Consider the following 1,084,520-nt stretch of genomic DNA (forward strand, 5'->3'; position numbering starts at 1 on the left):
CTGCTACTAATAATCAGATGAGGACAGCCCTGGCTGGTGTGGCTCAGTGGGTTGAGCGTCCTCTCATGCACCGAAAGGTTGCTGGTTTGATTCCTGGTCAGGACACATATCCAGGTTTCGGGTTGGCATGTACAGGAGGTAACCAATTGATGTTTCTCTCTCTCTCTCTCTTCCTTCCTCACTCTTTAAAATTAATAAAAGCATATAAAAATAATCAGACAAGGAAAAACTGGAACTGTGCTGAGAAAACTGGGGCCTATGGTGACTGTTTTCATTTACGAGTGTCAGCTAACATTTCAGCATCCCTGTGTATTTGAGCAGAGGACCAAGGCCTTAACTCTCCCCTCAGAAGTTAATTTCTAAAATCAGGGAATGCAGAGAATATGCTGGGCAGTTATTAGGTACAGGGATACCCTTAATAGTCCTTCAACTCTCAGCACCCTCATTCTACACTTTGGAGAACTTCCAGGGCTCCTGTTCAACCAGGAAGGACAAGAAAGGGAAGAGGGGGGTGCAGACAGAGAAGGGGTACTAGTATTTATTGATCACTTACCCTGTGTCAGCTGCAGAGTTGGGTACTTGCCATATATAATCAAAATTAATCTTATGACAACTTGGTGATGTATCATTATACCCATGATGCTGATGAAATAACCAAGGCTCAGAGAGTTTAATTAAATCACCAAGGTAACACATCTAGCATTGGGACTGAAATTTGAACCCAGTTCTAGCTAACTCCACTATATCAAGTGACCTCTCAAAAATTAAATTGGAGCCCTAGCCAGTTTAGCTCAGTGGTTAGAGTGTCGGCCTGAGGAATGAAGGGTCAGGGCTTGTGCAGGAGGCAACCAGTCGATGTGTTTCTCTCATGTCAATGTTTCTTTTCCTCCCTCTCCCCTCACCCTGCCCCCTCCCTCTCTCTGAAAGGCAATGGAAAAAATATCCTCGGGTGAAGATTTAAAAAAAAAAAAAATTTAAATTGGAGACATTAAAGCATTGAAACATTACAGTTCCTAGTTTCCCCTAAAGTAAATGTGAATAGTGATGGGCTGTCATAAAAATGTCAAATTATAGTGGTCATTTCTTCCATATCATCAGTTTCTCAGCTTATATCAAGTAGAAATGTAAAAAATGAGCTTAACGGGAAACTGCTTCTTGAACTATTTCTCATGGTCCTCATGTAGGTGGTATCTGAATTTGCCATGTAATTTGAAAATGAGATTCTAGCAGGCAAAGGAAAACTTCTGAAGAGTGCAGTTAGCCCAGGGGAAAACACCCAACAGGCTGAAAAACATTTGGAACTAATTTCCTATCAGTTGGGTCAAAAGAGAATAATTCCATTGATACCAGATTAGTTTATTAGAGAGAGAAGTCAAATTCTGTTTTGATCAGCACAACTCAAATCTCTGTTCACTTTAATGGAATTTGACCTGCATTGACTTATTCCAAAGCATGAAAGTGGAAAAAAAGGGATTTTTTGCTGGGATGATTTTGCTATGTTTGTTTGGGCTTTTCCAATTGCCGTAGTCTACACATATTGCCAAATGAAAGGGCTTTGGGGCAAAAAAACAAAAAATGATTCTTGAAATAAAATCACCTCGAAGACGTTTTTTACTGTCCTGTGTTAGCAAAATTTATTTACAGACTAACATTAAAAGAATGTCGGAAAAACATAAAAACAGCAGGAAAAAAAAATTGCATTTGTGATTTGGTCTATCTCCGCTTCAGGTCACAATCCTACATTTCGGACTAAATGCCTTTGGGGGAGCCGTACCGTAGCTACTGCCTTTGGAGGCCCCTCTGAAACAGAACAGTCTCCTTTTATCCTAAGATCTCCCTTGAAACTAATGAGCTTCCTCTTGACATATTTTAGAAATAAATGCTACAATTAAAGTTCAAGCTTATGTCTTCATTGTACTTAGATTTGAGAGATGAGGAGGTGGAAGACTACAGATCTGTAAGGAAAGGAACATCCTTTAAGATTGGCATGTTTGGGTTTGGTACATAAATAGAATGGGTAATTTCATTTCATGTAAAAGAAAGCAAGACCCTTTTGTCCCAAGTAAGTAACTGATGCATCTATTCCAGAACTTGCACTGTTCTTTACCTTTAAATTTCAAGGCTGCAATTCAAACCAGTGTTTTAAAATACTCGGGGTCTATGTTCGCCTTCAGTCTCTCCCATTAGCCGAGAAATACAATCCTCTCTCACGTTGTGTAGCTGATAACAAAAACTGGCTAGCGCAAGAATGCCCCGCTGAATTCACAGTCGGCTTTGCAGAGCTGAATTGTACAGAAATAAATGCAGCTACTTACTGTCTCACTGAATTATGGATTTTAGAAAACTGTTTAATAAGGAGGAAAACACTTGAGACAGCGTCTATTGGATTTTGCACACACAGAAAACTAAGATGAAACGGGAGCTGATAACAGATTTCGGGGGGAACGTTAAATTGGAATTTTAGGATCATTTAGGAGCCTAGATATCTTCACAAGGACAAGCCCCACAATTATCTATATGTTGGTAATCCTGGAAGCGTGTAATTACAGCTTTAAGTGGTCAAATCTTTCTTTACCTACAGCTTTAGATTAAAAACTTTCGATACTTCTGTGTCCTTTATTTAGTCTACAAAAAAAGTAAAAAAACCCTCCAAATGTTTGCCATTTCCTCTCCTTTGATTGCTGTTGTTCAGGAGACTGGAGTATCATGGGACTCACTGACTCCTCAGCAGAAGGCGAGCCTCTGAAAACCTAAAATGTATTCATATTTTGTATCTTCCAGGGCACTTAGTAAAGTCACAGGCACTAAGCTTGGCCCTCAGAGAATGTTTTCTAGTTGATTCAAACTAATATGGTAAACTCAAAGACTCACAAGAACTCTCACATTTGTTTATTTTTAAACTGTTGATTTATTGCCCTGGCCAGGTAGCTCAGTCGGTTGGAGAGCCTTCCTGACGTGCAAGGCTGCAGGCTCCATCCGCAGTCAGGACACGGCAAGAATCAACCAATGAATTCATGAATAAGTGGAACAACAAATCTCTCTCTCTCGCTCTCTCCTCTCTCTCTAAAATCAATAAAATAAAAAAATAATTTATTGACTTAGATTTGCTGATAGCCCACCAAATGCCAGTCCACTAAGTGATTAGCTAAACCAACCACAGTCTTCGTGCCGCAGCAGCCCCCAGTCTAGTGGCAGGAAGCGGGGACTGTGACGCTGCGTGAGAAGCACCAGGCGGGACGGGAGACGCACCTAATATTCAGAGGAGGGCGCCGAGCTTTGGTAGGAGGTGGCGTCGGAGCCGAAACTGTAAAGCACAAGCAGTGAAAGAGAGGGGAAGGAGATTCTAGGCAGAGGGGAAAGCATGCTGCGAAGACCAGGGTTTAGGAGAAAAGCCATGTGCTGGGGAACTGCAGACAGGAGTAGAGTACGCACGGTAGGTAGGGGCAGAGGCCAGGCTGGAACTGGGGGCGAGGGGGGGCTTTGGAGAGCTCCGGGCACCGGGCTAACGCATTCTTTACATACTACCTTGGAATACAAATTGTTGATGCTTCTATGGTTTTGTCCTTGGCAAAGAGGTTGAATCTCCCCCGGCCCCCAATGTAGAGCCATGACTAGAGCCGAGAGAAATGAGAGAATATGCTTTAAAATCAGGTACTGTAATTCAGCAGCTATTCTTCGAGTCTAGATGGTTGAGCATGTGAAACAGTATATACGAACAGTATATACGTCTTTTCCTACCGCCCCTCTCCTTCCCTTCCCTCCCTTAATCCTTACTAGGCTCTCACCCTAAGCATAGGAAGTCATCCTATGAAAGGAGGGAGGGTGTGGAACAGAAAATAAGTATAAGAGGATATTAATTTTGTAAAGGTAATTATAGGTACACTATCCACAGGAGTCTACCCTTATGAGTCCCCAAACTGTTTTAAAAAATAATTAAATCTATCTTTTCTAGGTGCTGAATTCACATAGAACTAACTTCTGTAAGCTTCTGCCAAACCATAAAACAGAAATACTAGCAATATCCCTTTTTGATCAAGCTGGATATATCCACAATAGGTCTTTGTTTTTGAGCAAATGAAATGACTTAAACTTTCCGGTAAGCAGTTCAACAAAACATATCCAAAACTTTAAAATATTTATCTCAAACTTTTTTATACTCTTTAATCTCAAACTTTTACTTCTGCAAAGTTACTATTAAGAAATAAATAGCCCTACAGAGAACATCACATGATCTCACTTATATATGGAATCTAAAGAACTTAATAAACTGATGAACAGAAATGATTTAATGACAAGTAAGCATAGATGAGACTGACGAATGTCAGAGGGATGGAGGAGGGCGGGTGGGTGGAGGGGGAGAGAGTAACCAAAGAACTTATATGCATATATGCACAACCCAAGGACACAGACAATGGTGGGGAGAGGGACTGGGGAGGGGGGCAGGACCGGGTGGAACGGGTCATTGGGGAGAAAAAGGGACATCTGTAATATTTGGAACAAACATTTAAAAAATAAAATTAAATTAAATTAAATTAAATTAATAAAATAAAATAATAAATAAATAAAAATAAACAAAGAAATAAATAGCCCTAGCTGGGTTTGCTCAGTAGTTAGAGCGTAGGCCCTCAGACTGAAGGGTTTTGGGTTCGATTCTGGCCAAGGGCATGTACCTTGGTTGCAAGTTCGATCCCCAGACAAGGCAACCAATTGATCTTTCACGTCGATGTTTCTCTCTCCCTTCCACTCTCTCTGAAAAGCAATGGAAAAAATATGCTCAGCTGAGGATATAAATAAGTAAATTAATTAATTAATAAAGAAATAAGGCCCAGCCGGTGTGGCTCAGTGGTTGAGCACCGACCCAGGAACCAAGAGGTCACAGTTCAATATCCAGTCAGGTCACATGCCCGGGTTGAGGGCTCGATCCCCAGTTGGGGGCGTGCAGAAGGCAGCCAATCAATGACTCTCATCACTGATGTTTCTCTCTCTCTCCCTCTCCCTTCCTCTCTCATATTTAAAAAAAAAAAAGTAGACACAATCATTTGGTCATCAGTTTTCTTGTCACTCCCACCCAGTACGTGTGACAATCTTCCTTTATCTTTAGAAGTTTCTCTTCCATTTTGCCTTGGAAACTTTACTTGGCATTGACTGGCAAAGTTCCTTAGAAGTTAGATGTTGTTATAGGTTTCACTTTACTCCAGTCAAGCACCCCAGGCTCCTCCAGGTCACTGTGCCTCAGGCAAATCTGATTAATGTCCTCTCAACTCCTCCCAGGGCCACCAGTTAATGTAAAAAAAAAAAAATGGAAATTATTCAAGGAAAATATGTTTTCTCATTTTCTCCATTAAATTGTCTGAAGAAGAATATTTTTCATAAATAAATTTGGTAGTCAATTCTTTGATTTTCATTTACCATCTCATTTCCATGATCTGAAACTTAATCCTCAGGGTAAATAAGAAGGTTTTCTCCATCTATGAAAACCCGGGGGTGTAGAGGGTTGCTCAACTGGAAAAAAAAATACCTTAAATGCGCAACGTGGGTGAGTGCACTTCTGAAATCTAAACTTTTAAATACATAGGAAGTATTATTACTATATTGTAGTATACCTAATATTCGTTTGTACTTAGTATACATGAGTTTTCTAAGACAGGTTGTTACTTATGCACAAACTTCTATTTCTTTTAATATCATCCTTCGGTATAATGCATTTGTTATTGGTTGTCTTTAGTACTGGAATAATAAAGATTTGCATCTACATTTTTAACCTGGAATAAATTATTTGCAGTCTCTGTAATTGTTTACTTGCAACCCAAGTTATTTTTCAAAGTGGATTCTAAAATAGCAAATGCAAAAATCCAAATTATTTTACTGAAGGTAAAAATAAAGCATGAGGACAAGTTTATAAACATTTTAGAGATGTTTGGAACAACTTTATTACCGCTGCAGTATTCCCCTACATATCAGGTAGGGTGTTTTGTCAGATAATAGAGGCATACTCATCGACCTGAAAAGAGCTAGAGTACAACATTAGATTACAACTTTTACATACAGGGGAAGTACATCACAGCAATGCCTTTTCTTCCTTTCATCTGCTTTCCCTTTCCCTTCAGGCAAAAATATAAATGAAAAATGCCTTCGACCTTCAATCAAATATCAAAGATAAAGTGCGGCCTGCTCGCCTGGCTGCTCGCAATGGAGGTACAACAAATGCTCATGTTTCTGCAGCCAACAGAGGAAGGTGGCTAGAAGGGGAGAGGGGCTCAGAAGAGCTTTTCCTCAGTGGCATTTTTGAGACTTCAAAATGCTCTTAGAAGCTACTTAACAACAAAATCGGTTGATCCTGTGGTCGGGGCTCGGAACTCTGTTTCAGTATATCTCAGGTGAGTGAGGAAGCTAAGGTGCGGGAGTGGTAATAATGTATTGCCCATGAATATTTCCAAAAACTTTTAAATATAGCCTTTTAAAGAAGCCTTATGAAAATTCTCCAGACTGCTACAAGACCCGTGTCTCTAGGGCCAGGCCCAACCATGGAGAAAATCCAAGCCCAGGTCACCATCTCAGAGGATCCCACCAAGTTTATTTCTGAAACTAATTCTACCCATGCTCTGGTTTCAACTCCTCTCTATGGTGGGAGCATGTGTAGGCGACCCTCTCCCCTCCATCATGAGTTCCATATGGCTCCCCATTGCGCTGTTTCCTGTTGCTGGTCTCAGTCCTTTGCTGCAGCCACAAGTGCCCAGCCATGAACATGAATGCCACTGGGGCAGTTCTGACCCACCACCACCACCGCCACTGCCAAAGGTTCAGATCCTGCTCAGCTGCTGGTGAGGAGAGGAAGAAGAGGAATATGAGAGAGAGCATCCTTCCTCTCTTCCTGTGATGGTTAATTTTATGGGTCAGCTCTACTAGGCCATGGTGCTCAACTGTTTTCTCAAGCACCAATCTAGATGGTACTATGAAGATATTATTTAGGTTAACATTGAAGTCAGTAGGCCTTGAGTAAAACAGATTGCCCTCCATAATGTGGTGGTCCTCATCCAATCAGTTGACAGCCTTCAAAGAAAAGACTGAGGTCCCCCAAAAAAGAAGGAATTCTGCCTCCATACTGCCTTAAGACTCAAGACTACAACATTAACTCCTGCTGGGGTTTCCAGCCTTCTGGCCTGCCCTGCAGGTTTGAGATTTTCCAGCTCCCACAATTAGGTGAGGCAATTCCTTAAAACATATATATATTCCTATTGGTTCTTCTGCTTCTTTTGGTTGGTTCTGCTTCTCTGAAGTTCCCTAATACAATTGCCCAGCAGTTTTCCCCTCTTCATGGGACAGCATATCAGACCTAAAATATGGACTTATTCATTCAGGGTTCCAATCCCCTCAACAAAGGGATCATCCAAAACTTCAGAGTGTAGGTTGGGAAGCGCAATCGTGTGACTCCACTCCAACCAACTTCTGGAGCCTTTTACACTGACCCATACCCTAAGGCTTAAAAGGAAATCAGTAGCAAGAGAACCCTCCCTTCTTGTCACATGGCTGCCTCAGACCTACTGATCAGAGAACTTTGGCTCCTCTCAAAACCAAAGGGCACACTTTTCTTCTCTCTCTCCCCTTCTGTTTAGTGAGAACATACTTACAGACCACAGAACCAGTAGTTAGGCCACTTTTGGACATGATGATTGAGTCTCAGTACAGACAGGGTTTCCCCTGGTCTTACAAAAAAGTGAGAGATTCCCATGGGTATTATAACACCAAACTGCATTATTCCATTTCTCTGCTTGCCAAGAAGTTGAACAAGAAAACAGACCCCCACTCTACCTCAAGGCTTTTCATTCTTTCTATCTCTTTAGTCTGAAATCTAAGTTGTTCTCTGCAGGCATAAGTTAAATTCAGGTATCATCTAAATTCGTCACTGGTAATGCAGAGACATGCCGATCCAAACCAGGATGAATCGTCTTCATCCACGCCCGACCCATGTGACCTTAATGTGTTTTATCACTCTCCGTCCTTTAAAAGTCAAACCAGGTTTTCATATGCTTTGTTCTATATCTTTCCCTGTTCTCTGTTCACCATTTTCCCTTTCTTGGTTCAGACTCTTTTCAATATGGATTTGACCTGAATTATTCCAACAACTGCATTTTCCTTCTATTTCATGTTTGCTCTATGAACCAAACCAAACATATTTCTTCTCCATTCATTATATTTTGCACATTTTTTTCTCTTATATCATAAGTTCATGGACAATCTAGGCAAAGCTTAATTACAAGTAGCCAACTGGCTTATCTACCTCATGTATACTTATTATTATCTTTATTCACATCAACAAAGCACCAAGTTCTCTCGGAAATCGGCTCTGCTACTCTGAAGGTACAAGAAAGAAATTGCGTAAGATTCCCTGAGGGATTTAAAGCTATTATTGTGGTAACTTGAAAATAACCGACACAACTGTTCCACTGAGGCCCAAAACTCAGTTAATTACCACTGCTCAATTAATCCAATAGACTCTAACTGAATGCCCAACTGGGTTGTGCAAATAATCACTAAATAACCAAAAGGTCTTTCAGAAGCTAAGAGACTAGCACTTGGGTCTGCCTATAAAGGCAGAGATTGAATCCCTCCCCCCCCCCCCAGTCTGCTTTCCCCTGGTTCACTGGAAAGCTGGTTACCCCTAAGGAGAAAGGGAAAGAAAAGGGTCTCTGAACATAGGAGCTTCACCCAGTAATGAGGCTCCCCCTAAAGAGTGAGCCACACTTCCTAGAGAAGACACAGGGGCTCATGAATCATAAAACAGAAGGAAAGATCTGCAGGTAACCAGTGTCTTGACCCCAGAAGGAAAAGATTCCCTGGTTAATTACCCTGACAAAATGTATGGAGGTAACCTGACAAGGCTAAAAGTAGAGCTTACTGTCCAGTGATTATAAACAATTTTTAAGAATGCAAAATATAGAGATGACCTGAGTTCAAATGTTGACTCACTGTTTACTAGATACGTCATCTTGCTAAGCTTACCTAAGCCTCAGTGTGTTTATCTGTAAAGTGGGAGTAATCAGAGGATTGTGGTGAGGCTTAAATAAAATCCTCTAAATTAAGTACTTAACTAAATAAGTTACATATGGGAAATGCTCTTAAAATGTTATGACTGATTACATTTAGCCCATGCATCAACCACTCTCAACTACTACTGAGTAATTTTCAGAGGGAAATGCACCATCAGAAAAAGCCTTGGATTTTGAGCTACTTCTCAAAGACTAGACATGAAACTGAAATAACTGAGGGGTAGCATTAGTGGTTTATACCAGGTCATGGTAAGAAATTTGAAAGATAAAAGAGGAATCAGGGTCAGTAAGTGAGCAGCTGGTATTATTAGATGGGTTTGGCTTCCTAAATAAATGTTTAAGGGCTCAGAAAAATACTTGGCTGGTGTATGGGAAAATCCACTGTCCATCATGAAAATAAATAAACAAATGGTGGTCTGTTCGTGTAATGGAATTCTCCTCCCACACACACACACAAAAGAATTAAGTACTACGCACACAGCACATGGATGAATTTCAAAAACATTATGAGTGAAAGACGCCAAGTGCAAAAGTATATACTGTGTAATTGCCTTTCTATGATGTTCTATAAGGAACAAAACTAATCTAATGATGACAGGCAACCAAAGAGTGGTTGTCTCTGGAATGGGAGGAGGGGGGATTGACAGGAAGAGGCAATTTGGGGAGGGATAGAAATGTCCTGTATCTTGTTTTGGTGGTGGTTTACCAAAACTTATTGAACTGAACTATGTCTACTTCTACTGTATCTTAATTATCACTCAAAGACAAGATAGTGAGAGCAAAAGATAAAGACATTTCAGATTAACAAAGACTGAGATCAAAAGAATTTACCCTTCACAGCCCCTCTTTGAAAATTGTTTCTCAGGAAGAAGAAATTTAAAAAATAAGAGGAAAGAGGGGAAAACCTGGGGAAGCATCAACTGTATAAAAGAATTCCAAAAATATTCACTAATGTTATGTGCATGTTTAAAAGATAGAATTAAATAACTATATTATAATAACATGAAAGGCGAGAACTACTGCTTTATTATAAAAAGAGCAGAGATATTGATTAAATTTAGACTTTTTAGGTCAAGTATGCATGCAAAAAGGAATGTAGCACCTAAAAAGTTAGAATGGTGGACAACTTCTGGAGTAGAAGGGGATGTGGGAAGGAGCATAGGGGTAAACAAAGTTCAGTGAATCAATACATCCCGTCAAACACATACATAAACAAATGCGCGCACACACAAGAATGAAGAATCACAAACATGGTAATTATAAAGTACAAAACAAAATGGTAGAAACAGTGACATCAGTAATCACAATAAATAAGCACAGACTAAACTCATCAGGCTTGCACTGGTTTTTAAACATATATACTCTCCAACTGTACACTGCTTACAAGAAATCCACCTAAACATAATGAAAAAAGACTCAAAGTAAAGAGGTGAAAATTATGTAATGGGCAAGTACTAATGAAATAAAATAATATATTCATGTTATATTAAATTATTCAAAAGTAAACTTAAGGGAGAAAACATGTGATTAAAAGTGTTACTGAGTAGTGATAAAATTAATAATTTTCCAAAAATATAGAATAATCTTGAACCTGTATATATTTAATAACATAGCTTCAAAATATATAAAGCAAAAACAAAAAACTCACAAGGAGAAATGAATAAATCCACAATCACAGGGGGAGATTTTAATATCTGCAGTAACTGCTATTTTTATAGCAGCAAAAAAGGGGGGCATCTGTAATATTTCCAACAATAAAGATAAATTTTAAATAAATAAATAAATAAATAAATAAATAAATAAATAAATAAATAAATAAAACAAAATACACATTTTAAAACAGCACAATTAATAAACTTCACCAAATGAACTGCAACTTATATTCTACACCGAAATTAAAGATTACATTTTATTTTCAAGAACACATGAATAATTGACCAAAAATTGACTGGATACTTGACCACAAGAGTCAGTAAAATAAAAAATATTCTGTAGCATACAGACAAATTTTGTTACCAAAGCACTACAATATTAGAAACCAATAGTTTAAAAATAAACCTTAAAACCATGAATGTTAGGAAATTTTTAAATATCTTATAAATAATTTATAGAACCACAAGTAAATCATAAATCACAAAAGAAATTCTCACTATTCAGACCTGAATGGCAATAAAAGTACTAAATATCAAAATTGATGTACACAACTCAATACTCAGTTCTTAGGGGAAATCATAGCTTTAAATGCATGTTAGATAAAAAGAAATATCAAGAGGTTATGATTTCAGCATATTTTCAAAAACTTAGAAAATGAAAAACAGTAAACATTTGGATGAAGACATAAAAAGAAGAAAGGAAATAAAAACTATAAGGGCAGAAATTCATCATATAGAAACAAAGAACAAATAAAGAGTGTCCACAGGATCAAAGCCTGGGTCTTCGCAAAGACCAAAAACAAGCCAATCACCTGGCAAGGCTGAATGAGAAAAAGAACCAGGGTACAAATTAGCCACATTACACATGAACAAAAGATATATAATTACAGATACATTAAACATTTGAAGCATCTGAAGAGAACACTTGAACAAGATATCAATAAATCTGAAACCTAGAAAGTCATACATTTTTTCAAAACAATACTTGAATTACCAAATTCTCTCATAAAAAATATAAAAAACCTGAATAGACTTGTGATTATTTTAAAAATTGAATTAGTAATTAAAAGCATATGCTCTCCCCTGCCTCAAAGAAAAAGGGCCACTGCTGGTGGGAATGCAGATTGGTGCAACCACTATGGAAAACAGTACAGAGGTTCCTCAAAAGATTAAAAATGGAGCTGCCTTTTGACCCAGTGATCCCACTACTAGGAAGATATCCTAAGAATCCTGAAACACTAATCAGAAAGAATATATGCACCCCTATGTTCATAGCAGCATTATTTACAATAGCTAAGATCTGGAAACAGCCCAAGTGCCCATCAGTGATGAGTGGATAAAAAGCTGTGGGACATTCACACCATGGAATACTACGCAGCTGTAAAGAAGAAGGATCTTGTACCCTTTGGGACAGTATGGAAGGACCTGGAGAGTATTATGCTAAGCGAAATAAGCCAGGCAGAGAAAGACAAGCATCACATGATCTCGCTTATATGTAGAATGTAAAAAACTTAATAAACTGATGAACAGAATAGATTCAATGACATGGAAGCATGGATCAGACCGATGAATCTCAGAGGGATGGAGGAGGGCGGGTGGGTGGAGGAGGTGAGAGTAACCAAAGAGTTTATATGCATATATGCACAACCCAAAGACACAGACAATAGTGGGGAGAGGACCTGGGGAAGGGGGAGGGACAGGGTGGAATGGGTCATTGGGGAGAAAAAGGGACATCTGTAATATTTTAAACAAAAATAAAAGAAAAGGGCCATAATGATTGGACAGATAGATGCGAAACCTGCCAGGAACAAATATTTCCTAACTCATGAAGACATTGCCAAGCATGTAGAGAGAGGAAAAACTCCCCAACTCATTATATGAGGCTAACGTAACCTTAGTGCCCAGTTACTGGAGAAAGGTAGTGCAAACAAATTACAGGCCAAGCTCACTCACGAGCATAAATGTAGGAGTCTTATTTTATCGACGACCAAATGCAGTACTTAAAAATAAATACCTCATGACCAAGTAAGGCTTATTTCAGAAATGCAAGGACAATTTAATATTAGAAAATCAATAAAAGCAATACACAACCCTAATAGATTATGGGAGAAAACCCACGTGAGATTCCCAAAAGATGCAGGAAAAAAAACAGATGAAATCCAATATCCACTCAAGTAAAAATTCTTAGCAAGCAGGAGTGGAGGGCAACTTTCTTTACTTGATAAAGGGTATCTGCAAAAAGCTTTCAGCAAAGATCACGCCGAATGGGGAAATGTGGACAGCATTCCCTTGTAAGGAACAGGAGTGCCTCAGCACCGTGGGTATTCAGCATTTCCCTGGATGTCCCAGTAAAGCAAAAGATGAACCGAAGCTGCCATTACTCACAGACGATTTGATTGCTGATTGTCTACATGGAAGAATCTATAAGCTTATGTAAAGAAACTATGCAAAGCAATAAGCGCTTGGCGGATACAAAATAATATAAAAAATCAATAATACCTCCATACACCAGAAGCATCCAATTATAAAATATAATTTAAAAATCGTAATAGCAACACAAAAATCTCAGTAGCAACAAAATATAAGGTGCGTAAGAACATAGCTGACAAAAGATATTTATTCATATTCTGGAAACGGTACAAAATTTTACTGAAGGGTAGACATTTTTTTAAACTGAAAAAGAAAACAGAAAATGCTGCATGTTGTAGGTAAAAATGACTCAATATTTTAAATAGCTATTCTCTCCAAATTAATCTATAAAGTCAAGGCATTCCATGCAAATCTTCCCAGAAGGTTTTTCCTGGACCTCATCAAGCTGATGCTAAATTTCCCATAGAACAACAAAGGGTAAAGGAGAAGCAGGACAATTTTGAAGAAAATAAATAAAACAAAATATACCTAGATGATATTAATATTTATTATACAGTAGTCCCCCGCCTTATCCATACACTCCCCATGGATGCTTAATAGTACCAAACTGCATATACTATGTTTTTCCAGTACATACACACCTATTTTAAAGTTAAATTTCTAAATTAGGCACAGTAAGAGACCAACAACATAACTGATCATAAAATAGAACAACTGTAACAATATATCATAAGAATGTTATGTGAGTGTGGTCTCTCTCTCAGCAAACTAGCACCAAGTTCGTTTTCCTTCTTCACAGTTTCACAGGAAGAAAATTCTTTCTTACCGTAGATATTAGCGAACTCAGCGTATGATTTTTTTCTTTCCTTATGAAGTCGAGAATGTTCACCTTTTCAGGAGGCCCTTTATGGCTGTACTTTGGGACCATCGTTAAGTAAAATAGGGTTATTTGACCGGAACTGTGAAAAAAATAAATTTCTGTTAAGCCAAAAAAGTGGGGGGCCAGTCTGGTACCCGAGGTGGCTACTGAGGGGCTAAGGGGTGGGGACACTGACAAAGGGATGACTCGCGTCCAGGGCGGGACAGCGCGAGCTTTCTCCACGCTGCTCCGAACACAGTGCAGTTTCACACTTATCAACTGCTTATTTCTGAAATTTTTCACGGAATATTTTCGGACTGCCTTTGACCGCGGGTAACTGATTCCATGGAAAGCAAAACTACGGGTAAGAAGGGAATTCTGTAAAGTCACCTCATGGGGCAAAGTAAGACAATGGACAATTGCAACAGAAGAGAGAGCCTGGAAAGACCTGGGTTTATGTTTAGGGACTTGGTATGTGACAAAAGAGGCTTTAAAAATTAGCGGGGAAAGTATGATTTATTCTACATCAATATATATAAAATCTTTTTTACATGGTAAACCTATTAACACAAACTGTTGCAAGTACGTGGGAAACAGAAACTCACAAGTTCCCTCATTGGGAGGCAAAATACCTAGTGAGTTTGAAAGCGACCCACACTTTCAATCTGGCAGTCCATCCTTGCTTATCTGCCCTAAAGAAACCTTGGCACATGCCTACAAGAAGAGACGTATTTTTTAAAATCCACTCTATTGTTTGTGGAAAGAAACAACCATAACAAAGTGCTCATCAGAATGGACTATAAAATGTAGTTTATTCTCAAAATAGAATACTTTAAGCCATTACAATAAACTAAACCTCGATAGAACGTTGATGGAAAAATAAAATTGCAAAATGATTTGCACACTATATGCAGGTTTGTCATTTATGTAAATTTTTTTAAACACACAAAACAGTACTGCACATTAGTGGAAAAAATTTAAAGTAAGTATGGGAATAATTAATACTCATTCACCTCAAGAATTCTTTTTTCTGTCATTCTCTTGAGCGGTCTGAGATAAAAAATATAAAATGGGAAACTGTGTTAAGTCTGGGTGATGGTACTTGAGTGCCTGATAAATTTTCTGTACTGATCTGTATGCCTGAAATGGGTGAGACTAAACCACTGAAGAAGTCGAGAACTGTCTGTAAAGATGTGGCCAAGAAGATCTGAAAAGACCTGCATTCCACTGAGGTGAGGTGGAGGTGAACACAGGGGGCAGGATGGAAGGCTAACTGGGTGGGTTAAGGTTTAGACAGGGGGCTCAGAGTGTAGGAAGGGGTCAGAAGGGCCCCGCTGTCCTCGGCAGGGAAGAGAAGCAGTGTTGTATCTACTCTTTTTTTCTGGAAAAGACATAGTTAACCAGCCGTTACCTTATGAACCCTTGCAAACTCATAAACTACTCCATCAAAATTCCTTCCCTACTTTTCTCAATTCCATTTTTAGTTAGCCACACCCTGTATTAATCCAGCTTCCCAGGCACCCTAACCTTCTCCTGTGGATAGTCTGAACAGCGTTCACAGAAAAGAATATTCCTGGCACTGAGAGCATGATAAACCAAGTGTGGCTTGGCCTTTGAATTAGGATCCAGAAACCCCTAAACTCAGCTTTTGTTCTACCAGTATCTGCCTGACACTGGGCCTCAGTTTCTTCATCTTCTGAGTACTGTGTGTTTTTAACAAGCTCTCCAGATCATTCTGATGACACAGGAGTTTGAGAGCTACTGGGTCCAAGTAACCATGACTTCCCCCAAAGCGAAGGTCTATTAGTTTCCCCTAAAGGTCTATTAGTCTTCTTCCATGGGCTGCATGGAAGAAGAGTGAATATCTGAATGAAGTTAACCTGCCTTTAGGAAAGAGGAAAGGGGATGCTGGGTAACTGGCCAAATGCACACCAACATTCCTTCGGTAAGGCTATAAACAGGCCTCGGGTTAACCACTGTGCAGGCATCACGTAACAACCGACAAGACAGGCAGTGTTTTCACGTGCATAGCAAATACAAAGATTGAAGCCCAGAGGACTTATGCAACTTTCCCAAGATCACACAGCTACCCAGTGAGCCTGGATGCCCATCAAGCATTCTGAGGAGAGGTTGCCTTCTAAACCATGCTACCACATGAGGTTTGTTTTCATTTTCAAAGTTTCTCTACTTGCATAACGGTGGACTAGCTCCACCATTGCACGGTGACCCCACCCTACCTGGAGGAGGCCAGCTGGCCTGGGTCACCTCTGCAGCTTGCCTCTCTCTAACTCCCTTTGCAGATAAGGGAACTGAGGCTAAAAGGAGCTAAAACACCTCTAGAAGCCACTGAGTCACTCAGCACCAGAACGAGAACTTGAAACCCAGTTCTCTTAGAATGAAAAGATTTATGGTATCTGTTAAAGGTACGCCTGTCTTAGCATGAGAGATTTACTCCCTTTCTTCTCTTCATTTAATTTGCTATTAAATCTCGACTTTTATTTTTTATTGAATTTATTGGGGTGTCATTGCCTAATAAAATTATATAGATTTCAAGTGTACGATTCTATAATACATCATCTGTATATTGTATTGTGCGTTCACCACCCCAAGTCAAATCTCCTCCTGTCATCATCATTTATCCCCGCTTCACCCTCTAAATCAGGAGTTTTAAACAATTGAGCTATTAGCAGATTTTTGACTGCAATAGCAAATGCTGAAGAGGAAAGATACTAAATGAGCTGTTTCACTTAGAGAGGAAAGGTCCTCTTTTTCCTTCATAAAATCTAAAAAATTGTCATCTGTGCTGTGGTAGCAGCTGTTCCATTCTCATATTTTACTCCGTAGGGACTGACTTTGGGCTCCTTTTTTAAACATTGGAAATCAATGCCAAGTCAGGTGATGCAGAGAGCAAATGAAGTTCTTCTGTTCATATTCCCTTGCTATGGGACACAAACACTCCTCTCTGCACCAGCACTGATCTGATAGCAGACAATTGTCTGTATTGCTTATGTTGGCATAAGTACTCTTAGCCTGGCATAGGCAGGACTTGCTTTGAACTAGAAAAAAAAGAAATCAATATTTCTTTCTATAAAACTTCCACTTGGGACAGGATTCAGAAGCCTTCTGTTTCTACAGCTTTGGTCCAAATGACTGAAAGATTCAGTATGAGACATCCACTCTATTTTCTGTAAGTTGCTGCCCTTAAATTCCTAAACGGACCAAGGAGTGGGGAGTCACGGCAATGTCAGCCAAAGAAAGGGTCAGCAGAAACAATGCATCTTCTCAAATTATCACCCTCTGCGATTTGGGTACATCACTTACCATTGGACCATTGTCTAGCTTCGTGACACTGTCTTTCCAGTTCTTCACCCTCCCTTGCCATGGCTTCATCACTGGCCAGATATTTTCTGCCCTTAAGTTGGGCTCTACTACGTGACCTGCTTTCGTCAGTGGCAGAAGGAAAGAGGCAACGACCCAACGCCTAGACATGAATATTTCTATTTGCCGTCTTGCTCCTCTGCTATTGCCACAAGAAGAAATTGTCTCTCTAGATGGAGCTAGATGGCTGCTCCAGGGAGCACGAGAGGCATGTGGAGCCGATGTAGCCTAGACCTATAGTGAGAAGCAGAGCCGCCCCAGAGACTGCAACGTGACGGCTGGCACCCAGCTGAGCCAGCCCAGATGAGCTGGCCTCCATCTAAAATACACATCCATGAGCTAAGTAGGTGCTTGCTGTTGTATGCTACTGAGATTTGCATACAACACTGTATGCAATGATAGCTAATTAAAAGACTCTTTTTAAAAGAAACTTAGATAAATCCATACCTAAAATGAGCCTATTAAAAAATGTGATTGCTGCCCGGCCAGTGTGTCTAAGTAGTTGAGTGCTGACCCAGGAACCAAGAGGTCACTGGTTCGATTCCCAGTCAGGGCACATGCCAGGTTGTGGACTTGATCCCCAGTAGCTGGTGTGCAGGAGGCAACCTATTGATGATGTTTCTCTCTCATCGATGTTTCCATCTCTCTATCCCTCTCCCTTCCTCTCTCACTAATAATCAATAAAAACGTTTTCTTAAAAATGTGATTGCTGCCCGGCCAGGTGTGGCTCAGCGGTTGAGCGTCGACCTAGGATCCAGGCGATCGGGGTTCGATTCCCGGTCAGGGCACATGCCCGGGTTGCAGGCCCTATCAATGACTCTCTCATCATTGATGTTTCTATCTCTCTCCCTCTCCTTTCCTCTCTCTGAAATCAATAAAGATATATTTAAAAAAAAAAAAATGTGATTGCTTTGGAGGCTCTACAGCACCCAATAAGAACACATCCATGGCAATTTGAGATTATTCCCAGCCTGTTCTGTATTTCACAGCAATGAGCTATGCTTTAGAATTAATATATTAATGTAAATTTAATAGCGTGTAATCAATATTAGTTACTAATAAAAATCTCAATTACCTGCTAAGTGCCATTGTGCCAAGCCCTGTATTATATGCTGCAATAACACTGTAAGGTAAATGGTATTTTTCTAGTGTGGAAGAGTAAATAAAGGATCTTTCAACAGCTGGCATCAGAAGACCTCTTATGAAGGGACTGCCTTGGTTAACGGCCACTTCCATAAAAGATAGATAATATACACTCCCCCCCCTTTTTTTTATTCCTTCTTTCCTCCTTTCTGCTTCTGGGAGCTTAGAGTGATGGCTGGGACCACATTTGGGGCCATGAGAACAGGCACCAAACCCTAGAGGGAGGGGCCAGAAGCCATCTGAATTCCTGGGAGTTGGAGCCACCATGCCAGCCTTGGACTGTCCATCCCTAAACTTTTATGGGAAAGAAAAAACTTCTTCTCTTTTTATCTTTAAGTCTATGAATCACAGCCAATCCTAATTCTAACTGGTAGAAGAGGGAATTGGACTTGAACCAGAAGCTGGTCTTACTTAGGGTCAAAAAATAGAGTGGCCTCAGCTGTCATCTGCATCACAACTGTTTTTGAGATGTAGAAACAGAGGGTAAAAGAGATTAAGTGGCCTGCCCACAGCTCTACACATGGCAGGACTAAATTTGAGCCCAGGTCTACCTGGCTTAAACCCCATATTCTAACTTACTCCCTCTGTCCTGACTTCTGCCCCTCCGTGGGAGCTAGCATGAACACTGCTTTTTGAATACTGAACTTGTCTCCCTTGTCAGCTACCATCTGTGCTCTCACTCCTCCCTCCCACCACTGGGGGTTAGCCTCCAGACCCTCGAGAAAACCAACCATTTCCCCAAGCTTCCTTGACTATCTCCCAGGGTAAATGCACATGACCAGTATTCCTGCTAGAGCTTCCCTACAAAACAAAATTAGACACTAATTCAGCCATCCCTTTCATAGGCTTTTATTAAAGCCAGGCATTTTCTCCTTCAAGTTGAGTCACAGGGAGATGCAAGAAGAATTTCTAAAAATATGAGGGTAATACATTCAAATCAGTCAGTAAATGAAGCTAGAGGTGTTTAGGGTATGTCCTTCAACCTCCTGAGATTGATATCAGGGGAAAACATGCCCTTTCAAAAAATATTCTAGAATGCCACTGTGGGAGAGAGAATGCTAAGGTAGCCTGACCCTTTTGACATTTCTTTGGATCAAGTCTAATAAATTCATTCTTAAAATAAGTTCTTTCTGTTATGAAAGTAGTTGCTGCTCATTATAGAATAATTACAAAATAGAAGATTATAACTCAGTAAGAACCACTGTTAATATTTTTGTGTCTTCAACTTGCAGTCTCTGCTTCATAAATTTTTTAAAGCCCTGCAATCACATGGCAGATAATAAACTTACACAGGAAGTCACTGTTAAAAATAACTTCTTATTTCTCAAGTTATGAATGCAGCTTGCAAAAAAAATCGGAAAACAGAATAAATACGAAAAAATAAAATCACCCAGGATGTCAATGCCCAGAGAAAATAAAAAACATTTTAGTGTTTGTCCCAGCAGCCTTCCTACTATATATTTTTTCATGATTGAAATCAAACTGTAGAGGCTAGATTTTTAAGTAAATACAACCCAGAAACACCCAGGTTCCAAATAAAAGATGTTGCAAAGAGTCTTTCCCTTGGAAACCCAATGTCCAAGGTCATTAATATGAAATTTAAAGAGGCAGAACATTGTCACTCATGTTCTTTGCCAAAGAAACTGGCTAATTTTTTACTCTTTGCAACTTTGATTTTGTGGAAGGAAAACAATATGATTTGTTTCGCAATTTTTTGGCACAGTATTCCCAGCACGTGAATAGTTGTGTCATTCTTAGTAAGTGCTTGCAAAATAACACCAATTACTGCTTCAAGTGCTTTTCAAACGTGGCAGCAATACTCATCTGAATTAGGGTAGGAAGAATGTGACCCAAAAAACACACATTTTCTGGTATGGAAAAAACAGCAAAAGCAAAAAATGCAGAGCTGAGAGATCCACTGTCTTTGTTCGGACTGCTCTAACAAAATACCATAGACTGGGTGGCTTCCACAACATTTATTTCTCACAGTTCTGGAGGCTGGAAGTTCAAGATCAAGGTGCTGGTAGGTTTAGCGTCTGGTGAAAGCCCACCTCCTGTCCCGCAGATGGCCATCTTCTAGCTGTGTCCTCACACGGCGGAGGGAACAGGGGAGATCTCTGGAGTCCCTTTTATAAGGACATACATTCCATTTATGAAAGCTTCATTGTCATGACCTAATCACCTCCCCCAGGCCCACCTCCTAATACCATTACATTGGGGATTGGGTTTCAACATAGGAACTGGAGGGACACATTGAGTCTATAACACCTTCTTCCTTCCTTTCCATCTTTTCTCTTCCTGCTGTCCACTACTACATCTGCTGTGTTTGTTTACAGAGGACATGACTTCTTGTTACATCTGTGTTTCCTTCTTCCCATGTCCTAGTCCCACAAATTTCTAGGGGCTGCCTCCTCTGAACAGAGAAAGACAGAAGGGGGAGGCAGTAACTCACACTGTGGACCTACACAGAGGTGCAGTCGAAACCCTGGGGCAAGGATCCTCAGGGTTCCTGCACTCTGGAACCACATTTGTAATAAAATGAGTCCCAAAAAAGCCACATGACCACCGCCAGTCCTGTAGGTCAGCCCATTGCAATCATAATGCGTGAGAAGTACATTTTAACCTCAGAGCAGTATTGTGTTTAAAGCAGCAAAGCCCAGGAGTTTCTGATCTTCACTCTTGTCTTCTTCAAATATTAAATATCCATAAGAACCATTTAAACTCCCAGGAACCATTTAAACTCTCTCTACTTCTCCAAAAGATCCCCGTCTCTCATCTACACCATCCATCCCCACCAGCCTGGCGCCTCACTGGCCTCTCTCCTCCTTGGCCTCAGGGAGCAAGCGGTTGGTACACCTGACTCCCACTAGACTCCTGTCATTATTCCAGGCTTCTGACTGCTATTCTCATGAGACTCCACCTGGTGTTTCTCGTCTTTTCTTGGAAGGAGATGGGAAGGTGAGTTAAGAGAACAAAGTGCAGGTGAAAGAAAGCTGTGGCTTTCATCACATCATATATATTATGGTGCAGGACTGAGTGATTTATGAGGAATGAGATGTTGGAGGTAAACAGAAAGGAAACCAATGAGACTGGAGCTCAAAGCATCACCACTCCAGGGACACAGAATGCAAAGCACTCTTCTAAGACATGTCTGTCCTTCTCATGTTACAAAACTCTTGCCCAAGAGTTGGGATTGGGGGGGCACTGGGAAACAAGCGCATGTCATGTGCAAAGTTCGCACGGAGGGTGTGTGAGAACATATATCGCACCAGAGACACAGCACTAACAGCCTCCACCAACGCTCCACACCACTTCCTCCTCGGCTGCCACCAGCTGCCACCACTCGCACCACCTGTGCCACCACCTCGGTGCAAGTTACAATTTTTTTACCCTTTTAAAGAGAATTTTAAAATATCAAAAATAGAATAAAAGCCCCAGTGAGAAGATCGTGTGCTTTAGTCTTTTAAAGATTTTATTGATGCTGAGTTGGTAAGACATTCACATGGTTCAAAACATAAAAGGTAAGAAAGGGTACGTGGTGAACATCTCCCCCCATCCACTGTTGCCCAGACATCTAGTTCTCTGCCCCCAGAGGCTACCATGTTTTAAATAGTTTTAAAATAAAAGAAATAAAACATTACAGATATAGCTGAAGTCTCCTTTTTTCCCATCCTCCTTCAACGCTCCCGAGAGACAACCATTACCATGAATTTGATACGCCTCCCAGTGCTGTTTACACACATGCATGTCCCTGTGGGCCACAGGAGTTCCGTGCTGCGTGCCTTTTGTAATTCGCATCAGTGGTGCCGTGCCTTGAAGCACGGCCCGATTCTGCCAGTTCGGTCCTTTCAGCTGCTATCTGATATCCTAGTGAACGACTACTTTACTTTATTCATCCGTTTTCCTATTGATAGATAGGAAATTCTTCCCTATCTCTCAATAATACGAACAACACTATCACTTTGGTTTCTTCTAAATTAAAACAGTGTTTAGGACCATTTCTCCCCAGACGAATCTATAAATTCAAAATAATTGAGCTAAGATCTAATAGGATTGTAGGAAAATTGATAAGCTAATTCTGAAGTCCATCTGGAAGAGATAACAAACAGGAATTGGCAACTATTTCTTGATAAAAGGCAGGGACAGTTGCCCTTTAGTTTTATGATCTGCTTTTTTTCCACTTCAGTATGTTCTGCTGGGAGAGGAAGGGCCATCCGGCACCTCTAAGAGAGAAAGGTGGCTCTTCTTTCCCTGGAGGTTGCCCTGTCTAGTTGGGACGCTGGAAACGGTGCCTGAGAATGAAGCCAACACAGCAAGTGCCAAACAAAAAGAGTCGAGGGGAACTGAGCTGGCCCCTGAAATACCACAGCCGGAGCCAGTCCCACCTCTGCCCTTGTGTTTACTTAGATAATAAGTGTCCTCGCTTGCATACCCTACTTTAAAGGAGCAAGGGAGGGGACAATTGTTCTATTGTAGTCAAAAAGCATGCTGATATTTAAAAAAAAAAAAAAAAAAAAAGCATGCTGACTGCCTTGGCTGGTTTGGCTCAGTGGTTAGAGTGTTGGCCCACTGAGTGGTTAGACTGAAGCGTCCCAGGTTCGATTCTGGCCAAGGGCTCGTACCTCAGTTGAAAGCTCAATCCCCCGCCCCAATCTTGGGGCCCCTGTCGGGTGCATGTGGGAGACAACCAATCGATGTGTCTCTCTCACATCGATGTTTCTCTCTCTCTCCCTTCCACTCTCTGAAAAGCAGTGGAAAAAATATCCTTGTGTGAGAATTAAAAAAAAAAAAAAAAAAGCATGCTGACTGATACAATGTCTTACAATCTTATCTATCGTGGACTATTGGACTTTTTAGAAATTTAAAATTTTTTTCATCCCCAGCCCCAACAAAACATTGCAAGGAATATCCTTGTTGCTAAATCTCTATGTAAATCTATAATTATTTTGTTATGATATGTGCCTAATAATTCCTAATCAACCCAGAATGTGGAAAAAAGAGGTTTGCTTGATAGAAAACAATGTAACAAATTCTAATTCAATAGAGAAAAATGAAAACTAAAATAATCTCTGAGTCCTAACCCTGTACCGAATGTCTCCTGTTTCACTTATCATTTCAAACAGGTCAGGACATCTTCCTGCCTAGGACCCCAAGGCCTCTACTATATTTGCTACCAGTAGAATAACAATAGTAATAATGATCATAGTTAATATTTATTAAGCATTTATTCTGGACAACAAGGTATTAATATATTATCTCATTTAATCTTCATAACAATCCTATTAAGAAGATAATATTATTAGTCTTATTTCCTAAATAAGGGAATGAGGCTTAGGGAGAGTTGGTGACTTGGCCAGGGTCACGCTGCTGCATGAAGGAGCTGGGATTCCAGCCCGGGTCTCACTCTCATACTCCAGCTTCCCAGACTCTTTTCTGAGAGTTCAACTTCCAGATCTTTCCATCCAGTCTCCTAGCTTTGTCATGTGTTCTTTTAGTTTACATTAAAAGAATAAATATTTTAAAAATCTAAAAGAATAAACGCCAGAGTTGGCAAAAGGCAAGTAAGCAGAAGTGCTCCCAGCAGCCTCACGTCCTCCCCCAGTTACCTCAGAGGCGGAGGCTCACCTGGGGGCTGCCTTGGTCTTGGTGGAGCCGAGCAGGAGAACATGTTTCCCAGGAACGCTGCTGTATCATTGTGATCATGATCCCTCCCTCTCTTTCAGAACAAAGCCAAAACCCTCGGCAAGTGCTACCAAAGGCCATGCACAGAGATCGCCTGTTCCAGACACTGTTGTTGCTTCCCCAGCATTGTGCTCCCTTCCTGCTCCCCCAAACCCCTCATTTCCCCTGGAGATCCATGTGGTCGCAGGGACGCGGTTTCACTGCCAGCTCAAGGGGAACGGCACGCGATTTCGGGTAGGCCCTACAGGGTGCGAGTGATTCAGAGATTGTCCGATTGGAGCGGCTCTTGACCAAAAAGAGCCTTACTATTCCTCAGCTTCACTAACCTTTAGACAGGCTTCAAGGCTCTAGGCCCCTGACCTCCTTTCGTTAGTCTTTCTTCTTCTTCTTTCTCTCCCTTTCCTTTACTTTAAAAGACTTGCAATTGTAAATTCTTTCTCTTCCCCTTTGAGATGTAAACCTACAACCCAGAAATGTCTTTCTGATGGACCTGGGGGCCATCTCTTTAAAATGTAATCATCAGGAAAGACAGAGCTGTGGTCTCCCAGTCTCCCTGGGACGGTAGGGGTCTAACTTTGATACGGGCCCATTAGCAAACACAGATGCCCAGTCACATTGACCAGCCTCCCTCCTAATGTCCTGCAGCACTTTTCCACCAGCTCATCCCAGCACTTAAATATTCTCCAGTCTTCTGTTTCAGTAGAGTTGAGTTCAATCTCTCTCCCTTATTGCAGTTGTCAAGATGAAGACAGTCTCCCACTAGACGTGAATGAGGAAGCATAGGGTCATGGTGGCTGCTAAAAGCCTTCTTGGGATCTGGATGCAACCCAGTCTTGGGATGAAGCTGGCATCACTGTGGATGGGCAACATGACAAAGGGACGGGGGGGGGGGGGGAGTCTGATTCCTTGAGAACATCACTGATATACTGGATCAAGAATTACCCCAAACCTGCTCTCCCTCTCAAACTTTCAAATACATGAGCTAATAAATTCCTTTTATTGTTTCCGCCAATTTGAGTTAAGGTTTTTGTTCATTACAACCAAAAATGTTCTAATTGGTTCCTCTCCTATCTGGAGCTTTGAGCACAACACTTGGGTCTCAGTCTCCCAAGAAGAGTCAAGCTAATACTTACATAGCACCTACTATGTGCCAGGAACTCTCCCAAGCACTTTATGCATTTTGATTTATTTAACCCTCACAACAGCCCCATGAGCTAGTTGGAGGGTTGGTGTTTTTTTAAGCCCATTTTAGAAATGAGGAAACTGAGGCACAAAAACAGGTGAAATAACTTTGCCAAAGATAGTAAGTGGCAGGGCCAAGATCAAACTCAGGCAGACCCTCTGATTCTGGAATTCTTAGTCTTACCCAGGCTGCCAGCAGCTCACCCAACATCATCTTAGACGGGGCAAGCTGGGAGTGGGATGTGGGTGGGGGATATACAGATGTTATTTCCACATTTGCGGGGGAGGGGGGACTTGAAGGTGCATGTGTCAGGTTGCATTATCCAAAATGCAATTGTGTATTCGACAATGTCACTCTCCCAAGTCACTAATGAAACTTCTTCGGCCAGGTTATTTCTCAGCTACTGACAGTGGTTGTCCACAGCTGGGTCGATATTTTCGTGTCTACTCATAATCCTATATGTCAAGATCACTGAAAAATAAATGCCAGGGTTTTTTCATCATGTTCTAGCAGCTGCTTTGATTCTAGACACAACGTCTAAAGTCTATCTCCCAGGCATTATGTGTGTAGAATTCAAGAGTTGTAAATTTATGTGGAATTTGTTCACAGAAACTTGGAAGTCTTCTTGGCTGTTGTGCTTTTGTGAGGAAAGCAGCCCCTGCATCCCTCTCATTTTGCTGAGGTGGCTGTGGAAGCTTCAACCAATGACTCTTGGGTTTCAAACTCTGCCTTTATCTCCACACCAAATACTCTTAAAATTTTCATTAAAAAAGAAAAAGAAAAGCCAGAATACTGTGAAAATTCTCCTTGCCATCAAGAGCTTAAGATATTTTACCTTAATAATAATCTTTCATGTAACTGAATGGATACTATTTTCTTTATTACTTTATCTGTCCCTTTCTTTGGCTTTTCTTAAATATATATATTAACTCAACCCAAAAAAGCTCTCAAGAACCGAAAGGCAAAAAAGAAGAAAACATAGACAGCATTTCCAAGTTCAAAGCCCAGAAACTAGGAAATCATAGTTCAAAACTAAAAGTCAGAACTCAGATGTTCGAATATGTACATTTGAAAGTGAACCGACCTTTCCCTGGGAGCCGGGGGGAAATGAGGTTTCTGATATTCTTGCCCTGTGCCAGTGATTCTCACAGGGGTCTGTGGAATGAATCAGACCAGGGCAAAAATATACAATTTAGCCACAAGTACATATTGCAGCCCTACTTTCTGTTTAGTTATATAAGCCTCCATTTTTTCACACTTAAAATTTTTTCCTAGTTCTGTTGAGATATAATTGACATATAACATAATTATTCTTTATCATTTTAACACGAGTTTTCTCCCTATAATGCCTCCATTTTAAATGAAGTTAGAACCTACCTGGCAAATACAGATTTATTCTGCACCATGGCAGGGAAAAAACCCAAACATTACTTCTCAGAACCTTCCTTTATTTTTCAGTGTCTACATGCAGGCCAAACATAAAGAGACATAAAGTGAGATGAATTATTGAATGTCTACTAAATGCTAAGTTCTAAACAAGACACTTTAATACTCATCTCATTTAAAGCTATTATAGCTCATGAAACATTAGTCATCCCAGTTTAAAGAGGAGAGAACTGAAGAAACTTGAACTTTACTGCAGTAACTTTACTTTACTGTAGGCTTATAAACTCTCTGATTGGTGTACTTCCCGCTACCACGCCACTTTTCTGGAACTATTTAAACACACACACAGGGCCAGTGACTTCAGCACAATGCACAATCCAGTATGAGACAGTTCTCCATGCAGAGAGCTCTCGCCCAGCCTCAGATCCTCGGACAGCCATAAAAGGCAGGCCTATTTGCAAAATGGGAATTTACTAAAGTTCCAGTATCACATCTACTAACGCAGCAGCTAATAGGAACAGGAATATAAGTAGTGTTACAGAAAGCAGTTGATTAGGACCTCATGCTTTAAATCTAATTATTAAAAATGTACAGTCTAGGGACATTCACTGCTGTCTCCATCGCTGACTGATCCCTGGCCTCTCTGTGTTGCTATATTGCCAAGATGTCGCTTTCTAACAAGCTGACTCTTGACAAGCTGGACATGAAGGGGAGGCGGGTTGTCATGAGAGTGGACTTCAATGTTCCTATGAAGAACCACCAGATAACAACCAACCAGAGAATCAAGGCTGCCGTCCCAAGCGTCAAATTCTGCTTGGACGATGGAGCCAAGTCTGTTGTTCTTATGAGCCACCTGGGTCAGCCTGATGGTGTCCCCATGCCTGACAAGTACTCCTTGGAGCCAGTGGCTGTAGAACTCAAATCTCTGCTGGGCAAGAATGTTTTGTTCTTGAAAGACTGCATGGGTCCCAAAGTGGAGAAAACTTGTGCTGACCCAGCTCCTAGGTCTGTCATCCTGCTGGAGAACCTTTGCTTTCATGTGGAGGAAGAAGGGAAGGGAAAAGAAACTTCTGACAACAAGGTTAAAGCCAAGCCAGCTAAAGTAGATGCCTTCTGAGTTTCACTTTCCAAGCGAGGGGATGTCTATGTCAATGATGCTCTTGGCACTGCTCACCGAGCCCACCGCTCTATGGTGGGAGTCAGTCTGCCACAGAAAGCTGGAGGGTTTTTGATGAAGGAGCTGAACTACTTTGCCAAGGCACTGGAAAGCCCAGAGCCACCTTTCCTGGCCATCCTGGGTGGAGCTAAAGTTGCAGACAAGATCCAGCTAATTAATAATATGCTGGACAAAGCCAATGAGATGATTGTTGGTGGTGGAATGGCTTTTACCTTCCTTAAGGTGCTCAACAACATGGACACTGGCACTTCTCTGTTTGATGAAGAGGGAGCCAAGACGGTCAAAGACCTGATGTCCAAAGCTGAGAAGAACGGTGTGAAGATTACCTTGCTGGTTGACTTTGTCACTGCTGACCAGTTTGATGAGAGTGCCAAGACTGGCCAAGCCATTGTGGCCTCCGGCATACCTGCTGGCTGGATGGGCTTGGGCTGTGGTCCTGAGAGCAGCAAGAAGTACGCTGAGGCTGTCGCTAGGGCTAAGCAGATTGTGTGGAATGGACCTGTGGGTGTATCTGAATGGGAAGCTTTTGCCTGAGGGACTGCATGGATGAAGTGGTGAAAGCCATGTCCACCATGGGTGGTGCAGACACTGCCACTTGCTGTGCCAAATGGAATACACAGGGTAAAGTCAGCCACGTGAGCACGGGGGGTGGTGTTACTTTAGAGCTCTTGGAAGGTCAAGCCCTTCCTGGGGTGGATGCTCTCAGCAATGTTCAGTGCTTTCCCTGCCTTTTGGTTCCTGTGCGCATCCCCTAAGTCACCTTAGTGCTTTCCGCCTCTCTACTTGACATTCGCTAAAATCTTCCCCCATGTCAAGATTCAGCTAGTGGCCAAGAGATGCAGCCCAGGAACACCTATACAATTGCACAGCATCTCAGCTCATCTTCACTGCACCCTGGACTTACCTCCATTCTTCAGGATCCCATTTGAATTTCTTAGTGACTAAGCCATTGTGCATTCTAGAGTGTGCATGTTTATATTTTGTCTGTTAAAAGAAAGTAAGCTGTTAGCCTAATTCTCTTCTTGGAATAGCTTATTCTGATTAGCTTTGTCATTGTTTTGCTACTCAGCATGAAAACGAGGCGAAATTCCAGTTGTAGGGAGGGAGGGAGATGAAGTTGGTGATTTGTTAAATAAATAATAAAAGTATTCATTGAAACTGGGGGGGGGGGGGGGGATGCACAGTCTATTTAAAACAAACACACAGCAACAACAAAAACCCCTAGAAACAACTCAAATGTCCAAATGGATGAATGGATAAATAAAACATGATATATACAAACAACGGAACATCACTCAGCTACGACATGGATGAACCTTGAGGACATTATGTCAAATGAAATAAGCTAGACAACAAGGGATAAATACTGTATAATTCCACTTATAGACGTATGAGGAATAGTCAACATTAAGTAGAACAGTGATAACAAGTGGCTGGGGGTGGGGCTATTGTTTAATGGACACAGTTTTAATTTAAGACGATGAACAATTTCTAGAGATGGGTGGTGGTGATGGTTGCACAGTGTGAATGCAGTTAACGCCACTGAAAGGTACACTTAACATAGGCAGTTATGTTATGTATATTTTACCATAATAAAAAGTGATCACATTTTAAAAACCTGAAAAAAAATGTACTGAAAGACTGATAAGTCTGCTTCGTAGATCCACTTGGATATGTGCACCACCACCGGAGTGGGCACCAAGGTGCCAACAGAGCCAGGCTGTGCCCTTGGGTATTTTATTAATACCCTAGTGTAGAAGGGTTGCTAGGAAATACCCATAGCTCTAGACTAGGGTGCTATGTTTATCAGCGTAATTTGTTAGCAGCTTGATGTTCTGTTGTGTAGACTATATCAGACTTCCCTTGGTGTAGATTCAGCCATTCTCAAATAATCATTAGTGATCTTTTAGAGTTCCGTGTTAAAAGAACCACTCCAAACAACAGAGAAGTACCAGGAATCAGGGATATTGCTCCTACTGCTGTCACTAATCATAATCAGACCCAACTGACAATTGCTCTAAAAATTCTGGTCCCCAGAAGGAGGGAGAATATAAGCAGCATGAACTCTTCCTGAACAAGTCTCATTTCCATTTGACTCCCTGAACCAGGTCCATTACATATTAAGTAAGTAATATTTTTTAAACCTACAGCACTGAAAGTAAGATTTATCTCAAAAGCTTCACTCACTCACTAAGAAATATGCTTAGAAGCCTAATTCTGCTACAGATAAATCAGATTAAAACATGTGCCTCTGCACTGTTCTTCCAAAGCTTTGTTGGATGCTGGAAGGAATGGCACAGGAATGTAAAATGTCAGAGACTGTTTTGTACCGTGAATGATTGGTGTCCAGAGAAGGTTCCAGATTCTTCTAAAAGTTACTTCATCTTAAAAAAAAAATTTTAATAGTTTGTACATATTACATGCCTAGTTTCCCCTTATGAAAAATGTGTCCTTTCCAAGGCCAACTCCAGATACATTAGCCCCAGGTTTTCTGACACATCCTCATGAGTCAGTTGCAAGTTTCCAGAGTGTAAGCCTGGGATGGAGAGGCTTTGTTTTGTTTTATGCAAAACCTTTGACTCCTATAATGTACATCTCACACTTCTGGTGTCAGATAAATGACAAATAATCATTGTTAGAGGCAATAACACATTCAGATGTGAGGTTTTACAACTATACCTGTTCTCCTTGAGCTGCTAAAATCATTAAATTTATGACATTGGTGGATAAGGAAGAACTATATGCCTCTACTCTATTTACTTAATTTTTGAATTGACTGGAATGTGCTCGTAACGTAAAAACCGTATTACGGTGTTCAAATATCGTGTGCTCTGAACAAGATTATTAGCTACAGAAACCAAATGGGATTGTATCCTTTGTCATTGTCCTCTATTTTCCTTGACATGTTTGTCCCTTCTATTCGCAAGCCAAATTTGATGTCAGAATCCACCCCCAAATACTAACAGCGGGTTTTGTAATTGCAAAGCTAACATCTATGAATAATAAAATTGCAAACAAGCAGAGCACCATCAAAAATTCAAGATGATTATTTTTTAATGACTATACTACTTCCTGTGTGTGAGAGTATACAAACCGTGGGGCATTGTCTTTCTCAGCATTGAATTCTAGGGACTGTCTGAGCCTGAGGACCAGGAGGGCAGGGGAAGTATTTTTTCCATCAATCTAATAGTCATGCATGTCTCGAGAAGCAGCAAGCGGGGTATGAGAGAAGGACTCCTGGCTCATTCCGCATCGCCCCTCAAACAATTTAAGCTAATTGCATGAAGACTGCATGAAGGATTAAGGGCCCTTTGCCTCCGGTGCTAGTTCAGGGGTAAGAAGACAGAATTCCAATTCTAGTCCTGTCATTGATCTGTGGACTTATTAACATTCCCTTTAAAATCTATCTCATTTTCAGTTTATCCTAGAACCATGATATATTAGAGACAACCTGGTAATCTAACTCCCTCATTTATTTTATTTTTTATTGATTTTAGAGAGAGACAAAGGGGGAGAGAGAGAAACATCACTTTGTTGCTCCACCCATTTATGATTCATTGGTTGATTCTTGCATGTGCTCCGACCAAGAATCAAACCCACAGCCTTGGCGTATCTGGATGATGCTCTAACCAACTGGGCTACCAGGCCAGGGCTCCAACTCCCTCATTTTTAAGTGAAGAAACTAAGGCTCTGTTAGTTTAAGGGGCTAGCCCAGAGCCATGCTGCTTGATTCTATATGATGTGTTTAAGCTCAGACTCATCCCAATGCTACACAGCAGGTCTCTGCATTCACCTTAGGAGTCACTATCTTGGTCCCAAACTACCTTCCCTGACCCAACTGGAGCTCCACACCCAACTGTCCTTCAATCCATCGCCTTTTCCTATTACCACATTTTCTTCAGCTCTAACAGCAGAACTAGTTCCCTTTAAGTTGCTCTGTTAAACTGCAAATACCCTGGGAGGTGTAATGGCCTATTATCTAACTATGCCTACCATTTATTGAATGCTTTTTATGCCCCAGACACTGTATCAGGCATGCTGTAAACACTCTCACATTTAATCTTCCCAACACTGCGAGATTGGTATCATTATATAGATGGGAAAACCAAAGGTCAGGGAACATAATTAACATGCTTAAGGTCACACAGCTGCTAAGTGGTACAACCAGAATTTGTGCCCACCCCTCTCTGGTGCTCTTAACCACTGTGCTCACTGACTGTCATTTCCTCCTAAAGCATTTGGCTGTTCATTCAACACGCATTTTTCAAACATCAAATGTATGCTGGGCACAGTGCTGGAAGCACAGGTAATGTAGAGATGAATGAACACCTTGGAGAATCAGGGGGCAGCAGTAACACTTGGGATTCTCAACTATTGCTCCCCAGAGTAGTGACACAGTGCCTGAGCCTAGCCATACCAAGGGGCTTACGAAGGGGCAGATCCGGGGACTGTTCCAGGCAATAATAAATTAGACCTGGTCTGAAGAGGGCATTCTTCTAAGCCTCCATGTACTTAGGAGGCTCCACAGGTTCCCAGTGTTTCTTTCTGAATGTCCACCCAGCCCTGGTTGCTACTCCCCTCCAACTCCTTGATCTGCAGAACTTGCTGTCTCTCTTGGCCTGGGAGGCTAAGGAACGGTGAGGCTTTTCCGCTGGCAGGATGTTCAGCAGTTCACTGCTCTGTCTGTCTGTATTTGTTATGCACTGTGGGTATTTTATAAATCGCCAGTGTGTGCAGAATTTGGTTCTCTGGCTGCCTCTCGGTCTCCTCCCTCATTCCCCGACTGCCAATGTACAGGTCTTCCTCCCCTCATGTTTGAGCCCTGGCCCCAAATCTGCTCTTTCACATGACTTCTGCTGTCAGCTCACTTAGCAGCCTGGGGTTTGCCTTTTTCTTTTTTAACTTTCTTCCTTCGACAACGCTTTTGAAGACGGCGTTCTGGGCTTCTCCCGCTGTGTCCTGGTCATTTGGCACTTGCACCCGAATGTGTTTCCTCGGCCATGTGCTTCTCCTAACTGCCACTGCACCTAGGCAGATTTGGGAAGTGTTCTGTAATGGGAGATACAGGATCACGGGGGGGGGTACCTTGCCTTTGGTTCTGAGTTCTCATTTGAGTTTCCACATTTGTCTTCAATGGGTTCATTGAGCTTGGGAAAAACAGAAATTGAAGCAACTAAGTATCCATGAGATATAAGCAAAGCAAGACAGTTAAGCCCTACAAAGATGAATTGTGTGTAAAAAAAAAATCAGATGCTTTACTCATGGCAAGAAATTAAAAAGTCGAATAGAAAAGGAACAGTGAAGTGTGAGAGGGAAACGCTGACAGCTAAATTACCCTTCAAGTGAAGAGAGCTGCTCCTCCTGCCAGGGCCTAGACGAGGGGGCATTCGTGCCAGAGCTCAAATTTCAATTCCGACTGCCCTGTGTGGGCCTCGAGACCACTATTCTCTTTCCTGTATTTAGCTATCAGTTCTTTCTTTGTTGCAGTAAATGTGTGGAAGCACTCCGCCAGAGGCTTTTTGGATGATGAGGACATCTCTACACAGCAGAGAAAATAAACATGCTATGGTGGCCGGCTGTTTCGAGAACCCCATATGGCCACTTTTAGCCAAGGCTGCCCACCTCTGGAGGCCAGCTTCCTGTTTGAAAGGGTGCTCGGCTCTTCCTAAGACCAGCTTTGTAAATCAATTACAAAACCCCAATCTCATTCTGTCGCTCACTTCAGCTGTGTAAGAAAAGAAAGCGGGGAAGATTTTAATGACTCCAGAAACTTCCATATGTGCAAAAGCTGAAACCAGCAAATATTCATTTTCTTTTTTGGCAGACAACTCTGGTAATTAAGGTAAACTACTAATAACCCTTTTCAGAGTGCAGGAGATTGTTCCCAAACACACTGAGAGGGCTCACATTGAGCAGCTTGCCGCCCAGACAGATCCTTAGAGACAGCTCTGCCAACAACAACAAATTGCCCACAAGGATAAAGCTGAACCTGGAGAAGTGAAAACCCAAGTCTGTACCAAGGTTTTAATCTGCCCGGTGTGTTCTGTGCTGCAATGCTTTTATAATCATTTGTTTGTGTTCTGGTTCCTCTCAGTGTTGCTACACATTTGACCAGCCCCTCTCTAAAGCGGGCGTCTTAACGACTGCATTCGCCAAAGAGTCTTGCGCAGTGGTTGGCAAACTTACGCTGTAAATGGCCAGAAAATCAGTATGTTCAGCTTTACCAGCCATGTTGTCTCTCTGGCAACTAGAATTCTGCCGTTGTAGCAAGAAAGCAGCCATAGCCTTCACTGGTGTGGCTCAGTGGTTGAGCATCAACCTAGGAACCAGGAGGTCATGGTTCAACTCCCGGTCAGGGCACATGCCCAGGTTGCAGACTCGATCCCCAGTGGGGGGGTGTACAGGAGGGAGCTGATCAATGACTCTCCCTCTCATCACTGATGTTTCTATCTCTCTTTCCCTCTCCTTCTCCCTGAAATCAATAAAAAACATATTTAAAAAATATATTCGGGGGTGAAGATTAACAGAACAAAAAGAGAGAGAAAGAAGGAGAGAGAGAGAGAAAGCCATAGGCAATAATGAACATGTGAGTGGGTCTGCATTCCAGTGAAACTTATAAAAATGGGGTGGGCTGTATTTGACATGAGAGCTGTAGTTTCCTGATCCTGACTCTTGAGGAGAAGGTAAGAAGGGATGACACAGAGCAAGCCTGTCGCTTCCTCTCCCAGGGCACAGGCTTCCTGGTTCCAGACATGAGCTGTACCACCTGGGGAAGATGAGCTCAGTCTACGGGAAAAACAACCCATTTGGGGTGTCTAGACTTCCTCAGCCCCCTGACAACCATGACACATTGCAGCATTATTTAGTCTCTTGCTCATTTCCAGTGACTCACTGCTTGATTTGCAAGGTTCCCTACTTCGGTGATAATATTGAAAGCCCACTAATATTAGTCACAGCAAGAAGCTGCCCCTAAAACCAGGAGAGGAAATTACTTTACAGTTTTAATTTCAGACTATGCACTAAAATGACTATATATCAAATGGCTTTTAATGCTGCCTTTGGTGCTAATACAAACAAGAATGATCACTTTCAAGTTATAGTGTTTCTCCAGAACAGAACAGGATCTGGAGTCTTGAATTGAGAAACTTGAACAAATGTGCCCAACAATATAGAGGCAAGCAAGCACTTTGAACTCAGACAGGCCTGGGATCTAACCTCTGCCCTGCCATTTACTACCCATGGAACCCAGACTGTGGTTCAGCCTCTCTGAGTTTGCTTCCCTGATTGCAGAATGATGAAATTAGCTCTTCCCTGGCCCTCTCTCTCTCTACCTGAAAATATTCTTGGCCAAGAATTATGGTATTGGGGCCAGAGGGCTTTAAAAAATGATACAATGGCCAAGGAATAACTTTGTCCATTGTACAGTGCTCCTCACACAGGAAGAGTGATAACTTTTGAGACTGGAACCAGTCACTAGGCACAAGAGTCCCTCTACTTAAATTTCATCAATTTATACCTCTGGTATGATCCTCAGAGTAGATTTACCCATTGAAAATCCATCTGGCCTCACGGATTAAGTGTTGAGAAGCATCCTGGTGACCAGGCATTGATACTAAGACACAGTAAAACTCAGTCCTCTTTCAGCATTTCCTATCTTCAGCTCTTAGGGCAAAAATCACTGAATAACTCTAGAGATAGATAAACAGGCAGGTAGATGATGCAGGCTCAGTGAGGAAGTCACCTCTTCCCCTTTCTGAACTCTCCTGTCTTTCTTGTATATTCTTCCCTGGAAATCTGCAGAAAGATGGGGCACTCTGCCATTCTCTTGATGACTGACTTATCCCTAAGCCAGCCATCTTCTCACACAGAGATTCCCACTCAACTCGAGATGTCCCCTGTCTTGATAGTTCCATCTCTTCTGATTATAATAATCAAAAAATAATCATTGCTTTCTTGCCATGATATTATGTCTTTACAATGATCAGAAGCAATTGGTCAGTTTCAGCTTGGCCCAGGGGATGGCATAGCATTTATCAAAAGCATCCTGCAGAGAAGAAAATGTAATTTAAATGGGATGAGCAGTGGGGATGCCAACCCTGTTCCTGGTTGATAAAATAAATATTGTCAAGTTATCTACTTCTTACCCAATTAATGTCATTTCTATAATTTATATAATCCCCAATCAAAATCCCAATGTGGGGATATTTTGTTTTATATACCTTGACAAGATTATTCCAAAGCTCATGTGGATGAACAAACAGATGAAACCAGCTGAGAAAAGTTTTAAAATGAAGGGTGATAAGTAGATGCTTGACCTAACATTTCTAATTTTAAGACTGTGTTACTCAGATACAAAATAAAAATTAAAAGCCAGATCAATGGAAATAGTTTCCAACTAAAACAGATTCCAGTGTATTTATGGTACAGAATCAAGGATATATGGTAAAAGTAAATGGATAAAGATTAAGAGCTACCTCCTACAGGAAGTCTTCTTTGGTTGCCTCAGCTATGGATTAAATGTCCCTTTTTGGCAATTATATAATGTTCTGTGAATGCTTTTTTTTTAATTATATAATGTTCTGTGAATGCTTTTTTTTTTTTTTTGGCATACATCGAAGTATGCCATAGAGTTGACTGCAAAGCATAAGGTACATCTCAATGAATTCTTACAAAGTGAACACATCTATGTAGCCAGCACCAGGTCAAGAAATAAAACTCTATTAGAATGCCAGAAGCTGTCTCATTCCCCTTCCAGGGGTCATCTCCACACCCCACCACCAAGATCTCTGATGGTCACTATTATTCTGACTTCTGACAAAGAGTTTTGCCTGTTTTGGAACTCTATAAATAAACTCATATAGTACATACTCTTGTGCTATATGCTCTGGCTTCTTTGGTTCAATATTATTTTTGTGAGATGTATCGTGTTGTTGGAGTTCATTGTTCCTCATTGTTGTAAAGTATCCCATTAAGTAACTATACCTTGATATATTTTTCTAATTAACCATAGATTATTTTTGTCTTGCTTCCATTTGGGGGCTATGGGCTACTATGACATTCTTGCTCAAGTCTTTGGTGGAACACGTATACACATTTCTGTTGCTATATGCTTAGAGATGGAGGTGTGGGTCAGATGGTATGTGTTCTTTGGTCTTCACTAGATATGCTAAATAATTTTCCAAAGTGGCTGTACCAATTTACACGCCTACCAGCAATGTATGAGAGTTCCCTTTGCTCCACAGCCTCACCAACACTTGATATTATCTGTTTCATTTTGGTGGGGCTCTGGCACACATCTAAAAGTACCGTCATACTGTTTACTTGTCTATCTCCCTCATAAGTTTGCAGAAATCCATTCTACAAAGTAAGACACCAGGCCCAGAGAAATTAGAAGATGTATGTGCCCAAGGTATTCTTTACAGCACAGAAGGCCCTAATGGACAATGTTCATAGGACCAGGGAAGACAGGCTGCCTTCTTTAAAAGAGCTAAAAAACCTATTTCCATATAATTAATGCAACCTGCTCATATAACCAGAGAGTCACTCAGACACACATGTGCATGTGCACACACACACACACACACACATACACACGCACATTCAGCATTTCTAAATGGAAGGTTTAATTTGGAAGCACACTGCTGTTAGTTAAATGATCCTGCAACCAACAGCCACGCATCTCTCCCTTATCTTTCTTTGGTTAAATGTTTTGAAATGAGTTTCAAATGGGGTTGGCTCCAATGACAGCTCTTCATTTTACCTTGTTTCTGCAGATGCCATTTGTGGGACTGTTTTATGGTTCTGTTAATTACCCATGTCAAGAGGTTATTTTATTGTTTCTAGTAGAAGTGGAGTTATAAATGTTAATATTCTGAGGCAGCAAATTTCTTCAGCAAACTAAAATTCAGAGTTCTTTCTATATGAATCAATTATATAATTAAAATTTGCATTATTTTAGTTATTACTAATATTCTAAAATATTTTTCAGGCACAGGCCTATGTGTGGAAGAGCAAGGGCAGAGGCTGTGCTTTAGAAGTAGACTGAAGACCCAAAGATGTGATCTGAATCCCAGCTGTAGTGTTCACACAACACCCTTCACTTCTTGGGACCTTAGTTTTGTCATCTCTGAATGGGAGAGTATAATACTAGCTATCTGCTAGTGTTGTTATGAGGTTAAATGACTATTGCATAAAAAGACCTGACGATAGTAAATGCACAATTAGTGCCTCTTGATGGTTGAGGGCTGAGGAATTTTGTCACAATGAGTGACATAAAGAGCTTATATCATAATGGTTGAGAGGTAAAGTCCTGGAGCCATACGACCTGGATATATATTCTGACCTTAACATTTAGCAGCTGTGTTACTTTGGGCACGTACCTACCCCCTCTGTGCTTCAGCTTCTGTGACTATAAGATGTGTAGCAATAACCCTGTCCCATGTTGTTCAGTTGATTGGACATCATCCTGTGCACCCAAAGGTTGCCAGTTCGATTCCAAGTGGGGCACATGCCAAGGTTGCAGGCTCAACCCCTAGGAGGGGTAGTGCAGAAGGCGGCCAAGTGATATTTCATTCTCACACTGATATTTCTCCCTCTTCCTCTCCCTCCCTCTCTCTCTAAAAATCAATTAAAAAATCTTTTTTTAAAAATGGATAGTGATAGTACCAGTTCATGAAGATTGAATGAGATAATCCATGAAAATTCTAAGAACAGGGCTTGAAATATAATGAAGTAAAAAATAAATGTTAGCTACAAACAGGTGTGTGTCTGTCCCAAGGATGATCATTTATGTTTACCTTTAGGACCTGACAGTGTGGAAATAAAGCTGATATCCTTTGTTGCATTTCTCTGGTCCCATCCGGCCAGCATCCTTCCAGTCTAATCTTTCTTCTGCTATGTTCCTCGAAATGGAAAATAAACTCCTTAATTATGAATAAAAACAGAATGTTTCTCTCCTAGGTGTCAATAAAAATGATTTTTCTTTCCTGAGAAAGAAAATACTCAGGCCTCCTGGCAAATCCCAGCGTCAGAGCCATGCTGTGCCCAGCGTGAGGGCTTGGCACTTGCTAGGAACTGCGAAGCGTGTGCGCCTCAGCAGCTCCCAGCACAGCCAGCGACCTCAGCACCTCGGCGGGCGGCACTGCGAGCCGCTCAGCATTTGACACAGACCAGTGCCCAGCACAGAGCCCCTACAAAAAGGATGCCGGAGGAGACAGCCTCTCAGGCCCCGGCCACGGAGACACGGCGCACAGCAACATGGCCTCGCCGCACCATTGCCTTGCTCCAGGAAGGACACTTCCATTCCAGCACAGGGAGACAGCCTAGATTCTTTTCTCTTTTTTTAATATATCTTTATTGATTTCAGAGAAAGGAAGGGAGAGGGACAGAGAGATAGAAACATCAATGATAAGAGAGTCATTGATCAGCTGCCTCCTGCACTCCCCCAACTGGGAATCGAGCCCACGACCCAGGCATGCGCCCTGACTGGGAATCGAACCCCGATCTCCTGGATCCTAGGTCATGCTCAACTCCTGAGCCACGCCCAGCCGGGCAGAAAGCCTAGATTCTGAAATCAGTCCAACGTGGATTCAAGTCCTAACTCCACCATTTATAAAGCATGACTTGGGGCAGGTTACTCACCCTCTCTGAGCATCAGTCTCATCATCTCTAACGTGGGGATAAGAGTGCTTATCTCAGAGGTCACTGTGATGTATAAATGAGATTAACTATGTTTGTAAAGCACTTCTGCCAGTAGCTGGCACAGAGGAGCTATGATTATAACTTTCCAAGCTTCAGCACCAATGCATCTGGCCCACTCCACATAGCACCTCTCCAAGAGCAATGGAAGAAATGGGAGGTTCTGCAAAGAGCTTGGACTGCATCTTAGCGCCTGCTTTTTGGAGCACAGAAGCAATTGGCTATTTCGGTCCTGAAGGGCCTCGCATGATCAGACCCTCAGTCAGTTCAGGCTGCGGGCCACAGGCAGAGCAGGCAGAGCAGGTGGAGCCTTCCTTGGCACAGCTCAATTACCTTTCGTCTTTGCTGACAAACTGGCCAGATTTCCTGCTTATAGAAGTTTGCTAAAATTGTCAAGCAGGAGCCAACACAATAATCTGAGCTTTTTCAACCGCTTGCCCTAGAGGAGCAGGCTGAGGAGGCACTCGGTCTCACTACCAAGTTTGTCATAGGCATTTGTTCACTCATTGCAGCTTCCCAGCCTGCAGTCTCTTCATTCCTACCGCCCGAAACATGGCCCCTGCCCAGGAAGTTGAGGCCGAATATTTCTAGGGGGTTTACAGCAGTGTTTGAGTCCTTGTTCCAGTTCCAGACTAGAAAGGGTTCCGGTTCCAGCTACTTTAGCATCTCAGGAACTGAAACAGGGAGCATGCTCTGGAGGCAGACAGCCTGGTTGCAATCCAGACTCCACCATTTACAACGGCATGACCTTGGACGCCTTATTTTAGTGCCCTGAGCCTCTTATCTCACCTGTAAAATGGAAATAGTAATCATAGTACCCTCCTCGTGGGGTTGTGCTGAGCATTACATGAATTGATGTAGAAAAAGTCCTTGGGACCAGGCATGTGATGAGCTCTCGACAAATGTTTGCTCTCATTGTAATCAAATGCCACGTGTGTTCTGGGCATTGTACTGGTTATTGGCAAGGTCATGGCTATACATTGCTTCTGGTCTCAAGGAGTCTACAGTCTAGAAACAAAATTATTAAATACATAATTACACAGATAATTATTTCTATCGCAATAATGATCATTGCTATGAAGGTGTTCCAGATTGTTGACGTCCTTGGTAGACTGGGGCGTGGGAATTGAAGGGAGATTTACTGAGGTGATCTAGCGAACACAGAACCAACCTTTGTAACATTCTACATGGAAAGTGAATCTAGAAAAAGTCAACTCTGTTCACTTATCCCACTTTATATCACACCTTAAAGTAGTTTGTGTTGCATTTTCACATCTGTATAGAGGAACGGTAGTACTGTGACAAAGAACCGCCTCAGGAATCAGACTGCCTGGATTCACACTCAAGCTCTGACGCTGACCAGCTTTGTGACTATGGATAGTTTCCACACCTCTCTGTGCTTAAGTTCCTCATCTGTAAAATGGACATAACAAGGCTTCCACCATGTTATTGGCAGGGTTGACTAACTTGGCTGATACCTACAAGTAACTTAAGACAGTCCTTAACACATAGTAAGCACTCAATAAATAGTAGCTCTTAGTATTATGTGACTTGAACTTCCCAGCAGCCCTTCAGGTAGGGTAAGTATGGCCTCCGTTTACAGGTAAGGAAACTGAGCCTCAAGAAATAAGCCAGTAATTCACAAAGCTGGAACACAAACCCAGGCCTCCTGGCTCCATATCCATTGCTATTTCCCCTATTCCCAACAGCCTCTCAAATGACCAAAAAAAAAAAAGTTATCTTTAAAAAGTCAACATGTAAAGGGTGTAGGTTAAAGTGTTTCTTGAAGAAGGAGAGTATTGTGACATAACTGAGCAAACTAGCAAAAGAAAGCTACAGGAAGCCAAAGGTTTTATTTTAAAAGATAAATGAGTAGCAACCCAGCTGACTTAAAATGAGAGGGGTTAAGAATATTTTCCTGCATAATTAAATCTCTAAAGATTTAGTTAGAGGAGCATAGTTTACATCAGGTTAAAATAAAAGATCACATTAGCAACTGCACAAGCTTATACGCAGTCCTCTATCCACAGAGCAACATTAATAAGTCAATTTCAGGGAGTTTCTTCAACCTTTTACTGAAAGATAAAAGAAACAGGCCATTTAGGGAGCAAGATTTTTAATACAGTACACACCCAAGGAAAAAACTGCATTTATTTTATCACCAGCACTTCCCTGGGTATAATAAATGTTTTTATTTTTAAATTTTTTAATTGTGGTGAAGTACACATAACATTTAATTGACCACTTTAATCATGCTTCAGTATACAGTTTGGCGACATTGAGTACACTCGCATTGTCATTCGGTCATCACAACCATCCATTTCTAGGCCCCCTTCCATCTTGTAAAACTAAAACTCTGTACCCTTTAAATAATAGCTTCCTAACCCCTCCTTGGAATTATAATTTTAAAATCAAATATTTTTTTTAATCAGGACAATTTTCTTTCAAGTACTTAGTTTTTGTTTTTTAATAAAAAGTTAACTACAATTTAAAAGGTTTTCAAGAATTCAAATATTATGCAGTTCATTCTAATTTTGATTTTAGAATGAACTTCGTAATACTGAACAACAGAAGACAGCTGTTTGTAAATCCAGACCAGATCACAAGGACAGAAGCCTCTAGAATCCACTGTAGGGACAGCTTATCACTTGATGTCAGTTCCATTTCCATTGAATATATATAAAGGACGGGAAGTTTCCTGCACACAAACCCACCGACTATCTTGTCGGTGTGAGAGAATGCACTGGTCACCCCAGCCCACACCCCATAATTATGCCTTCAAATGTGTTTATCGCAAGAGACAGAATATTCTATCTACCATCAGAGCCCTCAAAGAGACTCATAGCATCCAGTTCTACAGATAACAAGTCACAAAGAGACACTATTCTTTGCAAACGACAAGGAATTTTCCATCTTGGGCTGTTGATGTGGAAAGACATACATTTAGAAGGAAAAGGTCTTATTATATGGCTAACCAAAGAAAAGTGGCTTTTTTAAAAAGAAAATTTTATCAGGAGTTTCTTCAGGACAAGCAGTGTGACCCCAGGCTTTGTTCCTGGAGACGATGTGTCTTTGAGGACAGTGGAAACTGCCTTGGGACTGTCCGATGACCCCCTCCCTGTCCACACCAGGCAGCCCCATATAACAGGGCTCCAGCCCGCCGTGCAGATAGTGATGAAAATAGTCAATCACATCACATTTATGGGGCACCGTGGGGTTCCCCCGGGGTATCATTTCTCTGCTCTGAGCTTTGCACATGCTGCTGTTCCCCTTGCTAATAACATTAACAGGAGTGTAGTGTCTCGTCTACGAGCAGGGGTCATTTTTAGCAAAAGCACTCGGTCTGGGAAGCTCCAAACTCACTGAATATATGCAATAAAAGGTTTCCTTTAGAACAGACTGCTCTTTGTACCAGATTTGCCTTAAAAAAATACTTAGCCCAAGCCAGGGAGCTCAGTCGTTCAGAGCATTGTCCTGATGCGCCAAGGTTGTGAAGTCAATCCCCACTCTGGGCACATACAAGAATCAACCAATGAATGCATAAGTAAGTGGAAAACAAATCGATGTTCCTCTCTCTCTCTCCCTCTCTCCCTTCCTCTTTTAAAAACTGAAGTAGTAATGTGTGTGTATGTGTGTGTGTAAAATCATGGACATCCATTATAAAAAGCAGATATATTATGAAGAAAAAAGGAATTGAGCTGTGCTCCTGGACTTGACCAGGTTGACTTTCTTTGCAATTATATTACTATTCTGTCGAGGATGGGGGGCTCATCCTGTGAGCCCTTTATCGATTATGCATCAAGCACCTCCACTCCCTTCCCTTTTCTGGAGGAAGTTGGGCCAGGGCTCAGGGTAACCTGCCAGGCTTGCCTCTCCAATGAAGCTGGCCTCCTCAAGCTCTGGCAACAGTAAAATTTCCATCTGCTGGCCTCAAAGATTCAGTGAAAATAGAAGCATCAGAGGCATCTCGGTTCAGGCAACGCTTCTGTGAAATGTTCGCTTTAATGACACTGTAATGTCGTGCCCCTTGGTGTGCCGTTTTATTGTGAGACTTAATCAAAGGCAAAAGGAAAGAAAGCTGTCGGCTCCAGTGCAGGTGCTTCTTTGTTGAAGTGTGTTCTGGGGGAGGGGGAGGGGTGCGCAGTAGTAGTGGCTTCTGCACAAAGGCTGAGCTGTCCAGGATCTTGGGGGTTGTTTTTATGTGAGTCCAGAGGTTTGCTCTGTGTCTGTGTGTGTGCTTCACATAGCCCCATATATATGGACCCGAGGATTAAGAGACCATAAATATGCACACACATACACATATATAGAGAGAGAGACAGAGAGAGAGAGAGAGAGAGAGAGAGAATATGAACATGTGTCAGGGAGCTTTCTATAGCTCCTTGTAGGACCTGGGGTTACATGTGCATGCAGTGGTATATCTGTGTGTCCATGCATGTACAGTGGAGTAGGGGGTTTGTGTGAGTGGTCTGTATGTATGCAGTGTACATGTGGTATGGGTGTGTATGTGTGCTCATGGTGTGTGTGTGCATGGGAAGTGTTCGTGTACTGTGTATGTGCATGTGGGATGTGATATGGGGGCGCATATATGAGGTATGTATTTGTGCGTGTTGTCTGTATGTAGTGTGTGGGTGTGTATGGTGTGCATTCATGCTGAGATTTGGGTGTGTGTTCATGGTGTGTGTGATGTGGGTGTGTTTGCATGTGGAATAAGTGCATGAATGTACCAGTGCATGTGCCTGTGGTAGGTATGTGAACACATGAATGTGCACATATATGCCCATATATATTTATAACCTGCCAAGTCCTTTACAGACCTGGGATTCAAGTGTGTTCATTATATACAAGTGTATTATATTTGTGGGTATGTGTATCCATTTGGGCTGCCTGGGGCCCTATGCATTGTATTAGGGCCAAGCATGGCTATTTAAAAGTAAGGACAAAGCATTTAACTTAAGTGCCAAAAGCTCACAGTGGTCACTCAGTTTGGTAAATGTTTTGGGTTTTTTTAATATGTCTTTATTGATTTTTTTAGAGAGAGAGAGGAAGGGAGAGGGATAAAGAGAGAGAAACATCAATGAGAGAAACATCATCGATCAGTTGCCTCCTGCATGCCCCCTACTGGGTATTGCACCCAAAACCTAGGCATGTGCCCTGACCAGGAATCAAACCAGAGACCTCTCGGCGCATGGCACAACTCTCAACCAACTGAGCCACACCAGCCGGGCATTTGGTAAATTTTTTTTAAAAAAAATAATAATGGAGACAACAAGAAAAGAAAATTCCAAAGAACCTCAAAATTGGGATGTTTACCTTGATGTGGATGTTAGGATTTAAGGGGTGATGATAATTAATCACTTCCCTATGGGTTCCATTGAGGAGATAGACCCAGATCAACAGAGTTGAAATGATCAGCTTTATTTATAATAAGGCTGCCGTGGAGAACTTGCCTTCACCTGCAACTAGAACTGACTTCCAACCAGAACACCCAACCAACCTCCAAAAGGCAGAGCTGCCTTACTGAGTTTATGGTCTGGAGGGGCAAAGAATGGGCATGTGGTGAGGACAAGCTTCTGGGAAAGAGAGAACCCACGCAGCTGGACTTCCACACACATGACTCTCTTTGCAGCCAGAGAAGGGGACAGGAGAGAGGACAGACCTTATTCCCAAGTCTTCCATTCTTCCGCTAGGTGGGAGCTCCTACTTCATGGATCAAGGCAAAAAGAAAATAGAAAAAAGAACAGGAGAAAGAAAATGCTTTTTCCCTTTGCTCTCTGAACCCACTAGATTTAAGCATCCAGGCTGTGGTCAACCAAGAGTGCATGGAGAGATTGCGGGGTCCCCAGGGGGGAGTAGATGGGCAGTTAACCAGGACACTCCCACGAGGCCTCCTTCTCAACCAACTGACCCTTAATGTTTCTTCCTGAAACTGCTGCTGTGCACCTCAGCTTTTGCCTTCAAATCGGCAAAACCAGTTCATTAAATAATTCCTGTGGGGTGGTCTAGGCCACAGGTCCCACTCCCAATTCTATTCTCATCTTTAATTATATCCAGCAATGCTGGGGACATCCATCTCCCTCTTCTGCACATCTGCACACTACTGCACCCTTCCTATCGAGTAAGACTTCTCACCCATCCTACCCCTTGTTCATTCGTCCCCAAACACTAAGTATCCATGCATCTCATTGGATGGTGGGAAGAGCCCACGTTTATTACCAAGGTGGCTTGTGTGGTTCTCTGTTCACACTATCAGGGACCCCACAGCAGTGGCCAGGGTAGTCGCCGACTTAGGCTCTCCCTGCCCTGGGTTGTCCCAAGGTCTAGATAGAAAACCTGTTTGACAATGGTCCAAAGCCATGTCCTCCAGTCCACAGCTGCCGGCAAAAAATCCAAGGTTTGCCCTCCGAGTTCTACATTTATTTCTCAATTGGTTTTTTACTCAGGGATCCTCTTCAACTACAAGATGCCAGTTGCATGGACGTTAGGGAGCGAGAAAGGAAGTCTGTATTTATGTTAGTGTCGGTGATAATGTCGCCAATGTGACTGTTCCTAGTGCCACTCAGGCTCACAGCACCCTCCTTTCTCTCCACAACATCTCTCTGTGCTGGTTCCTATTCTTTCTCTCACCATTTCTAGGCCTTCCTTGCTTTTCACCAGACTTTTGCCACCACCTCCAAATGGACTCCAAGGTTCTCGTCTTGGGTCTCCAATCAATTCAGCCTACATATTAATTGCCACGTTTGGTATTCTTGAAATTTTTCTCTCAAAATGGAAATCCCTTGGTCAGACAAATGTCACCCAAGAGGATTGAGTCCAAATGCCTTATCCTATATACCATGGCTTTCCACCATCTGGTCACTTTCCAAATTTATCTCTATTTTCCCCCCAAATCCTCTTCTTCCAACAAAACCAGACATACTCACATGAATCCCTACCTTTCTACTTTTACACTAATATCACATCTCAGATAAGTTAAACTTACAAGAATTCAGCATTATGCAATCTTCCCACTGCCCTAGTCAGTCCCCCATTCCACTGGGTGGCACATGGGAAATATGTAGATTGTAGTTTGTCTCTAGTGATTATAGCAATGTTTATTTTGTTCAACACCATCCCAAACACAAGCCAACTATAGAAATTTGAGAGCCAGAAGAGGGTCTATAATCCAAAGAAGTAGCAATTTGTGCTAATGCTGCAGGGAAAAGTGACTGTGCTGAGCCAGCACCCCCCACAATCAATATAAGAGCCTACACTTTGTTGTCTATTTAAGGGAGTTTAATGGTAAAATCTGACTTGCAGTGAATTTGTGTTTATGTGTTCCTCTCTTGAATGCAACTCTAGCATTAAGCATGACACTGCTGGGCCTAAGCTGAGTGTCCATCCCAGTGCCCTCTGTTCTAATGCACAATTGCAGTCTCACCTACTCCTCAGTGCTGCCTCTGACAGGGAGCCTTCAGGGATCTCTCTCTCCTCTGGATTCACCTGATACCTGCATCATTTTCTGGGAATGTAATTATGCAACCTTGTATCACCTGGTTATGGATGGTGTATGTGTAGATAGACAATCTGTCTGATGGGATTATAAACCCCATCAGACAGAGACTTTATCTCTTAGTCTTTGCATTTCTGGCATCCAACCAGAGTAAATTCTGGGTAAATCTGTGTGCTATCAATGAATAAATTACAAAATGTGGTTCTTTGGAAAGATCCTAAAGTCAAGGTGCCAAAAAAGTGTTTGCATATCCTGTCCACATAGAAAATGTCTGCTCATCCTTAATGATCCAGGTCAAATGCCTGCTCCTCTTCAGTGTAGCTGAAACAAACACAGGCTTTAGAGTGAGCCAGACAGGGATCCAAATCTTTTCTGTACCACAGTTGGCTGAGTGACTTTGAATGGCACACAGTCATTGAGCCTTGGTTTCTACTTCTATTAAATAGAATAGTAACATCCACCTTAGAAGGCCAGGGTAAAATAAATTCAAAATAGGCAGTGTCTAGAACAAGATAGGCATGGAATTAAAGGCAACTGTTAATATCTTCTTCAGTGTCCTCTCCCCTGTGCTCCCATCATACTTTGTACATGTTGCTGTCAAGGTCCTTATATAGTACATTGTGAATACTTGGGTCTGCATCTGTCTCCTCCACTAGGTGGGAGCTTCTCAAGGGCAAGAATTATCCCATATTTATGAGCACTTACTTCAGGCCATGCTCTATGCTAGTCCTTCCACATGCATTATCTTATTTAACCCTCACAACAAACAACAATTATTCCCATTTTAAACATTAGAAAATTGTCCTTGGAGGATTTAAGAAACTTGCACACAAGTTCGCACAGGTACAATGAGTGAGGGTGGTCTCTGCACCTATGTTACTCCAAATCCAAGTCTGTATCCTTAATCTTCACTCTGTTTGGACCAGGGAGGTCTCGGCCATCCTTGGTCACCCTTTCAGTACTTACTGGCACATGAGTGGCATGAATAAATATTTACAAAGTGATTATTCAGTGAAGAAAGGGGTTCTGCTTTCACATACATGAATATTTATGTTCCACCTTGAGATGAGCCCACACCTGGGACAGTGCCTGAGACATAGGCACCTTTTTCAGAAAAAGGCTCTCAGCTCCCCAGCTTCCTGCTTCCTAGGAGGCACAAGTTTAGTGCGTACAGGAAAATCACCCCATGTCCTGAGGGAGGATGTTCACTGCAGCATTATTTGTAGCGGCAGGAAACTGGAGCATCATCACTGGAGAGTAGAGAAGCAGTATGTGAAAGATGTTCACCCTGGGTGCAGCCACTGGAAAAATGGATCATAAGTGTACAAAGCAACATGGGTTCTTAAAGACTAAGTGCTGAGTGAAAGAAGAAACAAAATGAGATTTATAGCAGTACCTTTTACACAGGACCAATTACATAAGTTAAAAATGCATACACACCAAGTATAGTACACATTTGGGTGGTGTGGTTGGTAATAAGAGCATGATTCAGGAGCTCGGCTGCCTGGGTTCAAATCCCAGCCTCATTGCTTAATAGCTGTGTGACCTTAGGCAACTTACTTAACCTCTCTATGCCTCAGTTCTTTCATCTCTTAAATGGGGGTAATAAAAGTGCTTAACTCATAAGGTTGTTATGAGAATTAAATGATTACATATAAAGAGCTTAGAACAGCGCCTGGCATGTAGTAAGTTCTATACACATGTTATTTATTATTACATTTGTTAAAATGCATACAAAGAAAAGATACATATCAAACCCATTAGAACAACTGTCGATAGGGAACAGAATAGGTGTGAGATAGAAAGGAATAGAGACAAGAGGGGCCTGACATGAAAAGGTGATGCTAATTTACCATGAAGTCAGGAGTGTGCTTAATTTAATTCTCTTCAGTTTACTTTTTTTTTTTAATCGTAAGACTTTACTAGTCAAGCTACTATCAATCATTTGCCTTTCTGAGTAAGTGATTATTTCCAGATCACATCTGTGGTAACTCAGCTGTTCATCATTCAAAACACTCACCCTAAATTAGGGTCAACTTAATCTTCAGATATGACTACAGCTAAGCCCAGCCTGCCCCAATGCCCATTCTGAGTCAACACAGCCACCGGGTAATAACTAAACAAGCATGGGCTAAGGGCCTACTATGTGAAAGGCACTGAATTGGCTACAAGGAAGCAAAAAATATATAAAATACCATGTTTAGTCAGTGCCCTGAATGGTCCCCTGGATCTGTCTCTTGCTTCAACAGTGTTTGGACGGAACAGACGCAGGGAACAGACCCTCCTTCCAGCCTCCAACCACCCTCCAACCTCTTTTCCAGTCACCACCTTCAGAACTACCTCAGCCATCCTCAGCTTCTGAGACCAGCCAACAAACACCGTTTTGGGAGCTTACCTCCTTATTGCCCAGCAACCATGAGCTCCCAAATTCGTCAGAATTATTCCACTGCCATCAACCCCCTGGCCAACCTGCATCTGCGGGCCTCCCACACCCACCTCTCTCTGGGCTTCTGTTTCCACCACGACAATGTGGCTCTGGAGGGCATGGCCACTTCTTTCCAAAGTTGCTGAGTATCTCTTGAAGATGCAAAACCAGCACGGTGGCTGTGTTCTCTTCCAGGACGTGCAGAAGCCTTCCCAAGATGAGTGGGGTGACACTCAGAGGACCATGGAAGCCGCCATGGTCCTGGAGAAGACCTTTTGGATCTGCAAGCCCTGGGTTCTACCTGCACAGACCCTCAGCTCTGTGGCTTCCTGGAGAACCACTTTCTAGGTGAGGAGTGAAACTCATCAAGAAGATGGGGGACACCTGACTCACCTCTGCAGGCTGGTGGCCCCCAGGCTGGGCTGGGTGAATATAATGCTTTCCAGCTAAATCCATGCTGTCGCAAAGGGTAAGATTTCCTTCTTTTTTATGGCCAAGTAGTATTTCATTGTGTAAATGTTGTATCACTGGAGTCTCAAGGTCATTGACTTCATGATTGTAGCAGAAGAACTGAGTGTTTAATATACGCCAGTGGTGCGGAAATATCTATCAAGTAAAATGGATTGCTATGATTGTTATTGTCTCCATTTTATAGATAAAAACACAGGGCCTAAGAAAGGTTAAGCAACTCGCCCCAGCTCTCACAGTTAATATGTAGAAGAGCTGGGACTTGAACTTGTCTCTGTTTGACCAAATAGCTCATACTCTTAACCCTCCTAGAGTGAACCCGGTACTGGCTGAGGTGTTGGCAACACAGCAGGCGTGTGAGTTCCTGTCCTGGGGGGATCGCCGTCCAGTGCGGTAAACAAAAACATTGCCTCCCATTTTACTGCGCTGTGACAGGCACGAGGACTGGCTGAGACCCATGGTCATTGGCGGCAATAAAAAGGAGTGGCTAAGCCCACACTCAGAACTTAAGACCTTGTGTTGTCACCTCTGTTCTATGTCTCTCTACCAGGGGACCAGAGTCTCATGCATCTTGGTTTCCTTAGCCCCTAACCCAATTCCAGACACATCATAAGTGTTCGTGAAGCAGTCTGCACTATAAAATCAGCTCTGTACAACCCAGATTGAAGAGTGGGTACCTGACTAATAAGGCAACTTAGCACTAAACCCACACTTTCCAGGCATTGGCAACACAGCAGGCTAAGATGTTACCCGCCAGATTTACACCAATTTCCAGCTAAAATGTTACCCGCCAGATTTACACCAATTTTATTTTTCACCTAGTGGTACTTGAAGACATTCATGTGCGACAGAGTTGACAGAAAAACCACAGTGTGAGCATCAGCTGGACGGTGTCTGATCCCTGGGGCTGCTTCTGGCAGCGTGAGGACAGACATTGGTCATGTGAATGAGGAAGCAGCCAGAAGGCAGAGGCTTCTGAGCAGTGGGAAGAGACAAGAAGACAGACTTACAGGAGGTCAGAACACTGTTTCTAGCAACTGGTCCAGGAAGCCGAACCATAACCTTATAACAACTGGCCCCAAATGGCCAGGACTTGATTAATAACTGACAGCTTCCCTAATTTTTATCCCCACTTCCAACTTAGGACCAACTAGAAAGAGCCAAATATACACCCATAACCAATCACATAAGATGTTCTACTTCTAGTTAATCCGCCTACAGCATCCTCATGCCAACAGCCTTCCCCCACCACCCCACCACCACCACCCCACTATAAGGCCTTCCCTCTTCTCTGCCTGCCTTTGAGTCTACCAAATGCAAGTGATAGTGGCTGGCTCCCTTGCTACAGCAAGCTCTGAATAAATGGCCTTTGCTTGTACTCATTTGATTAGTCTATGTTGTCCACACGGGTCACCATGAATTTTCCCTGGGCTATGCTAATTCTCTTTCATATGCCACACCCATCCGCTTCCCACGCTGATTTACACGGATTCATGTTTGACTGGGCTTTTGTTTTAGATCTGAGCTGTCATTCCAACTGCAGAGAATTGTCAGTCTCTCTGTCTGAAGTTGCTCATTGTGAAGACTTAAATGATCCATTGACTTCATCTATAGCTTTTGCTATTTCCGCTCCAATTTGCTACTGTGGGGACCTATCCTCCAGTTCTCTCAAGCATCCACTTGGTGAGTGCATAGGGCCTTCATCACTGCTTCTGGAGAAACAGCAAAGGAATGCAAGATGATAAGAATCTCATGACATCCTCTGAGACAGGTCCTGTAATTATACCCATATTACAGACCCAAAGACTGAGGCAAGGAAGGGTTATAACGTGATGGTCATAGTTAGGATCCAAGGAGAAAACTTAGAACTAAGTAGAAATTTGCAGCAAAAAGGAATCTAAATGGTTCTGTTAAGAACACACCACAGAGAGATAGATGCTTAGGTACAAATGAACCTAGAGGGTGGGACACAATAGTTTATAATGACCAAGTTGTCTTGTCAAATTTTTCCTATTTGTGAAATGCTGGCATCTTCCATTTTAGCACTTAGGGAACCACTAGTATCTAGCTATATTTGCTTCCCATATCTTGTATTAAGTTTCTCTGAAGTGTTATTCACTTTTCCATGGGAGAAGATGCCTGAAAGAGCCAAATTATTCTTTTTTCAACAGGACCTAACCTTCCCATCTCCCCTCAGCCCCCAAGTTCACTAGGACCTCATCTAAGCAGCCAACAGTAGGGCAGGCTTTGTTTCAAAGAGCTCCAGTTTGTACAAAGAAGAGGCACAGCCACTAAAGATGTTTGATTTAACGAGGCAGTTTGTACCTTGTGAAATGTACAAGTTATTAATAAATTGCATTTCTTCTCTTTTTATAGAGTACATTCTTAGTGTGGTGTTTGGTTTATGTTTTATGATAGGTGCTATAGTTTCAGCGTTTGAATATGCGTTTCATTAATCCTTCATTTGTGCCTCTACCAGCAGGAACTGAGTATTCTAGCACACAGTGCCCTCTCCTGGATGAAGCGACTTCGTTCTCTGCAAAGCTCAGAGATAAGGAAATGGATGCCAGAGAAGGGGAAAGCTCCAGGAGCCCTGCATGGTAGGGATTGCTCGCCTCCCCTGGGGACACCAAGAGGAGTGTTCATCATAGTCAGCAAGACCCGGGCCCAATCCTGTCCCAATGAAAGGTGAGAGAGCCCCCAACTTCTACGGCTGTAAAGAAAAATAAAAAAGCCAAGGGGAGGACACGGTCGCTGTCTAGATTCCAGACATCTAACCAGAAATCCAAACACCTGAGACTGAGCCAGATGGATGAATTTAATCTCACTTTAGATTGGTGCAGGGGCTCACACAGAATTTGGTGGGCTTAAAGAAAAAGTGCCACACCCTTAATGCTCAGAATGACTACTGGAAATTAGATCCTGCTCATCTCCTGGATTTGCTCAGCTCCCATCAAAGCAACTGAGTTATAAAATATGTAGATTGCATTTTTTAAGTGCTTTAAGAAGTGGTCGCCTAGACATTGAGGAAAAACTGGCTTCTCTAAAAAGAATAGGAAAGGGTGTGTGATCATTGGTGCTGTTAACTGGTATTTCATGAGGACTGACCTTCCTGCACCTCCGTGAAGTTAGGTGTGGCCATAGGGCTGGCGGAGGCCAATGAAGTGTGAGTGGAAGTTAAGCCTTAAAGAGACTGTGCAAGATTCGCCACATTTCCTTCCTCTCCCTACCGCAGGGTGGACACGCGTACAGCCCACAGACCAAATCCAGCCTGCTGCCAGTTTTCATAAATAGTTTCCTTGGAACATAGCTGTTTGTGCATTGCAAACGGCAGAGATGAGTTGCTGTAACAGAGTTCATATGGGCCGCAAAGCCTAAAATATTTACAGTCTGGCCCTTTACAAAAAATGTTTGCCAACCCCTGCTCTGGGTGGTGGGGTCCCTGAGAGAAAAAATCACGGGGGCATAGCCCATGCTGGACATGATAGGCATGTAGCACGAGAATGAAATGCACCTTTGTTGTTTGAAGCCATGGAGATTTTAAAGTGGTTTTGCTAACCGGCATGACCAAGCCCATCCTGAGTGACACACGGGGTCAAGAAGAATCGGTAACAAAATTAGAAAATGAGAGGGTATACACCCAAGATCAAAAACGTCTTAAAAGAATCTCTCCAAACATTAGTGATGCAAAATGTCCAAATTCAATGCCACTGACATTGTTCTTTTAACCAGGTGGGAAATAGCATGATCCCCACGTGCAAGTGAGGCTATTTACCACGTAAGCCAGAAAAACGCATAATATATTTCCCTCTACTATCAAAATGAATTCATTTCCATACCTACGGAAGGCCAGCCAGCCTTTAATCAGACATTGGTTTGTTTTATGAGAGGAGTGAAGAGGCTCTTTACAGCAAATCCCAGGCACACATTGATAAATTCCCGAACTTGGGCTCTTATTGAAACTCGGGAACACACTTCCCATTGCTCTCCACGCTCCTTCTCAATCACTGAGCCCGAGGCAGCCACCTGATTTGTGACCTTCAGCCGCCCACCGTCCCTCGTAGATCATTTCCACCTAATAGAGCCTTAAAATTGTCATCATTTTCTTTACTTCAACATTTGAAAGAAATGTTAAAGATTGATCCACCACTGGGTTGGCTATTTTGCAACCTCCCAAGCTGGTTAAGAGGGAAGTCATTGTAAATAAATGCAGCTTTCCTGGACGTTTTAAATGGTAGTTTCAACAGCAATTTCAACAACATGGAGAGGAGGGGAAGTAGGTAAGGAGAGGACTGGATAAAAAGGGCCTTGGGCAATGGATATCACCCTTAGGGAGCCAGGGTAAAGCTTTCCCCAGTTCCCCTGGATTGAAAATTGTAACCACCTCTATAGCTTGGAGCTTGGAGGGAAAAGAGCCCTCCCTGCCACATTTTCTATCAGATTTTATGTCAGATCTGCCTAAATCTAATAGCCCTTCTGTGTCCCACGGCAGGATGCCGAAGATTGAAGAGGTGTGGATGCTTGTTGACCCACTGTCAGTTTAGAGGTGGTTCCAATGAACTCTGGTCAAAAGAGACAGCAGATACCCACACAAGATCACTGCAGATAAACAGGGGCTTCCACCTGAAAGACACCTGTGGACCTAGGAATCAATTCACCTGAGCAGGGTGTGGAAGAGAGGAGGGAGCAGGAATGACATGCTCAGTCTCCGGGATCAGCCTCCAGGCATTCCATTAAGCAGTTGGATGCTATGGATTTGTGCTGCTCATGACTGCTTCATCCAAATTCAGCTCAGAATGGTAATTCTTCTAACTAATACAGAACCCCACACCCCCTCGGGCTATAACAAGCCTTCTCTACAGGCCCAGAAACTAAGGAAAAAGAAAGGAAGGGCTGTGGTTTTTTCTTTTGCCATTAGTGCCAGTCTTCTCTGCGAGCCTGTCTGATTCCTTCCCATCTATTCAGGACAGTAAGTAAAAATGAGTTTCCCAGCCCCTGCAGGGCAGGTAGGAGTCATAAGAATGGAAACAGAGCTGGGGGCCTCCTACGGAGGTAGTTGAACTGGGTCCAGCATTTTGTTTTTTCGGTTGCCTGGGGTAGCTTTTTAAGTTCACAGATAATTTGTAACTAGGGCAGCTGCTGAACACACTGGAAAAACAAAAGTTCAAAACGGCTTCACTAAATTAAAGGTGAGATCCAAAGTTCACCAGCAAATCTAGGCTAATAGAGGAATTTGGATTATTTATTCTCAAGAAAAGGAGTCCGTGGGGAAACTTAATATAGTACCACATTTTAGTAGTAAGAGAAGAGCAATAAAACTAGATTAAAACAAAACTTATATTAAGGGAGGAAAAATAAAACTAGATTAAAACAAAACTTAGACTAAGGGAGGAACAATTAAACTACCCAAGTACAAACAGCCTGTGAAAGCACTGGCCATTGGTAGTATCTGGCAGAGGAAGATCTGAAGGTCTTAGTGGATAAGCTCTTTGAGCCAGCAAAGCAACAGAAGTGCTAAACAAGATTATAGAAGGCAGAAACTATAAAATAATTTTCATAAATTCAAGCATTATTTTATTCAACAAACTTTACTAAATGCCTACTATGTACCAAGCACGGTGCTAGAATCTAGAGCAGGGATCAACAAACAGCACCTACAGGCGAAATCTGGCCTGTTTGCACGCCCTGGAGCTAAGAATGACTTCCACATGTCCATAATGTAGAAGATAAAAAATAATATTAGCCTTTCAAAGAGAACAGCTATTCAAAAAGTAGAGGGCATTGCCTCTTGGCCTCTAAAGCCTAAAATATTTATTATCTGGCCCTTTTGAGAAAAAGAAAAGTTTGCTGACCCCTAATCTAGGGAAACAAAGTTGAGTAAGAAATGACCCCGGCCCTCAAGGAACTCACAGTTTGGCATTAACTCAATAATCAGTATTATAGTACTTTGTTGTTTCTGGCTTCACAATTTAGAAGCAAGATAGAAAATTTGAAGAAAACTCATGGAAAGTTGTAAAGATTAATGAAAAAATGGGAAGAAAATTTCATAAGAAAAGTTTGAAGGAATTTGGGTTATTTATTCTCAACAAAAGGAGTCTGTGGGGAAACTTAAGAACAGTCTTCAAATCTCTGAGGGGATATTATTAAGCAAAAGGCTTTTCCATTGTGGACATGAAGATTAACAGAATGTAGGCTAAAATTTTTTTTATTATGAAGATGGTAGGATTTCCTGGAAGGCTTTCAAACTTCTACAAGGAACTGAGAAATCCATTTTCTTTAATCCTCTAAAACTATTATATTTTCTCATCTTTCTGGGAGCTGTTAAGTGTTGTTTGTTGTCGGAGCTAAAGGCGGAGGTGGACTAGATGTCCTGTGTTTAGGCTAGCTCTCCGATTCTCCCATCCAGGAACAGGAGCTTTTCAGAAGGAGAAAGTCTTTTTCCCCCTCTGGGTCTCGTTTTCCCCTTCTTGCAAAATGAGAGCCTGACTTGTTCTGAGTCTGTGATTTTTTGGGCGAAAACTTTGAAATGGTTCAGCAGCTAAGGAAAGCAAAGGGCTTTCAATGATCTCATCTCACCAGAAAGATGCTGTTTTATTCTTAATGTGAATATAAAAACTTAGATTCGATATTTGTTTTAATTTAAACGTAACTATTAGCTGGGGGGAAACTGAATATGTTCACTGGAGGGAAAAGACCAAAGCAAAGTTGACTAAATGACTAAAGATCATAAAAAAAAATAAAAGGGGAGCCAGGCCGGGCGTGGCTCAGCAGTTGAGCATCTACCTAGGATCCAGGCGATCAGGGTTCGATTCCCGGTCAGGGCACATGCGCAGGTTGCGGGCTCGATCCCCAGTCGGGGGCGTGCAGGAGGCAGCTGATAAATGACTCTCTCATCATTGATGTTTCTATCTCTCCCTCTTCCTCTCCTTCCCTCTCTCTGAAATCAATAAAGATTTTTTTTTTAAAAATAAAAATAAATAAAGGGGAAATGTTAAGGAGACATACACAAAGAAACACAAAATTAGAAAACAGAAGTAAGAATTGAGATTCCACAATCACAAGTGATGGGGTTATAGATGCCTCTTTAAAAGACAGAGACTCTTAGAATGTATCTAAATTCAAAATTCAACTACATGTTGTTTACAAGACAGCCACTGAAAATGAAATGATCTACATGTGTAAAAACTAAAGGATTTAATGTGGAACTTGGTTAATGATTCTCATGCTAAAGTCTTTAGGGGTGAAGTGTAACAATGGCTGCAACTTAACCATGGAATGTGTAAGAAAAAAGATGGACTAATGGATGGATAGAGGGGTGGATGGATAGATATGTGAATTAGGAGATATAGGGAAATACTAATGGTAGAAGCTGGGAGGTGGGCATATGGATGTTTATGAACAATTCTGTATGTCTAAAATGTTTATAAGAAAAACTTGGGGGGGAAATATAGGGTTGACCAAAAATAAACCAAACAAGTACATAAAGTGAAATTTCATTTTTTGTTAACTCTGAAGATGAGGTAAGAGAAAGAAAGCTTTTTATTTTTTTTAATATATCTTTATTGATTTCAGAGAGAGGAAAGGAGAGGGAAAGAGAGAGATAGAAACATCAATGATGAGAGTCATTGAGGGGCTGCCTCCTGCACACCCCCAACTGGGGATCAAGCCCGCAACCCAGGCATGAGCCCTGACTGGGAATCGAACCCTGATCGCCTGAATCCTAGGTCAATGCTCAACCGCTGAGCCACGCCCGGCCAGGCGAAAGCTTTTTAAAAAGTGATATTTCAAGTAGGCAGAATGTGAGTTATTTGGGCTTCTTTGTTCTCTTTTCATGACTTAGATGATAATTCCAAGGGCCACACCAGGAGGTCAACTTATTTTGATGTGTTCTGTGCCTCTCTCCAAATGGGACCATATCTTGCTTTTTAGGGAAGGTCATAACAAAGCCCAGCTAAAAGACAGTTTTTAGGAACTGCTGCTATTAGAGACTTCTTTCTTTATGCTGATTTATATCAAGAACTTCCCATCAGTAGAAGGACATTGGTCTTAGAATCAAATAGAGTGTGATGTCATCCCAGTTCCATGACACTGTAGCCATGGGCATGTAAACTAAACACTGGCCTTCTGTCAAAGATATGATACAGCATTGGAAATGTCATATGCTCCATGACATAATTCTACATCTCCACTCAGGCATGTAATAAGCACCTCACAGTAAACATGTTCAAACCAGAACTCCTGGTTTTTTTCAGCTCTAACTGGCTCCTCCTATAGCTTCCCCATCTCAAAATGGGGAAGTTTCTCAGGCCAGAATCCTTACAGCCATCTTTTTCCCGCTCTTTCTCTCCTACCCCACAAATGATGCAAAACACTGTTGACTCAATCTTCAAAAGATACCCAGATTTCACCACCTCCAATGCTACATCTCTAGTGCCAACCACTACTGGTTTTTTTAATCTGATGATTGCAACCACCGCGGAACTGGTTTCCTGGCTTCAACCCTTAGCCCTCTAGTTGCAACACAGCAGCCAGACTGATCTTTTAAAATTACGTCTGATCATGGCACTCCTCTGCTCAAAACTCTTCAGTGGCTCCCCATCTCAATCAGAGTGAAGCTCAAGTCCTTCAGTGGCTCCCAAAGTCTCCCTGCTATTTCCCGCCTCCTCCCACCCACTCCCTGCTCACTGCTCAGCTCCAGCCATGCTGACCTCCACGCTGTTCCTTGGCTTTGACAAGCACACACCAACCCCAGAGCATCTGCTGTCCTCTCTGCCCGAAACTCTCCTCCACCTGATAGCCGCATGATTTACTCTCATCCGTCCTTCATGGCTCTGCAAAAATACAACCTTACCTGTTAGACTGCCACCCCACATTCCCTATTACCCTGCCTCTGCTTTACTCTTTTCCATGGCACTGGTCTTACTCTGAATATTACATACTTGTTTCCTTACATCTGTATCCCTTGCCCCTCGTACATAAGTTCCAAGTGGCCAAGAGCCTTTGTTTCCGTCACTACTGGATGCTCAGAACTAGAAAAGAACCTGGCATTTATTTTGTCCTCAATAAATACTTGTTGGCGGAATATGAAAGTGCTCTGAAAATTTATATAAAGCACTAAGCACATGAGGTGTGGCATTATTACTATTATGTTCATGGGTAGACCAAAGGAGAGCCTTTAAAACAAAATCCCCAGCCTTTCTCCTCAATGTATCCTCTTTGCTATGTGACAAGGAGATTCCTCCTCTATCATCTGCCAAATTTGATTATGTGACACCAGAGGAGATACTAAAAATAGTTAACAATCTGCTGTGCAGGAATCCATCAGAATGGACACAATGACCCATCGAAATAAAGCCCGTTGAAACTAGCTTGTACCGTCGGCCTGGAGAAACTTATGATCAATGACAGTTCCACTACATTGTTATCTTTGAAAACTTGCAAAGAAATAAGCACTGAATTTAGAATTTAAAGAAACCTGGGTTCACTGCTACTCTCTCCAACTCAGGGTTTCTCAGCTTCAGCATGATTGACATTTGGTGACGTATAATTCTTTGATGGGGGACAGGGAAGAGAAGTCCTGTGCATTGTAGGATATTAAGCAGCATCTCCAGCCTCTACCACTAGATTCCAGTAACATTTCCCCTAGGTTGTGACAACCAAAACTACCTCTACACGTTGCTAAATGTCTCCTGGGGGGTAAGAACCACTAATACAGCTCTCAGCTCCGGAAACTGAGATAAATTAGTAAACCCCTGTGGGGGTTAATTTCCTTGTTTGTAAAAGAGGATTAGCTTAGGGTAGCTTTAAGGACTAAAAAAAAATAATGTATATAACAAGTACTTAGCAAATTTTACTATAATTTTTCATACCTATCCTTTTTTGCTCCTGACAAAGAATGAGCTGTATATCTTGCTCTAATAAATGACTTTGCTTAGGTAGGCTACATCGATGATGGACATACTGCGTTTCTACAATCATAAAGTTGAGCTTTTTAGTGCCTTATCAGGTTACACCTGCAACCCACAAATTATCTCCAAATCCGTTCCCTGGTTGGTTTCTCCTCTTAAAGAGCATGCCCTTTGCAGATTGCAGTCAGAGGCAGTCTGCTCACCCATGGTTAATTTTATGGGCTGTTTATCTACAGTAGGATTTACTTGAGTCTATCTTGGTAAACGTAATGAAGCCTGGGTGTGCTTTCATGGGGATGTGAGGCGAGGCTAGGGAGAGCACAGAAAAGTCTCAGGCTAGTTTTGGAAATGTCACTTCTGAATCACTTAAATTGGAAAAGTTCTAGACAGTTCTAAAAGAAGAGCTTCAGTAAACAAACCCATCACAACAAACAAGACAGAAAACCCTTATCTGCTTTTTGGAGGCAGAGAGTAGTGCAGCATTTGGTGTGAATTCTATCTTGGAAACTATTAATAACCTGCTCTGCCAATTTTTCAATCCCCTCGAAAGCTAGACAGCTACATTGTACAGTAGGCTATTTCCACCGTGATGTTAATTTACGTCTTTCTCTGGTGAAAAGGTTTCAGAGGGTGGTAGGAATCTAGGAGGGATGGGTAAAATTACCTTCATTTTACAAATGAAGAGACTAAAGAGGTTTGGTAGACTACACAAGGTCACATAGACAATAACTGATGGAGCCAAGACTTGATCTCAAGTTAGCTGCCTTCAGATTCCAGTCTTTTCATTAAACTGCACTGAAATAACTCAACATTCTTGGAGTTCATTACCTGCCCTCCATTACTTCACCACCCGCCCCACCAAAAGCAATGGCAGGGAGTATAAGTGGGTAATAACAGGAACAGCGCTTTACAAAGGGCCAAGTACAAAAAGCTGAGACAAGTTGGGTTAATGACAGGAAAGACTATGGGCCCCTCCCTGAAGCAGCCATCCATGAAGGGACACCAGGAAGAGCATGTCAACCTGACACCTCCTCTCACTGATTTGTGCACTCTCTTACAGAGTGGCTGGGCTTCCCCTGCCCCCTGGGACGTGTCAGGAAAACTACCTCCACCAGAGATGAGATTCAAAATATGTGTACCTCGTTCAGCAGAGGGACCAACCAATGAGAGCAGGCTCTGACCCTGAAGACCTCCTGCTGGCCTAACCCCTCTTTAGTTGGTTGATCATGGGACAATCTGGGGGGTGAAAGGTCTCCTAGGTGGGGAGACCCTCAGAGGGGCTTGTAATAACTACTTACTAGAATAGAAACATTTAGCAATTTAGAAACATTTCAGCATTTTAATGATGTGTCCAGGTGTTCTGGTACATTGAGACATTTAGCCCTGCTCCACACTTCCTGGATACATGACCTTACACAAATTACTTAACCCTTCCAAGCCTTCATTTCATGGATTTGTAAATAAAGATGATAGCATGCTAACCACTCAACATTGTTGTGAAGATTAAGTAGGATGCAAGTAAAGTGCTGTGCATGTTCCTGACACATACTAGATGTGCAATAAATATTAACACTCATTATTATTAAAGGGGAAAGCTTGAAATGTGCAGCATATCAATTAACTCTGGCAGAAGTGAACCCGAGTCTCCCATATTAGGAGTAACTATTTCCTGAGGTCAGACAAACCTGCGATAGTCTGCCCCTCACTGAGTCACACCTTCCAGTCCTGGTAACTGAGTCAGCCACGTTCCCTTTGGGTTCTATTCCAGGCACTGGTACTAATTTTGTCCCCAAATGAGACAAATAGGATGACCTCTCTTGTCACCAGGGTGCCTTATGGAGTCAATCATAATTCATTCTGTTTCTACCAGTGGCTGAGACACCACTTTGCATCTCAAATTTTCAACTGTAAAAGCCCAAGCTTTCCAGGAGCTGAACACAGAATATGCCCCAGCCCTCGATGGCTACGTTTCCTGTCCCTCAACGCCAGTCATTAGCTCCCTGGCCTCTGTTCCCCGGCTTTCTCAGTGCTCACTGCCAACATGATCAGAACTCAACCTCTTCAAAGCTGTCAGAGTCTCGGCCCAACATTCTTTTCCAGACCTTGGATCCTCAGTAGACCTCATGCGTTCTTCTAGACTCAGCTCCTCATGGTGCATCTTCTAAACGTCCCTGCGTGCCAACCCTGGACGTGCTCCTGTATTTGGCCAGCATCTCCCACTGACCTAGACTCCAGGCCGTAAAGCGTGGTGGTTAGGAACATGGTGATGGATTCGCACCAAGGAGAGTTCAAATGCTGTTTCTGCCACTCACTAGCTGCTTCCCAAACCACACTATAAAATTGGGAAGAAATGCATAATTCCAGAGTAACTGTGGAACTGAAAGAGGTAAGTTGGGCTTGGTTCCATGATTGGCACATAGAAGCATTTAAAAAGTCAGTATTATTTTTGAGGGAAAGTAGCATTCCCCTTCCTCACTGCAACTTGATATCCAGCCAGTCTCTACAAAACTACTTGGAGCCTGGCCAGTGTTGCTCAGTGGTTAGAGCGCCGGCCGGCACACCAAAGGGTCAAGGGTTTGATTCCCAGTCAAGGGCATGTACCTGGGCTGTAGGTTCAATCCCCAGTCCCAGTCGGGGCACGTGCAGGAGGCAAACAAATGATGTATCTCTTTCACATTGACGTTTCTCTCCGGCCCACCCCCCCCAATCTCTCTAAAAAAAAAAAAAAAAAAAAATCAATGGAAAAAGTATTCTCGGGTGAAGATTAAAAAAAAAAAAAACAACAAAACTACTTAGAAATTACTCAATAGCCAGATAGCTGCTCATGCCAATATTTTCAGGTCTCTCAATCAAAATTATCCAAAACTCAAATTTGGACCTACACTGTGTTTACTAGTTAATTACAACTTTATTTCCCTCAACAAATAGATAGTGAGCATCAGCCATATGCCAAGCACTGGGCCATGTGAACAAGACAGATCTGATACAGTCCAAAGTTCCCAACCAGAATTAAGGGAGCTTTTGTGGAAAGCTCCTCACTCACCCAGGACAGTGTCTAGCCCAGTGCTAGCTTGTGAAATAATTCTTTTACTAGAACTTTTCCAATATTTTAAATGGGAGCATATTACTCTTATAATTTAAAAATTCATTAAAATTCAAAAACACTTGCTGAGAAGTACATAAAGTAATTTTTCAGCCACCTAATGAAGCAGGGAAGTCCTGGCCACCTCACCGCCATAGCGCTGTTTCTCCCAGGTAAACTCCTGAGCTCACAGCCACTGCTGGCTCACTCTTAGCTGCAGACATCTAGTTTCTTCCCTCCAGGTACTTTGCCTTTTTTTTCCCGTGGCCTGAACCACCCAGCGTTCTGAAATAAATAATGTACTTAAAATCCAACCAATTTCCTCTGGACATTTAGAACAGACACCAGTTACTTTATCTAAATTCTTTAAACAAGAAAAGATTCCAACTGGCACAGTTTTTTTAAAAAGCGAAGACACTTCTCTCTTTGGGAGCTGCTATGTATGACGCCACTGTGTTTTAAAGGGTCTTAGATAAGCCTTCAATTTTGTGAAGTTTAGAGATTAATAATATTACCTTAGGGGGGGCACATGCTGAAAGGTAGGCAGGTCTTGTCACAGTCAAAGAAAAGATTCTTTCCTGCTTTGCAGCGATTAGCTGTGTAAATTGTAGTGCAAGTTGCAGAGCTAAATGAATTAGTATGCATCCCACCCAGACTCTTCATTTGTTGGAGTAAAATGCTTACAATCTTTGCTTGGGGGAAAGGAAAAAAAAGAGGGTATGTCATTGAGTGAATATGAATTAATCAGTACTTTATGGACAGAACCCATCATTTTAAAGCAGTGGAAAAAAAAGTGAGGCATTTATCAGGGTTCCACTCAACAATCTCCCTGTCATTGCTAATAAATCTTTTATGAAATGGAGTTTTGCAATCTTTGCAGGAACATTTCCCCTCCTCCACATTTCCTTGGAAGAAAAAAATAAGTTAGCATTCATGCCTAAGATTGTCTTCTCTCTTCCCTATTTGAATTTTCTGTCCTCGGAAAGTCTCTGAAGCTCTTTATTTTTAAAGCTTCCCCCCCCCATTTGTAAGTTCAAGACCTCTCTCATCAGAAGAAATAATTTATATAAATCTTCTCCCAGGAGACGGAAGGAAAGAAGCTGAGTTTCAGGGAAGGGAGACCATATTTTAGTGAGTATAACATCCTGGGCTAAACAATCAGTATTTATAGATGGAGGGATCCAGTCTATTGCAGGCCAAAGGAATTTGGAAATAGATAAGATAAAGGACACGACATTCCAGCTCTAATGCTTCGTCACTTCCCTCTACCTACCCATGGAAGCAGGATTCTGCCGAATAAACAGCCTGCCAAGAGACCCCCCATGCCCTGACTTAATTAGGATTTTGTGCTCCTATGTGAAGGGTAGGTTCATTAGCTGTGAAATATGCCACTGGATGTCTGGATTAAGATTTAAAGGAAACCCTAAATATGGAGTGGCATGTAGCCAGCTTCTAGCAGCTTAAACTGCACAAACGAATGTGTGATCATTCTCCGCGAGGTTGGTAACTTTTTATTTTTAGCCACAAATCCACAGGCCATTTCTCTGGGTTAGGGATGGGGCCCGACGGCTGGTCGAAAGCTTGAAAAGGCACAGGACTGAGAAAGAAGTTGTCAAGAGGCTCTCATGAAGGGCTGGCGGGAGGAGGGTGGGGCGCTCGTAATGATTTTGCCGTGAAGCTTGCGTTCCATTTTACAGCTTGGATTTATTTACAACAACAGGTGGTGGTATTTGTGGGGAATTGCTTGTTTTTTCATTTGAGAAGGGCAGCTCCATACATCTGCTAGGAGGCGAAACAAAACCTTTTCCAAACACCCTTTCCCTCGCTTTCCACATCCCCATTAGGAAGGAAGAATTTGTAGCAAAAGGCCACCCTGCCATTATTTCTTCCTGATGACACTCATTTAGCAGCCATTAAAATGCAAATAGAACTATGATTTTTAGATCACAAAAATTAACATTAACGGTTGAATGATTGATTAAAGGTCATGGCGACGGTATAACTTAATTTCTTAGATAATTGTGTTCGGTTTTCTGCAGACTGTTTGGGTTTCTGAATTAATTTTATCTGTTGTTGAACACTGACAGGTGCAGTAATTGGCAGAGTCTCCTTTGGGCGCTTTTCTTCCCGAGCACCAAGCCCTCTTCCCTTGGTCCACGCCATCGCCTGAAACAGACGAGACGGCCCACCCGCCACCCCGCAACCAGCGGATTTGTGAGTCTGGGTGAGGTCACTGCAGCGGTTATTCCAGATCTGCAAAGCCCCAAATAGATTTCCATCGGCGCCTGATGAGTTTTCCCTCTAAGAATTTCCTGCATGCAGCTCAAGGAGAAATAAAATGACCCCAGCCCTCCCCAGGGGTAGAGGCTAGCCTCCTCGGAGCCCCTGCCACAGGAGCCTAGGTAGGCAATAACCACGCTGACAGGTATTAACACCACTGGCTTTTCCTGTCACCTCTGTAGGTGAGAGCTCAGGCAGTGACCTAGGAAGCTGAGACGGGACATGGCCAGGGGTCAGGTCTATCTGCTCTGCTTCTCAAACGTCGAAAATATAAGAAAGATAGATGGTGCTCACCTGGCAGGCTATATACCTTCTTTAATCCCAATAAGTACATAACTCTGTGTTGTAAAGGCATGAATTCAGAGGAAAAGCACCACAGTGCTGAGAGAATTGAGTTAAAACTATCATCATCACCACCACCACCATCATCATCTTCTCTTATAGTAATTTCTCCTGGAAGTTTCAGGGGGCTTTGTTTTATTGTGATGGATTCCATTTTGCACACTTCTGCCCATCAGTTGCTGGATTCTGGCGTGAATCATTTCCTTTCATTCTTATGAGTTCTTAGACGAAGGCTGCACAGATGATCCCTAACTGTCCAGTCCTGCTCTCTAAGAGCTTACAGCCTAGTGGGAGAGACCTCTGTGCATGAAGCAATTAAAGACAATGCAAAGCAATATGTAAACCAGGTACCAGACATAAGCTCCTCAAGGTCACAGCCATGTCTCATCGGGCTTTCATTCCATACGAGTATTCATTCAACAAACGTGTACTGAGCACCTCCTCTGTCCTAGGCTCTGTTCCAGGATGTAGGGCTACTCTAATAAAGAGGACAGACGATCACATCAGCATGCAACCTACCTCTGATGAGGTGCGGGGAAGGGAGAGTAAACAAGGCACAACACTTAAAAGTGGGCTGAGCACTGCAAAAGGGGAAAGCTTTAAAAAGTAATACAAATGTTTATGGAGGCTTTATATTCCCATTGCCCTTCATGGCACATCATAGGTCCTAAATTAATGTTTGCTGAAGCCATCAATCTCTTTATTAATGAATCAATAAGAGGACATAACCATGTCATCCTGAGGAGTTCTAGAAGAGTCCATGGGAAGAAATGGGACTCGCAGGCCGCCACACTGGCTCCTGGCTGTTCCTCAGACATGCCATGCTTCCTCTACCCCAGGGCCTTTGTACATGCCACTTTTACTGTGTGACACTCCCTTCCTTCCTCTATGCCTACTTAATAACCACTCATACCTCAGGCCTCGACCCAAAAGCTAGACTGCAGAGAAGGTGTCCCTGACCTCCTTTATCCCTTCCCCAAGCCCAGACCAGGTCCAGGACCTGGTATAGAGGCCCCGTCAGGTATCCAGGTGCAGTGCCCACAAACCCCAATGCCCCAGCCTCCTACTTCCACATCACACAACTAATGCTGCATTGGATGATTATTTGATGAATGTTGTCTCCCCACTCTGGACTCCGGGCTCCATGAGGGCCCAACAATGCCTGTTCTGTACCATTGTGTCCATTTCAGACCCTTGATAAACAGTTGTTAAGTGCACAGGTGGTGTTTACCTTGTTGGGTTTTGAAAAATTACAAGTATCTGAACAAGGAAAGAAGAAGAAGAGCAGGCACGGAGGGTGAAAACAGTTCAGAGTGGGTCCCATGGGGCTGTACAGGCTGGATGCAAAATATTTCACCAGCTGTCCAGCCTGGGCTTGAACCAGCAAAGTAGACTGTGCTTGGTCTGGGGTTCCCTGCATTGCCAGGCAGTTACCCTTCACATTCCTGGGTTGTGGAAGAGTGGGCTGGTCCCAGGCAAAGGTGCACCTGGGGTTGGAGGGTAGGGGTGTCCTCCAGGCAGCAGCTATCTGCCAACATTTTAACAAGCTGAAGACTCCATCAGAGGATACGAGCTGACTGAGAGCAATCTCAGAGGTGAAAGGTGTCCCTCAGGGGCTATGCCCATGTGGTTGGAAAAGAAGAGAAGCTAAATCATAAGCAGCCTTAAAATTCAGGCACAGGCTTTTGATCTTGAGTTCATCAGGCAACCTAGGCAGTCACTAGATCCCTAAGAAAGGAAAAAATGATGAAAGGCATCTTTTGGGGAGGACCGATTTCAAAGTTTGAGCCAGATGCTGTGACAGGTGCCAGAGAACTAAAGATGATACACAGACATCAGGCTTTGCCAAAACTAAGTTTCCCCTTTTATAGTGCTCAGAGGCGAGTCTGGTTTTCCTAAACTGCTAGTCTCCATGCTCAGCCTCTGTGAGGCTGGTTCTGTGTTTTCCTCCTCTGGTCTCTGAGCTCCCTAAAGGCAATTCCTTACGTCCTTAGTGTTGAGGATGGAGTCCAGCCCTTGGTAATGCTTTTTGAATGAATAGGTGAGTGAATGGTTTTATTCAAAACAAAAACATAGAAAGTCACCAGCAAGTCTGTGCTACTATGCAAATCCTCTCTCCCTTCCAACTCTACCTTAAGCAAGTTTCCCCGACTAAAGCTTGTCTTTCAAAGACGTCCTAAGTTTCCTCCTTCCCTGTCTGCAATGAAACTGAAGCCCACCTGTGGGTAAGATCGCCTGCCCCTCCCTGAAGCCAGCCCAGTCCCCCCCTTCTTGGCAAACACTGGCTTGGCGAGCTGCATTTCATGAAGTTAACTAGGCTCATTACAGAGAACATATTTCCAGGAGGAGGGATGTTAATTTCTTCCTGGTACAAAGAACAAAAATCAATACCATAAATCCAGGAAATCTCCCCTGAATGTCTCCCCCGTCATCACTCTGTGTAAATACCATTATGACAGGTTAGCTATAATTTTTCTCCGGCAGTATGATATTGAGGTGACTGTAGGACAAGTCACACTGCTGAAGTAAGGAGTATTGGCTCAGATATTAGTCCTCAAGGTATTTTGTGACATTGGAATTCCGTCAGATGCAGCTGAATGTGCCTTTGTCTTTTGAACAAGCCCCAGTTCCAATGCTCAGCCTGCTTAGAACATGCTGAACTTGATTGGTGAATCCATAGGGCAGCACCTATGGATTTCAACATTGAGTTAGAGGTGAACGAAGAGGAAGCAGTTTTCTAGGGCGTGTTTATATCTCAATATAGTCATTTACTCAAACGTGTAATAAACACCAACTGCACACACTGTATGAGTGACCCATAAATAGTGGAGACAAGGCACCAATTTTGCAGGAATTTACGGTCTAAGCAAGCAAATAGAGTTTAAACTAAGGCAGTTTCAATTTGAACACACACACGTCAGAGCCTAGTAAATTCCTGTGCGGAAATGGGGAAGCTCCAAGTACAGTAATGTTTTTCCTACCACCTTTTGAGGGTTCCTTAACTCATGCAGCCCCAGGGGGAAGAACACAGCTTCATTTTAGGAGTAAACAAGAATATCATTTTAGCCCTGGCCGGTGTGGCTCAGTTGGTTGGGCGTCATCCTGTGCTCCAAAAGGTTGTCGGTTTGATTCCTGGTCAAGGCATCAAACCATGGGCTTAATCCCCAGTACAGGATGTGCAGGAGGCAGCCAATCAGTGTTTCTCTCTCTTTCCCTTCCTCTCTCTCTAAAAAAAAAAAAAAATCAATAGAAAAGCTTTAAAAAAAAAAAAAGGAATATAATTTTAGAAATCCTCCAAGATGTTGACCTTTGTGTAGGGGTCTGTCAGCATAAGACCCAGGGTCTTGGATGTGTTATTATAAATTAAAATATAATAAATCTGTCATCCTTCTCTCTGGATCTATAATGCCCCATTCAATCAGCAACATCCAGCATATGTGTGTAATTCAACTCCAAGAGGTTGACTGCACAACATAGTGACTTCAACATCCCAAGGGCATAGGCAAAATTAATTAAGGCATTGCCACTAAATATTATCCCTCCTTGAGCCCTCCCTCCCAAGTTCATTTCTAATTATCTCCCACTGAGTCATGTCCCCAGTGAGTCAAATTTTTTATTACATTTTTAGGAACCATCTCCTGACAGCTTCAAAGGATTTTTATATTTTAGCATAGTTGATTCCCTCTAATATGCTTCCGTCTCTTAACTAATCTCTACCCTGAATCATATTATAAAGCCATAGAATGGAAGGAGTCTTTTGAGGTCACCTAGCCCAAATCCATCTGATTATAGGCAAGGAAACTGAGGCCTAAGGAAGCTTGATATCTTGAGAAATATGAGTAACTTATCACTGCAGAAACCTAACGCTACAGAGACCTACTGGGAGGTCCTATCAAGACAAACTAGAAATGGTCCTAGAATAAAGGCCTAGATATTTTGACTTTGAGGATATACCATGAAAAGGTTATCCTACGCTCCAATTATCCTCCATAAAGTCCCTCCCCCATCAACAAGCCCAGCCCATGCACTCAGAGCTTCAAAACGGCCTTCAGCACCTGCCCCTTTAATATGGACAAACAGACAAGGAGCCATCATACCTATGAGCAAAGACTGCACCATGAGAGACAGTAAAGCAAACTGAAAACAAAACAAAAGGAACCTAGGGACAACAGAAAATATGGGAAAGAGAAGCCTCAAAAAATATATCCTCAGAGCGATATTTTATACGTAAAATAGGATGCTAAAGAAAGGAAAGCTAGGCCAAAAAAATGATAAGAATGCTAGGGGGATTAACCCAGATAACCTACTACGCACCCAACAGGCGTTCCAGAACTATCAGAGGCATAAAACAAGAACATTTCCCAAGACTGCAGGCGAGGAGTCTGCCGAGAGAGCTTCCTGAGGGCCCAACACCACAAGGCAGCTCTGTGGAGGTTTGGGAGGCCTAGGGCCCAGGGAAGATCTGGAGAGCTTTGGAGAAGAGGGAGTTTTCATCAAGGAACCAGGAATTATGACGGCTTTGGACTTCTAGACATTGGAAATGAATAAAAATTGGAGCAACACCTCCAAAATTCTGAGAGATGACTTGAAGCCTAGCATTTCATGCCAACCAAATGATGAATCAAAGGGGAAGGTGGAATAGTGACAATTTCACACAAGCGAGGTTCAGAGCACGTATCTCCTATGCATTATTTCTCAGGAAGCTACTGACGGATTGGGCTTCTGGGAAAGGAGAGGGGAAAAACGAGACGGAGGAAAAGGTGGCATTCGGGAAAGGGACCCAGCAGAGGAGAGTCATAAAGGGAAGTCCAAGGGCTGCGAGGCAGGCCATAGGAGGAACAGGGGACTAAAGAGGGAGGTGTCCAGGAGAAAAAAATAGGAACCGGTAGATTACCTGCTGCTTTGGAGAAAGGGAAGCACTTTTGCCTGCGTACACAATAGCCATTTCCCTCTTTGTCCATGCCACTCGATTTTGTTTGGGCTGCAATCTGCCCAGCTCCCAGGATGAACTGGGATTGGCCTAAACCAATCACGGAGTCATTGGACAATTCATCTGCCCACAATTCATCTAATACAGACATTTGACCAATTCTGGCCTATGAGACAGAAGCACAAGGCTTCGGGGGGATTCTAAGAAAGAATGAGTTCCCCGGTAAAAGAGAGCAACCAAAGGCAGAGGCCCAGTCAATGGACAACCTACTTGCTGGGGATGGTACAAAAACAACCTTGAGGACTTTCTATCCTGGTGGTTGTTTCCATTGACCTTTTCAGTGCCTGGAACTGCACCACTAGCGACATCCCTGGACATTAAAGCCCTGTCTAATAAATGTCATTCTAAAGTCACTGATATTCCACATAGTAAAGAAGTTTGCAGCGCTCTGTGGATGGATAGGAGTAAGCAGATGATGCTGGGAGATGGGGGGGCAGGGTGCTGGACCCCTGAAGGCCAGCTCTCATGAGGCAGCCCAGCTGGGAGCAGAGGAAGAGCACAGAGGCTGGGCATCTGAACCTGGGGCAGCAGGTGGGCAGGGGAGGGACCTCGGGGCCATACTGTCTGGGACCCAGGAAGCAACATTTGCACAGTTGCCTTTGCTCCAAGTAGATGCCACCTGCTGTTGGGAATGAGGCTTCCTCTGCAGTTTCATCTTCCCTGCCTGAGCCCCAGGAAAAAGCTGCGAACTAGAGCAGGCTTTGGAAATGTACACATGTAACCACTTTCTCACCCTTTCGAATTTAACTCCACAGTATAATTAAGCACATATACTGCACACGCACAGCTATAATACAAGCTGTCGGTTCAATTTGGAAGTGTGCATTAAACAAATCCAAGTGAGGAGCAACAATCTGTGAGCCTTAGAATTGGGGGAGGAACCAGGCACCAGCTCCATAAAATTAACATTTCATGGGACACACTGCCACCCAGTGGCCACTATGGAAATTGTCAAGACCAGGAAGCGCAGTCAATGCCCAGAGCCTGACAAATGTTCCTAAATGTTTTAAACCAAATTGAATTAAATAGAGTTGGAGTGAACTGAAGTGAATTGGATGAGCATAAAACGGACAGGGTTATATTGGAACAAAGACCAGGGTTCGATGACCTACTCCTGAACCCACAAAAGCACAGTATATTTTAGACCAGGCCTGCATCAAGAAAAAGTAAAGTTTAATCAGAAAAGATCTCAAGAAGTCAGGCTGTGGTGTGTGCCTGGCCCAGATGGTGATCAGATGTGGTCTGCCAGGTCCACAGTATAAACCTGGTTTCTGACACCATACAAATATTCAGTAAATATGTACAGAAGTAAATTTTCATATACGAACAAGATATAAACCCAAACGCTTAATTAACAGGCCAGAATGGAAGTAACAGTTTCCTAACTGCCACTGTCAGTCAGGAGCCCCTTCCTTGATGTCCAACTATGCCTCGAACACCCTACTCCCATTCTAACTCTGCATCTTGCAATATGGGTGGGTTTAAGGGTCTCTGTCCCCTTTGGACTGTGAACTTTCAGAGGAGGCCTTTGATCCCACGTGCCTAGCACCATAGCTATCACAAAATAGACAAGAGAGGGAGGGAGAGAAATAGGGAATGAAGGGAGGGATGGAGGGAGGGAAGGAAAGGAGGGAGGGAGGGAGGGAGGGAGGGAGGGAGGGAGGGAGGGAGGGAGGGAGGGAGGGGGGGGGAGATCTCAGCTGTGGAGGTCCCCTCTGAAGAACTAGAAGTTCTAGTCCCATACTAGGCCCCCCAGCCCAGAGTTCTAGTGCTGTGAAGAGAAGGCCCCATAACTTCTGGCTGTAAAACACAGCAATATTTCAACAGAAAGTTTGCAGGCCAGAGGTATTGGCACAAAATATTCAAAGTGATGAAAAGCAAAGACCTGAAACCAAGATTACTCTACCTGTTTACACCATGGAATACTATGCAGCTATTAAAAAAAAAAAAAAAAAAAAGATCTCTTACCATTTGAGACAGCATGGATGGACCTGGAGAGTATTATGCTAAGCAAAGTAAGCCAGTCAGAGAAAGACAAGTATCACATGATCTCACTTATATGTGGAATCTAATGAACAAAGAAAACTGATGAACAAAATAGATCCAGAGACACAGAAGAGTGGAACAGACTGAGTGATCGCAGAGAGAAGGCAGGGGTGGGTGGGTAGGTGGAAAGAGATTAACCAAAGAATTTTATGCATATATTCATAACCCATGAACACAGACAATAGTGTGGTGAAGGCCTGGGGTGGTGGATGGATGGGGTAGAAGGGGTCAATAGGGGAGAAAAAAGGGGACATCTGTAATACTTTCAACACTAAAGATTTAAAAAAAAAAAGGCACAAATTGGTAGTTATAAAATAGTCATGGGGATGTAAAGTATAGCACTATGTATGGTGCCAGGTAAGAATTAGGTTTATCAGGGTGATCACTTTGTAAGTTATATAAATGTTCATACACTGGTTTGTAACCTGAAATTAATATAACACTGTATGTCAACATAACTGAAAAATAAAAAGTTCTTTAAACTAAATAAATTGTTTAAGCTACCCAATCTGTGGTAATTTCTTATAGCAGCCCAAACTGAGTAAGACCCTCCCTCTAGCCCCTTGTACACCCTGCATAATCACTGACCATCTACACTTTGGTTGCCCCACTAGCCCGTAAGCTTCTTGAGGGTGGGATGGTGTGAAAGCATAACTAACTAATCATCGCCCTTCGGAGTCAGAGAGCCATCAAGATGATGCTATAGAATTATTAAGCCAGTCCTAGGCTCACAGCTCTACCCCATTACTGCGCTGGACCTGATTTACTGAGTTGGAAACCAGATTTCTTATAAATACATCATCCTCTCAGATATCTGCTTGCGGCTGTTATCTAGGGAAGGAAAAATACCCATCCATGGTGCCTTGGAGGATATTACAAAGACAATGATAAAAGAGCCTTCTTTTAAAAATGAGAGGGGTGCATCTGTCACCAGCCGATCCTAGAGAACTTTGTTTTTAACCCTTGTAAAGTTCTTATCCCATATTACATTGTAGGATAACTTTTCAGGCTATGAATTTACAAGTTCCTTGAGGGCAGAGAAAGATCCTTCAAAAATATATTAGTAATTCTTAACCTTTCTGAGACGTGGGTTTTAGAGACTCCAATAAATAATGCCCTCTTTTCCCCTTCTGAATTCCAGTCAAGTGAAAAAAGGGTACAGGAGTCATGAAGATCAAAATATAATAGCAATTGTTAATAATACTATGTCCTAGGAACCGTAAGTACTTAGACATGTCAAGGCATTTAATAGTACCACAGAATAGAAGGCTAAGGGACATGAGGTTGAATCACTTGCCCATGGCCACGTCACCAGTAAATGGCAGCCAGGATTTGTACCTGACGTGGTGCAGGCCACATTCATAACCACCATGCCTCTCAAACATCTTAACATGCCAATGAAGCTGCTTGGGGAGCAAGCCTTGGTTCTCCGGCCAAATGGTCTTCCTAAAGACATCCCTAACTTGAAATTTACCCTGCAAAGCTGCAGGCCTCTCCTTGCAAGCGCAGAACCTTCCCCTTAGTGGAGAGCTGATGAAGATGTGCCTTCTCTCCAGGACCAGCCATACAACTTGCAAGGACCAGTGCAAAACAAAAACGCAGGGCCCCTTGTTCAAAAATTATTAATAGTTTCAAAATTGCAACAGCAGAACGTTAAACCAAGTACAGGGCCCTTCTGAGCACAGGGCCCTGTGCAACGGCCTGGGTGGCACACCCACAAAGCTGGCACTGCCTCGGCGCCAGGTAGATTCCAGTGAGAAAGAGGCCAGGAGGCTCCTGAGGAGCACACTCAGACTGTCCAACCAGAGAAATCCCTTCCTCGTCTTCAACAGAAAATGAAGACTAAGGAAGAAGCGAGGCATTCGGAGAACTTTTTTGAGAAGGTAGTGAAAGTTATACAGATGCACACTACACTTTGCACACTTCCATGGGCTTCACAAACACCTTTAGTGTTGTCTTAGTCGGCTCAAGCTGCTATAGCAAAACACCACAGACAACAGACGCTCATGGCTTTTGAGGCTGGGAAGTCCGAGACCAAGGTGTCCTCTGATTCAGTGTCTGTCTGGTGAGAGACTGCTTCCTAGTTTGCAAATGGCCACTTTCTTGCTGTACCCTCACTTTTTTCAATGGGAGAGAGACAGAGACAGAGAGACAGAGAGACAGAGAGACAGAGAGACAGAGCACTCTGGTCTCTTCCTCTTCTTCTAATGGAACTTGTCCCACCACAAGGGCTCCAACCTCTTGACTTCATCTAAATCTAATTACCTCCCAAAGGCCCCACCTCTTAATACCATCACATTGGAGGGTTAGGCCTTCAACATATGAATTTGGGGGTGTGGGGGATACAAACATTCATTCCATAGCAGGTATGTCTCTGCAAATCTACTGCCTTAAGCATAGAAGGGGGCGGAAATGGGTACACACACACACGTATACATACATATATACACAAGAGATCCCCTCAAGATCTCTTTTACCTTTCAAGTTGATCTTCCTGAAACCTTAACCCCAGCAGACCCCCACCTGGCCCAGAATGAGTCAGCTCATCTCCTTCCCCAGGTAAAGGTCAAACCACATCCACTGTTCGTGCGCTGGAATCTTCCGTCTCTGTCACCATGGCTGTCAAGCCAGAGGACCAGATTTACACTCAGTGTGGTCTAGGTTCTCATTAACCTTGAATCACCTCCTCCAACATAGAGCCATGACATTTAAAATCCTATCAAAGTAGTCCAAAACCAGCCTCAGATTGAACCTTTAGGGGATAAAATAAATGACCCATAAGCCCAGGATAGGAAAGAAATAAAAACAGGCCTTAGAGAAGTAGGTGCCTATTGAACACATCACTCACAACAAATCACTTCGGGTTGGTCTCTTTCTGTGGTATATCTGAAATTGAGTGATAGTCATCAAATTTAGCCCTTCAGACGGAATTTTGGTTCCAAATGCCACCTTGAAAATGTTGACCAGTAAAAGTTTCTAAGGAGGTATATTGTAATTTTCAATGAGTTTCAATAAGTGTTACACAAACTCCAAAGATAGAGGTCTTATAAAAAATACATACATATACAATGATTCATGTGGACCATTGTAAAACAGACTGAGGTTCCAATATTTTTATACTGCCTCAAATCCATCTCTTTTCCCAGCCGGGCCGATGGGCAATGTGCATCACTTATACTCGTTTATTGGTTGAAAATTTATTGAGAACCTACTATGTGTTGGATGGTGTGGTAGGAACTAGGAATATAAAGAGAAATAAAAGCTAGCTTCTGTCTTAAAGGACTTTCCAATGCAGGGAAGCAGGAGTCAATCACATGGGGACAAATGCTGAGACATGGCGTGTTTGTAGTAAATGCTCTAAGAGGACCAAAAAGTGACTGACAGAATCTGGAAGGAGACCTTTTGATGGGAAGAGCATTTCAGGCAAAAGGAAAGGAGATGAGCAGAAGCAGAGTGATGCAGATGTGAATACATTTCAGGGACCCCTAAATGCCATCCAGCGTTGTGTTGGAAAGATGAATCTCACCTCTGCCATTTGCTAACCTCTTGAGTAGATCGCTCAACTTTCCTGGACCTCAGTTTCCTTATCTGTAAATTGGGATAATGACCCCTATCACGAAATTGCTAAAATTTAATAAAAATTTATATAAAAGTGACTTGCAGATTTGATGAACTGTACAAATGTCAGCTGTAGTTGTCATTCATTATTCAGCCTACTATTTCTCTTTCCTCTTACTCATGAAAACATACTCTCAGAAGGGATGTCATAGGCCACCTGGTTCAAGACACTTACAGATAAAACTGAGGCCCAGGAAGATGGTCATTGGCATCACCATTACAAATAGCAGCCATGAGGCCACCAAGAACTTGGAACTGCCCTCTGGGAAGGCTTCCACCTAAAGTCCACCCTCCAAATCATAAGCTGTTGGATGTAGTTGGAGAAACCTAAATCACATGAGTGGCTCTAGTGGCAAGGGAGTCTGTGAAATGTTTTACTTAACTTTCTAGCTTCCATAGTTTAGGAGGCACCCTAAAGAGAGGTTGGGTAAGAAGACTGATAATAGGTTCCAACTTACCAGACACCACAAGCCTCTGAGGTCAGCAGGGAAATGTGTATCATCACCACCTCTACAGATGAGAAACCTGGGTCTTAGGGAACTTAAGTTACAGTCCCTGTTGACTGGTTCTCAAAATTTTTTGTGGGATGAATGAGGGTTAGTGATTTGCCCAGAGTCAAAAAACAAACTCCTATTGTCCTTCAAGTCCCAAGTGAGAGGGGCGTCCTCTATGATGCTTGAACTTACTCCTTGAGTCAAGGTTATGTGCACACACACACACACACACACACACACACATGCAGAGACTCTGATACTTCCATTACAGTGCCTACTGCCATGTATTTTAAGGACCAGCTTACATGTCTGTTTCCCTGTGTAGACTGTGAAGTTCTCAAGGTCAAGGATGGCGTCTTACTCTTCTCACCAATCTGGGCACTCGCTGACCTTAACTCATAGGAGGTAAAATAAGTAATTGGTTCATTGATTTAATAAAGGTAAAGCTCTGGGCCTTGGACTCCAGCTCGGTGCTCTTTCCACGATGCCACACGGCTTCTAGCCAACTTTTCCTGAAACCCACTGACTGTTACTCATTTTCTCATTTGTGCAAGAAATATTTATTAAGCGCCTACAGCGTTCCTGTGTTTGGCTCAGGAAATGTAATAGTGAACAGAAAGAGACCCATTCTCAGCTCTCATGGAGAGTAGAGTCTAGTGAGAGAGACTGATATTATCTGATCACAAAAATAAATGCAAAACTACAGTGACAGCAATGGCACCACAAAAGACACTCCTCTTAGCTCTACCACTCGGAAACCCCAAGGGTTTTAGGAACTCTGTGCCAGAAACCGAAGACAAAGACCAAATCTGTATTTCTTGTTCTGTCAAAATATCAGATGTGCATGTGATAGATTTGCCTAAAACAGTGATGCTAGCTGAGACCTAAACCATACCAGGAGTTACCCAATGCAGAGGGTAGGGGGGAGACTACATTCCATGAAGACGGGAATGGTCATGGAAAGGTCTCGTGGTAGGATGAGCTGAAGGAACACAATTAGGACGGTACCAGATGGGGCTGGAAAGGGAGAAAGGAGCCAGATCCTGCAGGAAGGAGAGGTTGAATGGACGTTTTCTTTTTCTTTTAATGTGTTTTCATTGATATTTTTTTTTTTTTAGAGAGAAAGGGGAAGAGAGACAGAAACATCGATGAGAGGGAAACATCAATCGGCTGCCTCCTGTACGCCCCCTACTGGGGATCGAGCCCACAACCCAGGCATGTGCCCTGACCGGTAATCAAACCAAAGACCTCTCGGTGCATGGCACGTTTCTCAGCCAACTGAGCCACACCGGCCAGGCAAAGGATGTTTTCTTTCTTCATTCAGCGGAGAGGGAGTGACATGCCTACATGTGTGCTACAGAAAACTTCAGTGTGGAGAGTAAATTATTCATAGCATTCATGCATTCATCATCCCACAGTGCACCGCCCTGGACCAGCCTCAGGAAAGGTAAGCAGAGCTGCCTTCAACAGCAGCCTCCACAATCTCAGTCCATCTTTCCAAGACTGAATCTCATTCTGAATATTATATAAACATATGCTATGCACAAAAAAAGACACGCGTTCCCAAAGAACACCTTGGAGAGAAACAACTTGGCTATATCGCTCACATGCAGAGGCATGGAGAGGTTTATACTGGCTTCTTGCATTTAATTTACTTTGCAGAAAGAAATGTAAACATCGTTGGGACTGGAGGCTTCCTTTGAACTAACATCAAACCACCAGACCTCTTAAGGAAGGTTCAGCGGGCTTGATATGCCTCAGCACACACATAGCATTTTGCTTTGGACACGAAAAGGGAAGGGAAAAAATAGTCATCTGCATCGAGAACCACTCCTTATTAAAAATAATTAGTGGAGATAGTGCATAGGTCACTTTTAAACCCCTCCTTTACTCTAATTATCCTCTTGAATACATACCAAGACCAATTCACTCAACACTGCTTCGGATATTTTAGAAAATATCTTTTTATTATATCCGACAAGAGCTTAAGCAAGAAATTGTTTGCACTCAGGCCAAACAAAATAATAATGAAACTGACTTTCTTCCTTGTTTTTAAATCTCACTCCCTGTCACTCTTAAATGTTGTCTATTGTGTTTCAGCTGAGAATCAAGTGAATAGCTTTCCTCCCCACCACCATAAAAAAAAAGTATAATTTCATTAGCAGGCATGGATGGATCTACAACCACCATTAAATTCTTGGGGGATTTTGTAGACTTTTCTGGAGATTAAGCACAAAACAGGCAAGTGTGCTTTGTGGGATTGATTTTTTTTAAATATATTTTTATTGATTTTAAAGAGAGGGAGGGAGAGAGAGAAACATCAATGATGAGAGAGAGTCATTGATCGGCTGCCTTCCACACACCCCCGGCTGGGGATCGAGCCCAAAGCCCCAGGCATGTGCCCTGACTGGAGTCAAACTGCAATCTCCTGGATCCCAGGTCAATACTCCACCACTGAGCCACACCGGCTGGGCAGATCGATATTTTTCAAAGCTGCCTTAACACTGACTTTCCATAAACTCTAAATCAATACTAATAAAATCCATTTTATGTTCATGGTCATTCTAACCCGGCTCTGCTCCTTACAAACCACATGACCTGGCCAAACTCTTAATCTGCCTGAGGTTCAGTTTGTCTGCCTTGAAAATGGAGATAATAAAAGTCAGATAAATGTCCAAATATAGTATTTTTTGCTCATTACTTTTTCAAAATAAAAAGGAATCGTATTAATTTATAAAATACATACACATGTACATACATAACACGAGAATGATAATTAAGCAACCTAGTTAATTTTGTCATTTTTTCCATCAGTTTGGGGACCTACAATACTACTGGCCAATCATATAACTGAGAAAAAACATTACAAAAGAATACTTTCTATACTCTTTTGTCTGTCCAGCTTTGGCCACACAGGTTTACCCTCCAGCCTCCCAGCCAAGTTTGCTCTGATCAGGCCCAAAGCACTTCCAGCCACTGAGCTGCCAGGGAAGGTAAGAGCCTTGCTTTGTCAGCAAAAGCCACACAGGATAGCCCTTTCTTAAATATCTGAGATCCCCTGTTTTGAAATTACTCTTTCCTTGGATGGCTAAAGGCCTTGGGGATTCTCCAGAAGCAGGGCTCTCTGGCCAGAGAGAGGAGGGCAGGTGGAAAGCAAGGAAGGGCCCCTGAACGTTGTTCAAGAATACTTCGAGAGAGAAACCAGATGGCCGCGCAGGTAACAGCTGCACCCGCGCCTCCCGCAACCACATCAAAATCACAACTAAAATACAGAACCACCGTCACTCAGAAATCCAGCTGAACAGAAGCCCCACAACCAGGGAACTGAAGCAGCACCGAGAGCGGGAGGAGGGGGGAGACGCGGGCGGATCGGAGCTGAATCTCAGAGACGGGGCCGCAGGCCCACCCCCAGTGCCACAGGTTAAACCCGGGAGGGAATCTCGGCGGTGGGGGTTTCCCGGAGGAGGGAGGGGTCCCAGCCCACAGCAGGCCCCAGCCCAGGGCTCCAGGGCCGGGAAGAGACGTCCCCACAACTCCGGGCTGTGAACCCAGCGGGGACTGTCCCTGAGGGTCGCGGAGGCTGCGGGAGCCCCAGCAGCTCCTCTAAAGGGCCCGGCACGGACTCACTCGGACGCTCCCTCTGAGCCCAGCGCCGGGCAGCGGCCTGAAAGGACCTGGGACACTCGGGGAGGAACTAACCTGCCTGAGATCCGGGCGAGAGGCGGAGGGCGGCTTCCTCCCAGGCAGAAGGGCAGGCGGAGGCCATGGCTCCTGTGGCGAGTCCTCCCCGCACACAGCCGGCAGGCAGGCGCCATATTTGAGTCGCCAGCACCTGACTCGAACCTTTGGCCCCGCCCCGTGACTCCCGGAGGCCCCGCCCCCCCACCTGCAGCTCATCCAGGCCATTTCCAGGGGCTTTTCTGTGCAAGTGGCCTCTCGAGCCTCATGCGTAGGACTTTCCTAAAATCTCTCAAACGAGCAGCAGCTGCCCCATACGGCTTGATAAGCGGCCCCAGGCCTGGCACTAGCGGCAGCCTGCAGTGGCTCATAGCTTGGCCTCTCCTGGAAAACCCCAAGCCCAGCACAAGTAGCAGCCAACTAGGGTTTGCTGTGTAGCTCATGCTGGGTGGCCCTGGGCAAGGCACTGGCAGAGGCTGACTTTGCACCTCCCGGGAGGCCCCAGAGACAGTGCACCTGGTGGTCAGGCTCAACCACGCTGGATTACAACCCTACCACATCCACGAGGGATACACTTAAGGGGTGCACTTGGTGAACACCAAAGCCCCACTGAAGTAAATCCTGCTCCATAGGGGTGTCTCCAGCACAGCAGCTCTTTGGCAGTAGTTGCAGCTGGTCCTCCCAGCCGATTGGCCGGGGGGGGTCAATTCCTCCCAGGGACGCCAACAGCAACCAAGGCTCAACTACAACAGGACAGTGCACACGCCCACACAGGGGAGCACCTAGAAGGCCCAGCTCAGGTGACTGGGGAGGCTGAACCACTGGATCCTACAGGACACCTACTACACAAAGCCACTCTACAAATTCCAGGAGACATAGCAGCTCTACCTAATACATAGAAACAAACACCTGGAAGCAGCCAAAATGTGGAGGCAAAGAAACATGTCACAAATGAAAGAACAGAAGAAATCTCTAGAAGAGGAACTCAATGAAATAGATCCAAGCAAGCCAACAGATAGAGAGTTCAGAATTTTGTTTATAAGGATATATAAGCAGACTATTAGGGAAATAACTGAGAAAATCGATAACATAATAAAGTACCAATTTGAAATGAAGGCTACACAAACTGAAATGAAGAATAATTTACAGGGAATCAACAGTAGAGTGGAGGATGCTGAGAGTCAAATCAGCAATTTGGAACATGAGGAAACAAAAAACACCCAACCAGAAGAGCAAAAAGAAAAAAGAATCCAGAAATATGAAGATAGCATAAGGAGCCTCTGGGAAAACTTCAAGAGGCCCAACATTCATGTTATTGGGGTGCCAGAAGGGGAAGAAAGAGACCAAAAAGTTGAAAACTTATTTGAAAAAGTAATTACAGAAAATTTCCCCTACCTGGGGAAAGAAATAGACTTACAAGTCCAGGAAGCACAGAGGATCCCAAACAAGAGGAACCCAAAGAGGCCCACAGCAAGACACATCATCATTAAAATGCCAAAGGTTAAAGACAAAGAGAGAATCTTAAAAGCAGCAAGAGAAAAGCAATTAGTTACCTACAAAGGAGCATCCATATGACTGTCAGCTGATTTCTCAACAGAAACCTTGCAGGCCAGAAGGGAGTGGCAAGAAATATTCAAAGTGATGACAAACATGGAACTACAACCAAGATTGCTCTACCCAGGAAAGCTATCATTTAGAATTGAAGGTCAGATAAAGAGCTTCACAGATAAGAAAAAGCTAAAGGAGTTCATCAGCACCAGACCAGCACTACAGGAAATGTTGAAGGGTCTTCTTTAAGAAGAAGCTAATGAACAAAAGAATCTGACAAACTAAATAGATCCAGAGACATTGACGCAGGCAACAGACAATCATATCTCAGAGGAAAGAGGGAAGGGGGGTGAAGGGTGGGAAGATACTAACCAAAGTAGTTATATGCATATATGTATAACCCATGGACACAGTCAATAATGAGGTGAAGGCCTGGGGAGGGGGTAGGAGTGAAGTGGAGGGGGTCAATTGGAGGGGAAAATGGGACACCTGTAATATTCTCAACAATAAAGATAAATTAAAATATAAAAATAATAATAATAATTTTTTTTAAAAAAAAAAAGAATACTTCTTCGAGATGCCCAAAAGAATAAACTCTAAAAAGTATTTTTCCCAGATTTCTCAGGCCACTGGGAGCAGAGAGAGCTTCCGTGGAGGGGTGAAAGAGAATTTTTCGCCTGGCAAAAGACAGGAAAACTCAAATATAAATGGTTGAAGATTTGGTCTTTTCGGGTGCCTGCCTTTTGAGCTCCAATGGCAAAAAGTAAAGGGAGTGGTAGGGGGAAGGCCCTTAAAACCACTAAGAAATTTTTCTGTTCTGCTTTGCTTTTCCCCTTATAGAGCAAACTCTTATGTTACATCCCAGCCTGGAATAAATCTTCCTGGCTGAAGGATAAATCAAGGATTGTAATGGAAATCACTACTGACCTTTAAAAGGGCACTGTCTTTATATTTTCACGCTGTGCTGTTTGAAATGTCGACTCAGAATCAGGAAAATAATATGCCATCGATTTCTCTCCATACCTCCGATAGCAGCTTGAGATTGATCTGGAGAGCATTGCTATGGGTTTTCCCGTTACGGTTTCAGCAGCATCGGAAATGGTGATTAACGATCCGGTCTTGGACATGGCATTGTTGGCCTCGTAGCTGCCTTGTGAATCGTGGCCGAACAGCGACTAGCGTCCCCTGTTCATAACACCTCCCAGAAGTGGGTGCACTTCCACCCCAGTGCAGTGAAACTTTGTGGCTCTTGGTTTAGAGCCTATGCGAGATGGGAATATTATTTCCCTGTGTTAATGCCTCTTGTTTACCGCCTTCTTCTTGTCCAGTTATTCCCTTTCCATGTCTCCTCCCACTTCTTAATGTACCAGGCCTCTCCGGCAATTTGTTCCTGCTGGTGTTTCATGCTCTCTTCTTCTAATTTCTCATTTTTCTCTCTATTTTTCCTTCAGTGTCATAGTCTCTCTCCCTCTAGCTCACTGGTCTATTTAGCTCCCTTTTTTTTCCTGTCTGATTTATCCGCTCCATCTCTCATTCGCTGCACAAAACCCTTTTGAAACCACCCAGATTCTCAGCTTGCCCACTTTGACAGAGTATGGGCCGTCTTCCCTCGCCTGCCTCATCTTCGCATGTCCCATGGACGGCACTAGCCTTCCCTTACCGCCAGCCCTCCTAGCAAAACGCTGTTGAAAGGGACATCCACAGAGCATGACCTCTCTTTATTATTAAAAAAAAAAAAAAAAAGGTAGCTAAGTAGAAATGGTTATTATTTTTATCTGTTACAAGTTTTTTTGCCCCGCTGGAGTGGCTCAGTTGGTTAAGCGTTGTCCTGCGCACCGAAAGGTTGCCCAGTTGATTCCCACTCAGGGCACACACCCGGGACTGGGGTTTGATCCCCAGACGGGGAGGATACAGAAGGCAGCTGTGGATGTTACTCTCTCACATCGATGTTTCTCTCCCTCTCTTTCTCGCCCCCCACCCCCTCCCTTCTGCTCTCTCTGAAAAGCAATTACAAAAAATATCCTGGGTGAGGATTTTAAAAAAATAAATAAAGCCCAACCACATTCTCAGACCTAAAGCATAGGGAGAGAGGGAGTTCCGCAGGGAATCTCTGTGGAGGGTCGTGGAAAGGAGAAGTGTCTCCCAGGTGTGCTGAGCTCATTCGTGCAAGCTCTTGTGCCAAAGGACCCACAGAAACCTAATGTCTGACCTGAGTTAAAAAACAAAGAAGAAAAAATAATAATAAAAAATAAAATAAAAAATAAACAAATAAGAAAAGCGCACCCTGCATATGGATGAAGTACTTGGCCACCCTCAAGATGTCATTTGAACTTCACAAAAAGTGCTCCCTTGCCCCAAAAACCTTCTGTCTCAGGGATGCCCTAGACAGAAGCCTATACAATAAGTTCTATTTTAAATTCCAGGGTCAAAGATTCCCATTATGTTTAGAACAGCTCTAAAGAAAGCATATTTTGTGGACCAGGATTCAAATCCTTCACCTGCCATTTTCATGACCTTGGGAAGCGTACTCATTTCTGAGCCCCAGGTTCTGCTTCTCTACGATGGGGATACAGAAATCATACTACATTTCATCAATTCTAAAATATACATCTCCTTGCACTTTAGCATCTCTGAAAACTTGATATAAACAAGGGCTTCTTATAAATACTAATTGACAACTTTTTTCATGGTGGCACATAAAATAATTGTGCATGTTATGATCAATGGAATCTTAGATCAATAAAACACAGTATCAGAGGGCTTAGAAAATGCAAATGCAAAGACATTTTATTCATGATAAGCTCTATATAAATGTCCTATACACTTCCTTGGGTCTCATTTTCCTTATCTGTAAAATCACAGTAATAATGGCACTAACTGGATGGAGTTGTAGTAAGGGTCAAGTTAGTTAATACACATGAAGTGTTCAAAACAGGGTATGACTCAGGACAGGAGACCTTAGTATTGTCATTATTCCAGGACTTTCTCCAACTCATTTGAACCCAAGTTGGTTATTGATGTGTTCCCCCAAACACGGAAGGTTCTGTAGGTGCCAGCAGGGCGCTAGAGTCAAACCCAGTGGTTCTGAATCCTGGCTCTGTCATGTACTGACTCTGGGCAATTTCCACAGTCTCATTCGGCCTCCTCTTTGGCATCTGTAAAGTGGGAATTACAGCACCTGCTTCAGAAAGTGCAGGTTAAGTTTTAAATGAGTTAGTTCATAGAGAGAGCCTTGCATAGTGCCTGGCAAGTGAAAGTCCTCAATAAATGCTAGTTATCATTTTTAGCAAGCGATTCCGCGTTGAAGCATCTGGTCTACTTCAGAGTTGGCCCAGAGAGAGAGTTACAATGCCCCACGTGAAGGGTGGCCCCGCTCACACGCTGCCCTTGTGTAAGTCCCATCAATGTCCTCTGGTCAAAGACTGTCCAGGAGCACGCCTGAGGTCAAATAGAAGTGAGGTTGCTCAGTGCTATGGGGACGCCTCACGCCATGAAGAGCCATGAAGTGTCTCAGAAACAGGGTATCAGGAAGGGCTTGTTCTAGGAGTTGGGTCTGCATTAGTTGATTTGGGAGAGAGCTCAAGGAAGTGAACTGGAGCTGTCAGAAAGTAGGGAAATTTATTAATGATCTTAATTTTTAGCTGGTAGGCAGGAAGAAAGAAGGAGGATTAGAGGTGTCATTGAAGAAGCAGGGTCACTCCCATTAGCCAGAAGAGGGGGGTGTTGGGTCATTTTTGTGGTTGCATGGTGTCTGTCTTGGTTTGGGCTCAATTATGGAGTGGTCTTGTTTTTGGTTTGTTCCACCACTTTTGTGAAAGTCCTCATCTGATGTTGACAGTCGTGAAATTGCTTATATTTACCAAGGGAATGGCGTGATCCAATTGGTAGCAACTAAGCCAGCTACTAGGTACCAGCTAGTGGGATGACCAGCCATCCTGGTTGGCTTGGGACTGAGGGGGCCCCAGGCTGAAGGACTGGAACACAGGGCTTTCGGTGCTAACCTGGAGAAAGTCATGGGCAAACGTGGATGCATCGGTCACCCCAGCTGTCAGGGCTGCCTTTTTGATAACATGTTCTGTGCATTACCTAGTTTATACTTTGCTTATTGACTCACTGGTCTGCATCTGAGTAGCTGCTCTGGAGGCACAGCTCTGTCTCTTACTAGCCCCAAGGCCTTGAGCAAATTGCTCAGCGTCTCTGAGTCTCAGTTTCCTCCTCTCTAACATGAGTTCGGTGCACACTTCATCTGAAGGCTCAAGGACATAACGGCATTTCCAACAGTGACTTGCACGGAACAGGTGCTCCTCCTGCACTCCCAGCTCTACCCCTTTCCATACGGGCTTTGTGCCGTTTCATGTGACAGCCTTGGATTATCAATTATGTCTTAGCCACGTTATTTTTATAGCTCTTAGCATGGTTCCAGGTGCCTGTAAACACTTAAAAATTGACTTTGTGTTATCGCTGTTCCTTTCTCTTCTCTTCAGTACTCCCACTTCTTATATTTCTCTATTCCCTTTTCCTGCAGGAAACTTACACCTGGAAATAATGAAAATAATAACTCTGCATTTCTGGAACGCTTTACAATTTGCAAAATGCTTTTCTCACACACATATACACAGAAAAAAACCCTGAGAGGCCAGTATTATTAGTCTCCTGTAGATTACTCTCTAATTTCTCTCCTACAAATTAGCAAACCAAGGCTTGGAGAAGCCATATGCCTGATTCAAGATCACGAGGCTAGTAAAAAAGAACCTCATAGACAGGAAACAGTATGGTGAGTACCAGAGGGAAAGGAGGGCGGGGGAGGCAGGAGAGGGTAAAGGGGGGAAATAAATGGTGATGGAAGGAGACTTGACTTGGGGTAGTGAACACACAATACAGCATGCAGATGACATGTTATAGAATTGTACACCTGAAACCTGTATAATTTTATTACCCAATGTCACCCCAATAAATTCAATAAAAAAGAAAAAATAGAGCAAAACTCCTGAGTTTCCTCTTGGCTCTAAGACCACTTTCCCCTGGGGCTCAAACTGGGTGCCAAGGTACCCCCATTCCTCCTGTAACAGGGGCCCTGGGTTGGGCCTCTTGGCCAGATGCAGCTATGGAGACATGCAACGGTCATTTGTAATTTCCTGTGCCGTCCCCCGGAGTCCACAGCTTAATTTCTTTTTAAATCCAGCATGGCGCTTGCCAGACCCAGGAGAAAATCCCATTTGAGGTGGAACCACTGCAATCGGATTCAGAGCTCTCGGCTGGGTCTTCTCTAGCAGTTCAGCTTGGGCCCTGGCAGCTGGGCTCAGCTGGGGCCGGATAAAGCTAGCTCCCTCTGACTTGCCATCCCTTTCCCCATTGCCCCAAGAAGGGATGACAAATGGACTCACAATTGTCACCCTCTGTGTCAAATTGTCAAACCTTTCAACATCATGGCCTAAGCAGAAATTACAAATACGGTTTGGTATTTAACTCAGACTAGTTCCAAAATATTTCCCCATCTGGAGTTCTTCCAGGGAAAAAGCATCTGCAGCATGCAGATGGAGGGTGTGGGGCTGGAGGGGACCCAGGAGTACAAGATGAAATGCTCTGAGTCCTCCTAGCTGAACGTGTGTGACCCTTTCCAGGGTTAACGGAAGCCAGTGGAATGTGTGGTGAAGCAGAAAGAGGGTAAGATTTGGGGTCAGCCGACCCAACTTCAGATACCAGTTACCATTCTCACACAGTGGGTTTGCCACGTGTTACATACTTAGTCTTTCCAAGTCTGTGCTCTTCTTTGAAACAAAAACAAAAACAAAATGCCTGTCCTGCCCTTCTCTTTAGGGAGATCCTGAGCTAATGGACATAAAAGCGCTTTAGAAACTGGAGATCTGGCAGACAAGCACGGGCTGTTAACAGGACAATGCAGGGCTTGAAGCTTGCAGGTCTTTCCAACAGGTTCCTGTGCACTGCCGTTCTCCCCTGTCTTTGTTTTTTCTTCGGGCTCCTTTGATCGCCCTGCACAAGCTCAAAGTAGCCAAAGAACAGGTCTACGTTTGTTTCACAGTTCACAGTTATTCAGGCCAGTGTGTGGTATTCCAACCCAAAAAGATAACCCAAGAAAGCTGAAGTGACTGAAAGGAGGGAAAAACACTTTTTGCTTGAAATATGCTTTTTGTTTTTCGTTTCTCTAACCTATAAAGAAATCTTACATTTTGATTTAGAGAAGAAGGAAATACAGGAAAATAAGAGACCTTGGGAATTGAAAAGGAAAATTCTGCCTTATGCACTTAAGGGTTGAAAAAGATTACATTTGTAAAGCTAATTGGGAATGTGGTCAAGCAGAAGGTGAGTTCACAGTGAAGAGATAAAATGGTCAAAGAGATGCTCCAAGTATTTGAAAATCATTCCCAAGCGAAGATAAACTTGCTTATCACAACGCAAGTCCTAATTCTAGTAGGGCCTTGCCCAGGGAAAGAGAGATTCTGAGAAAAATACCACTCACCTTGTTCTTTACATTTTAACACTATTTCTCTTTCGCCCATGCAGGGGTTAATATGTTTTGGGAACTGACTATGTAAATAATCCACAAATGACTGAGACTAGGAAGAGTCCAAAACGCTGTTTCTCTCCCTCTATGTGCCGTCCTTCCCATCTGGCCTGCTTCTGTTACCGCGCCCCTTATTATATGTTTCGGGCAGAATCTTTGTGTTTTACAACTTTCCGCTTCAACAAGGCGATGAACAGACAAGCCTATCTGTGCAAGGGGACCGGCGGGGCCTGTGTGCACACACTGACCACGCAGCTAGACACGCACAGGCTGTTAACATGACCGTGCAGCGTTAGGTTTGCATCGCGTGAGCTCCTTTACAACGCCAACCGGCCCACATACGATGGAATTTGGACTTGGCAGTTGACTCCTGGACTCATTCCAGAAGATTTCAGTCAGGAAATACCACAGGTCCTCACCGCCGGCTGCAGCTCCGGTTTCAAGCCCAGGCCGCAGCCCGAGGGGTGCAGTGTGGGGACGCAGGCCACGCTGGGGTCAGACACTGGGAGCTTCTCTGCGTGGCCACAAGATGGCCTTGCTGCTCGCTGACATCACACCGTCAGGTTGCAGGTTTTCAGTCCTGGAGGCAGGGTGGCGGGCGCAGGGGTGTATTTTAAGGATTGCCGCTGAAATCCTGATCAGGGAGTGACAGTGTTTCTGTGGGTCTCCGATTCGTCGCCTGGGTTACCTATAACAGCGTAGGGGTAGAGTCTCCAGTGGAAAAAAATAGAATATTATGCATCTTTAAACTCTAGTATGACAGTCACAATGTTTCTGGTCAACACTATATACTTTGGTGAAATTTCCCTGGTATCTCGGCCTGGCCGGGTGGCTCAGTCGGTTGGAGCGTTGTTCCCCTACACAAAAAGGTTGTGGATTCGATTCCAGGTCAGGGCACATACCTAGATTGCTGGTTCAATCCCTGCTCGGGGCGCATATGGGAGGCACCAATTGATGCTTATGTTTCTCTCTCTCTCTCTCAAATCTATAAGCATATCCTCCAATGAAGATTTTTTTTTAAAAAAAGCAGAGCAGGGAGATCAACTGAGCCACGAGATCAAGCCTCCCAAAGGAAGCCTCCTTAGGATTTTCAATTACATGAGCCCAGGTATGTATGTTCGCTTGCACACACTGGAATAGCCGTCCTGGTTGGCATGGCTTGCATCCGTTCTTCTTAGGTGTCCGTTCTAATTGGTCCATCAATACCCATGCTGCACAGGTTGTTAAATACTTTTAATATCATCCCTATATGTGCCAATAATTGTCCTTTATTATTAAACTGATTTGAGTAAGGTTTAATTTTTGTTTAGTGTGTTAGCCACTGAGTTTTGGGGGTTTGCATATTACAGCAATTAGTGTTGCCTTAACTAGCTAATGTCTTCTTACCTAAACATAGTGTTGCCTTTTCTTTTGAGTACCAGTTTACTAAATTAGAATTCTGTACCACCTTTTTTACCTAAATCAGATCCATAATTCATTGGTATTTCCCACTTAGTTTCTTTAAAAAAAGAATTGCAAGTGTTCATAAAGCAATATGCTTGCAGAATTTTTCTGTACTTGTGTGACTTTTTCCCAAATTCTATAGAGCTGTCTCATCTTTTTTCTTTAGTGACTCACTTGTACTTTCTTCCGACAGAGTCAATTTAACTTTCACAGGACTAATTCTTTTTCCATACTCATATTTCATCAGTGTATATAAATACTTAATGAGACTACATAACTGGTTTGAAAACTGGTTTAGAAACCTGTTATTATCAGAACAAAACTGCAAGAACACATGGTGCAAATTAGTCATGAGCATTCATCCTTCTGTGGACATCAGACAGTATGTTTTACAAAGGAAATTATGAACTTCTCTTAACCCAATGATTTGGTTAAGTGGAGATTGTTCAACTGAACGCACTGAGGTTAATCCCTTTATTTCACTTAGACAGTTCCCATATATATTTGCACATAAAACGGTTCTCTACGTTGATATTCTTGTTGTTCATGTATCAGGTCCTAGTGGTAAGGTTGTGCTAACTTTTTAGAATAATTTTGATAGTATCATTTATCTCCATATGCTTTACAGAGCATAAGAATCAGATCCTAGAGTCTCTTTTGGAGATAATCCTTTTATAATTTCTTCCAGGGTTGTTGTTTCTACTCACATTTTCCACTTCTTTAGTCAGTTTTAGCACTGTGTTTTCTCAGAAAACTATATACTTCATTAGGGAGATTTCCAAATGTATTAGCATAGAATTAGACACAACATTCTCTTATAAATTTTTCAAACTTCAATTGTTAATATTTTAAAGCGTACAAAAAAGGAGAGCCCAGTCGGGCATGGCTCAGCAGCTGAGCATCAACCTAGGATCCAGGAGATTGGGGTTTGATTCCCGGTGAGGGCACATGCAGGGTTGTGGGCTCGATCCCCAGCAGGGGGTGTGCTGGAGGTAGCCAATCAATGATTCTCTCATCATTGATGTTTCTATCTCTCTCCCTCCTTTCCTCTCTTTGAAATCAATAAAAATATATATTTTAAAAAAGGAGAGAAAGAATAGTATAATGAACGTCCACAGATCCATTGCCCAGCTTCAGCAGCAATCAAGATTTTTCCCAATATTCCTTCACTTATTTCTCTATCACTTTTTTTCAATGGAACAATATTTTTTCACCTTTATTGAGGTATATTTGACAAAACTGTAAGACATTTAAAGTGCACATCATGAAGATTTGATATACATACATCTGCATTCTGAAAGGACTCCCCCATCTAGTTAATTAACACATCCTGGCCTGAGACCACAGGCTGATGCGATCAGGAAAGGAGGCTGAGAACAGCTGCTACCAAGTGCTGCCCGCAACCATGGCTTCATGACGCTGCAAGCTTAGGAAGGCCTGCTGCGGCCTCCGCGCTGGGCTCCGCACAAGTCATCTGAGGGCTCCGCGGCTGTATGTGCGATTATCCCAACATCCCTGTGCAGCGGGAGCCCCAAGCAGCCAATACAAGACCTGGTGACTCCGTGGACCAGAGACAAGCCTCAACACTGCTAGAAAGGGGGGGTGCAGGGGATAGAATAATAAAGAAATGAAATCTTCCATCCAAGAAGGCCTGCAAACTAAAATCCAAACCATGGGAAGAAAACGATTGTTAAGACAACCAACACTATCACAATTATTATTATGAAAAAATAAAAAGGCCACAAATTTTTTAACAATATTTTTAAAAATAAACAAACATATTCTAGTATCCTCAAAGATATAAAAAGATAAATAGCCAGTTTAAAAAGAAAAAAAAATATGGAACAAAAGAGGCAGAAACAAAACAGGAAAAGATTGATATAAAAAAAGAGTACCAGCAAATAACTCTTTCAAGAAAGCTCTCTGCACGGTACTTCATGAGCCCTTGAGTATCTACATGTCATTCTGCTGTATTGACACCTGAAAAACTACTTGACTGGGTATAAAATTCTCAAGCTACACCTTTTATCGCCCAAATATATAGCCATCATCCCATCTGTTTCTGCCATTTACCTTTGCAGAAGAGAAGGCTGAGGCCAATCGGTATTTGTCCTTTAATATAGATTTGCAAGGGGGCTGGCGGGGGGTTGTCCCGAGGCGTCTGAGTTTATCTTTGCAATTCAAAGAAATTGAGTGTATCTGGGTATGATTTTCTCCTCATGAGCTTTGCTAGTAAATACTGAACCCTTTTCATGTTTATTCTCATCTGGTTATTGCGTCTGTATCAGCCAGTGTTCAACCGTAGAAAACACAACCCACCGTTTAAGCAGAGAGAAATTTATTACAAGGTATTAAATAATTTACTAAACCACCAGGAGAACTTGGGAAAACAGACCCTAGACCTGAGCTGTCCAATGCAGGAGCCACATGAAGCTACTGAGGACTTACAATGTGGCTAGTCTCAAATGAGATATGCTTTCATACAAAAAAAAAAGAATGTGATACATTGACTACAAGTAAAAATTATGATATTTTTGTTGGGTTAAATAAACTATGTTATTAAAATTAATGTCACCTATTTCTTTGTACTTCTTTAACTGCAACTACTAGAAATTTTCAAATCACCTATGTGTGTCGGGTTACGTGTCTATAGGACAGAGCTGTTCCTGACGGGCCTTCTGTGAGAGACACCTGAGAACTGGGCTGCCAATGGGGCCGCCGCTCCAGTCCCAGTCGGACAGCACAGAATCAGGAGCCACTGTGACATCTGATGGCTCCAGGACTCTGCCACCCCTGCCCCTACCAGGAAGCTGATTGCTACATGGGAAAGCTGCCTCTGGCCTTGTCTCTGCCATCGGCAGCACCAGCAAACTGGGTGCCCCACGACCTCCCCCTTCCCAGGGCGACTCAGCTCTCAGTTCAGTCTCACTCGAGTGCATCATCTTGGCAGAACCTACATCCCATCCAAAGCTGCGAGCAATGCTGGGCAGAGCGGGTTTGGGCTGTCCAGCCTTTGCACACGGCTAGAGGGCAGGAATGCGTTTTGAGCAAGCCCATCTACAGCACCCAGCACTGTTTCTATTACAGTCGCTCTCGTTTCTTGGCAAACACAAGTACTTCTTGGATTGAATCACTTTATGTCTACGATGTTCTTTCCATTATCTTTCTCTGCATTCTAGGAAAACCTCTAAAGTTTCTTTTTAACAGTACCCCTTCTGTTTTCTACTGTATCAGTTTGGCTCCTTAATACTTCCAAGAAGGATTTTAATTCTCCTATTAAATAATAGCTGCCTTGGAATTCTGTGATGAATGGTACAAAAATGAAAGTGATGGAAACTGATAGCTAGGGGCCCCAACCAAGTCTAGGGGTAGTGTACTTTTTTCCTTTTAAAGCAGTATTTTTCCCCTAGACCCCATCTTTTGTTTCATTTTATTGTTTGTTTATCTTTGGGGGAAGAAAGACTAATCCTTAATTAGCATTTGCCAAATATTTATTGTCCCATTCTCTGTCTACCATCAATGCCTTCAAATCAAAGACCATCAGTAACACGTTCAACAAGCTGGATGTATTATGAGTTGCAGTAAGAAAGACTGAACGCCACGGGGAACAAAGGGGTGTCTCAGTAAGAGAATGTTAGAAAGGACTTATTATAGGATTTGGGCTTTGGTTGGGTGGTTTGGTGGACTGGGCACTGTCAGAAAGCAGGAACAGCCCAGCTGGTGTGGTTCAGCATTTGAGCGTTGACCTAGGATCCAGGAGATCGTGGTTCGATTCCCGGTCAGGGCACATGCCGGGGTTGCGGGCTTAATCCCCAGTGGGGGTCGTGCAGGAGGCAGCCGATCAATGACTCATCATTGATGTTTCTATCTCTTTCTCTCCCTTCCTCTCTCTGAAATTAATAAAGATATTTAAAAAAAAAAAAAAAAAAGAAAGCAAGAAGAATTTTATAACTGGTTATCTCAGTAAGTCTTATTTATAGGGGAGGCAGACTACAGCAAGACTAAAGGTGTAACTGGCAAGACAGCAGCCATTACTCATTTGAGCTAGCAGAGGATGTTGGTATTTTGTGACTTGGACAATGTTCATGTGTTGTCTGTGTTCAGACATAATTACTGAGTGCTCTTCTTTTGGCTTTGAAGCGTTCTGGTTATAGAGTGGCCTTGTCTGATGTTGATGTTCTGTGAAATTTGTTATGTCCAACCACATCAAGTCTTAGCTCTGAGTTCCAGGCCAGTTATAACAACATCAAGGGCTAGTTCCTGGATGTCAGGGACTGCTTTTCTCTCCTTCATCACTTAGGTGCTAGTATAATTCTACTCTGAAATCTACAGCTGGACGGAAAGCTGTTGTTGACTGTTTCTTGGCCCGGTTCCCAGAATTAAGGAGATGTTTTTATCTGGTATCAATCAATCGCTCTATCTCCGTTGCTGGTTCTCTCCCTCACTGAGTGAAAGCAAAGTGTTCTAGCTTGAACTCGTACAAAATGAAATGTACCATCACCAGTTTCTTTGTGCTTCCTGCCATTCATTGCTGGAAGGAACAGGCTCTGAGATTGTGAGGTAAGAGAGGTACCCATGGGAACAGAGACAAAGTCCTCCAGCCCTCCCCTCCAGCAATACCGGCACTGTGCAGGGAAGGCCAAAACATGCCCTGCTTTTCAAGCCAGAGTACAAATGGGAGAAGACTGATAAAAGTATATAAAATTATTTTTGAACAAAATCCTTGCTCTATTTTGGACATATGGTGTTTCTCAACCCATTTCCATTGGCTGTTCAGTAAACAGAAGGACTCCTAGATTCTGCCAACACACTGAGAATTTATTTTAACTTTTGCAAATATATTGACCTTTTTTTTATTTTGAGAAGATATACCAAGAGCATCTAGCCAGTCACCATTTTCAATGGGAATCTTGCCAATCTTGCCAATCTTGTATTGAAAACACACATATTTGTCCAGATTTCCACCCCAGGATAGGGTCTGTAGAAGAGTTAACAGTATTGTATCAATGTTAATTTCATGGTTTTGATCACTCTACGAGGGTTATACAAGATGTTAACATTAGATGAAGCTGGAGAAAAGGTATATGGGAACTCTGTACTATTTTTGAAACTTTTCTGTAGATGTAATCTTATTTCAAAATAAAAATTTATAAAATTAAACAGCAATATCAAAAACTCCAGAAAAGCGAAGAGTCCATAATACCAAAGTTCCAGAGAACAGGCTGTTGCCCACCTATCCCTCGGGCCTGGCCTCCCTGGAATTTATCTAAAATTACTTTTTATTTAATTGGTGTACAAACAGAAAGCAGTTTTATTTTCTTCTAATCACCCTGTCCCAACATGCGCTGTCAAATCACCCTTCCCCACCTCTGGGCAACATCTCCGGCAAATCTCATAGATTTTTAAGTTACTTTCAAGAATTAAAACTCACAAAAAAGCCCTATCTAAAACTTCAATCACTTACTCAATTCAGACTCCCCCATCACCTAGCCCCACCCAGCCTGTAGCATGGTGACTGCAGCCCCACAGCACAGAAAGGAAGTATTGTCTGTCCTTCCTCCATCTAATTCACTCTCCTCTCCCTCCCCCTGCTGGTTTGGGTTTCTCCATGATCAAGGCATGGGGCACAGGGTTCACAGAAAAAGGAGTGAATCCACCTTTTATGTTAGGTGCTATTATAATACACTAGACCATGGCCTTGATGTAGGATGAGCCATATGCTGGCTCTCTCCAATGGAATGCATCTGCGAGCTTTCAGAGGTTCACTATGGGGACCACCTGCTGAAACGCACCCCCCCTTCCAAGCCAGTGCACTCTCCCTCTTCCCCCAGAAGTTCCCTGCAAATTTTGCAGCTCCTGACCAGAAATATACCATATAGCAGCTTGCTGCTGGGCTGCCTTCACCCCATACACAACCCCCCTGGTTCAAAGCCAGCTATTTTCCATTCTAATTCCTGGGAAGCACATATCCTCACCATTCCAAATTCTGGTTGTGCAAACAGATCTCACTGCTGCCCTCATCACTCATTTAGGGGTCACTGGTGGTCCTGACCAGCCTCCCACATTCCAGATTCGTCAGGCAGGAAGCAAGCATGAGTCTCCATTCATTTCTGTCCCTAAATTCCAGAGAACCCATATCCATATCTCCATGGATTCTTTCACCTTGCTCTGTTCCAATCCCAGGGCACTTTAGGGGCCCCAGTTCTCTCGAGAGCCCCTCATGAGGAGAAAGGAAATGCAACAGCACTGTTCACTACCCCAAAGTCTCTTTAACCCCCTTCCTCCTGCACCAGCTGGAGGTATGTGATGGAGGTTGATAATCACTGCACCAGTTTTGCTGCCTTTTCCCAGTTTCCTCATGGGTATGTCTCGTGCTAGAACTCTATTCAGAAATCTGGAGATACTTAACAACTTCTGTTCTCAGCTTTGGGGCTTCAGATGAAATTTCAAGTCACCATGAAAAGTCCCATTCGATATCCTGTTACACTCAAAACACACTTAAAACACACCATGATGCCCTCCATATAACCCTCAGTCCTCATCAGGGCTGTCTGCCGGCTCCACAATGGGAAACAGAGAAGCTGTGACTATTGGCAAAGTCCTGCGTCTGGGCTGCTGAGATAAGACTTTTGGAAAGATTGAAACTTCTGCAATAGTTACACAATCACTTCCGGCCCACCCTCACGCTGGTTGCATTCCAGAAAACTGAACATTCCCTAGGAGGCTATCATACAACTCAAGTAGAAAGGGTTGTAATCGATGTGTGGGAATATCCTTTGGGAGTTGAAAATACATCAGATGAGAAGAAAAGACTTAATTAGGATAGGACAGCCTTATATAGCTAAAGGCCATTCTGTAGAGAAGAGATTTAAGTCATTCTGAATCATCCCGAGGACTGCTTTATGGATGACACAGGAAAGCCAGTTTGGGGCCCAGTAATATTCGTTCACTCACTCATTCACTCACTGAGGCCCTGCTGTGAGCTAGGCTCTGAGTTGGCGCTGGTGTTGCCACAGTGGATGAGGTTTGGTCTTTGTCTTCAAGTTGCTCAAAGGCCACCTCCATAGTGGAAAAAGCTGCCAGCAGAAGTAGTAAGATCCTGGTGGATCTCACACATGGACATCCTGGAAGACAGTGAGGAGCAATGATTCAAGAGTGAGGAGTGGGAGAAAGCAGCAGCAAAACAGCTGATCTTCAGAGTCCCCTCTACCTTCCCAAGCCTGAGGTTCCATCTGTGCTCTGGAGAGCCAGGCATAATGCATGATGTCCTGCCAGCGATTTGCATAAAATAAATTAAGAGACTGAAAAAAATTGACATGGTCAAAGAAATTAACATTTTAGACAGGTAATAGGACCAAAAGTGTGCAGAGTCCAACGTGAGGTATGTGTTTATCCAAATGCAGAGGACAGACCTGGCTGGTTTGGCTCAGTGGTTAGAACGTCCGCCCGCTGCGGACTGAAGGGTCTCGGGTTCAATTCTGGTCAAGGGCATGTACCTCGGTTGCAAGCTCAATCCCTGCGTGCGGGAGGCAACCAATCGATGCATCTCTCTCACATCAATGTTTCTCTCTCTCTCTCTCTCTCTCCCCCTCTCTCCCTTCTACTCTCTCTGAAAAGCAGTGGAAAAAATATCCTCGGGTGAGACTTAAAAGAAAAAAAAAATGCAGAGGACACTCAGTAACAGGATTTCTATCAAGAAGACCTAGTCTAGCAGAAGAACCCAGATAGCTATTGAGTAGTAATAATGTGTGCTTGCACTGAAACATGGGACAAGGGACAAAGATTTACAAGTGTTATTGTCCAGCAATGTTATATGAGACTTTTTCTGACTGAGAGAACGGGGTGCTTAAATAAGGTGCTAGACACACTAGGACATCCCCCTCCAGCCTAGATACCAACCAAGCTGTCAGTTCAGTGGCATAGAAAAGTATGCATTGCCTTCTCTAACCATGTGGGAGAAGCTTCCAGAAAAGCAATGGTAAAGGATTCCCTGCCAAGGGAAGGACTCTGTCTCACCTCCCTCTGACCCCATGCTCACTAAGAAACAGAGACCAGTAAACCCAGGGAGAAAATCTGGGGGACAGTATATTCGCTTTTTATTGTAGCCATAATGAATTATCACAAATTTAGTGCCTTAAAAAAACCCACAAATTTATTATCTTACGGTCTGTAGGGCAGGAGTCTAGTGTCTCACCCAACTAAAACCAAGGTGTCAGCAAGCCGAGTCCATTTTTTGGTGGCTCCAGGGAATAATCTATTTCCTGCTCATTTAGACTATTGGCAAAATTCAGTTCCTTGTGGTTGTAGGGCTTGGGTTCCCGTTTTCTTGCTGGCTATAGCTGAGGACCATTCCCAGCTTCTAGAGGTCCTCACATTCATTGGCTTATGGCCCTCTTCCTCTGTCTACAAAAAGCAGTGGTGGGGGGCCTCATTCTAGTGTCACATTTCTGACCCTTCCTCTGCGGTCATCTCTCTCTCGCTGACTACAGCCAGGATAGGTTCTCCACTAGTAAGGACTCGTGTAATTAGATGATTAGATTAGGCCTACCCAGATCATCCAGGATAATCCCCCACCGCAATGTCCATAACCTCAATCACATCAGCATGTGAGGTAACAGAGAACTATTAGAGTTTCTGAAACTAAGCATTGGAACGTAACGGTGTTCTTAAAAAATAATAATAAAATAAGCAAAATGGATTAGAAGAGAAAACTGGGGTTCAGAATACCAGCTAGGAATCTATTGCCAAATTCTTATGGTAACTCTATCAATAGAAGTTGAGGCCTGTGATCTGACAAGTGCAGGAGTAAACACAGATCAACAAAATATAATATTTGAATTGAGGACGTCCCAGAAAATCTTTAGTTACTCTAAGTGCTCCTGGCATGTGGCAATAAGACGGTATGATTTCTTAACCCCTCCTTCTTTGTCGTAGCATGTTGTAAAACGAGATCTCCCCAATCCCTCGGAAATTGGTCAACTTGGAGTTAAGCAGGAAATTATTTGGCAACAGTTGCACCATTGTGAGATTTCATTCTTTCCTGGACCTATGTTTTCGTTAGATTTCTATTTATAACCAATTCATCTCAAACAACCAAAACAAAACGGATTACTCTGAATGTGAATGGACTACCTAGCTGCCTACCTGAAGCTGAATTTGCCATAAAGTGCCACGCTCCCCGCCCTATTCTGACCGCACAGTTGGGTCTCATAGGTACCAGCCACACTAAAGATATTAATACTTCTCAGAGAGGATAATATAATGCCTTTATGGGAAAATGTTTTTCGCACACACACACCGTTGAACAATACAGCTATTGTGTAACCTTAGGTCCACCTGCCCTGATTTCCTCGCCTCCTGCCACCATCCAGTTCCCAGCACGCAGCAGCACCAGGGCCTCGTGGCGTTTGACACTGGGCTCAGCTCAGATCTCTGGAGGAGTAATAACTTCCTAAGTTTTGAAGCGACAGAACAAACTACAAATAAGATGATCGATAATTTTATCATTAAAAATCCAAAACTTGTGCTACACAAACCAAAAAACTAAACTGGAAAGAAATACAATAGGCTAAATAATATTTACAGTAATTAAACAAGCAAAGGGTGAATACGGACGTTAAACTAAGCTTGTGAAAATCAGTAAGAACAGAGAGCCCTCAGCGGTCCCCCGGGTCTGTCTCTTGCTTCAACAGTGTTTGGACGGGACAGACCCAGGGACGAGCCTTCTTCCAGCCTCCGACCACCCTCCAACCTCTTTTCCAGCCGCCTTCAGCCTCTGAGACCAGCCAACAAGCACCGTTTTTTTTTACCTTAACTCCTTCCTGCCTAACAACCATGAGCTCCCAACTCATCAGAATTATCCCCCGAGTTGGAGGATGCGGGCAACCCCCTGGCCAACCTGCATCTGCGGCCTCCCGCACCCCCCTCTCTCTGGGCTTCTGTTTCCACCACAACAAGGTGTGGCCGCACTCTCCTCCAGGACATGCTGAACCTTCCCAGGATGAGAGGATTGAAACTCGGGACGCCATGGCAGCCGCCGGGGCCTTGGAGAGGTGCCTGAACCAGGCCCTTTGGGACCTGCAGGCCCTGGGTTCTCCTTGCACAGACCCTCAGCTCTGTGGCTCCCGGAGAACCACTTCCAGAGGAGCATGTGAAACTCAGCAAGAAGATGGGGGACACCTGACTCACCTCCACAGGCTGGCCGCCCCCAGGCTGGGCTGGGCGAGCATCTCCTCCCAAGGCTCCCCCTCAGGCAAGACTAGGAGCCTTTGGGGTCCAGAGGCTTTTAAGGGGCCCCTCTGCATCCCCCTGGTGTCTGGTTTTGGCCCGAGCCTCTCCCTGAAACCACTAGGCATCCTTTTAACCACCCTGGAGCCCTCTCCCATGCACTGGGCCATATGGAAACAATAAAGCTTTTTGCAGCAAAAATAAAATAAAATAGTAGGAATGTTATTAAAGCTCCCTGGACACAAATGAATATATGACATAATCAAACAGTTTGCATCAAAACAGAGAAATTATAATTACTAAACACAAATATGGGGAAATGTTCAATCCCTCTAATAATCAAAGAAATAATCATTAAAATAACGAGGCACCATTTTATCCCAATTTGATTTCAACTTAGAATGCCCAGGACCGGTGAGGAAGTGCACTTGCACCTACATAGGATAAATGAGGATGATGACACTGTTTGAAAAAAGAGTTAACATGGTAAAGAACTATTAACATGTTATGTCCTTTGATTCAGAAATCCTATTTTCATGTATTTATTCTAAGAAAATAATCCAAAAGTTTTTACTAAACTTGCATAAAGATTTTCATGGCTAAGTGGGAGAGGGGTGGATGAGGGATATCTGTAATAGTGTCAATAATAAATTTTCTTTTAAAGATTTTCATGGCAATATTTTAATACCAAAACAAAACAAACAAACAAAAAACCTGGGCTGTGTGCCTGATGGTTTGGAAATGGTGAATAAACAATATTCCACCTAATTAATGGAACAAAAGAATCCTAAAAAAAAAAACAGAAAAAGAACAGAGTGATTTGGGGGGGGTAGCAGGAGTGTGAGTGTGTTTTGTTTTGTTTTTTTATTTAAAGTTCCATTGATGTTGCCATAATAATGTTTATATAGTAACTTCTTTCTTAATCAACGAGCTACTATGGTACCCAGGATAAAGAACCTTCCTTTCTTCTTTCCTTTTGCCCTTTTCTGTAGCATTGGCAATTCAAAACAATCACAAGTAAACTTCAGTTTACATTGTAAATGCTCCACAGAAAGACATTTCAAAACACGCTATTAACTTATGCTCAGATTTTAACTCTCCAGACCAGCCAATTCGGAGCTTTCTCTGCCCAGTGAGGCTCCTGATTTCTTTATTATCTCTCCATCTATTTCATTTTGGTTTTTTGGAAGTTATCACCCTGAAGTAGCCTGTCTTTTACTTTTAAATTCAGGGAGAAAGCCATCTGTGAAAAGCAGAGGTGTCTTCTTGAATCATTAACACTTTCCATAGATAACTGACCACTTTTTACAGTGAAGTTGGCATTCTGAACTAAGAACTAAGCCCAAAGAACATGATACAGGTAAGAAGTTTTTCAAATGGGTCCAATAATATATAAAACTGCTTTAAAAGGCATTCCTTTCAAATCAAATCAAAAGTACTAAACAATAGGCCTGGCCGGTTTTGCTCAGCAGTTAGAGTGTCAGCGCTCAGACTAAAGAGTCCCAAGTTCAATTCCAGCCTAAGGGCATGAACCTTGGTTATAATGGAAAAAATATCCTCTGGTGAAGTTGAAGAAAAAAAAAGTACTAAACAATAGTTTGCTTTGTAAGTCATAGCCTAACATCAGCTTAGAATTTCTCAAGGAAATCGTGCCATTTAAAACTGAATTATCTTTATCCTAAAGGAATATACTGAACCAATCAGGAGAGGCAACATCCTTGGAAGACTTGGCAGAGTTCAGACAAAAAAATCTTTGCAAGTCTCCTTATATACTTAATATTGAAAAAATGCAGTAGAGCTGAGGCTTTTATATAAGAACACAAAAACACTTAAGTGGCCTCAGTACTTGAGAACTACAGCTCTCTTCATACATTCTTTAAAAATTCATTCAAGACATAACACTTTAAAAATATATTTAGAGCCCCCAAATGTTATTAGTTTCATACCATTTCATACAATACCATGAAAGTTAGCACCAATTTTATCATATTACTGATTCACTTTCATCAAGGAAATGGCCTCTTGGTTTATTAAAAAGACTCATCTCTATTTCACAAGCACCAGGTTTCCAAGAGAGAACTTTCACTAGAGCAGTTCTCAATCTTTGCTATAATTGGAATCACCTGACCCTCTTTAAAATACATAAGGTTTCACCAAAACTTATTAAATCTGAAAGGGGAGGGCTGGGAACTAGCATCGAACTTTATAAAAGCTTCCAATGAGATGCTAATGATTATCCAGTGTTGTGAGTCACTACAATAAAGTCATATTACAGTCCTCTCTCCCCACCCCTCACTCACTCATCCCCGAGTGAGGCATTTACCTGACTTCTGAGTGTTTGGAGTATAATATACTGTACACTGGTTCGTGTTCCTCCATTGGGTAGAATTAATATTTTAAAAAGCAGTATACCATTTCTCTACAAAGTTAAACATATACTTACCATATGATGCAACAATCACATTCCTAGGAATTTACACAAGAGAGAAAACCTAAGTCCACACAAACACTTGCAGACAAATGTTTATAGCAACTTTATTCATAATAGCCAAAAACTGGAATCAACTCCAAGGTCCAACAACTGGCGAATGGATAAACAATCTGTGATACATCCATGCACTGGAATACAGTTCAGCAATAAGGAGAAACAAACTACTGACATATGCAGCAACATGGATGTTACGTACTCTGCAATTCTGTTTATATAGCATTCTAGAAGCAAAACAGAGGGACAGAAATCTGATCAAGATTGCCAGGGCCTGGAGCTAAGAGTGAAAGGAGAGGAGATTAACTGCAAAGGCGTAGGAGGGAGACTCCTGGCATGATGGGAATGTTCTATATATTGATCGTGATGATTATGCAATTCCATATATTTGTCAAAACTCATCCAACTACACACTGAAAATAATAAGTTTTTCCCAGACAAAGTAAAGCTAAAGGAGTTCATCCCCACCAAACCAGTATTACAAGAAATGTTAAAGGGTCTTCTTTAAGAAGAAGGGAAAAAACATTTTAAAAAAAATACGAATAATAAAACGGCAATAACTACATACTTACCAATAATTACTTTAAATGTAAATGGATTAAATGCTGCAATCAAAAGACATAGGGTGGCTGAAGGGAGAAGAAAGCAAGGCCATACATATGCTTCTTACAAGAGACCCACTTCAAGTCAAAAGACACACACAAATTGACAGTAAAGGGATAGACAAAGATATTTCAGGCAAATGGAAATTAAACATGGGATAGCAATACTTAGACAAAATAGACTGTAAAACAAAGATAAGGAATGATATTTCATATACAATAGCCAAGATATGTACGGACCTAAGTGTCCATTGATAGACGATTGAACGAAGACGTGGAACGTACATACAATGGAATATTACTCGGCCATTGAGAGAATGAAACCTTACCATTTGCAACAACACGAATGGACCTAGAGGGTGCTACACTAAGTGAAACAAGTGGGACAAAGACAATCACCATACGATTTCACTTATATGTGGAATCTAAAATTAACAATCAAAACAGAAACAAAATCATAGGTACAGAGAACAAACTGATGGTTGCTAGATGGGAGTGGTGGTAGGGGGTTGGGTGGAAAAGGGGAAGGGATTAAAAGTACAAATTGGCAGTTACAGAACAGTCATGGGGATGTAAAGTATAGCGTAGGGAATATAACCAGTAATATCATAATAAGGATGTAGGGTGCCAGGTGGGTACTAGATTTATCAGGGGATCACTTTGTAAGTTATATAAATATCTAACCACTATGCTCTACACCTGAAACTAACATAATATTAAATGTAAACTATAATTGAAAAAAATTTTTAAATAAAATTATGAATTTTACTGTAATTAAATTGTTTCAATTTTTTTAATATTTCAGTTTTTATTAAGATAGTACCTAGTTATGTTTCTTTTCTTTTTCTTCTTGCACTAATTGGGGCTCACAGAGTATACAGCAACAATTCTGGGTACACGAGTCTGCTCTAAACACTCAAACTCTTTGTCAGGTTGGTTAACTCAAGGTGTTGAATTTGGGGAGAGGGTGCCTAATGGTGGATCCAACAGCATTTTCCAATCCACTTTACAATAACAAGACTGATGTGTCCATCTCCTTAATGACCCCTAAATCTACTTCTTAAATAGTTCTAAATTCAGAGAGTCAGAGCGGAGATGGAATTAATCATCACTCCAACTCCCCCCTCCAATATATGACCATGTTGATCAGGGAATGCTGTGAGATCAATACTACTCTAGGACAATCGGAATGGCACATGGGAAGATGAAGGAAGTTAGGAGGCCTTTGACCTCAGTACTTTTGAGTGTTGATTGTTGTAGGCGGCAACACATTATATTTTGGCTGAAGTTTACAGACACAAGGCCAGCTTTTATTGGCATTAGTAAGAAGTTTTTCTGGCAGACTTAAATCTAAGTAGATGCGACTGGATCAAACATTAGGTTACCAAAGCAATGTATTTTCATACCATGTAAAACTTATAAAACTTCATTATATAGGATTATTATGCATTGGTGGAATAATTTTTGCACACTATAACGTTTTTCTTTAAAAAGACAGTACACTAGGGCTAGAAATTACAAAAGACAGTTAAGTGCACATAGAACACAGAGGACTGGCATTTTAATTGTAGCATCTGGGTATTAATAGGTAGCAAATAGTTCAGCAGACCCAGGCCATTCTGGGGCTGCAGCTGCTCCTGGGAAGGGGGTAAAAACTTGAGCAAGGTGATTCTCTTCAGCCAGGGGAAACTCCTGGAAAGGCCTGGAGCTGGAAAGTGTCAGCCAAGTATAATCCCAGCAGCTGGGGGCACATTCTTCAGCCCTGGAGGAGGGATCTCAGCTGTGCAATACAGCTTCCATGACCTACATCTTTCTCCCCTCAAAAACCTTCTAGCAATGATACATTATTTATTTAGTCCCTTCTGTGTTTTCAGCATGTGCTAGGCCTTAGAGGCACAGCTACTCTTTTTGAAAACTGTCCTTTGATGAAAAGAGAGAAGCCAATCTAAATATTTGGTGAACGTGTTCTCAATTTTTTATATTAAGATTCTTATACTTTTCCTCTTGGTCTTTAAAAATGAGTAGATTCTGTTACTGTTTTTTCTTTCAAAACAATTTTTGAGGACACATTTAATTCTATATCCCAGGGGGGATAAGATACTTTCTTCATTTGAAAAGGGATGACTACTAAAAACTTAAAACAAGTCTTGCTGTTTTTTATTTTTCAATTACAGTTGACATGCAATAATATATTAGTTTCAGGTGTACAGCATAGTGATTAGATATTTATGTAACTTACAAAGTGATCCCCCCTTAAGTCTAGTACCCACCTGGCACCAAACAGAGTCAATACAATATTATTGACTGTAATTCCCTGTGCTGTGCTTTACATCCCCATGACTATTTTATAACTTGTTCTTGTTTTAATTTGACTATTTTTTTATTTAACTGTTTATTACAGAAGTTTTAAAACATACACAAACCCAGAGAAAAAAGATTAATAAGCTCTATATATCTACCACTCATCTTCAACAATTATCATAATTTTGCCAATTTCCAAATATCACTCTGTAGAGTAAAATATTAGACCACATCATCATTAACATCAGGGACAAGATATAATGATGCCTACTTTTATGGTCAATAATTTTGTTCTAGAATTACTGGTCAATTCAAAAAGATCGGGAAAAATAAATAAATATGAATATTGACAAAGTAAACATAAACATAGAAAATTCAAGGCAATCACATATCTACATGGATTAATTAAAATTTTTGGAAAGGTAGAAACAAGTTTAACACATAAAAATCGGCAGTTTCTCTATCATCAGCAGAAACTAATTTGAAAATGCAATAGAGAAGAAAGCTATATTTAATTCCAGTGAAACCTTGAATTACTCAGGAAAAAAAACACTTAAAAGTATGAAATTTATTGAAGATAACCATATAACTTTAATGGCCATAAAAGATATTCCTAGATAAAAAGGTTCAATATCATACTGACATTAATACTCTCCAAATTAAATAAAAAATGCAATGCAATTTTAATCAAAAATCTCAACAGGACATTTTATAGAATTGGAAGCTAATTCTAAAATTAATCTATGAGATGTGCCCAAAAAGTCAAGACTTTTTAGAAACAGAACAAAAAAATAATAACTTACTTTACCAGATATCAAAATGTACCATTTCCCATGCAGCTCACATTGTATTGACTACATTCTGTGTAATACTCCCTGGAACGCTATGATGTATGCATTGCTGCGCCTAGTTTACAGATGGGAAATCTGAGGTTCATAGAGCGTACGTAGCTTGCCTGAGGTCAAACAGTGGCAGAGCCAGGGTTGGAATAGACACTCCTGACTTCAAAGACCAAGTTCTTTGTCTTGCACCATTAGAGGCATTCTTCCCCTTCCTGTATTTCTATACTTTTTTAAGTCTTTACACAACATAATAAAGAGATTAGGAATGCAAGTTCTAGGGGCAGACTGCCTTGTTTGGTGACCTGAAATAAGAGCTACTTAACCTCTACTTATATGATCTAAGTTACTTAACTTCTCTAAGCCTCAGTTTCCCCCTCTGTAAAAGAAGAATTTTAATAGTAACACCTGCCTCAGAGATTTCCGGACTGGTTAAACGAGACAGCATTTAACACAGTGCCTGCCCATTGGCTGGTGCACAATAGGTGTTAGCTGTAGAAGTCCCACTCCAGGTCACCTTGCTGGAACCACCCAGGTCTGCTTAGGAAACCCTCCTAGAGTACTTCCAGGGATCTACATCCAATTACAAAATTTCTCTGAAATTTCTTAAATACATATTTTCCCACACTGTTTAGACGTTTTTCCCCTCACTTTTATGGACTCCAAAATGACAGGGTTGAAATGAGGGAGACATAAAGGCCATCATAACTCATAAACTACCTAAGACACAGAAAAAATAGAAAGTTGCTGCAGCTATGACTCATCAAGGGCTCTTTGCATCAGTTCCTACTGCATTACAACTCACTCCCCATATTGCTCAGCTCTCCACAGTTATCACCCACAATTCACATCTGAGGGCACTAATTACACAGTGTTCTTCTGCACATTAAGCCAGCTGCCACCAGCACCCCACCCCCACACGCGCCAACCTGAAATTGGTTCAGACAACTAAGGTTTCGGTATTTCAACACTGAGGGGAAAGGAACTGGTCATCCCACATAAGTTCTTTGAGATATCTATTACTGTCCCCTTTTTACTGCTGAGGAAGATGGGGCTTCTTAAGGCCATTATTTGTATTTTACCCAAAGTCACAGAGTTGATAGGGATGGAGATAAGAGTTGACCCAGATCACCCACAATGCTGCTCCAGGTGGAAGGAGCCTGTTGCAAACACAGTGCTCCCCAAACTGGTCTCCAATCCACATGCCACCCAGGGCCGTTTAACAACATCTTCCTTCCTCCTGTGGGATTATTATTTAATTTTTCTGAGTCAATGCACTTTGTGCTACCTAAATAAATTAGGAAATACCAGTCTAAGTAGGAAGAGCTGTGAGATCGTGTTTTGCACACCATGTATTTTTTTGTAGAATACATTTTTAAGTGTATTCATTTCCTAGGGCTGCCATAACAAAATACTACAAACCGGGTAGGTTAAAACAACAGAAATTGATTCTCGCACAGTTCAGGAAGCCAGGAGTTCAAAATAAAGGTGTCAGAAGGGTTGGTTCCTTCTAAAGCAAAACTGCTCCACATCCCTCTCCTAGCTTCCTCAGCTTCTAAACACATCATTCTGATCTCTACTTCCATGTTTACATGACCATTTTTTCTATGTCTCTGTGTCCAAATCTCCCTCTTCTTCCTCTTATAAAGACACTGGTCGTTGCCCGGCCGGTGTGGCTCAGTGGTTAAGCGTCAGTCTGTAAACCTGGAGGTCACAGTTGGATTCCTGGTCAGCGCACATGCCCAGGGTTGCGGGCTTAATCCCCCGTAGGCGGTGTGCAGGAGGCAGCCCATCAATGATTCTCTCTCATCACTGATGTTTCTATCTCTCTCCCCCTCCCTTCCAAAACATATTTAAAAAAAAAAAAAAAAGACAGTAGTCATTGGATTCAAGGCCCACCCTAAATCTAAGATTATTTCCTCTCAAGATCTTTAACTAATTACATCTGCAAGGACCCTATTTTCAAATAAGGTCACATTCTGAGGTTCTGGGTGGACATGAATGCTGAGAGGGACACTATTCAACACACTATAACAAGTAAATTATGATTGCAATTTTTTTGAAAGTTTATCCATGCACCACCTAAAATAATCCTGCATCCTGCTAGTGATTTGCAAACCATGCTAGGGAGTACACATCTGGAGGCCCTTGGGCACCTCTCCTAGTTTTGAAAGCAGCAGATTTTATAGTCAAGGTAGTTTCTAATTTCTATTACTGCATTTGAATCAGCATATGTTTTGGTAAACTAAGAAGTTGGTTCCTGCCCTGGCCAGTGTGACTTGGCTGGTTGGGTTAGTTATCCTGTGCACTGAAGGATTGCCAGTTCCATCCCCAGTCCGGGTACATGCCTTGGTTTCAAGGTTGATCCCCGGTATGGGGCATGCAGGAGGCAGTCAATCCAATGTTTCTCTTTCTCTTTCCCTCTCCCTTCCTCTCACTCTAAAAAAAAAAAAAAAATCAATTAAAAAAATAAAAAGGAAGTTGGTCCCCTAGACAGACCCAATTCTCTGGTTTTGAGAACTTAAAAAAATGTTATTAATAATAGATTGTTTCAAGGGCTTTTCAAGAAGGTAGATGAACACAAGCTTATTGCATGATTCATTATTTTCTGAAATCACTAGCTGTGTAAGCACTGGTCTCTGCAGGGTTGTATTTGGGGGTTTATTAAATCTTCTCTCCATAGAGACAACCAAAGGATCATAAGATGGATTTTCAATTTAAAAGAAGCCATTAGGTAACACTGGACATTGTGAAACTCCATTCTGAACACAAGGACAGGAGGATTCCAGAGAGCACTACAAGCAGGAGCCCCGAGTAAGCCCAAATGTTCAGTCTGGAGAAGGGTAGAAAGGAGAAAATTATTCTCGGCAGCCTTTGTGCGACCTGGACTTCCATGTGAGCCACAGGTTGGATAAACTTGAGTTTTTTCCATTTGAGATAACATCCAGAAGACCTTACTCTTCTAAATGCACAGACTTCAGCTTTCCCTAAAAAGTATGCTCCGGAAAATGGCCATTAAAGATCTCAGGGAAGGCATTTCTGTTGGTCATTCTTTTTGATTTAGATGCTTTCTTGCTCCAAAATATTAAAAATTTCCATTTATCAAAAACATAAGGGGGAAACTGTCATAAGTGAAGAATTATCAGATGGTAAAAATCAATTATTGCAAGGGCTCGATGCAAAATATTATAAAAGATGCATAAGAGCAGATGCTGTGCTTGGAAGCATCTCAATAAGCACATTTCCATAAACACATATGGTGTAGGAGCTCTCACATCCATACCTCAGTGTTTATACCCAGTTAAATAATTCAAGATGGTGTAACCAGCTTACAGAAATGTGACAAAACACTTTAAATAAACTGGGCCACTGCTATGGCAAATAACCTAAACGAAAGAAATGACAACCTCCACAACAACGAAAACCACTTAGAGGAGGTGGGGGAGGTCTCAGAACTAAAAAGGTTTAGCATTTCTTTGCAACAGCTCAAAGCACAAGATGTTACTAACCGTTACCTTGTGTTTCCACCAACAAACATATCTTAAAAGAAAGACCCAAACTTTCACGTGTAAGTGATTGCTGGCCTCCAAACAGTATTTTTTTTCCCAGCTACAGTTTACACTCAATATTATTTTGTATTAGTTTCAGGTGTGCAGCATAGTGGTTAGACAATCATAGACTTATAAAGTGGTCCCCTCTCCCCGATACTGCAAGTACCCGCCTGGCAACACACAGAGTTGCTACAATGTCATTGCCTACGCTCCCTGGGCTCTACTTTACATCCCCTTGACTCTTTTGTGACCACCGATCTGTACTTCGCCCTTTTCACCCGGCCCACTTCCAACATTGTCAGTGTAGGACTCAGCGTCGCCCAATACCACTGCCAGCAGACTGACCTGGGTGGCACGTCTCTGCAGGATCTCTTCAGAGACTGGCCACTCGCCTCACCAGAAAACCTGTTCCTTTACTTTTTCCTGCCCTTTATTTTACTGGATTTTTGCCGTCGCCGTTTATCCCCCTAAGCCCCCTCCCACCTCCCACCCCCGCAATCACACACCGTGACCGCGACCGTGTCCGCGACCGCGAGTTCCTCCTCCTGTCCCTGCACTGCCCAGTCACTCCCGGGCTGTCGTGGAGGGCACTGCCCCAATGAACTGCAAGGCTCCAGATGAAAATGTGTTGCTTTGCCAGAAACATCCATTTGTAAGAGCAGAGAGGCAGCTTTCCAGCAAGCTTTTGGGGGGGGGGGGGGAGGGTCACTGGAGGACAAGTCGGAGAATGAGGCAGGAACTATATATTATTCACTCCACTCCCCTTCCAGGAGTTCAAAGCAGGCATCAGGTACCAAAAGCTGTATGGAAGCCCCGCAGGAAAGAAACCCGTTTAACTTGGTTTAACATATCCTTTCTCCCGCTGTCTCCACTGCAGATCCCCTTCTTCACGTAAGAACTTTTAACACCCCAGTTCCCCGGGATGTGTTTTTGGGGGGATGTGGTCGCCTGAGACAGCTCCAAGATGTCCCCCGGTGATCCTCACCTCCTGGGATTCCCACCCTTGCGCAGTCCCCTCCCACGTTTAATAGAGCTGATTCGTACCGTGAAAACCATACTGCAGATGTGATGGAGTGTGACTCTTGCGGACGGGCCATTAAAGGCACTGTGACCGTCCCTTTGTGCTCTTTTGGATTGCTCACCTGGGAAGAGCCAGCCACCGCGTCATGAGGGCACTGGAGCGGCCTGTGGAGGAACTGGGCACCCTGTGCCTGAGCCCACGGAGAAGCTAATCCCGCAGCCCCAGTCGAGCCTTCAGGTGACTCTGGGCCCAGTGGACAAGGGGACCGCCGCCTCGGGAGAGACCCTGAGCCGAACTGCTCAGCTAAGCAGGCCTGAGTTTCAAACCGCAGAGACTGTGTGAGAGCACCAATTGTTATTTTAAGTCGCTAAGGCAACTTGTTATGCAGCAACAGATAACTAGTACGAGGAGTATTACAGCACTTGGTATCAATCATTTTGGTTTGTCATTTAACCATCGTGAAGCTGTAACGTAAAATATATTTTTGCATTATTCTACCTCTCTGGACACGGTTAGTTGGTTAAGCAACGGATTCATATCTAAAGTCAAGCCAATAAGAGCCATTCCTCAAGATTTTTGTCACTGAAGCTAGACAAAGAGATTTACTCTATGGCGGTGGGGCAAAGAGATATGAGACTCGGGAGCTGCCAGTGACCATATTTCATGCTGTATAAAGAGAGCTTTTCTCAGAAAGACGCTGACGCCTGACTGGCGTGGCTCAGCAGTTGAGCATGGACCTCTGATCCAGGAGATCTTGGCTCGATTCCTGGTCAGGGCACGTGCCCGGGTTGCGGGCTCGATCCCCGGGGGGGGGGGGGTGCAGGAGGCAGCCGATCAATGACTCTCTCATTATTGATGTTTTCATCTCTCTCCCTCTCCCTTCCTCGCTCTCTCTGAAATCAATAAAAATATATTTTAAAAAGAAAGAAAAAGAAAAGAAGGAGGGAGGGAGGGAGGGAGGGAGGGAGGGAGGGAGGGAGGGAGGGAGGGAGGGAGGGAGGGAGGGAGGGAGGGAGCAGCTGACAGCTCATATTATACTTCTATTGGGCAGCACTGCCTTAGAACCCGAACGACATTAGGGAGTCACCGCACCACTCCCACTGAGTAAGATAAATAAATCTCCATTGATTTAAGCTGCTGTTAGTCAGGTTATCTGTTTCTTGCAACCAAAAACATTCATGGCAGATACTAGAGTCCTTAAGGTGGTGTTTTGGGAGGGGTGGACATCAAAGAACCCCTTTAAAGTTCATGGAGCTGAAAACAGAGAAAATGTGGAAGTCGAGTGTCAGCTGAGGAGGTATAAATGCTCCAGTGTTGAAAGTGGCCACCATGTCTGCACCTGCAAAAACTATCTTGAAACCATGAAGTGACAATCATGAAAAGTCAGTTTGCTAAGGGTTGCAGAGAAGAAAGACCCAGGGGAAAGAGTAGGAAGAACCCAGAGCTCTTGATGACTTTGGGAGCTGCTGGACCACCCTGACAGAGAACTGTAGCTATGAGTCAAAGATGGGAGAAAGGCTTTCCTCTGTATACCCTTTGGTACTTTTAACGTTTCATACCATACGCATGTATCACCTATGAAGGGTGGCAGAATATGCCACCCCAAAATATGCCACTTTGGCATAAGGATTATTTTAAGCAAAAGGCACTTGAAAAAACAGCAGGCGTAAGAACAGAGCTCTGACCTCCCCTTTTTCTTCCAGAAAGCAGGAGATAAAACTCCCATGTGAAAGGTGTTGAGCCTATACCAGGAGGAACGAAACATTCTTGCCACCAGAGACAAAGTGTCAAGGCCAAGAGAACTCTGTACAAACAGACCTTGTTAAAATAACTCTTGTCTTCCGTTAGCCTCCCCATATATTTTGGTTACTTTTCCGCAATTGCCTCTCTTTGTTCGACTTAATATAAAAACGCTTAGGTACTGCCACTTCTTTGGGTCTTCATTTTCCTATGGGGGCTCCTATGTACATGTAAAACCCCGTATGTTTTCTCCTGTTAACTCGTCTTATGCCAATTTAACCCCCTGGCCCAGCAGGAGAGCCTAGAAGGGTAGAGATGAAGTTTTGCCTTCCCAACATCTATTCAACTGAAACTGCAATGCCTGGGATCCTGTCAATCCTTAAACGTTTAAACCAAAAATATTCTTTGTCTATATTGAGGTAGGGTTTTTTTTTTTAGTGAAAATATAATTTTAAAAAAACAAACGTAGTTTGATGAAAATGCAATACAAAGAAGTCAATTATAGACATAAAGGACCTTCAGTATCAACTGTCTCATTACATGGATAAAGCTCAAAGTGGCAGACGTTATTATCAGCAAACAAGCTAACAACTATGTAACCAAACCCCTTTACCTAATTCATCTGCAATTAAGCCCAAGCACTGATTTATGTCGAAATTATAGGACCCAATTTGACCAAAGTTTTAGAACCCAGAAAGTTGTGTCAAATGCTTTGAGAATTGACTTTGCTGGTAACTTTTTTTTCAAAAAATCAGGACCCACCCCTCTCTGGTTTCAAAGAGTAAACCTGCCGAAATTGTCAGTGTGTGATTCCTTCCCCTGAAATTCCAGGCATTCTCGCGTCCAGGCCTCGCCCCGCGGGGAGAGCGCAGGGATCGCTGTGGGTCGTGTCCGGTGATACCTCCCGCGGACGCCAGAGGGCGCACGGGGCGCCGGCGCTTGTTTTTCTTTAAATCCAGACTCCAGGTCGCTGCCGAGAAAAACAAAAGACGAGGAGCGCCGGGGCCCGGAGACAAAGGGACTCGGAGAAAAGGCTACACGCCCTGTTTTACGAGGGTTGCAATTGCTCCCTCGTCCCACCCTCACCTCCGTGCCCTTCAGTAGCAACTAGAAATAGAAACTAGAAACTAGAAATAAACTTAGGCTACAAGATAATGAAATCTTCCACCGGCAAGCAAAATCGGAGCAGAATAGATTGCTTAGAAGTCACCTGGGTCTAGGGAAGACTGTCACAGGTGTGCATCTGAGCAGTTTGCTGGCCTGATAGTAAAAACTCTAAAAATATTTTTTTATTGTTTGTTTTTCTGAGTTTAAGAATCATTTACGTCCGTAAGTAGAAAATTTAGAAAAATACAGAAAAACAAAAAGAACAGAGATCATCATTTCTCTAACCCAGATAGTACTATTTTGAGTATCTTCCCTTTTCTTTCTTTCCAGACTTCTTTCAGGACTGTTTATAAAGGCACAGGAAAATAGGGCTCTGCCTTGCTACACCGTGCTGGTTTTCTTCTCATGTATTGTATCATCTTCATTTTTATGAGTAAACTTGGATAACATAATCATGCTACTCCCTTGAGTGAATCACTGGTATAAAAGTAAGAAATTTAAAAAAAAAAAAATTTCAAATGTGCTACAGGCAGCTTTTTCCCCTAAGGTCGCAGCAGGTGGTCAGACCCGAGTCATGTATTTGGAGCAGGAATGTTTCTGTTGATTTGCATTTAGAAGATGAAACCGGTAGACTAAAGAAGTAGAAACTATTTCACCCCACCCCAAATAAGCAGAATGAATCTGTCCTTTGCGGGAGCCTGAGGACTGACCCCAAAGCTCCAGGGGAGAACGTAGGTGACCGGGACCCAGGGGTCCTCCCAGTGAGGCCAGTGCTTGCCCTTAAGGTCATTAAAAATCAACCTGCACAGTTACTGACACAGGCAGGCCAGCAGGTGGTCAACAAGACTTAAAAGAAAGTCAGGAACAGGAAGGTCACTGACTTTGAGTCTTGGGGACAATGTCAGCAGGAGGTTTTCTCAAAGGAGAAGCTGAGACCAGCCCAGAGGCAGATAGCCACGGGGAAGGGGGTGCCCAGAGGCCTCATGCCCTGGAGCAACCGATGGACACCTGGTCACCGAGCCTGCCAAGTTCCTTGCATTACTGCACCAGGTGAAGGGAGGAGTGGTGATGTTCTCGGCCCTGAGGACATCAGAGAAATCACAGGAGCGCTCTGGGCCTTATCTGTATAATGAAAGGGTCTGAAAGATCTGTAAGGTTCCTGCCAGCTGGCCATTGTGTGATTTTCCACGGTCCCCAACTGTGCACCGTAATGAACCTCGGAAACATTTCCTGCAACCCTATCCCGTGCAGCAGCCCGTCGCGTTGGTATTTCCAAATCTCCACACACTCTTTCACAAGCTCTGAGCCTCTGCTTCCTCTTCTAGAAGTGCTGGGAAACCTTTACGACGCCTCTTTCAAAGTCCATCACCTTTCGAAGGCCCAGATGAAAAGAAGGCCTTTTCCACCGTCCCCAGCAGAACGAGTGCTTCCCTCGCCGTAGGCCAGCTGTATTTTGCATTCTCATCACTTTCGACCTGTGTGACCTTAACCTTCCTGTGCCTCCCTGTCGGCACCTGTCAGTGGGGGACTTTACTATACTGCACTCATAGGGGTGTAACGAGGATCCGATGGTGAGCATATGTAAAGTACTTAGAACACAGCCTGCCCGTAGTTGGCTCCGTAAACATGGATTATACCTCACAGTAGCACTTAGCACACTATTAATACTATCGGTTAAAGGGTCCGCCTCCCCCGTGAAATATGAGCTCCTCCAGGGCAGCAAGTGAGTCTCACTTATATCTTTGTTCCCAGCGCTTAGCTCCATGCCTGGCACAAATAATAATTCAAACAAGGTGTTTGGGTTTTTTGTTTGTTTTTTTAATATATCTTCATTGAATTCAGAGAGAGGAAGGGAGAGGGAGAGAGAGAGAGAAACATCAATGATGAGAGAGTCATTGATCAGCTGCCTCGATCCACTGGGGATCGAGCCCAAAACCCGGGCATGTGCCCCTCCAGGGAATCAAACCCCGATCTCCTGGATCCTAGATCACTGCTCAACCACTGAGCCAGACCTGGCCAGGCAGGGTTTGTTTTTTTAATGAGAAGAAAAGGAAAGGGTAAAGTGTCAAAGTGTTGATTGACATAGAGGGGGATAGACTTTAGCCTCTCAGTTTTAACCTCAGATTGCTATTTAAATAAGTTAAAATAGGCCCTAGTAGGTTTAGCTCAGTGGTTAGAGCACTGGCCCGTAGACTGTAGGGTCCCAGGTTTGATTCTGGGCAAGGGGCACATACCTGGGTTGGGTTGCTGAGTGCAGGAGCCCTGCATCAATGTCTCTCCCTCCCTCCTCCTTCCACTCTCTGAAAAGCACCAGAAAAAATATCCTCAGGTAAGGGTTAAAAAACAAAATTTAAGATAGGAAACAGTGAAGTACGAGAATCCTCAGTAGATTGTTTTTTCCCTTTAATAATCCAAACTGTACCCACCTAGGTCTGTCTTCCAGGCCCAAATCATAAACATTCACCTTTGAATTTGAATGTTTACGGAGGTTTAGTTCCCATATTTGCATGGGGAGTTTTGCATTTTAATAAATGTAAATAATGTTTCTGTGAATGAATGACTATAAAATCCAAAACTACCCAGAGAGAAACTGAGGCTCTTCTTTAAAGAAGAGGGAAAAAGGGAGGGAAAAAGGAAGGTTGTACAGTTAGCTAGCCCAAGTTCAAAGGTTGAGTTGAGGAAGTGAAAATAATTGAGAAAAAAGGGAAGAAACACAAGAAACTGGGTTGTGTGCTCTGATAAAAAGAAAACAAAAGTTCTTTAAGAGAGTAAAAAAACAAGACACAGCTCAGAAGAACATACATCTCCCAAGATATATATGTGTTGATATATTACAAGATACATATCAGTATGGCTTGGAACACATATCTGATTTTCTAAAAAGCCTAGTAATTAGAATATATAAAGAACTTTCAAAACTCAATAATAAGAAAACAACTCAGTTTTAACATAGGCAAAAGATCTGGATGCTTAAATAAATCTATGAAAAGATGCTCAACATCATTAACCATGAGGGAAATGCATATTAAAACCACAGTGAGATCCCACTACCCATCTATTAGAATGGCTTGAATAAAGAAAAAAAAAAAATACAGCACAATACCAAGTACTAGAAAAAATGTAGAACAACCAGAACTGTCATGTAATGTTGGAAGGAATGCAAAATGCTACAGCCACTTAGGAAAAGTTTGGCAGTTTCTTGTAAAGGGAAACATACATTACCCTAAGGCCCAGCAGGTCTGCTCCTAGGTATCAACCCAAGAGAAATGAATGAAGATATATGTCCACACAAAAACATGTACACGAATGTTTATAAAAGCTGTATTTATAATAGCTGAAAACTGGAAACAACCCAAATGTCCATTAGCTATTGAGTGGATAAACAAACACCCACACAACAGAATACCAATTAGCAATTTAAAAGGGAAAAAGGAACTAGTGATACCTACGACAACGTGGATGACTCTCAAAAGCGCTAGGCTAACTGAAAGAAGCCATAGTCAAGAGGGTACACACTGTACGGTTCCATCAATATGACATTCTGCGCACGGAAATCACATCACTGGTTGCCTGGGGCTGGAGGGAGGGGACTGACTGCAAAGGACCATAGGAAACATGGTAATGAAAGCGATGAGTGTGATGGAAATAGTCTAAAACAACCAAAATTCATAGAATGATATACCTTTTAAAAAAAGTGAGTTTTACTCAATATAAATTATACCTCAATAACCCTAAAAATAATAAAGAATAGATAAATAGTCATGAATAAGGGGGGGGGGAAAGTTCTTCACACAGCCTGAGAGCCCCTGCCTTGTGCGACTCCCCGGGCCCTTCAGGCTCCCCTCTCCCAGGTGCTCACTTCCCGCAGCCGCCGGTCTCCTTTCAGCCCCTCTGCTCACCATTCCTCGTTCCTGCAGCCTTTGCACATCCAGCTCCATCTACCCAGAAAGCTCCTTCCTCATCTTCTCAGGAGCTGTTGCCGCTGGAATGTTACATTTTCGTTACTGTTGTTTCCCTTTGACTAGGCACCTGCGTCTCCTCCCGGCTCTGCGCTCTGTGCCTGCTCCTGGCTGTACCCCGCTCCCCGCGCTGAGCTGGCCTACAGGACCAGTGAATGCTCAGCCCTTACATTCGACTCCACGTCTTCAGCTCCACACGTCCCAAATGCAAATGCTGATCACCCCTGGAAACCCCGCTCTGCAGGCAGCGCTGCCACATTGCACACGGGTTTGGATGGTGTCCTCTGAAGCTGTGACATATTCTTCTCCGCTTGAGTCGGTGGCAGCTCTATCCCTCCGGTGGCTCAGGTCCAAATGTTTACAAGTATCTTCAGTTCCCCTTTTACTCTCACACCTCACACTCACTCTATCAGAAAATTCTATTAGCTCTACCTTCAAAAGGTGTCATCTGCCCCTCTCGCACTCTCCGCTATCCCCCCCCCCCCCCCCCCCGTAGCTCACTGCAGTAGGCCTCTTACTGCTTCTGCTCTTCACCCCTACAGTCTACCGTCCACCGAGCAGCCAACAACCCTTCAAACACATAAATCAGACACTGCCACTTCTTTGCTCAAAACCCTAGAGTCGCTCCCTATTTCCTCTCAGAACAAAAGCCAAAGTCTTTACAGCAGCCTCTAAGGCCCTACAGGCCCCCCAGATAGCTCTAGGACTATGTCCCTTACTCCCTTCAAGTCTGTTCAAATGTTACCTTCTTAAAATGGTCCTACTTTTACCATTCTATTTTACTTGCCACTCTCCAAGGCCCCTTACCATGCTATTTTTTCTATTTCCACTCTTTTTAAAAAGAATTTTTTAATCATCACCCTAGGATTTTTTTTAATTTTTTTTTTTTTTTTTTGTGAGAGAGTGGAGGGGAGGGAGGAGAGGGAGAAAGAGAAACACTGATGTGAGATGAGAGAGACACATCAGTTGGTTTCCTTCCACATGTGCCCCGGCAGGGATCGAGCCTGCAACCGTGCCTGATCCCTGCAACCGTGCCTCTGACTGGGACCCGAACCCTGGAGCCCTCTTTGGTCCATGGGCCAGCGCTCTAACCACAGAGCCACACCGGCCAGGGCTGTTTCTACTCTTGCAACCATCTCACATTTATTTATTATATCCATTGTTTAGTGTCTGTCTTCCTTCTGTTAGAATATAAACTCCACAAGAACAAAATGTATCCATTAAAACCTCCCATACATCTAAAGCAACATCTGGCATATTGTAGGTTCAATAATGAATGAATAACTAGCTATGTATTAGACATTAGTAAATATTTATGCTGAAACAAGTGTGACACATATGTTGACACTAGTAACAAAGTTTTTCTCTCCATGGCACATACTTACTTGTTAACATATATCTTTGTGGCTTGAGTGGTTCCTGGCCTCTCTCTACTTCCTACCTGTTTGACTCTGCACAAGGTTCTCTTTATCCGCCTGTAAAATAGGAATGAAACACTTGTCCTACGAACCTCACAAGGGCTGTTTGGAAAATGGAATGAATGTGCATGGTTTTGCAAGCTGTGACAACTGTGCATTTATTTAGGCGGCGCGAGACTTGAAATTTTCAACATCAGTGGCCATCATGCTATTTACTTCCCAAGGAAGCTCCGTGCTTTCTGCTCTGCCCGTCAGGTTTTAACCTTTACCTTCTCCCAGTGCTGACAGCGAGGACTCTCTGGCTCCCTCGCCCTGTTCAGGTTAATTCCTCTCTTTTCCTTTCCATTTTAGGAAGATGGAGAGCAGGTGCTGGGTTCCCTGCTGGGTGATCTCTGCTGACTCAGGCCACTTCTTCAATTCCCTGGCCAGGGATAGAGAGCAGCGGCAACACGTGTGTGAGTACCAGCCTAACTTGGCCAGAGCTGAGGCGCAAAGGATGGTGCCTCTTCCCAAGGGACGAAAATTAAGCCTAAGCCTCTTCTACCGAAGTGTGGAACTTGGGGTGGGGAGCCTAGGGGGACGCGGCAGGGGCAGTCCGGGGACCTCGGTGTCCACTGCCCTGGGGCTTGGACAGCTGAGCAGCCTGGGCAAGTCCCTTCAAGTCTGCTCAGCCTTCACCAGGAGAAGGGCATCGCCGCAGGCAGCACAGTGCCCTTTGTACTCACAAGGTATTGGAGGACCAGAAGGAGGAGGAGCCTTCAAGACGCTTTTATTGAGGCTTTTGGTGTGTTTAAAAGGGGGGGGGGGCAAAGTAGGCCTCAGAAATTGCCCTATTTTAATGTCTGCACTAAACTCATTCATTTGATGGAAAATACCATGTAGCCTACGATCTAGAAAACTATATTAATTCCTAGTACACTACAAGGGATGGATTACTTAGGACACAAAAGTTTTTCCGTAATGAAAACTCTCAGTCACCTCAGTTTGCGATCCTGAACTCGCTTAGTTTAGTCAGAGAGGTGAAGTGTGTGTGTGTGTGTGTGAGTTATTTAAATGCGTTATTATTTAACAACTTACGTGCTCATTTGTCATTTTCAAGTAACTGTAGCCGCCTCAGGGAAGAGACGGAAATACGGGAAAAGTCGGCAGTAAAATGTCCTTTGGTTTCAGCCGGTCAAACGCGGAGCCCTTTTGTGCCACAAATGCTCACAAGTTGGGAAAGAGAAAGCTCGGCTTCAACTCACACACTCTGGGTCACTATTAAAACAAAAACCTCCTGCCGGAAGCCTAAGTTAACCGGAAAACAGAAAGAGCCCGGCAAACTATTTTCAACAATGCACCACCCCTAACATTGGAAGCGCATTAGTTTCATTTATTCTAACCCATTTACTGATCTTTTCACCGCCCAGGCCAAGGTACCGGGGAGAGCAGTCAGCGCAGCAGTGACTCCGGTGTCTGAGTTTCGGTACTTCCGGGCTGCGGCCGGAAGGGGGCCTAAGGGGCGCGGGGGCGGGGAAAAACCTTTCCTTCCCTTGAAGAGGCACTTGGGAGAACACGTAGCAACAGCTCCTCGTTAGTATAGTGGTTAGTATCCCCGCCTGTCACGCGGGAGACCGGGGTTCAATTCCCCGACGGGGAGGTTGTCTGTTTTTTCTAATCCGCTCCCTACTTTCCTTCTCATTCAGCTACAAATACAACATGCTAATTTTTTGGTAAATGTGTCTTTTCTAAATGAGGACTTTTAAGCTTTTTGCTCACCATGAACTAAATGCTTACACGGCGAGCAAACGCTTTATATTGTTGGCCAAGGGAGAAGAAGGGGGGGAAAGAAAACGCTCAGACGAGCCTCTGGGCTCGCTTCCAGCCGCCGGCTGGCTAAGGCTGCGCGTGCGCAGCGGCTCCCCGCCAAATTCCAACTGGAGGGAGGTCGCGAACTGGCCTCGCGGAACGCGTGGGGGAGGGGAGCGAGGGCGGAGTCTCCGCCCCTAAGGGGGCGGTAGGAACGGAAATCGCCGGCTGAGGAAGAGGAAGGACGGATTTCCTCCGAACGTGGGGGCGGGGCCAAACGGAAACTCCTTTCTCTGGCCTGGGCTCGTTCTGTCCCAACGTGGGTGGAAGGCTAGCGGTCAGCAAAGCCTTGGTGGCAAAGGTATCACTCTCCACCTCCGACCTGGACTTCTCGGAGGGGCAGGGGGAAAATGAGGGGACCGGTTGGGGTGCTTGGGAGAGACGCCATGTTACCGGAGTCCTAAGAAACTGCGCGAGCCATAGCCCAGCAGGACCTCGTGGCGCAACGGTAGCGCGTCTGACTCCAGATCAGAAGGCTGCGTGTTCGAATCACGTCGGGGTCACGGCTTTCCCTTTTTTCTTTCTCTTCAACCGCTGGTTTCTAGGTGTTCCCGCCATTTTTTGAAAATTCCTTCAATTTTTATAACTAAGCCTTCCGCGTTGAAATGTTACCCTAGAGATTCGTCCTCTGCAAAAAAAAAACACAAGGCTCAGTCTATATGGTAGAGCCTTACGGCTGATGTTTTTTGAACTGTTTCGCCTTCAGATGTGAGTTTTCTGTCGTTTAACATGCATAAGGCGTAGAAATAAGGGCTCTCACTGCTGTGCCTTGGTGGGCACTTCAGTCCACGGTGGCCCTTAGCAGGAAACGTACAATGTGCTGTGCGAGATGTTTTTCCAAAAATGGTTTTAGACCCGTTTGCCTTTTGAAAGCAAGAAAAAGGTATGATTTTTTTTTTTTATATACTTTGAGTATTGTAATAGTTTTAGTCCGTGTGTCAGGCACTGTAAACAACCTTACAATATGCGATTAATGTCCCACTTTTACAGATGAAACTGGCACACAGAGGAATAGTGACCTAGGTTTCCACGCAGGTGAGTGACTCCAGATCCCCCTCTTTACTAAACGTTTTATGATAAAGGTGCCAATAAACTGTTGAAAGAACGTGCTGGAAACGGTTGGACTTAAGTGATACACCAATGCACCGTATTTTCACTATTTCATACCGGCGGTGCCAAGTCAGATAACCGCTTCCAACTACTGTATTCATCTCTTTAACAGCAGGGAACGAAGCTGACTCATTCACTTTGTAAGCTTCAGAACTCAGTACTACAGAGTTCCCTACAGGTATGTCAAATATTTGTTGCACAAAAAAATTGCAAGACTATGAGAAATTAGTATTTTTAGATTTTTATTTAGTATGTTCCATCAACTTCCTGAGTTTTTTTCTGTTCAGTGTTTTGAAAATATAAAATGTTAATTTCTCAGGATTCTACCTAATATAGCAGTATAGCTGGAACCTGTATTTTCACTTTGTGTAGTTTGTTCTTCCTTCCCCTGTTTGGTTGGATTGAGATTAGATCATCAATTTCAACAGATATTTATGGACTCCCAGATGTCTATGATGAGTCTGATACTGTGCTAAAGCACTGAGGGAAAGGACACACTGAGTAAAAATGGGTTTGTTTGTTTTTTGAGCAGCAGGAGACAGATATGTTAAGTAACCAAATACCATAATACGTAGCTTAATATCCCAAGAATCTGATTTCTTCAACTACAAAAATCGTGGTTTAAATTACTTTGCTAGGGCTACTATAGCAAAATATCACAGACTGGATGGCTTAAACAACAGAAATTTATTTTCTCAGTTTTTGGAGACTAGAAGCCTAAGATGAAGGTGACAGCAAGGCTGGATTCTTCTGAGACCTGTTTTTGACTTACAGGGGGCCACCTTTTCACTGTGCCCTCACACGGTCTTTCCCTGTACTGGCACACCCCGGTACAGCGGCCCTTAGTTGATCTTAGCTGTGTGTCCTCTTATAAGAGCCAGTCAGACTGGATTAGGGACCACTCTAATGGGCTCATTTTAACTTAATCACCCCTTAAAAGGCCTCATTTCCAAGTACAGTCCCATTTTGAGGTACTGGGGTTAGGGCTTCAATATGCAGATTTCAGGGGGACACAATTTAGCCAGTAACAAAAGTTATGTTCTTTCTCCCCCTGGCAACCTTTGCATATACAGCATTTATCTGTATACAACAATACTTGATCTTAGTTTGGACCAAGCATGTTATTTCATTTGTACAAAATCATGGTCTTGTGAGGCAGACCCAGCAGGTTGTATGACCTTGTTAATCATTTTATTATGGCAGCCCTAGCAAACTAATACAGCGTGTTTGGAGAACTGCTAGTTCTCCAGTAATGGCTGGAGAGGAAGAGAGAAAGCTGGAGAGGGAAACAGGAGTTCAGATCACTCAGGACTTGGTGTGCCATTCTAACTCATTTAGATTTTATTCTGAGGGCAATGCCGAGCTATTATTCAAGAATGTGAAATGGTTGGCTGTGGCTTTACAAAGAATGTGAAAAATGGCCTAGAGTTGTTGTTTCCAGACCTGCATCCTGGGAAAAAGTAAGGAATGCAAATTTTGCGGCCATACCATAAACCTACAAGACTCAGAAAATTCTGGGGATGGGGCTAGCAACCTGAGTTTTAACCAGGCCTCTCAGGTGATTAAGATGCAAGCTAATGTTTGAGAAACACCGGCCTATACAGCAGGGCCAGGCTGGAGGTCCCACTTCACTCACAGAGTTGCTAAGGGAATCAGGTAAGATAAAATACATAAAATTGTAAAGCAGTATATATACAGATTATGAATACTGCTGTAATTCTAAAACTAGCGCTTCATAGGTTCCAGCTTCCTTCCCAAGACTGGGATGTCTGTAGTTTCTTAGAATGGCTGATTTGCTGACTTGCTCCAACACTTCATTTTAACTTAAACTTCTGCAATCATTATATAGGAATGATGTGAGCAAAGAGGCTCTGGAATAGACAGATCCATGTTTGAATTACCAAATCCTGACAATAGCTCTGTGATTTTATTTCATGAAAAATTTTCCAGTCTATCATTTATTCTTCCAAATGGATTTATTCACCAGTACAGAATGCTTTGAGCATTTATTTCACCTGTTTAATAAGCTAGTTTTCTCTTTTGAGATCATTTTTAATCAGTTACCTAAGACTGATATACTCTGGATGAACTGAAAAAATGGAGCCTTTGGAAATGCAAAACTGACAGACTGAATTCTGATAAGCCAAGTGATACTCTGGTTTCTTACACAGTTTCAAAAAGAAAAGTAGTTATGGTTATAAAATCATATGTATTCATTGTAGAAGTCTTGAGAAATATAGAAATACATAAGGAAGAAAATAAAAATCACTTGTGCCCCCAACACCTAGAGTGAATTACTACAAATATTTTGGTCTGTATTTAGTCTTTTTTTCTTTGTATTTTTAAATATACACATATCCATACATATTTTAGTTTTTTATAGAACTGAGATCTTACCCTAATATGGTTCTTTATCTTTTCTATTTGTTTTTTACTTAATGCTGTATTGTGAACATTCTTTCATATTATTAAAAAATTTTTAAGAACATGATTTTTATGACCATGTATTTTGTCACCTCTGTTTGAGGTGACATCCTTAAATTCACAACTAAGTCGTATGCAAAACAAAAATGTTATTTTTATATGTAATGTTTTGATAATGAAAAAAAAGTCAGCTGTACCTTAATAGCATTAAGAAATTCAAACAGGAAAAAGGAAGCAGTCATCCAAGTGATTCAGAAAAAAAGTTCTGGAAGAGTTTTCTGACAAAGTACTTCAATTTTTTAAAAATTTATTTAAAAAAATTTTCTTTTTATTGATTTAGAGAGAGAGAGAAACATAGACTTGTCCCATTTATTTATGCATTCACTGATTCTTATACGTGCCCTGACTGGGGATCAAACCTGGACCTTGGTGTGTTGGGATGATGCTCTAACCAACTGAGCTACCCAGCAAGGGCTTTCAATTTTTTTTAAGCTGTGGCTTCACATAGAAATATCTTTCCACTGTTTGTCCAGGTTTTAGTTATCAATGCTGTAACATTTAAACATTTAAAAATTAAAAGAGGAAAAAACCACCTAATACCTGTTTTAACATAAATGATCATTTAAAAAAATTATTTATATTGGATGAATGTAACATAAAATAAAACACCAATCTTTTTTTTAAATTCGGAAATGTCACAGGAGATGACTAAAAGAATCAAGTTTTTAAGAAAGAGAGAAATATGAGATCCAGAGTACAAGTGGTGAAATTCACTCGGATAGAGGGACACTTCTTCCACTGAACTAAGAAAGTTGCAAGAGAAAATGATTGCAGATTTGACCATCTGAAGTTGAAGCATTCCCCACAGATGTTTTCTCAAGTATGAGGCAAAGTCACCAGTTGAAAATGGGGAGAGGTGGGGGGAAAGGCATGTGAGTGATTTGTGGGAGAGAAGTGAAGGTGTGAATCCAGATAGCTTTTCCAGCCAGTGTTGAGTGCTCCTATGAGATCTGACGTCCTAAATTAAAACCAGCAAGCCCTGTTGTATAACTTCCCCAGGAATATTTGCTACTTGGTTGTAAGCAATGAGGTTTGTTTCAGCAGGGTTCAGTCCAAGCAAGGTTGAGGTTCTTCCAAGTAAGAAAGATAAAGAGACATTGGGAAAAGAGTTAAAAAACTATAAAAGGCTGATTACAAGAATTGACCAGGGAACCTAAGTCAGATGAGTTGGAAGTGATATGACGGCAGAAACAGGATAATCGACATTTTGAGAGTGTTGGGGTTAATGGACTGGAAGTCTGTTACATCAGTGAGAATACAATAAATGAGCCAAAGTGAAAAGGAGAGCAATTGACAATCAGGATGAATGAGATTGAGATTTAGAAGGTGAAACAGTTATTGATGACAAGGGTCAGGTTCTTACCACAGGGGTGGATGTATTGGATGGAACAGAGGAACAAGTTGTTGGAGATGGAGAGGTCCAACATCTAAGAGGCCAAGTGTTGCTGCTGTGTGGGTCATCTGTAAGAATGTTGAATTTATACCCAATAGATAAGCAAAGATGGTGAGGAAAACCTAGAGCAAAGAGCAACAGTGTAATTTCTGAGGGAGAGTGGCCAAGAAGTTGATGATAGTAGTAAAGATGGTAGGGGGTGATTTAGCCAGATAATATGAACTTCAAATATTTTTGAAGGAGGAATGAAAAGAAATAGTTTGGAAGTAGTAATCAGAAACAAAGAGGCCAAATTCTAGACCCAACCTCGTGGCCTTAAGGTACATACAATATGAGAAAAAACAGCCTCTACTTTGGAGATCTACAGCAGAGTCAAAAGGAAAGATTAATTTCATCACTAAAAATAGGGGTGCTAGGGACATACCTGGATGCCTCTATGATATCAAGTGTGATTCTGATAACTCATGAGTATGGATGATGTAGAAAGGCAGTCACAATGATAGCTTATAACATCCACCATGTTTCCTGAGAAATGTAGAAGCTGCAGGTAACCTCCTGTTGATAGTGTCCCCGGAAAAGAAAGGGAGAGAGAACGAATGAAAGGGTATGAAAATGATGTTTTCGCTCAGGGAATATTTATTTCAGGCATCTAGAATACAGTTCTTTGTGAATTATCTTTAATATTGGCCTAATGCTATGCCTATTTAAAACAACTTTCAGATGCAACAGGTGATTTTTTTTTTTTTGCTTGTGAAAAATAGGATTAATTATTGCCTCTAAATATTACACTACCTGGACATTTTCTGGTGCAAAGGCCTTATGAGAAAAGCAGAGTTCCAGTGCGGTATCCTTGGGTGATTCTCTCAGGTGGTTCTGTGACTCCAGCATTGTACTCCACTCACATTAAGGTGAAAGAATATTGCCCAGCTGGGTGTGGCTCAGTGGTTGAGAGTTGACCTAGGATCTAGGCAGTTGGGGTTCGATTCCTGGTCAGGACACGTGCTGTGGTTGCTGGCTCATCCCCAGTGGGGAGTGTGCAGGAGGCAGCCGATCAATGACTCTCATCATTGATGTTTCAGTCTCTCGCTCTCCCTCTCCTTTCCTCTCTCTGAAGTCAATAAAGATACATTTAAAAAAAAAAAAAAAAAGGTGGAAGAATATTATCCTCAAGTGTCAGTAATGGCACCTTCTCTGCAGAGCCACTTGGGGGACCTAGCTGCCCCAGTATGCTCAGACCATAGGAGCCTGGAGACCCTTCCAGTTAGATCAAATTTGGCCCTGGTAACCGAACCTTTTCACTTAGAGTAACAAAACTTACTTCTTAAAAACTATTAGTACAGTTAAACCAGAGCCAAACTCTGCAACTATCAAGGTAACTATTTAGCAGGATAATTTGCAGAGATTATGCTCAGGACTTTGTTGCTCTAAACATTGTAATTTGAGACTATACTGGAAGAAGTAACTGAACTGTAGCAGCACAATGCACAGTGGGAACATGCCACATGCATTAATTACATTTGTGAGGTTACCAGTATGGCAAAAGCATGGTCCTTTGCCACTCAGCTCAGTCTCCCCTCTGAAGATAAACTTTCGAAGCTTGCTAATTAAAATACAATTTTTAATTTGTATTACTGAGTTTAACACTATGGCTTAAATATATGTAAATACTGAGTTTTTTTTAAAAAACAACAAAAAAATATATAATTGCCTCAAGGAAAATAACCCTTCATTAAAAGAAGTGTTCTTCCACTGGAACAAAATAAAGTGGCTTAATCCATAGGAAGCATTTTTAGTGACAGCGTTTAAATTTACTCAACCATGAAGAAATCAGATAAATGTTTAAAAATCCTTTTTAAGCAGCTTATTAAACTAGTTTGGAGATCAGAATCTGGGGAAATTATTAAGATACCCTTAGAGCCAAGGTCAGCTTCTTTCCTTTTTTGGAGGAAAGCATCGTGAAACATAAATTCCTAAGAAATACAAATATTTGCCATCAGTGGTATTTTTCAGGAAGACGTTTTAATTGTAGCAAATTTTTGAGACTCTTACCCAGGTTTTAATTTGAATCAGTAATGAGATTAGAGTTCAGTAATGTAATTAGGCCTAATTATAGGTCACTGGGTATGATTAAAATCTAGCTTGTACCTGCCTCAGTTATCGTAAGTTGCCCGTGAAGGCATTCCTAGATGTCTCCTTCAACTTGGCTGTATTATTAAACGTTAGGTTGGATTAAGTTATGGTAAGATACAGGTGGAGGGATCTAACTCAGACGGCTCCCAACAAAAAGGCAGCTGAGCCCCAGCTAACTTCAAACGTAGTAATTCAGAAATGCCCCAACCTTTTGGGTAAGAAGCAAAAGGAATATTTGACAATGCAATTTTGTCACAAATTCAAGGGCAGTTTGAAGTGCCCAGGAGCCGAGGTCTGGCTTTTCCTGAATTTCGGGAACAAAAGAAGCGTTCGCGAGCCGAGAGGTGCAGAGGTTGAAATGTACTCGGAAGTCAATCAAAGCCGGGAGGCTGAGCGCCCGCCAGCGCGCCCCGCTCCTCCGCCCCCCTTCGGGGCCCGCGGCGGGGACGGCCAGGCTGCGGCTATTCTTCGGGGGTCAGCGTCCGAGGCTGAGCGAGGCCCAGCGCCGGCCTCGCAGCCGTCGGCCGCCGAACCGGGAGGAAGGCTTCTTCCCCAGCGAGGAAGGGGAGGAAACGGAGCACAAAAGCAGCGCGACAGGTTCCTTATCAGCGTCGGAGGGGAAGGGTGGAGAAAGGGGAAACAGAAACGGGCCGGGCGCCGGGGCTCCCGCCCGAGCGGCTTTTAAACTGCGTTTCCACCACCTCTCGCAGGGCGCCGCGGCTAATGGAACCCGCGCGAGGCGTCGGGCCAATCACCGCCGCGCTTCCTCCGGCCGCCGGCCAATGGCGGCGCGCGTTCTTGGGGCGTGGGCGAAGCAGCCTGCTCTCCTTGGCTGTGGAGTGTTGGCTGGGGTTGGTGCGGGCTCCTGTCTGGGCTGCACTTGGTCCGCAGTTCTGCTCCGGGGGCTTTTGTGTCCGGCCTCTGCTTTGCTTTCTGTGTGCGAGTTGGGGTTGTTTTTTTTTTGTTTTTCTCCTGCTCCTCGCGCTGCTCCCCGGCGGAAGCCGTGAGGCTCAGAGGCGGCAGCCCCCCCACCCCCAGGCAAGGAGCGAGCGCGCCGGCGTGAGCGCGGGTGTGACGGCTGCGGGGAAGGGGATTCGCCGCCGAGATGCCGGAGTTCCTGGAAGACCCCTCGGTGCTGACGAAGGAGAAGTTGAAGAGTGAGTTGGTGGCCAACAATGTGACGCTCCCGGCGGGGGAGCAGCGCAAAGACGTGTACGTGCAGCTGTACCTGCAGCACCTCACGGCGCGCAACCGGCCGCCGCTCGCCGCCGGCGCCAACAGCAAGGGGCCCCCGGACTTCTCCAGCGACGAGGAGCGCGAGCCCACCCCGGTCCTCGGCTCCGGGGCCGCCGCCGCGGGCCGCAGCCGAGCCGCCGTCGGCAGGGTAAGGACGCCCGGCTCCGGCCACAAAGGCGGCGGTTTGGCGGTTGTCGCTCCCCGCGCGCTCGAGGTCCTCCCTCCCAGGCGCCCCCTCGGGCCTCCTGGGCGGCGGGGCTGGACTCGGGCCCTTCGCCGCGGGCTTGCAGGCCCTGGAAGGGGAGGGCGCTGGAGAGGAGAGTCCCCAGGCTGGGGCCGCCGGGCAGGCTGCTCGGCCGAGCGTGGCTGGGAGGCGTGAAGTTGGCGCGCGCTGAGGGGCGCGGGGACGGGCGCGGGCGGCCGGCGGCCCTGGACCACCGGCGCGGGACTCGGCGTTCGGACGGCGCGTAACGGGCGGGTTTCGAAAGCGCCGAGGAGGGGTCAGCCCGAGACGGCCCTGGGTTACCTTCGAGCGTTTCCCGCCAGCAGCGACTGGCGGCACAGTCTCAGAGCGCTCCCTGGAGGGCGATTGGCGCATACTAATTGCTAACCAAAATTTGAAATTAATTCCCGCCTTTTTATGTGGGTGGTGGTGGCTTTTTTTTTTTTTTTTTTTGCATCTGGAGGGCTTTTTGAACCGTTTATGTTTTTCTTGTTTGTGTTACTCTTATTACAGCAACAGGCTCTCAGGCGAGGGAGCGTTACTCTAAAATGAGCATTTGAAAGTACGTCATTAAGCGGTTATCATAGACGTGCAAACATTTTAAAATTCTAGAATTCTGGTTATTAAGGGGTTGGGTGTTTGGATATTTTTTTTCTTTTTGGTAAATTTTGTACAAGGAAAGCAAAGACTTCGGAACCTTGAGAATGTTTCTTTTATGACATTCTGATAATGTCGGTGTCACAATTTGGAATATTTGATCCCGGGTAAATCTCAGATTGACTCCAGCAAATGGGTATTTTGTTTGAGAAGTTTGTTTTTTGTTCGGTGGGTGTCTATAGGCTGTTTTGCTGGTGTGAATCTGTCTAGTTAGACTTCAAATCCTAACAGAATGTAGTTAAAAGGAGTGATTGGGGTAAGGGACGGTGCTTTGTGAGACTTGGAATGTGCAGCTTGGAGTTGTTGCTACTAATTACTAGTAAAGCTCAAAAGTACTTCTTTCAAAATTATGTTGTTAACTTTAGTTTTTAGAAATCTGTCTGATGTGCTTTCTGGACTACCCAGATAGAAATGAAAGAAAGATGTAATAGATACGGTGTAAGTTAATTGAAAATCTTAGCCCAGAGAATCTTATATCTTAAGTCAGTGCCTGGCAGATAGTACCAGATAAGTATTTGTTCAGTAAGTAAAAGACTAGCCACACCTTACTGTGTCTGATGTCTTGTTCTGTGGACGTGAAGAAAGCCACTTGACTCTTCCATGATGAACAGAAATTTACTTTTGAAGTAAAGCATATCCCTTACCTGTTTTTCCCCAGCCCCTCTAAAAAAGAAAGTAATGCTCATATTATTTCAGTAAAGATTTGGTTGAAAATGAATTTTTCTCCATTTAAATCTCTACACTTTTAAAATATAACAGGTCTTCTACAGAACCCTATCTTGATCTGTGCAAACATTATTCTTGAGCCATGAAAGTATTTGGTTGTATGTTTTAAAATAGGATTACTGTTCTTATTTTGGTTACTCATTTTATACAAAAAAAAACCACACCACCTTGGTTTTGATGTTTGTCCTTCAGCTAGTTTCTAAAAGAGAGTATGCCCAACGGTACTACCCTGTGTTCTTTGGGTTGTAAGAAGACCTGAATGTAAAAATTTTAAATTTCAGTTTAATTATTCAACGTTTTTAGTTTCTACCATATGCTCTTAAGTACTGGAGATGGATTTTTTGCTGACCCTGTTTTCCACCACAGTTTAATTTTTTGGATATTTTTGTAATGTAATCATCATGTTTGTTATTTTCTCATCTCCACAAAATTCTCATATTATCCAAGTTGTTCAGCACTATGCAGATAAGCTCTGGGTGAAAGGAATTAACATTTTAAGAGAACCTGCTATGTCCAGTGGCATGCTAAGCCCTTTATATATCATTTAATGCTTTGATACATATAGAGAAAAGCTGTTAGGGCCTCTCTATTTGAATATTTAAAACTCAAAAAATGTGTACCCTTGGCTAGGCTTAATAGTGTGAACAACTTGAAGAAGCTAATAGTGATAGTTGGCCAGTAGCATCATCTGTTTTAAAACACATTAAGTAAAATTGAGTTATAATTTAGCTTAGGAATCTAATAGTTTGTCAGGCATAGGAAAAATATGAATATACAGGAAAAAAAGGACCTTAGGGCATTTATAATAATAAAGTTGTGCTCTATTGAACGTTCCTTTTACCTATATAACATTTTATGTTTTAGTCATGGTTAGCCCTGTGTTTAGTAACTATATATAGATTCACATTTCTTAAAGAATATTTACAATCTAGGAGAAAGCCAAATTATGTTTGAGAGTTACAGAAAAGGCAGTTTTTTTAGGTGGTGGATTTTTAACATATTAAAAGAAATCAAACATTTCTGTATGTGGATTTGGCCAAAGGCAGAGCAGCTCAACCAACTGAGCTCCACCTGCCAGGAATATTTTTAAAGGAGAAATTGTTTTTTTCCAGTCATCATCGTGGTCTCTTAGATTCATTTGGTGTAATATGACAAAAATGTTAACGCGTGTCCAAAATTTGGTTTTGGGTTTTAATTTTCCTGTTTCTAAGGTTTTTATTTTATGCATATTGTTGATACCAGTATTTTTAGGTGTTGGGATTATCTAGATTGTCAACACAAAAATAAACATTTACAGAGTTGGTGATCTTCCTGTTCTTTCCAAGAGGCAGAGCACTGTATCTGTTTTGAATCCAGTGGAGCATAACATTCTTCAATGATGTGATCTGGTCAGGATTATGAATTCTTACCAGGAAATATTTGAAGATATGGAACAGAATACAAAAAGTATGCCAATGATGGTAAATAATAATTGAAGATATGGAACAGAATACAAAAAGTATGCCAATGATGGTAAATAATAATTAAGTCATAAATTGGCCATCATACTCTACAATAAAGTGTTAAGTGTATAAGTGTATAGGCTTCTGAATCAGGATTATTGATTTAAATTCTAGCCCTGGCCAGTGTGGTTCAGTTGGCTGAGCATCACCCCATCACCTGGAGGTTGCTGGTTTGATCCGTGGTCAGGGCACATGCCTGGGTTTGGGGATCTCCATCCCCAGTAGGGGGAGTGCAGGAGGCAGCCTATTGATGTGTGTCTGTCTGTGTTTCTCTCTTTCCCTCTCTTCCCTTCCCTTCTCTCTCTGAAAATCGGTAAAAACATTTTTAAAAATTCTAGGTCAATCACTTATTTAGATGATCTTTAACAATGAACATTGTCTATTAGATGCTCAGTTTTCATTTGGAAAATAGGAATAATCTAATAGCTACTTAATTATGTTGAGGCTTGTAATAGGTTACATTTCTGAAAGTCTCTAGTGCTCAGCAATTTATACTATTACAACGTGATTTCTAAGCTTTTTTGTTTTTATTTTAATGCCAGAACAATACAATGTTACCATAATATATTTTTCAGAATTGGGTGAGGTAAATTTGTGAAAGTGATGTATACATAGTCTGTTCAAATTACTATACAGCATAATATGCAGATTGCCTGAGTTACTTGTGCAACTTTGTACTTCAGTTTCTTCTCTTGCAAAATGGGGATTTTAGTATCTATCTAAGGATTTTTATAGTTCATTAATTTAGTACATATGAGTTTAGTACAACTTGGTACATAATAAGTACTCACTAAAATCTACTTTACAACAATAATTATTATACTTCATCTTTGCTATTACGGGTAGAGATTTAAAAGTAAGTAACTCACACATGATGATATGCAACTGTTGGGTTTTAAAGTTGAAAAAGATTTTAGAGATCACCTGGTAGTTGGGAAGAAACTGGAGAACAGTGCCTGGCAGATAGTAGGTACTGAGTATTTTTGACTGAATGCAACTAAGATTAACATGATTTAGTTAAAGGAGCAAAGCTTTCTGCAAACAGGAATCAGTACAACTACTGGTTCCTTCCTCATTGAAACTTCTGGCTTGATAATTATGTATACCACACTACCTGTCTCCCAATTTTTATTCTTATTAAATTTGATATTTCATAAAATGGCATTACTTTTCTGGAATTTTTCTTCCTACAAATTAAAAATAAAATCAAGCAGCCTGTTATGAATCCTGCTCTATTTAACTTACTTATTCCAATTTATTGACCTCTAATATTTCTTTGTACAGCTGTGGTTTTTCATTGTTTCAAGAAAGTAAAGAGAGTTGGTTTCCTGCTTCGATTTTATAATCCTCTATTGTTTTTAATAAGAAATGAATTTTAAAAAAAGTGACTTTTTCCTCCAAGGTTGGCACTTTTTGTTCATTCAACAAAACATCTGTCAGGTGCCTATTCCTGTGTCAGGCACTCTTTATTTTAGATGCTTGGGATACAAATATAAATATAAGGCTCCTGCTTTCTACTACCTTATTAAATGCTGCATTCAAAATTACCTGAGATACTCGTTAAAATACAGATTCTCAGGCCCTAATAGAGCTCATACTGGGGTAAGACTTTAAACGAGGTAAGTTTCCCAAAACTTTTGAGGTTTTGATAACAAACTAGACTTAGGGACTATTGCTCAAATAGGTCACCATCTGGGGAAGATAAAACATTTATACAAATAACTAATAAAAAGTAGGTTGAGTGTCAAAGAAAGATTTCTTGAAAACTTCAGGCTATTACATGAAGTTGAAATTTCTGGATGTTTTGTTGATAGTAGAGTTTGAACATTCTTATGATGGGACGGGTTATCTACAAGTAATCTGTACCTGATTGGTTTTCTTTGAAGTATTTATGTTATACAGTGGAGTTTTTGTTTCTAGCCTAGCCACACATTTTGGAAACTCAAGTAGATCACTAACATGGGAGTATGTCTGTTTGATTTAAAAGTCTTTTCTCTAAAGACTTCAAGGTTTTGATAATACAGAACTTTTAGGCTCTAAGCAACTATTTTGAGATCAAGGTGTGGGTTGCTTCAAGATTTGAGCCTAATCTAGGTAAGAGCAGTATGTACAAGAGTAGGCAAAAGTAGGTGTACAGTTGTAATACAAATAAATAATACAAGGAATAAATAATAATACAAGAATAAACTGTTTCGTGTACTCACAACTGTAAACCTACGTTTACCCACCCCTGTATATTAAAGCTTTCTGAAAGTACCCTCACTGGTTTATCACAGCCAGGTTTTTATTGAAGATTTTTTTTCTTTTTTTAAAAAATATATATCTTTATTGATTTCAGAGAGAGGAAAAGAGAGGGAGAGAGAGATAGAAACATCAATGATGAGAGAGTCATTGATCAGCTGCCTCCTGCACGCCCCCGACGGGATCAAGCCTGCAACCCAGGCATGCTCCCTGACTGGGAATCAAACAACGGTTGGTGCTCATCAGCTGAGCCAGGCCCAGCCGGGCAAGATTTTTCTTAAATTGATATCATTGTTCTTATTAGCAGCTGTCTTTAAAAAATAATGCCTCATAATTTTGTCTTATGCAGTATTCATATTTTTATTTGGTTAAACAAATTCTAATCCATGGCCAAATAATGTGATATTTGCTTGGTTTCTAGGTTTGTAAAAATATCTCCAGACAATGAGTTACTTTTAGGTTAGTCAGATTGCCAAGGCTTAATATAACTATAAATCAACTTGAAGGTGAATTTCCATGTTTATTGTATACAGTGTTATTTATATAGTAAATGAACATTTTAAAATTCATGTTGAAATGATAATGACTTTGTTTACAGAAAGCCACAAAGAAAACTGATAAACCCAGACCAGAAGATAAAGATGATTTAGATGTAACAGAGCTCACTAATGAAGATCTTCTGGATCAGCTTGTGAAATATGGCGTGAATCCTGGCCCTATCGTGGGTAAGTTGATAAAATTTTAAATATATTTTTTATGAAGCGGTACCCCAAACTGTTTTTCGCTCTTGTCTAGCCACTTAAGTTCAGGTCCTATGGGCCAGTCTGTCATTAATCATTTATACGACCAGGACTTCAGTTTCCTTAACTATAAATGATGGAAATAAAATGAAGGAATTGAATTAGACAATCTCCAAGATAACCTCTGTTGTTGAGATTGTTTCATATGGTGTTCACCTTACATTACTTGGTGAGGCACATGGGTCTTATAGGTCAGTTGAGGAAAATCTGAGGTAACATGACTGGCCAGATTCATTCAAATCAGTAATTTAGTACAGAATTGTTAAGATAACTCAAGCTAATCAATTCCCAGAATTTTCAGTTATTAAAAGTACCATTTTATTTTTTAATATATCTTTATGATTTCAGAGAGAGGATGCAAGAGGGGGAGAGAGTGAGACTGAAACATCAATGATGAGAGTCATTGATCGGCTGCCTCCTGCATGCCCCCTACTGGGGATCTAGCCCACATCCTTGTATGTGCCCTGACCAGGAATCTAATTTCCTGGATCATAGACCGATGCTCAACTGCTGAGCCACACCAGCCAGGCAAACAGGAGCAAAAATAATATGTGCACATGGGAGAATCATAAAGTCTTATTTTGGTTGGAATTCAAGAGTGATACCCTGAAGAACAAACTAAAAAGAGAAACCTTGGAACTAAATACATTGGATTTCAGTCATTTAGTTACTTCTGGTGATTTTGCAAGGCTGAGTATGCCTTATTTTTGGAGGGTCTTGGCAATAACCTCAGGGTGAGGAAGGTCTACATATTTTTATCTTCTAAGTTACATAAAAGTTTTTGAGAAACACAAGATTTGTGGGTTTTTCTTCTCCTATAGGTGTAGTTGCAAATAAGTATTTAGAATGTTATCTTTCTTTTTACTTACTTGTTTTTTTTTTTAATATATCTTTATTGATTTCAGAGAGAGAAAGAGAGAGAGAGAGAGACATCAGTGATGAAAAAAATCACTGATCGGCTGCCTCCTGCATGCCCCCAACCGGGGATCAAGCCTGCAATCTGGGCATGTGCCCTGACGGGGAATTGAACCTTGATCTCCTGGATCCTAGGCTCACGCTCAACTGCTGAGCCATGCCCGGCCGGACTCTTTTGATTTACTTAATAACTGCTTCTAAATAGATGGTATTTGCCTATTCATATAAATACCAGCAGACATTTTATACCCTTTTTAAATTTAAATTTATTTAGAATACCAAAAGGGAGATGTTGAAAAATGTGTGTTATTATCAATATACATTAAATTACATGTTAGTATACCAGCTGTTTATTTCCCCCCCCAGCTATATTGAGGTATAATTAACAAAATTGTATATATTTAAGGTATACAACTTGATTTGATATACATAATCATTGTGAAATGATTACCATAATCAAACTAATCGACACATCCATCACCTCACATAGTTTTCTTTTGTGTCCTAGGAGCACTAAAGGTCTACCTTCTTACCAAATTTCAAGTATATAATACAGTGTCCTTAACTGTTACTCATGTTATACATTAGGTTTCCATAACTTACTTATCTTGCATAACTGAAATTTTGTATCCTCTGGCCAACATCTCCCCATTTCCCCCTCCCTAGCTGTTCATCTCAAGGCTACTTATATAACATTTTGAGAGGTGTTGTTTCTAAAAATACATATTAGCATTTTATTCATCTTGTAGAAATCAGAGAAGACATACATCTAGTGTAAAACAAAAAATAAAAGCTATATTTTGGTTTTAAATTGTCATTGACATTGAATTGTGTTAAGAATTTGTTTAGCCCAACCAGAGTGGCTCAGTTTATTGGAGCCTTGTCCTGTGCACCAAAAGGTTGCTGGTTCAGTACCGAGTCAGGGTACATACTTGGGTTGCAGGTTCAATCCCTAGTTGGGGCACATACAGAGGACAACTGATGGATATTGCTCTCCCTTCCTTTCTCTAAAGCAGGGATGGGCCCCTCAAAATCATTTGGTCTGGCCCGGCCATACAAAATTATTGACTTAAAAATTAGCCTGCTATATTTGGTCAAACATTTAATTGAATTTATTGAATTTCGAGTCCCGCTTACGGGTTGCCTTGGCAGGGATAGACTAGATGATTTCGCAGGCAGAAAAAAGGTTTCCCATCCCTGCTCTAAAGCATGTCCTTGGGTGAGGATTTAAAAAAAAAATAATTTGTTTATGTTTGATTTTCCTTTGCCATCTAATTGTTATAATTTGTTACACGTTTTCCATAAAATGTCATTCTAACTGCAGAGTAGTTATATTTAAATGTGACTTAACACCTTAAATTTGCACAATTGTTATACAGTAGATTTCCAGAACTTATCATCTTGAATACCTGAAATTTTGTATCTTCTGACCACCACGTCAAACTTACTTAAGTTTTAAAAATGTGATTTATAGTATTCCCATAACTGGATGGCTATTTATAGGTGTATTAATCTCTTAGAGTTGTGGGATATTTTGTTTTTGTTTTTTAATATGTTTTTATTGATCTCAGTGCAAGAGAGAGAGAGAGAAACATCAGCAATGAGAGATTCATTGATCAGCTGCCTCCTGCACGCCCCCTACTGGGGCTTGAGCCTGCTGCAATCTGGGCATGTGCCCTGACCAGTAATTGAACCCTGATCTTCTGGTTCATGGGTCAACATTCAACCACTGAGCCATGCCATCCGGACGAGTTGTGGGGTTTTGGTCACAGTAGTTGAGTACAATCTATTAATAAAAATAGTTTTTCTACAAAGGCAAGTACTAGAGAAAATATATAAGTCCAAAACTTTTCAGGCAAAAATACTCAGTCGTACATGGCTCTTCATTAGGTGACCTAAAAAGACCTGTATTGATCTATGTATTCCATGCTATAAATGAAATGTAATTACATGTTAGAATACCACAAGGATATCTTTTTATAAGTAAGTTCACTATATAGCCCTAACCGGGTGGTTCAGTTGGTAGGGGCGTGTATGGGAGGCAACTAATCGATGTCCCTCCCTCCCTCTCAAAAAATCAATGAGAACACATCCTTGGGTGAAGTTTTTTTTAAAAGGAGCCCTGGCCAGAGGGATCAGTGGTTAGAATGTTGGCCCGCACACCAAAGAGTCTTGGGTTCGATTCGTTGTCAAGGCTACATACCTGGGTTGCAGGTTTGATCTCTTGTCCCAGTAGGGGCACGTGAAGGAGGCAGCCATTTGATGTGTCTCTATCACATTGATATTCTCTCTCTCTCTCCCTCTCTCCCTCTCTCCCCCTCTCCCCCTCTCCCCTTCTCTCCCTCTCTCTCCCCCTCTCTCTCTTCCCCTTCCCCTCCCCCCTTTCCCCCTTCCCCTTCTCCCTTTTCACCCTAAAAAATTAATGGAAAAAATACCCTTGTGTGAGGATTAACAAAAACAAAAAATTCATTATATAGTGTTTTTTAAAATTTATCTTAATGTTGAAAGTATTATAGATGTCCCCCCCTTTTTCCCATTGACCTCCTCCACCCTGTGCCCCACACCCGGCCTTCACTGCACTATTGCCTGGGTCCATGGGTTATACACATTGATTAATCTCTTCCCGCCCTGCCCCTCCTTTCCTTTGAGATTCATCATTCTGTTCCAAGCTTCTGTGTCTCTGGATCTATTTTGTTCATCAGTTTATTTTGTTCATTAAATTCCACATATGAGTGAGATTATGTGATATTTGTCTTACTCTGACTGGCTTATTTTGCTTAGCATAATATTTTCAAGGTTCCTCCATGCTGTCTCAAAGGGTAAGAGATCCTTCTTTTTTACAGCTTCATAGTATTCCATTGTATAAAGGTACCACATCTTTTTTTATCTACTCACTACTGATGGGCACTTGGGCTGTTTCCAGGTCTTAGCTATTGTAGATAGCACTGCTACAAACATAGGGGTGCACATATTTTTTCTGATTGATATTTTGGGATTCTTAGCATTATTTAGAATTTTTTTTTTTTTTTTTTTTTATCTTTATTGATTTCAGAGAGAGGAAAGGAGAGGGGGAGAGAGAGATAGAAACATCAATGATGAGAGGGTCATTGATCAAGCCGGCAACCGGGCATGTGCCCTGACCAGGAATCGAACCCCGATCACCTGGATCCCAGGTCGATGCTCAACCACTGAGCCACGCCCGGCCGGGCTATTTAGAATTTTTAAGCACTTAAATTTAGAAAAGGAAGAGTGAAAGTAACATTTCAATATTGCTAAAGATAACGTCTGAGCTGGATCTTAAATAAGACGATGTAAGTACTAAAGTGAGTTCTGCCTTAATGCAGGAACGACCAGGAAGCTGTATGAGAAAAAGCTGTTGAAACTGAGGGAACAAGGAACAGAATCAAGGTCTTCTACTCCTTTGCCAACAATTTCCTCTTCAGCGGAAAATACAAGACAGAATGGAAGTAATGACTCTGATAGATACAGTGACAACGAGGAAGGTAAAATTTTAAATGATGTTAATCAAATATATGGGATTTTTTTCAGACTCATAAGATACAGTAACCATGAAGAAGATAAAATTTAAAATAATATTACCAAGACATTGTAGTTTTTGTTCATATCATTAATTTTCCAAGAAATTTGATTTAAATAGCTTTTGTTGAGAACTATAAGAAACAGAAAAGTACAAGTGTCTAATTTTCTATCACCTAAAATTACCAAAGTATCTGTGTCATTTTTGCTTCAAATCTCATTTTTTAAAGAGAATAAAGTATTACAAGTAGACAGTTTCCCCAGCTACCCCTTTCCGAGTATCATTTCCATAGAAGCAACCACAATCATTAATTTGATGCTTATCTTTCCAGCCCATTTTAAAATACTTTTTTATAGCCATCTATCTAATACCTGGTATTTTATACTTTAAAGGATCTATGTAAACAATATCTTGCTAAATTCTGTCACTTTTCTTTATTCTGTTATATTACCAAGATCTCATTGATTTATTACATGTTTGTTTTATTCCTTGTAATTAATATGTAACTAGTATTTACATGTGGCATGTTTTCTCTGTTCTCTGTTGATAGACATTTAAATTTAGTTTTTGCTAGATAATCTGATTTCATGGCAACTTTAGAACAAATATTTTGACATATTTTAGTAGACTATTTTAAGAAAATTTGACCATGATATTTAGAAATTTATAAAATAGTATAAGAAATAAATGACCTTTTAAAATTTATTACAAGAACAAGTTGATATTGTATATGTTTAATTCATTTTTATGATGTTTTTTTATTCATGATTAGTTAATTTTCCCCAAATTGCTTATACTTCCATAAACATTGCCTGCCAGGGCATAGTCTGTCAAATTGGTTGTTCAGAATATGAAAAAATAGAGCCTTTTCCTTCAACAGCACTATGTTAGCAAGGAGGCAAAGAATAAAATCAGCTTAAACATAAGTAATGCTTAAACTTCCTGCCTCTTTTGCCTCTACAGGAAAGAAGAAAGAACACAAGAAAGTGAAGTCCACTAGGGATTTTGTTCCTTTTTCTGAACTTCCAACTACTCCCTCTGGTGGATTTTTTCAGGGTATTTCTTTTCCTGAAATCTCCCCCCGTCCTCCTTTGGGCAGGACTGAACTACAGGCAGCTAAGAAAGTACATACTTCTAAGGGAGACCCACCTAGGGAGCCTTTTATTGCCACAACCTTGCCTGGCAGGGAACAGTTGCAGAAGTTAGCCTCTGGAAGGAATTTGTTTATTTCCTCCAGTTCTAGCCATGATAGATATTTAGAGAAAAGTTCTTCGACATCTTCTCAGCATGAACTCGCTGCCATGTTGGTCTCTGCTGCAGCTTCTCCTTCACTGATTAAAGAAACCACCACTACTTGCTATAAAAACTTAGTAGACAATATTTACTGTGGAGAGAAAAGTGGAATTCAACCATTATGTACTGAGAGGTCCCATGGTTCAAGTCAGTCGATTCTCTCCAGTGAAAGGAAAACACTAGAAGAGTCTGAGAGATCACAAGTAATTTCTCCACCCCTTGCTCAGGCAATCAGAGATTATGTCAATTCTCTGTTGGTCCAGAGTGGGGTAGGTAGTTTGCCTGGGACTTCTAACACTACACCCTCACTGGATGTAGAAAACATATGGAAGAGAATTGATGTATCTAAGTTTCAAGAAACTGATTCCCTGTCTCCTCCACAAAAATTGCCTAGACTCAGTAAAAAGTCAGGAGAGGGAAAGGATTCAGGTTCCTCTGTGGCATTTCAGAATATACGTGGGTCTGAGCTGATGTCTTCATTTGCCAAGACTGTTGTCTCTCACGCACTTGCTACCTTAGGCATAGAGATGCCTAAGCAATCACAGCATGATAAAGTAGATGCCCCAGAACTATCTTTTCCTTTCCATGAATCTATTTTAAAAGTAATTGAAGAGGAGTGGCAGCAAGTTGACAGGCAGCTGCCTTCATTGGCATGCAAGTATCCAATTTCTTCCAAAGAGGCAACACAGATACTATCAGTTCCAAAAGTAGATGATGAAATCCTGGGGTTAATTTCTGAAGCCACTCCACCAGCAGGTATTCAGATAGCTTCAACTGATAAACAGTTGGACTTAGCACTTTGTAGAACATATGAAGCTGCAGCATCAGCATTGCAGATTGCAACCCATACTGCCTTTGTAGTTAGGGCTATGCAGGCTGACATTAGTCAGGCTGCACAAATTCTTAGCTCGGATCCTAGTCATATCCACCAGGCACTTGGGATTCTAAGCAAAACATATGATTCAGCCTCATTTCTTTGTGAAGCTGCATTTGATGAAGTAAGGATGGCTGCCCATACCATGGGATCTTCCACGTTAGGTCGCCGTTATCTCTGGCTAAAGGATTGCAGAATTAATCCAGCTTCTAAGAATAAGCTGGCTGTTACTCCCTTTAAAGGTGGAACATTATTTGGAGGAGAAGTACACAAAGTAGTTAAAAAGCGTGGAAATAAACACTAATAAAGGTAAAATAAAGGCACCCATCTTATCTTTGACATCGGGAACCCAGCAGATTTTCTAGAAATTTTAAGTACTTTTAAACCAAAAAAAAATTTAAGGTCATTTTAGTTTCCATATGGGACTAATTTCTAAGTGTCAAGCTTCTACCCATCAAATTATAGTTTTAAAGTAATTGCCTACATAGAACTGTCTTTTTTAAAACGTTGCACAGATAAAGCCTGATACAATTTAAAGCCTTGTAGATCACAGTTTTATCTCAAATTGTTCACTCCTGTTTTACCTAAGATTTTACAACTCTTCAAAACTAAGAAAATTCTGTTAACTAGAATATAAGCAGAGTCTTCACTGGTCTTAATACCTTTTTATTTTCTATAACTTGTCTACATTTTTTCTTTTATTTTCTCACTTTTGTTTGTTTTTTACTTATGTCTACAGTATCATTCATAATATTCTAGATGATTGCAACTTAGCGTGCCAGTCGTCAAACTGTTACTGATCCACAGACAAGCACGCACCAGAATTCGAATCTAGAGACACTTTAGATCAATGACGGGGTTTATTGTTTTGGTAAAATTTTATTGGTAGAGAAAACGGTGTGCTCACCTACATTCTATTGTAAGTGCCTCATTTCTTCATGGACTGGTGGCAAATAGTTCGTGGACCACACTTTGAGAAATACTGCTCTTGACCATAATACTCTAGAATAGTGCATTCTTACTATCACTGTATTTTATTAGATGAACTAGATACTGGAAAGATGGGGATTTTAAAGTAACACTTTCAAGCTATGTTGTAGTTCATAGGTTTAATCTAAATTCTAAAAGCAAATTTAAGTTAGTTGGGGTGTTTAAGTCATAAGAAATCATACTGTACCCCAGTGTCTTTGTGTTTATATAAAACAACATTATCTTGTGTTTTCATTTCTATGATTGTAAGATGAGAGAGTCTAACTGTAGAGGCATTTGATAATCGAATTTGCTTGTATTTTTATGGAAATAGTAGTAGTAAGTATAAGCAAAATACTTATACTTGGGTACTCGTAGCTATATTCCTAGACTATACATGTCCATCTTTGCAGCTTTCTGGGAGTAATTTTATTTGTCATTTGTCTTCTGAAATGTACATGTATACATGTACCTAAGTGCTATGTGACTTTAAAAATGTATTACTGTAGAATGCTTCTGCAAATTCAATAAAGTTGTTAAATTTGAACAGTTTTGTGTGGTCTCCAGCAACATGTTGTATGTGTGTTTAATTCTTGGAGTTAAAATAAGTTAGATATTTGTGGATGAACATCCTTTTATCATTTCATCATTGAAACTCACTTGACATTACTAGGGTATAGTTGAAAATATTCTAAATGTAGTTGTTTTATTCTGTTTGAGAACCATGTTTTTATTGGCTTTTGGAATTTAAAATTTGTAAGAGGGATTAATCTGTAACCAGATACCTTATTTATTTAAATCAGTTCCTGCTCAACTATTGGGTTCTTTGTATGCTTTCTAATTCTTAGAACCTGTGTTAACAAAGCTTAAGATTTTATAATGCTAAGGATTGTCCCAAATATACATATATGTGATAGATTTATTAATAGGAGCTTTGGGAGGGTGGGGGACAGAGTTGATTAAATCCTAAATAAAGATCGAACTGTTTGAACTGTCATGCCACAAATAAAAGTCACTTTATTTGGGGGAAACTTGCAGGTAGACGCTGGACTGACTAGGGCTAGAATAGATAGCAAGACACATGGCTATCTTGATTACTTTTTAGTACAACTGAATTGAGTTCATGCAAAACTAAGCTTTTAAGAATTACTCCATTTCTTCTCTGGTAAGAAAGTAAAGGTTTTGGTAACAGGTTTTAGAAGTAACTGACATTTTGCTATGTGATGATAAATGACCACAAAATGTGGACGTTAACTAAAATTTATATCAGTCATTTAATAAATCCAGCTTTCCAAATGGTGCTCTAATGAAGACTAGGGGAATGGAATACTGAAGCCTATAAAATGACATACATATTACTTGAGTTATTATGTTAATAACTATAATGGTGGTATGCTAAGTAATACATATGCACTACTCTCCAAAGAAATGTTATCTTTGTATTACGGGGAGGAGGAAGAGAAGTGGCCTGTGATTGGCTGTACTTTTTTACCAACAAGATTCCTCCTTACTTCCTCAATTGTACTTAGTTCTTTTTATAAGCACATCAAACAAAGAACGTAGGAGAGACTTTAACTGCACTTACGTATTAAATACATCATTGCATTTCCTGTCATTAGAAGCCTAGTACCATTCGGGTGTTTTTTCATTCTAATGTTCTTTTCCCAAATCTAAATTGTTTTTAGTGAAAAGCCTCCATGGGTGCAGTTTGAATTCACTTTGTTTCAGGCTCTTAGTCCCAGAAAAAGGGAAAGAGAATAGGAAGTTGTGATCAGATTAAGGAGTGAGGGAGACAAACAGAAATGGAATAAAATAAGAATGGAAAGGAAAATTATTTAAAGACATAACTGCAGTTAAACTGTTTTGGTCTGTTGAGGTAATACCAGTAGACAACTTGTTTTACATATTAATGTACCTAAAGCCAGCGTTCCAAACTGATGTTAACATGGTTGTAGTTTATGTTTCAAAAAGTAATGGTTTCTCCAATGTTATTTCCAGACTCTAAAATAGAGCTCAAGCTTGAGAAGAGAGAACCACTAAAGGGCAGAGCAAAGACTCCAGTAACACTCAAGCAAAGAAGAGTTGAGCACAATCAGGTATCTTTAGTTTTATGGTCGCTGTATTCATGTCTAAGCAACCTCCAGGCAACACTAATTTATTTGCCTGTGTTCTAGCCTTTGGTTAATAGTTGACATCCAGATTTCAGCACACTAAATACTGTTCATCCATTGTTCATTAAATGGCATCAGAAATCTAAATTTTGTGTTGTCTGTAGTGTAGCCTGTGTTTACTGCAAAAGCAAGTGTTTAATAAGTGTCTCATTTGTGTTTGAGTCTGTGCTAAGCATGGTTCAAAGCCAGTCATACTGCTTTTGAGGGGTATTTTGGTTTTTATATCTTTTTTAATTTTTATTTTTCAATTACAGTTGACATTCAATATTAGTTTCACATGTATAGCATAGTGGTTAGATATTTATGTACTTTACAAAGTGATCCTCTCAAAAAGTCTAGTATCCACCTGGCACCATGCATAGTTACTGCAACATTATTTACTACAATTCCCTGTGCTGTACTTTACATCCCCATGACTGTTTTGTAACTAGCAATTTGTACTACTTAATCCCTTCACCTCTTTCATCCAGCCCCCTCTCATCTGGCAACCATCTGTTTGTTCTCTGTGTCTGTTTCTGTTTTGTTTGTATGTTTTTTAGATTCCACCTATAAGTGAAATTATATTGTATTTGTCTAAGAGAAATATTTTAAAAGGTGGAAATGCCTAAGCAAGTCTGATATAATTTCGTTAAAGGGCAGAGGAATGGTTTTATATTTGTGTCTTTGTCTCCAGATTTGGGACTTTACTTTTGCCTGTCTTAACCTTCTGTGACTTTTCCCTCAACTCTGAAGTTTTTCTGGTCCTTAGATTACACTGTTTTCTATCCTTGTTCTAGATGAAAATTTACCTTTTTTATTGTGGGTGAGGCAAGATACGGTTAGTGCAGAAACTAGGAAAATGGTGAAGGACACTGTAATAGACAAGCAGGGAGAATTTTGACCTAGAATACGAAGGCAGGATGGTATAGAGCTAGCAAGAATGCAAGACAGGTTAGATAACAGGTTAAAAGGAGGGAGGAAGGATGATATTAAAGATAGTTTAAAGGGTAATTGTTTCAATTAGGGAAGCTAAACTGAGGGACAGGATAAATAGTCAAAGGAGAGTAGATTTAGGAGACGACAGGTAGAATTAGACAGTGGCCTTATATACAAAATTTAAAACGTAAAAGAGTGGAGGGAAGAGTTTCAACAGTTGTCAACATCTTACCAGTTTTATTTCATTGTCACCCATACTCTAGCTTTCTTAATTCTTTGGTTTTGTTGTTTTGCTTTTCACTGGAGTACATGAAAGTAAATTTCTGACATGTCTTTTCACACATTAAAATTTTGGTATATATCTCTAAAAGATAGAAGCTGTTTTTATACACATACGCAATGCCATTATCATCTTAATAAAATTGCTTTTCATACCTGATCTGTGTTTAAACTCCTTCAGTTTCAAAAATGTCTCTTGTGATTAAATTATTCAAATCAGGATCCAAACAAACTCCATATATTTGTTTTTTGTTTTCTCAAATTTTAGCTGTTTCCTCTATAACTGTCCCCACTCCCTCCATTTATTTGGTGAAGAACCAGGTTGGTTTGCAATACAGAATTTCCCACACTCTGGATTTGGCTTCTTCAAGTGTCATTTAGTTTGTTCTTCTATACCCTTCTATTTCCCGTAGCCTGGGAGTTTAGACTTATAGTAGGGCAGTGCGGTAGACCTTTCTGTGATGACCGAAATGTTTTTTATTTGCTGTCCCGAGCCACATGTGGGTATTGGATATTTGGAATTAAATTGCCACATGTGGCTAGTGACTACCATATTGGACAGCACATAGGGTTGGTTAGATTCAGGTTCAGTTTCTTTGACAAGAACATTTCATACATGGTGTTGTGGCCTTCACACTGCATCATTTCACATAATGTCCTTTGGTTGTGCTAAAATGGGTTCAACTGTTGAAAGCCTAATCCATCCATTTTAAAGTTCCGTATCACTCTTTCATTTAATGGTTTTGACAGCCACTTATTATTACCCAGAACCATTATTTCATTTGAAGTTGTAAAATGATGATTTCTCTCATTCCTTTACTACTATAATTGGAATTTCTTTATAAAGAACTTTTTTCCCTGATAAACTGCTTAGTTACCTTGAAATGAAATTCATATAGAAGAGCCAGAATAAACGCTTGCTTCTTGTTACCTTTTCTACTTTTCAAATCAAAGTGCTGTAATCACTTTATTTTTTTTTTAAATTTTTATCTTTTTAAAACATATCTTTATTGATTTCAGAGGGAGGAAAAGAGGGGGAGAGAGAGAGAGAGAAAAACATCAATGATGAGAGAGTCATTGATCGGCTGCCTAGCCTGCAACCCAGGCATGTGCCCTGACCGGGAATCGAACCCCGATCTCCTGGATCCTAGGTCAATGCTCAACTGCTAAGCCACGCCTGGCCGGGCAGTGCTGTAATCACTTTAAAAGGTGATCAATAAACGTCTTTTAATATTGTGGGGGTTTTTCTTTTTTTAAAAAAAAAGATATATTTTTATTGATTTGAGATGGAGGGGGAGAGAGGGAAAAACATCAATCAGCTGCCTCCTGCATGTCCCTGCTGAGGATTGAGCCCGGAACCCCCAACATGTGCCCAGAGTTGAACTGGTGACTTCCTGGTGCATGGGATAACTCTGAACCAACTGAGCCACACCAGCCAGGCAATAGTATGGTTTTTATATATTTTATGATCAATTGCAGTCATTCCTCTTTCATGTTCAAATTGTGCCATCTTTAGCCATTGGGAATTACTGAGCTGGTTCCTGTTTCCCTTTATTGATCTTGTTGGTCTTTGATAGTTTCTTGTTTTCTGCCACAGTAAGATGACCCATGCTCATATATATTTCCTGCCTCTTACCATATCAGCCATTTTTCTAAAGAACCCTAAAACTTTTAATAGAAAATATTAATTTGGAGGCTACCTACAATCTGGAATCTAAGGTGTTCATTCCTACTGTGTTGTCATTCTTCTAGGACTTCACAGCTGGTAGAGGTAGGAGTACTTATCTTTTAGAAAGAAAATAAATTATGAATTCATCAAATTAATGAATGCAGGCCTATCTGACTTCAATGTGTTTTAATTTTCTTTCATATATATTTTTAATTATTGAGAACACATGTGGTTTTATTTCTGGCTTCTATCTTTGTTCCTTCCATCAATAGGTAATCATTTTTACTAAGTTTTGGTTTATATTATTTATGCTCACCTACTTACTTTACAGCCTATTTTGTACATTTCTGTCTTTCTGTTTTCATCTAAACACACATCTTCAGAGATCACCCCATATCAGAATATAGTATAGCCATCTTCCTCATTGCTTTGTAGCACTGCATGGTACTGCATTTTATGGTTGTGCTGTAATTTATTTAGCTACTCTTCTTTTGGTGGGTATTCGGATTGTTTTTGTTTATATGCTATTTTGAATAATGCAAAGATGAACCAATGAGTAGCCTTTTCCATGTATCATTTAATATTTTAGCCAGTTTATCTTCTGGGAATCTAGAAGTGAAATTGCTGGGTGATTTCTCTAGATGTTACCAAATTCCCTTGCATAATAGTTTGAAGCATTCTGCATTCCTACCAGCAATATATGAGTGCCTATTTCTTCTGCAGAAATATGATGCTGCTTTTTCAAAAAGTTAATATAAATAACCATATTGGTCATATTTTACCTAAATCGTTAGTCCTTTAGAGTAAGGTGGCTTTTAATTAACCTGATTGTTTCTTTTTATAATCTAGTTTTATGTAAATTTTTTGTTTATAGCTTGTATTTTACTCACTGGGATTTTTAGCCCCTTTAATAACCCAGCTTCCTCATCATCATGTGCCTCAACTGCCTAAGTTTTCTGAATAACTTTTTACCTGATAGCTTATTGAATGGCCCTGTGAGAAGGTTTTTGTTTCTTCCCCCTGTTGACTTTATGATAAATTCAGGAGTTTTATAGAATATCTTGCTGAAAATAGATGACATTGCAATTCTTGTTTTGGCCACAGAGCGTATAGCAATCCCATTAACTACTAATTTTACATAGCAGTGAGCTTCTTTTCAATCAGTAATTACTTAGTCATATTCCTGAGTAGTTATAATATTGAATTATAATCTTATAAGTTTTTAATTCTGTTTTCTTCCTGACGTCACTTATAGTGGATTCTGGTAGAAAAAAATTCTTTTTAATTTCAGAATATCTTTTCTGGTTGTATGAAGGGTTGTCAGTTAGTTTTCTGTGAAGATTAATTTTTTTTCTTTTTTTTAAAAATATATCTTTATTGATTTCAGAGAGAGGAAAGGAGAGGGAGAGAGAGAGATAGAAACATCAATGATGAGAGGGTCATTGGTCGAGCCCGCAACTGGGCATGTGCCCTGACTGGGAATCGAACCCTGATTGCCAGGATCCTAGGTTGACGCTCAACCGCCAAGCCACGCCCGGCCGGGCAGTGAAGATTAATTTTAAATCAGATAATAATGGTCAAAAATAAAATTGGTGGGTAGTCCTCAACCAAAGAATTTAATAACTTGAACAAAGGAAAGTATAAATAACTTTTAGGGAAACGTGTCCGCCCCACTCGTTCCCAGCTATTCCCACAGGTAACCAACGAGTTTCTTATGTTTCCTTCCACAGAAGAAAATAATCGTGAAATGGTACTTGGCCTTTTTCTATTAACCATAACAGTTTTAATAGATGTTTGATAAAAAAATTTTTGATGAAGGGATTATTTCAGTTATTTATTCAAAATAAAACATAACATGGAAAGTCCTGGAATTTGGTAGACAACTAATTTTAAGGAAAAAGACATTGTCTCCCTGACCCGCTACCTTCATGGACCTAGGTAAAATGTCTGGTCTTACATTGTATCAGTTGCATAAATGGTAACTTGATTAGACCTTTTAAGCAGTGTAGTTTTAAATTTTTAGAGTTTTAAAATACTGAGTATACATTGATAATACCAGATAGACTATTTTAAACTAGAATATTTTAAAATACTTCTAATTATTTTTATTGGCATTGAGCAGTTGATTGTTAAAGAGGAAGCAATGGGATGCATCATAGATCAGTTATATCATTTTATTTTAAACGATTTGTTCTCAACTCTGGCTGCACAGTAGAATCTCCCCAGGAGGTATAAAAATTTACTATGCACAGGCCCTTCTAGATTCTGACTTGATTGGTCTAAGGCGGGGTTGGAAGCATTTGATATTTTTTTAAAAAGCTCCCCAGATGATACTGTGCCACAAGAATTGAGATTAAAACTATTGTTTTCTTCTATTCAAATAATCAGGAACTTAACTATTAATAAGCATTTATTATATGTATATGTAATTTGTTCACAGATTCGTCTTTTAACATTAAGTTTGCATTCAACAAAAATTTTCTAATTGATAGCAGAAAAAGGACTCAGAGGTTCAGATTGTGAGTCAAAGGGAAACTACAAAATCAGTCCTCTGAGACTGTGTCTGTACCTTGTGGGGTTTGGTACTAATACTTCCAGCCAAATAAGCACACTTACTGGGTGACCACTCTTGTCCCAGGATAAGAGTAAAATGTATTCGTCTTTAAAATTAATAGACACTGATTCAGATATAAAAAAAATCCTTTATCTAGATAAAATATTAGCTTGAAAGCAAAAGTAACAGTATGAGTGCACTCCAATATAATACTAATCGTAGATGGCTCTTTTCTAGTTAAAAGAATTTAAAAGTATCATCTGGTAATAGTGGCTTCAAAGTTGAGTAATTTGCTACTTGGGGTGCAAAATCTCAGGCCCCACCCCAGAGCCACTGCATCAGAATCTGCATTTTAACAAAAGCTCCAGTTGGTTGATAAACATTACAGTTTGAGAAGCACTAGTCTAATGACTTTCAAGCTATTTTATAAGAACTGGTAACTTATTTTTAAATGAGGGAAAATTACTCAGCTTTCCAGGGAGAAACGACTCGAGGACTGGAAGGTAACAGTGGTCTATCACTGTTACCTTTCTGTAGTGAGGAGCGGGTAGCACTTTGTGAAGTTCGGCAGTGACACTGGAGGCATGCATGTTCACGAGAGGTGACACCAGGTTTTTGTTGTTCAATTTTAATGTCTTAGAAGTGTGTGACACCTGGGAATTTTTAAGTTTAGATAGCTGTGCATGGATTATAATTTAAACTGATTCTATTTAATAATCCTAACCACACGAAAAGAATGTTTAACAATTATAAAATTTGTATTTTATTTTAAAAGGAAATTGACTTGTAGCAGATAACTTTCTTATAAGTCAAAGAAAGTCAGTCATGCTCAGCCTCAGCCTGCTCGTTGTTTAGACAGCTGCAGCTGCAATAGTAGAGTCAAGTAGCACACAGCAGTCACAGGAGGAGTCAGTGATGAATTGATGCACTTTTTCTCCCTTCATTTCTATTATAATTTGTGAGTTTCTATAGTTGGATTCTGGGCATATTTTTACCATATGTTAAGTACTTGTTTTCTGATACCTACATATCAGTTCAATCAATTCATATAGAAATATATTGAGGGCATAGCATTGTTTGCAAATGCTGGCATTTGGAGATGTCATGGCTTCTCAGTGTGCTAATATAGCCATTGTTAAGGTGTTTGATGTTAGAATATGACTTCTTAATGTGTCAATGCTTGATTAGAGCTATTCTCAAGCTGGAATAACTGAGACTGCCATTGTTAAGGTGTTTGATGTTAGAATCTGACTTCTTAATGTGTCAATGCTTGATTAGAGCTATTCTCAAGCTGGAATAACTGAGACTGCCATTGTTAAGGTGTTTGATGTTAGAATCTGACTTCTTAATGTGTCAATGCTTGATTAGAGCTATTCTCAAGCTGGAATATCTGAGACTGACTGGACAAGTGGATCTTCAAAAGGCGGACCTCTGCAGGCATTAACTAGGGAATCCACAAGAGGGTCAAGAAGAACTCCGAGGAAAAGGGTGATGCAAGGCTTATTGCTTAGAATTGGGTTTTCAGATTGGTAGGGTTTTAGTGATTATTTTATATTTATTGTTTTTGTTTTGTTTTCAAACTAACAGGTGGATACTTCAGAACATTTTCGTATAGATGGTGCAATAATTTCAGAGAGTACTCCCATAGCTGAAACTATAATGGCTTCAAGCAACGAAACCTTAGTAAATATGTTTCATAAACTATACAAGTGGTATTCTTTGTAAATTACCCTTTAATTAGAATTGGGGAGGTGGTAAATTTTGGCAAATCTTCAACTTACATGTTTTAAAACATTATATGTTAAACTTATTTCCCCACATAATTCTGGATTTTAGATTTTTTCGATATAGCAGATTTATATATATAAATTTAATTCATTGTGCAAGAATTCAAAGTAGTATAAGGGTACTTTTTTGCTAAAATATTTAAAGCATGATAAGGCTTCACATATGAGAACCACTGAATATGTTCATTTCTGGGTCCTTTTGCCTAAATTTTTATTAAGGGAAAGTTCAAATATTACAGAAATAAAATATCTTTTTCTTTTTTTCACATGTCTTTGTTATGTTTGGATAATTCTGAGTCTGAATAATTTGAATCTTGGCAGGTTGTCAATAGGGTGACTGGAAATTTCAAGCATGCAGCTCCTATTCTGCCAATCACTGAATTCTCAGACATACCCAGAAGAACACCAAAGAAACCAATGACAAGAGCTGAAGTAAATGAATAAATTTAGATCGATGTTATCATTGATCTTTTAAAGAGGAAATACTTATATTTGTTTTTTGGAGTGGGAGGGAGCAGAGCTTTATTGGGTGGGGTGTGTGTGGGGGTGTGTGTATATGCATATATTATTTTAAAGACATACTTTTATTAGTGACAATGAAAAGTAACCAATGCAGTGTGACACGCTAATATTACCTTCTTGCTGCTACTGTGTTGTGCCTCTTAAGCTCCAGTTTTCAAGGGAGCGGTTCATTCGTGTGCTGCTTATAGCATGTTCTCTTTGTTATGGATGAGAGTTGAAAGTGTAACTGGGCAGTTATGGAGGCTATACTATCTTTCACTGAAAGGTCAAATAATGGGACTTTAAAGTGACTTCGTATGATGCCTCATTTGATTAACTCCTGTATAATTAAGCTTTAAAGTACTAACTGCATGATGCATTATAGTTTCAATGAATTTTTACCAAAGGTTATTTTGATCGGGGCATAAAGGTAAACAAGCAAAACAGTCAGGTTGTTAAAAAGTATGTATTTTATGTTTTTTAAGTTAGGAAGATTAGATTTACTCTGTTCTAAAATATACAAATATTTAATATATAAAAATATACTAAAATTTATTAAAGATATATGTAAATTTGATACCTTCTATATTTGATCATTTTATTACAAAATATTTTTTTAATGTTTTTATTTGAAGAGAGAGAGGAAGGCGGGGTGGAGAGAAACATTGATGAGAGAGAGGCATCGATCGGCTGCCTCCTGCAGTCCTCCTCCTGGGGATTGAGTCCATAACCCTGGCATGTTCCCTGACCAGAATCGAACTGGCCAGCCTCTAGGTACATGGGTCTGCACTCAATCAATTGAGCCACTCCAGTCGGGCTTGTTACAAAATTTTTAATAGAGGAAGAAACAATGTACTCTTAATGAAAAGCATGGGACGTCCAGTGGGGGAACTTATACTGCCATATTAACTGCACTGAATTTTTGGGTTTTTTTGACTTGTTTTTAATGTGACGTGATTTTTTTTCTTCCCCAATTATCACATTAACTTACCTTAATTTTGAAGAAATTTGAAGAGAGCCATGGAAATGTGTGGATACTTAAATGATAATGAATTTAGAAATAGCCATTAAAAGCTAGGAGAGATTTAAGTGCATTCTCTTCTCTGAAACTTCTATTTAAAATATATTTTAATTGCACATTTACACTAATTTTTAACTTTGTTTGTTTCTTATTAGGTGGGAGAAAAAACAGAGGAAAGAAGAATAGAAAGGGATATTCTTAAGGAAATGTTTCCCTTTGAAGCATCTACACCAACAGGAATTAGGTATTTAGATACATTGAAACAAGTATTAGTGTATTCTATTCTACTGGGGCATTTTTATTTATTCACTTATTTATTCCCACATTTTTTGAAGTATAATGGACACATAAAATTGCATAAATTTAGGGTATACATCATCATTTAATACACATAAACAGGAATTTTAATTTTTAATTCTTCACAGAGTTATGCCTGTTTTCTCAGAATTAAACTGTTTGTTTGCAGCAGTTTAATTTCTCTAAGCCACTAGTTTGTATTTCTGGAAAGTTGAATCAGTTTCAAAATTAACTTTGTTAAACTGAAGGATTGTAAATAAGTCATTTACTTACTATTTAATTCCTATTTTTAAATCTAAACTGAAACCTAGTGAAGAAATCATTGTTTTCCCTGAGAAATTGTTTTCTGATTGAAAAGATATCTGTTGAATTATTTCCTGACTGAAGGAATCACAACCAAACTACTGTGTTTCTTCTCTCTTATTTCCTAAATATATTAGCTTTGAAAAGCCTCTAAGAAGGCAAGTTTAGTGAATATTTATCAAAGAAGTTTTAAATAGGTTGACTGACCTCACTGTTTATATGTGACAAGTACCTGTTGTTACCTCAAGGAATGTGTTTGGAATAAGGAGTGCTAATGACATTTTATAATTTTATGTAACTCATGACTTTATTTAAAACTTACTGTTTTTCCTTTTATTCCCAACAGTGCTAGTTGTCGCAGACCAATCAAAGGGGCTGCGGGGCGGCCATTAGAATTCAGTGATTTCAGAATGGAGGAATCTTTTTCATCTAAATATATTCCTAAGTATATTCCTTTGGCAGATGTCAAGCCTGAAAAGACAAAAAAGGGACGCTCCATTCCCATGTGGATAAAAATTTTGCTGTTTGTTGTTGTGGCCATTTTTTTGTTTTTGGTCTATCAAGCTATGGAAACCAACCAAGTAAATCCGTTCTCTGGTTTTTATCCTGGTGACTCCAAAAGTCTCAACTGAATGGTATCTCTTTGGCACACTCAACTTGGTCTCCTATTTTTAATAATCATATAAAAACACATTTGTGTACACTTGTTGACGCAAGAGCTAAATATAATGTGATTTCACCTCAATAAATGTAGTATTCCATTGAAAAGCAAAAAAGATATATAAATGGACTTCATTTAAATGTTTTGGACTTTGGACTAGTAGGAGATCACTTTGTGCCATATGAATAACCTTTTTTAGCTCTCGAACTTTTTTGTAGGCTTTATTTTTTTAATGTGGGCATCTTATTTCATTTTTGAGAAAAATGTATATTGTTTCTGTGTATTTGGGAAACAAGAAGGGCAAAATGTATAATGTGAAGCTACACATTTAAATACTTTGAATTCTTACAGAAAAGATTTAAGAATTATTCTCTGCTGAATAAAAACTTTAGAGATATGTGAAACATGAAATTCGGTAAGAGAAAATAACTTGGGGTTGTACTTTTTGTAACAGCAACAAAGTTCAGTGGTGTTTATGAGGAAAAGTACAGCAATAATCTCTTCTGTGACTTTTATTAATAGTAATGCTATTATTGTAGCCCTATTGTACTCACTTTTTAAAAGATTTCTAGTATCATGAATGTCCTACTTCAGTAAGACCCATTTAAATACAGCTGAATTTTAGCAGGGATCTTTTAGTGCAACATATATGTACATGTTTTAGAGAACTGTTAGCTGGCTATACCTGTTTTTTAAAGCTGTTTAGCTAGCTAGAAGGCTATAATTGGAAACCTGTACTTTTTATTTACAGCTAAAAATATTGTCAATCCAATTTGCTACCAAAATATTTTTTAGATAAATAAGTGTGTGTCTGTTTAGAAGTTAGAAACTTTACACACTGGTCTTAGCTTCATTTGGATTCCTTATTGCATTGTCTTCTGTTACCAAAAACAAATTTTGCCAAGTGTTTTTGCCCTCTATTTCCCAACATAATTTGATTTTAAAGTGCAGAAAGTATTTGCTTTTAAATTACATAAACTTTCTTTGGATACACAGTGAATATATGAATTTGTGAACTCTGAATATGAGGTGGGCATTATGATTTTTGTGTACTCTTGAAGTGGTTAACTTTATCTTTGTGGTTGATTTATTTTTTTAGCTAAAACTTACCTCATGTATAACTTGGTTAATTAATTGAAATTTCAATAGAATCAAGTAAAACAAAAATTTTAAACTTACTCATTTGAGTTGCTAATTTTGCAGTCTTTGACCATAAAGTACACTAAAACTGTAAGTTATTTTAAAATATCATCTGAAATAAAAAGATACTTTGAAAAAGGGAAAGAGCTGAAAGTGTATATTTAGACCAGCACACAATTTTGATTTGAATTAGCCCTATTGTGATATTTAGCTTGTAGATATTTTGTAGACATTTTTCACTTGGCATTTTACCAGAAATGTTTATAGGCCTGGTACTGCAGAGGGAGTGCAAAACACTCCTAGGTCAGAAATGCTTGCCTCTGAGTAAAAGTGTTTCTTTGAGATGAGCCACACAGGGGGCACATTTTACTCAACTTTTCTGCTGTAAGGTAATAGCAATCTCATTTTCTTTGTTTTTAAACTTTCCCATTTTGTTTTCAATCTTTTGTTTATAGTGAGAAATTGTGAGAAGCTGCATTCAAAGTTTAAAAATGTGGGATGATAAATCAGACTTTCTATGTATGTAAGATCAATTTTCTAATAGGAAAGGTATGGTCCAAAATAGCAAAAGTAGGACCAGGTAAAACTTTTTTTTTTCTTTTTTTTTTCAATGTGTATTTGGTCTTTTGTCTGTGTCTGTTTTATTCCACTAGAATTAATGTGTCCTTGATGTAAATGCAAAGCATTTCTTCCTGATTAAACTGTAGATGTAGAGTTTACAATATGATTCAACAATAAAAAAGTAGTTAACCTCTAGTTTTGTCATTGCAATAAATGATTTTTAGATAGCACAAACTAAGATGTCCTGATAACATTTCTTATGTGATATTTATGATTGTTGAGTTTTAGTTCTCATTTTCAGTCAACTCCTTTATGTTTTGCTTCTCGTGACTGTGGTCATCAGGCCCTTGTTTGTTCGTAGGTAGTAACGGAGAGCCATTCGATGGACTTGGAGAATGACGTAGGGAACTTAGAGGCACCTCTCCCACTCTCTACAGTGTGGTAACCACTTCTTTTCATTCATCTTCTCCCACCCCTTCTCCAGCTTTACTGTCTTAGTGCTTTTCTGTGGCACTCGTGCCTGTTAGTCTTGGTTTGAGACGAAGCAAAGGTGCTGTGGTATATTTATCATGGAGCTGTGTCACAAGGATCAAAGTGCCTTTATTTGTTCACCACTCGTGTGTTCCCCAGAGGTGATTTTTAAATGATTCTCACAGTAATGTATACACTATAATTACAAAGAAAATAGCATCAAAGGTTTAAAATAATAAAGTGTGCTTTTTTGCATGCTTACATGTGCTAATAATACTGTTCTATGCACTTGATATGTATTGACTTGCTTAATCCTCATGATAATCATATGAAATAGAATTTTCTTACTCTTATTACAAATGAGGAAAACAATGCTCAGAGGGGTTAAGAAACTTGCCCAAGTTTGCAAATAAGGGGACCCAAAAGACCACACTGTGTTCATTCATATTTAGCCTTGTTCTTTGCATGACTTTGGTGGTGCTTCTAAATTCCAAACCTCTAGGGATTCTTTAAGGTTCACTTCTAGTTTTAATCTTTCTCCATGGCCATTTAAGTTTGAGCCTTTCTTTAGTTTTGTTAATTCATTTTCTATTTTTAGTCTGTTTTTCATTATCCTACAGTTTTTTGAAATATATTGTCCTGGATGTCTCACTTCTCTTCCATTCTCTGTCGTCGTGTTAAACATTTTAAAATTCCCTTTTTAGTAACAGAGGCTCAACAAGAAGTTATAAACATGTAACCTGTCGCCTTGAATTAGCAGTTACTCAGAGCTTTTCAGGATTCACATACCAATCTCCCACCAAAGATTTGGGAAGAAAGTTGAGGAGGAGACACGGAGTTTTGAATGCAGGGAGCTCAGAACAGATGAATTCTGTTGTGTTCTAGAATCATTAGTTGAACTGGCATTTGATGACATTTATGCTATAGTCACAGTGCTTTGAAATTGATCGCTTATAAATTTTTACCACCCACTTCAACAAATATTTATCTGATGCGTCTTCTGTACCAGGTATAATGTTTGGCAGTTCATGGATGCAGTTTTAGAAATATCTTTAAAATTGTCTTGGGCATTCTTTTGGGGAGTTTAAAAAATTTTTTTTTGGCCTGGTTGGGCATGGCTCAGCGGTTGAGCGTCGACCTAGGTCCAGGCGATCGGGGTTCAATTCCCGGTCAGGGCACATGCCCGGGTTGCGGGTTCGATCCCCAGTCAGGGGCGTGCAGGAAGCAGCCGATCAATGATTCTCATCATGGAGGTTTCTATCTATCTCTCCCTCTCCCTTCCTCTCTCTGAAATCAATAAATATATATTTAAAAAAAAAATTTTTTTTTTGACTATTCCTTTAATAGCAATATAGGTTTATTAGCAATTTAAATATTATTAATTGTTCTTGATTGTGTTGAGAGAAAATAGTAATGTTTAACTCCTGGAAGTCAAAGAACCAAAAGTTTGTCAGATCTTGTTTGGAATAAATCAGAGGTGATTGTGAAAATACAGTCCTAATCACATGCTTTTATGCTAGACCACTATTGACTTTATTGTCCAGAATTTAACCCATTGATCTTGTGATAGTGCAAAATTTGAAACTGTAAAGCAGTGCAAAGGGTACTTGTTTTATTTGTCCTAGAAACACAAATTGTATGGTCTATCACATCTTACCGTTTGATTGGGAGAAGAAATGTTACCTATGCTATGTAACCTCAAATTTAAGCAGCTTTAAAACAATTATTGCAGTTCCTGTGGGTCAGAAATCAGGGAGTGACTGCACCCCTGCTCTGCACTTTTCACCCACCTAAACATGACTCCTCTGCCTCCTCCATCAGGCTGAGGCAGTGTGGATGGATGACAAATTCCTTCCTTCATTCCTACGTGCCACCTGCCCAGCAAGGACCACGGAGGGCTTGAGGGCCTGGGACTAGGAGGGCCGGCACTTTTCTATGGCACAAGGCTAGCAAGGCCCCCTACTGCAGGTGGTGTCAATTCTAGGGTGTGGCAGAAGGGGGGAAGAGGGGACAATTGTGTGTCCTGGTGTGAAAGGATTGAACAAGAAGATCGAGGTTCCCTCCTGCCTCTTCCACCAGTATCCAAAGACCCTAGCTGGGCCAAATTACATAAAAATGTATTGAATCCATTCATCTGTAAAATGGGCCGATGCCCACCCACCCACATTGCTACTGCTATCTCAGAGAAGTTGTGCATATGAGAGGGAGATTGTGAAGGAGAGGGAAGTGGCTGTGGAGGTCAGGGATCAGAGGGAGGTTCTGCAGATCATTCACAGGGCTTGTGACAATCGCAACCTGATTTGTGGTTGTGGTGGGACAGGGACAGGCAGGGAGGAAATGAATAGCTGCTCCAGGTGTCCAGAGGACCAGAAACAAAGCACTTGATTCATGCTGGAGAAGAGGTTGAGTGTGATTTAATTTCACTGGAGTACCAGGCTTTGGACAGGAAATCAGTCTGTTATCACCCTGGGAGGAAATGAGGGCCCAATCCCTGGGCTGCTGTATGGGAGGTGATTTATTTAAAACAAAAGCTGACTTAATAATGGCACCTTAAAGTGGCCCTGGGCACTGCTCTGGTCTGAGCTCAGTGTGGCAGTCACAGAGAACTGCTCAGTGACATGGGGACAGCTGAGGGCACGTGGCCTCGGCTCAGCCATGTCTAGCCACAGAAAAGAAACACCCCAAGGCAGGGCCTCCTCTCCCGTTATTCCTGGGCCAACAGCCCTCAGACCCTAGAGTCATAGTCTTGTTCAGATGCCTTTCTCCAGAGCCAGACAACCCAGAAGCAATAACACCCTGGGGGTAATATGCGTATTTTGCTCCCAGATCTTTGTTTCTAAATGCTACTCTAAACAGTACCTGAGTTCTTTGGAGAAATGGCTGATTCCAAAGTTCCCGTAGAAAGTGTAAGCTGAGCCTGAAACATCTTGCTGTACCAGAAACTAACAAAGTGCTCAAAAAATGACAGGGACTTGTCAAAATAATACAAGATCAGCTTAAAAGGGTTTTTCCTGGCTGAATTTGGGACAATATAAGCATCAAAAGAAATAATACTGGTCGTATAACTCATTGAATAAAACAAATCCATTAGTCCATACCGATATAAACAAATGAAGAATGAACTAGATAAATGAGGGTAAAGGAAAGCACTTCCTTACATTAGAATACTAATAAATGTAAGACTGATGGAGTTAGAAAAATCTCATGAGAAAACATCAGACGAATTCAAATTGAATAGCATTCTCCAACATGCCTGTCTTCAAAAATGCCAAGGCCATGAGTGACAGAGAGAACTGTCCCACACTGAAGAAGCTTTAAGGGACATGAAAGTTAAATGCAGTGTCCTGGACTGGATACTGAGCTAGAAGAAAAAGTAATTCTGGTTTGTTTTGATTTGTTTTTTGTTATAAATGACATTATTGGGAGTTTGGAGAGGCTCTATGAATTGGGTGGTGGTGGTCTATCAATGTTCCTATCCTGATTTTGATGGTTGTGCTTTGCCTTTTAGGAAATACACACTGAAGTATGTAGGAGTGATAAGGCATCCTGTATATTCAGGAAAAACACGTATGTGTATATATAGGTACATATATGTATGCACTTGTGTGTGTGTATGTAATCTATACAAGTATATTGTGTGTGTGTGTCTCGCTATATGTGTAAGAACTGACGGGAGCCTGGCCGGGCGTGACTCAGCGGTTGAGCATCGACCTAGGATCCAGGAGATTGGGGTTCGATTCCTGGTCAGGGCACATGCCCGGGTTGCGGGCTAGGCAGCCCATCAATGACTCTCTCATCATTGATGTTTCTCTCTCTCTCCCCCTCCTTTCCTCTCTCTGACATCAATAAAGATATGTTTAAAAAAAACCAAAACCTGACGGGAGAGACAGGATGATGAAGCACATGTGGCAAAGTGTGAATCGGGGAACCTGAGTGAATGGTATATAGAGGTTCTTTGCACTGTCATCTTTTCTGTAAGTTTAAAATTACTTCAAATATTTAAAAAGTAAAAAGCCAAAAAATATAAAAAATATTGAAAAATTTCCCATAAAGGATAAAAAAAGCTAATAATCTGCATGGGAAGTAAAGGAGGTTCCTGGGAAGGGAACGTAAAAGAAGAGAGGCCAAAAACAGAACTTTGAAAATATTCACAGTACCCTAAACTAGGTTTCCAATAGATCTTAAGTAAAAACATAGCCTAAACTAACCTAGGTATTATATCGCTTTTTAAAGTTACTGTACTGCCCTAGCCGGTTTGGCTCAGTTGCTAGAACGTTGGCCGCCTGGGTTGATTCCGGCCAAGGGCCTCGGTTGTAGGCTCGATCCCCACCCCAGCCGGGGTGGGCACGGGAGGCACCCATCGATGTGTCTCTCTCACATCGATGTTTTTTTCCTCCCTGTCTCCCTTCCACACACACTGAAAAGCAATGGAAAAAATACCTTCAGGTGAGGATTAAAAGTGATGATAATTGTACTAAGACACTTTTATTTTTCCTACACGTATTTAGTGTCATACTACGTTAGACATTTTAACAGTTGAAACATGCCTATGGGTTTTTTCAATTACCCCTGAATCCATTGTGTTAAGGAAATATCTCAAATGCTTCAACAATTAAAAAAAATGTGATGTTACTTTGTCTTGTTCTTATTTTTTCAAAAATATTTCTTAGAGTGAATGGTATTCCAAAAACTTTTAAGCTGTCTAGATCAGCAATTTTCAACCAGTATGCTGCAAGAATTTTAAAACATGCAATACCTGACTTTTTAGTCGGGCACTGATTTTTTCCCCCCTGAGATTGTCAAATAAAAAAATGACAGCCAACACACAATAGCCGTCTGGTGTGAATGAATGAAAATTTAACTTTTTTTTTTTTTTTTTTTGTCAGATCAGCAAAATATATTTTTGTGTACCACAGAATTTTAGTAATTAGTTTATGTGTGCCATGAGATAAAAAGGTTGAAAATTGCTGGTCTGGATTACTATCACACAGCAGTTTCAACGTACATATACTGACAAGTGGGCAAATAGGAAGGATGCTTACTTTCTGAAAGATTGGACCTAGTTAGGAGATTGTCTTAGAAAAACAATGACTACAAGTAGCCAACAGGACTAGCACATGGCAAAATAAGGTATAACAAGTTCTTAATGTTTAAGACGGAAGCTTTTCCACATAACTCAGGAGATTCATGCAATGAAAGTTATGAAAACTAATATAATACATAAAGACAGTTCAGGTTGGGTACAGTTTGTTTGAAAGACAATAGTAATATTGGAACAAATTATACTGTTCATGTGCAAGAACACAGTATAAGGAACCCCAGACTCCACCAATGTACCAAGAATGTATAATGACTTAGTTCTAAGTGTAATTATATTTCCATTTACACAGGCTTCGGGTGTTTAGTCATGTTTTTGAAAAATAGAAAATTGGTTCCTACGTTTCATCCATACCACTTAACGATGAAGTGAATAATGATGATAATATTGTTCATTTAATTCAGACATCTAATTTGATCATTCAAACACCCAGGAATGAACTAGTAAATTAGGTCGTTGACAAAAGTCTAATTTTTATTTCCTCCTACTCTGTAATTTAAATGAGGGATGACTTATATACTTTTCAAGGTTGACATTATTGAAATCAAAAGAGAAAAAATACTGTTTATTTTCCACAATGTTTCAAGTCAGCAGAAGTTACAGAACATTTAAGTAATTGCGAGTGTTATGTAGGTTAATTGTAATTGTGTAACAGCAATATTTAGTTTCAGAAGAATAAAGTCAGTCAATTTCACTAACATTTGAAGTTACTGCTCGCTAAAGGGTATGTTTGATTCCTTCCCAATGGACTACCCTCCAAGTTTAGAGATAAAATAACAACTAAAAATTTTTTTCCTGAGGTTTCATTATGTTTGCAAATTTTAATTTCATTTAGGGCTGACTGCAATTGCTGTAAACTGTGCTCATTTGTGAGTAGGCCCCTTAGTATCTATGGAAAAAATATCACAAGTAGTATGAGGTTTGAATTAGGACAAAACTACAGTACATTTCAGTTATAATGACCCAGGGCATAAACAGAAACTTAGGGTTAGGTATCCTCTGTCCCATGTCTCTAGGGATGGACAGAACTATTTCTACTCCTTTTAGTAAAACTTAATCCCTTTATTTTAATCATTTTTCATATTTTCTGTTCTTCAGGTGTATATATTTCTCCCTAAAATTTCCTGTAGGAGCCCATCCTTGGCTCACTTCTTTCCCATAACTTTTTTAGAGAGCCAAAGCAGCCCCCCCCCCCAGTCCCTCTCCTGTTGCTGCTTCTATCCTAAGCCCTTCCTTGTTTCACTGTCCTCAGCTTTAATAAACATACTCTCTAAATAAAATTTCCTGTATGTTACACTCTTAGTGTACACCACAGCCTACCACCTTGCTCTTGCACATGATCAAAGCAGATCAGCAAAGATCCTTTTAGTAACTAAGCACTTTGTATCAGTGGTAAACCAGGTAATTCAGGATATTGTCTCAGTTTACAGATAGGAAACTTGAGTCAGGCTCATTCCACAGGCTCATGTTTATCAGTTCCTAAACCCGGCTGTGTATAAGAACCACCTGGGGAGCTTTAAAAAATGGCAGATTCCAGGACTCCTCATTGGCCTTAGTAAGTATAATCTTTTGAGGCCTGAGGAAAATCTGTGTTTGAAAACTCGCCAGGTGCTTTGATGAAAAACCAGATTTAGGACTCTAATTTGTGATGAACAGGCCTCATTATTTATTTATTTAAAATATACCTTTATTGATTTCAGAGAGAGGAAGGGAGAGGGGGAGAGAGAGAAACATCAATGATGAGTCATTGATCAGCTGCCTCCTGCACGGTCCCCCTACTGGGGATCAAGCCTGCAACCCAGGCATGTGGCCTGACAGGGAGCTGAACCTCGATCTCCTGGATCCTAGGTTGATGCTCAACTGCTGAACGATGCTGGCTGGGTGAACAGGCCTCATTTAAAAGCTGTCGGGGTGATGGATTGTAGCCATTGAGTGACTAAAGTTGCCACATGTGTGTGCCCCTTCTATGTGGACTATTTTAGGGTCTGTCCTATCTCTGTATGCCTCTCCTGTCTGGGCCAAACCAGATTTCATTCTTTTAATTGGAGAAAGAAGGACATTTATAGATGTCAAGAGATAAAGACTGGGTACAATAATGCACCTGCCCTTTATTTCCTGTAAAATACAATGTCCCTAAATATTCATGTATAACTTTCAGAGTTCCAAGCCCCTGCACAAAGAGGGGTGACGTTGAGTCTGAATATGAGCTTCAGAGCTGGGTCTGCTCAATTGGGGTGCACTGTGGTAAAGGCGTTGCCCCTAATCTTACAATCAAGGTACTCTAGGCTCTACCTAGGATATCCCTCCAGAGAAAATGGGGATGGTTTGACCTTTTAAAACTTTCCAGAATGAAAATTATGGCCTCATGATGAAGTCCACTGTATCTTATTTTAGATAGAGACAAATTTCTTTCTGCTCTATTTATAGAAACATGCCAAAAAAAAAAAGTAAACAAGATTTCTAATAAAGACAACAACTAAGTGGATGTTATTCTTTTTTCCTCAGGACATAATTTATTATATCCCTCTACTACATGGCTGTACTAGGAATTATTTAAGGATTTTCTTGTGATTCCCCATGAAAAGGATAGACCTAAATGCAAACTTGACCTCCAGCTCTAAGTTTATAATATCTGTTGGAAAGTTTCACTTGAATGTCCTATCTTGCTAGTATCTCAAATTCTGTTTATCTCCCAAATATGGTTCTGGGTTAGGACTGGCCACGGGAAATTTGTGCAAGATTTCAAAGGCAGAAGAAAAGCAGCAGTCATTACATTTTAGAGGTTAGGAAAGGACATGAGGTACTACGGCAGCTCAGGAACACTGTTGCCAATCTGCTGGCTCGCCTTGGAGTGGGCAGTGGCCAGGTGTGGAGCTCTTTCAGCAACTCTGGGCCGCCTCCAGTTTCTCTGAGTCCTGGGCCACATGCCTGTGTAGTAGCACCATGGCTCCTGCAGATACCTGCATCATCAATGTTGTAGGTGGTAAGAGACAGATGCACAGTCTAGTTTATGCTCAGGGGGCCCAGTTTGTCCCTGCTTGCCCCCACTTCATGTCCAGCTCTCCTGCCTTGACTGTAACCCCTATCGATTTATAGCAATTTTAGGTCCAACCCCAGATACAGAGGCAACTTCTCCAGCTCCCACAATTCCATAAGGCCTAATCCCTAAAATAAGTCTCTTATTGCATATGACTCATACCAGTTTTGCTTTTCTCTGGTCAAACTCTGATACAGACAACAGTATTGGAAATAATTCCAGGAGAACCAAATGTTAATAATGGGTTCTCTGAATTTGGGTTATCTAATCTGACTGGATTTAAAGGCACCGATGACCAGTTGTCAATGTGACACTGGTTGTCTATGGCATGTATTAACAAAAACAGTTTCTTAATATATCACTTGTGGCCCCAGCCGGGCGTGGCTCAGCGGTTGAGTGTCAACCTAGGATCCAGGAGATCAGGGTTCATTCCCGGCCAGGGAACATGCCCAGGTTGCGGGCTCAATCTCCAGTCTGGGACGTGCAGGAGGCGGCCAATCAATGACTCATCATTGATGTTTCTATCTCTCTCCCTCTCCTTTCCTCTCTCTGAAATCAATAAAGATGTATTTATTTAAAAAAAAAAATAAAAAAATATATATATATCACTTGTGGACACCTGTAATCAAATAGCTAAAGAACTCGAGGTTTTGAGTGACCAAGTAGATACTTCCATAGAATATTTATGTGAAAATACGACATACAAGGGAGTTGGTTGGTTTCTCCTGATTATGTCTGCTGAGGGAAAGGAAAGGACAAGCTTAGGGCTTTAAAGCCTCAGCTCAAGATAAGACACAGGGCCCAGCTGGGCATGGCTCAGAGGTTGAGCATTGACCTAAGATCCAGGAGATCAAGGTTCAATTCCCGGTCAGGGCACATGCCCGGGTGGCAGGCCCAATCCCTAGTCAAGGGTGTGCTGGAGGCAGCTGATCAATGACTCTAATCATTGATGTTTCTCTCTCTCCTCCTCTCCCTTCCTCTCTCTGAAATCAATAAAAATATATTTTTTTAAAAAAGATGAGATAAAGGACCAGAAAGTCTTATAGGACTGCCTTCTAGTATCTGCAAGGCTGTGATTTCTAAAAACCAAACCCAAAATCTAATCCTGAATACCCAATCTTGCAGGTCTCATGTTAAAGTTAGGGAACTTATTTTATTTTACTTTATTTTTGAGCAGCAGTGAGCCTCTGAACATTGAAATGGGAACATCAGATTCACATGATACTGGGATCATAACCCCCTAAATTCCGCTGAGCCTCCTTTGCCAGGAGAAACAGCCCTTCCTCCCTTGCTGAGGAGGCTCGTCTCTCCTTATCTGTAAAACCTGTAATGGCCTCCCCTGAGTTAGTTGCCTTGTAGGGTTTGCTGATCCTCCTCAAGACCACTTGTTGACACCTCCCATTGCTTCTAGAATCCATGGCAGGAGATCCTAGAAGGTAAGAAGACTCTCTCTTTGAACAAACTTTAGTTAGGCTCTTCTGAGCCCTTTTTCCACTAGGCCTGTCATTGGGCATGTCCTTCAAGAGCCCAAGTATAACAAGAATTCTGTTAAGTCAGTTTAGTCAGAATCCTCCAACCTTGATAGCTGATCAAATTCCTCACCCCCAAGTGGTATCTGATCACCTTAGCCTGCCTGCAGCAAAGATCCTGTTAGGCCAATTTAGCAAGACTTGGCCTACCCTCTTAGTAACTTCCCATCTACTGACCCCTTCCCCAACCCTGCTCCCTGGCTATAAATGCCCACTTTTAGAAAGACATTACTCCCATCCAGTTACAGCTACATAACTGCAGGGCCCAGTACAAAGATACAGGACATCTTGTTTGCTAAAGAGAAAACCATAGGCCCAAAATGGCGTCACTCATGCTAAAAACCCAATGTACCAAACCTAGATTTAATGCCTGATTTAACTGCAGTTTCAACCTCTCCCAGAAATGTAATCTTAATCAACTAGTCTGGAGTTTCTGGTTAATCAACAGTAAGGTATTTCTGTCATTATGGCCCCTCTCTACCTCCTCCCTACCCCCCCACCCCCCACCCCCCCACCCCCTATAGTAAGAAGAGGCAATCTGCTGATTAAATAAAAAAACCTTGCCTTTCCTTTACCGTAAAAGAAGATACCCTGGTCTAAAAATAATTTTCTTTTGTTGATAGCCCCTTGCCCCTGCGTCTTCCTATAAAAACCTTCCATTTTCTACAGCCCCTCAGAGCACCCTTCTAGTTGCTAGATGGGATGCTGCCCAGTTGGCTTAATTCAGCAAATTAGATCTCCAAATTTACTCGGTTGCATTTTGTGTTTTTTTTTTTAACATGTTCATAGCCCAGCCGGGCGTGGCTCAGTGGTTGAGCGTCGACCTAGGATCTAGGAGATTGGGGTTCGATTCCCGGTCAGGGCCCATGCCCGGGTTGCGGGCTGCAGCCGATCAATGACTCTCTCATCATTGATGTCTCTCTCTCTCTCTCTCTCCCCTTCTCCCCCTTCCTCTCTCTGAAATCAATAAAGATATATTTAAAAAAATAACATGTTCATAAATTATTGAGTTTCAAACAGTGACAGCATGGCATTACACCAAGCACAGAGTTCTGTGTAAACTGTACAGGTGGCAAGCCCATGGGGCCGGCAGCACTGCTTCTTCCATCTTCCATTTAAGAAACAGGTTCGTAAGAGATCAGGTGAATTCCCACTTTATCAAGAGCTGGGAAAGCGTCCAGAGCCGGAACGCTAACAGAGGTGTGGAAACACTCCAAAAAGAGTCTGGAGACCGACTAGGAATAAATGACAAAGATTTATGTAAGGGTCTTAGAGTCCGCAAACTTGAGACACAGCTAGGCAAAAACCCTTAAGTGTTCCTCCCAAAAAGGAAAGAAAAGTTAAGGGCTCTCGTGGTACAATGTACATTCTAGAGAATTATCAGCCCCGCATTCTTAGCCCTAGGATTGGTCTAGGATGACCAACAGCAGGACGTCAGGCAGTCTGGACGATGGCTGTCAGGTGGATGTCAGGTCCTGGGCCAAGTGAGTCCTTCAGGGGGAATCAGAGGTCTGGTCTGTGACCAGATACATACATCTGAACACAGGACCTTAAAGTTCAGGAGCTGAAGTTCCCAGGCTAGAACTGAATCACGTTAATTTTAGCAGCTTGGTTAAAGTGACTCCGTGTTGTGTGTCTCTTATTTTCGCGCTTTCCTCAGAGGTCTGACCTCTACTAAACTCTCCCTCGTTCAAGTAGGCCCTTCTCCGTCGGACTGAACCTAATGAAGATTTCCCAAGTTTACTAAACACACAAAAATCTCTTGCCAGTCGCTTTCACGCCAGTTCCTCTCTGGACCCCCAGGCTTTACAAAGCATTTACTGAGTGTGTTAACGTGCTCTATAAAATGTGATGACGCGGAAAAGCTGTTTTGTCCATCTTTAGAATTCCTGCCGCACGCCTGCCTTCTAAAATCCTCTCCTGAAGTCCTGCAGACACGTCTACATGTCCTGTCAACGGATGGAACTCAAACAACAAAGGCACCAGGACGCCAGAAGCCGGGACACGCCACACCGCGGTGACGTTCCGGCCGCAACGCCCGGACGATTGATATCACGCATTCCGTGTTTCTTTCTTTCTTTTTTTTTTTTTAAACGACTATTAGACTGGAACTCACTTAAACGGGAAGAACTGAAGCGCCGGCGTCAAGGAGAGACTCTTCAAGGTGAAGGGACAAAACGAGGAGGTCACGGGCGCCACGGCCACACCACCCCACCGGCCGGCCCGCCCGCTCGCGCACCTGCGCAGAACGGAGCCTCCTGCGCAGAAGCTGGACCGGAAGGGCGGGGGCGGGTGGGGCGGGTGTAGGGTTGCTAGGAGAACGCGATGACGCTACGACCGCTACGCTCTTCTCCGCCAATGGGTGCCGCCTGCCTGCGGTGACTGGCTGTGTACGTCACGCTGACGCTGCGCGAAGGACACACATCTAAGGGCTCGGAGGACGTTCGGCCTCTGTGAGCCGCAGCCTTTCCGAGGAGCGTCGGTGTGTGCGCCATCTTAGGGAGTGAGTCGGCCGCGGCCTTCCGCGCGGCAGGTGCGGGGAGCGGGGAAGGAGCCCCTGTGGGACGGTGTTTCGGCTGTAGGCCCGGCCGGCCTCCTCTTTTGGGGAGGCGGCCATGACCTCCTCAAGGGCGTGGAGGCGGGAAAACGAAGGCCCGGGTAGGGGTCCCTGGGTGCCGGTGACTTTGGCCGCCCTGACGACTTCCTTTGCCTTTCCTCTCACCGCCTGCCCCTCTTTCCCTAGGAAGATGTTCTCGTCCGTGGCGCACCTGGCGCGGGCGAACCCCTTCAACGCACCCCACCTGCAGCTGGTGTACGATGGCCTCGCGGGTCCCTCCAGCAGCCCCGCCGGGCCCCCGGGACCGCCCCGCCGCTCCCGCACCCTGGCAGCGGCGGCTGTGGAAGGTGAGGTCAGACCCACCCTGCCCCGATACGGTCATTATGCCCACTCGTGGGCCGCTCGGCCTTGCCGGCCTGCGCGGGGCCTGGAGGACAGGGAAGGACGTGCGCAGCGCCCCGCGGGATGGCGCCCGGTTGCTTGCGGGAGGATGTCAGCCCCCTCTGCCCAGGCCGGGTGTCGGATCCTTGGCCCTCCCTCAGGGGCGTGGAAGTAGGCACCGCTCCCTCCGTGACCTCCACGACCTCAAGGGGTAGAGGCATAGAGGCCTTGACTAGCTCCTTATCTTCGCTGTAAGTCCGCTTGGTCAGCATTGGGTAAAGTCTCCTTCGTAGCCACTGGCCACCTGAACTTGTAACTGCATTATCTGATCTTTGATTTGGCTTTAATTTTCTTCTTAAAAACACTCCCTCCTCCGTTAGGCATTTCCGAAGTCTAATATTAGTTGACCCAGGGTCTATGAGATAACTCGGTCTCTTGTAATACGATTTGTGTAGGAGATAACTTGCATCTTCAGATGGGCCATAGAAAGGACATAACTGGCACGGATCCCTTTGGTCTCGTTTCTTGGGATTCTTGGTGGTTAGACCCAATTTAAATAAATTGTGTGTACTTTAAGTCAAATCCCACTGGAGTGGATGTAGAGAGAATCCTGAAAACGGACTTGTAGTTCTGGCAATGTTATTTACTGTTGTCTAATGTGTTGGGGTTTTTATTGTTTGTTTTTACTTAAATTACGTATGTGTCTCTGTTATGTCTGTAGTGTGGGTAAAAAAATCCTTACACTAGCATTCCGTCCTTTCATTTAGAAAGTTAAAGCTAACGCTGTTTGTGTAGTAAATGTATTTTACTGCAGGATTTATGTTTCTCTAGTTTTATGCTATAGGAATCCACAAGTGGGAATAGTATTGGTTAGTGGTTGGGGTAAACCTAGAAGCTTGCAAGCTGAGTGCTCCTTCTAAGTTTGATTTGTACTCTGAAGTGTGTTCTTATCAACGATTAATAATTTGAAACTTTATTTTAATCATTAATGTAGAAAGCTTTTGTTTTCCCCACAGATAGAACCTTTATAATCTCTTAGTGATTGTTTTGATTTAGACAGTGAATTTCTTGTTACTCGAACTAGGTGGAAACTCATCTTTTAATTTAATCATAAACAGGTGGCCGAAGCTGTTCACTTGTTCTAGGACTTTCACAGGGAAACAATTCTCTTTCATTCCCATGGTCTTCGTCATCTGAAGAAATACTTACTTGATTTTTTTTTTTTTCAATCAAACAGAGGAGTATAGCTGTGACTATGGATCTGGCAGATTCTTTCTCCTTTGTGGAATTGGAGGAATTATTAGCTGTGGCACAACACATACAGCATTGGTTCCTCTAGATCTGGTTAAATGCAGAATGCAGGTTTGTTTTTGCATGTGGGACTGAATAAATATTGTTGAAGCATGGCTGTTAAGTTATAAGATGTAGTCATCTACTAACAAGCTGTGTGGAAACCTAACTATGCAGGAGGTAAGTTGAGAAATAGTAATAACATGAGTTTTATACTAAAATGCATGGTGTGTCTTATCTTATTACAGAGTACAGTTGTGAATATGGCTCCATGAAGTTTTATGCACTGTGTGGCTTTGGTGGGGTCTTAAGTTGTGGTCTGACACACACCGCTGTTGTTCCTCTGGATTTAGTGAAATGCCGTATGCAGGTTTGTATTGAGATGACAATGTTGAAAGTTTTCATGTGGGACTTAATTCCAAATAATCTTAAAGGACTTCACAAATGAGAATTTGAAGACATAAGAATTGCTAGAAGCTTTAGTAGGAAACCAAACCTGAATTTCTTTAACTTACGACCTTTATTTTGATTAGTATTTTAAATCCAAGAAATGCCTCTTTTAAAATAAGAGTGGGTGGATTGCTGGGTCTTAGACTCTGGCTGTAAATGGATTTTTGCTGTTGGGCTCAATTCTGGCTAGAGTTCTTCAAGGCCTACTGGTTCTTTATGTTCCAAGTAGTCATTTTATAAGCAGTTACATGTCAGTGGGTAATCATTCTTTGTGTATTATGTGAAGTAATTTTACATCTCTTATTTGAAATATTAAGGCAGAGAGTTTTGTGTACATGAAAAAATGTGCTTTCAGTGTCTTAGTATTAAATTTTTGTGGATATAGCTTTTTGTATATTCACTTACATAAAAGGTTGTTTTACAATTATAATATATTAATTAGGATTATTGAAGCAAAAATAATCAAACCTCAAAAATTTATTTGTTCCAAACAGGATTAGAAGTCTACTTACCTTAAAGAGAAAGGAAGGTGAAATATTAGCAGAGAGGAAGGTGACGTATACCGGCCCTTATAGTACTGGCAGAAATAGTGAGATAAGATTCCCCCCCCCATTTAGTTAATAGAATGGATATGAAATACGCCTTCTTTAAAACTTCTTACACATGTCTCTTGAAGTGAATTTAAGTCAAAAGACAGATTCTCATGTCGATGTACCTTATTAACTTGTATTTAGTTTGATTATCTTAAGTTCACAAAACTTTACAGTATAATCTACGTAATGGGCTGGCCTATATCAGATACAGGCATACCTCACTTTATTGTGCTTTGCTTCATCGCACTTCAGAGATACTGCATTTTTTACAAATTGAACACAAGGCCCTTTACCAGCAAAAAGGTTATGACTTGATGAAAAGCTCAGGTGATGGTTAGCATTTCTTAGCAATAAAGTATTTTTTATTTCAGGTATGTACGTCTTTTTAGACATAATGCTTTTGCACACTTAATAGATTACAATATAGCAAACATAAAATAGATTACAAAAAGTAAACATAACTTTTATATGCACTGGGAAACAAAAAATGTGTTTGACTTGCTTTATTGCAATACTGTCTTTATTGTAGTGGTCTGGAACTGAACCTGCAGTATCTCCAAGGCATACGTGTAGAGTTGTCTATTATTTAGGCAGAAGCTTTAAAACTAAATCTTTAAATCTTTAAAAGTGGTAATGTTGGGTGGTGACAACTCTTTTAATCAGTTTTATTATGTATTTTTGTAGGAATTTTACCCTTTGAACTAACCCTCCAAGAATTAAGTCTAACTGAAAGAAAGCTGGCCTCAGTATACATATTTACAAATATAATTATAGATATTAAGCTGATACCATGCAGTGAGTTTGTTTATCTACCTTTTGTGTAGTTACTGAAGTTTATTTTAGAACCAAAAGGGAAAACTAGTAATAACAAAATATTCACGAGAAACGTTAGCTCTTTGGTACATTTAATTTCTTATTTTTCTCCTTGTTTTAAATATAGGTGGACCCCCAGAAGTACAAAGGCATATTTAATGGATTCTCAGTTACACTTAAAGAGGATGGTGTTCGTGGTTTGGCTAAAGGCTGGGCTCCAACTTTCATTGGCTACTCCATGCAGGGGCTCTGCAAGTTTGGCTTTTATGAAGTCTTCAAAGTCTTGTATAGCAACATGCTCGGAGAGGTAAATAAGTTAATTTTGAAATTGAAAGCCCTGAGCTTTTAACTTAAAGTTTAAGACCAAAAAGGATCTTAGATTTTTGTCTGACCCACCTCGTTTAAGAACTGAGGAATTGGTCTCAGAAAGGGTAAGCAACATGTTTCAAATCATGTCTTTTTTAGCAACAACAAGATGGAAAAAAGTGTATCATTGGATTTCAGTACTCTTTTTATTATATGCTGCTGCTTTCCAAATAAGTTGGATTTTGAGCTTATATCATTAGTCTATTAAGGGAACTTACATTATGAGGCATGTCTCAGGTGGCAGCAAGATAAGACATGGATGTCGTCCGTGCTGCATGGCAGGCACTAAGGGGTTACATAGGACTGGGAAAGATGGATTGTGTATGGGGGGGGGGGTGCTTGCCAGTGGCAGGGCAACAGAACCAGCACACTTGGGTGTAGGGGCTGGGTCGATCAGGCAGTCTCTGAGGGGACTTTCAGGAAGCAATTTCTATCCAGGATCTAACTGGATCTAGCATAAGTGTCCTGGAGTGGTAACTCATGGAACAGTCTCTCCACAGATTCCTTAGTGTAGTTCAAGGGCCATCCATTCTTGGTACCTAGATATTAAACAAAACTATTCACATTGCACTGTGGTTGATAAAGGTATGAGAGATAAACGTATTCAGTCTCATAAACACTTAAAATGTCTGAAATTTAACTGTTTCCTAGAATTGTCCCTCAATCTAAAATTGGAAATAGCCAATCGTGTCCCTGGTGTTTTTCGATTAGGAGAACACCTATCTCTGGCGCACATCGCTGTATTTGGCTGCCTCTGCCAGTGCTGAATTCTTTGCTGACATTGCCCTGGCTCCTATGGAAGCTGCTAAGGTTCGAATTCAAACCCAACCCGGTTATGCCAACACTCTGAGGGATGCAGCTCCCAAAATGTATAAGGAAGAAGGCTTAAATGCGTAAGTAAACATTTGCCTAAACTTACAGTATAAAGTACTCATTTGAGGGAACCGCATTTTTTAGCATTAAGCCTACCAGACTAAAAAAATTTTTTAATGTCCACCCCATCCGCCTCTTACATAGAACATAAACTCCAGGGGCAAAAATAAGTTGATAACATGGCTTGAGCCCTGAATTAAGGATTTTTTTCTAAAGTAGGAACCATTTGTCAGTCTTCAAGTGACATGGTATTTGACCTAAACATTAACCTGTTTACTTTTGGGGAGAGCTTATTCTTGTCATCTGTGTTCACAGTTAAGAATTTGTATATAGTCAAGCCACAACATGCTTCCTTAGATCCACCTTTGCGGATGCCAATCTTGAACTGAGTTCTACTCGTAAACTTACTGTTTCTTGTAGTTCCAGTCAAGAAACATCCAGCAACTTTTCTGGTTGTACAGTCAAAGGTGCTTGAGTCATTGGCATGTGAGATAAATATACCTGCATGTTAGTCTTAGGTTCTGATAGCAATGACATGCAATTGTGCTGCCATTTTTTTTACTATCAGAACTTGACTGGTGTGCGGACACTTCTGTTAATGATGGAAATTGTGCTAGATGAATAGATGCAACTGAGTAAAGTAAGTCGTCTGATTTCCTAGGTTCTACAAGGGGGTTGCTCCTCTCTGGATGAGACAGATACCATACACCATGATGAAGTTCGCCTGCTTTGAACGTACTGTTGAAGCATTGTACAAGTTTGTGGTTCCTAAGCCCCGAAGTGAATGTACAAAGGGAGAGCAGCTGGTTGTAACATTTGTGGCAGGTTACATAGGTATGAATTATTTAGAACTCACTTGTCTGTGAAATGAAGAAAGATAATGATTTTCACTACTGACCTCTTTTGTGAAGAAAATGTGTTCTAAAGGAGTTGTATCTTCTCATAGCATTTCATACACCCTTTGGGATTCATAAATACTTGCTAATTAGTTCCTGAAAGATTTGTTTTCATTGCTTGCATCGTTAAGGTTGGGAATGCATTGATTTGACTGCTATACTATTTTTTTGTTGTTTAGTTTTTCAAGAACAGATTTTTTAATACAAGAGAAAGTGTTGATTAAAAGCTGAATATAAAAACTATTGAAGGATTTGACCCCATATTGAATCATATTTCTTGACTTTTTTCAGCTGGAGTCTTCTGTGCAATTGTTTCTCACCCTGCTGATTCTGTGGTGTCTGTGTTGAATAAAGAGAAGGGTAGCACTGCTTCTCAGGTCCTCCAGAAACTCGGATTTAAAGGTAGGATTGTTTTTCCTCTAAAGAAAGAAGAACACTCTTGGGTATATCTATTTTTCACTCATGTTTCATGTTTCAACCAGGTGTGTGGAAGGGACTCTTTGCCCGAATCATCATGATCGGCACTCTGACTGCTCTACAGTGGTTCATCTATGACTCCGTGAAGGTCTACTTCAGGCTCCCTCGCCCTCCTCCACCCGAGATGCCAGAGTCTCTGAAGAAGAAGCTTGGGCTAACTCAGTAGATAGATCGAAGCAAATATGGACTGAATCTGCTTGTTGGTCAGTGTTGAGGAAAGTGGCTAAAGGAACTTTTATATATTTGACAGTGTAGGAAATGGTCTATTCCTAATATAATCACTGTAGTACTCTTGCCTACGGCATGAGTTTCAAATTTGCTGTTGAAATAAATCCAACTGTTCATGATTTGTCTCTGACTTGATAATTATTTTTAAAACTTGTTTTTAAAGATTTAACCCTAAAATGGAAAGACTTAGTATAAAACCTCCAGACAAAAATGCAAACCACTGTTGGTTCAGTACTCTGATCCCTACTCATAAATTGTCATGTCTCAAGTTTTGTCACTAAAGAGAGTTCCTATATTTTTAGGAAACATACTGTAAATTTTTCTTTTCTTTTTTTTTTTTAATATATCTATATTTATTTCAGAGAGAGGAAGGGAGAGGGAGAGACAGAGATAGAAACATCAATGATGAGTCATTGATTGAGCCCACAACCCGGGCATGTACCCTGACCGGGAATCGAACCCCGATCACCTAGATCCTAGGTCGACGCTCAACCGCTGAGCCACGGCTGGCCGGGCCATACTGTAAATTTTCAAAAATTTGATGTGTTAAATCTAAATATGGATATTTGTTACTACATTTTGACAAGTTGATTTCAGCATATAATGGAATTTTTGCATTGTGTACTATGCCTTTTAAAATCCCTTTGAATTTGGTAATCCTTATTTGTAAAAGAAGGTAATCTAAATTAGGCTGATTCTTAGGATGATAGTTTTCAAAAGGCCCAAAGCAATTGATAGCTAAAAACCATTTCAGAGAACTTAATCCTCTTCCACACAAACCTGACTTTTAAATTTACAGAAAAGTTGCCAGGCATAGTTGTTTTCAGTTTTGTTTTAAGAAAGATACCAGCTTGACGACTGAAGTAAGTGAATGCCCCTGGGAAGGCACTCTGGTGTACTCGGACATCTGAAATTTGGTTGTAGGTTTAAGCCCAAACTGATATTTTAAAAGCTTCCAGGAAGTAAGGCACTCTAGTTTTTCCTTATATTTGTGTAAGAAGTATAAAAGCCCAATCTATAACATTGTTAAATGTTTTTTGAATCCGATGACATTTTAGCTTGAGGCCTTTGATGGTAGTATTGCGGTTGGGTTGACAATCACTATTGAAGTATACAGATAGGGCCTCAGGGAAAGAACTTCCAAGGAGTCTTATCAGGGAGATATGCTTTCATTACAGATCCATATTGTGAGGTCAGCAATTTAGAATCCAGATGCATGTAGTTGCATGTTAACTTAGCTATCATCATTTGGTCTCGTGTAAGGCTCCAGCCTTATTTTACCTGTATTGCAGAGAGAAAGGAAGGGTTATGGGTGCAAATTTGAGCCAAACTGTTAAAAGGTAGAGTGGCAGTCTGAGCCCAAGCGAGTGATGGCCATAGTAAATTAGCATCAGCAGTATGCATTAGTCATTGCTGTGCAGCAAATCTGAAATGTAACGGCTTGAGCCAGTAGCTTCTGTGGGTCAGGAAGTTGGGAGCATCTCTGTTGGATCCTTCTGGCTTTGGGTCCTGAAGTTATAATCAGATGCTAGCTTTGGGGTCATCTCCAAAGGCTTTTTCACTCATCCAGGCGGGAGAGAGATTCTGAGCATCTCCCTGTTTAGTGGCTTAGTCTTTCCTCAAGTACAGTTGGTGACTCAGGGCAGCTGGACTAATTTCAGGGCTCCAAAGTGGAGCCAGGCATAAGCTGAATCTTTTTTAGGATTTAGCCTTGGTAAACAGTGTCGCTTCCACTAATCTTGATCACAACATCAGAAGTCCCAGAAAACCAAATCCCAGCTTCAGGGAAAAGGAATGCAGACACCACATCTCGCAGGGAGGAATATCACTGTAAGAAGAGCCCATGGGATTGGATATATATGTGTGCTGAGCCAACCCAAAGGAGGACTGCATCTGAAAACCAGGGAGTGCAGTTCAGCCAGCCTTCACTATGAGGCACTTCTGCTGATCTCAGGATTCAAGTTTTATTTGTGGGTATTGGTATAAAGTATGCTGTGTTCAAGCTGTACCTGTAATACCTGTAGTTAGATATTTCAGAGTTTCTAAGAGAGAGAACCATTTCATCCTCAAAATTCAAATAAAATAACCTACTTAAAATGTGTATTGCCATAATTTAAAATTTCTTTATATTGAAAACAAAGATCCTAATAAGGATATTTTAATAACTAGGTTTTTACATTTGTTATAGTAACTTGTAAATTCCATGAAGTAGAGCCCAGTAGGATGAATATATATATATGCCATTAGTACTTTAGCTGAATTATGTCATAATGCCTAGGACAAGATAGTATTGTTTAGTAGCTTCCAGAGGAATCACATATGATTCAAATAGTTTTGAAGAGCAATTAAATCCTGGCCCTGGCTGGGTAGCTCCATTGGTTAGAGCATCAATCCAATATACCAAGGTTTTAAGTTCAATCTCCAGCCAGGGCACATAAAAGAAGCAACCAATGAATGTGTAAATAAGTGGAACAACAAATCGATGTTTCTCTAAAAATGAAATTTAAACAGAAGGCATGAGTTTTGCTAAATTAAGCATACCTAGTGACATTTAAAGTAAAATTGAACAGAAAAAGTAACAGCTTAAACAAATCCCCATTTTGTGAAAGATGAGTGAAATGTTTTGACCATATTGTAAAATGAGTTTAACGTTTCTGAAACACTTTTTGGGATAGAAGTATTCATATGTTCATGAAGTTTGGTTACATGGCAGTCTTGCTGCTAAATGAGAGTGATACACTTTCTGTAGCTTAAGATTATATAATTGTTCATACAATGTTTATGAGATAAATCACAAAATTGTTAAAAATTTCAGATACCACGTGGAGCGAACTAATTCCAAATTTCAAGGAATCTATAGCTCAGTTAAATGCTGTGTCTCTCCTCATATATCAGGTGATAATGTACTACCTTAAAGTCAGCTCCTCCTAACAGCTCTTACCTCAGATATTGAATCATTTATCTCTAAAAGGCAGCACTGACTTCACATTCTTAGCAATGGTCATAGGAGTCCTTGAGATGTTAACTTCACCACTGGTATAGTTTATGAATCTCTCAGTTATTACAAATGTGACCTGAGTTTCCTAGCAACAATTTTAAAGTTTTCGTGTGTTTTTATAGACTCTAAAGTGCCATGCTTGCACCTTAATAAACGCTGGCTGGAATGAACACCTAGGGGATGTGTCTCCAGAAGACACTGTAATTCTTATCTACTACTGTGATTTGGCGTACAAGTCTGCTGGCTGGCTTTGTGGAATGTGGTGTACGCAGGATTCGAAGATGGGGGATAATTCATGTGAGGGGCAATACGTTATTTCAAGACCCCTGAGTCAACCCCAGGTGGCTATACTAACCAGGTTAAAACTACTGAGACATCAACATCTGAAAAAATGGTGTGCCCCACTTTTCCTTATGAATAAACAATGCTTTACTGATTTTATTGACTGGACAGTTGGTTAGACTTTAAATGACATTAGTGCAGGGAAATTTCATAGCTGAAGATGACTCATAAGAGATCATATTTATTTATTGAAATAAATAATTTTACATTTTCTACTGTTAGGAAACAAAGTTTTTTGTACTGTATTTGCCACAGAAGCTATCTGACTTGAGGAAAAAATAATGACCATGAGCTTGGTGACATCCCAGATTTTAGGGTTCCTTCTCAGCATGGCTACCAGATTACTGACAGATTTGTAAAGCATTATTTCAATAATACGTAGAACTAGGGCCAAATAAGATGAGTGCCTCGTTTATTTGGCACTGATAGAAACAAATACTCTTCATAAATGAATTTTCAAATAAACATGTTTGTATTTTTAAGTGCTGAAATTTGTCTTTTTTCATGTCTAAAATGCATTATTGTGTCTTATGAAGATGATTACATGGAACATAATTTACAGTTCATTTGGTATCATCATTATGAACAAATACTGCTTAGACGGACCACAGTGATGATACCCCTTTGTGATACAGAGCTGTTTACAAAAGAACAGTCCCCTACTACATAACTTTTTGTTATGTTATTTGATGGCTTTGTTCTTTGTTAAATGTGCCAGGCACTTTAGGTATGCTAATGCTAATATTCACAGCAGCCCTGTAAGGTAGTTATTATTATTATTATTATTAACAGATGAAGAAATTAATGTTCACAGACACTAAATTTCTCTGAGGCCACAGAACTAAGTGGTGGTAGAGCCAGGATTGGGACCCAGATATCTCTGATTTCAAGGTCCTTTGCTGTTTCTACTATGTTACAACAGTTACACATCAAACAGTCTTCAACATGCCTGACTTTTCCACTCTAATTATGGAAAATCTATCAAAAAATTATTATTGTTTGGAACAAGAGAACTTAAATACCCCAAACGCTAAGAAACTCAATCTAGTTTCAGACATCCCTGAAACCATCTGAAAATATGATGTACACCCAGTGCTTAAATAAAATGTAAGCAGTACAATTGTGAGGGAAACTTCAAGTGGAACAGCAGTTCAGGAAAAGAAGACAATAATATGGAATCAAAGCAGCAGAAAGTTAAGTTTCTTTGGGCTCAATTTGGAATTATGTGAATCAATTTTAATACTAATTATAGAGCTAATATGTAATCCGGGACTTAATCTTTTAAAAAATATGTTCATAGAAAAACTTGCAAGGACATATACTAAAAAATGAATAGTGTTGCCTGTCTGTTGTGGCTCAGTTGGCTGAGTGTTGTCCCATGCACCAAGAAGTCAGTTTGATTCCTGGTAGGAGCATACGCCCAGGTTGCAGCCTCAATCCCCAGTAGGGGGTGTGCAGGAGGTAGCCGATCAATGTTTCTCATAAATGTTTTTCTCCCTCTCCCTCTCTCCCTCTCCCTCTCCCTCTCCCTCTCCCTCTCCCTCTCCCTCTCCCTCTCCCTCTCCCTCTCCCTCTCCCTCTCCCTCTCCCTCTCCCTCTCCCTCTCCCTCTCCCTCTCCCTCTCCCTCTCCCTCCCCTCCCCCTCCCCCTCCCCCTCCCCTCCCCCTCCCTCTCTCTCTTAAATCAATAAAAACAAATAATAAAAAAAGAATAGTGTTGACTGAGTAAAGACAGGTTCTTGAAGAAGTGTGGAGATGCGGGATAAACTTCATCAGAGGCATCCCAGCCTCTGGTCAGGTCAGCCTCCCGCAAGTTTCTCTTACAGCAAAAGCCTTCTCAATCTTCAATGTCCACATGAATTTCCTCAGGATTTTGTTACAAATACAGATTCTAATTCAGCAGCTCTGAGGGGGAGCCTGAGATTCTGCGTTTCTAACAAGTGCCTAGGTCTAGAGGTCAATGCTTCGTCCCTTCAAAGGGGAAAGAGAGCTCTGTCTCTACTGGTACTGGCCTTGTGGTCCCAGGTCCCATGAGCACTGGTTATATACCACAATTCTTTCCTTGAGATACTCACAGATTAATAAACCCTCCCCCCCGCCCCATGAGATAACTTGGGTTACTGTTTCTTACAACCAGAGCCCTGATTAAACCCCCTAGTAGCCAACTCTTAAGTTCTGTAAGATCAGGGGGTACTTGTTAGCCAGCTATGCATCCCCCGAAGCACCTACACATGTGCTTGGCACACATTAAGCACCCAATAAATGTGTTCAAACAAATAAAACAACCATGGACAAAACTACCTCTTCCTCTAAGCGAATAATGAAAGCCACAGCCCTGATCCTGAATAATGAATGCCACAACCCCAAGCCCACATTCTATGCTCCCTGGCAGTCAGCGAGCACAAGTGGGGGGTTCAGATCCTGCCCCACCTAGATTTCCCAGCGCTAGACTGCAGACCCTGCTCTCCCCACTTGTCCGAGTGTGTGTGTGTGTGTGAGAATCAAGGGGACGCATAAGGTTCTTGCTAAAGAAAGTTTCAACTATATTTTTAGCATACTTAATTTGAAAAATCAAGTGCACAACCCTTTTAAAAATTTCATTTTTACTGTACAAAATAGAATCGTGTACAAAATGGTATTTACTCCGGAATTTCATTATTTCTAACTTGTCAGTCTTTTCATAACATGACAGAGGGCCCATTTAAAAAACAAGTTGCTTCCATCTAATCTAAATAATTTCAAACTAATCAGTACCTGAAATGTGTGTTATTTCATCTTTTATATCCTTAATCTCAGCTTGGACTATTGTTAAATTAGATATTTTTTCATTTAAGAAAGCAATTTCTTTCTCTCTTTGTAGTAAGTCAGTAACCAATCTCCCAATGCGTAGCGTTAAATCATTTATCAATGGTTCCAAATGGGAAAAGTCCTTCTTTAGATTATACACCTTTGGCTTTAGATCATTTGCAAAAGTCACTGTCTTCAGAACTTTAGCTCTGTCACTTTCTAAGCTTAACAACCTATCTGTGTGCTTGCTGAAATCACTCTTGAGCTCCGAAAGCATCTTCTTAACAGAGTTAATTCTCTGTGCATTTTCAGATGCTGTCTTTCGGAGCGTTGCTGTTCGGTCAATGCTGCTTGAAAGAAGATCACCTATGTTTTTTACTGTATTTTTTTCTGCCTTTTCTACTTTATTTTCCAGTTCTTGCACAGAATCTGTCAATGATGTTGTATCAGTTACTAAACCAGAGATACGTCGTATATCTGTTTTTATACTTGCAATCTTGAGACCAACATCTTTTGCAGTGGAAGTTGTACTTTGGTCTACTTTTGTAACATCTTGCGAAAGAGTTGTCAGATTGTTGTTCAATACATCCTGTTTTTCAGTTATCCTGTTGGACCAAGTTTTCAACTCATAAATTTCCTCCTGTAGACGCTTTAGACGAGCAATTATTTGAAAAGACTTCAATTGTTCCATGATAGCTTCAGACTTCTGATACTATAAGAAAATATAATATCACAATAGTTAAATTAAGAGCTTAACATTTAAAATTCAACTTAAATTTTATGTTAGTTTTAACTGTAACTTCAGGGCTCCTCTGGAAAGCACTGGGTAAAAGACTCATTAAGTATATTACTAATGCATAAGAAGGAAAACATTAAGGAAATATAAAATATTACTGGAAATGGCATTTTTCAGTTATTATTTTTGTACTATCAGTCCTCTGTGGCCTCAACTCAGTTTATTGGTTTAGTAGAGAAGACAGACATGTAAAAAGCAAAACAACACATAAACAAAGAACTCTCCAAGGTTCTAAAATGCCGTGATTCCAAATACCAGTGGTTCTCAGCTCTTGTAAGCTTCAATGCCATCGCCCTTCCCCACCATCCACTGTATACTGATATCTCTGAATTGCCTTTTTGGTTTAACTTGGGCACATTAGCTGATGAACGATCTGAGACATAGAAGTGCCTGGCAACATTTCAAGTTGTTGTTTTTGTTGGTGGTGGTGGTGTGCGTGCATGTGAGTGTGTTTATGTACAGGTATTGGGAAAGTTAAATTGTTCTATTGCATTTTGAATACTTTACATTTTATTGCATTGTGTCATCAGTTAATAAAATTAAGAGGGGAAGGGGGAAATGAAAGTGCTAATAATAGTGATAAGATGGGTTCTCATAAATGATACAAAATTGAAAATTAAAACAAATTTAAACCAATGTACTCAAGATCCATCCATGTTGTCACAAATGGCAGGATATACTCCTTTCCATGGCTGAATATATAAATTTATCAAAGTAACATGTTGTATAACTTAAATTTATGCAATGTTATATGTCAAATATATATTCAATTAAAAAAATCCCACAAAGATAGGAATCTTCAGGTGATACTATTAAGCTTTAATCAGATTAACTTAAGCCTGTGAACTGTGTGTTCAACTATGAAGAAAAAAAATTACAGAACAAATGTAAAATATATTGGCAAAGCCTGTGTCCGAAGACAGATATACACCGTGATTGCACTGAAAAAGGGAATCCCACTTATAATGTGGCAGCCAATTGTTTGGCTTTTGCACATTTAACTTCCAGCTCATTTTCTAGGAGAGCATTGTTTTAAAGTGGAAATTGTGTATAGCTTTCTCCCAGTAATCAAAACCAGTTTGATTCAACATTTATTGTGCCGGTATGATCAAGAGCAGCCTCTGCTTTCAGGGAGTTTGTAGTTTAGTTGGGAAAGAAAATGCCGATAAATGGATTTTTTTTTTAATTCAGAAAAAAACACAATAGAAAGCAAATATGCAGGCTGAAAAACATTTTTACAAAATAAGATATGTTGTTTAATTTAAAGGCATCAAGTTTCCCCCCCCAAATAATTGTACATTTCTTCAATGACTTTATGAATCACCTTTTTTTAAATCTTCACCCGAGGATATTTTTCCCATTGCTCTTCAGAGAGAGTGGAGGGAGAGAGGGAGAGAGGGAGAGGGAGAAACATCGATGTGAAAGAGGCACATCGATCGGCTGCCTCCTGCACATACCCGACAGGGCCTGGGATGAGCCTGCAACTGAGGTCTGTGCCCTTGGCTGGAATCGAACCCGGGACCCTTCAGTCGTTGGGCTGCTGCTCTAACCACTGAGCCTAACTGGCCAGGGCTGAATCAGCTCTCTTAAGTTGCATTTGCCTGGTTTACTCAGCTAAGCTTTGGAGGCTATTTTGGTAACGATAGCTTAGTTTTATTTATGCAAATAAAAGCGTAATATACCTGGAATATTATTTTTATGGCAGCTTTAAGAAGGAGCAGCTATGTAGTTGCAAAGAAGCAACAAACTGAAATGGGGCAGTAGAACAGTTCATTCAACGCAGCAACTTCCTTGCCCCATCATCATATATGTTTAGTTTCAAAATATATTTTAGAATTTTTCTCCTCAAAAGGTTTATGCTACATTAATTATTGCTGGGGGAGGTGGCCCCCATTTTTTTTTTTTTATTGGTAGAGAAGTTAAGATTGTGAAAATGTTACTGTGAGATGGGACTAGAAACAGCCACAACTAGGAAGGAAATCAAGTGGCGATTGCAAAACCACATTTTATTTTTAAGGGAAAAGTTTTGCAATAAAGTGTATTTGCTGAAAAAGAAATTCCCAAGGGCGAAAAGAGATGGCTTACTTTCATCTATTTCATTACTAGGTTATCATTTATTAATGTATCTAGTCTGCAAATGTTGCTTAATGACATTACATAATTAAGACACCTCAGAAAGAGCTGTTTATTCTTAAAAGATCAGATCATTAAGAAGCCGGCAGTAAGCCCTTTTGTTTTACTTGGTAGTTACAAAAGCAGTTTATCAAGAACTTTCAATGATCTTTACTAAAATATAAACTCAATACAGTGTAGGAATGGTCAGTAATTGTTTTATGGAATTATTTTTTAAAATTACTTATGGCTTGCTTAAGCTACTTGGCTAAGATGGAGAGAAGACATGGAGAGTCTATCAGTAGCTCAAAAGATTCAGCCAGTAATTTGAATATTTACCAAGTTCATACCTATATATATATGCAAAGTACTAAGCTAGAGTGTCCTTTAATGATAAATATTGTCTAGATCTACAAACATAGCAACATGGTTCCAGGGAATGATTTCTGGGTCCAATTGCCTTTCCAAAAACTTTACTAAAGGACCTTTGAACTGCACTAAATGACCTGGAAATTGTAATGATCTCTAAAATTTAAAACCACTTTAAGCTGGAAGGAATCTCACATTATTTGGTACAATTTCTCACTTTACAAATTAAAAACAGCCTCAAAATCAAGTGCCTGAGGCAAAGCCTAGGTCAGAAGATTCCCATCTAAGGTTCTTTCCCCACCACTGCTTCCCCAGTCTTCCCTACACACTGATTAAATCCTTCTTATGCCCAAGGCCCAAAATTTAGGTCACGGTGACAACTTTTGAGTGACTCACAGTCTAGTTTAATGGCCACATGGCCGTCGTCATTGGGCTACCACCAAATTCGGCTGAATTACAGCTTTTTGAATCCTCAAGGTAGCTCTCCTGACAGGCTCCTTGTGATGTCTTCTCCCTGGTTGACCAGCAGCGGGCTGCATTGAATACAGTGTGAGGTCAGTGGCCTCTGCAGCTGGACAGACCCAGCAGCTTGATTGCAAGACTCCTGATCCTGCTGAACCTCAATTTCCTCATTTGTAAAATGAGTCTCATCGCTAGCAAAGCTGTGGTGAGAATTCTAATGAGCAAAATAAACTAACAAACAAAATAGAAACAGACTCATAGATACAGAGAACAGACTCACAGCTGTCAGAGGAGGGGGTTGAGGGGGTGGGTGAAATAGATGAAGGGATTAAGCAAAAAAACAAAACAAAAAACAACAACCCGAAACCCCCATAGACACAGACAACAGGATGGTGATTGCCAGAGGGAAAGGGGGTGGGCGAGGTAAAGGGGGTAAACGGGGGATACATGGTGATGGAAGGAGACTTGACTTGGGTGGTGAACACACAATACAATATACAGATGATGTCTTATAGAATTGCGCACCTGAAACCTATGTAATTTATTAACCAATGTCACCCCAATAAATGCAATAGAAAAAAACAGCTTCTGATCAAAATTTAAGGAAATATTAACATAAATATACTTTGAAACTTAAAGTTAAAAAAATTAGGTGTTTGTTTTGTAAAAGTGATTTATATGTGCTTAATGTTTTTTAAAAAATGAATCTAGTATTCTCTATCAGAAATCAACTGATATAAAATTTACTAATACAAAGACACAAAAGTGTGTCTCAGAGTATGGTAATCTTCCTTAAAGGAAAGACCAACTAATGTAATTTAATATTTGATATACAGGAGAGTTTTTGAAATTTCAAGCATTTGTGTTAAATAAGTTAGTTTAGGAAACAGAGGAGCTCTGGCCTGGTGGCTCAGTTGGCTGAAGCCTTGTCCTCTGCACCCAAAGGTTACGGGTTCGATTCCAGGTAGGGACACATAGCCAGGCTGCAGGTTTGATCCCTTAGCAGGGCACGTATGGGAGGCAACTGATCAATGTTTCTCTGTCACATCCATTTTTCTCCCTCTCTCCTTCTCTCCCTCCCTTCCTCTCTCAATAAACATATCCTCAAGTGAAGATTAAAAAAACAAAACAGAAGAAGACAAAGTAGGTACATCTAAAACTCTTTAAGAACACTTTAAATAGGGAAACTCTGAGTATACATGTGTACACACACAACAGTTTTCTCCTGAAATCCTTGTCGAAGGGCAGTCTTTGTTGCCCTTGGAACTGTTGCTACAGACTAAGGAGCACATTTTCTGTAACTGTTACTATGATATACACAGGTTAATAATAACGCTGATGCTGAATCAAACAAGGCGATGGGCCGAAAGAATAAATAAATAGAAGTGCCGAATACAAGACAGCATGTCTCTCTGACAGGATGGAGGCTGAAAGAACAAAGATCCAGCTAACTTTATAATCTATTTTATTAGTACAAAAATAAAAGCAAACAAATACAACTTTGTCAGTGCACAGACAAGAACTTAGACATTCAGGATCGAGAAGTTTAATGTCAGGAGTCCAGAAATTAATGCTCTGCCTTTTCATTGTAGCACTCTTCCATTTTTATGCTCCATGGCTGTCCCCCATGGAGCATAGAACTTATTTGGGATTTTCCCCCAAATGTGCAAATGTACATAGTAAAACTACCCGACCTCAACTCCCGTTTGTAACAGACTGCTTCCAAGTTCTCCGTCTTCACTGCGTTGAGATTGCCTTACGAAGCGGGGACTACAGGTGGCCACCGGCAGGAATAAACAGGGACAGTGCCACCATGTGCGCTGGCTCCGTTTTCCACACTGTGTTTGGACACTCGTGACACATCACTTTACCAATAAGAATCTCATGTGTTCCCCCAACCCTGCACATTTCTGATTATCGCTAACGGAAAAATGCAGCCAGATCTCTGCTTAATCACATCTCAGCATGTCCATGTCTTATTCCTGTGACTTCATTATATAATTTTGAGTAAAATAAAATCACTATGCGAAACAAATCTGGTTGGGTAATTAGCTTGGGGACTCTTTAAAATAATGTACTTTTAATTACCCTAATTGTCATTTCTCTTTTTTAATTTTAATTTTCTGTGTACCCGGCCTGCTGTGGGGAGAGGCCCTGGGGCAAAGGAGAGTGTGTGGAGCCTGAAGAGAGGGCCTTTTAAATGTGTTTCATTAAATCCTGTGCCTGCGTGAAGAGGCCGTAAGTTGTACCTCTGGATGAGTGAGGAACCTCTCAGGCTTGGGGAAGGCGAGTGGGCCCTTGCTCCTCTCAGGAATCAAGGAGATGCCTGGAGAACTGCGTGATGGGGGGAAGCTGGACTGGTCCCCAGAAAGGCGGAGCTAGGGCCTCGTCCTCTGAGCATTTGGCAGGCTTGCTTGTGGCCTTAGGTTGCAGTCCTGTGTTGCACCTTTTTGTTTGTGGTGCAGTCCTCCGTCTGGTGCATTCAAGGTGGGGACAGTGTCCTACTTGATTGACTTTAACAAACTTGGGACAGGCCAGCTGCCCAACAAACATCTCTTAAGTGAATGGCACTTTCATGCATTCACCAATATTTACTCAACTCTCGTCAGGTAACTTGCACTGTTCTGGTCCTTGGGACGTAGCGGTGAACAGAACAGATACGTCCTTGCATTCCTAGCACTTATATTGGGGATAATAGTTAATAAAAGAAGTTACATAGAAAGTTTGTTAGGGGGGTAGGGAGCTGGAAGTTTACAGTTTTACATGGGGGGGGGGGTGGAGGGTTAAGGGAAGGTAACACTTGAGAAAGACCCTCAAGGAGAGGAGGGAGCATTCCAGGCAGAAAACCAGTGTCAGGGTGTGAGCAGGGAGTGAGGGAAGGAGTGGAAAGAGGTGAGGCCGGAGAGTTAAGGAGGTGGCAGGCTGGCTCTCATCATTTCTCATTCTGCTGCTCTTTCCTCTTTAAAATGGCTACAGGCTTATTGCTGTATGTTCACTGCAAGTGGAATAATTTATCTAGAGATCCTGTATCTAGCAAACTCAGGAGTCTGCAACAGTCAGAACCTTTTTTTTTTTTTTTTATAAAGCCCAGCTATACAGAGACATTCCAAAGGTCCGTACTTCAAAGCATACACACTTAACTCATAGGAAAAGTCTTAAAAAAAAAAAAAAAAAAAAAAAAGACCATATAGGGTGGGGCAAAAGTAGGTTTACAGTTATTCATATGGAAAATAATACAATTAATAAATAATAGCACAAGAATAAACTGTTTTGCTTACTCACAACTGTAAATCTACTTTTGCCCCACTCTGTATTTACTTTTAGTTAAAAATTCTTAAAAGTATCTGTAACACAGTTTAGAACCTTAACAAAAAGTAAAAAAGTTTCCAAGTCTCCATAGTTTTCAAAAAGTGCAAATTAATTCATAGCAAAGTACCCCAGGCTTGCCCTCGGGGCCTCAGGGTGGTTATCTTTTATTTTAGAGAAAATTCCTATGAACTCCGTGGTCTGGATTCTTAGCCTGTAGTAAGTTTACAAAGGAAATGAAGATCTGGCCGAAGCCGGCATTTCACCAACTGACCCCACGGTGGGTCAATGGGTCACCTTTCTGGCCACAGGGAAGGTATAAGACGCAGACATAAGGTTTGAAAACCAGCAAACTGGGGTCATTTAGTGAGGAGGTAAACACTCCTTGTGAGCTCCTAGAGACATTAATATATTTGGGTTCCATAGGTGAAATTCACAATAATGACCATTATTAGAAAAACATTTAAAACATTAAGTACGTTGCTTTTTAAAAGGTAGGGATATATATTTTAGAAATATTTCTATTTAAAGTGGCTGAAATGAAATGAGTGGTATTGCTTAAAGAGATAAACTTTGTCTGGATAATACATGTATGTGGACATCTCACTTGGAGACATCAAAATAACAGAGGCACGGAACTCCCCCAGGGACGTGTAATAAGGCTCCTCAGAATAAACGCGGAGCATTTAGAAGTCGCTGTCGATTCCTTTCTTTTCTAGAGCCCGTTCTTTCAGGGCCCCCTTTTCTCTTGCACTCGAATACGCTACGAAGTCGTGAACCTTTCCCTTCAGAGCGCGCAGCTCGTTCTGCATTTTCAATATGCTGTTGTCGTAGTGCAGGCCTTCGAGCGCCTCCCGCAGCCGCATGAGCTCGGCCACCGCCCTCAGCATGTCCTCCTCCGCGTTGAACACCCGCAGCGTGAGCGCTTCCACCTTCCTCTCGGTGCCCAGCAGGTCCCGCGACACCCTGAGCACGGCGCGCAGCGCGCCCTGGATGGCCGGCAGGTGCGCGGCGCACGCGGCCGCCCGGGGCCCGCAGCTGGCGAGCCGCTGGGCCAGGTGCGCGCCGCCCGCGCCCAGCGCGCGCTGCTCCTCCCGCAGCGCCGCCACCGCGCCGGCCTCGGCGCGCAGCTGCTCCTCCAGGCGCCGCAGGTCCTCCTCCTCCTGTGCCCTCACCGTCCGGATGTTCCGGAGCGTGCTGTCCTCCAGGTCTCTGAGCCTTTCCGTGAGCCATCTGACCCCTTGCTCGGCGGAGTTAATTTGGACAGTCACTTGGGAATGCATGTGCTTTGATTCCGATTTGAGAAGGTCTGTCCGAGCGTTCATGTCTTCCAGGCTCCTCTGCCAGACGTTGGTGACATTCCGGAATGTGTCATTAAGGCTCTGCATCTTGTGCCTGAGCACCTCTTCACTGTGCTGAATGGCACGCGTGATACGCTGGAGGCTGGATACTTCCTGCTCAAACTGGGTCACCAAAGCCATGGATGATGCCGCTTCCTGCAGGACACGCTCAGTAGGCTCAAGCTGCATTTGCGACACAAAACAATTCCCGAGGCTGCTTAATAACGTTTATAGGAGGGAAACACACTTTCATCATCAGGTGCCACGTTCAAATTCCGAAGATGTCCAAAATACCAAGTATATCAGAACCATACTGGCAAAAACATTTATTACTTGAACGCTGTTTTAACATATATATGTATATTTAAATATATCTTTATTGATTTCAGAGAGAGGAAAGGAGAGAGAGAGAGAGAAACATCAATGATGAGAGTCACTGATCGAGCCCACAACCCGGGCATGTGCCCTGACTAGGAATTCGAACCCCGATCGCCTGGATCCTAGGTCGACGCTCAACCGCTGAGCCACGCCCAGCCAGGCTGTTTTAACATATTTAAAACAAATTTAATACATTAGCACTATGGCGGAAAAATATACACCTGAATTTATAATCCTAAATATTTGCAGATTATTATGGAGGGATATTCAAGTGAGGAACAGTGCTGAGGAGACTGAAGTCTATCACATTTCTTTCTTTTCTTACCCCAATGGAAAGCAACTCAGTTGTTATTTTTATGGTTATTTGGCATTTTTAGAAACTGTAAATCAGCTATAAAATTTGTTAACTTTTCTAAATTCAATGACTCTGGAAGAGTTTCTCCCTGGGAAAAAAACATATTCCATAACCTCTCTCTATGCTTGGCTTCCCTCCTCTTTGCTTAGCTATGTTCTGTGGAGAAGGTACCAGAAGCAGATCTTACAGATATCACAAAGGCAAAGTGAAAAAACAAAACAGTTTAGTGAGACAACTTACATGAAATACCAAGTATATCAGAACCATACTGGCAGAGTGTCCTAAGTATCTGTAAATTATGGTAATCTCCTGGCATGTCCTAATATGTGCCCGGAACACAGATGGGCCAGGCTGTGGACCTCTCTTTGTCTACACTCACATGGATAACAGCCTTAGAGATACAGAAAGACCTAGAAATGGGCATTAACTTATCAAATGTGTGCAGCCTTGTGTTGAAGACTTAATACTGTACAAGACACCACTCTGCCCTTAAGCAGCTTAGTTTAACTGGGGTGGAAGCTAAGTCTATATACGCTATGACGGGAAGACTGTGGCAGCACTTATAGGGGGCACCCACACGAGACTCTGATGATCGAGAATATTCTAGAAGCAGTATGTAGTATCTGCTTCTAGTTACTTCCTCCCTAAATCATCCTACACACTACAGCCAGAAAAGCTTTTAGAAACTGCTATGCACATCACGGTATAACAAAACCCAGGATGTTTCCAAATATTTCTAGGATCAAGTTCCAAATTCCATAACCTCTCTCTATGCCCGGCTTCCCTCCTCTTTGCCTAGCTATGTTCTGTCCTTCCTTCGAGGCTCAGACCAGATCTCAGCTCATCAGCGCAGCATTTTCCGGTGGCCCTAGCCCGACAGCCTGAGCTCCTGCAGCAAGTACTGTATAATGTATGTTCCACCTATATGGCACTTAGCACATATAATTCAAGAACTCTGAGTGTTCACTGTGTGCCAGGCCTGTGCTAGAAACTGGATATAAAAATATAGATACAGCAATAGACCCTGGCTCTACAATTTGGTAGGGGAGATGGTGTTTTGGATCATAGATTCTAGAGTTTCAAAAAGATTTATCAAGTGTCCTCTGTTCCGTTGTTAGGCAATAGTGGTATAGAGAAAAAAGACCTTGTTTGTCCTAAGGATCAGTAAAGGTGACAAATTAACAACAACAAAATCACAACAGATTATAATTCGTGTCATGACAGAATTAGCACAGGAGAATGGATGTTTAAGGAGAGGTCAGAAGCCTGGATGTCAATGAAGAAAGGCTTAGAAGTGCCTCGGAAATCTGACCCTTTAACAAACTGATGAGTGAGCCAGGTGAAGACAGGAGAGCTTCTAAATTCCTTCGGGGACGAGAGCATGTCTTACACATTGTTGTAGTCCCCGTATGTATCTCCAGGCATAAAGAACATGTTTGTTGAAGTTTAGGAAGAAGAATGGCCATGAACCTCCTGGGGCCACCCCCATCATACCTGAAGCAGTTCCCGGTGACAGCTGGGAGCCATGAGCAGCCGTACTGAGCAATACAGTAAGAGCACTCTGAAACCTTGCTTACAGATTATTTTCAGTGCACACGTGTAGCCATAATACAAATTCCTTTAAAAACCAATTCTGAGAAATACCTGTACACTGGTAACACTGCTAGGTTTAGTTGTCTTGTTAGCAGCATTTCCAGGAGGCAAGCTTATCTTCACCCGCCGTTTGGGCTGTTCATCAATCACTATACCCCGAGGCACTATATCCCAATACCCCCACAGGCTGAAAAGATAAACTTCATAAGATAATAAGGTCTCAAGATTTAATCTGCAAATACATATACAGTGACCAGTATTACCACGATAGCCATCGTTTATGGGCTGCCAGTATATTCCAGTACTTTTTCATTTTTTTTAAAAAAGAGCCAATACCTTAAATTTATTACTGCTTGAAAGTTTTCAGAGTTTACATATATATTGTATCTCATCTGATCCTTATAAAAATCTTGTTATTCTCATTTAATAAGTGAGGAAATGGAGGCCAAGAAAAGTGAAAGTGATTTTTCCCCAAGGTGACACAGTTATGACAGGAGCCCACTGCATTATGCTGGCCATTGGGGTCAGCGCTGTGAAAAGGCAGCTATTGCTAAACTACTCCTAAGGCAGACTGGGAGGGAAAGAGCTATACAAAGACTGAATACTTCCTGGATCCTATGATAATATTTTAAAAAATCGGCTTTAAAAAGTATTTTAATTGCTACCAAATTTTTCATTTAAAAAGGAAATCTTCCTTCAAAAATTGTTTTACAATAGCTTTTAAGCACACAAAGTTTGTCTGTCTCCTGGAAAAATTTTTTTTATTATGCTCCCTCTGATGAGTGCCCCCCAACAAGTATAACCAGATTCCAACTTGAGGAAAATTTTTTTTTATTATGCTCCCTCTGATGAGTGTCCCCCAACAAGTATAACCAGATTCCAACTTGAGGAAAATTTTTTTTTTATTATGTTCCCCCTGATGAGAGTGCCCCCAAGTATAACCAGATTCCAACTTGAGCCCTACGTCAAAATACCAATTCTTGCAGCTCCTCCCCAGAGGCCCCTAAGTTCACATTCACTCCCTTGCACGTCCGAAGGGATGCATAATTTTCACCCATGGCTTTTATCTCCTGAAGGAATATATGCTCATCCAGCGCATGAGGCTGCAGGCACTTAGACCCTCTATTTCTTTTCCCTTTATTTTTATAACATCCTTGCTCACCCTGGAGCCAAGCACAAGTCCTGTCTACCTTCTGACATGAGCAAAGAGTTAGTGAATGAATAAATGAACAAACAAGACATGTTTCCCAGGGATACCTTGGTCCCGAGTGGCCAGGCAAGGCCCACGGATGCCTTACTGATTACAGCAGACCCTCTCCTGAGAGTGTGGTACATTTTTTAAAAACCGTCTCCTGTTTCTAAGAATCACAGAAATAATGCATCTGCATTTGCAGCTTGAAGGAACGCAACAAAGACATGGATTTTAATTTTCATTCAGCTACAAAGTCTCTTTATTTTTAGGTTAGTAGGTCTTATATGCACATGTATATATGCTTACCGGTGGAAAGTAAAGAAAAAACCACTGATGAATCTTTGTCCAACAAACACTTTTCCTATTCTAACAATCATATTTTCAGTGCTCTAGACATCTGATATTTAAATAGAAAATTAAGATCACCTCAATATAAGCATATTGGTCTTTTCAAACAATAACACTAGTTATGTTTAAAAAAATCCCTGTCGTTTCAAAATATAACTTGTCTAAATTGGATTGAAGGGAGAATGTAAAGAGGTAGGAAGACCTGTGAGAGTTAAAATAGGATTAACTAAAAAGTAGGAAAAAAAAGAACTTGTGAACTGGGATAGAATGGTGATAGTGAGGAAGAAAAATGGGAAAATCTTCCCAAATGAGCCAATAATTACCTTTTCTGAAATTAAACTGATTTTACTTTGAAGCTGTTGGAATTCGTTCGTTTCTTTTTTCAGTAACTGGTATTGGTTTTCTACCTTTGCAAACTTCTCCGACTGCTGAAATACAAACCTGGAAAAGAAAAAAAAAAAATCACTACCACCTAATTCATATCTATTTTAGTCTGAATTTTAAAGGACTATTTTATATTCACTTCTGGTAAGGACAACATAAATTCTGGTATGGGTGGTGGCAGCTTTTATTAGTTTATATCAGTAAACATTTAGAGAGCCTGCTATGTGGTAGGTAGTGATTTAACAGAACTTACTACTCATGCAAAGATGAGTGAAACTCTGCCCTTGTTAAAGTTCACAGCTCAGTCAGTATGAGCTGCATAGAGGTATGCAGAAAAAATATTTTGGAGAAAGAAATAATGAATTATTTAGGAAAAAATATGTGATCTCTACTATTTTACAGTGGAGTGGAAGAGGCCGTGATGGTGGTTAAAAGTTGCAAAATATCCAGACTCAAAACTGATGAAAACAGGAGTCACTGTCAAAGTGATAACAGAACACATATGCAGTGCAAGGTGTACAATATGTACAATTGTTTATAGTAAAAAATACAAGTCATATAGGTGTACTTTAGATATCCTTCTAAAATTGGAGTATGTTCTTCATCTGGTAGATAGTACAGGGTAGAAGCATAACAGTTATCCCAGTCTTAAAAACAATGAATGGACTGTTGTGTGTTTAGAACTTGAAATGCGCAAGCACGAAAGAAATGCTTTGAATTTCTTCATCTACTTTGACTCAATTTTTTGGAATCAGAAAGAGCAGCAGTTGAAATTCTTCGTGTATCTGAGTCATCAAAAAGCAGTGGAGCAGGGCCTGTGAAGCCAGGGTCTAAATCAAGAGTACACAGACCAGTGATTCAAAATCTTCCCTGCATATTGGAGTCACCTGGCAGTTTAAAAAAAGTTTATATCTGGGTGCCCCCACAGAAATTGATTTAATTGGTTAGGGATTTGACTTGGATATTATAAAATTTAAAGGCTCCTCAGGTTATCTGAGTGCTCAACAAAGTAAAACCCACATACTGATGCTGTTTTGTGAAACTGACTTCCAAAGACATTTAAAGATCCCAAAATTCAATGCAGGGGTGAAAGACTTATGAGCTTTGTGCATCATGGCAAAGGTGGTGGTGTTTCAAACTCATAAATGTTGTCATTACGCTGTTTCTATAAAACCGTTCAAAGCTAAAACAGATATTTTGCTTTTTAAACAAAGGTTTACAATGTCAGATGAAATAAATTTCTTTTAGTGATGGCTCCTGTCTATCCTATAACACCAAATGAAGTCCAGGCTACATAATTTATACAGATTTTCTCCTGTGTGCTAATATGAACTTTTAAAAAAAACTTCTGGTTATTAGAAAGCACCATTATCCTAATTTTCAAAGATGGATATGTAGACTTAATTCTCTTCTGACTGGTTGATTCATTCTTGGCTTTTTAGAGGTTCTTTTCAGAGTATAGGCTTATCTGAGATCAGCAGACAGAGACCTAGAATAGAGACCATTCTAAAGAAATAAGTCTAATTTCAGGGGCTAGTTTTATCATTTGGTACTCTACAGTGTTACCTTATAGGTTTATCCCATACATCACTGTGTATATTCAGAATAAAATCATTATGATAAAAAAGACTTTTTGTGAAGGTTGATCCACTACAGTAACACATTAGGACTTTCCATTTTATTAAGTATTTTTAACGTTGTTTCTCTCTGCACTTCTCTTTAAAACCAAGCAAAAGCTTGACAAAGACTGTGTAATGTTAGTGGAAAATCACCTCTGATGGTAATTTGTAGGTTTTTTTCATGGTTAGCTTAAAAAAAAAAAAAATTTAAGACTCACCATTGCTACATATGAGTAGCATATATAAGAAAAAACAATCATAAAGTTGACTTACTGCTAGTAATGAAGAAATGAAAAGTGTTTGTATGCTGGAGTATTTTTCCCTTAGATGTGCTGACACTATTTTAAGGGCTTTGTCAATATTAACTCTTTAACATTAAGGAAGAAGATCTTCTAGAGCCAAAAATGTATGCTGAGAGAAGGTGGCTTTGATTCTGAAGCACGAATTTTTAAAACAGGCGTTCAGATTAGCCCCCAAGATGCTTTGCTTCCTTTTTGTGTGTCGGAGGCATATTTTAACAGGAGCAGATCAAGGCCTTTTCACGCTCATCTTCCCTAGTTTAGACGAGACAAACAATTAGGGTCTGCTAAGGGCTACAGCTTGTGGCTGAAGAAAGAAAACTATAAATAGTTCTGGAGCAAGGACTTCTATTTCTAGGGCCTTGGCTCTTTTTGGATTAGTATCAAAGGGGAGGCAGCATATCATGCTGGGTGAGTGTGGAGCTGGGCAACTTTGGCTCTGCCTTTTACTAGCTGTATAACCACCTTGGGCAAGTTATTTAAGTTTTAAAACTTATCTTTATTGTTGAAAGTATTACAGATGTCCCTTTTTTCTCCCCCACTGATCCCCACCCCACATGCACCCCCTCCCAGGCCTTCTCCACACTATGGTCTGTGTCCACGGGTTATGCATATAGGAATATAAGTTCTCTGATTAATCTCTCTCCACCCACTCCCCCACCCCGGCCTTCCCTCTGAGTTAGGCAAGTTATTTAACTTACCTCTGCTAGTTTCTCATCTGTCAAGAGGGGATACTACTACTGAGTTCATAGGGTTGTTGCAGAGGTTAAACAGGTTCGCATTTACAACGCTCCCAGACAGCGCCTAGAGCGTAACGCCTCAGCTGTTCTCTGTAAGTACCCTCGCCTTCGCTTCCCGGCTACTTTGTGCAGCGGCTTCTCCACACTTCTGCCAACCCTGTCGTGGTCGACAGAACCCCAGGCCAGTCCCTCTCTGAAACCAGGGTTGGGTTTATAGCAAATGAAGGCTGCATTGAGTGGATGAGACTGCTAACAGGAAAGAGAATCACTCTCTTATCCTGTTTTGGGGCCCCTTCTTATTATCATATAGGTCATGGTCTTGAAGGACCCAGGTTAACTGGCTACCAAGTTTACAAAAGGAAACTTTCAGATTCCATAACCCATTGCGGTCTATAGAGGCCTCATACAGACTCAGGGCCCTGTAGTATTAAACTGTGCATCTCCTTGGAGTGTTTGACTCTGCACAGCTCCTTCAGGAATCTTCCATGGTGGCAGACAGCTGACTGAGGACTATTATAGGAGTTTCATTGGCTCTGTTTCAGCTTAATGAGAAAGAGGCAAATAACCAAAGGCAGCTGTTATTATGGACCTTCGGCAAGAAAGGAAGTTCCAGGGCCACTGCTAGAGTCAGGTAGCCCCTTAGCCCTGTTTCATACTACAGCTTCATTTTTAATATAATACTGAATGTTCAGAAAAACATTGACTATATTCCGTTTTTAAAAAGCAGGACATTTAGCCCTGGCTGGTGTGGCTCAGATGGTTGGAACATCATCCCATACAGCTAAATGTTGTGGGTTTGATTCCTGGTCTGGGCATATACCTAAGGTTGTGGGTTCCATCCCCAGTTGGGGCATGTATGGGAGGCAACCGACCGATGTTTCTCTCTCTTTCTCTCCTTTCTTCTCTCTCAAAAGTCAATAAACATATCCTCTGGTGAGGATTTTTTTTTTTTTTTTAAAGAGGTCATTTAAAGAATAACTTTTAGATAAAACTCCATTAACAACAAAAAGCTGAAAAATTGGGTTGGCAATTATTTGGCTGCATAAATGATTTATAGCGTTAGATGATAAAGAGAAAAAAACTATCTGATGGTTTAAAGAGCTTCTGACTTCTTATACATAATTATCACAAATGTGATGGAAAACTTTTATAAAGGCAATTTAGAAATCTGTTGAAATTTCCAGAAGAAACATATTTTTCACAATGGAACTTTTCTGCTTTTTATGTAGTTAAATAAGCTTGTAAAGTATCACCTGTGTCTTGTTTAGTAACTTCACAACTTTTAAACTTTTTGAAAGCAGAATTTCTTCAATCTTCTTATTTGAAACATCTTAAGAGTTTACAAACGAAGTATGCAAACTAACACTCAAAGCCATTTAGTTTTGGGCAACTGTTATCTCCATCTTATTGTTAAACTGACAAATCAGGACTTTATCTGTTACACATGATCTTTATTTACTTTCTAAACAAGAATTCCAAGACTTTAAAAGGCCTGAAGACTCTGAAATACAGATGTCTTTATTTATTTATTTTTTTCATTGCTTTTCAGGGAGAGGACGGAGAGAGGGATAGAAGCACCGATATGAGAGACACATCGATTGGTTGCCTCCCAACCTGGGTAGGGGATCTAGCCTGCAACCGAGGTACGTGCCCTTGGCCGGAAACGAACTGAAACCTGGGCCCTTCAGTCTGCAGGCCAAGGCTCTAAACACTGAGCCAAATCAGCTAGGGCATTTGGAAGGGTTTAAACTTCCCCTCTCAATTTAATCTAAGTGTAAGAGGGTGGATAGGATGTGTTGAAAGGCACATATATTCAATGTTGTATTTTAACAATCAGGACAGTGTCAGTATAGTAAGCATTCAATATTTGATGAACTGACCTTTAGATGCTGAAGTATGTGTTCTAGAGGTAAAAATCTCGATGGCTTTGTTATAATTCTTGTATTTTGACATATCAAATGTTTTTATAGGGAAAATGCTTGCAAATGTCTTCCAAGAATAATTTTTTATTCCCAAATTTACTACGAATATATATTTGCTAGAAACAGTGACTGAAGTATTTATACTTCAACTCTTGGGGCAAAAGATTTCACAAGAGCAATTAACAATCAACTATTTTAATAGCAATCATAGAATCTGTCCATTTTTAGAAAAAAATCTTTGAGCATTTCTTTATCATTTTGCAAAGACACAGTTCAAACAAAATCTTCCTACTGAATGTAACCTGTTTGTGTCTTTACTGTAGGCACTAACAGTAAATTCCTGAGCTGAAGCGTCTGCTTTTCAACAGTTTTTTGCTTTATAGATTTGTGGAGAAAAAGGGGTTCTGTGGAAAATAACTTCACAGGGTGATCGGATCATATATTCCTAACTGGGCAGGTCATGGTGGGTAGTCACACCCAGGCATATAACTCTCTTGGTAAAAGTGTTATCTTTGCCTTAAGCAAACCCTGTCCATTGTTTCTATGTACCTAGGTTAGCACACCTTTCAAATGAGTGGTTACCACCCTTAAGAGAATTAATCTTGTTAGCTATCCTGTAATCAAATCCCCACCTTGCTTTTCCTCACCTTTATGCAATCTTCCTTAAGTTCTCTCCTTAATTTCAAATGCATAAAAGAAACTGCAAAACTGTTATTCTCTGGAGCATTTGAGATTTGGCTTTCCAACAACTGTCATCAGTTTTGGCTCAAATAAACTATTAATACAAATTCTCTACAGTTTTGGACATTTCTTATGTCTACAGATTAACTACTAGTGTTTTTTCCAAGGACAGTAATTACATTTTTGAAAAACTGAACATTTTGTGATATAACTCACATGAATATGCATCTTTGGAAAATTAATGAGAATTAATAAACTGAGGAAGTAAAATTAGTTGTATTAAGTTACAGGGAAAAGCAACAAATATCTCTGAGCAAACTAAGTTCTATTACTGAGTAACTTTCCCAATACAAAAAGGGTTTTAATATACCTAACGGTCATGCATTTTAACATATAAGAGCAGTTTTCAAAAGTTAATTCAGTACATTTATTATTTTAAGTTCAAGGTCAAAATATTCCATAAACAAAAATAACATATTAGTAAAATAACTATATATTTTTTTGAAGAGAAGAACATTTAATAATCAACATTTCACATTATTGTAACAAATCTTTTATTAAGTTCCAACTCTGGATGAGTCACCACTAAAGTATAAGTCAAAATTTACTAGCATAAGTGTTCTAGACTAGAGGATGTCCAGGGCCCCTTCTAGAATTCGATTACTTTTTAAGATGAATAACTATCTTCTAAATACTTTAAAAAAAAAGTGAAAAATGGAGGGCAAGTCTACTTTAAGGCGTCGGCCTTGTCACAAGGGCCACGCTTTTGCAGCTTCCCAGGACTAAAATTCAATCTGCAGTTTAGGAACAGACTTTAAAGTCATAAGGCATGCACCCGGATCAAAAAGGGAAATCCTCCGAGCTTTAATATAATCACTGACGTTTGTTGCTTTGAGAGCATAACGAATTCTTTTGAGGCTGCCAACGTAGCCATTAGGCATTTGCGGGGTGGGGCGCGCCCGTGGGGGACGCGTGCACAGCGGGCTGGAGGGAACGGGCCCCAGAACCGCGCAGCCCTGCGCGCCGCGGGCGCCGAATCCAGTGTGCCCGACTCTGTCTCTCCCAAGAAACGGCTGACCCGCCGCAAACCGGAGCCTCAGCGCCCCGGAGCGATCGGGGCAAGATCCTAGTGCCAAGTTAAAGGGAGCTACAAGAAAAGGGCGACAGAAAAAAAGGAGCTGGGCCGTCCCTTCTCGGAGGTCGAGGCAGAGGCTCAGAAGCCGCAAAACGGGGGGGCTGGGGATTAGTGGAGGCCGAGCCGGGGGTTCCCGGGGCGGGATCCCGACAGCAGCCGAGCGCCCGCGGGAGGCCGGACGCGGGGCCCGGGCGGCTTCGCGTCCACTTACCAGGCCAGGCCCAGGCACATCCCCAGCGACAGCAGGCTCACGCCGGTGCGGGGGTCCACCCGGCCCCCGCCTCCACCGCCCCGGGCCTCGGGGCTCTTCCCGCCCTCGCTCCGCTTCCCGGGGTCCGCGGGGGCTCCCTTGGGACCCGATTTTTTCCGGTTCTTCACCTCGGACATGTCTGGCGGCCCTGAGGACTGCAAACTCGGGGCGGCCCCTACACCCAGAGGAGCGGGACGTGGCCGCCTGAAGCCCCCGCGGGGACCGCGCCCCCGCCCAGACTTAGCACCGCCCAGGAGCCAGCCCCTCCCTCTGCCGCCGTCCTCGCTGCTTCGCGGTCCCCTCGGGTCTCCTAGTTCCTCCGGCCGAGACTGGCAGCGACCCCACCACCCCCTTCTTCTGCGTTCACGCTGCAAACCCGAGGAAACCGTAGGTCCGGGCGCCAGCGGGCCGCGGGGACGCCGGGAGCGGGGCCAGACTGCGCAGCGCCGCGCGATCTCCGCCCCGCGCGCGGCTGCCGGGGTCCGCCCCTCACCCGGACGCGGCGCGCCCCCGGGGCTTGGCCACGCCCCCGCGTTGGGGACGCCGCTCGGGGCGCTTCCTGGTGCGTGCGCGCGCACAAGCCGGAGCGGGAGCGTGCGCGGCGGCGGCCGCCCTCCGTGCGGCGCGGGCGCGCGCGGCCCGGTGGGCGGGCTCCGCGGTTTTGGGCTGCTCCGGGGTCCTAAGGCCAATACGGGGCGGCATCCAGCGGACGCGGATGCTTCCCTCTTGGGCTGAAGGGGTGAGGGAGCCGAAGGTGAGGGAGGAGCCCGGGCCGTCGGCTCCCCGCGAAGACTTGAAGTAGCCGCGGCAGCGTCCGGGTTGGCCCCGGGTGCCCAGGGTGCAGCTGCCGCCTGAGGGACGGGGAGACGGTCCGAGTGGCCCTGCTTTCTTTGTGTCTGGGGTGGGGTCCGCCGACGGGGCGGGCGTGGGGCCGGGCCTCGCCTCGCCTCGGCGCCCCGGGACCGTGCGGCCGCCCGCGGAGGTGACGCCCACCCTGCAGCTCGGAGCCCCTGGCGGCGCCGGGCGCCGGGACCGCGGAAGCCCAGGTGAGGCGCCTGGGAGGACCGGGCTTGTCAGGTCCTGCCTTTCCTCTCGGAAGTCCCGGTTACCTGCCCCCCGATTTGGTTCCCAAGTCTGTCCCCGCGGGGCTGCCCTTCCAGTGAGATCTTGGTGCGAAGGTTCGGGTAAGTTCGCGCCCCGTTTTTCTCCCTGAGCCGGGGTGTTGGAGGTTCAGTGTGGATGTCAGGGACTCGGAATTCCGGGACGGCAACCGTCGCGCCCAGGAAGGGGACCGTCTGAAAAGGAAGCGGCCGGCTGTTAGCGGTTTTCCTGGGCGAAGTGGCCCTTCTTTAGAAAGAAAAATAGATTTTACATCTATGAAGACTTTCGACTTTTCATTTTGATGTGGCTCCAAAAGATGGGGTACTGAGAATTTGTTCAGGATATTTCAAGTCACAAAGGATGGGATACTGAGAATTTGTTCAGGATATTTCAAGTTGTGCACTTTAAAATTTACTTATTTTTGATGGGTCTAGGTCAAGCTGGAAATTAGTTTCAGATGGTCAGTGTCTATTTGCTAGGCAATAGGACATAACTTAAAAAACTAATTTTTTGTTTTGTCAAATCGAGTGTTATTACTTAAAATTAAGGGATGTTTTACGTTTAAGTTGAGATCATAAAAACGTTATTAACATTTTAAAAATCTGATAGGCGTGTTTCTAATAATAACTTTTATCAGTTTCATTTTAGGCCTGGGCATTTTATGAACCTTGACTAGCATAGGCAAATGCTCTACTTCCTTGTGTTTACAAGTGCCACATTTGGTGGCCATTTAAAATTATATAGTCATTATTGAAGCCTAATGATTTTTGCTCTTTTGTGCAATTTAAATTACCTGTGCTTATCTCTGATTTTGCACTTAGACGTCACATTCTAATTATCTATTTTTCTTTCCCACTAGATTGTGAATTCCATCAGGGATATGATTTAATCTTCTCTGTAGACACAGGGCTTGACACATAGGAGAGGCTCAAATGTTTATTGAATGAATAAATTAATATACATATTTAGACACTCACTGTAATACATTGGATGGAGTTCTGTTAACTGTTTTAAACACTTGCATGCATTTTGATCTGGGTTTTATATCCATGGAAAAAATTGCATTGTATTCGAAATAAAGTCTGTAGAAACTTAGAGTATTATACTGTGAAGAATACGATTCTTTCTTTGTGGTCTCTTAATCCTGTAAATGACATCAAGAAGGCATTTCCTGCTGCTTTGTCATCCTTAGCAGCTCTGCTGAAACATTAGTGGAGTGAGCATATGCGAAATGTGTTTACCGTTGAAGACGTAGAGCTGACACACACCTTGAGGGAGAACTAATATGCAATACCAACAGTGCTCTATTTAGTCTTACGTTGAAGAAAGTTTTTAAACATGAGGACTTCAGTATGATCATTGTCTATAAAATCTTAATTTGAAAAGGAAGTTTGTTATTGTAAAAGTGATAATGTGCATTGAGAAAAATTAAGACAATATAGAACAGTACAAAAAAACAAATAAAAAGATGGGAGAAAACCCCCCCAAAGTCTTGCTACTTAGAAGTAACCCAAACATTTTGTTGAACAAACTTTTAAACACCTCTCTTTGTATTCACATGATGCCAACACGTATTTTGTGTTGTATGTGGGGTCATATTTCTAATTTTTTTTCAGTGAGCAGTCATTAGCAACCTTCCATGTCAGTACATGGAGCTGTGTTTTATTGTAAATGGGTGTATAATATTCCATCTTATATACTTACCCTAATTCTTAAAATCTATACTCAGAATGGTACTCAGATGGTGGGCATTTTTTAAAAAAATATGTTTTTATTTATTTCAGAGAGAGGAAGGGAGAGGGAGAGAGAGAGAGAGAGACATAAATGATAAGTCATTGATAGGCTGCCTCCTGTATGCCCCCTACTGGGGATCAAGCCTGCAACTGACCACATGCACTGCACTGACCACAGAATCGAGCTGTGCATATGCACTGACCACAGAATCGAGCTGTGACCTCCTTGTTCATAGGTGGACACTCAGCCATTGAGCCATGCAGGCAGGGGGCAGAATGGTGGGTATTTTGGTTGTTTTCATCTTTTCTTTCTCACCTAAGCACTTTCTGTTAACTCTTTCTGTGGATATTTTTGCATACCCATGTGAATGTCTCCTTTGGGTAAATTCTTAGAAGTGACATTTCTGGGTTAAAGAAAATGCTTACTTTAAACACTTTTGTATCCTATATTGCCTTCCAAACATTTTGTACTCACCTCAAGTAATGCATAAGAATACCCATTTTCTCACACCTTTAAAAGCACTGGGTTTTGTCCATTTAAAAAAATCTTCACTCCTGGCAGCTGGGCGTGGCTCAGCAGTTGAGCATCAACCTAGGATCCAGGACATCAGGGTTCAATTCCTGGTCAGGGCACATGCCTGGGTTGCGGGCTCGATCCCCAGCTGGGCATGCAGGAGGCAGCCAATTAGTGACTCTCATCATTGATGTGTGTGTGTCTGTCTGTCCCTCTTCCTTCCTCTCTCTGAAATAATAAAAGATATATTTAAAAAAAAAATCTTCACAAAAAATAAAATCTTATTTTCTTTACATTTCTTGATTACCAGTGAAATTACACGTCTTTCATATCTTTATTGGCCTGATGTATATTTTGATGTTTGCCTGTAGCTCAGAGAGAGAAAAATTTGAGGGAGAATGGATGCAAAAGCTCGAAATTGTTTGCTTCAACATAGAGAAGCCCTGGAAAAAGACATCAAAACATCCTACATAATGGATCACATGATTAGTGATAGAGTTTTAACACCTTTGGAAGAAGAAAAAGTGAAAAATGAGGTAAAGCCCTCAGAGGCAGTCTATGCTTCCTTTAAAATTAGAACTTATATGCATATATGCATAACCCAGGGACACAGACAATAGTTCCATGAAGGCCTGGGTGGGGGAGCGGGGTCAATGGGGGGGAAAGGGGGACATCTGTAATACTTTCAACAATAAAGATAAATTTTTAAAAGTAAAATTTTTAGAATTTATTTCAGAACTTGCACTGGTCTCCACTAATTTGTTGCAAACATATTTTATAGTACACTGAACTACTGCTTTTTTTTTTTTTTTAGCCCACTCAACAGCATCGAGCAGCTATGCTAATAAAAATTATACTTAAGAAAGATAATTATTCCTACATATCATTCTATAATGCTTTACTACATGAAGGTTATAAAGATCTTGCTGTCCTTCTCCATGGTGGCCTTCCCGATGTCTCTTCTTCCAATGACAAAGATTCAGCTGGTGGAATAACTTCGTATGGTTTGTGTGCATAATACTTGTACCTTCTGTCACATTGCTGTCACAGTGGCTACATTGCTGCAGTTTTGTCTTATTGTAGATGGAATCTGCTAAAGAGACTGATTAGTTCACTGAAAAATGTGTGTGAAAAAATTACATTTTCCAACCTAAATATTTTTATTTGCATCAGTATTAACTCACATTTTCTTCTTGCCCCGTGAGCTATCTACTGCTCCGAGGTAATAATAGATATATCCTAATTTTTAGAGATGATAGGATGATTTATAGGCCTTTATTTAAGTTCCTCTCCAGTTCTGTGTTTATCAAGTTCATGCATAGGAAAGAATAAGAATCTTTAGAAATCTAAGTGTTGTTTTTTTTAAAATATGTCTTTATTGATTTTAGAGAGAGGAAAAGGGAGAGAGAGAGATAGAAACATCAATGATAAGAGAGTCATTGAGTGGCTGCCTCCTGCATGCCCCCTACTGGGGACCGAGCCCACAACCCGGGCATGTGCCCTGACCAGGGATCAAACCCCGATCGCCTGGATCCTAGGTTGATGCTCAACTGCTGGGCCATGCCCAGCCGGGCTAGAAAGCTAAGTTATTGAAAGGAATTCCATATCCGTCCCTTTGCACTCTCCTTCCCAGCCTTTAATATGAGAGAAAGAGATTGGAAAGTCAGAGAGAAATAGGGTAAGGGCAGATATAGATGGAGATTTCCATTGTTTATAGTCGTCTTGAAAGGTATATATTCACTTTTGTTCTGAGTTTTCTGAAAAATCAGAAATTTGAAGTTAATATGCTAGCCACATTCAGCCTGTTGTCTTTGGTTATTATGATACTGTTTAAGTAACCATTTCAAAGTTCTATTCATGCTTATTTTGCTTTGGATTTCAGTAAGAACAGTCCTGTGTGAAGGAGGAGTACCACAGAGGCCAGTTGTTTTTGTTACTAGGAAGAAGCTGGTGAATGCAATTCAGCAGAAGCTCTCCAAACTGAATGGTGAACCGGGATGGGTCACTGTATATGGAATGGCAGGCTGTGGGAAGACTGTATTAGCCGCAGAAGCTGTTCGAGATCATGTCTTCTTAGAAAGTAAGTTTTGATTACTATGTGTTGCTGGCTAAGCAGATATTCTTTAGTCATCCTGTTAATTTCCTGTTGCTGCTGTGACAAATTACCAAATATTTGGTGGCTTAAAATAACACAAATTTATCGTCTTATAGTTCTGGAGGTTGTAAGTCCAAAATAAATCTTACTGGACTAAAATCAAGGTATCAGCAGGACTGAGTTCCTTCTGGAGGCTCTAGGGTAAACTATTTTCCAGCTTCTAGAGGTGGCCTGATTCCTTGTCTCATGGTCCCTTCCTCCATTTTCAAAGCTGGCAGTGCATGGCATTTTCAAATCTTTCTCTTTCTCTCTGATCTTTGCTTTTGTCAACGTATCTCCTCTGACTCTGACCTTCTTGCCTACCTCTTACAAAGGCCCTTGTGATTCCATCATCACAAGGATGATCTGGGATAATTTCATCTCAAAATCCTTAATTTAATTGCATCTGCAGAGTCCCTTTTGCCTTGAAAGATAACTTTTACAAATTCTGTGGAATGGGATGTGGACATCTTTGAGGGGCCCATTACTCTGCCTACTATAGGTATGATTAAATTTGAAATTTATTTTCCACCTAGCCTGTCACAATGAAGCGTGGCTAGCCAGGCCATTCATATATTATCAGATGGAAAGAAGCTAGTTCCCCTTTATCTTAACAATTGAAGGGATTAATAGAGTTGAAAAAGGATCTGGAAAGATTATATACGTGCCTTTCACGCAGTACTAGACTTAAACCTTCCTGTCATAGAGTGCTGTAGGGAAGGAGATTCTTGGAAACTCAGTTCCATTAATGCCTGTCCCAGTGGGTGATTGTCTCATGAATCTGGCATCCTGTATTAAACTATTAATTCCATTTCTATAATTAATTTTATCAGTTGCTTATCTTTAAAAGTAAAAATCTTTAGTAACTGGTCTATCTATGGTAAGCCCCAAGCAAAAAAAAATTGGGAGCTGACTGTAGCAACTGATAGGTTTTTCTGTAGGTGGGCTTTCTAGATTCATTTGATACCTCGTGACTGACTTTTCTTGATTCAGGTATTCATGTATTCAGTAAATGTCTGAGAGCCTGCTGTGGTGCTCGGCACTGCTTTGGGCACTGGGGGTCCAAAAAGAAGGCACAGTCTGCTCATCTAAGGAATTCACTCATGTTCTAGTAGGGGAGACAGACGTGTAAACAAATTATGATATGTGGGGTAAACTGAACAGTAGAAACAAGTATACGGTACAGAGCTAGAATAAAGGAAGGAAGCATTGCCTCTCTAGGGAAAGAGGAGATGGGCAGAATAGGGTTCCTGAGTGAGATGACATGTTGGTGATGTGTTAGCTGGAGTTTGGAGGAAGAATAGGGGTGGGAGAGTGGGGGCGGTGGGCAGGGTATTGGGTAGTTCCTGGAGTGGGGAAGGCCATACTGTACAGAAGAGGGTTTAGGACATTTGGCAGGTGTACTTCGGCCTTAAGGAGTCTGATAGGCTCTCAGGGTGTTTGTCAGGAATAGTCCATAGCTCCTTCAGTCTTTGGTCACCTCTATTCTTTAGTGAGTTCTAGGGGAAGTTAAGGGCAGTTCCTGATTTCTAGTTGTCAGTGACTTTTAAATTTATAATACCTAGTTAGCCGTTCAGACCCTTTATGATGACAGAATGAATGGAATAAATATTGAACCTCTAACAGATTTGGAGATGTGGAGACTAGGGCACACCTGTTGTATACTTCAGGCCTTTGTCAGCAGTGTTGATCTTACTCTTGTTGGGAGTAGGTCCAACTCCTAAAGCCTGTTTTTTCCCCCTTTATCATTATAGAGAAGTTTCCTGGAACTCAGCTCTATGCAAGTCTCAGGCTCAAGGATGATATTAATTATTTAATTAATTAATTTTTACCTCTGCTGCAAAGTTGATCACCAAGGATATTTTAGGATAAAATGGGATTAAGTTCCTTTAGTGTGAAGAAATCCCCCCCCCGACATTATGATGAACTTCCTATAAAATACACATATAATGTACTGATTTATAGGATTAAAAGCGTAACCCTCGGCTCAGTTGAAATCACTCAGTCATTGGGGTGAATTTTCAATTTTAGCAGTTAAAATTGACAAACAACTTAGGAATTAATTGCTTGGAAATCATATTGTACAAATTTTGCTGTTGGAATAGATTTTAACTATTTTGTTTTGAGAAAATGTCAGCGATAGCAATTTTCTGGTGCGTAGTGAGCATAATTTGTATTCCTCATATGCTTTTTTGTGAGATCTCAAGTACAGAGGTTTGAGTGTTAATCGTATTTTCTAGATCACAGTCCTTATCATATTAAGTCTGTATAAGACTTAGCTTCTTGCTGTTTTTCCTTTTAAAAATTTCCCATTCTTATTTCCCTTCCCCTCCTCTAAGGAAAAACATACTCCTATCTGTCTCCTCTACACAACTACAACACTACTTCATTTCTGACACCACATGTGTGAGTTTCCCACACGTGCAGCAATTCTTTAACACCAGCTGGTGTCCTATGATTTAAACTTCATCCTGACACTATCTATCTGGAGGTAGTGTCGGATCCCACTGGTTAAGGGTTCAGTCCCACAAGACTGCCCCCCTACCCCTCACCCCCACCCTCCACTTTAGATGCCAATCACAATTCCAGATTGTTACCTGTGCATCTGACCAGAGGTTCCCTCTCCTTGGGTTTAATTAATTTGCTAGAGTTGCTCACAGAACTCAGAGAGACATTTTCCTTACTAGATCACTGGTTTATTATAAAAGGTTATGTAACTCAGGAACAGCCAGATGGAAGAGATGCGTAAAGACAAAATATGTGGGAATGGTGTGGAACTTCCATGCTCGCTCTGGGTGCACTACTCTCCCCACACCTCCTTGTGTCCACCAACCCAGAAACTCTGAACCCCACCCTTTTGGGTTTTTATGACGGCTTTATTACATAGTCACGATTGATTAAATCATTGGCCGTTGGGGATTGAACTCATTCTCCAACCCCCTCCCCCTGAGTTTTTAAAGAATGGAAGCTTTCTCCAGAGGCTGCCTACCTATTTGCTTCTGTCCTTCCCAAGATTTTCTTGATGCTATTAGATTATTAATTGCTACCAGGATAAACCTCGTGTGAAAGTAGGATGGGGTTAATTCTCTCTGAATACAGGCAATTTTTCTCTGATTAAGTTTCTCTGAGTGAATTACAGAAATCATTCAAGGCTAAATTGCTCCCTCTTGTGCCCGTAGTTAAGATTCTTTCTGAAATGTGGATTGAATTCTTCAGTATTTGTCATTTTGTGATGGTAGGAGTTTTGCAGATCTTTAGGTCATTGTCTTTGTCTTTATTTTTAAAAAATAAAACTTTTTTTATTGCATATGTTTATAATGCCCTCATCTAGTTTTAAATTTAGGAAAGACCTTTGGTGTAAGCAATAGGTACTTAAAATTAAATCTAATGAGTTTACTAGCTAGTTATATCAGGATACTTTCTTAGCCTTGTCTTTAATCCTGAAATGATTTAAAAAAAAATTTAAAGAGAAGGCACAAATTAAAAAAAAAGCCATAGGAACAACAGGTAGTTTGAAATTTTGTTTTAAATATTATAGTAGTAGTATTTTCATTTAAAAAGAAGATAAAATTTTTTTCGCTTGCCCTTCTTCCCTTTCTCCTGAATTCTTCATGAGAGAGGATCATGGTTAACAGTTCAGAGTGAATTGTTCCAAACTTTTACCTTTGCATTTACAAACATGGACACTCACAGAACACAGCTACAACGCTAGGTGGAGCCAGAAAATGAAACAAATCAGGGATTTACTGCTTTGTAACTGTTGACTTGTACACTAAAGGAAGCCTAAGGGAACTCAGGAAGCTTTCAGGAGCAAATCGTAGGACTTGTCTACCTTGTAAGACACTGGCACTGATAATCAAACCATGCTTCATAGTGCCGTCTTTGCCTCAGTTATCACAGAGCTCTCTGTCTCCTGGTCATTTGTTCTGTTTACTCAGTACATTACCAAATTTTGATCTAGGTCCCCTCCCCTCATTCCCAAGCCTTTCTGCCATACCCTTTAGACTTCCTCCTCTGTGATCAGGAAACTCCCCTATATCATCAACCCCTTTTTAGAATGTTTACTTTTTTGCCTTATCTGAAACTGTGACAACATTTTTCCTTTATATCCCACATACGTCAGCACCAGAAAGTGGGTAGATGTTGTTCTTGCTCTCTGTTGCCTCATTCAGACCATTAATACTCTTTCTCCAGCTAAATTCTTTGTCCTTTTTCGCTAGTCTTTCCCAGTTATGTTACTGCCCTCTCATTCATTGATGACTGGAGTTCTTAATTATAAATTTAAACCCTTCTTCTTTTGGCATTCTTCGTGACTTTGGTATCTTTGTAATGAGTCATCTAGAATCTTGGCCTCTCCCTTTGTTGACTTCATTTCCAGTGACATTTTCTTTACTTCCTTCCAGACCCCGGCCTGAACACTTGTCCTCGGCATTACCAGAAGGGATGCTCCACTTTTGAAATCTTGATACAAACGTTCTATTCTACTCTTTGCCTACCTCCACCTATTCTGTTCTTCACGTTCACTGTTACAGTTTTCTGACCTATCAAGACGTACCCATTGATTTCATACCATCCTCACTGTTTATCCCAATATTCTCCTCCTAGGCTTGGGCCTAGATTTTTATTGCCCGTCATTCAGTTGCTCCTTAGCACATACTCTTGGCTCTTAGGCTCTCTCCTTATCTTGGGTGAAAGCTGATTCCTTTTTTATGCTCGGAGGTAGAATTGGTAGTCCTTCTTACTCCCTGTTGCTCATGCAGATCATTATTTGCTTCCTTTTTTGCTGGAGAAAACACCTAACCGAGTTTCAAGTTAAATTCATGATCATAAACCTTGGCAGTTTTACCAGGTTTATTTAGTGGATGTGTCACCATTGCATTGGGGTTTGTTGGGTGTAATCAGAAAACAACTGGACTCTTTCCCCTCATTTCCTTTTTAAAACTCCTCTGGGACTGATTTTTTCACTGGCCTTGTCCATGTTCAGAGTCCCAGTCTCATTTCAATAATTAAAATATCAAGTCCTATTTAATATTCCAAACTTCATTTACATATGGGGTTTTCTCCTTGCTCAGTTGGGCCTGCCTCTGGCTTTGGAAACCTCCATGGGAAGAGGAGATTCAGGTGGACATTGCAGGTGGTTTCCAGGTGTTTCCTGTTGCAAACGGTGCTGTCGTGAATGTCTGTGTGGAGGAAGAGTAGTGTAGAAGTTGAGCATTGATGCTGGAGTTTTGAAATCCCATCTCTGCTTTATTAGCTGTGTAACCTTAGACAAGTTACTCACCCTTTCTATACCTGTTTCCTCATCTGTAAAGTGGGGGATAATAATAGTGTCTGCTAGGTGGTCTGCTGTGAGGATTAAATATAGATTAATGTGTAGAGCTATTAGAATAGTGTTCAAAAAAATGTCATAAATACATCTTTGTGCTTATATACAAATGTTTCTTTTGGATGATTAAATTTTTAAAATAGTGATTTCATTTTGTACTTAATTATTTCTGATACCGGTAAATAAAGTGCCTTTTGGTAAAACATAACTCATTTATCTTTTTATCTATTTTTTGCTTTTTCTCAGACTTTTATGATCACATAATATAAATCTTTATGATTAATGCCACTGGTATTATCTAATGCTAGTGTCCCGCATATTTTACACATAGGGACCCCTCTTACATTTTCTTCTATCTATGGGGAACTGGTTAAATATAGTCTTTGAAGGATTACGATTTTTGGCTCCTAATATCAAAGTAAAAAAATACATACTTTAAGAAAATGCTATGGCTTGCCCAGCCAGTGTTGCTCAGTGGTTGAGCATCACTCCATGAAGCTGGAGATCATGGTTCAATTCCTGGTCAGAACACATGCCCATGCTGTGGGCTCAATCTCTGGTAGGGGGTGTGTAGGAGGCAGCCGATCGATGATTCTTTCTCATCATTGATATTTTTCTTTCTCTTCCTCTCCCTTTCCTCTCTCTGAAATAAATAAAAAACATTTAAACAAATGTTATGACTTAATTAACAATAATGATGATGATAACAGTTGACAGTAAAAGTAATAATGATGTCCACTCTTATATAGTGCTTACTAGTTCAAACCTTACTCTGTGTAAGGTGATCTTAGATTCATATCACTAAGAAAGTCTTACAGCCCTTTGTAGTTAACATAGCAAATTCACATATTTTATAGCATTAATTTCTCAGAGTAACTCTGAAATAGATAGGGTAAACAGTTTTATTTCAGTATAATAAATGAGACTGAGGTGAAGTGATTTGCCAGAGATTACATAGTTAGTAAGCATTAGAGCCATACTTAAAGCTAGCTTCTTTCTTTAAGTCTATACAAAAGCCATAATGGGTGAGTTACACCTTTCTAGACATCAGTGGTTCTCAGTCAGAGGTGGTTTCCCCTCCAGCTGACGTTTGGCACTGTTTGGAGACACTTTTGGTTGTCATAATGAGTGGGAATGCTCCTAGCACCCAGTGGATGGAAGCCAAGGAGGCCTTTCAACATCCTGTAGCGCATAGGACATCTCCCACAGCAGTGACTTGTGTGGTCCAGAATGTCTAGAAGGCTTAGGTTGAAAAGCTGCTATACAGTAATGATTGATGACATGGGACAAAGATTGTGAAATTTTGTTTGGTAAAATTTTACTGATAAAAAGCAGATTTACTCCAAACTTCAGTTTCTCCCTTTCTTCAACTGGTCTTAGATTTAGGCTGTAAAACTCAGTAAATACCCTACAAGTAAAATTCATGATCAGAAGAAGTTGAAGATGTGATGAGATTGAAGATTGGAACAAATCTGCTGCCCATAAGTAAAATCTTTGAAAGAAGGACTCCTGTTTAGAGGCCTTAAGTTTATTGTTCTTTTCCTCACCAGGTTGCTTCCCTGGGGGTGTGCACTGGGTTTCAGTTGGGAAACAAGACAAATCCGGGCTTCTGATGAAACTGCAGAATCTTTGTATGCGGTTGGACCAGGATGAGAGCAGCTCCCAGAGGCTTCCACTTAATATTGAAGAGGCTAAAGACCGTCTCCGCATTCTGATGCTGCGCAAACACCCAAGGTACAGACGGTCAAATAATGAAGTCCCAAGGAGACTTAACTACTGACATCTTGAGAGCATCATATCCTTTCCTTGCTGTTTGGTAGAGGGTCTAAGAAAGAACCATTGCTTTCCTGCTGTTCTCTCGCACGTATTTAAAAAAAAAAAAAAAAAGTAGCTTCCACTGGCCTAAAACTGCTACTTTTCTCTTCTTCGTCTCCTACCTACCATATCATCTCTTATGTACCATTGTCGGCTCTCAGGAAATGTTTCTTAAGTAGGTGAGTGGTCTTTGCTAGAAAATGCAAGCTTCTTGCCCTGACTCCGTTGTTTCTAATGGGTTAGCATAGAACAAGAGAGTAAATGCAGGCAACTGGTAGAAGACTGAGCCAGGAAGGAATTTTTATTTAATGGGACCCTTTTATTGTGTTGTCTTAATTTTTGGGTATACTTGTAACTTATATTTCCATGTACTTCAAGTTTGTTTTATTTGTTTATTTCAATAATTCATTAATTCATTCAACTACCAATATAATTATGTGCCAGGCACTGTTACCAGCTATTTCACAATTTCCACTAAGCCAGAAGGAAGACAGCAGCTTAGTTGCTGTTTGTGTGGAGAGTATAACTGGTGATTCAGTCAGTAGTTTTGTTTCCATGATCTAGTGGCCATTTCTTTCATTTGCTCATTTAAGGAGCATCGAGTGTTGTGCCTTGGTCAGTGCTGCAAGTACAGAGGTGATAAAGCATTCCTTAGGAGTAGAACAGTAAATGGGGCAGGAATTAGGTGATGACATGGGTACACCTGATGATGTAAGACACTGTCCTGTGTAATAGTTGCTAAGTATGGCAGTGATTCTCAAATTGGTAAGGGGGTTGATATTAGAATATTAGGTGAGGAGTACTTTTTGGAAAAAGCCTTTTCTAGATGATTATGATGGATACTCACTATAGAGGGAAGCTCTCTTTTCTCTGGCTTTTGTCTCCTCCAGATCCCTCCATCATCTCCCCTTCCCCTTGATAGTCACTAGTATCTATTTTCCTGGAGGAGTAGAATTGAGACTACTAACCATTCCCACCCCCACCCCCCCTTTTTTTTGCTCAGTAACTTCTCCCTAATCCCACTTCTCTTCTTTGCAAATTAAAAGTGACTTCTGTTTAGGAAAATATTGTCACCACTTTCAGATGCATCAGACCATGGCTTATAACACCAGTCATTTTGTTTCTCTCTCAGCATCATTTTGGTTTATGCTTTTGCAATTCTCCAAACTGCATGTGCACCTAGAGTCTTCTTTTGTAGTGTTCAGAAGTGGAGTGCCGTTCATACAAAAACACTAGTGTGTAATTATGCTATCAGGTTTTAGTTGTGTGTTTTTTTTATTTGTTCTGGTGAGTTTAAAAAGGTTTTTGGAGAGACCAGTTAGGAATTGGCACAGAGGTTCTCTGTCGTCATGAATAAACAAACTGGTTTCTTGGCTGGAAAATACCCCACTAGAGTATCACATGAAAAGTAATCTGTTGGTGCATTCTATTAGGTCGGAACATATGAAATTGCTAGCTTTGTAGGTAAAAAAAGGTTAAGAGTCATCATTGTTCTATGATTCATTCTAATGCTAACCTGAGCCCCGTTCTCATTAGGTTTTGGTGCTTAAAGACTGAATTGGAAAAATCCCATCACATGGATAGTTCTTTTTAGGCACTAGGTGGCTGATTTCTAATACTTACAGCCCTCTTTTTAGAGATCCCTTAACTTTAATATGCGTTGATTTTGGGTGGGAAGAAGGGGAAGGTTCACATTTTTTTGCCTGAATTTGGATCAATATACAGGGATGGGCAAAAGTAGGTTTACAGTTATCTGTATGGAAAATAATACAATAATTAATCAATAATAGTACAAGAATAAACTTTAGCCTCCTCAGGACTGTAACCTACTTTTGCCCCACCCTGTGTTGTGAAGGGGATATTAGCAAAGAGGAAGAATCATGAGACATCTCTTTTTTCTTTTCTTGTTTTATAAGTTTGAAAAAGTGGTGGCATTCTCTTTTTTAAAAGGAAGCTTAAAATAAATGTCAGTGACTCAATACAGTTCTTTTAATTAGGTCTCTGCTGATCTTGGATGATATTTGGGATCCCTGGGTGTTAAAAGCTTTTGACAGTCAGTGCCAGATTCTTCTTACAACCAGAGACAAGAGTGTTACAGATTCAGTGATGGGTATGGATTATTAATTTACTCTTTACTACCTTTGTGTTTTAAGTCAATTGCATTTAAATATTGGCACACCAAATGACTTCCTGTGTCTTGTGATTTTGCAGGTCCTAAGTATGTCGTCCCCGTGGAGAGTAGCTTAGGAAAAGAGAAAGGACTTGAAATCTTATCCCTTTTTGTTAACATGAAGAAAGCGGATTTGCCAGAAGAAGCTCATAGTATTATAAAAGAGTGTAAAGGTAGAGTTACTTACTTTGTGTATGAGGGGCTAGAGAGATGTTAATTTACACTGTGGTATAAATTAAGCTAATGAATAGGACAGTTTAGCACATGAACATCCAAACACTTCACTAGAATACTTAGTATTTTAGGTTCTTTTCTGATACCCTAAATGTGTAATAACTTAATGTGTCATGGTATCTTGGTATTCATTCATTCATTCATTAAAACATTAATGAGCTCCCACGGTATGTTAGCGTGAAGACATGACCTCTGCTGTCAAAGAACAAAAAAACGTAGTGATAGTTTTCAATTTTTTTGGTTGGGATTTTATAAAAATAGTATTCTAATTGCTAAGTAAAAACTGGTTTTCTCTTCCTAGCTTGCAATTTTTACTAGTGAAGTTAAACTTTTTACTTATTGAATTTTTGCATTTTAAGAAATTATCCTTGACTCACTTTTCTTTTGTGATATACATATTTTTAATTGACTTTTAGGTAATCTATTGAAGCTGTTAGCCCTTTTTCATGTTTTTTCAAACATTTTCCCCAATTTTTTTGTTTGCCTTTTAATTTCATTAGTAGTCTTTTTGAAATACAGAAACTTAAACTTTTTTTTTAAATCCTCACCCAAGGATATGTTTTTATGGATTTGAGAGAGAGAGAGACAAAGAGAGAGAGAACCAGAGACACATCGATAGGTTGCCTCCTGTATACTCCCTGACTGGGGATCAAAACAGCCATCTGGGTATGTGCCCTGACTGGGAATCAAACCCGCAGCTTGTTGGTGTGCCGGACAATGCCCAACCAGTTGAGTCACCTAGCCAGCGCCAGAAGTTTAAACTTTTATGTAATCAAATCTATTAGCAGTTAAGATTACTTTTTCCATTGTGGTTAATGCATGGAAATACATTTTGTTTTTCTTTCTGCCATCAAATAGGTACTTGGATTTGAGTTAATTGATTTAAAAAAAAATCTTAAACTTAGGAGAAATACCTGATTTTTATTATTATAAAGCTCATGCATATCCATTTTGAAACTGTGTGAATCTATAAAGAAAATATAGAAACTATTCATAATCTGATAATTTTTAGTATCGTAAGAGTATTTCTTCCAGTTTTTTAGGACATATAAAACTTTGGAAAAAATATCAAGATTATAATGTGGTATACATCATTTAAAACCAGGTCCTTATTATATAACAAACTTGAGCATTTTACCATGCCATTAAATATCTTTTGAAAAAATTTACCAATGGCATAATATTGTGATGTACTTTAAATTGAGTCATTTCTGTTATTGTTTGAGATTTTTCATTGTTTTAAATAATTCTGTGATGAATATCCTTAAACGAAATATTTCTTATTTCTAATGACTTACTTAAAATAAATACCTAAAATGAACCCAAGAGTTAAAAATACTTTAAGGTTTTGGATATCTATATACAGCAATAAATTGATTCTTAACTTAGTAGTAATTCTGAAATGAGACAGTACTAACACAGTGACTTTCATTTAGGTTCTCCTCTTGTAGTGTCTTTGATTGGTGCTCTTTTACGTGATTTTCCTGAACGCTGGGGGTACTACCTCAGGCAACTTCAGAATAAGCAGTTTAGGAGGATAAGGAAGTCTTCATCTTATGATTATGAGGCTCTGGATGAAGCCATGTCTATAAGTGTTGAAATGCTCCGAGAAGACATCAAAGGTTATTACACAGATCTTTCCGTCTTGCAGAAGGATGTTAAGGTGCCTACAAAGGTAATAGAAGGACCAAGAATCCTCACCCGTGGGTATTTATGGCATGTAACCAAGGCTATTATTACAGAGGATTTTGGAAACATAAGATCCACGTGACTGAGGTGGTAGGGTGGAAGGTTCAGAAGTCCCCCTGCTCTCAGTCTCCATCAAGGGCTCGATGTTGAACTGCGAAGGGTTATGTATTTTTCAGTGGTTCTAATGAAGCTGGAGAAGCAGCCGGCTTCTTTCTGTCTTTCTTTTCTCTCTTGAGGATTGGTTGAGCTTCTTTTTATGAAATAGATTCTTATTCAGGGCTTTGAGATGTGATTTACTTTGTGTGTTAACACCTTGTCTGCAGTCCTGATCATTGTACTTTGACTCCTAGGTGTTATGTGTTCTCTGGGACATGGAAACCGAAGAAGTTGAAGACATACTGCAGGAGTTTGTTAATAAGTCTCTGTTATTCTGTGATCGAAATGGAAAATCATTTTGTTATTATTTGCATGATCTTCAAGTAGATTTCCTTACAGAGAAGAACCGCAGCCAGCTTCAGGTACTTGCACCTCTATACATTCTTTTATTTTTTAACTCTTTATTTTGAAATAATTTTAGACACAGAAAAGTTGCAAAACAGTGCAGAGATTCTGCGCATATACCCTTCACTTAGCTCTCCGAAAGTTAAAACTATAATGTTACTAATTCACAGATTTTATATTTGGTGTTTACCAGTTTTCCCACTAATGTCTTTTTTGTGGTCCAAATCCAATTCAGGATTCCATATTGCATTTAATTGTCATATTCCCCTTGTTTTTCTCAAATCTATGAAAATTCCTCAGCTTTCTTGTATATCTTTCATGGTCACTTCTGAGGAGTACTAGCTAATTATTTTGTACATTGTCTTTTAGTTTGGGTTTATCTGATGTTTTCTCCTTACTAGATTAAATTACATATTTTTGGCAAGAATACCACAGAAATGAAGTTGTGTCCTTCTCGGCACATCATATCAGACTGTTGATATATCTGATTATCAGTGATGTTACCATTGATCACTTGGCTAAAGTGGCATCTACCAATATCTCCACTGTAAAGTTGCTGTTTTTTTCATTTTGTTAATTATAATTCATAAGTATCTTGTGGAGAGATTCTCTGTATATTCTTAAATAGCTTTGGAAGCTGGAGTTACTGTGATGTTTAGGTTATGAAATTGTTTCTTTCCTCTGAAATGTTTCATTTATGTTTCAGGATCTGCATAAGAAGGTAATCACTCAGTTCCAGAGACATCACCAACTACATACTCTTTCACCAGATCAGGAGGACTGCATGTACTGGTACAATTTTCTGGCCTATCACATGGCCAGTGCTGATATGCACAAAGTAAGATGACTGATTTAAAAATTATTTTCTTTCATCTCACTTTAATTTAATCCTGTGTTTAGAATTTATTTTTATTTTTTAACGAGCTTAATTCACTTTATTTTTCTGGTAGCCACAGCTGGAGCATGGGTCCTTTGCACAGAAACTCCGGTGTGGGTCTTTACAAGATGGTCAGTGAGTTCCTGATAGGGAGACTTGGTGAAAAACAGTCTCTTTCCAGAGATCTGGTGTGAGATAGCTATAGGTCTTAGAGATGGCATCAAAGGTGGCCTTGGTGACTTTCCCCACGGTAGCAGTGCAGCCCCTGGCCAAGCATAGCAGTCATCGATACCAGCCATCATCAGCAGCTTCTTGGGCACGGGCTGAGATGATGCCAGTGTCCCTGGGGGCGAGGATGAGGCACACCAGTACAGAGCCACAGCTGCCAGTCACCTTGCAAGGGACGAGTGTGGGGTTTGCCAGTCTTATTTCCCCAGTAGCCTTGCTGCACAGGGACAGTAGAGAGCTTGGCCAGGATGATGGCCCCACGTATGGCAGTGGCTACTTCCTTTGAGCACTTAACACCCAGACCAACATGCCCATTGTAGTCCCCAATGGCGACAAATGCCTTGAACCAGGTCCTCTGGCCAGCCTGTGTCTGCTTTCGCACAGACATAATCTTCAAAACCTTGTCCTTGAGGGTGCCCCCAAGAAGAAGTCAGTGTTCTCAGATTCCTTGATGGGCAAGGAGAAGAGATAGATCTTCTCCAGGGACTTGATCTTCATGTCCTTGACCAGGCGGCCCAGCTTGGTGACAGGGATCCACTCCTTGTCCTCAGTCTTGCCTCCGTGAGCTCCGCAGCCTCGGCCCTGACCCTGGCCACGACCTCTGCTGCGGATGCTGCTGCCAAATCCTCTATGGAAGCTTCTGCTGCCTCTGATTCCAGGGCCCCCGGGGCCACCTGGCCCTCCCGCAGCACTGGTGTCATCTGCCATTTGGTCTTTCCTCAGGAAAGAACTAGAATTTTTTTATTAGTAAAAATAGAATTATAGACTATGTAAGTATTTTTGTTACTATTTTTACCTGAAGTTATTTAAAACGGTACCTTAGTAACTATTGCAGTAAATGAATCACCTGAAAATTAACTTTCTTTTATGAACAGTAGCTTTTTTTTTTTTTTTTAATATATCATTATTGAATTCAGAGAGAGGAAAGAAGAGGTAGAGAGAGACATAGAAAACCAATGATGAGAGAGTCATTGATCGGCTGCCTCCTGCATGCCCCTGACTGGGGATCAAGCCCACAACCCGGGCATATGCCCTGACCGGGAATCGAACCTTGATCTCCTGGATCCTAGATTGATGCTCAACCACTGAGCCACGCCCAGCTGGGCATTTCTTTATTAATTTGTTTTTAAGTTTTGAGAGGAAATGGAGGGTGGGAAAGTATAGTCATTCATTCAACAAATATTTTTTGAGTGCCAGTTATGTACTGGTATTGTTACTCATTGTGAGGCTGTGCTACAGCCACAAAGACCCTCCTGTCATTGAGCTTACATTCTTGGGGGAGACTGACAGTGGACAAATAAATGTATACTATGTCAGGGGGTAGTAAGTGCTCAGAAGAAGAAAGCATGGAAGGAGAAAGAAAGTGATGATATAGGGGTAGCAACATCATGATTTGCTGATGAATTTGGTGTTCATTATTAGAGAAGAGGCAAAGATGACTCTAAGCTGTGCAGTGGAAGGATTAGAGCTGCCATGAACTGAGATAGTGCTGTCTGTGGGTCGAACAAGTATTTTTGGGGGTGGGTAAAGGTTAGTAACTCATTTTGAGTATATTAAGTCTGATATACATATTAAGACATCTAATTGGAAATATTGAGCACATAGTTGGATATATAAATCTAGATTTCTGGGGAAGATTATGGATTAAAGATAACATTTGGGAATCATTAGCACATAGATGATATTTGAAGTCCTAACTACCAACTAACTACTACAAGTGTTAACATTTTGGAAAACCATATGTACTTTTGAGTAATTTTTCTATGCTTAGGTACATTATTTTTTGGTTACACAAACAGTGTCGTAGCCTGTTTTTCTTTTTTATGTTTAATAATCTACATTGGAATAAAGGTATTCCAATAAATATCAATGTCCTAATTGACTTAGCTAAACTGTTGTTGAACATTTAGTTTGTTTTCCGTTTTTTGCCTGTATAATGCTGTAATGAATATTTCTGTTTGTCTTTACACCTATATTATTTCCTTTGAAAATTCTTTGAAGTGGAATTAATGGGTTCATGCATTTAAAAAAAAACCAACTTTTGATATGTATGATAGTGTGGCAGGATTCAGTTTCTTCTCGCTTTTTTAGCCTTTTTTTCTTGATGATTAAAGATAATGATTTATTTTCATTGGAACAATATGGAAAAACTAAAAGGAGGAAATGAAGGTTGCACTCAGCAATGGCCAGTGCTCTTGTGGATACCTGTCTAGGTCATTTTGTTGCTCCATACACACACTTGTTTTTTAAAACCCAAACTGTATTACCATATGTAATAGAAATAGAGTCTTATATCTTGCTTTTTTTTTGCACTTAATTATATATCATCCTCTTTTTATGTCAATTTATATAGAGCAACATAATTTAAAAAGCGGTGTTCTATTTGATTGTGTAGCTACATTAGATTAACCAGTTGCTTATGAACAATAAGCTTGCTTAAGCACACGCACCTGATTATTTTCTGAGGACACATATTGATTTCTAGGTCAAATGGTGTATACTGCTTGAATTTTAATACAGGTTGCCAAACTGTCCTCCATAAGGGTTGATTTGACTTATATCACTACTAATAGTGTAAGAGAGTGGTCATTTCCTCTGATTCTAGCCAATTTTCTTATCACTCCTTTTAGTCTTTAGAAATCTGGTTGATATTAAAAAATAGTAAATCTTAAGTGATGGGTAAGTCTTAGTTACACAGGCAGCCCTGCACTGAAGTTTTCACCAATTCAGACCCTGTTTCAAAGACCCTTTTAAGAAAACATGATGAAAAAGAATTCTTTAAAAAGTTTTTGTTAATCTTTTACAATTAATTAAAATGGTATCAGTGTTCCCATCCAAGATTAAAGTGAGTTTAGAGGGAGAGGGTGAAGTAATGACCTTGCACTTCTCGTGTGCACAGAGAGTTTAGGTAACATGTTACTTTCTCATGAGAGTGCTTTGGGATGAGTTTGTCCTAGCCTTTAATCCTTGCTCCTGTAACTAACTGCCTATGAGCCATTATAGGTAAGTGGAATTAGCTACTGCTTGAGATAAATTATATTCCATGAAAGCAATGGTAATGGTTAGGCAGTGAGAATTGTTATAATAATAGCAGCTAAAATTTACTAAGGATTTGCTTTGCACCAGGATTTGTTCCAAGCATTTTATACATACTAACTCATTTAAAGTTTTATCACAACCCTGCAAGACAGACTATTAGTATCACCATTTACAAAATGAGGAAACTAAGGTTCCAGCCTGGTGGTGGCAGAAAAAAAGTAAATCTTTGTTGTTTCACTTTGATTACTGGTGAGGTTTTTTGCCATTTGTACTTTTTATTTTGTGAGTTGGTTCCCATCCATTGCCTTTACCTATTTTTATGTTGGGATGTTTATCTTTTTCCTATTTTTAAAGAATTTGCTATAAAAATGAATGATGAGTATTATTCATTTTTATTAATACTGTCCTCTGTCATACTTGTTATAAGTATTTTTTCCTGCTTTATTTTTTTTGTCTTAAATTTTATTTACATTGCTCTCTACTATATTGAGGATTTGAGTTTTTATGTTGTTAAATGCACCACCATTTTTCTATTTTATATTTAAGTCTTTAATCCAACTAAAACTTATTTTGAGTTAAGGTGTGAGGTCCATTTTATGGTTCTTTAAAACTATTTATGTGTTCCTTTTCAATAGCTTCCTTTCACTCTGCCTGCCGCCATCTTTAATCTCCTATATATAGCATTTTAAATGAATAAATCAGGAGACCTTGGTTACCACTTCTTGCTTCAAAGTAAATTTGTTTATTTTTGCATTTTCCTTTTTGCTGCTTGTTTTCTTCTATACCTGGGAATTCTTAGTTGTTCGTATTTACTCTCTGGCAAACTACTATTCATGAAACTACCCTTCGTGAAGGATTGCCACCTTCAGTAGCTTCCTCTTCATCCTTAAATTTGAGATACTGGCTAAGTTTTTCTCAGTAGCATTAGGATAATGATGGTAGATTTAAAATTCTTTGATCTCTTTAACAGGGCTCCTGATCTTATTTATTTATTTTTTTTGAAAAGGAACTTTGTGCTTTAATGTTTTCCCTGGATTGGATTAAAGCAAAAACGGAACTCGTAGGCCCTGCTCATCTGATTCATGAATTTGTGGAATACAGGGATATACTGGATGAAAAGGTATATATTCAAACGAAAAATAAGTCCTGAAAGGACGTGGCTTTTTTGACATCTAAATCGAGGTTCAGTAGTGGGGACGAGCAGAACGGGAGGAATGAAGAGAGAAAGTTGTCTTGCTTGGATGTTTGATCCTAACTAGTCTGATTCCTCGCCCATGGGGATGTGGATTTGATTGAGGTGTGAAAGCTGAGGAAGTAACGTGTTCAGGGTTGGGCTTTTTACTTTTAAAGAATGTGATAAGAAAGTGGTACTTTGATAATGAGATTTTTAGCCTGTGTTTAAAAGATTAAGAGGGTCACTCTGTATTTGTTACCTAAGTGGTTAGTTATTCCGTTTTAGCTCATCAGAGAATATCTCATTTACGCCTTCAAAGTGACAAGATCACAGAGACAGAAAAAGGTCAGGTCTTGGCTCTGGTTATGTTTCTAAGAGATTTCAGTTTGTTCACAGGATTATGCAGTCTGTGAGAATTTCCAGGAGTTTTTATCTTTAAATGGACATCTTCTCGGACGACAGCCATTTCCTAATATTGTACAACTGGGTCTCTGTGAACCAGAAACTTCAGAAGTTTATCAGCAAGCAAAGCTGAAGGCCAAGCAGGAGGCTGACAACGGGATGCTTTACCTAGAGTGGACGTAAGTAGGTTAGGAGAGACCAAAGGGAGCCGTGTGCGCTATGTCATTATTTTTTCAGGTAGTGAGTAAGTTCACTCCAGGAAGACGTAACAACAGTTCTTTGGAAAAGACTGGCACTTTTAATAAGTGTTCTTACTGAAAAGTTTTAGAGAAGTAAGCATAGGAGAAATATACATGTTCAAAGAGTCCATAGAAATAGATGCTTGCCTGTATGGCATTTTGACAAGTCATTCTAAATATTCACACCAAATGCTTTACTTGGTGGATGGAATGCAGCAAGCAGTGAAGGACATGGGCTTTGAAGCCACAAACCAATGTTTGAGACTCAGTTCTAAAACCTAACAGTTCTGTGATGTTGAACAAGTTATATGCTCCTTTCTTATACGTAAAATAGAGATAACAGTCCTTTGAGGTTGGTACTGTTTTTGTGAAGTTAAATGAGGTATTGGATGTAGAGTGATTAACACTGTCTTGCACACAGCCCTTGTTAAACTTCCCCTCAACCATGGTTCTTCTAATGCCTAAAGAGGCCCATTTTGCTCTCACCTTAATTTTCTCAATTAGTAAAAGGAAAGCTAAACTACCATCTTTTTAATGCCTGTTACATACAATAGGCTCACATCTTAGTCATTTTATCTTCAAAACAACCTTATAAGGTAAATATTATTTGCCCTATTTTACAAATGAGAAAATTAGGCACAGAGAGGTTGAGACTTGATTATTGATTAGGCTCATGTGGCTTGCTGAATGGGATTTAAACCCTGGGTCTGTGTAGCTTTATTTTCCATGCTTCTATATGCCAAGCTACTCTTATTGCTAGAAATAAGTACAAGTGCTTGTCTAATCACAAGTATAATTTATATATAAATTAAACTCTAGGTTGATGTCAGTGATCTCTATAGCCCTGGGCCCTCTTTCCAAATAAGTCAGGTTGCTATGGATGATTTCCCTAAATTAGTTTAGTTCACACATTTGAACTTCTCTTCTGATGTGCCAAGTAAGCAGTGTTACTAGGTTGAACGCTCTTCCCAAGGAGCTCACAACCTAGTAGTGTAGAAAGAAGTTTAAGCAAGTAATTATCATGTGATGAGTGCAACAAAAGCATGTATAAAAAAGAGGTAGAACCGAGAGGTAGGTAATTCACTTGAATGAGTGAGGAATTCTGGGAAGGTTCCATGAAAGAGAGAGTTTCTTTTTTTTAAGTTTCCTCTTGACGTTAAAAAAAAAATTATTTATTGATTTGAGAGAGAGAGAGAAACATCAGTTTGTTGTTCCACTCATTTACAGATTCACTGGTTGATTCTTGTATGTGCTCTGACGGGATCAAACCCACAACCTTGGCATACCAGGATGACACTAACCAACTGAACTTTTACAAATTTTTTTATTTAAAATGAAAATTTAATTTCTTGTTGATTTTATTTTAATTTTAAAGTAGTTCATGTTCTTGATTTAAAAAAATCAAACAGTATTAAAGGGATGTAAAATGAATAGTCAAAGACTCCCCTGCTTACCCACCTTCCCACTTCCTAGAGTTAACCATTGTCTAGCATTTTCTCGGGAAGAGGTTTCACTCTCCCTGGAAGCATCCCCTTAACTCATTGAGGTTAGGTTAGATCTGTCTGTGTTCTAGAATACCTGTTTACCCCAGATGATAGCATTGCCTCCTCTTATGGTGATTGCCTGTTTACTTGTCTGTCTCCCATAATAGTCCATGTGTTCTGAAGTATAGAATTGTTTGGAGGCTAAAATAACAGGCTGTCTCCAGACTGCCTGGGCTGAATCCCAGTTCTGCTATCTATTAGTTGTGTGTAACTAGGGAAAGTTACTCAGTTTCCCTCACCTAGTGCTACTATTTCATCGCATTGTTGTGAGGATTGAATGAGAGTGTTTGTGTGTACAAACAAGCACACATACATAGTGTGCTCAGAACAGCACCTAGATCATAGAAGGTGCTCAATAAATATTGGTGGTTGTTTTTAAGCATAGCATTTTGTATATTGCTTGGTCCATATAGTTGGTATTCAATAGAAATTTGTGGAAGATTGGTTGAATTCATGTCATAATTAGTGGCTGAAATAGAATTTTAATACTTGGTTTGATAATTAAATGGGTATAGTTCATTATTTTTACTCTTTTATGCTGTTTCTTTTTTTTCATTCTATCAACTGCATTTCAACCTGTGATGTTCTTTCATAGAATGACTAGTCATTCATAGCTGTATTTTTTAACTGGGTTTGACCAAGTCATATTTAAATAATGTTTTATTTTTCAGAACTAGAAAACCTTTTTTTTTTTTTTTTTCCTGTAGAAGGATTTAGGTTGGTATAAGCTTAATTTAACTGAGTTTTAGCTTTCAAAGAAATTATATTTTCATAAATTCATTTGTTATGTAATACTTTTTGGCCATCATTGTGACAAGGTCACTTTCTGAGCTTTCTTTGGGGAATTGAGTAGATAAAGGGGAAAGAGTATTTTCTTAGTCTAATGTTCTCTCACCTTTGCTAGTAACTTAACCTGTTTTTCTTTCAAGTTTTCATCAGTCTAGTTCTTATATTATAGTTGTTTGTTTTTTCACTTCTAGTAAAGTGTAAAACTTTCCAGGCAGGGTCTAAGTCTGATTTACCTCTGTGTTTCCTTTTTCTTTTGGTCGGTCTTTTGGGTGGGTAATTTTTTAAAAGAATGATTACATTGGCATCTTTATGTGAAAGGCACTATTTAGAACAGATACACTCCCATTTTACATATGAGGAAAGGAAACTTACTAGGTTAAGCCATTTGCTTAAGTTTACATACCTAGTAAGTAGTAGAAGTGAGGTTGCTTTTTAGGTTTATATGACTTCAACCTTTGACTCTTAAACACGATACCATTTAATATATTTACTTGTACTCAAAGTGACTGACACTGAAATTCTGACACTGTTCTGATACTTCTCTTATTTCAAGTATTCGTTATGTTCCTTTACCCTTTATCACATGAGAAATAATATAATATTTGTACCTGTGGGATAGCTAGTATTCAGGAGATTTAAGATACACAGAAAATGACATTGCTTTATTTTTATTTCTCTAAGTCTGAATAATTGTAGTTAGAGAAGAGCGGTTTTAAAAGTACATCATTGTAGTGGTGGGTGTAGTGTCATACTTCAGTTAGGAAATGAGCTTCATTTTGCTGTCTCCTTTCCTTCTAAAAGATACGGAGGTTTTTTTGTTTTTTCTGAGGGTATCCTTACATAATGTTTTCTCTGCACATGTTAATATTAAAGTATCAAAGGAAAATAGAAAGCGATGTGTATTTGATTAACTGGATTTCTTCCAACTCAGTGACATTTGTAACACATGACAAATTGCTTGATATAGGGTAGTCCTCTTACAATGCCAATTTTGTTATATTTTGCTCTTTTTCTACAGGTGATCTATGCTGTCATTTACATGTTGGTAATTTAATTTTGAGAATTTTGTATTTGGGAGAATATAACTAAGTTAAAAGACAATTGATTACCGAAAGGAAAGAATTGCTTTTACTCTCATTTATTGGGTTTCTGTTCCTTTTTCCCTTGTATTTAGAAACAAAAAAAACATCAAGAATCTCTCCCGCTTAGTTGTCCGCCCCCATACAGATGCTGTTTACCATGCTTGCTTTTCTGAGGATGGTCACAGAATAGCTTCTTGTGGAGCTGATAAAACCTTACAGGTAAAATATATCCCTCGGGAAACATTGAAAAGGGCATGTATCTAATACCGTGCATATTAGAATATATTTAAATCCTAAAAGTCATGTAAATTGCACATATTAGAAATAGAGAAACCCAAATCTCTCAAACAGTTTATGAAAGCTTTCTCTAGAGATTTTAAAGATATGGTAGTGTGTTTTCATAATTCTAAACTTGCCAAGTGACATAGAAGTGCTTTTCACTCCACCAGTCAGTTGTCATCACACATGTGCCAGCTAAAGGTAATGAGGAAATGATAGTTGTTGAAAGACATAGGACTTTCTAGCACAGCAAACAGGGCTCTGACTGAAAAACAGTGATTATGTAAAATACCTATTTTATAACCAGCTCAGGCATAGATTTCTGATAGTAAAACATTTAACAATGGACAATTCTCTATTAAAGCATACGAATTCGGACAGAAATTCTGATATTTGGAGTGATTTTGCCAAGGTTCATTTTTGTTGAAAAATAGCAGTGATTAGGATCTTTTAAGGAAATATTTTTATTAATAATGGTTTATGGTTAAGTGATACATAGTAAAACAATTTTGTTGTTGTTTGTGTAGGTGTTCAAAGCTGAAACAGGAGAGAAACTTCTAGAAATCAAAGCTCATGAGGATGAAGTGCTTTGCTGTGCATTCTCTACAGATGACAAATTTATAGCAACCTGCTCAGCGGATAAAAAAGTGAAGGTAGGGAGACATTTTCCTCTTGAGTTGTAATCACCACAGAATTCATTTTCTTTTTCCATAATACAGGGACTAGGATAAGAAGGGTTAAAGAACTCTTGCCTGTTGATCTTCTAACTTGAGGCAATTCAGTTTTTATCCATTGTAAATTAACGCTGTCTGAAAAACCTTTATATTTAAGCCCCAGCAAAAATACCTAGGTTGATCAGCCTGAGATATTTACCAGGCAGCCGGGAAAAACAATTTAAAATTAATAAATTTGCCTGCCATTTATTAACTGGTCTGTGGGTTAAATATCAGTTGAAATCTTTGAGTCTACTGTGATTGGAAATGTTACTGCATAAAATTATTATCTGAGATTGGATTCTGTTGTAAAATGCGTAATTTGTGAAGTACAGCCCACATTTTTTACTTTTATAAACTGGCTTATATTCAGTGCAAAACCACATGGATAAACAAATTAAGAATTAGGTTACTAGTCTAAAAAGTAAATAGAGAAAAATAAAATACAGGATAATTTTTATCTTTGTGAATTTTTCTTTCTTGTCTCTTGTCCCTAAATTTGGCTTTTAGCCAGAGCATTTATGCAGAATTTAAGAGAAATTGAAGTCCAAGGGAATGTTTTGTCTGATAAATGGTGGGGGAATGTCACTTTACGCCTTTTTCAAAGGGGTGTGGAGTGCTAAATCTGACTAGGTGGGGTGGGTCTTAGTGGACCTGGGAGTAAGAACGTTGGCTTGGGAGTTATCCTGGAGTTTCTACCCACTTGAAGAAGGCTCTGGAGTGTCCAGAATAAATTGAGATCTTAGAAAAATCTAGTTCTTGATATATTGGACTCTCATAGGTGACTTTACAACCAGCTAGTTAACATACTCTGTAACCTCTACTCTGAGTCAGACTTGCAGTTGGCCCTCTGAGCATTTCCAAAGTCAAAGTTCTATGGAGTAAAAGGAAATAATACCAAATTTCTGTTTTCTAAGAATTCAAAATTTAAAGCAAGAGGCAGAAATTAAAAGAACTTCAAAATAAAGGAAACTCTCTGGACCTCTGGGGAGTGCTTTGATGAGATAAAAAGAAAATGCTATGAGAGGGGCATTAGTACCTCTGAGAAGTCCAAAGCCCAGTGAAGATTGATTAGGTAATTTATTTCTTTTGTTTGTTGTTAGATGGATTAGACTGCTTAGTTAGTCATCTTACATAGTAATTAGAACGATGATTATTTTTTATTGTGAACTCAATACTGCATGAGGCTTTATACTACACATTTTCTTGTATTACATTATCAATTTACACTGCAACTTGCAAAGTAAGTATTGATCTTATTTTTCACATGAGGAAATAGGTTCAGATATGAAGTTATTTGTTCAAACTCATATTAACTAATAACTAATGGAGCCAGGGTGGAAAGCTAGGCTTCCCTCAGAATCTAAAGTCTTTATTTTTTTCATCAAGCCATCTGCCTTTACTTATTTATTGTTCCTTTTAAGTCAACAGAACACTTACCGTATCCTTTTTCCTATTTGATACCATGCTTGTGTAGGACAGGTATGAGTATCCCCACTTTATAGAGGAGGGAACTGAGCAAGGTGAAGGTAAATTAAGGACTTGACCAGGGATACACAAATTAAGAGTGGTAGAGCCAGGGCTTGGATTTCACCCTTCCCAGCTGAGGCCCATTATTCCATCCCCACTTCGCACTTCTGTGCCTGCATTTGTTCATATGAACATCTGAAATCTTGCCCTTGAAGAATGTAATGTTTTCAGGAGATTCCAGTTATGCTATAGAAAGACACGTGCATAGACTTGCAAGTAAGCTTTTTAAAAAACATCCTGGCAAAATATTGACCTATTTTAGGGAAGCAGCAGTATTTATTAGCATCATGTGTGACTGGGAAAATCTGGCAGACAGGACAGATAGCACCCACAAAGCAACTCACATTTTCTTTGCTTTATTTGAAAATGAAGGGTAATGGTAAATTTTATTTTTTTAAAATTTTCTTTAGATTTGGAATTCTGTGACTGGGCAACTGGTGCACAGCTATGAAGAGCACTCAGAGCAGGTCAACTGCTGCCACTTCACTCACAACAGACATCACCTTCTCTTAGCTACTGGGTCAAGTGACTGCGTCCTCAAAGTAAGTGTGGATAATGAGAATTATGTGGATAAATTTGTAAACACACCAGAACATCTCCTTTGATTTTCTCATGCATTGTATTAATCAGTGTTCTTCTGGTTGCAGTGAAACAAACTCTCATATTAGCTTAAGCAACAACAAAGATATTATTGGCTCATGTAATTGGAAAGAGTAGAAGGAGCTGGCTTCAGGCAGAGCTGATTCCAAATGCTTAAACTACGTTCTCAGGCTCTAACTCCCTGTCCATTTCTAGACTCTGCTTCCCTCTTTGTTGGTTCAGGCATGTTCTCTCTGTGTGACAGGAAATGTGGCTATTCTCAGCTCGGTTTATATAGGTCGTACAGCTCATAATCATAGAGGAAGAGAAACTTGCTCTTTCCCAGATCCAGTAGATTTAATTTTCGAGAAAGCTGTAGTTGACCTGGTTCAGGTTATATACTCATTGCTAAATAACCCTACTGGTCAGTAGGGTGGCATCCTTCGATTAACCAAGGGTCAGAAGTGTAGTCATATAGAAATTGGACAGAGGAAGTGAAGTCAGCTCCATTTGAATTTTAAGTGGGATTTGATTCAAAAGAGAGGTTTTTGTTATCAGAAGAAGGAAGGGAAAGGTGCCAATAGGAAAAAAATGTAAAAAACCCCAAAACCTCTAAAACAAAAAATACTCATTTCACATGTTTCATAATGTTTTATAATTACAAATTATAAAAGATCCTATCTTTTTTTTAAGTGCCATACTAAAGAAAGCTAGATTAAATTTTCTTGGATCCCAGAAATACCTGCTTATTTCTTTTGTATTCTGTTTTGGTTTGGTTTCTGCCCTTCTTTTCTAAATGTCACACCATTTTTGCAATGGGATATTGCATTTTTGGGTGGAGTGGGTAAAACATTTTAGTTTGGAAAACCTCATAGACTCTATGTTTTGACATTTAAATAAGATTTTTAAAAAAAATTTAAGAAAATATGGAAACATTTGTTGAAAATTGCCCCCCTTCCCTTTTCAGGAAGCTGAACCTTTTTCTTTTTTTTTTTTCCCTCCAAAAGAGAACTTGCATACCAGCTCAGTGTGCAGAAGAGATAAAGCCCACTTTTCTTGTCGATGTGGGGGTATGGGCCTGCATTTCTAGTCTTTCTTGTTCCCTTTCTTACTCCCCCCCCCCCCATAGTGCCTTTTTAAAGCATGTTTCTGGAATCCCTGGGTCCTGCAGAGCACAATTGGAAAACACTAGATTAGATCAGAATAATGCAGTAACATAAAATTATCTCACAATTAGAGATCACTTTTACTCAGTAAAGCTTACCCTATTGAGTAAACTGCCTTTAAAAATAAAACTGTTGTACTATTTCAGAAAAACTTTGGCATGTTTGAATGAACCCACTTCTAAAACTACAAGACTTGTAGTATATATGACTAATTTTGATGTTACTTTTAACATTTGGTAGGGTGAGGAAGTTTATATTTCCGCCTTTCAAATGTAGACAGAAATCTCTAAGAAGTGGGAAGGGGTTATTGTTTATTCAACAGGTTTAATTAAGGGCAAATTTTACTGTAAGACCTGTCATACCACACCTGCATTACCATGAGGGGTATTAGAATTCACTTATTATGATTCTTTTTTTTTTTAAATTAAATTTTTTTTTATTTCAGAGAGAGGAAAAGAGAGGGGGAGAGAGATAGAAACATCAGTGATGAGAGAGAATCATTGATGGGCTGTCTCCTGCACACCCCCTACTGGAGGGTTGAGCCCACAACCCTGGGCATGTGCCCTGACTGGGAATCGAACCGTGACCTTCAGGTTCATGGGTCGACACTGAACCACCGAGCCACACCAGCTGGGTGCTTCTTGTGATTCTTGAGCTAAGAGAAGCCAATGAAAATATGTAAATCTAAAGCTGCCCCTAGTATAACTTGCCTTCTCTGAGGAACTGGGTTTACCTGGTCCTGGGATAAAGGAACCAAGGATGGAGATAGCCATGAAGAACAGGACTCATCTGACTTACTGATCATTTTCAAAGGATTTTTACCAAGATTAGTTGTGGGGGATAAATGATTTATTCTTTTGTGTTTGGTCTAGCTAGCATAAATCTCCAGTGATGAGTATTGCCCCTTTTATTTACATTTTTAAATACTTTTCAAGCATATCCAGAAGGAGAGGAGACAGTAATGAACTCCTCTGCTATCCATGGTCTAGCTCCAACAATTATCAACATTTTGCCAATCTTCCCCCCCCCCCCCAAACTTTAATTTTTTTGGACTAGAGTCTTTTTAGCAAATTCTAGATATCATCTCATTTCACCTAAAATATTTCAGCATGCATCTCTGAGATTGTAAACATAAGTACCATGGCATAATAACACCTAACAGAATAAACAATTTTGTAATATACCTGGTTCATGTATACTTTGTCCCATTAGTCTCAAAACATATCTTTCTACTGTGAGCTTATTGGGGTCAGAATCTAAACTTCAGGTGGCATTTGGTTGTTATGCCTCTTAAGTCTTGTTTATTCTATAAAAGTTCCCCTTCCCCTCTGCCTCTTTTTTTATGCCGTTGATTTGTTAGATAAATTGAGTCATTTGTCCTGTGGAATGTCCCACATTCTGGATTTGGTTGATCGATTCCTGAAGGTGTTGTTTAATTTGTCCTTCTAACCCTTCATATTTCCTGTCAAATATGTTTATATCTATCTTTGCTATCTTTGTATTTTTGAGTCACTTTTTAGAACATTAATAGCTTTTAGCTTAATTAGCACACTCAAGCTTTGCTTTGGGAAATCTTAGAAATGACCATTTTTTTGAGTTGGATCATCTAGCATCTAAAAAATTTGGGGTGATTTATTTTGCATATTATCATTTTAGAAATGAGTGAAATAATAATGACTCCAAACTACTTTGTTAAAATAAGTAGTAATTGTTGTTACTTAGTGCTCAGTCTAAAAGCCTTTTGAGTTCCTCAGTAGATTTAGGTGCTGACCTAAGGGCTGCCCCGTTACTTGTTAATCACGAGTTCACTGTTGGGTTTCACCCCTTTGTGTTACTTTGAATTGAACATCTGCCTGTAACTGAAAAAGCTTAAATGAAAAGGAAGAAAGAACTTCACATGATTTCTAACTTCTCCCCATTCAGTACTGTTTTTTTAGTTATTTTTAAAATCTTTCTCAAATAGCTCTGGGATTTGGATCAAAAACGGTGTCGAAATACCATGTTTGGCCATACCAGTTCAGTCAATCACTGCAGATTTTCACCAGACGATAAGCTTTTGGCCAGTTGTTCAGCTGATGGAACTTTAAAGGTATGCTTTTGTTCATCATTGACATGGGTTGTAATTTACAGCCTTTGGACTGGGTTTTGGAATTAGGCTTCTGTTTTTCACATTTCTGCAGAAAGAGCTTCAACTTCCAGGAGCTTATATAATGTAACTAATTGCTTGTCGTAATGATTGTTCATTAAATGGTTTACTACCTTATGCTTATGTTCATAAATTTGAATTCTTAATTTTTAAGCATATACTTTGTTTCATGAGAGAGAAATATCCATGTGAGAGAGACACATCAGTTGGTTGCCTCTTGCTCCCGTGGGGATCGAGCCTGCAACCCAGGCACATGCCCTTGGTCACAGTCAAACCCGGGGCCCTTTAGTCCGCAGGCAGATGCTCTTACCACTGAGCAAAACCAGCTAGGGCCATAAAGTCTTTTGAGATCTATGGGGTCAAGTCTGTAAAGGTCCTGCTTTTATTTATCATTTTTTATGTTGTGTTTTATGTTATTATTTTCCTGTTTTTATGAAGTCATATTGAGGAAAAACTCAGAGCCAAGGAAACAAGCTTATTTCAGCCCCTTGAAATTATAGTTCTAAAAAACCTAAATTCTTCCTCCTTACATCTTCACCTTACTTCTCCAGTAAGATCCTAATCCCACTTTCTTTATTTTTCTTTTCCCTACAATTATTCTAGTCTGTTTATTGACTCTCCTTTCTTCCTTTGGTCTTAAGTCCAGTCCATCTTTGACTTCCCTGTCTTTTGGCCTACCTTTCCCCTTCCATTCTGTAGTGTTTGCTGTGGTTCATGCTGTCATCCCCTCATGTCTGATGGCAGCTCTCGGAGGTGCACTCTCCATCCCTCCTTAGCCCAGTGCAGAGCTGCTAGCGTACACCCTACCTCTATTTTCATCTTGCCACTTTTAGCTGGGACGCAAAGGTGCCGTGTTATAAATTGTGATAAACCCAGTTTCAGTCATTAGGTGTTAACTCTAAGGCTCTTCACCTTCCATCATTCTGCTGCCTCTGTTCCTATCAAATTTCTTTCTTCTTGATCCAATACATACATTAATTGTCATTTCTGGGCAAGGTAATTTTGGAGGCTGTTTCAGCTACTGTTTTTTCTCTCCTCCAGTTTACTTGTCTATCCTTTAAATCTTTATGCAAAGCCATCTTCAGAAAGTGTTCCCTTACAGCATTCATCCATCTGGTTCTGACTACATATATACATATCTATCTGTATACTTACGTCTATAGATAGATAAATAGGAAGAAAGAAACTGCTTGGCCTGTCAGCTCCACTTGTAAATGTTTTTACTGTTCAGTCATTTTCATGTGTCTTCTATTTCTTTGGTCAGGTTGAATACAGGCTTATAACCTGCAGAGACCCTGTCTTCTTCTTGTATCTCTTTGATGTTCATAGAACACAGTTATACTCAAAACATGTGCCCAATACATTTTCTTGGCATATACCTCTTCCAGGCAAATACTTGAACTGTCCTGGGTACTATTTTTGTTAGACTCTCTAGAGAAGGAGATTTGTTAATGCTACTAGGTGACTCCTAATCACAGTAAGGTAAACTCTCTTGATGCTGATCCTCTGGCTGAATCTTTGATTTCTTGTCTTTGCTGACTGAGGATAACTCATTTTTATATAAATTCAGGGTGTCTAGGAATCCTCTCTGGGTAGAAGTCTACTTTATACAATTTCCTAGCTGTTATTAAATACTGGGAGCATTCTTAAGTAGAATGTTTTTCTCATGGGCTTATTTTTTTTTTATGTGCTTATCACTGGTTCATCTTCAAACCATCCCTTGTCTAAATTACCTCTTATATCATTCAGACTTACCAGGTATTTGAAACAGTTCCTTGTCTTAGAAGCACCTTTTGTGGAGGGTTCTGCCTTGCTCCCTTCTGGTTGATGGTACCACTCCCAGTGCCCAGCTGCTGTCTGGGGCCTGTCTTTCCTGTCTCGCTGGGAGTTCCTCTTTTGCTGAACTCTGTCTTCTTTCTCAGCTTCCTCTCAGCTTGGCGGAGAGCTCCTCCATTCTCCCAGGGAGAGCCTGTCGGAGGCCAGTTGTGAGGCCTTGCCCGTCTAGACGTGTCTTTGTTCTAGCTTCATGCCTATTTGACGTTGCTGACTGCATACAGAATTCTAGGCGGGAAATAATGTTCCTGTAGAATTTTGGAGACCTTGTTCCCTGTGCTCTAGCTCCCAGGATTCCTCTTCGTACATTCGAAGCTGCTCTGTTTCATAAGTGATTCATTTGCTTGTCTTTAGGCTTTTAAGACCTCTTTGTCCCCAGTATTTTTTCTGTTTTAGAATGTTAGGATGATGTGCCTTCGTGTGGGTTTATCTTCATTTCTTGTGCTTGGTGCTTGGTGGCGTCTTTCAGTTTGGAAACTCCAGTTTTGAAGATTTCCTCTAAATTATTTGACCTGTTCTCTACTTTCTCTTTCTGGAGTGAATGTTCGTTTCAGATGTTTTCTTATTTTCCCCTCTCTTTCCTTCTCTGTATGTTTGTCCTACTTTCTGGAAGATTTCCTTAGCTTTATTTTCCAGTCCTATTGAGTTTTTAATTTCTACTATCATATTTTTTAAGTACTCATCCTATGATCTGTTTCCTTTTTAATATTCTGTTCTTGTTTCATGGATGCAATATCTTTTTGTGGGTATTAATAATAGTTTTTTTTAAAGTTTTCATATTTCTGTATAGTTGCTGTTCTTTCTTTTTGTTAGTCTTGGTTTCTGTCTCTATTTAGTGATATATTGTATTTGCCTGATCCTTGGATATTTCCTGTATTTGGGAGTGCAGCACCAAAAAACTGAGAGGAAATTGTGAATTTTATTGTGAGTTTTTCTGTAGGGTTATCTGAGAAGATGTCTAGGCAGAGCTTTCAGCATTTGGAATATAGACTATCTTCTAATTTCTCTGTTTGCAGGGTGGTGTCTCTGGGTGCTCTGCTAGGTTATAACTTGGCTTGGCCTGGGTCCTGTGTGTGTCCAAGCTTGCTGTGCATTCAGTAGATGCAAAGTGCACAGCAGAGGGCAGCAGTGGCAGGTTGTAAGTTTTCATCTCGCCTTTCTTCTGCGCTCATCCTTCCTGTCCACGCAGTCTCCTCCACACCACGCAGGGCTCTTTGAACATTTTATTTAGTTTTGCATTCTGTATTTCAGACAGTGCTTCTAATTGTTTTCTTTTTAGTAATGTACTGATGTGCTGATTAAAACTGGAGTGTTTTTTTTTAGTTTTTTTTTTTAGGTGTTTTTATTGATTTCAGAGAGAGGAAGGGAGAGAGAGAGATAGAAGCATCAATGATGACAGTCATTGATTGGCTGCCTCCTGTACGCCCCCTGCTGGGGATCGAACCCACAACCCGGGCATGTGCCCTGACTGGGAATCGAACCTTGATCTCCTGGATCCTAGGTTGATGCTCAAACACTGAGCAAAACCTGCTGGGTGAAACTGGAGTTTTAAATTTAAAAGTTTTATAAAAATGTATCACATAAATAAAAATAACCATTAGGTAAAGTGAATAATTTGTGGGATATTTAATACAGGTGTGATTCTAGAGGTGTGATTTGGGATTTAAAAAAAACTTAAATTTTTAAACTTATTTTTTTAAATTTAAAGCTTTGGGATGTTGTGAAATCAGCCAATGAGAGGAGCAGCATTAATGTGAAGCAGTTCTTCCTAAGTTCAGAGGAGCCTCAGGAGGAGATGGAAGTGATAGTGAAGTGTTGTTCCTGGTATTCTGATGGCTCTAAGATAATGGTGGCAGCAAAAAATAAAATCTTTGTAAGTACCAGTATTTAAAAAAGCCAAATTTAGTCTAACTTAAAGAAAATTAAAACTTCTGTTGATTTTTGTATTTTTACACTGTTTACTGATATAAATAAAGTGTAGCTGTCTGATTTGGAGCAGGCTACCTGACCTTTCATAGTTCTCAGAGCTATGCTGTAGGGGATGTCGATAGGCCTTGTGAGAAAAGGCCGCCATGGTCATACAGGTTTGGGAAGTGTTATCTATTGCTTCCCTTTACAGGTACTCCATGTGTACTAACCTATTTAAGGCCTCAAGAAGTCCTACAATATAGAAACAGTTTATGTTGTTTAATCTGGTGTTTCTCAGATTCATTAAGAACATGGAATACTTTCTGCATCACTTTTTTGTTGTCGTTTTACAATTTTGAGTACATTGGTTTAGGTGATTAAAAAAAATTCTTTTTATCCTCAGATGAGGATGTGTTTTTATTGACTTTTAGAGAGAGAGGAAGGGAGAGAGAGAGAAAAACATCGATGTGAGAGAGAAACATCGATCGGCTGCTTCCTGTAGCACCCGGACCTGGCCTATAACCCAGGTATGTGCCCTGACCCGGAATTGAACTGGCCACCCTTTGATGTATAGGACAAACTCCAACCAACTGAGCCACACCGTCCAGGGCTTAGATGCTTTTCAAGTGTTTTCTTACCCCTAAAATTTTATGATTTTGTGACTAATAAGCAAGAAATACCAGTGACTGCAGGTGATTGTGAGATTTCTGTGAAGTAAATGAGGAAGATATACAAAAAAGTAAGACAAGGAAATGCCTTCCTCCTTTTTCAAAGCTAATAGCTTATATTTGTAATTTCTTTTCCTATAAATACCTAAGGGACAGAGCAGATTACACTCGCCCTATGATAATAATGAGGCAACTGAGGTTTAGAGCAGCCAAGTAATTTGTTCAAAGTTACATCATAACTTGAAGAGCCAGGTTTTCTGATTTATGGCTCAATGACATTCCATTCTAATAGTAATTTTCAAAGACTTGGATAAGAAATATTACAATTTTATTTTTAGCTTTATTGAGGTATAATTGACAAATAAAATTGTCACATATTTAAAGTGTATAGTATGATGATTTGATCTATGTATGCATTATGAAAGGATTCCCCAGACCTAATTAACACAACTGCTATCTCACATGTTTACCTTTTTTTTATGAGAACATTTACGTTATATTCTCTTTGCAAATTTCAGTTATACAGTAGTGTTCTTGACTATAGTCACCACGTTATACATTAGATCCCCAGACCTTAATCGTCTTACAACTGAAAGTGTATCCTCTTACCGACCTCTCCCTTTTCCCCTCACCCCAGAGATTATATTTTAAAGAACACAGTTGAAATCTACTATATAGTTATATAAAAACTCACTGAGGGACTGTTTGCTATTGTTATTGATCTAGCAGCTATGACCTGTGGATCTTGGCTGCTTACAGGTTTATATCCCTTTATCAGGAAACTAAAGGAAAGTATCTCTTTTTGTCTTAAATTTGTGAAAGACTGTAAGAACAGAAAAGGAACTTCTGCATTTACAAGATTTGAAGATTAAAAATATTTTTTGTTATAAAATATATAGATGTAAAATTGCCACTTTAACCTTTTAAAAATGAATCATTTAGTGGCATTAATTATATTCACAATGTTGTACAACTGTCATCTCTATTGCTAAAGATTTTTGTCATCCCAAACAGAAACTCTGTAACTAGTAAGTCAAAACTCCACATCCCCTTCTCTCCAGAACCTCTAGTGACATCTAATCTAATCTATGAATTTGCCTATTCTAGATATTTAATGTAAGTGGAATCATAAAATATTGGACATTTTGTGTCTGGCTCATTTCATTTAGATACTCTCTTCAGGGTTCATCCATATTGGAACATGTATCAGAACTTTTATGGCTACATAATATTCCATTATATGGCTACACCACATTTGGTTTACCCTTTGATCTGTTGGTGGACATTTGGGTTGCTTTCACCTTCTGGCCGTTGTGAGTACTGTTGCAGTGAACACTGGTGCACAGGTATCTGTTTGAGCCCCTGCTTTCAGTTCCTTTGCATGTGTACCTAGGGCTGGAATGGCTGGCTCATATGGTGATTCTATATTTAGCTTTTTGAGGAACTACCAGTTGCATCTGCACCACTTGATATCCCCACTAGCAATGTACAAGAATTCAGTTTTTCCACATCCTTGTCAACATTTGTTATTTTTCTTTATTATATTATATCACCCTGTTAGGTGTGAAGTGGGATCTCATTGTAGCTTGATTTGCACTTCCCTAATGACTAATGGTGCTGAGCAGAATTTGAATATTTTCAAAGATATGTTGTAGTGAGAGGAGAATATATGGCATGAAATGCCTTCTTATTTTAAAAATCCACACCAGCTCCTTATTTTGCCTGCTAAAATAAAGCTACCCTAAGATCACCCTTAACTACATGTAGATCCCAATTTTTTACTTCTGGTCTCTCCATTCTCCTCTTATTTCTTCTAACTCTTTTGTGTTGTTAGTTTATTACTCTCGTTAGGTATCTTCTTTTTGCTACCCAATAATTGGGACAGCTGCTTGTTTCATATTTGCCAAGTTTCCTCTATCACTCTCAGCCACTCATTTTTAAGAACGACCTGTCCTAGAAAGCATTTTAAGTATGATTTCCTGTCCTTTGTGGTTGGCGCCTGGTGCTGTGCTGCGTACCATCTGTGTGTGCTCACGGAGCTGTGCATTCCCAGAACATGTTCATGGCTCCTGCTGAAGCTTCTTTTCTGTCATTAAGACTGCCTTGGTCTTAAATAGCTATACTGTGTATATTGGTATAAATGTTTTTATAATTTGGCAAAAATTTTTGAAGAGTATACTCAGCATTTTAAAATCTTTCAAAAATTGAAATGAAGCTTGACTTACTCAGAAATAGCTCTTTTTTGGTTCAAAAATGGGAAAATGATTGATCTTAATGGAGTAATTTGGTAGCTCTGAAGAGAACTAGAAATGATTGAACTAATTTCATTTTCGCAAGCCTGTGCCCTGTGATTTTGGTTATCTTCATTTCTGATTATCTATTTTCTTTTTTGAATAAACAAGCATCAGGGGAAACTGGTCTGTATGTTAATTTGGCTACTTCATTCATTCTTTTCACAGAGGTTTTATTCTGCTCCGGGCCAGCTTGAGAGATCATCTGTGATAAATTTTCCTCTATAGGAAACATGTTTCAAGATGAGCAGTATTTAAAAAGCATATGTAAATTGATTTATATCTTACTTATGACTGTTAATAATATGCCAGTTATCAGTAATTACAGTATTTCTTCAGGGTTTATACTTTATATTTGAAATGGGAGGATATTCTTTTAGAAGTAAACTTAGATTCAGTGTGGGTATTGCTTATTTAAAAAATTATTTTACTTTCATAGATCTTTCTCTATATTTTATGTTGACAGCTTTTTGACTTTCGTACCAGTGGTGTGTTGGCAGAAATCCACACAGGCCATCACAGCACCATCCGGTACTGCGACTTCTCCCCCCATAACCATTTGGCAGTGGTGGCTTTGTCCCAGTACTGTGTGGAGGTGAGTTGTTGAATTTACTCTGTGAAGTCGGGATCTCCAGAGGTACAAGGTTGATGAAGAAAGGCTGCCTAAACTGTTAACTGCTGAGGGTGTTTGCTTGGGAAATGATAGAGTATTTCTTCATAGCATAGACTTAAAGCTTTAGGATATTAAACTATATGGCCAGCTTTATTACTTTAGCAGCGGTTAAAGACTCAGTTTGACGGTATGGCAGTTCATACTGGGGATGACAGTATCATGCATCAAGTATTTGTTGGCTGGCTAGTATGTGCCATGGTCTGAGGAGATGATGGAGTGATCACTGGTTTCCTAAGCAGAAACATAGCATCTCTTAAACAACATAGGCGTAGACTCTTCTGTAAAGAAATGATGAGAGGTGAGTCCAGTCAGGTTTCTTAGATCACTGAGAAGGATAGGATGGAAGATAAATTTGTAATTGGTTAACCTAGGATGTTCATCACTAAGCCCTAAGGAATAAAATGACTCATAAATTACTTGTTTATATTTATAACTTAGCACTTACCTGATAGGTTTTATATTCAGAGTCTGTGCCTCACTGACCCTGGAAGAATCCCACCCAGTGAATTGCTATATTAATTTTTTCAAAAAGCAATGAATTCCTTGATACTTTTCCCTCCAAAGATGGATTTGTTTTTCCAAGCTTTGTTACTACTCATTCTTTGAGTGGGTCTTACCACCAGGTAATGTGAAGCCCCTTGTGATTATGTCCCAGGAAAATGGGGATGGGGCTTTATCTGGAAAATAGGGAAATTCACTTGCTTCGCAGGCTTTCTTCCAAGGAAGTTTGACTATTGCAAGCATTTTTTCAGTGTTCTGTGCTTATTTCAGCAACTTTAAGTGAGTTTGCCAACCTTGCCCTTACTATGGAGGTTTGTGTGTGAGGGTGGGGTTGGAGGAGAGTTGCTGAGCTATAGGCCTTCAGTATGAAGATTCAGATAAAATGAGAGTGAATGTATGAGTTCTGTGAGCTCCTCCTAATTCTAAGTACAGCAGTGCAACTAACACTGAAGAACCTCCCTGCCAAGAAGCATTCCGTTGGGAGCAGAGGCAGTGAGTGTGAACAAACCAACCCTGTTTGAAACAGTGGGAAGAGGCAGGGTGCTGTGGGCAGTGCTCTCTTTGGCAGAGGCCTTGGATTGAAAGATTCAGATCTGCTAGGACATCTTGCACCTTACCTCTAGATCCTCAAGGTAGGTGTGGTTGGAAATTTCCCCTTTCTGGGTTTTTTCTTTTTAAATCCTCACCTGAGGATACATTTTTATTATTATTATTATTACTGATTTTAGAGACAGAGGAAAGGAGAGAGAGAAACATCGATCGGTTGCCTGCCGTATGCTCCCTGACCAGGGGATCTAACCTGCAACCCAGGTATGTGCCCTGACCGGGAATCGAACCCAAAACCTTTTTGGTGTATGAGTCAACGCTCCAACCGACTTAGCCACCTGACTAGGGCCCTCTCTGGGTTTTATCAGGATTTTTAGGTGGTGTGGAGGTGCACCCCTCTTTTTGCCTTTCCCATTCTTAGGAAGCTCCCGGAAACACTGTCTTTCTTCCTGAAATACAGGGACTTGGTTTGGGAGGCTCTGGGTGACAAAGAAATGATGAGGGGAGAACCAGAAAGGAAGAGAGGGAAGGATTTCAAGGGAGATTTTTCAGTAGCCGAACCACTTTCATCCCTGTGCTTTAGCTCTGTGTGACCCACCTTGGACTCTAGAGATAAGGCAGAGAAAATTTCATGTGCTTAATTTGTAACCATAGAACTCACTGGTTGGAAACCACTGGGCATGTGATGAAGCACTTGTTTGTCCGTGCTATTCTGAAATCATAAAGTAGGTCTGTAATTGAGAGTGTAATGAGAGGAACTCAGGCACATATGGTACTTCATTAGACTGGAATATAGCTGAGTAATTTACAGCATACTCAGGACAAAGTACAGCCAGTCTGGTGGCAGACACTGACAGTTTGTAACAAGCATGGATAACAGGAGAAATGTGTACATGTACAATTAGTGCATTCATTTGTTACAGGACTTTGCAATCAGTTGAAATGAGGATTAGATTACAGTAGAAAATAGTCTGAATATAGAAGCTTCATCTATTTTTTTTTATTGATTTAAAAAATACATATAAAGCATTTATATGATTCTAAATCAAAGCTTTATGATAAGTTATATTTAGAGAAGTCTTGCTTTCATCAACTGTTCCTTCCCCTCCACCCTTTCCCACCCCTGCCCATAGGTAACCATTTTGGTTTTTGTTTAACATTCCATTTTTGCATATATAAGCAGGTATTTATAGGTATTATTGATCTAGCTCCACATTTGTATCCATTTATATATTTACATGTTTCTCATCTTTTATATTGTATGGTGTAATATGTATATATTCTTCTGCAGGAATATATATACTCTGCTTTTCTTTGTAAACAATGTTGCCCAGAGACTAGTCATTTCAGGGTGTTTTTCTCATTACTTTTTACAGCCTCATAGTATTCCATTATGCATATGATAAATGTAGTTTCTTCAGTTGGTCCTATGGCTGGTCATTTGGGTTATTTCCAGTTTTTTGCTATTAAAAATAATGAAACTCCCTGGCTGGGGGGGCTCAGATGGTTGGAGCATCATCCCGTACACCAAAAGGTTGTGGGTTTGATTCCCGGTCAGGGCACATACCTAAGTTGCGGGTCCCATCCCCAGTAGGGGCATGTATGGGAAGCAGCTAGTCAATGTTTCTCTCTCATGTTCACCTCTCTCCCTCCCTCCCTCTCTTCCTCTCTCTAGAATCAATAAACAACATGTCCTCAGGTGAGGATTTAAATAAATTAATACATACATAAGTAAAAATAGTGAATTGATGACTACTACTCTGCGCGGCATTTAGCGTACATCTGTAAAGTGCTTATGAGTGCGGCTTCCTGTGTGCTGTGTTTATTCCGTAGCTGTGGAACGTGGACTCAGGTTTAAAAGTGGCTGATTGCAGAGGACATTTAAGTTGGGTTCATTGTGTGATGTTTTCTCCTGATGGATCATCATTTTTGACATCTTCTGATGACCAGACGATCAGGGTGAGAAAGACTGAGATTTTCATTTTAAACATTTACTGATGGTCAGCTAAACCTCCTATAAACTAAGAAATTGATTGGGCAGTATTGGGGGAAGTAAAATAGGAAACTGCTGCATTCATCTTTATCCTTGAAAAGTGCTGTTAAATGGACTGTAACAGTCTCATTCATCTAGAACGTGTTCATTGAGTATCACCATGGGCCTGATGCTGGAGAAGTCCAATGATTAAACTCTTACTTTGGTTAATTTAAATATATTACATTTGATTCCTCACTGTAGTATTGACTCTTTCCTCCACCTTGAATCCCCACATCTAGTTTCTTGCCAATTCTAATGGATTCTGCCTTTCCATTTTCTATCATTTATTTCTACTTTCCCATTTCAAGTTTAGGTGCTCATTACCTGTTCCCTCTCTTATATTACGTCTGCCATACATTTTTTCTTTCTTGGTTTTCTACTAGCTGCCTCCAAGATGTTTTCCTCGTGTACATACATAGTCATGCCATTTTTGCTCAAAAACAGATAACAGCTCCCCTTGCCTACCAAAGTAAATATGTCCTGCTAAGTCTCCTTTCAAACTTCTCTCCAGCACAGCCTCATTCTGCTGCAGCCTGTCTTCTAGTTTATTTCTACAGGTGACCTTCACTAAACTCACATTTCCACACACCCTGTAGTTCCCTGCCTCTGCACTTTAGCTTATGTGGTCTCTTACGTTTGGCATACCCTGCTTCTCGGTACCTCTTCTTGATGAAATTCTAACGACCCTACAAGCCACAAGACTCCTGGGAAGCCTTTCCTAGTGTTCCATTTGGGGGATGGTCTCTCCTCGTAAGGCCATGTAACTCTGTGTCACTTTCTCATGGTACTTGTCAGATCTCCCTTGGACTTGAGTACAGGTTTGATTTACCCCTAACCTCTAATACTCTTGCTCCTCTGACCTGGTCACATGTTTTAAATTACAAACTTGTTGATGTCAGGGACCCTGGTTTTTCCCTGTAGCATCTAATACAGTGTTTTCTACAAATTGTACATAAAATTTATTTAGTATTTACTGTATGCCTGATATTGTGCAAAGTGCTGTACGTGTATTTGGTAATTCTCACAACCGTCCGTTTTGCAGCTGAGGAAGCAGACACAGAAAGGTTAAGTCAGTGCCACTTAAAAGTGCCCATCTCAGTAAGCTTGAGCCAGAATGTAAACCAATGCACTCCTTCTTTCATCAAGGAGTCTTGTTAAAAAAATCAACTTTATCACTAAGTATACTGTTAACAGTCTATATTGTAATAGAGTTGATTTACATTCTGGTTTTACATTACCTTATCTTGGTATCAAATAGCAGAAGGTCCTTATCTTTGAGTCACACTGGGATAAGTAATCTGCCCAAAGTTGCAGGTAGAACTAGAATTCATACTAAGGCATTTGGGCTCTGGCACCCATTACTTTTAATACTAACTGCTTCTTACTATAGCATGTAATTAATAAATGTTTACTGTTGAATTACAAGATAATAATGAAATTTTTTTAGCATCATAGGCATTTTGAGTGTGAAGCTTGTTTTGTATCTTGCTTGGGCTTTATAGTATTTTGGAAGATACAGTAATCTTATTTTGTTTTTCTAAATCTCTTAATCAGCTCTGGGAGACAAAGAAAGTATGTGAGAACTCTGCTATAGTGTTAAAACAAGAAATAGATGTTGTGTTTCAAGAAAATGAAGTGACGGTTCTGGCAGTTGACAATATACGACGTCTGCAAGTGAGTATTTTTAAGAAAACAATTGGAAAAATTGTTTGTTTTTAAAAAAAATGTCTTTATTGATTTCAGAGAGTGGAAAGGAGAGGGAGAGAGAGGCAGACAGAAACATCAATGATGAGAGAGTCATTGGAGATAGAGCTCGCAGCCTGGGCATGTGCCCTGACCAGGAATTGAACCTGGATCTCCTGGATCCTAGGTCGATGCTCAACGGCTGAGCCACACCCGGCCGGGCGGAAAAATTGTTTTGATTGAACTCACAATTCACAATTTTTCTTATTTGCTTTTGGACTTGGAATTAGGCACAACTGTCTAGTATCCAACAGATGCTTGATAGGTATCAATTGGCTAAGTATATAGGTCTTGAGCTGAGGCTCAGATAGTATTTGGAAATAAAAAGGTGATACCATGCCCTACGCAGTTTTGTTAAGTGGTTGGAGTGTTGGCCTACAGACTGAAAGGTCCTGGGTTCGATTCGGGCCAAGGGCACAAACCTCGGTTGCAGGCTCTATCCCCAGCCCCGATCGGGGCACGTGCGGGAGGCAACCAATCGATGTGTCTCTCTCACATTGATGTTTCTCACTCTCTCTCTCTCCCCCCCTTACACTCTCTCTGAAAAGGAATGGAAAAAATATCCTCGGGTGAGGAAAACCAAAACCAAAACAACAAAAAAAGGTGATGCTGTGCCTCACTCATTCCTCTTGGTATCAGTGATCACATTCTTTGCTTTGCCTGGAATCTAGGATATCATGAGGACAAACTTGACCTTGTCCACAGTAGTGATTATGACATGTCTGATGGAGTACGCAAGGGGGATGGGCAAGCACACCAGTGGAAGTGTTATTGCAGGGGAATGATAACTAGGTCTTTGAAAGAACAGAAATCACCTCAAGTGAGGAAGGAGTCTGACCCATTGGAACTGAGGTGGAAGGAGCTGGGCTTTACATACTCAAGTATACCTGCTCACTTATTCATTTACCCACGCATTTGCTCAAGAGATATTTCTTGAATGCTTCTGATGTTCTCTGAGAAGGAAAAGGTTTTTGAGGTAAAATTGAAAAGGTTATTATCATTTAGGGATCCAAACCGTTGTATTCTAGACACTGCCCCTCAACAAAGAGTGGGACACATAAGAGGAAGGCATTTCTTTCTCTTTTTAATCCCCACCCGAGGATATTTTCTCCATTGCTTTTCAGTGAGAGAGGCACATCTATTGGTTGCCTCCTGCATGCACCCCACCCGGGGCTGGGGATCAAACCTGCAACCGAGGTACGTGCCCGTGGCCGCAGTGGAACCCGGGACCCTTTCAGTCCTCAGACTGATGCTCTAACCGCTGAGCCAGAGCAGCTGGGGAGGAAGGCATTTCTTGACTGGTTGAGGAAGAAAGGAGCCCCAGAGTCAGGGTTATTGGTAGAGAATTGATAGGAGTTTTGAGTGGTGGTAATTGAGAGCAGATGCCTTAAGGACCATTGCGGCCTAAGATGAAGAGCAAGAACCATGAGGGAATGCAGTGAGATAGTGAGGCAGAGCTAGAGCGGAGAGAGAAACAGTGGAGAAGAGAAGAAATAGAGGGCGTGCATATTGAGGGCATGAGCGATCGCGAGGGCTTGAGACAGACTGGCAGAGAGCAGGACAGAGCTGAACAAGTTCTAAAGCGGCAGAGTTCAGCTTGATGTAGTGGAGGAAACAGTGACTTCGCTCAGGAGATCCAGGTACAAGCTGCATATTTTTCCCTCCATTGCTTTTCAGAGAGAGTGGGAGGGAGGGGAAGAGAGAGAGAAACATCCATGTGAGAGAGACACATTGACTGATTGCCTCCTGCACAAGCTCTGACCAGAGCCAGGAATCAAGTCTATAACCAACGCATGAGCCCTTGGCTGGAATCGAACCCGGGACCCTCTAGGCCACAGACCAGTGCTCTAACCACTGAGCAAAATGACTGGGGCTCTAAGCCTCACTTTCTTCAAAAGTGTGAGCTGGTTATACGGTCAAGGTGGAATTAAATTCAGGAGACAAATAGGTGGGAGTAAATTGTCTATGGCATGTGGCAGCTTTTCCTTGTCTACTGTGGGGATCAGAATCAAGCTGTGAGACATCGCTAAATATGGCTTGTTCTGTATTTTACAAGTTTTATGGTGATCCTTAGTATGTTGATGAGGAGCTCCTAATGCCCTGTATCTCAGGAATGAATTGGGATGTGGGATTGAGTGTGAATTCCTCATTAATTTAGCAGACTAATTCTTCCACTTGGGATATTTTCCACGGCCATTTTCTTGTCGAGTTCAGAGCCCTCATGCTTGCATTTCCTTCATTAAGTTTGTGCAACCTTTCTCTAACAGTTGTCGTAACTGTGAGACTTAAAAAAGAAGTCATCTGATTATAAATGAATTGACTTTATTCTGTGTCAGTGATTATGAGAGACTGTAATAGTCCATTTACATGAACAAAATATTATTTGGTTACTTCTTTAAAATATGAAAATCTATTTTTGAGAGAAGATATTCAGCTTTTAGTAAGTTCAGTCTTTATTTTGAACATGTAATAGATCAGGACATGCTGGGTAAAATATTGTAAAGAAAAAGCTACCTTGATTGATTGACTCTATAATCTTGTACCTGAAACAAAGGTTACTGCTTATTTCATATTGAAAAGTAATTGAAGACATTTAGGTTGTAACACGTAGTTAGAGAGAGGAATCTGACAATTGATTTAAGCTTGAGAAATATTTTCCTAGGTCACATGTTTTAGTTAAGCGATAAGCTGTCTTTATTAGTGGGATTTTAAAAAACAATTATTAGCATTGATGCATACTATGAAATTGGGTAATCTTAGTTTCAGTTTACAAGTCCTGGCACCCAAATTATGCTCATGGGTTCTTCTCCAGCACCCCCACCTCCAAAAAGAAAAAGGGAAATAACCTTAATTTATACTGTTTGGTGAGTGGAGGGTATAAAAACCCATTTTAATTGTAATAAAACCCATTTTTATGTAATATCTGTCTCAGTCTTGTTTCCCCATCCCCCTTGAATAACATCAGAAAAGTGTATTTTTATGAACGATAGCCCTGTTAAAATGGGCTTGGTGAAGAAATGGAAAACAGGGTGTGGAGTTAGCTGTGGGATTGGAAATCAGACAGCTGTGTCTGAGGTGGTGGGCACAGCAGCTGCTTTTTAAACCTTTTAAAGCTCGTTTTATTTTATGAAAATGTATTTGAAACCAAAAAAGTGAAATGAAAGTGTGAAGTGCTAAATGCAGCTGCTGAGACTAGGAAAGGGCTTAGTTGTTCCCCTGGGCACTCTTGTTGGTTATTTTCTCTGTTTTATTAGTTTTTTTTCAACTGAAGTCTCTGTTCTAAAGAGCAAAAACTGCTCTTTTAGCCTAATAACTGTGCCTTATTTTTCATTAGCTCATTAATGGAAAAACAGGTCAGATTGATTATCTGACTGAAGCTCAGGTTAGTTGCTGCTGCTTAAGTCCGCATCTGCAGTACGTTGCATTTGGAGGCCACGACGGAACCATTCAGGTATTTGGTTCTCATCTTCAGTCATTCTGTGCAGTATAGCTATTTATTTAAAAGTAATCAAGTGTCTGGCATTGTGGACATGTATTAAATAAATCTATTATCTGTGAGCCATTCTCCTGCTAGGCTAAAGATACTCTTACAATCCTGTTGGTTGTATATATTCAGATTGCCTTTACTCCTGTTTCTCATACTTTCTGTCTTTTGTGGTCCTTACTCTCTACTTAATTGTTTTGCGGTTTTCCAAGTATATCAAATACTATCGGAGCTTCAGCTAACCATGCAAAGAGCATTTTTTGCCTCTCCCTAGAAGCTCAGCCCTTTAGGGGTTGTTTCCTTTTTGGTACTGATAAGGTTCTTTGGGACTATCAGTGCAGGTTGCCTGTGCTTACCTGTTTCACCAGCCCTGGCTGTTCTCACACAAGACCAAATAAATAATAATAAAATCAGGTTATATGACCAAAAGATAGTATAACAAAAATCATTTTGGATAAAAATGATTTGCTCACAAATGAATTCCTCACAAAAGCGTATTTTCTCTAGTTATATAATAGTTTTTCAAAGAACATTGGCTCCTTCAACTGCTTCTCACCCAGGCTTTTTGGAATTAGTTCTTCATGTATTTATTAATTATTTCTTAAAATATTAATAGCTACACTTATTTTACTTTGTATTCATTTTCATAAGGAATTGCACAAATGTTCTCCAGTCCATATTGACCCCCAAAGCGGAGACTGTAGGTTTATACACACAGGGAGGAGGAAAGCTTTTGGAAAGTGATGTCCTTGTTACTGAACGTTTGCTGTGGCTGTTGTGGCACAGATTCAGAGCTACGGCTTTGGGTTTTTTCCATTGTTATGAACAGTGATTTATGAATTGTGAAGATGGGTGCTACATGAAAAAAGTGTATTGTGGATGTTTGTTAAGCAGGGAACGCTTGTACATTTATGGGTGAACCTCAGACTCATCTCTCAAACTGTTGTATACAGGTATTATTATTTATTCCTAAAGGATCCCTGGCTCCCCTTTTCTTTTTTAACCTGTTGCCAAGCCAGCACTACATCCTTCTTGTTTTTACTAAGTATCTTGAAATAAGCCTTACAGGTAGTTTAAGAAAATAACTCACACAACCCGCATGTGCCTCATCCATACCCCCTGTCATGTGGGGGCGGGGAGGACAGTGCTTGGCCGTGGGGACTGGGTTGGCGATGCCACATGGGGCACTTCCATCTTTGCCTGGGGATGGGATATAATCTTATCCTTAACCCCCTCAAAGTCATCAAATAATATAAATAACATAAATGAATCATGTAAAATTACTAATATTTTACTGTTTTTAACCTATAAAATGGCAATTTTATGTGATTCAGCCTATTATTATCAAATAATAACAGCTATCAGGTGTTTACTGTGTCACAGGCTCTCACTGGACGTTAGGTATTATTCCTGTTTTATAGATGTCTAAACTCCTGGTTTCCACAACTTTATAAAATTCAGTAAGAGGCAGAGCTAGGATTCAAACCTGTCTCTGAGCCTCCGTGCTCAACTGTTAGGCCCTCTGATTTCATGTGTTACTACTTTCTTAGTCTCTGCATTTGGCATTTTAGTCTTCAGCCCTTTTAAGTCTTCTTAGCACACTGCCTTCCTGCCTACTCACGTCCTCTTTTCCTTTACCGGTCTCCCGCATTATCCTCTATCCCACCTTGTCTCTGTGTTGTTTTATAAAGACCTTGCCTTGCCTCTCATCCAGGATTCTTTTTTGTTTCTTGCATCCATCTTAAATATAATTTTCTTCTTGGAGGCTGAGCCCAGACTGCCACTCGTTTGATGAATTGGGTGGTTGAATACTCAGAAGGACCACTGGTTCCCACTGCCATGTGGTCCTCCAGTGAGTGTTTTATTTTAGGGTGTGTTTGTGCACATAGATGTGCACATATGGATGTGTACCATTCATTTGTGTGTCTTTATTTAAACTGAAAGCATATGAGATGAAAATTCTGTACCCTTCTGTAGTCGATTTAATATCTTTGGGGTGTAATGCTTGGGTCTTGCTGAGTTCCTTTGTATTAATTTTCTGTGGTTTTCTTCTTTGAAGATTTTAGAACTCCTAAACAACAGAATCTTCCAATCCAGGAATGGGCACAAGAACACTGTATGGCACATCCAGTTCACAGCTGATGGGAAGACACTCATTTCAAGCTCTGATGATTCTACAATTCAGGTGAGAGGGGGGATGAACTCCTAACACACGTAATGCTGACTCTAGCAAAGGGACACTTCGATTATGGCCCACATCTGGTGTGCATCTTAAACATTTCTTTAACATCCTATTACTGTAGGCATACATTCAGACTCTGCACATGGGTTTAGAGGAAACCCATTTGTGTTTCATATTTTTCTATGGGTGAGGCAGGCAAGGAAGGTTGTTTATTTTGAAAATCAATTATTCATTTAAATTCTCCCATCTCCCTTGGTATTTGGATTTGTATCAACAGATATATATTTTTGCCACGTTTATATAATGTCTGTTTTTTTTAATAGCAGTAAAATCTCAGAAATAATTCCATTCTTTCCTCTTAAGGATAAGCTGTTTATTACAGGGATAAAATCTTGTGAAAAAGAACAGTTTATGCTAATGAAGGATTGTGGATATAGAGGCCTTAAGCCTAACATATGTTCTTTTTAAATTTATTTTTATTGAAGTTTCAATGCACATACCTTTAAGACTCAAATAATACAGTATTATAAGGCTTTTTATGAAAAATAGACTTCTGTTTCTCATTCTCCAGAAGAACCATGTTTAGCTTTTAGGTGTATCTTTTGATATTTACCATATTTACCTTCATGTCCCATATTGCATGCTTATAATGCTAATTCTTTTTTTTTTTTTTTAAATATATCTTTATTGATTTCAGAGATAGGAAAGGAGAGGGTGAGGGAGAGATAGAAACATCAATGATGTGAGAGTCATTGATCAGCTGCAGCCTGCAACCTGGGCATGTGCCCTGACGGGAATCGAACCCCGATTGCCTGGATCCTAGGTCGATGCTCAACCACTGAGTCACGCCCGGCCAGGCTATAATGCTAATTCTTGATTTTTTCTTTTGAGGCTTTATCTGTTGACCTCCCTATATGAAAATTTGGCTTTTTTCTCCTCTCGCCTATGCTACCTGTGAGATGGGCATATACCCTTTTATCAGTCCTCATTATCTCTGTATAATTATAATAAAATTTTATTTGGGTCATTAGTGTCAGTATTATGACTAAGTAGACTGAGTGTACTATGCATGTGTTTCTTGACTTAATGCAGCTTAGGAAAATTCTACCTCTGAGTGGATGTAGCTGGAAATTATTTTACCCTAAAACTTTGAAGACCTTGTTCCATTTTCTTCCAAGTTCCAAAGCTCATGTTGGAAGTCTGAAGCCATTCTGATTCCTAATCTTTCTCTCTGGAAGATTTTAGTTTTCTTTTTCTACAGTGCTCTATTTTCTGGGAGTTCTTCTCAGCTTTATCTTTCAACCCCTTCATTGTTTTTTTTTAATTTCTACCATTTTATTTTTAATGCCAGAGAGTCCATTCTTATTATTTACTCCTTTTTAAGAGCACTGTGTTTATTTCATAGATGAGATATCTTCTGCTCTCTGAGGGTGGGTGTATATATTAAATGGATATTTGGATATAATATATAATTATATCTAAGTTTTCTTTTTTCTCAAAATTTAATTTTTCTGCATAGTTGATACCCCCTCCCAGTTATTTTCTTCTGTTTGGTGGTTTTGGCCTTTTATTTTAAAGGCCTCCTTCATCTGTGTAGTGATCATTTGCCACCAGAGATGGGCACTAAAGGTGATTGAAAGTTTTATGTGTTGACTGAGACCTTCTCTGAAACGTGATTTGGATGGGGGGACCTTTGTTGTCAGAATCCAGAGGTCTTTTGTCTTGGTCTTGTCAGGCGTGGCTGAAGTTTCTTAGAGCTAAGTAGGGGAAGAGAACTGGAACTGGGGGAGGGTGCAGGGTCTCGATGTTCAGTATGTAAATCTTCGCTGGGTCCCCTGTTCTCCTCTGTCGTCTGCCTTAGTTGGGCCGGTGCCCTTTAACCCAGGGAGTCTTCTTTCTGGTTCGCGTTCCTCGTCTGTAGGAGCATTATTCTGCACTTTATTCTCTTTTCTTCCAGAGTAACTTTGTTAGGGACTCAATGACAACTTTTTTCTTTTTCACACGAACTTATTTTCCTGAACTGTTTGAAGGAGCGGGGGAGGCCAGCACCTCTAGCTTCACAGCTCTGCAGCTCCTGTTCTGCTGTTTCCAAATAGGGCTTATTCTTCTGAGATCTCTTTGCTTTGTCCCCTTGCCTCAGCGTATTTAGACCTTCTCTTTCCTTTGCTGCCACCATCCTTCTTCTACTCAGTTTGGATTCTGTTCCCAGCAGTTTCTCCTCATTGTAGGATTGTCCTGGTTAATTTTGAGTCTTCACTGAGCCCAGACTGCTGTAGCCCTTCCAGACCACAGTGGCCTTGCACTCAGTGTCTGCTGCCCTTCTCCTGTTGCTCCACTGCACTTCCCGGTGAATGTCACTTGGCTCTTTGGGATTCTTCTCTTTTAGATTTGTCAGACCCCCCCTCCCCCCCATGCTGCCCTCTGTTTCTTCCCACACAGGTGCTGTTGCCATGCAAGTCTTTCAGCTCTCAGTTTGCCTCACTCACTTGCATCTTGGGGTTTGTGAGGATGCTTCATCATGTAACATCATCTCATTAATGTGGTCTGTGCAGTTTTGGCTTTTCTATTTTAGTTACTTTGTCTGCTTTTAATGGAGGTTTTAGGGAGATTAAAAAATACAAACACCCATGCCTGCTCCCCTGCCATCTTCCCAGAATTCCTAATACTTTTGTTTTTAGTCCCACCCTCATTTCCACCTCTGGATGCACTTAGTGTCCTAAGTTTCTGAGCACTTTGGGAGTTCTGTAGTGTCGATTTTGTTGCGTTTGTCTTTCTCTAATGCTTTTCAGATTCTGTTTCTTGGTTCTGCTGTCAGTTATCTTCTGCTTTCCAGCCTCTAACATTTTATCTTCTTTTCCATTTTCAACCTTGTCATTCTAGTGGGGTTTTAGAAGGGAAGGAGATTAATACATATGTCCAACGGAAGTTACTGTATGTTCTTTAATTTTGTGTGTTTGTATATATGTGTGTGTGTGCGTGTGTGTGTGTATTATGGTGGCAATATTAATAATTTAATAATAAGAATGAGCCCTGCCGGGCATGGCTCAGCAGTTGAGCATCGACCTAGGATCCAGGAGCTCACAGTTCGATTCCTGGTCAGGGCACATGCCCAGGTTGCGTGCTCGATCCCCAGTCAGGGGCCTGCAGGAGGCAGCCAATCAGTGACTCTCACATCGTTGATGTTTCTCTCTCTCTCCCTCTCCCTTCCTCTCTCTGAAATTAATAAAGATACATTTAAAAATAAATAAAAATAAAAGAACCCAATTCTAAAAAAAAAGATAAATAAATAATAATAAGAAGAATGATTTAAACAACTAAAAGCCATTTTGGAAAAAAACTTTTGTAAAAAATTTTTTATTGATTTTAGGGGGAGAGGAAGGAAAAGGAAGAGAGAGAGAGATAGAAGCATCAATGATGAGAGAGTCATTGATCAGCTGCCTCCTGCACGCCCCACACTGGGGACTGAGCCCACAACCCAGGCATGATGTGCCCTGACCGGGAATTGAACTGTCATCTCCTGGATCATAGGTTGATGCTCAACTGCTGAGCCAAGCTGGCTGGACTGGAAAAAAACTTGTAATGTTATATCTTTGTGAGTCCTATATGATTAGAAAGAAATTTGGCTTCAGTACAGAAACTTACTTATTATAGGCTCCCATGATACTGGTGTATTAGCTGTGAAACTCAGTGTAATACTCGTCTTTCTTCCTTTCCAGTGGCTTTATTGATTTCAGAGAGAGGAAAAGAGAGGGAGAGAGAGAGATAGAAACATCAATGATGAGAGAGTCATTGATCAGCTGTCTAACCTGCAACCTGGGCATGTGCCCTGACCAGGAATCGAATCCGGATCGCCTGGATCCGAGGTCGATGCTCAGCTGCTGAGCCATGCCTGGCCAGGCTCCAATGGCTTTGAAATGGGTAAAACTAAGCTATGTCTGATGAAATCCTGCTGAGGCATTTTGTACTGTATAGCCTTTCTGTCAAAGCTAAATTCATGGGTTTTATGACCTGCTTAAAGACCGGGCATTTAGGCCAGAGGGAGAAATCATTGCTAGGAATATCTTTGGTATTGCAGTTGGATTGTTTTTAGAAATATGAGTGGTGTTTCTTCCTCTTTTTCTGCTCCCCTTACAATACTTTTTACATTTAAAATGTTTTAGGAGTATAGGAGTATACATTTACGTAACAAAACTCTGGGTAGGTATTTCCAAGAATAGACTGGTTAAGTTTTGTTACAGCATTTTAGTATAATTCATTGGAGGCTTGTTTTCAATACCCAGCTTTCTTGAGGCATAACTGAGAGAATTGTGTACATCTAAGAGATATAATGTGATGACTTGACGTGTGCACTCGCTGTGAAATAATGCCCACAATCAAGTCAATTAACAAATCCTCACCCGCCCCACATAGTTACCATTTTGGAGTTTTATTTTAATCGTCTTTGTGTCCTCAGCTCCTGGAATATAGAAAGAAGGGGCTCAGTAAATCTTTGTTGAGGTGAACTAAAGTTATTGCCAACATTAGAAGAATCGCTTGCCTGATTATAGCGTCCAGAGTTGTGAAAGTTGAGGTCTACCTTGGTGTTTTTTGATTCTTTACCTTGATGTGATAGCCATTGTATGAGAATATGTGATTTCTTGGAGGTACAGGAAGATTCTTTAGCATTTTTTAAAATTTAAATTGTATTATTTATATAGTTGAAAAAATTCTACAGTGTAAATACATTGCAAAAATTACACCAGTGGTAGAGAGATCTCCAAACTCAGCCTTAATACATTTGGCAAAGGCTGGTAGAAGTTTAGCTATTATATAAGGTGATTCAATTCAGTATGTTTGAGTCCTGACAAGAAAAGTATCCCTGTCATCATTGCCTTATCAGAAAGCTTCTGCATTTATCAGAAAGAATATATGTACCCCGATGTTCATAGCAGCACAGTTTACAATAGCTAAGATCTGGAAACAGCCCAAGTGCCCATCAGTAGATGAGTGGATAAAAAAGCTGTGGAACATTTACACCATGGAATACTACACAGCTATAAAGAAGAAGAATCTCATACCCTTTGGGACAGTATGGATGGACCTGGAGAATATTATGCTAAGTGAAATAAGCCAGGCAGCGAAAGACAAATATCACATGATCTCGCTTATACGTGGAATCTAAAGAACTTAATAAACTGATGAATAGAATAGATTCAATGACATGGAAGCATAGATGAGACTGATGAATGTCAGAGGGATGGAGGAGGGCAAGTGGGTGGAGGGGGAGAGAGTAACCAAAGAATTTATATGCATATATGCACAACCCAAGGACACGGACAGTGGTGGGGAGGGGGAAGGGACAGGGTGGAATGGGTCATTGGGGAGAAAAAGGGACGTCTGTAATATTTTAAACAAAAATAAAATTAAAAAAGAAAGAAAGCTTCTGCAACATAACCTGTTAAGGGCATCTTAGTGTCCCCTCAGTGATTGTTAGATTCTTTGTTGTGGCTGCTCAGGAAGGCTGTCTGGTTTCTTGATGTGGAGGGTAGCAGTAAGAACAGATGGCAGGAATGAACATTGAGTCAGACACAGCTGGGAATGGCAGTGCCTGTCAACCAGGAAGAGCTGTCAATAGTAGCCACTGATCCTCTAGTCCAGTAAAGCCCAGAAAGTAGGAGGAGGGAACTAGAAATTTCCCGGTGGGACTGGTGTAGAGTACGTTATGTTGAGTTGCACAGGAGCCTTTCCTTTCTGATACGATTTGGGGAGCCAGAAAAGCCTTTTTCTTCCCCTTCCCCCGACATATCACTGGGTTCTTAAAATACTGAAACTCCTAGTTCATTCTCTCTAAGTTATTCTCACTTCCAGCTGCTCTTGCTCTCATAGAAGATACCCTGCTTCTGTGAATGAGCACTCTGAGGCAGCAGCGGTGGGGAGCTGAGTGCAAGGGCTCGGTGGGGACAGTGGCTGCTTAGAGTGTAGGATAAAGGAGCAAAGGAAGGGGGTAAGGGAGATGTCCCTTCTTTTACAGTTTTGCCTATGTCTGACAGGAAAAACCTTACAGACATTCCTACTGCTTAACCTTCACCAGTCAAAATCAGATCCAGAATATTTCTAATATGTGTCCCTCTGTTGGTGGCCGATTTTTAAAAATAGAAGAAAATTCTTTTGGAGCCTGCCTGCTTGTCCACAGCTCAGAAACCAAGCTTCACCGGGGCTCTGGGCTGTTTTGTCAGATATCTTCCTGGCCTTTTTCTCCTCCTGTTCCTTCTGCACACCCTATATTCCAGCCAGATTCTGGACTATGAGCAGGTCCTTATCATAATCTGACGACATTTTCCTGCTCCTGCACTTTAACTCCAGCATTCATTTCCTTTGTTTGAAATGCCCTCCACCATTGGTGAATCATACTTCCAACCCACTCCTCAGGCCTGCTTTGAATATATTCCCTCCATCAAGCCTTCCCTAAGGCATCGCTTTTTCGACTTCTACAGAACTTTTATCTGTATCGATATAGCTTCTGTTGTTCGTTTGTTTGTTTGTTTTTGGTACATCTCATTTTCTTTGCTAGACCTTTGAGTTTCTTAATGCTAGGTCCTTGTTTCATTCATATTTGCTTCACATGTAGGTGCTAAGTAAATATTTGTTACATTAATTTCAAGTCAAGAATTAATAAGGCTCCAAATATAGTTGCTTTGATTTAGTAATTAAGAGTTGTTCTATACATGGACATGACATAGAAATAAGATTTTTGTTCACCTCTGTGACTCACTTTTTTTTTTTAACCTATATGTCCACATATTATTTTTAATTGAATTTATTGGAGTGACATTGGTTAATAAAATACATAAGTAAGCTCCAGGTATACATACAAACATATGTTTGTATGGCTTACTGTGCACAGTTACTTGTATTATTTCAGTTTCTTCTTCCATTTTGCCTGAGGAATTCTTCTTGGAGCTCTATGTGAAAAGTAATGTACTGTATCACCTCTTTTGTCATTTTTGAGGATTGCATTAGGTTATAGCTAAGATCTCTGTAGCTTAGAAATCCCATAACCTTCTTTGAAGCTGCTCTGGTCAGTTGACCTTGCCAGGCAAGGGCCAGTAGGATTCAGTAGCTATAGTGGAGCTAGAATCTGCAGACTGGCCTAGCTTGTGAGGTTAGAAATCTGTGACTATGTAATTGGGATAAATTTCTCTGGAAATTTAATCTGATGGTGAGCTCACTAGCATGTTTGGCTTTCGCTATCTTCTGGTGTAATTAACTGCTCTCCAAGCAACTGAGGAAAACATTGTGTTTAGGAGGAAAAGTATTTTATTTTACCCCTAGTCAAGTTATTTAGCCTCAGGTTTTCTCTTCTCTGTCTGTAAAATAGGGCACCGTATTCTTTCTTGGTACTTGGCTTTGCTTTACTGAAATGCCACAAGGACAAAAGACTCCAGACAGGTGGTCACATTCTCCCTCACCCTCCGATGGGAGACTATGGGAAGAGGATTATACAGACTTCTTTCCTTGGTGTTCAGGTATGGAATTGGCAATCAGAGGAGTATTTCTTCCTGCAAGCCCATCAGGAAACAGTGAAAGACTTCAGGCTCTTGAAAAATTCAAGACTGCTTTCCTGGTCATTTGATGGAACGGTGAAGGTAATTTGAAGCACAGATTTCTTTTTTAAAAAGTATTCTGATGTTGCAGGGATGATATTGTGACAGCCAAAAGCAGATGGATGGTGAGCCACTACTTACATTTTCAAACTTGTGTTCTCTTGCTTGGTGTCAGTTGACTGCAGTTACCTACATGTGCTTTGTGTGCATGAGCATTTGTAGTAAAAGGCATGTAAAGAGGTCAGAGCAACCAGTGTGCTAGAGCTCTTGTTGTATGGTCTATCTTTCAGCTGATTATGTTCAGTAGCACAGAATGGTTTTAAAAGTGTCAACTTCTGAGTTTTTCTTTGAAGGTGTGGAATATCACTACTGGAAGAATAGAAAAAGACTTCGTCTGTCACCAGGATACTGTACTTTCTTGTGATATTTCTCCTGATGCTACCAAGTTTTCATCTACCTCTGCTGACAACACTGCAAAGGTAGGTCGGCCAATTGAAATGTGCATGCATAAAACTGTGGTGTTGGTTATGTATTAAGAGTCCAAATAATGTGTAAATTTTCTCAGTTTTTGGAGGATTCTCACTGGCATTTAGTTGGTGTGAAATAGATTCAATGAATGACGTTAAGGACTTTTGATTTCTCCGTTACTGATTACTTGTTGTCTATTACGAATCAAGTGCAATCTCTTCTGCATATCATAGGCAATAAAAAGCATTGAAAGGGGTTTACATTTAATTGCACATCCATCTATGGTAGGTTTTTATATAATTGATATAAGTTGATGCTTCTGAAAATTGCAGTCCAGTGAAATGATGTTGCCTATTTTGGAACACTGAATACTCCATTCTCTTCTTGTTTATCCATCTTGTTAATGGCATTATTACCTACCCATCTTTCCAAACTACAAACCTTGGAATTGCCCCAGACTCTATCCTGTCTTCTGTGCTCTGTTGATTACTTCTCAATGTCTTTGGGATCCTGCTTCCCCTCCTTGCCCCACCCTTAAGACTAGGCTTTCTTCCTTCATTGGTGGGCCTGTCTCTGGTCTGTACCTCCTCCAGCTGATCTTCCCTCCTGCTGTCCGAGTCCCTGCCGAAGTACCTCCATGACCTGATGGTTTGTAAGCCAGATTCCTTAGCTCATTGCCATCTCTTTCTGCAGCATTTCTCCCGCTGTCCAGGCTGTTCCTCCCATGGACTTTTTGTGCACACCGTTAACTGTGGCTTGACACAACCTTGGATTCCTTTTTACCCTGAAGCATGGTGACTCATTATTTCAGACCTCAATTTGGTGTCAGCTCTCCAGCAAGCCCTTTCCTGGCCCTCAGGCAGGATTAGCTGCTTCACCGTCAGTGTGCCCTTTACATATTACACTTATTAGAGCATTTACTTCATACAACTGTTCACTTAACCACTCATTAGCCAGCATTCTGATTAAATTAGAGACTTTTCAAGGACAATATCCAATTCATCTTTGTACCACCAAATCTTAGCTCACAGTGCCTGGAAGAGGGTAGTTTTCAGCCTATGCTCGTTGAATGGTGATGACAGAAATGTAAGGGAGAATATCGGAAGGAAAATAACGGCATTTGACTGTTGGAATTGTAGGACAGTAGTGACTGACCTTTAGAGCACACTTGCCATATGTTAGGCCTTGTGCTAGGAATTTCACTCTCTATCATCTCAGTTGACCTTCACATCATAGGTACTTTTATCCCCATTTCACAGATGCAGAAACTGAAGCTATAGCAACTTATGTGGGTTGTCCTAAGCCACAAGTATCTAGTAAATAGTGGAGCCAGGACTCACATTCAAGCCTGCTTCATGCCACAGACTGGTCTTAACTCATTTACTCTTCTTTCTTCCAAATCTAAAGTTAAGAACTTTGATTCTTGAGCTGAAGTTAACTTGAGTAATTAAAGGGAAACTCAACAATGAACAAGGTTGCAGTGGGAACTTGGGACTCTCAGGAAGATTTATGAACTGTTGAATGTTGCAGCTGCCATGTGATCAAGGTTATGGCTGACTAACCCTCAGGGCAAGGTTTACAGATGCTTATTTTGAATGTATTTACTGTTCCTAACCTATCTTAATTGCCTTCCAGATTTGGAGTTTTGAACACCTTTCCCCTCTTCATGAATTGAAGGGCCACAAAGGCTGTGTGCGCTGCTCTGCCTTCTCTGTGGACAGCACCCTGCTGGCAACTGGAGATGACAATGGAGAAATCAGGGTAGGGTGTCTGGGGACATGAAGCGCTGTTCTCCGTGTAGCTTGGGCAAGCCCTCTATACCACACTGGGGGCCTTTGTTAGCACCAGCCCTGGTTCGGGGTGGAAGAGTCGTTCTTTGTTGTGTTTCTTGTGCATGGTGTGTTCATAGCTGCATGCTACTGCAGCAAAGAATTCATTTTAGAGCAGAGCATTTCCTATGTGTGTGAGAAGGCAGATGCCCTAGTTATTTGTAGTTGGTTCTCTGCTGTTATCTTGAGAATGAGTCATCTTAATTCTTGGACCTGAACCAAAGGTTGTTTTTAGTGGCAGAATTTGAGGAAAATAATTTTGTAAACCATTATCTAGATTATAAATGAATTGTATATTCTGCTGTTTTCAGTACTGAAAGAAAACATCTCTTTAGCATTATACCCATTAGAAAGTCAAGGTTTACAGTGTGGCCTATGGCAGCCCTCATGGGACTGCCTGCCTCTGGTTGTGTTAGAAGGAGTGGGTACTTGATGGGAAAAGTCTGGGCATTGGGATTGCTGCTATGGTAACCAGTATATTCAGAGTGTCTTGTTTTTTTTCTCTTTTTCTTTTTTACAATAAAAGGATTTAAAATTCAAGGAGCAGGTATATAATGCAGAATGAGAGAGTCTACAGTTGGCAGGAGTACAGGTGTCATCAGATAGGCTTCCTGACTGGAGATCAAACCCGCAACCCAGTTATGTGCTTTGACCCGCAATTGAACTGGCAACCTTTTGGTGCATGGGTTCATTGCTCAACCAACTGAGCCACTCTGGCTGGGCTATTTTTTAAAATCTTATATGCATTTCTTTGAAAAATTAGAGTACTGCTAAATATTAAGTGTCACTGGAAATAAATGGAAATATTAGCATCTGTAAGTAATTGGGTTGTTTATAAGAGTCTAGTAAAATTATCATATATATTTGGAACCTTACTGGGAGTTCTAGGTTTTTTTTTTACTTAGTGCTTAAAATACGTATACATTACATATTTGATTGACATCTGTCAACATTCTTAGTGGTAGATCTTAGAATTCTTTTGTTTTAATTAAATGTATTAGGTATTTCTTTGTGTTTTTTTTAAGGTAGTTTATATGCTACATCTTTTTTATTCCTTGTTTCTCCCAGCCTTCTCTTTTTATTAAATGAAGAGAGTCACAGTATTCTAATCAATCACTCTAAGTCCTTTTGTTTTCTTTTTTGGAATATAGTTAATGATAAACATTGTAAGTAATGCATTTGTATTATAATTAGAATTTTTTAAAAATTTGAACAGGAGAGAGTGCAATATAAAAAAATCCCTAAGGTATCACTGAATTGTAATTACATTTTTAAGAAAGATTTCCAAATATGTTTCAGATGAGATAAATATACATAAAAATGTCTGGGAAACCCTGTTAATGAATCGTGTGTTTCATGTTTGTGTAGATATGGAGTGTCTCAGACGGTGCGCTTCTTCATTTGTGTGCTCCTGTTTCCATAGAAGAAGGAGCTGCTACCCACGGAGGCTGGGTGACCGACCTCTGCTTCTCTCCAGATAGCAAGACGCTGGTCTCTGCTGGAGGCTATCTGAAGGTCAGAGTTCATTAGAGACTGTGAAAGGAAATAACAGCCTGTATCCTACTGTCCAAGCTGTTTTCACCTCCTGTTTCTCAGCTGGTCTTCATACAGCCTAGCAGAGTGGAAGTGCAACTCCTGTTATCCCCATTTTGCGGTGATGAGACTGAGGGGTGCAAGGCTACCTTCCTCAAATCTTTTGGAAGTTTTGGTGGCAGTGTGGGGGCTGTTCTCATTCCAGAGCTCTCACACTGCCCCGTACAGTCTTAGAATATCAGAATGACTAGAGTGGGGTTTTAACTTAGTTTCATTTTCTACCTCATAGTTACTAATTATTTTGGTTGAAAGTCTCTAAAAAAATTTCTGAAATTTTTTTCTTAAGTATTAGTAGTAGCAGTGGTAGTAGTAGTAATAATAGCAGGAGCACATTGCTTTATAGTTTGCAAAATGCTTTACTTACATCATCTCATCAGCCAGTTTTGTAAGGTTCGAGTTTTATCACATTTGGCTTATAGGTGAGGAAACCGATGTTCATAGAGAGTTGTCACTTCCCTGAAATTGCGCAGTTCGTAAGTTGGTATATACAAACTTACTATGAGTGACGACTGTGGCCAAGGCTGAGTGTGTTGTAGAGCCTCAGGGTCATTTTTTGGTGCTTGCACCTATTGACCCACCCACTCAATAAGGACTTGTTGAGTGCCTGTGTGCTGAGACACTGCTGTGGCACAAGGTTGAAGACTTGGCTCCTGCCTCGGGTGGCGTACAGCCTGTGGGAGAAGCAGACAGTAAATAAGACCTCTCGGGTATAGGAGGGGTTCTGGGACAGGTTTGCATATGGATAGTGGAGGCGCAAAGGAGAGGCGTGAACAGTTCTTCCTTGGGGAGTTAGCAGAGGCTTCCTGTGGAGGGGATGCTGAAGTGAGGCTTCTCAACAGTAGTTTACTTAGAAAAGGGGTTGAAGATAATACTACATGTTATACTGACCACTTAAAATAGATCTCTAGTAAATTATATCTTGCGATACTGTTATCTCTGAAGACATTCAAGTGTAGGAGATGATTCTAACAGTCTAACACAATGTAGATATTAAAAAATATTTGAATGAGTTTTTTGGTTATATGGCACCCCATGTAATTGTAATTTTACTCAACATAAAAACCTAGCTTATCAAAAAGATAAATAAGCCTGGCCAGCTTGGCTCAGCAGTTGAGCATCGACCTGTGATCCATCGACCTGTGATCCAGGTGATCACAGTTCAGTTCCTGGTCAGGGCACAAGCCCGAGTTGCGGGCTCAATCCCCCAGTGGGGGCATGCAGGAGGCAGCCAATAATGACTCCCTCATCATTGATGTTTCTATCTCTGTCCATCTCCCTTCCTCTCTCTGAAATCAATAAAGACTTAAAAAAGAAAAGAAAAGAAATAAGAGGGCAGATTTTAGCTCAATGAGAGGATATATGTATGATCCCTTTACAAGTTTGCATTTAAAATACCATGCTGTTTACAAAATGGTGCGTGCCCTATGCTTTTTTGGGCATGCCTTTATTTAGTTATTAGGGAATTGTGAGGCTGTCACCACTGGTCCTCCTTTAATGTAAAGATAAGCTTAGTCTGCTCTGAGGACGATGCTGAGAATAGCGGCATTGATGTTTTGTGTTGAGAGCTGGGAATCTTAATCTTTATTAACTGCTAAAAAACTGCCATGGCACTGAGCTTCTAGAGACCATGTCATTTGCTGCTCTGGGCACCTTCAAAGGCTATTGCATATTCCTGAGTGTGGCGTACAAGATGTGGTAGAGATCAGTCATCAGGTTTCCAGAGTTCTTGGGGAACCTTGAAACAGAGCAGCAGAGCAGATACCTGTATTGCGGAGGTTATGGGTGGGAGAACCTGTAGCCTGTTTACTGTCTCTGTATTTAGGTGACAATCAGGCAGCTCTTCCCTCCTGTTAAACTGATCATGATGCAGCCCAGCCCACATCTACACAGCTTGTTAATGAGGCTCTCCAAAGCACAGAGCAAATTAAAAGTAAAAAGGAGCAGCTGCTGTAGTGTCCAAGAAAATGGGCCTTTTTAGTCTGTTTACTTTAGAATCCAAGCTGCATAAATTGAATGTCAATAAGATAAAGTAGGCATCCAGTAGCTAAAAAGCTCTTAACTTTCAAAATTGTTTCTATTTGTAAGTTAAAAATGATATAATTTAGCTGTCTACCTGTGTTATGCCACAGGGTATATATACTGGTAGAATGACAAGAAATCCACATTAATTCATACTCACAAGGGGCAAGGCTGATTTGAAATTGGAGTACATGGTGATAAATGCAGGTTTGCTGTTACTCAGAGGCAGCAGAGTGTAATGGTTGAAGAGTGAGCCTTGGGCAGACTGCCAGAGTTCAAAGCTTGGCTCTGCTACTCATTAGCTTTAATACTCTTATTAATCACATGATTATTCAAACTCTCTGTGCCTCTATTTTCTCATCTATAAAATGGACACAATAATTTCTACCCCAGGGTTGGGAGCTTTACAGAAATTAATACATAGCAGCACATAGTGTACCCTGAGTAAATGTTAACTGCAATTTTTTCTTAAATTCACTTTATTTCTTAGAGCAGTTTTAGGTTCACAGCACAATTGAGCAGTGTGTACAGAGTTCCAATACACCCCAGCCCCCATGCATAGAGAGCCTCCCTCACTATGACCAGCCCCCCACAAGAGTGATACATGTTACAATTGATGAATGTTCATGACACATCCTAATCACCCAAAGTCCATAGTTTACATCACGGTTCACTCTTGGTGTTCATTCTGTGAATTTTGACAAATGTATAATGGCATGTGTCCACCATTATGTATAAAATGAGGCAGTTCCTGGGTGATCTCTAAGGGCCTACTGCCTCTGTGATTTGCCCCTAGCAACGGAAAATAGTCTGCTCTCCGGTAGGTGGAATGTGTCCTCTGAAGTCTTGATTACACTGCTGTTTTACAGAGCAAAATTGTCAGCTCTGGAAAATGTCAAGCAAGTGCATGTTGCTTCAGTGAGGTTTACTAAAGTCCATGGGGTGTACTTTTACCAGTTATCATTACTGGTAGTGAACATCGAAAATTGACCCAGTCACATGTGCAAGGCAGGAAAGATCCTCATGTATGGTGTCTTGTCTGCCCTTGTGGAGCTATATGTGTAAGCTTTATGATTTCCATTTGGTAAATGAACGTAAATATTATTACAATCTTAGTGAATTCAGTGATTGGGAGGAGAAAGGAAGGACTTGGCCAGAGCACCTGCTGCATTTGAGATGTTGGCTATTTACTTAGCGAATCCATGTATAGAGTAGTTTATGAAGAAACTTGGTTATAAGCTCTTGAATCACTCCTGAGAGAGAGGATTCAGTAGACAGGACACTGTCCTATCACCTGTATTATGAATAGTCTTGGCATCTGCCAGAATACCAGTTCATGTCTGCAAAGGGGCATTTTTAGAGAAGAGAGGGCATTCTTCTGTCCATTCCACTGAGAAGGACATGCAGACAGGAGAGCTCAGTCCAGCCACAGCCATAATGGACATTGGATGGCCTTGTGGGCTGCCTGTTTCTCCAGCACACCTTGAGTAGAGGTGTGCAGGGTGGCTGTGAGGCAGTCACCAGGGTTCATCAGGAAAGGATGATCTGGCTGATGATAACTGTATTCAGCATTGACCTAAGACTTCTCTCTGGCTGTTCGCTTAAAATTTGGGCATGGGGAGGTGATGGGGTGAAGGCTCTGGGTGGCACACAGATTGTCACACAGTGTAATTACTGATCTAATGGGAGTTTTATTTTTCTCTGAACAGTGGTGGAATGTTGTCACTGGGGAATCCTCACAGACCTTCTACACAAATGGAACCAATCTTAAGAAAATACACGTGTCCCCTGACTTCAAGACATATGTGACTGTTGATAATCTTGGTATTTTATATATTTTACAGATTTTAGAGTAAAATAGTTAAGCACTAATGTAAGTTGAACTCTTACATTATTGGAAAATATTGTGGTGAACCCTGTATTTGAACTTTTTCTAAAGCTGTGAATTGTTTACAGTATTGCATTCATTATGGAAGTGTTTGTGGTTGGGAGACTGATACTAATGTAGCTTTTTCCCAAATGAGCACACCTTTAATCTTGTTCTTCATAATCATCATCATTATTTTTAACAGTTTGTCTTTAAGATGCAAATGAAAATGTAAATACATACCTCGTTATACTGTTGGTAAAATTCTCTCTTGATACGTTTAAATTGGTTGACATAATTAATGAGGATAATTCGAAGGAAATACATGTTTTAATACTATCATTATGCAGGCTGTGCCACAGAGTAGTGCTGGCCTGCTTTCTGAGCCACACTTACCCCACCGGGGTATACTTTTCCCAAATACAATCTCAGCGCTTATTTGCACTCCTTAAATTAGCTTTAAAAATATTGTGTCTGTGTGCATAATTTGTAGTGTTTCTTTTAATTCACTAGACAAGTGAGTCTTGGATTTCAAAGTTCTTTCTGAAGAGTGAGAATTATGTGTGTTGGAGAGAGTTGATTTTATTGGCCTGCCTTTCCTTTCTAGCTGAGGACAGCCCGTGCCATAGCGGACTCAGCCTCTGAGCTCACTGGGCACTGTCCTGCTCTCTCTGGTTTTTACACACCAGACCTTCTTTCATCTTCACTTTTTTCTTTTTTAAAGCAGTTGCTCCACAGTGAGACATTAGTAAGTCAGATTAATTGGGGAGGAGCCCATTTTAATAACAGAATTTTTCTAAGAAATATAGAATAGTAAAAAAATAATTTTCTTCTAATTCTACTAACTTTGAGATGAATGGCAACGTCAGTGCTATTCTTTTAGTGAATTTCAAGAGAATTCTCAGAACCAGAAGTCATCGTGACTCTGGTGTTACCTTTAACCCTCCAACCAGCCCGTCTCCCTTCCCTTCTCTCCAGATCTGCTTCTCTCCCCCCCTCCCTCCTTCCCTGGGAGGTTAATCAGGAAAGGTAGCTTCTGACTGGAAAAAAGCACGTCAGCGTCAATAATTAGCTTTTTTGAACTCTTGATTAGGAAACTTAATTGCAGCTTAAATCTAAACAATGTATTTTCCCAGAAATATATTGTTAAGGGAAATGCTGATAAATTAATAATAGATGTGGTTGCTACATAAAAAAAATTAACCAAAATTAAAAAATTGTTGTTGCTGTAAATCAAATGGGTATTGTCAGCAGCAGCAGGTAGGCCAGTTTTTATTATTATCACATATTAGTAGATATGGGTAGGCAGGAGGAATAGACCACTCCAGATGTATTTTAGATTAGATATTCCTATTTAGCATTCCAGAGAACCATAGAGTGAATGAAATCTTTTACATTGTTAAGGAATTTTTTTAATGGGTTGAGGAACTAGTTATAGTCTTACTGTGATTTAAGCAAATGTGATGTACAGTCTTAATTTTATAAAAGAAATGTCTGGAATGGTATGTTCTGCTTAGAGTATCCTCATCATAATTTGATCTGCATACAATGTTTAGAAACTCATTCGTAGCTCAGAGTATAAAGTATTAACTTTGGAATTGAACTCACTTGACTGTTAAAGTATAACAACAAACATCAGCTTTTAAAAGGCCTTGATTGGCCTTTGTCTTAAAAATAAAAAGAAAAATGGGAAGAAAGACAAGGTAAGATGAGGAATGAAGAGAAGCTAGTAGGATGCAGTTGCAAATTCCATGGCAGCTTGTGGCCAGTTTGGGGAGGGGGGGATTTCTTTGTACTTGCAGATAAGCACTTTGCCCTGCTTTTTCTTTTTGTATGGAAAAATTACATTGCATTTTATATTAAAAAAATTTTTTTTTTTTTTGCATTGTGTCTTATATGTTTTGAAAATTGTTCGTTTTGTATTTATAATACAGTTTACATGATTGTTTTTGGCCTTGGTACACATTTTAATACATGAATGAAAAATGTTTTGTAAATAAAATTCCAAAAATATTTTTGAAAAACATTTTCAAATTGTTTCAGACTCCTTGCTTGTCTTCTGTTGATTAGAAAACAAATGAGAAGGGTTCTTCACCTAAATCCATCAACCTTTCTATGATGCGTTTTCAGCTATGTGTAGTTCACCTCTATCTAAATTTTGTCTCTCCTTTTCTGATGATTGCTGCCTGATGTAGCTGGCATGGAGAAGATCTTGTAAAGGATAGAACTCATTTATTCATTTATTCATTCTTTCATTCAGTAAATATTTATTGAGACCTGCCATGTGCCTGGCATTTGTGTAGGTAATGGGGATATAGCAGTGAGCAAAACAAAATCCTTGCCCTGTTGCAATTGGGTGCTAGGGAGAGGTGGTCGAAAGGTAAATAAGTAAAAGCTATAGTGTATTAGTTGCAATACTGGGTATAAATGGGAAGGGGGAGGGTTACAGTTTTAGATGGAGTTGCTCACTGAGAAGGTAACATGCGCACAGACTTGAAAGGTGAGGAACTGAGTCATGCTAGTATCTGGAGAGAATACCCAAGCAAGAGTACAGCCAGCAAAGACCTGAAAGTGGGATGGGTTGGTCTGTTTCGGAACTGGCAAGGTGGCCAGTGTGGCTGGAGAAGACCGAGTGAGGGAGTATAACGGGAGGTGCACTGTGGAGGGCATCCAGGAGCTCATGGAGGGGGGTGTGAGCAGTGAGTCATCTGACTTAAGCTTTAACTTGATCACTCTGGCAAGGGTGGGAGCAGGGAGACCTCTGAGAAGCTTTTGCAGTAATCTGGGCAAAATGAAGGCGGGCAGACTAGAGTAACAGCTGGAGAGGTTGTGATAAGTTGGATTCTGGATATGTTTTGAAGATAAGTTAATGGATTGGATAATGGTTGTGAGAGACAATGCAAGAATGATACCAAGGTTTTGGCCTGTTGACCTGATCAGGTAGAAGAATAGAGTTGCCATCAACTGAGATGAAGAGAATGAAAGGAACAGGTTTTTGGACGTAGTAAGTTTAAGGTGGCCATTTAGCATCCAAGTGGAGATGTTGAGTAGCTGATGAGGAAAAGGGTCTGGAGCTCATGGGAAAATCTGTGGTGGAGATACAGATCATGAGAGTCATCTGAATCACTGGCACTTGAAAGGACAAAACCAAAAGAGATCAGCAGTGAAGTGGGTGGAGAGGAGGCCTGGGACTAAGTGCAGGTCGGTGAGATGAAGGAATGAATGCACAGGGCACTGAGAAGGACCAGCGAAGACTAAACATTGCAAGTTAGCGTAGTAAGTGTAGTGAATGCAGTGGGTGGGTGTAGGCTCCTTCAGTCAGTGCGACCTTGCGCAGACTTCCTTTATTGGTGTGTTCGTCCAGCCACCTGTCTCTCCTGTATGCCCTGAGTGTCTGCGGTGTGCCAAGCACTGTTTTGAGCAGCAGCCAAGGCAATAAGTACATACATTTTAGTTGTTGGGGGAGATTGGGGACAATAAGACAGCTGCTGATAGTTTCTTGTTTTCTAATTACCTGTAAAATGCTTCTCAGGGTTGCTGTAAGGATCTAATAAGACAAAGCTCATGAAGTACTTATCCCAGTGCTTGGACAGACAGTGCTCAGTGAACAATGCTTGCTGTTATTTGGGCCCCATCTTCAGCCGGGAAACAGGTCTCTGCTTGATTTTCCTATCTTTTTATTTAGTTTTAATCCTTACCTGAGGATATTTTTTCCATTGTTTTTTCAGGGAGAGAGTGGAAGGGAGAGAGAGACACATTGATCAGTTGCCTCCTACATGCACCCCAACCTGGGCCGGGGATGGAGCCCGCAACCGAGGTACATGTGCTCCGCTGGAATTGCACCCAGGACCCTTCAGTCCACGGGCTGACACTCTAACTGCTGATCCAAATCGGCCAGGGCGATTTTTCCATCTTTTCAAAACCCTGGGCCTGCCGTGTGCTCTCTTGCTTCTGTGGTTTTATATGCATTGTCCTCTCTTCCATACTGCCCCTCTCCAGCCTACTTTTTTCCTCCAAATTCCTTCTTTCTCTTTATATATTCTGAGGTGACCCTTCTGCTATCTTGTAGTGCCCTCTTTTCTCTTACATGGCTTCTATGGCCCTGTGTCACTTACTTATTGGAGTCCCCTGTTCGACCAGAAGCTCCATGGAAGCCAGGTCTCTGTCTTTTATACCAGAGTCTCGCGCATAGGCCTGGCTCCAGTTGGAGCCTCAATAAGCACTTATGAATGATTGGCACTCCTGTTTGCCTGCATGCCCACAGCACATTCTGTGTTTCCCCTCCGCACTAGGGCACCATAAGGCTGTCAAATTAAGATGCAACACATCACCGGCGTTTTCTTCATCTCCCCGGTTTAGTTTGGCATTTTATTGTGAAGCCGCATTAGGGAAAAGTAAAACTTTTCTTGGACAGAAAAGATTTGCTTCCAAATTATATGAGATAAACATAGCCCTGGAGGGGTTAAGTTGGCAACTATGGCAATCTATGACCCAGCAAATGCCCTGTGTTATCATAATTTACTTACTTTTACAGCTGGAGATAATGGCTTTCCAATAATTCTTAGTCCCAGAAGATTGTCAATTGAATAGACTTCCTTGCCCATAACCCCTCCTCTTAAGACTATAGATAAATAGTTATTAAAATTCCTGCATTAGGGAACCAGCTGCTGTTGGGCTGTGAGTTTAACCATAGAATCATTGTGTAGGTGTAACACATTAATGTGGAAGGGTTAGAATTTGCATCGAACCTGGGACTCATCAGAGACCAGACCTTTGAAGTCATTTGGCATCAACAGCGACTTATTTCTGAGTCAGGTGATGTGAGGAGACCAAAAGTTGGGAAATTTTCATTTTAGTTATGATTTAGGAAAATGAGTTGCTGGTATTCATTGTAGATTCATTTATGAAATCAGGCTTTCAGACCTGGGAATACTGCTTATCACACAGAAGTGAAGAGAAAAACCTGCCTCTGTGATTTCCCATCACCCAGGGCTAGAATAAGAAACGAGAGCATTCCAAGCCCAGGGGTTTCTGCCTGGGAGTTCTGAGTAACTGTTCAAACTGGAAAACACCCAGCAGGCGAGTGAAGACACCTTCTTAGGACCAAAGTGGCTGTTCTGAGGAGCTGGAGGAAAAGTTCTCATTCATCCAATCAAATCTCCATCACCTCCCCGCTCTAGGCACTGCCCTGCCCTTATTTTATCTTCACAGTTTAGTGATTTGCAAGACTGCGCAGTTCCAGTGTATAGAGGAAGAACCACACTCCCGGCTGTTAATCAGCGACAAAGCCAGGGCCAGAATACAAATCTGATTTTTTCCTTTTTTTTCCAAATACAAGTGAAAGTTCATTAAGAAAGTCACAGAGGTAGAAAAAAAATGAGCCAGATGGGCTGCGTGGGCTCAGGAAACAAGTTACAGAGGCAAAAGAGGGTCCTCAGAGCTTAGGGGAGAGAGAGGATTTTTATTTTATTTTATAGAAAGACCCAGACCACTGGGCCACACATTGAGTGTCAGTTGCAATTGGAAGTGGAATTCTCTGGGGTTCATGGCAGATGGACATCAGTCTAGGGGCCAAGGCTTGGATTTCAGCAGCTTGGATCTCATTTCCGATTTGTCTTCAGTTAGCAGTGATTCTAAACACTTCGCCTTGGTTTTATTTGCTTGTGGATGAAAAAAGGGGGTTCTAGGGGGGAAAACAAAGCAAATGAAACAAAACAAAAGGGGTTCTAGGGAATGAAACCTCAAAAAGTGATCAGATCATAAATTTCTAACTGGGCAAGTCATGGTGGGTAGTCATGCCCCAGGCACATAACTTTCTAGTAAAAGGTTTATCTTTGCCTTAGTAAGCCCTGTCCATTGCTCTGTACACCTAGGTTTCAAGAGAGCTCATAACCTTAACTATCCTGCAATCCAATCCCCGCCTTGATTTCGCCCACCTTTATGGAGTCTTCCTTATGTTCCCTCCTTAATTTCAAGTGCACAAAAGAAGCTCCAAAACTGTTACTCTCCAGAGCATTAGAGATTCTGCTCCCAGCATATGCTGTGAGTGTGGCTCAAATAAGCTCTTAGGAAAATTCTCTACTGGTTTGGACGTTTCTTATGTAGATATGCCCCATTCTGTCAAGTAAGTTTCTGAGACAATGAATCCTTTTTAGGAGGAAGGAAGGGGGAGCCACTTTTTTTTTTTTTTTTTTTTACAGGCCTTTTATGTGCCAGGCCTTGTGCTGGGCACTTTCCACACATGTAATTTAAACCCCCTATCTAGTAGTGGCCAGTGAGATGTAAGTGGAAGTTGTGGGGTGAAGTTCCCAGGGAAGCGCCTAAAAGGTTGCCTTACTCATTTGGGAGGCAGGAGCACTTTGGTCCTTTTTCCTGCCTGGAATGTGTATGTGCTGGGTGATGCTCCAGCAGCCATTTTGTGATCATGAGGTGAACTTGCAGCTGGATGCTACCTACACGCTAAGGACAGCAGAGTAGAAATATCAAAGGAGCTTGGAATTTTGATGACAGCTATGGAGCTACCATTCCAGCCCTGTACTCTCTCTGAAATTCATGTTACATTAGAAAAAAACTCAACCCCTCCCTTTTTAAGGGATCCTTAATTCTGGTCTTCCAGTTCCTGATACTCCCATAAACTACTGTGGTGTATAAGATCAGTTCAGCAAACCAGCGACCCTGCATCCCTCCTTCCTCCCCCACCTCACCTCAGCCACACACACACTGTTCCTCTTCTGATAAGTAACCGGACATCGAACTGTGAGGCTGTTGAAACTTGGAAGATTCTCAGAAAGTCTGAAACAAGTGATGCACAGACCACGCCCATTCCACAGATGAGTTTTGTTTGGCCTACACTAATTTTTTAAAACTCTGAATTTGTTGCCAGCGTTTGAAAATCTGATTTTGCATAAAAATTCTAACTTATTCGAAAATCCGTTGACTCAAGGTCTTCCTTTCTGCCTGGCAAGAATCAGTGGGAACTGAGAAGCAGCTGCCCCGAGATGCTCTGCGGATCATCATCAAAACCCTCCCTTCCCTCATGCTACCTGTGTGGCCCTGACGCCATGTGAGTTTGCAGCCTCTCCCCCCACCCCACCCCAGACCAACACTCCATCCACGGCCTGCTAAAATGGAATTCCTGGATGTCCTGTGCCTTTCTTCTCTCCTAGTTTCCCAACACTTAGCACACTGGGTTGTTTTTGTTTGTTTTTTGTCTGAAGACTGAGCGCACAGTTTTGAGAAACAGTGAGAAGTCAGCTTCTCAAATGTCAGAAAACAGCTGAGGTTGCCTCTTACTTGGAGGCATCTTGGCTCCCTCCTCACGTGCCTTGTTGACGAGAGGCAGGAAGAGGGGAGCGGGAGACTCCCCAGGAGCAGCTGTAGGGGTGCCTGATGGAGGCGCTGGGACTCCAGAGGCCAGGTCAGCGGAGTGTTGCACGGGGGGGACTGCTTTGACCAGCTCTGTCACCATGCTGTGAGCTGCCTGGCGGTGAGAGCGACCCCATCTCCACTGAGTAACTGTGGCACTGGGATAACTCAGTTTCCTAAATGGCAGGGCTTGGAAGATGCACATTAGCTCCGCTGTGCTCACAAAGTCTGTTATGTGAACTGCGTGCTCCTCAGCCACCTGAGCCAAGTGACGACCCCTGAGGAAGCCTCAGCTGCTGCGGCTGTCACCTTCAGCTGCGGCGACCCCCTTGGAGCTGTTACATGAAGACTCGATTTCAGTCTGCTGTATGTGTAAGTCTCTGCGTCACTGGTCATTACTCTTGGAAAGCCCATGCGGCTTTTACAAATACAGGTCTCTGGGGTTTTGCAGAGGAAAACAAACACTGGGCGGTAAGTAATTTGTGGCTGTGATTTGTCATGAGTTACACACAGAGTGCAGTGTGCTGGCTGGGAAGGGTCGCCTTTGCATTAGCAGCTCTAAGGACAGTGGCGCCACCCCCGGCACAGAGTGTTTGCGATGACTACGTGGGCCTGAGCTGAAGACAGGAAACAGCTCCTCGGAATCGGTGTTCCCGGGTCAGCACCAAAGTCTGAGGATTAATCCCACGGCCAGAAGGAAGTTCTGGTTCGTGGGCACTGAGGGGGCTCACCGTCCGCAGGCTGGTGATTGCATAACAGGCCTAAGGACGCCCGGGCCTGTGGGCATGGGGTGTGTGGGAAGCGGGCCCTGCGGCTGGGGCAGGCCGGTGCCCGGTGCACGGGGTGCTTGCTGGGCAGCAGCAAGCGGGTGTGGGCAGGGACGGGGGTGGGCAGGGACGGGGGTGGGCAGGGATGGGGGTGGGTGGGGTGGGGCGGCCTGATGCAGCGCCTCGCTGCAGCGAGACTCCGCTGGCCCGTGTTGGTCGCTTGCCCAATTTTATTTTTAAAAAATGTGTTTATAATGGTCAGACTGCTCAGTTTCCACAAGAAACATACTCGGTGAATAGCTTGTACAAAAAGGGAACTGAAAATCGTAGTGTCTAAAAAATAGGCTTTATTCCACATAGACTTCTGAACACGGTCATTATATTCCAATTTTGTGGAAGAAGGAAGAGCCCTGGAGGCTAACCCACTTCTCACATTTTCATTTCTTTTCAGAAACAGCTTAGGAGCAATGCTATCTGGTCCAAGTGTGAATTTTCATTGATTTTTGAGAATTGGCCGTGTGTTCTTCATCTAAGCCTGTCTTCTGCCCCATCGCATCCAGACATTATATGCACTAGCATTATTACCAAATATTCCAACAAAAAATCTGGTATGTCTTGAGAAAAATCACTTCCATGACTTATAAATGAACTAACGAGGCATAATTTTCATAGGGTTCATTTACCCAAATTTATCATAGAATATAATTTAAGAAGAAAAAAAAATTAATGGAGTAATTGAATTGAAGTCCTTTTTGGAATAATATTAGCACTCAAGGATCCCCACCCTCACGGATATGGCAATTATCAACTTGTCAGATTTCCCCCCTCCAAGAAAATTAGCTGCAAATCCCTTCTTCAGTATGTGGGCTGGCTCTCTTCTCAGATCCACTCCTCCCTGTTCCCGGCCCTGATGGGTGACTGGAGGCCACCCTGTGTAGACCGTATCAGTGGGCTCCTTGCCCTCTGGCTTCTGCCAATTCAGGAAATTCAGAATGGAAGGTGGACAGTGAGATCAGGATCAGGGTATTTTGGTTTTTGTTTTTTAAATAATCACCCACTTTGAGAGAGGTAGGGAGAAAGAGAAACATAGATGTGAGAGAGCAACATTGATTGGTTGCCTTCTGTACGTGCCCAGACCAGTGACCAAACCCGAAACCTGGGCATGTGCCTTGACCGGGAATCAAACCGGCGACCTTTCGGTGCACAGGAGGATTCTCAACCAACTGAGCCACTCCGGCTGGGCTGAAATCAGGGTATTTTAATCCCTTGCTCCCTTGCTGAGGGCCCCTGCACCTGGCCATGCCCCTCAACCTGTATGGCAGCCCCTCATTTCCCATTCCCCCTCAGACTGTCACCAGCCCAAGGATACTATTTTACCCCCTGTTACCCTACAGGCTGCCAACACCTAGGTAAGTATTTTATTTATTAACGTCTTAAATTATCCTAATTGGAGCGTGCCATCTGCTTTGTGTTGGGACCACAACTGATGCAAATAAGCATTTGATCCACAGAGATAACAAATAAGAGGATTACTGACCTTTTAGTGGGTAGCAAAGATAAGGGGCTAAAGCAGCCCAGCTGAAGCGCTGTCACCTAAATTTCCAGCCCAACCTTCCTCCAGGAAACCTGCCCTTCTGCAGGAATGTCATCCCATCGCAGGATGGTTTTAGCTCTTTGGGGTTCAAAGCCCTGGGCTTCTGCATGTCCGGCCGGAGTGCCCCGAGACTGCTTTGGTGCGTGTTTTGCAGGGTAACAGACTTGGATCCAGAAGCAGGGAGATCTTCTGAAGCCATAGGATATGGAATATGAATCACTGACCTTCCCAGTGCCTCTCTAACATGGCCCTATTATCACTCAATTCACAGCTGGCACATGTGCTTTAGGAAAAATGAAAGGATTGAATGTTGTTATGGAATATTTGTGTCCCCTCAAAATTCATATATTGAAGCCCTAACCCTCCAATGTGATGGTATTGGAAGATAGGCCTTTGGGACATAATTAGGATTAGACGGGGTTTTAAGGGTGGGGCCCTCGTGATGCATTAGTGCCCTTATAGGAAGGGACACCACCCTGGGCTCACACACACAAAGAAGAGGTCATTCCAGCTCACAGCAGGATGGCCTCTGCCTACAGCCCAAGACAAAAGGCCTTCTATGAAAACCACCTTGCCGGCTTCGACTTGGCGTTGGACTTTCCAGCCTCCAGAACTGTGAGAAATAAATTTGTCGGGTAAGTCTGTCCGCCTATCGTATTTTGTACGGCAGCCTGAGCCAAGACGAACATGCGTTTTACCCAACCTGCCATTACGTGATCCTATAAAAGCGACCCCGTTTGTGGTCCTTCCTCTTTTAGAAATCTCTGTTCTGGCAAGTCCTCCCCAAGGGCCACTTGAATATTTCCACAGAGGCAACGGGAGCATTTTGGCTGAAATTCAAGCTCTAAAGGCCACTGTATCTTTCTCAGATTGGTTGAACGTGGTGGAAAGGAGCAGATAGTCTTAATAATTCTGCCAATGAAAAGATCCCTTTAGCTGTGAAGGCTGAGAGGGCTGACCCTTTGGTTCCGCTCCCAAACGGAAAGCAGGACGCTGCTCACAGAACGATGCCAGGCACCAGTGGCTGTACAATTTCCTTTTTATTTTGTGTGCTTTTTTTTTTTATAGGATATAAATAATGACAAAAATTACAAAATTTATAACTGGAAGCCCAAGCATATTTACACATATGTTTCTGTTTCAGCAAAGCTGCTATTCACTTTGCTCCTGTACAGTTTCCTTTTGGTACCATATATGTGTTATTTTACTCTCCATTGGCTACATACATATCAACAGTGAACAGGCAAACTATGTACAAGGAACTGTTCAGTTCAAGTAATTTAATAGTGTATTAAAATTCTTCCACACTGAACTAAAACCAGACACATCTGTCAGTCTGAAATAAAATTTAGTCATCTTTCAGAACTCACCAACTGATGAATATAACTGATAATCTCAGGTTTAAAATAATATTGGTTAATAATTTTAAAAAAAGCAACATTAAGACAATCCCACAATTTATCAATATCGCTATCATGAACTTCAAAATGATTCACAATATGATCGGTTAGAACAATATACGTTAAAATGTTATTTTCTTCTATAATGATATTGGTACTGTTTATATAATTTGGTTCTACATAAATATACATTATGGTATTTATCATACAAATACTCCACAGAGACATTAAAAAAATTAAAATAGCTTAATGAAATGTAAGGAAATTTTATTTAATCAAATAGTAAGCAAACATTTATTTTTCTGTTTCAAGAAAAGAGTTTTATTACTTTGGAAGCTCTCTCTCTTTTTTTTTTCTTTTGTATTTATTTTTTTTCTAGAAAACAAATTTTTGCAATAGAACTTTATTAACACCTTTCTCAAACAAGGTTTCCATGACAGAAATCTTCACAGCAGGAGCCCTAGATTTCTTTTTTTTTAACATGTTCTTTAAAACACTGTGAAGATTTTAAAAAAACCCATCTCTGCAGGCTTATGGCTGCATCAGCACGTTGGGTTGGACGGCCGTCTGCTTGCCCGAGTCTCCTGCCCTGGGGAGAGGCGTCGGGACTTTCCCACGCCCGAGCCTGCCCTCTTGGTAGTAGCAGTAGAAATTTAGTTATTTGAAATGAAACCGGAAACATCCCTCACAACTAACCTAGTTTTCTTATCAGTGCATTAATGAAACATTCTTTTAGTAAAAATATTTAATACAAGACACGTTTTTCTGTGCATAATAAATTCCTGTTTTAAATCATTCGTAAATTTTGAATCAGTCCTTAAATGTAAAGGTTTTCTTTATCTGACATAGTTGATCACATAAAAAACCACAAATATAGAAATCGGGAGGAAGGAGTTCCTAGCAACCGTGGGGTGGTTTTGTCCTGTTGCGTGAAAGGATGCTCAGTGACAGAATGATTTTACAGATGCGTTATGGGGGTGGTTCTGTCCTGACTCTATCTTTAAAACAGCTGTCAGTGAAAAACCCAAGATTTTTATACTTTTAGGCAGTATTAGACATCCCCTGTACTTTTTTAAATTTTATTTTAAAAAAAGGTGTTATCCCCAACAACAGCAAAGCAAGTGGGGCCAAGTCATTAGAAATACCTTGGGCGGTGACAGGGAGGGGAGTCCGGAGTCAGCAAAAATCTCAACTCGTGCCTCTCAGGGGTCAGGGCTGGAAAGTCTCGGTTGCACTTTCTGTCCCTGGTGCAGAAAGAACGTCCCCGGGGAATGGCCAGTGGCCTGTCGCCTGTGACAAGGCCACGCAAACAGAGCAGTCTCCCTCCTGGGCTGGGTGGAAACGGAGGCGGGAAGGAAAGCCTGCTCCGGGCGGCTGGCGTGCAAGGCACCGCGAGGCGGGGGACCGCGGGTATCAGAAAATCGTGGTCTCATACTTGGTGTTAATGCCCCTCTTGGCTTCCTGTCCCGGCTCCACAATCCACGGCAGGTTGGCCAGAGTCTTTTGCTCAGATGGGTCGATCTGCTTTGAGAGAGGAAGGCTGATGCCTGTTAGTGGTACCTGCAGGGGTTCGCTCCTGCAGCCCCCCTCTCCCCCGCCGCCCGGCCACGCCGCGGGCAGGGTGGCTGTGAACCATTTGTTCGCTCTTTTGACCACATTTATTGCATATGGACCTCGTGTGAGGCCCTGGAGAAGGGACGGTGAGTGACACGGCCCTGCTCTTACAGGCACGTGGGTGGGAGCGGACGCGGAAACACTCGATACCGAGAAGGGAGATGGGGGGGAGGAAGGTGCTCTGTGGGGACACAGGAAAGCCGCTGACCCCACGTCGGGGAGCCAGGGGCCTTCCAGGAGGCGGTGAACCCGGTGATGCCACTCCCTGATTCTCAAGCCTCCATGGTTTCCATCACAGAATAACCCCCAGGTCCCCAAGGGGACCCACGGGGGCCCCGCCTGCCTTTCTTCACTCCAGCCACACGGGCGCCCCTGCTGCTCCCCAGCACCAAGCCCACGCCCAGGGCCTCTGCTCCGGGGGATGCCCTCCTCCAGACCCCTGCGCGCTTTGCGCCCCAACCTACTTCAGGCGGCGGCTCCAGCAGCACCTCCTCACCTGGGTGCCCTAGGGAACAGCGCCCCCGCCTGCCTGCTCGCCTCCTACTCCCGTGTAACCCTCTGCCACCCACAGCCTGTCACGTCTATTTGTTCAGGCCCCACTGCAGTGTGGGCTCGGGAAGGGGGGCTCGTCTGTCCTGTTCGCCACTGTTTCGCCCCAGCTTAGGAAAGCTCCTGGCCCAGTAACCGTGGGCACAGCTTAGGAAAGTTCCTGGCCCAGTAACCGTGGGCACAGCTTAGGAAAGCTCCTGGCGGCCCAGTAACCGTGGGCACAGCTTAGGAAAGCTCCTGGCGGCCCAGTAATCGTGGGCACAGCTTAGGAAAGCTCCTGGCGGCCCAGTAATCGTGGGCACAGCTTAGGAAAGCTCCTGGTGGCCCAGTAACCGTGGGCACAGCTTAGGAAAGCTCCTGGCCCAGTAATCGTGGGCCCAGGATAAATACCTGCTGAGTAGGTAACATGGAAACAACGAGGCACCGTCTACGCAGAAAGCTGCGGGAAAGTAAGAGTCTGCCTGGCGAAGGTAGGGGAGGGGGAACAGCATGTGCAAAGCCCCCAAGGCAGGGGAAATGGTCCGGTCAGGGCTTGTAGTGAGCTCGCAGAGGGGGAGACGGGAGGGGGGACACTGGGGGGGGGAGGCGAGCAGGACTAGGACAGGCTGAGCTGTAGAATCGTTAAGACGGGTCTAGCAGTTCACATATTCTCAGGGATCACTGAGTATTTCTCAACAATAAACAACGGGGACGGAGGGGCGCTGGGTGCGGACACCAGGTGAGGGGGGCAGGGCTTGAGGCAGCTCAGGCACATCAGTGTTACCACCGTGTGTTCCCCTAGTGCTCAGTGAAGCCTCTGGATGGATTTCTACGAGCCTGTAGGGCACCCAGCCCTTAGTGCTCTTCTGGCAGAGTCTGTGGGGACCAGAGTGACATCAGATGGAGGCACCTGCCCTGAACTGATTTACCCAGCCCACAATGAATATAAGAGCCTAAGAGAAATCACAAAAGGCTCCTGAAAATTCCTGGATATTTAACTCATACTTTTTTGTAGGGGAAGATAGACGATAAATCTCCATTTGCAAATGCTCCACAGAATTAAAAGCAGGTGATAGGCTTGAGTGTGGCAAGTGTGGCCCAGAAAAGGCCCCTTCATGGTGCTGAGACCTGAACGACAGAGTCAGCCGTGTGGAAATCAGGGGGACACTAGGCCAGGTAGAAGGATCAGGTGGGATGGAGGCCTCAGGCAGGAGTGAGCTTTGTCTTCCAGGAACAGGAAGGCCTGAGCGTCAGGGAGAAGTGCGGTGGGAAATCGGGTATTATGGAGTTGGCAGTGGTGCCAGGATCTGATCTATGGGGTTTTAAAAAAACATGTTTTTATTGATTTTTTAGAGAGAGAGAGGAAGGGAGAGGGAGAGAGAGAATCATCAATGAGAGAGAGAAACATCAATGGGTTCCCTCCTGCACGGCCCATACTAGGGATCGAGCCCACAACCCGGGCGTAGACTCTGACCGGTAATCGAACTGGTGACCTATTGGTGCCTGGGGTGACGGTCAATCCACTGAGCCACGCCGGCCGGGCTCTGGTCTATGTTTTAAGAAGCGACTCTGGGTGCGGTGTGGAGGACTGGGGTCTGTGAGGAGGTGCACTTCCGTGGGTTGGGGGGGAGCAGTGCTGGAACCTTCCCCGGATGAGAAGAGTGACAGAGGGAAGGAGAGGAGGGTGGGCGGATCTGAGATATGTTTTAGAGGTTGAGTAGATGGAAGCTGCTCATGGGTTGGACGCAGGGCCTCGGGGAAGCCAGGAATCAGGTCACTTCTAGATTTATGGCTGGAGCACCCTCACAGAACTTTCTGGGGCGCCTGCAGGTTCAGGCAGATGGTGTCCCATACTTTCCAGGAACTGGGTGAGAGGATGGCAGACACGTGCCGGGTAGAAGCCAAGGACAAGACGGAGAAGGGCAGGCCCTGATTCTAACCCGCACCCGCACCCCGAAAGGGCCCGCGGAGCCTGCATCTTTTCTACTTACCACGGACTTGCGGATGCTGACGCGGGGCTTGGGGATGGGCTTGGAGGGTTTGTTTTCAAAGCTTTCGGGGAGCGTGGAGGAATGGCCCCCTTTCCTCGCCTGCAGTGCGAGCTGGTAAGCGACTTCGAAGGCCTGTCCCAGGGTCAGAATGATTTCGTAGGCTAAATTCTGCAAGAGAAACGAGACAGCGGTTACTAGGGCCCTCTGCAGGTCGGAGGGGTCCGGGGGCTGAGGCGCCCGTGGGGGGCGTGAACCAGCGAGGCCCAGTCCGCAAATCTGCGAATGGGACACTCCAGGTCCAACTTAGAGTCCGTACGAGGCATCAGTCTCTGATGTGCACGCTTGCTTCAGCCGAGCTAAGGAGCCTACTTCCCACTGCACCCCGCGGGGAGCAGTGCGCCCCAGGTCCCTGTTCCCAGGGCCCCCACGGGCAGCTGGCTTGCTCCCCGGCCCTGGAAGGGGGTTCCTCCGGCCGGATGCTGAGTCCTGAGGGCACCACAGCCGCGTGTGACAAACCCACAGGCTCCACAGGAGCTGTTCCTCAGGAGTTCGGGTCTTTTTACCTCCAACATCTGCGATTCAGTGACCGTCTCCCCGAAACACAATCAGAGCCTAATTGGGGCGGAGGGGAGAGGCATTAGTCATGCTGGCGCGGGCCCGTCGCAGCAGCCCGCCTGCCAGCAGAGCCAATCACCCGGCTCCTGCTCCAGGCGCTCGCTCCCCCGGTGGGTCCGCCACATATTTTCCCATCAGATCAGCAGGAGACAGGAGATGGGGGGCCCCCAAGTGCCGCGCCCGAGCAGTGCCTGGGACAAGGGCTCTTTCCTTCAGACCTTCCAGCTTCCCCTCTCCCCTTCTCTTCCCCAGAGGCCCATCTCTGATTTCTGCCTCCTCGGAGAATGGCTCCACCCTGTCCTCTCTCGCTGAGAAAACGGCATTGTCGGACCCCAGAGAGGCAGGGTCTCGACAGCATCTCCGAGGTCACAGCACATTCAAACTGGCCATGGAGAGCAGGCGTGGTCTGCCCCAAGTTCGCATTCTGATGACTGTCCCCGGAACGTCTGTCCGTTGACAGTTTTTCAAAGCCACAGAAAGAGCGTTCTGCTTATGAGACCTACGCCCTCCCCCTCCCGCCACGTCCCCCCAAGTCAAGCACATGGAGCAGCTTAGTTCCCACAATTCTCAGGACTGTTCCCACGTGACGACATGCAGGTGGGAGACGCAGGGCGCCCTTCAGGGGCCACGTGGAAGGGCCCGCGGGTTTCCCGAGCCACCGGGTTTCCTATCAATGCCGGACTGACACGGACTTAGACCCGAACGGGGACAACGCCTCCGAGCGTGAGAGTGGGTGTGACAGAGGACGTGTCTTCTCTGAGCTACTTGTTGGGAAATGTCTGCCGCACACGACAGGATGTGCTCCTTGGACACGGCGAACGCTGCGCCCTGCAGCGAGCAGCGCGCTGTCCTCTGCGGGTGTCGGGCTGGTGAGAGAGCCAGGGACCAGCACAGGACAGCGGGAGGGCTGGCGGGCGGCTCTGGCCAGCCCTGCACCGGGGGCGGAGCCCGTCCAGCGCCCAGGGTCATCGGCTCCGCAGGGGGTCCCCCCGAAAGGCGGGGTGGGGCTTCTGACTTCTGTGGTTGCCACGTGAAGTCCTGGGCTCGTGGCCTCGGTCGCCTACCACGGGGACGGCCGAGGTCCACCTGTCAGGGACACGCAGCAGGTATCTGTGCTCCGGGTGGGCAACCGGACGAAGGGAATTGGCGATTCAGAGATTCTGCACCTGCAGCTTTGAGGGAGCTCGGTGAGTGTGAATTCCTTTATCATGAATCTAGAAACAAGTTCCTCAAAGTGAGAGTTACTCAAAGCTCCAGTGTCTGCACATGGAAGTCAAAGATGCTCATTTGAGCAAGTGAGACTTTTCACAGGACTATTACCAGAGGCGTGAAGGTTCTGCGAGGAGCCGGTACGAGGCTCGGCCCTTGGATTTTAATTAGTTCCTGGTGTGAGAAAGCTGCTCGGATAAAGACGCGGGGACCAGGCCGCGGGGCAGAGGCTTCCTGCCAACGGCGTCCTCCGGTCTGGCCTGCGTTCTCCTCGACGTCTTGCTTTCTGTTCTATTTTAGGACGCTTTGTAGAGTTCTTCTTTCGTGATTCTGTATTGTGAAGAACTGGACATTGTCACCTTTCCTATGCTTCCTGTCTCCTCGATGTTCGAGATGTCGGCTCTGGTAGTGAGGGAGGGCCCCTGGGCACCCAGTGCGAGGAGCTGCTGGTTGCATGCTGGGTGCTGTGCCACCAACACGCCAGGACCCTGAGGGGGACACATGCCAGTCAGATGGCACCTGGGACACAGTCTGACCCGGGGGGAAGGCTCATTTCTCCTGCTTCTCCTTAGTAACAGCCCCACGACTTAAAACGGGAAGAGAGCCCGGCCTGTGTGGCCCAGTGATGAGAGCATCAGCCCACACACTGAAGGGTCGTGGGTTTGATTCCCGGTCAGGGCCATGTCTCTGGGTTGCAGGTCCCATCCCCGGCCCCTGGTCGGGAGCATGAGGGAGGCAACCGACTGATGCGTCTCTCTCACATTGATGTTTCTCTCTCTGTCGCCCTCCCTCTCTCCCTTCCACTCTCTCTAAAAATCAGTGGAAAAAATATCCTCAGGTGAGAAGTAACAAAAACATTTAAAATAAAATTAAAATGGGAAGAGAGCTGTTACTGTAGCAGGAGACTGTACTGTGACAAGGCCGAAGACAAATATCAGGGGGGCTCAGGTGACAAGCCCTTGCTTCGTCCTTCGAGCCAGGCCGGCCAACCCCAGCGATGCTGGACGGCACTGACCAGCCCAGTGACAGTGCTGAGGAAACCTGAGAGCCCAACGAGTCTCTGCCTTCCCTGTATTGTCCTTGCCACTGTGGGGAGGCCAGAGCCTGGGACTGTGCCTGGCACACCGCGGGCACTTAGCAGATGCTGGCTGAATGAAGAGCGAAGCGACAAGGCAGAGAAATGACACTATTCAGTCGCTGCTAGAGGTAGGATACTGACTATGCCGGGAGGGCTAGGTTGGTACGAGGCATTGTGCAAACGGCACTGATCTCATTTAAGTCCTACCATAACCATCTGCGGGAGCGTATTACCCTCATTTTATAGGTACGAAAACTGAGGCTCAGAGAGGTTAAGTAACTTGCCTGGCATCACAGAGCGAGAGGGTTCCCGAGCTGCGGTATGCCTGTGACTTACAGCCCATGTTCTGAGCCCTCTGTGCGTGGCCACCTGTCTCCAGGCCGGCTGCCATGCTCCCTGCTCAGAGGGTGCGTCTGCTCCTCCATCCCCTTGAATCTCGACTCCCAGATAGCAGAACGCAGCAGGAATGAAACGCTGGGACTTCGAGATTAGACTGCAGGGAGTACGGCAGCTTCCACCTGGGCCTCTGGGAACACTTGCTCTGAGGGCAACTAGCCACAGGAGAAGGTCTGACCGCCCTGCAAGGACGTCCGAGCTGGCCCCGGGGGAGGCTGCCTGGGGGCAACAGCAGCCATCCCAGCCCAGGCTCCGCATACAGAGGGGAGGAGCCACCCTGGACATTCAAGTGCCAGGAGATGCCACATGGAGAGGGCCCAAGGCGCAGACAGATGGCGCTGTCCAGCTGTCCCAGCATCTGCAGCCATCTGAGCCACCCCAGCAGAGGCCCTGGTATTGTCGGGCAGAGCGGAACTGCTGTGTTCTGCCCAGATTCCTGACTCACAGAATTGTAAACATAATAAAATGGGTGTTGCTTTGTGCCACCAAGTTTTGGGGTGGTGTGTTAAGCAACCACAGGTCACTGGAACACCGTGCAATCCTAAACAAGGCTGCCGGACCCTCGTCCAGGCACCAGGAGGAGGCCCGTGTGTCTCAGAGCTGGGAGGAACTGGGTGCAGTCACAGGAGGCCGATCCCAGAGACGCCAGCCCCGGAGGCACCGCCCCAGCCCTGGCGCGGGGAAGTGAACCCATCCTGGTCACAGGGCACAGCAAGCACTGAGGTGTCCCTTCACACAGGCCACAAACCCAGGGCTGGAATGTCCTTTTAGGTGGCACAACCACACTCTCATGTCTAGTTACTATCTCCCAAACTCACTAACCTCGCCTCTCTCAAATGCAGAGACTCGGCCATCTCCGACCTTGGCCCCTTCTGCCCCTCCTCGCATATTGGAAAATCCTGTGTTGGCCTTTCCAGCATCAGTCTCCTTCTAGAATCACACTTATCATGGCAATTGGCCTTAAGTACCTTACATGGACCGCCAGTGAAAGACGGAGGCCCAGGTGTGTGTGGTGCTGGGTGGTTGGTGCAGGTGGGGGTGATTACTGGGAAGAGCATGCTCTGGGCCTCAGTTTCCCTATCCTGAAACGGTGAAGCAACATACACAGTACCCACCTCACTGGATTGTTCTGAGAATCACTCAGGGTGACAGTTACCTAATGACAATCTCAGCCACATTTATTATTTACTCTGCTCTACAGGGACTCTCATTTAATCCCGACAACTCCATGGGGTTACTATTATTTGTTTTGCCTGTGAGATAATTAAGCTCAGAAAGGTCAGATAACTTGCTCATGAAACCAGCACCTGGCTGAGCTGGCTGAGCTGGGCTGGAGTCCAGGTGTTCTGACTGGCCCTGCTCTTGGCCACTACACTTCAGAATCACACTTAAGATGAAAGACTTCTGCAAACTTCTGTTAAAATAACCACCACCCCACAACTTGAAAACAGTAAATCCAGAAGCTCCTGGGAGATCGATGCATCTTGGTTGGGGTAGGGTATGCAATTTGCCTGGGTCTCATGTCAGGACCAGTGGGAAGGTAGCCTCCAGGCAAAGGGTGTCCTTTGTGACTTGACATGAGCCACCAGCATGGGGATTCTCACCCTGCAGTGGCCCCGTCAGTCATGTGAGGATGATGTGAGATGCAGGCAACACTGTCCCAGCAGAGGCTCTGTGGGGTGGAGGCAGGGAGTCACAACTCAATGGGGACAACTGCCCTCCAGAGCCCTGACCTTCCCTACCCCCTCTCTCCTCCCCTTCCCCCCAGGGGTTTTAATTGGTGGATTAAGAATTGGAGGAAGCTCAGGAGCCATCCTATTTTAAGGATAGATCCGGACTGTAGTCCAGGAACCTTGTTTTTGTTATGCAAACTGGAGACTGTGTAGGCAGCTTATATTTACTGTGGGCCCCAGGACTGCAGCTGAACACCCCTGCGGGCGCAGGCTGAGCTGCTTCCCCGTGTCAGGGGCGAGGCCTTGGGGCCTGGCCCGCAGCGAGCGCCCAGGAAGTGCTCAGCGAGTGGTGGCGGGCAGAGGCGGCTTATGGAGAGACAGAGAGATGTCCCCATTGTTCTGCGTCCTAATCACAGGCTGTGCCCAGCACACTCATCGATGTGGCGTTAGAAAAACTGCAACAGAGACCATGCGAAATCTGCCCCCTAGGACAAGCTCTGACCACCAGCTAATTAACTTACATTAACTGGTGCATCACTAGGATTTTTCTGTGTTAGAAACTCTGGGTTTGAAAATTTTTGGCTCAAGGCTTCAATGGCACATTTGCAAGAATATTCATTATAGTGCTTAAAATTTTCATTAATAGGGGACTGATTAAGTACTCTACACAGAGCCTCCCAGTGGAACACTGGGCAGCCACTTAAAATGAAAATGGAGTCATTAAAAAAACTAGTGAAAAGACTGTAAGTAAAAATCTATATATAGATACAAACATGGGTGGCATCTGTCTATGTGCAGAGAAAACAGAGATACTATGTATCAGCATGTTACCAGTGGTTATCACTGAGTACTAGGACCATGGGTGATTCTTCTCTTCTTATACTTTGTATGTTTTGAACTATATTCAAATGAAGATGAAAAATTTTACAGTCATAAAAAGTAAGCTTTTCCACTTGGATAATTAAAAGCAAGAGAAAATGTTCTGGCTCAAAAGAATTGTATTTGTTCTTTGTCACCTTGGGGTTCTTGCTGGCGCCTCCTTTGCTGGCAGGAAGGGCTGGGAACTGCTTCCCAGGTGACCCCAGGCCCTGTCGCAGGTGTCACCGTGGCTCCCCTCCACGGACCAGCGGGCTGGCCGCTCCTTTGGCCGCGGATCTCGCTTAGGCGCTTCCGTTTCCAAGTTGGCTGTCAATTCTAACATCTGCTCAGCTGAGTTTCAGAACACCCAGCTCTTCTTTTATCCTGGAACTCCAGGTACTGGGCAAAGAGTGAACCCTCTGCTGTACAATTCCTCTCAAGCCCAGGTGGGAAATGCTGTCTGTGGACATTAACTTAGGGGAATGCAGTCAACCCGCCCTCGGAGCTGTGCTAGGCCTGACCCCTGCACCGAGCCAGGCCACCTGGGCCGGACCCACACTCTACTTCCTCTCACAGGGATGCTAAAGCAGCAGGAGCCATGGTGGCCACATGGCACTGCTCCCCACAGCCCCGCGACCAGCCCAGTGCCGGATGTGACCGATGATCTCACCCTCACAGCCACGTACCAGAGGAGTTATCAGCCCTATTTACAGGGGAGAAGCTCACGATCCGTGAGACGGATGAACTTGGCCAAGTTCACAAGTTCACGCAACTAGGAAAGGGCAGGGTCAGGACTCAAACCCGGATCTGACTTCAGGTTAGCCAGTGTTTTGTGCCACTGGGCTATCCTGCCTTGTTGCTTTCAGAAGTCTGCTGGGGTTCTGCCCCCCGCTTTTATTGAAGGGCCCTCTAAAGACCCATCTTGTGTTTGGGAGATTCCCTGTGTGAATGCTGCTTAAGACAATATCCCCTCATGGAGACCCAGGACAGAAAGTCCTTCTAGTCTCCCTGAAGTTCTGTTTTCTGAGAGGGTGGAGTATACTCAACAACGACAAAAAAGTCAAGCATGTAATGACCGTATTTCCCTCGTTGCCTTGACCTCCAGGAAGCTGAGAGCCGGCTTTGCGGCCCAGCTTCAGTGAGGATGTAGACCTCTCTGTGGTCTGCAAGTCCGTGTTAAAATCTTCCCCTTGGTGTCAGTCTTTCTCTTAGTCTGTGTTTTCCCTGATTCACACCTGTGTGCCTATATTTTCAGGTTTCTCATTCCTCTCTGTGCAGGCTGCCTTGACTCCTTATGGAAGGAGGCACAGCACTAACGGTGCCCGTCTGTTCACGGAAGCATTGATCGACAGCTAACCTGGTCTAACCCGTTACTGCCAACATTGCTGAGAAGCTACATCAGACACAAGCCTCCATGTCACCTGGTGAAAGTGACAAAAAGGGAAGTGAGCCGGGAGGGGAGGGGAGGGGACACCCAGGGAAAGGGCCCTGCCGGGAGGCTGCTGGTTACAAGTAGACCATCCTGACCTGTCTACCGGCACTTTCCATTGGATGAAAAAATCCACCACTACGTTATAGTGAGTAGAAGTGAAGGAACAAATAAGTGTGTTAGTTCCACAGACTTGGAAAGCTACAGGCCCAAACCTGGCTCTTCTCTGGCCTTCCAGGGGTCGGCAGAGGCTATGCCTACCCACACGTGAAGGGGGCGCAGACACAGACACTCAAGGCAGGAGCTGAGTCTGTGCAGGGAAGCGCTGAGCGGGGTGGAGATGCCAGTGGCGTCATGAGCGGCCTCGGAGGTTGCTACACCTGTGCTGGTGAATAAAGACCAGGCCTAGACCACCTGCCTGCGCTGAATCCACCATGGGCTACCTGCCTATGGCACCCATCACTGCCCCCGGGGAGATGGCCCTGAGAAGGGGGTCTGGTCCAGGTGACCTGGCCACCCTGGGAGCTCCCGGAGCCTCTGATTCGAAGCTGTTGTCTGTTTTTCACCCAGCCGACTAGGGGTGTAGTTTAGAGATGTGTGTACAGTGGGCACCGTGTTCCACAGCAGCACATGACACGAAGGCCAGACCGCAGGGCTCAACAATCCGCCCGTCAGTGCTCGAGGTGCAATGAGCAAGGGTCTGGCTTTCATCTCAGGCGATGGCCTCGTTGCAACAGTCACCCCAGAAACTACTCCAAACGGCCAAGTATCTTGCCTATTCTAAAATGGCCCATACTGGCAACACACCGTTCGGACATCTCTCCCCTCTGCCTGGTGCGTGCTGCTCATCCTGAAGGCTCGGCTGGGGCATTCTATGTGCCAGGAGCTTTCTCTGCACCCCTTCGCCCCCTCCCCAGGCCCAGCCAGGCGCCGTCCTCGGGAGGCTCCGCAGCACCTTGGGCACACAGCTCGGCTTGCTGCGTGGTGTTAGGATTTTCTCTTTATAGGTCCAGCTCTGCCAGGTGCCTGGGCTCCTTGAGGGCTCTAATGACATTTGACTTTGCATCTCTAGGGCTGAGGTGCTCCACAAATGTTTGTTGGAGGAATTGAGAAAAGAAAGCTGCCTGGTAGGCCCCTGAGATAAGAGGACTTGCACCTTAAGGATAAGAGTGACTGTAAATGGCCAGAGTCATTTCTTTCCTTCTATCTTCTCTCCCACAGGCAACTTTGGATGAACAAATGCAGGCAACGCTGCTGGGCTGGGGGCCTGAAGACAAAGGAGAGTGGTTTTTGTTTTGTTTTTAAAACAAAATTTTTTTTAAAATTGATTTTTAGAGAGAGGAAGGGAGAGAGAAACTTTGATGTAAGAGAGGAACATCGATCGGTTGCCTGCTGCATGCATTCTGCGTGGGGATCGAACCCGCAACCTGGGTATGTGCCCTGAGGGGGAACTGAACCTACCCCCCTCTGGTGCATACGACGCGCCCACGGATTGAGCCACCTGGCCAGGGCGAGAGGGTTTTCGATCTGGGCCCTCTGCAAGGTCTCCGGAATGAAGCCCCCCTTCTCCTTTGGCTGTTTGGCGTGTCCTTGTTTTTTAGGACTAGGGTAAGCATCGTCTACCACTCGCTTCACCCACGTCTTGAGGCAAAAATAACTGAGAATATTCTGGGCATAGTCACAGAATTCATTGACATCTCCTTAGCTCTACCTAGAGTTAGTTCTCTCAAAGGCAAGCCAGAAGTTAATCTTGATAGATTATAGAAATAAATACTGCCCAATCACAGGTCTTCGGCATTTAGACATAAATATTAGGCGTTCTGCTAAGATGCTGATCTGGTCCAGAGCAGACATGCACGTGGCCAAAATACACATCGCTGCTGCTTTCTTTCCCCCTTCCTTCCTTCCTTCCTTCCTTCCTTCCTTCCTTCCTTCCTTCCTTCCTTCCTTCCTTCCTTCCTTCCTTCCTCCCTCCCTCCCTCCCTCCCTCCCTCCCTCCCTCCCTCCCTCCCTCCCTTCCCCTTCCTCCTCTTCCTTCCCCTTCCTCCTCTCCTCTTTCTGTTCACATCTGAGATAGCTTCTTTAGGGCTAATTTCAGGTAACTAAAAGAATCATGAAATTAACATTGCCCCCCAATTATAATGGGGGTACACGTAGAAAAATTTGAAAATACATAAAGAAGAAAATAAAAAATCACATGTAAAATCCTACCGCTGGGATACGGTAGTGGGATTCTGGTGTATATCTGGTGCGATATTCTGGTGTATTTTCTTTTTTACGCTTGTATATATCCACAAGTACTTTTATATGCTATACGAGTATTTACGTATGTGAATTTATAAATAAAACGAGAACCAGGCTTTAGGTGCAGTTTCGTAAGTTGCTTTTCCACAAGACGTTAAGTCGTGAGTGGTTTCTGCGTGCCATTAAATGTTCTGCAAAAACTGGGTTTTTAGAGGTGGCAGAACAGCCACCGTATCTGCTAAGGGTTAATGTCATGCTTCACATCGGGTCCACGAGGGCCCGTCGGCTCAGCGAGACTCGGGCAGGAGGCTGGGTCCCGCTCACTAGAGCATGACCTGCTTTCTTGTCTCACTCCAGGCTCTCTGTGGAGGGCGCCCACCTGTGCTCCACGCTCACCTGTCCTCATGGAACCACAGCCTCAGGTGGCCGGACAGCACCCATCCTGGGGGCACTGGCTCCGGAGGGCAGAAGGGAAACATGACCTAACGATTTTAGTCCTGTTCTTGTCAGGGATTTGGGAAAAGGGTGTGCAGAGGAGAGATCTGCTAGAGCTCAACCTCGCCCCATCCTTCAAAAGTCAAAGCTACGGCCAGCCCTTCACCAGCTTGTGCAAGCGCGCTTATCAAAACCAAGCTCTTCTCGCCCTGGTCGGTTTGGCTCAGTGGTTAGAGCATCAGCCCGTGGACGGAAGGGTCTCAGGTTCGATTCTGGCCAAGGGCACGGACCTCAGTTGCAGGCTCGATCCCTGGCCCCGGTCAGGGCATGTGCAGGAGGCAATGGAAAAAACATCCTCAGGTGAGGACCGAAAAAAACAAACCAAAACCCAAATCCTTCTCACTGTAACCCTTATTGCTGAAAATCTTTCTCAAATGGACAAGGCCATTTCCTCGGTTTAGTAAACACAGTAAATATAAATGACTTTTTCTTGCTTTATTGCAGATGCCTATCTAATGCCCCGAGCTCATCACTCCAAAGTGAATTAATGAGCTGTTGTGCCTCCAACTAACCACATGTTGACACTCAGCTTCCAAGCCCGAGGGCCTCCTCTGGGAGCCCCAGCCCTGCCGGGTGCTGGACAACTCCAGGATATAGTGGATATGACTTTATTTCAACTGCTGGTTATGTCCCCACTTCTCTTACTGAACTATGAGCTCCTGGAGAGCAGGAACCTGGGCCTGCCTCGTGGTAGGCACTCAATAAATGTGTTTTATAGGGACTTTGACTTTTTTTCCCTTTGACTTCACTGCCACAGCAAATATATATTGTAAACCCAAAACTGGGGCATAAATCCTCAGGAGGGGGTCTGACAAGAAGGAGCACAGCCACCCCCGTAACTGCTGTCCCGTCCTCAGCATTAGGACGGGCTGGACTGTGCGCTGGAGATGGGCATGGGCCATGCCACAGGACCCCTATGACAGCCACAGGCGGCGGACGCTACTGGTGCTTTAGAGACTGCAGGTGAGGAAACCGAGGCTTAGAGGCATTCCTGCCCAAATAATGAAGCTAAGGAGTGACCTGGGGCTGAAAACCAGGCTGATTCTAAAGGTCATGCCCCTAAACACAACACTTGAGCTTGTTATTTGGGAGGGGCTACAATAAATACATGTATGAATGCTACAAAACAATCTGTAAAAAAAAATTCAAAGTGCCTACTTCTGTCTAACTTTACAAAAAAGGGGATCAATTTAAGGCACTTATAACATCCATTCCTCCCATCCCTTCCCTCCAAAATAGGAACAAGAAAAAAGGGACTATGAGTCTCTGATATCCACCCATTTTTGGCTTTATGGCTTGGTTTATTCACAGTGATTTATGCTAATGGAGAGGAAAAGTAGGTAAATGCAGCCCAGTAGTGATGATTTATTTATTTTTGGTGGGGGCGGGGACAGTGGTGGAGGACCATGGTGCTGGGGTGCTGCCTTTTAAGTGCAATCAGAGCCATTTACTGATTTTGGGGAGCAGGATGCCTTCTGCAGAGGCCAGGGAGGGCTTCTATTTTACCTGTAGTTGCTACTTTGTAACCGGGAGACTGACCAGGGCCAAGTGTTACAGTTTAATCTTAAGGATTCTATGCACTTTAGCATTTTCTTATATTGCAATGTACTTTCGTAATAAAGTCAAATAGGCTGAGGGCCCCTTTCAGGTGGAGACAATGAGAGACAGAATGAAAGAGACCACCTAGCTCCATGTACACAAAGTTAGTTGTCAGAGGTCAACTAACATGAACAACAACGAAAGTTCTTTTGCATCTTCAAGGTCTCACTTTGTGGACAACCTCTGCAACATAAGCCATAGATACTTCTTGTCAGGAACCTCAAACTACCCCATGGGAATAATCTCAGATTTAAGAAAGAGTGAAATGGGTGTAGGGGGTCAAAAGGCACAAACTTCCAGTTATAAGACAATACGTTCTGGGGACATGCTGGGCAAAGTGGTGTGACAATCGTTAACAATACTGTGTTGCATATTTGAAAGTTGCTAAAAGAGCAGATCTTAAAGTTCTCATCACAGGGAACAAAATTTGCAACTATGTGAGGTGAGGGATGTTAACTGATTGTGGTGATCATTTCGAAATATACACACATTAAATCATTACGCTGTATACCTAAAACGAATACAATGTTCGATGTCAATTATGTCTCAGTAAAACTGCAAAAAGAATAAAGAGCTCAGGAATTTTAATTTCATTAAACTGATACGGAAACCAAGACGGAAATTTGTAGCAGAGCCCAAGTCAGAAATTGGCAGAGGTCTCACTGAACGTGAGACTGTGGTTGACTATAGTCAACTCGAGTCCTCTCTTCTTTGGCTTGCTGCTACTTTTTGATGGTCGACTACTATAAAATGTCTGCTGACCATGCTTTCCTGCATTTTGCCATTTCTCTTTCTCCAGTTTAGATCCTTTCATGGCCCACATTCAGCCAAGAAAGCACAGGAAAGGAAGCTTCCCACCAGCATCATGGCTGCGACATCCCTTCCACATTCCTGGGCCGGCCCAGGCCACACTGACCATGTGCTGCACGCTGAAGATTACAGAGCTTGGGAGTTGCAAGCAGGAGAAAATGAGCATGGTTAAAAATATCAAAGACTGCAAACATATTCTTCACAGAGAAGTGAGAATTAGCAAGGGTCTAGCAGCAGTCACAGTTTTAATGCTATGAAAAAAATCCCACCAAAACGCTTTCCTGTCTTAAAACCATTGAATGAGGTCCTTCTCAGATATTTGAAATAGATCCAATACTCCCACAGAGAATGCATCAAAGTCTTTCTGATCTACCTACCTCAATTCTCTGGCTTAGGGATCTTGACTAACCCAGTGAGTAATATACTGAAGGCGAGAGTTTCCAAGTTACCTTGGTTATTATGCATGTCCCTTACCTACTGTGGCCTCTGAAGGAGGATCACTGCAGCCTTGGGATCTGGTGGCCACTGAAATACTCATTTTTGCCCCCCTCCCCCTTTTTTTTTAATTTTTAAAATTGATTTCAGAGAGAGAGAGGGATAGGGAGAGAGAGATAGAAACATCAATGATGAGAGCAAGTCATTGATCGGCTGCCTCCTGCACGCCCCCTGCTGGGGATCGAGCCTGCAACCCGGGCATGTGCCCTGATCGGCAAATGATCCGTGACCTCCTGCTTCATAGGTCAATGCTCAACCACTGAACCACGCTGGCTGGGCTCATTCTCCTCCCACCCCCTTGTAGTCCTAGCAGCAGGGAATCCCCTTCACTCATCCAAGATGAGAGAGGTGGAGAGCATCGCAGAATCCATGTCTTTAGCCCCACAACTTCTAGTCTCATAACAATCCTTCGTTTCTACCCAGTCCTACTGTTCCTCCTTCCCCCAAGTTTTCCCTGCCTGGGAGGTGGCGTCCGGGAAGCCTGTTGTCCTAGGAGGTGTGTCACGGGCCTAGCAAGTTAGACATGCGAATAGAAATCAGCTGCCACAAGAGAGCGAGTCTCGAAGGCAGAGTAGGCCTGGTGCTTATTGGTAGGGACCTACTGGCTTTTTTTCCTTGGGAACCCTAATTCCATTTTCGCTTTTGTCTTTTCATTTTCATCTACCTGTCATCTAAAACTGAAAAAAAAAAAAATCACAAGCTGAATTTAGCATAGATTTTAAGAAATGGAAAGAGGCTTAGAAATGATAAAGTATCGCATTTCCTGAGGTGTGTTCTGCAGACCACCCCCTTGCAGGGGGCTCTCCCCCAAAAGGCCACTGCAGCCTAATGAATTTGGGAAACAGCACACAGCACCCCCTCCTGGAGTCTGAGCATATTAGACTCAAAATGTCCCATAGTAAGTGAACTAGTTCAACTCATGTGAGCTTTTGTAGTGGGCTTGCGCCTCCCTTCCCAGGTCACAGGATTTCTAGGGGAAAAATGCTCTGAATTTCAAATCTAATTCTCCATAAACTGGAAGCATCCTAGACGCCATTGAATTTTCTTGATGGAACAGACGCTCATCAAAACATTTTGTGACCCCATAAAAGGTCTACAAGGTCAAAGTGGCAATAACTTTGCAATTAAAAATGTATATGTATTCATACATGTCAGCTAAAAGATTAAATGTATACTTAAGGCACCTTCTTCCCTCCTTCCTTCCTTCCCTCCTTCCTTCCCTCCTTCCTTCCTTCCCTCCTTCCTCCCTCCCTCCCTCCCTTCTTTGCTATTTGGGCAGCCCAGGGGACTGACTTGTATCAAAAGAATTTTAAGGCTTCAGGACTGGACTGAATGTTGAGCTGCCCTACATAAAGACACAAAATCCATGCTCAAAAGGGCTTTTTTTAGCGCCAGCAAAGCTTGTTGCATCTCAGAATTGCTCAAAGGCCCGGGTCAAGGCTGGTGGCCTTTGTTACTATTTCTGAAGTGAGACAAACTGCTCCCCTAGAGAGGATTAGAACGGTGGCTTTGTGGTATAAGATGAAAATCGCTTGGAGCTGATACCGGAATCCTAAGCTAGTGAATCTACTTGAAATGAAACACCTGGATGAGGCCATAGACGATGAACCCATTCTCTACTCGGTTTCCAGTGGCTCGGGGACAGCACGTTGGGCTTCAAATGAAACACTGGACTACTTTCCCCCCATATTTCATCGCAGTATTCCCATGTCACATACATATTTAGCTAAAAAAACTCAAGGGGGCAGATGGTCCACGGATATACTTTTTAGTTTGAATATAGAATAAAGTTTGGATACTCTTATGACGAAAAATTATATATTTTTAATTTAGAAAGAAATGCTGCAATACTCAAGGAAAGGCTGGACTTCATCCTGTAAAGTATCGGAATATTAATGTTGACAGTCAACAAAAACACTGTATGGAAGCAATGCACCAATATGAGGCCTGCAGGGTCAATATTTTCCATTATTTCTATTTTATTTACTTATTGCTTTCTGTTTTTTTCAGTTCTTTTACAAGGGCGGTGGGAAAACTTTGGACCATAAATACACTTCTGGCAAATCTATCTTAGGCCTTTTAGCAGGAAGAGAGGCCAGACTGTCAACTGTGATGTCAGCAGGCGAGGAGAGAGAACAGGTGGGGACGGGCTGACATGGAACACCGCGTATCTATGAGGCACTCCACATATGTTCCTTCATTTCTATCTAGAAACCTGTGAGGTATATATCCTTGGCCCTGTGTTACACACAAAGGAAATCAACTCAGGAACGTCCTACACTGTGTCTAAGACCAGGGAGCAGGGAGCTGCACTGGGATGTGAACTCTGATCCGCCCGTTCCTTCCCTGACACCAGCCCCACTGCCACAGGGAAAGGTGTCCACGCAAACCAAAACATATGTGGACAGAAGGGAATTTTGCTGTTTAAAGAGACAACTGCACTGCACGAGAATATGCTTAAGTCACCAGAAACCTCATGCTGAAATGACTTTAATCAACACTGTTGATCCCGTGTGGAGAAATGCATGCAGAGATATTCAGAGTGGCCCTGGAGGGCTTGGCTTTGCAGGCCTCGCTGTTACCACATGTCCCTTTTATGCTCTTCTCCCCATGCCTCCCAAAATAGAAGGAAGTTTTTAAAGGCACATGAACAGTCTCTCCTGTTTCCAATCCTCAAAGACGGAAAGGAATGGGCCACATGCAGGACGGTCCATGCTCTGGGCATGAGCCTGACATGCCTTAGAATGGTGCAAATTCCCCATCACCGTGGTCCATGGTCCATGCGTGTTTGCCAGAACTCAACAGACTGTTTCAAGCAGTCTTACCCATGACACCGCACTCCCAGGAATATATGACACTCAGTATCGATGTAATTATTTAATTATGTATGTTCCAAACACATTAACAGAGAAGAATTGTCAAATTAAAATGACATTTTAGAATTCTCCTGATCATAAATTATTTCATGGTTACAGCCATATCTGCTCTGTCTGCTTCAAACACAGGATGCCCAGTGCACCATAGTAGAGCTCTCCTTAATCAGCTGGTACCATCTTGAGGGTATGTGGGGGGTGTGTGTGTGTGTCTGTGTGTGTGTATTAAAGGAACGTCCTACACTGTTTTCTAGAAATCCTTTCATTGTCCAAGTTTGTAATATCCGGGCTACTTTTGAGGCTCAATCACAAATAGGACTATAAGCAGTAAAACCCCATAAGGACATCATTACAAGACCAACTTTTGCATAAGCCAACGGACCCAACCTTGATGCTCCCAATGATGTTTTGTAGATGTCTAATCTGACTGATATTCAATATAGAAAACCACAAATATTGTATGAGGCACTGAAATTTCTTTTTCTTCCAAACAAACCCAGACTACTCTGTCCTGCTATTTGGAAATGGCAACCAGAGAAGCCGACAGACACAGTGAAGGAACAAGGAGACTGGAAGACATCTCCTGTATTTCGATACCAGAGAAAGAAAGGAATTCGTCAGCTCTGAAAAGTGAGGTCGGTGGCTGAGCAGTGACATGTCTGATACTAGGTAGGAGTGGAGTCCTATAGAGAAAGCTCAGGAACACCGAGTCTGCAAAATGCCGTACACTAGGTATACCTTAATTCTTGGTGAGTGTGCCAAGTATCTTAACTGCAAGTTGGGCATTCAATATGTTCCAGGTGCATTTGGGGAAATAAACTGTCCAAAGAGGGCAGCTACTCACCACATCAAAGGCGGTAAACACGTGACAATAGTGGTGATTGGACTTCAAATCTTTTGTGATATAAGCAAACGTGGAGAGGTCTTCTGGGTCCTGGGCGGCACAGGAGATGTTACGAATTTCATGCTCAGCAATTATGTTCTGGAAGAAATGACATAAACAAATGACCATTGCCAACCAGCATATTTTGGAGCCAATGCAAAGGACCCGAGAAGCAGCTGCTTTCTCCCTTTCTAGAATGTTCTACACCAACAACATTCGAAGGGATCCAACACACTCTCTGTGGGTATATGTATGCCAGGTCTGGAAGGAATGTCTTCATTTAATTAATAACCACCTAAAATAGTCACATCCTGGAGCAGCGGTTCCCACCAGGTGCGCACAGAAGCAGTCTGGGTGGCAGACGCTTCTTTAGAGAAAGTAATTGCTAATCGTTTACTGTTCCCATTCCCCAGGTACCCCTGGAGGTAGGCAGGGGGGCCTCCCGCTGGCGGTCCAGAAAGGCCCACCTGCCACGGTCTGCAGGCCGGGAGCAACTCTGCCCCAGAGGCTGGCCTGTACCACCTTCCCGCCCCGTCTTGCTCCAGAGCAACGGCAGGTGCAGAAGGCAGCAGGCGGGTGGAAGCATCAAGGTGCTGCCTCCCTCTCTCTTTTTAAAAAAATATGTTTTCATTGATTTCAGAGAGAGGAAGGGAGAGATAGAAAACATCAATGATGAGAGAGAATCATCGGTCAGCTGCCTCCTGCACGCCCCCTGCTGGGGATTCGGGCGTGTGCACTGACCGGGAATCAAACCGTGACCTCCTGGTTCACGGGTCAACGCTCAACCACTGGGCCACGCCAGCCAGGCGAGGAGCGGTCCCTTTGGAGGGAAAGGCCTTGGATGCCTTGCGTGACGTGGGGCCCTGGGGATGATGACACTTCACTAACTGTATCCACTGTGCACAATCATAAGTGGTGCTGTGGTTGTCATCAACTTATAGGTGGAGAAATTGGGACATAAAGTGTGGAAGTGCCTTACCTAAGGCATGTGGTAGAGCTGAGACTGATATCGGGGGTTGCCTGACTGTAGAGTTCAGGCTCCTTCAATGTCTGCAGTGCCCTCCATCCCCACCCATCTGTCACTGGTTTCACGTAATCTCATTTGTTTCTCTGTAGCATTTCTTGACGCCATCTCTCTGCCAGTCCCCTCATCCTAACCTGCCTCTAAGAATAACTGGTGGGAGGTGAGCGAGGAAAAGTGTAAGTACCATTATCCTGAAGCACAAAATGACTAAGGACCACCACTGGCTGCAAACCCTGCTGGAAACTTCTTTTGATACATAGATGTATTTAAAAAGCAAAAAATTTCACATAGTGGTGCAGTCATTTTTTTTTTTTTTTTATCTTATAACATCCCATTTACGTTTTCTGCAGTTGTCATAGATCTAACACCCTCAATGCTTTAGTTACCCTAATTAGGTTTTAATTGCACAGTCTTAAATAACCTGTCAGCAATACAACGTTCCGTGTACACCCATCAATGCCTAGAGACGCGTACAAAATGTCCTTCCCTGCCAGCACCCCCAGCAAGGACTTCGTGTCCCTCACTCTACTGAGCTGTGTGGCTGGGAAGCAATTACAGAATTAACACATAAAAGAAAATTAAATTAAGACATTCTTCACCGGGGCCTGTCTGCTGACACTGCATGCAGCACTCTGTCAAATGTAACTCAAATTGAAATTGGAATCCCATAGACAAGTAACATTCTATTGCAAGGTACAGGTTCAAAACAGAAGGTCATGACCCTGTTCTGGCATTCAGATGGCACTTCATCAAGTAGAAATCTAAATCAGGAACAAGTTTTAAAATGAGTTAAACAATAATAAGATCTACAAATCTTTACAGGTATGTTAGCAGGTGCTGAGAGCTCCACCATCATTTTAATTGGGGGCTGTTAGCACCTTGGGAAGTCTGGGTGGATCCGGTCTCACTTGGAACAGAACATTGGCTCTGACTGTTAACTAGATTGGCATTTTGTGTTCTTGAGATCATTTACCAGCCTAAGGTAGGTCAACTTCTTGGGAAAGCATTACAGGGAAAATTGCCCTGTGATTTTTATGGCACTGAAATCCCTGAATCTTGCCAAATCATACGATGTCAAGCTTGACCATTTCCAATGGTGTGTGACAGCATTGTGGCCCTGGGGAAAATGTTCAAGTAGGTGAAGGGTGTCCTTGGAGAGCTCTCTTTCTTAGGGACTGCATGTCGGTGTTCCCCCCAATTCATGTCTTGAAATCTTAACCAAGGTGATGGTGTTTGGAGGTGGGGTCTTTGGGAAGTGACTGGGTCGCGAGGGTGGAGGCCTCACGAATGGGATTAGTGCCCTCCTGCTGAGCTGGCCCTCTCTCTCTCCGCCAGGTGAGGACACAGCAGGAAGGTGGCCACCTGTGAACCAGGGAATGGGTTTTCCTCAGCGCTGAATCCGCTGCCCACTGGATCCTGGACTTCCCAGCTTCTAGAACTGTGAGAAATAAATATCTATTGTTTAGCAACCCAGTCTGTGGTAATCTGTGATAGTAGCCCAAAGGGACTAAGACGTTTTCCCTATGTCTTCTCGATGGTCCCCCGATTTTCAGGAAGCCCCACTTCTCTACTCCCTAGGAGCCCAGAGCTGTCTTTTAAGTGCCCGCCCAGGCTGTCCTCTGTGCCGCTCCGCCGTCCACAACCAGCCTCCTCTCCCACTGCTGAAACTTGTATCTCTGTTCCCGTGGTCTAAACTGGAGGGAAGCAGGCTAATAAACATATTCTGTGCTCAATTAAGAATAACTGATATGTTAACCAACCTAAGTGGCACTTAAAATACGCGGCTAAGATTCATAGACACGGAGAACAGGCTGATGGACGCCAGGGGGCAGAGGAGTTGGGGGATTGGGTGACAAAGGGGGAAAGACTGAGAAGTGCAGGTTGGTAGTCACAAAAGAGTCACGGGCTGTAAAGTACAGCACAGGGAACACAGTCAATCGTATTGTCATAACCACGTGTGGTGCCAGGTTGGGACTGGAAATATCGGGCTGAACTCTTTGTAAAGTATATGATTGTCTGACCGCGACGCTGTACACCTGAAGCTAATACAAAATAATATTGAATGGAAACTGTAATTGAAAAAAAAAAAAAGCCTTTAAATGGATGTATATTGATGGCCTGTGCAGGGAGTATTTTTCATTAGAACTTGATATATCTGCGATGCCAGAATGTGGTGAGGACCTGGGACCCCACTACTGAAACCCTGACATCATCATGAGGGACAGGCTATGCACCTCAGTTTAAAGTGAACTCCTACGTCGCTCAGCCTCCGCACCTAAGCACATCTAAGGAGCCCAGAGCTTTTAAAAGGCTTAAGAGAAGGACAGGAGGGACTCACTGTGCCCCTTCTTTGGGACAGAAAATTGGGCAGCTCCCTTCAACAAGGAGAGGCTGTCTTTTCACCTGTTGCCTTTCATCATGTTGAGAAACAGCCACAGAGGGGTCTCGCTGGCAGGTGTAGAGTAGAATTTTGGGTCCAGACAATTAATAAAGAGGTTCTGAGAAGGATGTTTGATAATGAAGTGATGGAGCCCAGAAACTGGCCTCTCCCTGCTTTCCTCGCTTTGGTCTCTGACAGGTAGGGCCCCCCCAAGTAGACACAGCAGCTCCAGCCCAGGGCTAACTGGCGACACCTGCGGAGTGGGCGCTGCTAATGAGAACAGCACGCATGGCTGATGGGCCCTTAATTTGACTCCAAAAAACAACAGGCACTTGTTTAGGCAAATATTCGGAATTGATTTGTGCCTAAAAAACAGCATAAGCCAGCCCTGTTTGAAGTTGGCATTCAAAACAAGCACACAGAAACCCAACCATGGCACCGCTTCTTGTTCCTAATTGGGCCGGGTGGGAAGATGGGTGAGGGGTTGGGCCGGGAGGCCAAATGCAGCCCACCCTGGTCCAGGGGCTGGACGTGGGGACGTGTCATCTCTGGAAGACTCTGCGGCCCGGAGGACGGGCCTGTAACTGAACGGTCGCAGTCCTCGGGGCCCCGTGCCACCTCGGCCACGCTGGAGCTGCCTCTGAGCTACGGGTCTACACAAAGCTCCTGTGCTTCATCGACAACATTTTGGCACTAAGCCGATTCCAAGTCCTGTTCTCAACTCAAGATGGTTTCCCACTTCTTCCTTCTTGACCCAGGATTAGTGATTCGTTGCCTAAGTTACCAGGCAACACATTTCAGTTGACAACTAGGCATCGCTGAGCTCAGCCAGAGCCACTTGCTTCTTAGAGTAAAAGGAAAGGATCGCTTTGCGGAGGGTTCAGCTTTCACACCGTCTGATGGGGGCGCAGGGCAACGGGAGGCTGACTAACACCATCACCTGGCTGGCGGGGGCAGCGGTGGAGCAGCAGGGACAGTGTCAGGCGAGGGGGTGGCAAGTCCAGTTTCAGTCCTTCTGCAAGACCGACTGGCCGTGTCACTGCGGGCAGGGTCTCGGGCCTGGGCTCCTCTGCCTGCCCGCTGCGGGTTGAACGACCCTCTACTGTACCAGGGCAGGGTGAGAGAGCTGCGGTGGTTAGGAGAGGGCTGTTTATGAAGAAGGGAGTCCAATGAAAACATCACGTACGAATGTTCAGGGGTGACTTCTGGTTGTGCCTTATTACGGGCTCAGTGGCCACTAGCCGCTAAGGTTGCAAAGTCCCCAGTATGTCTACATGTCCCAAGTAACTTCACTCCAAACTGAAGTGCCCCCCAAGGCAACACTTCCCGGGGGAGAAATCTCCGGTACAGACCAAGAGCAGGACCCTGGAGTTTATCAACCTGCTCCTTCCCTGCTGTGGGCGTTCGAGGTGGGTCTTTGCTACAGAACAGAGTGGCGCAGGAAGGCCGCTGCAGGCCCTGCCGGCTTCCAGGTGTCAGCACAGTTCCCTCCACGCCGCAACTGGAGGGATTGGGGTCCTTCAACGGTGGGTCCTTCATGACGCCTGAAACCAGGCCTGCAGCCCTTCTCAGCCTTGCACCTGCAAACTGCACCAGGGGGGCTTCACACCATTTCTTTTCTCTACCCTTCTAAATACTGTCTGTCTACTCAGGCTTCTCACAAAGCAGCTACCAGACTGCTGCCCCCGGTCACCGGCTCTCTTCCTAGCCACTGTCAGACGGGGGTAGATCAGCTATGTTGCAGGACACTGGGATGGGGAACCCGGATAGCCAGTTGAGGTCAATGTCCCCACATTACTAAAAAATGCAAGCACATGTTGTCATCTAGTCATAAAGAGGTTGGCTCCCCCTGCCATCAACACACACACTTTGCCTACGCTCTAGATTTGAAAGTATGCTGAGGACCACCCCGGGAACTTAAAGAAGAAATGCTGGCCTTCTTTATTCAGTGACTTTAGTCACCTAAATTACCTTTTGCATATCTTTTGGTGCTTATACTTCCAAAGAGCAGTCATCTGTGAGCAGAGGTTTATCTAATTATTGGCCGTTGAAGCAGAAATGTCTCCTCAAGGCATACAGATCTAGTTCTACGATCTTGATGTGTCTATGAGCAAAATGCAACAGAGCTGACGAAGCTCGCTCTCGTTCCTCGGATCCCGGAGAGTGGGTCAGAGGGGATGCTATTCATACAGACGCATCCGGTCGTACCCCCAGCTTCCTGGGATGACAGCTTAAGGCTCCGGGAACTTTGCAGGGGAAATGCCACTTGTTTAGAAATTGTCAGAATCCAAGGCCGCTAAGGTTGTTCATCTAAGAGAGTGTCAAGCTCATACACTGAAAATACATTGCTATTCATGGTTTTCAAATGCAAATGGGGTAGAGACAGTTGCTCCAGGTTAGAAAAAAAATCCAAATGCCAAAGTCTTTCTTGAAATTTAGACACAGAGATAGCAATGGTATCACCAACGAGAGTTCCGTAAAGTTTTGAAACTTTTTAAACCAACCGACTATAATTTAAGAATAATGTAGTTTATGCACCAGTAAAAATGCTTCCAATAAATAAAAAAGCAAATCAATTGGGATTTTTCTAATTAAGTCTCCACAACTGTGATCTGACAATAGTAACTGTCACCAGCCCGCTGCAGAACTGAAGCTAACATGCCATGTAAGGCACTGACTCTAACTGTCAGCCAGCACGATCATGCTGGGTTATGAGCTTTCTGCTTGGTTTTCAGAACTGTTTCTAAAACTGGGAGGTTGTTTCCCTACGTAAATTTGGGGAGCTTGGGCATACCCGACTGCTAGTGCAGCAATCTCCTTCATTACAGAAAAAAAATCCAGAAAACTTCAAATTGGTTGACTCAGATGCTCAGGTTTAGTGTAGACACCATGGGACTTCCCCTGGTATCTGAATCTAGTTGCCCTGATCCTAAGGCACCATTAAGTTCACCTGTTTCAGGCCTCTTGGTCCCAGGGGGAGGTCTGGGTGGGCAGTCCAGAAAACAAATGGTATTCACCATCGGGGCCCACCTCATTTCCCCTCCTTCTATACATCAGTTGGAAGGTGTAGGAATAAAACACATGGACATCGGAGGGTTTTGTGAGGAGGAGCCAGTCAGCTTTGAGTTTAGGGAGAGAGAGGGTTCACACCCAGCCTTTCTCGTACTGTCATCTTTGCCAAGAAAGGAAATTTAGAGACAACCCAGCTGTCCACACTTGACCAGGGTCCCCCAAACTCTGCCCACCATGAGTACAAAGTCCCAGCAGACTCCCAGCACGGCCTGGCCTTCTTTTCTGATTGTGTCTCTTAAGAAAACAATATAGTGGAAATTCTTTTCCTTCTCAGCAGCTGAGAATTAAACGCAGTTATAAAGTACCAAAGTCGGGAGAATGTGTTCCTTGTGTGAGGTGTTCATTACATGTATCAAAAGAAAGGACATATGTATCTCTAGAGAAAGAGAAAGGCAGATGTTCTAGCCCTTCACCGGGGGACAGTTCCTTTGATGGGAGAAAGATGCCATCGCTGCATTTTCATTCTAATTATTTTTCCAGTTCTAATGCTCTCTACATCCAGTGAGTGGCCACAGTCTATTAGAGGAGGCTCCGTGGAACAGTGCAAGCAGCCTGGCCGGGCACGGCTCAGAGGCTGAGCATCGACCTGGGATCCAGGGGATCGGGGTTCGATTCCCGGTCAGGGCACATGCCCGGGTTGTGGGCTCGATCCCCAGTCAGGGGCATGCAGGAGGCAGCCCATCAATGACTCTCTCATCACTGATATTTCTATCTCCCTCCCTTTCCTTTTCTCTCTCTGAAATCAATAAAGACATATTTCAAAAAAAAGTGCACGCAGAGCGTGCGTAGCAATCCTAGGTCAATCTCCCCAAATGAAACGTGCCCTCCTGTATAATATGTGTGAGTGTGTGTGTGTGTGTGCGCGCAGTTGTGTTAGGGAGCATGGAGTTCGGGGGGTGGGGAGTGATTGAAATGCGGCATGTTGGGCATTAGATCACACGCTCAGGACCGATCTGGTATGGAAGCCACGGAGAGGTGCGGTACCCACCTTATTTGTTGCGTCAATAAATTTGACTCCTTTATACGAGACTGAAAGAATAATAGTAGGGACCTTCTTCATTTGCTCTGTGGACTTCTGAAATTAAAATTAGAAAGCGGTGAGAGCAGTCTGTGTTGCATGGCAACTGAAGCACATTATTTTTTCTCTTGAACGATTAAAATGAGCTCAATAACAACACACGCGCACACACACTCACGCAGCAGACACGCTCTAATTTAAATGCAGATCTCCCTTCTCCTGGGCTTAGCTGTGGTTGGGGCTTAGAAAGGGTCTGTCTTGCACTGGAGGCTCTAGAAAGAGCTTGCCCTGCTGCTGCGTGTGGGCGAAGGAGCACCCCTCCCCGACGCCGAAGGGAGAAAGCAACGCTGCCTCCTACTGCAATTTCAAACGGCGGTCCCTCTGCGCGCCGGGCCCTGCCAGGCTTACCTCCAAGGGCGCGTGCAGCCTTAACAAAACAGGTACCACCCCTCCCTCGTCCTAGCCACTCTGTCTTCAAGGCACAGGTATGCCTAAATACATACTTTAAAAAGGGGTTTAAAATACATCGCTGTGAATTTTTCCTGAACCTGCCCAACTCCGTGACAGTCGATGGTGTATTTACAGCGGAATCGCCGTGACCGCACAGGATAGGAAACCGCCTGGCACGCCGAGGCCGCCTGGGTGCCGCCTGTGTTTTGAGCCGCAGCGGAACGGGCAGGCCCAGGGCACCCGCCTTAGCAGCTCACGAGGCTCTGCTCCCTGAGGCCAGGCTCTCAGGCAGATGCTCACGCCGGCTTAACGCGCTCAGTCCGCAGCGTCCACGGCCTTGCGCAGCTGCGGAGACGTCCCGCGCCATTCAGCAGGTGCCCTTCCCGCTCTGTCTGACCCCTCACCCCGGCGCCGGCCGTCTGTTTACTGTTCCCGCTGTGGAGACTCCCCTCATAATCGCGTTAGACGTGCAGAGGGACCTACCTGACAGTTAGCCTGGTTGATGTTCCAGACAGGACAGGTGGGCGCGTAACAGGAAAGAAAACACATACGAAGGTGAGTGGGTGCCGTTTCAGTCACTCGCCAGCAGCACACATTCATTAGAAAGTAAACAGAATCGGCTTTACGGCTCAGCGTGGATGCAGAGAAACGTTATTTCAGAAAAGCCCAGGGCTTTACAGACCCGCCTCTCCTTTCCCCCGGCTGCTCCCTCGTCACTGTTCACTGCACCGCACGGTCACCTTCCTACCGTAGGGAGTTGGGAGGAAATATGAACTTTATTTCTTCATTTATATGTGTTTCCCAATTTTCCAATTTTAAATTCTGCCATGTGACGAGAATTAACGGCGGCCTTTAGTTGTATGGTGTGAACGACGCCGTTGACCTCGATAATGATAATTATACTGCCTCTCACGTGAGCCACCAAAAAGGTATTTCACGTCCTGATTATTTTGACACATCGTTTTGACAGTTACTACACCTGTTTCAAAGAAAGATAATGGACTTCATATTTATTAGGTGTTCCATATAGTATAGAAAAAAAGCTGCTCTTTTCAAGGGCTTTTTAACTAGTTTTTATTTATTTGATTTTTATTGTTGAAAGTATTACAGATGCCCCCGATTTCCCCCCCATTCCCCCCTCCTCCCAGCTCCTGCCCCATCCCAGGCCTTCATGACACTACGGTCTGGGTCCCTGGGTTATGCATATATGCATGTAAGTTATTTGGTTAATCGATTCCTGCCCCCCTCCCCCTTTCCCTCTGAGATCCCTCAGTCTGTTCCATGCTTCCGTGTCTCTGGACCTATTTTGTTTGTCAATTTATTTTGTTCATTAGATTCCACACTAAGTGAGATCATGTGATGTTTGTCTTTCTCTGGCTTATTTTACTTAGCATAATACTCTCCAGTTCCCTCCATGCTGTCCCAAAGGATAAAAAGACCCTTCTTTTTTAATAGCTGCATAGTTTTCCACTGTGTAAATGTCCCACAGCTTTTTTATCCACTCATCTACTGATGGGCACTTGGGCTGTTTCCAGGTCTTAGCTATAGTGAATTGCGCTGCTGTGAACATAGGGGTGCATATATTCTTTCTGACTGGTGTTTCAGGATTCTTAGGAAATATTCCTAGAAGTGGGATCACTGACTGGGTCAAATGGCAGGTCCATTTATAATTTTTTGAGGAAACTCCATACTTTTTTCCATAGCGGCTGTACCTGTCTGCATTCCCACCAGCAGTGTCCTAGGGCGCCCCTTTCTCCCAGACTCACCAGTTTTCTCTTGTGATTGCCAAAAAGAGATATTATGAAATTGGAATGTAAGGTTAGATACTTTTATCTTTTTAATGTTTTATCCAACCAACTCTTAATCATGTGCAAGATAAATCAAAGGCAAGGCTAGAAGAAATGACATGCAGTGCACTGATTTTAAGGCAATGTGGTGGGCTGAACTCTGGAAAGAGAGGACCGTGGCAGGCACACGCAGTGGTTTGGTGGACTGAACGTGTGACTGTGAAGAAGTCTTTGCAAAAAGTAACAATGGATTATAACAAAACAGTTATCTCATCTCTTGCCATGAATATATTCTCCTGAACAGATATATTTGTAACATGAAACAATATTTAGCTAACATAAGGTTAAAATAACATTTATTTAGCAATTAAGACCCCCCCCCCAAATTAAAAATTAAAACAAGAAAAACCCATTTCTCATTCATTTTAGCAGTTGAGTGGTTATATTAGGCAGCTCACTGAGCTCATTGCTGGAAAAACTCAGAGTCTACTTCAGGGGACGTCAAACAGACTTCAAACCGTGTGCCGTCTGCTGACAAGGGCTGTCTGAAGGGCTGTGTTGAGAAGGACCCTGAGCCTGTCTGGGCTCGGTGGGGAAGAGGGCTGGGGGTGATGTCCGCCCTGGGAGAGGGAGAGGCAGAGGAGCACATTCCTGGCCTGGTCTGGTACAATGAACAGCTACCATCAAAATAGCCACTAATGTGGCAGAGATATGAACAGTGTCTCCAGAGCAGGGAGAGCCTCATTTTGCGTGAGAGAGTGGGGCAAGTCTTCTTTCATTCACTCACTCATTCATTCACTCAACAAACACTAATTGCTTGCCAGGGGTGATTGAACTTGTTCTTAAAAGACAAATAGGAATTTTCCAGGTGGCAAAAGAAGACAAAAGAGGCTGCTTTAGCAGCAGAAGCAACATACGCATACACACAGTCCTGGAAATCAGAAAGAATGTGGTGGGTGTGGGCGACTGGTGGGAGATGAGGCTGGTGCAGTAGGACTGGAAGACTGTGACTTGCTCTGCTGAGCTGGGATCCACCGGCAGCTTTTAAGGAGGGAGTGACAGTCAAATCTGTGCTGCAGGGAGATAGCTCCAGTGGTTGGATGGACAGGAACAAGGAGAGGCTGAGTGCAGGGAGGCAGGAAACTGGTGCAAATCCCAACGAGAGACCCCAAGCACCGGGGAGAAGTAGAGGAGCTGGAGAACGCGCCGGGGCCATAATTCCGATCAGGAAGACTCGAGAAGATCTGCTAACTGATCCGCCAGGAGATGAGTGGGCGGGAGGATGTCACAGGTAAAAAGGTCATTTGCTGAGATAAGGAACACGGGAGGGGAGCACGCTTTTGCGTTAAATCCTGTTGATGTGCTCAGTTTGATCATCAGGTGGAGATGTCCAGGAGGAAATTAGAAATAAGAATCAGATCTGGAGCCCTGGCTGGTGGGGCTCAGTTGGGTGAGTGTCATCCCGTGTACTGAAAGGTCTCCGGTTCGAGCCCCGGCCAGGGCACATGCCCAGGTTGTTGGTTTGATCCCTGGTCAGGGTGCATGCAGGAGGCAACCCATCAAAGTTTCTCTCTCACATTGATGTTTCTCTCTCTCTCCCTTCCCCTTTCTCTAAAATTAAAAAAATTTACATATATTTTATATATATATAAAATGGATGGATTATATTAATAAATATATATATCTCAGATCTGGAAATCCATCCACATAGAGGGGGTGGCTGAGGAGATGGTAGCAGAGGGATTGGCTCAAGGAGTGAGCAAAAGGAGATCCAAGAACCACCCCTCAGGGAAAGAGAATATTTACAGGCAGGGGCAGGACGGAGAGTCAGTGAGAGACCCTGACAGATGGAAGCAGCCTGAGAGCCGGGAATCAAGAAGATTCTTTAGAAGGTGGGCACAGCGCCCAAGCCCTGAGGACTAAAAAGGCCGAAAAACCTGTGCCTAGCTCGGTGGCGGGCACACGGAGGAGCTGCCGCCTCTCCTGGGCTTCCTGGGTGAGACCTCTGGCTTTGGCAGCTGGCAAGCTTGTTGCTGGGCTGACGAAGGGCAGCTGCAGGAGAATGGAGGCGGCAGGCAAGGGGCAGGGCCCAGCGATGCCCGCGGACGGCAGTGGGTCCCGACGCGGGCCCCCGGGCCGAAGCGAAGGCACCGGCGAGGGGTTCTGTCCTGATACAAAGATTCCGTGGCGTGTGCTCAGCCAAGCTGAGCAAAGAAGAGATAAAGGGTGGCCATTTCTCTCCCTTTCGAGGTGCCAAGGTCCCTGCTTTCCCCACTGGAGGCGGCACCGGGGTGCCGATGACGCAGGCGGTGTACAGGCTCCTATGAATGACGGTGGTGGGGGTGGCCATGCATCTCTTTTTCTTTTCCTTTCCATTGACTAACATGACAGCTTTTTATTTTATTTTTATTTTTTTTAATCAGGTCAGAAAAATGCCCAGCCGGGCGTGGCTCAGCGGTTGAGTGTCGACCTAGGATCTAGGTGATCGGGGTTCGATTCCTGGTCAGGGCACATGCCCGGGTTGCGGGCTTGATCAATGACTCTCTCATCATTGATGTTTCTCTCTCTCTCTCTATCCTCCTTTCCTCTCTCTGAAATCAATAAAAGATATATTAAAAAAAAAAAAATCAGGTCAGAAATGGCCATCGGTGCTTTTACGTTACCCTTAAAGCATGTCCTGGGCGTCAAGTTTCTCCTCCGATGCAGAATCGACAGTGTGAGGACACCCTTCGGAGCGACGGCGATGCCGAGCTCCCAGCGCGGCCCTCACCAGGGTGCCTGGGGGCAAAGAGGCTGGCGGCCGGGGCAGTGCGTGCCGAGCCGCAGGGCTGGGGCTGGCGTTTATGTTCCTGGTAAGAACAGTTTGTGCCGGGTACTCAGCACAGAGAAGCAAGAGAGCGAGGTAGTCCGTGGGGAGACTGTCGCTGACCCTTCATTCTTACAACAGCCTGATCATTTCCAGGGCATTTGAGGCACAGATGGGGAGTGGATTTCCCGATGGTCTACTGCCGTCCAACTTAGAGTATATTTTTAACCTACACATGGCCACCCTGAGAATGCTTCCTAGTTGGATAACCAGTGCTGAGTCACACTACTGACTTCGCCATATAATATTTTCTTTTTTTTTTTTTTTTTTAGGATATGCTTTTATTGATCTTAGAGAGAGAGAGAAAAACATCGATGGGAGAGAGAGACACTGATCGGTTGCATCTGTACACGCCCTGACCAGGGACAGAACCTGCAACCTTTTGGTGTACAAGACGATGCTCCAACCAACTGAGCCAAGGCCATGTAATATTTTCTTTAGTCTCAAAGCTTAATTATTACATTTAGTTTCAGCCAGTAAATTAAAATAGGATCAAGCAATTATTTTTGGTAGCCCTAAGTGACTTTCAAATGATTAAAAATACACAAAACAAGCATTATTGTGGTGACTCTGTAGGCAGTGAAAGTAGGTATGTTGTAGGAGGTATGAGAGATAGAAGCTGACCACAAATCAGCCATCCAAACTCAGTTTCAATGCCACTTTCTGGGGAGAGCCTGGCCTGGCCTCCCGACTTAATGGGACGGCTCACCTCTTACTCCTGCCATTCGCCCATGACCTCTGCCCCGGGTCTCGGGGTTTTCTGTTTCCCTCACTACAGGGGAGCTCCTGGAGACGGCCTACACCTGTCTCGATTTCTCTCCCCCATAATGACTAACACATGGTCTTAGGCTGGACCCTATGAAATTGCCATTTTTATGGGTCAAAAATGGCTAAATATCAGCAATTTCATCGGGTTCAATCTACCAGCTGCTGAAATCCGTGACTGTTAAATGAATGAGCAAATGAACTCACGAATGGTAATGGGCATGACGCCGCGTTGCAAACTTCTCAGAGAAACCTAGTGCCTGGAGCCAGGCATGGAGGCCTCGAAAGAACTTGGAGAACCTCAGATGTGATTAAAGATAAACCGCGAGATTCCCATGGGGTGGCAAAAGCTCCACAGATCTTGTCATTTTCCAGCCTCCGGGAGAGAAGCCTTCATTTCTGCAACAGAAACCCAGCTCCAATTGCAGCACCGAGATGAGGGCAGACTTCCTGAGAGGGCACAAGGATCACTGGGGCAGCTGGGACGTTTTTCCCTCTGGACGTCTTTAGAAATAGTTTGGACTTTTACCTGTCACTGATGACTTAGGGATAAGTCTCACTTGGCTGGGAAATCAGGTTAAATGACCTCTCAAGGGCTTTTCTGGTCATAGGAACTCTGATACAGAGGCTGGGCGAGCACAGAGCCCACGGAAGGCCACGTGACGAGACCAGACCGTGGGCAAGCAGCCATGAGAACTGCTCCTCTGGCATTAGACACGGCTGCTGTCCCCCAGAGTGACTCACACCCGGGCAAATCTGGCACAGTGCAAGGCAGTGCCCTCTATCTCCACTCCTCCAGCTGGTTTCCAGGCACCGTGGCAGAGGGATTCTGCCAGGGCAGCCTGTCTACACAGCAGCCTCTCACTGGATGCCCAGTGGACCAAGGCAGGGGCTCTCCGACTCTCCAGTGCATTTGAATCACATGGAGGGCTTGGTAAATGACAGACGCTGGGATTCACCCCTACAGTTTCTGATTCAGTAAGTGCTATGGACTGACTAGTTGTCTCACCAAAATTCATATGTTGCATTCTGGCACCCAGTGTGATAGTCTTAGGAGGTAGGGCCCTGGGGAGGTGGTTCTGGCATGATGGTGGAGCCCTTGTGAAAAGGACCAGTATGCTTATGAAAGGGGTGCCACGGGGCTCCCCTTCTGTTCCTGCCCTTGGAGGACACAGTGAAAAGACTGCTCCCTCTGGACCAGGAAGAGAGCTCTCACCAGACACAGAGCCTGCCAGTGCCTCGAACCCAGACTTCCCAGCCTCCAGAACTTCGAGGAGTAAGTTTCTCCCAGTGTGTGGCATTTCTGTTAGAGCAGCCTGAGCAGAAGGCGACGGTGAGGCTGAGGTGGGGCCTAAGATTCTGCATTTCTAACCCATTTCCAGAGGCTGCTAGTCTGGGGACCACACTTTGAGAACTTCTGCTCTCAAAATGCGGCTGATGAGTTTGATGGAAAGTCACTGTCAGAACCGCTCTCTGCCACTGTGCAGGTAAACTCAGATGTACTGCATCCTACATTAAGGCAGAGAGAAGTTAATTTATCAAAACACACTATTTTCCACTTGACAAGTGATTTCCAAAAACCCTTAGTTAGCACTTAACTGCAGCTCTTGGTCTTCAGAGCAATTAAGAGTTATTGAATTCTCCCGTGATCTCTCAGGGGCTGTGAAAATATAAACATTCTTCATAAAGACAGACGGTGGAGTTACATCTAGAAGAGATGTCGGTCAGAGAGCCGACAGGCCCGGCGGTCATGCTGAAGATGTACGGTTTTCTCATAAAAGTTCCCTATTCTCCCTCAACTAGGAGCACATTCAAGATATTAGGTGTATGCCCCTGAGACATGGGGCAAGCAAATGCCAACATGCTTTCGTGTCCTGCTTCTGGGGGTCTGAACTGGAACAGGTTTTTTGGAAGGCAATCTGGCCATTCTCACCCAGTTTCAGGATGTGTATAACCTTTGACCCAGCCATTCTACATTTAGCGGCTTATTCTAAGAAATAATCAGACCAGTTTAAAAGAGTTAGGCAGAGGGGTATTACCCATAGTATTGGTTATAATTTGAAAAAATTGGACACGACCTAATGTCCAACAAGAAGTTTGGTTCAGTGATAAATTGGAATACTGATCAGCCGCCACAAATAATATTGGGGATGAGTATTTATTAAAATAAAAATGTTTCAAATTATATTGTTGTGTTTAAAAATAGACTATAAAACAGCCCACACAGAATATTTCCACTTTTTGTAGAAAAGTAGTGCCCTTAAAAATAGACTTATATAAAACAGCACACACAGAGTATTTCCACTTTTTGTAGAAAAGTAATGCCCTTGAATGCATAAATAATCAGTCTGGGAGTTACATACGAACAAGGTGTTAACAGAGAAGAGTTTACCACCTCTGGGTGGTAAATTTACAGTGGTTTTTAATTTCTCCTTTCTGTATCTCTATTTTAAAATTAGATGACAATCACTGTGTGTTGCTTTTGTAATTAGAAAATGTAAAGTTTTAAAAATTTATGAACTTTTTAATTTGAAAAGCCAACTGTAAATGTGTGTGTGGGGGGAAACACTGACTTTTCAATCCATCACTTGTAAGTACAACTAAAGAGTTTGTGCGTGCGCGTGTGCGTGCGTGTGTGATCATCTTGAATTTACCAAGGGACCCACTGATAAGCTCCTTCCTCCAGGGGGCACCGTTGTGCAGTGAATGAGAGAGCACAGGAGGGTATATCTGGATCCCTGTGTAAGCCCCACCCTTTCTGAGCTGTGTGGCTATTTAACCTCTCTGTCTTACTTCATCTGGAAAATGGGTATGTTAATAAAGCGTCTGCTTTGTAGAGCTGTTGTGAGGATTACATAATGTAGTGCTAAGCATAAATGAACACCAACAGATTTTAGCTCTTCCTATTATTCTGAGAACGAACACGTTCGCTTAGCTTTTTAAAGCACAGCACACCATGGCAAAAGAGAGCAGAAGTGAAATCAAAATCTGTGAGCGTAACTGCATAATCTCTGGGCTACATGGCAGGGAAACGGTGGTTGCAACAACGAACATTCAGCAGAGCAATATATCTGGACCAATGACAAGTGACTCAACACATTTAGAAAGAGAGCTTAAGACAACTGGGAATTAAAAGATAGGAGTGGGTGTTAGACAGGAGAAAAGCCATTAACAAGAGCAATAAACTCAAAAATAAACAATAAAGAGAACAAGGGTATGAAGAGCAAAAAGTACACATGACCAAGACTCAGCAATGAGAAGTTAGAAATGGGGTTGTTTCTTTGTGCACAGTGCTATTTTAATACATACACACACACACACTATTTACGGGCTTAGACCTGCATTCACCTGGCTTGTGTAGTACTTGGGAGAGAGTGAAAGGTAAAAGATTTTATTCTTCCTTGAAACATGGGCAACAGAGACTTTTTAAAAAAGTTGTTCATAAGATTTTCCCAGCTTGGTTCCTAAGAAGTAGTCCCTAAAATTATTCCTAAAAATGACAATTTCTCATTGAAGGAATTTGAGGGATTTGTATAAGAAACAGAAGAACTGAACACCACTTCAGTTTTGAGTCTCTTCTAAGGAGAGAGGAAAGACTGTCTCTAAGCACCGAGTTCGCTGGGAAACCCAGCCAGCAACAAACATAAAGGCATCACTCAACAACTATGTTCGGATTAAATAAATATTTTTTACAACTCCTCACACATTACTTATAAATGTTTTTAGATTTTATTTTTACATGGAAATGTCTTCAAAGCTGTCATGGTAAAGGAAAGAAGCAGCCAAGTTGCACTACTAAGGAGCAAAATATACAATTCATAGAAATCATCCTTCCTAAAAGTGTGCCTCAATATCAAGGCACATCCAATCTTTTAGGCTTTCCTTAAAGAAAACTCTAAAAGACAAGGCAAACATTGCATTGTATGTAAAAAAATCATCAGGGTTTAACGCAAGTTCCTATGGGTTCTTCTTCACTTGACACAATTCAGAAGATAATTTTAAGAGGAGAATTATTTAGGGTTTGAATTCAGGGGGGGAAAAAAATCTTAAGATGAAAACCTGCATGTAAATGTTTACAGCCGTTCTATTCATAATCGCCAAGACCCGGAAGCCCCTGAGATGGCCTTCAATAAGTTAATGGACAAACAAACTGTGGTACATCCATACAATAAATATTATTCAGTGATTAAAAAAAAAAAATGAGCGATCAAACCACAGAAGACATGGAGGAACCTGAAGTGCACACTGCTAAGTGAAAGAAGCCAGTCTGAAGAGGGACCATACTGTACGATTCCAACTATATGAGATTCTGGAAATGGCAAAACTACAGAGACAGTAAAAAGGTCAGTGGTTGCCAGGGGCTAGGAGGGCAGGGGAGAAAAGAGGTAAATGGAGGAGGGAGCACAGGGCATTTTTAGGGTGTGAAACTTTCTCTATGATATTGTAATGGTGGATACATGGCATTATGCGTGTATGCAATACCCAAACGCTGTATAGCATAAAGCGTGAACTCAAAGGTCAACCATAGACTTTAGTTAATAACAGCGTCTCAATATTGGTTCATAACTGTGACAAATGCCCCGCGCCAATGCAAGATGTCCATAATGAGGGCAACTGCAAGGGGGGTGGGGTGGCGGGAGTGTATACATGAGAACTCTCTGTGCTTTATGCTCAAATTTTCTGTTAACCTAAAACTGCTCAAAAAAATAAAACTCTATTAAAAAAAATCTTAAGACTGTCTAAAGAGGAAAAAGACTGGTTAACCTGAATGAACAGAGAAGTGATTCCATATTATGGAATGATGTGAATTACTATCATCTCACAAATGTTAGCGTATTATGGCATATTTTTAATTGAAATAATATGTGCATAATAAAACACCAGGAAGATTAGTGCAGAATTACCTTCATTTCAGAATTGAAGGGGACCTTAAGGATGAGTAAACAGGTTTAGATACACTTAGAAATTAACCAATTGTGATTACCAAACACTCCAAATGATTCTGAGAAAACCGTGTTTAGTTTCTGCTGGGGCAAAGTGAATGTATTAAAGTTAACTGTTGCAGAAAGAAACATTTTCCAGTCTCTACAGATGCAATAAAAAACTCTCCTGAAGTTTTTATTTATGTTAACACATTGGAATATAGCCCAAATTACTACATATGTCTGTACCTAAATGGCTTAATTTAGCCAGTGCTAATCTTATAGGTCCTTTGAGGGTTTCTAAAGCTATTTCTTTTTTTTAAAAACATGTTTTTATTGATTTTAGAGAGAGAAAGGGAGAGAGAGGGAGAGAGAAAGGGAAAAACATCGATTGGGGTTGAAACAGAAACCTGGGTATGTTCCCTGACTGAGAGTTGAACCAGTAACCTCTCAGTGCATGGGATGGCACACAACCAACCGAGCCACACTGGCCAGGGCAAGCTATTTCTTTATCAACATAAATGATCTTTTCAACTATTTTAAAACACAGGACAATAAACGTTGTTGTACTGGCTCACTAGAGAGCTGGTACGGCCTGGGTTCGGAGTGTGGGTGGTGGAGTTAGACTGTCTAGGTTCAAACCCTGGTTCCACCACTTGTTGGCTGGGTGACGCTGCTCTCCTTGGCCTTTGTTTCTCCATATGTAAAGTGGGGACAATAGCAATACTTTACCTCATGAGTAAATGCATTAATGCATATAATCATTCATGTAGGACCTGGCACACAGTTCTCAAGTGTTACCTGTTATCAGTCCTAATAAAATGATTTTATGAGACCACACCTGTATGCCATTTTTGGGATCATTGGTGCCAATCCCTCAGGTTGATGTCAACATGAAGATACCTCTATGGTAATACTTCTGCTCCTTTGGGGTAATGAAACGTTAACATGTCAGACTCCTTCCCTGGGCTGTAAACTCAGTGAGAACAGGAGCCACATCTTAGTTATCTTTGTCACCAAACTGCACATAAGAAAATATTTCTTAGAGTAAGGAACCACACTGATTTATTTCTTCCTGGAAAAGAAATTTTAATTTCAGCTAAAATGCAGACAGCTGAATTGAAAACTTCCTTTTTCCATTAAGAGAGTAAACCAGGTAAAGTTTGAATCTACAATACTTTTGTCTAACGATCTTATTGTATATCAACTTTTAAGATCATCTATGTCCTAAAGTATTTCCCCCGGGGAGGCTGATTATACCGGGACTTTGAGCTGCACTGCCGGAAAACAGAGGACACAGCAACTTGAGGTTCAAACTGAAAATGAACTGCATGTTGAGATCCACACCGTTTTCAGTCGGCGAGGTTCTAATTCACAGCCCAATAGTCCCCGATGGCATCTAACCCCTGCTCCCCCGTCTGCGTGGCTCTGGTGAGTACAGTGACTGCAACTCTAGCTCCTGTATCAAAGGCTGACACTTATTCAATCAAGATGGGGGAAATAAGGGCCTGTGATATTCTAAGAAGCAATAAACTTCCTATTTTCATGTAAACTACTCAAAATAAACACCAAGAGCAGCAAACCAGAAAAAAAGGCCCCAAAGAAGAATGGCTTGTAAGTAGAGGGCCTTTTCTGTTTCATTTTAAGCAACAAATGAGTATTTAACTAAATCATTTTCCGCCGAGACTATTAAAATGGCTCTGCTATAGCTAGCAAAATGAAATTTCAGATCCACTTAATTTCAAGAAACTGACTGAAATTCAAATCACAGATCGGCTGTATTGTAAATGGTGCTGTGTGCTCTACCCACTATTTACGCTGATTACAGCATCGAAGTAGCCGGACCCAGAGAGCCGAGTTAATAGAACTAAATCAGAAATGCCAAATGAACTTCTTAGGTATGTTCACAAATAGCTCTAAAATCATCACAGGGCTTGCTGATTGAAAAACGTTCCCATTTTCTTATTGTGCATTGGTGACATCATTTAGATCGTATGTATATTTAGAATACAGGGTTTCCAGAATTATAAAAACTGGAAGAATCTTGAAGGGCATCTCGTCCAATGCTCTCATTTTCTGAGTAGGAAACGAGGCCCAGGAGAAGCCGGGCAATGTCGCCAACGCTTGGGCTCTGGTGTCAGATCAGCGTTCCAGTTCCAGACTGGCAAATTATTCACTGTGCGACCTGGGGGCAGCTATTTAACCTCTCTAAGCCTCAGTTTCTTCACCTGTATAATGGGGATAATAGTCATATTAATTCACGGGTATGTGGTGAAGATGAAATAGATGAACATGCACAGGACTCAGCACAAAGATGGGCACTCAGTAAACGTTAGCAGTTATAATAACTAAAAAGTGACTCCTGAGCCACATCAGCAGCCACAGAGCTAGACTTAGAGTTCCTGAAACAAATCAGAGTTTTGTTTTTTTTTTATAAACACAGTACCTAGAATAAAAACTCACTGGTGCTGAGAATTTATGTATAACTCTACATCAAATAGAAAGAAAACTGTTTGGGGCTGCCTGCTATTGAACTGGCCATCATCTTAAATCGGCAATCCCACGCTGAGGTCGCAACTTCATGAAGAATCGCACACATTTAGCTTTCCATGAGCGGGTGTTACATGTTTACCTTCCTAACTGTTTTAGTTCAATTACATGTTTTTAAATATCTCCCACCAGAAGCTGCTCATATAAAATAAATGACGAGGTAACTGGCCACAAATAAAAGTTAGGGTTCGCTCGCTAACGATGTTAAAGTTGACTCTGGTTAGTTGCTACGTGGAGTAAGTCCAATATTCTTAATTTGTGCTGTCAGTCAGATGTTGCTATAATCCCTATACATCTGCTCTGGAGGCAGCGAGACTAAGGGACACATGAAAGAAAAAGCGAGTGTGGTTCTGCAGTCCGAGGTCTGGCTTGGCTAATACAGACTCCGAGGAATCCAGCAGCGACCAGCACGGGTGCTTGGAATGGCCATTTCTGTCCACAGTCACTGTTATATGGTTCAACTCAGTGTTGAATGTGCTGCTTATACTAAAACACGAATAATTAAGGAGCCTCATAAAGAATGTCAGCTTTATATAACATGCTCTCAGTACTTCTGCATTTGATAAATTTTAGTTAATTGGCTTCCTTTTAAGGAAGATTCGGTATCTAGAATGCCAAGTGGGTGCTGGAAACATTTTCTTGTAGTAAACTAAAGATAATTTTCCTCCTAATTTGGAGAACGACCCATGTATATACAGTTCATTTTCGATCTTTAAAAATAAGAGTAAATGTAATATGTATAAATACATAAAAAAGACACCAGCTCAAGCATAACCATGAACACAGCCCAAAGCCCGCCCCCTGTGCCACCAGCGCGACTCAGCAGGCCAGCACGCCGAAAAAACCGTAACGTGAAAAGCGGCAATTTGTACCCACACCCAGTATTTAGTCTTTCAGCGACTACAAATAAAATTGTTTGGCAAACTTACCCGCATTTTTGCACAAGCATCTTGGGTTGATTCCGTCCCCCTGAGCTCTTTTATCAGCATAGAACCTAAATACTAAAATACAAAAAAAATGCAACGATTTATAAGTACAAATACGAGCATCGCGTTCAAAACCACCCGTGGAAGTACCACCGGCTGGGTGAGCTGGTTTCCTGGCTGGTAAGCTGGCGCACAACTTTCCAGAAGGACCGGCAACTAGTCCTGACAAACAAATGCTTCTGCAGCGAGGACACAGCAGAGGGAACCGCAGCTCTGAAAGCTGTAAATTGCTCTTGATAACAAGACTGCAGCCTTTTCTAAAGGCTCCATCTTTCCAATCATATCGAACTGCAAAATGGGGGCATCTAAAAATGTTTTCCCTGTCGCTGTTTTTTTTTTGAGGCAGCGACGTCTGCAAAAATAAATCTCACTGGCGTCTCTGTAATGACAGGGCTGTGAGGCAGCTGAGAAGCCGGGCACCAGGCACCCCGGGCCGCACGGATGATCAACACCAGGCTGCCCCGCGGCCCAGAGCCCTTTTGGACCTTCCCCTTCCCAGCCGTGTGCCCCTGAGGGCTGATGCCCCTGAGAAGGGGAGGGACAGTGTCATCTCACTTGTCCCACAGTGGAGGGGGCCGAGTCCCTGGTGCAAACGGACCGCGGGGGCTGAATGGGGTACAAAGCAGGCTGGGGGACTTCTCCAGGAATCAGCCACCACTTGGCTGCTAGGTGATGGGATCCATCCTGCCTTAGTACAAAACGCCGCTCACGCTCCAGGCTGGGGCAAACGGTTTTTAGCAAAATATCTATTTTGCCTTCCTCTCAAGGGACTCCTCCTCAACTTTCTGAAGCTTCGGTAGGGTGCTTTCCATCTGTCATCTTTCCTTCTCGAATTTCCTTAAAATAAAAATAAAAAGAGCTCTATGTGTGGTAAAGTGAATTAAGAGAATCCTGTCCCTGACGTGACTGAGGAGTCCCTCCCCGGCACTCTGAAAAAACAGGGTTGGCAACCAGTTCTGTATTGGAGTCCCCAACGAGGAGAGGGTGGGCAGGGGCACAGCGGCAGAGGGCGCGGCCCAGGGCCCTCGGAAAGGCCCGTCCAGGAGGCCTCGGGGTGCGGCGTTTGAACTTTGGAGGGAAAGGGGGCATTTCAGTCCTCCAGGTTCGGGGGGATGGCTATGGAAACGGGAGCGCATGCTTTGAGATAAGCAAGCAGTGAAAGAGGCGCAGATCACACGGAGTGACAAAAACGCCCAACCTGCTGTGAGACAACCAGAACGCCCACATCTTAATTAAGGAAAACGATCCTGGCGAAACCCTTATCTTTTAAGGTATCGGGAAAGTTTGTCCTAATTGAAACACTTGAGAGCAGTTTCAATGCACCTCCGAGGGTTCAGCTCCTTTTCCTGCTGTAGCCATGACAACCACCTTGCCCCCCACACCTATGGTATCTTTTGATCATTTATCTGTTTAGATTACTCACAATTCTCTGCTAAGCCCGACTCCCTCTCCTATTAAAAAAATACCTAGTAATATAATCCTACCGATAATGATGAAGAGAGTCTGGAATTTTTATAAGGGGGTAGGCCCAGTGTTTTGAGACCGCTGGTGGATGGAGATGTCTCTATGTGCTATATTTATACTCATTTCCATGTTAAGATTTGATTTTATGACATTGCCTTTAAAATAGACAACTATATAAAAAGGGTAAACAGATCTTAAGCACATAACATTAAAAGGGTCATAAAGCTCTATTTTTTTGGACTTCCTCTGCGGAGAGAGGGCTACTTTAAAAAACAAAAAGACAGGGAAACATTTTAGTAAGATAGACATTTTGGTATATTTTCAATATAAAAGTAAAGAAGCCAGAAATCTACCCTCTATCCCTGCGCATACCCAAATGCTGAAATCAAGGTAACTTACAAAAGCTTTGTAATCACACGACTGGAAGATGAGCTTCTCCGGGTGGTGCTGCCAGTATTGGACTGGAGTTGAGGCTGTAGCTTCATTTGGAGGTCGCAAGGTGATGGAAGGTTCCCCCCAGTCTCCTGTCTGAAAATCACATTTATTCTAGAGGTAACATGAGCAGCAGGCAAAATTCATTCCCTACAGCTGGCCTGAGGTCATCTTAAACACGTGTGCTGCACATGTGCACATACATCTGCGTGTATTATATGTACATAAGGACTTTTCCTGATTATTATGGTTTTATATGTTAGCTGAGTTAATTTTTGAGGTGTGAAAGGAGTTCTTCTGTTTTTAGAATGATTCTGTAAAGTAATTTAAAAATAAAGATACTTAAGATATGAATAAACGATTTACTAATTCATATTTTTCTGTTACAGGAAAAAAGAACACCCAATCTTTGAAAGAATTTTCTGATTTTTAAACTTGACTGTATGAAATTTTTAGCTTGAATTGCTTTTATGTGCAGAGTACTCGGTTCCATAAATTTCCATTCCCAAATACGACATGTACCATGTCCTTTGAATAATTTTATCTCTGGAGAAAAGGTACTGTGTGATACTAAACAACATTTTAGAAGAAAGATTTACCAATGCATGACTAACTCCCCTCCTGAATTCATTTGCACTGATGTAATGCCACTGTGATTGTTTGGGATGTACTCAGCTACTTTCTTCAGAAAACCTGAAGCACAGATGGAGACTAAACATTAAAATACCATGTTTGGTCATATATGCATATGCATGTACTTGAGGATCCTGAGTCACAAATACAAGCATATTCGCATAGAGTGGGATATCACATAACACATATGCCCACTAAGGCAGATCCATTATTTTATTGACCATTTTCCATGAGGTTCGCCTCAAACTGTTTTATTGCTACAGGCATACCTCAGAGGTACTGCAGGTGACCCCAGACCACTGCAATCGAGTATTATCGTAAAGAGAGTCATAATCTTTTTGCAGCGGAGGGGCTTGCCTTCCATTTGTAAAAAACACGACTTCCATGAAACTCGATAAAGCGAAGGGCAATCTTCCGAGGTCTGCCTGGATAAAGGTTTAGTGGGGGACCTATAACGTCAGAGGCCTGTGCTGGCAGCTCTTTTCCGGACTCTAGTCTGATTTAGATATTACACACTGGAGATCTTTTTACTCTTTTCCGAATTTTCAAAATTCAGTTCTTTGTTCTCAAACAGACATAAATAAAACTAGACAGTGGGCAGATGTCCAAAGCCACTCTTTCTAACCTGAATCTGGCTGGTCTTATAGGATTATGAGAGATTACCTTTCTTAGGAGTCGAAAGAATATAAAAAGGTCTCATGAGCTCCAAACCAAGCCAAACCTTGGCTAGAGACCAACTTCCACAGAAGTCCTAGCAAACGTGGGATTCCTTAAGCAGGATTTTCAAGGAGCCTAGGCTAACAATGCAAAATTTTGGACGTAGGTGTTTGTTTTGTAGGAGAAAGAAAACCCAGAGCGCTCCCTAAATTCTCTGAAAGAACCTCGAAATCCCCAAAGGTTAATAAGCACAATTCTCAAGGAACAGCTTAACCAGGATGCATGCTTTGGGGAAGCAGACCAGCATCCCAGTTTCCCCTGTGCACTTCGGACTTCCACTAGGCTGCCTGTAAGGTCACAGACCATGCTGGAAAGTGTCAGGCACAGGCTCTGCCTTCTAGGGGTTTCTAAGTGGCTTTGAAAAAACAGAAGAAAATTCTAGAGTCCCTCAGGAATGCACAGGCCTTTTCATAGAGACAGAGAATCTGAAGCTTTTCCCTTGGAGGTGGGTCACCCCAGGCCCAGGAAGAGCAAACTCAGCCTCATGCTCTTTCCCTGGCTTCTCACTGGAGCGTGTGACCAGCCAGAACCCCCCCTCCCCTCGGGCTCTGGTCTGAGCTACCCCGAGAGCCAGCTTTCTTCCAGGTGCTGGTTTACGTGTAGATGGCGTGTTCTTCTATCCGTCTGTGGATACTGTTAGGACTCTACCTGGGATATCTATTTTAGCATTTTTTGGTCTGTTTTATGGTCCACCCCTGATTCATTCTTGAATTTTCTCTTTATCGTTATATGAATGTTTATTACGTAAAAACAAGGACCACAATTAGGTTCAGGATTAAGTTTTCCTCTGCTTCCTATTTTAATCTTTCTCTTCCTTTTTTCTCAAACATCTGGATCTTTATTACTCCTCCAGTCTTCAGTGCAACTGGCTGTGATTTGCTCTAAAAAAAATGTAGTATAAAATTAAAAAATGCAGGCTATGCGGATTTCAATATTATTTTGAGGCTGAGTGTAATAACCTCTACGTGATAATTGCTACGACTCTGGAAACAGGCAGCTACGTGTTCTTAATTAAAAGCTCTCCCAGCATCTAGCAACTCATCCTCTAATCTCCCCCACTAACTTTCTTCCCCTTCCTCCCTCCTCTCCCCCCTCCAAGCAACAACAACATAGCAAACAGGTGTCGTACACTTAAGTCACAGGTAACACTGTTAACAAAACAACAGAAGTTTGCAAGCACCTCCGTGGAATGATACAAAAGGAGCTGGTGGACATCAAAAGATCCTTCGATCCAGGGCTGCTGATGTGACAACTCAACTCAAGCATCAGATCTTCATGTTAGCCCTGTCACAATTTAGCAGAGGTAACCTTGGCCGAGCTCACCAGGCAGTTATCACAACAGCCTAAACAGACACAGCAGGAGCTGGGGGCACCGTGGGTTGCAGGAGGAGGGGATGGGTGGGGTGAAGCCGGGGTTATGGGGACATTTCAGGTGTTAGTATATTAAGCATGCAAATCATATGCAAACTCATTCTCTAATTGTTTCATTAACTCAGGCACTTTTATAATTGAACCTCAACGTGAGTTCCATACACTTAAAGCAGAACTACAGCCAAATGCTAATCCAAATATTGACATCATCCAACATAAACTGTAGCAGCCATTTGGCGAATAACAGGCGCCAGCATAAACCACCTCCATCTAAAATGCACCCGGACTTCTTATGAGATAACCACCTGAAGACATTAGTGGTGCATCCACTTAACTTTGCTTAGACGGCATCATCATCTGCTCTCCTATGATTCTACTTTGTCCAGAAATCATAAACCACCAGCTTTGACTCCCGAGTGATCAGACAGGATGGGGGAGATAATTACAGGGAAGAGAAATATAATCCTTACTTTATTTTCTTTCTGGCCTTGGAACATTGCTCCGGTTCAAATATTTTAAAATTCTCTACCGTGGCTGAATCTATCTCTCTGGAAACAGAAATTGAGTTTTGTTATAGTTAGTGCTATTTCCAGAAATTCGTTTGCAACCTGAGGGCAAAGTGTTCTTAAGATTGAATCCGTAAGAAAATAAGTTTCTTTTCTTCCTGGATATTCATCAACTTCTTTGTTTTAAACCTTAGATCTAAGAATGCTTAGAAGACTTCGCTCAGATGATGAGTTTTCTCTTTGGAATGAATTTAACAGGAACGGATGAACTTGGCATTACGCTGTTGTAAAGGGCACATGTGGCCTTGGCCCTCAGGTGGGATTCAGCTTCACCTGGTTGACTGACAATAAAAACAAAAGAGTTCAGAGAACAAGGGTGCTTTAGGTCTCAACCCTTCTGGAGGCTGAATTACAGCAGGAATGAGCTAGGAGGAGCTAGGTAGAGTATTGACGATATGGGGTTTTGCCTTATATGTAAAATAAACTCAAACTGTGAAGCCCACTATTAGCTTCTGTTAAATAGTGCATTCATACCCAGATAATACCTATGTTTTTTCAGTTAAATTTAAAAAATCAATAATCTTTCAGTAAAAATGTTTATTAAATATGAAATAAAAATCAAACAGACCTAAAAGGTCTTTTGCCTCAAATAACGGTTTATAACAAAAGCTTATCTTTAATGAAGTAGATCTAAACATGGGTACAATGAAGCAATAATATTTAATTAGAATAAAAAATAAAATAGGAAATGTCTGGGGTATATTCTGATGTATTTCTAATGATCACTGACTGACAGTACTCTTTAAAAAGCTTAAGTAGTTACATAAGAAATATGAAAATAATTCAAGCCACTCTTCCTAAGTGTGTTCAGGCTGTCTCTTTACAGCTTAAAATACTTGGAGGAAACGTTTCCTGTAGGTTCTTGTATTGAATGATCTTAATATTCCAATAACTTGGTCATGACTTAAAACCTCATTTCCTTGGCATGTATGTATTTCTTTCTTTCTTTTAGGATACATCAGTTACACAGAGGAAAATGTACTGTATTAACTATCCCTTCAAACGCAAATAAAAATCAACCTTCTAATATAAAGAAAAAGTATACTTTGAGATTAGAGTTTTAAATGGAGAACTGATTCGGTGTAACAGGTATTTGCCAACCGCCAACTAGAAAGAAATTCATCGTCTGGCTGAGACTGAAGGATTTATAATTGGGTCGTACTTAGAATGATGTCATTAAATTAAATGTCTCATACCACCAGCTGAAAAATATAAAACCAGTAGCTGAATTTAGTCATAACACTGGAAAAAAAAATTCACAAAAGTCTACAGATAGATTTTTATTAGATGGCAGAGTCCAAAATGCAGCTTTTAAACTTTGTATTATTGCAAAAGGTGGCAAAGCTGCATGGTTTCAGTTCGTATGCACTAGATGCCTAAGGCAGAGGCTGACACATTTCATCGTACAGCTTTCTCCCCAAAAGAGGGAAACTGAAGACACTACATATTTTATATGCTTTAAGAATACAAAGGGGAACATTGTCTCTATTCTTATTTTCTTCTTGAGAAAACTTATTTACATCCTAAGGATGTCAGTAAATAAAAGCCATGGTTATGACTTAGCTTTCTTTCTTCCTTTTTTTTTTCTTTAAATATGTTTTTATTGATTTTAGAGAGAGGAAGGGAGAGAGAAACATTGTTCAGCCGCCTCCTGCACACCCCCTATTGGGGGTGGACCCCGAAACCCAGGCATGTGCCCTGACCGGGAACTGAACTGATGACCTTCTGGTCCATGGGACAGCACTCAATCAATTGAGTCACACAGGCCAGGCATGACTTGGCTTTCTCAGATGAACAGTGAGGTATGGTATTATCAAGCCCTCTATTAATCTTAAAAAAATTTTTTAAAATTACAATTTAATTGATTTTTTAAAACTGAGGCTTTTTCATCTTTTCTATTAGGGACTGCTCCCACTTACCTGCTTGTAAATTTAGATCTGGATATTAACAAACATTATTTCCTACTTCTTCAGAACACTTAATGAAAAATTAAAATGATTTTAAATGACAATTGCTATTTTAAGGTTTTACTTTCAATAATTCTGACGAATATCGGAGATGGGCTCCCCAAACAATCATACATAAGATTTCTGTGATTACATTTACTTTCGGTTATCTCTAAGGCTTTGAAGAATGCTACATCTAGCTCTATGCTTATAAATACGTATATGGATATCTGGGTGTGAATGGAAGGAAAAGCCTCCTCCAAACATTCACACACACAGCAGCAGGATGCTGCAGTAGTTCCTTTAAAAAACTTTCAAGAATAAAGAATGCTAGTTTGGTCAAACGCAGTTGGTTTTAATAAGTTTGTTCCTTTGATGATAAAGAGCAGAGATGGCCACTTCTGAACATGAACAGCAGGTTTTAGCATTTATAGGCTCAGGAGAAACTGCCCGATCACAGAGCACCAGCACCAGGCAATGTAGAGACCCCAGAGTCCCCCAGAGCCAGAAGCCCCATGCACAGGAGCAGGGGTGTGCCTGATGTGGCACCGAGAGGGGCCCTTCGCATGCCACCCCAAGAGCTCTGCTTAGTGATTCTCAACCCCATGTCTCAACCTCTCAGACAGTAGGCTGGCCAATGGGAATAATTTAACAAGATGTGCAGATAGGACTGCATTTTAAACTACAAAATCTCGAAAAACCCAAACATTAAAATGTTCCCTTTCCAAACACGGAAGAATTTTGCTGAAATGGGAACATTTGAATACTATTAAGCAGCTCAAAGTAAAATAGGTCATGGTTTCACACATGTTCCAAAGATCAATTCAGTACTGTCGGATGGAAAAAGGCTGAGAACCACTCTTGGCTGTCACAGGCCGCCCCTGGCTAGCCTCCTCCCACATCTGCAGAAAACTTAGTCAGAACATCATGCAAATCACACCCAAATACTTCTCACAAGGAAAGCGCATGGGCCTTGGAGAACAGACACAATGGGTGGACTAGCCCATGGACAGGGGGAAGTACAAAACGGGGCAGAAAAACACCGATATATACATGTGTATATATATCTGTTTACCGGTTTCCTTCTTCCTGTAAAAGCAAGTTACGCAGACACCCGGGGTGAAAGCCAAAACTGACACGGGACAGATTGGAACCGCAGACTTCAAAACCAAGTCTTTTTCTCACTTTAGGACAATGTTCGCACGCCAACTAGTCACAAGGCACAGTGAATGAAGTATAATAGACAAAAAATAATAATAATTAAAAAAAAAAAAATCTCAGGAGTCATTAGACATCACGAATTTTCTGCATTGCCGGGACACGGTCCCTAGGGCCATCGACAACACTTTGCAACACGGTACACAGCGCGAGTTCAGGACAAGCAAAGACCCGTTGGTAGCCTTACATTATGAACCTGATGGATGGCTGAGAAAGGAAATCCAGCGTTCTGATTCGTCCATATCTCACAGACAGACGACTGCTGATATAAACAGAAAACTATCTCATCTTGTCAATATTTAAAACACGGCAGCTACCGAGGTAGCATCAAGGAAGGGAAAGAGCAGGGTAATAAAAAGCAAAGAATCACATTTCTTTCTTTTTTTTTAAAAAAAGCTGAAACAATGCCCAAGGTTTAATAACTTACTTCTAAGTCATTCTTTTGCTTAAAAACATTCTGGGTTGGCTAGAAAAAAAAAAGATCATTTACGTACTAGCTTTACTTCAAGGGAAATGACCAATCGTGCCAGGAAAAGCGAGCTGTGGTTTACATTTGCAGAAGAGAATGGAAATAGCTTCCCGGTTCACGTCATTCATTTCAGGGGATCAATAGTTTCCAGAAGGGTGGGCAAACACCTTCAGCACAGGTCCAACGTCTTTATTGTCTTATCTTAAATGACCGTGAGCAAACAATGCAGCAAACCGACTCCTGTAACTTAGTCACCGCTGAGCGTAGGAGGCTTTTCCCTCTGGAGGTCTCAAGGGCAAATCTGGGCGGTTGACAAGAAAGTGTCGGGGTGCCGCGAGCAGCCAGAGCCTGTGGCGGAGGTGGAGGGAGGGGGCTGGAGCAGGGGGGGGCTCAGTTCTGTTATTCAAGCAGAGACTTTGGGGAACAGCATTTGCACGCGCAGTGAATCAGCTCCGTAATGTGCTCTCTCCGCCCCATCGCTGCCCAGCTAATGAATTATTAGGAGGCTGTGAGGCCTGCTTAGGACCAAACGCCAAATCCCAACACCCTCTCCCAGGAGTCAGAGCAGAAACCACCAACTAAGGTGACCAGGCGCCGGGCAGACCTTCCACGGTTTTTTCCTGAATTCCAGCTTTCTAAACGAGCGTGAAACTGAGTCAGACAGCGGCAGGCGCTGTGGACATCCCGAGGGTTCAGAGCAGGCCGCACAGAGATCCGTGCGGGGGGAGATGGAAACGTATCTGACACGGTTTGGAAACCCAGCAAAGGACCGCATCATTGCGGAGGGCTTAAGGAAAAGCTAGCTTCTCCCGGCTAAATGTTTCCCCCACCTCCACCCTCCCAGAAGCGCTCACCAGAAATGTAACCTCTCTCTCTCCAGTCACATCTGCACAGACCTACACCTTTGCCTTCCATCCCTTCTGTCATCTGGATGGCTTGCTGGGGACAGGCTGTCAGGTAACTGGCATTCTATTAAGCAAGATCCCCGGGGTCCGGCCAAAAGGCACCTCCAACCACCTTCCACTTAACCAGCTCTGCTCTTCCCAGTCCCCTCTCTAAACTTCAGGTTATTTTCTCCACAGGGGCATCTTCCTCTTGTTACTTTTCAAAAATTAAATCTCTTGCAGTTTAAGTCTTGGGCCCAATATCCCCCCCAGCCTCATGTCCAGTAGCCGCCATCTGATTTAAATATATTAACTCCATGCTTTCGTGGGATTACCACCCTAACAGGCTCAGACATACTCCCAGGATCCCCTTGGCCTTTCTGGCACTCTCCCCCACAGTCCTGAGCTCATTCTTTTACATAAATCACATCTTCTACAACCTTCACAGACGTTTAGTGCTAGAAGCAGCCCAGGGACCACCTGTCATCTGGCAGATGAAGACATGGACATTCCAAGAGGTGAAGTGTCTTGCTCAGGTCACAGGAGTGTCACAACACATCAGCCTGCTGGGATAGCTGGCAAGGAGTGCTGGCCCGGGACCGACTTCACAGGAAGGCAGAGGGACTCTCCAGCTACACGGAACTTGTTTGACTAATCCTGGCACAAGTACATATTCATGGAAGCCATTCGTGGAACAGTCCCAACTCCTCTGGGGTTCAAACACCTGAAAGTTTTATTGTTTTCCTATCATCACTCCCACGTGGGCCATGCCCAGGCCCTCCTCCCTGATGGGAACAGGCTAACTGACATTTAGGGAACAATGTATGACTTCCTGGTCACTTTGAGTCTTGAAGAATCCATTCTGTATAAAACTCCGATGTCATATCTGATTCAAACATTGCTCTCCCTCACCACATGCCGGTCTTGGGGCTTAAATAACCTGGGGTGTCATGTCAATCTTGGATGCATCCAACCCCAAGCTCTACCTCCTTCGTGTGCTTAGTTGGGGAGGAGGGTATAGGAGGACCTGGGGCTCTTTCTTATCTGGCAATGGCTGAGTTGTCTCTGGCGGTTGTCACTAGTTGTCAGGGTAGTGCTAACTTGGCCTCTTGAAGGAACAACCCTGCCCCTGGCTGTACTGTATCCATAGGAGTTCTTTAAAGGGCTCTTCAGGCGAGGGGTGCGGTCCCCACTGCACGGTCCTGACGTGTGAGATCTCGCTTTCTCCACTCAGCCCTCCTTGAACACACGCACGCACCTTGGGTGGGACGCCCAGCCTCCCTCTCCATGCCCACTCGCATCACAAGGACACAACCTTGTCGCGCAGGGCAGGCTGCTCGGTGACCACCCCCTCTCTGCCAGGACATCTCCCTCCAATTCTCTGTTCTTCAGCTCGGGTCGGTGCTACGTGCACCTGCCTGCCAGAAGTCCCACTGTGGAAGGAGAGGGGCTTCCCCTTCTTGCAGGCTCCCCCGCTCTGGGCAAGTATTCCTCATGGAGCCCTCTCGCCAGGCTTAGAGTGCATGGGGACACGTTCTCTCCTCTCCCATGGAAGCTGAGGGCAGGTTCCACCCCTCGGTAAACCCCAAACGGGGTGGGTGCACCTTTCTCTTTAGAATGTGCGGTATGTACTGGAGAATTCCCACGTAGCATCCTGTGCCATGAATATATCTTCCAACAGTCACTGAAAGTTACCAGAGAGTTAAGGAGCAAAAAGAGGTCTCATGCCATAGTTATATTTTTAAAAATTCATATAAAAATTTTCTCAATGAAAGAAAAAGCCCCTGCCTCTAGTCACATACACTGAAGAGTCTACACGTGGCTTACATATCTTTTAAAGAAGCTACAATGACGATTTCCCAATTATAAGCTATGTTTCAAACTTAGAAAAAGTAAAAACACTCTTATTTCCACTAATTATGTGACTCAGTGCGAATGGTAAAAGTCATATTTTAAAAATAGTTTAAAATAGAGGCAGTTAATTGTATTTTATCATGAGGGTTGTTTATAAAAGCTGATACATTTCAGACATCACAGTAATTCAGCTAGCAGTAAAGGATTTATCAGGCTCACTGAACAGTGACTTCAGGTGGACCCACTGTGACCAATGTCTTTATAATGTGAAATGGCTCTTCTAGAGACATGGTTATTAGACTGCGTGCTGGGGTAAATGTGTTTTTTTTTGTTTTTGTTTTTAAATATGTGTTTTAATTGATTTCAAAGAGAGGAAGGGAGAGGGAGAGAGAGAAATAGAAACATCAATGATGAGTCATTGCTCGGCTGCCTCCTGCACGCCCCCTACTGGGGATCAAGCCCACAGCTTGGGCGTGTCCCCTGACCGGGAATTGAACCGTGACCTCCTGGTTCATGGGTTGACACTCAACCACTGAGCCACGCCGGCCAGGCTGGAGTAAGTGTTTGAAATGCAGAAGTTTCCACTGCAGAATTTCATTATATTTATGAAGATAATATTTCACGGTATAACATGCATTAAAGTATGGGTTTTGAAAAGTTTTGAGAAATATAATACAAGAAATAAAATTTCACCTAGGGCCCCAATTCCTGGAACAGTCATGATTTAAATCTGAGTTTTAATTAAGCCTTAGAATGTCCTCTTCTGTAAAGACAAGTAATAATAGTACCCGGCCTACATATTTCACTAGGTTGTTGTGCAGCTCAGGGCAAGCTTCATGAGAGAGATACCTTTTCCACAATTTCCAGGACCTAAATTCCTAGGATGTCTAGAACACAGAAGGCCATCAAGCATATTGACCAAATGATGGAAGCATAGAATGTCCTCAAAGATGTCCCATTTAATGGTAAAGCACCACAGGATCATTACTTGATGTTATTCATTCTCATTTGTAGTTGGTCCAGGTGGTTGTTGCCACTTGTGCCTTTAAACTAGTCACTGCAGACACACTTCTGGTAAAAGGCACCAGAAATTACCCCTGCAGACTTCTTGTTAGAAAAGTCCTCATTTTTCCTGGTAAGGGCTGAAAACAGTGCAGCCAACTTGGTTGACGAGAGTAGGAACATTTGTAATGAGCACGCCTGTGTGTTATAGGGCTGCTTGGAAACAATTCTATAAAAAGATGTTCAACATCCCTTTGAAATTTCATTTGCTTATTAATTTTCTCTCGATCCCTTTTGCACATATACTGCAAAGGCACATGTCATTTATCTGAACCCGAATTACCATGAAATCCAAATAAATGGGGGTTAAGTAAAGATAGAGTCTTATAACTGAGATGTAATTAATAATTTAATGTTTATTTTTTTGATGATGAAGTCAACAGAAATTTGAAGGTGTCTAATTTTATCTTTAGTTCAAACCTGCCTCCTGACTCTGGAAATGTTTTCTTAAAATACAACATACATCTTGCTTTTGTTACCATCTGTCTCTCAGGTCATCATGAATTCAGTTCAGAAAATACAACATATTTGCATTGAAATCTAAGAATAAAATAAAAGCATATGACCTATCTCCAAGGTTTTCCTCTTAACAGTGGACTTCTTTTCTGCTAGCCTGCCAGTAGTTACAATAAGGTCTCTCTCCTTCATCATCCATGTTCCCCCCTCCTCACTGGAGCATTCCCCAAAAGTGCTATAACATCTTCCACTCAAAGCAAACAGGCCCCTTCCCTTGACCTAACGCCCTCCTACGGTCTTGCTCAATTTCTGTCCTTTAAGGAGCTAAACTCCCCAAGAGGTATCCATACAGTCTCCACTTTGTCTTTCCCTGTCCTCACCTGAGCCCACTCTACTGAAATGCTCTTCTCAACACCCTCCACTCTGCCAGATCCACCTGGTCATTTGCCCCGACCTATCTGACATACTTGGTCACTCCTTTCATTTCTCAGTCTCCTTTGTTGGTCCCCATGATCTGATCATCCTCTGATCCCGGGAGCATCAGTCCTCAATCCCTTTTCCCTCTCTGGCTATACTAGGTGGTCGCATCCAGTCCCCACTCTCAACCTTGTATCTCCAGCCCAGATCTCTCTTTTGAACTCGACTCCGATATCCAGCTGCTCTCTTGACACCTCTACTTTGATGATTAATAGGCATCTTCACCTAACACCAAGTACCTGATTATCTCACCTCCGCTTTAAGCTTTCTTACCTCAGTAAACGCCAACCCCCTTCTTCCAGTTGGAATTATCCTTCCACTCCCATTTCGAACTCAACCCAGCAGGAACTGCTACTGAATCTCCTTCTAAAATCTCTCACCCTCCTATCACTACCTGGTCCAGGCCACTACCTTTTCTTACTTGGATTATTTCATTAGCCTTCAAAGTGGTCTCGCTGCTTTCATCCTTGCCCCCTTAGTCTTTACTCTCAATACAAGAGCCACAATGACCCATTTAAAATAAAAGCCAGATGACGCCACTTTGCTCCATGGAACTCAAGAAAACTGAGTCCTAACAATGGCCTGCAAGGCTGTCCACCCTCTGGCACCATCCCTGCCCTCCCTCTCTGCCCTCCTCCCCACTACTCTTCCTCTTGCTTGCTCGGTTCTGAACAGCGAAGCACATCGTTGCCTCAAAGCCCCTGCACTTGCTTCCCCCTCTGCTGGAAATGCCCTTCTTCCATACATTATAGGACCAGCTCGCTCACTTCCTTCAATGCCGCTTTCTCAGAGAAGCCTTCCCTGAGCACCCAGCATTTCACATCCCGATCAAGTCTGTGCTGTTCACACTGTAAAGGGCTCACTCTTTCAAGCAGAAACTGAAAATCTGAAGAAAGTTTAGAGCATAAGAGCCTGGCACCCTGGCACCCAGGCATTCACTGAAAGATCGTGACTGCTCATCTACTGGCTGCAAGGCCTGGGTCGCAAGGCGAGTCAGGATCCGCCCATTTTCTAGTCGATGTTTATGGATGGAAAGTGCCGTGGACACCATCCTTTCCCCACGGTCAGGGCCAGTGGTAAACGGGGTCAGAGGCGGATGGCGGGCCTTGGAACAGAGCGAGCTGGCGAAGCCTCCGTCACCCCAACAACTCCAGTTAGGCTCTGAAGACCTCCCGGGAGTCGGCCGGCGCTGCGTAGCTAGTGTAATAAAGACACTTGTGGGAGCAGAGCCCTCCGGTCAGATTCCAGCAGAGAGAAACTTTCCTGCCTCGTTCTAGCCCTGAGAAAAAAACGGGCTTTTCCGTATGCTGTCTTCATTCTTTACCACTACGGGCTGTTCACAAACCCACCAGAAAGGATCCAGCGAGAAACAGGAAAGGTTCCGAGCAAAACCCGCAGGGAGAATCAAGTCGATCCCTTCTCCTGGATGACAGCGCTTCCAATAAAACAAAAACAAACTTGAAGAGCGAACGAAACAGCTGCAAAGGCAAAAGAGAAAGGGCACGTGCCGCCCCCCGGGGGCCTCGGCCCGCAGCCCGCAGCCCGCAGCCCCACGGCGCCGGGCAGAGACTCGCACGGGACAGGCCCTGCCAGGGGGCGTCAAGTTCAGCTCCAGCACCTCCTGCATCCTGCATCTTTCCTTCCAGCAGGGACAGCCCCGCGGCCTCTTCTTTCACGGGCACTAACTGACCCCGGCCTGGAAACCAAAATCACAGCCCTGTCTCTCCCGAGTTTCCCGCAGGCCAGCATCTTGTCATTTCCTCTGCGTGGGTGCGGGAATGAGCCCCGTCGCCTCTCAGGTGCCACCTGCGATACGTCCACGGCCCTGCACCAACTGCCCGCGGTTCTTCTCTTCAACTGCATTGTGGACGACTCAAGTTCAGGGTTTCTTATCACCGACCTTTTTATTTGTTTATTTTTTACTGTTATAATTGAAATTTTTTTTATCTTTCAAATACAGTTGACATTCAATATTACATTAGTGTCAGGCGTGCGGCACAGGATTAGACATTTATATAACTTATGAAGCGATTCCCCCAATAAGTCTAGTACCCACCTGGCGCCATGCCCTACCGATCATTTTAATAAAAGGATTCTGATGAACTATTTTATTTGCAGGGAATGCCGGAATCAAGAAAATGCTGCTTCCTGTCATTTTCCCATCTTTGTGAAGAGCAGTCCTCGCACCCTTTGTGATCGTGACCTTCCCGTGTCTACGGGGAAATTCTTGGACAGATCGGCACTCACCTGCCGGAAGCTAAAAGCCAGGCCAACAGTTGTTTCTCCACGTGTGACCCGCTATTGCTGGTGTCAGCATGAATTAATCTAGCAAGAGTGGGAGGAAGCAAACACCACGCCTGGGCCCATCGTAAGTACATTGGCATAATATATATTCTGATATCACCTGTAGTCTGCCCAAGTTTGTGGTTTTCCCCTCCTTCCCTCCCTCCCTGAGGAGAGAACTATAGGCTATGTGATTCCTGTTACTCATCTGTAGAGAGATAATATATAACCTGCATTCCTAATAGGACAGTTGTAGTCCCAAATAACATTACAGAATTATTTATGAAATCTCTTCCCAGGGAAAAAAAAAATAGATCAGAGAAAGAAAACTGGAACAGTAACTCCAGATTCTGCTGTGCAGCTCCCCAGGTTCTCCGGGTGTTGCAGGGAATTTAAGTCAATTGGGACCATGCTATGTATCGCAATACGGGCTATTTTACTTGTTGTACCTCGAAGTTCGGATGCCATCACAAACGTTTTTCAGGACCACTAAAAAGCAGAACTATTAATAACTCACTCAGAAAAGCAGTGATCAGCTTTTTATCATGACATGAATTGCTGCAAAGAAACTCGATTTTGCAAAGTAATGCTGTTCTTTGCCTGTAATATCTCTTTGAAATATACATTATGTGCCTTTCTTGCAAACCGAGGCTGTCATTTTCTTTATTTAAGCCCATTTATTAGCTATATGCTCAACACTGCTTCCTGCCTCTGGTAAAAAGAGAGGTATTGGACAAAGCCATTCATTCAATACTGTTTATCAAGGTCCCATTATTTTCTCATTTTATCCTTGTGGAAAAAAAAGTCTAGCTGAACTATTATCTTGAATGACACCAAACTAAGAGGCCTCTGGTAGAAGGTTACAGTTTTGTTTTGTTTTAAAAAATGTTTTTATTGATTTCAGAGAGAGGAAGGGAGAGGGAAAGAGAGAGAGAAACATCAATGATGAGAGAGAGTTATTGATCGGCTGCCTCCTGCACGTCCCCTACTGGGGACTGAGCCTGCAACCTGGGCATGTGCCCTGGCCAGGAATCGAACCGTGATCTCCTGGATCATAAGTTAACACTCAACCACTGAGCCATGCTGGCCAGGCAAAGGTTACAGTTTTTCCCTCAGTTCTGTCTGCTCAGCACTGAAATCAATAAGTTGTAGGGTTACTTGAAAGGCATACTTTTTTGAGGTAAACGTTTAAAATGAGCATATTACATAGTGAGGAAGGATCATTGATACACAGAGTGTTGGCCAAGCTTTAAAAAGACATTGGTTGGCTAGGATTATTGGATAAACTCAATAAAACTATTTTAGCTGGAAAGTAATAACGTCAATGTAAAATCCTGCATTAAGGTTACACACACACACACACACACAAGCCCCACTGCTGAGGGCTGAGAAGGCAGGCATGACTCACGGCCGTTAATAAAGGCTGGAAAACTTCCAAAGCTGGGCCCTCAGGATGCTGTGCAGCCCACATCCCACTTAGCAGAACGATACTGGCAAGGAGCTGGCTATGGTGATGCAGTGAGGGGAAGACATCCAACTGTCTTCAGTCTGAAAGAACTGCTCTCGGCAAGACGGAGCAGGCTCCTCCTGTTGTTTCAGGAGGCAGCATTAACTACACAGGAGCTTTAGGAAGGCTTATTTCAACTCAATATAAGACAGAAGTCCTACCAATTAGAACGTTTCCAACGATGGGGCTGCCACACTAAGTAGCGGCCACCTCTCCAGGGACAAGTTTAAGCAGAAGGTAGTGGCTGCCTGTTAGGGGTGCATTAGAAAGGGTGCTGCATCACGGGACAGGACTAGATACATTTTCTGGATCGTTCCCACACTAAGATCCTCTGTTTCTCTTTAACAGAAGAATCTTCTAGGTATTGATGCATACAAACCGTGTGTGATGCTGTATTCAAATCTCATTAAAACAGAGACCCATACAGAGAGGGGGTCACCTCATTTTGCCACTGTTGACGTGAAGCAATTGTTTGCTATCCCTGATTTGTAAAGAATGAAAAATTTGATGTCAAGAGGGAAGAATTTTCTTCAAAAACAATGTTCATCTGTGCCCCCTTAGACATTCAGTTCTCTACTAACCTTGCGTTTACATCAGGTATTAGGTATTATTACCAGCAGAATTTGTCAAAGGACTCAAAACACTACAGTGGAGCCTTTAGGGGAATTTCTAGAGTGTGCCATGTACCCAGTTTGTAGAGACAACCTGGGTGTTCAACATAGTGGTTAAGGCACAGGCTGTGAAGCCAGGGTCTGAATCCTGGCTCTGATCATGATCTGTGTGGCTTGGGGTGGGCAACATAAACTCTCTGTGCCTCAGTTTCCTCATTATAAAGTTGCATGAATCAGTGCTGGCTCTGACAATGAACTACCAGATCATGTCAGGCAGGTGATATACAGCAGTGCAAGGTCATTTATTTCTCTAAAAAATTTGAGACTATCCCAATCCGTGTCCAATTTGCAGTCCTAGAAACCTATGGTTTTTTGATGCCTATAACCTTGTGTAAAGTAACCTGATCAACAGGCATTTTTGGAGTGCTTATTACAGGGGATTAAAAAATGCCCAAGGAAGGGTCAGTCAGGCCTTGCCCATCCCCAGTCAGCATTTTAAAAGAAATAAAATATTTTGACATAAAATATAATAACATATTTTGATATATGCTAACTCAAAGTATTTAAAAGTATTTAAGTATGCGTATCATTCATAAATTCTTTCCAAAGAGCTCCAATGCTAATGAGGTTATGGCAGGATAGTGTTTGCATCCCTGAGAACTACTGCTTCCGTATCAGTGCACAAGTATTACTTTGGGCTTACAAGCTAGAAAATAGAAAAGGTTTTGTAGAATATAGCCAAATATTACAAGCTTTACTTTAAAATACATTTATTCCCAGTTACAGCTGAAAAAGCATAATGCAGAAGAAATGAGAAGCTATCTCAAAATAATAATTTCTAAAACAACCCAAACATACAGCTTTGTAGTTTGTAAAATACCTTGACAAATATTCCTTTACTTGTGCCTGAACACAATGATGTAAGTAAGGTGGGCATTAATCTTACTTTAGAAAGAGAAATCTAAGGCTTTGAGTAGCTAAGGGGCCTGTTCAAGATTATAGAGGTAACAGATACCAGAGATGGAATTTTTAACTCTGATCTCATTACTTCAAATCTGGTATTTTTTTTTTTTTAAAAAAACTAACCTCATCAAATTAAGTATGAAAAAGGAAGTCAATATCTGTGATGATATAACAGTTTTCCATCAGATATTCTCATTCAAAACTCAAAGTGGGTTTGTTCAGGCACCTGCTATTGCTACCTCAGCCTGCCGAGAAGCCATACCCATTTCTGGCCATGGCCCTTGACTGTCCATGGGAGGAGCTCCCTTCCCACCCCTCACTGCACGCAGTTCAGGTGGAGCTAAACCACCTCCAGGCATGTGATTTACGCCTGGTTAATGACCCCCCCCCCTTCATCGGCCACTCCTCTCTGAGTAGCTCGGGGCAGATAGGTGATCCAGACCAGGCTGATCTGAACCAATGGGACTCAATCCTGGGACTTTTGGGGGGAACTCTTGGAAAGATAAGCCCTCTTTCTCATAGGCTCAAGTTTAGCAGGATTTGGACTTGAAACTCCCCTCGTGTAGACAAAGCCTGTTTGGGAAAAGAGCCAACCCAGAAGAGAGCAGAGCCACAGGGCAAGACATACAAGCACCAGGATTAGGTCTACGTGGACTTGTAGTGAAGTGACTCAAATACATGCCCTTTTATGCTTTAACATCCTGAGATGGATCCAGAAAAGTCCCTACTAATGCATTACTTTAGTCATATACAAATGGAATGAACTCAGCCAGTACTGTATAATCAGGCATTTCCTCTAGACATTAAAACACCCTCGCTTTATTTTTTTAACACTGAGGAAGAAAAAGAAGAGAGGGAGGGAGAAAATAAGAGAATTTTCCTACCCTTGAAAACTGAGCAAGGTCAGATCATACCGGCCAAAACTCTGACCCGTGGGCCCAAGAACTGGACTGAATATAATGAGAAACATTCCAGAAATTTAACAAGTGGAAAAATAGCCTGGTGTGCCTCTTTGTCAGCAAGCCTAAGGCACCATGAAATATCACAAGGTCAAAGCTGCTGAAACAGGGTTTTATATATTATCAGATTTCTTATCCAGTTGAAAATAGGATCTTTTCTACTGATTAAAAAAAAAATCCATGGTCTGGTTTTAATTGGAAACATTCACCTTGGTGAAGTCCCAGCGAGTGCAGGGAAGGCGGACACATCAGAGCCTCCCTAGTAAAATGACAAGTGGCGTTTAGGTCCAGCAGATGCTGGCCGTCTCACTGATGGGCTTAATAGACAATAAAAGAACCAAAACTTTTAAGATCAGTATCAAAACCTAAAAAATCTCCCACTTCCCGTTATTTTTTAAAGACGTATGGACAAGATGGACAGTAACGTCAATGGGGCCCGAAGGATACTCATCATATTGGAATTTCCACCCAAACTTCTCACAGGGAGAGCAAAGTAAACTTTGAGAAAAGGCAACTGATTGACCACAGGAATAAATAAGGTGTACAACTCATCAGGTTTAAGTCTCAGGTACGAAGGCAACATTTTCCACTTTTGCTCGGTGTGGTGCCTTTAGGAATAGATGGCTGGTGGTCTAGTTCCTGGCCTGAAACAGGGCACCAACGTCCCAAGTTATCTCTGAAGCTGATGTGTCAGCTTGTCAACGTGACAAGCTGTCACATCGGGAGTTCCTGAGGGAAGAGCTTATTGAGTTTGTGCTTAACCTTCATTTTCTTTTTTTTGGTTATATATTATCTGTGCTTAGTATTAGAAGTTGCTCTTTAGACCTTCATGGAAGAAAATGTTGAAGTCATGGACAGGATGAGCTTTTCTGAGTAGTGGCTAGATGATGAAAATCTAAATTAAAAATAGGCACTAGCTTATGGGCATTAACAAAAATCTGATCAAACACAGTAATAAGAAAACTTGTGGGGGGAAAAAATCACTTGAAATGCTGTTGCTCTTAACATAGTTGTGCTATATTCTGAAGGTTGAGTTTGTGAATCCCCATAATGTCAAAGCAGTGGGAAGAATTTCTAGGAACAACAGGCTTTGCCTCCCAGGGAAAGTGTAAAAGAATAAACTACAATGTTCCTTCCTTTCCAGAGATGGCCAAGCATTTGCCTCCTGGCTTTCTGAGCTGTCCAAGCTTCTCTAGCGAACAATGCCGTGAGAGTGTATTTCAAACGAGTTCTAAATTTCTTTTAAGGAAAAACAATAACCCCTTCCTCCCCAGTGTTTTACCTTACCCTGTTACAGGACAACATGCCATACTGTGAGGGTTCCTTTGCCGCTCACTTCGTAACCTGTATTTCCAGGGAACTGTTCCATCTCCCCCTCCCTCCCTCCCTGTGGCGATCATTCTGCACAGATCCCTTCTCCACCACGCTAGATGCTCCTCGGCAGCCTTCATATTCATACAATTAAAATAAAAAGAGGAAAATTCCAATTCCACTCTCAATATGTATTCAAAGCACAGAGAACGCCAAAACAAAAAGATCGTTTTTATAGAATGCTATAGCCATCTGATAGCTTTGGCATTAATGGGCTCTACAATGAATCAGGACCTTTGAATTAGGGACTGACAGTCATACATGCTAGTCATCTATCTATCTATCTATCTATCTATCTATCTATCTATCTATCTATCTATCTATATATGTATGTGTGTGTGTGTGTGTGTGTAGTGACTTATAGTTTGAAATATGCTTTTACATAAATTATCTTATTTAATATACACAAATCGGAGGCAGGCAGGCATTATTCACATTTTAAAGGCAAGAACACGGAAGTTCAGAGAACTAGCATGACTTGGTACAGGTCACACAGCCAGAAAGAAACCAAATCAGAATTCCAACTGAAAAAGCCACTAAAGAAACAGCATCTGTTATTTGGAGAAATCCCACAAGCAAGAAGTTCCCACACTTATGTGCAAAGCTCTTCGCAAATACAGGAGAAGGGCAGAGTTCTACCAAGATGCACAGGGTGGGTTCCCACTACAAGGGTCAACAAATAACCATGGTAGTTCTGCATTTAAAGGGTCTTGTGGTGATAACCATGAGCTGATTCAGTAAGTTTCCATTCAACTACTAGTGATTTTATGCTCGATCTGCTCGCTGGGCCTATGTAAGAGTAATCTATCATAGCATGTGGGAAATTGGTGTTTGTTGAACTGTTATTAAAGCACTTTATATCACTGTAAACAGAGGCAGCCCACAGGGGCATCAGGACCATGCAGGTAGCAGGATATGACCTGGTAGCACAGAGCCCAAGTGCTGGCTCTGTCATGTACCACCGGTGAGGTCAAGCGCTCACCTACCTGGGCTTCCTCCACTACAGAACGAGCTGTCATGGGGATTCACTAAGACACAGCACCTGGAGTCCCAGGCGTGGGTATGACCAGGGCAGGGCTTCTAATGGCTCAGTTTCCATTTCTCGTCTTCTATCAATATCAAAAGAACGAACATTTGTATAACTAATATAATTTGTAAAACGCTTTCAAATAAAGAAGGAATTGATCTAGTCAGACTTATTAGGTAGTACTGTTTGGACGAGAAAATGCTGGACTTTGAACTGAATCAACTTTCTATGATTTAGAAGCAATTTAGACAAAGCTTTACTGAGCCTCACATATAGCTCTGGGTAAGGTCTAATTTGGTTTCTTATGGGCTGTGCTACCCGGACCAAGTCATGTAGTTTCTCAGTCTCCTTGCCTTTAAAATGTGGCTCATGCCTGCTTTCAGGTTTGTGCGCATCAGATAGGGTCACTGCCCCAGGCGATATTAATATTTTCGTTTAGATGAGAGTATTCAAAGCCCCAGGGCTTCTACATTATGAATTTTCCTCATTCATATTAAGCCAAAGTTTGTGCAAAAATATGCATTTCTATTCCTGTTTAGAAGTCTTTTTATTTTGTGAAAACAGAAGTATTATTTCACTTTTCCATAGGTATCTTACATAAATGGAGGACTTCTATAAGTGGTTTGAAGTTCCGCACCAGGGAACTCTCCTTCCTTTTTCCGTGACCTTGCAGAAAGTGGTCTCTAAACGTTATTAATTCCATCTCTCCTTTAGTATTCATTCTAAGAGTACTTCGACTCCTAAATATCATTCAAGAACATTTCTAAAGATTGAGCCAGGCTGTAAATACTGGAAATCTTTTTCCTCCTTCTGATACTTTTTCTGTATTTTCATGTACTATCTCATCCCCACAGCACTCGACTTAAAAGCCGATCTGCCACATGCTACACGCACATCAGTGGTTGTGCGGGATACCTTGTTTGTGCTAAAATGAGATAACAGATGTGATGGTATTTTGAAAGTTAAAAGCTCTACCTGCATGAAGGTATTATTATATAAATGTGACAGCAACGTTTCTTTATTAGGCGTATAAAGATAGGGGAATATTTCAGCACTTCCGAGCTAATGTGTCTAATTTAGAATTACAGGCTCGAAAAGCTGTGTTTTTAGCGTAACAGGAAACCTGCTGTTTAGATGTGTTTACATCATTGCAAATCCTATTAGTACTAAACTCAGCTTTGTTTCCCACATATTGATTTAAGACAATTTGAGGCAGAATATTGCTTTTATCAGAATAAAAGCAAACAATAGCCACAATATTTGAAAACCACCTGTATTCCAAGACAGGTCACTTTAATATTGGTTTAAATGGAAAACAAGTAATTAAACACCACTCTAGTGTTACCTTTTAAAAGTATTTGCCAACAAATGAGCTTAATGGGTGGAATGGACATTAAATTTGTCTTAATTTAACTCTCAGCATTGTTTTTCTAAGTTAAGCAAAGCATTTCCAAGCATCTGTGGAGCAGACCTTAGGAAGGCAAAACTCCTGTGAATTCCCGCAGCCACCAAGAGCTTACGGGTTCTGGCCTATGGCTGGAAGTCCAGGTCACTCCGGTGGGGGCTCAGATAAACCTGAAACAGTAGGGCGTTTTCTGAAAACATGGATCTGTCTTGGTGATTCTCTTTTAACTGCATTTTCCTTTCTTTTAGCAACAGGAAAGGAACCCTGAAGATGGACGTCAGCGACTTAGAAAGAAACAGGCTGGCCAGGCAGGCAGTAGCCGAACTCCAGCAAGCCTCTGGGGAGAAGGGCCTTGGGGAAGCCCCGCTGGCACTGGGCTCCTGGTGGGCAGGAGGTGTGCCAGCTGCTTGCTCACCGGGTTTTAATTGCCAGTGCAAGCCTTCAGGGAGACTCAGCTTTATTGGCTGAGCACATAACTTTGAGAAAGAATGTGGTCTGGAGAGAGTACGACAGGTTTTAAAAAAGCAAGTGAATTCTAAAAATTACTATAGCAAAGGACCAAAAAAAAGGAAAAATAAAGGAAAAAACATCAACTGAGTGGTCAAATGGTGGAAAAGTCACATAAATAAAACTGTTTGACAACAAAATAATGGACTATTTAATACCTTGTCAGGTTAAAATCTTTGAAGTTTTAAAAAGGTACATACGTGTTCATTTCTCCCTGATTTTTTGGCATTTCCAGACAAGGAAACACTCTTAAAGCAAACAAATAAAAGGCTGCAATTAACACAACCTAAAGAGTGCCAATCCCGGAATGCCTTTCCTTATCGATCAGATTCTTGTAGGACCACCTCCTATTTCCTCTGCAGGAAAAGTGCTGTATTGAACAGCAGGATTTTAGGAAGTTTTAAACAAGCTCCTGGGTGCTGACGGAGGCCCGTGTCTACAGTCAGTCACTTGCTCACTGTAAGCTGTACAGGTGAGGCGAATGGGCACATTCACAGACCCTCCGCGGCTCACACGCCCCACCCAGCCGCTTGTCTACCTCTTCTCTCTGCCTTTGGGCCTTTCTCACCTGGCCAGATACAAGTTCATTCAATTTTCTCAAGGGCTAGACAAATCCCGAAAGTGATGGATTCTGACTGGGGTGACAAGAAAAAGACCCAGGCTATTCAAAGGGTACCAGTGCCCCAGCTTGTGAATCTCATAAAGAAAGTAAGGGAGCAATCTTGCTAGAGTACCTCTGAGGGTTCATCCATAGGAGGGAGGGTAATTAATTTCCAGTTTGAAAAAACTACCATGTGGAGAAATTTCATAAATTCTATGAGCAGCTGAGTTAGGCGATTCTGTTCCTGAAGTCGGCACAGTCAATAACGTTCATCAACACGCAGTCCTCCCTTACCCAGCAAAGAGGAGGGTTCGGAAAAGACCCCGTTTGTATTAATACATAGAGACTACATGGTTCAAGGTGCAAGCGCACCATGTCTCTGAAATGCGGTCTTTAGAGAGATTTAAGCACATACGTGATCCACAAATTCTAACAAGTAGCAGGAAACATATGAACAGCTTGAGGAAAAAGGCTGTGAAACTCTTTATTTAAAAGAACATCAGTGAAAACAGTAATAAAGATTAAAAGACAATACTTAACCAGAGAGAAAGGAAAAATTATTTTTCTCCTGTCTCTCCTGCATTTTCCATCTCCCTTCAACAAAGGATTCTCCATAATCCCAACACTGCCATTCCCTGCACAAAGAACTCTGAGAACAATTCAGAACTGAGAGCGTGAAGAGGAGACGCAATATATCAGGTCCTTTCTTCCCAGGGCATTTGCAGGCAGAATAACCATGGTTTCCAGAACACTCTCTTCACATTTTTTCTTTTGTGACTGGCAGAATGTTTACCAAAGGCTTTTAAAAACAGAAGCTCACCAAACCATTGAGAAAAATATTTAACGACCGAGGCGAAGCAATTACAGTCAAATTTTCACCTCAAACTTTTCATCTTAGGTGTGAGAGGCCTAGAGAAGCCTCTCCACACATCAGTCTGAACCTAGAGTGAGGATGGAAAGAGTCGAAAGTGCCAATTGTTGCCCACAAACCCGCATCTCTGACCTTGGGGCTGAACCGCAGGGTCGCTGGCCACCTGAGCGTGCTTTTAGCAACAGCGCAGCTGTTCCTTACGGCTGACTAGAGTTTCTGAGCTGCCCTCTGAGGACAGGCCAGACACATGGACGTCCGTACCGAAAACAACGGGGAGGGTCTGAACGTGACAGATGGCTCTCTTCAGTTGAAAGTGTCGGGCAGCATCATCATTTTCAGCCACTCAAGGTGACAACATGAGATGACGCAACTAGTCCCAACAGTGCAATTCTATACAGGTATGTAAACTTGGGGGGAAATGAACAACATTATCGGAGTGAATTCTTTCCCCTGACTTCCGCCCCGTCACCCAGCCAATTCACGTTAGATAACTTAGACTTTTATTATTCGATTTCATTATGATTTGATTCTTGCCCGGTAATAATTCCCTTTAGGGCAAAGGCTTTTCTGGATGCAATGAGATCGGATATAATTTCTCCAGCAAGAACAACTAACAAGGATCTGTGTGTACCTTCCATTCCCAGAAAGGTCTGTTTCAATCTAGGTCAAGTGAGCAGGGAATAAAAGCCATGGCGTAACATGGTAAAACTCCGGCTGGCGAGGATGACAGGCACCGGCAGCTATCGCTCAGTGTTAGAACGCATTCCCCAATACGGGCGAAAGGCAAAAAACGTCAGAGGCTTTTAACACCTTACCTGGGCCATCTGCCTCTCCAGCTTTGATCGGGGAATATCATCAAAGTAGTTTTCATTTCTTCTCCTCCTTGCATCGCCCTGCATGATAATGTGAGGAACGTCTAGGGAGCCACCAGTGGTGTAAGTGCTTTGGCTAAGTGATGGAGACAACTGAGGAGGAGTGTGATTACCACTGGGTTCCTGAATGGAAATACATCATGAAGTAAATACCACATTTTTTTTTTTGCGCCTAACCTTTGGTTGCAAAATAGTGAAATACTGACAAGACAGGCTGCGGGGGTGGGGACTCGTTTTCGAATCAACTGCCAAGGAATGGATGGTCTGCCACCGTCTTGGCATTATCTAGTCAATACCTCCCCCCCTAAGTATTTCAGGCCAAAGGTTTCAAGTATAAAGAGTCAGGCTGTTTTCTTCAACCAGCTGGTTTCAGGGGAGAGGACACACGTCGGGCAACCTTGACACGATCACGTGTGTTTACAAGGGGAGGAGCTGTGTCCTCACCATGGTAGATGCCATGTCGAGAAAGCTAAATGGGAACCAATGGGGCTTGACTTTCCATCAGACAGTGGCCTGGCATCAGGTGGGGAAGAAGACACAGTGAGGAAACAGAGCATGTCACATGTATAGACGGCAGGGAAGTGCATATATTGACTTTCAATGGCAAAGATGACAAGCTGGGGGAAACTGGCCAGAAGGGACTAAGGGGCAGCTGGCAGGTGGGCCTAGTGTGTGCCCGTAAGAGGAGCATTGGGAGGGTGCTCCTTCCCAACCCTCCTCCCCCCGCCGCAGGTTTTGACTAAGTAAGGTTCTGCACTTTTTCTCGGGAATCTCTGTTCTCCTGAATCTCTCCCAGGGAGTCAGAGGGACGGGTTCAGAAGGGGGAGGAAAGAGAGCCCCGTACGTCGCAGGGAGTGACTCCTCTGAACAGTCATTCTAGGGCAGTTATACCGATGGTGCCTACATCTTTCTCCCGTTCGGTGTAGCAAAACAAGGGCAAGACAATAATCCCTTTCTAGCCCCATTTTCCTCCCAATTTATTTGAAGCTCCTTTTATTGAGGGAGGAAAATAGGTCCGATTTCCACTTTCACTGCTCCTAAAAAGCTCCCAACTAGCCTCCAAATGTCCCATTGTCACCCAGCTGCCCCAATCATCACTTTTCCTAAGGGGTCCCTCCTGGAGCCAATTCTCTCTCATTTCCCGAGATCTTTGTGCATTTTCTTCTTTAAAACGGAATCAGACTCACATCTTAACAGCCCTCTCCGGCCCGCCCCCTCTGCTAGGCCGCCAGCAGTTACGCTGTTTGCTGAAACTCCCTGGTGAGAGGCACTGGACCGCATGTCCTCGCTGGCCCTGCCGCCCGGGTGCCACGCTGTGTTCATCGGGCATTATCGCTACCTTTTCTGACACTTGCAGAAAGGGAATCAGGAGCATGCGAGTGCGGGGCCAAATAGAGAGCACAAAGTTGGAACTCTGCAGCCGCTCGCGGAGCGCCCAGCTTTCTGATGAATTTTAGGAAAGTTCCTGGAGGCCCCAGGAAACCCAGTGAATACGGGCGGCTCCTCCCCGCTCCACTGTGCCTGGCAGTCATCCCTCATTCTTTCTCTCTGCTTTCCCCCTCTCTCCCACATCTAGGGTTTCTCTCTAGTTTTACTACCCTCATAATTCTAAAATATAGCTGAAATCATTTATTAAAGAGAGTTCTAGCTTCTCTATCCTTAATTTCTAAGTGGGTAAAGCTGAGCAATATTTACTTCATAAAACAGAAGACCCGAAGGTTAATTTCAAATTGATCTTCACTTAACTGTGGCCTCTGTTCGATTTCCTTTCTGTGGGTTTGAGGAATCTGACAGAAAACTCATTTCCTCTCTCTCGGTGTAGACGGGCGTGTGGGATGGCAGTGCGGGAGGGGCTCCTTAAGGGTGGAGGCTTGTCTCATGTGTATCTAAATCTCGAAAATATCCATTTAACCAATCGAGAGAGAAAAATCTTGTCTCACAAAACACAATCGGAAGGGAGGTTGTTTCTCATACGGGTAAGGTAGGCCATGTGGAAAACAGCCCGTACTTCCCGATTCGTTCAGTCAGTTCATTTTATTGCCCAAAATAAATTCTGGGGATAAGAGAGGAGAAAAACATGAATGTCCTGAGCACTTACCCTGAGGGTGATGGAGCGAGGGGGCTTCTGCGGCGGGTCCTCGTGCAGCCTGTCTCCCAGAGATGCCAAAATCCGTTTCCTGTGGCCAATCAAACTGATTTTTAAAACCTGAAACGAACATACATTTGGGTTAAATATTTCATTTGAGAAAAATAATTTCTGTATGTCCTAAAAAATGAAGGAGCGAAAGGAGATTTGTGCAAAGCTACCTCTGCCCCGTGACAGATGTGTGAAATCGTGCGAGCCTGGGAGTCCAGGAAGATAGAAATACCGAGGAAAAAGTGGGGGGTGGCAGAGTGTGGCGGGGGGGGGGGAGCGGAGACGGTGCCCCTTCTACTCAGGCTGCCCCGAGTCGCGGTGTCTACCCAGCCCCACAAGACCTTTCAAAAGCATGAGTCCAGCCTCCTAAGCAGCTGAACTCTGATCGCTTGCTATTGCTCCTAGAATAAAACCTGAGTCTTGACTTGGCCTCGGGCCCGACAGGGCTACGTGCCCGCTGTCTGTCTGTGTCCCTGCCTCTGTCCCCTCCATTCAAGAGCTCAGTCACACTGGCCTTCTCTGTTCTTCGAACGTTCCGTACGCATTCTCACCTTGGGGCCCCCTGTTTGTTCATCTGTCCAGAAGGCTCCCCCTGAGATTGTCACATGATGCCTTTGGACACTGCTCAAGTGTCATCTCCTCACAAAGGCCACTCCACATCTCCTCACTGAAAGCTCTGTGCCCTCAACACCATCACGCTCTCTCTACCCTGTGTTCCTCTTTTTATCACTCTCAGAAATGACCTTACAGGGTTAGTGTTTGTGTGCCCCCTCCCCCAGGGAAGCTTCCTGACAGCAGGGCCATTGGTTATCTTTATGGCTTATTTCCCAAACTCCTAAAGCGATGCCTACAATAATAAGGGCTCAATGAATAGGACAGAATGGATGTTAATATAGATAAAAGTAGCAAAGTAGGGTTATAATCAGGCGCTGCCTACCTGGGGGACTCACGGTCTCCCCGGGGTGGGATTTTAAGTCTGACAATGCTGCAAAGGGCACCTTGGACAAGCGATGACAAAGGCAACCAAGATTTGAAAAGAGCCTCGGTCCCTGCCCTTCCTGGGGCTTTGCACCTGCTGCCCGTTTCAGTCCTCCCAACACCCCTATCTGGAAGGGGTTCTTCTTGCTTTACGGATGAGGAGACAGAGGTTCAGAGTGCTTAAGCTGCCTATCCAAGAGCTAGTACGAGGTGGCTCAGGGATTTGAATCAGGTTTGCTGATTTCAAAGCTTGTTCTACTCCAAGGTAAACTGCAAAATTTGGGCAGATCTCCAAACATTAATAAAACATATAAATGCATTCATGAGAAATGTATTTACCCCATTCCCTGCCCACGTGCCATTCCAACAACTCTTTTTGGGTAACCAGTTCCCAAAGTATAGTACCCATTTTGCAAATGATTAAAAAAATTTTTTTCTCTCTTTTCAAGTTTTAAGGGTGAGGGGTGAGCTTTTCTTTGGGCATTTCATTCTATGCTACTTTGAATTTTTATTTGCCTATTTGTCAATTAGCTTATTGGCTTTCCTGTCTAAATTTATTTAGATTTTTAAACGAGTGCTTAAACTCAAATATCCACATGCACCCACAGCCCAGTGATTTTAGAAACCTTCATCCTTCCAGGCTGATGAATCCCAATCTTTGCAGTTTGTTTTCGTAAAGCAGGTCCTCTCCCCATAGGTCATTTTAGTTCACTTCCTCTGCACCATCTCCTACCCTAGCACAACTGCTTAAGGTGTGTTGAAAAAAATTGCTCAGGATATTCCAGGTATAAGTGAGCCATGGCTTTGCATTTGAGCAGGATACTATTTTCTGCTTTAATCCCCTTTAACTTTTTTATTATTTTTTAATTCTCACCCTAGGATCTTTTTTCCATTGCTTTTCAGAGAGAGTGGAAGAGATAGTGGAAGAGAGAGAGAAAGAAGCATCGATGTGAGAGAGACACATCAATTGGTTGCCTCCTGCATCCCCCCACCCCCGGCTGGGGTGGGAGATCAAGACTGCAACCGAGGTATGTGCCCCTGGCTGGAATCAAACCCAGGACCCTTCAGTCTGAAGGCCGGCGCTCTAATTACTGAGCCCAAACGGGCCAGGGCATTAATCCGCTTTTAAATGCCCTTTTTAAGCACATCTGATTTCTGGCTGGCCTTTTAGCTGCAGTGGGGATCACGAGAGACACACACAGACACTGATCGTAAAATCTCTTAATTTTGTTATAGTTGATAGTTCAAAGCCCTTTGATCTTGGAAAGATGCTTTGAATTATTTCTCCCCAAATTCTTTATCTTACAGTTGTCCACACAGAAGCCCATCTGTCATCCCTTTGCCCACTCACAAAGCCCCGTGTACTCTCTGCATCAATATTAGTCAGCGTGGCATTTCACTACCTGGAGGAGCTTGGCAGTTTCTGCAAATCTGGAATTTGACCATAAACTCCTTCTTTCAGATGATTTACAAATATGCTAACTAAGTGTGGCCCTGATGCTGCTTATTTGCAGGCGACACTGTTTATATGATCCAGAGAAACGCTTTTACATTTTTGCGTGTTTTTTTTTTAAAGCATCAAGATCAAAGAATTCTCCCATTTCAGAAAAACACATTACCCTTTTGAAATGTATTTTGTAAGCCTAAAAACACTATATTTTCTTAATCCCTTTTATTCTTATTCTCAATTACTTTGCCAAAGGCTTCTATTGGATATAAATTCCTTCCATAAAATCCCACTGCCTTTCTCCCTGTAGGTAATTGGATCTGATGCTGATGGTGCCACCTCAGGCTCCTGAATCCTGCTAAGAAATGCTTTTCATAGTAATGCAGACATCGAAAATTATTTCAACAAATAACAGATACCGAACAACAAATAACTGGTAAAACTGAGTGGGTGCAACCTCCTTAGCTGCTTCTGATTTACTCTCTCACAACTCAACTGTGGGCAAGTGACCTGACTCCAGTGGTCTCCGTTCTCTCACCTATAAAGAGAGAAAGTTCATGCCAATCTCAAATGTCGCTGGGAAGACCAAGAATGAAATTGTGAGCATAGTGCCCGGCACGGAGAAGAGGAAACCTTCCTGGTGTGCTTCTTCCAGCTGATGGACCCAAAGGAGGCACAGAAATCCTGCCCCAGAACAACAGAGACCTGGCCATTTTCATGGTCATGTCAAACAGACTCGCTGTGCTTTGCACGAAGAGATGCGGGTCACCTTGGAAAAGCCCCGATTGAAGTGATACATAGTGATAGGAATGGGTCTAGCTTCTAGCTATTTGTTTAAGCCTTGACCTAATCTAAATGAATGTATGCTATTCTTCCATGCACACCATTTAATCTCCGACAGGGGGTACACCAAGCCATTCACTGCAGCTCCACACTGTCTCCTCCACAGAACTACCCAGAAGAGGACAGATGGATGGATGGATGGATGGATGGATGGATGGATGGATGGATGGATGGATGGAGGGATGGATGGATGGAGGGATGGATGGATGGAGGGATGGAGGGATGGATGGATGGAGGGAGGGATGGAGGGAGGGATGGGTGGAGGGATGGATGGAGGGAGGGATGGATGGAGGGAGGGATGGGTGGAAGGATGGAGGGATGGGTGGATGGAGGGATAGATGAGGGAGGGAGGAATGGATGGATGGATGGATAGATGGAGAGATAGAATGAAAAACTTAACACAGAGTGGTGATTCATATCAAGAACATCTGGGTAACTCTCCTTATTTATTAGAAATGATCCCATTTCACAGAAGATGATAACTATTACTTACTGACCACTTGCTATGATCTAGTTCTATGTTCTAATTGTGCTGGAAACTGTGCCAAGTGCATTATATATGTGTATAAACATCTCATTTCATCTTTAAAATAGCACTGTCATTCCCATCTTAGAGATGCAAAACCTGAGACTCAGGAACACTGAGCTCCTTGTCTGTGGTCAGGTTGCAAACGGGCACCATGCTAGGATTTGCACCTGACTCAGCCTGCTCTTCCCCGCTCACCATGCTCGTCTTCGTGGTCTTAACCTCTACACCTCAGCTATACTATTGTTTATACCGTATGGTGCATCTTACGGTGGTCCTTTTTATTTTGGGTTGCCATCTTCCAAGCATTTATACTGGGACTTGACATCTGGAAAACATGAGAATCATACGGCCTCAGTTTCGGATGAGGCGTGCAGCAGTGGGAAAGCCAGGCCAAAGGCGATCAGGCAGATCCCTGTGAGATGCACACACAGGTGTCCTCCGCTTTTCAAAAGTTCGCTTTATGACACTTTGCTTTTACGACAGACCTACATTATTAGTTCCTGTTGTTAACTGAAAGAAATCTAAAGAGGATTTTTACTTTATGCAAAAAGGTGAAAACTGAAAATGGTGTTCAGTGTTTGCTTGCAGGGGGCCATTGGAGGCAGCTGCAGCCGGGCATCTAAGAGTGGCCCCCCAAGCTCCTTCCCTGGGAACCACACCGAGCATCTCAGCAGCAAGCCGCCACGGCTTTGAACTGTGAGCATCTGTGCTTTACCTCCATTTATTATGTGCATCCGTTAGCAGGATGTGTCCATTGAGGCTTAGGAAAGGTCTCATAGGAATGCTCTACTTTCAGAGAGTGGGGGAAACTGGTATAGACTAAGGACAGGGAGTCCTCATCAACCCAGGATTCAGTCCAAGCTGGCTAACAGTAGAGTGGCAGGGAGGGTGACATTTCGCTTCAGCACTTCCAAGTCAACAACATGAGACTCAATCAGCAAGACAACAACAGAGTATTTCAAAGAAAGATAGTCATGATGGGAAAGTCAAGTCCAAAGGCAGTCGGGTTTGCCTAGACTGAGATCATGGGGAAGTAGTAAAATCCTACCACCCCAGGCACCAGGACTGATGACCAGTTTACAAACATTTAGTTTTCAAGAAGCCAGAGCAATGGTTACTGTGGCAGAGAAAAGTTCTGTAGGGTTTTCATTATTGTTTGGGTGAACGTTAACTGCATGTACAGGGAAAGCCAATGGGAGTAAAAGGTATAGCAATGGCAATCTAGTGGGGGTTTAGTTATTCTAAGATATTGACACAACTCAAAAAACAATATTGAGTTTCTGCAACAAATTATTTAGAGAATTCAAAGGGAAAACTTGGAGAGATTGGGCACAAATAACTATGTTGTCAAACCATTAACTAAGAAAAAGTTATTGTACACATGAGCCTAAGAATGTGGTGCCAGCTGCCCAGTTCCAAGAAATGAAAGTTATTACACGTTTTCTTAATGGTTTCTGCTCCAACTATCACAAGAATATTGATTTGTGAATCAAAGGCAAGGGATATTGTAACAACACGGGCCTGCCGCATATTGGTATCCATTCATCAGAGGAGTCGCTACCTCAACAAATTTTCTCCAGTGTCAATTAAACAGGAGAACTTCAGAAACAAACGTGGGTAACAGAAGAACTGTGCTGGGTGGCAACGCCATAACATGTCACCGTCACTTGTGCTTCTGGGTTCAGCTGTGGGAATTCTGCTCGACATCACGACAGCACCCTTGCATCGAACAACTCACATCAGAATATGTGTCACAGCGACACGGGAAGTCAGCGAACTTAGACCTTTTACTCCTTTTAAAATTTAATGTGCCATGAATCAAACATGCTAAATTTAAGGTGATGGAAATAAAACATGTTTTTTTCTTCATCTGCTTTTTATAAATTAACATTTTGATTATAATAACAATAATGGTTTCCCATGGCAGAGACAGAAAACACAAAAAAACAAATAAGAGAGCGAGGTATCCATAGGCTATTTGCACTTAGGTGTATTTCCCTTCATTCTGTCCCCCCATGATTACGTTTTGTGGTGGCCATAATGTAAGTACAATGTTCACCTTAAGTTTCTCATCCAGTATGAAAGCTGATGAGCTTTCCTACATATTCAACTCTCAGTAGACATTTTAAGTAACCCCATATTACCATATTATCACTTTAGAGAAGCATGTCATAACTCACTAACTCCCCTTACTGTTGGAAATTTAGTTCGTGGTTCTTTTCCAGATATGAAATATTCCACATCCTTAAAAATATCCCATCAACCTACAATTTCCATTTTCTCTGCCATGGTCTTATAGACACAATATGAAAAACACCAGCGAAAACTGCAAGAACGCACGAGTCTCAAAGGAAAGTCATGTAGCGACAGTCTGACTCCATGTTCCGCATGAAACCTCAATCCTTTTATTGCCGGCTGGATGGAGTCCTCCAGGGACAATGGCAAATCCACATAATCTTCCTCGGTGTCACATTTTTGCATTTGTTATGTTCTGGAGTTCAGATTTAGCTGACAGACGTGAACTAACACATGTAGCTGGAACCCTCCAGAGGCTCCACATGCAGCGTCACCGAGCACACGAGCCGGCCTCGGTATCGTGGTGCCTTTTCACTTCTGGGTTTTCACGTAGGGAGAGATTTTTATTTTGTTTTTATTTAAATGGTCTTTAGGATGAAGCAGCTTCGTCTGCATTCCGAATTCCCCTTCCATTTTAAGGGGGTAGACTGTCCCCCCTTTCCCTTTCTAGATACTTGCCAACTAAGGCCAGCAGCTCCCAGGCAAGTCTAGAGAGCTCGTGGGGCTTCAGAGGGGCCTCTTCCAGCAAAACTGCAGGCGTTGCGAGGCTGGCTGGCGGACAGGGACACCCAGACTGGAAGTCCAGGACAAAGCTTATCTGCCTTGCTCTCATCTGCACAACTAAAACTGCAATTAAATCGAAATATTTCCCCCTCCCTGGTTATAATTTCTAAACACTTTCCACCTGAGAGCATCCAGGCAGACGTGCCAGGGTGCCATCCAGTCTCCACTCCCGTAATTCCGGCAATCCTCGTTTGAAATGGCATCTGATTTCCGACCGTGGCGTTTTCTCTCTTATTTCTTGGAATGTAATAATGCGTGTCTGGCACGGGTGTGGTGGACGGAAGGACCTCTGAAGCAGAAGGTCACGATACATGTTTTTTTCTCTCACTCTTCTTCTAGCTACGTGATCTTTAACACCTTTGCATTGTGATGCTCAAGGGTCAATGATAATCTTATGCAACAAAAATTTATTGAATGTCTTTCACATATAATCACCGTGCTATGCAATTTGTGAGCCACGAAGAAGAAAAAATATCCAGTCCTCCAGGGTTCTCAATCCAGTAGTTGAAAAAGTATTTTTAGAATGTGTGTGTATATATTTCTACCTATTATGTGTCCATCCACCCACCTATCCACCTATCATCTATCTATCTATCTATCTATCTATCTATCTATCTATCTATCTATCTATCTATCTATCTATCATCTATCTATCTATCTATCTATCTATCATCTATCTATCTATCTATCTATCATCTATCTATCTATCTATCTATCTATCTATCTATCTATCTATCTATCATCTTTCTTTTTCTCTTTCTTTCTCTTTCTTTCTTTCTTTCTTTCTTTCTTTCTTTCTTTCTTTCTTTCTTTCTTTCATCTATCATCTATCTATCATCTATCTATCTATCTATCTATCTATCTATCTATCTATCATCTATCATCTATCTATATCTCTATATATCTATCATCTATCTATCTATCTATCTATCTATCTATCTATCTATCTATCTATCTATCTATCTATCTATCATCTATCTAAATACATGTGTCTCACAGCCTTCCAAGACTAAAAGAGATTTCTGTAGATGGAATGACTAGGAAGCTGCTCTGAAAATTACAAAGCACTGAACTAAGGCATTATTTCTCTCTTGAGTATAACAGAAACTTAAAACTTTCTTACTTTATCCTTGAATAACCCTAACTGCAAAATTCTGAATATTATCTTTACTTAAATGTGCTATTTTATAGATATCTCTGGGTAGATTTTAGATCAAGAACCAGCCCTCTCTCCTATTATCTAAAATTTCTTTAACTCCAGCCAGTCTCCTCCATGTCTCCAGCTGTGCCACACACATCCCTTTGGCCCACACAGACAACACCTCTGCATATTCTACAATGTCTCTGCCCTCCTTTTCATTAGACTCTTGCAAGCACGAAATCAAGGTCCACCTAAAGCCTTCCTTGCTCACCCTGGATCACAGCAACCTTTCTCCAAATTTCAGTGGTATTCAACCAGACTATTAGCTCTGGAGGATCAGATACAGTGTCTTTGCATCGTAGGGTCCCTCAGAGCACCCAGCACACAAGATACCTTCCAGGGGCATCCCTGAAGTCTCAGATCTCACCCCTACACGCAGACAACAAATAAAGTAGGGAAGATGTCCCCGAAAGGCGGAGAGGAGAGGAAAAGAACACCCATGTCCCATTTCTTTCCCTTTCGACTCTCAACAGTTTTCTATTCCTTCTGAGCTTTGGCACCTTACTCGCTTCCTTTACACAGTCTTGCCATGGGTGACGCAAGACTTCCTCACCTCCCGCCAGCTGTATCTCCTCCCCTTTACCTCTAAGGCTTCAGCTAAGGAAAAAAAATCACTCTGAGTAGGTTTTCCCAATTTTCTTTGCCTTCTGCTACTGCTTTTCAAAGAAACTGCTACTAAATAATCAGCAGATAATAGTTTGTATGACAGATGCCATCGAAATGCAACTGTGTTAACTGATAGGAAGGACAAGAGGTTCCAAGTTATAGAGCCTCAGAGAGGGCAAAGGACAGTGAGAAGGGGCAAGGGGGGTGGGGGACACACGTGGGTTTCCTGAGTGTAGTCTGTCTCAATAAACAGGAAATACTAATTATGGGAAAATGGGAAACTCTTTACACGGAAAGAGAGGCCTTAATGGTATAATTGCCTCCGAGCATTGAAGGGTTCTGGAGGTAGGAAGTCGTCTTTTGTAATCAAGGAGAATCTTAGGTTTATTTGTAAAGCTCTCTGAATTACTTCTTGATGAAGGTACTCATTTTCTGATTATATTTTCACATAAACATCACTCCAGAAGATTTAAAAAAAATACAAACAGACCAACCAATCAGTTCCTAACTGATTTCCCTGTAAGTTGTTTTTAAGTACAGTTCGTAGGAAATTCAGTTTTCCTAGGAAAAACCTGGTTTGCCTTGCTCAATAACCCGATCGTCAAGATTGCTGAAGGGAAATTTCGTTGCTGAAGAAAATGGGAAGTGTGTGCTACAGTCCACGTCTGAAGCTATTCTTGCAGACGTGAGGATGGGCTAATAGCACCTGATATCTGCAGATCCCTTCGCAGTGTCATTAATACATAAAAACGCTCTGCAGTTTAAAAAGTGGAGAAGCCTCAGTTTTGCTTATATTTAGCTTACCATGCAGGATATTTATGGCCATTAAGGGTATTTTTCATCTTATTTCTTTTCACTTTTTGAGATCCTAAAACTTAGGATCTATTACATTGTATGACCAATGCTCTTAGTAATGTAAATAAATTTATATCTAACAAAGTTCATTATTAACACATGTCCGTATATTATAAATTAAACTGAAATACGTAAAGTACGTAAATATACGCATATTGGTAAGAAGAAGCTTTGAGACAAACTGAATCTCAGGGGACAGTCCTAGGTAAGCAAAGGCCTGATTAGTCAATGTTTGGGTCATAAGTGATCTCAGTAATAAAAGGGAATGGACTGCAGATCCGTGCTCCAGCAGGGACCACGCCAGACAGATGAGATTACATGTTGTATGATCCCATTTATATGATGTCTCTGGAAACTATAAAAATGTATCTAGAGAAAGCAGACCAGATGAGTGGTTGCCTAGGGTAGGAATGGGAGTGAAGACTGACCACAATGTCATCGGGGAGCTTTTTAGGGTGATGAGAATGTTGTAAAACCGGAAGGCCTGGGTGGCTGGGCGCTTGTATACATTTACTAAAACTCACTGAGCTGTATCCTTTAAATGGTGATTCTGATGATCTTTAATTATATTGCAATAAAGCTGTTAAAAAATGAACGATGCTGGGAGAGAGCACACAGTCTTCAGCTAAGTGTCGGGTAAGGAAGGCCATTCCTGAAGGCTGTCACTCAGGTTGCTCCACACAGAAACTACTGTCCTCCTGAAACGTGCCGTTTGCCAGCGGGACTAAAGGGTGGGCAATGCAGAAACTGCAAGGTGCCCAGGATATTTCAAGGGAAGCAGGACCCAGAGGGAAGCTCTGCTCTGGGTGCCTACTGCTGTTTAGCGATAGGTTAACGGCAAGTAGGATATTCTTTATTATATGTGCACAGGAGATTAGTACCTATGACTTCCCCCACGTATATCTGAAGAATCTTAATCCTCTTAGCCATGGCACTTGGGTAAAATGTTTATGCTTTCCAAACGCTTACAGCAAACGCTCTGTGAACGTTTGAAAGGAGTGTAGCGATCACCAGGAGCCAACTTGGATTCTACAGGGGTAATGAATGGGTGGTGATAATGAGATTCCCTCGAGCCCTAGAGAACAAGGCTGCATTCTAAGCACTAATCACATCCACAGAGTGGATGGATGGAGACAGAAAGAGCCAATGGAATAGACTGGCAATTTGACTGTAGTTTAATCAGTGATACTGAAACCCAGCTAAACAAGGAAGGTATGTGTCAGGGTGGGGCAGGCATGGAAGCAAGGCTAGGGGGCAGATTCAAATGAAACAATGGCTAGAAGAATTAGAAAGCCTAGCCTTGGCGGTATTGGTGGGAAACAGTGCTTGAGTCTGGAGTAAGTAAGCTCTTTGATCACTTAACAGGTATTCTCTGCCATTGGGTGCCGGCTATTTCACTAGTCCTTGTACTGATCCAAATAAGACATCCCTCAAAATTGCCTTTCCTCCAATACCAGGTGTAATCATAGAATCAGTTTTTTCAGTATCCAGATACCAGGAAAGGAAGTGCTGAAGATGGGGAGCTTTTGGTCACAGTAAGAGAATCCTTCCTACCCTTCAACAGCAGAATGGAAACCTTTTTAATCTTTTTTTTTTTAAATCTTCATTGATTTCAGAGAGAGGGAGAGGGAGAGAGAGAGAAACATCAGTGATGAAAGAATCATTGATTGGCTGCCTCCTGCACATCCCCTAGAGGGGGTTGAGCCGGCAACCAGGACATGTGCCCTGGCTGGGTATCAAACTGTGATCTCCTGGATCATAGGCTGATGCTTAACCATTGAGCCACACCAGCTGGGCTGGAAACCTTTTTTAAAAAAATTTTTATTTATTATTTTGAGAGAGAGGGAGGAAAGGGGGGGAGAGAGAGAGAGAGAGAGAGAGAAATCGATTTGTTGTTCCACTTATTGAATCACTGGGTGATTTGTGTATGAGCCCTAACAGGGGATTGAACCTACAGCCTTGGAGTATTGAGACAACACTCTAACCAACTGAGCTACCCAGCCAGGGCCCAGATTGGAAATCTTGATACACTTTTCTACTGTCAATGAACTCAGCACCACCAAGGCAGAAGACTCTGATCCGTAGGCACAGTGATTAGAGCAGGGCTCAGTGTCAAGGAGACTTGGGTGTGAGCCTTGATCATGACACTATTTATGACTCTGAGTCATTTACTTAACTTCTTTGAGCTTCACCTAAATCATCCAAAATAATGGTGTTAAAAAATAGTGCATATACTACTAGAGTGTTGGGATTAAATGAGATACATGAGAAGCACTTAGCACAGTGCCTGGCATGAAATGAGTCTCAATAAATGAGAATTCACTCAATTTTTTGAGGTCAGTTTTCTGCACTGGGAGAGCTGAGCTCACTGCTGGAACTTGGTCAGCTCATCCATGTGACATCAATGCCACAACCTGAAACACTTCAGCAACTGGCCAGAAGTCTTTTCTCTGGCAACAACCCCTGGGCCATCAGCCACTCTTCTTTCCCAACTTCTGTGGTCTCATTAAAAATAAGTTTCTGCTGCACTGTATTAATTTCCTTTTTTTGACAGGGTTATTAGTATGAGGTTGACAGATCAGGAGAATGCCATAGACACAGTCTTTTATTCCAATAGAGCACGTGATGGGGTCTTTCATTGTCTATAAGACGGGGGGGCACTATGAAAAAAGAATTAAGTGGAATCACAGCTGGCTGGCTATCTATCCCCAAGAGGCTTGATGAATGACGCTGTTGCAGCCTGTAGGGGGACCACTTATTGGAGGCCACAGGGCTCTGCCCCTGGATTCTGCTCTATTCAGTATTTTTATTAATGGCATCAAAGCAGACATAAGAGGAACATTTATCAGATTTTTCAATGACGTAAAGCTGTGAAGGATATTTAATGCGGTAATAAGCCAATGCAAAATTCAAAATTCCCTAGACAGGCTGAAAGGCCACGCTGACACCAAAAAGATGCAACTGAAGAGGGAGAAAAGTAATGCCCTACATTAAGGGTCCAAAAGAAATCAAGTGCAAGTTCAAGATGGGAGAAGACATGACTTTGCCATAGTTCAAAGAAACATCTGAGTTTTCAGTTGGACACAAGAAGAGGTTTAGTGGAAAAGACCCAAGACTAAGGGTCAGGAGGGGAAGGGAAAACACACACACACACACACACACACACACACACACACACACACACACGTATAAAATAATCTCATTTGCCTTACCACAGTCTTAAAGATTGGTAATTATCTCTATTTTAGAAATGAACAAACCAAGGCTCAGGAATTTTAGAAACTTGTCAAAGTAGGTGACAAAGCCAGGATTTGACTTCCAAAATTCATGCTCTTTATGTTCATAGTACCCGGCTGCCATTTCTCTCCCAGAACTGCTGAGGCTCCAGTGAGACACTTTTTTTTGGTTAATCCACAGGCTAGGGTATTTTTTCCACTGACTTTTAGAGAGAGTGGAAGGGAAGAATGGAGGGAGGAAAGGAAAGAGGGAGAGAGAGAGAAAGAGAGAGAAGCATCGATGAGAGAGACACATCGATTGGTTGCCTCCTGACTGGGCCAGGGATAGAACCCGCGACCCAGGTACATGCCCTTGACCGAGAATAGAACCCACGACCCTGCGGTACTCAGGCAGACGCTCTAACCACTGAGCTACTGGCCAGGGCCAGTGAGACAATTTTAATAGAAGTACCTCGCACAGTGCCTGGCACACATCCTCTGTTCAAAAGTCTGTTCCCAGGGACTCATTTAGCTGTAAGGCTGTGTGTTTATATCTAAAAGACTGGTACTTTATTTATTATAGTAGGAGACCTGCAGTGTATTCTCTTTCCAAGTTTATCCATTAATACAACTACCACAAAAATGATTACATTTTAAAATATTCCTTTCACTCTTTCACCATTATTCCAAAAAGCTTAATTCCAGGGGAGGAAGCTCTGGCCGGGAAAAAGGTAGCGGGAAATTCGAGGGCAATCTGAAATCTCTCTCAGTCAGTAATGATTCCCGGTAATGAAAACTTTGTTTCTTAAATGAAGGTAATTTGCAAGGGCTACATTAGTAGTTAGTGGTTTAATGTTGCATTTTTACATGATTAAACCTCAATTACCTTTAGATAATAAGGTGGTGTGTTAAGTAATCTCAGTATAATGATTTGCATGTAGAATGTACAAAATTTTCACTCAATTCAGTGATTAATTAGTGTGTTCTATGGTTAAACATTTCCCCCCCGTTGTTGCTGGAGTCCTTCTTGGATCTCTTCCTAAATATGTAAATATATGTTATATATAAAATATGTTTTACATGCATTATATAACATTTGGGATTCTTCCTAAATATGTATATATTCAGAAACATATATAAATATACAAAAAATATATACTTAGGAAGAATTCCAAATATTATATAGTACATAAAATATATTCTTAGGTATATAATATATATAGCCAATATAAAAATATATAAATTTTAGGAAGAATTATAAGTATTATACACAATACATCACATATATGATAATCTCTATAGATCTAATATCTACAGATAAGCACATTTCCCCCCCCCCCGCCTAGGGCAGTTTATCGATGGTCCTTCATTCTTTCCTGGAAACTTGGAACACTGCTGGTATCTGAGCCGTGCTCCGTGAAGACCATCAGTCACTGGGCCACGGGCTGCTGCAGAAGGTGGCTGAGGAAGGCACATGGGCCCAGCAGTGTCCCAGGAGGTTTGGCTCTTTTTAAAAAATGCTTAGGAGCAGTAGTTTGTCATTGCCTCTTGCATTAAAAGCAAGGGCTGACAACATTTGCTATGTAAGAGTTCCAGTTAATGGAGGGTTTATTGTAAAAAAAAAAAAAAAAAAAAAATTCTTTTCTTTGGGGGGGGTGAGCTCCTTTTAATTTTCTCTCCTTTCTTCTCTTTGCCTAGGCTAAGAATTCACAAGGCTGCGGAATGGAGAGTCATTAGAACGATGGAGTCACTGGCTGCTCACGGTGCCCATCCTGCCCCCTCATCCTGGCGTGGAGAGGGGTGGCCATGGGGAGTGACCGGGCTGCCCTGTGCAGCGGACGAGCTGAGGACCTCTGCTGTAAACTGTCCTACTTGGATATGGAGAGAAGTGACATTTCTGGGGATGGAAGATTCTGCAGGGGCCAGGGCACTGAATCTGTGATAATGTGGGACCCTCCCTTCAGGTTTTCAAGACATCTGATGAGCTTTGCCTTCTTTTTGGAATGTCCTTCATCTCTTCTCCATCCGGTGAATCCTATTCATCGTTCAATAATTCAAGACCAAGTTCAATTATTACATTTGTGAAAGATAAAACTTCTATCAACACCCTTGGCATCCATCCCCTGCCACCTAGCACACTGTGCTAAAGCCAGGTATTCACGTTTCCTTCTCTAGGCCAAAGTCTTCTTGCGAACATGTCAAAAACAACCCTGTAGCTCTTTAAATTCCTAGCATGCAGTATATTAGAAGGTGGCTAAAACTAAACCCAAGCAGACCAAAACAAAGGAATCTCCAAAAAATAACGGCAACAGGCCTTCTGAATGACAGTATCAAATTTGCCATACGCCAGCAGCAGCAAAAAAATCTACTCAGCACACTGTACAGATAAATGAAGGATATTTATTTTGTGTCAGGTTTGCAAGCTTGTTGATCAAATCTATAGGCTCAAAGCAAAAAAAATTGAAAAGAAGGGCAGTGCTTTCCAAAAAGTAGATGCTGAGCTATCACATGAAACGGTAATATTCCCTACTTGCCAATGTAATTCAATATAATCTACAGGGCTCCGATGAAAACCAAGCATTAAATATGCTTTAGTATTTGGCAGAAAATGGGGTTTAATGTGCAACTGTCACTAAACGCATTACCCACATACGATGTCATTCGCCCAGTGAGAGATGATTCATTTTTACTTCTAGGTAATTGTAAGTACTAAGTTGGACAGAAAAGCACATGATAAAAAATTGGTAATGTATGCTTATATTGCCCTAGAATGATGACAATATGGGGCATGTCATTAATTAATTAATATGATGTTATTCAAGTAGTGGGCACTTGATACCCATGAAATATGTAATTAATGATGAAAATGCCACAGTGTTAATATCATATTTATTGATTATATCAATTTTTCCCCCACCCACGCTTAAATTAAATCTTCCTGAAATTTCTGGTTTAATCTTTACGGAATTCAAGTAATTTGTAAAGAAATAGAAAAGATAAAGAATTTAAATACCAAAGTTTACTTCCAATATTTGAAAAAATGATTGTTTGCTAATTAGAAAAATTTTAATCTCAACTTTTAAGGAATTTACTAACATTATTTCAGGCCAAAAGCCTCAAATGTTGAAATCCTGTATTTCAGTTCCTTGAGATGAAAGTAGCTTGCCTTTCCCCAGCGTTTCTTGTTTTTATTTAGGTTTAAGCTCTTCCCTCATCAAGGTTCATAGAAAATGGTATTTATATCTCATGAACATGGACAGAATGTGTTGAAGGCTCCCTGCGGAAAGCCATGAGCAGAGGTAAAAATCTTTGCAGAATCCTTAGCTCCTTAACTGCAGTGTCCCTTAGAGAAATGCCACCTATGAGGGATGCTAATTAAGGAGCCCGGGAGAAAAGAGATGCTACCTTTCCAAACTCAACATTTAAAAAACAAGTGTTATTAACATGGTGCTTTTATGAAGCATGTGAATCTTACATAAGTCTGGCTTATTTTTTGTTTCCTAAAAAAGACAGCATTAGTGCAAACCAAAAACCAAGTAATTTAAATCATGAATTTCAGAGAGAAAAATTTGTATCCAGCTAGGAATTTAATAAAATGAACCTTTTCAAACATCCCCCCCCCCCCATTTTGTAATCTTTACATGGCTATTTGCAAAATCTCTAGTCATGATGCTAAAAAAGATGATTTTAATTTTAAAATAGTAACACTACGCTCATTCATGAGGATTTTTGCAGGGAGAAAGGTTTTATAAACCACTTATCTCAATGTAAAAGGGCATAAATTCAAGAGTGTCTAAACCTAGGCTGTGAATTCCTTGGAATGGCCGCATGGCTAATACCTTATCTATATGCAAGGTCAAATAGATGTGTATAGTCAGTTAATTTGAATTGACCACCAAGCAGTTTATTAGGAAGCTGGAGGATGTGAATTGATCAAACAACAGAACAAATGAACTTTGATTAGTTCAGTTGGCTTGATGATTAAATCATCATGTGTGCAGAAAATTTACTTGGCTTCCAAAGGAGATAGACAGACACTCCATGACATACTTACTATTTAGAACCCTATCTCAGTTAAATAAAAAAAATCGATTTCCTAAAGCTCAGCATTAAGCATGTCTTGCTGCTTATGTCTTTGCTGAATTACCTCTCAGGAAGTGGAAGGGCTTCTGGCTGCCATACTTTCCGATCTATTGTCATAGTCCCCACAGCTGGGGGCTCTGGAAGATGGACATCAGAAGTTATAAGTGCCTGGTCTCTCTTTAGCAAATCCTCCTCTTCCAAGTGTTCGGTTGATCTTTGATTAAAATTTAGGCAAAATGCTTCCTTTGGAGGCTCTTTTCCACATAATGTAGGTGATGGAGTCCACAGAGGCAACATTAAAGGGGGAGGGATTCTCTCCAATCCTGTCACCACTTCCATCTTCACAGCGCCCAGGCCCACCAAGACCTAACCGTGCACTGAACCAGGGCGCAGCGTTTTAACTAAGCACCGAGTTGCATCACTTTTGTTACTTAAAGAGCAAATCACTGAAGAAAGCAAGCTTAGTGAGCAACCACAGCGTGCTTTATAAAAGCGGTCACTGTGCCCTTAACAGAATTGCTACAGTCCAAAGTTTTAGGGCCTCACTGGAAGCTTCTGTTCTGAGAGGGACTCCTTGGTGGCGGACCCCCAGAATGCAGCCTGTAGCACAGTTATTCATCAGCAAATACGCCTCCAGGATCGACTGTGTCAGCCATGCAAGGCTGCTTAGGGACGTGCAGAAAAGAAGGGGACATAATCATTGCCCCGAGGAGCTTCCATTCTAGTGGGGAAGGTGAGGGATTACTAGGCAAAGTGACAGCTACTCCAAGGGAGTACATTTAATGCTATGAAAGTGCAGGGTAAGGAGTGACGACCTCGGCCTGGGGGAGTTGAAGATGGCTTCATGTCATAGGTAGGAGACAGGCTTTGAGGGATGAGTAGGAGTTTTCCAGGTACAGAACTAAGGGAAGGAAATTCCGGGCAGAGGAGATACCATGTTCAAAAGCACAGAGGTGTGCAAGTACATAAGAACATGACATGTCTGTTTATGGTTTTAAAATTTTATTTATATCCCTATTTAGTTTCGGCAAGTAAGGACTGTATGTGTGAGTGGCAGGACTGGAGGCTGTGAAGGTGGGTTACGGCCAGAATTAAGGGCATTCTAAAGGTTTGATCCTCCAACCTAATTAAATTAGAGAACACATATAAAGTACTTCCAACATTACTTGGCATAGAGAACTCAGTAAATGTGGCCTGTTTTTATAATTTTGAGATCTTTGGGGAACCTCCCAAGTTTTAAGGAAGGGAAACAATGAGATTAGAGTTGATGAGATCCGAGATCAGGGCTACTTAAAACAATAATTTTGACGTCGCTCTTGAGAGTGAATTGGAGTAAGGAGGTTCTGTCCGCAGATCAGTAAATTAAAATAATTCAAGTGAGTGAGGGTGACAGCCAGGAATGAAGTCTTGTCCAGTACTGTACTGCCAGAGTCCAGTGTAGTGCCTGCACGTAGTAGGTACTCAATAAATAGTCACTGAATGAATTAGTGACTGGCAAGGAGAGGAAGGAGCGGGTCTGAGAAATACCTAAGCTGCAGAAAGGGCAGGGATGGTGAGTACTGAATGTCATAGTAAAGGGGGGGGATTTTCAGGATGACTCCAGAGCTTGGGAGAATGGTGGATGGTGCTGCAGAAAGGAGGGAGACCAGGTTCAAGGTGGTGGGAAGGGGACAAGGCTCTGTGATTACTCCTTTCCACACAGCTGCCGGGCCCATTCTCTCCTGAGTGCCAAGAAAAAGGGGCCGAGGGAGGGCAAAGGACCCCCACGCAGGCACTGAGCTGGGTGCTTTCCCTGTCGCCTCATTTAATCCCCATGAACGGCCCCTGAGTTTGGTATTGTTATCGCTGTTTACAGGTGGGGAAACTGAGGCTTCAGATAACATATTAATTAGGTGGCAGAGCCCAGATTAAACACACACTCGTCTTTCAGCCACAAAGCCTCTGCTTCTATCACCCATCACACTGCCTCCCCTGTTAAAACGATCATTTGAAATAAGGTATATTCCAAACTCAGAAAGCTCCTGCCTGGAGAGGGGAGGTATTTTGCAAAGAAACCAAAGCGTAACTTCTGTTAACTTTTTGCTTCATTAATAGTCCGAACATGTCTTCCCTATTCACAGAGTCATAAGGAACCAAAAAAAAAAAAAAAAAGATGTGAAAATCTTTTGAAAAATATAAAGCATTCTATAAAAACGAGGTGACATAAAAAATGAGAAAAAACAACCATGTTCAGATTCTCATTAAGGAATTCTAGACAAGTGCAGAAGATATGGGAGCTGGAAACGGTATTAGGGTCCTTTGACGGCAAAAGCATCTTTTCAACCCTGCTTCTGAGAACCCACTGAGTGGTTTTGCTGCCTTTATGGGTCAATTTTCCTAAAACATGAAAATCTGGATTTGAGGTGTGGGAAAAGAATACATTTTGCCTTCCACAGTCAGAGAGTTTACAACGCTGTTTTCAATGTTTTTTCAAGGAGATCGGTTCTGAATAAACCTAAACTCATACCACTTGTGTCGGCAAAATTCCCTCAGAGACTGGGTGGGGTGGGTGCTGGTGGGAGCAAGTGGCTGCTGGGTGGGGAGTGCTTTCTCCTGTGCTGGGCGAAGCCTCTGAACACCATGGGGGGCCTGTGCAGAGGGTGGTGAATCTGCGTCTTGGTCCCATCGCACTGTTAGCAGGCTGCGCGGAGGCTGCACCCACATTCCTGTGGTGGCCATAGCGCCTGGCATTAAATGACATCACTGTGTGTCATCAGGTCCTTCCTGACACTCTCGCTTACTGCACTGCCCATTTCTCACATGGTTTTTCTTTTAGAATTTGTAATCATACATCTGCTTGTTTGCTTATCTGCTGCCTTCCTCTCAAACTAGACTGCAGGCCCCATGAGGGCAGGGAGCATGTCTCCTTGGTTCAGCCCAGCAGCCAGCATGGGCCTGGCATGCTGTAGGGTATTAGAACGCACCTGTTGCTTTAATGAACAAGTGATGCTAACCCCGAGATGATCAGACAAGTGACAGCAAAGCAGAGGGCCACTGAGCCCCTGGGGGATCTTGTTCCACAGTTGGGCTTGGTGATGATCTGGGACCAAGGAATGGAACAGTGGATTGGCTCACATGTGGACTGAGGCCACCTCTCTGGTCTCATCAGTAAGACGTGCCAACCAGATGAAGTGCCTGGTCCACACACAAGGGCCCCCCAAGGAGCAGCACATGAACGTCACTATTCCTCAACCTCGGAGTAGTTGCCTTGCTCTCCCAGTTAAATATGCACAGTATATAAAAATAAATGTGCAGACAGAAGGGCTCACAGTTGCTCAAAGTAGACCAGGGAAGTGTCTGAACCATTCAGTGGGCGGTGAGACCGCCAGGGGAGTCAGGAATGTGCCAGGGGCGGGAACAGAAACTACTCCAGGAAATGGTACCGTAGGAAGCAATTGACATATTTTAGGGCACGGGAGGTTCTGGAACTGCATTTGTTCCCCTGCATTTCCGCCACTGAAATAAATTCCTAAGGCCTGAAACGAGCAGATGATAGGTAGTGATATGGCTGGAAAGTCACACACGACTAGTTTACAGGTGAGACTTTTATGCATAATTTACCACATCAGGTCCTTACAACCTGCATGGAAGAGACAGTAACCCTTATTTTACAAATGAGGAAACAGGTTCAGGGAGGTTATACAAGCAACTAAGTCTGTTAGGTTTGAACACTTGCACTTTCTTTTTTTCCAATCCTCACCTGAGGATATTTTTTCCATTGCTTTTCATAGAGAGTGGGAAGGAGAGGGAGAGAGAGAAACACTGATGTGAGAGAGACACTTTGGTTGGGTGCCTCCCGCACCCGACTGGGGCCGGGGATCGGGCCTGCAACCGAGACACATGCCCTCGGCCCGAACAGAACCTGGGTCCCTTCAGTCCACGGGCCGACGTTCTAACCACTGCGCAACCCAGTCAGGGCATCACTTGCACTTTCTTTACCATGGAGCCAAAGCCAGATAACAGAACTGTTTAGGACATGGTTCTAAGTTCCTTATTGCAATGCTATTTCTTACATATTTCTTACGCACGCTTCAGATACCAGGAATGTATTTCTCAGGGTGCTGCAAAAATGATGGCTTTCCAAGGGATGGGATGCATTTCCCATTTGGAAACACAATTAGGGGAATGACGATTTTATTTCCTCGGTGTTAAATAAAAGGGCAGTCATTTTATTTCACCTATTTCCTACTGAGTGATTTTAATCCTTCTAAACAGTTCTTTTTCTTTTTAGAAACTATATCCTTACAAACTCTCTTCTTGCAAAATACTTATTGTTTTTTTAGTAAGTATCTTCTCTGACAATTCTTAAGGTACATGAATTCTACATCCAAGCTACAGTTGTCATGAGAGTTAAAATATGCGGTAGCCGTATTTATAGGACCAAAACCTGTTCATCTGATGTTGCATTTTGCTGACCTGCTCATCTTGAAGGGCTTTGGTGCCTTAAATATCCCCACACGTCATTTATTGCTGCTTAATGTGCTTATTCATTGATTTTTGAAAACAGAAGCATATTTAATTTTCTGATGTTGAAAATGATTACTTCTTGTCTTTGCCCAAACTATACAGAAGACATGGCATATAGAAGGTGCTCAGTAAGTGTATTACCAAATGAAGAAAATAAACAGAGGCTAAGAGATTCTTTAAAAAATAATTCTATCTATATATAATTTCTTGGATTGCATTGGCTCAAGAGCTGGGACTTCCTATATAAATATATAATCAGTGTGAAAAGTTTGGGAAAGGGGGATGTAGACTTCACAACTGGCTCTTGGCCAGTGACTTATAAAAAAACAAGGTCTTCAAATATTTCTGAACTGAAAATGCCTTGGCTGCCCCGCCCTTCCCATCCCCTCTGTGCATCTGGCATGGTCATGTGATCTTGGCATCCCTTTCAGATTAGTCTGTTGTCTGAGATCCTTAAGCATGGGGGTGTCAACTCTGCTCCCTGGAGATGCATGGTGCTTCTCAAAAGGATGGGCAGGTGGACCTATACTGTCAAGTCCAGGATGGGTGATGCTCTGGGACTCTAGCATGCAGACTTTCAGGAAGGGTCTGCTCTTCTCAGGCTTTGATTTTTCTTGTTTGAATCATGCAGAGTCCTCTGTTTCAGAAAAAATGTTGCAAATATAAATAATTCCTCAGTGAATGATGTTTCATGAGGTGCAGATATCAGCATTTAAGAACATATCTGAGCTTGATACCTCATGGTTTAATAAAAAATTTATATTTTTTATGATGCATACAGTGGAGTTGTAAATAATCTACCACAGTCACACATACACGCTAGACAATCATTAATGTTAATCAATTCTCCCTATTTCTGAAGCACTATGAGTAACAGAACGTGCACTGGCTTTGACGTGAAGCAGACCTGGACTTGACTCCCGGCTCTAATATTTAGAGGCTGGGTCTCAGGGAAGGTATTCTCCTTTCCTAGCTTCAGTTTCTGCATTTGTGAAATGGAGACAATAATGATATCTCCTTCATAGATCTACTGAAAGCACTTAATGTGTTGATTATATGTGTATAAGTTGATGTTAATAAAAGGAGATGATTTCATGTGTTTGTGTAATACACGCATGTGTGCATGTGTTTGGTGCAGGATTCATCAATGCTGCCCTTCCCTTATTCTTTATTTTTTAACATGACTGTGAGGACAGTGGTCAGTGCTATCAATTACCTCTTCCTGCTAGAGGTTAGAGAGGGTCCCGTCGGTAAGGGGACATGTGGCGCCAGGCAGATCCTGACTAATCTCTGTGAGCCTGAGGACAGATGACTGCAACTAGCTAGGGGCGAAAGAGGAAAAGCCAGAACAGTTTCTGAAGCATGTTTTCTTCTGTGTCTAGAACAAAGACTCATCATCAAAAGACAGTTTCTCCTTGAGAATACCAATGGCATGGTATGACACGAGTGTTTACTTTTATTAAGTCCTATCTGGTAAGAAGGAAAAAAAAGTATTCCACAGACCCTGGATAAAATGTCAACCACGCAAGAAAGCCACGCAACGGAGATACGATGATTCGTAAGACATGGCCCGTCAGGCAGTGAGCCCTCCCTCTAATGGGGAGGCAGGAATGGACACGAGGAACCAGCCTGGCCGCCTGGGACTGCTCCTATATTAAGACTGTTTGCCATGGGAGGACCTGAGAGGACCGAGGGCATTTTCGAGAAGATGGGGGTATTTTCAGCTAGGTTTGGAGGGGCTACAGGGTGTTCAAGGACAAGGGAGATGTAAAGCCACCTGCATGAGGCAGGAGTGGGGCACGGCGTGAGCAGTGCGTGGAGAATCGCAGAGACTCCGATGTCAGCAGAGGGTGCGGGGGGACGCTGCAGGGACCCCTGAGGCAGAATAAGAGCAGAACTGGTGTATTTTGGAGAGAGAGGATGGGGATGGGCCCAGGGCACAGGTGGAACGGTTAGCTTTGGAGAGATGGAGGGACACATGCTTTTCAGAGCAGGTGAGTCTGGGTGTTACTTGGGTGAGTCTAGAGATGGAGAGGCAGTGAGTTTTTTCTAAACTATTTTATTGAGGTATGATTAATATATTAAAAAGCTGCTCATATGTAATGTATACAATTACATGCTCGATGAATATACACCCATGAAACCATCATCACAGTCTATGCCATGAACATATCCATCATCTCCAAAAGTTTCCTTCCACCCTCTGGCTGTAAAATCTAAGTTATGTTCATCCTTTTGGTGAGATGAGAGGCAATGTCGTTGACTGAATGAATGAAACTGGCTAGGGCAGAGGCTTAAGAAACATAAAATAAAGGTCTGAAGAGCTATTTATGGGGATAAGTAAATGAATGAAGGCATGGCTTCCAATCTCAGGTATTTGCAAATAAGTGGAAGAAACGTATGTAAGGACATCATACATAGTTTCAAAGCAGAGAAAGTGCAATAAATGGTTCATACATTAAGAGTGTCCAAAGGGAAAAGTATGCTTATGAATTGCTTGAAAAAGAAGACTGCAGCTACATTTTGTATAAGACTGTACATTATGGTGTATCCTAATTTGGGGGGGTATGTGTTCCCTTCTTAATGTTAAAAAATATAGCTCAATCATGTGACAGAAGTTAATACTTTGTTATATTCAAGGACCAAGGGCATTTTTGAGAAGATGGGGGTATTTTCAGCTAGGTTTGGAGGAGCTACAGGTTCCTGATGGTGTTTGGTGCACAGACAGATTTAGGCCGTTTCAGGAATTCAGTGGCTTCTCCACCTACTCCCTGGGCCCCGATCCTCCATTCCTGGGATCTTCAGGTCACGGGTTTGGGACCTATTACCCTACAGTGCTCCCCATAAGCAAATGAGGATTTCACTGAGGAGACAATACTACATGGTAGCCCTGAAAAAGGAAGCACCTGAATCAATGAAAAAGCCTAGTTCAGAGTAGAAGAGAGGCTGAAGAACAGGGTGGGGTTAGAGTCTGCATCTTAATGCTCTGTAGAGAATCTGAGCCTCACTTATGGGCAGCAGGAGCCAGGGAACAGGGCTGGGTCGTTGTCCTGCTCTGCTGGGAACTGTGAGGTCCAACCTAAGCTCTCTGATAGATCTAACTAAACACAGCCTTAGCACTTCTCCCAGTTTCCCTCGAGGAAGCGAGTCTTGAGAGCCATCTGTTTCCCGTGGGAAGAGAGAGGAGCATAGATTATCCAATTATATTAAGTAGACTTCCGGCTGCTCTTAGGGTTATTGTCTCTTTCAGGGATCTCAGGCAAGTGAGTAAAACACTTATGTTCATGGACTTTCTATTTGCCAAAGAATGTTATGTCTAGTTTGTTGTGATACATTTTGCCCAAGGCATCCTCATTGCGGTGCACCGATTTGGTTCCTGAGGAAAATAAGAGCTGGGTTCTAGAAGAGCTTTGGGTCTAATGCCAGCATTTCTAACCCTGCAAGTTACAATAGACAGTTACGGGAGCTCAAGCTACAAAGAACATTCACACGTGTGAGGATATCTGAGCCCAAGTCTTCAAAGAGAAATATTTTGAAAATTTCTCCCTGGTTTCTGGCAAGAGCAGCAAATCCTGCTTTTTCAGTTCTTTATAAAAATAAGAAAAGACTAACAATTTAAAACCTGGGCATTAAACAAGTATTTAATCATTCCAACAAATGAATTGAGTTCTACTGTAATTCACTGTGGTGAGATTAAAGGAAACCTAAGAGCTACAAATAAGCCATTATGAACAGTTTATAATGATTGAACACATAAGCTGTGATTAACAATGAATCAGAAGTAAAGCTCTGAATGACAACAGAGAAGACTCGTTAGATTAAGAATTTCATCAGAAAAGTATACCTTGGACGTTGATTCAATGTTTTCACTGGTAACAATGGAGAAAATAAGTGATCTCTTACGCAATATGTTTTAGTTGACCCAGTTCAAACGGACAATGAGACAACATTTAAATCAATACAGCCCAGGAGATGTAAATGCATAGGCTTGTGTAGTCCTCTAAACAACTGGCATCTATATATTATTTTTCTCAAGATCACTGCAAGTAAAATGAAACGTGCCCTAATATTGTGGCTTTTCGGGAAGCAGGCTTTTCAGTCTTGCTTCTATTTAGGTCAACATACTGACATCTTTGATTTGTGACAAAAAACATTTTCCCACCCATATTTTGGGCTCATCGCTGCTTTATTACACAGAGAATAATTTATTGCACAGAGAAACAGCAGCTAAATTGAATTGATTTTATAAGCTGCCATAAGTACAGCTCCCAGAAACAAACGCAAATGGAATGAACAGTTCTTACCATATGTTTCATGCAGGCTACTCCCGCTCTCCCTCATTCCAGGACGCTTTTCAGCACCTGTCCTGTTAATGTATGTGTGCAATTCCTGCAGTCTTAAAGATTTAAAAACCCACAAGTTTTCACAGTCCTGAAGATCCTAATACACACAATTTTTGCACCTGGATGCTGAACACGGACACTGAGCTAGAGGCTACGGACAAAGGGATGTGTGAGGGCCCATGAATTTCTCATTGCATGCTGAAGCTGTCCTGCGTCAGCTCGTCACATGCACGCCAAACTCAGGGCATCTGAATTTTAAGGAAAGGAGCCATACTTTTATTTCAGTAAGTTTGACCCTTTGTTGTCTAGCTCTGCTCCTTAGAGGTACAAGCATGCCTTGTGCTTAGTGAATACTAATGTCTTAATTAAACCTTGATAGAGAAGCACACTACAGCCCGCACTTAAAACATGCACAAGATTAGGGGTAAACAGAGCAGGATGCTGTAGGCCCAGTAAAGGAAGAGACAGCCAACTGTCAGTGGTGCATTAAAAAGACTTCCTCAGACTGCTTTTCCACTAAAGGCCCTAAAATGAAAATGGCTCTCATTTCCCCTTCACTGACCTGAGTTTTTTGTTTTTTAATTTTTTTAAAAAGGTGAAAGGGGAACAGGAACACGATGGTTCTAAGTCCATAAAAGACATGGGCCCTAGCTGGTGTGGCTCAGTGGTTGAGTGTCAACCTGTGAACCAGGAGGTCAATGGTTTGATGGCTGGTCAGGGCACACGCCCGGGGTGCAGGCTCGATCTCCAGCAGGCGCGTGCAGGAGGCAGCCGATCCATGTTTCTCACTCATCGGTGATGTTTCTCTCTCTCTCTCTCCCCTTGTCCTTTCCTCTCTCTCTCAAATCAATAAAAAAACATATTTTAGAAAAGAGAGCCATGTGAGGCAATCTCAAAGACTTCCCAGTTCATCCATTCCCAGCCCCAGCTCCTCTGCGGGTTCGGTCAGGTGGGAAGGGCCGTAACTTTTCATACTAGATTCTCCTACGGTAACATTTAGGCTGCTCCTCCTGCAGAGTGTATGCCACGTTCATCACTTCCAGCTCTGAACGGAGGTGTTGTTCATATAGACCGATCAGGCTTTTGCCTCCATTTACCATCCCGCATGTCAATTTTCTGGGAGGACTTTCTTGAGGCCTAATTTCTGATAGAAAGAAAACAAATGTAGTGTCTCCGGGGGGGGGGGGGGGGGGGGAGAGCAAGAGGGAGGAGGGGAGGGGAGGGAGTGTTGCTTATTTAATAGATCATCCCTGTTGCTTGTCGTTCTAATGGTTCCATATGGCTCTGTACTGTGTGGAGATGTGAAAGCGCCTTCTCGGGGGAGAAAGAGATTTCACCAGCTTTAGCAAATGACCCAAGATCCATTGTGATGCTGCAGTTAATATGATCAATTGACAATATTGGGGGGGGGAAATGCTTGCCTAGTTATTGACCTCATCAGGGAAAAAAGCCCACAATAGTTTAGTTAGTTTTCATTCTAAGATGGCAAAAGATGTCAATGAATTTCTAGTCTGAAGATATTCATAAAATAGAGCTGGCACAAGCTCTGGTGATTTCCAGGAGAAAAGGATTTTAGGGGCTTGGAAGTCGAGACTTGGAGGGTGCTGTGTTCAAGGTCACCCAGAGTTAATGGAAAAGCCAGGAGAGAATCCTGGGGGCTTCTGGCTTCTGATATGCTGCTTTTCTACTGCAAATCACAGCTTTTGAGGTTCACACATTGGGAAAGAATGACATAAAGTAACACTGTCATTTTGGGGGTAGCTTTTTCTTGTGACAGATAATTTAAAAGAAAAATCTTGGCCTTCCTGTTTCTACATGTTTGAAATGCTATTAATATTCTAAATTTCCTTTTCTTTCTTTTTAAAATTCATTAATGGTTTTCGAAAGACAAATGTGCTGTATCAATTTCTAAAGGTTAAGAATTTATGCCAGTTCTCTTTTACTCTAAATTGTTTTAGTCATCTCTCGGTGTAATAGGATTGTGGTGTGGTTATGCCGATGTTAAAGTTCCTTTTCTTAAAGAATATACTGATGACCTTGACGTGGTCTAGGGGCACAGGCTCTAGGGGTCCGTCTGGCTGCATTCAGACCCCATCCTACCACCTCCCAACAGTGTAGCCCTGAGAGAGTTACTTAAACTTGTCTGCATTTCAGCTTTCTCCTTTGTAAAATGGGAATAAGTTCTTTCTCAAAGGGTTGTGTAGGCGAGAATCAAATGAGCTGATACACAGTGTGGAAACAGTGACTAGCACAATTAACAACTACTATTATTATTAGAAAACAAAAACTGACAAATTATTTTATGTAACTATTATTCATACGTGCAGTGGGAACTCAGCTTCACAACACACTATGAGGATATGAAACTTTATCATTAAATCTGTATAGATATTTTAACACAAAATCCTTTGCCCAAATAATGTAATTTAACAATTTTAGAGATTGGTGAAATGAATTAATATGAATAAGTTTGGCAGTCTCAAAGTTGTTCATTGAAAACAAATATAGTCCAGACATTATGTATATAACTCAGGCTCCCACTCTCAAGCTTGAATCAATAATGCACCCCCCCGCCACACTCCCCCCAAAAAACTGTTCAGGACAACCTTGCTGTATATATTATACGTGTTAATGCACATTCAAGAATCATTTAGAGTTCTCAAATGTCATGTGCAAAGTGAGCATCTTCTAGGAATATGTTCCCAAAGGATTTTTTCTTTTTGGCCCCAGTAGCAAATAATAAATCTCTACCACAGACAGTTACATTTAATGGTCCAATATAGTCCCTGCGTGAAAACCGACAAATCACTGAACATGACCTCCAATGTATTTGCAATATACCATGCAATCTAAAAGCCATCATGTCACTGGGGTTTTCACCAACTCTTACATCCATGACTTACCCGTAACTGGGGGACCCTTTTCCCAAAGATAAGCTTTTTCAGATACTTCCAGAGATACCAGCAACTGCAGTCTTGCCCTGTGTTTTTATTAGGCTCAGTAAGTGGACTTCACCTACTCATCCTATTAGTAAATGCTTATTAACCATAATGACAAATACTAAAGAGGCTGTGTCCTCTCTCACCTGAGCAGAACAAAACAGCAGGGTTTTCCTGCAGCTCTGTGGGACCCCAGCCTCTGTGACCTCCGCTGCTAACGGGCTCGCCACAGGCAATGGGCAGGAGATGCCAGCATGCAAATCATAGTCCTGATCTCACTACAGGCTGCAAAACCCAAATGGCCCTAAATGTGAGCCAGGGGAGGCACTTCTACGCCCTGTGCCTGGTTAGGTGGGGACCCTGATTAGTCTAATTACGCCCACAAACTTTTAATTCCCTTATGGGATGCGTAGAAATTACTTGCTAACCTCTTTTCTAAAGGAGGGGTGGAATAAAGTGTGTTGGTTGTAGAGGTTCACTGGCAGGGGGAGGAGGGAGAGGAGGCATTCTCATATACAAATAGAATTTGTTACTCTTCACGTCAACTTGGTTGACAAACAAAACATGTCTTCTCGTGACAACTAGCTGGAACTGAAATAAACGACTACATTAGCCAGTGAGGAAGAAAATGCTAAAGATGTAACTGGAGAAATTCTGGAGGTAGGGAAATAGTCTAAAATGTTAGTGAATTCTTTTTCCATGGTCATTGTGATAGAAAATTAATTATAATGTGAATGATACAAAAGGGTAGATAAATATCTTTTAATATTTTGCATTATCCACACATGCATGCACTATACCAGATTTATCTTAAACATAAAAATGAGCTCGCGCTCTTGGAGGTGGCTGGAAGCACGCTGAGCCTCATGCCACCAGTGTGACTCACTTCAGTACCGAGATCCAAGACAGCGGCAGAGGAGGTGGGCGCTACACTTACCTCCTCCCAGGACCACGCTGGAATTCCAACTAAAATACAGAACGACCAACCTGCACAACCAACGGAAGACTAGACTAGCTGAAGAGAAGTCTTATAACCAAGAGTTTATAGAAGAAGCCACAGCCAGGCCGGCAGGAAGAGCAGAGACGTGAAAAGGGCTGACCCTGCTCCCACAGGCTGTGGCTGAGATCCCAGAGGGATATCTCAGCTGCCAGGGTCCCCCCTGAGAAGCATAGGGTCTCAACCCCACGCCCGGCCCTCAGCCCAGAGCACCAGGGCCTGGAAGAGGTATCCCCACATAACATCTGGCTGTGCAAATCAGTGGGGATTCTGTCCGCCAGGGAGGGACACAGGTGCCCTCTTAAAGGGCCAATGCACAACATCTCATTCACAGCCACTCACTCTGGGCTCCGGGAGAGGGAGGGTGGAGCAGACTAGAGTGGTGTGAGGAGAGCCTGGGGTATGTGGCTCTGGGGAGAGAGCTGCAGGGACAGCCGCCAGGTCCTCTCCCACACTGCAGACTATCTTTCTTGGGTAGAGAACTCCCCTCCATATAGCATCAACCTGGGGAAAGGCAATAGCCCCACCCTCTGGACTCCCTGTCGCCCCACCCTAAGATGCTTGCACCCTGCTGAGGAGTCAGTTGCCTGGGCCAGGGTACAGAGGTCTGGGTAGACTCAGAGGGTGTCAGTGACTGAGTTGTGTGGCTTTGAGGTATGGGCCATTTCCCTCACTTTCCCAGTGAACCTGACTTGTGTCCCCCCCTCAAGGGAGATCCACTAGCCCCACCCTCCAAACTCCCGGGGGGCCCAGCCCTGCTGAGATTGGCCTCTGGGCAGAATCTGGGACAGACTGAGTTGCGTGGCTCTAGGCCTAGAAATAGTTTCCCCCCGCACGCCCAACTGGTGCAGAGCCCTCCCTTCACATGGCCAAATTGTGGTCTGACTGGGCCTGATAAACCCTGCTGGCCTCACCCTGATGACTCCCTGAGACCTCGCCCCACTTAAAAGGTGTGCGAGCACCCAGCTGGTGGCAACTAACCTTGGTGTATCCTGGGACATTTGCTGAGTAGACTCAGATCCAGCACTGGCACCAAGTGTGAACCTGCACCAATCCGGTGAACACCACTCGCCCCTACCTGGTCATTCACTGAGAACCTACCTCATGCAACTTGAATACTTCCAGAGGCTCTTCCAGTGACTGAGCCTAAAAGGCAGCTGGCAGGTGGAGGTGGATCCTGGGGCACCTTGGGACTTTTGCTGACCTGTACCCGGGCATAGTGCTGGTAAAAGCCAGCCTTGGTGCACAGCTTGGTCTTTCCCATGTGCATCCTGGCCCAGCAGGGGCAGCCACAAACTGTGGAGCACTCTGTAGCTACAAACAAGTTTCCCAGGGCCAGTCACAGGCAACGTCTAACATTGGCATGCATCTGAGTCCCTTCAAAGAGGCCCCAGAACCAACACACCTGGTGGCCGACTTCAGACAACATCAAAGCAGGATCCAATTAGCTTAGCAAGTGGCATATGCAAAGAAAGATCTCGGCAGGCACCAGATCCACTTCATGTGGTCAGCACCTGCACAGCAACTCACACACTGTGGTTGGGGTGATCCTCATAGTCAGCCAGTCCGAGGGCTGACCCCAGGCATGAACTGTCCAATAGCAATCAAAACTCAATTACAGCCCACCCATCATGGCTCAGCAATTGAGCATCGACCTAGGATCCAGGAGATCAAGGTTCGATTCCCTGTCAGGGCACATGCCCGGGTTGCAGGCTCGATCCCTAGTAGGGGGCGTGCAGGAGGCAGCTGATCAATGACTCTCTCATCATTGATGTTTCTATCTCTCTCTCCCTCTCCCTTCCTCTTGCTGAGATCAATAAAGATATAAAAAAACAAAAGTAACTCAATTACAACAGGAGGGCCCACATAACCCACATAAGGGACATTCCTGGAGCATCCAGCTCAGGTGATCAAGGAGACTGTGCCACTGGGTCCCACCAGACACTCACTACATAAGATGTCCTCCCAAGACTGGAGTCATACCAGATCTACCTAATACATAGAAACACACACAAAGAGGCAGTCAAAATGGGGAGATAAAGGAACCTGCCCCAAATGAAAGAACCGGAGAAATCTCCAGAAAAAGAGCTAAATGAAATAGAGACCCACAGCCAAGGATTAATATCTGAATAAACCCACTAGAGGGTTTTTTCCTTTTTTGAGGATGTCTTTCTTAACATGTGCATCCTGCACAAGATTTTGAAACTATGTCTCTACACTACGCACCACTCATATTCTTCCACCTCCAGACAGCTGGATTCCTTCCTAGTCAGTGCCCACATATGTGGTCAAACATTACTGAGGATGTTTCTGGGAGGGTATTTTTGGATGAGACCAACATGTAAACTGGTGAACATTGAGTAAAGCAATTGCCCTCCATAATGTGGGTGGGCCTCGGCCAATCAACTGAAGACCTGAATAGAATGAAAGACTGGCCCCCTCCAAACAAGAGGGTATTCTGCCAGCTGATGGCCTTTGGGATTGGACTGCAACATGGGCTCTTCCCTGAGTGGTCAGCCTGGTGGCCTTCATCTGGAGAAAGGTCCTGCCACCAGCCACTACATATTCATGATGGCTAACAGTGGCTGGGCCTTCAGGCCACTCAAGACACCTTCCATGGTCTGTAGTCAGCCCCTGTGCTCTGCCCCAGACCTTCCTGCTCTTCCTCGGGTCCTCGATTTCTATCTTGAGACGCCTGATGCCACCAGCTGGCAAGTGTTTCAAACAGAACTCGTTATCTTCCCCGTCTCCTGCTCTTCTCTCTCCCCCCTTTTGGTGAATTCTCTACCTACTCTCCCCACTCATCTGCCCAAGCCAGCAGAAAACCGGGTATCTCCCATGCCTCTTCTTTCATTTTCAGCCCCAACATCCATCCACTTATGCATCCAACAGATGTTTTTTGAGTGGCTATCATGGACCTGGCATTGTTCTAGAGCTTGGGATATAAGAGTGGACAAACAAAACTAAGCAAAACAAAAACATTGCTGCCCTCAAACATCTTAGAGTAAGTAACAGGGAAAATTAGGGTGACAAGACTTCAGGGGTCTGGGGAGGTGGTGTACCATTTCAAACACAGTGGTCAGGCTAGGCTTCAATGAGAAGATGGCACTGGGGTCAAGATTTGAGGAGATTAGGAGAGAATCACACAGATATTTGGCCACAAATCACTTCAGGTTGAGAGAACAGCTAGTGGGAAGACCCAGGTCAAGAATGTCCCTGGCACCTTTAAAGAGCAACAAAGAGGCCAGTGTGGCTCGAGCAGATTCACCATGCTCCTTCACTGATAGCATTCAGATGAACGCCAGTCTTTCCATCTCACTGACACTTCAGTCCAGGTCCTGTCCTTTCTCACCTTCACGAATATGCTGATTTTCTAGGTGGTTTTCTCATGTCTAGTCTTGTTCCATCTATTTCTTACACCATGGCTAGAATGAGCTTCCAAAATTGCAAATCTCACCTGCTCAGAATTCTTCCATGGCTCCCCGCTGCCTACGGGCTGATGTGCGTGGTCCTGAAGCAGGGGTTAGGGACCCTGTCCCACCTGGCTCCAGCCCACTGCTCCAACATCTCCTGCCATGTTGCCCCATCCTCAACGCTTGGCCACACGACCCTACACAAGATGCTCAGAACATGCCATGTTCTCTCGGGCCCTCACGCCTTTGTGGGTGCTGCTCCCTCTTCCTGAAATCTCCCCACTAGCCCTCCTTCACCACTTGCTGCAACCTTCCTCATGCTAAGAAGTGTGGCCTGCTCAGCTCAGCCTCAGCTCCTTTTCTTCTTATAACATCACTTCCCACAGGGTGTTTCTCATGACCTTCCTCTCCCTGGTTCCCCTTCACTGTGCTTCCATGAATGCTCTGGCCTATCTCCACAGTGTCTTTTCTCTTGGTCTCCCCACTAGGTTTTAAGCAGGGGTGGGGATGCTGCTCTTTTTTATAGCCCAGCACCTAGCACCTGGCTCGACACATAAGAGGTGCTGCATACACGTTTGTTAAATGAATGAATGAATACACGAATAATCCCCATGTGGATGAGATAGGGGAAAATAAATGTATAACCTCCTCAAAAAGGAATTTCCTGGAGAAGCAGAATCTGTAACTGTGGGCGATCATCTAGAGGAAGGGAGAAATGACCTGAGCCGCTTCTGTCGCTGGGGGTGAGGAGCTCCCAGGTCAAGTGGCTTACCCTGATCCCTCTTTAGAGCAATTACAATGAGCCTCATCTCAGACAGAGACGGTGCTAGCACCTGATCTCTTTAGTCCACACAGTGTGAGGCCATCTCCAAACAAACACTGTCTTTGGTTTCACAGACAAGAAGAAAGTCATCCATTTCCTACATGTGACAACAGAAGGAAATCTACAATGGCATAAAAATGTAATGGTAATATCATCTAGACAGGAAGGAGCTCACCCAAAATGAAATACAGCCAAGTGCAATCAGCGGTTAGCAGGAGGAAAGAGGCAGCTGTCATCTTCGCTCCCTTCAAAACCTCCTTTTTTTGGGTTTCTAGTCGTTTTAAAATTGAATTTATTAGGGTGACATTGGTTAATAAAATTATATAGGTTGCAGGCGCACAAGTCTGTAACACATCGTGTGTATACTGTATTGTGTGCTCACCGCCCCAAGTCAAGTCTCCTTCCATCACCATCTATCCCCCCTGTCCCCTCTCCTGCCTCCCTTACCCCCTTCCCTTCTGGTAATCACTGTACCACCGTCTGTCTATGAGGTTGTTTTTTGTTTTTGCATAAACTTCTTAAAGCAAATTGTATCTTCTAGACTTTAAGTCAGTTTTCTTTCTGGATTTTACTTCTTAATGCTTCTGCCATTTGTGGGAGATAAAACATTCTCAACATTCCCCAAGTGAGAGGCTGCCTCTGAATCCCACTGAGGAGCTTCATTCATTCGAGTCCACCCTCGGTTAGCACAGCATCTTCCCCGAACACCTCCAAGTCTGACAGTCTTCTCCTTTCGTCTCCTACCAAACCACGGATTGAGACACATTCTGTGTTGATTAATAAACACATTTCAGCGGCTCTGGGAGCTCTGGGCCTACAGGGGGAAAGGCCTCGATTCAGATACACATAGCTATAATTCAAAGCGGAGTGCGCCCGGGCCTGAGGGGGCTGGAGGACAGGTGCCAAGCGTGGGCTGCGCCTGGAGAGGGAGAAGGGAACACTGGTGTTAGGTGTGGGCTGCCTGGAGCTCTCGGGAGCGGCTTGCCTTGTGTTCCAGACGAGGAATCCAGCTGTCTGGAGGTGGAGGTTCCGTGGATGCTGCGTACTGTGCAGACATAGCTTCAAACTCTTTTGCAGGGTGCACATATTAGGAAAGATGCCCTCAACAAACAAACAAACAAGCAAACAAACAAACAAACAAACCCTGCTGATGGCTTCAAAGGGGAACAGAGCATTCAGATATTAATCTTTGGCTGTGTAGACAAGGTGTTTCCCGAATTATGTCAAATCCTGATGGCATGGCTAATTGTCACTTAGGAAAAAAAGACCAAAACCATGAAAAACAGACTGCCCCAAATGTGCTGTTTATCTCTGGGAAAGAAGAGAAGAACCTGAGTAGAGCTGAAATCACCCAGAGTAGACCTACAAAATGAGGTGACGCCACACATGAGACCTGGCCCTGCAGGATACATGCCCAACAATGGGGGATTATGATTATAATTTATTACTGTTTATCCAGTCTTCTGCCAGCATGGGACAAGCATCTGTGCTTGAACAAGAGAAGGGGCAGGGACTTGGAGCCTGAGAACTAACCTTTGCTCAGTAACTTGTCTCAGGCACCATTAGCTGCTCAGTGTGCTGTTTTCACTTTATCTCCTACTCAGCCCTTCCAGAGACTGTATACGTGTTTTTGTTTGTTTGTTTTGTTTGTAAATATGTTTTTATTGATTTCAGAGAGAGGAAGGGAGAGGGAGAGAGAGATAGAAACATCAATGATGAGAGAGAGTCATTGATCAGCTGCCTCCTGCACGCCCCCCGCTGGGGACCGAACCCACAACCTGGGCATGTGCCCTGACTGGGAATTGAACCGTGATTCCCTGATCGTAGGCCGATGCTCAATCCCTGAGCCATGCCAGCCGGGCCGTATATGCGTTTTGTAGAATAAATTCAAGGAGGCTCTGGAGCTGTTAAGCGTGTCCAAGGGCACGAAGGTGGTTGGTGGGGAGTGAAGATATGGACACACACAAAGCCGGGCAGGAGCAGCCCTCGGTGTGGTCAGAACAGCTCGTTCTCCTGCAGAGCAACCCTGCACCTGTCCCTTCTCTCGTGATGTGTCCCCAAAGACACTCAGGCTGTCAGCTCCAAGAAAACAGGACTTTTTTATGTGTTTGTTCATCATTAATTATATCCGCAGTGCCTTCCACAGTGCTTGTTACATGCCTGGTACAAGTATTTATGGAGAGATGAGCAGACCCAAGGCCTTGGGAAGAGCTGTCTGCCTCCAGCACCGCCTTCCATGCACGTGACAGTGGGACGGATCGTCCCCTAGGACGGCTGGGCGTGAGCCCGAACATTCACGGGAGGATGTGTCTAGTGGGGCAGTACAAGGACTTCTGCCTCAGGACGAGGCTTGTGTCAGCCCAGATGACAAAGAAACTGGGAGACCCTGGATGGAGTTTCATCCTAAAGATATGTCCAGGGGCCCATCTTTTGGTGTTTAATTCCCAGTTTGGATGAAAATTAAAATAACGAAAATCTCAGAACTCTACAGGTTCCCAGAATTGTGATGACCGTCTTTAAGGGGCTTAACAACCAACAATCTAATTCAAGTTTTGCACTATTCTGATTCTGAACTATAAGAGCACAAAACAGCATGTACATGCTCACACACACACACCTGCCAACCTTTGTCTTACGTGGGAAATTCAAGTTTAAAACAAACAAACAAAAACCCATGTCCATTACTACTTTCCTAATAATGTGGTCCTTCAGCCAGTCACTGCCATGTAACTGCTCTGAGCCTCACTTCCTTCTGTAAAATGGTGTTAAACCCCTGCTGCTTCCTACAGGAGCACACGCTGAAATCTGCTAAACCGCCCTGCCACCGGGAAGCAGTCCTGTCGAGGGCAGGGCTTTGCCTCTCTCTTCCACTCTGTGTGGTAAGTAGTTAAGATGAACCGCTTGGGCCCCAGCCCTGGCTCAGCCACCTGGGCTCTTGAGGGAGTTTAGGAGGCCTGCACCTCTGTCACTTTATCTGCGACAGAAGGGTGACCAGTACCCAGCTCCCAGAGCTGTGAGGGAGATTCAATGAGATAAGGCACCTACAGCATTTACAAGAGGCCTGGCACATGAGAAATGCTAAAAAAATAAAAAGTTAGCTGTGGTTATTACTTTGCTCGCAGGACCAGTGTCCAAACGTTGACTCTAGCCGGGTTCAAGCTTCCTGAGCAGCAGAAGGAATTGTTGACGGCTGTTCTCAGTAGCTGGCCAGGGTGGGGGCGGGCAGATCCAGGCGCACAACCCCAAAAGGTGGTTGTTGCACAACTCATTTTGCCAGACAGAGAGGAACCAAATAGAAGAGCTTTCAGGGTGTGTTTCCTTTCCCTCCCTCCTTCCCTTCCCTCTCTCCCTCTCTCCCTCCCTCCCCTCCTCCCTCCCCTCACTTTTCCCCTCTTTCCTATTTAAATAAGCCACAGGATTGGAGACTGCCTGGGAGGAGATGCTGGGCAGCTGGGAGTCCAGCTGCGAGATGAGGAGGAAACCCGGCTGCACCCCTGCTATTTCCCCAATTAACTGGCCGGGAGGGGCGATCCCCTAACCAGTTCCACTTCCTGCTGCTAAACGAAGCTTGCACCACACATGCAGACACTTGGCTGCCAGCGTCCAATGGCCTTGATGTCCCTCACACCCCCTGCGTGTGCACTGGCACCCAGGAGGCAGGCCCAGGACCACGACGCCCTTGGTGCCACGCTCAGTGCTGTGCCAGGCTCCGGAGGCGCTGACAAAGTGCTTTTACACGACAAAACCAAGAATGGTCCCTGATGGGAGATGTTATAAGAGGAGACTTACTCCTCTGTGCCATTCCTTTGACTATTCAGACTTGGCAGAGGGGCAGGCAAGGTGTCGCCCTTTCATTTCTCCCTTTCTCGACTAACAAAGTTCCCCTCACCTCTTTCAACTGGGCCCAGGTCTCTTTCCCTTTTAAAAATCCACCTCAAAGACATCTTTTCCATTCTGCCTTAAGAATGACTTTAATGGACTAATTTTTTTAACCGTTTCTTCATGTAATAGAGTGATCCGTGAGGTTTCTTATATCTTACACCTTTTGAACTTTAATTTTTTTTTCTAAATCCATTCCCTTGGTGAAGCATTATTACTTTCTGCCCACATAAATACTGTTGTCCCCAATTTTCTCTCTTCCACCATAAAGCATGACTTTTATTTTAAAAATAAGTTCTTATATTTAAAATCTAAATACATATTAATTAAATAACCTACACTAGAAAATGTACAAGAATATAAAATATTAGATAAGCTTGATAGAAATATAATTGTCTGCACTGGACCAAGGAGGAACCAAAAGCTCAGGAAAAACAAATGCCCTGCATAAGTCAGGCAGCGAGTGGCCCAGCTGGAATCAGAATGGACATCTTCCAATCATTGCACGACTTCTCCTGGGAGACCACAAAAACGTACACTAGGAAACTCATGAATGTCTGATATTTCAGACATTTCAAATTCTTTCACATTCAACAAAATACATTTTCCCCCCATAAAGGACATCCAAGAAACAGGTACATTTTTTTTGAGGAGTTGTGTGGGTTTTTTTTAACTAAATTCTTATCTACATTGAAATTCTATACAGTAATCCATCTAAATCAAGATAAATTAATTTATCTCTACAGTGGGATCAAATTACTGGAAATTAAGCAATTTAAGGCCTAATCATTTTATGCATGGAAATGAATGTGGTGTGACTTCCACTGAGGTACTGAAAGGGTTCATACGATGTCACGTGCCCTGGGTCTGTAGGGACACGGTTCAGTATTTAATGAGGTATGACTTCTATAAATAATATTTTAATTCTAAACAGAGCTACATGGGAAATCTAGGACATTTATAGTAACATTTAGTGTAAGTTTAAAACATTTAAATAGCTTTGCTCAGCGGATACAGCTCATCATGTGTCCTTTTAGTGAAGGCAAGTGATTCCAAAGTCCAGTTATGCCAAAGGTTTAAACACTACCAAAGACTAAATACAAACTGTTATGGGCCGAATTGAGTCCCCCTCCCCCAATTGCTATGTTGAAGCCCTAAGCCCAGCACCCCTGAATGTAATTCTATTTGGAGATAGGGCCTTTAAAGAGGTAAGTTTTAGTTAAAATGGGCTTGCTAGGATGAGCCCTAATCCCGTATGACTGATGTTCCTATAATAAGGGGAGATTAGGACACAGATAGAGAGATGACTGCGTTAGGACACTGTGAGAGGTGCCCATCTACAAACCAAGGAGAGAGCCTCAGAAGAAACCAAACTTTCTGACACTTTGATCTTGATCTTCCAGAATTGTGAGAAAGCGAATTTCTGTTGTTTAGGCCCCCCAGTCTGTGGAATTCTGTTACAACAGCCCTAGCAAACTAACATACATATATATTGCTTATTTTCTCACTCCAGCCGCTGTGCCTGTGTTTCCCATAGACTTTTGGCTTCTCCTTTCTGCCAGTAAAACAAAGAGGGGCAGATCCAGAAGGAGGAATCAGGACAAGTTGAGAATACCCATCCTGTAAGACTGCATGAAACGCCATCTCCCCCTCGTTCGCCTGGGAAACTCATCCCGATTGCCCCCGACTTACAGTTAGATTCTCCCTCAAAGCCTCCATCTCCTCAGGGTGGTCCCCCGCGCCCCCTGTAAACCTGTCACAGCACCCGGTTAGAAACGTTTCCACTGCTGATTCCTTTGCCATGTTGTGCTTGAAAGGAGGGGCTCATCTTCGTAGCCCAGTATCTGACGCCTAGAAGGTGCTCATTACATGTTGGTTTAATGAATGAATACCTGACATAAGATTAGATTTCCACTCCTCCTGAAATAAGCCTGGAATAATTAAGTCCCCAACACAATTTGAAGTATAGCTGAATGTGTTTGTTGAGAAAAGTATTAGGTGATACAAAGCTAAAAAAATGTAATAAAACGTACAGAAAGAAAGTAACTATTGATGAGTTTAACAGAAAGCACAGCTGACCCTTGAACAGTGCAGAGTTAGGGGCACTGACCACCTGCGCAGTTGAAAACCTGGCTGTACTGGATGTAACGTAAGTTTCCACCCACCTCCCCAATACGCCAGGTGACCCTAGAACAACACTGGTTTGAGCTGTGTGGAGAAAAGAAAATCCACGTGTAAGTGGATCCATGCAGTTCAAACCCATGTTGCTCAAGAGTCAACTGCAGCTGAGGATGAGGTCATGAAAGAGGTAGAAGCAAAGACCTTGGGGCGGAAGAGTACAGCCGAACAGGGCTGCCCCAGGGCGCGGGCTTGCTCAGACCTGGGACAGGCACCCCGGGCCGCGGCTCTGAACCAGGCCTTCCGCGCCCCTCATCGTGAGGTTCAGCGCGTCCACGCGAAGTTCAAGGAGCAAAGATCGAAAGAGCGCTCCACGTGCAGCTGGAAAAGACAGGGATAGTCCTGGAGGTAAAGATAACTTTACTCTCCAATGAACAGAGTCACGAGAGAACAGGGAAGAGCAGATAATGAGCTGGGTGTGAGCTCTCTTCTAAGGGGCAGCAAGAGCAGGTGAGCTAATGCTACTGGATCACATGAGGGGGGATGGGGGGAACACATCACGGCACCCGGGGTGCGGCCGAGGCCCAGGCCCGCTGGCTCGTGGGAAGGTCAGCCAGGGCGACTGGGAAAGGTGTGAGGTGGCAGCCCCAGGGACCAGCAGGGAGGTCACCTGCTCCCTGCCTCTCCCCACTGTCACCGCCACCCTCTGTAAGTAACGAATCTGGCTGCTGTAAGACGTAGAATCAACAAGAATCGCACGTTTAGGCGCTGCACAGTGAGGCAAAAGGAAAAGAGGGTCCTGACTTTTCAAACAATGAAGGTGACCCCAGAAATCGTAATTTGGCAAGTTGGCGATATTGTGAGAGCAATAAAAAATCGGTTACCATCTAGATGGAACGGACCCAAAAGTAGTAAGAAGCTGAGCTTTAGGAAGGAAACAAATTTTAAAAAAGGCATGCCAAATTTGATAGCTATTCTGATGGAATTACAAGATTACTAGTTTAAGAGACTGGAGCAGATGTGATATATTTGAGTTTTATTAGAGCATCTGGAAGAACATCTCACACAATTTCCTTCATAAAACGAAGTGACTTGGGCTTGAACATGGACTCAGGAGATCAATCAATCTCTCTGGGAGGCAGGTGTCTAAGCGGTGGCACAGGTCTCCTACTGTTTGGGGTGCACAGAATATTCTTTTTAATGATCTGTAAAACAGAAGGTTGAGAGTGGTAGACAAGAAACATGAAGATTTATTGAACAAAGGGATTAGAAACTTGTCTAAAATCATCTGAATATAGAAAAAAAATGAAAGCTCACAAAGATATTTAGAAAAGTAAATATACTTGGAAAAATATTTGCAAAAATGCACACATAAAAGGAGAAAGAAACTAGAGATTAATAACAGTGACAAGTACCTAGAAGAAGCTCTTTGCTATAAACTTGAATTGTAAGACAGATACAAAACAGAGATTTTAATGACTTAACCATGCCGTAACAAAAGCAAATTTTGTATCTTGCCCCAAAGTAATTTTTTTGGGTGCAAAAGAGCTGATTTTTTTTTTTTTTTTTTTTACTCATCTTTAGATTTTACTCTTATGAATTTTAACCCTCAAGTTTATCAATAAAACTATTAAAACAGATTAAATGAACCATTCTGGGGCAGGGACAACTCGCTCCTGCAGAGATGCTGTCTTGCTTTTTATCTGGTCCTCAGTGAGGCCCAGCTCGACTGAGACTATTTCTGGATAAATGAACCTTCTCCAGGGCAGTCATGACCGTTTCTAAAAGGATCCTGAGCACCACTGTGAAGGTTTGCTGCTCCTGCTGCTGCTTTCAGAAATATCTTTCCAAAGTTTAAAAAAAAAAAATCTCTTACACAAATGCTCCTGAGCAGGTTTTGAAAAATAATGATTATGTCCTGCAGTTGTGCACTCTTTAGCTCATGTATTTGTTATAAGCTAAGTGAGAAGCCCGGAAGCCTCTATGCCCGGGTTCAATCCCCAGCTCAACTGCCTGTGGCTTGGGGACTGTGGGCAAGTTACTTCCCATTCAGGGCCTTAGTTTCCTCATCTAAAAAGGGGGTAACATTAAAGTCTACCTCACAGCACTCAACGATTCAATGAATTAATACTAGGCCAAGCTCACAGTGAGCTCTCCAGACACGGGAGCTATTCCAAAATAGACTCACTGTGAGCAGATAACACATTTGAAAGAGATAAGCTTCGGAGAAAAACTTTATATTCAGCTCTAGAGGCTCCACAATGACTATTTGCTGAAAAAACAACAAAAAATGAATTCCATTTTGTCAGGATTACACAATCGAATGACTTATCTCCAAAGCACACAATGCAGTTTAGGGCGAGGACCCTAAGCCTGCTCCGCCACACAGGCTGCGTGCTTCTGCGTGCGACGGATTTGTACCTACACAGCGAGGGCATTGCCATTGCCCACCCTTCCTCAGAGGTTTGAAAGAAAAATGATACAAAAGAGGTGGGAACAATTTGCAGGGCTAAAGGAGACTTATGAAAGGAGTTTTACTTTGAACAAGAATATGAAAATGAACCAAGGAGGAAAAGGCATATGATGGGTGTGTGACTGTCGTGTGGCCCTCAAACCCACGCAGCAGGGTAACTCATAGCACAGCAGTGGCACCCACTGAGAACCTGTACCATCTGTGGACCGTGAGCCCCTTTCTTCATCCTTGACCTCGCCCTCTTACTCATCTCTACACCCATGATCCCCAACCTCAGGGGAGTTCGCCCCCTCGCCTCTCCTCTAGACCCATCTTTGTCTCTCCGTTCCACAGATGCCCACTTGGTTACAGCTCCCATTACCTACCAGAATCAGAGCTCAGCAACAGGGAAACAGGAGCAGTCTCCCTGTCTCCAGCTTGTTCCTCTCAAATCTGCTCTCTTCCTTCTCAGAACAATCTTTCTGTAAAGCTGACCGTGTTAATTCTCCCTGTTTAGACCCCCCACCCCACCCCGTGTACAACCCCTGGAGGCTCTGGTCCCCTCTGTTCTCTTTAGTGCCATCTCTAATCACCTCCCTCATCTCCTCCACAGCTGTCCTGAGGAGCTTCCTGTTCTCAACAGCTCTTTCGTCTGCCTTGCACGTGGACATTCCTGCCCACCCCTCTTTGCTACCCACTTTGGAAGATGTAGCTGCCACCTCCTGCAGGAAGCCTTCCTGGTCTCTCCCCTTCCTTTCTGTTCATTCAGTTCCTCTACTATGGCATTCATTGTACTCTACTGGAATTGTTTACATGTCTGCAATGGTAGAAGGCAGGAGCCGTCTCATTCCTCTAGGTTGCCAGCCTGGGACACATAGTAGGCCCCAGGTATATGCTGAATGAATGGGCCCAGACCATCAGCATACTCAGGGACTGCATCCAATAACAACGCAAGTCTGGGCTTGTAATCAAAAGCTCATTGGTTTTATGAGCAGTGTACACGACATAGAAATGGCCCACAAAAGGACTACAGTTATGACACAACCGAAACATTGGTATAACAAGTCAGGGGACAACTGGAATAGGCGACCTGTTGGCCTGTGGCCCTTAAATTCAGCCTTTCTCAGTTCATTTGGCTTAGAACATGCTAGAACTTAGATCAAGCCCTGCAGGAACTATAATGAAAACGGACAGAGGCTGGTGCTTAAATACAAACAATATAGCTGAGGACCAGGAATGCAGAATGCACCGAAGTGACCCTCCCACCTACAAATCTAACCACACCACATCTCTGCTTAAGGTCTCAATGCCTTTGCGTCGCTGGAAGGCTACGCACCTGTACTACATTACTAGTGATTCCTTTAATCACCAGCACATTGCTATTTCTTTACCTACAGTACTCTTTCCCTCATCTTCTTCTCAGGTTTTCCTGGGGAGCTCCTAATCATCCTTGAAGACTCATCTCAACTGTCACCTCCTCTGAGATGCCTTCCCTGACCTTTCTAGGGTGCCTCCAAAGCACCTTGCTATCTACCAGTGTAACTGGACAGACTGTTCACATGCTTGTTCCTCCCTCACATGGCAGACATTACATACACACCTTTGTATTAAGAACTCAATAAAGCATGTGTTTAATTGAATTTATTGAATTCACATGGAAGAGAACACTTATTTAAAGCCTGAACGGTGGTAATCTTTTGTTTCATTTGACAATAGGGGACATCATTAGAATGAACTACAGTGATCAAGAATTTGAAAAAAATCTTCACAATCAGAAACTATGGGGATACCAAACTCTTTAGTTAAATAAAGACAAGAGCCATCACAGAAAATAATATTTAATGGCCCTAGAGTACAGGTAGAAATCACATGATATCTGTAGATTGCTTTCTTTAATAATGCATCAAAGCATTGTAAAGAGCTAAAAACCAGCTTTTTTAAAGCGGTGTGTTCCAACAGGTATTTCGATTCTATTTTCGCTGCGAGTTTATTCAGCATAATTGTACAATAAAGAAAAGCACTTGGCCTTCAGGTCACTACGCATATACAGCTAAATTATGCAATTAGATGACTGTAATCAACCGGAATAGCAACAGAGCCAATCTAATGGGGCTAGTTTGGGTCTGAGTGACTCATAAAAAAACATTATGTAGTTAAGTATATAGGCACCTACAAGAACACTGGATTGCGGTCCACCCACAGCCTAACCAATCCCTCCTGCAACTAGAGAGGAAATGGGAAGAAAGGCCTTAGAGATGGGCCACATCACTGGGGACTCTGCCCAAGAAGGAGCTGAGGTGCCACCTTGATTCTTACTACCCAAAGCTGCTACTGAGTCAGGAAATCTCTCCAAACATACAGCTGTCAGCATTCTCAGGTTGACCCTCCACTACTAGAAATAAGAGGAGAACAACATTAATCGAAGCTTATTCTGAATCCCTTGAAGGGACCCTTCCTGACCCATCACTCGGGCACTACAACAGGCTGACTCTTGAGTAAGTGAAAACCGGTATCAGAGGAAGAGCGAATTCGCCTTCTTCCCTCTTCAACAATTTATTTGTGTCGAGCATGAGTGAATTAATAAGGTCACAAGCAAGAAATGCTATATATATTTTTAATAATGAAGGTTTTGTTGTTGTTGCTATTTTTGTTTCTGGGGGGTGATTTTGGTTTTGGGTGCTTGCTTAAAATACGGAAGCATTCCAGTTTTGAAAGGGTTCAAACTAGAAAGAGAAGCACGCTTCAGGAATCGCCCAGTTACCCTCCTCTTCATCAACAGCAACCTAGCAAATGTCATACTTGCGAAGACGGCAACACAACTGTTTTCATCTTAATTTTTAAGTGAGAAATAAAACAATCTAGCCATGTACTCACAAACCCATCCATCAATCCCCAACGTGACTTATTCCACACATACTTACTGAACACAAATATACGAGGCCTCAGAGGGCACATGAAAGGTGTGGAGGTCAGTACCTGCCTTTAAACTGCTTACAGTCTGCCAGAGGAACCAAAGCTGTTAGCCACCCTTTATTTTCTACTTCAAAATAGCTTGAGTATATACATATACCGTAATGTTTTAATTAAAATTATATATATAAAAATCTGGAAGGATACATACTAAAATGTCACCTGGTAAGAGGGATAGCAAATTTTCTTCTTTGTGCTTCTCTATATTTTCTAATATTTTTCTATAATGAGGAAGTATTACTTGTGTAAAAAGGCAAAAAAAAGTTACTTTATAAAAGATGAGCCAAAAAATCCCATTCTAGGTGGCCTTATATTTTTTTTATTTATTTACCCTTCATCTGATGATATTTTTTCCATTGCTTTTTCTTCAGAGAGAGGGGAAGGGTTGATGTGATAGAGAAACATTGATCAGTTGCCTCCCACATGGAATCTGCAAGCCAGGTACCTGGCCCTTAGCCAGGAATCGAACCCGCGACCCTACACTCTAACCACTGAGCCAAACTGGCTAGGGCACCTTAGACTTTTGAACACTTATGAAGCCTCACTGCCTAAACTCTGGAAAAGCCAACCGAGAGTTTTGCTGATAACAAAATCGACTGTAATTGCCAGTCTACTTGTCTGCTCCCCCACCCAGTGAGGAGGGTCCTTGAGGGCTGGGAGCCTGTCTCTGCTGCTAGAGCTAATGCCCAATACGGATGGAGGCACATTCCAGGCACATGATACATGTATGGGAAAGAAGGCTGGGTGACAGGAGAGCAGGGACAGAGGGGAAAAGCTGGAGACAAATGTTTCTGAGGGTTTTATGGAAACAAGTAATGAATATAATCAATTTGGTGAAATAAAATCAATTAAACAGATGGGAGGCATGTAGATGACATAATTGATATGACGACCAATACTTTTTATGGTTCAATGAACTTTACTGTTGGGAAGAGTGTCCCGTTGAGAGATGACAGTTTATAAGACCATGCCTGAGACAATAAATCTGCGAGCAGGTTGTTTCCCCACCTTTTATACAAGGGGATTTTCAAAATCTAAGTTGTTTTAGAACCGAAAAAATTATTTTTCATGCCTTGATTTTTATGCTTTTGCAAAAGGAGAGACTAACAAAGCAGATCTAATGAACTGAGCATGACACTGTACATACTGTGTGAGCGGTGCCCCCTGCGCCACGCACGGCCCACCCGTGTGCGTGAGGCCACTCCGGGCTTGCTCGGGGCCCTAAGTACTTGTCCTGGGTATGATTTTTCAGACCCATATGGTTTGAAAATATTGCTTGACTATGGTCCTAACTGATGATGTATTGGCACTGGCAGGCTAAAGATGAAGGCAAATGTCTGTAAGGAACATAGGGACCTTCAAAAATGTGTTTATTCAGCACCTACTGTGCGCCAGAGGACTGTCCGTCCGTCTACCTGTCTATCTTTCAGTCTTCAGAACAACCGTGCGGGCTAGACATTTCACCATTTTACAGATGAGGAAAACAAGGCCCGGAAAGGTCAGGCAACTCTTCCAAAAGCACACACTGCTCATCGGCGGGAGCTAAGGTGTAATTCAAGGTCAATGCCAAGCTCCTCCTTCCTTGCCATTCCTCTAAAGAAATGCAGCAACTTGTACCAGGGGTGTTGTTGGCCTGTCACACAGATTTCACCTCCTTGCTCTTTCTCAGTTTACTGTGTGTTCTCTTCCTGCTCCCGGTCCTCCCATTACCGTTTCAATTCCTACTCTTTCTATGTTTTCATGGCATTTGATAAGCCTTAGTTTTAAATTCTTTAAGCAGTGTCTGCAGGCCTTCTGAGAAAAAGTGCCATATAATAATCTTTAAATCCTTAAAAGTAATCTTTAAGCTGCATAGCACGGATAAATATACTTAGGCTTTCAGGCACCTTGAATATCACACCAATAATTCTTTTGGAATTTTCATATTGATATGCACGCACGCACGCATGATTCGAATAATTTGTTTTCAATCAGAAATGACATTTGCTTTTGAAAGGATTATTGAATATTACTCTCACCCTCAGTCAAGATTTCCACAACGACTGATAAACAAAAAAGGGGCTAAATACTGAGATTCTCCAGCTTTTTCCTTTTGCACTGTGTTATAGGTGATGATTAAAAGTGTAAAACATGTTAACAATACACAACAGAACCATCTCCCATGCTTTTCAGAACGTAGCCTTGATACCCCGGGATGCCAACCTCCTGAGCAATCTGTGAGTTTCATTTTCTGTGGCTACCGTGCTCCCTCTTTTTAGTTTTTAAGTAAGTAGAGCCTCAAAGCGAGACAATAACAAACAGCTCATATTTAGGGTTACCCAGTTTCTCTATGGAAGATAATCTCAGGTATCAAGAGGGGGGAAAAAGATTTCCATTAAAATCATTTAAAATGATTTAGTAATAACCACCACAAAAGACAAAAATGATGGTGAAAGTCCATTTAAATAACAGCATCTAAAACAAGACACAAAAGCAGTCAGCAGCCACAGGAGCTGGATTTTGGTAACAACATCCCAGTTGGAAAAAACAATATAAAACAAATCAGCCTAAACTGGAATTCACAGGTATATCTAGCTTTTATAAGACGGATAGGCTCCTACAAAGTTCTGTATAAATATTTTTTTCCATAAATACTGAGAGAGAGAAAAGAACGTAATGAAATCTTGCAGTAAATTTCTCCACAACAGAGAAATGTTGTTATAAGGCAAACAGACATATGCTTGGATTCCCTCGGCCTGAGAAGATTTTGTAAATTTTATAATAAACGATGATTTGTATATCAGCATGTTTTCTAAAACTGCAGCAAACCTGCATGTCACTGTGAATATGGAAAATGGAGAAAAAGCCAGAGGGGTGATTTCCATTTTACTTTTGGTATTTAAATGCCACAGTGATAACTGAACACTGCAGTGTAAGGAGTCAAAGAAATTATTTTTCAGTTGTCTTGTAAATTGTTCAGGCCTTCAGTCCATACTCAATAAAATATATGCGTTGCCCGTGGTTTATTCAAGACTGCAGAAGCTCAGAGTAATCAATCACTCCAGGTGGCTTTTACAGCTTCCTGGGCATCGAGGGCTGTGTTTTATTGAATGCAGGCATTTAATTAGTGGTATTATTAAAGTGCAATTTTCCATATTAAACTATTTTCTATATAAACTAGCTTCCTGGTATGCCAACTTGTAAAGACAAGGTTATCTGGAGTTCACCCACCAGACAGGTAGTGCCTCATTTGTGCCTGTGTTTTCTGATTCTACAGCATGCATTCTTTCGGCTGTCATATAAAAAAGTCTCTGAACAAATATTCTCCAAGATTTTTCCTGTGTTACTGTCCAATAAACGAAATCTTTTAAGACGAACCTGAACACTAACATTATACACTGTGACATTTCTCACGCTGTAAAGAAAACTGTACCCTAATTTTTAATTATCCTTGGCTGATGGACTAATGACAGCCATTCTACCACAAAAGGGCATGTTCAGCAAAGACCTTTTTTCCACCACAGGATAAAATACCATTTTGACTTTCATTTGAAAAAGACTGCAACAATCCTGGCAGGCTGGCTCAGTTGGTTGGAGCGTAGTCCCATGTACCAAGAGGTTGTGGGTTCGATCCCAGTCGGGGCAAGTATAGGAAGGAACCCATCGACGTTTCTCTCTCTCTCTCTCTCCCCCCCTTCCTCTCTCTCTAAAATCAATAAACATATCCTCAGGTGAGGATTTAAAAAAAAAAAGACTGCGACAAATGACTATTAATTCAGTGCATAAATTCTATCTAATACTGATCTAAATTTATCAATATAAATGACAGGAGGAAAATGAACCTGGAATGAGTGTGTGCTTCACACAGTTCCTGGCATATCCGAAGCATTCAAGCAAATGAATCCATTTGATTAAAGGCAAATATTATAGACAAAACCCACAAACAATTGAAAGAGATTGTTATTTTTTTCCTTCCTTACTACGGAAATTCACTGCTTGTAATACTTAAATTGCAGCTCTTTTCTTTGATGGTAACTTGTGTTAAAAGATCTCTAACAAGACACCGTTGCTGATTATGTAACACGGATGACAAGCTGCTGTTCTTTCTCAGCTCTGTACCAAACGATAAAAAAACAATATATTGTAATGCTTTCAAATGAGAATATCTCCCTCATCAAGAGCACCTTCTCAGTGTAGAGCTGGATGTCCTGAACAATTATAGTATGAGAAATGACAAGTGATATAAAGATGAACATCAATTTTCACAAAATTCAAACTTTATAACATGCAAGCGGATACCAGGGAAGAACAAAACGTCCCTTCCCAGATGACGGGCAATATAATTAGCTGCAAAGGTGTGGCGACGCTTTTGGTTATGATCAGCCAGTTGGAAGGATTATCAGATAAACAATCTAGCTATTGTTGCTTTTGCTAGAAAACTGATCCTTCTTAGTGAATATTAAAAATCGCCTTTTAAAAAGATTAGAACAAACCTAGCTTTTGAATCACTGCATGCTTTCTTGCAAATACACAGTAAGTAAATCAACAGTTTGTCTAATCACCAATACTGCATACATTACTATGTTGGATATAAATAATTGTCCCTAAAAAATAATCCGCTATGTGTTCAGATAAAGCTATAGAGATCTGGCTTGTTACCTAGCAACTGGGCAAGTAACTGCCATACTGAAAAGAAAAAAATTCTTATTTTTTAGGTAGAGAGAATGTTCATAAGACTTCACATTAAGATGTTAATAAAGCCAAGATATACATTGAGGTAAAATTGCGAAGTATTTTAGATACATCTGTGATCTATGTTCTGCAATACCACACAGTAATGAAAATGGTCAATATTTAGATCTATTATTTGAGCTGGTCACATACAATAACACGCTGCATGGTTGTTTTTTTAAAGAATCACCACACATTATTAATTTTATTTGTATTATTTCATAGACAAAGGAATGCCAGCAAGATCTTATGGACTGATCTGTATTTATTGAAAGGGCGCTGCTGGCTTGTTTAAAATACAATAAAACTGTTCTAATTAGTTCACTGTCGGGGATCCCAATTACTTCGTACATTTCCCGTAGTAACAGCTTAAGGCATTAGATTTATGCCGTTTGGGGGAGTCTGACTTGCCAGTGGATGCACGTTCTGTTTCAATTTCGCGAAAGGTCTGGATTCCAGGGCTGCCGGGGCCCGAGTCCCTGCCACAGCAATAGGATTTGCGACAATTACATTATCGACTTCTGACGTCTACGGACTTCAGCTCGCGGCGCGTCTCCAAGTCCCCACGTGAGAGCAGTTCCTTTGGGCGTGCGCTGCGGGCTGACCGGCTGGCGGGCCACAGCCGGCGTGAGGACGGCCGCAGGGCCGGGCCGTCCGGGGCCGAGGCGGCTGTGTGGGCCGGTCCTCCTGCCCCGCAGGCCACTGCCGCAGGCGCTCCTGGGCGACGCACCGCGCCTCGCTCCTGCTTGTGCAGACACACGGCTCAAAGGAGCCCTTCAAATGTCCGCACGGAATTAAAATAAAGCCGCGTAGTTAAGGAAGGACTAGGCTGTAAGTTAGGTATTTGGTGGCGGCATCCAGCCCACTGTTTTCACTGGTTCTCGCTCATTCTCACCTTACTCCCAAACCCATCTTCTCCGATTTGAGAAGTAATCCGCACCTTAGGTGCTAAGTAAATCACACTGGCTCGAAATCAAGAGGAGGCCAGAAATGAGACGGTCTGCGTTCGGGGTGCGGGTTTCAGGAGAAGCCAGCGGCTGGCACACCCCGTTTCTGGGACCTGGCTGACGGGGACGGGCCCCGAGCGCCACATCTGGCTCGAGAGGAAGGGCGGCGTTTTATCCGACGGCACCGTTTTCCTTCGAAACAAGAGCTTCGCACCCACCGTCCCATCCAGTGCCCACAGCCCTGCGACCCAGGGAATACACGTCTCGGGGCTGCCGTTTCCCGGCCAGGGAACCGAAGCCAAGACGCTGGCCCATCTGAAGGCGACACAAGCGGGTCAGCAGCAGGGCTGGGGCTCGTGCTTTGGTTCCCGGGTCAACGTCTTTCATAAAATATTATGCTCTTCCTTTGAGTAAAACTGCTTCGCTTTGTAGAGAGACTGGATTTCCGCTGCCATGTGCACAGTCAGACAACTGAACTTATAACGTGCTGAACGAGGTCACGAGGTTGTCCCCGCCCCCAAGTAGCTCAGAGTCCCACAGAGAATATCACAACGTGGGCAAACACCCCAACACGAGGCCCACGGAACTGGGAGCTCAGGTCAGGGCTGGTGAGCTCTACCTGAAGGGCCGCAAGGAGAAAGCGACAGACGCGACCTGGAACAGACGCCAGGATCGGGAACAGCACGAGCAGGAGCCCGAGGGACCTGCGTCTGTGACAGGTCCTCCGCGACCAGAACCGCCATCGCGCCCTCCGTAGGCCGGCCGGCCTCGGTCACACAGCGGCGCATCTTCCCACGGACCGGGAAAGAACCCGTTTCCATGTGCTTGGTTAGCAAGATCATTCAAACATTCTCACATTTCTTGATAAAACCGTACAATTTTGGATAAATGATGCTGGGTTGCAGAGCCAGAGGGAAGGCTGGCTTTACAAGCGAGGAGCCGAAAGTCTGGGGAGATGAAGTAGCTGGGAGCTGTGTAAGGACACAGCTCCTTGAAAAAGTAAATATGTGTAAGGTGCTTAGAACGGCGCCTGTCACACCGGAAAGAGGCTGTGTGTTTGATGGTGTTACTTTTTGTTACTCTAAGTATTACTGGCAGAGCTAGGATCCGTTTCTTAGTTTCCAGAACAGTGTCCTTTTCACTAAGCAGGTGCCCTCGGAATACAGCTGGATTTCACGGTAGAAGTACGTGTTCGGTAAAAACGTACACAGCCCTGGCTGTGGGGCTCAGCTGGCTGAGTGCCGTCCACGCACCCAGAGGTTGCTGGTTCGATTTCCAGTCAAGGGCGCATGTCTGGGTGTGGGGCTCTCTCCCCAGCAGGGGGGTGCAGGAGGCGGCCAACTGAAGTTTCTCTGACATCGATCGATGTTTCTGTCTCTCTCTCCCTCTCCCTTCCTCTCTCTCTAAAATCAACAGAAACATATACATGCACATATAAATTCACTTTGGAAACAGAAAAAAAAACTGAGTCTTCATCACTAATAATTTACTGCTATTTGTTTAAAACCAAATCTTTATCATCTTCAATTGTGTATAACCGATGTGTGAATAGCCAAAGGTCTAAATGATCTCTAAAAGGCCACACTTTCCTAGTGTTCCCGTCTAGACGTAAAAAAGTAAAATTTCCCATCTGTAAAGATGTTCTCTGATCCACATTTCTAATTCACACCAATCATTAACCTGAGACATTTACCCTGAAAGCAGTCAGACGTTTGTTAGACTAAGAACAGTCTCCGCTGAGCCCAGAGTTTGCACATATATACACCTCCACCACTCTACGCGCTCGCCTACATTCTCTCTCCCTAGGCGATCTCATCCAGGCACATGCCCTTAGATACCATCCATATGCCCGGCCTCTTTCCCGTGAGTTTCAGGCTAGTAGATCCCACCACCTGCTTGACATTTCCACGTGGATGTCAAGTTTCTCAAACTTAAAATGCCAAAGCAGAACTGGTTCCTTCTCCTATCACTAACCCAATCCGTTCATCATCCACCCAGCTGCTAAGGCTAAAAATTGAGGAGTCATCCGTAACTCCTCTCTGTTCTTCATCTTTCAAATTAATTCATTAGCAAGACGTCTATCTCCAGATAATCCCGGAATCTGATTTAAGAGGACACATTTTAACTGCCTCACAGAACTTCCCTTCCGAAATACCTAACACAATGCAAAAAAAATTAGTAAACATTAGTAAAAAAAACAAAAAAAACCCCAACAGTAACAAATCAAGGAAAGGAACATAGACAAATATAAATAAACAGGAAAACTGACAGCCAAGGAAAGAAACGGCAAATTCTGGAGCAGGGTAAAGGGGTGCAGTGGTGGCTGGGACTTAATCCTGTCCTCACTCCCCAGAGAGGTGAATCAACAAAATGCTGGGAATTCTCACCAATGAACCTAAATTTAGAGAAAAGCACACTCACTGAATATTCTTTATCTGCTTCCTCCCTCTACTCAGGAGCAATGGAAACACATGAAGTGGGAGAAAGGGAGTAAAAGGCTGACTCCACATCGTTGAAGACTCCAGGGCCCCGCTCTAATGAGGAAACCCTTGAAGTCCTAGGTTATCTCCAGCACAGCCAATAGTTCATGTGAGCCCTTCGGTTAATTATAAAAAGGCTGTCCTTGGTATCTCCCACTTCCCCTCCCAAGCTGGTGAAATGAATGCTGATAATAGGAATATTCCACAAAACCCGAGAAAGCACAGCCCAGGAAACCTAACCAAGGCCGCATACAGCCTGACCTACCTCTCTGCAACTTCTGCCTCCTTCTGCAATTTCTTCACACTGCACAAAAGTGGACAGATTTAGGCAATAAAACAGCTCAAAGAAGCAAGCAAACTGGTCCCTCCAAAAAAGGTAGGATGTGATTTAAGAAGTTACACTATGTCTGGGCAAAGCTGCCCAGGCACCAGCAAGGCTGAAAAAAAAATTGCATAGCAGATATGCAAGGAAGGGAGGAAGGTGGAGAGAAGAGAAAAAGAGAGCTGGAAAGGAAGGACAGATGGAGGAAGAGAGGAAAAGAGGAGGGGAAGAATATAAAATGCCAGGGTCTCAGTGTAAGGACCTAAGTCTAGAAGGACTTTATTCAAGCAAAAGGGAGAAAATCCTCACACAAACTTTCCGCTATGCAAGAATGCTTTCAGTAAACACTGAAGCTTAAAGGCAGAATAAAGAAACTATTGCACGAGACGAAAAGAGAGACTGTGGACCCAAGGAAACAAATTAAGGACCAAAGACATCATTTTAGAATCAATAAATAAATTAGAAGCATCAAGAAACAGAGCAGACATTTCTGAAATTGAATTACTGGCTCAGAAGAAAGAATCGACATACTCGCTGTGAATACAGATGAAAATAACAAAAAGATTAAATTACAAAGAAAGTAACAGATACGAAAGGGAGACAAAGATGATCCAAAATAAGAATAATTGATGTCCCTGAGTGGTCACAATACACATGGAATCAAAGGTATCTTTAAAGATATGATACAGTATCATCAGACTTAAAGGGCACATTGTATTGCAGACAATTTTGACACAGAACATTGGACACCTAGACGCAAACCTAACTTTGCTACTGAGCCATGAGGCTAAAGGAAGAATTCTTTGGGATCCTGGCAGAAAAGCAGATTACCTACAAAGGGCATCCCCAGACTGCATGGCAATAATGAATGATAACCAACAATGGAGTACGGCTCCAAAATTAAAAGGGGAAAAAAATCATAACACGAGAATAGTGTACTCAGCCACCATAGTGTTCAATTTTATTTTATTTCATTTTTTTATTGTTCAAAATATTACAGATGTCCCTTTTTCTCCCCATTGACCCCTTCCACCCTGTCCATATAGTGTTCAATTTTAAAGTAACAGGAAGACATCCTCAAATTTTTTTTTTTTTTTTAAAGCCCTCAGAAATGCAGTAGCCATGAATGAGTCTTTATCGAAATAGGAACCGAAAGCAACCGGCAGTGAAATCTAGGCAATTAAGAGATGAATCAAAGAACTCAGCCAGAAATGGAGAAGCTAATCTAAAGGACTGAAAACCATTGGGTCTATATTTTAGTAGAAGAATTTGTATACTAAATAAGCTTAGTGATTATGATTACAGAATAGAAAGTGCTAGAAACATGATCCATATAATTAAAAGTATTAGCTCAGGGGAGGTGATGAGCACCTAAGTGACAACACAAATTTTTATAGCACGGAATCAATCTAATGTATTTAAAATGGGAATATGTAGTGAAAAAAATAAAGATTCCACTCAGCCAGTGTGGCTCAGCGGTTGAGTGCTGACCCATTCACCAGGAGGTCACTGGTTCGATTCCTGGTCAGGGCGCTCACCTGGGTTTCGGGCTCAATCCTCCAGTAGGGGGCGTGCAAGAGGCAGCAGGTCGATGATTCTCTCCCATCAATGTTTCTATTTCTCTCTCCCTCTCCTTTCCTCTCTCTCCAAAATCAATAAAAACATATTTTAAAAAAAATGATGATTCCAATCCTGAGGTGGGTTTACTGTAAAGCTACTGAAGCTTAAGTTTCAGGCCCCTTCACTGACATGAGTGACCTGCTTTTTCCCAGTCTGTGGGAGGTGTCACAGCAAAGCTGTCACATGATTGTGTCTGTATAAAATTTGTAAAATATATGCCATTTTCTTTCTTTTTTTTAAAAAATATATCTTGATGAGAGAGTTGTCATTGATCGGCTGCCTCCTGCACACCCCTGACCGGGAATCGAACCAGGATCTCCTGGATTCTAGGCTGACGCTCAATCACTGAGCCACGCCCTGCCAGGCTATGCCATTTTCTTAAAAAGGAGTTCCAAATTGTATAATCTTCCCACAACATCTCAATCCACTCCTGCTCAAACATCTTAGTGTTTTTTTCATAACCATTTCTCTTAACCATAAGGAGAGATCTTTTAGGAACTAACTCTTGTAGTGAGGAGACATTCGTTTGAAGTTCAACCATAACTTAGCTCTTCTTGCTTCCATTTTTTTCTGCTGTTAAATACAAGAAAACACATTTTTATGCTTTTTATGTAAAAACGGCATCTCCAGTATGATTCCATGGTTGCCAATGTTGTAAAAGCATTTCTTCCTACTCATGCATTCAGGGATCAATCCCCTTGTATAGAAGTAGAAAGATGCCTTAAATGATATTAGCCTAATGTTACAGATGGTTACTTCTGGGTGGTGGGATTTAGAGTAATTTTAAAAATTTAATATTTGTATTGTATGCACTGCCTGAATTATTTATTATGATCACATATCAAATATCAAAAACAACAGAGTGATTACTTTTGCTTAAAAATGCCAAGATATTAACAGATATTACTTCGGATGGTCAGAAATATAAAGAATTGATTTTCTTCTTTGTATTTCCTCATATTTGTAAAATTTCCAAAAAGCTGCAATTTTATATTCTCTCTCTTCTTTGTTTATGGCCACTGCCCCTGTCCAAAGGACCACGGTTCCTCACCTGGACTGTTTCTACGTGGTCGCTCTTGTTTGCATTCTTGCCCTAGCAATATCCAGTCTTCACAGAGGCCAGTGTATTCTTTTCAAAGGCAGAACTATTGAGCATCTGCTTTAAATTCTCCACTCGCTCCACACTGTTTTAGAATAAAGCCCTTTGCCATGACGGGCAAGGCTGACCTGGGTTGGCCTGGGCCCAGCCCCACGGGACTGCTGCTCGCCGCCGCCCAGCACACTGCCCTGCTCCCAGGAGGGCTTTCACCCCAGGTCCCCTGTGCCTGGGCGGCGCTTTCCCGCCATCTCTGCACGGTGGTCCCTGCTCACCATGCAAAGGTCTGTGTGAGGGGCACCTTGTCAGGGTCACCTCCTCTGAACCACTTTTTAAAGGTGGAGTCCTTCCCCCCAGCACACTCTCAAGCCCTGTTATAGGCCTTCATAGCACTTACCACTATCTGAGATTATCTTCCCCATTTACTTAGTCGCTGGCTTTGTGCCACTCCTCCCTCACTGTCTGCTCTAGATAACAGGGACCTTGTCTCTTTTGTTCACTGTCATATCTCCTGCCCTAAGGAGGGTGCCTAGAAGATAGCAGACAATGACTGTTCCTCAAGTGAACGAACACACACGGAGATTGTTTCTCAGCTTAAGAAAGGAGGCTGCGTTTGCAAAGCTGTCTGCTCAGCCAGTAGGTTAGAATTCAGGACACACATTCCTTCAAAGAAGCCTCAGTATAAATAATAATTAAACATCAAGGTCGGCCCACAAAGTCTACTGGGCCCATAAGAGCCTAACGTTCTGTACATATGCAACGAAAATACTAGAAAATCAACATGGGGAATTATCATTGGCATAATGTACACAATTAAAAGAATAATTTTAATTTATTTAAATATGGTCAAATTAAGTTATTATTTAGCTTTCATATTGGTGGAGACGTTTGTGGGAATTCTGAAGGGGAGTTTAGAGAGTTTTAAAGGGCCATAGAGCTTTCTGGTCCTGTCTTTTTATCGCCTAAAACCCCACTTTAAAATTGACGGCTTTCTGCTCCTTTGGCAACAGGCAGGTCACTAGTATCACCCTGAATCCTAATCAGTCATGACTTGAGCCACTGTATCCAAAATGTAAATGAGGGAAGAGCACAGCTATTTTCTGGAGGTATCAGGAGAGAGGGGCCTAAGGAAAGGCTCAAAGAGGATGTGTGATTTGAAAGATATCTGAGTTAAGAGCAGCGCATGAGAGAAGAGAGAAGACGTCAGTGCTGAGTGGTCAGGAGAAGGTGGGCTAGAAGAGCTGCTTCTGCTAGTTGGTAGGGAATTTCACTTAAAAAAAAATTAAGTTTTTAAAAATTATTATTAGTAGGGAATTTCATCTTCCAAGATAGCTTGGTTCCCAACTAGAGTGGTTCTAGGTGGGTAAGGGAGGGAGAGCCAGGGTGTAAATGTTGAAACTTGGGAGGGACTATCTTTCTAATTGGAAGCTTTGTCCCAAATTTGGTTTGTGATGAGTTTTTATGACGAAGGGTGAAACAAATAGCATCGTTCATATGAAGAGTATGAACCAACCCTTGGGAGGTGTTTAGGAAGCCATGTCAGACCTTCCATTCTGGAGGGAAAGCTATACTACCAGAAAACAATTTGAACCAATTATTTCTACACTAAGCTGACAGTTAAGACAGAAAAAACACACACAACGTATTAAGAGCCAGGAGATACTGCATATGGTCTGCAAGTCTTTTCTGGAGAAATGAATCATGGAGATAAAGAGAAGCAGCTTATTTTTGCAGTCACATTTTACATTTCTAGAAAAATAACTACAACATGGTCATGGTTTCTAAACACAGGGAAACGAGACTTTTATGAACGTTACACAACACAAAACATACCACCTGTTGCAGTGACAAATGTGTGCGAGTTGCTCTCAAGCCTTAACACCAGAAACAGACCATAAAACACGGTTACCAAAACATTATCCTAATTGAAACGCGCTAAAATGACAGGACGCTCAAATAGCCTTAAATATAATTTTCTTTTGCCAAATGTCTTGGTTTAAAAATGGGACCAATACCTAGCCCTGGCCAATGTTACTAGTGCTAGAGCAAGTCCTATGAAGTTAGGAATTTTAGTCTAGTTACATTAAATCCAAACCCCAAAGAGATGTATCCATAAAAGCTATTTATAGAATAGCTCTTGTTTTGAGATTTACTTAAAAACATACTCTAAAGTATTTCATAACAGAGGGGATCAGAACAGGCATTTTTGCTTCTTCCAGTTCAGGTCTTGTGTTGATTTCTGCATTTCTTCCTGTTAACATATGAGAAAACGACCAATAAGTCTTTGCTCTGTAAATACCAGAATTGAGAGATACTGGCTAACCATATTTTTTTTTTCTTTAAGGAAATTAATCTTGGGTTTTCATCTAAACCAGCTAATATATTCTCACAATTTTTTAAAAGAAGAAAAAAATGACTCAGCTTAACCATATTTTGACTTCTAAAAAAACCATCTCATGATTCCAGGAAGAGAAAGCAAAAATCAGATGAACAAGAATGGTTTTCATTTCATGCTAGATTTGTAAGAAAGGTTCATTTCTACATGAAAATTACATCTACATAAAAATAGAGCTCTGGAACAATGCATTATTGACAGTTACATGGGAAGACAAATGCACTCATGTAAATGTTCTTTCCCAAGCAAATTATTAAATATACTGACAGCACTGCATTTTGAAAACAATCATTTTAAAGAAAACAAATATTAATACAAAAGTAAAACCATCATAACTAATATTATCTTTCACTCAAAGAAACATGCACACAACAATTTTTCTAAGGCTTGGTGATATACTCTGCTATTAAATTCAATGGCATTTATGCTTTGTTCCTGGCTTTTGTCCAGAGAAGAAAATAAATAAGTAAGAAATTGAAAAAATTGGATTCTGCCCACACTTCTGTTAATTACTGGTTGCCTACAGATGACCTTTGATTACTGGTATCGGTACCTTGTAAATGCTAACCAAGACTAAGTTACTGCTACAAATACAAAATGTGTAAAAAAAAAAAAAATCAAACATATCTATGGAAATACAAATATTTTATTCATGGTTATTAATGAGTTTAATCAAGCAGATCTCCTAATTAATTTTGCTAATTGTTCATTCCTCCTGGGACATTAACTGGCTTGATGGATATTACTGTGACATTTGTTGACACTAGCATCTGGTCAGAAATAGGGACATCAAAAAACTCTACCCCGTGTTTCTAGAGACACTGCCAATGATATAAACACGGATGATGCCAAAGCATTTATTTTAATATAATATTTGGAGAACATGTCAGACTTCCATTTACAGAAAGGATGAACCTGCTTCAAAACACATGGTGCTCAGAGATGCCTATTCAATGAACGATGCGGCGAGAATGGCTCGATAATAAACTGGGAAACAGCTGCCTGCCAACACTAAAAGAGGGTAGTAACATCAAAATGATTATTGGGAATGGCTCTCCTGTACAGTGTACTGTTTGCTGGTTTGTACCCTATTTAGAATATGCAGGGTAACTTTAAACAAATACTGCTCTTTTAAAGAAAGCAATTCCTTAACATGCCAGACCACTGTACCCTACGCAGTTAATAAACAATACATGTATCAGAATTCAGTACAGGTATACAGATTTGATTAAACCTGCGGACTTTTTATTAGATTGCTAATAACTGTTCAGCGATTATCATTTTAAATTGCTGACAAATAAATGCACTTACAAGGTTTTGTTAAAAGCTAGTTACCCCGGAATATCTCATTAAATACTGTAGCATGCTGTCTCTATACTTCAAAATTATTTTACTGGAGATTTCCTCTTCAAGTAGAGGCAAGACACTTTGTTCTCTCTGGTCCCCCTTAGCAAAACTGTAACAATATAGGGTCTTTCGTGCCTGGTACATGGATCTATTGCCACTCCACCGTCCCTGATTAAGAAAAAAAAAAAATATTGCTTTGAAGCTACAAGTGTCAAAGTGCATCAAGCAAAGTAACTCCAGTGCAGTCAAATTAAGTTTTGGCAATTAGCAACTGCAGGACAAAGTTCCCATCCCTGGACGCGGAGCAGCGGCCCGTCACTGCGTCTTCCAGCATCACATTCCCCCCTGCATTCTGACGTTTAAAAAAAAAGCCTTTGCAACAATGTTTCCGTATGGCCGGGTCACAAGCATCCCAGGCAGTGTGTATCTGTTTTAACTTCAATTGTACCATTTACTCCTCTCTCCTCCATCTGAGCCCGGGAGGGTCCCTGCCATGGCACCAAGCACTGCCCAGGATGGGCAGACAATAGAACAGAACACTTGAAAGAGGGCTTTACAGTGGGACAATGCCAGCACCAGTCATTATACCCTGTTTTGTCACAGAGCCATGGACACTGTGGACTCAGACAACCCAGACACCCCCAGCATCTCCTTGCCCAAGCACATCTGCTGAGTACAAAAGAACACAGGTTTGGAAGGAGCCTCAGAGAGGTTTTCTAATCCGCCTCCCTTCCTTCCAGCTCTGAATTGGCTCCGAACCTCAACACAAGCCTGCCCTATCGCAAAGATTCCCGAAGAGGATTACAGACTTCCTGGGAAACGCGTCAATGTTAAGAAAAGTCTTCAGTGTGCAGAAATTCCTCACGTTGCCCTCCCAACACCGTTTCCTCTCATTCTGTCTTTCCGGATGCAACAGTCCCCATAGCAAGCATACGGATCTAATAAGCGCCTCAGCACCCTGAAGCACCCCAAAGTTCATACGCCTCCCACCTACCAATGCAACACGTTAGTGCTTGGATGCAGCAAGGAGACTGGATTTTCAGTCTTCTAAAACTAACAGTCTTGCTCACGGAGGAGAAATGGAAACTGCGGCGAGCACTAGCCTTCCTGGCCGATCTCTGAAAATGCAGAGCCTTCCAGTGAACTGCCCATTTCATTTCAGGGGCTCATGTTTACAGGGGGCTAGTTTTCTTGAAGGAAAAGAAAATCGAACCTCCCCTCCCCCCCAAAAAAAAAACCCGCGGTGGTGGCAGAATCCTTATAAAAAGCAAGTCCTCGTTTAGCTTTGGCAAGTTGTAGCCTGGAGTGAAATTACAGCCAAGTTACAACCACGGAAACCGGGATTCCAGTGGAAACGCTGAGCCGACCTTCAGGAAAGCGGCGAGTCGCAGCCTCTGCGCCCGGGACGTCCATGCCCACTCCTCCCGCCCCAGGCAGTGCAGAGAACATGGGGGGCCCCGGGACGTCCATGCCCACTCCTCCCGCCCCAGGCAGTGCAGAGAACATGGGGGGCCCCGGGACGTCCATGCCCACTCCTCCCGCCCCAGGCAGTGCAGAGAACATGGGGGGCCCCGGGACGTCCATGCCCACTCCTCCCGCCCCTCAGTCAGTGCAGAGAACATGGGGGGCCCCGGGACGTCCATGCCCACTCCTCCCGCCCCTCAGTCAGTGCAGAGAACATGGGGGCCCCGGGCGCCCCGGCACCAGCCCCTCCGCGTCCGGAGCGGGATCCCGAGCGCGCCTGAAGTGACAGGCTGGCGTGGCTGTCTAACGCCGAAGACAAATGACCTTTGGAAAATACATACTCATGAAAGTCAAACCGTTTGCAAAGACAGACATCCGGCAGTTTACCGCTCCAAACTCCTGGCGACGCCGAGGAGGGACAGGAAAGGAAAATGCACCCAGCGCGAGGGGAGAACCAGCAACCAAACCACTTAAAAAAAAAAAAAAAGCAGCCCACACAGCAGAGACCAGCAGCCTGGGCTGCAACAAATGCCCCCAACCCTTCCGCAGCCGCCCGGGTTTCCGCCTCGGCCCCCCCCCCCAGGTGCCGCACCACTTCTCCCCCCGCAACTCGGCGCGCGGGGGCCGCGGGAAGCCGTGCCCCGCGCCGCTACTCACCCGAGCCGCCCGGCACTAGCGACGGCCGCGGGCTGGCGGCGGGCTGCGGGCCCCGAGGACGCGGGCATGTGTCTGCAGCCTGCGCTCCCCTAGCCGTCGCCTCTGAGCATCTTTCGGGGGGGGCGGCGAATGCGAGCGCCCGGGCGAGGGCGAGCGCGCCGCGGAGGCTGCGAGAGGCGCCGAGCGCCCGGCTCTCCCCGCCAGCTCCCCGCCCCGCGCGCGCGCCCGCACCCCGCGCGCCCTCGCCCGCGGCCGGCCCCACGCAGCGCGCGCCAGCCCGGGCGGCGCCGTCCCCGGGGCCGCTGGCGGCGCTCTCCATTGTTCTGCAGCTGCCCCCGGGGGTGGGCGGCCCGGGAGGGGGTGGGGTGGAGGTGGGGGGTGGGCGGCGTCGGCACAGCTGCGGGGGCGGGCTTACCCCTCGGTCGGACCCGGCTGAGAGCGACGCGGGCCGGGCGCGGCGCGCGGGGGCTGAGGGGCGCCTGGCACGGCGGGCTGCGGGCGCGCGGGGCCCCCGCCTCCCGCCCTCGCGCCCGGCGCCCGGCGCCGCCCGTGTTACTATGGATATCTCGCTCCGCGCCCCCTCCGCGCTCCGAGAGGCCCGGGTGCGCGGCTCGGCCGCGGCGGCAGGGCCCCCGCCACCGTCACTGCGCGGCCGCCGCGGGAGAGGGGGCGCAGGAAGCGGGGGGACGCGCAGGTCCCGGTCTACCCCCGAGGCCACTTCGAATTTCCTCCCACTCGTCAGGCGCCTCCAGTTCTCGGCGCCAGAGAGGCCGCCGCAGTCCTCCCCGCGGACGGACGGACGGACGGGCGGACGCCCCCCCACCCGGCGGCCAGCGTCCCGGGGGCGCTCGGGGGGCGCGATGGGCCCCAACAGACCCGGAGGCCCGGCGTTCCGACCGGGAGTCACGTGCTGATGCGGTCCCCACCCCCCTCCCCAGGTGCAGGCGTTTACTTTGGCAGAGGGGTCTCTTCGAAATGATGCCAATTCAGTGAAGTCGATCTGGCCTTAAATGACAAAGCTTCTCTTCCCCCTTAAAAGGCCCCCCACAAAAACACAAAACCAAAACCCTGTGGTTTTCCCTTGCTCTCGACCAACAGTGTCACGGCCTCGGAGCGAACGGCCCGGCCACCCACGCGCCTCGGCTCCGCGGTGCGTCCACTTTGCACCCAAAAGTGCCAGCTGCCCACTTAGTCTGAGATGAGAGCCACAGGCTTCCACAGGGGGCGACCCAGCCTCCGAAAGCCAGGCGGCAGCACCCAAACAGTCTGCGAAAAAAACAGGTCGGAATTAAGTAAAAGTACGGAAGGAAACTTAGGACGGGATGAACTCCAAGCAGTGTCCAGGGCGCTTCTCTTCCCCAACGTGAAGGGTATAAGCCAGTCCTCACTTAGCTCGCGGGCAGGTTCTTGGAACCGCAGGAGAGGGACGTGTAACAAGCAACTTTACCAGAGGCCAACTGATGTAAACAGCAGTTAAATTCCTCTGGCATCCTATGGACATCCCGAGGACCCTCTGTACATTCATTGCCTTAAAACCAAATAAAACAAAAACGTTGATCAGCCGCAAAACAGCGGGCGCTGAGATAGAAGTGTGAGCCAATTCTTGTGCAGTAGGGAGCCTTTGCTGAGGTGTTGTCAGGCGTCTGTGAATTGCTGAATTCTCACGATCCTGTGAGGTAGGTTTTATTATTATCTTCACTTTTCAGATGAGTAACAACAACGAAAAAGCTCAGATCTGCCTCTAGTTATGGGACAACATTCACTTCAACAAGAAACACTCAATGCCGCTGTTCTGTGAGCCCTCCTGTCATTGTCTGCTTTTGTGACGTTCAGGTTGGCAGTGTCCCCCGAAGCCACCCTGCTAGCAAGGGGCAGGACCAGGACATAAACCCAGGCCTGGCAGGCTCCAGAGTGTGAGCCTTCAACCGTATCCAAACGATTTCTCATTCACATGAGGACCTCGTGAAGCTTTTTGATTTTATGTCTTACTCCTACAGAAAAAGAAACAGATGGGGCATGACCTGCCTTCTTGCCTGGAGCATGTTTGGCTATCTCTGCTCTGTGTGATCAGAGTTGGGTTTGGAAGGCAGGCCATTTAGTTCTGTCTCTCACTCTGCAATCCAAACGCATGGGGCTTGAGGCGGAAAGGGTGTTTTTTTGGTTTCCCAGTCACACAAATGCCTGAAAGGCATGACTCTCTTCTGAATGTTGCTCTCTGGGGTCAATACAGTATTGGGTTATCTCAAAGAGATGTCATTTGTTAGGACTAAACTACAGGCTCTTTGGGAAGGAGGTGCGCTATCATTTTTGTATGGGGTCTAGAGACTGTTTTGTGTCTGCGCCACCTCTCGAGGATGGTGGAGACCTAGTTCTCTGTCAGCATTTGTGCTTGGCTATTGAAAACTTCCTTGAAGGAGCTCGGTGGGAAAGTCACTGTCCTTCGTGGCTGTAACGGATGCTCCCATTCAGCATAATCAGCTCATATATTAAATGCTACAGTCCTAGAAATGAACTTCAGCACGGCACTAATGAAATCTGGCGATAAGCTAAAGATATGAATATTAAAATACAAGTTCTTATGGGTGAAATCTACTGGTTGGGGTAAAAACATTAAATAGTTCACAGAAGAATGACTTTTTACTCTTTGGTGCTGAAATAGCCTCTACCTATCATTGAAATTTTAGACATTTTAATGTTCTAGAACAGTACAAAGGATATAAGAGATATTTTCTGAAACCCTTTTATATTGAAGAAAATGAAGTTGATGCCTAGAACAATTAAATCACTTGCTCAAGGACCTACCCAAATTAGAGGAAGGAGCATATCCACAAATTCTTACCACTTGCTCAGACACCATGATACTATGGTGCCCTGGAATATTCAATGTCAGAATTATTTTTCCCTCTGTAATTTTATTTCTTGCTAAAATATCAGTCAAGTTCCAATTTATGTTATTTAAAATATGAATAATATACAGCCTCATGTTCCTTAACTTGGAGGGTATCTATATCTTATTTTTAATACTCTGGTTATATTAAGTAACATATTGTTCCTTAAGAAATGAGACAATTTAGAAAAACTTCTTATAGTACCAATTTCCACCTTCCCGGTATCCTCAATGAAAAGTAAAGCACTCATCCCATCATAGGTAATCAAGGACACAACCCCTCCGACACAGGCTGCTTAAGAACAGCAATTTAGATTAGAAAGGACTAACATTTGGGATTCCCCGATTCCCTGCATTCATCTTTTGCATTAGAAAAAATTATCCAGAAGGTCATGTTGAATATTCTAGTCTTATAAAGTTTAAATATTGTGGTAACTTTAAAAAAATTATTGATTTTAGAGAGGGAGGGAGGGAGAGAGAGAGGGAAACATTAATTTGCTGTTCCACTCATTTATGCATTCATTGGTTGCTCCTTGTATGTGCCCTGACTGGGGATTGAGCCTGCAACCTTGGCGTATCGAGACAATGCTCTAACCAACCAAACTACCCAGCCAGGGCCTGTGGTAACTTTTTAAAGAGATGTGTAAAACACTGATATCAGTCCTTTTGTACAGATTTAGGGAAATAGAATTATTTATTCATTTGTCTGGGGGTAGTGGTATGCAATAGTTAAGCTCCCAACTGTGAAATCAGACCTGTGGGTTCAATAAATGGCACTTAATAGTTTTGTGTCATGGGGATGTAAAGTACAGCATAGGAAATGTAGTCAATAATATTGTAATAACTATGTATGGTGCCAGGTGGGTACTGAAAATATGGGGGGAAACACTTTATAAAGTATATGATTGCCTAGCCATGATACTGTACACCTGAAACAAATACAAAACAATATTGAATGTAAACTGTGATTGAAAAAATAAAAATAATAAGGAAGGAAAAAAGAAATGGCTATTGCAAGTAATACTTTTGTGATCTTAAGTTAACTTTTTCAGGCCTCACCTTTTCAATTTGTAAAATAAATATGATAATAAAAACTACTTCACAGAGTTGTGGTTAGGAGGAAATGAGATTAACCATGGGGGCTGGTCTCTTCGATGTGCTAATTTGGTGAGGTTATAGTTCCTACTTACTCAAACACACTAATCTAGGTGTTACTGTGTGAAGGTATTTTGTAGATGTGATTAAAGTCCATAATCAGCTGGCTTTAACTAAGGGAGATTATCCTAGGTAAGCCGATTCAATCAGCTGAAAGGCCTAAAAGCAGAACGGAGGCTTCCCCAAAGAAAAAGAAACTTCACCTGTTAATCGCAGTTTCCACCCCAGCCCTAGAGTTCCAGCCTGCCCTTCCCGATGGCTGCCCCACAGATTTCAGACTTGCTGAGCCAAGCCCCCACAATCACATAGGCCACTTCCTTGCAATACATCTCTTAGCATATATCTCCTATTTGTTCTCTTTCTCTGATTGAACCCTGACTGATACACTTTGTAAAGCATTAATGGTAGTATCTGGCACATAATAAGCACTCCAAAAATATTAGCTAAACTGTCTTTTCAAAACCTTTATAGAACACCTCTCACATTCACAGAATTGAGACATACCCGACACTCTGGTAAAAATGTCTGAAAGTTTAGACATAGACACCTGATACCTTCAAGCTAGTAACCCCAACCAGGAAGGAATTTACTGTTTTAGTAAAATTCCCAGGAAAACGAGTGGAAAGCACCAACAGGGTTCATTATTCCTTCTGGAGCGATGTAGGGGAATTATGCAAATCCAGCATGAGGACTGCTTCCTGGGTGAGGAAGACAATGTATCAGTTTAGCGTCTGAAACTAGGAAGATCCGTTTTCATGGATCACCGTGAAATTCCATGATGGAAGAAAAATTCATCTAAGACTGTTGGTCTTAAGCCAACTAGAATTACATACTTAAGAGAACTGCTTTGAGATTCTTAGGTTAAGAAATACTTTTATATTTAAGAGTATTAAAGCAAAAGATCTTTCTTGTCTTAGTATTCTACATTCGATCATTTTTAAGCAAAGAAAAAATATATTTTTTAAAGTACCATTAAAAGCAGGCATGGCACATATCTAATAGGAGCTGTCTTTGCCCTTAGGGTTATAACAGCTGGAAATATCTCACAACAGTAAACAAAGCCCGGCGAGATAATCTAAGATATAAATAGGGTTAAAAGGTGATGAGGAAGCAAAAGGGAGAAAAAAACCCACCATTTTGACTTTATATCAAAGCTTTGATAACTTCGAGTCAACCTTACAAAGTACATGTTTGAAATGGTGTATTTGTGTCTGTGCATGCATGCATATTTGCTAGAAAGGGCTGTCCCATAATCCTTAATACCATGTTAGTGATTTTTAAAAGGTAGTGACATAAAAATACTTCTATCCATTATGCCACGATTTATTGAATGCCTATGAGGTCAAACATTGAGCTGGGTGCTGAGGGATAGGAGGGTAGATTAGAGTCGGACTCTCACTTTGTAAAAATCTTTCTCTGGGTAACTCCAGTTTATCCTATGGATTTAAACTAACATGTAATTTACTCCAGGAAAATTTTTATACATCCCTTGCCCTGCACTGGCCTCAGTAAAATTCTTTTGTTTTTACAGTAACTCTGCTTCCTCTAATGTAGCATTTATCATTTTTTGGTAATTACTTGTTTAGCTATGTATCTCCATACATGACTGCATGAGGTCAGGGACCCTGTTTATGGAATGTTCCATTTATGTTCAGCTTCTGACTCCCAAAAGGCATTGGTAAATATTTATTGAACAAATGATAGAAAACTTGAGCTATGTTGAATTTCAGTTGCTCTCCAAATAGGCACATGCAGAAAGCAGGTAGAATGTGAATCTGGAGCTCAGGTGAGGGCAAGGGATATAGATTTGCTATGGGCTTATTCCCAGCAGTTGGAAGGTTTGGGAGTGAACCATCATCAACTAGAACCACGTGTAGAACTGAAAGAGAGGTTTGAGGTCAGAACCTTGGACAACGCCTTCATCGCCAACTCACACCGAGGTCAGATCCCGGACAGAGACCACACAGCCAGTTTTTACAGAGGTCAGAACCCTGGACAGCGCACCCAATTCCACGCCGGAGTCAGCACCCGGGACAGCGCACACCCCATTCGCTCTGAGGCCAGGACCCTGGACAGCGCCCACGACTCCAAATTTTACACTGCGGGATGATACCCGGCCCACTGGTTAATACAGAAAAGTGTCTGGAAACCCCACCACCAAAAAATCTTCTGAACCAGGTGAACAAGTTTGTAATGGGCAGGCATTTCAGAACTAAGCTATTGTAGAGATAGGAGCACTACAGATACGGACTTATATTCATGATATTGTGGAATTTAACCTTCCAATAATGTAGAAAGCAGGGCTTTGAATTTTGCAAAAAACAAACAAACAAACAAAAGGTGGTATGTGTAGTTAGAAGGAATAGCACCCTAGTTAGAGAGAGAGAAAGTCTGTGTATGTGATGGTGAAGCAACGGAATGAGGTGCTCCATAGGAGTTAGGCACCAGGAAAGGCTCTGAGTGGTGGACAGGCCTGTGTGGCTACTGGCGTATGTCCACCAAGAAACTGTATGGTTCTCCCTTATACTCAGGGCTGGCCTGTCACTCATGAGACAAGTAAGGCATAGGCCAACTTCCAACACTTATAGATTTTTAAAATTTTTATTGTATGATCATACTTTTGCTGTGGAAAAATTCTTTATTTGAATAGCAAATTTAAAACAACTCATAGAGTGCCTACGAACCATGGGCATATTTACAGATCTAACTACCAAGCTAACACCACCCAGAGTGAGCAGAAGGGATGTACACTTTTTCCTGAAGGCAAGCAGGCTTGGAATCCAGGGGGAATGAATGTAAACACTGAGGCCCATCTGCCAGGAATGTTCTGGCCCAGTCTTCTGAATTAAGACCTAGAGACTTCTTTTGAGTGTTCACTATGTTCAAGTCCTGAGCCATATACAATTCCAGTGAGCCATAGCTAAAACGTTTGCTTGCAGCCTTTGCTTACAACCAACCCCTGAGAATCCATTTTAGCCTCACAGCACAGGTGTTAAGTACCTCGTCCCTCTAACACCTTTAAACAACAGAGCAGCTGTGCTCAACACTCGCAGCAACCTTCAAGGTTATCCATGAGAGAAGGCTCCAGTAATCTGATCTGAATGCCTGTTTCACCAAGTACCCATCCGTTCCACATGTCCCAGGATGGCCCACTTTGAATAAGTCAGGCCACGAGATCTGATCTGAGTTTGGGAAAATATGATTTATAGCATTTTAAGGACTCATACTTGGAGTCTTCAAGGAGGGAGTATAAAGTATAGGAAAAGGCTGTTGGCTTAGACCTGGGTTCATGCCTGACTCCATCATTTACTAGTTGTAGACCCTGAGTGAGTTGCTTGACCTTGCTGCACCTTAGTTTCTGCATCAGTCAAATGGGGATAATCATTCTTTAAGGATTGAATGAGTGCACCCACATAAAAATATTCTTTTTTTAAAAAAATATATCTTTATTGATTTCAGAGAGAGGAAGGGAGAAGGAGAGAGAGAGATAGAAACATCGATGATGAGAGAGTCATTGATCGGCTGTCTCCTGCACACCCCCAACTGGGGATCGAGCCCGCAACCTGGGCATGTGCCCCGACTGTGAATCGAACCTCAATCTCCTGGATCCTAGACCGACGCTCAACCACTGAGCCATGCCTGGCCGGGCCACATAAGAATATTCTTAATATCTGGAGCACAGTAATTATTCAACAAGAGAATTAAGTGCACCCTAGTATTAATTCATAGGCCTTAGGATCAATAGGCCCCACCATCTTATCAATTGAAATAAATAAGTTCCTTTCCATAGCACCTTCTAGTGTGCTTGTCAGCTGTGTAAGAGAGGAAAAGCCCATGCACCTGGGAGTGGAAAGTAACTTCTTGTCTTGTAGACTCATAAAAAAGGTTTGATTTTTTTTCTCCTCTGGATTTTGTGGAGGACAAGATAGCCTATCATTTGATGGTGATTATGTACATATATTATTATACAAATGTCCAGCCATAAGCATCAAGGGTGTTGAAAATACCAGAGGGACAAAGGGAGAAAGAATTATATAATAAATATTAAAAATAATTTTGGGTTGGAATAATTGAATCTTAGGATAGGAAGGTGCGGTTGATGTCCACTGCTTTGTTCCTGCTCAACACCCAGTCCCTCTACTTCTGTTAGCAACAGTCTGATTTTTTGTTGGGAACCCACCTCTCCAGCCCTCTGACATGAAATCTGAGAAAACGCTAGAACATCTGACCATGGAGTGGACCCATGATCCGCTGGCCAATCAGAGCTTCCCATCTGTCGGTCACAGTGGTTCGTTCACTGAGGGTGAAGACCAGGGCTCAGTGGGAAATATTGGGAAAGAGGAGCTTTATTTTCACTGAGGTTTCTGAGCTGCCAAAGTGCTGAACTTTGGCCTGCCTGAAATTATTAGATATTGTTTCATTGACAAAATACATTCAAATGTTATCTCAGTCAGTCCTCAAAACAACAACCTAGAAGCTGGTACAACTAATATTGTTCCTATTTTATGGATGAGGAAACTGAGTCCCTGAGAGGTTCACCAACTTGCTCAAGGTCACACAGCTAGTAAGTAGCAGAACCATGACTGGAATCCAAAATACTGAACTCCAAGTCTCATGTCTTTTCCAATGACACTGCAGCTCCTGCACTGGTCAAAATGCTATGACGTGAGGCCTTGTCAGACAGTGAGAACAGCTTTGCTCTCAAACATCCCCTCCCTGGCAGAGCAGTGCCCAGCCTGATCTTGGTGGTAGTGCCTGCTGTCACCCTCCCTGGCTCACAAGAGAAAGACCCCGGGGAAAAAGGAACATAGGCTCATGGTGTGTTTGATGGGCAACATGGTGGGTGACCTGGCAACAGCCTCTCACTCACAGCACACTCTGACGTAGAGACTGTTGTCCCTTGGTGGGGGCGGTCACTTGTGTGCCATAGGCTGGGGTGGTGGGACTATGGGAAGGGGAGATTGACTTTCCTGCCCCTGGCCAGACCCCACATTTTCATCTTATACTGGGTCCTACAAACTGTGTAGCCGGACCTGTTGTTGACACTCATTGTGATAGCCACGCAACCTAGATGGGGCAAGGGTGTCACTGCTCTTGTTGCTCCTTCTGGTGGAGGCCACCACTGCCTTCTCTGTGACTCACGCTGGAGTAAGGCCTTAGCAATACATCATCCTATTTGGTCCTCACAACTAATACACAAGGTAGGCCCTGAACACGGGGTGGTTGCCTAACTTCTCTGAGCTTGTTTTTGCATCTGTAAAACTGGTACAGTAATGCCCACTTCACAGGGTATTGTGAGGATTAAGATGGTGTGTGCATAGAGGGATGAAGCCAGCTTTACTGTCCGCCAACAGTAAAGCTAGCTTCATCCCTCTGGACAACTTTAATGTTCGCCTGCATTCCTCTAGCACTGTGTTGGTTTGGAAGAAACATTTGGTAAACTGCATGAGGAGAGGGTGAGGACACCGCCCTCCCCCATGGGCCTACTCAGGTCACTGGAGACGGTTGCTTAACTTCTGCATTTGTGACGAGAAGAGGAGTCTGCACTGTTCCCAGGAGGAAGGTGGTAAGGAAAGAGGGGACATGGGGGGGGGGAGGGAGAGAACACGAGAGACCATATGCCCTTTAGAGGACAGAAATGCTGCATGGGGCTTTAAATGAATCATCTGTGTTCTGTTTATGTTGCAAACACCCCCGCCTCCCATCTTCACAAAATCTGCAGTAAAGGCAAAATAACTGACTAAAGTTTTTGTGTGTGGTTAGATAGATGGGGCAGGGGTCTCCAAGAGGTATTGAGGTTCATGTCCGTGTTGGCACAAATGACAAGAGGCAGCAAGGGCAGATGCGTGTGCCAGAAGATGAGTGTAGAGCGACGCTGGGTTACGGCATTATTCTTTGATTGTTTCCTCCCAGTGATCTCACTTTTTGCTCAGGCCAGGCATTTGCAGGGATGTGACAGCAGCTATGTATATTCAGTTTAGTTTGTATTTTCCCACAAACCCCACCACCAGGTTCTGCACACAGTGGATACTCAAATGTTAGGGGCTGATCAATGTGAGTAGTAACTACTAAGGAAAGGAAACTTATATAATTTTGTATAATTATTTCAATGACCCTTTGACATAGGAATTAATCTGTCCAGTTTACAGATAAGGTATCTGAGGCTCAGAGAGGCTAAGATACTTGCCTGGAGTTACACAGCTTCTAAGTGCCAAAGCAGAGATACAAATTTATGCCCAATCCTTAATGCCTCCCTGGTCAATGAAACTTTAGTAGACTACCTAGCGTTTCAGTGTTACATAAACCGAGCATTACTCATATATGTATATTCTTAAACCCCAACGCCATCAGAAGAATGTGACAAACTGACTTTGAAAACATCCCTAGAGAATGAAAAGTTTTCTTTTTAAATGGGTGGAGAAAGAACAAGACCATAAGGGAAAACTATAGCATAACTCAGTCATCCCTTAAATAAGTGTAGGATTGTACCAATATTAGTCACTGTACTGTAAACGACACCTAAAGGAAAAATGTGCCCTGTAGATGCAACCTATTGTGCAAGAAAAGGCTGACTCAAACGCGTCTAAAAGCATGGCTCCTCCTTCAGCCAAGTCAAGTCCAAAGGAGCGCATGAATAATTGGCTGCAGCTACCCTCTAAGCGAGTGCCAGCTCTCTGCGCTCAGGTTGATACATCTCCAAACCTCAGGGAGCCGGGAGGCAGCTGCCAGCAGCCAATGGGCTTCCGCGCATCGCACCCAGACCAGGTGCTGATCCATCAAGCTAATTAGCAGCCTGTGGGCCACAGTTAGCTGGGAAGGTGGAGGGTTTTATTTGGTTGATTTTTTTTTAACTCTTTTCTTGATAGACTCTGTGCCTATCTGTGCTTTTTGAACAAGGTTCTATCAGGAAAACCGCACCTATACACAAAAAGCATTTAAAATTCAAAAGGAGGGAAGCTTAAAGGAAATCTAGGCTTGCTTTAAATAAGATGAGAGAGACTAAGAAACAAAGTGCACTTTGACACACCCCTATGGCGTATACACGGTGCTTTCCCCCATTCTATGTGTCTTCATTTATTTAGCACATCATCAGCACAGGATGGACATGCGAGAGTAATAAATGAAAGGAGGACATGGAACAGGATTACAAAAGCTTGCAAGAGGTACAGCTTGTTGGCACCTCAGATGCATTTAACCATCAGGATCTCAAAAGAGCAGAGGAAACAGAACTGGCGTCAACAGGAAACACAGACAACACGTTGAGAGTCCAGAAAAGTGGAAAACGTACTTTAATGAGATGGAAAACATCAGAAACAGTGTGACTGCAAACTACCGGGCTTAAAAGCCAATGTGCAAATCAGCAGAGGAAAGAACCCAGTGGATCTTAATAAATTTGTAGAAACTTGTTTTAAATAGTGCAGTTAGCGTCGGTTTGAATGTAAGGACCCCACAGTAAAACAGAATCACCCATCAGTGAGGCCAACACCACTCCAAATGCCTTCACTGACACAAGAAGAGCATTCTACAGCCAATGTGTCCAACATTTCCCACTTCCGTGGGGTTCTGTTTACCATGGACCCAGCACGCCCCGGCGGAGCGGTGCCAACACGTGATCTGGGGATACCACAAAGAAGCATTCTAGTCCTCGAAGTAGCCAAACCTGGAAATCGGAGAGGATGGTAAGGCGGAATCCTGGCAGGCGTCTTAAAACACAGAAGCAACGTTCATGGGGATGTCTGCACGAGCTCTCTCTCAACATATGGAGGACTGAGGACGGGCCACGGGATTTCAGTGACGCCCCATCACCACCATCTGGAGACGAACACCCTGTGGTAGATTTTCTTTCAGCAGTGACATCTTACTGATGAACTTTATATTAATGACAAGAGCCTCGCCAGAGTCTCCCTGGGACTACGTACTGTAAAACTGCTTACTGCTTGATTCTGGGGTTAAAAAAACAGATTTATTGCCTCTGCGAGGAACAGCTGTCATTGTGTTTGTAGAACCAAAGAGTCAAGATGATGAGACCGATGATGATTCCAGGGTCTTCAGGGACCTAAAGAAAGCAGCACACAGCCCAGGGAGGGTTGGATGTGCTGGCTAGAATGTAAACTGTACTGCCTCGGGAAACGACCTGCATGCTGAGATTATGAGCATAAATCTTTCCCCAAATATTAACTGAGTAAAAGCACAGGGACTGCGTCCTTAGGAGGAGTAGAGGCATGGGTTGGATTACTTTTGCTGTAAGAAACTAATGCACTGCCCTGGACTGTAATCAGTTTCAGGATAGCAGCCCCTTAAACAGAAGACCGCAGTTTATCCAGCCGTTGGCTTGAAGCCGAACGACAATTCTCCACAATGCTTCCTACAGCCTTGTGTGTGTGAAGCAGATGAGGTCACAAGTCTATTCCACAGCCGCCCCGCCTAGAATGTTGGTTCTGGTCATTGGCCTAGAAAATCAACTCCCCTGCTTCCCGCCCACCCCCACGCACAGCTAGTGGTTTGGTCAGAGCTACCTCTTAAGTTCTTCCTGCCTAGGTCATCTCTTACCAGCAAAGGAAGACAGGACCGTACACTCCTGACTTCATCTCCCTCTCCAGCCTCGACTCCGGTCTCTCCTCACTTGAATCCTTTGCTGCACCTGCAAGGATGGTGCTGAGACTCGGCGCCTTTGCCTGTGGGACTCCCTCGACCTTGAACGTCCTTCCACCAGCTCTCTGCATGGGACACTGTTTGTCCTTCATGCATTGCCTCCTCCTGAAAGCTTTCCCTGATTGCAGCAGCAAACACACAGCACTTACTTGGTACCAGGTGCACCTCGAGCCCTACTAAGCGGGTGCCATTATCACATCCATTTTAGAGATGGAGAAACCTCAAGACAGAGAGGTTAAGAAATGTATTCAAGGTTACAGGCAAGGGGCAGAGCTGAGGTTATGGACTGAGGCAGTCGGGCTCCAGAATGTCTATTCTTTATCCTGAGGACAGCGGTCCCCGGAGCTGGCCACGGCAGCCTGAGCTCACACTGACTGCTGGCACTGTAGTTATGTTTCCAACCCTCCCCTCTTTCTGTGATAGCTCCAATTCATCCTTCAACGTTCAGCCCAAGCATCCTTTCCCCTTTCCCGTAACCCTTCCTGACCCTGCTCCCCCAGCCTGGGTGTGGTGCTAGAGGCCATCGCCATGTGTCTGTTCACCTCTCTGTCTCTTCCATCAGTCCATCCAGGGACGGTCCCAAATGTTATGGCAAATAACACAGGGCCTGGAATATAGAACTGTTGCTAATACGTATCTGTCTGCTTGATGAATGGACATCTCTATTTTGCAACTCTGGTTTTCAGTGTTTACAAGCAGATTAAGAACAAAGGGGATTCTATCGCAAATCAATTACCAATTATCCCAGGAGAATCAGGACAAATGCTTAACTCCAGTTTGGAAAGAAGGCTATTTATAGCTCAGGGGCTCAACAGTGCATGACCTGAACTTAATTTTTCTTCATGGCTTAGCTTGTAGAACTTTACACTGGAAGGGCCCTTGGAGATCATTTAGTGCGGGTATTAAAAACTGGTGGCTTCGAGATAGGTTTTATTTATTTATTATTATTATTTTTTCAATATATCTTTATTGATTTCAGAGAGAGAAAGGGAGAGGGAGAGAGAGAAACATCAATGATGAGAGAGTCGTCATTGATCGGCTGCCTCCTGCACGCCCCTGACTGGGGATCTAGCCCACAACCCGGGCATGTGCCCTAATCGACAATCGAACCGCGATCACTTGGGTCCTAGGCCGATGCTCAACCACTGAGCCACGCCGGCCAGTCGAGATATGTCTTAATTAACACACTATTAATTAAACACTATTCTTTCTATTTTGATTAGGACATGGGTAGGCCAGACATTCACTCTTTATTTCTCGGAATTCGGCACCATATTCTACCATAAAGTACCAGTTCGCTTACTTATATCATCAGCCTGACCCTTTATGGCATTTGAGTAGGAAATATCTGATCTCAGTTCAGCCCATTTTTGGTCCCCTTGGACAGCAAACGCTTCGGGTCTGTACTCGTGGCCTCCAGTCCTCTCACGAACTCAGTCCGAGCAGGCGTTCATTCCACCCTCTACGGGTATGTCAAAGTGGCCAGTGACCTCCACTTGCTAAGTCCAGTCCCCAGGTCTGACCTGAGACCCTCCCCCTTGATTTTCAGAACCATGCTCCCTTGGTTTTCCTCCTACTTCTCTGGCCTCTCCTCTGTCGCCTTTGCTGATTCTTCCTGATACCCCTGACCTCTAAATACTGGATGCCCCGAGGTGCTGCCCTGAGCCTGCTTCTTTTCTCAATGTGCTCTCATTCCCTTGGTGATCTTTTTTTTTTTTTTTAAATCCTCACCTGAGGATATTTTTCCATTGATTTTTTGAGAGAGTGGAAGGGGAGGGAGGGAGAGAGAGAGACACACACACACATGAATGTGACAGAGACACAGTGATTGGTTACCTCCTTCACGAGCCCCAACTGGGGTTGGGGATCGAACCTACAACCCAGGTATGTGCTCTTGACCAGGAATCAAATTCGAGACTCTTTGGTGCACGGGCCAGAACTCTAACCACTGAGCCTCGCTGGCCAGGGCCCCTTGGTGATCTTGTGCAGGCTCTTGGCCTTGCAGACTGTCAACCTGCTGACACTTCCTCAGTGTGTATCTCCAACCCCCTTGGTTGTCTAGTGGGCCTGTGCAACTTAGAAACCAACTCAAACTCTAACTCCTGATTTCCAGCCCAGACCTGCTCTTCTTATAGTCTTCCTCACGTCAGTTATTGGCCAACATCCATCTTAACAGCTGCTCAGGTCAAAGTCCACGAGGTCACTCCTCCTTGCCCCCTCTCTATTATATGCCACCTCTAAATCCTTGGCAATCACTTCTCTACTCAACGTCCCCAGCATCTCCCCAGTTTTTTCAGAGTAAAAGCCCAAGAAAGCCTATTTCAGTGTCCAGGAGCCTTGATATTCCACCCTGACCTTAGTTCCACCCCACCTTTGTTCCCGCGACCCCTTTTCTACCACTACCCCCTTATTGACCGGCTTCAGCCACACGGGCCTCCCTGTTGCTCACTGGACACCCCGGGCTGCCCCCACCTCCAGGTCTTTGCACTACCTGTCGCCTCTGCCTGGAACATGCCCTCTCCAACCTTCTCCCACCCCCCAGGGATCTCCGTGGGTTGTTTCCTCACTCCCTACATGACTACAGAAATGAATCTCCTCATGGAGGCTTTCCTAGACCCGCCCTATTGAACATGGGCCCCCCTACACCAGGATTCTTTGCCCCCAACTCCTTTCTGCTTTACTTTTCTCTAAAGCACTTCACCACCCTTTAATATGCTGTATAATTTATTTACTTATTTTTTCTGTCTTTCCCTACTAGAACGTAAGCACAATGAGAGCAGGCATCTTTGTCTTTCTTGCCCACTGCTATGTCCTCAGCAACAGAATAGTAATCAGGACTTGTTGTGGGTTGAATTGTGTGCTCCACCCGCCCAATTCATATCTTGAAGTCCTAACCCTCGGTACTTCAGAATGTGACCTTATTTGGAAAGAGGGTCATTTCAGATGTAGTTGCTTAGGATGAGTTGGAGTAGGATGAGCTGCTAATCCAATATGATTGGTGTCCTTATAAAATGAATGCTATGTGAAGAGAAGGCACAAGCAGAGAAGGAAGGCAACGTAAAAAGTCACAGGGAGCCCGGCCAGTGTGGCTCAGTGGTTGACGTTGACCCAGAAACCAGAAGGTCATGGTTCAATTCCAGTCAAGGCACATGCCCGGGTTGTGGGCTCGATCCACAGTAGGAGGCGTGCAGGAGGCAGTGATCAAAGACTCGCCCTCATTATTGATGTTTCTATCTCTCTCTCCCTCTCCCTTCTTCTCTCTCTGAAATCAATAAAAACATAAAAAATTATATTAAAAAAGAGTCACAGGGAGAAGATGGCCATCTATAAGCCAAGGAGAGCGGCCTGGAGTAGACCCTTCCCTTACAACCCTCGGAAGGAATCTACCTTGCTGACACCTTGATTTTGGACTTCTGGCCTCCAGAACTGTAAGACAATAGGTTTCTGTTTTTAAAGCACCCCCAGTTGATGGTATCTTGTTATGGTAGCACTGGCAAACTAACATAGTCCTCAAAAATATACTCAAGAAAAGTGTATGGATGAATAAATGAGTGAATTAATTTTTCTAATGAAAAAACAGAAGCCCAGTGAGGTTAAGGAACTTGCCAGAAACACACAGGGGTGAACTGGCAGAACCAACACTCAGCTTCCCTAATTCCTACTGAGCTCTCGGCCACCCCCCCTTGACACAACCTCAGACTGTCCGGCACACACTGAACAATGCTTGCATGTCTCAGGTCTCATCCTTCCTGCTTTCCTACTTAACACCCCCTCTACCATCCCTATCCTGGCTGCACAATCACTGACGTGTGTTTGCTAAGCGTTCTGCTCCCCTCTCAGAGGAAAGCCCTGTGCATGACTCTTCCATTAGTCAGGAAGTAACAAAAGTTATAGTCATAATTTATAGGGGGGAAAAATGATTCACGGCTGAGCCACTGAGCCACAGGGAGCAATCCAAGGTTTCGAGTAGACAATCAGCTCAGAGAAGTCACTATGATGTCACAGCGGAATATACAAACACCTCGGTGGGCTGATCCAGGAGAACATCACAATTAAATCAGCTTGCTGCTGAGCACTCCTCCACATCTGTGACGAGCGGCTCCCCATTCTGACAGCTGCATTCAAGGGGAGGCAAGAAGAGGGGGTGGGAGGCAGCAATCTAGCCAACATACTCCACGGAGGAAGGAATAATTCCAAATTGCTGCAAGTAACTGAACATCAGTCACATAGAAACATTCTGAAAGAAGTCAAACATGTTTGGACACTTACCAAACAGGCTGGGAACAGTGTTTTTCTTTTCGGAATGGAATTACAGTGTGACATCAGGCATGAAACATTGATGAGGGCCATCAGGGGTGAGATTTAAAATATTTAACAAAATGTCGACAGCACAGGCTGTCAACCACTAGCAAAACCTTATCAGTATCTGGCGTGGGACATGGTCTTTGGTGAAACTCACTCAGAACAGCAGAAATGCTCTTAACCTCTGTGATCTTAGCTTCAGTCCCTTTGTCACAGGGTGAGATGCCACCTTCCATTTCTCAGTATTTTTTAGGAAGATTAAGAGAGTATGTTTGTGAGACTTCTTTGCACATATCAGTCCCTCAATGATAAGAGTAAATACTTATATGTTCTTATTATATACCAGGCATTGGCAAGTGCTAATTTACTTAACCCCTACAACAACCCTAAGATTCGGCTATTGTTATCACTATTTTACAGACGGAGAAACTGATGTACAGAGAGGTTAAGCAACTTTCTCAATGTCACACTGCTAACAAGTGGCAAGAGTGGGCCTTTGGAACTAGGCAGCCTGGATCTCCTCCCTACACTACCTCATAAATGTCAGAGCCCTCCCCTCCCACTCTGTGCTCCAGGGAGAGCCAGTGTTTCTGAGAACACAAAGTTTTATTGACTCTAAGTCTCTGGTAAAAGAAAGAGCACAGTATCTCAGTGTCCGGTGCTCAGTGATTGAGCCTTTCTTTCTTTTTAAAAAATGTTTTTATTGATTTTAGAGAGAGGAGATGGGAGAGGGAGAGAGAGAAACACTGATGTGAGAGGGAAGCATCACCGGCTGCTCCTGCACACCCCCTACTGGGGACCAAGCCTGCAGCCCAGGCATGTGCCCCGATGGGGAATCGAACCAGCAACCTTTTGGTGCCTGGGACCATGCTCAACCCATTGAGCCACACTAGCCAGGGCTAGTCTTTCTTTCTATGTCTAGTCAGCCTCCACATGCATGAAGAGAGTCAAATAAAACAAACAAAAAAACCCAAAACGAAACAGAACAAAAAAACCCCCAAACAGTCAAATTAATACGAAGGTAAGATCAAAGTGAGGGAGTCTTTTTTTTTTTTTTTAATTTCAGCATCAGCGGAACCACTGTAAGCATTCAGGGTTGAAGAGTTATTTATCACAGCTAATGAATCTCATGATAACATAAACGTCTTCCAGCTCTGAGCTAAGTGAGTAGCTCTTGTCTGGGGACCGCTTAGTGGAGCAAATCTGCATGAACAAAGGAGGAGTGGGATTTGGGAGAATGCGAGGGGCGGAGGGAAGGAGGGAGCTTTTGTTGAGCAGCTCCCTCACGCCAGGCACCCCACTCCGCGCCTCACCCTCATTATTTCCATTTATTCTTCTAGCAACTCAGTCATTCAGCGGACACTCACTGAATGGCAGGCATCATAATGGGCGCTGGGGTTACCAAATTAAACGAATTATGGTCTCTGCCCCTTCTAAGTAAAATGAAGAAAGAAAACACGCTGGGCAGCCGTTTGAGTTCGGTGCCGTAACGCTTCGGTGTGAGTATGCACAGCCGTGGAACCCCGGGAGACGGGCCACCGGGGTGCCAGCCGTGTTTCCAGGCCCCTCCCAGGCCTCGTCCTGGAGAGGGCGCTGCTTCTGGGCCAGGGGGTGCCACCACTGCTCCTCCCCGCTGCCCTCCGGACCTTGCCCCAGATTCTCTCCCTACAGTTTACATTTGGGGCAGAGATAGAATCTGACACTTGGTCGTAGGGACAGAAACTGAGAAGGTGATAAAAAATGAGCCTGAAGTAGAGATGAAGGAGGCCAGGTGAGACCAGGTGCAAGCGGAAATAAGGAGTAGGCAGAAGCTGCGAGGCGCAGGACACAGCGGGTGGGCCCGAGGAAGCTGGTTGGTAGGAGGAAGAGATTTATGGAAGCGGAGCAGGCCAGGATCTGTGCCCCACCATTTGTTTATGCATTCCCCCAATGTTAGAGCACTGTCACTTTTTCTGCATGACAAGGAATCCTAGGACAGGTATCCTTGTATGTCAATTTTTGTAGCATTTCTGATTATTTAATATGTTCTTGGAACAAGGGCTATGCACATTTTAAAGCTCTTGAGACAAGTGTGAATCTTGCTTTGCAGAAAGGCTGTACTGATTTTCCCTTCCCTTCAGTAGTATATGAAAGGGACTATTTTTTTAAATAGAATGATAGTTACTATTATTATTATTTTAAATATATTTTTATTGATTTCAGAGAGAGGAAGGGAGAGAGAAAGAAGCATCAATGATGAGAGAGTCATTGATCGGCTGCCTCCTGCACGCCCCCTGCTGGGGATTGAGTCCCAACCCGGGCATGTGCCCTGACGGGGAATCGAACCGCGATCTCCTGGATCCTAGGTCGAAGCTCAACCACTGAGCTGGTTGGGCAAAAGGGACTATTTTTTAACACATTATACCAACACTAGGTCTGGGGCAATGAACCATTTAATTTTTCAACGATTTTCATATTTTTCATATGTTATGGGGCATTTGCATTTCTTCTCTTGTGACCTGAGCCTATGCACGTCTTTTGTCCATTTCGTTGGGGCATTTATATATTCCTTATTTATTTATTAAAAACCCTTCACACAATAAGACCTGTGCCCACAGACACATTTTGCAAATACTTCCCCAAACATTGTTGTCTGCCTTTTACTTTTTATTTGAGGCACAGAAGTTTGATATTTTTCAAGTAGTATAATCTACTGATCTTGTCCTTTCTTTTTTTGCTAATAAAGTATTTTGCTACTTTCTAGATCAGGAAAATACTTGGCTCCATTTTTCATTTTCTTCTCCTAGTTTAAATAAATGTTTTTGTTTTGCATTTAACTTCTACTTCATTTAGAATTCATCTTAATATATTTGATTCTTTGTGAAGGAAAGGTTTATACCAAAAAAAGAGACATAATTGTGCAATCTTGTTCCAGAAAGATCCCAGCTGTGTTAAGGCTTGTTCTTTGGTACAGTCCACCACCAATGACTCTCGATGACCAATGCTATTACCTGAGCATGTGCAGACCCATCCTAGTACATACTGAGGGACAGGATGTGATCCAGGGTCGGGGTGCTGTGTTCGTGTGCTCCGTACAGAGCCTTCTCTTACTAAATGGAATTCTTGGGCAATGACTAAGACTGTGTACACTCTTAATTGCTTCTGAGTAGGAAGCCAAGCTACTTGGGCTCTTAGAAAGAGTCAGAAGCCCTCAGTTCTTGACCTGGGTCTGTACTGACTTACAATGGGACAAACACGTTGTACCTCCTGGATCCCAATGCCCACTTTCCAATTGCCTGTCTTTCAAAACTATCTAATTAGATGTCTTCAAAAAGAGGACACTTTGTCACTGGGAGAAATTTTTTCTTTTCTCTTTAGCTTGTACTAACTTAGTGTCCAGGGCGACGTCAACTTCTATTTTCAGAAGGTCTTTTTCAAAGTGTGATGATTGGCTACAAGCTGATTGGTGCCACAGTTAGCTGGCTGTATTTCTAAAAATTTGCAATAATGAGTGTCTATAACAAACAGCAATTTTCACAGGAGAGTAGAAGAAAGGGGAACAATCTAAAGAATGACAACACTCTAGGCTTCCCATTTCAACAATGGTAGACTTCAGGAATTGGGAAGAGTCCACCAGCTCAACACCCAATTCTCTGAAAGTGATGGTGTATGCGTTTGCTAGGGCTGCTGCAACAACGAACCACGAGCTGGGTGGCCGAAGCAACAGAAATTTATTGTCTCACAGTTCTGGAGGCTACAAGTCCAAGATGGAGATGTGTTATCAGGGCTGGTTCCTTCCGAGGGCTGTGAGAGAAAATCTATCCCATGCTTCTTGCTTAGCTTCTGGTGGTTTGCTGGCAATCGTTGGCGTTCCTTGCTTTGTAGAAGCATGACCGTGATTTGGGCATCTGAACTTGTGTTTACTCTTTGGAATATGTGATCCAGGTTGAAACCAAGTAAAAAAATCAAAGCATGAATCAATTCTTCAAGAGGATTTGTAACATTTCACCATTCGCTAAATTTCATGTTTTATTCACTGGACCATGTTTCCTCCAGTATTGCATTAACAAGAAATATCTTGCTTGATTTTCCATGGTAAGCTGGGAAATATGCCAAGGAGAAAACTCCTTGTCTAGAAGCCTGTCAAAATCTCCTTTTGCCACACATTTGCCTTTCCTGGGAGCAGAGAATCTTGTTCTTTCTGATAAGATGCTTTTTAGAAGAATCTCTAAGGCACTTTACTTTGAACTTTTAAAAATTATTAAAATAATAATTTTAATACTTTTTATTTTTAATTTGGCTGAGTTGGTTAGGTGTGGGCCCATGCACCGAAAGGTTGCCAGTTCTATTTCTGGTCAGGACACATGTGGGCTCAATCCCCAGTAGGGGGTGTGCAGGAGGCAGCTGATCCTTGTTTCTCTCTCACATCGATGTTTCCCTCTCTCTCTCCCTCTCCCTTCCTCTCTCTCTAAAAATCAATAAAAATATTAAAAAATTATTATTTACTTTCACATGGGGGTGCTATTTTTCCAAAGAAATCATATTCAAATTCCCATATTTATGGTTAGTGCAGGGTAGAGGTCCTGGACATCCTTTCTTAGTCTGGGTCTCCTGTGACTTAGAGGAGGTCGTGCCCAAGGGATGTCTGCAGAACCCCGGGACTCCCCGGAGCACAGTTGGGGAGCCGCTGTGTTAGAGCTTGGCCTACAGCAGAGAGAAGAAGCAGGTCTTCCACTCTCTACCTGATATCCTAAGGTAAAGCTCACAGGAGGTGACGCCGAGGAAGAGAAAGGGAACAACATGGTGCATAGGTCCTGCGATCCACCCGGGAAGTCCAGCAGTGATGTCCGATGACTTACATATAGGTTTCTTTCCTCTTAGGCAGGGAGGGTTTAGTGTTAGAGACTGATTTAGGACACCTATGCCAGTTTCCCCGGGGAGTCCTGACTGATCCCACAAGTTGGAGCTGAAGCACCTGCTTTACCTGCACAGCCACCTGTCGCTGCACTGACACTGTGTCTGTATTATAATGCAGTTTGCTTACTAGTTGGAACCTCCAGTAAAACTCACTGAGGACAGGAGCCATGTCTTTTTTACTTTTATATCCCCAGTAACTAGTCCAGTAGCTGGATAATAACAATAATTAATAATAATAATTAATAATTATGAATTAATAGTAGTCATCATTTTAAAAGCAACTGGCATTTTTTGAGCATAGTGCCGACCTGTTCTAAGTAGTTCACATATGTTATTTTTTTAAATCCTCAAACAACCCAATGAATTAGATCCCATTACCAGCATCCCGTTTCTTAGATGGGAAAACTGTGGCACAGAGAGGTGGAGTCGCTTGCCCCGAGGTCATGCAGCTAAGCAGAGGAGCTGGATTTCAAACCCAGGAAGACTGTTTTTTCCTACTACATTATATAATATCACTCAACAATGTTTTGAGAGGCCTCTCCAAGGGCCACACACTCTTCCAGGCACTGAGGATATATGGTGGTCACAACCAAGTCCCTGTTTTTGTGAAGTGTGCATGGGGAGATGCTCTCTAAATACATGCAGTTAATGTTTATTAAATCAGTGAATTCAAAGATTATATTTCTGTTATTAATACCATTTTACAGAGGAGGTGAGCCAAGGAACTTTTTCAAGGTAACACAGTTAATCTGTAGCGGAGCCTGATTCAAACTCAATTCTGCGATCTCTCATCTCTGCCTTCTGGTCAATCTATCTAACTGTCCAAAGCAATCCCACCCTACTGGGTCGGAGCTATTTTCAGAAGTATCTCAGGGACAGGGCTTACGACTTCATAGCATCTGCTTTGCCTCTAACTTTTGCTTATACTAAGCTGTTTCCTCCTGTTCGGTGCTCCGTGATCCACGACTTCCTTACAATAACTTTTAACGCACACACTCGTTTGGCCCAAGTGCCAGATAGAGGAATGCAAGTCGCAGGCTGAGGAGCCCTGGAAAGCAGAGGGAGACGCATCGTGCCTGTGTTGCCGACTGTTTCGGCTTCCTTACGAGTTTCACATCTTGAAGAACAGAGGGCTAAAACCACGCTGTTTGCTCCGATTATTTGATGAAGCTCTTTCTGATGTGTTTCAAAGGCCGGGCCTGCAGCTCTGGATACGGCTCTGCCGGCTGCAGGGGCTCTTGTTTGAGGCTGAGCATAGAGACGTAGGAGCCCCGTGAGAATCACCAAGCACACAGGACACTTAACTGGTCCAACTGCCTCACAGCGGCTCGCAGCAGACGGCTGGCTGCCTTGCAGCGAGCTCTCCTCGGCCATCTCGCCTGCCGTACATTCACCCCGCCGATCTCCGCGCACACCTCGTTCCTGAAAGCCGGCTGCTTTACGAAGTGCTAAGGAAATTAAATCCCACAAGAGTTACAGAGCAATTTCATCTGCTGGTGGAAGCTGTGGATGGCGGCAAGTGAATACAAACTTTAATTTTCAAACAAGACCCAGCACATATATATAACGTCCTTGGCTAATCCAGGGAGACAAAAAATAATTACTAGGTCTTAAAAGTATTTCTTTCTCCCGTCCCTGCCACTTATTCTTCTCTCTCCTTTGTTTTTAAAATTCCCTTTCCCTCTCCCTCTTTCCTTCCTTCTTTCTTTTCTTTTTCTTTCCCTTCATGCTTTTCATTGACTCAACAAACACGCCGGGAGCACTCGCCACATGTCAGAGCCTCTACCATACGCCACCATCGCCCAGACGCTGAGCTAACAGAGCTCCTGCCCGCAGCAGCTGCACAGTGAGCCCAGGGGAGGCCTGGAGTGATGCTTCTACGACAGTGGATCAAAGGAGTCCCCTCACGTCCCTTGAATGTGTCCCATGATTTTCCTCTTCGCGTTGGCCCCTGTTTTTCCACCTGGAAGTCATCTCAATAGTCATAGGAAAGTGTCCTACTACTCCTTCAAGTCTGATTTCTATAGACCCTGCCAATTATTGCTGTTCTAACGAGGGTCTAAAGTAAATGTTTGATGTTTGGGCCTCTTCCTGACATAAGGAACATCTCCCGATGCCCACTGTCGCATGCCTAGGTCTTCTACCCTCCAAAGCAAGAAGCAGGGTGACTTCAAAGGGTTACTAGAGGGCCCGCTGCTGCGACCCATTTGCCTGCTTTGCTTGAGTCTATTTAATTTGGAAATCAACTTAAAGTGATTATAAATGAAGAGCATTTCCATCTATAAAGATGGTAACACTAAGGATTAATCTGAAGGGATTTTTTTTAACATTTTGTATAGAACCTTCCTTTCACCGAGCTTGAAGTCCTGGATTTTAATAAATTTCACAGTCTGAACCAAATTTCTCTACTTTTCAGAATGGATCTTAAAGACAGAGCAAAAATATTTTCTTCCTATAACCTCAAGCAAAGGGAAGGGTTGTCTGCTCTCACAAATTTTTTTTTAATTATTATTTCAAGATACCAACAAGGAAACAGCACTGCAGTCAGTCCCTTTCTTTCACACGCTCAGAATTACCCTGCAACTGCTCAGCGCCGGAGCATCTACCCTCAAGTGGCAGCTCTGCTGGGGACTGCAGTTCGCATTACTTAGAGGGTTCTGTAATTTTATTTCACGATGTTAACATTTAATAATATCATAGCCCGAGAGAGATCCTTGTGCAACTTTAACATATACACATCTTGCCCTTTTTTAAAAGCAATAACTTTAACCTTTCATTCCCCCAGCACTCTGGATGTAATAATGGAATCTATATGCATTTTAGTGAGGATTTTTTGATCCCCGGTTCATCACTTGTACTGATTGCAGGCTTTCCATCGACATCATAAATTCCTGCTCCCTGTACATTGATTTTAATGACATCATCAGAAAGGTAACTTTGTTGCTGCATAAGAAAAGGAATTAATTGATGTAACCCTCTCTTGAGATCCTGACATAAATGTTGCATGCACACCTCTGATGTCTTTGCGGACTTTTGCGTAAGGATGAAATTTCCTTAGAAATCCCTGGAAAACCATGGCGGTTCTCACTGTACGTGGCAGCAGATTCCCTGAGCGCTCCGCTCCTCAGGGTCGGAGAGGAGCTTCGGTACCAGGAGGTGACCTGCTGATGGATGAAGGAGGCTTTGGTCTGCCCGCTGTAAAACAACGTGTCAATAAACCCAGCGTTTCTGAGAGGCTGAGCTTCCAGTGATGTTCGTTCTGAAGTCACAGACACATGCAAAAAGCATATTTCCTGCCCGAGCAGAGCAGGCGCGCTATAAACGCAGAGTGAATGTGTAGGAATCGCTTTTTGGGTGACTAATAAAAATGTTGCTGATCGCTCCATCACTGCTCTGATCCACTGATCCATATTTGGAGAAAAAAAAAAAATCTCCCACCTCCCACGGACAGCAGGGGAAAAGCAGGACTTTGTTTCAGCCTCACGAGGAAGCAGAGCCCGACAGGGTCACCACTGAGTCCCTGAACGAGCCGTTCCCCATTTTTCATCTTTCCTACTTTTATCAGAGCCATTTACTTTCTTCTAATGCCCCCCTTCTCCTTGCCCTTTTTGGCTCTCGGTATCTCTGGGGCACACCAAAGGAGGCATTAATTCTGCATTCATTAGATATGGTTCTACGCGTTGCCTTCTCGTTCGACTCCCTCTTGGACCGCAAGCAGGACACACGCGGGAAAGCAAGTGACAAGCTGGACACGGTGGCCCCTGGACTCAGATGCTGCCGCTTACGCCAGGACTCTCCCCACTGCTCAGGATGGGAGGGAGGCAGCGGTGCTCTCTTTACGGCATGAACACCCCTGCGAAGAAAGGCCTGCAGCGCAATCCCAAGGTTAAATGCACCAATAGCCCCCCCACGGTGCCGTTTCCACACGTTACCGGACGCCGACCTTCCAGTGTCTAAAAGAGGTGCCATTGTTTCATTGTCATTTATTTCTCTGCTCAATAAGGTAGATAATACAGGTTTTAAGGATATAATCCCCCTCACGGGACTCTACTTCTCTTTCTCTCTGTACAAAAAGGCTGCATTTGCTTTTCAACATGCATACTAGCTCCAAGAGTTTTGTGTGAACTTGGCCTTAGGAAACCCAATAGCTTCTCCCAAGCCACCCTCTGCCTCTCCTTTCTATTTTGTTCCCCACAGGCCCATTTTACCTTGTTCCTGTGCGCCACCAACCCAAAGACACCGCACCAATGTGGAACTGGTGAAGTGAGATTTATTTTGAGGTCATGCAGTCCCTCGGCTAAATCTTAGGATGTCTAATGGCGTTGGGAAGAAAATTTCCTTCTGTGACGAGGCTTTCAGAACTCCTGGAAAGGAAATCATACTCGAAGCTGGTTCCTTTTGTTTCTTAATCAATTCGTTAAACTGCTTCCATCACAGAGGGAAATGATACCCCTCTCCCCCCAGCTGAGACTGTATTTTGAAACAGATTATCAAATAATAGTGCAGACTAATTTCCATAGTTCAACAAGGAGGAAGGCAGAGTGTACTATCTGATCATGCAAATGCTGAGGCTGTTTCCCCAAATTTAATATTCATAGTCCAGACAGGACAGGCGACACCAAAGTGATTGCTTAACAATTTTCCAAACCGAAGTGACCTACAGCACACAAAATACAGTCCATTACGTGCCACTGACACTTTCTTTGTTAAGAATTGTGAACTGCGGCAGAGTGGCATCTGTAGCACTCGTGCAGCCCATGAGCTTTCTGTATAAGAACAGAAAGAACATTTCTTAAACAGTTCTGGGTCTGCTGCTTGCCTTGAGGAGGCACTCAATAGCAATTACTGTTAACAGGAACAATATAAAACTAATTGGCTTATAATGAAGGAGCAGAAAATACTGACGGTGAGATTGGGACATACAAAGGGAGAAATAAACATCTATATTCAAGGCTACGTAAAAATGATGCTGAAAACGTGACTTAATCTTGATATTTTATTCATAAAGGACAGGTTTGTTCACCGTAATGAACATTCCCTAGGTGACTCATCAAATCTCATCTCTAAGCTGGTGATTCTCAAATTTTTATACCCAGTTCCGAATTCTCTCGCAAGCACCAGACTCAGGTTTCCAACGGCTCGCTGGACGTCGGCGCTGATGGAGCTAACAGACACCTCAGATTTAACACGCCCCAGCTCACCCCCCGATTCTTCCCTCGGTTCCTCGCTCCCTTCTCCATCACTGGCACCTTCGTTCACTCAGTTGCTTGTGCTGACAACCAAGGCATCACCCTTAACTGTTTCCCTCTCTGAACATTCCCGCAGCAAGGTCTGTTGCTTTACCTTTGAAATGTCCCTTAAACCCAAGGACATTTTGCCAGCTCCACCAGCACCTTCTCATCAAGGCCACTGTAATCTCTCAAATAGATTAGCCCCCTTTCTTCTACTCTGGCCCCTCTCATGTCCTTTTTCCACAGAGGCAATCTGTGATCTTCCGAAAATGGAAATCAGATCATGTCACTTCCCTGCTCAAATTCCACCAGTGGCTTTCCTAACCCTAACCCTTTCCCTTACCCTAACCCTTTCCCTTACCCTTGCCCTTTCCCTTACCCTTACCCTTACCCTTTCCCTTGCCCTTGCCCTTGCCCTTTCCCTTGCCCTTGCCCTTGCCCTTGCCCTTGCCCTTTCCCTTACCCTTTCCCTTTCCCTTACCCTTACCCTTTCCCTTACCCTTACCCTTACCCTTTCCCTTACCCTTACCCTTGCCCTTGCCCTTGCCCTTGCCCTTTCCCTTTCCCTTACCCTTGCCCTTTCCCTTTCCCTTGCCCTTGCCCTTGCCCTTTCCCTTACCCTTTCCCTTTCCCTTACCCTTTCCCTTGCCCTTGCCCTTGCCCTTGCCCTTGCCCTTGCCCTTTCCCTTGCCCTTTCCCTTACCCTTTCCCTTACCCTTTCCCTTTCCCTTGCCCTTTCCCTTACCCTTTCCCTTACCCTTTCCCTTACCCTTTCCCTTTCCCTTACCCTTTCCCTTACCCTTGCCCTTGCCCTTGCCCTTTCCCTTACCCTTTCCCTTACCCTTTCCCTTACCCTTTCCCTTACCCTTTCCCTTTCCCTTGCCCTTACCCTTGCCCTTGCCCTTGCCCTTTCCCTTACCCTTTCCCTTACCCTTACCCTTTCCCTTTCCCTTGCCCTTGCCCTTTCCCTTTCCCTTGCCCTTGCCCTTGCCCTTGCCCTTTCCCTTACCCTTTCCCTTACCCTTTCCCTTGCCCTTTCCCTTTCCCTTACCCTTTCCCTTACCCTTTCCCTTGCCCTTGCCCTTGCCCTTGCCCTTGCCCTTTCCCTTGCCCTTGCCCTTGCCCTTGCCCTTTCCCTTACCCTTTCCCTTTCCCTTACCCTTGCCCTTGCCCTTGCCCTTGCCCTTGCCCTTTCCCTTACCCTTTCCCTTACCCTTTCCCTTACCCTTTCCCTTTCCCTTACCCTTACCCTTGCCCTTGCCCTTGCCCTTGCCCTTGCCCTTTCCCTTACCCTTTCCCTTTCCCTTACCCTTTCCCTTTCCCTTTCCCTTGCCCTTTCCCTTGCCCTTGCCCTTTCCCTTACCCTTTCCCTTACCCTTTCCCTTTCCCTTTCCCTTTCCCTTGCCCTTTCCCTTGCCCTTTCCCTTACCCTTTCCCTTTCCCTTTCCCTTTCCCTTTCCCTTTCCCTTGCCCTTTCCCTTACCCTTTCCCTTACCCTTTCCCTTACCCTTTCCCTTTCCCTTTCCCTTGCCCTTTCCCTTTCCCTTTCCCTTGCCCTTGCCCTTGCCCTTTCCCTTACCCTTTCCCTTACCCTTTCCCTTTCCCTTTCCCTTTCCCTTGCCCTTTCCCTTGCCCTTGCCCTTGCCCTTTCCCTTACCCTTTCCCTTGCCCTTTCCCTTGCCCTTTCCCTTGCCCTTGCCCTTTCCCTTACCCTTTCCCTTACCCTTTCCCTTACCCTTTCCCTTTCCCTTACCCTTTCCCTTTCCCTTACCCTTTCCCTTTCCCTTGCCCTTTCCCTTGCCCTTTCCCTTGCCCTTGCCCTTGCCCTTGCCCTTTCCCTTACCCTTTCCCTTACCCTTTCCCTTGCCCTTTCCCTTGCCCTTTCCCTTACCCTTTCCCTTACCCTTTCCCTTACCCTTTCCCTTACCCTTTCCCTTGCCCTTGCCCTTGCCCTTGCCCTTGCCCTTTCCCTTACCCTTAATTACAGTAAAACTAACCCCCCTTACCCTGGCCTACAAGGCACTCTCTGAGTCATGCTTCTTTGTTGGGCCTCACCTCTCATCACCCTCTCCTGTACTTTACTCCCAGCCTTTCTTGGGTTTCATTGAAAAGCCCATTTTTGCCTCGGGGCTTTCAAACTTGCCTTTGCTCCTCCGGGATTCGCTGCTCCTCGAACCTTTGGGCGCCCTGCTCTGATTCAGTGACTGTGCCCCCTCAGAGGTGGCTTCCCTTGACTGCCTCCACACAGCCACCTTCTGCTCCTGGCTTCAGAGCTCCCTCTAATCCTCCATTGCCTTCTCTTGCTTAAATTCACGGTACTTATCCCAACCTAAGTCTATAGTACGTATTTAATATTTTTCCTTATTGTATTTCTTTTCCCCAGGAATATAAGCTCTATGAGTTCAGGGTTATTGTGTGGCTCCCAGTGCGTAGAACACTCAATAAATATATTGAATAAATGAATGATTGACGTCTCTATTTAAGAACTTTCTATGGCTTTTCATTATTTAAAGAATTAAAGTTTAAACTTCTTAGTCTCCCTTAGCCAAAGCCTTCCTTGGCCAAAGTCCCTCACTGTCTTCCTTCATGCTCCCTTTCTAGCCAGGACTTCTTCCTGGGCATTGGTCGCCTTGTACTACCAGGTCCCAAAAGTTGATGAGCTCTAGGGATGCCCTGTTTTCCTGGATGCCTGCCCTTCTCTGTGTGGTAAATTATAGCTCATCAGTCATGCCCAGCTCTTATATCATCTCCTTCTCAGACTCCTTGCATTAAATGGATTCCTCCCATCAATTTGTTATCATATTTATTATAATAAATACCACATCCCCAGGGAATTTGTTTAAACAACCAGCAGCACTTGTTTATCACAGCAGCCAGAAGCAGTGATACTAATTAGAACTAAATAGAGGATGACCAAAAACTTTATAGAAAAAAAGCAGAGAATGATATGCCCACAGGGGCTTTGAAGAGCTCCAACACGGTCCTGGTGATCTGCAAGGCCATGCACACGCTGTGCCGGGCTGTGTGCACGCCCGGGAAAGACCTGAGAAGGCCCTGATCTCTCGCCTCTGTACAAGCAGAGGCGATGTTAGTGAAGCTGCATCACTCCAAAGCTTATGGGATATAGCTAAAACAGCTACTAAAGGGAAATTCATGCCTATATAAAAAAAGAAAAAGGAAAATATAAAACTAATAAGCTAAACATCCATCTTAAGACACTGGGAGAAGCAGAGAAAGACAAAAACCATATGATTTCACTTATATGTGGAATCTCATGAACAAAATAAACAAAATAGAAACAGACTCATAGCTACAGAGAACAGACTGACAGCTGTCAGAAGGGTGGGTGGCTGGGTGGCTGGGTGAAAAACGTGAAAAATTAGGCAAAAATACCCCAAACAAGCTTATAAACACAGAAGAGAGTATGGTGATTACTGGAGGGAAAAGGGGGTGGGAGGTAGAAGAGGGTAAGGGGGAATAAATGGTGACGTAGGAGACTTGACTTTGGGTGGTGAACACACAGATGATGCATTATAGAACTGTACATTCAAAACCTATATAACTTTATTAACTAATGTCACCCAAATAAATTGAATAGAAATTAAAAAAGAAGAGCAAACTGAACCCAAAGTAGGAAGAAGGAAGGAGATAGTAAATGTTAGAGTAGAAATAGATAATATGAAGAATAGGAAAACAATAGAGAAAATAAAATTCAAAGTATATCCTTTAAAAATTTAGAAAATTGACAAATATCTATCTGACCAAGAAAAATAGAGAGAAGACTGAAATTACCAAGTTATGATTAAAAGGGGGAACTATGACCACATGAAAATGAAAACCATGGAAGCAAATTCTATAACCATTGTATGCCAACAGATTAGATAATCTAGATGAAATGGGCACATTCTTAGAAAGGCACAAACTATTAAATGGACTCAAAAAGGTTAAAAATTTGAATACAAAAGTATAGAGATTAGATTTGTTAATCAAAAAAAGCTTCCCACAAAGAAAAGCCCAGGTCAAAATGGCTTCACTGGTGAATTGTACCAAATACTTAAAAAGAGAATTAACACCAATCCTTATAAATTCTTCCAAAAAAAAAAAAAGAAGAAGAAGAAGAGGAGGGGGTACTTCTGGACTATTTCTATGAGGCCAATATTACCCTGAGACCCAAATGAGATGAAGACTTCTCAATTAAAGAAAACTACAGGCCAATATCTCTTATAAACATAGAGGCAAAAATTCTCAACAAACAAACAAACAAACAAACCAACCCACTAGCAAACTGAATCCAGAAACATATTAAAAGGATTCTACATGATGAACGAAGGAATGTATCTTAAGAATGCAATATTGTCAACATACAGACATCAATGTTCTATTTTACCGTATTTAGATTAAAAAATAAAAATGATGTGATTAACTCAATAGATGCAGAAAAAGCCTCTGACAGTCCAACACTCTTGCATGACAAAATTATTTGACAAACTTGGAAAAAAGGGAAATGTCCTAAAACTGATAAAGGCCAGCCATATACAGAGACTGCACAGCTAAAGCCATACTGAATGGTAACAGATTGCATGCTTTCCCCCTAAAATCAAGACCAAGACAAGGATGCCAGCTTTTATCACTCCAATTCAACACTGTACTAAAGATTCTAAACAGCGTAATTAGGCAAGAAAAAGAAATAAAATACATCCAGATTTAAAAGGAAGAAGTAAACAATCTCTTTGCAAATCACATTATCTTGTATACAGAAAATCCGAAGAAATACACACACAAATTATTAGAACAAATCAGGTTCAGCAAGATGGCCTGATGTAAGATAAATACACAAACATTAGTTGTATTCCTATATATTAACAATGACCAATTCAGAAATAAAATTAAGAAAATGCCTTTATACAACAGCATTGAAAAGAATGGAATACTTAGAAATAAATTTTTAAAAGAAATATACATAATGCAATATACAGATGATATATTACAGAATTGTACACTTGAAACCTATATAATTTTATTAACCGGTGTCACCCCAATAAACTTAATTTAAAATATCATGTATAAAAAAAGAAATGAAATACTTGTTCACCGAAGACTACAAAACATCATTGAAAGAAATTAAGGAAGACCTAAATAAATGGAAAGACAACTCATGTCCATGTGTTAAGATGGCAATACCCCCCAAACTGATGTGTAGGATTCAGTGTAATCCTTATCAAAATTTCAGCTACTTTTATTATTTGTAGAAATTGACTGGCTGATCTTAAAATTCACATGAAAATTCAAAGGACCAGAAAAAGTAAAAAAAAAAAAAAAAAAAATCTTAAAAAAGAAGAACAAAGTTGGAGGAATTCACATTTCCTAATTTCAAAACTTACTACAAGCTCCAGTGATTAAGACAGTGCAATACTGGCATAAGAATAGAAATAGATCAATGGAACAGAATAGAGAGCCCGGAAATAAACTGTTACACAGATAATTGATTTTTGTTTGTTTGTTTTTGTTTTTTAATCTTCACATGAGGATATTTTTTCCATTGTTTTTTTCAGAGAGTGGAAGGGAGAGAGCGAGAGGGAGGGAGGGAGGGATGTCTCCTTCACATCGATTGGTTGCCTACAGCACACACCCCAACGGGGGCCGGGGATCGAGCCTGCAACCCAGGTTCGTGCCCTTGGCCGGAATCGAACCTGGGGCCCTTCAGTCTGCAGGCCCACGCTCTAACCACTGAGCTAAACTGGCTAGGGCTCGATTGATTTTTGACAATATGCCAAGACAATCTAATCAAGGGTGAAAGAGTCCTCAACAAATGGCTCTGGGACAGCTGGATATCCATACGCAAAAGAATAAAGTTGGACCCCTATCTCACACAATATGCAAAAATTACTTCAAAATAAATCAGAGGCTTAAGTGAAAGGGCTAACACTTTAAAACTCTTAAACAAAACAAGAAGAAATCCTCATGATCTTGAATTAGGCAATGGCTTCTTAGATATGACATCAAAAGCATGAGTTGCAAAAGAAAAAATAAATAAATTGGACTTCATCAAAACTAAAACCTTTTTGCTTCAAAGGGCATCATCAAGAAAGTAAAAAAGTCTACAGAAATGGAGAAAATATTTTCAAATTATATATCTGATAAGAGACTCTATTCAGAATATATAATTAACAGTTATAATGCAATAATAAAAGGACTAATAATAAAAAGACAATTAAAAAATGAGCAGAGAATTTGAATAAACATTTCTCCAAAGAAGATATACAAATGGCCAATAAACACATAAAAAGGTGCTCAACCTCGCTAGTCACAGAGAAATGGAAATCAAAACCACAATGAAGTACCACTCTGCACTTATTAAGATGACTAAAATAAAAAGACAAAACAAGTGCTGACAAAGATGTCGAGAAATTGTAACCGTCGGACATTACTAGTGGGATTGTAAAATGGTGCCGCCTCTTTGGAAAATAGTTTGGCAGTTCCTCAAAAGGTTACACTTAGATTTACCATATAACCTAGCAATGCCACTCCTAGGTATATACTCAAGGGAAATGAAAACATACGTCTACATGAAATTTGTACATGAAGATTTCTAGCAGCAATATTCATAATAGCCAAAAAATGAAAAGAACCTGAATGTCCATCAACTGATGAATGGATACATAAAATGTGGTATGTCCATACAGTGGAATAAAAATCTGTCAGTAAAAAGAACGAAGTAAATACTTACATGTACCACAATCTGGATGAACCTTGAAATCATTAGGCTAAGGAAAGAAACCAGCACAAACACTACATCTCGTATGATTCTATTTACAAGAAATGTCCAGGGGATGGGGGAAAGAAGAATGGGGAGTGACTGTCAATGGGTTCAGGGTTCCTTCTGGGGTGAAATGTTCTAAAATTAACAGTGGTGATGGTTGCACAGTTCTGTGAATACACTAAAAACTGAGTCGTCCCTCTTAAAAATGCATTTAATGGTATGTGAATCATATCTCAATAAAGCTATAACAAAATTTGGGCACTTCTAGTTATTATTAATTATTATTATTATTAATTATTATTATTATTATCATTTACTAGTGGGAAAATTCAGAAGTTACTATGCTGGCACCTCTGGTAGAAAATGATGACAAGAAACGACATTTCAGGAATGGCTGGTAAGGCGCTGGGAGCGAGAGCCGGGGCTGGCCAGGGTTAGGCCACTGCGCCGCCCCGGGAAGTGAACCCCGCCGGACTGTCCGCCCCGGGCGCTGGCGGCTTGGGCGGCTGATGAACGCTCTAAAGTGTCACACCCCCGCTGCGCTTTAAATATAGTCCCATTAACAGTATCTTTCAAACTCAGGCTATTTGGAACATAATGAAAGTAGAACTTTAACGTTAGAGGAACTGGAGGCCCTCTGGTCACACTGGTCAATGAGGGAAGAATCATTTTTTTGTGACCTGGAAATTTATTTGGTATTAAAAGAAAATGACTTCTTCAGATGAAAACAAGGGAGAGGCAAAGTAACAAAAACTGAAGCTCTGGGCAAATACAAAGCAACAATTTCTGCTTTCTCTCTCTCTTCTATTAGGATAATATTTGGGGGTACTGTGTCTTCAAATAGTGGCTCTGTGTACTTCAAAGATAGGTTAGCTCTTTAAATCTGAGCTAGAACACCTGTATTGCTGGTTTAAAATTTATATTGACATCCTGTTACAACCGTGTGTTTTTTGCCTCTGGGAGGGGGCGGGGGTGGGGGTGGCGCAGGGAAAGGACCCAAACCCAGGTCATCGCGCTGTGAAACATCCCCCAGCCAAATCTGGGTGGGACAGCAAGGAAAAGTCCCTCACCGCCGTTTCCTCAGCTGGCACTGCCCTTCGCCACTGCATCTGCCCCCTCCCTCGAGCTTAACCAATTTCCTGATAGGCTTCTCAATGTTCCAAACCAAAATTCTCTTTCTTTCAGGAAAAACCCAAGGAAGCACTTTTCCCAGTAAGAAACTGGTGCCTCTGACTAGATGTCCTCCAAGCCCCTGTGGATTACTGGGGGCGCGTGGGCACCCCTGGGCTCCTGATCTCAACAAGCTCTAAGTCTACGTTGCGCCCAGTAGTGGAAAAGTGCGCCCGGCTCCGCTTTCCCAGCTTCAGGCTGCGGTCCCCTCCAGCCCTCTCCGCACCCTCCCCGATGTCACGCCCTCGCCTCCAGCCCCAGCCCAGGCAGGGGCCACGGGGCAGTGGGGAGTGGCCCAGTCCCCCGGGTGTTGCGTGCAGCATCTCCGCAGCTTCCCCAGGCCTGCAGCTCCCCGTGGAGCATCCTTCCTGGGGAGCAAGCCTTCCTTAGTCACGGCCTCCCGTGTAAGGAGATGTTCTCTCTCACCAGCCGCTTGGTAGGCAGCACAGTCACTCCTTCTGTTCCCGAGAGCTCGCCCTGAGGATGGCGTAATCCCAGGACGTTCAGAACCATAATACCTTTAGCTCTGTGTTTCTCAAACAATTTCATGTTTGTGAAAGGGACCGAGTGGGATGAGCGGCAAGCAGCGAAGACTAAAGGCTTCTCGGTGTGAAATCGTTGCTATAGAGAAGAGCCATGTATCTTCCCTCTTCTGTGCCTGCTAAATCTTCCAAAGGGTTAGAAAAAAAAAGATTTCATCTGTCTTTGGCTTTCTGATAATACCAAATAACATATTTCGTGGAAGTAGTCTTACAGTTCCTCCAGATAAGCATTTCCCAAACTCGTGGTTATTGGGAAATGTTCCTGGGTGACGTGAATATTTATTCTTGGGAGCCAGAAAGGTTTCCATGGTCAAATACATGTGAAAAGTTTGGGTTAAATGAAAATAAATTTATTTCCTTCCTGAAGATCTTCATAGAATCTTTAATAATACTAATGTTGTTGTTGTTGTTGTTGTTGTTTAACGTTTTTTGATCCAGCTATGGTAAACAGTTTGTCTCTGGGATGAATACTGATATCTCAAGGAGCTAGTGTTCTGTGAAAGAGTTTGTGAAATGAGGTTTTATATTCATATCATTTAACCTAATATAATAATTAAGGGAGAAGATTTTGAATAAATAGGACTAGATATTAGTTGTGGGCCCTCTGCCAATTAACTTCATTTATTAAGGAAAGACAGTAATACTTGCTGCAAATTGTGTTGTGAAAATTAGATGAAATATTATATGTATTCTAGCTAATAAAATCCCAAGCACCTACTAGGCCTTAAATAAATGGGAGCTATTACTATGTATAGAAAAAAAAAAAGAGTTGTCAACACTTTTTCCAACAAGAAGCAAGCATTTCTTTAATTTACAAAGTTTAATAGAAGTTCCTGAAATACCTTCAGCATGATGCAAGAAGGATGGGATTATATCTGATTTCAAGTCCAATTTTAGCGATTGGCACAATCTGTGATGGTCTATGTGTTGAGGATGGGAGGGGAAAGAGCACCTGTGGAGAGTTTATTTTGAATTCACATCAGTTTTATGGCGTAGAAATTATCCAGCCCCACTTCGCTGGTGAGTCAGTTTAAGCGAGTTGCCCAAGTTTGCATGAAGCACAGTAAGTGGCTGAGTTCGGATCCAAGCTCAGGTCACCTGACTCCAAAGTCAGTGCTCTCTCCATCTGCTAGGCCATATCTCCTTTAAAAATTGATGATTCATTCTTTTTGTTTTGTTTTGTTAGGACACAAAGTTTTCTTTAATTACTTTTAGGGGGGAAGGGATACCACACTTCTACCCAATTAAGAGAAATATTTTTATCAGTACAGAGGTCTTTTTTTTTTTAACACTTATCATGCCATGAATTCATAGGGAATGGGTTCCAGCAGCCCAGGCTCCTTTCCACTGGTTCTCACGGAGTGGGTTTCCCTGGGTGGCGCAGGCTGAGGCTTCAGGGGAACCCAGGGACCTTTCCCTTCAGCTTCCTTCTTTTTCTGATCATCCCCCTTCACACGTTTCAGGAAGCTGTCTCGGCTCTTAGACCGCTTAATATGCTCAATATGTACATTAATTCTCTTGGCAAGAATCTTGCCCTTGTTTGTTCACAACAATGCTCACCGCATGCTGGGTGACATTGTAGACCCTTCCAGTTTTGCCAGGGTGACACTTGCGGGGCGTTCCTTTCTGAACAGTGCCCATCCCCTTGATGTCTGCAATATCTCCTTTCTTGTAGATGCGCATTTATGTGGCCAAAGGAAAACTCCATGTTTTCTAAAAGGCCTAGAGAACATATAGCGGGTGCCTCTCCTCTTTCCCTCTGCGTTGGTCGTTTTGGCGAATTACTGGAAGGTGGTGGTTCCGGCTGAAAGGACGCTTGACGATTCATTCTTACACGAACCTGGTAGCTCTCTGCTAACTAAGACCCCGTAATTTCTCATTCCATACAAATCGCTCCCCTCCTAGATCTCCATACGGTGATACTGCTTCAATATCATTCCAGTGATGCTTTATGGCCCCTTTGGCAAAATTCCTCTCACATTCCGGTAGCATGAGGACGGATCACATCACTGAGCACCCAGCTCTAACCTGGCCCACACCTCCTGACTTCAAGGAAATCGCGGTGAGGAGCACAGCCCCGGGAGGTGACGGGAGGTCGGGAGCGGGCGGAACACCGCCTGGGTCCTAGGGGTGAGTCCCCGCCCTCCCTAGGCTATAGTTAGCTGCATGACCTGGACGAGTCACTCTGTATCTCTGGGGCTTGGGTTTCCTACTTTGGGCCTATCTACCGCACAGGTGCTGCCAAGTGCAGATTAAGTCCCAACTGCCTTCTCCTGCCGCCTGGTGCAGTTGTCCCAAAGTGGGGATGTGCATGGAGATTCACTGGGGTGAGGGACAGTACCAGAGCTTCCATTTATAGTGATTTTTTAATCTTGTCCTTTAAAAAATTTCAATCTTTTGCATATGTTTTGTAATATAACAGAGCATTACATTTAGGTAAATTATAAACAAACCAGCAAATGTTGGAAGTTGTGCTAAAGTTTTCAGTTAATAGGTGTATGTAATCAAAAATGTGGGAGTTCCAGTGACCTCCAGGATAAAGCTCACATTCTTTAGTATGGAATTTAAGTCCCTTGTGAACTCTCTCCTTCATTTCTTCTGCCTGCCCCTCCTACCTAATTAACCAAATACACCAGTATGTTTCATAGCTTTGTTGCCTTTGTTTATACTATTCCCTCTGCCTGAAATTCCTGAAACCTCTCTCAGCCCCCCACCTTCCACTTGGAGGCCCCCTACTCATCTTTCAGGATTCAGCAAAGGAATGACTTCCTGGATGAGCCCTTTCCCAAACCTCCCAGGTATACCAGATGACTCCGCCTTAGGCTTTCACTGAGCTCTATGCGTGGAACCTGCAACTTGCTTGGAAGGATATTTATTTGCTTGACTTTATTTACTAGTTTGTACATCTCTGAAGGGCAAGGGCCATATTTTCTTCATCTTTTTTGTTCTAGCAACTAGTATGTCTCTAGCACCTAGTATGATTAGTGTTTCATAAGATTAATTATGCAAATAGCAAATGAGCTGTAAGAGTAGTACTATGAAGTGTTAAAATCTGTAGGCAAATGCAAAGAGTCATTATTACGCACTAACATTTGTTAAATTTTGATGGCCTTCAGTGGAATATCTTGCTGAAAAATTTTGCTCAGGCGATGTGAGCAGATTAATTCTAATTGACACTTGGAGGCATTGGCTCTCAGCCCTGGCTGCACATTTCAGCCGGGAGCTATCTTTTGATACCAGTGTTCAGGCCCTACTCACAGGAGTTCCAATTCAGTTGGTAGGGGGTGAGGTCCAGGCACCAGTGCTTGTTTGTTTTTATTGATTTTAGAGAGAGGAAGGGAGAGAGAGAGAGAAAAACATCGATGAGAGAGAGAAAGATCAATCTAGATAGGCTCCCTCTTGCACACCCCCTACTGGGGATTGAGCCCATGACCTGGACATGTGCCCTGACCAGAATCAAACCGGTGACCTCTTGGTGCATGGACAATGCTCAACCAACTGAGTCACACCGGCCAGGGCCAGGCACCTGTAATTTTTAAAAGCTGCCCAGATGGTTTTCATGAGCAGCCAGGGCTGAGACCACTGCTCTAAGTATCATGGGTAAACAAAGAAAGGTACCTGGGTAAACCTGCAGTTGTGAAACAGTCTTTAGTACTCTGTTTTTGTAAGGTTAGAATCCCTCCTTGGCTGGGGTGGGGACACACACACACAAACTGCAGTTACTTATTGAGACCGAACTACAGAGTCACTGACAAAAATGTGAGAGTTTAAGACTCCCCAGCATGGCTTCACTAAGAATATATCATGTCACAGAAACTGGAACAATTTCTTAAGAGGAATGTCTAAAGATATTGACAAAGGCAGAGTATAAACTTTTTGTGAGGTCCCTCATGGAGTGTGAGGGCTGGGCCAGGTGAAAACGTGCTTGCTGACTGTAATGAAATAAAAAAGGCCTTGGGGAGAAGGTGGTAGGGATTAATGGCAATACATTGTGTTGAGGTTTTTAAAAAGTTAAAAAAAAAAATATATGTATTTATTGATTTCAGAGAGAGGAAGGGAGAGGGAGAGATAGAAACATCAGCGATGAGAGTCATTGATCAGCTGCCTCCTGCACGCCCCCTACCAGGGACCATGTGCCCTGACCAGGAATCGAACCATCAACTCCTGGTTCATAGGCTGACACTCAACCACTGAGCCACGCCAGCAGGGCAATTGTGTTGAGTTTTAAGGAGACGACTTATAGAAAACTATTCTGAGAACTGTAAAGGATGACACATCTGTAAGGAGTTATTATTGTTATTAATGTTATAGTCAGGGTGCGTGGGCTCTATCTAAAAAACTCCCTGGGAAAGAAAGCATCTCAGACTACAGAGAAAATAAAAAGACAAAAGTTTGTTAAGTCTGATCCTGATTTTGCAACTAACATCTTTTCCCCCCTCCCTCTCTTTTTCACCTGGGGATTGTAAGAAAAGTGAGTGAGGCGTCAAATTAGCTTCAAACTGTGTCTCTGGGTCACAACTTTAGGTGAGCATCAGCTAATACTAGTCCAGAAGTTTCTATCAGGATGTTTTTGAAAAATCTTATTAGGATTTGTGTATATGCTGTCAATATACACCAATCTGTTATATTTTTTAGAGAATCACAGTGTCTATCTGGTAAAGAAGCCAATTTTAACTTGTGTCCAGGACATCAAGGCCTTCTGGATAGGAGTGAATGTTGGCATTGTGTACTGAATTGGGTATTGCTGCTTTACAATAGAAAATAATTTAGCTTATAACCAGCTGAAGTTTCTTTTGTGTTAAGAAAGAACTTGCTAAGCAAATTTGTGGTCAGCCAAAGGTCACCGAAGTTAATTTTTAAAATAAAACAAGTATTTTACAAGCACTTAAGTGACACGTGTTACAGATCACACCACTCAGGGACTAGCTACAAGGGAGTCTTATCTGTTCATTGAAGTTGGGCAGGCGGGGCCTCTCGTGGCAGCGGCTAGTTAGCCGTTAGGGTTGGGGTTAACATTTTAGAAAGTACAAACTGTATTTCTTTTATATCCTGCTTGATAAAATTCAGACTAATACCCCCTCAATAACTCCCAAATAATTACGCTTTGCATGTTCCACTTCCTAGATGTTCAAATTTATCAAGTTCTGTGTACACATTTCTTGGGGGCGTCCTCTCAAAGCAAATGGGTTCAAAGATTCCCTGGCAAAGCAGACACTTGGACCTCTTCAAGTAGTGCTGCCCTTAAGGCATGAAGCAAGGTCAACTAATGTTTTCAAATTGGTTCCTGACTTGAATGCGGACTACCGACTTGTTCTCAGATTGCGCACGGAGATCCCTGAATAGCCATTTCTACTCTGAATCTGATCTTTGAAAGAACAGTGATGGATGGTTTTGAGCAGCGGCTCCATTGTGAGAAAGAGCATGGGTGTGGGTGTGTGTTTGCGGTGCACCCCACAGGGGAGCCCGGGCCCCACCCCGGGCAGGCCTGCAGCTACATCTGACCTCTCTCTGTGCCAGCCGGGTCCTGTGGGCCTCCCTGGCTGGCAGGTGCTGCCACCCATCCAGACAGGTGTCCTGAGCCTAGCCCGACGGTCCCTCTGTTCCCGTCTTTGCTCCTCCGTGGTGGGAGTGGGAAAGAGGTGGTACTGGGTGTGGGCTCCAAGGAAGTCCTCTGACGTCAAGGCCATGCTCTCTCCTGTGCTTTTGTAGCTCCTGTACTTGTCCCTGCCAGCACGTATTACTATTATAACATTATTTGTGTAAATACTTATTTATTATCTGCCCCTCTCAGTTGATTATAAACTCCAGGAGGGCAGGGGCTGGTGTCCGTCCTATTAATTTTTGTAGCCTTACGCACGAGGCCTGAAATATGGTTGGTACTGAATAAATATTTTTTGAATGAATGAATGAAAAGCACAAAAATGAATGTATAAAAATGATCTTTGGAAATCTCCTAACGTCTAGGAAGAAAAATCAATCAATCACGGAGATCCATTTGGTCGAATACATCACTAAAAAACATATTTAAAAAATACGTAATGACGCTGAGAAGTGTTCAGAATGTAAGGTTAAGCGGAAAACAGTAGGATACAAAAATCAACACATGGCATGATTCTGTTTTCCTTTTTTGGCACAAAGAAAATAGTCGATTCTTAGAGTTTGCGTAGTTATGTTCTATAAAGCCGCCGGGAACGCTGAATTACCAAACACTGACTCACGGCTCCCAGGGGAACTACAGCCTTGGCCACACATTTGTCACCTGAATAATTTATAACTAATGTGTGTTCTGTTTAAAAGCACCTTTCTTGCCCTGTGTTGCCTTTCATTAGTGCGAACGTGCAGCTGACAGCACTCTGCCCCTAATCCGTTAGCGCGTCCCAGCCTTCCGCTTAGCGACACTGGGCAGCGCTTTGGCACTGTAACTGGGGGTCATTTTAAACACCGCAATCACCAAAACGGCACAAAAAACGAGAACCAAGTGGCTCTAAGCTGACTGTGAGAAGGACACTGTTTACGGCCTGAGAGCAGGGGCCCGGAGCGGAGCGCTGCCTGGCCCAGCCTCGGCTGGGACGCGTGCGGGTGACTCGGGTGTTCGGCTCCGCGTCCACAGCGACCGGGGAAGCGCTGTGAGAACTGATTCTGGGGCTACGGTCAGGCTCTGGTGTGTGGGTGAATTTGCAAGCATGGAATCTGTGATAGTGAGGACTGACGGACTGTACTCAAAGCCAGAACAAAACTGAGGGCACAGGTGCCCTCAGGGGAGTAGGATTATGGTGAGAAACGTGTGTTTTTTCTCTCTACAGTTTTCCACAATTGCCCAAATTTCAAATATGAACTTGTATTATTTTATAGCTAGAAAAATAAGCATTCTTTTTCTTATAGTAAGAATTAGCAAAATGCGATGGGCAGGACATACAGAAAGATTAGCAAAAGGTTATTTGGGCAGCTGTTGCATAGCAAGTTTAAAAATAAAAAGCCAAAACCACACTCAACTGTTAGTTTAAAAGGCAAACTGAAACATGATTTTGAAAGACGCATTGAACCCCCCCCCCCCCACGATATTTTTGAATGGCCAATGTGCTCTTTTGTAGCCAAGAGCAGGGCTTCCAACCGACCATGAGAAAGAGAGAGAAAATAAGATCCAGCTCTGCAAACAACACACCGCCGTCCGACGAACACGGCGCAGAAGGACCTGCTTCCTCTAGAAGGCCTTCAGCTACTCATCCCCCAACTCTGCCAGGTCTGAGCTAGATGCCCCTCAGCAGAGTGTCCCTTCTTTCACTGTGGCCCTTCCCACACTGTGCTGTGATGACCTTGGTATGTGACCGCGTTCCCAGCTGGCCTTGGAGCCTGAGAAGGCGAGGCCTGGAGCAGCTTCCTCCCTGGGGCGCTCCACCTGCTAGCACAGCCTTTGCCCAGGTGAGGCTCAGTAAGTACATGCTCACTATAGATGGGAGGGTCACCCCCGTAGACAGTGACTCCTGTCAGTTATCTTTAAATCTGAAACACCAAAACCGCATCCAAAGATGTCAAGCAGTTCAAATGAGAACATCTCATAGACTTAAAAAACGGACAAAATGTCTTATATTCAGGCAAACAGAGACCATGGAAATAAGGATCTGCCTCTGGATGGAAAGCAAATCACGTTCTTGTTTCCTTTGTCACCCTCACAATTGTACGTTCTGTTTAGCAGTCTTCTGGTGTGTGATTATGGGGGAGTACACGGCTATTTCTTGAAGTGTCCATAAACACAGAAAGGAGAGCGCAGTCCCGGACACGTGCTCCTGTTGGATCAGTCGGGTTGGGCTGGTTCATTTTCAGCCTTTAGTCTATTTCCTTAGGCATCTGAGAGTGTTCCAAACCCAGGGCTATTTCAAAAGCTTTCTGTTTGCCATGTGTGATTTTTAAAAAATGATCGCAGTATTAGTTTCCTATGGCTGCTATAACAGGTTACCACAAAATTAATGGCTTAACTCAAATTTATTACCTTACAGTTATGCAGATCAGAAGTCTAATCTGGGTCTCACTGGGCAAAGATCAGGGTGTCAGCAAGGTGCACTCTATTCTGGAGGCCCCTGGGGCAAATCCATTTCCTTGCGTTTTCCACGGTTAGAGGCTGCCTGGCTCCCTTGGCTCCTGCCTCTTCTCCATCTTCAAGGCCACCAACACCAGGCTGATTTCTCCTGCTCCCGTCTCTCTGTTCCCTCTTCCAACACTCTCTTCCATTCTCAAGGACCCTGTGATTACATTGGGCCCACTGGGATAATCCAGAATAATCTCTTTATTTTAAAGCCAACTGTTTAGCACCTTAATTCCATCTGCAAACTTAATTTACCTTTGCCAGGTTACCTAACATGCTCACAGATTGTGGATTTAAAGTGTGGACATCTTTGGGGCCTTTATTCTACCCACTACAGCGATATGCATGCAATTAGATACACACACAATCTAAGAAATATAATAAGTCATCTTAAAAACTGTGCCCCTATCCCAACTCTGCTCCCCCCAACCCCCCTTCCCCAGAAAATCTATCGGAAGAATCAAACCACAGAAAGAAAGAAAAAAAGAGTTTAAAAGTTCAAGTTCTGCTGCTGTTCTATGGATTTAAGCGATTTAGCTCCATAGTATCACGTGTGTGGGAGTTTATGTGTAGGAATCTAACTGCTCTTCAATGACTTCCATGAAGTCCTGCTCACAGTACGAACGTACGCGATCCTGTTATGATCTGCCCACTGTTTGCTGGAGCTTGTGCATGAAAATTGTGTCTAAAAGTTTTCTTCTTAATCATTTTTTTAGAATCTTCCTCGTTGGTGGACTCAGCCTCCGTGCACGGGATGTTTCCCCTGCAGCCTTGCGATGCGTCATCTTAATTGTCTGGCTGTTAACTGCCTCGTCACTTACCCACCGGTGTGAGACAGTCTTTAGCTCTTCATCTGGAGCAGAATTACAGCCTCTATCTTTAGACATGATCTATGCCGAGGATTATTCATGTTTGTAATTACAAATCTTCTAGCAGGAGCACAATTATTAAAAACCTTTGGAAACAATACTCTGTCTCACATCGCAGAACTTGCTGTGAGCGTCTCGTTTGGGTGTTTCTTTGGTTGCTCCAATTTCCCCCTGCACTTCAATTGCAGTTTAACATGGTCATTTCTCTCCCTCTTTCTACCTGGGTGTAATGGTTAGGTCTCCGGCTGTTTATTCTTAAATACGTTCCCCTCTGTTCTGAATCTTACCGGGCTCTTTTCTGTGGTTGCAGCCTAGGAGACAGCTGCGGCAACACTTGTCGCCTTATGGTACCTTGAGGGGGGGGTGGCTTCATCTCTGGGGTAGAACCAGGGAGGGGAAGAGCCGAGGGAACTCTGGAGATGGTTCATTTTAAGGATGAAGAAACTGAGGTTCTGAGAGGTTGAGTGAATTTGCTCAAGGCCACCTAGTTTCTCATTGTTGGGTTAGGCTCTGGAGTCGCAGGTATGGATATATTCAGGGGTATTTTAAATCTTAGCAACTTGAAGTTAAAACTGATTAACCAGCGATCTGGGTAACAGAGCTGGGCAGGAAGGGAAGCGACCCCGCAGGCTTCTCCTGAGCCACACGTTGTGTTAGGCGCTTTGTATCACGGACCATAGGCACATCCACAACCTGATGAGACAGGGATCGTTGTGCCTATTGCAACGGGGGAAAAAATGAGGCTCTTGGAAGATTAAGCAACAGGCCTGAGAACACACAGATAGTAACCTGACCTACTTGACTTCTCACCCCTTCTTTTTATAATTAGGAACAGAATAACAGACAATATTCTGAACCCTTGAGGCACGAGCCGTGTGAGCGAGTTTGAAAGCGTGAGTTGCAAGCATGGGCTACTTTTCGGGTGGCCTGGGAACCCGAAGTGTTTGGGAAAACGTGAAGACGATGTCAGAGACTGTGCCTCACAATATTTGCCGTTCCCTCAGGTCTGTGCAGCTGCCTCCGGTATTTTGTCCTGAGCAAACCTGACCTGGCTAAGCAATGCCACCCAACTGTTAAAAAAGGAAACTCAAAAACTAGGACGTAGGAAGCCAGAGTATTTGCTTAATACATGAATTTCCAACTTTAACTCTTTGAGGTTGTATTGTGCCTCCTGGGTGCACAGTGTTCCAAAGTGGTTCAGTTTGGCTGGTGGGATGAGCGGAGGGTTAGAGGAGAAAGGAACTGGAAAAAAAGAAAAGAAAAGGTGCTGTCAACGTCTCTAGAGAAAAGGAGACTGCCCGAGGTTGCCTGTCAGCGAATCAGAGAGCTGGGCCCTACAATGGGCTCTCTTCCTGAAATAACCAGAAACACTGGGCATCAGAGGCAGGAGTTAAATGACCGCCTTCGTATTCTGCAGTTCTTTAGTGTTTAGCTCTTTCCATTGCTGCTGCAGAACCAGAGAGATGGCCAGAGAATCAAGGTCAGGAAATAGCATGGAGGTCAAGGATCAGTTAAGGGGCTATCTGAATGAGTCCCCTTGAATTGCAGTAGGAACCCAGTATGCTTCGTTCTCAACACTGGGAATAGCATTATGTCCTGAAAAGTCAAGAGCCATGATGACGATGCTGGAACTAGAAACCATAGGTCCAGGTCCAGCGGGAAGGGGTGAGATTGTGAAAGGCTGAATTAGGGAATGGTTGTCTTTCAAGAGGGCATGGCGATGGTGTTGAGGGAGGGATGGAGTGAAAATAGCAAGTGAAGACGCATTGAGACCTGTAGGTAAGGTTTAAGTAGTAGCTCCCTGAGAGTTCAGTCTCATAATGACACGCTGAAGGACCCCTACCAAGATCTTCAGAAACAGCAGAGTGTCGCATCTGCCTAGGAAGGGGCATAGCTGGGGTCTTAAAGAAATGAGATCAGAGGTTTCAAAATCTGCTTTATCACAATGACCTCAGTTAATTAAACATTCAGATTTTAGTCCTGATTCTAAAAAGTCTGACTCACCCATGGGAATAACCCTCAGGGAATTGTGGCAAGGATTCTCATTGGAAACATCTGGGGCGGGTGACCCTGCTTCTGTAGTTGTGGGTATTTGTGGGCTACTTCTTATAGTGCTTCTGGAACGTCCTTCATTTGGTCTTTCCCAGCTCAGAGAGTCTGAGTTTCTGGGGCTCAGTGGATAGGGTCTCTGGGGGGACCGTGAACCCCCTGAAATTATACACAGAATTTCACATATACAGGGTGTCCCCAAAAATGTATACAAACTTAACAGCTGATAGCTCAATTGATGTTTCTTTCTTTTCAGATTTACCCCATTGGAATTAATAATTATTCAAAGGGTGTATACATTTTGGGGGGACGCCCTGTATGTGAGCTATATGCAAAGTCTCAAAGGAATCTCTGGTCCCCAAAGACTTAGAACCACCTCTTCAGCTGTTGGTCGTGTCCATCTCCTTTCTGGCCCAACCATGGGTGTGGGCCAGTTGCTTCCTGCCCAGACAGTCCCCCTGCCTTCAGTGGGGGGTACATTTTCTCCTTTTTTGGAACTTTGCATTCAACTATGACACATAGGACGATTTGGCAAAGACAGAAGTGAACCTCTGTGCTTCTATTGAAATTAATTTCCTTTGGAAGGATATGCCTGTGTCAGGTTTCACAGACTACTGCTGTCCCATTTTAATGAGCAACTTAAAAAAAAAATTTGTCCATTGTCACCAAAATCCTAATGTCCCCATTTTTTCCCCTGAAGCCTACCTCTTTGCTGAACTATTTAAGCAACAGCCCCAGTTGCTTTACTTGGCTTTTCCGGGTCCTCGGTTGCCCTCGTTGTGATCCACTGTCCACAGAACAAAGTCCTGACTCCTTGGCCTGGCATCTGTGCCCTTTACAATCGGACTATCTCCTGCTGTTCCCCTAATTGTTCCGTGTTCCCAGCTGACTGTGTCCCTTGCCGCTGTCCAAGCCCTGTCTGTGCCCTCTTCCCTCTGGGCCCACACGAGATGCCCTCCCTGTCCTGTCCATCTGTCACAGTTTTACTCTCGTCAAGGCCTTCCTCCTATCTACCCTTCAGCGAGAAATTTCCTCTTCTCCGAACACTGATCGTACTTGGTTCACATGGGCCTTATGGCATTTACTACATATTGAGTCATGTTTTATTATTCATGACGTGTTTCTCTTCTTCCTAGATTCTAAGTCCTTTCATAGCAGCGCCCATGTCGCTTTCAACTGTGTATCTGGCATGAGGTGCCCCAGTACTGAGCCTGCCTCAAGCCCTTACTAAAATTTGCCGAATACGTTGAAAACCTAGATATGGCTACATTAACTTAGAAAAATAACTCTGTTTATCTTTTGGTAACCTAAATTGGACAGTAGCTTTAAAACTGCATATAAACTACATTTATTCTTAATGAATTAGAAAAGGAGCCTGATGGCTTCATTGACATTTATACTGTAAAAAGATATTTATAACTGCATTTTACATAACACCCGTGAGTCTTGTTGTAGTGTTTTTATCTCCTTCGGACTGGTGATTATATTGAGGGGAGAGGCTAAGGGAGTCATCCAAGGCCACAGAGCAGGCAGGAGACAATCCTAGGGCTGGAACCCAGGCCTCCTGGGGATGTATCAGCAAAGCATAGCATTGACTGTGCTCAGAATGGACTGCAAATATGCTCACACACTGCCAAAGCCAATAAGATAATCCTGTGGGTCAAAAAATTTGGTTTAATGTGGACCGTATGGATAATGGGCTATTTGAAAATTTCTCTTTTGGCATTGCTGGCTTAGCTTTGCCTTGTTGTTCTCCAAAGACAGACATGCCTGTAAGTCTAGTCATCAGCCCTCCTGCAGGCACCTACCTCTGTCTCATGGCTTCAGTTTTCACTACTCTGCCAACCTTTCTAACATCTCGTAGTGATGGCCCCTCCCCTGTCTCCACCTCACACCTCTTAGGGTCTGCCAGAAGCTTCCACTTGGAGTTCTGCCATCACTTACACGCCCGAAATCTAACTCCAGACTCCTCACCCGCTCTCTGACAGAACTTACCTTGTTCTCAGTCTCCATTCTCACATTGCCATTCTAATTAGCCAAGTTCAAAATCATTGTTACCTTTAACTTCATTTTTCGTAGTGTATTCAACCGCTGAGCCACACCGGCCGGGCTCCACTGGTCTTTTCAATGGGATAAGATCTATACCCTTCATCCTGGCATACACCAAACCTCCCACAGTATGACCCAAATGATCATTTCACCTATTTTGTCTAATACTTCATCACAGTAATTCTTGCCCCGGGAAAACCCTTCTGTTCACTGTCCCAGAGTGCATCTCCCGCTGCCTGGCTTTGGTCCTCGGTTTACCTGTTTCTTTTTCTACTCAAACTCTTCAGATCCTTCTCATTTTTCTAGCCCATCTCATGTCTCATCTTTTTGGTAAGGCTCTTCCTGAGTATTTAAATTCACATCTCTTAAGTTCTTTGGTGCCAACTATCTATCTTATCAAGTCTTCCTTCGAAATGTCTATCATGTCCGCTGGAGAATCTAGAGGCTTTTGGGCAAAGATCACATCTTTCTAATAGAGCCCCTCACCTCACACGAATTCTTTCCTTTCTCTTTCCATCAGCACAGTTTATTCTAGGGGGTCTGTTTCTGTTGCCTCATCCTTAAACCACTGCAATCATCTTTGCCTGATTAATGTTTCCAAAATATCAAAGAAGCATGTTACTTCTCACACTCTTCCTCCCAATTCCACTGGCCTTTTTTATTTTATTTTTACTTTTTATATATCTTTACTGATTTCAGAGAGAGGAAGGGAGAGGGAGAGAGAGAAACATCAGTGATGAGTCATTGATTGGCGGCCTCCTGCATGCTCCCGGCTGGGGATGGAGCCCGCAACCCGGGCATGTGCCCTGATGGGGAACTGAACCACAATCTCCTGGATCCTAGGTCGGTGCTCAACTGCTGAGCCACACCGGCCAGGCTCCACTGGTCTTTTTAATGGGATAAGATCTATAGCCTTCATCCCGGCATATACCAAACCTCCCACAGTATGACCCAAATGATCATTTCACCTATTTTGTCTAATACTTCATCACAGTAATTCTTGCCCCGGGAAAACCCTTCTGTTCACTGTCCCAGAGTGTATCTCCGCTGCCTGGCTTTGGTCCTCGGTTTACCTGTTTCTTTTTCTACTCAAACTCTTCAGATCCTTCTCATTTTTCTAGCCCATCTCATGTCTCATCTTTTTGGTAAGGCTCTTCCTGAGTATTTAAATTCACATCTCTTAAGTTCTTTGGTGCCAACTATCTACATCTTTGCCACTCAAAGTGTTGTCATGATCAGCATGACCAGCAGCACTGGCACCACCGGGAAGCGGGTTAGAAATACAGAATCCAGGGCCCTGCCTCAGACCTGCTGAATCCGAATTTGCATTTTAGCGGCATCGTGGTGATTCAGGAAGGTTGAGACCCCTGGTCTCCTTCACTTAGATGCATAGATAATACTTAACTATACACTGATTTACTATATACTTATATGCACTCCTCAAGGTCCTTCAGCCTAGCAGCCTGAACTATTCCTTTTGCATCTCTCTCAAACACAATTTCATGGCAAAGTAGACGCTTAGTAAATAAATGTTAGTGTCCTCCCCTTAATTTTCCCATTAAGAAGAAAAAATCCCCAAGATACCCAGAAAGTGGATACTAGCCTTAGTTGGCGTTTTGGTGACTAGAAGGTCAATTGCTGCCACCTCAAGTTGGCAAAGCAAGCAGTGGCAGGTCTCCTATGTGACGATCTCTTTGGGTTCCTGCAGCGCCTTGGGGTCTCCCCCAGTAAGGCACCTCTCTCCCTGCGTTAGAGCTGCGTGCGGGCCCTTCTTACCGCCCAGACAGGGGCTCCTCGAGGGCAGAGACCGGGCCTTTGTCACTCACCCTTTCCGCAACAGCACCTCGCCCATCGAGAGAGCAGACATTCAATAAATGTTTATAGGTTTGAGTTAATAAATAAGTGAGTCAATAACTTGTTACATGACTAAATTAGAGAGATTAAGCCTAGGCCTCCGCTGGCTGTTTCTGTCGTCAGCCAGGGTTCGTTTCTCGCCACAGCCTACATCAGTGATTTTCCAGTGGTGTGCCGTGGCGCGCTGGTGTGCAGCAGGAGTTTTAAAACATGCACTACCTGACGATTTGTCAGGGGCCCTGCCCTCTCTTCCCTTAGGTTGTGAAATAAAAAAATGACAACAGCCGACACATCAATAGCTATCTGGTGTGACTGACTCAAAATTATACCTATTTTTTCAGTCAGATCGGCAAAAAATATATTTTTTGGCATGCCGCAGAATTTAGTAATTAGTTTATGTGCCACGAGATGAAAAAGGTTGGAGATTGCCGCTCTACAGGGTTAAACTGACAAGCCTCTCCCAACCAGAGACCTGCTTCGTTGTGTTCACTCCATTGCCAGCGTAGTTCAGTTTTTAAGGGCTGAAGATGAGAAATGCGAAGGCTGAAAGCAGAGACGGGAAAGAAATTACATAATCTCGGGTGAAGAGTGTATTACATCCAAACGGCAGTGGCTTAAAGGAAGCCTCAGATGAAAAGAACAGTCAACGTCTCAATACCCACATTACAAAGTGTTCTCCTCCACCAAGTTCATCAAACAAAAGGAGTGATAAGGTAAATGGCTCTGGAACAAAGTGGTGCTTGTGTAGCCTGACGGTACATGCTGGCTCATCATTTCATCTCGCGTCTGAAAGATCCATGAGGTTTCGCTGAGCTCGGTAGAGACGCGTCTGCTTTGCGGCAAATGTTGCCCATCAGCAAAGCGAAGAGAAATCTGGGAACAGTTAGTGTCACTGTATTCTTGCCCTCGCCGAGGTTCATGAAAGCTCAGAGAACACAACAGCACAACAGGGCCCCAGCTGTGTACGACCCCAGCATGCGCTTGTGTTGTTACTTTCTTCCTGGGAATGTGTCTTATTTCCGCCAACTGACTGTAAGGAGGGCGGGCATATGTATTTTGTAATTCTGTACATATTGACAATGCTCAGCATATGGAGCTTTAGCTCTATCTCCCCTTCATTTCCCCCCTTCCTTCCTTCCTTCCTTCCTTCCTTCCTTCCTTCCTTCCTTCCTTCCTTCCTTCCTTCCTTCCTTCCTTCCTCCTCTCCCTCCCTCCCTCCCTCCCTCCCTCCCTCCCTCCCTCCCTCCCTCCCTCCCTCCCTCCCTCCCTCCCTCCTTCCCTCCCTCCCTCCCTCCCTCCCTTCTTTCCAGTATTTATTGAGTGATTGAGGAAGAACATTGAAGTATTCTATTTATAAAATAGAGTATTTTATTCTAGTTGTAGTATATCTGCTGGGGGAGAAATCACCCATCAAAACAAAAACCCTTCTCTTCATGGAACACTCATTGTAGGGAGAGAAAAAAGACTATAAGTAAAATATATAGCTAGATCACAATATGCACTGTCGAAAAAAGCATTAGGGAAGGATGTTAGAGAGTTGGGGAAGTATATATAGTTTTAAATAAGGAGTCAGAGAAGATCCCCTTCAAGAAGGTGAGATTTATGGAAGGATCTGAAGGAGGTGGATTATGTTGCTACCTGGGGGAACAGCATCCCAGAGAGTGGATTAGCAAGTGCAAGGGCCACAAGGTAGGTGTGTGCTGGAATGAAGAGGGAACAGCAAGAAAGGTTTCCTGGGTTTGGAATACAAGGAGCTTGGAGAATGATAGGAGAGAAGACATCAGATCTTGCTGATATTGAGGAAAGCCTGAAGGGGGGTAAGGGTGGAGGCAGGAGGCCAGTTAGGAGACCTCTGCAGCGATACAGACAAGAGGTGACAGTGGCTTGGATCAGAGAGGCAGCAGTGGAAGAGGTGAGACGTGGTCAGACTTTGAATATATTCTGAGGGCAGAGCAGGTAATTGGATTTTGAGTATGAGAGACAGAAAGGCATCCAGGACCCAAGCATTCAAGATTTTTGGCCTGAGCAACTAGGAAGATGCAGTTGCTATCAAATGAGATGGGAGAAGGGCTGTGGGTGGAGACGTTTTCAGGGAAAATTAGAACCTTAGTTATAGCCATGTTGAGTTTGACATCTTTTAGACAAGTGAAAGTGTTGAGGAGGCAGGTGGATATTTGTGGAATGAATGGATAAGCAGGGTCTTAATAAAATGTTTTAACACCCTCAAACACAAATCAACATATTCCTCTAACTATTTCTTGAAATGCAAAACATTTGGGGAAGTGACACTGGAAGTTAGACACTTCTGACCAAGATCAGACCTGCCTGAATTCCAGACCTGGAGATCTCACTGTCTCCCCTTGAATGTTCCCTAGACTCTCAACATATCTAAAATGTCACTAGACCCTCAACATGTCTAAAATGTCCCTAGACCCTCAACATGTCTAAAATGTCCCTAGACCCTCAACATATCTTAAAACAGAACTCATTCTTTCTCACAAACCAGGCCTCCTTCGTGAAGGGAGTGAATGGTCCCAACAGGCACGCAAGCACGAGTCACACCTGCTTCCCTCCATTTCCTCATGCCTATGTCTCTGGCCAGCAAATCTTACCAATGCTACCTCCATGCCATCGCTAGAATTCACCTCTCCCCTCGACCTTCACTGCTGCTTTTTTGGTGATTGTGTTTTCATCATCTTGCACCCATATTTTACGTCAATCTCCTGCTTGATTCCCCAGTCTCTAATCCACCCTTCCCATAGCTCCCAGAATGATTTTCTAAAATGCAATTGTGGCCAGTGTGCTTAAAATTTTCTCAAAGGCTTCCTTCTGTCTATGAAGCCCCAAATCCAGAGCTTGGCCTACAAGGATCATCAAGACCTGGCCCTGCTTCTCCCTCAGATTTACTGCTACACACACACACACTTCCATCCATTAGCATCTTGAACCACTGGTAGTTAACTGATTTATTCATTCAAATTTTAAATATAAATGGAATGCTTCCCACGCTAAGCTCGGGGGATGCAGCGCTGGATGGGGCTCTGCTGGAACCACACTTTCTGGATCCCCTGGCCTTTGCTCTTTGATCCCCCAGCCTTGAACCCACCACTCCTCCCCCCTCCGCCTCACTGACACTCAGAGAACACCAACTTACCTTTAAGAGTCAGCTCACTTTGTTTCCTTGTATTAGCACTTTTCTTAATCTCCTTCTGTCTTCTAAAAATGTTTCCTCCCTCAAAAGGTATGACTGAATAAGTTAGCAGCTCTAGAAGTGAGGATATCTCTAAGTACACTCCAGGTTCAGTTCAGAATATTGTATTTTATACAGGAGGTTACAGCTCAAGGAATAGGGTTTTCTTTTTGATCCCAGGAGGTAGAAAAGCCTCCTTTTTCGGGCTTTGTAGGCTCCACAAATGGGATAACTAACTGTTAACTTGCTACAGAGGGAATTCAAGCGCACTGGATCACCCAGACAAACACTCCCGAATGTTTACAGATGAGCCTTAGGGGTGGCGATCCGATTGGAGGGCGGGGGTGCTCGGGACTTGCCTTGAAGCTGAGTTTGCACAGCAAGCTCACAATTTTCACTTAGATTAACATATATGCGGGACTCATAAAGATGGGGTTAAAGACTCCCTTTTAAGCCAACCCAGAAAGATGCAGAATGCCTGCCTTACATCCGCCTGTCCATACTTCCTGACGGGCCTTGCTTGCAGCTCCTAGGGGAGGCACATGGTTTGGGAAAGAAAAGACATGGGTATTCAGCACATGTAAATAGACGGGGAGGGGTAAGTGTGAGTACCAAGAAAAGTAAAAACCTTTCTCATTTGTCTGTACTTGTCACTTCAGGCTGTTTCAGTCTATGAGTGAGCCTTTTGCTCAGGCTGAGACATCCTGGAAACGCTGGTCCAACCTCTCTCTACATCTCTTCTTTCTTCCCTCTCTCTCTGTCTCTGTCTCCCCACCACTCTCAGGATAGTCACACATTTAGATGATCTTAGAAAGCTCCTTGGGGAATATCTATATTTTATCAATATGCAACAGCGCTAAAACCAACTATTCCAGAAAAAAGCCCCAAAACACCATCACTCCTTGTTTCTCTCCCTCTGATTGACTTACAGGCCGCGTGTGGCAGTGCATCTTATAATCGAGCCACACAAGTGAACCTCTGATACTTTCTCACCTCACGTCTGGTGTGATCAGGAGACAACAATCCGATCACCACTGTAGAAGCATGTTGAAGACTTGCGCAGAGTCACTCTGGCTACGACAAAAGTCACGGCCCCCAAGTGGCACGGCAGGGTGGGCCTCCCACGGTGCCTGCTGGCGCATGCCTGATTACACACGTGCACACACAGATGCACTCATCTAACATGATAACCATATTTATCTTTTCCTTCTGTACTGTACTAAACATCTGAACTTGTATTTCATCGGTGACTGTCAATCAGAGTTACAAAATCATGAATGTATTTATAAGCTATCAAGACTTTAAATACTTTATGAAGGACACCGTTTGCTGCACAGCAGAGCTAGCTCAGCCACTGTTAGTAGGTTTCATTTATTCAAAGAGATGCCTGCTCTGTTATTATTCAAAATATAGTCACAACTACATGTAGCTGATTATTTATGAATTTGCCACAACAGACAGATACATCAGTGAGGCATTTTATAAATTAAAACCCTATCAGAGTAAGGGGACTATCCTGATTTCTGGAGGCTCATGATTAGGTGGGGATTCTGAGGGCCTTGTTTAATTATTATAATGGCTTAATGACCCCTTTGGTTACACTATAACAAAAATTGCACAGTCAGTGACATGGGGAGGGGTGGTATACAGCGAACAGACAAGAAAAAAGTGTCGATTCTGAAGCTTTAAATTAGATTCCTATTGATTTGACATATGAAATTTCCTCGCTGTAAATATTTTCATGGTTGTCAGTCTCCATTGCTGCAGGTTAGCGATTTTATGGGCTGTGTACGGAGACAGATTAAACGCCAGGGTAGGGGCACAGCCAGGACCCAGCACTGACGACTTGGACCTAGTACTGAGGTTCTTCCCTGCCTCTGCTCCATCGGCTCAGGAAGCCCAGCCACAGGCTTCTGGCATGTCCCAGACACATGCCAGGCTCAAGGTAGGGTGTCCTGCCTCTTACCTGGCAGAGGCTGGGTGGCCTGTCTCTTCGCACAGCCCCTTAGCCAAGATTTAGACATCTGCTCCAAGGCCTGTCATCTGGGCAGGAGCATCTGATGGATAACAGGAGTCAGATTCATTTATTCATCCTGTCACTCAAAAGGTATTTACCGAGTGCCTAAGTGCCAGGCATTGCTCGGGGGCTGGGAATACAACAGTGATCCTGACTTCAGGAACCTCCATTGTGATGATTGCTTAGGTTCAAATCCTGGGTCTAACTCTTAACCTTGGGCAAGATGTTTTATTCTCTGAACTTCGGTCTCCTAATTTGTACCAGACTCCTGTCTGTTGGAAGGATTAACTGAAGCAATGTGTATAAAGCACCCAACACTGTGCCTGGCGCATTGCAAAGGTCAGTTATTTTTATTGTTGGGCAAAAGTCAGATGCTGGCCATATTTCCACCATGAATTCAATGGCTTGTGAATGTGACTTACTAGCTGAAATGACTCTGACTCTCTCTGCTTTTGAGTCTAGTGTGATGATCATCTGTGATACAGCAATGACCACACGACAATGGAAATGTCATTACTGTCTTCCCAACAAGGGTTTGCCCTTCAGATAACACCCATGAAATGAAGATCCAAGCTCCTTTCCCTTCCGGTGCTGAGACTAAGGATAGAAGCTGATTTTTTTTTTTTTTTTTTTTCTGAGAGCTGTATACACACTGTATGAGACACAAAAATGGAAAGAAAAAACCCCTCACAAGATAATATTTAGTTTAAATGTTAAAGCAGTGGCCTTGGGCCAAGGAAGTTTAAACAGTAGAATTGTCCTTTTGTCAGAATCCTGTCCTTGAAAGAACCCAAGAAAAGCACACAAGCATCTATTTGGCTATAAAAATCTAATTAACTATTGAACTGCATGATGTTCCTTAATGATAGAATTAGTTGAATCAAAAACCATGAGGCACTTTCAAGAGTTGAAATGAAGGCCCTAAATTGATCACCTAAATCATGCACTGTTTTATAAAAATGCCTGGAAACCTGTCCAGGCTGGAGCTTGGTTAGTAGCATAAATCACGCCGTCCCAGGAAGGACTGATTTGTTTTCCTAAGTTGGTAGCTGGTCCTCATCTTTCAGGGCGTCACCATGGTCTGTTTCCCATGGACCAGAAGCTATTCAAGAGGGTATTTGGGGGAAAACAGAAGGTGGCACCAGAGAGCTTCTGATGGAAGACACAGAAAATGCCAGTTGAAGCTCCATTCATTCCAAAGACATTCACCAAGAAGAGAAGCTGATTGAAAATGGGGTGCTGACACCAATGTGTCTCAGAGGGTTTGAGGCACACGTGGAAGAATCACCTGGAGAAGTTTTAAATGCCATTGTCTGTCCCTTACCCGCAGACCAATGAATGAGAATCGCCGGGTCTGGAATCCAGCACTGGTCTTTCTAAAAAAGCTCCTCCAGAGGTAAAAACACACACACACACACACACACACAAACCCCCACTGATTACGCCAGTAGCTCTCAAAGTACAGTCCCTAGACCAGTATCACCCGAGCATTTGTAGAAATGCAAGTTCTCAGGCCCCACCCAACCTACTGAATGAGGAGCTCTGGGGGTGGAACTCAGTAACTTGTGTTTCAACAAACCCTCCAGGTGATTGGGGTGCTCACTCAAGTTAGAGAACCAATGTCCGGGACAAGTCATGTCACACAAGGAAGTCAGAAATGCAGTGAGGCCCAAACGGCTCGGGGTGGAAGTCCACTGTGGAGCGAGTTCTCTGTTGTACTTACAGAAAAGAATTGAAAACACACATTCTCATTCCCACACAGCCTCTGAGAGGAGAGGGAACTCAGATTTTGCAGCTTAATCACTCTCAAAGCTCTCAGGAAGCAACCACAGACCTCTGGGTCCCAAAGGGCCATATGGTTTTTAAATAAACTGCAGAGACTAATAACGGAAAGCTGACTGACTCCCAGAAAAGACAGTTGGCCCTTGTACCTAGGAGGGAGGCAAGGGGAGAGGGTGAGGGATTTCCAGACCAGGAAAAAATAACCTAAAAAGAAAAAGACAAAAAAGTCCTTAAGACCGAACCTGGCTTTCCTTTTTCATTTCATGAGAGCAATGTCTTTGTTTTTTTGGAGGCACAGCACTGATATGTTAATAAAACTGAGTCAGGCCCCTTGTGCCGAGTTTTCAGGACGAGACGAGAACGCATAAGAACAAGTTCTAATGATGCGCCGGTTTTCTCACTGTCACACCAGCCCCAGAACGTTCCCCAGCGGCGCCCACTCTCCTGCGCCGGGAAACCTGGCCCAAGCTGCCGCCCGGGGCCGGCTGGGCTGCGCTGTGCAACCGGCTCTGCCCACTCGGGACGCGGGGAGGTTACCGAGCTTCTCCTGACCTCAGTTTCCTTAAGTCAGAAACCGCCCGGACCGACCGCAATGTTTCAGGGCTGGGGAGGGAGCCAGGTGTCACAGCCAGGCAGGGCAGGAAAGGATTGCTCAGACTCAGGGTGTCACCTCCCGGCAAGCGGACCCAATGACACTGAAGCTGAAACACTGAGACGTTTAGTTATCCAAGGTGGGCCAAACACTTGCAGTGCATTTTTTGTTGTTTATTTTAATTATCTTTTTCCCCCCATGCTCACGCACCTTGCAAAAATACTGCCTCTCCCAACCAATAATCAAAGTAAACCAAATGAACTGTTACAGATGAATCAGACACTAATAAGTAAAGAACCTCAACCAAATCCCAGGTAATTCACTTTGTAGGACAAAAATATCTTTTTTTTTTGCTTACTTTTAAGTACACTTTATGAGAAAACAAATACCACGTGGGATTGTTATTTTAAACAGAGATTGTATTTAGAGAGAGTGTCTGGTAAACTTTCTGGTAAAATAATTGCTATAAATTAGCTATTAATTTTATTCGAATGAAGGCTGTGTAATGCATTTTTGGAAATTATTGTACAGAGACATCTTCCAATACTTTATAAGATGGACTTCACTGGGCTCCGAGAGGGGATGGAATCCTACTCGGTGTACTTGTTATAAAACTGAGGCTACCCAATGACCCCGGCTCTTTCTATCTAACTAGACAGCCAGCTTTTCTGGATTTACAAAATATGAGATTTGGGGAAAGAAAATGAGAAACAAGGACACATAACTAGCCATTTGAAACTGGCATGCAAACCATCTGATCCTTACATCGCCTCCTGTCCCAGGTCCTGCTCATTACCTACTCTGTTCAATCCAGTTGTTACAGTCAATTACCGTCTTCTATTTTCTCTAATGGTATTTTGCTTTCAAGACTAGTAACAACTCTCTTCAATATATATTACATTTTTTTCATTTCTTCATACGAGTTCCATCACCTCTTTATTTTTTCACTATATTTTTCTATTTTTTTAAATCCTCACCCAAGGATATTTTTTCCATTGCTTTTCAGAAAGAGTGGAAGGGAGAGAGAGATCAATTAGTTGCCTCCCCCCCCCCCCCCGACAGAGGCCAGGGATTGAGCCTGCAACTGAAGTACTAGCCCTTGACTGGAATCGAACCTGTGACCTTTCAGTCTGGGAGCCGATGCTCTAACCACTGAGCAACCAGCTAGCGCTTAATTTCCCTGTTTGAGTAACTTGTTTTTAGTATAGAAATGAAATTGTTTGATTTTGTGTCCTGCAACGTTGTAGAATTCATTTATTAGTTCTAATTTTTATGTGTGTGGATTCTTAGGATTCTCTACATATAGATCATGTCAGCTACAGTGATAATTTTACTTCTGATTTGGATGCTTTTTCTTTCTTTTTCCTGTCTAACTGCCATGGCTAGGATTTCCAGTATGCTGTTGAATAGACATGGCGAGAATGGGCATTCTTGCCTCAGAGGAAAAGCTCTCATTTTCTCACCATTGAGTATGGTGTTAGCTATGGGATATTCCTATATGGCCTTTATTGTGTTGAAGTAAATTCCTTCAAGTTGATTTTACTGATTTTTTAATGTGATTCACATGGATTCAATTGAGTCTATATACTACACTAGGGCAAAGATGTATCTAGATTTTAAGATAAGGAACTTGTGAACTCCATTTGTGGGTGAGGAGTGAGCACATAAAACACACACCAACTAGGATGTAAGCTCCTGGGAGAGCAACTATTTCCATCTGTCTCATTTTGCTATATGCTCAGTCACTCTAACAGTGCCTGGCAAAGAGGAGATGACCAGTAAGTACATACAGAATGACTACACATGGGTGATCTCCTACGTGTGGGTGATAATCTGTCCCCACTGCCTGAAAGGTTAACCACTGTTGAGGAGACGCCACCTCTGGGCACACTATGACAACTGCTACAGCTGAGCAGCGGCATTCTTAAAGCCTAGGGGCCTCCAGAGGTTGGGTTTCAAAGAATCTGTTAACCCTTGAAATTATATGTGGGTTCTGGGGTGAAAGTCCCGATTTTTTAGTATTCACAAAGGAACGTGTGACCCTCACCCCAAATTTCAGAACTATAGTGTGTGACAAGAGTCTTCCCACTGTAAGAGTAATTAAGAAGCCCCGACAAACAGAAGCTTGGGTCAGGCCGACGTGGGTTGATATTTCAACTCTACCACTTGCTGGCTGGTGACCTTGATGAAGTTTTCAAATCATAAAATGGAGATGATATGGCAAATCTCTAGACTCAATATTTCAGTCTCTAGCCCAGCTGGCATGGCTCAGTGGTTGGGCATTGACCTATGAACCAGGAGGTCATGGTTCAATTTCCTGGTCAGGGCACATGTCTGGGTTTTGGGGTCAATCCCCAGCAGGGGGCGTGCAGGAGGCAGCTGATCAATGACTCTCTCATCATTGATGTTTCTCTCTCCCTCTCCCTTCCTCTCTCTGAAATCAATAAAAACATTTAAAAAAAATAAAAATTAAAAAAACCTCTGTCTCTAAAGCCCATAATCTTAAGAACTATTGTCTCGCTGTAATTAAGTGGGGCCGTGGATGTGGAAGAGCCTGCAGTGGAGTAGGCGCTCAGTAAATATTTATGAAAGCAATAACAAAAACAGACAAACAACCAAGAAGAAAACACCACTCTAGAGGTTCCTCTTTGATTTCAGGAATGTCCAAATTAAAACTATGTTTGTCATTGTGACTATATAACCAACTCCAAAATTTGGGGAAAGAGAGGGGGTAAACCGTTGTAAGTTTGGATACATAGGGAGTAAGGAGATTTCAGAAAACCTAGGGAAAGCTTATGATGCAGTTTAGACAGGGAACGGATAGCTAGGCTCACCTAACAGTAAACTGAAGGGTTGTGGGAGTCTCCTAGACTTTACGGACGGGATTTACTCCTGGGTCATTCTCTCCTAGATCTATGGAGCTCCCGTTCTGCTAGGATCCAGCAGGTGTCAGGGTCCTATGGCTGTTCCTCTGCCTGAACCAAAGGGTAAAGGACAAGCCGCCATGGAACAAAGTGATCCAGCTATTGCTCACCTGCAGAAAGGGGTGGCTTTACGGCTCGGCAGGGAGAGGAGGCGTGCCTGGCTCCTCCGGGTAATTTCGTGGTAGTGAGAACCAGGGGGATGATTCAGGTATGAGCTGTTTCATTGCACTGACCAGTGACGAGTTACAGGAATTAGGTTTACTTCCATTGAAACAATAATATTACTCATTGCTTTTGACCTTTTAATTTTTTCAGAACCTTTTATGGTTTTGAGATGTGTTTATCCAGTTGGGCTGGAGTATGAATGGTCCCATCTGCATTGCTGAGTCAGATTTGAGCAGTTTTCATCCAGTGGCTACCTTGTGTCAGGCCCGCACATTAGTTCATTTAAGACTCAGAACAACATTGTAAAGTGTCGGACTATGTCACGATCTCCTCTGATCAGACACAGAAACGGGCTCAGGGCAGTTATCAAGTTGAAAACATTGCCCATCTGTACACGGCCAATGAGTGGGAAAGCTGAGATGCCAGCCCAGGGCGTCTGGGTCCACTTCCTTCTGCACTTTACTATGTTGTGCATCCCTGTAACAGGATGGTAGTTTTTAAAATGGCATTCTGGCAGCCAGAAGGGGATCAAACAAGCACTCAAGGCAGTATTGCTAGAAATGGAAGTCTGGACTGGCCAAGAAATGCCTTTAATGCTATGTAATAGGAAGGCTGGAATTAGCTTGATACGGGAGTGTCTTAATATCATCTGCTCCTAAAATGCAGCCCAGGTGCTTTCCGGGACCTCCTCTGAGGAGTCTCATGGACTGTGGGTCATGTTAAGCATTTCCAGAGAACAGGTGAAAACTGTGTGTGTTCAATACTGTTCCAAAATGATGGGGGCACTGGATTTTCTTGTTTTATTTTATAAAGCAAATGTATGGGCACAAATAAAAGTTTAATACAGACCTCAACATTTCTCAGCATCCACTTTCCTTGTTTGTTTGTTTGGTAACATGGACATCTGTGTAAAACACCCAAGACTTGTACAGGGCAACAGTGAGAGGGAAGTGAACTTCTGTTGGGTACCTATCATTTACCGGTCATAGTTATATACTTTATCTCTTTAAATCTTGGGGAAACCCTGGTGTTTAATTCAAGCCGAGGTGCCTGTTCCTAAAGAGGCAGACTGGGGATATGGGTGGGGGTCAGGGGTCGGGGGTCGGGGGTCGGGGTTGTGGCAGGGCAGACAGGCATTCGGATGGGCACTTCCTAGAAGCAGTTACCCACCCGGAGTGGGCATCCTGAGTCCCGCAGACACTTCTAAGCATCTTTGGAAAAGCAGTTGCTTCAGTCTCCTCGATTATTTTTTTTTTTCCATTTGGTTTCAGAAAATGCAACAAAGAAATGGTGCCTAGGCTAACCTTTCTGGTGAGAGATATTTACCTTAAAATGTGACCTTGCGCAGGCAGTGGGTTTTGAGTCAAAGTGGAGCCCGTGTGAAATAGGCTGAAATCGAGCCTGGCCAGCCGCTCGTCCTCTTTTGCAACTGCGAAGGTATTGATTGAATAGGCCCGCCACGCTGCAGGGGCGGGAGGAGAGGCCGGGGACACAGGCTTATATGAAACACCCCCCAAAAGCCCTCAGAGTCTAGAGGCACATTTCTGATAAAGACTGGAGAATGTGGTTTATGTAGCTACCACAAAACTTCACCAGTAAAAGAAATGCACGCTGCTCAGGAAACCATCAAGAGGGAAGCATGGAAAGGCTTCCGTCGTCATTTCGATAAACAGGAGCCCAATCCAAACTGATAAAGGTTCTCAGCTAGAAAAGTTGTTCATTTGTAGTTTGGGATTTAAAGGCTTTTCATTCATTTATTTCTGTTTTGTTTTGCCCGAAAGTAATTAGCTACTCGACCTATTAAGGAATTCTCTTTTCATGTCCTCAAAGTCAAGTCAAAGTTGAGTAGTAAGAAAATGTACAGAGAAGTCGAATGAAAAAACTGACATTTCTCAATCAATCAGTGAAAATGTCAGCACGTGAGAGCATGTTTAGCTGGGGATAAAACAATGGGAATAAATAATGTAAGCAAGAGAGACAGCATCCATGGCTATTCACAGTGTGGATTCACTGCTGTATAATGAAATTCTGAGAGGCAAAGGTTTAAAGTGAAGGAAGGCTGTCAGTTCTAATGCTTGAAAATTCCAGCAGCAGCTCACAGAATATTTTCAGGATGCTTTCTGCGCCCTAAATGTAAAACTTAACGTTATTTTATTAAGAAAAATCTCGTTCAATCTCTTGAGAAATTTGCATTTCACTGCAAAGAGGGAACACAGCATCCTTGGCTGAGCTACTTTCTGTAGACGTCAGCGCCGTTCTGTGGTATATGATTAGCACATTCTAAAGGCGAAGATTCCAGAGTTTAAATTTAGTTTTGAAAAACTGAAAGCATTTACCCATTCGTATATAAACATGAAAACGCAAGCTTCACTTTCAGTGTGTTTAAATGCCATATATTATAATGGAAACTCTACAAGATGTGATCACCAAGATCTGATTTCACATTTAAAAATCAGATTTAAAGAGAGGCTGGTCCACAGTTAGTGAAACAGTCAGATCTGACACCCCAAATGGCTGTCATAAAAGGACAAAAATCTCTTATGCTTTGAGGACAGTAAGCTACCATTCTTGATGGATACTGTAGGTCAGTAGAGATTGGAGAATCTAAATATAGGAATAAAGTGTTAATTCACTCTAAAATTCCAATATTAGAAGTAGCAAGTGATACTTCATTTACATGTAGTATAGACATATAGACATTATTGGTAGCTTAAAAAAGAACTTGGTGACTGATAATGGAGAGATTGATATAGATTCAATAGTATTCAAGATACAGTTGTAATTGATGAGCTCATCAAACTAGGGTACCTTATGGTGTATGGGAGAGAAGTCAAATATCTATAAAGATCTTAAATTCCCATACCAGGAAAAGTATAGAACAATTTGTTTTACTCTATTTTATATCTTTATATTTAAAGTAGATTTTTTCATAGACAGCAAATAGTTGGGTATCGTTCTTTTAAAATTTAATCAAATTTTTGCCTCTGAATTTACATTTAACGTAGTTATTGATATAGTTGAATTTACGTCTATTATTTTGCTATTTGATTTCTCTTTATTTCATCTGTTCTTGTTCGGCTCCCACTCAGTTTCTGTTTATTTTGGGTTAATGGAATATTTATTTTAGTATTCCATTTTATCTCCACTATTGACTTATTAGCTATACCACTTGGTTTTATTTATTTATTTTTAGTTCTTGCCTTAAAGTTTACACTATGCATTTTCAGCTTATTGCAACCTGTCTTCAGTTAGCATGCCACTTAACGTATAACATGACCCTTACGACACTGATAATCTTATAACATTCCTCCATCCTTCACTCTCTTATCATACATTTAACCTTTATGGATGTTAAACTCATGACACATTGTTATCATTTTTGCTTTAAACAGCTAAGAATCTATCCAGTAAATTTTTAAATGAGAAAAAATTATTTTATATTTACCCACAGATTTACTATTTTCAACCCTTTTCATTTCTTTGTGTGGACTTGTCTATCTGGTATCATTTTCTTTCTAACAGAAGAATGCTTAACCTTTCTAACAGTGTAGGTTTGCTGGAGATGAATTATCTCAGATTTTATTTGCCTGAAAATGTTTTATCTTACTCTTATTTTTGAAGGATATATTTATTGGATACATAGCATCTAAACTGACAGTTTTTTCATTTGGGAATTTTAAAGATGCTTGTTCCATAGTCTTATGGTTTGTATAGTTTATGACAAGAAGGCTGCAGAATACATATTTTATATGTAATGTGGTTTTTCTTCTCTGGATGCTTTTAGGTTTTTTAGTGATTTGGTTATGCTGTGACTTGGTGTGGGCTGTGTGTGTGTGCGTGTGTGTGTGTGTTTATCCTGCTTGGGGTTTGTCAGATCTGGGTTTATAGTTCTCATATCAAACTCAGAAAATTTGGTGGCCATTATTTCTTCAAATATCTCATCCTTGTTATTTAACATTTGTATAACTGAAAAAAAGGATACATATGTTAGACTGCTTAATATTCCACCGGCCACTGAGGCTTTGCTAATTGTTTTCACCATTGTTTTTCCCGTATGCTTTATTTTGGATGATTCTATTACTATGTCTTCGAGTTCATGGACTTCTTTCTTTTGCGGTGTCTGATCTGCTCTTAATCCCATACAATAAAATTTCCATGTCAGATATATTTTTTCATCTCTAGAAATTTCATTTGTGCTTTTAAAAAATATATTTTATTTCTCTCCTTATGTTATATTTTCTTTTAAGTACTTACACATAGTGATGACGGATATTCTAACATCCTTGTCTGCTAGTTCCATCATCTGTCAATTTAGATGCTATATATCCAATAAATACATCCTTCAAAAAGGCTGGTTCTTCCTAGTTGGCTTCCTTTGAAAAGACCCTCTACTTTATAGGTCATGCTGACAGCTCTTCTGTTTCACTCTCCTTTCCAAATACTTATTGGCCAAATTGCAAAAAATGAGGTAAAATTACCTGTTTTTGAAGATGGCATGATCTTACATGGAAAAACCCTAAAGATCACATGTGTGCATGTACACGCACACACACACATACATACACACACACACATACATACACAACCACCCCAAACCATCAGAGCTAATAGACAAATTTGGCAAAGTTGCAGGATACAAAATGACATACAAAAATCAGTTGCATTTTTATACACAAACAATGAATTATCCAAAAAGGAAATTAAGAAAACAATCCCATTTACAATAGATTAAAATGAAAAAAAATACTTAGGAATAAATTTAACCAAGGCAGTGAAAGACTTGTACACTGAAAACTGTAAAAACACTGACTAGAGAAATTAAAGCAGATACAAATGGAAACACATCCGTGTTCATGGATTGGGAGAATTACTATTGTTAAAATGGCCATACTACCCAAAGCAACTTGCAGATCCATTGCAATTCCTATCAAATCCCAATGATATGTTTTAAACAAATAAAAAAACACAATCCTAAAATTCATATGGAGCCACAAAAGGCCCTGAATAGCAGAAGCAATTCTGAGTAAGAAGAACAAACTGAAGGCACCACACGTCCTGATTTCAAAATATAATGCAAAATTACAGTAATCAAAACAGTATGGTACAGGCATAAAGCAGGCATGGGAGAGAATTGAGTGCCCAGAAATAAATCCATGTAAACAACCATCAACGGATCTTCAACAGGGTGCCAAGGATGCACAACGGGGAAAAGCCAGTCCCTTCAATAAATGGTTCTGGGAAAACTGGAACCACATGCCAAAGAATGAAATTGGACCCTTATCTTACATCATAAACAAAAACGAACTCAAAATTGATTAAAGACTTAAATATAAGACCAGAAACTAAAACTTCTAGAAGAAACCAGGGGAAAAGCATCATGACATTGATCCTGGCAATGATTTCTTAGCTATGACACTAAAAGCACAGGTGCCTAAAAGCAGAAATAGAGAAGTGGGACTACAAACTAAAAGTCTCTGCGCTGCAATGGAAACAATCAACAAAATGAAAAGGCAACCCATGGAACTTGAGAAAAAATTTCAAAACATATATCTGATAAAGGGTTATACCCAAAATATATAAAGAACTCCTGCAATTCAATAGCAAAAAACCAAATAACCCAATTAAGAAATGAGTAAAGAAACTAAATAGTAATTTCTCCAAAGAAGACATAAAAAAATGGCCAAAAAATACATGAAAAGGTTGTCAATATCACTAATCATCAGGAAAATGCAAACCAAAACCACAATGAGATATCGCCTGACATCAATCAGCATGGCTTTTATATATATTTAAAACCAAAAGATTACAAATGTTGCGATAATGTGGGGGAAAGGAAGCCTCTGCACTCTGTTGGTGAGAATGTAAACTGGTGCAGCCACAAACCAGGATGAGGTTCCTCATGCTGTTAAAAATTAAAAATAGAATTATTTTTTGATCCAGCAATCCTACTCCTGGGTATATATCCAAAGGACTTAGAATTAGGATCTCAAGGAGAGACCTGCACCCCCATGTTCACTGCAGTATTATTCACAAGAGCCAAGACTTAGAAGCAACCTAAATCTTCATCCTGGGTGAATGGATAGAGAAAGTGTGGTGGATACACGCAGTGGAATATTACTCAGCCTTAAAAAAGAAAATCCTGCCATTTGCAACAACATGGATAAACCTGTAGGACACTATGCTAAGTGGCATAAGCCAGACGCAGAAGAACAAATACTACATAATATCACTTATACGATGAGTCCAAAGGTGGTTGGCAAGGGACTGGGGGAGAGGGAAACCAGGAGGTTTAGTAAAAGGGTACAAAGTTTCAGTTATACAAGAGGAATACGTCCGAGAGATCTTCTGAAGAGCACAGTGCCTAGAGTTAACAAAACTACTTTATACTTAAAATTTGGTAAGAGGGTAGGTTTTTGTGATGTGTTCTTATCACTAATGGTGATGATCATAGTAATAAGAGGGTGGGAAGGGACCTTTGGGGGTGGCGTATAGGTTTGTAGCATAGATTGTGGTGATAGTTTCATAGGTGTAGACTTATCTTCAAACTCATCAAGTGACATTCATTAATAATATACAACTTTTTTTTTAAGTCAAAAAATTTTAAAAAGGAATGTATACTGGAGGATATTAATGCAATAATGGCATACTGTTTGATAAAAAAGTTAAGTGTGTAAATGCAAGGACTAGAACATATACATAGTATATTTCCATTATTTTAAAAAAAGGAAAATACCAAAACATGGTAAAAATGTACCCCAAAATATAACCACTATGCCAAAAATGTACTACATACCATTATATGCTAATAGCCATTTAAAATAATTAGAGGGCTATATTCCAAGCTATTTTTTAGTAGCAGTTACCTCTTTCTCTTGGGACTGGTGTTGGGCAGGTAGGAAGGGGTAAGAAGGTGGCAAGGAGATTCTTTCACCTTGTATTCTATGTATTTCTGTGTTGTTTGAATTGAAACAGAATTGTTACTTGTCATTGAAAATAAAACCAGATATTAAGGGTTACAATCTTCCTATTAGTCACAATTTGAGAACATTTAAGTAGCATAGTAAGTAACCAATGGACACTTAGAATATGCTAGTGTTTGCTTTTCCTACCACCTCAGACAACTCCATTCTGTCACTCTTTGTTATTTGAATGTATTTCAGGGTACCGATATAATTATTATTGAAGTTTTCCTAATTTTTTTTGTTTAAAGCTTGCATTTCAAAGTTATCTGGAGTTTGCATTCATTTTAGATTTGGCAACGATGTTTTTTCTTTTAAAATGAAAAAGGCTAGCTATTTTACCTGCCTCTGAATGACGTTCACGCCGACTGCCTTGGCCTTCCTCTGCTTTGGCACCTTCTCAAGGGCAAATGTACATTCGTCTGCTTTCTGTGTGCAACCTGCCCTTGTGCCACTTTTCAGTGTGACAGGGAAGGGACAGCTGCCATCTGTCCTTCTGGGAATTCAGCCTAGAGTCTGGCACCGTGGGAATTTACCCAGGCTGCTCTGGGGCAGACATCTGACACTTCGTGAAAACTGTAACCGTAAACTGGGTGGGCGCTGGAACTGGAGGAATTAAAGGGAGATCTGAGAGGACTGAGGATTTGAGACGACTTTGGCGGGCAGGATCATTTAAGCATAGCTCGAAAGTCAGCTTTATTTATTATTATATGCTAATACACAAGAGAAGATCTCCTAATAAGGGCTCTAAGAGGATCCTGTAAACCCGGGTCATGCTTAGATAAGGTTACTAAAAACAATAATGAAAACAATCACTGAGGATGTTAAAATGGGGACGGGGCTGCTTTGAGTTGAAGGACAGCTGTGCGTATGAAAGTACAGCCCACCACTGGAAACGGGCGTCCTTAATGAGAGAGGGACGCGTGAGTGGAGAGGAAATGGCGAGGCAGAGGCCATCACAGGACAGGCACATAGATTAACAGGTTTTAGTAACCGTGAAAATAAGGTTAAAGGATTAAAAGGTAGCTTCCACATGTCCCAACTCTCTAAGAAGCTTAGTGTCTGATCACCCACGACAAAGACCGACCGGCTCAGGGGCCACCTGGGACAGACACTGAGTGCCCACAGCGCAGCATCTCCGCTCTTATCCTCTGCTCTGCGTTTGGAATAGAAACGGCGGCCGGAGCGCCAGCCGCCTTGCTCCTGGTTAGAAGAGCACCAGGGCCACCTAGTGGGCTTTCCGTTTACTGCGCAGCCCTCGCGCTTGAGCCCTGGAGGTGGTGGCCGCCGAGGGGAGGCCCTGCGGTGAAAGCGGTGGCTGTGCTTTCTGTGGCTTCCTAACAGAAATCGTCATCACTAACCTTCGGCAGACAAAGCTGTCCCCGAATGTTTGGAGAGAAGCCCCTCCCCGCCGAACGCTCACCAACGAGCACGCGGCCGCATCTGAAAGTGCAGAGTGGGACACGGGCCCCCGAAGCCTGTTTTTCCGTGAACGTCGACCAGCAGGGAAAACCGCGGACACTCATCCGCATTCACGGCAGAGTCCTCCTCTCGCCGAGCAAGAGGAGAGCCCCTACGGAGCACAGTCGGGGGGTTACACCATCAGCCGACCTTCACACAAACCTGTGGTCACACAGGCCGGAGTGTGTAATCAATTTCGTTTGGGGAGCAAAGGAGCTGCGACGTGTGCCACGGCCCATCCTGCACCCCAGGACCCAGCCAGCTGGCGCCGCGTCTCGGCGGTGGCAACAGATGTTTCATATATTCTGTTGGAATTTGGGATGATGGGTCCGAGAAATAACAAACATTCTGGGCAAAGACACTTTGGGGAAATGCAAAAGGTTATAAAATGCCAAGTTTTAGTAAATTCTGATGCTGAGTCAAAGGTCAATTAAATGCCATGGCTTAGTTAGGCGCCGAGAGAAAGAGCGCAGTAGGCTCTAAGAGTTTAGGAAAGTCCACGCTGTGAGCGGGGAGCTTCGCTGTCAAGCGGGTGGCCGGCTTGGGGCACGTGGGTGGGCTGGGCTCTCCCAAGGCTGCACCGCCGGGCCGGCGGCCACCGGGGGAAGCTGGCAGTGTCTGAAGCTGCCACTCTCCGGCCTAAGAACGATTTCCACCCGATTCTCTTCCTCCTACAGCGTGGAGGCGGCGAGGTGGACACTCGCCCAAGACTGAAATTTCCGACCGTGGTTTTTACAAGCGTGTGGATCTCCTCCTAACTCTTCAGACGCTAAGACAGGAACGATTTCAGCTCCCAGGAATAAAACCCAATTCCTCTTCTTGTTGGAGCTTCCAGTAAAATGCTAAGCGAGGCACGAGCAGAAGAGAAAAGAAGAAGAGGCACAGAGAGGAGAGCTCGGGATGAAGAGAAAAGTGGAAAGGCAGAAAAAGATGATGCCCGCAAGTAATAGCAACAGCAATAGAGTGGAGTGCGGGGGGGGGGGGGCTACAACCTCATACAAGTCAAGGGGAAGGACTTCTCCAAAGACAGGCTGCTGGGCTTCTCCCGATCAGTGCACAGAACAGTGAGAGATTGATGGTCAGCTGTTTTCAATATTCTGAAAAGCCTGCTATTCTATCTCTTACCATTTACAGGATTCGAGATTATAAATTGATTTGTGTGCGTCTTTGTTTTATGGCTTCACGAAGGCAGGGCCGTGTCTCTTTTCCATGGAGGGAGCAGCACCACGGGCATGCAGGAGAGCCCGACGGTTAGGGCCCCTGGGTCCCCAGGCCGCTTCAACCACTTACTACCCACGGCATGTGTCCTGCCAACTGGCTGACCTAACAAACGACCAAGATCCCTTTTGCCTCCTGCCTTCCAGTATTCAGGCTTGAAAAAGAAAAAAAACCCCAAAACCCACAAACAAAACCAAACCAAAAAATCCACTTGGATTTCACTCTCCCAGTCCCTCTTGCTGCCAGGGGCGGCCACCTGGCACAGACTTGGCCAACGAGAGGTGAGTAGAAAGTGGCCAGGACTCGGGAAAGGATCTGACAAGGACAGAAGCAGGGGACACTACCCTTTCTCCCTTCCTCTAACAGAAGCATGGACATGACGCTTGGGCCCAGGCCAGCCACTGTGGGCTCCCGAGGGAAGGAGAAGGTGAGGCAGCCCTGGCCTTGCTGAGCCCGGAACCGACACTAGGAACAGATGATCTCCTAGTTTATTGTTACGTGAGGGAAATAATTGTTGACTTGCTTCAGTCACTGTAACTCGGGCTTTCTGTTACTTTTAGAGAAAAGCATCCCTGTTAGAACAGTGTGCGACTGTGAGCGAGTTTTTACTCTGTTGCAACGTCCTCACTTGAAAATGAGGATTGTAGCAATCTCTTCCTTATAGGATGGTTGCAAAGATCCGACGAGACAATGTTTAGAGAGAGCACAAAGCAAACGCTACACAAAGGCACATTGATATTTTATGACTCTTTTGGTGATGCACTCTCAATAAATCTTGGTGGCACGAGTGGAGTAGGCGGTCAGACCCGAAGGGCACGGCTTGTACCAGCAGCAGCAGGACGGCTCAGTTGTTCCCCTTGAGAAAAGGGGGAGAGATGAGAGGACGGGCGGAAATGAGGGGGAGCTAAAGAGAAGCCAGGTGGGTGCCGCGTGGGTTGAGATGGGCCGGGAGAAACCTCCCATGGTGGATGGTGGGTGCGTCGGTGCTAAGTATAAATGGATGGCCCACGCACACCAGCGTCAAGTAGACGCTGAATAAACATTTGCTGGCTCGCTGACTAAATGAATGAACCGTTAGGGGGTTTACTAAAAAAGAAATTGCTCTCTCTTCCTTGAAACTAAAGACTTCGAAGCAACAGCAGGCTTTCCTCCAGCGCCATCTGCACGCCTTCCCCAGTATCTGCCCGACACTCCGTGGGTGAGGACGTATTGCTCTGTAATTGCCGGCGCCCTCGCGAGGCGCAGAGAACATCCGGTGGGGGCAGCAGAGGCAGGAGGAACAGGTTTCCCGCAGAGACATGTTCTGTTGTCATCAGAGCCCTTTGCTGGAACAAACGAGAAAATGAGAAGAGGAACCCATGGAGGAGAAGCGGACACCCCCTCCCGGGCAGGTGTGTCCAAAGCTTCCCACCAGGAGCCAGCTGTGTCTGCAGCAGGAACACGCCACACCGAGGCGGGGCCCTGAGCGGCTCTGTCCCAGGACCAGCGCCGGGGCTGGAGAGCGTGTGCGCGAGAGCCTCGCTTTCCCTGCTGCGGCCCCGGGGACAGCAGGGCGGTCGTGTCAGAGTCACCCTGCACGTACAGCTCCTTTGCAGCTGCATCCACCCCGGCCGCCAGGAGGAAGCTCAGTGCACGTCTTATGCTCAGCACAAATGTGTGCAGAAAGCCGGGAAATCTGAAACGCATAACAGGCTTAGTCACGGGACTACAGTGTGGGTGCCTCGGCTCGCAGGGGGGTGTCTGATGGCCCTGTTCCTGAACCGTCTGAACATTATTTGCATCCCAATGTAACGTGGATGCCTCTAACCTCGCTCTTCTTCTCCCTCTCCGCTCCTTTCCCGGCCTCTCCTCCCTCCGGATAACTTTGCTTAAATTCTGCGTGCATTGGCGGTAAGTAAGCAGGAGGCAAGGCCCCGTGCGCATAGTGAAGGGCCTGCACTGCTGTTCAGGGATGCGTGTTTGGCCTCGGGCTCTATAAAGATGAGACTCATAAAATCAAACCTTAATACAGATGGGAAACACACACACACGCGCGCGTGTTCAGAGCACATGTGAGTTGAAGACGTGCTGACACACTTCACCGGCTGACGGCATTCTGAGCACCCGGGACAGCCGCGGGGTCTGGAGTAGTCACTCTTCACGGGAATAAACAGAAAGCTGGGATAAGGGAGATGCTGAAAGCCTTCTTCCAATGGCTGAGTATGTAGAAGTCAGCATCTCTTCTAGTCCCTCTAACAAAGGCCCGCGGTTGAGGCTTATAAACCGAGGGTCTTCTAAATTAGAGGGTCATGCCGTCTCCTAGGTCAGACCCTATAATCGGGGTCCCGTCACAACTCAAACACGTCGGACAGACTACCTGGGAGCTGCGGGGGGAGGCGGAGCACAAACCTTCAAAACCGGGGAGCTGTGACCAGAGCTTTATCTCTTTAGCTTGTCGAGTCTGTGCCGGAGGAAGGCCCGTCTCTTCCAGCCGTAACTTACTCCGCAAATGCTTCCTGAGCGCCTGCCGTGAGGGATTCACAGCTAACCGGAGCTCCGCCCGGGGTCAATAAACCCAGACTTGGTTCCGTATTAGGGTAACAGTGAAGTCCCACAGGTGGGCATGCCCGAGGGGTTTATTGCCTCCTCCTGTAAGCATTTATCTGGGGCCCCCCTGCCTGAGGGCTGTGCTGGGTGCAACGCCAAGGGGCAAAGCAAGTTGAAGGGCGACAGTCCTATTCCACAGCCCAGGGACCGGGATCAGAAACAGGCCTCCTCGCTTTTGTTGCAGCTGTTGCCGTGTGTGGGCTCAGCCCCCAAACTGTTTTGGAAATCCCAGAAACGGGTGGAGGCTAAGAATCTCAACTATGCTTTGCGGCCTGCCCGTAGATCGTGATTACCATGACGGTGATGATGATGATGCCAGTTTATACAATAAAGCTAATATTGCGTTCCGAGGTACCAGGCGCGGTTCTAAGCATTTTAAGGTCCCATTTCACTCGCTCCCCTGTTACTTAGTATAAACATCACCGCTGCCCCGTTATTCATGCAAGGAAACGACGGCGCTGAGTTCAGACCACTCGCTCGTAACTGTTCGCCTGTCACACAAGCTAACTCCAGAGGCCACGTAAGTCCTTCGTGACCGAGCGAGGCCGCTTCTCCATCCCTCTGCCCAAAACCACCTGACCCCGAGAGGCTCTGAAACTACAGTTCGAAACACTGAGGTGATGTAATAAAGTTTCGAAAGGAAGTTAGGAATTTTTCTCTTGCTTTTGCTCCACTGTGTGTGTTTCTCTCCAAATCAGCCCCGCTTTTTAACGCACAGTTGCCTTCAGGGGGGGAGGTGGGGGCGGGAGCGAGCCGTCTACCTACCCGCCAGCGGTTTCCAAGGAAAGGGGCTCGGGAGCTAGTTACGAGAGAAATGTGCTGTTTAACACAGTGCCTGGGAACCACAGACCCGGTGAGCTGAAAACACGGAGGCAGAGGCGATGCTTCTATGGAAACGTGAAGATTCCACTGGACGTTCCACGGAGGCAGCGGTTTTATAACCTGCTTATTGGTGCGGGCCAGGCTAGAAACACATTTCTCTCTCCAGTCACTGCTCCTAACTCCACCACATCAAATCCCCCATCTCTTCTGGACGACCCTCTTTTAAGACATTTTCGGAGGGCACCCTCCGTCACCGAAAGTCCTGTACAGTCCCGTTCAGTCCTGCGGCCTCATATCGGGTTAAATAGTCCCCACTGCCCCCTGGGTGGCCAGACTCGCGGCTCGAGGGCCCGGCGCGGGCTGCTGGGGGCAGCCTGTCCATTCTGTGTGCGGCTCGGAGCTGCTCCGGCCCTAGGCCCCCTCCTCGCGCAGCCCAGTGCCTCTTGTTTTGGAGGCGGGGAGGGAGATGGAGCGAGCTAACAATAACTGTTCTTTGCTCTTCCCGTTGCTTTCGTCGCTTCTCCGCAGTCACACAGGCAACCGCGGGGACTCCCTGTGGGCACACGTCCAGGGGTTAGCTCTCTCGGGGACATTCTTTGGGGCCCCTCGCGTGAGATTACACGGCTCCAGCACAGAGGCACTGAGCCCCGTCAGCCTGCGGCCTCCCACCTGGCAGGGCGGCTGGTCCACGTGGGCGGGAGGCTGGAGGGGGCCGGCGGTGGGGGGAGCTCGCCGCCCTTACTGAGCCCTGACCGAGGTAGTTGGTGGGTGCTCGGCTTGTGGTGTGAGATACTTAGCACCCTTTCCTCTGCTTTGGTCCCTAGGCCCAGCTCTCAGACAAAACAATTCTCCCTTACATCCTACTGTAATAATAAACTTTGATCAAAGCTTTAATAAGAAAGCACCAAGATGTTTCTCTTATTTCCTTCCTTCCTTCCTTCCTTCCTTCCTTCCTTCCTTCCTTCCTTCCTTCCTTCCTTCCTTCCTTCCTTCCTTCCTTCCTTCCTCTCTCCCTCCCTCCCTCCCTCCCTCCCTCCCTCCCTTCCAACAACCTTATAAACCAAAATATGAGGAATAAAAAAAACCTAGAAAATCCATATTATCGTCACGTCAATGAGAGAATTTTAACAGAGCAGAGGAACTTGAGATATGAGAAGGCAGGAAACGATCTTCGTTTCCGGGGGAATTCCGGGGGCGTTTCTACCTGCCCCAGCCTTGGACTGTGCTTTTCCACTTCTGGACGCCTCCTCCAACCAGGCCGACGTTGCCATCAGCCACCAGGACTTTCTGGCTCTTTGAGCTCAACCCACTTTTGTTTGGATCTGAGCTTTCCAGTTCCGGATGCTTGATTACCGGTCTAAGGCTATAATTTGAGGCGACACGCTGAACTCACACCAGCCTCCTTACACGTTGCTATTGAAATGCTCCAAAGATATAGAGGAAAAAGATTTATAGAAACTAGGGAAGGGTGTTGTTCATGTGCCAGAAGCCGTAAATTTTGGAAGAAATGACCAGACAAAGAAGTGTCAGAAAGTCCTAGTGGCGGTTTTTCCAAAATTTATGGCTTCTTTGTCTAAAAAGTATAAAAGCTGCCTGCTTTAGTCATTTACTTAGGTCCCATTTTTATGAGACCTCTGTATATATGAATTAATTTTTTTCCTCCTGTCTTGCGTCAATTTATTTGTTAGACCTGCGAGAAGAATTAAGAAGGGTAGGAGGAAAATTTTCCCCTCCCCAACAACGTGAAAGTTTTGAACACAGTGTCCCAGCAGAACTGACTGCAAATACTGGGATCTCTGTAAAGGTGAGCAAGCAGAGAGAAGTGAGTGGACATGTGAGTGACTCTGAAGTTTACAAGAAGAGGAGGGTCCGTGTGGGGAACTGATTTGCAATTCCTGGTTCTATGTCCCACAAGCTTCCTCCCTCAGCTATGGTCCCCCCAGATTCAGCATTCATCTGTGACACTCCCTTATTCATCGGACCCCAGTTCTGGAGAGGGGAGGCATATTTTTTTGCTTTATGTAGTTCTTCAGCCCAGTGTCTCCTATGGTCAGGGGCCAAGGATTTCTTTCCTAGTCATGCAGAAAGCTCGTTCTCTCCATGGAGTGCGGGGGGGAGGGGGGGCTGGCATCCACAAAGTTGGGGGAGAGAACTTGAAATAAGTGAAGAGAATCGAAGTGTGCTGGAAATTCTCCTGTTAAAACTCCTACCAGAACCACAGTTTGAGAAAACGGATGGGTGTGTTCCCTCGCTCTACCTTTAGTGCCATGGATGCCAACAAGAATAAATATCTATGAAAAATTTGGAGAAGCAAAGAGCCTGGATAATTTAGTTACTGTGGTCAGCGGAATTCTCAGATGGCCTCCAAGATCCTTGCCCCTGGTTTACAAACCCTGAATAAATCACCCCTCCTGGAGTATGGGCAGGATCTGTGACTTTGAAGGGATCCTCACACTTTTGATTAGGTTACGTGATAAAGACAAGAGGCTTTGCAGGTTTAATTAAGGTCCTGAATCAGTTGACTCTGAGTTAATCAAAAGGGAGATTATCCTGGGTGGGCCTGGCCCAATCAGGCGAGTCATTTAAAAGAACTTGAGGTGTTAGTGAGGTTATTCTGCTAGTCTGAAGGAAGAAACAAACTGTCTATAGAGGGAAGTGGCCTCTAGGAGTGAAAACATCAGTCTTACAACCACAAGGAACTGAGTTCTGCCAACATCCATTAGAGTCTGGAAGACGCCTCTGAGCCTCGGATGAGATCTCAGCTGCAGCCCACACCGTGTTACAGCCCATGAGACCCTGAGCAGAAGACCCAGCTAAGTGGGGCAGACTCACAGAGGACACTCACTATGGGAAACAAATTATGTTCTTTTGAGATTCTCAATTTTAGTAATTTGTTACACAGCAATAAAACCAAAAACATTTACAAAGTATCAGATCCTGAACTAATTATTAACTAATCCTGAATTGCTAAAATTGGTTGCATAAGTGGGAGAGTAAATGTGTATCTGAGTTGGAAGAGCTGGGGTTTTCAATGAAGAATGGAGTGTGAGTGAAATAACCTCAGAGTAGCTATTTGGGAGATCTTTTACTCAAACGTGATGGTGGAAGGAGTACTAAGATTATGGCTATAACACCTGATTTTGAAGTCTCAAGACTAGTTTTCTATAAGTGTAGAAAAGCTAAAACTCTGACTATAAAGAAAGTGGTATTTTTCTTTCTCTTGAAATAAGAGACACTATTCATTGTACTATCCATAGCCAAAAGATCATGTTACAAATTACAAAGCGCTTTCATACAGATATTTCCGTTATTAGGCAACATATATGATTCACTCTGTTATGAGAAATAAAGCAAAAAACACAGGATATATACATGCTACAATAAATATAGCACTTTCCTTTGAAAACGACCTTCAGTTTGCTTGTGGAAGTGGGAGTCGGACGAGCTGCAGCTTGTGAGCTTCGGGGAAGCAGTGGAAGAAAGGGGATCTGACATCAGAGGGCAAGTTGTATCGCCAGATGCCAGATGTGGATGCGTGTGGCTCATAACACCGATGGTGAACCGAGGTAGGTGGTAAATGTCTGAGGTGTGTGAGTCCGTTTTTTGTATTCCCATGTGGCTGGGTTCCCCTGGGTGCAATTTCCTGTGTTCACGTGGTGACTGCCATGGACTAATGACAGTGCATAAGCAAGCCCAAATTCCTATGACGCCCCAACCGTTCCCTAATGATATATTAATCGTATTGGGAAAACTTCTGTCTTCAAAACAAGTCTCATAGCAGAACTGACTGTACATTATTTTATTTGAATCTTAAAATAACAGCAAGCAACAGGGAGGTAATAGAAATGACGACACTGAGGTGCAGGTGAGGGAAAAAAGCCAGTCAACAGTCCAGCGAGATTCAGTGCCCGTCCCCCAGGCCCATCCAGGAATGCCACAGTCTGGCATATCTGGAATCCCCATAATCTAATAGTTTCAGGACCCCAATTTTTAGAACTTTATATTTTCAAGTAGAATTTTTTTTATCTCCTAGAGGTATCTTGGTCCAGAGGTAATATCCCCCCAGCCACGGAGAGTTCCTCCGAAAGACAAAATTTCATTTTTGTTAATGAAAATGTAAATAAAACTGATATTTCAAGATATATGCAACTTTTATTAATTATTTCCATTACGTGATTATGATCAATTTAAGAACTATTTCAAAGTTTTTACTCTAGTCTTTTCTTAATTTCAATCTAATTTCCCCCCTGCAATCTGGTAGTATTTTTGAACCATTGGTTATGCCTATATTGATGATAAGATAACCACCTAAAAGATACCTCTTGCATATATTTATTTTATAATTTAAGACCTCATTTCAGATTGTTGACGTCCAGTGGAGTAGAAGGATAGGTTCAGTTCCTAGGAGCAAGCAGCTCACACCTGCAACACTAGAGCCAATATGTTACTTTCCTAGGCATTTGTTATGAAAGATCCCTGAGAAAATTCTGTATCCATGATGCCCCTGATAGGGCCATGCCATTCTGTTTCCTTCTCAAGGGAACAGATAAATTTCTTAAGCAAAACAGACCAATCACAGTTGATAGACCTTTTCGGGTTAACTATTCTGCCACTGTCACCTGAACAGGAAATCCATTGTTTTTGCAAACAACTTAAATACAGGCCTTTTCTGCAAGGAAAGGGAGGCGTTCAGCAAATTCAGATTTACTGTGGAAAAAAATGTACAAATCTACAAAACAGATCAATTAGAGGGATGAATTTGCATAAAAAAAGATTCCCCAGAGGACTACCAAAATAGCTAGGATCTCACTGTGTTCTTGGGCATCCAGGAGGACGTGTGTTACATAAAGCTGTCTGGCTTGTAGTTACGGAAATGCCAGGACAACGAAGCCCTTTGTAGAGCAGAAGGTCCCTTCTGTACCGTGAATCATCCCTCTCTAATTTACAAGTATCTTAAGTTTGGGTCTTTGTGTATCTGGGCTTTTACATTTGGCTTTAATAATAGAGATCGCGAAAAAGTCATTTATATAGATGAGTCCAGGGCTAACACTGCTGTTTCTTCTGTATTAACATCAAATAATCAAAACAATCTGCGTATTTAAAGAATGGAATCAATCGATACTTCAAATGTTTAATATGTTCATTTCTATATAATTTCTCACGGGTCTTGTTAGAAATATGTTGAAGACAGGTTTCCCACATAATAATTGACTTCTTTTGGTATAATTTACTTAAATACACAGTAAAAATAATCTTGACCAGAAACAATACTTGTTAATTCACTGTGTTCAACATAATTTACGGAATTAATATCACTCTCCTGAATGCTATTACATTGCATGCACATGGATTTCCTTCACTATTGGAAATAACAGTACTATAAGCACTATGTATCAGACATTTAGTCTGAACTTTGTTTTGAAGCATGATCTGAAGTGAGGTTCCCTATATCTCCGACCCCTGCACTTACAACACTAGACAAAGATGCTGCCACAGAACAGCGACCTTGAGGTGCTACTATTCCATCAGTTATAACTAAAAAAGATGCCATTTTCCTTTACTCGACTTATCATTAGGTGATTGACTCATATATGTGGATGTAAAACTGGTACATTGAGCAGGAGTGATTCATGGCTGTGATCACAAGGCAACTGTACTCCCCAACTATTACTTCAATTTTTTTTCAGTGTGGCTGGCATTTCCCTGCTGCTGGATAGACAACTTGGTCAGTCTTACTCACTCTCAGGTTAGGAAAAATTACTGTGATCACTTTAGATAGAAAATCACCATCTCAATTTAGCGATCGCCAATGTTCCTCCCATGTCACGCTGAAAAACTTTAATCCTGATGGACAGCCGAGGCTTCTCCCTTTCCGCCTGGGGCCCTCCCTGCAAAGGGGGAGCCTCCAGTCAGGGGTGTGGGGTGTGGTTGGGATCCCCTCTCTTTCCTTCCCCCTCAGCACCTGGCACCTGCGGCGCTTGGCATTTTAGCAACACCGAAAGCTCAGCGTTCCCTCAGTTGTTCCCCACGTCCCTACAGCTAGCTAGCTGTGCCCCCATCTGGGCTGCTCTTTCCTTCCCTGTTCACCTGGACTCTAATCTGACCTTCAAAGCCAGTTTGGACCTCTCTCCAGGTTCAGCTCCTTCCATGCTCAGTGTTATTATGGGTAGGCTAAGAGGTACTGAGTTAAAAGTCAGAAATAATACAGTTAAGTCTATTGAAGAAGGCCGGAGGGCTTCCGTGTGCGGATCCGTTATCCAGATGAACAAGCTATGAGGTCATTTGACCTGTTAAACTGTTTCCTGGCTGCTTAGGGGCCCGCAGGTCCAGGGCTCTTCCCAGCACACTGTACTGCTTTCTTCACTAAAGTGAAATGTTTCATTCACTAAATGAAAGAAGTTTTAAGTCCATGCATGAACAATGTCTGCCAAAGAGCCATGATTCACCCCACAAGGTGCCAGGCAGGGATGTGGCACAGGGCAGAGCACCGAGAGGTGGACTCGGGCCGGGTCTGCACTTCTTGCAGGGCTTTGGGCAATTTATTTAACTTGGTCTAAGCCACGGTTTCCTCATATGCAAAGCAGAATGTTCATGCTCTTCTCGTCTTCCTGAAAGTGCATTGTCAGAAATGAACAGTTATATGGGATCCACTTTACTGTACAATCTCCAAGGGCTTTAACGCGTGAATTGCTATAATTACTGCCACAGCTCTTCTAGAATATGCATACGTCAAAAGGTCTGTGGGCTTCACAAACACTTTACAGAATTATCAAGGAAGGAGTTGCTAATCTTCCCTGCAGAAGCAATACAGAGAAATTTAGACTCAACCTTTATAAAAAAAAATGTTTTTTATGATTCAGAACTGTGTCCAATGTCGTTTGCTATAGTTATCTAAGTGGGTTACTTAAGTAATTAAAAGTGATGAATACATATAAAGCAATTAGAAGAGCAATTTGCACACAACAGAAGTTTGGTAAACACTTGTTATTGCTGTTGCTGTGGGTCCGGTACTTTCCTGTTCCTCCCTGGATTGTGAAAGCTGAGCCTCACTGTCTAGACGGAATGTCATTTTCCATTGTTTGAAATGACAAAGATCGTGGGTGACTAACAATTCAAGCGTTGCTTCTGCTCGCTGGGAAAAGCAAGGCGCTGCTTCAGGGAGATGTATTGGGAAGCACCGTTTCTAACAAACACCTGAGGCAGATGCAAAGGACAGCGTGCTTTTTAAATGCGTGTATGTATTTATTATACATTAATTATCATTTAGCTTCTATTAGAAAAGTCCTGAGACATCCTCTGGGTCTTACTCTTTTTATGGGTCCAGATGTCAGGGAAATGATGAGAGCAAAGGTTAGAAAATTTTGTTACTAAATTAAGAATGACAGGTAAGCCTTTTCCTACGGAATTATTTCCTTCTGGAATTTCAGAACAGGGCCACCTCTGAAGGTTATGTTATGTTATTTCACTATGAAGAATTGTAAGAGAAAGAAGATATCTGCACAAAGGAAAACAGAATTTAAATCATGTACAAGAAGTTACCTATAGTCTCCAAATCCCTCATTGTGGGAGGCAGCGCAGAAGTCGGTGAATGGCCAGGACGGCTACTCCTGTATTATACACATGTTCCAATATGAACGTCAATTGATTTTTGAAGAAAGAACAGTTAGAAGGGGTGCAGCCATGGGATTTTGATAATTCCTTTAACAAACACTACATGATGTTTTATTTTTAAAAGGCACTGCGTGTGCTGGTAATTGCAACCAAGTTCATCACAATAAAAATGTTCATGTAGCAGCCAGAAAAATATATATTTTAAAAAACCAGGGAAAATCCAAACTGCGGTTTGTAGCTATTGTCTTTGCTCCATAAATCAAGTCCACTTGCAAATATGCAGAGTTACGTTTTTAATGAGAAAAGAAATTAAGCATTTTGCTGGCTCAACCAAAGGGAGGCAATTATATTAAAACCGACGTGAAAGTGGGCGGCTGACTCACGCTGCTTCTCCTCTGAGGTGGGATTATCCGAATTGGAAAAAAAATCCCCGTTTCCCTTGCAAGGTACAGCTTGTACAAGGCAGGGATCCATCGTTGACATGGGAAAGAGCCAACAGCACCACCTTTTCTTTCCATTTGCTCCCATCCTGAGCCGCAGGCGATACATTAAATAAACCACTGGGCCTCCTTCCCACTGGCGAGGGGCGTTACCACCCACAGGGTCCCCAAGGACACGCGGAGGGAGTCGCCAGGCCTGGCGCTGGGTGGCAGCTTCCCGAGCCGGCGGAGGTAGGAGGGTATTGCTCATGCCTTGGGCCCCGTTTCCTTTCTCCTGTGCACAGTCAACAGGGCATAGGTGTCAGGGAAAGGGGTGGGAAAGGCAGGGAGCAGCTGCAGCCGGCGATCGTGAAAACAGGAGCAGAGGAAGGCTTCCCCGCAGAAACCTAGCAATGCGCAAGGAGGATACTTTCGGTCTTTGGCAAGAAACCCAGAAGCGTGAGGCGTACTTATGTCTCACAGAAGTTCTGGGAGAAGGCAGCTTGAAACACAATGCAGCTAAGAGGAAAAGAATTTTAACTGCAGGGACGCCAGGGACTTGGGCTCGGGCAGGCCGGGCTCGGGCTCCGCTCTCCCAGGGTCTGCGCGTGGGAACAGGCACGCACTCCCTGGTGTCCCCTGCCCCTCGGCTCCCCTGCGGTGAAGTGGGGGCGAGAACAGCCCCCTCGCCGGGCGTTATGAGGAAACAGCCTTCTGAGGCACGTGGAAGCCTTACAATGCTCCCGGAGAGCGGCAGGAATGCACCCGGACACCTGCCTCGGAACAGGGAGCGCGAGTTGTTCCAGCCCTGGCACGTTCTTCCCTCCGGTGGAGGGGCCTTGCTCCCGGGTCTCTCCATTACTGGCTCACTCCTGTCCTGCGCGGGGTGATGGGTTGTGGGCGTGGGCACACTGTGAAGGACACTACCCTGGTGGGCTCTGTGCCCAGTCACCACGCAGGCAGCCTGCTCGGCTCCCGGCGGGGGCAGGGGCTGGAGGACGCTGCTGCTCCCTTGGGCCTCCTGCTGCTGTGGCCACGGGCGATGGTGGGGGCAGCTGGTGCTTCTGCTTCTGACGGTGCAATTTCTGGGTCCCTGTAGCTGTGCATGGGGCCAACAGCCCCCCCCCCATCAACGCCAGTGCGTTCTCCCAGCTCCTTTCCCTCTCCCGTCCTCTCCAAAAGGAGCCAAATTCCTCTTTCATCACCCAGTCGAGCTGCAGCTTCCTCCCAACCAGGCGGAAAGCTCCATCCCTCCTTTCTTCTGTGCGCCTCCTGGAAGAAGACATTCCTGCCCCTGCCCCTGCCCCAGGCTTGTTTTAAGGCCTCAGCTAAATGTGTCCCTGTACAAACCTTGATCACGGCAGTTACCACCCTGCACTGTGCCTGTCTGCTCTCCGCCTCCCCACCAGAGTGTGAGCTCTCCGAGGGGCCCCACGAGTCTTACTCTCCGGGGTCTCTCCAGCATCCAGGGCGGTGCTCCACACACAGTAGGTAGACAGCAAATGACTACTGAATGGGAGCGACTAACCCCCTTTTCTGCACCGATTCCCACTGACTTACAGCTACACTTATGCCGAGGGAGGGCCATTTTGAGGCCACAGTGCAATAAAGACGCCCAGGCCTCTCCATCTCCGCGGCTTGCCCCCGTCCGTATCCCCCCACGAGAGGGGCCAAGGGAAGGGCAAGGCCAGCGGGGCGCAGGCAAAGCAACATCAGCCACAAATCAAAGCACCCCTTCTTTCTCTTTTCACTGATCTTCCGTTTGACTTTCAAAAGGAATTTAAAGATTTCACTCTGTTTCTGGCGTTCTTAATTTAAAATGCCTAACAGCCTCCACGTGGATAAAAGACTTGGGTAACGGTTGTAAATTTGATGGGGTTATAGGGAAAGTTTGGAAATCATTCTACACCTTCTAGAAATAGCCCGTCAAGTTGATGACAGAAACTTTTTTTCTTCTTCTTTAGCTATACATCACGTATCCAGAAATTCAGGGTTTGGGGATTTTTCATTCGATTCCATGTTATTAATAAATAGTACGAGGCCTTCCAGAGGATCCACTGTTTTCTGAGACGACAGAAAGAAGGAGGGAGCCGGGGAACGAGACATGAAGCCAAGTATGGAGAAAGGACTCCTGAGACAGGGATCCAGCTGAGTCCATTCACTCTGCGTCGATCAAGCATTTACTGAGCGTCTTCTCCGTGTCCCAGGTGTCGGGGGTACGAGGCGAGCAGGCGTCCTAGCGAGCGCAGCAGACCAGCAGACAGGTAGGTGAGGAGGCTGCAGGGCTCAGAAAACAAACGCACGTGCATTTCAAGCAATGCGAGGGAAACAGATGGAGGAAGGAGAAGCGCTGCCTGGAGGCCTTGGCCCCAGAGGTGACGCCTGAGCGGACAGGAGGAGGCAGGGGAGAGGCAGGGGGGAGGCAGGAGGTGCGTAAAGCCGGCTGAGGGAACAGCAAGCGTAAAGGCCCCGCGGTTGGAGCGTATTTGGAGCTTGCGGAGAACCAGGCAATACCCAGTCTTGGAAGCAGAGCAAGGGCACGTCCGGAAGAAGCGGGAAAGGCCACTGAGTTTGGTGAGGAGCTGAACGGCTGAGCTCCTGGAAAGGTCGGGCTGAGGTCCTGTTGCTCCTGGTACCGAGGTCCCCAGTGAGCAGCTCAGGGCTGTCCTGATGCTGACAGCCTGTCACTCTGACAGCTGCAGCCCTCTCCTCCCAGTAATGAGGCTCCACGCCGGCAGTTCCAGTAACACCGGGCGCAGCTCCGTTCCCCGGGGCTGGGTTTGATAGTTTCCCTACGAGTACAGTGATTTCCACGCGGGAGCTACATCGGGGCCCGCGGCCGCCCAAGTCAGAGATGTCAGCGCCTGACAACTGCCATCACCGAAAAAGTCAGACACCTGAATGACTTCATTTACGCAGCCACGTCCTGGCGGAACCGGAGGCCCCTCTCAGGACAGGAGCACAGTGTAATCTCCTATCTATGGCAATGAAAAGAATGGGACTTCTTTTTCCCCCTAAGCAACAGGAAAGGATGAACTCCAGACCTAAATTCTATTTTATTCGCTGTGCTCTCTCCCAGAAGACCTTGCTTGTACCGCGTTTTGTTGATTTCAAGACACCTGCTTTACCTTCATTCTACGTCTCTGAGCCGGTCACGCGTCTTACAGCCAATGGCGCCTGACCATCGCTGTGACCGTCACCACCCTGCACCCACATTTGGTCACAGTTGTTCCCGTCGTCAGTTCAGCCCAGGGGTGAGTGTAACCAGCACGTACACTATGTTTAAAAAGATGACACTGTGTTTTGGTATTAATACGGACAGTTACTTGATACTTAGGTAGAAATAGAGAAGAAGGGCCATTGGATATTTGGGAAGCAAATCTCTTCGTTGGGTAAGAGAATGAAATGCTGCCCGGCCGGTGTGGCTCAGCGGGTGAGCGTCGACCTGGGACCCAGGCGATCGGGGTTCGATTCCCGGTCAGGGCACATGCCCGGGTTGTAGGCTCGATCAATGACTCTCTCATCATTGATGTTTCTCTCTCTCTCTTCCTCTCCTTTCCTCTCTCTGAAATCAATAAAGATATATTTTTAAAAAATTAAAAAAAAAAAGAGAGTGAAATGCAACTGCATATTTTCTTTAAAAGCAGCAGCCGCAAGCACCGCAGGACTGAAGAGAGGGGGCCAGCCATCAGCACACGGCGTCACACTCCGCTCCGCTCCTGTGACACGCGAGAAGAATGACGTACTGCAGGCCGAGGAGCCCAACGCAGTCAGGACAAGCTGACCAAGCCCTCTAAGTGGAAGGAACGTCCAAGCCACTTGGGCTGTGGTCACGGGTTTACAGGTTGGACAGAATCACCATAAGGCGCTGTGTCCCAGTTGATTTGCAGCATATATATTTTTTTCTTTCTTTCTTAGGGGTGTAGAAAATAATGGTGCATTTTACAAATAGATAGAATTTTAGATTCCATGAAACACAGAACAGAGCAGAGGTTTTGTCTTCAGACGACTAGGGCTACGCAAACACTAGAGCCCGTCTATCCCATTCCGTCCGGAACGTCCCTCGCAGGCCCACTCACGCATTACCCACGATCTGTCCACTCGAAACCGGATAGCTCACCACTGGGTCTCACACCTCGGCAGGCTGAACAAAACACTCCTAGGGCCACTTGATACCCTTGGCCAGTGAGCTGAATTTAGTCAAAAGCCTCTAAGTACTTAGATAAATATGAACCAAAGGCAGCTGATTGCGAAATGAGTGGTCTCGATGGGAAATCAGATAGTTTTGCTAAGGTCGTTATTTAAAATTCAACTTAAGAAGGTCGCTGTGTTTTCATGGCTGATTCTGAAAAGTTGGGACGACAGGCCCTGAGGTTTTCCCTTTCAGGGCGCCCTCAGATCCCTGTGAAAAGACAGCTTGGGGAGAGAATCGGCGGCACAGCTACGGAATAATTCACAGCCCTGCTGTGGGCAGGCTGTCAATCTGCGCGCGAAGCCTGTCCGGATATTTTCTTCAGGGCCCAGTCATTCTTCCATCTCTACTCAAAGATATTGCCCCAAAGACTCAGTCAGGTTCTTTGACAAATAGCAGGTCGAGAGCGGGGGCGGGGGGGGGCAAGCGGCCTGGCGTGTGGAGGTGCCAGGAGGGCACAGCTCCCCCGCCCCAAGCCCCAGGCTGGGTGTGTGTTGTAACAGCAGGTTCTGAAGAGAAAAAGCTTCGGCAGAAAAGGGTAGCTTTATGGAGGGGGCAGGGTACAGGCGTGTTTTTAGGCCACACTTTGGTTTTTCCCAGGCATAGATCATAAATATTTATGTCAGAGGCGAAGAAGAGCTGAAATGCTATATATATCATTGCTTCCAGACATTTCTACTTGAAATGTGTGATAGGTACTTCACTCTTACCATGTTCAACAGAACTCTTTCATTTCTCTTCCCCCGCTTTTCCTCCCAAATATCCCCAATCTCAAGAAGTAGCCCAGGCCCAAAGCCTCTGACTCACCCCCAACAGCTCATTCCTCTTACACCCAACACCTCAGTCACCAGCTCTGCCTTCATCGCATGTTCTGCTTCGTCTTCCTCACGATCGCACTAGGACGAGGCACCAGCCTATCTCGCCTTGACTGCTGGGAGAGTCTCTCAGCTAGATTTTCACTCTCCCCGCCCTGCCACCCCTCATCCTGCCTCTCTGGGCTTCCAGGACCAACGCAGGAAGGAGGCTGGGCACAGCTTTCCCCCTTCTTTTTACTACATCTCCTGAAGGGAAGGTGCTGTTTCATTTTTGGCATTTGGGAGGTGGTAGAAGAGGCACCTCTCTCCCTCTCTCCCTCTCTCTCTATCTGCATGTGTATGCCTAAGCCCTGATGGACCCAACAAATAGTTAACAATCTGGATAACAAAGGTCATCTAATAGTAACCTTGAGATGTTTGTGAACTGGGTAGACCTCAGGAATAAAGCCACAGTTGCGTACTTGGCAGCCGTCTCCTTGAAGGTGCCCGGTGACGCCTGTCCACGGGCGATGCTGTCCGAGAGAAGAGCGTTGGGGAAAGAAGATCTGGGGAAGGAATCTCGAGCAAGGTTGACATTTAATGAAGGGAAAGATGAAGATAGAGGCACCAAAACTTCTCTCATTGTTATTATTACGATTATTCCCTGTGCCTGTCTAGAGGAGTCAACTAACCCAAGGAACCACCTTTAATTTAAAAATGTTCGTTGTTGCTGCAAACCCACCCTGAGCGGTGGGTGAGAGTGCAGCAAATATTTGGGAAAGGCGTCAAAATGATTCCCTGTCAGACACGTACTTTAGTGTTTACTTTTGTAAAGTAAGTTAGTTTGATGATCAATAAACTAAACAAACAAATTTTCTGCTTTTTATAGATCTAGCAAGCCCCTTATCACACAGTGTGTTTGTCATCTTTGTTGTTAATCTCTGATTGTTGAATGGGTGGGGGTTCCTGTCCCTAGCTTTTTCATCCATTTACAACAATGACCCCATCCAAGGTCTTTTCCGCCTTGTAGGCCCCCACACTTTATCATCACTAATCATTTTAGATTTTCTGAGAATGTTTTGATTTCACATATTCTGGTTGGAGGCTTAGAAACAACAATAAGACCATCCAAAAATTTAAAATTCGCTCTTCTTTTCTCTAATCAAAACTTCTCTTTTGCGATGGACCGATTGAACCAATGGCTTCCGTTCACCCTGACCTGCATCTAAGCCATTTCCATAGGAATCTTCAGCTCCTCCTATCAAGAGGTGAAACATATCCTTCCCTCTTAACTTGATTTTCCGTTGGTCATGTAGCTTCCTTTGGGCAATTGTTAGCAGATATGTTAGCAAACAGAGGCTTGGAAAAGTGCTTGCCCATTTTCATTTCTCTGTCTCTGCCACAGGACGTCCCGGGGGAGAGCATATTGCAGGATGGGACACGTGAGCAGAGCCAAGCTGCCCGAGCTGTCTGAGCTGAGATAATCCCAGACCAGCCGACTGTCACACCCCAGCAGTCTAGAGCCAGCTGCCAGAAGTGAGGGAGCCAGCTGAGATCAGAGGAGATCTCCCGTCCAGCACTGCCTGGATTACTGACCCGCGGACTCACGAGCTAAACAAATGCTTGTTGCTTGAACCTCTGCATTTTCAGACAGTCTGTGGCACAGAAGTGCTGTGGCCATAAATCCTGGGAACGTGGAAGCTGCCCCTCCATTTGGCTGCTATTAAATAAGAAATGGAGTGAGTGCCTTCTGTTAGCAAAGCATTGTGCAGAAGGCTTTACTAGATAATTTTATTGAATCCTGACAACAGTGTGATCTAGAAGATAGACAATGTTATTATCCAAAATTCAGAGGCAAGGAAACGGCAGCTTAGAAAAGGTTAAGTGACTTGCCCAAGGTAGTAAAACAATAAGAAATAGAGTTGGGAGTCAAACCCTGGACGATGCTTTTAGAGCCTCTGTGCTTTCACCATTGATGCTGCTTTTACTCTACTGGTCCCTCCATCCCACCTTCTCTCCTGCCCAGAGATTCAGGGACCACTTTCATACTTAGGTCCCCTTAATTCTACTCTTGTCACACACAGCGAGTGTAAACAGCCACCTTCCTCCTGAGTCTGGAAGTTCTTCGGAGGGTGAGGGCTGTAAAGTACTTACTGTACTCACCACCCACCCCAGCTACTATGAAATATAATTTTTTAAAAGGTAGTGATCCTCTTCAAGTTCAAGGACGTCTAATTATCCCCCAAAAGCAACTTATGAAAAAGTAAGAAAAAACTTGCCATCGAATATATATGTAAACATACATCTCTTTAAAAGGCCACCCCCATCCCATGTTAATTCATTTGGCCGAATGCATAGTAGGGACTTCTCCCCACTTTTGTAAACAGTTCTAGGTATACGGTGTTTGACTTTTGTGTCTACAGAAATAAAACTCTCCCGACTCATGTTTTCTTAGTGTAATATTAAAAACAGGGGCTGACATAAAGCTAGCAGGGACCAGCTTCTATTTTGCAGCTAGTTTCTGCATTTAAGAAATTGTTTTCTGACTGAGCCGCGGTGCTTCAGGCACGCTGCCACCAGGTGGCGACGGGGTGCCAGACAGAAAGTCTGCGCCTAAGGGACGGGCCTGTTTCCTGAGGTTCCAAGTAATGGCTCTTTTCCTGAGTTCGAAAGTAATTTGAGGCCGCAGCTATTTAATTTAACAAACTACATCTCTTTAGTAAAACAGCTGAACTGAAACTCTAAATCAACCTTAACCATCTTTCAAGCAGATATAAATCCTAAGCTACAAAATCAACTGCCTCATCTCTCTCCTCTCTGGCTCTGAATTATTTTCATAATGGGCTGATTCTAACATTCATCTTACATACTCATTTGGGTGATGATGTTAACCGTTATGATTCACCAAGTCTATATTTATTGTCAGTGTCTTCCATGGCAGCTCGTATGTCAGGCTTCAAAATTCTTAATAGTGGTTTTTTTTAAATTAAAAAAAACCTCTCTGGCTTCCATTTCATGAGGTTTACCTTTCCTGTATGATCTCAGATCTTCTCCCAAGGTAGACCCAAAGCATTTCTCCACCAGAATAACATGAGAAGTGTATTTGCATTTTATGGAGAACTTTTTTTATTTCTTACACTACAGAATAATCCATTGGAATTTTCCCCCTCTCAAAGCTCCTAGAAGCACGGAGCCAGTTTACTGCATTTACCTATTTAACTGCAATGGAAATGGATCTCCTTAGCAATAGGCTCTGCCCCAAATATCTTAAAGAAACAAAAGTCCTCATGCCCTATAAGAAACCTGAGCAAGATATAGAATAAAAAATTAACCGACTTCATTTTAATGAACGATACTATGTATTTTAAAAAAGCAGTTTCAATGAAAAGGAAATACTGAGTGACTCCAAAAAGCCATCAGAAGTTCCTACTCTTATGCGTCATCAAGCTGAAACTTTGGAACAGATTCTAGAAAGGTTTAAGCTTATGGAAAATAAATTAAGAAGGAGCACAACCCTAACCTCTGAGCTACCACCCTGCTCTGCCCCGAGGTCTTTTGCATCGAGAATAGAAAGGACTGGGTGACTGAGAGTCAAGGGTTCATGCTATGCCGCTGGGGGGAAGAGACACCAGCACTCTGTAACTAAACATAGTCAGAAAAACAAGCTGTGTTGCTACACAAAACCGAGTGTCATTCCCTCTCACGTTCGCCTACTCCAGGAGTGGGAGTGCTCTGAGCAGCACTAAGCAGTCGGGGTTTTGACAGAGTTGGTCGGCAAAGACGATGCCTGTTGGGCGAGACGGGAGAGGCCAAGGTGGGAGAGAGGGGTAGGAGCTGGGACCGGGGGAGAGAGGCCGAGCGGTGATTCCTCCAGGCTGGAGTCGGCACAATAAACAGGGCTGTCTACGTTCTGACCGGTGAGAACTGAGAGGAAGGAGCAGCTGGCAACTGGGCAGGGAAAGCACGCTCCAAAGACGCGGGCCGGCGCCCAGCCTAACTCTGGGAGGGGGCCTGGGGAAGAGAGAGAAAGGTAGAGGCATCATTAAAATAAAATAAGGAGAGAGGAGAACAGCAAGGATCATCAGAGGCTCTCCTGTGACTTTGAGTCTCACAGGAAATGGGTGAAACCAGTGGGGCAGATACGATTATCCTCTGTTTACAAATGAGAAACTGAGGCCCACAGGCGGTAAATGACTTTTTACAGGTCCCACGCTGGGTGACAGGTATAAGACTCAAAATCAAGTGACCTGATTCCAAGAAAAAGACGAAAGAAGAGAGAGAGGGTGTGTTCAAAGCATGGGTACTCACCATGCGCCCCACTCTTTATTTTATAAACAGGGAGTACATTTTTCACATAACCAAGGCTTAGCCTTTTAAGGGTCAAACTGAGACAATCTTAGCCATGACTGAAAAGCGTTTCTGAAATGTATTATACTCGCCCTTGAATGCGGACTGTCCTTTACCATCTTGATGCCTTTACCATCTTGTTAACACGATGGAAATGGACTCAATCCGTATGGACTTCCAATTCTCTGATGCCCTCAGGTTCTAGCGAGGCACGTGGATTTCATCGCTGTCACGCCTAACACATTCATGGCTAGAAATAGCTGTAGAGCAGGACTGCTGACTCAGCTCTTCACACTCCCCTCTACTGATTAAGTGTGTCGGCTTCTGCCCCAGCAGACTGCTTCTGATCACGTCATTCCTCTGATTAAAATCCTTTTAATGGATCCCTACTGATTACAGCAGCATTTTTTTTTAAACTCCGGCTGCCCATTAAAATCACCTGGGGAACTTTTAAAAAACGTCGAAATGCCCAGATGCCACCCCCAAGGATTTTGATTCAATTATTTAGGTGTGGGGCCCAACCCCACAGAGCTTAATAATAAGTTGTATGGACTTGGGCTTCTGGTAAAGATGGAATAACAGGGAATGTATTTACCCCAACTTGACACAATAAAAAATCTAGACAAAATAAATGAAACATTGGTTTTTAAGACAGTGGACATGAAGGAATGAAGGACATGGATCCCTGAGAGATGAAAAATAAACAAAGTCTGGCCTACAATTGCCCTAGTTTATCAGCTTGAGAGAATTCCCAGGCCATATGCAGGAAAGAACCTAGAGAGCCTGGAAGATGCTTTGAACTGAGAAGATGGTGTGAGAGTCTAGGGAGACTAAGCAGCTAGAGTTTTCTGGGCAGAGTACTATACAGGAGAGAGTGCTGATCAGCACATGCATATAAGGAAACTATCTGAGGCCAGATTTTTAAAAAAACACCTGAAAAGATTACTGAGGATGGTCCTCAGAATTCAAACAAGGTTGGTAAATAGCTCGCACTATTCAGACTGGGCATCTTGGAAGGAAACTCACAGGGCATTGTTGGAATACTCAGGAACGTCCTGCCTCAGTAGTGTGGAAGTATTAGCTACAGACTAAATGATGCTCTAGTCTTGCCTACCAAATCGAGACCTGGAAAACCAAAGCTGAAAGGATCAAAGTGCATACAAGGAGCTTCTCTGTGTCCCAGAACAAAGTTTAAGAATATTTATAGGAATACAAAAATATCCAGCACCCAACAAGGTAAAATTCATAACGTCTGGTGTGCAACGGAGAGGACCGGGCATGCCATGGACAATGAGGAGAAAGGTCAATCAACCAAAACCACCCCCAAATGGACACAATGTTACAATCAGAAGATAGAGGCTTTAAGAATCATTATTATAACCACATTCCATATATTTAGCAAGCTAGAGGACCAACTGAAACCCAGAAAACAAGGACTTTAAAACAGCTATTATAACTGCATTTCATATGTTCAACAAGTTTGAGAAAAGGTTGAACAGTTAGACAGACATTAAAAAATATGAAAGGGAATCAAGTCCGACCACTGGAGATGAAAACGTACAGTCTCGGAGATGAAAAATGTGCCAGATGGTAATAATGGCAGATTAAGTATTACAAGAAGAAAGCATTCGTGAACTTGAAGACAGTGATACAAACTATCCAAATGAATCACAGAGAGACACATAATGAAAAAAAAACAAACCAGAGCATTGGTGAGCTGTGGTCCACCTTCCAATGGCTTAATATACATGTGACAGGAGTTTCCAATGGAGAGAAGAGAGAAAGATGACAGAAAACAATATTTTAAGAAATAACCACGGGGCAGTTGTTATGGAGGTTCCTCAAAATGTTAAAAACAGAATTACTATATGACCCAACAATCCCATTGCTAGGTAGATAACTAAAATAATTAAAAATGAAATCTCAAGGAGATATTTACACATTCATGTTCATTGCAGTGTTACCCATGATAGGCAGGAGATGAAAGCAACCCACATGTCTATCAACAGGTGAATGGATTAAAAAATGTGATATTACAGACAATGGAATATTATTCAGCCTTAAAAAGAAGGAAAACCCTGTCATATGCTATACAACATGAACGACTTTGAGGACATCATGCTCAGTGAAAGAGGCCAGTCACAAAAAGACAAATACTGCATGATTCCACTTATGGGAGGTATATAAAGCAGTCCAACTCTTAGAAACAGAAAGCAGAATGTGGTTGCCAAGGGTTGGGTGAAGGGGAAAAGGAGGGTTGTTGTTCAATGGATATAGAATTTCAGTTTTTCAAGATGAAAAAGTTCTAGAGATCTGCTGAGCAATAAAGCCAACACTATACTTAATGCTACTGAACTGTATAGTTAAAATGGTTAGCATGGCAAATTTCATGTTATATGTTTTTGACTATATAATAAAATGATTTTGGTGATGATTATATAGCTCTGTGTATATACTAAAAATGATTGAATTGTATACTATAAATGGGTGACTTGTATAATATGTAAATTATACCTCAATAAAGCTGTAAAAAACAAGTTGAGGATAATACACAGCAATGAGAGAGAATGACCAGTCCTGCAACTACATGCAATGTGATGTAAATGAAAGAAGCTACATGAGAGAACATTCTGTACCAAACAAGAAAGTTGAGCTTTGCTGTTAGAAATAAGGATGGTAGTTGCCTTGGGGGTCACGGGAAAACCAGTGACTGGAAGAGTCCATGAGTGACCTTTTGGGTGCTGGTAATTTTTTATTTCTTGTTTGGGTGCTAGTTACATGTGTGTGGTCTTCTGCATAAAACGATTAGGATGTACACTTATTATATATATGGAGTTTTAATGGATCTTATAATTCTATATAAAAGTTTTGAAAAGTTGAAGAGAAAACAAGAAACATGTTTCGTGGAAAACCAAAAGAGGAAAAGAAATAGTAACCACAATTTTTCCAAAGTTGATGAAAACTATAACTTTATAAGAAGCACAAAAATCTTCATACAAGAGAAACATGAAGAAAACTGTATCAAGGTGCGTCATAATCAAATTGCTCTAAAAAAGTGATATAGAAAAGTGTAGCCAGGGTGAAAACAGCACCAGCTAAAACAACAACAAAAAAGAAAGCACAATAGGAGATTTCATGTCAGAAATAATGCAGAGGAGAGGATGGTGGATCAATGTCTCTAAAGAACTGCTACCCTAGAATTCTATACCCAGCAAAAATACATTTCAAAAATGAAGGTAACATAAAGTCTTCTACCAGCAGCCTCACACTATAAAGCCGTTGAAGGATGGCTTTCAGATAAAGCAAAGGGACGGCAGGTGGAAATAAGGGGATACACAAAGGAACAAAGAGAAGGTGTGGCTTCACAGGGGTTTAACCTATGCAGGCGCACATGGTCCTGCAACTTTTTTGAAGGGTCCTGTATTTGGTTTAATGTTCTGATGTCAGTGACTCAAAATTTTTAATAACCATTGAATAAGGGGCCCCATAGTTTCATTTTGTGCTGGATCCCCAGATTATGATGAATGAATTGGTGATCCTGATGAGGAAGACTTTGTAGCTGTGGGGGTTGGGGGAAGGCTGGAGTGCTGAGCCTGGCTTAGATCTGGGTCAGCTGCTCAGGCTTAGAATGGGGAAGCGATGGAGCTGGCTTCCGCAGAGGGAGCTTTGAATGCTTTAATTTTAATCAGCAGAAGAGTGAATGGAATCTGGGTGAGGAAAACCCCCCAAATATCCACTAATATAACTTTTCTAAGGTAGACATTTCTACATAATCAGAACATGATTTTCTTTTTTGCACACAAATGGCTATATTCAGAGGGCTTCAGTTCTCCACTTGTTGCTGAGTGCCCAAGACTGCCTCCGCAGGCCAAATGCCTTGCTTACTTTCAGTGTGTGTGTGTGACTAATTGCAATACCAACCAATTCACTTTAAATGCAAACAGGAAAAAAAAAGTTATATTCCTTCCAATGAAAATTTAGAGTTTAAGTGCATATTATTGTGATGTAATTCTATCTCAGTTTAGGTCACGGCTCTAAAGTTGAGAGCAATGTAATAGGTTCAGATATACAAAATATGCTGACAGAGAGCAGAATCAATAATGCTAGTCTTAGTCCATCACCAAACTCCGGACAGTATTTGAAAGGGTTAAAAAACACTGGAGAGTGAGAGTTTGCTTAGGAGAAGATTGTCCATCTCCTATGAGGAAGGGAAAAGGGTGTTTTTCCAAAAACACAGGCCAAGTGAGGGAAGCTTCAAGAGAATGCCTGGAAGAGTTTGCCATTTAGACGCAGTGAGCGTGTGGTGGAGTCCAGGAGCTTCACCTGACCCAGGCCTGGAAAAGCCTGAAGCTCAGACATCATGTCCAGCTGTCCTGAAGGCTGGCGAAGAGCTGGCTGCACTATGTGTGGGTATAAATGAAATGCTTAAATCCAAAGGTAACTGATGAAGTTTGTTTTACACTTGAATACTCATATCCAGTTACTTAGTTAAAGCCTTTGGCTTTGATTAAAGTTTTCAACATTTGAAGTGTTGACTGATGAAGCTTCCCTGGTGAGGAAAATGAGTATGTTTCTCATTTATTAATGTCCTATAGTGAAGGCATAACCTTTTACTTAAAATAATTGATTTGGAGATGGAATTATTCATCCCACCACTCTCCCCCAGCAATTTGTGGATCTGTGGATTGCCCTTAGTTGGGAGTTTAGATTTCCATTTGCCTTTTTCCAATATGCACGCACACAGAGACAGACAGACAGACACATGCACACACACACACAATGCAAAAAAGACTTTTGGGGAGTAAATTTTATTGCCTTTATAGCAATGAGGGTAGAGTAGATAGGAATGTGAGCTTATAATGCTGATCATAAGGTAAAAACATCAAAGCAAGTAATGACCCTAAATTCGATACTGATAGGACTATATTTCTACAGCATTTAAGCAAATACAGTCACACAATTACAGACTTAACACAAAATTAAAATTAGAATGTTTCCTTTGAAAATGTCTCAGCACATCTCCAAGTGATTAGATTATCACAATATTTCCTCTGGAAAGGTAGAAATTAAATCAACAACACTGCACAAGGGGAAAAAAAAAAAGAAACCTAAACAAAAGGGTGCTGCGAATACAGTTTCAGCCACCACTAGGCAAGAAGCAGATGATCTTTTAATCAATTTACTGTTGCAAAATCGTCCAAATGATTTTCATGGGACACATGGATATTACTGCCATGGTTATTTTATCTGTTTCTACCCAAAGGTATTTAAAACACAACCAATCACTGCAGTTAAATTTTTAAAGCTATTTGTGTACTTATGAGCAGAGATTTAAGAATGCAGTGAGACCTGAATTTTATTCTGTTCATTCAGTGTGTACATTTATCATGATCAATGCCATAGACTATCATAAGCCTAAGCTAGAATTATTTCCTTAGTAAATCCACTGGGAAGAAATTAATGATATGTTCTACACTGTGTTCAAATTTATTTGGTCTTACCAAAATTCCCTTAGTAGGTACACAGTGGTAAAATAAATTAACACTGTTTTTCATAAGTGCAGGATGTTTTTCATCTAGAAAATAGATAATTTCATGGAGATTTAATAATTATCCATACATATATCATGCAGGAAATATGGAACCCTTTTATCTAAAATTTCCCCCCTTGCAGGGCTGTTGAGGTTGTCAACAGCAGTAGAAACTGCCGTGCAAACTTGGTAATACCATAGGCAAGGCCTGACAAACCTTCGGATTTAAAAACACTGTTGTTCTTACACTGTTAACTTGTCCTTAATCCTCTTAGCAAGCCTTTGCCGACGACTGTAATTCAAGCTCGAGTTGCATTCACCCAGCATCTGCAAAGGGAACAATCTGCCTGACAAGTTCTCCCAACATATTAATATTTTAACACTAATATATCAATGCAAAAGCGATATTAATGGTGTTAATAATGGTAGTGGCAGACACAAGGCGAAAACAGAGATACTGATAAAAACATCAGTTTCTGAATATAAAGCATGGATTAGGGAATATATGGAACAATTATTGGCATATACATCACGGGCCTGTGAAATTGGCAATTCCTGATGTCGTAACCGTTTTTCTATGCTTTACTTCCCCTGCTGACAATATTGGCATCAAGATGTGAGATGCCTACTTCTCTCCCTAGGACCCCCTAAAACTTGGGTAGCTTTGTAACCAAAACTCTAATCAGGTTACTGAAATAACCTTGCTTTTCAAATTTCATAATGTACTCCGCCAAGAAAATGATCTTTGGATAATTTTGAAAGATTACAATTTCAAACGTATTTGTGCCTTTAAGTCACAACTTCGTACAGTTTTTGTTTCATCATAAAAATAGTTTGAATAAGCTTATTATGCTCACTGAGACCGTATCATTCGTCTAGTATCAAGTGTAGCACCATGTGAAAGTGGAGGCTTAATCGATACTGTGGAGTGATGCTGACGTTACCTGCGATCGTGTCAGCAGCCAGGCTCCTGGCCCTCCGCTCTCTGTCCCTCCACCCCCAGACCTCTGCACTGAAGCCAGGCTACACTCGCTCTTCCCTCTTCAGTTTACAATAACAACAGTCACCGGAGCCATTTTGGTTCCTTAAAACTAGCCAGTCATCACCAAGATTCAGGAGGTGAATTTCCCTAATTAGCTTTGCTCTAGCTCAGGGTGACTGTACGTCCCCTTCAGGCTAGAAAACAAAAAATTATGGGGACTTAATACAGAATTACTGGGCCCATGTCTTACATCGGACGTTATCTTATAGTTGGACACCTTCCCCAACTAGTTGGGATAAATAAACGTCTTGACTCTGAGACCAGTCAAAAGTTCCGTAAGCCAGAAGGCACGTACATACCGTGTCCATCTTTCATTGAAAAACCCCAGCAACCCTAACCCATCCAATGGATAACTTCCAGCCGCGCTCGTGGACACAAACATTTTGTTCTCTGATTTCCGAGTAAGAAGGTGAGGATCAGTTTTTGTCCATCATCGATATACCTGCTGAGTTACAGGACTTGCAAAGCCACTTCATCAAGGGTGTGACCTTGCCCGTAAAGGTGTCACAGGGAACTCCACTTTTTTTTTTTTAAAATATATCTTTATTGATTTCAGAGAGAGGAAAGGAGAGGGAGAGAGAGACAGAAACATCAACGATGAGAGAGTCATTGATCAGCTGCAGCCCGCAACCCGGGCATGTGCCCTGACCGGGAATCGAACCCTGATCACCTGGATCCTAGGTCGACGCTCAACCGCTGAGCCACGCCCAGCCGGGTGGGAACTCCACATTTTACCAGCTTATTTTAAGGACAATGAATGAAACTAAACTAAATAAAGAGAAAGGTTGGTGTTAGAGGCAGATGTTCTCCAGGCTGAGGGATTCGGCTGCTGGGTGTCAAACACAGCGATCATGTTTTCCAGTTGTGACACAATGCTCGGGACGGGCGCTTCTGCCCCGCAGGCCGAAGTCAGATTGCGCTACAGCGAATGCGGCTAAAGGGAAAACCCTTCAAGAGCCAGCACGGGTGCGAAAGGCCGTCCTTCTGTCCCAACTCAGGGCTGGCCGGCCCCGTGGGCGGCGGTGGTGGATCAGCCCCTGAGCCCTGGCAGTAAACCTTCTGGCACCACTGACCTGCTGTCAGCGCAAATGTCCTCAAGGCCTGGCCATGGGGACTGAACAGGGATTTCCAGGCTGCTGGGGCCCAGCCACGGGGACTGAACAGGGATCTCCAGGCTGCTGGGGCCCAGCCATGGGGACTGAACAGGGATCTCCAGGCTGCTGGGGCCCGGCCATGGGGACTGAACAGGGATTTCCAGGCTGCTGGGGCCCGGCCATGGGGACTGAACAGGGATCTCCAGGCTGCTGGGGAAGGCGTGGGTCCAAATACGAGCCTCAGCATTTGGATCTTGAGATAATATCGTCTCGTTTCGGTGACACTTGCTTCAAACATTTTATAGCACAGTTCTCCTGGTCCACCCTTTTCAGTGAGGGATCGCTGCTCACGCCTGTCAGGTGAGTGGCTCACGCACCATCTATGATGTCTGTTCTCCAGCGGGGAGCAACATTATTCAGACGATGTTACGTAGAGATATTTGTCGCTTACATTGTTGGCTAGACTGCAACTTAATTGGAAGCATGCTTGTTTGATCTATGGAAGGCCCCCCTGTAAAAAGTGGCTAAGAGCAGCCGTGAGATGAGTATCGAGTTCCCAGTGGAGAACTGAGATCTGCTTGATGCCACCAAACAGCGGCCCGGTTTCAGCTAGTCCCACCGCCACAGGCGAAGAGCAAACTTAATCAGGGGCTTTAGTCGGTAAGTTCCTTCTGACAGAAGGACCACTTTTGTGAGGGATGAGCAGCGACAGCTAAGAGTGAAAGACTGCAAATTGGAAGGAGCCAAGAATGTGTCCATTTAAAGTGTTTTTTAGATTAAAGAACAGTTATTTTGAGATGTTCTAGGAAAGGTATTATTTTTAAGACAGACGTTTAAAAGCAAAGAATAATCAGTTGCTACTAATGGCCATCATTTAAAATAATTAATGACGCGCATTATGTGGAGACGGGACTTTTAGAGAGTAGAACAGAGCACTTTTGAACCAGCAGAAATCACCCGTTTCATCTTTCAGTTTCTGAGTACTTTTTCAGTTATTAGAACATAGAGCTTACATGTAAGAAAGTCTCTAAAAGATTAAATGATTTATCTCACTTTTAAGAAGAAATGTTCGTGATGCCAAATATAATGCAAAGATGGGATCATTATGTATCATCTCTTTATCTCTTTCATTCCTCTATGCTACTAGAAATAAAACAGCAGTAAAAATAAAGTGGGAAAAGTACCAGTAACAAAAATATCTGTGCACATTCAGTTGATCTCTTTGGACGCGAATACATGGCAACATATGTTGGCCAGTTTTTATAGAAAATCTCTGCCATGTGTATGAATAAAGCAGAGACAATATTAGATATAAGCTGTGAGAAATAAAATTTTGATATTACAGCACCCTATTTAATAAGAACAGAAGCAGTCTCTTTAAGTGTAGGCTTTGCATAGGCAATGAAGGCGTACAGGCAAGGAAACATAATAGACAACTAAGAATGATAACTTTCATCTTTAGCAATGATCTGAGCAAAGATCAAAATAGGAGCCTATTTGTTATCACGCCCATCACCTAAACTGACAAAATTTTCTAAAATGGAAAATCCAAAAGTACCTACAAGCCTTTTTTAGATAATGCAAAACACCCTGAGAGTCCCTTTTAGTTCCCACCTCAAAACAGCAAAAGACCGTGACTGTGGAGCTTGACTGGAGCCAAGAGAGACGCATATTTAAAACCAGAAGGCATATCTGTAAATCCTTGGATGTCCAAACATTTACAAAGAAAGAAAAAAATTACCCATGTATAATAAGAATTTCTTTTATCAAGAGTTGAATGACTAAGGTGTCTTTATGAGACCAACTTACATTAATAAGTTCAACCTCCCAGATTTTTTTCAACAGGTCCATCGATGTGTAGCCATTAATCAGAAAGGCTTTGGTGTAGTCACCAAGTTCAATGGAATCCAGCCACTCGGCGACAGAGGTGGGGTGGTAGCCGTCATGCCCAATGGGTCTCATCTGCAATTAAGAAATGCAAATTAGGATTAATTTCATCTGGATACTTTGTGTCCCCAAAACAGACTACATCTTGCCACTTGGAAATATATCTGATACGAAGCAAAAGAGATCTTTCTGGATTAGAAAATGAGGAAAACCAAACTACTCTATGCACAATTCTAATTCATTAATAATCTTCACACTGAATTCATTTTTTTAAAAATGTACCCCAAATTTTCCCGTTTAGCTGCTACATCAACTCCATGTTTGAGAGAACTAAGTATGTCGAATTTCTGTTATAGACATTATTGGCACTCTGTTGGATGGAATTTAAAATGATGTCAGTCGCCCAGCCAGCTCCATCCCCAGCAGGGGGCGCGCAGGAGGCAGCCGATCAATGACTCTCACATCATTGATGTTTCTCTCTCTCTCGCCCTCTCCCTTCCTCTCTCTGAAGTCCATAAAAACTTATAAAAAAAATAAAATGACGTCAGTCAAGCAGTATAATTCAATGCCGAAGGCACAAGGGACTGCGCTCCCAAAACGTAGATGACCATTCTCCTACGCACAGCAGCAAAGCATGTGAAAATACCGCATGACTTGACTTAAACTCCAAAGGAATTCATCCGTATGCAAGACACGCATTGTCGGGAGTGCAAACGTGCTGGAAAAACACACTACTGTGGGGAGCCCGGAAAGCCTGGCTTTTTAGTGCTTCAAGGCCACGTGCTGTTCTTCTTTGAGTCCACGGTATGTTAGACATGAATAGAGACCTTGCTGGCAGACAGGTTCCTATTTTTTGTCAGCTATATCCAGATTATTATATACATATTTTTTTACTTCAGGAGAACAAAGAAGTGTGACAGCAGCAGCATGTTTCTGAGTTTAAATTAGAGTGTGAAAGTAATTTCAGCAATAGAAACTTCTGGCTCTCAGATTCTGCATGGATTATTCCAGTCCTTTGGCTTTTAGGTGGCATTTGAGCTGAATTTGTGGTGCTCGGTCTTTGAGGCAACTCCGCCCTCAGGCTCGCGCTGCTCTGCACGCGATGCCGTGTGTATCTAATGCTCCCATTACTGAGGACAGTCGGCGCCGCATCGCCACGATGTGCTCCTCCCGTGAAATTCGTGATGGGGACAGAAAAACAGGGCAACGCACAAAATAGATTTCCCCCCTTCCTTCAGATCCACGGAGATAAATATTAATGGAAATCCATACGACTGATTTGCGAGCACAGAAAAGATTAGCCTGGGCGTCGGGGATTCGGATTTTAATCTTAAACATGTTAGGCTTTCTGCCACTACGCAGTGTTCTCATTTTTAAGATTCTCCTCACGCCTTCATTTTAAAGTTATGTTTTCTTTCCTGTTTGCCAGTGCTTCACCCCCCAATCCACTTTCCATTTTGAAGTTGAAATGTCCTGTTTTAAAACTATCGCGCAATTAATTCATGATGTGCGCAGAGTCTGAACTGCACCTGACGTTGGTACATCACTTTTACATGGACTAACCCGTTACAGCGACTTGTTAAGTGTTTGTTCGTGTAACACTTAGCTCGGTGTTGATTCCACAGTAGCTACAAACGTAAATAGCAACTCAGGGTTTGCAAAATGGAGTTTAGTGGCGTTCCCAAATTACCAGATGCTGTGCATGTGTAAAACTGGAGACCAGGACCCAAAGCAGAGGCTCAAAGGTATTAAAGTACCTTCATACTCTGTAGAAAGTTACAAAAATACTAGGCTAAGCGAATCCTCCAGGACTTATTAAGAGGTGTTTGAACCAATTCTCTGCTAACTTGAACAATCATCCCCCCCCGCCCCAGAAACTCCCTGGCTGCCCCAGTCGACATAAGGAGACAACTGGAGAAAGAGAAAGAAATAAGGAGAACTCACTGGAGTAGAAATGAACAGCCTGGCCACTCAAGAAACTGACCACCCCAGCAGTGGATACTGGGGACAAGCTCAGGGAGTCCTGATGAATCCAGTTGGGGCAGAGTCAGAGAACTGCACAGTAGGGTTCCCACAGGTCACCCCCAAGTGACACATCACTCCTTTGAGAGAGCAATTAGTGTCCACCTGCCGCACAGAGGTTGTTGGCGGTCTGTTGGCCAAAGAGCAGTGGCGGGGATACCCACCAGAGCTCTGCAAAGCAAACCTAATTAAGTATAAAAATGTTTGCCTTTCCCCCAATCCCTTCTTCTTGCCCAGTGCCAGGGAATTTAGAATAAAAAAAACCTGAGAGATGCCACTTCCCCAGGGAAAGCCTAAACTTGGGCATGGGGAGCAAAGAAAATAAAACTGGAGCCTTCCATGGATTGCACTGAATTTTCAATATTTTACATGACTGGAAAGTTATTGGATATCTTTGAGATAACATTAAAAATTAATAGAGAGAATCAATTTAGTTTAGTTGAAGGCAGGATTAGGGGAAAAATCACTTGAGTATCTCACGAAATGCAGACGGCTCGGCCATCCGTGAGGCGAGGTCTCTAAGACCCTCCTTAGGGCGGCGAGCGGGAGGGAGGCATTTGCGGGGCTGTGACAGATGGGAGGGTGGGGAGCAAGGGCGCAGAGCACCTGGAAACGGGCACCGTGAGGTGCGCAGGGACAGCTTCATCCAGGCACCCGCCCAGCAAGTACTGAGCGCCTATTCTGAGGGATGTTGTGGAAATAGCAGAGAAGAAAACAGTTATAGACTCTCCCTCATGGACATAACTCTAGATTAAAAAATATACGAACAGGCCCTGGCCAGGTAGCTCAGTTGGTTAGAGCATCGTCCCGATACCCAAGGTTGCGGGTTCAGTCTCCACCAGGGCACACGTAAGAATCAACCAATGAATGCATAAATAAGTGGAACAACAAACTGATGTTTCTCTCTCTCTGAAATCAAATAAAAAAGATTTAAAAAATATACAAACAGGTGACCAATAAATTATAAAGGCTCTGCATACCTGAAGAGAGGAAACGTTTAGGGCCATATGAAGTTACAAAATTAACTTGACATGTATTTAATGATATGCAGAATGGTTACTGTCCTACACAATTTCTTTCAAAGCAACTCTCCCATCTGTTCCTTCATTTCTGTTCCTACTGTCACTACCCTGTTTGGGTTCTCATTAGCATTTACGAAAACTAATGCAATAGCCTTCTGCTTGGCCTCCCACCTTTGGTCCAGCTTGTGTCTCGCTGCTCCATCAGTCTTCCAAAACCCCAGGCTCTTAAGTCAACCTTCGCATGAAAACCTAGAGTGGCTCCTCCTTGATAAAAGCCCAAATGTCTTATTCCAGCATTCTAGGACAGCCGTGATCAGGTACAAACTTACCTTTTCAACCTGATCTCACACTACTCTGCTATGTGCAGCCTAATACATATGATTAGACGCATGTGTGTGTCTGACAGCATGAGTGATTGAAGACCTACTATATATTCAAAGCACTCTGCTAGGCAATATACACGCCCTATACCATGCAATTCTCACAACAACACTTGGGGTAGCCACTGCTGTCAGAATCCAAAGTCCATTTTGGAAGGAGGAAACTGAATTGAGAGAGATTTTGGAAGTCAAATTTGTAAGACTTGGTGGCTTAACTAGATATGATGGTAAAGCAGAGGAAACTAAGACGCCTCCTGAGCATCTACGTGGTCAATGGTGTGATGGTTCCCATTAACTGAGATGGGAAACACAGAGGGAGGGCCAGTGTGTGAGTTGAAGGAGATAAATTTGTTTTTGACTCCTGTTGGTGATAGCTATAAGACGTCTAGGAGAGAGAGTCCACAAATGATCGGAAATGTGTGCCTTGGAGAGCAAAAAGGGAAGCCAGTCCTGGAGAAACAGTCCGGAAATAAAGACAAAAGCATTCCAAGCATGAAAAATGAGATTAGCGAAGATATGAATGTGTCGTGCATAGTTCGTGTTCATGGAACGGCTAGCAAGTTAACTAAGAGGGGAAATTATAGGAAACCTTGAGTTTCAAACTTGTACACCTGTGGACACGGTGGTATCAGTAGCTGATAAAAGAGCATGGACTGAGACGACATTAACAATTTTGAGACATGAGGGATTCGTGATTAAATCTGGGGGGGAAGCCTGAGGAGAGGAGACATAACTTTGGGGATCATCAGCAGTACCAGCGGGAGTCTTGGCTCCTCCACTCATCAGCTGTATGACACTGACTAAACTATTCAACTGTCCTAAGTGTCCATTTTCTGATGAGTGATGTGAGAGACAAAAAGGACATTTACCTCATAGGACAGTCAATGAAATAATGAAAGTACAGTTTAGTACAGTACATGGCACAGAGAAGCACTCAGTAAATCTCAGTTTTAACTTATTTGATCATAAGGGGGAGCTGAAATCAAGAACAGGGCTGCAGAGGGTAACGCTATAGCCTGAGAAGAGAAATGGCCTTGGGGGAGCCAACACTGTCAATAAATAAGGAACAGCTAGGAATTACACCCAGCAGGCCAAGGAAAGGAATGGCCAAGATGAGACAGGGAGGGAGCAGAGTTTCAGAAAGGGTACGGTCAGCAGTGAGGAAATGCTGCCGAGAGGCCTAATGGGACACGGATGGAGACGTGCTCATGGGGTCTGGCGAGTTAATCACCGGGCCCTAACTGAGGAGAGCCCAGAAGCTGGGCTGTGCTGGATTCAGGGGCGACTTCGAGAGGGGGAATAGCTAGTGCCTCTACACTGTTCTTCTGAGTTCATGTGGGAAGAGGGGGAGGAAGGTTTTAGAAGGCATGGGAGGGCTGAGAAATGAAGACTCAGACTTGAGGAAGGTCAGAGATATAAAGGGATGTAATGGAGATGGGGTGGGGTGGAGTGGAGGGCTTCTCTTTTGCTTTGGGGATTTTGCTTGTCTCTTTGCAAATTATAGTGCTAGAGGCACAGTTGGAGCTAACTTTGGGGTAAGTTAGTAACTTTTCTGTGAAAACAGTTGTAAGGGTTTAGAAGCTACCTGGCTTGGACTTGGTGACAGCTGGATCCTTGTATGGTAAAGGTCCTCAATGGGCAAGGACAGCCATCCATGTGGCAAACACACAACCTTGACATTTGTGTAAACCCATGCAACAGCCCTGGTGCACCAGGTTCAGCTACTTAACCTTGCCCAGAAAGCTGCAATAAACCACGGCTTCTCTTTCCCCACCTGGATGTACTTTATACTCTCAGACTCCCTGATGTGACTTTTGTGATAACAGACAGCTGATATTGTCGGGTATCCCCCTCTATTCCTCCTTCTTCTAGCCCTTTCTGCTCTGTCCTGCTGCTACCCAAGACTTGGACTAACAGCAGCCCTGAAAATAAACCGGGGCAAGCAGTGCTAGCAGACAGTGCGCTGCCAAGTCCAAATGCAGGTCTACCCAGGAGTGTGAGGATCAGATCTCCAACAGGCTTTGAGACCTGGGCTTAGACATCACTGCGCCATTTCAACAGTGGCTCTTAAAAGACTGATTGAACATAAAAGAGAGAGGCAGATCCACGGACCACGGGGCCCCCGAAAGAAGTCTATCCATCACCATCCACGTGCTATCGCAGTGCAACTTTGCTGGGACAGACATGTCTGCAAAACGGATGGGACTGCTAATGATAAGACCACCACCGAAACAGCCATATGCGAAAGGGCCCCAAACTGTTTCACACACATCATCTCACCTGTGAGGGGTTTCAGGGGATCTCTGAGAGAACGTCCTTTATGAAGTCTGAGACCCTGGCTGATCCGTGCAATGATATCCTTTCTGAGAGAATTAAAGGGATTAATACACTGCGGCTATTGTACACAAGCAAGGTGTGATAAGGTCTCTGCGGCAAGGGAAGGACACAGGTAACATGTACAAACGTTTCTTGAAGCCCCTTTGTTTAGAGTCAGGCTCTGCCACGGATACAATTTCTGTGAAAGAACAGAGAGGAAACCTAAACCCTTCGAGGTAAGTGAATTGCATTTGGATGTCACTATGCACCTACAATTGCAGGGAGCGGTAACCTCTCTATTTTTTTCCCACCATCAACTGAGCCTCACTGACTTGGGGTGCCTGGGGGGTTCAGACAAAGGGACACTCCTAGCTTTAGGCCTAGGGCAGGAACAGTGAAGAGGCACCATCTGGATATTACTTGGCACTACATTTTGGGGGAATAAAGGGAAAGTAAAGCTCTTTGGACTGAACACTGTCCCTTAATGCCAGGTGATTTCTAGTCTATAAATAAAAGAAACAAATGGAGGTCTATCTCAGAGAGGACCTGAGGTATCCCTTAGTTTTTTACAAGTCTCAGATCATGGAGTAAACTGAAAAGGAGGCGATGGACAGCAAACAGTGCGTGGGTAAGACATGTCCTCAAGAGGCGTGGAGACCAACTTCGGGCAGCACAGAAGTCAGGTAGTGAACGAAACAGAAGCACTGGCCCGACTAACCCAGCCTCTGGGCATCCGGGGAAGGAGGGGGCGCCCTCTTTGATCAGAGTCTCTGGGCTCACCACAAGTTAAAGAAGTGAGGCTGCCAACAAACAAGGTCAATAAATCATGGCAGGGAAAAAATGACAAGAGCAGCAGCAGCTCCAAAGCAATCTCGGGATGGTCTGCGAGCCCTGCGCGCTGACTGCGAGTCGGGCCCTGGCCTTCGCTTCGCCGGTGCACACGGCTGGCTGCGGGCCACGCGTCGCCCGAGAACCTGGCAGGTATCTGCCCGGCAGGACCTGCGGGCTGCGGACGGAAGGACACATAAACAAGGCCCTTGGGCTTGACTGATTTTATTCAATGATTTTACTGTACTGCCCATGAAGCTTCTGGTAGAAGGGGTGCTTTTAAAAATTCAATGAAAGGACACGTGTTTTGTTTAGTTTTGCTCTGACCGTCTTGTCATTTCTAAGATCCTTATTGAGACAATGTTGACCCTAAAGCCCTTTGTTAAATACCGCTGTTTGTTTTGATCATGGTCTCGTTGTTGCGAAGCACTGTTATGTGACAAGGGCTCGGGTGACGACAAAGAGGGTTTGTTGCAGCTGGAACAAGGCGCTGCCCAGCGCTCCCCACCGGTCCCATTTCTCAAGCTCCGCCATGCTGGGAGCTATGTTTAGAAAAAGACACGGGCTCGCTCTTTTCCTCCGACCCTACGTGTTTCCTGCTCTTCACGTGGCGCTTCCGTGGTTCTGCAGCACACGGCTTTGCTCTTAAAACAGAAACTTTAAATGCTACTATCAATCAGGAAAATTGTTTGCAAGTTATTAGTTTGAACTAAAAAAATTTCCTCTCTTGAATCTTCAGAAGATTATGAATGCTCTGAATGTCAATTCTATTTATTTGATATTTAAAAACCATGTCCTTTCTCAGCGCCTCCAGGCATGTGCATAATAACATCACCCACCGAAGTACTTCAAACAGATAAATCTGCCATAAAGCCAAAATTAGCCGTTTATAAGTGAATAACTTATGTTCTGACCGGGGAGGGCAACATGAAAGATATCCACAGGGTGGAGTTACAAAAATGAGAACCTACCACCCCATCCATCCCCCCCCTCCCTCCCTCCCTCCCTCCCTCCCTCCCTCCCTCCCTCCCTCCCTCCCTCCCGCCCCCCTTCCTTCCTTCCTTCCTTCCTTCCTTCCTTCCTTCCTTCCTTCCTTCCTTCCTTCCTTCCTTCCTTCCTTCCTTCCTCCCTCCCTCCCTCCCTCCCTCCCTCCCTCCCTCCCTCCTTCCTTCCTTCCTTCCTTCCTTCCTTCCTTCCTTCCTCCCACAAATACTTATAGCACTTGTAGTGCTGTCCTGGACACATCAGTGAACAAAACATATACAGGGGCCTGGCCAATGTTGCTCCGTGGTTGAGCACTGACCCATGAACCAAGAGGTCATCGGTTTGATTCCCGGTCAGTGCACATGCCCGGCTTGCGGGCTCAGTCCCCAAAAGGGGATGAGCAGGAGGGACGAAATGGATGTTTCTCTCTCATCGATGTTTCTATCTTCTACCTCTCTCTCTAAAAACCAATAAAAACATATCTTAAAAAGACATATACAGGTGCCAGTCCTTGTGGAGCTTACATGCTAGTGGGGGAGACAGATCAAAATCACCACGCCTCATAAATAAGGAAACTATGTCCAAAGGTAATAAGTGCTGCAAAAAAAAGAGAGAGAAAGTACAGCAGGAAGACTGAAAGTGCTGGAGTGGGGGGGGGGCAGGAAGGTGTAGGATTCAATGGGGTGCTTAAGAGAAGCTTCATTCACAAGGCAAGGTTTGAACACAGATTTTTCAGGTGGTGAATTGGCCGTGCTGGCAACTAAGGGGAGAGAATCCAAGTGGAGGGACCCTGCAGAGCAAAGGACCTCAGGATGGAGTGAGCCAGGCGGCTGTTCAAGAAATAGCAAGGAAAGCGATGGGGTTGGAGCAGCTTGTGCAGGCAGAGAGGTAACCAGGGGTCAGACAAGGTTAAGCTTTGAAAGCCTTGTAAGGACTTCGACCTTTATTTTGAAGGAAATGGGGAGCCAGTGCAAGAATCTGAGCAGAGGTGTGACATGCCCTGGCTTATGCTTCAGCAAAATCACTCCGGCTGCTGTGCTGAGAGAGTTAACGGGGGGGAAGGGCAGGAGCAGGGAGGCCTGTTCAGAGGCTGTGGAAGTAAGCCAGAGAAAGAGGAGATGGCCTGGGCAGCGAGCGAGCGCAGAGGTGGGGAGGAGCGGTCAGATTTAGGATGATTTCCTGAGACACAGAATGAAATGTTCCTGTTCTCTAGAACAGGCTGGGAATCTGTCAGCTGATGGCTGCAGCTGCGTGGCACGGATCTCAGCTCGGACAGAACTGTGCCCCTCTCCTGCGCGGGGATATCTGGATGACTGGCAGGCTTGGTCTTGCATGGGTATGTATTCACTGAGGAATCCAGGGTCTCAGAAGACTCTTCTGTTCAAAGAAGGTGGTCAAGGCATATGTATTTGATCCAAGGGACAACAGACCAGTGCCAGAGGGGAAGGGAGATTCTGAATGGATTTCAGGATCTGGAGCTTTGACTAGCCCCTGGCCCAGCTCCCAGGAACCATGCCTGAAGAAGAAAAAGCTTCAATAAAAGAGCTGTATCGTGAAACATTTACGGGACATTGGGAACAAAAGGAGTCAGCGGAACTGGCACCAGCAACTTCATCAACGAGCAGAGATGGTGCCACATTGCAGTCAGGGGTGCCCTTGACACTGGCACCTGCCGTTGGCGGCGGTGCTCACACTGGCAGGCTTCGGTGGCAATGGCAGAACATTCCATTGGCACTGGCGAAGGTGCCCCTGAGGGGAAGATTCTGGGCACTGCAGCCAGTAGCACAGACATGAGTACCTGTGCTCTGAAGCAGCCTTTGGCGATCCGTAGTAACAGATTTGGTCTCCTCAGTGGGTGTTAGAAACATTGAGAGCTTTTGGTAAGTTCTGGGGGCATTGTTTCAAGCTTTGGTGACAGGAGCCATCAACCATAATAAGCTAAGGCAAGAGAGGCGGCAAAGGGGGGATGTCACAAGGTCAGCGGATGGTCTGGTTAATGGCACATGTGTGAGGTGAGATACCCAGAAAATCATTAGGAGGAATCTCCATAAGGTCTGGAACATGTGGATACGTGTAACCCCATTTGGAAGCTCTGCCTGGAATTCTAGAGAAACCCTTTTGTGTCTACAGTAAGGAGATGATCTGCAAACTGTTTTCCCACCATTGGGGGGAGAACAGCAGTCACAATAAACGATAGGTTGGCCCTAAGGAAAACGTTTCCAGCCTCATAGTCTGCTGGGGGTTTTGTTTGTTTCTGTATTTTTTTTTCAGTTTAGAAAATTTAAAACCTAAGGCATCAAAGTGACTAAGAATTTTTAGCTCTACGTATGTGAATCCCAGTAGAGAGTCCGCTCTAACAAGAATTTTAGTGGTCATTATTTATTTAACTCAACAAGTATTTTTAAGCACAAATTATATATGTACCATCGTCCTATTGTACTGTAAAAATGTAAGAGGGTCTAAGGTTCCTTCCTTCCAGGAATATGTGATTTCCTTGGGTATATATTTGAAATATATATAAATATGAGAAAATTATTAAGTGCCAAAGTTTTTATAAGTTCTAGAAAAGAAAAGAACTGAGTGGGTTGGAGAAATTTGAGAAGAGTTTCTTCTATGGTTTCTCTCGGGGTGAATATATTGGGAAGTAAGTGAATGCCTGTGAGTGTGTGTGAGGTGTTTGTTTGTATGTGAGAGTGAGCGTGCGTGAGAGAGGTGGGGAGAGAGAGAGATGGGGAGGGGGCACAGAGGCACAGCACCCACTTCTTACTGTCTCTAGATCTGCAGGAACACGGGGAGCACCCGCTGTCTGAAGCGGCTCCCTAAGTGCCCTGCTTGGCTAAAAATGCATATTAATTCTTTGAGATTCAGTTCAAGCATCAGCTACCTGTTCAGAAAACCTTCCCTGACCCCCATGCACTTAGCTCTTCCTCCTTTTGTAGCTTTATTTTCACAGAAGTTTAGTTTTTGACATACCTGTCTCTGTCTAAAACGAGAACTCCTTGATTCAGGGACCAGGTCTGACCCATTTTTGCATGCCCACCTCTGAACCTAGCATAGGGCCAAAGCGAACTGACTGACTGAATGGATGAATTCACAGGTGACCATCGGGCAGGTGGGTGTTTGCAGACATTATGTGTCTGAGTTGCACTGGCTCTCTGTCACCTGCTCCAGTCCTACCGGGGGTGCTGAGGTCTCGGGATGCAAGGTCAGCTGTATTGCATGTTTACATCAGTAGCTCTTAGAGAAGTGTTCTGTCAAAAGTCAACACCAGAAATGTTATAGATGAAGATGTAATTGAGTCCCAGAGGTGAGAGGCAAGGAAATCAATCTTCTCTACACTTACTGCAATAATCTCTTGTACATTTGTGGAGAAAATTTCACATTTGGAAAACTCTAGACTTCTTAGTATTAGAAAATTATAAATACAACCCTTTCCCACCAAGCAGTGGCCACTAAGTAGAGAAGGCGTTGAGGGTTAAATCTAAGGATGTGCCCTGGCCGGTGTGGCTCAATGGTTAGAGCGTGGCCTCTGCACAGAAGGGTCGTAGGTTTGATTGCTGGTCAAGGGCACGTACCTGGATTGCAGGCTCTATCCCCGGTCCCGGTAGGGGGTTGGGGCTCATGCAGGGGGCAGCCAATCCATGTGTCTCTCTTACAGTGATGTCTCTTTCTTGTTCTTTTTCCCACTCCCTCCCTTCCACTCTCTCTAAAAAGTCATTGAAAAAAGCATCCTTGTGCGAGGATTAACAAAAACAAAACAGAACAAAACAAAACAAAAAAACTAATGATGCATTGAAGAAAAAGCTTTAACTTGTTGGGATTCTATGACTCATCAATTATAATAAAATCATAATTGAATCATAAAGTGAATCTCGTTAGCACTTACATTTCATGAATTCATAGAACAAGTAAAGCTAAAATATATTTTCTCTTGGAGATATGAAAGAAGGAATCTGGCAGTTTCTTGAGTATGAATTTTCTCTGATAAGAGCAGTAGCTATCTGTTAACTAAAAAAAGTAAAGCTGAACTTCTGTTTACTAAAACAGGAGATGCTAGCTCTGTGGGAGACAGTGAAAATGGCCAGTTGTTTTCCAGAGGTGAAGGCACTGATAGGTTATCCGTGGAGAACAGAGGTGTGATCCTCGGGGGATAGAGGGGAGCAGTTCAGAGCTCAGACTCGAATCAGGCTGTCTGGTCTGAATCTTGTCTCTGCCTCTTAGTAGCTACGTGACCTTAGGCAAGTTACTAAACTTTCCTTGGCCTTAGTTTCTTCATCTGTAGAATAGAGAATTAATGTTAAGATTTAAGTGAGTTAATTTAGAGTTAACCTAATAAAACTTAGAACAGTGCCTGGAGTATACTGAGTTTCTGTTTTAGTGTCGATTATTATAATATTATAATAACTATGTATTACATTACAATACAGTGTCAGAGGAGTACTAGATTGATAGGAGTGATCACTTCGTAAGTTATATAAGTGTCTAATCACTATGTTTACACCTGAAACTAATATAATATTGTATGTCAAGATAATTGGAAAAAAAAAAAGTGTTGACTCTTAACATAGGGGTTTGCCCTGCGGTATCTTTCTGAGCATGCTCAGGAACGCCTTGGGGGAATGTGGATTCATAGGTAGAGTGTTCACTGTGGGTCCACAGAAGATCAACATCAGGTTAGAACCTGAAGCGAAAAGATAGAAATCTAAAATTCCACTGATCATCAACAAAGAAAGTAACCACAAAGAAATACCATGTAATGAAAAAGTTTTGGCTTAGGGGTAGAATTAATATTAACTCTGTCCCTTATTTAGCCTGCTCCACTGAAGCTGACTACAGGTATCTGCTTGGGCTTGAAGAATTTGACTCATCACAGCTTGAAGGGCAAAGTGACGGGTGAAATCCGTAGCTGGATTGATGGCACTAGCTGTATTCCAGGGGATGGGTATTACAAAGGAGAAAAAAGTAGCATATCCATCTCCCTGAATAAGCTAAGCAAATGTTCTGGGTCACTTTTTGCTTGGAGTGTCATGAGCTACCTTAAAACTCCCCACAATGAAGAAATTTTCAAGGTGCATGGGATGGCTTTTGGTTTACCTGCCTCTTCATCCGGAAACCCTTCTCTGAACAAAAGAGACCCTCTTTTCCATTTAACATACAAAGCTTGTAATTTTTCTTACTTCTATTTTAGCTCCTTCATGCTTTGCTCTGTATTAAAATCACTAGAATATTGGTCCAACCTTCTTTGCGAGATTGTAATCTTTGAAGGCAGGCGCTGTGCAATTTCGTCTTTTTTCTCCTTGCACTGTGTCTGAGACATAAGTAGATGCTCAATGCATTTGTAAACAGAAACTGAACGGAGAGTTCCCACTTGAGTGCTTTCGATCAAAAATAAGAAACACAGCCAAACTGGATTCAACTAGTAAATTAGAACTTAATTCACTTGTATTGCAAAGGGAGGGAATGACAGCTCATTCAAACTGTTGGAGGTGCTTCAGAGCTGTTGTGTAAAACCACATTTCTGCTTTTCTATGAAATTGCAATGCCTTTAGGAATTTAATGCAACTGCACCTGGTCAAGATCTGACCCTCAGCTTCCCGGTTCGCTTTCATTGCATTCTGTCCCACTTGTGTTTACGGGGCCCTTGACCTTCAAGCACTCTCTTCATTTCCACTCTTCTCCCCCTTTCCACTTGGTGTCGGGAACTGATTAGGTGACCTCCGAGAGATACAGGCAGGAAGCCCTCTCGGTATTACGCTTCTTCATGTCTTCGCTTAGGTAAGAAGACCCGAGTTACGATTCCAAACAACTTCTCTCCCAGGGCCTGATGAGTTCAACGATAATCCCAAGTGTATTAAAAATAATATAGTGGCCAATGCACAGATTTTAAAATTTTGCCCTTTTTTTTTTTTTTTTTTTAAATCTGGAAAAGGAATGCTGTGCTCTGTGAGTAATCCACGCGTGGAGAGTGGGCAGCTCACCGGGCAATGCGGCCACGGGCATTTTTAGTCGCAGGCTCTTTTATATCCGTCACTGAATCCCTTTGCGTTAATTGTTTTGGTCCAGGCAAGAGCAACATTAAAAACTCATTGAGCTTTGTTCAGAGAGCATTTATTGAACAAATATTTAGTCCTTCTAAGTGCCAGGCACTTCATATGCACTTTTAAATCTATAACTTACAATAGCCTACTGTGGTAGGTTCCACTATTATCTCCACGTTACGCGTGAAGAGACAGAATTAGAGAATTTCAGTGACTTGCCCGTGGTAACACAAGTGGTAGGTGGCTAACCTACGATTTGTTAGATGAATAGCTCGGGAGAGTTCATTTGTCAGCCTCCGCAAGACCGCAAGCTCCTTAAAGGTGCCTGAAGTGGATTGCTCAGCTCACCCTCTCAGCATCTCCTTACTCTCCTCCTTGGGCTTTGAAGGGTGGTGTGTAGACAATACTGTGAGGTGGCTGAGGACCCCAGTGTGAATCCTGCCTGGGTGTGAATCCCAGTTTCTCTTCTACAACAGCGTTCACACATCCTCAATACTTTGCTCCCTTGCCTCCTATTTCTCTGTAGCACTTGGGACCTGACATTACATATTTTTACTTCTTTTCGTCTGAGCCCCCCACTGGAATCAGCTGCCTGAGGACAGTGACTGTGTAGATCTTGTTTTTCAACAACAAATCCTCAGCCTCTAGAGCAGTACCTGACAGGCAGTAGACATTTCATAAAATATCTACTGAGTGAATGAATGAAAGGAGATGCATTTTGCTTATTGTTTGTGCCTGAAGCAGTAATTTTCAGATACAATTAATGGATTGAAGGAACCTCACTTTTTTCTTGGTTCGCCTTCAATCTTCTTTTACATTTTTATTTAATGCGAGCTACTGTAGCACATACAATGTGCCAAGCTCCACTATAAGTCCTTTACAAATACTGACTCATTTTACTCTCACAACAACCCTATGGGGTAGGTAAAATCAAGCTCAGGGAGTCTGGTCATGTTCCCAACCATTACACCATGCTGCTTCCTGGCTAAATCCCATAAAATGTCATCTCCATGGAGTTTAATGCTCCAAAGAGGGGTCTTCACTCTCTCCTATAGAATGCCCTTCCATCTTGTCCAGCGTTCCCTCTTCTCTACCCAGATTAAAGAAGAAAATAAATAAGTTGTTTTAGTTCATTCCATTATGCCTGTCCTTCTTTGGAACAGCAATGCCCACTGTTAGTGAAGCTTCTCTCAGGCCACCTTCAAGGACAGACAAGTGGTGTGATCCCCATTGGCCACTGGACAACTGACATGGTCTAGGTCTACCTTTTTTCTTTCTCATGTTTGTCTCCTTCCTGTTTTTCTGGGGCTTTGGGATCCCTGCCACAGCCCTTCCCTTCCAGCCTGGACAGGGGAGTTTAGTGGTCTACAGAGGGTGCAAAAACTGCCTTTTAAGCCTGACACTTAAAAAGAAGTCCACTTTTATAAACAATTCCTTTTCTTGCATTTAGTCATTTGGTCCTTTCCTGTCCTTTTACAATTTTTCTCACAAATACACAAGCATCCTCAGAGCCTTGCGTCACTGATATAGCACAGTCTCCACCCAGGAGCCAATAGTCACGAACACAGACACCTGGGAATCAGTCCCAACTTCGTCACTAAGGAACAATCTGCCTGGGGGCAAGTCATTCAATATGACCGGGACTTGGTTTCCTCAGGTGAGAGGCTGAGCAGGTATTTTAAGGTCCTTTCCAGCTCTAAATTGTGATTTTCTTGAATGCTATAAAGAAGAGAAAGTGCTCAGATATCTGGACTTCTTTACTCTCCCTACTGATTGCAGTGTCACTCCAAGGGAGTCACTGTTCTTTCCTAACCGGGAATGAGCTTCTCCAAGCTGAAGGATGACAGCTGCTGGGGATGGCAATAGGTGAGAACCTAGTTACTGACAGGATCCCTCCCCTACTTCCCTGTAAATATTCAGGGGAGCTAATGAGTCAAACTGATATTTTAGCCCTCTGGTTTATATAATAAACTAATACAAGATAAATTTATTTAAAATAAAGCAGTAAAAATCCTCCCTCCTTCATTTAGGAAGAATGCAGCGGCCACCTTGCTTTCTGAAACTGCATACAACCTAGTAACAGAGCATGGGTCAATACAAGGGGACTGCATCCCTCTTACCCCTTGCAGTTCTTTGGATATCTACCCATCCCAAACAGCAAGAGCTATCTTGTATGCACTGGATTTTGTCACTTCAAAGGGGGCCCAATATATTCCTAAACAACAGACTAGTTATTGGTCCCCACTTGTAGACAGAAAGCATGAGGCATGGGGCAGGAGGTCACTCTAATGAGGGAGGAAAATGTAGGCCACTAGGATTGTGGGTGTTACATTCCTGAAGGACCTGATTCCCTCCTTTCTAAAACATTTAAATATAAAGGTGCTCAGCTGGGAAATGCCTGTTGAGAGCCCTAACCTGACCCATGCAGGACTGACCTCTCACCCGCATTCTTGTTTGGCCTGGTCCAGTTTAATGAACATCAACTGAGCATTACTATGTATGTCCGGTACATTTGTTATGTAGACCAGAGGGCTAAAATATCAGTTTTACTCATTACAACTATGTCCAGGTGCTGAGTGCTTCATGCTTAGGAAATAAAGATGAAGGTGACAAAGATCTTAATCTTGAGTGAGAGAGACGATCTAGTTAATTGACAATTTTACAGGGTGTAATGGGAGCAGAGAAGAGTTAAATTAACAATGTAGCCCAGACCGAGAATGTCATAAAAGGTTTTTCCAAGGAGTACATCTTAAGGAATGAATAGGAGTAACCCTTCTGAAGAAAGGCAGCGGTCTTGGTGCAGAAAGGAGATGGTGTTTCTGGCACAGAATGGCTAAATTCTCAGGAATTCTGGTGCCTCTTCCTGGGAAGGGAGATGATATATCTTGGCTTACCTTGCAGTTTAGTGAGGATAATTTAACTGAGTCCTGGTGAAACAAATGTGGTCTAAATTAAGTGATGCACTTCTAGGCCCGGCAACACAACATCCTGTGTTCTAAGCTCCGCTCTATCCTGCTCTGATGGCAGCCCTCAGAGAACTCCGAGATGGGAGAGGCACATGAACGAAGAAGGCTGGATCCCTGAGTCACTGACTGGAGGAGAGCTGCCTGACCTCCACTGGAATTAGCATGAGTGAGAAAATAATTTAATACTGTTAAGGCCCTGAAATTTTGTAGCTGTTTGTTATAACAGCTAGAGCTCATTACCTGACTATAGAGTGTGCCAGGCTAAGGAGGAATAATAAGAAAGATCCAAATGACTTGTTGTCACTTCAAAATTTATATACTCCAAATTCCCCAAGTTTTTCACCTTAAGGCCTATCACTCTTTCATCCTTCCCTATTCCCCAGTGGCACCAACATTTCTCCTGAAAAATAAGTGATGTTTTACACTGATCTAAGTGAGCATATCTGCTTATCTCAGAACCATGAGACATTTACAGAAAAGAATGGAGCTTGAAAGGACTCTAGGACCACTGCAGCTTGTCTCGCCAAGGACCAGACCTACGTAAAGCAGAACATCCTATGCCCTCAGTTAGACTGTGGGTCCCAGTGTGTATTAACTTTACATTCGATCCCCCATGCTAATGGTGTGTATATATTTGTGAGATTCTGTTTGTGAGTATATCTTTAACTAGAGGTCCACAGAGTAGTAGGTCTACACTGGGTGGCACGAAGTTTAAGACACCAGGTGATGAAAAGAAAGAAACAGAAGTAAAATCAATGAGGGTAGATGGAGGGTGAGTGATGGCATGGGAGTATGAAAAGTTACCCTGTCAGAAAGTACCCCGAGAGCATCTGTGCCTCTAGCCCACATTCTGTCACTGCCCTTTTGAAATATAGCAGAAGAAATAGGAATAAGTTTCTATCATTTTTCTAAGTGACAGGGAGATAAGACTGAACCTTCCTTTCTAGATTCTTAAAGAAATTACATTGGTTGTACCCCTTTCCCCTAAAGCTTGCACACATCTTCACCAACCGTCAAGACTAGAATTAAATGCCATCTGAATTTTAAGGGCCTTGGAAGAGCCAGAGTCTTTAAGAACAGAGTCCTGAACAGGGAGCCATATGAGATAACGTCACGTTCAGCATACTCCTTTTGAACTCTGAAATAATTTGTCATCCCATTGTATTAAGACTTTCATTTCTGGAGCTATTCTCTTTCCCTGTGACACAGGGGTAGCCAAGTGACAGTTATGACCACATGTGGTCCCCAATACTTTGCTTTATTAATAAAGTGTTTGGGAACAAAGTCGGTAATTTTTGAGGGGCAGGGCTTGTGCTCTCCAGTTTGCCAGTTCCCACCGCTCCATGCTGTCTTGCCTTTAATAATGTTAAAGTTCTCCGTCCCTGCCAATGAGTTTCTATGTCCTTGCTCACAAACTTTTTTTTGAGTCAACTGTTGTCTTTACCTATTTGCTCTGATCAGATCTAAAGTTAAATAGCCCCTTTTTCTTTCTCACTTTGTTAGCTTTTTAAAAATGTGTTTTCTTTGCTAACATCCTTAAAGTCTTGGCCAACAGACTGAACAATTAACTTCCCTAATGTAGACGGAAATGCGCTATTTTCAGTAATGAGGCATCAACCAAGAATAAAAATGTTTTTAAAATTTGTAGTGTTCTATGGGATTACTTATTTGTGTGACTTACTTAGTCCAGTGGTGTTCGATCATGAAGACTTATGTGCAACTGACAAATATCTAATATGTCTAATTTCTGTAGCACTGTATCATAGTGTGCTATGATAGATATCACTCTACAGACCAGAGGCATGTGCCTCTTTTTTGAGTGATATCAAATGTGGCTTCTAAATTATCTAAATATGAATATCACAGTCCCATGAAGATGGCCCACAGATATAAAAGACACTTTTGTTGTTGCTGTTGTTAATAAGTTATTATATTTTAACCACAAATGTTGACATGGAAAGTAGACTGTATAGTGGTAAACCTCCGAGACTGTCCCAATGATCCCACCTCCTGGGATTCCCATTCCTGTGAAAACAACTCCTATTGTGGGGGGACTGGGTCTGGTGACCTATTCTAATAAGTAGAATACAGCCAAAGATGGGATGTTTTCATTGCAGGAAGAAAACTGTTTTCCCTTTTTCTGTCTTTGTTTAAATTGTATCTATATGAGAAGATGGCTGTTAGCTGAACCTATTATGGTAATTATTTCACAACATACGTAAATCAAACAATCTTCCTGTACACCTTATGCTTACACAATGATGTGTGTCAATTATTTCTCAATAAAACTAGAAAGAAGAGAGTAAAAGAAAGGATGGGATGTTGTAAAAAGACCGTGACTTCCACCTTGTGGGCACTTTCTTGTCCTCCCATGTGCTCGTGCTGCTGAAGCCAGATGCTTGTTGTAGATACTTTAAGAGGGGCCCACGTGACAGTGAACTGAGGGAGGCCTTCAGCCAGTGGCTTGTGAGGTACTGAGGCATCGGCCCAAAGACCCTCAATGAATGGAATCCTGCCTACAGCCACACGTGTGACCTAGAAAGTGGTTCCTTTCCACTTGAGTCTTGAGATGACCGTAGCTCTGCTAGAGACCCAGAGCCGGAGAGCCCAGCTAAGCTGCACCCAGCCTCCTGACCCACAGATACTCTGAGATAACAAATGTCCTTGTTATATACCACTGAGATTTGGGAGTAATTTGTTATATAGCTATAGATAACAAACATAGAAGCTTGTTTTTCTATTGGAATAACAGATAACTCTTTCTTTTTAAACCAATATCTCAAACTGAGGATGGGAATGGGGGTAATTTAATCCAATCAGAGGTGGTCAGTGCGAGTCGGTGAAAAAATAATTAAAACTATGTAGCCCAACATAAATTGGTTAAATTGAACTGAACTTAAAAATAAAGGCAGCTAAAATGCACATGTTCATTATGCAGTAAAGTAAAAGTAGAGTAGCAATGAACAAAACAAAAGATGCCAGGAACTGTGCTATGATCAAGAATCCCATGATGACACCATTCAGTAGCCCTCAAATATTTTTGAATTTGAGGTGTGAGGAACTGCAACATTTCACTGGGCAGAAGGAACAGGCAAGGAGAGAGGCAGGAAGATATTCAGATACCGTGGAAACCAGAAGAAGACAATGTTGACAGGTGACAAGAGTAACAGAATTTACCAAAGCTAAAGTCAGGTGAAGGTGAAAAGGGGCTTATGAATCTCTGCTCTGCTGGTCATGGGTGACCTTAGCCTTGCTTGTGTGGTGTGGCAGCAAAGGAACTAGTTACATCCAAGTAGATGGACAGATGAGTGGGAGCAAGGGAAAGGGGGATAGCAGGAAGACAATTACTTGCGAACAAGTATTTAGACAACTACTAAATAATTCCAAAAGATATTATGGAATAGGAGAATATCAGAAAAGGAAATATTGAAAATTGAAGTGAGCATGTGATGAGGTCAAACTTGCTAATATGCTGAAAGACATTTTCAATTCAGGATGAGAGGTCTCAAGAGAGAAGATCAATGTGGGCCTTGCCATGAAGTCTGCAAACCTTTAAAATGAATATCTTTTGAATTCCTGACCTCCAGTTGTTACATTGTCAGGGGACAAAAGAGATTATGTCCTTTTAAAAGGATTTTAGAAGATCATCCAAAGACTTGGCCACAGAGAATTTTTATCTGGTAAAAGGTAAATTACCCGTTGCAAATAAATAATCAGATAATTTCCCTGTGTGAAAGGGACAGAAAAAGCACAGTATGCTTACAGTTTCTAAGAGAGTAAAAAAATAAGTCATCTTCTCATTGAACTTTTGGTATGTTTCCTTTTCTAAAAGTGAGAAGGGTGTGCCTGGCCGGCGTGAGTCAGTGATAGAGCGTCGGCCGGAGCACTGAAGGGTTCGATTCTGGTCCAGGGCAAGTACCTGGGTGCAGGTTCGATCCCCGGCCCCAGTCAGGCGCACGCAGGAGGCAAACAGTTGATGTGTCTCTCGCACATCAATGTTTCTCTCTCTCTCCCTCTCCCTCTGCCCCTCCCTCTCTTCCACTCCCTAAAAAAATCAATGGAAAAAATATCAAGTGAGGATTAACAACAACAATAAAAATGAGAAGGGTGAAATCCGATCTTCAGAAGTCCAGGGAAACTTGTAGACCTAAAGACTGAGTTGGGGTTGGCGAAGGAAGTGGGTGCTGGGTGGACATTGAAATGAAGAGTTGCTACTAAAGGTTGAGCTTTGCTAAAGGCAGAGGGAAAGAATGGGGGGGCATTAATGTGATTACTCTTCTAAAGATGTCTATGCTTAGAATCTACTGAACGTGTTCTACGTGTTGATGCATCCAGGGCACCTGAGAACATGCAGACCTTTGCAGTGGTGAATGTTGCAATAGGAAAAGGGCATATTACAGAAAAACCATTCTTTCCAAGGGAATACACTTTTGTCTTTGAAACTTGAAGCAACAGATACACATAAAGCATGGAAAACATGCTTTGAAGTGTGCTTACAGATCGAGATTGCACTTAGGAAACCCCCTCTTCTCTGGGAACAATCTCCCCAGCTCTGAAACACAGTATGTGAATGAAGGGTCTCAGGTAGCAATTACAGAATATTTTTCCTGACAGATAAAGAACACAAATATTCTGAAGGCCCAAACTACATAAACAAAACGAAGAGACGTTCTGTCCATTCTCTGGCCCTGCAAAGTTAGACTGAATGCAAATAAATGTGCTGGCAGTAAAATTACACTATTAACCATCTGAAGATTGGGCTCATTACCTAAGGAAGCAAAGCATCAATCTGTAGCACTATAACATTCTGTCTGTGCTGCCTGAACACGTGTTTGGATGTTTTTATATATTTTCTGTTCATTTGGATGCATAGTAAGCACTTTGCATCAGCCTCTTGATAGAAGCTTAATTTTGTATTGTTTTTGTTATATTGTTTTTCTCTGATGGGAATGATATTCTGTCTTAAAAGTAAACACTCCATTTATTCTCCAAATAATTCTGAGTTCAAGTTCTCATTATCAAATGGCTGGATAAGCTTACAGATATACTTTAAAATTGAGGCGCTCTTTGATATTAAAAAATTGTACTTGAACATGTGAGGAAAATATTCATTCATTCAATCAATCACTCATTCTTTCATTCTTTTAATGTGTAAGCACAGGGGAAAATTCAAGAATAGATATGACATTGTTTCTGCCCTAGGGATGCTCATGATAATATTATTAGTACCTTCAGACAGAACAAGCAGAGAACTATCAGATCTCAGAGGGAAGAGAGAGCAGTGTATTTCTTTATTCCACAAATATTTCGGCCACCTACTAGGTGCCAGGCACTGTTCTAGGGAATGGGTAACATAGAAGACAGTCATGGTCCTCGACCTTGCGAACCTTGCATCCTAGGGGAGGCATGGGAAATAAGAAAGAAAAAAAGGAACTAGTACTATAACTTCGGGTAGCCATCAGCGCTATGGAGAAAAAACTAAAAGTAGGGCAATACGAAGGACAGTGCTAATGAGCGAGGAGTGTGACTTTGAGATCATGAAGGCCTTTGTGGGAGGTGACAGCTGAGTAGAGATTCGAAAATATATGGAAGCAAGTGAATGAAGATCTGAAGGAAAGGCTTTCCAGGCAGAGCCCAATATGGAAAGACCTTGAGGCAAAAATGAGCTTGGCAAGTTTTGGAAAAAAAAAAAAATCATATGACTAGAGAGCAGGAAAAGGGGACAGTGAGGGATGAGGTCACAGATAAGGGAAGGGGCCAGATTCTATTGACTCTTCTGTAGGCCACTGGAGATTTTTTATTTTTTTTAATGTATGTTTTTATTGACTTTAGAGAGAGAGAAAGGAGATGGAGAGAGAGAAACATTGATCGGCTGCCTCCTGCATGCTCCCCACTGGGGCTCGAGCCTGCACCCTGGGCATGTGCCCTGGAAGGGAATCCAACCGGCGACCTCTTGGTGTGTGGGGCGACGCTCAACCAACTGAGCCACACCAGCCAGGGCTGGCCATTGGGTGTGGGATGTGGCATGATCTGACATACATTTTGGAAGGGTTGTTTTGGACACTGTCCGGAAATTCAGTTGTAGAGTGGTAAGAAAGGTACCTAGGACAGAGATTTGGCATCTGTGTCCTGCCCAGGCTAGAGAGGACCAAGGAGAAATGGCACAAGTCGTCTAACCTAGAGGTGACAGATGAGACTCTAAGAAAACTGTGTGATTAAACTCCTTTGTGTGCTTGACTCTCCTTGAATTTGCAAAATTGTGTTAAGTTTCTATCTGTAGCAACCCAGTTTACTGTCACTTGGCAAACCTCATCAGATCCCTTCCTTAGAAACAGTGGTTAATATTTATCTTTCCCATTCTGCTACCCTGCCTCAAATCCCCCCCACCCAGAATTTTTTCCCAGCTGGATGACCCAACTTCAACTTTCCCTCCTTCTCATTCCGATCGCACACTCCTCCAGAGTTAACTGACCTAGAGCATTCTAGTCATGTCTGTTCCCCGGTGCTTACAGAATACATTTCAAATTCCTTAGCCTGACACCAACTGACCCAGCCTGCTTTTTCTGCTTTATCTCCGACTCCACTCTCCAATTGTTTTAATCACATTGGATTTTTTTGGGTCTTTTAAAAAAAATTATTTGTCAAGTTGTGCTGAAAAAAAATAACAAACCTAAAATTTACCACCCTAACCATTTTTAAGTGTACAGTTTAGTGGCATTAAGTACATTCACACTGTGGTGCAAATCCCATCGGATTTTAAATCACACTGTATCACTGTTTCCCTAATGCTTGGGGCAATTCGTTGTCTTGACCATACCTGTATTTATATGGTTCCTGCTGGCCCCTGAAATGCCTTTCCCTTTCATTACCAATTAAAATCCTGCCTATCTTGAAGAGCAGTGCTCAGATCCTACCTCTTGCTTTAGGCTCCCATGAACCAGAAGGTCAACTCTGTTGCTAGGTAACATACAGCTTACAAAATGCATCTGAACTGGGAAGATTCATACATGAACTATAAATACCTGATGGGGATGCATACTTTGGACTCCCCAAGTGATGACCCTTGTAATTATGCAGGTCCCTTGTCCCTGGAAGCTGAGCCTCTGGAGTTGTTGTAAGAGATATTGCAACTGAGCGAATGGCTTCTAATCCAGAAACATTCCCGAATCCTCACCCACGTAGGGCGAGGGTAATAAAGCGCTGCTTACCTTTGGAAGGAGCTGGATTGCCTGTAGGATTCTTTGCCTGTGTCCAGAATTAAGGATCCCAATTTCCAATAAATCCTGATCTTCCATAACATTGCTTCCCTAAAACAAAACCAGAGATGTTGTAAGTTAAATCAGGCATTTTTACTATGGATAAATAATGATTTATTTAAAGCAGAGACACATGACCAACATGTGGTCTGAGTTTTACAGGCAAAAACATGGAGTCATTGTTCTGTGAGGGTGGGGTCAGAGGGGGTCACCTATGTTGAAAGTTCTGGGAAAATGTCCTCCCCCTCCCCAATACTCTCATGGTTTACTATTTCTGGTTGGATTCTCTGCACTGGGGATTCATTCCTATGACTTAAAACTTTGTCCCTCTGAAAATGTAAATGCTTCTAGGAAGCGTTGCCATTTAGACAATCCATGACCTATACCTTGATGTGAATGAATCAGTTTTGATTTTCCCCCCAGGAAAACAGAGTTTGGGAGGAGGGCTGATGGAGAAATTGCATATCTGAGGCAGGTTAGAAGTGAGAATTAATCTTAAAATAGTGAATACCTGTGTCTTAGAACAATGACTAAGACACAGGTTCCTGCCCACAGCTGTCTTCATTCCCTCTAGTGCAGTGATGGAAACCTATTGTTCAAAGGCAGTTAGAATGATGTCAAATTGCTATGATGGTGACACATTCTTGGGAGCCCCGAGGGGATCAGGGATATATATGTTTTCAGAGGCGATGATGTCCACTCAGATATCTGAAGGGTGGTTAGGACTTAGCATTCCAAAGAGAAAGGACAAAAGAGAAATGACGAGTGATGTCCTGTGGCTGAGAAAGAACAGCGTGTCCTTGGCAGCACTGAGTTCTGGGATAAGTTGAAGAGAGGAGCGCAAGGTAAGGCTGGGAAGGCAAGCAGAGGCCAGACACACAGACATTTCATAGCACCCTGAGGAATTCAGACTTCATCCTGCTCACACTGGAGATCCGTGGACAGATTGTAAGGAGTTACATGATGAGATCCCAAGCTTAGAAAGATCAGTGCTGTTTCTGGGGCTGGGCCTCAGTTTCCCTGCCTATAAAATGATGACATTGAGCTCCATGGTCTCCAAGGACCAGTGTAGTCCTGAAATTCTCTGATTTCAATGATGTTTTAGACCTCTGATTAACATAAAAAATTTGTCTTTTGGAATCTGTAAGCTAGAGTTTCCCTTTAAATTGGAATCTACAGAGGAGTTCAAGACTTCAGATCACTACATTTCTGGACAAATCAAACTCTGTCCTCATAATGTATAGCACAAAAACACTTACGAATAGAAATGACAGAATACCCATTTATGGAGAGCAGTGGGTACTGATGAACACTTAAAGCAAAAGAGAATGAATTGGAAAGGGCAACATGGAGCACGGAGACCCTGAGGAGGCTGCTGCAGTGGTTTTAGAGATGATGTGGGATTAGACTAAGGTAGTGGTCACAGGAAACAGAAAGAAGGAAGGGGATTTGAAAACTATCAATAAGGTTGACTTAGTAAGTGAATGCGTGAAATGATGGAGAAATGCAGAATACACACTGGTTCCAGGCTTGGGCAAGGGGGGGTGACTCATGATGCCTTTTCTCAAGATAATAAAAGAGAAGGGGCCAGTCTAGAGTGTGCAAAGTGAGACTAATGTCCTTCTCCGGACAGGGACAGAATGGATGGAGGCCAACAATTGAATATCAGACTATATTACAAATGGATAAATGACTGGTCTTAGAAAAATGAAAGCCATTAGGAGGGTACCATAGCTAGGGATTTAAAATGGGCATTCAGTGGACAAAAACATTCTACCTACTCCTAGTACCAGTCCTATTCTTGAGCTCCCTGGTGCTCTTGGATGAGGCAGAACGATCCAGGTACACAGCAGCAGGATAATGAAAAGCCTAATGAAAAACAATAATAAAAACAAACAAACAAAACCCCCCCCCCCAAAAAAAACACAAAAACAAATAAAGCCAGTCTTGGCAATACGCCACAGGAAACACTGCTCTCAAGAAACCACTCAGCGCACACAATAGAGCATGGCTGAGAATATAAATGACTTCATTTTGGAAAAAGTGTTATTATTTTCAGAAATGGACTAGTGTGTTATGAGCGGGATATGTGATACAATTCACATTTGACTTTTACTCTTTGAGGGATTTTCCAAAAGGAGTTACCTAGCCCTTAAAACCAAATCAAAACAGAAACAAAAAAAACACACCCCTCTGGTCCTCTATGTTTTAGATCATTACCAGGTTTTCCATGGACTAAATTACCAGCCTCCAGCTTCAGCTCGGAAAATACAGAACCTGGTTTCTTTGTAGAAACCCAAAACACACCAGGATCTTATAGTCTGAATTAGCTACTATCCATAGGTAATCCTGAAAACTTGGTTTCAGTGTTTAAATACTGAAATGTGAAGAATTGGAATTTTAAAGACCACTTTTCTTCCTCTAACCTACCAATATACCACCTTCCCTATCTCCAGTAAGAGAGGAAACTTTTGGAAGAATTGAAAGGAAGTTAGACTTCTCCTTGGGTCAAATTTCCTAGCGTACAGGATAATTACCAAGCATTTTTGAAAAATGAGTCAACATTATGGGGAGCACAATGCAAATGGTAAGGATGTGCCCAAGGGGGGAATGGTACTAATTGTAGAAATGTGAAGAAAAGGATTCACTGTCCCCAATGACGCATGCTGTTAGAAATTTTCTATTTTCTCTCTTATTGTCATATACAGGGGTACAAAAATATCCCGGTGCATCATCTAGCCGGTCTTTTTTTCAAAACGGCACCAGGCATGGAGTCTAAAGACATGGGTCTGAGTCTTGTCTGGGTAAACTTGGCTAAAATGCTATGATTTCAATCAGGTCCAACTTTAGATTAGTATCATTATATAGAAGTATAGACTGCATAATTTGGAATTCCATTTTATTCTTTTAGAACTTGTAACCTAAAGGTACCTTTAAGAAGTAATTATAAAAAAAGTGCAAGAATGCATGATTTGTGGGGGTTTTTGACGAATGCATCTCAGTACTAGGAACTTAAAACTTTTTTTATTAAAAGAAATGATAAAATACCTTATTTTTGTAGTGTCATGGATTCTTACAGCTTTTCAGAGAAAAATTAAATATTTCAAGTCTTACAACTAACCAATTTGTTCTTGGGTAACAGCTGCACCATTAAGGACAATAAATATTTCCATTTTTCTTAGGGAACTGGAATTTTTTCTCACATTATCACTTGTCTTCACTAAATGTCAGGAAATCGAGCCTAACTCATTTTTTTCTTGGTAAAAGATAAAAACGGAACGTGAACTCTAGCTTTCTCCCCCTGCCTCCTTTTTCACGTGGCTGCCAGATCGGTGGTTTCTGAGTGCAGGTCTGGGAGGCCCATCTTCTGTGTAGTCACCTCCGCTGCACTCGTCGCCTCATCCCCCCGGCACACAGGCTGTCCCCATTCCTCATCCCCCATTTGCTCCCGACCCACCACAAGAAGCTTTTACCCCCCTCGCTCCATAGGATCTCTCTGCCCCGTGTTAAGAATGACCCCTCAGTTGCCGCATCTAGCTGTTCTTTTCAGTTCCGATTTCAAGGATTCACTGGCCACATGTGGCTGTTGGAGGCTGCACTGGATGATGCAAATACAGGGCATTTCCATCATCAGACAGTGCATCTCTTTAGTCCAAGACAACGAAACTGGCTGAATCACAAAAATGGGGCAAAAGTGGTGATGTAACAGGGAGTCAAACACCAGGAGCCAAAAGCACTCAGGCATCATCCTCAGGGTGTAATTGATGTGCCTTTTAGTCAAGTTCATGAACATTAAATGTAGGGTCTTCAGCACATTCTCTTCTAAGTCTTCAGTCATTAAAACAAATTAGTAACTGGTTCTACTTTTGTTAGTATTTCTTTATTACGAGGTTAGAAATCTATGCTATTGAAATGACAGTCCAATTGAGAAATGATTTATTTTCTTAGCATGTAACCAGGCCCGGTGCACAGGGTGTTTAGGGAATAACAACTAGTAGGTAAAGTTGTTTAGTTAATGACTTACTAGGAGGACCAAAGGCCCAAGGCAGTGTTTTCAGAACAGATGTTCCTTTACCGACAAGAAATATCTAATCCAGCGGGTCCTGATCGCTCTCTTCAATTACGGAGAGCTGAAAGCTGAAGTTTCTCTGGCCATGGGGGGAGTGACTTACGAATTAAATTTTTCTTTCAGCCATGATAAGCTAACTAGATGACCAAATAGAATAAAAAGCAGTATTTTGCACTTAATGATCCATTAGAAATAGAACAGCTATTTACTGAAATCATCTCTCAACAATATCTGTGTCGATAGCTTCTGTCTTGTAGAACAAACTCCAGCTTGAAGACTGCTCTTATTTTAACAACCTCAGTACCATTCATTTAGAAACCTTTCCTTCACATTGCAAATTATATAAAAATGCTAGGGAAACATATTTAAGGACCATAGAGATCTGTCTCCTTCTTAATATAAGCTTGAGTTGGAGGCTATTTATTCTCTCTTTTCAGTCCAAGACTGAAAAAAGTCAAGAGGATGCTGTTATTGGAGAAAATCTCTTTTGCTCTATAATGAACTAAATGAGAGTCTCCATAGTTTGTGTGGCCTTAAATATTTAAAATAGAATATCTAACAGAATGACCCCAAGATCTTGCAAACTCACACATGGAAAGACTCACATTTTAGTTTATTCTTACTATAATTTTTGACAGCATAAATGACATGTGGCATAAAACTATAGGTATCCCTGCTTTCCAAAAGTTTACCTCACGCCGCATCGCTTTTATGAAAGACCCACATTACCACCTGTTTTTGCTAACCAAAGAAAAAGTCCGAAGAGGGTTTTCCCTTTTAAGATACACGGAGAAAAGTGAAAGGAGCGTTCGGTGCTTGTTTGCAGGGAACCACCGCAGACGCAGCTGTGCCCCAGCGTCCGAGAGCGGCCCACCGAGCTCCTTCCCGGGACCCCACTCAACATGCCCGCGTCCCGGCGGCCCAGCTCGCGACTGTCTGCGTGCGCCTGGGCTTGAGCTCAAGTATTCTGCGCATCCCTCAGCAAGACATGTCCTAAGGCAGAGAGCCCATAGGGGCGTCACACTTAATGTAAAACTGGGCACAGGTAAGCATTTCAATCACGGGGCACAAAATAAAGACATTAGGCCTTCGTTCAATTTTGGTTCTGGGGATGCTAAAAAATGTCCCCATGTAAATGAACAGTAACTGCTTCTTCGCTTTATGCCACTGTCCACGTATAAAAGGTTTCAGAGGCACACCCTACTTTTGGACAGCAGGAAAATGCTGCCTATATACAATTTTCTTGGAATAACAATGCTACCTGTTAGCTTCTATTGAGGCTTTGAGTCAGTTTGCTGTCAATTTGCAAGTATACCCAATGCAGGTCTTTATCGCATGATTATGGTAATTGCTATTGTGATAAATATCAGATTTATAATTCCCTTACCTGGGTTGGAACAAAGCTTTACTTCTTTTATCAGAGAGAAAATGGGTTACCATAAATGCTTCTTCCAACTTAAATTCCTTCTGTCACACTAATGAAATGGCAGTGGGAGAAAATTTCATCGTATTTTTTTTACCTCTCTACCGGAGCCCTCCAATTGAACATATTCTGTCGACTGCAATGAAATTTCTTGTGCATAACTAAATTTTCATGATTTTAGCTTATAAAGAAAGTTTTCCAGATTCTTCAGACCACATGAATTACTGATTCAAATAAATGTCATGTTTAAGCAATACGTTAGAGAGTAGTAAGTTAGAGAAATCTTATATATGTAAGTTACATATCTTAATAAATAAATTAGATATTAGACATTTTTAAGATTAGCATTTAATAGCTAACATGATTACAATGAGTTTTATACTTTCATATTTTCCCCCTCATTATTTTTCAAGTCTATTTTGCCTTTGAAACACCTGTTCTGAAGCTACAGTGGGGGTGTGGGGTAAGTTATCAGGTATTTAGTTGTTGAAGTATTGAGCAAGGTTTGATGATATAATAAATTACAGCTATAATTCCTTTGAGACATGTATTCATGTAGATTTTAGAATCATGTATACTTACAAAAGACCGCAAAGTCATTTATACACTAACTTGAACGGTCTTGGTCAAAAATTTCATAGCTTCAAGAAGCCTGTTCATTTTTAAGAATGCTAAGTCCTACAGGAAGATAAGCTGATGTGAACAAAACTTAGTTGTTTGCTCGTATTTTTCTCCGGATACATGCATATGAGAGTAGAAAGCTTATGGACACCTACTATCTTCTTTCCATTTTCACACTTAGAGCAGCTGGTGTAAGTTAGCATAAAGTAATTTGCACACCTACCGAGTTCTCATTTGGTGCTAGGCACTGTTCTAAGTGCGTCAGAGATACCAGCGTATTTAATTCTCACAACTCTATGGGGTAGGCACTTAAGTAACTTGCTCCCATAGCTGGATAGAATCTTTCTCAGAAGTCTTACTTGAAACAGCTTCCAGCAGGGTTAGTGTAAAAAAAGGTTCAGTTTAAAATGTGGCCAGACCTAAATCATCTGCATTTCACTTTAGCGCCTTATGAAATTCATGTTTGAAAGCTGGTGTCCGCACTCATTTCACGTTTAACTTCACAGTGTTTAAGCAGCAATGACTCCCTCTGCACAGAAGAGAATTTGGAAAGCTGTCCGACCCATTCTCCCCTTCTCGGCTCCAGTCTTCTTTGTTCACTGAGTCATGGAACCAGGCTCGGCAGGAACTGGGGGTTTCTAGTTGAAATGATCCCTAACTAACCACGAAGCTTGCACTTCCCTCCCTTTGGAAGCCTAATGTGTAGCCTGGGTTGCACCATTCCCAGAGGGGTAGGGCGGTACTGAATGCTTTACATGGTCTCTCCCAGCAGCCGAGTCTGAGCAGGGGTGGGGACAGGGTTGGGGGACACCTCAGTGCTACTCTTTTTGCTCCCACTGTGCTGCATACTGAGTGGGACAGAAGAGGTATTAGAAGAAAATGCCAAAAGTGGAGATGAAAGAAAAACAGTTCTGAAAAGGAATTTTCCTTGGGTAGGCTGTCCATAATCTTGGCAGGTGTCTGATTTTGTTGTTCCATCTAATATGCTGAACATGTCTCAGCGTCTCATAAAAGAGAAGTGAGCAGCGATTAGGTTCGTTTGGACACCTGCTCTTTTTTATTTATTTATTTTTTTAATCTTCACCCGAGGATGTTTTCCCCCCCATTGCTTTTCAGAGAAAGTGGAAGAGAGAGAGAGAGACATCGATGTGAGAGAGACACATCAATTGGTTGTCTCCTGAACGGGCCTGGACCAGGGCTGGGGATCAAGCCTGCCACCGAGGTCCGTGCCCTTGACCAGAATCGAACCTATGACCCTTCAGTCTGTGGGCCGATGCTCTAACCACTCAGCCAAGCAGGCTAGGGCCCTGCTTTTTCTTTTTTTTAATTGAACTTATTGGGGGTGACATTGGTTAATAGAAACATACAGGTTTCAAATGTGCAGCTCAATAAAACATCACCTGCACACTGCGTCATAAAGCCTTTCAGTCTCCACCTCCCCCCATCTCTTTGCCTCTGGCTATCACCTCTGGCGTCTGTGTCTATGTCACACCCTGCTCTCAATAGAAGAGGGACATGGCTCCTTTGTATTTACAACAGGCCCCTCTTGCAAGTGACCTCTCTCTCACAGATCTCCAAAGGGAGGGCTCCTCCTGGGAGAAGCAAGAAGAATTTGCTCCAGGCTATGACCAACACAGCCACACCATGAAGCAGGAAAGACAGCCGAACATAACTGACGACCAGCCATTAAGCCTTTACTGAGTATCGGTGACTTTGTTCATCTTACTTATAAACCTTACAATGATCTTGTAAGATAAGTAACGGTAGCTTCATTTTGTAGACAAGGAAACTGAGTCTCAGAGCTGTGAAACGAGGGGCCTGGGGCCAGCATCTTCTTCTGTCAGACTCTGATCTCATGCTTCCTTCGCTACAGAAGGAGAGCCAGTGTTCAGTAGAGGACATTTTCCGGATGGAGTCAACGGGTGGGTAACCCCGCCAAGAAGTAACTCTTGTGACCCTATTTTCACGCACAGCCTGACATATAGATTGACAGGCCATCGAGAGCGACTGCCATAGTTTCTCCAACACATTTTATTTCAGATAAATTACCTTCTGAAAAATTCAGCAGCTAGTTCTTCCAAAGACCTTAGTGTCATCTAGAGCCAAACCTGTTAAGATAAGTGTCCCAGGACAGCACCAGGTAACCTGCCATGTTCTGAGCCAGGATATGTTGGGAGGCGGGGAGTGACACCATGGCGCTGAGCTGGCACTTCTCAGCTCTTCTGTAGAGCCTGTCCAACTACCTGGATAACCAGCTGCTAAAGTGAAGTACTCAGGGTCAGGGCCATGTTTGGGTATCTTTCCTTTAGGTCTCTTTCAAAGCCAGGATTTAGGATGGAGGATTTTTGAAAATGAACTAATAAGGTAGTGGATGTCTGGAAACAAATTAAGGACACTTGTGTCCCTAACTTAATAGGTTCTGAATCCAGAGAACAGAGGGTCAACTGCAGTCCCTGAGAAGGCTGTCATGGCTAAGGGAGCCTGTGATGGTGAGGGTGGACAGGCTAGTCCTCTGGGAAGTGGTAGGCCATCATAAAGGCGACTCATCAGTCCATCAAAGACAGGTTGTCCTCAAAAAGCAAATACCTTGAGATTTAAGGGTGATGGGGTATCCTGACACCAAGAACTAGATTCAGAAATAACCAAATAAGCTTAACAGGAGAGGAGCAGAGAGCAAGAGAAAGGCAGGGAGGGAAGGAGAGAGAGAAAGTATTGCTTGTTAAGGATGAAAGTGGTAGTGAGGCAAGTAGGGTCACCAGGCGAAACGCAGAAATTCCAGTTTATCTGGGATTGTACATTTTTATTTGCTTAATCTGGAAGCCTTAGAGAAGAGGCCACTGAATGCTGGAAATGAGCTGCCACTCCTTCATTTATTCAACATATATTTGTTCAGCTAATATTTTGTGAGCACATACTATGTGCCAGGCTCTGGTCTAGGTCCTGGACACACTGAGAACAGGACAGAAAAGGTTCCTCTACTTTTAGAGTTTACAGTCTAGTGGAAAAAACAGGAAAATAACCAAAGAAAATAATACAAATAATTATCATTTAGCAAAGTTTTATATATGCTGAGCACTATGAAGTGTTTTACCTTGTTTACTGCTCACAACAATCCCTGAGGTTGGTATGGTTATTACCCTTATTTATAAATGAAGAATTAAAGACAGAGAAGCTAATAATTTGCCCAAGGCCACACAGCTAGTAAAACTGCTCTAAAGGTGGTGTAGTAAAAAAAAAATTATAAGGGAGACCTATGTTAGAGGGACTATCCAGGAAAGCCTCTCTGAGAAAGTTGAGATGTAAGTTGAGATGGGGGGAATCAGAAGGAGTAACCCAGCCATGAGAAGAGTCATTAGAAAAACATTCAGGGCAGAAGGAACAGCTGGTGCCAAAGCAATGAGATGAGGAAAGAGCCAGGCACATTCTAGGAGCAGACAGAAGGCTAGTAAGACAACTTGGTGACTGAGAGGAAAGAGCCTTGTAGGGGAAACAGAGCATAGAAAATAGATAATGCAGGGCCTTGAAGATCCTGCTAAGGACTTTTATTTTATTCTAAGTGCAGTGGAAAACACTGAAGGACATAAACTGACTTACACATGGTGTGGATGATGGATAGAGGAATTGGGTGATATTGAGCTCAACAACCAAAACTGAAGTGACAGCTAGGAAGCATCAAAATCTGTTGGAAAGATGACCTACTAGAGAGCCATGGGAACTGGGAGTCAAGTTTTCAAACCAAATATAATTTTTCATTTGAACTAAAAAGAAAAGCCAGATGGCAAAGAGAAAAGTCAGAAGGGTCTTTGATACAGGGCCTAAGTAGATACAAGTGTAGACAGAGAATTGAGTATAACAACACCCATTCTATTTCTTGGTTGTGGCAGACATTGTTGGCAGGCCCTTCCCCCTAGCTACCTCCTACTATGAAGGCTGGACGGACTAAATGTTCTCAGCCTGCCTTGAAGCTGTTGTTGGACATGCGACAGTGTTTGCCCACTGGGCAACTTCTGGAAAAGCTTTTGTTTTTTCTGATTGAAAGAGTAAAATTCACCTGGTATCCTCCAGTGTCCATAAGAAAGTGGTGGTGGACTTCCCACAGGTTGAGTGGGGCTAATTGTTTATACAGAGCAACAGAGGTGGGTTCACAGTCAGTTTATCATCAAAAACAAATATCCCCATTGGACATCTGTAAGCAGGCAGGCATTGGCTGTGAGAGTTAGTCCCCGACTAAGAAAGCTCATTTAAAGCTCTCTCCGTCGTTTGCATCCAAGTTGCTCTGACCAGTGTTGACTTGTCAATGAAAATAGTGATGCGGATGTGAACTGTGGCATGTAATAGAGTCATAACGGAGGCAGCAGTGTATTTACAGTTTACCCCAGACAGACTGGGTGTGATAACCACAAAGAGCAGAGAAGGGATATTAGAAAGAATAAAAGTTATCAGAACCAAACTGGGAGGAAGGGGTATCAATCTATAAAATTGTTTCTTCTCATTTTGACTAAAAATTGTGAACTCTCACAAAATGATTAATTAAAGGAATTTACTTCCTGTGGATTTTTTGTTTCTGTTTGATTCACTGGATGGGAAATGACCAAAGTGTTCATGGGGTTGAAAGATTTTAAGTCTGGGCGTGACTTTCAGCTTCTGATCAAAGATGACATGAATCCAGAGATTGAATAGAGTCCTTAGGGTCTAAAGAACAAACATTTTTTTTTTTTTACATAAGTTTGATTTATTTTTTTTTTAATAGGAAAGAATTTTACACTTGAAACTTGAACACATCTTTTTTTTTTTTTTTAATATATCTTTATTGTTTTTAGAGAGAGAAAGGGAGAGGGAGAGAAATAGATAGGAACATCAAAGATGAGAGAGCCATTGATCGGGTGCAACTTGCATGCCCCGCACTGGGGATCGAACCTGCAACCCGGGCATGTGTCCTGACCAGGGATTGAACCTCGATCTCCTGCATCCTAGGTCAATGCTCAACCGCTGAGCCACAGCCAGCTGGGCAACACATTATAATCTTAACAGAGCAGAAACGAGAACTTTGGGGGTATGCTAGGTTAGCTTCAGTGTATGGCTGTTACTTGAATTCTTGAGATGCCCAGTTTATGGCCAGGTCCTTTGTCACTTGGAATGTCTTTGGTGAGCAGTGAATGATGATTACCCTATTTAAACAGTTGACCAGGAGATACCTGACTTTTCTCCACATTTATTTTTGGTTTTGAAGACATTTTTCTTGAAATGTATTCAGTAGAAAAACAGTTTTCCCTCCAGGAAAACTTCGTTTTGGTTTGCTTCATAGTTAAAATTCGGTGGTGGGAAAACACACTTGCACCATGGTATAGACTAAATGTTTGTGTACCCCCCCCCCCCCAAATTCATGTGCTAAAACCTAATCCCCAATGTGATGGTATTTGGAGGTGGGGCCTTTGGGAGGTACTTATGTCTCGAGGGCAAAACCCTCCTGAGTGGGATTAGTGATGTATAAAAGAGGTTCAGAGAGTCCCCCCATTGCCCTTCTACCATGTAAGGACATGGAGGAAAGATGGCCATCTATGAACTAGGAAGGGGGCTGTCATCAGTGGCCTAATCTGCAGTGCCTTGATCTTGGACTTCTAGCCTCTGGAACTGAGAGAAATTTCTGTTGTTCATAAGCCACCCCACCTACGGCATCTTGTTATAGCAGCCCAAAGGGACTAAGACAGATAACAACACTGGAATTAAGTGTGAGGAGATGGTCACTGTGGGTTAGACAGGCAGGAAGTGAACCCAGCCAAGGGGTTAAACTGAAAGCTAAACAAAATTACAACTAAAAAGAGTCCTTTGAGCTGTTGGAGAGCCACCATTTGGCCTTGGGTTGCAAACAAAGGGAAAATTTGTGCAAGGCACACAAATACCCCTTTCCATCGCACAGCATCTATACCATGAAGGATACTCTCTCTTCTTTTTCTCCCCTGTTTTCTTCACTAAATAATGTTACCCAACCAGAACGAGAGACCGGTGAAAGAAAAGGGAGATGCCATTTCTCCTAATGAATATTAAATGTCTGCTTGCCTAATTTTTCTAATTAAAGAAAGAAGTTCCTGGGTTTTACTTCCAAAATATTCAATTGGTACTAAAAACATCGTAAATTCCTTCATATTAAATTGTGCACTATTCGCCTGGCTGGGTGTGCCTCAGCCATGAGCATTGACCTAGGATCCAGGAGATCGGGGTTCAATTCCCTGTCAGGGCACATGCCCGGGTTGCGGGCTGCAGCCGATCAATGACTCTCTCATCACTGATGTTTCTGTCTCTCTCTCTCCCCGTCCTTTCCTCTCTCTGAAATCAATAAAGATATGTTTTTAAAATAAATAAATAAATAAATAAACAAACTGTGCACTATTAAAGATGAACACATATTGTCTAAGTTAAAGCTGATGCTAAATAGGCCACAGAGTCCCATGTCTTTGTATGTGGTGTTACCTGTCCTGTCTTCTCCACTGGATAACAAACTTTTTGGGAGAAATGATCATGCCGTAAGCATCTTTGCTTCTTCCCTACCACCTATTTGCTAGACTTTGAAGAAAATAAAAATTTGAATGAATGCACAAGTAAGAACGTGAGGCAGAGATTTACAAAAACACCAGTCTAAAGATCACTAAGCAAATTTGTAGGAAATGGATTTAAAAGTTTGAGCTAAAAATTCTAATATTTAGGAAGTCAATTTTTTTCCCCTTAATTGAAGAAAATATAAAGATGGAGTTTCCGGTACATAATAACACCAAAATGTTCTTCTTTTTTTTCAGTTTTGCAAATTCTCATGATTTGAGTTTCATCCAGGACTGTCAGTTGAGACATCTGATAATCTAAAAGCATTCAGAGAATTAGGATCCCATATGGCTCAAAAATATTTCCTATCCAGCAGTGAAGAAGAGAACTTACTGTGAAAATAATACTGGTATAGCCTTCAATTTATGTGTACAAGAAGCACAAATGAATTTAAATAATTATTTATGATATTATAATCATTATAATCACCATCGAGATCAATTACAGTGAGCAAAATAAGAAGAATATACAGTTCTCATAATCATGCCATGTTATGAAAATGCAGAGGTGTATTTCAAGGCCATGGTAGCAATGTAGTTACACTTTCTCTTACAGAAGCAACACTCATTAGAAATAAGTGCCAAATCAGGAGTCCTGGCTTATCACCAACTAATTGTGTAAACCTGGAAAAGTCATTTAACTTCCTTGGAACTTAATTTTCTCAACTGAACAATGATAAAGTTGAGCCAGATGTTGGCTTCTAACATAGCATTTGTTCTTGAGGTTCTAGCAGAAATTAAACCTACTCATCTACTCATATTGTCTGAAGAATAATTCTCCATGTTTGGGGGAAAATATTTTCTTTAAGTGAGTGTTCAGAGAGACATTTCTCTAATGATGAGAGAGGACAAGGACTTGGGCTCAGCCAACTGCACCAACTGAATTAATAACAACAACAAAATAATAACAGCTGTTAATATTCATTGAGTGTTGACTGTGGGCTGGACACTGCTTTAGTCCTCAGAAAAATTCAATGAGATAAATATTACTATTAATATCTCCACTTGACACATGAGAAAACTGAAGCTTAGAGCTAACTGGGAACTTGACTGAGATCACAGAGTAAGTGGTAGAGCTGCTGTGGTGACAATAAAGAGGGTAATGAAAGCAGATAATCAGATGTCCCCCATATCCTGCAGTGTCTAGACAAGAGTCTTCTACATGGAACTGGATGTAGATGGAAGGAGTCTCTCCCTACTAGTCCAGTGATCTGCATTGACCTCTTCCCCACAATCTCTCCTGAGAAACTGGAGATTATGAAAAAGACCACGAAATCGCAGTTCCTGGGTTCACATTACAGTCTTTCTCTTCACTAGCAGAGTGACTGGGCAGCTAAGCTTTCTGTCTTCATCTGTAAAATGGGGCTAACAATGACACTTTCCTTTAGAGATGTGATGCATAATGCTTATGAAATTGCTTTATGAACTAAAAAGTAAAATTGCTAAAAATGAAGCATGCCTGCCAGGAACTACGTTTTTTCTTGTTAAGAGCATAGAGCTGTAAATCTTCTAGTTCATGTGGTTTTTGCCAGAAATAGTTTATTCTGAAAGAGGCAGCATGTATGGTGGGAAGAAATGTAGTTTTCCTTCCTAGCTCTGCCATTTACATAGCTTTGTGGTCATGGGCAAGACACTTAATTGGGCATCCCACAGGGCCCCAGGCTCAGAAGGGGTTTAATGCTTGGGCTTTAAGGCTTTGTGGTGACTGTCTTGAAGTTCTTCATCATTTTTTCCTTGAATTTATATTTCATAAGTGAAGACTGATGGGACAAAGGAATGTGTGCTGGGGTTTCTCACCACCTCTCAGGATGGGTTCTGCTCAAAACCTCTGGACTGCCTCCTGACCCTGAGCCCTGCTTGGACTTCCCCTCTGCTCCCCAAACTGCCACTCCCCAAACTGCTGCTGCTCTTCCCTCCACTCCCAGCAGGGGTCTGGGCACTGACACAGGGAGGGTTAGGGTTGGGCACTCATACTCCATGGCACCTTGGGGTGGGATATGGTGTCCCCTATCCACCTCCCCAGCCCTGGCAGGACTCTGGCATATCTCTTGGGCAGTGGGCCTGAATTTACCTTTGATCTGGGTATCAAGCATGTCCTGACACAGACATAGAGATTTAAAAACCCCTGGACGTCCCCTGTCTCCCATGGGTTGGAGTCACAGACTCCAGGGAAAGGCTTGGCTTCCCAGACCCTGCCCAGGCCAAGGGGCTGCTCATTGGTCAGGGGCTGGTGGGAAGTGGGGCTCAGCAGGTGTCAGGGTCTACAGTGAGGCACCTGTGTCTGCATTAGGAGGCAAGGTCCCAGATGTCTGTGGGGTGTTCTCTTGGCTGGTGCTGTGCCTGAGGGCCTTCACCTTCCCTCCTTCCAATCTTTAACCTTCTTGAGTTTGGCTTACTTTTGTCTCTTGTGGCCAGCTCAAGGCATCCTTTGGATGCCCTGAAATAGGAATTCTGTCATTTTGGTGATTTTGCCTATGAGTTAGAATGCTCTAGTATTTGCATTTAACATCGACATTGCACAATATAAAAAATGGCAAAATTTATGCTAATAACATAAAATTTTAATTTTTTTACTCAGAACATTAAATAGAAAATTAAAAAGCACTGTGGCAAGTTCAGAGGAAGACTGAGGAAGAAAGGCAAAAGCTTCATGTGTAATTTTCATGGTACTTTTACCCCTGCTTTTTGAATAAAGGGCCCTACATTTTCATTTTAAACTGGGTGCCACAAATTCTGTGGGCATGCTCCCAGCATGCAAGCTCTGTATAATCACCTGGTCCCACTCACTCCACAGGTGTACCTGCACCAGGTCTGCAAGCTCAGTGAGGAAGCAGCTGGACTGGCCCATGAACTGCTCATCTCTACCCAGTTATCTCTAAGTCTATCTGCACCTTTCCAAGAGGGTAGAAAAGGAGAAACAAGGACCACTCCCTTGGAAACTATGAAGGTCATTTAACCCTAACAAGGGTGGTGCTTCCCTAGACATCAACTAGACATAATTTCCATTTGTAACCCTGTAGGTTGGCCTAAAAACATGAGGATGAGAAATACTGAGACTTGCCTGGTCTTCTGGGACCCCTTCATTCATTCATTCATTCATTCATTCATTCATTCATTCATTCGGTCGGTCACTCACTCATTCACTTTTACTGTTATTTTGCAACATGTACTGAGTGCTCACCATGCTGCACACATTTTGTTAAACATCAAGAATTCAAACCTGCCCCTGGCTGGTGTGACTCAGTGATTGAGTGTCGACCCATGAACCAGGAGGTCACAGTTCGATTTCTGGTCAAGGGCACATGCCCAGGGTTGTGGGCTCGATCCCCAACAGGGGGCATGCAGGAGGCAGCCGGTCAATGACTCTCTCTCATCATTGATGTTTCTATCTCTCTCTCCCTCTCCCTTCCTCTCTCTGAAATCAATAAAAACATATTTTTAAAAAAAGAATTCAAAAGTGCTGAAAACATTCTCTCTCCTACAGGAGCTGAAAGCCAGTGCGGGTGAAGGCAGGAAGCAGGAAGGCACATAAATAGGTACTCATTTTTTATGACAGCAAGTACAATGATTGTGGCTATACAGAGAAAAGTTTCCTGAACTCCGTAAAGCATGGATCAGGTAAGAGATCTGGGGGAGGGTGACATGTGTGCTACCCGCTAAGTGATGAGTAAAAGTTAACCAGGACATAGAAAACATTAGAGGCAGGAAGGGAAGGACATTATAGCATAAACAAAGACACCGGGACAAGAAACGGTGTAGAAAGAGTGAAAACCAGCAAGCAGTTCCCTGTTAATCAGGCTGGAGAACTAGCGAAGGAAACAGCAAATAACAAGCCTTTTAAACCTGTATATCCCTAAGTTCCTAATGGGCGTCATGGGTAGGATCTGCTAGAACAGATACACACAAAAAATTACCCACCCTTAAGGGACTTGATCATTTTGAAGAGGAATGATGTAAGAGTCAAAGAGACAAAGAAGAGGAAGATGACAAGATTTTAAAAAAGGGCATCAGAGAAATTGGTTGGTTAACTGAATCCCTTTTTTTGTTCAACAAGTATTTAAAATAGCTTATAAAAAATAGGAAAGACATCAAATAACTTAAAATGTGCATGTAAGATGAAAGCAAAACAGAGATGAGGGATATCATTTGAGATGGACCTTGAAAGATCAATAGAATTTTTAATACTGCAAGAAAAAAAAAACTGAGATGAAGGTGAGGACCTAAGAAATTGAAATAGAAAGGAGAGATGCTGAAGGGGTTCAAGATGGATAACCTCAAATCACTCAAAACGGGAGGGGAGCTTGTAAGATGAAGGGATCTAAAGATTAGATTAGAGACTTGGAGAATTGTTAGCAGGGAGTTTTTGCAGGAAAGCCCCCCCAAAATGACCTGCCATGAAGTGCAGTCTGTTAGTGGTTTAGCAACGTGAATCTGTAGAGAACTCACTCAGCCCTGTGGCCCGACGTTTTCCTGCAGTTTGGCAGCTCAGTTTCAGGACCAGAGACAGTCTGAGGACTTGCCATGTGCCAGCCAGGACAGAGGTGGCAGCAGGAAGGACCCCAGGAGCACAGGGTCTGCCTCCTAGGCCACCCTCACATCCTCTCCTCCAGGCCCAGGGGAGGCGCTGCCTTGCTCAAAGCCTGCCCCTCCCACCTCCTCCAGTTTGCTTCTCTCCTGCATCTCAGGCTTGCCCTCTCTAGTATTTTCCTTTCTTCTGGCTGTAAACTTGCTTAAGTGTCTCCTGTTCTAAAGAGAAAAAAAGAAATAAGTAAATAAAGCGACTCTCCCTCGCTCCTGGTCCCTCTGCAGCTGTGCTCCAAATTCTCTCCTCTCACTCATTCTAGCTTCTCAGAAAGTCGCCTGCACTCACTGTCCCCGCCCCTTTTATTGCACAGTGCTCCTAGATTTGGCTTTTGTTCCCACAGTTCTCCTAAGAAGACCCCCCTGTGATCCCTCCTGAGCTGCCCTCTATCACCAGATCAAAGGAGCGTCCCCACTTCTTTTAGGATCTCTCTGCCGTACTTACCAGCCAGTTCCTGTCCTCCTGTGGGAACGCTTTACCCTCCTGGCTCCTGTGACAACGCACTCGCCTCTTTTCTTCATGACCTTCCTCTTTTCCTTCCCTCTTTCCCGGTGTCCCATACGGGCCCTCTCATTCATCTCACACCTATACTACCACCTAGATCCCGATCATCCCCAAATCGACAACTCCAGCCCAAACGTCTCCCCAAAGTTCAGCCTCCTCTGCCTGCCCTTCCTATAAGCCCCTCTGCACCTGCAAAATTTCCACCTCCTCTGAGTCTATTTCTCCCCTGACCCCCCACCCTCAGTCACCCAAACAAGACACCCGACAGCCATCCTTGCTCCTCGCTTCCGCTCACTCCTACCTTTATTCAATGAGTGCAGCCAGTTTTAACTCTTTAGTATTTCTTTAATACAGAACCATCCTTGCCACGACTGCCCTAGTTCAGACTGTCATTGCCTCTTGTATTATTTGCTGGAAGAGCTTCTTAAATAGGCCCCCGTTTCTAGCCTCCAGTTTTATTCCTTCAAGTCCATACTTCAAGTAGCCACTGGAGTGGGCTCTCTAAGTAATAACTCAAACTATCTCCCTTCCAGGCACAAAACCATTCATTCACCTGCTGCCCAGAGCGACAGGATGATGCCCCTTAGGAACTTAGTGATCCGAGGTTCACAAGGCTTGTTATTGGCGTTTCCTTCCCTAGTTCTCCAGCCTCATTAACGGGGAACTGTTTGCTGGTTTTCACTCTCACTACTCTTGTTTGTCTCAGTGTCTTAGTTTGGGCTATAACCAGATAAAGAAGTTTCCCATTATTCTAGTAGCTCCAGAGCCAAAGTCTGCTGTGTTTTCTTTAACATCATCAGCCACCATCATGGTGTCATGGGGGGAAAAAAAAAATCCTGAAATAGGTAAAAAAGCCTGGATTAGAAGTATTCACAGCTTAGATACCGCTGTGTGCTCCGAAGGCTAACTTGGAAAGCGACTGAGAGGCGACTAGCTCATTGTTAAAATATAAGACGAAGACAAGGGTCAGAGGACACTCACCTGCTACATTTGAATGGCCAAAATCAACGTAAACTTCTAAATCACATTTTGGATTTCTCCTTAACAGATAATCTCTTTAAAGTGCTGATCTAATTAAACAACAGAAATAATATGCGTGGTAGGGCTGGGCAAGGAGTGCCAGTTTCCAAAGGTGTCTTTTAATTGTTAAAATGTAATGACTCATTGATAATAATAGAATTGTAACGTGTATCCTGCAGAGCGTTTTTCAGTTTAGCTTTCGGTTATATTTTCTTACTGAAGAGCAAGGGCTGACGGGTTAGCTGGCTTGGCTCCGACTGTCTTGATAAGAACTCTTAGGGCAAGAACAGGTACCCGGATCCCTGTGGTTTCCCCTCCGCCTCCACTACATGCTAATGATGGATGCTATAGCTGAAATAATTATGATAAACTCAGGATACGAAAACAAATGAACATACTGGAAAATGCAATGGAGAGCAAGCCCATCGCCCCACCTTTATACCTATTTCCCAGGAGCCATGTCTTCTTTTTGAAGGGGACCAGTTACACCCTAACTATTTGAGTAATGACGCCCTGGAAAACAGCAAGAATGAGCAGCTGGCACACTCCTGCACGGAGGCGCCAAGCGGAAAACCAGATGATAAATCAGGAACCTTGACCATGTTGCTTCAGACTTAGAAACGAAGCCCAAATTAAAATGTTCAGTTAGTACCTGACATCCCATAACTTCGCAAGGACTGCCTTGGGGGATATTTATTTCTATAGAAAGAACACCCGGCATTTTTATTTATTTTTTGGTAATATTAGACCAAAGTATGGAATAATGAAAATATGAGGGTTCAGTGGAATAAGGACCTGATTAAGATTAGCCTTGCACCAAGACTGAGCCTGCCAGGAACTGCCAGGCCCGGGCTGCAGACTGGAACCCTTGAGCGAGTTCCAACACAGGCTCGCTTGTCAGTGAGCCGCGATCTTCTCGGGACTCAGTTTCTTCCCAGCTGAGGCTGCAGTGAAAAGAAGAATTCCTGCAAGAAAGTGCTGCCCCAAAGGCACAGGGAGGTCTGAGCAGATAAATAACATAGCTAGCTAGAGCATAGGAGCTAGAGGAAGAAAGAAATGAAAACACACGACTTTAAAAATATTTTTAAATTGTAGCGATATAAAACTGAACTCTCCTTTAAGATCAAGGATAGCTCTCTCTACTTCTCACTGGAACTTTCCCCAGGCCTCCCTGGAAGAATAGAAAGAAGTGGTCCAGTCCCTTACAGGTGAGACTTGAGGTGCAGCCAGATCAAATGAGCATATCCTGCTAACAAAGCAAATAACTGCCAGAATAGCAGTTTTAACCCCTCTGACTTGTACAATGACATTCCTTCCCTTGCACCATCATGGTGTGACAATTCTGAAGTAGCTACAGTAGCTTCAGTTCATGGAGATAACCCATTATGTCAGACGATGCCCTCTGTGCAAGGTTGCATGCACTGGTCACAGCGGGTTTTAGCCAGTGGTCCAGGTCTCTCTCTCCCCAACCAGGCTGTGTGAGTCTTGAGGGTAAAAACTTGTCTGAGTCTATCCAATATTCCAGTGGTTAGCATAATAACTAACATATAATAGATAGCCAAAAAATAGTTGAAGAATGAATAAATGACTGACTGAAAACATAATGGAATCTAAAAAAATTACCTTCAGGAATTGAGGCTCTGAGAAAAAGAGTGGGGTGCATGCAAAAGAATATAAATAGTGTTGAGTGATCGCAGTCACTGAGTTGGGTACTAATACGGGGGAAAGCAGATGAGGGGCAGCAGAGGGACTGTAAGAAAGGTAGTGTTTGATTTGTTTGTTTTTGCTTTTAAAATGGACACTTTTATTTATGAATATTGCGATTGAATTTGAGCTGTAAAGAGAACAGCTAAGAAGGTAGGTGACTGTAGAAATGGCTCAGGAGAAAAAGTGGAAAGCAGAACACAGGAGAGGAGAGAGAGGGAACTATGAAGATATTCAACAGGGAAAGGAGGGAAGGGAAAAGAATAATCTTTCAGGGGGACATCCTTGGGCACAACACGGTTCTTCTCTAGAGAATTCCAGAAGCTGAGAGCACGGGGCGGAAGCCAGAGTCATGGAATCGACAAAAGAGAAGGGAGGTGATACGTACGGCCCGGCTCACCCTTAGGGAAAGAGGGAGGGGAGAAAACAGCCACAAAGAGGTCATTTCTGTCATCAGGCAGGACACTCCTGTCATGCAGGTGGAAATCAAGGCCCGAGGGTGAGCTGGCGGCCTATCTTCAGCTGCGTCCCCTGCCACTTGCTACCTGCTCCTCGGGCTGCCCCTTGGCTGGCCAGGGAGCTCACTGGGCTGTAGAACTTTCCCCAGCTGCGGACCTGCCTCTACAGTTTCCCCACCACCGTCAGAACTTGCCCAGGCTCTATGCTCTCGGGACACCTGTTTCTACAAATACATAAGTAAGTAAGTAAATAAAACAAAGAAAGCTAATTGGTTCAAGTAATTCGTGTTCCAGGCTTCGCTAGCTAGCCCTTCCCTTGCCTGTCACGTACACCGGCCTCGCGATGAACAGCAAGGTAATGAGTGAACGGAATTCCTGGGTGTCGGCTGTGAGCTTGGGCGGCGGAGGGCGGGGAAGCGCGCGGGCCTTGCCGAGAGGTCAAAGGCAGAGGTCCAGCCCGCCACGCCCGACCTCTGTACCTGGGAGAAGGGGTCTCCTCCGGATTCTTTATCCAACGCTTTATCTGCAAGGAAATGAGTCCTCCCCCGTTTCCTCCTCTATGAAACAGACATAATGCTACCTCCTTGGCAGCGTTGTTTTTAGAATTCCAAACAGGTGAAAATGATACTAATGCTATTTACTATTTCTTCATTTCTCTTATTCATTTATTTACCTAACAAATTCATACATTCACTTACATTCATTCGTTTATTCCCCTTTAAAAAGGGAAAGCTGAGGCACAGAGAGGTAAGGTGGCGTGACTAAGGCCACACAGTTGGGAAGTTTCAGAGCCAACATTTAAGTCCAGGCAGTTGTTTTTCTATTCCTAACAAATACACAAAATCGTCTAGGTGAACAGATGCTTCCCTCTACCATGACCATGACCGCTGGTATAGCCCCTCAGAGTGGAGGGACACTTGGGGCTCACTAATCTCATTTACCCCGAAGCCACCTGTACAGTGCCACTATCCCTACTTTAAGGCGAGGAAAGGAAAGCCCAAAGCAGGTGACTCACCGGCCGAAGCTCAAACAACTAATTAGCAGCAGAACTTGAAATCACAAGCAGGATTTATGACCATAAATATAAAGATACGACAGAGAGCCAGCCCTGGGTCCAGGGTAGGTGCCTACATCATTACAATTTATCCAGGTGGTCTTTTGGCTTTTCTTTTAAAGTTCCTTGCTAGCAGAGCTGAGGTCTGGCTAGACATCATCAGGCAGATGAGAAACTGCAAGCGAAGGCATGAGTTTATGAGTGGATTTGAACCCCTTACCGCAGGGGTGCTGGTCAATTATCTCTTACTGAGTGGTGCTATCAGCTCCGGGTAAAACAAGTTAGATTTTTAAGAAGGTGCAAAATTGCCACTATAAAATCAGATAAGCCTCCTGCAGCTGGGAATAGATTCTATCATAGAAATACATCCTGCCTGGTATCAAAGGCGGCCAAGAAACCATGCCAAGAATTTCTTGGATAAAAACTGACATTTTCTGCTGTACAGACAGAAGTGGAAGCCCTGGCTGGAGATTTATATTATGAAGGGTTCTAAAATATTTATCGTCATCTCAGGTCATTTATTCATCTACCCCTTTAACGCTCACTTCTTTTGTGCCACTGGGCTGAGCTTAAAAGCAAAGACTAGAAATTCATTTTATTTTTATACATTAATATAAAGCAGGAAGCTTCTCTGTTCTTTGGATTGAAAAATAATAGCGTGCCTGAGAAATATTAAACACTAAATTGTTCTTTCAGAAATATGACTCTTGGTGTTTAATAAGGATGTTGGATTGACCTCGGTAGGCTGTGAATTTTTACTTTTCTTGGAGGGGGCGCAGCTTCCTGCAACTGAAATACTTTAAGAGGGGGAACAAATGACAAAGACAATGAAACTTGCCCTTGTTTCACTGTATTGATGATCCCATTATGCTTCTTTCTAGACTCGACCCAGGCACCTCCTTCTGCAGGTGGCCTTTTGTGACTCTCCATTTGAATTAAGATGTCCTTCCCCTGTGCTCCAGGAGCACTCCCAGGCCACCATCCCTCACTGCCCTCAGCTCGAGGGAAGCTGCCTGCCTGCCTGCGCATCTGTGCCCTCGGGAGATGCTCCGGGCAAGGACCCTGCTCACACTCACCCGGGGCCCTCAGCACCCGCTCAGAGCCGGGGCTCGGAAAATGTTTACTGAGCAGCAGTGAATTTTCAAATAACCCGACCGTAGAAATGCTCCCTCTGATCCCATCAAAGTCCCTACATCAAGTGCATCCAGTATATTAAAAATGTCATTTTCTAATGGTATCAAAGACTTTCAAATGAAAGAAAAAGGGAGTCTTATTTTCTGTGGGCTTATGTAATATGAAAAGGTACTTCCTGACAGCATCATTTCTATTTCTCAGGCTGGAAGGATACTTTTGCTGGTGTCCTTCTAGCTTTCTATTTTGGCTCTGAATCCAGAGACATGAAAGAGGTTTGACTCAGCTTAATACTGCACAAGCCTGAGAGAAGACTATTACATAAGCTAATGTGTATTTTAAGGTGTGTTTTTCCCCCATAGCCAGTACCTACATGCTACCTTTCAATCTTATGAAAGTGCTGAAACCCAGTGTGTGGGGAAATGAAGTCCCCTACTTGCTCTGTGTTCCTTATAAGTATAAAAAAAATAAAAGCAGTTGATGAAGGGTTAGCAATTTTCTTTTCTTTCTTTACACGTACTTGTAATTCATTTAATGCAGGAAGTGGGCTGAGTTTTCTTGTTCTTTCCGATTCAACTGTCAGGCAGCTTTCTCGCCAGCCTGCTATGGTTACCGTGGCAACAAGGGGATGGTGGCAGCAATGTGATCTCATGTGCCTTGTGTCAACAGCATCAGATCATCAGGCTTGAGGATAATTTTGACAAAATTCAGTTATAGATTCAGGATTTATTGGCATTTGATTGATTTACTGGAAATACTGGACCATTATAGCCCTAAACGGCTCATAGAAGCATGTTCCCGATGTGACATCTTATATGGTATTCCAAAATATATAAAGTGCTCTTATGTAATGAATCTCCTTTAACTTTCATTAGGCAGGAAAGACATTACTAACCCCGTTTTATAGAAGAAGAAACAAAGGCTCATGCCACGTGCTTGCGGAAGGCAGCCCAGCAACCCTGCAAGGAGACTTCACCGGGGGGCTCCTGCCAGTCAGAGTCACAGCCCTTTCCCTATGCCCGTGTGGAGGGTCGGTGAGTGTGAGGAAAGTGTTCTTAGGTGCACATTAGACTGTGGAATGTCTGGATTAAAATAATTAAAACGTATGTATGATAATCACTCCTAGGTTGAAAATACAACGATTTTATATTTGGGTGATGCATCAGACTTTATACATCTCCCACGGCAACCTCCCCTCCTGAGGCTTCTGATACCACATACAATTATACATGAATAGACCTTCTCCTTCCCTTTGCCCGCTGACCATGGCCTTGCTTTTCAACAATTATTAGCTGCATTTGTTTTTCCACTGTGACTTTCTTGAAGGCAGGAATCATATTATTCACCTCAGGTCTGCGTTCCTGGCACAGGCCCTGGTACACGACAGATACACCGTAAGTGCTGTTGCTGTTGAAGTTCACTCATCGGACGCTCACACAACTTCAGGAGGCAGGCGCAGCGGCCATTATGATCCACCGCTTTAAGAATGAGTACGTAGGAATTAGGAAATTTAATTCTCCCAACCCCAGCCAGGTGCTCTTTCCACATCACCCAGTTTCCTTTATTACTTCATTCATTCATTCATTCATTCACTCATTCATTCATCAAACACTTGCTGGCTGCGCCTCATATACCAAGCACCATCACAGATGCTGGGATACAAAGATGAATAAGGCACAGTCCTCGCCATCCCAGGACTCATAGATATTGCAGATAATGTTCTGCCTGGACAAGCAGGTAAAATAAAACCTTTTATGGAACCCTAAGTATGCATTAGATTATTTCCCAACTTAGTTGGCTCTTTAAGACAGTATCTTCAGATTCTATTTCAATGCCACCCTTCAATGTAAGATTTCAAAACAATACAAGCCTTGAGCCATCACCAATATAAAACCAAGTACCAATTCTATGTCTTGATTTTTTCCCCCTTGAGTGTGAAATCAGCATTTCCAACTTGTTAGAGAATCCCCAAACTTAACATGACTGAAAAAAACCCCTAGTATCTGCCCCACACAGATGGGGTGCAGTAGAAAGAGGCAGGTGATGAAGTTCAGACTCCTGACTCTCCTGACTCTCTTTGATTGTCACCTTGGGTCTGTTACTTATACTCTACAGGCGTTTCTTCATTTCTAATTTCTACCCAGCACAAAACACAGTGCGCAAAATACTTCCTGAATAAATGGATGAATGAAAAATGTATCAGTGAGGATTAAAATGATAACACATAATAGTGAAACCTGGAACAGTGCTAGCATTAGGAGGTACTCAATAAACATTTGTTAAATAAATGAATGGTCTAAATAAATATGATTAGGCCCATTTCCTGAAACATACTCAATTGCCAAGAAAAAACTTGTGAATATCTTTCCTTCTCTTTCCTTAATCTCCACACCGTGCAGTCTGGTTTGTTCCACGACCCTGCAAAGTCCCGGATTGGCTCCTTCCTTCCCATCCAATGTCAGGCCTCCGTCAGCCCCCACCTTCCTCAACTAGACTTTTGTAGGCAATCGGAATCCTTCCAACGGTGACCTTCAGTTCCATTTATGACCAATGCCCTCCCCACACTCTCAGTTTTAGCTTTCCAATTCCCTAAACACGCTTTCAGACTTTAAAATTTTGTGTCTTTATGCCTAGTTAGTGGAATGATAATAGCTCTGTAATACTTGGCACATTCTTTGCAATTTGTAAAGAATTCACAATTTGTCAAGTATATATTGAAACTTCACAAAATCTCTGTGGTAGGCAGACAAGCTAGCATTTCATTCGCCGATTAGGAAATTGAAAGTCAGAGAGGTTAAATGATTCTGATCATCATAGTCTTTCTGAGAATTATGTTGGAGAATTCTGGCTGTGACGACTGTTGAACAATAGAATAAATACAAATATTTAAAATGACAACTGTGACTTCAAAATGTTAATGCTCAGCATTTGTCCGGCTCTTTAGCACAGAGGCTAATAATAATGCCCTGAAGCCACACTCTCTTGGTGGGAACCCTGGCTCTCCTACTTCTTGCTGTGTGGTCTTAGATAAGCTATTTGACCTCTCTGCCCTTCAATATCCTCATTAGTATAATGGGGACACCAACAGTCACTAATGCACAGGATTACTCTAAGAGTCGAGTGGGTTTATTATGTATAAAGTCTTAGAATAGTATCTGACACATAGTAAATACTCCTAAATGCTGTTGTTGTTGGGCACCTCAAAGGTATAGCATAAAGACTTCTTTGGAGTATTCTCTGATCTCAAGAAACAGAATCAACTGCTTCCTCACAGGTGCCCCCAGCACCTTGTCTGTATCTTCTATCTGGGGGATGCTATAGCTGCTCCAGGGTGTTGGGTCAGGATGGACTCAGAAGGTTTACACCTACTCCTTATGAGGTCTAGTCACTCAATTTTTTCTAAGCCTCAGTTTAACATCTGGGAACACCAGGATAATAATAGCATTTATGTTATAGGGTTGTGGTGATTTATACTGTTAGCTAGAAGACAGAAGTACTTAGTGCTTGGCATAGACTCATTACTTAATAAAACTTAGCTACTATTACTGTTGCTCACAGGAATGTTTCACCCATGATATTTTGAATTTCTTGTGGTGAGAGTCTGTCTTTTTTTGTTGTTGTTGTTGTTGTTATCCTTACTCCTATCTTTATTCTTCCTACACAGATTTTTTAAAAAGAAACATTTACATACAAGGGATTTTAAATCAACATGATTTAATTAGAAAGATGTAACAGAAAGATGTAACTTGACCTTTGTAGAGAAAATGCCAAATTCTAAGTAGATACATACTAGGATTCAAATACAAAAACTGTAAATTCTAGACAAAGCTATCTTTTAAAATATCTATTCTAATTATTACATAGTATAGACCTAGTGGTTGTCTGGAAAACACAAATGCAACATATAACACATTAGTTTAGGTGATAAAAATTCTATTATCTTGTCTGCAAAGGAAGCAAGTATAAGCATCTATAGGTATAGATGACTTTGTAACACTAAAAGGTTTGAAAATTTTCTTCTGTGAGTTGGCATATCTCAGTGAGGAATGGAGCTGGTTATGCTGCATATGAGAACATTTTAATGCAGTAAAATCTTTTATTATGCAGTTTTATATAGCACCTGTCCCTGTAACTAACTACACCAGAGTCTAGTGCTAAATTCAGTATCCAACTCACATCTTCTCACTTTCATAAAGAGGTTTTAGGAATGAGGTTAATATTCTACTTAGCAAATTAAAATACAATATTATGTGTTGCGATGTTGTGCACCCACCCACCCATCAGACTGCAGATGAGCTGCTGTTCATATGCTCGAATTAAGTACTATGCATAGTGCTAGCTCACTATCGAAAGTAACCACACATACACACAAAGAAAGGACAGAAAAAAATGAATGAGCAGTTCAAATTGACTGCAGGCAACTTTAACAATACCTGATCGGACACATTCAACAAATATTTAATTTGGAATTCACTAATCTCTTACTGTTACACTCAAGGGCTGGCAGGAGTGAAGAAGTTCCTGGGATTTTCTTATGTTTGTCCAGAAGTCCTGGATCAAAGTTTCGGGTCTCAGGGTAACAACAGTAGCAACAACAAAACACAAAGAGCAACCACCATTTGCTGAGCATTCATTTAACAGGGCCCTCAAAAGTATCAGGTCCGAATCCCCAGAACCTGTAAATATTATTTTATTTGGAAAAAAAGGTTTTTGCAGGTGAGATTAAATTAAGGATCTTGAGATGGGGAGATTATCCTGGAAAATCTGAGTGGACCTTAAGTACAATCTCATGTGTCCTTTTAAAATAGAGATGGGGAGGAAATTTTGACAGACAGGAGAGTTGGAAGCACTATGACCGTGGAGGCAGGAATCGGAATGATGCAGCCACAAGCCAAGGAAAGCCGATTGGCACCAGAAGCTAGAAGAGGTAAGGAGCAGGTTCCCATCCGGAGCCTCTGGAAATAGAGGGACCCTGTTCACACCTGATTTTGGCCCAGAGATACTGATTTCACACTCCTGGCCTACAGCACTTTGAGTGCATAAATCGTTTTTGTTTTAAGCCACCCAATTTTTGGTAATTAATTACAGCAGCCACAAGAACTTGATAGAGATTTTAAGCATCTAACCATAAAGCAAATATCAGAATACTGCTGATACTTTTCATAGACTCCAAATCCTTGATTTCTTGGTTGTATGGGGGCTGCTGGTGGTAAGAACAGAGCTATTAAATAAAGCATCCTCCCAATGCTAAGCATCACTTGCTGACATTTCAGTCAAATCTCTTCCATTGTCAGCCCTGCCCACTGATCAGGTGGAATTGACACATAGGTGCAGTGAGTCAGGCTGATGTAAACGCCTTGTTTTTCCCTAAGTGGATTTCCTTAAATGTAGCACTTCAAATGCTGTTATTTCAGTGTTTCTTGTTTCATTTCATTTATTTAAACATTTTGAGTCTACTAATAATTAAAAAGAGCAATATCTGTGGCTATAATGCATAAGAAATATATATATATATTTGCTAGCCAATGTTAAGAAACTATGTATAAGGCACTGATTCAGGTGGTAGAGGTTTACTGATAAACATGACCTATTTCCTGACCTCCCTTAAATTCTCCTTGAGATAAAAAGAAATCAGATCAAGTCACAAAGAGTCATCAGCAGGGTATGGAAATGCTGTAAGGAGAGAACAGAGGCAAGGGTGACACTTGGGTTTTCTCGCTTGGATGACTGAAAAAACAGCAGTGTCGCTTACTGACACAGAAACTCTGGGAGAGGAAGAAGATTCGAGGAGGGTTATGGGTTTGAGGTATGTGTAACCATCCACATGGAGAAATGGGCCTGGCTTTACAAAGATAGATCTAGGATGAAGGTATGGGTTTGGGAATTATCTGGACATTGGTGGTAATTAAAGCCCTAGGAACAGAAGCGATTGTCCCTGGACATTGTGTGCAGGGAGAAGAGAAGCTTGAGGAAAAAGTACAGGGCTCACATACAGCAAATGACACAGTAAGAGAATGGTCACTAAGTCAGTTTGAGATTTAAAGGGGTCTGATGGGACATCAGCTGAAAAAGTCTATCCACCAATGAGCGTGACCTTAAACGCCAGATTCAAAGTTTAGGATTTCTTTTCATAAGTGAGAGTTAGGTGTTTTGATTAGGGGCCTGATCTGACGATAGCTATGCTTCCTAAGGTGAACCTGGGAGTGAGGATGGACATGGCAGAGAAAAGGCTGAGGGTGAGGAGTTTAGTTGAAGGGTTAGTGTGGCAATCTAGGACAGCAGGTGACAGGTGGCAAGGTCCTGGAAGAAGTCCCAGATAGACTAAATGAAACTGGTCTCGAAGGCACACCTCTGAGTGTGTAGGCCTGTGTTAAAGGTCTTGCATTTCGTTCACATGGTAGGAAGGGAGGAAAGCCGGATGCCATGAGGAACAATCCATGCATGCCTGACCCAGTTTATTTACAGAGCTCGGTGGCTGCAGGACCGGCGGGGCGTGCAGTGCCGTCTCCTGGCAGTTGAAAGTTAAAAATAATTATCTCCACGGGACTGACGGCGGCGCTCACTGAGCGTGTTGCTAAGGGCCAAGGGCCGCAAGAAGTGAATGAAGTGTCCCTTCGCTCCCTTTCTGGACATGCTGACAAATGAAGCCCCTCTGACTCAACAACCGCAAAGTCCAAGGGCAACGGTTTTAGCCGGTGGCCTGCTTCCTGGGGTCACTGCTGAGCTGATGGGAGTGATGGGCATGGTGCCTTTGATCCTGGACTTCTTAATGCCATTTTCAGACTTGGCCAAGAGGTCGTGAGGTCTTAGGAGTAGCCTAGTAAAGGCACTCCGGGTGGTTCTGCAGGTGACTGGGATGATTCTGAAATATTTAAAAAAATTGTGAGGCCATGTGGAACAGTGGAAGTGCACTCTTTGGAGTCAGGCAAACCAGGGGTTTAGTGCCATTCCCATTATTCTGTGATCCTAAGAAAATTATTTAGTCTACTCGAGCCTTAGGTAAAAATGGATAACAGATGTTGTGAAAATTTAATAAAATAATATATGGAAAACTCAGACTTAACAGATATAGAATAAAAGTTAGTTTCTTTCCATATTTGAGGTCACATCAAAATATTCTTTGAGAACATGCTGAATTGTAGACTTTGGAAAAAAATCATTCTGGGGAAAATGGAAGGAAATTCCCTAAGAAACAAAATCTAAGATTCTGTGGAGGTTATTCAATTTGGTTTGTTACAACTCTGGAGATATTTTCTTATTTACATGAATTATCAAAGATTTCTAATCAGCAGGCTTTCTCCCAACTTCTGTTCAGTTTTCAGTTGGATGAGGCAGAGATGTGGGTATTTAGAACAACTAATGAAACCCTTTTCTAGGGAATATTGCAGGGTACTTTAACTTAACTGTGTGTGCAAGGTAAATAACTCCTAATATGAGACAACAAACAAAGTGTCTGTCTAATTAATTTATAAAAATGTTTAGGAGGCTCCATAAACATGTTTTCATAAATGCATGCTGCCTGCCAACTTGCCTGACTTGAAGAGTTGCTATAACAACCATCAGTCGTCTCAGCAGTCTTGGCACTCTGAATTCTTAGATTTTTGTTTTTTTACTGAGAAATATTATCATTTCTGGGCCCATTAGCTCAATCTTTTAAAGGATGGTGCTAATAAAGCCAAGGTAGAGGATTTAAAAGTATACATTAGCAACAAAATTCTATCCATGTGTCCTCCTCCAAGGCAACTTGTTCAGTCACTCAACTCATTCAATCAAAAATATTTATTGAATGCCTGCCTGCCATAGGGCAGACTGTAAAACACAACAAGACAGACAAACAAAAAACAATGGAAAGTGCTTGTGGTGATGCTTACAGTTGGGTGTGAGGGGCAGGGGGGAGACCAACACTAAATAAGCAGAAATAAATATACGAGTAGGGACGTACATAAGGTTATGTGCACAGTGAAGGCAAGGGAGGCAGGGAAAGAGGGGAGTGCTGCTTGAGGCCTCTTGGTGTGGCGATATTTTAGAGCGAGAAAAGTTGTAGGTAACTTGCAGGAGACCATCCCAGTGGAGGGAGGGCATGTGCACAGGCCCCCGAGCAGGGAGTGTGCGTCGCTGCATCCAGACCCGAGTGATTGCAGTGCAGTGCTCAGGGCAAGAAGGTAGGTAGGTGGTGACACCAGAGATGAAAAGGGAACCTGCTCACCCAGGGTCCCAGAAGCCCTTGTAAGGATGTTAGGTTCTATTCTGAGTGACAGGGGAACTGATGGAGGATTATGAGCGGAGGAGTAACATGACCTGGTCTGCGTTTTGGGAAGGGTCACCTTTGCTCCCGTGGGAAGAAAAGACTGCAGGGGGTCAAGGTGGGAGGGAGAGCGATTAGGAAGCTACTGCAACAATGCAGGGGACAGGGGGTGATGGCTTAGAGCGGGTGGCAGACGGTGAGAAGTCAGCAGACTCTAGGAGCCCTTTGGAGGTAGAGCCAGTGGGGATCGCGGAGGGAATACATGCGAAGTAGGATAGAAAGAGTGAATTCTACGATGGCTCCAAGGTGTGTTTCTCTTGGGTACTGGAAAACTGAAGACAATAGTTTTCTTCAGGGGAAGGCTGAAATAAAAGCAAGTGTGTGTGTGTGTGTGTGTGTGTGTGTGTGTGTGTGTGTGTGAAGTAAAACCTAGGGTGGAGTCTGGGCATGGTAATTTTAAGATTTCTGGGAGACATCAAAGTAAATATGTCAAGTAGGAAATTAGATATAAAAAATAAAATTCCTTTATTGATATCAGAGTTCAGACAAAAGGACTGGGCTGAAAAGTCTAATTTTTACAGCCATCGGTGTAGAGATGGCACACAAGGCCATGGGCTCAGCGAGGTCACCTCAGCAGTGAACAGGGACAGAGAAAAGGAGGGAAGGACTGAGCCTTAGGCCGAGACCACTCCGACGTCAGAGGGGGAAGGTGAGGGAGGCGAGTCCAGCAAGAGGGGACGCAGAGGAATGGGCAGCAAAGTAGAAGAACTTAGAGATCATGAAGAACTGGAAGGGAATTGCTTCAAGATGAAGGAACTTTTAGCTGAGTCAGTACTCCTGACGGGCCACATAAAATGAGAACCGAGAACTGACAGGCCATGAAGAGGCCACTGGGTACGGTTTAGAGCAGTTTTGATGGAGCGATGAGGGGAAACAACTCCCTTTCAAGACAGAGCAGAAAGGGAGGCAGCGGTTACTGACAGAACTTCTGAGGGATTTTAATAAAAACGAAGCTGAAACATGGGGCAGTAACTGAGGCAAAGTAGGGTAAGGAGAATTGTTGAATTCAACCTAGAGTTCCTGGGTCTATCATGACATGTTTGCATGCTGCTGGAGATAAGCAACAAAGAGGGGAGAACTGATGCGGTGGGACAGAGAGGGGACAGTGGCCAGGGGGCCACATCATTTAAATGTGATAGGTTTCATTCATCAGTTCAAAAAATTTAAACACACATCTCTCATGTGCCAGATATACAGCTAAGTACTTGGATGCAGAAGTGAACAAAACATGGTTCAAAGAGCCCGTTTTCTGGAAGAGGGGAAGAAGCATTTTTATAAATCAATTGTTCACATTCAATGTGGCAATGGTAATGTCTGAGAAATGTACCCAGGGCTCTGTCTTCGTTCCTGTGATGCGTGGACATGTTCGGGATTCCACTACTGGCTGGACTACTCCAGGCAAGAGATCTGAGTGTGGACTGGTGCTGTAACTGCACACATCAATTTGAGGTGACAGATTTAAGAAATGTTTAGGAAGTAAAATCAATAATACCTGGTGACTGGCTGATTTGGGGTAAGGTAAAGCACAGGGAGGGTCAAGGATACCTGCCAAGTTTCTCATATCCAGGATCCTGGGGGTGTGGCTGCTGAGAACCCAATTACTAACAGGCAGCATGGATGGGTGAGAAGACCCTGGGACCTTTCCTTTACACAAAAATTAAGGTCTACTTGACATTTTCAAAGCTTTAAAAGGAGCCAGCTATTTTTGCCTACAAAAGGGAAAAAACAGACCTGCTCTTTCTGTGATGTCACAAACACAAAAGAAAAATAAGACAGGAAAGAGTCTAAAGTACTTTTTGACAAAACATAAGAGACTCTTAAAAAAACCAACAACCCAGAGTTCCTGGATTGATGTCTTCATTTTTCCATAGAATAGCTTGAGAAATCCAATGAAAGTTCCTTGAAACGTGTGGTTGCAGTTCACAGTGACCCCAGGCTGCCTGGGCCCTATGAAAATTGTGAGTATCCTAGAGCTCGGGACCTTCTCTCAGCTGAACTCCTAGCAGGAAGCTCCATGGCGCCACGCACTGCTTTTCAAATCAGAGTGCCCACTCAAAGCCTCCCACTGCCAGAGGGATGAGACTGAGTCCCCTGGGTGGCAGATGAGGAGAGGGGGTGTCTGAGGGTGCAACCTGAAGCAACCAGTTGCATACATGATATTTCTTTGAAGTCTGGCATTTTAATTTTAACATTTAAACACATTTTATATTCAGTTCCATGAAATATCCATTTTCTTTTGTACAAAAATAATAGATTATACTCCTTCTCCCACCTTGCCCTGCCTCAAATCACTGGATAAAACAGATGCATTGGAAAGATCTGTGACATTTTAGCCAATGTCCCTGAGTCCTGCCACTCTCCCCTGGATGTATTGAGAAGCCCAGGGGAAAGGGAAAGACCAAGTTTCAGGAGGCTTGGGCTCTTCCATCCCAGTTCTACATTTATTTTTCATTTTATTTCTACCCTCTATATTTCCAATAGGAGTTTGGAAAATCACAAACACTCTGTACCTTGGTTTCCTTATTTATAAAGATAAGGGGGTTATTTTATGTGATCTCCAAATTTCTTTCTAACAGACTTGAATCTAGTCCCTCATGGTCCAAACAAAATGTGGATGGAGTGAGTGGATGGCGGCATCACATGTATATTAGCAGATCCAGTGAACATTTCTGGGGGGGACAATGAACATTCAGCTAAGGCTTGAGTTATAATGGAAACTTTGAAAAATAAAAAAAATAAAAAACAACCCTAACCTTGGAAGATGATTATAGCATAGAATCCATATACTTGACATGTGTTATAAAAAGAGGTTATTTCTTGAGAAGCAGAATTGCAACTTTCTGCTGAAAAGATATTAATCCCCCAAGGCATCGTCAGCAAGCCCACAGGCAAAATTCCACCTCAGGAGACTGAATAATTTGAATATCACGTTGAGATTAGCATGCTGAACATGCTGGAGAAAGGCTCATGGAGGAGAGCGCCTGCCCTGAGACATGCATGGAGATGGCAAATGCAATTTGAAATATTAGGTAGTCCACTACTTAGCATCATCCCATTCTCAAGTACTTCTACTTACCTAAATTTTTTTTAAGTCTAACACCAGTAATGCTGTTACTTCCATATTCTGGGATACTAACAATGATCCAAATACACTTTCATCACTTATCAGCATTCACAATGCAGAAAACAGCTATGCATTTCCAAGGGGGAAAATCCTAGAACCAGACAAGCAAAGGGTGAATGATGCTTGACGCAGAGAAGACTTACAGTAGTATGGTATAATGTGGTATAACTAACATCACACCGCCCAGAAAGGATCGCCTCCAACAGAGAACTGTTTTCCTCTTTGAAGGGAATTCATCAGCCATGCCCAAAGAATAAAGTTGACTATAAAAAGGGCCATGTGGTCTTGGAACAATTTGGCCGGCCTTCCATTCTCTCTATTTGAAGACCTGATGATCCCTTACATGGGTATGTGTGTGTCTTCTAGGCCTCCTGGGCGATGCCAGCTTTGTATCAGAGGGTTTTCGACCACGAAGGCCATTTTCCTCCACAGACCATACTTTAATAAAACTGAATCTTCTTTGGCCAAGACAAAGATGAACCCAATTTATTTAAAAAGACACATAAAATGTACAGTGAAAGATGATATATGTGAACCACACGTTGAAAACTAAAAACTAACATCACCTATGGAGAAAGTCTAAGTTCTTCCACCAGGGGGTTGAATGATCTTGGGTAAGCCATTTAACCTCTCCGAATCAATTTCTTCATCTATAAAACGTGCAGAATACTTTCTTGCTTCATGGGACTAATTAGTTAAAGACCACACAGTAGCTGCATACTGTACTGGATTCCAAAAAAGCCTCGTTCAAGTGCAAACACTCTATAAATAGCATCGTGGCCTGCCGTATGAAGAGATACATCATTAGTGTCCTGTCTCAGCTGCAGTGGTTGGCAAAATTAGGACATGGACCACGAATGGGTTGTCTAGGGCTCTGATTCAGATGACCAAGCCACAGGGAAGGAAGTATTTATCTAAATGCTCATTATTTCCTATTGGAATGCTGTTGTGTATGCTTAGATCAGGGTGGAGCCCTCAGCCACACCGATGGCTGATTTGAACCTGTTTGAATAGCTGCAGGGATTCTAGTCCATAAACAGGATCTGGCCAGTTCATCTGGACATTCAAATTGGTGGAAATAAATCCTCAACACTTGGTTTTCTGACCTGATTCTCAGCCACTCAGCACCAGCATGAGGTCTGGCATTATGAAAAATTTTCCAGTCTGTTGGGTAGAAGTAATCCAATCTTGTCACTGTTTCTGGTAGAAGGGAGAGATAATATAGAGACAGGATCCAAGAAAACAAGAGAAGTTCTGAGGCTCAGGAGCAGTGGCATCATCTAGCAGCAATCTGGAAAAATATAGTTGGAGGTGACAAAGAAACCCAGAAGATAGACTGTCCCAGAGAACAGAGCTGCTCTTTGGCTGGGAGCTTGGAGGTTGGTTAAAGAGTAGAACGCCCCATGTCTAATTCCCCTGGGTGTAATCAGGTACTGCAGCAGGATGGGGCAGGTGGGAGTGTTTCAGGGCCAGAAAAAGGGGGCCTTCCTCCTTTGGGGACAGAACAAGGGCTCAGGAGCTGATCTGGTTGCAGATATGGCTAGAGGAGGTTCAGCCTGAGGGTAGAGCATGGTGCCCACGGAGGGTGTAACAGTAGCAGAGCACAATTCAAGCGGACAGTTCTGACAGGTGGTCCCAGCTAAAGAAGCATTCAAGTGCATGTGTGTGGGTGGTGTTTCCTTCCCAGTGATATGGGAGACTCTAGGTTGGGCAAAACTCACAGTTCCAAGCAGAGGGAACAAGTCTGTGAATGGGTAGCAGGGCCTCAGTCTTTTAGCCCAGAGCAAACCATTGGCTAAAGCCTTTGATAAGAAGAAATGACATGGAGAGTAGAGCGAGACTCAAGGAGGGGGCCTCGTGAATGAAATAGGGTCTACTACAGTGATCAGAACTGGGACAGTGTAACAGGGCTAGCTTAGCAGCAAGAATCTGCTGCCTTAGGCATGTCTTGACCTTAAGAGTGTGGGAGCAAGGCTCGGTATTCAGGTGGAGAGGTGGTGATCTCAGCTGTGGTGAGGAGGAGGCGTGCTTAAACTCAGAACCCAGATGGGGGCAGAGATGTGGAAGGTAGTTCTCTCGCCTCCGTAGGCTCCACCTCACTGTCAGTCTGGATGGAGGCTCAAAACCCAGTTTAACACTTTTAAGTAAGCCTGTCTAACTTGGATATAGAGATAAACAAGGTTCTACTGTTGGTTAAATAGGGAAAGAAGCTATCAAAATGGTATCAATTGTCCCAACAAAGACTATCCATCACCATTCACCCCCTCAACATCTGAGAAGGTGTTCACTATAACATTTGGGTTTTAAGAGATGACTACATCAGAAATAAAAAACTCAAAAACTTTTAAACTTTTAAACTTACACATGCACATGGCTGCTCATCCAGGATTTATTCCTGTATTTACTATTTGAGTAAATAACAATAATAGTCCCTTATCTAATTTGACATTTTAGGCATGGTTAATTTTAGAGGGATGTGACAATCCTTATCTTTATCTTCTGGCCAGGTAGGTCAATTTTGTCAACTCATTGTCTAGTTTTACCCGCACGACTGTGTGACCTCTGCCACGTGACGCAGCACTATGAGCTTCAGTGGCACATCAAGGTATGTGGAGGATTGCCCCAGGCTTGCTAACTTTAAAAATAATCTCCATCCATTTGTTCCTCTTTCAGATCTTAACATGTGGCTTTGCTTTGTGAAACACAAAAGGCTGACCTTATATTTATGATCCATTGGGTAGGGTAGCTGGTAGAATATAATTCAATTGATTTCCCCCCTGCAGCTCTTGAAGAACTAGGGTATGAACCCAGATTCGGTGCCAACCTACATATTTCTGTAAAAGGAACTTTTACTTGCTCAGGCTGAATTCATACGTGCAAGCCTCAGTCATCCTCGCTTCTTGTTTCCCTTACTCCTAAAGTCAGATCTCACCATGTCGCATCCAGTTTTCCGCCACAATCTCTATGAATCTGCCTCTTTCTGTCCATCACTATAGCCAGTGATTTCCTCACATCACCTAACAGGCCCTCCCTCTTTTCCCTCCCTCCATTCTCAGCATGGCCATACAAATCTTATGGCACCATGCTAGTCCAAACCCTGTATGGTGGCATCTGAGGGACTGGTGATCTGGTCCTATTTTATCTTTTCGACCCCGTCTCCCGCCTCTCCCACTCCTGACGCACACACAGCCTGCAGCAGCATCTCTCTATTTTCTGAACAAGCTCTGCCCCGTCACATCTTCATGCCTCTTGGTCCACGCGGCTTCCTCTGCCCAGAAGTTCTTCTTGGGTTTCTGTGCCTATTGATCCCTTCAGCTCATCCTTCAAGGACGAATTCAAAAATCGCTGCTGTGAACTAGGGCCTGATTTCCAGTGCGGTGCTCCCAGCTCGCGGAGCGCACCTGTGCTGAGCGCGGCCCACTCTGCGTTTATGAGCCCGTCCCTTCCACTCGGCCGGGGGCCCCAGGAAACGGGGGGCTGTCGCTCACTCCTTTTTGCTTTACCCCTCCCCCGGCGTCCCCACCTATTCTCTTAGCCTCCAGGGTCTGGTACAGTTCCCGACACACTACAAACCCTCATTGGTTTAAAGAATGAGTGATTAGAGTGCGCGGGATTTCATGAGTCCCCCTAGTTTTGCTTTCTTTACTTACCTAGTGCTTATTAAGGTAAATTCACCGCCAGGTCTGCCTTACTGACTCTTTGAGCCCAGTTCTCAGTCACTTCTCCCCCTCGGCACAAAACTGACGGTGCGGTCTTCGCTGAAGCCCTCCTCTTTAAAGTCGATGAGAAAGTTTGAGGGTCCCAGCGCCTTTGCCCAGCACAAGTGATACATTTCTTGAAGGCACAGACTAGAATACCTGGCAGTGAAAATGCTCTGTACTTGTCTCAGTTGTGTTTGCAGAACAACCATTCCTATAAGGCCCCATTTCCTAATTTTTAGCTTAAACTTTTCATTAGATACAGGTCATTTCTTCCCATCTCATCATCTTCTGAGACTGTAAATTATCCTGTTACTTTATGTATAATGGGAACATATTTATTTTCTGTGATGATGGCTCCCATGAGCCTTCCTTTTTTCTTAGCTACATGAAGTTAACTTCCTCGGTGGCAAATTAAGGACAGATTACAAGCAGCCTGGGAACCAGGCTCCGTTACCACAGGGGGCCACCCACCCAGCCTCCTTCTGTTCAGCCATCCGAAAGAAAGACGCAGCTGCGAAGCCAGCCGGGCACTGGGCTGCTCTCCCCCTGCCTCTCCATCCCGGGGGGTACTGGAGGGGTCCCTCGCTCCACCAGCAACTGCTTGGGTTCCCATCCCGAGTTCTCTGGACTCTCCCCCCTCCCCCTCCCCCTCCCCCAGCTGCCTACCATCTCCCTCCCACACCAAGGCCAGCAGTGACTGTGCTCCAAGACTCCCCCTCCTTCCAGAACTGCCTCTCCGTTTCCATAGCAACAGAAAATGTTGGTGGGAAGCAAAAATGCTGAACTGCAACTAGTGTTGGGGCTGGGAGGAGGCGGTGAAACATGGGCCTCTCTGGGGGCCGCAGAATGAGGACAGGGGAGCACTCGGTGGAAGCTGGCCTGGCGGGCGAGGCCAGGTGAGGGGCGCTCAGAGGAAGGGACAGGAAGGGGCACTGGAGAGTGGAAATCCCTTTGGTTAGAAAAATAAGATGGGAGGAAGAACTAGGAGGAAAGCCTCAAAGCAACGGCGGATTCTATATATAGAGGTTGATGGAGGGGTTATGTTAGGTGTCAAGCTGGGAATAGGCGGTTTTTATTTCAAAGGTGAATAGTGGAAGGCAATAGTGGGGTGGCAAAAAATAAGGGATTGAGAGCTTAATAATCATATATATGAAATAAAAGTAAGGATCATGTACCTGGGCTTGTAAATCGGCACCTCTTCTTAATAGCCACGTGCTACTCATCTTCTCTGAGCCTCAGTTTGCTCCTTTGTTTGCTCATCTATTAAAATCGAGTTTTTGATATCTACCCCAAAGAGCTGTTGTGAGAATCAAGTGTACTAAAGCACATGAAGTGGTCACTTAGAGTAGCAGGTAAGGTAGCTGTTTTTCTTAATCAGAGTTTGAGGTTGAGGAAGGGTATTTCAAAGGGCACATGGGCAGGACATTTAAGTTCAAGTTCGCTGAAAACTGTGCGTTGTTAAGTGCACTTATTTCAGTGTTCCATATCTCCTGAGTAGATGGTACCATGATCACATGCACCTGAGTACATGGTGCCACAGTGACATTCAGGTCTAGCCCTTCCATCACAGAAAGGGAGCCATCCTTTACCTTCAACCAGCTTTCCTACCTGCGCTTTCAAAAAAATCTTCTATAATACTCGCTCACTTCCTCTCCTAGAGTCAGAACACTACTGATCTCATCACCTCTCTTTTCTCTCCCCTTAGTTCGAGAGGTTGCTGCAAACATAGCATTCCCTGTTCATGGTCATGTCGATGGGAGTCTATCAGTAATTTTTGCATGAAGCTCTTTGCCATCACTTCCTTCAAGACTCCAAGGCAAGAAGCTAGAGGAGTGGCCCACCCAGAGAGGAGTAAAAGTCCATTTACTCCAGGCTGCCCTGTCTATCTTAGACGAAGGACAAGAAATTACTGCAGAGACTCTTCTCCATGCCTCCCTGTCCTGACACTGGGACAATAATAGCAACGATGTCAACTAACACTGGAGCTTGTTGCTCCCAGTGCCCTATGTGAATGGACTCAAACCTCACCTTAGTCCGGTGGGATTAGCATACAGTTATCGCCATGCCTGCTTCCACATGCGGAAACCGAGGTGCAGAGGCACTGGGAAATTTACCCCAAAGTAATAGAGCTTGGAAGCGCCAGGGCTGGGGTTTGCATCTAGGCAGAGCCTATCTGCTTCTCTATGGAAGAAACATCTGGGCTCTTTTAGGAATTGTGGTTCAGTGGTATTACTACTGCTTTTTAGAGAGAACTGCTTGTTCCTCACTTGGTGTCACCAAATGAACTAAGCAGGAACATGTGGCTGTACCCTTGGCTTCTATTTCAAGATGTGCACTGAGTCCACTGGTTGATGTGTTTTCCTCTTAGATCCCAGTAAAAAACTTGAAAAAGGAATGAAATCTCATGGTCTCACAGTAATGAAGATAACTGGAGATAACTTTGTGAGTATGAGAGGTATCAATGTGTCCAGAAGTCAGAAAGAGCATAGAAGAGCAGTGAATGGTGCAGTGAGGTGGAGGTAGCTTTAGTCTGGGGTGTTTAGTCTTGGGTTCAGAACAAAGAACCCAAGATGCCCATTGGAACCCCAGAGGTTTCAGCCTGAGAGAAGGAAGGCGGAGTGAGGGAAGAGATTGAGAAGTGGACAGAAGATGGGGACAATAAGTGCCCGTGTACACAGAGCCTCCAGCCAGCCTTTCCACGGCTTCTTCCTGAAATCCAAACCAAAAACCACACCCTACCAGTCACTGCAGGGTAACCTGTGGTATGGCAGAGAAGGGTCAAGTTAAAAACAAAGCATCGAGAAAATCTAGCTCTAGAGGTAATTCCACGAAGAGAATTTCAAAACAAAAACAACTAATGTCTCACTGGTATCCCCTAACAGAGCCAAAAGAATGTCACATATAAGGAAAAAGAAAACAGTGCCATGAAAAAGGAACAGAAAAGAAGAAGGGACTTTGTGAAATTCAACATATTATTGCCAAAATTAAAAATAACCAATTTAAAGATGGAACTCAATCTCTTAGGTATAAAATAAAAATAGAGAGATGGTAAATGTTAGAGAAAGGACAAGAGACACTAAGGAATGATTGAGGAAGACCAAAGTCCAATGTCTATCTAATAGGAGTCAACAAAAAGGCAACAGAAAAAAATGAAGGGATAGAAATGATCAAATAAATAATAACAGACGGTCCCAGAATATATCTTTAAAGTGCCTAACAAGTATGGAATAGGATAAAACAACACCCACTTAGTCACATGTTATGGGCTCATCAGGACACCAAGGACAGGGAGAAGATCCTGCAAACTTCCAGAGAGAGAGGAAAAGGTCATCTGTAAAGGAACCAAGGTCAGACTTCTCAATAACCACATCAAATGCTACAGAAACAATAGAGCAATGTGTGCTGAGCTCTGAGAAAAATCAGATTCAGCCTAGAACTGCATCCTAAAATACAAGATTAATCAGCCGTGGGGGCAGGATACAGGCATTTTTAGAATCACAAGGGCTTGGAAATTCACCTCTCATGTATTTCTCAGCTTTTTCTCATTATAAAAGTTATTCGAGTGTATGCTCCAGCAATATGAGAAATCAAATCAAGAAAGAGGAAAACAACCAAGAAACAGTGGATTCAGCCCAGGAGTGCAAAGAAGAGAGTCCCAGAATGACGGATGTGAGGCAGTCCCAGAGAACGGCTGAGGCTTGGGACAGGATGACCAGGGCAGGGGTCTCTGGGAAAAGGTGGGTCAGAGAAATAGACAGTATGATAGACAGCATGGAAAAACCCAAGGGCAACATAAAGGCAGAAATGTCAGAGAAAGGAGAAATAGTTGGAAATGACAGGAAGAAGAAAACAATTATTAAAAGTGAGTGGATAACTCCCATGTTTGTAGCTCGGTAACGGCGTGAGTGGTGTGTGGCCATCATCATCGATGCCCAGCCTCATCTGGGTGGAACAGTAGCTCAGGTTTGGGTTTTCACCCCGATAAACGTTCCCACATTCCATGAGTGGCATGGAGGCAGAGAAGCACTGGGCTTCAAGATACCACTGTAAGGTTGGACAATGAGAACATCCACCACAAAGCACAGTTCCCCTCTCTGCCTGGCAACACTTGGGTCTCTAGTATTATGGAGTGAAGACAAAAGCCAATACTGATAGCAGTGGAATTTCATGCTAGCTTTGGCATGGGGTAAAAACCAAGTTGATTTAAAACATTAAAAAGTGGTATTTCATAGCACCCGAGAATGTGGGCTAAGATTCAGTGTGCAACTCCACTGGGGGTGGAGACAGGTAGGAGAGAGAAAAGATGATGGCATAAATGAGCTAAATCTTCATCGCTCACATCAAGATGTCAGTAAATGACATCTGAAGTTGACAGAGTGAGAACCAAGGATATACGCATATCATATGGAGATAACCTTCAGAAGGACCAAGTCCAGAACTGTTTAAGGTATTTGCTTCTGGAGAGTGGGGCTGGGAGTGGGGGAGAAGAGCACAAAAAAATTGTTTGCATTTAAGTTTTATTTATACTTTTGTTTTGATGTTTCAAAAATATATGTATTACTGAAAAACTTTTTAAGATGGGTGCTCCTGTCAATCCTACTGTCCAAATTCCCTTGTTCTAGTGTAGTTGTTTAAATTGTCCATGTGTTGCCCAGCCAGCGTGGCTCAGTGGTTGAGCATCGACCTATGAACCAGGAGGTCATGGTTCGATTCCCCATCAGGGCACATGCCTGGGTTTCAGGCTTGATCCCCAATAGGGGGAGTGCAGGAGGCAGCTGATCAATGACTCTCTCATCATTGATATTTCTATCTCTCTCTCCCTCTCCCTCTCCCTTCCTCTCTCTGAAATCAATAAATTGTCCATGTGTCTGTTGTAAACCACCTTAGAAGAGGGTGAGTGAATAAATCAAATAACTACCCAGTCATGAGCACCTACTTGTCGGCTTGCCAAACCCCTTCCTCTCTCTCACATCCAGGAGTGCTTTCTAGAACACAGGGGAGGAGCTCCCCAGTCAGCGCTGTCATTGTCTCGGTTGCATGCAGGGTAACTGGAAGCAGAGGAACCTTAATTTATAGCATCTAGGCTTTGGCTCTGAAGACCGCCATTGAACTGGTAAACTCTGATTACAGCCTTTTAAAATGCACTTTTTTCCCTGAGCTGAGTGAGAAGGGTCTTCTGAACTAGTATCAATAAAATGCTCTCTAATGGGATCCCTGACACCAGAAGTCACCACTGATGCCAATGTAATTACCACCTCTGGACTCGGCTTTGCCAGGCAGCACAGATAATCACCTTCGACCACAGGCTGATGATTAGCCAGTCAGTCAATGGACACTGAGTGCTCATGGAAGTTCCACAGGGGTGGCAGGGAAGAGAAGACCCTATAATGACGTGTCCTCAAGGCACTTCAAATTAAAAGGGGTTACGGATGCAGAGGGGGAAGGAAAGCGAAGAGTCACACAGATCCCAAGGCAAATAATAAACATATCATTCTCAGTTGCATTGAGAGGGCCCTGGAGATCCAAGTTGGATTGGAATAAAAATGGACTCTCTCTGCTCTGGCCCATGATGACTTCCCTGGTTTTGAGTATTACCTCTTTTCGTTTTTGCCCTCTGCCCCCCAATGACTGGATATGTCTCTATGATAATTACATGCTGTTCCATTTGCCTGAAAGGCTGCCCCGTCCCTCAGCCCTTGTCGGGCTGAGAGTTTCCCCAATCCATCAGGAGTTAGCGTAAGCCTGGCCTCTGCTAGCGAGCTTTGCCTGAGTTGCTAGTTTTGAATGCCTCCACCCTCCACTGAATTAGAGTTCCCATCAGCTATAGCCCTGGCGGAATCTCACTGTTTTCGTGTTTGTTCCTCTAGTACATTGGAAGCTTCATGAGAAGACAGGCTGGGTATAGCATTCACTCCAAAATAAGTAAAATAGCTCATATATGTAAAACGCTTAGATCAGTACCTGGAATATAAGCGCTCTATAAGCGTTTATCATCATCATCCTCATCCTCATGATCAATCTCTGTATTTAGGGGCCTCGCCTAATGTCTGGCACATGCGAGTGACAGCCAAGCAGATGCTTCTTCACTGGAATTTTGGAGCACTTCAAGCCAGCTGAGCTGTAAGGAGGAGGCTGACTGCAGTGGTGGTTCCAAGGTGAGAGCGAGAATGGTGTCTGTAGGTGCTGGTAACTGAGAGCAACGGATCTCTTCGAAGAAGCAAAGAATCTAATGGTGGATGCATTTAGGTTGGGAGGGTAGGAGGTGATGTGAAACTATTGAAAACAGATTCGTTGTCAGCTTTGAGACAGTACAGTGGCCCTCAGAAAGATGGGCTTGTTTGGAGAAACACTTAATGTAACTCAAGGAACTTCAATTTCTTTCAAGATTGTCTAGAAATAGAAGGCCACTCAGTCAGACAGAGGTCTCCACGCTCATCCTTGCTGTCTGTATGTGTGACGTGCATGTGAGTGCTGCCATCTGGGCGAGCCTATCTGGGCACAGGGATGGATCACTGGTCTGTCTTTCCGTGTGGTGCATGCATAGCATCTGAACCACGACTTCACAGGTAGGCAACACTTCCATTCACAGTGGCATCACATGAATGCTAGGATTGTTGTCAGGTCAGCGTCCCTTCTGTTCCTCAAGCACTACGTGCATTTTGCAATCTCACCACCTCTGTTCATGATTCCATTCAATCTTATATCATTGACCCTGCTCTTCACAGTTTACACAAAACTCACACAAGCCCACTTTCTCCAGAGAGGCCTCTCTGATCAATCCAGCTCACAAACATCTCTTCCTTCTCAGGACACACAGAATTTCATAAATCCTAACACTTATTTCTCCCATAGTTGTATTCTATGCTGTGAAAACATTCACACTGCTGTCCTTGATTGCTACTTGAACATGTATTGCTATTTCGCTGTTAGGTATGCCAGTCTTAGCTCCCTGAGTGGACTGCAGGATCTTTAACAGGAGCCTATAGGATGCCTCTCTAGTCTCCACCACAACTGGCAGTTTGATGAGTATAGTAGGCACTCAATAGATGTTTCCTTAGGAAAGAATGGATGAACCTCCCAGGAATCCATTCAAAAAGATTTTCCTGGGAGCCCCCTCGCAAATGCTTATCTATTTTCTACTTTAGATTGTCAACACATGTTAAAGAATAAAAGATGCAGATTTGAAAAACATAGATTTATATTTTAAAATGCTACAGTCTTCACCATCTGGGTTTGTTAATATACTTTATAGTCCGGATGCAAGTTTACTAGTTATACTTGAGGACAAAACTGCTAGACTCTTTGGCATTAAAATATTCTCATAAAAATTAATTATCACAATTTTATCAACCATAATGAAGGGAACATTTTATTGCTGTGAGCAGGTGGGTGTCCTTGGGTATTTCTTAGAGAAAACACTAAATGCCATCTAGTTCCTTGGAAGTCCCACAGTGCCCTGCCAAGAGCATTGCACTACCACATGGCCTGCAAGGCTCAGTTCTTTCAGTGAAAATGCAGTCAGTTAATCAAGGTCTGTGGTGAGTAGAGTGAATTAAGGTGACATAACTTTCCAGCACCCTTTAGAGTTATTTGATATAAGGTCACCGAGATAGGTGGGTTTGGGGTATTTCGGTGTCCGTAGCATAAATCATGTAAGCATTTTCCCTGTATCCCATGTATTATGAGGGCAAGAGCAGTGGCACCTTGTAGCAATTTCCGTGTATCATTGTGCTGTCAGTAATTGCAAAGTGGCTTTGCCAGCTAAATGGCACAAGCAATCCTGTCACCGTCATGATTCACTGCCTACTGGAAGCACACGGCTAGCCTTAATCTAACTCTCACCAGAACTCTGGGAGCCACGTGCTATCATGTCCTGCTTGTACTTGGGAAACTGATGCTCACGGAGTGAAGTGACCGGCGCAGGTGGCAGAAGGAGCAAGGCTATGAAAGCAGCTCCGAGAGCGATCATCTTTCCAACTCCTGCTGGGCACGGTGGCTGCAGATCTCAAATGCGCCCCCAGCGCGGCCCTGGAATCCCACTCCCTCTTCCCAGTAAAGCCTGCTCCCCACTTTCTGAAATGCCTCTTTACTATCTCCTATACCTTCACATCTTCCACACTCTTGTCTCATAATCCACGGGAAAACAGAAACCGTGGGAGGGAACATAGAAACATACCTTCATATTCTCACGCCCCGATATACAAACCATATGGTTCCCCTCCCCTGTCTCCCCTCCTGTTACAACAGGAACGTCCTCAAAGACAATTCCTCCACTCGTCTCTGGCTCCCAGACTCTCTCCATCCGGCCAATCCCTCTTTCTTCTCCAAATCGATATCTCTCTTTCTACTGGATTATTCTTTTCCATAGCCAACCATGACTCCAATCTCTCCTTGTCGAAAATCTCTCTGACCTTCAAATCACCCTTTGGCTACTTGCTTGTTTCTGTGTTTCCATTCTCGGCAAAATTCTTTCCAGAGCTGTCTGCTCTACGCCTCCTTCAGTCCAATGCAATGCGGTTTCTGCACCCCTTACCCCGCTGAATGGCTCTCGTCAAGTTCTCCAGCGGCCTCTAAGCTGCCAAATCCAGGGGCCACCTCTCCAGTCTTATCTCACTTGATCTCTCATCATCATTTTAACCTACTGATCGCTTTCTGGTGAAACAAGTTTTGGGGGAAAGATGTCTCCACTTTTAGACACTTTAAGTTTGAGGAGTCAGTACAATACAGGAAATAAAGGACTCCTGCCTGTGTCCAGTATGAATGAGGTCACCTAAGGTGACTGTGTGGAGTGAGAGGAGAGGAGGGAAAGGGCCAAACCCTAGGGGACAGGCAGGGGCAGGGTGGTCTACCAAGGAACCAGAGAAGTGCTGGCTCCTGGGCAGCAGATGCCAAGGACAGTGAAGCTGCGGAGAAAAAGAGTGGCCAATAGAAGCCAAATTCCTTTTCGTAGCCAAAGTGCATGGCTTGCAGATGGGGTATACAAGCCAAAGAGGGAGAAGATAAGGGCTGGAAGGAGCATCTTGCATTTTGGGAACTAGGAGCTCACTAGTCACCATTTACAGATAACTTCAGGGGGCCGACAGAAGTGAACTGCATGGGGCCTGCCTACTGAGGCGAGGGGCAAGCCCGGGAGCGTAGACATTTGAGAAGCTGGGTTGTGGAGTGGGGTAGGGGGATGAGCATGTAGCATCTCGAGCAGACACAGGACTGAGGGAGGGAGTTGAAAACAACCAGGTTATGAAAGGCTTGTTCAGAGACGGCAAAGAAGAAGGGTTACCTACTTCCATACCTCTTATGCTAACTGAAAATAGAAGTTATTTATTTGGTGTGTCCTGAGTCAATTGAGATAATATATGCATAAAAGTTCTGAAGACTATAAAGTGCAATAGGAATTTAATATGGTATTATTTCCACTAAGAATAATTACTTGCCTACTAGGAAAAATCACATTTTTTGACTGGATAATATAGCCTTCGTCCAAATCCCCAGCCCTTCTCCCTCCCCCCCAAACCTCGTTGTTATGTATTCTGTGGTTTGTAAGTGATTGGATTGGTACGAATGACATTTTGCTTGCTTCCTTTTGAAAGAGGGATTTCTGGAGTAGATGTTGGCCAGCCTGTCTGCTTCTGTTCCCTTGTTCTGAGCTGGCAGACAGCTAGACGGGCTATATAATTGCAGAGGCCTGATGAATACTAAGTGCTCAGCTTCTTTTTTACAGCATTACTCCTTTCTGATAAAAGGATGTATAAATCCTGTCAAATAAACTCGAGTTACTTTAGATTCTAGGCCTCTTATTCCAAGATCTCCTTCACAACTCTGGAAGGACAAACCTAATTCTTCTTGCCAGCCATCTAAACAGACACTGACTTATACACCCAAGATGTTCCACGATGCTTTGGATATGAATCCTAATCAGCTTCGCTCAGTCTGACAGAAGGTAAAAGTTTAGCCATCTGAAATGCAATTTTGTGAACTCAAAGGGCAGAAATCCATGACCCGATATTAAGAGGCCTGTATTAAGAGGCCTGTATTAACTATTCACTGTATTTTTCTCTCCTCCTAATGTGCCTCTGTGATTTATAAGTACAGACAGAAGGGCTCTTCTTTCTCAATATTCTTTTAGATTACGTGCTCTTAAATGAATGGATAGTTCCCAACATCTATGATATGCACACAGACGAGATTAGGAAGTCTGGGATGATGTCACGGACACGGATGCAATGACCTATCAGGTATTGTTTCTACATCTCTCTAGCTTGAGATTTTTTGTGGATAAAAATGTGTAGCAATTCATAATGGCAACTCATCATACCTTGGAAAGAATTAGACGGAAAAGGGCAAAGCATGTGTTCCATGAACTGCTCCTGCTCTGAGGCAGTGTCTCCTGTATACACAGAATGACTCCCACTCAGAGTCTGAGGACAGGCCTGGCCTGGAGGTGCAGCTGCACATTTATAACCCTGGGTGTGCAGGGAAGTTTTCTCAGTCGGGCTGCCCTGTCTCTGCATGACACAAGGTCCTTCTCTCCCCTCTCCTCCTGGCTCTCCTCTGAATCATCACCCCTCCAGGAAGAAGAAATGCTGATGCTCTTTGTGTTTGTCGGGAACACATACCTTTCTCAGTTCACGTACATTATGTTGCCCCAGCAACACAGTCAATAAACTACTTTTTTCCCCTTCAGACTCAGATTGACCTGGGTTTGAAACTTGAGTGCTTTGGGCCAGATAGTTAGTCTCTAAGTTTTGTCATTTGTAAAACTGGAAGAACACTACGTACTTGGTAACGTGTGTGGGAGAGGTAAATATAACGTATGTAAAAAAGCATGAAACAAGTTCTGATAAATAGTAGTTATCTTATTAAGTTGGCTATATTTCCTTTCTTTCCTATAAAACACTACTGATCTAATCCTCAGTTCCCTTGGGACTCTCCTACCAACCATAAGGATGACAAACAAATGAATAGTTCTTATAAATGTGATTGATTTCGAAACTAGCAGGGCTGCAAAGTAAATTGGAAAGAGCATTGGGCTAGAGAGGTAGGAAGTTCGTTCTTGCTTTGCTGGTTCTCATATTAACTAGCAGTGTGACCTTGTAAATGATCACCCACACATGCAAAGCTGTAAGTTCTCAGGAAGATTGCAATTATCAGTAATGAAAGAGTAACATCAGGTTTGCTAAACATTTTAAATCTCACGTGAATCTCAATTAGATCAGGCATTTATTGCATGACTATTATGGACTGTGCTTGGTAACGGGAGGGCTAACAAACAAAGGATGCACATGCACATGCATTTACAGGGGACTGTTACGGGCTGACCTTTGTTCCCTCCGGATTTATAAGTTTAAGTCCTAATCCTCAATACCCCAGAAAGTGACCTGATTTGGAGATAAAGTCTTTACAGAGGTAATCAAGTTAAAAATGAGGTCAGTAGGGTGAGCCTTAATCCAATATGACTGGTACCTTGTAAGAAGAGGAAATTTGGACACAGAGGTAAAATGATGGGAAAACACAGGGAGAGAACTGCCATCTCCAAGCCAAGAAGAGGGACCGAGAATAGACACCCCCCCCCCCCCACAGCCCTTGAAGAATCAACCCTGCTGACACCTTGATATTGGACTTCCCAGTCTCCAGAACTGTGAGACAATATATTTCTTCTGTTTATGCCACCTAGTTTGTAGCACTTTGTTATGGCAGCTCTAGCAAACTATACAAAGACCTATTATGTGCTGGTGACTGGGATAACAACACAGGGCAAGGAGTTAGGGAAAGAAGCAGATCAGTCAGCCCTGTATGAGAAGCCTGCTCCAAAAGACGTGTGTCTAGGGTGCCAAGGGAGGCCAGCGAAGGACAGCTGAGCAGCACGAAAGAATTTGTTAAAGCCTCCCCAGAAGGAACCTCTGAGCTGGGGCTTTGAAGGAGGAGTTGCCCAGGGTCAGGATGAATGCAGGAAGGCAGCGTCCTGGGCAGAGAACAGTGTGCACCGGATGAATGTGTGCAGAGACATGGATTTGCGAGCAGTGTGGCACAGTTGTAGGACTAAGTCATTCAGCATGGCCAGAGCTTATGGGGGTTAAGAGATGAAGCTGGAAAGGTGGGCAGGGTCCAGATCGATGGAGGAAGGCTCCACAGAGCAGGAGGAGGGACCAAGGCCTTCAGGAATGGGTCTTTGTGGAATAGACAATTCGGAAGATGTAGGCTATGTGAGGTAGGAGGGCAATTGACCAAAAGCGAAGGTAGATATTGGTTTGGCAGCGAGGGTTCTATCTGGTTGAAGTAGAGGCTCTCTTGGGAAGCAGAGGGGATGAGGTGGGAAGGGAAGGAGAGTGAGATAAAGAAGTCCCTCAAAGGACCAGAGGTATGACAAACTGGGAGTGCTTCGCGGGCAGGGCCAGGGTCTTGTTCAGAGTCTGCAATCTAACAGGGGCTCTGTGAACCTGTGCTGAATGAAGGAAGGGTGGAATGATGAAATAATGTGGTCTTAGTGAAACGAGCAGGGCCTTGTAGGTCCTTTTTTGGTTTGGTTTTGAAATCCAGGCGGCGCGGGCAATTTCCTTTCACCTTTCTGAGTCTCATTCTCTTCATTTATCAATAAAGGGATCATAAAACTTAGTGACAGGGATATGGTAGGACTTTCATGAGATAATTTATATGAAATGGAAGAGAAGGGAAGAATTCCAGCCAATCAGTATTTACTGAGATGCTTCTATGTGCCAGGCACTGTGCTAGGCTTTAGGAACACAGAGACAGGCAAGACCCCGGCCCCTCCTCTAAGGAACTCACTATCTAGGTGGGCAGCAGGCGCGTGAACAGTTAACAGAACTGCAGTGCAACCTGATTAGGCCCAGGGTGGTGTCAGGGAGCACTTCGGGGAGGAGTGACGCTTAAGCTGAACCCCGAGCAATCTGCACGGCTAGGTGAAGAGGAAGAGGGAGGAACTCCAAGCAGAGGGAGCAGCGGGCTTCCTCTGCAGCTGTGTTTTCCCAGTTCCTTTGCCTGTGCGGTTCCCTTGCTGAAAATACACTCCAGGCTGATTGGCTGCCGCAAGAACACCCTCTCTCCCTCTCGTCAAGGCTCCCGAAGGCTGCATCTTGAAGTCTGAAGATCCTCGGCTGCTGCCTGGGTTCTCCCGAGACCAACAGGCCTCCAGGAGCCTGCTGCGACCACCTGCCCGATCGCCCCGCGGAACCTCCTCCGTCGCTCCCTCCTTCCTTCCCCTCAGCCTCTGTGCTCTCCCTTCCTCTTTTCAGCACGTTTCCCGTGTCTACACAGGCAAGCCATGGGTTGTACCTGAAGATTCGGAGGATTCAAGTGTATTCCTAATTCTCAAGGAGTTAAAAAGGTGCACGGGGGTGGCAAACTATGACCCAGTGACCGAATCTGCCTGTTTTTGTAAATGAAGTTTTACTGGAACACGGCCATGCCCATCATTTACGTATTGTCTGTGGCAGCTTTCATGCTACAAAAGCAGAGTTGAATAGTTGCAACAGAGACCACGCGGCGTCCAGAGCCGAAAATATTTACTACCTGGCCCTCTAGGGAGCAAGTCTGCCACCCCCTGCTCCAGTGTGTGTGTGTGGCAGAGGCGGTGGGGCCCGTGGACAAGTAAATAGGGTAAGACAAGTGGTAAGACACGAACGACAGAAGAAGGGTCCATAACCCATACTCGGAGGGTCAGGGAAGAAGTGACACCTAAAAGAAGTGACAACTATGCTAAGAATTCAAGGGTAAAGAGGAGTTTAGAGGGGAAGGAAGGTCATTCCTGGCAGAGAGAACAGCCTGTGCAAAGGCCAGGCAAGGAGAGAAAATATGCAGTTCCCTAGAACTGGTCAGAGAGGAAATGCTAACAGATGAGGCTGGAGAAAAGGGGGGTTGAGGTTTGGCAAAAAGCAGCTCACAGATGACTTAAAAGAGGACAATTTTAGCAGAAGAGTTGGGAAGCAGGCAGGATTATAAGGGTTACCAGGTGACCAGAAGTGAGAAAATGAAGGTCGCTGCCATTGAACGCTGGTTTGAGAGAGACTGTCTTTTTAAAGCAAAGAAATATGATTGTGGCTGGATTTCCTAAAATGAGTCTGTAATTCCATGGTTTTAATACATTTTCTGATTCATGAACTAAATTACTCATCCCAAATACCTGGTCACGGGGAGCAACAGTGAAGATCAAATCATGCAAACCATGCCACGTGACTAAATTAAAGGACCATGCCCATGAGCGTCAGTGAGTAATGGGAGTGGTAGTGCTCCATTATCAGAAAATGGGGCAGCATATTTTAATGCTTAAAAATGTAATAGGAGGAACTTCCAGGTGGACGAAAAAAAGGCTCTCCTTTGTATCACCAGGTTAGAACTGTGGCTAATGTCATTTCCGAGAGCTACTCTGCAAAGGTGGTCATCCCTGAACATGCCCTGGTGTCTGACTTTCTCCCGCACAAGCAAGCAATCAGTGTCCCTCGAGGCTAATGAGATCTACAGGAAGAATTAATAGCCCTGCCAGCACCAGTGCTGTACCCTGCATCTTTAAAGAGCTCAAAATATTAAATAACAAGCCCAAAGAACCTTGCTCCCAGATCCTCATTAGATTGATTTTACAGATGAGTAAACTGAATCATAGAGAGGCAAGACAGTGGAAATGAGAAGTCTTTCTTTAGTTTCTCTCACACCACGATGAGGCTGTTGCCCATCAGATTTCTAATCAAGCTGTTGTCCAGAAAAAGAGTAACTCCCCTCCTGGCTTTGACTCTTGAATAACAACAGATTTTATTTTATTTTTAAAAATTTTTACTGACTTGCTCGGCTGGCAGTGGTTGAGTGTTGAGCTATGAACCAGGAGGTCATGCTTCGATGCCCGGGGCTGTGGGCTTGATCCCCAGTAGAGGGCGTGCAGAAGGCAGCCGATCAATGATTCTCTCTCATCATTGATGTTTCTGTCTCTCTCTCCCTCCCTTCCTCTCTCTGAAATCAATAAAAAAACATAAATTTTTTTTTTTTTACTGAATTCATTGAGGTGACATTGGTTAATAAAATTAGATAGGTTTCAGGTGTACAATTCTATAACACATCATCTGTATATTGCATTGTGTGTTTACCACCTCAAGTCAAGCCTCCTTCCATCACCATTCATCCCCCTTTTGGATACCAACAGATTTTAAATGCCTGTAGTTGAAAAACACAATGTCCTCTTTTTTTCTTCTTTTTTTTCAAAAGTGGGTGTGTAACTACTTGCCTAAATAAGTTTGAAAAATTACAGCTGTACTTTCAATATAAAGCAACCCACTCAACTCAAGAGTCTCACCTGTTTCAGCAACAGGAAGGTGTAGAGAGCGTGGAAGGTGTTTTTTTCTCTTGTACCTTTAAATCTCAGTAACTTTATAAATTGTCTTTTTAAAAAAAAAAAATTTCTTTATTGATTTCAGAGAGAGGAAGGGAGAGAGAGAGTGAGAGATAGAAACATCAATGATGAGAGAGTCATTGATCGGCTGCCTCCTGCAGGCCCCCGACTGGGGATCAGCCCGCAACCCGGGCATGTGCCCTGACCGGGAATCAAACCACAATCTCCTGGATCCTAGGTCGATGCTCAATGGCTGAGCCACACTCAGCCAGGCTATAAAATTTTCTTAAACAATATCTGGAGCAAGGAATCATCATGGGGGTTATTAGTCTTACCCTGTAGGGACAATTCATTTTTTTGCTTTACAAGTTTAACTTCTTACTTGGATGATCATGATTTGATGCTAAGATACTTAAAAGGTCATTTTATCGGGTCAACCACAAATGGTGCTCTCATTACAGAAAAGTTATATAAAAGATGAAAAGAGAAGCGAGTCCATTAGCATGAAAAATGCACCACAGAAAATGGGGGAACTTTTCAGTTACATACTTGTAAGATGAAGCTTGCTCAAATCTTTTGTTCAGATGGGGGGCTTCCAAGAGCTCTGAGGCTCCACTCCAGAGTCTAACAGACATTACTCTCTTTGACCTTCAGCAGGTCTTCTATGAACGCTACCCACCCAGGTGTACAACAATGCCAGTTCACGTGAGGTTCCTGGTATGATTTTTATTTCTTACTCCGTAAGGGCTGCATTTGAACATTTTAATAATGGTGAAGCGTTCCTAGTCAACCTAGAGGGCAATGGGTAGAAACAGAGTAGGTGCTAAAAACAGATAATTTGGTATGTCATCCTCCCCACCCCACCCCATTTTTAAATCCTTACCCAAGGATATGTTTATTGATTTTAGAGAGAGGAGGAGGAAGGTGGAGTGAGAGAGAAACATCAGTGGGAGGGAGAAACATCAACCGGCTGCTTCCCTTATGAGCCCCGACTGGGGATCAAACCTGCAACCTCGGTGTGAGCCCTGACCGGGAATCAAACCCGCGACCTTTTGGGGTACGGGACGGCACTCCAACCAGCTGCACCGCCTGGCCAGGGCTTTCCCCCTTTCGAGGTGAGGTGACAACTGTAGCTGTCAGCCAGTTACCCCGTGAGGCTCTGAGTGGGTCCTCCCTCAAATAACGTGAACTTCTTAATCGAGTCTCTGGTTTACGGAACGACTGTACCTCGGCCAGTGTTCTGGTGTTATCCGTATCTTTATTTTCCACACGCTACCACAGATCTCAGCTCGTCATTGCTCACTGCAATTTGTTGCTGGAAAAGCAACACTATTAAGTAACCCTGTCCCTAGCATGTAGCAAATGTTCAGGGAGTATTTGTTGCAGGAATGAATGAAGGGTGCCAGTGCTCCGTGTTCCCAGTGGCAAAGCAAGGCCCCCAGGTTAAAAATGAGGCTGGAGGTCCACCTACAACAATCCGCTGGGCATCCAGTGCTTACGGGTGATCTTTACGTGCACAGCATTATGCTAGGGGTTGTGAGAGAGGCAAGGAAACTGGGTGAAAGAGGTGAAGGGATTAAGAAACGGTAGCTACAAAATAGTCTCGGGGATGGCATGTAAGTAAAGCATAGGAATTACAGTCAATAATGTGGCAATAACTACGTATGGTGCCAGTTGGGGTACTGGAAATATCGAGGGCAACACTACGTAAAGTATATGATTGTCTAACCACTAAGCTGTACTCCTGAAACCAACACACAATAATAAAAGGAAAAAATAAATAGCAGTGACAAATCTTTCAGGAAAAAAAAATAACAAAGAAAAGTGAATGCACAGAACTTGGACTTGAAGCTTCCTGTCTAGCTGAGGAGACAAGATGTACACAGGCGAACACATAACTCCTAATTCCCGAGGTGAATGATGGCATGCCAAAGCTAATTTTTCATACCAAATACAACCACTGCATGAGTTCAGAGACGAGAGAGGCCGCTGAGGACAGGAGTCGTTAAGGAAAGTTACAGAAACAAGGCAGGAATTGAGTTAGACCTTTGAGGATGAGAAGGGGAAGGAAGGGAAACAGCTGTCTGGAGAGGGGAGGCTGGCAAGTACAAATGAGCTGTCATCAGGACGACAATCGAGAGTTTGAGACTTAAAATGAAGGAAGCAGTCATCAGACTTGGAAAAAAAAACATGATGATAGAAACATATATGATAAGGAAGTAAATACGTATGTGCATGTTGTAGGGTAATCATTTCACACCTAAACTCCTTGGTGAAATAAACAGTAACTTTGAAAGTTAGATACCCTCTATGGTTGCAAACTTGAGCAAAACAGGTGGATGGCATAGGGCCCCGGCTGCACTCCCAGGGGCCCGTGCGTAGCAGGCAGACAGGCTAACTAGGGGGGAGCTGATGTATGGCTCGAAGGGGATGAACAGGTGGGCGGGGGACTGTGTGGCTTTCGGCAAAGGATTCTGTGCTCCAGGGGCTCAGGATTGCAGCGTAGCTCTGACTTCCCCAAAGTCCTACATGACCTGATGTACTTCTGTAGCTATTCATTGATTGTATCAGTTTCCATTTATCTTATATATTTAAGGACACACAAGGGTCCAAGCTGTGTGCATAACTATTCTGCAGACCAGAACCAGATCCATAAAGAAAAAGTTTGGAATTTTGACTTTCAGATCCACATATCAATAAAATCAGGGATAAGTATTAGAGACCAAAGGAGAAGCAATGATTGACAGAAATTTAAAAATAAATGGGGGTCCTTGCCCAGCTGGCATGGCTCAATGGTTGAGCATCTACCCATGAACCCGGAGATCATGGTTCGATTATCGGTCAGGCCACCGCCTGGGTTGAGGGCTTGATCCCCAGGAGGGGGTGTGCAGGAGGCAGCCGATCGGTGACCCTCTCTCATTATTGATGTTTCTATCTCTCTCTCTCTCCCTCTCCCTTCCTCTCTCTCTGAAATCAATGAAAAACACACACACCACATAATAAATGGGGGTCCTTCTTTTCTAACCATGTCTAGGAATTGATGTAAGAAATCTTTAGTAAAGTTAATCACAGCAGTGTAGATACATCACCCACATATTGTGTTTATGTGTGAGAGTATGTAGAACCGAAGGAGCAAAACAATTTTGTTAAAGATTTCAATAAACACTTTGAAAGTGACTTATACGGACCCTTTAAAGCTCCCGTTCATTATTGGAGTACCGGTTAAATGAAAAACCAACTCCTGAGAATGTTTCCCAAGTAAAGGATAGCTATGCATGGATGTACTACTATGATGTTTTAACTAACATTAATTATATCCTTTTGATGTCTCTACTGTCTTGCTCTCAAAAGCTAATAAGACCTGCACTACATCATAGTTAATAGGAGTGTGGTGCTTGTTGCTTAGGCAACAGGATGAATAAATGCAGGTCAGAATGTGCCTCAAGAAAAACAAAAGCTAGGATATGATGCTGAGTGGAGACTGAGCAGGTCTAACAGATTTCCACCACATTAATGAAATCTGTTTTTTAAAGTGGGCTGATCATATCCGTGCGCTTTAAGTTCGTAATGAAATAAATTAGATTATGGAGATCAAGAAATAATTTTTATAAAGGCAAAACTGATTTTAATGATAGTGGTAGCAAATAAATGGTAGACAGCAGCATATAAAGCAATAACCGATGACACCATTTTATGATTAACTTCATTTTCATAATTAACTAATTCCTCTAAATGATCATTCAAAGTAGTTTTTTTAAATGGATTCTGTCCCATGAAGAAAGTGTTTGGCTGACTGATCCGAATTCACCATGTTTTCTTAATTCCTGGAAAATTATCCACAATACTCGGAATACTTGGAACTGAAAAAACAAAGACAATGATCTATGGAGAAGACGGGACCTTGGATTTGTCACGTAGGGACAGGGTTTCTGCCTCCCGGGTCCATTTTGGAGTGCTCATACATATTTCATTCATGAATGTTTCTAACGATCTCCAAATGCTTGTTTGAAACCTGTTTGATTAACCTTTCAGTTCCAGGCTTTCAAAAAGGGATTATGTTTGCCAAGAAGTGTTTAACATTCAGAGGAAAATCATGCTGAATTAAAATCTTTCAAAGCAGCCAAATATTCCAGAGAATCTGAAAACCCACCTAACTTCTCATGGGACCAGAATAAATTTCAACGAGGGTTTGTGGAGTGGGAAAGAGAAGGTCTTATCTCGAGTAGAGTTGGGGAGAAAGAAAACTTATCAAAATGTGCAGTCAACAGAAGTAAAGACCCGAAGACTTTCATTCTGTTGGACAGTTCCTCTAAATCTTGGTGTCACCTCTGTAGTCTCCTAAATCTATCCTAAATCTGCTCAGTGTCCTAAGACTCTCACGGCAATTGGAGAAATTTCACTTTTTTTTCCTATTTCAATACCCACAGTATCTCCTTGTCTAATAAGTGATGGTTATTCTTAAACATGATAAAAATAACGGTAGCTGCATATCTCATTGCAAAAAAGATAGGTTCCTAAATTCTATGTACACAGTTACTTCGAGCTCATATGTCTTGATATGTCTTCAAAAGCTCCTGGGGCTTACACATTTTGGGAGCAGAGGCAGAAGTTCAACAATCTGAGTAATCTTCAAATCTGTAATAGTTAAGTCAGACTTGGAAGAAAATAATCTCCCATGGAGATAAAAAGACTTGACTAGCTTTTGGGGTTTTGTTATCAATTCTGGGATTAATAAGCTTCAGGTGCTGGCCCCAGCATTTCATTTAGAAATAGCTATTAATTATTTCTGCCTTTCAGTGCTACCTGCCTATATTACAAAGCTCTCTCTAAATTGAGGGATGGGCAATATGTGTGTGATGGGACCTTAAAAGCAAGGAAAGGTAATGGGGATGGTGACGTCGCTTAACAAGGGCGAGTGATGAGCACCGGGGGAGGCATGGAAATGATTAGAAAGCTGTGCTGCGGGCCTGCGCCTCTCCCCACCCTTCCTTACCTGTATCCGCCACACTGAGAAGTTTGCACACACCGGGTTTAGGCTGCATGCAGACCAGCACTCAGAGGTACACGAATGCACCCCGTCCGTTAGCCTCTCTTTCTGAATATTGACAGCTAACCCACGCAAGTGTTTGTTTTCTACCTAAAGTAACAACCAGTGCTTCCATGCTCCTCAGTCAGCACGTGTAAGTGAGCGACTGCTCTCCATAACTGACCATCCGAAGCAGTTTGCTAGGGAACCGAAACGGTTGTCCACACAATTTGAACTGCTCATGGGATGGTGATCAGGCAAGAAATGATCACACCGTAAACACAATAAACTGTCAATTAATCACTGACTGCTGATGCTCAGATAAAATCACACGTTTTTAGGAATCTAGAGTCAACGGGAGAGGGCTATCGTCTCACTGGGTATCCTGAGATTGCAAATGTATAAAAACCACACAAAGAATGACAGGGAGAACAGAAACGTTAATCTCCTCTCCCTGCCTATAAAGAGTCCCCTCCGCGGTTCATTCATCTCGTCCAGCGCCTATGGATGCCTATAGACCTCATTTCTCAGCAAGCGTCTCTACGGCCCCGGTTAAGTTCAGTCGGGAGGGCATCCGATTTCCCGATGCGGCTACACATATAAAACTGACCGCTTTGGGTACAAATCAGGCTGCCCCTGAGCCGTGTCAGACACAGAAGAAGCAAAGACAGACAAAAGGCAGCCCCGCGGACACAGAGCGCGTCTTACCATGAACTGCACATTGTCAAAGCCGTTAGCCATCAGGTGGTTCTCGTACTGAGGGAGCCCAATGCTCTCCAACCATTGTCCCACTGTTTGGACGGGGCATCTGGGTCCTGTAAGGGGATGAAGAGGGAAGCGTTTGAGCAGGGAGTAGCCGTCCACGGGGTAATAGCGGTAGTCCTGGGCTGAGAGGTGGCATTGCCACATCATGCTCCTGGGAAAGTTGCTTTCAAAGGAGCCCGCCAGCTTGACAGATCAGCGTTCCGGCGGCGAGAGAGCAAAGTCAGAAGTGAGACATAGTTTGCCAGGCAGGCGGCGGAGGGCGGCTGGATCCTAGCTGCACATTTCTTACATATTAATCTTCCCTAGCGCCCAGGACGCGGTGCAGCCCCGAGACCAGGCGGCGGCGGAGGGCATGGCAGGCTGGGCTCGGCGGGCGCTCGGGTGGCGGGGGCTCCGGGAGCGCGGCCAGGGTCCCCTTAGCGCGCACTCCCCCTCTCCTGGCAGGCGGCTCGGGCGCCCCTGCACCGCCCAGCCCGGCTGCACCTCGCGTTTTCAATAATAGCCAGCAGATAAGGCAGGGGTTTTTTTTTTGGGGTTTTTTTTTTTTTTTTTTTTTTTTGTCTGCAGGCTGTAAGCTGCTTCCTCCTACACACCCATCCAAGCGTCAATCTTGAATGAGGAGAGCGGTCAAAACAAATGCAGAAAATAGCAAGATTCAGAAGCAAACCAAAGTGCTTAAATCGGAATCGAATCCTCACACCGGTTATACGTTCCAGAGCTATTTGTTGGGGAATTTTACGTTTCAAAAGACACCAGGAAATGCAAAGCTTTAACTCGAGCTTCTAGCGGAGCTCACTCCAGGTTCCCCTTCCCTTTTTCTTCCCTTCCCTTTCTTCTTTTTAAAATGCGGCACGGATAAACGGTTCTGATCTAAAGCTTTACAGTGTTTGGGGAATAATTATGCTCTTTCTTACCCAAGGCTGTATCAAAAGGAACCTCTCTGAGATTCTTTCTTTTTTTCATTTTTGAATTACTGCAAAATACAGAAACTGCATCGCAATCTTGAAGTCAAGATAATTCATTTCTCGTTTGCATGGCTCCTTCCAAACAAAAATATTATTAGGAGCACGAAATACTTTCCCCCTCTGATATTTATAACCCCGTCTGCCAGGGTTGCCATTCTAAATTAGCTGTAAAGGTAACCTTACTGGGGAGAGTTTTTTAATAAAGAAGAGGAGCCCTCACCAAAAATAATTCAGTAACAGATGTGGATGTGTGAGTTTTACTGAATGGCAGACAGGTTGAGTAATTTATTTAATAATTGAGAGAAAGGAGAGATTAATAATAGAACCCACAGGGCTAGATCATCAGAAAGAATAGACTCTTACTAAAGATTGGAAAAGAACTTGCAGAGGGGTGAGTCTCACCTCCCCCTTACCACAGGAACCCCTTGTCACAGTGTTCCTGGAAGAATAGCATCTAATTTATGTTTGAATACTGCCTGTGACAGAGCTCTTACTACTTATCAAGAAGACTCCATTTATTAGAAAGATATTTTACTTCCTACCTGACTCTACTCACTGGCTCCAGCTCTGCTTCTGGAGACCACACAGATTGGGAATAGCGCCTTTTCCATGCAAAGTGTTTCAAAAATTAAAGATAGCTCTCATCCCCCTAGAATGGTGCCTGGCACATAGTAGGTGCTCAATAAATACTTATCGAATAAATGAAACATCATTTTCCTTCTTTGCCTCTGATATTTTAAAAATCTATTTTATATGTGGGGCTCAGAATAAGTTCTCTAAGATACCACTTTTGATTACTACTTCTTTTTCCAAAACTCTTCCACGGTTTTCAGTTGGCTTCAAAATAAACTCTCACCTTCTTTGATAACATTTTGGGGCATCTTTATGATCAACTACAAAATGCCCACCTTTATTTCCCTTTGCCCTGGGTTCCAGTCGGGTGGGATTACTGGCTGGATTCCGAAGGTCGCCGGTAACATACTCCAGTTGGTTTTATTACGTCCCCACATTTCTGCCCCTTCGTTGGCTTTGGATCAGATGGCACTTCCTTTATGAAAGCTCTCTAATCCCTCCTAACAGGAATGAATCTTCCTTATCTGTCTTAGTGGCATTTTTAGAGTCTCAATTATAACAACTATTTTCTGTCTCACACTGCAGTGTAAAGACTTGTTTCTTGAATGTAGGAATGTGTCTTCCTAATATCGCACACAGTGAGGGATCGGTATGCATCTGCTAAACCAAATAATGTAACTCTCATGTCACAATCCAAACGACCTACGATCCTCCTAGTTTCTATTTAAAATTTCATTTTTGCTTTTAAGTCTTTCCCAAGTATCTGAATTCCTTATAAAAGAAGAGAGTTGGGTTTCTAAATAGAATTTTCAGGTGCATTTTCGCTTATCACCCTCGCTTTAATTTATCCCTGACTGGTTCTAGACCTTTTAAGAAGGCCAAAACCATTGCAGCAGTCCAGACATCGATTTTAAGAGGTCCTGGTTGCCCAACATCACCTGCACGAGAAGTTAAAAACAAAACACTATTTGTCCTTGGACAGCTCTACAGCTGGTATGAGGTGAAGTCAAATATTAACTGCAGCCTTTTCTAGGGTCACATCCATATTCTTCCTCCTGATCATTTGAAGCTGTGAGTAGGCAAATAAGCTACACAGAGTGAGCAAACACCGCAACAATGTGTGGCTTGGTCACGGACATGCTGACTGGCCAGCTCCTCAATTCCTACCTCATCTCCTAAGATGCATACCAGGGCTGACGCACACGGCACAGGGCCACTCACATCTTAGGCATGAAATCATCTTTGTTAAATGAATGAGTGAGTGACAATGGAAAGGACTTTCATGAGATTTTTCATTTCTTAATAGAATGAGAGACTCTATCTCCATCCATCCATCATCTATCTATCATCTATCTATCTATCTATCTATCTATCTATCTATCTATCTATCTATCTATCTATCATCTATCTATCTATCTATCTATCTATCTATCTATCTATCTATCATCTATCTATCTATCATCTATCAATCATCTATCTATCATCTATCTATCTATCTATCTATCTATCTATCTATCTATCTATCTATCTATCTATCTATCATCTATCTATCACCTATCTATCAATCATCTATCATCTGTCTATCATCATTTAGGTGGGTTTGGGTTTTTCAAGGTCCAGACTGCTATATAAACACATAGCTCAGAGGGAATCCTGGTTACTGGTCACCTGGCAAATCTGATTGAATTTTATTCTTTTAACTGTTCAACATTGAATTTCTACTCAGTCATTCTCATATGTTGGTGAAAGGCCATAATGCAGAAGGGAAGTGAGTTAGGAGAGAACGCGGGGGAGGGAAATAGGAGGGAGGGGGGAAGAGAAAGGACCTTGAGTCATGTTGTTAAAGTTACTTAGTTAAAGTATTTTCTCATGAGCCGGATCTCTAAAAGAACCCTGGTCCTGGTCTGAAGGTCATTTTCTTAAAAAGTGTTTAAGTATATTTCTCACTTTACCTGAACCACTTTCTTGGAGTCTTAAAATTCTTAAAGCACATCATCCATCGCATTATTGGGCAGGCACCTTTATTCAACCAGAACTTCTCTAAGTCCCCAAAGTGAGATAAGAGGAGGGAAAGGGGAAAAACTAACAGTTATTCTGGGCTACTCTGTCCTGAGCAGTGTGGCGTGGATTATGATCCCCATTTATAGATAAGGGAATTGAAGTTCAGAGTGTGTGATGGACCAGGAGTTTTCTTTGACACAGTCTTAAAAATAATCCTGGGGTTCCATTCTAGAATAGCCCTGTAAAGAGCTCCATGGACCCTATCCCAAGCCAAACAAACATAACTGCATAAAAAATAAAATAAAACAACCATTTAGAGTCTCTGGAAATTGTCTCAAAAACATACAGAGGGTGAAGAAATATTTATTCAAGAAAATCTGCTAAAATGCAGTAAGAAGAGAGAGAATCTATGGCACTGAAGCCACCACATGTCCCCCCATCCCCTCCCCAGCTCAGCTTGAAAGAAACTGCACTCTAGGTGGGCGAGCCCCGCAGGATGGGGCTCTGTCTGTCCTTCGCTCCCACTCACGGGAGACTGTATCTTATCCAAAGGCGCAGGCCAGTCACATTTCTAATTCCCTCTAACTCCAAGTTGCAGAGGTTACATTTCTGGGGTATGCGGATGAGATGTCATGGGGTCCCTTTGCCCATCCAGCCCCATTTATAAAGTGGAGGCTCTAAGCCACTGTGGGAGGCTAGGAGCAGTGAGGCCCTGATTGTCTTCACCCAACTCAAGTATAGGGTTGAGGTGCGATACCCAGAAAGGTAAGCTGAGAAAATGGTAAGGCCAGGGGGGAGGCTACCATCCCTGCGCAGTGCCCAGAACAGTGGTTCAAAGACCTTGCCAAAGAGGAGAGTCAGTCCCTAAGTACAGAGAACTCTAAAGCTCTCTCCCAAGAAGCTGCTTTTATTTGAAATAGAGTATGGGGAAGTTCAAGCCTGAGTTATTGAAAACAATGGAGATTTTTATGACAAGCAAATATAAGGAGACTAGTAGCTTCATTAGGACCAGCTAAGTGGTAGGCCAGCTAGTTTTAGAGAATCAGGAAAAGAGTTTAAAAAATGCCCTTCTGGGGTCATAACGAACTTCAAAGGCAGCCTCAATGACTATTCCTGCCCAGATTTAATTGAAGCAGACTCTGGAACAAATCCTATCTCAGGGAACTGTCAAAAACAATAGAGCAGTCAGCTGGCAATTAGTGGAACCTAATATCTGGGTGTGAGGCATATAGCGTAAAAGAAAGATTAGGGAAAGAGAGAAAGAGAACTCTGCTATAACCAGTCAACCCAGAATGACCGTGCGCATGGGCAAGGCTGTGCCCTTAAGTGGGTAAATACCATGTGATATATGCATAAAATGGAATATTGTATGGCAATAAAAAGAAATGAGCTGCTGATAGGTGCTACAACATGGATGAACCTTGAAATATTATTAAAGAAGCCATTCACAAAATAGCATATATTACGTGATTTCATTCATATGAAATATCCAGAATAGGCAAATCTATAGGAATAGAATGTAGATTAGTGGTTGCCTAGGGACAGGGAGAGAGGCTTGGGGGTAAAAGGTGAATGACTGTTAATAGATATGGAGCTTCTTTTTAGGGTGATAAAATGTTTTAAAATTGTGGTGATAGTTGCGCAACTGTGAGTATAGTAAAAACCAATGACTTATACACTTTAAATGGGTAAACTGAATGATATATAAATTATATCTCAATAAATTTGCAATTATTGAAAAATAATAATAAAATTAATAAAAATTATTCTTAAATTTACAAAAACAAAATACACACAATTGCATATGTGTACATTGTTATTGTTTATATATACTGGTATTTTAAGTGCCCTGTTTTATTTCTTTTTCCATTCTTTTGGGTTACTTCTCCCCCTGGTCCCTTCATACTATCTGTGTGATCCATCTTCTCCCCAAGGTAAATTTCATGTACATTTACCCTTTGCCAAATCTCTGTCTCAAACACAGATATGCACAAATATATATATGCATATGTATATGATATGTATATGTGGGGGTACTTTTGGAAATTATTTCATAAGAATAAAATCATATCACACTCACTTTTCTGAACCTTACTTTTTTCATTCGACAAAGCCTTATTGAAATTCAACCAAGTAAATGATGAACTATAATTTATTCTTTTAAATAACTGCATAATAGTCCACAGTGTTGATGCTCTGCATTTTATTCATTATTCTATCTCCAGGCTCACCCCTTCATTTTCTTTTTTAAAACTTTTTATTTTGAGTTAATTGTAGATTCATATGCAGTTATAAGAAAGAACAGGAGAGGGATTCTGTATAGACTTCAACCTGTTCCCCCCAATGGTAATATCTTGAACACCTACAGTATGATATCACAATCAGTAACTGGCATCAGTGAAATCCATTGATCTTACCGAGATTTCACCAGTTTTACAAGGCATCTATAAACAACCTAGAGCTTACACTTAATTGTGAAAGATTGAATGCTTTCTAGCTAAGCTCAGAAAACAAGGCAAGGATGCCCACTCTCACCATTTTTATCTAACATTGTACTGGAATTCTAGCTACCACAATAAATCATGAAAAAGAAATAAAATCTGTCCACATTGAAAAAAAAAGTAAAACTGTTTCTGTTTACACACGATACAATTATCTATGTATAAAATCTTATGAGATATACATAAAAAGCTACTAGAATAAGAGAGTTTAGCAAGGTTGCTGGAATCAAGATCAATATATAAAAATCAATTGTATTTCTATATACTAACAATAAAAAATCAGAACTTGAAAAAAAATTAGCATAATTTACAATAGCATATAAAACAGGAAATTTTAAGAAATAAGTTTGTCAAAAAATTTGCCAGACCTATACACTTAAAATTACAAGGCATTGCTGAATGAAATCATATAAGACCTAAATAAGTAGAAAGATAAACCACATTCATGGATTGAAGGACTTAACTTCGTTAACATGTCAGTTCTTCCCAAATTTATTGATAGATTCAATGTAAGCCAAATCAAAATCACAGGAGGCTTCAATTTGTGTGTATGTGTGTGGAATTTGTGAAGCTTCTCCTAAAATCTCTATGGAAATACAGAGGACCAAGAATAATCAAAATAACTTGGAAATAGAACAAAGTTGGAGAAGGTATACTATTTGACTTTAAGACTTAATATAAAGCTATGGTCATTAACACAGTGGTGTATTGGTCTTAAGATAGACAAACAGATAAATGGAACAAAATAGAGGGTATAGAAACGGACTGACACACAGAGGGCCAACGGACTTTCGACAAAGGCGAAAAGGCAGTTCTGTGGAGAAAGGAGAGACTCTTCAATGAATTATGCTACAACAAGAGGAGATCCATATGCAAAAAACTGGATTTATATCCATATCTTGCACTATATATAAAAATCAGCTCAAAATATATCATAGTTCTAAATGTAAAATCTAAAAGTATAAAACTTCTGGAAGAAAAATTAGGAAAAAAATTTAGAGAAAATCTTGAACTTGGGCTAGGCAGCAAGGCAGAATTCTAAAAGAAAAAACAATCACTGCAATTCAACAAAATTTAAAAAGTCTACTCTTTGAAAGACACTTAAGAGAATGAGAAGACAAACTGCTGACTAGGAGAAAGCATTTGCAAATTATATCTGATAACAGACTTGTATCAGAATATATAACAAACTCTCAAAACTTAGTAATAAGAAAACGACAAATCAACTCTTTTAAATGAACAAAAGGTCTGATTAGACACTTTACCAGAGAAAACATATGCACAGCAAATAAGCACATGAAAAGATGTTCATCATTAGATGTTAGAAAAATGCAAATGAAAACCGTAATGGGATGCGACGTATTAGAATGTCTAAAACTTAAAAGGCTGACGACACCAAGTGTTGACCATTTTGTGGGTCAACTGGGATTCTCAGACACAGCCAGTGGGAATGTAAAATGGTACAACCACCTTGGGAAGCAGTTTGATAGTTTCTTTAAAAGTCAAATATACCTCTACTACATGACCCAGCTATTCTACTGCTGGTTATTTACCCAAGAGAAATGAAAGCATATGCTATCCAGAGACTTGCATAAGAATATTCACAGCAGCCAACCACTGGAAACAGCCTAAATGTCCAACAACGGATGAATGGATGAACAAATTGGGGTATATTCATACAATGAAATATTACTCAGCAATAAAAAGGAACAAATTCACACATGTATCACGTGGATGAATGTAAAAATAATTTTGCAGAGTAAAAGAAACTAGACCCCCCTCCCCAAAAAAGGATTACATTGTGTATGATTCTATTTATATAAAAATCTAGAGAATGCAAACTTATCTATAGGGATGGACAACAGATCAGTGACTACCTGGGGATGGGAAGGAGAGTGGCAGGGATGACAAAGGGACATGAGGAAACTTTTGGAGGTGATGCATGTTTATTTTCTTGATTGGGGTGATGGTTTCACGGATGGATCCATCTGTCAAACATCAAACTGTACGCTTTAAATCTGTGCAACTTATTGTAGGTCCATTATATCTGAACAAACCTAGTTTTAAAGGTTTTTTTAAAAATAGGAAAAGGGGAATGCCTCTCTGAAAAGGTGACATTTGGACAGGGACTGGGATACAGTGAGGGAGCAAGCCATTCTGTACGTAGGGAAAGAGCACGAGGCCGTGGGAACAGTAAGTCCAAAGTCCACGATCCTGCCCTCTATTGTAAAGGCTGGTGATACTGGAGGGTGGAGCGCTAGCTTAATCTTGACCTGTCCTTAACTGTTCTCACTGTGTGTTGTGTAGCCATTGAGGGAGATTGAGATGAATGTATACTTACTCCAGGATACTGTCTGAAAACTGTTATAATTGCATTAAATCAAATCTATGATATCAGTTTAGGTTTCTAAAAATCAATTTTCTCTTTTAAAATAGGAGGCAGCTAATAGTCTGATTAATTTTAGATATCTCTGAATTAGGTTCTGGTCAATGCGGGTGGGGGGAGGATACTTCCTTTTATATTTTATTCCCTCCTTCAGCATTGACTGACATCTTTAGCAAATACTTATAAAGGACCTCTTGTTCCACACATTTTTGCTAGGGGGTGGGGCTATAGCTTTGCACATCCTTGCATATATGTAATTTATAGGCTAGTGGAGAAAACTGGTTTACCACCTAGAAAATGTCATTTAAAATTAGAGGAATTAAAACTTAGAAACATGCCTTTTTTATTGTGACCATATAGAGAGGAGAAATGAATTAGAGAATGAACTGCTTAAGTGACTCTAGTTTCCATGAGCACAAGAGAAATCTAATACACTGTTTCAACAGGTGCTATGAGATGATACGGTTAACGTGGGTAAAATGATTTGGTAGAGGCGGCAGGTATCAAATTTGTTAGGTAGGAAAATGGCATTTAGGAAGAGACAACGATGAGCCCCTGGAAAAAGAGTTAAAAGAAAAAGAAACTGGCTAATCCCTAAAAAATGTAATAAACACCTGTTCTTTGCAGCATCCAAGGTAACAGACAAGAGGCGCATACTTTTCAATGAATGTGAGTCTTCCTAGTGATCTAAACCACATAAAAGAAAGGGAGCCTGTGTTTATTGAGCACCTACTATGTATCTGGCCCTTTAAGTGTTATCTTATTATGTAAAATAACAGCAAACATGCATTTATCACTCCTCAGGTTCTAGATGTGCTACATGGATTAGCTCATATCCCTTTCACGACAACCTTGTGAAATGCTACTGTTTCCATCCTTCACAGGGGAGGAAAATAGGCCCCACGGGGTCAGAGGTTGTGAGACGTCACCCAGTTAGACTAGGGCGCCGGTGGCCTGGTACCGGAGCCCCAAGGCTTTTAGCCGCGACTCGGTGCTGCTCCTCTGGCCGGTGCGCAGGGTGGGAACCTCCCTTTCGCAGGAGGGAGAAGGTGCCCCGCGCCGGCAGGGCTTGTTTTCATAGCCTTTCCCAGGGTTTCTGGTCACTCCCCCCACCCTTCATCTTACGTTCATTATTCTTGGCTTCTAATGCATAAGGCAGCAGGAAAACGCGGTAGGGAACGAGAGGCGGGAGAAGGGGAAACCTGTGGCTTGCTGTTTCCGCTTCACTCCAGCGCAGGGCTTTTCTGCGACTCTGAAAGCAGCAGCTTCCAGCCCTTCCACCAGCTCGGCCTCAGGGCGCGCAGCAGGCGCCCCTGCGCGTGTCTGGGGGGCTGCCTCGAGGACAGCGCCACGGTCATGAGCCCGGACCCCGCAGTGGGCCTGACTTTTGGCTCTTCTCCATCATATAAATATTTGCTGTTTTTACTCCATCGCGTGGGCAATAGAAAGAGCGCCCTTCTGCTTGGGCAAGCTTCCACGGCTACGCCCTTCAGCAAAGTGAGGGTGGCACCTCACCCCACCTACCTCACGCTTTTGTGTGAAGCTAAAATGAAATAACACGTGGAAAAAAATCACTATGACTTCCAAAGCCCTATTCAAATGCTAGAGATCCTTATTATCTTTACTGTCAGGAAAATATACACCTGTGTTGTTCATTCAGTCCTTCGATCAAAGGGTCTGGTTCTGAGTCATCGGTCCTGTCTTTTGCCCAGTTCTCTTTGTTCCAAACAAGACAGAAATGAATGGGGTGAGCAGTCTGGCCAAATAAGAGAGGAAAGCTAATTGTACTGTGAAGTGATCAGAGTCCCCAAATCAGTGATGTCTTAGCTGATGCACCAATAACCAGTTCTCAGCACAAAGCAGCCCGGTCGCCGCATCCATCTAAAGGCAGAAACAGAAGGAAGAGGTGGGGCACCCATGGCTAGAAAGAATGGTTCCTACACCCAGCTTCAAAATGGGAAAAAAGGGACTATTGATTACTTAGTCCAACATATTTCAAATAAAGACGGTCATTTTTGAAGAGACTGGTAAAAAAGCCCACTGAAATGAAAAGCCTAGGCCCATATTTTGGAGAGAAATCGCACATTCGAGTAGTAACAATAGCGATGGTCCATGGGAGCCTGCCTTCCTGCCTGTGAAAGCCTACAATCAGGTGTAGGAGCAAGGAGTAGGATAGCGTAAGAAAGAAAGAGCCCAACGATTCTATTTTTAACTGAAAGATATCAGCATCTCATTTTTCCAATCCTAAAAGTCTTCTGAGCTGAGAAATAGAAGCGACATATCTGTTTTCCTTATGGAGAAAATCTGACAATGAAAATGAGCTTTAAGAGAGACAATGCAAGAAGGGCAATGTTCCTTCCCCTGATGATTTCCAGCCACTGGGAAATGCAAACAGAAATGCAAGGCAGAGGTGGAAGACCAGGGAAATGGAAAGAGGTAGTCGTTCCAAGAATTGTGGAATGCCTTGGGTCAGCGGAGCTCTGGAGCATCACGCCAAGATTTAGGTAGGAAGATGTTCCAGGATTATGCTTTGATGTTTAAATGCTAAGGGGAAGTCAGGAGCTCAGATTCAATTTTCCCTAAGGCCTTGGATTTTATTTTGAAATAAATACTTCATGAAACACTTAAGAAATACCAGCCTTTACAAACCAGATCTGACAACTTACGCACTGGGGTATGGTCTAAAATAGGAAATGAAATTTAAGTCTAAAATGCTAAAATCTCCTGGCAGACTATATATATGTATGCCAAAATATATATATTTAATCAGGGCATACCTGATTTAAAAGAATAGTAATTCCACTGGTTTAATTCTCATTTCTACCTTTTTTAAGGCTTCTGGCAAATGTTTGAACCTTCTTTGAGAAGAAACTGATTTCAGCAATAAGTCACTGAGGCCTCCTGTGTGCCAGTCATCGTGTGAGGCGCAGGGAGGAAAGGGAGCTGTCCTGCCCTCAAGGGTCTTATAGTCTAGGGAGAGAGAATTACCATGGAGGAGGGTGAATGCTGTAATGGAGATGCGTACGAAATATATAAAATGCAGAAGAAGGAAAGGACGCTTGGTTTGGCTTAGGTAGAGAGCTTAAGAGAGTTTACAGAAGAGTTCATTTGCTCTGTGGCTTGAATATTTGGCAGGAGTTTGTGAGGCAAATAAAAGGAAGATGGTTGTAATGGTTAATTTTATGTGTCAAGTTGACTGGGTTCAGAGATGCTCAGAGGGCTGGAAAGATGATGATTTCTGGTGTGTCTGTAAGGCTGTTTCCAGGGAGACTCACATTTGAGTCTGTAGACTGAGTAAAGAAGATGACCCTTGTGATGTGGGTGGGCATCGTCCAATCCACTGAGGGCCTATCAGAAAGACAAGTCCAGGAAGAGTGGATTTACCCTCTGCCGGAGGTGAGACATTCATCATCTCCTAGCACCCCTGGTTCTTGGGCCTTCAAACTAGGACCAGGATGCCCACAGTCAGCATCCGAGATTCTCGGGCCTTTGGACTTAAGACTGAATTCCACCATCAGCTTTCCTGGTTCTCCAGCTTGCAGATGGCAGAGTGTAAAAGTTCTCAGTCTCCGTAACTGTGTGGGCCAATTCCTATAATAACTCTTCTCCTATGTATATCTCTCTGTGTGTCTTATTGGTTATGTTCCTCTAGAGAATCCTGACTAATACGATGGTATTCCAGGCAGAGCAAAGGAAACGAGGCAAAGGTATATTTGAGTAAAAAATGATTCGAATGATTATTGCTGAATTCAAAGGCTATATATGCATGTCTAAGGAGGCAAGTATCACAGGGAATGGGGTAAGATATATAGGCAGGTGACAGATAAGAAATTTGTATGCCAAGAAAAAGAGCATTTTCTTTCTCAAGAACAGAGAGATACAATCACATTTTTTGTTGCACGAACAATATCTGGGAGGACGAGAGAGAGAGAATAGTGCGGGGAAGAAACAGAAAGTAGGGAGACACAGAAAGCCTGCAAAGCTCTCCTATAAAGCAAATAGACTAAATAACACGGCTAAATATTTTAGGGGACAGTCTCTAAGTAGATGGAATTCCAAATATCCTCAGTCTCTTAGAACCTTCCAAAGTAAGCCCTGGTTCAATGGCTGACTGAATTGCCCATGAAAGGAACTTAGCCCGCCATGCCTCAACTACAGAAGTCAGACACTGGGTTGAGTCTCCCCATAGAGACCTCGTCTAATTGGCTCAGCCTTAGCTTGATAGTCATGGCAAATGAACACTCTGGCCAGAAGGACATAAAAATTCCAAGTGTTCTGCATATATATTACAAAGTGGTAAAAAGGAAATGATTACACGATATTTTTCAAAAAGATGAGTGCTGGGAAGATTAAAAGAATTGATTACTCTGGAAAGTGCTTAGATGAGTACTTGGCATAAATCATTCATTGAGCAAATATTAGTGAAAAAAATAAAAACATTCAAAGTAATAATAAATATCTGTTATACATTATTAGCTATAATGGTATTTATAATAAACAATATATAATAGTTATTAATATTAATTGGCTCCTGAGTTATAAGCAAATTTCAAAACATCAACTTGCTGAATCAGTCAAGCACTGTCTAAAATCCATGAAATTCATGATTTTGAAAGAACTTGCCAAGAAACTCTGGGTCAGATTTATCACCCATCACTCTAACAGATGCATTGTGATTAAGTATGAAAACAGATAAGACACTGAATCCATTTAATCATCTTAGCCTGACAATTTTAACTGTTATGAAATCTCATGGGTAAATACCCACTGTGATGAAGACTTGTTTACTTTCTTGATAAAGTCAACTAGTAAATCTATGATTTCTATAAAACAGTAGCCCCTTCAAAATATTTTTAACCTCAAGGTTAATACTTATTTACATTTTCTACTAAAAGCCTGAAAAGTCAGGGCTAAAGACTTGGTTTTGCTTAATTTTCTCAGCAACCATAAAATGTTTCTTTAGATAAAGTAGGATGGGTTTTGAGAGAATTTGAACCTCAAGCTTGCCTATAATTCTCCATGCAAGACAAACTCAGCAACTTAACAAACAGAAATTTTAATCTATCTTAGGTAGAGGCACTGGCTAAAAATGGGAATATAAACCCAAAATAGAAAAGAAATAGAGCTGGCTTAGATATGTTGAATTAATAGACCAAAACAACTTCATCCCATAATATAAACATATAATTAGGTAATTTAAAATAAGCATTGAGATTAATAATGATTCAAAGTTATGAGGATAGAAAAAGAGCTTTCTCTTGTTTTCTAAAGAACTCAGACCCAAACCTGATAATATGTCATGAACAGTTGTTTTTACCACACAGCATCCATTCCTCTCTTCTGGTAATGGTCTAATTTTCTATTTTCCTTGGGGGTCTTAACCCTTCACTCACCCTCAGTTCCTGTGCTTTGCAAAGACTATCTTTCACCCCATCTTCATGAAAGAACATGTAACTCAAATCTGGAATACAAATCCTTGAATAACCTGCTTCTAACCAACAGAATACCTCACCATTGTGAGTTTGTCACTTCCAAGATTAGATTACCAAAATTCAGACTTCATCTTACTAGGAAACCCCCTCTTTTGATGGCTGTGATGAAGCTAGTTGCTCTGTTGAGTCCCATGTCAAGGAACTGAGGAAAACCACTGGCCAGCCAGGAAAAGCGGCCCTCAGCCCAGCAGCCCAAAAGGAACTGAATCGTGCCAATGATCACGTGAATGAGCTTAGAAGCGGATCCTTCCTCATTTGAGCCTTCAGATGAGCCCTAGCCATGGCCAAGACATAGACTGCAGCTTGGCGAGAAAGCCTGAAGTAAGAACCCAGTTAACCCATGCCCAGATTCCTGACCACACAGAAACTGTGAGATTTAAAAAAATAAAATAGAATAAATGTGTGCTTTAAGTTACACATAGTCACTTTTCTAAGTTTAAGGATGGGCAAAACCTCTCTGTGGGGCCATGTCTTCATCTATAAAATTAGGAGAATCTGTATGTGAGTTTTTACCTTATAGGATTGTTGAAAAATTAAATGAGATATTACCTAGAACAGTACTTGGCATATGATAAATCCACAATAAATGCTAACTTCCATTATTATTACATAACTACTATGAGTATTGTTATTTATTATTAGCATAATCATCATTACATGGCTTTCAAGGGTCTCCATTATTTGGGCTTACTCCACCCCAAATTCACTCATATTCCCTTCCCTCATGTTTGAGTAAATGCCTCCTTGTGCTCATTAGCTGCCTGATGCCTTCTTGCCCCTGCTTTTTGCTCATGCTAGCCTCTCTGCCTGCCATGCCTGTGGGCTCCCCCATCCTCATTTCCAATTTCTTGACGGCTTTATTCCATTGGTTCTTCAAGGTCCTCCCATGTCCTCCATAAGACCTTCTGGGACACTCCCAGGAGGAAAGTATTTCTTCTTCCTGTAAACCCCACAGCACATTATTTGTGCCTCTTACCTGGCACTTCTCTCTTTTGATACTGTGTAATATTTAGGTATATGTCTTATATCTTTCATCAGACTTTAAACACCTGATGGAAGCCGTGTTTTAATTACTTCTTTGTCCCAACAGTACCTAGCAGAGTGCCTTGCACAAAGCTGTATTTTTCTTATTGTTTTACTCAAACATTTTTGAATGAATGAATGAATAAGTGCTTATAGGAATTGGATATATAACTGTAGCTTCATTAGAAAAGCTTTCTAAACAACAGGTCTATGCAGCACTTACTTTTCTAAATGGCTGAATAGAGACTCATTCCTGGAGGTTTATTTCTTAGATATCTAAAGCTGGTCACTGGATTCCTTTGATTTTCCCAAAATTGGAGGTATAATCTGAAATCGAAGGAAGTTCCTTGAGGGCAAGAGAATTCTACCCCCCATCCTCCACCCCCCATCTTTCTATCACTTAGGTACAGTGAATGCTTCTTGATTTGAATGGAGTTGAAAGAAATGTAGAATATGAGTTTCTGAGTTGAAAAAAACCTTGAAATTTTTCGTTTTCAATACCTTACTCTTGGGGCAAAACTTTATCATTTTTTAGGCGGGTATGTCGTTTTACCAAAGCTCCAACCACCCACTGGACTTGAAATCTATGATTCATTCCTGCAGGCTTACTGTTCTAGGAGATTTCAGCTTTCATTTGGAAACTGATCAAAGGGAACTGGTGTTCACAGCCTCTAAGTGAAAGATGATAAACAGCAAGTTAATAAACAAAAGTATTTTCCTTTGATTTTACCTTAAATGTAGGAAAAATCAAGGTAAATTTCACAAAAGTAAATAATACTTTTCAAGATAATATTTATATATTTGAAAATTGGAGAGCCAAACAAAATTAATTTAAATTAATTTAAATTAAAATTAGTGAGGAAAAGAAACTTTCTCAAGAGAAAGTTTTAATTAATTACTATATTTAGAAAGAATAAAAGTAGTTGCATCCAAAACTGAAGGATTTAGGGACAATAATGACATGATGAACTTCATTTACTATTGTCACAGGTGACCTAGATGTTGTTGGACACATGAAAGGAACTATTGTAGGTAGTACTCAACAATTGGACTGGAGCTAACACAAGGTTTGCTAAAGTTTTTCAAGTTCTATGCGATAATAAAAGAAATAGTGTAAAATAAGGACCTAGTGGTCAAGTAAGTTTGGGAACTACAAGGATAAAAGAAGTTAAACAGGTTTCTTTAACACTGGTTTTCTAAAAAAAACTTCGAAATACTGATTTGCCTCATGAAATCTGTAAGAAGGGGCATATAGCATTTCTGTTTCCTGACCCTATATGGCCATGGGAACCTCTCTACATTTTTATCAGAGCACCTTGAGAGGAAAATGATGTACATTTTGGGAAATTTATCCCTAATATTATCCAAAGAAAGTTAGGGACAACATTCAATGGGAAAGCAAATATGTCAAATGCAGGGCTCATAAACACATTTTATTTATAATATCAAATCTAAAAGGCATAGTCCTGAAATAAAATGGGCCTTATCATCTTAAAGGAGAGTGTTTTCTAAAGAACAGGGAATAATTCTAGATCATTTGGGTATAAATTCATCTATTGATTAGAGTGTGATCATTTATTAAAGAAGTATTCTGTTTTTACCTTCTTGAAGATAAACACTGTTCCATATCATGAAAAATAAAAGACAGTAAGACAGTATATCTTCACATTTAGGTTGCAAACAGTTAAAAACATGTCAAGAATCTATCAATACTTTATGAAACCACTGAAAATGAAAGAAATGGAAGATCAATATGGGAGAGAAGAGACTGTTTCATGGAGGATGTGACTCTTGAGTTTGGCCTAGGAGACTAGAGAAGATTTACAGTTTAGCTCTATTTGGGCTCAAGCAAAGAAAATGTCCAGAATAAAGAAGAGATTTGGGGCCCCAAGTTCATGGTAGAAAAGTTTCCTAAATGTGGAGTTAGAGATCTAGACTCCAATTCTAGTTCTGGAAGTCGCTTGCTATGTGACATGCTTCAGCTTTCTTGTCCACAGATTATGGAGGTATGCCTGTCCTGTCCACTTTAAAGTACTATTAGCAGGAACATCAGTACACTGCATAGCAATGGTATTAAGAGTCAGGGTTCCAAGCTATTCATCTCAAATTCCATCAAGACAGAGTGCAAAGCACTGAAATACACTGTGCCTCAATAAACATTTGTTTCATGAAAGAGTGACTGGAAGACTGACATTAGACAGACTTGAATCTCTTCTGTCATTTAGTAGCTGAGCGAACTTAGTCAAATTACTGAGCCATCGTGAATCTTAAGTTCTTTTCTCTAAAATGGGGGTTAAAATTATACTTCTATCACAGGATTGTTCTGTGGTTAAATGGCAATAACTCCCAGAAAGTGCTTGGCATAGCAGTTGGTACATACTTTTCAATACATATACATTTTATAAATCAGACAATTGACAAGTACTCAGCAAATATAAAGTACGGTGATTGTGTTTATAATAAAAACCGTCAAATGGAGAAGTTATAATAGCATGTCCAACATGTAGATATGACCTGATGTTTCTTGTCCAACAGCTACGCAGAATGGATAAGTGACACTCAATGTACCCAACAGCATCACTAAGACTGTGGGTTTAGAAAGAATCAGGTCATTGACTTTAATTCTTCATAAGGGCCCTAGATTATTACGCTATTTAAAAACATGTGAAATAAAATCAGAGTTCAAAAATAATATATAAGATCCAGAGACAGAAGCATGGAACAGGCTGAGGGATCTCAGAGGGAAGGTGGGGGTGGGGGAGTGGGTGGGGAGAGATTAATCAAACAACTTATATGCATAAATGTATAACCCATGGACACAGACAATAGTGTGGGGAAGGCCTGGGGGTGGGGCGGATGCGGGGTGGAGGGGATCAATGGGGAGGAAAAAAACAGGGATATCTGTAATGCTTTCAACAATAAAGATAAATTAAAAAAGGAAAAAAAAAAGAATAGCATTTACCCCCAAAAAAGGTCATGAAGGGAGCTTTCTGGGATGTTGGTAATGTCTGGTGGTGGCTACATGGATTAATCTGTAAAAAAAATCATCTAACTGTATACTTAATGATTTGTGTATATATTTTACTCCTTAATTTAAAAAGTTTACTTAGCTCTGCCAGCGTGGCTCAGTGGTTGAACATCGACCTAAGATCCAGGAGATCGCAATTCGATTCCCAGTCAGAGCACATGCCGGGGTTGGGGGCTCGATCCCCAGCAGGGGGCTTGCAAGAGGCAGCCGATCAATGACTCATCATTGATGTTTCTCTCTGTCTCTCGCTCTCAAATCAATAAACTTTTTTTAAAAAGTAAAAATAAATTTTCTTTCTATGATTACTATTTTTGAAGTAGTTTGAGGGGGGCTCAATAAATTAATAAGATATATAGATTATCTAATGAGAATCTATTTGTTTTTTCAGGACATTAGCTATTGGCAGCATATTAATTCAATTTTTATGACTTGTTCTGATGTATAAATTTATATTGTCTAAAAGTTGAGTCCTATTCAATACATTATTAAAGTCATATTATCTGCTCCTAAAAACCAGAGTTGGTGCATAATTATTTCTTTCTTTAGCATTTCACAAATATAAATGGGCTCATTTCCAATAACAAAGATTAACCACTGCACAAGGCATGCTAGAAAGACATACTCGTAATATCACATTTTAAATAATTGGAAAACGTATTTAAATATATTTTACCCAAAGGAAAGTGTGACATAAACCATCTGTGTATAATATAAAATTGCATCTGCTTAAATTCTGTGGCTACAGATTATAGTGACTATTATGTAAAAAATTATCAAATTATTCTAATAGTTATAGTTTTTAAATCATTAAAAAGTTTTCTGTCCTTGTTTTTCAAATGTAATATAATAACAGAATTTGGGTGTGATATTTTAAAAGTTTTTATATTCTAGTTTACATATAATAATTACATATAGTACTACTCCACTCTTCTAGTATTGAAAGCTAAAAATTTTGGAATTAACTCTTTCCTATTTTCATCTCTTAGAAAACCTGTCATCAAATTCTGACATGTCTTCCTAGTTCTTCAGATTTGACTTTTCCTTTGATTCTCATTTTTATGTCATACCTGGAATTATAAATATCTTTAATATGATAAAGCCTTGTACATAATAGTTGTAGATACTCAATACACGGTAAACGAATGAATTACCCATTCAACTTTCTTCCTGGTCTCTCTTTCAGCCACTGAATCTCTGGGTAACTAGTGTGAGAAGACAGATTCCCCATTTATTATTTATGTCAGGCTCTATGTGTGATAGAATAATAAAAAATAATTTTAATTAGAATACATCTGTTCATGGAAATATTTCTTATTTATGCCCATTTAAAGCTACATTTGAAATTGATGTCTATATTGCATAAAAATAAAGCAAGTCCTCAACAAGTATTTATTTAATAAAAGAGTAAGTGAACATTATAATCAACGTAAATGAGTTTAGACCATTTCCTGATGGCTTCAAGGGGCTCATCATCAGTGTGCTAGGGGCTAGGATTTCAGTCGCTTGCTGTTATGGTACTGCCTTTAATTTAAACAGGGATTTAATTAGTTTAAAAGTACATTTTCATATTTTGAGAGAAGCCAAGTTTTAAATAACAGATTACTGAATTCATAAAAGAAGGCTTTAAAACATTTTATTTGGCATGACTTCAACAAATAAATTTTAAGGAACAAGATAGAAAGAAAAGGAGTGTGAACTTATATATGAAAAGAGTCTTAAGAGACCTATCAACCAACCACAATATATTTAATAGCAACCTGCTTCAAACAAACCAAAGGTTAAAAAATAAATTATGAGACAGTTGGAGACATTTCAAAACCAAGTAGATCTTGAGTGACATTAAGAAATTACTGTTTTATTTTCCTTTAGGTATGATAGTGGTATTTGGGTTATATTCTTAAGTCTGTACCTTTTAGAGTTTTATCCAAAATATTAACAGATGATATGATGTAATGTCTGAGATTTTCTTTAAAATGATCCTGGGTGTGTATAGGAAATGAATGGTTGGTATAGAGTAAAACAAGATTAGTCATGTGTTGATAGGTTTTGAAGCTAGGTGATGGGCATACGAGTGTTTATAACACTATTCTCTTTATTTTTGTATATATTTAAAAATTTTCCATAATAGGAAGGTGTTGTTTTTTTAAGTCAGGTTGGTAAAACTACAGGAGAAATGCTGAAAGCATTCTATTTTTTTTTTTTAAACATTCTATTTTTGACTTTTCAAGAAAAAAGTGGCACAAAATAAAATGCTGTCATACTTCATTCCCTAAATGCCTTAACTGATGAATTTTATTTAAATATTTTATTATATATATATATTACTGAATTCCAAGTTGGCTAAGTCAACATATTAAATAGTGGGATTACTATCATCTTAATTACCTAGCTAATATTATTAACAGAAAGAGAGCAAAGAGGAGGCCAGACATTATAAGCATGGTCATCTGGGCACCTTCACCAGGAAGCTACACTTCACGCTCCCCAGGGCACCACCAGTCTATTCCCTGCAAATCACGGGGGAAGGGGTCCAACAAAGGGGGTGACGGGCGCACACACAGTGCAGTCGGGGTGATGCAGGGATGGTGCTTGCCTGTCAGTCTAACCCGGGACAAGGGAACTGGCTAGGAGTTTGGAGCCACCGCAAGCTGAAGGGTTAAGTGGTTAAGCTCCTAGTTCTAATACCCAAAGAATTCTCGTTCTCTCGTCCTCTTGCTTGCCCTGGTTTCTTCTTGTACTCTCTTGCTCTGTGACCCACACTTGCCCACCATGTGGCCTTAATCATGGGCCATGCACACCCCACACACAATGAATTGAAGCTGGGAACACAAGCCAACCTAGTTAGATGCTGGACTGGACTGGACTTCAATATGGAGCGAAAATGCTGGGCAGTGGCTTTAATCCTAGCCCTGCTGAAGACAAGATTGGATTTTTTCCATGGCAGGACAGAGGGAAATGGGACCTTGGAAACTCAGGAGTTTATTTCCACAGAAATAAATATCATTCATCTGCTGTGCGAGTCTCAGGAAATTCCTTTCCTTGTAACATCGCAAGAATTCCACTTCCACTGGCAACAACAGGTGGGTTCACAGAGGGTACCCCACCGATAACAGAATCATGATCTTGCCAATATTTTAATATTGATTATATGTTCCTCATAGATATAATATTTAGTTTGAAAGGTTACAGAACTCCAAAAACATAATAAAAATGTTAGTTCCCTTATATAGATAAATCTACCTTATCGGTGATTTTGAATATGAACTTCTAGTAACGGAATGTCATAGTGTCAAATGTTGATTTGGTCAAAAATGCTGCTTTTGATGGGTTCAGGCAGAGCACTTCCCGAAGCACAGCAGCATCAGCACAATCTGTTATATTTGCAATGAGAAAAAATTGGCAAGGATTATAAAAGTTACTTAAGAAAGAACTTCACAGGGAGATGAAGCAAGAATGGAAATGCCACATAAAGTGGAATGTAGGGCAAATTCCTGAGCAGATCACAGAGAAATAGCAGAAGCCAGTAGGAGTAGGGTCAAAAAGCTCAGTAGGAAACAGGATGCCACATCTAAGAGGCATAAAAGGAAACAGAAAAAAGAATTTTTCTACTATTTCAGGAACAAAAGAAAGCTAAATGACACATTTTGCTCCTTCCATAGAGAGAGAGGGAAAGCCAATGGCTTGTGATAGTAAAAATGCATATGCAAGTGGTGATTTGTTAAATTCCTCCTTAAACTAAAGATTACTTGAAGCAGAATTACTAGTGCATTGTTGATTGAGAGGTACCAATTTAAGGCACAAAAAGGAAAAATATTTTTAAAGTTATTCTAACATAATTTGCTATTATGATCTTGTAATTGATGTCCAAAGTTATCTAAAGAATTGACATATGATGGAATATTATGCAACCAGTAAAAGTCCTATTTTCAAGGATACTTCATGATAAGAATTGTTAATAATATCATATTAAGTGATAAATGCATAATCATATTACTGTCTGGAAGGGAAAGAATAAATCATCAATAGCAGTTAATCCTGAGGAGGCTATTGGTGATTTTTATTTTCTTCATCTTTGGGTACATTTGTTGGATATACTACAATGAGAATTACTTTTATAAACAGATATTACAATAAAAATATTGTTTAAAGAACCATCTCAATCTCCTAGAATTCAACTCCTACTAGCCCATTTAAATAATTCCTGTTAAGGTTACCAACAAATCAGATGGATGCATTCCCCTGGTTCTCTGCAACATTTGATATTGTTGGCCACCCCATGCTAAAACTCTGTGTTCTCTTGGCTTGGCTGTTTTAATCCAATCACACATCAGCTGTCGCCTGGAAGACTGCAATGGCTGTCTGTCTTTACTAAAAGCCATTCAGTACACTGTCACCAGGGCAAACCTGACCACACCATTCCATTGCTTTCCTCTTTGAAAGACTTCTCACAGCGCATAAGGTGAGTTACTTAGGACTCTTTCGGTTGCAAGTGACCCCCTAAAAAAAAAAAGGACAGTTTCAAGTCCAGGGATTTAAATCATCCCTCAATTCTCTATTTCTTGCCTCTCTTTTCTCTTAGAAAGCTGCATCTCTTATAAGCTTCCTCCCAGCAATTGGGATTTGAGAGCAGAACCACAGATAATTTGAGGCTTATATCATCCCAGCTAGCAACCTCAAAGCCAAGAGAGACACCTTTTCTACCAGTATCTGTGTATGAAATCCAAGGAAAAGTCTCTGGTTAAATAATATGTCCACACTTTGGACTAATTACAAAGGCCAAGAGGGCAGGCCTGAGTCACAGGTCCAATCCTGTGGAAGAGGAGTAATACATTATGATTAACAGCCTGACCAAAACCACAGCATGTAGAATGCCCAAGGGCAAGCTCTTCAAAGGAAACTAGGGATACTATTAATAAGAGAAAAGGGTGTGTAATGCTGGGCAGATGAAAAAACAAATATCCCCTATACAAGGTAACGTCCACTCTTGGACTTTCTTGGACTGGCGTCTTCAGACTTCTGTAGCCTAATCTTTTGCCATTCACTCCGGAGAACCCTGCAATCTAACGGTGCTGAACTCTTGGCTCCTTTCTGAACAGACTGTAGTAGGCAGAATAGTGGCTCCCAAAGATGTGCCTGCCCTAATTCTCAGAACCTGTGAGTGTTATCTTACAAGACAAAAGGTAGGCTGCAGATGTGATTAAGGTTAAGGACCTTGAGATGAGGAAATTATTCTGAATTATCCAGGTCAGGCCAATCTAATCATACGAGCCTCAAAGAGTAAAAACTTTTCCAGGATTCGGAGAACCAGACAGCTGGCAGTGTGAGAAGGACTGGACCCCCAGCACTGACTTGGAAGATTGGAGAAGGGGGCACAAACTGGAGAGTGTGGGTGGCCTCTGCAAGCTAGAAAAGGCAAGGGAATGGGTTCTCCTCTAGAGACTCTTGCAGTCCTACTTAGATTTTTATTTAAGCCCACTGGAAACTGTGTGAGACTTTGGACTTGTTAAGGAACTGAAAGACAGCAGATTTATATTGTTTAAGCCACCACATCTGTGGTAATGTGTTACAGCTGTAACAGAAAGGTAATGCACAGGCCCTGGTATTTCATGCTTTTGCAGGGGAGATAAAATTTGTCTTGACCCTCTTAGGGTCCCTGGCTGGATCTGAAAATTAAACTGATAAGGACATATTAGCAGGAGAAAAGCATACACATTTATTTAATATGATACAGAAGCCATCATAAGAAAGTAAATACCAAAGAAACATTAGACTTGTCTTTTTATGCACAGTCATGGAGGAATATGACAGGTTAAGGAGTATGAAATAATTGCTGTAAACTGGGAGAAACTTAGCCAGGCCTGTTTCCTTGAATTCTGCCAGTCCCTTCGTCTTTGGAAATAAGGACACTCCCTTCCTCCAGGTATAGGGAGGACGTCTCCCACAGGGGGGGTTTAGGACCTGCTTTAGAGAACAGGAGGAGGTCAGAGTGACGTGCTGCTTCTGCCATTTCTCAAACTCCTTCAGCTTAACACGTTCAGTGTGCCAAGTGCCATATTTTGGGGTAGCACATCCTGATCCCCATCACCTTCTTGGTTTTGCCCATTTTTGTCATTTCATGTAAAATGTCTTCCCTACAGAACCAACCCACTCAATCCCAGTCCACTTGTTGAACTCCTACTATTGTTCAGATATTACTCAGGTGTTATCCTCACTCTGAAGCCTTCCTTAGTATCAGCCCCTAGGACTTCTGTGTACTTCTGCTCTAGTATTTAACAGACAGTATTCAAATGGTCTCAGAACAGGTATATCTTTTCCATGGTGTTGTAAATGTCTTATAGGCCACAGACTATATCCTGTTCCCCAATGTATACCACAGGTCAAGCAAGGTTGGGCTCACAGTAAATTTTAATGACTTTGGTGAATGCATAAAAAGTCATTGCACTGATCACACACTTTGAAATTTACACAGGAATGAGAAAGAGTTGGAAACTGGAAAATGTCCATATTGTAAAGATAAAATAAATATAGCATTATAAATGTAACATTTACTGCCATAAGAATGCTGGAAATTAATCAACACTAGGTCAGTTTTCAAATGCCTTGAGGATAGCAGGCACATTATTATAAGAAAATCTTGTCTTAATTATTTAATCTAATTTTCCCCTATGTCATGACTGGACTGATAAATTTGGGGGTAGGGATGGGTTATAATTAATCTTTCTTGATGTCACAGGCTTTGGAATGAATCCTGTATATGAGTTGGAATATGTGGTCTTTTCTCTAACGACATTAATTAATAATATCTGATGTTATCACGTAGAATCTGGACAATACATTTATGTTGAGCTAGCCTGCAAGATGGCCCCCAAATGATTTCTTGCCTCCTAAAATTCACTCCCTTGGGTAGTTCCCTCCCATATTGTATAGGGCTAATGTATGTGGCCAATAGGACTTTGCAAAGTAGCAATGTATGACTTCTAAGGCTAGATCATAAATGCCATTGCTGCTTCTACCTCACCCTCTTGACTTGCTCATTCTGGGAGAAGACAGCCCCATGTTGTGAGGCTGCTCAAGGAGCCCTTAGAGGAGCCCATTTGGGAAGAACTGAAGTCTACCAGCAACAACTAGCACAGTAAGGCCACTTTGGAAGCAGATCCTCCAGCCCTGGTTAAACTCTCTGACGCTCACATCCCTGGCCAATTTCTTGACTGCAACCTTATGAGAGATTCTGAACAATAATTACTCGGCTAAGCGGCTCTCAAATTCCTCACCTACAGAAACCGTGAGAGAACACAAAAGCCTATTGTTATAATCCATTAAGTTTGGGGGTAGTTTGTTATACAGCAACAGATAACTACTATCTATGTAATCTATAACCTGTAGACCAGAACATGGAGACAAAAGTCACCATAAAGCGCTCCTGGTGTTGTTAACTATGGATTTAAAAAGAAAAAAAAAAAAGGTGTTTACCAGTCTTACCACAGAAAGCAGATAATCTCAGGGTACCTCTATTTCTTTTAAATTTTATTCTAAAAAGCATGAGAAGGAGAAGGGAGAAGAAAAGGAGGGGGAGGGGAAGTGCCAGTCTCGATACTGCACTGCCAGTTCTCAGTAATCAGTGATTAGTAATGAGGACTGATCAGCGCCTCCCTGGTCCCTAGATTCTTTTCTACCATTGGGGGATGTGAGGGTGGATGACATGACTGTTAATTTTATGTGTCAACTTGACTTATCTACAAGGTACCCAGACATTGTCCAGACCAAACATTATTCTGGGGGTGTGACTGTAAGTGTATTGTGGGTGAGATTAATATTTGAATCAGTAGATGGAATGAGGCAGATTTCCCTCCCCAGTGTGGGTGGGTATCATCCAATTAATTGAAAACCTGACCAGAATAAAGAGGCTAAATAAGAACCAACTTCTCCTGCCTGACAGTTTGAGCTGAAACATTAATCTTTTCTGACCTTCAGACTGAGACTGAAACATCAGCTCTTTTTGGGTCCTGAGTCTGTTGACTCTCGGACTTAAACTGAAACTACCCATCAGCTCTCCTGGGTCTCTCCAGCTTGCCCACTGCAGATCTTGGAACTTCTCAAACCTCCATAATTGTGTGAGACAATCCTTTATGACAAATCTCTTTATATATAGATAGCTACATCTGCATATATCATCTATCTATATATTTTATTGGTTCTATTTTTCTGGAGAACTCTAACTCTAATATGATTCTCAATGACCTCATGCAATCAGAAAGACATGACACATTGTAAGTTTTCCACTTGACAGGGTTCAGAAAAAAAAAATAGAACTTTTGGTCTTCTCTATTTTCCTGAAAGAAAAAAACTGAGACGGTATATAGCCACCTGCCATCTTTCGGGTCTAATATTCTTGTGGCTCATTGTATTTTTCCTATTTTAGGGAGTCTCTGAATGGACACACACTCAGTGTGCCTGTGTGATGGCTGTTCTATGTGTGACCATCAGAGAACAGAACAATGCCTTGATGTCATCACATCAAAAGCAGAGAGGCTGTTTTAGGCAGAGAGAGGGGAGGGGTAGGAGGAAGAGAGTGATGAAGGGCAGAGGAGGAACAGCATCGGCCTAACTGTGTGGAAACAGAAAGCAATGAACTGGGTCAGGCAAAGACCAAAATTGCTCCTTGGCTGTTGAGTTAACACAGGGATACTCTGGTTAATGCCCTAAAAAAGATGAATTGAATGAAACACTTTGGCTTTAAAGAAAGTGGTTTCTGCAAAAGGGTAAGATGGGGCACAAATAGAAGAAAAGGGCCTGCATTCTAGCTCAACTTATTCAATCCTGAGAAAGTAACACATTACAGTTGAAATGCTTCCTATTCATATGGTCAATTTTGAATGAGATAAATATTTACAACTCTGAGAAACTTTTTCATATGAATCCATAAATATCCAGCCTAAGGTTTACTGCCACCATTGTTCACAAGGCAATTAGAGCATTTTTGCAGACTTGCTAGAAAATTGCTTCAATTTAGATACAATGGCGAGATGGTTGTCTTTCGCATCCTGAAATTTAACAGTGGAGCAGATTTCAGACTTTCTAAGCAGGAATGGCAAAGTGGTTTCAAATTATTATTTTTGTCATATGACTGCTAGCATGTCATTAGTGTTTCATTTTTATAAGTATCTATTATCAGGCTGCAGAAGTAACTTTTCCCCTTGTTCTATGTACATTGGGGAAGCTGGTGACCTCTGCAGCATGAGAGCAGTAGTTAATGGGGTGTAGCCAAGACCTCGTGCTATCTTCTCAGCTTGTCTAAATTCAGGGAAATCACTGGAGAGTAAAAAAGGTACAATCTTACTACAGTTGAGTGAAGAGTCTGGGCATTTCTCAGGATCAGGTAATAAATATAAGTTTCACAAGGGCAGAAATCTCTGCTCTTTCTCTTTCCTGATCAAACACAAGCACCTATACATTCGATAAGCATTTCTTGGATGTTTGAAGGAGCTAGGGAATGCTTGGAAGAAAATGCTCACAGGAAGAAGTGGCACCTATGGAAGTCAGGTACTCCCAACAGCTCGGGAACTGCTCCTTGGCTCCTGTCCTGGGCTGGGTTTTGAAGTGTGTAGCAACAGAACACTTAATTGGTATGGCCTCTACATTAGGGCTTTACTTTTGGATCTATAGACTCCACAGAGGTATACGGAAAGGTTTCAGAGGGGTCAGTAAAGATCCCAAAATGATATGCAAGATTTTGTACGCACTCACACATTTTTCTGACTTTCATCAGATTCTCAGAAGAATCTGTGACCCATACAAAGCTAAGAGCTACTGCTCAACAGAGAAAGTTAGAAGGGGACAGTGTCCCTGGACGTGCCATTTGAGAAGACATCTGAAAGGAAGCTGAGCCGTGGGGTTGCCTGGAGGAAGAGTGGTGTGGGCAGTGGGAACAGCATGTTGAGGACTTGATGAGGTGGTGAGCTTGGCCTGTTTGAAGAGCAATAACGCCTTTGTTGTGGGGCAGAGCAAGGAAAGGGTGAGTGGTAGGAATGGCTAGGAGAAAGAGCTGGGAGCCAGATCATGTAGGCTCTTCTCGGTAATTATACAAATTTTATCATATTCTGAATATGACAGAAAGACGTTATTGATTAAAGAACATGCTCAGGGAGCCAGAATAAGTATTCGGAATCCATGAGAGCAACAGGCTGCCTTTGAAATACGTTGTTTCCTGGGTAGGAAAAAACCTAGGAATTCTGAAGATACATTGAAGTATCTCAGGAGCACTGAATAAATACTCTTAGTTCACTAGTAGGTAAATGTGTTTGAAAATGATTAGTAAGGAATATACTGTGTTATTCTTTAAGCTGTCATATTGATTTAGTTCTTTAGAGAAAGCTTCTTAATTTTGAGAAGTTGAATCAGTTTATTATATTTTATAGAGACCTAGTCCTTAGAAAGAAAGTTATTTTAGTGTTGTGCCAATACGTAGGGATTTTTCTCTTAGATGATCTTTCAGGGATGCAGGGAATTTGCATAATAAATTTTGCATGTATATATTTCCTCCTTTGCTGCAAAAGAAGCCAGTGATAAGTATTCTTCCTCCGTAAAGGGCCTAACAAAGGAACACAAATATTTACAATAACCAAGTCGCATGAGATTGCTGATAAGGAGATGATAGGAAGACTTTATAGTGTGTGCCAAAAATTTTTATCTGGAGGAAATAACTCAGCTGGCTATTTCCAATTACTCAATAAACAGGTACTTATGAAGGGCTGTTAGGTCAAATGAACACTGCCAAGTGGCACAGGAAGGTCGTAAAATCTTGGGCCTCATGCATTCATTCTTCATTTATTCAAGTTAACATCTAGCATGCGTGCATCATGTACCAGGTATTAGGTCCTAAGCTAGGGGCCAAAAATAGAAAGTTTCCACTTTAACTAAAAATAATTAATAGTCTAATAAGAAACTCAACAGAGTAACAGTGGCTTCTTCTAATTCTAAATGAAAATAAGAGTCAGCATATTTGTTCACAGTCATGACAACCGGCATAGACTGTTAATCTCTTTGGATTGACTATCTCCCTCTCTCTGACTTTGTTTTTAATCATCAGGGCTTTCAGCATGACTGGACCCACAAATGAGAATCCAACGGGACGAATGCCTAATTCTCACGGTCAGTTGAGATGACTGCCTTCTGTCCCCTTGTGCTGTACAGCTCACTTCAGTGGTTTCCCAGCCATCATCTCTCTGTGGTTCTTTGGATGTGTACACATGCTGGCTACGTCATGGAAAGCCTTATCTCTGTTCATAGAGAAAGTGTATGTGACTAAAATGATGATTAGCTCTCACTTCAGTACTTGGACATCGGGCAATTAGTTCACTCTTGCTCTGCAGTTGGAAGCATTCCACTCCATACCGATGCCTCGGCTGGACACAGTTCTTATCTTGTTCGCACACTGGAAGATTGAGATGGGAATGGGAGGGTAATAATTCCTCTAGCCCGCAGACGCCTCTCATGCTGTCTCTAGTATTCATATGGCTTTTTACAGACATTTAGTTTCAGGTATCTATTGCTACGTAACAACCCCGAATCTTAGAGGACTAAAAAGCAAACATTTTAGTTTGTCACGATATTGCAATATGGGCTGGGCTTTGCCAAGCAGCTCTTCTACTGAGGTCACTGGCGTGGGTGTGTTCAGCTGGTGCTGCTGCTCCGGCCGCTGAGGCGGCTGTGCGCCCCTCTGTCTTCGTGTAGCCTCAGGCTCGCTCTCTACGCGCGCGTGTGTGTGTGTGTGTGTGTGTGTGTGTCCTCTCTGCGCTATCTCACGGCAGGTTGGATGGCTTTCTTCACACAGCACTTTAGGGCCCTCAAGAGTCCCAGGACTTAGTAAGGCTTAGCCCCAGACCTGGAACACATCACTTCCACTATATTCTATTATGAGTGAAAGAGAGTCATTGGGCCAACCAGGTTCAAAGTAGGGGACCACACAAGGGTACAAATACTCAGAGGCCTGGTTCATTGGAGGCCTCTAATGTAACCATCACAACTACCTTGAACTGAATAGTCTGTAAGCCTGTATCACATACTCAGGTTGAAAGAGAACTTTAGGATGGTAGGAGTGAGCTACTTAGCAAGGCAAAGGGGTGCTAGTTAGTCTTCAATGATCAGGGTCCCACCTGTTTTGCATTTCATGGCTCCAACAACACTTAACTTCTGGAAGTCATCTTTCCTTTAATCATTCTGGTCCTTTGCTTGGGAGAGCTCTCCCCTCCTTTTTGACATCTGACAAAGTCTCTCCTCCTGTAACTTGCAGTTACTTTTTTCAGGGCACCTTGCCTGAGGCTCTCGGGTTCTATTAGGTCCTTGCTCTGAGCTTCTGGCATCTCTTTCACAGAGCTTACCGTATTGTAGTAAATGTCTGGGAATTTGTTTCATGGACTTGTTTCCCCAGATAGACTATAAACAACTTAAAGGCAGGGGCTGAGTCTTATTAATGTGATTCCTGTGACTTTGTAAGTGGCCAGTAACCATATGTTAAAACAGAATTGGAACTGTAGAAGTGCATCTTGTGTACAGCATCACCAAGTTATCCAGAATAGTGCGGTGACATATTAGTGGTTTAATAAATATGAATGGTTAATTGAATAAGTAAATCTATTTCTTTTAGTTGCTATGAGAGACATAAACCCTGATTTCAGTCGCCTGGCAAATTTTCGGTTAAGCTTCCTAAAAATTTCAATTCTTAGCTTGGAAGAAAGAAGCAATATGCCTTAGGCGTAACTTTTCAAGAAATATCAATGTTTAACAGCATAAACCTTTCAGGTAGGGGCATAGGACTAAAAATAAATCCATATCCTTCTGAAGATGCTGGCTAAAGTTCTGAGGGCACGTATCCATGCCACCAAACACAAACTGTTCTCTTGCCTCTACAAAACAGAATTAAACCTGCAGGAAACAAAATTATGTTGCTAAAAGTGTGACAAATCCACACTGCTCCAGAGCCAGAGATAACATAAATCAATGGGTCTCAGAGGGGAACACCAGGAGTTATTTTGAGGTGAGTGAAATCCAGTCTTCATCCTGGAATCATACTGCATTCCCACAGATCAAGTTTTATGCTATATGGAAAATGGTTACACACAATGATTTCAGCCACCTGAAAGCCTGAAATAAATGTGATAGCAACAGGGTTCCATTCAGGCACATGCCTACATTTACTGGCCTCTCTACCTTTTGAGTACTTTGAGGTGAGCTGTATGCCTGTATTTGACAACTGCCCCCTCTAAATCCTAAAAGCAGAGATGCTGCAAGGGTTTGGATCACCAGCTGACTCAAGGTGCTTGAATTTGATATACCGTTGCCAAGGCAATGAAGTGTCATAAACATATTCTCCAGCTACCATCTTTTCCCTGTTTTCAGAATCTACTGTTCTAAGAGAAAGGGATATAGAGAAGAATTCTTGATTAGGAGGCAGAAAAGTTGGGTTTAAGTACAGCTCTGCAACTCCTTAGTCACGTGGCTTTAAACTAGTCACCTGACCTCTATGGGTTTATAAGATTCCTCACCAATAAAATACTGCTGCAGAGAGGGGGGGAAAAATCTCCTTCTAGACGTCTGTTTTTCTCTCTAAGAGTATTCGACTTTCTATAATATTACGGCCCTAGTACCTTTTAGAAATTCAAACTGATTGTTAAACTTCATTATTTTAAATCATGTTCACAACCTGGGCTATTAGGAGTTTCTGGCTGGTACGTTTGTAATCACTGAACCAGCTCAAAATGGTTCTATCCTGTTTGATGAGGTACGGGGTTGTTTTTCAGAGACAGCAGACCGTGAATCATGGGCCTGCAGCATGCACAGAGGAGAGGACTTTGGCCTCCAGCTGCACCTGGAACCAAAGTCTCATCCCCTAACCCTCCACACACAGAATCAAAAGATCAGGACATAACCAAAACTTGAACACCAGAACCTTCTCAGAAGCCAGGGATCCGCTGTCCAGGAAGATCCTGTGTTGACAGCACTTTACCATAAATGGTCAAGTTCCAAGGTCCTCCCATTAAAACTTGTCCCACCAGCACTTCCACATACCTATCCCTCATCCCCTTAAAAGCCCTTGGCCTGGTTCAGTGAGCGAGATGGATCTGAGGCACCACTAAGTCTCCCATCTTCTCAGTTGGTGCCTTCTCAATCAATAAATCTTTCCTTACTCCAAATCTTGACATTTTGTACTTTTCAAAGCATTGGACACACAGACTTTGCTTTGCTAACACCTTTGTCAATGAAACCCAGCCCCTCAGTCTTGGCACCTGACACTAATGTACACAAAACTGATTAGGAGTCAGGAGGTCATAGGTTAATTGCTTAAATTATCTGCTTTTCACTCTCCTCATCTATCAAATAAAGGGGTCTGGTTTGATAATCTAACATCCTTTCGGTTATAACAATCTTCCCAATGAGTCTTAGTGCCTATTTTCCCTCCTTTTGACATGAAGAATGAAGTCCTGAGAGTCTACACAGACTCTCATGCATGTGTGTGTGTGTGTGTGTGTGTGTGTGTGTGTGTGTGGTTTGCCTGAGGCTACACTGCTATCTAACAGGCAGAGGACAATATCAAAATGTTAGATCCTGTTAGTTTCAGGGGATCCATCGGCATCTGGGTCCCCCATGACCATCTGGGTCCCTCAGGACTTCCAAGGGCCACTTGAGTACCTGATATTGTTAGCATAGGTAGCTGGCAGCATTGCCCCACCAAAGGGATTAACACTCCTCCCTTCCTCCCCCCTCAATCCCTCCCCCATTCTGGGAGGAAAGACCACCAGCTTTCCATTCTCCCCAGGATACAACCGCCATTATCCCGGGTTACAAAGGGAAAGATAAAACAATAAAGGGGAAATTCCTCTGCTAGGCACATGCCCAGTAGAAGCCAAGATGGTGCAAAGGAGGTAAGCCCATGTGTTGTAGGAACTAAGATGGCAACCATAAGGGGCAAAGTCTAGCCTGGGAAAAGAATCGGATTGGATAGGGACACAGAACCCCATAAGATCTAGAAAATGGGTTGGTTACGGGAAAGACCCAACACAAGCCTTTGATGGATTGGGAATTGGTTGATTAGTTTGTAAAAATGCCTGGTCCATCTAAGCTTAACAAAGTGCCCTACCTCTCTCTCTCTCTCTCTCTCTCTCTCTCTCTCTCTCTCTCACTCTGTCTGTCTGTCTGTCTCTCTCCCTCTCTTGCTGGATAGCACGTGCTTGCCCCATGCGTTAGTGTGTTCTGTCCCCATAGCAGCCATGCAGGCCTACCAGCAGCCTGGGGCCCAGCAGTCACATGAGCTCCAAGTGTGGGCTCCAAGTGCAGGCTCCACGTGCGAGCCTGCGTATAGCAGCAGTGCATCTATAGCAAGGCAGCGACAGCCAGAGCACAGCTAGCTGGGCAGGGATAAAGGCCAAATTGGACTAAGCTTTAATATGGGCTGAACTAATGGCACAGAATCTCTGGACCTTGGCCTTTCCTCTGGGCTTGATGAAGACAAGACTGGACTTTTTCCACAGCGGGGCAGACTGAGATGAGACACTGGGAACCTGGGGGCAGCCTTCCATTTCTATCTTAATAAATCTTACCACAACACCTCAGCCTCCTAAACCCGGATCCCCAGATACTTTTTCTGTGACTCTGTGAAAGGACCCCATTTCCACGGGCAACATCATGGCCAAGATTTCCAGTTTCCAGTATAAATTGCTCTTGTGAAACTTTACCCAACGATATAAAAACCACAATTATTAATGTTAACTTAAACTTACTATAGGCGAATCACTTCATTCAGTAAGCGCATTACATGCATTATTTCTTTGAATCCTCACATGAATCCTATGAAGTAGGTGGTTGCTATCCCCATTTTGTAGAGGGCAAGAGAAATGAAATGCTACTGGAGTCAGTTTAAAATTCTTTCTCTTCTATATTCTTCTGATAGTGTTGTAATTTAACTTAGTTGTTAATACCTGGACATGAGTAAAGGGGAGGCCAAATATTATGGGCATTCATCTGCGCAGCATTGCCAGGAAGCTGCAGTTTATACGCATGCCCAGTAAAGTCTGGGTGAAGGTACTTCTCTGTCAGTCACACCTGAGAAAAGGTCATTAGCCAGAGCAGGCGAGGCCACTGCAAGCTTGGGAAGATCTGAGATACTCAAGTTCCTAAACAAAGGAGTCTCCTCTGTCTCTTCCTGGCTTGTGCGACTCTCTAGCGCCTGCATTTGCCCACGTGGCTCATGGCCATGTGGACCCACACACAATGGACTAATGGACTGCAATTAGCCTCATGCTAAACGGGACCCAGCTCCAGCATGGAACAGGGACTTTGAGCACTGGCTTTGCTTTTAGCTCTATTCAATCCCCAGCTGCCCATCTTCCAGGACTGGATTAAGGGAAATGGGACTTTGCAAACCCAAAGATGTAATTCCACACAAACAAAAGTCACTCATCCTACCATGGGAGTCTCAGAAAATTCTTTTTCTCAAGAGATCGTAAGGACCCCACTCCCACTAGCAACAGAAAAAGACCATCCACACATTTCTCCCATAACACTTCCTCCTTCCGTATGGAGCATCATCAATAAGTGAAGTGTTCCTCCTCTGAGCTCCTAATGTCCCATTATGTGTGTTAATCTAAAAATAACAGGCCAAAGTAAGAGGCAACAAGTGTTTAGTTGAGATTCAGAAGAATAGCTCTTTGGGAAACACTGATTCAGGCAGAAATCTAAATAGTGTTCTGATTAGGAGGTGAAGGCAAGGGGTGTTTATGAAGAAGGGAAAGAGGATTACATGAACAGAAGGAATTTCTATAGGTGCAGATAAACTAATATAGTGATGTTCATTGTAAAGAATGTCTTTAATTTTCAATCCTGTAGTCATTATGTCTGCTTTCTTGCTAGCTTCGCAAAGTTGTTTACCGCACAACAGGTACACGGCTGCTATCAGCCCAGCACAAAGGTTCTTTTGCCCAGTTGTAACATTCCAAGGGCTCAAGAAGACCTGCAAAGCAGTTCCTCTGGGATGGCAACTCTGACTCCATTCTGAAGTGGCTCTGATGTAACCCATGGGAATTTGTCAAACACTGTCTTATCCTTATGTGAATACATGTCATTTTTCTAAATTAAGCATTAATCTTCCTAAGGACGGAAATGTTTTCTTCGATTCCTTCTGCCCTTCAAGAATCTCTGCACACAGTGAGTGCTTAAAAACATTTGAGAGCCCTTCTGGATTAAATTCACCTCAAAGGAGAGATACTATTTTATTTTAACTGGGGAGCACTCCTCAGTTTGCCTGCTGGTTGACCATTGTCACCAGCAGTGTGAAACCAAGAACAAAGCAGAACAGATGACATCCAGGGGAGGGCAAACCATGCTAATTTCTGTTGACTGGCCCATTGAAGTGGTAATGAGGCAGAATTACCGCCTTGAGTCAGAGCAGACCTGGAGCTCTGCTGCCTTGTTGTTCCTCTTTTCCTGGGGGATTAGCAGCCCAGGCAGACAGTTTCTTCCTGCCAGGCAAACCCCAAACCTCTTGGTGAAGTGAAAAGAAACATTCACCCCCGTGTGCACCTTCCCAAGGAGGCCTAAGGCAGAGTGCTGGCTTTCTTCACCGTTCCCGGGCAGTCCAATCTGCCAGAAAGTACAGTTCAGAGCATCATGCTACGGGGAAAACACGCAAAGAGAAAAGAGCAAAGTCCATTCTGCATTCTGGTTTTGACTGATGTGGCATCTGCACAAGGGGCGGCCACAGTTCTTCCAGGCTGCTGCCAGATTCATTCTTCCCAAACATGCTCTGCGGATGGAGCCTGCACTAGCTCCACCTCCTGAAAAGGCAGCCTGAGGACGGAAGGTTGGCCAGTTTGCCTCCAAACTATATTTTTGTTACTGGACAGGTCCGCCTAGGGCCGGCCAGGAGTGTGTGGGTTCTTGACTTTATGCAGGAAAGGTTTCAGAGCATGAGTCCAGGTGATTGAGGGTACATTTATTAAAGCTGGGGACAGAGAAACAAGAGCGAGCTTAGTACAGAAGAAGCAACAGGACAGACCAGGCTGGGTTGCTTTAGGTCAGTGGGAAATCAGAGAAAAGGGGACCTTGGATACAGGTTCAGGGGTTTAGTCTGGGATGAGCTGCCGCTGCCCATTGCTCCCCTGGGCGCAAGTCTCGTGGGGTCCCCTAATGTTTAGGAGATGTGTGCCTGTAGAGGAAGACGTAGGGGAAGAAAAGGGGAAAGGGAATGGCGTGAGTGTGCTCCCCAGAGGGAGATCACATGCTGGGTCCTTTGTCTTGAAGGATTTTATCTCTTTCTTATAGGTGGGAATCTTAGGGGGAGGTCTCAGGGGAGGGCTTCAGCAGAATATTCATCCGTTTCCCAGGTGTGCTGGTTCAGGGTCATAGTCTCCCCGATTGGTCAGCCCCAGGGCAGGGGATCATTAGTCACTGCAGCTGGCCCTGGCATCACTCATCTGGTTTTTTTCTTTTCTGGGCCTGGAGCTGCAATACAACTGAAGCCTAGATGTTATTTCTAGGGAAGAAAGGTCAGGGGGTCTGAACTGTATGGCTAGCAATATGAAAAGCCAAGGGGTCCAAAACCACATGACCAGCCATATGCTAGGGGAGAAAAGGCCACCCTGGGGGTGAGGTCCTTGTTTTGCCCATTGCTAGGCACCTGGGGCTTTCCACCCTGGTGGTCTTCTGTACCTGGCCCATGGTCCTTGCTCTGTTCATGCCTAACTATTTACCACATTATCATTTTTGTTCCTATTATTTCAAATTCCAACCAGCGATGTCCTATATTTATTCTGTACTTTCTATGCCTTTCTATGTGTGGCTTTTCTTCACTTGGAAGTCAAAAGCCTGGCCATGCTTCAAATTCCAGCAGCTCACTTGTCCCACCCACTATACAAACCAACTCCGAACATGCCTGTTGGCAGAAATGTTGCCTCGTCTGCTAACAATGGTTTTCTTGTGGCATTTATACTTTTCTTGTCTGGTTCATGTTTTTTCACTTTCCAGAACGTAGTCCAGTGCCTAGCACATAAGAGGCATTCAATAAATGTTTGTTGAACAAATGTTGAGTTTTTACTCTTGTGGCCTTTGCATTGATGGTCTCTTTGGAAACCAAATATAAAATTTACATAAACTCATTATTGTCAGGGGTCAAAGGTAATTCCAGTTTTCCAGGACTGAGGACTCTGGAGTCTCTTCCGAGCTTGCAGGACCTACTGCTGTTCTAGGGTACCTGAGACTTCCCTGTTACAGGCAGATGACACCAAATAATATTAATGTGCATGATGTCCTGCGTGCCTACTGTGTGCTACTTCACAGCACATTCACACTCCTAAAGCTTCTGGTGACATCCTGATGCTGCCTTATCTTGTTTTTAGAGAAGACAAATGAATCACGCTGCAAGATTAACATCCTTGCTCGCAGTCTTGCCAAGGGTGAGTGACAGAGCCAGGATTCACACTTTGATCTGTTTGGCTCCAAATCTATCGTTTTTTCCCCCACCATCCCACCTGCACAGCAGGTTCTATGGAAGTTTCTGCTATTTCTCTGTCACTTTTCTGAGGTTCACTTCCCACTTCTGCAGGTTCACAAAAGGACACCTGCCAGTGACCTGCTTCCTCTAATAGGGGTTCCGATGGCTGCGGTGCCATTTCAGCGTGTGCAGGGGCCACTTCTCTCTACCCAGAGTAGGCTCCCAGGAGGTGCTGGCAGCCGGGCCGGAGGTCATCTCAGCTGCTTGTTTCTGCCGCCCTGTCAGCCCCAACTGCTCACTTCTGACTTTTCTGTGATACATCACTCACGTGCCCTGGATCCCACTTTCACCTGCCCTTCAGTCCATCTCAGAGGCCTGTAAGTCACAGGGAAGAAACCTTGGTGTCAGACTTACTAATTGGGATGTGGGGAAAATTCCACTGAGACCCGTCAAATGAAGATTATGTTTGAACTACCTATAAAGAAATGGTTTTCTGAGCCTTGAGGAGACTAATGATAGAGATGTGTGTGGAGAGAAAGTGGGAGAGGAATTCTAAATTGCGCAAGCAGATCAATTTGCAAGCGCCAAAACATCTCCTTAAATACAGTTAATGAACCAAATAGAAATATTATTTCATCAGCTCTAAGATGTACTTTTTTTTTTTTTAAACATTTGAACATTCCTGTAATTGGAATGCACCTTACGATTAATTGATAGTTGTATAACCACTGTTGGCCAAACAGTAGTCATCATAGTTGTTATTCATTGTCTATACCTGTGTAATCATCAAATGTACTAGCATCAAAATCGGTAGAATGGGTTGGAAAAGTAGACTAGCTCTACATAATTGCAAAGCCAACTTAAAACCCAAGCTTTTGGTTCTTTTATAGTTTCATTTAGAAAATGCTTCATCACCAGAACTTTTGGTGGCACAGAGGACAATACTGTGTAGCAGAACTTGGACCTCAATGATCAAAACCGAACACACTCAGAAGAGTCAGATTTAGACCCTGAGAAAGTTTTAGAAAAATCTGAACCAATTTAGCCTGTATTTTCCTTTTGATGTATGCCTAAGAACAATATATAACATTTTTAAATAATTTTTTTAATCTTCACCTGAGGATATTATTTCATTGTTGTTGTTTTTTTCAGAGAGAGTGAAAGGGAGAGAGAGACAGAGGGAGAAACATTGATGTGAGAGAGACACACTGCTTGGTTGCCTCCCACACATGCCCCGACCTAGGTCAGAGATCGAGTCTGCAACAGAAGCATGTGCCCCTGGCCAGAATCAAATCTGGGACCCTTCAGTCAGCAGCCAACGCTCTAACCACTGAACCAAACCAGCCAGGGTCAATATATAACTTTTTAATGCCTAAGTATATAAGAGTTCTTTTAATAAATATAAAATAAAAATTTTAAATGACAAAATAGCATATGTCATTGTCAAATTGATATTTTTCTCTAATGCAGGTTATAAAACTGTTTAAGTTACACATGGGAAATAACTTGTACTTTTGCATCAGACAGACTTGAGTTTAAATTCTGGTTTTACCCCTTACTAGCATGGGGACATGCTGGGCATGTTACTAGGTCTCACTGATGAAAATGTGTCAAATGTGGGTAATAATTGGCATTCTGTAAGCATTTAATGATTTATTTAATCATTGCTTTCATTTGATAAGACTTCGTAAACAGTTTTACTTTTTTTTTTTTTTTTACTAGAAAGTCAAAATATACATTTAAAAAATCTATAGCTTTCTTTGCTGGTTGATTTTGTAGTTTCAATAAAGTAGCATGTTTTTTTATAAGTAAGCTTTGCTGCCACTTTAAAGAGTGGAAATAAAACAACAGTCTAGGAGGTTGGGTAGAGTCCAAAGGCTTGGAGACTGGTAGGTTTCCTCTGAATACTAGTGGAAATACAGTATCTGGCAAGGCCCTGACTTCCTCCCTTTAAGAAAGCATGGTTTGACACAGCATCGTGGTGCGGGGGTTTCAGGACTGGACTTTTGTTTTACTATCCATGGTTTAAATGGACTGCTAGTTTAAATAATTTTAATGAACAGTAACAGGATTTCTGAGGGGCTTATGGCTGCCAGCCAAAGACCACATCTAGCTTCCTTTGCAGCTTGGTGTGGCCATGTGGCTAAGTTCTGGCGAGGAGATGTGAGGTGTGCAACTTCAGGTTGTGTTCTTTAAATGAAGATGCTCCCTCCTTCCCTGCCGTCGCTTGAAATATGGATGACATGGGGAAGGTGGAGGCATTATCCTGGGTCAAAGACGGGAGCTACGTGTTCAAGGTGGCAGGACAATAGGACAGAACACAAGCCCTGATCATTCCGGAAGATTTTTGCTATATCACCTTAGACCACTGATTCACACTAATGTTTGAGAGAAATACATTTCTATCTTATTAAAACCACTATTATTTTGGGTCTCTCTACTCCAGCAGCCAAAAATTATGTTAACTGCTCTGCTTTCGAGGTCCTGTTCCTCTCGTCTTCTCCTCCCCACGACACTGCTTGTGTGCCGGTCCCATAAAGGGCTTCTCTGAGCTCTTAATCTGAGAACCTACTCGATTTTCTTGAAATCTGGTTGCCTTGCCAGCCCTCCTCCCTTGTGAATGGAGTCCTGCCCTAAAGCTGGGCGCCAATACTTCTGGAAATGTTTCTCAAAATCTGGTTCACGTTTATTCTGACTACCTGAATTCTGTTTTGTTGCCTGTCTCAGCTTAAGAGCCTCAGCTTCCCTAAGCTGGGCTCCATGCTGACTGTAACCTTAGGTTGTCTTTGCCTTGCCTTCCCTCTGTGATCCTTTTGTTCGTCACCTGCCACCGTGAAGTCCACAGACAGCTGTTTCTATGGCTCCCAAAATAGGCCTGGTCCCTGGCTCAGATCTCCCCCTGCTTTGCTCTGAGCTCTTCGCTGACCATGCCTGGAAGAAGCTTGCTAAAGCAGACCACCAATATTCATAATGTTGAGTGGCTACTGTGTAAGCAAAACTTTCTTTTTTTAAATCCCCACCCAAGGACATGCTTATTGATTTTAGAGAGAGGGGGAAGGGGGAGAGAAAGAGAGAGAAAGAAACATCGATGGGAGAGAAACATCAATCTGTTGCTTTCCCACACGCACCCCCGACTGGGGATGGAGCCGGAAACCTGGGTATGTGTCCTGACTGGAAAGCGAACCAGCAACCTTGCGGTGTGCGGGAACCTTGCGGTGTGCGGGACGACTCTCCAACCAACTGAGCCCCCCGGCAGGGGCTAAGTGAAAGTCTTTTATATGTTATCTCTAATCTTCATAACAACTCTAAAAAGACTTATCCCTACTATACAGATGAGAGCACTGAGGTTCAGAGTGGATAACTGTCGCGCCCAAGATGCCTCATGTAATAAGTAATGAATCTTCAATTAAAATACAATCTAGAATTTTCCCTCTATCTATACTATCACCCAAGCCCAGTGATAAGACAAGGGTCCAAAGATAAGGGCTCGACTGGAAAGAAGAAAAGGGAATCTTCAGTGATCCCGCCCTAGCACAGGTACACAGACTCCAGAGACGTAAAGGGACTACCTCGCATCCTGCTTTAGAAGCCGTAGCAACACCAGTGCGCTGAAGTTAACATTTCAAAGCTGCTCAGAAAAAAGGATGCTTTCCTTCTAACTTTTGCTTTTTGGATTTAAAAAAACAACCACACACACAATTTTTCTCACCTTTTCTCCTCCAGGAGTTTTGTATTTCCCTGACCTTGACAGATGTTCCTCGCAAGTCCTCTGAATTATTATGGAATAATATGGCTTATTTTAATTTCCCTGGGTGTCTCTATTGAATTCTCTCACAGTATTTTATGGAAAATATCTGATTACTCATTCATAGAACAGACTATTATGAGATTCTCTGCTAAGTGGCTGCCTCAGTGGTATTCAGGCCGGGGAGCCTCTGGAGTCACTGTGCCCACGGGCTCAGAATTAAGGAGGCCAGCTGAACTCGACTCATGCGGTTTACCTCTTCTATCAGCCCCTGGACAACGCCTAATGGAACACTCCCCAGCCCCCTGGCAAGGCATTTTAACGTAGAAGATCTTAGGATCTGGAATCAGACTGGGTTGCAATCCCATTGCTTCTATATAAATGGCCTTGATCCCTCTGTTCCTCTGTTTTATAGTCTGTAAAGTGAGGGCAGAGTATTTGTGAGGAATACATAAGTTAATACCAGTAAGGTGTTCAAACAGTGCCAGGCTTATTAAGTGCCTCCTTAAAAAAGTTAATTATTATTTCTCTTATAATTAAGAGTTAGCGAGAATCCTGTGAAACCTGGTGCAAAATACCACAGCATGTGGAAGGCTCTGGGAGTGCCTGCACCTCACGGGCATTTTCTGGCCCATTATATAAACACTCATAAACATAAAATCATGTGAAACCATTGCACTTAGCAGTGTGATTCCTCTAACTTGGCTTGGTTGATGGATATAGCACACCACGTGGAAATGTCCTGAGTGCTCAGACAATTCTCTCAAGGAAGAGAATCCTTGATACTGTTGTAATTACCTGGTTATTAATTAATAACTGCAAAGGAGCAAAGGGAAGCTGCAATTTAGATGCATGCTCAGTGAGGTCTGGGTGACGTGGGAAGGTGCCTGTCAGTCACAGCTGGAGCAGGGCCACTGCGCGCGAGGAAGATGTGATACAAACTCCTCAACTAAGGCAGTTCGCTCTCTTGATGCTCTTGAGTTTGTGGGGCTTCTGGCCTGTGGGGCTCCTGGCCTGTGGGGCTCCTGGCCTGTGGGGTTCGTCCACTCTGCACTCCCTCCCGTGGCCCACAGTCATGTGGACTCCACCCAAGGTTCTGATGGTCTTGAACTTGTCTAATGCTCTATCAGATCCAGCTCCACCATGGAATGAAAACTCTGGACACTGGCCCTATTTTTAGCTCTACTAAACCCCCAGCGACACATTCATTTTCCAGGACCGGTTTGAAGACAATGGGACTTTGGAAACCGAGAAATATAATTTCACAGAAATAAAAATCATTCATTCTCTCATGCGAGTCTTAGAAAATTCTTTTTCTCAAGATATTGCAAGAACTCCACTCCTACTGGCATCGGAGGAACCTCACGCGCACAATCCTCGGGCGGCATCCGCATTAGGGATCTGGTAGCTACAGGCAGAAGGAGCTCCTGGATGAATTACAGAATGAGCTACCAATGAATAGATTCACTGTGGTAATGTTCCCCTTCATTTCACGAAGCTTTAGACAATTTTATTCCTCACGATAGGCTCCTAATCTCGCTTTTCTTAGAGCATTTACTTTAGAAAATTTACAATTGTAAATTCTTTCTCTGCCTTTTTGACATGTAAATCTCCTAGTCCCTTGCTGGTTTTACAGCCCAGGAATGTATTTCCCAAAAATCTGGAAGCCATCCCTTTGAAATGTAGTAATCAAAGAAGATATTACCCTAATCTCCCAAGGCTCTGTGGGAGGGTAGGAGTCTAATTTCAATAAGTATCAATTAGTAAACACAGATGGTCTAATTGCGTTGACCAATCTTCCCCCATAACTGTCCTTCAGTACTTTTCCACTCGCTCATGCCAGCACTTAAAATCTCTCCCACCTTTGTTTCAGGGGAGTTGAGCTCAGTCTCTCTCTACTGCAATCGCCTTGAATAAGTCTCTCGTGACCGTTTAGCTGCATCTACTGCAATTTTTCTTTGACACTACAATCAGCAGGTAGGATACAACTGGGGAAAAAATGTTTCTAGGCATAAGGAATGGTGATGGCACAAAAGTGGCAATGAAGAATAAAAGCCCATTGCTCTCCCTCCCCCGGCCACCTGCCAACAAACAAACAAACAACAAACAGAAACAAAACCAACAAACAAGATTTTGCTTTAGAGCAAAGGAGGAGGGAGGAAGTGAACTGTAAGGAGTGCTGAGTGTGACTCAGATTCAAGCAGTAGATTAATTACAGTCGTTACCAAGAAGTTACAATATACAATATGTTCATTTCTTAGAAGTTGGTTAGGCTTTGATAAGACTCAAAGTTACAGACCTTTGTGAAAAAAGGAGCAGAAAAATTTTTCTTGCAATGACAGTCAACTTAGCTCTCCAGGGGATGCCTAGTTCCTATGAAGCTCCATGTGAAGACCAGCCACTCGGTCTCCAAGGGCCCTCCGAGTGTGCAGGGATCTTCCACCTACCCAGACAGCCTCTCTCTAGGAACCCAGTCTTTGAGCACAGCTGTCAACAAGAAAGAAAATTCTGGCTGATGTCTGAGTCTGCAGCACTGGGTCATTCACATGCCCTATAAGGATAAATTAGGCATCTCTGAACTTTGATGAAACAGAGTGGTAGTGGGTGCTTTCAAATATTTTTTAATGTATTAGAGCACCAGCATGAATTTACTGGGTAAGAAAACATGAATTCTGAAAATGTATATTACGATATATTATAAAGTATAAATAATTAAAACAGTATGGTGCTCTAGGACATGAGAAGATACAGATATATAAGAGAAACACAACAGAAAGTGAACAAAAACAAAATGTCATTGGACATCAAGTATATAATAAATGTGTATCTCAGATCAGTGAAGACCACATGGACTATTAATTAAATAAATGATGTAGGGGCCACTGAGTAGTCATCTGTAAAAATAAGATCTTCCCAAATGGAATAGAGGCTCTATATCTTTCTCTGAGAGACTTCGGTGATATATTTAGCACTAACTGTGGGTATGAAAACATTCAACTCTGGAAATCCAAAATCCGGAGTACTCTCAGGAGTTTAGGAAATTGCTAATTCTTCATTAACGCTTACATATTCTTTGCCTACCAGCATTTTCCCTCCCTCCAGATGGATGGATGTGTGCATACACATATCTACACACACACACACGAAAGGAATTGAAAATAAAATGTCTTTTTTTAAGTGTATTTTCCTTTTTTCCTGAGAGGCTGCACACTTTCCATGAGACTCTCAAAGCAACAGGTGGCTGAGAAAGGATTAAATATCAGTAGATAATGGTCATTATCCCTCACAGACACTGCTTTCCCTTTTTCTACAGCTACTGAAGTCTAGGTTGTGAATTTCCCTTGGGTCCAGGTGACTGAGACAGCAGCACAGTTGGCCTGTCTGCCTTCAGGCTCGCTAAGCTCCATACTAGGTACTCAACCAGCCAGAGGTTGGCATAATCATTTTCTAAATAATTTATAGCCTAGTTTATCAGATTTTTTTAGGCGAGTTTGATTGTAGGATGAAGAACAATTAGACTGTAATCACCCATGTTCCTATTTTTATTAGCAGGGAAAATTGTCTTATTTATTATATTCATAGAGTAAACAAAATTTTCTTTAATATATAAAAATGAACTAAAAAACCAAAGTGACTGGTCACTTCTTCAAGAAGAAAAGCCTATTTTAAACAGAAATTAATTTTAGAAAACTTACAGAGGGTGAATGGGCTACATGTGAATATAAAGCAACTGTGCCTCTGGGTGCTTACAAACCGCGTTCAGCTGCCTGGAGAGGGAAAGGAACGCAATGACCTCTAATCTAAAAGTACTGAGCTTTCTGAGAAGGTGACATCCTAATAACGGACAGACCTTTACAGATTACAAGTGCTTTCCTGGAAATTATCTCATTTAATTGTGACCAGGAGAAATGTATTATTATTCTCATTTTTAGGAATAAGGAGATGGAAGCTCAGAATGATGAAGTAACTCATCCAAGGTTACCCAGCACGTAAGAGATGGAACTGGGGCTCTAACTTACATTTTCTGATGCCATGTAGCACCCCAATCTCATTGTCATGCAAAATTTCAGAAAATGTTTGTAATTTTATCAAGTCCCCCTGAAATCCTGGTACTCAAGTCATTGACACACAGAACAAGTTAAATAAAGAGGGCCTTTTCTGAAAGAGCAAGAAAAAACACACGCCATTGATACTTTAGAAGCAATGCTGCTTATATCATGGAGAAAGCTAGAAGTCACAGGCAGAAAGGCCTTTACAGAGGCACCGCCTTATCGCTGCAACCCGGCTATGGCTACGTCGTAGGTAGAATACGCCCCCTTCCCCCTGCATTCTAATGAAAGCACTGTTCCTAATCTAGTTATATAACTTTTGTGTTTTTTTAAATACATCTTTATTGATTTCAGAGAGAGGAAAGGAGAGGGAGAGAGAGACAGACAGAAACATCAATGATGAGAGAGTCACTGGGGATGGAGCCTGCAACCCGGGCATGTGCCCTGACCGGGAATCGAACCTCAGTCTCCCGGATCCTAGGTCGATGCTCACCCGCTGGGCCACGCCCGGCCGGGCTAGTTATATATCTTCCATAAAATAATCCATAAGGAAAATTCCTCCTAGCGTTTCAAGCTCAGGAAGAGTTCCCTTCTCTGCAAGTCTTGAGAATATTTCCCCTATGACGACAGTTCTGTAGCCAACTCGTAAAGAGCCTAGTGCATTCAAGAAGCAGGCAAAGTAAACTATAGTAGTCCCACCCTACCCGCAGCTTCGCTGTCTGCAGTTCGGGGACCTGCGATCCAAAAATATTACATGGCGCAGCCGGGCATGGCTCAGCGGTTGAGCGGCGACCTAGGATCCAGGCAATCGGGGTTTGATTCCCGGTCAGGGCATATGCCTGCGTTGCGGGCTCGATCAATGACTCTCTCATCATTGATGTTTCTCTCTCTCTCTCTCTCCCCTTTCCTCTCTCTGAAATCAATAAAGATATATAAAAAAATAAAAAAACCAAAAAAACCCAAAAATATTACATGGAAAATTCTAGAAATAAACAGTTCATAAGGTTTAAATTGCGCACTGTTCTGAGTAGCATGATGAAATCTCACGTCGTCCGGCTTCATCCTGCCCAAGATGAGAATCATCCCTTTATCCAGCGTCCCCTGTTCGTCACTCAGTAACTGTCTTGTTTATCGGATCAGCTGTCGAGGTATCCCAGTGCTTGAGTTCAAGTCACCCTTATTTTAATTAACAAGGGCCTCAAAGCACAAGAGTATTGATGTTGGCAATTTGGATATGCCAAATAAAAGCCATAAAGTGCTTCCTTTATGAAAAGGTAAAAGTTGTCAACTTAATAAGGAAAGAAAAATAACTGTACGCTGAGGTTGCTAAGTTCAAATAAGAACACATCTTCTATCTGTGAAATTATAAAGAAGGGAAAAAGAATTTCTTGCTGGTTTCGCTATTGCACCACTAGCTGCAGAAGTTACAGCCACCGTGTTTGGTAAGTGCTTAGTTAACATAGAAAAGACATGAAATTTGTGGGTGGAAGACATGGATAGAAACTGTGTTCCGACTGATTGAACATGCTGCCCCAGAAAGCACTGAGCCTATCTGAAGACTTCAGAAGGGATCCCCTGACACGAATGACCACATCCTCATAACTTTTAGTGCAGTATATTGTTATAACTGTTTATCATAGGTATGTATGCAGAGGTATAGTAACAGTATATATATTATATACACACACATGTGTATATTTAGAGTTCAGTACTATCCATGGTTTCAGGCATCCAGTGGGGGTCTTAGAATGTATTTCCTGTGGATGAGGGAGGGACTACTGTATCAGAAATTCTGCATTTATTTCCATTTACATCACTAAAGTGCACATGATTTCAGTTAGTCACTTAAGTCTCTGACAAATCAGCCTAAGATAAGATTTATTAAGACAGCTGAGATGCTTAGGAGAAAGTCAGTTTTGCATATAAAAACAAAGAACTCATCTTACAGACATATATCAGTTAAATTATGCATTTAACATATTAATATATTTTAAAAGCATTGTAAAATGAGAATCTGGCAATGTTCCTAGAAGAACCTACTTGAATTACACATCCTTGAGATTTACTGGTCCTTTGTCCTTAGGAAATTAAGAAGCGGAAAACTTTAAAGAAGTACATTCTGCCAAAGCATAGCCAATTAAACAAAAGATAAAAGTATGAGTCATGGAATTACAGAGTTGGAAAGGATCTACTGTCACCTTTTCATCTTCAAATAAGGAAACTAAGGCTCGTTGTTAGCTGTTATTTTCCAAGTCACACAGCAAGTCAGCGCCGAGGTCAGAGGAGTAACCAGGTCAGAGCCCTTTTCCTCTCTAGGGGTGAGCTTCACAAGTGCAATTTTGTTTCATAGGTTATTTACTTTACTGATTATAAAAACAAGGTAAAGCTATGATATGTTGTTAAATGGGAAGAACAAATTGGAGGGAAATGTATATACCATGATTTCATGTTTTAAAAACATAACAGTTATCTATCTATCTACCTATCTATCTATTTATCTGTCATCTATCTCCTACCTGTGATCACATGAAACTGGAGAAAAGAGTGGAAGTATATACATCAGGCTAACACTGGCTATTCACAGGAGGGATAAAGCAAAGGGATAACTTATCTATATTTAGATATTATCTATATTTAGAATTATCTATATTTAGAATTATTCCTAATTATTTTTTGCTCCTACTCTCTTACCAGTATGAGGTCATTAGTAGTGGCCCTTGTAAAATGCACTGACATTTATATAGTAGTCATTCAACTATTTTAAAGTGTCTACAAAGAAGACTCTTTGCAACTGTTTTCAACTTTACATTGAATGTGCAAAGGGTATATTCTATCAAAAGTATTATCCATATCCTGAAGATACTTATATACTATTTGAAATAATGAGTTACTATCCATCCTTTGTTCCTTTGGAAATTTTTTGAAAAGAGAAAAACGGACAGTAGGGAAGGGAGATGCCATCTATTACAGTCTACTACATACCAGGAATGTAGCTAACTACTACCCCATGCAGTAACTCATTCAATCTTCCCAATGATATTGGGGGGAGGTAGATATTACTTGTTATCGCTGCTTTTTGTATGAAGAGGTCAGGTTTAGGTAGATGAAATAAATTTCCCGAGGTCCCACTGCTAGTAATTCTTAGAGTGCGTATTCAAAGCTGTCTATGTAGGTAACATATTTGCCTCAAGAAATAAGTTTTTAACAATTTGAGATTCCCAATGATAGAATATATTGTCTCTCAAAGTAGTGAGTTTATCATCATGGGGACTATGGAAGTAGATGTTGTTGATGTTGGTTGATCACACATGAAAGATGTGATGGAAAGTATTCCAGTACAAGTGGAAGACTGTACTTGCTCACTTCTCCAGACCTCATCGAAAAGGTTAACTATTTTGTTAAACTGAAAACAATGTACCAGTTGTAACTACTGATATTAGGCCACAGACTGATACTTGACTATTTTATACTCAAGAGAAACCTAATTTCACATATGAATATTACTTGTAATTTCAAAATCAGAGATCTCAGCCATATTCTAATGAACAAAATCTATATTATGTAGGTTATTTTAGTTTGTAGTGAAATGACTATGTATTTGGAATGAATGGTATTAAATAAATTTTAGTGTCTCTTGTGCTAAGAACACACTGCTTGGTGATTAAACACAATCTCGATGAGATCCAAGACAGCAATGGACTGAGTGGAAGCTACATTGACACTCTCCCGAGACCAATCTGGATTTACAACTAAAACATAGAAAAACCATCCTGAAAAACAACTAAAGACAGGCTGGAGAGCACCCTCATAACCAAGGAGGAAAAGTGGAGACCGCACAGAGACTGGTAGGAAGTGCAGAGGCCCGAGAGGGCTTGCTGGGCTCCCACAGACAGCAGCTGAACGTCTGGAGGGAGATCTCAGCTTTGGGGGGTTCCCACTGAGGACTCTGGGTCTAAACCCCAGGCTGGGCTCCCCAGCCCAGAGCACCAGAACTGAGAAAGGTGCCCATATAACATCTGGCTGTGAAAAGCAGGAGGGTTTCTGTCTGCCAGGGAGAGGCGGATGGAACTGCAGGCACTCCCTGAAAGAGCCAACGCACAAAGTTTCCTGTGCAGCCACTCACCTTGAGCTCTGGCGGAGGGCGAGTGGAGTGGATGGGAGCTGTGTGGGGAGAGTCTGGGGTTGTGGGCTCTGGAGAGTGAGATCAGGGGACACCTACTGGATTCCTATGCCGAGTTATTCCCCCAGACTGTGGAGGACATCTCTCTTGGGCAGCCAATTTTCAGGTTTGCCTGAGGGAGAAAGCAGTTGCCCCACCCTGCTGGAAAGCCTCTAGCCCCGCCCAGAGGAGTCTCTACAGCCTGGGGCTTGTTAAGAGACTGATAAGAACCAGCTGTCCCACCCTGTGGAGTTTCTATAGCCTGAGGCTCATTAAGAGAATCAGATTAATCAGTCTGCAGGCACAGGCAGACCTCAGGGTGCTTTGAGTCTTTGCCAGATCTTCTTCGGGACCCGGGCCTTAGAAAAGCAGACTTTGGTGTGCATCTTGGTCTTATACAAACCCACCGAGCCCCAGGAGTGGAGACATCAAGCCTAAGGTTGTTGATAGCTCCAAACAGGGTACTCAGGGCCAGTCACAAACTGTGTCTGACATTAGTCTGTAACAGAAACCCTCCAAAATCACAGAGAGTCCTAGAAGATTTATCTAACATTTAAAAACAAATCCAAAAAAGTAGTCAAAATGAGACCAAAAAACAAGCCCCAAATGAAAGAACAAGAGAAGTTTCCAGAAAAAGAGCTAAATGAAATGGAGATAAGCAATCTCTCAGATATAGAGTTCAGAATACTGATTGTAAGGATGCTCCACAGCATGAAAAAAAGATATGGAAACTATGAAAAATGACCAGTCAGAAATGAAGAATGACATAGCAGAAATAAAGAATACATTGAAAGGAATAAACAGAAGCTTAGAGGAAGCTGAGGATCGGATCAGTGAATTAGAAGACAGGGTAGAAAAAAGCACTCAATCAGAGACCCAAAAACAAAAAATTATTAAAAAACAGGACAGTCTAAGGGAGCTTGGCACAGCATGAAACGTAACAATATTCGTATTATAAGAATGCCAGAGGAAATCAAAAGTAAGCAGGGGTTAGAGAACCTGTTTGGTGAAATAATGGCAGAAAACTTCCCTAACCTGGTCAAGGAAAAAGTCACACAAGTTCAGGAGGCACAGAGGGTCCCAAGCAAGAAGAATCCAAAGAGGCCCACACCCAGACACATCATAATTAAAATGCCAAGAATCCAAGACAAAGAGAGAATCTTAAAGGAAGCTAGAGAAAAGCAATCTGTTACTTACAAAGGAGGCCCCATAAGGCTGTCATCTGACTTCTCAGCAGAAACTCTACAGGCCAGAAGGGAATGGCATAAAGTATTCAAGGTAATGCAAAACCAGGATCTAAATCCAAGACTACTCTATCCAGCAAGATTATCAGTCAAGCTGGATGGTGAAATAAAGAGCTTTCCCAAAAAAAGGCTAAAAGACTTTATCACTACAAAACCAGCATTACAGGAAATGTTAAAGGGACTGCTATAATTAGAAGTAGAAATAAAGACAATGAGAAACATAGGCATAAAGAAACAAAATGGCAGTAGATAACTATCTTTCCGAAATAAAAACCTTCAATGTAAATGGATTAAGTGCCCCAATAAAAAGATACAGGGTGGCTGATTGGATACAAAAAAATGAAAATATATGCTATCTACGAGAGACCCACCTCAGAACAAAAGACTCACACAGGATGAGAGTGAAAGGATGGAAAATTTTTTTCCATGCAAATGGAAATGAAAATAAGCTGGGGTAGCAATACTCATATCAGACAAAATAGACTTCAAAATGAAGACCATAACAAGAGACAAGAAAGGTCATTACATAATATTAAAGGGATCAATCCAACAAGAGGATATACCCTGATAAACAAATATGCACCCAATATAGGAGCATCTACATTTATAAAAAAAACTTCTAGAGGACTTTAAGGGAGAGATCGACAGCAATATAGTCATACTAGGGGCTTTAACACCCCATTGACTTCACTGGATAGGTCTTCCAGACAAAAAATCAACAAGCAAACAGTGACCCTAAATGACACACTAGATCAGATGGATTTAATTAACATTTATAGAACATTCTACCCCAAAACTGCAGAATATACATTTTTCTCAAGTGCACATGGGACACTCTCAAAGACAGACCACGTTAGAACACAAAACACGCCTCTACAAGTTCAAGAAGACTGAAATCATATCAAGCATCTTCTCGGACCACAGTGGCATGAAATTAGAAATCAACTACAATAAAAACACTAAAAAACATTTACACACATGGAAGCTGCAAAGCATGTTTTTAAACAATGAATGGGTTACCAATGAGATCAAGGAAGAAATAAAAAACTTCCTGGAAACAAATGAAAATGAACACACAACAACTCTGAATCTATGGAACACAATGAAAGCAGTCCCGAAAGGGAAGTTCATAGCACTACAAGCCTACCTCAAAAAACAAGAAAGACTTCTAATAGACTGTCTAACCCTACAACTTAAAAACTTAGAAAGAGAACAACAAGAAAAGCCAAGAATAAGTAGAAGGAAAGAAATAATAAAGATCAGAGCAGAAATAAATGACAGAGAGACTAAAAAAAATACACAAAAGGTCAATGAAACCAACAGCTGGTTCTTTGAAAAGATAAACAAGATTGATGAACCTTTAGCCAGACTCATCACGAAACAGAGAGGACCCAAATAAACAAAATCAGAAATGAAAGAGGTGAAAATAACAACTGACCCAACAGAAATACAAATGATTGTAAGAAAATACTATGAACAACTAACTATATGCCACCAAGCTGGACAACCTGGATGAAATGGGTAAATTCCTAGAAAAAGACAACCTTCCAAAACTCAATCAGGAACAGTCAGAAAACCTAAATAGGCTGATAACTGCTGATGAAGTTGAAGCAGTAATCAAAGGGCTCCCAGCACACAAAATCTCTGGCTCGGATGTCTTCATAGGGGAGTTTTACCAAACATTCAAAGAATTAACATCTATCCTCCTCAAACTATTTTTAAAAATCCAAGAAGAAGGAACACTTCTGAATTCTTTTTACAAGGCCAGCCAGCATTAGCCTAATTCCAAAACCAGATAAAGACACTACAAAGAAAGAGAATTATACGCCAATATCCCTGATGAACATAGATGCTAAAATCCTCAACAAAATATTAGCAAATCGGATCCAGCAATATATTAAAAAGATCATACACCATGACCAAGTGTGGTTTATTCCAGGGATGCAAGGCTGGTACAATATTCGCAAATCAACAAACATGGTACATCACATAAACAAATTGAAAGACAAAAATCACATGATCATATCAATAGATGCAGAAAAAGCATTTGATAAAATCCAACACCCATTTTTGATAAAAACTCTCAGCAAAGTGGGAATAGAGGGATCATACCTCAACATAATAAAGGCCATATATGACAAACCTACAGCTGACATCATACTCAATGGGCAAAAACTAAAACCATTTCCCCTAAGAACAGGAACAAGACAGGGGTGTCCACTTTCACCACTCTTATTCAACCTAGTACTGGAAGTCATAGCCACAGTGATCAGACAAGAAGAAAACATAAAAGGCATCCAAATTGGAAAGGAGGAACCAAAACTGTCATTATTTGCAGTTGACATGATACTGTACATAGAGAATCCTAAAGACTCCACCAGAAAACTATTAGATTTAATAATTGATTTCAGCAAGGTAGCAGGATACAGTATGAACACCAAGAAATCGATGGCTTTTTATACACCAATAATGAACTCTCAGAAACAGAAACTAAAAAAACAATCCCATTTACCATTGAAACTAAAAAAATAAGATACCTAGGAATAAACTTAACCAAAGATGTAAAAGACCTTTACTCGGAAAACTACAGGACACTGAAAAAAGAAATAGAGGAAGATATAAACAAATGGAAAAATATACCATGTTCATGGATTGGAAGAATTAACATCATTAAAATGTTCATACTACCCAAAGCAATCTATAAATTCAATGCATGCAAAAAAATGAAACTAGACCATCAACTTACACCATACACAAAAGTAAATTCAAAATGGATAAAAGATTTAAATGTAAGACATGAAACCATAAAAATTCTAGAGGACAAGATAGGCAGCAAAATCTCAGACATCGCTTGTAGCAATATGTTTGTTGATACATCTCCTAGGGCAAGAGAAACTAAGGAGAAAATAAACAAATGGACCTGCATCAAAATAAAAAGCTTCTACAGGGCAAAAGAAACCATCAACAAAATGAAAAGGGAGCCCACTGTATGGGAGAACATATTTGCCAATCACACATCTGACAAAGGGTTAATATCCAAAATATATAAGGAATTCATACAACTTAACAAAAGGAAGACAAACAATCCAATTAAAAAATGGGCAAGGACCTAAATAGACACTTCTCCAAAGAGGACATACAGATGGCCAAGAGACATATGAAAAAATGCTCAACATCGCAAATCATCAGAGAGATGCAAATTAAAACCACAATGAGGTTTCACTTCACACCTGTCAGAATGGCTCCATCAACAAGTCAACGAACTACAAGTGCTGGCGAGGGTGTGGAGAAAGGGGTGCCCTAGGACACTGCTGGTGGGAATGCAGACTGGTGCAGCCACTATGAAAGCAGTATGGAGTTTCCTCAAAAGATTAAAAATGGAGCTGCCATTTGACCCAGTGATCCCACTTTTAGGAATATATCCTAGGGAACCCAAAACACCAATCACAAAGAACTTATGCACCCCTATGTTCATAGCAGCACAATTTACAATAGCTAAGATCTGGAAACAGCCCAAGTGCCCATCAGTAGATGAGTGGATAAAAAAGCTTTGGCACGTTTATACCATGGAAAACTATGCAGCTGTAAAGAAGGATCTCTTGTCCTTTGGGGCAGCATGGAGGGAACTGGAGAGTATTATGCTAAGTGAAATAAGCCAGTCAGGGAAAAACAAATACCACATGACCTCACTTATATGTCAAATATAATAAACAAAATAAACTGATGAACAAAATGGATCCAGAAACATAGAAGCATGGAACAGACTGAGGGATCTCAGAGGGAAGGTGAGGAGGGGGGAGTGGGTGGGGAGAGTTTAATTAAAGAACTTATATATTTATAAGCATAACCCATGGACACAGACATTGGTATGGGGAAAGCCTGAGGGTGGGATGGATGCAGGCTGGAGGGGATCAATGGAGATAAAAAGGGGACATCTGTAATATTTTCAACAATCATGATAAAAAAAAACTTAAAAAAAATTTAAATACATTCAACAAAACTAAAATAATAATGATAATAAAAATAAACACTATCTCTTAATAAAGATTAGTTACTCATGCTAGCCTGACAATTATGATAATTCACATTTCTACATAGCTATTCTATTATTAAGGGATTTCTTAGATTTAATCTACCTAAAAAATAACTAAATCACTCAGTGTTGTGTTATATAAAATGATAACAAAAATAGTGTAATTTAGACAAAATAGTGTGCTCGTGTGCTAACATATTCTACTACCCACCTCCCCCAGTTGGTTCTATTAAAAATAGTGCTGTAAAAAGAAATAAAAATCAAACTAAATTATGCCTGCTGCAAAGCATTTCACAGAAAGACTTTTATGTACAATTTAACAGTTCATGGAAAAAAGAATATTACTGAAGGCAAGGAAAATTCTTCCTCTGAAAATAAGTGAAACCCATGTCTTTATTAGCATTTATGTGTTCACTTTTGGGAGGTAGAAGATATCCAGAGCTGTGATCCACTTAAATATATGACCACATGGCCTGCGCTCTGGTGTCTGAGCTAACACCTTCCATACCAATAGTTGAGCTTTGCTGAAAGAAGTGATTGGTTCTACATCTAAACACCCTCAGATAACTCCCCTTAGTTCATATGAGTATGATCTGAACTGAAGAGAAAGAGGCAAAGAGGTAGCTTCTGTTATTCTGGGGAAGGCAGCAGATTTTATCAAAAGGAGTATGGACTTCAGGAAGAAGAAAAAGTACATTTGAAGCAGCTGACTCGACAAGTTACTTAACTTTTCTGAGCCTTTCTTCATCTATAAAGTGGGTATTGTAAGACCTCACGGAGTTATTTTGAGAACTGAATGCAAAAATGTTCACAGGAGTAAACCGCACAGCATCTGACACACAGTAAGAAGAGAATACATTTCAGCTTCTTTCCCCTTTGCCGTTTCTCTAATAGAGCAACTCTGGGAAACTGTAAATACATCTTTAAAAAGCATTCTCCTAGAGTCTGAGAAATGATATTCTCATCAGCAGTCTCAGCAGGAGGACAGCTATCAGCTGCATCGGTGGCAAAGTATCTCCTGATGCAGATCTAGAGCTACATGAGCAGAAATCAGAGGCTGGAAGCAACCAAGAGGGGAGGGAGGAGCAGCTTCTGGAGCCCAGAGATGCTGCCCTGGCCAGCCCCTCTTTGGGGAAAGGGCCCTGTGAGCTCTCACTGTTCCTGCAGACCAAGGGGAAGGTGAGGCTGAGAGCAGGAGGGGAGAGAATACTTGCTCTGCTCTAGAGAGTTCCTAAATTCCTAGAAACTCTTCATGGAGGGTCCCTACAGCTACGAGGGACTCTAAACTCTAACCAGGCCCTCAGACTCTGGGAGTAAGAGGAGCAAAAGCTTAGAAAGTGGGGTTGTTAGATTAATGTTAGCTACTGGTTTTAGAATTAAGCATTTTCCAGCAAATGGCTTAAGAACTGTGCTTTACCCAATACAGACAGTGTAGCCTACGATGAAATCCTTTACAAATTCATTTTAATAGCTTTCGTTTATAATTAAAATTTAGATGGAATTCATGTATTGACAAAAGTAGTTTTTAAAAGGATAAGACTGTAGAATATTTCTCTTTGAATACAATTTAACCTTAGGTATAAGGAAAAAGTAATCGCAGCCTTAAAACAATACCTTTAACTAAATACTATTTTTCACATTCATCTAATGCAGTCCATACACCTGAAGTCTGTTTAGTGTAACAGGAGATTTTTCAAACCAGTTTAGAAACAAGAGGGTGTTTCTAAGATTATCTGCCCCCCCCCGGGTATTAAAAAGTCTGGGCACTTGATTATGCTGCATACTTGCTGCTGAGTAATGATAAGTCGTCTGGAGCCAATTATTGCCTCCTCTTTACTTAAGTGATCCTCAATCTCATTTAGAAGATCATCAGACTGATTCTTAGAAAGTGTGACGATCTGAAGTAGTACTTCTAAGGAACATGATAGATTTTCCAACTTGAGAGGGCTTCCTTGTGATACAATGGTCAAGAAATAAAGCTTCAGGAAAGACTCCTCATGGAAGCAGCTTAGAATATGAGTAGTTGTCTCTCAACTACAACCCTCAGTGATCAAAAAAATAAGCAAGATTTCCCAAGTACCCTCCTGTGTGGGGTACACGCTAAAGGGAACGATAGTCATGCATACTTAGATGAGAATTTATATTTATTGATCACCTGGTCCACTTCACGCTGACGGAGTACAACTGTGTGATTTAATCTTGCAGCAGTCTTATGAGGTGATTGTAAAAAATCTGAATTGATAGGTGAGGAAGTTGACATCAAAGAGCTCACAAAGCAAAGCTGGGATCTCAATCCAAGTCCATATAATGTCAAGACTTGTTCTCTGAAAAAATCCTATACATGGGATTTCATGATTCTGTAGAATGTACTAACTCATCACAGCATCACCAAAAAGTAGGATGTTCTACAGAATGTGAGGTATTCAATATAGTTGAATCTTACTGCCAATGCTGGCTGGTTTGGCATTTAACTCTGATTTCAAGTGGGAAGCCAGAAATTATGTTTGTGGAAATTATGTGTTAATATCTTTCTGAGTAAAATGAATTCCGTAAATTTTATTTACTTTTATTTCTATCTTAGTCCTGGACAGTTGAGGACACTGGATAAGTTTCAAACTATTATGTAATTGGCTGAGGAATTTTTTTTAGAAAGAAGAGAGTGGCTTCTATGAGTAGAATTAGCTCCATGATTCGTAGAGACTGCTTGAACCAGAGCAGAGATGAGAGTGTTCCAAATCCCTTCCTGGTCCAATAAGTTTTTTGTTCACAAAGAACCTGAAATTGCAAATGCGCAAGTTGGGAGAAGGGCGCACAAAAACACTAAATGAAATGGGCAAGGGCATGGGAAGCTAACTGGCAATGTTTGATTCTCCATGTATTTCCACTGCTCATGATGTTACGCCCCTAATCATCTTCCGAGGGCCTTAGCAGCAAACACCATCAATGCTCAGGAAACTGTGCAGCGCTGCTGAAGCCAGGCACAGTGCTTGGCTCAGTGGCCTCCCAAAGCAACATTCTAGACGCTGGCAACAGTAGTATTTCCTCTTGCTTATTCTAAATTTACCGCCTGTTAACATCATGGCACATCTCTGTCCCATTGTCAAGCAGAAAGAGGATACTCAGATTTCAGAAAAAGAATTTTGACCATTTAAATCAACATGTTCTAGAATTTTCTCTTTTCTTTATGAGGGCACCTTGGAGCTTTAAGCTCTTATTTATTTATTTATTTATTTATTATTTATTTATTTATTTATTTTTAATATATCTTTATAGATTTCAGAGAGAGGAAGGGAGAGAGAGAGAGAAACATCAATGATGAGAGAGTTGTCATTGATTAGCTGCCTCCTGCATACCCCCAACTGGGAATCGAGCCCACAACCTGGGCATGTGCCCCAACTGGGAATCGAACCTTAACCTCCTGGATCCTAGGTGGACGCTCAACCACTGAGCCACACTTGGCTGGGCTAAGGTCTCTTTTAGTAATTACTGTTCTCTAGTACCATTTGACTGCTGGGCTTACTACCACCTGTATTACAACTGGCACACTACAATTTTAGGAAGTACAGCAAATTTAGATGAAGACCATGAGACTAGCTGACATCATGAAGCTCTTAAAGAAAGGGCTGATGTGTGTTTATCTTGCTGTGCCCACAGTGTCAAGCACCACATCTCCCTCATGGTAGGGCAAGGGGGGAGCTGAAATAATACATATCTACAGTGCCAGACTCTACATATATTCCACTGCCCCTCTCTACCATTATTCAATATTAATATCCCCATTTCTTTGATGGGGAAACCAAATGAGTTGCCTATAATCATGCAGCTGGGAAACAGCAGAGCTGAGAGTTGAATTCATGTTGGCCTGACTTTTAATTTCACCATGTGATTCCCCAACCACACTTAGTACCTGATACATTATTTGTGGGATGTCATCTTCACAGGGTTATTACCTCTCTAGTTCCATCCAGCTTCCAGAGGGACAAGCTGACAGCCCACTAAGGCAGTAATTCACAGATGGCCTAATGGCCAGTTGGAATGCCAATTGTTACGGTCAATCACACAATCAGTGTGTAATCAAGAGGCGAAAATGAAGGTGCATACAGCACTCAGTCTCGGGGACTGAGTCTCTACTTTCATTTCATTATCACCGTAGTAAAACAGTACATACAGGCAGCAGGTAGGACAGCAATGTGAGAAGACGAGAGTCTGGATTTGTTTATGGCTGAAATGGCCAACAAAGGCAGCTTTGCCTGAGTCGCATTTTTAACATTTGCCCTTATTTTCATTATAATCATGTTTGTAACATTTTTACAATTTTAATGGTATATGTGTTTGAAGAATTTGAGAACACTAGAGAAATGTTCAATGTCAAATAAGTCTTCCAACAGAGAAGTACTAGGGCTCGGCTTGAACATTCTCAGAATCAGGGAATTCACTATTTATAAGACAATAAATTCTTACTTTTACATGGACCAGGAGTCTGCATTCCTACAGCTAACTTGGAATTATTCTATAAGAACATCTGAAAGAACTGTGTGGCAACATACATTCCCAAACTAGTTCTTCCGACACAAGAAAAGTCTTCGATGTCCATCAGCATTTCTAGGTAAGAGATCTGGCCACACATGCTAGTATATTTGCATCACTAAACATATGCACACAATTTTGTACTTTTTCATAATGTTTCAGTTTTTAAAATCTAAAACAAATATGCATTTCATAAAAAATAGTTTAATCTTTTTAAAAATTATCACTTAATTAACATGGGGACCAGTCAGATTAGAATAATTTAAGTTCTTACTTCTCCCAGCACATAAGACAAATGAGGTACTCCTACAAGGGTTTCATTTAGGCCTGAATATTCCCTCCAGTGACGGCAACCCCTGATTTCAGTGTCACTTCTTATCCCCCCAGGCCCAGTCCACCACAAGAGGACCATTCTCCATCTTACCTGTGAGAAAGAGTCCCTTGGAGTGCTGTTTCAAAGGTGCTGGTGACTAGTTAAAGGGCCACAAAATCCCATAACTGTTTGCCCAGTGATATGTATCCGGGCTTCTCACACACAAATCTTAATCGTCTTCTCTCTGCAGAAACCTCAACTATTACTGCTAATTTAACACAGTTGTTCTGGGAGCTTAGAAATCATCTGTCTTAACTCCAAATTCTATAGACCTATTTAATTTATAGTTACACCTCTACTTAGTGGGAGGGGAGAGATGGAGCCGGATCTTCTCTTTCCAGAATGGTAGTTTCTTTAGTATGACTGTTACTGCCATTTTTAGGTTTCACTATCTAGTATTTGACATCACCCATCATTAAGCAAAAAGTCTTCAAAGAAAATTTCAAATGGCCTTTTACTCTGACTCTTCATTGTAGGGAAGGAAACAATGCTTCATAAGAGTTTAACATATTACATAGCGATTGCGAAACTATTTGTGAGACACCCTGCTAGGTATTCTGGAATACGTGAAGATGAGGAACACAGTTCTTGCCATACTGGAGCTTACCACTTAGAAGCTGTTAATCACTCAGACCAGGATAAATGCGACATTTCGCAGAATGAGCAACAGTAGTATAGTAAGTCATCATATTCTACAACACTTTGAAGAGCTTCATAATTAGCTCTACCTAAAGTTGAAACTCCATTGATGTTAACTGGCATAGTGAAAATAGCACATGGGAAAAAATATCTGTTTGCTAAATTAATATGCTTATAACTGATACTGTTTGGAGGTCATGGTTGTTTGATATGAATAGAAGGAAATCACTTATAGCTGCTGTTATTATGATAAAACAAAATTATCTAAAGACTCCTATCCTTTTATAGCGAGTTCTTAAGCACATTTATTCATTATAACATACAGGAGAGGTTTCCTTACTTGTGGCCCCACCGTTCATTTCTTCAAGTTCGCTGTTAATTCCAACATCTATGGAACTCATTATTTTGTCAATCTGCAAGAAACAAAAACCATGTAACTGAATTATTACCTTCACCTCGAGCACTGCATTTTTAAAAACCTTCAAATGCCAGAAACATATACAGCGTGAGGCAAACATAGGTTGACAGCTGTGAGTATGCGAAACAGAGTTTATTCTTGTATTATTATTTATTAATTATTGTATTATTTTCCATATGAACTACTGTAAACTCACTTTTGCCCCACCCTGTGTTCTTGATATTATTACCACTGCAATACCACAATTAAGAGATTAACAGAGAAAGGTTTAAAGGGAAGCAGGCATCTTGTGAATTGCTTTTAAAAACATAAATTATGTTTCCCTTTCTTAAGCTCTCAGTGTCAACTTGACTTTTATTTATATTTCCTAAAATGAACTTGGTATAAACCTACATGGGTCAGCAAGTTATGGAACTGTGCATTCTTTAAAGTCAGGAGGGGAAGGGCTGAGAATAAGTTCACGTGAGGATCTCTCTCCCCTGGGGCACGTGTCTCATCTGACTGATGAAGGGGCGGGTTTCAATTTGTAGGCACATCCCTGGGAGCCAAGTTCTTGCTAAATGGTCTGACCAGCCACTAGGTGATCTGTGGCATGTAATCACAAGAATTAATCCATGCAAACAACTTAATTCTAAGAGATAAGTTAAATGTTCATTGATCCTGCCTTGTTCCAAAAAGAATTTCAGATGTTATTCACAGAGTTAATAAATAAAGTAATGGATAGGCCTGAACAAACGACTGGTCTAGTAGAATGGAATCCATAGGAACAAACGGCTGCCTAAGCTTTAGCCGTTTATGGTTCAACCCCCTCCTCGTCACCCTAGCATCCCTGGTAAGACAGCAGGTTCTAGAAAGGACAGTCAGCATTACTTAAAGGTCTCATTTTGTTCAGCCTGAAACAGATGCAGGGAGATCAAGTGATCCTCCCTCCCCAAAAAAACAGCTCAGTTGAGAATGTCAATATCAGAACCACTTCCATTTCTGGTTCTCGGAATACGAAGGTGACCTACTGTGTTTCAAAGCCCAATCCAACTGGCACAGTCTTGTGAGAGACAAAATGTAATATGTTAGAATAAAATGTCAAGGGAGGCTGTGGTCCATGCTTTGAAGAAATTCAAGAAAAAGCAAGAAACACAATCTCATGATGCAGTCCTCCTTACGGGCAAAGGGTGATATTTCAAAATCTTACAAGGGCCCTTGCATTCCGAGGAATTCTAGGGCATTAAAGGCTCTGTCTTTAGGCAGAGCTTAAATTACGGATACTCGACTTAAACATATTTTTTCTTTACTGTCTCTCTGACAGTTATAAAAGGGAAATATTAAGTAATTTGTAAGATTATAAGGAGGTCCCCTGAAAACCTAATATACTTTAAAGAAGGGAGACGAGCTAACAAAGAGCTTAGCAAGTAGCAAAATGATATAGGGCAGCGAAAGCACACGGATTTTTCTCAGTTCGTCAGCTGCAGCGCTTGAGAGGACAGACCGTGAGCACTCTCTTGCACCTCCTAGCTGGCTATTGCTTCGGCTTGATGTCAACTTCTGCGGAAACAACAGATGTCCCCACATGTGAGGCGCTGTGTATGTTTTCAAGCTCGCCGTGGAAGTGCCACGCACTGTCCCTAGGACCCCTTCCTTCCACCAGGAGCTATACGCGGTCGTGAATTCTTTCTCCTTTCTGTCTCTGAAAGGCTTAAACACTGGAAGCCCTGCCCCCAGGCCTTCCTGGACCCCGGGCCCTACATAAGGAACCAGGCTTACCTCCTCCCACTCAGAGGTGAAGGACGGTGTCCTCTCGGAATTCCCTTTGGAGCCGCGCTCGGCAGCTGAAGCTTCGCTCCAGTTCACTCTCGACGTTTTCTCATTCGAAGGGTAGGCAATGAGGTCAGAGTCTGACTTAGACACATTTTTTGATAAATGCATGTCAATCAGGGCTTTGGGCAATGAGCGTATTCGTCCCAGGGTGCAGGCTCGCTCCACGAATCCTCCTGTGTTCACAACCCACTGGTCCCCATTCCGGGATCCACTCCCACTTGTTCTTGAACCAACAATGGTATGGTTTTCGACTGGGTTGGGTTTTTTGTAAAAAATGGTCCTACTGACCACTTTGGGTTTCACTTTCTTGCCCGGAGGCTCCGGGGGATTTTCTATCGGGGACTGCTTGAAAGGCAAGGGGCTGCTGGCCAGGCTGGCTGCCTCCCGCCCTCCGCGCTCCTCTCTTTTCCCGTAGAGATGAAACGGATTTTCAGGGGACTCGCAGGCTGGAGAGGATCCATGGAGAAGGCCTGCAAATTGCCCGGGCTCATATTCTTTGGGGGGATCATTGTCCTCCTGTTGAGAGAGGTCATCTGCAAAAGAAAAGAAAGACGTCAGGAGGCTTGTTTATAAAGGACTCCAAAAGCCCTGATACAACAGCGGTGTCCTTTTGAACTTGGGCTATATCCAGACACTTGATTTACTGCTCCAGGATGGTATCCTCACTTTGTGAAATACTTGTGACTCTGTAGTGCTGCCTACAAAATAAATGTGTGTGTGTGTGTGTGTGTGTGTGTGTGTGTGTGTGTGTGTACCAAATCCTCCTGACAGATACCTTAGGGGGCATTTCAAAGGTATGAATTAGGTATTAATTGAGTAATTGCATACCCCTCTCCCTTGTCCCCAGTGTGTATGTTTTATATTAAATAACAAAATTGGGTTTTCTTAGCATGAAACCCACATCCAAACCCTGGCAATAAATGAGTCACTGTTCAGGTGGACATCAGGCAAGTAAATCAAGGTCATGCACAATGACATCGCTCTGGCCTTCCCCCAGCAAATAAATCCAGAAACAAAATCTTGAAAAGAAGTATTATTAGGCCCTGGCTGGTGTGGCTTAGTGGTTAGAGCATTGGCCTACGCACCAAAGGGTCGTGGGTATGATTTCTGGTCAAGGGCATGTACTGGGGTTGCAGGTTTGATCTCTGGCTCCAGTCGGGGTGCATACAGGAAGCAACCAATCAATGTGTCTCACATCAATGTTTCTCTCCTTCACTCTCTCCCCCTCCCTCACTCCCTCGCTTCCACTCTCTAAAAAATAAAATCTACGGAAAAAATATCCTTGGTGAGAATTAACAAAACAACCACAAAAAAAGAAGTATTATTAGAAGTAATTTAAGGTTAATAATCCTAATAGTGTTACTTTAAGTATAAAATTAAGAATAATTCTACACAGATTATATAATTTAGAAAAAAGGACTTGTTCAGGCTTAACATAGGTAAACAATGTGATCCAATATCACTAAAAAGACTCTTTTACAAGAAACTAATGCTGAGCTATTAACACAAAGCTCTCGTTTTCTTTCTTCTCTAAAATAACATTAATTATCTTTGAATTTCTTTAGGTCTTTGAAATGTAATGCATAAAAGAAACCAAAGAATGCAAATTTTTATCGCTTTACATTTTTTCTAAGAGAAATCATAAATGTTCTCTGAAATTTAAAATATACCATGCTTTTTTTATGACCTAATTTGTGTTTTAAAGATACTGTGTTAAAATCTTGGCCAAAGAACTTAGCAAAGGAAGTCAGTTAACTTTTTTGACTGGCCATTTTAATTCATATAGCTAAATATTTGCTACAAAATTACCCAAGAAGCCCATAACCCAATCTTGTGAATAAAGTACTGTACAGCCAATGTGGTAGCTAATAACCACAAATCCAAAGCTGACTTGCTGACTCACACTTTAAAGAAGTTAGTTGTTATTACAAACTCCAAACACCAACATTTTTATAAATTAACAAGTAACATTGAATAGGTACATACTATTTATTAGGTACTTAATTAGGGATTATATTTACAGCATCTCCTTTGATCTCATAATAATTCCGTGAAATGATTAATAATCATCATGCTTTTCTGACAGAAAGAGATATGGCGAGAACATTGAATTCAAGTGTTTAAACAAATCGGCAAACACAACAGACATGTGCCCAGAGGATGCTACAGGCAAATTGACTTTGTTCATTGAAGTTGGGTCCCAGGTCCCTATACTGTTCTCACTCTTGACAGAAGCATATCTCCAGATCTCACCCTGGTTCCTATTTGGCTTTTCCAAACAGAAGAGATCCCCTGAGCAAATCTATCACAACGATACCCTGAGATGGAACAAGGAAAGTGACAGGAAGAAGGGTCCAAGGGAAGAAAACAATCTAAAAGAGAAATAATTTGTACCCATACAGTACTATTACAATCACTTCGTCTTCCCATAAAAACTCTGTCCCTATCTAGTGTAGCAACACCATGTCCTTGAGAAAACCCCATTATGTCTTCCCCTTGCAACAGGGACCCTTCTCAACGCAGAAGAGTGGGTGGGGAGCAAGGCAGCTCTGAACTCTCTCTAAAGGTGAGTGTTCATGGCCTATTCCACACATTCTGTTAGAAGTCAAAATTAACACTTAGACAACTTAAATTGCTGCAGCTTCCCGAGCCAGGAAGTTAAGCTGAGATTCGAACTAGGGTCTACCAGGTTCCCACACAGAACTGTCCTGGAAAATGTTTCATTATGAAGAACAAATAATTTGGGTTCAAGGCCAAGCAAGCAGGCTCTTCACGAACAGGGACATGTTTCTCCCGTTTATGACAGTTTCTGGAATTTGGGATAAGCGGACTAAGAGATTACTTTTTCTGCTCCATGGAAGTAACTGACACTAAAAGGAAATAAAACCTGGCATTCTGTCCCAATTTATTTTCTCTTTTATCTTCCGCGGCTACCTGGCTCCCCATGGTGCTTTAGGACATGAGCAGGTTGGCTCGGAATGACAGCAATGGGTGAATAACTGTAAACTGAAGGAGGAATTCTGAAAAGGAAGTTCACAATTTTACTTTGAAAGTTGCTGAAGAAAGCTCAAGAGTTTGGAAAACTGGAAAGAATCAGCCTACTACTATGGGAAAAAGAGTGTAAATCTGTCAAAAGGTGTTGACCATGTTCATGATACTGAGAGTTTTAGGAGCATAATACTAAAGTTTTCTGTGATGATGATTATTATTAGGTTACAATCCCCTATGTGTTTTGACAAAAATGACTATAATCACCACCCCAAAATGCTTTATATTGTCTGAGTCCTCTAGTTATAAGAAGTCACTTCCCTAAGTAAAAGAAAATTTAGTTAGTTTATAAGATTAGTCTTTTTAAATAACAGTTCTTAGCATCATGACAGCGGGTAACATTTTTGCCAAGAGATGAAAAGGCAGATATTATCTGTTTATTTCAGTGGCCGAACTCTAAGGATGTTTCAAGTCAAAGACAAAGAGAAGTTGACATGAAACCTCCTGAAACACCCCTTTGGTGGCCCCGATCGGCAGTGGCTCCCTGCAGCCATTCCTCCCACGTGGATCTGGTGTGGCCCTGCCGCTTGCTTTGGTCAATGTGACAACAGCAAACGTGGTATGAGCAGAGCCTTGAAAACACCTGTGCGGTGGGGCTTGTTCCCTTGCTGCTCTTGGAAACTTGCTGCACGTGAACAAGCCCAGGCTGGCCTGCTGGTTGATGAAGTGACACGTTACCCAGCGCTTGAGGTTGTAGGTTTTACTATTTTTCAAATATGAAAGGGCTAACAGATTAGGAGTTGCCCCTTTGAAAACACAGATCGTTATACTCATAGACCCCAAAAGGAGGGAGCAGGCCGTGCTACAAGGGGGCACACAGGGAGGCACCAGGATTGGGCAGGAGGCAGAATGAGGGAAGGAAAAGACGGGCAAGAGCCTTTATTGTGGTTTCTATGGGAAAGAATGGTTGAAGCATCATAAGCAAATTTAGGGTTGGCTAGTTTGAATCAGTCAGCTGACTCTGGGGTGTAGGGACTATCCTCAGTGGTCTGGCGTGTGGTGTTGATGTGAGAGCAGGTGGGTGAGAGCCTGATAAAGGGTGTTGTTGGGATATGGCTCTGGACTGGCTGGTTTGCATATGAAAGGCGTGTATGCAGGTGAGTTTTCTATCTCTAAGAATTAGCTAGCCCTGGGAGGGGCGGCCCCTTCAGAGTCAACAAGGTCCCAAGGTGTCAAAGCGTCAGACAACCAAACAAATAAAAAGGTGTGGCTAATACACCAGCCATCCCCCTTACCTCTGTCCATAGTCAGCAACCTTCCAGACGGGTCTAGGTAATTTTCCCATAAACATCTTTGTCACAAGTGTGTTTGCTGCAAACATTTTCGTCGCACAACTAATTGGCCATAAGGCAATTTTGCCATAGAAGATAAAATAGCTGGTTGACAGTCTGGTTTGCATTTGGCAGACTTCATGCATTGTCAGTGTGGTTCCATTCTCCATTGACGGGGTTCTCTCAGTCCTCTCATTTGTATTTTATATAAATCCTAGCCCTCCTAAGGGTCTATATCATGACCAGTAGATGTGGTTGCATTAAAATAGTGGATGGGAACAACTACGAATAAAGCAGATTGCAAAGCTACGTGGAAGGCCAGATAACATGCCAAACTAGAAAATGATCACATAGCAGTTTTTGCAAATCCTTCTGTGAGCACAGTCATCCCTCTCACCCATCAAAAGTTTACCGAGCTGTGTACGGCAAATACAAAAGAGGCAGCTGCTAATTCACAAATCTTCCAGAGCATTAATGATCAACTCTTTAGGTAGAAACTGATACCTCTTTTAAATTTTTTCTTATTTATTGATTTTTTAGAGAGAAAGGAAAGGAGAGAGAGAAAAGGGGGGGACATCAATTTTGTTGTTCCACTTACTGATGCATTCATTGGTTGATTCTTGTATGTGCCCTGACTGGGAATTGAACCCAAAACGTTGGCGTATTGGAACAACTCTCTAACCAACTGAGCTGTTTGGCCAAGGCTGATACCTCTTTTAATAAAAGAAGAAATGTAGCGAAAAAGAGAAAAGTGCAATGCCAAAAGAGGAGACAAATCCATAAGCAAAAAAAAAAAAAAAAGGTATAATACAGTGAACAAAAAACTTCAAAGACAATTTATTTTCATTTTTCTCAGTAAGATTTTTAACTTTGTTATTAATGTTTTCATGTTTCATCATTTCTTTTTTAATGTTCCTCTTTTATTTTTTGTTATTTCATCTTTTACCATGAATTGCCTTATGGCCAATTAGTTATGCGGCAGACATGCTTGCAGCAAAGATGTTTATTGCAAAACTACAGGACATGCTTCCAAATATGCGAGTGAGGCCATCAGGACTGTCCAACCCCAGGCCAGGCAGCCTGCTGACCACAAATGCATGCGGGGGCCCAGCCAAGACCAGCTGAAGGGGACCCAGACCACAAGAAAACACCTGCCAGGACCATGAGCTAAACAAACGGCTGTTATTTTAAGCAATTAGGTTTCGGGGTAGTTTGATATGTAGCAATACATAACTGATTCGGCCTGTATTCCAAGTTTTAAAGAAGAATTAATACATTTTTCAGAATAAATTCTGGCAATGTTTATATTTTCACATCTAGCAACCATGATAGTAACAGTAAATACCTGTAAGTGTTGTGAACACTGAGTGAAATGGTAGAAGGAAAGCAGTTAGAACAAGCCTGTGGCACAGAACACATTAAACATATGTCTCTGTTATTATAACAATAACTTTTAATCTAGATTAACTGCTGTAGTAGTTAATTGTATTAGGCACGCAATACTGATTGGTATTTTGACACGGTAAACATGGGATTTACTCCTTTGTTTCTGCCTGTATATTTTTTAAAGTATACTTTGGAAAGAATTTTGGCATTTTCTTACTATTTCTTTAGATGAAACTGAGGAACAGTGTAGAGATTAAACTGTTTTTATAACTTGTCTCATTTAATTTCACACTTTTCTTTTGATAAGTGGATATTTCATGCCAAGGTACAGAACTAAATACGTGTGAATTTCAATCTAATAGTTATTCAAAGCACCATTAGCATTTCAAAGAAATGTCAGAGTAAGTATCCAGCAGCAAGCAGTTCAATCTCTTTCTATCCATCTTTGCCCTTGATCTTATCTTTATCACCCATACAAATACATGAATAACAATAAAACCAAAAATTTCATGTTAAGATAGAAACAAATTATGGAAAACAAATGATTTCTTCTTCTACTGTAGGCCACAGCCTCTGTGTATTGGGTCACTGCATTCCTCTATAGAAAATTTTAAAAATGTCTCCGTTTTCTGGGATCCTACTGCTGATGTTGATATTACAGAACTTCTAAATTCACTTCACAAATATGTGTAAGTGCCTTCTGTGTACCAGGCACTGTCTATGTGTCAAAGTTTCAGTAGTGCCAGAACAGTGTCCTGCCCTCAGGGTAATGACACCCCAGTGAAGGAAATACTAGCAGGCAAATGGAGAAAGTATTTCTGCTGATGGTAAGTTCTGTACAGAGAACACGGCAAAATAGTGAGAGAGGAACTGTTACTGCCAGCAGGGGAAGAAGGTATGGAAACCCTCTGAGGCTATTGTGAGGCCAGTGTGGCCACAACAGAGCGGTGAGAGGGTGGTGTACAAGCCAGGTTTCTTCAGAGAGAAAGGGGGGAGAAAGAGAGAAGTGTAGCTGCGGTCTGGATCCAAAGGCCCACGAACCAGAATTAATGGCATATCCAGTTCTAGTCTGAAGGCCGACAGCCTTGAGATCCAGAAAGAGTCAATGTTTTGGGTTGAGTCCAGCAGGCAAGAAAAAAAGCTGATGTACTAGTCCCAAGAGTGTCAGGCAGTAAGAGTCCTCTCTTGCTCAGGGTGGGGGCCAGCCTTTCGGCTGTATTTAAGCCTTCATCTGATTGTTCGAGGCCCACCCATATTAGGGAGGGCAACTGGATTTACTCCGTTTACCAATTGAAATGTTAATCTCATCCAAAAACACCCTCATAGAAATACCTAGAATAATGTTTGAGCAATTATCTTAGCACCCCATGGCCCGCTGAAGCTGACACACAAAATTAAGCATCACAGGTGGGTAGAAGGGTTGAAGATGAGATCAGAGATAAAGGTAGGGGTAGGGTTTACACGATCTGATTTACACTTTTAAAAGATCATCTGCTATTTCTGATGGCCAGAATATGACAGTAATGTAGTATCTTAAGACATTAATCTCCCTTGTTCCCTCATAAGAACAATATGTGGGAAAGTAAAAGAATAAAATGTCAGCACATGAAGCAAACAGCAACAACAAAACCCTACAGGCCGACTGCAAGTGATATCTTCAATAAAGCAGGGATCAGGAATCCCATGGTCCTGGAAAATGGGTGGCATAGTCAAATCATGTGATGGCAGCTGGGTCCAAAACTAGACCAGCAGCTGTGCAGCTGTAATAGTAAAAAGAAAAGGAAATTTGGTGGAGCCTACAAGCCATGGGACCCAGAAATTGCCATCAGACTGATTCCCAAAAGGAGAGCACCTGGCACTAAATGGGACATGAGAACAACCAGCGGGACTTGAAAAATCCTGCAAAAGGACCGTGGAAGTAGCGTAAGCCATTGAGGATCTCAGAAATTCCCAACAAATCCATGCTTTTGTAGGTGAGAAACTCACTCTGAAGAAAAACTTTCAGAAGCAGAATCCAAATTGAGCAGGGTGAAAACACCAGAGCTCTAAGTGAGCAAAACGTTTCACATAATGAGGAGGCGCGAGTGGCAGGGAAGCCAGAGGTCCAGAGGCGGGGAACCTTGAACGCACTAACAGCAAAATACAGCGTTCAATTGTGAAAGCAGTACTTGCAAGGCAAGGCACACGGAACTCTGAAGGATGCTGAGGTTAATGCCAGGAAGCCTTTCTGAATAGTCCAGGACATCTCTTCTCATTACACATGGGGAACAAAAACAGATTTTGATGGAATCCCATTTAAAGACATTGCAAGAGAAAGACATGAAATGGATGTCTAATAGCTAATGAAAACAAACCAAAAAATGTAGCCTCAAAGCAACTGAAAGCTCTGACCTAAAATTCAAAGTTATTTAAAAGAAATTTAAAAAGTGATCAAAGCTCTGAAAGAACAACCTAAACTATAAGTAGAAGAGCTCAGACACGAGGCGGCTGGTCATTCTTTTTGCCCTTACCCTCTCACTCCATGAGCAATTCAGTCCTAAAGTCATTAGATAGAGAAGAGTGAGCTGATATCCATACCTTCTGTGGAGAGGGGGTTTGCAGTGGCCCAGAGTAGGGTATCAGAGCCCAAGCAGGGCAATGGGAATGCTCATGTTTGGATCCAAGCAGCTGCACAGTATGGAGAGTCAGGGCCCAGAAAGGGTGAGGGAATCCAAGAGGGGGCAACAGCCTAGTGCCAAAGGAGTCAGAAACTGAGCAAAGCGAGAGAGTATCCCTGCAGAGGGGCAGCCTAGTTAGGGGGCCAGAACCCAAACAGGGTGAGGAAGGTGTCCGTGTCCGGAAGGAAGGTGTTCTTGCATGGGGGGGCTTGGCATGAGATCTCAAGGCCCAGCAGGGGAAAGGAGGTATCCATGTGTGGGGATGGCTTGCTGGGAGGTGCAGGGCCCCAGGGGGGTGAGCGGCGTGTCTGCACAGATAGAGAAACTGGCCTGGGGAGTCAGATCTCAGTCAGGGTGAGGAAGATGTCCGAGTGAGGAGGAGGTGGCCATGGACATGGGAAATTGGCTACTTACACAGGAGCTGATCAAATAAGCAACTACATTAAGGGTCATGGGAGCCAGATTTCTCACGGCTGAAGGAGGGATTTATAAATATGAGGAAGAAAACTAGAGGGAACTTCATGATGTTAGATTAGAACTGAAGGTATGCTTTCAAGATAGAGATATAGATACACATGTGAATATGTATTTACGTATGTGTATGTACATATATGTATTATCTAACTCTGTCCACTAAGAGGGCCTGGGAAATGGACATCCCAATAGCAACAAGTAAAGCCCAGATTTTGGCCTGTGGATATATTTTCCACTAAAAGAAACAAGGATTCATTGAGAAATGACTGATACCAGGCCAGGGCAGGGCAAGTGCAAGGTGAGCCTGGAATACTTTGTGCCAGAAAGCAAGGCAGTGCTCAAAAAATGATGAGGTGTGTCAAGAGCATAGGGAAGCCAGCTTGAATGGGCTCCCGCTGGTTAAACTAAGGACACTTGTAGGAACAAAATAAATAATAACTGTAATGGATTATAACCCATTGAATAAAATAGAAAAACATGGGCCCATTAGGAATGGGAAATTTAATGAATTTCAAATCACCTCCCCACTTATGCTGCTTTCACCAAGTATGATATTTAGTATTACATTTTTGTTTAATTCTAAACATTTTAAAGTTAGAATTATGCTGTCTCCTAATGCATTTTTCATGAGTGATTTAGAAATGTGTATTTAGGTTCACAGATTTATGGGGATAAATATGAGAATCTTTCATTTAACTTAAATGAATTGTGGTCAGAATGAGCAAAAAAGAATTAAAAAAGAGAAAGAACTCATGGACACAGACAAGTGTGGTGATTTCGGGGTGGGGAGGAAGAAGGGGGTTGGGTGGAGGTGGAAGAGGGGGATTAATGGTGATGAAAAAGATAAAATAAGGAGAAAATTAAATTAAATTTACAAAAAAGAAATTGTAGCTTGGATGAATCTGCATCTTTGACATGTGTGGAAACTTCATAGCCAAGTCAAGATCTATCCTTATCAATGTTTCATGAGAGTAACATATGTTCTCTAATTGTTAGGTACAAAGCTCTATGCATTTTATCAGATTAAGTTTATTAATTGAGCTATTCAAATATTCTATTAATTGAGAGAAGTATGTTAAAATCTTACAGCTTTAGAGGATTTACAGTTGTTCTATGTAGACTTATGTATATTTTATTATATGATGTATATTATATATATAATTTTTAAATGCATACATGTTTAGAATTTTTATATTTTCCTGGTGAACAGAACTTTGAATCATTTCATAGTAACTCTCTATATCCTGGTAATGCCTTCATTGTTGAAGTCTATTTGGCCTGATACCGACGCAGCCACCCTAGCTTTTGTTGGGCTAATAGTCCTCCAGTATAGCTTCTTTCATCGTTACCTCTGTGTGTGTGTGCGTGTGTGTGCGTGTGTGTGTGTGTGTGCGCGCGTGCACCCTTAGCTATAGATATGTCTGTTTTAAAGATCATAAGGCTGGAATTCGTTTTCCTACTATCTAACAATCTCTTCTAACTGGTGAGTTTAGCTAATTTATGTTTATTTTGATGATTTACATATTTCAACTTGGTTCTATTATTTCACATTTTGAAATCTATTAATCTCTTTATCTTTAATATTCTTTTTATGCCTCTATTTCCCCTTTTGTTCTTTATTTCCTATTTCATTTTTTCTCTCTCTATGGCTTGGAATTTATATAACTTATTTTTATTCTTTAGGTGCCTTTAAAAGTTTCCCATACATTTTTAATTTAACAAAGTCTAAAGTGAAACTATACCTTATCCATCCACTTCCTGAACAATTTTGAGATTTTAGATCACTTGAAATTCACTTACTTTTTCTCTAATAAATATTCTTGTCATCTTTTCATTCTGTTTGTTAGCTTTCCAAATCAGATGTTATTATTTTATTCAGACTATTTTTACTTGCATTTGCATACATGTTTACCATTTTATTTATTCACTATTCCTGCCTCAGAATGGCCCCAGGTCATCTTCCTTCTTGAAGTAATCCTTGAGGTTTAAATTTTTTTAAAAAGTCTCTTTGTGGTAAATGTTTCTAGTTTTTCAATTATGAATGTCTTTATCTTTTACACTTTCATTTATAAAAAGTAGTTCCTTAAGCTCACAATTTTAAGCTGATGTTTATTTTCTTTCACACTTTGAAGATATTATTCTACTCTTTTGGCTATCATTTGATAAGTTGGCTCTCATTATACCTGTATTGTTGTAGGTGATCCATCATTTTTCCACCTGCTTTGAAAATCTCTTCCATATCTTTCAATTTCACAATAATGTGTTTCAGTATGGATTTATCTTTATTTATCCTGTTTGGAATATAGTGTGTTTCCTGGATGTATGAATTCATGTTTTTATCAATTATAGAAAAAAATCAGCTGTTATCTATTGAAATATTTCTCTCCTATGTAGTATTTATGATTTCATCTTGAGTCTCTGGTTAGATGTGGATTAACGTTCTTATTCCATCCTTCACATCTCTTCATGTCTTCCATAATTTTTGTCTCTTTGACCCTTTGTGCTATATGTTAGATAATTTCTTCAACTCAATTTTCCAATTCCCCAATTCTCTCTTCAACTCTGCCCAATCTATTTATGTGTTCATTTAGAATTTCAAAAACAATTACAAGTGTTATATTTTTCATATCTAGAAGTGGCACTTATTTTTCAAATTTGCCTAGTATTTACTGATAGTCCTTGTTTTTATTCATCTTTTTATTTCTTTAAACACTATATATATAACTGCTTTATTTTCTATTTTCAGTAATAATACCAATAGTCACTGGGGACTAAATATGCCTGTTAGTTTTGCTGATACTTACTTATAGTGGTTTGCTTTCCAAGGTGATTAGAAATGATTTACTGTTATCCCATTAGTTGATCTTAACCTATGGATCTTGTCAATCTGAACAGAGAAGGTTTCTTCCACAGATTTATATTTGCCTTCAGTTTCCCTGGATAGTCTTGACACAGCCTCCTAACCTTGCCACCGAACCAAGGTACAGTGTCCAAACAGCAGGGCTATTATTGACAGCTGCTCTCAGAGCAACATGGACTCTTGTCTTCCAACATACTATTTTAGAGGGCAGAGGTTGCTGAAGCAGGCAATGTCTCAAAGAACATGTCTTAGTTTTCTTCTGAATAGGGATCTCTCAGTCTACCATAATACTTTGTAGCAAAATATTTTTATTGTTAAAATGTACATTCATAAAGGTTCCAATTTTTAAAAAACCCAGTTTATTATGACTCGAAAGTTAGAATGTGACTCTTTAAATGATTTGTACCCTACCAAATAGGTAGAGGTCATCATAAATTGCTTGACATGCATGTTAGCATTGTATAATGTAGGATGCAATACACAAATCAATAAATTATCTTGAGAATATATTAATGAATAGTAAGCTTACCATAATTATGGACTCAAATAAAGTAAATTCTTTTTTAATATGATCCCTCTAAAATGTATATTTATAAAGAACACAAATAAAATTCTTGGAGGCTTGGTATTCTTTAAAGTATTCCAACTATTATGATAGTCAGCAAAAAAGATAATACACAAATTAATCATAGACTATGTTTTATATTTAAATTCTAGATCAACTAAAGAGAAGAAGCAGCTAAATTTTGATAGCATATACTGCCCACATGTCTCACCAAGTTTTTTAAGAAGTTCTGAGTGTTATCAGAAAATTTTGGGAGAAATGCTACTTTTTTCATTTATAATGTAAATTATATGAACTTATTTTAGTCTATTTATTTGCCTTGCTTCCATAGTTATGGAGCTCTGTGCTCTGGCTAGTATGTCCATTTATATCCAAATATTAAGAATGTCTTTCCAGCTCACCTACATGTTGAGATAGAAGTGAGTCAAACAAATAATGAGTCACAGAGGCAACTATATAGAATTTATATTCCCTTAATTCCTCAAGGTCAAAAATCAATGAACGTTTCCAAAAATATATAAAATTAATTCAATAAATGCAAACTCCCCAGAAAAGAATTTATTTCAAAAATTACAAAGGCTAAGATTCCATACTAGGTAAAGAGAAGGAACATTTATTGTGTGCCTTCTATGTTCAAGGTCATTCTATCACATTTAATCCTCACATAAACCTCTCCCTTATCTGTGGTTTCACTTTCCATGGTCTGGAAAATTCCAGAAGTAAACAATTCCTAAGTTAAGATTGAGCACTGCTCTGAGTAGCTTGATGAAATCATGGGCCATCCTGTTCCATCCCACCCAGGCTGTGAATCATCCCTTTGTCCAGAGTATCAATGCCGTATAAACTACCCACCCATTCATCTCTTAGCCGCCTTATTGGTTATCAGATTGATTACCATGGTATCACAGTGGTTGTGTTGAAGTTACCCTTATTTTACTTGTGATGGCCCCAAAAGTACAAGAGTAGCGATGCTGGCCATATGCCAAAGAGAAGCCGTAAAGTGTTTCCTTTAAGTGAAAAGGTAAAAGTTCATGACTTAATAAGGAAAGGAAAAAAAATTGTAAGCTGAGGTTGCTAACATCTAGGGTAAGAATGAATCATTTATCTGCGAAATTGTGTAATCTACCAACTAAACTTTATCATAGGCATGTATGTATGGAAGCAAACATAGCATACAGGGTTTGGCAGTAACTGAGGTTTCAGGCATCCACTGGGGGTCTTAGAACATGTCCCCTGTGAATAAGGGGGGACTACTGTATTATGACCTTTAAAATGAAAAGGAATCACCTAGCTACTAAATACAGCAGCCGTATGGGACACAAATGTGGCTAGTCAAAGCCTGCTTTTTCCTGTTCCATTCCAAGGCTTTGTGCTTATGGCTCACTCCAGAATTTCCTATGGCATCAGCACAACGTGCTGCACCCTGGGGTGTCCTATCTGAGTACTACTGGAGTTTGAAAACCACCCATGTCCTTTTTCAGGTACCAGCAGTGACCTTTGGGTTTTTTTCTGATTGTACAATTAGCCCAAAGGTTGTTGCTATGCTTGGATGCTGTATGACATTGGATACAGCATGTAATAAAATTCCCTCCCCTAAACAATTTAAGATCAGCAGCTGCCGTTCAGAAAATGCATCCAGGTAAAGTCTGTTGTTTTCTGCCCTATTAGTCCCACACTCTGCCAAACTCAGCATTTAATGCGGAAGGCAGAGAATGCTGGGGTCTGGCAGCTCCTGGACCAGAACAGACCATGCTGGTTGGCTCTGATTTCACACATTTATAATCTTTTCTCGTGCTCCCTTTGCTCAGTGTAGGAGAGGGGCTATCGGCCAATTTCCCCACCATTTATAGCAAATCCCAAGGCTCCCTGGGCAGACTGTATTACTAAATTATTGTATCTTTTTGGTAGAGTGCCTGATCGGTCTTGGCAAGCACTTCTCATTGAAAGAAGCTCCTGTTGCAAGCAAAGGAAGCTAGCTACACTCACCCTTCTCACAGGCCTTTCCTCTGTTACCCTGGACCACTAGCTTCTTTGTTCCCCATGTAGGAGCCAAGTTCACAGGGGCAGTTTCTCATCTATCTCTGACCCCCTAGGGAGTTACCGGTTTCAAAGAGAGTTCTGTGCTGGGAGTAATTCCCATAGCCTAGAGCCAGATGAATAAATGGCCCATAGTGAATAACTGCATTTAGAACTAAGAGGTTTTGTTTCTCTTTCCCCAAAATGTATTTCTTTGTAATACTGCGGTCACTGTATCCACGTATTTTCCCTGAACAGAAGACTCTGTATTGGGGGAAGAGAGGAAAGAACCCCTTTAACTCAAGTTTATTGTTTTCACATGTGTTGGTCCTTTGGTTTAAAATTTGTATTTATTTATTTAAATTGTTGACAGTATTACAGATGTCCTCCATTCGCCCCCTTTGCCTCCCTCCACCCTGCCCCCCCCACCTTCATCACATTGCTGTGTGTCCGAGGGCTATGCATATGTGCATATATTCTTTGGGTGATCTCTTCCCATCTTCCTCTCCGCCCTCCCCTCTGAGATCTGTCGGCCTGTTCCATCTGTCCATGCCTCTGGTCCTATTTTGTCTGTCAGTTTATTTTGTTCTTTAGATTCCACATATAAGTGAGATTATGTGATCCTTGTCTTTCCCTGCCTGATCTGTTCTTACTTTCTCCCACTGGTTATGAAAGTGAAGTGAAGAACTGCTCTGGAGAAGTGAAACAAGCAAACAAAAACAGATCTACCTATAATCTTTAAATAAAAAACAAAGTAATTTCAATATATTAAAAGGATAAAAATTATGCTACATTACTCGAAAACGATTGCTCTGATTCAATTTCCAAAAGATCTATCCTAAATGTGAACTCCAAGTCACCCAAACATCCTCAATAAAAGCTCTGGGAGTGAAATGCATTCAAACGTATCCTATAAATTTTCTATTCCTCTAAGCGATGAGCAGCCTAGATTTTTTTTGTCACATGCATCCCAAGAGATGTCCCACTTCAAAAGAACAGGAGAGTCATCAAAAGCATGATCCTATTAACAAGACACACCATAGGAAATATACAGAAATGTTAAAGATAAATTACATCTAGTGAGTTATGTTTCAAATCAACACTGCTGTTGCTATGGTAAGAAATATGCCATGTAAAAGAAAAAACCCCTATCAGGGTTTGGTGCTATAGCCAAGGCCATGATGAGACGAGGACTCTGCTAGTGTTTCCATCTGATCCAGACAGAAGAACAATGTGCTTTAAATGTATGTAAAACGGCCTAGCAAAGCGGATCGCTTATTGCTTTCTTTCCCATCATTCCTGACTGATTAAAGAAGACATTGTAAAAATACAAGTCAGGTAGTCTAAGCAAAGGGTCTAAGTCTGGGCGTCTCCTGGTTGTGGAAGCAGGAGAGCTCCACTTCAGCTAAGTGTTGGAAAACGGCACACTCATTTAACAAAGCCCTCCCAGCATTTCTCAGGTTGGGGGCAATATGTCATTTTCCATGGAAAAAGACGCAATGCAATCAAAACGCAATTTCCACTCTAACAGAGAAAATTTTGACTTAAAGAAAGGAAATATGGAAAGCAGTGTTCCAGCTCTGCTACTTCTCATTTCTCTCCTTCCAGGCTCTTAAATCCACTCGATAGGCTTCTGTCCCACCTTCCTCCCCTGGAACAGCCCTTACCAACGTCAGCAAATCCCCACGTTGCTAAAGCGAACATTCTTGTGCCCATCCTGCTTGACCTGCCAGCCATACAATGAACGCCTGGAAATGGTAAGTGACTTCCCAAGGTCGCACAGCCATTAATTGGTGGAGCAGCACAGGAGCCAGGTAATTATGCTCTTGACTGCTAAACCAGTTTACATTCCTAAAATGAGAAAATTAGCATACTCACCTAGCTCCCCAAACTCCCCCACCCTTCCCAATTTATATTAAAATAATCTAGGGTTTTAGATAGGCTGTCTATACTACATTTTTCTATATTTTATATCTTCTCTTCAAAAAATGTTAATTTATATTGTTTTAAAACTATATTAAGAATAATTATTTGGGGAATTATGTATTACAAATACATAATTATTTCTAAATAATTATTTTATTTCTAAATAATTATTTGGTTCTATGTTTTGCATGTATTCTATGTATTACAAGTTTCATTTTATATTCCGGCATCTCTTATACTGATATTTTCCTTGCCCATTCTTGAGATTTTTATTATTCATCCCTTACTCAACTGAAGTATCTCTCTGAGCAGTTCTTTCCAAAGTGCTGGTTGTTTTCTAAAATACATATGTGATAATGATGTACTTCCCATGACCTTGCATATCGTGGCTGGGCACATAATTCTTGAATCTGGAGTTTTAACCCACTTCTCCAAACATTCTTAAACTCTTCTCCACTGTCTTCCGGGTGCTTTAGTTGAGAAGTATTTGATATCAGATTAAGTTTTATTCCTTTGTGGATAACTTATTTCATTTTGGTAATGTCTGTCTAGATCTTTACAGGATTTTTTTATCATTGAAATTAATGAAATTTCAAAATTTCCAGTAAACGTTTGCTTCTTTCAGAAATTTTACCTGTATTTAGTAAATCTTCTGTGATTTATTATTCAAGACTTCAGCTCAGGGAAGTTTTCTTCCATTTTCCCTTTTATTGATGCCTTTTTAAAATGGTTATGCTCTTACTTCTGACATTCTTCCACCATATGCATATTGGATTTGTTGGAGTTTTCCTTTGTTTTCTCTCTTATAATTTTTCTTCCTCTCTACATCTTCTGTCTACTGACTGTGTTGAATTATCTTCTGTTTCATTAACTTGGGATTCTCACGACCCACATATTTTTGCCTCCATTATAATTTTGAATTTGACATGAACTATTATTCAGTTAAAGCCTTTATGATTTTATAACTCTGACTTCATAACTGCTGCTTCTGGCTTCACACAGCATTAGCCTGCTGAATACTACTGAGGTCGGTTTTGATATTAGTAGTTTGGAAAACTGTTTCTTAAGAGTAATTTTATTTCATAAAATGTCATTGTTTTGATTCTTTAGAATAAGCACCTTGTTTTGAGGTAACATTTAATATATCTAGTTGTTTGGTTACTTGCTCACTGATGCAGAGGAAGGTTTGGCTTGTCTGCTTTGGAAAACTGAGATGAGGTCTGTCAGAGATTGAGAGAGTCCTTCTTTGTAGCTTTAGGGTCTAAAAAATGTTCTATATCTATGCTGTCCAATATGCTAGCTGCTAGCCAGAGGGAGAGGGAGAGGAGAAGGGAGGGGAGGGAGAGGAGAAAGGAGGGGAGGGGGGAGAGAGAGGGAGAGGGGGAGAGGGAAAGGGGAGGGAGAATGGGGAAGCTTAGGTGGACTGCCAGGCCTGCCACCCTGCACAGTTCAGGGGCCTTCATTCCCACACAGCACAAACATGCCTCCTGCAGTTGTGCATGGTGCCCTGTTCACTGAAGTTTTACTTCTTAATCTACAGCAGGGCTGTACTGTCCAATACAGTAGCTGCTAGCCACATATGGCTCTTATGCATTTGAGATGTAGCTGTTGCAAATCAAGAATTGAACTTCCAATGTCATTTACTTGTATTAATTTATTGTAAAGGGCAGAGCACGTCTAGAGCAGTGGTTTTCAAAGTGTGGTCCCCAAACCAGCAGCATCAGCATCTCCAGGCGGCTTATTAGAAATGCAAATTCTCAGGCTCTGCCCTAGAGGACGTGGGGGTGAGGCCTGCCAATCCATGCTTGACAAACCTGCCACGTGATCCTGTGATAAGAACCGAGAACCCCCGATCTACTGATCACGAGTTAGGAGAGGATCAGAACTAACAGCAGTCGCAAGAGGGAGTTTTCTCTCTGTTCCAATGTTTCTTTTCTGTATCTGAGGTAGCAGCCAGGAGTTAACTAGGACAGTGTCCCCTTCTTCACCTGTCACGGCTGTCCTCATTAGGAACTAACTGTGGCAATGTGTCCCCTAAGCGTAAGTCGGGAGTGAGCCTGCTACCTGACCCTCGCTTGCAGCTGGTGTGCTTCCCTGTGGCCCTGGGTAGAACTCAAAGATGCCTCCTCACTGTGCCCCTGCATGTGTTCGGTCCCTGCCCTGAACTTGCTCAGGCCTCTTCATTTCACGCCCTGAGCGAGGCGTTGCCTCTCATACGGCGCATCGTGTATCTCGTAGGTCTTCAATCTCACCTCGCTTTCTATTTTGAACAAGCTCTTGAATTACTGACATATAGGCGTCACTCATTATTAATTTTCCATGCTGATGTAGTTTATTCCTCCTTATTTTATATCTGTTGGTCATTTATGAGGTGCCATGGAATGAGATGAACCAGAGAAATGCATTCTTGCTTTTCCAAAAAGAAATAATCCTTTGTAACCCTCTTAATATGTTACTTTTTCATATAATTTTATAGTGCTCTTTGAAATGTATCACCTCATTTAATCTCCCAAACGTTCATCTGATGTGATTATTCCCATTTTACAGATAAGGAAACTGAGGCTTCGATGGTTTAAATGATCTGGGCAAGAGAAATGGCTAGAGTGTCTGCTTTGTAAGGGTCCCTGATAGGCAGAAAGCCATGGCTAACATTTACTGGATCTTTATTACGGACCCATCATTGCATTAAGTGCTTCATATCTATTATATTTTTAAGCCTTACAATAACCTTATGAGATCTGTTCTATCATCATTTCTATTCTCCAGATGACAGGCAAACCCAGAGAGGTTAAATAACTTGTTAAACTTATACAACCAGACAGTAAAACTCCAGGCAACTTATTTTCAGGCCCTGGTCCATCTGACTGTAGAGTTTGTGCGTTTACTGACTATGCTATACCGGTTTCTTCGCCTGGAGAGTAATGAAACAGTCTAGGCAAAGTAAAGAGTATTACTTTTTCATATCTCATCCTTTATCACACAGTGGGTTGCTTTATTACTTAGTTTCTATATGCTACCAAGTTCAGATCATGTGATTAGTAACTTAGAGGAACATATAGATCTGTTGTAATTTTAATATTTGCTTATTTTCTGTTATTCTGACTAGAATCCCCAAAACGATGCAAGTCCCGACCTCCACCTCCCATTCATTCTAAATATTTATTGTGTAATTTGTTGCATGCCAGCTGCTGTGCTGGGTGCTGTGTTCCCCGTGTTTGCTAGGCTGCAGAGTAAGAGCCCTGACAAAAGGCTTGGGGGTGGCCTGACTACTGCTAAACTCTCCTGCCCCCTGCCTTTGTCACCATTACCACTGATAGACTCACTCAAAACGTCACTAGCACTTGAAATAAAGTACCATCAAAGAGTATCTGAAACAAACAGGCAGTTTGAGGTCACCTATGAGGAACTCTGTGGCTTCGCAGCTGCAAATTTGAAACAGAACTCTGTCTCCAAATCGCTGACATTTGGACATGTACGTCCATGGAGGACAAGTGTCAGCCCTCACTGTCCACACCAGTTTGATAGGAATGATCTGGAGGTGGAAGAGCTGCTTACAACTGACCAAGCTATGAATTTCCCGTACAGTGCACTTTTCCACAGTCATGATCAAAGGGATGCTTACGAATCCTGCCTCATTACAAAGCGGAACACTTTTATTCCCACTGTTTATTTTCTCCCTTGACTCTATGTCAGGATCAGCCAGTTCTACTTTAATTCCTCTCATAAGATAGTATTAAAATACTTACATTTTTGTAAAAATATTTTTTTACAGAGGATATTCATTTACAATACTAATTAAATGTGATATTCCGGACAATCTATGCAGTAGGTAATCTTTCCCCCATTTTATCAAAAATAAAATAAAGATTCTTTTGGCTGTTCATCCGTCCGTCCGTCCGTCCGTCCATCCAATCTTTCAACAAATACATGTACCATACCAAAGCACTGGAGTACACAAATTAATCAAATAAGGCCCATCCTGTTGAGGAGATAAGAGTCAGGAAACACGCAGTACATTGTAGCATGTGTACCGCTAAAGAAGTTTTGAGGGCTTCAGGGGAACACCGAACTCTGATAAAAGATTTGAGCTTTGGAGGATGGGTAGGACTTAGACATGTGGAAATGAGTGACAGATATTGCAAGCAGAAACAACATACATAAACAAAGACAGAGAAAAGGAAGTCCAGATGTCATGGGAAAACTGAGTCGGTGTCATTTGACTGCTGGGAGAGGCCTGGAGAGGAATGGGGGGAAATTAGGAGCAAAGGTAGGTTCTAATGTTTAGGGGTGTCAGTAATCTAACCAAAGTAATCCACAGGAGTGGAGCTCAAACCCAGGTTCTCGTACTCTGAGGTTGGAGCTCTTTCTAGCATCACCCAGCTACCTTCCTAGCATTGTGTTTCAAATTTATTAACACAGTATAGCTCCATAAAGCTGAACAATAGGTATGGGGGTTTGATAAGAAACTCGACTTGGTTTAGAAGTGCAAACTCCAACAGTTATGAGAGTCAAGGGCATGGACTCATTCAAGACAAAAAGAAAGTGTGGCTGAAATTTCCAAATAGTCTGTATTTTAATTATCTTTTCCATTGGGAAACTCCTTTTGAAACAATAAGCTCTGTCTCTGGAATAAAATCTAGCTTAGGGAGGCGAATGAAATTTATACGCATTATGAATTCCTTGTGCGTAAAATCAGGTGCCGTTGGTTGTTATGCAATGGCTTGCTGAAGTGTATTAAAAATACACAAATGAGTACAATTTTAATATTACTTTAAAATCAGCTTCAGATTAAAAATAAAATCCCCAAGTTATTTATAAAGATAAATCCTCTGATTCTTATCTGGAAAGTAGCTCCTAATGAACAGATAATACCTTTGCAATTTGAATTTATGAGATGTTTATTTGCCACCAGGGCAGTTAATTATGACTATCAGTTGATATCAAGCAAATTCATTTTCCTGTTTTAAATATTATTTTCATGGTTGCATTTATTTAAGGAATAAATAAATTCCTTATTTTCAGTTGTTATCAAGTGTTCAGTTGATATCAAGCAAATTCATTTTCCTGTTTTAAATATTATTTTCATGGTTGCATTTATTTAAGGAAAATTATCTGTGGTTTGCAGATAAAAGAGAAGCATCAATTGAGCAAATTATGGCATTCATAATTAAATGCTTTTGGTATGCAGTCTCCAACACTGCTAAAGGAACCTATCACTTCAACATAATACTGAATATATTTAGCATAACATTGCAGTCAACAAACCCTTAGGGATTTTATTAATTTATTTGACATGGAATCAGCAGATATTTTCCTATCAAAAGTGGTTTTTTTTAATTCATTAATTCAAAAGCTTTTAAAAATCATATTTTCCATGGTCTATACCTGGGTGGACTTGATAACCCAACAGGCCATTGTTTCATTTGAAATAGAAATATGGAGACATTTTCAGATGAGAATTTTTTGGCATTAAACCAAAGGGTAATAAATAGTAAGATTTTCAAAAGACATAGCTTCAATATTCAAACATGTAACAGATAATCAAATTCTTCAATTAATAGAGAATTGGAGTGAAAATGAGGTAAAGCTATATAGAACTTGAAAACAGCCCAATTACATTGATCAATGAGATTCCAATTTAAAATATAACTTTAAAATCAGGTAAGTTTTAACTTCTCCATCTCTTATTTAGCATCTTAGCCCATCTGACTTTACCTACTAAATATTTCTAAACTCCAATGATCTCACTCTCCTACTCACGATTGGCTCCTTATTTGACATCTCAGCTTAAATGTGACCTCTTCAGAAAGGCCCACTCTGATCCCTAAAGTAATCACCCTCCGGCCCTCACCCCGCTCCCCTCACCGCCCCCTGCTCCTCCAGTCAGTTACCCTCTAACGCATGGTCTTCTTGTTTACTCAAGATCACTAACCTTTTGTTTTCTGCTTATTGTTTGTCTCCTCCCTACCCCCCAACTAGAACGTAGCTTTATGGGTGCAGTGACTTTATCATCAACTACCGAATCCCTAGTACGCAGACTCTTTCCTGGTTCCTGGCAAGTACCTGACATAGTACCTACCTCCAGTGTCCTAATTCAGACCCTTGTAATATTTCGCCTGGGTGACTGTAAGAGTTTCCTGACTGGTCTCCTGGACATCAGACTCATCTGCCTCAAGGCTGTTTTCTTCGCTGTTGTGGGTTGTTTCCTGTAATGCAAACTAATCAGATCACTCTGCTCTCAAGGCTGTTCAGTGATCTTTCTTTAGCTAGATGAGCAGTCCCGAAGCACACAGAGTGGTATGTCGTAGCCTTTTAAGTAGTTCAAGAAAGAACATTTTGATTGAATAGTTACTTTTATTTATTTTAATGTGAGTTCCAACAAACCATCAATTAAATTGCACATTAAACTCATGGTTTCACAGATAATTATTACTGAAGGTGAGATAAAAACCCAAACTATAAGTCCATTCAGACATGAAAAAAATAATGTGTCCTCAAATAAGTCTTTGATGAACAGATGTAGAGTTAGAGAAGCTCAGAGTGAGTATTCAATTTTACTAGAAGGTTTGGAGCATTAAATTGGGGGCATTAAGTCACTTATCGACACATTGTACATAATGGGCTAGACTGGGATGTGTAGAGTAGGACACACATACTTGAGTTGGAATTTCAGTTCTGCTATTTATGAGTTATTTGCCATAAGTAAATTAATTTCTCTGAACTTCAGTTTCCCCATCAGTGATGGGCTGAACTGTGTTCTTCCCAAATTCATACATTGAAGCCCCAACTCCAGTGCCTAATCCCTGTGACTATATTTGGAGTTAGGGTCCTTATAGAGGCAACTAAGTTCAAATGCGGCTGGTAGGGTGGGCCCTAATTCGATATGACTGCTCTCCTTATAAGAAAAGGACACTGGGACACACTAAGTGACACCAGGGGTGCCCATGCATGGAGGGATGACCATGTGAAAAGGCAGCTGCAGGATGACCACCTGCACGCCAAGGAGAGAGGCCTTAGAAGAAAGCAACTCTGCCAGCACCTTGACCTGGGGCTTCCTGCTTCCAGAACTGTGAGGAAATTAATTTCTGTTGCTTAAAGCACCCAGTCCATGGCATTTTGTTATGGCAGTCCTAGAAACCAACACAACACCTTTAAATGAGGGTACTGATACCTACTTCATAGGGCTGCTCTGACTATTGAATCAGACATTTATTAAACATCAAACAGTGCTTGGCATTCTGTAGGGACCAGGTGAAGAAACCATCCCCTCTGTGATAAGATTGTGCTATATATCCATAATTAGAGAAATACAGTCAAAGTATCAACCAATACTGAGACCCTTTTATAGTTTTCAATGTTCTACTTTTTTGGATAAGTTATGTGATCTAGTTATAGTTTCCTAATATTTTATTGGATGAACACTGTGGCCTCTTTTTGAAGTTGGCTACTTATATCTATGTTTCCTCCCTTGATGGATATTACTAGCTCCCTTCTCCCCTACCTGTTATGAGGACCTTCTCCCTTGATGACCACAAGGCAATTCTTGAAAGGGGTAATGGGATGTATTCACATATAACAGAGAACCTGCAATTCTGGTGTGTTAAGAAACTGGGGTGTGATGATCTCCATGCTTGTGTGAGCACTGCTCCTCTGAAGATTCCTGTCTGCCATGCAGTTCTTAGTAACTGACAGTCTCATTTTAAATTGTGAGTTTGTTTGTTTCCTACAAGAGTACCCAATGAAGGGAAGTTCATTCCTACTTATCCTTCCTATGACCTGAATTAAAAGCAAAAGCAAAAATAAAAACAGAATCATTGGATTCCTTCACAGACCACCTAAGAATCACATCATCAAAGCAACTTGGATGCCACAGAGCACAGTGGCAGCTGAGGAGCCAAGGAAATATTAATTTTACCAGCAGTAGGAATTTGAAGGAATTGTTTCTCTAAACGAAATCTAAGGTAATAAAATGGGAGGGAAGGTCATTGGCTACGTGAATACATGGAACATGGGAGGTGGAACCAAAGATGCACCTATGGCTCAGTAAAGAGTCCTTCCCTTTACTCCTGAGGCATCAGGTTATACAGAAGATACCAGAGTTCTCAGTGATGTTCAGAAGTTTGAGAAGCAAAATCAGACCCTAGGCAATCAGGATTTTGCTCAGGGTGCTAAGTGCCTTCAAATTGGTATGTGTAATTCATTGGTGTTAGATCTTGTTTGAACTCAGATGGATAAAGAAGTGACTTATGGATCACCGTAAGATTGAACACACTTCCTAGGGTGGAACAGACCATTGTGAAGTTTTGCTCTACAAACTGTTTCCAAACAGTTCTCATCTAGTAGCCTGCACAATGGACATTTGTCTTTTCTACTCAAGGGATAATCTGAACATGCTCTGTAATCATTCTCAGCAGATTCATGTGATTCCCCAGCATAGCGATGAAGGCCTATAAATGTAATTCTACACTTTGTGATATAAAAGATAAACTATTCAAGTGAGAATGTCAGAAATAAAGCTGTCCAACAAAGATTTATGTTTTCTCCCATGGAATAGAGTGGTTGTGTTGCTAGGAAGTAGCTGCCAGTCCATGAACTACTTTTTCCCAGCAATGCCCTAAATATTAGCTATGTATTATAAGTCTTTTCTCTGGCTCTATATTACCTTCTGTTAACCTAAATTATAGCACCTAAAGTATAGCACATTGTCCTTCACACAGTCCAACTCCTTCACTAGATTGTGAACTTCTTGAGGACAGAGGCCATGGTTTTATTTGTGTTTCTATTTCCAGGTCCAAGCACGGTTCCTGAAATAGTGTAGACCCTCCATAGTTGTCTACTGACTGATGCGCTGACTTGGTGGCTGGCTGACTGCCATAGTTTAAGAAGTCATCTCAAAGATTTTATCAGTAAGAAAAATTAAGTGAACAAGATTAACTCTATTATAAGGGGGGGGGGAACTATTGGGATATAATCTACATGCCATAGAATTCATCTGTTTAAAGTGTAAAATTCAATGATTTTTGCTATGTTTAAAGAATTGTGCAACCATTCCAATAAACTAATTTTAGCATATTTCCATCACCCCAAAAAGAAACCCTGTAGCAATGACTCCTCATTCACGTCCTGCTTCCAGCCCTACGCAACCACTAATCTAGCCCTTTGCGGTCGTATTAAATTTGGACATGGGTGTCATACTGGTTGGAATTAATTTCCATTGAAAGAGCAGTGATACATACCATGCAAGACTATGAAGGATAAACAAGATTTATGAACTGATACATGAATGAATAGAGTTAAGATTCGTACAGTTCCTTGCTGTGGTGGCTGAGAGCAGACATATGACCGGAACAGTAAAAAAGCTTTGGTGGCTGAGAGTAGACAAACGACCGCAAAGGGCTAGTTCCTCTCTATATATATTCCCCTTGTCTGGACATCTCATGTAAACAGAGTCATTCAGTCTGTGATGGTTTTTAAAAACAAGTTTTATCTTTTGAAAATTGCTGATATCTTCTTAACATGCAGCTGAATATATGAAATATGTTCTTAAAATTCACAAAAAAAGAAACAGGATGGGGGATCCTATAACTGGCTGAATTACTTAGAAATAAGAGTAAAAGGAGCCAGCTGTTGAAATTTTATTACCAATAATTCTAAAATAGGTATTTTTTCTCCAAATGCTACAAAATAGCCTTCATTTTTTTGTAGGCCAATTATGCAAAATTTTATACCAAGCACTAACATTGAGGAATACTAGCAAGTAACTAAGCAGCTATGCTGTTTGGCAGGGTTTGCCAGTACTTTCCAGTTATGCCCTCTCCTTGTCCTTCTGGACAGACAGTTGGACCCTTCCCCTGGGCCTCTTACAGTGATGTGGCCATGAGGTTTAGTTCTGGGGCATGGAGTGTGAGCACAAGCGGTACAGGCACACCTATATGTGCCACTTCTGAGCTGTGAGGGTTAATTTTACATGTCAAATTGACTGAGTCATGGGGTGCCCAGATCTTTGGTCCAGCATTATTCGGGGTGAGATGAACATTTGAATCTGTAGACTGAGTAAAGCAGGTTGCCTTCCTAATGTGGGTGGGCCTCATCCAATCAGCTGAAGGCCCAAATAGAGCAAATGGGCTGAGTAAGAGGAACTCCTCCTTGCTGACCGCCTTGAGCTGGCACGTTGATCTTTTCCTGCCTTCAGGCTTAAACTGAAACTTGGCCTTTTCCCAGATCTTGAAAGCACACACCATTGGTTCTATTTCTCTGAAAACTAATACATGGGCCCAGAACATAAACCTTCCACAGAGGATCCTTGCTCTCTTCCCTCGTCTCCTGAATGAATGGAGAGGATTCTAAGGGGCCAAGGGAAGGTGGGACAACACACAGAGGAAGGTATCCGGTCCCTGGATAAAGCAGGAGAAGAGAGCCGGCCAGCCCGCACCATGACTGAGAAATAAACATCTGCAGTGTCAATCCCCTGAGATTTGGGGGTTATCTGTTCTAGCAGCCGGCATTATTTACACATACTGTATGCTGGATTTTTATAGAACTGAAGACAAATCCATTTCAAGTCAAAGTGCAACTAAAAGTTAACTATCTCAGTTGAATGAAAAACTTTTTGCCTCTGAATTTTAAAAATTACCACAAGAGAAAAATCTGAGCCATAAACTGCGAGTGGGGAGTGCTCTGCCACAGCCAGCTCCTGGCTCACATAAAGGCTATAAGTCTAGCCCGAGTAGCTAAAATCAGGGGCCGTGCTTGAAGTTCAGACCTGACTCATCCAGTCTGGCTTTTCTTAAGAGACAAAGAACAAACCCTCTCTGTCGGTAGGTAACTCATAGCAGTGAGCAAGTACAAGAACACTTTCACTGGTAACTAATGTACCGCACTTCGTGACCTTGAACACAAGAAAGAGCTTCTGAAAAATAGGAAATACTTTGTCAGAAAGCAAATTCATCAACAGAGAAGCAGAACCATATACTAGGAAGAATCATGAGCTTTGGAATTAGGCCAGCATAGTTTTAATTTATCCATCTATTAAATAAATACTTATTGAGGACCTATTGAGTTGAACCAAAAGAACGCTGATGTTCAACACTGTCTGAACTATGAAAAATAATGGTTTCATATGGCTCAACCTAACTCCTGCGGACACTGTTGTAGGTGCTTGGCATTCAGTAAGAACAAAACAAAGTCCCCGTTCTCATGAAGCTTAGGCTTTAGTGGTGAGAGACAGAAGGGAAAAAAAGTCAAATGTATAGTATGTATAATGAGAAATGCAGCGGAACAAAAGAAAGAAGGTAGGGGGGTGGTAAGAGCAGGAGAGGAGTTTCCACTTTATGGTGGTCAGAGAAAGCACCTTCGATAAAATAGTATTTGAGTAGGGAACTGTAGAAAGTGAGGGGCTAAACCGTACGGCTATGTAAGGGGAGGGCATTCTAGTCAGAGGAAAGAGCACGTGCAAAGTCCCTGAAGCATAAATGTCCTTGGTATGTTCAAGAGCCAGTAAGGCCAGTGTGACTGGAGCACAGTGGGCAAAGGAAAGAGCGGCAAGAGATGAGGCCAGCAAGGCAGCAGGGCCAGCTCGGGTGAACCCTGTGTCACCTCACAAGGGTTTACATTGATACACGAGGTGAAACACCTTGGAGAGCTTTGGGGGGAGAAGTAATATGTCTTTTCAAAGCATCACCCTGGCTACTCTGTTGAGAATAAACTGTAGGAAAGATGTGTTTAAGAGGCTAATATAATAATCAAGGTGGGACAAGATTGTGGCTTGGTCTAAGACATTAGTTATGTAGCTTGTGAGGAGGGGTTAGATTTTGTTATAATATAAAGGTAGTAATAACAAGATTTGCTGATGTATAAATGTGGAAGATGAAAGAAATAGAGGTCCGAAGGACATTATGAGCAGTGAAAGGGAGAATCTGTCATTACCTGAGACAGAAAAAACTTGAGGGGAAACAGGTTTTGAGACTGCGAGAATTAGGAGTTTAGTTTTGGCCGTGTAAGATGTTGCCATGCCTATTAGATGTTCAAGGGGAGATGTCAGGGAGGCAGCTGAATACAGAAAGAGGAGAGGGGGGCAGATGAGAGATAGAAACCTGGGAGATCTCAGTGTGTATGACAATAAACTATGGAGGCTGACTGAGATCTAGAAAGAGATAGAGAAGACAGTCAAGAACTAAGCCTAGGCTGCTTGGGTACTTAGGGGTGAAATAACCTGCCAAAGAAAACGAGACGGAGCAGCTGCTTAGGTAGGAGAAGAGCCACAGAGCTTTGAACGCATGTCTCCATTCTTGTGTGACCTCCAAGTTTCAGTTTCTACAAATGAAAAATGCAGATAATAGTTCCTAAATCATAGGATTAGAATTGCCAAAGTCTAAAAGGAGGTCTCATGGGGAAGCAGACACAAGGCTTAGAACGTCCTCCATAGATGTTCATGCCTGACCTTTGGTGAAATTCTGGATCAATGTTAGATTTCTTATGCTTCGCTCCACTGTTTGCCTCTCAGTAAGATCCTCAAATAGGAACCCTGTAGCTCCACAGTGTTGGCTATGGAAACAAGAGCCTCATTTTTTTCCCATTATTAGTTATACATTTTGTTGCTGATTTCAGAGAGAGGAAGGGAGAGGGAGAGAGAGGGATAGAAACATCAATGATGAGAGTCATTGATCGGCTGCCTCCTGCACACCCCCTGCTGAGGATCGAGCCCACAACCCGGGCCTGTGCTCTGACCGGGAATAGAACAGTGACCTCCTGGATCACAGGCCGATGCTCAACCACTGAACTGGGCTAGTTATACATTTTTAATCACAGAGCTCACTATTATTAGGTATGTGTCTTTGTTCCTCCCTCTCTTGCTCTGTTTTGTAAATGGACCCAGGGTTAGAGGGGGAGTAGTCACTAGGATGGTGACGGAGAGGGTTTGGGAGGGTGGGGGTTGGTGATGGGTTCTTTATCAGCTGGTATTAGTGTGTCATTACTTCAACATTTAACTGCTCACCAAATAATTTAATTTCAGATTTTTTCAGTGCTGCGGAAGAGCTGTCTGTATATAAATAGCCGGGCTAAGTACACCTTTCACTGCAGCTGTTGAAACCTATTGTTGTAGCTAGACATCTTGTAGTGATTCAAGATCGTCTGTCCTTGGAGAAAGTCTATGCTTTGATTCAAATGTGGGTTCGTTTTGCTACAAAAAAACAAAGAAGCTTTACTTAGAACTGATAGAAAAAAGTGTTTACTGAATAAATAAGGGGTAGCTGAAGTAATAGCCACAATCACTTGTTTTTATTTCATTTCTCTGCCTTCAACACATACCACTAAATGCTTATTGAAAGAATGAATGGAAAAACTAAATGAATGAATTAATTCATTTGTGAATGGGTTTTCTTTTTTTTTCCTTCTGGTCAGAATCCTTCTAAATAATTCTGGGTAAGTTCTGGATTATGCTGGGGTCTGTCCTTTACACCAAGAATCACTAAGTAGGGATACCTTTCATTAAGAAGAGATAACTCCAAAGCTGACATAGTAAGGTAGTCAGCAGCCTCTAAGGCATCTCGGGAGATCCCCTGATCCTAGCATCTGGCTCAAGCAGATTCTTTTCCAAGTATTTCTCTCTCTTCCCTTCGTCCACCTCTCAGAATTGGATTCAAATTACATAGGGCCTTTTTGGAAGGGAGGAACTGAGCAGCAATAATGAGAGAAGGCAGGCCCGTGAGCTTTAACCTAGTGCTAGTACTTGAGTGCCCAGAGTAGGGCCTCTAGAAAAGAGGCGACAAGGAAGATGGATTGCAGGAAATGACACCAGTGTATTGAGTAAGCTGAGGCCTAGACTACAACAGTGCTCTGCAAAGAATATTCCAAACCATACATACTTAAAATTTTTTTAATCCAAAAAGCCATTCATATTTTTGGAATAGTTTGAGAAAGATAGGTGTCAGTTCTTTGTTGAATGTTTGGTAAAAGTCACCTGTGAACTCATCTGTTCCAGAACTTTTATTTTCTGGGAGTTTTTCTTATTACTGCTTAGATTTTATTAGTTGTCACTGCCATTTGATAAGTTTTGACATTTGTATCCACGCATGAAAACATAATCATAACCAAGACAATAGACACATATATCATTCCCAATTTTCTTCTGCCCTTTTGTAATTTCTCACTCATGTCCCCACCCCAGTTCTCTCATTCTCCAGACAACAAATGATCTGCTTTCTATGACTATAGATAAGTTTACTTTTTCCAGAATTTTATGTAAATGTAATAATATAGTATGTGTTCTTTTTTAGCCTAGCTTCTTTCACTCAGCATAATTATTTTGAGGTTGTATATATCAATAGTTCACTCATTTTTATTACCAAATGGTAATCCATTGTATTAATACAGCACAATCTGTTTATCTATTTACCTTTGATGAACATTTGGGTTGCTTCTAGGTTTTGACTATCTATACAGACATATGCTTTTATTTCTCTTGAATAAATACCTAGGAGTAAGTGGCTGGACCATATGGTAGTTATATGTTTACTTCTAAAAAAACTGCCAAACTGTTTTCCAATATGGTTATATGATTTTACATTTCCACCAGAAATGAATGAGACTTCCAGTTGCTTCACAATCTCACCAATATTTGGTATGGCCAGTATTAGAAATTTTAAACTGTACTAGGTGTGTATTAGACTAATGACTAGTAATGTTGTCTATTTCTTCATATGCTTATTTTCCATCTGTATATCTTCTATGGAGAGAAGTCTGTTAAAAACTTCTGCTCATTTTAAAAAATTGATCTGTTTATTTGATCATTACTGAATTTGAGAATTTTTTATATATTCTGATCAAGTCCTTTCTCATATATGATATTTAGAAATGTATTCTCCTAGTTTATGATTTGTCTTATCATTGTCTTAACAATATCGTTCTGGATGTAGAAATTCTTAATTTTGATCAAGTTCAAAGTTATCAAACTTTTTTTTATCGATTATACTTGTGGTGTCATTTTTAGACATATCTTTGCCTAATCCAAGGTAACAAAAATTTTCTCCTATGCTTTCTTCTATAGGCTTTACATTTGTATCTATAATCCATTTGACTTAATTTTTATATGGTGTGAGGTATGGATCAATACTCTTTTTTTTAAAAAAAAAGACATCCAATTTTATCAAGAATATTTGTTGAAAAGACTTTCCTTTCTTCACTGAATTGCACCTTTACTAAACATCAGTTAGCCATGTAAATGTGAACCTATTTCTGGACTCTCTATTCTGTTCCATGAATCTATTTATTTATCTTTATATTGAACAATATTAGAGATTGTGACTCAATAATAAGTCTTGAAGTTGGTTAGTGTAAGTCTTGCATCTTTAACTTTTTCAAAGTTGTGTTGGACTGTTCTGCATCCTTTATACTTACATATGAATTTGAAGATCTGCTTGCTAATTTCTACAAAAAAAGCCAGCTGGGGTTTTTATTAGGGTGCCATTTTTCTGTCTGTGTTTTTTTGTTGTTGTTGTTTGTTTATTTTTTAGAAAATTAAAAGTTTATTATCACTTTAAGACCTTTAACTCTTTTGTTTTCTCTTTACACAGATTTCCCCATGACTGCGTCTTTTGCACCATTCAGATTTCAGCTCCAAGATAATGTCCTCAAAGATAACTTCCCCTGACTACCCAATTTAAATCAACACCCTCATTCTCTTTCTATCAAAACACTTTGTTTCACTGACTTCCCAGAATTATTATTATCTGGAATTAATCTTGCCCATTTGTTTATTTAGTTGCTTATTAGCTGACTATCCAACTTTAGAATGTAAGTGAGACCTTGCTTGTCTTGTTTAGTTTGAATCCCTCAACCGGAAAAGTGCCTTTGACAGGCAGACACTATTTGTCAAATGAATGAATGACTATTTGACAAATGTGCCTCTAAGTAAATATTCAACTAGAATGGAAATATCATAATATTAACTAGCACGTATTAACTTATTATGAAATATTTCTCTGGGCACACTACGGAACGTGCATGTTACTTAAGGCTGCCGGTCTAAGGTTGCCAATTGTGTTTGTTGGGCTAGATTATGGCATTTCAAAAATATAGATTTTTTTCCAAAAACCCAAATGTCTTCAGTTTGGCTCATGAGCTTTGTTATTAGAGTTTAAAAGTGATCTCACATAAGAAGGAGATAAAATGCACAGAACTTCAGGAAAATGAGTAAACTGGACAAAATAAAATCTTTCCCAAATGTTGTATAGATAAAAGTAGAAAGTTTCAGGTCCATAAGAAATGACAGGTATTTTCAAAATAATATTTGACTTAAAAAGAAGAGAAACGAGCCATAGATTTTACACAATGGTGGCAACAATTAGAAAGTATTTTATTAATGTGCTCAATGGTTTGAAGTAACAGATGACAACAAAATCAATTTATTTTGCCCTATGCATGTTTCAAATGTGTGAACAGAATTCCATCCTTGAGGAGCTCATACAACATAAATATAAAACCTAAAGCTGGCTCAAGATCTCTGTGGTAACATAAACATAGCATTTTCATCGTTGGGCTCTTTTCCTCTCTCAGAACCTTCATTCCTTTAACCCAGTAAGCTTGTCCCGAGCACCAACTATGTGCTGGGAACCGTGCTAGGCAATGGGGTAAGAAACAAATAAAACTGAGTGCTGATCCTTTAAGAAGTCACAGATTTCATAGTTTCACTGACTGAAGGAAAAAAAAAAAAACCACAATGGAAAGAACTGGAAATCATAAAAGTGGTGATTCTTTCCAACATGGTTTTTAGGTAGTTTTCATTCAATACTTATGCATCGTGGTGGGCTTAGCTTTCCCCTTCCTCAGCCAAGTAACTCAGAGGCAACTACGATCTGGTGTTCTATTATTAGCCTTCTCAAATCTGGTGATTCTAAGAAGCGCTTCCCACTGGCAACATGGTAATCATGTTTAAATATAACTCTCCATGATCAATCTAAATCTCCAGACTTTTAACCAAGTTTCCCTGTGGTTTAGAGACTCTGCTTTTTAAAAATAATTAATCCACATTTTTATGATCTTTGGTTACTTTACCGTGTAAGGGATGTGTGTGTGCATGTATCCTTTTACTCTAAAGTATTATACAGAGACTGAATAATACTTTATTATTAGAAGACCTTAGGCTCTTCTAGGCAGTCTTCCTCTTTCCCCATACTCTGTGCTGTCCAGAGATTCTAAAGTTAAAGCTGTCAGGATGAGAGCTAATAGGATGTTTGTATAACAACTCATAACTCATGGTTTGTATAATTATAGCAGCTAACATTTATTGAATGTTTTTTATGTACCAGGCACTGGGCAACATGCCTGTTCTCATTTTATCTTTGCATTAATCCTGTGACGTGGGGAGTCTTATTTCTCCATTTTATCAAACAGGCTCAGATAGGATGAATAATTTGGCCTACAGTATATTTGTAAGTGATAAGAATAGGATTTTCACTTAACTCTATCTAGTCTTAGCCTCTATACTTAGTCACTGTATTAACATAAACACATACTTTTTGTTGTTGTTAATGCTCACCCAAGGGTACTTTTCCCCACTGATTTTTAGAGAGAGTGGAAGGGAGGGAGGGAGAGCGAGAAGGAGAAACATCCTTGTGAAAGAAACACATCTATTGGTTGCCTCCTGCATGCACCCCGACCTGGGGTTGGGGATCAAATCTGCAACCCAGGTATGTGACCTTGATGGGGAATCAAACCCTCGACCTTGCAGTGTGCTGGCTGATGTTCTAACCACTTAGAAACACTGGCCAGGGCATGAACATATACTTTAAAGTTAGAAAATACTAATAATGAAAATAAGAGTGGTTTCTATATCCTTTGAAACTCTACTTTCCAGGCTTTTAATAACTGGGCAATGAGACTGAAACTGTTCATTTAATGCCTTCTTAGACATTTCTGTTTTTTAAAACAAGCTGTTAGTAGAAAATTTCTGCTTCTGTGAATCTGGAAACCCAGGGCTCCAGCTGACCTTTCAGTGAAATTTTGACCATAGGCATTTATTCTATTTCATGTTTATAGCTTCTGTAGAGTGAGAAGGAGAGCTTATGAGTTTCTATAAAACATAAAAATGTCAATATCCTATGAAATAAAGGTATAATTTTCATAGCAAACCTTTCTATAAATCATCTCACTCTTTTTTTCAAACTGTAATAAAAATGAAAACTATAATTACTTTTCACTTTTTCTTGGTCCTAAGCTTCTATTCTATTACTTTTGAATAATGTGTTTATTTGTATGTGGTTGCTATTGTTAACCATATAAACTCAACTTTAAGTTATGCACCTTTCAGAGTTAACAGTTGCCCAATTTTCTGAAGATCATACTCTGAAAATGAATTTAGGACATATCTATATGCATGTCCATATTCAGGGAAAAAAGATTAATCAACTGAAATAACAAGTTTTCCTAATAAGTAGTTTTAAAATATATCTTTGCTTTTTTTGTTAAGCACATTGCATTTTCTTGATATCAGATGTTGACATCCTGCCGTCACGGTGATGAGCACTTGCTTTCTTGCTTGTATTGATTTCTTGCTTCTCCTAGGGAGGGACAATAAATGATCTGAACCTATTGCTGCTCATATTCTTGGTGGGAAAATAACAGTTCCTTTCATCTGTTTATTGAGTTTGCCTTTATGGTCAATAGAGATGGCTGTAACCAAATCAATTCTGAGACAAGTCACACTGAATGGAAAAAGTTTGACGTGAATGGTTCAGCCTAAAAGATGATGGAATCTATGCAACAGCCTGACAGTTGGTATGCTTTAGAAAGTATAAAATGTCTTAATTAATTTACTAGGAGAAAAAATATCTATATTAAAAGGAGTAAAATTAAAAATCTAACTAAGAATAGCAAAATCCCAAAAGAATTTGAGGAAAGGATTCCGATAAGATTCACAAATGATTTTTCATACAGACATATGGGTCCATCGAATGAGTGGTTGCTAACTACGACTAATGCAGTTCATTATAACTTTAGAGGGACATGAATTAAAGATAATTATAGATAAACTATCATTCCAACACAAAATGTAATGTGGATGACACATTATAGTTTTTGATTTCTCCCATTTATTGAACATCTGGTCTGGTTTAGGGCATAATGTGAAAATTTGGAGGTTTAGTTTGGTTGTGTAGTTTTGTTGAGAGTTTGATGTGGATATAAAGGCTGGAAAAAGTGAAAAAGTAAATGCTAGTTGGTTACCAGAACAAAGAAATCTGTGAAAAACTGAGCTCCTTTAATAAGAAAACAAAGTGATAATTAATAGGAATTATGTATTACAATGCATTTGGTGTACCATTTTAGGATTGTGGAAAGGAAATCATGGGAAACCCTGTGATAAAAAGGATTTTTTACCATGTACTTATTAAAATTCATGTATGTATTGAATGTATGTAATATATTCACTCATTCATTGGTTCATTCAAGAAAATTGAGTATATACTATGAGCCAGGCACTGGGTGAACCAAATACACTTTGTTTACTCTGATGAAGTTTTCAAATCAGATAGAGAAGATAAACTCTTGGGGAAAATAAACACAAGCCCAGCTGGTGTGGCTCAGTTGGTTATGCATCGTCCTGTGCACCGAGAGGTTGCCAGTTCGATTCCCAGTAAGGGCACATACCTGGGTTGTGGGTTCAATGCCCAGTGGGGGCATATACATAAGGCAACCGATTGATTTTCTTCTCTCACATCGATGTTTCTCTCTCTCTCTCTCCTTCTTCTTGCTATGTCCCCCGGTGAGGATTTAAAAAATAATAATAAAAATAAACACAAAAAGAAAACATAACCATTACAATAAAAAGGAAACATCAAAATTCATAAAAACTATGAAAACTGTTCAATAGTACTTGTATAAAGAAGTGTTCAGTGTTGTGTAAACATTTTTTAAACCAATAGTAAGGTATAAATGAGACTAGGGTCAAATAAAGTTAGTTTGAGGAGGCCAAGTAAGAGACTGCATTTAAAAAGGGGAAAAGGCAGAATTTGCTCCAGTGGAGTGGGAAGGGCATATCAGGCCGACCAAAAAGGTAGGAGAAACACGTGCAAGTGAAAGTTTTCCTAGCTGACACGCAGAGCACGGGTGTGGAGAACGTACTGAGTTCTTGACTCTGCGTCAGTCTCCATACAAAGGAGAGAGTCACATGGTGTTGATCAATATAGAGATTCTCATTCCAATGGCATAGCAGTGAGAATTTGTTCCACTGTGAAGAGATTTCATCAGATTTTTCAGAATAAATGAGGTGTTGGCTATTTACATGACAAAGGAATTGTTTGTGATTTACAAAGAAATTTTTGCCACAGCATTGTTATTTAAAGAGTAAAATTCTTTTACATATTAAAAACATAAAGCTATTTTCTAAAATGTGCTTTATATCTTCTCCTGGGAACACATATACTGTACAAAAGAATGTATCCATCTGCCTTTCAATAAAACAATAGTGGTCCTACCATTTCATTTTATTTGGCTATTAATGTCAAGAAGGCTCAAATAAAGTACTTTTTTCTGATTCCCCTTGAAAACACTTTCCAGAGGTCATTGCAGGGTACATTATACAGATTTTTGGAGAGGGAATGAATGCAGGGTAAGCATAACACTGTTACCAATGACATGCCAGGTACAGGAATTATTATAATGGCTTGGGAGAAAATTTCACCTAAGCATCTTTCCAATTCTCCTTCACTCAGTGGCTTTCCCAGTGTCACCTATCAAATATTTCAAACAAACAACCAAAAAACACCAATTGTAAATTTGGGAATACGATTTGGCTTTTCTCCTCTTACACAATAAAATATAAAGTTATGAATACAAACTAATTTAGTTTAGACTTGCTTCTTGTCACATCTAACTAATAAAGCACATTTCATAGAATATGAAGCATGCTAAAAGTAGAGAAGCTATCTATAATTCTAAATTTCACAAGGACTTAAAAACCTAGTGCCCTGAGAGGCCCAGAGGTTAGTTAGCATGCGCTTTAGGCCAACTGGGTTCCAATATTTGCCTATGTGAAGAGTGCAGAAGGCCCCACTGATTACAAAGCAGTCTCAGCAAATGCGCATCGCACGCTGGTCAGAATGGTCACGTTTGAATAAAAGTCACGTAATATTTTTATGTGGCAATAAAGCAACCTCTGAGAGAGTCGTATTATAGGAAGTGTACACTTCAGTTATTTCTGATCTAAAACATTTTACACTTAGAAAATTTAGAAAAACTATCATAGATGGAATGTGAGTTGTCAGTCACTTGGCCATTTATTCTAGATTATATTTTTGTTTTAAGAAGAAAAAAGATCTATTCTAGTTATTTTCTTAATCCACACCTATTCGGGGCTCTAGTTAACTATCCATCCATCCATCCATCCATCCATCCATCCATCCATCCATCCATCCATCATTTCTATATCTATATCTATCTATCTAGAACAAATGTTAATTGAGGGTATAGTGCATACCAGAGTTGTTCTAAACCCTTCAGTTTCAGTAGTGTAAGTAGACAACGAAAAAGTAATAAAACAATTTCAATACTGATAAGTTGTATGATGAAAAATAATGAGAAGTAGGAGGAGAGGAGACTGTTCTAAATTAAGGGGACAGGGAAGGCCTTCTCGAGCACAGTTCTTTCATGCTTTCCCTAATCTGTCATTTTTCCGTTAGCTGAGCCCTTCCTGTGCAGTGCTGATTCTTGGCTCTTCTCTCTCCTTCTCACTGTTTAATTTTACTTAGTTTTTGCCTCTCAGAAAGAGTGAGTTAGGAGGTAGAAATAGTATGTGACAATGTTGTTCTTGCTGACAGCTCTACAGAGAGATTTGGTTCAAAGGATGCTGACAATAATGGATAAAATGAGATATTCTTGGATTCTAACAATATACTTTTTTTTTATGCCACCCTAGGCTCATATATCAATAGATAATTGAGAGCAGCCTGGTTTTCTGAGTGACCTCAGCCTACCTAGGTTCTGGGAATATGCCTGGCACTAGTCATTTATAATACATTAAATATTATAGTTTAGTGGTCTGTTTTAATTTGTTCATCTCTCAATTTGCTAGGAAGTCATCTTGAATCTTTAGCAATGAATTTGTACTTTGAGAATCCCTTGAATTCATAAAAAGGTTAATGTACCTATTTTACATATTGCATATTTTCTGAGTATGTCTTTCTGTATATTTTTTCTGTATATATTGTATGTTTTCAATTTAATGGAATTAAATTGCTTCCTAATTATTTGACTCATTTATCAAGGACTATCACTAAATTGATGGCAAAAGCTTTGGACAATGTAACAGTTGCAAAGTACTGTTTATCTAGAATTGTGATGTCTACTAGCAATAGGACAGCCTGTGGGAATATCTTACATCAGAAAGCAGTACTTCCTTGCAGTTACAAGGGTAGAGAAAAACTCTTTTAATATTTCTAATGAGAAAGAGAAGAGATATGGCAATTTAGATTCTCAGTCTTGGAAAATATAGACACAACAAGGAATTCTTGTTTCACTAAAATTCTTCTTGGGAAGCTAAGTAATATTCTAGGGCTAAAATCAGAAGTCAGTTCTCTGTATGACAGCTGTCAGAGGGGAGGTGGGTTGTTGGGCTGGGTGAAAAGGTGAAGGGATTAAGAAAATAATAATAATAACAAAAAACCTCATAAATATAGTAACAACATTGTGATTACCAGAGGGGCAGGAGGGTGGGGGAAAGTAGAAGAGGGTATAGGGGAGATAAATGGTGCTGGAAAGAGACTTGGGGTGGTGAACACACAGTACAATATACAGATGATGTAGAGTATTATAGAATTGTACACCTGAAACCTACATAATTTTATTAACCAATGTCACCACCATAAAGTCAATAAATAAATAAATAAATAAATACATAAATAAATACATAAATAAATAAATAAATAAGTCAGTTCTCTGTCCTAGGGCATTTTTTTCTTACATAAGTACTCAAGACAGCTTAAAAAAACAAGAAAATTTTCTTAGAATCAAAGAAGCCTGCCATGGGAAAGGAACTTAAAAATCAACTAGCCCAACTCTCCATTTAAGACCTGAACCCTCGGGCAATTTCCCTGCCATAAATATTCAGACTGCAGCAATGGAGAGCTCATGTCTTCCTGAAGCAGTGAATTCCTTCAGTGGAAGCCTACATAACTGGTAACCATCCTCCCTTATGGAGTGGAAATAGATTTCTCTTTGACTTCTATTTCCATAACAAAACTGAACCACACTTTGAGGGGCTCTTTTGACTTTCATGTTACATTTTAACTACATACGAGCATTTGCTGGAGCCATAATTTCGATTTTAGACCCATAGCTTAGACATTTGGAGGGCGCTGTGAGGGCAAGGTGGGAGGGGCAAGAGGCCTTAGTCTTGTGCTCTAATCCCAAATTCCTTGAAGTTCTTCACCAACAGTCACTGGGTGTTCATGTGGAGCTGTGAAATAAGTGGTTCTCTCTCCATCCTGCTATTGTTTCTTGTGTCCTGTGCCCTCAACAGCCTCACGAGGTGCAAATGGGGGTTACTGCCTCAAAGATGATCTAGCCTTACCTTCTTATTTAACTCTAGTGGAAGGCAAATTCTCAAGAGGCTAATTCTTGCCCAAGGTCAGTCAAACAGCCCATTTATGTCAGAGTTGAGACTAGAAAACCCATGTTTCTCAATCACTAGTTCAGTACCCTTTCCTATGGAGGAATCCCAAGACCAGAAGTTCAAACAACGTAGCATCGATTAAACCTAGCTATCAGCCTAGCTCATCTTCTGCCGGCAGTTAATTAAACAAATGATCGAATGACCAAAGGATAACTGTAGCTTATTTAACCATATCTAGACCTAAAGGAAACTATTTGTTTTTACATTAACATTTTACAAAAAGATTTAAATATTATAATTTATAGAAACGTATAGAGAGTAAGAATCAATACAACTGCCACACAGCTTTATGAATTTGCCTCAGATTATTAAGACGTAATATATTACAGACACATTTGTAGCTTCCTGTGCGTCACTTTCTGATCTATTTCCCCAATCTCCATCCCTAAATTTGTTGTCTATCATTTTCTATGGCTTGGATTGGAGAAGAGTTTCATAAGGGGCTTTATTTTTTTAAATTAAGCAATATTATAAAATAATGTTTGATTATACTAAGAGCTACACAGTGTTTGTTCTTAAATTTCCATTTATGCACAGGTTTCACTCCTAAGCTCCCTTTTCCATGTCATCATCACTTTGTCTATATTTGCACCAATTCCACATCATCTTTATTACCGTAGTTTCATGATAAGATTTGGTATCTGGCAAGACAAATCCTCAATATACATTTCAAAATAATTTTGACTTATTTTGGCTCTTTGTTTTTCCTCATTAATTTTAGTGTACCTTGTCAAGTCCCACAAAAATTCAGTTGAAATATTATAATGGCTTTAAAGTTTAAATTTTTTAGAGTTTAAATTGGAGATAAATGGCATCTCTATGCTATGGAGTTAGCCCATGTTGGATGTGGCCCATTGCTTCATTTGTTCGCACCTTTCATATCTTCCACAAATGTTCTGTAGGTTTTTCCCCACAAAGATCTTGCAGGTCTTTTATGTCTAGGCATTTAGAGATCTGTTGTTATTGTGATGGAAAGGTATTTCATATCATGAGAAGGTATGTAGGAATGTCATTGGTTTTTGCATATCAATCTTATGTCTAGCAGCCTCACTGCACTCCATAATAGCTTGTAGTTTCCTTTGGACACTCTATGGATACGACCATATAGACCATATGTCATTCCAGTTTGTGTCTTCTTTTACCATGGCTATGCCTCTTGTTTCATTGGCCATGGCTCCAGTAAATTTGAATATAAGAAGTAATGTATTTTTCTGTATGTTTTAGATAGGGAATTTTTATTAGTGTAAGGATACTGTCTTCTTTTTATTTTTAATTTTTATTTTTTTATTGTTGAAAGTATTACAGATACTATCTTCTATTCATAGCTCGTTAAACCGATTTTTTAATCTTATGAGTGTGGAATTTTATCAGATGCATTTATTATCTCTACAAAAATAATTATATGTCTTTCTCCTCTAATCTGTTGACAATAATTTTCCACATGTTGAAACATTCTTGTATTCCTATGACAATGACTAGTTAATTTTTATAGCCCTGCGAATTCTGACACTATCAGCTGAAAGTCATGTTTCGGGAAAGGATTTTCAAAGTAGAATCTTGCCATTAGGGATCAAGTAGGTGGTACTTCTTAATGTGTATGTGTGTATGCAAAGGTATACACACAAATTTACATAAACACACATATAGCTGTTCACACATAAGCAAATATATACATACATATTTACACACACATATAGAACAGAATATAAAAATACTGCGTCCATTTTATTTCAGGACAATTGCTAAACTTCTCATTGCTAGTAACACTGAATTCTAATGACCATTTATAATAACCACATTTTATAATCAGTGTAGCAGTGAGCAAAAATAAAGTGAGGCTCTACAGAATTTTAAATAAACCTAAGCAAAATTATGAACAACATTCATTTGGCTGAACACCACGGTGTCCTCTTAGAAACATCACTTAAAATCTTTAAAGCTCATTTTCTCTCTAGTAATCATGACTTCAGAGTGAAGTGGCAGTGTAGGGGGGAAAAAAAGTCTTACTATAAATAGTATTTGAAAATTCCTTTATATGGATTCGCACCATGTTGCTAGGGAACATGGATTCTTAGCATTTGAAAACCTAGAAAACCAAGTCTCTTACCTCTTTCATCTCACCCTGATAATCAAAATGTATTTCGTTTTACAGAGAACTATTCTCCATGAACTGCCAGTCAACTGGGGTAAAGCAACAAAGCACGTGACTTAAGAGGCCAGAGCCTCGGGTTCAGGTTCTGACTCTGCCGATTGCCAGTCCGCCTTGGCTTCAGTCTGCATGCTGCACAATGGCAGTGCAACTAGAAACCGTGCAGGGTTGTCATGAGATTAATGTGCGGGAGAACTTTTTTTAAAAAATGAAAGGGCAGCACAAATGTGGTAGGATTTATAGCTAAAAGGTTGGCCTTTTAAAATACATATAAGTAATGTGGTTTTGGAGGAACAAGAATCTTTCTGATTCAGTATTTTCACTACGAAACACTTAGGTGCTATTATTCCTTCATTCAACAACTTTTTATTGAACAGTTACTATACGCACTCTTCTAGGGACCAAGGAATATGGGAGTAAACAAAACAGGCATGGTTCTTAATCATGTGAGGATTAGTGTTCAGTGGCAGTCATTAGAAATAAAAAACTGCACAGTCTGGCGGGGCCTGGCTCAGCGGTTGAGTGTCCACCTAGGATCTGGGGGGTGGCAGTTCGATTCCCGGTCGGGGCACGTGCCCGGGTTGTGGGCTGGATCCCCGGTTGGGGGCACGCAGGAGGCAGCCGATCAATGACTCTCTCATCATTGATGTTTCTATCTCTCTCCCTCTCCCTTCCTCTCTCTGAAATCATATATATTTTTTTAAAATTCCACATTAATGAAACATAACTTTTATGGCATGTGATATGACAGAAATATACACGAAAATAAGAGAGCATATAGATGGGGGATTGAAGCTAATTCTGGAGGACAGGCAAAGAAAGTTTTCCCTAGGTTCGTGACTTGAATTACAGAGACTTGTAAAATGAGCAGGTGCCAGGCAGAGCGGGGGACAGGTTCTGGGCAGGGAGTGTTGCAGACACGTGGAATCACGGAGCGTGAGAAGGCCTGGAGGAGGAAGGGAGTTAGGGGGCAGAAAGAAGGCCGGTGGGGCTGGATGCAGGCAACAAAGAAGAGGCTGACCAGGGACACCGCCGAGGCGGTGGGGCTCACCCAACGGGCACTGAATGGACGTGGGCACCAGTGGGAGCAGCTGGGGGCCTCTCGGCTTCCCTTACACTGGGGTGCTAGGACTCCAAAAAAGCCAGCAAATGAAGAATTGTTTAAAATGGAAAAGTGAGGGTCATTGGGGAGAAAAAGGGACATCTGTAATATTTTGAACAAAAATAAAAAATAAAATAAAATAAAAAGGAAAAGTGAGGCCCGAGTGGTAAACTGCCCTAAACTTATTAGAGTATATTGATAGTCTATCTTAACAGTTCAGAATTAATCACTTTTGTGGGTGCTGCGGATTCTACAAGGAGAAAAGTAGAATGGACCCAATTATCTGACACCTGAAAGTAAAATGGTAAAACGAAAAGAACTCGGTGCAGTTAAAATTAAGCAGGTGGTTAACTTAGCCTTTGAGATAACATTTAAATGACCATTGAGATCACATTTTGTCTTGCTGAACAAACAACAATCTTTAGGACTTTGCTTAAAGCTCTTGTTCAAACAATGGAGATGCACACAACGCTTCCATTAAGAATACTATGATTTGCTCCTTAACATGTTTTTAATCAAATAAAAAATCAAATTGCCCTATTTCTTTCAAATAAATAATTCAATTATATTTCATTTCTGTATGTAGCAAAAATCCTCGAAACTACTCCATCAATATCTAATACAAGCTTTCAAACTTCTCAAAGATTTACATTATATGATCCAAAGTAGTGGTCAAAATCATATATTCATTGACACGTATAACTTTTAAGTCTACAAAGGAAATGTCTGGCTATTCAAACACATTCAGTGACTGGGAGCCATGTTCAGTGAGGAAAATTTAGTAGCCTTCTGGGCTCTTCAGGGATAGATACAATATCTCATCATTTGCAATTGTTTTAAAATAGATGGCTTATTTCTCTATTATTTGAAGCTTGTGGTCATAGGCATATAGTTGAGCCTCAAACACTGTCCTTGACATTCAGGAAACAGCCTTAAAGTTCCTTTCCTTTTTTATCTGCCTCTCTCACAGGTTAGTGGACAAGCACCAGGCCTGCAGTGTAAGGCTAACCCCTTTATCTGTCCTCTGAATAGCTCTGCCTCCGACTCCATTGGGACTCTGCTTTCTTCTCAGCAAGGACAACCTTTTCCTCTAAACTAGTTCTTTCCCCCGAGCAGATAACCACGCTCTCTTCTTTCTCGCAGCAGAGACAAAAACAAGTAATACAACAACCCCTCGAATGTCTCCCTGGATCTATAACCCTGGTTTTCTCTTTTTCTTCACATCCAAGATTTTTAAAGAGTAGTTGGTACTTACTGGCCCCTCTTTTCCACCTTTCTTTCACCTCTCAACTGTGCTTCTGCCCCTGTGTTCCAATGAAACTGCTTCTGAGGGCCGCACCAGTGACCTCTTCGTTGCCATACTTACTGGGCACTTTTCAGGTCTTTTTGGGTTGACCTCTCAGCAGCATTTGACGTTAACCAGATACTTAGTGAATCTGATGGCACCACGAGGAGAAATAAGCCAGATTCTCCAGAATCACCACACGGAAGGGCGCCCACCTTGCACTCAAGTGAACTACTATGCGTGTAAGAAATAAACTTTGTGTTGTGTTAAGCCACTGGGGCTGATGAATTGTTATAGCACCCAGCATTTCTACCCTGGCAAACATGGATCTAATTAAGTCATTCCTTATCTGGTCTCCCTGATTAGCCTCAACCATGAACTTCATCTCTGTGAACTCTATGCCCTGGCTATACAAAATACTCTGCGTGGGGGCACGCATGCGTGTGTGTGTTTGCCCTATTGCCCTTGGTAGTCTTAATTCCTTTCTTCCTATTATCTGTTGACACATTCATTCTTTAGCCTCACTCACCGCCTCTGAGAAAGTTTCCCTGTTCCTGACAATCGTAGTCACTCCCACTGTACCTCATCTACCCCTGGCTATGGACTGAACGTTTGTATCCCCCAAATTCTTATGTTGAAAACTATTCCCCCAGTTTGATGGTATGTGGAGGTGAGGTCTAGGGGAGGTGACTGGGCAAAGAGGGCAAAGTCCTCACGAGTGGAATTTGTGCCCACGTAATAGAGATCCCAGAGAGCTCCTTCCCTTCCGCCATAGGGGAACAATGAAAGACGGCTGTTTATGAACTAGGAAGTGGGTTCTCCCCAGACACTGAATCTGCTGGCACCTTGACCTTGGACTTCCCAGCCTCCAGAACTGTGAGAAATAAATTTGTTTATAAGTCCCCCAGTATATGGTGTTTTTAGAGCAGCTTGAGCCTGAGCTAAGACACCCCTCTATTGTAGTACTCATAATATTGTATCAGTTGTTTCTGTCCCCACCTGAACATTTTGGGGCCAACCCCATGTATTTGCAGTAGTACTCCCGCTGCCTAGCATTATGTCTGTCTGCCGCATGATAAGATCTTAGGTTCACGGAATATATGAATTTTAAGAGTAGCAGGTATGCTGTGTGAAATCAGGTTGAAATGATAAACACTGGTCCCTTAAATGAAATTTTATAAAAACATTAGATTCTGTCAAAGAAGGACACATTCATAGTTTTATATTTTGTTTTCCTGTAGTTAAACCCTAGCTCTTAAAAACGTATAACTTTCTAAAAAATAAACTCTTACCTACCACTGGTTTTAAAGATTACTGTCGGCAACTACATGAACTAAATAAATCCCTGTATCTAATTTTCTTAGAGGTGATTTTCTATGCACAATAAATTTATCTGCAGCAAAGAATATTTGCATATGATCAGTCACCTTTTTTGTATTCCAAATGTATATTTTAATTAGCTATAAGCAATGGGAAAGAGATTTATCCAGTCTGCTGTAGACGTGCTAATATGATTTTTTTTTAAAAAAACAACTAAGAGCACTAATTTTGTTGTCAATTTCATATCCTTATAATTGCCCCTTAAATAGGCAGCACTTTTCTCATGATAATCACTACTGTTTTCCAATGGATTAAAAAGAAGCAAAGCATTTAAGCTAATTCTCAGAACAGATGAAACTGCTTATTTTGACATTTGTCGGCTGTGGACCATGTCCTTTCCAGTTCCAAAAAAAGACAACCTGGCAATGTCTGTGTTTAGAACAAATAATTTTAATAACTTTAGGAGTGATTTAAAATAGAGCGATATTTAGGTGTCAGATAAGGCGATCCTGATTCATCTTTTCTCCAAGATACTGGCCAGTGACACTGGTGGGGGTATAGTCAAATTGTTACTGTGCCAACGGCTCCATAAAGTGACATGAAGGGTAGGACAGGCAAGATCTACTGTCTAAGTTGGGCCCTTGACTTAAACGGGAGGAAATGTAGGACGCTTCTTTTAGGCAAGGTCATATCAACTGGAAGAAAGACAAACCGGTTTAGGAAGTGGGTTGTAATTCAAGATAGCTTAGAGGGACAATGGAAAGTGATGTTAGTATAGTTCATGAGGTAGAGGTTCAAGTGTTAAATATATATAAAGAGAACAGAAGAATATAAAGATTCTAAACTGTGTCGGAAGGAATCATGGACTTGAAGAGTATAAAGGACTTTAGAGAGACATCATTTTAACTCAACCCTTTCATTTTAAAGGGGAAGAAACTGACCTTCACAAAGGGGAAATCACTTGACCCAGGCTGCGCTAGGGAAAACAGTGTCTGTGGATTCTTACGGTGGGGTGGGGAAGAGCACATAAGGGAAGAAAGGAAGTGGGTCTCCTTTCATTCTGATCCAGAAACGCAAATCCTTTCAAAGGATACGCAGACCTTTTAAAAAAAACACCTGGCGCTACCTGGGGAGCTGGGCCGAAAGCTGTGGTTGGTACCCAGGACAGGCCAGAAAACTGTGCTTTGTAAATTTTCTTTTTTGTGTATGGATAACCTTCATAAAATTAGTTCACGCTTGCTTTTAAATTACTTCACACCTGTTTTCATCGCACCTGGGTGGAAATGGCCCAAGAGCTATTGGGCTGCGGGCATTATTTTGGGGGTCATTCTACCTCACTTGGCTTGGAAAACATTTTTCTGCTCCTGACTTTGATGCTTCATGGTACATAATTCAGCTGTATGTTCTCATCGTGTTATCGAGAAGCAGTGCTTAAAACAAGCGCATAAATGATGTAACCATCAAACATTCTGGTGAATATCTGGAAGGAGAGACTCTCAGCCCCAGAGCAGCTCACTCAGGCAGAGAAACATGGAAAGACCAGAAACAAAAAGACTTGAGTCCTGCCATAAACACTTTCCTGCACCACCAAAAATTCTGCTTTGTCGTTAATGAATATGAGGGGATTATACCATAACCCGCTTTCTAATTTCCATCCTCTCTTGGAGTCTGCTACCTGTAACCTACCAGGATAGAGTATCAAGGAATCAAGATATCTTGAGCGGCAACCCCCATTAGGCAAAAGGCTCATCTAAAGATAAAAATCACACCATTTATAAAGACCTTAGGGAGATCTCACAAGACCATTAATTATTCACCAAGAAGAATAAGCTTCCAGAGTTCCTCAAGCTTCATTGGAAATTTTATTTTTTTGGATATTGGTCCCTTAAATGTTTCCTGAGGCAAATAAAAGCTAGTTTTCTTAAGAATCTAGACATTTTTTAATACTCTAGTTACAGGGTCTATTGTAGCTACAGCTAAAGATTCCCAGTAATTCTTAAATATTACTTCATAATACATTCACATAAAGGGCAGGTCTGACCTTGTAATTTCCTCATATTTTAAACCAACTCCCACTCCCAAACAGGGTTCTTATATAACCCCTGAAGTCCAATGTAAACAAAACTGGAACACAGTACTCAAGCCCAGGTTACCCTTCTCCTAACTGGAATCTTTGCTTCTTGCCAGTAAAAATCTTACGAGGATACCGGACTGATCTTATGTGAGACAGCACAGGACAATGTGATCTTCAGATTCAGACATATACAGCTGGAATGCAGGCTTCACTCCATTTTATTGTAAATCTTGGGTGAACCTCTTCTCTCTCTTAAGTCTTAGTTTCCTTATCTGCAAAACTGAGAATACTGACCTCATAATTTATGGAGGAGAGGAAATGCACATATTGTCCATAAAAACCCTGGCATGCAGGAGGCACATAGTAAATGGTAGTGACTGTTAACTATAATCGCCTTCTAACATATTGATCCTCATGTTACTTCCTACTAAAAAACCTCTAATGAGTCCTTCTGGCCATATCCAATTAAATTTAATCTCTTCCATTGTGCTTTTCAAGCTTTCCCTATTCTGGTCCAATTTCACCTCCTCTCCCAGGGTCTCAGGTCACAAACCGTGACTCGGGTCAGTCTAATTTCCTTTTGACTTCTTTCACTCAGCAGGCCAGTTTCTGGACGTTGTCACTGTCCTTTTCTTCTGCTTGCTATATCTTCCATCCTTATGCCAGGGCTGTCCATTCCTCAAGGTTTCAGCTTGTGTCCCACCCATTTTCTCTCCAGAACATTCACAGAATAGGTGGGTCTAGCCTATTGCTTTCTTCTCCAGCTCCTCCCGCCAGCTCTCAGGGGGGCTGGGAAGAGAGTGGAGTGTGCATGGAATGTACTCCCATTTTCTCTACCAGAGCCTGCTCTTCTTTCCATATAATTCTACCACTTCAGACATCCACTTTACACTGTAATGGAGAACACTAGATAAATACTAACGTAATTTTCTTTTCCATCGAAGTTACTCAAATTATAGTCCAAAGAAAAGAGGAATTATGTTTGTGCAGATTATCTTGATGTCACCTGAGTTCCTCACTGGCACACTGGGTTCTCTTCTGCTTCATGCATAACACAAGTATCACAAAAGCCTCATGAACTAAATAGTACATATAAATTGAAAAATAGCACAATGTGATGCATTGCATCCAGAGAATATTAATAAATGGATCTATATAACCAGAGGAGATCTTTAGTAGTACGCCACAGGGGTCTGATAGGAGCCATAGACCCTTCCCTGTTTCTTAGGGACATCGTGGAGTAGGGTAGCAATTCTCAAATACAGATTCCTGAGTTTTACTCCAGACCTGATGAATCAGACACCCTTGGAGTAAAGACTAGGAAATACATAACTGTTTCTCATGTACCGGGAACCGTAAGAATAATGGTAAAAGCATGTGCTTCAAAATCAAAGATCTGCATTCCAAGTTTGTCCCTATTGCTTTCTCTGTATGTGATGTTGAACCTGAGACTCGGTATTTCTCCATGGTGAGCATTAAGAGAGGTGATATACATAGAGTGTCTGGCATATAACAGGCACTCACTAAACAGGAGCCACCTCTAATTTGGATGAATACCCAAAAGAAGTGCTTATAAAATCCACGGTTGCCACCACTGGGAAAGAGAGCTAATACACAAATGCCCAAATGCCCTTGAGTCCTGGACACCCACAGGATTAACACGGGTAAGATCAGGCAGTGGATTTAGGTTTAAACAATCTTTGGGACAGGGAATTAGGAAGCTGGCAGGCCACAAGCAAATCCAACAATCTTATATATCTTCTACCATTCCTAGTAGAGTAGTTTCATAGAAAAGAAACTCAAAGGCATTTTGAACAAATAAATAATAATGTGTGATGCCAAGAAAATATCGATATGATCTTTGGCTGTATTACCATTAATAGCAGTATATCTAATATCATTGTGTGCTGATTACATGCAATATAATATGCTAACTGTTACATTTTTTATCTCAATATATTGGTAAATACCATTTCTCTGAATCCTCAATTTTAAACCCAGGCCATTCAAGACCTAAGCCAGTGGAATTTCTACATCCTATCAATAATTCCCATGAAACAAGGTAAATGTGCTTCAGCTTTCATAGTTGGTAAAAAAACAACAACAAAAAAAAAAACAGATTAAAAGGTGCTAGAATTATTTCCTTAATTTCAATGCACATTTCTCTGTGTAACTCATTTTAATAATTACTTCAGATCTGCATTTGCAAAATCTTATTTTTTTCTGTGGCAGACTTACTCCTTAACTAAAGTTTGGGTACATTCTATTCTTTTTATAACTTTTTTTATTGTCCTTTGAATAAAGGGTGATTAATACTAATTTGAAAGAATCATATTATTCGGAATTAGATAAGCACCACCTCCCTGAAAAAAGGGAGCTCACTTCTGCTTGCTTGGCTTTCTGGTTTAGTAGCCTCTCTATGGAAATTCAAATTTATTTCTTATTAGCATATTTTATTTTGTCTTCTGATAGCTTTCCTCCTGTAACTCCTTGTTTGACAGTAGCTCTGCTTTCATGCTGAACTACTGCAGAAGGGGATATTTCCCTTTATTTTATTTTTTTTCTCACCTGAGGACATTTTCATTGATTTTTAGAGAGAGGGAAAGGGAGGGAGGGAGGGAGAGAGAGAGAGAAACGTCAATGTGAAAGAGAAACACTGATCGGTTGCCTCCTTGCACTCGCCCTGACCACGCAGGGGATCGAACCCACAACCTAGGCATGGGCCCTGACAGGGAACCAAACCTGCAACCTTTCGGTGTATGGGACAACGCTCCTACCAACTGAGCCACACCAGCTAGGCTGGGAAATTTCTCTTTACTACTAACATTTCCTCCTTAAGAGGTATTTACCCGGTTACACCATGCACCTCCTCATTGGGAATTTTATATGCTTGGAGGAGGTATTCTTTGTATCGCCTTTTCCATATTTGAATAAATATGGTTCTTGACTTCAGTAATAAACATGCCCCTTGCAATATTGTAGTTATAGCCTTTCCCTTTTTTTAGTAAAGATATGAGGATGAAAATGATAATAAAATGATTGAAATTCACCACACCCAGGTGTATCAATCAGGGTCCAACTGGGAGGCAGAAACCACAGAGTAATCTGAACGGGGAGAGTTTAATAGATAAATAACTGCTTACAGGGGCCTGGCACATGGAGGGGCTGGCCGGTTAGCAGCACAGGGAACCTGACGGAGTGTAGGGGTCGCAGACCCAAGGAGCAGCCACTACCCTGCGGCTGAGGTAGACGATGTCCTGAGGAAGATGTCCCCTGCCCCCAGGCTGACCCAGGCCTGTCCGGGAGGGCACAGCCATGGCTCGCTGCCTGGCAGGTACTGAGGAAGGCGCCACGCCGGGGTGAGCTGATGCAGATCTGTCCTCCAGAACTTGCTGGCAAACTGACCATCGGGAGGGGTCTTGCTGGAGTCGCTCTACCATGCAACTGCCCAAGCGGGGCGCTGGGGTAAACCGCAGGCGGGGTGCTGCTGACCACCGTGCACTGGGCGCCTGCTGAGTACGCGCCCCAGAGCCAGGAGGGAGAACCCCCTTTCTCCTGTTGTCTCCAGTGCCCTCAACTGACAAAGCTTAACATGACGCAGGCTAGCAAAGGACAAATGTTGAAAGGGCTCACCTCTATTTTGCAGAACAGGCAACAGAGTGTAAATTTGCAGCTGAAAGACAGTAAGTCGATACCTGGCATATCACACAAGGATATCTAACAGGAATCTCTGGGACCATCGGGTTCAATTTCCTATCTTCCAGCAGGTAGATATTTAAGCCATCTAAGACAGGGGGCTGTTAATCTTGTTAAAGACAGGTTCCCTCTATAGCCTGCTCCACTGTAAGAACTTAAGTCAGTTACATCTATGCGTGTTCACCACAGAGAACTTTAGAAATACCTAAACGTATAACAAAGAAAATTAAAATAACTCACTATTCCAGAATTAAGAGAAAACTACTGCTAGCATTTCGGTGCACATTCTTCTAGACTTTTTTTTCCCCATTCATTTACTTAAACTTATTTAGTATTTATTAGGTCCAGGCACAGTGGTAATTGTTAGGTATACAGTTGTATAAAAACCAAGCACCATCTCATCAACTCAGAATCTAGTGAATGGAACAAACGTTAAATGAATGTGTCTATAGAAATGTGCCTAGAAAACAATGTGACACAATAGAGCCTTGTAACTCCCAACAATGGATGAGCTCGAATTACCTGCCAGTCTCTACAGGTAACTGAGGCCTAGAGAAGTAAAGTTCTTTGCCCAAGTAAAGTGGCTGAAGGTCAGGAAATATGATTTCAGAATTCAAACTCTTCATGTTAAAGCGCTTTCTAAGGAACGGAAGAAATGAAAATGTCCTTTCAGGTCACAGCCTAAGGTTTAAAAATACTAAATATCATATCCAAAGTTACACAGCCAGTTAGAAGCAGAAATTAAACAAGAACATGGGTTTTCCTTTTTACCATGGTCTTCTATCACATTATACCACATATTTTATTACTATTCTTTTAATCTTCACACAAGGATATTTTCCCATTGATTTTTAGGTAGAGTAGAAGGCAGGGAGGGAGGGGAGGTGGGAGAGAAGGAGAGAGAAGAGAGAGGCAGGGGGGAGGAGAGAGAAACATAGATATGTAAGAGAGACACATCAATTGGTTGCCTCCCGCACATGCCCCAACCGGGGCTGGGGATCGAACCTGCAACCCAGTTATGTAACTTGACTGGGAATTGAACCCATGACTCCTCAGTGCGTGGGATGACACTCTCACCACTTAGTGCACCAGCCAGGGCTATACCACATATTTTAAAAAATAATTTCTATATAACTCTTGAAAGTTTATTTCTAAATATGTATTTTATCTACCAAGCCCTAGTATAATTTTTATAGTCACATGCCCTTAATAGAATCAATTAATCTGCTGATTTCTACATTTTCTCCCCTGAAGAGTTCAATAACCTCTAAAAGATACATTTTATCCCAGTAGGGGTCTAGGCGGATGAAAATAATTCACTCCTAAGATGTCTTTGTTATTTTATTCATATTCTTTCCTAATTTTTTAAGCTGATTTTTTAGAGAGTGAGAGGAAGGGAGAGAGAGAGAGAAACAGTCATGTGAGTGAAATATCCATTGGCTGCCTCCTGCACGCCCCCTAGTAGGGATCGGTACCTGGGCATGTGCCCTGACCAGGAATCAAACCAGCAACCTTTTGGTGCACTGGGCACCGAACTGGGCCACACCAGCCAGGCCTTTCTCATATTGGATTACTAAATTAAGGGAATTGTGAGATACATACCCGAAGTAAGTTGATCTTAGATTAAATAATTATGTATTGTACTAGAGTCAAATTGTACATCTCAAAGATGTCTGAGAATTATTAGAAACTAGAAGAATTATTAGAAACTGTCAAATCTTCTCTGAAATCATTAAATAATTTACAAAGATTAAGTGAATCTTCCTCTCACCTCTTTATGGCCAATGCAGATAAAGGACACGTTCCTTTACCTAGCTTATAAATAAGTCTTTAGCAGACTTCCCAGTTTCCACTTTTAGTAAAAAAAGAGGAGCTTAGTATGGTAGGAAGTTCGACTTCAAAGGAGAAAATAGAAATGGGGTAGGAAAGGAGAGAAGAGATTATTTCCCTTACTAACAGATATTTCCTATTTAGTAAATAAAGCCTATTTAGTAAAATCTTCAACTGACTTATTCATTACTGCTCACAGTGACTTAAATAAAATCACAGGTTAAATCTTAATTTACAAATGACATGAAGCCAAGAGGAATGTACACCAAATACAGGATCTCAGAGGTAGAAATTTAATGAGGTACAATTTAGGAGAGACAGATAATATTTTGCATCAAGAATTTTTAAAAAATCATCATTCCAGCAATGGCAGATTTGCCATGAAGCTTGTGCTGCTTAAGCTTCAGGACCTTTGATTTACCAGCACCTTCCAGAGCCCTGTACCTAAATATTCTTCTTAAAGTGGGCTTCCAAAACTATGTAAGCTCCAAGCCCCACAAAATCTGAATTTGCCCTTGAGTTTCAGTTCTCAGAGGGTAATATAAGCTGCCTAACTGAATCCCTCCATTGTCATTCAACAAATCTTTTAGATCAAATCAAGGAGAGCAGATAAAGTCCTCATAATTCATGCCAGAGCATAATTCGGATGGAGTCAAGTTCCATCTAAATGGGGAGAATAATTATCTAAAACCAAGAAGGTGGGGAGGAGGGAAATTGCACATACAGGAGGCAAGTGAGGCAAGTTTCCCACAGTAGTAGAACACAAGGAGTCAGCAAGCGTCTCCCCACAAAGAAGATCCAACCAGGTTCAACTGCATAAGGCATGCAGGGCCCCAGGCAAGTATCTTGTTTCTGTGGGACTCCTGTCTATATAAAGAGTTTGATTTAAATGTATTACAAAAGGCATGGACCCACGTGAAGTGCAGTGATTTACCAAAGAAATAATGGGTAGAGAAAAGGTGCTTACATTTTTGTTTACTGGACAGTCAGTGCACATGAAGATTCTTTACAGTGTCTGGTCTGCCTGCTCACTCCCCTACCTGTCCAGATTCAGATCTTCATGCTCTTATTGTCATATGTGCCATTTCCAGCCAATTTCATCTCTCCCACAATGAGAAAAAGGTGATGATGTGGTTATTGTTATTGTCACAGCTCTTTGGAACCTGTGTACAGTTAAACAACACATATCCTTTGCACCTGCCGTCCTAATACCCTTTACTTAGTGCTGGTTACATCATTGCCCAGGACACTGCATCACGCACCAGGCCACCTGTGGATTCTGACTTCAGTGCCTCTCGAAGTCGTTCCTGTGCTTCAATAATGATGACCACAAATGCAAGTCATTCCCAGAGTACCGCAGAAAATGAGAATGATTGTTTTCTGGTCATGTTAAATTTACTGATTTCGATTTTATGGCACAAACTCAATGTAGCTTCCAACCATATTTCTCTTGAACTACTTAGGCCAAAATCACTGCATTCTTAAAAATGGGATTGCTTTGGATTTTGTCCGTACTCTCACCTTCCACAAACTGCCACTCACGGGGAAGATAGACAAGGGGCCTAGGGGCAATGTGAGAAGTGCTGTCTGTGCAAAAGAACAGTCCATCTTTCCTTCAGTATGGCTTAGGCTTGTCTCTGGAGAGCACAAGAGCACTGAATCAACTGGAGAACATTGGTCAGAAGGGCCCTTTGGCAGTGCTGAGCAAGAGTCCTCATAGGTCTTGGAGGACAGCGCCATGGCTATCCCCAGAGGACTGACTGCCTGACATGTGGCATGGAGCCTGCAGAGGGACTGGCGTGAGCATTCTGAGTGCTAGTGGCTGAGTGTGTAGAGGGCCAAGGATGCTTCCTGCTGTCCCTTCTGTTCCCAAGTGCTCTAGACTGGAGGTGGCACAGTGGTCAAACATGTACCAATGAGAGCTGTTGCACAGGCCCACAGCTCATGCCTAAGGTGCACAGATGGTTGGTAGCCCAGAGCTCTGAAACTTTTCTGACATGAGTGGGAATATGTGGGCTGTTTCCCCAAAACTCCAAGTCAGCTAGTTTCTAGGTAGACTTGATTACCTAATGGGAAGCTGTTATGAGAGACTGGAAAGTGTTAGGTAGGGAGAAGCCAGGGGTATTTCTCTCCCTCTCTTTCTGCCTTGGGAGCATCTCCATTAGTGACTGTTTCTTTTCTATGGTTCCATTATTATATCCTTGGTTTTGTTGGTCCCTGGGCTCTCATAACGCCACCATCTCCTTTTGTCTCTCAGCTCAGCATGCTAATGGCTTCCTGCCTTTGCTAGTCCTTAGGTCACCTCACTACTCCCTGTTTGGCTTTTCTACTGTTCCATCATCTACAGAACCAACCCTCTGCTTTATATCCCTCTGTTGTAAAGCTTCTATAATTAAAAGTATGGTATTGGCCCATGAATAGACAGAAGGACAATGAAAAACAGAAAGTCTGGAAATAGACTCAGGTATATAAGGAAACTGGGTACATGAAAAAGGTGGCATCTCAAATCACTGGGGGAAAAGATGACCTTTAGAATAAGTGTATTGGTACAGCTTGATAACCATTTAGGGGAGAAAAAAAAAAAAACCCCACGAAAAACTGAATCCTTCCTAACTCATTACCTCCAGATTAATTCCAAGATTAATTTTGCATAAATGTAAAATTTAAAACAGCACAAGTTCTAAAAGAAAACACAGTGAATTCTATTATAACCTGAGAGTTGGCAGAGCCTTTCTGAGTTAAATTACAGAAGCAATAAGAGGAAAGAGTGAGAAATTGTACTACTTAAAAAAGAAAAAGCATTCCATCATAAGCAAAATCAGAGGACAAATCAGGAGAAAATATTTGCAATTTATATAACAGACAAAGGCCTAATCCAGTGTTTCTCAACCTCAGCACTGTTAACATCTGGGGCTAGATCATTCTTTGCTGTGGGGCTGTCTTGTGCACTGTAGAATGTTTAGGGGCATCTTTGGCCTCTATGCACCAACCAGTAGCACCACCACCTCAGGAGCGACAACCAAAAATGCTTCCAGACATTGCCAAATGTGCCAGGCAGGGGAGCAGGGAGGGGGGCAAAAGCATCCCCACTTGAGAACCACTGCTCTGTTCCAATTTATGAGAGGACCTTAAAATAGCAAAGGAAAAGTTGGAGACCCAAATAGAAAATTGGGCAAAATACATGGACAGTTGATAAAAGAAGGACACTGAGATGTTTCTTCCCTATCAGACTGGCACATATCCAAACATTCAAAACAACGAGGCCAGGCACACATTACTGAGGGGAGTGCAAAGAGCACGATCCCTCCGAAGGCGGAGTTGGCAACATCAACCAAAATCATCTCCACGTTTTCCTTTGACCTAAGACCCTTCCAGGAATCTCCCCAAAGAGACATAGCTCCACAAATACAAAACTACACACACAAGGTAATCTACTGATGTTTGTTTGGTTTGGTTTGGTTGGTTGGTTTACTTGTTTTGGTAACAGCAGAAACCTGGAGTAATTCAGATGTCCATCAGTAGGGATGGCAGAATAAACTATGACACCTCCCCCCAATGAAGCACTCTGCAGACCTTAAAGGAAATAAAACTATCTCTGTGTATTGATATGAAATAATATTCAGGATGGATTGTTAGGTGGATAGAGCACAGTGCAGACTGTGTGTGTGTGTGTGTGTGTGTGTGTGTGTGTGTGTGTGTGTGTGTGTGAAAAAGAGAACTTCAAAAAATGGTGACCTATAGCAAATAAATAGGAAGACTGAAGTAGAGAGTAGCTAGAAGGAAGCAAGGATTTCCTGAGTACATCTTTCTCTTTAGATAATTTTGATTTTTGGACTAGGTACATGTTTTATATATTAAACAGTTTTTAAAATAGGAAAAGTTAAACCCTGAAATGAAAAAGAAACAAAAATAAATAAATATAATTCCATTTTAAATTAGTAATACAATCGAGAAAGAAAATTTCAAGTGACTTATGGCACAGTATTCTGATTATATTTATTAAGACTATCATGTTAAAATATACCCTGAGCTCAAAAAGCACTTCAAGTAAATCTTAAATTTACTCAATAGTTTTATTGTTATTAGTAATTATCAGTATCATAACTTAGAATCTATTTTACATAGGCTAAAGCAAATAAGTAAATATCTTAGGGACCAAAGTTCTCATTATAAAAGATAAAATATAAAATTAAAATCCCATAATATTAATTTTAATTAGTAAAAAATAATTTTACTGGCACTCTTCACCATCATTGTAAAACACTAAATATATAAAACTTCACAAGTCCACAGTGGTTCTAAACGAGAGAAAGAGAAAGAAAATGAGGGGGGGGGAGGGGGGAGGGAGACCTGGCAGTTGGGAGAAGGGAGAGGAAGAATCTATTTGTCATTACTGGTGTTAACACACCAATTTTTACCTTAAAAGTTGATAACTAAAGGAAAATAAAGCAGCATTTCTCTGCCTTTTTGGGAGAAGCTGCTGCCCATGCCCACTTCACTGTGGAAAGCTCTTTATAGAAGATGAACAGCCAATAAATGCAGAAGAAATGATATAATAAGAGAATCACAATTTTGCAATCCCAATGGAACAATAGCACCCAGAGAGGATCATCAAAGAATACCAAACTCTTATGTAAAATGTCACTGGAAAATGCATGGTGCCATTCCTAATAGTTCACTCATCCCACAGTCCACTTGCTAACTGCGAAGGGAAAAGCAGATCTTGACAATGAAGAAATCTAGCAGTAACTACCAAGATGATCAAATCCGCATAACCGAGAGAGGAGAAACCTGGCACTGACATGCCTCCTGATGTGATTCAGTGTAAGATGCTCAGAATCATCTAGGAATCATGCTTGCAAAAACCTTAATAACCAAGACTTCAGATCTAACTTCCAGGTTATAAGAAATACAGGGTATAAACACACACACTATCTAAACCCAACAATCAGACAAATACCAAATGTCAGGTATTTTATAAGGCAATTGACTTAATCTCATAAAAAAAGTCAATATCATGAAAAAATAAGGCTGGGGGGATTGTTCTAGATTAAAAGAAACTGCAGTGATCTAGTAACCCACTGAAATATGTGAATTTTGATTGAACGCTGGTTTGAAAAAACAGCTGTAGGAGTATTTTGGGGAAATTGGGTAAATTAAATAGATTGGTAGATTAGATAAATTGATAGATACCAGTTGATTAAAAAGTATTACTATCTTATGTGTTAAAGTGTATTATGGTTATGTAGGAGAATGCCCTTTTTCTGTATGCACGCTGAAATATTTACAAATAACATTATCTCTGAAATTTATTTTCAAATGATTCAGCAAGATAGATGTATAGATAAATGATAGATACAGATAGATAGATAGATAGATGATAGATAGATAGATAGATAGATAGATAGATAGATGATAGATAGATAGATGATAGATAGATGATGATAGATGATGATAGATGATGATAGATGATAGATAGATAGATAGATGATAGATAGATAGATAGATAGATAGATAGATAGATAGATAGATAGATAGATAGATAGATAGATGATAGATAGAGTGACTGAACAAGCAAATATGAAAACGTTACCTATTAACTATAGGTTGTTGGATGGTGGGCACATGTTCATTACACCATTTTTTTAACTTGTCTGTTTGAAAATTTTTGTAATAAAATTTTGGTTAAAAGCATTGTACAAATACAGGATGAGATCTGACTGAATATAAAGAAGACTTGAGTGTGTAGGGGGTTAGTGGAACACGATTGTTCTATCCTTAGACTATCTAAGGAGGCATAAAAAATTGCTTAGTCTGAGACAGCTGCTGGGATGGGGGACATGAGGGTGGCTCAAGATTCACCTTCTAGAGCCAAAGGCATTTGGGAGTTGTCTCGGATGCCAGTGGGGACTGTGAAGCTGATTAGACTAAGATCTATGGATCCGAAGCATTTGGCAATGACTTACAAAATCAGGTAGCAGCACGTGATGATGCTGGCGGGGGAGAGTCTCCCTCAGCTATCACTGTTATGGTTTATGGAACACGGTCAAAGAGACAAGACGGAGAAATCCAGAAAAGCAAATGTCACTCAGGAGACCCATCCCCAGGAATGGTTCAGGCTGACACCCAAGCAAAGGGGTATAAAGGAACTACATAGAAGAAACCTAGGAAGGCCAGTGAACCCAGATGAGGTCTAAGGATCTCTTTAAAAGACAGGCAGCAGAGAATCAATGAATCATTTAGAATTATATAGTTCTGGTTCCCTTTCCCAGGCCCAGACAGTGTGTGCACTCCGGGTGAAAGGCAACGGTCTGTTAATAAGTAGCTGGCCTCCCCGCGCACTAGTTTCAGGGTGAAAAGGAAATATTACTTTAATGGACTAGTTGAAAATTTCCCAGGTCTGGAATTTAATTATCACAGTCTCCTAGCATTTTCGTGCCTTTTAAAATGACCATAATTTATCTGAACCTTGGGGGGAAACTGCATACTGAAATAACGTAAGTACTAGACTATAACTAACTCTAAGGCTGAAGAAGAGACTTTAAAATACTTTGATGTTTTGAAGTTTAGGGGAGAAGGAAGGTTCTGTCGAAATGACAAGGATACACCGTGCTTGAGAGCTCTCCGTTGTCTTCAGGTTTTGCAACCCAGCTTCTGGTTTCGGATCCCAGGGCACACCTGAAGGTGGCTGAAGCTGTTCTTTGTGAAGTGAGCCTGGCTCCTTTTCAGAGTTAGCCCACTCTACAGGCATTTGGACTCTGTCCTAACCTACCTCTCAGGCACAGAGGGAGGGCTTTGTATTGCTTTCCACGTCTCACTCCAGTGTCATTGTCTACTCAGCACAGGTGCTCAGGCTAATGTATGATACTGTGTGTTTCTCTACCTACTTATCTCAAGAATGGGTACATGGGGGGTCCCAGACCCTTGGTGATAGCTTGATGAACAAGGGAGAATACAGCTAATATTTATAGTCCTAGTCCCGAGTCTGTAAATTCACAATGTAAGAGACAAGATTCATGAGAAGAGGTATGTTTGCAAAGGCAAGGTTAGAGATCAGATGAACTAGTTGCGAGTCCATTGATCAGATAAGTAAATTTGCCTCTCGATATACTTCCTCACCTGTAAGGACCTTCCAAATTCTTTACTGTTATCATTTCATGTGTAAAGAACAGATCTCTGCTGCCAGATTGGTGTCTGAAAATAGTCAGCTCTTATTACTAAAGAAACAAACATTTCTCTGAAAAATGTTTTCCATTTCCACTGATAATGCAAAGGTAAACTCCACCAGTACATAATAACCATAAACTCTTAATAAGCAGCCTCTGGACTAACAATGCTTTTGCATTTATTAAAATATTCCACAGTGATGAAGACATTTAGCTACATGAACAAATGATCCAAATGAACACTGGTATTATTTCTTTAAAATTGATAACCCAAGTGTGAATAACACCCGGATTACATAGGACTTGAGCATTTAAAATCAACTTGCACCACACTGATATCACTCGGGGTTCTTCTCACGCTGCGCTGCTTATGATTCAGTTGTAATTAGTCAGAATATACTGCAGCTGTTTGTGATTTCAGGGAAGAATAAAATGTTTATAGAGAGAAAATGTTTCATTATCTCTGCTTTTGAAAACTCCTTTCTTTGCAAATGGTATTTTATGACATGTTTTCTCATCCTTTCAAATCCTAAACAAGCCTGTTAAATAGGTTTTTATCATACATGGAAAAATTGCTACATATAAGCTTTCTTCCCCTCTGCCCCCTCTAGTTCTAAACATGCACACACAGGACTCATTAATTTTATGTACGACAGTTTCTGTTCTGCACGTTACTGAAAAATCCAGTGTGCCAGGTTTTCTCAGCTTTTTATATTTCTACCCTGGTACCACGGCCAGGGGTTCAGATGTACTATTATCTCCTTCGGTTTTTCTTTTTCATTTTAGTGGTTATTTTGAAATTAAGAACCATGTCTTATCAGAACATGTGAATGTCTGTATTCCCATGGTGGTGCCTTCTGTATTATGCTGGGCTGCCCTCTTCCTCTGCTTTCATTCCCTAATTTCTGAGTGATACTGGAATCAGTCGTGGGTATAACACGGGGGGTCTATATTAAAAGCAAACATAATCCTTTTACAGGATGGAACTCTGAAGCCATGAAACAGAGTAAAAAGAACCATCTCAAATATCTAGGAAGACAATTATTAAATTTCAGCTATGGTTTTACCTTCATTATACAAGTTCTACATATACCTAGGGCCTACCCCTGGATTTCCACAGAGGGGGTCATAGTGGGGAAAAAGGAGAAACTATGGGGTAACATAAGGAGAGCGCTGGAATAGGCCATTATGTGCATGTGACAGTGAAGAATCAGTAGAAGCATCAGGAGATAGAGTATGAAAATTGGAAGATGCAAAAATGTGCTTCTCAGGGTTTCAAAATAATTGGGAGAGGAAAAAAAGGAATGCTAATGTAGTACACAGCTACTATTTCTGCATGACTGGAAGCCTCCTTCATTTAGTAACAATCATGGTTTTTCTCTGAGAAACATCCCCTTTCCTATGAGATAGGTGAGAGTGTCAGTCACAGTGCTCTGTCTTCCCCTGGCCAAGAGCATGGCCCAACCAAAGAAAATCAGATACTCCCTGGAATGTGAATTAACAGACACAAAGATTGAAGATTTTTTTAGTTGATTTAGTTCAACAATGGGGTTTTTAAGATGCTTTTTAAATCTGTCTCTGCTCCCTAGATATCCCTAGTTGCTCTGGTGTTCCTTTTGAAACCTTGTTTTTTGATCCTGTTGATGTCATTGCTTATAATAGTACAATCCTAACTGATATGTCCAGACCAAGGAGTTAGGTCTCTTTAGGGATCTGGAGAAGTAAGAAAAAAACTCTGACTTTGATAAAGCGTAGAATGAATTAAAGAATGGAGACTTTCTGCAAAATAGTAGAGAAGGATTTTGATCAGAAATGAACAGTTCACCTTGAGATAAGAATACTAAGTCAGAATATAAATCAATGCACTGCTTCCTTAGTTGATAAAGTCATACCATAAAAGTGCGAGCTGCACTAATCAGTATGCTTAGTGAGGTGTTTGGATTTACATTATGCTGCCAATTCTGTTAGAGAAACTCTGATCTAAACTAGGGTGTTTTAATCTAAAGATTGTGCTGATTGAGACCATTTGTTGGACAATCTAGAGCTAATAATACGATCCATATAAGTATAGAGGATCTTGAGAAATATATAAATCAATGAGAAATATAGCGATTTTTCTAGCTGAAGAGAATTACAACAATGGACACTTTCTTAACTTCATCTTAAAATACATAAATTCACACACCTTCTTTGTGTTTCTGATATGCTGTTTTGTTGCTTACGGGTTTTGAATGTAAACTTAATATAAATTTAACTTGGATTTTTTATCTTGATTAAATTCCAACTCATCAGTGTTTGTACATTTTTTAAAATATTTTTTCTGCCATAATGGTATGAAACTAGAAATCAATCACAAGAAAAAAACTGAAAGACACACAAAGACATGAAGGCTAAATAACATGTTACTAAACAATGAATGAATTAACAATGAGATCAAGGAAGATATCAAGACACCTTGAAGAAGAAAAAAAAGACACCTTGAAACAACTGACAATGAGACTACAACAACCCAAAACCTAAGGGACACAGTGAAAGCAGTCCTAAGAGGAAAATTCATAGCATTACAGGCCTATCTCAAGAAACAAGAAAAATCTCAAAAATCTAACTCTACACTTGAAGGAACTTGAAAAAGAATAACAAACAAAGCCCAAAGTGAGTAGAAAGAAGGAAATAATAAAGATCAGAGCAGAAATAAATAAAATAGAGTCTAAAAAATATAAAAGATCAATAAAACCAAGAGTTTGTTCTTTAAAAAGATGAACAAGATTGACAAACCTTGAATCAGACTCATCAAGAAGAAAGAAAAGAGGACCCAAATAAATAAAATCAGAAATGAAAGAGGAGAAGTAACAACTGACACCAGAGAAATAAAAAGGATTGTAAGAAAATATTATGAACAACTATATGCCAACAAATTGGACAACCTGGAAGAAATGGATAAATTCCTAAAAACATATAATCATCTAAAATTGAATCAGGAAGAATCAGAGAATCTGAATAGACAGATTACAACTAGTAAAATTGAAGCAGTAATCAACAAACTTCCAATAAACAGAAGTCCTGGACCAAACAGCTTCACAGGTGAAGTTTATCAAACATTCTAAGAAGAATTAACACCTATTCTTCTCAAACTATTCAAAAAATTCAAGGGGGGGTGGGAGGACTCCCAAACTCATATTATGAGACCTGCATTATCCTAATTCCAAAACAGGATAAAGACACTACAAAGAAAGAAAATTACAGGCCAATATCCCCGATAAAAATAGATGCTAAAATCTTCAACAAAATATTAGCACACAGGATCCAGCAATATATTTAAAAAATCATACACTATGATCAAGTGGGATTTATTCCAGGGATGCAAGCTGATACAACACTCACAAATCAATAAACGTGATACATCACATAAACAAAATGAAGGGTAAAAAAACACATGACCATATCAATAGATGCAGAAAAAGCATTTGATAAAATCCAGCAGCCATTTATGATAAAAACTCTCAGCAAAGTGGGAGTAGAGGGAACATACCTCAATATAATAAAGGTATATATGATGAACCCACAGCCAACATCTTGTTCAATGGCAAAAACTCCAAGTGTTTCCCTTAAGATCAGGAACAAAACAACGATGTCCACTTTCACCACTCTTATTCAACATACTACTGAAAGTCCTAGCCACAGCAATCAGACGAGAAGAGGAAATAAAAGGCATCCAAATTGGAAAGAAAGAAGTAAAACTGTCATTTTTCACAGATGAAATGAAACTGCATATAGAGAACCCTAAAGATTCACCCAAAAAACTACTAGAACTGATATGTGAATTCAGTAAAGCAACAGGACACAAAATAAATATCCAGAGGTCAGTTGCATTTTTACACACTACTAATGAATTATCAGAAAGGGAAACTAAGAAAACAATCCCATTCACAATTGCCTAAAAAAACACCAAAACCTAGGAACATATATTCAGTTGTCACAGAATAAAGATGCCTACTTTACAGCGAAACTTAGTCTGTTTTCCAAAGTCAATGAATTCAAGTTCAGCTGGAGTCTATAAATTTGGATAGGTTTTATCTTGAAGGTTACATGGTAAACAAAGTCAAAGTTTCAGGATAATCCATAAGTGTTTGGGTATATCAGGGTTTCTCCACCTTGGCACTACTGACATTTGGAGGTGGGTAATTCTTTGCTGGGGGTGGCTGTCCTGTGCATTGTAAGATATTTTTCAGCATCCCTAATGTGCATTCACTGGATACCAGTAGTAACACCCTCCATTGTCAAAGTTTCCCTGTGGGGGGAGGGAGGGTAAATCACTCCCAGTTGAGTACCACTGGTACGTCATTGTGATGAAGGGCATTGGTTTTAGAGGCTGACATTTTCACATTATTGACCTGGAAAATGACTCATTTTTCTTAGCTGTGAAATACTGCTTTTAGGATGGTCTAACTCCTCGATTCTTGGAGAGGTGAAATAGGACAATGCACTTAGCTTGGTGATTCACCCATAGTAAAAATGCAATAAAAGTAATCATTGTTATTAATAGCAATAGTATCATAGTTCCTAAATCCTAAATGCAAATTCCCTGACTCAGATCTGCAAAAATAATGACTAATCACATTTCCAATTGTTTTACAAAGGTATAATAAACTCAAACTCTAATAAAAGTAAACTAAGCTTTAAATACATAACTCCAGAATAGGACAGAGATGGACTTTGTAGTCAACTCTTTGAACCTAAAACTACTCTCATGTAGATTTTTTTATTGTTGACACTATTACAGATGTCCCCCATTTTCCCCCTTTGCGCACCTCCATCCAGCCCCTGCCCTCCCTCCCCTGGCCTTTACCACACTGCTGTCTGTGTCCATGGGCTGTGCATATATGTTCTTTGACTAATCTCTTCACCATCTTTTATCCAGTCATTTTCATAGAAATAACTGGAGTAATGCTGCTTTCCATACATGACTGCTGAGGAAAGTATAAGAGGAGAGAGAAAACTGAGTATGAGTTATATATCAAAGCTCTAGGACCTAAGAAAAGAACGGTGATTTCCTCCTTTTTCCTCCAAATGCTCAGGTGTTGGCAGTGAAAGATACCAAGAAAATGAAGAACTGTAATGTGAAATACTGTCACCTGGAAGTAACACAGAAGTACAACCAAAGACAAAATTTAAAGGAAGGAATTTCGTACATGTGCGTTTCAAATGCTCTCAACTGCATCATCAGAGAAATGGCAGATGAATACATGGATTGTCAAACCACTTGCTGTATAAAAATAAAGTTCTGAACTTTTGTTTTGCTTGATAGAAAATCTTTTCTTTCTTTACTCAATTATGACCTCAGATGATCATCAGAACTTAATGCATATGAAAGAGCAATTTCATGCCAAACTTGGAGGCTGTTAAAAAAAATTGCATGGGTAGAATGACATTTAGAAATACTCATTTAAATCCCTTAGCAAAAAATTCAACCATCTGGGAATTTTATGTGCTTTTTCCCTGGACCTGGGTACACGCTCAGGTGAGTACAGCTAGTAACCATAAACAAATGGTTATTCTGAGGGGGCAGTTTTATGGCTGTTTTAATTCCAAGTTCACTTTGTCTGGGATGTTCAGATAGTGCTTTCGTTTGCAGGGAAGGGGTGTGTGGAAAGGGTAAGACATGGAAAACTCAAATTATTTTGTTAGGAGATTCTGCTGAGAAGAGGAATTCTGATTACTGCTTTGTACTTGCAAGTGTATCAATATCAGGGCCTCTCAGAAGCACTCACTTGTGTGTACAGATTGTGCTGAATAATCTTAGAAATCTTGTCTATGAAAGTAAATTGTATGACCCAAGCAATGTACTACTCTCGTACAATGAGCCATGCCATGATTAAAACTGCTTTAACTAAAATGCCCAAGAATGCCTTGTACATAGAAGATATCCAGCAAATAATCTTGATGGCGGTCCCATCTCCCCTCATTTCAGCGAATTAAAATGAAGCTGCAAAGGCTTTTAAAAAGCCATACAGCTAGTTGACTGCAGAGTTTGTCCAGGAAACACACTCCCGAATCCCACTCCAGCTCTGGGTTGGATGGTTAGGTCATGGACACATTGATTGTTCTGATGAGAGAAGTTTACACGCTCATTTAATCTAAGACATCCTGCACTTAACATATCCCACCCCCACACATCTTTATTTAACTTCTGAATGAGCTGAAGTGTTGAATGGTTAAAGCCCTTGGTCATTGTTTTTTAGGACATCATTCTTGAACAAAATAAACTTTCTGTTATACTCTGGCTTTTGCATGGCTGGCACATCTGAAGAAGCAATTGAGGAAAACACTGCAGACTATATTCCCTGGGATCCAAAGAGGTCACCAGTGAAATTTCCAGAGTCTGGAAACTTAAATCAGGGCAAGGAAAATTAAACTATCTTAGAAGTATTCCTTGTCAACAAATTGTGATAATAATATATAGTATTTAGTCATAATGAATCTTTTTAAGATTTCTAAAGTAACTCTAAAAACTAAGTTCCAAAACTGATTTACACAAAAGCAAACTTATAAGAAAAAGCATATATCTTCCCAAGGTAACTACTTATAAGGCATTTGATGTTTAGGTATCAGTCCATTTGTTTAAAAATGCTTCATCATGCTGTAGTGATTCTTTGAAGTAGATTGCATTTTCCAAAGATGGTTACCACAATATTGCCCATTCCATATGTTCTTCTAGAATTTGCGAATTTCCCGTTAAGAAGTACAGCCTGTTTCCTATCCCCTTAAATCTGGACAAGTTTGTGGCTTGCTTGTAATAACATGTAACTTCCCTGGCTAGGTCCGAAAATGCAGTGCAAGTCCATTTGTACAATTGAACACTCAGGCCATTCCCAGACTCTCCAGATGGCCAATAATTCTCTAGTTAAGAAAGCCTCAAGCCAAAGATCAAGTCCTGTAAGACTGTAAGATCACTTGGTAAGAATTCAAAAAGATCTAAGTCTGTACCTCATAGAATATTTAAGAAATAAAAATGGTTCTTGAGGATCTTAAAGGCATGCCTCATAGGTCCTCTCTGTTAAACATTTATAGGACTTTTAAGGATCTTAAGGATGTTGTCCCTCAGCAGACTCACAGGGAACCTGAGATAGAGGAGTATCTTTTTTTTTTTTTCTTTTACTTTTTAATTTAATTTATTGGGGTGACAAAGGTTAATAAAATTATATATGTTTCAGGTATACAATTCTATAATACATCATTTGTATATTATACTGTTTGTTCACCACCCCAAGTCAAGTTTACTATCACCATTTCTCCCCACTATACCCTCTTCTACCTCCCCCTGATTCCTTTCTCTGGTAATCACCACACTGTTAGTTGTGTCTATGAGAGAAGTTTGATTTTTTTCTTAATCCCCTCACCTTTTTCACTCAGCCCCACAACCCCTCTCCCCTCTGACAGCTGTCAGTCTACTCCAGAAGGATTATCTTGAAGAGATCTGTGACTGCAGCTTTTGTCTACTAGAATGACTGCTAATAAGATTCCTAGAAAACCCACAACATTTTTAAGAGTTATATAGTAAAAATACTGCCAGATTAAAAATAAAAGGAACAGAAATAGTACAAAATGAAAGGAAGCCTTTGGATGCTAGAACTAGTATGGGCAAGGATCAAACTGAGATTATTTAGTTTTATACATAGGTCACTTATTATAAAAAAGAAGATGACTCAGAGGGGATAAGACGCCAGAAGGCAGAGCCAAGAACCATGGAGGAAAACTCTCAGGGAGCAGAGCTGAGCCCTACTCATAGAACTGGCAACATGTGCCTGGCTGGAATTCAGAATTTCTATAGACCTATATGATTTTTCCATCTCTTTTTAATGGAAGTTTTTATTTTTGTTAATCTATGCTTGCCTGATTATTACATGATGAATATGTGGGTAGCAGATAATGGTTTTTAACTCATAGGCCTTCCAACCAAGAAGAATGGTACTCAAGCACTTTGCGTAAGTCACATTGCCTTAGGAGACTGCACCTGGACCTAATTAAATGATAAACCAGGCCTGAGACTAATGCTAAGTGAAATGAATCTTCTGAAGAATCTTGGGGAGAGGCAAGCATATTTTGCTTATGGGAGGAATGTGAATTGTTGGGCTAAAGGAATACTGTATTTTATAGAGATAACCACCACTGTTATCTCCTATCCCACATGTTCATCTAAAGTCTTGCCACTCCTCCACCAAGAAGTAGAGTCTGATTTCTCTTGTACAGAATCACTTGTTGGATGAATGAATGGAGTTACATATGAACCTGAACTCATCTGTAAAACAAAACAAAAACCAAGCTAGAGACACTATTTTACCTCTCCCTCCATGAAGCAAAACTTATTGGACTTGTAATATTTTTAGGTAAGGGCTGAGACTTTTATGTCTGTATCTTAGAGACTAACAGTGACACAAGCAAAGGAAGTGCTCCATCGATCCAGGCTGAATTAAGGAAAAAGTAGTTCTGCAACATACTTCCTAAATGTACAAGGATATTGCCAGCATTGGGGGGAAATCCGAGAAAGAAAAGGTCTGCTTCTCTAATCCACTTAACACTCTTAAGCATTCCGAGATAAGGGATCAAGTTTATGTGAATTAATAACAATTATAAGTGAAAGTGGTACATACTTTCTAAAGTATTTTTAAAATATATATAATAAGATTATTGAGACGCAGGATAACATGACGGTTAAGAGCACAGACCCCAAGTCAGAATGTGTTTTAAAAATCCCTTTTCCATTCTCTTCTAACCACAGGGACGTGGGCAAGTCAGTTAAAGGCTCTGCACTTTACTTCCCCATGTGTAAATTATAGGTAAGAGTGTCCCTACCTAGGTACTATTGTAAGGCTTAAATGAGTTAATAAATGCAAACGTGTAGAACATTTCTCAAGAATAATAGAGATGATTTCTCTATAGAGTCTAGCTGAAAATGACATTTTTCATTGCTAAAATAAAGGAGACCATTTTAAGTACTCTAAAGTTACTCAAAATTCAGAAGTGCATCTTGTTGAGTGAAGAAAATTGTTACACAAGGCTTTAGAAGTGGTTACATAAGTGCCTAGAGGCCCCCACACGACACACAATACGGTAAAGCTAGAATCTTCTGCCTTGAATTTGTCAAAATGACCTAAAAATAGATGAAGACTAATAAATACTGAGCTGTGAATGCTAGAGTCTACTTAGGATAATTTAGAGACAATAAATCCAAGCAGACTCACTGGATTATGCCAAGACATTTTCCTAACTAAATCTAATGTGGTTGACTTTTTCTGTTTAATTAGTGACTATTAAAATGATGTGTTCTAAAAGTTGTATGAATTTAATACCGGTAAGTGGCACTAAAGCAATGTAGAGCAAAAACCTAATGCTCAGAATTTCTTCTGAGGACGTGCCTTCCTGTAATGAATAGAATGAACTCCCTGGAGCAACCCTTAGTCACCCGCATGATGAGCGCTGTGAGAAAGGGAGGCTTTCCTGCTTTCCTGCTCATGGACATCTGTAGGGACTGAGCTACACCAAGGGCATTTCCAGGCAGCACCAGCACAAGGGGCTACCACAGATGCTCTCACGGGAGAAAGTTTATTAATGTAGGCAAAGGTACAGTACAGCAGGCCTAACCCCTTTTAAATTCTTGGCTGCCTTAATATCCACCCAAAGCTTTCACTGGCTGTAGAGAGACCTAAATGTTTTACAAAAGTAAGCAGATAGAGCCCTGGGCAGGGAGCTCAGCTGGTTAGAGAAGTCCTAATACCCCGAGGTGTGGGTTTGAGCCCTGGCCAGGGCACATTCAAGAATCAACCAATGGATGCATAAAGAAGTAGAACAAATCAGTGTTTTTCTCTCTCTCTCTGTCCCTAAAATCAATCAATAAAAAATTTTTTTTTTAAAGTAAGCAGATATAAATTACAAATGGTGCTTTCTTTCAGGCTATTGGAGACATTTTGTTATGATATAGTTTTTCCTCCCCCCCTTTCTTCTCAAATTCCTTTTCTTCTTTTTGTAATTAGGATGCTAGCAATTGCTTAAGCTTGTCCTTTTTGGAGATATGTTCAAGAAATATTTAGAAAACAATGTCACATCCTATAATATAAAAAAGGCAGGCATGTTTGCTTTAATAAATGGGTAGAGAGAGCCAGTTATGAAATAGCCAGTGAGCAACATAACTGTATCTATGAAACCATGGATTTTTGTTACAATAGAAAAGAAGACTTTGCATGAGCTTAAACTAAGGTTTGACTGACCGATTCTTAATGTATTTTGTTAGTACACTGACTAGAAAAAAATTCCATTAGGTCACATTTGATAATCCAGACTTAAACTTACTTGAGCTTATCTTTTTTTTTTTTTTTTTCAGATTAGTTATTGTTGGTTAATTGTTCTACTTCTGTTCTTCTTCCTTCTTTTCAATAAATTTTGGGCAACAATTCATTTGCTGACACTGGGCTTGGTGTCAGAGACTCTAGTAGAAAGGCTCTGAATCATGATAAAATAAAAACAAAACGAATAAACAAGGCAGTTAGGGTGGGCCCCAAATCCAGTGGCTGGTGCGTTTACAAGAAGAGGAAAGGACACAGAGGTATAGAGGCACAGAGGCACAGAGACACAGAGACACAGAGACACAGAGGCACAGAGACACAGAGGCACAGAGACACAGAGGCACAGAGACACAGAGGCACAGAGGCACAGAGACACAGAGGCACAGAGAAGAAGGCCATGAGAAGATGGAACCAGGCTGCAGATGTGCTGCCACAAACCAAGGAACACCTGAAAGCTAGAGGCAAAGATGGATTCTTCCTGGAAACCTTCAGAGGTAGAATGGCCCTCCTTGTTCATACCTTGATTACAAACGTCCAGCATCCAGAGCTGTGCGAAAGTAGATTTCTATAGTTTTAGGACACCTGGTTTGTGGGAGTTTTTGCAACAGCCCTGGATACTAACACAGACATGTTGGCTTTGAAGTACCTGTGAGACATCTAAGCAGAGGGGTCAAAAAGATGGATGAATTTGGAGGTATCAGCCTCCAATTTGGGCTGGAGATAAAACTTTCATGAACATCAGCATACAATTGAGCAATAAAGCTATAGACATGACTGAGGTCATCCCGAGGAGAAGAGGAACTAGTCTAGAACTGGACCCTGAAGAACAGTAACCTTGTAGGAGTGGGTGGGGACAGGTATCCACTCGCAAAAGGGGAACAAGATGAAGACCTGAGAGGCAGAGGAAGGCTGGGAGAGTGTGGTGTCATAGAGACACATGCAAAGAGAGTTTCGTGGGTTAAGTGAAGCACTTTGGGCAAGTAAGATCAAGGCTTTGTCCATTATATCTAGGAAGAGACAATCCAGGGCAATTAGTGGCATCGTTTTTTGGGGAGTGACCAACATATGAAACAGTGAATCCAGGAAGTGTAGACAACTCTTTCCCAGAGGTTGAAAGTGAAAGGAAGGAAAACCTACTGTAACTAGAGGTAGACAAAGCATTAAGGGAGGGCCTTCTGTATGACTTAATCATAGTATTTGAATTTCCTTACAGAAGATTGTTTTTATCTTGATATTTAGACAATGAAGACAAAACAAATGAAACAGTGCCTTAATTGTTGGCCATCAAACTGCTGCTAAATTATAGCAAAACAGCTAGAACATGTTTTACAGATACAAATCAGAGAAGCCAGTAAACGAGAATCTGTTGTTGGTAGAAGTTTTCTGCATAATTTATAAAGAGGGGAGTTATAGGCAGGATACTGTTTGGAAATGCAAAACCTCTGACTCATAGGGGAGAGAGGAGCAGCGAATGACCCAGGAAAGAGAGGTATCTCATTGTTTACATACTGGGGAGAGAAAATCCAAAACCAATAAGGCATCAGTCATTTCAAAGCAAAACTACCTTAATGAGGGTGAGTCATGGTGCCACTCAGGGAAATGAATCAGGTGCCCACATGCCCAATCTTCTTCATGATTACAGTTTTTATTCCCTTTTAAGTGAAAACCAAAGTCAGGTAACAGCCAAAGTCTCGGTAGAACAAAGTTAACCAAATGGAAATATACAAAGGCCTAAGAAGTAAAATGAAAATTACAAAAGGATGCAGTTTTTCCAGCAAGGTAAAAAAAAGAAAGAAAGAACCATTACTTTAAGTGTTAATGTCATGCCTGCTGGCCCCAAGGACTTTTAAATGCTTTTATCGCGTCCTCTATTCCAGCTGATTTTGGCACCTTCCCACCGTGGAATAACTCCAGTAGCTTTTTCTCAACATTAAAGTCTTAGATATTGTGCCCAAGGCTCCTCTGGTTTTCGGCTCCAGCCAGGAAAGTGAGGGACGTCCCTGTCTCCTCCCATCCCCTTCCCCTCCAGCTTCCATGTCGTCCCAAGTCCTATAATTTCTACATCTCAATATCTCATTTCTCTTCTCCCCCAGAGCTACAGCCCTGATCTAAGCTGCCGCTGACTCACCTATGCCAAGTCTCACTTCTACAGTCTCGTCCCCTCTACGAGAAGCCACAGCATGGCTGCAGTGAACCTGGAACAATGCAGACCAGATGTCATTCTGCTGCTTAAGACCTTGGGTGGTTTCCCACTAGGGCCAGAGCAAGCCTGTTTGAGCCTTTGTGAGGGATTTTTAAAAAAGGAACCATCCCCTCTCCGAAATAAGCCAAGGATGAGTCAGATTTGAGACCAGATTTCCCTCCTGGTGAGGCTTTTCAGGCAGTGCAGAAACTCAGAATAAAATCCAGGTGCTTTAAGACGGCCGTGCAGCCCTCTACAGCCGCGTCTCTGCCAGCCTCCGCAGTCACCTCTTGCCAACCTTTCACTCACGCTCCCTGATCCCGCTGTCCCGGATCAGTGTCAGTTCCTTGAACAGCGTCTTTTCACTCACATCTTCGCCAGACCTCCTGCTGTTGGAAAAATCTTCCCTCTGTGCAGATAACTCCCGCTCGCTCTTCAGGCCCCGACAGAAATACTTCCCCTCACAGGACTTGCCATGTTCCTTGATTAGAGCACGTTTTCTTGCCACACATACCCCAGAGCCCTTAGCTGTGCCCTTGCGTACCACTCCCTAGGACATATTGAAATGGCCATAACCGACCTATAATTAAGGCCTCAACCGCAATGGCTCATATGCTTGAGGTTGCTAAGGTGGTACAATGAACAATGACACCAGCTCTCTCCAATAATCAACATCTGCCTTCTCTGACGGACTCTCCGCTCAATGAGGGCACGCTTATTTGTTCCCCACTGAATCGTCTGTGTACGGTAACATGTCTGATACTTAGTAGATGCTCACGAAATACTTATTGGCTGAATCAGTGCATGGAAAAAGCCTGGAACCCTTGTAGCAGCACAGTGGAAAACGTTTTATCAAAAGATGTAGGTTCTAGTCCTAGCTCTGTCACTAACTTACTAGTTGTGTGACCTTAACCATTGTGAACTTACTTACCTCGGCTTTAAAATGGTGAGAATAGATCTGTCCTATTTACCCACAGGCTGAAAGTAGATGAGAAAGGACAATATTTATTGATTGCCTACCATGTGCAAAGTCCCATGCTAGGTTTGGCCGCTTACATTATCTCAAAAGAAATAACATGTCTCTGAAAGGTTATCATTCACCTAAATATGACAGTAAGTGACAAAACTAGGACTTAAGTCCACATGTCTCTGGCTCCAGAGGCTCCGCTTTCTTTACCTTTCTTGTTTTCTTTTCCCTTTCTCACTACATTGCCTAAGTATCCATCTGATTAATTATTCAAGTCACAGGACAAGCGTGACTTGTTCTGTGAAAACACCTATACGCTCTTATCTCTAAGTTCACTTTATACTAATGTAATCACATTAGACTTTAATTATTTACTTACCACATAGTTTTTTGGAGAAGGGACCATGTCTTTTTCTTTATTATATACCCAGTATCTTGACTCAGTGTTAGTTCTTTGTAAGTACTAAATGAGTATTTATTAAATAAATGAATAAACTTTATCTAGTATTTTAATAAATTTGGTAATATAACTAATTTTGCTTAGTGTTTATATATACTTTTATGTTTATATTTATTTTTCTTAATTTTTAATTGATTTTTAGAGAGGAAGGGAGGGAGACAAACACTGATGTGAGAATGCAACATCGATCACCTGTCTTCTGCATGCTCCCTACTAGGAACTGAACCTGCAATCTGGGCATGTGCCCTGACCAGGAATTGAACCAGCAACCTTTTGGTGCATGGGACAACACTCAACCAATTGAACCACACCACCCAGGACTACATTTATTTTTAACCAACCTATAATTAAGGCCTCAACCACAATGGCTTATATATTGAGGTTACTAAGATAGTATAATGAACATATGACACCAGCTCTTACCTAATAGTCAACATCTGGTTTTAGATAAATATATTAAAGATGAATTTTAAAGAATAGCTAATAATTGCCTGAAAGGAAATATATCAAATATGAAGAATGGGGAAATGGTTCAGGTTCATTTTGAATTTCATATTCTAGTTTAAATTTTCTATATGGCAACTTCAGGGGAACAAATATATTGTTATTACATAGCAAACTACTTAGCCTAGAGAGCTTGACGTATTATTTATAATTAATAGTAGAAACAAAACCCAGTTGCAAATTAATGCCCTACAGCACATCAATGGGAGAATAAATAGAACTGAAGGTTTCCTTCACATTTAGAGGAAAATGAGAACTAATTACTTGAAACTCAAATCAAAAAAGAAATATTAAAAAGTACTTTGAACTTTTATGTAATATATAATCTAAATACTCCATCTAAGACAACAGCTTGTCAAAATGCTAATTATTAGGAACTGAGAGATTTGTTTAGCTAATAATGCTTCCTTTCACATGTGCTGTGTGCTTTCCAGAAGGAAATCTGAAATCTATTATTAGCTTTCCATAGTCAACTCTTGATTATCTGAGTTAATAAGGAGAACACAGACATCTGTGCTCACAGAAAGAGCATAGACATACAACAGACTTATTTCAGATCTGAAAAGGTGGATAATAAAAAAATTACACCTTTGACTCTGGAATAAATGTTGATTCTTTGCAGCATGTCTTCCTACTCTATGCCATTAGTTTTCCTAAGGAAGGAGAGCAATGCTCTGGAGAGCTGACATACACAAGCAAGTGAGAGGTCACTCTGTCCTGTAAGCTGCTGGCCAGAGGTCAGAATTCTGTCAGTGATATTCATTCTGCACAATGGATTCTAGTTTTATCCTTACCTGTGGATGTGTGTTGATTTTAGAGAGAGGAAAGGAGAGAGAGAGAGGCAGAGAGAGAGAGAAAGAGGGAGAGAGGGAGGGAGAAACATCGATGTGAGAGGGAAACATCAATTTGTCGCCTCCCGAACACACCGCGAATGGGGATAGAACTCGCATCCAGCTGTGTGCCCGGACCAGAAATCGAACCCACAACCTTTGGGTGTACTGGATGACACTCCAACCTACGGAGCCACCCAGCCAGGGCTGCACATTGTATTTTGACCATTACTGGTATGTTAGAAGTTCTCATTCTCAAGGCTCCAGGTCCTAATACAGTAGTTTCAAGCTCACGTATGGCTAATGCAGAAACTAGCAAAAGCAACAGTGAAAAAAAGTTAGTTGTGGGAAAGAAAAAAAGAAGTCATAATATGCCTTGCTTTGACTTTGTGAAAGAACAGAGATCACTAAAGTTTCCCCTGTTGTCTTAAAGATTAAGCCTTAGACATTGGTCCACTAAAACAAACAAGGGTAGGGAATGAGAAATTAGTGTACACTGCAGAGACAGTGCTTTCTAGAGGGATACGAATGGTCTTGGCAATGCTGGGGCAACTGCTTTATAGTGATCTAAGAAAACTGAATAGCCTCCCAGTAAATAACTGCTATCTTTTCATCTGTGAAATCAGATCAATTATGTAACAAAAATTTACATTAAAAATGACAATTGTCTCTGAGGCATTTTAAGAAATAACCAATGAAAGGTGGGCTCCGTGGCTCAGGAGAAAGCAATGTAGTTAAAAGAAAAGCTGGCCTGGCCTTACTGAATAGATAGAAATAGGCACACAGTAGGCAACAGAAGCCCAACAAAGCAAATATTCTGTTTTTCAATCATTTACTGTTTATTGGGCATTTATTGTAAGTCAGTCACTATGCTAGGTGCGGGGATATATCTTAACTGAGAAATGGCCCCTGAATTTAAGGGGCTCACAGACACACAAACAAATATTTTTATATAAAATAACTAATAGTAAAGGTGTGTTAAGAGCACTGAGGAGGGCACACGGATGAAAGAATTGTTGGAGCTACAGAAGGCTTCACAAAGAAGATTATCCTTAGCCAAATCCCACACAGAACTGAAGTCTACCAGGCAAATCAGGTGGAAAGGCAGTACAAATGGACAGAGGCATGTTCTAAATCAAGAACCAGGAATTCTGAGAACAATGTACTTAGGAATACTCGGTGTATTTGGGGAGAAGTAAATAGAAAGTTGCAGCCCAGATTATCAAGGACCTTGTTGGACATGCTAAGGCGCTGGGGCATTCTTATAGAGATAAGACATAAGAGGCAATTAAACAGTGGAGTGGCATGATCAGATATCTGCTTGGAAAAATTAACCCTGTTAGAGTTGAGAAAAAGCCAAGTCCTGGAGGAGGGAGGCCTGGTTGGAAAACATCAATAATTTAAGGGTTTCAAGTCTATGTGTCTTACTATAGTTTTCAACCATCTGGTTTATGTCTTAAGATTTTACTATTAGAGCTTTAGCTTCACAACTTAGTACCTATTAAAATAAAAACCAATCTTTTGGGGGGAAATGGTGTGAAGGATATGCATAAGCACATTAACTGAGCTGGTCTTGGGGATGTGGGACAATTTTCAAATTCTTTACTCTCAATTATGTCTATAATCTTGGTGACAGCAAGGGACTAGTGCTGATCGGGGAGGTTCTTCAGGCCAAAGCAGATGGAGAGAAAGTCTCCCTTTCTGACAAAGCAAGTGAACTTTCGACATTGTATTCATTTTCTATCTCTGCAAAACCATCACCATAAACTTGCTGGCTTCCAACAACATAGTTCTATACTATCTCACAGTTGGGAGTCTGGGCACATCTTCACTGGTTCCTCCACGAGGGGTCTCACCATGTTGCAATCAGGTGTCAGCCAGGGCTGCAACCTCAATGAGCCTCGGGGTGCAGGCTCTGCTCTCTGTCCAGTAATAACAGCAACACAGATAATGCTAATGGTCACAGTCATTAAGCATTTATGAAGCTATGTTAATTAAGCATGTGTTACGTTCGTGTATTTTTTATTTAGTAGCACTGGCTGAATGTCATAGGGTTAGTATTTTTCAAAGAAGATATGAATATATTTCCATTCTTAAATTGAGTTCTATTGGGAACCTCTCTTCCCCCAGGTCTACACTGGAGATGTAACGCCCAGAAGAGGAAGGATAGAAGCCTCTGAGAAATTTTAATAGGGAGGAGAGGGCAATAGTTTTACATGTGTGTCCTGGATTTTTTTTCTGGGCTTTGCCTGGAGAGGTGATAGTGTAATAAGTAGGTAACAGGAGGACATGAGGAAAGAGGGGCCCAGGTACCAAATCCCATCTAGATTCTGGGCATGGTCACGTCTGAGTAAACCTGGAATGCCCCACGGTACAGACTAGACAGGTCTTGGGGATGAAATTTTCTGAGCCCTGCATATTTTCCTTAATTATGAACGAGACCGAGGTTCCTGTGGCCTCCAGAAGGGGGCCTCAGGGGTATCTGGGCTGAAAGTCAAGGAGGCTGCTATGGTGCCAGCTTGGCAAGGTTGCTTTGGTGACTCTGCTGCAGAGGCCAGGGTGGACAGAGGGCAGATGTGGCAGACTTAGAGGGCCCGCCTTACCAGTGAGCGACAAGCTGAAGTGAACCAGCCAAAAGAGCTGGTTCTGGCTGGACCCACCCTCTACGGTCCCTTCTTCCATGCTCACCTCAGGCTCCACATACTAACCATTTGCTAGGAGTTTAAATAAAAAGCTAATTCAAACTTGCTCCACTCTCCTTAATTGTCTGATTTCTGCCCTCACTGGTCACTCTCCAAAGAAGACTTTGCTTTTAGTTCATAGGGGGGAAAAAAGGGGGGGGGCATCAAACAGTAAAAAAAAAAAAAAAGATCCTTTCTCTCTGCTTACAAACCTGCCAATGACTTCTCATTGTTCTTAAGACTTTATCTTAGGATGCAGACCAGAATCCTGAGCACAGCCTCCAAGGCCCTACACAACTGGATTCTTACTGCCTTGGTGGTCTCACATGGCCATATTTGGACAAATAAATTTATCTCTTCTCTGGAAGTTTGGCAGACCCCACATGAGGTCAATCACATTCTTAGATACTCTCACAGCACCCTGGACGTTCTCATAATGCTACACACCGAGTAAATATAGTTATTTTATGCTGCCCAAATAAACCAAAATAGTCTTATTTCAACCAATTCAATTCAGAATAACAAGTTCCCACCCAATTGCATGCCCCAACTAAATCGCATTACTCCAACATCTAACTAGGTAAGATATTTTCATATTTTTAAGCATCAGAAAACAGTGAATGGTTTCTTTCTTTGTCAAGCACCTACTAATCTCTGTGAGACAATGTGCACAGAAAGGCATCGGAGAAGAGCCATGTGGTACCAGAGGGGGAACAGGAAAAGGAATCATAGAGGAGGCGTTATACATATGACATTTGATATAAAAATGCTTTCCTTTTGGCTACCTCAAACTTAGTAAATTTCAAGTACTAAATTTAACAATAAATAATTCAGATAATTTATTTAAAGAAAATAAACCTCAAAGATATAATTACACATTATTTCACTAATCCTTAACTCCCTCCGTATCAGCTCACCTTGACTCTCAGCTTGGAGCTTAAAGATCATCATCTTAGCGCCTGGCCTTGGCCTTCATTCTGGCTGGAGGCCAGAGCTCCCTTCAGCTGCCTGTGTCCAACGGAGGCTGGAATAACACTGTCCCAGCTTCAGGAGGCCTATTTCCAGGCCGTGTGAACTAATTAAAAAGAAGGCCTTCATTTGCCTCTCAGGCAATCCCTGAGCAGCGTGAAAGGTCCATGCCACCTTCTCTGTTCTAATTTTAGTTCTTTACTAATGTTGCCTCTCCCTTGCAGAAAAGCATCCTATGCTGCTAAGCACTTAAAAGCTTTTGTTTTTGTTATTTCTCCCATTTGGAAAGAAGTACTTTTCCACTACTCTTTTTAGATTTCCCCCCTCCCATCAGCTTTCTCCAGCAGGAGGCAATGGTTTGAAACTACTAACAAAACTGGAGATAATTATTTACCCAGGGTAGTTAAATTCCTTAGCAGGTGCCCAAAGATGCTAGCCAAAAAAGTCTTCATAGATATAGAGCTTTCTGGAAATAACTTTCCATAAAGAGGAAGCGTCTTTTATTACTGGTGGTTGCCAGCTTCTTTTCCCTCAGTAATTCACAACACACCCATCCAGGACATTTTCACTGAGGAACTCAGAACTCACAGTTCACTCACTGTGGGCTAAAGCACTGTTTCTCAGTCTTTTAAAACAGATACCCTTTACTATGACAAATATAAAATTATCACATAGCTCCCTCCCACCCTTCCCTATCCCACTAAAGAAAATCAGTGTCTCAACTATCTACTGAACTTATCTACTTGGATATCCAATAGTGTTTCAAATTAAAATGTCCCAACTGAGCTTCTTCATCTCAACTAATACCAAGTCCATCCTTCCAAAGGACACATGGGCCAAAAATCCTTGAGCCACACCTTTGGTCTCCTTCACTTTCTCATACCCTACCACCCAATCCATCCAAAACATGTTGCCTCCATCTTTCAAATCGATCCAGAATTCCACCACTTCTCTTTTAGAAAACTGTTACCTGAGGAAAAAGAACACACTGGCAACCACTAGGGGTACCCGATAGACTGAATTATTTTATCAGCTAGGCCCTCAAGTGATTCAAAAGTTCACAGGAGAAGGAGACGTGTGGTGGTCAAGATCAGAGAGAGGGCCCCATGAGGGAGTGATCCTGAAGGGGACGCCGCTCTCAGAGGGCCCTTAGCACCCAGGGAACAACGTGAGAGGTCTTGGCATCCCAAGGGAGAGTAGGACAAAGTGTAGAAGAGGTAAACTCAGCTAACGTTCATCTGTATCATAATTTGTTAAAAAAATGGAAAGATAAATTTAAGTATGAATGGAGATCGATGTAGAAATAAATATGATTCTTTATATCAAATATTTCTTTTAAAAATTGTACTTATTTAACTATAGGATTTGAGGCCAGTTTTTATGGGGAAAGGCTAACTCAGCTGCTCACTCCCACGGTCTTAAGACCCTGTGATTACCAATAATTATAATAATTCCTGGATTCATGTGCATCCCCCTCTCTGAATCCACCTTCTATCACTCCAGCCCAGTTTTTTTTTTTCCATTTTTTCAATTGCAGTTGACATTCGATATTATTTTATATTAGTTTCAGGTGTACAGCATAGCAGTTAGAAATTTATATAATTTACAAAGTGATCCCCCCATAAGTCTAGTGCCCACCTGGTATCATACATGGTTATTACACTATTATTAACTATGTTCCCTATTAATTAATCCCTGTGACTATTTTGTAACAACCAATTTGTACCTCTTACTCCCTCTGCCTTTTCACCCAGCCCACTTCTTCAGTACCTTGACCCCAGCAGTCCTTTGGCCCACTGGAACCAGGAATCTAACGATCTTCTTTCGTCTACTTCTCCATCTTAACTTCTATGGTCAAAAATTACTCTCATTCTCTTGCATTCATATTTTCTTGCCCTTTAATCACATCTATATACAAAACCACAACCTGTGTAAAAATCAACTTTCTGAATACTCTGACCTGTGCCCACCCTCCCCCACCTGAACTGGGTTGCAGAAAAACACAGAAAACATTAGCTAATCTGACTTTAAGTTCATGAACAGAAACCTCAAATGGGCCCTTAATCCTGCTAGGCAATCCACCAGTACCTCCTCTGTCCATTCATTGTCCCTTTTCCCTAAACAACCCTTTCATTCCTTATCTCTTCCCTCCACCAACTAACCTCCTGCACCATCTTTGTTCTCAACTGATGCTGCTGCTTTCTACTTAATAGAGAAAATTAAAATAATCAGAACAGCCAGATCTTGCACAGATTCTCACCATGTGGATCCCTTTGCAGCATCTGTACCCACGCAGAAACATCTTGCCTGTTTCTCACACTCCTGTCGAAAGCCAATCTCTCATCTTAGTTAACAGGACTCATTCTTTCTTTCCCCTCTTTCATCGTAATTTTATAATTCTCCTCGGAAGAAATCGTTTGAAAGGGTAGTTTATATTTATTCTAAATCTTCTCCTCTTTTTCTCTTAAACCCACTGTGTTGGGCTTTTGCCCTATCAATTTCAACCAAATTGCTTTTGTCAAGGTCAGCAGTGACCTCCACATTATTAAACCCCGTAGTCAATTCTAACTCAGTCCATGTCCTACTCAACTTATCAGCTACATCTGACAGAGCTGATCACTCTGTCCTTCTTAATAACCTTCTTCATTTGAATTCAGGACACAACATTCCCCGGATTTCCTCCTGCCGCTCGGGCTGTTTCTTCTCCGTCTCTTTGGCTGGTAATGCCTTTTACTCCCTCTTTCACCAAGCTCAGGCTTGGGCTCTCTCTCCACACCCGCTCCACATCATCTGCACAGTGACCATGTTCACATTTGTATCTTCAGGCTGCACCTTCAGTCACCTGCTTGACACATCTATTCAGATAACTAATAGGCATCTCAAACAAAACGAACGCCTGATATTCCTCCCTGTTCTCCAAATGTGCTCCTCTGACGACCTCTCCCTGTGTCTGGTGACAGTAAGTCCATTCTCATAGGTGTTCGTTTAGGACAAAAATCTGGTAGTTTTCTTTAATTTTTTTTTCTCATACACTATCCACTCCACCATTAAATCCTACTGGATCTACCTTCAAAATACGTCTACGATCCATCGATTTCTCTATACCTCCACTGTCTCACCTCTGATCTTAGCTTCCTCCATCGCCTTACTGCAATGCTATGATGGCCTCCTAAGGGGCCTTCCTGCTGCCACTCTCGTTCCCCTTTTAAAGTCCATTCTCAACACAGAACAGTAATCCTCATAAAACATAAGTTGTATCGTGTCACTTTTCTGAAAAACCATTATAATTAGCTCTTTATTTCACTGGAGTAAAAGCCAAAGCCCTTTAATGGTCTGTTAGGTCCTACATTGACCTAGCTGCCTCCTTCTTACTTACAAATATTCCATACCTCAGGGAATGGCAGTCCAGTTTGACTCATCGAGTTGAACCAGAACCTTTATATTCTTCCTTAAACTTTTCACCACCGCCATCTCACATCCAATCAGTTGCTATAACCTACCGATTACTCTTCCTTATATCTCTTATTTTCCTTGTATCTCTCAAATCCATTTACATGTTTCCCTTGCTGATGACACTGTTTCTCCCCACCTCCCATCTGACCTCATCTCGAATCTATCTACTACATATTAATAGTAGAGTGATCTTTCTAGTTAAATGCAAACCCATTCATATCACTCCCAAGTATGTCCAACCCCAAAGGTCTCCCCTTTTAACCACCTTTTTTGATGATTCACAAGTTGATCCTTGGATCACACAATACAGTGCCTTACAAGTGGGGAGCTTTAATTGCAATTCAAACTACTTTTGAAATTGCCCCGTTACATAAATTCACTGGGTCATTTGTTTCAAGTGTTTTGTAGCATACAATTCACTTTTGAGGGCACATCAGTCTTTGTTCTATTGAGCAACATTTTGTCAGGATTAAATTTTTTGTGTATACAATCATTTATAAAATGAAATTTGGATTTACCTGTTAATTTAGACTATACTTTTAACTGAAGAAAAGGTCAGCTACCTTGGCATAAGTACAGAGCTAGAGTAGGTTCTTTCTATCTTAAAACTATAAGTTTCAAATAATAATATTAAACGCTAATGATAATAATATTGAAAAATATTAGTTTTCATAGTTTACAAAATCCATCCACATAAATAAGGTCACTTTTTATGACAGCTACCCAAAGCACAAATATTATTTTACTTTTTCAGAGGAGTACATTAGAGATTAAAGAATTAAGTGATTTGATGGAAAATACCTAGGAAATTCAGTGACAGAACTGACTCTGGAACTCATGCTCCTTCAATATATACCATGTGTTAGCACCTGTGTGTGCAGGTTCCTAAATGCAAAGTATAATAAAGCATCGATGTGTTAATGAAACGCTACTTTTTCAAGTAGATAAATACCGACCTTAAAAGTTTTACTTTTTTGCTTTAAAACAAATCATAATTGTCCGTCTGCATTATTACTAAATATCAGTCCACTCTAAAATTTTTGATGTAACATAGAGGTGACGTATTACATTTGAAAACCCTAGTAACATGCATGCTATTTGAAACTATTTCAACTTTTAAAGGTTAGGTTTTGGTTCTGTTCAAAGGTCAGGCCTAAAAATATCAATTTGGAAATGTGTGGAAAATGACAATTTCTCCACACATTCTGGACAGTGCCGCTGCAGTCCCAACAGAGGTAAAACGCGTTCTTACCCTCGCCCTCCAGTGGTCAGAGTGGAGAGAGCGCACTGGACCCACAACTTCTCTAAATTTAATTCTAAAATAAATAAATAAATAATAGTATCGACCTCAAAGCATTGTTGAAATTTTTCCAAATTAATCATAAAAAGCACACTAATTACTGCACTAACTAAAATAAAGCTGAGAGAGATTTTCCTAGAAGCAAGTATCAGAGTCCTTTCTTCCATTTTAAGATTTTAAATCTGGAATGAGTCATTTAAATAAGTATTAATGAAGTAAGAATTATATGCCTACAACCCTTCCTGGGGTTCACATACCACTTTTATTTACAATTCATATCCCATCTCTCCTCTCCTGTGAAACTGTATCTGGTGCATGGCAGACATATATACTAAATGTCCATGCTCACTGAATAATGCTAGGTTTCCTTAATATCATGATGAGGGCTACTAATAGTTGCTCACCTTTTTTTTCTGTTTTTGTTTTTTGTTTATTTAAGAGAGAGGAAGGGAGAGAGAGAGGGAGAGAGAGAGAAACATCAATGATGAGAGAGTCATTGACTGGCCGCCTCCTGCACACCCCCCTCGGGGCTTTGAGCTGACAACCTGGGCATGTGCCCTGAACTGGAATAGAACAGCTGCCTCCTGCTCATAGGTAGATGCTCAACCACTGAGCCACACCAGTTGGCCCAGTTACTCACATTTATTTAACACTATGTACCAGACATGGCACTAATCATTTTACTTGCATTACTGAACTATGGGGTAAGCTAACCTAATTAATTAATTGTCCACTTAATTCTATAGATAAAATCTACAGCATAAAGAGGTTAAGTTTCAAAGGTAGGTAAGAAGTTCAGTCTCATAGTTAGTAAACAAGCTTAGGCAGCCTACAATGTGGCGGGACCTGTCCACTCTAGCTCACAATTCTAGAAAGAGGAGAGAAGGCAATAAATACGTAAACAAGTGAACAATATAATTTTACATAGTCAATAGCCTCTGGAAAACAAAAACAAAAACCCCAAAACAGATGATTTGACCAAAGTAACTAGAGCAGTGTTGAAAAATGGTTAAGAAAGAACATGGACTCTACCACCAAGTTTGAATCCCAGCTCTGTTATTATGGGCTATTATTTAGTTATTTAGCCTCCTTCTGTGTTTCCTTGTCTACAAATAATAATACCTAATTCATATAACAGTTATGAGGTTTACATGAATTAATGTACCCCAAATGCCTAAAACAGTATATGAAGCATAGTATTAAGTATTTACTTAAATACTTATTGCTTATTAATAGTAAAGCTATTAAATTCAATATATTAAGTATTTATAATTTTATAAATTTAATTTAATATTAAAAACATTATGAAAAATATGTAAGCATTTGCTTAAATATTTATTATTTATTACTATTATTACTATTTTTCTTTTCGAATCTTTGTTACTATAATTATCATATTGAAGGCTCTCCTTAAGGTAGGGTGACCTGGGAACACGTCTATGAAGAAATAAATGCATTTGAGTCAAAACCTGAATGACACTCAGTCACATGAAAATCTGAAGACAGAGATTCCAGGCAGCAGGAACCAAAGCACAAAAAAGCTCCAGGGCCAGGGCCAGGCCACCTAGCAAAGCAGGCAGTGTGGGCCAGGATGAGTCTGCTAAGGGTCAGATTAAAGAGCTAGTCCGGAGCGAGGTTATACCGCACTTCACTGGCCATAGTCAGGAGTTAGATTTTATTCTAAGTTCAGTGAGAAGCCATATAGCATTTTAAGCATGATGATGACATACTCTGATTTACATTTTATAAACATCATTCTAGTTGCCATGGAAAGATTGGATTATAGCTTCCGCAGAATATCAATCTCACCATTTCCATTCATCATTATTTTTTTAAAATCTTAGGTTTTTTTCCTAGGGGAAAATAATTCTCTGGCTATATTTTTGAAATGCTTTTATCAGTGTTCTCAAAAGTAGAACCAAAAGAAAAGGATTTAAATAAGCACATGTATATACTTTCATATAGTTATACACACACACGTTCTGAACAATAACTACATGGAATACACACACGGACGATAACCTATGATTCTAAAAGTCATATTAATCATATTTCCAGGATTTTAAAATCATACCTCTTTGAAGAAAAGTAGTTGAATAGTCCATTTACTTTAAATTAGATATAAAAAGAAGATATTCTTTAGGCCCTGCTTCTCATATTTCTGTCCACCAGTTATTAGCTCCTAGCCCCCAAAGAAGGGAAGCGTTGCACATCCGACTGGATGGAACAGGGATGTTTCACTAGTGGGTGTGGTTCCTGCCCTAATCTCCCCCGTACCCCAGCCTTATTTCTTCCCGCCCTCTTCTCTAAGTTCACTTTGGTTTGAGTAGACTGACAGCCCACTTAGGCCACACTGTCCAGCTCGATCTTACCAGATAACCTGAACCAGGGTCTCTAGCCTCAGGGCTGCATGTCCTACTGATGAGTTGCTACCACTATGTGGAGAGGGGTAAGTAGCAGTGGAAGAAGAACAGTTCTAGGTCTCTGACTTTTTACCACCATAATAGCATTATAGCATCAACTTTAATATCTAACGCCTAAAAGGCCACTAATAGATTCACAAAGAATATTATGCCCACACACTGAAAAAAATCATAAAGCCCTACCCTGCCTCACATGTAGGTGAACAAAGAACACAGTGCCATCTGTACGAAGGATTCCCCTTAATCTAATTCATAAAGACTTTAGTTTTAAAAGTGCAAAATCACAGCTGCATGAAGTGAGTGGCTTTACCTGCATGGCCTGTTCCCTCGCTCTTGACCTCTGTGATCCCCACAGCAGAGGTGGGTGGGCTAACAGGAGGGCTGGAAGGGAAGCTTGAACACCCTGTAGACGTGTTGATTTCGAAATATTCTTGGTTGTGATTGTTTCGATGAAAATCCACAGAAGACACAATAGAGGTCCGTTGTTTGGGCTAAAAGAAATGGGTGACGACAGCATTAATACGAGCATGTTCATCTTCAGCCCAATCTCCCCCTATGTTTAATCTAAGTCGTCATTTTTTTCAGTTACACTGTCTGGTTTTTATACTTAAAATAGAACTGTGCTTTACAGAGAGACGCTAAATAATCCCTCGAGAAATTAAATAATAAAAAATTATTTAATGAAAAAATTGTATGGTAAGGTTGATAAAATCATTTAGACTTTTTGTTAGATTTCCCCAGAAGAAGGTAAATATGTGGTGCCTCTTAATTGAATACCTCTTAATGATCAATTAGGAACGTTGCAATTAGTAGTCACCTTTCTGTCAACTAACATTTATGAAACATCTGGCACTTGCCAGACCCCGAGGATATAGAATCTGACAACGAAAGGGCCCTCACAACACTGAAGCATTATTAGGGCAGATCCTTTTTTTAAATTCTTTATATAGCCCAAGGAACGTGGCATTAGATACTGTCCCCGAGTACCCTATGCTGAGATTCTATCATCAGAATTAAGTCAAGTTACACAGGATATTTTCCAGGATGTAAGAGTCTGCTTGGTATTTGTGGTGAACTTTGATTTTCTTTTTTAAGGATTTTTAATTAATCCCCAAACAGCAAGAAAAGTCCATTTTAACATAAAAGTTAAAATCATGGAGTAATGACACCTATAATCTACACCCATTGTCAGGAATGGGTTGCTCCCTACAGCAGTTTTCTGTTTTCCCCCCGTTTTAATTACGTTCACTCATTTTCCTGCCTAGCAGAGCTTGTAGCATAGTCCTTCAAAAAACATGCAGCCTTTCTGGCTCTCGAAACTGTGTACATTTCCCAAGAATCCGTTCAAGTGTTTTACTCTTTACCTCCCTCATTTGTATTACTGAAACAGGAACAATCTCACAATCATGAGCTCGGCCTTAGCTGCAATCTCTTTACAGTAAGTTCATTTCCCCAAAGCACGGTTACTTTTGGTCTACTAATGTTTCCATTGCCCTCAAATACTTTCTTAATTTAAGCGCTGTACTTTGCAGACGATTTTCCTGCATAATATTCCAGTTACCCTGTCTCTTCCAATTCAAGTTTTTTTAAGCGGATATTTTGTCTATAACCTAAAATAGATGATGATATTGAAAATATCTGTATTTTACAGGTTTTTTTTTTTACATAAAAGGTACAAATGATCACACTATGCTTTCTTCTTTCACCATTGCAATATTTTAATAAAAGAGGCTGAGAGGCATAAAATATTGTTATACAAGAAGCTGCAAGTCATTTATTACTGTGACACATCAGCTCAGTAATAGAATTCAAATGAGTACCCACAGGACCCAGACGCTTTTGAAGTATGAAGAACCAGGGTTCGACGTCAGCCTTGATTTCCCCTGAAATGTCTGTCCTTGAGGCCACTGAATCCCTATTTCACATTCAGCGTTCTTTCCTCTAGACTGTATAACAGCAATTAAGTCACGAACTATGGGCGGCTCTCTCCGTGGAGCGCGCCCACACCTGTGCCCGCAGGCATTTTCCTTGCCCCTCTCTCTCTCTCTCCCTCTCTCTCTCTCTCTCCTAAGCTCCAAGGGCCCTTCTTTTGCCTCTGTAACTTGTTTCCTGAGCCCATTTCTTCTACAGCCCACTTCTTCTACCTCTGTGACTTTCTAAATAAACTTTCTCCTACCAAAAAAAAAAAAAAGTCATGGACTATGACCCTGGCTGCAAAGAAAACACAGGTGTGTCCATCATCTTGGTTTTGTTTTATTGTGTTGTGTTTTTGTTTCATTTTGCGTATAGGCAATAAACCAAATGCTTCTAATTTTCCTTCTCATAAACTTTATAAAGGTCAAGCTAACTGATGTATGTGACTTCTTTTAAATGTTTCTTAAATACATGTTTCTGAACGTGGACCACCCAAAGTTCTATTTACATTAAAAACATAATTTGTTGCCCTGGCCAGTGTTGCTCAGTGGTTAGAGCATCAACCTGCACACTGAAGGGCTGCGGGTTCGATTCCCGGTTGAAGGCTCATAACTGGGTTGCAGGTTCGATCCCCAGCCCTGGTCTGGGCAAGTGTGGGAGGCAACCAATCTACGTGTCTCTCTCACATCAATGTTTCTCTCTCTCTCTCCCCCTTCCCCTTTCTACTGTCTCTAAAAATCAATGGAGAAAATACCCTTGGGTGATGATTAACAACAACAAAAACATAATTTGTTATGCAATTATGAAAGCAAACAGGCTATTTTTTTTTTTTTTTTTTTGCTGCATTAATTCATTCTACAAATATCTGCTGAGTGACTAAATTGCAGATACCATGGTAAGCACTGTGATAGGAGCAGTCCAGGTGATAATAGACTTTTATTGGAGGAGGAATGGTGCATGAGGGAAGAGACAAGCCATCCAAAGACTATGCTTCAGTACAGTATAGTACAGTGAAAAGGGCTATGATAAGTCGGGGCACAGAATATAAAGGGAGCCCAAGGTAGGTCTCTACTTTAGGGAGGGAATCAAGAAAGGCCTCCATGAGCAGGTGATTGATGGCTGAGTTGAATCCTGATGAGGCAAAGGTGGGAGGCACGTGGTAGGAACTTTGCAGGATGGGGGAAGGAAAGTACACACTGTAAGTAGTGCAGGATGGCAACGGCGCAGATTATGTGAAGGTAGTGGTGGGTTCAAGATGTGAGATATTGTAAGTTGCAGGGGCCAAATCATAAAGGGCTCTAAAAGCTATGTTAACGAGTTTGGTCTTTAACTTCAACATTTTACAAAATCCTGGAGTCATTTCCAAGCAAGGGTTTCATAGTTGAGTTTGCATTTTTTACAAACTCATTTTAGCAATTTAGAGAACAACTTGGTCAGTGCCCAACTTGAGGAAGGAAAAGTAATTAGGAGGATGTTACAGAATTCCAGCCCATGACATAATGAGGCCCTGAAGTCAAGCAGTAGCAACAGGGTTGGAGACAGCAGATGTTTTTAGGAGATGCTAATGAAGTCAGCTCTTTAGGCCCTGGCATCTGATTGGATGGGAAGGTTGATTTTTAAGGGAGGTTAGGGTGACTCACAGATTTCTTGCTTGGTTAAATACCAGAAGATCTATTTTTTTCTGTATACACTCCTATACAGAAGCATGAAAGATGTATGCTTGTATGCTCTTGGGACTCAGTACAGGCTGCCTAATGCGTGGTTAAGCACAGGGACACGCACAGACACCCAGACCCCCACCCTCCCCATGCTCAGGGTCTCACTGCTGGGCTCTCAGCAGTTGCTGGGCTGGTTGGGAGCACAAGAGTTGGGGGACCAGGTGGCTAAGAACCCCACCCAGCAAGGTGGGGAGATGGTGGGAGGTGAACCACACATGCGCCAAGGCTCCAAGCCCCAGCACATGCTCCATTTCCCCACAGACTTCACTTAGAAAACAAATTCAGAGATAAAAATCATTAAAAATTTAGACAGCTGACCCGGCCAGGCATGGCTCAGCAGTTGAGCGTCGACCTAGGATCCAGGCAATCAGGGTTTGATTCCCGGTCAGAGCACATGCCTGGGTTTCAGGCTGCAGCTGATCAATGACTCTCTCATCATTGATGTTTCTATCTCTCTCTCTCCCTCTCCTTTCCTCTCTCTGAAATCAATAAAGATATATTTAATAAAAAAAAAAAATTTAGACAGCTGACCAGGAGCATTAAACCCCAAGCATGAAGCCCTTCTGAGGGTGGTGCCCATTGAGACTGCACTGGTCCCACATCCACGAAACCAGTGGCATCTCAGGTTATTACCTTAAAGGGGGTATTACGCGTATTTACTGGTGTCACATGCAGGATGGCCTACACTTCCTACCATTACTTTGATTCTCTTCATCAGAACCTATGATCATAAGAATCTCTTTATGTTCTGTAAAGATGTAAATCAGCTAATATATTCCAATACATTACGAATTCCATGGCATTTCTTCAGCCCAGACAGATATGATTCATTTTTGAGTAAAATGAGAACAAGTGACTCCTGACTAGGATGAGACCGAGGTCATGTGTACAATGACTTCCAAGTGTTTTCTGGATTAGAATGTAAGTGTCAAATACCTTCTTTTATGTTTCCTCCTCTGTTATTTTCAACTTATTTAAACTAATGGACATTTTTCAAATCCACTTACTTGGATTTAAAATCATTCAAATTCACTTAATTTCATTATAAAGGGACCTCATCAACCTCCTAATAAAATGTCAAGTAGGACTACAGGGACATTCTGGTGTCAGTATAAAGACACAGTGGTGCCAGTGAAAGTCAATGGTGGTGTTACATTATTCAAGCAAAACCAAGGTTCAGAATGCTCTCTAGGAGAGGATGGCTGAATGTCAGAAAATTAGTAAGTAACGTCAATAGAAACATGTGGAAATGATAGACTTTCCATCCAGACACTGGCCCGTTGATAAATTATGTCAGGTCAATGGTAATAAATTAGATGCTTTCTTAAATACTTTCAAAAACTGGGATGGAGGTGGTGTGGTAAAAATGTAAAGATAGATCGGTAGTATTTCCTTTTAGAATTTTAATCAACCTAGAATATCTTGTGTATCTGATATATGGTGAAAATTTTTAATTCTAAATATTTTCCCCCGAAATGTCTGCCTACTGTCCCAATACCATCATTTCTTCACTGATTTGAAATGCCACCTTTATTATACTAAATTTCCAAATACAGACCGGCTTTACATTTTTGTACTCTGCTACATTCCCACTGATCTACTTGTCTATTCCTGTGCTAATACCACACTCTCCCAATTACTACTGTGGCTTTTCTTACCTCTAGAGCTTCTAGTAAATGGCTATTGGATCCTTTGACCCTTCCTCTTTTATATTTTGGGAGTATCCTACAATTTGGTGCTCTAAAGCACTGTCATTAACTTGTTCAAAAAACTACTATTGACCATCAGCCATGTTTCAGACACTATTCTAGGCTCTGGGATACTTCAGTAAACAAGTAAGATAAGGCATGACACTTTTAGACATTTTATTATGACTTTAGGTGCAATGATCCTATTTTTAACTTTTTTAAAAATCCATTTTTAAAATAGTCTCTTCTTGCCCAGCCAGGCGTGGCTCAGCGGTTGAGCGTCGACCTAGGATCCAGGCGATCGGGGTTCGATTCCCGGTCAGGGCACATGCCCGGGTTGCGGGCTTGATCCCTGGTCGGGGGCGTGCAGGAGGCAGCCGACCAATGACTCTCTCATCATTGATGTTTCTCTCCCTCTCTCCCTCTCCCTTCCTCTCTCTGAAATCAATAGACATATTTTTTTTTAAAAAATAGCCTCTTCTTAATTTTATGAATTCAATAACCTCTTAAGTCTTTCTGAGGATACTGATTATAATCTTTTCTTGCATTAACTCTGTTTTCTCAGAGGTTATTTACTTTGTTCATTGAGCTTGGTTCCTTTCTTTCTGGTTGAACTTCTTTCAGAAGTTCCCAAATGCCTCTGATAGTATCACTCTCTGGCTTTCATCACTGCTGTGGATTTAGTCTTATATTTGTACTTATTTTACCATCTTAATTGCATGTCAGGAGGGAGAAGATGTAATCAGTTGGGATCAGCTCACCATCCTGTTAGAATTCTCATATTTCTCTGTCTTGACCACTTTTAAAATAGTTTAGAGAAGGGATCTGAGGGAGTCTAGACAACAACTGAGTAGGGGTAAACATTATTAAACTTTTACTCAGATGTCATACAAGTTTTCTTCCTTTTCAGTAAAAGGAAAACAGTCTTTAGTATGGGATACAGCTTTTTACTTTTTGGTCATGAATATAATAGTTGAGGCTTATTCTAAAGATGCAGAACTTCTTACCTTCAGGTAAACAAAATACTGTTCCTCTGCTGTGTGGCCTATGGACAAACAGACAGGACCAAGAGTCCATAACCACCCCGAGGGGGTTGGAGCAACTGTGAGCAAATACCAAGTACTTAAGGGGAGGTGACTCACTTCTAAGGACCTGAGGTTTGTTACTTCATCCAAGCCTAGAACATTGGTATTAAAAGCAGCTATTCCCCTTTCCATCTGCAGTGAACCTGTGATTTAGAGACAGTCTTTCAGTTAACAAATGGGAGAGCTGAAATTAAAACACAGTTATATGGAATTTTAAATTGCATTTCCCCCCCTAGGACACCACACTATAGATAAAGCAAACTGAAGCAACATAAAGTACAGGTAGAACCAGAGCCTAATGGCTCTTGAGTTTCTTATATTTATATCGATGGAAAAGTGTCCTACTCTTCAGTCTACTGACAGCATTGATTTTTTTTTTTTTAAGTCATTCTTTTAAGGGGTGTTGAAGAAAATACAAGTGAGTGAAAAACAGGAACAAATGGAATCTAATTCAACTATGCATTAAGCCCCACAGTCACTTGGTGTTGAAAGGCAGAAATTTTTAAAATCTTCATATTTTATGTTTTTCTCTCTCAATTCATATCATTTTTATATTGAGATTTATTTGGCTATGGGCTAAAATACTCATCTTCTATTAAAAGAGACAGATTATAAAACTGTTAGTACATCCCTAGTATTTAACATATATAAGCATGAGTGTAAAGTTTATAAAATGGAAAATATGTAATATTTCTTCATATGAATGAGTTTCTTCATACAAGTTTTTCAAATCTGAATTGAAAAGACCGCATATAGATATGAGAAGGTCATAAAAGTTTTGGTTTTTATTCTAGTTATTTTCAATAAAGTGTTAACTTGCTCTGGACTGAATGTAGATATTAAAAACCTGGAGAGCATTTTCACCTCTAAACCATGAAGTTTATTCTCAGAGAAGCTTCACAACTCTCTTGCAAAAAATGTTATTTGAATTAGGCATTCAAATATTCAAATATCTGTTTTTCCAGACTCATTGTACCATTTTCACTTTCCACAAGCAATGTATGTGCTTCTGCACATACTTGCCAGCGTTTGGTGGTGTCACTACTTTTTATTTTAGTCATTTTGATAGATGTTGTAGTGAGAGCCCACTGTGGTTTTAATTTGCATTTCTCTAATTGTTATTAATGTTGAACATCTCATGTGTTTTTGCCATTTGTACATTCTCTATAGGGAAATGTCTCTTCATGTCTTTTGCCCATTTTCTAATTGGATTGTTTGTTTTTATACAACTGTTTAGTTTTTGAGTGTTCTTTATATATTCTAGAAACTCTTCTTTAACAGGTGTGTGGTTTACAAATATTTTCTCAAGTCTCCACTTGTCTTTGCATCACTTAATAGTTTCTCACAGAGAAAACATTTTTAATTTTGAGGAAGCAAAATTTTATCGATTTTTTTTCTTTTACGGATGTTTTTGTTATCAAGCAAAGAATGCTTTACCTAGCTCTAGATTCTCAAAATTTTCTTATGTTTTTTGTTTTTTTTTTTTCCTAAAAGTTGTACAGTGTCACATTTAAGTCAGTTACCCATTTGAGTTAATTTTTGTTTAATTTTTGTTTTGAGTTAATTTTTTTTTGCCTATGGATGTCCAATTGCTCCAACATCATTTGTTGAAAAGGATCTTTTCTTTATGGAATTGCTTTGGTACCCGTGTCAAATATCAGTTGGGCATATTTGTGTGGGTCTATTTCCGAGTTTTCTCTTTTGTTCCATTGATCCATGCTCTGCCCCTTTGCTAATAATACCACATAATCTTGAATACTGTAACTATAAAATAAGTCTTAAAATTGGGTGGACTAATAACTCTCAGTTTATTCATGTTTCCAAAATTGTTTTAGTTATCCCAACTCCTTTATATTTCCATGTAAATTCTAGAATAATCTTTTATATATATATCTTCAAACAATCTTGCTGGGATTTTGATAGAAATTACATTAAACTTGTATATCAACCGGGGGAGAATTTACATCTACTATACTGAGTCTTCTAATCCACAAACACTGTCTTGACACTTATTTAAATTTTTTATTTCTTTCACTGCCATTTCATACTTTTCAGTATACAAGTGCTATACATGTTTTATTAGATTTTTCTTTTCTCTGTATGTGATTATAAATGGCATTGCATTTTTTAATTCCAGTGTCCACATGATTATTGCTAGTTCATAGAAATACAATTGATTTTTAAAAATTGATCTTTATTGCTTAAAGTATTACAGATAACCCCCTTTCCCCCCCATTGACCCTCTCCAGCCCACTCTGCCCCCTCCCCAGGCCTTCATAGCTCTATTGTCTGTGTCTCTGGGTTATGCATATAAGTTCTTTGGTTAATCTCTTCCCAGCGCCCCTCTCCCTTCCCACTGAGATTCCTCAGTCTGTTCCATGCTTCCATGTCTCTGGATCTATTTTGTTCATCAGTTTACTTTGTTCATTAGATTCCACATATAAGCGAGATCATGTGATACTTGTCTTTCTCTGATTGGCTTATTTTGCTTAGAATAATATTCTCCAGGTCCCTCCATGCTGTCTCAAAGGGTACGAGATCCTTCTTCTTTACAGCTGCGTAGTATTCCATGGTGTGAATGTCCCACAGCTTTTTTATCCACTCATCTACTGATGGGCACTTGGGCTGTTTCAAGATCTTAGTTATTGAACATAGGGGTGCATATATTCTTTCTGCTTGGTGTTTTGGGATTATTAGGATATATCCCTAGAAGTGGGATCACTGGGTCAAATGGCAGTTCCATTCTTAATTTTTCAAGGAAACACCGTGCTCTTTTCCATAGTGGCTGCATGAGTCTGCATTCCCACCAGCAGTGTACTAGGGGTCCCCTTTCTCCACACCCTCGCCAGCACTTGTTGTTTGTTGATTTGTTGATAGCAGCCATTCTGACAGGTGTGAGGTGAATACAATTAAATTTTAATGTTTATTTTTCATCGTGTTGCTGAATTCACTTATTAGTTGCAGGAGGGTTTTTAGGGTTTTTTGTAGATTCCTTGGGATTTCCAACCTAGACAACTGTGTCATCTGCAGATGGAACAGTTTTATTTCTTCCTCTCCAATCTGTATGCCTTATGCCTTTTATTGCCTTTATTTTTTTAAATGCACAGCTAAAATATCCAGCCCTATACTGAATAACAGTGATAAGAAGAGTGGACATCTTCACTTTGTTCTCAGTCTTAGGATAAAAATATTCAAACTTTCACCATTAAATATTAGCTGTAGATATATATATTTAAATATATCTTTATTGATTTTGGACAGAGGAAGGGAAAGGGAGAAACATCAATGATGAGAGAGTCATTGATCGGCTGCCTCCTGTATGCCCCCTGCTGGGGATGGAGCCTGTAACCCAGGAATGTGCCCTGACCGGGAACCAAACCTCGATCTCCTGGATCCTAGGCCAATGCTCAACCACTGAGCCACGCCGGCCAGGCGATGTAAATATTTTTTATAGATGTTCTTGATCAAGTTGAGGAAGTTTTTCATTTCGATTTCTGAGAAGTTTTTAAAAAAATCATGAACGGATCTCAAATTTCGTTGGTTGGTTTTTCTGCTTCAACAGATCTTCAATAACCATGTGGCTTTTCTTCTTCATTAATTTCCAGACACTGAATCAGTCTTGTATCCCTGGAATAAACTCTGTTTGGTCATGGCATATAATTCCTTGCATATCTTGCTGAATTCTACTTACTAGTACATTGTTAAGAAATTTCGTGTATATTCATGAGGGATATTGCTCTGTGGTATTTGCTTTTGCTGTTGTTGTGAGTGTGTGTTTGTGTGTTTTGTACTGTCTGGTTTTCGTATTAAGAAAAGACTAGCTTCATAAAATGAATTGCAAAGTTCCTCTCTTGTTTTAAGAAAAAATTGTTTAGAATTGGATTTAAATCTTCCTTCAATATCTGTTATAATTCTTGAGCAAAGCCATGGTTTTTTGAAAGATTTATAAATTATGAATTCCATTTCCTTAATAGCTATAGGACTATTCATGTTATCTTTTTCATACTGGGTGAATTGTGCTCGTTTTGAAATTTATTTAAGCTAAATTGTCAAATTTATGTGAGTAGAGTGGTTTGCAACATTCTGTTATTAACCTTTTGATGTCTACAGAGTCTGTATTAATATTCCCTGTTTCATTTCTGATATAGGCAATTTGTGTCTTTCCCTCTTTTTTCAATTGCTGTTCAAGAACAGCAGGAGGTAATTATATAATGATTTATAGAGGATATGTTTTGAGCAGCCAAAACACGAAGCATATGCCACTGTGTGTATGAGAGCAAAGAATTTTTTACAAATAAATGTGCAGTACGCATTGCTTGTTAACCCACCAAAAATCGTTCTGCTTTCCAATTCTTACTTTACACCATTACTAATAAAACCTCTCATTAAATACACACCATGGCAGGCATCCTACAATATACTTTTCATGCAAATACAACAACTGCAAAGGGGAATATTATTTACCACATTTTACAGATTGGGAAATTGAGGCTTCTCAAAGGGTACTCTGCAACTTCCAGAGACAGTTTTACAATCTAGCTCTCTCAGCACTTCAAAGCAATGCATACACTTGCCATTGCGCTATGCTGTATTTTTCTCTATAATTACCCCAAATGTATTTCTACATAACAACAATAACGGTGCCTTTTTTTGTTTGGTAAGAAAATTACAGTTTAAAAGGATATTTTACCCGAAGTACATATATGTAAAAACAATTGCAATGAAGGTTAGCTAGGAATCGTGACACTAGGAGGCCCAGGAGCCTCTGCGGTGACCATCAGGCAGAGTCAGGAGCTTGTTAGGAGTTTGAACAGCACGCGCCAGGTAGCAGCTCTGGAGAAAGACACTAGTCATCAGATATATTCCGAACCCAAACAAAACATAAAGTTGGATATAAATGTTATGGAAACATTCCCACCGTCGGTCTGTGAGAATGTCCGTATCCGTGCCTTTACCATGTGCTTCCCATAAGCATTTTCATCTTTAAAAAAAGTTTTAACTATTTCTTAGCAAAAATGTTATCATTTATTTTGAACTTGTGAAGCAGGGCTATTAAGCATTTCTCCTTTTGCTTATTAGATATTCATAGCTTCCTTTTCTGGATCATCTATTCCTATTTTTTGCTTGTCTTTCTCTGTGGGTGTTTGTATGAGCCTTTAATGATCTTATAAGAACGCTTTGCATATTCGAGTATCAACAGCTTGACTGTTGATATTTATTATAAATATCTCTAACTCATTTGTTACGTGTTTTCTATTTTAATTGGGATTTTTTGATGCAGTGTAACTTTTAATTTTTATGTAGTCAAGGCTCTTTATCTTTTCCTTCAGGATTATTTTCACAGCTTTGATATTAAGTAAATGCTAGTGTCTCTAAGATTAAGTTTGAAATATTGACAGTCAGTGTCTCCATCATTGACTTTTTTTAGTTAATAGAGAAATGACTGCTAAGCTAATCATTTGTAACTGTTCTGACAGAAAGGAGAAAGGGGAAGTATAAGGATGAGTGGATAAGAAAATATCTCTTTTACAGTTGTTATTAATCACTGTCAATATTTTGTTAGAGTGCATTGCCAGATGTTTGTTTATATGCTAACTTATTTAAAACAATTTTTTTCTCTCATGTTTTCACTAAATTAATGATCCTCTTAATTTATTATTTCATGTATAATTACAATTATTATATAGATATTCATTTGTATTGACATCTTTGTTTAAATACTTTGGACTCCAATGGAAGATGCAAGATGGTTTTAGAGTGATCTGTCTGATATTCAAGAAACATTTGAGAGAAAAGTAATCTTCATTAAAAAAGCAATATGGCTTGGTACTTGACTCAATTTAATTTAGTTTTATGGCTTGTTGTCTTATACAACTTTCCTAAGAAGTCATGTCAAATTAGGTCAGTCATCCCTATGCCCACTCAGCAAATAGTTATTGTCAAGTTCTTTACTAAACACCAAGAATCAAAGAGAAGAAAATTCACAGACTAGTGGGGGATCGTTTTCAATTTCTGCTTTTATAAATAGTAATGCAATTAAAATTTGGATGTGTAAATATATTCTTACAATAACCATATAAGAATAATATGGAAGTACATACTTAATGCTGAAGGAGCCGATGGGAAGGGCTAGAAACCCTTACCTCTAACTGTCTACTTAACACCTGGAAGGTATCTCAAACTTTATGTAGGCAAAACAGACCTTTGATCCTTGCGTCCTAACCCAGCAGCACCCAAACAAAACAAACACACAAAACCCTGGATTCCACCCAGATCTCACCATTTCAGTAAATGGCACCATGATTTTCATAATGACTCAAGCCACAAACCTACACATACTTGAATCGCATCCTGTGTCCCCTGCCAGGTGTGTGACACCCATGCCAACTCAACAGTAAATACTATGGGTTCTACTTGGAAAATGTGTCTCAACACCATCCACTTCTGTATAGTTCCACTGTGCCACCTTCATCCAGGCCACTGCACTCTCTCTCCTGACAAATGCAAAACCTCTTAATTATTCCACTCACTTTTCCTTGCTCTCCATAAGGTATTCTCTAGCCAGAGTGATACTGAGAAAATGTAAATCAAATCAAGTTGCATCTACTTAAAGCCCTTCGATGGTGTCTAATTATACTTGGAGCAACATCTACAATTCTTATAAAGACTTGCTTGGTTCCCCATCTTTGCCAGCTTCATCATAGCGCTTTTCCCTAATACACATGCCTTTTTGTCTGTTCCTCTATTACGAGGTCATCTCATCATCGGGGCCTTTCTATCGCTATGTCCTCTCCTGGGAACATTCTCTCCCTGACTCTGCACATTGGCTTTTTCTCTTCATTCATGTTCCAACTCAAATGTCACCTTCAGACAGGCCTTCTGTGAACTGAAGAACTGGCTACTCTTCCAATTTCTGTTTTACTATTTAGTTAATTCACATCATTTATCACCATCCAAAATTCTATTCTTTATTTATTGTTTTACTTGATTGTTGTGTATCTGCCTCCTCTGAAATATAAGCTCCTTGAGGGAAGGGTCTTCTTTTGTTTTACTTACTAGTGTATGTCCTGTACCTAGCATGAAATCTGGTCTATGGAATACACTCAGAAATGGATGAATGGATAAAGGGACCCCACTGAAGATGAACTAAGGAAGGGTTATATGACGTATGCTTTATCCTATCTTGAAGGAAGAATAGATGTTAACCAGGAATAGAAAGGGGGAAATGTACTCTAGACTGTATCAGGAAAAGTGAGAAAACAAGTTTCCTCTGGAGAATTGCAGGAGTTTAGCAGGATCACTTTAGGGATGTTGGTCACAAAGAGGAATCTAGTGTCAGAACACACATGGGCTTTCATGCCTTACTGAGGAGTTGGGATGTGATGATGAAAGTAATAAGAAGCTCAGAAGGATTTTATAAAGGTTAATAACATACTCAGGTTGACAGTGTAAGAAGTTCACTCTTTTCCCGGGAGCAGTCTGGCATTGGAGACAGAGCCCAAGCGAAGTGAGGAGATTACACAGAGGAGACGGCTAGCGTGGCTGTCACACACCCGGCAGCGTTTGGGGGCTGCCCACCTGTGCGGGGCACTGGGGTGGAGAGTCGAAACACTGCCAGGGTGAGGAGCAGGTCCCCCAAGAGTCAGCCGAATGTGAGGAGTCAGAGCACACAGACGGCGAGGAGGGCGGACGGCATGGTGGGTGTCATACCCTGAGCACGGCCAAGACGGGGTCCATGTGGGAGTGGGCTGGCATGGGGAGGCAGAGCCCAAAATGGGGCAAGGCAGGTGTCCACACAGGGGGATGGCCATATGGGTGTTAGGGTCAGGTCAAATAACTACATACACTTAAGATGTTGGAAGCTAGGTTTGTGACTGTCAGAGCATAAACTACAATATGGAAATGAATTCTGTGATGTTTACACTGAAGTCACATTATCACTATAAACTCATGATTTTCAATATATGTAAAGATGGATATAGAAATACAGATGTGTGTGCATATATATTAATATATACTTTAAATACACACCCATACCCACCTACATGCATACATATACATACTGTACATACATATACATATTCCCCAGCTCTACCCACTGAGGGGACCTTGGAACAGTGACATCCCAATAGCAATAAATGTACTTAGTGACCAAATCATGGCATCTAACTACCACATTCCACTAAAAGGAAATAAAGCTTCTTGGAGAAATGGCTGGTTTCATATCTGCGACTAGAAACATATACATGAGATAAGCCTAGAACATGTTGTTCCAGAAATCAAGGAAGTGCTCAGAGAATGAGAAGAATGTATCAGAAGGGCAGAGGAGGGCTCCCTTTGGCAAGATCCGGAATCACTTAAGTATCAAAACAAATAACGATAGTAATGGAGCATATAACTCATGGAATAAAGTAGGAAAATATGGGACAAAACAAAATATATATATATATATATATATATATATATATATATATATATATAAATAAGTTGAATGTTTTATGAGAAATGGGATGTTAATATAGTTTCAAAGTACACACCACAGGTGCTTATAAATTACAGAAGGAAAGAGCAACCTCATAGTAGATAAGCCTGGGAAATGCAAACTTAATAGAGTGGTCAAGGCAAACATCATCAGGGTAAGGCCAAATCAAAATCACGTCCCACCTGAGAGGATACAATAAAAAAAAAGTCACTTCTAGATCTTTCTGCCAAAGGTGAAAATAGCCTGAATCCAATTATGAGGAACTATCAGACAAACCCAAATGGAGGGCATTCTATAAAATAACTGACCCGCTATCTTCAAATGTGTCACAGTTTTAAAGTCTAGAAAAGACTGAGGAATTGTTCCAGGTCAAAGGAGGTAAAAGAGAAATGAGAACTGGACACAACGTATGGTTCTGGGCTGGGTCTTATGACCATAAAATATAGTGTGATGACAACTGGTGGCATGTGAATGGGGTTGTAGGATTAAATGGTAGTAATATATCAAAGTTCAATATCTGATTTCGATGGTTGTTTTCTGGTTATGGATAAATGTCCATGTTTGTAAGAAATGACTTGCTAAAGTAATTGGGGCTGATGGAGTCAGCAACTTACAAAGAGTTACAGGCACAAAGGTCTTTACATTGTTTTCTACTTTTGCTGTAACTCTTTGTTTCAAAATAGTAATAATAAAACATGAAAATTTCTGTGAGAAATGTGGAAGATAAATTAGAAGCAGATGAGATGCCAGCAAGGGAGCCATTATGGGAGCTATTTCAGTAATCAAGTCAAGAGAACGTGAATTAAGACATTTGCAGTGAGAGCAGAGAAAGAGGAAAGTTTGGGGAGATACTGAGGAAACAGAATTGACAGGTTTGGTTTGCTATTCAGATTTAGGGAGAGGAGGCTCTAAGGCAGTGGGGGGGAACCTTTTTTCTGCCAAGGGACATTTGGATATTTATAACATCATTGGCGGGCCATCCAAAATGATCAACTTAAAAATTAGCTATGAAAAAAGCTCCTAGATTTACTGAATTTCAAGTCCTGCCTGCAGTGGCCTTGGCAGGGCCGGACCAAATGATTTTTCAGGCCATATACAGCCCGCGGGCCAGACGTTCCCCACCTCCGTGTCTAAGGCAACTCAGATTTCTGGTTGGGGAAACTGATGAGATGGTGGCGCCATTGATATAAGGAAGAAAAAGCAGATTTTTGGAGTAAGTAAGCTGATGTAATGGCAAGTAAGTATAGTGAACCTTATTATCCAAACACTCTAGGCTACTTGACCAAATAAAATATATTTTATTATCATGTTGTTAAGCTGAATTTGTACTCTCTGGCCTCCTATTTCCATAAGAAGGGGAATTCCATTAGAATAATATTCTTGGCCTTTTCTCCCTTCACTTGCTCAGCTGCAAAATGACTTTGGGGAAGGAACCAAGCACGCTCAGCTGTTGCTCCTTCTGGGCTTCTCGTCTTCAGAGCCAACATGTCAGCATCATCCACACATTCCTGCTCTTCTGTGGCAAAATCACCTTGTAGATGGTTGTGATGTGTGTTTAATTCAGGGACAAAGTTACAGCAAGCACATTTGAGCACATATCCAGAATCATACTGTCCTATCAGTTCTACCAGTAATAATAAAAAATTATGACATTGGTTTTAATTTTTCTAACTCCCCTATCCTCTCTCTCAACTCGTCTGAATCTGGGAGAGAGAGAAAGCAGTGTAGATAATTTGTATATCAAACTTGAGCAATTGTGTACACTTTTTTATTCCTCATAGTAGCTACTATGCTTGAAACAAACTCATTGAACTGAATTCGATCAATATAAAATATAATGATGCTAAAATAATACTGTATTACAGTGGAAAATGTGGTCCTCCTGATGACTGGTATTTCAGTTCTAGTGTTTAGCACCATTGATTTAAAACCTGTTTTTTAATGTGGTACAGTACACAATATGCTTATTAAACTTCTCCTCATACATAAAGTAGGAGTTTTAATGGCCCTATCACCTCATACGCTTGCTCCGAGAATTAAGTAGGTGATGTATGGACACCACTCTGTAACTGACGAGGTGAATGACACACATTTCCTGCTCAGTCATCATGCTCCCTTTCTCAACAGTGAAATTTTGTGCAGAATGAGTGGAAAAATCAAACCAGAATGGACTTGCTGGGGTCAGCTAGAAAGAAGCATATCAAGTGACCTAGATCATGTTTCCCAAAGTGTGTTTTGTGGCTCACCAGTCGTGAAAAATATTAATGGGTTTCCCAGGATGGCAGTGGGGGAAGGCTATGAAAAATCCTTCAGTGCGGAAAAGTATTTAACCCTGTAGTTCCCCACTATAGTTGACCAAAAACCCCACTCAGAATGAGTGTGTCACAGAGATGAAGATATGCTGATTGAGGGGAAGAGGGTAGAATATGTGGCTGGGATTTCTTGATTTATCAGAACACCCTATGGTGACTTTGGTACAGCATTAAGTCAAAAAACTATACACACTACACTCATCCTACTCTGTTCCCTGGACAGTGTGTACCCACCACTTCTTCTACCAGTTTCTATGCAAACATAAAACTCAATTTGAATACCCTCTTCCTAGAATAGTCTTCCCTGGCTTTTACCTGATCACACTCCGTTAATTAATTCAAATGATACTTACAGAGCACCAATTACGTACTCAGTGCTGTTCTAGGTACTAGGATCGAGCAAAAATAATCCCAATAACACATTGTTCTTACTTTTACAGAACATCCATTCGAGTGGGAAGGACATCAAATCAACACATAAATGCTAATTCAGGTTTAAAATATGCTACAGAGGAAAAATTAACATAAAGGAGGTAGAAAGGGAAGTGGTGGCCACTTTCTATTCGGTGGGCAGAGAAGGCCTCTCTCCTAAGGTGACATCTGAATAATTGGTTAAGGGAAGAAAGACAAGGAGCCCTGTAAGTCTCTGGGAGCAGGGCACTCTAGACGATTCCGTGATGAGTATGCAAAACATGAGGCAGGAATTGTCTGGCGTCTCTGAGGTAATGTAGCGAAGACGGCGTGGCTGGAGCAAAGTGAGTTAGGCAGGAAATGACAGGAGATTGATTGCAAGGTTAGCGAGAGACTCAGATTATAGAAGGCGGTGTATGATTTTACTCTGGGATGGGAAGACACTGGAAGTTTGAGCAGATGAATAACATGATCTGATTTTTGTGAGTTCACCTGCCAATTTGTAAAAGGACAGTAAGAGCACAACAGTCACTGCCAGGAAACAGGCTGAGAGGCTGTTTCAAAAGACGAGGCAAGAGGTAAGTCATGGCTTATACGAGAGGGACAGAGGGGAGATGGTCGGAGGGTCCTGATTCAAGACAGATTTTGAAAAGAAAGCTAAAGGAACAATTTTTAAACTTTTTGATCTCAGGACCATTTCATGCCTGAAAATTACTGAAAACACTAGAGAATTTTTGTACATGAGGGTTATATCTAGAAATATTTAGCATATTAAAAATTAAGTCTGAGATACTTTTTTTGGTTTTTAATCCTCTCCTGAGTATATTTTTTCCAGTGATTTTTTTTTTTTTTTGGCGGGGGGAGGGCAGAGAGAGGTGTGAGAGATACACATTGAAATACTTCTAAAACATAAGGATATAAATGCAGATTTTATTAGCCATCAGAGCTGTAATGTCACTGCAACCATCACGCAATGATAGAAAACTCCATCAAGCACCCACATACAAATAAGAGAGGAAAAGGCAACGTGGGTTTGTATTATTATGAAAACAGTTCTGACCTCACAGGCCTTCGGAAAGTGTCCTTGAGACTGCCAAGGGATCCTGAGCCATGGCGGGAACTGTTGGCCTAGAGGGTTTTTGATGCATCACATGTGAGAGAGTGAGAAAAAGGAACCTAGGATGGGGCCAAGTCTTTTACCCTGAGCTGCCATTAACTGAAATACAAAGTTTAGTGCTACATGTGTTAAGCTTAAGATGCTTTTTAGACTTTCAGCTGAGGGTTAGAGTAGCTGGCCGGATATGAGCCCGGAGTTCAGGGAAGTGGGAGGCGGTTGGAGATACAAATTTAGGAGTCAGCAGCACCTAGATAGCATTTAAAGCCCTGGAACTGGACATGAGTGCACAGGGGGTGCGTGTAGATTGACAGACGAGGTCTGAGGATAATCCCTGGGCTTATTCATTCAATCAATGAATTCCATCAGTGAAATCCCAAATGTGATCTGTTTACAGCACAGTCTCCCTCAGTTGATTAAAGGTTCTCTGAGGTCATGTTTATATGGATCATCCTCTTGTGACGCCCAGCATACAGCAGGCACTCAATTGCTTCCTGAATGAATGAACAAATAAAGTAACAACGTGCTCTGTGGTAGGTTCATAGCTAAACTTCCTAATTTTAGAAGAGGCAAGATTAGGAGGTTGAAGTGACCGGCTTGAGATGTGTGTATTAGGTCGACTGTTCGTCATGTGGTCAAACAACGTTCCAGGAACTCAGAGGCAGAGGCAGCCGGGGGGATTAAACTTTACCCAGCGCAGGTCGGTAACAGGCGGCCAACAGGAGGGATGGGATTAGGTTTCAAATTCTAGTTCCCATGTAAGACATTTAAAACAATAATGCCAACTCTTCTTTGTAGACATTTTATTTTGTAAGGAATTTTTCCCCAGAGAAAGTCCCTCTATGCACTCTTGTTCAGCCTGTTTAATAAAGTCTCCTGCTGATAATGGCAACGGAGGCACAAAATTCAGAGAACTGTATTTTATGTGTAGAAAAGGAAAGGAATTTTTGTACATGTGTCAGTAAATAAAGTGTCAGTAATAAAAGTTCCCCATTTTCCTAGTGGGCAAATCCAGCCAGAGTTGCATCAAAAGGGAGTAATATTCCGCTGGCATATGACTGGCATGGCTTCTGTAAAGAACGGCGGTGATTTTATTCATGAGTGCAAGATGCAGCCCGTAGCGGGTGCATTCTGGATTCTGGCTTTTCCCTTCCCCGCCCTGGGTCGGCCTGACCCAATCCTGTGTCTTTTTTCTTCACTGGCTTCTCTCACATCCCAAATGGCAGGAGTTCACATCCCTGCGTCACTCTTATGCAGACACCTCTAAGGAATGAAGTGCTGGAGGCTGGGATTCCCCCCCCCCCACCAGTTAGCCAGCATCAGTCTAGGTAGATTCAAATGATTTAAGGAACTTAAAAAGGCTCCCAGACACATTTCCTAAAGGCCGGAGTTGCTATCATCAGAGCCACTGTGGATGAGAGGCGGCGAGAGCGAGAGGATTGTCTCTCAAAGGTCATACTTCAAATATGGGCAAACACCACGTTTTTAATCACTCTAACAGCAAGTTGGGTCGCTACAGGGCTTTACAATTTACACAGCACCACGGCACATTTTATCTGATCTGAGCTTTACTTACATCCCTGAGAATGAGGCAAGGCAAATACCATCCTCACTTTCTCGACAAGTTGAAGGATCAGAAAGGTCACGCAGAGGGGCTGTGACAGAAGCATGATGAGAGGTGAACTCCTAGAAAAAGCACCCATGGAACATTTTGCATATGTTTCATGAGTTTTGTATATCATCCTGTCCAAGAACACCGGGTTAAAAAATACCTGTCACCCTGGCCGGGTGGCTCAGCTGATTGGAACATTGCCCCATACTCCAAAAGGCTGTGGGTTCGATTCCCAGTCAGGGCACATACCCAGGTCGCAGGTGGGATCTCTGGTCTGGATGCGTTCAGGAGGCAACTGATTGATATTTCTCTCTCATATTGATGTTTCTCTCTCAAAAAACAAACAAACAAAAAAAATCAATAAAAAAACACACATATCCTCAGGTGAAGATTAAAAAAAAAAATGTTTGTCTTTAGAGATCTTGGTTTCATTGGTCTGGGGTAGGGCCCAGGCAGTTTTTAAAAAGCTTCCCAGGAGATTCTGATTTGTTGAGGACTGCTGGTCGATTGCTGGGGCCCTTGAGTTCTTCTTTTTTTCCTTTCCAAATTGTTCTTTGTTTCACCTGAGATTACTTTCTCTTATTTTATTATCTTTCTGCTTTTATCTTCCACTTCTCACTTCGCCTTGGTTGCAAGACCCCAGGTTACTGCATAGAGTCTTCTTTGGTTTCCCCTCTAGGCTCTGCCTCCTGCTCTCCCTCCCTTCCCCTCTCGTGCTCTCCTCCCCGGCTCCACCATCCCTTCCTCTGGACCACAGATGCCCATCTTGATGATTTGCTTCCCGGGGAGCTAACTAACAGGAGCTGGCTCTGGAGTTAGGAGACCAGAGCCCTTCCAGTCAGTGGCTGGGCAACACTGGGAAAATTATTCAACCTCTCTAAGTCTCAGACCCAATCAGTAAGACAAAGAAAAACAATACCTACCTTGTAGGGTTTTTATAAGAAATGAATGAAGCACATGCTCAATAATAGAAATAAATGGCTCAATACTCAAAAATATTTTAAAAGATTATCTTTTAAAAGGTCATTTTCTTTCTTACCTACTTTTTTGCTGCAATGTAATTACAATATTCTGTACTCTTTCTGAGTTATATGCCTCTGCTTTTTACATACCCACTCTCATTTCTAATTTTAAAATTTAGCATATGTATTGTATAACCCCCCCAGTGCCCAATAAAATATTATTCTAGATTTGGCAAGAATTTTCTATACCCCAAGTTCTAAAATCTTCATAATGGAAGGGAGAGATGGTATGGATTATTATTAAATTATCTTATATTAGCTCATTAAGCACACAAAAAGTCCAGAAGAATATCTAAAATATTTATTCCCTTCAGGGCCAGGTGTCACTGATTTAAACAGAGTTCACCGTGGGTAGCAGTTCAGGAGCAGCTCATCTTTCCTCAAATCACCTCCCTTAGTCTCCTGAGAGAACTGGACCCCTGACTTTTTCTTTTGTTTACCCCTGTGGCTCCTTTGCTTCCTTTTGATAGGCTCCCTGCTTAGCTGTGAAAGAGTGCAGCCTGCTCACTTCATTGTGTCAGGTTCTACTATGGATGGGATTTAAAGTGTGTGGTGGGATCTGGACAGTAACCAGGAGCACCCTCGAGATAATCAGAATTGCCAAATTTCCAGGTTGACTTCTTGTTAGCATTCACTATATTCATTAAAATATATTATGATAATATTCAATATTAAGCACCTATTAGGATGATTTATCTGTGATATTATGCCAATATAGTCTTTTTCCTGCCTCCACCTTGGGTCACTTCTCAAACATTCTCATGTCATGATAGAAGGAGTAGAAAAATCCATCCAGCTAAAACTACCACCAAGGGTGCAGGCCAAGAATCCAATGCTTGAACAGCTAATTCCTTATCAAACACTCCGGTAATGCCAGTGTTTGAACTTTGGAGCTAATTAGATTTAGTGACTCCTCCTATTATAAATTTAACGTTCAGTCACCTTCACTCATGTCTCTCCCATCCACTTTTAGTCTCCCCTTTCCCATTCTCTATAACCAGATTTAATTTTCTGCCTTCTAAAATAAAAAATTAAAAATTAAAAACACACAAAAAACTGTTTCCTCAACTTTGTCCATCCTTCAACACCCTGACATACTACTTTCCTTTACCACCAAATCATTCAAAAGATTAATCCACACTTGGTGCTTTGCTTTTCTCCAACTCTTCAATTCTTTGCATCTTAAGCTTCTGCATTCACCACTTGAGTTAATTGCCTTCTTGAAGGTCTTTGCCCTCATAATCACCAATGGAAGTGACATTCGGAGCTCCCTGCAGTTTTGCATCCCAACAAGTTTTGACACTGTTGACTAATCTCTTCTTCAATTTTCTTTTCTCTCTTCATATTTATGATAATGCTTTGTCTTCCTTGGTTTATCTCTCAATGCCCCTTTCCCCTCTCTCTTTGCTAAGGCATTCTTTCTAGAGTATATGTAAAGAAGTTACTTAAACTGACTGATTCCCAATTTCCTCTTCTGTAAATTGAAAATAATGATATCCATTCCAAAAAATTCATGAAAATTAAACTGTATTATGTACTTAACAAATATTAATTGCATTCCTTAAGTGTAAACATTTCCAGCATTCTATCTTTGATACTATCTCCCTTCACCATCTAATTCTATAAGCTTTTACCTCTCACTAGAGCTCTACACCAATATTTCTAATTTGTATATCATGACTCACACTCGATAAGATTACAAAACAAAATTTATCATGTCACCCTCTTCCTCATTATAATAAATTTCTACTCAAGTCTTTCCTGTATTTATCAAGATCATTTCAAAATCCCAGGCAACCAGGACCAACCAGATCATTAGTCATCTTTGACTCCCTTAGATTTAATCCATCTCTTTACACACTAATGCTTTATCCAAAGTATCTCTTGTACATCATAATCAAGTTGTATTTACTCCAGAAATGCAAAGTTGGATTAACATTTAAAAATAAAACAATGTATTTTATCACATCAACAGAACAAAGGAAGAAAAATCATATGGTCATCTAAATATATACAGGAAAAATTGAAAAACTTTGACACTCTTTTATGCTAAAACTCTCAGCAAATTAGGATTAGAAGGGTACACACAATTAACATAGGTTATATTATACTTAATGTTGAAATACTGAATGCTTTCCCTCAAAGATAGCAAATAAGGCAAGGGTTTGAGTTTTACCAGTTCTATGCATAATTGCCCTGCAGTCACAGCAGTAAAATAATAATAATAATAATAATAATAATAATAATAATAATAATAATATCTAAAGTCTAGGAAAAAAAGAAATAAGATCATTATTCTCAGATGACAAGAGAGAACCATTAAAAATTATTTTTAAAAGGAATTACTATAACTTTTAAGTAAAATTACCCAGGTGGCAGGATATAAGGACATGAGGATTATATAAAACTCAGTGGCATTTCTGTATACCAACAATGAACAACTGAAAAGTGACAGTAACAAATAATACCAAAGCATTAAGTCAACTCAATGAGGAGAGCCTTTTTCCATGTAGGAAAAAATAAATAAACCTCAACTCTTACCTCACACTCTACAAAAACAATTTGAGTAGATAATAAAACTAAATGTAAAAGCCAGAACCAGAAAGCATCTAGAAAAATTATAGGAGGACATATTCACAACCTGGACAAAACACAAAAAGCACTAACCATGAAAGAAGAAATTGATAAACTGGATCTCACCAAAATTAAAATATTCTGTTCATCTAAAGCCACCATTAAAAAATAAAGTAGGCAAATCACAAACTAGAAAAAAACAGTTGCAGTGCATAAAACTAACAAAGAACCCATATCTTTTGGATTACGGGAGATTTGTAAAGAATTAGCACAAATCAACAATTAGAAAATTGAACAACCCATTAAAGAGACTTGAACAGACACTTCTCAAAAGAACATATAAGAATGGTCAATGACCACAGGAAAAGGTGCACCAGGAAAATGCAAATTAAAACCATAACGAGAAATCTTTTCACACCCTTAAGAATCACTAAAATAAAAAAATTTAAAAAGCCTAATATACCAAATGTTCACAAGACTGGAGAAACTAAAATGCTCACACATTTCTGATGGGGGTTATACAATGAAGCAAGCAGTTTGGAAAACTCTTGGCAAGTTTCTTATAAAGTTAGCTACTCATCTGCCCTATGACCCAACAAGTCCACTCTTTGTCATCTATATGAAAACATGTCTATAAAAAACCTTTAACACATGAGTATTCACAGCATATCCATCCATAGCCAACAACAGGAAACAGCACAGTATTAAGCAACAGGACAGTGGATAAACAAATTATATCAAATTAATCCAATGGAATATTAGCAAAAAAGAACAAGTGAATCCCCAAAACATTATGTCCAGTGAGACAAGTCAGACATTGACATATTCAAAATACACACACACTGTAGGATTGCATTTATGTAAAGCCCAAGAGCAGGCAATCCTAATCTACAGTGATAAAAATCAGAAAGAAGCTCCCTCTGAGGTAGGATTTGGGGCAATTGATGGGAAAGAGCCACAAGGCAACTTTGGGGGGTGATGTCAATGTCCTTTATCTTGCTTTGAGTGGAGTTATACCTAGATATACAATGGTCAAAATTCATCAAACTGAATTTCCTTCTTCAATTAGTGAGAAATAAAGATGCTTCGCCAGGAAAACATAAAAAAGAAAAACCCATTACAAATAACATAACTATTTAGTAGAAAGAAGAAAAGGTATATGAATAGGCCTACCTAAAATTTTATGTCAAAGGTACCATTTTTTCAAGTTTAAAAATAATTTTATTTTCAAGTATAAATAAATGACCCCAGCCTTGTGACTTCATCCTAATAGAGAAACTCAGCCTTGTGGGCTAATATACTGGAGAAAAACAAAGTGAAACCAGAAGTATATAAATATTTCAGTCTCTATGAGTTGAAAATAGAATGTTTCACAATCTGAAAAACGTTAAGGCATGAAAGAGTCCAAAGGAGCAAAGGCAAAAAGATCGAACACGGGATGGGGAACTAACAGCTGTGACTTAGCGAGCTACTAAATACACCAAATAAAATCAAACTCAACAAAACACTGCAAAGGCTGTAGCTTCCAAGTAATTAACGCAGTAATCAGAAGCCTGCGGCGTATAATCAGCCCTACCACCTACTTAATGCAAGGAGGCCTTGGTTACAAATGGATACGCTCCATGTATAGGGAGAGCTATGGAGAGCAGACCAGACAAAGGCCTGCCAAAGGGGAAAGTGACCCAACTGAACTTGCTCTGCGTAGTACCTACTTACAGTAAGTGAGATGAAGGTTATGTTTTTCTTTCTCATCAATTCTGTATCATTCTCACGATAAGACTGAACACAGGCAACGCCCATGCAAAGAAATGTCAATTCTTGAATACGGGTAGCACTTAGGCTTTTATTGTCAAGGCTCCTCACCAGTTTTAAGAGTGAAATGATCACTTCGACCATGTTATTAATTTCTAATTAGTAAATTGAAAAAGTGTTTTCATAGCCACAGGTCAATCTAACTTCACATTTCTTGCATTTCCAGATAGAAAGCCAGAGCTGGCAAACACTTAGAGGATTAAACTTGTGATGAAAATACAGGCTCTTATAGAAGCTAACCGACAAGTATCTGCCCTTTGGAGCAGTTAGCTCTTGACTGTGCTTCATCCCTCGCACACCTGTGACTTGTCAGAACACACCAGGGAGTCCCCCGTTCTATCCATCCAGCTGTCCTCCACCCACACTTCCCAGTGTCCAAACCCTCTCCCGAAACCACATATCCTACCCCAATTCCCCCTCATAATTACTTCCACTGCAATCGTCTGCTCCCTGTGCTCCACAATGACTGAGGAGTCCCAGGAGATCAGGGGTCATGGGGAGAAATAATTAATGCACCGAAGTCTCTGGGGTGAAAAGAAAAGTAGCCCAACCGAGGTTATATTCTTTCCCAATTCTATAGCTTAGCAGTGATTGTTCTATTACGTAGATACTTACAGGCTGCATTGGTTCTCATTTAAATACCATAATTCCTACTTTCCTGACTTTCTTCATTTTTCCCCTCTTTAAATCATCACTATAATTGCTAAGAAAGGATAATGGAGTCAGTTACCTTCATAAACATTTAATAACAGACAGAGCTGAGGAAAGAGCCAAGGTGGAATCCGTGGCTTTAATACTACCCCTGGTTTTCTTCAAGGTTTACCAAAATAAACTCATCTAAAATAAACCTGTAAAGAAGGATTTATGGAGGAAGCTTCCTTAGTGTTGCTTAGATTACAGATATGTAGAAAGTAATCTGTTTTTCATTCACTGAATTCCCAAATGCCTTTGCGTTAGAAAATTTACGTTGGTCTTCTAAAAGTAAGTATGTTTATTAATGGATCTTATTAACTTATATATAGGACAATCTCCTCCCGAAGGAGCTAAAAATGCCAGAAATGTAATAGCAGCACAGTAACACCAGAAACAGCTTCATATAATGAGAGAGCCGATGACAATAAACGTGGCATTTAGCATCTAAATCTGAGGTTAATGAGGTTATTTCTTGAAGCAAATGAACTAGATGAAATTTCCCTGGAGAGGAAGAAAGGGTTTTTGAGGACATTTTTTCTCCTCTGTGTACTGGGACACTGTGTAAAATGTGACTGTGTCTAACTGACCCCGAAACTATAGGTTCCTCATAAAGATGTCAAGTTGTACAACCTCGTGAGGATTCGTCTAACCTCTGAACAGGACGGAAGGAGACACTATTATACGACAGGAAGGCCAGGGACTTCAAACCCGCTGTCCCTCGGCCCCTTGGGAGGGCCAGCACCCTTCTCTGTAGCACCAGCATAAACATCCCCTTGGAACTCATGAAGGTTAAAGGAAACAATTGATCTGAAAGTGCTGTATAAACTGAGGCGGGGGCTAAAGTTTAAATGCCATTTCACTGATGAGAATGAAGGTTATAATAAAAATCACCTGACACAGGTGACACTAAAGAAGATACGCTACTGAGGAAATCGTGGCTCATTCACAACGGAACGGCCTTCAAGGACACATTTGCTCCGCGAGGGATTTGTTCACACGCTCCATCTAAGTAGATGGTGAAAGGCATTGGCTGGATCCAGAGTCGCCCTCTCCTGGGTTTTAGAGGCCCATTGAGAGCCAGGCAGGTTTAAACGCCGCCAAGCCCACGCTCCGGACTCTTCTGTTGGCAGCAATATCATGCTAACAGCTTTGTAAGCGCTATTTTCAATGAACTGTCGCAGAACAGCTTGTCCCTCCCAGTGATATTTCTAAAGCTTGCCTGCAAACCGCCTACTGGGAAGAACAACTGAAAGAGGAGAGGGAAGAGAGAGGAAGTCCTACAGACAAAGGACAGGGATGGGACAGAGAAGGCAGGGTAGAGGGCCACCAGCTGGGCGGGAGTGAGCCGGAGGCAAGCCGGGAGTATGGGACCCAGGCAGAACCCAGCAGAAAGCAGAAGGAACAGGGCAGTTACAGAAAACATATAGAAACAACTGGGGCCAGAGGAGGGGGGAGCAAATTTACAACGCAGCGCGGTCAGAGACGGGGACAAAAGGAGCGGGAGATGCCAGAAAACATGGGACGGCTCAGCCACTGCAGCGCAGTTATTAAAATGTTATGCGAGGAAGGCGGCGTGAAATAAATAGCCCTTTTCCTAAGCATCGCTTGTGTTTGTCGTGGAATATACAAATTCATTTTTCCAAAAGCTAATACAGATTTCAATGTCTTTCATCAGCTCCAAGGGAAGAAAACATCCTGTTCGAAGGCCCTGCGTTTAACCTAAAAATCAATTTCCATATCATAAAATCGGACAGGCATTGCAGTGTGAGCTTTGCATGCACCGGTTCGAAAGCAAAATACATTTTAGTGCAGATAATGTCATTCTGGGCACTTACCTGGGGTCGAATAACTTTTACAATATTTTTGAGGGCAGTGTCGGGGGATGGAGGTGAGCAGTCAGGCGTTGGGCCTGTGGAACTGTTTCTATGGTTACTAGTTCCTGGAGCAGTAATTGCTACCTCAGAGGCATTATCTGCGAATAAAAATAGAACTGCCATGAACCTAATCACTCAGTTTACCTTTTAAGACTAGAAATTAGTTAGTGAGCATGAATTGAGATTTCAACTTAAAACTGGTATGAATTACGAGATCACATGGAGGAATATGCTCTGCAGAATATTTTAAAGATAATGTTTATTGACTGATTTGTTTTCTGTTAGAATGATTATCAGCCCCTGGAGTAGTATCCCAAGAAGGAAGAGTATTATTATTCAATTAATAATGATAGATTATTAATTATAAATTACAGCATAGCAATTAAGACTGTCACTGTTAGATGAATGGCTAAAGCCTTACCTTAACTAAAAAAGAACATGACTTCTTATATTATTGGACTAAGTTTTCTCCATAAACTTTCAAATGGGTATTGAGCTTTATTAAAGTAGATGTTTCCTATCTCCTTGATTCATAAAACCCACACTCAAGCCTCCTCAAAGCACTTTTCCATGAAATCCCTCCAGCTATAGAAAAAGTATCTCAGTGAATTAACCTTGCTGAGAAACTGACATTTGTGCAAAAACGGTTTTATAATGGATACAAGCACAAAACTATTACCCTCCCAGATAAACATATCTTCCTATACGGTCAAAACTAAATGAATGAAATTTCAAAAAATCTAAATTAGTCTTCCCTTATGGCGACTATTTTGAGCTAAGAGGAGATAAAGAAAGTGACATCTTCAAAATCAGCAACACATGTAACATTTTCTTAAGTTTATATGAAAACAAAATAACATCAAGGATGTAGTTTGGAATGTTTAAAAGACTTGGAAAAAGATGATAAATGTTTTATAAATAACTTCTGCTAGCACAAAGAGAAGTTATATTATTTTAACAACAATTTGGCAACCCTCTATGGCTCTTTATGGAAACTATTGCAAGTTCAAATCTGCAAAAACTGTATTTCCTGTTATATTTTTAATCAGTTCCCAATACTTTTCTGACCTAGACAGCTGAAATGATGCAAAAGACTGAGACTGTGAATTGTGGATAGACCAGCAAATCTCTGTTTCATGCCCAGGGTCTACAGTTCCAAGTGAAAAGCAACAATTTAGGAAGGCACCTCTCGCTCATAAAAAGCGAGGTTATAAAAACTCTACCCACCACATAAAAATATAATTCAGTCTCCTGGGAATCCGGGCATGGGCTTGTGAAAAACACAAGTGTGGCACACTGAATTAAATAGATCCTTCATTAAATACGTCTTAAAGGTATCCAGAGCTCACTCTTGACTTCAACTTAATGGATGAGGTGGGAATGAGCATCTCAAGAATAAGCAGGTTTGTGTGGGTGGCCTTCCGAGTAGAACAGAGTAGTATGAGAAATTATTGAAACAGAGACAAAACACCCATCAGCAAGACGATGACAAAGATGCCCTGATTCTCTCTGATTTGTCCATTCCTTCTTTCATTCATTCGACCCTACATCTAAAAACATTTACTTGGGGGCATGTATGTCAGTTATTACGTTTCGTTCTAAGGATAAATTTAAAAGAATCTCTAGCCAGGGATAAATAGGTGGAGCACAGGGGATTTTTAGGATAGTAAAACTGTTCTGTATGATGCTATAATGGTGGGCATATGTCGTTTTAATCTGTCCAAACCCATAGAATGTGCACCACGAAGAGTGAATCCTAATGCAAACCATGGGCTTTGGGTGATAATGATGTTTCAGTGTAGGTCCGTTGATTGTATCAAAGGTACCCCTCTGGTTGAGGCTGTTGATTAGTGGGGGAGGCTGTGCCCACGTTGAGGCAGAGTGAATACAGGAACTGTCTGTATTTCTACTCAATTTTGCTGTGAACCTACAACTGCTCTAAAAATGTGTGCATATAAAATGAAAAAACACACATGAAAAATAACTAGCATGTTACAGGCACAGAGTATAGGTTTAATAAATCTGAGTTTTGTTTTTCCCTATGAAACCAAATAGCATCCGAATTAAAAATAAAATATGGAAGTTGAAAGAAAATCCAGAGGGGGAAAGCAAAAGAATAGTTAGTAATTTTTTTTGTAGATAATACATCTAGAATAATGACTGTGAGTCATTGGGAGGATTTGAGACCAGTCCCTTTAAGCTATTAACACAAATTGGTAGGGACAGAATTTAATTCTGGGAATAAGGAATGACCCATTGGGGGATGATTTACTGCAAGGGCTGGCCCCGTTGACTGCCTTGGCATCAAAGCCAGAAAAACTGCCGGGTATACCATGCAGACTGTAAGGCAAAAGCGTATGAATGTTTCTCATAAGTAATTCAATCCATAGTACAAGACAGTGCATAATACAGCACTAAATTATTCAGAAAAGACTATAAGTGCCTCCATCTTCTGAATCCCTGATCTGTACCATTACACTGATAATTTGATTTTATACTACCCCGCATTGTTCATTGTCTCTTCTAGACTAGATTCTATTTTCTCAGAGACTTCTATTTCCCTTATCCCCTCCACAGCTCCTAGCTCAATGCAATCCTTTAAAAATACTAAGTGAAATAAAGTGAATAAAGTAAAACCTGTGTGTCAACGGCAACCATCACAATAGCCTTAATTACATGGAGGAGGGTGACCTGGCTTTTATAATTTAGGGTCCTTTTAGAGAAAATCCGAATGAAAATCCGACAGAACACACAAGCGTCTTATGAAACCCATTTGTTCCTTAAAATAGCCTTTATTATATTATTTATTTTAAAAGTACCAATTATCCAGTGGTCTTTATAAAACGACAGTCTGTGTCGAAGATAGTTTTGCATGATCAACCTACATCTCACACCTGCAGCTACAAAACCCTGCTGATGAAAATGAAATGAGGTGTGTAAAAACTGCTTAGAGAAAATTACTGAATATATTGCAATCTTCGGCTGGAATAAGAAACTTATCGTCTCGTCAGAGTCCCTTACCACGCATAAGGCCATGCATTATGAGTGTCAGTTTCCTCTATGATAATAACCTTAGGAAAAAACCTTCGAGTTTACTTGAGCTTTTAGAGGAAAAGCATTGTATGAATACAAAATAACTCATGGGCAGTGTTCCAGTGCAGAATTTTAACATTCTCTAGCATGTACAGAGCAGTTAAAGGACACCAGAGACCTTGTTAGCTGCTGTGTAGCTGACAAATAGGACTGAGATTACTTCTGGCTGGAGATTCAGGGCCGGTGTCATGGATCAGGCAGTGACTAAGGAGGCCTCTGAGAGATTAGTGAAATTTAGGCATGAAGGAATGGGTGGAAAGGGCATTCCAAGAGTTCCAATGAGAAAAAAGCAGAGAGACTGGAAAGAGTTAGGCATACTGGTGGAATAAGAAAGAGTTCGGTTTGAATAAAATATAATACTCATGGGAAATAAAACTAAGAAAGGGAGGCGCCATATACTATGAATTAGGGCTTTGGAATCAGACAACCATAAAGGGCAATCCTGGCATATTCAATCTCAGTTTCCTCATCTGTGAAACAGTATTTTCTCATAGTATCATAAGAATAAATGAGGTGTCTGTGTATGTAGGCGTGTTTAACATATTGCCTGGCACATAGTAGGTGCTCAAATAAAAGTAGCTATTATCATATGTAGTAATAACAATAATAAATATAAGTAGATAGGTGGCTTAAGGTGTTTTTGTGGGAAGTCCTGAATGTAACACTAAGTAATCGTCAAGTAAGTATTTAATAATTATTAGTCTAGCAATTCATGAAGTACAATTTTTAATTTTGGCCTTAAGTCAGGAGTCAGAAAACTATTTTTGCAAGGGCCAGATAGTTTGTATTTTAAGCTCTGTAGGCTTTATGATCTCCATCATAACTACTCAACTCTGCTGTTGTAGCACGAAAGCAGCCACAGACAACATGTAAGCAGATGGATGGGGCTATGTACCAAGAAAGCTTTATTTACAAAAACAAGTGGGGACCAGATAGCTTGTGGAACCATCATAGTACCCGTCACTATAAAAGTAGAAATGTACTTATCATTTATACAAAAATAAAGTATATAAAGTATATTTAACACAAGGGCCATGCCTTGTCCACATTAAGTGTTCAAAACATGCTCATTGGATGGATAAATAAATAAATTAATAACCAAACGAATCTTTGTATTTTAAAATAACTTTGTTTTAGTAATGGGACATGGCCATCATTTCTGGGACAGGCAGTATAAAAATCATAAGCAAAATAGTCTAAATATCTTCTGTTTCGATATTTCCAGTGAGAAAGTGCTCACTATGTAATAGCTGAGGAAGTTAATATTTAACAATTGTTTTTAGAGTATTATTTAATATTACAAATAGTCATTACATTTTTACTTTCTCCTAGCAATGTGTGGTTTGTTTTTAAGAATTAGCAATTCTTTGAAATATGTTGAAAACTGAAACACTTAAACTTTCATTACTGTTCCCACAACAGCGATACATATTTCATGGTCTTGACCAAGCAGCTACTGGACCAGATAAAATGCATGGTGGGCAGCTTCTAGGATGGGCCTCACTGGTCCCTCCCTGCCTCATGGCATTCATGTCTTTGTTAAATTCTCACCCCCAGAGAGTGGACCGAACTTGTTGATGAGCTTCTAACAAATAAAAACAGAAGGATGAGATATTACTCCTAGGGCTAAGTTATAAACAGGCTGCAGCTTCTGTCTTGGGTGTGTCATCTCGAGCTCTCCCTCTCTAAGGTATCTTACACTAAAGAAAGCAAGTACCACACTGTGCACAGCCTTTTGGAGAGGCCCCCATAGCATGGCAAGGAACTGAAACCCTCAGTTCAATAGCCCATCTGGAACCAAAATTTGTCAACAGCCACATGAGTCAGCTTGGAAGTGGATCCTTGCGGCTTGGTCAAGCCTGGAGATGACTGCATTTCACAGAGAGCCTGAAACCAGAGCCACCCACCTAAATTCCTCTTGGATTCCTAACCCACAAAAACTCTGACATAATAAATATTTGCTGTTTTCAGCCACATGCTTTAGAGTAATTTTCCCTGTGTGCACATATACAATATAGTTCTGAAAGTATATTTGTCATGTAAATTAAATATGTGCTGAGCATTTCATGGAATTGGTGATCTTTACTCAAAATGTCAAAAAGTTCTAGGAAAACTGGATGGAAATCACCACCTATATAGAGTTTTGCTTGAAATCTACATTAGTCAGGAACCCATATTTACTTTGGTCATCTGGTATTTTGGTATAAAATGTAGCGACAAATTAGTCTTATTTATTATTAATATCTGAATTTATATTTCCCTTGATTTGCTACTATGCTCTTCAAGTTATGTGAATACTCATGATGATAGACTTCACACATTGTTTATTGTATTCAATTACAACTTGTTTAGGTAACAAACAAAGCAGCACATCATTCTGGGCCTTCTCAACCTTATAGATTTGGGTCATTTTTCTAAGAACAATGAGAAAATAGTAAGTCACTAAAAGTTTTGAATCAGAGTGACACATTCAGACTTGCGATTTAAAGATTACTTTGGCTGCAACATAAATAATAAATTCAAGGAAGGCAAATAGGACAATTAATTTGTTATTATTAAAGTAATCCAGAAGAGTGGTTGGTGAAGGTAGAGATTAAGAGAAGATAGATTTGAGGGACAGTTGGGGATATAAAATAAGTTCCAGAATTACCCTCACCCTCCTACCTATTACAGGTAAGAACTATAAGAACTGGTGACTGGTTGAATATAGGAATTGATGGAGATGGAGATGGCAAGGAAGTCCAGGTTTCTGAAGTCAGGTAAGTGATTAAATCATTTACTGAGATAAGAAACCCTGCATGAAGAACAAATCTGAGGGGAAAGATAGGAGCTTAGTTTTGGACATGTTAGGATTGAGGTGCCTTTGAGACACACAGGTGAAGATATTCAGTAGACAGTGGATGGATGGATGGATGGATGGATGGATGGATGGATGGATGGATGGATGGATAAATGAATAGATGGTGGATAAATGAATAGATGGATGGAAGGATGCATGACTGGATGGATGGATGGATGGATGGATGGATGGATGGATGGATGGATGGATAGATAGGTGGGTGGATGAATAGATGGATGGACAGAATGAAGAATGGATTAATCTGGAGTTGAGAGAAGTGGTCTGGACTGGAAAGAAGTATTTGGGAGTCCTTAGCATGTTGGTTGTAACAGAAACTATACTGTGGATGAGGTCACTTAACAGAGAAAAGTAAAAAGAATAGGGAGGACTTTGTCTGAGCCTTGAGGAGCTCCCAACTTTTATAACTTTCAGAAAAATGTCAGCTGTCATGGAGGATGTTAACAAAGTTCCATCTGATGGCTTCAATTTTCTTTATTAATTAAAATATGAGAACATATGCTGAGAGTGAGTGACAAGGTTGGAAAAAGTATCAGAGGTTTGAGGAGAGTAAAGGAGAGGAAGAGTGGAAGGCCTGCTTCAATTTGGTGAGCATGAATTATGATTAAGGAATGTTAACTTCATTACTATAGATATAGCCTGACATTGTAGGAGAAACTCTGTTCCACAAGATACCATAAATGGCATCATAAAAATCCCATATCCTCGACAAAATCACTTTAATGAGTTTGCTGTATTTTTAAAAATATTTTTCTACAATTCATGTTATTCATATAGCTATAAGTAAAATTGGTCTGAGGGAAAAGAGTATAATTTTGTTTAGGATGTTGTTTTCCACATAAAGCCAAATTCCACCCATTTGAGCAAACTGAGATGACTCCATTTTCAAACTGGCCCACTGTCCATATGGGTAGAAGAGCAAACCTACAGGATTTGGCTGCAGGCACTGGTGCCCTGGTCTCCTCTCTTTGCCCCTCTATAAACTAACATTGGGTTAAAATTTTACCGAGTACCAGTCTGCTTTAATAAGTGGCTAAGACAGCACTGAGTGCAGAACAAATGCCAAGTAAATAATTGCTGTTTGATAAAAATGGTTCTTATCAGCAAGGCCAGTATTTGTATGTAAAAGAATGATTCCAGGGGGCTTAAAAATATTTGCTCTCTTAAATGAGTTACACATACCCACAGCAATTATGTTGACATTACTCACTTGCTAAGCAGAGACAAACATTAGTCCTGGTCCAGTCTGAATCCTTTTCATTTCAAAATTTTGGCATTAAAATTCAAAAAGCTTCACCATTTCACAAAACATTTCGGTATAAAAAAGTTACAGAATCACCATCACAACCCCGTATTCCAGGATATTGGGGGAAGTGTAGTGGGGGAGGGGAGGATGATTCACCAGATGACCTTTTCCTTTCAGGGTGACCACAGCCAGCAAGCGCGTTAGCAAACTGAATGGAGGTCGCCGAGATCCACACCACCCTGGAGCGCGGCTATGATTGTGTCCTTTATCAGAGACCATCTATTCTCTTCCAACAAGATTGGAAAGAGACTTCACTGGTGGTGTTGTAAATTGCTCATTAATCAAAATGGATTTATTGAGCATCCATAGTGTGCAAAGCCTGTACTAAGTGATTCAAAATAACAGGTTGCCTAGTTACCATAAAATAGAAAAATTCCCCTGTGAAGGTTTAAATTAAATGAAAGGCAGATAAGAAATCATTATCTCTGATGGTATCTGACAATTTCATAAGGGCTTTTTCTGTCATTACAGCCATTTTCTTTTAAAGATAATATTCATTCATTCATTCATTCACTCATTTGGTTATGCTACTGAGTCACCACTGTGATTATATATGTTGTATCAGGAAAAATTGCAGTGGTGATTTTGCAACAGGGGAAAATATGACTCAATATTGACTGCATAAACACGAGTCTCAGCAAATTACCAAGGGAGTACTGGACTTCTGCTGTCCTTTATTTAAGGAGCCTCGTACTACAGAGCAAGGCCTTGACTCCGTCTGAAATCTGTAGTCACTGAGGCATTAGCTAAGATGCCCCTTGGGAAGAGCGTCCCTTGTTTTCTGGGTGAACTGCACAATTGTGTTGAATACAGATTTACTAATAAGTTGCTTCATATTTAAATTAAACCAGTAGACATGCTGGATTTTTTTTCTTGTGGTCAGGATGAGATATATTTTGTACTAGCTCATCTAATTAATAAACAAGAGAGCCCACAGGAAGGTAACTAACATGCATACTTAATTGTGATTTTCTGAGAAACTACATATTCTGTATCTGTGAAGGACACTGCCGGTCACAGCTAAGCCCCTCAGGGTGCTTAGCCTCAGAGATGAGCAGGCCAGGCAGAGTCTGTGCTCACAGCCCCAGGCATCCTCAGTCACCCCTCCATTCTCTGCAGCACCGAGTTTGTGTGCTTAGTTTTGGTCCCCGTATTCATTCTCGAGAGCTGCTGCAACAGAGTACTCCTAACTGGCTGCCTTAAACAACACAGGCGTATTTTGTCACAGTTCTGGAGGCTAGACGCCTGGAATCAAGGCTTTGGCAGGGCTGGTTCCTCCCAGGGCTGTGAGAGAGGGGGCTCTGCCACAGGCTCTCTCCTTGGCTTGTCAGTGGCCGTCTCACCCTGTGCCTCTCCACATCATCTTTGCTCTTTGCATGTCTCCTGTGTACCAACTTCCCCCTTTATGTAAGGACACCTGTCGTGTTGGATTAGGGCTCATCTGATGACTCTGCTTTAACTTGATGATCTGTATAAAGACCCTATCTCCAAATTCTCCAAATGCAGTCACATTCTGAGGTACTAGGAGTTAGGGTTCCCAAAACAAAGGAGGGGGGCACAACTCAACCCTAAAAGACCCTCTAAAGACCTGGTCATTCCTTCATCATATCAGTCTCCTATCTCTTCCCTTCTCTCTCCCCGCCTCTCTCTCCTCTCCATCTCTCCCCCTCTCTTCTTTTTCTCTCCCCGCCCCCCCCATAAGCTTCAGAATGCACCTCCTGTGTGTGTAGAAATGCCCATTTTTTCTGTAAACTTAAGCCATGTTACCCAACACAGTTAACCAAAAACTATAAAACACATTCCCTAAGATGTAACATTTTAGTTCCTGTGGCTACTTATTTCACAAATGGGGGAATCCCTACAGCAGGATCCCTTCACTCTCAGCTTTGTCACCCCTTCCCTCTCTGGCTGGCACTGGATTTGTCCTGGTCACCATCATTTCCTGCTGAGACTGCGCACTGATCTCACTGCCTCTAGCCTCATCTCTGTCCAATATATTCCGCCACATTGCTTCCAGAGAGATCGTTCCGAAACAAAAACCTATCACGTCACATCCCCACTTAGAGTCTGTCAGTGGTTCGCCCCTGCTGTCAGGTAAAATCCAAACTTCTGCATGTCACTTCTTGTTCTGTTATACATACATCTTCCCCACAGCATCCTATGCTCTAACCATGCTGAGCTGGGCATAGCCTCTGAATGCATTATGTTCTCCATGCGACACACTGCTCCCTGGCCTGGAGAGCCATGCCAGTCCCGACCACCCACCCAACTCTTCCTTCCCTGAGGCTCGGATCAGGCAGCACCTCCCCGATGAGCTTCCACTCACTCTCTCTCTCCCACCGTATGCTCACCTCTCTCGTTGCACTTATTACCCTTGACTTTAACACACTCTAAGCTCCTAAATGTCAAGACTCGCACTTTTCACTGTTTCCCCTGCAACATGTAGCACAATATCTAGAACACGAGAGGCACTCAATAAACGTATATTGAGTGGATGAGCAACTGTAGGGTAGCAAACTGGTTCTTTACCCACCCAGGGCAATCTGAGTGCCTTTAAAAGACTCAGGCGCCTCAAGAGATGTCTCTGTACCCAAAAGTCCTACTTCCAGTCAATAAATGACTTAGTAACAAAGGAAAAACATCAGTAGCTCCAAAAAGGCAGTACTTCCCTGAGTTCATCAGCTTAGTTAGTTGGCCCTGAGGGTACAAGGAAAACTAGGGGCAAGGCATCACAGAGTGAGAGACTTGGAAAAAATTGGATCCACGCAAAACCTAAGCTATAGGCCAGTGGAGTCAACAGAGAAAAAAGATACCAACTGCTTCCCCATGCAGGCAGAGGACAGCCCAGTCGATGCTCTCCTCACCCTGCGATGGTGCTCATGGAGGCAAATTCCGTGGAGTTCCAGGTAAGGCCCATCTATAATTGGAACAGAAGCCACTCTGACTTGTATTCATCTCTATTCCTAACACTAAATGGATTTCTTCCACTTTAATACTGGATTCCCTCACCTCTGGAATTCACAATCATAGCCCAAAGTGCACAGATGACTAACGATTATGAATGAAGCCTGGGTCAGGTGAGCAAGCTGGTTCTTTCATGCTGAATCCAGATGACTGAACACAACTGGGGAAAATCATATCCATGCAAACGGATTGTCATCCCACTTAAAAAAATAACAACCACCACCAACTCAGGCACTGTGGGATTTTGTATTTTCTAAATGTGGCTACAAGAGTATATTCTTATAATGTAGCTTGAGAAAAATTTTTCCTTAAAGGGGTGGGTGGGGATTAAATTCCCTCCACTTAAATAAAGGCAGCCTCTTGACTGCAACAGAAGTGATGTTACCTTCTGAGGCTAAGTCATTTAATGCAATAGAGCTCTGCCTCATTCCCTAAGGGTGCTTGCTCTTAGTACCCCATCACATACCACGAGGAAGTCCAAGCAGGCCATGTCAGCCATATGAATAAAGACTGACCTTGAGAACAGATCCTCCATCCCCTAGTGGAGTTGCCACAGTTGATATCACTTGGGGCAGAAAGAAGCTACCCCCACCAAGCCCTCTCCAAATTGCAGATTTATAAGCAAAATAAATGACTGTTGTTTCAACTTACTAAGTGTTGAGGTGGTTTGGTATGCAGCAATCAATAACAAGAACAGCCCGACTGGTGTGGCTCAGTGGTTGAGCATCAGTCTATGCACCAAGAGGTCACCGGTTCAATTCCTGGTAGGTCACATGCCCGGGTAGCAGGCTCCATCCCCAGTGGGGAGCCTACAGGAGGCAGCTGATCAATGTTTCTCTCTCATCAATGTTTCTATCTCTCTGTCTCCCTTCCTCTTTCTCTAAAATCAATAAACATATTATTAAAAATAATAAGAAGAAGAACAGATTTTGATTCTTGGAAATTGTATGCTGCCATAAGAAAAATCTAAAACAAGTGGCATTAACTTGGTGACTGGGCAGCACGCACAAGCTGGAAGGGCCTCCAAGTGAGTGACTATGAAAAGCTAAATAGCCTTTAGGAGAGGATTCGAGGAAGCCCAAAGAGCTATAAGAAAGCAGTTGGTAAAGGCTTAAAGGACAGCAAATGTAATTGGAGGCTCAAAGCAAGAATTCATTTGCCATGTTGTAGCATAAAGTTTGGCAACATTGACATCTGCGGTAACATGGAAAATAGAAACTGAACCAAATGAACTCTATAATCTAGCTAAGGAGATTTCTAGCAGAATATTTAAAGAATAACTTAGCTTCTGGCTGCCTATGATAAAATGTAGAAAGAACTGAAGAGTCGCCTGCTAAATTCAAAGGAGCCAGGCATTTCTGGGGATAAAAACAAAACTGGTTTCTTATTTCCAGCTGCTACAAATGGGGAAAAAAGATCTCAAATTAGGAAAGCCAATGATCAACTCTGGGTGGGACGACAAGGTCTCACCCAGGTGGAGCCACATAGAAACATGAAGCCAAACAGAAAGACCCTTTAAGGATTTTTTTTTTTTTTTTACTTTTTAAAAAAATATATCTTTTTTGATTTCAGAGAGAGGAAGGGAGAGGGAGAGAGAGATAGAAACATCAATTATGAGAGAGTCATTGATCGGCTGCCTCCTGCACACTCCTGACTGGGGATCGAGCCCCATCGCCTGGATCCCAGGTCGACGCTCAACCGCTGAGCCACGCCCAGCCAGGGCTAAGGATTTTTAAGGGCATGCCTCATAGACCCTCCCTGTTCAACAACAGGATTTCTAAGAATCTCAAGAACATTGTCTCACAGAAGTCGCCCAATATTCAGAAGAGCGTATCTGGAGTACAAGCTTTTGTCTACTAGAGTGTAATAGAAATGGGAACACAAAAAGTCTACAAAGTTTTAAAAGAAATTATATCAGCTTGACCTGGAAGGAACAGATAGTACACAATGTTTGACTTCCCAAATTCTACAGGCAGGAAACAGGTGAGAAAGAGACTCAGCTGTAACTATGGGTTACTTTTTATAGAAAAGGAAGAATGTCTGAGAGGCTGGAACCAGGAGCCCCAGAGAACAATCCCTATGCCATAGGACTGACCCTTAATCAAGGACCTGGGCCTGATTAGTCTCATAATTGCCTCAGGCTGTGACTGCTGTGTGCCCTGTTCTCCCTGTGTCTGAACAGAAATGTCAATTGTGGTTTTCCTACGCTTGTCCCACTATTGTATGTTGGGTGCGTAGGAGAGGAGACTGATAAACTGTCTCTTTAGTTCACAGGTCATCATGGCCAAGGGCAAAGGTAATCAAGGACCCACGGACACTCATGCACACGTGAACCTAGACTTGGAGCCCATGCTGTCATGGGCTGATGTGTGGGGATCCTGAAGGGAAAAATGTGTGTAATTTGCAAATGAGATGATATAAATTATTGTGTCCAGAGGGCCGTCTGTGGCATGCTAAAAAATGACAGAAAATCTCTCCCATTCTATAATCTCTTATTATAAAGAAACTCTGATGCTCTTTTCATCAAGAGCTGGGGTCCATGTTTCTTCCCCTTGAATATGAGTGGGCCAGTTACAGTAGCAGCAGTGACGATCTGTGACTTGTAAAGCTAGATAACAAAAATGAGACAGCTTCCACCTGGTTGTTTTGGGGTTTTTCACTCTCAGGAGCCAGCCAGCATGTCATGAAGAAAATCAAACAGTCCATGGAGAGTAAAAGGTCCCCAACCCATACCCTGAGCCACCACCTCCTTGCCAGCCATGGGAGTGGGCTGTCTTGCAAGTAGGTCCTCTATCCCCAAGTTGAGCAGCCCCAGCTCATACCATGTGACACAAACAAGCTGTCCCCATCAAGTAAACTCTGCTAAACTTGCGGATTGTGAGCAAAATATATGATTGATATTCCTCTCAGTCAGTATGTTTGGGGACAGCTTGTTTAATAGCAATAGATAGCTGATAGACACACCTTGGGAAAAATCCTCTTTTCTGCTCCCAAAGCACTCTTTGTGTAATATTATCTTAGCACTTATTATACTCTATTGAAATTAATTGTTCATGTGTCTGCCTCCACATAAATAAGGGCAGGCTTGTGCCTTTTAGGGAAATCAGCTTATATACATATATATATATCATATATACATAAATCTATGACCATGCTATTTTTAGAAATAAATGATAAGCTTGAAGGTATTTTGAGAAACTATAAAAAATTACCTAACATATTTGAGAGGGGGAAAAACTACTAGATATGACATATATATACTTTTGCCCCACTCTCTCGCTCCTCTCCTTCTGGAAACCTGATTAGACAAGTTAGAATGTCTTAGTGTACCCTCCAAGGCTCTTAGCTTCTCTTTCGTATTTTCCATCTCTCTGTCTCTCTGTGCAATGTTCTGAAAAACTTCTTCTGACCTAATTTCCAGCTCACTAAACATCTCTTCAACTGAATCTAATCTGCTAGTCCATCCATCCACTGCTTTTTAAATTTGGGATTGTTTTTCGTTGTGTGTGTATGTATGAGAGAGAGAGAGAGAGAGAGAGAGAGAGAGAGAGAGAGAGAGAGTGTGTGTGTGTGTGTGTGTGTGTGTGTGTGTGTGTTTTCCTATCTAGTAGTTTTTTTCCCCCTCTCAAATATGCTAGGTCATTTTTTATAGTTTCTGTTCCTCAAAATACCTTCAAGCTTATCTTTTATTTGAAATAGCATGGTCGTTTTAGAGTCTCCATGTGATAATTCCAAATATGAAGTCTTCTCAGATGTGGATCTGTTCTTTCTTGTTTTCATTGATTCCCATTTGGGATTCCTTCCCTTGTAGGCTTAGTTATTGTAAACTGCTCATTTTAATTGTAAAAGTACTTATAGGAATTATTTTGGGCCTAGAAACAGAGTACATTCCTCTTTAGAAGGATTACATTTGCTTCTGATTGATGCCTGAGGGTATACTGCTTTAAACTAAATTCATAGATTGTTTTTTGGACCATCTAAGGTGATATAAATTTGGGGTACAAATCTGTGTGAGGACCATTTTGTGGTAACAACTTCTTGGGAATCTCGCCCCCTTCTTCTGCTCATGACAAATTATCTTTCCTTGCAGTCTCCTTGGGGTCCCGATTATGGGGCAGAATTATTTCTGACTACTCTGAGGTACAGCCCTTGGAGTCCCAGCTCTATGGAGGAAAGACTCCTTTTAGAATCTTAATGCTGGGCAGGCACAGAGATTTATTTTCTATAAACAAACCCACAGAGGTCTTGAGCACCAAAGTTCAACAGCAGGTTCAAAAAATTTCTTTGGGACAAAAGTGGCTTTAGTGCACTACTGGTTTCCCACCCTCACCAGTGTTTTGGCTTAATTATTTCTTACTAACCTACTGATAAAAACCAAAAAAAAAACAAAAAATGTTCCTAATTTAAATGTTATTTGGTTTATATAATTTTCGTGTCGTCTTTCTGATTCTCTTACAAAGTTTTTCTTTTCTGTGTTTTTCCCCACATTTATTTATTTTAAGCAGGAGAGTTGTTCTCAGCCTGCTTTGTTCGCTGGTTTATATGACAAATAAATAAAATAATGGATCTTAAAATACCATCAAAGATATAAAATATACAAAGTAGCTGAGTACACTTTGATAACATGAAAACAGATAGGATATAGAAAACTTTATTAAAGACTCTTGCCACCAAATCTGCTATAAAGTTCTGAAGGACCCAAAGCTTTGCACCTGATCTAGAAGTTTCGAAGTGGCTTCACCTAGGTAGTACCATTCCTGTGAGAGTTCTTGCCAGGAAGTTAAGAGACTTCATATCAAATCCCTCTGACTTACCTGGACTTACTTCAATATGCAAAAAAAAAAAAAAAAACACAGATTACTGTGACTATATTGGAGAATTTTTTCATTTTGAAAATATTGTGGAAAATCAAAACATTAATGACACATCTTCACATACACAAGCATGCAGATCAAACTGTGAGTAAGAAATGTTACCAGTCCTTGGGGAAGGGGCTCTTGCAATTTCTAAGGAGCAGGGTTTCTTTGTGACTGCTGTGTCCGTGAGATCACAGAGAAAGTTCTCGTTTTCTGAAGGAAACATATCCAGAGAAGCAGATGGTACGATTTCCATAGTGTAATTCCTCTTCTTTGGATAGGATTCCTGAAAGGAAGGGGGAAGAATAAAAATAGCTTTGTGATAAAGGCACAGCCTGTTGAATTTACGAAAACTAGAAAAGACAATAGGGTTCATCAGTTCTCCCCAAAGTGATTGACAGGTGATGATTCATCTGTTTGAATAAGTTATACAATCATGTTACTCCAATATCACCAACAATCTTTTTAGAAGGGTCTTTCCAATTTGGTTCCCCTGAATTTAGCACTGAACTAGTAAAGTTCATAATCTCTTGGCATGATCTCTTTTTATAATATATGTCTATTTTCTAACCATGGCATAAACTGTTGTTTAATCAACAGTCATTCCCAAGACTCTGCCCCTTTGCCTGCTTCCTTGAGGCAGACAAGAGACTCAATTTTGGTCAGTTAGATATGAGGGGAAGTTTGCTGGAAGGTTTCTGAAAAAGTATTTTTCCCCAGAGAAAAGAAATGCTAGGAGGCTGTTTCAGAGCCTTGGCCCTCTGGTTCCTTTCTCTGGATGCAGTTTTGATGTCTGGCACTAGGGCAGGAACATTGTAACCATAAGGCAATAAGCCTCAAATAAAAAAGGTAATAGGCAAGAATGGCTACAGAAGGATAACAAGAGCCTGGGACCCTGAAGATATCAGTGAGCTACTCAAATAGCCCCAGGGCCAGTTTCTCCAGGCTTAAGTAAATAATGAAGTCCTTATTGCTTCAGCCATTGAAATTTGGGTTTTCTGTCATTTAGAGGTAAAAGTATTCCCACATAACACACCAGTATTTTCCTTTGTGAATATGAATATTATTATAACATAATATTATGTTAACTAATACACTACAGTTCCTCTTTTCAAGTTCGGACAAAATTAAGGTCCAATTCTACATTACTGATTCTTCAATATATTCTAAAAATTAAAATTTATCTCATTTTCCAAGATCTTAATTTCTTGTAAAGGCATTAATTGAGCAACAAATATTTACTGGGCATCATCTCGTATATCTAGGACTATGCTAAGTGCTGGAGGTTTTTTAAAACTAATAAGAAATAATCCTTGCCCTCTGAAAGTTCCCAGTTCACTAGAGAAGAAAAACAAATGATCTGCATTGTGAATTTAACAACTAACCACGTTTTGTTTTTGATAATGGTTACCTTTATAAAGTGCAATTCACTGCCAAAAGAAAAAGACAAATAAGGGAAAATAAACTCATTTTCAAAAAATCTCCCAAGACCTAGCCAAGGGTTGGTAAAGATTTAGTAGAAGATCCTATTTCTTTCCCGTAATGATATTTACACTACAGAGAATACGTAGTCAAGGTCAGTGCAGTTGCTTTCAGACTACACCAGGCCCTCACACATCAAAGAGTCAGTTATGTTCACTCTACTCTAGTGAAAGCAAGAAATTGGGGGTAATTTATTTTTAACAACAAAGGGAGACAATACAGCAAGTGTCCAGAGGAAAGCAATCTGGATGGCATATGATTTAAAAACCATGTCACAGAAGATATGATGAAAGGACCTGCAATGTCCTAACCCAGAGGAGCCTGACAGCAGGCAGGGTAACCGTGTTCTCACCATGTTTGAAAGGCTACCCCTCAGGAACTAGCTCACAGAGTGGGGGAGGAGAGAGGCTGCTGTTCTGAAAGGCAGAACAAAGACCGATGTTTGTAAGTCAAGGAGGGCAAAGGAGGGTCAATACAAAAAGTAATTTTCTATGAATTGACAATATTGCTTATCTTTTAAAATAAAAATTCACCCCTGGCCGGTGTGGCTCAGTTGGTTGAGTGTCATCCCATGTACCAAGAGGTTGCTGGTTCAATTCCCGGTCAGGGCGCATGTCCCAGGTTGTAGGCTCAATCCCCAGTAGGGGGCGCGCAGGAGGCAGCCGACAGATGTTTCTCTCTCATTGATGTTTCTCTCTCTCTCTCTTTCTCTCTCTCTAAAAATCAATAAAGATATATGTAAAATAAAGATTCATTAATACAACAATTAGCTAAAAAATAGCACTAGAAAGCAACAAAAGGAACCCCTCATTACTGGAAATCTTTCAGCAGAACTACCGACTGATAAAATTACATATAAAACACATTGCACAGTGAATATACCAGTGGACTGTGAGCTCCTTGAAGGCTGGAATTGGTCTTTCTCATCACTCTATCCCCAGAGTCTAATATATGTCCTGCCACATAGTGGGTGCTCGATAAATGTTTATTGATCCACTGAAGCCTCTAATGTCCTTTCAAACAAATCTAACAACCGGTTAGGGAAATGATTATGCCTTTCTAAGATGTAAATTTCTTTGTTTATCAGCTTGGTTATTGTTCTTGTTTACTGCTTTGCATATTAAAAGTGAAAAAACTGAGATTACAGTAAGATTATAAAGAGTCTATGAAAAGAAAGTTTCTAGTTTAAACCCTGTTTCATCCTAAAATTCAATTAGTTAGAACAACTCATTCCACATGAATTTGGTTAAGCTGGAATTCTACTGTGCTCATAAAGAATTATGAGCATTTTAAAGGCCTTGAAAAAATTTTCTGAAATTTAACCACACAGAACAAGTTAGTGTGCTTTCCCCTTAAAGAAAAAAGATATACATTTATTAGAGAAGTATTAGAAACTATAAAGAAAGAGAAAAAAGTCTCAGTATAAGTGCCAGCATATGCCTGGTAATAGATCAGAGGGATTAAAAGAACTGTCCCAACGATTTGTGACTTGCCTTCAAGTCTGCATTGTACCCAGTCTAGCAAAAGTGGGCCCTAATCTGGAGAGCAGTTTTTTCTTTCACCTTGATATTGAGACTCCATCTTTATTCTAATGCCTGGTTCCAGGGTCCCAGGCATGTTTCTGTGCTTGCTTTGTTCTAACATTAACATGCCTAAGACTGTTCTTTGCCTGGGTCTTGACCAGCTCTCTTCTGAGGGACTAATCATCCTGTCCCTAAATCCTAACCAGGTCCCTAAGGCCCTGAATGCCTAACTTCACAGCTCCTGAGGGAATGTCTGTCTTTGATGCCTAGAGTTACTCAGCTGGCTTCCTCCTACCTGCTATAATTGATGGTGCAGTGTGTGGATCAAATAGTATTTCTTTAAAAAGATGCCCACAGAAAGCACTGAATCAATTAAAACAACATTATGCCCCCTCCCAAGAAAAAAAATAAATATTAGCAATTAAAAGTCTACAAAATAAGTTTTCATGTGTTGTTTATACTGTGTTCCTATAAAAGTTTACAATCATCGGTGGTAGACTACATCTAACAAGTCAGAGTTTATTAATGACTAAATATGAGGTCTTATCATTCATTACAGAAATGAAGTATAAAAATTCGGTATGGGGGAACTGAGATTAGTGATACCATGAAAAAAAACTAGGAGTTACAGCTGATAGAATGACTCAGAGTGTAATACACCAGTAAAGACATAATGTGACACTGGCTGATGTAACACAAGTATGACATTTGGACTAGAGAAAGTGACAGCCTTCCCTTCCTCTGTGTTAATTAGAATTGGGAATGACCTGATTTAGTACTTTCATAAAAGACAGATTAACTGTATCACGCTGACCATCCTTTGTAAGGTAGTGCAAGGTCCTATTCATCAAAGGGGATGAAGGATACGTGGCCTTGTGACTTATGGAAAGCCTTAGCAACAACCAGGGGCCCAGGTATGGGCACAGCTGTTTCCCCAAAGTACCAATGATGTGGCTTTTCATCAGAAATAAAGTGGCTCAGAGGCTTTTCTAGATGACTCTGACAGGGCCTCTCTGTGAACTTGCCTCTAGCAGGGCTCTATTCTTAACCGCACGGGGAAACGTAAACAACTGAACCAACACAGCAGTCAGGCCGCACCTGGCATTCGGCTGGCAGGTACTGCGGCCCACATTTGAGGAGCTGCAAAGACCAAAGGGACTGTTTTCTCTGGACATGCGTAACGGAAGTGTTGAATGTCAAACCCATGTCATGCGAGAAAAGATTGAAGAAAACAGGGCACAGGGAATTGTGTCACAAGTACTTGAAGAGCAGAAGGGTGATGCAAATTGTTCTCTATCTCTGAGGGGGTATAAACAGTGCAGATGGAGAGATGGTAACAAGATTTCAGCGCAAGGTGAGCTTTCTAAAAATTAGAGCTTCCCGGTAGGAAACTGGCTGCTTAGGTAGCAAGTTCTCTGCCACTGTAAGTCTTCAAGCCCAGTGGGATCAACACAAGGCATCTCCTGAGAACAGAAGATGGTGGTTTGACTTAGATGAGCTTTAAGATTGTAGTTAAGTAAGAAGATGGGAATAGAAGCATTGCCTTAGCATAAGATACAAGCTACCTGCACACTTTCACTGCTTCCTGAATTCTTTTCCTAATGATGAGAAAAGCAATACCAACACAAGGGAGTGTGGGTTTATGACTCTCTCGAAGTTGGTGATGATTCATGATTCCAAATGACTCAACACAGGTGAAAGCTTTTGGAAGCAGTCTTACTGCTCTGACATGTCCTTCAATATCAAGAAATTATACCCTGAAGACTTACAATGACATTTAAGTAAGAAAGACTGTAACAGAAATATGAAATACTAAGAAAAATAAGAAAATTATAAAGAAAGTAGTTAAGTAGAGGGGAAAAGATCATCCTGGATTATCCACTTATAAGTGAAAGAGAAAAGGAGAGTCAGTGTGAGAGCGACACATGAGAGATTTGACTGGCCGTGGCTGGCTTTAAGGAAGGAAGGGGATGTAGCTCATAGAAGCTAGAAAAGGCAAGAAAATAAATTCTTCCCTAGCATCTCCAGAAAAAAATGCAGTCCGAGAGACACCATGAATTTAGCTAAATGGGATCCATCCTGTACTTCCAGAACTGTAAGGTAATAAAGTTATGGTGTTTGTTTGTTTTTTAATTTAATTTAATTTAATTTTAAATATATCTTTATTGATTTCAGAGAGATGAAAGGAGAGGGAGAGAGAGAGAAAGAAGCATCAATGATGAGAGAGTCACTGATCGAGCCCACAACCCGGGCATGTGCCCTGACCAGGAATCGAACCCGATCGCCTGGATCCTAGGTCGACGCTCAACCGCTGAGCCACGCCCGGCCGGGCAAGTTATGGTTTTTTAAGCCACTAAGCTTGTGGTGATTGGTTGCTGCACAATAGAAAACTAACACAGTAACACCAGCAGAAGGCATCACATACAGAGGCAACAGAAACTATCAAAGGCTGAGTGAGGGACATGAAAATTGGAGTCCAATGAAAACTACACCATGTTATATTATGATAGGAATCAATATTTTACAGATAGTGATTCTTTCACTTTCACTTAGTCTTAAATTTAATGCAGTACTATTGCAATAGAGGCTCCCTCCCATTCCATCTTGGATCTTGACAAGTGATCTTGAAGTGAATTTGGAAACCTGATCGCCACGTTATCAATTTGAAAAGAGAAAAGCAATGGAAGGGATACTTATCAGCCTTGATCAGACATTTAAATAAATAATAAATGGCTATGGTATAATAATTGAAAGGCAATAGAATAGAAGAGAGAATTTTAAAAAAGAACAACAAAGCTCAGTGCTCGTGGAAATTTATAATATTATGAAGGGGGTATTTCAAATCAGTGGAGAAACAATGAGATAACTGACTAGTCATGTGGAAAAAAATAATAAAGCTGGATTAATACTTCACTTCTTACATCAAAATAAATTCCAGAAAAATATTTAATAAACAAATACACCTGTAATAATAATCTTAAAATAGGAATGACCTTGGACCAGGAGCCATAGAGAAAAAAATTGCTGAATTTGAGTACATACACATACTAAATTTCTATAAAGCCACTAAGATATCAAAGATTGAGACAAATGACAGATTTGGGAAAGTTCTTTGACGCACATAACAAAGTGTAAATGTCTTTATTATATGAAAAGAATTAAAATTGAGGTGATTGAGGTGAAAGAGATCACTAACTTTAGGGGAAAGGTGGGTAAAGGATAGGAGCAGCTCACGATGAAGAGCCAGAGTTTTCTTATGTGAACAGATGCTCTATCTCATTTATAACTAAATATATGTAAATTAAAGTAACACATGATACACCATTCTTGATCAAGTTGCTGTAGCTAGCAGACAGTATTAGTGATGATTTGGAAAACTGGGTACCATTAGGTGGAGTGTGAACTGGTCTAAGACTCTTTTAGGCTCATTTGTCAATTTCTACAGGAAACCTCTAGAAGGCAGATCTTTAGATAGCAACAACTTTCCGACCTCTGCCATGATAAAAATGTTCTTCCCTCACCTGGGAACAGATGGGATGGATAAACTGCCATCATTATTCCTGGAGCACGGTACTGCAAGGCACTATTTATATGCACTGCATAATCATCACTCTTTCTTTCTAGAAAATTATGTACACTTGCTACTTTTTAAATATTTTTTATTAAATTTACTGGGGTGACATTTGTTAATAAAATTATATAGGCCTCAAGTGTACAGTTCTAAATACATCATCTGTATATTGCACTGTGTTTATCACCCAAAGTCAAATCTCCTTCCGTCACCATAAACTTGACCCCCTTTCCCCTTTACTACCTCCCCCCACCCCCCTTTCCCTCTGGTAACCGCCACACTGTTGTCTGTGTCTGTGAGTTTTCATTTATTTGTCTTGTTTGTTCATCTGTTGCTTTCAGTTTATATCCCACATATGAGTGAAAGTATATGGTTCTTGGCTTTTTCGTCTGACTTATTTCACTTAGCATGATAGTCCAAGATCTTTTAAATCTTCTATTAAATAATGACACGGAGAGAAGGTATGTGACAGGAAGCTTGCCTCTTAGTGTCATGAATGAGTAAAGTTGTAATTAGATCTTACCAATATCCATCACTGGAGTTGCAAATGGGTGTCAGGATATTTCCTCCTGTGGAACGTGTTACCAATTCATGTCCATGGAGCTTGATTCCTAGCTAAACCTCTCCTGATCGGCCACTTCGAAGGCGGAGGTGTCAAACATTTGAAACCACAGCAGAAAGCTCGCCGCCAACTTCTGAGAAACCAATGTGAGCCTACCTAGCAAGCATTACTTCAGGTTGAATTGTGTCTCCCCAAAATTCATGTGTCAGAGTCCTATCCCCCCTACCTCAGAATGTGATCTTACTTGGAAATAAGGTTGTTGATATGTAATTAGCTAAATTAAGATGAAGTCATAAGGGTGAGCCTCTAATCCAGTGACTAGTGTCTCAAAAAAGAAGGGAAATTTTGAGACAGACATCTACACAGATATGTATATATATAGTGAAGATTGGAGTTATGCCCCCACAAGCTAAGGAATGCCGGTAAACCATGAGAAGTTATGGTAAAGGCATAGAACAGACTCTTTCTCACAGTTCTTAGAAAGAATCAGCCCTACACACACCTTGACTTTGGACTTCAAGCTCCAGAACTGTTGAGACAATAAATTTGTGTTGTTTAGTCACCCAGTTGGTGGTACTTTATTAAGGCAGCCTACCAAATTAATGCAGAGTAAACAAGTAAGTAAAAGGAACTGGCTGAAAAACATTTTTGACTAATCTCTTTTAGTGTTCTAAAATCTTCACTCCTTGGAAAACATTAATTAACCAGGGACTAGCAAGGAAAGGAGAGCTATCTCTTTTCTTAATAAAATTCCCAAAAGTGTATCAAGCTTTAAGTGCACATACTCTTTGACCCGGGAATCCTACTTCTAGAAATCTTTCCTACAATTACAAATGCAAATAAAAATGTACATGTAAGATGTGTATTGGAGCATTGATTATAACAGTAAAAGACTGTAAATTATTTTTAGATTTATCATTAAGAGAATGTTTAATAAATAACTATCATTCATACAAGGAGGTAATGTAGTATAACACAGAGGTCCATAGATTTTACCCTATATAAAATCTACTTGGATCATTATTAATAATTAAGATTCATGACTCTCCCCCCCAAATAGTTACTAAATCAGAATCTATGAGAGCAAACCTGAAGATCTATGTTTTACACGTATCCCAGGTCATACTGATGGAAACGGTTGGTGAAATGTGCTTGAAGAAGACAGTTAAAGAGTGTGGGTTCGGAACCCTAGCTCTGCCATTTATGGCAAAGCTGCCTTGGCAAAGTCTCAGGATCCTCATCTGCAAGATTAGAATACTAACAGTATCTGTTTCAAAGGGTTGTTGTTAGTTGTGAATGACATAACAAAATTAATGAAATAAATTTGAAATAAAGTGAAATGAATTTTATAAACCACTTAGTGTAGTGCCTAAGTTTCTTAATGCTCAATAAATGTAGCCATTATTACTATTCAGTCATTCCCAATGAGATGCCTGTGTAGATACTGATATGATAGTTAAAACAAATAAAGGGAAGGATAATATATAATGTACGTTCGTGTCTGTGCAAAGAGAAAGTATGTACATGTATATGATATGCATGGACTAGCTCTGCAAGGAATGATGAAAACCTTGCTGAAGAACACTGGGGACTGAGATAATATTCTCTTTTGTTTTACTTGGTCTTTTTTTGAAAACTATATATACATGTTATTTTCAGGGGGGGGGAAATCCGCAAGTCTAAATACCACTTGAGGGAGGTGATGATACCATTTCAAATATAAATGAACTCTGATTTTTATTTCTGGTACTATTGTGTAGAAATTTGCATACCCCAGGTGAAACTGAAGATGGTGAAATCCCAGAAATAATCTCCTTAATAAATCACACAAATGCAACTGAAAATATGCCAAATGCCAAGAGAAACTAAACAGGAGTCAGCTCAGTACGAATCTGCAAGAAAAGACCTAGATAATCTACATAAGAAGTCAAAAGAAATAAAATATAATTCACCAATAACAAGATGACAAAGAGGAAACAACCTTGAGGCTAAAAGACCAAGAGTGTTGTCTGGGAAGCATTAATGTGAGTCAAAGAGAGAAGAAAAGAAAAAGAAAGAAGCCAAGACTGTTTCTATAAAAGGATTTCTTTATAAGATGAGGAGTCCAATGCCTCGCATTCTTTATTGGAAAGAGGCAGAAAATAAATTATGAAAACCACAGTGTGGTGATGCGGGGGGTAGGGGGGTGGGGGGCAGTGGAAGACGGCATAGAGAGGATGTATGGTGCTGGAAAAAATAAAAGAACGTAAAAGAAAATGAAAGAGAAAAATGGATTAATACTGAACAAATAAAAGGACTAAAAACTTGAATATTCAAACATAAATAAATAAACAGGTTTCACGGCTAGGTATAAGGAGCCAGTAGGTAAACCATGTGTCTGTTAGAAAAATACTGAGATTTACCTTAAGTACTGAGAAGACAAAGGCCATCACCATGTTCTTAAGAACAAACTGCTGGGTGGATGCTGAAGTTCCACAGACCAATGCCCGGTGTTGGCATGTCTAGTAATGGCGAGGGGTCCTGGGTGACTAACGTTACTAGGCTTGGAGCCTTTGTTCCTGACGCTGGTGAAGGTGTGACTTAAGGGGCCAGGGGCAAGGCGGACAGAGTGACAAATACATTATAAATTGCACCCACGATAATCACCCAGTCACCCAGGCGTGACCTCTTGGAGACATCTGTTTTTTTCCTGTTCCATCATGCTTAGTGTTATTCTGAAGACGCAATCACCAACTCCCTTAAACTTCACCAAACTACTTCAAACCTCATTAGCTCATACCTAGGCCACCTCCAAGCCCCCATCCCTGATTCCACTTCATTTTTACACCAAGGGTTTCTACTATTTTGAACAATAAAACAATGTTTTCAAAGTAAAAATTTTTACAGATCCCTATAAGATAATGTTGGGATTAATTTAGGAATTTAGGGAGTACAATAAATGACTTCCCTGCCCAAATTATAAATGAGAGCCCGGGGGTCGACAAAGCTTTTCTGTAAAGGGCCAGATAGTAAATATTTCAGGCTTTTCAGCCCTTCTGATTTCTGTTGCAACTACTCAATGCTGCTGTTGTAGCAATAAAGCTACACACAGCTTGTAAATGGAAAAGCCTGGCCAGATTTGGCCTGCAATGAGTCAGATTTGGCTGAGAGATAGTCGTTAGCCAACCCATGAATAAAACAAATGGCTTAGGCAACTGGATTAAAATGTCAACTAGGTTAGTGATAGAGCAGATACTAGAGAATGTAGTTGCAGGGCCATATAGCTTCCTACTACTATATTCCAGGATTAGACAGAGAGAACTAGCATCAGGTCTCCCAAGCCTGAGCAGGTTCTTCCCTGCGAAATTTAACGGATCATACTCTCTGCAGGTGAGAAGATAACAGAGTATTAGTGACAAGTGCTCAGTTTCTGCTTCCAAATTTACAAGTCAATTAACTCCCTTGAGGAGTAAGAAGGAACAGAGAGAGGCTCAGTTCAACTAGTCACCGTCTCTCCACATGAAAATATGACGTAGAGAAAGAACACTGCATTCTCTACCGAACTCCAATAGTAAGTTATCAGTTTTGGATTTGTTGCTTGAAAAAAAATACATGAGCAAAAACAGCAACAATAAATTTCTATTTTATTAATCATAGCAAAACTTATGCACATTTGAAAATAATAGATATGTAGATGGATATGAAAGACTTATTATTTATGTAACTACAGACAGGGTTGGTACCCATATGAAATTGCAAGTCCTTTACAGTACCTTCCCCATAGAGTGGTCCAGTTTCAGATCTACAGCTTCATACCGTTCCCCAAAAGTATGTGCTATAGCCTCACATTATACTATTATTAGAGGACAGTAATAATAATTTGATAAATACTTGTTGAATGAAAATATAAAATTTTATAATAATTATTCTATTTTTTCAAACTTCTGATGCCTCCCCAAGAATACCTTTCAACACTCTGCTCCCATAAGACTGATGTACTCAGTAGCCCCAATCCTATGTCGTTTTGCTTATGCAGTCTCCATCCCTTCTGGGGATCAGGGGCTCTTCTGAGCCTATAGAAATTCTCCTTTTCTTTCACAACTAATCATAAATTCTACTTAGTCAATGAAGCATTTAATGATGAGTCTTGCCTACATGGCTTGCTTTCTTCTCTGAATTGAAAAACAACAGTAATATTCTTTATCGATAATTCAGTATCTCATGACACACTAGGTTTTTCAGGTCCTATATTCATATTTAATATTTTTATTGTTAGATACTTCTAAATTCTGTCTTCCTAGAGGCCAAGTGCTCTAAGTCATCTCTGTATGTTTCACAGAACTCAATACAGTATTAAAGAGTTGAATTAATGAATGAATGAAAAGGATGACTAAATAAATAACATAAATAACCAAGATTTTAAAAAATCAAATATTAAGAACAGGGAGAACAACTTGAATGGCCTCCCAAAGCTTTCCCATCCCTGTGCTATTTTAACAGAAACATTAATTATAAGATAACTCTTTTGTAATCATTTACTTCTTTATCCACAAAGACAAGTAAGATAATATCCTAATTGAATTTTCCTTTTTTTAGCTTCTAAATAAAGGTAAATGATACAAATCTGTAACTTAATGCTTTAAAAAACCTAGATGAACACAAACATTGATAAATAATTAGTTAAAATACTGAAGACGACTATGGCACAATGGTAATGTGGAAAGATGGACTGTTGTCTGCAGTTTCAGCCTTGTTAGAATTACATACAGAAGTTAATGACTGAAGGAGAAATGTTCATAGGGTAAGAAGAGTCCAAAAATCTGACTTTGATGCCACATAGAAATGAACATTTCTCAAGTATATGGATTAAAGTGATCATCTCATTGATAACCATCTCGCTTTTCATTTATTGCACTCTCTCCTCGAGGACTGTGGAAAAATAAAGGCGGGAAATGATTTGAAAAATAATAATGAATCCGCATGCTGACAGAACATTGTGTTTTAAGTAACAAGCAGTGCTTGAACACAGGACTCTTTTCTTTATAAAAGATACACTATTAATACACATTCTATTAATACACATTCAAGGCTGTGGACCTACCATTGCCATATATATTAATAAAATCCCATTAATATAACATTAGCATTTTGACATCTGCTTTTCCATGGAATCACAGGTCAGGAAATTAAGTTAACATAATTAACATTTTGCAATATCTTTAGACTTTTACAAAAACTTTCCTTTTCTTTTTCTTTTCCTAAATTAATGTGATTTAGGAGGCCTCTTGATGCTATTTAGCTTTTGAGAGCATAAAACCCTGGTTTTAATAACCTACACCTATTCACTTGATCTTTATGATCACATGTCTGCAAAGAGCTTAAGAAGAGACTTAAATGAAGGAATCTCTAAGATATCAAAATAAAAATTCCTCACATGGCTTCCATTATCCTCATTATCATTACTCTACCAGTATCCCTGTAAAGCAGAGCAGCAACATGTACATCTGAAACTCCTCTATTCCCTTATTCCTCAGGTCCAGTCTATCACCAAGTCCCATGACTGATTCACCTTTACATTTCTCTATCCATAGCTGCCACATTAAGCTGGGCCTCAGCATCACACACATAGATTACTGCCGCTGCCTCTGAATTCATCTTCCATCTCCTACAGCTTTATTTCATTCTATCGCAACCACCAGGATAATCTTCAGACATCATTATCTTCACATTATTTATGGTCCAAGAACTCAAGTACCTTCTAAATACTTTTTATTCAAAACTACTTCATGTTACTTTTCAGTCAACTCTATGCCAGCAATCTGCTTCATCTGAGTTCATCTGCTTATCAGTTCAACTTAACATTGAATTTGAACTTGATGTACTCTCCACCCCTTAAGGATAGTGAAGAAGCACTTCTGGAAACTGTAAGTGTCTCTGAATATCTACTCCTCCACAAAAGTAACAAGAGCATTCACAAAAAATAGTCAAAGTCAACTTTTTCAGAACTCTAAAAATTAACCAAAGGTTTTGAACAATCTGTGCAGAATTTATTCCAGAAAATCAGCAGAATCATTGTTCAGACAGTAATCATTGTGGCATTTTAACTTGCCCCATTCCCATTCCCACTCTCCAGTTCGACAGAGAGAAAACTAGCAGCCTCGCAGTAAGAGTAAGTCTTAAAAACAGCAGCCTAGAAGCTACTGGGGTAGGGTGGGTGTGGGTGGGGAGCAGGGGGCGGGGGTTGGAACACTGCAAACATCTTCACATCCACAGAGAATTCTCATGAATCAACATGTTCAGTAGCCCCCTGGAAAAGGCTCATTTATAGGGCCTATTTGACCTGATATAGAGCTCACTCAGTGGGAAAGGCCTTATCCTCTAGATGCTTGTTAAAATGAATCAGCAGCAATTGCTTAATGTTGTAACTGTTTAACATCACAGCAGCTGTAGTCAGTGATAATAGCAGCAGCAAACAAAAGGCTGTCCAAAAAGCTTTAAAAAAATCTTGGAAATAATATATCCATATAAGTCTCTGAAAAGTTTCAACATATTTCTATGGACCAAGAAGACCACATATATATGCATAGCTGTGTGCATGCCCAGGAAAGATCTGGGAAGATTCTAATTTCTCACTTGTGGTTGAACTTGAAGCTCTATATAAGGAGGAAATGAAGGCTAAGGCAAATATGTAAACTGCCAGAACTTGAAGACATCCCTCAACACACACAGTCCCTGGCAAGGGGGACTTATTGTTTCAAGATATTTAAAGAAATTTCTCTCAAATCATAAGGTAACCAAGCAGATACTTGAGTGGCCCCCAAAAAACAATTCAGACTTGTCTGAATTAATCCAGGAGAGTCACTAACCAAACAAACAGTAGCAACAACGAAAACAACAACAAAACCCTGGGAAAAGAAGAATCTGATTTCCAGAGTTGCCACTTTATATTGTTTCAAACTTCCAATTTTCAACAAAAATTATAACACATATAAAGAAACAGAAAACTATGGCAGAGAAAATAAACAGTCAATAGATACTGTCCCTCAAGAAATAAAGATTTTCAACGTATTAGACAAAGCCTTTAAGTCATATATCATAAATATATTCAAATAACTACATGAACCATGTGTAAAAATTAAAAGAGAATGGATGTTAAAGAAAAATAGAGATATATATTATTAAAATGGAACAAAATAAAAATTCTGAGTTATAAATTATAATAATTATATAAAACATTTGCTAGAGGGACTCAATAGTAGATTTGAACTGGCAGAAAAATAAATCAGCAAACTTGAAGACAAGTCAATTGAAATTTTCCAGTCTAATAATAGAAAGAAAAAAAAATACAAATAACAGAGCACTAGAAAACTGTTCAGCACCAAGAAACATATGCATTCTGGGAGTCTTAGAAGGGAGGAGAGATAAAGGAAAAAGTAACAGCTGAAGAAATAATGGCCTGAAACTTCCCAAATTTGATGGAAAAAAACATTAATCCCTATACCATAAGAGCTGAACAAACTCCATGTAGGATAAATTCAAAGAAATCTGCACATGGACACATAGTCAAACTGTTAAATAACAAAGATAAAGAGAGAATCATGACAGCAGCAAGAGTCATGGAGTCATGGTGCCCAGAAGGCAGTTAGTTGAAATATTCAAAATGCTAAAAGAAAAAGAATGACAACCAAGAATTCTGTATTCAGCAAGACTATCCTTCAGAAATAAAGACTAAATTAAGGCGTTCCAAAATAAACAAAAATTGAGAGAATTTATTGCTAGTAGACTTGCCCTAAAAGAACTACTAAAATACTGGGCGGGGGGGGGGGGGGGGGAAGACATAGGAATAATGAAATTATTAATTAGCTATAGCAACAAGGCATTTATGGACTTAGATTTGGTTTTTCTTATGCAGGCTGCAGGACATTAGAGCCACCTCAGTCTAATAGACTCTTGCAAAATGCAGAGTTTATTCTTGTATTATTATTTATTATTGTATTATTTTTCACACAAACAATTATAAAACTACTTTTGTCCCATCCTGTATATGTTGCTCCACTGCCATAAAAAAAGATGGAAATCTCACCATTTCCAACAACATGGATAAATCTTGAGGACATTATGCTAAGTGAAATAAGTTAGAAAAAGATAAGTACTATATAATCTTACTTATATATGGAATGTAAAAAAAAACTAATAGAAACAGACTAGATTGGCATAATTCGGAATCTAATATACATATGTATATATTTCTTTTTAAAATTGATTTTAAAGACAGGGAGGGAGGGAAGAGAAAGAAAAGAGAAAGAGAGAGAGAGAGAGAAAGAGAGAGAGAGAGAGACATCAATGTGAGAGGGAAACATTAATTGGTTGTCTCCCACAGATGCCCTGACCAGGATCAAAACTGCAACCTGGGTGTATGCCCTGACCAGGAATCAAACCCACCACCTTTTAGTGTATGGGAACAAAGCTCCAACCAACTGAGCCACACCACCCAGGGCTGTATTATATATGTTTGATGTGAGCAAAATGTGCTTTTTTTGCCCAAACCATGAAACAAGAAACTATTAAAGTTTAGACCTTAAGAATTATATTGTATTCATACCAGAAAACAGTATCTCCCTATAAAATCATATAATTTTTTAAAGAGAATAGTTTTAGAACTCCCACATTGTTTTGTGAAAGAATTAACTTTTTTCTCACAGTACCTAGAATCCCTGAATTGTTTCATTTGTCTCTGGAATAGTGACCTGAGTCTCACTCATATACATACAGAATCACCAGGATTATACTATCCTGAAATGCACATTTTCCTTTCTGATGGTAGATTTCAGTCAGAAATTTTAAAAAAAAAGAAAAAGCAGCAGCTACCTCTGTTTGAGAGTCTATAAAAGACATTTTTTTCAGCAACTTACAACTCTTCCATCCAAGATTTATGAACACAGAGACATTCATTTTCAAAGCTACTCATGGACAATTGAGCTGTGTGATTACTGACCTCAGCTTTGGCTTACAAGGAAAAAAAAAAAAAGATACTTAAAAATTCAGTTAAGAATCTGTGTGAAATAACTCCTTAGGCAGAGTCCAGGTATTATAAATGGATTCCTTCAAAAAAATCTATATTATGTTGCTGAAGGCTGAATATTAAAAATTAAAGTGGTAAAACTGTCAAAAACTAAAAGAACATGGGAGTAGGATATAAACCTACAGTGTAGTAGTCACAGGGTTAAATGCTGTCACTAGTAACAAGAACAAAAGTTACTGCCAAATTCCCCCACCTAAACAGCACAGTCTTCAATAATTCACTAATGGGTAAGAACATAAAACGCAATAATGCCAGCAAACCCTTTAAGAAAAAGCACGGCACTGACAGGACAAATTGATCACTAGACTGTGTATATCCAAGAGCAGTTCTAATGAATAGGCCTCAGTCCCAAGAAAATTGCAAAAGATAGAGTTAATTAATCAAAAGCATTATATAAAGTGATTATTCCTCAGTGTATTTCTGTAGACCTGTGTGTATGTGAGTAATCAATAATGGCTAGTGGGGACTGTGGCAGACATAGAAGTCAGGCCAAAAAAGTCCCTGAGCATGAATTCACCTTTTCCTGACAATCAAAAGGCAGAAGCTAACCTCCTGGTGGATAAAAAGAAGGACATTGTGGGACTCAAGCAAATAAGCGATAGTAAAATTAAATTATCAGCCTAGGAAGCACAGGAGGAGCCTGTAGCATTAGCAAGGCAAAGATCAAGATCAAATGACAGAGAGATCCAAGATAGAGGTGGACTGAGTGGAAGCTACATGGACACTCTCCAGGGACCAGTTTTAGTTGGATTTACAACTAAAACATAGAAAAACCATCCTGAAAACCAACTGAAGACAAGCTGGAGAGCACCCTCATAACCAAGGAGGAAAAGGAGAGACCGCACAGAGACTGGTAGGAAGTGTGGATGCAAGAGGGCTGGCTGGGCTCCTACAAGCAGCAGCTCAGGGTCTGGAGGGATATCTCAGCTGTGGGGGGTTCCCACTGAGGACTCTGGGTCTAAACCCCAGGCTGGGCTTCCCAGCCCAGAGCACCAGAACTCAGAAAGGTACCCACATAAGATCTGGTTGTGAAAAGCACTGGGGTTTCTGTCTGCCAGGGAGAGACAGCTGGAACTGCAGGCACCCTCTGAAAGAGCCAACACACAAAATTTCATGTGCAGTCACTCACCTTGGGCTCCAGCGGAGGGAAGGCAGAGTGGATTAGAGCTGTGTGGGGAGAGTCTGGGGTTGTGGGCTCTGGAGAGTGAGATCAAGGGACACCCACTGGATTCCTGTGCCAAGTCATTCCCCCAGGCCATGATCTTTCTTGGGCAGCGAATTTTCGGCTTTTGCCTGAGGGGGGAAGCAATTGCCCCACCCTACTGGAAAGCCTCTCGCCCTGCCCAGAGGAGTTTCTACAGCCTGGGGCTTGTTAAGAGACTGAAAACAACCAGCTGCCTCACCCTGTGGAGCTTCTACAGCCTGAGGCTCATTAAGAGAATCAGATTAATCAGTCTGCAGGCACAGGCAGACCTCAGGGTGCTTTGAGTCTGCCTCATCTGCTTCTGGAACTGGGCCTTAGAAAAGCAGACTTTGGTGTGCATCGTGGTCGTGTCCAAACACACCCAGCCCCAGCAGTGGAGATGTCAAGCCTACGGTGGTTGACAGCTCCAAACAGAGTACTCAGAGCCAGTCACAAACTATATCTGACATTGGCCTGTACCAGAGACCCTCCAAAAAGACAGAGTCCTAGCAGATCTATCTAACACTTAAAAACAAACCCAAAAAAGTAGCCAAATTGGGGAGACCAAAAAACAAGCCCCAACTGAAAGAACAAGAGAAGTTTCCAGACAAGGAGCTAAATGAAATGGAGATAAGCAATCTTTCAGATATAGAGTTCAGAATACTGATTGTAAGGATGCTCCACAGCATGAAAAAAGATATGGAAACTATGAAAAATGACCAGTCAGAAATGAAGAATGACATAGCAGAAATAAAGAATACATTGGAAGGAATAAACAGCAGCTTAGAGGAAGCTGAGGATCGGATCAGTGAATTAGAAGACAGGGTAGAAAAAATCACTCAATCAGAGACCCAAAAACAAAAAACAATTAAAAAACAGGAGAACTGTCTAAGGGAGCTGTGGGACAGCATGAAATGTAACAATATTCATATTATAGGAGTGCCAGAGGAGATCAAAAGTACACAGGGGTTAGAGAACCTGTTTGATGAAATAATGGCAGAAAACTTCCCTAACCTGGTCAAGGAAAAAGTCACACAAGTTCAGGAGGCACAGAGGGTCCCAAGCAAGAAGAATCCAAAGAGGCCCACACCCAGACACATCATAATTAAAATGCCAAGAATCCAAGACAAAGAGAGAATCTTAAAGGAAGCTAGAGAAAAGCAATCTGTTACCTACAAAGGAGCCTCCATAAGGCTGTCAGCTGACTTCTCAACAGAAACTCTACAGGCCAGAAGAGAATGGCATGAAGTGTTCAAGGTAATGCAAAACAAAGATCTAAATCCAAGATTACTCTATCCAACAAGATTATCAGTCAAGCTGGATGCTGAAATAAAGAGCTTTCCCAAAAAAAGGCTAAAAGACTTTATCACTACAAAACCAGCATTACAGGAAATGTTAAAGGGACTGCTATAATTAGAAGTAGAAATAAAGAGAATGAGAAACATAGGCATAAAGAAACAAAATGGCAGTAGATAACTATCTTTCCATAATAACATTAAATGTAAATGGATTAAATGCCCCAATAAAAAGATATAAGGTGGCTGAATACATATGAAAACATGACCCAAATATATGCTGTCTACAAGAGACCAACCTCAGAACAAAAGACAAAGGATGAGAGTGAAGGGATGGAAAACATTTTTCCGTGTAAATGGAAATGAAAAAAAGCTGGGGTAGCAATATTCATATCAAACAAAACAGATTTCAAAATGAAGACCATAACGAGAGACAAGAAAGGTCATTACATAATAGTAAAGGAATCAATCAAACAAGAGGATATAACCCTGATAAACATATATGCACCCAATACAGGAGCACCTAAATTTATAAAAAAAACTTCTAGAGGACTTTGAGAGATCAACAGCAATACAGTCATACTAGGGGACTTTAACACCCCACTGACTTCACTAGATAGGTCTTCCAGACAAAAAATCAACAAGCAAACAGTGACTAAATGACACACTAGGTCAGATGGATTTAATTGACATTTACAGAGCATTCTACCACAAAGTTGAAGAATATATACTCTTCTCAAGTGCACACAGGACATTCTCAAAGATAGACCAAATATTAGGACACAAAACAAGTCTCTACAAGTTCAAGATTGAAATCATATCAAGCATCTTCTCAGACCACTGTGGCATGAAATTAGAAATCAATTACAATAAAAACACTAAAAGACATTTAAACACATGGAGGTTGAAAAACATGTTTTTAAACAATGAATGGGTTACTAAGGAGATCAAGAAAGAAATAAAAAACTTCCTGGAACAAATGAAAATGAACACACAACAACTCCAAATCTATGGGACACAATGAAAGCAGTCCTGAGAGGGAAGTCCATAGCACTATAAGCCTACCTCAAAAAAACAAGAAAAACTTCAATAGACTCTCTAACCCTACAACTTAAAAACTTAGAAAGAGAAAAACAAGAAAAGCCCAGAGTAAGTAGAAGGAAAGAAATAATAAATATCAGAGCAGAAATAAGTGACATAGAGACTAAAAAAACAATACAAATGATCAATGAAACCAAGAGCCAGTTCTTTGAAAAGATAAGCAAAATTGATGAACCTTTAGCCAGACTCATCAAGAAACAAAGAGAGAGGACCCAAATAAACAAAATCAGAAACGAAGGAGATGAAATAACTGACCCAACAGAAATACAAAGGATTGTAAGAAAATACTATGAACAACTATATGCCACCAAGCTGGACACCCTGGATGAAATGGATAAATTCCTTGAAAAATAGAACTCAATCAGGAAGAGTCAGAAAGTCTAAATAGGCCAATAACTGCTGATGAAGTTGAAGCAGTAATCAAAGGGCTCCCAGCACACAAAAACCCTGGCCCAGATAGCTTCATAGGGGAGTTTTACCAAACATTCAAAGAAGAATTAACACCTAACCTCCTCAAACTATTTTAAAAAATCCAAGAGGAAGGAACACTTCCAAACTCTTTTTACGAGGTCAGCATTAGCTTAATTCCAAAGCCAGATAAAGACACTACAAAGAAAGAGAATTGCAGGCCAATATCCCTGATGAACATAGATGCTAAAATCCTCAACAAAATATTAGCAAATCGGATCCAGCAATATATTAAAAAGATCATACACCAATTCCAGGGATGCAAGGCTGATACAATATTCGCAAATCAACAAACATGGTACATCACATAAACAAATTGAAAGACAAATCACATGTTCATATCAGTAGATGCAGAAAAAGCATTCAATTAAATCCAACATCCATTTTTGATAAAAACTCTCAACAAAGTAGGAATAGAGGGATCATATCTCAACATAATAAAGGCCATATATGACAAACCTACAGCTGACATCATACTCAATGGGCAAAACCTAAAACCATTTCCCCTAAGAACAGGAACAAGACAAGGGTGTCCACTTTCACCACTCTTATTCAACCTAGTACTTGAAGTCCTTGCCACAGCAATCAGACAAGAAGAAAACATAAAAGACATCCAAATTAGAAAGGAGGAAACAAAACTGTCATTATTTGCAGATGACATGATACTGTACATAGAGAATCCTAAAGACTCCACCAAAAAACCACTAGATTTAATAAATGAGTTCAGCAACGTAGCAGGATACAAAAGTAACACCCAGAAATCAATGGCATTTTTATACCACAATAATGAACTCTCAGAAAGAGAAACTAAAAAAACAATCCCATTTACCATTGCAACTAAAAAAATAAGATACCTAGGAATAAACTTAACCAAAGATGCAAAAGACCTTTACTTGAAAAACTACAGGACACTGAAAAAAGAAATAGACAAAGATACACCATGTTCATGGATTGGAAGAATTAACATCATTAAAATGTTTATACTACCCAAAGCAATCTATAAATTCAATGCAATCCCTATTAAAATACCAATACCATATTTCACAGATCTAGAACAAACATTTCGAAAATTTATATGGAACCAAAAAACACCCAAAATAGCCACGGCAATCTTGAGAAAGTAGAACAAAGTTGGAGGAATCACATTACCAGATATCAGGTTATGCTACAAAGCCATTGTAATCAAAACAGCCTGGTACTGGCACAAGGACAGACATATAGATCAATGGAACAGAACAGAGAACCCAGAAATTGACCCACTCCATTATGGTCAATTAATATTTGACAAAGGAGGCAAGAGCATCAAATGGAGTAAAGACAGGTGCTGGGGAAATTGGACAGGTACATGCAAAAAAATGAAACTAGACCACCAACTTACACCATACACAAAAGTAAATTCAAAATGGATAAAAGACTTAAATAAGACATGAAACCATAAAAATCCTAGAGGACAACATAGGCAGCAAAATCTCAGACATCTCTCGTAGCAATATGTTTGCTGATACATCTCCTAGGGCAAGAGAAACAAAGGAGAAAATAAACAAATGGACCTGCATCAAAATAAAAAGCTTCTGCACAGCGAAAGAAACCATCAACAAAATGAAAAGGGAGCCCACTGTATGGAAGAACATATTTGCCAATCACACATGTGATAAAGGATTATATCCAAAATATATAAGGAACTCATACAACGTAACAAAAGGAAGACAACCAACCAATTAAAAAATGGGCAAAGGACCTAAATAGACACTTCTCCTAAGAGGACACACAGATGGCCAAGAGACACATGAGAAAATGCTCAATGTCGCTAATCATCAAAGAGATGCAAATTAAAACCACAATGAGGTTTCACTTCACACCTGTCAGAATGGCTCCATCAACAAATCAACAAACAAGTGCTGGCGAGGGTGTGGAGAAAGGGGTGCCCTAGGACACTGCTGGTGGGAATGCAGACTGGTGCAGCCACTATGGAAAACAGTATGGAGGTTCCTCAAAAAGATTAAAAATTGAGCTGCCATTTGACCCAGTGATCCCACTTCTAGAAATATATCCTAGGGAACCCGAAACACCAATTAGAACTTGTGCACCCCTGTGTTCATAGCAGCGCAATTTACAATAGCTAAGATCTGGAAACAGCCCAAGTGCCCATCAGTAGATGAGTGGATAAAAAAGCTGTGGCACGTTTACACCATGGAAAACTATGCAGCTGTAAAGAAGAAGGATCTTTTATCCTTTGGGACAGCCTGGAGGGAACTTATGCTAAGTGAAATAAGCCAGTCACAGAAAGACAAATACCACATGATCTCACTTATATATGGAATATAATAAAATAAACTGATGAACAAAATGGATCCAGAGACATAGAAGCATGGAACAGACTGAGGGATCTCAGAGGGAAGGTGGGGATGGGGGAGTTGGTGGGGAGAGATTAATCAAAGAACTTATATGTTTATAAGCATAACCCATGGACACAGATATTGGTATGGGGAAAGCTTGGGGGTGGGATGGATGCGGGGTGGAGGGGATCAATGGAGATAAAAAAGCGACATCTGTAATAACCTCAATAATAAAGATAAAGAAATAAATTTTTTTAAAAAAAGATCAAATGACATAGAAAGAAAAGTAAAATCAGAACTTCACTGGGGATCAAGATTTGGTAGTTGAAATTGAAGATGCTGCCACATGTGTGTGTTTGTGTGTGTGTATAAAAGAATGACTATGAAATTTAAAGTGTTATGAAAAAAAGAAAAGAAAGCAAATTCCTCCCCTAAACTAATTTGTATTTGGATGGTGCCACCCACTGCAGGGCACTATCTGGGTAATATGTAAATGAGTGTACAGTTTGTTGCCAAGGACAAATATTGAAACCAGTAAATTACATCAGTTATCAATTATTTCAGTTCTCCCTCCTCAATTCTGATATCAGTTACACTCAATCTGGTAGATTTTTTAAATCTCAACCTGCCTTAGGTTTTTTTTTTCACACCCGTGTTCTGGAGCAGGTTTCAAAGTGCAACCATCCTGGATCTGAGTCCTCGCTACTGTGCTTTGCTATGTGTGGCAAGTCACTGAAGCACCGAGGGTTCTCTGCCTCTTTTATAGGATGGAGATGAGCGTATCTTTCTGAAAGGGCTGTTCTGAGAATGAAATTAAATACCCTGTGTGCGAGATCTAACACCACGCCTGGAACAGTGTGAACCTCCCTTCAGGAGAGCTTCACTGCCACTGCCTCTGAGCTGTGCTCATCATTTCCTGACAAGAGACCCTGAAATATCAGGAGTCAAAACACCCACATATTTAGTCAGTCGTGGTGGGAGACTAAGTGACAAGAGCAATTGTTCCCAACCCTGGCTGTGAGTCTGGAACATCAGCAAAGCTCTTAAGCACAGAATCTGAGCCCCACCCACCCACTACCCCCACTGACATGCTAATTTGGGAGCTCTGGGGTTGGGTGGACCTAAGCACCTGGATTTTTGGAGAGCTGCGCATCTGATTTTGACGCACTAAGGGCCCATGCTGCTAGCCCGTCTACTGCATAAAAAGTCTTTTCTAGTTTTCAAAGATACCCTTTAAAAAGCCCTCTGTGTTGTCTTCCTCGGGCTGAAAAAGCCTGCTATTTTAACCCTTTCCTCTGCAGAATATTTTCTACTTATTTGTCTATTCTTGACGTTCTCCTTTGAGCCTTAGCTAAGTCACCTGACTGTCTCTTTGGATAAGTGGCTCCATTTATCATCGGGTGAGCTTAGTGGAGGTGAGAGAGGGGGTTACTGTAGTCCACAGAGTTACAGATGTACTCCTGAGATACTGTTCATGCACGGGACATTGTAATTATTTCACCCTGTCTTCTTGAAAGGACAGAAACAGGTCACTCTAGGCACCCCTGGGCTAGCCTCGTTTCTACATCTGGAAAAGCCACTGAACTCGCTTTTCTCTCCCCTGTCCCAGTAACAGCGTCATAGCACACGCCTGAGTGCTGATAGGACACAGCGAATGTACCCAACATTCAACCAGCGCTGATGGACCCCTCCAGTTCATAAGGGACTAACGGAAGCCCAGAACTTTTCCGGTTTTCTTTTCCTTGAATTTTTCCCCTCGGGATAGAAACAACTTAGAGAGGAAAACAACATACAGAAAACATTCCCGAATTATCCAAAGAGCCAACCCCAAGCCTTCCCTCACCGCTCTCCTTGGCGGGCACCTTGTGAGGCTGGATGGGCTTCGGTTGTCTTTACGTGATTATCCTACTCTCGGGCAGAGGGAGCCGTGGGCCGTGGAAGGTTGTTTGCTGTTTGATGAGAGAACTGAACCTCAGGTAAGCATTCCTGCATCCGCATTTGTCCGTTTGCTTCCTGGCTCTTTTACTTTAAGCAAGTCACCTAAGCATTAAACATAATTTTCTTTACCATTAACTTCGTATGATAACATTTATGTCAAAGGACTCTTGTGCGGATTATATATGATAACACGTGAAAAATGCCTGGCACTGTTCCATCATTCAGTCTACTTTTTATTTTATTTTTATATAAAATGCAAGGTCTAACCTTACAAAGTTTATCTTTCTGCCCAGGGGAGATGACCCAATTCCCAGTTCACAAAAAAAGAAACAGGGAGAACATGGGAAATTAAACACCCAGAGGGGCCGTGTATGGTTGTGAGCACGCACTGGGCCTAAAAGGCAACTGGGGGCTGAAAGTGTAGCCCTGACTCCACAACCAACAGTAATTCTGGGGTTGAATCCATGGAAAGTGGAGTGCCCTTTTCTAATCTGTTCAGAGACTCTACATGGGGCCCCGGGTGACTCCGAAAGCGTATCCCTAGGAGACAAGCCTTTCATGTTCAACACACTAACACTTCAGTCTTGAATTGAATTGAAACAAGCATTGAGTAAATGAATAATCCTCGAGTCCTGTGTACATAAAAAATCTATTAGAAATACATTGTTCAAATATTCTAAAATATCAAGTACTTTCTTTCTCATTGCTCTAACATTTCTCTCTCTCAGAATCACATTCCAGAAGCAGGCCTTAAAATCAGGAGGCAGAAGAGGTGATTCTATATTTATTATTCTATATTTATTCCTTCATGCAAAATAAATAAGGAATTACAAATTGCAAAAATATCTGTAGGAGAGTTTGGTTTTGGTTTTGATTTATAATCTTATGCCCGTGTCTGATGTTTTCCGATGCTGCAAAGAGCTAAAACAAAAATTATAGTTAAATGGTGTGAACTATGCATCTGTAACAGCAACAAGATTTGCCTTAAATAATCAAATAAAAGTATCAGACTGTGCAGAACAATACTGAATTTTCTATTGTTTAGCTAAAACATTGGGTGTATCTTTCTCTAAATTTTGTTTTATCTTCTGAAAGGTAAGCACCAAATCTATAAAAGCAGATCATCAGAACTTGTTCCACTGACTTCGGCTAACTAACTTCTGGAGATTTTGCTAGCACCCCCTAGCAGAAGAGGGCAGTATCTCCTTGGCAGGGACATCCCATCCAAATTCCTCTGCCCTGTCTTTGAAGGTTCCCCACTAGCTGACCTTTCCCTCGCAGCCTTTTGCTTTCTAATCCCCAACAGTTCAGCACATTAGATGCTCAAAAATCATCTGTGGAAATAAAGAAGGGAAAGAGAGAGGGGGAGAGGCAGAACTACAAATCTGTTTTTCAGGGAATATAGGAATGCCCCCTCCATTCCACAAGATGCTCTTTCCATCTCAGATAAGTGTATGGAATTTTATCATTAATGATATACCATCTTTCTGGCAGTAAGTTTTTTTTAAACATAAATATTCTTAGAGAGTCGACATTAGTAATGCAATTTACTCAATACCCTCCAGAGAAGAAGTTTCAGAGCCTGAACAAGAGAAGGTAAGTAGATCTGAGAAAATAAAAAGCAATACAGAAAAGGAGTACTCTTGGTTCCTGCTAAATATTTTTATTCCTTTGGCCAGTCATTCAACAATTACTAGGAATATGGATGTCTGATTATTAGAAGTTGGAAAAGTATTCATTCTACAAATATTATTGGGTTCCCATTCTATGCCAGGTGCACCCGTGTAGGGAGCAATATTGTCTAATCAGAATTATAAACACTCAATAAACAATTCCAACTGTGATGAGCATAATAGAGAGTTGCCATGGGAACGTGTAATGAAGAGAAGTAATCTCGGAAAAGCGGAGGTGAGGGTGGAGCTCAGGGATCATTAATAGGTAACAATTCACCCATGTCTTTTTTTATCAGATATTGTTCATAGCTGTGTTACATCTATCAGCTAAAATCCTTCCATTCTTGCTCAGCACCAATTGACTATTTCTTACTCTCCTTTTGCCCCATAGTACTGTACCTGAGTTTTAGTTCACATAATAGCTTATAAGATGCTCATATCCAAACTGAGTGATATAATACATAAAATTAAAAATAAATTTAAGATATACAAAAATATAGAATGATTTTCCAGATTAGGAGGACATTTTTACTTAGAAAAATCTTTGAAATAAAAAGATACCATTACATAGTTAAACATGAGTTCTTCAAGAAAACGACGTGTAAATGTTCATCAATTTCTTCAGTGCAACAATCATTATGTTAACAAATAATGTAGAACAACGACTAGGAGGTGAGACAGAGGTAAGTTAAGGTTGCTTAATAAAATATCCTGAAAACATAGTTTAACCTTGCGTTCTGCATTCCTAGTTCTGCAAACTAGACTATTTTCCTCAAGCATCTGAAACCCCTATGCCATTTATATAACTGCTGTAAAGATATAAACAGTGACAAAAGCCACTGTTAACCTGGCTACATCCATAGCTATAAGAACAGGAAAAGCATATACTAACTGCTTGAACAAAATAATTTTGTTTTAATTTGACGAGGTGCTGAGGTCAAAAGCAGTCCAAGTACTATATCCTGGGTCAAAACTAATGCTGAGAAGCTGGAGAGGAAAACAGAAATCAACAACAGAGACAGAGAAGAAAGGGCCACTGAGGTCAGACAAGTACACAAAATAACAATGAAACAATCATAAAAAAGGTAGAATTTACTGAACTGGAAACTAAGTGATGAAAGCATGTCAAGGAAGAAGGAACGACTCTGTCAAATGCAGCCAATACAATAAAGACTGAGGGATCTTGTGCAGTGATGGAATTGTTCTAAAATAGGACGGTGATGCTTACACAGCTGCGCATTTCCAGAAATATCAATAAACTGTATATTTAAATGAGTGAATTTATGATAGTACATTATACCTCAAGAACACTCTTTAAAGTAAAAAACAATTTAGCACATATCTACCCAGCATTTCTTACTCCCAGGTATGTATCACTCAGGTAAATGAAAAATACATTGATTTTAACAAATGACAGCCAGCAGGCAGAATCAATCATAATTAATTTTCCTTCTTCCTGTTCCAATAAGAAGAATGATCTCCAAACTGGAAACAGAATATCACTTACTGTAAAGAAGAAACTGAAACTAGAGATGGCCATACAATAATTAGAGAGCATCAAGCCACGGGAACAAAGTCCAAGATTCCAGCGTATATATACTATACCTCAGGGCAGTAAAAGAATTTACACATACGGATTGTTGTGAATATTTTCTGCAATTCTTCAAAAATCACAGTGAATGTGGTGGATGACAGAAGACTAGATATGGCAAATCTTTACTCCAATTTTCAAAATAGAAATTGAGGCAAAAAGAGTAGGAAGTTTGAGATCACTCCCTGCCAAAATTTTTGAGTTAAGTAGATGGATTGTTGAGGTCTATGAACAGGTATTCGTGAAAACCAATGGAATTTGCTAAATCAAGTTACATTAACACAATGTATTTCCTTCTTCCTCTCCACCTCCCGTTCCTCCCTCCCTCCCCTCCTTTTATATCTCCCTTTATGTCTGCATTACCTTTATATTACTGCATAACAAGTTACCATAAACTTAGCAACTTAATACAACACCCAGTTATTTTCTCCCTGTTTTTGTGACTCAGGAGTCCGGGCATGACTTAGAGCAGTCCTCTCCCTGCTCAGGGACTCCAAAGCTCCGTTCAAAGTGTGGGCTACAGTTCTGTGATCCTCATCGAGAGCTTAGGGTTCTCTTCCAAGCTCATTCATGTCATTGAAAAAATTCAGTTCCTTGCGGTTGTAGGACTGAGGCTCTCAGTTTCTATAGGCTACCTCTCTCCTAGTCATAGGCAATTTACAATCTGGCTCATTTCTTTCTTCTAGGTCAGAAGAAGACCATTGCTTTTTAAAGGGCTCACTTGATTAGGTCAAGCATGTCCAGTAAACTTTCTCTAACTGAAAGTCAAATGATTAGGGTCCTTAATTACATCTGATAATCCTTTTAAATGTACATATCCCTTTGAGTTAGAAAAAATTACTATCTCCCCACTCCCCCATACACACTTATACACAAACACAGACCTAGTTGTAGATCATAAAGTTGTCCTAAAATACACCCATTTGACTGTATGATTTTCTTCAGGGGTGCTAAACAGCTTTGGTTTAGCAGAACATGTTGGTAGTACAACTAATCCAAAGAAAGAAGATAAACAAGTCCCTAAAGGATTCTCAATATGAAGCAGCAAGAGATATTCAAAGGAGGAAGAGAGGTCTCCATCAGACATTCAAGAGTAGATTAAAACGTCAGGACCAAGACAGTGAAACTCAGGGGCAGCCAATCATCCTGCAGTCTAAGTGGAAGAGAAATCTCAATAGGAAGGCTTTCCTAAGACATTCTTAGAGGAGCATCACTGCCCATACACAGCACCAGAGCTGGTAGCAAAGAAGTGGTAATCAGACAAACCTAGGAAAGAGCTTATCAACTGAGACTGCACTTAATCTGGAGATGGGGAGAGGTATCCTAAGGCACACCCAGCCTCCTTCCAGGTGTGGTTCTTAGATTTGACAACCGGACAATTTATTATTTCATATGGACCAAGATCCAGTGGTTAAATGAAATAACAGTCATGTTGTATTAGTTTCCTATTGCTGCTATAACAAATTAGTACAATTTATTGGCTTAAAAACAAAAAAATTATTATTTTATAGTTCTGTAAGCCAGAACTCTTACTGGACTAAAATTGTGTCATCAGGACTCCTGGAGGCTCTAGGAGAATCTATTTTCTTGCCTTTTCCAGCTTCTAGAGGTGAACTGCACTCTTTGGCACATGGTCCCTTCCTCTGCCTCCAAAGCCAGCAGCATGCCATCTTAAAATCTCTCTCCTATCCTGAAATTCCTATCACCATTTTACAAGAACATCTGTGAATACATTGGGTTCACCTAGATTACCCGGAATAATATTCCCATCTCAAAATCCTGAGCTTATTTGTATCTGCAAAGTCCCTTTGGTCATGGAAGGTGACAGTTCACAGGTTTGGGGGATTAAGATGTGGGCATCTTTGAGGGTTATATTATTCTGCTTGCACACCTATCAAATGCCTTTCTAATATTCAAATTCAAACAGTTCATTTGGCTGCTGACAAAAATACCCAGTAATGTATTAATGAGCTTAAGTTTATTTGCAATATATTTCTACAGAATTTATATATTCTCTAAGAAAATTAATAGAGGAACCGTTTTAACAGATTTGATTAGCTAACAGAAAGTGTTAAAAAAATACAAACAAAAAAACCACTATCATGTTCTTAAGGAGTTGTTTCAAAGCATTCACAAAGCATCTAATCTACTCTTATAATTGTCATTTAAAGTAAGAGAAAGGTGGATATCATTATAGTAATTTTCAAGTAAGGAAACTAAAGCATGCAGTGGGTTAAGTGGCTCTCCCTAAGTCACTAAGAGAGAAACACTGGAGGAGTTATGAATAGAACTCAGCTTCCCCAGTTCCCATTCAGTCGCTGAAAGGTCAGGAACAATGGTTGTGCTGATTCATACTGATTATCTAGTGTCTCTTCTGCAAAGCACAGCAAATCGAAAAGAAAAATCATCACAGACACATTAATATGCCTTTGGTTAGCTTGTCTTACCTCATGGTTTCAATAAAGCTCTAAAGTAGAAAAATCATGTCCCAACCTGTCATCTCACTTGAAGTTCAAGTAGGTTTGGAAGGCCTTAAAAAAACATGACTTTAAAACTGTAAAACATACAATGCTAACCTAACTGGTAGACAAAAACAAAAAGTAAAGGGATATGGGTGTGCTGTCCGAGGGCTCTAATTACAGGTGCACTGACACAGTAGTGGAGACAGGCTGTGCTGGTGGAAAGAGCTGGGGGTCGGACAGAGTTTGATTGAAATCTCAGTTCTTCCACGTATACCAGCTGTGTAACCTTGGACAAGCTACCTGCCCTCTCAGATTCAGCTTGAAAACAGTAAAGCTATTTTAAGGGGTTGACGCAAAGATTAAAGATCATGCATGTAAAATACCTGCTACACAAAAGCATTGAGTAAGTTTCCAACTTAGGAATAACCAAAAATGTAGGAACAGATTTTCCTGCTCAAAAGTGTTTGGAGTGGATGCTCTGATGTGCTGCCCAGATTCCACTTCAGGGAGGAAGGATTTATGCTCCAAGCTCCTGGGAGTGGCCCTGACGGAAAACGATTTGTTGTCAGGCCCTACGGGGATTGCCCTGGCTGAAGAGAGTCTTCTCATCCAATGTTCACCCCCTTCCAGGGTGAACCTGCCCCCGGTGACTGATCAGAAGGGCCATCATCTCCGATCAGAATTTGCCAAAGGGTTGGTTGAGGCCTCTGTTGAGAATCTTACCAGCTCACCTCCTCCTTCTGCCCCCCCCTTGCTCCCTGCTCTTCACTTCCCTCCCACAGGTGTTGGTCTCAACAGCGCTCCCTAGAAGCCGTCTACACCGCAGTCAGAGCTGGAAGTTGGCTTCCCAGGGATCCCCACTCAGAACAAGGTTGGAGGGTATGTTGCTCAGCCTCTCGGGTGGACCTTACCGTCATCATTCCCCACAAGGGCAGGAGGGCACAGGACCCAGCCAAGCGTCGCTGGGCTGCTCTGGCAGGAAATGCAGAATACGGCTTAAGTCTTGAACGTTACTTCTGCTGCTGTTTGCCAAGAAGCCAAGATAAGTAAGAACCCTTCCCCCAAGGTCTACTCTACCCCGTCTGAGCATGTTTCACTCACCGGTTTGTGTCAAGATTCAGCCGGTTACGTAAGAAATGTTGCGAATGTCCCAACTGAGAAAATTTAATATTATTTATGCAGTGAATTATGTTAATAATTATTAATATTGTTGTCTGGGGTTTGCTTTATAATAACCCAGGAAACAAAAGAGGGAGTATAAATGAAACAAGATTAGCAAAATGCTGATCACTGATAAAGCTGGGTGATTGGTACACAGAAGTTCATTATACTATTGTCTTCTGTGTGTGTTGGAATTTTTTTTTTTTTTAATCCAGCTGCATTTATTATCATTACAAATATATTTCATTTTCTGTATTTTATACTTCCTTTTAAAATGTACTTCATATCTTTGTGGTCTTCCTCCTACACCCTTTCCTCCCTCTAATTCAGAAGGTTTATGAAATATTTTAAATTTGGCTGTGCTTACATTCCCTAATTAAATCTACTTTGAAAATGTGTTCATTTTTTATTAGCATGCTGTATTATTTTTATGCCTTTTCCCTTCTACAATATCAAACATGTTTGCCTTTTGTAATTACTTTTCTGACAAGGGCTGATTCTACCTGAGCTGATAATTCCCCAAAAGTGGTGTCAACTAATGGCTGTTGGTGCCAAGTCAACGCCAACAAGAGTCCCCTAATTGGGGTGCAGTGAAGAAGGAAACCACTCAATGCAGTGCTCCAGCATGGCTGTGAAACAGTCGCCATGGGGCAGCTCTGGGGGACCAGGCTAGAGAGCTCTGCTCCATGGTCTGCTCTGTGCTTTGCGGGGTGCTGGTCTCTGCTCGCCCCAATGGTCTGCCCCATGGCACCACTGCCCCACTGCCCCACTCTGACCCAGCCAAATTCTGTTATTTCAGGTCTAGCTGGGGAAAGCCAGTCTTCGGTGGAAAGTGCACTCTGAACTTTTCAATAATAAAAAAAATTGGATATTAACATGCTTTATAAAAGTGCATGCATGTAAAAGTATGTATAATGCATGTACTTCAATAATCAATTTTAATATGGGTTTAATAACATGTCTAAATTCTGTTTTGCTTATGTTAAGCAAATAAATCTATCAAAACATGGAAACATTTATATTTTCCAAAGCAGATAAAATAGAGCTCATTAGGCTTCTTGCTAAGTAATTCTCAAATTTATTTTTAAAAACTGCTAAGGTTTCCCTTAAAAGCAAACCCCATAAGGCATTCAAACTAAATTTATATTTTAAGAGATTTTTATGAGATTTACTTTTTATATTAAAGCATAACCTACAGCTTTTCTGTGAATTATACAGAATTTAGATAATAAAGACTTTGTAATGCAAATTATTCCAATTTCATTAAGCCCAACTTTCTACATGTCTTTTTTTAAAACAATACATGCGGATTATTATAGCATTAATAAAATCTAGCCTAAAAAATACCTTGAAGGCTCAACAAATGGTGCTATCTATGCTGTTGAAATTTTGGTCAAAACAATTCTGTTCTATATTTATATACAATGATTAAGAGTTAATTCAGAATCACAGAGAAGGTAGTGTCTGAGACAAGTATTCAGTCTGTGTAAATGGTCTTATTTGTCTAACTCTCAAACGCTGTGAGGAGAACACCCGCAAGGGCCCAAATATGCTACACGAACACATTTCCTAGGTTTCTATTCTTCTACATTCGAAGGTCTTCCTGCATTTTGAGGTCTGAGGTCTCATTCATTCGAGGCGACCAGACCCAGTGCTTTGGGGAATCCATCATTCAGAAAATAACTCCTCTCAAAGAAACTTGATCATTTCGAAAACCATAGGTGCCCTCAGGTCTTCCTATAGCCAAGTTATTGTTATATCCAGGTATTCTTTACATAAGTAAGACTTGGTGGGCCTGAAATAAAAAGGAGGAATGGAGCACTCTAAACACAAACACATAACTGGCGTGATTAGGAGCTAGTCTAATAGTCAAAGAAGGCTGAACTTTCAAAGCATTTCGCCTAGCTCTCTGAACTGCCTCAAATGAACACACAAGGAAACAAAGCCTACGTATGTTTAAATATGCCTGCTGAGCCCGGTGCCACAGAAAATAGGACAGATTTGAGAAGAACTTGGTGCAAAATAAAACCGAAGGAGATGGGATGACAGTCAGGAAAACTAGGTTCTTGTACTAGATTTCCCACAGGCTAGCTCTGTGACCCTGGGCACTGTACCCACTGCATCTCAATTTCTCCATCCGTAAGATGAAGGCCCCTTACAGTTATTATATTCCAAAGTTCAGGGGTCAAGTATTATACTTTCAATATTAATAAGCAATCATAAAAATATTAAGTAAGCAGTGGGATTAAAAGAGTCTTGAATGGGAATTAAACCAGAATTAAAATATCAAATTTTTCTAAAAGTTGAAAATAAATGTTTCCTATTATATAAGAGTTTAGGTTTCCAAATATCTGTGTTCTGTCTGCCATACTACATTCTCCTAAAGTTTTCCAAAATAACATGAGATTGACCTTATACCAGGAATTCAGGTGGGTGCTCTGCAAACCTGGCTCTAGAGAAACTTGATCACTCAAATCGAAGCCAGCAATTGTATAAGTCAAATCAATTTTATAATTCTAATGTATTATTATAAGTTAAATTCTACTGGAAATGATCTAAAGGAATGGGTAGTTCCAAGTCAGGAAATGAGTAAAAATAAGTCTCGCAATCAGGGATGGTTAAATAAGTATCCTACTGTATTCCTGTACTGGAATATTATGCAACCATGAAAACGTTTAGTCACACAGCAATGTGTTCACGACGTAACGTTAAATGAAAAAAATATAGTATGTATATAAAAAGGTTCCAATTTTAGGTACAGTACATGAAAATCATCTGTATATGTACGTGAATGAATATGAAAAATGCACATTAATTGTTCACTCTTTCAGTGCTCATTTGCTTAACACACACACACATGTGCTTACTATCTAACGTCTCTAAACAAAACAGAAACGGTCCTTACCTTCGGGAGATGATGGTCTAGCAAGGAAGACACGTTTACAGGTAAATGCAACAAAACTATACGTGTACATTCCTCTCATTTGTCTGTTTCCTGTGTCCACTATAATTGCCACGACGGTAGCGACCCTGTTACCAAAATAATACTTGTCACTGTATTCCCAGCACCCACCAGGGTCCAGGATCATAAATATTCTATGAATGTGGAAGAAACCTGCAGACTACACAGGAGCATATTCTCAGGAGGACCTGAAATAGTCAGGGCCTTTGAAAACTTTTTTGAGGCAAGAGCCATTTAAAATAAGGCCCTGAAGGATGAATGAGAAATAGCCAGGTGAAGAGGTTTGGGAAGACGGTTCCATGTAGAAAACTGCCACAAATAAAGAGCATTCGTGAAATTCATAGAAGCAAATAATGGTTATCTCAGGGTAAGGGCATGTAGGCAATTTCCTTTTCAAAGTTTCCTCAAAGAATATGCATTTTTGTGTTAATCAGAGAAACAATATTCTAAGCAAAATATATTTAAAATCTCTGACTTCTTGGAGATCACCCCGGACTCTATATGTTCTTTTTTTTTTAAATTGTCTCTGCACTCAACATATAATACTGAACAAATTATTGCAAGTTCAATGTTCTTCTCTAGAGGTTTCCTCCAACAGTTTAAGTACTTCCTTTCAGGTCAATCATAAATTTTCTTTCCTTTATTTTGTAGCATCCATAGCACTGGTACTATGCTGCAGACCCAATACGTATTTAAAAGCTAGTTAAATAATTTATTCATATGGATACAAATAGTAACTGAGCCCATAAAACCTATAATTCTGATCTTATTATATGATGGCTAGTTATTGTTCCAATCACTTTGCAGAACTAGTCCCAGAGGAATCAAAAGAATTGTTAAATTTCCTTTTAGATATCTTTGCTGAAGAAATTATCTCATTTGATATACTTTATATGTGAATTGGAACAAAAATTAATACTATTTATTGTCCTAAAATCTCAGAAACAGATATTTTGATTTCTTTCTAGGATAAAGAGGAAGAAAAGAAATTTTAATGGTCAAGTAACAGCGATTAGTTTTCCGTTCATAACAAGTATTATTTTCACACACTCTGTGTTGGTTACATAATAACCTGTTCTTATAAATAAAATCTGGTTTTGGTGACCCTTCCTTCATACTGCAACAAAATATTTAAAATCATTCATCAGTTCAACACTAAATAGCTTCTAAGAGTAATTATTTTTCCACAGTGTAGAGAACTCCTAAGAGAATAAAGGGGGAGTGGGAGGGGGGAGATTAATCAAAGAACTTGATTATATGCATATGTTTATATGCATAACCTATGGACACAGACATTGGTATGGGGAAGGCCTGTGCAAGGGGATGCCGGGGGGAGGGGATCAATGGCGGGAGAAAAAGGACATCTGTAATACTTTCAACAATAAAGAGAATTTTTAGAAAAGAGAGAGAGCCAGGCCGGGCGTGGCTCAGCGGTTAAGTGTCGACCTAGGATCCAGGCGATCGGGGTTCGATTCCCGGTCAGGGCACGTGTCCGGGTTGCGGGCTCTATCAATGACTCTCTCATCATTGATGTTTCTATCTCTCTCTCTCCCCCTCCTTTCTTCTCTCTGAAATCAATAAAGATATGTTTAAAAGAAACAAAAAGAAAAGAGAGAGAGAAGCTCCTTGCCTCCAAAATATTTAGGATTGTTCCTTTGGTCAATATTAAGGCCACAAATCCCTTTTCACATCAGTCTCTCCATTCTCAGGGGTGAGGGATAATTCTCAGCGTCCCCATTCCAGACCCACATGGGAATGGGGTGCACATACGATAGGATGTTCAGGAACAAAGACGCACAGGGCAGCCCTAGTCACAGCCAGTGAGTCTTGCTCCCCACACTAAAGTGGCATATAAACCCTCATATCTATGATGACATTTCACAGCAAAAATACTGGGTATACTTATTTAAACTAACACTCGGCTGGACTGAAAGTGAGTTCACGTATCCAAAGAACCTCTGGATAAGCAGAGCTCGTTACAATACTCCAAGACAGTTCCTCTGTTTCTACCAACACAGGGATGGCTTTATTACTAGAAGCAAGATTCTTCCAAACTCCATACCTACATCTCCAACCCTATTTTTATCACTTTTATTTTTCAGGTACAAATCCTTGGTCTCAATGTAAATAATTTATGCACTGCTTCCTGTAGGCCATAAGAATTCCTGCTTACCTCCTCACGCCGCTCCTTCTGCCTGGGATGTCTTCCCTTCTTGCTGCTTTCTAAGTTTAGTCTTCAGATTGGGTTCTATTTAATTGATGGAAATTTTTGCTTAGACAGTAATACCTCTTCAATATTTCTGCCATAATTGTAAAATTTGGAACTTAGCAAATGCTGTGTGCTCAGCATGTGAGATCGTATTGTGGCACCAGCATCCAGTGGGTCTCAGTAGATGAGTAAGGTGACCTCAGAGCAGATTCCAAAATATAGCTCAGCCTTCTACTGTGGCCCGTGAGTATGATCTTTTCGTTTTTTACCAAGTTTTTTATTCTGTGTAAACTTTTGCAATTAAAATTTCACCTCTTTCTTACAAATACAGTTTTATTTTCATAAATGAGATTTCCTTGGTATATTTCCTTTAATAACTCTATTCCATCTGTCAAATTTTAATACTGCCTGGAAAAAAATATTATTTTCCAGAATAAGAGCGTATTGTTAGCTTAATTTTCACAGTATCTCATTATATTACGGCACTAAGGGGGGGAAAACAGAAAAGGGAGCTAACAGGTTGCTTTTGTGGTATTTTACAAATACAATTTGCTTCACATGCAAAAATAACAATTCATCCTAATTTGAAACATTAATTTGTAAGAGTCAACCTTTCTCTATCAGAGATGCCAGCTGGGCAAAGGCCTGTAACCTGAGATAGGTGGTTTAAGTGGTGGATTAGGCACAGTGGGATGTGCCCAGCGCCTCCTCGAGGAGGGATCCATGCTCTAGTCTGCCACACCCCAGGCGGCTGCTCACTCAGACACCTCGAGGAGGAGTGGCTGGAACTAGGACATGTACCATGTTCAGTGAAAGGACTCCTTCTTTAAGTTCTATTAGACTATTTTATGGACTATACTATGATCCGTTTTCTTCTATTGCAACATGTCATTAAACAGAACAGCATGGAAAATAATATGATGTAACTTATTTCTCATAGCCCACAACACCTGGGTCCTTCCAAGAGCTGAACAATGATCAGTATCCCCAGAATTAATCTTGTCGTGTGCCCCAAGAGCAAAGTATCATGGAGGTATTTAAAACTAGTAGAAACAAAATCATTTTGAGAACCCACTAAAAATGAAATATATAAGAATATATTTTAAAGGACTATAAATATGGAAAAGGAACTCTAAAGACAAGTTAGAATTAGGAAATTAACATTCATATTGACGCGTTAGCATAAAATAAAACTATTAAATTAAAAGACAGATAAAATTGGCAAGCCACTGGGTATCCTGTCTCTCCTTCTGAGGCACAAAACAAAATGATCCTCAACAGAAATCTCTAATATGCCAACCCATTTTGGAGGCTAATTTAAATACACAAGAACTGAGTAGGTATAAATCTCATTGTAAGTAGATGAAGAAACTGGGGCATTAATATAAATCAGGCTCACTGTGTCTGAGAAGCTATATAAATAGTTATCTGTGAAATACTCTGACCTGAGAAAATCAGGCTACATTAAAAACTAAAACATACATTTTTTGGTTCCTAAGCTAAATATGTGTTGCTAAAGTACAAAACAATATGAGTAAATTATAAACTTAATTATCATAACATGATCGGTGCTTTTTCAACGTATTTTAGATAGCCAGCTGTCCACTGTTGCAATGAAAAATGTCTCGCCAAAGGTATATAACGTTCTGTAATTTTTTTCTCTACATTCCAGTGACACTGACAAACGGCTCAAGTTTCCACCTTGTATTCCCATCATCACTACGTGTTTGAAAAATTGGTATCTCGCCTGTGGCCAAGGATTACCAACGCAACCCACGTTCTCTCTTTTCATTTCTCTTTCCTCTCCATCTACCCTACCATTTCCCTCAGTGCTGCCCACCTACCTTCCCCTCGCCCTTTTCACTTGTTCTCTGCCTAAAGCCACACGTGTCACCTTCATTACCACCCCCACGTCTTCACCACGGTGCCCAACAAGAAGCAGTATTTTTACTCACGTTTCCGAATAGCTTAAGCTACTAGCTAGGAGCCCAGGGACTGAGGGCCACACATCCTAGGACGCTGGGTTTGGTGAGGGGCGGGACAGAGGCCCGTGGGGAGGGCAGGCCGGCGACCCAGCCCCAGCGGTGCAGAGGCTCGCAGAGGAGTCGTGTCGCATGATCCTATCTAGGCAGGTAACACGCCAGAAATTAAAAAACGGACAAGGTGGGCGATACAGTTCATCTCTTTGCGGTTGTGTCTTCCTTCCAGTACAAGATCTGTACTGGCCATGATTAGTATATAAAAAGGGCACAGGCACCTCTCTCTCCTTTCTCCAACAAGCTCCCTTATAATTCCTATTAATTTCACCCGTTCCCAGCATGAGGCGCCTAATCAGCGGAACCAAATCTCAGTTTGGCCACAGAATGAAAGCAAGAAATAGAACTCCTTCTACAAGTTCATTCAAATTAAATAAAGCTTTGTTTTTGCTACTATGGTAACTTTTAAAAGTACGATGGATTTAAAAAATGTGTTGGCAGATGCAGGAAACAACAAAACATTTCACTAATTCATGCTCAAAGGAGAGGTCAGTGGCTTTTTTCATATTGTTGACATGTACTTAGGAAGAAGTTATTGATTCGTCATTTTAAAAACAATTACGTCCTACAGTGGGTAAAACAAAGAGAGAAACTGAATACATCCTTCGGGCATAATAAAGGCTACTGTTTTATGTGTTTGTTTTCTGTGAGGCACTGGACGTATGTCAACTCATTTAATCTTCACCAAAGAACGTTGGAATTCACCTCATTCTCCAGATGAGGAGACTGGGGCTGATTCATAGGTTGAGTACACTGTAAGCGATCAAGCAGAATTAGAGTTCATACTGTCCAAGAGAAGGCTTTTAACACCATCCCAGCGTGCTTCCCTGTGACGAGAGGGAATGAAAAACTCAGAAATCAACAAGCACAGTCCGCGTGCCTCCTGCATACGAGGCATAACAGGGTGTGAGCTGGAGAACAGACACATTTGTCAGACACAGACACTGCCCTCGGGTACCTTACAAGTGCAAAGAACAGATATTACCTAGCAGCATAACTATAATATAAGGGAAAATCCACAGATGTCAAAACTAAGTTATTTCACTATCAAGAGAAAAGAGACTGTTTCTGGCAGGGGAAGACCGAATGAGACTTTGGGAAAAAAGCGGCATTTGAGTTGGGCCTTAAATCCTATAGGATGAATAGTTTCACGCCAACTAGCTGCTCACTAACATCTGGAAGAAGTATGCATCTCACATACTACAGGAGGTGTCCATCTCATTTAGGATTTACTTTCTAAAGATCCAGAGTGGCCCTATATGAACTCTAATCTGGTTTCGGTTGCTTAGAAATGTGTTTAAGCCGGACATCTAAAGTGATTTTTGTGAAACTGTGCTTTGAGCTTAAAAGTTTAGAAACTGGCCCTTTGGAGACTTGTTACATGTGGAGAATGCATTTTTGTGTTTTCTCTAATCTTCCATTTTTCTATACAGGATAAAACATTTTCTCACCTGAAAATATTTTCAATTAGACACATACTGATATGAATTTCATGGTATTAGCGGTCTGCTTTCTTTACTCTGTAGAACCGAGGTCAGTAAACTTCAGCAACAATCCAACCTGCTGACCATTTTCATAAATAAGGTTTTATCAAAATGCAGCCATGCCCACTCGTTCTCCTATGCTCTGTGGCTGCTTTTGTGCTACACTGAGTAATTGCAACAGAGACCATATGGCATCAAACCTAAAATATTTACTATCTGACACTTCACAAGAGAGAGTTTGCAGACCCCTGCCATAGACAATTCATTCAGCAAATATTTATTTAAGGGCTTACAAGGGTAGGTGGCTGGTGGGCAGCGAGAGTGGGTTGCCAGCTAAGGACTGTGGTAGCCTCATTAAACCAAGTTAAAAATTAATTCACAGTGCATTGTATTCTTCATTATAATTAATCATCACACAGAAGGGAAAACTGGAACAACTTCTGCTGTGAAAAAAATACAGCAGGTGACAAAATGTAGTATTTTTAGGAAGTGTTCCATGGTTTGCTAACATTTATTGAGCATTTATCGAGTGCGAGACACTATTATAGGCATAAAATAAGCATATATGCCATTGAGTCCTTGCTACAACCCTAGGAAGTAGGTACAATTATCATCCTCATTTTACAGAGTCAACGTGATTTATTTCTGAGGTCCCACATCTTGTGCTTGTCAGAGCTGGGGCTTCACAGAACATGCTTTCATCCCTGGAGATATTCAAGCAGAGACGGGATGACTCCCTGAAAGGTATAATGGTTTATACTTTTAAAAGGGAGCAAAAAAATAATGGCTACCATTTAATGAGAGGCAGCTATGGGTTTGACATTGTTCTATGTGCCTTAAACACATTCGCTAATTTTCATGTCACCCTACAAGGTAGGTGTAAGTTCCCTCTTTTACAAATGATGAAATAGTATAGACAGGTGATTCGATTGGCCAAAGGCATATATCTAGTAAGTTGCAAAGCTAAGATTAAAAGGAGGTCTACTTGGCTTCCGAGTATACCAAACTATATTCATTTTTTTAAAGGTCCTAGCTGTACTTCTACAATGTATGAAGAGGAACCACATTTAAAAATGAAAGCATCAGATAGTCAACAGCTAAACAATGAAATACCAGGGAGGGCAGGTAAGGAAAGAATAGCCTATGCCATTAAAATAGCAAAGAGAAAAACAGGGAAATAGGAAATACATTGCTCAATGTAATACAGAATCTACTCCTAATTGCAGCCAGGATCAAACTCAGACTAAGCCACAGTAGAATTTGCTGGAGACACTAAAATAATTGGAAACCTTCACTCACTCTTCTTCTAATAGAAATGATGACCCATTAACATTTAGCTTATGGTCTCTGACATAATCAGATACCCCTATTTCCAAGGGAGATGGGCATGGTCAACCCATTTCCACACTCTTGTTGAAAGAACATCTGAAGACGATGAACAACAGTCTACCATTTAATCATGCCTTCTAAGAGAAAAGAGATAAAGAAAAAAAAATGAGGGGCTCCAGGCATTATGTCTAAATAGGCCTGAGTTGGAATAGTCACTTTGTTACTTCATACCTGTCACCAAAAACAAGTTAACTGATCTCTCTGCACCTCAGTTCCTTGTCCAAAAGGCTGCGGTGGCGGATGCCGCAGAGGCATCAAGCGTGCTTTCCCAGGCCCCGTCCAGCCCGGGAATTAGCATTCCCTCAGTGATAATCACGTTTCCTATAGGAAGATCTTCAAGAAAAACTATTATTTTCTCACTTATTCCCTCTACCACTATCGACTATACAACATTGCTTTATAGGGTGCTTAGTCAGATAACCAGAGAATTAACAAAGTTTGTTAAGGGATAAATTAGAAATAACGTGAAAGGGCTTTGTTATCACAGAGACTAAATATACAGTGTACACAGAATAAAAATTGAGATTTTGAAACTTATGTTCCAAAACCAAAAACCCTTGTATAAGAACAGAGATAGAAGAGAATTTAAGAGTAACATTAGCGACACTATTTAAATGTGCATGGAGGTCTCCGGTCTTAGATGGCTAAGCCCACACTCCCAATATTGAACAGTGCAATGGTCCATGGATCCAACCAATTCATTAAGAGGTAAAAATCAAATGATTATGAACATTGAAAAGTCAGAGACATGATTATTAGTCTTTCCAGATGACATAACTGCCTAACTAAAGAATCAACTTTAGCCTTTTTATAAACCACAATGTAATTCATAAGATAACAAAGTATAGAATAAGTATATGAAAATCAACAACTTTCCTATCTACCAGCAACAGCCAGTTAGAAAATACAGTGGGAAAAGTATCTGTTTACAATAGAAACAAATATTGTGACATAAGCAGGAAGAAAAACAACAAATGTAGATAAATGTGCACTTTAAAATAAGTATGTAACCACTTAACATAAGAAGAGACTTGAAGACATAGAAATTTATACCATGCTCCTGAGTGAGAAGATTTGATATTGTAAAAATGACAATTTTCTCCTAATTGATCTCTAAACTTGACATTGTTCTAATAAAAAGCTCAATAGGTAAGGTCTAAAACTATAAAAATCTTAGAAGAAAACATACGGGGAAATCTTCATGACATTTGACTTGACAATGATTTCTTGCCAAAAGCACAAGCAACAAGTATAAAAATAGATAAACTGTACTGAATCAAAATAAAAAACTTCTCTGCATCAAAGGACACAATCAACGCAGTGAAAAGACAACCTGTAAAATAGGATAAAATATTCACAAATCATATATCTGATAAGGGATTAATTAAACTCATGGTTAAATAATGAGTCATCATGATTTTTTACAACTCATGGCATTTATTGTTTTCACATAATACAAAATCTTTATTACAAAATAAGATCTTGTTTTCAATAATTCAAACAATGTACAAGTAAATGAAATAGGAAGTTCAACTCCCTGGAATATTAAGCCTTAGACATAACAATTATTAACAGCATAGTCTATACACTTGCAGACTTTCTACACACATACAAATAAACATTACATGGAACTTACTGCACTTTATATGAGGTTGTTTGTACTACGCGTAGTGTTCTTGAACCTGTGAATGCTACTCAAATTTCCAGAGGCCAAGAAAACCTAACAGAAAAAAATCAATTTGCATTTGTATAGCAAGGAATTTACACAGAAACTTGCTTTTATGTTGTAAGATCTTCCTAACAATCCTATAAATAGGAACTAGCCTCCTCTTTTTAAAAAATAGGAAGCAGAGGGTAAATTATTTGTCCAAGGTTATACAGACAATACATAGCAGTCAGGACAATTACTTCAAATAAATTGTAAGGCCCATCAGAGCAAAATCTATATAGTACAATTCCCGTTTTATATCGTTCACCATACCTGGCACGTGATTATAAGAAACATGAGGGTACGATGAATGTTTATGTTTTCTGCTCTGCATCCTACATGTAACAAATAGTCAATAAATATTTGTGGTACAAATGGCTGGGTGAATGCATAAAATAGGGAAATGTGAAGGGATTCTAAATGGACTGAGATTCCTATTGAGCCATCACTTTTTTAAACCTGTAGGATAAATAATATATTCAGCAGCTCAGCCACCCTGGAAGCACAAAGTAAAATTGAATATACATTTGGCAAGAGCGATTTCAGTAATGACTGATACCCTCTTTAACGGAGAAATGCTATGGTGAAAAATGCTGGGCACTAGGCAGTATACACGTTTACCTTCCTGTGAGAAAGTGGGCCCTCTTCACAAAAAATTATTTTTAATTTCATAGAAAAGTACTCCCATGAGTTTTGGATCAAACAAAATAAGGCAAACTTGGTCCAATTAATCTCTTGAAACTCCATTTTCTCAAGGTCAAATGAAAATATTTCATAGGGTTGTGGGGAAATTAAAGTGAGACAAGGACTTTATAAGCAAAGTGCTTATCACTGTACCTGGCACATGCTGGGGACTCAATAAATGCTAGATATTACTGTTAACATTATTACTATCATTATCATAATACTTTCCTAAGACACCTGAAATGGAGCCTTTCCAATGATAAAGTTTTAGCTGTTATTTTAAAAGTTATAAAAATGACTGCATAAATACCTAGATCAAATGAATGCTTGACTTTAAAGCAAAAATGCATTCTTCTGTAAATCCTGCATCTGCCCAGATACAGCCAACAGGCATCTGCTCCTTGAATAAGTGCATAATAAATAAAATGTCTACTGGCCTGATTTCCATAGCCAGTACATTCATTTCCTCTAGCCACTGTAACAAATCACCACAAGTTAGTAGCTAAACACAACAATAATTTATTCTCTGACAGTTACTGAGATCAGAAGTCTGAGAGGAGTCTTACAGGGCTAAAATCAAGGTGTCAGCAGCACTGCTTACTTCTGGAGGCTCTAGGAGAGGAACCCTTTCCTGTCTTTTCTGTTTTCAAGAGCCCACTTGCATTCCTTGGCTCATGGCTCCTCCCTCCATCTTCAAAGCTAGCAACACGACATTTTAAAATTTCTCTCTGCTTCCCTCATCATATCATCTTCCGTTTCTAGAAGGGCCCTGATGATTACATTGGGTTCACCCACGCAATCCAGGAAAATCGCCCCATCTCAACCTCTGTATCTTAATCACGTCTGCAAAGTCTCTTTTGCCAATATATTCCTGGGTTCTAGATACTAAGACGCTAGACATTTGGGGAGGGAGGGAGGCATTATTCTGTTTCTCATGATCCATCCTCTGTTCCCCAAAGATTGACATCCGTCCACATGTAAAATCCATTCACCCCATTTCAACATCTCCCAGTGTTGAGGCTATTGAGATTACAACATAAACTCAAATTCTCGTCTAGATTTCATCAGCTCAAAAAAGGGATATCTGTAATATTTTGAATAAAATAATAAAATAAAATAATAAAATTAATAAATTAAAAAGTCCAAAGTCTCATCATCTAAGTCAGGTATAGGGAACACTCTAGGTTATCCTGGGATAAGATTCCTCTTCATCTGTGAATCTTTGACACTAGAAAACAAGTTATTTGCTCCCAAAACACAATGGCAGGCATAGGATAACAGTTATAGATACTCCCACTCAAAGGCGGAGAGATAAATGGGAAACGGGGAGTCAACAATCACAAAAAATTTAGAAAACCAACTGGGCAAATCCCATTAGGTTTCAGGCCCAGGAATAACCCTTCGTAGTTCTCAGCTCCATCCTTTGGGCCCTCAGCTCTGTCTTCTAAGTCTCTCCTCCTAGTTCATAAAGGGTAATATATATTTGCAACTGAGTAGTGTTATAAGCCTTTTTCTTTTTCTGCAAGAATCCATTCCTTTAGGAATCTAACAGTCTTCCTTTATTTTGTCTTTTTCCTGTTCCTTTCGGTCCAAGCTGGCGGCATCTCTACTGATACACCAAACTAAAAAACCTTGTGAGTCTCCCATGTATGTCACAGGAGGTCATTCCAGTAAACAAAAGGCTCTGCCACAGATCTTGCCTGGTTAATCCCATCCCTAGACTGTGCTAAAATGAAGGAGGAGATCTATGAGACACGTACCTAATCTCTTCAAAGAACCCTCTGGGTGACTGAATAATATGATATTTTGATGCTACGGAGGCACTAAAAAAAGTTATCCAGCCACACTTTTGTCTTCTTCTCCAGAACACACTTTCTTGACAGTGAATCTACACAATTTAGCATCTTTTTTCAGTCTGGATAGGCTGAGAAAATCCCAAATCATCAAGTCCTGGTTCCTTTTTGCTAAAAAAATTCTTCATTCAATTTCTCTCTTTCCTCTCCCATTTCTCTAAGGCAACCAGAAGAACAAGGGCCACACCTTCAAAACTTTGCTTGGCCATCTCCTGAGTTAAATATCCAAGTTCATCACTTGCTAGTTGTTGCCACATAACTATAGAAGGCAATTCTGCTAGGCTTCCTACCATGTAAGGAGTGCCCCCTTTCCTCCCGTTTTCCGTAACATGTTCCTCATTTACTCCTCAGTCCCTGCCAGAAGCATCAGCTTGCATGTCTACCGACATCCCCTCTCTGATGATTTAGCTATTCTCTATGCCAGCGATTTTCAACCAGCGTGCCACAAGGGCTTTTAAAAGTCAGGGGCACTGACCTCTTTTCCCTTACATTGTCAAGTAAAAAAAATAACAACAGCCAACACAACAACAGGCATCTGATGTGAATGATCAAAATTATACTTTTTTTTTTTTGTCAGATCGGCAAAAAATATATTTTCTGGTGTGTCACTGAATTTTAGTAATTAGTTTATGTGTGCCATGAGATGAAAAAGGTTGAAAAATCGTTGCTCTAAGGTAATACAGGTTTCCTACCATTCTTCTCACTTTCTTTGGAACCCTCACTAGCAGTGCCTTTAATATCCATGTTTTTACATTTTTACGGCAATTTAGGTATTCTTTAAGGCAAAATAGGGTTTCTCTACCACAGCACTCCATTCTGAGAGCTCAAGGCGGGACCTTTCAGATCCACATTTCTGTTCCAGGCCGTCTAGTCTTAGTCTCCCAGGCTACTCAAAACCCTGCCAGCCTCTCGCCACAATTCCAAAGCCACTTCCACGTTTTAATGCTTTTGTTACAGCAGCATCCCACTTCCTGGTACCAAAACCAGCATTAGCTGCTACCACAAATTACCACAAACTTAATAGCTTTAAACAACACATATTTATTCTCTTACAGTTCTGCATGTCAAAAGTTCAAAATGATCCTCGCTGGTCTAAAATCAAGGTGTCGGCAGGGCTGGTTCCTTCAGGGGGTGCTAGGGAAGAATCCACATCCTGGTTTTTAGCCAGCTCCACCCATTCCAGGTCCATGGCTGCATCACTTCCACCTCTGCTTCCCTCATCACAGCCCCTTCTCTGACTAAGGCCCTCCTGCTCATCTCTTATAAGGACCATAATGACTACACTGGGTCCACCTGGATAATCCAGGACCTCTCCCCGTTTCAGGATCCTTAACTTCATCACATCTGTAAAATCCCTTTGCCATAAACGGTCACCTACTCCCAGGTTGTAAACATGAAGAAGTGGACACGTTTGGGCAGGAATAACCTGCCTGCCACAGCCATGCTCAGTATCATCAACTGGATTCTGTTTAAAATACTTCACCCATATCTTCAGCTACGTAGTTTTAAGCACTGCCCCCACTGACCACCCAGCTCATTACTACACTACCGTTTGTGTCATTTCCACGTTTCAAATGTTGGTTGGCTCTTTGAAAAGTTTCAGCATAGAAGAAATTCAGCAACAAAATAAGACTATGTATTGAATCGCAGTTCCCAAAGCTGTTGACGTCTGAGTAATTCCTTGACTCGTAATTACTGTTGGAGTATCTGAACCCCTAGCGCAATGCCGTAACTACCGTGGAGTTGAAAGATACCTAAAGGATCATTGCAATTTCAAGGATGGTGAGAATGAGGCCTTGGAAGGTTAAAGGATTTACCCAATGGCACAAACTCCAATGCAGAGGAGAGGAAGCATAAGCTTATTTTAAGAGTATCTAATGACTAACTGTATGGAAATCCGTTCTAAGAGCAAGCACACTTCCTAGGAAGCTGTGCATTTACAGAAAAAGAATTTCTTAATCTCAGGTTCAGGTAGATTTTTACTTAGCCACCTGCGTTTCTTAAGTATTGAGGCAAATACTAATAAGGTAGTTTTCTAAATAGCTAGAGGAATTTCAGATAAACTTCATCAGATTCATGAAAATAGAGACATACTTGCCAGGATGCTACGTGTGATGGTTGTCAAGCCAAATAATGGAGGTTCTCCTGTTGTTGGTCTAATGACTAGATTGGAAAAAATTATGAAAGTCCATGGGCCCTACAAGCAAAGCAAAAATAGTTTCTGGTTTCTCTGGATACAAGCCAATTTACTCAGTGCTGTAATGGAAACCTAAGATAAATATCTGGTAATAAATGTGTATGGCATATAAGTGTTTTTAAGCAAATTGGTATATCTTCACTTAACTTTTCAAAAAGCACCTAAATTAAATCCTACTGTGCCCAATGCTACCTATTTCTTTCAAAAAACACCAGAACCACTTGATATAAGGACTTTGAACAGGCCAGTAGGAATTGCTATTGATATGTGAAGAGGCCTTTCAATAAATAAAGGAAGAAAACTCAGGTTACCATAAATATCCAGATATTTTAATACGAAGGGGATTAAAATGTTCATTTTCACATACAGAACAAACTAAGGACTCAAAACCTATAACTTCAGGCTGACATCAGAAGAAGGCAGAGTGAGAGTTTCCCTGGTCTCCCCGCTTGAAGCTGCAACAAGCTGAACAGCTATAATCCAAGAAAGGATTCCCTGCGTGGCGCAGGACATGGCTGAGAGATCAGCACGTTGAAACATCTGAAGGTGGGCACGTCAGAGGGAACAGGGGAGGGGAAGGGAGAGGAGCAGAGATGGGTGCCACAGACACAGCCCAGAGCTCACTGTGAGTCTCTGGAGAGGGGAAGAGTCAGGTGCCACCTGCACTGCCAGGAGCCCTGGGGAGCAGAGATACAGTGAGCATTCCTGCCTGAGTGGTCCCCATGGCTGCAGCTGAAGCCAATGACCGGGCCGGAGACAGAGTGCAGAGGTGTGGCTGCTGTTGACCGGTGGCCGCCATTGCCAGGCAGAATAACAAAGCCATGGAGCCTGGTCGCCTCTCCTCACCCTCTCGCAGCTAGCAGCGGGTCCCAGGAGAGCTGTAGCAGTGGGTGTCAGGCTACCTATTATTGGCAGCCCTGAGAACTAGAGAGGCAGAAGCATGCTGCCACTAATCCCAGTGACAGGGGTGGAGATACAGAGGTGAGGCCACTGAGGTCTGACAGTTGCCATTAATGGAAGAACAAATCCACAAACACACCAGCAGGCCTCTCCCAGCTCACCCAGCCCCTACCCACAGCAGCGGCCCGGCCCGCAGTGTCTGGTTGGCTGCAGAGGGACAGCACTAGGATTTCACAGGATCAGAATCTCATCACCCACCACATCCCTCCATGGGGTTGGTGCCCTGACGTGACCTGGTTACAGAGGAGATGCTCACCTCCCCAGGGAATACAGGGCATTGTCCCACCACCCCTGCAGAGCTCTGAGAAGCCAGATCAGTGCAAGAGAAACTAAAAAAAGGCATGCTTCAGCGACACCTACCGAAAAACAAAAGAAAGACGTCTTGACCCTCTAAATAGAGAGGTGCCGCCCTTAAAAAAAAAAAAAAAAAAAGCCTATAGATCCCTATGTTCATTGCATCATTATGCATGGTGGCCAAGACATGGAAACAGCCAGTGTCCTTCAGTTGAAGATGTGGTGCACAGATATACAACGGAACACTACTCAGCCATAAGAAAAGATGAAATACTTCCATTTGTGACAACACGGGTAGATCTTGAGAATATCACGTTAAGCGACTTAAGTCAGACAGAAAAGGTCAAGAACTATATGATTTCACTCGTATGTGGGATATAAAACTAAAAACAACAAATGAACAAACAAAAACTCACAGGCACAGACAGCATTATGGTGGTTACCAGAGGGCAACCTGGGGGGAGGGACTTAGTAAATAGTAAAGGGGGTCAAATATATGACGATGGAAGGAGAACTGACTCTGGGTGGTGAACACACACTGCAATATACAGATGATAGTTATAGAGTTGTACACTTTCAACCTATTTTATTAACCCATGTTACCCCAATAAATTTAATTTTAAATCTATGGCTTTATATATATATGTGTGTGTGTATGTATATGTGTATGTGTTGGGTATATTGTGCCAATAAAGATATTTTAATCTTATTGAATTGACAATATTTTAAATAGTTGGCAAAATTCCTCAGACCTTTTTTATATACAATCTGAAGGTGGGTAGAGAATAGAGCATATCTGTGGTGTCTGAGGCCCTTTTCACTGTAGAGTCAGAGCACAGATGTCTGCAGAAAAGGCTACACATCTTGTCAGCAGTTTGAGGGTGTGTCAAAATATAAAAATTATCATGGCTGTAAAAATAGACATTGCTAATAAAAACAGCCTTATTCTCCCTGTTCAGAGAAATAATAATTATCCTAATAAAAATAGAAAGTACAAAAGAGAAAATTAAAATTACAAAATTCAGATAACCGCTTAAAGATTTCACCGAAAATACTTTCAGACCCAAACACACACACACACACACACACACACACACACACTCACGTGCGCACGCGCGATTTTACATAAGTTGGACCACGCATACAATGCTAGTTTGAAATCTGTTTGCTTCTCTCCTTTTCTTTAAAAGTCAGGGATATCTTTTTTCTTTCAACAAATATAAAACTACATAATCATTTTTATGGATATAGAATATTCTATCATAGAATGTTCCGTAATTTAACTAAATCCCTCTTGTAAGGTATTATTCTTGGTTATTGTTTTTTTTGATACAATCAACCCTGAAAAACATCCTGTACTAATCTGTTTACCAACTTGTCCAATTCTCTCTTTAAGGTAAATTCTGCAATTAATACTAATTGTCTACAATTAAAAGTGCTGGATAAGAGACTATGGGTATTTTAAACTCATACTTAACAGAAAATTTGCCTGACTCTTTTTGAGAACAATTTGCCGGCATGTATTAAGACCCTTAGATGGGGGGCTGGTGGAAGGGGGTTGTCTGCTGAGCTGTGGCAGGACAGGTGAGGTGGAGAGGACAGTGTCCCTGAGATGAGGGCGGGGCTCTTAGGCAACAGGGACAAAGGGGTATGTGGTAGGCACAGGTCACAATGGGCAGGAGAGTTAAAAGCAACCCCCTCGGGGTGGTTTGCTTGTAGGTGGAGGTTTTGGTTTCTAGAAAAGGGGAGCAGTGGGATTAGGATTGGCAGTTAAGGTTGCTGAATCAAAGAGCAGAAGTTTTGCAAACCAATGTGTCTGGCTTGAAGTCCTGCCCAAGTGACCGCCAATATCGGTGCACCTGGGCTTCTGCGCACTCTGACATCTTCGGGGACTGGCGATCTGCCCACCCCAGGTAGGGCACGGTCTGGTGTGGCAGTGATCGTCTCTAACTAACTCAGAGAAGTCGGTAATCAGCGCCCCCTCCCTGTCCACAGTCACTCACAGACAAAAACCTGCAGACGACCACTGCTAGCCACCTGCTAGAGAGAAGGGGGAGACAGGACAGTCTGCAGGTGTGATAAGGAAGGTGTGGAGAAGCCCCTAGGAGCTCTCTGGATAAAAGAGAGCCATGGCCAGCCAACCCCTGTTACCTTATCACACAGCCAGAAGGGGCCCCCAGCGGGCATGTTTAATGCCCCCCTGGGGAAACTGCAGCGACAGCTATGCAAGGGGGAGTATACTATATTAGGTACGCTCCCATGTTTGAGCGCGACTTCATACAGGTCAGCAAAAGAGGACAAGGGACTGATGTGCACAACAGCGTCCAGATGGTGACCATGGGCGGCGTCCACACCAGCCCCCGCCTTATGCTACCTGATGTCCTGCTGCTGCCGTCCTGGAAAGAGGCCACAAGCCTACACAGACCTTAGAGCTTACGAGGCTGCTTCCCTCGGCGTTTGCAAAGATATCCAGCCCTAACATGAAAAACAGCAGCTCCGCCTGAAGCTTGCCGCTGGCCACTCTCTCTACCTTCACCTGTGTCCCATTCAGATATAAGAGATCTTTTTGCTCCCTGGGAAGACCCGGTTTACATGCTAAGACCACTGGTGGAGGTTTACAGTGGTACCCACGTCACTCCAGCTGATGACACACTGGGCATGCCTGTGTCCGAGGAAGACAATAGCCCAGAGGTAAATCCTTGCAGAGTCTCTAGAAGATGGGGCCAGGGTGCTTGGGGTGGGGGGTGGGGGGGTGTCCTGAGGTTAATTTTAAACACATTGGGCTCGGGGCCCAATGAGCCTCTGTTTGGAAACCACGCTACATCAGGGAAGTTCCACTGCTTCTCCAAAGTGTTCCCCAAGGCTGTATTTCCGAGATCCCTTAGCTGGCAGCAGCTCTTAATTTCATATTCACTATTTCATTGCCACTGCAGCATCCTCACCGTCCAGCCTGTTCCTGAACACACACTGCTCCAACCCAGGCGGCTGACACGTCGTGGGATGTAACATATCTCCATGGCTGCCACGTATGGATCTCTGTATGCACAGTGGTGATACGATGTGCTGTGCACATCTGCACAATCTGTTAGTAGCTATAAAATGTTCAGGTGCCTGTCACTTTACCAGTGGAAATACTAACACGAGTGTATTTTTAAAAGCGTAAGAGGCGCTGGTAGCGGTCAAGCAAAACTGGAATGATTGTTGGGGTCACGGTGGAGATACTGCTTCAAAGGGGAGGCTGGACTTGAGACTTCAAAACCCTTCCTGTAAGCTGTTGTTTAGCTATAGGAATAGGAGCGAGCAGGCCTTTCTGGGCTCACTCTATTTCCCTTGTGTGTCTTCCTCCAAGGCAAATGCCTTTCATTTCTACAAAGCGGATCAAGATCAAGTCAGCATCAGGAGCCTTCACATGGTCCCACAGTGTCTGGGGCCACCTCTGCAGTTATGCTGCGGGGAATGAATTCAACGTGCCTCCACACGTTGCATTCGAGACATCACATTCTTGTCACAAAGCCTGCCGTGCCCGATAAAAGGGCGGGACTGGTGGCAGTAGCGGGGTAACAAGAGGCAGTGTCACAGGTGCCAGGGGTGCGGCTCAACCAGTCTGCAGATTCAGAAGAGAAACAGAACTAACAGGAGCCACCTTCGCAGATCCCTGAGAGGCACGGCCAGCGTGGCCAGGGTGGGTGCTTTCGGCTCGTGTCCCCAGAGGGTGCTTCCAGCACATCAGGAGAGCTGCCGGCCTCTCCCCGAGGGCAGCACGGTGTGGCCACCGCAGGAGCAGAGACTGCCGGCAAGAGCTTGGGGCTCTGAACTGTCTTTAACTTTCCCTTAACTTGATATATGTAATTAAATAAACCGATGACAAGAAAACGCTAAAGATTGCTCTCAAAGATCCTCATTCATTTATGATCTCTACCTACTGGCCAAAGAAAACTCTCAAAATGTCCACAGTATATAACCAGGGACTGGGGCAACCAGTGGGAAGCAGGGTGAGGGAAATGAAGGCAGGAGAGCAACATGGCATCATAGGCTCTGTTCATCATTTTAACATCACGACCTTGAACAGGTTACCTGTTTCCTTCTTCAAGTGGTTGCTTTGAGAATTAGGCATTATACATGCAAAATACCTGGCACATGATAGGCACTGTGTACATGGTAGTGATTATGACTGCCAGAAGTGCTGAAAAACAAATTTGAGTGTAATTATACTTTCTAGAAAGTGCTTCATTCTCCCAGTCTCTTCATTCTTGAATTCTCTTTTAATACTTGGCCTGGCTTAAACTGAAATTAAAGGACCCAACATAATCTATTAATCTTAATTTTAATCTCCTGATGTTACTTAGAATTCTGAATTTTCATGAATTTAAAAGTACTTGCTTCCTGTGAAAACTTCAATAATCCAGTCACCATGGAAGTAGAAAATGCCGCATAAAAACATAAAAAGTTAGATAAAACCTGGATATAAGATCAATTCAAAATCTAGACAAAAACTGAAAATTAAATAATCTTAGAAGTATAGGATAATTGCAAGTAAAACTTTTTAAGGATCTAGAAATGATACATCACATAGTTTTACATCCCAGAACCAGAATGTATACATAACCTGGCGCTCAATTAAGTCTTTATTTCCATAATCCTCATGTTCTGAAGCTTAGGGCTATGCTTTGAATATAGAAGATATTTGACACATTGCTGGATCCAATTAAATGAAGAGTTATAAATGTGAAATAAATACAATATTCCAATCCAACAAACCTGAGTGTATAGAAATTTGCAATGGCACTGTACTAATTCCACTGCTCCCAAAGTCCCCTGTACCAAACTGCAAGGTGGTGGTTTTTCATGAGGCCCAAGACGCAGTGCTATGGCTTTAGTGATTATTAATGGTCTCACAAAATATTTCAGATCCCTAAAATAATGACTTCAAAATGAAGTTTTCTTAAAATTTCATAAATAACAAAATCATTTGTCTAGAAAATCCTGAGTTCAAATCTGTTGAAAGCTGTATCATAAATCGACAGTATCATACCTCCAGCATCATAACAAATGTATTAAACTATATTAAAGGAATTAACCATTGTGCGTTAATTCTATTGTAAAATATAAAAGCATTTTTATAATTTTGCACCATCACACATTAAACAATCTTACTGAACTATATGCACATGCATATATAAGCACATATAAATGTTAAAAGCAAATCCATCAACAAAGTGTGAACATGAGTAAAAGAAGACTAGATGAGAACATTGGTAAAAGAATTCTAATCTTGATTTGTTAGATTAAATACAGTAAAAAATAAAAAAGAATACTGGATCTCAGGTAAATTTATAGATCTAATGCAGCAACAATTAAAATCCTAACAATGATCCTCTTTAAATTTGACATAGTAATTATAAAATATAAATTTTTAAAGCAAGCAATCATGTCAGCTAATAGTTTTAATGCAATAATGATTTCTCCTGTCACATATTATATATTAAAATATCATAACTGAGTCATATGGTTTTAAAAATAGGAAAACACAAACCAAATAGGATGAAATATAATGAGGAATGTGAGTTATTGTCCAATGGAAAGTCATAGAAAAACCAGGTATCAGCAAGTGAAAAATAAATATAGAGCCACATTTGGAATTGGTTAAAAGGAACTATAGATGAGATGAATTAAACAACAATAACAAAAAATAACTGAGAAGTGTAATGAATTCGATAGTTTTTTAAAACTACACAATATACTCACACTTATACATACAAAAAAATTAATAGAAAAAAAAGACTGCAGACTAGGAAGAACTGTGTGGTAAATGTAACTACTAAGTAATACTCAATATTGACTGAGGCAATATCAGTCTTCACAGGAAAATGGCAAAAGAAAAATATCTAATATTATAAATTTTTATACCATAAGCAAGTTGCTATCAATCTTACTACCAAGTCTAATAAAAATAAAATAAATCAAAATTAAATGTTAGCACAGTGGTCACAACAAATGTATTAACCTATAATATAGTCATATATTAAATATGTAACAACTAAAATATAGTAATATATTAGTGATGGCTTAGAGCCCTGATACTTTCCAAGAATTCTATTTTTTAAAATATAAGATACAAAGAAGTTAATTATATGAAACAAAAAATATAAGTAAAGGCATTCAACTATTAGGAAGCTTTTAAACAGATGAGGGTATATTACTAAAATAAAACCTATGCTTCTTAGTTTCCTTTCTTCTATACCCTTAAAGATACGAGGTAAAACTCTGTATGTAAAAACCATAAGTGAAGAAATGAACCCCTAGAATACACACATGTTCACTGTTTTATTCAACTATTCCTTGATTCTGACAATATACCAGGAACTATGTTGGCATTGGAACAGATGGTAAGCAATGCACACTCTACCTTTATGGAACTCCCAGTCGAGTACATACTGACCACAGCTGTGCAATGGTTAGGATGAATTGTCTTAAAGCTCTGTAAACAGTTCCTACTACAATGAAGAGTCTTTGAGTACTAAGTGTTGATTTGATTATCCCATTTAGCACTCCACAATAAATTAATATTGGAATTTGAATGGATATCAAATTGTCAGTAACACTGACATGAAAAATGTGATGGTTTCTTAGGCACAATTGCTTCACATTTGTTACAAAACAGAAAATAATATTTTTGAGATATAACACTATTCTGGACAATTACTGTGAATTATTTCCTATCCTGGACTATTTTTCCACCATGCTTTATGTAGGTGCACATACATACCTTTGCCATTAACTGGTTTTTGGGGTTTTTATAACATGCTTGTAGAAATATTTTCACTGTGGCTTCAAATTTCCTAACTCTGGCTTATTTTACTTTTTCTGAAACTCCCCTAAGGGCCTGTGGTCCACAGCATACAATAGGAATTTGAAGGTGATACAATCGAATTAAAATGGACTTAATGGATAGCAAAATGGTTTCAAAACTGTAGTCAATGTTTTCGCGCCCTCCTCTTGTTTTTGGGGCTGTACTGAATAATGATACACATTATTCTACAATGTTCCATTGTGCTAAGAAAAAAAAAAAAATCACTATGCTTTTAAAGTGCCCTAATAGGTTTCTTTGTAAATCATTTATTATTTTTATTTTAATATAAAGTATGATTTAATTTCAAAATAGCATATTTTAGAATAAAATATTTCTGGATCATAAATATTAAAATCTCGTAAGCAACTCAATTTTTCTGGAACTAGCATCATGACCAAAATAAAACCACCACATAAAGTTATGTAAAGTATGTGTTTGCATATGCATGTATGTATGGCAAGTTATGTAAATATATTACTGACCTTCACTGAAGAAAAACTATAAAGTGAACAAGATACTAACTGGATTTCCAGAGGGGGGGAAATGATTTAATTAAAATCATAGGCAACCATGTGTACGTTTCAAAGCACCTTAAGGAAAGCAGAGCAGTACCTGCGCAAGCGTGGGGAAGCCCAGGTTCCTACATCCATTGCAGGGAGTCAGCGCTTCCCAGAGTCCCGAGGGTCCGCACGAGCTTCCATCGTCCTCCTCTTCCACTTCTCCTGGTGACAAATTTATTGTAGATGAAGTTCTCTGAAATTAAATTTATATTATACCAATATATTATATCCATGTTTTTTTGATATCTTAACATCAATTAAATTTATAATTTTTATGGTGCGTTTTCGCAAGCAAGCCAGCTTCATTCTAGCCATAGGTACGTGGCTGTGCCATGTGACTCAGCCAAAACACAGGTATAGTTCAATTTTAAGTCGAAAGTAAAAAACAACAAAAAACTGGGTGGGAAAGATTGATAAGGTACAAAGTTTGTAACGAAGAACAGGACATGAAAATAACCCAAGAAACAGTTGAATAGCAACAAATGAGAAAAATCTTGATTTCTAAACGGAATCAGAAGGATAGCATGCAAATACGTTTTTGAAATAGAAATTACTCAGAAACTCCATTTTTTCACAATGTAGTCTCCTTGTTGAAAAAAACTGATTCATAAAATTTTATATTATACGTATAAAGAGGGGTAATACTTTTTAAATTAATCGCAGGTGTTCCATTTTGAACATGGTCTAAACTATAAGGACAAGGGCAAAAGGAGAGATGTTAAAAGCAGATGAGCCCTGGCCAGTGTGGCTCAGTTGATTGAGCTTTGTCCTGTGCACTGAAAGCTGATCGGGTTCGAATCCCGATCAGGGCACATGCCCAGGTTTTGGGCTTGATCCCCGATACGGGTGCCTGCGGGGGGCAACCGACGAATGTTTCTCTCTCACATCAATGTTTCTCTCTCTCTCTCCCTCTTCCTCCTTACCTCTCTAAAAATTAATAAAAACATTTTCTAAATGCAGATCAGCGATGTCAAGAAAAGTTTTGGATAATAATAAACATGTGTAGATATTACCTCATTTAGCAAACTTGAGAAAACTGAAAGCAGAGTGCCTGCAAGAGGAAAGCGGCAGCAGCAAGCCTGTTCACGACCCAACACCCTCCAAAGGGCTTAACAACTGGAGAAACTCACTACCTTTGCAGGTGTGGGCGCGATGGGGCTAAAACAGGATGGACACTCTATATTAGAAAGAGTTGGACCATCCTAAACCCACCTCCTTCTTACCCACCCAAGATACTAAACCTTTACCACCTGACAAGAAATTGAAGATTTACTTTCTGTTGAGGTTGAAGCACAGGGATTACGAATTTTAAGAATCCATGCACAGTGAGCAGAGGGGCATCGGTCTAAAAGCAAAGGAATTAAGTGAATATGTATGTAGTAAATGAAGAAACCCACTCCACCCCAGTGCCTACCATATGTACCTTAGAGAATATGGCAGCTAAGTTTATATCCCCGCAGAGAGGAGAGTAGAATATATTCTACAAGAATTAACCGCCTCAGAAGAAAGTCTTCAAGTACCTAGGAAAATGGTGGGCTCTGTGCCTTAGCACCTGCTGTGAAGCCCACATCTCGACAAACTCCACCCACATATACAGTTTCTAAGTTCTTAGTTAAATTTAAACAAGAACCAAAAGATCACCACATAGTTAAAGGAAGTCTTTCAACAGGGGACCAAAATAAATAGAGGAAAAAGTTATAGAAATAGAAGGCATTTGTGTCCCTGAAACAAGAACAGGATACTACAAAACAAATACATACAATCCCGTAGAAAAGTTGGAAATAAGTCTGAGGAAACTTCCCAGAAGATAAAATAAAAGATGAAAATAAGTTAAAAGCTAAGAAAAGTAGGGGGTCAAACTAAGACTTCCACGTAGAGTTGGTAAGAAATTATCAAAGAAATAATTCAAGAAACTTTGCCAGAACTGAAGAAAATTTTCATATTCAAAGAGCTGAATTCAAAAATTCAGCAAGGGAATTTTTATTTATTTATTTTTTATTTTTTATTTTTAGAAAAAAAGAAAGACAGCAAGTTTGCCTAAAAATCTTTGGAATGTAGCGTTCAGTACAATACTGACAGATCATGACTATAAAGTTAGTAAAGCTATTTCATATACTGAATTGCAAATAGCACCCCTACTCCCCCAAAAAGTTGTTGCTCTCAAAAATAGAAGACTTTATAAGACTATTTTTGGCATTCACATCTTAAATTTCCATTCATTAGTTTTCAGTAACTGAGAAATTATGAAATTTAAATAGTTTCTTAAAGAGTTACTGTCTATAAGATACACTAATAATAATAGCTACAATCTTTCAAGCACTATTACTCATTATTTTAATTCACACAACCACCCCTTGGGGCAAATACTAAACTTAGACAGAGAGGTCAGGTAAAACCCAAGATCACAGAGCTGATAAGTGGCAGAAAAAGGATTCCTACCCAGACTGCCTGACTCTAGAGCTTGCCCCCTTAACCATTGCGTTACATGGCCTCTTACTCAGCACAATAACCTGTAAACGGCAGGATGCTGAACAACCAAGCTGATGCAATTGCAGTTTAAATTGAAGAAGCATATTTGTTGATATATCTCTACTGTCTGATGATACTCCCCAAAGCATTTTGTTATCTGACAGCCAGTGAAAATTTCTGTACTTTGGTACACAGCAGCCCCTACTTTCACACGTACACATTTCTCAAATTGGTAATAAAAGGTGATTATCACTGGGATTTTTGATCCTACGGGTCATCCAGGGTGAATACATTGGGGGATGTCTAAAACTTTAAAATAGCAAGAGCATCAATATGACCAACGCTGTCGACAGAATTAAATAGAATGATCAGCTAGGCGTCTCCCTCAGCAACTCATGATCAATTATTGGATTGACCACCAAGGTGGAGAGGGCATGGCGCTATAAATCATTACATTCTTGGCTAGGAACGATCACCGTTTCACAGGTTAACCACTTCTTCTCTTCCTCTGTCTCTTTCTCCTTCCCCCCAAAAAACTCTTTATGTCTCTTCCCTGTTCATACATCTCCAATTATGTCCCATAATCTTATTCTCAGCTTCCTTACCTGCAAAGTAGGCATAAAAATAATTTTTACTCCTTAGGGCTGTATGAAAATAAGATTGTTTGACAATGACTGGTACATAAAAATAATAAATATTGCTATTTTTATTATTATCTTTCTCCTAAAAGAGGTGTGTACATACACAAAGTACACACAAATACACACGCACAGAAGTATGGCTTGCTTATCCTAGTTGTAAGTTCTCTGAAAGCAAACATTGCCTTATGCACAGTTGTATCTCTTACAATTTGTTATGCAAAATGGAATTTAATAATTGGATGAATTATGAAATGACTGAATTTCAAACTATCATTCTCATTTGACTAGACAATTGTACATATATTAAAAGGTGTAAATAATTGCATCATAAATCTCATTATTGTTATTTTAATTTGATGTTGGCCATTACCAACAGCAGTAGCAGAAATAACAAGATTTATCAGTGGTTTAGTACTGCCCCCTAAAGACAGTACATAAATTAGCTGCTTAAAACCATAATTTCCCACTTCAATTCTTTACAATTAAAGAGGGCTGAGAAAGATTTTATCAACCTAAATATAATCTTCAATTATATATGGGAAAGAAGTCCCATGAACATACTAACTCCTAAGTTTCCTTTATTTCAAATTACTTTTAAGCTTTTTACTGAGGTTCCAACTTTGTTCCTAAAGTTCTAGATGTCAGGAAATTCTTCCATAGAATATAAACCTAAACTTACTTCAAGTTTGAGCCTATTAGCTTTCTTGGTTAATACATAGAAATTGTGCAGATGAAATATTAAACTAGTTCTACATTGTTTCAAAGAATGAATGTCATGACACATAAATACCTTGGGGAAACAAATTTGAGCTCAACCAAAAAAAAACACTTCTAGAAAACTACATCAGTCTAACATTGAAGAAATGAGATTTCCTTGTGAGGTGATATCTACATGTAATGTAAAAAATTATGTTATATGAAAATATTTAATATTTTTATTTAAATAGTTTATTATATTGGTATTTATTTTTTAAATAGTATGTATATTATAATTATACATTATATTATATATTCTATATATTATATATTTTTCATATATTTTCTATAAAACATGTTTACACCATCATATATTATGTATAGAACTATATATGAAACAGCATAATTATATATATGTTATATGTATAGATAAACATAATAATTATGTAATAATTGTTCATAATGGAGCTTTATAGTTTCGAAAATGTTTCCAGGTATAGAATAGCCAAATAAAGTAGGGCTTCATTTTATGCATGAAGAAACCAGTGCTCTCAATGTTACTCAATTTGCAAGATCATTTTACAAATGAGGCCAGATTACAACCTAAATTCTTTGACTCTAGGTCCTATGATCTTCCTACTATTCTGTGGAAGAAGTTCCCAATTACTAGAGCTTTTCAAAGGGACAACAGATGTTCAAGATGTTCAGAATATCCACAAAGGAATTTCTGTGTTATATGATAATCACTGATGGCCTTTAAATTCTTTTTTTTTAAATTCTAAAATTCTCTAAGTCTATGCAGTTAAAATGCATATAGTTCAGGAAAGGGATCGAGGACCATTTATGATCCCAAAGAGCCCCATGGTATTTTATTTTTTTATAATACTTTAAAAAGTGGGGTTCTAAGAGACAGAGAGAGGAGGAAAATTGTAAGATGTTAGGGTGGTTTATTTACATCAAAACTACAGCAGTGCCAATGATCAAACACATAGAGGTCAGGGGTGGGAGTTACTCTAAAGGAGCAGGCTCGCTTATCTTACATTCAGTCCTGAGAAGGAGATCGCATGCTGCAGTTTAATACATCAGTGATGCTCAAACAACTCAGTGTCGAGTGTTATATCTTTATCAGCTTAAAAACACTACACATCTGTTCAAAATGTCCTGAAAATAACCCTGCCGTGCTCCCCTACGCTGTGTGTTCCCCGCAGCCATCTCCTCCAGGTCACTGAAATTCGCAAAACCTGCAACACGGCAGTCTTCAGAAAAACGGAATTTGTCTCGGACCCATCTGGAATTAGCCATCGATTCTAAGCTGCACTGACCTCTCCCAGAAAAAGGCAGGGAGGAGAAGAGCAAGTCTTCCTGCAATGAGTCCACGGTCCACCTCAGATCCGGCGCCAAACTGAGGTCCCTCTGCATGCTGGTATTTTAAACGGGGATTTGCCACTATCAAAAGGACTTCACATTTATTGAAAGATAGAAGTGCTATTAAAGCAATTATTTTAGTTGCAAGGAATGCTGAAGGATGGATTAAGGAGAGCTGTTCTCTTTTTAATAGCGTCACGGCATTCGTTGTAATTCCTCTAAAACGCTCAGTCCAACACAGCGTGTCCCCACCTGCTACCTGTTTCTATACTTGACTTCCTTTCATAGCCACCTGGGAAACTTCAAAAAAGACTGCATTTGGTTTGCGACTGCACTTTAATACAATCAATTTTATGTTCTTTTTTTAAGTTTTATTAAATTTATTGGGGTGACTAATAAATTATATATGTTTCAAGTATACAATTCTAAAATACATCATCTGTATTTTCTTTTATCTCTTAAAACTTTTGTGCATTTCTCAGACTCTAGCTTAATGATACTATTTATTCCAAAATTAGAGAAGAGTCTAAACTAATGTGAGGTTCATGCACAAGAGACAGGAGCTAATTTAAGGTTACTGTTACTCTAGAAAGTTTATTCAAGTTTGGTTTGTATTTTCAGCAAGATTATGAAAGGCAAAATGTGTAACTTTTGGAAAGCTAAACTAACCTTCATGACATCATTTTATGTAAACAAATACTATTTTTCAATAGTTTCTTAAAATAAAAAGTATAGAGATCTGATTTAAATACATAATATGCACCCATTTTAAATGTACAGTTTGACACTTTTGATAAAGGTGTACACCTGTATCATCACCACCGCTATCAAGACACTGAACATTTCCATCACCACAAATGGTTACCTCATGCTCCTTGCCTGTCAGTGCTTTCCTACCTCTGGCCCCAGAAATATTTTTTGTGTCACTATATTAGACATGCCTTTCCCAGAATTTCACAAAAATGGAATCACAAAATATACACTCCATGTTTGGCTTCTTTCACTCAGCATAATCGTTTTGGAATTCATCTATTTTTTGCATGTCATTAGTCTACTCCTTCTTAATGCAAAGTAGCATTCCCCTGTATGAATACACCAAAGTTGTTTTATACATTCTTCTGCTGATCGATAGTCATGTTGCTTCCAGTCTGTGGCCACATAAACAAAGTTGCCATGAACATTCATATACAGGTCTATGTGGACATAGCTTTTGTTTCTCTTGGGTAAACACCAAAAATGCCAAGTCACATGGCAAGCATAGCTTCAACTTTTTAAGAAGTTATCAAAATGTTTTTCCAAAATATTTGTATCATTTTACATTCCCATTAGCTGTATATGAGAGTTCTAGTAATTCCACGTTCTTGGCAACACTTAATGTCAGCCATTCTACTGGGTGTGTGCTTTCAATTTCCATTTCTGTGCTTACCAGTGTGTTAAGAATCTCCTGTGCTTGGAGGCCACCCACATAGCGTGTGTGTGTGTGTGTGTGTGTGTGTGTGAGAGAGAGAGACAGAGAGACAGAGAGACAGAGAGAAGAGCCTTTCAAATCCTTTGGCTATTTTTTATTGGGTTAATTTGACTTGATGAATTGGAAGTTTTTTTTAAGAAGACTTCTTTTTAGAACTGTGTAAAGTTCACAGCAAACGTAAGAGGAAAATACAGAGATTCCCCAAATACCCCTGACCCCACATATGTATAGCTTCCCCCATTATTAACATCCCCTACTAAAGTGGTCTGTTTGTTACAATTGATGAGCCTACACTGATTCAACATAATCACCAAAGTCCATAATTTATATTACTGTTTACTCTTGTTGTACATTCTATGGGTTTGCACAAATTTATAATGACATGTATCCATCATTTTGGTATCACAGAGTATTTTCATGGCCCTAACTCTCCTCTGTCGTCTACCTATCCATCCTTCTAATCCAACCACTGATCTTTTTTACTGTCTCCACAGTTTTGTCCTTTCCAGAATGTCATATAGTTGGGATCATACCATATGCAGGCTTCCTTCACGTAGTAACATGCATTGAAGTTTCCTCCGTATATTCATGGCTTGATAGCTCATATATTTTCTGTTCTGCATAATATTCCATCGCCTGGATGTACCACAGTTAATCCATTCACCTACTGAAAGACATCTTGGTTTCCTCCAAGTTTTGGCAATTATAAATAAAGCTGCTATAAACATCCATGTGCAGGTTTTTGTGTCGGCATAAGTTTTTAATTCCTTTGAGTAAATACCAAGGAGTGAGATTATCGGATCATATGGTAAGAATGTTTAGTTTTGTAAGAAATTGCCAAACTATCTTCCAAAGTTCCTGTACCATTTTGCATTCCTACCAGCAATAAGTGAGAATTCCTCTTGCTTTGCATTCGACCAGCGTTTGGTGTTTTCAGTCTTCAGTATTTGGACCATTCCACTGGCTGTGCAGTGGCATCTCATTGTGGCTTTAATGGGCATTTCCCCGATGACACACAACACGGAGCATCTCTGCGTATGCGTATTTGCCATCTGTGTATCTTCCTGAGGCGGTGTCTGTCAAAGTCTTTGGGCCATTTTTTAGTCAGATTGGTTGTTTTCTTACTGCTATGTTTAAGTTCTTTTGTGTACTTTGGATAATAGTCCTTTATCAAACAGGTGTTTTGCACATATTTTGTCCCAATCTATGGCTTATCCTCTCATTCTCTAGACATTGTCTTTCACAGAGCAGAGTTTGAATTTAAATGAAGCCCAGTTTATCAATTATTTCTATCATGAATCGTGCCTTTAGTACTGAATTTAAAAGTCATCACCATACCCAAGCTCATCCAGATTTTCTCCTGTTATCATCTGGGAGGTTTATAGTTTTGCCCTTTACATTTAGGGCCATGATCCATTTTGAGTTCATTTTTTGTGAGGAGTGTAAGATCCGTGTCCAGATTCATGTTTTTGCATGTGAATGTCCAGAGTTATAAGTTTTTTCTAAAAAAAAAAATATTCTGTATTCTGGGCATGTATCCTTTGTGCTGTTTATGTAACAGCTAGGAAATCTTTGCTTACCCCAAACACACAAAGATATTCTCTCATATTTTCTTGTATAAGTTTAATGTTGTTACTTTTCCACTTTGGCCTGTGCTCTGCATTTATGAAAAGTGAAGGTTGAGGTTCATAAGTGTGGAATCAGAGAGCCTACAAGTTCGTCTTTCTCCAAAGTTGTTTCGGCTCCTCTAGGCCCTGTGGTTTGCATGTGGATTTTATAATATGCCTCTCACTCTCTCATAAAAATAGCTTGCTTGCGTTTTGTTTGGAATTACATTGAATCCAAAGTAGAACCGGGGAGAAGAGGTATGTTAATACTTCATCTTCTAATTTATAAACATGGTATATCTCTTCATGTTTTAGGTCTTCTGTAATTTCCATCAACAATGTCTTTTCTTGCACATATCTTTTTAAATTTGTAGGGGCTAAACATGTATTTCATGTTTTTGGCAACTATTTTCAATGGTATTATTATTTTATTTTCAATTATGAATTGTTCCTCACATAAAGAAATACAACTGATTTTGTTTACTGACCTGGCATCCTGCTAAACATACCTCTGAGTTCCAGTCGCTTTTCTGTCGATTTTTGAGGCTTTCTGTGTCAATGACAGATGTCACCTGTGACTAAACAGACTCTTTCCTTTAAAATCTGTATGCTTTTATTTCTCACCTTTGCTTTATTGTGCCGGCCAAAATGTCCCGTACATTGTTGAACAGAAAAAGAAAAGAGCGACCACCTTTGTCTTGTTTCTGATCTTAAGCAAAAATAACTCAGTCTTTCTGCGCTGTGAAGTACACTGAGAGCAGCAGTGTTTTTGTAGAGACCCTTCTATAGCTGGGGAAGGGCCTTTTAGTCTCAGTTTACTGAGAGTTGGCATCATGAACAGATGCTTTCTCTACAACTATTTATCTGACGATGTATTTTCTTCTTTATTCTATTAATATGGTGAAAAACATTAACTGATTTTAGATTAAAAGACCCCATTTGGTCATCCTGTGTATTTGTCATGCATTGCTGGTCTTGGTTTGTGACTATTTTGTTAAGGATGTGCAATCCTGTTTTCCTGAGTGGCACTGGTGTATAGTTGGTGTGTGTGTAAAATGCCTGGAGTATTGCAATAATGACGACCTCACTTAATAACTTGGGAACAATACTCATCCTTTATTTTTAAAAAAGAGTTTTCAACAGTAAACCATCTGGGCTTGGAGTTTCCTCATGGGGAAGATTTTAGTTAATGTCAAATGAATTAATTACCTCTTAAATTTATTAATTAAAATTATATTGTGTATGTCCACTATTTCAAACAACTTCATCAGACATTTTTAGATCAACAACTGCTGTCTACCAGACTAAGCTTGAGGGTGAGGGAAAGGGGTGAGAAATATGCCATGAAGTCTGAACTCATGGTATCAAGAGACGTGTAGATAAGTCATTAGTAAAACTAGGTCAACATGAGCATTACAGATACAGAAATAAGGTGTTAAGAGAATATAAAGAAGAAATTCTTTCCAACCGAGGTGTGATGAGGAGAGAATTCAGAGAAGCACCTGCATTTAGCAACAGCACCTCCTGAGATAAAACGTCTGAGGAGAAAGGGGTGAGAGGAAGGGGTGGAGGCATCACATGGTCGTGGCTGTGAGTGCGCTGACCGTGTCTGACAAATCAGGGGTCAGGAGGGGCGTAGCAAGGAGAAAAAATAAATCGGGGCTCTACGGGGAAAATGGTTGGTTCAAAACCAGTTCAACATTTGCCAAGGCATAATTTCCTACTCTTACTCCTATGATGATTATAAATCAAAAAAGCCTGTATGTGGCTGGGTACAAAGAATACAGAGACTTTCTCTTGTCTGAATTCTCATGGAACAGATGGTCTTGGCAACTCCAATCTACTGTTTTGAACTACTGACGACTCCTCACCGCAGGATATCTTATCTTTATGATTCAGGGGCAATATTTTCTATTTGTGTCACCTGCAAAATGACTAGCACTGTTCTAGGCACATTATATGCATATATTTTGACTAGACAACTCTGCTCCATTCTCATTCTCTATACCCTCTTTCACCAGTTATAAACAGGAACGCCCTCAGGGCTGGTGTGTAAGTAAATATTTATATGCTCGTGTGTGTGTGTGTGTGTGTGTGTGTGTGTGTGTGTGTGTGTACGTACTGGACTGAAAAACAGAAAATAAAAGGTATGTTTGACCTGGAAAACATGTGAAAAAAGACTTCCAGTAAGTCCACAATCAAAAAATAAAAATTATCCTTCTTAAATGGCAATATTTTGCCATTTTCAATATATAACAGCATATTACTTGCATTCCTCATCTTTATATTATATACAATGGTATTTCTATTACACTATATTTTCAGGGGAGGCAATTGTTCAGTTCTGTGAAAATAAAATTTTGGAATAGCAAAGAATGTGATTGAAATGTATATTAATTAAACCATCAAAAGTAACAAAACTTAACAACTGAAGCATTTTATATTGAAAAGTAAATGAATACAAATTAGACATTAAGTCTGTTAGATCAGCAGAAAACTGATTAACTCTAGGTCATACTGACAGAAATCAAAGTAGAATAAATAAAATAGGAATAGAAATTGGGGATTTTGCACACTCTATTAATATTAATGTAGCCAAGGATATGTTAAGGACATAACACTGCAAAGAGAGGTAAGACGTGGTTTAGACTAATGATTTGATACTTCTCGGTGACTTCCATGATTCACCCAATTTTCTCTATTTGATAGAGAAAATTACACAATAAAGTAATGGTCCTCAATTAAAAAAAAAGGAAATATACTTTACTACAAGTCTGAAGGCGAATATAAATTCTTAACTTTATAATCTCAAAAGAAAACAGAAATAAAGAGCTAATATAATCAGCTTGGGTTCATGAAAAACAAAGCCACAGAAAGCAAGACTAAAATATTAAACCCCATTTTAAAAATACAGATGCTAGATATGATAGTATTTGCAAATGCTATTGCAAGATCAAAACATTCTCTTAACAACCACAAAGTCGAGAAAAGAAATCTAGTGAGTTAAAAAAACATGGAGAACATAACAGAGGAAACCTATAAACGGTGAAAAGAATAACTGACATTGAATCTTTCAAATGCATCCAATTAAAAAAATTCTTTGCACCATAAGAATAAACTCATAATAGATTGAAGACTTAAATATAAGATTCAAAACCTAAAACACCCAGAAGAAAATATAGGCAGTCAAATTTTGGACATTTATCTCAACAATATTTTTTCTGCTATATCTCCTCAGGCAAGAGAAACAAAAATAATAATAAACAAATCGAACTACATCAAACTAAAAAGTTTTTGCACAGCAAAAGAAACCATCAACAAAACAAAGACAGCCTATTAAATGTAACAAGATATTCAACAATGATACATCCGATGAGGGGTTAATAGCCAAAATTTATAGAGAACTCACACATCTTAACACCAAAAAAAACTAACAATCTAATTAAAATACAGGCAGAGGACCTGAATAGACACTTCTCCAAAGAGGACATAGGGATGGCCAATAGACAGATGAAAAGATCCTCAATGTCACTAATCCTCAGAGAGATGCAAACTAAAACCACAATGAGGTGTCACCTCACACCCGTCAGAATGGCTGCCATCAATAAATAAACAGGTGCTGGAGAGGGTGTGGAGAAAAGGGAACCCTGGTGCACTGACGGTGAGAGTGCAGACTGGTACAGCCACTATGGGAAACAGTATGGAGTCACCTCGAAAAATTAACAAAAGAACTGCCCCCATTTCTTTGGGTATATATCCAACAAAACCCAAAACACTAATTCGAAAGGATATACAAGGTGGGAAAAAGTAGATTTACAGCTGTGAGTACACAAAACACAGAGTTTATTCTTACATTATCATTTATTAATTATTGTATTATTTTCCACACAAGCTACTCTAAACCTATTTTTGCCCCACCTTGTATGTACCCCTGCATTTGCTGCAGCGTTATTTATAATAGCCAACATATGGAAGCAACCCAAGTACCCATCAATAGAAGAGCAGATAAAAAAGTGGTGGTACATATATACAATGGAATATTACTCGGCCATAAAAAAGAATGAAATCTTACCATTTGCAACAGCATACATGGACCTAGAAGGTATTGTGCTAAGAGAAATAAGTCAGACAGAAAGACAAATGCCATATGATTTCACTTATATGTGGAATCTAAAGAACAAAATAAACAACAAACAAAATAGAAACAAACTCATAGATACAAAGAACAGACTGATGGCTTCCAAAGAGGGAGGGATTTGAGGGGCTGGGTGAAAAAAGTGAAGGGATTAAGAAACACAAATTGGTAGTTACAAAATAGTCATGGGGATGTAAAATACAGCATAGAGAATGCAGTAATAATTATGTGTGGTGCCAAGTGGGTACTAGAAACATCAGGGGAAACATTTTGTAAAGTATATGACTGTCTAATGACTATACTATCCACCTGAAACTAATACAAAATAATATTAAATGTCAACCGTAATTGAAAAATTAAATTTAAAAAAAATTTTTTTAAATACTTGATATTCACAAGCACTTTCATTAACAATTACTAAATGCTTTTTAACCTAATGAAATAAAATCATAATTCCCCTGATGAGGTATGTGTGCTACTAACTGCTATGAATTGATATGTTACTCTCATACAGCACTTTGTTTTTTGCAGAGGCCCTTTCATAGGGCACTTCTGATTTTTAAATAAACATTGCTTTCACTTACATAACTTTAGGACTAATGCGTCAATTGCATAAAGAACTAATGCAATTAAAATTTAAATAGTTACAAAAGAAAAAGTCAGATTTTCTTTTAAACAATATAAATGCAACAACCATATGTCTAAATAATCCCTCACCAATCAGAGCACACAATTTACAGAATCTTAATGAGTCTTACAAACATTAACAAAATAAGCCTCAAGGCCCCCTCAAGAATAGCTATGATTTCCACTCCTCCCAGTTTATACACAAAGCCAGATCACAGTAGTCAACCGAGTGAAGTATGTACATGGTATGTGAAGGTCATAGGTATGAACAAAACAGGAATCTAGATCACATTTCAGAAACCATCACTCAAGAGGCAAAAACTAGCAGCCAAAAAAATAATAAATAATAAATTTTTAAATACTTCAAAACACTTGAACCCTTTTTGAAAAAAGATGTGACATTTCTTTTCAAGCACGTACAACATCGCAATAAAAGAAATTGTGTCTCAACCAAAGGTATTTCGTTGCTTGTTTTGTGTATCCGTCTGTCTGTGTGTGTTAAATAAACCTGCTGAGTTTGTTTTCCAGTGAAGAGACATTCGGTTGTTGATTAAGTTTTAAATGCTGTGTGTCCTTGTAGAAATTTTCCAGGTCTTTGGTCTTGGTTTATGGTTGACGTATATGCAGGATAAGTTTAGAAGTAAGTTAATTTCTAATCCTAAAAACACCTTCACTGTATCGGTCACAATGAACATGATGGTGTACATACTGGGCAGAAGACAAAGGTCTAAATAAAAGCTTCAGAGGTAAATCTTTGAGATTAATTTCTCACCTCAAGGTCCAATTCTGAACTGATTTAAAGTACAGACAATATGACCTGAAACAGCTTTCTTTCTCAGGGGTAACAGCTGGTAATGGGGAGGGTCTGTACCTCACTTTTATGTCTGTGTTCCTAGTATCTACAGTAGTATGTGGCACAGAGTAAGGATGTGAATGCTGAATTTAATATGCTGCTTTTGTATACTTAACAGCACCAATAAATACTTATTGATTGAAATATTTTGCTAATTTACACTAACAGAGGAAATCAACTGATCATGCTTTCTCCAAAAAACAAAACAATCCTACCTTTAATTAACAACCAGCTTAACAATGCTGAGGGTTTTTAAAAAACCTTTCTCTTTTATGAGATAATTTTTTTTAAGTAGAAATGAACCTTCCAGATACACCAAACAGAAAGGAACCTTCCAGATGCAACAAGACAAGTTGAAAAGCACAGCCATATCCCTCTGCCTGGGCACCATTCTTGCCATCTGCCAATATTTAATGAACTCTTCCAAATCCAACATCAAATGCCTGACTTGAAATGCCTGCACCACATCCCATCTCACTGAGGCATTAAACCCACGCTGGATAAGTCATCTGTCTGAGATACTCAATTGGGAGGTTCCCAGGACAATCAAAAACATCAGCAATTTCTGATTCACCAGATGCTACCGCTGATTCATTCCCCAAGGCTCCACCTTGACCATCCTAATGGAAAACTAATTTCATCTAGAAGAAATGAATTTTTTTTGCTCCCCAGCTATGGATTTCCATCATCTGAAAACCCCTTTCAAGTACACACAGCTCTGACCAAACAGAGCTACTCCAGACAGACCTGACCCCATACCATTAAATGTCTCTTACATCTCCAGGGAGTGCCATCCTGGCATTGCCAAGTCACAGCCTCTTCCTGGGGCAGCCTGCATGTAATAACTGGTCAATGAAGTCCAGCCACCTCCCCCCAACCTAGGACAACTCTGAAGGGCCAAGCAGAGAGGGACCATCTAGTGGGCAGCAACGAATAACTTCTCCAGCGAGGTCTCAATCACAGACTTGCAGAGGGGGGCTCTCCTCCACGGCTGTCCTGTCTTGGGTACCCTCCCTCAGGCATAGAATACTTTCATAGTTTGTTTTCCATCTTTATAATTACTCCTATCATAGTTTTTAAATCTTTTATTTCAAGCTTTGCCTGTTTTGAATTACTGTGTGGCATCTGTCTCCCACCCGGTCCAGACTGAAACAATACCTTCAGTAAGGACAGAGTCAAGCACGCACCACGGCTGAACGCAGAAAGCGATGAAGAGGGCCGGATCCTAGAAAGTGCCATCAGGGGCCGAGAAGCAGACTGAACAGCTAGAGCGTTGCACACCAAGGGACACATTTCTTAAGGTACAACAGTTTTCAAAGGACAGAAAACTATATTTGAGTCCCTGGCTTAACTAGAAGAAACACAAAAGTCAGAGTGAGAGGTCAAATTTCATCCTAGAGACCTCTTTAAATGGATGGCTTGCGAGGCATCACAAACTGAGCGCTCACATCCGCCTGTTTTTAAAGTTTCGATGTCAGAGTGGGGACCTATTAGACACAAAAGTAAGACAATATTAAGAACATTAATAACCAATTGGAAATATAAGCTCTATAAGGACTTCGTTTAACAATGAACAAAGAGCGAAACAGTTCTCAAACAGGAGACTACTAAAAGATGCTGCAGCAGAGGAAAAAAATATTTTCTAGAATACATGCTTATCTCTAAAATTAATTTGATATTACAAACAAAAGGAAATCCTAGCAGATATTTGGTATCTTTTAAAAGATTCAAAAACCAGCCAGTATGAAACTGCAGGAGAGAGCTCACACAGCCCGCCGGACTGTCCTTTGAAAGGCCTGCTCACATGTTTAGCCCTTGACTGGCGCCTGGGAACCTGGATTCCTGAAGAATTCCCCCCACTCTGACATGAGCGGTTCACTGTGCCTAAGCTACTCGTGAGAACAGTGATTTATGCTGACCACCTGAGCTCCTTTCTGGGAGTCTGGAATTTTGTACATACTAGGCAGGGAGTGTCTACATGACTAGGCCCTAATAAAAATCTGGGATGTGAATCTTCAGCAAGCATCCGAGTTGGCAACATTTCGCAGGTGTCGCCACCACTCGCTGCCGGTAGCATCCAGTGCACCCCGGCTGACTCCGCTGGAAGAAGACCCTGAGAAGCAAGTACCTGCTTTCTCCAGACTTCACTCTATTCACTTCTCCCCTGAGTTTCCCTCCTTTCCTTTCCCTGTAATAAGTCGTAGCTTTTAGTACAAACCGTTTGCTGAATCCTGTGAGTCCTCCTGGGGAATCATCGACCTGAATGTGGTCTTGGGGACCCTCGACACAAAAAAAACAGGCCCGGGATGGGAAGAAAAGAAAAGCCCAAGGCTGAGGCAATGACACATCAAACTCGTTGAGTAAGAGAAAAATGAAGCATAAAATTTAAATTCTTTCTGGAAGTCTCTAAGAGCCAAAGCGATGTTACATAAAATCAAATTAGTGTTTTGATCACAAAATTGGAGAAACTGGCCCAAATTCTCGCGCGTGCGCGCGCACACACACACACAAAGATGAAAATATGTCAGAAAATTTGGTGGAGCAAAGGAATCAAGTCCAAGAACAGATAATCCGAGATGAATAAACCTGAGCAGTGAACACAGAAAAAATAATCCAAAAACAGAAGAGAACTTTCCAGAAACAAGAAAGGGCAGGTCTACAGCGAATGCCTGGAAAAAATTAATGGAAAAGATTCGTATCTCGACATAGGCTGGCAAAATCTTTTAATTCTAAGGAAAAATAATAATCTCAAACTCTCAGAATGAGCATTCAGATTGCCTACAACTCTCATCAGAATTTTTGGATGCAAATAACAGAAATTGACTCTGGTTAAGTAAAGCAGAAAGTACATTTATGTAAGTATTGGGTAGCCCTCGGAATCATTATGAAGCCTAAAAAATCAGGCACTTAACACGCCACTGGAATCTCAACGTGGCTCTAACTGTAGAAGTAATTTGGAGATCTTTGCCAGGGGAGGAGTTTCACACCCCAAGTAGTCAGAAAACAGAAAATTTAAAAACCCAATGTCTACCATATCTACCAATGGGAAATATCATGCTGACACTACATTTTTGCAATATTTGTGATAATAAAGGCATAAAATAGAAAATATCAACAGATCATTCATGGTGCACAGCTTTCACTCAAGAACTTTATACCTAGCAAAGTTACCCGTTATGTTTGAAAGCCAGACTTAGGAAATACAGTTCTCACAGATAACTCTTGCAAGGGCAAATTTATCCCATTTGAGGATAAATTCTATCCCACCAAGAGACAAATTAAGGAATCAATAACATGCAACAGTGAATATTTAAATTAATTTCATACAAAGTTCTAAGTATAATAATGTTTGTTATGAGGGTTATAATTTTGAAGGTAAAAGCCAAAAAGAAAAGGTTTATAAGATTAAAATAACATCTATATTATACAGGCAGCTTCATAGATATCACATTTTAAAATTCTACTCCTTCTATAAGTTCTTCTCTAAGTAGTGAAAGCACATCTCTCCCCGGTGCTTTTTCCTATCTAGAATAGCAGCACCCTTGCCCCAGCCAGCGAGGCTCAGTGGTTAGAGCGTCGGTCTGTGGACTGAAGGGTCCCAGGTTTGATTCTGGCCAAGGTCTCTTTCACATTGTTGTTTCTCTCTCTCTCTCTCCCCTGCCCCTCTCTCTGAAAAGCAATGGAAAAAATATCCTTGGGTAAGAATTTAAAAAATTAAAAATAAAATAGTAGCAACATGAATCTAACTCTCAAACAACTCTTTTGATCAATATTGTAATTACTTATTTAATTCATGTATTCATCTGGTATTGCATCTTTGCCTGCTCAGTGTTGCCTCAGTTCTTAAACAATAAAATCCTAGAGAGTAAAAAAATATGCCTTTTTATCTCCTTCGTCCTGAGTCCAGCAACTGAGAAGACTTTCAGCAAAACTTGATGATGATAACACTGCAGCACTATGCACAGTGGTGGTACAGTAAGTGTTGACTGACGGAATGGAAATAATACCCTTGATAAATGTTGAAGGACAGGGCCTTCTTGTATTGTAGTTTCAAATACCCTATAACTTCTAGTCAAATCCCTTTACTTGCTATAAGATGCAAAATACATAATTGGCAAGACTTGCTCAAGATTTTATACGTTGGGGGAGAGAGTGTATATTCATCAATGCAAGTAACCGAAACAGAATACAGTAAAATGAAAGAATTTTGATGGAGTTATTTCATTTTCATTTCAACACACAGGTGCTGGCACTGATAAATGTAACCTGGAGATTTAATTCAGTGAAATCTTCTCTTCAGGCATATTTTATAAGGAGCTGTTTGCATTTTCCTGCATATGATTATTCTAACCCCGAAAGCACCTTTTAAATATGAATTATAAGTCCAGCTGCCTTGAAATGAAACTAAAAGAGTTTTCCCCCCTAGTCTTTAGTAAGAAATTGATGCCATTGAATTATTTTTTGCTTAGAGGGTTACACCACCTCCTCACTAGATAAGTCATGTTTAATTTTTTTAACATACTGTGAGTTTACCAAAGTTTGTACAGAAGATAATTTTTAAAATGTTAAAATATTGTAACATTTGATTTTTTTAATGCTGTAATTTTTCTAATGCGTTATCCTTCCTCCAAGAAGAACATTTTGCAAAAGTGGGCACCCCTCAATCAGGCAGGGTACCTTCAATAAAGTTGTTGGAATGAATTTAGGAGACCCCAAGGCCCAATAATCCTGGTATTTCCAAGATATGGCCATTCTAATTGCTAGGAGCCACAGTTCCTAAATCAGAAACTAACTTCAGAGTATACCAGGGATTTTATCTTCTGTACTTCAGCAAAACCCAGCCATGACAGTCTCGGATCACTGGCTCGAAGCAGAAAGAGATCTTAATGACTGCGGAGCATTCTTCCATCTCCATCTGCTGAACTAGCACGCATCACTCGATTGCAACACGCATGAGTAATACAGGAAACCTACACACTCTACTAGTCTGAGTACTTCCTACAAACATGCACTTTGGTGGGCACATGAGTGATCATCCTAAGTCAGGTATTCAGGTTGATGTTTCTGTTTATGAAGGAGTCGGAGGTAGGGTAGTGAGAAGTTCCTACGATGATACAGACAAGGCCATAGATATCCACTAATTTAATACTGTATTGATGGGCTGTGGTAGATTACAAAAGTGGCCGCAGTTCTTTGAATCTACTGTAATTAAGAGGTAGAGTCTATTTCTCTACCCCTTAAGGGTAGGTTAGCCTTAGGACGTGTTTTGGCCCAAAGCAATATTGTGTTAGTTCCAAGCCAGTCCTCTTGAAGGCTCTGACTTGTCCTCACTCTCTCAAAACCTGAGACTACAATATTAGCCATCCCTGGTTAGCCTACTGGAAGGCACAAGGCCACAGAAGAGCGATCCTAGGCAGTCCTACCATTGATTTGGCAGCCCCAGCGGATGCTAAAGTCACATAAATGAGACCAGCCAAGATCTGCTCAGCCAGCTCACACCAGGATGGCCAGCTTATCCTAGCTCAGATGGGCAAACTGCACAGTAAGCTTACAAATGGTGGTTGTTTTAAGCTGCAAAGTTTAGGGTGGTATGTTACACACTAAACACCAACACACACTTTGACCTGTGAGACTGCAGTTGATTATTTGCCATAGTAAATGTAACATGTCTAATGTTTACAGAGTGCTTAGGATCTTTTAAAAAGAAACAACGAACCAACTGGCTTCTGTTGCTCCTCTCAAAATGTTTATTTTGACTGGTATCTAGCGTATGTTATATCTCCTTTTAGCTTTAGCATTCCCAAAATATATTACCTGGTTTTACCTCATGTCTTTACATGTGCTAGCCCCCCCCCCCCCCGTGTTCACATGTTACATTCCCCCTCCTCATTTAAACTCAGCTTTGGGGGGGGGGGCGGGAGGAGGGCATGGGGGGATAAATGGTGATGGAAGGAGGCTTGACCGGGGCAGGTGAACACACAATACGGTGTGCAGATGATGTGTTGTAGAATTGTGCACCTGAAACCTGTAAAATTTTGTGAACCAGTGTCACCCCAATAAATTCAAAAAAGGGAAAAACAAACAGACTCAGCTCAGCCATCACTTTTGTGAAGTCATTCTGAACCCTGCCCTCGCCAGGAGATTCCTTGATTGCTACTCTATTCCCAGGAGATATTTTTATCTTTAAAATCTCATTAATCCTGTCTTAAAATAACTTCTTTACAAACATGTCTCTTTGCCATCCCATACAGTCAAGGAAGCCCCGGGTATGCCCAGGAACTAACACAGCAGGGCACAGTGTAAGTGCACCATAAAAGTTGGATCTGCTGAATGAGAAATCCAAAGTAGAACGATTTTTAACTTGGTTTTGGGCATAAGGTACCGTGTGCTTTTATTTCTGTGATTAGTCTCTGAGTAACAGCCATTACATTTGGCAAATTGTATTAACATTTAAATTACAAAGGACAATGAATCAGGAAAAATAACTGCTAAAATCAGTAGCACAATTTGAGCCTTTTAAGGAGTTAATCTCACCCGAAGTTTATTACTTGTTCCCAAATGGAAGTTAAATAATAGCAATGTAGATGTGTAACTAAGAACGGAAAGTATGAACGTAATCAGCCCAATTCTCTGACAGGTGGGTTGGAGGCTGGGATGCATGAAACAGGGAAAGTCCTCTATGGGCTAATGTGGGGGGGGACAATCTGGTTTCCTCTCTCCACGGGCAGGTGGAGGCACCTTCCCCTGCACAGTTTCTGAGAATGCAATGAGGAGGGGTGATTGGGATGTCCATGGGGAACAAGCATAGTATTTGGCTTAGATTTAAAAATAGAATGAAATGAGTATCCCTGGAGAGAACTAACCCAAGACAAGACATGTCAACATTGCTAAATTCACTTCCCTGTTACTGTGCACACAACAGCTACTAATATATAATATGTAACTATAAATATTAAATATATATACACATACATTTTCTAATGGAAATTGTGACAATTTCTAAATAAAGCTAAATTGGATTTCAATGCTGCCTCCTCTCACAGGAAAATTAGGTTCCCCAGCTTAGCGCTGGCATTTCTAAGCCAGGGCAAGAAGCTGGAAGCTCAGAAGCTGTCTGGCAGTTCTCCAGTTAAATCCCTGGAAGCATAATACACGTATGATATTCCTTCAATTTAGAGGACTTTTCCATGACTTGACAGAAAAAAAAATGACTGCACACACACACAAACACCCCCCTACCTTCCCCGCCTCCTGAAATGCCATTAAAATAGCAGAAATGTATTTGTAAAGGTACAAACACATAAAGACAAGCAGAATGAAAGAATATAATTTGTCTAAATCTAAAGTGCCAGTTCTTACGCATGCTCTTGTATAAGCTGAAATATTGAATACTTGGTAGCCCCTTATAACTTCCTTCTGTTTGGGGGACCTGTGCCTTTGAGGAAGTCAACTGTCCTATGGAGAGGTCCACGTGGCAAGACGCTGAAGGAAGCCTCCAAACCGAGGCTTCAGTCAAGGCCAGAGGGCAGCCAGCAAGGAACTCAGACACACCTCGGCTGACAAAGCACAGGAACTGACTCCCGCCAACAAGCACGTGAGCTGGCGGTGGACCCTTCCCGGCTGAACCACAGAGGAGAGGCCCCTGCCTCGGCGGGCACCTTGATCAGCCTTGTGAGGGACGCTCTGGTTGGATTCCTGAGACACAAAACCCGTGACATGATTTAATTTTACTTTTTTGCTTTAAGCCACTACATCTGCAGTAACATTGTCATCAGATTAATAAGGGACCTAACCAGAGGAGACCATGACGCCAGCACCTCGCCAACCCTTGTGTTAGAAAACAAGGACTGCTGGCTTCTGCTTGTCACAGGGGTGTGAGCCCTGACTGCGGGCCCAGCCTCTGGCCCACCTGTGCCATCCTGCCTCATGAGCTGACACCACGACACCTGAGGATCAGCGCTGCCACCTCAGCTGATTGCATTCCGGTTACGTCATCTCATCATCAGGAAGCCATAAAATTATCTCCCAAATACTAAAGAACTGAAACAAATTACTATTTTTAGCAGCGTCGGTCAAATGGCACCCTAAAGGTAAAGTAATAATCACTTCAGGATTTTAGAGGGGAAAGCTGTAAGAGGTGACACACCAGCAGAAATCTTCTATTTTATAAAATGTGCCCTGGCTGGGTGGCTCAGTTGGTTGGAGCATCGCCCTGTATACCAAAAGGTGGCGGGTTCAATTCTCAATCAGGACTCATACCTAGGTTGCAGGTTCAGGGCACACATCAGAAGCAACCATTCGATGTTTTTCTCTCTCTCTCTCTCCTCCCCTCTAAAATCAATTTTTAAATTAAAAAAAAAAAAAAAAGACAAAATAACATTTGGAAAAAAAAGTCTAGTTTTTGACTCTCCAAAAAGTATACACTCTAACTCTAGCACACTGAATATTTAACAAGCTCTGGTTTCTGGGTAAATGGAAAGTTCCTTTGCTTTTAATCTAGAATAAAAGGGGACGTGTGGGTGGCAAACTGGTGCAGTTTACAGAGGACACATTATTGCCCAGGGAGAAAGGGCAGGAGGGCCTAGACCTACAGAGGCAGGAAAAATGGTGAGGCCACTAGGTGGGCAGCGGTGGCCATCTGATGCCACCTACCAGCTCTCCTCGACTTTCTCACTTCAGCGTTATCACAGCCACGTTGTTAAAGAAAAACTGTAGCTATTTGGCGCCTCGAGGTCCTTATCACGCCGGCTCAGAAACCGTGTGCATGAGTGGGAAACGCTCCAGAGAGACTCCTCCGACAGCTGCAAGCCACTCGCCTGGGGAACAGCGAGCCGCGCGGGCAATCTCCGGCAGACTGTCACCTGGCAGAACGACTTCGGCAAGGGACGTGCAGGTGCTCGTGGGGGTCGGGACCCGTCAGCACTCAGCTCTGGCAGCTGTCACACTCGCACAAGCTGTCGCCATCACGAGGCTCGTGAGCCAGATTCAACTGAGTGAGACCCAGGGAAAATCTGAAATTCGACAACAGCAGCCCTGCTACCTGGATGGTTTCATAATAAAGCTGGGGACGCGGGGTTGGGAGTGACAGTCCTCATCAGGGTGAAGTCTCTCTGCAATGACTCCGTGTCATGACGCATAAACAGCAAGTCACTAAACATGCTGTTCTTATCTAGCACCGTATCGAGGGCCAAAATACATTATTTTATATTATTCTCGGTGGGTATTATTCAGATCCTGCATTACTTTGCTTTGCTGGTATAATAAAATACCACAAACTTGGTGGCTTAAATCAGAAAATTTATTCTCTTACGGTTCTGGAGGCCAGAAATCCAAAATCGATTTCACTGGGCTAAAGTGAAGGCGTCGGTTGGCAGGACTGCTTCCTCTGGAGGCTCAGGGGAGCATCTGTCCCAAGCCGCCTACAGCCTCCAGAGGCCGCAGGAGCTCCTTGCTGTCCGTGGCTCACGGCTCCTTCCGTCATCTTCATCTTCTTCCAGCATCACACCCCATTCTTTCTTCCTTCTGTGGTCTACTCTCCCTCTGCCCCCCTCTTATAAAGACCTTTAGGGTCAGCCAGAAAACCCAGCATAATTGCCCCATATTCATGTCCTTAATTTAAATCACATCTGCAAACCCCTTTTGCCGTATAAAGAAACCTCCACAGTTTCTAGGAATTAGGACCTGGGTACTTTTGAGAGCCGCTATTCAGACCACCAGAGGTCCTTGTCTCATAAAAGTCTCAGTAAGAAGCTATTTGTCTATGATAAAGTAACTCATTACTCACATACAAAGCCATCCAAAAACACAATAAATTTAAATTGATTGGAAGTTGTGAGTCAACATATTTAGTCTCTCCAACTCTTTAATAAACTGTTCTGAAAATTTTATGATTCATTCCTCTTGGTAAGCAAGCACAAGGTGGAAAACTAAACAAGAGCAAATCTAATGGGTCGATATCTCCTTAGCGGCGACTGAAGGATTCCAATGACACCTGCAGGCTGTAGGCAGGGCACGATCCAAGCTATAATAAACCACCGTGGCTGCTGAAAAGCAGCAGGCAGTTTTAATCCAAAATACGCACTATGAGCAGATTTTGAAGCAGTTGCTCCGACACCTGAGAATCTAACTATGTTTAAAGGCACGTGGGATGCAGAGAGGAGAAGGGACTAACTTTTATTAAATGGCTACTGTGTGTCAGGCACAAAGCGACAGGCTTTACACATTTTAATGTTAATCCAGTTAAGGCCCACACTACCAGAAGATGCAGGTATTCAAAGAAGAGAAACGTATACCCAGAAAGAATTAGGTAACCTTCTGAAGTCTGCAAGCTGGCTAATGGGATACCTAAACTCAAACCTGCATTTGCTGAAATCTAAAAATCCATAATGGGCTTTTTCAGCGTACTTAACACACCGAAGAGGTCAAGAGTCAAGGTAGCAGAAGTGATTCTTTCAGAAGAGCTCCCCCCACCACACACACAAACGATGCGAGGGGGGGACTTCAGAAACATCATCACCCGCTCCACGAGCTGACCCCCGCAGGAGCTCATGACTGCATAACCAGGTGCTGGGCCCCACGCACGGATAACATCACAATACGCAACTCTAAAGAGTGTTCCCCACTTCTGGGTTCCGGTCCCACTGTTCTGACCCTCCTTCTCTTACCTAGGCACAGAAAAGTCATGGAATCCTCTCTCCTCATCAAAATGGGCTCTACGACCAAGCCCCATGTCTCACTTCATCTCAGCTGCAGCTTTATTCCTTTAATCGAACTGAGATTAACTGCATGGATTTTCCATAGTGGGGCTCATGCATTTTTCCATATTATAGTATCTATTTCCTAAAGCTGCTTTAACCAAGATCTAATATTCCAGATCAGGCTCCTATAGAGATGACAGCGAAAAACTTGATCCAACAGGAATCTGAGTCATTAACACAATGAAAAGGCATTTTACTCATGATGTTGACATTATACACAAAGAAGACAAGGCCTCATCATAATTGTAATTTCATCAGACTACCTTTCAACTTAATTTTTTTTAATATGTTTTTATTAATTTCAGAGAGAGAAAGAGAGAGGGAAAGAGAGAGAGAAACATCAATGATGAGAGAGTCACTGATCAGCTGCCTCCTGCACGCCCCCTAGTTGGGATCAAGCCCTTAACCCGGGCATGTGCCCTGACTGGGAATCGAACTGTGACCTCCTGGTTCATGGGTCTACACTCAACCACTGAGCAACACCAGCTGGGCTGCCTTTTGACTCTAGACCAGCGTTCTTTGATGGTATATTTGCAACTCATTTACTGGAAGAAAACCGAAGATAAACCCACTGATATACAGATAATTTCTTGGTGAAAACAAAGCTTTAGGGTCTATCCCTCCAGGAACAATGAAAGAAGTGACTGTTTAAATTTTTATTCTGCTTGACTAATCTAAACTTCTTTGGGTAGAAGCGACAGACTCAGGGAGCAAATCCAGGCCAAGCGTTGACTGAGGTGTCAGGTGTACATATCTGTGTGTACGTGTGTATCATTAGGAACGGGTTAGGTAAGGCATGTCATGAAAACAAGAACTCAGAACCAATCTGCTTCTCCCAGGCAAAGTCTTTGAGCCTAGGCTCAGGACCTAGGGATATAGACAATGGCACCCAAGGTACGTGCTCTTGGCTGGAATCAAACCTGGGACCCTTCAGTCCATGAGGGCTGACACTCTAACCACTGAGCCAAACCAGCTAGGGCTAGACTATACTTCTTAACTTCCCGTGCAGACTGAAATGCCCATGTGACTATAAGACTGGGTACTAGTCCATGAACTATCAGTAGAGGTGATGTTTGCTGTTCCTAGGCCCACCCCCTAAAACCTTGTACCTGTGCCCTCCATCATGTTTACCCTTTGTCACCTTTTACAGATGAGCCAGGTGCCCTTGGAGCCCCGTGCTCAAGATGGCACAGCCCTAGATGGAAGGAATCTAAGTTCCTGAATTCCCACTTGGAGGAGAGCCACCTGCTGATCAGGAGCACCTATTATGGACTTTCAAGGAGTGACAAATTAACTTCCATGATACTTAAGCTATTACTATATGATTTTTCTCAATTTTTTCTAAAATATCTAGCATTATCTTAATGAATATAGCTTATTACTGTATATATCACTAACATACAACTATCAACATTCATGATTTGTTGTTAATCTAAAATTTTTAATATCTCAAAAACTCAATACAAATACATTAACTTCAATTGAAAAATATTTTAATGTTCATAAGTCATCTACATTTAAATAAAATTACTTTTCAAAATTTATTCTTTGCTTAATCCTAGCAGATCCTAAACTTTCTTTAACATTTAATTAATAACATTAACCTTATTAATGGCTTTAGTGAGCAATTAAATCTTTAGCCAAAAGATTTGTCTTTTTTTGAAAAAATCAGATCATGTAACCTCTTCTACTAAAACAGAAAAATAAAAATAAGAACCAGTCTCTTCCGTTTTATCACATTCCTATAAAGCATCTAAAAAAGTAACAAAATGTTTAGAGAAAACTACCAGAAAATAACTTTAAAAGAAGTAAAAATGGTCCCACCAGACTAGCTATATTTGGTAAGAATAAGTGTGCAATCATTCAAAACAAAGAGATGAAAAAATACACACCACTAGACAAGATTTTGAAGTAGGGGAATTTTTTCCCAATTTCCAGTAAAGCACTAGTGCTCACCTTTCTAACATTTATCCATCTCTCCATCCACCCATCCATCCATCCATCCATCCATCCATCCACCCACCCATCCATCCATCCACCCATCCATCCATCCATCCATTCACCTACCCATCCATCCACTCATCCACCAATCCACCCATCCACCCATCCATCCATCCACCCATCCATCCATCCATCCATTCATCATCCATCCATCCATCCATCCATCCACCCACCCATCCATCCACTCATCCACCCATCCACCCATCCACCCATCCACCCACCCATCCACGTACTCATTCATTCTTTCCTCCATTGATTCAATGAAAGTATAATGGTCTCCTTTTTTTTTTCCAGTCCTCACCAGGGATATGTTTATTGATTTTAGAGAAAGAGGGAGGGAAAGAGGGAGGGAGGGAGGGAGGGAGGGAGGGAGGGAGGGAGGGAGGGAGGGAGGGAGGGAAAGAGAGATCAATGTGAGAGGGAAACCGATTGGTTGCCTCCCATACATGCCTCAACCAGGGATTGAACCCAAAATCTAGGTGTATGCCCTGACCAGGAATAGAACCCACAGCCTTTCTGGTGTATGGGATGATGCTCCAACCAACTGGGCCACCTGGCCAGGGCAACTAGTCTTCTTTTATGTGACACTGTATGGGAATCTGTGGATATAAAGATGAAATATACATATAATGCCCTCGAGGAGTCCATAGCCTAGTAATTTCAAGAATAAGAAACCACCAAAATTTATAATTACTCACTACAATCACAATCACAATCATAGTAAGTACTATTGCAGGGCACTGGGAAGAGCCGGAGAAGCAACTAATCCAGACCAAGGAGAGGGTTCAAGGGTGGGCTAAGGTGGGAGGGAGGTCACATCAGAGTCAAGCTTTGATGAGTGAGGAGAATTTAAAAGAATAAAATTGGCCCTGGCCAGTGTTGCCAAGTGGTTAGAGCGATGGTCCATGGACCCAAGGGTCGTGGGTTTGATTTGCTGTCCATCAAGGACACATACCTGGGTACCAGTTGGGGCACGTGAGGGAGGCAACCAACGAGTCTCTCACGTCGATGTCTCTCTCCTCCTCTCCCTCCCCTCCACTCTCTCTAAAAATCAATGGAAAAAATGTCCTCGGGTGACAATTGACAATCGAAACATAAATAAATAATATTTTAAATAATAATAATAATAAAATTGGGATGGCATGAAGGAGAGGCTGAGAACTTCAGGTATATAAAGACAGGTGAAAAAGAGCATGGAAAATTCACGTAAGTACTGGTTAGTGGGAAAGCGATGAGAGAGGAAAACAGAACTACACTAGGGTCAGTTCATGACATGCCTTCCGTATTTCCTAATCAAACAGTCATTGTCATCCCACTTTTTAAGGCCCCTCCCACACTCTATTCAAACGAGACAGAATCACCTTTCCATTTTCATGGACTAAAACACAGCGATGTCTTTTTTCAACATACTTTCTTTGAATAGCTAAAAGGTGTCAGGCAAGATGCTAAATTCTGGAGATATGAAAATAAATAGTTCCTCTTTCTCTTTCTCCATAGCATTTCGTACAATCATTTACTGGACTGTTTGGTAAAATAATTTATCACTCTGCGTTTCTATTCTTCAGTGATGTGTATGCTTTCTTTGCCAAACTCTAAGCTCCTGAGAACAAGACAAATGCCTCATTCATTTTTTATCTGCCTTAAAACAGTAGCGGGTGCATAGTAGAGGTATAATGGATGTTTACCGAGTGAATGAACTGAAGTAATGCAGAAAAATGGATCAGCTGTAAAACAAAAGGCTCTCATGTTAGTTTTCTCCAAAGCATAATGAGGCTTTTCAAGAATATAAAATGTTAAAATGGATATTTTATATTTTACAGAGTATTTGCACTAGTTTATTGGTAAATAATATTTTCCTACTGTAGCACCCTTTCCCAATATACATTTATACTCATAATTCATAATTTTGATAATTTCTGAAAATACATTTACATTTGAACCTTACTCAATGTTATTAAAAATATGAGTAGAATTCATGTTTCATCCATACAAAAATATTTATTGAGCACTTGCTATTTGCAAGGCCAAATACTATGTGAAGGGGAATTACAGCAATGGAAGGACAATTAATAAGTAATTATGAACATAATCCCTGAGACCTTACCTAGAACTTCACTTAACTCTTATGAAGGATGCTACTGAGTCAATATCATCTTCTAAGATGATCCTGGAAAAATGACCTCATCTATTGATATTGCCCAGAACCTGACAGGATTGGGGGTGGTCATAGCTATGAGGGGATGGAATGAGTTTTGATTTGATATAATAGAATGAATGAGAAGGAAGACATTGGTAATGTCAAATTTTAAAAGACTAATTAAATGACAAACATTTATTGAGCACGTATTATAAGCTAGGAATGATAACAGGCCCTTGGGGTAGACAATGAAAAGTAAGAGACTGTTCCTGGGCCCACAATTTCAATCTTACAGAGTTTTATTTAGATGGGGAGGAGGGAGTATGTTGTAAAGAAAGTAGAACTTCAAGAAACAAGTAAGCAGCAGCCAAGGTCATCTATGAGCTTGAAGAACTGAAAAGGAAAGTAAGATAAGGGTGACAATATATTCTTTTGAATACCCTTTTATACTTTATTTGGTACTTTAAAGCCACTGTCACTTAATTTCAAGTATAAAAATCACTAAAAGGTAAGTGATATACAATGTAAGATAAAAATCGCATGATCGTCTTAATAGATGCATTTGACAAAATACATTCTTTCGTGATAAAAATGTTCAACAACTTGGGTACAGAAGAAACATACCTCAACGTAATACAGGCCACATGTGAAAAAGCCACAGCTGCCATCGTATTCAGCAGTGACAGGTTGAAAGCCTCTCCTCTAGGGACAGGAGTAAGACTAGGATGCCACCCCACCCCCACCACTTCTACTCCACATAGTTCTGGAGCCCTGGCCAGAACACTCAGGCAAGAGAAAGAGAGAAATGCATCCCAATCCAGGAGGAAGAAGTAAAACTGTCTTTGTTTACAGATGGCATCATCTCATATATAGACTATCCTAAAGACTCCACGAGAAACTGTAAGAACTAATCAAGTCAGTAAAGGTGCAGGATACAAAGCCAACCTACATAAGTCAGTTGTGTTTCTGTACACTAACAATGAAATACCTGAAAAAATAATAATCCTGGCTACAACAGCACCAAAAATGATAAAATACTTCGGAAGAAATTAACCCAGGAGGTGAAACATCTGCACAGTGAAAACTGCAAGACTTTGGTGAAAGACATGGAAGCACAAACAAATGGAACAGTATTCTGCATTCATGGATTGTCAGAACGAATATTATTAAAAGTTCCACACTGCTCAGCGCTGTCGACAGATTCAATGCAATCCCTAGCAAAATCCCAATGGCATTTTTCAGAGAAATAGGAAAAACATCCTTAAAAGGTCAGTTGTTTTACATCCATGGGAGCACAAAAGAAAGGCAAAGGCAAATTAGGGTCAAATCATTGGAATGCAAGGTCAATAGATCTGTGTGGGCAAAAAGAAAATGGGTCTGAGTCGTTGACTATCTACAAAATCAACATTTTAAAAATGTTCCAGTGCAGTGTGCACAAACTATCGAGCGTAAGCATTACCCAGGGAGTTTATTATTCTGGTTCCATAGTCAAGGGGAGACTTTCTAGAAACTCTATTCTTGCCTGGCTGGTGTGGCTCAGTGGTAGAGCATCAACCTATGGACCAGGAGGTAACTGTTCTGTTCCCAGTCAGGGCACATGCCTGGGTTTCGGGCTCGGTCCCCAGTAGGGGGCACGCAGGAGGCAGCTGATCAATGATTCTCTCTCATATTGATGTTTCTATCTCTCTCGCCCTCTCCCTTCCTCTCTCTGAAATCAATAAAAACATTTTTTTAAAAAATAGAAACTCTATTCTTCAGATGAGAAATACAAAGATCAGGGTAATATTTACCTAAGGAGTAGAAGTGGGATCCAAACAAGCCTGTTTGACTTCAAAACTACTCATCTCTACACTATAACGCCGCTCCAAGTTACAAATACATGTTACTGAAAAATTAGTATAATTCTTTAATGTGGGGAGACTCAGTAAGTTGGTGAGGGTGATAATAGTAACTATGACAATAAAGATACTTTAAATGTTTAGAGAAGTGGCTCCAGGCTAAGAGACAATAGGATTACAGGGCTAAAAAAATCTTCAAGGCGGCAACAGATTTATTTGGGCAACACAGAATGGATGATTGCAGGAAAAAACACAACATGTCAATGTTTGTCTCATTTATTCTGGGCCAAGCTATTTCCACTTTACTGATACACGCTTCCCACTGCCTCGTTATTGTTTTTCGTTGTTGAGCTTTTCATTTCCGTCAAATTCGTCTTCTTGGCTACCTCGCTCCTTCTCCAAATTAAGACTTTGTTTCCCATTACCCATTACGTGGTCGCACAGACTGGCAGCAATCAACTACAGGGAACTGTTGGGAAACCGTAAGCAACCAAGACACTAGAGCTTTAAAAAGCATGGCCGGTTGAAATAAAAATTCTGGCAAAGGAAAGTGAAAAGAAAACCAGAAAATTTTAAAAATCTAAGCCTGAGATTGAAGCAGGCCACCTCGTACCTTTTCCGCCTACTGTTACGGACTTTGTATCAGAGAGAGCCCTAATTCTTCAGCTGGAGGGGCTAAATGAATTCCCACATTCCGCAGTCACGTCCCAAATGATCTCGTGATAAAATGTGCTAGAAGCGTGAGCAAATTCAGTCACTTTTCCTGGGCTACCGTTAGAATCAATTTGCTCTTCAAAGTCAAGAGCATCTCCCTAAACACAGAGGTAAGTGATTACTGCCACTGACATGCTCCTTTAAGCTCGGGCTCCAGGCTGATTTCCTTCGGCATCAGGAAGCAAATGGGGTTCTTTCATAATAGCGGGCTGGCCAAGGCCTTTAGGCCCGAACAGAATCAAGAATTCTCAAGTGTGTACCCTGAAAGAGAATTACAAATTAGGTGCTTTATGGCAAATGAACAAGGTAAATGTGGCATGAGGCTGAGAGCTGTTGAAAATTAACTTTGTCATCATCCGGAAAGTGAGGTTAGGAGAATGTTGAATTATTATTAAACTTTCAAAAAAACATTAAAATTCGCTCCTGAGTGTACAGTATAGCTTCTCAGGGAAAGCGTCATAGCTGAGTTCTTCTGTTAGGAAGATTAAATTCAAGTCAAAGACTTTAGAGAGATCAGAGAGAATGGAAAATATCAAAACAAAAACTGGCTGATGCTATATCTGCAGAGTAGAAAAAATAATAACTTCACAAACTTCAAAAAAATTCAAATGTTTAAGAGTTTAAACATTTTTAGAGAGGGAGTTTACTGCCTTTGGACAACTCACAGAATGCTCATAATATTGAGGTATTTTAGCATCAAGCACAGTTTAAGCATGTGCACACGATAATACCGTGCATCAGCTGGACATGTCATGATCAGCAAGAATCATTAACAACTGGGGAAAAGGCAGGGTGCAGGCGTAAGCCCATTTTCTTGATGATTAACTGAAAAAAAGCTGCTTCAAAATAGCCCACCCCAACTTGTACAGAAAGCGTAACGGATGAATTTTTAAATGTTTATCACAAAATATTGAAGAATTTGAAAATTAATAATATGAGACATATGTTCCTATATCCTTACAGTAGAGTTCCATTATATATATTATCAGGAATCATAGTATTTGTAATATAGGATTTTTCTTGTTAGCACTGAAAGAAATGTATTACTACCTAAGAAAGATAGGACTTGGCCTAAGATGTTGGTGTTTTTATGTTGTGGGGAAGTTTATAATATAGTTTAACCAGATATTTCATTTCATCGTCAAAATGAACGGTGAGGCACGCATTGTGTGAAGCATCGGCCAACAGAGGGAGTCTTCTGAGAGTAAAATGACTCCTTCTTGGAGCTCTTCCCCCTGGTCTGCACCAGTTACCAAGCAGACTTGTTGATGTCCGTGGCCTATCATATCAAGTCAACGAATGTTTATTAAGCTTGTAAGTGAGGAGCTATGCTAAGGACACACACACACATGCAGATCAATATGTACCGTCATCAAGGGGCTTACCATAAAATCAAAAATGGAAATTCGCTTATAATACAGAGCAGAATATGAAACTATATAACAATTTATAAAGTGTAACGATATCTGATCCCAATCATTGAATCTAAATAGGAGGGTCAAAACAATGTTTTGTAAAGAATGGCTCTGAATAGGAGACACAACAGGGAACAGAGTTACATATGGATGAAACACTGTGAACCATTATTGCAGGACATTTGGTCCTGTCCAAAGCGCCCACACTCAGATGTCCCTGGGTTCAACTAGCCCATAATTATTTCTACTTTTGGTTCATAGAATTAATATATAAAAAAATACTAACATGTTTTACTGGTCCGATAATTGTGTTGTGGCTATATGGGCAATAAAAACCCTTCTTGCCTCAGTAGCCTAGTTGGTAATGGCACGTGGGGTTAAGTGGGTTCAAATATTACAGAAGAGAGGGATTTACGTTAACTATGAGCAAAATGTCTTCATGGACATTTTAGATCATATGTCTCTGCTGACATTTTGGACAGGACCAAATGTCCACTAACTTTGTCAATATGGGCAGAGATAAGGAAAGCCAGGCATACTTAAGAGTAATCCATTCACCAGAACATAGTCGTCTAAGACATTTATGGGAGAAAGCTGGAAAGAGATGATGAAACTAGAACATGGAGGGCTTTGAATGCCAGAGTTAAAAGTCTCTATTGAATTTTTACAGTTAGGACCAGTCTGGCTTTGAGAAGGAGAGTGACATGATCAGAATTACACTCAAGGCGTGCTGACCAGCAGCAGCGTAGGAACAAACTGAAGCAGATGAAGAGGAGGGACTAGAAGCAGGTGGAAGGACAAGAGGCTCTTGCAACAATTCAGGTGAGAGGTAATGAGGGTCTAACCCTGCGAAATGGCAGAAATGATGAAAAGATGAGGGGGTCAATCTGGAAAGTATTAATGACAGGCAGAACGACCTCGTGGTTAGGAAGGATCATGGCCTTGTAAGACATCAGTCCTAAGTTTAGGTCACCTTTACCTTCTGGCATCTCTATAGCCCTGGGCAAGTAATTTTACTCTTGATTTCCACATTGAGGGTAATAAAACCTACCTCATGGCACTGTTGTGAGAAATAAAAGAGATAATGATTTTAAAATGCTTACCACCGTGTCTAACACGTAGTTAAAACATAATAGAATAAAAACCTAGCTCCTAGCATTATAATTAATTTCAGAGATCATAGCTTGGCAACTTTATTGATTTTTTAGCAGCCATATCTCACTGTTGGTTTGCATCGCAGCTGCGGTCATTTAAACACTCCAGACCTTTCTGCATAAACTACTGCCCAATTCCATCTAAATACAGGAATCTAAATACAGGATTTTGTTATAACTCCCACTGAATTCTGTGTTTTTTACTGTAAGCCAAGAATCTCAGTTTACTGAGATCTTTTTCGTGTAAGTTCAATTATTTCCCACGTTTGCTATTCCCTAACATCTGGGAACCTGATTATAATAGAGGACTGTCTTTTACAAAGTAAAATATTGACTAAGACCAATCCAAGAACAGAATACTTAGCATTTCACTAGAGAAATCCTTCTATGTAGACATTGGGTGATTATACAAAGTCTGGACAAAGTTGGATGAAGTCTATGAAACATAAAAATCTAGATGGTGTATCTTCAGCAACACAAAAGAAAATAGCTCTTCTTCGGTGGCTGACAGAAAGCCATATTAACTTTTTATAACTAATGAGGAAAATAAGCCTCAGGAATATCAAACAACTTCCAAAGGTCACCTACTAGTAAGTGGTAGAACAGGGTCGCCAACCCACGCCTGTGTAATTCCAATCTCATGCTCTCAACTGCCAGGCTAAGTTGCTTCCCTAAGAAAGATGGTCGAGACTCCTTGCTTGATGAGAAAAACCTGTCCTTGAACTCTGCCACGCATCTCAAAATAAACAGGTGTTTCAGTGAAAATGGTCTAATTACAGCAATGTCTTATATGCCCTCTTACATGCAGTGTTTGTTTTTTTATGCAATTATTCATTCAGTGGATTTACATGAGAGACCACTACATGAAGGCACTACAGGTACAAAAAGTTCTTCCTTGAGTGAGAGAAGGGACAAGAATTTTACCATTCAGTTTCTGGATTTTTCCTTGCATGTACATAGAGTATATACATAGGGTTAAAGGTATTAGTCTTAAAATATTAACATAGGTCAACAGAATCTACACATTCCCTAAATCCTGGAATAATCTGTCAGGAAATCCGAAGCTGGGCTTAGGACTCAGCAGCCTTGAGTCACCACTTCCAAAAAATGTGTTCAACTATATAAGACATGAATTATTGAAATTAGAATATTCTCTGAACACTTTCTTCCCAGTAAGACAACAGTTACCACTGCTTAAGGTTCAGCACCACTATAAAAAAAAAAAAAAAAAAAAGCTCATAGATGCTAAAGAATCCGTTTTAATCCTGTAAGAAGAATCTTCTATTTCTGTTTCAGAAAATCCATTTCCCAAAGTGTTCTGCATCTGATGGGAAATGGAAACGGCCACTAAAGTCTCTCACAATTCTGAAACTGATGCACTCTTGATTTTAAGGGTTTGAAAGCAAACTTTGTTTCAGAAACACCATTTGGATTTTAGGCATCGTAATTTGATTCTACTGACCTTTAAGACTTGAATTCGGGCACCACATTAAGTATATTTTCTATAGATACTTCCCACCCCACGCCCCCCTCAACCCCCAAGATTATTCTCAAGCAGTTCATGGAAGCTTGGTATAAACACTGAGAAGCTGAATTTGAAATCTTGAATCCTAAGGGAAAAGACCTCTCACTTCAGAAAGTTTACGTGTAATTTAAGACTTTGCATTGAAAAAGAGAGTGAAATAATGGGAAAGAAGCTCAGTTGGCTCAGTAAAATCGCACAAAACCTGCAACTGCACAACCACTTTTAAACAGTAAGTCTTAGATGCTGCTTTTTTCTAGTTTTTTTCCCCCAGGCGAAAAAATATATAATGCATTTCATCCCTGAAGCCTCCTATTTATTTCCTAGAGAATAGGCTGATGAGGCAATAATGTTTTTTCTATTTTAAATCTTAAAAGTATGCTTTCCTGGAACCTATATTCTGAAATCTGCTCTAATCTTTGTTATCAAATTTCTCTATGTCATGGTGTGCTCACATTTAAGAGTTGTGTATGGTCTTTATACATGTAGAGGGTAAAAATGAATATATGATTGGGAAAATAACTGAAGACAATATAAAATTTTTTCAGATTATTTTATATTCTCTCCAAAACCTAAATTTTGTAGGTTGAAAAAAAATGAAGATATTTATATTTCTTCAAAATTTATATTCTAGATTATATAATGTCCTAATTCAATTTAGAAAATAGCGCCACATGCATATTATAAAAACTTTTAAAACAGACTCACTTTTGAATCAGAATTTGTGCAAGAGAAAATGTAATTTTAACTTGAGCTGGCTTTCACATTAAATACAAATTCTTCAATCAAATACATTCAGTCATAATAAGAATTTAATTTTTAATTCACTTATATTAGTAAAATTGCTCAAACTACCACCTTAAGGCTAATTTTATATTTCAATAAAACCAAAAACCTCCAATTCAAAAATAAAAGTTCTTACATAAGATAACTGATTTTGTTTTAAATTACTGAATTAGAGTGCCCTCTATTGGAAGAAAAAAGTCAATAAAAGTTAAACTGAACTAAGAATAATTAAAATACCCCCAAAATTCAAGCCATGTCATTAATAGGTAAATACATTTATTAATAATATGAATGGTACACAACACATTTCCTTGTATTTTAATTCCTTCAAAGTTACTTTTGGATTTATTTGTCATATTACGATGAGCAAGTGAGACGTTTCATATCATCTAAAATTAAATTTTAACTGAAACTAAATGCCTGTCCTTCAGCCAGTGATTCAATAATAAACAAACAAAAATGTCTATCCACAATTTTAATTTAGGACTATGGCTGAACTATCGTTGGAATTTTGCTTGATGAGAACCTTAAAATGTCCCTAATTCAAGACATTTTTAGAACTCTCACTCTGGGGAATGGGAGGATTAGGCTGGATACCAGAAGATCTATAAGACTGAGTCTGCTTGTAAAAGTCTATAATTTTGTGGTGTTATCAAGAGCTCAGCTCAGACGCAGCATCTCAGGCCTGAATTACCTCAGTAGGGTCCTGGCAGATTCTGGGTCCCCTGGACCAATAGTGTGCATGTTAGAATAAGCTCTTTAAAAGAGTAATGCTTAGAGCCCGCCCCCCTCCCCCCCCAAACAGTGCTGATATAATTGGTCTGACATGGAATCTGAGGGCCTCAGTATTTCTCGAGGCCTCATCGGATAAGTCTAATGTCTAACCACTGCCGAGAGTCACTGCTTGAGTTTCTCCCCAGAACACCTGACATGCAGTTACCATTTTCTTCTTCCCAAAATCTCACTTTCATGATAGACTCCCCTTCTCAAGCATTTATTTTCCCAGCATCAATACTAAACTTCTGACTAGCTTTCCAAATCCAATTATCTGCCCCTAGCAAGATGTTGAGTGATAAGGGTATGGCTCCAGCCCCAGGCTCTCTGTATTCAAATCCTGGCGCTGGTGTTTACCGTGTATACTTGGGAAAATCATAAAAGTTCTCTGTACCTCTGTTTTCTCATCTGCAAAATGGGAGGAATAATACTACCTATCTCATAGGATTACTGTGAGGATTAAACCAGTTAATAGAAATAAAGTGATCCGTAATGTTAGGTATTGTCATTACTCATGCAAATTTCTTTCCCACTGCTTTCTCAAATCAATTCTCATGGTAAACCACTCTCCTCAAATTAGATGTTATATCTCACCTCTGTGGCTTGCACATACTGTTTCTGCAGGCTAGAATCCTCTCTCATTCATTCCAATACAAGTACAAGGCACATCTCCTCTTCCTCCAGGGCCCAGCTTAATCTCTCCCTACATCCAGGAAGTCTTCAGTGAATACCAATAAATCTTCACGAATCTCTCCCTTTAACAAAAAAAATTCCTTTGGCCACAGGACAGTTTATTATGAGAAATACAGCTGGGAATCAAAGACTTTGGCTCTGAGTTTGAATCCTAGATCTACCACTTGCGAAATCATTTCCCAAGTCTATAATTCCTTTATCGGGATTATTATGAGGATTAGAGTGGCTTAAACCATAGAAAGCATTAGAATAGCAAATAGCAAACACCTAATAAATGTAGATCTTTTAATATGTATCTGCTATTCTATATGTGAGCATTGCCTGCACACTATGACTAAAGACTCCCTGGAAAAAATATTTTGAATTCCTTGAAGTCAGGAACCATCTCTCATTATTGCTATTATAAATTCTACAGCTCACAACATGGTAATGTCCACCTATATTAGGTGATCTGTAAGTACTTGATTTAATTTCAGAGTATAATTCATAATAAAACCCTGGGAAAACATTTTTGATGAATGGAAACAAATATTCAACAAAACAGGGAATGAATCCAAATGAAACACAGGCTGCAGGGAAGGGTCAAAATAATTGGATTGCTTTTTAAACATTCCATAACAAGTTCTATCAGATCAGTCTTCTGGAAGGACACCTCCATTGATGTCTTACCTGCCCAAAATCCTTCAGATTTTTCTAATTTCCTAAAAAATAAATACCAAAATTCTAAGTCTGACATTCAAAATCATCCATGGCCTGACCTCCACCTATCACTCTAATCTTATCCCCCATCTACCCCCTTTATAAACTCCGATATTCCAAATAGAACTCCTTACGCTTACCTGTTCCCTCTGCTTTTCTGCCTTGTGTAAACTTTAATATTTAAAATGACAATATTGGAGAGAAACAAGATGGCGGCGTAGGTAGCAGCTGCACTCGCCGCCTCCCACAACCACATCAAAATCACAACGAAAATACACAACCACCGTCACTCAGAATCTCCTGAAATCCGGCTGCACAGAAGCCCCACAACCAGGGAACTGAAGAAGCGAGACCTGGAGGAGGGGCGGCAACGAGGGCGGGTCCGGGCTGAATCTCAGAGACCCGGCCGCAGGCCCACACCCGGTGCCTCGGAGTAAACCCGGGAGGGAATCTTGGCGATGGGGGTTTCCCGGAGGAGGGAGGGGTCCCAGCCCCACAGCAGGCCCCCAGCCCAGGGCTCCAGGGCCGGGAAGAGACGTCCCCACAACTCCGGGCTGTGAAACCAGCGGGGACTGTCCCTGAGGGTCGCGGAGGCTGCGGGAGCCCCAGCAGCTCCTCTAAAGGGCCCGGCACGGACTCACTCAGACGCTCCCTCTGAGCCCAGCGCCGGGCAGCGGCCTGAAAGGACCCGGGACACTCGGGGAGGAACTAACCTGCCTGAGATCCGGGCGAGAGGCGGAGGGCGGCTTCCTCCCGGGCAGAAGGGCTGGCGGAGGCCATGGCTCCCTTGGCGAGTCCGCCCCGCACACAGCGGCAGGCAGGCGCCAGGTTTGAATCGCCAGCACCTGACTGACGCCTTTGGCCCCGCCCCGTGATTCCCGGAGGCCCCGCCCCTCCCCACCTGCAGCTCATCCAGGCCGTTTCCAGGGGCTTTTCTGTGCAAGTGGCCTCTCGAGCCTCATGCTTTGGACTTTCCTAAAATCTCTCAAACAAGCAGCAGCGGGCCCCATATGGCTTGATAAGTGGCCCCAGGCCTGGCACTAGCGGCAGCCTGCAGTGGCTCATAGCTTGGCCTCTCCTGGGCTCCTCCAAGCCCAGAACAAGTAACAGCCAACTAGGGTTTGCTGTGTAGCTCATGCTGGGTGGCTCTGGGCAAGGCACTGGCACAGGCTGACTTTGCACTTCCCGGGAGGCCCCAGAGACAGTGCACCTGGTGGTCAGACTCACGTTGGATTACAACCCTACCACATCCACAAGTGACACACTCAAGGGGCGCACTTGGTGAACACCAAAGCCCCACTGAAGTAAATCCTGCTCCATAGGGGTGTCTTCAGCACAGCACCTCTTTGGCTGTAGTTGCAGCTGGTCCTCACAGCTGATTGGCCTGGGGGTCAATTCCTCCCAGGGACGCCAACAGCAACCAAGGCTCAACTACAACAGGACAGTGCACACAGCCCACACAGGGGAGCACCTAGAAGACCCAGCTCAGGTGCCTGGGGAGGCTGAGCCACTGGACCCTACAGGACACCTACTACACAAAGCCACTCTACCAATTCCAGGAGACACAGCAGCTCTACCTAATACATAGAAACAAACACCTGGAAGCAGCCAAAATGTGGAGGCAAAGAAACATGTCACAAAGCAAAGAACAGAAGAAATCTCTAGAAGAGGAACTCAATGAAATAGATCCAAGCAAGCTAATAGATAGAGTTCAGAATTTTGTTTATAAGGATGTTTAAGCAGACTATTAGGGAAATAACTGAGAAAATCGATAACATAATAAAGTACCAATTTGTAATGAAGGCTTCAGAAACTGAAATGAAGAATAATTTACAGGGAATCAACAGTAGAGTAGAGGACGCTGAGAATCAAATCAGCAATTTGGAACATGAGGAAACAAAAAACACCCAACCAGAAGAGCAAAAGGAAAAAAGAATCCAGAAATATGAAGATAGTATAAGGAGCCTCTGGGACAACTTCAAGAGGCCCAACATTTGTATTATTGGGGTGCCAGAAGGGGAAGAAACAGACCAAGAAATTGAAAACCAATTTGAAAAAGTAATTACAGAAAACTTCCCCCACCTGGGGAAAGAAATAGACTTACAAGTCCAGGAAGCACAGAGGGTCCCAAACAAGAGGAACCCAAAGAGGCCCACACTAAGACACATCATAATAAAATGCCAAAGGTTAAAGACGAAGAGAGAATCTTAAAAGCAGCAAGAGAAAAGCAGCTAGTTACCTACAAAGGAGCACCCATACGACTGTCAGCTGATTTCTCAACAGAAACCTTGCAGGCCAGAAGGGAGTGGCAAGAAATATTCAAAGTGATGAAAAACATGGAACTACAACCAAGATTGCTCTACTCAGCAAAGCTATCATTTAGAATTGAAGGTCAGATAAAGAGCTTCACAGATAAGAAAAAGCTAAAGAAGTTCATCACCACCAGACCAGCACTACAGGAAAAGTTGAAGGGTCTTCTTTAAGAAGAAGCTAATGAACAAAAGAATCTGATGAACTAAATAGATCCAGAGACACTGACGCATGCAACAGACGATCATATTTTAGAGGAAAGAGGGAAGGGGGGAGGAGAGTGGGAAGAGACTAACCAAAGAAGTTATATGCATATATGCATAACCCATGGACACAGTCAGTAACGGGGTGAAGTCTTGGGGAGGGAGTGGGAGCAAAGTGGAGGGAGTCAATTGGTGGGGGAAAATGGGACACCTGTAATACTCTCAACAATAAAGATAAATTTTTTTTAAAAATGACAATATTTTCAAGGAACAAAATATAAACTTTGTCACAGGAACAAAGAGTGATTACTTATGTGAAAATGTGAACTTGAATTTGAAGAACTTAATTTCAACTTATGAGCATTAATTTCTCTGATGCTACTATCATGATACAGTCTTCAGCTTACCAAAAGAAACCCAATTTGGCCACCGTTTCCTCGAATTACATCACCCCAGCAATGCGGGATGCCCCTGCCATCACTACCTGAAAGCTGCAAGCTTGAATGAGCATGGTCTCCAAGGAGTGCACAGACCCCGGGGCACAGCATGCCCACCAAGCGAGTCAAAAGCTAGAGCTTCTACTTACTTCACTTCAATTTCTTCTGTAGTATAGAACTCAGAATTTGCAGCACGTGTTCTTAGAATACGAGTAGATAGATATAATTTATGAATAAATGCATGCGGATGTTCGCTCAAAATTTGTTTACTATATGGTACATACAGCAAGAAGTTTAGAAACCGCTGGCGTAGACAATTAGGGCTTTCCAAAAATGTGTGGGTTTAAACGTTGAGAGACATGGAAGCACGGAGCAGACTGAAGAATCTCGGAGGGAAGGGGGTAGGGAGTTGAGAAGAGATTAACCAAAGAATTTATACGCATATATGCATAGCCCGTGGACACAGACAATAGTGCAGAGAAGGCCTGGGGTGGGGGCGTAGCCGGGTGGAGAGGGGGAATGGGGGGAAAATGGGGGACATCTGTAATACTCTCAACAATAAAGATAAAATTTTTTTTAAAAAGCAGAGAAATAGCAAATTTATCAAAACCAGAAATAGCAAATTTATCAAAATCTTTAGGGGCAGATATAAAAACCTAAACAGCATGTATTGTTTATGTAGGATAAATACGGTCTCATTTCTAAGCAACTCTCAAGGGAATATTGACGTGTAACTGGTTTGCAATTTGAAGACAGCACATACCTGTTTTAAATTTTTAAACAGGGAATTTTTTCCTGACATTAAAGTTACAACCATAAATATTTCATTAATATAAAATTTTCTTTTGGTAAAACCAGAAATTATTTACTTCAGCATATGTATAACTAATCATCAATATTCATAAAGACCTTTTATTGGAGCCAATAATGTGATGTTTTACACAAGACTGTGCAGCAAAGAAAAACAGGCAAGGGCAAACGCGGGCTCTGCGGGCCGCACTGCCTGGGACGCGGCCCAGCTGCACCAGGTAACCACATGAAGTAAGTGTTCTCGTAACAGCCACTGTCCTTAGCTGTTTCTTTTTTCATTTTCATAAATAACATGACATCCCTTTAACACAGTCCACCCTATTACCGACTTTAGAAGAAAATGTTTCCGAAGCAAATTAAGTTATAAAAGTATCACAATATATTTCCTTTAATGCCACTGCTATAAATGTTACAGCTATAAATCCCTCTCTAGGACACAGAACAGATATCCAAATCTTAATTTTAAACGGCGTGATTCTCTACAGTTTGTCTTGCTATTGCACTAATATAAAAATCCAAATGAGCAAGGGCCTCTGACTCGGGGTTTGCATTCTGAGCTTGCGGGTGCCAGGCCCGGCCCTCGGATGATACAGACACGGAGGTGCAACCCCCCCCACGTCTCTCTCACGCGGCTCAGCTCTGTCTTCCTTCTTCACGATGCGGGTAGACTCAGTTCACAGACACCACGGGGAGTAAAGACAAAAGGAAGGTTCTCCACTTTCTATGTGAACCAGTATCATGATGCCCAGTAAAACTAAAAGAGCGCAATCAAAGACACCAGGAAACTACGAAAGTCTAACAGTGATGTGATCGCCACAAACCGCAAGCGATGCGGCAAAGCAGGCCTTCCCCTACTCACGCAGCGACAAGAAAGCACCAGTGACCGTCGGGGCAAGGCCAGCGGGGAGTCTGACGTTTGACACCGGCCAAGCCGGCAGGTGAGACGACGCAGAAACCCCACGCCTCTCGGGGACGCCCTGAACTACGGTCGCCTCGCCCCCCTCACTTACTGCACTCTGGCTGCCGTTTCTCCCAAGCCCTTCCTCGGAGGCCTTGCTCAGGTGATCCAAGCAGGGGTCTGAGATTGTGTGGCACAGGTCTTCAAAAGAATAATCCTTTTCTTGACACAGTTTTATTTCGTCCAAGAGTTTTGATAACTCTCCAGTCACAGTTTCACCTGTAAGAAGACAGTGAATGTTTTTTCAAAGTTTCAAGAAAGGCCACCGATAAAACGTCATGTTAAATAATAGAAATGTGACTAGTTATGGTAACACAACTAAAAACATGGCAAAGGAGATCAAGTACTCAGAAACTGTTCTGCTGAAAACAGGAGAGTAAAGTATCATTAGTACAAGAATATTAAAAGACAAAGAGAAATTCTAATTTTGCCTCCAATTATTATTTTTCCAAACAAAAATAAGTATTCAAGGTTTACATATACATAGGACATAAAAGTATCTGAAATTACGATTCCTAAAGCTTCATTTGTTACAGCATTTAATCTGCCACAATCTTTTATCAGCATTACACTTCACTGACAGAATTCATTCAACAATTCATTAGCAAATTTAAAATGGTACTAGGATCCTACTTCCTAGGTTTAATAAGAAGAAACAGCAGAACATATTTAAACAGGTAATTATATAAGAAATTAATAAACTAGAATTATGACCTGGTATCAAGGGAAGACACAGAAGGAACAGATAAATAATATGCATCATCTGTCAAAACATGGATATTTTGTAGGTTGCATGCAAATATTCATTTTTCTAATCACTCTAAGAATGGTACTTTACACAGGTAATTTATTCTGGAAAAAAATTACAGCATTTACAATCGAGATACCAGTATTTTTATTCTGCATTAAAAACGCATTTTAGAAAAACATCTACTATGAAACATCCACTCCGTGTAAACTTCATGACAGCTGGGGCTGCTCTCTACTCTGCTCACTACTGCATCTCAGGGCCCAGAGCAGTGCCTGACAAATAGCAAGCTCAATAAATGCTGGCTTATTAAACAGATAAAATATAAAGTATAAGATAGGACTTATTAGACTTGAAATTTTCACAAGGCTTAGGAATTTTGTACATATAGGACCCTCTTGTACGTAAAAGTCCAGTATCAAGGGTTTTATAATTAGCTACTCACTTTTGGTCTTTTGGGAAGGAGACTCAGGAGGAGACGAAATGTGTGTTTCTTGCGTTGTATCTTCCTGTACATGTGCTTCCAGGACTGTAGGTCTTCCCGTGCCTTCTAAGTATTCTGCATATGTAAGTTTTTAAAATCACATATTTAAATTCATTTATTTTAAAAATCTTTAACTAAGATTACCTCTGGTGATCATTTTTCATTTATTTCCTCATATCCTAAATATATTGCAAGTTTTTAAAAGAACATCATAAAACCAAAAAACCCAAAGAACTTCATGGTGAGCTATTAACGTAAAGCTTTTAATTAAAATAAAAAAGATATTTTTGGAAGACACTTTTGAATGCTTTTTTTGAAAACTAAACTCCATTCTTTCCTTAAAAATAAATTCACCTGTTGAAAATACAATAGCATCCGTGGTTTCCTTAAATATATTCTACCTGAAGATTTAAAACTCTGAAAGATGCTTTGAACAGACTTGATCCCGAAACAGGAATGTCAAATTCAGACGGCTGCAGCGACCAGTGGAGTCGGGTAACATAAATGAATGAAGCGGAGTAAGCGTATGATATAATGGGGTATCATCTTGTACTATACTCATGATGGCATATGGAACTTTATTCCCACAAAGAAATAATGTCCTTTTCCATTGTTCTTGAAGCAATGTCCCACACTCGGTCTCTCTCTCATTTTTCCAACTTTGATGAAGGCATAACAGTGACAGCAGCTAAAATGTAAATTCTGCTTGCTACGCACCCAGCAGGGTTCCAAGTATTTCACACAAGTTAACTCACTCAATCCTCACAAAACTAGGACACAGGCACCATCTCCGTCGTAAAGATGACAACGAGAGGAGAACGACTTTAACTTGGCGACGTTCACTCAGCTAGCAAGTGGCAGAGCCCAGCAGACACGGGGCAGGAGGACATCTCGCTCCCAAGCATCAAGAAAACAGCGCCCAGCCCCGGGCGCGGGGACAAACGTCCACTCGTGTCCAGCTCAACGTCATGAAAGGACAGAAGGCGCACGGACCCCGAGTCACCGGAGAGCAGGGGCCACATCCAGGGCTGGGCAGTGAAGGAAAGCGAAAGCCTGCATTTTTTTGAGAAACCAAAACGCTGGAGTTTCAACTGAAATTGTAGATTTTTAAATGCTGAAAGCGAACTTGATTTTGTTTTAATGGCAACAGTGTGGTGTGGGCCAAAACTATGTGACCTAAACATGACCTGTCTGCTACCTGCCCCATGAAATCAACAGACCCCTTCCCATGGGGATCTTTTACTTGCATTTCTTTATTCAAAAGGAACCTTTTTCTAAAAAAACAAAAAAAAGCCAGTTAAGGAAGGTTGTGCTCTCCTGCCAACCACATCTGTTCTCATTCCATCCAAACGGCTTCTACCTAAGGGCAATTCTAGGCAAAGAAAGCAACCTACGGGCTCCTAGCTTTAAAAGCTTTGACCCCTGCAGCAATTATGTAAATTGAATTCCTCCAAAGGACACAAACAGTAATTTTATCTACTATAAATCGGCTTTATTGCTATAATAAACTTTTTCATAAGATTTAAAATGCACCAGTGACTTGAAATCCAGGAATGTAAAGAACAGAGAGAACGTGTTCATATTCTAAAATTTTCCGATAATTTTAAAAATTCAAAGATGTCCCATATACCCTATCACACTTTGGCATACCTAATGAATCTTGATCATTTAAAAGAACACAGTTATTCCTCTACAACAACATTTTTATCTAAGTTGAACTAATGCAGCATCTTATAAAAAATGTCTGTAATTCTGTCATGCTCCCTTTTTAGTGGTATTTATTTTGCTTCTTCCAAAAGACACTATGCGCAAGCCTCAGTTGTGTTTTTTTTTGTGGGGGGGGGGGTGTTGTTTTTTGTTTTTTGAAAGTTCAGTTAGAGGCCAAAATCCAGTAGGAAACAGAAAGTGCCTGGAGGGGAAAGACATAAAAATGATGCATACTACTTTTATGTTTTAGCTTTGATTCAACTTGATTTTAATTCGACTTGATATAAAGAGCCACTCTTGTATTCTTCTCTGATTTATCTCTATCAGCACTTGACTTAAAATTAACTTCTTTATTGACAAGAAAATTGTAGAGGCCTGAACTTCCCTGAGAGGTTTTGGAAATTCAGAGAGAAGAGAGCATAATGACCTCCTGCAGTGGATCTACCCTCTTTACCCCTTTTGGGCCCTTGTTGACTCCTAGATCTACGTATCTCCAGCCCACTCGGTTTTAATTCACTTATCTCCCTGCAGGACAAAGCTGTTTTCAGCTTCCCAACTGATAATCCAATGAAACCCATCCCGCCTCCCTCCTCAATTACACTTGCAGCCAATCTGTAACAATTATAGGGGATAATTGCCGCTGAACGGTGTCCGAGCTAACGGGAATGGATGGAAAAAGCGGCTGGGTTTTTAAGGAAACATGTACATGCCAGGCCTAATCACCAAGCAGAAAGGGAAAGCATCTAAATCTAGATTTTTCATAAAAATTTTAGTCCAGGCATGGCTCAGCGGTGGAGTGCCAACCTAGGATCCAGGAGATCGAGGTTCGATTCCCAGTCAGGGCACATGCCCGGGTTGCGGGCTCGATCCCCAGTCAGGGGCGTGCAGGAGGCATCAATGACTCTCTCATCATTGATGTTTCTGTCTCTCTCTCCCTCTCCTTCCCTCTCTCTGAATTCAATAAAGATATATATATATATTTTTTTAAGTTTTAGATCAAATGGGGAAGTATGCAATCCTGCAAGCAAAATAGCAGTGCCTAACTGGTTGTCAAACCTTCAGTATACCTAATGACTGCAACTGACTACAGAGGTACTTAAATGACCTTTATCAAAACAGAGCTGGAGAGACTGAACTATTGGCACTACTGGGTTGGGGAGCAGATAATCTAAGTGCAGTTTCATTGTTGTTAACCCAGCATTGATGTACCAGCTCTACCACTTTGAATAGGATACATGCGTTTGAGCAAGTCAGACACTCAGAGCTTCAGAATAATGCCATCTGACTTACCTACCTCACAGAGTTTTAGAAATAATACAAAATAACTGAAATCTCTTAAGAATTATTCAAATGTAAGAGAATACCTAATCATCACTTCATAGCCTTCTTACTTTCAAGTTCATAACTGCATATTTAATACCCGTGTTTAAGAAAGACTAATACCAAGTGCATCAAAAAACATATTCGCTTTTCTTAAAATACCGAGTAGTTGAAAAACAAAAATAAAACATTACAAAGTATTTTATTTAGTTTTAAAGTCTACCAGAAAAAAAATGCAAAAAGTTCATTCAAAGTAAACATTAACTCAAACCCCAAGGGAAAACTAGAACGGGTTTTAATTTAATCTTAACTCTAAGGCAAACTCATCCATCATTCAATATTGTTTACCTTGTAAGAGTGTTGCAATCTGGAGAGATTTCTGAGATGGATGTTCTTTCAGAATGTCTAAGACAGTTCTACCTAAGCTATCCTTTATGTTGGCATCAATTCCTGAAAGAAAAAGAAAACCCCAGTAGATGGAGTGGCCCAGAAGAAACTGTTAATATACAACTGCTCTAACCTCAAACATATACAGACTAAACACTTTTAAAAAGTCATTTTTAAAAAATTAAGTTATATGTGCACACGCACACATGAAAGATTTTAGTAAAACAGAAGGTGGGGGTCCACTGCCACCAAATATTAGAAATAATTGATAATGAATTAACTCTTAAGAATGTTTTTTAGGATTATAGCTATTTTAAGTTGTAAATTAAACAGTGCAAGCTGAGAATATTGATTTAGAATATGAATTCCTAAAGTCAAATGGTCATGTGATTTACATATTCTATATGTCATAAAAATATTTTTCAAATTATAATAATGTACCATGTGAGTCGTATAAGAGCAGTCTTAAAATACTTGAATATGCACGAAAGTTGAAAGACCATGATGACTTTCAACTCTTATCTAATACTAAAGTCAGCCCCGGCTCGTTTGGCTCAGTGGTTAGAGCATCAGCCTGCGGACTGAGGGGTCCCGCGTTTGATTCCTATAAAGACAAATAAACCTACTTTGTTCCTTCAAAGCAGTCCCCCTAAAAGGTTCCCTTTAAATCACTGCCGCTGACAGACGATAGCAACTCAGCTGATGAAATAACCAGGAAGGAGAGTCTGCCTTAAGAATAGGGAGCTCTAATTTCTGGTTACCATGGTTCACAATATGAAAAGCTAGGGAAATACGTTCTTTAATAAACAAAGCAGTTGTTTTGTTTTCTTCACAGGGATCAGTGCCTTCCTCTTGCAGATGGCAGAGATTTCCTTTTCCTTTTGGAAGTTTCTCTAGAATATTTTAATATGATTTAAATGTATAAAACTATAATTTTCAAGAGACTTTTACCAAAACATCTCTTGAGTGAAAGAAGGTGCACATTTATATCAATTTTACCTAAACACTGAGGCTCATTTCAACATGATATGAATATATTACAGCAATTTGGAGAAGGGATAAGAGGTAAACGTGATTATGTAAAAAACAAAAACACCCCCCCACCCCCAAAAAAGGACCAAACGGTGTCATTTTCCTTTACTCCTGAAACAAAAATAGTATTTGGCAGAGTACACGCCATAGGGAATCATGATAGTTACCCGTTTCTAACAGAACTCTCACAACATCCACCTTTCCAAACAAAGCTGCTTCATGAAGTGCACTCCCCTTTTCTGTCTGGAAAAAAAACAAATGAATAAATGAGAAAGAGAAGCACAGCTGCATTAGGAATGATCACAGGTTAAAAATCCTGTCATTTGATAGATTCATACATATTCACTCCTCGAGAGAGGGATGGTGTAGAATAAAGGAGACATTCCAGTCTCGCTCATTACCCAGGCAACATCCAGCCAATCCCTGCCACAGAATCGCTTAACTGACTTACAACTGACCCCAGACACATGAGGGAACCCAGCTAAGATGGAAGAACTACCTAGCTAAGCTCACACTAAATCACCAACCCCAGGATCTTGAGCTAACTACACAGTTATTATGGGAAGCTATTACATTTTGGGATAGTTTGTTATGCAGCAATAGCTTACTAGTACACATGGGGGAGAAGGTCACAATCTGAAACAAACCAAAAGAGTCTCTGGCAGATAAGAATGCTGCCACGGACTTGGGAGCCAAAAAAAGTCAGAAAAGAATAAAATAGTTTTTAAAAAACTTTTGGCTAACTTGGGACAGATAGTAAAAGCAGGTTGCCTTTTCCTTGTGGAGAAACAAAATCTATCCTAATGTTGTCCATCCTTCAAAGCTCAATTCAAACTAATGCGTCTCCGATAAACGTTTTTCTGATAGCCCTTTGTTACAGTGATCTTTCCTTCATTAGTCACGTATATACAGCACATTATTGTGGAGAGAGGCCTGGACTTTAATCAGTAAATCTAAATTCATATTCTGGGTTTATCAGGTATATGTCCTTTGGCACATTTCTTAAATCTTTGAATCTGATTGCTCATCTCTTAACTGGAACTTAATAGCTCTCAAGTCCATAGGACAGTTGTGAGAATTAAGATTCTAAATATGTCGACATATTAAACATAGAGTACATACTCGAATTGTTCAAGTGAATTTTGTTTCATTCATTCATTCGTTCACTCACTCATTCAACTTTGACTGGATTCCTAGTGTGTGGTAGGTACTGGAATAAAGGAAACAACGACTAATGCTATCACACACAACTGCCCTCTAGTAATAATTTTTTGTGTGCACAGCCCTCTACCTGGAATGAGGTCAGAGATTATGCCTTACATCTCTACATATTTCCCAACAGTGTGTGACAGGGTGCCTTGGATTTAGCAGTTACAAAAATACTTGTGGAGCCCGGCCGGGCGTGGCTCAGTGGTTAAGCATCGACCTAGGATCCAGGCGATCAGGGTTCGATTCCCGGTCAGGGCACATGCCCGGGTTGCGGGCTGCGGCCGATCAATGACTCTCTCATCATTGATGTTTCTATCTCTCTCTCCCTCTCCTTTCCTCTCTCTGAAATCAATAAAGATATATTTAAAAAAAAAAAAAAATACTTGTGGATAATTGGGCTAATCAAAAACTGGTAAGATTTCTACATATAACTTTTCATATCTGTACTCAAAGCAAAGCAACGTCCTTTCACAGCACAGCCGAGAGCAGGCCCACCTGACAGCTCACGTCCATGCCCGCTTCCAGCAGCACCTGCACGACCGCCTTGTGCCCGTTGCGGGCGGCCAGGTGCAGCGGCGTGTGCTTGCGAGTGTTGCAGCTCATCAGGTTGGGGTGCGCGCTGATGATCATCTTGACCACCCTCAGGCGCCCGTAAAGTGCCGCCAGGTCCAAAGGCGTTTCGAGCTTGCTGTTCCTGATGGTGGGGTCGGTGAGCTCGTCCAGGAGGACAGCGACGACCTCCGAGTGTCCGTACTGAGCCGCACAGTGCAGGGCCGTTTCGTTTTCATTGTTCTGTTAACACAGACATGTAAAATGCAAGTTTTCAGAAATTTAGTGAGGTGTCAAAACGTAAACTCAGTCATTTAAAACCTGAGATGCTTTGAAAATATGTTAAGATTTCTCTATTTTGGTAAGTATTCCTAATAAATTTTATATCTGATAAAAGTGTGTGTCATTTATTGCATCAAAAGTATTACATTTGATTTTTATTTCTTCAATAGGAAAAAAATCTAACTTTTCCCCACATTATTTATTCCAGTTTCCAAGAGTGATAAATGATTTAGCCATGTAGTCAGTGGCCCTGCTGGGCCCAGATGGTCAGTGTGCATCACCCTCCATGATATTTGTTCATGAGAGAGATTAATAACAATTACAACACACTTTCGACAGACTGGCTTTCCAAAAGACAAATGACTTGGTAAATTCTTTTTTTTTTTAGGTACACTGATGCAGTCTCAATGTGGCTTCTTCTTTATATCCTTAGTTATAGGACTTCTGTTTAGCTAGTCTTCAGATGGTTCCCCAGCTTGACTATTCTATAATTTAGTTGTAATTTTGCTGTGGTCACAGGAGGAGGAGAGCACAGTGTTCACCTGCTCTGCTGTCTTGACTGGTGTCCCCCACTAATTAGGAAATTCTTGATAATCAAAGATTTACAGAGAGGTCTCCAAAATTAAGTTTCATTTTATTTTCCATGTAAGTAAGAGAACAAAGACATACTGATACCCTTATATGAAACCAAATAGAAACCAAACCACCAAGTAATAGGAGAGAAAAAAGAATCTCCTTAAAAAAGGCTTTTTTAATATTTCAGTTGAATCTGTTTATCACACAAAACAAGTGTTTTTCTTTAAAACATAGGCTTACAGTCATATGCCATTTAAAATCATCAAGTTTCAAATATAAATGAATTCTAGGTGTTTGTTTCTTTCTTATTTTCATGTCATTTAAAAAATAAAAATATTTTTATTTTGTAAAAACTAATATCCTTCTGCTTAACCTTGGATAATTGTTCCATCTTACTGTTTCAGGTTTGCTTTGGGGCATTCGGGCAGTTTTAAGAGTGACCACCAGATGGCTCATACCACAAATGATCTTTTAATTTGGTTTTCTGTAGAAGAGACCAGCATTCTCATAAATTTCCTTTTAGCATGATATGCTGATAAAGATAGCCATATCTGTCATTTCTTTAAAGATCAAGTTTATAAGCGTACTCTCACAAAAAGTATTCTGCATTTAGTAACCTGTAAACACAGACATTTTTTAATTATATTTTTTAATTGTTGAAAGTATTACAGATGTCTCCCATTTTCTCCCTTTTTGCCCCCCTCCACCCAACCCCCCACCCCACCCCAGGCCTTCCCCACACTATTGTCTGTGTCCGTGGGTTATGCATATATGCATATATTAAAGACAGGCATTTTTATTGTGATAAGCATTGATAGGACATTTCCAATTAATAAAACATTTTTCCTGATTAGTTCTTTCTACAGTTGCGTTTTGGGGGGAAAATAATATTTTTCTTCCCGTTGCTGTTTATAGCTAGTGCTGGTGTTACTTTTTACTCCTTAGTCTGAATTTCAGCCAAAGGCCTGCAAAGTCTGTATCTATTTGAGCAATGTGCTAATTATACTTTATTAGATGTGCTTGCCCCAGAGTAACCTACTTGCATTGATATTGGACAACTGCCAACCTGCAGCTTAATGCCATGGTTGAAATTCAATTGCTGGACTGCACGCTGGTTTGCAAATATAGTTTTACAAAATGGGAACAGTAGGGGGCATGCAGAGCTCAGGATGTTTGTTATCCTACTGTTTTAGGAGACCTTATTTTACTTTCTGGAATCTGTGGTCTTATTTATTTAGAATGCTGACAATGGCGTTCCTTTTTTAATATGTCTGCTATGTGTAATAAGGATATTGTATCCTTGTAAATATTATGACTTTATCTGTCAGTATCAATGGCTGCTGTGTTTTATTCAACTTACTCTGGGCATGTGTGCACATATATACATACAGGACATTTTTAACATAATTTGTGACTAGCAATGGTATACACTGTACTTAGCATTTTGAGTCACAAAATTGTACTTACTGTGAAAGTGCTATGTAAATGGTAAAGCACTATACAAATGATAGTCATCATCATTCCTTTAGCATTTAAAATTTTATTAAAAATTTTAATAGAAGACCCCGAATAGCCACGGCAATCTTGAGAAAGAAGAACAAAGTTGGAGGGATCACATTACCAGATATCAAGTTATACTCCAAGGCCACTGTAATCAAAACGGCCTGGTACTGGCACAAGAACAGACATATAGATCAGTAGAAGAGAGAACTCAAATATCGACCCATGCCGTTACGGTCAATTAATATTTGACAAAGGAGGCAAGAACATACAATGGAGTAAAGACGGTCTCTTCAATAAATGGTGCTGGGTAAATTGGACAGGTACATGCAAAAAAATGAAACTAGACCACCAACTTACACCATACACAAAAATAAACTCAAAATGGATAAAAGACTTAAATGTAAGACGTGAAACCATAAAAATCCTAGAAGAAACCGTAGGCAGCAAAATCTCAGACATCGCTCGTAGCAATATATTTGCCAAAACATCTCCTAGGGCAAGAGAAACTAAGGAGAAAATAAACAAATGGACCTGCATCAAAATAAAAAGCTCCTGCACAGCAAAAGAAGCCATCAACAAAATGAAAAGGGAGCCCACTGTATGGGAGAACATGTTTGCCAAAGACACATGTGATAAAGGGTTATATCCAAAATATATAAGGAACTCATACAACGTAACAAAAGGAAGACAATCCAATTAAAAAATGGGCAAAGGACCTGAAAAGAGGACATACAGATGGCTAAGAGACATATGAAAAAATGCTCAAAATCACTAATTATCAGAGAGATGCAGATTAAACCCACAAAGAGGTTTCACTTCACACCTGTCAGAATGGCTCCATCAACAAATCAACAAACGACATGTGCTGGCGAGGGTGTGGAGAAAGGGGCGCCCTAGGACACTGCTGGTGGGAACGCAGACTGGGGCAGCCACTATGAAAGCAGTGTGGAGGTTCCTCAAAAAATTAAAAATGGACCTGCCGTTTGACTCAGTGATCCCACTTCTAGGAACATATCCTAAGGAACCCGAAACACCAATCACAAAGAACTTGTGCACCCCTGTGTTCATAGCAGCACAGTTTACAACAGCTAAGATCTGGAAACAGCCCAAGTGCCCATCAGTAGATGAGTGGATAAAAAAGCTGTGGGACATTCACACCATGGAAAACTATGCAGCTGTAAAATAGAAGGATCTCTTATCCTTTGGCACAGCATGGAGGGAACTGGAGAGTATTATGCTAAGTGCAATAAGCCAGTCAGAGAAAGACAAACATCACATGATCTCACTTAGTGTGGAATCTAATAAACAAAATAAACTGACCAACAAAATGGATCCAGAGACATAGAAGCATGGAACAGACTGAGGGATCTCAGAGGGAATGTGGGAATGGGGAAGTGGGTGGGGAGAGATTAATCAAAGAATTTATATGTTTATAAGCATAACCCATGGACACAGACACTGGTATGGGGAAGGCCTGGGGGTGGGGTAGATGCAGGGTGGAGGGGATCAATGGGGGGAAAAAGGGGACATCTGTAATACTTCCAACAATAAAGATTAAAAAAGAAAACACAGTAAAATTTTATTAAGTGGTAATTCACATTACAAATGTGAACTCCATTCTATCTTTAAATATTCAAAAACTATAAAATGGATGGCTCTATAAGGCAGGCAAAAATATCACAACCACTTCCTTTACATGGGGTTTTCTTGTCAACAAGGACCTTTACAAATGCCCAACTCAGTGCCTATGTACTATACACAAAGGCCAAAGAATTTGTCAAATTGTCCTTCAGAAAATTCAGCAGTGGAAGAGTCTTGAGCAGGGTAAAGCCAGAGGCAACCAACATTTTCCGAATGCATGTTTCATCTCGCTCTTAAGCTGCTGGACCTGCGGCCCTGGCTCTGCCTCCTCGGGGCCCGGCCCGGCCGGCGCACCTGCTCGTTGACGCGGGAGCGCGACGGCCCGTGGTGGATGAGGATCTTCACGATCTCCTCGTCGCCCTTCCAGGCGGCCAGGTGGATGGGGAAGTAGCCTTTGTTGTCCGCGACATTTGTTGATGCCTCATACTGAAGTAATTTGAGGACTATTTCCCTAAGAGGGGAAGAAGGGAGAAAAGAAAAATAAAAACAACAGAGAAGAAAAGATGCTGAACAGCAGTGGTTTGATGAAAAAGATCGTTATACAAGGACATTAGCTGCTAGGTGGCAATTTGGAGGAATCATCGAGGTACCAAGAGGTAAAGTTGGGTTCAAGAACCTGCTTGTTCAGCATCTGGTGGTTGTGCTGACCTGCAAAACCCCCCCGGCCACACACACACACACACACACACACAGCCCTGGCTAGTGAAACTACTTGATAGAATTCATTTGGGAGAAATTGATCAGATTCCATGAACTGAATGAATTAAGTAAAATAACTGAAAAGCAGACCTTTTCCCATTTTTTAAAAGTAGTTCTTTCCAGCTAGCCCATACCTGAGATTTAGCCTAAAGAAAAACTTGAGGTACGAGCAAACTACTTGCTAAAAAACAAAAAAAAAGGTCATTATACTACCAAGAGGCATTGAGGGAGTCTCTGCAGCATTCCTGTTGGGAACTGGAATACTATGGAGATGCCCAGGCAAGAGAGAGCAGACAGGGCTGTAAGAAAGGGATCTTACAGGCTAGCTGCAGTACCAGCCCAAGGCTGAAAAAAACTTCAGTGACTTTCCAGCCATGGCTCACAGTATATTTTGTATACATCAGCACTCCTTCACCTTTGTCTTCTCAAGCCTAAGAAATCATTTCAAGAGGGAAATTCATTTTTGAGGCAAGTTCTACCATTGATACAATTTCAGTGCATACTCAATATATCCTACTTATAGGAATGTGTGCTAAATCCCACTAGGTTTTCAAAGTAAGAATTCTGAATTGCAATACACAACTTCAGGAGGAATTAATTCATAATTATTGGTACACATGACACTGAATTTTGTAACAAACAGTCAAAAACAGTCATTCTGAACAACTATATCTTAATTTGGATGCATTTAAAAACCAAATTCTATCAATTCACTAAATAAAATCCTCGATAGACAAATACAGACAGACAGACAATCATAATATATTCTAAAGTTGTATATAACAAATCACCAGTGGTGAGAGTGAATGTAACATAGAGAGCCAAATTTAAATATTTCCTAAAGCCAAGTTTTAAATGCAACAAATGAGAAAAGTTGGAGGAAATGTGAATAGAGGTTCGAGCTCTGAGAGCCCGCTGTAGGGGTTTGACTGAGTCACTCAAGAAGTGTCTTTGTGGTATGCGGACTGTTCTGAGCCAAAGGCAATTGAGAGAGGAAGAGAGACAGAGAGTAAAAGACAGGTCTCTAGCCTATCTATTGAAATAATTTATGTATAATTGTTGCCAGTGGATTTTGTTCTACTGACCATGATTTTTCTGTCCTTTCAAGGTAATAATTTTCTAATCTCCAATTACAAATAACCCAGGAAATCATCCACAGACTATATTTTCTATTGTGTCCTAATTTGGCTAAGTGGAGATGAATTGTCCATTATAAAATAATGTATTTCAGGTACAAAGTGCTGCTCCACTTGTGGATTAATTAGTGTTGATAAAAAGCGCTACCAATAAAACACACAAAATAAGAGGAAACGGGCTTAATATGCAGTAGGAAGTCCTTAGATTATATGTTGGGAGTAGGGAAAAAAACAAAAGCCTGTGTTCAAAGCAAAGGAATTAACTATAGGACCCTGTAACATTACTTCCAGATCTATGATTCCATAAACTTCAGCCTAGAAATCATAATGCTTATGGAAACAATCTAGAGCTGATGCTACAACAATAGCAACAAACATCGAAATGATGTGTTTCCATGCTGACTGCTAAGGCTCGCTGGGAAAGAACAGAATAATCCATTGTGCTTTACCTGTGCCAAGTGAGAATAGCAGAGGCAAGGAAAAGAAAAACCATTCTTCTCTGGCTCTGAGATATGCTCTACGACACTTTTCCTCCTTCAAATATCTTTTCTTAAGACAACAGTAAAATTAGCATTCCATGTGCACGTGAACGCACTGGTTGATAATAACACGAGGCAGGCAGAGAAAAGCCGGCAGGAGTTTAGAAAACTGATGTGCAAAGATCCACAAAGGGGAGAAAATGGAGAGTGCTGGTAAAATCATATCCTTTGAACTGGGACACTTAGACTCTGGGCACAAGCCCACCTTAATATCCAAGTGGCCACTAAGTCACTTATCCAGAATGGCCTTGCTTTTCCATCTATAGGTGAGGGAAGTGAGGAGGGTAGAGCAGAATAAATGATTTCTAATTTTAAAAGTCCATTGGTAATTTAAATGATTTACAATAAAGCAGTCTTATACTCTAGATGAAAATCCAAATTTCAGGGACATAGCATCATAGTACATAACTGACCCACAAATAATACCAAAACAGTACATCATAAGATATTATAATTGAAAGAAACAAGGAAAAATACCCATTCTACATATTCAGTGCATTAAACTGAGGCCTAGAGGGGTTAATTAAATGGCTCAAGGTCATATAACCAGCAGAGACAGGGAGAAGGGATTAGAAATTTCCTGCTTTTTTCCAATGCCTATAGAATGACTCTGAGTAAAATCTTTCTAGAAAGTGTTAAAAAGAAAAGATAAATGAGATCTTCCAATAAGCAAAGCAAAGATATATAATTCTCAGAGACTATCTGCAATTAAAGAGGTTTTAAAAGATAGCTAGCAAAATCCCCGATCTCTTTATGATGATCTTAATGAATGCTATGCAATTCACTTAAATTAGCTTCACTTTATATGTTGCTAATAGAAACTAAACATTATGCATCGGGCCGAAGGGCAATATATCTTAATGATCAGAATTTCATAGGCCATTATGGATACATCAATAACATTTACTGAACATTTCGAACCAAGGATGGAAAGGAATGCTAATCTATTTGGGGACAACACTATTTTGAGAAGTGCTTATACTGCCAAGCTGAGATAAAAGAAGAAAAGTAGTATAGGTCACTCGGTCAGGCCTGAGATCTTTGGTCCATTATGTGTTAGTTTGTGTTCCCAATTAGAACTTTCTGGAATCCAAACCTAAGATGGTCAGAGAAGCCATCAGCATTGTGCACCTTGGGCTGATCTAATCTGACTTCATTCCTGACCATCCAGGCACAAAGAAAAGTAAACAGTAACTCCTTTAAAAGATTTAGATGGTAAGGATCTGGACACACTTTCCACTCTACAAGATAGCAAAATAGTTGAGAAAGACCTGGAAGAATAAAACAGTTCTAAGTTAGATGACATAAGATACTATGTGATATAGAACAGGGAGTAGATGAAGACAAATATAATTTGGAAATTGTGATACTAAGCATCCAAGTGATGAAGCACTAAATTTATGATAGTTTATGTAATTCAGATGATTCTTCAAAAAGAATAGCCATGTTAGGTGTATGCGGTAAGTTTTAAGGCTAAAAAACAGTATAGTGTTAAATAATGACAAAAATTATAAGTTTCCTGTGTGAGGACTTTAAGGCCATAAAATGTGATCCAGTAGAACTAAGTCCCTGTGTCTCAATTCAGAGTAAAAAAAAACATTAGGTGGGAAAGCAAAAAGTAAGTAGCATTTTTAAGGCAGTAATTACCACATCTAAAATAACTGAAGTGAAATGAAATGATCCAGATCTGAGAAGACAAACTGGGATCATGAGAACAAAGGAAAAACAGATAGGGGGAAGAGACACATGAAAAGTGTCACTTGTCCTCTGGTGGGCAGGGAAGGACAGAACATCGAATCATTCAGAGGATGCCTTGCACTTTACCCTGTCACTAAACCATGAGGTTACCTAGCTAAAACACTGGGAATGAAGTCGTTGCTATGGTTACACATTTTTTCACTCTTCATACTGTATACTATTACATTATCGGAAACATAATTCCATAGGTTACACAAGTTTAAAACCAGAAAAGCCATCATGAATGACAAAGAAAAAGCATTTGAGCTAAATGTGAAGGATTTTGAAGTGGTTCGCCCGTGGCTCATAACAGCAAGAATAGATTAAGATTTTACTCCTAGCCCAGCCAGTGTAGCTCAGCGGCTGAGTATCGACCTAGGATCCAGGAGATCGAGGTTTGATTCCCGGCCAGGGCACATGCCCAGCTTGCGGGCTTGATCCCCAGTCGGGGGCGTCCAGGAGGCGGCCAATCAATGACTCTCTCGTCATTGATGTTTCTATCTCTCCCTCTCCCTCTCCCTTCCTCTCTCTGAAATCAATAAAGACATACTTGAAAAAATAAAAAGATTTTACTCCTAATGAATAATGTTAGGTGAAGACACCAAAAAAAAGTAGGGTGGTATGATTAGGTGGTCTTATCCCACTGCCTCCCCAAAGCCACGCGATTAGCATGTCCTGTCCCTCTGCCATCTGACCAGCGTAAAGCCATCCTCTCGGTCTACACTCCGCCCATCATCACCCTCAGCAACATTCCTCCCAAGTTCAACCTGCAGGTGTCGCTATCCGATGCTCCCCAAATTCCTGTCGGCCCAGAGGAACTCATGGCAACATGAGACAGCCATCGCCAGACATAATTAGCTCCATCGCATGTAACGAAATACACAGGGATTCCCGTCCAAAGAAGTGGCACTTACTTATGTCCATTTAAGGCCGCGTGGTGTAAAGCAGTGTAACCCGAACTGTCTGTGCAGTTTACGTTGGGGCCTCGCCAGATGCTGCAAATAGAGCACAGCGCAGAGTTAACGGTCAGGCGGAATCGTGCAGTAGAAAACAGAAAGCAGCCCGGTGGTCCCGCAGCCAGCAACCTGTCACGTGAAAATTCCAGTCATATGAAAAATGATCGCCACCTTCCATACATCCCCCTCGGAGCAATAACTTCATTTATTTGATGCAAGGAAATTATTAGGGAATATAACTACCTGCAGACATTATTAGCAAACGCAGGCCCACTGCCATACATTAAAACCCGGATCCAACATTTCCCTGTTACTATATATCATTACTCAAATATTGGAAGCAATTTACATTCGGCCACTATATTATAGACTAAAGACTAAAGATTTATGACACCTGCCTCTTCCTTTTTAACACGCTCATTCTAAGATGGCACTGATTTATGTAGCTTTTAGGATTATTTTTGCATTATGGGAAGAATCCTAGACATAATACAGAACTATAGAAAAGAGTCCATTGTATTCTTGATCACTAAAATTACAGAAACTATGTTTAGCTTTTAAATAAATAAGGCATCGAAAGCCACTTTTCCAAAAGTAGACCAAAAGATGACTTTATCTAACGTTCATGATGATATTTAAGACATCAAAACTAACATCTAATGACCAGCTAATTCATGTATTCACACAATATTTATTGCACCCCAATTGCGCATGTCACATATTAAGCCAGGCACTGAGAGTACAGAATCATAATTCAAGTCTAATGGAGAAGAGGGACACATAAACTAACAATTACAAGGTAGTCAGATAACTGAAGGACCAGAGAGCACACGGGCTTCTCAGAGAAGAAAGAAATAGCTATTCCGAATGAGAGGTCATAACTGACTTAATCTAAGGTGGGCCAATAAAAATGAATGGAATGCACTTATTCAAAAGTTAATTAAAAGGATAAATTTTATTTTTCAATTACAGTTGACATTCAATACTATTTTGTATTTGTTTCAGATGTACCTCATAGTGGTTAGACAATTACATAATTTATGAAGTGATCTCCCTGACAGTTCTAGTGCCCACCTGGCACCGTACGTAGCTATTACAATATTATTGAGTATATTCCCTATGCTGTACTTTATATCCCTGTGACTATTTTGTAGCTTCTTAATCCCTCCAACTTTTTCACACACACCCCACCCTCCCATCCGGCAACCCTCAATTTGTTCTTTGTATCTGAATCTGTTTCTGTTTTGTTTGTTCATTTATTTTGTTCATTAGATTCCACATACAAGTGAAATCATATGGTATTTATCTTTCTCTGTCTGACTTATTTTCTTAGCATAATGCCCCCTAGGTCCATCCATGTTGTTGTGAATGAACAGTACCTGATTTTATAAAGCTCTAGTAAACAAGACGGGTAATATGGTATTGGAGTAAAGACAGATCGACAGAACAGAATGAAGGAACAGTCAATTTAGACCTTCACATATATGCAACTGATCTTTGACAAAGGTGCAATGGCAATTCATTAAAGAATTATCAAAAATTTGTTCTGGAACAAATGAATCAATATCCTTAGGCAAGCTAAATAAAAAGAGTCTCGATCCATACCTCACCATACCATATAAAAAAATGAACTTTAAAATGAATCATAGCCCTGGCTGGGTGGCTGTTAGCTGGAGTGTCATCCCACCCACCAAAAGGTTGCGGGTTCCATTCCTGGTCAGGGCACAGACAGGAGGCAACCGATCAAGGTTTCTCTCTCATATCAATCAATCTCTGTTTCTCTCTCTCTCTCCCTCTTCCTCTCTTTGAAACATATTCTTGGGTGAGGACCTAGCTGGTTTGGCTCAGTGATTGGAGCGTCAGCCTGTAAACTGAAGGGTTCCGGGTTCAATTCCAGCCAAAGGCACGTGCCTCAGTTGCAGGCTCAATCCAGGGTCCCGGTCAGGGAAAGTGCAGGAGGCAACTGGTCAATGTGTCTCTCTCACATCGATGATTCTCTCTCTCTCTGTCTCTGTGTCTCTCTCTCTGAAAAAGCAATGGGGAAAATATCCTCAGGTGAGGTTAAAAAAAACCACAAAAAGCAAATCACAGAATGCTGTGTGTGTAAATATCCTAAATGTTTTACATACATGTCTTAACTCATTTACATGCACACAACTAAAAAAACAGATACTATTCTTATACAGATGGAAAAGATTTGCATTCACATAGAAAAATGCATGCCAAAAATACATATTCACCTCTCAATTGTGTGAACTGTCAAAATTACCATGTAATTCTTTGAGGAAAAACCAAGAGACAATAAAACCCAAGGGGAGAAAAGCATGGTTTGCTCCAGGTTGTGAAGAGCCTTATAACACAGACAGCTGCTTAGTCTTGATCGTAGGCAACCTGGACCTGGGGGGTTATGGTGAAGGTATTAAGATGCTTCCCACGCGTCAGGCCAGTGTTGGGGTGAGCGCTCTGGGGGCGGCTGGAAGGGAAACTGGACAGACTGGGGGCAGCGGCCTCGGGGAGAAACAGGGAAATCGGAGCTGCCGGAGCTGCAGTGGGGATAAAGGAGAGGGGAAGATTCACACAGGTCGTCTAGATAAGACCTCTGGGGAACGGCATCCACACGACAGGGTGAGAGAGAAAGAATAACTAAGGCGCCGGCCGTAAGGGAAGCGCGAGCACGAGGAGACATCTCCACTAGAGCAGTGGTGTCCTGTGGGAGAGCCAAGTTGCCTTTTTTTTTTTAATTTATCTTTATTGTTGAAAATATTACAGATATCCCCTTTTTTCCCCCCGATTGGCCCCCTCCATCCTGCTCCCATCCCCTCCCCAGGCCTTCACTGCACTTACCTCTGGCACAGGACAGAAAAGAAATGAGAAAATATTGTAAATTAACTCAAATTATTTTTTTAAATTTCCTGCATGTTATTAGACCTTATAAATATTTAGTGAGGAAAGAAACTGATATTCATAACTAAAATAGGCTCAGGGTCGATAGATTTCATTTACCTAAACCATTTCAGTTCCCCATTATCAGAAAAAGAAGGAATTAATTATAACAGCATGAAAAAAATCTCCAATGTATGTCTCCTTTCCGAAACAGAATGGAAGCAGATAGACCTTTTTTTAAACAAGGAAGTTTAGAATAGAAATTTAGCATATATATAAATATATTTGACTATACCTATTAACAGAGCTGCTAGGCACATACCCACATATTCATAGAACATCCACACCACACATTTTTAAACACTATAAATAAGCCAGACCCAAGCCTTCCAATTAAAAGCTTAATTTAAATAAACCTTGATGTTTAGAAGCTCAATCTGTGAGCTAACACTCTACTTTCATTCCAGCTTTTCACACTGCTCTCCTCTTGTTTCTCTTTGATAATCCTCAAACCTAAAAAGAGGGCCTGTATTAACTTAAAGCTGTTCTATAAAATGCAAGAGTTCTAAGTACCTTGAAAGGATTTCTCAAAAAAGTTTAAAATACTTAATTACATATTTATTCCCCCAAAAAGGCAATTTATAGACCTATGGTCTTATTTTAACATACACTCGATCTCAACTCCTACACCTACTTGTCAATATTTTTAAATTCTGTATGTGAGAATTCTTGCCCAGATTGAATGCTCTGAGATAATTGAAGATCCCCAATGACCAAAGATTCAATTTCCTTTGTTATAGTATTTGTACTACTGTAACATATTGGATTAGCAAGTTTTAGAGCAAATATAAGCAAAATAGGTCTTCCACAGAACTTTCAAATAACCAAGATATTCATTAGTCAGCATGTTTTATTCCCTGAGTTTTTACATATTAAAAAAGATTATTCCTAAATAAATTATAAACCTAGTTTCTTGGGCCAATATTCATATGTATAGCAAGTAAGATTTAGACACAGCTACTTCACAAATTGATCACGTTATGCCCTCTACCAACCTATGGGAAACACGCATCAGGAGCAACATCCGAGTGTTTCAGCTCTTCTTGACTTTCATCTGACTCTGGACACCTGGGGTCACTCCAGGGCTCCAGATATGGAAACTCCTATGGAAGGTGCATCGAGTGCCGCAGGCAGGGTCAGAGTGTGTAGGAATGGTCTTCTGACTAATCAGATAATTTCAAGCAATGCAAAACAAAGTCCCTATTCTTTTCTATTTGTATCTTAATAGTTAACGCCCATGTTTTCAAGAACTGGACAGATGTGCACAGGCTACTGAGTACTGTAAGTACTCAAGGGGGTCCTTATGATTTTGATTAAATTTAGCTTTACATCCTAGCTCTAAATATCCTCTCTCTCTCTCTCTCTCCATATATATGACCCTCAGAGACTTAGTCTTTCCCCAATAATAAGTAACCCACAAGGCAGCAGAAAACAGTAGCCCTGACCTGATTAATGGTCATAAGGTCAGGACCTCTAGCAGGTTAAAGATAACATTTTGACCTAAGTTATGTTTCGGTTCCTGCGCCATACTTTCCCATGAGACTGGACAGAGGGACACTGGAAAGGAGCTTAGAACTGTCCTCAAGACCTGAAGAAATGATTCATTACCCTCACCTCCCACCAATCAGCTCCCAGCATGACCCTGAACCCTTAACCTACAGTGTCTTGTGATTTTTCCCTATATAATCTGTAACCTATAGGCCATTGGGGAGTTGAGCTTTTGAGCATTAGCTTCTCATTGTCCTGGATGGTGCCGTTCATAAAAAAATAGCGAGTATTTCTCCACTGTAATTCTCGGTGTCTAGTGTCACTACTAGCACCGGGTGGACAAACTCTTTCTGTTCTATAACACAGGTCTTCATCTTCTGTAGCGATGGTAAAAAGTGTCTCATATGGGTCAAATGGGCCTAGAATAATGCAAGCCATATATTTAAATGTAAATTCCTATTGGCCACATTAAAAAGGTAAAAAGAAAGAGGGACATTCATTTTAATATGTCTTATTTAACCTGGTATATCCAAAATATCATTTCAACACATAATCGATATAAAAATTATTGAGGTGTTTCTACATTCCCTTTTGTACTGTTTTCAAAACCAGTGTCAATTTTCCACTTTATTACACACGTGGCAATAAGGCTGCCATGTTTCAAGTGCTCTTTAGCCTCATGTGGACAGTGGCTACTCCACTGCACAGCACAAGGCAGGTCCTATGTAATTATTTCCAGGGAAAAGAGAAAACTTAAGGTTAACTCTGATCATTTTAAAAACTTTCTAAAAATAACTGAAAATGTTAGTCTTTAGTAAATAAGTGTCCATTTGATTGAGTCACAGAAAATTTAACAAATGTAACAGGATTTCTTACATTTTGAGGAAAATATATATAATAGACTTAATAAATAGTCACATCAGAGACTGTAAATGCGCAATTTGACATAAGTGAGCACATTAAGGAGCACCACTGCCAAAGTTATACTAACCACACATTTTCTAATGAAAAATATGCACCTCGAATTGCTTGATGCAACTCTCAGCAACATGTATCCACACAGCAAATCAGGACTGGCTAACTGTGAAATGACTCCTTGAGTTATAATCACACAACCTACAATCTCGCTACTATATATGTGGTCTGGGCCCCAAGACAGAATTTTAAAATATGAGAAGAAATTTATAACTGTACAAAGAGCCACAGAGTTAAGAAAACATGAGCCCTGGTCTGTTTGCTCAGTGGTTAGAGCGCTGGCCAGTGGACTGAAGTGTCCTGGGTTCGATTTGGGTCAAGGGCACGTACCTCATTTGCAGGCTCAATCCCCGGCCCTGGTTGGGGTTCATGTGGGAAGCAACCGATTGATGTCTCTCTCTCTCTCTTTCTCCCTTCCACTCTCTCTGAAAAGCAATGGAAAAAAATATCCTTGGGGAAAGGAAGGAAAGAAGGGAGGGAGGGAGGGAGGGAGGGGGAGGGGGAGGGAGGGAGGGGGAGGGGGAGGGAGGGAGGGGGAGAGGGAGGGAGGGAAACTAGCGCATCTAATCTCAACCCAGTTTCAACTGTCACTCGTGCTAAAACATATTCCTCCCGGCCCTCATCTTCTCTCCTCCACCTGGCTATAATTCCTGAAAAATAAACCAAGAGGCGAGCAGATGAATCTCTCATTATGCAAACACTGATTTTGGTGGCAACTGTTCTTATCCCATGCTCGTTTCCTAGGGAATAGTATTTCCGAGGGTACCGCGGTAGGCAGAACAATGGTGTCCCGAAGACAGTCGCGTTCCCACCCCTGGCACCTGTGAATATGCTCCGATGGGCATCGGGCTGCAGATGGACTGAAGCTGCTCACCCCTGACCTCATCCTGGGGTTTTTCCTTCACACCTGCCTTGGTAGGGCCACTAAGGTAACGAGGGGGTCATTCTTGTCCTGATGAACTTGATGACGCGCCTGGTAGGGTTCGCTCACCATTCGCTACGACGTTTGCCGGCTGACTGGATTCTCACGGGCCCCTGACCTTTTCACCGTATTACGTAATCTTTCATTCCCTCGGTAATGAACGAAAACAGGCAGAACAGCACAGTGACTAAGCACAGGCAGGGTTCAAGCTGCCCGGGTTCAAATGCTGGCTCCACCTCTGACAGCGCGACCTTGGGGAAATCACACCTGAGCCTCAGTTTCCCGGCCTATAAAGTGAACGTACCAGCAAGAGCTCCTTCGCAGGACTGCTACGAAGATCAGACAGTCCGTGTGAAGTGCTGGCACGGGGCCCGGCACGGAGGACCGCATTTCTGCGGGAAGGGCAATCCGAATGCGCTTGGGCTTGTTAAATTTATTGAGGACGCCATTCAGGATGATCGTATGCATCCATGTGTTTAATTCCCGATGGGGACCATCTTTACGCTCCTGGGAGTAACTCTGTCTACCTGCGGTGCGTATTTTTTAATGTGACCCTGGATTGCTATTTTAATTTGGAGTTTTGCCTCCATATGCGTATGTAAAATTGGTCTCCGGTTTCCTTTCCTCTTTTATTTCAGTGTTAGTATCAGAGTATGTAAACTGAAGGGTTTTATGCCTTTTTCTAATCTCCAGAATAAGTCAGCTACCGCAGACAGTGTCTATTACTTGAATATTTGAAAAGGCAAGCATGTAAAGTCATCTAGGACTAGCACTTCTGTGCAGTAAGCCCCTAAAGCCTCCGTTTTTATTTTTGTCTATGATTACTGCTCTGTCACTACAGTCACTTTTGTCTTGCACCAATTCTGTGATTTACGTTTTTCTAGGAAGTCAATTATTTCCATCTACATTTCTAATTTATTAAATAAAAACGTACATGTTTTATTATTATTGTTCTCTTTTATTTGCAATTCTATCACCGTTTTCATCCATAATCACAATGTTTCATATGATTTTTCTCTTCTTGGTTTGCCTAAGTGGCTCTATTTTATTGTCATAATCAAAGATTCAGTTAACTTTATTTTTATCAAACATCTGTTGGATGTTCTATTTATTCATCTGTTTGTTCACCTTCTAATTCATTGCTTTCTGTTCTTAACTATGAAAATGCAATCACTTGACCATTTATTATATTATATTCTTTTTCTAGCTCTTCAAGTTGAATGCTTAACTCATTTTATTCTTTCTTATTTAAAAGTAAGAGCATTACAAGCTATGACATTTCTACTGAGCATGATTCTTGTCCACATCACTTAAGTTTTGACCAGTCATATTTTCATTTCAATTGTTATATACATAATCTGTTATTCTGTTTTTATCTCCTTTTCACTCTAAAAATTAGTGCTTGTGTTTCAATTTGTAAGTGTTTAGATTCATTGTCTCTTAATGATTCATTTCTAGTTGTACTATATTATACTTAGAGAACAACTGTTTAACTTCAAGTAATTTCTTTAGACTTTCTTTGAAAACGAGTATGTAGTTTTCTTATATTACATAAGCACTGAAAAGTGTATTTTCTGTTTTCAAAGGTGAGCTGTGTATTTTTCAAGCTTATTAATTGCATAATTCATACTGTGAGAGTTCAGAAGTAGTCACCCCAAGATGTGCCCTGTGGTATGCAGATTGTTTTGAGCTAAAGGCAACTTTAGCTGCAGGCTCAAGAGAAACTTTTGCCTCTCTCTTAACTACCTAGAAGAACTAGAATTAAAGGCCTTGCCCCAAATAAGCAATTATTAGAGATAACCTCTTTTGGCCTGTCTACAGGGCAGGACAAATTGCTCTGTACTAAATTTGCTCTTCTTAATGTCCTGCAATGACCCTTTGAAGCCCCCAAGGCACCTTACCTCATCCCTAGCTTGTCTTACTACCCAAGTTCCCTTTCTATCTCTGACCTCTGGTGCATGTGGGTCTGTGACTCTCTCATGGAGGTGGGGTTCCCATACACATGTGTATTGAATTTGGCTATTTTCTCTTGCTGATCTACTCATGTCTAGTTGATGATCAGACCAGCCATAAGAACCTTGACGACTGAAAGAGGGTATGGGGGATAAATAGTGATGAAAAAATTAAATTAAATTAAGGGGGGGGAAGAACCTTGATGGTAGAGGAAAGTTTGTTCCCCCCCCCAATAATACCATCTACAGTATTTAGTTTGTCTACTTCATCATCAAATTCTGAAAAATGTTACCCTACACTGTATATCATTGTGATTGAACTATTACCAAATTTTCTTTGTATTTCTAAATGTTCTTCATGAGTTTTGTTACGTTAAGCAAAATCCATCATCTGTGAGGATTTCATATTTTATTACTGTGAAAAATTCAGCTAATTCCATATAATGCTCCTCATCTTTAATTATATTTTGTCTGTTATTTATTTATTTATTTTTAAAACATATCTTTATTGATTTCAGAGAGAGGAAGGGAGATGGAGATAGAGAAACATCAATGATGAAAGAGTCATTGATGGAGCCCGCAACCCGGGCATGTGCCCTGACAGGGAATCAACCCCGATCGCCTGGATCCTAGGTCAATGCTCAACCCCTGAGCCACGCCCGGCCGGGCTATATTTTGTCTGTTATTTATATTGCTACCTCGGCTTTCTCTTATTACATTTACATTTAACCGGCATCATTCTATCAATTTTTTCTTCTGGTCTGTCATTTTATCTTGGCTCTATCTCTTGAAAACAGCCATAGCTGCAGTTGGCACTTTTTGTTTTATAACCTGAAAAGCTTTATCTTTTAATGTGTTCACAGTTGTATTATTCCTGATTTTATGTAGTGTCTTTATTACATTTCCTGTTCTTTTTTTTCTTTTTGTCTTTATCTGTTTTGTTTTCATGATTAAGCTTTCTTCATTTCTTTATTCCTCTCTAATTATATTTCTTTAACATTTTATTTCTATTACGTTTTGCAAATATATTAAGCCTATATTTTTTTGAGGTAAAAAATTAAATTGTAACTATGTACATCCTTAACAAAGTATAACTTGCATCTTTCTTTTCTCACTTTCACCCCAAAGGCTTGATCATAGTGTGGAACTTTAATGCTATGTTATTATAATTTTGCTTTATCAGGGCACTTTTATTTTGGACACATTTCTCAATATTAGTGTTATATGTTACAGACATATTTTCAAAAATGATTTAGGTTTTACTAGTTTCATTGCTCATCATGGTTTCTTATATATTTAGCAGAATTATATGAGATACGACTAATATCTTTTACTGTCTTGAGGCAACCAAAAGTCACAAGGATTATAACAAAGTTAGCCACATTCATGAAAGGCGTAGGTATTGGAATAAATTCTCCCACCCCAGAGCTTCCAGGGATCTTTAACTTTGAGAGAGATGAGAGAAGAATTAGGGGCTTGATGTGCTCCCATTTCGAGGAATTCAATCTTTGTAAAGAGACTACCTGCTCTCCTCCCGTCCCACAGGGATAGAGGAAAAACCCTCAACTGGTTTCCCTCCCCAAAGCCCTGGGAAAAAGGGGACCAAGATGGGGAGTGTCTCCATGAAAGAACTGACAAGTTCTTCCATGGTTAGATACTCTTTTGCTGACCTACATCAGAGCTTCCCGGTTGAGGCAGGGTGGAAATGGAAGAAGCGATGGGGAAACATTAGACTCAAATGACAAACTGTTCCTTGTCGGAAAATATATTTTCTAAAAGTATGGAATACGGATTCTTTCCAGACCCAGGGAACCCGAATTGGGGCAGCATAAGTGGTAGATGAGATTGGGATCCATAGGCTGGCCGTCAACCAGGGCAGCAGGAGGGATACAGCCTGAGGCCACCTGCTGGGTGTGACAGCTTCTATCTGTGGGAGGCTGTTGACAAACCAGGTTAGGATTTAGAAGAAAAGGGTCAGAAATCTTGCCCAGGGCTATCGCATTGTATAAAAAGACATCGCTTTCTGCCCTCTGCCCTCCTCCCTTCAAAGCGGAGGGCATCAGGAGCAGAGAAAATGGGAAGGCCCGGGAATGAGTGTGTTTGACTGCTCTGCCTATTACCCGCCACACCAAGCTGCTTATGAAAAGGGAGAATCTAATCTTGAATGAAGTTTTCAAATGAACAGGACCAGCAAAGCTGGAAGACTTAAGCTACCATATTATCAAGACTCGGCGTGAAACAACATAGTTCAGACAGTAAGATACTGACACAAGGGTACATAAATAGATCAATGGAACAGAATAGAGCCCAGAAATAGACCCCAATCTACACGGCCCCTTGAGTTATGGCAAAGGTGGCACAGAAGTACAATGGGGCAAGGATGGTCTTTGTATTAAATGATGCAGAGTCAACTTGATACCCACATGAAAAAAATGAATCTCAACCCCTGCCTTGAGCCATATATAAAACTAAATTCTAGGTGGATTATAGATATAAATATGAAAGATAAAACTTTTAAAAGAAAACATAACATAATATATTCATGACTTTCAGGTAGACAAAAATTTAACATATAAAAGCACCAATAAAAAAAAATCTGATCAATTGGACAATAGCAAAAGAACTGTTTTTCATCAATAGACACCATTAAGACAATAAAAGAACAAACCATAGAGTAAGAGAAGATTGTGTGTGTGTGTGTGTGTGTGTGTGTGTGTGTCTGACAAGGCACTTGTAACCAGAACACATGAAGAGCTCCTAGAAATCAATTTTTTTAAAAATTTAAGACATACAACCCAATATAAAATGGGTAAATGTCTGAACAGGCATTTCATAAAAAGAGAACAGTTATATAACAAATATATATGTATATGTACACACACACAAGCACACATACATAGCTGCTCTACCTCAGTAGTCATCAAGAAAAGTGTAAATTAATAGCACAATGAGATACTACTACATATCCACCAGAATGACTAAAATGAAAAAAGACAATACCAAGTGTTGGCAAGGAAATGAAGCAACCAGAAATCTCATACACTGTGAGTGGAAATGTAAATTGGTAAAAACACTGAAAAGTTATTTTGTACTGTTTATCAAAACATGTGTATTGAATCATATGCATACCCTATGACCAGGAATTCAGGAATTCAGGAATTTTTACCTAGGTTCACCAAAAGACATGTACAAGCAAGAAATGCACTATTCATAATTGCCAAAAATTGTCCATCAATAGCAGAAAAAATAAAATGTTGTATAGTTACAAAGAAGATTATGCAGAAATGGAAAGGAACAAATTGTTTCTCTACTAAAATGATTAAGTTTTACAAACATAAAGTTGAACAAAAGAAGTGATATACAAAAAATACATACAGTATGATCCATCTGAATATGTTCAAAAGGAGGAAAACTAATTTATTCTGTTAAAAGTCAAGACAATCAATACCTTGGGGGGGGGGTAATAGTAACAAGGCACAACTAGGGTTTCTGGAGTATTAGCAATATTCTATTTCTTGGTTTGGATTTTGGCTACATAGAAGTAATGACAGAAAAGTCACTGTGCTTTACATTTATTTATGTGGGTTTATTAAAACAGAAGGAGCAGGAATAAGCCTTAATAGCTAAAATGTGACTGAATAACAGAAAATTAAAATTATGGAATTAGATTCAGATGTCGTTACAAAGCGTGCTATTCCGTGAGAAAGGGCATTTCCATAGAACAGTGGTAGTCGAAATTGGAAAAAAACAATTGTTTTGCGTTTATACCTCATGGCATACAAATTTTCGGTCATTTCAGTGATATTAATCTTTCCTTTACTTGAGATATTAATTCTGATTCAACTTCATTTGGCCAGAGAACTTCCTTGAGGAAATATCTGTCTTGGTACCACAAGAAATAGCTACCCATCGATAAACTGAAGGTATGTAACAGAGTGGACATATTTTTCCCCCCTTGGAACTCTGAAAACGCTGCTCCACTATCGTCTGGAATCCACGGAGACAAGACCGATGTCTGTTTGATTCTCTCTCCTTTTGGACAGCACCTGCCTTTTCAGTCTAGAATCTTCTAATATGGTCTTTGTCCATAGAACTCAGAAATTCCCCTGGGACGTATCTAACCGCAGATTTCTTTCCCCCTCCATAGTTTTGGTTACCACCGTCTCTGCATTTTCAATGGAAAGGTTTAAATTTGTCTTCACCTCAGGGAAATGTTATTTTATTTTGTTTTTATTATTGTTTCTTCTATCTACTTCATTTTCCTTTCTAGAATATCTGTGACTAGGATATTAGGTCCCAAGAAATACCATATACATCTTTTTTTACCCTCTCATTTTTCTCTATTTTTCCCTGTCTTCTGAAATAATTGTGTTAATTGTGCATTAATCACTGGTTTATTTTTCAAAACTGTCCCTTCATTCATTGTCTCTGAATTACTTTTTATAAGCTCTTTCTTTTCTGTAACACGTTACATTTCCTACATGCTCCAGAGTTCCACCCTCTTGCTGTAGCCTTTATTGTATTTGCTTAACTTCAAAGTAAACCAAATTCATCTAACTCAAATCTTCAATACACAAAACACATCTATAATTCCAGGTTTTTATAAATATAGCTATTTTTGTCTTCATTTCACATCCCTACAAAATAGTTGGAAGCATTTTACAATCCCAAGCAGAAATACCCCAATTATGTTAAGTGACTCCAGGGAGAGAGTTAATTTTGTATGAATAGATTAAATGTGCTTCGTTGCTTCAGTGGAGGCTGCTCATACCAAGTTTAGCGCTGATAGCTTTATTTGCTTTTGACAAAGACATACGGGGACAATTTTTCTCAGCTAGCTCAATACACTCTAAATCAACCCCAAATATAAAAACTAGTCCAAGTTCCCCACAACTAAAAAATCCAAAACAGCCCGCCTGGTGTGGCTCAGCGGTTGAGCATCGACCAGGATCCAGGAGATTGAGGTTCGATTCCCAGTCAGGGCACATGCCCGGGTTTCGGGCTCCATCCCCAGCAGGGGGCGAGCAGGAGGCAGCTGATCAATGACTCTCATCATTGATGTTTCTCTCTCTCTCTCTCTCTCCCTTCCTCTCTGAAATCAATAAAGACATACATTTTTTAAAAATCGAAAACACCTGATAAAAATCCAAGAATTCGTATATTGGAAATCAAAGGGTACGAGAGAAATTCAATAATATGCTCTTCCTTTCCATTTCTTTCTGTTCGACTTTCCATAGAAATCCACACTAATGGGAGAGACATCTAGGTTTTGACGCTGAGTATAAGTTTTAGGTCCCTATGACGTGACAATGACCAAACGTGCTGATCGGTGGCCACTCTCCAGCTCCAAGCTCTCCAGCTCCAGAAAGCAGTCCTGTATAGAACTGGGGTGTTTTGATCCTGACCCTTTGAAACCCTGGGAATCATCAAAATACAGGAAACTACCACGTTGGCTTGGTCTTCTATGGCAGAAATATTGAAAACAACTTGAGGAAAGTCCTAACCAGAACATGTTCGGGGAATTCTCATCTAAAATATTTATTCAGAAGACTAGAAGCCCTCCTGTGCCACCATCCTTTCCAGTTCAAACCCTTCCACACTAAGTTTTCTGCACTCGCCCTACAAAAACATCCCAAGTATGAACAGGCCTACTACTCCATGTCACAGACCCAGGCATATTAATCAAGGGGCAGATACTCAATATTTAAGGAACTTTTTTTAATCTTTGGAATTTGGAACATGCGATGTCCTGGAAGCTACTCGAGCAAAACTATTTAGTAAGTTGAAAGGGGTGGACTGTCCTTCCTAAAGACGTCACAGGTAAGTAAGTAACGGGAGAAATAATAGCAATGCCAATGCACTATCTTTAATAACGAAGGACGGCGGCGCTAACCCGGACGGGCCAACAGGCACACGGTTGGGACGGTGGCATTTCACTGCCAGTCAGGTGTACGGAAAATCTGCGGCAGGACCGTGGGGCACGATGACCTCTGCGGCCTGTGCCAAGGGGCCCAGGAGCGGCCGCGCTCTGTCCCTGAGGCGCGGCGGGCTCGCGCCCCGTGGGACCCCGCTCACCCGGGCGCCACCCCTTCATCTCCAGCAGGCACTGCCCACCACATGCCTGCACCTGCGCTGCCAACTAGCACCTTCTGGGGTCACAGCTGTGAGAACAAATCATTCCTGCCCTCGGGGAGCTCAGCCAAGAATGAAAACACGAAGCAACCGTACAAGTAATCAATGTTCACAGGTATACACGCCATAAAAGACAGGTACAGGGCGCTATGGGAGCATGCAACAGGGAGTCTTGGGTGAGTTTTAGCCATTTCGGGGGTTTTCTCGTAGATTTTAGCTTCAATAAAGGTTACCTGCTCCCAGGCCAATGAAACAATGTAAGCTAACCTGGCATTTGTGGTGTTAACAACAAAAATCTAAACTCTGAGGCCCTGCTTTATCATGACGCTGGTTCGGAAGAGCCACAGATTCAGTCATTAAAGTGTCTTCAGTATCTCTGTGTGCCAGACACTATTTTGGATGCTTTGGGACTACAAAGAAACGTTCGCTTAGGAACTGTGTCGAAGTATTTTCTTGAGTGTCTAATATGCTAGGCACTGGGGATTGTTTCCCTAGAAGAATTCCTCTCCAGCCTTTCTCAGAAAACCTGTTTTTCTAAATTCCAAAGTCCTACAAAAAACTGCTTAAGAAATAAAGAACATCAGAAATAGGAAAACTATTAGAATTCATCTGTGAGAGCTAAAGCTTAACAACATGGGGACAGCACCGGTTCAGAGGAACAGGCCGATGTCCAGCTGGAAGCAGGAGCAGGACGTGCTGACACGGCGCCGGGAGGGGAAGGGGACGGTCAGCGTGTCCAGCATCCAGGGCGGCGAACGCAGGAACCCAGGGTCACAGTTTAATCGGTCACTCTTGTCTGCAGCGGTTGTCAGCTTTTAAGAGTGTGTTCACGGCCCTGTCTGCTGCTAAGAGTGGATCGCTCTCGCCAATAAAAGAAATATTAACACGATCATATGTATAATATACTTTATACAAGTCCTATGAGCGATATTTTAAGAAATAAGAGGTTTTGGAAGCAAAGTAAGTATTTGCATTGGCAATTCTGACATGTGATTCTGTGCACCGCTGTTAGCTTTTCAAGGACGTCTGAATGTTGTATAATTTGAATACTGGTCAATAACTACGCACTGGTGTTTTCTAGTGTTTGAATATAGGCTACAGTTCTTTATAAATACTGCTAACCTTAATATTTCTCATACATGAAACAAAATTTTAGATATTCATAATAATGAAGATCGCCTATACAGACTGTCAGAAGCATTTTTAAGAGTAACCTGATTTCAGGAATTCCCCCAACGTCCTGGGAATTAATGATCTCTTGTTCCCGAATTCCAAAGATGAATATTCACTGGGGATTTGGAAATACTACTGGGGTTAGAAAGCTGACTAAGAATGTTTCCCTGCTTCTTCGGAGTTCAGAGCTTAGAAGAGAGACAAAAAAACGTGGAAACCAAAAAAAAAAAAAAAAAAGATTGTAGGTGTTGTGGTAAAATCCTATTTAAGGTACAGTGAAGACACAAAGGCAAAAGGCAGCCCGGAGAAGTCTGGAGGCGGCTTCATAAAAAAGGAGATGAGTGCTTGGATTGCGTCCTGAAGACAAAAAAAATTGTATTTTCCAGGTACAGTCGAGAGAGGCGTGAGGTTGCTAACAGGCAGCTCAGACAGAGAGAAGCCCTTGTGCAAAGCCGGGGTCGTGAAACACGTGGGTTGTTGTGTAGAAATTCAGTGAGGAAGGGATTTAACTTTCGGAGAGTCTCCTCACGAATGAGTAGCCTCAAGAATCTGCAGCCGTTGCCTGGCTTGATCGGATTTGTGTTTTAGAAGCGATGCCCCCGCAGGGCACACGGAGACCGGCTCCAGGTGGCGCGGCCAGAGGTCAGCGCCGCAAGCAGGCACGCCGGGCACGCCCCGGGCAACGCAATCCGAGTGTCAGCGACCCATAGGTACCCAGCCGCTGCGAGGCGGGAAACTACGAGGAATCGGGAGCAGGCGTGGGTATTAAGTTATAAAGGAACAACAAATACATTTTTAAAAGAGAGAATGTTGCTGATTGTACCTAAACTGAGAAATATGATAAACCCAGTTCCGCAGCTGAGGAACCGTCGCACACACGAATAAAGAAGGCAACTGTATCTTTTCTATTCTTTTTATATAACCAATTAAAATAAGAGGAGAAAAATCAATGTTTTTAAAAAAATCCTTTGAAGGGCAATTCCTTTTAAAAAAGAGCTATCTAGTTATATGGGCACCGGTTCTCCTAAGGAATGTACAGATACCTTATTTATCTTCTAAAGTCTTGTTACCCTCCTGACCCAGATTAACCTGCCATCAAAAATATAGGCTCCATAGAATTATTTCAGTTGTCCATACATAACTGTTTTCATTGCTATGTTTCTTTCAGATTATACTTAGGGAAAGCTATTTATTAGAGGAACATCTATGTATCATCAGGCGAAACACCCTGCGTCTCCCTCCCCCATCACCCCATTCTGTTGACAGTGTTATGCAGATTTTGTAAACAATTAAATCTGTTCACATGCAAACAATTTTGGTTTAATCGTGACCAACAATAAAGGAGTTCACACACTTCTTTCGTGTTCTTCGTGGTCTACCCCTGCTCCCTTTAAAAGCATACTAATATATCTTATTATGTATTCCAAAGCTGTTCTACGCAAATGAGTGTTCTTTTCAAAATTCTTTTGACGTGCCACTGGAGCAGCTCCAGAGGAAAAAAAAATGAACACTTTTGGGGATTTTTACTGCATCCCTTTTAGTAGCCAAATAGGAAGCTGGTGGGGGAGTGAAGCCAAAGATTAAAATAAATGCATTATTCATTTTTAACATAGTAGGTTTTCTCTTACTCTTCAGTGTAATAGCTCAAGAAGTAATTTCACTGTTAACACGGAAATTTTAGAGCGGTGTTGTATAAATCATGTTTTACAAAGAAGGAAGCTAAGAAGATTTTCTGCTCACCATCAGTGAGCAAAATTGAACAAGTGATAATCCTCACATACAATATGCTTCCAATGAGCATGCTCTTGTGCTTAAAAAAAGAAACAAAGCATTTCAGACTTGTACTTGTAAAAGGGTTATTTTAAAAAGAAAGAAAGGAAGGAAGAAAGGAAGAGAGGGAGCACACAGCAAGTTTCAGGATGGAAAATCATGAGAGGCTGTCCAATAGTCAAAAGCAGCACTGGATTTTTTTTTTCCTAAGGCAACATTTAAAGCAGACATCTGTGTTATTTACATACTATCAACAATAAGAAAAGGCACAAAGGTATATTTAAGACAGCTAAAGAACCCAGCTACTGTGCTATAAAATATTTTCATTTTTGTCTCTCTAGCAGTAACCTGAACAAGGGTACTATTATTCTGCCGTGGCCAATATGTCCTAAAAATTGTCTCATGTTTTCTGTGACACCGACTAGTCCAGCCTGTTCCTATGTCCTGCTCAAAGCAGCTAAAGATACTCTGAATGCAACTCAGTTACCAAAGCTATAAAGTACCATTCGAGTATAGGGAAATGCTAAAATCTTTCACACAGAATAACAAAGTATTTTCAGGCACTGCTTTCATCTTCCCACTCAACATCCAAATGCTACAATCCATTCTATTTTTCGCTTAGGCCACAGCACCGACATTTTTTAGTGCAGCAGTGAGCGTGCGAACGCAGAGTCCAGCAGGGGACTGAGAGGCGATGCGAAGGTGGACAGGCTGATGTGAGGAAGAGAAACTAGCATTCACCTCCCTTGGGCTCAGTTTCAATTCAACAAACGTCTCAGGGAGCTCACCCAGGACTCCCAGACCAGATGCAAAGGACAGTAGGCAGAGTCTTCCCTGTCCCTAGGCCCAGCTGTCACAAGGAAAGGAGAGGCAATCCTTGTTAGGAACCAACACTTAACACCGCCTTTCATGTGAGCTGAGTCATTCATTCATGCATCAGCTGACCTCTAGACAGTGACTGTTTTTTTTTCTTTTTGCTGGTTTTCTATGTGGATGGCTCTCAAATTTCTATATTAATCCTTGACCTCTCTCTCCAAACTCCAATCATGCATTCCCAGGGACTGCCAATGACCTCCTTGAAACATCTAACTCAACATCCCAAAAAGCAAACTCATTTTCCCCAAACTGGTAAAAACAGGTCTACCTCTGACATTTTTCCCATGGCTGGCAAAACATACTCCCAATCCTTCAAGCTTTAAATTTCAACATGATCACAAAGTTTCCCTTGTTTCCTGCCATCATATCAAGGTATTGCTAAATTAGCCCTGGCCGGTGTTGCTTAGCGGTAGAGCACTGGCCCATGCACTGGAGGGTCATGGGTTCAAGTCCCAGTCTAGGGCATGTACCTGGGTTGCAGTTTCCTTCCCAGCCCCAGTTGGAGTGTGTGTAGGAGGCAACCAATCGATGTGTCCCTCTCACATGAATGTCTCTCTCTGTCTCTCTCTCCCTTTACCTCCCTCTCACTGTCTCTAAATATCAATGGGAAAAAAAACCCTCAGCTGAAGATTAACAACAAAGAAGGTATCACTAAATTACACAAAGTCTAATAGCAAAAATTTTTCAAGTGTATATCCCCTCTTTTCCAATTTCCATTCTAATGCATCCCCAAGTCTGGATTCTCAAGACCTCTCAGTTACAAATATCTAATTGTTCCCCTTACCTTTACTCTCTTACCCCATTTCATTCTATCCACTGCAGCACAACTGTGATCCTGCCACTCCGATGCTCAAAAATCTTCAGGGGTTTCACACTGACTGTTGAAAATGCTTAAAATCTTTGGACTTAATCATCAAAAGGTTTGATGATCCCACCTCAACCAAACTTTTAAAATGATATCACACAATCTCCTTTACATACTCCCTGTTCAAACCACTGGACTACATACTATTACATGGAATATACCTGAGCTTTCCTACCTTGTGCCTTTGTTCATATTGTTTCCTCCATTAATCTTCCCTCCTTGCTTACCTTGAGATAGATAATGGGTGGGACAGTAGGATACAAAGATGGATAACAGATCTTATACAAGTTCTAAGCTTGTTGGAGAAAGGAAGCATGGGCTTTGGAGTTACACAGAACTGGGGGGTTGAATTTAGACAGTGCAATTACTAGCTATTTAACTTTGGGCAAGTTCTCAACTTTTGAGACAGCTTCCTGACCTGTGAAATGAGAGTAACATCACCTACCTTGGAGAGTTGCCAGGAGATTTAAATAATATATTTTAAAAGCCTGAGATAGTATCTTTCGTATAGGAGAGTCTCCATCCTTAGCGACCGTCATCAGCTTCCCCAAGCAGAATGCACTGAAGACACTAATGTGTTACCTCTAACCTGCCTAGACCCTGACTTACTGCAGACAGAGAGGAACCACAGCTTTCCTCTATACCTTTTCCACAAACATGGAATTTGCAGAGACAACTAAGGCAAAGCCGGCAGCTTATGCCTCCTGATCCTTTGCCCAGTGATCTTTCCACTGTCCGACACCAGACAGTTTCAGGCAAGAAGCATCAGCGATTAGACAGCGTGAGAAACTGATCTGCAGATTCAGACAGTACAGGGATATATTAGGCAAATAATTTGGTTCCTCTTAAAACCTATATTCTTTAAACAAGGTTCAAAACTTATTTCAATTGCAACATTTTTTCCACTCCAAGATACTGTCTACTTCAGTGGACAAGGGACACATTTAGAGTTTCCCATATTATGGAAAACTGAGTTAATGAGTGCATGTTTCTAATCTACTCCATTGATGCTTGAGCACCCTTTATAGACTGGCCTCTGCACCCTTAATATGAAGTCTGTATTACTTCAGAAAAAAGTGGGTTACTTATCCTGTGTTTGAAGATGTCCAACAGTGCCAGTCTCAACTCCAGGAGCAGCTAATGCCAAGGCACCTTGGGCAGAGTGGAAAAGAGTAGTTGGTATATCCTGGCAGCAATGAATGCTTAGAAGCCAAGTAAAAGCTGAAAGTCAGAGCTTTGGGGAATCTGTATACATGTCACTGTACCTCTGAAGGAAAGTAAGAAGCAGGGAAAAGGAGCTTTGCATAAAGCAGACTTTTGAACTCATCTACTGATTCCGTAGAAGCTCAAAAAAAATAAAAAATTGGCAGAAACTAGCTTAGTAACTATCTAAAAAAGAAGTTTTTGTGTGTTTGGTGTTTTGGGGGATGTTTTTGTTTTTATTCAAATCTCAATTAGAAGTTCTTTTACTGAGGCCTTTGCCTTACCTTGGGCTACATAGTGAACATTTATTGGACTCTGGCTGCTTAGAATCCATTTCTTCCTTCTTCTGGTAACAGCGCATTGAGGGGGGGGGAAGAGGGGAGGGGAGGGGGAGGGGATACAGAGAGATGAATGATTTGAAGCTGCTGCACAAAGTCGGCATAACACTCTGGAATTTAGACATACACCCAGGGGAATCAGTGGCTCCAGATTCTCTAGAAGATATCCAATAGTTTACAAAATACTTTCATTTAGTCTCTCTGTTAATTACAACTAGCCAGAGAGGCATAAACGCAGTGAAGTTTAGAACTTGGTTAAATATTTAAATTGAATTTCGAAATGCTGGATTTGGCAAATTCAAAAATAAATTTTGCCAAGTCCTTGACTTTTTTACTTGCACGTATTGAATGGAAAGCCAGCTTGTAGATGTGAATCATTTAGATTTGACTCATTAAAATGTATAGCGCGTTTTATCAAGCCACGAAAACTCTGCCCCAAATCACTCACAGTTTAACTCAGAAAAAAAGAAAGTCTTATATAAACCACAGCTCTCATGCACTAAGTTGCTGAGACTTGGAAGAAGAGATAAACTCAGAAAGGCCTCATGAAAGAGAGAAATTTCGAAGAGGTAATTAAAGGAGTAAAATAGCACCGAATGTGCAGGAAACGGAAAACCATTCCAAGTGTGCAGACAGAAGTGATGTTACATAAGAGCTGACAACGACCCCTTACAAATCGCAGTTATTGGATTTTGACTTAAAGATTTTTTTCTAAAAATGTCTGGAAGAACAACTGGATCTTCGGAGCATCCACAAAATTACTGTCAGGATATGCGGACTCGACAAATGCTTCCTGTGTGTCTCCACATGCAAGTCCCTCTAACAAACCCAGGGGAACAGTGTTGCACAGGACAGACAGTTCTTGTCTTCTGAAAGCTTGCAGTCTATAGAGAAAATAGATTTAAAGAAATAGCGAAGATACAAAATAATCACAAACTGCAGTAAGAGCTGGGAAGGGTAAAACTGCAAGAACTAGTCTTTATACATAATTTTTTTTTTTTAAATGCCCACCTGAGGATAATTTTCCATTGCTTTTCAGTGAGAGAGACACATCGACTGGGTGCCTCCCCCACACCCGGCCTGGGCCCGGGATCGAGCCTGCAGCCGAGGTGGGTGACCTTGGCCACACTCCAGCCGGGACCCTTCAGCCCGCAGGCCAGTGCTCTCACCACTGAGCAAAACTGGCTAGGGCTCTCCACAGGTTTGCAATTTTAAGGTAATTAATAAAAAAGAATAAGAAATTTTCGAATTCTGCTTTCCCTCTTCCTATCCTGTAGGTGGGGATTAGAGATGCCTCCTAGTTTTACTAAAAGATGAAATATCTGTATCTACTGTTACTGTTTGTTTTTAAGTGATTTCTGGTAAGGACAGATGTATTTTTTTTCCTGCCATTTTTAAACAGGTAAGTCTCTAACCATAAATCTAAAACTTAAAAACATTCATCAATATGAACAAAATGTGCTCCACAGCAAAACTCTACCCGCTAATAACAGAAAGTATCGGTGATCATACATCATCAGTTTAAGAAGGCTATTATAGTGTTGATTTTCCATTTCTAGAAATACGATATATTAGCATGAATTCTGAAGTCAAACTGCCTTGCCTTAAATTCTGTCTTCATTTTAGTGTCCATATGGTCTTGGACAAATTCTCTTTATATCAATCTGTGAATCTGGAAAATGTGGAAGGGTGGTGAGAATTAAATGAACAAAGTACTCAGCACATAAATAATCAATAAATACTACTTACTATTATTAACTCCAACAGATCCAATTTTCTAAAGTAGGGACCGTGACAAGCACTGTTCTAAGTGCTTTACAGGTATTAAATTATCAAATCTTGGAAACAACACTGTAACACAGGTAATATTACCAGGCAGTCTCACAAAGGGTGAAAGTGCTGCACAGATAGGTTAAATAACTTGCCCAAGGTCACACAGCCAAAGCTAGATAATCGGGATTTAATTCTAAGTAAACTGGTTCTAGAGACTTTGATTTTAACAACTTATACTAGGCAACCCAAGGGCAGCACCATTCAAATCTGAGTCCCCAGGTTCTCCTTACTTCTCTGAGGGAATGTCAATTTAGTTATATTCGGTACCATAAACAAACTTAAAGACACATCCCAAAATGACCCTGCAAAATCTGAACCAAATTATTTCTCCCCTAAACTACCTTCTCTGTGAAGGCAGAATGGGTGTACACGTGATGCTCATTTCCACGAGCAAAGAACACAAAACATAGAAAGACCACACGGTGTGTAAGCCTGTTGTTCCCAAATCATTCGCTGTGGTTATGTCCTTTATCCTATGGAAACGTGTTTGTTTGCTAAGTCTATCTTCCTTGTGTGAACTGAACAATTCATAAAAGTGAAAACTCACCTTCCTCTGCCAAGAGCCCCATCAAAACAGAAGTTCTTAATTAACTAAGCAATTAGTCAGGACAAGTGAAAGCTAAAATGAAGCACAAATACATAATCTTGTGATTGTTTTTCTTCCACTAAAGCCATCAGCTGGAATTTAATAGTATGTGTCCTTTGGGTTCTGGTTCTGAGTCAGATGGAGAAAGCATATTCCACCCTGTCTTTCCTACTGAATGCACAGAGCAGCCACTTGAGAGCGCCAAGGAGTAAACAGTAACAGGTGGATTCAAAAAAACGACCAGAATCCAAAATTCCACATTTCTTCTTGGTCCTTTGGCATCCCCCGCTGGACTCAAGGTTCACCAAAACCAAAAGTACACACCGAGACGCGAACAGACCGAGTTCCAGAGAAACCCTCTAGCTCTGGCTCAACAGGTGGGAAGAAGGGTCCCTCACACGCAGAGAGCGTAGAGGAAATTCCCATTTTCCCTTTACTATTTTTTTTTTCTTCTCTCATGCCTTGGTCTCCAGGTAATCCTGGGGCAGCAACAATGACAGGGAGGGACCCATAGGTGCCTAAGGCTTGAATAAAAAATCCCCTTCCTGTGCCAGCCAGTTTGACTCAGTGGTTAGAGCGCTGGCCCGCTGACTGAAGGGTCCTGGGTTCTATTCCTGCCAAGGGCATGCACCTCAGCTGCAGGCTCCAGCCCCCAGGAGGCAAACAATCGCACATCGATGTTTCTCTCTCTCTCTCTCTCTACCCACCCCCACTCTCTCTGAAAAGCAATGGAAAAAATATCCTCAGATAAAGATTTTTAAAAATCCCTTTCCATCAGAGGAGCTAGGGCCCAAGAGGGAAGGATAGACTGCTGTGATTTTTCTTCTCTGTCTATTTACCTCTTGGCCCTGAACATAGGTACAGCCATGGGATGTGTGTGGCATAACTGAGTAACTAAAGCCCCATTTTTTTGGCCAGGGGACCAAAAATCACTGGGGATCTATTATAGAGAGGACAAGGCTTGGGCCATGGGCTCATCCTGAGCTGCGTGGATATGATCCTAAACACCACAGCAAAGACTTGAGCATCGAGCTGAATCATAGACTACTGTCCAGATCTTAGACTGAACACTTGGCTGCAAACACATGGGACAGATCAAAATAGAACTACAAAGGCTTTGAAAATGGAAGTGACACTGAAACCACAAACCACAGGAGGGCTGGTCAGAACTCTCTGGGTTGATTGCCTGCTAAAATAAAAATATCAACACCCTTCAAAGGATATAAATAGAACCCTGAGTCTCCTATACGTATTCAAAATGTCCCGAATACAATACAAAGTTACTCAGCGTTACAAAGAACCAGGAACATTCCGGCGTACGTGGGAAAAGAAAATTTACAGGTATCAATGTCAGGATGACACATACATTAGAATTACCTGACAAAGATGTTAAAGTCGGTATTAAAAACACTCCTAGCCGGCGTGGCTCAGTGGCTGAGCATCAACCTATGATCCAGGAGATCGTGGTTTGATTCCAGGTCAGGGCACATGCCTGGGCTGTGGGTTCGATTCCCAGTGGGGGGCGTGCAGGAGGCAGCCGATCAACGACTCTCTCATCACTGATGTTTCTGTCTCTCTCTCTCCCTCTCCCTTCCTCTGAAATCAATAAGGACATATAAAAAAAACAAAAAAAAAACCACTCCTGAAATGAATGTAAAGATAGGAGTTTTAGCAAGGAAACAGGATATAAAAAAGAAACAAACGTAAAATTCAGAACTAAGAAATACAGTCACCAAAATTTTAAAACTCACTGAATGGGCTCTATAGGAGAATAAAGACAACAGAGGAAAGTGTCACTAAACTTGAAGACAAATCAATATAAATTATCCAATCTAAACAACACAGAGAAAATAAAAAGTATATAAACAGGGTCTCAGAACCTGTGAGGCAATATCAAAATGTCTAGTATTCATATCATCCCAGTCCCAGAAGGAGAGGGGAAAAACTGTAGTGTAGAAAGAAAAAAAAACCTGAAAAAATAATAGCTCCAAATTTGGCAAAAGGCATAAACCCAGAGATTCAAGAAGCTCAGTGAAATCCCCCAAAAATAAACCCCGAATTATCCATGCCTAGACATGTGATAATCAAACTTCTAAAAACTAACAGCAAAAAATATTAAAAGCACCCAAAGAAAATGATGCATTACTTACGGGTATTAAATGATTTCAAAGACTGCAGATCCCTCAGCAGAATTCTTGGAGGACAGGGGAAGTCGCATACATTTTTAAAGCACTGAAAGAAAACAATGCTAAGCCAGAATTCTATATCTAGTGAAAATACCCTTCAGGAATAAAGGTGAAATAGACATTCCTAATGAAGAGAAACTAAAAGAACCCAGTAAGGATGGATGTCTCTAAACGAACTGCTAAAAGGAAGTTCCTCAGACAGCAGAGATGATGCCAGAAGAAAACTTTGAACAGCAGAAGTTTTATACCAAAAACTAAGATAAATGGTAAATATCTGGGTAAATAGAGTAGACTATTCTTCCATCTTTAGCTCTTTAAAATAATGTTTGAGAGTTAAGAGCAAAAAATATAGTATTGTCTGATGGCATTTTCAATGTATATTAAATAGAGTCCAAAAATAGACCCACATCAGAATGATCAACTGATTTTTGACAAAGGTGCAAAGGCACATCAATGGAGAAACGACAATCTTTTTCGTAAGAGGTGCTGGAACCAAAGAAGTGGGCATCTCTAAGTAGAAAAAAAAAAACACACACACAAAAAACGAAGAGCCTCTAACCATGCTTCATACCTTATACCAAACATAACTCAAAATATATCATCAACCTGAATGTAAAACACATACAGCTTTTGGAGAAAACACTGGAAACAACCTCTGTAACACTGGTTTTGGTAGAGATAAAACATCAAAAGTGTGGCCCATAAATATATATTTTTGATAAATTAAAGTTTATCAAAATGAAAAACTTTTGCTCTGCTAAGACACACACTAAGGCAATGAAAGGAAAAGCCACAGAATGGGGGGGGGGGGAGGGGGTGGAATCTGCAAATCATATATTAGACAAAGGACTTATATCCAGAACAAAAAGAACTCCCAAAACTTAACAAGGAAAGAAAAAACTTACTTTAAAAATGGACGAGAGATTTGAAGAGGTAACTTTACCAAAGAAGATACCCAGATGTTAAATAAGCTCATGAAAAGATGCTCAACATTAGAAAAATGCAACTGAAAAATAAATTCACAATGAGGTGCCATTACACACCTACCAGAGTGAGGAAAATGAAACACTGGCATCTGACAGTGCTAACCAGGACGCAGAGCAGCTGAAACTCCCCAACACTGCTGGCAGGAATGCAAACTAGCACAGCCGCTTTGAAAAACTGTGGATTTTTCTAAGTTCTGTATCGATTTTGGATATTAACCCCTTCTCAGATATATCGGCGAATATATTCTCCCATTTAGTAGGTTGTCTTTTCATTTTAGTTTTGTGTAGTCCCATTTCTTTTATTTTTTTCTTTTGTTTCCCTTTCAGGGGAGCGGGAGGAGGGAGGTGTAGGGGGGATACATGGTGACGGAAGGAGACTTGACTTGGGGTGGTGAACACACAACACGGTGTACAGATGATGTGTTGTGGAATTGTGCACCTGAAACCTGTATCATTTTGTTAACCAACGTCACCCCAATAAATTCAATAAAAAGAAAGAAAAACAAACAAAAACCAGTTTCTAAAAATTTAAACATCCCATATGATAAACGTACACTGATCATATGACCCAGTAATTCCACTTTTAGGTATTTACCCAAGAGAAAAAAATATTTATTTTCACCAAGCCTGCACATGAATATTTACAGTAGCTTTATTCATAAACACCAAAAACAGAAGAAAAAAGTAAATGTCCTTAAAGTGATGAAAGAATAAACGAATTGTGTAACATCTATACAAAAGAATACCATTCACCAATAAAAATGAATGAATATTGATACAACGTGAATTACAAATGCTTATATAAGGTCAAAGATGCCAGATACAAAACATTATACACTATATGATTCCATTTATATGACCTTCTGAAAAAAGCAAAATTACACAGACAAAGAAAGGTCACTGGTTCCCAGGGCTGGGGTTGGGGAGAAGAGCTGATTAACAAAAGAGTAGGATGAGGGCATTTGGGGGTGATGGAACTCTTCTGTATTCTGACTGTAGCAACGGTTACACAATCATGCATTTGTCCAAACTCATATAGCTGTACACCAAAAACAGTAAATTTTCTTGTATGTTACTTTTTTTAATTTAAAGCAAATGTACCTATTTAAAAAAACAAAGACATGGGCAACTTAGGATCCTATTTACCTCCATTGTTAATTATGTGACCTTAGACTAATGACTTAATATCAAAGAGCTTTAGTTCTCCAACTGTTAAAATGAAAAAATGTTATTTATCTCACTGGTCGTTGTCCCTTTCAGTTCCTTAAAGGCTCTGAGATCCTGCATTTTCATATTCCACGCCTTCTTTCTGGGGTGTTTCTTCCCTTCCTCTCTTTCCTACTGTGCTTGGCTAATTCCTATTGATCCTTTAGGCCTCAGTTTAAATATTATTTCCTCATAAAAGTACACTGAAGAATGTACTTTTATTTCATAATGCCTCATATCTATATTTAAATAATCATGTTCGATGCCTTGTTCACAAAATGGCAAGCTCCACAAGGAAGGAGGCTGTTTCAATTGTTTTTATCAGCATCCCAGCAACCAGAGTGCCTAGAACACTGATTAGTATTCCATAAATACTCTTAGATGAATGTGCAAAGACCAATACAAATAGCATTTTCTTTTTTTTTTAATGTTTTTTTATTGATTTCAGAGAGAGGGAGAGGGAAAGAGAGAAACATCAGTGATGAGAGAGTCATTGATCAGCTGCCTCCTGCACACCCCCTACTGGGGATCAAGCCTGAAACCCCGGCATGTGCCCTGACTGGGAATCGAACCATGATCTCCTGGTTCATGGGTTGACACTCAATCACTGAGCCACACTGGCCAGGCCAAATAGCATTTTCTATTGTCTCTTATTCTTTCTTAATATTTTTATCTTTCTCATATGTATGTATATATTTACATGCACACGTATCTCAGATTTTATCTTTCTCACCCTATATACATACATATATGTGCATCTATATGTATGCATATGTGTATATGTGTATATGTATATATTTATATATTTATATATACACCAAAATATAATTGTATATAATATACATACCATCAACAAAGTTCCTTGGTAAATTTCCATCAAAAGATAAATATTAGATTGTGCATAGGCTGACATTTTCACTAATTTTTTCTCATTTGTAATCATTAGCATTAACTGAAACTGACAAAAATGACAATGTGATAGACCTACTGTATATCCATATGCTGAATTAACAAATTAGCTGGTACTTGGAGGATACATATGCATATGATATGTATATGTCAGATCGCTGTCGGGCACACATTGTTGGACACGCACACTAATTGCAGATCATTGTTGGGCACACATCCAAACAAACACACAGACAAGCACTCAGGAACCAAACCTGTTTCTTCGTTATAGGAGCTGGCAAAAATGTTAAAACTGTGACTTTCAAGAAACTCAAAGCATGACTTATAGGTCGCCTTACATACACTGTGGTGACAAATCGCTCTAGAGTGGACAGCCGTATTAATAATGAACTGGAACTCAATTATGGATGCTCCCCAAAATATATTCCCAGAGAGCCATTTTAGATCTTTAAACTTGGCCCTCTATAAATTATCTACTGCAGCGCCCTTACAGTCCAGGCATGTGAGGTATTAATATCCCCCAGTTAATAAGTCAGTAACTAGTACCCTGAAAGGCTCGATGCAGACCACAACACTAACAAATGGTCCGACGGGCATTCACACTCACTGCCAAGCTGTCTGATATGGCAGCCTTAGCCACCCGTGGTACCGAGCACCTAGAACGGGACTAATCCAATCAAGAGGCCTGTGGGTGTAAAATGCATACCAGATGTCAAACACCTGCTACGACATAAAGGATGTACAATACATCATTAGTAAATGTGTATAGTGATTACATGTTGAAATATTTCATGGGGATCACCAGAGGGAAAGGGGGTTGGGGGGAGGTAGGAGAGGGGAAAGGGGGGAGAAATGGTGATGGAAGGAGACTTGACTTGGGGCGGTGAAGACACTATAAAATATATGGACGATGTGTTATAGAATTGTACCCTTGAAACCTATATAATCTTATTAACCAATGTCCCCCTGATAAATTTAATAAGAAATATTTAAAATATATTAGATTAAATAAAATATATTAAAATTAATTTCACCTGTTTCTTTTCACTTTTTTAATGTAGTTACTTGAAAATTTAAATTTATGTGGTTTGCATTATACCTCCATCTGGCACTGGAAAAAGCACTCCTGGAGCAGGGTGATTCAACAAGATGAGATACTTATAGGCAAGAGGCTCAGAGTTACATCCCAGACTCCACCACATACTTACAGACTGACTGCAGGAGATTATTTAACATCACTGAAATGAACTTTCTTGCATTTAAAATTAAGGTACTAAATTGATCATACAGTACTATTAAGAGGTTAAATAACACATGGAAGGTCTAACAATGTGTCCTACAATTAACAGCTACCCATGTTAATTTCTCTTCTCCTCTTTCCTGGGCCATTTCCCTATTAATATAAGCTGGAGTTAAACTTCTGTAGGGGGCCTGTTAGTCTCAGCGCCTATCACCCCCCAGTGTCTTGTTCTGGCTGGGGATCCCTGATTAGTCCAAAGATGGACACGGGACTCAAGTATGACCCCTCTGAAGTCTGCTCAATGCATAGTATGACACAATGGGCCCAACCAGTGGATCAATGACAATCTGCTCCATCGGTCATATTTGTTCCCTGTGGAACTCATCCCAGCAACAGACAGAGGCCAGTTAATAACAAGAGGATAGTGCAGCAGACGGGGAGAGAGAGCAGAGGTAACGAGAGAAAAGCCATTCGTTCATCCCACAAAAGCAGACTGTCCATTTATTACGGCCGTGTGAGCCGAGAGGCGCCCGGAGGGCAATGAACTCCCAGCGCTTTGAGAGATCCGGACACTTCTGGTTTCAGGCCACATTTCTCTTTACAGCCCCTTTCCCCTTAAGATGGATGGGAAGGCTCTTTCCTTGAAACCAAAAGGATCTAGCTACCACAATTTCATAAGGGAAGGCACAGAAAAGTGGCTTTCGTTAGGTTCTTTTTAAAAAAACAAAACACAGAGTCTTTGCCCTAGGTAATAACTCAAGAGAAAAAAGGTGCCTCCTCAAAGTGTGCAGTGCCTTTCCTAAAACGAATCAAAACAGAACAGAAAACGACAAGTGGAAATAGGAAGGGGAACACCCTAATCTTTTCTTTTTTTTAAAAGAATAGTTTATTGATTTTTAGAGAGAGAAGGGAGAAGAGAGAAACATCGATGTGGGGGCGGAACATGGACCGGCTGCCTCCTGCACGCCCCCCACGGGGGACCGAGGGGGACAACCGGGCGGGAATCGAACCAGCAACCTCTCCGCGCAGGGCTCGCCGCCCAGCCAACAGAGCCACACTGCCCAGGTTCCTAAATATTCTTTTATTTCTATATATTTTTAATCCTTACCTGATATTTCTTCCATTGCTTGCTTTTCAGAGACAGTGGAAGGGGGGTGGGGGGGGAGAGAAAGAAACATCGATGCGAGAGAGACACACCGATTGGTTGCCTCCCGCATGCACCCCGACCGGGGCTGGGGATCAGGCCTGGAACCGAGGTGCATGCCCTTGGCCGGAATTGAACCTGGACCCTTCTAGCCACTGAGCCAAACCGGCTGGCCTAAATATTCTTTTTATATAACAATCACCACCAGAAACATGCCTTTGTCTCACCTCCACTGCATAGAAATATGCAGGCAAAAAGAAAAAATGTCTGCCAACTACAAATACCGACTATAAGTTCTTATAAAAGACTTCTTCACTAACACAAATGTAACTCACTGCATCAGAGTCCCCTGACCATTTTTTGCAAGGGAGTCTATGGACCTCACTAAAATAATTTGGGCTCTAAGGTGAGGGAAGTAGACATTTCCTCGCTATAATGTATTACTGAACAGGCTTGAAGTTCAGGACAGAAGTATAGTTACGTAATGGACAAAAACAACTAGTTGTTTTAAACTGCACCTTTTTTGATAAAATATTTCAGTGATTTCAGCAGGAGAACAGGATCTGGTCTCTTAGCTCTAAAGTTCCAGCCATTGAAAAATGGCTTTCCCTTGATGAAAGACCCTAGAGGCTGATATGTAAACCAAAATTTATTTACTTATTAAAAAGTAAATTTGCTTTATAATTATGCACAAGAATCACCATGCTAAGAACGCAAGCTGGTTTTAATCACTGCAAGTGGACATTCCCACTGGACCTTCCCATGCTCACTCTAGAGAAGCATTGCTAAGCACATACTTTGTACCAAGCAAAATCCCAGGCAATTCTGTAGGTATCAACAAACTGATTCTGAAGTTTAACGGAGAGGCAAAAGCAGAGTAGCCAACACAATACTGAACAGAACAGAGCTGGAGAACTGACAAAGCTACAGTAATCAAGACCGTGGAACTGGCAAAAGAACAGGCAAATAGATCAATGGAGCACAGCACAGAGCCTAGAAATCAAGCCCTACAAATACAGTCAACTGATCTTTAACAAAGAAGTTAGATGGTACAGCCATTTCGGAAGACAGTTTGGTAGTTTCTTACAAAACTAAACATACTCTTACCGTAAGATCCAGCAATCACTCCTGGGTATTTACCCAAAGGAGCTGAAAACATGGCCACACAAAAACCTGGCCCAGATGTTTACAGCAGCTTTATTCCTAATTTCCAAAACTTGAAAATAACCAAGATGTTCTTCAGTAGGTGAATGGATAAACCGTGGTACATCCAAACACTGGAATATTATTCAGAACTAAAAAGAAATGAGCTAGCAACCATGAAAAGAAATAGAGCAATCTTAAATGCATATTATTAAATGAAAGAAGCTAATCTGAAAAAGCTACATACTGTATGGTTCCAACTATATGACATTCTGGAAAAGGCAGAACTATGGGGTTGCTGGGGAAGAGAGGTGATGAATGCAGAGCACTGAAGATTTTTAGGGCAATTAAAATAGTATGTATGATACTATAATGATGGATCTATATCGTCCATTTTCATAGAACGTACACCACCAAGTGAACCCTAAGGTAAAACTATGGACTTTGGGTGATTATGGTCAATGTAGGTTCATCCTTGGTAAAAAATCAATTCAATTCTATTCTGGTGAGTGATACTGATAATGTCATGTGTTGGGGCAGAAGGTATCCGGAAAAATCTCTGTACCTCCCTCTCAATTTTGTTATAAATCTAAAACTGCTCTAAAAAAATTAAAGTCTTATAAAAAATGATTCCAGGAAATGGAATGGTAAACCAAAGTATAGTACAAAGAGAGGTAATTTTTTGAAAATCTTCTATATGAAGCAGTTCCATGCATACAATAATAGGAGAAATATTTAACATTTATTTGGAGAGCTATAATTTACAGAACCCTTTCAATCCTTACCATAATCCTGCAAGGCAGGCAGGTCAGGCTACATTATCCCCACCTTAAAAGCAAGGAGGAACCATGGCTCATACAGGATACTTGCCTCCACCAAAATCAGTTACCAAGGAGAAGAGCCAGGATTAGGACCTTGGTCTTCTGACTCCTGGGTCCTGTATACTTTATACTCTATTGCATCCTTACTTCTCATATAAAAGAAATATTCAGTTAATGTTTGACAAATGGATGTATGCAATGCATGAGTAAGCCAGACCTCATCAGAAAGAAATGCTAATCTCTAAATTCCAGCCCCACATTTTACCTTTCTATATATGTCTTCCCTCTAACTATATTCTTCATTTCTGAAGAATGATGCTTCCCCTTCTAAAGCATAATTCTCTTCTGGAAAAGTAAGTTATCCTTGAGCCTAAAAGCTGATAGAAAGCTGATGGACAAAAATCACCAATATTTCTTTCTAGATCAAAGTCACAGACTAAGCCTGGCTGGGTGCTCAGTTGGTTAGAGCGCCGTCCCGTACAACTAAAAGTGGCGGGTTCAACCCCCGGGTCAGGTCCATACAGGAGGCACCGATCAGTGTTTCTCTCTCACATCAATGTTTCCCTCTTTCCCTCCCTTCCTCTCTCTCAAAAATCAATTTTAAAAAAACCCATATCCTCAGGTGCGGACTAAAAAAAAACAATCACAAGTTAAAAAACAGATATATGTTCTCAAAAATATCTTATACCAGGAAAACCAAGTGCTATAACCTTTAACCCTAGTTTACAGTCTAGCCAGAGCACAATTTCTATATATCCTAGATACACTTTCAGAAGTGAATGGAGTCAATTGTACTAAAGGGAGAAAAAAATGCCAACATCCAGCCCATCCATGATTTTGCATCTATTAAAGTAGAAAATATTATCATATTCTCACAACTGTCAGTCTGTGCTGTCAGACTTCATATTTAGCAATTATCTTGATGCCAGCTGGCCCCACAGTTTCATTCCAAATTTAATATCCCTTAGAAATTATTGCATTTCAAAACTTCAAGCGTCTTGCAAAAGACACTGACAAAAGAAATGGCCCCTGAAGGAGAGGTGTGTGTGGCCTCAGTGCACAGGGGGAACATGCCAGAATCCTGAGGCGGGCATTTGCCACCCCCCTGCTTTACTCCAGTCCTCCAGTGCGGCCCCCAGTTACTGTTTGTATAACATCCCTCCTCACTCTCAGGCATGTGGACTGCATGGGGTCTTCTCAGCCCAGTCAACAGAGCCAGCAATGAACACAAGACTCCTGACACCATGCCCAGTGCCTGCACCACGCTGCGCCCGCCGCCCGCCGCAGCATCCCTTCCTGTGCTGTGGCACTTAATAACGGGGCTCTCCAATCGAGCTGCCTAGGTTTGAAACCTGTTTCCATCATTTCACACTCTATGACTTGAGTCAGTTATTTGCCTTCTCTCAGCCTCAGGCCCCTCATCTGCAAAATAAAGGTTCATTCACACGTGCCACAACTATTTATTGAACACTTACTATGTCCCCAGACATTATCCAGGTGCTTGACTTAGAACAGTGTAAATGAGATATAAAAGGCTCATATGACCACCGGGTTCATATGAGGGAGTCAGATGATACACAAACAAGAAAAATACAGATTATAAAAAGCACTACAAAAGGAAGTGTGACAAGGTAGTAAAAGAGAAACTGAAGATCCACTTTCCATAGGATGTTCAGAATAAAGCCTCTCTGAGGAGGTGACATTTAAACGGAGACATAGCCCGGCCGGGTGTGGCTCAGCAGTTGAGCGTCGGCCTAGGATCCAGGAGATGGTAGCTCGATTCCTGGTCGGGGCACATGCCCGGGTTGTGGGCTCGATCCCCAGTTGGAGGTGTGCAGGAGGCAGCCGATCAACGACTCTCTCATCATTGAGGTTTCTCTCTCTCCCTTTCTCTCCCTCTCTCTCTCTGAAATCAATAAAGACATATTTTTTAAAAAAATGCTCTCCTAATATTCTAATAACCATCTAGATTCAGAACAAGTAAATTGGATTACTTACTAAATCAAAATAGCCACTCCCCCCCCCCTTATTTATCCTCTATTCTATTGATGCATTTATTTCCTGTTTTGTATTTATTGAAGTGGTTGCTCTTTTAGGACACAAACCATACTGTATTCACCTCTGTATACTTAATTTCTAGCCTCGTAGTGGGTGATTTTAGGTAGACAATAAATATTTGTTACATTAGAATAAAAACTTAAAGTAGGCTTTTAATGTGACAGCTATATTTCCAATATGGCATCTAAAATAGTCCACAGAGGTGGAAGGTAGTAAGGGGGGACTAAGGTTGGGTGACGGCCTATCTCCCCCATTGCTGTTCTCCCTAATTCCACGGCTAGGTTGAATTGGGGGGAAAAATTAATTGCTGGAATTCCTTTGACTAGTCACACAGAAAGTGCCCTGTGACTGCGTTCAATTCCATGTGGTACCAGAATTTCAACCTATAGTTAGACAATTCTGCTTTGTTGACGTCACTCATATCCAGGGTGCACAGAAGCAAGCAGAAGTCTGGACAATTAAAAATTAAGCACTAAGGATACCAATGGATTCCTGCTGAATGAGGGTTGTAAGAAAGTCATTCTAAAGTCTGCAGGCAACAGGAAAGAGGGCAAATCACAGCATTCCTGGATGGCTCCTGGTTCCCCACCCACATCCTTCCTTCTCTCCCTCCACACGCACAAAAGCCAGCAATATTCTGGGGGTTCAGTAAAGGGTTTGTACAGCGCCTTGTACATAAAAGATACACAACAATGATAACCACTGTATTAGTTTGCTACGGCTACCATGATAAAGTACCAAATACTGGGTTGTTTAAACAACAGAAATTTATTTTCTCACAATTCTGGAGGCTAGAAGTCTGAGGTCAAGGTTTCAGAAGGTTGGTTTTCCTCTGAGGTCTCTCATTCATTGGCTTGCAGGTGACCATCTTCTTCCTGTGTCTCCACGTGGTCTTCCCTCTGTGCATGTCAATGTCCTAATTTATTCTTATAAGGACACCAGTCCAGTCATAGTAGATTAAGGCCCATCCTAATGACCAAATTATAATGTAATTATCTCTTTAGAAACTTTGTTTCCAAATATAGTCACTTCCTGAGATAGTAGGGGTTAGGACTTCAACATATAAATTTGGGAGGAAACACAATCCAGCTCATAACAAGTACTATCTAGGTATCCATCCACTTTTTGAAAGATGTTGCAAGAATCCAGGAACAGCTGAATCTTGAAGAGGTCATATAGAGTTATTTGATCACAGGGATATATTAAAAATTAAAGACCCAAACCAGTGGTTTCAAATTATGGGGTATGTAAAAATTGTGGGTGTTCTGACCACGCTCAGAAATTCTTAAGAGTAGTCCAGACATCTATATTTTTTTTATCAAGCTTCTTAGGGATATGGCATGCACTCAAGTTTGACAACCATTGACTGAAACCTGGGATGAATAGCCCCATAAAGTTGTGTGCAGCCTGGGATGAACCAAGTCTGGCCTCGGTCCTGAAGGACACATCAACTCAGAGAGCCAGAAGTGAGGCAGAACCAGGACTGGCAAAGAAGGGCAAAAGATCCCAAATAATCTGGATATGTGTATCACTATGTTCTCTTTACCATGAACCCTCTCTTTTATTTAAAATTCACTCCAATACCACATTACTCTCTCTGTGCCATCTGTCTAAACAAAGCCTGTCCAGAGAAGCCATGTACAATGAGCAGAAATTTGTGGGTAAGATATTTTAAAGGGGAGGGCTGGCTCGAATCACGAATGGTGACCATTTGCTTCCTATCTACTGGATGGAATTTTTTTTTTTTTGGCCAATGGATTCAAAACACTGGGCCATGCTCACCTCATCTTCTTTCCCTCTACTTCGAGGTGCCTCTGAGACAGCCGGGGAGACATTTTCACACATTTTTAGTCTGAGAGCTTATTAAATAACATCTGCAGAATTACATTTCTTTACATTGTTAAATGGTACTGAGGTCCAAGTAAAACCCAGTGAAACAATCATGGTTTTAAAAATAATGCACTTCACTTTCATATTTTACCTTTTGTGCACTTGAATATTCTATCTCTGCCTTCCATCCAACAAACACTTTTTGTAGGTCACAAACAGTGCCAGGAGTGTAAAATATAACAGTGAATAAGACATAATCCCTGCCCTTCAAAAAAAGTAAAGTTTAGGAGGGGAAATAAGTGTAAACGATAACCAGAAGGGACCATGCCATCTTATAACAAGATATCCACAAGGTGCCAGGGAGCGCGGAGAAGGCAGCCAGCATTGCCTGAAGGCAGAGCTTCCAAATATAGAGTGAAGGGTAAAGTCAAGTATCCGGGCAAGGATACAGTGTAAGCTCAGGAATAAAGGCAAGAAAATGCAAGGCATGTTTAGGGGACACAAAATACGACGGTGGCTGTAACAAAAGGCTTGTAGGGAGGGGCGTTACGGTGGGCCTTCTACGCTATGCTAAATACAAGCACTTGACCCTGTCAGAGGAAGTCACTGGCCCTTTTTTTAGCACCACCAGTACTGTGTTTAACTTCCCCAAGGTACAAAATTTCCCTAGATTTCCCTAGGCTTGCTTCTGCTCCCACCTGCCCAGGCAGCCACTCCCTCCCCCAAGCCCGTCGCTGCCTCCCAGCCCTGGGCTGCCCGCGACAGCCATCAGAGGCGGCTGCTGCTCTCTAAATACGCCAGGCTTGTTCTCAGTGGCTGCTGATGTCGAAAGCATGAGTTGAGGAACATCTGAAGGGATGGTAAGGCCAGTGAGAGCAGGCCTATGGTGGAATTTTCAACAATTAAAGAGGAGAAATACTAGACCACTGGTGTTCCTTAAATCGTTTCATTTACTGTCCCAGTTGCCTCTAAGAAAAGTTTCAACATGTTCTTTGTAAATTTGGTACATCCTCATGACTATCAGCAGGGAGGGACACTCTTCCCTTCCCAGGAGAAGCTGGATGGAAAGTGATAACATTTAAAATAGTGTTCTCTGCTATTTTTGCTTTATTTTTATTCTCTCCTTTTGAAATCAGACTTTAGTTTTAACAAGAGGGTAAGTGAAACGTTCCTTTTGGCTTTTGATGCCTCTTAGCAATAATTTTTCTTTTCTCTATAGACATTCCTAAAAAAAAAAAAAAAATACTTTCAAAACCAGACAGTCCTTATAAATACCTTGTTTAGTTAATAGGGTGTTAGCCTTAAAGCTCACCCAAAAGAGTAACAAGTAAAGCAGCATAATAGGAAATCTGAGAATTTTAGACCTGAAAAGACTCATGAGGGAATTCAGTGCTGTGTATGTTTAAAAGACAAGGACTCCCTTCTTCTTTAAAGCATAACTACAATACTCTTATGTCCGCTAAAAATATTAACAATAGTATCTTACTATAATGGCCTAAATAAACTGGGGGAATCAATTTAAATATATAAATGACAATAAATAAAGTATTTTAATTCAGCAACTTTATTTTGAATGTTAATTAAAGCTGTCAGCATATTCAAATTTTCTATCACTATTATTTGTCTTTTAACCAATTGTTTTATATATGATTTGTTACTCCTATAATTAACCTTTCTCTAAGTCATAAAATGTCACATGGCACCATCTCTAATGTATCCAAAAAAAGAGTATGAAACATTCTACATACATTAAGCTGATCAGATTCTCTGTACTCACCGAGCTTGCCTCGATATCACAAAGCTATTAAGTTAGTTTGGCCTGAGTTGTTTGTGATTAACCTTTGCTGTCTTCCACGGTTCAATTTATTTCCCTCTTGGTGACACCAAATGACATTATTAATTGTCCCGGCAAGCTGCTATTATTATTCTCCTACTACATACAGTACCCAACTGAAGTATTAATATAAACTTTTTTATTGTGACCTTTCTTTTTTTATAACTCCTACCGAGCATTCTGCTCCTTCCGCACTCACTCTTGCTCACCCTTTCCTGAACTCGCCTCTCCTTCCGAAGTTTCCACTATAAAATTATTGATACTTTACCTTCCACTCTTTGCCTTAAAGCGTTCTTTTGGAAAATTTATTTTAAAAAAGTGAAAAATTAACTTCACTTCCTCAATCTAACTGATGATAAAATAATGAGGAAATCAAATGAAATAGAAACACAATAATTCAAAAATAGGAAACATTATATGTTGTGTTCTAAATTTATACCATCGTCTCGCTAGCACAACAGACATTTCCCCGGAGAACGAATTATAACTGCCATTTGCACTTTAAGTGAGGATTTTCCTGAGGCCTAAGAGACCCATAAAAAAACACAGTTTCTTCTGAAAGAGAGAAGAATAGAAATTTTCATTTTCTTTCATCAACTTAACAAGAAGTGAAAGGGATCACAAAGGCTGGGTGGAGAGATTAGCTGGAAACACCTGCACTGCAGGGCCACAATGCTGGGCTAAATAAGGCCAGTCATCATCTCATTGTCACAGTTCAAGCACGAGTCAGGGCTCACGGGAGTGCCCAACTTCACAAAAACCAATGTATTTTGGAAAGCTGGAAATGTTTGGAAATATTCACAAATCAAGCCCCATTTCAAATGCATTAGGAGACTTCACTGCTGAAAGGCATCCTGAAATGAATCCTTTCATAGTGCAAAAGCAAACCAACCAAATAAAAACTACCTGTATTATAATTAAGCACCAATAAAAAGAATAGCTGAATTTATTGAGTGCTTCGTGTGTGCTCATTTCTATGCTCTTGCCTTGCATCTCTACTCCTCATAACAACCACATTAGGCCACACAGGCGACTGTCGATGCCCACACCACATGCCCTGGGCCCACCTGAATTCTCTCGCCACAGCTACGGCTGCTCATACTGATGATGCTAAAGGACCCACAGCTCTTGCCCCACTTCCTCCCCAGACTTCCTGAGATGACTTCACAAACACACTACCTGCACCTAAATCCTTATTTCAGGGTCTGCTTTTGGAAAAAACTCTAATTAAGACTGTTGGTGACAGAAGTGGTGTCAGCAAACAGACCCTCCGAATGGGACTTGGGAATGCTTTCACCAGCTGGTTTGGGGACAGCCAAGGATTCCATTTCTAATGATGAGCGGTTATGCCCTGCAACATGTAATAGCCGTATAAGGACTACAACTTCTACCTGAGTTGGGTTACAATGGGGTACAGGAGAAAGGAGGAAGTCCAAGCTTATACAATAGCTCCAATACTTGAAAGACGGGGGTTAATCATAACTACAAAGATTTGGGAGTTAGTATTGGTTAACCACTCTCGCAGCTTTGAAGCATGGGACTGGCAGGGTTGGGTGAGCCAGCTATTCATTCAGGGCAAACCGTAGAAACTCCATGTCAGCATTTAAGTGAACCGGATCTCCTGCACCCAGGGAGCAGACAATAGTTAAAATCAGGTCTGTGATTCAACTGAGTAGCTGAATTAAAAGAAAACTGAATGCACAGCCCCAGCAGGTCTCCCACATAATTAGGGTTCTGATAGGGAGATCTGCAGGATCTATAACTATGGCTAATAAATCATTAGCCATTGTATTTTGGAGGGGCAAAAGAAGTGGGTTAGTATAGTTTGCTAGGGTTGCTATAACAAAGTACCACAGACTGAGAGAAATGTACTGTCTCCCAGTTCAGGAGGCTAGAAGGCCAAGATCAAGGTGTCAGCAGGGTGGGTTCCTTCTGCGGGCTGCGAGGACCTGTTCCGTGCTTCTCTCTTGTCTCCTGGTGGTTTGCTGGCAATCTTGGGCATTCACTGGCTAGTGAATGCATCACTCTGATCGATGTCTTCGTCTTCACATAGCATTCTCCCTGTATGTTTTCTGTGTCCACATTTCTCCTTTTTATAAGAACACCGGCCATACTGGATAATAAGGTCGCATTCTGAAGCACTAGGTTTTAGTACTTCAAGATATGCATTTGATGAACGGGACAAAACTCAACCCATAACAAGTAGTGAACGAGGCTACTTCTTGACTTCCATGGCCAAAAAAGACCAAAAAACTGGGCACGGTGTAAGATTTGTGTACAGTTCCCTTTTGTAAGCCAGTTCAGAGACATAGAATCCACAAATGTAAGGGCAGGCTGAGTCCTCTTGAGCAAAAAAGTCAATGTTTCTCCAATGATTCTCCAAGGGAATGTGTAGCCATTCACCCGAGCAACTCAACACTGGTGAAAGAATAATACCTAAGCCTCCAGAGACTGTGGGATATAGGATCTAAGCTCACGTTGGTACCCAAAATATCTTTATGGCCTCCCAATTAGAGTGGAAGCATATGGAGGCCAGATGATAAACGCAGTCGTGGCCCAATGTGTCTGCAGACTCACCATCTGGTTGTACCTTGTCCCCGGGTACATAATTGGGATGGATATACTTAGCAGCAGCCAGGACACAAACACCGTGAAAGAGGATCATTATAACAGAAAGGGACAACAGAAGCCCCTGAAACAGCTTCCCCTTGCCCCTGGCCCAGATCATAAATCAGAGGGAACACTGCAGCCAGGAGAAATAAGAGATTTTGTGCAACTCTCAAAGAGTGGCTCCTGCAAAAACCATCCAGCTCATGAGTGGGTCAGCTCAATATGCTGGTACAAGATGAAAACTGTCGTCACACTGTAGCCCCACGCAGGAGTGAACCACCGCGGTGCTACTCAAAAGGCAGCCCACAGACGAGGGGCCATTCACAAACTGGTTTTCATCATTCCACAACAAGATATAACAAGTATAACAAGTGAGATACACATTTGGAAATATCTATAGCAAATTGTTGCAATAACAGAGTGTGCGGTTTTATATTTTACAAAATGATCAATCATGATGAACTGAAAATAAAACCAAAAAAAAAAAAAAGGTCCTTCCCATGATCAGTTGAGTAGCACTGTTCTAAAGGACAGTGGTGAAAGGAAATTCTACCATCAGGCAGAGCTTCATCAAATTTGAATGAGAGAAGTGGATTGAGGTAAGGATATATATGAATTCTCGGGCAGCGGCTAATGGCTCTGCTAATTGATCACAATAACAAATGATCAGACACAAGGAGGTCTGAAGAAAAAGGCATATGGATGACTGTAGAAGTGGACACAAAGTGTAAAATACGCAACAGAGCATCTACAGCTGAAGCAGCACTGAACAACCAGGTAGGAAAGATGACTCACCCAGCGAACGCCAGCCAGGCTCTATCCCTGGCCACATCAATGCTTACGGAGTGACCCTGTGACAGAGCAGCCATGGTGGCAGGATGGATGCTCTGCGTGGGCACAAAGGCATGTGCTCTCTCTCACCAAGGCCCATCCAGCTATCTTACATTTATCAATTGCCTGTCTGTGTTAGGCACCAAAGACGCAGACATGTGAACCATAGCCCTGGGCGGTAACGTCTGTTCTGAGTGCTAATGTTTGAACAGAAGTTAGCTGGGGCAAGAAGGGAAGATAGCAGATGCAAAGCCATTTGGAGAACCACACAGGGTTGGGTGAGTCTAATGGGAGAATGCCAAGATCAAGGCAGAGGTGGGATCATGAAATGCTTTAGATGCAAGGCTTCTATAATGAAGGCGACTGGTAATTATTACAGGATTTTAAAGAGGAGAGGGCCATGATCAGGCCTGTGTCTTAACAAAGCCTTTCTGACATCAGGCCAGTCGGGAGTAATCCAGGAGAGAAAAGAGCTGAGAAAATAGCATTAATCATGGGGATAGAGAATGGGAAGGAACACGTTCAAGGGGGATTTTGAAAGGAGGTCAGCACTCGGTCAGAGTAAGGAAGACAGAGGCACACGTCTCGGGTGACTCGGGCTCTTTCCTGATCCCTATGTTAGTAGAAACATCTCCTTTGAATCCCTATTTTATCTGTACCGCAGTGGACTTTTATTTTTGTGTTATTTACATGCCTCTCTCCGCCCGCTGGGAAAACTCATTATGGGCAGACATTAGGGCTTTTTGCCCAACTCTCATCAGCGGGGCCAGGACTAAGGGCGGGAAACGAGGCCCTCGCGTTTGGGCTCATGCCGGTGCAAGTTTGAATCCCTTCTTTACTTAACGGTTTATAATTCCTTCGTCGCAGATATTTTTGTATACATTCTGATTTTTTAAATGTTGCCTTAAAACATTATTCACCTCATTTACTGAGTATTTTGTACCCTCTTACCCGGTTCTCAGTGCCTAATACAAGCAGGTGCTTAAGCGCCCACCGAGTGAAGGAAACGCCAGCGGGGGGCACAGCAACGCGACGGGCGGTGCTGGGCCCGGCACAGAGGCAGCGAGCGCGGGAGGGCCAGCAGATTCGGGAAAAGATGAGTTTATAATGCACGTCAGGGGCTCTGTGCAGTGTATTATTACCTTATAGACTCATCTATTATTCAGCGCTGGCAGCATTTACAATAGGAAACAGTAAAGACTGACAGTACTCAAGGAATTGTCATCAGGGTATTTCCCCATTATCTTTTTAACTATACATTAATATTTGAGATATTGCAACAATATCCAATTTCTCAGCTCAGCTTATGGGTTCACGCTACTTAGGATACCAAGATGAGCTGCTCATTGGACAAATGTATCATTAATACCTGCAATCTTTGATATTATCCTGCCAAATACTCTATCAGTGAGGCCTAATCTGGCCACTCTGTGAAACACACCCCATTACTCTATTTCTTTATCTCTGCTCTTCCGAGAATTTATATCACCTGATAGAGTATATGTTTATTATTTTTCTTTCCCCTTAAAAAACATGAGCTCTGTGAGAACATGGGATTGATCTATTTGGTTGTTTTGTTTTTTGTTTTTTTGACCCTCACACAAGGATATTTTCCCACTGCTTTTCAGAGAGAGTGGAAGGGAGAGAGAGAAAGAAACATCGATGTGAGAGAGACACATCGATTGATTGCCTCCTGAACAAGCCCTGACTGCAGCCGGAGATCGAGCCTGCAACCGAGGTATGTGCCTTTGGCCTGAATTGAACCCGGGACCCTTCAGTCTGAGGGCCGACGCTCTAACCACTGAGCCAAACCGGCTAGGGCTTGTTTTGGTTTTTTCCTGGTTGTATGCTCAGCACCTAGAATAAATACCACAGAAAGTCATGACAAAGGGTGGGAGGGTGGCTGTAGGAAGACATACTGGTGCAGAAAGAAGACAAAGAAAATAAATGATGCCCTGTGTGGATAGAAAACTGGAGGTAGGAGCTCACAAGAATGTCATTAAAACCCCTGGGGGGCAAAAACAAAGACGTAATTGCTAACGAGAGCAATCACCTTGGGAACTTACCTGTAGTCAGTCACCTTGGGAGGGTTTCTAGTTGGGTACGCAGTGGGCTTGGGTGTTTATAGCCTTTGACCAGATGAGATCCAAATCTCTATAGAAAGCTGGTACCTTTGAAAGGCTACCTGGTGGGCTTCACTGGCATATGAGAAGATGAAAAACAAGTGGCCACGGTGGGGAACGCCACGTGACCAGGAACTGCAAGAGCCTTCCAGGAGCTGACGCTGTGCTGGCCTCAGCTGACAGCCACCAAGAAACTGAAACTTTCAGTCCTACAACCACAAGGAACTAAATTCTGCCAACAACCTGAGTAAGTCTGGAAACAGCTCCTTTCCCAGTCAAGTCTGAGTTGAGGACTATGTCCCAGCAAATACCCTGACTGAAGATCTGTGGGACCTTCAGCAGAGGAGTCAGATAAGCTGTACCCGGACTTATGTCTCCCAGAAATGGTGAGACCGTAAATGATTTTTTTAAACCACTAAGTGTATGTTAATAGTTACAGAGAAACAGATAACTAATATACCTTCCTTCTTATATTATTCAGGTCCTCACATATCATAAGAGGTGAACTTGAGTATTCTAAACACCAGATCACCACTGGCAATGCGAAACCCCCGCTGACACCAGAATCAGTCACACACTCACACTCTTTTATAAGACCTAAGCCCCAATTTGTTGCCAATATTGCCAGAAGGGCCAGGCTGGTTGACTGATTAACGGATTAAAAACCAAAGATCACTGCTTATTCTTAGAGAGTGAGCAGCTTTCACATCCTGACTCTTGGAGCAGGATGAGCCATCAGGCCTATTAAGTATGAAAGGAAAATCCGAAGGGTCAAGGGACACCACAGAGGCTGGTAGAGATGAGAAGCTTAAGGGGAAGAAGAAATCTCATTCACACTTAAGAAAAGTAAAAATACATACCTTGTAGTAAAATACATCTGTTTACTTTCACATCTAAAAGCCACCTTTGTTTGTCTGTTTCAGCTTTACTGAGGTATAACTGACAAATATTTCACAAGGAGAAGTGATATATAGCATAATTTTATCAGAATCATAAATTTAACTGAACACAAATAATTTAACAAGTTTTTTTTTTCAACAGTGAGATGTGGAGAAAGAACTCAACTGTCACTGTACTTATTTAATGCTCACATTAAAGAAATAAAGTCAGTTACTTGTAAAACACAAAATATGTGACAAAATATATGCTTAGAGTAATGTACTTTTCTTCTTTATAAAAGCAGATTCACTGCATTATTTCATTTAATTTTTCTATGCATAGAAAAAGTGAATCAACAACCCAGTTCCAAATGGGCAGCTAATAAAATTAACTTTTATTGCATATTTTACAGTTATTTTCATTTCCTTTAATTACACACAATAAAAAAGTCCTTTTTGCAAATCATTGATAATTAAGAAGTACTTTCACTGACAATATTTATGGTTGTCTGAGAAAATCATCTCTGTAACATTAGTAAATGCATAATCACAGCACCAAAACTGCAGGAAGTAAAAGCAAAATAATTGCAAACAATGTACATTTTCTCTAAATAAAGCTGAGGACGTGACCAGAGGTGAGTGTGCAAAGCAGAACTTGATCTACGCTCCCACAGTGCCTCCAGGCATCTCTTACTGCCCTGCCTGTGAACATCTGGGTCAGTCCTATGGCTGAAACAACAGTGTCCCAAATAGGGCGTGAGAGTGAATGGAACGCACAGCGATGTAAACCAGCATAGCTCCCGGATACAATGAGGCACTAAAGGTAATAATGTCAGAAGCCAGCACACAGAGACTAAAAACAAAACAAAAATATTTCTAAGGCTTTCCAGAAAAAGAAAGAAACCGGCAGAATAAAGGAAGGGTGACCCACATATATCTATTCTTGCCTCGGTGAGGGGCTAGGGTCACAAACTGGTCCCTCGCCTGCTACTTCCAGTTATGAGTAATAACCTGGTGAGCCAAACTCATGAACATCCAGCCCACGGTACAGAACAATTAGAGAACCTGGCCTCATCCTAAAATGACTGCTCTACCCTATTTGCTGGAACCCCTTTAACAGGCCTGTGAACTCTGTTTTTTTAGACCTGTGATATGCTCTCATAATTGGCTTAGTCATTGGTCTCTGCTACTAAGACCTGCAATGGCACACGTGGCCAGTCTGCCTCACGACTGTGCCCTGACCTGCAGTAAGCATCTCACATATTCAGCAGAGCAGCCTCATAGGTCTCTCATTATATACAACCGGGGTCTACAAACTTTTTCTGTAAAGTGTCACGTAGTAAATACTGTAGGCTTTGAGGGTCACATAATCTCTGCCAGAACTACCCAGCATCACAGCATGAAAGCAGCCTTGGAGGATTTGTAAATTAATGGGTATGGCTGTGTTCTAGTAAAACTTTGTTTACAAAGGACAAGCTAACGGCTGGATCTGGACCGCGGCCCACAGTTTGCCAACCCCTATCAGGGAATCTCAGAGGACCCCACACCTCAGAACTTTCTCAAGTCTAATAAGTAGCTGAAAAATATGCCTTTCGTAAAGAAGAGAAGAAGCCTAATCATTTTTATTCCTCCTTTAAATTGCCAAAACCACAAACTGGCTGCACAGCAGACCCAGGGATCTTTATGACTCCCTGAATGAACAACCTAAGTCATTATATTTACTTTATATTTAAGGAAAAAGGAAGGGAAGTCCAAAAAATGAGCTTGAGTTAGGAAGGGAAAATTATCTTTGTCCCACCTCCCTTTGCTGCGTCATCAGGAGGTTAGCAAACCACGGCCCACAGGCCAAATTCAGCACTCCATCCATTTTTGTCAATAAATTTCTACTGGAACATAGCCATGTCCAACCATTCATGAATTGTCAATGACTGCTTTTACCCTCTAACAGCAAAAAACATATGGCCCATAAAACCTAAAATATTTACTTTCTAGCCCTTAACAGGAAAAAATTTGCCAGCATTTGCTGTAGCCCCACACCTTATAAACCACTGTTCCAACTTTTTGAGCAGTTTGTTCTGGTCTGAATATAAAGCTTAAGATACAGAGAACAGACTGATGGCTGCCAGAGAGCAGAGGGGTTGGGGGACTGTGTGAAAAAAGTGAAGGGATTGAGAAGTACAGATTGGCAGTGACAAAACAGTCGCAGGGATATAAAGTACAGCACAGGGAATACAGTCAATCATATTGTAATAACTATGTGTGGTGCCAGGTGGGTCCTGGAAGTATCGGGGGAACACTTTGTAAAGTATAAGATTGTCTAACCACTATGCTGCACACCTGAAACTAACAGAAAATAATACTGACTATAAACTAATTGAAAAAAAATTTTTAAATAAAAAAAGAAATTACAGTATAACACTAAAAAAATATGAAGTTTATATGGATATCTCTTGACTGATCCATTTCTAAGATTATCATTTCAATTCCTATTATAGTAATTGAGAATCTGGCTCTCTTACACCATCAGCCCCCTTCTCCCCCCACGCACACACACATGCTTTTTTCTCCCAATATATAAATACATATTTAAATCACTAGTCAGTGTTTACAACATCATTATGACTACATAAATATTCTTCATCACAGAGCCAGGGGATGTAATGTGATTATGTTTCCATATTTATAAAAAATGTCTTTCTGAAGTTCATAATACTCATTTGTTTCATTTGCTTAGTTTTCCACTGCCTATAATCATTTTTTTCCAAGTCCAACTAATTTGCCAGCTGTCAATTTTTTCCCAATGTTCAAACACACCAAGCACTTCATTGTGTCTATTTGTTCCCCCCCAAGCCCTCCCCTAGTGCTCCATTCTTTTACCCCGACCTGGACCGGCTGCTCTCCAGGCCTCGGGAACAGCAGTTTTCTCGAAACCTCTTTTCTGTGCTCTCCTGTGTTGAACCCTTCGCTCCCTGCATCCTGTACACTGTCTCTATTGATTCCCTCCCTTGTTGAAGCGAGCTCACCCTCCAGAAGCGTCCTGTCCAAGAGCACACAGGCATCATATGTCCTAACCCTTCTATGTCTCAGAACTTTATTCATATCTAATCAATAGTTTGGCTGAGTAGAAAAAGCTAAGCTGACAACGATTTTCCCTCATAATTTTGCAAGCACTGCACCACCGTCTTCTACAATCTAGTGTTGCTATAAAAAGTTTGGTGTCATTCTGATTTCCGTTCATGTCTGTGTGACTTCTTATGTTTTCTTTTCTTTTGCTGCATACATCCTGCACAAAGCTTTTAGGATTTTATTTTAATCCACGATGTTCTTCAAATCCAAAATGATGTGTCCTCAGAGTCTTCCTCATTCATTATGCTGGATACTCGGGGGGGGGGGGGGGGGGGAGGAGCCTTTCAAGTCCAGAGACTTGTACCCTCTGATACTAGAAAATTTTCTTGTAATATTTCTTTGATAATTTCCTTCACAGCTTTTTCTTCTCTATTTGTATCAGTTGTCAATTGCCACAATAGTGATGTATAAAAAAAAATCTTAAAACTCAGTATGTTAAAACAATTTTGGCTCTGGATTTTACCAGTCGGCTAGGCGGTTCTGATGCTCTTGGCTGGGTTTGTTTAGATGGTTCTTTCTGGCCTTGCTGGGCCTCACACACACCTTTGTGGTGGGCTAGACACTAGCTAAATTAAATGCCTCTGGGACACGGGTGCGTAAAGTGCAGCATAGGAAATATAGTCAATAATATTGTAATAACTATGTATGGTGCCAGGTAGGTCAGATAAGTAAACTAGACTTATTGGAGTGATCACTTCATAGGTTATTTAAATGCCTAATCACTATGCTGTACACCTGAAACTAATAAAATATTGTATGGCAACTGTAATTGAAAACTTAAAAATTTATTAAAAGGAAAAAATAAAATGTTACAGGGAAGGATAGGCCCCTATTCCATGAGTCTCATCCTGTAGCAGGACAGCTTGAGTGTGTTCTCATGATAAACACAGAGGTTTCAGACGGAAAGCAGACATGTATTTTAGGGGTCTGTTTGTGTCTAATTTCCTTCTGCCCCTTTGGCCAAATTAAGTCACAGAGCCAAGTCCAAAGTAAGTGTCAGAGGGCACCCCCAAAGGGCTTGGATTCATGGATTCATGAGTGGAGCCCCTTTAGTCAGATCTTGAGCATGCTGAATTGTGAGGTAGGTGATGTCAGGTGATCAGGACAAAATACCCCCAAATTTTAAAAACTTGGGTTTTTTTTTTAAATTAAGGGATTTATTTTCCTATTTTACTTTTAAAAATAGAAAATTAAAAACTAATAAAAATAAATTCCTCAGACTAATCAAACTCTAATTCTGGGCTAACTAAACCTTCTAACTGATCTTCAAAGTTCACCTGAAACTATGGCTAACTATATACATCAACTCCAATGTCCTTTCTCCAAACACTGTCTCCACTACCATCTAAAATTCTTCACAGCTCCATGCATTTGCAAATGCAAAGGCTTCTTTCTTCCTGGTGTCTATTTCATCTTTGCCATCCTGTGTTCATGATTAGGTTTACGTTTGGTCCTGATTCCTTCTGGAATTCATATGAAAAGAGGTAACATTTACAGAGTCACTTATAATCACTGGCCCCCTCACCCTTTCTTTACTCAACAGCAGCCACTTGATTCATAAACCTCCAAAACGCTGCTTCTCAGCCAGGGGTGAGTTTGCCTCCCAGGGAACACCCAGTAATGTCTAAAGACATTTTTTGGTATCTAGTGGTTATAGGCCAAGGATGCAGCAATCCTACAATGCAAAGGACAACCCTTCCCCACCCTCAGTAAAGAATTATCTGGCCCCAAATGTCAATTGTGCCAACGTTGAGAAATCCTGCTCAAAAGCTACTTCACTCTTTTTTAAAAATATATATATTTGTGTTGATTTCAGAGAGAGGAAGGGGAGGGAGAGAGAGAGAGAGAGAGAGAAAGAAACATCAATGATGAGGGAGTCACTGATCAGCTGCCACCTACATGTCCCCTGCTGGGGATCAAGCCTGAAACCCGGGCATGTGCCCTGACCAGGAATCAAACCTCGATCTCCTGGATCACAGGTTGATGCTCAAACTGCTGAGCCACACTGGCTGGCAAGGGTTACTTCACTTTTATTCTAAGACCTACAAATAGCTCAGCAATCAAGCAAAACCTGCCTTAGGCTCAAGGTCGCTCCCTGACCTACTGTGGTCCCAGGCCCTGTTTGCCTTGACCATTGAGACTGCACTTTGTCAGCAATGCTACGATATGCTGGGCCTCCTGACATCTGACACATAAGACACCGTTGCCTCCTGTCCGGTGCTAGAACTCCCCGACTTGTTTCTAATCATGGAAAACAGGGAGACTTTAACCCCTGGTTTTCTGAACTTGGATCTCTACGCAGTCTGGTCTCCAACCCAACCTCACTAATCTTAATCACCTCCCTACATCCCAGCTGATGATATGGTTGACACTGCACATCAGAGAGGCCTTTGAAAGGTCTCCTCCTGTCTAATTCTGGAGTGCTGGCATTTAATCTCTTCCTTCTGTAGTAACCTTAGGAGCTGCTGTCTATCTCTAGAACAGCCACCTCTAGGTTTTAAGAGTTCGTTACATGGTCACTGAAGGAATACATGAGCCAATAACCTGCAGGCTTGAATTAGAAAGAACATACATCTAGATTGACTAAATTCTGAGTTCTTTAATTCAGTCCCTAAAATGTTTATTGAAGTACTGTGTTAGGCATTGGCGGTCGAAGGCATACAAAATAATTCATAGTCCCTACCCTTAAATAGCTTAAAGCTTAATAGATGTCAAATATGTAAATAAATAATTCATAGTTAACTGATTACAATCAGATCATCCCTGTTCTATAGCTTAAAAAGAGAAAAATCCTTTCTTGGAATTGACAGAGTAACAGTCTCAAAATGAATGTATACAGAAAGATCGAATGAGCAAAGGAACACGCAGATGGAGAAATGAGAAACCAGATACCAAACTGGTGAAACTTTTCTTGGGTCTTAGGCGAGGTGGTGCATCGTGTAAATGAGAGCTTCAGTATTCTACATCTCCCATTTCCCTTAAATGTCATTCAAACTATAAACGCTAATTGGTTTAGCATATATAACAAATTAATCTAGTGGTAGAATAATTCTACAACACAATCCATGCTAAAAAAAAAAAAATCTTTGTTTCTTAGCTTTATAGACAATGGCGCTTCTGAATTGATCCAACTCACTGGTGGCGACAGACGAGACTGATACTGGGCTGGAATGCACCATACGGCCTCTCCCTACGTCCCTCTGATTGGTCGGTGTTCATGCCTTCTTGGTTGTTCAACAGCTTTAATGTTTGACTGGTAATTCTCTCAATATTAGAGCAACAGGCAGGGTTTTCAAGAAAAAAGATCATAACTATATTACATTTCTTCTCCTCTAAAAGTATGAAGATATCCATTACCAACTGAGCCAGCACTGAGGATCGGGCTGGTGGGACTGACTTTGTCTCTGTAAACACCCTAACTCATCATGACAATTTATACTGCAGCTGCACTGAGATACCTGATGTTGCAACTGGGATTATCTCTATTCCTCATGCGATGGAGTCACGCAGGGCTGGGTTTGAATCCAAGCTCCATTGGGTTCTGTCTACGTGACCTTAAACAAGATGTTTAACCTATTTTAAGGATAAAGAGTATATGGGACTTTAACTACATGCAAATGTGGAAAATAATACTTACCTCATAAGTGTGCTGTGGAATTGATAAGGAAATGAAAAACCTGTAAGGCTAGCATATTCTAGGCGCTCAATGAATACTAGCACTGTCTTTAATATAATATAAATTTGCTGAGCAAAATTACCTTAACTCTTTTCTCTCTTTCTGCTTGTCTCTAGCTCCCTCCACTTTACCAACTCTTCATTCTTTCATTTATTCCAAGTTAGAAAGAGCATGAACCACTGCCTCTGGCAAGACATCACCCAAACATCTCTGGACTCCACAGTGAAAGTAGAAGTTACGGTTCCAAACTAGCCTGTACTCTGAAAACACTGCTTTGCCTTTGTTTTAAAGTGTCTCCCCCGCCCCCATCTCGGATCATTTTCTAGCACCGAGGAAAGAACAATGGCTTTTGAGTCATGGATTCCAAATCCAACTCCATTGCTTCCTTACTTAGTCAACTCACTAACTTGCTCCCATTACTAAATCTCTATGGGCCTCAATGCCCTGTAAACCGATACATGTGTGGCAATGAGCACCGTGCCTAGCATATAACAGATGCTCTAAAAAGGATTTAACATCTCTCAGCACTGAGCTGCTAAACCAACCTCTGTTCTCAGTCAACAATTGCTCTCAAAGCCATCACCCCAAAAGACAGACACAGTCCAAACTATGTACCTTTAGGACGCCCTGTGCCAAGGTTACTCACTCACTTAGTTATCCAACAAATAATTTTCTGAATGCCTTATATGTTCTAGGCATAAAATAATAACGTTTGTACAGCACTTTAAAAGGTAACTAAGCCAAGGTTTCCAGCCTGAAGGAGTTCAGGGTGTAGTTGAAGGCAAACACGCAAACAAGTAATTACAACGCAGTATTCAAAGTGCTAAAAACAGAGGTGTGCACAAGGCACAGGGAGTGCACAGAAGAGGGAGAGCAGGCAAAGCTTCCCAAAAGAGACGACTGCGCTGCGACGAGACTACAGGCGAACAGGGCCTTGCTGAGCGCACAAGGGAAAGACGGGTGTCCCCGGGGAGCCACAGGAGCGTCCACGACGCCTGCCGACAGCACCCAGTTGTTCTCGTGCGGTTGGAGGATCCTGCTGCAGAGGACCAGCGGAAAACGAGGCAGGAAAGAAGCAGCCAAGTCACAAACGACCTCAAATAATACTCCAACGACTCCGAACTTTATTCTGTAAGCGCCAGAGAGCCACTAATTTCTAAGTCCGAAAGTGCCGTGTTTTAGAGCAATTCCTCCACGGCAGAGGAAGGAATGAGCGCGACTGCGTGGCTGGGGGTGGGAAGGAAGGGCGCTCGGGGTTCCCAGCGAGACGGGGTGCACTGCAGTCCCACTAGCACAGAGGAGCACGCAGGAGGCAGGCAGAGCTGGGCGCAAAATCACGAGCGTTTCGACTTGAGTGTCCGCATCGGGGGGAGACGCTCAGTAGGCCACTGGGAGTAGCATGTCTAGAGCCCAGGAGGGAGGACTGAATTAGAGATCTATATTTAGGATAGATATTAAGAGTAGTAATTTTTTAAAACCCAGGAACATACTTTTTTAAAAGAAATGTCATGTGTTTGGACTTTTCTCCCAACTTCAACGGAAAAGATTACAAATTTAAAATCTTAATTTACTGTCCACTGCACATATATTAAATTTTAATGTAAAAAAGATATCGACATATTTAATGAAAAATATAAACTCTTACCGAAGATAAGTATTTTATATTCATGTATTTATCAGTTGTCTTAAGCAGTCTACTAACTAATAATATATTTCCAAAATACTGTTCCACGGCGCAAAAAAAAAAAAAAAAAAAATTCAGTACGTTTCATCTTCTGAATAAACAGCATGTTTAATTTCCTGAGTAAACATTACTCATACTTGACATTGAACAGAGGCCAAAGTCACTGAAGGAGTTAAGAAATTTCTAAAATCCCAGGAGCAATAAACCTCACCCAGAGAATCTAGTCAAGGGCTTATTATAAAGGACTAAAAGTCAATGTCATATCAAAATTTTAAATAACATCATGCATCCCACTATTTAATAAATTATTTCAAAATCAGGTCACAGTTGACAGACACACTATCTTGGGCAGACGGGAGAGAGTAGATAAGCAGGGAAAATTTCCTTTTCTCTACTGAAGCATGTCCACCAACTGTCATATCTGGAAAACAGCCAAAATGAGCACTTTATTTGCAAAAAAGAACAGAGAAGACTCTCAAAGTATTAGCAAAATGTGTGATGTATAAATGTGGAATGGGGAGAATTCTTTTGAGGTTCATGTTTATGAATGTTTAGAAATCATCTAAGACATAGATTAAAAACACAAGTCCATCCATGTAACAAGCTCTAAAAGCCAAAGAGAGAACCTCTTGAGTCCCTGGGGATAAACGTGACCCTCTTCTTCCAAGGCTGTGACCTTCTAACCAGGGTAAGGTTCCCTTTCAGGCTTCCAAGACAGGTGTGTGACCTCATAGATATTTACCTGAATTAGCGACATTGTCAATCCGTGTCTCTTTCTCTTAGCAGTCTTTTGGTTATGTTTCCTCCCCTTGCCATCCCTCCTTTGCCACAGAGCATTTTCGGGTTTCCTGGCCACAGGGTTTACTAGGGAAAGCTGACACGGCTGAGTTGCTGAAGGAAGACAGCTGAACCAGTAAGGAGGCGATCAGAGAGGAAAGAGGGAGGCCACCTAGGCGTGTTAACTACAGGGGACACAGAAAAACCTTGGACTTCATCTGAGCCTATAAACTTGCAACCCTCGATTAATGTTCCCAATTTAGATCAGGGCCCAAAGTCAACCAAAGGTCACCAAGGGTTTCCTAAATGGGCTTTTCACTGATCTCTAAAATAAATACATATTTCTTAAAAAAAAAAAGAAGAAAAAAAAAGGTAGGACTCTGGATAATATTTTACAGCAACTAACCAGTGAAAAGATATGGATAGGCATTCGTTCCAGTGACTTTACTACTGAAAACACCCCAACAGTTATAACATTGCTACTATCACCACTGGCACCCGGGAGAAGGCGCCCAGGTGCATCACACAGTAGTCTGGCTCTTTACAGAGGTAAGGGAAGCGTAACAAGGACAAGTGGGGAAGGGCAAGGGAAGAAACACTAATTATGACTTGGCTGTTCTCTCCTGAAGTTCACAAAACAGTGAAGGTAATACATATTTTTCACTTGCCCCTTTTCTGAGATTTCCCCCCCTCTCCTCTCTAACCAGGAGGCTGGGCCCAAACCAATCCAGCAGCCACTAATATATGCTCCATGATCCTGGCCCCCCGTCCTTGCTGCCTCGATTCCTGGTCTTTCCAACTCCTGGCAATTCTTTTCCTTGATTCTAGAGGGTCTATATACTCCTTTAAAACCCCATTTCCTGCCCTGGCTGGTGTGGCTCAGTTGGTTGGACCATTGTCCCGTACACCGACAGGCTGCGGGTTCAATTCCGATCAGGGCACATACCCAGATTGTGGGTTCACTCCAGTCTGGGTGCATATGGGAGGCAACCGATCGATGTTTCTCTCTCACATTGATGTTTCTCTCTTTCTCTCTCTCTCTCTCTCTCTCTCTCTCTCTCAAAGCAATAAAAACATATTCTTGGTTGAGGATTATAAAAATAAATAAAACCCACTTCCCTGTAAAGAGCAAGCAAGCAAGACTTCCAAGGAAGGTCACATTAGACATGGATCTTGTCCCGTTTTCCTCAACTCCTTTCTACCAGAGAAACAACATATGCATTACATTTCTGAGAAAAAAGCATCTGCCAATCCCACCTTCAAGAGTTTCGTAAGGATACTGAAGGGACTAGGGAACGGGTTGGAAGGACGCTGTGTGGCCCCTGGTTCTTCTAATAAATAATACCACAACTGCAAAGTTCTGGAACCATTTCCATGAAAGCCCAAGGATTCCATCAGTATGGAAACCAAGATACAGAAAGAAATACTATGAAAAGGTCAGATGTTATTAGAGGTGCTGATGATGCTAAGAAAAGGTAAGAAGGTAAGAAAAGAGCAGGACTCACGATCTCTTTAGACCCCTAGATGGTACCTTGTGCATTAAGCATGTTGTTTAAACCCAGGCCTGTTTCATTCCCTTCTTAGGTAGTAAAACCAAAAATTTTTGTCATCTTTCCATTGAGCTTGTTTTCCCAGACCTACAAAAGGACAGCAGCAACTGATAACACTGCCTGCTGCTTATTTTTTCTTAAACTTGGCATGAAACGCCGAATGGTCTTTTAAAGTACAGGATATAACTGCAATGAATTACTGTTGCAATGCTCCCAAACTATTTTTTCCCAATTCTTGCACATAAAAAGGGTATTTTTCAGCTATACCAAATGCTTACTAAAGGGCTTCCTGGAAGTTTCTTTGCTCAGATTTGTTTCTAGAAATTATGGATTCTTGGTAATAAAGTCTGAGAAATCCCCAGTATAAATTAATTACCGTCCTGGTTCATTTAGATCCCTAGATGATTTTTGTAAGACCTGTGCAGATTTACCATATTTTAAAATATACTTGGTCAACTTCCTGACATAAGACATTTTAAAAATCATAGCGGGGATATCATATGACAAGAAAAACCTACCTGCAGATACCCTTATCTCTATCAAATTCTGCAAACTCAACTTCCTCGGCGAGGGACAGCGACTACCTCGGTGCTTTTATAACTCTTCTTTGGCATTATCATCATCTTACTGAAATTCTTGGGAAGGCATTTCACTGACAATTACGATCAAGACTTTCGGCTAAACAGCAAAAAATATATAAAGATTTTCTGTCCTTCGGTCCACCTAGAGGCCTACCGCACACCCACGACAACGCACAGGAAGGAAGAAAAGCTCACGAAAAAAATGCCGAATGCTGGCCAGCCTGGCAAGTCACCATCACGTCTCCCCCAAAGTGCAGGAGCAACAGCGTCCAGAAGAACTGCCACGTAGCACGCGAGCTGCCTGGTCACCTCCTTGTCACCTGGAATCCTTAGTTGCTACTACAGGGGTCGATGGACGGCGGACTCGGAGAAATTGACTCTCATCAGCACCTGACCATCACCATTAGATGGCAAAGAGCATTATGTTCCGCTCCTGCCTCCCCCACTCTTTTCCTTCCTTATTTCTCTCTTCTTCCTGAGCAATTCAGCCCTATGCCCATTACGCAGGGCAGAGAAGGGCGGGCACCCACCCTGGGGGAAGGCGAGTGATGGAGCCCGAGCCAGGGGCGGAGAGTGTCCACGCAGGGGAGCTGGGCCGGGGTGCCAGAGCTCAAGCACGTTAGAGGGGCCACCCCATAGCGGGGTGCCTGGTGTGAGAGGGCCGGAGCCCAAGTAGGGTGACAAGGGTAGCCATGTGGTGGTGGCACAGGGGAACCTCCAGAGGCAGGGTATCTGAGTCCAAACAGAGAGGACAGGGCACCCACGTGCGAGGGGGACCCAGTGCGGGGGGCTAGGCCCCAAGCTGGATACAAAGGGCATCCCTCTGGAGATAACGTGGCACAAGGAGTCAGGGACAGAAAAGGGCAAGAGGGTGTCGGCGTGGATTTGTCCTTCTGCTCATAGTGTTCACATTAATGACTTGCTTACGATAGTGTCAGGCTTCATGTCCAACTGCGCTTTTACCTTTGTAACAGCTATTCTGTGCAGAGCTACATTTAAACTAGTGGAACATCCCTTTCTTCTGTATAACTCTGGTACTGAAATTGTCCCAGCCGTGGCCAGTTCAAGCCCCGTCAGGCTGGCTTCGCAGAGTCATGCTCTGAGCATTTTCTTGCTTTGGGCACATCCATCTCTGCTTCACCCCTAGATCGGTCATTTCTCCAAGAAACCATCGTTCCTTTTATTGAAAAATGGTAATTAAAGGCCAAGATTTGGGGGCTAGTTATGCTCATTAGTGAAAACAGTATATCCACACACAAAAGCACACATGTTTACATCTATATCTCTATTTATTGAGAACAATGATTTGTCTAACTCCAGTCCAACTCCACAGGCAGGATTCATTCTCCTTTTTCCCTTCCTGTATGTGTAATTCCCTTCTCCAACAGTGAAAAACCTGGGTTCTGTTCTCCTTAGTACATATACTTATTTGATAAATCCTATGCATGTAACCCATGCTCTCCACTGCCACAACCTCCTGTGTCAATGTCTTCCCCACGCCACTCAGGCTTTGACACCATGTGAGGCTGCAATGCCCTCCCCCACCTGCCAGCCTGTAGACTCCTATTCATCTAACACGATTCAAGAATCACCTCCTCTCTGAGGTTTCCCCTGATTACTCCTCCCAGGCAGAATTAAGGGCACCTCCTTCCTGCTCCTCATGTTCCTGTAGCAATGTTTGGTACTTGCATTACAGCATAGATCACAACATATTTTTTTTACATTAACTTACTGGGGTGACATTGGTTAATAAAGTCACATAGGTTTCAGGTGAACAAGTCTATAATACATCATCTGTATATTGTAGTGTGTGTTTACCACCCCAAGTCAAGTCTCCTTTGAATATCACAATATATTTTAACTCTTTGTTGACCCACCTGTCCAATTATTCTACAAGTACTAGGGGGTAGGTAGAGATGATCTGATTCAATTTTAGAATCCACAAGGTACTCAATAAATACTTGTTAAAATAAATAGTAATCATTCTTTGTTATCACTGTTCTTAGGTCAGTTCACTATAAAATCCTGCCTGACTTTGGTTACTTGGAAGTAGTTGCTTCATTGATTAATGTGTTGGTCTTACTACACAGCATAAAACATACCATACCAGTAGCCCAGCCGGCTCAGCAGTTGAGCATCGACCTAGGATCCAGATGATCGAGGTTTGATTCCCGGTCAGGGCACATGCCTGGGGTTTGTGGGCTCGATCTCGGGGGGGGGGGGGGTGTTGCAGGAGGCAGCCGATCAATGACTCTCATCATTGATATTTCTATCTCTCTTTCTCCCTCTCCCTCCCTCACTTTGAAATCAATAAAAAAAATATATTTTAAAAAAAAACAAAAACAAAAAACATACCAGTAAAAAATCTTATAGGAGATAGTTCTACCATTGTTCCCAATCCTTCCCCTTCTCTGACATGTCCTCAAAGTTTCTATTGACATTCAGAGTGACAGACCACTCTGGTCACTAGCCAAAGCACGCCCCCAGGAAGCAACTCTGTCCTAGGGCTCCCCCACTGCTGGCGTTCACCATGCCAAAGAACGCCTCTGCGTAATTCCCGCTGCTCCCCACAGCCACGCTCCCACTCACTCCCGCGTCTCCACACTAGCGGTGAAACCGCTATACAAACCAGGGACGGCTCTGTACGTAAATATAGCAGTGTTTCGGTATATTCCCAACACAAGATGCTATATTTAGCATATTTATATGATACATAAAACATTTCAAATGCAGATTAGATTAGTAACTGGAGGTATCAAACAGAGACTCGAAGTGGCTAAATAGTAATTAAGGCAAAAACAAAAAAGGAAAGAAAACTTTAATGTGGAAGAATGGAAACTGGGATCCAGGGCTCAGAAGGTCCAACGCCTCCCTTATAAAGTGAAACACAGGTTTATGGAATAACCTAGATGTTGAAGTCAACTTGCAACATGAAATTTTTTTTTTAAATAGCAAGAAAATGTATTTAAAAGAATTTGAATCTCAAACCACATCAGATATTAAAGCTCTTATACAACTGCATTCCATGTCTGTCACCTGTGATCATATAATAAATATATGCATCTAAGGAATAACTTCTGGGAACAGGCTGACAGCATGCCATATGCTGATATCTACCGTGGGTATAACCTATAACAGGTATCCAATAGAGTAAATAAGTAGCAGGAAGAAACAGCTTTTCCAGCGCCAGCCCTATGTTATCCCATCGTGTCTCCAATGAGAAGGAAAGACAAATGGCCACCTTTATCCAACCCCCTCTCGCAAACCTAGCAAAATCCACTCCGTCAGCTCCACCACAAGAGGTGCAAAGCTTAACTATTTTAGCCTAAAGTTTTGTTTCCTCTTTCCACGAAAATACTAAAAGAGCTCCCTCTTCCTAAATGCATTTACCAATCAACCACAGTTCCGTGTGAATTCACCGCCAGCTCCCACAAGCAGTTTTCGGTGACGGTGTAAAGCTGGAAAGAAATGAGGCTGCTGAGTCCGTGAGGTTAGAAATGAACATTGAAGGAGGCAGGAAACTAGAGATGACGAACGCGAACTCCGTACACTCAATTTTGAAGGTTCGATATTTGTGTGTTGTTGTTTTTTATTACTGATCTTAGAGAGAGGAAGAGAGGGAGAGGGGGAGAGAGGAACATCAGGGCGAGAGAGAAACAGCGACTGGCTGCCTCCCATACGCGCCCTGGCCGGGGATCGAACCCGAAACCTGGGCGTGTGCCCTGACCGGGGCTGAACGTACCACTTTCTGTCGGGACAACGCTCCAACCAGCGGAGCTACAGCAGCCGGGGCCGATATTCGTTCTTCCTAATCTGCTTCTCCCTACCCAGCCCGTTCCAGCCCCACTCCTCACACAAGCCCTGCCTCCCCTTAGGAGAGGCGCGGGGCAGCTGGCACAAAAACGGGAGCCAGGGTGGGCCTGTAGTAATCAGAACGGAGGTGAGGCTTCTTTCTAGAAACAGATCTGGGCAGGAAGAGTCAAAGGAGATGTGGGGTGTGGGGGACAGAAATATCAAGCAGGCAGAGAGAAATGAGGTGGGCCAGTCCTCAAGGGTCGATACAATTTGGTCAAAGAGTGGTGACAAGTCTAGGCTGGCTGTCTCGCTTACTTAACTAGAAGTAACCAACCGCTTTAAATAAAGCTGCCCTCTCAGCACCGTGGGACCCGAATAACTCCGCAGCACAGCTGAGTCCAAGCTCGATTTGCAGGCAGATTCGTGAAGACACCCTGTTAAATAAGTCACACAATTTTAATCCTTGCCCGGGTTTAGCACAAACGTAGAGATCGCTTGCTGCCCTACTGATGTAAAAGGAGAAAAACGGGACTTGAAGGAGGAGTTCCTAGGTCTGCGTTACATGAGGAAATTCACTGGGTTTTCCCCTGGCACGGTGCCTCTGCCCGCCATATGGTCCGCAGGCCGTGTCATCACATCCACAAGAAACAAGTGGAACACCAGAGTCTGCTGTGCAGATTCCTGCTTTTCCAAGTATAAAACATCCTCTCGTATCAACATACGATGAAGAACCAACTCATCATATTTTAATCAAACTATGCTGCAAATGTGTTCAAAACGGAAACCAAAGGCAGACTAACATGCATTAAATGTTAAATCCCTTCAGGTTCTGTGGGTTGAAATTAGTCTTTTCTAATCCTTGATTTGAATTATAGCCGGCTTCCATTTCTAGTTAAACGCCCAAGACGAATGTTCGGTAACAGGCTCCTTGAAAGAATTTTCCAAAACTATCTCACATGCCTAATTAACTATTTCGTTACACAACTGAACTCATCAAACTGTCCTGTCACTTAAACTGCTCGAGTCAGTAGACGCGCGACTGACTATTGTAAGCTCCTGAGTTCGCATCAGGGAAGACCCTCCACCCTCCATCAGCTCTGAGACCCCTGAGACACCAGGGGCATCGGGCGACGTAGGGCCGGACAAGGTGCGTAGCCCTCGCAGGCCGGTTGTCCTAATTCCCTGCTACATACACATCAGCCTCGCCATTTTGAAGAGGGAGCTGAAAAGCCTGCTTAGCAAAGAGGTCAACACACCAAAATCCCCTCTCCCCTCTCCCCTCCCCCCCTCCCCCCCAGGCAGCTGGCACTGCTCTGGCAGACGCGCTCCCTGCACATAATGGTGCAATCACCGCTTCAACCATCATTACTATCCAAAATAGATAACCCACTTGCAAGTTGACTATTTTTATAGATACAACATTTTCGTGCCGTGTAACTGCTCTATTCGTGATTTATTCCACCAATGCGGTTTCCCTAGAAGTATCTTATATCCGAGTCCCGGGAGCCACAATTGTTCAGACAGTTGTGAAAATTACACTGCTTCCGAGTTGCCTCTTACCTGCTTGTACAAATCAACAAAACCTTCATGAACTGAATCCTGAACCTAAAAAAAAAAAGTGCATAAGCTATCTGGTTGATATGTCTTTGGCGACCAGATGATTCTCCCTCCACTTATTGATCTACTTTTTCCCACAGGGGTCTTGAGAACTGGATTCTTTATGTTCAACAAGAATTTACTAAATACACTTTTATATAGTGCTCGGCTCTTTGAGGCATTAAGAACATCAAGTAAACCTGAGGCATTCACAAACTTTTTATTGCTTTATTAAAATACAAATAACTCGTAATTGAGACACACTACAAAAGTCATAATTTAATATACGTTTTAAGTGGGAATTATTCCTATTTGGATAAAAGGCAATTGCGCCAAAAGAAGAGACCTGAAAAGGCTTTGCAGCTGTCTCATGAAAGATACCTTAAATAAACTGAAATTTCACATATATTACGACGAAGGGAGGCAATCATTTCAGTGCTCTGATGAGCTCTGATGAGCTCCGATTTCTTCAAGGATAAAAAGGGGGTGGTGAGGAATATAACTGAAAACAAACACATATAAACAGAAGTACATACTTGTCCTGAAAAATGCTAATGTCCCTTTCAGCTAAGGGAGGTAAAAAAGTTCACTGCTACGGCAGCTGATGTAACCTTGAGCTTGGACAGAGGAACAGTTAAAAAAAAAAAAACACACATGGATGGTTTTAGACCACAAGAGAATTTCCTGTGACATTGAACAAGGCCAAGAATCCGAGTCTGCCCAACTCCTAGTCTGCTTCTGCTTCCCTGGTGACAATCATTTCCAAACCAGAACGGGATAAACAAATCATGTTAGGAGATTACTGAAGCTCCCAACAGAGATCCTAAGAGACACTTAGCTGCTTCGAATGGGTGTAAGTCTCCAGGCCCAGAAGAATTAGACGCATCGGTATTAGGCGTCATCAGGGGTTCACCACCGGATACAAGCTGTAGTAAAGTAGCCTGATTTGGATGGAATTTGTAGACTTAGCACTAAAGGGGCAGAGCAAAGGAAAGCCATACACAGAATACAGCGTGAATGTAGAAAGGCAGTGGGTAAAACGCCCCATAACATTCTCACAGGTGTACTGGAGAGAAGCAGCTGACAGTTCTATCAAGTGGCTTCAGTGCTGGTAGAAACACCACGCACAAAGATTGCCACCTTTAAATATACGCCACGCTGCAGAGGGGCTCTTCAGAGATACATCGCGGTGTGCTGAACTCCCGTTATAGAAAGCATGCTTACTCCGTCTACAGATGACGCAGAGGAGAGAGGTGACCGCGCAGGAGGGCAGACTCGAGAGTCACGAAGATCTAGGCAGGTTATAAATATAGGCGAAAACAAATAAGATGAAATGTAACAGGATTCATTTAAGCTCATGCAACACACTTACAAGCACCAGGTAGGGGAAGCATGGCTCCACCGGTCATTTAAAAAAAAAAATACCTGGAAGTTGTATTTGTGAACCAATGTGAACGAATGCCACTATACAGCTTAGAAAAACACTACCTGTGTTAAGGTAGGTCTCAGATCGATAACAGTAAGGTGATAACTTCATTGTATCATGTTTTAAATAGCTGCTATTTTATTTTTGTTTACATAATATACGTTCATTGAAAAGTAATGGAAAATGTACATAATCGAGAAGAAAATAACCATCGTGCACAATCCCACCGCTTGAAGATGAACACAATTTACACTTGGGTGTCATCATTCCAGGCTTCTTAATGCGCATTATAAATGTTCACACAAAATTCTTTTTTTTAAAAATGTTTTTTAATTGATTTTTAGGGAGAGAGGAAGGGAGAGGGGGAGAGAGAGAGTCATTGATCGGCTGCCTCCTGCCTGCCCCCCACCGGGGATTGAGCCCGAGACCCGGGCATGTGCCCTGACCGGGGCTCAAACCAGCAACACTCAGCCAACTGAGCCACACCGGCCAGGGCACACCTATTTTTTCTTTAAAAAACAAAACAGGATCATACTACAAATGCTATTTTGTAACCTGTTTTTTGGTTGTTTTTTTAATTCAGCAGGACGTCAAGTCCCAGTATATTCTACTCTGGTCAAATGACAGCCAGTGAGTTTTCTTCATTTCTGCTCACTACACATAAGAGAGTCACTGCAAAATTTGAGAATATACAAAGAAGGAAAATATAGTAAAAAGTATGAAAATCTAAGTTCACCCGTGCTGTAATGCCACATGACAAAAGGTTGATGGAAATAATGGAACTTACATAAAAAAAAAAAAAACACACACAGAAGATTTATAAGAAAACAATGAAGCTAAACGTGTACATCTGAAGAACTGCCCTGGTAGATGAATTAAACGTCTTTATATTGACCCATATAGCCAAATTAATACCAACTCCTGGAAATTAAAGGGAGGCAGATTTCAACTCAATAAAAGGAATTTTTAAAAATAATTAGCGCTGCCAAAAATGGAATGGATCTAGTCACTGGAGAGTCTAACAGGGCTGGAGGAACTAACTGGTGAAGGATGCTAGAGGTAAATTCCTCCAGGTGAGGTGTTGAATTAAAAGGCCCCATTCTACTTGAAGATCTGTGATTCTAATGGAAAGCGGGCTGCAGAAATTTACTCCCAGCCCAACATGAAGCAAATCTATGGTCATGAAGGTCTTAAGGAACAGAGTCCAGTGCTCTACACCAACGGGGAACACCAGTGTGCTAAACGCTTTGCATTCACTGCTTAACGCCTCATTTAATACTTGCATCAGCCCCGAATGGTAGACACCGTAACTATTCCCATTTCATAGAAGAGAACAGTGAGGCTTAGGGCAATTTTTATCTTTATTCAAGGTCGCCAAAGCATACCCAATTCCCCACCATATAGCCGCTGCTCACTTACTAGGCGAAATGTAATCAGAAGCATCTTCACAAAGGTGCTTACGGAATCACGAGGTGGTTGTTTTTTTAATTAGGAAAAAAATTCAGGATTTTAGGTTACATTATGCATAGCCTAAAAAAGGTTCAGATCAGACTATCTCAACCATATACCTTAAACTTTTGAAAACAAAACATTCAATGAATGAGACATAAGATGTGGTGGAGAAAACCTGAATCACATCATTTGCCAGTACTGACGATGGGACCTGGGGCAAGTTCTTAGTCTCCGGTTCTTCACCTGCGACATGAGGATCTACCACTTAAGGTTGACATAGAACTGAATGAGATGACACGTGCAAGCATGTGGCACAGAAACTAACACTATTATTGCACAACACAAGTAATAAATGGGGGAGGGGGGCGGGAACAAATCTATTCCACAATTCATTCCAAAATATTTTAAAATTTCCAAGTGTCATCATGTTTGAAGGGGAAAAGGCCACATTTTCCACTACCCTGTAAGTAAATTTCTGGTGACAATCATTTATGAAATAAAGTGACAACTCAATACATGGTGCCTTTCCTTAGGAATTTCACTTTACGCAAACGATCATCCAAAGAACACAATTTCAACTCCCGTCTTCTTCAAAGACACGGTTTTAGTTGTTAATTCAGTATGAGATAGATAAATGCAAGTTTAAAAGGCTATTGGTTCTGATTCTGATTTTTTACAGCTTGGTTCACAAGACTCTAATGAGCACGTGTTTTTAGTTTCATTGTTTTCCACTTGCATTCTTGTAGAGCTACTGCTGCTAACCCTGATAAAGCCAGCAAAGGAGAAAACCTCTCATTCAAGGAGCACACTGCGGGTCACAATTTTGATATTTAATGTTGACTAACATCAAATAGTTGGTGTTTTATTCCTAAAATTGGACATCTATTCTTTTTTTTTTTTAATGGCACAACTGAGAAAGTATTTCACAGATATTTGCCTATCACAAAAATAGCTTTTTAAAATACCATTTATCTCTATGAAATTAACTGAAGTTCTCGCTGCTCTCAAAGAATTCTTTAATATTATTCCAGAGGAGCTGCTTGTTTTCAGAAACCTCTTTCCACCACATAGGTTTCTGGCCATATTCACTTTTATAACTGATACGATACCCTGGCAAACATTTATTTTACCTGCAACTTAAAACTGTAACCAGATAAACTGCTTTTGTATAAATTACCTGTGACTAAGGGCAATTACTGGAGCTATAATCTGAAATACGTACACACTGTCTACTTGTGTATGGAAGTGAAAATCTTTCAGCAAGGGACACAAGAGCCATCACTTCTAAGACCTCCTGGAAAAAATGTCCCATAATTAGTCATTGTTCTGATGTGAACTGTCATTCCAATAAAATGTCGCTGTCAACGACTATAGGTGATCACCTATAGAGCTTTTATGAATCCCAGCGACTATTTTCCACCTAAATTCATTTCACTGTAACACAAATGTTTTCATTTCCCCTCTTAGCCAGGACTGTAATTCATTGCACTGTCTGACCGCTACAACACATGAGAGCTGTGCAAAGAATACAATGTTATCATCCAAAAGTTTGCAGTAAGCATTTGTTAGAAGTAGCACAGAACAGCTTTTTTTGAACCATGAAAATCACTTGGGCTTTAAAAAAAAAAAAAATGTTAAAGTACAGCTGAGTTGCCTAAGAGATGGGGTGAAGATATGAATAATGCCTCCCAAAATATCCAGGATAAATGGGAAAGCCATCATTTCAGAAACTAAAGAGCTTTCCTCAAATTTTATCTAGTGACTCTTCTTCAGGCCTCCTCCCTCCCAACTGATTTCATTTTCCATCAATTCAACTTTGAAGTTAATAGTTTTTGAAACATGGAAAACCAATCCTGCTATTGCTAAGGTACTGCTTGCTGAATTAAGACCTTGACTTTTTTTTTAATGTCATCTTAGAAAGATTCTCCAAGCAATATTAGTCTCACCTGAAACATCTCCACATTAAAAGGCCTCTATCATATTCCCAATCCAGTATCCCGATCCCAACCTGGCATCCTTCATCCTGAGATGCAAAACAACTAAGTTTTCACTCCTCTGTGTCCAAGGAGCTGAGAGTGCTGCTGGGCTGCCTCCTCAAGTTTTACACACACCCTGCACTGCTTGCCATCTCATCGGCGGGTTCACTTTCTTCATTCTGTGGGCTCCTAACCCACAGCAAGGCGAATGCCTCCTGCAAGAGAAAGGAGCAGCCACCGAAGGCTGTGGCTTTTGCAGGGAAACTGCATGCACGCAGTAGCTGCTCTGCCAATTTCACTTAAACAGACCCCAGAAAAGGCTGAAATGACAGAATAAACACTGATGGAAAGCAGGTGGAACGCCGATTTTCTTCCAACAACGCCAGTACATGTCCAAGTTCTGCACCACGGCTCTGAGAAAAGTAGCTACGGGCGCATTGATGGAAGGCTATTTTAAAATTACTCGAAGAATCCACGGCGTCCATCTGACCGGGAGGCTCGAGCCTCCGTCCCCACACACGGATCCCCAGCCTAATTTAAGAATGAACCGCGGGCAGCCAGCAGGTGCAATCGCCAGGAGGGGCGGCACGCACCCACCACCAGGCATGGGGGGTGCAATCCCCGAGCAGGTGCCCTCCCTTACCTTAGCAGGTTAGACAGGGGCAGGGGTCCGGATCCACCGCCCAGGATCCCTCCTTTCCTGCCAGACAGGAGTTTCTCCACCAGAGCCACATTGCCGGTGCGAGCAGCTTCCAGCAGCTCCTGGTCCTTCCCCATAGTCTCTCACCGACTCCTTCGCAGAGTCCGCTCCCCCCGCGTTCCTTCTCCCCGCCCACCCCACTCCCCAAAATCCAGGCCCTCCCCGCCCCACCCTGAAATACTGCGCCCGGGGGCCTCGGGGGCGCGGGCGGGGCCGGAGCGCAGTCCCGGCCGCCGCGCGGCCCTCGCGCCCCGCGCCCTGGCGCCCCGGCTGGATCCCGCCTCGGCTTCCCCGCGGGCCGGCTGGGCGGCGGGAGCGCGGCGGCGGCGGTCGGGGGCCGGGCCCGCGCCGAGGCGGGCGGAGCGGGAGCGGGAGCGGGCGCGGGCGCGGGCGCGTGCGGAGGGCGGCGGGCGGGCGCCCGGTGCGCCGCGGCGGCTCCGAGGCCTGGCGCGCGGGGGGCGTGTGCGCGCGGCAGGTGCGGCCGCGGGTCGGGCCCGCGTCGGGCGGGGGAGGGCGGAGGCCGGGCCCGCGACGGGGGCGGGGCCCGGGAGGAGGGGATCCTGCTGGTCGCGGGCGGGGGCCGCCCTGCTCCCTGCTCCGGCCTCCCGGGGAGAGGTTTAACCGTGTGAGCACTGGGGCTCTCCGGGCCGCCGCCGCGCCTCGGGCCGGTCACGGCGCTCGAGGAAAATCCTCCATGACGGGCGCGGGGAGCGCCGCGGGAGGGGCCCTGCGCCGCCGCGTCGCCCCGCGTCCAGGCAACTCGGGCCGCCTCCCCCTGAGGCTTCCCCGCCCCGGGGGACCGAGACGGGCCCGCGGCTTGCGCTATCCTGCTCCTGCGGCGCTGAGCAGCGTGCGCCCGCTCCAGGTTTTCTAGGGCGTTGAGGATCTGCTGACTTGTAAAAATACCAGAAAAAGGGCTCTCGTTGAACACCCTAAGGGGACAGTACTAGGGGGCACGGAGGAGAGACCCGCCGCGACGTGCGCGTCCTCAGCTGCTCGCTGACTTGGTTTGTCAGGTGCTCCCCCTGCCCGGAGTGAGAACGCGCGTTTCTTTTCTTTGGAAACTTCCTGTGGCACCTTGGCCTTTGCCTTGCCCTTGGGATACACTTCACAAATGTATCGGGAGTAAGGGGGCGTCCTAGGCGGGCAGCCGCCCAGCGGCCTGGATATCGTTACAATGTATCCATTTTGGAACCGAGAGAGTAGTGGCACAAAGGGTTAATTAAATTTCTCAGGAAGTGGTGACAGCTAAACCCAGAACTGATTCAGGGCACAGCCCATGCTCTTCCAAGGATACCTTTCTGCCTCCAGAAAAAGGAGTGGACAGTAACGACCAGTCTTGTGATGAGCAGCTGCTGCGTGCCCGGCGCTAGGTAAGTGCTTCCCATTCGCTGCCTCAACCCTCCTCGCCATCCCCGGAGTAAGGACCATAGTCATCGCTGTTTTACAGATGAGGAAACTGACTGTTCCAAGATCATGCGGCTAGAAAGTCAGCCAAGGCTCAAATCCAGGACTGCCAGCTATAAGCAGAGATGAGGGGGGGGGGGGGGCACTTAAAAGATATTTAGAGGTAAGTAACAGCACAAGTATATCTTTAAATTTTTTTTATGGAATTCAGTATTCTGAGATTTCATTTGAAAGGTTCAAAGTATTAGGTAAATTATTATACTCATGGGAGGCTTCCTGAAGGAAGTAGATTTTGAACGAGTGTGGTTTTTACTATTTTATGTTTTAGAATCTGTTTTAATGATATTATACATGATAATCATATTATCCCTGACATAATGGGACTACCAGTCCAGTTAAAGAAGCAACACATTGAATTCATTTTGAAAGTTGCATACAGAAATCCTCGTTCCATTTTCCTAATGTTGCCACCTAAGCAAAACACACTTTTCCCAGCATATACTATAAGCGTTCAAATGGTCAGAGCTAAAAATCACCCTTCGTTTTCATAAGCAGCATTTGCTCATGGCTGAGTTAGTGATGGGGAGGCCCCTGAGTCATCTTATCAGAACCGACTCCCAATGGGATAGCCATGCGTGATGACTTACTCTAAGACTCAGTCCCACAGTCCCAGGCACTCTGGTGTGCTATGATCCTCAAAGCCAGTTTTTCAACTCCAAACCCTTTGTTTTTAGTCACGTCATAGCTTCTCATTGTAAAGGAGAAAGGCTTGGCAGCATGGGAACTAGCATGCAAACAAGGTGAAAGCATTCTTCCGAAAATCTGAAGAGGCCAAAAAATAAAAAACAAAAAACCTCCAGTTTTTTAAACATCCAGATTTCATTAAGATAGTCTGCATCTGTACATAGTGGAAAGAGCCAGAAAGTCTTGGAAACCAATTAGATATCAGTTATATGTGTAATTGATGTTAGGAATCAAGCATGGGATAGATTTGAGATCAATTTCTATTGTTTTTAGTTACAAAAATAAAAATATACTACCCATTCTCCAGGTTTTTCTAATTGAATATTTTTATCAAAATCTATCTTTGCGCCTGGCCGGCCATGGCTCAGCAGTTGAGCATCAGCCTGTGATTCAGAAGATCGAGGTTCGATTCTGGGTCAGGGCAGGTGCCCGGGTTGCCGGCTTGATCCCCAGTAGGGGGCGTGCAGGAGGCAGCTGATCAACGACTCTCTCATCATTGATGTTTCTACCTCTCTCTCGCTCCCTCCCTCTCCTTTCTTCTCTCTGAAATCAATAAAAACATATATATATTTAAATCTATCTTTGCTATTCTCAGTGGGCAATATTAATATTTGTAAATGCATATTATATACCATATTAGATTCCATATTATATACCATATTAGATTCTTTTTCTCATTTTATATAGCAATATCATTGTATATATAGTATATATTGTATTATAGAGACGAGCACACACACCTGACAGGATTAAATGAAACAAAGTAAAGAATCTAGTATTGTTTTTGGTACATAATAACATAATATGCATTATATTTATATATGCATGATGCATATTGTATGTGACCATATGATATCTACCCTATGAGGTAGATATTATAATTTCTGAAGAAACTCTGAACCCCTTATTCTAAATGCTGACATACACAGATCTAATTGTGTATACTTTTTGGCAAGCTGAGAATTATTGCTCCAATATACACATATTGCAAGTCACTCCTCTTGGGGTTGATTAATAAAAGAAGGTACTAGGGATTGAGACTAGAAAAGGGAGGTGACGCAAATGACAAAGCAAGTATAGAAGTGTTTTCACACTACAAAAAAGCCTTTGGAAACATGAATTGAAAGAACATGAATCTAGATCAATCTTAGAACTATATACCCGAGTCTGTTTTCAGTGAGAGGAAACGATGATGTTTTACAGCATCAAAGTGTCAACCGAACTAAGCTAGGATAACCCTATGATTTAGGGAGTGGGTTTGGAAAATATCTCCTTTCTTTATCTTGAGCTCTGCAGTTACCTATAACTGGGGCTATGACAGGCTGTGGGACAGAAGTCAACAGCTTCAGGTTACAAAATATGAAGATACTAGATACCTAAAAAGACCAGGTTTTTGCCTTCTGCATTTCATTTGTCTCCCTCCTCATGCCTACATGGCACAAACTCTGCCTCCCATCATCTTCTTGAGGAAGCCAAGACACCAAGCGTTGCATCATGTTTGCAGTCTGAGTTTACGGTCGTGAGCGTTGAAGGCCATGAAATGTCAATGGCCCATCTTCCCCAGGTTCTAACCAACTGAGAACAGACACAGGGGACCAGATGAACACCTCATTAGAGCATCGTCTTTATTACTAGGTCAGGTAAGTATCTCATATCTAGCAAAATGCACGGATCCCTATTAAAACTAGACTGAACGTGAGACTGGGACCTACCTCTCTGTAAATGTGCACCCTGAGACCTACCTATGGACTAAGTTGTATCTTCAAATATGACTTTATATACCCAGTTAGAGTAAAGCCTGTTCACAAGTGGGGTCAGAGGGCTGGAGAAAATGACCGGTTTCCAGGGCTGCCTCTGGAAAGCATGCTGAGACAGGTCCTGATCCAAGCGTGCCCACTGTCTCGGAGTCTGAAGCGGAAGGATGCTCACTGGCCTTCTGGGTGATTCATGACACGGGCGCGTCAGGACAGAAAGAAAGCCAGAGGCGGACCAGTATCTTGTTTAGAAAGCAAGGTAACCCCACCCACATAGATCTGCCGGGAGGGAACTCTAGGAGCATGGTATTGGGTAACTTTGGGCAACCAGTTGGCCATACATTTGACCAATTCTCGCCCTTGCAGAAGTTTTCATTGAATTGAACTGTAATGCAAAATCCTTGCCTTATATCAGCAGTTATAGGCCATCTGTTATCAATGGGATGCAGGAATGTCCTTGGAAGTATTGTCCATTACTTCTTTAGTGGATTCTATATTGAATCCCACGTTTACAAAGTCATTAAACTATACAGGAAAGTTTTGCTGCCTCTAAGGAATTTGTGTCCTGGAAATATTAACTGGTAAGTTGACTTTCACTTCCCACTCTGGCTCTCAGGAAACTAAGCCAAGTTTAAGGTTCAACGTATTTGTGATCTTTTTGCACCCTGGTCATTACTCTTTACATATCTTTGCCTTGATTTTTATTGCTTTTTGATGTATTTTATCCAGTGCAGTTTTGTTATGAGATACATATGCATCTATTACTGAATTTGCTATATGCCAGGTACTGCTGCTCTAGGTAATACAATAACGAATAAAAACAAACACTCCCACTCCTCATGGGACTTCAACTGCAAGTGGTAAAAATGCCAGAAGTCAAGGAACAGTACCCCATTCTCTATTTCTTTTTGTAGTTAGTTCACTTATTCTCACATGAAAGCAGGCATAGGGAATATCTGGGAGCTTGTTCCTCCTTTGAAAGGTACTATAAGAAACAAACTTGCCCAGCAGGGCCAGTGTGGCTCATTGGTTGAGCATCGACCCATGAACCAGGAGATCACGTCTCGATTCTCAGTCAGGGCACATGCGGGGGTGCGGGCTCGCTCCCCAGCAGGGCCCTGCAGGAGGCAGCCCATCAATGACTCTCATCATGGATGTTTCTCTCTCCTCCTCCCCCTTCCTCTCTCTGACAATTTTTAAAAAAACAACATAAAAATAAAAGAAACGTACTTGGCTTTAAGGATACAAATAAAGTACGAATTTATCACCTTTTAGTTCACTCAGCACTTACTCTCTTGTGACATGCCAGGGAGCTGGCTAGGCGCTGGCGACTGAGCAGTGAGGGGGCAGATACGGTCACAGCTGTCACGGAGCTGAGTCCAGTCAGGCACAGGGACAGAGGACAGGTATTCACCAACGTGCCAAGCGTCATAAAGATGCCCTAAGGGCCACGGGTGTGAAAAACAGGGACGCCTGAGTCTTCGAGGTGAGCAGGAGTCCTGAAGCCTGAGAGATACCGGCAAAGAGGAGCGGGAGGCGGGAAAGAGCGTCCCAGGGGGAGCTGCTGGGGACCAGGCTCCGTCCTGTCCTGTTAGAGGGTGGGTGGGACTTCCGCGCTCAGAACTGAATTCCCACGTCACCTCCTGCCGCCTCTCTGTCTACCTTTGTTTCTACTTCGTTTTATTCCCTCACATCTCCCAAGAACGTTTGCTATTTTTATGGAATTTAAGTTTATTATTGTTATTGAATGTTCTTAATTTCAAAACTAAAGTATTATACAAATGCTTTTTCTAAAAATAAAGTTTTTTTCACTTGTGTATGGCCTCTGATTCTTTTTTTTTTTAATGTTTTTATTGATTTGATGAGAGTCACTGATCGGCTGCTTCCTGCATGCCCCCCGACTGGGGATCGAGCCCGCAACCTGGGCATGTGCCCTGACCCGGAATCAAACCGGGATCTCCTGGATCCTAGGTCGACGCTCAACCCCTGAGCCATACTGGCCGGGCTCTGATTCCTTTTTTAACTGATACTAACCCCCTTCAAAGAAGTTTCCTTCTTTCTTCATACGAAGAAAACCCAAAAAAGTAAACCTGAGCTTGTCCCTTTTTAATGTCTATGTATATTTTATGGGTCAACAAATAGGAATGGGAATTAGCTGCATGAAACAACATGGGAAAAAAAGCTAAGCTGAATATGAAAAATGAAATAGTTAATTCTAAGTATAACTGTCCAGCATACATATGCTTTTTAATTCTCTTACCCTAACAAAGAAACATGTGCAACTAATTATTTATTTGTCACAATCCAAAGTCCTCCCACCTTCCATATTCATGGGCCAGCTTCTTCCTGTCACCCAGCTGAGGTCCGCGCCTGCCAACTGGGGCCAAGCTGGGCTGGATTTGCAGCCAAGAACAGAAGGGGAGCAATTGTGAGATTTTCCTGGACTCAACAGCTACCATCATCTGTCTAAATGTGTCATCTCCTACGTTAGTAGCTGAGTGCTTTCCGAAGCACTTTCCATTATACAGTAAGTTAAGGTTTTGTAAGTGAAAAGGCACAAGGACTGTGTTCAGAAGACCTGGGTTTCAATCCTGGCGTGACCTCTTTTTAGCTTATAAAACTTCTAGAAGCCATCAGTGTCAACAGAGAAGTGTAGGTGTGTTAGTTTGCTAGGGCTGTGATAACGAAGTACCACAGACCGAGTGGCTGAAACAACAGAAATTTATATCCTCACAGTTCTGGAGGCTGGAAGTCTGACATCAAGGTGTCCGCAGGATTGTTTTTTAAGGCCTCTCTCCTTGGCGTGTAGAGGGTCGTCTTCTCCCTGTGTCTTTACCTGGTCTTTCCTTTATGCGCGTATGTCCCAATTTCCCTTCTTATAAGGACATCATTTATATTGGACTAAGGCCCATTCTAATGATCTCGTTTTAACTTAACTACCTTTTTAAAGACCCTTTCTCCAAATACAATCACATTCTTAGGTATTGGGGTTAGTAATAAGGGCTAATAACTTCAACATATGTATCTGCAGAGGACACGATTCAGCCCATAACAGGGTTGCCTGATGTTTTGAGAATCACATTAAATGAGACTAAAGAGCCCTAGCCAGTTTGGCTCCGTGGTCAGAGTGTCAGCCCCGGGGACTGAAGGGTCGCAGTCCGACACCAGCCAAGGGCACGTACCTCGGCTGCAGGCTCTATGCCCGGCCCCAGCGGGAGTGCGTGCGGGAGGCAACCAATCCACGTGTCTCCCTCACATCAATGTTTCTCTCTCCCCCTCTCTCCCAATCTCTTCGAAAAGCAATGGAAACAATATCGAGTGAGGATATAAATAAATAAGACTAAAGACATGAGGCATGAAGACATTAGCTACAGAACATACACGCATAGCCCAAGGGCACAGGCGGTGAGGCCAGGGGAAGGCGGGCTGGGTGGAGGTGGGCAAAGGGAAGGGGGAACGGGGACATCTGTAACAGTGTCAACAGTAAAAAAACAAAAGTGAAGGCATGATTTATGAGATTTTTAGGCAATCATACAGTTTACAAAAAGTTCCCTCCAGGACTTCAGGTACCCACCTGGCACCGCACATAGTAATCACAGTATTACTGACTATACACCCTTTGCTGTACTTTGCATCCCCATGACTATTTTGTAACTGCCGATCTGTACTTCTTAATCCCTTCACCTTTTCCACCCAGCCCCTCAGCTCCTCTCCCCTCTGGCATCCATTAGCCTGTTCTCTTGTGTCTCTAAGTTACATTTTGTTAGTTTATTTTGTTCATTAGGTTCCACTTGTAAGTGAAATCACATGCTATGTCTTTTTCTGCCTGGCTTTTCTTTCAGCATAATGCCCTCTAGGTCTTTCCATGCTGTTGCAAACGGTAAGATTTAATCTTTTTATGGCTGAGTAATATTCTATTGTATGTTATGTACGACGCTTTATCCACTGGTCTACTGATGGGCAGGTGGCTTGCTTCCACACCTTGGCTACTGTAAATAATGCTGGAATGAATAAAGGATGTCTATATTCTTTCAAATGCGTTTTGGGTTTCTTCAGAATACACCCAGAAGGTGAAGCGCTGGGTCATCAGGCAGCTCCATTTTTAATTTTTTGGGAACCCCCATACTGCTTCCCACAGTGGCTGCACCAGTCTGCACTCCCACCAACAGTGCACGAGGGTCCCTTTTCTCCGCAGCCTCGCCAACACTTGTTTGATTTATTGGTGACAGCCATTCTGACAGGTGTGAGGTGACACCTCACTGTGGTTCTAGTTTGCATCCCTGATGACAGTGATGCTGAGCATCGTTTCATGCATTAGGACTAGAGAGATAGACGGATTTATTGCATCTTCCCCTCTTCTTCCCATCTCCTTCCTAATTCTTTGTTTTGTATTTTGATCCAACAGGCAAATGACTTCTTTCAAGACAATACTCATATTTAGTTAAAAAGGAGAAAGTGTTTTTTTATATACAGCCCTGTAAATTGTTATTTTAAATCTTAAATTTTTGTGACTTCCCTCTTAAGTGACTGTTACAGTAATAAGCTATTATTCTAGAAAACCATCTGTGAAATGCATCATTGATGGTTGGCAATGTGTTCATTTCTTTGTTAACAGAAATGCCGTTCTTTTGGACTGCTGCTAAAGTCTTTAAAACTTTTGGTTCAAAATCAGAACAAGTGCAAAAATGTATTCTTCTACTAGTAGATGATAATAGTAGTGGCAAAGTTGATGAAAAATAATAAATAGCTAAATATAGATTTATTCATTTATACATTTTTATTTCCTGTGTAAACTATTCTATTCATTTTGGCAAATAATATACTGTATTTTTCAGTGAAGTGACCAACACCTTTAAAATGTCTAAAATTAACATATAGACATTGTGATTTCAAAATCAGCTATAAAATATATTTCTGACTATTTACATACTCCTGAATTTGTTACAGCTTAACTTCAAATAAATGAAGTTTTACTGAAAACTTAACTATATTAAATTTATAATCTCACAATTCTATAACTCAAATCATGATGGCTATCAAATTATTTACAATATGATTAGGATTTTTAAATATTACAACTGTACTGAACAAAGGCAATTATGTTTTGTACAAAATGGATTGGTAGGCATTTTAAACTGATGTTCATCTACAACGATTTATTTGCTGAATAGTGATCCTTTTTGATTTTAAGAGAAACCACCTTGAGGTTTAATGGACACACCCTTAAAATCATTACTGAAGTGTTGTAATGAAGTATTTGTATGAGTTTTAAGTAATTGTACGTGTTTAAGTAAACATACAGCGTTGCGCAATCACCACTGCAACCAAGTTTTAGAAGACTTGAGTCACACCCGAAATTCCCCGATGCCCCTTTGCCATCAAGTCATCCTTTATCCCCAGCCACAAAGCGAGCACCAATCTGCTTTCTACAGTTATATTTTTGCTTTTTCCAGAATTTCATATTCATATTTCATGTCTTTTGTCTCTGGTTTATTTCGTTTACCATTATGTTTCTGAAATTCTTTCACATTGTTCTTCTGTATATCAATAGTTTATTGTTATATTGGCTAAATTGTATTCTATTGAATGCATATGCAATATTTTGTTTTTACATTGACCAGCTGATGGATATTTGAGTTGTTTCTGTTGTTTGGTTACTATGAATAATGCTGCTAGGGACACTCGTGTATAAATATTTGTGAGGATGTGTATTTTCATTTATGGGTAAACACCTAGGAGTGGCATCACTGGGACATGTAGAAGGTGTATGTTTCCATTTTTAAGACACTGACAAATTGTTTTCCAGTGGCTGACACATCTTCACCAACACTTGGCATTTCAGTCTTTCTAAGATATTCTAATCGGTATGTATCTCATTGTAGGGCTTTTTTCCCCAGGCATTTCTGTAGAGCTTTAATAAGAAATATCTACAGGCTGTCCAGATTTTGCAATATTTAGTGCTTGATTACAAAAGCCTTCCAAAAGAGGCAACGTTAGCATTTAATTTGCATTTCCCTAATAACCAATGAAGTTGAGGTTTTTTTGTTAAGCGCCAGTACAGATCTTTCTCATTTTTTAATATTGACTTATCTTATTATGTTGCAAAAGTTCTTAATCACCTCTGGATATGTCTTTTGTGAAATATATGTTTTGCAAATATTTTGTCCCAAGCTATAACTTTTCTCTTCATTTTCTTTTTATGGTTTCAACAAACAAAATAGTTTGTTTTAAACTCTATTAGTTAGCTTTTCCATTCATGGTTCATGCTTTTTTATACCTTATCCCAAGGTTACGAACGTTTTTCTCCTATGCTTTGTTCCACAGAATATATGTGGTTTTGCCCTTACATTTAGGTCTATGATCATTTTGAATTAATTTTAGTGTATATAGTATGAAGAAAGATCAAAGTTTATTTTTTTCCATGAGGATATACAGCTGTCCCAAAAACATTTCTTGAAAAGACTATTCTTTTTCTATTAAATTTCTTTGACATCTTTGCTGAAAATCAATTGACCACGTAAGTGTGGGTCCACTTCTGGATTCTTAATTCTGTTTCATTGATCTACGTGTCTATTCTTATGGACCCTTTCATTTTAATCCTGCAGAACAGGACCATATTTAGAGAAAAATAATCATGTTCAATGCCTTCCACTGAAGCATACAATTTATCAAAATTTAAATACAGTAATACGCAAACAAGGATGATTAATCTTTCTTAAAATGTATTCTTTACTACACAGTTTAAAGCAAAAGTGGTAATTAGATCATTTTGGACTTTTTTTTTTTTTTACTGGATCTGAAATAAATGAGAAGGAAAAGCCTATTGCTTGAGGTAGTAAACTATTATTAAATACTATGTTGCTTATATTCATTACATTCAAATTTAAGAAGGTTAAATAAACATGGTTATGAGATAATTAAAGCATAGTAAGAATACACATAGTTCCTTTAAACTGGTCCAAGTCTTCAGCCACAGATGAATTACATCCATGGGTATAAAACATAATACTAGGTGATGTAATGATAGAATCACTGTCACTAATTTTGAGAAATGGAGAACACAAGAGTTGCCGGAAGACTGAAGATGCACAGATGTTTGCATTTTCAAAACAAAAAAAAACAGATTCCAGAAACTAAGTGCTAATGAGCATGATACTGAAAGCTGGCAAGATTACACAACAAATGAAGCATACAGTTTATCAACATCTTTTCAAGTGATCACTAGGAGATAAAAAGATTTCTTCACCAAACTAAATTACTTAAATTACACACCTGAAAATGACAAACATAGATCCTGATTTATTGTGACTAGTAAATATTCTTTTAAATAAAACAACCTCAAAACTTCCTGAGTAATCGTATAATGGGAAGAAATAAAAGAAATGAAGTAAAAATCAATGGTACCTAAACAAAATTATTTTAAAAATATCATGTAATTTCTACAGGTAAAATATAGAAAATCTTGATGAAATAGACTTATCTCAAATTATTAAAACTGATGCCCCTCCTCTGCGCATGGTTAGCCTACTGACACCAAGTATAAACTGAGAAATGCCAGGTAGAAGTTAAATATATGAATTTGAGTCCAGGTAAGAAGTCAGAACTGAAAATATGAATTTGGGAATAGTCAATGTATTTGTGGTATGTAAAGCCATGAGACTGGAAGAGATCGCCTAGGAAATCAGTATGGACAGAGAAGACCAAAAACTGAGTCTTGGGACACTTAGGAATATAAGGAGGATTCATTTAAAAAAGATTGAGAAGGGGCAGCCAGTGAGGTAGGGGGGGAACACAGGAGAGTGAGCCCTGAAAACCAAATGAAGCATTTCGAAAGGAGGAACTGATCAACTGTGTCAACTGCTTCTGTGCGATCAGGTACAATGAGGACTGAGACCTGAAGCAAAATAAAGACAGAATAGTTTCAGTGGAATGGTAGGCACAAAACCTAACTGGAGCTGGTTCAAGATAAAATGGGAAGGGACAAAAAAGAAAGACAGACAGACAACACTTTGAAGAGCTTTCCTTTAGAGAGGAGCAGAAAAAATCAGAAGCTGAAGGGGAACGTATGGTCAAAGGAAGCTTTTTGTTTTTTTAAGTTGAAAGATTTTACAACATGTTTGTATACTGGTAAAAATACTACTATAGAAAGAGAATAGATGATGAAGAGAGAGGAAAACACTTCAGGAGAAAAAGCCTCAGATGATTTAGAAGCAACTGTATTCACGCAAATTGAGGATCTGCCCAAGTTAGCAGTCCACACGTTTCCCTTGTGCGAGGTAGTGCACATAGGCACAGACACAGCTAGGCCAACAGATTCAGGGTATTTCAGGTCCAGAGGGTGTGTAAGTTTCCCAAGGAGCAGACACTGAGACAGGTAGGGGCCTAAGATGATGACTGGGAGGGGACGCCTATGAAAGGAAAAGACATGGGAGGGCAGAGCCATCACATTATGACGTGGACTTCTGCAACGTTGTCCCAACGATCTCTGCCCGCCCAAGTCCAAGGTCAAGGCTGCCCATTAGAGGAGCCCCACCTTGAACGAAGTGGAGATATCCTTGCACACCACCACGCTCTGTCACTGGCCGGGGCCGCTCAAGAAGCCCGAGGCCTCAGCTGGAAAGCTGAACTGGCCCTGAAGGCATTCATAGCTGGAAGCTATCGGCCAAAAGCACACCTAGCAACCAGGCAACTCGTCCTTTCTTGGAGGGGTATCTGAGTGGGTTCACATCTTCATGTCTGACACAGGTAAGAAGATGTAGAAATTCTCTTTTGATGACTTCCATCCTCACAGTGAAATAAGCAAAGCCCTGGATTTGAGTGGGAGGAGAGGAAGAGGAGTGTTGAAAGTTTGTGGAAAGAAGAGCAATCAGGAAATAGTTGAAGACTATAACTGTGAATACTGACAGAGCCCTGACGATTACTTAGTAGTGTTTCATAGTCATTAAAGCAAAATCATCGGGAGCGGGATCAGGAGAAGCAAAAATTGAAAAAAAAATGAAAACTTTTAGTATCAGACTTGGATCTGCCAAATTAAAAGGCCAAGTGTCAAGAAAAACAGAAACCAATGGCTATACATGCTATAGAGATTTTTTCATTTTAAATTTATTTTTTTAAATATTGCAGCGGTAGACAAAACTTATATGTAAAAGAATAAGAACCATGCTGGCCTTATATTTCCCCAGTGAAGCAATGGAACAACATATAGAATTAAAAGTCGTGTACCAGGAGACTTTCAGCTCCAAGAAACAGAAAACCCAACACAAATAGTATAAGCAATAAAGCAGATTTATTATCTCACATAAGAATTTCTAAATTGGCTCGCAGTCTGGTTAACTTAGTGGCCCAAGGACCCGAGTTCCTAACATCATCCTGCTTTGCCAAGCTCGAGGGGCCAGTCTGGTCCTGAGCTATTCATTATTTTATTCACAAGATGGTCCCCCAGTCCCAGACATGACAAGTCGACATGACAGTATCAAGCAGAAGAAAGATCTCACTGGTCAGACCTGTGTCACACGCCCATTCCTAAGCCAATCACTTTTAAGGAGAAAGCAACTGGCTTAGTAAAGTGCAAGGCTGAGAGAAGGGTGGATTACCCTAACAAAACCAGAGTTCTCTAATAAAGGGAAATGGCTGTTGGGCAGGCAACCAACAGTGCTTCCTTCATGAGGATGAAAATACTGTAACCTGAAAATAAAAACCCACTGTCTTTTTTTTTTTTTTAAATGAGGACACGTTCTCAGACATAAAAATACTTAGAAAAAATATATCGCCCATATATCCTTCCTGAAAATTTTTCTTGAAAATATTACAATGACTGAAAGAACCAAAACAACTCCAAAAGGAGGAAGTTGTGTTATAGAAGAGCTGGTGGTAACCAATGAATCCAGTAAAACAAAGGTAAGCCTAATTACTTGCTTTTAATAAGTGTACCTACATATTAGATTAAAAGCCAAACACTTAAATGACATTTAAGCAGGGACCTGAAAACTGAGAAGCATTTAGACAGGTGAAGAATTGGGAGAAGAGCATTACAGACAGAAGGAACAGCATGCGAGAATTTCCTTAAAGCCGGAAGAGAGATAAGCACAAGATAGATTAGGCAGAAGTCGGATCATGCTGAGCCTTGTGAGACATGTTAGGCATTTGGAGTTCTATTTTAAGTATATTGAAAATCAATGATGTATTTTAAGTAGAGGAGTGATGTGTCTGTATTCTATTTCAAGATCATTCTGGTTGCTCTTTAAAAAGACAGATGGGAGGGGAACAAGGATGGAAGTGGAGAGGCTATTGAAGGTAAGAAATTATGTTGCCTGGACTGGGAAGGAGTGTGAAAACAGTGAGCAATTGATACATTGGAAATATGTGTAGAGAGACTCAATAGGACAAGGTGATGGGTTGCATGTATTTGAGGATGAGTTGACAGAAATTATAGATACAAAGATCCAAGCTTTTGGCTGTGTGGATGGCAGTGCTATTTACTAAAACGAGAAATATGCAAACACTATCAGGTTGAATGTTAACATGTGAAGGGGAGAGGGGAAGTGGGACCAAGAGCTCTACTTTGAACATTTTAAGTGTGAGATCCTGTGGCACATCCAAGTGAAGATGTTAAGTAGGCAGGCTGAGTTCAGGCAGTGGTCTGAGCTGGAGATATATTTTTGGAAGTTTTGGCACATAGAAGATACTCAAAACCCACAGGAAATGAACAAGATTACTGAAGGAAAGAAAAAGAAAGGGAATCCCAGCATATAAAGGTTGGACAGAGAAGAAAAGACAGGAGATGGGAAAGGAACAGGCAATGAACTAAAAGGAAAACCAAGAGGGTGCTAGAGCCATGGAAGCCATGAACAAGAAGGGGGTATTCAATTGTGTCAAAAACCCCCAAAAGTCTACTAAGGTGAGGACACTCACATTTTCATTAGACAGGGCAACATAAAGGCTGGTGGTAACAAAAGCAGCTTCAGTTGAATGGTGGTGGCGGCTGGAACTCCAGGCTGCAGTGGAATTGAGAGCAAGGAGCGGGTGAGGATATGGAGACAGCTTGTTTTAGAGAACCCTTCTGCTTCTGCGAAGTCTGGCCATGAAGACTGGAGCAACAGCTGGAGAGAGATGAAGCCTCAAGGGAAATTTGTTTGCTTTTAAAGATGAGAGATACGAAAATATGTCTGAATGCCGATAAATGATCTGACAGGTTGAAGACAGGAGGGAGAGGGGATGAACTGAAGGAGCAAGTGCATTCAAACCATCTGCAGACTGGAAGGAGGGGATCGTCATGAGCCCATCCGTCAGCATAGTGTTGAGCGCTATGTGCCAACACCATACTTTACTCCTTGGTCCTGGAACATTTAGCTCCTGGATCACTTCACTCTAACACTTCTTTTGTCATTACTCTTGGGGACTTTAAGATCCTCACTGTTGAGCCATTGACACCCCGGCCTCTCAGTTCCGTGGTCTCCCCTCCTTCAATGAGGTTGTCCTTCACTCTTTGTTAACTACTTACTCCTAGTCATTCTAGATCTTTCATTGCCATTAATTAACTCCTAATAATCTCAATTTCAAACATCCTATCCTTCAATCTCTGCCTTATTTCTAGAATCTCAACTCCAAAAACCCTTCATTAACACTGGGATCTACAATCTATTATTCTACCACAATTTCATTATCTTATCTCCCTTATGTCCTTACTTCTCTCTCTCTACTCAGGTGTTATGGGTTGACTTGTCCCCTCCCAAGAGATATGTTGAAGTTCTCGGACCTGTACCTAGTATTCCCCAATACCTATGAATGTGATCTTTGAATACAGGAGCTTTGCAAATGTAGTCAAGATGAGGTCATTAAGAATGGGCCTTCATCTCATATGACTGATATCCTTATAAAAAGAGAAAAATTTGGACAACCATATGAAGACAGATATAGAAATTTGAAATCTGCTACCAGAGCCAAAGAACAAAACAGTTACTAGTTTTCAGACTAATAATTTTTAGTCTCAAATATTGTAGAAAAAAGTGGAGTTACACAACCATTATCACAGTAGTATCTTTTATAAGTGCTTATGCTTTTACCTTTACTGACATTACTTCTTTATATATCCCTGAGTTATTGTCTAATGTCCCTTCATTCCAACCTTTGTTTGCTGTGTTCTTAAGGTAACACTACTGGTGACCGTGCTTCTGAGGATACAGACTTTGCTGAAGCCTTTTGGAAAGTAGTTTTGATAATAGGAAATTTATGGCCTTTGATGCAGTTATTCTACTTTGGGGAATCTATCCTAATAATACAACATGTAGACAATCCTTTGGCACAAAAATGTTCACTACAGTTACTTATAATAGTAAAACATTGGGAAACCCCAAATGATTAATAATACAGCAATTGTTAAATTCTTAAATCTACTCAGTGAAATATTATACAACAATTAAGATTATATTTAAAAAGAACTCACAGTGACATGGGGAAATCAATGTTCATGTTATATTAACGGGATAAAGTATTCCATGATTACATAAATGCAAATACCAAGTAATTTGAGAACTAACATTAACAAAATACTTACTATGCTCATAAGACATATTAAGAAGATATTTTAGAACTAGTGGACAATCCAAGCAATTATGCTAAAGAAATAAAAAACAGAGCCAAAAGTACCAGAAGGCTGTGATGTAGAATAATGGTACCCACTTCCATCCCCAGAACATTATGTTGTTTTACACGACAAAAGGGACTTTGCAGTGTATATTTTTATATTATTTGTGCTTCAGTTTCTAAAACTGGTCACACTATAATGGCCTGTAGACATAGTAATGGAACTCCACAAAAAGTGGATCAAGAGAAAGTCAGAGTTGAAGCTTATTCAGCAAAATATATTAACAAGAAACTGAATTCTGAAGGCTAACAAGGGGGGAGGGGACTTACTAAAATACAGGGAAAAATTGCAAAGTATTATTAACTAGGCTCCCACTAAGATTAAAGGAAAGGCTTAAACACATAACAGTAATTCTCAAATATGTATGCTAATGCAGCAAGAAACTACCACTTTTAATATACTTGGCTTTCGCATGTTTTTATATTGATATTATAATATGAAAATGCCTTAAGTTCTGGAAATTTCTAGAAATAGAATATTAAAAAGTTGCTTTATTTGCTCATTTTGTATCCCTCTTTAGAACTCTTTTGCCTTCATAGCTCTAATGTTTTCTATAGAAAAATCTTGTTTGACTGCCAGGAATGGAGAAAGTACAAATAAGCCAGAGAGAAGCACCAAATGATTATCATATCTACGCTAATTATGCTAATAAGAATTATGAAGTAAATATACTGAATTCAGACAAAACGCTAAGATGCCACATTATTGCTATACCAATAAACTGTCGCCAACAGCAATGAGTGGCCTATTAATGTCAAAATTGGAATCTTAAGATTTCAATATAAAACATTTTTTAATCCTCAGCTGAGGACATTTTCACTGATTTTTAGAGAGGAGAAAAGGAGGAAGGGACAGAGGGGGGGAGTGAGGGAGAGGTGAGAAACATCAGCCCGCTGCCGCAACCTTTCAGTGTATGGGACGATGCTCCTACCAACTGAGCCATACTGGCCAGGGCTCGATAGATATACTTTTGTGAGCATATCATTATTAAAGAATTTCTGCATGTGCCAATTTTAAGTTCTTCAAGGGCTTAATCAGTGGAACTTTGTTCAACATATTTCCTTACACTGGATTTGTACACTGTGGTTATTTTAAATGCTCCTATATACAGAAAATGCTCTGATTTTACTGTATATCTACTTTAATTGGACTTAAAATACTGTGAAAGATGAACTTTGACCACAGCCCTACAAATTTATTTCACTCATATCCTACAAGGATTCTTCTAATCTCTACTTATTTAAACCTTTATTCACGTGCCTATATCTTTAAAAATATTCTCATTTATTCTTGATGACATTTATGATTCAGTATTTGAGTTCCTGTCATACCAACCAAAACAATTCTGCTAAATAATCACAAGAAAAAGGTTAATCACCTCACAGTACTCTCCTAACCACCATAACACCAGGTATTTCTTCACCTAAACAATTTCTTCACATAAAAATTAATAAAGTCAAGAATGAGAAATTTTACTTACCATTCAATCAGTTAAGTATAACTTATAAAGAATGAATTGACTTTTGATTAATGACACAATTGAAAATAAAATCTAATTTATAAGTATTAGCCTCTTTCTCCAAGTATTTTTTCATAAGTTTTAAAACCCAGGTTACTCTTGATGGTGATTTAGATACCTTTTTCCCCTCTAGGATCAAAAAATTATGTTTTATTAAATAAATAGACATTAAGTTGATTTCATATCTCTTAAGTTTTTTCTCTTAAGTGTTTCAAACTCTGAAGCCTGCCAAGACTACACAGAAGTGTTGCCAACAGATACTCTGAATTTCAATATTGTAGCGTTAACATGAATTTCCTTCCACTGTATGACAACCCATTAGGTAATATCTAATAGTTTATAAAAACCATCATGCTTACTTTTTATGTTACCTAAATTTTTATATTTCAAAAAATTTGTGCAGATTTATGAAATAGTTTTAAAAACATTACTGTGTTAGTGTTTTTATATTCTGTGTAATTTCAACTTTCGGTATCTTACGTATTCTAAAAGAAAACTAAAACAAGTTCCAAATTCACCTTCCTTAGCATCTCTAAGCATAAGCTAAAGTGAGATTATTTGCACTTTAAGGAATTAGGCACAACAGATCCTGTGTATCAGTCAATTTCTCAAAGTCTGAAACCTTCAGCCACTACTCTTTGGGCCTTGTTTCTACTCTGTGTAGCGGACCGGACAGTACATCTTGACAGCCACAACACCGTATGCCAGTCAAAGCCAGATGACACTCTGGCACTACAGTAGTGTCATGAAGTGATATGCTAATTTTGTTTTGTGATGGCTTGTGATAAATTAACTAGAAGTTCAGCTATTCAAAATTCTGAAGAACACAATCTGGCCAATTTCTCCATTCCCCACCTTTTCACTACGGACTCTGGGAGTTTGTCCCTTAATAACCAGCACCTGTTTTCCTGCCTTTGCTCTACCTGCCCTCAGTCCAACTGAGAGGAAGAACTCAATACCTGAAAGCATCCTTGACAACCCATCCGCTTTATTCTTTCAACAAATTTACTGAGCATCTACTATGTGCCAGGCACTGAATGAGGCTTAAGGAACACAAAGTTGAACAATGACAACAAAAACATGATTCCTGTCCTCGTGGAGTTTACAATCTAGAGGGTCTACATTAATCAAACAAATACAAAATGACAAAGGTGTCCCATGCTGACTAGAGGTATGTGTTCATGTGATGCCATGCCACAGCAGTCTTCCTTTGTGATAGAAGTTAGGGCAAGAGCTGAGATCTGAAAGACCAATGGGAATTAACTAGGCAATGAGTAGGGAACTGTATTTCAAGCCAAAGGCATAGCATGAGCAGTGTCCAGTGTAGAAGCAGCACTCTATCTCAGGTATTCAGACGCTTAAAGTGCAATGAAAGTAGAACACAAAGTAACTGAAACACAATGAGGCTAACTAAGTGTAGTAATAACAATGAACTTCTACTAAGTGCTTTTTAACAGTGATGTGTCAGCAGCCACTGTTTTAATTTTATGAGACATTAACTCTTTCAGTGCTCGGAGTTACTCTATAAATAACAGTGGGCCTAATATATGTGACCTCATAGGTCACAAAATATTTTTATTTTCATCATAAGAGCGATGAAAAGTCACTGAAGTGTTTTAAGCCAGGGGTAAGAATGAGTGGGTTGGCCCAGCCTGTGTGGCGGAGTCATTCCATGCACCAAGGACTCCTGGTCAGGGCACATGCCCAGGTTGTAGGTTTGATCCCCAGTGGGGGGCGTACAGGGGGCAGCCGATCGATGTTTCTCTCATTGCTGTTTTTATCTCTCTCCCCCTCTCCCTTTCTCTCTCGCTAAAAAAATCAATAAAAAACTAATTAAAAAAAAGAATGAGTGGGTTGCCTTGATTAAAACCACTTCGAAAATGAGAACTCTGCCTGCATATAGAGAATGAATCAGAGGAGGTCCAGAGTAGCTGTAGGAAGGCCAGTCAGGAGGCCATTCAAGAAATGCAGGCCAAAGTGCTGATGGAAGCTTAGGTTAAAAAGGTGGGGTGAAGTGAAGACAAGTGGACAAATTTAAGAGATGTTTGCAAGTTAAAGTGACAGGACTTGGTAATGAATTGACAGAGGGCAACAGGAGAGAGTGAGTTAGGGAGAGGACAATGTCTAAGGTGAATTCTAGGTTATTGGTTTGAGAACCAGCGTGATGGTGTTGCCATTCACTGAAATAGAAAGATGGCTTTAATAAACTGTTATTTAATAAAATAACAATTTTTTTTTAAATAAAAAATTGTTAAACCCACATATATTTGCCTGCAATCATACACAGCCATTCTAACATGGCTTATCTTAAAATAATGCTTCAGGGGAGGAAACAAGATGGCGGCGTAGGTAACAGCTGCACCCCCCGCCTCCCACAGCCACATCAAAATCACAACTAAAATACAGAACCATCACTCAGCTGGCTGCACAGAAGCCCTACAACCAGGGAACTGAAGGAGCATTGAGAGCAGGAGGAGGGGGGAGACGCGGGCGGATTGGGGCTGAATCGCAGAGATGCGGCCCCGGGCCCACTGGGGTGGGAATTTCCTGGAGGGGGGGGGTCCCAGCCCCACAGCAGGCCCCCAGCCCAGGGCTCCAGGGCCGGGAAGAGACGTCCCCACAACTTCGGGCTGTGAAACTAGCCAGGACTGTCGCTGAGGGTCGCGGAGGCTTCGGGAGCCCCAGCAGCTCCTCTTAAAGGGCCCGGCACGGACTCACTCGGCCGCTCCCTCTGAGCCCAGCGCCGGGCAGCAGCTTGAAAGGACCTGGGACACTCGGGGAGGAACTAACCTGCCTGGAATCGGGGCAAGAGGTGGAGGGGCGGCTTCCTCCCAGGCAGAAGAGCTGCAGAGGCCATGGCTCCTTTGAAGAGCCCTCTCCGCACACAGCCGGCAGGCAGGCACCGTATTTGAATGGACAGCACCTGACTCACACCTTTGGCCCCGCCCCGTGATTCCCGGAGGCCCCGCCCCTCCCCACCTGCAACTCATCCAGGCCATTTCCAGTGGCTTTTCTGTGCAAGTGGCCTCTCCAGCCTCATGCTTAGGACTTTCCTAAAATCTCTCAAACAAGCAGCAGCAGGCCCCGTGCAGCTTGATAAGCAGCCCCAGGCCTGGCACTAGTGGCAGATGCATTGGCTCATAGCTTGGTCTCTCCTGAACACCTCCAAGCCCAGTACAAGTAGCAGCCAACCACAGTTTGCTGTGTAGCTCATGCTGGGTGGCCCTGGGCAAGGCACTGGCACAGGCTGACTTTGCACTTCCCGGGAGGCCCCAGAGACAGTGCACCTGGTGGTCAGACTCAACCACACTGGATTACAACCCTACCACATCCACGAGTGACACTCAAGGGGTACACTTGGTGAACACCAAAGCTCCACTGAAGTAAATCCTGCTCCATACAGGTGTCTCCAGCACAGCAGCTCTCTGGCTGTAGTTGCAACTGGTCCTCACAGCTGATTGGCCTGGGGGTCAGTTCCTCCCAGTAACACCAAGAGCAACCAAAGCTCAACTACAACAGGACAGTGCACACAGCCCACACAGCCCACACAGGGGAGCACCTAGAAGGCCCAGCTCAGGTGACTGGGGAGGCTGAGCCACCGGCTGGACACCTACTACACAAAGCCACTCTACCAATTCCAGGAGACATAGCAGCTCTACCTAATACACAGAAACAAACACCTGGAAGCAGCCAAAATGTGGAGGCAAAGAAACATGTCACAAAGGAAAGAAGAGAAGAAACCTCTAGAAAAGGAACTAAATGAAATAGATCCAAGCAAGCTAACAGATAGAGAGTTCAGAATAATGGTTATAAGGATGCTCAAGGATATTAGTAAGAGTATGACGAAAATAATTGAGAAAATCAATGACATAATAAAGCACGAATTTGAAATGAAGGCTACACAAACTGAAATGAAGAATAATTTATAGGAACAGTAGAGTAGAGGACGCTGAGAATCAAATCAGCAATTTGGAACATGAAGACATAAGAAACACCCAACCAGAAGAGCAAAACGAAAAAAGAATCCAGAAATATGAAGATAGTCTAAGGAGCCTCCGGGACAACTTCAAGAGGCCCAACATTCGTATTATTGGGCTGCCAGAAGGAGAGGAAAGGGAGCAAGAAATTGAAAACCTATTTGAAAAAATAATTACAGAGAACTTCCCCTATCTGGGGAAAGAAATAGACTTACAAGTCCGGGAAGCACAGAAGGTCCCAAACAAGAGGAACCCAAAGGGGCCCACACTAAGACACATCATAATAAAATGCCAAAAGTTAAAGACGAAGAGAGAATCTTAAAAGCAGCAAGAGAAAAGCAATTAGTTACCTACAAGGGAGCACCCATACGAGTGTCAGCTGATTTCTCAACAGAAACCTTGCAGGCCAGAGGGAGTAGCAAGATATATTCAAAGTGATGAAAAACATGGAACTACAATCAAGATTGCTCTACCCACCAAAGCTATCATTTAGAATTGAAGATCAGATAAAGAGCTTCTCAGACAAGGAAAAGCAAAAGGAGTTTGTCACCACCAAACCAGCACTATAGGAAATGTTGAAGGGTCTTCTTTAACACGAAGCTAATGAACAAAAGAATCTGATGAACTAAATAGATCCAGAGACACTGACACATGTAACAGACCATCATATTTCAGAGGGAAGAGGGGTAGAGGGTGGGAAGAGATTAACCAAAGAAGTTATATGCATATATGCATAACCCATGGACACAGACAATGACGGGGTGAAGACCTGGGGAGGGGGTGGGAAAGAGGTGGAGGGGGTCAATGGGGGGGGGGAATGGGACACCTGTAATACTTTCAACAATAAAGATAAATAATAAATAAATAAATAAATAAATAAATAAATAACACTTCAGCTCTGGCCAGTGTGGCTCAATTGATTGGAGCATCATCTCATACACCAAAAGGTTGAGGGTTTGATTCCCAGTCAGGGCACATATCTAGGTTGCAGCTTCGATCCCCGGTAGGGGCACGGCAGGAAGGTAATCGATCGATGTTTCTCTCTCACATCCATGTTTCTCTCTCTACCTCTCTCTTCCCCTCTCTCTCAAATCAATAAGCATTTCTTCCAGTGAGGATTAATAATAATAATAATAATCACAACTAGTGTCACAAGGTGGTCTTTTGAAATTCTAGTATAAAATGAGAAAAGAAAAAAAAAATACAAGACACCAAGAAAATGTTTTTGACATACACAAAATTAAAATGCAAAACACAATTTCCATTTCCTTACCCTGGTCACTAACATCATTGCTAGAGATTTAGAAAAAAAATTTTTTCAAGATATGGCAACTTTATTTCTAATATGTGATAATTTTCTTAAGAACTCTGGTAAGTTTATTAAAGGTTTATTCCTATATTTCTCACACCACCAAAAAGGTTGAGATTCACTTAATCAATGAAGAATCCTCACACTATCTTGTAAGTAGTTTGAATAATACAACTCTCTCTCTCTCTGTCTCTCTCTCTCTCACACACACACACTATTAAAAGTATTATATTTATCTTTAAAAGGAAAACAAATAAAACACAGTGGTTCTCCCCACCCCTGGCAAAATCTGTGAATTAATGACTAAAGTAAAATAAAAGCATTTAACTGGGATTCAAGTCAGAAGACCAGGTTATTAATTGTGACTTCAGTCAAGTCTCTTGTCCTTTCTGAACCTTAGGGTTTTTATCTAACTTGTGAATACCTACCTCCCAGGTTTTCTTGTGGGAATTACATGAAATAGTGAATTTTAAATCTCTATAAAAACAGCACTCACTATAAATTTTTTAAAAATTCAACAAAAGCATACAGAATGTTCAGATCCACATTAATTATCATCTCTACTGTTTGTATGATTTTAAGAGGGCCAATGAAAAGGATTAAGAAAAACATTGGGCTCCATAACACTAAATGGTTATAATATACCCTAAGTTTAAAATTTCTATAGAGCAAACAGGATAATCCTGAGCAACACTGTCAGCTCTGCAGAGGTTAATGTCCCATCAAACCTGCTTTTCTATGTGAGACTGCATTTACTGACCATACACCTACAAATCAAAAATACTCCTCAAAAAGAGGAAAGGAGGGTGGAGGATGGGAAGATATTAACCAAAGAAGTTATATACATATAAGCATAACCCATGGACATAGTCGATAACGGGGTGAAGGCCTGGGGAGGGGGTGGGAGCGAGGTGGAGGGCGTCAATTGGGGGGGGGGAATGGGACACCTGTAATACTTTCAATAATAAAGATAAATTAAAAAAAAAAAAAAAAGAAAATGTTCACCTCGCTTACTTAAAAAAAAATACTCCTCAAAGGATATTAACTATTCATTTTAAATCTTTAATTAGACCTTTGCTTTTAAGTTAAGACTATTACATAGTTTTAGATTAACATGGTTAAACATCATTTTTAAATACTGTTGAGGTAAAATATTAACGATTTAAATTTGTTCGTTGCTTTTTCCTCAGCTCCCAAAACAAGACCTGTATTTTAAAGTCATGACAATGCAAATGGATGTTATAGAAGAAGAAAAAACAAAGGCCAGTACTGTTTTCAATAAAAGCTAAGTCACTCCAACACTTAAGTAAATGAAACATGACTTCTCCTCCAAGTACTCAGATAGAGGGATGGCTACATGAGGCCAACAAGCAAAGCACCATAAAGTGTCACCATGTGGTCTAAAATTTTCAAGTACCTTAAAGAAAAAGTAGTCTAGCTGTTTCATGTTCTATCTTGGATATATTTATGTTTAAGAATGTGAATTTTAAAATAGAACCTCCACTTCATTTAATTTTATCAGAAATATATTTTAAAAATCTTTAAAAGCCTCTCTTGCATAAACATTCATAAACTTTTGTTTCACAATGTATGACTGAGATTCTATCTCAGGTTGGCTTCAACCTCAAGATTCCTAGAAAATAGAATTCAAAATTTACCAATTATTCTTACTATAGAAGACAGTACATATGTCACAAAGAACTTTAATCAAAACTAGCTATATAAATTGGGTATGTGCAAACATCCACCTAATCTGATACTACAAGAATGGTATGAAATTGTTTTTTGTATGTATAAAGAAAATTCTCTGAAAACATTCCCTTCCTTAAGTAGAGAAAAGATAAAGGTAAAGAAATAATATAAATAGTATTAATTAAAATTCTTACAGTTATAAATGCTGCCAAACTTAGCAGGAAGTTAAATTACTCTTACTTCTAACAATAAACGTTTTAAGGAATGTACAAATAATGCTTTTTAAGTCAGTTGGCCATATACACTAATGTTTTGCTTTTTTACAGTTTGTGCTTTTTATTTTTACACTTGTACCATCCTTTTGTTGAAAATTATAGCCTCAACTTATACAGTTTCCACCCATCATTTAAAATGATTTTTCCCCCCACATTTCCAGGTTACTTTGTAAGTTCAGTAGGGTGATGATTTTCCAGAATTTTCAAACCCAGTAATTATATAATTTATTAATCTGATCGGACTTTTTACAGTAATTAAATAATTACAGATTTAAGTACATTATTTTAATCTCATTTAAAATGTACGCCTTTTATTTTACATTGGCCCTAAAAGCATTTGAATCTTTGTAAATAATAGTAATCATTAACAGATAGTGATAAATTCAGCAATCTGTGGAACACAACAGGTTTTCATTTTTCTCTTTAAAAAATCCCTATAGTATGATATCAAAATTAGGAAATGACATCTTTTCATTAGGCGAGTAATTACTTTACAGTATATGTTGACTTCCCTATATCACACCAGCTTAAAAGAGGGTTAAACCCCAAACACAAAACCACCGGAAGACTGTAATGCCCGTACCTAACACTTCCTAAGCTGACTCTGGAACAGTCACTCTTCGTCACATTCCATTTCATTTTATTGTCTTTCCATGACAAAGAAATTCTCACGCTCACTGGTAACATCCCACTGGAAATTCAGCCTCCCTCCTCCGGAGCTACAATCGGAGCTCTGCCCGCCAACCCTGCTGCTCAGCAGTCACCTTCTTGATGTGATGAAGAAGAGCATCTTTCTCCAGCTGCGCCTCTGCAAGGGCCATCTTGGCTTTAGCCAATTCCTGCTTAAGAGACTCATTCTCTTCCAGGAGCTGAAAGGATACATTTGAAAGGTCCGAGAATTTAATCATTTTCAGAAAATACAGACAATTTACATATCAGCTAAAGGTGTGACACTTGGAACAGAAAAATACCCAATGCGGGTGAGGTTGCACTTATGGGAGAAGCTATTTGGAAACACAGTTCAAACCCTTAAAAATGTTCATGAGTTTTGACTCAGCAATTCAAAACATTAACTAACTCCTCCTTTCGAAATCTCACAGTGATTCAGTCTGATTTTAATTTCCCTGGATCACTCCGTGGCTGTGGACACTGCTGACACCCCTCCTTCCTATGTGTCTCTCCTTTCTGCCTCTTGCACCACAGCTCGTGTGTTTATCCCTCTCCACATGCGGACTTCTCATCTCTGCCTCTGCTATTCAAGAGCCCTTACATCTTAATGTCCTATTAGATTCCATAATTGGCCATCTTCCTATCACTGAGTCACTCTCTGGGTGATCTCATGTACTCCTGTGGCTCCAACTATCACACATAGCCTGATCCAGCATCAATTGCTCTGGAGCTTCAGGCCCACGTTCTGAATATCTCATTTAGACATTTTTTATCTAGATGGCCACTAGGTCTCCCCTTCTCATTAAGACTCAGTTCAAGTATCTTTCCTCTTAGAAGTACTCCCTAACCCTTAACTATGAAGATTTGATAAAACTAAGTACTTTCTCCCCCAAAAATGCATTTACAGATACATTAAAATAGATGCATTTAATTTCAAAAAGTTCTCAGACTTCCTCTAGTCCCAGCTTAAGAATTCCTGCCTTATAAACCAAGCTGGGTCCTTTCCTGAACTTCCTCAGTCCCCAGGATGGCTTTACACAGTATGTGCTAACGCATCTGCACACCCGTCTTCCCCACTGGACTCCAAGTTTCTTAACAGATAAGGGTGGAATACTGTTCAGTTCCACACCCTAGCTCAGAGCTGATGTCCAACAAACTCTGTTGAACAGATGAATGAACTCATTCTGTGGCTCTATCATAGGGAAACTTCTGCTGGATATTTTACTTATTTATAATAGCAAAAAATAAGAAGCAACTCAAATGTTAACAAATGTTAAAGTTTAGAAATGGCAGTACATCCACATTCGTATTACTCTGCCATTAAAAATAAATATGAAGCATATGTAGCAATAGGAAAAAATAACTGTTAAACAATGTTAATTTAAAAAATAAAGTATATACATCAGAATAACAACTGTTTAGGAAAATCATGGAAAAGAGCCTGAGAGGAAAATAAAGTAGTACTAATAGCACTGCAGAAGGTTAGAATGTATTAAAGTTGTTTTAAATATATTTCTGAAATATTACAATACTTTTGCAACTTAAAAATAAGACATCAAAATGAGTATGTCCTCCAGGAAGTGCTCCTGGATTCGAGAAGCCAGCACTCTCCCACTTACTCCTCTACTTCCCGTTAGACTGCAACCTCTCTGAAGGCTGAGCCTGCCCCCATCTTGCTCAACACTATGTCCACAGCATCTAACACAGTGTGGGGGTTCATAAGAGGCACTCGAAAAACATTACTTAAATAAGTAAATAATTTAAATTATTTAGTATCTAACATTTATTTTAATTGCTGAAATGGAATGAGAATGAATTCATTTTCCCCAGTACCTGTTCCCTAGTGACGTCAAAGGAGCACTCAGGAAAGGGAACTGACTGAGAAGGCCAAGGAACCTTGGGACTTGTCTGAGTGGCTTGAGTGACACTGTGCTGTTTCTTCAGATCATACTTTCCACTGGGAAGCAGCACTGATTCACTTGTGACATTTCCTTTCAGATGATTTCCAGTGTTAAACATCTGAGAATCTGATCAAACAAATAAAACGCTCAGATAACATTTTCATACACTTGATAAATCTTAACTTCTACTGTGAAAAACTAATTTAAAAATGAGTATGCCTCTATTAGTATGAAGACACTATTATGAAATAGAAAAATAGAGAAAGTCAATAAAACCAAAAGCTCATTCATTGAAAAGATGAACAAAATTGATAAAACTTTAGTTACATTGACAAAAGAAAAGTATTAGAACCAGAAATGAAACATGGGACATTATTATCAACCTTAATGAAATAAAACTGATTATAAAGGAATACTATGAACTACTGTATTCCAGTAAGTTAGATAACTCAGATGAAAGAGAAAAATTCCCAGGAAGGCAAACTACCAAAACAGACTAAAGAAGAGAGACAGTGTGAATAAACAGGGAGCAGGTAAAGAGACTGAATCAGAAATCAAACAACTACCCCCTCAAGAAATGAGGTGCTGACGCGTGCAGCATGAATGAATCCTGAAAGTATGCCAAGTGAAAGAAACTAGTCCCGAAAGGCATTGTGCGATTCCACTTATATGAAACGTCTAGAATAGGCAAGTTCCACAGAAGGATAGCAAATCGGTGACTGCCGAGGGCTTGCTGGGGAATGGGGAGAGACTGCTAGTGGGTAGGGGGGATTTTTGAGGGTAATGAAAATGTTCTACAACTGATTGTGATGATGGCGGCACCATTGTGAGCATATTAAATATCACTAAATTGTATGCTGTGTGAATAGCAGGCATTTGAATTATATCTCAAAAATGTTTTTATTAAAAACAAATATAAAGAACAAGGCAGGGGATATCTTTATACATCAACATTTTGTTCTTACTTTTTGGATCACAGAGCACTTTAGGTTGCAAGTAAACAAAAGCCCAACTCAAACTTGCTTTTTAAAAAGAAAATATATTTGTTTCCATAACAGGAATCCAAATGATGATGCTTCATGCATGGCTAGATACTAGGATTCATATAATGTCCTCAGGAGTATAATTTTAGGAAGCTGACTCTACTTCTTAGGTCCACTTTTATTTTCCTCTGTGTTGGTTCAGTCATCTGATGTTAAAGGTAACCACTGTGAAACAAGTTTGTTTCACTGCCTATGACCCCTTCTCTCTCAGTCTCCTTCTCAGTTCACAAAAAAGACTCAGAATGCTTGGGTCACAGTCAAATCATTTACCAGTAACTATGTCCCAAGGGCTGAAATCTCTTGATTGGCCCAGCTGGGTCCTATTCCCACTTTTGTGGTAGTCATATGATAGCCTGGTCCACAAAAATCCCATGGAATGAGAGAAGGGCAGTTCACTAAATCATATTAGATTATGTAAATGAAAGAGCAGCAACTGCTTAACATAATTTCCACCCCGTAACAAAGATTCCCAGAAGGGAATAACCTCAATAGACTAATAGCACTCCAAAATACTAGTTGATTAGTCCTAGCCGGTTTTGCTCAGTGGTTAGAGCATTGGCCCGTGGAATGAAGGGTCCAGGGTTCAATTCTGGCCAAGGGCATGTACCTTGGTTGCAGGTCTGATCCCCAGCCCTGATTGGGGTGTGTGCAGGAGGCAACCAATCGATATGTCTCTCTCACATCAATGTTTCTATCTTCTCTCTCCCCCTTCCATTCTCTCTAAAAAGCAATGGAAAAAATACCTTCTGGTGAGGATTTACCAAAAAAAAAAAAAAAAAAAAGTTATCTGATTAGCCATATTTCACAGGAACAAGAAATTGCAGTGTAGTTTTCTAATTTTCTGAAAAATTATTTGACGTTTCTCTTTAAAGTCTTTTCTAAGAAATTGGTAATTGTTTTTAAGACTCTCCGAAGAAGTGTGGAGTAGTATGAAAAGCAGAAAAACAGGTATAAAAGCACCTATTCTTCCATGATGGACTTTAATCACATCCAGAACAGCTGCAAGTATACCTTTGAACACACTAAAAAAAACAGGAAGGAGTGAAGAGAAATATTAGACAAACTGCCATTATCATAGCAATAAACACCTACAACTAATTTTTGAAATAGCTACTAATGAGATTAGTTTGAATGCTCCTGCTTGCTAAATAAATTTGCTTCAAAGGAGGAAAAAAACAGCTTATCTCAAAATTTCTTAACAAGCTACTTGAGAAATTTGGGCCATTCAAAGCATTCACCAAAAGCTCTTCTAAATTCTCAAAAGCAAATAAAGTTAACTACTTGTTTATCATGACTGATGCATTAGTTTGAGTCATATTTATGATACATGATCATACTAGCGTATGTGGTACATTAGGCTATATGTTACATCATACACTTTATACACTGAAGACCTTAATACAATGAATTTACACACAAGAAAAATAACATAACATAAAATGCTTCCTGACACTGGTTTTCCTTTAATCCTTACCCGAGGATATTTTTTCCACTGCTTTTTAGAGGGAGGGTGAAAGGGAGGAAAAGGAAGGCAGGAGATGAGGAGAGAGAGAGACACATGGACTGGTTGCCTCCTGCACCAGCCCTGACAGGGCCAGGGGGTTAAACCATGACCCTTGGGTACACAGGCCGACACTCTAGCCACTGAGCACGTAGGCCAAGGCTCGTGACACTATTTTTAAAAATACACTGGGCCGGGCCGGGCGTGGCTCAGCAGTTGAGCGTCGACCTGGGATCCAGGCGATTGGGGTTCGATTCCTGGTCAGGGCATATGCCCGGGTTGCGGGCTTGATCAGTGCCTCTCATCATTGATATTTCTGTCTCTCTCTCTCCCTCTCCCTTCCTCTCTCTGAAATCAATAAAAATATTTTTTTTTTTTTTTAAAAAGAATACACTGGAAAGAAACATGAGAACTCTATATAAAACAAAGCATACTTGTTTATGCTTAAAGTATGTTGTTCGCTACCTGAACTTTTAACAGTAATGAAGCTGACATTTTAATCTTTGTTGGTCTTTCTTTTTTTTCTTTTCTTTTTTTTAATATATCTTTATTGATTTCAGAGAGAGGGCAGCAGAGGGAGAGAGAGAGAGAAACACCAATGATGAGAGAGTCATTGGGGATGGAGCCCGCAACCTGGGCATGTGCCCTGACCAGGAATCGAACCCCGATCGCCTGGATCCTAAGTCGATGCTCAACCACTGAGCCACACCCGGCCGGGCAGTTGGTCTGACTTCTATGTTTGCTCTAGTTGGCCCCAAACTCCAGAGGGGAATACTCTTCGGTTAACAGTTCCCCACAAAGTGCTCCTACCCCAGCAACAGTCCCATCTTTTGTGGGCTTATGGCTACAAATACTTCTCACGTTCTCTCTCTCTCTGGTTTGCTTGCTTAAGAACTTCTGATTCACTAATGGTACTTATTTTTCTTTTGCAGTACTATTATAACTTTATTCTGTTAACATGTTTTATGTCATCTGATGAGATTTTGGTAGGAAATGAATAAATGCATATATCAGTCATCACATTTCACCCTCAAATAGCTACTAACAAACTGAGGAAAAGGACACCTAAGTCTACGGACTCAAGCTCTTTCCACTATTCCACACTACCTTAAAGATATAATCTTACATTAAAGACCTTAAAAATCTTGCTACAATGGATAATAAACATTAAAGCAGAACCAAACAAACAGCAATATACTGTACGTAACTGAGTTCGCTGAAAAGGGGACACTAGAGATACCCTTGGAGGGGAATGAACAGTTCAATGGAGGAGTAACAAGCAAGTACGATTACAGACAGGAAAGTGGGAGACAAATTCCAAGACAGGGAGGGCAACGGGGTGGCTGAGTAAATATAAAAGAGTGAGAAATAAAGCTAAGAAAGAGATCCAGAAGGAGCCCCAAGTAAGATCAAGAGTCATGTAAGACCACAAAACCTCTCTCACTTTCATTCAAAACACACTTGTAGAACAGGTACTAAATCAACTGTAATGAGTTATGTCCGAGGTAGAGAACCATACGTAGGCAGTATTTTATTACAATGTACTGAAAGTGTCCCTCAGTCCTCTACTTCTACACGTGTACAGACATACAGCAGTAAGTGTGAGGGGAAAGAAACAATCAGCTTGTAAATAATTTAATTGCAAATTTCAGTAGGTATTCGCTTAAACTGTTTTTCACATATACCTCTGATATGAAAAGAGCCATCGTCATTTCTCTCTACCACAAGATGATCAATGTGAATGGTTACAGGAGCGGGTTCAAGGGATACTGTACTACTCCGAGGACTGTCATCCTACAAGAAAGAGGAGCAGGATCAGCATGTTGTTATTAAAGTAAGTGAACATTTAAACATGAAAATGTGAAAATATTAACATACCTTTAAATTTATTTTTGTGTTAGAAACTTGTATCTTCATTGGCATTACTGTTGCAACAGTATCATCTTCCAAAAAATGTTGAATATTCGTCAGAGAAGATGTAAGAAATTCAGTGCTAAAGTTTTCTATATGGCATTGCAGAAATCCATTTTTTTCTGCAAGCAAAGAGTGTATGACAGCACCAGGCCCACTTTCAAACCTCAGCGAAATCTCAGGAGAGGATCTGGCATGAACAACAGCTTTATGATCAGAGCCTACAGAAACGAAGAAGTAAAAACTGTAACTTGTGGCACTACACCCAGCGTCATTCTCAGTTGTCATCAGAGGGTACAGTCATTTTGTACAATGCAAAAGCAAGAATAGTTTTAATATTTACCCTTCATTTAAGTGGTAGTTACAGTACATATACAACATTCCACACACAGCCCTAAGTTTGTATCTTATAGACAATCTTCTACGGCAATCATGCTTACTTATCTCTATTTTCTACTTTTTAGTAACATAAACAACACGCCATGATATAAATCTGATACCATGGGTGACTCTGATACTTAAGAGTGTGTCTGGGAATGTACCTACCTATAAATCTGTAACATAATGAACAACTGTCATGAAGAAATAGTCATGGCATTTAAAATGACTCTTAAGCCATTTCTCAAGAAGTAATGAAAGCCTGAAGTTTTGCCCCTTCCTCATTAAAACTGGGTATTAAGTATTTACATTTATTTATGCCTTGGCCTTGTTCCCAAAAAAATTTCAGGCAGCTTACAGAGATATGAATACTGGAATTCAAAAACAAATTTTTAAATTTCAGTAAAGCACCCATAGACTATCCAATTTTTTTTTTTTTTTTTTTTTTTTTTAATTTCTAGTGGAACCACTGAAATGAACTGGGCCTTGTGGTAACTATCTTGTTTATTTTACTTTATCTAGCTCCGAGTGGAAGAGGAGCACCATGCACATGGCATAATCAGGTAAAAAATAAGCAAGCAACAGAAAAATAAGGAAAGAAGGGAAAAGGAAAAACTAGGTTGGAAGGTTAAGAACTCAGAATACGTTATTTAAATTTATGTACCACGGTAGACAAAATATGAGCTTTCCAGCAGCAAAGAGGAAAATACAACCCAATTCACAATTCCTAAAGCCCGTGAGTTAAAAAACAAATAACTGTTCTGGAAGGACAAAGCTGTTTCAATTGTGAGGAATCAAAGTTATCTGTCCAGTGGGGCCTCATAAGAAGACCCTACTAATTAAATCCATGATGGAAAATGTTTGTTTTCCCTCAGCATAGATGTGAATATGTACTTAGATATGTTAGTGTTTTTTTCCTATATCAAGAAAAACGAGAGTTAATTAACTTGTCTATTTAAAAATAAGAGCAATTAGAAACAAACAACTTGGCGTATGTGATTTTATAGTGTCTTTTACTGATCTATGTATCTACATATTCATGTATGTACACACCAGGTACATACTCCAGGGAGCTGAGAGCCAGAAATAATTTCAAACAAAAAGAGTATTTACTGGGGCAGACATTTAAAAATATCCTCAGTAGTCAAAAACCACTCCTTCCTACTACCTCTTTTGCCATGAAACTATTATATTAAGGTCTTCCTAATGAAGGAATCCAAAATCCACACATTATAGAAAAACAAAAGCAAACGAAAGCAATCAAATACAATCTTTGTTCGTATGCTTATTAACGTTTGAAATGTTAAAGCTAATGTTTTCCTCTTTTTCCATTTATCCCCTTTCCCTCTCCTTTCCCTCTCCTTTCTCTCTCTCTTTTTTCATTTTGGTTTGTTTGTTTGTTTTAATCCTTCGAACAACCAATTGAGACAGTTGGGAAAATAAAAAGTATGAGAAAGCACTGACTATACAACCCATACACACAAGGCATTTCAAAATGACTTCTTCAGTTAGGAACAACATGAGAAAAAGTAATAAGCCATGGTACTAAGTGAGCTATAAAGAGTGAAAAAATAATTGTGCAACTGGAAATAATCTAAGACTACAACTTGAAACGTGGTTGGGCTGGGTATAGAACATGGTCTAGGTTTTGAAATTTTATGTTCAACCTTTTTTAGTTTTTTCCCCCCCGCTATGAAACCTTTCCAATTATATACTTAGCTTCCTCCTTTTTGCATACTATTGGAATTCACACTTGCTAATTAATTTAAAATTCTTGAAATTTTTTTAGCAGATACATTGTAAACTTGCAAGGCTTACACACAGAAAAGAGCCAGGAGCCAATTTTTTCCAATGATGCTGGTTTATAGGAAAATGGCACATTTACCAGTAATTCCCATGATGTGAAGTGATAGCACACTTATTTGAATATCATTTAGGACTGTGTGTATTTCAATATGTTATATATCAAATAGCTGCAGCATTCTGTATATACAGCAAAGAAAAATATTACAGGGCAGTGACTTTTTAAAAGATTTTAAACTGATGAACAAAATAGATCCAGAGACACAGAAGCATGGAACAGATTGACGAATCTCAGAGGGAAAGCGGGGGTAGGAGACAGATTAATCAAAGAACTTATATGCATATATGCATAACTCATGGACACAGACAATAGTGTGGAGGAGGACTGGTGGGAGGAGGCAGATGCTGGGTGGAGGGGATCAATGGGGGGAAAAGAGGGGGACATTTGTAATACTTTCAACAATAAAGGTAAATTTTTAAAAAAGCGGATCATTAAAATCCATATTTAATCTGTCATAGTCTGTATAACTATCAATAAAATGCTTTCATGTAATTTATATAGCAAAGAATATTTTAAAAATTAAATATCATTTTAAGTTCTTAGTATAGCTATTCTAATAAATTCATTTGTTCAAATGACTAAAAACCATGAATAATAACTTTATTTAAACTTTATCTAAAAAAGGATGGTTTACTGTGGTTCCCTCTTCATACCCTGCACATTTTGTTGCTTGTATCCATCTATGTCCAAGGGAAGGTGTTGGTCATAGAATAAAGAATGAAAATAGGATTCACGATTTTTCCAAATACCAAGTATTTGGAAATATTTGCTTATAAGCAAAGCAATAGAACATAGAATTTGACATTTATTTTAGTATGAAACTAAGTTTGATCTTCTAGGATTACTATAGCACTCTTTTCATATACAAATAACTCAGTTTTCTCAGACCCGTTATCTCAAAGAATGGGAAGATTGAAAAAGACAGAACTTACAATAGCATTAACAAAAAAAATACTGGAGAATACATCACCAACAGATTAAATTTCTAATTCCTTAATCAACATGAAGATAAGGTGGCCTAAAAGAACAAATCTCTGATGTAAATGTAATTTTCCTCAAATTCATTTATATGCTGATGAGTCATAGGTATAAAACAACAACAATTTAAGTCATATTAAAGTCTCACCTACTGAACGACTGCTAAGGTAATGCCGAAGACTGATATTGCCTAACTGATCCGGTGTCACTTGGTCCACTTGAAGACAGACTTCTGTATCTTTCCCTCGGATGTCAATTTTCCCATTAACACCAATAATTTTAAACATCACGACTGACATCTAACAATGATTGCATAAATAATATTAGTATACCAAATAATTAAAACAAAAATTTAAAAATTAATACTTTTTATAGCCTCTAAAAAGTCAAATGTGGCCTAATAAACCAAATATATACTTGTCATCAAAAGAATGTGGTTATTACATTATAGTCATAAATGTCAGCCCCCTTTCTTCTTCCTCAGTCAAGAGAAGACTTTTTTGATGACGAAGACTAATTACACGACATTTCCATGTAAAATTATTTTCATTAAAAGCTGAAAATATTTTCTAAGTCATCCATAGGATATTTCACTTAAATAAGCCAGTAATATATTTATTTTGTAGAAAGTCCCTCATAGGAACTAACTACCATCCTTACCACCAAACTTTTTCGAAGTATATTTAAGTGGAAACTAAAATAAAAGTTGAAAAATAAAAGATGGAACAGCCCCTCTTCAATAAAAAATTTTAAAAAGTTTTAAGTGAAATTCAGAGAAAAACAATTCAGTAGGAGGGAAGAATTTTCAAGAGCAAAGCAAATCACCCACAATCTAAGTGACCTCATTTTATATATTAATGTCTTAATGTGAACATATTAAGTATGAGATAAAGTTGGTGGCATTTCTCTTCACAGAATCTCTGAAATGATTACCAGATCACTATGGTTTTCTTGAGCACCCTCTGAATTCGTACTGATGGCATCTGGAGAGGTTTCACCACAATTCTGTAGATTTGCACTATCTGCTGGGCTCTGATAATTTGTACTCGAATTCTTTTTAATACCTGAAATAACAGAAAACAAACTAATAAATTAAAATGATCAAAAAATGTTACATTTATCTAACCAAAATGGGCTATCCCTTTAACTCTTTTCTAAGCATAGCCTTGTTTACAAGACAATAAACGACGAAAAGTTAAATTGTGGTTAGTGAGCAAATAATAATAAATAACTTCTCACAATAAAATGTTAGAGATACTTAAGCCCTAAACTTAGACAGTCTGAAAAGAAATCTACCACAGCTGAACATGGCCTGTGGTCTCTGTGCAGAAACGGTGCTGTGTCACTAGCAGGTTCGTGATCAGCGAGCATGGCTCCCTTTACTCTGTCCTACACTGAACAGTTCCAGTCAGCCCACTTAATTTTTCTTTTCAGTACCCTACAGTACTTTCCAGTTATCTTCTACATGAAGGTAATGCTACTATCATCAATGTAATCATTCTCTAGCCTTACCTACCTGCCTTACTTTCTCAATGTGCTTTATTTCCATAGTTCTCAAATTCTTTGTGCTAAAAGAGAATTTCTTAAACAGTGTCCGTCACAGATCAATACTTTTTAAAAATACTGTAAAAATAAATTACTACAAAAATTAGATTAGAAAAGCCAAAGACATACAAAACACGGTATCAATGTTTTTACTATTCAATTTATTACTATATAATTAACAGCTAACCGAGTACCTGGCTACATAGAAGGTGCTCAATAAATTATCTATTGCAAGAATGAATAAAACTGTATTTAGTGCCAGGGAAGATGTACATAAATACAATTGTGGCATGAAGAGATAATAAACTTTCATTTTACAGGGAGTTCCTAACATAGTTAGAGGTTAAGGAGGGTTTCTTGATAAAGTAATATTTAAGCTAAAGTAAGAAGAAAGAAAAATAACATTCTACGCACAGGTACAAAGAGCCTGAGGTGGAAAAAACTTTGTCGCAGTGAGGAAACTAAGAAAGGACTAAATGTACTGAAGTAAAGGTGACATACAGCAAGCACGTGGGGCAGCAGAGCTGATAGGCTGGGCCTTGTGACACAGGACACTGCCAGCAATGTTAAGGTTTTTAAACATTAGCCTTATAGCAGTGAGAAGTTATTGGGATTAAAATGGAAATCAACATGAAAGCATTTACATTTTTAAAGAGTATTCTTCCTATTGAATGAAGAATGAACTGAAGATGAACAAGAATAGAAGTGAGAAGACTAGTTAGGAGACTGTGGTAGGGGGTAGTCCAGCTATTTGTATGTCTGTATATAAATATGTAAATATATATTCAAAAATATATATACACAAATATATATACACATGCATATCTGCTTATACACATATATGTCAGTGTATATATGTTTAAGTATATACATGTGTATAGAAAAATACATTGAAAAGGTCTGGGAGTATACAATATATATCAAAAGCTGAGATGAGTATTATTTTTAGAGGAATGGTATCAAGAGTAAGAGTAAGGGTGGTTTAAAGTGATACCTTCATTTTTTACTCTAGATATTTCTATAATACCTGGTTTTTTTACACTGAGAAAATATTCATATATTTCTTGTAAAATTAAAAGAAAGGGGAAAAAACAAGAGTGTTCCTAATGAAAATCAATTCCTCTAACATAAAGAAAATCCTGCCCGGCCGGCGTGGCTCAGTGGTTGAGCATCGACCTATGATTCAGGAGATCCTGGTTCAGTTCCCAGTCAGGGCACATGCCCAGGCTGTGGGCTCCATCCCCAGTAGGGGGCATGCAGGAGGCAGCCGATCACTGACTCTCCCATCACTGATGTTTCTATCTCTCTCTCTCCCCCTCTCTCTTCCTCTCTCTAAAATCAATAAAGACATATTTTTTAAAAGAGGGGAAAAAATCATAGTTCAGGAGAATTATGACTATATAGTCACATATTTAAATGTTACACACAGACTCAATGCCCTAATTTTTTTCAAGATCCTAAAAATAGTCTATTGCTGGAATCTATTCTAAGACACTAATTAGAAATGCAGACAAAACTCTGTGAATGACATTAATGATACCATTTTATAACTGAAACACTATAAACAATCTAAACATCCAATATCAGGGAAATGATTAAAAGGTCATTACATTCTTATGGCAACTTAATATAGACTTCAAAAATATTTTAAAAGGAGTTCAAATAATATTAGAACATGCTTATATGTGATAAAAAGGTTAAAAAACAATATATGTAATATGACATCAAATGCATATATATGTGAATACATATACAAATTTATAGAATAAATGATAGTTGATATCACTAGATTGTGGAACTTTGGGGCTATCTTCCAAATTGTAGTAGTCTGTATTTTTCAAATTGAGTGACAGTCACTTTTATTAATTATTTGATATTTAGAAGTAACAAGAAAATCACTGACCCTTTTTGAGTATAATTAGGGATACTTTCCATAGGAACACTGTTTTTTTTAAGTATATTTTGGCCATAGAACAGAAACCCTCTCCTAAGGTAGGATTTAAAACCATAAAGGCGGCAGAGGAACTAGCAATAGAGCTCTGTGCATCTAGAATTAATTTTTATGACCTATATTAGTACCTCTTCTCCATTTAACTGGTACAGTATGCTGGAAAGGAGATTGTTATGAATTGCCTATCACAGGGTTAGATGAGGGCTTTTTTGTATGGTAGCCATGTCCCATGTCTAGGGAGCTAGTATAGCATAGTGGTTGGTTAAAAGCTTAGATTCTTGAGTGAGACTGGTTGAGCTCCAAATTTGCCTCTATTGCTTCCTGACAGCATTCTAATCTTCTGTTTCTGAGGCTATGAGTCTTTCCTTTTTAAGTGGCCTTCAACTACATCCAATAGGCGTGTTACTCTATATACACAAAGTAATTTGTACGCCTCTGCTTTTTTATGCTTCAGTGTCTGGCAAAACTACTCCCTGGCTATGGCCCATGCTTTTATTCCTGTTCAAAAAGTCCCCAATGCCTTGGTGGTGGGGATGCATGTAATTCTTTCTAAGTCACTCCTAGTGGTTCTTTACAGGGGCATTAGTATCCTCCATCAAATATTATCATGCATGTGAAAGAATCCTGTTATGGAAATAAGTAGATCCAGTCTGGACTCCAGTCCTAGGATCACATACTTAAAAATCCATCATGCTAATTAAGGTCACCTAATCAAAATTCCACATACAGAAGTCTCTGTAAGAGAGCTAATAGCCTTAATGCTGTCTGTTTTATGATCTATATACAAATAAATGCTTGATGTCAGGCACAAAAAAAAAAAAAAAAAAAGAGAAAGAGAAGTATCTGGTTAAAAGCAGCACTGGAACAACTATTAGGAAATTAGGTACAATCCTCTTTGTATTATGCACATGTGTGTGTATAAATAAAATGTCTTTTTGGGGATGTAATTATTGAATATAACTAAAAATACTTAAACATCACTTCTAAGGTACATATACGTAATATAAAGCCTTTCCTGTACTGCTTACCTTTCTCTAGAAAACTATCACTTCCATCACTTTCTAACAGCTGTTCTTCCAGTATCATGCTGTCCAGTGAAATGGTATCCAATGACGTTTGTGAGGAGCTTCTTTTCATGTTCTTATCAGAAGTACAGAGTGGAGCCAGGTTTGGTGGGCACCGTTCCTTAGGTTTCCCACTGTTAACAAACAAAATTACTAGAAAACCATCACATATAAGGTAAAAAGCTTTTTCTAAAAAATACTAACAAAATAAAAATATGCAGATAGTACCCACAAATTTATAAATTATAGTTTTTAAGTATCAGCTCAGAGTACTTTCATACTTTTAAAAACCCACTCTTCCATGTGTTAGCTCTAACTGTGCCGTATTTTGTAATGACATTTTTGGTCCAAAAACAAAATATGCGCGTGCGCGCTCTCTCTCTCTCTCTCTCTCTCTCTCTCTCTCTCACACACACACACACACACACACACACACACACACACCCAGTGCGCACACACAGCCTCCTCTCCATTCCAATAACACATTGTTACCTTAAAGATGACTGTGATTTAAGTGTTCTAACTGTGGGTGCTTCTTCTTTACCACATTCCAGGTTCTCAGAGAGTGAAGCTGTTTCTGGAAGCAAATCTTCAGCTTTAAAGATCGATTCTATGGTTTCATTTCCTTTACAAGTTAAACTATTTGAAAGCATGTTTTGATTACCATCATCAAATGGTAGCATACGTGAACGTTCTCTGTAGTTTAAGACACTATTTGAATCTGTATATGATAAATCCTTTTTGTTCCTTGTTTCTAATCCAATTTCCCCTGAGCCACTTTTGCAAAGAATTCCACTACTTTCATCTTCACTTATTTTCTCTAAATTTTTATCTGATAAATAATCCAGAAAAGAAATACCTTTTTGCAGATTTGTATCACTAGCTGATTTAAAAAGCAAAGGATCCTTCAAAGAGGCATGGCTAAGGTCAACACTCATAGATCTGTTGTCTGACATATGATTAACAGTTACACTTCTAATTTGACTTATACCATTACTAACTTCTTTCCTTTTTGAAGACAAGAGTTCTCTATTTTCTGTAGGCAAATAATCGGGAACCACTGGGTTCACACTTTCAGAAACAGGAGACTTAAGAGTATTTGTTTGATCCACCGGATGTAGTAAAAGAGCCACTTCTGCACTTTTAAGTAAAATTCCAATGCAAATGGATGTCTGACTAGCAGGACTGCCAGTCACAGCTTCTACATCGTCCCTTAAGTTCTCTGAAAGCACAATAAGTGATTCATGGAGGAAAAGCAGGAATAGATACTGGTAGTGATTGATCTGCATACTGACGTGTTTATGAACATGAACCAGGACGTGAATATCTGCATCTGATGATGAAGAGGAAAATCTTAAAACTGTATCTGAAGATTTCTGGCTACCATTTGTCCAGGGCTCAGACTCTGTACTGTAATACTCCTTCAAGAGCTTTTTCCGCTTCAGTCGGCCAGCCAGATCACTAGATTCACTTTGTGATGTATTTAGAGGTTGATTACGAGTCTGCACCTCTTTCTGAGACAGTGCGTACCTTGTTGGTTGACAAATCCAGATGGAAAGAGGGAAAGAGTCTACAAAACTTATTGGTCGCCCTTTTCCACTTTTCATCCCTTCATAATCTATCCAAAATTGGGAAAAGTACACAGCCCACACATCTGTGGCAGCAGAAGTTTTAAGAGTGTGTTTATTCAACTTGGGAGTAATATTTCCCTTATAAACTTCGTGCATTTTGGTATCCTGTTCATGAGCATGTCTCTGGAAGATTGGATGCAGGAGATTAAAACTGTCACCTGACTTGGGGAAGCTGGTATAATTTTTACTGAAAAAGTCACAATCTTTAAAGTCTTGAAACAAGGCTTCTAGATCAGAATGTCGACAGTTTGGACAGTGCCTTGTATTCGTGGCAATCATTTCAGAACTCTGAATAGAAATTGCATGTGGTTGATCCTGATGACATTCAGATTTCATTTCAGAAGGAATAACAACCTAGAAAAATAAAAAAATATTCAAATCCATAGATCTTGCAGATAAAATAACAAGAACATGACTTAGCTCAGGAATTCTTTTTGACATTCCCCCACGAAATACTAATTTCCTATCCAGACATAAAATACTCTCTCCCCCCCAAAATCTTTTTATTAAGCTGAGTAAAAAGGACTTAAATTATTTACCATGATGAAAAACTTAAAAAACAAACATAAATAATGAATAAGATACATAACATATTTCCATATAATACATCACAAAATTTTAAAAAACAAAATTATTAAATCAGTATTACTAAATGCTTACTATGCTCTGAATATATATAAGAAAGCACCAAGTTTACAAAAGGGAAGTTTTTGTTAAGATATTTTAGATTCAAGCAATTTGGAGTATGAATAGATGAGTAAATGGAATGACTTGATCAATGTCTTTAGAATAACTTTTCTGGGGGAAAACTAGTATTAAGAAAATGAACTTATGTGTATAGGTCCAACTATTTACTAAAATAATTTTCTAGAGATAATTAACCTCAGTGCTAAAAATATTCACATCAAAGTGTTCAAAGTGGCTGGCTTTAAAACTGTCCATACACAGCAAATGTAAAGATCATTATACAATTGTATCATAAATTATGTTACAAAATGTGTCTTTCTATTGAATATAAGATCTTTAAAACATGTCTGTAATGTAATTGAAGTATTATTAACCTCGTTTTACAGAGAAGAAATTAAAGGTACATAAATTTAGTCTACCAGACACACTGAAATTTTCATCCTTGCCCAAGTCTTATTCTATTTACTACACTAAACTGCTTTTTAAAAAATTTTCTTCCTGAGATTAACCAAAGAACATATATGCATATATGCATAACACATGGACATAGACAATAGCATAGGGAAGGCCTGGGGTGGGGTGGTGGTTGGGTGGACAGGCGCAAAAAGGGAGACATCTGTAATACTGTCAACAATAAAATAAAATTTTAAAAAAACTTTCCTTCCTTTGAAGTTTAAATACCCAAGGCATTCATATTACCAATTACCGGGCTGTAATATAAAACAACTTTCTATTACCTTTGGATATTAATAATAGAATAAAAGTGAGTAAATAAAGCCTAGATATAACTTTAAAGCTTCACTGTTTTATTTACCCTCCTTAAAAGAAAATTTTTATCAGCTCTGATAAGAAGGAAAAAAGTGACATTTAAATTTTACTTCTACTGCTTACCTCCAAATGGATAAGCAATGAAAAAAATAAAAGGGAGAGAAAGCAGCAGGAAAAAAAGAGTCTCTTAAAGCTTCTATAATTGAAAATCAGAAAACTGAAATTTCAAAATCAAAATTAAGATTGCAATGAAGCTGATTTATATTTGAGCACCCCTCTTAAATCCTGGAAATTAATGGTGTTAACTTTTCATCTGTAAAAATGGTTTTGTTCTTGTAGCCACTTGTTTATATGGTACCTTTAGCATTAAGCCATCAACTCGAATATCAACATGCTCATCAGATTTTGAATTGTCATTCAACTTGTATATAGTCATAAATTGACTAAGGCTCTGTTTTAAATCCAACAGAAATTGATTTAACCACAGAATACTTCTTTCATCCACAGTAAACTGTAGTGCATTCAGCTGGCTATAAAGGTTGGGAGATGGAACTGTGGAGAAAAAAATTTTAAAAAGATTTTTAATAAACAGGTAGTTTGTAATCTTCCTTGAGAACAGAAAAGACATTTTTAAACAAGTTTTATTCTTTTTTTAGGTGAAAAGTTTTTCAGATGTTATTTACAAATTTAAAGTGACATGTGTGAATATAGCAAACACGTTTAGACAAAAAACATTTTTCTGTTTCAGTAACTGAAAAATATACAACTTAATCTAAAACTAACTGTATAAATGGGAAATACTGTTTAGATCTCTTTTCCTAATGTTATAGTCACCAACAAGCAAACTTCAAAAAAACCTTACCTTTTTAATGAATTATTACATCAAAGTTGTGATCCTTAATCCCTTATTTCTATAAGGACTTCTACTACCTGAATCTTAATCTGAATCCTCCACAATGAAAGAAAAAAGTCTTAATGATTAATTTCTTATGAAAGTAGTAAACCAGGCCAATCTCCTTAAGAGGAGGGCCATGTGCAGGTTTATTCTCTCCTTAATCCTAAACCTAGAAAAGTGCTTGGTGCAAAGTAAAATCTCAAGTATCCCTTAAATAATCAAATGAATACACTATCATAGCACCCCCAAAATACTAAAATGCCTAGGGTTTGGATAAATGTTTTAGTGCTAATATATGCTAAACTAATATTTATAATTAGAGTATATATCACTTCCTGAAATCCACATATATTTGTATCATAAAAGCCAGTATCATTTTCAGATCATCTTGATGAAGATATTTTATTCTAAAAATTCAGACCTATTTATTTCTACCAAAGCAAATAGTATGCACATCTAGAACTTTTATTTATTTATTTTTAAAATATGTTTTTTAAAATTGATTTTAGAGACAGAGAGAGAGAGAAACATCGACTGGCTGCCTCCCGCATGCCTCTTACTGGGGATTGAGTCCATAACCTGGCATGTGCCCTGACGGAATCAAACCAGCAACCTTTCGGTGCACGGATGACACCCAACCAAGCCACACTGGCCAGAGCAGGCTACCTTCTTTTTATGTAACAACAAAGGCATGAGCCCTTTGAAACTAAGAACCTATATTAAGTCAATATTAAACAAATGGGCAAAGGAGATCAAACTATTTTGGAGTTCCACTTTTAAAGACGTAAAAAAATTTTTTTTCTGATAACATAACCTATTTCATTTAAACACTTTTTCTCAACTATGATTTTCAACTACAATAATGAAAAAGGTACCACATAAACAAAGGCAAATTTTAGTTTGAAAGACTCCTCGATTAACCGAGACAACTAGCACAGAATTTTAACATTCAAAGAACACAAATGTATAATCATTTTAACTTTAGGCCCCCAAAGTAGTTTATAAATAAAAATTCATAGAATTCAATATTTAACTAAGGACAAGTGCAAAAAGTTGTCCAAGGTATATATATGGGCATTAAAAAAAGGCCAAAAAATTCTCTGTAGCTTCATTAGTCATCCTCTCAATGAAATATATAGTTTTATATTTATATACCAGAAATATAAATAGGGTTTTACTAACGGAAAAAATATGATCTTATTCTACAAATAGCCTGTCATTAAACAAACTGCTACTCAGTATAAAAATGAGTCAAAAATCAGTGATAAAATGAGGCATGAATACTACATAGTTCCTGACATCAAGTATGCTACAAGCTAGTAAGGGAAAAGAATCCATGAACAAACAATGATACACAAAAATGCTATCCTAGAGTTATGTACTACATACAATGATAACCAGAGGAAAGAACAATGGACCTTTGTTTCTTTTTTCACATTTATAAGACTCAACAACTTAGCAAGAAAAGAAAAAAACAACTTCCCAAGTAATGGACAAATAACAGAATAGGAAACCCTCTTACTTGGAAAATCCTTTCCATCTGGATAGTAATATTCTGTGAATTCTATATAGACAGCTGACATTTCTTGAGGAAGATACAGGGATTTTTTATTGCAAGAAATCATACTTTTGGGGGAAGAACGATATTGTTCTGCTGTAGAGACCTAAAAAAAATAATTAAGTTTCCTAAAGTAACACTGAGTATCAAAGCCCTTTACAAAGAATTTATGCAGCATAGACATCACTTTAAACTCTTAAAACTGCTCCCAATAATTTATGAATGTTTAATTTCCAATGAAAACTTTAACTTCACATTAAATTGTTTTTGAATCGACTATTCAGAAAACTATTCCCTTTGGATTCTCATCAATTACAAAATCAACTCTTTACAACATTCCTTGCAAACTTATTATTTTGAGCCTTAAAATAACAGATAGAATATTTCTATAAGATAATATAAATAAGTAAATGGCAGAGTCTGGACATAGTTCTAAGTCCTCAAGACTACAATGCTTCTTCAGCATGTACTTTATAAATCCTCTACCCAAATTTCTTTATTAAGAAAAATAATATAGTTATATACAGAGTTTCAGTTTGAGACGATAAAAAATTATGAAAATAGCCCGGCGAGACGTGGCTCAGTGGTTGAGCGTGGGCCTTGGATTCAGGTGATCGGGGTCCGATTTCCAGTCAGGGCACATGCCCAGGTTGCTGGCTGGATCCCCAGTCGGGGGTGTGCAGGAGGCAGCCGATCAATGACTCTCTCATCATTGATGTTTCTATCTCTCTCCCCCTCTCCTTTCCTCTCTGTGAAATCAATAAAGATATATTTTTTTTTTAAATTATGAAAATAAACAGTGGTGAGAGTTGCACAACAATGTGAATATACTTAACCAATGAATTGTACACTTAAAAATGATTAAGATGGTAAATTTTGTTATGTATATTTTACAAAAATAAAAATAAAAATACAATTATAAATGCTTCTCATTTAAATTTTTTTAAAAAGTTAGTTTTAAGGTTCTCATTATCCTCACCCCAAAAGTGGTAATTTATAATTACATTAAAAATGTACATACTAATTTCTCCAAAGTTCAAACGAATTTTATCAATTTCACTTATTTATGCTTAGTAGACCCAAGGACATATCTCAAGGTTTTTTTTTTCACCTTCATTCAACATACATGTATATTTCTCACACAAACTGAAATGCTTTTTCAATGGTTTATTTATGTTTTCTCATGTAAATTGCTAATCAAACCTATTGATTATTTGTCGTCTATAAATTTAAGTCAGTTCCTTACATTATCTAATTAAGCTTTTCTCCGCATGTATGAAAATAAATCCTTTTCAATTCAAAGTGTCAAATAATTTTAATAGAAAACGGCTTATTCCCCTTTTCCCTTATTATTTAAAGAGTGATTCAAAATGTAATGAATATACTGTTTTATTTTCTTCCTGTTGCTTTAGTTTTGTTTTGTTATATTTGTCTATCTGGGATTTCTTTACTATATTTCACCTTCAACAATTTGAGATTGTGGATAATTCATTACCATTTGAATTTATTAAATCTCATAATTTAAAGTCTGCTTCAAATGAGATGAGTTATATTATATATAGAATGTAAAGGAAAAAGCAATTGCACAATAAAAAAATAACTGTTAAGCCAGGGTTTCTCAAAATTTGCACTACTGACATTTTGGGCCAGATAATTCTTTGTTGTGGGGGCTGTCCAGTACATTGTAAAATGTTTAGCAGAATCACTGGTCTCTACCCATTAATGTGAATAGCAACCTGTTCCAACTGTGACAACCAAAACTGCCCTCAGCCCGGCCGGGCGTGGCTCAGGGGTTGAGTGTCAACCCAACATCCAGGCGATCGGGATTCGATTCCCGGTCAGGGCACATGCCGGGGTTGTGGGCTCGATGCCCAGTCGGGGGCGTGCAGGAGGCAGCCAATAGATGACTCTCTCATCATTGATGTTTCTCTCTCTCTATCCCTCTCCTTTCCTCTCTATGAAATCAATAAAGATATATTAAAACAAACAAACAAAAAAAACAAAACTGCCCTCAGACAATGTTGAATGTCCTCTGGGTAGTAATCAGCCTCAATTAAAAACCAATGAGTAAAATGAAAACTTTTCAGATAAAACTAAGTCTCAAAGTCATAGGCTTATCAAAATAGAATTATTTCATAAATGCTAATACACATCTGAAATCTTTTAAAAAAAAAATAGGTCACATATTTATTGTGTTGGTCTCAATAAATGAGGTTAGACCATGTTGTGAGATTACAGCCTGAATAAAGTTTTTAGTGTAAATGGGATATAGAGTTCTTAGCTATAAAATTATGTTAACAGTATAGCCAATACTCAGTTCAATAAGTAAAAAGGTATTTTAGTTTCTTCCACTAAGGCAATTGTGTCACAATCTGGACTACAAAGAAAGGGCTGGCCTTTAACCCTGCCAGACCTGGGAGGTAATTCTATGCTATGGAATTTCCTATATATGGTGGACCCCTGGGACCACGATGTGATAGTTTATGCTCACAAGATGTCTCAGAGTTGTACTGGCCATTTTGATTGCCTTAGTGGTGTTCAGAGGGTGGACACCTTGGGTCACCTCTATCAGTCCACCTACAGACTGAATTCAACTATGTGGGCAATATTTCATGCATATTGTTACACATCTAAGCCAGGTGACTAATGTATCCTGAAGAAAAGGAAGTTCTGAATTTAGAATCCTCCCAGACTCCCCTCTATGCCCTCTTCCACTTCCACCACCCTCCTCCCCACCCTCTGCAATCACCACTATGACTGGTTCTAATTTGTATCCTTTCCCCTGTTATAAATGTGACTGAGTATAATTGATTTCAGTAAGTTCTGTGAATTTTTCCAGTGAATTCTCAAATCAGTGGGCAGTTTACAGAACTCTCTAAACTTGCAGTTGTTATGAGAAGTCTTGTGCAGACTTGGCAATTTAGAGGACTATGACCTTAACTTCACAGTATGCCTAATCCTGGGAAACTACATACACAAAAATAATAAACTGATATTTTCTATTCTATTTAGCCATTTCACAAAACTGGTCAAGGTGTTTTTAAATAAAATGGTGGCATTATATTATATATTATATATATATAATATATTATAAAAGTTGCTTGCAGGAGATACTAAATGTATTTATCAGAAAATTTAAAAGTAAAACATACCTGGTATATATTGAAATCGGCAAGTCTGACCACAACAGAACTAGACATTAACTTAGCTTTGGACTGTTTAGATAATACTGAAGGTGTTCTGGAAGTCCCTTTCAGAGCTGAGTCCTTCTCTGTGGGAAACAAAAACTCCTTTCAATTTATTGCATTTTCCCCCAACAGTCACTCTTTTTACTATTATGACAGCTACTAGAAATACAGATAAACTCTGATTTCTCAAATGAGGTAATATATATGGAAATACTTCACATATAAATCGATATAGAAATGTAAGTAATTGTGACTACTTTTTCATGATGATTATCCTTTAAACAGGAATCATACTTGCATCACATTTAAGATACTCTCACATGATAACTTTTGGCTGAAATAGTTACTAAAAAGAGAAAACTCGGCCGGCCAGTGTGGCTCATTGGTTGAGCATCAACCTATGATCCAAGAGATCGCAGTTTGATTCCCGGTCAGGGGGTGTGCAGGAGGCAGTCAATCAATGACTCTCTCATCATTGATTTCTATCTCTCTCCTCTCTCTTCCTCTCTCTGAAATCAATAAATTTTTTTTTTAAAGAGAGAAAACTAGCCATTTAACAGCCTGAAATATTCTACCTGGGTATTAGTCTTTTTGTTCCATCTGCCTATGGTCTGAATAAGATGCAGGATTTTTATACATTAAACATAATACTTATTTACAGAAAATACCCTATTATGAACACATACATGCTCACATACACACACAATATTAGAGGAATGCCATAATGTTGCTATAGGTGAAATACCTGTTTGTGCGTGCTGGGGAGAGGCATGTGTTGGGGATTTAGGAGGTGAACCTGCATTATGATCCTTTATAGCCTGTTTAAGCATTTCAACATTGCACTCAAATTCATGTAACAGCTCACTGGCCCATCCATTTTTTGTCTTGGTTGCATCACTAAAATACATCCAATGATTACAACTATCTCCTGTAAAATGAATAATAAGAAATTGCACTGAAAAGTACACAATTCTCATTTAGGGATTCTTCAATTTTCCAATAAATTTACAGCCTTCACCTACTACAAATTTTAATCTTCCTAAAAAATATGAGCAGACATTTAGAACAAAGGGAAATAAAGTCAAAAGGAAGTAATCTGGGAGGGTTTCTACCTAGAACCAACCCTTGGTAAAAACATCGTTCAAAGTTTCCATTGGGAGCAGCACTGCTTGTGAACCTTCACCTAATGCACAATCACCTAGCCTAGCCCCCCTGGCCAGAATCCCAGAAAACACCAGCAAAGAAAACAGTCTTTTCATCAAAAATCACCTGTAAAGTGACCAAGAAAAACTTATCCACAAAAATGATGAGGATTATTAGAAAACTGAGAAACTGATAAAAATTCTCAAGATGGACATCAGTGATAAAGATATAACTACATCTCTATATAAGTTTTTTGGAGGGAAAATTTTAAAAATCAGGATTATTAGGTTTCTCTGTAGCAACTAAAGGAAGTAATATGTATATAAAAGGATTAAGAAAAGAAAATCTACTTTATAGCTGAAAGTTTTACCTCACAATATGAATGATTTTATAGTTAAAAGTATTTTAGGTACATGTAAGTAACTTATGAATCCGCGGAAATAGATTATAAGAAAAAGCCTCTCAAACAAAAATCAAAACAAACAGTATAACCTTTAAAAGCTGTCAGGTACTGATATAGAATGGACTAACACTGGGAGATAAAAAATTGTAAACAGAAAAATTTTATCACTTTTTAAAATCCTAGAAAACTCATTTGTTATTTGTGTGAATTAAAAACAAAAAGCCATATACCACCAAAATGCAGAGATGGTTATAAGATCAAATTACCTAATTTGGCCACGAACACACATTCTTTTTGTTTTTATTATTTGAAGTGAAAAACCTATCAATATTTGATTATAAAGGAGCCTATTAAATCTCATTCATTGAGATTAAGAAATTAAGAAAATAGAGAAAAGTGGTTTTTTTAAGTACCCAGACTCCTAAGACTTAGCTAAAATCTGTTATCCTTTGCTTTAAATTCTTTTTTGATTTTTTAATATCTAAATATATCATTTAAAAATCCAAACATATTAATAAACTTGTTTGAGTCACAATTAACAAAATAACACAAATATGTGCCCTCTGTATTCTAATTTTTAAAAGTTTTAAATTAGTTATTTCGAATACTGACAATTTCTAACAATTACACTTTCTAATAATCTACATAAACCTCAGCATGAAATGCATAAATATTTTCTATGGCAATTACATGTTCTTGGTAAGATACTACAGGGGAAAAACAAAAGTCCTGATTCCCTTTTGCTTTAAAAATTAAAATAAAATTTAAAAAATGAAACAAATAGCTATATAATTTAAAGCAAGATTTTTCTTTTATAGAAATTGTTATACATACCTGCTTTGTGATAAGGATAATAATCTATAGTCAGTTTTGTAAAAGACAGTTGCATAGCCCCTCCAGTAATACGTCTATTTGACTCTGGGAAAAGAAAAAGATGGATTTGAGAGAAAGAAAAGAATATTAAGCAAATATCAGAAACACTTAATTTACCACACCTACAGTCTGAGCAGTAATAACTGTCTTTCTGTTATCACGAATAATACATTAAGGATTTTAGGAAATGCAACTCAATCTAATAAGTATTAAGCCTCTATCATTTGCAGGTACTAGGCTAAAAAATGAGGATGCAATAAACTTCTATATTTATAGCCCTAACCAAATGTCAAGCACTGTTTTATTTTATTGTTTTAAAAATATATCTTTATTGATTTCAGAGAGAGGAAGGGAAAGGGAGAGAGAGAGAGAAACATCAATGATGAGAGAGTCATTGATCAGCTGCCTCCTGCAAGCCCCCTGCTGGGGATCAAGCCCACAACCCGGGCATGTGCCCTGACAGGGAACTGAACCATGATCTCCTGGGTCCTAGGTCGATGCTCAATCCCTGAGCCACGCCAGCTGGGCAAGCACTGTTTTAAATACTTTAGATATACTTACCTGTTTGCTCTTCATAACAACCCTATGAGATAGATACTGTTATTATTATTATTATTAATTTCTAAATAAAGAAATTAAGACAGAAAGAAGTAAAACAGGCCAAGTAAGTGTAGAGTTGGTTTTGAACCCAGAAAATATTACCACTACACTATACCATCTTGTCTCTTACTGAAGAGGAAATTGAGTCTATTAGGTTGTGCAGGTTGTCCAAGATCACATAGCTCATCTTTGATTTGGGGGCAATACACAGCACAAAACAAGAAAAGACCAAAGGAGGCCTCTTAGGTGCATTGTGATCCTTGAACTTATTTCTTTTAGGAAGGATATAAGTTTTCATTTGTTTCATTAATAGGCCTTGTCCGCCTTTGCCAATGCTTCAAATTTTCCTTTCTCTTTAGCAGACATGGTCTTCTACCTCTCTGAGCACTTCTTAGAAAACACTGAGAAGTTGACTAAAGCATCTGGGTGCTACTTCTTGTGCTCCTCTTGGCAAGTTTGCACAAAGAAAGCATATGATGACATTTTGCCTCTTGGCTTCTTAGGATCTCCATTGCCATGTTTAATCACTTTTCCTCAACGAGCACAGTGTCGCCCAGGGCTATTCCGGTTCACACTTTCCCTAGCGCTGTCTCTATGGAGCTCAACATACTACAATCTATAATGTTTAACATTACATCTTTCATGTATATATCACTTATGAATGGTAAAATTATGACCAGTTATCTTATAGTACATACTACATATTACACATGATAAACAACCCAACTTTATAGTAAATTCTAGAAAAACCAAAATAGTTTAAAATAAGCATCTTTACCTTTTTCTTTAGCATGAATATCATCACATATGTGTAGATCTAGATGAGAAATCACTAAATGATGGGAGGTTTCTTTGACATCAAAGTCATTGAATAGTTTCACAATTGCATCATTTAGATCAGGAGCATTTGAAGTATGTGATGTCTTCACTTGCTGCATAGATGGGGCTGCTGCAGAGCTCTAAAAGATTCAAGACTGCCTTAGCACTGCAAGTTAAAAACTTGAAATTCCCTGCAAAAGAAAACTTAAATATTCTTAGGAGTAAAGTGATGAAAAACAACCTAATACATTTTCTTTTGTATCAATAACTCAGTTTTTCTAAAATACTCTCTGAATTTCATAAGAATAAAACTAAAATTAAGAAACTGATAAACTATACACAATTTGAATATGAACCCAATATATTTTGGCAAATATTTGAATATATATACATATTTATAGCCCTTCTTGTCTTAGAAAATATACTTATTAACTATTAAAGGCAGGTTATTTGAATATAGTTCTATATATTAAAGAGAAAACAAATGTGAGCCCTGTAAACATCAGCTGTATACACTATTATATATTCTGTAGATATTAATCACTTCTTTGTAAAAGAGCTTGTGATATTATTTAGTACTGTAAGTGCTCTGGTGCCTCTTATAAGGTGTGTGTCCTTTGAACTTCAATATCTAAAGAAGCTAGAAAGCAGGAGAAACAGATTGTAAGTTCAAAATTCCTTTCTCCCCAGAGACAAAAAGCATAGAATACTGGTGAAGTATATAACCATGTGTGACCCTCTAATAACCTAAAATAATTCTGCACACATAATCTGAAGATATATCAGCCTTAGAACTGTACCTGAAATGAAATAAAGACTAAATTTGTTTGTTTGCTTTGTTATTCCTCACCTGAGGATATTTTTTCCATTGTTTTTTTTTTTTTTTAGCAAGAGTGGAAAGGGAGGAGGAAGGAAGGAGGAGGGAGAGGAAGAGAGAGGGGGGGAAAAGAGAGAGAGAGAAAAAAAACAACACTGATGTGAGAGAGACATACAGACTGGTTGCCTCCCACATGCGCCTGGATCAGGGTCGAGGACTGAACCTGCAACCCAGGTATGTGTCCTTGACTGGGAAAATTGAACTCACAGCTCTCCAGTGCAGGAGCTGAAGCTCTAACCACACCAGCCAGGGCAAGACCAAATTTTTTATTAAAAAATGTCAAAAACTTGCCCTGGTGGGGTGGCTCAGTTGGTTGGAGCGTCATCCCATACACCAAAAGGTTGCAGGTTTGATCCCCGGAAGGGGCGTGTATGGGAGGCAACTGATCAATGTTTCTCTCTCACACTGATGTTTTTCTCTCTCTCTTCCTCTGTCTCTCAAATCAACTTAAAAAAGATCCTCAGGTGAGGATTAAAAAATATATATTAAAAAAGTAAAATAAAAATATTTTTATGTGATCCTTAGCTCTAGTGCTAACAGAGGCTTCCAAACAAAATAAGCACTATATAGACAGAAATATATCTTTTCATATAGGTATCAAATATATAAAATTATATAGTAAGATATATAAGAAGATTCTTGGACTCAGAATATTATAATCTATTTCACATAAAGGAAACTAACTATTCTGATTGTTAAACCACTTACGTGTAAAGTAAGGTGTTTTTCCTGTTAATAGCATACCTGTGTAGGTTCAGAAGCCATACTCTTCCTTTGTTCCGTTGATTTTTCTATTGCTTCACTAAGAGATTTTGCATATTGTACCATAGCCTTCAACTGAGAATCTGTTAAAACCCATAATAAGTCATCCAATATTAGAACTAACTTTGTTGCAATGACATTGCAGTCCTTTAACTGTCAAAAAAAAGAAAAAAAATTGATTCATAAAATTAAGCCAAGAAATAAAACTTATAATGTACTTTTATTTTAAAATATTTAATTTTTGAATCGAATTAAACATGGATCTTCCTTCACTCACCAAATATTTAATGAGTTCCAAAAGTATGGAAAGAATATTTCTTAGTATTGGCAATAGAGTGGTAAAAAAGACTGACAAGTTCCTATACCTAAACAAGTCAAAGTTACATAGGTACAAGTACTTATATAATTTAATTTTGTATTTATAGCTAATAAATCATTTAATTACATATGTTAATTCAACTAATTCTAGTAGAAAAAGGGGCAATAAAGTTAATTAAAAACTAAAATGCTATTTTAACCACATATTCTAAAAAAGTTTTTTTTTTAGTTTAATTTAGTATATAATAATTTGTGTCTAGTGATACAAAACATGTTGAGACTTTAAGCCATGGTTAAAATAATTACTCTGTCATTAAACTTCATCACAATCCATAGTGGACTCTCAACTTCTGACATCCATAAGTACCTATCTTCCCTATTTATCTTAATTATCAGTCATATCTTAATAACCTTCGAAAGCCAGTAGTTTCAGTTTCTGTTTACCTACTCCTGAGCAATTCAACAGGAGAAATAAAATGATAAAACTGTTCATGTTCAACAGATATCTGGCAACTGAGAAATCTATTTAATCATAAAAAATAAAAATCTAAGTATTAAATCTAGAGGACTGAAAAATGTTATTACAGTAGGTTTCTTCAAATATTGCTTTAGGCATTATATTTTCTTTTATTTTGCACTGCTTTAATATGCCAATATTTTGCCTAAAAATTATTTTAAATTTCCTGTCAATTCCAATAGTTATCATATAAATCACAAAGAAAATTCCATTAACTTACCCTTCTTTTAAGTGTGACTCTGATTTTTGATTGGTTGGTTATTAATCGAACAGGAGCGCACATAATTTCAAGATGTGAACTTTGGGTAGCATCTGCCTCTATTCGAATCATCTGCCAATTTATTTCTTTAAATGTCAAAACCTACAGAGAACACAGAGATTAGCTTCACTTACTCATGCAAAATAGAATGTGAAAAATGTAGATTAAAAAAAGAAATAGAAATGTATCTCTTCACTAATTTTCATATATTTTAGATATAGTCACTATGATTATATTTTTGAAATTGTATACTTCCAACAAATTTAGTAACACACCTTCATAATTATATTCATCATCTGTAAAGCTGTTAATACTTTCATTATAAGCAATTTAATTTTAATATAAAGTACAAAGAGTATTTGAATCATGTGACCATGAATTTAAATGGCATGTTTTAGTTTTGTAAATGTAAAATTCAATTCTGAGTAGCTGTTAAGTTAAAATAGGATCATTAATTCTATGAGTTGAAAGATTTATTACAATAAAAATATTGAAACATGTACACTTGATAATGATTAAGAGTAAAACAGAGAAAAGTATAGTTAAATGGCAAATTTAGTAGTATGTGAATCTAGGTAACCATAAGAAGTAATTATTTTAAACATCTTTTATTTATCAGTGACTAAAATAAATTTTAAACAAAGAAAAAACTATTTACCTCTCCTCTCTGTGGGTCTTGAATACGAGTAAATCTTAAATCTCCATGCTCCCAGTTTGCATTCACGCTATAGATCCGTAGCTGGGAAAGTTCAAAGGATGCATTGAAAGCTTTTGCTCCAATGCGGATGACAATGGAATTTACAGAAACAGTGATTCCCTCAACTACTTTTTCAGCAAAGCTGTATTCACTGGAAAAGTAAAGCAAAACAAAATATAATGTGCTAAAGCCAAAAAAATCATTAAAAGAAAAAAGTTACCTGTTAATATTCTCAAACAAGTACACAAAGTATCATAATATTATTCATTTGTGTTTAAAAAACCAAGTTTTTTGTGAAAACAATACTCTAGCCTGGTTACATGTAAGTTATAAAAATGCTCTTCTCAAAATAATAAAAGGTTTTTAAAATTGGAGGCTATTCCCTAAATTAAATTATTAAAATCGGTATCTCAACAAGCATCAGTCCAGACGACTGGCATCTACACCATAAGTAAGAGCGCTAAATTCTTCACACAAAGGGGGATACAGTCAGTCCAGTGGAATATAATCTCATAATTTAGTAGGAAGGTTAGAAAAAGTGCACACTCTCTAATTCAATTCAGCAAATACTTACTGAGCATCTACTATGTGAACAACGCTGAGACATAAGGAAAACCAAAATACAGTTATGGCATTATAGGGCTCACAAGTTACTAGGGCAGGGGAAAAAATGCCCTAGTTAACTAAAACCATGAAGCAATCTGTAATTGTGTTTTAAAAAAGGAATCATCAGTATACTTAGTAGAGGAAGAAACTGCTTATAACTAGGGAGAAATACATCCAGGAAAGAAAGATGAAGTTTCCACCGGGAGAGATGGGAAGGAAGGGAAATCCTGGAACAGGAGAAAGCATGAGCAAAGGCACAGATAAATAGGTAGGAGAGCAGAGGTTATGTTTCGAGAATGATGAGTAGTACAGTATAACTGGAATATACACTATCAATATATTTTGGCAGGAGGGGTGGTAAAAGTTTGCCCAACTGGTACATTACTTGTATTATCATCAATGACCATTATTCCTAAATCTATGTCTCCATCCAGATCTCACAGGAACTTCCGACTGTAAAATTCAAATGTCCACCACATAGCTCCACCAGGCTTACTCTCACACATTTCAAGTGAATATGTATAAAACTGAACCCATTATCTTTATGGAGCATTTACATGCCTCCACTATACCAACTGCTATGCTTTTTTATTTACTACCTTAAGGAATAAGTAAATCAACTGCACCTTTCTAAGCCTCATCTTTTAAATCAGGTAATACTTTGCAGGCTGTCAACTGCATGAAATAATGCACATGAACCAAACAGTCCATTTCTTGACTCATGATACTTCACAAAATGTAACTATTATTTATAGTATTAATAGTAGAAAATTATTAATACTATTAAAAGTAAATTATTAATACTATTATTAATACTATTGAAAGTTTCATTTGTAAAATGAAAATAATACCTATTTCAAAAGGCTGCTGTAGTCCATAAATGAAAAAGAATATGCGTAGTAATTTATATAGTCCTTGGCTTGCCTGAGGTAATTTTGTTTTAAAAAGAGGTGGCCATCTACCTTGGGTTTAGAAAATTGAGAACCAAAGAGTAAGAACTCATTAGCATCCTAGGGAGGAGCTGCTTTGATCCTAAAGACAAATACTGGTGACTTAGGTAGAAATATTCCTGGAGTTGGAGAAAATATTTCTATAATAAGTACATGGGAATAACTTTTAGAATATCCAACCCCATCTATTCTTATGTATACACATTAAAAAGTGTTACAGCCCTGGCCAGGTAACTCAGTTGGTTAGAGCACTGTCCCAGTACACCAAGGTTGCAGGTTTGATCCCTGATCAGGGCACATACAAGAATCAACCAATGAATGCATAAATAAGAGGAACCACAAATCAATGTTTCTCTCTCTCTCCCCCAAATCAATAATTTTTTTTTTAAAGTGTTACAATTGCATTGGAGGATTTACCATCAGAAGGGTGATGCCTGTATCAATAACTAAGTCTACATGTTTGATTACATAATCCATTATAAATTAAAAAGGTAAAATTCCAGTTTATAAGTAAAGTTTTTCTAAACCTATTATTAGTTTCCCTCTTTTTTAATCTCTTAGCTAGAAACATCAAATAGATCAGTATTTCCCTAAATTACATAACTATAAAGAATTGTTAAAAATACATATTCATATTCTTGACAACCATTATAGTCCTAATGAATCATAATTTCAAAAGAAGGAGCCTGGAAGACTGCAGACTTAGTGAACACTCTAAGTGATTGTTACAGTCAGGCAAGTCTGGAAAGTGTGGAAATAGATGAACCATACTGCCATGCATCCAAATATAAGAATTGCCATTATATGTTTATAAAGCCAAATTTTAAAGCTTACTGATACCATAAAAATGGGAATTTGGAAGAACACTATCAACTACACTTACCACACATTGACAAAATACCTAATTTCTGCCATATCTAATTAAGATAAACCTTTTATTAATAGCAATTTTCCTCTTTCAATAATCTTATAAACATCTTTCCTTTCTAAATTTTCTGACTTCAGCCAATTTAAAGACCAACTGCTTCAATCTACTCTATCAAACCTGAAAACACAATTTAAACTTCAAAATCTCAAATTGCTGGACAATGCATAAACTACATAGAAGTTAATGTGAAGGCTCTTTTCAGAGTCACTATTACCTATAATACAAATATAAATCATACATCTGGTAGAATGCACTAGTCTGAAGGTGGTTCAACCCTGGTGAAAGAGGATGGTGTAAGTGTGTGTATATATGTATGTGCATGTTCATCCTCAGAGGAGTTTTATCACTGGTTTCCTCTGCACCCAGAGTACTATAAATGTTCAGGGCTGGCAAATTATACAATTTGAGGAGGCACCAATCACATTAAAATCTATGTGAACATTTTACACGAACAGTTGCACAATCCAAAATAGTGTAGAAATCCTGCCTTGAGAAAATGATACATAGTACAAGATCCAAAAATACTGAATGCAAAAATAAGAAGGCACTTTTTTAAAGATCTATTTTTCAAGAACTATTCTAATTTTTCAAGAAAGCTTTGTGAAATGGGATTCATGCTTCTACTTTATTAGCATCTGATTTTATCTATCAAAATCCAATTTATGAGCATTCTTTATTTAATGAATTTTAGAGTAATCCAAAAGGTCTATAATTTTTTTAGATATCAATTTAACTCTTTAGAGTTATAAAGGTTCCACTGATGCACTGAATAAATGATATGCATCTGATTTATAGAATGCCCAAGCTCTTTTGCTTTCATTTTCTACTACTGCTCTGCCTTTGTTTGATCATTGCTATTTAAATATCAAGAAAAGCAAGATGAATAAAAGGCTAAAATCAATTTTGCTACTTTTGCAATGTATATACTAAAACTGTACAATGTTTGATGGGAGAGGTGACTGAAATAGAGACTGCTGTAGGTTAGTGGACTTTATGTTCCATTACTGCAGATAACAGAGATGACTATAGGTAAATAAAAAGTAAAAAAATCCAAAAAAAAAGAACGAATGAATGCATATACAAGTAGAACAACAAATCAATGAGAGAAAAAATAGATATGACTAATAGGAAAATTCCCTTTGCCAGTCATACAGATTAATGCAAACAGCTTACCTCTGTCCTGAAGCAGTTGCAATTGGTGATGGGCCATTAGGATTTCGTGGTTCTTCACATGTACTCATTTCCATTATTACTTTATCCAGGGTCTAATAAAAACACATTACAAATGTAATCAATTAGATATTGTATTTTATGTATATTATAAAAATATTTAAGACTGTATTCTCTTTCATTTCTTTAGAAGCTAAGTAAACATGAAGTGATCAGAGTCATTTTAGATGTCTCTCTAAAGGCCTAAAAAAAGACAAATATAAAAACAGAAAACAGTGTATTCAGTCCCTTCTCAAGGCCCTTAATATCTAGTGGAAAAGCTGTGTGTTTTATAGGAGTATGAGAGAAAAACCATAAGAAACAGCCATATACTGCTGAGATCGTCAGATTTCATAGAAGTGCAATTTCTAACCCCAGAAAGTATTAATATTAAAAGAGTAGTTAGATCAGATGCTTATATAAATGTTTGTTTCTGAGGCAGTTCAGAACTCACCAAACAGATGGGATGTGTTTTCAGTTTTGTCCATGGGATCTGGGGGGGGAAAAAGTTTTTTCTTTAAAATGAATCACTAAAAAGATGTAAAATAGTAACCGACACAGTTTCTTTCTTAAAATAGTAACAGACACACCAAATTGTATCAGATGAATTTTTTCTTAAATTGCAAAATAATAAAATGAGCCATTCATACTCTTAAAATTAGATGTGCCTACATTACATAAAAGACTAGTCATATTTTCTTAGTCATCTTTTTAAATGAAAATTTCAGGTTCTCTTAAATATCTTCTTTTCCCAGTCCTTAAAACACATTTTAATTACATAATTTAGCTAAGACCTCCCAGCAAAGCATAATCAGTATTTTGTTCATTTAACAATTTTTTATATTCTAGAATTTGACCTCTTTACAGATATTTAAAACAAATACAAAAGTGAAGCCATTGCTATAAAATGTAGGAAATAGCAAATAAATAATATTCAAACATAACCTGCACTAAAATAACATGTCTTTGGAGATATTTGGGTTTACGAAGGATAGAACAAAAAATAAAGGAAACTATCTTTTTTTCCTACAATCTTCTCTTTGGTGCCTAATTTTAATTTTAAGAAACAAATTAGCATTCAACTGTCTCTACTGAGCAGACTTGCAAACTAAGCCTAGTCTTTAAGAGCAAGAAATGGTATGACATGATTAGTGTCAAAGCAAGTAAAAATAAGTTTTAGTAAGTAATGTATTAATAAAAGAAAATTTTAAAATCCTCAAAATAAGAAACAAATGAGGAGAAGAAATAAAACTTTAAATAAAAGTATAACAAAGAGATGATAATAACTTATCAGTCCTATGTCTTCATTTAAAATAAAGTGTTTATGCCAGGCCGGTGTGGCTTAATGGTTGAGTGTCCACCCATGAACCAAGAGGTCACTGGTTCAATTCCTGGTCAGGGCACATGCCTAGCAGGGGGTATGCAGGAGGCAGTTGATGATGTTTCTCTCTCATCGATGTTTCTATTTGTCTGTCCCTCTCCCTTCCTCTCTCTCTCTAAAAACCAATAAAAACATATTTTTTTAAAAATAAAGTAAAATAAAGTGTTTATCACAAATTTAAATTGTCACATTTGATAACAAATCCAATTAAAAAACTTTGAGTTGTATTAAACTACCAATAATTTTATTTAAATACTAATAATAAATTTTAAACAGAAATTGAAATCTATTAATTCATAAATTAATACATTACTATATGACAATTCATAAGGCACACATTCATGTAATTACTTAAGAAAAAGGTATTTGCCTTTTTAAACTACGTTAATAAAAATGCTTCTGGACAGAATTACCTAAAACAAAATATTTATTTTAAAAGATAGGGATAAAATTAAAAAATAAAAACAAAATGCTTTTCACCGATATCAAAATCTCACCCTAATAGATGCTTTATTACAACAAACTTTGTTGATAGCAAGCCATGTAGGCAAATCCAACATATTCTGGAGCACCTCTTCATCCAACTCCAAATTCTTCAGTTCACCTTCACCTTTAAGGGTGCTTAGGTTTATCTTGTCAGGAGATAAATTTTTGGTAAATCTGAAAGATAATATATATTGACATTTATTTTAGTGTCAGTTACAGTAGAGTCACTCTTGCAAATATACAAAGCATTAAAAATGTAACAGCAGTACTAAGAAACCCAAAACTGCAGTGACAGGCTCTACTTGAATCCACTTGTAACACGGTTTTATTACTTGTTGTTTTCATCTCTCCTGTCCATAGCTCTCTCACAGAAAGCCTACAGTGTTTCTGTCACACATTTAAATCATATTCCCACATGTAATCAAGCTCTGGTTCTCACTGCCTTGCAAATTTATGAGTATCTAGTGAGTATCCACTATTTCCCAGGCACTATGAAAGGCAGTGCATATCACATTTTGTTCACTTTGTTACAGACTACATCACAGGAGGGAATATTCCTATTCTACTAACCAACCTACAAGGAAGGTAGGAAAAAGAGGAACCTTTAAAAGTAGCAGCAGCAGCAGTAGTCACCGCCATTCACCATCCCAAAATGATGATCAGTAGAATAGCACTCCTTTTTTTTTCTTTTTTTACATTTTTAATTTTTAAAATAATTTTTTATTTTCAATTACAGTTCATATACTGTATTATATTAGTTTCAGGTGTGCAACCCAGTGACTAGACATTTATATAACTTATGAAGTGATCACCCTGATAAATCTAGTACCTATCTGACACCATACATAGCTTTTAAAAAATTACTGACTATATTTCCTATGCAGTACTTTACAAGACTTAGGTCACTTGTACAGAAAATCCACTGGAAATGGCTTGGGCAGGCCTGCAAGTTGGGTGGGGTGGGAGAACAGTGTTGCCCAGGTTGATGGAGACTCAGATACGGCGCCTGTCTGCTGGCTCTGTTGGGGGACAGCTCAGCAAAGAAACAATGACCTCTGTCAGCACTTCTGTCTGGGGGAAAGCTGCCCCTCCTGCCCTCGTTGGACAATGTCCCTGGTGCCTTTGGACTGCTGCCCCAGTGCTAGAGCTCAGAGCAAGCGAGTATGAGTAAGTCCACATTAGCACTCCATTTATTTATTTATTTATTTATTTATTTATTTATTTATTTATTTATTTAATTTGAGAGAGAGCAAGGGTGGGAAACATTGATTTGCTGTTCCACTTATTTATGCATTCATTGGTTCTTTTTTAATTTTTTAAAAAAAATCCTCACCAGTGGACATTTTTTCCATTGCTTTTCAAGGAGTAGAAGGGAGGGGAGAAAGAGAAAGAGAGAGAGAGAGATCAGTGTGAGACAGACACATCTATTGGTTGCCTCCCCCCCCCCCCCGCCCGGGATCCAGCCTGCAACGGAGGTATGTGCCCTTGGCCAGAATCAAACCCCGGACCCTTCAATCTTCGGGCCAATGCTCTAACCACTGAGCCAAACCGGCTAGGGCCATTGGTTAGTTTTTATGTGCCCTGACCGGGGATCAAATCTGTAATTTTGACGTTTCAAGGCCCACTCTAACTACTTTCAGAATCATCCAGTGATTCCCAGCTTTAGAAACTGACTCAAATCATTCTAGGAATAAATTATAGTACACATATTTTGTTCTAAAAGGTCTCTGAGGCAGGGGATTATGCAACTCTTTTTAGCAAATCATGTTGGTGTGCTCTATGTGAGACTCGGGTTTACTGAATACCAGGCTCTTTGCAGGAATGCATTACTATCTCACCTAATTCCCAAAATAACTCATTAGGGTCAACACTATTTTTATCCCCACTTTTTACATGAGTAAACATAATGAGTAACTTATTTCCCTAATGTCATAACTAATAATGATAATAACAAAAATTACACACTTTAAAGTACTTACACATACATTATTTAATCCTTAAAACCCTAAAAAATGTAAAATTGCTAACTTCACACAGCAGTTACTTTTCAAAAGTGAAACTGACAAAATTTACTGGCTAACAAGAGTTATTAGCCAGTCTTCTATCTTTTTCTGAAATTAAACTAGCAAAATGTACTAGGTTTTTACATGCCCTACACATCAACAAGAATTATCAATCAATATACACATGCTTCTCCACTGACTCTAAACCAGAATTTCTTGAGCCGTATTTTATCTTTATTCATATCTTCTCACAGAATATCAACTGAGAAACACAAAGTTCATATTTAACCAATAATGCTGGGTTATATAATACTTAGCTACTAATCATGTTTAGTTTAATACTATGAAGTTTGCTGATAGCCCACCATTCCTAATTATACAGGAACGACCTACCCCTTCCTCAAGGCAAAACATTAGAGTTAGAAGGGAGCATTCACTAAGTATTTAATGAGGATTCACTATTCAGACACATACAGTGGCAAGCAAGCAGTACACTCAAGGTTCCTACTTTTGTGCAAGTTTCAGTTTACTTGGTGAGACAGAAGATCAAATAGCAGGACTGAGAGAGCATACAGTAGGGGGTCTTAATCCAGAGCTGCTTTGAAACAAGGACTTTTGAGCTAATATCTAATGGATAAGCAGACACTAACTACAGAAGGAAAGGGTGGCAGGGAGAGAAAGGGTATTCCAAACAGAGGAAAAAAGCATATAAAGGTCCTGAGGCAGGAGGAAGCGTGGTATAAAACAGAACTAAAAAAAAAGATCAGCATCTGGAACACAGCAAGAGGCCAGGACAGTAAAAGACAAATCTGGAAGGACAAAGAGGGGACCAATCATCCAAAGCCCTGACCATTTTGTTCATTAACTCTTTCATTCAATAAACTTTAATTGATATAGCAGGTCCTCAAATAATGTCATTTTGTTAGAACATTGGTGAGATACCACAGTAACTTAACTCTTGTTTATATCAATTAGCCTATGGAAAAACTGGTTTCACCATAAATCCTTTCACCACACTCCCAAGAACATACCACTATTAAGTGAGTTGTTACTGTTCCTATAATGTAAAAGTCACTGGGAATTTGACAATGAACAAGATAAAAATATCTGCATTTATGAAGCTTAATGCGGGGGGGAGGGGGATGCAGAGAATTAAAAAATAAGTTAAATATATAGTAAGCCAGGTTTTGGTATCTATGGAGGGGGGAAAAAAGCAAAATAGTAAGACAGGAGGTATAAAAAGAGGAACTTTTTTTTTTAAGGGTGGGCAGGAAAAGCCTCACTGAAAATTTGACATTTGGGCAAAGATCTGAAGGAAGTGAAGGAGCTAGCAACGTGAGGAAGAATGTTCTAGGCAGAGGAAAAGCAAGGACAAAAACCTGAGGTGGGACCCTGCGTGGCACGTCTGAGGAACAGCAAGAAGGATAATGTGACTGGAGGAAATGAACATGAGCAAGAATAAAAGGAGATGAGGTGAGAGAAATAAGAGGTCAGGTCATGCAGGATCTTTTAAGCTACCCTAAGGACTCTGGCTTTTATTGAGTAAAAATGAAAGTGTCTACAGATGGTTTTGACTAGAACAGGATGCTTTCATTTTTAAAGGATCACTTTATTGAGAATACATAACAGGAAGACATTGGCAGAAGCAGGAAGCCCAAACAGGAGACTACTGCGATAAGGCAGGTAAGAGAAGATGCTGCCTTGGATCAAAATGGAAGAGTATGAAGTGATGAGAAGGGAACAGTTTAGATAGATTCTGAAGGTAAAGCCAACAGGGTCTGATTGTATAGACTGAATTCAAGGATGACTCCAAGGTTTTTGGTCTAAGTAGATGGAAGAATAGAATTGCCATTTAGTAGGTAAGGAGATAGAGGGAGAAATAAATTGAGACTAAGGAACAGAATTTAGGCTTTGAAAGGTTAGTAGTTGGGTATTCAAATCTCACTCAGTAGCTACAGATTTGAATTTTGTAGTCACCAATGTTATAGATGGTATTTATGGTTGCAAGATGGAGACAGAAAATGAAATGGCTCAAAGACTGTGGTCAGGGACCATTAAGAGGCCAAGGCAATGTAAAAGAAACCAATGAGGGGATTAAGAAGAAGGGCCAATGAGGTAGGAGAGAAATCAGGTTTGGTTTTGTTCTAAGGTGAGAAGTCAGTGGGCTTGTATGCTGACAACAATGATGCAGAAAAATGAAAGCTAGTATTGAGCGTACTGGAAGGACAGAGAATCCTTGATTAGGAGACAGGAGATAAAGTACACAAGAGGAGGGGTTGGCTCTGAACAGTTTTGACTTTGGAAAGCATGTTAATAGTCTACATATGTAAAAAGTAAAATAGAATGAAGAAACTGAGACTGAAAAAGAAACCTAAAACTGAAAGCAAACTGAAACAAATGAACCTAATCATACTTCAAAAATACTGAGTAACTCATGAACACAATAGTTGACTATACTAGTGTTGGGCAGGAAGGAACGTGTGTGTGCCCATATACATCCTAGTGTTGGGCAGGAAGGAACGTGTGTGCACGCATGTGGTTAGTGGAGAAATCAGGCAACATCTTGACTGGGTATGTACAATAATGTTCATCTCAATGACATTTACAAAGGGAAAAAAGTAAAAGCAGCTACATGTCCAAAAGGGAATAATCCCTTTAATTATGATACATTATGCTATACACATATCAAGTAATATATTTTGCCAATCATATAAAAAAAAGTTTATATTATAATGTCTGGTGAAAATTCAAGGTTCAAAATTATACCCTGTGATTTCAATTACGTAAAAACTGCATTATAAAATATCAAATATCAAGAATACCTATGTTGGTGAGATTTTAGATTTGTTTCTTCATCTTTATACTTTTCGGTATGTTTAAAATGTATACGGAGCATATATCACTTTTATAAAGACAAAAGTTCAATAGAAACCCAAAAAGGCCTGGCAAGAGTAAAAGTGAAAGATGGAAAGATTAAAATATATGTCATTCACAAGAAATTCTATCTTCAAATTAGTTCATAACAAAGGGATAGTATCTGCAAAGAGCAAGAGCCTTAAAGTCAGACAAACAGGTCTGATTTCTAGTTTAGCCACTTACTGTGATATTTCTCTTTAGCCACATTTGTTATAATTTAATTGATATAGAAAAAGCAGACTTTCATTAAATGCCTTCCTTAGGCAAACAAAGGGAAGAATATTCACAAAAAAGCATTAAGGCATGAGAGATGTGTCTACCTAAGCTTTTTCCAAGGGTTGCTGCAGGCTCTTTGGACTAAATTGCCATTTGAAGTCCCCAGATAACTGGATTACTCTTCTAAACATTATAATTGACAAGTGTTATAACACTGGCCTGTTCCTAAAGAGAATAAATTATATCTGAAATAAACCATTTCAGCTCACTAAAGAATCATTTAAAGCTGAATGATTATAAAGCTGAACTTTTAAAAAATGGTGGAAATGAAAGTCAATTAAACTCCGAAAAATTATCTATCTGGTGGAGAAGGGGAGAGGAGAATGAAAGCATGAAATGTATAGAGAGCCAAAGCAGGTATGTTAACAAAGACTCGAAACGAGGGTAAAAGAAAGCCAAATACTGACCTGAATACGTCCAAGTCAGAACATCTACACAGAGAAAGTCAGACCACAGGACAGAGACAAAAACGGCACACCTGCTACTGACATTTTTATAATTCAGAACACACATGAATGTTTCATTACCAGCATGCAAAGAGGTTTTAAAATAAGTACACTTTATTCTAATATTAATATCATATAAAATAAATTTCAGTGTGAATGAATTTTATTGGTTAACTTTCTCATATTTTTAACAAGGTAACAATTTAAAAACATACTTAAAATATGAAAACAGGCCTCCATTTTATCTAAAGTCTTCTTTAATGACACATAATAAATGAAAATAAATTTAGTAGTTTTTTCAGTATTAACAAAAAAAAACAGCTAACTAAAATTCCCATACAAATGGAAAAAATTGGTTTGATTTATATTATTCAATTTACAATCAATACATAATTATGAGAGTCTAAATTATGTGCAAAACACTGTGCTAAACAAACATTTAGGGCAAAACAAAGAGAGTAATTGCACATAATCAAGGTTTATCATTTGCTTAAGGGAATACAGTATAAATGCAAGAAAGGTCAAGAATCCCAGCTCTGCAAGAAGAAAAATACCACTAACTACTTAACCTCTCAATGCCTCAGTTTCCTCATCTGTAAAATAGGGGTAATAATAGTACCTGCCATATAAGGCTGTTTGAGCATTAACTGGGTTAGAGCACTTAAAGTGCTAGGAACTGTCCCTAACACACAGGAAAACTCAGTAAGTGTTAGCTATTACTAATATTAAGATACAGGTTAACTGGGAATATGAACAATACAGAGATATTACATAACCAGTAATCACAATTTTATAAAAAAAAAATTTGGCTTGATAAAACACTAAGTATGCAATAAACCATAAATCAAAAGTACAAATTTTATATCTGATGTTACTATAAATTTTAGTCATAATTTATTTGAGCTTTCATCAGATTTTACAGCCACATCATAAAAATAAAGATTATAGCCCGGCCAGCGTGGCTCAGCGGTTGAGCATTGATCTATGATCCAGGAGATCACAGTTCGATTCCCAGTGAGGGCACATTGTGGGCTCAATCCCCAGTAGGGGGTGTGCAGGAGGCAACTGATCAATGACTCTCTCATCACTGATGTTTCTAACTCTCTCCCTCTCCCTTCCTCTCTCTGAAATAGGTATATTCAAATAAATAAATAAATAAATAAATAAAGATTACATAGTTGCTTTATTTGCTAAAGAAACCTAAAACACATTTGTGAAATGAATCATCTCCAGGTTAACTATATTTGAGGGTAAAATCAGAATCTTAGAGCTAAAAAGAATCTTAGAACAAAGTTTAGAAAAACCCTTTTCTAACCTTCTTCCACACTTACTTCTTTACATTCATATAATAAATTTCTTGATCTACCTTGTCCTGAAATTGTTTATGGGTCCTATTCTTGTATATGCTTTTAGAGATTCACATCAATACCTACTATTTTTCTAAACTTAAGAACTGGCTTTGCTACTTGATAATATTTCTCAAATAATAGCTGTAATTAGAAATAATCATTCCTATTCTGATATTTTATGCTATAGCATGAACTAGACCCAGAGAATTTAATAATGCATGCTAAATTGTTTAATTAAAAAACTAAAAGTAGGAACTCTTAATCTGAAGTTCATGGATGGGCTTCAAGGAGTTCAGGATACTTTATTATATTTTCAAAAGGGTTTTTGGACACCAAAAAGGCCAAGAACCACTCCCTTAAAGAAAAAGAATTTTAACTATCTGGAAAATAAATTATTTCAATACCATAATTTTATTTTTAATACTGTTATTAAATTAAATTAACTTGTTATTAATAAACAAACACCTTTTAGGGTAGCTGCCCAACTACCAGTGATTCTATCTTCCCAGAGAAAGTCCATAGACATAGGAAAAGGTGCAAGTCTAAGACATTTTTACATACTTCTTTGGTTACAGCTGATTGATCTAGAGGTCGACAAGGCTTTTAGGCTGTTAAATCAGATACTTTCCTTCAAAATTTGAAACTAAAGCACTACCTTAGGATCGAGATGACAAATAATAAAAAAGTACATTTGAGGGAGAAACACAGATCCAACATTTTAGAACTTAAAGGTACCAAAAAGACTCTTCCCCTATACTGTTCCAATCTCCCCAAATTGGGCCCAATTCAAACACCCTTGAAATGAACAAGTAATTAAAAGCACTGGCTAGTATCTCTAGATAGTGTGCCCCTACAAGGATTAAATTCTCATTGCATATGAAAACACATTACAAGAAGTAATATCTTTGTGTAAGCAAATTTAACAGTTTCTGCTTGATTTTATTCAAAACAATATTTCTAGAAGAGAAAAATACAGTACCTTATTACTGCATGTTAAAGTCATATAATAGAGAATATTCTTGGAGAGACTTCCCAAAATCTGATAGACTGCCAAGTCCTTTAGCTAGGAACATTAAGTTATTAATCTGCAACTAATTACATCCTTTCACAGTTCATGGGCTTCATCATGTAGCCATAAAAATCCCTCCAATCAAAACTAAGAAACAGATAAGGCTTTTCTAAGAAACTCAAATGTCTCATGTTCTCCCTTACCCAACACCATTTTTTCATCCAAATTGTACCTCCTTTAATCTGACACCCTCCTCCTAGGGCTAGCTGCTTTCTTGCCCTACTCTAGGTCTCATTATCTGCAGGCTCAAAAGTGAATTCGTTATTTTTAAATTTTTTTATATGAGCTGGGTCAAGAAATACACTAAGTTACAATCTAATACACACATTAATTGAAACAAATTTCACATAGTAACAGTTTAATACTGTCTGACATTTTCTATTCTATTTCATTCTTTTAAAATGGTGATCATAACCTACTATAATAATTTCACAAAGCAAGCTATGACCCACAGTTTAACAAACAATATATAAGTACAATACATTGTGACCTAGTATTTATTCCAGGAATTAAGGTTGATTTAACATTCAAAAATCAACTAATGTAATTCACTGTACTAAAAATAAAATCACATAATGATCTCAACAGAGGCATAAAAAAGCATTTGACACAAGTCAACAATATACATGGAAAAATAACTTTCAACAAATCAGAAAAAGGACTTACCCAACATTACAAAGAACATCTACGAAAACTCTGTAGTACTCTCAACAATAAAAACATTTTTAAAATATAAAAAAAATCATAATTATGAAAGACTTTAAAATGCTTTTCCCCTAAGACAGGGACAAGGTAAAGATGTCTGCTCTCACCACTTCTATTCAAAACTGTATTGGAGGTTCTAACCAACACAATAAGGCAAGAAAAAGAAATAAAAGGCATCCAGTCTAGAAAAGAAGTAAAACTGTCTTTTTCCCTAGACAACATGATTATCTTTGGAGAGAACCCTACAGAATCTTAAAAAAAAAAAGCTACTGGAACTAATAAATGAGTGTAGCAGGTTACAGAATATAAGACCAGTTTAAAAAAATTAAATCAACTGAAGGGACACAGAAGCAAAATAAAAGAACTCCTAACAGCCAAGGCTGGAACAATTTGAACAACAAAATAAAATATTATTGGATTATAACCCAAACTATAAAATAAATATACATGAGTCTACACAGATATAAACACGATTGAATAAATAACTGGGAGAGAACATATAACTTTCCCATGCAGAAAATTTCCAAATTACGTATGTAGATATTCCAAGCTCAAGGAAGTGGAGCAAAACTCTCCACTCCCTTTGTGTGCGCTGGATATAGTACGTCCTTCCAAAGCATACAGTATGAAAGTGGGGTAAAGAACAACTTTACAGTGGATAACCTGACAAACCTGACACCAGCCAGGTGATCAGGGTCAGCATCAACAGTAAGACACACTGATGTTGTACAACTGATATAACATATTAAAAATGCACTTAACCTCTGTAGTCTTCTTGCCAAAAACTCATAACCCCATTCTAATCACGAAAAAAAAGTAGACACATCCTGACTGAGAGACACTGAACAAAGTATCTGACCAATACTATGCAAAATTCTCAAGATCATCAAAAACAAGGAAAGTTTAAGAAACTGTCATAGCCAGGAGGAATCAAAAAAGACACAATGACTGAATATGATGTGGTATTCACAGTGGAATCCTGGAACAGAAAAAGGACATTGGGTAAAAAACTATAGGAATTTGAATAAAGTATGGGCTACAGTTAAAAATAATTTATAAATATTGGTTCACAATTGTGACAAATGTACCATACAAATAATGCTAATAGGGGAGATGGGATGCATGGTATATGAAAACTCTCTGTACTATCTTTAAAACTTTTCTATAGCCTTGGTTGGTGTACCTCAGTTGGTAGGGCATCATCCAGTGCATGGAAAGGTTGTTGGTTTGATTCCCAGTCCAGGCACATGCCCAGGTTGCAGGTTCAATCCCCATGATTGATGTCCTGCTCTCACATTGATGTTTCTCTCTCCCTCTCCTCTCTCTTTCCCTTTCTCTTCCTCTATCTCTAAAAATCTTTAAAACACACACATACAAAAAAACCCACTTTTCTGTAAATCTAAAAGTATTCTAAAATAAAAATCTTATTTTAAAAAATCATTTAGCTGCATATGGAAGGTGTATGCAAATTTCACCCAATAAAAAGTATCAATTGGCCCTGACTGGTTTTGCTCAGTGGTTAGAGCGTCGGCCTGCAGACTGACGGGTCCCGGGTTCGATTCTGGCCAAGGGCACGTACCTCCGTTGCAGGCTCTATCTCCAGCTCTGGTCGGGGCTTGTGCAGGAGGCAACCAATCAATGTGTCTCTTTCACATCGATGTTTCTCTCTCTCTGTCTCTCCCTTCCCCTCTCTCTAAAAAGCAATGGAAAAAATATCCTCCGATGAGGATTAAAGAAACAATCAAACAAACAAAAAGTATCGATTGTGTTTCCTTATCTCAGCAACAAACAATTAGAAACTGAAATTTAAAAGTACCACTTACATTAGCATAACAAGTATGAAATTTTTAGGGATAAATTTGACAAAATGAGTACAAAGACTTACATGTTGAAAACAATAAAATGTTTCTGAGAGAAATTAAAGACATAAATAAATAGAGAAATAAAACTACAGTAGATCAGAATACTCAATATTGTTAAGATGTCAAATCTTCCCAAACAGATTTACAGATTGCAAGCAAACATCCAGAAGGATTTTTGATAGAAATGACAAAATTATTCTAAAGTTTATATGAAAATGCAAAAGAATTAGTATGTCAAAACAACTCAAAACAACTCTGAACAGAGTTGGAGGCCTTGGAAAACCAATTTTAAGACTTATGATCAATGGAACAAAACAGAGTCCTGAAATAGAGCCAAATTTAGTCAGCTAGTTTTCAACAAAGGCGCAAAAGCAATTCAATGAGAAAAAGTATTTCAATAAATTGTGTTGGAACAATTGTATAGCCATATGTAAGAGGGAAAAAAAAGAAGGAACCTTGATACTTCACGCCATAAACAAACAAAAAAACTCTAAATGGATCACAGACTGAACTCTAAAAACTGAAACTATAATACTATAACATATAAGAGAAAATCTTGGTGATCTTGAGCCTGATCAAGATTCCTTTAGTGAAACAACAACAAAAGAGCACAAATAATAAAGAAAAATATCAATAAAATATACTTTATCAAAATTAAAAATTGTGCCCATCAAAAGACACTGTTACTAAAGGATAAGCCACAGACTAGGAGAAAATATTTATAAAACCTGTTTGAAAAAGGACTTGAATCTACAATATAAAAAAAAGTCTTACAATTCAAAAATAAGACAACTCATTAATAAAACAGGCAAAATATTTAAACAGACCTTCAAACCAAAAAAGACATACAAATGGCAAATATGCATATGCGAGGTCTCCCCGCCCCCCTCCCCCATCCACTCTCTCTGAAAAACAATGGAAAAATATCCTCGGGTGAGGATCAAAAAAAATTTTTTTTAAAGAAATTACTTTAAGCGAAGTAAAAAACAAACTGAGTATAGCTATAGGCAGCCTTCATACTAGCAAAAAATATCAAATGATTTTAGAATTTGAGCACTAACTAGTTCCTCTAAATCCAACGTCCTCATTTTATAATAAAGAATGGGAGGCCCGGAGAGGTTCAATCAACTGCTCAAAATTACAGCAAAGCAGAGCCAAAACTATAATCAAATTTGTACAATTTTAAGTTAAAAGGTATTTTAGGATCAGTTACCATTCCATTACCATACTGACCAATTTTCGATTCAATAATATTTTGGGATCAATTACCATTCCCTTATCATAATGACCAAATTTCAATGCAACTGAACATTTACTAGGCATTATCAGAGTATATGGCAACTCTCACCCTAAATGTCAATTTGTGAGGCTTATTAAATATTTAAGGCATAAATATTATTTTTTTAAAAATGAAACCTACAGTGTTAACGGAACAAGGATCAAGGAAGGTACGCATATGATAAATTACTTTCTTTCTAGCATTCTCAATTTACAGAGTTTGTTTGGCTTGGTTAGTTTTGTAATATGCACGTGGAGAAAAATCAACCTATCTTGTCTAACCAGTTTTTCCACAAAAACATTTAAAGAATGGAAGAGGTTCAAATTTGGCAGCCTGTGAGCTATGTTTTACCCACAGATATGTTTTGCATGGCCTGCATAGTTTTTTAAAAAACCTGAATTTGTGGCTAACATTTAAAATGGGTGGACCTTTGCCCTGGCCAGTGTGGCTCAGTCGGCTGAATGTTGACCCATGCACCAAAAGGTCTCCAGTTCGATTTCTGGTCAGGGTACATACCCAGGTTTCGGGTTCGATCATCAGTCGGGGTGGATGCATGTGGGAGGCAACTGATTGATGTTTCTCTCTTTCTTCCTCTCCTCCCACCCTGTTCCTCCCTCTCCCTCTCTAAAATCAATAAAAACATATTTTAAAAAAACAAAACTGGGTGGACCTTATATTGAAATCTGGGTTTCTGAATTTTTGACACATACAACCTTCACGGCAAAAACTGAGCACTGATTATAGTCTTGGGCAACTTAGATATAATAAGACATAATTACTGCTTTCAAAGACCTCAGTTTATCATTAGAGACAAGCACATAAACAAATCACTGCAGTACATTAAGTTCTTACTATGTGCCAGGCACTATGTGACAGATATGACAATAAAAATTAAATAGGATAAGATAGATAAGATGGAGGCACATGAGAAGAGGTGATCAATTATGTTAAAAAGAATACTGCTTTGGGAAGGCTTCAAGGAGGAGGCAGCACTTCAGCTGTTTTTAAGAATTTTTTTTTTAATCCTCACCAGAGGATATTTTTCCCCCCACTGCTTTTCAGAGAGAGAGGAAGGGGAAGAGAGGTAGAGAGGGAGGGAGAGAGGGAGAGAGAGAGACACATCTACTGGTTGCCTCCCACACCCACCTTCCCACCGGGGCCTGCAACTGAGGTACATGCCCTTGGCTGCAATTGAACCTGGGAACCTTCAGTCCGTGGGCGGATGCTCTAACCACTGAGCAAAACTGGCTAGGGCAAGAGTAAGAGTTTTTAAGAATAAGACTAAGGTGAATAGGGCAGAAGAGGCCATTTCAAGCAAAGCAGCAGCATGTTCCAGGTTAAGGGTTCACATACACTAGGGAAAGATTAAGTATAAGGCATCAGGTAGCTTGGAAAGAAATGATAAGCCTTGAAAGATAAACTGAAGCCAGATCATGAAGGACTCTTGTTATCCCACGTCAAGAAATGTGGGTTCCATCCTACACCTTAGTTTTGTTTCCAAAGTGCCACTAAGAAGACTGCTCATGATTCAACCCAGGTGGGAGGAAAAATAAAAAGTTGACCCCTCTACTTACTGACTTAACTAGAGGAGCTCTACTTTTATCTACTTTATGCAGTGAAGTTCTACATTTTTTTTGGACAAAAAAATTCTGTTATAAACAAACTTTTTTTAAAAAGCTTAAACATGAGCCACTGGTAGAGGAAACAAGATGACAGTGTAGGTAACAGCTGTCCCCACCGCCTCCCGCAACCACATCAAAATTACCACTAAAATACAGAACCACCATCACTCAGAGCCTCCTGAAATCTGGCCATACAGAAGACATACAACCAGGGAACTGAAGAAGCACCAAGACCAGTAGGAGGGGTGGAGACGCGGGTGGATCAGGACTGAATCATGGAGATGAGGCCGCAGGCCCACACCTGGTGCTGCGGTTTAAACCGGGAGGGAATCTCGGCGGTGGGGGTTTCCCAGAGGAGTGAGGGGTTGTAGCCCCACATCAGGCCCCCAGCCCACAGCTCCAGGGCCGGGAAGAGAAATCCTCACAACCTCCGGCTGTGAAAACCAGCAGGGCCTGTCGCTGAGGGTCTCGGAGGCTGCGGGAGCCCCAGCAGCTCCTCTTAAAGGGCCTGCGCACAGACTCAGACACGGTCCCTCTGAGCCCAGCGTTGGGCAGCAGCTTGAAAGGACCTGGGACACTTGGGGAGGAACTAACCTGCCTGAAGTATGGGAGAGGTGGAGGGGCGGCTTCCTCCCAGGCAGAAGGGCTGGCAGAGGCCATTGCTCCTTAGGTGAGTCCTCCCCGCACACAGCGGCAGGCTGGCGCCATATTTGAATCGCCAGCACCTGACTCACACCTTTGGCCCCGCCTCGTGATTCCCAGAGGCCCCGCCCCCCCACCTGCAGCTCATCCAGGCCATTTCCAGGGGCTTTTCTGTGCCAATGGCCTCTCCAGCCTCATGCTTAGGACTTTCCTAAAATCTCTCAAACAAGCAGCAGCGGGCCCCATACAGCTAGAAAAGTGGCCCCAGGCCTGGCACTAGCGGCAGCCTGCAGTGGCTCATACCTTGGCCTCTCCTGGACACCTCCAAGCCCAGCACAAGTAGCAGCCAACTATGGTTTGCTGTGTAGCTCATGCTGGGTGGCCCTGGGCAAAGCACTGGCAGAGGCTGACTTTGCACCTCCCGGGAGGCCTCAGAGACAGTGCACCTGGTGGTCAGACTCAACCACGCTGGATTACAACCCTACCACATCCACGAGTGACACACTCAAGGGGCGCACTTGGTGAACACCAAAGCTCCACTGAAGTAAATCCTGCTCCATAGGGGTGTCTCCAGCACAGCAGCTCTTTGGCAGTAGTTGCAGCTGGTCCTCACAGCTGATTGGCCTGGGGGTCAATTCCTCCCAGTGACAACAACAGCAACCAAGGCTCAACTACAACAGGACAGTGCACACAGCCCACACAGGGGAGCACCTAGAAGGCCTAGCTCAGGTGACTGGGGAGGCTAAGCCACTGGGCCCTACAGGACACCTACTACACAAAGCCACTCTACAAATTCCAGGAGACATAGCAGCTCTACCTAATACATAGAAACAAACACCTGGAAGCAGCCAAAATGTGGAGGCAAAGAAACATGTCACAAAGCAAAGAACAGAAGAAATCTCTAGAAGAGGAACTTCTAGAACAGATACAGAGTTCAGAATTTTGTTTATACGGACGCTCAAGCATATAATTACAAAAACAACTGAGAAAATCGATGACATAATAAAGTACCAATTTGAAATGAATAATTACAGAAAACTTCCCCTACCTGGGGAAAGAAATTGACTTACAAGTCCGGGAAGCACAGAGGGTCCCAAAGAAGAGGAACCCAAAGAGGCCCACACTAAGACACATCATAATTAAAATGCCAAAGGTTAAAGACAAAGGGAGAATCTTAAAAGCAGAAAGAGAAAAGCAATCAGTTACCTACAAGGGAGCACCCATACAACTGTCAGCTGATTTCTCAACAGAAACCTTGCAGGCCAGAAGGGAGTGGCAAGAAATATTCAAAGTGATGAAAAACACAGAACTACAATCAAGACTGCTCTACCCACCAAAGCTATCATTTAGAACTGAGGGTCAGATAAAGAACTTCACAGATAAGAAAAAGCTAAAGGAGTTCATCATCACCAGACCAGCACTACAGGAAATGTTGAAGGGTCCTCTTTAAGAAGCTAATGAACAAAATAATCTGACGAACTAAATAGATCCAGAGATATTGACGCATGCAACAGACGATCATATTGCAGAGGAAAGAGGGAAGGGGGGTGGAGGGTGGGAAGAGATTAACCAAAGAAGTTATATGCATATATGCATAACCCATGGACAAAGTCAATAAGGGGGTGAAGGCCTGGGGGGGGGGGAGCGAGGTGGAGGGGGGCAATTGGGGGGTAAAATGGGACACCTGTAATACTTTCAACAATAAAGATAAATTAAAAAAGAAAAATGAGCCATTAAAAGATTTTTAGCAAGAAATTAAACGACAAGATTAGCATTTTGCAAAGATTTCTCTGGTAACAGTGCCAAGGATAAAAAAATAAAGTAGGAGACCAGAAGGGAACAAGAATAGTTAGTTGCAATAACTGATGCAAGAAATTATAAGTTAGATCTGGGTAATCACAACAGGGATATTCAAATATTATTTATATCTACTTTGTGCCACGTAGTCAGCTATGTGCTAGGTTTAGGAGAACAAAAATTCAAGAGTTCTTTAAATATAAAGGAATCATAATTGATTAAAATGAGAAGGGAAAGAAATTACCAAGGAATTAAGCTTGGTAGGTGACTTGAATCAATTCATGAATAGCTGTGGTTTAAACTCAGAATAAAACCATAACACCTCATCTTCAACAGGCTAAGTACAAACCAGGCCAAAAAAGATATGTTACACAGGTGCAATCTAGAAAAAGCAAAGGATAGGTTATGACTGTACTTCAGGAACAAAGGTCCCAGAGGATTTGCTAGAAGTATGTACAAAATCAGAACCATCTTCAAACGCTATTATAAACAAGTCCTTAACTATCAATATCCAGGTACCCAAATGACAGTCTGGAATCAAGGCAGACAAGAATACTGGAAAACAATACTTGTGTCATCATACCTATACATTTGCTAGCTAACATATGGCCAATAAGTTTATTAACTGTCCCATTACTCTCGTAGGATAGGTATGTAATGAGCTGTACAATTCCACTCATGGCCATCCTTTAATTATCAATTTCTTACTAGACTTTTAGAATAGGTTCAAAGCATTTATGTGGATACATTTTCCAAGCATTAGAAATGTTCAATGATATTGAGTTCCTAGGTTTTTCATTGAGTCCTAAATTGAAGGAATTTCAGTGACATTTCCACATGAATCTGATTTTATAACATAATTGCTTTCCCTAAAATGAATTTTAAAGAGGGACGGGGAGAGGAGAAAAAAAGAATGGGCTGGGGAGCCCTTACATTCTTCAAAAATGAATCCTGTTCTCACTGCTGTTCATGAGAGTTATTTCAATCTCCTTAATAAAGGTTATAAGTAACGTTAAGTACACAAAATAAAATCTTAAGTCCTTCCGTGAGAACGGATCGAAACATCCTCTTTATCAAAAGAGCCTTCATACCTCATTAATTATATTAGACTATGAAGCCTTTCACATTAAAGGATAGACCAAATGCTAATTACTATTTTCCGAGTATCTGACTCCAAACTATAAAATTCTTCTCTTGGCAACATCAAGAAGAGCTATTTGTAAGCATAAGTACATTGCCAAACCTTATATATTAGAAAAGACATTCTAAGAGATGAATTGTAGGAGCCTGTAGCTACAGTTTACAAAAAATGTAATCAGCATCTGACTACAACAATAAGAATTAGCAATTATCCTCCAAGTATCTTTAAAAAGGGCACAATAAGTGCTCGAATTTATAGAAAGAAAACAAAACCATGGGGAACAGATTTATTACCTGAGGGCAGGAAATTTCAGACAAAAGGTCCCTAATTCCTGGTGAAAGCAAGTAGTCAGTTGCCAGGGTTTCTTAGACTCCTCTGGTACTCATTTGGGTGATTATGAAATTCACAGCACACCAATCTCCACCACAGCCAGCAGGGACCGCTGCAGGGAATGGGTACACAGGGGGCACAGAAGGGAGCAAGTTTAAGGGAAGGAAGAGGAAAGGGATGATATGATAAAAATATTTAGCTGTGACTCACTTTTTAAAAATACAGTTGTATTTCACACTGGATTAACTGAAGGCAAACACTGCTAAAATTCTAAGATAAATTAACCACTTATGATTTTTTCATTCTCCTTACCACTGAAATTACTACTACTCTATTAAATTAATATGTATTTTTTACATTTTATATTAAAATGCTAATTAACAAAAATGAGATAGCTATATTGTACAAAAGTTATACAAAGACTGGACTCTATAATTCAACATTAAATGAAACTAATTAGGACAAGCACTCTAAAAGACACTATCTACAAATACGAATTGTCGAGTTAACTGTCAAACGGCCCAGCTAAAACTATAACCCTAACTTCATTTCACAGAGAATACCTATGAAACATTTCATAAAGTTACCAATGAAAAGTAACCCAAACACCAAAGAAAGATCCAGCATTAAACTACATCTGTATACTTACAAGTAAATTGGAAAAGTATAGTACTTATCAGGAAAAAAGTTTTGAATCTAAATGTTTTGGATATTAATCAACTTTTTAAACCAACCAAAAATGAATTGAGGGCAACCAATTCATGCCCTATATATCCTACATAGACCAATGTATTATAAATTTATTTCTCCAGTCAGCTAAATAGGTTTCTGAACAACTACTAGGCACCACAGTACTGTGGTAGATGTTAAAGTTACAATGTTGAACAAGGCAAGCAGTCACTGTCCTCAGAATTCAGAGCCTAACAGGATGATTCTGCCCTTGAAGAGATGACAATCTGCAAAACTAACAAATATGAAGCTTTTGTTTTATTAAAACAAACAATATATTTTAAGACCTAAAAAATTTCAAAATGAAGATGACCAGTGGAGTTAAAGTTGCCTATGAAAGATATACAAGTAAAATGAAGCCTAAGAGAATGCCCTATCCTGCAGGGACAAAGATAATTTGGCTGCAGGAAATAAAACGAAAAATGGGTGAAAGAGAGGAGGTGGGGAAGAAGTATAATATCGGAAAACAGTGAAAAATGAAATTGCAGCCAAATCTGGAGGACATAAGTCACCCTTAATGTCTCTAAATACCTGCCTTATTAAATACTCCATTGGTATGCACGCTATAGTCAGAGTAAAAAGATTTAATAACTATCCATTTTATATCACTAGCTGTAGTTTATGTGCTTGTATTTCATTATTGCTTTACAATTTTCTCTGGCACTTAGACCACCTCCATCTCACTGTCTCTACTACTTTTTTTAAAGTTGCAGACAGTACTCTGTGACTCTCTCAAAAAACTTATATTCCAGCTTAAATTCTATTTACTCACTCATCTACCATACTGTTGCCAGAAGACATTCCTAGCTCTTAATTTTATTTCTATATCTTATAGAACCTTCTTTAAGTACTGGTAGAAAAAAATTAATGAATGATTTGTCGATGAGGATATTTACAATATTTCTTAAAGACAGGATAAATCTTACATAAAATGGATGCCCCTTTTTATTTCACTTATATATAAAGTACCACAGCAGAAGAAAAATTTGGAGCAGTAATTCAATTTAATACCTAAAAATATAGTTTTACCAAATTTTAATATCTCCGAATTTTCTGGTATAACTACATTTATCCCTATTAATTCCTAACAATTACAAAAGGTTTACAAAGAGGCAACAGTAGATGAAAACATTTGATGCTATCCTATTAGTGACAAAAGAAACCAGAGATCCCTCTCTTAATGGCATTTTTGGGTAGAAAAAGAGTATATATACACATAAAATTAAGTCCTAAAGGATAGACGAATAAAGAATTCAAAATTTATACACTACATTCACTTTTTCTGGGAGAAGTCTCAAAATAAGTCAGAGAATTAACAGACCAGTAATGTTTAATGCCTGAAAAATCAAACAAACAATAAATTACTATATCTTGAATCATATTTGCTTCAGTTCTCAATTTTGTTTTAATAACTTGGTCTTGATATATAACTGTTCATAGTTCACTCATGGAAATAGTCATTAAGTCTTCTACTTATAACTCAGATTCAATCTGAGCTCCAGTCACTAATAGCAACTTATTAAATATCAATATTAAATAGAAATACTAAATTACCCATCCTAAATAATATGCAGAATTTAAAACATGTATAACTGATAAGAGGTCAACTTATTTAGAAAATGTTTACACTGTAAACTGTAGTATTGTGGCAAAGTGCTATATTGTAAAAAGTAATATTGCAAAAAAATTATGCAAGTAAAAAGAAATGGGTGGAGAAATTATGCTTCCACAACTTCAAAAAACTGCTGAGTCAAAGGATTCCAAAGTTATCAAAGAATCTCCTAAGGGATATTGCAGCAGTATGGTGAAACACCTAAGAGTAATAAGGGCAATGCTGAAAACTGAGTAAAAGAAAATGTAGCCATTAAGTGGGAACAACAGTATGAGCAGGCAGCATAGAAAAAATCAAATTAAAAGGGTACTGGATCAGTGACTTAACCACTCAATACTATCTGTCAAACTTTAACCTTAGGCAAGTGACACATCTCAACGTTTTAATAATTAGCTTCTCATAGACAGGAACAAGTCCCTTTGGATTCTAGAATGGTGATACTACAACATCCAGTGGACCTAAAGTTTTCAAATCAATCTCCTGAAAGTAACTTTTGCCAGAATCAATATCTGGTTTTATATGAGAATTAATGTGAAAGAAACAGGCACCTGCTCACTTTCGGATACTTCTACATAGTGCAGTTAATAACAAAAAAATTATAAAAATCCACCCCTTAAAATTATGTATTGCATAAACCAAAGGATAAACACACAAAAAACAATGACATTGTTGCCATACTAAAACATGTAGTGCAAATTAGTTCACAAATAAAAGAGATCTTCAAAGATATCTGAAAGGTATCCAAATTATGTATCCAAAACCACTCGGTCTTCTTCCATAAGCCTGCTCCTCCTGCAGTGTCCTCAAACTTAGTGAACAGCAACTCCACCTTGTCAGCTGCTTATGTCAAAAACTCTGGAGTCCTCCATGACTGCTCTCTTTCTCAATCACAATTTATCTGTCAACAAAATCCTCTAGTTCTACCTTCAAAACACATCTAAAACCTGAGGATATCTCAACAACTTCACTGCGTCCACCTAGGTCCATGCCAGTATCTTTCTCATCTAGATAATTAACACTTAATTGGGTTCCTGTTTCTGCCTTTGCCCTCCTATTATTTATTTCCCACATGGCTGCAGAGTGATCCTTGGCTCCAAGCTTTCCAGTAGATTCCAATCTCACTCAGGTAAAAGCCAAGTCATTACAAAGCCCAAGATCTGGCCTTTGATCTCATCTTCCTCTGCACACTTCACTCCTCAATCCACGTCACCTGTATCCATGGCCTAGATATATATCAAAAGCAAGCAAACTTCCACTTCTGGATCTTTGCATTTGCTTCCACCTCTTTCAGATCTCTTCCCAAATATCACCTTTTCAATTAAGGCTTCTGGAATCAACAGATTTAAAATTGCAAACCCCATCCCCACTTCCATGCACTATTTATGCCCCCTCCCCCCTCACCACAAACTGATACAATGTACTTCACTTATTTATTTACTATCAGCATCCTCTGATTAAAATGTAAACTCCACTGCCCTGGCCAGTGTGGATCAGTTGGCTGGAGCGTCGTCAACCAGTGCACCGAAGGGTTATGGGTTCGACTTCCAGTCAGGGCATATACCCAGGTTGAGGGCTTAATCTCTGGTTGGGGCGAGTACAGGGAGCAACTTATCGATGTTTCTCTCTCCCTTCCTTTCTCTCAAAAAAATCTTTTAAAAATAATCCCCAAATTTATAAAAGTAAATTTATTTATAATCCTAAAAGGGAACATTTAATTCAATTCCCCCCCCCCAGTTGCCTAATCCAAGTAAAACAAATCTCACTAATTTCAATGGCAGTATAGTTCTATAAATAGGTTACATTTAGTGATCCTACTCATGCTTATTATGCTAGAATGGGAATTACTGAAGTTTTCCAAGAGCTGAGACCATAGCTTACCCATCTTTGTATCTCTAATACCAAGTGCTCAAGACTTAATATACATAAACTCTCAAAAATTAGTGAGCTTTACCATAAAAGTGGAAGATGTAAATAATTAGCCTAGCAATAATTATATAAAATTATCATTTAAGAAAATAATTTGACAGTCTAAATAATCTATGTTGTATTTCCTTTTAAGAATGTCCAGTACAGGAATGATTATAGATCTAACACCATTCATCGCCAATTGCACACACCTTAACTTCAGCAATTCACTTCCAAGACCTTATCTGATACCATGTACTAAACCAGGTCTAGCCACCTCTAAAATCTTAAACTTAAATGTAACACTTTCAGATAAAACGTCCAATCCTTCCAGTTCTCTCATTTGTTTTTCTCAACTGCTCTTCCACCTAGATAAAATTTCCAACCCTTGGATGGTTCTTTCCTTTTCTCACCAGGCTATGGGCAGCTGCCCTCCTTCCTTCCACATGCAACCTAAGCTATCCTGTAAATACTTTGTGAGGCAATCTAAACTCTCTCATTACTTTGCCATTCAGTCACAAGATTCTGCCAAGTGTTCAAACCTCCCTGATCTCCTAAACAAATATTGCAAATACTTCCTTTCTATTTGTTCCTTCCCCTTAGTTTAGGGAGCATGTCTTGCTGAGATGTCAGGTAGTTTCTCCTACCTAGATGCTTGAAGCTAGCCTGGATCAAGTCCCTTTCCAAGTCTGGTTCTCTAACTTTCCCATAAATTCTGTGGGATACTGACCTCCTTTGAATACATCACTTTTCTGTTTAAGTTAATCAGAGCCCCTATGCAGACCCTGTATTTCCACCCCAGACAATTGCTCCTGAACCCTGGACTTCAAAAGGCAAACTAACAACCAGGCATCTTTGGTGATCATGTCTTCCTTTTGGCTGGAATTCCTTATTAGCAGTCACCTCCTGGGAAGAAGTTAAATTTCCTGAACATAGCAAACAAGACCCTCTGACATCTAATTTAGTTCAGTGCCTACTAAAGACAACAAGCCTGACTCAAAATACTACTTCTCTCTATGGCCATATCTTTGCTGTACCTATAATCCTTTGCCATTACTAATTGATCCATGGATATATAGAGCTGGGCCAAATAGATTCTCTCTCCCAAGAATCTGAAACTTGACAGGAAAGACCACAGACTGGGAGGTATGAGAGATGGGACAGCACCCTAAAGCAGTGGTTTTTAACCAAGAGCGATTTTGCCCCCAGGGGCAGTTAGCAATATGTGGAGACATATTTCATTGTCAAGACTGTGGATGTGCTATTGGCATCTAGTGGGTGGAGATCAGAGATGGTACTCAGCATTCTAGAATGTACAGGGCAATCCTTCACAACAAAGAATTATCTTGTCCAAAATGTCAAGAGTGCTGAGGTTCAAGAACTCTTCCCAAAAGGTTCCAGGAGCTAGCTAGTTCCTTCCCTTCCCCTTATTGTGTGACCTCACCACAATAGCTTTTGGGTACATTTACCTTATTACCGAAGTTAAACAGAGCAGGGTTTTGTTGTTTACAGACAAAATAACCTTCACTGACACAGTAACCCTAGTTGAATCACCTGACACACATGGGTACACTTTAAACCAGTTTCTCAACATCAAAATTATTTGGACAAATGCTTTATTGTGGCAGAATGCTGTGCAATGCTGTGCATTGCAGAATGTTCAGTAGCATACCTGGCCTCTAACCACTTGACCTCAGTACCCTTAAACAGCCCACCACCACCACCGCCCCAGTTGTGACAATTAGAAATGTCTCCAGACATTGCCAATTTCCCCAGAGGAACAAAATCGCCCTTAGTTGAGAACCACTGCTTTAAAGGCTCCACTCAGGTATGGTGTATGTCCTGCCAACTCCCACTAAGGTAAACTTTGTGCCCATTACAGTATGCCTGGACCCAGAGGGGAAGGGGAAGCATCTGTATCTGAATCGTCCCTATTCCTTTTCAGGTCCTGGCTTAAGTATACCCCATCTTCCAGCTTCTATTTCCCCCCTCTTCGCCTTTGCTTGAGTAGGCACGTACAAAAACAGTAAAAGATATTGAGGCCTTGAGCTGAAAGGTAGCGCCTGCTCTTATTTCCTTTCTGATACTTGTTATAACTTTTCCCTAGAACTTTCCATTCCCATGTGAAAAAAGACACTCCTAGGAAAGCTTCCAAAGCAATTTTGTGCCAATTACAATACAAAAGGTCGGGTAATTTTTCCTTCAAAGACTTCCTGTTTCACTTCTCTTAAAATTTAACAACTTCAGCCCAGCCGGGCATGGCTCAGCAGTTCAGTGTGGACCTAGGATCCAGACGATTGGGGTTCGATTCCCGGTCAGGGCACATGCCCAGGCTGAGGGCTCAATCAACGACTCTCTCATCATTGATGTTTCTGTCTCTCTCTCCTTTCCTCTCTCTGAAATCAATAAAGATATATTTGAAAAAAACAACAACTAACAACTCCAACCCCAACCCCACCACAAACACAAATGGCCTTCTCTCTCCCTCCCTCTACACCTGTCAGTTTCAGATCAGCTCCAAGTACACAAACTAATCTTATTAACAACACAAGACATGCTTGGGATAGAAACTAAACAATTAGGCAAGGAACAAGTTTATAGATTTAAACATCTCAAATAGTTCAGCATTTACTCAGATCCAGTTTCTCCAGGTAACATTGGTTTTGGTTTGAATCTTACTTCACCATGCTTCAATCTCAAGGCTCAGAGTAAGCATTCTCTTTCTCCCGTTGGGTTCCAGACAGCCTTCTTCCTTACTGGAAGACCCCCTATATATAAAGGGTCATTTTCCTAGTCCTTCCTTTCCACAAACACCACATTTATTCAATGATTCAATTACCCATTGCTTCCTGTAAACTACAATAATATTGGTGGCATAGAGTCTTGCCTCAGTTTAAAGAGCAATGTGAGGGAGAGTGAACTGATTAGTGCCACTCATCCATTCATTCCAAAGAATAGTTGTTGCCCTGGCCAGTGTGGCTCCATTGGGTGGAGAGTGGTTCCATGCATCAAAAGGTGGCGGCTTTGATTATAGGTCAGGGTACTGGCACATACCTGGGTTTCAGGTTTGATCCCTGGTCGGAGCATGTTCAGGAGGCAACTCTTTCTTTAGTTCTCGCTTTCTTTCTCTCCCTTCCTCTCTCTAAAATCAGTGAAAAGCATTTCCTCGGGAGAGGACTTTTTAAAAAAGCTGTTGAGTGTACATTATGCGAGACTCAAAACAAAAATCCTGCTGTCATAGAGTTTACATTCAAGTAGAGAAGACAAGCAGCAAATATATGCTATGACAGATGAGGATGGATGCTAGAGAGAAAAGCGTGGTCAGTCAGGTGGGGCCTCCTTGGAGAAGGCGCAGCGGTGGCATCCACCAGCCATATGAAATGTCTATTACGGAAGGTAACGTGCTTTAAGTATTTCCTGTCAAACTATTAAACTGTGTTCTAGATGATCACATTGATATAGTGACATCTTTGTTACTAGATAATTTGTAAAATTAAGCTTGTCCCAGGTAATTTCAAAAGTTCGTCGCTCCTTGAATATAATTTACCACCTTACTTCATCTACTGTCATCCTTTAGATTTATAAATAACACATAAAGATGACAGCAACAGCAGTAAGATCACCCAAGAATATAAACTTGATACTCTTCAGTCACCTGAGTTGTTTTGAAATATGAAATAACTAGAAACTCGAGTGTTTCAAAAACCTCATCTCGGAAAAAAAATCCTCATTAGTATTTACAACACAGACATTAAAAATCATACAAATTCTGAGTAAGTGGTTGCTGTCTACTTTGTGAAGGAAGCCATTCCCTTGGCTATAAATTTTTAAGAGTCCTACAAGAGAATGAAACTCTAATGCTCTACGGCACTCCCTGATTGAATGGCCCTTCCTCCCTTGCATCTAGAAGGAACTATGTACCATCATCCTCGGGAGAGTGAGAAAATGGACATTCAAATCCCTTTCTGTAGGTCTGAACATTCTGGTGGATCTAAGTATAAGAAAGCCTGAAGGACATCTGGTAAGTCAGACATTACCTAAATAATAAACACAAAGATAAAATCTTCTTCCAAAATATGCTATTCATGTGGGCCATACGCACAGTATTAAAAGAAACTTTTAAATTAGTGGTAATATTAAGAAGTGTATATTTTTGATGCTGCTATAATTTTTTACTTAAAACAAACAAACAAACAAAAAACTACGTTATATCTTATTCAATGTTAGCAGGAAAATATTTGCTAAATCACAAAAGTATTTATTTTGTTCCCCAATATGTAACCTGTGGTAAACAACCATCTGTAGAATCAAGAATGGTCATTACAAGTGTATCATTGTCCCCAAGTCTTTTCCTACAATGAGCCCAAAGTAATCAGACAACTTACTGACAACTAACAGAGGAAAGGATCATAACCAAGCGCTTTGGATTCGCTGTTAACAACTTGGAAACAAGATCCTGCGTTTAGCCTGCGTCCTGAGACAAATATGGAGAAGCCAGGAGCAACAAACAAACTGCCAGCTTTCCTGAGTCATGTTTCTGACTAAAACCGCTTATGAAATGGAAAGAACGACGAGTCTTGGGTTTATCACCACAGATGTTAACTCCGCGAATTTATGGGTCTAGGATTTAAAAAAGGAAAAAAGGGAAAAGAAAAAAAAAAAGTAAGAATGACGTGAGGCTAAAACGACTCCAGAAAGAACTTGCCAAAGCTGGGAGCTCTGGTTATTTACCTAAAACAAATCCTGACTGTGCAAACGGGCACACCCTCGAAGGCATCGGAGCGGGACCGGCCGGGCGGCGTGAACGCAGCACGGCGACGAAGCTACCGTTCCCCGGGGGGACGGGCCCCGCCGAGCCCACGCCGCGCCCGGCGCCCTCGGCTAACGGGGCCGCTCCGCTCCGAGCCGACGCGGGCACCGGGCTCGGCTTCGCGCCGCCACGCAACCAGCCCCTGGGCCACGCCGGGACCGCCCGAGAGGTGCCGGGACGCCCCCGCGTCGGGGCGACCGCAGCCGCCGCCTCCGCAAGCCCGCGGGGGAGACGCCGTCCAGGGGCTTGCTCCTGAGGGCAAACCCCGGGGGCCGCGGCGGCGGGGGGTGCGGGGCCCCGACTCAAGCGGGGAGTCCCGGAGCCGCCTCCCGCACGGCGGCCGGCCCCCACGCCGAGCTCTCACTGACCTGGAGAGGTGCTTCAGGATCTGCTTTTTGATGAGCCCAGCCATGGTGCCGGGGCGGGAGGCGCCGCGCGCGCTCTCGGTTCCTCACTGCCTCGTCTCTTCGTGGCCGTCTCCTCTGTGTCCGGGTTAACCAGGCCGAAGGACAGGCGCCTGAGCGCTCACGCCCGGGAGAGACCCGAGGCCCCGGCTGAGGCCACAGCCGCCGCCGCTGCCGCCGAGGACCGGGAGCATCTCGCTCAGGCCGCCGCAGCCGCCGCCTGCGCCATCTTGGCTGCAGCATCACCTAAGAGACCTGGGGGAGGGCGGGGGCTGGGGGCGGGGCTAGCGGGGCTGGGGGCGGAGCAAGAGAGGGCCTGGGGGCGGGGCGAGCGGGGAGGGGCGGGGCGAAGCCGGGCGGGGTGGGGCGGGCCGCTCAGGTTCCAGCAGGAGGGATGCTGCCCACCGGCCTCGTCCTGGACCCGGCGGTGACCTCGGCTGCCCTGACGCTGTTGGGGGCTTTGACTCCCAACCCCAGACCTTCTTGGGCTTCAGTCCACGCTCTCCACCTCTGTTCTTGTTCCTGTCTCCATCACCGCGTCTCCTGCCACAGCCTACTTCTCTTTTTTCATTTCCTGAAAATCTGCTCCACAAACTTCTCTGCTTGCTTGGCTCAGTTTACCTACTCGGCTTCTTCATAGTCTTGCCTCAGTTTCTTTTCCTTTGCTAAGATAGTCTGTTTTCCTGGCTGAATGCTGCCATGTTTCATCTGGCGATTTCCAATCCTAAGGGAAGTAGAAGTTGACAACGTGCCCTAATAGAGCCCAGGACCTGGGGCCTAAATTCAAGTCCTGACTTAATAGTTTCTAGCTGTGTTAACCTGAAGAAAGCAATTTCTTTATTTTTACCCTTGGTTTAATCATCTATAAAATGAGTTAATAATATCAGCCTTACCCACCTCATTAGGGTGTTGTAACTAAAAAAATTTTAAAATTTCTGTAAAAGGGAAGGAAACTATTGAAATAGCTCTGCACTTCCACCCCACCCAATCCCAAACCAACATTTTTCAGAGGTGAAAATGACCACCCAGTGATGTCTAAAAGAGGAAAAGAAATTACACTACCTCTGAGGGATGTATTTGGGAAGATATGTGAGTATGTGGGGGGAGAAGGGGTAGTTTACACATAGTCTAACACCTGTCTCTTTCTGAAGAAGGGAAAGGAGGTGTATATGGGTTGACTGTTTACTCAACATTTATCCTGTACTATAAACCAGGAATTATGCAAATAACTAGAAATGCCTAAATAAAAACAAACATGTGCCTGCCATCAAAGGGTTAGCCTAGTGTGGAAGGTAAATTACTAGTACTAAGACCTTGAGCTCTGTCATTAGACTGGTTCAAGTGCTGGCTCAGCCACATTGTAGCTGTTTAAACTTGGGCAAGTTATTTATATCTCTCAGCCTCAGTGACCACAAATGACTATTGGAGTAATGATATTAACTCAGAATTTTATGAGGATTGAATGAGATTATGCATATAAATTGAGTTCCTACCCAGAGACCTTAGTGCATGTTTACCCTGCCCCCTCCTACTTTCTGCAGGCCCAGACTTGGGGGCCTGGCACCATGTGTGCCCATCTAATCCAGATCATGGGGGAAGGAGATTGTGGCCAGCAAGTGTCTACCATTGAATGGCAGGCAGGCACTTCCACAACTCAAAGAGCAAGTTCCCGCTGCCCTACCGGGTCCTCAGTCGTCAGCACAAATCATGCTTCACCAAGAAGCCTAAAACCTTCTTTTATATGCAGGGCCTCCCTGTCCCCAGGTCTGCCCAAATAAACTATTTGGTGGGGGGGAATTAAAATTAAAAATAAAGCAAGTGCCTAGACTATGTCGAGCTCTTAATAAATGCTATTATCATTAGCATAATTGAAAACAGAAACAAAGTACTATTGTAATAGGCAGTTAGACAGACATGAGCAGAGCAAGGACAGTGGGCTAGGTATAGAAGGCCCTGGCCAGTTTTGGTCAGTGGTTAGAGTGTTGGCCTTCCGACTGAAGGGTCCTGGGTTCAATTTTGGCCAAGGGCACGTAACTCTGTTGCAAGCTCAATCCCTAGGCCTGGTCGGGGAGGGTATGGGAGGCAACCAATCGATGCATCTCTGTCACGTTAATGTTTCTCTCTCTCTCCCTTCCACTCTCTCTGAAAACCAATGGAAAAAAATATCCTCAAGTGAGGATCAAAAAAAAAGGATCATCAGGATGGGAAGCCCCAGGTGCCTAGCTACAGACAATTATAGAGTGAGACTTTGCCCCAAGGGTGGCCTTTCTCCCCCTAGCATATCTCTGGTCCTGGGGTTTGGATCCCCTGACCTTTCCTTCCTAGAGATAACATTTAGGCTTCAGTTATGTTTCAGCTCCAGGCCCAGAAGAGTAACAAAACCAGCCACATATGACTTCAGGACCAGTTGCATTGGATAATGACCCCTCCCGGGCACCAGCCAATCGATTCAGTGGAGACCACAACCCTGAAAGGACTAGAACCAACAGGACAGGGTATAAATCTATTCCCTCAGCCCTGGCTGGGTTATACAAGGCTGTGGGCTCGATATCCAGTCAGGGCTCATACAATAATCACCAGTGAATGTGTAAATAAGTGGAACAGCAAATCTGTGTTTCTCTCTCCTTCTCTCTCTAAAATCAATGTTTAAAAAAATTTTTTTAAAATCTAACTTATTAATATAACTTAATATGTTGTACATGTTCATGACATACATATAGGAGAGTCATGTTTTTAACTTTTAAAATTATACATTGCCAAAGTACATAGTTGAAAAGTAGAACTTATGTGCTTGAGATTATTTGTGCTAAAACCTGGGAGGAGAAAGTGCATAGTGTGAAGGTGAATAGTGTCAGAGCTTTTACTGAACAGTCTGCTGAAACTGGCTTATACCAGCTCATGAGAACCAACTTCCCGGCTCTGTGTTCTGTGTTTGGTTACTTGAGGATAGCTTGTAATCGCCCATTGTAACATCAGGGCTTTCTTTCCTGGAGCGCTGGTTGTTAAACATTTTCTAGCATACACTGTAAGATGGGTTAAAGGGTGATGAGATTGCAAATGCATGCACATTTTTTCATAGGCAATGTGAAGCCATGGAAGACTTCTACAGAGAGTGAATTTGGGGAGAATGATTGGGTTTCTGCTTTAAAAAATATTTGCTGATACTTATGCTGGCAGTACAGAGGACGGATCATGATGAGAAGAGGATGGAGGCAGGGAGGTCATTGAGAATGCAGTGGCATTATTTCAGGTGAGAGGTAAGGCAGTATCAGTAGAGATGAAAGAAAGTCCAGGACGGCTTCCAGAGATTAAGTCAAGGGTTGGAGTTGAAGGTAGTTGAGGTTCCTAGCTTGGGGCATTGTGTGGATCCTGGGGCACACTGCTAATTGAGGTAAGTCATGTAGGTGGAATAAGCATTTTGGAGATAAGATTCAGTTTTGGTTTTGTTGCCTTTAAGATTATTTTAGGACATCTGGGTAAAAATATTCCAGTTACAGTTGGGGGTGAAATTCTGGTTTAGGATTTACCAGCCTTGAATGATAGCTGAAAGCCAAGAACAAAAACGATCCTGATCAAGGAGCATGCAAAGGAAAGCAAAAAGAGAAGTTTGAATGTTGTAAAAGGGCTGGTAATCAGGAGAAACCGGATTGAAAGAATGCGTTTTAAAAGATAAGAGAGAATAGGCATGATTGCTGCTCTATGACGTAAGACTTATAAAATATTCTTTACGTATTTATAGAAAGGGATTTTATCAAGTTAAGATCAGAGAAAATAGAATGACTAAAATTTGACCTAATTTTGGACATTGCATGACTTTTTTGAAACGAAGGGATACAGACCCCAATGGAACAGAGCGCGCGGCTTGAAGGAGTTCGCCGTTTACGCAAGTTAAGAGAGTGAGCGTGTGTTGGAGGGGGTGGGGGGGGGGGTGAGAACCACTACCAGGCGCTTGACTTTATAACTTGCCCTTCATAAACAGCTCTGCAAGGAGGTGTTATTATCTCGTTACACAGGCGAGGAAACGGGGGCGTGGGGAGGTTCCCTGGTTTGCCCGGCCATCCAGGGGCAGAGCCAGCAGCTGAGCAGGAGCTGGAATCCCAACCCCGCCGCTTCACCCTCCCTGACTTCAGCCGCAGTCCCCACTCAGAAGGTGTAGAGATTCGCTTTGCCAACACGCGGGAAGGGCTCAGAGCCGCTCACCCTCCCGCTCGGCGCGTTCATCCGCCGCCTTCGCCGCGCGGGGCCGCACCGCCGTTTCCCGGCCCGTCCGCGCTCCGGTCCCAGGCTCGTTCTCTGAGCCGGGAACACACCCGGAGTTGGCCGAGCGCCTCCGAGGGGCCCTCTAATTTTAGGAAGGGGAACGGAGAGCGAAGATTATTTTAGATAAGAAAGATACAGAGCTGTGTCCTGGAGGACAGACAGACAAGTGCCGTGTGTGCGCGAGGACAGCAGCGGGCGGCGGGCGGAGCGGCCTGTTTGTAATTCAGGGCGGTCGGCTCCTGCAATGGGGACTGAGGCTGCAGCCAGCGCCCCTCTCACACCATGCTCACCATGTGTTCTGTGGTTTTCTTTAAAGTATATCTTTACTGATTTCAAAGAGAGGGAGAAACACCAATGACGAGAGAGTCACTGACCGGCTGCCTCCTGCACGCCCCCTGCTGGGGGGTCGAACCCGCACCCCGGGCCTGTGCCCGACCGGGAATCGAACCCGGGTCTCCCGGGTCCTAGGTAGATGCTCCACCGCCGAGCCACGCCGGCTGGGATGGCCATGGTTTTGCACTTTATTGTACAGAATTGTCACTGTCCGCACAATTCTATCCAAGCACACACACTCACGCAGCACTTCGTTCTGCAGGGGTGAGAAGACGGCTGCGGTACCGAGTCAAACAGTAAAAGTACAACTTCGCAACGGGCGAAAACCCACTCAGCCGCTTCCACGACCGGATCTCGCCCGGACGTAATAGACGTGAACGCGCGGTCGCTGAGGAGCAGGGCGGCTGGGCTCTCGCGCTTCCGGCGTCGTCCGTTGCCAAGGGAGACCGGAAGAGCGCCCTTAAGCCCCACCCCTGCAAACCATAGAGTGGCGGAAAAAAAAGGGAGGAGAGGGGTCGGAAAGAGAAAGGAACAGCGTTGGGTTTCGTTCAAAAATGACGACGTTAGTGTTGGATAACGGAGCCTACAACGCCAAGATCGGCTACAGCCATGAGAATGTCTCGTAAGTGTTCGCTTTCTCCGGGGAGCAAGGCCTGTGCGCCCCGTAGTTTTACCCCCGGACCCAGCGCCAGGCCCCCGCCCCGCGCGGCCCTCGCCCGAGCCTGGGGGACGCTCTGGTCGGAGCTGGGGGCTGGGGAGGCTTTGAGCCGGGAGTTTGGTGTGAATTTGGGGCGGGGCGGCCCCGGAAGTGGGACGTGTGTTTCTTTTTGTCACCGGAAATTGCTCGGTGAAATAGGCCTCTGGGGGAGCGGCTCGTCTTCGGGAAACCGGGGTGGGGTGCGGGGTCCCTGTGCGCGGGGCGCGTGATCGTCAGGAGTCGTGGGCAGCGTTTGCTGTGTATGCGCGTTTTCTTGGAGACGCGATTATAGTTTTCTTCGGGTCCTCTGAGGGTTCCGTTACCGCCCCGAATGTAAAGACCACTGTCTCCGTGGCTGGAGAATTGGAAAGCTTGTATCTATAGTCAATTAAACATATACTACCATGGCGGTTTATAAGACACGCTTTTCTATCATTCACAGAGGATTTTTTTTTTCTTTTCTTTCCTCCTTTACTTTTTTGTTTGTTTGTTTTTAAAGAGGACAATAGAGCTGCTTGGGAATGTAAGTTGTTACATTCCTCTGGAAAATACTTGGCCATGTGTATCATTGTTTTTATCCTTCCACAGGGCAGTTCTGTTATCAGTTACCTAAGGAATACGTTAGAGATCCGTGATTAGACTAAATACAGGATGATCTGCATTATTTATAGACATTGCGTATGGTAGCAAAAGACAGACAAACATGCTAAATAATCAAGAATACCAAATTTATTAAAATTGTAATACAACCATGAGATTGACTACAACACATCTTTTAAAAATCATGTGTCTAAACATAGAGAAAAGGGTACACGTGTGTGTGAATGACATGGATCTGGTTTGTCTTCCTAAACAGATTGTAAGCTCAGGATGGACCGCAACATTTAAAACTACTTTCTACTACTGTACCCACAGCATCTTGCTGATTGAAAATCTTTAAAAAAAAAACAAAACCTTTTATTATTTTTAAAATATGCTTTTATTGATTTCATAGAGAGGAAGGGAGAGGAAGAGAGAGAGAAGCATCAGTGATGAGAGAGGGTCTCTGATGGGCTGCCTCTTGCGCGCCCCCTGCTGGGGATCCAGCCCGCATCCCCGGCATGTGCCATGACCAGGAATGGAACCCTGATCTCCTGGATCCTAGGTCCATGCTCAACCACTGACCCATGCCGGCCAGGCCTGATTGAAAATCTTGACTTCATGGAGACTTAATTTTATGGCCAGAATTTTGAACTTGTAAACCTTTTACCAGAATGTTACTAAGAATTTACAAATTAAAGCCTGAAAGACCAGGAACATTACCTAGGTCCCCTTTTCATCTTTGTGGTAGCAAAACTGATACCCACCTGTAAGGATTTCTTGAGGATTATTTGATAAAGTAAAAGGGTCCAGTATATAACCTGGTATATAATAGAGCACTAAAAAAAAAGACATTTTTTATTATTTGAAGACAATGAGAAACATTGGTTTCGGGATATTTCCTGCCACCCAGGGTGGTGAAGTAAATGTATTTACAGCAACTAAGTATTTAGGGAATAATTATATTGTTTGATTCTTTGTTTATAGGGTTATTCCTAATTGTCAGTTCAGGTCAAAAACAGCACGTCTTAAAACTTTTACTGCTAACCAGATAGATGAAATAAAGGACCCTTCTGGACTCTTCTACATTCTTCCTTTTCAGAAGGTAATTCAATTATGTCATTTCTAGCATTATAGACTTACATTTAAAAATAAGTTTTGAATGTATATATAAGATTTTGTATGTATGGAAATACTTTTATATGTTTAAAAAAAGTCATTTAAATTTTATTTTTTCTGTTTATAAATTACTTTTATTGATTTTTAGAGAGAGAAGAAGGGGAGAGAGAGAAACATCGATGCTAGGATGAAGCATCTATAGGCTGCCTTCTGCATGCCCCCTACTGGGGATCATGTGCCTTGATGAGGAATCGAACTGGCAACCTTTCAGTGCACGGGATGACACCCAATCAACTGAGCCGAACTGGCCAGGACTAAATTTTAAATAAGATCTTGTTAAAACCAAAACTTTATTATTTTTTTTATTACTATTTTTTCAAATAATGCATTTAAAAATGTTTTTAATATATCTTTATTGATTTCAGAGAGTGGAAGGGAGAGGGAGAGAGAGATAGAGATATCAATGATGAGGGAGTCATCATTGATTGGCTGCCTCCTGCACGTCCCTAACTTGGGATCGAGCCCGCAACCCAGGCATGTGCCCTGACCGGGAATCAAACTGCGGTCTCCTGGGTCCTAGGTCGATGCTCAACCACTGAGCTATGCCTGATTGGACCCAAAACTTTAAATTAAATTGTTTTGTTAAAAAAAAATGACCGTGCCCTGGCCAGGTAGCTTAGTTGGTTAGAGTGTCATCCTGATATGCCAAGGTTGCGGGTTTGATCCCGGTCAGGGCACACACAAGAATCAACCAATGAATGCAAAAATAAATGGAACAACAAAGTGATGTTTCTCTCCTCCCTAAATCAATAAAAAAAATATATATGTAAATAAATAAATAGATAACCAACCACCATTTAGTGACCGATTGTGGGTATGGGTACTCAATTCTACTTGTTTATGTTAAAGCTAAATGAGATGAACACATTTAAGGAAACACGTATAGAGAAGCATCTCTACATATTGGTATGTCTTTTGAACCCTTAACATTTTGTTTATGGTTAATTTGTAATTTTATGAACTTCTAAAAGGAGAAAAACATAATTGGTTTGAAATTCAAATAGCATTAGACTGGTGAAGGTAACCATAAAGAGATAGAAATCAGTAATTTAGAATATATTAATCTGATTTTTTCAAATTGTTCAAATATTTTTGATGATTAAATTTATTTAAAAAAATTTTTAGGGTTACTTGGTGAATTGGGATGTTCAAAGACAAGTTTGGGATTACCTTTTTGGAAAAGAAATGTATCAGGTAACAAATTGGAGTATGTATTCAAATTTATTTCCATGTCTTATTCAAATGAAAAATTAGAGCTTCTATTTTAAGATTTATAAACTTTTGAATATGCTTTAAATATATATGTAAGTCACTTAATATACTGTGCCTGGCTTTAATTTTTCAAATACTAAATAACTACAAGTGAATAGAATTTCCATATTGAAGTAGAATTTGAGTTTGAGAAGAGATTGTCTGTATAAAACTCAAGATTAAGATTTTACTTCATATTTCTACTATTATTAGACCAACATCTTATTTTTATTTCCACAATAAAATATTTTTGCCTACATATTTGACTGTGTGAATATTACAGTATGAGAAGTCTGTACTTTTAATGTCTGTATAGTGTTACTTTATATAGAGAGAGCATTCATATTTTAGTACTGCTTAAGAATGGGTGGGAGAGAATTATGTAAATATTAAATATCCTCAAGCTTCTTGCCCTTTAACTTTTTTTTTTTTTTAAGTCTTTTTTTTTTTTTTTAATATATCTTTATTGATTTCAGAGAGAGGAAAGGAGAGGGAGAGATTGAGAGAGAAACATCAATGATAAGAGAGCCATTGATCGGCTGCCTCCTGCACGCCCGCGACTGGGGATCCAGCTGGCAGCCTGAGCATGTGCCCTGACCGGGAATCGAACCCCGATCGCCTGGATCCTAGGTCAACGCTCAACCGCTGAGCCACGCCCGGCTGGGCCCTTTAAGTTTTAAAAGCAAAATAACAGCCCCAAAGCTTGTAATTATTCATTACTTTTACATAATTACCTTTAAACAATTTGAAAGTACCATTTTATTAATGCTATCAGTAAGACAATTAAAACTGAATAGTAGCTAAAGTGCATGAATTCTGTAACGGGACTTCCTGTGTTCAAAGCCTAGCTATGTCACTAACAGGTTATATGAACCTTGGTAGCCTGTTCAACTCTTGTGTGCCTCAGTTTGCTCACTTATTAAATGGGTATAAGACTCGTCTCCTGGGGTTATTGTGAGTTTAAAATAAGGTTGTTTATATATGTAAAATGTGTGTTTATAATTATGACCACAATATTATAAAAATGTTGGGAATTTTTCTCTCTCATAGGTTGATTTTTTAGATACTAATATTATTATCACAGAACCATATTTTAACTTCACTTCAATTCAAGAATCAATGAATGAAATCCTATTTGAAGAATACCAGTTCCAAGCAGTACTAAGAGTAAATGGTGAGTTAGAGTTTTGGTTGAAATTGAGTTATAGGACAATGGATATGAATAAGGGTAAGGAACACCTAAAACCAAGAATGTTGGGTCACATTCTTTTAGATTTGAAGGAAATAAAACATGTAATTTAAAAGCTAGGTGGACTTGGACTCTTAGAGATAACTTAGACTTCCCTCATTTTACCTGTTTACTAATATGATATTTCTTCCTAATGAAGTTACTAGCATTTCTAATCTCTGAAAGATTATTGTTTCTGAGGTAGTTATCTTTTCTGTCACAGATGTGTTTGCTGTTGTTATTGTTGATTGAAATAATGTTAATAGTTCAGGCTGCCAGCATGAGAAGAAACAATCTGTAAATATCATCTAGGAGTAAGTTTATTAAAGGTTAGAGTTACATTACATGGCTGTACAATGATTGTATTCAGATACTTAGCTTGTAGAATTAAAATGTATATAAAACAAAAATATACTCTAATGGTTAAGAGTAGAATCTCTAGAACATTGTTCTCAGCCAAGGGCGATTTCGTTCCTCAGGGGACTTTTGGCAATGTCTGGAGATATTTTTGGTTGTCACAACTGGGAGAGTGCTACTAGCACCTAGTGGGTAGAGGACACAGATGCTGCTAAACATCTTACAATGCACAGGACAGCCCCAACAGCAAGGAATTATCTGGCCCGAAATGTCAATATTTCCAAGGTCAAGAAGCTCTGCCATAGAGTCACACTGCCTAGGTTTGAATCCTGGCTGTTTGTTTCTGGTGATTTGACCTTGGGCCATTATTTAACTTCTCTGTGCTGCAGTTTCTGTAAAATGGGATTGTTGTGAGATTAAAACACATATAATCATGGAGTTTAGAATAGTGCCCAGCATATTTTCCCCAAAAAAGTGATGTTTTAAAGTTTAAACACTGTAAAGAACTTTTGACAAAATTAAGAATATAATAAATTAACGTTTTTCTTATAAAGAAAACTTCTGTCTTTGATTGCCTTAGTTTCTACCTTTATTGCTTTATTTTTTATTTAAAAAAATTTTTAAAATATGTCTTTATTGATCTTAGAGAGAGGAAGGGAGAAGGGGAGAGAGAGATGGAAACATCAGTGATGAGAGAGTCATTGATCAGCTGTCTCCTGCACGCGCCCGACTGGGGATTGACCCTGCAACCCGGGCATGTGCCCTCACGGGGAATCAAACCTCTATCTCCTGGATCATAGGTCTATGCTCAACCACTGAGCCACGCCAGCCAGGCAAAAACTACTATTGCTTTAAATTAATTATATTTTAATATTTTTCTCATTCTCTCTCTTTTTTTTAATAGCTGGGGCTCTCAGTGCACATAGGTATTTCCGAGATAATCCCTCCGAATTATGCTGTATCATTGTAGATAGTGGATACTCCTTTACACATATAGTTCCTTATTGTAGAAGTAAAAAGAAAAAGGAAGCAATTATTCGGTGAGTTGCACTTAACTTTTATGTTATTTCTTAGGATAAAACTGAAAAATATGTGATAAACTGATCCAAATATGCATTCTCCCTTTTTAGGATAAATGTAGGGGGAAAACTCCTAACCAATCATCTAAAGGAGATCATATCTTACAGGTAACACTTAGCTTTTAGTGTTTGGGAGGATGGGATGCTGGCAATGATCCTTTTCAAGCCATTTAAAATTATTCCTTACCTTCAGTTATAACTTTAGGGGGCAATTCTGTATTGTTATTGCTTAAAAAGCTACATCACATATATAAATAATGGTGATGTTTAAATAGAAAAGCTTCCTAGCATATAAATGGTAATGTCCACCAAAAAAGATGGTTCCAAATTCTACAGAATTTAGTACATTAATAGTATTTTAAAATGATAAGTGTACATGTGCATTGCTTCCTTCCCCTGTCCCTGTCCCCTGGCAATCACTAACCATTTCTATAGGTTACTTTCAGATTGTTACAGAAACAGAATCATATATTATAGAACCTTTAGCATAGAGTTACATGCAAAGGATACATATGGATAGTTCTCAGACATAAAAAATGTTAAACACCTATAGAAATTACAGATTTAATTCAAATACTTATCAAGTGTTTGTTTAGGAGCTTGGGATACATGAGTTAACAAAACAGACAAAAACTCGTCTTCCTCATGGCATGTCTTAGTAGAGAAGATGCAAATTATAATACCATTTTTACAATCAACGTTTAAGGAACTTTTTTCAAAAGATGATGTTGCATATTTGTGATATGGGCACTCTATTATTTGCTGCTGATCAGAGCACAACTTGAAGTAACCTCTTTGGTGAATAGCTTGGCAGTATACCAAGCGACTTTCATATTCTGTGCCCTACAGTATGAATAAATAATGAAATTAGAGATATAGATAAAAAGACCTATATTTCATTGATTTTGAGTTGTACTTTTTTTACATTTTAACATTTGAAATTGAGGTGAATCTTCCAATTGTTGGTACCTTAGAATTGTCATAGTTTAATTAGTTGTCTTTTTAACCCTCAGCTGAGGATATTTTTTCCATTGCTTTTCAGAGACAGTGGGAGAGAGAGAAACATAGATGTGAGAGAGGCACATCGATTGGTTGCCTCCTGCACGGGGCCAGGGATTGAGCCTGCAGCCGAGGTCTGTGCCCTTGGCTGGAATTGAACCCAGGACCCTTCAGTCCTTGGGCTGACGCTCTAAGCACTGAGCAGACTGGCTAGGGCTAATTAGCATTTTTTTCCTTCTCATTGATACAATTGTGCATCTTGGAGAAGGTGGAATATGGTATATATGACGTTGTTTGTTAAAAGCAAAAAGATAGAATAATAATGTTTTTTATTTATTGCATGCAGGGACTATGCTGAGATTTTACATGTATGATTAGAATGATAAACTTATTATAGCTGTGTTAAATTATTACCTTTTTAGAGTTGAAGAGTTAGAGTCCCAAAAAGGTCAAGTAACTTGGCTACTAATTTGGGATTAAACCTAAGTCTCTGGCTCCCAAGTCCATGTTTGTAAACACAAGCATCTTTCCTCCCTGATTTAAACTTCCAACATTAGGAACATTGACAAATACATTTTAGTAGATCCCTCTGATTGAATATTTTAGGGCAGTAAAAAAACTCATTTTTACAGAATATGTAATAGCATAAGAAAATGTTCATGAGATAATATTTAGTCTAAATCATAAAAAGTAAACATCTATATAATCTATGTGCAGAGAAGAATATTCAAAGGAAATAACTTTGCATTTTTGTTTGTTTTTTTATACATTATTATACATTAAGCCTGTGTTTTTTTTTAATTCACTCATCAAATATTTATCAAGCATCTACTACGTGCCAGGTACTGGGTGCTGACTCACAGTGCTGCTGTAATCAGAAAAGAAAGTGTGAAGAGTTAAGGAAAGATTCTATTCAGAATGGTTGGGTGAAAATTTTGCCCTTTAATTGAGTAAACCTTACCCCTTAATGCTGTTTTAAATTTCCTTCTGTAAACTCGACTTATATTTGCCTTCAGAGGGAGAATGTGGAGATTAAACAAGGTAATGGAAATAAGTATTTCATAAAGTTACAAATATTTTACGCATTCAGGAATTCACTATTTAAAAAAATTAGTTGCCTGAAATTTTAATTCCAGAAAAAAAACATTTTAAATGATAATTGTAAGTTATATTTAAATCTTTTCCATTTAAAATTTTTATAATTTTTATTTCTTTTTAGACAGTTACATGTTATGGATGAAACACACGTGATTAATCAAGTGAAAGAAGATGTATGCTATGTGTCTCAGGATTTTTATAGGGATATGGATATTGCCAAGTATGTATAATGGTAATCTAAGAATTGGGAAGTTGATTCTTGGGAATGTTATATATAGTTAAAATGTTTCATAAATCTCTGTTTTGTTTTCCAGGTTGAAAGGAGAAGAAAATACAGTAATGATAGACTATGTTTTGCCTGACTTTAGTACAATTAAAAAGGGCTTTTGTAAGGTAATTGAAAAATTCTCGATTATATTTCTTCAAGTAATTTTCTCAAATCTCAGTCAGATTTGAAAAAGCCTCTCTGAGGAAGCTGAAATCTGAACAGAAAGGAGATGACTAATTATATTAAGGAATCCATAATAGTATTTTGTAATTTTATTTTTAATGACAGTTTACATTCAATATTATTTTGTATTAGTTTCAGTGTACAGTATAGTGCTAGTATTATATTCTTTATATACAACACTCAATAATAAATTATTGATATATTTTAAGTATTTTTTTACCTATTTAAAGGACTAGGATACACTCTGTTATGGGAGGAAAATTGCATATGTGGGTGAAATGAAGTGAATGTCTGTAACAGTCTAGAAGAGCTGATGATTCTTAGTGAAGATAAGAGGGAATATTATTTTAATGATGTAGAATGTTGTAGAAGGAGATTTTTTTTCTGACCCCTCAGGAACACAGCTCACAGATGGGTGGGTTAGCAGAAAATAAACAAGAATTTCAGTGAAAATGTCCATATATTTGCTTACATCATTTGGAAACAGATTTTTAAATAGAGATTGAATAAATAATAAATTTAAAGATGTAGGCTTTTTGCTCAAGGGAAAGGGCATATCCTAGTAGAACGGAACCACAGTGTTCAGTAAGCATCTAATACGGGAGTGAATGTAGATAATGGAAGAAACATAAGACAGTAAGTGTTCTCTATTGAGAGCATGTTCTTTGTTCTCTAGAAACCGGAATCAGTCTATTATTTTAGGAAGTTTATGAAGTTCCCTCTAATCTGTTCTTCTTTTCTTTCTGTTTTAAAATGTGTGGAATAAAGCCAGATTATCTCTGGGGGAGTAGCTGTATTAGAGTCAGTATTTATTTGCGTAGTTCAGGCAACAAGAGAGACAACCACTTTTTTCTAACTTTTGAGAATCCTGAAACTTCCAAGGACATGTTAATATATTAGTATTACATAGTGCTAAATGTTATTAGTCATGTGAGCTAGATAATGTAGCTTAAATGTTTTATCTTATTTTTCTTTAAGCCAAGGGAAGAGATGGTACTAAGTGGAAAATATAAATCTGGGGAACAAATTCTTCGTCTGGCCAATGAAAGATTTGCTGTTCCAGAAATACTGTTTAATCCTTCTGATATAGGCATTCAAGAAATGGGAATTCCAGAAGCTATTGTCTATTCAATTCAGAACTTACCTGAAGGTACATAGTTAAAATATTGAGTAGTAATGATACTTTTAAAAAACCATAAGCTTTGTGAACCCTAGAGAAGTCATCTGTTTCTTCTAAATAATTTCAGCAAATGGCAAGTCTGTTTTATTTGTAGAGATTTCCAGGCCCAATAATGTACTTGAGTAATTCATTATTGGTCCTAGATTATAAATCTGATACAGGAAAAGTCATGATGGTCCACTTAAACTTGAAGAAATTCATCTCTGCCCGAGTATTAAATTGCCATATCCATTTTAGAAAAACTTTTAACTTAACCCAAATTTGCACTGAATAGAACTTTATAACTTAGCACTTAATGGTTTTCAGCTGTTGGTGGGACTGGTCTATTCTGTTATATTTGGGTTGATATACAGGGAGTTAATTTTAATGAGATTGAAGTACAGTGCTTCCCAGTGATGTCTGGGTTCTCCTGAAGCGTGATTTAACTAACGTTCTAGGCTTTTAAAGTACTTTTATATCTTGAAAATGTCTTCCTAGTTCATAAGGAACACTCTAAGCATTGGAGAAAACCTAGTGTATGCAATTTGCTTTCCTTCCGTGATATAAAAAAAAGAATGAAAAAGAAAGTCACATAACGCCAACTATTTTCATATTAATACTTCATATTTCACATTTCCTATAAAGTTGCAGCCATGAGGCATACAGCATTTTATGCTGCACGCCTTTACCGTCCTGCCAGGAGACTGGGTGTGAGTCTGGGGATCGCAGTCCTTGTGTGCGAGCAGGAGCCCTGGGCAGATGGCCAGGACTCACTGTTGTAATTCCGGATAAGTTTCCCAGGGGTGCTTCGTAGGCTTTCAGTACTGGCTGACCATGTGGCAGTTGACGTTTGCCATCATGTAACTTCAGTGGGTGTAAATCAAGGTCCTTTCTTTAAACATCGTACAGCTGATGAGCATCTTTCGCTCAGTATTCATGAGTATTGCACGGTGCGTGCGCGCATACCCGTCTGGGGGTAACGTGGAGGTTTGGGTGCCAGTTAGGATGGCCTGCGGGCCTCCTTCCACGCTCACCCGTCTTGGGGTAACGTGGAGGTTTGGGTGCCAGTTGGGATGGCCTGCGGGCCTCCTTCCACGCATACCCGTCTCGGGGTAACGTGGAGGTTTGGGTGCCCAGTTAGGATGGCCTGCGGGCCTCCTTCCACGCCCACCCGGCTCGGGCTCAGCCCGCCCGGGCCCTTCCCCTCCGGGAGGAGCGCTCGCGGCGTCAGGTGTCGCTGCTGGAACGCTCCTGACGGCCGGGGGCTCACCCGTGTGACAGTCAGCAGCCCCTAGTGCAGCCCTTTCACCCTGGCCTTGGTTTTCAGTGTCTGTGAGGGCAGGTTTCTGTTAAATAGGCTTATTTGTGTAAACTGTAACATCATAAAACCTTAGAAACTGTAATTTATGTGGCTATAAAAACACATGGCTCCCCGACAGTACCTCTGACCCCCGGTTCCTTCGCCTAAGCCCATGCTTCTCATTCCAGAAAGCGGGGAACGGGTTTCTGATGCTTTTTCCTTCCCTGTCCCCTTTCTTCTTTTAAAGAAATGCAGCCGCATTTCTTCAGGAACATCGTTCTGACGGGCGGGAACTCCCTGTTCCCAGGCTTTAGGGACCGCGTCTACTCGGAGGTCCGGTGCCTCACTCCCACCGATTACGACGTCTCCGTGGTGCTGCCCGAGAAGTGAGTGCCGCCCCGTGCGGGCCGCGTCTGTCCTGAGCGCACTGTCCGGAGCAGCCAGGGCCACCCCTGGCTGCCGCGCAGCCTCATCTCACCTTTGGGATCCTCTCCTTCCGTTCCTCAGAAACGGACGTGCTGACCTTCCGTTTCAGGGGTTCAGCAGGGTGGCGTATGTGAAGCGTGTCCACACCATGGTTTATGATGAGGGCCCTTCCCTACAGTCAGTCCTCGTTCCTAAGAGATGGCACAGGCCAAGCACTTAGGTTACCATCTGCTTGCCTTACCTGAGGTGCGTCATTTCCTGAGTTTCTACATATTTAAGCCCTGGCTGGCTCAGTGGTTAGAGCATCAGCCTGTGGACTGAAGGGTCCCTGGTTCGATTCCGGCCCAGGCTCGTGCCTAGGCTCCCCCTGCTAGGGGCTCGAGCGGGAGGCAACCAGTCGATGTGTCTCTCACATCAATGTTTCTCTCCCTCCCTCCCTCTCCTTCCCACTCTGAAAAAGTGATGGAAAAAATATCCTCAGGTGAGGATTTAAAAAAACAAAGAAGAAATTTAAGAATTGACCATTAAGATAAGCTATGTCAATTCTTAGGTGGTTTTGGAATTTTTAAAGATAATTTAAAATATTTTAAAGTAACTTTTACATTTAACTAGTTTTGCTTGAATTCAAAACTGTTTTATATGTGTCCTATATGTATCCCACTGTCCTGTTTTATGAGGAAAAGCAGATATTTCCACCTTGGTAAAAAAATTAAGGTAGAATTTTAGAGCTGTAAGAAAGGCTTAAACATCATCCTGTTCAACGTGCTTACTTTGTAAATTATGAAACAAGGGCTCATGAGTTGATAGCAGTGACCAGACCAAAACCTAGTTCTCTTTACCTTGAGGCAGGAACTCTTACCAAATATATGTCTAAATAACTGCTCCCTTCCAAGTCTTACGTGGCAGAGCTGCAAACAAGACCCCACGTACCTGAGTTAATTTTAGAGTTTTGTTTTAAAGCTAAAGTGGAATTTTTCAAAATCTATAGCAGTTAAGAGAAAGGCCCTCATCACTTAATTTTATGGCTATGAGATAAAAGAATAAAACGACAATTAAATATTGAAATGACTTTTATTAGCATTAATGTTACTAAACTCTGTGTAGAGTAGGAAGCATATTGGATTTTTATCCTGCATTTTAAATGTAAGTTGTGCACACATTACAGGCCAAGGGATGCACAGAAAGTTTTATTCTTCGTTCATCAAATTTCACATCTACTGCTCATATATTTATATATATACTTATATATATATACACACACACACACACACATATACATATGTGTGTGTGTGTGTGTGTAGATATATATATTCTCCCCATGGTTAGGAAATGCAGTAAACACAGTAAGGAAAATGTTTAAATTTTTCTTTTTAATTTTTTAGATTTGAACCTGAATTGGGGATAGAGGAACAGTAGAAGTAGAATTGAGTCATAACACAAAGTGAATAACCCTTGCTTGTAAATAAAGCCAAACTAAATGTATAATGTGCCTTTTACTTATTGCCCGTGTCCTACCATGTAACTCTCATGTACTGTGTTTACTAAATGTCTCATTTATTAGAGGCCACAAAGTATAGCAGCAAAAGCACAGACTGTGTGATAGTGGTTCCAGGTTGAATCTAGTTCCAAACTTAATCTCTCTGAACCTCATTTTTCAAATCTATAAAATAGGAGTTACAGTAGCTATGTAGTGGGTTGCTGTGTGGTGACGTGTCTTTGTTACATACAGAGTTAGACTCAGTCATGAGAGTGTTTTTCATTTATGCATTTTTAATCTTTTGCTTGTATTCTTGTTACTAGAATTCAGGGCACAGGGAAAGAACCAAATGAACAGTTACTTGTAGTGTTGACCAAGGTGCCTTTCTTTGTGAGTTTGCTTTAGTCCTATGAAATTTATGCTTATTTTCACACTTTAAATGATTTTCTGTTGGGTAGAGATTGCTACATTTTAGTTACTAGTGTTTTTGGCTTTTTTGTTCTATAAGATCATCGGGACTCATTTATTTTATCTTTATTTTTAGCCCGATTACTTATGCCTGGGAAGGTGGAAAACTGATATCAGAGAATGATGATTTTGAAGATATGGTGGTAACAAGAGAAGATTATGAAGAAAATGGACATAGCGTCTGTGAAGAGAAATTTGATATTTAAGAAACATTTCTGAGTGAAAGTTTTGACTGGTTGCAACAAAGGTTTAATTTAAATGTTCTTTTTAAAGGAGGTTAAGGACCTGTGCTACCTTTTATCTTCAGATAAAGACTTGAACTTATGTAAATACTTTGATCCACGGCCAATTTTCAAAGGTTTCTCAGCTAGGTTACTAAGTAAACTGTAACTCAGCCCATATTTTCATTTAGGAGCTAGACTACTGTAACAGTGCTTACGCTGTTTCTGAGAGTAGGTCATCTTACATTAGAAGATGAAAGTGAATGCATTTTAAGTTAATTCTTCATAGCTGAAAGCAGAAACTTAACTGTCTCACAGGTCAGTTTTCCTTAGAAGGAATTTTTGTGTGACTGTGACCAGGAATTGGCCAAAGTGTTTTCAGTCTGGTATGACTTCTCTCTCTTATAGAACCATGTATTTTACTTTAAAGTTGTCATTTTTATTTGTGTATACTAAAGTTGGAAAGGTCAATCTACGTGTGTTTAATGTTTAGTTTTTACGTAGAGTAAGTTTGAAAGGGTGGAGACTAAAGCCAATTTACTAAAGTGTTTTTGATCACTACTGTGTTGGTGGAAATGTATTATTTCATTCATAAAAATACTGCACCATTTTTGGGATGAAAATAAATTTGAAGTTAACTTGGGGTTGTTCAGAAACTTGATACAAATATTAGTATTTAGTTTTAAAAACTCATATAATCTACAGTAAGCATATTAAGGTGTTAAAGGCTATAGCTTTCCAATGGAAGGAAACCGCTTACAGTGACATTAACAAATGGGTCAGGTAGGCTTCTTTGATGGCAAGCAGGAGAAACTCATTAGGGTGATCCTAAGCAAAAGAAAACATCAGCAGGACAGAGGACAGCTCATAAATCTAACGAAAAGCTTGACCAACAACCTTCAGAATAAAAACCAGATAACCTTAGGCATCTAGGTTATAGAAGCTAAGGGACAATCCTTATAGAACCCTGTCACTAAAATATCTCAGCTTCTGTATTTTCTGTCCTTAGCCTTGTGTTCATGAATCAAATTCCTACCGGTCTCTTTTCCCAAGTTAGGATGATGCGCCTATCCCATGGCTTCAGGGACTTTAACAGTCCTACTCCAGGGCCTAGAGTGAGAGAAGGAAGTTTCCCAAAGGCAAATTAAGGTGAAGAGAGGGATGCTGGGCAGGGTGAAAGAGCTGCGTACTACAGGTATATATTGGGTTGGATTGGGTTAGGGCCAGGTCAATCCTTCCTAGACCTAGGCCAGGTATCATTACAGAGTTGCAAATGGAGTGTTTGTCTGATACGCAGTTACTAACATATAATTTGTGGACATATAATTTGTAGCAAAAAAATGCTGGTGGCTTAAGAGACGTTTTTGCAACCGTACAGTGTAACGAAGCTAGAATTTCAAGGTGATGTGGTTGGAGGTAAAAAGAAAAGCCCCCATCTAAAGGGCTTTCCTTGACTTGTCAGGCTCTCATGTTGGACAGGCTGACTATTGTCATTACCAACCTGGTGTTTTTGCTGTAAGGAACTGGGGCAGTCCTCAAAGCTGCGTTCCCAAAACATGCCATCTCCTCTGAAGTCTTCTGTTATGTTCTACTGAGAATGATGCATGTGTTCACATCCTTACTACAGTAGACTGTTATTTCTGTATAGAGTGTAGGTCTCATAGTGCTCATTTTTGAGATCATAAAAGTTCATTACTTTTTTTTTTCTTCAATGTATCTTTATTGATTTCAGAGAGAGAAGGAGAGGAAGAGTGAGATAGAAACATCAGTGATGAGAGAGTCATTGATCAGCTGCCTCCTGCACGCCCCCGACTGGGGATGGAGCCCTCAACCTGGGCATGTGCCCTGACCGGGAATCGAACCCTGATGGCCTGGATCCTAGGTCAGTGCTCAACCGCTGAGCCACGCCTGGCCGCGCAAAATTCATTACTTTTTTTAAAAAAAGAGTTACTGATTTTTAGAGAGGGATAGGGAGAGAAACATTGATGTGAGAGTGAAACATCGATCGGCTGCCTCCTGCATGGCCCCTACTGGGGATCAAGCTCGTAAACCCCAATCTGGGCATGTGCCCTGACCCAAATCCAACCAGCAACCTTTCTGTGCACGGGACAATGCCTAACCAACTTAGCCACACTGGACAGGGCTCATTTCTTAAATTAATGAACATAGAGCCTAATCCTGTATCTGTAGCATCAAAGCTCCCATGCATTTCAACACCTTCTTTATTTTGAAAACTTTATTGCTAGAGGTAATATTTTACTGCTATACAATAAGTTGACTTCAAGGAGAACATTTAACCTTAGCTCTGAATAATAACATTGTCTGAGATGATACATTAAAGGTCTCTATTATTATGGGGGGGGGGGGTACATTTTTTTAAGCCGAGGGCAAAAGAAAAACAAGTTGATCTTAAGTTTGAGATTTATCAGAAGTAGAGAGAGAACTTAGCCACAATAGACTTTATCATTTTTATTGTAATTTGCATGCACTGAAATAACATGTTCCAGTATTGGCCATGCATAATATACGCCTTAAGACAGCAGAGGATTAGGGTTTACAGCAGTGAGTGATCAAGACAACCGTCCTCTCCAGCACTTTTCTATCTTGGTTTTGAGTTTTTTGATTCAGTGGCGATTGGCCTGACACAGTCTGCTGATCCCATTCCCCTCCTCTGCCTGTCCCAGACCCCTTTACATGTTAAATATCCCCAGTGGGGAAGGGAGGTGAAGGAGATCAGGGAGGGACACACGGAACACATAAGTGCTACTTGTGACATATCCTTTCTCAAGCTGGCTGGCAGGTGTTTATTGCATTAGAATCTGTACTTTACTGTGTACGTGGAACAGTTCGCATATCTTATGACAAGAGTAAATCCTGAAATGACTAGGAAACAAAAAGAGTGCTGTTAATGAACAAACATGGAGGAATTTCTAAAATGGAAAACTAATCAGATTAAATGGTTAGAGAAACAAGGACAAGAAAACCCGCATCCCAGCTCAGGACAGGAGAAGACTACTAAAGAGGTAGGAATAATTCCAGAGGTCTTTTAACTTAGGACAGATACAGAGAGTAGATCATGGGCAAGCCATGAAAAGAATGAATTGGAAACAGTTGAGCCCTACTCCCTTTCTTGGAGTTGAGGCTTGAAGTAAGAGTAGAAGTGTTGAGTTGGAGAGAAACAGAACAGAACTTGAAATGATGTCATAGCCACTAAGAGCATCAGAATTTAAAAATATATATATATGGGAATAGCAGATGGTAGCGCTGATCTTTGGCTGAAGACACAAGCTCAGACCGTATTAGAAGGAACCCTGACTCGGCAGGGCCCTGGACTCAGCACACCGTCCTCCTGCTAAGGAAGGCACCCTAATTAGAACTGAGGTTCACCAACAGGAAAACAGGAATTCATAAATGAGAAAACAGACCCAAGCACTGAACATTCGAGGGGTGCTTAACACCACCAGAGAGGCACCCAATCCAACAAACAAGAATGAACCCCTGGGCAAAAAAATAAGCGAAAGAAACTTTATAAGTAATATTCTCTGAGAGACTGGTGAGGGAATTACATCTATTACATTAAGAACAGGCTGCTGTAACTAAGATCTTAGAAATTAAAATTAGGAATTACTTATGCTTAATCAATGGGTTGAATAGCACAAGACACTACTAAAGACTGAAAAACAAAGAAGCTGAGGGAATTTTCCCAGAATGTAGCACAACTGGGCAAGGACTGGGATGGCTGGGGAAAGAGGCTAATATCCAGAGTGTAGGCCGGGGTGGGGAACCTTGTTTCTGCCAAGGGCCATCTGGATAGTTGTGTCATTCTCGGGCCATACAAAATTATCCACTTAAAAATTAGCCGCCTGTATTTGCTCAAACATTTAATTAACGCACCCCTAATGTGATGGCTGGAACTGCTTCTCTTTGGTGAGGACTTGGTATGGGTTCTGCTGTCCACCTAGAGCCTTCCCCACACGAGGACTCTGATGAGCTTTCACACGACCCAAATATCCTTGCACCTGGGGCCTATTCTGAGCTGTCCGTTCACATGCTTCTTTCCTGAAGCTTCCAGTTCCCAGGTTTCCTGTCTTTAGTTTTCAAGTCTCAGATCCTCCGGTCAACCCGTTAGCCATCATTTCCAGCCCTACCTTCAGGCAAACTGAACGGGAAGCGCTGCGCTCGGCTCTGCCGTGGTCGGTTCCCTTGCCCACAGCGGCGGGCCGCGGTGAGGTGGGGGCGGAACGTGCAAGCTCGGACTCGGGCTGGACAAGGCAAGTGCATGAGCGCGCTGAGTATTGACTGCACTGCTTGCCTGCCTTCAACCCACATCTGTGACCTCACGGAGGTTCCCTAATACCAAAGAGGACATTCACACCTGGTGTACAGGTGGTCTGCGGACACGGCTGGCACTGGCCAGAAGTGGAGCGCTGGCATAGGTCAAATGCTGAATCACACACCTGGGAGGGGATCACTCACGCGACAGAGTTGCCTAACAGTGTCACTGATGACAGTTGTTAAGTGACAGAGTTGGAGCTACTCCACCAACTTTCTGGTTTTTATGTTAAAAAATCTTTCTAGCTGGCCGGCTGGGCTTGGCTTGGCGGTTGAGCGTCGACCTAGGATTCAGGCGATTGGGGTTCGATTCCCGGTCGGGGGGGCACATGCCCGGGTTGCGGGCTTGATCCCCAGTCGGGCGCTTGTAGGAGGCGGCCGATCAATGACTCTCTCATCATTGATGTTTCTATCTCTCCCTCTCCTTTCCTCTCTCTGAAATCAATAAAAATATATTTTTAAAAAAAAAATCTTTCTAGCACACAAGCAATTGCATAGTAAAAGCACCCCAAAATCCACTTGTAGAGAGTACAGGGGGGAAAGATTTCCAGAAAAACAAGGTCTCAAGAATGGCTTTCAATCTGGAACATTATGTATTCAAATTATATGAGAGAACAGTTTTGTCTCAAGTTATTTAAGTTAGAGAATCTTTTGTTTACCTGGACAGTACCTGAGAATGTGAATGAGTAGTTTAAGCAGTCTGAAGCACTATGAATCAGGCTGTTAATTCTCCTGAATATTCTATCAGGAGGTAAGCTTTATAG

At 41.3% G+C, this 1,084,520-nt stretch overlaps 7 protein-coding genes and 3 pseudogenes across 30 annotated transcripts; 5 read left to right on the forward strand and 5 right to left on the reverse strand.

Moving 5' to 3' along the window:
* Window positions 1–27,305: 27,305 nt before the first annotated feature.
* LOC308552621 (phosphoglycerate kinase 1 pseudogene) lies at window positions 27,306–28,632 on the forward strand (annotated as a pseudogene). Its single transcript has one exon. The product of its transcript is annotated as a phosphoglycerate kinase 1 pseudogene (transcript).
* Window positions 28,633–122,405: 93,773 nt separating this feature from the next.
* Window positions 122,406–157,154, forward strand: TMPO (thymopoietin). 4 transcript variants are annotated; one of them, XM_081124870.1, is made up of 9 exons: window positions 123,350–129,510; window positions 135,310–135,436; window positions 139,771–139,929; window positions 145,099–145,196; window positions 152,057–152,176; window positions 152,276–152,371; window positions 152,797–152,907; window positions 154,153–154,241; window positions 154,944–157,154. In XM_081124870.1, exons 1-9 carry the CDS (start codon window positions 129,232–129,234, stop codon window positions 155,227–155,229), a joined length of 1,365 nt encoding a protein of 454 aa, XP_080980996.1. In that variant the 5' UTR covers window positions 123,350–129,231; the 3' UTR covers window positions 155,230–157,154. The 4 variants fall into 4 exon arrangements, with proteins under 4 accessions (XP_080980995.1, XP_080980998.1, XP_080980997.1 ...); XM_081124871.1 differs by lacking the exons at window positions 152,057–152,176; window positions 152,276–152,371 and having other exon boundaries at window positions 123,176–129,510; XM_081124872.1 differs by lacking the exons at window positions 152,057–152,176; window positions 152,276–152,371; window positions 152,797–152,907 and having other exon boundaries at window positions 123,167–129,510.
* An 11,764-nt stretch (window positions 157,155–168,918) lies between these two features.
* SLC25A3 (solute carrier family 25 member 3) lies at window positions 168,919–176,137 on the forward strand. 3 transcript variants are annotated; one of them, XM_081127307.1, is made up of 8 exons: window positions 168,919–169,627; window positions 169,838–169,998; window positions 171,571–171,692; window positions 173,306–173,485; window positions 174,256–174,437; window positions 175,079–175,251; window positions 175,605–175,715; window positions 175,796–176,137. In XM_081127307.1, the coding sequence occupies exons 2-8, from the start codon at window positions 169,842–169,844 to the stop codon at window positions 175,954–175,956; spliced, it is 1,086 nt and encodes a 361-aa protein (XP_080983433.1). In that variant the 5' UTR covers window positions 168,919–169,627; window positions 169,838–169,841; the 3' UTR covers window positions 175,957–176,137. The 3 variants fall into 3 exon arrangements, with proteins under 3 accessions (XP_080983433.1, XP_080983432.1, XP_080983434.1); XM_081127306.1 differs by having other exon boundaries at window positions 169,025–169,597; XM_081127308.1 differs by lacking the exons at window positions 168,919–169,627; window positions 171,571–171,692 and adding an exon at window positions 171,270–171,394.
* A 5,712-nt stretch (window positions 176,138–181,849) lies between these two features.
* IKBIP (IKBKB interacting protein) lies at window positions 181,850–201,922 on the reverse strand. Of its 2 annotated transcripts, none has more exons than XM_081130386.1 (3): window positions 201,387–201,922; window positions 194,719–194,836; window positions 181,850–182,856 (listed from the first exon to the last, which is right to left on the reverse strand). In XM_081130386.1, the coding sequence occupies exons 1-3, from the start codon at window positions 201,560–201,562 to the stop codon at window positions 182,101–182,103; spliced, it is 1,050 nt and encodes a 349-aa protein (XP_080986512.1). In that variant the 5' UTR covers window positions 201,563–201,922; the 3' UTR covers window positions 181,850–182,100. The 2 variants fall into 2 exon arrangements, with proteins under 2 accessions (XP_080986512.1, XP_080986511.1); XM_081130385.1 differs by lacking the exon at window positions 181,850–182,856 and adding an exon at window positions 187,043–190,712.
* Window positions 201,923–202,065: 143 nt separating this feature from the next.
* APAF1 (apoptotic peptidase activating factor 1) lies at window positions 202,066–269,689 on the forward strand. Of its 6 annotated transcripts, none has more exons than XM_081130683.1 (27): window positions 202,066–202,179; window positions 205,145–205,309; window positions 205,588–205,777; window positions 206,656–206,853; window positions 213,784–213,967; window positions 216,046–216,158; window positions 216,260–216,391; window positions 217,889–218,127; window positions 218,492–218,659; window positions 219,349–219,480; window positions 223,793–223,906; window positions 224,357–224,541; window positions 228,109–228,235; window positions 228,823–228,948; window positions 230,949–231,080; window positions 234,247–234,372; window positions 237,971–238,135; window positions 241,596–241,724; window positions 244,683–244,808; window positions 246,439–246,558; window positions 249,962–250,078; window positions 252,171–252,296; window positions 259,799–259,918; window positions 260,230–260,355; window positions 261,980–262,105; window positions 263,542–263,688; window positions 267,495–269,689. In XM_081130683.1, exons 2-27 carry the CDS (start codon window positions 205,172–205,174, stop codon window positions 267,639–267,641), a joined length of 3,753 nt encoding a protein of 1,250 aa, XP_080986809.1. In that variant the 5' UTR covers window positions 202,066–202,179; window positions 205,145–205,171; the 3' UTR covers window positions 267,642–269,689. The 6 variants fall into 6 exon arrangements, with proteins under 6 accessions (XP_080986809.1, XP_080986812.1, XP_080986807.1 ...); XM_081130681.1 differs by lacking the exon at window positions 202,066–202,179 and adding an exon at window positions 202,383–202,471; XM_081130682.1 differs by lacking the exon at window positions 202,066–202,179 and adding an exon at window positions 202,496–202,609.
* LOC308553044 (small ribosomal subunit protein uS5 pseudogene) lies at window positions 219,652–220,455 on the reverse strand (annotated as a pseudogene). Its single transcript has one exon. The product of its transcript is annotated as a small ribosomal subunit protein uS5 pseudogene (transcript).
* Window positions 269,690–278,400: 8,711 nt separating the features above from the next.
* Window positions 278,401–972,415, reverse strand: ANKS1B (ankyrin repeat and sterile alpha motif domain containing 1B). Of its 7 annotated transcripts, none has more exons than XM_081128688.1 (27): window positions 972,229–972,409; window positions 905,050–905,130; window positions 900,319–900,475; window positions 895,969–896,265; window positions 894,432–894,507; window positions 893,194–893,295; window positions 889,780–889,893; window positions 888,639–888,805; window positions 845,570–845,710; window positions 789,045–789,210; window positions 773,810–773,946; window positions 745,848–746,028; window positions 658,888–659,474; window positions 657,052–657,124; window positions 596,437–596,543; window positions 537,038–537,136; window positions 513,196–513,348; window positions 350,013–350,120; window positions 347,858–348,037; window positions 329,923–329,994; window positions 323,252–323,380; window positions 321,332–321,403; window positions 307,996–308,007; window positions 307,033–307,119; window positions 299,530–299,667; window positions 282,912–283,079; window positions 278,401–280,302 (listed from the first exon to the last, which is right to left on the reverse strand). In XM_081128688.1, the coding sequence occupies exons 1-27, from the start codon at window positions 972,360–972,362 to the stop codon at window positions 280,192–280,194; spliced, it is 3,849 nt and encodes a 1,282-aa protein (XP_080984814.1). In that variant the 5' UTR covers window positions 972,363–972,409; the 3' UTR covers window positions 278,401–280,191. The 7 variants fall into 7 exon arrangements, 6 of the variants coding, with proteins under 6 accessions (XP_080984814.1, XP_080984813.1, XP_080984816.1 ...); XM_081128687.1 differs by having other exon boundaries at window positions 329,923–329,997; XM_081128689.1 differs by having other exon boundaries at window positions 278,407–280,299.
* Window positions 448,951–449,732, reverse strand: LOC308553600 (large ribosomal subunit protein eL21 pseudogene; annotated as a pseudogene). The gene is made up of 2 exons: window positions 449,600–449,732; window positions 448,951–449,499 (listed from the first exon to the last, which is right to left on the reverse strand). The product of its transcript is annotated as a large ribosomal subunit protein eL21 pseudogene (transcript).
* A 24,264-nt stretch (window positions 972,416–996,679) lies between the features above and the next one.
* BLTP3B (bridge-like lipid transfer protein family member 3B) lies at window positions 996,680–1,061,129 on the reverse strand. Of its 3 annotated transcripts, none has more exons than XM_081130966.1 (21): window positions 1,060,827–1,061,129; window positions 1,033,977–1,034,139; window positions 1,032,553–1,032,591; window positions 1,032,063–1,032,154; window positions 1,028,367–1,028,556; window positions 1,027,670–1,027,810; window positions 1,026,597–1,026,767; window positions 1,024,935–1,025,115; window positions 1,023,518–1,023,601; window positions 1,021,883–1,022,065; window positions 1,021,102–1,021,220; window positions 1,017,914–1,018,055; window positions 1,015,855–1,016,048; window positions 1,012,903–1,014,395; window positions 1,012,375–1,012,544; window positions 1,008,784–1,008,914; window positions 1,007,999–1,008,149; window positions 1,004,598–1,004,851; window positions 1,004,405–1,004,513; window positions 1,000,108–1,000,301; window positions 996,680–998,474 (listed from the first exon to the last, which is right to left on the reverse strand). In XM_081130966.1, the coding sequence occupies exons 1-21, from the start codon at window positions 1,060,868–1,060,870 to the stop codon at window positions 998,325–998,327; spliced, it is 4,395 nt and encodes a 1,464-aa protein (XP_080987092.1). In that variant the 5' UTR covers window positions 1,060,871–1,061,129; the 3' UTR covers window positions 996,680–998,324. The 3 variants fall into 3 exon arrangements, with proteins under 3 accessions (XP_080987092.1, XP_080987093.1, XP_080987094.1); XM_081130967.1 differs by lacking the exon at window positions 1,060,827–1,061,129 and adding an exon at window positions 1,051,366–1,051,514; XM_081130968.1 differs by lacking the exon at window positions 1,000,108–1,000,301.
* A 2,798-nt stretch (window positions 1,061,130–1,063,927) lies between these two features.
* Window positions 1,063,928–1,080,067, forward strand: ACTR6 (actin related protein 6). 2 transcript variants are annotated; one of them, XM_081130670.1, is made up of 12 exons: window positions 1,063,928–1,064,112; window positions 1,065,718–1,066,077; window positions 1,067,719–1,067,836; window positions 1,069,036–1,069,104; window positions 1,070,212–1,070,335; window positions 1,071,651–1,071,786; window positions 1,071,877–1,071,933; window positions 1,074,044–1,074,142; window positions 1,074,237–1,074,315; window positions 1,075,352–1,075,523; window positions 1,077,080–1,077,218; window positions 1,079,280–1,080,067. In XM_081130670.1, exons 2-12 carry the CDS (start codon window positions 1,066,010–1,066,012, stop codon window positions 1,079,407–1,079,409), a joined length of 1,191 nt encoding a protein of 396 aa, XP_080986796.1. In that variant the 5' UTR covers window positions 1,063,928–1,064,112; window positions 1,065,718–1,066,009; the 3' UTR covers window positions 1,079,410–1,080,067. The 2 variants fall into 2 exon arrangements, with proteins under 2 accessions (XP_080986796.1, XP_080986797.1); XM_081130671.1 differs by having other exon boundaries at window positions 1,063,940–1,064,112; window positions 1,069,036–1,069,117.
* The last annotated feature ends 4,453 nt before the right edge of the window (window positions 1,080,068–1,084,520 follow it).

The sequence above is a fragment of the Miniopterus schreibersii genome (assembly GCF_964146895.1).
Source record: "Miniopterus schreibersii genome assembly, chromosome: 2".
Taxonomy (NCBI): Eukaryota; Metazoa; Chordata; class Mammalia; order Chiroptera; family Miniopteridae; genus Miniopterus; species Miniopterus schreibersii.

What these genes read in the sequence shown, in the direction of transcription:
- TMPO (XM_081124869.1), top strand. Translation starts at nt 129,232, where the DNA reads ATGCCGGAGTTCCTGGAAGACCCCTCGGTGCTGACGAAGGAGAAGTTG. An exon ending in GCCGAGCCGCCGTCGGCAGG is followed by an intron (nt 129,511 to 135,309) that starts GTAAGGACGCCC and finishes CTTTGTTTACAG; the next exon opens with AAAGCCACAAAGAAAACTGA. An exon ending in ATACAGTGACAACGAGGAAG is followed by an intron (nt 139,930 to 140,927) that starts GTAAAATTTTAA and finishes TTGCCTCTACAG; the next exon opens with GAAAGAAGAAAGAACACAAG.
- SLC25A3 (XM_081127308.1), top strand. Translation starts at nt 169,842, where the DNA reads ATGTTCTCGTCCGTGGCGCACCTGGCGCGGGCGAACCCCTTCAACGCA. An exon ending in AAGGAAGAAGGCTTAAATGC is followed by an intron (nt 174,438 to 175,078) that starts GTAAGTAAACAT and finishes CTGATTTCCTAG; the next exon opens with GTTCTACAAGGGGGTTGCTC. An exon ending in ATTTGTGGCAGGTTACATAG is followed by an intron (nt 175,252 to 175,604) that starts GTATGAATTATT and finishes GACTTTTTTCAG; the next exon opens with CTGGAGTCTTCTGTGCAATT.
- IKBIP (XM_081130385.1), bottom strand. Translation starts at nt 201,562, where the DNA reads ATGTCCGAGGTGAAGAACCGGAAAAAATCGGGTCCCAAGGGAGCCCCC. An exon ending in ATGTGCCTGGGCCTGGCCTG is followed by an intron (nt 194,837 to 201,386) that starts GTAAGTGGACGC and finishes TTTCTTTTCCAG; the next exon opens with GTTTGTATTTCAGCAGTCGG. An exon ending in TCAGTTTAATTTCAGAAAAG is followed by an intron (nt 190,713 to 194,718) that starts GTAATTATTGGC and finishes TCGCAAATGCAG; the next exon opens with CTTGAGCCTACTGAGCGTGT.
- APAF1 (XM_081130683.1), top strand. Translation starts at nt 205,172, where the DNA reads ATGGATGCAAAAGCTCGAAATTGTTTGCTTCAACATAGAGAAGCCCTG. An exon ending in ATGCTTTACCTAGAGTGGAC is followed by an intron (nt 224,542 to 228,108) that starts GTAAGTAGGTTA and finishes CCTTGTATTTAG; the next exon opens with AAACAAAAAAAACATCAAGA. An exon ending in CAGCAAAAAATAAAATCTTT is followed by an intron (nt 238,136 to 241,595) that starts GTAAGTACCAGT and finishes TTATGTTGACAG; the next exon opens with CTTTTTGACTTTCGTACCAG.
- ANKS1B (XM_081128687.1), bottom strand. Translation starts at nt 972,362, where the DNA reads ATGGGGAAGGACCAGGAGCTGCTGGAAGCTGCTCGCACCGGCAATGTG. An exon ending in TCACCTCTGAGTGGGAGGAG is followed by an intron (nt 657,125 to 658,887) that starts GTAAGCCTGGTT and finishes TGTTTCTTGCAG; the next exon opens with ATTGACAAAATAATGAGTTC. An exon ending in GGGAGGTTGAACTTATTAAT is followed by an intron (nt 350,121 to 513,195) that starts GTAAGTTGGTCT and finishes TGTTCGTTTCAG; the next exon opens with GTTTTAAAAATCAGTTTGAT.
- BLTP3B (XM_081130966.1), bottom strand. Translation starts at nt 1,060,870, where the DNA reads ATGGCTGGGCTCATCAAAAAGCAGATCCTGAAGCACCTCTCCAG. An exon ending in GTAATAAAGCATCTATTAGG is followed by an intron (nt 1,032,592 to 1,033,976) that starts GTGAGATTTTGA and finishes TTCCCCCCCCAG; the next exon opens with ATCCCATGGACAAAACTGAA. An exon ending in TTGACGTCACTAGGGAACAG is followed by an intron (nt 998,475 to 1,000,107) that starts GTACTGGGGAAA and finishes GTATCCTTTCAG; the next exon opens with CTCCTGGAAGAGAATGAGTC.
- ACTR6 (XM_081130670.1), top strand. Translation starts at nt 1,066,010, where the DNA reads ATGACGACGTTAGTGTTGGATAACGGAGCCTACAACGCCAAGATCGGC. An exon ending in ACATTCTTCCTTTTCAGAAG is followed by an intron (nt 1,067,837 to 1,069,035) that starts GTAATTCAATTA and finishes AAAAATTTTTAG; the next exon opens with GGTTACTTGGTGAATTGGGA. An exon ending in TTAAAAAGGGCTTTTGTAAG is followed by an intron (nt 1,074,316 to 1,075,351) that starts GTAATTGAAAAA and finishes TTTTTCTTTAAG; the next exon opens with CCAAGGGAAGAGATGGTACT.